The 1,135,309-nt window shown below is 42.1% G+C and overlaps 5 protein-coding genes and 1 long non-coding RNA gene across 8 annotated transcripts; 3 read left to right on the top strand and 3 right to left on the bottom strand.

The window, feature by feature from the left end:
* The first annotated feature begins 132,726 nt into the window (after positions 1-132,726).
* Positions 132,727-138,814, top strand: LOC123364592. The gene is made up of 3 exons (XR_006577173.1): positions 132,727-132,850; positions 137,190-137,238; positions 138,683-138,814. It is a non-coding gene; the product is annotated as an uncharacterized LOC123364592 (long non-coding RNA).
* Positions 138,815-241,189: 102,375 nt separating this feature from the next.
* LOC123363732 (extracellular sulfatase Sulf-1) lies at positions 241,190-527,727 on the top strand. Its single transcript, XM_045005041.1, has 27 exons — positions 241,190-241,253; positions 242,126-242,292; positions 346,841-346,953; positions 364,304-364,572; positions 365,699-365,796; positions 387,686-387,744; positions 389,810-389,906; positions 434,010-434,059; positions 434,393-434,627; positions 442,469-442,708; positions 458,179-458,330; positions 460,300-460,469; positions 480,322-480,472; positions 482,407-482,582; positions 483,274-483,402; positions 483,672-483,728; positions 484,794-484,923; positions 500,895-501,111; positions 506,333-506,588; positions 508,739-508,835; positions 508,925-509,019; positions 509,517-509,582; positions 510,098-510,270; positions 512,820-512,962; positions 513,056-513,179; positions 514,069-514,102; positions 527,593-527,727. The coding sequence occupies exons 9-27, from the start codon at positions 434,456-434,458 to the stop codon at positions 527,621-527,623; spliced, it is 2,613 nt and encodes an 870-aa protein (XP_044860976.1). The 5' UTR covers positions 241,190-241,253; positions 242,126-242,292; positions 346,841-346,953; positions 364,304-364,572; positions 365,699-365,796; positions 387,686-387,744; positions 389,810-389,906; positions 434,010-434,059; positions 434,393-434,455; the 3' UTR covers positions 527,624-527,727.
* On the top strand, positions 527,558-530,008 carry LOC123363733. Its single transcript, XM_045005042.1, has one exon. It carries the CDS (start codon positions 527,763-527,765, stop codon positions 528,420-528,422), a length of 660 nt encoding a protein of 219 aa, XP_044860977.1. The 5' UTR covers positions 527,558-527,762; the 3' UTR covers positions 528,423-530,008.
* Positions 530,009-537,677: 7,669 nt separating this feature from the next.
* SLCO5A1 (solute carrier organic anion transporter family member 5A1) lies at positions 537,678-708,939 on the bottom strand. 2 transcript variants are annotated; one of them, XM_045003182.1, is made up of 10 exons: positions 708,808-708,939; positions 658,016-659,455; positions 599,814-599,946; positions 592,786-593,012; positions 574,513-574,677; positions 567,340-567,538; positions 556,232-556,391; positions 552,074-552,315; positions 541,947-542,011; positions 537,678-538,135 (listed from the first exon to the last, which is right to left on the bottom strand). In XM_045003182.1, the coding sequence occupies exons 2-10, from the start codon at positions 659,052-659,054 to the stop codon at positions 537,678-537,680; spliced, it is 2,688 nt and encodes an 895-aa protein (XP_044859117.1). In that variant the 5' UTR covers positions 659,055-659,455; positions 708,808-708,939. The 2 variants fall into 2 exon arrangements, with proteins under 2 accessions (XP_044859117.1, XP_044859118.1); XM_045003183.1 differs by lacking the exon at positions 708,808-708,939 and adding an exon at positions 661,025-661,112.
* A 67,195-nt stretch (positions 708,940-776,134) lies between these two features.
* On the bottom strand, positions 776,135-791,134 carry PRDM14 (PR/SET domain 14). The gene is made up of 7 exons (XM_045004061.1): positions 790,849-791,134; positions 787,030-787,086; positions 786,779-786,936; positions 786,172-786,442; positions 783,975-784,177; positions 780,712-780,813; positions 776,135-776,673 (listed from the first exon to the last, which is right to left on the bottom strand). Exons 1-7 carry the CDS (start codon positions 791,132-791,134, stop codon positions 776,446-776,448), a joined length of 1,305 nt encoding a protein of 434 aa, XP_044859996.1. The 3' UTR covers positions 776,135-776,445.
* Positions 791,135-800,166: 9,032 nt separating this feature from the next.
* Positions 800,167-1,072,986, bottom strand: NCOA2 (nuclear receptor coactivator 2). 2 transcript variants are annotated; one of them, XM_045004855.1, is made up of 23 exons: positions 1,072,901-1,072,986; positions 1,053,493-1,053,576; positions 920,546-920,650; positions 911,211-911,383; positions 870,358-870,461; positions 866,094-866,271; positions 864,320-864,505; positions 863,222-863,323; positions 862,994-863,134; positions 859,197-859,344; positions 855,698-856,967; positions 845,216-845,426; positions 840,695-840,901; positions 837,848-838,063; positions 836,966-837,095; positions 823,860-824,025; positions 821,471-821,749; positions 818,576-818,653; positions 817,741-817,975; positions 814,491-814,668; positions 813,260-813,458; positions 809,061-809,150; positions 800,167-803,938 (listed from the first exon to the last, which is right to left on the bottom strand). In XM_045004855.1, the coding sequence occupies exons 3-23, from the start codon at positions 920,629-920,631 to the stop codon at positions 803,927-803,929; spliced, it is 4,389 nt and encodes a 1,462-aa protein (XP_044860790.1). In that variant the 5' UTR covers positions 920,632-920,650; positions 1,053,493-1,053,576; positions 1,072,901-1,072,986; the 3' UTR covers positions 800,167-803,926. The 2 variants fall into 2 exon arrangements, with proteins under 2 accessions (XP_044860790.1, XP_044860789.1); XM_045004854.1 differs by lacking the exon at positions 1,072,901-1,072,986 and adding an exon at positions 1,072,483-1,072,645.
* Positions 1,072,987-1,135,309: the final 62,323 nt, after the last annotated feature.

Raw genomic sequence — 1,135,309 nt, 5'->3', positions numbered from 1 at the left:
TCTAAGGTGCCACAAGGACTCCTTGTTGTTTTTACTTAAAGTTGCATTTCATTTGATCTCCCATTGTGCCCTCAGAGATAGGCATGCTGACAGTGGGTGAGAGATTACTAGTAATAAGAACTATTCAAATAATGCATTTTGGGGGCAGGTGCAAAAAAATTTTTTTTAGTAGTTTGGGTCAACTGTAAATGATATTTACCTGAATTTTTGGTGAATTGAAAAAGTGAAAAGAATTTCATTTTAATTTTGACTGTTTTATATTGTTGAACTTTTCTAATTGAGGGAAATTTCAAAACAAAGTTATTTCAACCTGAAAGATTGAAATATTTCATTTTAAAAATGTCAGAATGAAACATTCTGCTTTTATCGGGCTGTTTTTTTTATTCTGGTTTTTGTTTGGTTGTCTAACGGGGTGCATCCGGGGCTCAACCCTCCAAGGGGAGGAGGGGAGCCACACCGGCCCGCTGGTCTCACGTGGGCTCTGCCCTGTCCCTTTAAGGCTAAACAACAGAGTCAGAGTCTATTGGGGCTCCGGCCTTTGGCTGCAAGGCGGAGCAGGAAACAGTACAGGGGAGCTCAGGCCTCTTGCAGCAGGGCTGAGCAGTAAACAATACAAGGGAGCTCAGGCCTCTTGTAGCAGGGCTGAGCAGTAAACAGTACAAGGGGAGCTCAGGCCTCTTGCAGCAGGGCTGAGCAGTGAAGTGGGGGGGGATAACTGCCACCCATAAGTGGAGTGGCAGGGGGGACACAGGCCCACCCACTCCACTGTGTCCCAGCCCGGGGCCCTAGGCAGCGGTCGTTACCGCTGATGGTCAGTGGGGATCCTGACCACAACACACTGACATGGGTATTGTCTGGTCAACAGCCTGACTGAGGTCGGCTGCCCCCGGGCCACTTCCAATATCCCCCTCAGGTCCTACCTGGTCCACGGTGTCCGGTCCCGGGAAGTCCCACTGCATGGGTTCCTCACAACCCGGGCTGGGGGGTAGATCTGGTAGCTCCTCAGGGAAGTCCGGCCAATCCTGCTCCGGGGGTTCCTTGGGGTAACAGCAAGGTAGCGGGGAAGTTCCTGGTGGCTCCTCCTCGTAGGTGGCGCAGGGAAGCTCCAGCAGGTCTTCCCAGTAGCGAGCGAGGGGGATCTCCGGCCAGTCCGGGCAGCTGCCCTGGACTCCAGCAGCTTCCCCGTCAGGAGCTCCCTCAGGCAGGTCTGTTCCCCACGGTGGCTGTGCACCGACTGAGCTGGAATGGCCGGCTTTTATCCTTCCGGGTCGCCGCCTGACCCTCTGAGGGGCGGGCTCACCGCTCTGTAGCCCCGCCCCTTCCTGTGTCCAGGGCTCAACCCTCCCCGGGGAGGAGGGGAGCCACACCGGCCTGCTACAGGTCGGTTGGCTGGTTTGGTTGGGCGGTTTTGGCTGAGCTGAATTCAGGAAATGTTTCGGTGTCACTGAATCTGTACTTTCCACCAATTCTTAAAAAATTGTGCATGGTATGACCCAATTAGCAGAGGGCTTTACAGGGATCCCCTGGGTTGGAGATCTGCACTGAAGGATGGCATGTGGGATCTCCACTGAGAGCCACTAGCCCACTGGTCATCATAATCATTGCAATAGATAGATAGATAGATAGATAGATAATATTTAAGGTGTTATGTATTTGTATTGAAAATTATCTTCTTAAGGTCTTGAAGTTAAGGCAGGTCACCAGGAAGTGACCTATCTCAGAATTGTTCCTTTCAGACAGGAGGTAACAGATGCCTGTCTCCCTGTCTGGCCATTTGGGTATTGTATTCCCCACACTGTATACCTGTTTGCATACTAAGGCAGTTGCAGAATGAGAGATTGTGATATCTGCAATAAAGGAAATCTACAAGATGAAATGAATAGCAGGTTGGGATTTGTATATCTTGGGAGGTAAACATAATGGAGGCTTCACCTAGAAGGCAAGCTGACAACGTGTCTGTCTCATGAAACAGTTACAGTCAACCTGGCTGTAAAGGATGGTCACACAACCTGGCTGTAAAGCGATTTTGGGTGAGCAACATCCTGTAAGACATAATTCTCTAGTTAATTAAGTCTAGGTCCTAGACTGTGTCTTTATGGTTTTATTTCATATGTAATATTTGTTTCCAATAATTCCACTTGCTACTACTTTAATACCCATGCTTTGTTAAATAGACATATATTGGATTTCACAATAAACATATCAAAGTGCTGTGAATTAAATGGATCTGAGGTGGAACTGGTAAACTGGGATGTGCTGTTTCTTTGGAGGCAGCGAATCTCTGAATGCTGCAAGTGTCCAGGAGCTGGATACTCCAGGGAGACACTTGGAGGGCTTAAGGATAGAGGTGTGCCAATCACTAACCTGTTGAGTGATTGAGGCCTAGAGGGGAGTGCATGTGTTATCTATGGGGGAAGTTGGGGAGCTGACCCACAGCAGGTACAGACCAGGCTTCCAATACTAAGGGCAAATGGTAGCAAAGAACCTCAGAACCCTGGGCACCGCTAAGAAGTGGCACATCCAGCTCTAGTGTTAAGGAATAAGCTTTAGAGAGTGTGTGGGACATCAGCAAAGCCTTTTGCTTACATGGTGCACTCCTTCAACTATGCAACTCAAATAGGCCTTCTAACAATGTGTGTCTGTTACTTTGCTGCTGCTAAAGCAAATCCACTTTAAAATCCTTCAAATGTGTCCATCACACCAGAAACCTGCTGAGATGTGGTTAGTTCCTGCCCACATTAAAATAGTGGGAGCGTTGCCAGTCACATCAATGGGCGAAGGACTAGAAGCCACTGAAATAGATTCCTGCATTCTCTGTCTCTCCATTAGAACAATATTCTATCAGTTTCTTTTTTTGTATTATACCAAGTGGTAAATCTATGTAAAAATCTAGTAATTCTTCCAGCATTTTTAATAGGCTTCTGTTCAAATGTCCCTAAGGTATTTTCACATAGGATGATTCAACTCCTCCAGGGACAGAATTAAACTTGTTTTGGTAGGTAGCAATGTCCTTCAGCAATTCCACACTGCTGCTATATTGAGGGATTAGCCACAGTCTTGCTAAGAGTCATCATTTCAGGGTGACTCTGTGCCACAAAGTAAAGTTCTTAATCTGATAGTCCCGATGCTCCCTTTGCTTGATGAGCTTGGAGGTCATCATTCTTGGATGTTTATTAAATGCCACCTGAAAGTTTTAATTATTCTATCTATGTAAGCTAATTTGGTGGCATTTATTTTCCTAGGGAGAACATGGAAAATATATTAATTATGAGGTGACTTTTTTCATTATGAATATCTGACCCCCCCACCTGCCATATTGAAAGATGAGTTTATCCAGTTCATATATGAATTTTCCAGTTGAGGCGGATACCCAGAGCCATTTTTGACTGTTCCTGGGAATCAGTAATTGGTTTCCACCTTTGCCCCCAGTGTAACTATATCCTGTCTACCACGGGATTTCGGGAGAGGTAGGGAGCTGATTCTTTGGTATAGACCTGAAATTTAAAGTGACTCATTTTACATAAGATGAGCAGGCATGCCAGGGGCATCTTTAGGTCCCTTCACCCACCCACCCTGCCCCCAACTGTTGGCTGAGGTTTCTTGTTTCTCTCAGCACAGGTGGCCATTTTCTATCAGCTTATGTTTCAATGGTATCCTCACAGGGAAAAAATAGGGAACTTATTTTTCAAATGGAAGCTGAGAGTCTGCTTTTTTTTTTCCTAGTTCATCCAAGCCTGAGTATCACAAGGCTGAAAAAAAAATCTATGAAAATGGCCAGAAACGTCTTTTGTTTCACTATCCACTCAAATTGTTACACTGCTGATGTAGTACTGGCAGAATAGTCAGAAAGCAGTAACCCACTATTGTCCGTTTGTTTTGTGCAAGGGGAATATTTATGGGAAAACAGAAATTAAGTCAAGTTCATCATACAATCTGGGTAAAAAGGCCTATTTCCTTTTGTGTGGGGGAGAAACTATTGAAACATTATTGTGCTCAAATATCCTATAACATCTGAGGAAGAAGAAACCATTTTGACAGTAATAGTGACAGTATAAATTCCACTTTTCACTAAGAGGGGGGTATTCTTTTTCTACATTACTTTAGGGTACTGATATTACACAGCTTTGTTTCTGTGTTCCCAAAACGTTTCATTTTCATAAGTTTTAAGGACACTAACAAAAAATATTTAAAAATTAAGAATTTTCCCTTAATATTTATATTTGCTTCAAGCTGAAACTGTTTCTTTAGTAAAATATTCCCTTTTATTATACGTATTTGTTGGTTTGTATTTAATAATGATTGGAATGCTGATGTATTTTAGAGGGGTTTTTTTTAAAGCGAGAACAAACAAAACTGCAGGAAATTTTGCAAACAGATAAAATAAAGATATTTAATCTCCCAATTTCAACAGTGTCTCTGTAATATATTTTTGTATGAGAGGCTGAGAAATTAGTTTTGTGATACAACCTAGCACAGAAACAAAACAAGCAGCCCCTTTTGACCCTTTTTGAAAAGGTGATTGTATAATTCTAGTGATGACAGCCAGCAGCATTCTTTGATTTATAGCAGAGCAACTTTCATTTAATATTCACCACATGGCAATTTTCACCACCTACATTGTTCGAGACCCATGTCAGTCACACACAAAGCAGTGAACCGTATTCCCAAGCAATTCCACTAAGACAGAGGATGCTGCAGTGTGGCATGATGATTGATAGCACAAAGCACTGATAATTAGATCTCTTTGAGTTCTTTATAACTGGGCTCTGAGCTTTTCAACCTCATCCCATTACTCTGATGCTATTGAATTATAAAATGCATTAGCTTGTTTTCAAATGGTGTATTTGAAAGATGTGGTGACAAAAAGTCATCATGGAGCAAACTTTCATGATACAACCTGAATCCTTAGTTTAAATGATACTCCTTCATTAAATAATTGGTTTTAATTTGCACTAAGAAAATATCTTAGAAGTGATTTTGAGTCCTTAATCCCATATCTTAGCCTTCAAAGACAATATCTCATATTTTCTGAAATTGGAGATATTGTTTTCCCTAATCTTTGCTCTTTACTTTTTTATTTATATAATCATAAATCATATGCTGCTTAGTGGAATAAAAAGAACGCATCAACGCTTGACTAGAATTTCAGGATGCTGGGTCTTATTCTGATGTATTTTAAAAAAATGTATTACTGGAATGTATTGAATTCAACAAATTGTCATGTGTGTGGGAGTGCAGCATCACCTCTGCTGACAGGATTAAGAGCCTGAAGATCTCTGTGCAAGCTTGTGAGCTTCTCTTTCACTAATAGAATTTGGTCTAATAAAAGATATTACCTCACCCACCTTGTCTCTCTGATATCCTAGGACCAATATGGCTACAGCAACACTGCAACCAAGGATTAAGAACAGTTTTATTGACCAACAGATGCTGTAGGACAGATTTTGCCACCATTACACTTGCTGAGTAGTACTTTACTCAGTGAGTAGTCCCCCAGTCTGGCTACATACTTCTAACAGCTAACTGCATTTCTTCTGTAGCTCAGGCAATAGGGGGACTTATTCTTTTGGAGCAATAGCTTCTGACTTCTATCCCAACTGCTGCTATGAAATTAAGTGGCCATTGTGGCCAGCAGAGTGATGATTACACACATATTTATTACAAAATACATTTGTTAGTCTCTAAGGTGCCACAAGGATTCCTTGTTGTTTTTGCTAATACAGACTAACAGCTACCACTCTGAAACCTGTTACATTTATTACAGTATTTTTAGTAGCGTGTATGTCAGTAGAACAAGAAAATTAGTCTTCTCCATATTTTCCACTCTTCCCCAGCAGCAAAGAGAGAGAGAGAGAGAGAGAGAAAGAAATGTTCATTTTCTACTGTAAACTTGCAAATTCTGGGCCAGGTCCTGCTCCCTTTGAAATCTATGACAAATTTCCATGGACTTTTTCCTGGGAGTTGGATCCGGAGCGTTCTGATCTTGGAAACGCCCCTCGAAATACCAACTAGAATTAGATGATAAAAGAGAGCTAGAAACATATGACCTCTTGAGGTTTCCTCCAACCCTAATCTTCTATGATTCTATGATATTTTCTTTAACAGTTGTGAAAATAGAGGGCAGAGATAGCTAAATTGCAAGAGAACACTTGCTAGGAAAGACAAAGGTAATGACAACCACAGAGTGTGGAACTGGATTGCAATAGTATCTTTTTGCAAAAGTACATATTTGTCTCAATCTGCCACGTGAATGCTAGTCAGTAAAAAGTTGCCTGAACTTTACTGTATTTCAGTGGCTCTCTCTGGTCAAATATTTGGGGTAAAATTAAATAGTTATTCAAAACAGGATCATTTTGCTCCTCCTTTACTTCTGCTCTTCCAAACAGCAATTATAACGGCACACAGTGAGCCAGGCTCAGCATGCCAAACTACCTTTAAATCTAGTGAAGCCACAAAAGGTTTGGCAGTTGTTTTTGGATGAGCATCCATTCATGATGATGCTTATCAGAGCTATCCAACTTCTAGAAGTCCCTACCAAATATCGCTGTTCAGCTATGTTAAATACATATAATCCTCCACCAATAGGCCATCCCTCCAACAGCGCCTTTGGTTCCTACCTTGTGGCATATTCTTGAGAATTTTCTGTTGACACTCGTAGATGTTAATCCATCTTCTGATGTTAGATGGTTTCACGGCTATCTCGTTTCCCCCCCATTAAATATTTCCTTGTTTTTTGTCAACTGTTTGTGTATCTATTTATCTGTTCTTTGATTGATGACATGTATTAATGCATGATGGTTCTCACTAACATTATTCATGGATTATATACAGACAGTTCTTTATAGTGTAAAAATTTCAAAAGTGTATGGTTACACCGCAATGAGAGATCCACAGCACGGCTGCAGCTGGCCTGGGTCAGCTGACTTGAGCTTGCAGGGCGTGAGCTGCGGGGCTATAACATTTCATTGTAGACATTCAGGCTCAGGCTGGAGCCTGGGGTCCAGACCCTTCCCCTCCCATGGGGTCTCAGAGCTCAATCTCTGGCCTGAGTCCAAATGTCTACACTACAGTTTCATAGCAGTGCAAACCTGAGTCAGCTGACCAGGGCCAGCTGCAGGTCTTTTATTGCATTGTAGACATACCCACAGTCACTAAGTCCTATTGAACGGACAAAGTCTATGGACTTTGGGCCAATTTTTTAAAGGTATTTAGAAACCTAAAGATGCAGATCAGAGCCCAGTGGGAGTTTCAAAAATCTGGTCTTGAGGCTCCTCAATCTCCTATGCTCTTTTTAAAAAATTTACCCATAGTTTGCTTCACATTACTGTAGTTTCTGTTGAGTCTCCAAGGTATTCTGATTATACTATGGGTGTCTGGCATACAGAGCGCATTTCTTTTGTCACATTCTGTATTGATAAGATAGTATTAAAATAAAATTAGGTGCACACTTAGTCCCAGATCCTCAGCTGATGTAAATCCATGTATTTCCATTGAAGTCAACTACAGCAATTTACTCAGGCTGAAAATCTGGCCCCTGATTTAGGTAGGTTTTCCAGTTAACAAAAATAATGCAGGAAAATGTAAGTTTTCCATAGGAGAATTCTAATAGAAATTCCTTATCCATGCCTATTCCACTAGCTAATGTAGTACTCTTTTGGACAAGCAATAACTTACTCTTTGAGAGAGGGCCCCATATTCTGTTTTTATATCTCACAGGCCAAGTATGAAAAGGCTGCCAAATCTGCCTACATAAATCTCAAAAACAAGCAGACGTCAGCTGAGGTGAAAATCAAGCGTGTGTGGCCCCAGAGGTAAACAATGACCAAGGTGAACCTGAATTTATGTATCATAAACTGTGAGCACTATAGCATTAAAGTAACTAGTTTTCTCTTTTTGTCCGTTGACTGGGTCATCTGCACTTAGGGTCACTATGCCACTATCTATCTGCTTAGATAGAAATATAGCCAACATTTCAGCTGATAAGAGAGGAAACTGTAAATTACATAAAAGGATAGTTCTTAGAGTGAAAGGATGAGGAATCTGTAACACTCTGGGTGAAGTCCTGGCTCCACTGGAATCATTGAGAGTTTTGCTACTGACTTCCAAGGGGACAGAATTTCACCCCCTATTTTTTCCAGCCTCTGGTAAAGGACTGGTAACAATCAGAAAGAAGAAACCACGCTTGGATGCAGTGAATATTGGCTACAATACTGTCTTTCAAAATGGAGAAGAAAAGTGGTAATATCATCATTGTCAGCCATTATGCTTTTGCTGTTAGGCATAATACTTTAAGTTTAATAATTATTGTCTTTGTAGCTATTAAAATGATAGCAACATTATTGTGGCGTCTCTTTTCAGAAGATTAAAACATCTGGATCCTTTTTATTTTAAAAATCTGTAAGCTGAGCATCTGAAATCAGGTAGCTTTAATTATTCCAAGCATTTTAGGGAAAATATATAGACTTGCCAAGGTTGTTTGAATCTCGTTGAGACAGAAATGAATGCAAAAGTTACTTTACCTGACTGATAATTAAATGAATAATTTCTCTGGTTTTTTTAGCTGTAAAAATCTCTCCGTGGGTTGAAAGATTAGCTAAAAGGGTCTCTGGATAGTCTTCAGGCTTTTTAAACTAATGCCATCAGTTTTGAATAAATTTTGGACTAGCACAATCTTTTACCTATGGTCTAAAAGATTGAAATGCAGCTCCCACTGCCTGTGCTTGTAGGAGGTCAGGGAAATCCCCAATGTCCTTCTGATACAGGTGCCCTTACCAGGTCACTTTCAAGGGGCTTTATACAGTGGTGGCTAAGTTTAATGAAGTGAAGCTATTTAGTACTGCCTTATGGTCCTGTCCTTCCACTTTTTCTAGTGATGTAAGAGTAAACTGCTCTTGTCAAAGGGAGTCCCCAAATAGGATGACTTTTTGAGATAAGAACCATCAAAAGGCACAAGGAATCGCTACTCAGAATCGGTACAAGCATTCCATGTCAATTTCAAATTTATGTTGTGTGATACAGCATGGCCAGAGGGCAGCAGGAGAGTTTTAGCAGTGAGCCTTATTCCCTGCAAGGGGTGAAAGGTTTGCTATAGATTAACTAGAGCACCTGAAGCCAATTAGAGCACCTGAAGCCAATTAGAGTACCAGCAGTGAGTCACATGATATAAACCCCCTGCTTCAGGTCAGACAGTGTGGGTTGTTGGAGCAGGAAGGTTTGGTTGGAGCAGAGAGTGGTTTGAAGGAGTTGAAGCAGAGAACAGTTTTGAAGAGAGACAAAAGGAAAGTTTGGAAGAGTGCTGTGGTGGGCTGAGAAGTCCAAAAACCCTAGGTAAGGGGCACCTGGCTTGTGTAGAAGGAAGGCAAGAAGCCCCTCCACAAGCTGAAGGGCAGGAGAGGGAAGTAACCCAGGGGAAGGAACCACCAGTACAAGTGGTTCACCACTAACATCAGGGCCCCTGGGTTGGGACCTGGAGAAGAGGGCGGACCCAGGTCCCTCCCTCTCCACTCCACTCCTCAAGGACACTAGTGGGGTAATTAAAAATACTGGTTCAGAGGCAAGCAATGGCGCCCTGAACCTTCCCCAAAGAAGAGAAAGCATAACAGTACCGGCAAATTGCCACAGTTGCTATGTGTCAATGAGCAGCTAACCAGAGCTCACGCCTTGTGCTCAAATGCCATAGACAGTTGTGATAGAGTGATCAGCTGGGTCACTTCTTATTGTGCTGGTTATTACTGTTGTTACTCATTTTGGGTATATCTCAAAGGTTCAGGTTTTTGATGTAAAGAGTTTCTTTGTTGTGTTTGTTTTTGTGATTCTGCAAAGTCAAATGAATCACGCTGTTGTTTTTAACTTCAATAAAAAAGGCATGAATTCTACATCCTTACCTTCATTACTCATTGCGACCTGCTTCATTAACCTTTTGCCATTTCATAGCCACTAAGTACTATGGCTAGTACTTAGTGGCTATCAAAACTCCCATTTACTTATATGGAGCCAGGATTTCAGCCTATGTTTCAATTCATGGTCTATTATGCAAGAGTGCTCTTGTGACACAATCCTGTATTTTTAAGGCTATGGACATTTTAAAAAATGCTTAAATGTAGAATAGATGCACAAGTTCACCTTGTAATGAATGTATTATGGATACAAAATTATTATTGTGCTCGTAAACATATATTTTCATCTGTCTCTGCTGGATACATCTGTGGTTATTGGCAGGGGAATTGTTGGGCCAGTTTTTGCTGTCATATTCGCACTGTGTGTCTGAGATTTGTTTTAATTTATCTATGGTTCTTAAATTAACCTTCTCGCATATGGTACTATCTCTGTGAAACCCCCACCTGCCAAACATGCTGCTTCTCAGATCTGCATGCTCAGCTATATACTTCCAAGCACAGAATTCCCATTGGAGTGAATGGGAGGTCAACATGAGGAGTGAGGATTGTATATATGTCCCACTATTTGCATTCTTGAAAGGATTGTGTTGGATTCTGTGGGAGGATAAAGGGGAAAAGAGAGTAAGAATTAGTCAAAGGCTTAAATTCCTGCTAGTCTAACGTGTTTACAAAATGGAACTAGAACCTCTATTTGATGTTTCGTGTCCTAATGTTGTAAGGCTTATTTCTGGTTGGGTTTGAGTTCATAAGCTCTTTCTTTTATTGTACATTTGCTGGTATTAAAAGTCCATGATAGATGCCTCAATTGTAACTGGTCTCTCTCCTTTCCTTTAGATGTATAATCAGTTAGTGAGCTTCATGCAGCTGTTGCATTATATCACAGGAGGGGAAAAAAGCTGAACAAAGGCCTAGGTCATCTACAGAAAAAAACCACACATGTACTGAAAGGTGTACACTACACAGGTTCAGTACACAGTTTCAAGAGACGTTTCTGTAGTAGTTACACCGGCAAAATGTAATATTCATTGACCCACAAGCTCACGCTTCCAACTACAATGCACCGTACTGCGATCAGTGGTGCTGGAACAATTTGTACAGTGGGGGTGCTGAGAGCTATTGAACCAAACTATAAACCCTGTATATGATGGAAATCACTTCAAGCCAGAGGGTGCTGCCGCACCCCCAGTTCCCCTAGTTCCAGGACCTATTATGACTGCGATGAGCTAGCATTAGTAAAAGTGACTGTTAATGTAGAACATACAACCAAAGAGGCTGTATTAAGATCTGACTACGGTGTTTTTTTATGGTCTATGATCCCTTGTGTGTCTACAGCAGAAGCATTCCTTTGTTTCCATGTTTTTGTCAGCTGATCGAAGAGGCTGTACGTGGCTAAATCTCACTTTGGGGCAAAGGTTTATCTCCAATACACACTGAAAACAAAAAAAGGTAGAAATGACTTACTTTACATAAGGCACACTTGAGGAATGTCTCCTGAGCCAAGCTTTGCTACCTTCATTTCTCCTTGTAATTGGGAATTTAATAGAACATCGTTTTAGCTAGCTCAGTGATGCAGTATCTGCCCTTTTTGTTCTTTTACGATTTTGACTCAGTCTACAAGTGGTTACCACTAGAAAATCAGGGCTCCATTGCAGCCAATGGGAAAATTCCCATTGACTTGAGTAGAGCCAGGATTTCACCATCAGTAGTTTACCAAACACGATAAGTGAAGTAGTGCAGTATTTCCCTGTATTTAGAATAGGAAATAAGTGTGTTACCTTATCTCAGAGAACATGTGTGTTAACGGACGGTAAATGTTAACTTTGTACTGGTGATAACATTCTGTATTTTCTCAACATACCTAGTAGTTTTTTATTTGTCTGGAGTATTCTGGATTCTCAGTGGGTTTTGGTACTATACAAGTGATCTCCACAATGAGTACCAGATGTATTGTACTACAGGTGTTGGACACACAGGGACTTTCATCCTCTGTGTGTCACAAATTTCTATGCAAAAGTGATCTTATTTGTACTAATATTACATTATTTAAATAATAGCATTTATAAATATCAATTTTAGTAACTACCGTATATGCTCGTTCATAAGCTGAATATTTTTGGTAAAAAAAGTGACGCATCAAAGAGCGGCGGTCGGCTTATAAATGGGTCTACACCAAAATTTGATGATTTTAAACTTTATAGAATCATTTAATTGAATATCTAATACAGGGATCGGCCTCTTTTGGCATGCAGCCCGACAGGGTAAGCACCCTGGCAGGCCAGGCTGGTTTGTTTATCTGCTGTGTCTGCAGGTTCAGCCGATTGCAGCTTCCACTGGCCGCGGTTCGCTGCTCCAGGTGGCAGGAAGCGGCAGCCAGCACATCCCTCTGCCTGCGCCACTTCCTGCAGCCTCCATTGGCCTGGAGTGGCAAACTGTGGCCAGTTGGAGCCATGATTGGCCGAACCCATGGACACGGCAGGTAAACAAACCGGCCTGGCCAACCAGGGGCTTACCCTGGCAGGCCACGTGCCAAAGGTTGCCGATCCCTGATCTAATACATTGTCATTTTGTTTACTTGAAGTGTCTGCAGGCATGGAGCCCCTCAGCTCCCTGTGGCCATGGTTTGCCGTTCCCAGCCAATCGGAGCTGCGGGAAGTGGCATGCCATTGGCTGGGAACAGCGAACCGTGGCCACAGGGAGCTGAGGGGCTCCATGCCTGCAGACCCTCCAAGTAAACAAAACATCCCAACCCACCAGCGGCTTACCCTGACAGGCCGGGAGCCAAAGTTTTCGAACCCCTGAAATATAGGGTCAGCTCATGAAAGGGTCATACACTTTTTGCTATTTTTACCTATCCATTTTGGGGGGGTTGGCTTATAGACAAACGGGCTAATGAACAAATATATGCAGTAGTTTAGCAACTTCTAAATAAGTGCTACATACAGTATGTTAGACATTTGGAGCTTGATCCTATGTGATTGCAGCCAGTGGGAATTATGCCACTGAAGTCAATAGGAGCAGGATCTTTGGTTGTGATTTTCATACAATGACATCCATGCCTATTTTTTCATATGCATCTGCTTGCCTACTATTTCACATATGTTTAGTGTCTATGCACACACCTCTCTGTTTTGTGCAGATACATGGTAAGTTTCTGTGAAAAAGGAAATGTATTAATTTGCAACTACATTTTAAAAATAAATAGTGCTGCGTATGGAGCATGCATTGTTTGACCTGTTGATTTTAAATTCTTTCTGGCAGTTGTATCCAGGCCTAGCTATCTTTCATGGTGCCTCATATCAGTTCAAATTTTAACTCCATAAGATCATCTTTGTGTGGCTGGGTCATAAACGTGGATTCAGATGGAACACAGTCTGTAATATTACTTTTCTGCAATAACAATTGGGGATGAAGCTCAAGAGATGTACTGTATAAAAGTAGTTTAATGCGGCTCAGCACATCTTTTATCACTTGAAAAATTTCTCTTGGATTTATAAATTGTGAAAGCCCTGTGTAAACAAATGGTCAAATGCAAGCTTCTAAAGACACCACAGTGACTCTTTAAGCTATAACCAAAAGAGCCGAGAGTACCTCACAAGTTGCAGTTAGAGACGGGGGCCTATTTTTCCTAGTGTTTTCTTTGACATAACTTACACTTTGGTTACTGGGAAGACATTATTTAACATCCCTCTCCAAATCCAACTTTAACCTGTCCATTTTACAATACTGTGCTTCAAATCCTTGTATTTTGACTCCTTGATTTAGTTAAATGCTAGACTGAATGGAACTCTGTTATAGTCAATATTTAGATTGTAATCCTATTTGTAAATATTTTGAAATACAGATTAAGTCAGCTGATCAAATAAATTGTTTGACACTGCTGTTTTTATTCCAACCAGAAAACAGTAAGTAAAGCTCACATGCAATGCGAATCTGAGACTGGAGATTCCTGCTTTGAGCTTCATTTGAGACATTTTTGCTATGCTTCATTGCTTCTTTTTTTTTTTTTTTCCCCAGAACGTCTTTTTGGGTTAGATTTAGTGGCAGTCAATATCTAAATGCTGGCTTAATATATTACCCACATACTAGCATGAATTCTAGCAACTTAACCATAAGGTGGGCCTACCTTTCTACCAATTTGCGGGAGATTTATGGACATAACTCCTATTACTGATAGTGGAATTTGCAAGTGTTAAATCATCACCACATCAGTGGAAGACTAGGCCACTAAAGTGTAGTTAAAACAAATGAATGTCAAAATTCCAGAGTATTTGTATTTTAAATCAGATTTTCTTCAAACTTCCCCACCTTCGTTATCTAATCATAGTACTTACTATAGTACCCTACAGTAAGTCACTGACTTTCAGTGGCACTTGTATATTTCAGATCTGATTATAACAAATTACTCTTATAGAATATGCAGTGTTTTGCATTTTTCACGTTAAAACATTTAGGGATTTAATTATTATTAACTAACAGCAATGCTTGAATTATACATTGACAGGGCAGATTAGAAGATTATCTTAAAGCTGTGCCAACTAGAATTTGTGGCCTCTACAATATTGTTGACATAGAAACTATTAAAATAACTATTATGAATAATTTTATTAAATATTTCTGAATAGTATTGTTCAATTCCCCATGGAACCAGACTGGATTATAGGAATAGTTCCTTTTTTTCATTGTCAATAGAATCCAACAGAGATCATGGTAGACTTTTAATGACCTCTTTTTGTAAAAACATCAAATATATCTACCCTAACTTGACAGCTAATTAAAAAAGGTTTATCTCTGGTCTCATGTGGACTTTGGTTATAAAATCACTTATATCAGCTTTGTTTGTACTTACACTGTATTATGAAACAATAAGGTTTAATAGTTCAGACACTTTTCCTGTGTGGAAACAAACTTTGTTCTCTCAGGGTATCAGAGCTGACGCGTTAGAAACACAAACCAGCCTTCAAGCTATACTGTTATTCCTCAGTTGTGATATTAATGCTAGCTTTTGCCAAATGAATGTTTAATGATCATAACAAAGCTATTGCTCATATTTAACCTACATTAAACAAGGTTTTGTATTTTTGGTCCTTGGATCCTCCCATTTCCACTGAGAGAAATTAGATACTCTGGACATGAGATATACTTTTTCCCACAGCTCTACATTTTAAGAATCACTAGTTTGTGCCTCCTTTTCTGTTCTTTTCAGTTTTGTCACAAGGTTGGGAAGTAGAATACTTAGGCCTTTGTCGACAGTACCGGGGTAAGTCGACCCAAGTTATGCTACATATCTGGAGTTGACATGGTTTAGGTCAACTTAACGTGGTGTCTATACTGCATTGTGTTGATGGGAGACACTGTCCCGCCGACTTCCCTTACTCTTCACTAGACTCACTGCATCCATCTCAGCAGTGCCGATCTAGCCGTAGTATAGACAAGCCCTTAGCCTTGTGTGTGACTTAGAGTAGATTCAGAAAAGTGCTGAATACCTACTATTGTATGAGTTGGTGAGGGCTCTAAATTACATTGAGGAAATAAAGGGGAGTCAGCATCTCATGGCCATTAGTGGGCAAATAAACAACGTCTCATGAAGCCAATACTGACAATATTAATTTGTCAGCTCGGGCAGGTCTCTTCATAAATGACACTGCTAGTCCATCAAATCATCCTAATCCATACACAAGCCACATCAATATATTGTAGATGATGTGTTCAGGCCATTTAAGTTTCCAGACTCTACATTTATTCAAATAAGTTGTCATGCTGACTTATGTAATCTTCTCTAATGAGCAATTACTATAATAAGGATACAAATATTTGTGGTCTATAAATTATAAAGGCAATTTAGTTTTCTTTGTAAACACTCCAGAGCTATCATTTATGTCAGCTTTTGATCACAAATTATAGAAATTAGAGACTGAAAGAACCTAACAGGCATCTATACAATCACTCTGCCAGGGTAGGATTGTTTCCTATGGTATGTTTTTCAGCATACCTGCCTGCCTTTCAAAACAAAAGTGACTATAATATAGTGTTCAGAACAAGTCAATTGATAAGGGTGTTCCTCAAAAATCCCTCCTCCTATTGGTCCTTTCTATCCCTACTACTTTCTCATCTATCATCCAATCTCTCTGTTAATTCCTTCTCTGGAACTGAGGCACACAGAACAGAACACAACATTCAGAAGCAGACCCACCAGCGCCATGTACTATTACCTCCCTGCTCCATGATATTATGCTTGTGAGTACGCAGCCCAATATTATGTTGACTTGTTTTGCTCCCATAATGCATTGCAATATATTAGTTTGCTGGCTATCATCACCCAAAATCTTACTTGCCTCTATTAACTTACACAGGTTCTTTCCAGTCTTGTTTTGTATTTTTCCAGGTTGAATCTAATTTTGTTATTTCTTTCCCATGTTTGTAATTAGAGCTGGGCCAAGAGTCAGAATTTTGGTCCCACAAGCAATTCCACGATTTTGAATACCTTTTTTTATATTGTCCTGAACTGGGACAAAAGATCAAATTGGAGAATTGTTTGTAAAGCAAAATATGTTACAATATTTTGTTTTAACCTTATTGAAATGTTTCCTTTTGATAAGGTCAAAATATTTTGTTTATACTTTGTTTTGATTATTATATAGTATAGATCATATTTTTTGTTTCAACTTTTATAGTAAAGTATAATATACAAAATAACATATCAGCAAGTCAAAATGGCATTTCAATCTTGTTGAATTAATGTTGATAAAACTAATGTGTTTCCACAAAACATTTCAATTTAATCTAATCAGTATTTTCTAATGGAAAACTGCTCAGTCAGAAAAGTTTGGACCAGCATTATTTGTAACCTCTTTAAATCTTTTTATATGATTTCTTTATTATAATTTAGTAACTTCAATTAATTTAATTGACATGATCCTTGTTTCCTCTTCCAGGCTCAGAATGAAGATACTATAGTTCAGTTCAACTCTGAAAGATGATCACAAAAATAATATTGTGAGGTTCCATGCTTGGTGTTTTCTCAGTGATTTCTATATCAAATGTGCTCGGTGTCCCAGTACAAAGGTGATTTTTCTAACTGCCAAGCTCAACCTCGGATATTTAAGTCTAGCACTGTTCTCTCTAGCCCATACATAATCACCAGTAATACAGATTCTTCAAGTCAAATACTGCTCTTAATTTACTTCAGTAGGATTGCACAGGTGTATTTTACCATATAATTTGAAAACAATTATTTGTGCAAATGGAGATTATGCAAAAAAATAAATAACTCTAGTTTACTCTCCCAGGGTTGTGCTGCTTTTGCATGGTTTATAGCAACAAAGCATACTACTGTTTTTACTCATAACAGCAAATATGAATCTGAATATACAACAGGAGCAGTTTGCTGAATGGAAAGGTGCTATTTTTACATAGTGACCTTTTACAATAGAACTGCAGTTTAAACAAGATTGGACCCAACACTGATCCAGGCAGCATCTTTTAAAGCAGAGGGGTCCTCACAGAGAATGTTCCACCAGATTCTCCCTTTCTTTTGTATTAGGGCATCTCCACCTGCTGATCTCAGCTGTGGCAGAATGGTTGTTTTTCTAGTAGGTAAGTTGCAAGCCATTAGGTGCTTTATGGGTCAAAACCAACACCTTAAACTCCACCAAAAAACCCACAGGAAGCCAGTGAAAATTGCAGAGCACAGGTGTGATAGGCTGAAGGTGAGAGACCTTGCTTAGCTAGCAGGCTGCTGTGCTCTGAACCAACTTCAGTTTCCAAATGGATTTAAGATGTAGCCCCAAGTAGAGCTGAGTGAAATTTGGAATTTGCATCTTAGGAAATTCCAACATTTCAACATTTGTTTTTTGTCCTGAAATGGGATGAAAACTTAATGTCAATTTTCCACTGAGTGGAAATTCCAAAAAATTTTGACTCAGAAATGTTTCCGTTCAATATTTTCAACTGAAATGTTTCAACACTCTGAATTATAAATGTTTTGTCTTGGTTTGTTGTGGTTTAATGTTGAAATGTGGTTTATTTCCATATTGCCTTATCTGAGGTGTTCTGGCCCCCATTCTCTCCTATGGGTCTCACTCCCTGGTTGGACTACATCTTCTATACTGCACACATAGTCATGTAACCGCTATGATACACTATTCAGGGGAAATGCATTATGGGAAATATAGTTCTTTGAGTAGATGCAGCTGTGTATTCCACGTAGGCGTATGCGCACCCAGCACACGAGCTAAACAATTTTGCCTATCAATATCTGTAAGAGGTAGCAATCTAACCGCCTGGTCATAGCCCCTCTCTTGGCTATATGAGGCAGCACCACCTTGCCCTCCCCACCACAGTTCTTTCTTACTGCCCACGGCTGGAGATGGAGCTCTGTATAGTTCTTAACCTCACAATGCCTCAGGTTTTGACTTAATCGTTCTAGTTGCATTTAGTTATTAAGTACCCTTAGTATTAGTGTTACCACTCCTTGGTATGGCATAGGGGTGTTGGAGATCCCATACCATTGATTCCAGTTCCGTTCCTGGGGCATCTTTTGAGTCCGGTACCAATGCAGGCAACAACTGTTTCCACACCGGTGGCATATCAGGCGGCAGTGGACCTCCTCTGCCTTTCCATCTCAAGCTCTCCTTTGGTCCAGGACTTTGACAAGGCTATGGCATCTTCAGCCTCATTGCTTGGCAGGGCTGTTCAACCTTCAGGTGGTCAGTACCACATCCTGATATTTCCTTGCCGCAGACTGTGGAAGTGAGGCCAGTGCTGGGCTTGGCACAAGGGACCTCCTAGACAGTGGGAAACTCTTCAGCACTGCTGCACTTCACAGTGCTGATGTTACCATGGCAACACTCCCCGCCCTCCACCTTGGCATTGGCAGCAACATCAGTTCCACCACTGACTTTGGTACCAACACTGCTCCTGGTACCAGAGACAACTGGGTGATATTCAGTGCTGGCTGTGCCATTTCCACCATTGGTGCCTGTCCCTGCCTTGCTGTGGGAAACGGATGAGTCAGACTAGTTGCTCATGCCTTCAAGCTGTCTCCACCCATATCCTCTGAGACTGGATACTCCTTGTCATCCAGATGGGGATCCTCCTTCTGCTCTCCATCACCTGACCCATACCTGGGACCATTCATGGAGCAGCATTGGTATTGAGCTTGGCACTTTTCTCATTGTAGGGACACCTACTGGCCACCAGTGCCTTACCCCTATACGCCGTGGCCCCCATGGAATCCATGTGATGCTCCTCTATGGCAGAGGTCACACTCCTCATCCCACTCTAAGGTGAGATCTCCAGGCATGTTGGTGGCTGGGGCTGTCCACCCATTGCAAGTTCAGGCATTGGTTGTCCTTCCTCTTATGGAGCCTTCAGAGTTGTCCCATCTTGGTCCTCCTGTTCAGGACCAAGACCCATCACTGGCACAGTTGACAGCATCTTCATTGTCTCCAGACAATTCAGGGGTGCCCAGTTCTTCATCCCCATCAGTGCCTGAGGATTTCAATGATCTTTTGAAGCATGTAGCTGCTTCTCTGGACATCCAGGTGTTGTTCCTGCAGGAGAACACCCCTAAGTTACTGGACATTCCACAGCCATCTTCCCCAGGGAGAGTGGATCTCGCCATTTATGATAAGCTACTGGAGCCTGCAAAGGTTCTTTGGAGCACACTGGCTCCTATGGCAAAGCGTTTGGAGAAATGCTAGTTTGTCCTAATGCAGGGATTTGAGGGGTTTTACTCCCACCTGTTTCCCTGTTTGTAATCACAGTGAACGACAGAGCTCAGAATGACAAATTTAAGTCCACCCCTAAAGACAAGGACTTTAAATTGAAAGGACTTAATAGGTGGAGAGATCTACATCTCCTCTTCCCTGCAAATGTGGATTGTGAACTAGCAGGTATTGTTATCCAAATACAACTTTGTAAATTGGATGGCTGAAGCATCTAAAGAGAAATTTGGGGTGTTTATTGCTGAAGTCTGCTTGGCAGCCAAGATGTCTCTGCAGTCCGTGGGGAGGGGGGAGAAGGGGCAATGCGGTGTGCTGGGGGAAGAGGCGGGGCCAGGGCGGGGATTTGGGGAAGGGATCCAATAGGGGCAGGGAGGGAGCGGAGTTAGGACAGGGATTTTGGGGATGGGGTTGGAATGGAGGAGGGGACAGGGACAGGGAAAGGGTGGAATTGGGGTGAGGCCAGGAGCAGGGAAAGAGCTGGGGGGGCACAGGCACCAACTGGTGCTGGAGAAAGTTGGTGCCTATGGATCAGGCCAAGCTGAACCTCATTGCCCCAGCAGTGTTAGTTTTCTGTCTTTCTTGTGTTGTCTCTTCAAACTCCCATGTCCTCTTCATCCAGATTTGCTCAAACAGAATCACAGCACACTTTGCATTCCATGCTCAGCTCCCTGCATCTCACTGTGTGGCTGCTCCATGGTTGAATGAGGAGGAAGAGCGATGTTCAGTGGCTGTTCAACAGGTCCTACTCCAACAGGTCCTACTCCTCTAGTAGAAAGCCCTCTACCAGAATAGTCTATTCAGCAAAATTGAAGCAGTTTTCAATGTGGTCAATGGCCCTCAGAGTTCATCAGATGCTGGCTCACATCTAGGACATCTTGGAGTACTAGCTGCATTTTCAGTCTTCAGGCCTTATGCTGAGCTCATTGAAGGTGCATCTGCCAGCAATCTCAGCATATCATCCACCCATTCATGGGAGACTGATATTTTCCAGTGCCATGGTATCAAGATTCTTAAAAGGAATTCTTGGTCTCTATCTGCTGGTGTGGGAACTGGTTCCTTTGTGGGACATTTTTGTGGCATCTTGTCCCTTTCCTTTCTGTGTCAAAAAACTGTGTTCCTGTTAGCAGTAACAACTACAAGGAGACCATGTGAGTTGCAGGCATTGATGGCAGAGCCTCCTAATATGCACTTCGACAAAGTGATGTTGCAGCCACACTGCAAATTTTTGTCTAAAGTGGTCTCTCAGTTTCATGTGAACCAGGCAGTATATTTAACCCTGTTTTTTCCTAAGCCATATTCATCCCCAGAGGGACAGTGCCTTCACACATTAGACGTCAGATGATATCTAGCCTTCTACCTGGATAGGACTAAACCTTTTTGTGCTTCACCTTGTCTGGTGTATGCAGACTGTATGAAGGGCCATGCTGTCTCTTAACAAATGATCTCTTAGTGGAAGCTACAGTATGTTATCCACTATGTCACTATGCCCCCTCAATGGGTGCAAGCTCATTTTACAAGAGTGCCAGCTACATGAATGGTGTTATTAAGTGATATCTCAATATTGGACATTTGAAGGGCTGCCACATGGTCATCCATTATGCCATTACTGCGGTATTCAGAGCAGATGCAAACTTTGGGAAGGCAGTCCTGCAGTTCTTGTTTAAATTGCGTCTGAGCCCCACACCCTATTGACACTCCTTGTGAGCCACCTAAGTGGAATACACAATTGCATACTTGAATAATAATAAGAGTTACCTAGTGTATGCAGTGTGTCATACTTAAGTAGAATACATGTCTGCATTGCATATTGCAGAACCACAGTTACAGTAAATAACTGTTTCTTCTTCTGGGAGCCCAGCCAATACAGAATGGGGCCTGGAACTATGACTCCATAGGGTAATGCACCATAGGTAAATGTAATTTAATGTTTTTGAGAACTGATTCAGAATGAAATATTTTGGGGCAGTTACAAAAACAAAGTATTATGATTTGGATCAAACCAACTCAGAATGAAATATTTCATTTCAAGTAAACTTTTCAGTAAAATCAAAATATTCCCATAGAAGCTTTTTGTGTAAGCTGCATTTTCCATTGAAGCATCATTCTGAGAGAATTCCCAACCAGCTTTATCCCCAAGTGAAGCATATTGACTGGTCTGAGACCTGCAAAAAGGCCTTTTGAGAAGTTGAAAGACCACCTGTGCAAGAAGCCTGTTCTGTTCAGTCCTGACTTTTCAAAATAATTCATTTTGAAAACCAATCCCTCAGAAGTGTGACTAGATGCAATATTGTCCCAGAAAGCAAATGAAGAGAAACATCCTGTACTCTATGAGAGCTGCAAACTGTTCCCTCAGGAGCGGGCATATTCTGTGATAGAAAAGAAGGGACTGGCTGTGAAATGGGTTGTGGAGTCTCTCCGATATTACCTCCTGGGAAATCCATTCAAACTCAGCATGTCAGACACCAGTAAGCTGGTTAAATGTCATGAAAGACACTAACTCCTGAATTATGTGCTGGTATCTGTTCCTCCAGTTGTATACCTTCCAAATTTAGCATAAAATGGGAAAAGCTCACCAAAATTCTGATTTTTTTTTTCCAATGAAGGGGGAGCAACAGTCTGTTGGCCCCAGTTCCCCAGGTGCCATCTTGAGGGGCAGGGCAAGTTTTGTGGTATACAAACCCTACACAGGACAACAAGGGATGAAGGAGCTGCTCTGGGCTCAGCCAACTCCGCCTTGCCACACCTGCAAGGCATGCACAGGCAGGAACAAGAGCTTAAAGAGGGAGCAGAGCAGCTCACTTGTTAGCAGATCAAGGAAGAAAATAAACCTTCAGCTCCTGAAGAAAGGGGTGACTGAAGACAGGAGCTTCCCAGATGCCATGCCTGAAGACCCCTCCTTGAGGGAAGGGAGGTCCAGATTCTGATGCACCCTGAGCAGGAATTATTCCCCTCTATTTCTTATTAATTCTGTTTATTTGTGTTAATTCCCCTTACTTTTTATTCATGGACTACCCCGGAAAGGAAGGGACTTTAAAGTGACCTGGCTGGAGAACCAAGTCACCAGACTAGGCCAGTCACCATAGAGCAGGGGTTCTCAAACTTCATTGCACCCTGACCCCCTTCTGACAATAAAAATTACTACACAACCCTAGGAGTGGGGACCGAAGCCTGAGCCTGCTGGAGCCCCGCTGCCTGGGTGGTGGGGCCAATGTGAAAGCCTGAGCTCACCCTCCCCTGCCCCCCCAGGCAGGGAGGCCCAAGCCCCAAAGGCTTCAGCCCCAGGCAGAGGGCTTGTAACCTGAGCCCCGCTGCCCAGGGCTGAAGCCCTCAGGCTCCAGCTTTGGCCCTGGGCAGGGGGGCTCAGGCTTCAGGGTTTTGGCTTTGACCCCGGGCCCCAACAAGTCTAAGCCAGCACAACCCACTTTGGAGTCCTGACCCGCAGTTTGAGAACCGCTGGTGTTGAAGCAGAGCAGCCATTGGCGGGAGATACCCAGTTGGGAAAGAACTACTATGCCATGCCTGGCCATAAGGAGGTGCCAGCAGCAACTCAACTCTCCACACAATGCAGGTCCCCATCTTTCCATGAAGTCAATTTCAGGATCAGGACTTTATTTTGCTATCAAAGTTAATTTCTGCTGGGGATGATCGGAAGAAATAAAAATGTGGCCTTTGAATTTTTCTTTGTGCATGAAAATGGAGCATTTAATACTGCGGTGAATAAGGATACACATCTTTAAATAGCCAGACCGCTTGTATTGGAATAGTTCAGTTATTGCTTTAGTAACTGGCAAAATTTCCCTCTTAAGCTGTGTTTTAAATCCTATGCAAGAATCCATGTGCTACAGAGAAGGAGAAATTACATGGGAATATATTCATTTATTTCAAGGACAATGCTTTCACAACCAAGAAAGAAGTCAACACCACTGAGCAAACAAACTTCTGGTAAGTACATTTGCTGGAAATATTTATACTTTGATCCTAGAAAGTATAGTGAGATTAGTGTTGGTACAGTGATTGTTCAACCTGTGTGGTTTGGAGGAGAATGGGGCTATGCCATTTCCCCTGCTATGTAGTGCACTCTGGTCAGTTCCAAATGCAAAAATATTTTCTCATCAGAATAATTTTTATGATTTCTAGGGATAAAAGTAATCTCTCGCATGGATGATGATTTGCTTTGATAGATAAGGAAATTAACCAAGCCAACTTTTCAGTCTGGTAGTATGATGTTAACAAAGGTCTCCACCCTGTACATCAATGGAACAACAACTAAAGTGGTTTATTATAAATTACTTTTTATATTTACCCCTTTTTTGACCCAAGCGGAGACAAAGTTTGGGGCCCTGTAGGTTGTTTCCATTGGGAGGAGGAATTGATAATGAAGTCAGGTATGTTCTATGAAATCCTGCTTATTTACAAAGTATGTACAAAGTCTTGTTTCCTTGAACACAAATAACTGGAGACAGTTTCTTTGCTCATAACTCCAAACCTCTTGCATCGAGCACTCAGTCCCAAACCTTTCTCTGGCTTTTCACAGGTCTATGTTCGCAGTGCTTGTTCTGTCTGTTCCTACTGCTTCTTGCTGCCTTCCCTCTCAGAGTCTCTGGTCTTTTATTTTGTTTCTCTGGACACACAAAACAATAGCTAGCAAAACCCCTTCACCCACATGTGTCTTATATGTACCCAGGGGCGGCTCTAGCCATTTTGCCACCCCAAGCACGGCAGCACACCGCGGGGGGCGCTCTGCTGGTCGCTGGTCCCACGGCTCCGGTGGACCTCCCGCAGACATGCCTGCGGATGCTCCACCGAACCCGAGGGACCAGCAGACCCTCCACAGGCACGCCTGTGGGAGGTCCACCGGAGCCACCTGCTGCCCTCCTGGCGACTGACAGAGCGCCCCCCGTGGCATGCCGCCCCAAGCACGCACTTGGCGTGCTAGGGCCTGGAGCTGCCCCTGCATGTACCAGTGTTTGGAGTGAAGATTACATAAAAGAACATAATGGCTTCTTACAACTATATTAAATGAAGTGAGGCAGTAACATCCCCCCGTTTCAAAGAGGTTTTACCCAATCAATAACAATATGTATATATGCAGAAACCTTCACAAAACACATCATTCAGACAAGAAGATTAATGGAGCTAATTCCTGTCATGCAGCTGTATGACAGTATTGCACTTTACAAAGGTATAGCTTCTCTATATAAAAAAATACCTCTATATAATGATTAGATCGCACAAATCTCATTGGATACTTCCTTACAGCAGATGTCCTTAGATTTAGAAATGGGTTGGAAAGAACTGTAATCGCAAAATCACTACTTACAGCTGGTAATAAGAGTAAAAATGTCTTATTGCGTGTCACTTTAATTTGTATTGAAATCAATTGCTTTTTGAAGCAGTTTTGTTAAAAATCTGAACCAGTATACATAGTTTAGTGAGTCCTCCATGAATTCAGGGAGACTAACCAAGGATGTAAGCATTTGGAGAATCTGAGCCTTAATCTGATTGGATTATGTATGTTGTACAATCTCTGCATGTAGGTCTGATCCAGCAAAGCACCTCCTGCTAAATGTAGAGCATCCGTCATTAGGATTGCCACCTGTCCAGGTTTTCCCAGGGCTGTCCCTTTTTTTGAGGAAGCTCTCCTGGGAAATCTGTAAGGCTGCTCAGTACACTCTGCCAGCTGTCCAGTTTTATGGGCTCAGGATCATCCTGGATGTACCTTTTTTTTTTTTCATACCTCCAGGGTGGCAACCCTATCCATCACTCCCACTAAAGTCAGTGAGTCATGAAGACACTCTTCTACCTTACCTTTACTTATCTTTGCCAAGAATGGGTCACTGGCAGGGGACAGCTGCCAGTGAAGGAACATTGCTATGTGCTGTAGACTCCCAGCGATTGCTCTAGCATTTGGGTTTTTTTGGAATGCGGATTTAGTTAATTAAAAAATTAATTTGAATTAAACTGATGCTTCCTTCACCCTTTCTTTCATGTGTGTATTTTGATTTTATATTGCTGAACTAGTGGTTTCATTTTCACCAGTCAGGACTGCAATAAGCTCATCGTGTCAGTTTCAAAGTGGCAGTTGACAGACTGAATTTATATTTTTTAAACCACAGCTGTTAGAATAGCCTTATGCTGTACAGCACATGAAAGACTTTAAAAGGCTGATCTCATCATCTTCAGTTCAGTCTATTTTTTATAAAATTTTATTTATATATTTTCTACTACTTGTAATGATGGATTGAAACCAGGCTGTCTGGCTGCAACCTTCTGAGATCTGAGTTTGGTCAGTGATAGAGTATTGGAATGTCTGATTTGAGGGACAGAAGATTTATGGCACTCACTGTTAGTGCGTGAAAATCAAACGCCGTCCTGTCTTGGGAGCTAACTGGTGCTTTTTTCTTCTTCTTTGTCTTACTTTAGAAAAATCCACTTGCAGTCTCTTTTCTAAAGAGTTTTCATTATAATTTATTCAGAGATGTAACAATTATGATCAAAGCATATTTTACAAATTGGAATTAATTACATTTTTAGTGCTGGCCTGTGAACAATAAACAACTTCTTGTTGGGAGCCATATTAAATATTAGTGAAAGTTCAGAAGTTAATTTCTTTCCAGTACATATTTGGGGGGTAATAAATGATTTCATACAGACTTTCTGGCTCTGAGATTTTCTTTTGGCACAAGTTTACTTAAAAATAAAAATGTAGAACAGACAGTAGCTGCATTTCATAAACCGTTTTATTATTTCGATGTGATCTTTATTACTGTGTCTAAACTGACACAGGGGAAAAAAAACTTGGCCAGCTCATTAGATAATTAAACTGTGATGCCCTTAATTTATAAGAAAGATAGCAATGCATTTGTAAGCAGGTAATCTTGGTGGTAGTTGGTATCTTAAATACAAAATTTTATTCCTGTTAGTTTCCTTATAGACTTCCCTGGAGCAAGCAATTTCTGCAATTCAGAAGTCTATTATAGAGTTTATTGTTCTGGTTTTGTAATTTGTAACATTTATGCATGTGCATATAGATCTTAATGGAGCTGCAATGGTAGCACTTTGCTTATGACAGAAATCCATTTGAAAAGTCCTTTTATACAAAAAGGAAATGTTAGATACAGTATGTGCCTCTCTCGTGTCATAATGAATCTGATGAACTGCTCGGGTTCAGAGTGTGAAAATGAAGTGGAGCTTGTGCCCTGGATATATGTGAAGAATTCTACAAAATGCCTGTTACTCAAAATCAATGATGGAAGAAAATCAATGCACTCAGCAGTAGATCACTCCAAGAGGTGTAAAAACCCTGTGAGTTATTTAAGGGATAAGACCCAACATAAATAGCCTTTCACTATCTAGTAAGTAGAAATAGTGATAGTTAATTACCAAGGCATACTTCCAGCATATTTATCATCATCATCTTAACAGTGTCCAGGGGGCCTTACTGTACAACATATGGTCCAGACCCTGAAGACCCCACAGACTAATTCTACATTAGACGCAATGAAAGTGAAACAAAACATTCACAAGTAGCATGAGGAAATGCACTGATTACAGCAGTAATATTATATGATTATTCAGCAAAGATAAGTCCACATGATGGAGCAAAATGTAGGGAGTGTTAATGTGTAAATAAGGATAGATAGTTTCTTCTAGCTATCTCTTCGGAAATGGGTCTTTAGTGGGGATTTCAGTGAGGAGAGGTTGTTGGTTGGAGGAGAGGGCAATTGGGGCTCAACACAGCTCTGGCGGTTGGTTAGTAGTGTCCACAAGCATAGTTAAGTTGCTGGTATGGTGAAGTAGAAGACTATAGGTAGTTTTAGAGGAGCCACCGCTGGGAGATAGGGACATACCACCAGGGGGCGGCTGGCCGCACCTCACTGTCAATCTCTGAGGGTGGCCACGCCTCTTCGCTACACTGCATTTTAATCCTAGCTCGGTTATCTCCTGTGGTGACCTTGGGTAGGTCGCTAATATCTCTGCTTTAGATTCCCCATTTGTAAAATGGGTTAAATACTTGCCTGTCTCACAAGGCATAGTAAGGGTTAATTTGCTGATGTTTGTATAGAGATTTGCAGACAAAAAACTGCTATGTAAATGTTTGTTATTTTTTTAAAAGGCTATCAAATTGAAGTTGGGCAACATGGGTGCAAACTATCTGATTCCAACTCTGTCCTTAACAGAGCACACAGACCTTGTGTTTGTATCCAAAATCACCATCTTCACTGGGATTGGCTTGATTGGAAACTCAAATACATAGGCATGAAATAGGACTCCACATAAGCATCTCTGAATTTGGCTGTCTCTGGGGGGTCTTCCCCCAGGATCTAATTTCTCCTAGCTCCCTAAAGAGCAGTCTCACCTGTTTTATATCCTGATGACTACAAAGAGCAAGCAGAAGTACCACAGCTTTCTGCTCTAATATTTCCTAACAATCTGGGCCAATGGATGAGACCTCCCTTCCAGTAGCAGTGAGTCTTTGTAATAGGGTTTGCTCTCCACATCAGCTCTGATATGGTTAATGAGTGGTTACTTGGTGTCACCTGTGAGATGGATGGCTGGGATTAATTCAGAGCGAAGCCCAGCAAGGGAAGGGCAGGGACAGTACTATAAAGCCAAGAAGCTGAAAGGGGGCTGTAGGAGAAGGTGGCTCTTGTTATTCCTTGGGATGAGGGTGGATGGTAACAACAAGGAGGAAGCCTGGGGGAGAGTAAGGAGTCTGGTAAGAGGCTAGGAGGATTGAAGGAGCCATGGAGAGTAGAGTAAGCTCTAGTGGTAAACCCAGAAGCAGGCAAGAAGATGGAGAGATTGAGTAGGAAAGAGCCAGGGAAACAGTAACTTGGACTGGGACTGACCTGGATTGCTGGCTGTAGGATCCCTGGGCTGAAAACTGGTGTGATGGTGGTTCTGCGTTACCCTGCCAGCTGCATTATAATAGCATAGAGCCCCAAGCTGGGGCCAAACAGTATCTGGAGATGGTTTTTGTGCAGTTGTCCTATGTGACTTCTGACCCTGGCACGGGTAGACTAAATGGTGACCTGGCCAGAGATCAAGTTGCCAGAATTAAGACTATTGCAAAGTAAGAAGCGCATCGTGCGGGGGCTACCCAGTGAAGTGGACAATGTTCCCAGGCCTAGATGCAAGGAGGCACGCGACCGGTGAGTGGGAACCCATTATGCTCCTGCTTTTCTCTCTCCTCTGATAGAGGACTATAGAACTGCCACCATTCCCAGTGCTCCTGAATTTTTACACTTGTAGTCCTAACCTATGAACTAATGACTCCTAATCTAAATATCAATGATAACAATAACACTTCTAAATCCTAATTAGATCTGGGTGCATCATTTGCAATAGATAACTATTCAACAGATTTTGCCTCATGTTCCACAAGCAGCTTGGAAGTTTCTCAGAACCTTATCTATACTTACCAGCTTTGCTAGTATAGCTATACCATCAAAACCTTCCTAGTTATAGCAGCCAAAAATGTGTTTTGCTGGTATAGTTTATCCTGGTTCGGCATGTGAAATAAGCTATAATGGCAACTACAGTTGAGGGGCTTTTTTTTTTTTGCCAATATAATTGTCTATGCTAGTGCTTTTGTCAGCATACCTAGTTTATAGAAATAAAATTACACCCCTTAGTGACATAGTAATGCTGCAAAACTTTTAAGAGTAAACCTGGCCACAATATACTTGCTATTTAAACAAAAATTGTTTTTAGGTAAAATGGTGCTGAATTATCCTTGCTCTGTAGATTGTGCCTATGCAGCCTGACACAGGTGTTCGGAATCTGAGCTGTGTTGATTAGATTTGTCTGGCTGTAAGCTGTCTGGTAAGTGGCTGTTCCCTGACTGGATAAGTATGATTTTGCAAGTAACTATATTGACCGTTTGCCTTCTACAAATATTCACTTTAAATTGTCAGTTTTCATGAATATTCCATTTGCTAGAGAATTGGCAGAATGGGAGCACAAAAAGGACTGCATTCAATGCTAATTGGTTTAAAAATAGTAATGAATGTTCACTAATATTTTTATGATGTATTTGCTCAAGTCTGTGACATATTTTAGAACATGTAGTTATATATAAAATATCTAGTTCATACCTGTCTGCAGGCTGTGGTGTATTTAGTTATGGCTTTTTTCTGTGCATTGCACATTTTTAAATGAAGGAAAAAAATCTCCCTCCCCTATTGCAGGGACAGCTGCTGTTTTTGTGTTTAGATGCATCTTGTGACAGAGCATAATTTGTGTCTCCTCTCTTTCATAGAAGTCTTAATTTTGGTGTGTCCTCACTATAAATTGTGCTGTCAAGCAATATAGTTACTATTTGTGTGAGACGGCACAATAAGTCACAAGACAAATCAAAGCTCTTTTCTATCATCTGAATTCTGGCATTATTAAGCAATCTCCCCCTCATTAGAGGTGATTGATACTTTTTGCTAGATTTCTAATTTCCCTTTTGAAGTTACCTTTTTAAAAAAAAAAGGAGATTTCCAGGTATTTCTTCTGAAATTCTCATAGGAATAGTAACACATGTTTCAATGAAAACACCAAGAATTATTGTGCCTAGGAGGAGGTAGTCCACCACTGAGAGAAGCTGCACATATTGGTCAGCCCATCCTGCCAGCCGGCTTGGCCCTTTTAAAAGTACAGAAGGGTCCAATAGATCCATATAGGGACCTAAGTGTCCTGGGAATTAACAGTAACTGGGGAAGGAATCTGAAGACTGTAGTGTTTGTGTGGGTTTTTTTTAAGGGCCTGGAATCTTGCAGAGAAGGTAGGACAAGGTTCCCCTCTCACCCAACGAATTGGGAAAGTGTTGGGAGCAGGATAAAGGCTGCCTCCTCCCTCACAACAGACAGACATTGATAGGAGAAGCCTTGCCTGCTGAACCCCGCAGACAGGAAGACTGTTCAGCTGATGGGAAGGTAGCAAAAGCTTTGCAACTGACTCAGCTGTGTCCTGGGATACAACCCCCAGTCCCAGAGAGGGCTGAGACAAACTATCTTAAGGCCAGGGGCAGAGAGCTGCTAGCAGTAGAATCCAGTTGCCATAGGAAGAGCTGAGACAGGTTTTTAAGAACTGTTTCTGTAGCAGGTCCCAGGAGACGCTGTGAGGAGTTTCAAAGTCAGGGCGGGAAGAGCAGAGTCTGCAGATCTTGTGAAAATGTTGGTGAGTGGGGCATAAGTAGGAGCAGCCCAGGGAAAATGGGGGATTGAAGGAATGGTCCTTAGCTGCCTAAACAGGGTCTCTGAGCTGGAACCCAAAGGAGAGAATGGGCTTGGATTCCCCCATCTCTCCCCCAGACCAAGAGGAGAATCACAGGTGTCAAGAATAAAAAAGTCAAGAACAGCAAGTGCCACACAGAGGCTGGGAGATGGGCTTGAAAGACATTCTATTTTGAGTTTCCTGTTCTGGGGGTTAACAGAAGAGTCCAGAAAATAGAAAAGCACTGAGCAGTGACCTGGCTGGAAGGCTAGGCCATGTACATCAACAGACTGTCACTAAAATAACTGAAGGGGGTGCTAGGCTGAGAAAATCCCTGTAACACTGCATCTGGATGCTAGGAGGCTCTTTGGAGATAAAAGGCATGATGACAGTGCCTCTCATTAATTATTGACTGAGGTGAAGCTTCTGTTGATATTTATCTCTTGGGTCCATAGATTAGACCTCTTGGGTCCACTGCTCATCTCAGAGGAAGTAAGTCTGGTTAATGGACATGGTTTACTTTTAGTCTGTACAAAACATGAGCTATGCACTCTGTCAATTTCTACAGAGCATGTAGAAAGAAGACACCTTTAAATAATGACTAATTATAAACCCTGTTAGTGGAGCTGTGTGAAAGTTTCCAGCCCTGCCAGCCATTCTGTTGACTGTATGTTGCATTCTGATGTGGATGGTTTTTCAGAAGAAGGTAACTAGAGGCACTGGATTGGGATTTGGAAGACCTAGTTTCAGTTCACTGCCCTGCCACAGACTTCCACTTAGGGTGAGATTTATGAAGGTCTGTTAAGAAAAATCACACTATGCGCCTACCTGCATCTTTGGGCATCAAAATTCCTTTAAAAATCTGGGTCTCCCTGTCCTGTGCCTTAATTGCCCATCTGTAAAAAGGGATGCTGTTCCAGGAAGTAGGCCTGCTGGTCAGGTTAGCTCCATCTGTTCTCAAGAAGGGGAAGAGCATCTCTGTGCACAAACTCACCAACCTAGTGAGAAGGGCTTTAAACTAGATTCAAAGAACAGCAGTGACAAAACCCACAGGTAAACATACAAATAGCAACCTTAACAGAAGGCTAGATGGGGGGGGAGGGGGGACAGACATGCAAAATTATAACAGGGTTATAGAAGCAACAAAAATGAAATCCATGGGCGGGGGGGGGGAGGCATTGCATTATACATCAAGAACACACTGGTGGTGCACCCCATAAGGCTTTATGGAAATATGCTAATGAATATATATGACATAACTGGAATGTTGTATGCTACATATGCCATGTAACATGTCTCTGTAAAGGTTATGATCTACTGAATCTATTCATCCTATTTGTATGCATGTATCATTTTTATATTTGAAGTTATGAATACTGGCTGTGTACTTGCTTAATTTTTTTTTAAAAGTAGCCTTTGTAAAGCATTTGGTCAGCTTCTTGAGAAACGAATGTGCAAGTTAAGTGCCCAGTCAAGAAGCACTTAGCGGACAATGGCTCTTGGAAGGCTCCAGTCCACATAAGAAGCCAACATGAGTATGTTTAAGGTCACATGTGAACCATGGCTGCTACCTGTAAGTTCTGACTCATGCATGGACATGTGACTCTACATGGGGAGGGAGGGGGAGTCTATACAAGACAGTCTATTTAACCCCCTGGGAGACCCCTCCATTTTGTTTATGGCTGGCTCGAGAGAGCCCCTCCACCCTCAAGGATACCTGGGGGGGGGAACTAGGATAAAGGATAGTAACTATGGGGGTGAGGTGAGTGATTGCTATCCCCAGACTAGAAGGGGACTAGTCTTTAAAAGGAAGCTTACTGGAACTCCTCTGAGGGTGAGGTTTTATCTGTATTTAGTTTTCTTACTGTATTAGGCATAGACTTGGGGGGTTTATTTTATTTGGTAATTCACTTTGTTCTGTCTGTTACTACTTGAAACCACTTAAATCCTACTTTCTGTATTTAATAAAATCGCTTTTTACTTATTAATTAACCCAGAGTGTATATATTAATACGGGGGGGCGGGGTTTGCAAACAGCTGTGCATATCTGTCTGTGTCACAGAGGGTGAACAATGTTTACCCTATATAAGCTTTATACAAGGTAAAATGGATTTATTTGGGGTTTGGACCACATCAGGAGTTGGGCATCTGAATGTTAGACAGGAACACTTCTTAAGCTGCTTTTAGTTTAAGCCTACAGCTGTTAGGGGATGTGGTTCAGACCTGGGTCTAGCTTTGCAGCAGGCTAGCGAGTCTGGTTCAAACCAGGCAGGGCACTGAAGTCCCAAGCTACCAGGGCAAGAGAGCAGGTGCAGAAGTAGTCTTAGCACATCAGTTGGCAGCCCCAAGGGGGTTTCTGTGATCCAACCTGTCTGTCTATCTCTCTCTCTCTCTCACAATTATTCTGAGGTTAAAAAATAGTGTGTGTGTGTAAATAGAGCTCCTACTGTGGGCCACCAAATCAGGAAGAGGAGAGGGATGAGGCATTTCTAGAACTATCCAGACATCTTTTGGAAAAGTAATGACAATGCACAAAAAGTCCAGGAAGTTCTTGGAATGCATTGCAGACAACTTTTTTTTATTTCAGAAAGTGGAGGAAATTATCAAACTGCCATTTTAGACTTGATCCTGACCAACCAGGAGGAATTGGTTGTGGGTGTGAAGGCAGAAGGCAATTTCATGAAAGTGATCATGAAATCATCATTCATGATTCTAGGGGAAGGCAGGACAATGGGCTTCCAAAAACTTCAGAAGTGGTAATAAGGTCCTATAGGAAGAAATTTGATGGGATAAAGGAGTTCAGGAGAGATTACAATTTCTCACTGAGACAATATTACATGCATAACTACCAACTGTTCTGATGCAAAGAACAGATAGGAATAATAGAGGCTGATATGACCTGAAAATCAAAAAGGAATCCTGCAAAATGTGGAAACATGGATGAATTGCTAAGGAAGAATAAAAAAATAACATGAGCATGTAGAGACAAATATCAGGCATGAAATGATACACCTAGCAAGGGGCATAAAGGACAATAAGACATTCTATACATACATGAGGAGCAAGAGAAAGACAAAGGAAATTATTGGCTCTCTAATGAGTGGGGGAAGGATAACTGATGACAGCAAAAAGGCTGAGGTGTTTAATGCTTATTTGCTTCAGTATTCACTAAAGGTTAATGCTGACCAGATACTCAACAAAATTAATATGAACAAGAAGCAGAGAAGAACAGAAGCCAAAATAGAAAAAGAATAGATGGATGAATGTTTAGATAAGTTAGATGTATTCAAATCAGTAGGGCATGATGAAATTCATCCTAGGGTACTTCAGGAACCAGCTGAAGCAGTTTTGGAACCACTAGAGTAACAGGGTGGCTTGGTCCCTGGGATGGAGAGCATGGGGTTGTGCCAACCCTGATTACAGGATGAGCCCCACCTCAATAGGATCAGGAAATACCTTCTAAAGGGCAGCAGGTGGCTGCTCAGGAAAGAAGCTGGCAGAGCTGTAGCTGGCTGGAAGCAGAAGCAGCTGCAGAGACTGAGATTAGCTTTTGGAGACTTGGAATTGTCTCCAGCTCTGGGAAAGGGCTGAGAACCCCCAACTATAGGGAAAGACCGTGAACTAGGGTTGCAGCCAGGAGGGCCAGTGTATGCTTTAAGAGTGAATAAATTGTACCCCAGGTGGTGAATGTTTAACTTCTTTTTGAGCTGTCCTGAGTGTTGGTTAAGGCTTGGGGGTGGGGGAGAGCAGTAGATGTGATGCATCTGATTTTTTTAGTAGGATTTTTTCTTTTACATTGTCATAATCAAACTAAGGAAATGAGGTCTAGATGGAATTACCATAAGGCAGGTGCACAACTGGTGGAAAGTACTACCTTTTGAGTATAGTATCAATGGTTCACTGTCAAACTGGGAGGATGTATTCTAGCGGAGGTCCCATTAGAGGTATGTTATGGGTTCACTTCATTACCCTTCTCTGGTGCCTTTTAAAAAAAAAACTCCCATAGAGTAGCTGGAGACCCAGAGTTCAGTCTCTAAGGATTTTCAGTAAGGATTGCACAGGATCAACCTCCCCACATTCAAATCCCAAAAAACTAAATACATTTAACTAAATAACTTTATAAAATCTTATGATGAAACAAATCTAATTTTTACAGCATGACATGGCTATTTTATAACCCAGACATATTTTCAGTTATACATAAAGAAAACAAATTAAAATCTGGACAGTTTAGTCCCCACAAAAATACAGTGAGAAGAAACTGAAAGTTCCCAAAAGCTTAGGTTTTGTTCACCTAAGTTTGTTAGTCTTTGATCACCACATCTATACAGTTTGCTGAGTCTAAAACATCTTCCCTCCACTTGCTTGTAGGAATCTTCAGTTGGAATCCATGCAGACTCTTCCTCTGCTGATATCACTGCTAGCCAGTCAGCTAGCTGATTAACCAACCACTCAGTTAAGTGGCCTTCTGCAAAGCAGCTACCCTGACTGCTTGCCCTCATGGAGTCCAGCAACAGGGAACCTACTGGAGCATACCCAAAACTACTACACCCGATCCAGAAGCTTCTGGATGTGGAGTGCTTAAACTGCCTAGCAACAATGACCCATACACAACTCACTCCTACCTCCACCCCCATGGTTTCTTATAGAGAGATCTCACTATTAGGCACATGGGTTACACAAGCACTTTGGAGGACAGGATTAAAATTCAAAAGGACCTGGATAAATTGATCTGAAATCAACAAGGTGAAATTCAATAAAGAAGTGCAAAGTACTTCACTTAGGAAGGAAAGGTCAAACGGACAACTACAACATGGGGAATATGTAGTTAAATGGTAGTACTGGTGAAAAGGATCTGGAGGCTATAGTGGATCACAAATTGAAGATGTCACAATATTATGCAGTTGCAAGAAAGGCTAATATCATTCCTGGATTTATTAATAGGAATGACATATATAGGACATGGGTGGTAACTGTCCAGCTGTACTTAGCACTGGTGAGGCCTCAGATGGAGTCACAGAATCATAGAATCTCAGGGTTGGAAGGGACCTCAGGAGGTCATCTAGTCCAACCCCCTGCTCAAAGCAGGACCGAACCCAACTAAATCATCCCATCCAGGGCTTTGTCAAGCCTGACCTTAAAAACCTCTAAGGAAGGAGATTCCACCACCTCCCAAGGTAACCCATTCCAGTTCTTCACCACCCTACTAGTGAAAGTTTTTCCTAATGTCCAACCTAAACCTCCCCCTCTGCAACTTGAGACCATTACTCCTTGTTCTGTCATCTTCTACCATTGAGAACAGTCTAGATCCATCGTCTTTGGAACCCCCTTTCAGGTAGTTGAAAGCAGCTATCAAATCCCCCCTCATTCTTCTCTTCTGCAGGCTAAACAATCCCAGTTCCCTCAGCCTCTCCTCATAAGTCATGTGCTCCTGACCCCTAATCATTTTTGTTGCCCTCCGCTGGACTCTCTCTCCAATTTATTCACATCCTTCTTGTAGTGTGGGGCCCAAAACTGGACACAGTACTCCAAATGAGGCCTCACCAGTGCTGAATAGAGGGGAATGATCACATCCCTGGATCTGCTGGAAATGCCCCTACTTATACAACCCAAAATGCCATTAGCCTTCTTGGCAACAAGGGCACACTGTTGACTCATATTCAGCTTTTCGTCCACCGTAACCCCTAGGTCCTTTTCTGCAGAACTGCTGCCCAGCCATTCGGTCCCTAGTCTGTAACAGTGCATGGGATTCTTCCGTCCTAAGTGCAGGACTCTGCACTTGTCCTTGTTGAACCTCATCATATTTCTTTTGGCCCAATCCTCTAATTTGTCTAGGTCCCTCTGTATCCTATCCCTACCCTCCAGCGTATCAACCACTCCTCCCAGTTTAGTGTCATCTGCAAACTTGCTAAGGGTGCAGTCCACACCATCCTCCAGATCGTTAATGAAGATATTGAACAAAACCGGCCCCAGCACCGACCCTTGGGGCACTGATACCGGCTGCCAACTAGACATGGAACCATTGATCACTACCCATTGAGCCCGACCGTCTAGCCAGTTTTCTATCCACCTTACCGTCCATTCATCCAGCCCATACTACTTTAAGTTACTGGCAAGAATACTGTGGGAGACTGTATCAAAAGCTTTGCTAAAGTCCAGAAATAGCACATCCACTGCTTTCCCCTCATCCACAGAGCCGGTTATCTCATCATAGAAGGCAATTAGGTTAGTCAGGCATGATTTGCCCTTGGTGACTCCATGCTGACTGTTCCTGATCACTTTCCCCTCCTTTAAGTGGTTCAGAATTGGAAGGCAGGATGTAGGAGGCAGGAGGGAGCCAGCTGGTTGTTCTGGAAGACATTGGAACCAAGAGAAGTTATAGACTACCCTTGCGCTCCAGCACAAAGGATATGGGAAAAGGGGAGGGGGAGTTCTATGGTGAGACAGTAATTGGCAAAACTTTATGGTTTACTCTCCAGACTCATTAGCATTTTCAGGTTCATGCAAAGCTAAAACTTCAAGCAAACTTGGAGAGCTATGACACTAATCTGCTTTCTTCAGGTTCACAAAAAACTATGTTAAATTTAAATTAAACACAGATTTCCCCATTATTGGCACTAACGAAAGTTTGTATATATTTAAAATGTCAGGTCCATGGAATTGCATTTGGTTCTAGGATTTATGAATGAATTTCATCCTCCTGTTCCTAAGCACTTGAGAATTCATGTCTGTGTTGAGGACAGAGGTACACAATGGCATCCCTATAACATGAAAAAAGACTAGCCTTTTGCTGAATTCAGAGGCTAATTTGGTGTAAATAAAAGTGGCGATATTCTTTGGACCAAAATTATATCCCTTTTCATAAAGATGTTACTGGAACCGTTCTGCTGATTTGGACTAAGTGGCTGAATTAAAATACTTAGAGGTATAGTTACGTTGGTTACTGAACTTTAAAAGTAATCTTTCACATTTAACTGTAAATTAAACACAAGCCAGGGAACTATGGAAATATGAGCCATGTCTCTCCCACTTCATAAAATGGTATAAATTCTGTTTTTTCTGGTGATTTATTACAGTGATGTCATCTATGCTGTTGCCTCTCAGTCTGTGCTTACTAAACTTGATGTAGTTGATCATTCTTTCTGTTGCTTTAAATCATCATGACTTCAGGAAACATAATTAAAGATAATGTATAGCAGTATCTTGGCTTTCTTACCTGTTGTAGGTACAAGTTATTTCCTCTTCTGGCACAGATGAAAGTCTGTTGACTGCAATCTGTCTTGGCCATTTTAATGGTAAGGAAAATCATACCTCAGCTATTGTAATCTCCTTTTCTCTGGCCTTGTCACTAGCCACATTGCCTGCCTCAAATAGATTTAAAACACTACTGCTAAGATTATCCTCCTATCTTGTGTCTCTGACCATTTCACCCCTGCACCCTCAGTATGTGTTTTTCCCTCTGCTGACTGCCTCTCCTCCACTGCATCACACACAATCTCCTTGCTTTTGTTTTAAAGGCCCTTGGTCACTTTGCCCCTACTGATCAGGTTTACTAATTTACCAAGTGGTTGACCTATGCCCGCCTCGATAGCCAACTTTTCAGCTTCTTTTTCAAGCATCTTTGGGCATTCTCCCATGTTAACCCCAACACATGGGGAAAGACTTCCCATAATACTTCAGAAAACCCACATCTTACTCTTTTAAATCCCTCCTTAAAACCTACCTCTCTGCCTTAATGCCTACAAATCACCACAATCTGCCATTGGCTAGGCAAACAGAAAGCTAAAACTTCTACTTTCCTGTTGAACTCCACTGGGACAGATCGTCAGCTGTTAATTGTCCTAGCTCCACTGTCACAGCTTTCAATGGAGCTATTTGCACCAGCTGAGGATCTGCCCCATGCCTTTTCATGAAGTCACCATCCCAGCCCCTCCCCAAATCTGATTTGCCTTTTATCCTGTCTGACTCCTAAATTGTAAGTTCTCTGTCTTTGTTACTTGGCAGTACAGTGCATACCACAATAGAGGCCTCCTCCTTGTCCAAAGTTCACAAATGCTACTTTAATAGAAATTATATAAGATCTGCATGGTTCAGAATCTTATGTTTGTAATAGACTATCTACCATAGCTCTTGACAACCACTTTTGTTCTAAGCTTTTGCACTGTACAGTTCTTAGATGTGCTCACTAATGGATGATCTTATCCTGAAGTTGAATAAAATAACATCATCCAAATTATGATAAATCATTTATACAGTGCCTAACTGGTAATGTGCTCACATGTTTGCTTGAGGAAGTTCCACATGGACAAATGTGTATGCAGATAAGCTCATCTAAATGTGAAAATTTATCCCAGATGGATTTAGTCTTAGTGATGCATGATACTAACCATGAGTGACATCTAAAAATAATCCCCCAAATGTTAACATGCTCCTGCAAACTTTATGTAAAATATAGTTAAGGTTTATTGAAGTTGCACATGTGGATTTGGGCTTGGTTCTTTTGAGGATGAAAAGCCAGTGTTATCCAGGGCTTGATACTTTGTCCATATTTTGTGTGTGTGTGTGTGTGTGTGTGTGTGTGTGTGTGTGTGTGTGTGTGATGAGATAAAAGCAGTGCCTCATGCACACAAACCTCAGGGTTCGTAACAAAAATATCACCACAAACCAGCCATTTAAAAACAGAAGCAATAATAGCATAATTTAGTAAGGCCAGAGCTGGTGTAGAGCTGAATACAAAATTTCTTCATTGTTCCATTCTCTTCACTAGAGCTGGCCTACAAACCTATATAGACAAACTCCTCAAGTTAACATCATGTACACGTGCCATAAATCTGAAAGGTAAACAAAAAAATGCTGAGTGTCACCTCTTGAAAGAATTTAGCAGTTGTGTCAATCATACGTTGATAATAGCAGGGCTTTAGTATGGGAAATCCGGTTTCATATCTTCTCAAGACTGTCATGGATTGGTTAGCTCTTCCAACACTGCATCTGAACTGCCATGATAACTCACAGAGCAGATTTCTTTGTTGCACTTGGAGGTCTCTTATTTATTTTTCTGGATAATAGGCAACCAATGCAGTGCAGTTCCAATTGGATTGTGGCTGAAGGCCCTCAAGAGGTCATGAGGCATTCAATAGATACAAACTTCATTTGTTTGCCTAGAGTAGCCTCAAGTTAAGAGCTTTTCAGTAATACAGCTTGCTAGTCATGAAAGCAAGGCAACATCTGGGTGGAAATATTGGAAATCCTGACTAGTCTGGAGGTGAGAAGTCACAGTTCATGACTGCTTAAACACTGACTTTTAACTTAAAACATAGACAAGTCATACTGGAGTTACAAATCTCAGGGCTAATTCTCTTCTTTATCTTGATTTTACACTAGTGTAATTCCATTAACTTCAATGGTAATAGTGAATAGCCCCATCTATAGTCACCTTTCTCCATCTACATGCAATTGAGTGGGCAGTGGCCTGGCTCTGCTCATCAGCTCTAGGTTAGCTTCCTCTTCTACTTACAGGCAGGTCTCAAATCCCTATGACTTTGGAATTTGTGGTCCTGTCAATCAGGAACTTGGGTATGCCTACACAGTAAAAATCTCCCTGTGACAGCAAGTCTGGGAATCCGGATCAACTCAGAGACCCTTCCCACTCGCTGGTTTTCAGACCTTGGGCACTAGTCCAAGCTCAAACATCTACATTGGTATTTTTAGCCCTGTGAGCTCAAGTCAGTTGACTGGGCTCTGAGACTTGCTGCTGAGAGACTTTCTTTGCTGTGTAGACATACCCATACTGATCCTATGAAGAGCAGAACAAACCAAGGACATCTACACACACACCCTGCCAACCAAACCTAGGGCAGAGCTCAACATGGAGCCTATGATTCTCCCTCCAGGTTTTGCTTCCTTGCATGACTTTGGGGCTCATAATGTCACACAAACATTGTCCCACTCAGTATCTTCCAAATGTAGCAGAACTCTATTTTAGGCAAGCTAATTAATGATTATTTCTATCTATTAAATCAGAATGTAGAAACAAAAGAAATATATGGAGAACTTTGTCAAAAATGTGAAAATATTTTCACTCATCACCTGGATTTCTCATGGAGAAGGAGGGAAGAAGCAGCCTTGCATTTCTGTATATATGTTTTTGTTGTTCTTGGCCTTACTTTGTTTTAATACCAGATGTTATGAGACACAAAGGTGAGTTATTAAAAAGCTACTTATCTTGTTAAAGTGAACTACCTTTGCTGCTGGGCCAGGTTTTACAGAAGCAAAATACTGAAGCACCTCACAGCTGTATTTGTGTCCCATGCTTTTTTTTTTTAAGATGACATCAGTGGAAATACTCCTTTTTTTTTTAAAGAATATATTTGTATAACAAGTGCACATTCTCAGACATATTTTCCTTTTACTTAAATAATGCTGGATTCTTTGCTTTTATTACATATATCTACAAGGGTCTCAAAACATTTTAAAAACTATGAGCTAAATCCCAAAGTCCTTAGGAAAAATTCCTGTTTAAGTCAAAAGGCGTTTTGTATGAGTAAAAATGGTCAGCAATTGACCCTATATATAAGGTCACTTAATTCACGATATTGCGGATCCCACAATATTAGGCTTCCACTGTAATTTTGACAGTGGGAGCCCCCGATATTCGCCCTATGCAGCTGACAGTGGAAAAGTAAAGTAATGGATCTTATTACTGCAAATAATAAAGGCCATTATTACTTTTCTGCAATTTTCCATGGCTTGTCAGCAACTCAGCTGCAACTTTTGGACAATCATCCTGGGATAGCAGTAGGGCCTTACCTATATATAATATTCATTCTCTCACTCACACACACACACACACACACACACACACACACACACGTAATTAAGGTTATTTAATTAGAATACCCACCCACACAAACACCTAAAAGTAAGTGAATGTTCAGTTAAGGTATCCTTCTTTAACATACCTGAATGTGATTGGGGGACAGGTTGGGAGCTAATTATTTTCAATGATGGAGTCTCCCACCCCGAAATAGGCCCCATATATCTCCAATACACTATACGCAGTGTTCCTTGTGATCCCAATTTAATCGAAAACCATAACTGATACCTCAGCAGTTAACCCACATGTCTGTTAGACATCTGTGCACTGGTGAACTCTGTGATATGTTTTTCCATTGAAAAGAACATGAGGTTGGAGTTAAGATTGTGTTTATACATATAGCAAATCTTCACAACTGAGCTATGCCTAGCTATCCTGGTCAGTCAGTATGCCAAGCTATTATCTATTTTAGGATTTCATACACCCATCATCATAGTATTTAAGCAGGTATCAGCTGGCTTGATGCTGACCAGCCTCACCTGGCATGGGAAAGACAGGTGTATTAGATCAACTGGTATAAATCAGGGAAAATCCACTAATGTACATGGAATTATGCCAGTCTTCACCTGCTGAAAATGTGGCCAAGAAAATGTAAGTAAAAGCATCCCTTGCCAAAATGTGTCATTACCCAGGTATAAAATGGCTTACTATATATTCAAAATGCAAACCTTGGTAGAATTGGAGTTGAAAAAATAAGTTGAGTTGCTTGTGAAATAACTAGTGAACAATCCTAACAATTATAGGGGAACGTTCTCAGACTTTCCTGGAGAGGCTCAGGGGCTTTAATTCCCTCAGGACAGCTGCAAGTGGGTTGGGTGAGATGAGAAGAGGCCCATTGTCAAATGGAATGTATTGAGGATTCTCCAGACAAATAGAAAGGATGAGGACTGAAGGTTCCCTTTGCCCAAGATGGCTTTTGGATAGTATATGCTCTGAGATGCAATCTGAGCATCTTTTTTGCATCTATAATGTTTGCAGTATATTAGCTATACTAGTACTCTGGGAGCTATGAGACATAACAGCCAAATCGTTTTGTAGTGATAATTTACTGAAACCGTCCTTTCACTATGAATTGATTTTAGTACTAATGAAATAGTGCTTATCTTAATGAGTTAATTTGATGTTCATGTGGATGTCATATACACATCCACTGGGCTTCAAATAGACTCTAAAATACACTTAATTGATATTTAAAGTAGATTGAAACATTAGGTTTTGGATTTAAAAATCTGCAAATTTTTAATAGATGCAGTGGACTCCAGTCCATGTTTAACTTACTTGGACTTTCCAATATAGGGTCACACTGCATAATTAAATTCTGAGACTTGTATTGGCTTTAGATTTATTGGCTATAAAACTGGAAGCTCCCGGAAAAAAATCTCCTGCATTACTTATGATTATTTGCTGTCTCGGACACTTTTTATTGCTGGTTTTTATAGTCTGTAACTTTAAACCACCTAGCATGTGAAACACTGAAGACAATTGTTGCAGATTCTCCAGTTGCTATTAAGTCCCATAAAGTAATTACTATAAAACAGTATATCCTGCATATTAATTTAAGAGAAGGTAGTTGTGGATAGTCTTTCTGTGATAGAAGTGCATTTTTCCCCCTTTGCTTAACTTTTTTTTTAAACACTATTTCCATTAGCTATATGTAAGGTACAACTTTTGTACCTTACTCCCCCTTTTTTTTTTTTGTAGCTAAAATTCTTCTTTACAGTCCACAGCCATAATACTACTTGCTGTAATTGTTTAAGGTTTTAAATGTTACACTGAGTAATTCATGTTCATGTGTATTTTACTGGGTGGCCTTCTAGGAAAACCTGGGTGATGGTGTTTCAGTGGGTGGTAGTCCCCACATCAATCAGTACTGAAGCAATGTCTCGGTATGGTGTTGGGGAAGGAAGGTGTCAAAATATTGGAAGTGTGATCTTTTAAGTGAATTGTAAATTGTCATCTCTAACTAGTTCTGGTTTAAAAACAAAATACAAACTCATGCATTTTTTTTGCAATAATACTATCCCTGTTTTCCTAGCCAAATGCTGCTTGTACATTATATTTAGTTCTTAAGGTGCTTCCCACCTCAGTTCTCTGTGTTTAAATGACATGATCCTCACCACTTTCTGTCCTAATCTGTTGTATTTAAACCAGCTCCACATTCTATCCCAGAGATTGATGCACTTCATCTGGTGAAGTGATTCCTTATATACTGTAACAGATGCTTCTTTATGAAGCACTTTTGCGTTTTTTAGGATAAAAGGTACCAAATGTTTTATTTAATTATATGTATTTGTGACATTACTCAGGGTATACTCTGGACTGAGGGATAGCTGTGTCCTCCTAATTCTCCAACCTGGGGTGCCTGCTTCACTGTGAGAGTAACAACTCCTGGTCTGCCTATACACAGCCTCCAGCGTGCAAATCACTATATTGTGTGATAGCCAGCCAGCCACCCATGAATTACACTGCATGACAACAACAGCAAACTCCTAATCCCAGACTTCCCCCAGAAATGTGCATCTTGTAGTGCCCAGCTCTCTCCTTCTGGACAGTACAAGCTCATAGAAAGTTCATAATTTCATTAATAGAAAATGATATGCACAAGTCCTGTTATCTGAAATGGAGTTCCCCAAACACTTCAATCCAAACACATTGGGTTAGATAAAATAAAACAAGTTTAACTACATAAAGAGAGATTGTAAGTGCTTACAAGTAATGAGGCATAAAATTGGTTTCAAGAAAATAAAATGTAAAAGGCAATTAATATCTAACATAACCAGTGCTTAATTTGTAATGAAAGAGGTGCTAAAGCCCAAGCAATTAGGTGCTGGGGCTCTTACTTTTGTAACTGATGCATGAAGCCCAGAGGTGCCAGGGCTATGCAGCCCTGGCAAGCCCTGGCACAAATTAAGCACTAAACATAGCAAGCTAAATGACTTCAAAGTGAAGGTTTCTTTCACCACATTCTTTAGTCTTACTGGCTGGATGCCTGTCAGCCAGGGCCCTGCCCCCAGTTCAGTCTTAATTTCCTTGTGGTGATGCCCTGGGCATAGAGAAAGTGAGAACTATTTTAGGGTATCTGTTCCCTTTTCTTACAGTTATTTCTTCAGCTGAGGTTCAGGACATTGAAGATCTGTGAGGATGGGAACCTCCGTCTGTTTCTTTGCCAAAATGTAGGTTTCTTGCTCGCTTTTTTTTTTCCTGCCAAAGAATGGCCAGTTAACCAGGTGGATAGTCCATTTGATTTGGTTGACACCTGGTGGAGGCCTCAGTTTGCGGTAGCGGCAGTTTGCGGTAGCGGCAGCTGGGAGCCCTGGGCCCTTTAAATCACTGCCGGAGCCCCATGGTAGCGATAGCTGCGGTGGTGGCTGGGAGCCCCTGGGCTCGGGTGGTGATTTAAAGGGACCGGGGCGTTGGATGCTGCTGGGAGCCCCAGGCCCTTTAAATCATGGGCCTGGGGAAGCTGTCCCCTGCTGGTATGGTCAGCCGCGTATCAGCTCTTGCTGGTATGCTGTACCGGACTGGACCAGTTTACTTTCACCTCTGGACATGTATCACCAATGTCACACAGTAGAATCTGATAATTTTTCCTCTGGTGTTGCCACATATTTTTACCAGGACAATAATCAGCAAATAATATTTTTTCAAATACCCCACAAGGCATATTTTGTACAACATTTACCATAGCCTTATAAAAAGGGAGAACATAAAGGTATTGACTGATACAATTTGAATAATACTGTGACAATCTGAAGTTTAGTTCTTTCTCACAACACTACAACCTCTGGATGGCATATCTGATTACAGTAAAATCATTAGACTTCATAACATTATTATCTATCGTAGACAAATGTTTTATTAGGCTAAATGCCAAGTCATTTAAAATCATATTTTCCAAGCCTGTAGGGGTATCCAAATGACCTTATAGGCTTTTGCCTTCTATTTTTTCTTTAGTGTTGTATATCTTGAACACAAAGCTGTAAAGTCAGTCAAACAAATCCTTGCTTGAAACTTAACGGGACCAAACCCAAAGTAATATATGAATTGAAACAAAAAATGAAGTAGAAAACTTAAGTCCTCCATACATAGTGTGTTAACTAAACATTTCTCTTCCTTTTTTTACATGCATTTGAATCCTTAAAACTAGAGCTGTCAATCACAGTTAACTCACGTGATTAACTCAAAAAAATTAATCACAATTAATCCCACTGTTAAGCAATAGAATGCCTATTGAAATGTATTAAATGTTTTTGGATGATTTTTCTACATTTTCAAATATATAGATTTCAATTACAACAGACTACAAACTGTACAGTGCTCACTTTATATTTTTTATTACAAATATTTGCACTGTAGAAATGATAAACAAAAGAAATAGTGTTTTCAATTCACTTCTGTCAAGGCTGATTTCCCCCCTCTGGCACTTTGAATGCAGAAGATGGGGGCCCGCAAGGATTCTAAAAATTAATACTGGCCACTCCAGGCTGCTATTAAACTCCCAAGGTCACAGCTTCTCTCTGACCTTGGATGAGTAGATGCTGCCACTACCCAAGTGCAAAACCCCTTTGGACCCAGAAGGTGCACTTGGGAATTCCTCCCTGTGGGGTACCCTGAATGCCTTTCACTCACTCCCCTCTGGGGAAGAGCTGAGAAAGAAAAACAAAGGAAATTGGCTGTTGCCACCAGCTAATTAAACAACCTATGCACGCCTCTTAGGACACACAAATTCAATCCTGTTCTTAAAAAAGGTAAATTTTATTAAAAACAAAAAATAAATTTGGAACCTGGGCTTTTTGCTAGATTTAAAAAGAGCCACTTATAATGATTAAGCATCAAAATAACTTAATAGCTCAGAGGAGTCCACAAGCCAATAAGAAATAACCCTAATCACGTCTTCCTAGACATTCCCTGATTTACTTGCATATCTGGGGTTTCAGATAAATAGCTCTAGGTATGATCTGATGATTTTCCATACCTGGCTTAAAGCTTCTTATAGCATTGCTTCTGTGTGTCTCCTCTCTCCGGAGAACAACAGATAAAAGGGAAGTTTTTTTTTCCTAATTTTAAGAAGTTCTAGCCCTCCCATTGGCTCTTTCGGTCAGGTGCCCACTCCCTTCCTTTTCCTGTGGACTTGTTAACCCTTTACAGGTAAAGCAAGTAGAGAAAAGCTACTAACAGGGATTTTTGTAGTTAGCTGGCTGGCTGGGTGTCCATAAAAGGGAGCTAACCCCTTCCCCCCCCACCTTCATTTTTCACAACCTCATACAAGTACTGGAGTGCAATCTCTTTATCATGAAAGTGCAAGTTACAAATGTAGGTTTTTATTATATAACCGCACTCAAAACCAAACCAATGTAAACCTTTAGAGCCTACAAGTCCACTCAGTACTACTACTTGTTCAGCCAATTGCTAGGACTGAGTGGACTTGTAGGCTCTAAAGTTTTACATTGGTTTGGTTTTGAATGCAGATTTTTTGAATTTACAAATGTAGAATTATGTACAATGTTCAAGATAAGAGATTGCACTACAGTGCTTGCATTAGGTGAATTGAGAAATACTATTTTGTTTTTTACAGTGCAAATATTTATAAAAAATTGAGCACTGTACACTGCGTATTCCGTGTTGTAACTGAAATCAATATATTTGAAAATGTAGAAAACAAAAATATTTACATAAATGGTGTTCTATTATTTAATAGCATGATTAATCATGTTTAATTTTTTTAATTGCTTGCCAGCCCTACTTAAAACCTCTTCACTTTAGGGAGTATACTTCAAGTATGAGTTAGACTTCTTTTAATATAATTTTAGGAAATCATTTTGGAAATGACAGTTTAGCCAGTGACAGGCAAGTAAAATTAAAACTGGGTCTTTTGCCATGAAAAATATAAGCATACTTCTGAAGTGTTGACCCAAAGCGCATAACATTTCTGGCAAATGAAGCATGAAACATGCTGTCAAAATATATAGAGAATTCCATCCAAAAATAATGTTAAAGTTGCAAATCAAACTGCCAAAAGTTAGGAAATGCCCAAATTAAGGTTGTCTTTGTGACCTCAGTTCACCTTGCTTGCGTATGCATGCTGATATGTCCTTTAATTACATGATCATATACGTATTCTTCCACAGGATCCTTGCCTCATTCAGTGCACAGGATGGACTGTGCTCAGGGAATGAATCAGGATTATGTAGTGCATGGGGCAGTTGTCACTTGTTGCAGAAGTTGGAAGGTCTGTAATGAACGAGGGAGCAGACTGTAAGAAGAGAAAGGAGGTTCTCATGGATAAGAATTTTGCATGACATGCTAAAGAACTGAATTCTATCCCAGCCACCGAGTTCTTATATGGTGCTAAGCAAGTCATTTAAACCAAACTTTTTTACACATAGCCACTACTTATGGCCATTGTTTTCTGGGCAAACAACTTTAGACCCTGCATCTGATTTGCATAAATGCTGAGTGTTCACGACACCCAATCAAAGTTGATGAGAACTGTGCTTTCAACATCTAAAGTTTGATATAATGCTAAGTACTCAGAAAAATCAGGCTCTAGATGTTGGGATTCCCGCTGAGACATTTTCCATGCAGCTTATCCAGAACACCTTGCCCAATTCTTGGAGAACACTTCAACCAGTTATCTGGGATCCAAAAAACTCAGTTCAACTCCAGATTTCATCACTCAGGTTCCTTTATTTGGCATACAGCCACACTACACTGAGTTGATCAGACTCAAACGCTGGGGATGCAGGATATTTCACAGCTCAAAAGTTACACAGAAACCCTCTTTATTTACATATCTTTATACATTACATCACATTTTTGATTGGCTTGGTTACTTTTCAGGAACTAGTGCAGCATGCTCTGTCTGTGCATTATCCATGCTCAACCTATTCCTTACCTCATGTCTACATTCCAAGCAAATGGTTCCCTGGCAATTCTCCCTCTTATCATAGCTGGCTCAGACATTCTATCTTTTTCAACCTAATCCGTTTACCTCCCTAATTCTATCTTCCAAGAAATGAGGCTTCAATTCGGGTATTAATTACTTGTCAGGCCAGGCCTCAGCTACATTCCCCAGCTTCTCCATTTTATAGTTGCATTCATTTCATCTGCATCATACTCCTGTCTTTCTGTATTCTTAAGTGTGTTACCCAGCAACACATTCCTGAGACCACAGTAACTATAATTATTTAAACCACCATCAATATTAGGCTTAAAGTATGAACCAGGGGGTGCAAGCTTGCTTCCTTTAGTACAGCCACCAGGGTATCTCCACTGCCTGTACAGAACTGTCCCCACCTTCCTGAGCTATTAGTTGGGCAGTGGGCACCAGTTGCCCTATTTTCCTTTGTATCAAATCCATCATATTAATGCACAAGAGAGGTTGGTTGCCAGTGATTCCCATTTGGCGTTGTCTGTCAAAGCCTGTCACATTCTCCTTCATCTGCACAATAGGCCCAGTCTGAGTCAGACAAGAAGTTCAGACAAAATCTATCCAGGCTACCCTGGCATAGTGCTGTCCCCACTGAAAAGTTGTGGTATCCCAGAGCACAAACTGTGTCCCTGAGCCATATCAACTCCTTCACTCTCTTTAATGACTAGTCAGGCCCAGCCTCCCTCACTTGTGGTCAGGTTCATTTGGGCGGAGAGCTCAGAGACCCATCTGTGCTTGATTTGTTTACAGCAGTCTGTTTATTTCATTTCCTTCTGTTGTTGCCATCTCTAGTGGTCTATATTTTGCCCTTTTTATCTATTGACACCAAGAAGGTCCCCTCTCTCTTGCCCAACTGCACTCTACCACTATTCACTTTTTCATCCTGCACACTGCAAAACCTCAAAAAAAGTCTTCAATATGTTCCCTTTCTGTAGGGGATTGTATCAATATGTCATCAATGTAATGGGTTAAATCTGTCCCGCTGAGGAAAGTCCCAGAGACACGGCTTCATGTTGGCATGTCAGATAGCAGGGGAATCGTTGTACCCTTGGGGCAGGGCAATCCATGCATACTGTACATGTACTGGATACTGCCTCTGGGGTGGTGGGTCCTCTCCCTCAAGTAAAATCTGGGGGTCTCACTGATCATATTCCAGTTTGGACTTGGCTCATACTTCTGAAAAGGTCTCCACTAGTTGGGGTGCCCATGCAGGTGTGTTCTGTTCATATCATATGGCAACTTATGCATTTTTAATTGATCCCATTGGTGCAGTTATAGGCATGATGCTGCCTTTCTCATTTTCCCCAACACATCCTATTAGGCAAATCCACCACTAAGTTCATTTCCTCTAACAAACCAATCCTCAGAACTAGTTCTTGTAAGTTTACTACCAGGTCTCACACTCCTTTCCATGGTCCTATTGCAACTGGCTCCCCTTCCCTAATCTGGCCCAGGCGAGTTACTCCCTGAATCCTCCCTGCCTCTGTTCTTTTTCACAAGTGCCATGTCATAGTTATTGATGCCCAGTTTAGTAACATGTCCTTTTCCACCCCCGCAATAGTGTTTTTACCATTGGACATCCCCAGCCATTCTGTGAAAGGGGCACTGTAAAAGACAGTTCTGGTGGAGGAGTCTGGCAGCCCTATTGGGAGTTCACCAGGTGAATCTTCTCTCCAGGCTGCCCTCCCTGCAGAGCTTTCAATCTCTTGACTTCTTCCTCCAGGTCCTCTTTCTCTCTGAAGCTGCCAAAACAACACCCGTGGTCTTCCTGATCTCTGTCCCTTCCCCTGGAATATCTTGCCCTTCAGGCTGGATTCCACTCAGAAAACCTTGGCTTCTGCCACAGACACAGGATTTGTATAGCCTCCCTCCTTGCTCGGTTCTGGCTAACACAACTTTTCAAGTCATAAGGACCAGGGTCAAACTGCAGCAGGCAATCCTTGCATTCTGGGGGCAATACAAATAACACTTTTTTCTCTCTAGTTTGTTTGTCAAGCATATTCCATGCCTGCATATTCCACCACCGAAGGCAGTGATCTGCTAGTTTACTCAGACCCTGCTCTGGGTCGAGCTTCATCTTAAACAACTCTGCTTGAGCTGATCTTATATCAAACAGCACCTGTGCCAATTGTGCCCCCATAGCTGCATCCTCCAGCATGTGCCCTGTGATCCATGACCACAAACTTCCCAAAGATCTCTGCAATACCATATCCCAGTCCTGCATAAAGTGGTGCATCACTTTCAATTCTATTCCCTTCAAAAAACAGAGTGAACCATTACCAGTCATCCTGGGGGGGAGGGTTGGGTAACCAGACAGCAAGTGTGAAAAATCGGGATGGGGGGTGGGGGGTAATAGGAGCCTATATAAGAAAAAGACCCCAAAATCAGGACATCTGGTCACCCTATGGGGAGGTAGTGTCATGTAGGGGGAGGGCATAGGAACCCTCGTGGGCTCCACTGCACAAGCCCATCCCATAGCTATGCTGCACACTGGGGAAACCTTCCTAGATCCTATCTTCTATCATACTGGCACCACCTTAATTGGTCCTGTAAGTTTGCTACTTGTTCAAGGAGTTAGTCTCATTACTCCTTTATCTCCTCACAGCCCGTATTCTTCTCCAAAAATACCTCATTGGATTGTACCTTATATATGTCCTTCTGCTCTTCTAGCCTATTCTTTTCCTTTTCTAACTTGTGGACCTGGATCTTAAGTCCTTAACTTGCTGTTCGAAGGCTCCAATGCCAGTAATAAACTTTGTAAGAATGTAGTCTTTTGCTTGTTCTTTTTACATATCTTAACCAGCACTTAATGTTGGGTTCCTTTTCCACCTGGCCCTAGTCTCTCCCTGACACATCTCTGGGGAGTCCATAGGCACCTGCTTTGGATTCAACCTACTCCTCTAGTGCCCTGGAAACCTCCTTAAATTTAAACCCTTCCAATGCCATTGCTAAAATTGCTAAACTGCTGGATTGCAATCCTTGATAGTAAAGCCATGTGTATAAAAAAAATTATCTGCTCCAGATGAATGGATCTGGGCCGAGTCATGGTGCAACTAATCTTGGGATTCCCTCTGAGCTCTTCAGGGCTGCCCGGGGGAGGAGGGGGCAAGTGGGGCAATTTGCCCCGGGTCCCACAGGGGCCCTGCGAGCCACTCCGGGTTTTCAGCGGCACTTCGGCGGTAGGGCCCTTCACTCGCTCTAGGTCTTCAGGGGCAGGTCCTTCAGCGCAGCCGAAGACTCGGAGTGAGTGAAGGACCCGCCCCTGATGTGCTGTCGAAGCCTTGGAGCACCGCCCTTTGAGTGCAAGCGGTGGGGGGGGGACCACCACCCCGCCGTAATCGGTGGCACTTAGGCTGCTCTACCACCGCCGCTTCATTCTTCAGCGGCAATTTGGTGGCAGGTCCTTCTCTCCGAGAGGGACCTGCCACTGAATTGCCACCAAAGACCCAGCCCTGCCCCAGGCCCCCTGAATCCTCTGGGCAGCCCTGGAGCCCTCTTCCCCTCAGCTTATCCAGAAAACTTTGCTCGGCTCTGAGAACACTAGGCATCTCAAATCACATACCCCAGCTTAACAGAAAATTGATCAACTTGGCTTTAAGCTCTCTGCACCTCAGTTCTGCATCTGTAAAAGGGGGAGGGGTGTAGTACAGAAAATTCATTAATGTTTGTGAGCACTCTGATATGGTGATGAGTCATACAAAATGAAAAAATAATTCTGTATTAATACATATTTTAAGGAGAAAAAAGCAAGGGGCCACACATTGAGTGATGAGAAATATTAAATAGTTGCCCATTTGGTAAGCACTGAATTGGACTGGGGTGCTGTGGGAAAATAGTTTTTAATTTCATGATCACATACTATCACAATGCATATATGCCAGGGTGGGAGTAAATTAACTTTGTACAAGGCAGCTTAAATTCTGCCACTTTCTATATTTTGAGTGCTTGACTTTGCAACCCTAATGATGACCTTCTAATGCAAGTTTTTTTTATTTTTAAATCCCCTATATTTTTAAACAAGCAAATGGGGGGGGGAGAGAAACTATCCTATGGAACCATATTGGCCCTTACAGGGATCATCAGCAGGGCTGGAACCGTGAGACCCACAGCACAGACATATGTCCCTTGACCTAACAGAGTAACTAGTAGCTCTGATAAGTTCTCCTCTATGTGGACCAGTCACTAGAGGGGGAAGAAATGCACATTTTGCCAGTGGGTTTCACAGCTGTTTGCTAGATAATGGAGGACTGTTGAGAATCGAACTCCTGCGTTCATTTCCAGTTTTGAAGGGGAGTTTATTCTTCTTGGTTATAGACTCCTTCTGCTCCTGTCATAACAACCTGTCCCCACTCCTCTCTACTCCAGTCCATTCACCTGGCTGCTGTTTTTGTCTCCCTTCAGCTCCCATCCACCACACCCTTTCTGCTCCTCATTCAGCTGAATTTGAGTCCGGTGACTCCTTCCTGCCCTGCTATGCTGTCTTGGGGGGTGCCAGGAGTGTAGGAGAGAGAGTCTCCCTGCTCTCCATTCTGGTGCAGTTGCAGGAAATGTCCTGTTCAGGGTCTGCCGCCCTGGTATGGAAAATGCTTATTTACTCTGTGGCAGTGGCGTGTGTACAGTTCCAGCATTGCCAGCTACGAACTCTCAAAAATCATGAGTCAGGCTGCCACAAATCATGATATTAGTTCAAAATCAGCAGACTTCTAAAAATGTTTTGGATTCTCTTTATTGAATTTCAGGGTTTTGATATTTTAGGATGGACTCAAGTCACATTTTCAAACTTTTCTCTGCAAGCCTGAGGGCTGGAATCTCCCTCTTTATCCCCCTTTAAATGACAGCTGAGATTCTCACATCATCAGTTGACTTCAGGAGCTGAGGCTTTAAGAAAAACATCAAATATTGCAAGACCTGTGATATCATGAAAGCTGGCAACACTGCAGTTTGGTTGGTACATAGGAACTGAGTGCAGATGGAGCATGCTTGATGCACGTGGAGAACTTCACTGCCAGCCTCTAACAAACTTCTCCTGAGCATGTATATTCTGTAATTTTCAGAGGATTAACACCTGGTCAAATTTGGGTGAATTTTTCAAGGGGAAAGCAAAAGGCCCATACTTTAGAATAGGGTGACCATCTTGCTTGGTAATTTCAAGTCTCTACTCCAAAGGATAGCAGCACTATAGCTTCTCAGTGGAATGGTTGTAAGAAATTTCGAACATGGGCAAAGCAACATATTTTCCCTAATATTCTTGTGAAAGGCTGAACCATTTTAGCTAAAACTGTCTCAAGCTGAATGTTTTTGGATAATAAGAATGGAATATTTCAGCCAAAAGTGTTTGTTTGGCAAAGTAATAATTAATTGAAAAATAGGGTCTCATTGTGGAAAGCGTTGGGCAAAATGTTACCAGCCAGGCCTATAATATTTCAAACAACATGCAGTGAGTTTGGCTATGTTAGTCCAATATTCCACATTTTATTTATTCATTTTAGAAAACCAGAAGTGTGTAATTTAAAATTAAAATATTTTTTATGTTTAAAAAATCTCACACTTAAATCTCACACTTTTGTAGAATAGAATATCATATTCTAAACTTCTGTGGTTTTTTTTTAAGAATATGATTCTGAAGCCATAAACTATTTAAAATGTTAGACGTAGTTATTTTAAAAACAAGTTATTTTAGCATACAGGAACCATACATTTTGTTGTTTTCCTTTGCGGGAGAGAGTTTGAGTTAAATTCTGCATTCTCTCACACTAGTGGAAATGCAGAATAATTCTAGTCAGCAAGAATTAACAGTTCCTGTAGGAGGGTGAAACAGACACAATAAATTTGATGCAATTAAAATATACCAATCTCTGGGTATCTTATACCTGTTTGTTCATAAACTTGAACTCCCCAGGTAGATAGTTTGCTCTGTAGACTGTGTATCTACCAGGGCCGGCTCCAGACCCCAGCGTGCCAAGCACACGCTTGGGGCGGCATTTTGCCGGGAGGGCGGCAGGCGGCTCCGGCGGACCTCCCGCAGGCATGACTGCGGAGGGTCCGCTGGTCCCACGGCTCTGGTGGAGCATCCGCAGGCATGTCTGCAGGAGGTCCCCCAGAGCCACGGGACCAGCAGACCCTCCGCAGGCATGTCTGCAGGAGGTCCCCCAGAGCCACGGGACCGGCGACCGCCAGAGCGCGCCCCGCGGCGCGCCGCCATGCTTGGGGCGGCAGAATTCCTAGAGCCGCCTCTGGTATCTACCTCTCTCTCTCTGGTTTGTGGACAAACCAATATCTGAAAGTACTATAACCTTTGTAAGGTTGAATATGATGGGCCAGATCCTGTGGTGTAACTTCAAAGTAAATCCAAAGGAACAGTATTGAAGGAAATTGGTATTTGACATGGAACTCCATGTTTATTCTAATTTAGATGGAGTAATATAGTTACTCTAGAATCACATTAATGTGGGACAGACAGCTCCAGCCAGTATCTACCAGTGAGTCTGTTACAGTCATGAGAACAGAATGGTGTTTACATCACATCTGTATTGTACTTGGACATTAGCAACCCCTCTTCAAAAATAAATGAATCGGTCTCTCTTTTCCACCCCCTCCCATCCTATAAACCTAGAGTTAGAATTCTCATAAACTGCTGAAAAATTACATCAGTTTTCTAGGCACAATAGTGTAGCTAAGAGGCACATACAAATGCTAAAATTGTATGTGTGACATTATGTCTGGCTGGTAGTGGAAAAGGAGAGATGTGTAGAGGAGCTGAAACACCCAATTCTACCATTAAATAATGACTTGCTTATGAGACTCACTGACCTATTAAATACAAACATCTGGTTTAGGTGTTCAGTATCCAAATGAATTACCCACCAAAGACCAACAACGCACATAAAGCCCCAGCCCACTCGCCACAACCAAAAGCACCCAATATTTCATTTATGGAAAAACGTAATGTTTTGTTAACGGTGGGGTCAGGTACATAGAAGCGGATTTTTTTCCCCCAGTGCTGACAAAAAGGCTCAGACTTCTACAATCATGTTCTTCAGCTGTGATTAATAGCCATCATGCTAAACCCACTAAACACCTTAAGTTAAGACTTGTCGTCACCGACTACACCCCATGCCACCTCAGCTTGGTCCAGGATCCCAGGCCATCTAATAATTTATTATCAGGCCTGGTCAGAACCTGGAATCCTCTCAGGAAACCCAGGTGTTGGTGCTTTAGTAAGTGGAATACTTTTTCTCTGAGCTTATGCTGAGCAAATGCTTCAATATGATGTTATGATGCATTTGTATTGCAAGCAGTACCTTTTTGAATAAGCCAGGAAATCTAGGGGCCAGATTATTTGTCAGTTCTGGTTCTTACTACTTCATCTCACAAACTCAGTACCAGGCCATGAGTTCCATTTGGACAGCATACTTCCTCTGGTCCTCCGTGGCTATAGTCTGTCTCTATACTCAGGTGTGTCGCGTTGTGCTGTTCTGGTCATACTGTGCGTAATTGTGAGCTGATGTAATAGGAACTTGTGTAAACATCAAACTAGATAAGAGGTCAGATGACTGAAGAGGTATTAGCTGTGCTCCTCAAGCTTGCCTTGTCTGGTGCATGATCTTGCCCCATTGTGTTGCTGTTTGGGGTCATTGAGAAAGTGAGCCTGGCCACATTGTTCTTTGGAAAGGCAGAAATCAGATATTTTGGTTCATGATAAGTAGAATGATGAAGTAACTGTCTCACTGCTGGGTGTTCGGGGTGGGTGAAATGCCGTTTTTCTCTAGTGTGTGCGTTGAGCATGTGCCTCCCCTTAGTGAGAGGAGACACTGTTGGTGGCTAGAAGAAGAGTGGCTGAGCCTATAGAAGATGGAAATTCCCTTGCACTCCTCATCCCCATCATCCCTACATTGTTATGACCCTGGGAACAGCCCTTTTGCACTGTTTATAGGAATACCCACCTAGGGGGAAGGAAGAGAAAACACACACGATTGTACTGTAGCCAATTTAATCATAAGTACAGCCCTGTTTAGCATGGTAGCTCTCATTTTAAGGTTGTGAGGTTTTTTTGTTTATTGTTAATGACAGTATTTCTCATTCATTCTTCTGATCCTTCTTTTGCACCTTCATGGCTTCTTCTCACTTTTCAGTAACTGGCAATACTTTGTAACAGTTATCTGTGGATTTGTTTCACAACTCAACAGCCCAGATATTGCGCCATTAGGTAGGTGGCAAATTTGGATTACTGTAGATGACTGTCTCAGAATCATACAAACCCATGGTCTGTGCTAAAACATTCTGTTGTTTGTTACCCTGACCCATCTCTTGCTTGTGTCTCATCTGCTATCATCATGATGTCTTAATTCCTGTCCCAAGAGCTTACAATCTATCACTTGCCATGGCCTTTTACAACCACAGCAGAGAGAACTTAGTTAATGCTGATTGAGTCACAATTAAAAACAAATCCATGGTGATGAGTTTACAATTGAGCATCAGTGGCAATTCATAGAGGTTTATGGAGAATATTTTAAATAAATGAGTTAACTTTCACATTTCTAGCTGTTGATGGCTCCGTTTATTTAGTATTTTTCAAACAAGGTAATTTAAAAACTAAGTGGTTTAGTGCAGTGCCATTATTAAACATAAGTTAATGCCACATAAGGTTCCTTGCATCTAGATTTATGAAGCTAAGCTAGCTATTGCATGCTAATGTAATACTTTTAATGCAAAACATATTTACTGAAGCTTAAGAACAATGCAATACACAAATAATTCACATACTGTAGCTGTTGATCCTTAATAAATGTGTTTTCAATAGCTGACTCTTTTCACCAACAAACCAATTTCTTATTAAATCTGAACTAAGGGCATAATTTTGGCACCATAGTTTAAACCATTCCCACTATATTGTGTGCAGATGGTTTAAATTGTAAAAATGTGTAGTGTACCATGTTTAAAGTTTGGTATTTAAGATTCTGAGCAGGATGGATACCCAGAACATTATACACTGTGGGCTAACCTGTAACTTCAGTCTGCCCTGGACAAAGGGCAGTGTGTAGCTGCACCACGCTAGGAGTGGACCAGAGAGCTAATTGCAGGGGTGAAAGTAACTTAAAGGATTTACCAGTACTCCAGAGTCCTGAGCAGGGTGTGTGGCCTTAACCGGGAGAGGCGGGGCCTTTAAATTCACCAGGCCCTTTATCAAGATGGTGAAGAGCAATACTTAGTGTGGCAAATTGCCGGCACTATTATGATGGGTCTCACGCTTTCTCTTCTTTGGGGGCACCATTTCTTGCCCCTGAATTAGAATATTAATTGCCCCACTAGTGTCCTAGAGGAGGGGAGTGGAGAGGGAGGAACCTGGGCCCGCCCTCTACTCCAGGTCCCAGCCCACGGGACCTGAGGATAGTGGTGAACCACTTGAACTGATGGTTCCTTCCCCTGGGCTACTTCCCTCTCCTGCCCCTCAGCTTGTGAGGGGGGGTCCTGCCCTCCCTCTGCACAAGCCAGGTGTCCCTTTACCTAGGGTCTTGGACTTAGCCCACTGCAGCACTTCTCCAAACTTTCCTCTGCTTCCCTTCAAACTGTTCTCTGCTCCAACACCAATCCACTCTGTTCCAACTCCTCCCCTGTCTGATTGAAGCAGGGGTTTTTATCAGGTGACTGACTTCAGGTGCTCTAATTAATCTATAGCAAACTTTCTTCCCTCTACAAGGAATAAGGCTCCCTTCTAACCCTTTCCTGCTGCCCTCTGGCCAGGCTGTATCACATTAGATAAAGGCAAGCTGGCAGAAGCTTAGTTTGAACATAAGGGAGGCACTAAGGCCTGGTCTACACTAGTGGGGGGGGGTCGAACTAAGGTACGCAACTTCAGCTACGCGAATAGCGTAGCTGAAGTCGAACTACCTTAGTTTGAGTTACTTACCCGTCCTCACGGCGCGGGATTGAAGTCCGTGGCTCCCCCGTTGACTCCGCCACCGCCGTTCGCGGTGGTGGAGTTCCGGAGTCGACGGGAGCGCGTTCGGAGTTCGATATATCGCGTCTAGATGAGACGCGATATATCGAACTCCGAGAATTCGATTGCTACCCGCCAATCCGGCGGATAGTGAAGACGTACCCTAATAGTGTGTTACGGGAAAGTGGGGTGATTGTCCTTCCTGTCCTTCTTTCATTTAAGAAGTTTTCAATTTGAGGTGCTGCTGGATCCTCATTGACACCAGGAAGTACAGGTGGCACCAGGGGCCCAAAGCATCAGATGCAGTTGTAAAATTTTAGACAGGTAAGTGGGGGATGGGGAGAGTGTGGGGGACCCAGGCTGGAGGCGGGGAGAAGTCACATAGAGGGTCATGTGGGGAGGTCACGTGCCGTTCCTTGTGTCCCTCCCATGAGTGCAGTACTGGCAAAAAATGATTTCTACTTGAATCACTGGCTACGGAGTTCACCCATGCCAGAGAGTTTATAATCTAGAATATATCATTTAAAAAACATTTCTACCATTCATGGTGGTTAAGATAGACTTGAAAATGTGAGCCAAGACTAAACAATGCAATATTGTCTTCCTGAGCAGCAGGCATTTTTAACCACTAGCTCTCAATGTCATGTCAGTTTTGATGCCTAGTGTTGACCATTTAAATGTAAATATTTATTTGGGTACTGAAATACTGCAGAAAAAAAATATTTCTCTGTGGTGTGTCATGGGAGTCTTAGTAGGAGTGCATCCCAAAATGAGAAGATACTTTTTTTGCAACTGCAACACATTGTTGACTCGTATTCAATTTATGATCCACTATAACCCCCAGATCCTCTTCAGCAGCTAGCTAATTATTCCCCATTTTGTATTTTTGGATTTGATTTTTCCTTCCTACGTGTAGTACTTTGGATTTGTATTTATTTAATTTCATTTTGTTGATTTCAGACCATTTCTTCAATTTGTCAACATTGCTTTGAATTCTAATCCGGTTTTTCAAAATGCTTGCAACCCTCCCCCCCCCCCGTCTTGGTGTCATCTGGAAATTTGATAATCATAATCTCCACTCCATTATCCAAGTCATTAATGAAAATATTGAATGGTATTGGACCCAGAATGAACCAACGCCACAACTTGCGCATAATGGGTTCTAATGTGTTATTAATAGGATAAAACATAGTGTCATAAGCCTCAGCCATCCCTTTTTAAGAGGGACACTGATTGTTTTGCCCTGAGGCCCAGAACTGCTGTTGGTGGGCCTGGCTAGGGGCTGGGTGCAGGCAGGAGGGTAGCTCAGGGTGTAGGGAGCGGGGCTAGCTAGGGGCTGTGTGAAGTGGGGGGCAGCTCAGGGTGCAGGCAGGGAAGTAGCTAGGGGCTGTGTGCAGCATTGACGCTGACTCCATGGGTGCTCCAGGCTAGAGCACCCATGGAAGAAAATTAGCAGGTGCTTAGCACCAACTGGCAGCCAGGCTCCCCCTCTCCCTCCCAGTGCCTCCCGCCCGCCGGCAGCCCTGCTAATGGATTTCTCCTCCTCCCTCCCCTAGCGCCTCCTGCACACCACAGAACAGCTGTTCAGCAGTGTGCAGGAGGTGCTGGGAGGGAAGGGGAGGAGCAGGGATGGGGTGTGCTTGGGGGAGGGGGTGGGAAGAGCCAGGGAGGGGGTGGAGCAGGGGCAGGAAGAGGCTGGGCAGGGATGGGGCCTTAGAGGAAGGAGTGGAGAGGGGGCAGGCAGAGGTTTGGTGGAAGGGGTGGAGTGGGGGCAGGCCTGGGGTGGGAGGGTTGAGCACCCCCCAGTAGAGAAGAAGTCAGCACCAATGTGTGCAGGGGGGTAGCTAGGGGCTGTGTGCAGGCGGAGCGGTAGCTCAGGGTGCAGGCAGGAAGAAGCTCAGAGCTGCAAGCCAGGAGGAGTGTAATTCGGGGTGCAGGGAGGTGCTGTGTCTGAGGGAGTCCTGCTGCTGCAGGGCCCAGTTGGGCACTCAATCCCTAGTTGGTACAGTGGGGGCAGCTCCGCTCCTTGTAGCTCTGTGTGCGCCGGGCTGGGTCATGCCGTTCTACATGGTCACTGTGGCCACTGGCACCCAGTGGTTCGTGGGCACCAAGAACTACACCTAACTGAGCCTGGATGGCATGGCAGCCATTACCCAACCCATGTTGGGAAACTGACCCGCATGCACAGAGTGCCTGGTGTCGCCATTCCCCCCACCCCCGAACATTCCTTTGTGTCCTACTAAGAGGCTTAGGATGTTGGAGTTTTGGGGGGATGAGCAGCGACATCAGGAGCTCTGTGCATCCAAGTCAGTTTCCACATGTGGGCCATGCTGTGAGGTGTCAGGAGATGCTCCTGCCTTCTCCCCCCCTCCCCCCGAAGCTGCTCTTCTGCCTTCCCATTACCCAGCCCATTTAGGGAAACTGACCTGGATGCACAGAGCGCTTGGTGTCACCACTTATCCCCCCAAAACTCCACCCATCGTGGCGGACCACCTGGGACTGTGTTGTGGCCCACCCTTTAGACCGCGGCCCACAGTTTGGGAACCCTGCTCTAAGTGCTTACAAATTAATTCTTTTATTTCAGTATGTTTCCAGGTGTTGAAGTTGGCTGACTGGTCTAGAATTCCCTAGGTCCTCTTCGTTCCCCTTTTTGAAGATAGATAGGTAGTATGTTTGCTCTTCTCCAGCCTTCTGGGATCTCACCGGTCCTCTGAGTTCTTGAAGATAATTGCTAATGATTCCATGATTTGCTTCAGCTAGGTCCCTAGAAACCTTAGGATTAGTTTCATCAGGTCCTGCCAACCTTAATGTACCTAATTTATCTAAATATTTTAACCTATTGTTCTTCTATTCTGACTTTTGTTTCTTCCCTCTTGTTGTTAATATTAATTGTATTAAGTATTTGATCCCAATTAATCTTTTCAATGGAGACTGAAGCAAAATAGGCATTAAACACCTCAGCCTTCTTGGTATTGTCTGTTATTTCTTCTTCTCTGCTAAGTATTGCATCTATGCTTTCCTTCCTAGGCATACGAGTCCAGAGATTTTTAACTGTGTGGGCAATTTAGTCTATTTCATTACCAAAATCATTCAGGACAAAAAATAAGGCCGACAATGGTTGCTAAACTTCTTAAAGGACTCATTTTAAAATTAATTTCATTTCCCAAGTAATTTAATGGATTTACTTGTAAATTCTCAGGGAATTCACCCTATATTCAGAGTAATTGCTGCAGTTTTGGGGGGATATGCTGTATTTTTCATAAATAATAATAGAGAATCAGTCTCTGTTTTAACTGCAAATTCAACTCAACTTGGACTAAGGAGCTGCAATTGGAGCTGCCATGATATAGCAAAACTGAGCTTCCACTTAGTTCAAACACCATATACCAAAGGTAAACCAAAGTTTTATCCCATTTTTCCTGGATGAACCTTAAAATTGTAACCTTGAAATCTTAATCTTGAGAAGAGTTAGCAGAAATTGGAACACTGGACCACCAATTTTGTATTACAGTGATGATAATTTTATGTATGGTGTGTATATATATATAGTTCAGCAGACAATGCTGCAAAGACTTATGCTCATAAATAATCATATTCACCTATTTATAATTCCTTTTAATGAGACTACTCATAATTATTGCTAATCAGGTCCTTAATTTAGCCCCTTGCTTATGGGCTCGATCCTGCATCATGGAAGTTAATGGGAATCGTATTGAGTTTAATCACATCAAATTTGGGCATGGTATGTGATGTATCCAATAATTTGATGGCACTCAGAACTTTGCAGGAGGTGCTGATAATTGAAAAATGTTGACCAATTGTATTCTAAACTTTTTTTTATGAAAAATGCCCCCCCTTTTTTAGCAAACATTTTTGTGGTATATTTTAATTTTTGTCATTTACCAGTTTTTCAACCACAGAAACAAAAACCCGAAAATGTTTGTTTTCAAAATGAAAAACTGATTTTATTTTTCTCAGCCTTTGGGCTTTGATTCACTTCCCCCTTTTATTCTTTTCCCATTTTACCACTGGAAAAGGATGGGAAGGAGGGAGAGGTGGGAGAAACTAAAAACCTTCAGTATTTTTGTTCTTTAGTTTTCTGATATCTTGTTGGAAAATCAAAACATTTTCAGAAGTTTTTTTTGGTAATTTTTGTTGCAAAACATATTTCTCATTTTTTGACCAACTCTTCTGAGGGTCTTGCGGGGTCAGAACCTAAGTGAAAGTGGAGGATAAATATATGAGCTTAGCCGTACTGTCAGTTTTTCCTATAAGGGTATGTACCATGCAGCTTCTAAACCTCAAATCATTTTTTTATTCCTGTGGAGCACATCTGATTCCTTTTGGGGGTGGGAAACCACTTCATCCCAAACCACTGAAAGACAATGAATAAATTGACACTTGAAAAGAGATTCAGTAAAATTACATACGTTCTCCTAAAGGCATCTATGGCTTTATCCTTTAAGTTGCCATGTCACAACTTGAAAGAATGAATCAAAGAATAAAAATTAGAAATGTTATTTGTGCTTTCCTTTCATGGTGGAAATGACACTTTATTTATAGCCCTGCTGCTAGAACCTAATGTTCCATATACAAATTAATACCTATAAATAACTGACAGTGGAGAGAATAAAATCCAGACACTGTCTATTGTACAGATCTAGTATGTGTACATAGACTCATAGATTTTAAGGCCAGAAGGGACCATCATGATCATCTAATCTGACCTCTGGCACATTGCAGGCCACAGAACATCACCCACCCACTCCTGTAATAGACCCATAACAGCTGGCTAAGTTATTGAAGTCCTCAAATCTTGATTTAAAGACTCCACGTTACAGAGAATCCACCATTTACTCTAGTTCAAACCAGTAATTGACCTGTGCCCCTCACTGTAAAGGAAGGCAAAAAATCCCAGGGTCTCTGCCAATCTGACCTTGGGGGAAATTCCTTCCTGACCCCAAATATGGTGATCAGTTAGACTCTGAGCATGTGGGTGAGACCCACCAGCCAGACACGTGAGAGAGAATTCGCTCTAGTAAGGCAGAGCCCTCCCCATTCCTAATGTCCCATCTCTAACCATTGGAGATATTTGTTAATAGCAATCGTGGGTAGGCCATATGCCACTGTAGGCAACCTCATCATACCATCTCCTCTGTAAAAGTATCAAGCTTAGTCTTGAAACCAGTTAGGTTTTCTGTCCACACTATTCCCCTTGGAAGGCTATTCCAGAACTTTACTCCTCTGATGATTAGACATCTTCATCCAATTTCAAGCTTAAACATGTTAATGGCCAGTTTATATTCATTTGTTCTTGTGCCAACATTGGCCCTTAAATAACTCCTCTCTGTCCCTGGTGTTCATCCCTCTGATGTATTTATAGAGAGCAATTGTATAGCCCCTCAGCCTTTGGTTAGTATAAGTCTTCTCTTGCAAGGTAGGTTCTCCATTCCTCTGACCATCCTAGCAACCCTTCTCTGCACCTGTTGTAATTTGAATTCATCTTTCTTAAATATGGGAGACCACAACTGCACACAGTATTCCAGATGAGGTCTCACCAAAGCCTTGTGTAATTATAACAACACTTCCCTATCTGTACTGGAAATACCTCACCTGATGCATCCTAGGACTGCATTAGCCTTTTTCATAGTCGCATTACATTGGTGGCTTATAGTCATCCTGTGATCAACCAATACATGCAGGTCTTTTGCTTTCTCTATCAATTCCAACTGATATATCCCCATCTTATAGAAAAAAAATTGTTGTTAATCCCTAATTGGAACCTTGCACTTTGCACTATTAAATTTCATTCAATTTCTACTACTCCAGTTTTCAAGGTCATCCTTGTATGATATTCTGATCCTCCTCCGTATTGGCAATACCTCCACAAATTTTATTATCACACTTCTGCTTTTTGTGCCAAGATCACTAATGAAAATGTTAAATATGACTATCCCAAGACGGATCCCTGAGGAACTCCACTAATAACCTCCCTCCAGCCTTGAATTCCCCTCACAGCATAACCTGTTCTAGTCTCCCCTTTCACTAATTCCTTACTGGCCTTTTGAGTCTTGTATTAATCTCCATCTTCTCCAATTTAACTAATAATTTTCCACGTGGAACTGTATCAGATGCTTTACTTAAATCCAGGTATATGAGAAAATAGCTGATTTCCTAGCCAAAGGAAATTCAGAAGATCTAAAAGAGATCAGGTTGGTGTGGCATGATCTACCTCTGTAAAACCATGTTGTATTTTAATCCCAATTACCGTTTACCTCCATGTCCTTAACTACTCTCTCAAAATTTGTTCTAAGACCTTGCATACAAATGCAGTCAAATGAATGGGTCTGCAGTTTTTTTGAGCTTTTTTCCCCTTTCTTAAATATAGATACTATTGTGACGTTGCAGTCTATATAATTTTATAAAAATATGCTAATGAGTGAATATAATGTAACTGGAATATGCTTCATGCAAAAGGTCTCTTGTAAGATATCATTACAAAGCTTATAATCTACTGAGTGTGATCATCCTATTTGTATAAATGTACCACTCTTGTATCTGAAACTAGAAATATGAAATATAACTCTGAGGGCCTAGTGTAATTATGCAAAGTGTGGGCCATTAATGGTGGTTTGGAATCTTGATGACTCCCATTAACCAGGACAATTGTCTGCAGATCAGTGTGTTTTACCTGTAAGTCTTCCTGTATATGTGTGTGCTGGCAAGTGGGCAATGAAGTCTTGCAGTGACATGTGATCATGTCACCTGAACTGGAATCCATCCTTAACCTGGTGTCTTTCCATTGAGAAGGAGGGGGTGGGGACCCAGAGAGGGACAAAGGATTCCTGCCTTATGCAAAAGCTATATAAAGGGGTGGAACAGAACAAAGGGGAGGAGGAGCCATCATGAAGAATCCCCTAGCTACCACCTGCTACCACCTGGAACAAGAGCTGTGCCCAGGAAAGAATTGTGCCCAAGCCTAGAAGGTGTCCAGTCTGAGGAAAAAACTTACTGAAGCATCTCTGAGGGTGAGATTATCTGTATTCAGTTTGATTAGACATAGATTTGCGTGTTTTATTTTATTTTGCTTGGTGACTTACTTTGTTCTGTCTGTTACTACTTGGAACCACTTAAATCCTACTTTCTGTATTTAATAAAATCACTTTTTAATTATTAATTAACTCAGAGTATGTATTAATACCTGGGGGAGCAAACAACTGTGCATATCTCTCTATCAGTGTTCTAGAGGGCGAACAATTTGAGTTTACCTTGTATAAGCTTTATACAGGATAAAACAGATTTATTTGGGTTTAGACCCCATTGGGAGTTGGGCATCTGAGTGTTAAAGACAGGAACACTTCTGACAGCTGCTTTCAGGTAAACCTGCAGCTTTGGGGCATGTAATTCAGACCTTGGGTCTGTGTTGGAGTAGACAGGAGTGTCTGGCTCAGCAAGACAGGGTGCTGGAGTCCTGAGCTGGCAGGGAAGGCAGAGATAGAAGTAGTCTTGGCACATTGGGTGGCAGCTCCCAAGGGGGTTTCTGGGATCCAACCCGTCACAACTTTTATTTGCAATTCTCCAGTCAAAGGGTAGGGTATGACCTCTGAGTGTACAGATTAATTAAAAATCCTTGTTATTGGGTTTGCAGTTTCCTGTGACACTTCCTACAATATTCTTGGATGGAGCTTATCTCCTGATTTTGTCCCATTAAGCTGTCTGAGTTTGGCTTCCAGCTTGGATGTGGTAATTTCTACTTTCACAGCCTCGTTCCCATTAGCCACCCTGCCACTGTCCCCAAGCTCCTCATTACTCTTATTATAAACTGAGGCTAAGTATTCATTTAGGTGGTGGGCCATACCCAGACATCTTCTCTATTTATTTATTTAGGGTTCTGACCTATGTAATTTTTTCTCTAGGTGTCTAGACAAATTTAACTTTAGCAAATTAAAATGTGAGATGACATTTATTTCTGTTAAATAAACATGTAGCTTTGTGACCTAAACCAAATACATCGAGTTACAACGTCAGTGCACGAAGTCACATATTTGCTTGACAGAAATCAATGTTGGCTCATGTTTTAATTTTGCTAAAATTATATTATATAACTCAAATTATACTGCACTAAAAAACAAAGAAAGAAAGAAGACTATTTCTGTCCCATGGATTTAATATGAATAGTGGGCCACATTCACTCTGGGTGTAAACTCCTCTGCCGTTAAAGTACTGAATCATATTATTTAGACAGTGAGGAAGAAACCAGGCATTTCATTATAAACTCACTCACTCATGCCCGTCACCCCAGTCGGGATATGGGCCACCAACTACAGATCTCCAGAGTCCTCTATCCTGGGCCATTTGCTCTAACTGGTTCCAGGTATAGCCCATTTTTGTGCAATCAGCCTGAAGGTCGCGTCGCCAGGTGTTTCTTGGACGGCCTCTTTTCCTCTTGCCTTGGGGGTTCCACCGCAATGCCTGTCTGGTGATGTTGGTTGGCTGCTTGCGTAGTGTGTGTCCTATCCAGCCCCACCACCTTCTTCTAATTTCTTCCTCTGCTGGAGGTTGACGAGTCCTCTCCAAGAGGTGGATGTTACTGATGATGTCTGGCCAGCAGATCTGAAGAATCCTAAGGCAGCTATTAATGAAGGTCTGGATCTTCCTAGTGGTTGTTTTAGTTGTCCTCCAGGTTTCAGCTCCATACAGTAGGACTGGTTTCACGTTGGAATTGAACAGTCGAATCTTTATTGCCAAAGATAGCTCTCTGGAGCTCCAGATGTTCTTGAGCTGTAGGAAGGCTGCTCTTGACTTAACAATCCTTGCTTAGATGTCTGCGTCTGTGCCACCCTGCTGGTCGATGATGCTGCCTAGGTAGGTGAAGGACTGCACTGCTTCCAGGGGGGTTCCATTCAGTGTGACTGGGTCATTGCTGATGGAATTAATCTTGAGGATCTTGGACTTGTCCTTGTGGATGTTGAGGCCAACCTGTGATGACGTGGGTGCCACTACGTTGATCTTCTCTTGCATCTGCTGTTTGCTGTGTGAAAGGAGTGCAAGGTCATCGGCAAAGTCCAGGTCATCAAGCTGGGCCCACAACGTCCACTGAATTCCATTCCTACACTCATAAGTGGATGTCTTCATAATCCAATCAATGATGAGGACAAAGAGAAATGGTGACAACAAGCATCCTTGTCTGACTCCGGTTCGCACCTGGAAGCTGTTTGTGAGTTGCCCTCCATGGATCACTCTACAGTGTATGCCGTCATATGAGTTCTTAATCAAGTTGATCACCTTTGCTGGGATGCCATAGTGCCGAAGGAGCTTCCAGAGGGTCTCTCGATCCACGCAATCGAACGCTTTCTCATAGTCAACAAAGTTGATATACAACGAGGAGTTCCACTCCATAGACTGCTCGACTATGATGCGGAGCGTTGCTATCTGGTCCGTGCATGATCTATTCTGCCGGAAGCCTGCCTGCTCATCTCATAGCTGTGAATCAACTACATCCTTCATTCTTTCTAAGAGGACTTGATTGAAGACCTTCCCAGGCACCGACAGAAGTGTGATTCCTCTGTAGTTGGCACAGTTGCTAAGGTCTCCTTTCTTAGGGATTTTGATGAGGTATCCCTCTTTCCAGTCTGCCGGAATCGCTTCTTCTTCCCATATCTTCTCAAAAAGGGGGTACAGCATTTCCACTGAAGCATCCAGGTCTACTTTCAGGGCCTCTGCTGGAATATCGTCAGGTCCAGCCGCCTTCCTGTTCCTCATCATGGTGATGGCTTTTCTGATCTCGTCTCTGGTTGGTTTGTCGCAATTGATTGGAAGGTCCTCGTTGGCTGGGTCAATGTCTGGTGGATTTGGTGGTGCTGGTCTATTCAGGAGTTCCTCACATTATAAACTAAAAGCTCCCTTAAATAGCATCTGTTGTACAGATGTTTGTGCAAGGTTTTGTATCAGTACTGTATACAGTATATAGCTTGAAAAGAAGTTTTTTTTATACATTCAGTGTCGATCCAGGTAATCCTAGTTATCCTTCCTTGTCTTGAGTGTTTATTTCTAGTTACCATTCTGCTCTTTTTCCTGTAGCTCACTTGCTGAGGGAACGTTCGTTTTCTTTTATTTGAATTATAAGATCTATTCCAAAAGATGTTCAGGCTTTTTTGGGACCTTCAGAAAAAATCAGTGATTTTTTTTTTTAAGTCTTCATAATTTTCCTGCCTCAAATGTCACTTCCTGTGATATGGATTAAAAATCAGTGTTCCTGGGGCATAGTCAACGAAATCATGCTTACTTTAGGGTTCAACATTCAAGTCAACTGGAATTTTTCTATTTCCTTTGGTGGAACTGGATTCGGACCTTGTTAAAATAGAAGTTTGTACTGAAAGGTTTAACATTTTCATACGGAAATTTCTTAGGACAAGAAATCAATTTGCTATTTATTTCAAAAGTTTTCTATATTATGGCAGTAGTTAAAACAATGCATTATTTTTTTAAACTACTTAATTCTTTTGCTTCTGTTAAGGAACTTAGGCACTGATCCTGCAAATTATGCATGTGCTTAACCTTCAGCATCTGAGTGATCCCATTACCTTAGTAGGATTACTAACCTGTTGAAAGTTAAGCATCTGTACAAATGGATTGGGATTTTTAAATGCATATCTATTTTTTGACAATCTTGTAACAAAGATATGGAATGGTGGCTCAACTTTGTTTAAAAAGTGTAGTCTGTGGAATCTAAAAAGTTTTAACTACCATTAATATTTCTCCTCAATAAAGATATCATTTTAAAATGTGCAGTATTACACATGGAAGCAGTGGTGTGGTTTTTGTTTGTAATGCCCAAACTTTTATTTGAAATTTTGCCCTGCACAATAGCATGCACGTTACATTTCAAATGTAGGGTCACAGGCATTCTATCAAAGTAGCTCATTGAAACTGATTTTCTTTTATTACAAACTCACTGGTATGTTTCAGCAATTGGCTAATAGAAACCTCCACTGTGTCCATTGCTCCCCCCCCCCCCAATGTTATCCTCTTTTTAAAATGCACCCTGTAGGTGTTCATGTTAGCTGGTATTTCCTTTCAGTGTCTCCAGTAAGTTATCCTTTCTCTGTGGGTAAGTAAGAGTTTGCAAAAATTTGCATCCTCATTCTTAAATTAAATACTGACAAGGAATGGAAGTGTAAAGCATGCTAATAAGCAAGACCTCCCTGTGGGAACCTGTGATAGAAGACTGTTTCACATTGAGAGGCAGACAGTGCTGTTGACACTGGCTGTCAAAAAGGCTTCATGTCTTTGAAAGAAAATCTTAATCTTCTTTATTCATGTGTGAACAGGTCCAGGCCTTCATCCTGCAGCTCATACACATTGACTGTTTAAACTGTGGGTTGCTAGGCTTTGGGTAGGGTTTGTTTGCCTGTGTCTACATTGTACGAATGGATGAGGACTGAAAATTAAAATCTGTCTGACACAGAGCACTGCTTTTCTGTCTCTGTTTGAAGAGACATGGCAACCCAGGGTGAAATGAAAAAGAATTTTATTGAGCGCAAAACCGCTCAGTGTTTAAATGTTGGACGCAGGAACTGAATGGTCAATTTGGGAGGCTATTAGGTTGTTTATAGACATTGGGGTGGCTGTCAATCATGGAACAATAATGAAATTTGTGTCAGGAAAAAAAATGCTTTTTGGTGGCTGAACTCTTGTTTCCTGTTAAAATGCTCACATCAACAAACAAAAAGAGGTTTTGTCTGAAGTTTACAAGCAAGAAAATTTCAGAATAGCAGAGATGCTGCTACTGTTATGGTATCTCTTGATCCTTGCGACACTCACTAGTTAATATTTAAAACCAAATTTGACAGAAAAGAAACCTATTGTGCCAGGAACCTGATTTTGCTCTCCTGATCCTGCCTACAAACCAGGAATAACTCCATTAAGTGAATGGAATTACACTGCTGGGGTGAAAATACAGAATGAGATTTCATATCTCTTGTTCTTCATGTAAATCTGACATACTAAACATTCTACTTTCTATAGTGTTTATATTTCTTCACTGGTAAGGAGAAGCAGTACAGAAATGTTACTTATAAAAAAAACCCCAATCTCCTTCAGCAATTGTTATTAATAACTGGGGCCAATGGGCTCTTATTTCAGAAGCAATATTCTTCCTACCTGTTATTGCTAAGGTTAATGGCCAGCATGTTGCTACCTCAGTTTACAGAAGGTTATATTCTGACAGCCATAAAACTTCACTCTGCTGAAATTTGGCAAGTAACAAATTTGCCACTATAATATTTGGAGTAATAGGATGTGAAAATGTTAAGTCTGGTGTCTTCCAAAGCTGTTCATATTTTTGTAACTCAAAAAACTATTTTGGTTTTGTTCCATGCTGGCGGAGAACTCTCCACAACCTGTGAAGTGTCTTAATCACATGGCTTCTAGGACTCTGGAGGATCCAGTGAAGGGAAGGAAAAGAGCAACTCATTTCCTACTGTTGCTTCTGCTTTAGCCCTCCCCCTAAAGCCACTTTGAGTCCGCCTATTCAGACCCTTCCATGCTTCCTTTCAGCTCTTGGAAGAGAGAAGCGAGGTAGTTCAAAGGGATCAGAAAGTGGTTTGTGCAAGTGTAACACACACACCTTCTGGGTGTGGAGTTCTGTCCCATCTAGTTGCACCGAGACCACTTAGAGAGAGACAGATAAAATGAGTCTGCGCTACAGACAGTTGGCTTTTAGCTCATGCGATAGAGGCTCATGTACTATACTCCAGAGGCTCCAGGTTTGATCCTGCCCGCTGATGACGGGTCTGTCGGAGTTACAGAAGGTCTGTAGAGAAGGGAAAAAACATCATCTAGTGCCTATTACCACCGTATCTGGCCTCCACCCTATGTCACAAGTCATAGCACCCCCAAGCTAGCCATTTTTTCCTGCAAAGGAGTGTGGCAAGAGACCACCGGTGGTTTTCAGGTTTGGTGTAAAAGGACCATTGCTTCACATTCTCCTTGACATGTTCCCTGTCTTCCTCAAAATCTTTCTACCCTGTTCTTTTCTAACTTATCTGATCAGTTTCTTGCACCAGCAATCCATCAGTCAGTGTATATTCTCCTGCCATGCCTATTCCATAGGAGATATCAATCTGTTATAGCCCTAGTTATAGAGCATGGCTTTTTAGCTGAAGCTGTAAAGACTCATGCTTTTAGCTTGGGAAGTTATTGGTTCAATTCCTGGTACCAACCCCAATGCTGGCTCTCACTCAAACCTTCTCCCGCATCCTCCCCTTCATACATAAGGCTTGAAAAATTGACCAGACACACAATGCCAAAAGAACTAAACTGAGATGAAAGACTCCACTGTCTGAGTATACAGCCTGAAAGCATGTCCTCTCCATAGTGTGGGATGAGTGCTGGGGTTCCTTTCACCATGCTGACTTCTGAAACTTGCTTAGGGCTATATCTTTTGTGGCCTCCGGCTAGTGGATGTCTGATAGATATGAAGTCTTCCCCCACTCCTCTGAGTGTTTGGGATATAGAGCTGGTATGATGCATACAGAAACAGCATTTTCATTGCTTTCCTTTGTAACTGCCTGATTCCTACTAACTCAGAGCAGGGTGGCCCCTTTCCCCTCGCATGCTTTTCTGCGGCCAACCTGCTGCAGCCCTACATAGCCATTTCATAACTGGTTGTTGCATCTCCCTCTCTTCCAGTTGGTAAGTATTGCCTTCTCTTATCTTTACAGCTAGCTTTTTACTGAGCAAATAGTGTAGTCTCCTGCTGCTGAAAGGAAGAAGGTGCATTCTCTCTCTCTTCTCCTAGGCTCACTCCAGTCTCTTATGTTTAGTATCTGTAAGTGTCTTGGTTCTTGGCTTGGATAACTTTGGTTACTTTTCTTTTCACTTTTGATGACTTAAGCAACGTATCTCCAGAGAAATAATCCTGGGTATGGTTTCATATCCTTTTTTGGATCACGTGTAGTAGAAGGACAGGTCCATAAGCCAGACAGCCTTGGGGAGGAAGGTAGTTTAAGAAAAATCTTAATTTGAATTTGGAGAGAAGCCTGTTCTTCTGCTTTTGCTGGTTGTGATACTGCGGGTAGAGGAGAGATTCCACTGCCCCTCCCCCAGTTGTGCTGCTCCCTCTATACATTGCTAATTTTGAGGGGAATCCAATTTAGAGGCACCCTCCCCTTCCTCCCAAATTACTCTTTGTGGGAGACTTTTCATCTAGTGTTCCCTTTCACCACTTCAACTCAGCTTCTTCTCAGCCAAGGAAAAGGTGCATGGTCTCTGTAAGATTCTCTTTCACTGTCTAATAAAGAAGAATCCATTACCCTCCAAGATGAAGTGGGAAGCACTAAGTATGTTCAATTGCACCCCCTTACCTTTTCACTGGGTCAAACTGATGCACCGTAGTCACATCAGAAGGGCCATACTCTAACCCTAGAAGGCAGTGATGGCTACACAAGGCTGCTTTCAAGTGGTTGCTCTCCACTAGAATAGGGAGTCAACTTTGTGTCTACAAAGCCTTTCAGAGCAGTAGCTGTGAGTTGAAGTAGTATTGAGCTTTTTAGAGCTAGAACAGTAATAATGTCGTATTTGTTTGTGGTAATGCCTGTAGTATGCTAGGTGCTGTATGAACACAAAGAACACTATAGGCAAAACAATGGATATAGGGGAAGGGAAAAGGGGAACAGTAAAGTAACAAGGCCAAGTGGTGAATGGACATGGACAGAGCTTTAAAGACACAAGGATGTGGGGTTTTAGTTTTTCTTTTAATATATATTGAGAGAGCATCTAAAATAGCCCTGCAGCTTTGTCATCAGCTAGGTACTTATCTGTAGACAACATAGTCACGGCGGATCTTGAGAAATCATTTGCATGAGGATTTAGTTCTTGGTTCCTTGCTCTTCTGCGTCTACATCTTTATCCCAGGCATCAATACTTACTTTCAGGATTTCAGAGATCATCTCTGTGCTGATGACTCACAAATTTGACTCTCCACACTCATCCCCACCCATGCAGTCCTGCATGGCTACCGGACTCACGGACATTTTGTACTAGATGGCATTCTGCCAGCTGTAGAGTAAAATATGCACAACACTGAGCTACTTGTCTTTCCCCCTGAAAATTGTCCTCTTCCCTGCTGTTAACAGCACCGTGCCCCCAGTCTGTGTTGTCTCTGACTCTTCTGGACACACATCCAGGCTGCCAACAATTTATAACGCTGCTTTCTCCACAATGTTTTAAAAAAAAATCCATCTTTTCCTTTTCTTCCTGACAGTTCAAACATTTATACATGCCCTCAGCATCATCCGCTGTAATGTCCTTCTCTCTGACATCATTATTGTTCCCCTCCAATCTATTTTAAAATGGCAAAATCATTCTTATCTGATCAAAACCATTATTATTGTTAATTATCATGTCACTTTCCTCTCTGAATTGCTCAACTGGCATTCCCATTCCCTGTGGACCAGTGGTTTTCAGCCTATGGTCTGCGGACCCTGGGGGTCTGCACACTGTTTAAGATTTCAAAAGGGGCCCAAATCTCCATCTGTAATTTTTTAGGAATCTGCAAATGAAAAAAGGTTGAAAACCACTGTTCTGGACCATGCTTTTCTTCAAAGTGTCCTGCACAACTTTGCCCTGGTCTATATTTCAGTTCCCTCCTCTTATTATCTCCTCTTCCTGACGGTCACGGAGCATGGCTCCTCTCCTGCCCTCTCCCTGCAGAAACTGCAGAAACTGCACAAACTTCCATGGTTGTGCCTTCACTGCAGGGCCGGCTCCAGACCCCAGCGCGCCAAGTGCGCGCTTGGGGCGGCGTCCCGCGGGAGGGCAGCAGGCGGCTCTGGTGGACCTCCCGCAGACGTGCCTGCGGAGGGTCCGTTGGTCCCGCGGCTCCGGTGGAGCATCCGCAGGCATGCCTGCAGGAGGTCGACCCAAGCCACGGGACCGTTGACCACCAGAGCGCCCCCCGCGGCGTGCCGCCCTGCTTGGGGCAGTGGAAATCCTAGAGCCGCCCCTGCTTCACTGTGTTCTGTATTTTAAGTTCCCTCTACCCTTTTTCACAACAATCCCTGTACAATAGTCTATTTACAATGTTAACCTAGCTTTTGGCCCTCTCACCAGGGCCTGAGGTGAACAGAGGTTTCCCTACTCCGAGCCTCTGTGTGGCTACGCTCAACTAGCCCTCTTCCTCCTGTCTCTCTTCTTCTCAGCCCTGGGCTGATGTGGTAACAGGCTTAGCCGGCCAGGCTGATTTGACTAATTACCCCATCAGCTTTCTCCATCACCTGTTTGCACCCTGCATTCTGTCACGTCAACCCACACCTCACCTTATCTCCTTTGCCCTGCCAGGGACTGCAATGTCAACGCACCTTTCATTTGCTTCTCCCTCTTCCATCCTTACTCCTTCTATGTTGACTGTGTCCTTTAGGATGCTCTCACAATCCTGATGTGCCAGATCCTCCCTTCTCATTCAAATCCCTGCTAAAGACCAAATTATTCCATTAGAGCTGTAAACAGAAGTAATTACAAACAATTAATTGTCCTAGCTCTTTCCTCATAGCATATCTTGTATTATTGTCTGTGTTTTGCAATGTAAAGTCCTGGGGCAAGGACAGTATTGAAAATTGTCTTGTACAATGACGGGCACAAATAATTAACAATGCTCACTGGTATAAGGGAAATGGAATGTTATATGAGGTGGTCCAGCAGCAAACTACATTTCAGGCAGCAAGTATTTTTTTCCTCCCCCAAGCTTTATTCTTAGCTTATTTATTTAAGCTAAGTCTCTAACAAAAGAAACAAAGAGGTTTTTAAATAAATGGAAAAGCAAACAGAGCACAGCTCAAGTTACAATCCGGCTTTCTGACAGCCAGGAGGGCAGCTCTGCCTATTCTGAGGCCTCCCATTCCTCAGAACTACAAGGGAGCTCTGCCTTGTCTCTGAATGCCTGCATTGGCCTTCAGCCCCCAGCCCTATATTAGTCCAAACTGTACATTTGTGGAGGGTCTCAGATAGCGTCTTGTTTGCACAGTGCCTAGCAAAATTGGGCCCTGGTCCATGACTGAGGCCCTTAAGTGCTACTGCAACACAAATACTAATCAACAGCAGGGCGTAAACTTGGTAGACTACTGCTAAGAAAGAAACGCTCTGTTGCAGGGACCGTTACAAAACAGTATCTCAAGAAACTGAGTATTTTGGACTTCCAGTTAGACTTAAAGACCATCATTTTTAACTTGGGTGATTAAATGTGGGCAACTAAATAGTCTGGTTTTTTTGTTTTTTTTAAAGAGGTCAATGGAAGCTAACAGTGCACAATATCTCTGAAGGGTCCCCACTTGGTAAGGTGCTTAACTACTTGCTTAACTTTAAGAATGGGCTTAAAGATAGGCATATACTTAAGTGGTACGTTTGCTGGATAAGGGTTAAAATCGGGCCTCTTTGTTGCTTAATTTTAGACAGATTGAAAATTATGATCAAAATGTCCATTTTTAGGGGATGTTCTGTACTGAAAAAAAAAGTCATAATACATAGTTTATTGCTCAAAGAGTAAACTTTCTGTGACCCATTTGACAAAGGTGAAAGATAACTTTTAAAAGGCAAATGGGTGGAGTATCTGCAGAATGTATGTTAAACCTTAATGAAAACCACAAAATGCTGCCAGGCTTTGGGGTTGACTGATTGTAGTTTCATATTAAGCTGATTTGTAGTTGACAAACTGTTCTCCTTTTCTGTCTTCCTGTAAATGAGAAAATCAGAGAGTTTATAGTCTGTAAAATCACCATAATTTCTGGGGGAAAAAATACAATAGGAAGTCTTCTGTGCTCCAAAACAAAATGGAAACTGTGGTCTCTGGCAGGAACAATTTGAACCAGATAGTGATTTATTCCATAAAATGTATCTGGCTTCTTGTAGGATTACATCAGAATAGAAAAATGACTAAAGAAAATGAGATGCTTGGGCTGAACTCTCCAAAGCAATGCAAACATGACATACAGAACATCCCACAACTCTTTGCCATACAAGCCTCATATAATGTCATTATATCCCTTCCAAACTTTCTTTTCCCTTTGTTGTTATTTCTGTCTTTGTATGAGAAGGAGGCCCGAACCAATTTCAGGGATATTATTTGTTGTAGTTCAGTTAGCAAAACGGAACCCGGGTGACCTTTGAGCCATGAGCGATCCTGTTTGATGAACTGTAGAGATTTATATTGTAATGTGTTGTCCTTTTCACTTTCACGTCACAATATAAAAATTATCAAAATGCATAGCATTGCATGCAATCCACACTGGCATTAAAAACACATGTACAATGAGGAAATAGATCAATTCATTGGCTCCAAATCTCAATCTATTTCATGGTGCCAACCTTTAAGTGTTGGACAAATGGCTAATTGCTCCTCTTTCCTAATTAGTTTCTGCCTTTCACCAGATGATGTGGCCCTTGGTGTTCACAGCTCTTTGTTTGAAGTTATCCCATTATTTTTTCAGAGTTGTAGACTCTATTCCTGTTTCTGTTCTCAGGTCATTAAACAGTGAGTTATCTGTTCACTTCAGAGACATCCCTCCCAATAACAGGAATGAATGCAAATTGGCGGTTGGATAAATACTTTGTTGTCTTTGGTAATTTTAAAATCTACAAAAAAAGCATGTCTGGCACTGGGGGAGAATCCTTCAGATTGTATTAGTAGTAGAAAGATCTATGGATGGAAACAGCTCTTCTGATGAGTCTCAGTGTCACATAAGAAATACTGTATGCAGATTCACAGATCTACCTCATTTTTATGCCTGTGCACTCTTTCTTAAAAAGATGCTAATGCTGTCCAGCAGTGGGGTTCTGATACAACTATATAATTGGCTTTTCTTTTCCCATGAAAGAATATATTGCCTCCAATTTGCTTGTCCTTTGTCAGTCTAGCATTAGGATTCTGAATCCAATCTTTAAATCTACCCTGCAAATGGCAGGTTAGTAAGTGGCTGTTCTTTGCGTTAGCAATGTATTGCTTTTAGCAAACAGAGAAGACTTCATTCTATACAGTAACAGCTCTGGCAAAAGGAAGCCAAGAGCCTCACAGGGGGCCAGCAGGTTTTTGGTTTACAGCTTGAATTTGTTTCTGAGCTTTTTCTTAGTATCACAATGGGCTCTTGCTGTGTACTTCTAATACCTCTGCAATGAAGTCAGGGTATATTATGCCATCTGTCCAGGAGTCAACATTGCAGGTCAAGCTAATTTAAACTGTCACTTTTCATCTCACTGTGCCTGTATGCATTACATTTAATAGTTTGAGTGAGTGATTGTATCTGTTGACCTCTGTAACAAAGGACAAAGCTCATGTTTATATTTTCTTCATTATCTTGAATTGTCAAGGCTATGGATATTTGATCCTTCCATGCAAAATACAGTTAAACCAGTGACTGATATTTAACCTTCATGTTATGAAAACCATACAGTTCTACTTTTTTCCATTTTTATAGAAAGATAAGTAAGAAGAATAAAACATGTGGTGACTTTCAGTGATTTTGATCTCAGACTGGAAAAGTTTAAATTCCAAAGTCAAGGCTTTTCTTTCTTTTGCAAACTGAAAATTAAGGGTTTATGGAGTCTGTTCACCTACTGATACGCAGAGGTTCTGTGTGATGAACCTTGAGGAAAATTATGCTCATAAATCTTCTGGACACCAATGGAAGAACAATCCCAAATGATTTTTTTAAGGTCAGAAATGAACTGACAAGCCTTATAGCACTTCAGTCAGGTATAAATTAAGTGTTCAGAATGGGGGCAGTGGGGAAATAATGAAAAATGTGTGTAATGGTGCAGTATAGATTTTTTTTTTAATAGAGGAGCAGCTTTGGACAGTGGTAACTCTAGCTTTGTCCCTTCAATTCATTTTCCTGCTGCTTCTCGCCTTGCGAATTGTTGCAACTTCCTCACACTACCAGATTTCCACCACGTTTTTCTCTTCCCCCAGTGCAAAAGTAGTTAGAAGCATTGGTGAGGAGAAAAAAGTGACCCTCCCACAATCATGTTACTTTTAGGGTGTCTGTAGTTTTTGTTTTTATTCTACAATACTGTGCAAATTCTAAGCTTCTAAATAAGCTCTCGTTATCCATTACAAGGATGCCAGGCAGCCATCACAAGATAAAGCTGCTGCTCTTTCACCCTAGGCCTGATCTACAGACACACATTGCACTTGCTTAACGAAAACTGGTATAAGAATTGATTTACCTAAACTAGTGCAAATGGCCATGTAGCATAAATATTGGTTAAACTAGTGCAGCATCTCTTTAGATAAGGCCCTCTAGTCCTGTAGAAATTTGCATGCAGCCAAGCAGCAGCAACAGTCTGATCATCTGCCACATCCACTCAGGCACAAACTCTTTGGAGTTGCTTAAAATGTGAGCATTAATTAACACAAGAAATGTTTATTTTCAAAAATACTAAAATAAGATTAATGGCCAAAAATCCATGGGCCCAGCTGTACACTAATCATTTATACATAGAAGAGATATGGTGCACACAGATTCTCTTCCCTCCCCCGCCAATCCAGCTGTGCAAAAAGGGGTGTTTGGTGTCCCTGCTACAGAGCTCCTCTTACTCCCCTTAGATCACAAAGCAGGAGCTCTCCACAGCTCAAATAATCCATACATGTGGATGAGTTGGGCAAAGGGCGGATCAGGCAATGCCAGGGGAACATGCATTATCCACTGAGGCACCTAGCAAAACAGAGGTTGTGTCAATTTCCCGAAGGATCCTTACCCATTCTAGGGGGCCCTCTTAAAAAGGACTTTGGGACAGGTGCTGGTTATAAAGCCCCTGATAACACCGCTGAGAGTGGAAGCAATATTGCGAGGGAGGGGGGGAGAATTGGTACAGGGCACAGGACCTTCATGCATGTGCCCCTGGTCGAACCTTGAGATCCAGTAGGTTTGTGGACAAGAGCCACTGCTTTCTTCTGGGGGGGAAGAATCCCACCCCTCACAGGAAGAATGCAGAGCTCTGTATTGCCACGTAAAACTATGATGTGTCCTACTGTGAAGGTTGCAGAGTTGAAAGAATGTTGAATTGCCAGAATTGATTAATATTTTTACAAAAACTTGGCCATTGTGCATTTATGTTATATATTTGTGACGATCCAGTTAACAACATAAACACAAACATTGAATTGCTCACAAACAAAAACAGAATTGAAAACTCTATGCAATATGTAGCTTTTTGGATCTAATTTCTTTGTCTATTACAGACATTATTCGACAATACTTGAAATGATTAAATGTATTAACATAGAAATGCAATTAAGCAGAGCAAGTAAGGGGACAGAGCTAGACCATTGATATATAGACAATAGAGTTAAGGCTGGTGTCAGAGTTATATTATTACAGAAATTTAGCAAACCCTTCAGTTTTCCCCCTCTTATTGAAATGCTATTTCTTATCTGAGTTGCTTCTGAACAATATTACAATTCAGTATATCTTGGCTGTGCTTTATTAATCAATATGGCACTATAAAGCCTCCCTTGTGGTTACTGAGAGTTAAATATTATATTCTAAGTAAAGGTTACCTGCCCAGAAACTAGATTCATAATTGGAAAGCAGAACTAATGGGATATTAGACCATTGTGAAGGAGAAAATTACGAGAAGTTATAATGATGACTTCATTGGCTATTATAAATCTGGCACAGTTATGATGTAACACAGTGCCATTGCCATAGACTTAAAATGCCATTAAATAATTCTAGTCATCCAAAGGCATGGACAAAAGAGATTTAAAATGACAAATGAATTGATACTGGTCCAGACTACCCTGAAATAGGGACTGAATATAAATTAAATTGTTAGTGTAATAGTGACAAATACAGTTGGTAAGTACAGAGATTTCCATTAACAGTATTTAAGAGATGCTCTAATGGGTTGAATGGGTTTGTTTAACCATACTGTACATTTAATTACTTAGATAGCATGATTTAACCAAACAGGCATCTGCTCATTCCTGTTGAAAGTGCAAAAGTGTCCACATCTCAAAAAACACCATCACCAAAGCATGATAATTTGGCATCCTTGTTGTCACACTCAGGAGACTGAAGTTACACTCTTGCCCTTACATATAATCCCTCTAAATCAGGGGTGGGCAAACTTTTGGGCCCAAGGGCCACATCTGGGTATGGAAATTGTATGATGGGCCATGAATGCTCACAAAATAGGGGATTGGGGTGCGGGAGGGGGCACGGACTTTGGCTGGAGGCGCGGGTTCTGGGATGGGGTTGGGGGTGCAGGAGGGTGCTCCGAGTTGGGACCGAGGGGTTCAGAGGGTGGGTGGGGGATCAGGGCTGAGGCAGGGGGTTGGGGCACAGGAGGAAGTCAGGGGTGCAGGCTCCGGGTGGCGCTTACCTCAAGCAGCTCCCGGAAGCAGCGGTGTGTCCTTCCTCCGGCTCCTATGCAGAGGCATGGCTCTGCAGGCTGCCCAGTCCGCAGGCACTACCCCTGCAACTCCCATTGCCACGGTTGCTGGCCAGTGGGAGCTGCGGGGGCAATGTGCAGAACCCCCTGGCTGCCCGTATGCATAGGAGGCTGAGGGGGGACATGCCGCTGCTTCTAGGAGCTGCACAGAGCCTCAGCATTTGCAGAGCAGGGCAAGCCCCCGGCAATCCCTTGACCAGGCCTGCACAACATGCAGCCGCAGCTGTGGCTGGGATTTAAAGGGCTCAGGGCTCCCCGCAGCTGCCAGCAGCCCAGAGCCCTTTGAATCCCAGCCCCTGGCCGCTGATTGCCCCCTCCCCAGACTCCTGCCTCAACTGCCCCCCAGGACCCCCATCTGCCCCCCCACCCCCTATCTAAGCACCACTGGTCCTTGTCCCCCAATTACCCCCTCCCGAGACACCTGCCCCTAACTGCCCCTTGGGACCCCAGCCCCTATCTAAGCCTCCCTTCTCCTTGTCCCCAACTGCCCCCTCCTAAGACCCCACCCCACTTCCCCCCAGGACCCCACCCCCTACCTGTCCCCTGATCAACCCCCTGGACTCCCATGCCTATCCAATTGCTGCCTGTCCCCTGACTACCCCTCCGAACCTCTGCCCCATCCAACCCCTCCTGCTCCCTGTCCCTTGACTGCCCCCTGGAACCCCCTACCCCTTCTCCAACCCCCAAACCGCTTACTGTGCCACTCAGACCAGCGTGTCTGGCTCCGTGCAGCTCCAGACAGTTGCTGCCATGCTCCCCTATGGAGCCCACAGGCCCGCCCCCCAGCACCTGCCTTCCAGATTTGAACACCTCAAAATACAGGAGTGCTCAAGCTCGGTTTGGGCAGCTTTTACTTCATTTCTCCCAAATCAAATATACTGATCCACTGTAACTTGCTGTAGAAAAAGTAGGATAAAATTGAGCAAGAAATGCTTATTAGGACTGGAATTGCTATTTTCAACAGCCATTGCCTTTTTGTTTGTTTGAAAGGAAGACAGTGATATTGCATTGGCAAATTCCCCATAGAAAGAAAGAGTGGAACAAAAGAATAATAAAGGCACCTCAACTTTTTCTCATTTATGGAGGACAGTCTTATAATATGCATCCAGATATCCTCCAATCACACAAGCTGAAAATTGTTCCACTTTACTGCAGCTCTGTAACCATATGGGAACCAATCCTGTCTGTCTTTTGTGCGCATCCAAAATTCCTGCTGAATGACCTGCCCTGGGAGCGAGTTACCAGTGACCCAGGGCTGGGGCGGCAGGAAGTGTGTGGGGGGCACTGGTTGGGGGGAGCCCAGGGCTGGGGCAGCAGCAGGGTGGAGGGAGGGCACTGGTGGGGAGGAAAGGGGGAAACCCAGCGCTGGGGTGGCAGGGGGTGTGGGTGGGTGGGGGGAGAGCCCAGAACTGGGGCAGCAGGAGGGTACGGGGGGAGCCCAGGGCTGGGAAGGGGGACAGCCAAATTTTTTTTTGCTTCGGGCAGCAAAAAACCTAGAGCCGGCCCTGCCGGGTTCCCCCAGCTGCCGGACCCCCGGGCCCTTTAATTTAACCCTGAGGGCTCCCAGCCACCTCTTTAGCTGGGAGCCCCTGGTTGATTTAAAATAAAGTATCACCTCCCCACCCCCAACCTTCCTTTTTGGCCCACAGCTGTTTTGGTGGGGCGGCGTTGGGGAAGGAGGGTTTGTTTCCGCAGGGCTGGGCAGCCCTGGGGTGGGGTGTTTCCGCGGGGCCGGGAGGTTTCGGCCCTCAGCTGTTTTCTTTGGAGGAATGTGGCCCTCGCCGCTTTACGAGTTGTGCAGGCCTGAACTAGACCCTGCTCCCCAGCTGGAGTTCAAGAGCCAGATTAAAATATCTGAAGGGCCAGATGCAGCCCCTGGGCTGTAGTTTACCCACCCCTGCTCTAGATAGGTTTGATGTACATTAAAGCATCAATTCAGGATAGTTTTCTTAACTCTACTGTCTGTATTTATTCTATCGATTTGACTTCAGTCTCTCAGGCTGTCAATCCAACACCTTCCATGTCTTTGGTCCCCACTTCCCTTCCTGTTTTAATCTTTTGTAGTCGCAAAGCAGACTACAAAAATCCCAGGAATCAAGTAGGCCAGCACTTTCTGTGAGCACTAAATTCACTTCAAAACTTGTTTTGAAAAAGTATGTGTGGGGGAATTATTTATGATTTTGCTCTTAATGAATATGTTCAAGAGCCATATCTTTGCTGAACATTTTAGCTGCACAAAGATATTTCTGCCCTCCAAATGAGACTTAGTGAATTTGGATGTCCACTGGACTACTCCTAGGTGCTCCTGAATGAGAGTCACAAACTGACTAAGAGTAGAAAGTTTTAGGGCGTGTCTATACATACAGCACTTCAGCGGTGCAGCTGGTGAAGATGCTCTGTGCCAACGGGAGAGAGTTTTCCCATCAGCACAATAAAACCACCTCTGAGCGGCAGAAGCTATGTTGGTGGGAGAAGCTATTCTACTGATATACACTGTCCATACTGGCGTTTATGTTGATGTAACTTATGTCACTTGGAGGAGTGGTTTATTTGCACGTCTGAGCAACGTAAGTAATGCTGACATAAGCTATTGTGTAGACATAGCCTTAGTCTGACATATGATTTATTTTCATATTTCTGCCTAAAACTGGTGGACCCGGGTGACTTTTTGGGAAGGCAGGATTGGTCCTTATAGTACATTGTTAACATGTTAGCCAGTCAAATTTAAATGTGGGAAATGTTTGGGCTTCCTCTGCTTTCAGTGGAAGATTACTCCACATCATAACAAACTACAGTCAGGAAGTTTTCCCTTACATTCAGCCCAAATCTTCCCATTGTGATTTTCCACTATTACTGTCATGGTAGCTTATCTCCATGCATAAAGAGCTATAAGAAGATGGCATATACAATGGCTGCCCAGGCTGTCTTCTTGACTACTTGTCCCACGCTAGAGAGGCACACTCTGGTTTCTATGTATCATTATCAATCCCTTCCTATAACTTCCTACTCAAGTATTGAAGGGAAAGCAGTCCTAAGCTGGGGGGAACCCAGTTGCACAACTTCCTGTTCCTTTATTTTGGATTAAATAGAAACTGGGAACCAATTAGGACCCCCAGTGTTCTCTCAAGCAGCTGCCAGGATTAGATTCCTCTCTGAGTTCAGCTTCTATTCTGACAATTGTTAGCATGTCACTTGATGGTAGTTTGGAACTCACTAGCTCCCAAGAGCCCTGTGGACCAGGTGTGAAGACCTGGGACACATGAGGAGGAAGAGGACACTCAAGACCACAAGATCCAAGAAGGTGGGAATCCAAATCACTGAGCACCTTCCTCTAACTCTTTAAGAGGGTAGAAGAGTTTCATTAGCTGCCAATCATCTAATGATCCCTCCCCTCTTTCTTCTGCTGTGTGTGTGCCATCTAGTGGACACCTTGACTCTTCGTAGTGTTCACTGTATGGATGTGTTGACTGTTTGGGTTTTTAAGCAAGTGTCAGTAGACCCTGTTGTATGATAACCAAATGACTTTATTCCCAACCAAAGGCATATTAGGAAGGAAACCTCACCTAGAACACTACAGAATTAAGAGTGAATAGGGCCTGGTCTACACTACGCGTTTAAACCGGTTTTAGGAGCGTTAAACCGATTTAACGCCACACCCGTCCACACTAAGAGGCCCTTTATATTGATATAAAGGGCTCTTTAAACTGGTTTCTGTACTCCTCCCTAACGAGAGGAGTAGTGCTAGTATCGGTATTACCATATCGGTTTAGGGTTAGTGTGGCCGCAGATCGACGGTATTGGCCTCCGGGTGGTATCCCACTGTGCACCACTGACCGCTCTGGACAGCAATCTGAACTCGGATGCAGTGGCCAGGTAGACAGGAAAAGCCCCGCGAACTTTTGAATATTTCCTGTTTGCCCAGCGTGGAGCTCCGATCAGCACGTGTGGCGAGGCAGTTAAAAATCAAAATAAAGAAAGAGCTCCAGCATGGACCATGCGGATGTGATTGCTGTAAGGGCAGGCAAATCTGTTCTATCAGCGCTCCGTTACAGAAGACAAAATTCAAAATCATTTTTAAAAAATCTCCAGACAGACGCCATAGCAGGGACTCAGCTCACTGCTGCGTGACAAGCGTAACGGAAAGCCAAAGAATCAAATGGACGCTCATGGCCTGGAGGACTCAAGCTATCCCACAGTTCTTGCAGTCTCCGAAAAGTATTTGCATTCTTGGCTGAGCTCCAAATGCTTCTAGGGTCAAACACAATGTCCGCGGTGGGTCAGGGCATAGCTCGGCAATTTACGCACCCCCCCCCCACCCCCAGAAGTGAAAGGGAAAACAATCCTCTCTTGACTCTTTTACATGTCACCCTATCTTTACTGAATGCTGCAGATAGACGCGATGCTGCAGCACTCAACACCAACATCCTTGCTCCCCCCCCCGCCATGGGTGGCTGATGGTACAATAAGACTGATACCCATCGTCATCATCAGTCTATTGGCACATGGGGCAGTGCAAAAGGACTGGTAACCATGCCGACTAGCATCAGTTAGGTCGATCAAGGGTGCCTGCCCCTAATTTTTCCTGGTAGATGGTGCAATATGGCTGGTAACTGTCTTCATCATAGCAACAGGGGGCTGAGTTCCATCAGCCCCCACCCTTCATGTGTAAAGAAAAGATTCAGTTGCCCCTGGACTAGCAGCGGGATGCTGGGCTCCTCTCCTACACACTGCTTAATGTCCTGTCTGGACTATCATAGCAGCTGGAGGCTGCCTTCCACTCATTTCTCACTAACAAGTCACTGTGTCATCACACAAGTGGGGGGACAATGCTATGGTAGCCCAGGAAGGCTGGGGGAAGAATGGAATCAACAGGTGGGGTTGTTGCAGGAGCACCCCCTGTGAATAGCATACAGCTCATAATTTCTGCAGGATCTGACACAGAGCAGCTGTGCTCTCTGGTTATGATATACAGTGGTTCTCTAGTACACTTGCCCATATTCTAGGCAGGACTGATTCTATTTTTAGATACCAAAAAGGAGGGATTGACTCAGGGAGTCATTCCCAATTTTGGCTTTTGCGCCCCTGGCTAAGAGCAGCCAGGGGCACTTATGACAGCAACAGATGGTGCAGTGTAAAAGGACTGGTAGCCACGATCATCTTATTACCAATTTATGGTATGGTAGATGGTGCAATATGGCTGGTAACCATCTCTGCTGTCATGCAAAAGCAAAAGCATGCTGCTGTGTAGCGCTGCTGAATCGCCTCTGTGAGCGGCATCTAGTACACATACGGTGACAGTCACAAAAGGAAAAACAGGCTCCATGATTGCCATGCTATGGCATCTGCCAGGGCAATCCAGGGAAAAAAGGCACGAAATGCTTGTCTGCCGTTGCTTTCCCAGCGGAAGGAGTGACTGACGACATTTACCCAGAACCATCCGCGACAATGATTTTTCCCCATCAGGCACTGGGATCTCAACCCGGAAATTCCAAGGGGCGGGGGAGGCTGCAGGAACTATGGGATAGCTACGGAATAGCTACCTACAGTGCAATGCTCCAGAAATCGACGCTAGCCTCGGACCGTGGATGCACACCACCGATTTAATGTGTTTAGTGTGGCCGTGCACACTCGATTTTATACAATCTGTTTTGCTAAACCGGTTTATGTAAATTCGGAATAATCCCGTAATGTAGACGTACCCTAGCACTCGGAGAAAAACAACTCTACTAAACATCTGAGCCCACTGCCCTTTCTTCATTCTCTGCTGGATAAATAGATAATAGCAAAACAGGTGATAACTAACTGCAACAGACACTGTGTGTGTAGGCATTAATAAATGAGTGTTTTGATGGTACTTGTGCACATCTAATTTCAAGGAAAGCAATTACCACCTCAGTTGTGAAGAAGAGACAATCTGATAGTGGTTCAGAGTATGGAGGCGGCTGAAAGTGGACTTTTCTCCTTTTTACCCTTAAAAACAGGTCTTTGGCTTGACTGGGAAACACATCTGAACATCAGTAGAACAGGCAACAAGCCAGTGGCTTGGGAGAGGAGATCTATTTATGAATGACAGTACAAAGGGTCCACAGTAAATTAAACTAACATAATTCTTCCTACTGCTCTCCTTTTATGTTTCTTTCTTCTCATAGAATCCCTGTAGGGTTTTTCTCCTTCATACCAGGCAGCTACTGAATATCTCAGAAAATCTGCTATACTCATTTGTAGGTAATTAGTTTGGTTGCCAAACTCCTGACTTATTATTTCTTTTGAACACTTTATTTCTCAGGTTTACTTCTTAAAATCTGAATATTTTAGGATAAATATCCAGCAAAGAGTAGAATCTGTGCATATTTTGATACTTGGCTATCTATAAGTAGAAATAGTTTGATGGATATTTATGCCTCTGAAAGTACTGAAGTGCAGTACTACCTGGCTAGCTAAATATTTATAAACTTACAATCTGTATGTGATTATTAAAATTACTTTTCAAAGCAGTAGTTAGAAATGTCATTGTGATATTTTCATCATAAGAATATGTCTGCTATACGTTCATATTGCAATGAATGGTGTGAACAGTTTCAATGGTAACTGCCATTTCACTACTGCCTCTGAGAAGCTCTTTCTCTAATGCTGCAGGAACTTGGGAAATGGAATTGCCATATTAATGGATGATGATCAAGATTATTATCCAAAAAAAAGCCCCCCAAACTTTTATATAATAGAATATTCTGTATAGGAATTTTGAAAATATGCCAATTATAATTTAGTTGCATTCACACTGGGTTTGCATCTTCAGCACCATTAGACTGGCATAACAGCAGCTTCCAAGCTGAATGTTAATGATTTAGTTTATTTTAGCTAAGACATCGAACTTTTTTTAGTGATTCACACTTAGTAATTAGCTTTTGTGGTGTGCATATCTTTATATTACATTGTAATTTTCTTTTAGCTACTTAAACTGAGTCAAAAGACTAAGGCTAGATAGTTCCCTCCACTTCAGAGAATACAGGGCACTCCAGTCAAACAGACGGTAAGGAGAGGAGTGCTTCATTGTCCCTCTGTAGTTAACTTGAGGATGTGGCTGTGGGGAGAAGAGGAGGAGCCACTGTATGAAGCATTCTCCCCATCTGCAGGCATCTTCCCACTTTAATGCTGAAGCTCTAATACTTGCTTCACCCTTGTAGCTCCCTCCAGGGAGAAGAGAGGGTTGTGCTGGAGCAGCGTGCCTGGACAATGTCAAGGTGAATCCTGAAGGAGCCATACCATGCTACCGATGACTCAAGGAGAAACCTCGAGAGGGCAACTTGTTTCAGAGGTTGACCTTCCAAATGTAATGCCCCCTCTCCACCCAGTTATCTTCTTTAATGCCAATCTACTTACAGGTTTTGATGGACAGGTCTGGGTTCTTCTGGATCCTGCCACCCACTCAGCAGGGTGTACCTTCTTTATTTTTTTCTATGAATTTATTTGGTGGTGCCTCCACTTCCCTCGCTTCTTCCTGGCAGGGTCACCAGGGCAGTGTGGGAGGAAAATTCTACCCACGGGGTAACCACCACTTACTTGCCAGATAGTTGGAGACTTCCAAGAAATAACACAAACACCTACAATATATTCAACACAATAATTATATTAAACAGGAGACAAATATAACATAACATGGTAAAACACTATTGTTAGGTTCAACAGTGCCCATGCTGCTAATACCTGTGACTTTCCCCTGTCACGTGACTTGATGTAGCAAATGTAAGATTAGTGTCGTGTTGGTATGCGTACTTTGTTGGGGCCCTTGATGACCTATGACCAAGATGTCTTCTCTGCAGTGGTTTAGCGGTGTGGCTGACTGGGTTCACTACAGCCCAAAGGACTCACAAGTGTGGGGGAGGTGGGAAGTCCCTCCACAGGTTTAATACACAGCAGGTTATAAAATCCCCAGACCCTTAATCCCTGGCTTGAGGACACAGTTCAGGAAGTAAGGAGTCCCCAAAACAATTTCCCTGACTGACTAAAAGATGGTGCACTCTCAAACTCCACGAATGATCCTCAGGTTCAGAGATGACTCTGGACTCCTCGGTCACTGCAGAGGGGCTGATCTCTGCTGGCAGAGATCTTCTTCAGGCAGAAATCAGGCTGCTTCGGTCCCAGGATTTCCCCTCACCACAAATGGGTGCAGCAGATTACACAACTGTACTAAAATCCAAACTGTAGTCTCCTAGCCCAGCATCCAGACACTCGCAGCAGGCAGCAGCCCTGGACTAGCAGACAAAGCAGAGCTGACCATGTGGTGACTGGTCTCACCTAGGGAGCTGGGGGGCTAACTCAGCCTGGCTGGGGAAGTTTCCCAGCAAAACTCTACAAATTGGGAATCATCAGTGGAGAGGGAAAAACCCCACTGAAGGATCTTGCTTTCAGGTCCCTAGAGGCCAATTCTCAGGGGGAACCCTGCATGCAGGCCTGGGATTTACAGCTGTTTCCTTCACTGGCTCCAGACTGACTCAAAAATGGCTTCTCCCCTTTCCTGAGCTACCTGGAAAGGGCATCTCACTCCCTATTGGTTGCCGGGCAGACTCTGAGTTTGCCTTGGCTCCCCCTCCCTACCAGAGGCAGTGTGCCTCATCCCTGAGTTGCCAGCAGAAAGAGCCCCAGGAATCTAGGTAATCTCCTTGGGGGTTACACAAAGTTTCCAGCTAGTCATCAGGCTGAGACATTTTTCTGCAAAGGGTGCGTGGTCTGCTAAACCCACAGATTCCTTTCTCAGGAATCTAGGGATTTAAAAGGTCCCCCTCAAAAATGTCATAGCCTGATGAACTAGTTGAAAACTTTGTAAGGACAACCTCTCGAATATCCCTCCCACAGGGATTTCCTTAGAAAGGTACAATTTGACAATACAGTTTCACCAGCAACAGAAAAACCTAAGTATGTCACTTTGGGTGTATAATCTAGCTTTCTTTTGTTTTCATCATAAAAGTTTTGAACCCATGCCATCTTGAAATTAGGGCTTAGTCACTTTATATAAATATGAATATTAAACACTTTATGCTGTTAGGATATTAAACTATATTAGCTGTTCATTAATAAAAAGGCTGAACTTTATTATAGAAGAAGAAGATTTCTATTATAACAGAAAATGCTATTTGATCTTAGGCTGTGAAATAGGGTATTCTAACCTATGAGTTTTATCATAGCTTTTTTGTTCCATTCTTGTTAGTGTTATGAAAGTCTTGAATACTTGAATAAGACTGAGCCGTCTTTTAATTCTTAAACTGGCCTCTATAAAAGGGCTAGACTGTCTTTGATCTATGTAAAAGAGAGGATCCTTAAAGGGAAGCCTCCACTTTTGTTTGTCCAAATGTTGCAAGGGGAGTTTCTAGGATGTAGTCAACAATTCAAATTATATTTGTGTTTGTATCTTAGATGAACTTGATTTGCATTTAAAAGGGGTTCCAATGGAAATATCAACTCTTTGATGGATTTCTAACAAGACACAAAGGCTAGTTAATATTTGATCTAATAGGTAGGTCCACAATGATGTAATTTAATTAGTAACCAATGGTTTGGATACTAACTGGCTGTCATGTTTTCAGACTGCATAGAGCAGTGGTTCTCAAGCTTATCTGATCACGCCTCCCCCCTTGTGTCTGTAGTAGTTTGTGATGCCCCTCCCCATGCCACAAAAGAACATATACCAGTAAAATAATGAACATGCAACTCTCACTAAATATTAAAAACAGTAAGGCATTGATTCAAACAGAGCCAATGGTCCATTGTAATAAGAGCGAAAGCAAAACTGCGATTGTGATTGATGCTTACAATTAACTGTGCACACCGCATCCTAGCAAATGGATTAACAGATGGCAATGATTCTCTATAATGCTATACAAGCTTGATAGAAATCCGTCAAAGTGCACAGCGCCATCTGAGGACCCAATATGTCTGGAGGAATCAACTTTAGTAATTTATTCATTGCTGTGGGTAAAATATGAGCAGTAATTTTTTCCCTAAAGCTTCTCATGCTCCCCAGAATACATTCTGTGTCCCCCTCCTTCCTCCCCCACCCCACCCCCAGAGGGCCCAACCCCCAGTCTGAGAACCTCTGATATAGAGGATGTATCTACTGGAGATGGGAAAAAAAATACAGACTGCTGAACTGGGTTGGGGCGAGAGAGCGTTTCATAAAAGAATATTATCTTATAAGTCAGTTGAAAATAACATGTTTACTGTAAAGTTTGTGAATAAATCTTTCAGCAGATTCCAAGTCTTGATCGGGGCCTGACATAAAACGAAGTATGAAGTACTAGCCATTTCCCCCATAAAGTAAATTATAAGGCCAATAAAGAAAAAGATGAATAATAAAACATAGGATTAGAAGTAGAGTAGGTAAACTGGTAAACAATAGGCCATTCAAAATTTATAAAGAGATCCAAACATGTATACTGAGACTTAAACTATAGTCCACTGTAATTATGGAATGTATAATGTTGTGGTACCAAGGTTTTTTCCCTATGACTTTGGGATGGCTGCACTATTTGTAAATGGTGAACATGCAACTAATGAACATGCAACTCTCACTAAACCCCAAACTGCTGCTTCAGACTCCCTTTGCCTATTCTGATGCCTCTAACTGCCACCCCTCCCCCCTATCCTGTGCTCACCACAACCACCCCTAGCTTCCATTTGGCACACCATTAACTCCTCTCTTTTTCCCTGGCCTCCCTCTTATATTATGATGATGACCTGAACTGTGATTTTTTTTTTCCCCGCGGGCAATCTTGACTCTCCCCCATAGTGCTATCAGCCTTCCATCCCCCAGGCAACGTGAAATGTGGAGAAGATAATGTACTTGAATAGTTTTAAGTGGAGTATTGAAACTGTTAACCAAAGAGAGCATTGGCTTTATAACTGGCTTCATACCTATGTTTCTGATACTAAGTGTGATGCTTCATCAGCACACTGACTCTTGTAAGTCACCATGTTACCATGTAAGTTTCATAATATCATGACCTCAGCCTAGGAGACTTGTATGAGATAGTCTTGCTCTTTGTTTAATTGGTCTTATACAACTGACAGAATGTGGGATCCTTGTGAATGGCAGGAAATGTCTGCCTCTCTCAGTATGCTTGCTCTATTGAGACGCCCTCTTATTTGTCTAGTAAGAGATCATGACAGTATGGAATATGGATGACCATAATGAAAGCTGCACAATTAAAAGAAGTATTTAAGATGACATAAACCTATTTGATGGAGAAAGAGTCTTTGATTCTTCTCAGAGAGGAGCTATGGGGGCAGAGTCAATGTTGCTTAGGTGACACTCAGATTTTTTTGTAATATCCATCCGGGGGGAGGGGATGCTGTTTTTCAAAGTAGACCCTTAATTTTGAATTTGCATGCACTTACAAGTTTTTTTTCTAAGATGTTCTTTTAAGACTTATTCAAGAAAGTGTGCAACCTTAACTTTTGCTTAACAACTCTTTGGGGTGTGTGGAACACAACTGATGTATCTGCCATGTCTCGGTTTCTCCTTCTCTGTGCCTCTGGAATTTTCATGTTCCACACAACAGGTATTTCAGTTAAAGTCTCTCCTGCAGAAGCTTGATTTATTGGTTTTATTAAACAAAAAAAATGCAATCCTTCGCCTTGTATCCAGGCTTCCCAAGTCCTTTCTGGCCCCTTTTTGCCTGGGCTTCATAACATTTCAATACTGAAGCGTCCTGGTAATCTGGTTCCTGGACTTCTGTCCCAGCTCTCTCTGAGCAGGGCACTCCACGCGTTCTCAATCCAGAGCCCTGGCCACAGTCCTACCCCAGGCTGGTGACATCCTCCTGTTAGTCTCTGTGAAGAGCATCTCCAAGGTTTTTCCCAGTCTTCAGTCTCTGCCAACTGAGCCAAGACTTTGACTTATATCTGCAACAATAATCATGTGTTCCTCAGTATCATGACATGTTCTGTCTGGAAGCTATACTCCTGAGCGCTACAACCCTGAAACTTAGAGTACATGTCCTGTGGTAATCTAATCCTTAGACAAAGATGGTAAACTCTGTAACTGAAAATGGAGGTGATAGGGCCTCAAAGAAGGGTGGCAAAACTTTTCAAACTTAGATGCCTAAACTTATGCTCCTGAATCTATGTTTAGGCACCTAAATTAGAGACCTGGTATTTTTAGCTTTGCTGAGCACTTGTATCTCTCTGTGAGGGACAGAGAAAATGGTTTCCTTTAAAAATGATGTAGTGGACTGTGGGTAAGTGGGAGTTGTCTGTAATATTTTTGTGAATCCTCTGCATGCCTCAGTTTCCCTTTGTACTTTGCATTGCTATTCAGTGGGTGAAAAAAAGTTAAAGCAAGTCTTGGAGGAGAGCAAGAGACATGAGGTTTCTGTGTGGCGTGGCTGTTTGGGGTGGAGTGAATAGGTTATTAAAGGACTGTCTGAAACCAACCGCATATCAATGGAGAATCCAAAAAGACAATAGGAACCCTGCTAGCCAGGACATTCATACCTAGCAACCAGCAACCAAGAGGAAAGAAAGGAAGCGGAGTGCAGGCCTCAGTTTGAGAACAAAGGGGAAAGGTATCGGGTAGCTGGAATAAAGGCTGCCCTTTGGAGAAAGACAGAGATCTTACCTTGAACTGAACCAGAGCCAGAATAGACCAGAAAGGGATTCCATGGCATCTTGGCTGGGTGGAATGCTGGCTTGGCCAGAATGGACTATGTCTTAACCTTTTTTCTCTACGCTAACCTAAGTACTTTCCAGTGCTATAGTCCAGCTGACTAATAAACTCTACTCTGTTTTGAAAAGGCTGCCTGGTGTAACTACAAGTACTTACTGAGGTGCACTGGACCCTGAAGAGTGTAAAAGTCTCTGACCAGGAGTCTATCTCAGTATGACTCATTGGGAAGAGTTCACTTTGTGAAGCAGGATTGCTGGAGCCCAGAGGCGTAGTGTTGATGCCATATGACCTACCCCTAAGGCAGAATGGGACCTCTTGGGAGACTGCCACACAGAAGGGTTTAAAAGCTGGGATGTAGCAGAGATTCTGTGAATCTGTGACATGACCACACTTATTTTGTACAGCGCTGACTAAAAAGCTTAGTAGCAGTAGAATTTGTGACAGATTCATAAGTGGCCTGACACTCTTCTTGTCATGCTGAAATCTTGTGGACTAAATCCTGTGAAATCCATTATTTTGTGTATATATAATGGTAGTTCGTGGCTGTCCTTTTCTACCCTTACTAGTTACGAAAAATTCTGCTGGAGCCTTTCTTTACACTGCTCTAAATAGCTTGGTGTTTGGTACTTCTTAGAATGGATGATATTGCAAGAGGCACATTTAATGTCATTGTGTTTCTGTCCATGTCTGTGTGTGCACACACACAATCCAGTATCATAATAAATACAATTAAATAGACTTAAATCTCAGATTATTAATATTTTATGCAAGTGAAATTGCTACCACTGTCAACTTCCTTTCTCAGGCCAATTCATTAATTATTGTATGTAGCTGTCTAATTTAGGCCTTATTCCTGCAGTGACATTGAAAGCAAACCTTTGCAGAGAGCTCCCCTGAAGCCAATGGGGCTCTGCACAGGAGGATCCACACTGAAGTTAGTAGAGTTTCAGGGTGTGTGTGTGTGTGTGTGAAAGAATCCAACTATATGTGATTGACATCTCAGGATTGGGGTCCTAGGCTGTAAGCTTATTAGGGCAGAGGTTTCTACTTATTATGTGTCAGTAAAGCCCTATGTGCACATCACTCTATAGATAATAAAAATAATGAATTTCAATCCTTTCTAAGGCTAAGTGAAAAGAGGATTATATTCAGGCTTCCAAGCTTGAATTTGGTGAGATGTGATGCTAAGATGACAGGGAGTCCAACATGTTTTTTCACCTTAGCTACTGCTGTCCTAAATTGTATTGTAGTGTGTGATGTTAAACAGCTGCCTCATTTTACCCTAAAGGTAAGAGTAGTGGATTTCATATCACTTAAAATTGGTAAGGCATTTTCAGATGTTTTGAGAAGAAAGGTATGTAAGCTGTAAAGTAGTAGCTCTGAAAAACGTCATGGTAGTTCGGTTTGATATGCAATAATTTGCTAATGCAATAAAAAGTTGCTGACATCATATAATGCTTGTTCTTGGCACTTATATATCACATTATCCAACCACTATTTCCTATTATTTAAATACCAAATTGGTTAAGTCAGTAATTTGAGTCTATCCCTAGCATGTATTGGTGAAATATTATGCGAATAGCTGCCATGATTAATATTTACAACCAGTACTTTTCCAGGAGAAAAAAAATATACTATATAGATATAGTTGTATACATGTATACAAATAAAGGTATCCTGCCAACACATTAACCTCCAATGCATACCAAATCATCTGGTGGCTTTGGAAGCTGGATGTGCTAGTAGTATTTCTTGCTCATTTACTTTGCCACTGTGAGGGAAGAAATAAAAGTTATTTAGGGTCACTGAAAGAATTCTTTGAGAGTTGTTCATCGTTGTTAAAATTACACTCAGGAAGTGTAGGATGGATGAAAAAGGGAAATTTTTATAAACTATGCAGGCATTCTTCCTGTAGGGATTATACACAGGATACTGGGATGTAGCACATTAGGGATTGTGGTTTTTGTCTTCATTTTTGTGTCTTAAATGTGATGAATCATACCATTATAAATGAAAGGCACCTGCACCCAACAGAACACTCTCATCCACATTTAATTGAACCATTCATTGCTCCATATAAACATGTTCACAATGAACCAAGGAATACAGTTAGTGGTCGGTGTAAACTTTTTTGCTGATACAGACTAACACGGCTACCACTGAAACCTGTTTTAGTGCAAAGGGTATCCTCATCGTGTATGCAGTATAGTTGTAGCTATGGATATTAGAGAGACAAGGTATGGAATTTAATATCCTCTTTTATAGAACCAACTTGTGTTAGTCAGAGACGAGCACTGGATGAGGTACACCACATCTTGTGATAAGCAAGTGTAAGATCCATGGATCTTGAAAGGTGTGTTGGGGGGGGTGTTTTTCAGGTTTTACATCTGTTCTGGAAAGGTCTGGTGCTGCTTTGAGTTGGTATGTCCTGGTCTGTGGAGAGCTTCTGATGATCAGCTTGGAGAGGCTGGGGTTTGTTTAAAGGCCAGAAGTGGGGGTTCTGGAAAGATGTCTTTCAGGATGGGGTCCCCATCGAGTATGCGTTGTAGTTGTTTGTTGATACCCTGTATGGTCTCCAGTGTGGGGTGGTAGGTGACAACTAAGGGTGTGGAGTCGGGGGGGCGGGGTCATTTCTGGATACAATCTGTAACCCACTAATCCCCTCTCTTTGTCCTATGACTGCAGAGGTGATAACGGGCTACTTTGCCTTGAATGGTCCCTTACAATATGTGCTAACTACTTATATTAAATAATCTGTTCCACCTTCCATTTTTCTGTGATGCTGGAAGTACCTTTCCCAGACCCGAAGAAGAGCTCTGTGTGGCTCGAAAGCTGCTCTAATAAAGGATATTACTTCACCCACCTTGTGTCTCTATCATCATCCTGGTGCTTCACAGCACCCTTCAAGGCATGTAAGTATTGCTGTAGCCATTTAACAGATGGCTAAATTGAATTTCTGAGACATTGAGTTGTGACAGTGTAATTTCCTATGACAGTCTTGGAAATCCTTATATTGAATGCAAATTTTATGTAGTATTGTGGGACTGGATGTAACTTCTCTGGAGGGACACATGGCCAATATAACACTTTCCAAGGTTTACAAGTTTCAAAGGACTATTTTAAACAATGTGCCAAATAAGAAGGAACTTTTGGGACAAACAAAATTTAGTGTGTATTCTAGGAAATACCCAAATGCAAATTCCCACTTTTTGACCCAGCCTTTTGAAGCTATGCCCTGAGAAGAGAACCATTGTCTCCTGATTACCTGTTCCCAGAATCTGAAGGTCAAAGGTTGAAACTATATAAAGCAGAGACTTATTTATGGGTGTGTTTTGTTCTGAACTGAAGCAGTTGTGAACATATAACCACAAAAAAACTCCTTTATGGGGCTTGAAGGACTGATCACCTACCAAAGCCTTTATTGGAGTTGGGGATTGATCTCTGGTAAGCTTATTGATATGTGTGTAGGTTCTTTTATTGTTTTCATATGTTTTCTCTGTAATGCTTTCACCTTAAGAATAAATGTACTTGCTTAGAAAGAGCAGTGGGAAAAGTGATTAATGACGGACTTCCTTGCTGCTTAATGTAACCAGTAATCTACTGTACATAGAACTTAAAGAAATGTATATTAATTTAGTCATTTTTGTTGATGTCCTCAGACAATAGGACCAGTATGATGTGTATAGGGTAAGGTTACTATGGAAAAACTGAGACACAGGCAGGTTATATATCTTACCTGGGCTGGGGCACTGTAAAGTGAAGGCTTGGAGGGAGTAGGGCGGGACTGGGGAGGGATAGCTCAGTGGTTTGAGCATGGGCCTACTAAAACCAGCATTGTGAGTTCAATCCTTGAGGGGCCATTTAGGGATCTTGGGCAAAAATCAGTACTTGGTCCTGCTAGTGAAGGCAGGGGGCTGGACTTGATGACCTTTCAGGATCCCTTCCAGCTCTATGAGATAGGTATATCTCCATATTTATGTAAGCAGAGTCAGGATGAGATCTACCCTGACATCTGGTGGTACATTATGAGGAGTGGGCAAAGGAATTTTAGGAATGTGCATTTGCATTGGTAAACCCACTCCACTTAGCATAACACACAGCAGCATGGGATGGTTATTTTCACACTGTGGAATCCCCAGTTTCTCAGTTTATGGATTCCCAGCCCGGATACACTTGGATCAGGGACGAGACTTTGAGAGTCACCTTCTGAAGGAGGTGCTGAGGATAGCAGGAATTAAAAAGTCGAGGACAACGCCTTATCACCCGCAGGGTGACCCTCAGCCAGAGAGGTTCAACCGAACCCTGTTAGATATGTTAGGGACTTTGCGGCCAGAGCAGAAGGCAACCTGGAGCCAACATGTTGCATTTCTGGTGCACGCCTACAACGCCACCAAGAATGATGCTATGGGAGTCACCCCATATCTCTTGATGTTTGGGCGAGAACCAAGATTACCCATAGACCTGTGCTTTGGTGTATCAGAGGATGGCGATAGCTATGAAACCCATCAGCAATATGTATCCCGACTACGAGAAAAGCTGCGGGATGCTTACCACTTAGCTACATCTGCAGCTCAGAAGAATGCAGATCGTAACAAACATCGATATGATGCTAGAGTACGTCTGCAAGAGCTCCAGCCAGGGGACAGAGTCCTGCTGCGAAATTTGGGTATTGCTGGCAAACACAAGATAGCTGACAGATGGAAGGCAATACCTTACTTGGTGATGGAAAAGCTAGGAGACCTGCCGGTCTACAAGATCAAACCTGAAGAGGGTCCAGGGCAGACAAAGACCGTGCATAGAAACCTTTTGCTCCCGGTGGGGGAATTGGTGGGCAGCCCTTATGAGATGGGCCACAACAGGGCAATTGGGCAGAACGAAGGTGCTGTTCCAAAGCCACCTCCCAACGTGGACAGCCAGCCTCCTGCAGCTAACCTACCCCTACTCAGCACATCTGAGAGTGAGTCTGAGGAGGAAGACACAACCATGGTGTATCCTAGGATGAAGACAAGATTGCAGTCTCGATCAGCTGAATCAAAAGAGACTACCTCCTCTTCCGCCCTAAACCCTATGGCAGAAGTATTTAGGCCCATTCCTGACACTCCTGAGCCACTGGTGGAACCCCCGTGTAATGACTTACACAGATTATTGGACAGTGGCGACATACAGATGGAAGATGTCCCAAGCACCTTCGATCCTCCACGGTTAGAACTAGAAATGCAGGGGCCTATGCCAGTATCCGAGGGGAACTCACAGGAAACCTCCCCATCCGTCACTCAAGAGGATGTCCCCCCTACCACAGCAACAGAGATTCTCCATAGGCGAGACAGAGTAATAAGACCAGTGAAACGGCTAACTTACGATGCACCTGGGGTGATTAGTGAGGAGCCAATACATTTAGCACACAGGTTTGTGAAAGCTAAAGTGGGCTATCTGAGGCCCTTTGGAGGGGACCAGTAAGTTGGTATAGTAGGGAATGTGATTTGTCGGGTCGACAAATTCTCGGCTGGGGGGAGGATGTAAGCAGAGTCAGGATGAGATCTACCCTGACATCTGGTGGTACATTATGAGGAGTGGGCAAAGGAATTTTAGGAATGTGCATTTGCATTGGTAAACCCACTCCACTTAGCATAACACACAGCAGCATGGGATGGTTATTTTCACACTGTGGAATCCCCAATTTCTTTGTTATTGGGGCAGGAAGGAAAAAAAGGGGCTGTTACCTTAATTATGTGAATGAGGAACTATGAGACTGCTTTATGACAGAAATGACTCAACCTACATTAAATAGTACTTGCTAGACAAGGGACATGGGTTCCAAAACCCAGTGAAGGGAGAGAGGCTGGGGACTGGTGTGTGTACCTGATGGTATGGGCCCCTTTTGAGGGCCTGGAACACCAATTGCACTTCCTCCTCTCTCCACTGTTAAAGAGCAGAGCTAATTTTGAATCCTTTAGGAGTCCATCTAGAGGTTGCTGACCTGAATTCATGTTGGGCCATGTGGCAGTGAGGCTCTCCTACTACAGGTTGAAATCACTAAGAGCTGAAATCACTAAAAGAGCTAAGCTTACTAAGCTGAGATCACTGAGTGCTGTGTTAAGTAGTGGGAGAGCCTGAAGATCTATCACCAAGCAGCTGGCAGAGTGGAGCAGTCTGCAGCACGTTGGAGCAGCCCATGGAACAGTGAGCAGTGTGGAGCGGTTTGTGGGGGACGGCTGACGTGGTTCACGGGTCTGCTGGAGGAGCGGCACAGCTGGTGGAGTGGAGCCAGTCGTGGTGAAGGCTGCAGCAGAACTCCACGGAGAAGCGGGGCAGTCGGCCCTGGCGCACGTAAGGTGTCCCTAGCACCCTGTGTGTGCGACCCCCCCCCCATTTCCACCCAGACTGGGGGGGAGTAAAACTCTGCAGATAAACTTTTGAACTCTGGGGTGGCACTGACCGGAGACTGAGACTTTTGGGTTGTTGGACTTTGGGGTGATTGGACTTAAGACCCTAAGGACAGTGCCAAATGTACTTGGAGGTGGGTTTTGCTTATGGTTTGTGTATAGTCCTGTTTGTGGTGTCTCTCCAACGTGATGCCACATTGTTTCCCTCCTTTATTAAAAGGATTTTGCTACACTCAGACTTCGTGCTTGCGAGTGGGGAAGTATTGCCTCCTAGAGGCGCCCGGGGGGTGGTAGGTAATTGTCCCAGGTCACTGGGTGGGGGCTCGAGCCGGTTTTGCATTGTGTTATTGAAACGGAACCCCTGGATACTGAACCCGGCCCTTGTTGCTGCCAACTCAGAGGGGCAGAAGGGTTACATTTATAATGCAGATCCTTAAGAAGGGTCCTTCCAAGACACCATTGAGGCGTGTTTATGAGGATGGTTTAAAGAAGTTTATGCTGTCTGATGTACTTAAGTTTAGTGGCTAACAAGAGGATGTTAGCCTCTAGGGCTGATCATGGGGTCCCATTGGACTTGCATGTGGAGTGGGAGTGTCTGCAGGTATTTTGTGAGTTCCAGTTTAGACATCCAGAACTGAAAACGTGGCCCTTTAAATTCAGGCTTTTTTTTTTTTGTACCAAAGCTAATGCATAAGCCTCTGGGCAGAACAGAGGGTAGGGGGAAAAGATTAGAATGAAAGTTCTGGCATAGTCTAAATGGTATGTGTATTAGAGAGTGCTGTTCTTCAGCCATTCTTTTTCAGCTTTTATAAATGAGTATTTCCTGTCTTTTTATTCCTTATGCAGTAAAAAGTATCCATAGCCATACTATTAGAGTGAAGAGAGAGCTCTGAAAAGCATTCTGGTTCCTTAAGAAATATTCTTCTATATTCACCTCACATGTTCTCATTAGATATTACAAATGTTGTTCAAGTCAACCCAGTCTGGTAGTGAGTCTCCTCTAAATAAACTTTCTTTTAGACCTTTGGTCTTAAAGTCTGTTCACTGTCTCTCTATTTTCTTTCCTCTTTTGTGTACAACTAAGATTTATGAAGGGCTGCTGTTACAGTGCTGTGTGTCTTCTTACGTCAGTGTTTTTATACTCAAGTCCTTGGAACACAGAATTTAGAGTGTCCATAAAATACCTTTCAAACGTTCTGAATCTGATACAGAAAACCAACAGAATAAATGGGTAGTTCCATTAACCTCCACATGAAACTACAGCTCCTGACTAATTGAAATTAGAGAGGGGAGTAAACCAACTCCCTCTAATCCAAAATCTCAGAACTTGGAGGAAATTCTTGACATAATGTCTTGGTCCCTGTCTGTTCTGGACCAAGCCAATTCTGGATTTGAGCAACACTGATCTCCAAGGATGTTCAAATATGGCTCCAAAATTTGTGGCTCATGCCATTCTCTAATTAAAATATGAAAACACCTTGGAAATCTAAGTAGGTATTTTCCTCTGTATGAATTAGTAGTCTGACATTTTTTAGTCAGCAGCCTTGTCATAACTGGGTTTCTCTAGTCCTTCCAACTAAAATGCTTGATTTTTTTTCTTTCCACCTTGGCTCCCTATTTTGGCATGAGATTTATTTCGGCATTTGATAGGGAAAGCTCCCATATGCGGCTGTCCTATTCAATCTGCTATGGGTCTTGTATGGAAAGGACAGCATATAAAGAAGGAACAGGACCTTTCTTAGATGGCATTCCTTGCGAAGTGAACAGCCTTGACACCCAGAATAACTTGAGTTTAGTCGATGAACCCACAACCACCCTGTAGTGAGGCGGTCTGGCTCCCGGCCACACCTGAGAGGGAGGAGCCAGAACAGCCGCCACAGTGGGCGGAGCCATTGCCGCCTGTCCCCGCCCCCCGGAAGTCAAGGGGCAGGACAGGAAGTATAAAAGCCCCGGCCCAGCGCTCAGTTGCAGCCCGGCGGCCGGAGAGGACAGACGCTCCTGACCGAGCTCCTGCTGGACTGAGCCTTCCCTGAGCCAGGTACCCTGAAGAAGGCTGGCCAAGCCTTCCCTGAGCCAGGTACCCTGAAGAAGGCTGGCCGAGCCTTCCCCGATCATGGTACCCCGAGGAGGACTGGCCGAGCCTTCCCCGGGCCCGGTACCCCGAGGACCTACCCGAGCGTAACCCCGACCCGCGTCCTGAGGAGCAGCCCGAGCTAGCCGACACTCAGCACGACGAGGAGCTCATGGTGTGGGACCCAGCGCCGGACACCAGTACTGAACAGGTACCCATGGAGGGGGAAATGGAAAGTAGCCCAGGGGTAGCTGACCCCAGTCTGGCTACAGCAGACGTAGAGCCGATGTCGGTGTGTTGCGGTCAGGACCCCACCGACACAGCAGCAGACTAACAGCTGCTGTTAGGGCCCGGGCTGGGACACAGTGGAGTGGGTGGACCTGTGTCCCCCCCTGCCACCCCACTCACGGGTGGCAGTCTCCCCCCTCACCCCAGCGCTCAGACAGTGAGCCCTGAACTATTGCTGTTGCTCAGCTCCTGCCAAGGACCTGAGCCCTGAACTGTTGCTGCTGCTCAGCCCCTGCCTGAGGGCCTGAGCTAGAACTGCTGTTTGCTGCCCCGCCCTGACTGAGGGCCTGGGGCTTAAATTACTGACTCTGTGTGCTCAGCCCCTGCCAAGGATCTGAGCCTAGAACTGCTGTTTGCTGCCCCGCCCTGACTGAGGGCTTGGGGCTTAAACCACTGACTCTGTGTGCTCAGCCCCTGCCTGAGGGTCTGAGCCTAGAACTGCTATTGATTGCCCCGCCCTGACTGAGGGCTTGGGGCCTAATCTACTGACTCTGTTTGTTTTTGCTCAGCCCCTGCCTGAGGGTCTGAGCCCGTGGACCTTTGGAGACTGACTTGCGGATTTAGGCCGTGTAGTGACGCGGCCTGGCTCCCGGCCGCACCTGAGACGGCCGAGCCCCCACACCGGACGCTTACACGTGGTGCCTTCTCTGAGGACTCTCGCCCAGGATGTGGGCGCAAGCTCTTGATGCCGGTGAAAAGGGGGCCGTGGGAGAGAGGCCTCCCGCCTGAGAGATGGATCTTTCCCAGCTCCTGGCCCTCATGACGGAGAGCCAGGAGCGACAACAGGCGGCCCAGTCGCGCCAGCAACAGGAGCAGCAGGCCGCCCACCAACAACAGCAGCAGCAGCTCGTCGAGCAGCTAGGTTCTCAACAATGGCAGCTCATTCAAGACCTGGTTACCCAGCACCAGGACTTTCAGCGGCAATGTGTCCAGCAGCTCGCAGCGGCACTGACTCGACCGGGGGAACCCCAGCCAGGAGGTGCTGCAGGGGCCCCGCGGCCCAGCCCCCCAATCCGGCTGACGAAGATGGGACCCAGCGACGACCCCGAAGCCTTTCTCGTCACATTCGAGCGGGTGGCCATCGTCGCCGGCTGGGCCCAGGACCAATGGGCCACCATCCTGGCCCCATACTTAACGGGGACTGCTCAGATGGTCTATCGAGGCTTGTCTGTGGAGGCAGCCCAGGATTACAGCCAGGTGAAAGCTGCTATTCTGGACGCCCTGGATGTGAGTCCGGAGACCTACAGACAACGGTTTAGAAGCCTGGCATATCCTCCAGGGGCCCAGCCTCGGATAGTGGCCCAGGAGCTGCGAGAGACTTGCAAAAAGTGGCTACAGCCCGAATGCCGGACATCAGAGGAACTGATGGAGCAGGTAGTACTGGAGCAGTTCGCTCATGTACTCCCGCCGCGAGGAAGATCCTGGATCCTCCGCCATAGGCCGGCGACAGTGGCCGCGGCCGTTACATTAATGGAGGACTTCCTCACAGCTGAAGCCCCGCTGGGGGCGGCTGGCCGGACAGCCCCGCCCCGGACGGAGCGTCCCAACCCAGAAAAGAAGGGGGCGCCCACCCTCACAGACATACGAGTTTCCTCCCGTGGAGCAGAGGCCCGTACCCGTACCGCCGCGTCCTCCAGGAGACCCGCTCGGACCCCGGTTCCCACGGCAAGAGGGGACTACCGGAACCCGCCTGGAGGTAACCCCGGGGCCCGGTCACGGATGGGACCAGCAGACCTGGGGCCTTGTTTCTCCTGTGGCGAGCATGGCCATTTACAGCGGGACTGCCCAGGACTGGAGTGTACCTTTGGCCAGGTCTACTCAGGGGAAGGCCGTGCCCGGCGTTCACAAGCAGCCAAGATCACCGTGCCTGTGGTCGTTGAGGGGCGCCCGACGGTGGCCCTCCTCGATTCAGGCTGCGGCCAGACACTGGTCTGCGAAACCGTGGGCCCGCCGGCTGACAACCGCCTGGGGAAGATTCAGCTGCAGTGTATACACGGGGACATACGGCCCTACCCAAGTACCAGGGCCCAACTGACTATTGATGGGGTCACTCGGCTGATGATAGTGGGACTCGCTCCATGGCTGGCGTACCCGGTGATCCTGGGTCGGGACTGGCCCGAGTTTCCAGCGGTGTTACGCCACCATGCCAAGAGCAGCCCGCGGGTCACGCCAGCCTTAGAAGGGGAGGCCGCAGAGACCGAGGAGGACGAGGCAGGAGTCCCCGACCACGCCAGCCCGACAGGGGGGCCTAAAGGTGCGCCCCCAGGAGTCGGCGAGGATCCCTCGGCGCCTACGGACTTCTGCCGGGATCAACGGGCTGACCCAACACTCAAACAGGCCTATGACCAGCTGGCCATCGTAGATGGGACTGTCCTCGACCCACATCGAGCGGCGCAGTGGCCGCACTTTGAGCTGCGGCGGGAGCGCCTGTATCGCGTCGAGAAGGACCCCCACACGGGAGATACACGGACTCAACTCCTCGTGCCTCGGTGTCACCGCCGGGCAGTCATGAAGTTGGCCCCTGCCGTATCATCGGAGGCAGGTCGTTGAGGAGGAGGTACGGGCTATGTTGGACTTGGGGGTGATTGAGCCGTCGCAAAGTGAGTGGCGGAGCCCAGTGGTGCTGGTACCGAAGCCCGACAGCTCACAGCGGTTTTGCATCGACTTCAGGCGTGTCAATGCCATCTCCAAGTTTGATGCCTATCCCATGCCTCGGATAGATGAGCTGTTGGCCCGCTTAGGGGAGGCCCGTTATATTACCACCCTCGACCTAAGTAAGGGGTACTGGCAGATCTCCCTGGAGGCTGGTTCCAGGGAGAAGACTGCGTTCGCCACCCCCACTGGCCTGTACCAATTTACCTGGATGCCTTTCGGCCTCCATGGGGCCCCGGCCACGTTTCAGTGCCTAATGGACCGCCTCCTCCAGCCACATCAGGACTACACGGCCGCCTACCTGGATGACGTGGTCATTTACAGTCCTCGGTGGGAGAACCACCTAGAAAGGGTCGCAGCTGTCCTGAGGTCCCTGCGGAAGGCCGGGTTAACAGCCAATCCTAAGAAATGTCGCATCGGCTGGCAAGAGACCACGTACCTGGGATATACTATTGGGCATGGACAGGTAAAACCTCTTGTCGGCAAGGTCCAGGCCATCGCAACCTGCCCCCCGCCAGCCACAAAGCGCCAGGTGCGCCAGTTTCTGGGGCTGGCAGGGTATTACAGACGGTTTATTCCCCAATTGGCAGTGATTGCCGCCCCCTTAACGGGGCTCCTGACAAAGGATAGCCCGCGGCAGGTGAAATGGACCCGCGAGTGCGACGAGGCCTTCCAGACACTCAAGACGAGCCTCTGCAGCGAGTCGGTCTTGTACAGTCCTGATTTCCACCGGACATTTGTGTTACAGACAGACGCCTCGGAAGTGGGACTTGGGGCCGTCCTTTCTCAAGAAACAGAGGGGGAAGAGCATCCGGTTCTTTACATCAGCCGGAAGCTGTTTCCCCGAGAGAAAAACTATGCAGTGGTAGAAAAAGAAGCCCTTGCTGTGAAGTGGGCCTGTGAAGCCCTGAGGTATTACATCCTCGGAACCCCCTTCACCTTGGTCACCGACCACTCCGCCCTCCAGTGGTTGGCCTGCATGAAGGACCATAATATGCGGCTGCAGTGGTGGTACTTGGCCCTGCAGCCCTATGCCTTCACTGTGCGTCATAGGGCTGGGAAGGACCACGCTAACGCGGACTTCCTCTCCCGGCTGGGGGGTATGGAAGGGGCTGGCCTCGCTGCACGGGAGCCAGCCTTGGGGGGGGGCTATGTAGTGAGGCGGTCTGGCTCCCGGCTGCACCTGAGAGGGAGGAGCCAGAACAGCCGCCACAGTGGGCAGAGCCATTGCCGCCTGTCCCCACCCCCCGGAAGTCAAGGGGCGGGACAGGAAGTATAAAAGCCCCGGCCCAGCGCTCAGTTGCAGCCCGGCGGCCGGAGAGGACAGACGCTCCTGACCGAGCTCCTGCTGGACCGTGCCTGCCCCGAGCCAGGTACCCTGAAGAAGGCTGGCCGAGTCTTCCCCGAGCACGGTACCCCGAGGAGGACTGGCCGAGCCTTCCCCGGGCCCGGTACCCCGAGGACCTACCCGAGCGTAACCCCGACCCGCGTCCTGAGGAGCAGCCCGAGCTAGCCGACACTCAGCACGATGAGGAGCCCATGGTGTGGGACCCAGCGCCGGACACCAGTACTGAGCAGGTACCCATGGAGGGGGAAATGGAAAGTAGCCCGGGGGTAGCTGACCCCAGTCTGGCTACAGCAGACGTAGAGCCGATGTTGGTGTGTTGCGGTCAGGACCCCACCGACACAGCAGCAGACTAACTGCTGCTGTTAGGGCCCCGGGCTGGGACACAGTGGAGTGGGTGGGCCTGTGTCCCCCCTGCCACCCCACTCACGGGTGGCAGTCTCCCCCTCACCCCAGCGCTCAGACAGTGAGCCCTGAACTATTGCTGTTGCTCAGCTCCTGCCAAGGACCTGAGCCCTGAACTGTTGCTGCTGCTCAGCCCTGCCTGAGGGTCTGAGCCTAGAACTGCTGTTTTGCTGCCCCGCCCTGACTGAGGGCCTGGGCCTAAAGAGGGTCTGAGCTAGAACTGCTGTTTGCTGCCATGCCCTGACTGAGGGCTTGGGGCCTAATCTACTGACTCTGTTTGTTTTTGCTCAGCCCCTGCCTGAGGGTCTGAGCCGTGGACCTTCGGAGACTGACTTGCGGATTTAGGCCGTGTAGTGATGCGGCCTGACTCCCGGCCGCACCTGAGACGGCCGAGCCCCCACACCGGATGCTTACACACCCAAAAAGCAACTTTTAGGGGACCAAACTGGAAGAATGTGAACAATTGGAACCAATACACAAAAATGCAGCAAGTTTCTACAAAATGTGAAAAAGTGAAATTCAGACTTTGGACTTCTTCAGCTGTAATCTAAGAGTGTATCTCCCATGGGAGCCACATTTCCCATTGTTATAGCACATTGGATGAGATCTTAATTGATCTCTTGTTCTTTCTTCCCTGGGCAGAATGAACGCTTTGAAGATGAATACTTGCTCATAAACTAAATGGTTTCAGCTGTTGCCACTGCTCATAATTTCTAAGAAGATTTTCTGTTCCAGCTGCTTTTCACCTATGAGAGCAAAAAGCCAGTAGAAAACTGTATTAAGCAGCCGTTTGAGGATTCCTCTTGCCTAGGGGAATACTCAGGAGGTGCAAAAATGGCTCTTACACTACCACCCCTCTATGCCCCGATAAGAAGGGCATGATCCCTGGTTGCTGGAACAGTCTTTTGGCGTCTTGGGCAGTGGGGCATATATTAGAGCAGCCTTCAGGTTTCTCTAATTTATACTGGAGTTAAGGTGGGCCCCTTGTCAGCCCCAGGATCAGGGGAATGTAAAAGCGACTTAGTCATCTTTGCTCTTTGCAGTCCCATAGGATGTAAAGCTCAATTGGATCAGAGAATGTCCTCAGTTTCTGATAAGATGACACAAGAGAAGACTGAAGGGGGATGAAATTTAATCTGATTTAAAAGATCCTTTAATACTACATATAATATATTTAACTATTGTTTTAAAAAATGTCATATGCATTATAGACAGTGCTAGGAGCACTGCCTATAGGCAGGATTGCCCAGCACTTCCAATTATAAAACCTTTTTTTCAGTTTGTTGTAATTTTACTACATCTTAACGATTTGGGCTAAAAGCATTTCCATGCTGGGTGTCTGCCACGGGCTGAATTTTCTGGAAAAGTTCCAGCTAAATAGGCACGTCTGTTTCTGAGAACAGGATTATGGAAAATGTGGTGTTTTGCTCATGTTAACTTTCTGACAACCATTTTGTTGATAAGCTCTAGTATCTCCAAGCTTTGAAGAAAAGGTTTGAAATTTGGAGGGGTTGGCCTTTGTGTGCTGTTCCTCTGAAAAACCACCCAAAACCACAGGCACTCCATCAGGGTACCTTTACCTTGTGTCTTTATTATTTCTTGCCTTGTGCTCCATGTACAAGACAGGGTAGCAGCAGATAAAAGGGGCCTCTCTTCTGCTCCCTGTCTCAGTCTTTTATATTACTTACTTTCTTCTCTGAGCTTTCCAGCTGGTGAGCTAATTACCTTATTACAGGTGCAAGTGATCCCCACTACTTTCCAAACCAATCAAACTACCTAACTCCCTCCGACTACTGCTACCCAGTGTGCTGTATGTTCTAAGTGATCAGGATGCTGGCTCCCAAAAGAGGCTTTCTTTTTAGCTGCCAACAGCACCCTCTCACAGACACAGAAATATTAAAGTCAAGTGTCCACTAATTTGGGGTGCCCAATTTGAGATGCCAGAGCTGAACATCCAGAAAATGAGGAACACACAATTAGTGCCCACCTGTGAAAAGTTTGGTTTAAGTAACTTGCCCAGCATTACACTGGAACTCTGTAGCCAAGGCCAGGGTAGACACTAGTTCTTCAGTGCAACATTAAACTGACTTAACTATGAGACCCTCCTTTCTGTTCCTGTAGTCACCCACCTCATTCACTATACACCTTATTTGCAGCTTCTGCAACAAATGACACAGGGCCCTACAGACAACAGTTTCCATTACTACACAGCCCTGATTTCATCCCCAGAGCTTAGTCTATCCTGTACACTGAATGAGGCACTGATCACATGGAAATAATAGTCTTTAAATTTCATGATCACATCCTATCTCAATGCATATGGACAAGGGGGCTGAATTAAGGTAGATTTCTCTGTGTGTGTGTATACACACACGCACACACACACACACTTACTTTCCTTGTATATAAGCAAAACTTTCAAGAGGTTTGCTAGATTAAGCTGGTATGCCAATTTATATTTCTAAACAACATTGTCTTAAGTATTTGCAAATATATCCCTGTGTAACACCATGTAACAGAACTCCTTTAGAGATAACAGCTCCAATCTCTCCTAACTGTATTCACTCCTTCGAACCTCCCAGTTATAGTTCTTCATGGGAATTAAAGCAGAAGTTGGAATGGAATGCTGGTCTGAAATGATAGATGAAACAAAATAGAATCCTGAAGTGCCGCACTGTTTTTCCTACTGAATGGTTCGACTTAATATGTTATGATCCACAAAATTTGTGTGACTCCACCCAACATAATCAGCTAACATATCACAGAATATGTTGAAGATGCAAGACAGGAGATGCACACTATTTGCTATTTTTATTTGCAAAATTTCTAGCTGTTCATAACAAAATGTTTTATCTTAGATGTCACAAAATCAAATCCCTTTTTTATATTCCATGAGTTCCATATTAGGCTGGAATTCCAAAGGAAATTAATAAGGGCCTTTGTGTCTGAGGAGTTTTGTAATGCGGCTATGATTACCACTAAGAATGTTTTTCTTAAAAGCTGGATGTCCCACACATGCCCTATCGGTAAACCACTAGGCTGCTGAATTAAGATTTTATTTACCACTGGAAATAAATAAACTACCTAGTGTGCACATACTTAGGAGCCACATGTGGGAACCGTTCGTGGACTATATCAATGTCAGTTAAGTTATTTGATATTTGAAAGATGTATGATAAATGTGGGAAATGTATCTGTACAACCTATAATTTTGCCTTTCCAATGTGTTCCTTTGTATGTCTTCATCCCAGTGAGACTGGACTTATTTTATTGCCCTATCCATCATGTTTTGAAGCTGCTATTAGGGAAATTTCTATTCTTTTGCTCAGTTGTTGCTAGGGAAATTTCTTTTCTTCCACTTAGTTATAGTACTGATTGCTTTGATCCTAGTACTGTAAAAATATTTGAAAGAGCTTGAGATATTCATAGGGAAAAAACATACATGGCAGATATACACTTCCTTTTATGAACCCTTTTTCATTTGTATATGATTTAATTATATTTCTCTTAAAATAAGCCAATTTTTAAAAGGATCTATGATTATATATTACATAGAAGTTTGGAAACAGTTATACATCTAGATCTCCCTGATTCAATGCTTTATTTCTGAATAGCTACTTGATGACATAGGTAATGAATGAAATGTTGATGAAAGTATTTTTACAGAATATTTTAATAACTGATAATTTTTCCATCAGTTACTTGTGGTTATAAAAGTTTGATACTATATTTTAAAAAATACTTTATTGTTGGCTTGCACTGGCTGAGACACCTGTCATAATATCTGTTTACAATATATACATTTTTTCTGCCAAGTTAGCTCATAGTTTACAATGTGGTTAATACTGAATTTGCAGCATGGCATGATTTTATACGACAATCTGCACTGTATGAAACCAACTAAATTGTTAACTGTATTGAGAATTTTATTAAGTTGCAGCTATGCATAGGGATATTGGACATACATTCTGAAGTGTAACTAAAAATAAAATTTATACAATTAATCATTTTGAAGTGAATTTTACTTGTGTGTATTTTTGTTCAAGGTAACTAGCTAACCACAGTTTGTTTATGTACGGTGTGTGTAATCTGTTTATAGAACATGGCAGCTGACATAATGTAGTTCTTGGCAAGTTGTCACATTCCCTTCCCTCAAGCAACAGTTGAAATGATAAAATAACATTTAGATGAATAATTCCCCAACAGGTAAAAATCATTACACCCCACGTTCTCCAATAGTATTTTCGATCCATCTTGTTAAAGCATTTCATGGAAATAGGCTTAGGTACAGTTTGATTTGCTTCAACAGAAGAACAATGCTTCAGTCAGTCTGGGATACCCAGAAATGCAGTTGAAGTAAGTTTACTGCTGTTGAAAAGTGTATTTGTTGTAGACCAAATGATTCATGCTGACAGTAAACTAAGTCATAATTGTATTGAGGGATATATATATATGAATATCATTTAATTAACACTGATTTATAAATGGAATGTGATTCATTATGTATTGGGGGTCTTGAATCAAAGTAGCTACCAGTTAGCAACATCCAGACAATTACTCCCACATCCCTTCAAGAGGGCCCTCTGTACATGGATCTCCTCTGTCCTACGGAGGAAAGGGGTTTTAGCCACCTCGCAAGAAGCATCTCCCTTATCTTCTAAACCCTGTGAATAATGCTTTAGGAATCAGGGATCCATGCTGAGGGGAGGGGAGGGGATGGAGAGTGTTTGTGCCTGGAGCAGGAGTGAGGCAGGGAGAGTGGAGTACATGCATCTTCCCTCTGAATCTGCAGAAGTTTCCTAGAGAACAATAAATCAGTGGCTGTATTATCATTTCTGTGCAGTCTACCTCATCCTGGAGGGTCCCAGAGGCTGTTATGACCAAGGGGTGTTCCTTGGTAGCATGGTGGTTGGCTCCTGTGATGCATGGAAAGAAAGGGTTAAAGATAATGCAAGATAGATGACCCAAACTTAACCCTTAGAGACATTTTGGTAGATAATGTTTGTTTTTGTGTGTTTACATATATATTGTTAGAGGTTAACAATGTAATCAAACAGTCCCTGTCTATGCTGTATTCTGTTAGTTCAGAGATCAAAAGGAAATTTTAGCATTTAAATAAACTGTAAACATAGGATCTCTCTGTATTCATCTCTTTGATATGTATAGCAAATCACCTGTGATTGGTGGAAAACAAGCAATTGCCTTATGTTAATCCATGTAGCTAATTACCAGTGATGCTTCCAAGTCTCAATAATTACTTATTGTTTGCCTAAGGACTCTGAGCTGTCAAAGATGGCTGGAACTGTATAAAGTTGTCTTGCATCCTGATCCTTTTTTCTCAGATCTGCTTGATGCTTCATGCGGGGAAGCTTAGATCTTAAGACTGAGATCTCCAGAGTCCCATCTGGCTCACTCTGAATATGGGCATTGTGTAGCACAGCGCAGACTCACCCCTGCGGCATCTCCTGCTGGTCGTCCTCAGGAATTAGCTCTTTGACCCAGGAGCACCCTCTGCAGGCTGGTGATCCGCTTGCCATTGGCCCCCCCATGTCCCTCCTAGGACCCCGGTGCCCTTCTCTCAGAGTTCTGCCTCCTGCAGTACTTCACACTCTTACTGGGTTTCCCCACTCGAGGGAAACCCCCAGCCCCTATCCCCACTTAGCCTCAATCATGGCTACTGCCAGTCACTGTCTAGCCCCATGCCCTGGGGCGGACTGCAGTCTATCAGCCAGTTATCACAGGCAACAAGGGGTTTTCACTGGCTGCCTTTACCCACCCTCAGGCTGCCCCTCTGCAATCCCAATACCTATGTGGGCCTATGACCAGGCCCTGCAGCCTGAGGAGTTGCTGGCCTGGGGCTTCCCAGCCCCTAAGGCCTTTCCCCAGTCCTGCCTCACTCTAGAGCCCCAGGTAAGTTCCCCAGCAGCCAGGTCCTTCTCTCTCCAGAGAGAGTGAGACTGCTTAGCTTCTGGCTGCCCTGGCCTTCTTATAAGGCCTAGTTGCTCTGTTTGGGGCGTGGCCCCAGCTGCAGCCACTTCTGCCAATCAGCCAGGGTTTTGCTCCCTTCCGTAGCCCCAGCCCTCTGCAGGGCTTTTCCAACCCCTTCAGGGCTGGAGCAGATGTTCACCCCGCTACACATTGGATTATAATCTATGGACTAATTCTAAAAGAATTCTGCAACTACAGAGCTCACTATCTGTACTATGAATCTGATCCCAGAACTGCACTCATGTCTGTATGTATACTGCTATTTTAACCAATACACTCTTTTCTTTTTAAATAAATTTTAGTTTAATTAATAAGGATTGGCTGTAAATGTGTATTTAGGTAAGAACTGAAATATTCATTAACCTGGGAGGTAATGTGTCTGATCCTTTGGGACTGGTTAAAGTTTATTATATGATGAATAAGATTTTTCAGTAATCCTCATCATATTTGATTTGGGTGTCTGGGTGGAGGCCTGAGGCTGGGTTTCTTTAAAGGAACTCTGTTGGCTATTGGTTACCCAGAAGCCAACAAAGGTATTATAGAAGCTGTTTTGTGCTGATTTGGTAAATCTAAGTATTGGGATATCCACCAGCTTTGGGGATTGTCTGCCCCATTCTTTGCAGTTCACCCTAATTGAGTAACTTCAGCATGGCTCCCTGGGACCCTGATCACAGCTCCACTGCCTAGGAGCTTGGGTGGTAGAGGGGCAGTGCCACCAGGAGCTAGAGCTGATACAAAGACACAGATTCTTTGTTGATGTCCTATAATCTCTCAGTTCTATAAGGGTGAAATTCTGGCTCCATTAAAACAAATGGCAAAATGCCAATTGACTTCAACAGAGTCAGTAATTCAGCCCAAGGATCCATGTAGATCCACCAGGTTACATGGGGCCAGAACCCCCAGTGGAATGATGTTCAGGTACAAACAGTTACTGGTGAGCAGAAAGTTGGCTGACCCCCAAAATAGCTCAAATAAATGTGAATAGTATCTTCAGCCCAAGCATTAACTACCCAATAATAACTTCCTGGCATAGGGCCAAGAACTGTCATTAACATTCAGCATCATCGAGTGAAGGAGGGAAAAATAAACACGAGGAAGAAAGGAAAGTAAAATAAGCAGTGGTATTGACAGAGCAGTGTGGAGAAACTAGCCCTGTCTCTGTCTATGCTGTGTCTGTCTCTTTGGATAAAGAGAGGCTTTCAGTTCCTAGTGCTTGCAGTCTGGCACCTTTCATGGCTGCCACAACAACAACAAAAAAGCAGCGAGACAAAGACATTTTGCTTAATCATGCAGCAACTTTTTCTCTAATAGATCTTCCTCCTCCCCATCCCAAAATGAAGCCCCTGGCAGGTGGCATGTCTCACAAATGAAATAACAATAATATATATTGCAGATCAGACAAGCAGATGTTTGATTTTGTGTTTGCATGCTACCCAATTAGTGGGGTCCTCTCAGTCATTGCCATTGTACTCTCTGTAGGCACCTTATCATATACATTTAAATAAAAAAGCAATTTAATTTAGAAAGTCCACTCATTGTCCCCATTACCTGTTGGTGGACTCTTTTATGGGCTAGCCTGATCTTGAAATAGTTTCTCACAAGAGTAACATCTTTTTTAATTTGCTCATCTAGCACTGTTCCCCTCTGAGCTGAATATAAAACACCCATTTTCCCACTTGACTATGCTGAGTAGTAAACTCCCTGGCAAATTGGGGAGACCTAGGCCATCAGTTTCTGCAGAACTTAACCCTTAGGCCTGGTCTACACTAGGACTTTAATTCGAATTTAGCAGCGTTAATTCGAACTAACCGCTCAACCGTCCACACCAGGAAGCCATTTAATTCGAACTAGAGGGCTCTTTAGTTCGAATTCGGTACTCCACCCCGACAGGTGGAGTAACGCTAAATTCGACATGGCTAGCTTGAATTAGGCTAGGTGTGGATGCAAATCGAACTTAGTAGCTCCGGGAGCTATCCCACAGTGCACCACTCTGTTGACGCTCTGGACAGCAGTCCGAGCTTGGATTCTCTGACCAGCCACACAGGAAATGACCCGGGAAAATTTGAATTCATTTTCCTGTCTGGGCACTTTGAACCTGACGTCCTGGCTGGACATCGGGGCGAGCTCCGCAGCACCTGCAACGATGCAGAGCTCTCCAGCAGAGGAGTCCGGCCAATCCAAGAATAGAAAGAGGTCCCCAGCATGGACAGACCGGGAAGTCCTGGATCTGATCGGTGTGTGGGGCGAGGAGTCTGTGCTGTCAGAGCTGCGCTCCAGCAAGCGGAATGCAAAGACCTTCGAGAAGGTCTCCAAAGCAATGATAGAGAAAGGATACAGCTGGGATGCAATGCAGTGCCGCGTGAAAATCAAGGACCTGAGACAAGGCTACCAAAAAGTCAGAGCGGCAAACGGACGCTCCGGAGCCCTGCCCCAGACATGCTGCTTCTACGAGGCACTGCATGCCATTCTAGGTGGGTCTGCCACCACTGCCCCACCAGTGACCGTGGACTCAGTGGATGGCATAGTGAACCTGGACAGTTCCTCCTCGATGTTCGCCGATGGGGAAGATGAGGAAGGGTCTGTGGAGGACGGCTTACAATACCGCTTTCCCCGACAGCCAGGATCTCTTCATCACCCTCACAGAGATCCCCTACCAACCCTCCCCGGCCGTTAACCCGGACTCAGAATCAGGGGAAGGATCAGGCGGTAAGTGCTATAAACATGTAAACATTTATTTTTTATAAAACAGGTATAAAAAATAGAAATACTATATATAAAATTTTCAATGAAAAACTATATGAAAAGTAGGTCCATACATATAGGGATTGAACAATAATCCTCCAGGGACAATTCAAGAAAGGTCTCATTTAGGTCCTCGAAAAGCCTCCGCAGGAGGTTCCTGGGGAGAGGTGCCTTGTTGGGTGCTCCGTGGAAGCACACTCTTCCGCGCCAGGACATCCTTATGTAGATGGGAATCATCGCCTCCACAAGCATGGCCGCATATGGTCCTGGTCTCTGCAGGGCTTCCCTTAGCATCCGCTCTTTGTGACTCCGAGGGACCCGCCTCAGGATGATCTCGTTCATGAAATGCTGCATCTAATTAGGGCAATTAGTGTATTGTTACTGTTGTGAATGGTTGACTTTTACTTTGCATAACAATGACCCTCGCTTAACAGCCACGTGTTGTAGGCCACATAGGAAAAGCATACATTGATCTTTCCCGTGCACTGGCGGGAGTGGCTGGAAAAGGGTCAGAGTATATGATTTCCAGATTGCCTTTAGCGGGAGGGCACAGCTATCCATTAACTGATAAGCAGAATGTACTGTAAGGCTTACCAGGACTGTCTGCTAGATGGATTCAGCTGTCTCTCCCCACTTGTCCGCTCTCCTGTGCAATGCCGCAGCCAATGAGAGCGTATTCCGAAATCTCGAACTTGTCCTGAGATCTCGTGAGACTTGTTGCCCTGTATGGTCTTGTTCAGAGAAACTGACTAGACTGTGTTCACTCTTCGCAAACATGTATCTGTTCAAGGAAATCAGTTACTTTTCCCATCACACAGCTGCGGCTCTTTCCCGGACTGCCCCGGCATCCCCCTCGCAGAGGCTGGCGCAGATTAGGCGGCGAAAGAAAAAGACTAGGGACGAGATGTTCGCGGAACTGATGGCCTGCTCCAGAGCCGAGGCGGCAGAGCAGAGACAGTGGAGGGAGACCCTATGTCAACAGCATCGCACACACATTGAACGGGAGGACAGGTGGCGGCAGGAAGACCAGCAGGCGACTCAAATGCTGCTTGGGCTAATGAGGGAGCAAACGGACACGCTCCGGCGCCTTGTTGATGTTCTGCAGGACCCCAGGCAGGAGGACAGAGCCCCCCTGCAGTGTATCTGCAACCGCCCTCCCCCGCCAAGAAGTCCTGCCCCCCCCTCACCCAAAAGTACAAGACGGGGGGGGGGGGGCGGTAGGGGCCGTGAGAACTGTCACTGCACCACTGCATAGCGCTAATGTACCACACACCTCTCACGCTATAAATTTGTAGAAGTGCTTCTCTTACAGGCTCACCCAGTCCCAAATCCAAGTTTCATCCCCCCACTGTGTATTAGATTATTAAAAGCTGTTTGCTGTCATTCACTGTTTCGGTCACGTCTTTCGTGTCAGAGGATTTTTTTGTGTATGGGGGGGGAGGGGATTTATAATTGCACGGTATAGCCTACATTACCAGGGTACAGACTTGGGGCCATGATCAACTGCAGGGCACACACACACTGCAGTCAGTAGGCACCAGGGTCACTCTGTGTGGTGTATGCTGCCCCAGGTCATTCTGTGATGTGTATGCTTGTCCAGGGTCCTAGCGCCTGCCACCCCCTTAATGTTAAGGCACGCTGCCCTTACCATGAACTTCCACCGTAGCAACGAGCCACTCCGCTACCCTGAGCCCCAACAAGAGCCCTCATCCACGGACAGATACTCACCCTTCCCCCACACCCCTTGCCCCTTCCTACGCCCAAACCCGCAGCCCACTGCCGTCATCCAAACCCCTATCCAAAGAAGGCACCACTCGCCCCTTCCTGCAAACCCACCCCTTCCTGCAATCCCTCCCCTTCATGCACAACCACTTGCAACCGTCCCCCACCCCAGAGACCTATGTAGGAGCAGGAGGATGTCATTCCTCTATGGAACAAGCGGTCTGTACATCAGTGCACACCGTGCCCAGCACAGTATGCGTCCATGTTTCAACACCTGAACAGAAATGCAAAGTAAAACAAAGATTTATTAATAATGAGTGTAACAATTAATTTGCTTTAAAACGTGCTTTGGAAGTGGGGGAAACTTTGAGAACAGGGTATGTAACCGCAGATCGAAATCGACACATACAGACACAGGCCCAGGGTCAGTTTCTCTTGAAAGCAAGTGGAGAGTCATAGGTTACCCTGCTCTCCGAGGAAACTTGCTTTCAAAGCCTCCCGGATACACAGCGCTTCCCGCTGGGATATTCTCTCGGCACGGGTGTCTGGCTGAGCGTAAACTGCAGCCAGGCGATTTGCCTCAACCTCCCATCCGGACAAAAAGGTCTCCCCCTTGCTCTCACAGAGATTGTGTAGCACACAGCAAGCAGCAATAACTACGGGGATATTCTTTTCGCTGATGTCCGAGCGAGTCAGTAAGCTCCGCCATCTCCCCTTGAGACGTCCGAAAGCACACTCCACCACCATTCTGCACTTGCTCAGCTGGTAGTTGAAGAGTTCCTTCTCTCTGTCCAAGGCGCCTGTATAAGGCTTCATGAGCCAGGGCATTAGCGGGTAGGCTGGGTCCCCGAGGATCACTGTAGGCATCTGCACATCCCCAACCGTTATTTTGTGGTCCGGGAAGAAAGTACCTGCCTGGAGGCGTTTAAACAGACCAGAGTTCCTGAACACACGCGCGTCATGAACCTTGCCCGCCCACCCAACGAAGATGTTGGTAAAACGTCCCCTATGGTCTACCAGTGCTTGCAGCACCATTGAAAAATAGCCCTTTCGGTTAATGTATTCGCTGGCCTGGTGGGCTGGTGCCAGGATAGGGATGTGAGTTCCATCTATAGCCCCACCGCAGTTTGGGAATCCCATCGCGGCGAAGCCATCTATGATGTCCTGGACGTTTCCGAGAGTCACTACCTTTGAGAGAAGTTGCTCAACGATTGCGTGGGCTACTTCAATCACAGCAACCCCCACGGTAGATTTGCCCACGCCAAAGTGGTTCGCTACTGACCGGTAGCTGTCTGGCGTTGCAAGTTTCCAGAGGGCTATGGCCACTCGCTTCTGCACACTCAGGGCTGCTCGCATCCGGGTGTCCTGGCGCTTCAGGGCAGGGGACAGCAAGTCACAGAGTTCAAGGAAAGTGCCCTTACGCATCCTGAAGTTCCGCAGCCACTGTGATTCATCCCAGACCTGCAGCACTATGCGGTCCCACCAGTCCGTGCTTGTTTCCCGGGCCCAGAATCGCCGTTCCACACCATGAACTTGACCCATTGCCACCATGATCTCCACTGCGCGGCGTACCCTGCTTTGTGAGAGGTCTGCGCCACTCTGTGAATTCCTGTCCTCACCGCGCTGCCGGAGCCTCCTCACCCGATTTCTCAGCAGCTGACTGTGGAAGAGGTGGACGATAAGGTGCGAGGAGTTGACAACGGCCATAAGTGCAGCGATGATCGCAGCGGGCTCCATGCTCGCAGTGCTGTGGCGTACGCGCTGTAACTGACAAGAGAAGGGCGCAAACAGATTTCCCGCCGGAGCTTTCAGGGAGGGAGGGCGTGATTGACGGTTCAATGACAACAGTTACCCAAAAGCACCCTCGACACATTTTTCCCCCAGGAGGCATTGGGAGCTCTACCCAGCATTCCAATGGGCAGCGGGGACTGCGGGAACTGTGGGATAGCTTCCCACAGTGCACCGCTTCCAAAGTCGACGCCAGCCCCGTTACTGTGGACTCAGAAATTCGAATTAGTGTATTTACTGTGGATACACAAATTCGACTTCATAAGGTCGAATCCACAAATTCGACTTAAGTAGATTCGAAATAGTCTTGTAGTGTAGACAAGGCCTTAGTTAAATATCCAAAATAGGTTTCTGGCCATTATGCTTGTGAAGATCACTCATTTTCAGAAGGTGAACTTGGTGCTGTATTCCAGAGTCTATAGAAAAATCATTTTTGTGCCACGGCTACTCTGGGCCCAGTGAATTGGAATAACAACAATTTTTGTTGATGCTGCTGTGGAAGAAGGCTGAGCAGCAGCAGCAGACAAACCTGGGGCTGGTCCTCAACTAGTGTACATTGGCATAACTCCACTGAAGGCAATATACAATTTATATACGCTGAGGATCTACCCCAGGGAGTGAAATCCTGGTTCCATTGAAGTTCCTGGGTGTTTTGCTACTGAATTCAGTGAGGCAGAATTTCACCCATGAGCTATAGTTATCCATGGGATGTGGGAGGACTCAAACTTAAATTGGAGAAGGGTGATATAGTGGAGAACCTCCTTGTGGTAGATTGTAGGCTGGGGTAGACGGGGTGCTGGAACAATTTTTATAATGGGGGTGCTGAGAGCCATTGAACCAAACTGTAAATCCTGTGTATAAAGGAAACCCTGTGTATAAAGGAAACCACTTAAGACAGGGGGTGCAGCAGTGCCCCTAGTTCTAGCACCTATGGGGGTAGATGTAGTGAAGCCATTGCCATGCTAAGTAACTCAGAGGCTGGGGTGGCAGTGCTTCTTCTCATTGCAGTGGTGAGGAAAGGACATCAAATTCACTAGCCACCTTCTACCTGGAAGATGATACAAAAGCTGGGTCCAAGGCCAGTACCCTGCTAGAAATTACAGCTCCACTTCCAGCATCCTGGAGATAGGTAGGGTATCCTAGTCTTTCCACCAGTATGATGCACCTGGTCCTTGATGGTGCCTCCGTCACACCCTATACTGCTGTCCAGTATGTTTAGTCCTCTGGCTAGTAAGTATCTGGTGAAAGCTTTTCCAAGCTATATTCAAATATGTTCCATTCAACAACTACAGGCAATTTTTTTGGCCAGTACTTCTGTTTGTATGTATAACTGTACTTTATCATTGTTTTAGCACTCTGAAATGTTTTCTAAGTTTATGTACTTTCTCTTCCATGAGATGTACGATATTTCCCCAGATGCTGGGATGGGGGAATTGGACATGATCTGTAGATATTTTTCTCTGAGAAAGATGTTCTTTTAGCAACCTATGTTAAAAAAGGGTGAAAGCATATTCTCAAGCCTGCTTTCAAAAAGTGGATCAAACTACATTGCCAACACCAATATTTCTCCAAATCTGAAACTGCAATCATAGTTGTTCTTCCAAAGTTATTGTAGCTGTATCTGGCTTGCATTTAAGTGCAATTCATTTTGTTGTGGGAGAAAGATGACTGGGATTATCAATGACTGTCTTAAATGTGCAGCAGTGCTATTGGTTGCACAAATGGCCAGTTCAAATGGGTAAGATAGAAACTAAAATGGCAGTAACCTTCCATTGGTGAAAGTGAAGGTGATAACACCAATGTTATCCCACCGTTTCCAACCTGTTCAGGTTCCAGAAGCTGGTCTTGTATTGAAAAAGGTAGAGATGTTTTAACTTTGTGTTTTGAGCTATTGTTTGAGTAAGTTGTTTCTCTGTTGCAGCTGTTTGGAGATGTATTTAGCATTAAGTGAATGACTGACTCCAATTTATATATAATTGCTTAAACTAGTTCATTAATTTATATGCATAGCCAGGTGCCATCTATAGCTACACATACTGTGTGCCAGACGTGTTCATGTGGGCAATGGAGAAGTTCAGTTTGTACCCACCAATGCTCACAGGGTAAGCTTCGTAAAAGGGAAGAAATCCCCTTCCTCACCCCAGTTGAGGGCAGATGGAATCCTACCTGAAATGCCCTCTGTGGATGGCTCCTTTTAAATTATGGCCTGTGTTTTTAGGAGCCCTGCTGGTGAAAGCTTTGCACTCAAGTAAGATGCTCTAAAATACTGTAACATATTTCCCAAACAGCCTGGTGACAGTCTGCCCCTATCTGCTCCTATCCACTTTATGAACTGCAGTGGTTCGCTCTCAGCCTCCTGGAGGAGTGAGGTTTGTGGCTGTTTCTGATGGACTTTTTAACCACTGGGGTTCTGTGGCCTGATTTGTCCCAGCTCAAACTAAAATGTGTGTATTATTTTGTTTTCAAATCGTATCATGCACAGGATTGTGTTATTGATGCTAATGGTCATGACGTGGTTGCATATATGGACATTTTAGACTTGAATTTCTCCTAGTGCTTTGAGGTGGACATATAATAGATCACATATGGATGGTGTGAGTCTGAGGCCTTGCTTGTGACCAGCAGAACACCAGTGTTCAAAACATAAATTTGTGAACTAGCCTTTTCGAAGTAGAACATTCAGTGAGGATCACAGCAACATGGGCCATTTCAAACCATGGATTTGATTAAAAGTTTGATTAAAAACATCAGAAAATGGTAACACACTTCTGCAGATAAGCTCTGCAATGTTTGTATTCCAGCTCAGTGTAGTTAGTTGATTCAGAGTGTATTTACTTTTCCTGGTCACAGTTTAAGTACTTGGTAAAGTTAGGTTCTATTATTAAGTGCTGACTCTTTTAGCCTAGATTAATGGGTTTTGGTCATTCAAGACTTCATTTCCTTAGAAGAGAATGAAATATACTGAAGTGTGAGCAACACCATAAAATTGGGCTTTTGTCCTATTATGGTATAAAGAATACAAAGAGAGTTTTCCAGGCTGGGGACTTACGGTTATTTCATACTTTCAACTGTGCAATTTCCTATGAGACCTCAGAACAGATTGTGGTATTGAAAGCCATTTCCCTAATGAATTAATGTCTTGCATTAATAGCTATGGTTAGATACTCCCTTTTATAAATGTTGATAATAAGACTGGAGAAATACCATCCTGGGCTGAAGAAACCTTCCTGATGAGAGAATCAGCATTTTCAAATGAAAAAATGTTTTGTCCAAAAAAAAAAAAGTACTGACCAGCTCTATTTAGAATTCCTTAGGATCCACTGACTAGAATTGGTCAAATACAATTTGTTGACTACATCTGGCAAATTTTGCCATTTTAAATGATTTGATTAATAATATGTGTGGCTCTTTTAAATGGTCAAATGCTAGTAGCTGAATAATTTATGTGTATTTTCCATTATCCACATGACTCTAGCACTAACCTTTCCATTCTGGTAGCCTGTGAGTTAAAACATTTGTTTAGGTTATACACACTGGTCTCAGCTTACTTTCTAATGGGCATTCCTCTATCTCACACAACTTCCATATAATTTGGCACAAATTCCAATGGCTAATATACCTCTACCCCGATATAACACGGTCCTCAGGACACAAAAAATCTCACTGCATTATAGGTGAAACCGCGTTATATCAAACTTGCTTTGCTCCCCACCCCCGTTCCTTGTTCCCTGACTGCCCCCTCCAGAGTTCCCCTGTCTCCTGACTGCTCCGATCCCATCCACCCTCCTGCCCCCTGACAGGCACTCACCGGCAGCGGCGGGAAGCAAAGCAGCCCGGACCCAGTCCGCTCCACTCTGCCAGCTCCCAGCCGCGGCGCTCCACTTCCCACTGTCGGTGAGTGCGGGGAGGTTGGGGAAAGGACACCCTCCGCACTCACCAGCGGCGGGAAGCGGAGTGAGGTGGCCCCAACCCACTTCACTCTGCCAGCACCCAGCTGTGGTGCTCTGCTTCCTGCCGCCGGTGAGGGTGGGGAGGTTGGGGAAAGGACGCCCCCCATACTCACGTGCGGCGGGAAGCGGAGTGCTGCGGCTGGGAGCTGGTGGAGTGGAGCGGGCTGGGGCCGGGCTGCTCAGCTTCCGCCACCGCTGATGAGAGTGGGGGGGATCCCTTCCCCCAAACCCCCTCCCCCGAGCGACAGGGCTGGGGCTGGGTCGAGGGAAGCCAAGCGGGCTGCTCCCGGCCTCCCGCTAATCCCCCGGGCCGCTCTGGGACTGTGGGGTCCTCAAAAGAGCCCTCCCACAGCTCCTACCCCCCAGACCCTGGGGGGAGGGAAGCCCCTGATTGCCAACGAGACCCTCTGCCCCTTATCAAACCCCTCGGCCCCAGCCTGGTCCGGCACCCTTAACATGCTGCTCAGAGCAGCTTGTCAGAGCTTTACCGTGTTATATGCGAACCCGCGTTATATCGGGTCGCGTTATATCAGGGTAGAGGTGTATTTGATCTAGAGACCATTCTGCACTAGTATAGCATATGTGGTGCAGATAATGATACAGGTACATTGGTAGAGTTGTGTGGGGACTTCTTAGGTGTTCCAGCTTGTACTATGCTTTGCTCTGTCGCTTGCTTGTGTAACAGCTGCCAAACACATTTTTACTTTTGCTGTGCTAGCAGTATCTCACTTTCTTGGGCAATTAATTCCATGTTCATTTTATGTAGGAGTAAGCTAACTGTGACGTTGCACTCCATATGTTTTATGGAAATATGCTTATGAGTGTGAATATGATGTAACTGGAATATGCTTTACACAAAAGGTCTCTTGTAAGGTATCATAACAAAGGTTATAACCAACTGAATATATTCCTCCTATTTGAATGCATGTATCATTCTTGTATCTGAAGCTAGAAATATGAAGTATAACTCTGGGTCCTATTGTAACTATGCAAAGTGTGGGCCATTAATGGTGATTTAGAATCTTGATGGCTCCCATTGACTAGGACAATTGGTTATAAATGGTCTATTTAACTGCAAACCTTCCTGTGTACATGTGGGCCAACCCAGAAAGAATGGAGACTAGGGGGTCTTACAGTGACATGTGACCATGTCACATGATACTGGAATCCGTCTTAATCCTTGTACTTTTCCATTGATGAGGCAGGGGTGGGACAAGCACAGACAAAAGATTCCTACCTTGTGCCAAAGCTATAAAAGAGGGTGGAACAGGACAAAGAGGGCTGCCAGTCATGAGAGAACCCCTGCTTACCACCTGAGATGTCTGCTGGATCTAACAAAGCCTATACCAGGGGAAAGGATTGGGGCCAGACTAGGAAGGAGTCTAGTCTGTGAAAGACGCTTATTGGAACATCTTTGAGGGTGAGAGATTACCTGTAATCAGTTTCTTAATATATTAGGCTTAGACTTGTGTGTTTTTGCTTTATCTTGCTTAGTGACTTACTTTGTTCTGTCTGTTATTACTTGAAACCACTTAAATACTACTTTTTATACTTAATAAAATCACTTTTGTTTATTAATAAACCTAGAGTAAGTGATTGATACTTGGGGGAGCAAACAGCTGTGCATCTCTCTCTATCAGTGTTATAGAGGGCGGACAATTTATTAATTTACCTTGCATAAGCTTTATACAGAGTAAAATGGATTTATTTGGGGTTTGGATCCCATTGGGAACTGGGTGTCTGGGTGCTGGAGACAGGTAACCTGCTGCGCTGTTTTCAGTTAAGTCTTCAGCTTTGGGGGCTTGGACCAGACCCTGGGACTGTGTTGCAGCAGGCTAGTGTTTCTGGCTCAACAAGACAGGGTTCTGGAAGTCCCAAGCTGGCAGGGAAAATGGGCTCATGAGGTAATTTCAGCACAGACAGTCCCAAGGGGGTCTCTGTGACCAAACCCATCACACTAACAATTAGCTGTACCCAACTGTAAAGGACCAAAACGATGATACTTCCTGTTCTTATGTCAGCAATACTTGGCTGTTCTGTAGGAACACTGTCCACTGGCCCTCTCTTCACTCACTGTAATAGTTACAGGAACTCATCAGTGAGGAGCTAAAGAGGGAGAATTCTGGTTGCCCTGAGGTCTTTCATAGGATGTGACTCTTTATGGGGAGACAGTAGAGCATAAAAAATCAATTTGAAATGAATAGCACTACCTAACTGTCAACTAACTTTTATACTCTGTTCAAGTTGTGAGGAAGGATATTAAAACAATATTCAACGTTAAAATAGTTGTGGCAGCTGGGGATGCCTTCTGTTCTCAGTGTCACATCCTGCTACTGTTCTTCCCCAGTTTTCTTCTTAAAACTTCGGTCAACTGGTTATTAGTTGTTGCTACCTCTCCTAAGGCGTGATATTAATACAAATAGGTATGTAGGTAATTACTAATTTTCTTCCCCAAAAGTAGTCAGTCATACTCTTGCCAATTAGATTCAGCTTGTTAAAAGCCTGTTAGCATTCAGATTGTGCAGCATTTTTCATAAACTGCATTACTGTAGGACAGTACTTCAAATCAGGCAATTTAGAATTTCCTTGTTTCACATTAGAATTTTATCATTTTAATATACTGGTGCAATTAACCCCTGATTCATCAAACCATCCTTGTCCAGCAAATGACCAAACTTGTGCTTACATCATTTCAGATCAGTGTACTTAAATGTTGTACCTAATTACAATGAACTTAAGCATGTGGTTAAATGATCTGTTCAAATTGGAGCCTACGAGAAGGAACCTCAAATGATGTATGTTACTCTTCTTTTTTAGTCTTAACTCTGGAAGATGATTAGATATTATGATCATAGATGTGGTGGTAGAAGCTAAACAGAATATTACTGATTCTAACTGTCACATAATTCACCATGATGCCTATACAGTGCCTTCATCTTCAACATAGAAAATCTAAAATAAATCTAATAAACATTTAGTGTCTGTCACAGTTAACATTTGAACTAGGTTCTAAGGTAGGCCTTCAAGGGGAGGAGCAATCTGGCCCCAATTCAGCAAAGCACTGACGCACGTGCTTAACTTTACTGTTGTGAGTAGTTCCACTGATTTCAGTGGGACTTACTTTGTTCTTAAGGATAAGCACTTGCTTTCCTGGATTGCAGCTAGAGTGCTCAACATCTTCCAATAAACTATTGTGCCAACCTTTTCTGTAAGCAATAGGGAATTTTTGGCTCATTTTTCTACCTACTCAAGCATTCATTTATTTTGATTTCTATAGACATTGAAAGGGCATCTGTCCAATACCCCAGCAGTCTTAGCCTTATATTAAAATAGTGAGGTAAACACTGCAACCTAATCCAAAGAGACAGGTTTTTCCACTGTAATGATTGGTTAATTTTGCACAGAAGAGGCTTGAGTTGGTCAGAAACTATACATTAATATTTAAGAATAAAGGAAACGGGCATTTTAGTACTTGTATCTTCAGTACTGATAAATCTGTAATATATGTAGTTTGTTTACAGAATGTTTATGGAAAATTTGGTCAGAGCATAAGCAAGATGTTTCTTGCTACTTTAAAGATTAATATTTCCTCTAAGAACAGGAGTGTGGTTTATTAAATTTAAACTCACCCAATTTGACTGGGCACAAGGTTTGAAAAATGACTGTTCGATAAGAGATGGTATATAAAATATTTCATGTAATCTCTCCTAGTATAGCTGACAAACTGTTAAATGCTAACAATAAAACATAAAAAATCTGTTAAGAGCACATAGATTTGGTGTTATACATAACAGATATGGAATTATTTATTATACCAATAACCTATTTTGCTAGGGATACCAAATTTTGGAAAACTTTTCTGAGGTGGTGGTTGCTTCCATTATTCTAAAACTCCCAGCTCATTGGATACTGGCTTTGGAGACACTAGTACTCCACACCCAAATTTCAAATAAACTCTATCTAGTTTTATAGTATTGACCCAGTTCTGGAAGGTAGGGAAGGAATTCAAACATACAAGAGTCTTTGCAACTTTGAACAAACCATGTTCATGGCTTTCTGAAGCAGGGATCTAGTCAACATATAGAGTCCACACTTGTTTTATTTTACATAGCCAAGACCCCAAACTATCTTGGGAAAAAAATGCTTGGCTGAATTTTTGATGATTGGCCAGAGGCAGAAAGCCATGATTTTCTTCCTTTTCCATGTAAGGAAATCTCAACTAAATATTTGAATAATCCTTTTCACATTAAGTGATTTGTTTTTTCTATTTCTAAAATAAATTGCCTTGACATACTTTGGACCAAATTTTTTTATTTCTAATCAATGACAAATTATGAACAAATTTTTGGACACTATATACCAGAGCCTTTCTACCAGAAAGCCTGGAGACCTTCTCTTCACTTTCTATCTGTCTAAGATACTTATATGGCACCCACCCACACACCCACATCACCACAGTATCTGAGCACCTCACAATCTTTAATCCCTTTGAGGAAAAGAAACACTGTTAACCCCATATTTCTCATGTTCTCTTAAACTCTCATTGTGGAATACATGGAGGGGAAAAAAATACTGAAGGAGCCCAACCTCACACATAACAAGAACATTGAGTATTAAAAGTAATTACATATTCAAACATAGCTTTGAGAAGTGCTTTTGTTTACAAATAACACAAATTTGGGGATGCTATAAATCATTTAGATAACCAGGACAATCAGGTTTCTTCCAGCTTGAGCTACATATCCAAGCCTCAGCTGTTAGTAATAAACTCAGATTTAAATTGATTGAATAATTATTTTATTCAGTCTAGTTTTCTTTTGAAAATAGTTACATCAAATAGTTTGAAAACTGTTCCAGATGTAGCTGTTCTTTTACATTGGGAATGCATGAGCAAATGGAAGATGGATCATTTGATCGATTAAAAATAACAAAGCATGACCCAGTCTTCTATCTTAACATATCTGACAAGCAATTTCACTGTTAATGAAACTAAATCAGAAAAGCCCTTTTCTAACAAAGACAAAGGTTCAGTTATAATTGTGTACATAGTCAAAGAATTTCTAGAAACCTATACCCATGCCAGGAAGCTAACAGAGAGCCTACCTCTCCTCTGCTGTTACACGCTTTACTTGAAGAATGCCATAAGACTCAGACCTTTCCCACATTATTTTATGTTAAGGCTTGTTGAAATTTTTCCATATAAACTGTTCTTTGGTAGAAAATTGGGGTTTTGAGTGAATGAGTGAGGAAAATTTTGACTTTTTGTTGAAAAAAACAAACATTTTCTATTTGGAACAGCCACCTCTGTGCTTTGTGCTTCTTCACGGTCGTCAGGAGGTCTTCATATGACCCAGCGCATTGGGTGATGATGTTGCAGACCTCCTTCAAAGTAGGAGATGCCCAGGATTTTACAGAAGTGTATCATCTCTACTACCTGTATTTTCATTCAAGTTTGCAGTAAGGGTCCATGTCTCGCATGCATACAATAAAATGGAGATGACCAAAGCATGCAGCAATTTCAGTTTGGATTCCAGGGAAATGTTCTTATTCCTCCAAATTGGCTTTAGCTTTGCCACTGCTGCTATTGTTTGCACAGTTCTTGCCCCAATTTCTGTCTTGGATCCTTCATCTGTGATTGCCCCCAAATACTTGAACTGTTTCACTATCTCCAACTCTTGTCCACTGACAGTGATAAGTGTGCTAATCCCATCATGTTTGTTTGTCATCAGCTTGGTTTTCTCTGCACTGATTTCTATGCCATATTTTGTGGAGGTTTCATCCAATTGTTTCACAAGGTTGGCAAGTTCATCTTCACTGCCTGCCAGGCCATCCATTCAGCAATCCGAAGATTTGAGATTGTTCATCCTTCCCCCTCCTCCCAATGCTGACCGTGCATATGTGATCTTCTAGGGCATCAGTCATTATGAGCTCCAAGTAGATGTTGAACAGTGTTAGCGAAAGAAGGCAGCCTTGCCGGACTTCAACAGAGGTACGAAACCACTCTCCTATTGTGCCATTGATGAGAACTGCACTGCTGGCTTTGGCATGCAGTTGTTTAATGGTAATAATAAGCTTACAATCAACATTGTACTACTTCATGGTTGCCCAGACAGCTTCGTGCCATACTCTGTCAAATGCCTTCTTGAAGTCAACAAATACATGGTAGATGTCCTGCTGGTGTTGTAAGTACTTCTCACATAGGATATGAAGATGGAAATTCTGTTCTGTGGTACTTCTTTCAGTACGAAAGACAGCCTGTTCTTCAGTGATGATATTCTCTGCTTGTGGCTTCAATCTGTTCAATATGACTTTCAACATCACCTTGCTAGGATGGCTAATTAAGCTTATGGTCCGGTAACTTTAACACAATTGCAAGTTGCCTTTCTTAGGCAGAGGGATGATTAGTGACTGTGTCCACATGGAGGGCCACTCCCTGGTCTGACCAATCTTGTTGCAGATCTTGGTGAGTACATCTATTACTATTTCTCCTCTGAATTTCATTAATTTGGCTGGGATGTTGTCAATACCTATAGCCTTTCTGTTCTTGAGTGATTTCACAGCTGTGTCCACTTCTTCACACACTATTGGAAAGTCATCCTCCTCTGTTGAACGTGGGCTGTCTAAGGCCTTGTCTACACTACAGGACTATTTCGAATCTACTTAATTCGAATTTGTGGATTCGACCTTATGAAGTCGAATTTGTGTATCCATACTAAATACACTAATTCGAACTTCTGAGTCCACATTAACGGGGCACTTTCGAAGCGGTGCACTGTGGGAAGCTATCCCACAGTTCCCGCAGTCCCCGCTGCCCATTGGAATGCTGGGTAGAGCCCCCAATGCCTGCTGGGGGAAAAAATGTGTCGAGGGTGGTTTTGGGTAACTGTCGTCATTGAACCGTCAATCACGCCCTCACTCCCTCCCTCCCTGAAAGCGCCTGCGGGCAATCTGTTCGTGCACTTTTCTGGTCAGTGACAGCGTGGACGCCACAGCACTGCAAGCATGGAGCCCGCTGCGATCCTCGCCGTTTTCTCCTCCTCGCACTTTATCGTCCACCTCTTCCACATTCAGCTGCTGAGAAATTGGGCTACTTTTCAATGGTTCTGCAAGCACTGGGGGACCATAGGGGACGTTTTACCAACATGAACGTCGTATGGCCGGGCAAGGTTCCTGATGCGTGTGTTCTCAGGAATTGTGGGCTGCTCAGGTGACCCAGCCTGCCCGCTAATGCACTTGCTCATGAAGCCCTATACAGGCGCCTGGGACAGCGACAAGGAACTCTTTAAATACCAGCGAGCAGCGTGACCTGTGACTGTTCAGTTTCTTTACAGAGAAGCTGAACCTGCCCCTGTTTCTTTACCCAGTTACTGTTGACTCTCCTCTTCGGTTAAATACCCCGTTCTCCCCGTTTCCTCCACTTCCAAGACACGTGTAAAAATAAAATACATGTCACACTGTTACTGAGGAGAGGTTTCTTTATTCATGACTTTTCGCTAAAGGGTCGAAACTGGAACGCAGACTGCGGTGGGTAGGGTGTGCGCTGATGTAAAGACCGCCTCTAAACTCAAGGAATGACAGGCTCCTGCTCCTACAGCGGTCCGCATTGCCGGACTGCTTGTTTCAACGGAGCCTGCCATCCCTCCTTTTTGGGATTCTGTGTGCGGGGGGCTATGTGGCCTTGTGGCGGAGGAGGACGGATACAGATTCCTCTGCTGCGTGACTCAGCGGTCCACGACAAGGACCGCTGTATAAGATCTGTACCTGCCCTCCCCCGCTAAAAAGTCACATCCCCACCGCCCACACAGAACCTGGAAACCACCTCCCATACCGACCACGGTGCCTGCTGACTGCACTGTGTGTGTTACCCGCTGCTGATCCGGCCCCCGTGTCTGTACCCTGCGAAAGGTGCCTGTCCTATGCAATTAGCAACGCACTTCCCCACGCACCCCATTCAAACACAGTCTTCAGTGAAGAAACATGACGGAAACAGTACTTAACAGCAAAGTATTTTTATTACTTAAGTACACAGTTATGGGATGGGACTGGGATTGGGACTTGTTTGAGTCCGGAATTATGCAAATGTAGGGTAGGAGAGCTTTTGGTTACTTGAGCACTCTGCTGGGGTGCAGTGACAGTATTCACGGCTAAGACACTAGGATCTCCATTTGTCTGGTGGTTGTACAGATCAGAGCAGTAGTTTGTCCACCTATTGATGATGTCTCCTTCTTCTGTAAGATTGTTCCCTTCTTTGTCTTGAATTGCATTAGCTTTGGTCCATCTTTCCTTCGTCAGATCTTTTACAACCTGGAAGGCTCATTTGCAATTTTTATTATTGATACACTCTTCAATTTTAGAGCATTGTTTTTCAGTCCATATCTCCATGGCCACCTTCATTACTTTCTTGATCTTTCTGCCAATCACTCTGTATTTATCAGCTCCCTCATTATTGTTCTTGTCTCTCTTAAGATCTCTTCTAATGTCACACATTTGTAGTATTTCATTTGTGACCCATGGTTTTGTCGTCTTATTATGTTTCCCAAGGATGTCCATTGCTGCCTCAATCATTAGTGCTGAAACTGTTGGTCATTGTTTCTATGTCTTCCTGTAGAACAAGCAGGGGGGGCAAATTTTCTGCCGATCATTGCTTGGAATGAATCTGCAATGTTTCAGTCTTTGAGTCTTTCTAAGTCAAACTTGGTTCTGGTGAACTTTGGCCTGATGATTTTCCTTAGCCACAATAAAAAAATTAGCATCACAAGGTTGTGATCACTTCCAATATCAGCTCCGGGGAAGCTCCTTGTTTTAGCTCTGTTAATCCCAGAACGAAATCGATTTTGCACCATGATGTAGTCAGTCTGGCTGTGATGTAGACCATTAGGTGCTTGCAATGTTGATCGTCTGGATGCTTTATGTGCTCCTAATGTGTTTTCAAGAACCAGATTGTTATAGCTAGCAAACTCCAAAACTCTCAATCCTCTCTCATTGGTTACCGCATTACATATGCCGTTGACATGTTTGTCCTCTCCACCGTAATAGAGTACATGGCCTTTTTCCATTAGTATCTGACCAAAGTTCTTCCATCTGACCTCAGAGATTCTTAGGAGGTGCCAAGTGTATTGTTCCATTTTGTACATGAGTTCTTTTAACCTCCCTATTTGTCTCAATGTCCTTACATTCCATGGTGCTATGGTGATGTTATCTCTTCCATGGATCCTCTTTGTTGGGATTACACCAGTAGTATACTTGTCGTGTCTGCCCTGGTGGGAGATGAATGGTGCCATCATTATTTACCCGGGCTGCGATCAATCCACTATGGATATTGTTGACTTGTTCATCATATGGTGTATCTTTGGGCAAATTTCTAACCTGGCAGAGCCCATCCCTCTCCAGGCAGCCCCCTTTTAGTAAAAATACCCAGGACTAAATTGTAGCCTTAATTATAAATAAGAATATTATTAACCAATAACTATTTAATGCTATCTTAATTAGGTTCTGGTAGCATTAGGGAGCAGAAGCATCATCTTATGACTTGGGGGAGCCAATGATACATACACAAAAAATGAATATGCAACATGAAGAGTTCACCAAAAAAATAAACCAACAGACAAACCACACAACACCAGTCTGAGAACTATTCATTCAAACTATTTTAAGAACACTGACTGACATCCGTTGAATGTCTTCATTATTTCTATCAGCCCACAGTCAGTTTGGGTAACCAAGGGGATTAAATATTCAATACGTACTACGACTGGCGCTTCATGTGAGGGGCCCAGAGGTGGCAGCATGGAAAAGTCTGAGGCCATGAACTAAGAAGTGCCTGAACAGGAAAGACCCTAAAGGTGAGGAGAAGTATTATTATTTAAATACAAAAGAGAATTGAGAGTTGTTGGATATTTTTCGGGGTACAGATGATGTACACACAAACATGACTATATGTGATAAGGCACACTGCAGCAATCTGAACAAACACAAATTTGGATATCAATTATGAGAGAAAAACAAAGAAGGAAATTGCAGCAATAGCTAAATCATACAGTGGCAAATTCATGAATGAGACACTGTAGATTTGAGATAAATTGAGTTGGATTACAAACTCCTGAATCCTATATTCAATTTTTGTCACCATGTGGCTTAATTTCTGTGTCTTACTTTAACCATCTCTAAAATGGGCATAATACCTACCGCTGCCTTTCCACAGGTATTGATACTGCCTGTATGCAATATTGTAACTTAAATATAATAGTTGATTTATACTGTATTTGCATATACACCTCTACCCCAATATAACGTGGTCCTCGGGAGCCAAAAATCCCTACCGTGTTATAGATGAAACCCCATTATATAGGGGTAGCGGTGGCAGGGCTCCAGGGGTGATTTAAAGAGCTCCGGGCTCCGGCCGCTGTGGGGAGCCCTTTAAATCGCCGGCCAAGCCCTGCTGCCAGAGCCCCGGGGTTACTGTGCTATATGCGAACCCGTGTTATATCGGGTCGTGTTATATTGGGGTAGAGGTATATAAACTATGGTAATTTGTAAAATGTTATACATTGTAGGAGCAAAGCTTTGAGAAAATACATTTTTGTGTATTACATATTCCTTCTACAACAAATTATTTTTTATTCACTGAAAGATATGTTATAAATTATTTTCTTGAAGAACAAACAAATCACATCAGTGTGCATTTTACACTGTTTCTATTAACCTCTGTTACTTAATTTCCTTAACTTTTCATTTAAACTTTTTCTTTTTCTTTAAGGTCCAGATCCTACAGACACATTCTTAACATTCATTGGGAGTATCCCCATTGATCTCAATGGGATTACTAAATTTTTTGCAGGAATGGGGCCTAAATTTACAATTAATTCTCACCTTGTAGGGTATTTTGTGACAGTGCCAATTAATGTATGTCTGAATGAGGAAAACTTTAACTGAAAAACTTCACCATCAAAACTGGACTTTCAATAATGATATTTTTATGGAAAACAATCATTTTTATGAATATATTATTTAAATGTTGCCATTTAAAAATGTTCTTTTTGAAATTGTAAAAAAAATTCCACTTTCTTTTGTTTATTATTATTATTATTTTACTTTTCCTCCCTCATTTTTTCCTAAATTTTTCCAGTGAGGAAAAAATTTACTCCTCATCTTTTAGCAGTAGAAAAGGGATTTTTTTTTTAAAGTGAGATTTTTTTTCCCACCAAAACAAAATGAAAGGTGTCTAAACCAAGTATTTCTAAAAGAAAATTTTAATTTAAAAAATTTTCATGGAAAAATTGCAAAGGAGTTGGAAAAAACATCTGTTTGAAATGTTAACAAAATAGATTAACAGAGCTCATGAAAAAAATAAAAAGGTAAAAGTCAATTTATAACACAAAATGTGGTGCCTGAACACAGTTCTGTAGCCACCCACTGAGGGATGCTGAGGAGGAGTTGATGGTCATAGTCGGTTTTCTAGTGGAGAAGTCAATGCTCAATGGCAAAGATTTTCAAATGACTTGGGATTTTAGAAGCTTCCATTCTTAAGTGTCCAACTTTAGATACTTTCAAGGGGACTGATTTTTCAGAGGGAATGCACAGTATTTTCTGAAAATCAGGCCCCTGATCAAGTTGGCTTCCTAAAAAATGATGCACCCAAAAATCACTAGCCAGATTTGAAAACCTTGGCTATTGTTAGAACTTCATCTAGAAGTTTAAACATAAAGGGCTTGTTTTGGAGCTTATTTATACCATTTTCATGTTGACTTCACTGGAGATACATTTGATTTACACTGGTGTAAGTTAGAGCAGAATCAAAACCCAAATGTCTGTTAAAAATTTTACAAGCAATTTAATTTCTTTCCCTAACTCACATGTCTGAGATATTTAGTACTGATTTATTGCAAGATCATGTTACTCTTTTAGGTTAACAAGTTTATCCAGTAAAGTATTATTCATAAAGTTGACATTTTAATAAGACTTAATAGAATGTTTTTAAAAGCTGAAAAACACTTCAAAATATGATTCCTGACATGTAATTAAAAAAAAAAAGATTACTCCAAAGTACAGTATATTTAAAAACACTACTAAAGCCTTGTATAGGTTAAAAATTAGCTTTTTGCAGGGTGTAGGAGCAGTTCTGTGACGGCAAACAAGGGTACTGATTATAATGGCTCACTGTGTTGTGATAACCTGTCCATCAGAGCTAGACTGAGACCACCAACCAGGTGTCAGGTTGTAATGATGCTGGGATCTATCAAACCAAGTTGGCCCTTAGACCCAGCACCCAAGGCTGTGTGTGAAATCCTAGCTCCATTGATGTCAGTGCCATTGACTTCGCTGGGGCCAGGAATTCACCCTGTACTTGCAGTTTCCTTTAGTATCAGTATAAAATGTAAGTATACAGTTTCCCCCATAATTTCAATAGCTAACAGAATAGTTCAGAAAACAGAAGTTATTTGTTTTTTCTTCTGATGCATTTTGAAGTGAATGAGAGGCTGTATGTACTTTCTATTAAAATAGTTAATTAAATGAAAGCTTGGATTTGGCTGAATACCCTTCTTCCCCACCCCACAATAAATTCATTGGAATAGTAAATGTTAAGCAAGCATTTTATTTAGTTGTATACTATATTCCACATTTGGCATGGATAAAAATCTATAGTATTTCATAGATTTTTCTTACGCTCATTAACTCGTATTTGGAGAAATATTTAATCTAGTTCTAAAGCTTCTTAAACACATAAGTAACCTTAGTTTCTGCCATTCTGGTCTCATGTGAGGAAAGAATACCTGCAAAATCTGTAGCTCTGTAAAGTTTTATACAGTGAATTACTTCACCTTCCTACTGGATCCCTGAAGCTTAGCTCATGTACTATGTCTAATATCATTGCATAATTCTCTTAAACTTAATTCTTTTGCAGTGCAAATGTAATATTTTTAATACATAATCACACACCCCCACACTAATATACAGGGGTGTGTCTGTTAAATGATACTGTGTGTGTTTGTGTGTGGTTTTCATATATGGGTGCCCACAGTTACGTTCCTAAATCCATATTTAAGCACCTAAATAAAGGTACATTTACACTTGGAGCTGGGGACATGAGGAGACAGATTTGTGCTAGCTCTCATCGAGCTAGCATACGCAATGCAGAATGTTGCCACGGGAGCTAAGCAACATGACAGGCTAGCCGCCTGAGTATGTACCTAGGGTCTCTTACGGGCACATTTTCAGGGAAGCGAACGTGTCCTGCTGCTCATGTTGCCCAGGTCTGGTGCCAGCCTCTTCCTGGTGCAAGGACTTAGGTGGGCTAGACAATGTTGAGGGGGGGCTGTGCCCTCCTTGCCATGAGGTCCCGCCCCCTACTACTTCTCAGGTAAGTGCCGGCCCCACCACCTCCTCCTCCTTTCTTCCCCCACCCTTCCCCTGAATATGGGCAGCGTGGGGCAGTGGCTGCGCTGGCTGGTGGCATGGTGCAGGTAGCCGTGGCGCGCCCCCCCCCATCTCATCCTATGGGTTTCCAGGGCCCCAGGGCTGCGGCTTCTTCTCAGCTCTTTGCCGCCCTTTGACTGCTCACAGCCTGTAAGAGCCACCCAGGAGGCAGGACCTGGCTCTAGGGCCAGCAGACCCCCTGGTGAGCAGTGACTGCAGGGGGTGGGGCCCAGGAACCCTGACCAGACAGGGGCAGTCTGGGGCACTGTGGGAAGCCCCAGACCCTCCACCTACCCAGGGAGACGGGACGGGGGCTGCTCTTGGGCATCCCGGTACCCCGCCTGGGCTTACTCCTGCACTGCTGCTGGTGGCAGCACTGCCACCTTCAGAATTGGGGTGCTTGGCCAGCAGCTGGCGCTTTCTGAGGCCTGCCTTCAGAGCTGGGTCGCCAGAGAGTGGCAGCTGCTACGGAGAGGCTATGGGGGTGGGGAGGGGAAGAGCACTAAGGCAAATTTTGGGGTGGCTATAGCCCTCACAGCCCCCTCCTAGTGCCACCACTGATGTTGCCACAGCTACATTATATTTTTAGCATGCTAGCATGAGTATGTCTCCTCAAGCTAGGAATCACACCCCCAGCTCCAAGTGCAGACATACCCAAAGTGGCCTGATTCTGAAAAGTGCTGAGCGATTGACCTATGCTGTGAAAATATTTTCCTTTCTTGAACATTAGTCCAAGAAGTTAAAAGGCGGCTTTGTCACCCATTTTAGGGACCTCTGAGCCGGGCTGATCAGCAGGAACCTCAGAACAGGCAACTATGTGAGTTTCTGAGGCGGAAAGGGCTAAGTACACATTTGTCTATCTTAAAAGTTGGAACCGTGCCTTTTTTTTCCCCCAAAAATGACAATGTCTAAGGACCAGCATTCTCAACCATATAAAAGAAAAAAAATGGCTTCTAGCTCCCTTTGCTAGAAGTCAATGACATTAATAGAGCTGGGGCGGGGGGAGATTACTATTTGCAAAACAAGTGAAAAATCATGTTTCCACTAGCTTTGTCCAGATCTAAAAACTTGATGCATCCTCCACCACTTTGAGTTTTCAGTGATGGTGTAAGGAGATCTTCACAGGCAAGACTTACAATACAATTTTCAGTTAACAAATACTTCACATCAGTTCTGTCAGAACAAAATGCTCTTTTCTTACAAAAGTGACTCCAGTGAAAATCGAAAAATATATTGCCAGGGTAAATTAATATTCAATTTTAATTGAAAAATTAACAGTTCACAAACCAAATATTGGTATTTGTGCTGCTTTGGGCACAGCTTGCCAAGGTGCTATTAAAAAAGCCATGTTTCTCTTGCAATCTTTTTCTTTAAACTGTGTTGAAGTTACAAAGCTTTTATTTGCTAATAAAAATCCCAAATAAAGTCTCTCACCTCTGACCACATATGGTGTGCTTTAACTTTTAGTCTCTCTGATCACCTAAAACATTGAATCAGACCATGGCCTAGAGTCATCAAAGGGATAATACACCATGAAAAGACAAAATTTATTCAATTTCAGTGACTTTATGGCATTTCATGGTGTACAGGTACCACTAAAGTTAATCAAGACAATGTACATCCTCCATCTGTGTGTTGGAACAATTTCACAGTGGTAATAACGTTCATGGATTTTACACAAAAGGGCCAAAAAGGAATGGAACAGTTTTCTGTTTTCTAACTCTCAATATGTAAAATCAGCATCTTTGGTGGAAGCAGGATGTTTAATGGAATCTCCTTACATCAGACATTAAAACCAACATTATTGGAGGCGGGAACTACATTCTGTCAGTGTTTCACTCTCTTCTGTGCTTCTCTGCTGGTACCTTTCAAAGCAGTGCTAGATATGTCAGAGCTGATTGAATCCTTTGCAAATTGCAACAAATAATGTATTCAATTACTTTAATCTTTTTCTGCTTGCAAATTGACCTTGAACAGATAGGAATGTTTGTGAATTTATTTGTAGTTCAGAATTATGAGCAAAGTAATTTCTGAAAATAATTATTGGCCTACTCTTTCGCTTGGTTAGGAGAAATTAATAAACACTGATTTTAAAATGTGAGCTATTGGGATTGGGCATATAGGGTACATAGTATGTTTTTGTTCCCTGATTGGATGTGTGATGTAAACTAAACATGCTTCCAGTGAGAATATTCACATTTACAAATTTAAAATTCACTCTGTCAATTTAAAAACTTTTCTTAACATTTGTGTTTCTTCAGAGCGTTCCTGCCCACAAACTCATGCACTAGAATATTTGTGCAAAGCAAAAACCAGAAGAGGTTCAGACACAGTTCGCGTGGAAGTTGAAAGTTTGTGCGCCTATGCAAAAAACATTTTTTGGCAGTTATCCTCCCTTCTCTATTCATGATTTTCCACTTCAGTGATGCATCTCCACCATCACAAGTGTTGGAACGGAAGATAGCAAGGAATTTAAAATGATTAATCTTAAGCAATACATTTTATTAGAACTAATAACTGAGACAACTTTCATTGTTTCCATTGTTTAAAAATTGATCATGGGCAATAATTAATAGACTAATGTGTAAACACAGAGTGCAAGAGCTGATTTAGTTGGCATCATACAGTACAATATACATTGGAATTTTAATATACTAGGTCAAGTGATTATTGAAAAGTAAAGTAAGCAATGGAAGGTCGATGTTAAAGGATTCTATAGATATTCCGAAAATTCCACAAAAAAGCTTTGTGAAAGTCTGCACCCAGTGTAATGGATCCTTTCTCTTTAAGAGTGGTAACACACTGAACCACTGCAGCATTCCCATATTGCAGCATCCCTGAAATGGTGTTGTTTACTTCCCACAGTTCTGCTACTCCTAGTCATCTTCTTACTCATTTGCTCACAGAGATGGGCATCTGCAATGCAGCTCCTACACTCGGCATAGGACTTATACGCAAGAGCCACATAGCCTAACACAGCTGCATAAAGGGCAGGGAGTAGGATTGGTGGCTGAGTGGCAGAATCTTTCCTTTTCTTATCCCCTTGTGAGGCTGTGTTAAGGCTACAGACAATCTAACTCAGAGTTAGTAACTTCTGAGTACTAAGGCTTTCAGGAAAGCTTGAGGAATATATGTGTAATGGGGGTATATGTAAGTACACAATAGATAGATTATTCTTTTTTTTGTACATGTGGCAAAAAGCAACAGCATCAGCTTCTCTGTGCCATCGTACCATTTCCAGGATTTTAAACAATACTTTGAATTCTTATTCGTAATTTCCTAATAATGCAAATTGAAACATTCATTATAATGTTGTCACTAACACCAAATGTAAGGTCGAAGTGTTACTTCTCTCTGAGAGAGGAAGTCAAAGTTGGACAAAGCCTCAAGGGGAATCTTTGTGGAAAGAGAGAGGGGTTGTTCTTTGAAGGGTTACCATATACATCAAATTAACCTGGCAGCCATTTTTATTCTGGAAGTTCAGATCCACCAGTCCTATTTCATAAGAGTCAGTCTATTCAAATATAAATAGAGGAAGAATGTCAAAACTATATGTAGCATGAAATACAATGGATTTGGCATAGAGATAAATTGCTAATTTACTGCCCCTGAAGCACTACACTTTTTTTAACAAAGCAAAATTAATGAATATCCTTTGTGAAGAAAATATTTTGCTTGGCTCAAAAGTTAAAGATTTGGGGTTTGACCTGGGACCTGAGAAAGGAACTCAGACTTTTAATCCCTCATGCCAGGTTCTTCCAGACCATTTCTGGAAGCCTTTTCTGTAACCAGGAGTGATAGTCAATAGAGGTTTGGTTGTTGTTGTTTTTTTTAAGCAGACCTTATGAACCATGCTTTCACTGAAAAAGATTCCAGACCCATTCTCCTTGCAACAAGTAAACTAGATGGCACAAGAGACACCTTGATAAATTCATGAACGTGTGCAACTTTCATTCTGTCTGTCATGGGCAGAATAGAACTTTAATCATGGACAATAAATAATTACAAAACTGAATCTTTCCATGTAAGAAACTGAAAGATCAAGGTAACAGAGCCTATCCCAAAGGTATATACTAGAACAAAATCACTCCTACAGCACAGTGAAACAGAGCTTTTCAGTGGGATGGAGATCTCTGATCCATTTTAAAAGCAAGGAGACTCCAACAACAAAGCAGTTTTAATTGCAATACAATACAATGCAATATACAGCAATATAATCAGGATCAGCTGAAAGCACTTAACAGTGAAGCAAATGACACTATGTGATCTTGTCCATACATAAAAGTGGTATCAGATGCTCATCAGTAAGGAATTTACTTAAATAATTGATGAGTCTTCAGTTACTATGGAAGGAAAAGTGTGTGAGTCTTTCCTGGTGCTATTGAAAGTAAAAGTTGAAAGATAAAGTAACTATTCCCAAGGCTTTCCATGTCAGACTTGCTTTCTATATTAATCATCTCTATCACAAACAGTTCTTTGGCTGTACTCCATGAAGACAAGAAAATGCCTTCACAAAGCCCATGGAGACATTTTTCATTCACTTGTGGATGTCTTCAAACTGAGAGGTGATCTGTCAACAACAGAGAAATCTAACCTGACAGTAAAGCTCTTGACAAGCAATGTTAAACAGACTGAGGGCATGTCAAGTTCCAGCCCAGAGTCCAAAACAAAAACCAACCAAAGGAAAAAAAAACAAACCTGTGTTTGAGCCCAATAAAGTCTGCAACCATGGGCCCTGTAAATGTTAGGGCTAATCTTAGCTTCCTTTCTTTGTGTTTCAAGTGAAAATCTAGTCCCTTCCCTTTCCTTGAAAATGTCATACAGTGTAAACGGATCACTAATTTTTTTTCCCCTAAAAATCAGGGGAAGATCTTCATAGTCACAAAGGGGAGTTAGGCACCCAACTCTGTGTCCTTCACAGCTCCTTCACCCTACTCCCTTCAGTTACCCCAGATTAGGGTAACCAGATAGCAAATGTGAAAAATTGGGACAGGGTGGGGGGTAATAGGAGCCTATATAAGAAAAAAGACCCAAAAATAGGGACTGTCCCTATAAAATCAGGACATCTGGTTGGCTATTGAGATGGATAAAAAACATGGACACAGGTGCCTGGGGAAAACCCTAGATCAGTTTTCAGCTGTGGGAACAGTGATCTCCAAACTGCTGCCAATGGCACTGAGGCTGCTGCAAATTTCCTCCTAGCAAGCTGCAAGCCGCTGAGCTAGCTCACATGTTTAGCTGGCACTGTGACCTCTGGGCAGTTCAACAGCACATTCTAATCCCAGTTCCAGCACTGATTTCCCCCGATGGCCTTAGATACGTCACTTAATCTCTGTGGTTTTAATTTCTCCTCTGGAATCCTGGGGACTGTGTTCACCCCACCCAAGTCCTGAAGGGGTAAATTAGGCCAGTCAACCTATAGGCTGCACCTGGAAAAAAGCCGGGCAGTGCTAAGACCTAATTGGCTGATGAAGTCCAGCTGGGGGAAGGAGCTGGGTGAGATTTATAAAGCCAGGAAGCGGGTAACAGAAAGGGGGTTGCAGGGAAGTAGTCTGTAGTTATTCCCTAGGAGAGAAGGGGGGGGCTGGCTGGCTGGCTGGCTGGCTACAGGGGTCAATAGTCTGTAGTTAATCCCTGGGAGGAGGGAGTTTGAGCTAGTATACCGAGGGAACTAGAAGCCTGGGGAAGGAGTTGCCAGGTATAGGGTCCCTGGACTGGAACCCAGAGTAATGAGTACTGTCCACTAGGGAAGTGGCACTGTCAGGGCAGTGCTGAAGATGACTGCCTGAAACCATTCATGTGGAAGGACTTTGGGACTCCCAGAACAGGAAACCATATAGTGACCCAGCTGGAGAACTGAGCCACAAAATTCCTGGAATGAGAGAGGGGGCCCACAGAAAGAGGGAGAGAGAGAGAGATGGAGTGCAACTGCCGGAAGGGGTATCAGCCTGGCAGAGCTAATCTCCAGAACTGCCAGGAGGCCGTGCTGTCCAGGGGTGCATAGAGCTCCTCTGTCACAGGGATAATAATGGATACATATCTCACAGGGATGCTGTGACAATTAATTAATGTCTTTTAGGTCACAGGCACCGACTTCTGCTGGCGCTGGTGGGTGCTCGACCCTCCCCCCCATGTCCTCAGCCCTGTCCCGACTTTGCCCTACCCTGCCCCCCTCCCATCCCCTTCCCCAAATCCCCACCCCAGCCCCACCTCTTCCCTGCCTCCTCCCCTGAACGCACCACATTCCTGCTCCTCCCCCCCCCCCAGAGCTTGTTACGCTATGAAATAGCTGTTTTGCAGCTGCAAATGCTGGGATGAGAAGCAGGGATGTGGTGCGCTCAGGGGAGGAGGCGGAGGTGAGGTAAGGTGAGCTGGGGTGGGGCGTGGAGCTTGGCTGCTGGTGGGTGCAGAGCACCCACCAATTTTGCCCTGTGGGTGCTCCAGCCCCAGAGCACCCATGGAGTCGGTGCCTATGTTTCAGGTACTAAAATTCACTAGACTGCACCATAATCTAGAGCTCCCCAAACCTCTCCTTTATTTGGGCTATTATACATTGTAACTTTCTAAAATGTTGGCAACTGTACAAAGGCTTTGAGTTGAAATGGCTAGAATTTTTAGCACCAACATGAAGGACCAGGTTCTCTATTGCTCTGCACCATATGAGATCATTTGCTTCCATGCAGAGTGCGTGTCAAATGCTAGAGAGTCAGAATTTTAATGTTTTATACCCACTCTAAATTCTTTGCATGGGTGCAAATGCCACACAAGAGGCACAGGGCAAGAGAAACAGGACCTAAAATTGCATTTATTCTGATTCCTCGTGACATGTGAATTTGAGCAGCTGAAGATATTAAGGGTAAGTGATTTTTTGTTTGGAGTTGGCAAGTTTTGATGGTATTTCATAATAGCAAAAGGGAACTGCCTAGTGTAGTGCCTGAGATGAAATCAGTTCTATAAAATCTCTGCTCTTCAGCCATATTTACACTTACCGGGGATTGACACTGCTGCAATTGATACAGTGGAGGTCAATTTAGCAGGTCTAGTAAAGACCCGCTAGATCAACAGCAGAGCACTTTCTGCTCAACTCCAGTACTCCACCTCCCCAAGAAGAGTAAGGTAAGTCGATGGGAGAGTGTCTCCTGTCGACAAAGCGCAGTGTAGACATCGCAGTAAGTTGACCTAAGCTATGTCGACTCCAGCTACATGAATAACGTAGCTGGAGTAATGTAACTTAGGTTGACTTGCTCCAATAGTGTAGGCAAGGCCTCAGCTAAGTGAGTGTGAGTTCAATAAGGCCCCAATTGTATATAAGAAACCTCAAGCAAAAGTAGTAATACAAAAGAGTTGAGCTTTTCCTGGTTTTGCCATGGGAGCAGGTGAAACCTGATTGTTCAACTGAGTGTTAGGACTTGTCTACACAGTGGGGTAATGCACTCTATGATGGTGTGATTTCTAAATTCATGAATGTGTTGCACATTAATTGGTCCATGTAGTCCTGGCTGGTGCACACTAAAGGTTCCCTAGCGAACTTTAACATAGGGCAGTAAAGCATTAAAGAGGATTAGGGAACCTTTAGTGCACACCAGCAAGGACTGCATGAATCAAACAATGTGCAATACATTCATGTGGTTTAGAAATCATACAGTCACAGAGCACATTACCCCACTGTGTAGAAAAGCCCATAGGACTTCTTCATGGCACTGACTGTTGGGGGACTGGGAACCCTGTTAGGCTGCTTAACGTTTTAGACAGTATTTGAAGAGTTAAATTGGCTTAAAGCTGTGTCATTTTAATGCTTCAGCAAATTTTATAGATATAAAACCTTAAGTTCACTTTGAGATTTTGTTGATTTGAACCCCAAACTCATGGGAAATTGGGGGTGTAAAACACTGGAAATCAAAACTGGAAAAATATTTGCATGATTCCCCACTGAGAGACAACTCTACAGTGTCTATCTTTGCTTTCTTAGCAGTCAGCTGGCATGTCACTGTTCAAGCAGTGGTACATCATATACAATATCACTCAATAGAGGGATATCAATGTGAAGTGACTACCTGATTAAATGCTGGCCCTGTGCCGAATGTATACCCTGGTGTGTGCACCAATTCAGGGAGCAAGGTTTCCAAATGAAATGAAGTGGTGAAGCGGCACATTGTGGACAGGATAAGTGCCCTCATTACTCACACTCTGGATAGGATAAGTGCCTTCATTATTCACTTGAGTCCATTGTATTCAGAGGAAAATATGTATTTTTTTGTTGACAGTCACAATACAGCACTTTATCAAGTTATGTCACTGAATTAAGTACATGAGTCCATGACCTATTGAACTTCTTTTAATGTTGCTCCTATCACACTGAACACATTAGCTTTGGGATCACAGTCACTAGAGATGGAGACCCCTATTAGATCATTGTGGCCTTCTCTCTGCAAGGGAAGGGTTTAGGCTCCTGATGGTGGGTGTATCAAACATTAAACTGAAATTAAACTTGATCAGAAGTAAATGTCTAATGCAACTAACACTTCATACATATGCTTTTTTCAAACCATGTTACCAACCTGAAGGCCAAAATGAGAATAATGTTAACATGTAAATGAAACTAATATCATTTGGATTTAAGATACTGCACAAAAATGGATTAATGAACATCTTTTTGTATTAAAATATTAAATAAAAAAAGTGATAGGAAGTTTATTTTTTAAAGCATATTGTCACTAGTATGATACAGCCATCAATTTCACTATTATACAGTGTGATTTAGTTTTTTGTAACAGCTACAAAATACAGTTTTGCTTTGGTAGCTATAAAATGTGAAGACTCTTCAGACTATGAAATAAATCACTGGGACTGTTGAATCATTTGTCATATTTAATATAATGTTGAAGACTTGTTGGGGAAAATACATGAGTAAATGAAATGTCCCATTGCAGCTGTTCACATCATGCTTTGTGCCAGCAGGAGGGCAGAGGACTGAATGGCTGTGACAAGCACCATTTGCTGATAAATGGCCTCCAAAGTTAACGTTCACCAGACCAGAAAGAGCCTTAAACTCAGCCTTAGCTATCTGATAGCAAAGCAGCACAGGAAATGGATTCATCCTCTGCAAAAGGTACACTGAAAAAGGTACAATAAATCAATTACCAGCCACTGGTAATTGATTTATTGTGCACAATAAACTGATGCCAAATATTAACCAATAATTCAGCAGCAATTTATACAGTGGGCAATTTGGTGTTTATGAAACACTTAAAACCTTTCAGAATACTCATATACAATTTTTAAAGTGGGTAATTGAGACCAGTTTACCTTTTTAAATCAACTTAAACTAGAAATTCTCAAAGGTTTTGCCTTCACTTGAAAAAGACCTTGAAGACATGTTAATTAACACAATGTTATCCACAGCTTTAAAGTCAGTGTAGACCGGGATGACTATCATGGCAGCTGGTCATGGGTAAAACCTACAGAAGTAACTCATTGTCTCACAATCTAATTGAGGGACATTTGTGCAGGCACTTTAGTCACTGTCATTCCAGGCATACTTTATATACGTCCGGTTTCAAAGTAAAATTAGAAAATATACACTCTTCTCCTCATTAGAGGGCTTGGAACCATTGGCAATTCACCCTAGCACAAGGCCTGCACAACACTTTGGCACTTGTGTGGAACTTAAGTTGTACAGAGGCCTAACGTTTCTGACATATCTGCACAGATGACCCTTGCTTTAGAGTGCATACAGCGAGTTACTTCTCACCTGCTTTGAACCACTTCATTGGTGCTGATGATATGCAGCAGATATACATATATATATATATATATAATTTTAATTCCAGGTTCGGTCAGTGGAGAGGCTCTCACCTGGATGGGCTGTGAAAAAGCTCAGGATGTTAATTTAGGACAGTGATTTTCAACTAGGGGTGGTATGTGTACCTGCAGAAAAGGACCTAGGGGTTACAATGGATGAAGCTGCATATGAATCAACAGTGTGCCCTTGTTGCCAAGAAGGCTAACGGCATTTTGGGCTGTATAAGTAGGGGCATTGCCAGCAGATCAAGGGATGTGATCATTCCCCTCTATTTGACTTTGGTGAGGCCTCATCTGGAGTACTGTGTCCAGTTTTGGGCCCCACACTACAAGAAGGATGTGGGAAAAATTGGAAAGAGTCCAGCAGAGGGTAACAAAAAATGATTAGGGGGCTGGAGCACATGACTTATGAGGAGAGGCTGAGGGAACTGGGATTGTTTAGTCTGCAGAAGAGAAGAATGAGGGGGGATTTGATAGCTGCTTTCAACTACCTGAAAGGGGATTCCAAAGAGGATGGATCTAAACTGTTCTCAGAGGTAGCAGATGACAGAACAAGGAGTAATGGTCTCAAGCTGCAGTGGGGGAGGTTTAGGTTTAGGCTGGCTATTAGGAAAATAGAGGGGGGTGAAGCACTGGAATGGGTTACCTAGGGAGGTGGTGGAATCTCCTTCCTTAGAGGTTTTTAAGGTCAGGCTTGACAAAGCCCTGACTGGGATGATTTAGTTGGGAATTGGTCCTGCTTGGAGCAGGGGGTTGGACTAGATGACCTCCTAAGGTCCTTTCCAACCCTGATATTCTATAATTCTATGATACCTCTGTGGGTATGCAGAGGTCTTCCGGGGGTCATCAGCTCATCTAGATATTTGTCTAGTTTTACAACAGACTATGTAAAAAGCACTAGCAAAGTCAGTATAAACTAAAATTTCATACAGACAACAACTTGTTTATACTGCTCTATAAACTATATACTGAAATGTAAATGCAATATTTATATTCCAATTTATTTTATAATTATGGTAAAAATGAGAAAATAAGCAATTTTTCAGTAATGTGACAATTTTGTATTTTTATCTGATTTTGTAAGCAAGTAGTTTTTACGTGAGGTGAAACTTAGGGGTATACAAGACTCCTGAAAAGGGTACAGGAGTCTGGAAAAAGTTGAGAGCCACTGATTTAGGAGATTAGCATCACCAAAATATACCAACTATTTCTGGGGAAATGAGGACAATGAAACTTAAGAATTCATCTGGTGGTTAGAACAGGGAAACTGAGATCCAAAGCTTCCTACATTCTACTCTGGCTCTGCCTTGGACTTGCTATGTGGCCTTGCTCAAGTTATTTAACCTTTGCCTTGGCGAGCTTTCTGCCAGATGGATATAATACCTCCTCATGGTGATGCTTTGTAGACTTGTGATGTGTTTGGGGCAGGGTAGACTGCCCCCATGTTACACAGTAAGCAGAGACTGAATGTTGACTTGGGGGAGCAAAGAGAAATAGTTTGGCTGGGAAATATGAACATAGAGCTGTGTGTAGCTTTGCTGTTGCTTGTGTATTGATGTGAATGGCACAAGCCTACCTTTAGGGTTAGGAAGACACTTTTCCTAGAGGCAACTGAAGTTCAGTTAAATACATTGATGACATCCTATGAAAACCACTCAGTAGAAATTGTTCATTTTGATCATGAGGATGGAGATTCCTTGTAAACTAATATTGCCTTCATTGCCACCTGATTTTTAAAACTACTGACAAATATAGTCCTCCAGCCCATTTTCATTGTGGCTAATTTTTCCATGGGCACTGTTGCTTCCTGACATTGGTTATTCCTCTCGTGAATATGAGCAAAAGTCCACATTTCCCTGTACACCTCACAAAGCCCATATGTTAAGCATATAAACATGTTCCATTATCCCTGTATGTTAGTCATAAGAAACATTCAAAGAATAAAATGGAGGTATTTGATTCCCAAAGGTATGGCTTACAGAGCTACTTCCACCCATTTAAAGGGCTAGCCAGATAAGTGCTCAGAACACACTTACAGAGGTGTTCAAAGTGGTGAACATATGAGAATTACTATCTGCAGGATGAAGACTTCCTCAGGCAGCTTTTACACTCCTCTGGAGAACCGCCAGACTTCTGCTTTGGAATATAGAGCAAAAAATATCATTGAGTAGTTGTTAATTGTAAAATGGTGGTTCAATAATTAAGTTAAGGTCCAAGACTCTAATCCCACAATTGGGTCTGTGTATGTGCACCACTGCACCCCCATTTACTCTTGTGTGTTCTGCATATGCTCATTGTTGGATAGAAGGACTAAATTAACAACTTGATTTTAGGTGTTAGTCTTTCTGTCTTAACTTAGAGAGAAGGCATATCCTGTGTTGGGAGGAAAAGCACCTGCTCTGTCTTGAAAACAGACAAACAAATTACTGCTCAGTAGGGTTTTCTGGTATGTTGGGTGAGGGAGCAGATTGGGATGGCTGTTCAGAATAGCCCGTAGTGTGTTTTAATGTTTTGTTGTGGAAAATCCAAATTGAAGTCAGTTTTGCATTTAAAAGTAGGTGATTCAGATGGCGGCCGGCAAACCACTCAACTCTAACATCCCTATCCAAACTCTAAACCTAAAGTAAAAACGGATATCTAAGGGCCAGTTATGAATTAATTCCCAAAAGCAAGTACCTTCAGAATTAAGATTATCCCCATTCCCTTTGCTCAGTCTGTTATTTCTATTGAAGCAAGCTCTTGTCCTCTGTAAGTTGAAGAATCATTTTTGCCTTTTACTGCCCTTGTCCCCCACCCCCGCATGCAGTAGCAAGACAAGACTGCAGACAGTTTCACAGAGAATTGATTAATGCCCACTCCATGCACCTTTGCCCCAAGGCAGCCTCATTTATCAGCTAGTGGGCCTGAAGCCTGATCAAATATTCAAAATATATGCTGTGGTCATCTTTTGCAAGAATAGTAAGGTGCACGCCCTGAGCCTTCCTCCCTATTCATCCTAAGCTATGTCCTGTATAGAGAATGAACAATCGTACCCTACACAAAGTGTCAAGAATACTACACATCCTCTAGGCTTTGTTACATGGGAGGAAGAGAGTCAGAATTAAGTGATGAAAGCATTGTGCCTAATTAAAATGCACATTCAGTTTCAACAATAAAACAATATATACATGTTGTATAATTCAAATGCTGTAAAATTAAAATATTGGATTCTCTTCCGTTTGAGGCTAACATCTCTCCTAATAGAGCAATTATAAGAGCGCTGCAAAGAGTAATGCTGAGAATAAGGGTTAAATGGGGAAGAGGGGGAAGTGCAGATGCAGCTTGTCAGCTGTATCAAGTCACTTATTGCTTCTGTATTTTTCTGAAAGCCCATGTCTTTCCTAGCAATCTCATCTGAAAGCCAAATATCAAATCCTTTAAAATATTTGAACAAATCCAGACTTTGGGATTGCTTGGATCTTGCTTAGCATCCAAACAGCCTGGGCCTGTCTCTGGTAGTCATGTCCGAGTCTAGGAAGAGTGACAATTCCACCATCCTCCCTGTGAGGCCAGTAACTTGGGGTTTTTCTTTTCAATAACTTACAAAATCTGACCTTTTCTTTGCATCCACACTGCTAAATAATTCAGGTCCTCAACTGCTTCCTTAATTACTGTAAACTTTTATCAAAACATTTCATTCAAACCAAAATGATGATTTTTATTTTTCAATTCATCAAAAAATTTGATTTATCTTTGGGGTTTTTTTGTTCAACCCAAAATATGTGGTGCTGATTTGGGGGGAGGGCTAGTAGAGGGACTTGCCAGGAACCTGAAAAATCTGTTTGCACAGGTCTAGCTTAGACACATTATGATAGTGCATATAGTTTTCAGGTAGATGGAAAGGGGAAGAAAATTACACAGTGAACAGTATGCTTTGCATCTTGAGAGCCCAGCTGAAGAGGGCCCTCAAATTTACTTGAACAAATGTGATCTCTCTGAAGAGCTAAACCAATATAATGATACAGACATTCTTAAACTTATTTCACTCATAACTGCTCTGTAGCCTGGCTCTTTCATATTGATTTTCATAATAGCACAAAGACTTAACCCAAGCCAATACTTACTGCTTGATTCTGATATCTGATCATTGCAGCAAGCATAGCAACCAAAATTCAAACAGCTTCTGAATTCAGATCATTTACACTGGGATACTGCTGTCCTCTAAATGGCATGTCAGGGTAGACTTGTGTCTAGTACATCTGCGCTCAAAGGTCATGAGACTCAGTCAGAGTTCTTGGTCTATGCAGCAGCTGTAGATATGGGTGAAACTGACTACATTTGCCAGATGCCTGGATATGAAAACCTCACTCTCAGCTGATTCCATACATCTGCTGAAACAAACAGACCAGTATATGTCCTTATTTCACACAAAGAAACAGCTCTTTTTCCAGTAATCTACTTTTCTTCTAACAAAAATCAGAACAGAACCTATTGAATACCTCCTTGTAAAATTTCATTTTATCACCAAGATAATGTAATCTGATATAAATCATTAAATATTTGTGCATACACATGTAAGCCCGTTTTAGTCTGCAGCGCCTTTATAAACCTAATTTGTGGTGGAATATTTTCTTTTGGTGAAAAATGGTGGAAAGTGCAAAACTATTTAAATTCAAGAATTTCAGTTTATCCAATAACAATTGATGCATGACTGAGGGCTTGTCTACACTACTGGCCAGATCAACGGGCAGCGATTGATCCAGCGAGGGTCAATTTATCTTGTCTAGTATAGAAGTGATAAATCGACCGCTGATCACTCTAGCATCTACTCCAGTACTCCACCTCAATGAGAAGCGCAAGAAGAACATCTCCCATCGACACACCGCAGTGAAGACACTGCCGTAAGTCGATCTAAGTACTTCAACTTTAGTTATGTTGTTCACGTAGCTGAAGTCGTGTAACTTAATCGACATTCTCCCTCCCCCCCACCCCCCATAGTGTAGACCAGCCCTGACTCTTGCCTGCTGGTGCAAATATAAAGTTGGCTTCTCTTGCAGCAAATGATGAGCAGTAAGTCGCAGTCAGGCATGCATGCAAGGAAAAAAGATTTGGGAAGAATTTATTTATTCTGTGTGAACAGAGATTTGCTACAGTGGAGGAAAAGAAAAGCGCAGATGAGTGACTAATGTGCTTGTGGGTTCCCATAGTTGAAGAAAGGCCTCAAGGGATTTATTTTTGTTTGCTGCTGCAATGGAGGCATACAGCAGTGGAAAGCCTGTCAGTAGGGGTGGCTGCAGCAGGACAAAGGAGTAGATGCTCATATTGGGGTCTATAGAGAATTTACCTATTCCAAAAAATGAATGATGCAGACTCAGGGTGGAATGGACAGTCCATTATGAGGAACCTACGGTGTCGGGGATCCTAGGAAGCCTTGGTGACTAAATAAACCCTGTAACCCTTACTCTTTGAGTGGAAAATCCTGAGGGAAGGCAGCAACAGCATCATAGGCTGGCTTTGTATTAATTTAGATGGAATATATGGGCTAAAGGTGTTAAAATCACTCACTGTCCAACATTAAACAGTGGTTTGGTATACATTCACCTCAGCCTAGTTAGTACCATGGCACAAACACCACTAAAAATCCTTTTAACCTTTTTTATTAAAGAAAACAAGGAAAAACAGCTAAAGCATTTGAAATGTAAAATATTAAATAAGGCTTTCATTTTAACGTCCCATGTTCCCTTTAGCTGGAAAAAGGTTTTTAAGAAGGAAAAGCCACTTGTTTGACAATCTGCGATGGTAGAGGAGGACTCTTCTATTTGGAGAAAAGAGGAAAAAGTTAAATGAGATGGGTTGGGGTTGTTAAAATCTGATCTCGTTTCATCTCAGGTAGTGGTTGGGATTCAGCTGGCACCAGTAGAGGTAGAGATGTCATCTGGCTCCCTCTCTCTGATCTGGTCAGGACATCTCTCAGGATCAGGACAATGAAGGCCAGGGGTTACAGGAGACCATGGGGTGTCAGCCATGATGGTGAAACGTTCTCTAGTATCCAAGTTTTCTCCCAAAGCCTTTCTTTAAGGACTTCAAAAGGGAGTGGTGGGTGGAATAGCCCATCCCCTCATGATCATGTCCACCAATTAGGCCTATTTTCCAACACACCAATTTTGGATTTTGGTTCCACACTTTTCTTGTTTACTAAGAATGATCTTAATACAGTCCTGGAGTTATGTCAGTTGACCTTTTTGTTTGGACTAATTTAGTTTGTCTCCCTTTCATACCTTTTCCCATCAACATTTGCTATAGGTTACTGTGACACTTTATGAACTTGCACTCACTTTCACAGTTGAGTTCATGATTAGGGTAACTTTGTAGGCCCAATTTCACAACGTGCCTCTTCAGGGTACTAAAAGTTTAGCATGTGGTTTGATTGTGTTTGTTTGTTTTCTGCTGCCCTTTGTCCAGTTCAGTGATTAGGAGTGTCTGACCAGAAGTTGGTTATATAGGCCAAAATTTTCAAAAGGGACTATTGCTTTGGGATGCCTCAATGTTGGGGATGCTCCACTTGAGACAACTTAAAGACATTTGATTTTTCAAGAAGTGCTGAGCAGTCACCCTCTGAAGTTAAGGTCTCAAATTGGGCCCTGAAAAACTGAGGCATTCAATTAGCAGTCACTCTTGAAAATGTGGGCAGCTTTTTCATTTTGTTTCCTTATACCATCAGTAACTTTGAGTCCCATGTTTACTCTTTCTCCCTGGCTCCTGCACTGAGTTCCAGAGCTTTGCCCTAAGCTACATCTAATATATCAAAGATGTGTGTTGTCTGGTAAGGTTCTGTGACCGTCTGTGCTATTATGGTCACTTTTACAAAATGATGATACATTTTGTACAAAGTATGCCTTGTTGAGATATCATTTGAAAAGTCATAATCTGCTGAATATCATTATCCTGTTAAAATGTGTAGCAACACTATATGCCAAGTTATAAGATTCTATTCTATGATTGTTACTGAAATATGTTATAATTCTGGGTAACCCCCACAAACCAGTTTCTCAGGGCTTATATTTGCTTACATCAGTGCCTCAATGAGTGGCAGAAGCTATGTTGGTGGGAGACCATCTCCTGCTGACATAATGCAGTATAGACACTGCTTTAAGTTGATGGAACTTATGTCACTTGTGGGGGGGTGTCATTTTTTCACACCTCTGAGTGATGTAAGTTACATTGACTTAAGTGATAGTGTAGACAAGCCCTAAGAGACAGACATATTAGGACCCCAGACAGGTGTTAAAGGGCCATTGCCCACGTAGTGACCATCCTCCAGCAAGGGGGGGGAGGTATAAACAAGAAATTTACATTTAATCACAGGAACGATTCAAACCTCATGTCCGCAATGGACTATGTGTCACCATGACTCAGCAAGGATGTTTCTGAGGTCTTGTCTATACTACGCAGCTTTCAGCGACAAGGCTGTGTTTGGATTAAAGTATGTGGGGAAACTCCATTTGGGAGAACAAGGCTGGTTCCTATATCATTTTTCCTTAATGAAACAATAGACTTTTTATGAGCTTGACTTGTTCAATAGTGTGCTGGACAGTATAAGACACACATTTCTGGGGCAACAAGGCTGGGACTAAGAATTTGCAGGCATTGCCCTGTATATAATTCATGAGTAACTGATCAGAGTGCTCATGTCTTTAGCTGAGAGTGAATGTGCATGCTGAAGGCTGTGAGAGCCACCAGGAGTGGAAGTTCTGACCATCAAAGCTGTGTAAAAGCACCCCCGGCTAGAGAATTAACAGGCGCAGCTGTTCAACGGTCCAGTTTGTACACTGGGGAATGTCATAGGTAGATTTAAAGATGAGATGCAAATAAAGAAATCAAACTTTCACGCTCTTCTGCAATAACCTAGCATGTAAGGCTTTAGAAAAATACTGAACAAAGGCACATCACCCCCACAGTGTTTTATACACAGTTAGAGCTGGTCAGGGATTTTCTCTCAGAATGACTTTCTGGTGGGAAATGAGGTTTTTCCACAATCAAAATTATTTGCAGTGAAATTTCAATTTTGCCAAAATTCTTTCCTTTCTATCAGGAAAATGGAAGCAAAATATTTGTTTGGGATCATTTGGCCTTTAGCAGAATGTTTCATTTTGTTGAACTGACCCAAAACATTTTAGTTTCAAATCAGTTCAACATTCAACTCAATTTCCCTATCATGGCGCATTGTGTCATGGGAGCTGTAGTTTGGGCCCCCATTTTTCTCTCTCAGCGGGGCTCTCTGGAGTACTTCATCTCCCATAATGCAATGCCAACTCTGAAGACTACAACTGCCCTATTGCAATGCAGACTCTTTTCTGACCAAGCTATGTGGAGCATCATGAGAATTATGTGACTCGGGGCTTTATGGGTAATGTCCAGCCAGAGAGCCTGGTCCATTGGGAGAATAGGGGCATCAGGCTTCCAAACTACTACTTTCATGAGGCAATGTGCTGCATAGTGAAATACATGGTGTTTTGGGTCAGTTCAACAAACTGAAACAAAACATTCTGATTTGGGAATATCTAAATGTTTTGTTTTAATCAAATGTCAAAATAAAATAATTTTGAAAAATTTTATTCAGAATATTTCATTGTGGAAAAATTCCATTTTTCAGACCGATTTGGTGGGCAAACAACTGTAGAAATATTGGACTGTCCCAGAGGATTAAAATTTTGAGTTTCACTCAGCTTTACTCATATAAAATTATACTTATCCACTTAGCACTTATGACTTTTTCCATGATTATTGCCTGGAAACATACATAATTTATTTGATTTAATTCTTCATATTGTTTTACTATGTACAAATCACTGAACCCTGGGCATTAAAAACTGTTTCTTTGACATATAGAACAGTGGTCATCTTAATACACTGATATCAAGATGTTTCTGGAATATAGAGGCAACTGGTGGGTGTGGAATAGGGTGACCAGATGTCCAGATTTTATAGGGACAGTCCTAATATTTGGGGCTTTGTCTAATATAGGCACCTATTACCCCCACCCCCTGTCCCGATTTTTCATGCTTGCTCTCTGGTCACCCTAGTGAGGAAGAGGATCATTGACATCAAAAGTCAATATTTGCCAGTAGTTGCTCCACAGCATAGTTGTTTCCTGTTCTAAGTCTAACAAAGAATTGTGGTATCTCTCATATTCTGCTACATAGTCTTCATTTGGTAAATATTAACTTTCAATGAACAGAACTGCAAATCCTTTTAATTTTTTTTAAAAGGATATTGTATGGTTGCAAGTTTCTCTCTAATCTATAATAATTTTAAAAGCCTCTTTGAGAAAGTTGTACTAAATTAAAAAAGGTATAAGGCACTTTCAAATGATTCCCTATAGTACCCCCAGCCAACAGGTCATCACCATGGTGCATCCATTGTGGAGTTGGAGCTACAGTGACCCGGGCAAATGTAAAAAGGGGTGTTTCTTGTTTATGTGCTGAAAGACTCTCCCAGCTTTGTGAGTCTCCCACACACTGCTGAAGTATATGTAATCTTGAATAGTTTGTTTTATTTATAGCTTACCATTTAGATGGTACCTATATCTCTAATTTCAATCACAGTTTGTCCAGTTTGCACCTCTTAGATAAGAAAATTAAAATATAACTTTCTAGTGGCAGATACTGCAAGACAGGATTTCCCTGGGATTAACTCCAAAGTGTCATGTAATCCAGCACCTCCTCTGTTCAATAGCATCACACTATTTTTAGTCCAAATTTAATAAAAACATGTGAAAATGATGGATTTTGTTGCTCTTTAGATCAAAAAATAATCAAGCAGAAATCCAGTTTGATGACATTTTAGTCCAGCGCAATGTGACATCCTACATATTCAATCCTGAAAACCAGCGTTTATACAAGAACCATGAAAATACCTTTATTTATGAGATTTTGCTCATAACTGGTCAAACTGCTATAAAAATGTTCAAAATGTGAAGCATTAATGTTGTTTTAGCTATCATGCGATATCCCCGTTCTGAAGTGACACAGCTCTGAATGACAAAATAGCCAAGACAGAGGACTTCATATTTTACTGCCAAATAGTGTGAATTTAGTTTTATATCCATTTAATAAAAAATGCAAAAAGTATATGTGGTGTTTAGATGTTGCTTGTGATTATTAGAACTGGGAGCACTGGCTGTTGGGAGTCTGAAAGGACAGGAAATAGGAAGGAGGGGGGAGGAGTTGAGGAGGCAGAGTGAGAGTTACAGAGAGTACAGCAGCAGCTTGGTGAAGAGGTTTCCACTTTAAAAATAAAGTCCTGTTGAGGTTTGTTCGTACCTTGCCTGGTTGATACAACATTATAGAAATTAAATATTTTCTATTTTCTGTTTCTTCCAAAGAAGATTTAAGTTATTTCCTTTCTCATTTTACCTGGCAGTATTCTGTGTTTACTCATTTTTATTCATTGTACCAATTGTCCATCAGCAGTTTTTTCCACTGTTTTACAAAATATGAATGTCAATATACAGTGTTGTGCTGCTATAAATTGAAGCAATGTGTCAATGAAAAAATGACAAGTACTAAAATACTTTGGCTTCATGTCAAGTCATGTCATGTAAGCATTTCAAAGACATAGTCCATTTTTCTTGATTACGTGTTGCATTGGCCCCTGGAGGTGTAGTAACCAGATGTTAGTAGCACTAGGTATCTAAAGTGTTCAAACATTAACAAATAGTACTAAAAATGTCCAATGTTTCTGCCTTCAACTTGTAATTGTTCTTATTCCATATTCACTGCTGCTTTTTAAAGTGTATTTATCTTTACCAGCTTTTATGGTGACTGCTATTGACATAAAACAAACACAATAAATAGCTGGAAATTCACCATGTGATCCAAATTCCAACATCAAAAGAAATAAATGTAAAGTAATCACCTCAAAAAGAAATTGACATTTTCCAAGAGATACCACAAGTTTACCACAATTTTTATATTTTAGCCATAGGAGGAAAGTGATTTTGACTAGCTATATCACCCTGTAGTAGCCTTTGGCAAATGCTAGCTTTTAGATAACCACAATATATATAGATATATTTTTTTAACTTATACTCATAGCACATGGCTTGTGAATATCCTTTGTGGAATCATTCAAGTTGGATACACAACTTTCAACAGTTTCCATATCCCATTTCTAAAAAAAATCCTACCCCAGAATGAATTTTCTACAAAAGTATAAAAAAAAATTGTTCTGCGTCTACCTACTTCTAGTTGCATTTCCTGACAAAAAGCCCCAGCTGTAACACTGCCCACTTGAATCCTGCTGTTAGCTCTGAATGAACAACAGGACACAAGCCCAAAAACTAATTCAACAATGCAATGACTATTTTGGGAAGTCTATGCTGTTACAAATCTGCTGATCTGCAGAAGACTTTCAGAGCTGGGTTTTTTTCCTTTTGTTCTGTGGACTGGCAGCTTTGGATCCAGATAGTCAGAGATGGCATGGTATTAAATTAATTTGCAATAGTTTGTGCCAACAAGAGCTAACTTTCAGACAATGACCTACAATATGAGGAAATTAAATATAATTGTGCATGGGAAGTTATTTGTGGAGTGAAAACCTGTGGCAGAAGTGCCAAGTTTACAATGGCATCAGTGGCGCCATGGAGCTGGGCCCATGCTCAGAAGGGGCCTCGGCCTGCTCTGCTTTGCACTGTGCCACGAGACCCCACCAGCCCAAAGGCTCTCCCCCACCCGCTCACCACTTGCTCCTCTCAGCCAGCCGCCAGCCGGCTGAGGGCTCCTTTCCACCCTCTGGCCCCACCCGCCGGCTTCTCTCTGTTCCCTGGCTGGACCCCAGTGCATTATGGCTCCAGGCAGTCTCTGCTTCCCACCACCTGCAGGGCCCCGCCTGTCTCTCCGGAGCTGAGCCACCTGGGACTGGTGCAGAAGCCTGGCCAGTTTCGGCCAGTTGGGGTGAGGCTGTGGGAAAGGGGGCGCTGGGCAGGGGTGGTGGTGTGCAGGGTGCTGTGCATTTGTGGCAGGGTCTGGGGGGGCACTGGGTGTAGCGGGTTCAGGGGGGAGGCTCTGGCCATAGGGAATTGGGGGGTGTTCTGGTGTTGGGCGGGGAGGATGTGTGGTGCAGCATGGCAACTGCTTGTTTGTAAAAAGGGCCCTCACACTGGGCTGGGCGGACCATGTTATGCCCCTGGCCGGCCCCTCGCCCCAGGGACTGACCACCCCCTGCCACACCATGCTCCATTGCCCACAAATATGTGTGGTGCCAGGCCCATGAAAGGTTAATCCGGCCCTGTGTGGCAGACACAGGATGCAGCAGTTCAGCAAGGAAAGCAGAGTTTAGCTGAGTGATGTGCTCAATTTATGCATCTACCTCTAACACCTTCACTCCACAAACAACTCCTTTCCCCATTTCTTTCGCTTCTCTTACAACCGTCTTTGTGCCCTTTTCTACACCACCTCTTATATAGGACATCTGACAAATCTAAGGCTACGTCTACACTTAACACCACTGGCAGCAGCATATAGTATATGGATAGCTGCACACCACAGTGAAAAGCAGGTGGCATCCACACTAGGTAGCTGCAGGTGTCAATGAAAGGCTCTGCAGGGGGAGGCAGTGGTGAAAGACTTCAGGAGCTCCCTGCTGATGGAACCTTTCACTGCAGTGAGGATGTCACTTGGCTTACTTTACAATGTCTGTAATGTGCCATGTGCCTGTAATATAAATAATCCTAGTAATAGCTTATTGGAAATAACTAAAATATGAAATATTAGTTGCTATTAAATGTATGCTGAGCTGCCCTCAGCCTCTGAGGCCCTTATCCAACCCAAGTTATTTATGAGCCATTCTTCCTGTCTTTTACCCAGGTTACTGCTATACTATAAATACTCAAATTCTAAAAGAGAGCAGCCAGTTTTTTAATGATAGATATGTGCAGCAAGATACTGCATAATGGGATGCATGGGGGAAATAAGTGCATATAAACTTACTTGAAACCATAGGCAGAAGGACAATGGCCTTTGCCTCCTGTTAAATGGAGGCATTGGAAGATTGGAGGCCTTTGGTGTTGTGCCTTTGAAGTTTTGCACCTCCAAATAGTACCAACTAATAAGATTTGCTGGTGTTGTCAGTGGTCTAGCTCCCACTGCCATTATGATATGATTGGGCTGGATTTTAAGATGTCAGATGATCATGAAGAATGTGAGTAGCTGGGGAAAACTGAAGGGAAAAAAAACCTGAAGAAGTTGATCTCTTGATACTACGTTGACAATGTTGGAAAATAGCTGTTCTCAAGGGTATTCTCTCCAGGTAAACTTGCCACTACATGAAACAGAGTCAAAATATTTTCATTTAAAAATGTAGATCAGTCAAGAAGACCAGATCCAAAACAACAAACAAAAGTGGTTGCAGTCTCTTTGTAACAATTGTTGTGGCATCTAAGGGCTTGTCTTCACTACTGGGGAGATCAATGCTGCTGCAATCAATGCAGTGGGTGTCAATTTAGTGGGTCTAGTGAAGACCCACTTAATTGACAGCAGAGCGCTCTCTGGTCAACTCGGTACTCCAGCTCCCCAAGAAGAGTAAAGGAAGTCAACCAGAGAGAGTCTCCCATCGACGCAGCACAGTGAAGACGCCTGGGTAAGTCGACCTAAGCTACGTCGACTCCAGCTACATTATTCACGTAACTGGAGTCGTGTAACTTAGGTCGACTTACCCTGGTGGTGAAGACAAGCCCTGAGAATGGGGTGCAGTCCTTTTCCAACACTGTGCAGTTCTCTTCCCTTACGGCTTCTTCTTTTTCCATATTTTCTGTGGTATGAAACCAGGTTTATCTGTGTGTATGTGTATATCATTTGATAAGTCTAGGAAAAATGTATGGGAAAGGTATTTTTTCATATGGTTATAAACAGGCAAAGATTGAGTGTGATGTTTTGGCTTTGAGGCCTCGTTTAAGGGTGTGGAAAGAAAATGCAGCAAGGTTAATTCTAGGTTAAGCTATGTTGTACTGATGTAATAATGTTGTCTTTAGAACAAATTAGCTCTTGGGGACTCAGCAACACAGTGGAGTACTAAACCTCTTTTTAAATATATGTGCAGGTTGTTTCTTGTTTGAAAAATACCAGAGAGAAATTACACAATGATCAAACCTGGAAAATGTTTACTTTTGTAGAAAATTTAAAAATAGAATCTCAATTCTGTTGGCAGTTCACTTTTTAAAATGGGCTATTTGTTCTAGGCTCCTGCAGCATATGGCTTATTGCAATTTATATGGCTATATTGAAACCACATGAACTGAGGCACCTAAGGGAATGTTGTTTAAAAAAAAAAAAGTTGCGTTGGACTGAAATTCAGTATGAATCATATTAGAAGTTTAGAAACACACAAAGATAAATGTGCCCCATGTGACTCAAAGAAGCACATCTGGTAGGTGATCCTGTATAAATAAATACCTGAAAGGACTATGGTTTAACAGCTATCAATAAAAAATGAAATCATACTCTAAAAAAACTTGAGGAAAAAGTATATTTTATTCATTTAATCAGACTATAATGTGTATTTGTCTGAACATGGGGGGGAGGGAATAGTGGGTACTCTTGTAAATGTGGTCTAAACAATCAATGGCATAACTCACATGAGTAAATTTACTCAAGTGCATAAGTATTTGAAAGATCAGATATTTTGACTTTAAAAGCCAAATAATGGTTTGTTCTGTACTAAGACCCTGATTCAGCAAAACACTTAAATACATGCTGGAATCCCATGCAAGAGTGAGGCTCAGCTCATGCGGGTCTCATTGTAGGACTGAGGCCTAATGAGAAAGTGGTGTACATTTTGCAGAGTGGTTTTGTATGAAGTCTGGTGACCATAATACGGCACTGTATTCTCATTTTTAACAACTTTAAAAGGTTTACTTATTCTAACACCTGACATTTTAAACAAAAATATTCCACCTCTCTTCAAACTGTTCCCCCACTTTTTATTGGCATATGTTGTATGTTAGTTGAGAGAGAGTGAAACTACACTGTATACTTTCCTTTGTGTTGTACTTCCAATATAGGGAAACTGGACAATATGTTTTGTGATGGGGTCAAACAGGCAACCTACGAAGTTTAAAGTCTCGATCCTGCACAAACTTCCACGTTGTACTTTGATTTTTTTCTATGTGAGAAGTGCCAAAAATCAACAGGTAACGCAAATAAAAATAAGTACACAATTGTTTGCAGGCTCAGGGCCTAAAAGTTTGGGTTTCTTAGGTATAGAGTTCAACTAGCATATCATTTGAATAACAAGGTTAGAGCTGATATCTGAAGAAATATAATAAATATTGGAACTAGCTGGAAAATTTAGAAAAAATTGATTTTTTTTTAAAAAGTCAACTCTCCTTTTCCCCACTCTTTTTTGACTAGCTCTACAACTCGTCCAAATTTTTAGCCACCACCCATCCCCACCCCCAAAAAAGGGGGGAATAGTTTCCCATTTTTCAACCAATTCTAATAAATATGAATATCCCCAGCTAGTAGAAACTCTCCTTTACGTGAATCCAAAAGAATATACTATAATATTAGGCACATGTTATCAAAATTTTTCCATGAGTAGTTGGTTTTTTAAACGTATTCCTTTTGGCTGTATTTAGGACCATACCATATTTGCTTTGTCAGAAGATTCAAACAAATGCCCCTATTGTCAGGAATGTTGATGGAAACGGTGAATATTGAAGAAAAATACTATGTGACCTATAGTTGAAATCAAAATGAGTCAGTACCACTCATATAGATCTGTTCCAAAGCCTACTGAAGTCAATGGGAGATTTTCTATTTACTTCAATGGTCTTTGAAGGAGGTCTACACTGAATGCTGGCCATGAACAGCTCATGTACAAGCTACAGGCCATTAATTGTTTGCTGAAGTCTTGGTGTCAATCATTTTGAATATGAACAAATCTCCAAAGTTGTAAGTGGCTAGCAGAGAATTTACAGAAAAAGAGGGAGGAATTCACTGAAAGAAAATAATCACTGTGAATTAATCACTCAGCTCTTTAACAAAAGAGCAGCAGTGAGTGTTTGACAACTGAACTCTAAACTCTACAAGCCTCTGCTAGCTCACATGGACAATTTGGATTTAGCTATTGGATCACTTATTAGGATCAAATTCAATGTTATCTTAGATATTTTAAAGCTGTATTCAAAATACAAGCCTGCAAGGCAGTTGGTAGCTCTTGTAATTGGCAACTATTTCACTCTTGCCTCTTCCACCAGCAACAGCTAGAGAAAGTCTATAGCAATCTGTCACTCTCTAGAGCTCTTCTCTTCTGAAGGTTTCATCTCCAGACTTCGCTCCATTCCTTTTCAGTTCATCATAAATAATAAACAAGTAAAACAAGTCTTGAAATGTGACTGTCAAACTATTAAGTATTTCCGCCATGCCTTGTTGGAACACCAAAGGCACTTGATGAAATGGTAATGAGCCCAGTATAAAAGACAGTGTTAGGCAAACAGCAATGTGCCAATACAGTGGACCTGGAAAAGTGAACACTAATTATAAACAAAAGTTTAACTGACTAGGCTAGTGGTGCCCAGGTTGAGTGAAATGACAAAAGTAAGCAAACATCATAACAGATTAAAATAAATTTAGATTAAAAAAAATTCTGGGCCAGATCCTCAGCTGGTATAAATCAGCTATGCTCCTTTACCTTTTGTGCAGTGGTTTTGATTTATGTGAGCTGAGGATCTGGAGTAGTTTTTGTTTTAGTAATCTAAGGTGTTGCTAGTATTGCAGCTAAGAATATTTTTTTCATTTCTCAGAAACATGTTGACTCTTCATTTAAACACTGATAGTATTTTTCTCATGTTTCTGTTTTAAGTTAGTTACAGAACTGGATTTGTTGGAGCAGGAAAAATCATGAAAACATCTTGTATATTTTTTCCTTTTTCTAACTTAAATCTGGGACTTAAGCTACCTCAGCTTCCCTGGAGTCCCTTCTTTCATGACAGATTGTCTGTCTTCTGTCAGATCAGATCATCCCTCTAGTTTTTGATGGTAGAAAAAATATAAGGAAAGGTTGAAATCCTAAGGGGCACAGAAGCCATTTACTGCCACGTTGGGCAGTTCAACTCAAGCCTAACTGAGCCCCAAGACTGTCAGGTAAGCTCAACAGAGGCTGAGGAGCAGCTGCTCAGCCACTTTGGTTGGGTCTTGTGGAGGTCTCAAGGGATCCTGTTGACTCAGTCCCCCTTGCACTAGCACCATGGAATTACTGTAGCTTTAGCCTCTTTTGGGGGTAACCTGTCAGATAGTTGGGACCAAGAAGAATTGTGGTGCATTAGGCATGCTGTAATTAGATTTGCCAAAAATACAAGTAGCAAAACTATAGTGACATACAAGGAACCACACTCACCTGTTTGTTATGGGCCTGTCTACGCTAGATATGAAGTCCTGTTAATTGAACTGAAGGGATAGCACTGTTGTAAGTACCAAGTGTTCACACTTGACATGCTAGTTCAGTTTCAGGTCTATTGCATTTTTCCTCGTGTCTGCTGCCCTGTGGGTATCTATCCTGCAGTTCATGTCACAACTTCCTGAAGCAGTGGTTTCTGGGACATTTTTTCTTCTGCAGTACTTTATAGAGCTAGGGGGAATCTTGGGAGAAGTAGTCTAGCTCCCATAATTTCCTGTGAAAGTACCAGAATTCGCTCATGAATTCCTAGAAATCTTTCTTTCTGGTGGCACCATTTCCTAATCCTTTTCTCAAAATGGAGGAGAGTTTGAACACTCAACTCTTGCTTCTTTCTCAGCTAGAAGGGTTCCTGCTGGAGCTGCTTCCAAGAGACAGACTGAGGTGAGCAGCTAGCAGAATTCATCATGCAGTAGCCAATTTAACTTAACAATTTAAGTGGAGTGGAAAAACTAGACCTGACAGGACCTAAGCAGTCACCAGTGCAGTGTGTAGTGGTAGCAGAAAGAGTATACATGCTGTTGGGATTAATAATACCAGCCATCTCCATCCATGTTTGTGCTACAGCAGTAGAGACTGGCTTGGAGAACAACACAGTGGTTAGACTTGAAGCAAATCTATTCCAAATGGCAATTTTTATGCTTGTGTGCTGTTCGGTCATAAGGTGAGCTAGTGGGACAACATAGTGGTCCACATTTTTAGAGTATAATAGTGAAATTGGCTATTCTCCCAACCCCATTACTGTCCCCACTACTATGCCTGTCAGATTGTGTTACCTTTAGGCAACAGGATTGCATGTCTCAGAACAGCTATGAGAATTCTAATTCTGAGTAAATGACAATATATTTCATAAGTAAGATCTGTCCATGGTCCTCATTGTTTGTCACTCTTAGACTCCTTTTCAAGGATGCTTAAGCTTGTAAAAATATCCATTGTATTCATCCATATGAAATTACTGACCCTAGCCATGATATGAAATGATTTCTATGCAAATATTACAGATACCGCACCAAAGAAATGTCAGTTGGATATACAAACTTAATTCCAGACATCCTCAAGAGTGTGGGGAAAGGCGTGAGTATAATCATATGAAACTTTAGTAAAATAGTAATTCAAGCTATTTCTGGGCAGTGAAATAAAACTACAATACAATCTATTGCAAAATAATGCAGACTGATATCAAATGGTTGTGCTAGACGACCTCCTCCTTATGGTCTGGTCTGCCTTGCAGTTTTTGAGACCCCGTGCTGGGCGAAAGTTGTGTTACACATGTTACATAAGCTTTGATGGACCCAGTCCCTTTTTTGAGAGGTTCACTTTTTTTTCCCCTCTCCTTTTCTGTCCCAGGGACAGTTCTTTGTGCTAGGCTGTTTGTTTTTGCTTTCTTAATTATTGACTCTCGTGTATTGGCTTCAAGTTTTGAGTCAGTTCAGTTATTCTTGATTTCATCCTATTGGTTCCCCAATTTATATTCTCTAATGGTTACATTGATCCTGACTCTGCTCTCGCTTCTGATTTGCACTTGTGAGTAACTTGAGTGAAATCGACAGAATCACATGTAAAATCAGTATGAGTGAACATAAAAATATAAGAATAGCCATACTGGGTCAGGCCAATGGTCCATCTAGCCCACTGTCCTGTTTTCCGACAATGGCCAGTGCCAGGCACTTCAGAGGGAGTAAACAGAACAGGGCAATTGAGTGATCCATCCCCTGTCACCCTGTCCCAAATTCTAGTAGTCAAAGGTTTAGAGACACCCATTGCATGGGGTTGCCTCCCTGACCATCTTGGTTAGTGGCCATTGATGGACCTATCCTCCATGAACTTAGCTAATTCTTTTTTGAACCCAATTATACTTTTGGCCTTCACAACATTCCCCTGGCAATGAATTCCACAGGTTGACTGTTTGTTGTGCGAAGTACTTCCTTTTGTTTGTTTTTAAGCCTGCTGCCTATTAATCTAATTGGGAGACCCCTGGTTCTTGTGTTATGTGAAGGAGTACATTGTTTTTTTCTCCATGTCATTCAGGATTTAATAGATCTCGATCATATCTCCGCTGTCATCTCTTTTCCAAGCTGAACAGTCCCAGTCTTTTAAATCTCTCCTCATATGGAAGTCATTTCATACCCCTAATTATACTTTTTCCAATTCTAATGTATCTTTTTTGAGATGGGGTGACCAGAACTGCACGCGATATTTAAGGTGCAGGCATACTCTGGATTTATATAGTGGCATTATATTTTCTGTCTTATTATTTATCCATTTCTTAATGGTTCCTAACACCCTGTTAGCTGTTTTGACTGCCACTGCACATTGAGTGGATGTTTTCAGAGAACTATGCACAAAGACTCCAAGATCTTTCTTTAGTGGTAACAGCTAATTTAGACCCCATTATTTCGTATGTGTAGTTGGGATTGTTTTCCAGTGTTCATTATTTTGCATTTATCAATATTGAATTTCATCTGCCATTTTGTTTCCCAGTGTTCCAGTTTTGTGAGATCCCTTTGTAACTTTTCACATTCTGCTTTGGACCTAACTATTTTGAGTAATCTGAAAACTTTGCCACCTTACCGTTTACCTCTTTTTCCAGATCATTTATGAATATGTTGAACCACACTGGTCCCAGTACAGATTCTTGGGGGGACCCCATTATTTACCCCTCTTTCTCTCCACTGTGAAACCTGACTATTTATACCTACCCTTTGTTTTCTATCTTTTAACCTGCTACTGATTCATGAGAGGTACTTCCCTCTTATCCCATAACTTCTTCCTTTGCTTAAGGCCTTTGGTGAAGGACTTTGTCAAAGGCTTTCTGAAAGTTCAAGTACATTATATCCATTTGTCCATATGCTTGTTGACCCCCTCAAATAATTCTAATAGATTAGTGAGGCATGATTTTCCTCTACAAAAACCATTTTGACTCTTCCCCAACATATTGTATTTATCTGTGTCTTATAAATCTGTTCTTTAATATAGCTTCAACCAATTTGCCTGGTATTGAAGTTACGCTTACAGGCCTGTAATTGTCAGGATCGCCTCACAAACCTTTTTTCAAAAAAACGGGCATTACATTAGCTACCCTCCAGTCATTTGGTGCAGAGGCTGATTTAAATGATAGGGTACATATCACAGTGGGTAATTTTGCAGTTTCATATTTGAGTTCCTGCAGAACTCTTGGGTGGTCCTGGTGTCTTACTGTTTAACCTTTCAGTTTGTTCCAAAACCTCTTTACTGGCACCTCAATCAGGGATAGTTCCTCAGATTTATCACCTAAAAAGAATGGTTCAGGTGTGGAAATCTCCACATCCTCTGCAGTGAAGACCATGCAAATAATTCATATAGTTTCTCCACAATAGCTTTGTCTTCCCTGAGTGCTCCTTTAGCACCTTGATGGGCCAGTGGCCCCACTGATTTGTTTGGCAGACCTCTGATGCACTTAAAAACAATTTTGCTGTTTGTTTTTGGGTCTTTTGCTAGTTGCTCTTCAAATTCTTGTTTGGCCTGCCTAATTATACACTTGACTTGCCAGAGTTTAAGCTTCTTTCTATTTTCCTCAGTAGGATTTGATTTCCAGTTTTTAAAGGATGTCTTTTTGTTTCTAATCTGTCTCTTTTACTCTGTTTAGCCATGGTGGCACTTTTTTTTATCCTATTACTGTTTTTCCTTCTTTTTTTTTATGGGATATTACACTTAGTTTGGGCCTCTATTATGGTGGTTTTTAAACACTTTCCATGCAGCTTGCAAGTATTTAACTCTTGTGAGTGTTCCTTTTAATTTCTGTTTAACTAGCCACCTCATTTTTGTGTAGCTCCTCTTTTTGAGGATAAATGCTACTGTGTTGGGTTTCTTTGATATTATCCCTCCTACAAGGAAGTTAAATTTAATTATATTATTGTCACTATTACCAAGCAGTTCAGCTGTGTTCACCTCTTGGACCAGATCCTGTATGCCATTTAGGATTAAATCAAGAATTGCCTCTCCCTTTGTGAGTTCCAGGTCTAGCTGCTATAAGAAGCTGTCATTTATGGTGTCTAGAAATTGTATCTCTGCATCCTGTCCTTAGGTGACACATACCCAGTCAATATGGGGATAAGTAAAATCCCCCATTATTATCAGGTTTTCTGATTTTGTAGCCTCTCTAATCTGCCTGAGCATTTCACAGTCATCTTTGCCATGTTGGTCAGTAGTTGGTAGTATATTCCTACTGCTATACTCTTATGATTCAAGCATGGAATTTCTACCCATAGAGATTCTATGATACACTTTGATTCATTTAAGATTTTTACTTTGACTCTGTGCTTTCTTTCAGATATTGTGCCATTCCCCCACCAACCTACTCTGTCATTCCTATATATTTTACATACATGTCCTATTGATTATCATTGATCCACCAAGTTTTTGTGATACCTATTATATTAGTATCCTCATTTAATACCAGGCACTCAAGTTCACCCAAGTTTGACTCACTCAAGTGAGAACAGAATCAGCCATTTTATACTTCCCAGCAACACTGCTGGTGATTCCACAGTTATAAGAGGGCTAATTTGATTGGTAAATACCTTAAGGCAACTAAAATATTTCATTTGTTGCTGCTTCTTCACCCCTTTTATAAGGATCCTTGGACTAGAACCAGGTCTGTGGAGCTTGGGATAGCTGATGGTCCCACATCACCACTAGGAGGCCATGCAGAGCCACATCCAAGGAGCACTGTGGAGTTTAGGCACCTCAGGAGATAATGCTCAAAGGGTCCAGAGTGACACCACCCTAAAGCCCTCTGATTGGCCCATGCTCACTATTTAAGTGTGCCCCAGAAAGTTTTGTGGGGGTAATCACACAGACTTCTGGCCTGCTGCAACCCAGACCTCACCTTGCTTTCTGACCTCTGACCCAACCTGACTCTGACCATGATTCTTGCTTATTGATCCTGGCGCTGGTGACTACTCCAATCCCTGCTCACTGACTACTGGTCGTGGGCTTTCCATGATCTATGGACATCAGCCCATCCATGACTGATAACCCAGATTGCCTACACCCTGGTCCCTTGCATACTGGAAGCAGTAGGGTATACGTTTCAAATTTAGTTGTTGATCCTTTAGTTTAAAATGATATTGCAAAGGCTGAATTCTGCTCTCAGTAACTGCAGTGCAGTCACACTGACTTGGTCTTTAAAATGCCTTTCCAGTATGCAGATCCCATGAGAGCTCAAGAATAGCAGATGCCATGGCTGCTCTCAAGTCCCTTCTTGCATGCACTGGCTACTTTCTCATGTTTCTGTTCTTTTATCAGGACACTATAGTAAATAGTGAATGAACAGTGGTTATAAAATATAAGTACAGCCTGTTATTGACACTTCAATGAAACAAACCCACTTTACAGTGTTATTTATTTGATTGTAATATATTTGCATTAATATATTTGCTATAAATTATGCCTATATGCCTGTGGTGGGGTTAGTACCTCATCGGCCCCTTAAGCCAAGGGGGCGGGAGGTAACACCGCCTCTCTACGCCCAAGTCCGTGTTCTAAAACCCTCTGTAATTAGCACAGTGTGACCCAATGGTCAGAATCCATCTACTTCTACTTCCCTAGTGGGGTAATGCAGCCTACCAGCCGGGGTTCAAACAATGCACCACTAGGGCAGTACGGCCCAATGGCCAGAGTCTACCTAATTCCCCTCCCCTAAAGGGTGTAATGCGGCCTAGCAGCCAGAGTCTAACCAACTCACCCTCTCAAAGGTGAGTGGCTGAGGTAGGGGTCCCAGGCCCGCCCCCTCCACCGGGTCCCATCCCAGGGCCCTGATGGTGACAAGGTCTCACTAGTGGTCCGGCAGGGATCCTCCTGAACCACACCGGCCTGAACATTCTCAGCACCGTTCCTCTTTAAGGCCTTCCTGGATCACTTCCTACCCATTCCTCAGATTCAGCCAAATCCACGGCGTCCTCTGCCTCTCCTCTGCAGTGCATCTGGGCGTGTCTCGCCTCTGCATCCTGGGGTGCGGGCCTCTCTTCTGCTGGCGAGAGTGACGAGCCTCCTTCCCCTTCGGCAGTTCCCCCTGACTGAGCAGCTCTGCAGGCTTATATACCTGACTTCCAGGTGGTGCGGGGCTTCCTCTGCTAGAAGGGAAGGATTAACCCCTGCCGTACCAGTGCAGGGCCAATCCGCCCCGTCACAATGCCCACTTTTCTTTTTCTGATCTAAAGAGTGGTAACTGTAGCTTGTCAGAGACATTTCAATGGAATCATAGTCTGTCAGAAAATGTGATTCTGTTGAAATTTAAATACTTCTCAGAGCTGGATCACTTCACCAGAATTTCATTTTTGGGGAAAAGATGATGCAATTTTTTTCTGAAATGTCAAAACTTCCCTTTTTGACATTTTTGGAACAAAACATTTTAATTTTGTTTTGAAATTACTTTAATTTTTACATTTTTGCTTTTGTATTATATAAATGGTCTAGGTATACTTAATCCTGCTTCAGCACGGGGCGGGGGGGAGGCAGGGGTGGACTATAGATGACCTCCTGAGATCCTTTTCAGCCCTACATTCCTATGATTCCATGATTATACAAAATAAAATAAAAACTTGAAACTGAAACAAAACATTTAGATTTTGTTGAAACAAAAAGTTTTGAATGACCTGAGATAAAAATGAAAAGTAAAACAAAAATATTAGAATTTTCCTTTGGGGAATTTCAAATTTGGGATTTTTGCTCAGATTTGGAATGAAGCCTAAATCTGAAATCTCAAACTCGGTTATGAAACAGAACTTCTGTCCTCCACACAGCTGTACTGATGACAGCTAAGCCCTGTTTGTTCAGAAGAGAGAAAAAAATGCTTGCTTTGGGGATGGATGCTGGAAGCTTAAAGATACCACTGCATGAAACAAAACTACCATGTGTTTTACTTGAATAGGAAACCTGAGTCTGGAAGGTTTGGGAGCCAGTGGAAGTAAATGAATTGGATGGTGCCTACCATTAATACTGTCATGAGAAAATTGTTTTAAAGTTATTTGCACCATTCATTTTGATTGTGTACATGGTGTGGGAAGGGTGTTATTAGTGGATGACAGAATCTTCTATAGATGTGACAGCTTTCATTGATGGGAAAGTTAGTTGAGAGAGAAGAGATTAATGAAAATCTAAACAGAAAAAAGATGATACATTACAAAATCAAGGAGGAAATTGAATGTGTGCTAGAAGCACGGACTAGGGAATCAGAATCAGTTGCAGGACAGGATGTGTTTGATATACTGTATATTCATAAGGCAGCCTACACAGATATGAAAAATACCTCATTTTGATAGCCAGCAAGTTTAACTGTTTCATAAGATGAGAAAGCAATTATTCTTTCTTTATGGTGATTTCCAGGGAAACTAACTATTACTGGTGCATTAATATAAGGCTATCAGTGACGGATTTTGCTTGAAATAATTTTTCTTGATGCATCAGCAAACAATATTTCATTGTTATCATGCCTGTGACAGAAAGGTAAGGAAATAGAGCTTAATGTGAATGAATTAATTCATACAAATATTGCAAAGAGCATACTGTTGCAGACAGTTTATTTGATTGTAGAGACTTGGAGAATCAGATGTTATATACAGTAGGTCCATTCTATATTTTCAGTTTCCTTACTTGAGTTGTGCAGGGGAGAATATAACTGTTTGTTTTCCCATGGTGACTTGCTCTTGGGATACCAGTTGCTAGAGTCAGGTGTAGCACACACACCTTCCACACACACACACACTTGTCAAGGGGTTAAAGAACTCCTTTGGTCATAATCAGACACAACACGCCACATATGTAGGGCTTGTCAGGCTTGGAGGCCGGCCCTTAAAAGGTGAAGCTCTGGGGGGTGAAACTGGCACACAGGGAGCAAGAACCTTGGGTTGCTCACTGAGGAATGACTTGAAGGCACCATCCACCCCATTCCACTGAGAGAGAAGATGGGCTGGTTGTCCTTTGTTGGAACTCCCAGGACTAAATCTTGACTTCAGCTATGCAAGAGTGTAGGAGCTGAGCTAAGTCTTCATTTGGTGGTCTGAAAACCTTCCTTGCATGCGCCTGTGGGGAACATTGACTCCCACAGGCCATAGGAGAGTTTTGCTTTTTATTTGGACTTTTGTACTCCTGGAAGGGACTGGACTCTCTGAGGCATAGCCAGAAGACCATACCTCATACCCTTGAACAGGTCAACAGGATGACTGTCCTTCCAGGGAATGGCATATGAGGTAAGAGAGATACCCATCATCATTCCAAGGAGGTGCTCCATAGTACATAAAGCTATGTGTATATGTCCATTTATCATGCACAGAATGATTAAACTTGTGTTTTTTCCCCATCTCATATGAAAGAGGTAATGAAAAAACTCAGTGAATGTAATTACTTTCCTTTAGGGTGGGGTGATGATATCCTACCATTGGCTGAAAAAAGAGATTGACAGTACCCTTGGATTCACAGTCAAGTCGGAGATAAACAAAAGCTAATTCAAAAGAGAGAGAGGCCCTATTATGGGAAATAAAATATTTAAGTTATATTTTCCAAAGATTGTTCATAAAACAAAAATATTTGTTTTTTGGTGGTGGTGTTTTTTTATATGAGGAATAAATCACTCATCTGCTGACCCAAAAACCAAGTTGTAGTTTCATTTTTCATTTTCCAAAAGCAAAGAGTTTGCATTAGTTTAGTATGGAGATTGGGAAATCAGTTTAGATCCTGGATAAAGGTTTTTGATAAAATTATGGTTCAGGTTCTAGATTGCTTAACAACATTAAGATTACTACCATAATATTGAATGAAAGATACTTGTGGGTGGGACTGGAGGATGTCACACATACTTTTGGCTTGTTGGGGCTGAATGGAGTTTAGGCACTGTATCTCTGGTTCTGGGTCTGTAGGCACTCACTCCAGGAGTAGACCACAGTCTGGCACCCTCTTGGCATTGGAGACCCCATGGTCTTCTTCCTTGAAACTAGTGCCAGCTCTCCTAATCCTTCCCAGGAGCTGTTGCATGCTCTGAGTACCACCAAAGTTGTGGACCCTCTGGTTTACAATTTCCCCCTTCTGACATTACAATACAGTAAAAGCAAGTCACACAAATATTTTACAAAGGAATTTATAAACACACACATTTTACTCTTAGACAGCCCAAAGAGTATAAATATTGTGGGTGAATAACTTGAGTGCCTGGTATTAAATGGAAAAATAACAAAACCAGCACACAAATCCCTGCCTCCGTTTTCTCACTATGTAAAGGACCCTTTGGGATTTGCTCAGTGTCTTTTCAGGGGTTCAGGATTCCTCCTCTCATGTTGCTCAGCCTTGTCTGCTTCCCTCTTTAAAATGGCCAGGGAGTCATCTGACTTCAAGTCTGTTGTCAGGTGATCCATTGCTTGGTTAGAAACTCAGCCAGTTTAACTGGTTTGTCAGGCAGCAGCTAGCTCATTGTATTAGGGTGCTCTTGAGTGCTCTGCATTGTTAGCCTTCTGCTAAGTGTAAGAATTTCTCCTGATACCTTCCTGGCAATTTCTGCATAAGATGAAGGATAAAAGGCCACAGTCCAGTCTTACAATCAAAATGGAACTCACAAAACAAAACTGAGTTTGTAGTTTGACATAGATACAGACAGACATTAATCCATCACAGTCCCAATCCTGCAATCCAACCCTCCACAATACTGAGATCTCCTACTAGTTTGATAATATTCACCTTAATTTGGCTCTGAAGTTTTTCCATGTTGATACTGAATATTTTAAATTTCTTCACATTAGTTGGAAGAGCATTTAATATATGTTTTATTTTTTTTCCCTCTTATGGCTGGAAATGCCTCTCCCTCCATGCACTTAATGTTTCAAACCCAGCAAAAAGGTCTTCCATGCTAGCAACTTGTGATATTAAAAGAATCCATTTGCCTGCTGCTTGCTCAAAAAACATCTCAAATTTCAATAATTAAACTCATCTATGATGTGTCAAGGTGGTTTGTTAATGTCACTACAGGAACTTGGCTTATTAAAAGCATCATGTTCAGCTGCCTTGTCTTTGATTTTAGGCATTTTCTTTTGATGAACAGCTTGGGCAAATATAAATGAACATTAAGTTAATATTCTTTCAGTTAGGAAGAACACTGATGAAGCAAGTAGATATGAAGAATACAAGTAGCTAGCTCTTCCAAAGGACATTTATGTAGGTGATTCAGCAGTCTAGTGCCACTCCACTACAGTTACCATTTCTACTGCTGCTGATCCATTACTCTTCATGAATGTTTATGTTCTTCTGAAGCATATATGAGAAAATGATCCTGGGGTCTGTCATTTACTAACTATACTAATTTGCCTTTTATAGTCTTGCTGCATGCTATAATTCAACTGGCCCAAGAAATAAGAACAATGCATGAAAATAATTCACTGTGTGTGTAAAAAGGAAGAATTTATAGTGAGAATCTGCTACATTGAATTTGAACAAAAACCCATTTATTGACATTCCTAAGTGATCTGAAGGATTAATTCGTGAGAAAATGGCACATGGAAATTATGAATAGGAGCAAGTCCTACACTTCAGATTATAGTCTATAATACTCTTATTTTCAGTTTTAAAAGAAGCTTTCTTTAAGGCATTAGCTTTTGAATTGACATTTGGCAGTCCACAATTAGGTTTTAGGTTACATTTAAACTCTGCTTTCATTGCTGACTTCAGAAGTTAACTATTGAACGAGTTATTCAGCTCAGGTCTGTAAAGAAGAATGCTATAAATTCTAGATATTATGTTCTTGTTAGTAAAACCTCAGTACTTACAATTTCCCTGCAACATTTTTTTCAGTAATTAACCTTTAAAATCGTGACAGGGAAACAAAACAAGTTTTGGCTGACATTTACAGTAACATAGGACTTCCTCCTCACTACTCTGTATATTTTTTCATTGCAGACTTTGGGAGGAGTTCTCTGTGCCTGTTTCTCATTAGAAAACATTGGCAGGTAATGTATCAGGGTTGCCACCTTTTTGTTTGACGTATAAAGTGTGCATGTCCTTTTGAGAAAACATCATTGTCTATTCTACTGAAAGAGACCCTCAGAGAATTATTCCATGGCAAAGATCTGCCCTCTTCTATGCTCCATTGATTGCTCCATCACTCTGGGTGGGTGGTGGGTGTGCCTTTGTTTGTGTTTGAGGGCAGGCTGGGAAGGAATTCATGGTTCTGTTCTCTGAGCCGAAAGCTGGGGGTTGTTCAGGAGCATGATGTACTTTCTCCTTCTGTTTGGAATTAGAGGTCTGCTCAGGCCTAATCTTAAAGCCCAATCTGGACCCAAACCTGAGCCAACCTGGACCCGACCCAAAAGTGTTGAGTCATTTTCAGAACCAACCCAACCTGAAGTTGATCCTTCCCCCTGAACCTGTGTCAACACTGTTACTGCCACCTAATCCTGGGGCTCAGCTTCAGGGCTTCCTACTCCCCACATTCTGGGCCTGTGGTCTGTCTCTATCCTTGTCCTGCTCATGGGGTGAACGTGGTGGTGGCTGCTGCATACCCGGTCCTGCTGGCTACCATCTTGCTGCACTGTGTGGCTGCAGACTGAGAGGCACTGCAACTGCTTGGCATACACTCCACAGTACAGCAAAGTGACAGCACCAGGCAGGAGCCATTGCCACCAGGGTTAGGATAAGCAACCACCTGACCTGACCCCGGGAGGGTCGGGTTGTTTTCAGACCAGACCCAACCTGCCCTGAAACCAACACCTATAGTCGTGTTGCAAAGCTGTATTTGGGATGGCACATGGTCATTTTAAGCCATTTAAGGATGCCCAAGTACGGTACTATGATGAAGAGAACCTTATAAATACATCTAATAAAAGGCTAAAGTACACCACTAAAAACTGGTTCCCAGATCCAAACCAGTGTTAGTGGTGAATCATATAGCAATGCTATCTAGACAATTACGCAGGGCTGATGATATTTATCTAAGATCTTTTTAAAGGAAATATGGTAAGGATTCTCAGAACAGACCACTTCATTTCCATTGGCATGTAGAAAGCAACTGCTGTTCCTCTTTTGCACTAGCTATGCTAATTTGTACATTGAATGTGAAATTTGTACCTCCAGGTTAGTGAGGCGGTTTTGAAAATTTAGTGCTGGGTCGCAAAGCATAGTTAAAACTGTCTTTCTTTGATTAAGAGCATGAATTCCAAGTATTATCCAAATCACCTTCATTGGATTCTCAAATCAACAGGGTCCCAAGGTGAGCTAGTCAGTTGAGTCACGAGCCATCCTCCAGCATATTGACTATTAATTAACACAGGCATGAAACAAATCCAGCTAAATAATCAATACACTATGAGTTGAAGAATAAAAGCACGTATAAATCAAATTGGCAGTCCAAAGATCTCAGCTAAATAAAAAAGTTTTAGTAAAATCAACTGTTTTTTTTCAGATACAAAGCAGTAAATTAGAGATGATAAATATCAAAAGGGTTACTGGAATGATGCAGTAACAGAAATTTTGTGGCAGTATTTTTCTGTTATCACTCTTAAAACTGAAGCTCAAATATTATGGTGATAGGAAACATGTATGTATACAGACAGAAAAGCAAACAATTATTTTTATCACATTATAATATATATGTGATTAAAAAAAATTGTATATATATAATCCAAAACAAGATGGTTGTGTAACCCACACACCACCTGGGTGTGGTGTTCTGTCCCATCTAGTGGCACTGAGACCACATAGAGAGAAATAAAATGAGTCTCCTCTACAGCCTTAGCTACCAGGTGTTTGGCTTTTAGCTCATGCTATAGAGGCTCATGCACTAAGCTCCAGAAGTCCCAGGTTCAATCCTGCCCACCAACAAGCGGGGTCTGTTGGTGTTACAGTTTCAACAAAGAATATAGAGAGTTAATTTACAGGACCCATGAACTAGAATTTTTAACCCGGATCTAAAGTCTTACATTGTGGCACAGAGTTTGTTTCAGAGAATAATCCAGGAGTAAATTATTCTCTTATAGAAATCTGCCTCTCTCTCTGGATCTGTGGCAGGGAAAAGAGTAGCCCTCCACCTTCACCTCTCCCATTCAATGGTTTATCTCCTGATCACCTGAGGAGAAAGTGCAGTCAGAACAGAACTGGGTTAATGGGTCGCTATCTTGACACATTCTCATTAAGGTTGATAGCTGTGATGCACTGAAAGGGCATGGAGAGGGAGCTGGAGTAGAAGGAAAGCCATATTAGCATATAAGGAGTGGTGCTGATATGACTAATCATTGCTTTCTGATGTATTCAGAGGCAAATGAAAGATAGAAAAAGGGGGAAGAAGAAAGACGATTGAGAGGACTCAGTACAATGACAGACAAAGGGAGAACGGGGAAAAAGGTCTCAAAGAGACAAAGCAAAAAGAAAAGCTATGAGAGTAATACCTGGTTTTCTTATAAAAACAAAAATCCAGGATAAACTTGCTATTATAGTTACATGCATGATTTTGTTTGCTCTAAAGCCTTGCAGGGTGGCAGTGCACTTTAACGTCATAAGTGGTGACCAGATGCTGTTTCCAGTAATGATTTTCAGGGCAGTGCTTCTCTGTTTATATATTTTATTCAGTATTTTGAAAGATGGTTACTGCCCCTATGTTGCAGTCACTTGAGATGTCAGCCTGGCTGTACTGTTGTATCCCCTCTGAGAGAAGCAGGATGAGATCACTCATTGACAACAGCTAATAGAGAAGCAGCAAGGGTACCTCTAGGTTGCAGTTCCTTTCATTTAAACTGAAATATTAGAACAATAACAGATTATATAAAACATGCATTTGTCCTATTCCTCTTCTTTTTGAGGCACTGCTTAAGGAGATGCATTAAGTACAGATAATGCAGTGATTTTGAATTTGCTCAGCTTTACAGTGTGCTTAGCTGAGACACACTGTACAACAGGACACCTGGGTTATCCCTTGCTCTTTTTGCTAGCTACCATGGGATCTTTTACCTGGACAGCTGTCAGAGATGCTCCTGTCAAAGGATGTTTCTTCTCTCAACACTCTGGGCACATGGAAATATGGCATGAGACAATGGTTCAGACTCCTCAATTTGTATAACACAGCCAGTGACAGCATAACGTCTGAGTTGTTTCCCATAAGAAACATGAAGCTCTGTTCCAAGAAACTAGATTGTGTCATAAAATACCAGGGAAAGTCAAAATAGATGCATGAAAATTACAAACTAAGCTAAATTCTAACTGCATTTGTCAAGTGAGACTAGGCAGCGACTAGGCGGAGATTTGCCATGATTGGCATAAGCACCAACACTTACGCCTATCACTGATTCATTCTATTGTGTAAGAATCATTTTTTCCCCACTGACTAACAGTGTAGGGAGAATGAAAGCCAGCTGTTAGCATTTTACTTTAGCCAAAAGAAGACTTCCCAAAACTAACTATTTAAAATGTTTTATTATATGCAAGGAAATTGTCTTCTGAGAAATAAATATCAACATTAATCACTTTTTAAAAATCTGTCTGATTTCCAAGAAGCTATGGTAATGCTTTGGGCTAATGTAGAAGTTGAAGCACTAATGATCCCTTTTCATTTTTAACTTAATTTTAAATGTACGTCAGTGCACACAGCCTATACAAAAATGATGCTGCAGAGTGAAGCTAGATATGGGACAGTTAGTTAAACTTCTTTAATGATTTCAATTAGAGACACTAAAATCTCCAATGGTCCATCTAACCCAGTATCCTGTCTTCTGACAGTGGCCAGTGCCAGCTGCTTCAGAGGGAGTGAACAGAACAGGGCACTTTATGGAGTGATCCATCTTCTGTTGTCCAGTCCATGCTTCTAGCAGTCAGAGGTTTAGTGACACCCAGAGTATGGGGTTGCGTTCCTGACCATCTTTGCTAATAGCCATTTATGGACCTATCCTCCATGAACTTATCTAATTTGTTTTTTTTAACCCAGTTATAGTTTTGGCCTTCACAACATCTCCTGGCAACAAGTTCCACAGGTTGACGCTGTGTTGTGTGAAGAAGTACTTCCATATGTTTGTTTTAAACCTGTTGCCTATTAATGTTCTTGGGTGAGCCCTGATTCTTGTGTTATATGAAGGGGTAAATAACACTTCCGTATTCCCTTTCTAGTCATGATTTTATTGATAATAGTGGATTCTATTTGCCTGGAGAAATGAGGAGCGACCATAAAACTTGACAGACTGAGAGATCCTTCCTGTGTTCCCTTTTCCTCCTATAAGGGGCAGGGCAAGACAATTATTTTTGTAGCCCTTATCTAGGGTTGTGAGGTGTCCTGGGGACCTGGCAGTGTCCAGTACAGGCATGCATGTACTGACTGGATGCCAAAAGTCCAGTTACTGCGGACATGGGGAGAATGAGGGGAGACACGCTGGGTCATCCACTCGCATCAGCCCCTGATCAGCCAGAGCCGCCTACTATCTGCCTCTCATGGGCGGGTAGGCAGGCAGCAGTCTCCATGTCAGGCTGCATCTCCTGTTCCAGCCCCAGAGCAGAGTGAGCCCAGCTGGGGGTGGGGACAGAGGTGGAAAGGATTGAGCAAAGAGGAAGGGGGAGTAAGAAGCAGGGGGCAAGGCCTCAGGGGAAGAGGCATGGCCAGTTTTCAAAAATTAAAACATTGGGAACCCTGCCCTCTATCCCTCTTCCCCAATTAAAGCTGAGTTAGTAAAGCTGTACCTTTCCATCTTTGAATTCATTGCTGCATCTTTGCTTCATTCTCCAGCACACCCTGATCAGTGCTTAAATAGGGAATCACTCCTCACTCCATGATAATGTGTGCCTGGATGTGTCATAATCCTGTCATGCACTTGAGCCCCCAGACTTCAAAAAGGCATGGAAATTACTTTACCTGAATGGGAAGTAGCCTGCCTAATTGCCACTAGAAGATGCCACCTACGTAGACTGGAAGGAAAAGGCCAGACATACTTCCCCTTATAAGTAAATACAACAGTAATAGTCCAAAATAAAATAGTTTATCATATTACAAAGGTGGTATTTGTCCCCCTTAGTACAGAATACTGTACTGTTATTTAAAACGTTTTAATAAGACCCCTCAGTAGATGCTAGAGAAGAAAACAACAGGGGGAGCAAGCTGTTTAGTTGTCCTTTGGAGGTGACAATTTGGGATGGAAAGTCTTAGTCTCAAAAGACAATACATGAGGCCTGAAGAGTCTTGATAACTGCTGGAGCGTGGTGTGGGGAGAAAAGTTTGGGTGTGCTGGGTGGGGGAGGGGTGTGTTTGTGTCTGATCGCAACAAGTTGATGAAATTGAGTGCAACTCCATTTCTGTTACAGCTGCGTGTCAAATGTACAGTATAGTGGTAACAAAGACTGCAGAGATATCTAGTTATCTAGATATTTGAGTTTTCTGACTCAGGGCAGGAGAAAATTGTCCATCTGTGCCAACAGGGATATTTCTGTGCTTGATATTTCCTTGTCTGTAACTTGATTGTGAGAGATCCAGGCTACTGACATATGACCTGTGCTCTCTAGCGCCACTCTCTTGATGGCCAAGAAAAGGGAGGCTGGAAAGATCATGGTAGTTGGTGAGGTTGCTGGAGCTTAGTGTAGGATTCTTCAGAACAGCTGCTTTCTTTAGGGTGGCTGGAAGCACTGATTTCAGTTATTATAGAGTCACGTGTTCTTTACTTGACTCTGCTGGACATGAGGAGAAGAGGCTGATTTCAAAGATCATGGGCCAGATATTCTTTAGAGCTTTGAGGGATTGTGTTTGAGTAATGGATCCAAATTCCATTAATCAGATGCCATTCCTGCTTCTCTGGTGGTTACTGTCTCGGTGCTACCACTTTGATTTTTGTCTGCAAGGTAGGATAAGAGCTGTTTGTAGTGGGTGGGGTTTGTGTGAAAAGCTATTCCAGTTAATTAGCTGGCTAACTGTATAGAAAAAATCTGTAGTACATAATTTGCCTGACGCAATTATGTCCCAGAGGAAGGCTCACTTTCAATAGTGTAAATCTGTAGCTGGACCTTGAACTGTCCAAGCAGTGTGGCTGGGCAGATTTGATACCATAAGCACTGTTCCGCCTCATTGTTTCATTTTGCATAGATCTTTGTTTGTCTTAATAACCAAAGATCCTGCTCACAAAACCTCAAAATGAAGCCTAAAATATTCCCAAGCACAATTCTCCACTCCCTCTTGTTTTGTCACCCCACACATCCTTTTCTAATGTTGGTGTTGACTTACTAGATTGTAAGCTTCTTCAAGCAGAGACCTTGGGTTTATTTTTTAGCTATTCCTTGGAAGCCCCTACAGTATAGCGCTATATGAGTAAGCATAATATGTCACTGATACTCACTATTCAGTTTTATAATAGGAATTCAGTCTCATCACACTTTGATTTCTCTGAATTTCCAAGCAACCACATCAGATACTAAGTTTCGGCTTTTCTGTTCTACACTGAGGCGTATATCTGCAGCTGAACTAAGGTCTCGGGAGTCATTTTAACATGCACCCAGGAGCTTCAAATCCACTCTAAAAACAAAGTCAAACTGGAGTACTATGATACATCATCAAAATGGGGGGAGGTGGGAGTTGATCTCCTGGAAATGTTGAAATAATCCAAACCCCTTCTGAGTATTCCTCATAGGCCTGGAGCAGTGTGACATTAACCAGGTTGACTTAATGCAAGATCACAGTAGACAACCTAAGGGTACAGAATTCCAAACCAATGGAATAGTGTCAAATTGTAGCCAGAGATTTCTTAAATGGTTGTTTATGTTGCAGCATGACAGCGAATTATACATGCAGAATAACTGCCAAACATTGTCAGTTCCTGTGTCGGAATTTAGAGAAAATGCTGAACAATTGTTTGCATCTGCTTAATATTTTCTCTATTAATACAGCATTTGTCTTTTAGATAGATTGTAGCAACTTCTCAGTTAAAAGCAGACTTAATTATGTGCTTCTCTACCATTTTTCTACTTTTCTTGGTGATATCTGTACAGACAGAAATATTAAAAAATAAGTCTTTCAGACAACTTCTTAGCTAGTAAAGTAATACAGAGGCGAGGCAAGAGACTGGCTTTTTTCCTACACTAATTACATCACAGATCCTCTATATTTCAATACATGGGTTTGGTTCTGTCCTTGTTGGAGCAGAGGAATAATATAAAAAAAATTAAATACTCATTCAGGTCTTTAAATCCATTCACTTTGGCTATCTTATTTTGTTTGCTTTGCATGAACAGCTGACTTGTACTGCCAGAAATGTTTGAGGAAACTGAATTTTTAATTTGTGTGGACAAATATTTGTCCCTGAAGTGCGTGTTCACACACGTGATCAGGGAGGAGAAACAATACCATATGACTTTTCTGACCAGTTACAATCAAGCAGCACATCTCAGATTGCAGATATTTGTGATGAATTCATAGGATCAAATATTCTAAGAGAATAAGAAAAATAAATGTATAAATGTAGTAGTTGGAAGCACATGAAGTTGCAACGAGAGAGAGAGAGTGTTCAGTGGGAGAAGAAGAAGGGAACTGGACATGTAACCATGAAGGATCTCAACAGACGAGGATGAAGCCACTGAAGTAGATGCTGAAAGAGAATTAGCCAAAGTAGGAGCGGAACCAAGCAGAAACAGCTCTGGAAACCAAGAGAAGAAAAAAAGTGAATGATTGATGACTAGTTATCACATTTTCTTTGTGTACAAAGTGACTGTCATTTCTGTGTGATGTACAGCACTAAAGACATTGTGTACAATAAACAAATGGTACATAATAACTTCGATGGGAAGTCTCTTAGGCTCTTTTGAAAACTCAAGCCCTAATGATATTTTAACAAAATATTACAATCTGCTTTAACATTACTTTAAATGGTGATATATCCTGAGTTTTAACTCCAAGTTAAGTGGTGTGGTTTTGTTTGTTTTTGTTTTTGTTTTTTGAAAGGCTGGGATTAGTATGTTGGTCAGTTTCACAGCTCTTACCTAGCTCTTGTGTAAGATCCTTTTTTGATTTGACTCCATGCTTCATTAATCTCCATTATAGTGACCTTCATTAAAACAGTCTCTTAATATTTCAAACTCTTCGCTCTGAAAGATAATGGTTAATGTACTCCAAATTACACTTGTTTATCTTCTTCGTCACTGCAGTTAATGTTTGTACAGCACTTTGAAAATGTAAATGTTATTGCTGGTTGTTATTACTAATATTATTTTCATTTTAAAATAAATACCCTAATCAAAATTCAGTCTTGGTGCAAATAGATGCAATTTCATTAATGTGGTTATGCCCATTTATTCCAGTGCTGAGTTTGGCTCACAAACCTAAATGTGGTGACAGCTGAAAACTTGAGGTAAGGGCAGGAGAAAATGCAAGCAAGGAGGCCCTAAGTAACGGTTATTAGTTCTGCTCAACTGCACTGAAGAGTCCTATGATCCAATACCATAGCAACAAGTGTGTATAAATGTCCAATGAGTTGGTCTGCATCTGTTAATGATGGATGAAGCCACCATATTATGTATGTCATAAGATCAATGGCCCAATAAGAATGATCGAAGAAAGAATCCAGTTTAGATACAAATGTTGACTTTATCATTGAAATATATGCAGTATTGCCAACCCCAAATATTCAAAACTCATTACACAACCCCCACCACTCCCAAAAAAGCATGTGATTGGCTTAAAATCATGAGTATTTTTAAAATACATTTTGGATTATTTTTCTTTACTTTTTGCTTTTTCAGAATTAAGGGTACACTAAGTACATGTTTTCAAACTTATCTGTGCAACTGAGAGCTACAAATATACTTAAAAAGAAAGAGATGCTCCCATAACCACAGAACCCCTGGAGTTGGGACACTAAGTCAGATATCCAATATCTGAGACTCATGATAAAATAATGAAAGTTGACAACCTTATATAATGTGTAAGAGAAATACATGTTGATGTGTACATGACGTATACTAAAAGTAGAATAATATATCATTTCCTTATCCGATATCATAAACACTCCAGGCTTAACAAATTTGGCAGAAAAGTAGAAGTATGTTGTACCTAGAAATCAGGTTACCGCTAAATACACTTGATCTGTGGGTACAACTGGTCTGGGTAATAGAATTCAGTGGAACCTCGCTGATGTTTGTTGACTTGATTGGGTGGCTAAGGCTGTGTGTAATGTGATACATTTTTGTGTCTGGGATTTGCTATGTTTTCTTTTTATTTGACTGTTCAAATTAGACCTCTCCAATCTTGCCCTTTTTTATGTCAGTTGCACTTGTTCAAGCCCAAAACTTAATCTAATCAAACAGGAGACCCAAAATAAACACTGAAGAAAAAGCAAGCAACCAGTATTAATGTGACTGAATTCTATAGGCCCTTACATTGTAGCCAATACTAGTTCCCCTGGAGAACTGGGTATAAATGAGTGTGTGCGTGTTAGTGTACCACATTACTGAAAGTGCCAAAAAGTCATGATGCATCAAATAGTTGCTTGATAATTTCTGCAAATTTCCATTTTATCACAATCTACTCTATCAGTTGCACCCATTGGTGTCTCTGAGTATACCATAACCACTAGGAAATCCATAATGGAATGCAATGGTTTTTATGTTTTTGGTTTTTTTCACATTAATGTATAAAAGGCATGTTGAGTCAATTATGTACTTTGCTAAATTAGTTTCAGTAGAAGAAGGAAAGATAGAAAATACCTGGCTATTTTATTGTTAAACATGCTTTTATGGGGAGAAGAGCATCTAGAAAAAGGAAAACAACACCACACAAGAAGTTTCACAATGGCCACCAACATATGGCATCAGGAAGCATAGAACAGGATTATCTGCAACAAATTCCTATACCTCTACCACTTCTGCTAAAGGAGTATTTACGTTAGTTGCTGGTAGTCACAAGCTCCTATGCTAGAGGTAGATATGATCATACACCTAGTCAGAGTTTTATGCACTTTCTCTGCTGGGGAAAGCTCATCCCAAGTAACTGAGGACCATATAATTCAAATCACCACTAAGACACAATTTATAATGATCCCCCCCCACCAGCAGATATCGTTGGGTATAGACAAGAGACTGACAACCTCAAAAGCAGACATTTCTTCTACTTGAACGAAGAGAGTCATTGATTTGGTGCTACTGCAATAGTATAAGCTTGTTACAGTTGCACGGCAAATACATTGTAAAATATGAAAAAAAAAGGACCATGGAAAAAACAGAATTCTTTCAAATGTGCTCTTTACTATTCATTCACATTACCTTAAACTCCAAGGTGACCAGTTATTCAGTGCCTTCCCTTCTAGAAAACAACTGGCATGAAGGAAGGAGCAGTTAAGAACAAAGGAGAAAACGCTACACTAGAGCTGAACCTTATCCTAAAAGAGGGGAGGAAGGACACCAGACACTGAAATCAGAATTAAAAACAAGGGCCACGGTATTTGTGATACTTAGCTGGCAATCATTTAATACTTCAGTGTCACTGACATTTCCTAAAGGACCCTGCTTTCGCACAGACAGTTCAGTCCAACTCAAACGTATTGGATAGGTGTCCACCTCAGGAAAACTACCATCACGGTTGGCATTCTCAGCAGAGAGGTGAAGGACTGACTGAAAAATGTGATATCTTCTCTTCATTCTACATGGCTTTTCCAGTGAGGGTTGAAGCACAGAAATAAGGCTCGGAAGAGGAAGTTTGCACTGCTGTACCTGTTTTTGTCAATAAACAGAGGACTTTAGTTTCCAGCACTGTCAGTCCAGCACTGAACAGTACATTTACTTTTCAAAAACCCTACTATTTAGAGAATGTAACACAAGATGGAAACAGTCACAGTGGCTAGAGAAAAAAATTGAACTGAGGTTAGACTTTTCATTCCCCACTTCCCCCCCGCCCCCAAAAAAGTAGACGTTTTCCATTATTCCTTCACCTGCATAGTCAAAGTCTGGGCTATATCAAAATGTATTAAATATGAAGTGGATTGTTTTACTCAGCAGTGTTCCCCCACAGTTTCCATTATCCTTCACTATAACAAGCATTCTGAGAGTGTCTGACAACTGAATGATGCAAACTGTAATTTGCAATTTCTGTTATGATGTAAGGAGGTGGATATTTACTGAAGGTTTAAAAAAAACCCTAACAGAGTACACCTTAATACTGTATGTATAGATCTATATAAAGCAGAACTAGTGTAAATTAACCCAAACAAACATCCTCTTGGCTCTTTTATTTATTATAAAATTATCTGTTTCAAGAGCTCCAGCCAGAAGGTCGAGTTTTATTCCTGCAAGTGCTGGTCCATTTTTTTTCAGATCAGTTGCAAACTTGCATGCTGAGACATTTTTATAAGCTATCAAATACCTTCAGCCAGCATTTGCTTGGCTGGTTCTCAAGGAGGATCAAGAAAGGAAATGGAGAACACCAGTGGTGAACAATTCTCTGGAACATTATGAACTGGCAATCTCTCAAAATTGTATTTTACTGAGATTCAAATGGACTGCATGTTATGAACAGTCTTTTGAAAACAAGGTTCATGCATTCTATGCTGAGTCCACCATGTTTAAGATAAAGATGGCATGCTGGGGTTGTTTTTGTTTTGTTTACAGGTAAGCAGTCAACTTTGTAAAATGGCTCCAAAGCAGTTCAAGAAAAATTAAAACATATATATTTTGGTGGTGTGGAGAGTGCACTAAGTCAGTTTTATATTAACCATGCAAGCGCTAATTTCCTTACATTTTTATGATTGACGTAAGTGTATATTTCCATTCCTAGAATTTCTTTATTAATCTTGTTTTAGTTAACCCATTCTAGGTATTCCAAAATACCACCCTTCTACACATGTCCAACATGTAGTCCCCTATTTCAAGCAAAGGGCTCAATTACTTTGTGTATCAGAAAATGTTCATACAGTACATTTGATTTATCTTTTGTAACCAGATGCCATGTCAGTGAGTGGAAATGTGATATAAGTGGTGACATTTCCTATTGCACTTGTTATGTGGCAGATGAAAATCCAGTCTTTAAGCTGTTCTGCAGATTACTAATATAGATCTATGCCCATAGCAATAGGTTAGGAAGAGTTATAAAACATATATAACATTTACATAACACCAAAACTTTTAGTCACACTATTATCTCTCGCTAACATTCATTGTAAATACAGATGAGCAAAATGAATTGACTAAAATAAGAAACAACTAATGCTGTGTGAATTAGTTACAATGAAATGCAACATCAAGCAATGGCCAAAATTTGCTTCCGTTCTAACATTGTTGAAATCCTGGGTAAAAGTATGATCAAGTCAGAGCAAGATAAAATACTGTCACCAGAGTTTTATGCACCATTAATAACCTATAGCTCTATTTAAAGGAGAAAGTACCTAGAAATATATAATGTATATTCAGATAGGAGCATGCCTTGTGTATAAATGAGCTCATAAATTGCCAAGGCAAGTCACAGTGCCCCACCTAAAATTCTGAGGTGGAATAGCTCAGTAGTTTGTATGAACACCAGTCAGGGAAGGTTTCAGCATTGAGACCCCACAGAAAGGTAGCTTTGGGCAAAAAGTTTCAAATGAAAGGGGCAAATTTAATTTCTTGGGTTTCGCTTTGAGAATCTTTACATTTACTGGGTTAATAAAATGTCCCGATTTTTTTTTTTTACCCTCAAGTTACATCTTGGATGTTGGGGTTTGCCTAGAAGCTGATGTCCTAGCATTCCAAAGAAAGGCTATTACTGTAGTGCTTCAGATAAGCTTCTTGTAACTGGCCTGAGATGACAGGTGTAGCATAAATGAGGGTCTGGAAAGGGAGCCACAGAGAGAAGGGGTGAGTGTGGGATGGGCAGAGAAATAGGGACAAGGGGAGAGGAATGAATAAGAAATCCAGTGAATGGCCCAAATAAAGTGGGTATGGGAGTTCAAGGAAAGAGAAGAATAAAGGAGAATGAAAATAAATATTAGGGAGAGGTTTAGAAAGCAGGGAGGGGGGAAGTTATTTAGTGGGGAAGTAAACTGAAAAAAAGACAGAAAAAGGAGGTGAAGAGAAAAGAAACAAGTGGAGTGATGACAGTAAAAATGAGAAAATAAAGGGAGTTAGTAAATTACTGTGTTATTTTATTCTGTAGAAAGTTTGCGAAGTCATTAAATTCTATGTGTGTATGTGTGTGTGCATGTGCACACACCCAGTACAATAGAGAGAGCGAATATGCATACATTTTCATTATAGGTTATCTACGATGGATAATGTCAACAGACAAATTCGTTTGGTATGTTGTGTATTCTTACATTTTAAACCTATCTGAAATGAGGACGTAAATAACTTTCTCAATTTGAAACCCGCAAAAGGGTTTTTGGCATGTTATCCACGTAAATGGAGTGCATAGAGAGTTGTAAAATTTCCTCTTGGTTTCATTGCTGACGTTTGTGTGAATAAAAAGCTGTTTGTAGTATCTGATTAGTGGGGAAATCTTGTGATATTTTGCAGTGAATTACAATAATTTATAAAGCATGAGATGTACCTACTTTTAGTGCAAAAAGACAGATTTTTTATCAATAATCAGAGTTTTTGCTTATCTGCTTTCAAATTTTGCCAACATCCACTGTTTTCCTGAATCCCCCTTAAACCTATCACAGGTTAGAATCCATATCTTGTCCTGAACCCTGTTAATTCAAACTGTGGCTCTGTTTTCAGCTGGGTTTTAACCAGGACTTACTGGAAATATCATGCGAGAGACTGATACTGTGAGATTTCCAGACCTAAGAAGTTCAGATAAGCTCATATAAGCTTTGAACCTACAAACCTTTTGAAGTTTGTCTATCAGTAAATGTAACCTCGCTGCTGTCTGCCGATAACATTGGAAACTGAATGGAAACAGGCCTAGATTGTGAAAGGATGTTTGTGGGTGGATGAAGCTATATATGGAAAGGGGATGTTCTTCACAGAAACATTCTCATGTTCTGTCTCCTCTTTGACATTGCCCTGTATACATGACTATAAAACAGCAGCTCATAAACTGAGCTTATTTCCTGCCCGCCCACTTTGTTTTCAGCTGCTGACATTGGGATGATAGTGATGTTCTTCTTTAAATATTTGTAACATCGTCTTTTTTTTCTATACAGAAATCACACCTGTTTTTTTCCCCACCAGACTATTCAGAGGCGTATGTTTTTGGGGAAATCAGATGGTACCTAGGAATTGCTCTAATGGCAGGATGGTTAAGTTGTTGATGGCAGATGGTGGGGGTTAGATGTGGACCATGCCCAGCTGGTTACAATTAACAGATGCCCCTATACCAACTAGCCTAAAATAGGAGTGGCAGCTATATGCATTGAACACAGAGGCAGGAACTGCATGATGCTTGACTAGAGTATGGAAGTGAGAGTGAAGAGATTCTGAAGGAGAAAGCTGGCTTTCTTTAAAGGAAGGGTTATGGTCAGGTGGAAGTCATGCACTTTGATCTCTCAGCTATTCCCAATTCCCTACTAATATGGCATTTGGAATTAAAGGCTTTCATTTAAGAAGAATATTGATACACAGCAAACAATCTGTAAACATTTAACTTTTGTATTAGTGTTGCTTTTATTGACTAAATTAGCATATGTTTGACATTTGGTTTCTTCTGACTAAAATACTGAAAGACTTTCATTCCTCTTCAAAGCCCAGAATGTTGAAATCAGCAATAGATATGTAAGGCCCAGAGCTAGAAGGCTTAGAGGGAAAAGCTGCAATCTGCTCACCCAACAGGTAAAAGGGGAGACTTGGGTCTTAGGTTTCCTTTACATAAGTTATAATTTCACCATAGTGCAGTTCTATAAAGGGTTTTAGGTTTCATTGTTTGGAATTTGTTTGTATTCTCTGTGTGGAAATGATGTCAAATGGTATTAGTGTATTTATGAAAGGGGAAGAAATTGTGAAAGGTACAATCTCAGGAAAGTGGGTCACCGTAAGATGACAGGTAGTGGACTCAGATTGCCTAGTGAATCCAAATTAAACAAATGGAGCACTGCAGACACTTTATCAGAGTAGAGTCTGTCAGAAAGAGCAGGGACACTGTTCAAGGATATTGCTTTGGTCTGTGTTTTCTGCTCAGAAATTTCGGACCCTGTTTTGGGAAGCACTTAAAGGAGGATATTTGTAGTTCAGTTCTTAGGAAATGGTATTCTACTTGAGTTTTGAGCATATGCATGTCTGGCACACACAAATGTGTAAGAATGACTTGGGAAACCTGGGCCCAACTATACCCGTGTTGGATTAATTCCAATGTTTGTATTCTAGTGTCATGCCATCTAGAGTGGCTCAGGACTGAGTGCCTACCTCAGGGCAGAGTGTCAAAAACAGGGCAGACACCCCAAACTGGTGGTTTATTCTATAATTAGATTTCACCAAGCCAGTAACAAATGTGAACTCCTGGCTCTCTGTAACAGTCTTACCATGGAGTTGCAGACAGTCTCCTTAAACTCTCCAGTCTATCTTGCTACACAGACAAACTGTACTTGGTGATAAATAGTCACTTACACCAAAAATCACACCACCTTCAGGTAGCCTCCAGTACCAAGAGACCAATCACTTACCCCAGCTCAACTGGTACTCTAGATCCTACACCAAAGACAACGCCTGTAGCCAGGCCTGTAATACATTATCTAAAGGCTTATTAACAAGGAAAAAGGAATATGAGAGTTATTTACAGGTTAAAGCAAGGAAACATAGCACAGGTCTACATTACAAATTTACATTGGCACAGCTGCGCCGATGCAGCTGCCCTGCTGTAGCATGTCCAGTGAAAATGCTATAAGCCAACAGCTTAATATTTCCACTTCTGTGAGAGGCGGTAGCAATGTCGCCAGGAGAAGCTCTCCCATTGACAAAGTGCTGTCTACCCAGTGGTTAGGTTGATATAACTGCATCTCAGGGATATTTTTCACACCCCTGAGCAATGTAGTTATACCAAAGTAAGTATGTAGTATAGGCCAAGTCATATACACACCAATGAGTTACATCTAAATCCTAAGAGTGACAGAGTTGTAGTGATCTGTCAATTCAAAGTGTCTTTCGGGGCAGACCCCAGAGGCAATCCCTGGGGATCTATGGCTTCAGTTTAGAGCCTATGACCTTTCTGAGTTCAAACAACCAAAAAGATGCAGTTTCTTCTTCTCAGGGATTTTTGTTCCTTCCCCTAGAGTTCAAGATGATGGAACAAGTTCATGTGAATTTCTCCTCTTCATGGATGGTGGTGGTGGCAACGGGGGCTGCTCCAGGCACCAGCATGCCAAGCGCGTGCCTGCGGCGGCAAGCCACGGGAGGCGCTCTGCCGGTCGCCGCGAGGGCAGCAGGCAGGTTGCCTTCGGCGGCATGCCTGCGGAGGGTCCGCTGGTCCCATGGCTTCGGCGGGCCTCCTGCAGGTGTGCTGCCGAATCCGCGGGACCAGAGACCTCCCGCAGGCAAACCGCTAAAGGCAGCCTGCCTGCCGTGCTTGGGGTGGCAAAATACCTAGAGCGGCCCCTGGGGGGCAATCAACAGTATTTTGTCCTCTGCTGTTTCTCAAGGGTTTGTCTGGTGTCTATGGGCCTTCTTTTGTTGGGCAGGAGATAACACCTCCTGTGGCAAACTAGTATTTCACACTTGGTATTGTTTCTCTCCTGACTGTGGGGAGTTAGTTACTGAGCAAACACTTAAATATTACTTTATAACATGAGATATTACAAGTGAGGTTAATACATGCAGCAACATCCAAGTTTTTCATAGAGTCTAAACATTTTCTTAGCTATGAGTTTGTCAGTTCTTAGCTAATGCCTGTAGCCTGGGTAAGAGCTGGCATCTGGCTTACCAGCATCACAGCTAGGGTACAATTTAAAACACTTAGGCTAGGATTTTCAAAGAAGTGTAAGGGAGAAATTCAATGGCAGTTAGAATCCTAGTTCCTACCTCCATCCCAAAGAGAAAATGCCACCTACAGAGGAAACCTTCAGGCAGAACGTACAGGTCTTGCAACATGATGTGAATTTACATAGAACTTTTCAGGTTTTGTCACATCAGTAAGGGAAGCACTTTCAAAAACCAGGCACTACCCCTGCTCCCTGTACAGAAAGTAGGCTGCTTTATTATGTTTCTGGATGGCCTTTAAGGATACTTCTATGTAGGGCACATTGTAGTAGTCCAATAAGGAGATAACAAAGGAGGAAGAAAAGGCTTCCTAGCTACTTTTGCTACCTAAAGTCACTAGGTGCTCCTTGTTACTGCTCTTATTGAAGTCTATATGAGTTTATCCAAGTAAAAACTGAATAAAAGCTTCAGGATTTGGCGTGCTTTTTTAAAGGTTGTGCTAGGAAGTCAATGGGACCTACACAGATGCTTAAAGTTAAGCGTGTGGTTAAATAGTTTGTTTGAATTGGGACCTAAGACATTACCTTCTTGGACATTTTAAGACTTCTCAAAGAGAGAGACTTAGTTGATTTGGTTGTGCTTGTTCCAAAAGGGACTTTGTTTAGGAGTTATTTTTATTTCATTATTTGGACTAGGAATGAAGTGGAGATGGTTAAGATGGAAGTGGGTATTGGCTGGAAGCACCAGACAAGGAGGGTAACCACTGCAGATGGTGGTAGAGGAAAAATAACAGGAAATTGAGAAATAATAGAAAAAAAGAAAATAAATTTGTGTTTAAAAACTAAAAAAAAAACACAAAACAAATGATTCATGTGCTGGGAATGAATAAGAATTATTTGTTGTAAGAGGTGGACAGTGATGTTTGGCAAAGCCACCTCCGTGGTTAGCTCTTCCTGAAAGAAAAAATCAGCCCTGGTTTCTTGTACCATCAGCTCTTCAAAATAAACTTCCCTTTTTTTATTAATAACAGTTTGTAAAGGCAGAGGTTCTAGTTAATCCTCAGGCAACTATCACAGATCTAGCAACCATAGGTTTTTACAGAGCACCAGTCACCACAGTATGTTGGTACTGATGCTGTAAGACATTAGTATTCTTACTCTGAGGAATCTCTTCCCGCTCCCCTTACGTCTTTCCATTGAGCCATCCTGTTTACAGTTAGTGTTGCGTAAGGACAATGTGTGCGTCAGCAATCTAAAACAGGCTTAGCATTTGTTTTACGTACTATAAACCTCTCTTGAAGCTTGCTATTGATATATTTTTATTTTATTTGGCAATTGTCTGTAACTGAATTGCCAGTATATTATTTTTAGTTCATCTAAAAAGATTAAAACAATGAGCCAAATTTGGTATTTACGTTTGCATCTGTGCTGCCTCTTTGATTTTAGTGGAATTGCCCAGGTGTAACTTTGGGTCTGTTAGTTTAAACCTTTTGATTAAGACTTGTCTATTTTAGTTAAGTAAGCCTGTCACATATGCCTGTCTTCTGTGGTTTCTGGGAAGTCAAGTGCTATATTCAGTTCCCACACTAACCATTTGAGCCCAAATCTGTTCCCTTTGAAGTCGATGGGCTGATTCCCATTACGTTTAGTGGGAATGGAATCGAGAGGTTTTTATATTTGTGCTTCTTCAATGGCAGCAAGCTTGGTTACTAACAATCTTGGTTTCCTCTTGCCATATGATGTTCCAATTATAGAAAAAATGAACAAACTTCTAGTGAATTTCAGGAATGTTGGGGTATGGAGGACAGTGATTAGATAGCTAACTTATTACCTGTACTGTAGACAGCAGTTCATTATAGGACTACTTAGTGGAGACGGTGGACTTAGGCAGACACTAGGCACCAAGTGTTAGCATCTGGGAGAAGGGATCAGGGCACTTACTAAAGGGTGTATCTGAAGTAGAGCTGGGCCCAGAACTATGCATGGAATTTGACATGAATTCACAAAACAGCTGGAGAATGAGGAGGTGGGGGTGTTGTTACCACCCGACACCATCCTTATTATCTTTACCCCAGTAGTTAGGGCACTCACGTGGGACATAGGAGACCTAGCTTCAGTTCCTTGCTGTGGAACAGATTTGAAATGGACTTCTTCAATTCACTGAAAATTAAAAAAATGTCATAATAGACTCAACCCAAACCAGGTTGGGGTTTTTTTTTTAAATGTTTGGAACTGTCAAAAAACCAAAAAATCACTGATTTGCCTAACTCTAGTGCCAGGGCTTGTGACTTGTTACCAGGGCAGTGGGAAGGAAGTTGAGTGGATTTGCTTCTGGGGGAACTAGAACAAGTGAATTTTGAATAAGGGTGATCACTAGAGGGTGGTCACAAAAGACAGGCAGGCAGCTGCTGAAAAAGGGGGTCATTCAGTGCTCTTGATGGGCACCTGGCACATGGGAGTGTCTTGGGCAGCTGCTTCCTTAGGTCTCTTTTTCAGCTTCTGCTCTAGAGTTTGTGTTTCAACAGCAGGAAGATTGTTTATCTTCTGGCTTGAAGAAATCAAAATCGGAACTTCATGCACCCAGCCTATAGGCCTTATCTCACCACCTTACCTTACCTTTCTTTTACACCTCTGTTGGGCTCATGGAGACAAATATAGTTCTGACATCTGTGGTTAAATAAAAAGTCCCATAGACACCTGCAGCTATAGGACTGTTCCAGCCTGAATGAACTTTATTTTTTTTTGCAGGATGTGTGGGGGGGTTACTATTTAATTTAAAAAAATGTGGCGGGGAAAATCCTTCTTTTCATATGTTCCTTTGGTTCTGGAAACGGAAGACACCTCTATTCTATTATGACTTTTGATTTAATTTGTTTCATGAAAAAAATGCAAACAGTAGGTCATTGGGTGCACTATGCTTAGGCTGTCATTATCAATTCTACCTTCCTTAAGCAGCTCAAATAGGCAGAACATGTTAACTAAACTGGGAATGGGTGGATCTGGTAAGAACAACATCTGCCTGTCTTATGTTATGATTGCCTAAAGAGTCATGAATGGCTCTTTATTGTTCCAGAAAACCTTTCAAGCATACAGAAAGTGGAATTCCACCAAGTTCCTCCTACTTGGACTGATGTTTCAGCATGTTGTTTTTATCTGTAGCTGGATTAGTAATTTTCTTACCTTAACAGAGTGCACAAAGTGTCCTTAGATATCAGGTGCGGAAGGACAAAAACCCAAATGCAAAAAGGAATAGCCAAAATAAAAAAGGGAAAATATTGTGTATCTGTAAGAGGAAGAAGATTGAGACTTTAAGATGCAGAAGAGGTTTAGCAACAATTGAGTCAGAGTTGGCTTATGTGGAAATGGTAGGAGAAACTGAACAGAAATAGAATCTTTGATATCAGCAGAACCTCTTTAAACTCAGACACAAATCATCCCCTATGTGGCACGGCCACCACCAATGCTGTAGATGGATTTGAATTCTAATACCATCACAATGTAGCTCCTGTTCCTGAGGTTCTTGTAGATCAGGCCTTAGTGGTGGTGGTGGTGGTGCTGCTGCTAAGCAAAATACACAAATGTATTGCCAAATACAATTTTGGAGCAAACTGAGAATTCCCCTAAGGGCAATGAGCATTTATAGGTTAATGTACAGCTCAGTTAATTTTTTTCTTAAGTAAATTACATTTTTGAGTAATTTAATTTTAATTGCTATAAAATATTTTGAGTAGTACAAGGTCGTAGTTTTCATGTTCTAGAAATAAAATGACAGCTGCCAGTTTGCTCAGACTGTTATTTTGTGGACAGATATGTCTGATCAAATTGGAACGCTGCAACTTTGTACGTCATGTTTCTTTATTCAGTGTTGTGAATATAATGGAGACCAAACCCCCCTACCATATTCCTCATGGCATCAGTGGGGGGAGCTGCATGGGCCATGAAGGAGAAATGGCTCCTACTCAGAAGCATTGAATGTTGTTGAGGATCTGGAATTCTGTTAAAAATCGGGTTTAACCCTAACAAAGACATTTAGATTCAAGGGCTGAAATAATTCTGTGTATTGGGTTTAACCCCTCCGTAATAGTGTCCCAAAATACAATGCATCCAGTCTGGACTCACATTTCTCCTTCTTCCCATTCAAAATAACACCTGAATTAAAAAAAAAATCACTTTATAGAAACTAATTTTACTTGTAAGCTGGACTCAATGGAAGTAGTTTTTGATATCTTGCTAGAGAAGATCCCCCAGGCTTTCCAGGGGCCCTGATTCACCAGAAGATTGAATGTGACATGTTAATGTTCTTGCTTATAACAAATATCCCAGCACTGAAGGTGTATTATTTATACTTCTGAAAAAGAGGATAGCTATCTGTGCAGTGCACAAGGTTTTTTTTCTGATTCATCTTCAATGTAATGGTAAAGATATTTGTCATTGACCAAATATATTTATGTGGTTAATAGTATTAGAGTGCACAATGGGATGCCAACTCCAGCTGCTATTGCTCATCTTCACAAATTGTATATTTCAGTGTCCACTAAAAATAAATTGGGGGAAAATGATGGTGGACTGTTCTGAGCAGCTGAACCCAAACTAACTGATATAGCCACTATCTGCAAACCAGACTCAAAAATCATCTTGCCACATATAGTGACTGCTCAATCCATTAATTTTATGAAAGGTTTCCTAGAGACCACATGAAACTACAATATTAGTCCATTAGTCCATGTGTTATCTCTGTAATGTTCTTGTTCAAATACCACGGTCTTTTCCAGCAGTGGTGTATAGCCAGAGCACTGGGATATTTCAGTCATGCCCTACAAAGGGGGAATTTCCAAGTAGCTAGTTAAGCTGGATCTGACCCATAGCTTCTGTTATAACAGAACCAAGTCTTCACAAACCCAAGACAGCAAAGATCGGTTTTCGAAAAGCAGGTAGTATTTCTCTTCTTTCTGTGTTGAGAGAAGCCTTGTGTCACCCCTTTTGATACCATTTAATTCCCTTCTTAGCATTACCAGCTCCAGGCCCTTAAAAGGAATATAATCCTCAATTCCTCATTGATATGGTCCATCCTAACAAGAGAATGGCTATCATGCTTTACAATTTCTGTCTGCTTCACTAGATTTACCTTTGTGGAACAATTCAGTGGGAGAAAAAGCTGTGGAAATTACCTCAAGGGAGTAATTTAATAGAAAGAAGTTGGATCGGGGGAAGATGGAATCATTTTTATCCTTTTCCTCACTCTGACAGCAGACAAAGTTTACAGTAACAAGATTATATTTGTGGTATGTAAACATCATGATGATTCCCTGGACATTTTTGTTTTAGTATATGGTGATAAGAAGTTTTGGCATATGAATGGACTGCCTATAAGCAATGTGGATGAAATTCCATCCTGTGAGAATTCTAAAATATTCCGTAAGGTGAATCCACAGATAGACATATTCCAATGAAGACAAAGCCATATGTCTTAGACATACGCACAAAGAAAAATTTTACTATTCAAATTTTTATTTTTAAATTTCACCCACCCCTGCACCAACACACATACACAAACACACACACTCCTGCGCACATGCACATGCATGTGCACACTTTATCTTCCTTAGGCATCTGCCTGGCATTTTTGTGGTGGATGATGCCCTGTGCAAGAATGCAAAGGTCACTGAATTGGTTTAGTCCTTTTCCAGTTGTTGTTGCTCATATTAAATGCATCCTTCTTCAAGAGCATCTCATGTACCACTGTAAATTTTCCATTGCAATTTGACTTAGCTAAGCTTAATATAATGCACACTCATAAATCATGAAGGCACAACTTGAATCTTTTCATATTTCTCATCAGACTAATGCTACTTGATGGTGGTTGAATTAAATATATCTATGTCTCTTGGTGGATTTAACATCAAAATGTGTAAAGTAGATTGAAAGTCTGATTAACATATGGAAAGATTTTAAAATAAAACTCTTTTCAAGTGCTGAAAGTCTGACAGTCTTTCATGCGGTGTTATGAAGCTGTGGTAGCAATTCCATAGTTATGGTTATATCTAGCTTTCCATTATAAACTTGTAATTTTTTTTAAACAAAAAACTGTCCTTTGATTTTGGAAAAATAAAAATATTATGCATGAAATTTCTCACGGATAGCTCCCAGAAAGAGGAGAAATTTGGCAATGGAAAAATAATGATCGAGTGAGCTTTTAAAAAGATGAGAGTTTGCTTATGCTAACTATTTTATTCTTGAAAAAGTTTCCAAATTCTGTGTATGTAAAATATTTGGTCAAATCTAATAATGAGCATAATGTGGTTCATGTATTAGTACAGAATACTGGATGGTACGGCAGGGGTATTGAGCAATGTAAAAAAAGAAATGCGGGAAGAGTATCATAGGGATCTAGTGTAGAATGGTTAATGATACAGGGAAGAACAATGTTGATGTTGTATTGAGAGTTTAACTTGGAATGTCCAATCATTCAAATGTTGGTTTTCAAAACTTTCACCTTAAGGTAGTGTCTTTGCAGTCAAATATTTGCATATCCAAAAACATTCTAACAGGATTGTTCTTACTCTGTAGTAGCTGAATTCTTAACTCTGTCATAACAAAATGTTAAGTCTGGTAATTAACTGCATTATAGTAGAGTCTAAGAAAGGAATTTAATAAGATAGAACTTTATTTGATCACATTAATACTTGATATTGTTGGGCAGCAAGATTTTCTGCAGAATAGATTCTTCCCAAAGGATGGCACTTCTATTTGGATATGGGCAAAATCATATCTTCATGTCTGAACAGAACTAAATTTTGCCAACCTCATTCTAATAATACGATTTGGACTCCAAGGTCACTTAATCAGTTTTGGCCCTTTTATGGACCAAAAGTACTGGGACAAAATCAATTGTGGTGACCCTGAAACTCCCTTTTAGAAGAAGAATAATGTGGTGGCATTAAAGATTTTAACTGGGTGTTTTCCCATTTATGAGGGGCAGCATGGGTGAAGGCACAAATGTGCTTGTGGGAGAAATGAGCATGCAAACGAGTGAGGCTGGTATCACTGGTGAAGCGGAAGTGACAGATGGCCCTGTGAAAGAATAGGTGGGATAGGTAGGGTGGGGCTAAATAGTGGAGGACTTTGAAAGTTAAAACATGAAGTTTATGTTTGATATATTGGAAGATGGGGAGTCAATGGAAGGACTTAAACAAGAAAATGATGTAGTCAGAGCAATAAGCCAGGAAGATCTCCTTTGCAGCAGCATGTTGAATGGAGCTTTGGGAGCAAGGCGGCAGGCGTAAAGGCCAGAGAGGAGGAGGAGGTTGCTGTACTCAAGACACAAAATAATCAGAGCTTGGACCAAAAGTTTTTGGCAGTGTGGGCCAAGGAAAGGTCAGACTTTGGAGATGTTGTGCAGCAGAGTGTGAATATATAGATATGGCCAGGATGAGTAGATCAAAAAATAGGGCCAACTCAAAGATGAAGCTCTCATAGGGCATGCCACAAGAGGGCATGCTGGAGAGATCTGTTGTGGCCCTGCAGGTGCCTTTACTCCTGAGGGCATTCTGCACCAAAAAAATTAAAATTCTGTGCACAGTATTTTAAAATTCTGCACATTTTATTTGTCAAATAAATGTGGAGGCTCCAGCATGGCATTGGGGAGCACAGGCCACTGGCTGCACAGAGGTGGGAGATCACTATGAAGCCGCCCCCCGGGACATGGACTCAGTGATGAGGGTCCACCCAACCCTGACACAGTGCAAGGACTGCGCTTGCCCCAGAAACACCCCAGAGCCATGTACCCTCCATGCCAGGTGCACCAGATATGGGCAGGCAGGATCCAAGCATGGAGGGACTTAGTGTGGGGGGATCCCAGGTGTGGGTTGAGAGGGTTCTGTGTGGGGCAGATCCAAGTCAGGTGGCTGAGTGGGGGATCTGGGTGTGGAAGGGATCTGGATGGACAGGGGCTTGTTGAGGGGGTGTTGAGTGCAATGGCAATGGGACTCTGCACGGGGGTCCAGGTGAAGGTGGTTGGGGCTCAGCAGGGAGGGGGAGTCTGGGTGTGAGGAGGATAGGGCTTGATAGGAGCCACCATCCAGGTCTTCCCAAGTCCCGCCTCCCACCGCACAGTGATTTATCTCTCTTCTGGATGCCCTGAGTACCTGAAACATACTGCTGGGGGGAGTTGCATGACTGCTCTTGTGGCTTCCCTTTGCTTCCCCATCAGAAAGTCATTTTTTTGTGGGGAAGCAAAGAAATCTGCAGGGGACATAAATTCTGCACATGCGCAGTGGCGCAGAATTCCCTCAGGAGTATGCTTTGCACTCAGTGCCCTTTGGGTCTTCTCAAACTGTTACCCAGATCAGGTCAGTTCAACCCCTCTCTGCAGGGTCTGGTTTATTCACACTTCCAGCATGTCTGACCCTGTAAAGAGATATAGTCACTCATTCTACAGAGGTATCTCACTTGTTTAGTGTCTCTGATTCATGCCCTTTCTGGGTCCATGTAAAAGTTCTGGTCAGTTTCTTCTACTGTTCAGGTGGCCCCAGCCCTCCTCCTGGAGCCGGGCTGTACTTCAATTGCCTCTTAGCTCTCCTCTTTGGAGCAGGAGTTAGACTTTAGACCAGCTGTAGAGCGTCAGGAATCCTTAGCTTCCTTTAGTTGCTGCAGTAAGATCTATTAGGTGCTATATGTCTCTACCTCAGTCCAGTCAATGGCTGCACTGATAGTGTTTCCTTCATCATCTGCCTTATTGGTGGGGAGTAGAGAGGCAGACAATTTCCTGCTAACCAAAAGACCTTTGCAGGGCTGCCAAGTGTCATACATCTCAAGTGACATGCATTTGGCAGCCTTGTCATGAATCTCATTCAGCTGGCTGAATCGTGAGCAGGAGCTGTGGATTTTCCAGGGATGGCCAGTTACCACTATGGAGCCTAATTGCAATCAGTCTGACTCTCTCTCCTCTGGTTGTTTCCCCTGCTAGATCTGAGGAGGGAAGGAGCAACCTGCAGCAGTAGTGAGAGGTGGGGACAGCACAGGAGAGGGCTCAACACTAGCCTGAGGCTCCTCTAACCAGCCCCTCAGGCCCCTGCTCCCACCTCCCAGCCAAGTCCAACAAAATCCTTGGGCTCAGCCTCCCAGAGAGACACTTAATTTTCTCAACCAACCCCCTGTTCCCCTGAGTACCCAGTCTTCAGAGACACCCTCTCCTGCCTAGCCAGAACCTAGTGAACTCCCAGCTCCTCAGAAACCCTTTCTCTCCTGCAGTCCCAGACCCCTGGCCCACACAGAACCCCCAACTAGACACCAGATTCCCAACCCTCCAGACATTTCTTGTCCTCAGAGCTATGAGGCCCTTAGACGGACCCCAGGTCCCCTCACTCACCTATGCCACAAATCCCAGATATCTTAGCACCCACCCAACCCCAATAATACCCAGCATCCCCACCCTTCACAGCTCTCACCTAAATATACTAGCTGTCAACCAGCAATCCCTAGACTGCATCCAGACTCCCCAGTTCCCCTCAGCTACCCCTCATCCACCCCCACGCACGCCCCGGCTACACAACTGCCAAGTCTCACCCCCACCACTGCTTGGGACAGAATTTATAGGCTTAAGTTTATGCTTTTACGCAAATTTTTTATAAATAAGTAAATCAGAACATTAAATATTTTGCATATAGTTTCACACATGTCCTTGAGCATAACGCAGCAGCCATGCCTTTGGGACTGTGGGAAGCGGTGGCCTTAGCTGGCAAGCTCCTCTCTTCCTACACTTCTTCCCTGTTCTTTAGATGTGGTGGGGACAGGTAGCCCTGGAGACCTCAGACGATAGAATCTGACCATCTGCTATCCCAGAAAACCACGGTGTCAGACTATATATCTGTGGATACTGTTTTGTTTTTACATGGATCGGTTTTAATTATAACAATTGAACATGTTCTCCCTTGTGTACATTTCAAAGCTCTCCCTTTCTCCAGCAAATACATGAACTTATAAAACCTCCCAACAACTTTTACACTGTGTTTGAGAGAGAAGACAAGTCCGTGATTAAAAAAAAAATACTAATGACCACACTCTTATTTTTATGTTGGACCATTAAATTGCCTTTGTACTAATTTATGAAGTTGGATGGCTCCTGTAGTTTAATTAGTGACTGATAAATGCAAAGTAATGCATATTGGAAAGCATAATCCCAACTATACATACAAAAATGATGGGGTATAAATTAGCTGTTACCACTCAAGAAAGATTTTGGAGTCATAGTTCTCTGAAAACATCCACTCCATGTGCAGTGACAGTCAAAACAGCTAACAGAATATTAGGAACCATTAGGAAAGGAATAGATAATAAGACAGTAAATATCAGTAAATATATAAATACATGGTACACCCACACCTTGAATACTGGGTGCAGTTCGGATCACTCCATCTCAGATAAGTTATATTAGAAATGGAAAAAATATAGAGAAGAACAACAAATATGATTAGGAGTATGGACCAGATTCCATATGGGGAGAGATTTAAAAACGGGGACTGTTCAGTTTGGAAAAGAGATGACAGGGGGTTGGGGGGAGTATTGAGAGATCTATAAAATCATGAATGGTGTGGAGAAAGTGACAGAGGAGATGTTATTTACCTCTTCACAAAACACAAGAACCAGGGATCACCCACTGAAATTAATAGGCAACATGTTTAAAACAAATGGAAGTACTTCCTCTCAGAATGCACAGTCTACCTGTGAAACTCATTGCCCAGGAATGTTGCGAAGGCCAAAACTATAACTGGGTTCAAAAAACAAATGGAGGATAGGGTTCATCGATGGCTATCAGCAAAGAGGGGCAGGAACACAACTCCATGCTCTGGGTGTCTCTAAACCTCTGACTGCTAGAAGCAGGGACTGGACAACAGAGGATGGATCACTCCATAAAGTTCTGTTCATTCCCTCTGAAGCATCTGGCACTGGCCACTGTTCAGAAGACAGGATGCTGGGATAGATGGGACCATTGGTCTGAGCCAGTATGGCCATTCTTATATCTGTTGCATGCCCTGAGAGCTTCAAACAGAGAAAGTTGAAGCTCATGAGAGACAATCAATTCTCCAGTCACCTACCCATCCTCCCACACCTTAGCCAATAGCAGCAGGGAGAAGCAGAGAAATCTTTCCTCCCCCTGCGGCTCCTTCCAAGCATAATCTCCACATGCGGTTTGGATAGGGAGAGGAGGGAAGGCCCCAGAACAGCCAAGATGGCTCCTTCCTTTCCCCCTCCTCTTAGGACCCCAGGGTCCTAAGTATAACTTGGTTAAAAAAATAGATAAGTTCATGGAGGATAAGTCCATCAATGGCTATTAGTCAAGATGGTCAGGGATGCAACCCCATGTTCATGGGTGTCCCTGAGTCTCTGGCTGCAAGATGGTGGGACTGGATGACAGGGGATGGATCCCTTGATAATTGCCCTCTTCTGTTTGTTCCCTTTGAAGCATCTGACCTTGGCCACTGTCCGAAGACAAGATACTATGCTAGACGGACCATTGGTCTGAACTAGTATGGCCATTCTTATGTTCTTATGCTCCCTCCTTCTGCATTTAACACTTGGGATCAAAAGTAAATATTTGTGTACCCTATCAGAGGTTGGCCTATATATACCTTCTGTAAATGGCACATGCTATGAGAATGTAAAGAAAAGTCCTTTTGGAAGTCTTGTGAAATCATATTTTGACATAGTAATAATAATTTCCCCTATTGTTAAGGGAAAAAAAAACTTGGACCCAATCCAATAATGCCTCCACATGTGGAATCCCCATGACTTCAGTTAGAGTACCCCATGCAGATAGCTTGTAGGACTAGATTCCAAGTGTAAAAAGCTAACACTAAGTACCTCCAATAAGCTGAAGCTTATGTGTGGCCCTGAGATTCCAAAGGAAACGTCATGAAATATACTAAGCATGATGGTGTTCACGGAATGTTTGCTTCACATGCAGCTGCTGGTTCCACAAACATTAATAGAAATTCAATTTTTAAAAAAAAATCATGGAAAATGGTAGTTATGTATCTCTTGCACTTGAAAAAAATGCTATCAGCTTTAATACTATTACCAGTTTTCTTTTAATTGTTGTGTAATCTAACGCCTTTCTGGATGGCAGAATGATATAGACATAAGGCACAGTGAGACCTCCATATGGTTATTTGCTGTCTAAAAAGAACATAAGAGAAAGTGGATGCCTCAGACATGAAAGTCGTTTTGCTACTTTACTATGGATTTATCAATGGGCTTTTCATGTTTGCTTTTAAAAATCATTTTCTTATAAAGACTGAGGGCCAAACCTTGGGCTTAAATCACCAAGGATCTCTGCAAGGACCAGAAGGAAGGGCTACGCCCACCGGGTGTCCTCTTTTTGCTGTTTCAGCCTCAGGGTTGCAATAGGCCCCACTGCTCCTGAGTCTTATCAGAAGGTTATAGATATAGGTAGGGTATTCCAATCAGTGTGTTTTCTGAAGAGTGATTGAAGTGGACTGTCCAATGCATAGTACAATGTGGCCATGTATCAGTCTTTCTGAACTGTATATGGAGGGATAAAAGATGAGGAGAGGATGGTTCTCACTGTCAGGAAGTAGTTGAGATAGTGGAAGATCTGGGGTCAAATTGGTGGTTGTAGAAATGTATTCACAGCATGAACAGGATCCATATAACTCCAGTAGTGAAGTAATCCCTATAACTCCAGTTTTTAATATCTTTGCCATATTGGTAGTATGATAGATGAGGGTGGTTGTGTGCACGCAGAAACCAATGGCAGGCCCAAATTCTACCTCAGAAATAAAGTGTGCAAGTAAAACTTTGTGGTATGTCATTGCTCTTAGAAAGAACAGTGGACTGTATACTGTGTATTGGGCTGGTTTTGGTTATCTGCTTTAGAACGTGGATCAACCTAACGAGCACCAACTGGCCTAAAATGGAGTATGACCTTCTTCCATGATTTTAACCATACTGCAACCCTTTTTTTCCTACAGAGATTACTCTCTGCAGCTCCTCCCCTGTAAGCCTGCCTCTTCTTTACCAGGCAGCACCCTACTACTCTGACAGGTACTGCTGGTAAGCAAATGTCTGTGCCCCTGAACTGACTGACGCTGCAGCTGAGAAGCGTATTTTGATTGGCCGGCCAGCTGCTCCCAATATGGCCAACTCCTCTTACTGCTATTGCTCCTTCCCATTCCCACATGCTTACTGCCTCTTAAAAGGTTTACCCCAAAATCATTGTTCTTGCAGATGGACTTTGTGGGCCTGTTGATTTTAATTCTGGGTGAGAAAGCTGTGTGCCTACATACTGTTGTGCTAAATTGTGCTAATCCAGGCCTAATATGATTGCTTCCCACTTTTGCCCTTATAAATTGTCCTAGCCCATATCTATTTTCTATGCCCTGTTCTTCCTTCATATCAGTCCAGATTAGCTGCCATCTGGCCCTGCCCCCACTTTCCTTCGATCTCAAAAAATTAGAATAGCTTTGTCTGAAGTACAGCTGCATGTCTGCAGTATCCCAGACACGGTGTAACAAAAATACTACAAAAGTTACCAAAAAAAAAAAAGCCACAAAATTTCTGTGTGTACCCTCTCTCAAATTGCTTACTGTCACCAAGACCTAAAGAAGGCAGGTAGCGTTGTAGCAGTGTGTTGCCATACCCCCTGCACGTTAGTGGTTCAAAAGGCATGCCAGGATGATAAAGGAATGCTCAGAAGTGTGGTCCAAAATGTTGAAAATCCCTCTGATTTTACAAGAGCAATTTCTGTTCAGTTGTATTCACATACCAGGTGTTCAGAAACAGCTAAAATGAGGAAAACTTTAAACTTAGGTTTTAACTTCTTTTGATTATTCTTAAATTCACAAATGAAAAGTGTTGTTCATATTTTCATTGTCACATTTTAAAAAAATCTACATATATCAATGAGCGTAATCCATTCATTGATTTATGGACAAAAATTTCTCCAGGGAGGGTCCCAAATCCATACCAAGACCATGTACTTTTATTTGCATCTAGGTGTCCTGAGTCAGTTATGAAAGATGTGTAAAATCACACATAGCCAGACAATTTTCTGTTACTTAATAGAGGGTCTTAATTGTTTATCCACTGTCTTCACAGAATAACATACCCTCATTTGAGATGGTATGATAAGAATAAACAGGGGCCTAGCTCTAAAAGCCTTACTTTTGGTCAAACCACTCAACAGAGGACAGCTAAACAAAAGTTAATCTTAGGGGGAAAAAAGTAGGAGTGCCTTTCCAGTGCCAAGAAGACTAAGGGGAGTTAAATTAGCTCCTTGGCTCTCATTTTTGATAGATGGCAGTATGTAATGGAACAAATAATAATAATTACCAAGAAAAGTTAGCTGAATAGGGTTTCATAATGATTGCTTCTATAGTCCTCTTTTAATTACATTTATTGCCTGAATGCTGTTAGATTGGGACAGTCTTTCAGGTTAATGACAAACTGCACCCTCTCATTTCTGGACTAGATAGATTTTGAAGAGCTTCTTAAAGTAGTCCAGCTGCAATGAACATATGCCTTGTCCACCCACCCCCCATATTTGCTAATGTAGCTGGAGCACAGGTAGCCAGGCTGTGGCAGGGAGGTGTGTGTGGTGGGGGGGAGTACAGGGCTCTAGCCAGTGAAACTTTGTGCCTTATGGGGGAGAAGCGGTCATAAGGAACAGCCCACCATTACCTCTGAAACATACAAAAAGCATCTTATCACAACTATCAGTGTCATTGCAAATAGGGCAAGTACAGCCGGTAAACAGAAATCTTGGAAATCGCATATACAGATGTATATGTTCCTACAACCAATATGTCTGCTGATATAGAAGACAGCCATGTGTATGCTATGGATTAATGGACACAGACTGCCGGTGGACTAGACTATCTCATACAGACTTGGATTCCTGGAATAGATAGCTGAGTTTCTCAGACTAAACTGAGAGTGAATTAATTAATATATGTGAAGAGCTCAGATAAAAAAGTATTGGGGCCACAGAAATACCTAGACAGATAAAGAAAAGATGTAGATAAGGGCATCTTGCATCATATCATTGTATGTTTTTAATGTATTTTGCTATTTCGCTTGGTTTAATAAAACAGATGCTAATTAAGAGAAAAAGCAAAACTACGTTTTTCATATAAGAACAAAGATCAAGAACAAAATTTTAGATTTCTAATATTCTTACCTCTTGCAGCTTTCAAAACTATGGAAACCAAATTAAATCGGTAATCCTCTAAACTAAGAATCTAATCAAATTCACGATTTCTATTTTAGCATAGAATTATTCCACAGAAACATTAATTTAACAATACATCAGAGGTATTGTCCTTTCAAATATATACAGTGAGATGGCAACATTGTTTGATTAATTTAATAAACATAGGTATGTTATCTGAACAGGAGCAAAGCTCCTTAGGCCCTATGATATACAAAAAGTATACCTGAAAGTGGGTATAAAACTAGATATGTTTTTAGTGAAAACAATAAAAAATGAATAATGTGGGTAGTATTGCATATCATAGATTACATATGTATTTGCCATCAATCATAATTAGAATCTCAGAATGTCCAAAGCAAGATGTCTGAATTACAAAAAAAGTTGTGATGCAGTAAACTACTGTGCAATATCTTCAAAGTCAATTAGGACTAATCATTCTTTTTTAAATGAAAAGGATAGTTTCTAATATATTTAATATACTACAGCAGCCTGCAACAATGAATAGGGAAGATGTTGAACCCATCATTCAGAATACAAGCTAATTTCTCCCATTGTAACCAAAAGAGGCAGGCCTTCAGCACTAGCATTCTTTTCTCCAGGTTAGGACCCCATAGTAAATTCAAACTCCAGCAGCTGTACAATTAGTTTATGATTGGTCTAATTCAACATGGTGTTACTGGTTATGTAGTGAAGAGAAAACTGTGATTCTGAATGCTGGGTGCAATGGTTCCTTCATTCAAATACAAGGGAAGGCGAAGTGGCTAAAGAAACTGTATTGGAGAGAGATGAATCAATGGAAAGATGACAGGCAGAGCTACCCCTGAATGTGCCTAAAGGGGTTTTGAAGTGATACAGCACAAAGATTCAGCATTCACCCAATTAAGGCCCTTCAGTGCCTAAGCACCAGATTATCAATGTCAGAGAAAGGCAGGAGGAATATCCAGTGAAAATGGTTGTAATTGGTAGACAGTATCCTACACAGTAATCCTAGGATAGGAGCAGATCCAGCAGGTAATGCTAAAAGAGACCATTTCCAGAGAGGTATTCAAATCTCTGCAAATGAATATGGGACATGTATCAGTTAGCCAATGCATTGCACAAACATGATCTATAATAATATATAGTGACAGGGTCAGGCCAGATGGCTACAAGAGAGTGGTCGAAGGTAGATACATTAGCTCCAGGTTAAGCAGGTCCCTTTTCCCTGGGTAAGATAACAGGGTCTATTCCAGAACACTCAGGAACTTTCTAGAACGAATTAAGGCAGGCTAATTAGGACACCTGTAGCCAATTGGGAAGTTACTAGAATTAATTAAGGCTAATCAGGACACCTGGTATTAAAAGGCTCTCACTCCAGTTAGTGAGGTGTACGTAAGGAGCTGGGGGTGAGAGGACGTGCTGCTGGAGGACTGAGGAGTACAAGCATTAACAGGCATCAGGAGGAAGGTCCTGTGGTGAGGACAAAGAAGGTGCTGGGAGGAAGCCCTGGGGAAGTAGCCCAGGGAATTGTAGCTGTCGTGTAGCTGTTCCAGAAGGCACTCTAGAGAGCTGCAGTCCACAGGGCCCTGGGCTGGAACCCGGCGTAGAGGGCAGGCCCGGGTTCCCCCCAAAACCTCCCAACTCCTGATCCAACACAGGAAGATCTCTGAGGCTAACAAAATCCGCCAATAAGCGCAGGACCCACCAAGGTAGAGGAGGAACTTTATCACTATATATATAACTAATAGATATATAAACTTTTGAAAGAATGATCAAGGAACAAGATTTGATCTTCCAATCAAAGAATATTGTTTTTCACTGTGCCATTCATATACTGCGTTTTCTCAGTAGTGAAGCCATGATGTTGAGCATACATTGGCAGCCACAGAACCCAAATGCCAATCGGACGCTTTTGCTCCGCACCATTATTGATAGCTAGTTATTTTGGCAGCTGTGCACAGACTAAAGGTCATTTAAATGCCTTACATTTGATCCGTAAGTGTGAGGGTATAATTTCCTGCTTGAGAAAATCATGTATTTTCTGGGAATATGTAATTTTTTGTCTTAATGAATCAGTAGTATATCAGACATTCACATAGCCACATAGAACATTTTCAAGTTAAGTAACAACATGCATTTACATTTCTCAAAATTAGAATAATGGGTTTGATTTAGAATCAAACTCTACAGGCCAGATTCAGTACGAAAACTAACCATGGTTGCCAAATGTTACCTCCCACTCTGCTTAATATCCTGGACCCTAATGCTTTAGACTAAGGCCTGGTCCACACTGGGGTGAGGGGGAATCGATATGTTATGCAACTTCAGCTATGTGAAAATGTAGCTGAAGTCGACATACTTAGATCTACTTACCACAGTGTCTTCACTGCGGTAAGTCGACTGCTGATGCTTCCCTGTTGACTTCGCCTGCGCCTCTCGCGCCGATGGAGTACCGGAGTTGATGGGAGAGCGCTCAGCGGTCGATTTATTCTGTCTTCACTAGATGCAATAAATTGACCCCTGCTGGATCGATCACTCCGGAGGTAAGTATAGACATGCCCTCCGACGGGAGCAGAGGTAGCACTGGTGACAGTCATAGATGATCATCTTATGATAAATTGGTATATGCCTGTATCAAATTGTGGCCATCCCTTGATATTGTAATGACCATTTTGAAGACTGAGTTGCATTTTGAATGTGTAGCTGTGACTGCCTAGAGATGTCAAGGTCAGGCTACCGCATCTTATTGTTGCCTCTGATACCTCTCTGAAGTGACTAACATAGTCACCAATGGTACTTGTCAGAACAATGGATTTCCTAAAGAGAGGGGCCAGGCAAAGGAAACAGGTTCTCCCAGTTTGTGTCCAAGGGGCTTGGACTTTAACCACCTGACTGAGGCTCTGAAACTGGTTATGGGTCACATGACAGAGGGAGTGAAACCTTATTTAAGATCATGATCTACTCTCTCACCAGCCGAACACCGCCAGACACTACCGAAGGACTGCTGGGGGCCGAGTGCCAGAGGGACCTATCCAGCTGAACAGACTGGGCCTAAAGACTCACAAGAAAAGGTGAACATAGACTCAGGGGAAAGAGCATACAGGATTTTGTTCTTTTCCTAAAGATCTGTACTTCGTGTATGCTCGGCAAGTAAAAGTTACAGTGGCTTTAGAGACTTCTGTGCCAAGCCTGTGTCCCTTACTTCACCTGCCACACATCCTTGAAGAGTTAAACTATAATCCAAACCATGCAAGGAGGTGAACTCTGGGCAGGAGTGAAAGTAACTGAAAGGACTTACCGGTACGCCGGAGTCCTGAGCGGGGGTGTGGCCTCAATCAGAAGAGGCAGGTGTGGCCTTCCAAGATTTAAAGGCCCTGGGGCTCTCGCTGGGAGCCCCAGGGCCTTTAAATCACCCCGGAGCTACCAGCTGCAGAGGCGGCTGGGAACCCTGGGGCTCAGGGGCAAATTAAAGGGCCCGGGGCTCCGGCTGCTGCGGAGCTCCAGGCCTTTTAAATCCCCACCCGAGCCTGGCTGCCGGCGCTCCAGCGGAGATTTAAAGGGCCATGGCTCCCCGCAGTGGCCGGAGCACTGGGCCCTTTAAATCCCCGCCCAAGCCTGGCTGCCAGAGTTCCAGCAGCGCTTTAAAGGGTCCGGGGCTCTCCACAGTGGCTGGAGCCCTGGGCCCTTTAAATCACCGCCGTGGAAGCTGGTCCAGTCCGGCATGGTGTACTGGCTCTTGCCGGTACACCATACCAGACTGTACTGGCTTACTTTCACCTCTGACTCTGGGGAGCATGCATAAACTACTGAGGAGGATTGAGAGATCAGAACACTGGTTTCAGGGCCTAGGGCTTTTGACTGTGCAGTCCCATATCCTAAGGAAGGGGCCAGATAGGAGGTCTGTACTCAGGAGTGTGCCTTAGAGGCCCAGAGTTAGAAACAACGATTGGATGCTGCCCAGACATATAATAACCAGTGCCAGTATAACCATAATTTTCAAACCATGGTTGAACAGCTCTCTTCTCACAGTCTGGATTAAGTAAACCTATCTATTCTTATTGTAGTGACCACTCTCTGGGTTAAACGCTTTCTTCATTTACACCCCAGCAGGCCCCTTGACACTGCTTGGTAATTGGTTGTAGAATCTGCCTTCTGTTCCTAACTATGTTTTCCCACGACATTGATTAAGAATTTATAACACTGACTTAAGAAAACTTTCAATTCAGTAGTACTAAAATAATCACAATAATGGTTTTGTTTGTATTGTTCTTGCATGTATTCTGAAATCCCTAAATATGGGGAAGGGGGATAAAAAAATGACAACTCTCATTTGTTCATTGAAAATGAATGAGCAACATATTAAAATAATTGGAAAGAACTCCATAAGGGTCACATATGGGTATTTACATCAAAAGGCATAATATGGTATTCATAACAGCATATAAAGAATACATATATTAGATCAAATGGATTCCTTTTCTATGAAGTTCTTACACTGCCACCTACAATGAATAGATAATATTGAAATGCTCATTAAATATTTTATCCTTAAGCATTAGAAAAAAGATTCCCATTAATAGATCAAGGGTTTACACATTCCCACAACACAGGAGCAAGAACTTTAAAAGCTTAATGGTAACCCAAGCTTGGAATATAATATAATGGGTGTCTATTATTTTATTTATGTTGTATAATCATTTTTATTTATAATGACTTCTGTGTGAATTTTAATTGAATACAGACATTCTTCCTGATTGTCTGTTCTTTGCACTGTGATGTTATCTTGTTGCATCCATTTCAATAGTTGGTGAAGTACAAGGACCTGATTCTCCTCTCACTGCCATTGGTCTTAAACCAGTGAAAATCTGTTGGTTTCTGTGGTTACACTTGATTTGCACGAGTATACATGAAAGGGATGCGTATATGTATAGTTCAAAAAGTGTGGAGGGGGGGGTTGTATCCTTTTGGATTAAAGCTGTTTTATGAATGTGAAATATTATAAGTATTTCTTTAATTCCCACCAGCCTCCTAGTAATATGCTGGTGGGGACTGGTGGTATCTGTTGGGGTCTCATGTTGAAATGTTTTCACCAGTCTGATAGGAAAGTGGATCACAAATGTGGATCTGAGAAGTGAATTATAGTGCTCTTGAAATGAACTGGCTTGCACCAAATGACACATTTTTTCAAAAAATTCCCTCAGGGCAGTTACCTTGGAACTGTGATAGAACAGAATGGAGTGGAGGGGAGGGGAGACAGATCTGACAGGGAGCTGGGATGCAGGGGAGAACTGGGACTGGCTGTGCAAAAAGACTAAAACAAGAAGTCAGGGATGGGATGGAGTGAAGAGGTAGAGGTTGGATGAGGAGCCCAGGGAGAGAGACAAGGAGAGGAGAAACAGGATGATGAGCCAGAAGCGGGAACATGGGATTGACTGGGTAAGGAGACTGGGGACACAAAGTTGGGATGGGAAGAGGGGAAATGGTACTGGGATTGGGTGTGAAGGTGGGAAGAGACTGGGAATTGGAGGGAAATTGGGAGTCAGACAGAGCCCACAAGGGAGACTAGGACCGGAACTGGATGAGGGGTGTTATGTATTCACCCACGATTGGGTGTGAAGGTGGGAAGAGACTGGGATTGGGTCTTGCATCCGAAGAAGTGGGTATTCACCCACGAAAGCTCATGCTGCAAAACGTCTGTTAGTCTATAAGGTGCCACAGGATTCTTTGCTGCTTTTACAGAACCAGACTAACACGGCTACCCCTCTGATACTTGACACCATGCAAGGCACTGCATTTAGCCGTATGGAGTGGAAATCCATCAACCTCATGAAGAAACTTGCACAAATACAGACAGATATCATCTTCCTTTCCAAATGCAAACGGATGGACATCATACCTAATGGACTAAAGGTAAAAAATCCACTACTATCTACATACTACACAGACCACAGTGAGAGATTATGCCATACTCTATCGAAGAAACTGAGGAACCACCTGATCAGCATCCTATACAGCAAACAGGAAAACATCAGAAAAGAGCTGTCCAACCTGGAGACTCTCATCAATAACCAAACTTCCATACAAACGGACTTCACTAAAATAAGACAGGAGATCTACATTACTCACTTCACCTCTCTACAAAGGAAAAAGGACTGTAAGCTGTCTAAACTCCTACCTGCCACATGGGGCCACAACCATGGTACCCCTAACCCACCCAGCAATATCGTCAATCTATCCAACCACACACTCAGCCCAGAAGAACAGTCTGTCCTATCTCGGGGACTCTCTTTCTGCCCTGCCACCCCCACCAATATGATACAGTTCTGCGGTGATCTGGAAGCCTACTTTCGCCGTCTCCGACTCAAAGAATTCTTTCAGGACAACACTGAACAGCGCACGGATACACAGTTACCCTCCCACCAACAGCACAAGAAGAAGAACTCCACATGGACTCCTCCTGAGGGTCGAAATGACAGTCTGGACCTATACATTGAATGCTTCCGCCGACGTGCACAGGCAGAAATTGTGGAAAAACAACATCGCTTGCCTCACAACCTAAGTCGTGCAGAACGCAATGCCATCCACAGCCTCAGAAACCATCCTGACATTATAATCAAAGAGGCTGATAAAGGAGGTGCTGTTGTCATCATGAACAGGTCTGACTACCAAAAGGAGGCCGCCAGACAACTCTCCAATACTAAATTTTACAGGCTACTTCCCTCAGATCCCACTGAGGAATACACTAAGAAACTGCACCATCTACTCAGGACACTCCCTACACTAACACCAGAACTAATCAACATACCCTTAGAGCCCCGACCAGGGTTATTCTATCTACTACCCAAGATCCACAAACCCGGAAATCCTGGACGCCCCATCATCTCGGGCATTGGAACTCTCACTGAAGGACTGTCTGGATATGTAGACTCTCTACTCAGACCCTATGCTACCAGCACTCCCAGCTATCTCCGTGACACCACTGATTTCCTGAGGAAACTACAATGCATTGGTGACCTTCCAGAAAACACCATCCTGGCCACCATGGATGTAGAGGCTCTCTACACAAACATCCCACACACTGATGGAATACAAGCTGTCAGGAACAGTATCCCTGATGATGCCACAGCACAACTGGTTGCTGAGCTCTGTGGCTTTATCCTCACACACAACTATTTCAATTTTGCTGACAATATATATCTCCAGATCAGTGGCACCGCTATGGGCACCCGTATAGCCCCACAATATGCCAATATTTTTATGGCCGACCTGGAACAACGCTTCCTCAGCTCCCGTCCACTCACGCCCCTTCTCTACCTACGCTACATCGATGACATCTTCATCATCTGGACCCATGGGAAGGAGACTCTGGAAAAATTCCACCACGATTTCAACAGCTTCCACCCCTCCATCAACCTCAGCCTGGACCAATCTACACGGGAGGTCCACTTCCTAGACACCACGGTGCAAATAAGTGATGGTGACATCAACACCACCCTATACCGAAAACCTACTGACCGCTATGCCTACCTTCATGCCTCCAGCTTCCATCCCGGACACACCACAAGATCCATTGTCTACAGCCAAGCACTGAGGTACAACCGTATCTGCTCTAACCCCGCAGACAGAGACCAACACCTAGAAAATCTCCACCAAGCATTCTCAAGACTACAGTACCCACACGAGGAAATAAGGAAACAGATCAACAGAGCCAGACGTGTACCCAGAAGCCTCCTACTGGAAGACAAACCCAAGAAAGAAACCAACAGGACTCCACTGGCCATCACATACAGTCCCCAGCTAAAACCCCTACAACGCATCATCAGGGATCTACAACCCATCCTGGACAATGATCCCACACTTTCACAGGCCTTGGGTGGCAGACCAGTCCTCGCCCACAGACAACCTGCCAACCTGAAGCATATTCTCACCAGCAACTGCACACCGCACCATAGTAACTCTAGCTCAGGAACCAATCCATGCAACAAACCTCGATGCCAACTCTGCCCACATATCTACACCAGCAACACCATCACAGGACCAAACCAGATCAGCCACAACATCACCGGTTCATTCACCTGCACTTCCACCAATGTAATATATGCCATCATATGCCAGCAATGCCCCTCTGCTATGTACATCGGCCAAACTGGACAGTCTCTAAGGAAAAGGATAAATGGACACAAATCAGACATTAGGAATGGCAATATACAAAAACCTGTAGGAGAACACTTCAACCTCCCTGGCCACACAATAGCAGATCTTAAGGTGGCCATCCTACAGCAAAAAAACTTTAGGACCAGACTTCAAAGAGAAACTGCTGAGCTCCAGTTCATCTGCAAATTTGACACCATCAGCTCAGGACTAAACAAAGACTGTGAATGGCTTGCCAATTACAGAACCAGTTTCTCCTCCCTTGGTTTTCACACTTCAACTGCTAGAACAGGGCCTCATCCTCCCTGATTGATCTAACCTCGTTATCTCTAGCTTGCTTCTTGCTTGCTTATATATACCTGCCCCAGGAAATTTCCACCACTTGCATCCGAAGAAGTGGGTATTCACCCACGAAAGCTCATGCTGCAAAATGTCTGTTAGTCTATAAGGTGCCACAGGATTCTTTGCTGCTTTTACAGAACCAGACTAACACGGCTACCCCTCTGATACATGAAGATAAATGTACTTTGTGAAGCACTCAGATACTATAGCAATGAGTGCTATAGAAAGGCTCATATGGTAATTAATAATTCTGCATTCAGCAAAGGGTTTGAATAGTGTGTAGTTAATAAGTCCTGGGGCAACACACTGAAGAATTGGGAAAATGCAAAAGATTGAATTGATTCGGTGAGTGCCATCCATCCTGTGCACTGAATGAGTCAGCAGTCCCATGGAAAAATAGTATGCGATTACATAAACAAAGATTGTATCCTAATACATATGCACAAGGGAGCTGAATTGAGGCTGGATAGGCAACTTGAATATTGGCATTTCCTAACTTTTGAGTGCTTGACTTTGCAACCTTAATAATGTACTTTTAACATCGATTTTTCTTTATAATTATGTCTACTATGGTAGCATCTAGAGGCCTCAATCAGGGATCATAGCACCATTGTGCTCTGACTTGCACACACACTTGCATAACTAAATGTCAACCACTGCCCCAAAGAGCAAGGATGGATGGAAATAGGGCACTGCCTGTGATGAGCCAGGACAATGTTCTTTATAGCAGCATTTTAAATAGATATAAAGGGAGACAAGTCTTTGTAGTTTGTTTTTCTTGTTCTCTACCCAGTGCCGCCTCTTCCATAAAAAGCAATTCTTCCAGTGCTTCCTACCCTTCCTCTCATTATCAACAGCCCTCCCTTAAAATGTTGGCCATTGTTTTGCTTTGTATGCATTTGCCTTGTCTAGTTTAGATTGTGGGCAGTAAATGTGTATTTATCTGTCAGTAAAGCATTGTGTAAACTTGCACATATTTGTGAAGCGATGACTATAGCAATTTGTTAAACATCTAACCTCATGAAAACCATTTAATTCTGAATAACATAGGAGAGAAAAGGGTTTCCATCCTGGTTATCCAGTCACTTTTGCCTTCATTATTATGCAACCGTTTCAATTAGGTATGCTAATAGAAATGTTAGCTTGAATCATTATTTTTTTTGTGGTTGCTATTTTAGGGGTATCTATGGTTCACTCCACTTGACGAATATCAAGTGACTTTTTATAGCATTCATCAGTTCCAGTCTGAAAACACATTATCTCAGATGGTGAAAGCCAGAAACATTATTACAGAGAAGCAGAGATCATCATTCTCCTGATTGTAAATATTTATGAAGTTATTTTAAATATCGTAAAGCATTTACCAGCATTATATTACTATGCTATCTTGTTATATGTAGGATACTATTTGGGAATCGCACTTTGACATAATGCCACATGTTACTGAATTCATTATTATATTAAGTTCATTATTCTATTAAGAATAAGGAACCAGTAGCACTGTTCTACATAAGAATGGCTCTTTCAGCTTTTTAAAATTCCTCGTTTCTACAAGTGGCACAGAGACACGTTGGCAAAGGGTCTCCTGTTCTTTGTAAACAACTTTTACCTCAGACCTGACAAACTCATTACACAAGACTCATGTCTTGCAGGATATTTAGCCATAAAGAGTAACATGTAAGGTATCTACAGAAAGCTCGTAACTTGTCACGATTCATAATCATTGTGAGCTGTATGTATGGATAATATTTAAGGAATAATATATTTATATTGAAAGTATGCTTTATGGACTTGGAGTAAAAAGTCAAGATTAGTCACCAGGATGGCTCTTTTGGGCAAGAGGGAGTTGTCGCTCCACCCTGTCTGCCCCATAACGCTATGAAAGGCTCAATTGTTTAGCCTTGAGCAATATTAAAACTTTGAATGGGAAACCATCAGAGACAACAACAAATAGTCTAAACCACTTAAAGGTAAAAAAAGAAAATGTACAACAAGACAGGGGCTCACCCTGTGAGTGGAAACAAAAGGCTGTTTTCAGCATAACAGAGTGTGGAGGAGGATGCTTTGGATCCATTCACTGAGGAAATCCCTTGAGGAGTGTGGGGACGGGGGTATTTGTTAATATTTGGATCCTGGTTTGTCTGAAACCAGCCAGTTCTGCAAAAGACTGAACTTTCTGTGGAAATGTACTTCATTGTATAGGAATGGTAAATATTAATAAAGTGTAGAACCAGGTTCATGTTTTATCTTTTGATTTGTATTGTAACCACTCATTTCCATCACTCTCTAGTTAAATCTTTATTCTTTTTAAATAAACCTACTTTTGTTTTATCCCAAGTGCTCACAAGTTCTGTGTGGTTTATGGGAGCAGAAGATTAAGGTAAAACTGGTCAGTTGGGGTACACTGCACCTTTGGGTACAGAGGATCTGGAAATTCTGTGAGTAACCAGTGTCAGGGGTAGGATATCACAGGGGAACTATTCAAAAGGAACTCAGGGATTAAGGTGCACCTATTGTTACCTTGGAAGGTGAAGTTAGGGCTAATATAGCCCCAGAGGAGAGGGCTTGACTGGCTGACAGGATGGTGGTGCCTGGAAGCTGACATCCTGTTGCCACAAGTAAGATTCCCTCTTGCTAGAAACAGGGGTAAGAGGGTGTCTCTCAGGGCTTGGCTACACTTGAAAGTTGCAGCGCTGGGAGTTACAGCGCTGGTCATGCAGCTGTGTAGGGACAGCGCTGGTGTGTGGCCACACTGACAACCAGGGCCGCCCAGAGGATTCCGGGGGCCCGGGGTCTTCGGCGGCGGGGGGCCCTTCCGTTCCGGGACCCGCCACCAAAGTGCCCCGAAGACCCGCGGCGGGAGCCCCCCGCCGCCGAATTACCGCCGAAGCGGGACCCGCCGCCCGGTCTTCGGCGGTAATCCGGTGGCGGGGGGGGGTCCCCGCCGCGGGCCTTCGGGGCACTTCGGCGGCGGGTCCCGGAACAGAAGGGGCCCCCCGCCGCCGAAGACCGGGCTGCGCTTCAGCGGCGGCGGGTCCCGCTTCTCCCCCACCCCCCGCCCGCCCGCCTGGCCCCGGCCGCCGCTTCTTCCCCCCCCGCCCGCCTGGCCCTGGCCGCCGCTTCTTCCCCCCCCCGCCTGCCCGCCCGCCCGCCTGGCCCCGGCCGCCGCTTCTTCCCCCGCCCGCCCGCCTGGCCCCGGCCGCCGCTACTTCCCCCCCCCCGCCCGCCTGCCTGGCCCCGGCCGCCGCTTCTTCCCCCCCCGCCCGCCCGCCCGCCTGGCCCCGGCCGCCGCTTCTTCCCCCGCCCGCCCGCCTGCCTGGCCCCGGCCGCCCGCCGGCCAGGCCCCGCCCGCCGCTTCTCCCCCCCCCCGCCCGGCCTCGGCCTCTTACCGAGCGCGTCGCTGGCAGGGCCTGAGCTCCGTCCCGCTCAGAGCCGCGTGCTGAGGGGGCGGGGCTGTGAGCTCCACGCCGAGCGGAGCCGTTGGAGCTCCCAGCCCCGCCCCCTCACCACGCGGCTCTGAGCGGGGCGGGGCTCAGGGGCTCGGCCGGAGTCTCGGCGCTTGATGCGCCGAGGCTCCAGGAGAGGGGCGGAGGCGGGAGCCTCCGCTCTTCTCTTGGGGGCCCCTGCGGAGCCCGGGGCCCGGGGCAAATTGCCCCCTTTGCCCCCCCCTCTGGGCGGCCCTGCTGACAACTACCAGCGCTGCAGTGTGGCCACATTTGCAGTGCTGTTGGGAGCAGTGCATTATGGGCAGCTATCCCAGCGTTCAAGTGGCAGCAACGTGCTTTTCAAAAGAGGGTGGTGGGGTGGTGTGTAGTGTGACAGGGAGCGGGGGAGAGAGAGAGAATGGATTTTTGGAGCCAACACTGTATGTTAGCTTCCTGACTTGCAAAATCAAAAATGTTCCCGACCCCTTAATCTTAACTCTTAACTGCAAACAGCCTGCATCCAACGGACTCCCGTTCTCCCCTCTGCCCCCGCTGTTCCTCATCAAGCAAACACTCAACCCCTGTGAATGAGACAGGCAGGGGGTTTTCTCATTTGATTGTTCACAGTCAGGTACAGATTGATCACAGCAAACAGGAGCTGTGTTTGTTTTTTAGATAAGCAGCTCCCTGTGCTCCGGAGCGCCACGGAGCTCCGAGTTCACAAAAAAACAAAGAGAGGCTGCATAACAAAACAAAGAGAGTAATTTAGTTAAAAGCATTCTGGGATATCTCCTAATACCCTGGAGGCCAATAACAGCGCTGGTGTGTGGCCACACTTGACGAGCAGCGCTGGATCACCAGCGCTGCACTCGTTATACCCCAAGCAGACCAGGTGTACAGCCAGCGCTGCAGCCAGGGAGTTGCAGCGCTGGATGTGCCTTGCAGGTGTGGACAGTTACTAATTGCAGTGCTGGAAAGCCTCCACCAGCGCTGCAACTTTCAAGTGTAGCCAAGCCCTCAGTCCTAGATACCCTGAGGGCTTGGCTACACTTACAAATTTGCAGCGCTGCAGCAGGGTGTGAAAACACACCCTCTCCAGCGCTGCAAATTGCGGCGCTGCAAAGCGCCAGTGTGGTCAAAGCCCCAGCGCTGGGAGCGCGGCTCCCAGCGCTGTCCGTTATTCCCCACAGGGAGGTGGAGTACGGACAGCGCTGGGAGAGCTTTCTCCCAGCGCTGGCGCTTTGACTACACTTAGCGCTTCAAAGCGCTGCCGCGGCAGCGCTACCGTGGCAGCGCTTTGAAGTGTAAGTGTAGCCAAAGCCTAAGAATTGTCACAGTCACTCGAAGATTAAATTTGGCATATCAGTTCTCAGTGTGGGAAAAGTTTTTTGTATAAACTTCCAATGAATTTTATTTTGATATTTTATAAGTTATTCAGTCTGAATTAATGTGTTCTATTTTCATAAATTTTTGATCTTACCACACAAATAATTGCTCTTAAAAAAAATCAGATTCTATTATACTTACTCCTGTCAAGTAGTACTTTAGGCTGTGAATAGAACCACTGACATCAGTAGGACAAATTGTGGACTATTCAACATGGGTGAAATCCCTGTCTCCACTAAAGTCAATGGCAAAACTTCCATTGGCTCAAACCCTTATTGTTCATTTATACAGTACACATTTGAGGCCAGATTCTAATACCTCTACTCATGGGGTAAAATACTGGCCTCACTGAAGTCAAAGCCTATTGAAGTAGTAGGGAGTCTTTCCACTGAATACAGTGGGATTTGGGGTAGGCCATAAATGCTTCAGTAACTCCTTCTCAGAGACACAGGATAGCTTAATACAGAATTCTACTGTACATTCACCATATATGTATTGCACAGTATATTATAAATAATACAGCTATGGAACAAAGAAGGAGTCATTTACATCTATGCCTTCCCAGATCCTCTTAGTAGGGAAACCATCAGTAGTGTAACCAGCATTCTGTTCCATGATTCCCTAATCTGAGTCAGGATGACACAATGCCAAAATACAGTGTGTCTTTGAGAGACTTTAGCTTTCCGATTTATAATGCATATTTTCAAACTGCTTTAAAAAGGTACATTTACATCATAGGTAGGGCCCTACCAAATTAACAGCCATTAGAAAGACTTCACGGACTGTGAAATCCGAGCGCCCCGGTGAAATCTAGCTATTGGAGGGAAGTGAGGGGGGGAGCATTGGGAGCACCCCAGCCAGGAGCTCCTACCATTCACTGGGCTCCAGCTGCTAGTACGTTGGACTGGGGAGGGACGGGAGTTCCTCTTGCCCTGCACAGTTGCTCTCTGGGGGGTAGATCAGACCCACCTCCAGGTACCTCCTCTGTCTGCAGGAAACTCCATGGCTGCAGTGCCTTCACAGGGCTCTGAAGGCAGCACAGAGGTGAGGATGGCAATTCTGCGACTTCCTGCCCCCCCCACCCAGCAGTTTTGCAAACACCCTCCCCTCCCCCCCAAAAAAATACTTGGATTGCAACACCCTGAAATTTCAGATGTAAACATCTGGAAATGTGAAATGGACCAATTTTAAAACCCTCTGGCCATGAAATTTCTCTAAATGGACCATGAATTTGGTAGGGCTCTAATTATAGACTATAAAAAGCTACCAAGGATAAAAGAGTCAGTCTTCAAGTTGCAAAAAAAGCTAACTTCATTCTGGGATGTACTAACAGTGTTATAAACATGACATGAGAAATAATTCTTCCACTCTACTCAGCACTGATAAGGCCTTAACTGGAGTACTGTGTCAGTTCTGGGCATCACACTTTGGGGGAAAATATGGTCTAATTGGAGAAAGTCTCGAGGAGAGCAACAAAAAGACAATGACTAAAGGTCTAGCAAACATGACCTACTGGGAAAGATTAAAAAAAATGGGTTTGTTTAGTCTGGAGAAGAGAAGACTGAGGGGGGACATAACAGTCTTCAAGGACGTAAAATGTTGTTATAAAGGGAAAGCTGATGAATTGTTCTCCTTAACTACAGCGAACAGGACAAGAAGTAATGGCTTACATTGTAGCAAGGGAGATTTAGGTTAGACTTTGGGAAAAACGTCTTAAATGGAATGGTAGTTAAGCACTGGAATAAATAACAGAGAGGCTAAGGAATCTCTGACGTTGGAGGTTTTTAAGTGCAGGTTACACAAATGCCTGTCAGGGATGGTCTAGATAATACTTAGTCCTGCCTCAGTTCAGGGACTGGACTAGATGACCTACTGAGGCCCCTTCCAGTAGAGCTGGGGCTAGACCATTGGGGGCCCTAAACAGGCATATTCCCCTCCCCCACCAATACTAAAACAGGCAAGTTCTTATCATAAAAAGCAAATAGTGGGACCCCCTCGGGCTGCTTGAGGACCTAAGCAATTGTATAGTCTGCATATGTCTAGTGCCTGCTCTGCCTCTCAGTTCTACATTTCTATGGTTCTGTGATTGCTTTTTGAAGTATAAGGGTATGGCTACACTACGAAATTAGGTCGAATTTATAGAAGTCCATTTTTTAGGAGGCAATTTTATACAGTCAATTGTGTGTAAAAGCGCATTAAGTCAGCGGAGTGTGTCCACTGTACCAAGGCTAGCATCGACTTTCAGAGCATTGCACAGTGGGTAGCTATCCCACAGTTCCTGCAGTCTCCGCCACCCATTGGAATTCTGGGTTGAGCTCCCAATGCCTGATGGGGCAAAAACATTGTCATGAGTGGTTTTGGATACATGTCATCAGTCGCCCCTCCCTCCATGAAAGCAATGGCAGACAATCGTTTCGCGTCTTTTTTCCGTGCGGACGCCATACCGCTTTCAGCAGACGGTGCAGTAGGACTGCTAACTGTCATCACTGAACAACCACTTCCGCGGCCACTCTACTCTCCTGCTCTGGCCGCAGACAGTGCAATAGGTTGGAAAAATTGGTCTTCCAACCACTGCTTCCCCTGCCACTCTGCTCTCCTGGTGGTCTCGTAGGTCCTCTATATGACCATTGTCATCTGCCGCTTCTGCTGCAACTCTGCTCTACTGCTCTTGTCTCACCATACCATGGCAAGCGTGCAGCCCACTCAGCTCAGCTAACGGACACTGCCGCTGTTGTGTCCTGGCAGCAGACGGTGCAGTAGGTCTGCAAAACTGGTCTTCCAACCACCGTTTCTGCTGTCACTCTGCTTTCCTGCAGACGCCATACCACAGTAAGCATGGAGCCCACTCAGATCACTGTGGCAGTTATGAGCATTGTAAACATCTCGTGCAGTATCCTGCAGTATGTGCAGAACCAGAACCTGCAAAAGCAGGCGATGAGGCGACGGCAGCACGGTGACGAGAGTGATGAGGACATGGACACAGATTTCTGTCAAAGTATGGGTCCCGGCAATTTGGACATCCTGTGGCAATAGGGCAGGCTCATGCTGTGGAACGCCGATTCCCCACAGACTGGTGGAACCACATAGTGTTGCCGGTCTGGGATGATTCCCAGCAGCTGCGAAACTTTTGCATGCGTAAGGGCACTTTCAGGGAACTTTGTGACTTGCTTTCCCCTGCCCCTGACTCTGGGAAATGTGCAGATCATAGTGGATGGCTTTGCTGCAATGGGATTCCCTAACTGTGGTGGGACGATAGACGGAACACATATCCCTATCTTGGGACCGGACCACCTTGGCAGCCAGTACATAAACCAAAAGGGGTACTTTTCAATGGTGCTGCAAGCACTCGTGAATCACAAGGGACATTTCACCAACATCAACATGGAATAGCCGGGAAAGGTACATGACGCTTGCATCTTCAGGAACTCTGGTCTGTCTGAACAGCTGCAGCAAGGGACTTACTTTCCAGACCAGAAAATAACCGTTGAGGATGTTGAAATGCCTATAGTTATCCTTGGGGACCCAGCCTATCCCTTAATGCCATGGCTCATGAAGCCATACACAGGCAGCCTGGACAGTAGTCAGGAGCTATTCAACTATAGGCTGAGCAAGTGCAGAATGGTGGTAGAATGTGCATTTGGATGTTTAAAAGTGCGCTGGTGCAGTTTACTAACTCACTTAGACCTCAGCGAAACCAATATTCCTATTGTTATTACCGCTTGCTGTGTGCTCCACAATATCTGTGAGAGTAAGGGGGAGACATTTATGGCGGGGTGGGAGGTTGATGCAAATCTCCTGGCCGCTGATTACGCGCAGCCAGACACCAGGGTGGTTAGAAGAGCACAGCAGGTCGCGCTGCACATCAGAGAAGCTTTGAGAACCAGTTTTATGACTGGCCAGACTATGGTGTGAAAGTTCTGTTTGTTTCTCCTTGATGAAAATCCGCCCCCTTAGTTCACTCTACTTCTCTGTAAGACCTCCCCCCTTTGATCACCACTTGCAGAGGCAATAAAGTCATTGTTGTTTCAAATTCATGCATTCTGTATTCATTCATCACACAAATAGAGGAATAACTGCCAAGGTAGCCCGGGAGGGCTGGGGGAGGAGGGAAGCACCGGGTGGGGTGGGGTAGGGTGGGGTGGGGTGGGGTAGGGAAGGAGGGGAGGAGGGAAGGACAAGGCTACACTGCACTTCAAAACTTATTGAATGCCAGCCTTCTGTTGCTTGGGCAGTCCTCTGGGGTGGAGTGGTTGGGTACCCGGAGGGCACTCCCCCCTCCCCCATGTTCTTGGGCATCTGGGTGAGGAGGCTATGGAACTTGGGGAGGAGGGCAGTTGGTTACACAGGGGCTGCAGCCACGGTCCGTGCTCCTGCTGCCTTTCCTGCAGCTCCACCAGACGCTGGAGCATATCAGTTTTATCCTCCAGTAGCCTCAGCATTGCATCCTGCCTCCTCTCATCACGCTGCCACCACCTCTCCTCTTGCTTCCGCCACCTCTCCCCTTGCTCCTGCCACCTGTCCTCTCGCGCATCCCTCCTGTCCTTGCATTCATTTTGTGCTTTCCTGGACTCTGACATTGTCTGCCTCCACACATTTTGCTGAGCACTTTCAGTGCTGGAGGACTGCATGAGCTCAGAGAACATTTCATTGCGAGTGCATTTTTTTCGACTTCTTATCTGTGCTAGCCTCTGGGATGGAAATGATAGGGGGAGCGTTGAAACATTTGCAGCTGCGGGAGGAAAAAAAAGAGAGAGTAGTATATTTAAAAAGACAAATTTTTTAGAGAACAATGGGTAGACTCTTTCACGGTGAACCAAGCTGTTAACATTACATAGCACATATGCTTTCATTACAAGGTCGCATTTTGCCTCTTATTTTGAGGGCCTGCCAGTTTGGTGTGAGAGATTACACACACAGGACCGGGCAACAGGATTCGGCTTGCAGGCAATCGTGGTAAGCCACAATCTTTTGGCTTCTTTAACTTTCATAACATGTGAGAATGGTTTCAAACAGCAGCTCTCTCATTTCCCATACCAAGCACCCATTGGGTTGGCCATTTAAAATGGGTTGGCCATTTAAAAGAAGGGGCTGCGGTTTTCGGGTTAACATGCAGCACTAACCCCCCCCCACACCCCCCAATTCTCTGAGATGATCGCTTCACCCCTCCCCCCACCGCATGGCTAACAGTGGGGATGATTTCTTTTCAGCCACAGGCACACAGGAACAGCCACCTCTGAATGTCCCCTTAATAAAATTCCCCTATTTCAACCAGGCGACAATGAATGATATCACCCTTCTGAGGATAACCCAGAGAGATAAAGAATGGATGTTGCTTGACTGCATTCCAGTAGCTGTACTGGCTTCGAATGCATCCCAAGTCTTCAGGGCAAATTAATCATTAAACACACTTGCTTTTAAACCATGTATTATATTTACAAAGGTACACTCACCAGAGGTGCCTTCTCTGCCTTCAAGGTCTGGGAGCCCGCATTGCAAGGGTTGGGAGGGTATTGTCTCCAGGGTGATAAACAGTTCCTGGCTGTCGGGGAGAACGGTTTCTCCACTTGCCTGCTGCGTGCTACCCTCCTCCTCATCATCATCATCTTCCTCATCCCCCAAAGCCTCATCTCTGTTGCGTGAAACTCCCCCCTTGTAGGAGTCCATGAACAGGGGTGGGGTAGGGGTGGGGACACCCCCTAGAATTGCATGCAGCTCATCATAGAAGCGGCATGTCTGGGGGTCTGACCTGAAGCAGCCGTTTGCCTCTTTGGTAGGCTTGTCTGAGCTCCTTAAGTTTCATGCAGCACTACTGCGGGTCCCTGTTATAGCCTCTGTCCTTCATGCCTGTAATGGTGCGGGACTCATCCCTGAAGTGCCTCCTGTTGGTCTTTCAGGGAATTAGCTTCCAGCCTCCAGAGCACCCTCTGTTGGCCAGTGTCTCGCTACCGCTGGGCCCCTGTGTCCCTCCCGGACCCTGGTGCCCCTTTCCCCTGGGGTGCTGCCCCCTGGCAGTAACCCCACAATCTCTGGGTCTCCCCCTTCCAGAGGAACCGCCACCGCCTATCCCCACCTCGCTTCAGTATATGGCTACTGCCCAGTCCCCATCTAGCCCCCGTTTACTGGGGCAGACTGCAGTGTATAAGCCACTCATCACAGGCAAGGGGGGTTGAGACCTGCTGCCTCTGCCTACCCTTGGGCTGCCCCCTGCAACCCCAGTATCTATTCAGCCTTATCCTAGGGCTGCTGCCTGGGGGGTTTCCAGGCCAGAGCTCCCCAGCTCCTATGGCCTTCCCCAGCCCTGCTCCACCCCAGCAGCCAGGCCCCTCCCTCTCAAAGGCTAGAGAGAGAGTGTCTTTCTGCTCCTAGCCCACTGCCCTCTTATAAGGGCCAGCTGGGCCCTGATTGGGGCATGGCCACAGCTGAGGCAGCTTCCCCCAAGCAGCCTGGGCTGCTTGCCTCCAGCCACAGCCCTCTCCTGGGCTGTTTTAAGCCCCTTAAGGCCGGAGTGGGTCACCACACCGCTACAATGCCCTTGGAGATTTTTTCAAATATTTTGGCATTTCATCTTTTGGAACAGAGTTCTGATAGCACGGATTTGTCTCCCCATACAGTGATCAGATCCAGTACCTCCTATTCGGTCCATGCTGGAGCTCTTTTGCAATTCTGGGACTCCATGGTCACCTCTGCTGATGAGCTCTGCACAGTCATCTGTGCTGATCAGCTTGCCACGCTGGCCAAACAAGAAATGAAATTCAAACGTTCACAGGGCTTTTCCTGTCTACCTGGCCAGTGCATCTGAGCTGAGAGTGCTGTCCAGAGTGGTCACAATGGAGCACTCTGGGATAGCTTCTGGAGGCCAATACTGTCGAATTGCGTCCACACTACCCCAAATTCAACCTGGCGGTGTCGATTTCAGCACTAATCCCCTTATCGGGGAGGAGTACAGAAATCGATTTTAAGAGCCCTTTAAGCAGACGAAAATGGCTTTGTTGTGTGGACAGGTGCCGGGTTAAATCGATCTAACGCTGCTAAATTCAACCTAATCTTATAGTGTAGACCAGGGCTAAGAATCTTTTCCCCCCTGGCTACGTCTACACTTAAAACACTGCAGCAGCGTGGAGAGGTCCATCATCCATCTCCCCAAGAGGCAGTAGCTATGTTTACAGAATTCTTCCATCGACCTAGCAATATCTACACCTGAGGGTTGGATCGGCTTAACTATGTCTCTCAGCTGTGGATTTTTCACATCCCTGAGAGATGTAACTATGCCAATGTTAACTTCTCAGTGTAAACCAGCTCTTATTTTCTTTTGTCTTTTTGTAACTCCACTGTGTAAAAAATAAAGTTAACGGTAAGGCTTAAATGGACAAAGTCCAGGAAATTTAAAATTAATAAGACTGAAATTCCTTAAGCAGTTTTGTAGTACCAATGTCTTGTAACATATGTAGTTGATCAACCTCTCCAGTTTGGGACCCTTGCAATATCTAGAACAAGGGTGTGGATTAAGGACAGAGTTTCCAACTTAAATCTGAATTTCCTGACTTTTGTCTGTTGTAGCTGAAGCAATGCTTATTCATATATAAAATGTAATTATGTGATTTTTTTCTTGCTAGTTACTAAAAGAAAAGAAAATCTACAAGATAGTATCACTATATAGTAGTAGTCTCTGGAAAAAATTCTAGTGCATTTCTGGTTTCTGTCCTTTTCTCTCGTGGATAAGTACAGGATAAGGAGAATAAAAATAAAATAGAATGAACCTTTCCTTCTGGAGGGAAAGCTACTGTACATATAAGGAAATTAATTTGTCTGTAGCCAGACCTGGCTAAATAAAGTTAGTGTGTGGGCAACCATTCTTTTAAAAGAATGCATTTATCCTCTCCCTGGTAGCAAATTTTTGTTACATACTAATACTTGCTCTTTCTCTTTCACTTTATATCTTGCAAAGCTCTTTACAGAAATTAACTATGAATTCACAAAACACTCCTCTGCAGTAAGTGGGCTGTAAAACATCTGTAAACCCTGGCTGGTAGGTGTGATGTCTTTGTAATTTTCTGCTAGTATTTGCATTGTAATTTTGGTTGCCAGGTAATGTCTTTGTTTGTATACTCTTTTGCAGCAGACAAAATATGTAGGCTAAGGGGGAGTGCTAACCTTTCACGAGGGTGGGACTGTGAGAATGAGCTTTTATTGCTGTTATCCTTTCCTTGTTGTCTTACAGACTGGTCTCAAATATTACTTCCGTCTTCAATTCCTTATCTGTGGGCAAAATAAGCCTCTAGAAAAATGAAGGATTGCTTGACCCCTCATTTATCTGTATTCACAGCCCACTGTCACCGGACTGTTGAAAAGCCCCAAAAGGAATCAGTCAGCAGGGCCTGTTAATTTTAAGCTAGCTGTCTGACTAGTTTTGTTTTGGGAGTATAGACTTTCTTTCTGTTAAGTGAACAAATTATTTTCTTTTTGTCCAGTCTCTGCTCTGGAATGATGGGGGGCCCCAGAAGGGTAAATTAGATTTTGAAAGCTGTGGTAACAGAGAAGTTGAAAAGTCAATGGGTTTGTTTGAAATAAGACTTTCTTCCCAAACACTGCAACACATGCCAGCACCAAGTGTTCCTGACAGGAGTGAGAAAATAAGTGAGGCAAAAATAAGATTCCAATTAGGCCAACTTAAGGATGAAGCTGCTGCTGTAGACACCTAGAAAACAGGGTGAACATGTACATCGAAGCTGCTGCGAAATGAACATGGAAGTGCAGTGGGTTGATGATGGGATAAAACAGGTTCCACTTCTTTTTCTCCACGTACACAGCTGTCATATTGTGCACAATATTCCTTCTTTTCCCATCCTTTAGACTTTAAACATATATACAGTTGCATACCAAGGGGAAAGGGATGGTGGGCAGGGGAGTGTAAATTACAGGAATTTCAGACGTGTCCGTAGGGATTCCCAGTCTAAACCATATACACTGATTCAGGTTTACACCCCATTCAACCCACTGATTTTTAAGCGAGGACAGAATTTGTCATTCTGTCAAAATGTGTTCTGCCATATACAATCAAACATTACCAAGGCACCAGTGAAATGCTGTCAAGATATGTAGAGAGAAAGGTAAAAATATATAGTAACAACAAAAAAAAGGAGCACCTTGAAAAATGTGGCATCTAATCCAAGCATTTCAAATGCTAGTATGCAAACTCTATTGCATTTTTTAATTAAAATTGGCTTAAGTTATCCAACACTTTGAGTGGCATTTAAACATAAACAATAAAAGGTTAAAGAAACACTTACCAGTGTGTTGGCCCATACTGGGCTTTCCTGAGCATTAGTGGACTAAACTGATTCTTTTTTAATTACATCTAAATGTCAGATGCCTTCCCCAGCTCCATCCCCTTTGTATTACTCTAGCAGTGTAAAAAAGGTATAGAAAGCTGCCTTAACAGGGCAACCAGGGATTTCCATGCTATAGTATGAATCCCCAGGTTACATAAAGCCTCTGTAGCCAATTCTAACCCCCCCAATTCCTCGCAGATGTAGGGAGTGGTGCTGGATAAGAGAGGGTAGTGCCCGAATGCAGTGTTCTCAGTGAGTCACCAGCTGGTGGGTTGGTTCCTATGGGGTGTAATTTAGAACAGTCCCTTAGGCTGCTTAGAATGATGCCAGCAGTTTGCCTGATGATCAGAGGAGTGGAAGGTGACTTAAAGTCCTGTGCAGGCTGCAGGTTAATCAGGCCTAGATATCTGGACCAAGTTTTACGTTGTCAGGATTTCAGTGTTTTGTCAGAAAATGTAAACTTTCACCAATGAGCAACTGCCATGAATTGTATGGATTAATGAGGAACTGCCTTAAAACTGTCTATCTGTGCTGATACTTCTGAAACTGACTACTCTTTGCCAGGAAAACTGCTCCTTTGACTCTCTTTTGCTGATGCTATCAGACATTGGGATTAGGCAAACCACTTAGATAAACCAGATGGGATGAGCTTTGGATCTCAACATGCCTATATCTGGATTATCAGTTTCAATGCTTCCCTCCGTCATTTAAAAACAGACCTTTTGTTGTTGGGAAGCAATAAACAATGACTACGTGTTTTTGATGCTGTTGTGCTGAAGTCTTGAAGAAGTTGCCTCCAAAAGTAAATTAATGTTGGTCTCTAATCTTGCTCCCATTGAAATGAATGGCAAAATTCCCATTCACTATATAATAAGAGCAGAAGAAGGCCTTTCATTTGCAGTGACTGAGTCAGATTGCACCGTCTATGCATGATGATCCAAGTCACACCACTTCAGTAGTCTTCTGCTCTGCTATTTACTAGCCATCATTAATCCAGTTGGTTGGGCCAGAAAACTGCCTTAAAAGAAAGACTGCTCTGAATGTTTTCTGGGAGAGGAAAGGAGAAGAAAGCCATCCTGCAGGAAGGTCTACATCTGGCTCTTCAAATTTACAAGTTTAAACCCTGCAATTCCCTTTCTCCACCATTTTAGTGCTACTTATTTCTAATACTGATTATCTGAATGGTAATAGACAGGAAGTCAGAGAGAGAGAGAGAGAGAGAGAGAGAGAAATCAATGTGCAGGGGACAGGAGGGAAAAGAAAGAGGCACTAGAAGGGATTATTCCATAAAACTGAACAGCTGGGAATGGACTGCCCCTTGGGGGACACTGAGGAGAAAGGGAAAGGAGTAAGGCATTGGGAAAATTTGGAAGGGGGGAGATCATAAATGGGAACTAGGGTAGGAGGCTGTACTGAGAGGGAGACTTCATCTTAGTGTTTGGGAAGGAAACAGGGGTGACTGGAAGGAAGACACCACAGTGCCGCCAACCCCAAACATTCCAAAATTATGAGATTGGCTTAAAAGCATATGATTGTATAAAATAATTATTTTTTTTATTCTTTGGGTACCTTCTGGTTTCTGAGCCCTTAGGGTACACTTGGTTTATGTTTTGAGTCTTTTCTCTCATACCCTGAGGGTTAGAAACTTACTTTGTCTTCACATGAAAGCTGAGATTCTCACAGTCACAGGACTTCAGGAGCTGGGGCTTTAAGAACAACAAATATGGCAAGACTCATGATAAAATCACAAGAGTTGCCAATTCTGTCAGTAGGGGGTTCCAACATGTTAGGGGCCTGAACCCCAATGCCATTATATGTATCCAGTGTGTTTCCAGAAGCCCAAACAAACTGTTGTGTGACCGTTAAAAGTGCCATGCCTCCTTTCCAATCAACCTGCCTCCCGAATGCCTAATTAGACATTACAAACTCTGAGACAGGTGAAGATTTAAAGTTCAGTTCTACTCTGAAAAGGGATTATGTAAAAATAGCAACTTTTGTTCCACAGATCTTCTCAGTCAGATCTGATTCCTTCAGTGACAACAAATAATTCATGGATTTCCCCCTCCCCCCTTTTTTAATCTCCTGCTATTCCTTCTGAGCCAAGGCAGAGAGGAGAGAATGAGTTGGATTCTATCCCTCCTGCATCATCACCAACAGACTTGTTCCTATGGTGTTCAGTGATCACTCTGTGCTTGAGGTGCTTGGAAGAGCTCTGCTTTATTCTGGGTCTGGGTCCAACTAGCTGTGCATAACAAGAAGAGCTTCACAGAGGCTTGCTGAGGCTCTGTGTCAGGGAAGCTCAGCCCTGAGAGGCACAGCCTCCAGTACCGCACCAATCAACTACAGCTGTGCAAACACGTTATTGAGAAAAGGTGGTTTTGCACAAGTGGAAAAGTGGGATGAGCCTTTCACTTATGATTGTGCACAGGAAAGAAAGAGTGTAGCTTTAGTCTCAGAGAACAGCCTGTATTTACATAAGAAAAAAATTCATTTTTTCTTGTAAATGGCACATATTTTGTATGGAAATCATTGAGACACAATCAGTGTGGAACCTCCATGGTGCCATTTTTACAGAGTTGCTTTTCCAGAATAGAAACACATTTTAATGAGATTGGGATAAGACCCATTATTTCTCTGCTTTATCTTTCCTAATGGTAACATTTTCACTGTTTTCCGCTATAACGTATCCTAAAATTGTAAGCTGTATAATACATTCAAAGGGATTTTTTTTTCACATTACTTAGCTGAGAATAGTTTTGATCTTCTGTTTCTTCTTATTCTTTTCATCTTTTCTGTATATCAAGCCATATAAAATACTGATTTGACTGGGAAGAAGTTTCTGCATGATATAACTTCCTGGAGCTCTAATAAATGTAGTGACAATTACAGTTGACATTTCTGACATTGAAAATAGCCATTATCTGCCAGAAGCATGAAGCTATGGCATTCACTTTGTAAGTACATTTTAGAAACTTCAAAAGTGGATGCAAAGTTTGCATCCTTATTTAAATGCTAACTGTAGAACCATCAAATACAGACTGAGCGCCACTTCTTTAGATACACAGAAGGCAATTTGTAAGGTAAGATTTTCCTTTTTTGGCAGATCAATTGCAGTTGCCAAAATGAACATCTGTTAGTTTGGATTGATCATTAGTGTGTTACAGAGGTTGATTTCCCACACATGTTTAAATAATTAGCAGCTTCAAAACCAAAACTAATCAGGCAACTCTTTTGGTTCCAGTCTACCATGCCTTCATGGCTATCTAGTCTACCACTGTCTTCAATCGAGATATTTATCCAGCATAGTAATTGGGGGCTGCTGTAAAACTCTTCTATCAATAGCAATGTTTGAAATATGTGCCTTGCCCTCCTGCTGTTCAAGCATTGCAAATTGGCAAATTATATGTGACAGACTGATTATGATTTGTCCTTTTCATGACGGGAACATGTTTTTCCTCACCATGGGAAAACAGCATTTGAGTTCATCAAGAGATCATTCTAAGCCTGTTTAGCTGTTATCTTGGAAAATGTTAGTCTGTTTTAACATGTGGCTATAAATGTGTTCCATTATATTATTCTGTAATTGATATAACCATCTCCATTTATTAATACATTGTTATATAAACGTTATAAAAAGCCTGTAATTGTATATTAGGCATGACGGCTGTATTAATGACTGGTATGTCTCCTAGACTAGAGGAAAATTAAAAATATGTGGAGTTGAATTACTGCTTTCTCCCCCCACCCTCCTATCCCCAGGCTGGTGTGTTACAAAAGGGAGACGTTTCAGGGAGCAGTACCCCACCCACCCACTATGGCTTGAAGGGGAAGTGGCTAGCTTGCTGTCAGTAACTGTGATTGCAGCCCCAGTGGGAATGCTTTGGGTGCTGAGGGAATGCTGGCTACACTTGTTCAACTTTTGCAGCAAAGGGCACCCCTTCCCAGGCACTCCCCAGGCCTGTTTCTGTACTATGCCTCTTGGAAAGCACACTGGCTCTTCCCCCTCCTCAGTGGGGTTCAGGATCATGAAACCATAATTGAGCCCCTAAAATATAGCTGTTGTCAGCCATTGACAAAATATCTCATTTTGTCACATCGCTGGCTGAATGCAATGATATAGCGTATGCCTCTGAAAAAGAAAGAAAGAAACTCTATTAGCCATCTCTCTCTTTTACAAATACTGCAGTTCTGTAAATCGCTTGGCTAACCTGGATCCTAGTGAGCTAATACAATGAATAGCATACTCAAAACCTCATTACTCACCATCATTTGCACGTAATACAGCAATATTAGATATTTTAGGATACTATTAAAAATACGCATTTCAATATTTTTAAAAGAACCTGTTCAGGACTACATGTATGAATAACTCATTGAATTAACTAAGCATATTTTTGCAGCCATGATAATTAGTTAATTATCACATAATTAATCATTGTCCATAACACACACTTGTCTGCAGACTAAGCCTCAGCAATTGCAGTTAATCACATATTCCATGCTGAATCCTGAGTCTCAGTCAAAAGCACTCCATTGTAAGTTTACCTTGCAGCAGTAATTTGCTGTATACCTGGCTTTACGTGATGCTAACACTTGAGCAAGACATAGTCATATTTGAGTCTGTTTAGGTGGGCCTCTTAGGGCATTTCCACACAGCAATTTAACCACCTGTGGCTAGCCTGGGTCAGCTGACTCGGACTTGCAGGGTTCAGGCTGCAGGGCTGTAGAACTGCTGGGTGGACGTTTGGGTTCAGGCTGGAGCCCAGGCTCTGGACCGTCCAATGGGGAATGGTCCCAGAGCCCAGGCTGCAGCCCAAGTCCGAATACCTACACTGCAGTTTTACAGCCCCTCAGCCCAAGCCCTGTGAGCCCACGTCAGCTGATTCAGGCCAGCCACAGGTTTTTAATGGCTAAGGCTAAGATTTTGTCATGCATATATTTAGTGAAAGTTACTGACAGGTCACAGGCAATAAAGGAAAATTCACAGAAGCCTGAAACCTATCCATGACTTTTATTAAAAATATGCATGACAAAATGGGGAGCTGCGGGATCCCCCCACCACCCCAGGGGGCCACGGCTTGGAACTGCGGGATTCCCCCCACTCATGGCTCTGAGCTCAGGGCACCTTCCTTGCAGCGGCCGGGAGCTCCCAGGGGCCCTGCCACCCACCACGGCCAGGAGCTCTGGGGCACCCCTGCCCCCCCCAGCTCCCAGCCACCATAGGCAGTGAGGGGGACTCTGCACCTCCCAGGCACCACGGGCTCAAATCATGGAGGACTCTGGAAGTCCGCTTTTAATTTAGCTTTTAATTTTATTTTTATATGTATATGTATGAATATATATTAAATAATATCAAGTATCAGGGGGTAGCCGTGTTAGTCTGTATCCACAAAAACAACAAGGAGTCCCATGGAATCTTAAAGACTAACAGATTTATTTGGGCATAAGCTTTTGTGAGTAAAAAACCCACTTCAGGTGCATGGAGTGAAAATTACAGATGTAGGCATTATTATACTGACAAATGAAGAGAAGGGCATTACCTCACAAGTGGAGAACCGGTGTTGGCAGGGCCAATTCAATCAGGGTGGATGTAGTCCACTCCCAATAATTGATGAGGAGGTGTCAATTCCAGGAGAGGCAAAGTTGCTTTTGTAGTGAGCCAGCCGCTCCCAGTCTCTATTCAAGCCAAAATTAATGGTGTTAAATTTGCAAATGAATTTTAGTTCTGAAGTTTCTCTTTGAAGTCTGTTTCTGAAGTGTTTTTGTTCAAGTATGGCTACTTTTAAATCTTATAGATGTTATAGAATGTCCAGGAAGATTGAAGTGTTCTCCTACTGGCTTTTGTATGTTACCATTCCTGATGTCCGATTTGTGTCCATTTATTCTTTCATGTAGAGACTGTCTGGTTTGGCCAATGTACATGGCAGAGGGGCATTGCTGACACATGATGGAATATATAACATTAGTATATGTGCAGGTGAATGAGTCCCTGATGGTGTGGCTGATGTGGTTGGGTCCTCTGATGGTGTCACTAGAATAGATATGGGGACAGAGTAGGTAACGAGGTTTGTTACAGGGATTAGTTCCTGGGTTAGTATTTCTGTGGTGTGGTGTGTAGTTGCTGGTTAGTATTTGCTTCAGGTTGGGGGGCTGTCTGTAAGCGAGGACTGGCCTGTCTCCCAAGGTCTGTGAGAGTGAGGAATCGTTTTCCAGGATAGGTTGTAGATCGTTGATGATGTGCTGGAGAGGTTTTAGCTGGGGGCTGTATGTGATGGCCAGTGGTGTTTTGTTATTTTCCTTGCTGGGCTGTCCTGTAGTAGGTGACTTCTGAGTACCCGTCTCACTCTGTCAATCTGTTTCCTCACTTCCCCAGGTGGGTATTGTAGTTATAAGAATGCTTGATAAAGATCTTGTAGGTGTTTGTCTCTGCCTGAGGGATTGGAACAAATTCTGTTGCATCTTAAGGCTTGGCTGTAGACAGTGGATCATGTGGTGTGTCCTGGATGGAAGCTGGAGGCATGTAGGTAAGTATAGGGGTCAATAGGTTTCCGGTATATGGTGGCGTTTATGTGACCATCACTTATTTGCACTGTAGTGTCCAGGAAGTAGAGCTCTTGTGTGTACTGGTCCAGGCTGAGGTTGATGGTGGGGTGGAAATTGTTGAAATCCAGGTGGAATTCTTCAAGGGTCTCCTTCCTGTGAGTCCATATGATGAAGATGTCATTAATGTAGCGCAAGTAGAGGAGGGGCACCACGGGACAAGAGCTGAGTAAGCATTGTTCTAAGTCAGCCATAAAAATGTTGGCATACTGTGGGGCCATGCAGGTACCCATAGAAGTGCCACTGCCTTGAAGGTATAATTTGTCCCCAAATCTGAAATGGTTGTGGGTGAGGACAAAGTCACAAAGCTACGTAAAAGAATAAATGGACAGAAATCGGACATCAGGAATGGTAACATACAAAAGCCAGTAGGAGAACACTTCAATCTTCCTGGACATTCTATAACAGATTTAAACGTAGCCATACTGAACAAAAAAACTTCAGAAACAGACTTCTAAGAGAAACTGTAGAATTAAAATTCATTTGCAAATTTAACACCATTAATTTTGACTTGAATAGAGACTGGGAGCGGCTGGCTCACTACAAAAGCAACTTTGCCTCTCCTGGAATTGACACCTCCTCATTAATTATTGGGAGTGGACTACATCCACCTTGATCGAATTGGCCCTGCCAACACTGATTCTCCACTTGTGAGGTAACTCCCTTCTCTTCATGTGTCAATATAATAATGCCTGCATTGTAATTTTTACTCCATTTATCTGAAGAAGTGGATTTTTACCCACGAAAGCTTATGCCCAAATAAATCTGTTAGTCTTTAAGGTGCCACCGAATTCCTTGTTGTTTTTATTCAATAATATGTATATTAAAAGAATGAAAATATCTTAATAATGGTGTATTCATATAGGAATGTTATAATTATAGTACAAATAGTAATGATCATGAAGGTTTAACATTCTTGTTTAGTATGATGTTGCTATTATTTAGAACTATCAATAATAGTACTTTTTAGTCTTCTAAGTAATATATTTATTTGAGTGATACTAATTCAGATTTCAAGCACTGCCTCTACTTCAAAGCCCCTCACCACAAACCATAGATGTTCTCCACCTTGTCATTTTAGATCCACTCTGGTACATTTTCTCTTTCTACCATACTCATGGTGCCTTTATTATGATACCATACTTCCCTTGACATTTTATGGATATGGGATATAGAGACATATGATGTTTGAGCACCACCCCCCCTGTTGTCATCCATGACACACCAGAAGCTGAAAGACTTTGATGCAGCTAGTCCTTTTCCTCAGAGCCAAGCCAAGTATGTCATCTTGCTGAACATCCAGGCTTGAGTGACTGAAGGAAGAAGAGCCCTGAGAGTTGCGCTCAAACTAGTGCATGACATTGCTACCAATATAATGTAATGACATATGTAAACCCCACTGTCATTTTCTGGTTTTGCTTCTTGGTCTAACATTGCAGAGGAGATTTGAGGAGACAACACTGAGACATTTGTAGGAAAGCCAGATAGGTCACTGGGGAAGTACTCTTCTGTCTGGTATATTTCCAATGCTCACTTCCACTACAGTTGTCATTTCAACTGTAGAATTTTTCAGTTGACTAAATTAAGCCTGACCATATGTAACTAAATGTAATTGGGGAGTTCTCTGCTGTCATTTTGAAAACTACATGTTGAAAAATAGTAGCATAGTAAATGGAAATAGATCATGTTTTCCTGGGAATATTCTGTTGATTCAGTGAAAATTAATGTATCTTTACAATATACAGCAACATCAAATGGCTTTTAACAGCTTCTGATGTTTAGTATTTGTGTAGAAAAATCTTCTTAGGGCCAACTCCTTTTTTATATATAGTTTACAGTTTCTCTCTTGGGACTGTCTAGCCATTTAACTCCTACCAATGTAGATCTTTCATAGTCAAGAGTGCCAATAGAATGCTAAGCAGATACTTAGTACTCCTATCCATTTTCAACAGCACACCAGTTCATCCCCTTCCCCAGCCCTCTGCTGAGTGGAGAAGGAGGTCTTTACATTATCCAAGCTGTTCCCTGTGCTGGGGAATCTCAAGCTGCCCATCCGAGGCAGTGGTACTGGAGTGGCACAAAGAGCCAATAATCTGACCTGTAGTTCACTGTGTTTATTTGAAGGGGGAAACTATAATGAGGGTCTACTAGCATTCACAAATTAATTAAGATATAATGCATAAAAGTGAAATATCCATTGCAAAAACTTTTCAGGTAACAAGAAAAAAGTCTTCCCTTAAAGCAAAACTGTTATTGTTCTTTTTCAATGCAAGTGATAGAGGATGCTCTCAAGGAGATAAAAATATTTTTTTCCTCTTTTCTATGCAACAGATCAAAAGAAAATTGAGCCAATGTCAGATTTAATGAGCCATGTTGATGGGATGCATCCTGACAGAATTAATGCATCATTTATAAAATATTTCATAGGAAAATGATATCGTGGATCACATATTACTTTGATGTCTTGCAGTACTCCAGTTTATTAATATTTATGCAATGAGTGCAACAGTTACAAATGATAATCCCATACAGGCTGATGTCTGAGAGAATACAGTTTAGGATCATCATCAATGCTATGGTTACACTAAAAGCTGCAAGTCTGGGATTGGAGTTCAAGCCCTGGACGTGGACCCAGATTCTCTAAACTTAGAGTGCTATAGGGACAATGCACTCAGTCCCCAGAATCCTGTCTTGCTTTGCCCAGCCCAAGTGGTTTCGTAAGACTCTGGATGGAGACACATCCAGCATTCAGAAGGACAGGTCAGTCCAATGCAGGTCCTCTGAAGAAGGAAATAACTAGATTGTGTCATCATCGTACACAGCCACATGGGGAAATAATTTCTCCACAAACCCTCTCTTCAGCTGTGTAAGCCCTATTTGGATCCTGGCTCTTGATGCTGTGCATTTAATATTACACTTTCCCTGCCTTCTGCCATGCCCCAAATATAAGTGAGTAAAGAGGGGGCAAGGAGCAGGCAGAGCCATGCTGCATCAGTCCTCTGCAAGTCCCCAGTAAAAAAGGGAAGTGTTAAAACTGAACTCTTTTGTTCAGATACCAGTTTGCTGTAAATGCACCTAAATGCTGAATCACATCATATAGAAAACGTCTCTTAGTCTATAAGGTGCCACAGGATTCTTTGCTGCTTCTACAGAACCAGACTAACACGGCTACCCCTCTGATATGTGCTTCTAGTCACTGTTTCTAGCTCTGGGTCTACAGGGCACACTCACAGGCTCAGAGCTCTTGTCTTAGCCCTTCCTTAGGATGATTTAGTTGGGGATTGGTCCTGCTTTGAGCAGGAGGTTGGACCTAGATGACATCCTGAGCATGGGCGGTGAGTTATATACCCATGTGATGCCCGGGCACCAGCAATATTCAGAGCCCAGGGGCCCAGCTCCACCAATGTTTGGGGCCAGGTCTCCCTCCCCAGCCCCACCTGCCTCCCCCCCCCCTGCACCTCCCCCAAGTGTCCCCTGGCCCCCCCTTGCTGGCCCCGTGAACGTCCCCGGGGCCTGGAGGGAGCAGAGTATCCCTGCCTCTTCCGTGCAGCTCCATGCTGCCTCCCTGCAGCAACTGCTGCCGCTAGGTCCTAGTGCCCCCATATTAACTGCCAGGGAAGACTGACACTGAGCCTGCCCTTCCACCTCAGACCCTTCCCTTTTCCAGCGGGACCCTCCATCAGCACAGCCTCCACTCCGACCCCCTCACCTGCAGTCACCGCTCCTGCCCCATGCTGGGCAAGGAGGCAGCCCCATCCCCCACCCCCAGTGAGGCTACAGTCAGGGGCAACAGCAGGGGAGGAGGTGCATGCAGCACCCCACTGCACCCACCATGTGGGAGGTGAGGGAGATTCCTGGAGCTGAGAAGGGCCCTAGGAGCACATGCAGTGACAGTGGTGGGGGTGAGTGTGCTGCTGGGGGGGCGGGAAAGGGGGGCTTCTCCCCCAGATCTTGCTGCTGCTGGCAGAGAAAGGGCTGGGGGAAGTCCTGCCCTCTGGCCCCTGTCCCGGAGCAGCCTGCCTGCACCCCAAACTCATCCCTAGCCCTGCCCCATCCCAGAGCCCATACCGCCAGCCAGAGCTTTCACCCCCCCACCACACCCTCTACCCTAGCCCTGAGCCCCTCCCACACCCCAAGCACCTTATCCCCATCACAGACAGAGCCCTCATTCCGCTGCACCCTAACCCTCTGCCCCAGCCCTGAGCCTCTCCAACACCCCAACACCCCCAGCCCCAGACAGAGCCCTCACCCCCAACACCCCTACCCTCTGCTCTAGCCCTGAGCCCCTCCCACACCCCAAACCTCTCAGCCCCAGAGCCCTCACCCCCTACACCCCTACCCTCGCCCTGCGCCCTTCCCACACCCCAAACTCCTCAACCCCAGTCCCAGCCAGAGCCTTCATCCCTCACACCCTAACCATCTGCCCCAACCCTAAGTCCCCTCCTGCATCATGAACCCCTCATCTCCAGCCCCACCCCAAACCCAGCCCCCCCCACAAACTCCCTCCCAGCCCCTGCACCCCAGACCTCCTCCCCCATCCAAACTCCCTCCCAGAGCCTTGGGCAGGTATGGGGGTGGCATTTAGGCAGGGGGGACAGAGTTTGGGCAGGGGGGAGGTTCTGGGCACCACCAAAATTTCTACAAACCTGCCGCCCATGATCCTGAGGTCCCTTCCAACCCTGATATTCTATAATTTTATGATTCTATGTGGGACTCCACAGTCCAGCCACCCTATACCTTGAAAGCAATGCTTCGGATGACCTTCCAAGCTGCCCAGTTGCTTAAACATGCTCTCTAAGTTGAGCCTAGCTGTATGCACTCAGACTTCTAGTTCAATGCCTTTGGGACAACATGATAAGAAAGCAAGGGACACAGGCTTAGCCAAGGAATTCCTTAACCACAGGCACTTTACTCTTTAAAAAGCAGTGAAGAGTTACAAGTCTTTGCACAATAACAAAAGTCATGAGCTGCACCTTCTGCCAGTATGATCTCTGCCTTCTATACATCTGGGGTCTTCTCTGTGTTTCAGGCTAGGCAGAGTCCCTCCTGCCTCTTTCTATCCAGCCTGGTCTTCTTGCATGTGGTGACAGACAGTCCCTGACTACACAGCACAGCCTCTCTCTTAAATACAGTCTCTCTCTGTAACAGGGTGCTGGCTTAAGAGGCACTGAACCAGCCCCTGTTAGCTCAGAACCTGCTAGAGTAGCTCCCATCAAGGGCAAGGGGCTGGAGCTGGCAGGGTGTGGCTCATTAAAGGAGCCTGAAAGCAATCACCTGTGAACCTGCTGAGAGGAAGGCCTATAAAGCTAGCAGGAAGGAAGTAGGAGGGGAGGAACAGGAAAGTGAGGAGTGAGGGCCTGTTGCTCCCAGCTGCTGTAAGAGTAAGCTGTTTCCTAAGGGGCTACCTGACTGGTATTGAAGTGTATCTAGCTGTATATATGTGGTGGTGGGAAAATACTGGGAAATAAAAGGGCACTAGTGATGTGTGAAAGAGTGGTCTCCAGCAAATTTGTACCATGAGAACAAAGCGCTCATCTACACTCTCCCTTTACCCATGTGCCCAGGCTGAGAACCTGCAGATCCACCAGCCACACTGGTGTCCCAGTGTAAAAAAAATCCATTGTTTCATAGGGTTGGGCCAGCAGCTGAAAGACAATCCTAGTGTATGGCTCCAGGTTGCTCTTTGATGGTAGGATGGGGTATGTACCCCACACAGACAATGTATTACAGTTTGTGGTTGCAACTCAGAAAATGTTGCACAAAATCCCCAGAAGACTATGTCCATGATAATCAGGATTTCATTGGGGACAGCAGCAAAGGAAAGAAGGTACTAGTGTGCAAGTGCTGTAGAGTTACGTTGTTACCCCAAGGGGAGTAAGGTAATGCTTCAGAGAGGAAAATACTCTAGAAATGGTAGGGGGAAAGATAGAAAAGGAAAGCCCCTTTTCTCAGAAGAGCAGAATCTGCTCCCTTCTGTGTCTGCCACCAGTGGATTTAGCCTACAATAAGGGTGTCCCTCCCTCCTTGTGTGATGTAATAAAAATGAAGACAAGACAAGGTAATATGGTGCAAACAAAGGTAAGTGTATTAAGGGTAAAGGTACAGAAAAATGGGGAGAAGAAACACAAACTTAACCATACAGTGATTCAGTGACTGGCTTTAGGAGCTTGAAGCTCAGCCCCACAAAATTTCCCTTGGCATTCAGAAAAACAATAAATGAAACCCCAATACAGAAACCTTTCCTATGATTTAGGCGCAGTGGACGCAGCATACAGGTGCAAAGCCCAGGACCTTCTACTTTCTGGCTGAGTTAGAGCCTTCGAGGAGGACAACTGGGGAGTCCCAATGACTGCTGGATTTCGCCGCAGGCGTGGAGACCCTCTGGGATGATGGACACCAGGAAAGCAGGACCCTCCACAGGTAAAATGGATTCAGTTCGCTGTGGCAGGGATAGTGATGACAGGCTTCTCCTTTCTCAACCTCACTGTAGGATAGATGGTACTCTTCTCTCTAGCTCTGGAGCGTTAGGAAGACCTGACCATGCACGCGCTGCTGCTGGAATGGACAGCCCTGTGCAGGCTCTGAACAAGACCTTATATAATCTCTAAGGCAGGAAAAGCTGGTTCAGTCCGGTTCGAGCCAGAGAACTCCAGTGTCTAAGATGCAAAGAGTCCTGTGGCACAGGACTCTTTGCTGCTTTTACAGATCCAGACTAACACGGCTACCCCTCTGATACTTGAGTGTCTAAGTTGTAAATAACTTTGCTTACAAAGATGGAGTACAAGAGTTATAGTTCATATACTCCATATTAAATTCTATTGAAGCCAGTGATTAACATTACTTCAAAATACATTATTAAAATACCTAATTGAACATATTAAACAACGCTAACATTTTTTTATACCTAACAAAGTATTACCTTATTTTTATGGTAAATATGTGTTTTGGGGTGGGGGGAGGAAATGTAGGCCTTGTGCCAGGGAGAGGTACATGAAATGCACTGACCTCTAAACCAGGGGTTCAATAACAAGGATACAAAGCTTAAACTAAGATATGTCATTTTTATAGATATAATAAATATTGAAGTAGATCCCACATTCTTCTCTAAATAGGAAGTATCAGAAAAAAATCTTCTAACTACAGTGTATATATAAAGCGAAAACCCTGATTTTTGGACATCTGCATAAAACTCAAAAATTGCTTAAAAAATAACCCCTGAAAAATGAAAATAACCTGTGGAAAAACAGAGGTCCTAATTATACTTTTGGTTTTGGGATTTATTGGTGAATTCCAGCAGAGAGTCTCACAAGTCCTGTTCCTGAAAGAAGCATAATTTAGGAAGGCTATGGGAGATGCCTTCTGACACAGGCTATAGTAGAAAGAAGTCCAGAGAAGTAACAGCGAATGGTCTGAAGCAAAAGACCTTAGCTACTGGTTAAAGGATCCCTGGACTGGAACCCAGTGTAATGGGAGGGATTGGGTTCCTACCAGCCACTGGGATGTCTATACCACATGACCCTCAGAAAGAGGTAAGGACAATTGAGAGCTCTGAGAGGAGAGTGTGAGGACCATGTGGCCCAGAACTGAGGCTAAACACCTTCGTAAGGACATAAGACTGTTGTTTGTTGGACTTTCTCTGAACCTGGAAGAGGTGGGGCTAAAATGTGACCTGGACAGAGGGCTGAGTCATAAGAAGTGGCAGACCACTGCAAGGCCAGGGGATGCTAGAGAGGAGAGAGCTGCTATGCCTCACCTAGACACAAGGGGATGAGACAGCGGTGAGTCCACCCTTCTACAGATGGCTTCTCTGTGATAGTCTTTCAGGAAGCATGCTTGACATCTAGCTGGCAGAGTAATCTCTGGAATACGCTGTAATAACCTTGCCTTGTTTGTTGGCAAGGTTAGACATGTGTTTAGCACATAATATAAAATGGAGGTCCTAATACAAAATGGAGTTCAAAAATTTAATACAGCCATATCTTACTCGGTCACAGAGAGCTCCAAAGGAATTGTGTTTCTGAGGCACAATGCCTTCCTGGAGTTCCCCCAGGGCACTGTAGCTACATGCTGCTCCATACTCAGAGGTTTACCTAAAGGTAAAATCTAGCCCAAAATAAAAATTCTAGGAGACCTCCCAGAAAATAAATACCAATATTGATGTTCACCATGACAATAAATTCCCTAACAGTAGTAATGGCTAGATCATATTATGTTCAGTTGTTCACTTCAGAGCAGCATACAAAAGTACAAATGCTTTCTGAAACTTATCTACAACTTTCATTAGGCAATCTCCCAAATTCAGTTTTTCATGGTGCAGCATTGTTTTTGCTGCATCAGGAAATAGTGCAAGAATGGCCTTTCGCACATTGTTTAGTTACTTTGCCTGGCCTTAGCAACGCATTACCCTTCCATTCCTCCCACAATAAGTACCTTCCTCTGAAGCATCTAACTGCTGTTTGGAGACAGAATACTGAGATAGATGGATCATCCAGTATTTCATTTAGTCTTGTCTATACCATGTGCTCTGGGAAAAGTGGGGAGGGGATCTCATACTAAAACTGTCTAATTGTTCAATATTATACAAGAGGGACAGGAATTTACCCTGACCTCAGCTGGCAATCCCCTCTTTGCAGGTTTTCTCATTCTTATAGCTCTGGAAAAAAAAAACTTGCTCCTTTGAACAAGTTAAAAAACAGACTATTAGTCTACATGCTCTACTAGTAAGGTAAATATGGCTTCTCTCTTTCCACAATATACATCATGAAAATAGATGCAATCTTTGGGATTTATGTAGACAAATTTGGCAGCTTGTTAATATTTTCTTGGACTGTGAAATGTAATTTGAATTTAGGACTCACTAAGAACAATGTCTTTTTTAATGTTATTTTAGAAAGTCAGACATTTTAAAAGTTTTTATTGGACAGTTTCTTGTACGTGGTTTCTTACTTACAATGACTGCCATTTAAAAGGAAAATTGTGCAGAGATAAATTTCTCACTATGAAATTACATTGTAGGAAGATAAAAATATTGAGACCTACAAAGTCAATAATTTGGTAAGATAAACATTTTCTTTAAAACCTTGTTGTAGAGCCTAAGGGCTACCTCCAGCAAATTAATCTGCATGGAGCTTTATGAATTGGGCTATCCTTCAGAGTGTGTGTGTGTGTGTGTGTGTTTGCCCATTCCTGCCAAATTGGAAATGAATGATAACCAGAATGTCTAATGATTACTGAGGTGTGAAGAGTTCTTTCTGAACGTGTTAAACAATCAGTGTTTGAAACTAGGGTCTCAAAATCCCTCTCCACTTTGTCATAGCATGGCATATTAAACTTTGTTAGACATACGTTCACTCTTTTACAGATCCCTCTGGGAAATATTACTGCATAATACATGTTTTGTAATATATTACAAAACATACATTATTGTAGCATACAAAGAGCTACTAGCTAAGAAAATAAGATGCCTAAAATTCTGTTAACAAGTACAACATATGCCTCTGAATTCATTCAGAGATACAGTACATACAACTGGCAGCTGCTTAAAATTCAGAGAGAGGTTTTAAAAAAAAAAAAAAAACATAGGCACAGTCATTTGGTTACCTTCACATTTTTTTCCTCTGAAATATATAACATATTTCTGTGAATCGAAAAATAATCATCGAATGGCATTTCCCAGAATCATTTGGTCTTTTGCTGTGTTGGCTAAGAAACAGAGCTCTGTTGAAAAACTATTTGAATGGTACAGTACATAAGTTCTCATCGGAGAAAGGGGAGTAGGGAATGAGTAAAAGCTGCATAGCTGAGAAATCCATAATGTCTGCATTGTGAGGAGCAAAGTCCTGTTTTTCCTTTCATTTTTCTCAACAAAAAAAAAGAGAACTGAACCTCTTGATTTTTGGCATTTTTTGCATCCACCTTATTGATGAATAGCAGCAATTAAAACTGATTACTAGACAGGGTATATGACTAAACATTAAATGGCAGCATGTAATTTTAGAGGAGCCCATGAAGATAAAGTATTTTTTTTTAAACCTCTGGATGGGAAATCCAATTACCTTTTCTTCAGTTAGTGGAGGATGGACCAAATTCATTCTTAGTTAAGGCAACGGAGTTACACTGAGTTGTGCTAGGGAGGAATTTGGCCCAAAATAATTATACACCTCTACCTCGATATAACACTGTCCTCGGGAGCCAAAAAATCTTACCGCATTATAGGTGTAACCGCGTTATATTGAACTTGCTTTGATCCACCAGCCTGCACAGCCCCGTCCCCCCGGAGCACTGCTTTATCGTGTTATATCCAAATTCGTGTTATATCGGGTGGCGTTATATTGAGGTAGTGGTGTATATAGTCATTTACTGTAAATGGGAAGTTTGGGAAGGAGATATAATGGTTACCAAGAAAGAATGCAATGATTTTTTTGTTTCTGGTCATTTTTGGAAGATGTATACATCTTTATTGAAAAACAAATTAAAATGTTGATATTCCTACAGTAGATTTTGCTTGGTTAAAAGAAATCTATTTATAAAGTGAAGTTGCATGTGTGAGTAAAGGTTTTAGACAAAATTTTGTTCAGAGGGGCTTTGCATATCATATTAATAGCAAACAGGGTATATAGGGCAATCCTATGGGGTTATGATAGAGACCCACCCTTCCACTTATCTCCAGTAAGTGACATTGATAGGAAAATGATCACAAATGTTAATTTGTGTATATTTCCTGAGTAGTGCTCAAAGTTTTCCTCCAATTCTTGCGTCTCACAATATCGGGTCATTTTACATACCCTCTTGTACTGATCAAAAGCAACCAGAAGTTGTTGTTTTCACAGGAAGTCAGTGGAGATCACACAAAATGAGAGCGTAGAAAATTAATGACATTCATAAGTTTATTTTGGATTTTAACCATATTTTTGTTGAGTGCAAATTGGATCTTGTCCAATATTTTAGGTTACTTGATTTCACTAACTAAGCATGTGCTTGGGAAGGAATTTTCCTCCAGGGCAGATTGGCAGAGACCCTGGGGGGTTTTCGCCTTCCTCTGCAGCGTGGGGCACGGGTCACTTGCTGGAAGATTCTCTGCATCTTGAAGTCTTTAAACTATGATTTGAGGACTTCAATGGCTCAGACACAGGTTTGTTACAGGAGTGGGTGGGTGAGATTCTGTGGCCTGCATTGTGCAGGAGGTCAGATTAGATTATCATAATGGTCCCTTCTGACCTTAAAGTCTAAGATTCTATGCCAAGAAACTTAATTCTTCCTGTGGCCAGTTGCCCCATGGAGCTGGAACACTTGATGAGAGGATTAAGTGTAAAAGAGGTGTCAGGTTTATGATGGTGGAGGCTAAGGAATAGTGAAGCCTTGCTTTGCCACACCACTTCCCTCCCCTATTCTCGCCTGCCATGTCCAATCCCTGCCCAAGTATCCTTCCTCCCTTTGCCTCTGCCAGGTAGAGGTGGTTCCAACACAGGCGCAATGAAAGCCGCCTCCAGATTTACACTGACAGATTCCCCCTACACAGGGAAAATTCTCCAGTTCAAATCTCCAGCTGCTCTAAATCCAGGTGAAACAAAGTGAACTCGGCAAACCAGAGAATCCAGCTACTAGTCTCTAATTTCTGTTAAATATATCATAGTTTGGGCTGTAATGCAGATTAGAGCTTTCCGGTATGCTTGGAAGAGTAGGATGTCTTTTTCTTCACCACTGCTCACTCACAAAATCGCAGAAACAAAAGATGTAAAGACCTGTTAGTCATCTAGTGTATGCTCTCGCTACTACAAGTTTGTATGCCAATGAAGTGTCTACATTGTCCAGTCCATATTTGACTGCATTAGACACAATCATCTGTCTCTACACATCCTCTGATCTATTTGAGCTAATTTTTTGCACAGGAACATCTTACTGAAGTTCTTTCATTAGACCTTGAACCCTAAACTCTTTTTGTGTTAACTAGGTGTTACTCTGAGCCTTATAACCATAGAGGAACTCTACTATATAAGATGACAATACTTTTAATGGACTAAAAAGACCACTTGTAGATGCCATTAATAAGTTATAAAGCAAGGATCCTAATTTTTTTCTTTTCAAGAGCTTCCCACCCAAAGATTATATTGTTGTCAATGATAGAGCAGAAAGCTGTATGGTAGGCTTCTTCCTTTTATCTGCCTGCTTGCCTGCCTATCTCTCTTTTCTAGACTGAATTTTCCTTAGAATAGGTTTCCCAGTTCAGGAACTAGCCCAGGCTAACTGGAACTTCTAAACACTCTATAAATGTATGGGTTTATACTGTCCTATGCCATTCTATATCTTACACTAATTATAATTAGAGTGAGGCATAAATGGACAAAACTGGAAAATGTAAATGATTAGTCTTAGAAAACAGCAAACTTCAAAGGCTAATGAAAATCATACTGTGCTTGTTATATATATTTAGTACTGTAAATGGTTACAATTATAAATTTATGAAAAATAAAAATACATTAACCAGCATTCATGAACTATATGTTATTTGTTTAAAATAAGTGCTCATTTTATACTGAATATTAGGAATATTACTAATTCTGAGGTCTAGTAACCTCTGTAAACATCTCCTAAGAGGAGCTATGGAAGCCATGGTTCCTGAGTTTCTTAAAACAAGACTGAACGAAGCCCTCAAGAAAAAAAACTGCAGTGAATATTCTCCATTGGCAAAAGGATGGATAAGATAAAGGTCTATTCCATCATAGAATCATTAGGGTTGGAAGGAGCCTCGAGATCATCTAGTCCAACCCCCTGCTCAAAGCAGGATCAATCCCCAAATGGCCCCCTCAAGGATTGAACTCACAACCCTGGGTTTAGCAGGCTAATGCTCAAACCACTGAGTTACCCCTCCCAAACTTTAACTACTAAGATTCTACTATTCTGTATAATATCTAAGTGAGTTATATATGTCATGATATATGTCACTGAAGGACATTCTATAGGAAAGGTAGCTCTCAGCAGGAAAGTGAATGCAGTTCCCCTCCTGACATAGGGTTCTCTGAAAGTTAGCTGTTAGATCCTAGGATGGCTGACAACCTCCTTTCTGCATAGGCAGAAGCAGGTATTGATCTGGGGAGCATGATCTTGGCCACTCTAAGGTAAATCCCATTAGACAAAGGATAGGGCTCTGAAGGAAAAGTTTTTCTTGTTTTTCTTAGTTAGCTCATCCACTCTCAAATTTGTATAGAAGATATTTCAATCCACACAATCTGGTGGGCAGAATTCATGAATTCAGGTAAATACTTGCACAGACAGCAATACTAACAGAGCATGGGAATTTGTTTTGAGGTTCAGTAGCTCAGTAGTTTCTCTGGAGCTCTGTACTGGCAGAAAAGGAAGATGCTAACTACTCTAGCAACTTGCCCTGTAATCTTTAGACTGATGAATGCTGTGAGTGTGTATAGTAATCAAAATGCATGAAAGATGATAGAATATTTTTCCAAATATGCTGAAGGATGTAGAAATAGAAAACATTTATCTCCAAGTTGTATGCATCCCAGTTTATGGAGCCCTTCATCCTGCCAGCCTTTGACTGCCTTCCAATAAAATCAATGAGAAAATTAAGTCTACACATTCAACTATCAGCCATTTTCTAAGAAATTAACTTCAATACTTAGATTTGCTTCTAATAGCCCACAAAGAGTAGGTGTAAAGAGAATTATTGGGGTAAAGAATGCTGTAACTCAAACTTCATCCTAAATATTATTGGTATGCTACATTCTACAAAACATTCATGGCCACTGTGGGGAAAAAATAAGGGGCATCTCGTTGAAATACGATTTACTGGAAAATAAAATTTTGATTTTAAAAAAAACCCTTCCAGAGTCTGTAGGGGTTGTTCTGTTTTCCCCAATTTATAACTAGACAGTGCTTCATAACAGCTTTGTCTGGTATTTTGCTCTTTCATTGTCATTTAATGCCCTATGGAGCCTTGAGTGGTGCATCAGGGTGAAACAGCCAGCTTAAGAACTGCCTGCCTGTCATGTGATTCAGCAGTGGTTTAAAAGAAGGGGTATGCTCTTTTTCCAGCGTGGAGACTCAAGGAGATAGGCCCATCTCAGGGGGATAACTTTCAGGCAAGGGCCTGAAAGAGGCATAGGTATGGCCCTATTCTTTCCTGGGTAGGTGAGGGAACCCATCAGCTTACAAGTAGCTATGACTTCACTTCTAGCTTTTAACTTCTCCAGACCATGAATAGATCTGAAAGGGAACTGAACTGATGATCAAATAGAGTAGCTCCGACGTTATGTCACATGCTGCTAGGAAATTCATCTTGTACAGCAAGTCTGACTTCCTTCAGAAAAATATTCTAACTGCATACTATATAGAGATTGCATGCTATTGGATTTGCACATTATGCCTTAGGGACTTCAACAGGTTACATCACTTTTTAACCAAAATGTATTTACTCTTCTCCACATTTGTACTTTGTACTTCAAAGACAGCTTTGCCCTGCTGAGGTGATTCTATCCACTTTCCTTTCTGGCTTGGCTTGTACATGACAACTGCAGTGCAAATTCATCAGTCCTTAAGAAAGATGTGAAACAGAGAACACAGATTTATGCTCCTTTTTCTTTAAGAAAATAAACTTTCTAGATAGAAATTCTGCCCGCAGCACATTTCATTCAAATATCCAAACATAGAGATAATGGCTGGTACTGTACATCATGCATTTTGTTCACTTTACTTGCATCTAAACCAGTGCTGACATTGTGGATGTCATAATTCATGCAAGTAACTTCTCAAGGGAATATACATTATACAGGCAATGCTGATGCCATTACATCTTTCTCAGAACAGTTTATTTCCTAATGATGTGAAAAATATGCTCTCTTCTCAATTAAGAACATGCCCCAGTTAGTAATTTAGACTGAAGTGAGAACAGGATGGAGCTCCTAGATGATAATTAATAAACATCCCAGTTACTATCTCTCCTAGGTTCACCTAATGCTGGTCAAAACATTTTGTAGAAATTTTCTTTTTGAGGGAAATTGGGTTTTCCACTAGGCAAAATATTCATGGAAAATGTCTAATATCCTTGAAAATATTCAGTCTTTCATCAGAAAACCAAAAACACCAGGCCAAAATATTTTCAGTTCTCAGTTTGCCAAAAACTGAAGATTTTTTGGGTTTTTTTCCAATGAAAAGTTGAAATTTTCATGGGGGTGGAGGGGAATTCCAGTCAGTTCTAGGCTCACCCACCCTCTCGTCTTCCTTTCTGATTAGTAATCTCTTCAGTGTGGATGATGTAGTTACCTAGAACTCTTGTGTGAGACAACAGCAATCCTATAAATTCTGAGTTCCATGAACTTTAACAAATTCCTTCAGTCTAACAAACTTTGAAATAAAAAATATGACTGAAACTTCAGTAAATGATCTCATACAGTTCCATATGTTTTCTCTAATTTGGTGATTATCAGGATATTTGAGTTATTTATAAATAATAATTTACTCAATTTAAAATCATTTTGTTCTTTTAACTGATTCATTCACAATCTAGTTTTTACAGTGGCAACTCACTGTAGTGACAGTTCTGGTATAACAAAATTAGGTTATGGCATAATGATCAGATAAAGCAGGAGGAAAGATGGGTGAATTTATAAGAAAAGAGTTTGTGTGCACACAGATCCCTTGGTAATCAGCAGTAATGGGAAAGAAAATTCAGAATGTAAACAAACATACACTACAAACAGTTTCAGATAAAATATATTTTATATTGTAAAGTTTGCAATGAAGTGTCTGTGGTCTTTTAAAGGCAAGAAGAATAACTGTTGCCAAAACCTTAATTTAAGTTGGTTTAAGTGCTTTTGACTTATTTCTAAAATTATTTTTCAAAACAGATTTTGCATATCCCAATATTTTTACAAATACAGTGGTCACTGTTAAAATGTCAACATCTTTCACCATTGCTTTCTGGGATGCCTTAATTTTCCATCCATATGTAAAATAAAAAGTAGATTTACATTTATTTTACATATTAATAGGCCTGGCTTGAAAACAGTAGTTCCATTTTGGGAAAAATTTTGAGGTTTTGAAATTTTGTTTTGTACTAATGCCGAGCAAAAACTAGAGCTTTAGATTTTTTTTATTTTGTTGGTTTTTTTGTTTGTTTGTTGTTTGTGAAACAAAGACCCAACAGAGAGCGGTTCAGAGCAAAGACTTGATTCTGGGTATCTCACATCCCAGATGAATTCCCTAAACCCCTCCCTCTCTCTCTCTCTCTCTCCCTCCCTTGTTTTGGTGGTTTTGGTTCTGTCAAATTGACATATTTTGATGAAAAACATTTTGTCAAAAAAATTCCTGACCAGCTTTATCTATTTACAGTGATCACAGAGTCTGTGCATATCTTCCAAATGATGTATAATCATTAGTCCTTTTAGGGGCATAGATAAGTAAGGAGTGGTGTGAAACTTAGGCCTGGTCTACACTAGAAAAGTAGGTTGGTTAACTCTGATGATCAGAGGTGTGAAAAATCCACATCCCTGAGCAGTGTAGTTAAGTTGACCAAAGTCCCTGTGTAGACAGTCCTAGATTGACAGCAGTCTTCTATCGACCTGTCTACCGCCCCTCGTGAAGGTGGAGTACTTATGCCATCTGGAAAATCCCTCCAGTTGGCATAGGTAGTCTCTATTCTGAAGCACTAGAGCTGTAGTGTTTTAAATGTAGACAAGCCCTAACCCATTAAGGACATAAGATCTCAAAGTTGCACACATTGCAATGGGATCATGCCTTTCATCTATTTAAACACAGTATTTAAACCTTCCTTTCCTTTTTTACCTAAAACCCCTAAATACTTTGGAATATCTGATATGTTATCTGTGAAACATGATGATTTCAGGTAAGCTTTAGGAAGGTCAACCAGTACAGTACGTTTCTGGCCATGAGAGCTTGTAGTCTGCTTGTAGCTGGGGGAATCATTTTATATTCACTTTGCAGCTGTAGAATGGGCATTTCATTGCACAGCTTCTCTAGACTTGCTGGGGTTTGTTTACTTTAGATATGTGTATTATAAAAGCTATACATACCCTTTTTCCCCGTAAAACTTCCCCACACTACCAAATGGCTACAATTATATTAAATCAAGCTGTCTTCAACATAAACAAGTACCAACAGAGGGAGATGAGCTATGGTATGTAAAGGAAAGATGGAGATTGAAAAGTCATTAACATTACTTGCTGCCATGTTGCTGGGTGTCGAAGAGCATTAGCAAATGGAGTTTATTTTCAGTGTTTAAACATTTTATTGTTCAGAAGAGAGCCAGAAAATATTTCCCTAAAGATGTCAAGGGATAGCAGGATGGTCATTAATACCAGTGCTCAAAGCAGGAAGAAAAGTCAAAGTCAGGAATCCTTGTAATGTTGGAGTGCAAACATGATCAGAAGAGCAAAGCATTCTTCTGGAAATGCAAAAGGAAGTACTTTAGAAAAATCCCAGACAGGCTCTCAAGTTAACTCTTTTCTTCCTACCTTCGCTGCCAAATTGCAGCTCTTTTTTACATCTTCTGAATGAGTTTGCATAATGAAAGATTACAGGAGCAACACTGGACAAAAATTTTCAAATATTGGTGTCTAAAGTTAGGTGCTAAACTGCATAATTAGGCACCTATGTGAATGACCTGATTTTCAGAGAGTCTGTGCACCTGCAGCTCTCAAATGTTTCATCGATCTCTTCTGAACAGTAAAGCATTAAAAAATATGGAGATTTAACTTTACATACTACTATGTTTGGGCATCTATGAACATCAGCAGCTGGAGTTTGTCGGTTTTTAAACATTGGGAAGAGTTTGTACATGCCACAAAGAGTTTTAAGTTTTTGTTGTGTCCCCCCAACAAAGCTACAAAGTATCCTCAGGGTCATTCAGACTGGCACAGTGCTTCCCTGCGTGGAATAAGGGCTGGTCCTTTGAGTATGCATTAATAGTTACTTCTTAGTGACAGAATCCCATGCACACAATATGTTTGATACGTAAACCACAGTATGAAAGTTTTGAGGCATCATTAGTTCAAGACTGTCAATCTGATAATCCCAAAAAAGTTTTTTTCACCATAACTTGTCCCTTTGTCCTTTCTGGCAAACCCTGCAGGCTGCAGGGGCCTGAAACTGATACAGTTCAGTCCCTTCTAAGGTCATAACAAAGCGTGGTGATTGGGTAGTCAGAGGAAGTTATTCAGGTTAATTTGCTTAGCTGAAGATCTTGGGTTTTAAGATTATAGCATCTGCTGTTTTGGAGTATTGACTGCTTTTATTATCATGGAGGTACTTCTGTTCTATACAGGTTCTTTTACAGCCCTCATTACCATAGTGTCTGAATGTCCTCCAGTTAAGTGATATGACTATGATCTGTTACATGTGGCATATTCTTTCTCTCATCATATCCCCAGAGGGGGAATTGTGTGTGCAGTAAAATGGTTGGTTTACAATATGTACATGCTGCTATGTGTTAATATTAGAGAAGGCAGGTCGAAGAAGTGCACCTTACCTGTGGAGAGGAAGGTGGTGAGATTTGTGATGGGTCTTAGTTACTTTTTGAGTTCAATCCACCATGTGGGACCAGGCCCCCGCAAAAGTTCTGTCTCCTGCACAGATAAGCTTTACGGTTGTGGTAGAAATATGACTGAGATTGTGCATCTGCCATCCTTGACAATGTCTCATTAAAACAGTAACAATATACTGGATGTAAAGTGTACAGACATTATAACCAGTATTTAGTACACTGATCTAAACTGTTCTCTTATTCAATCAAAAAGCTTTTCAGTCATTTTTAAAAAATGTTAGGGTCTGAAAGGGCTACCACATTAACTAGCGGCTAAGTTTTATATCTAGTGAAGGTCCTGCAGAAGCCATTGGTTTACTAGATGCAATAGTCAACACCAAATGGCAGGATAAAATCATCAACGTAAAGGTTCTTCAAAGGGCAAATTTACCAAGTGTGACAGCCCTGCTCAAGCAAAGACGACTGCTCTGGCTGGGCCATCTGAGTAGGTTGGAATATGGATGCATACCCAAGCATATGCTATACGGGGAGCTATCAGAGGGAACAAGAACAACAGGACATCCCAGCTTCGCTATAAAGACACATGCAAGCAAGATTTGAAGGAAATTGGAATTGATCCAGATCAATGGGAAATCTTGGCAAATGATCATAACAAGCGGCGCCATCGTCTCCATCAAGGTATCAAAGTCCATGACAGAAGCTGGCTCTTACAGCGTGAAGAGAAAAGAGCCCGTAGGAAGCAAGCAGCTCCCAACCAAGATACAAACATTTGCAATAATTGCCAAATATCAAGCAAATCTCGGATTAGACTAGTCCGTCACATGAGACATTGCAAACCATCTACATCATGGGCTGCAATTCCCACTGTCTATCGCAGACTAAAAGATGCCAACAATGTTGTTTAAACCACTTTATTTCATCTCCATTCAAAGTATAGGAAAAATTTGTATGTGCCAAACTGAAAGGATTAAAAGTAGTAGAGAAGAAAAGAATTTCAAGCTGGGAGGGGATGCAAGTGGTTTGAAGGAGAGGATTAAAATTCAAAATTATCTGGACAAACTGGAGAAATGCTATGAAGAAAATAAGATGAAAGGCAATAAGGACAAATGCAAAGTACTCCATTTAGGAAGGAACAATCAGTTGCACACCTACAAAACAGGAAATGAGTGCCTAGGAAGGAATACTGTGGAAAAGGATCTGGGGGTCATAGTGGATCACAAGCTAAATTAGAGTCAACAGCGTAACTCTGTTGCAAAAAAAGCAAACATCAGTCTGGGTATTGTAAGCAAGACACAAGAAGTCATTCTTCTGCTCTACTCTGCACTGACTAGGCCTCAACTGGAGTATTGTTTCCAGTTCTGAGTGCCACATTTCAGGAAAGATGTGGACAAATTGGAGAAAGTCCAGAGAACAACAATAAAAATGATCAAAGGTCTAGAAAACATGGCCTGTGAGGGAAGATTTGGAAAAAAAATAGGTTTGTTTAATCTGGAGAAAAGAAGACTGAGAGGGGACATAAGGTTTCAAGTACATAAAAGATTGTTACAAGAAGGAGGGGGGAAAAACATTCTCCTTAACCTCTGAGGATGGGACAACAAGCAATGGGCTTAAATTGCAGCAAGGGTGGTTTAGTTTGGACATTAGGAAAAACTTCCGAATTGTCAGGGTGGTTAAGCACTGGAATAAATTGCCCAGGGAGGTTGTGGAATCTCCATCGCTGGAGATTTTTAAGAGCAGGTTAGACACATGTCAGGGATGTTCTAAATAATACTTAGTCCTGCCATGAGTGCAGGGGACTGGACTAGAACATCTCTCGAGGTCCCTTCCAGTCCTATGATTCTATGACTCTGTCCTAGCAAAGCATGACAAACAATGGGGAGAAAAATAAAATTGACAGTGCTAAGCAATTATTATTTTTATTTCATCACAATGAGCCTGCTTCTTCCACCCTTATGTTGAGTAGTACCTTACTCTGCAAATTACCCTGTTGATTTCAGTAGGGCTGAAGCACTACAGTGTGAGATTAAGAGTAGCAAAATCAGGCTCAATATAAGCATTCTTATGGAAATTAATAAATGCTTTAGGCTATTAAATCTGTTGTACAATTAAGTTGAAAAAGAATTAAATGGATACAACATTCATAGCAAAACAAGAAGAGTTGGCATCACTATTGCACACAAGGGATTATAAATGTGAGGGGAGCTAATAGTGGTAAGAATGGAGGGTTGGCACAATATTTTAGCCAGAAAGAACTGGATGGGTTCCTAAATATGAGAAGAGAGGGATTTACAAGAACATATAAATAAATCTAAATTAAAATAAGATATTTGCACTTCAGAGTGGAGCAAGGTAGACAGAGCAGAGCATCCACACGTTATTGTTCCCTCACTGCTCCATTTAGCTTTTCAGTTTTCAATGAATAGTCCAACCTTTCCCCAGCTTCTCACCCCAGACCACCCTTTTTAAATTGGCAGCAGTGAGAAGTTAAGGGTGTGGTACAATTACTTATACCAACTCCCCACTGTAAGCATTGGCAGCTATACTAGGGAACCAAGTTTTGCCTTTCCTATGTTGGTGTCTCTGGAGGCATCCCTTAGGGGAATTTACACTGAGAGAAATCTGTCACAACCACAAGCCCAGGGGAAATGTTTAGGAAAGTCGTCTATTCTTCTTAGTATTCCAGTGTGATTTATAGGTTTGTGGCATTAACACCCAACACACATCTTCGGGGATATGTAAATTTGATAAATACAAATAACTTCAGTACAGTATGAAAATAACATACCATCACTGTATGGGACCAGTTTTGATAAGGGTCATTTCAATGAAAGATTTTAGGAAAATGGAACATGGAAGATATTTTTGTACCTTATTTGCTAGGACATTGGGGCATTAGTAAATTAGTATGTTATGGTAACTCGTGTGTGTGTCACATACATACACACACACACACAAAACTGTATTTTGTAATATTTTTTTCTTCCTCCCTCTGATCCCATAAAAGTGAAAAATATTGACCTATAATTTAAAAAGTAAAAATAGATGGACAAAATAAATTCTAAAATAAAACTGGACACGTTTTCATAAGAGATTAACAAGGCAGCCTGAGTCTAGAAAGGAAAAGAGGGAGTACTTTGTGGTGTGAATATATATTGTTAAAAAATTATATATAGAGATGGAAATAGCACTCTTTTTGCACTGAACCTTGCTAGTGTTTCTTTAAGGATCTTCCAGAAACACATGCAGTAATAATAATGATACATGCTCACTTCTTATAGTCAAGTGATACATGACTCACATATAGCCTGTATACTGTGCAAAAAGTCTACTATTGTGTAGGCTACAGGGGCTAGATCCTTAGCTTGTGTAAATCAGTGTAGCTCCACTCAGGGAGCTGATTACACTAACTGAGGATCATGTTCTCTAGACAAATATTGCCAGTTTGTATTGCTCTTCATATTTGGGGGGTCACAGAGGACAATGCGATAGCATTTTACATCTTCAGATTTCAAGGCAAGAACTTAACATGCATCTATTTACTGGATACACAAACACTTCATGACTACTGAGAGGTCTGTGAAATAACTACTCCTCTGAGGAGTGTTAGAAACAAACAAAATGAAATGGTTGTTTAGTCAAGTAATTACTTACACTGACTGCCCCCTCCCAGGCACAAACATTGATTCCAAGAGAACCCAATTTTACTGACCATCAAGTCACCAAATCCCAATCTATTTATTCAGATTTCTGCTGAGTTGGGAGATTCTTTCTTCTTGGTTGAGTAGGAGAGTTCCTGACATTTTTGCCAGTTTGGTTATATTTTGTATATATTTTACAATCTGAGTGTCTCTGTTAAAAAAAATATTAATATATAACCCAAGCCCTCACAAGGGCTAATGTATAACCCAAGCCCTCACCCAGAAATGTTCTGCAAATTAGCAGTGGTTTTACAGTGTTAGATCTCAGTCAATTTAACAAATAAAAAGTAAGCAGTGGTGAAGTGAGTTGTCATCTTTCTAAACCAATATGGGATATTGAAGGCTGACGGTCTGGTTGTAGTGAATGGGCTGTGCCAACATAGAAATGTGATTGACTGCTTTAGCTTGTACAATATTTGCAACAGGCAGTGGAACAGCTGGGGATGGGGGGGTATATGTTTATTTTTTCACATTTATGTTACATTAAACAAAAGAGCCTCCTTTCCAAACTCTGGGCTAATGTTTAACAATACTATTCATAAAATAAACAGACTCTGTAAATTAACCACAGATAACAGTACCTCAGCTGCAACATAAATACCTTGCTAAATTGGGCTATAAGTAACAATTGGATCACCATCCAGAAGAATGTTTAATCTACTGGCTTCTTGTTACATTTATTTGATTTCCTTATTAAGGGCCTGATTCTGTAAAACATACTACTAAGCAGAGTGCTTCCTACTGTGAGTAGTCCCACTGCTTTAGTACTGGGCCCAAATTGGCTTTTGGCTGATATTTCTCTCTGTTGGCTAGCTGACTCTCTTCTTATCCAGTGGATTAGTCTCCATCTGATTTAACAGATTGGTTTCTGGACGATGAATCTGTCTTCCTGACAGACCAATTAGCTATTGGTTCATCTGACTAGCTGAATTCTGCCTAGTCATGCTTTTGGCAGTGGAGAACCAGGAGAACATTGCATTTGTTCATTTAATTAAATGTTTCCTCCAAATTTGTTTTGTTTTTGTAAAGCATGGGTAGTTTATTGATATTCTGTTCACATTCTCAACATATATAACTCATGCCATGAACTCTTGACGTATTATTCATATATGCTTACAAATGGGGACAGACATATTGTTTTATAGTACAACACTGAGATTAATTTGTAATAGAGTTCCGTCACTTGATCTTGTCAGACTATTTTGCCAGATAATGTAAGTAATGCAGTTTGAAACCAGCTGGTTGTTGTTTTTTGAAGGCAGTTAAAAAATACTTACGGTTAAATTGGGTGTAAAATTGGTTTCAATTTCACCAGTGGAGATCATCCCAGCCTTTACTTAAAGAAATGAGTCTGTGCTCTGTGGATAGAGAATATCTCTTTGCATTAGATGTGTTGTCTTGTGCATAAAAAGTTTCATCAAGGTCCCTTCTGCCTACCCCGTTGGCTCTCCAGCTGGTAACTGAAGATCACATTGCACTTTTTCAGAAAGATTATGGAATAAATCCAGTGGTTTGGCCAACATTCCCTCTCTTATGAAAGCAAGTTATAATATCCAGGGTTATGCACAAGCTATTAATGAGGTCATACAATAGAGTTTCTGTTTGCCTTCAACCTTTGCAGTAACCACAGTTAATTCAGTAGTTTTTATAAAGCACTTGGTGATAACTTGACTATGAATGGCACTGTGTAAAATCAAACTTTATTCAGACGAGAGAGATCCAGGAGTTGCTAGAAATATACATATATAATATGGAAAGCAAACTTCTTTTATATATAGTATCTGTTGCTTCTTTTATGGAGACCACCATGCTGAGTGATATGTATTCCATACATCCTATTAGCTTAGATTTGTATCCCAGTAGTTGCTGAATGTTCTATCCCAGCCAGCCACTGTTAACTAAGGACTTTGACTCTAGGTGAGAAATCATGAGAGACCGCCTGTGAGATGGCACCAGTGTTTGTGTTGCCAGGAAGAGTGCTAAAATAAGTGAGCTGATTATTGCTTATGGTATCATGGGCTACAGGCCAGTGGATCAAAAGAGGTAATATTTATTTCAGTTTCCAGAGTGGAGGTTGCCAACCATTTCAGCAATGTTCATTAAATACTATTTGGCAATAACTTCAAGGGGCAATTCCAGATGCCCTTCCTGATCGACCCTTCCTGTAAAGAATGGGGAGATGAAGTAGTCTTTCTGGGATTGTGAGTATTTTAGCTGTTTCATTCCTACCGGGCTAAACTAAGTGTGCCACAGGCAGGCTAATTTACAAGTATGGCAGTCATTGGATAGAGAAGGTGTGCATAAATCTAAGGATGGCAAATGCAATATAAGAGCTAAATATTACTGTGTAAATAAAGGGGGGAACTGGACAGGGAAATAAGCAAACTCTGCATTTTATGTATTTATTTATTATTAGTTACTAAAGTGTATTTTGACATGAGAACTTAGTGTATCCAAGAAAGCTTTCGGCTACTTCTTTTAATAAAAAGTAACTCTTTTGTATTGGCACCTTTACATTAACTTCTGCTTCAATAGAGGTTAGTTTAATTATGCTGACAGTATGTTTATGGTACCCTTTCAAAATGTACCTGATTTGGCACCGTTTAACTCATTGAAGGTTTTGTTATTGACTTCAATTGGAGCCAGGGGCATGCACAAGAATTTAAATTTGGAGGAGCTCTGTGACCCTGCCACAGCCCCAGGTCCGGAGAAGCTCTATGACCCTGCTGATTATTGCGGGGGGAGGGGGAGGGCACACCCTTGTGCACGCCCTTGTTTGCAGCAGACTCACTTCTTAAATTAACAAAAGCAGGTCTGGGAGCACTTTTGAATGTAACTAGAGTTGGTTGGAAAACTTACTTTTAAATCATGCTTTGATGAAAAATAGAATGTTTCTCCCCTCCCTCCCTCTTCTCCCCCCCCCCCCATTTTCCAAGCAGCTCTAGTTCTAATTGGTTTAAAAGGTAGCCGCAAAGAGCAGGTTGATTTAAGTTGCAGTTTAGAGGCCTTGGAAGTCTTTTTTTTATTTTTCTAACTGAGAAATTAGGGCATAGGAGGCTAGTGTTATATAAGGGCTAGGTAGTAAGCTCTACAGGCCTAAGTCAAACCTCACTGAAGTCAAAGTTAGTCTTTTCATGGACTGCAATGGGCTTTGAATCAGTCCCTAACTAATTATTTTCCCCCCTCCAAGCTACTGTCATTTTAGTAGGAAGCCACAAAAAACAGTGAGCTCAGTCAGGTGATATTGGTTTGGCTACACATGAACCTAAAATTCTAAGTGAATCTGAAGGAATGGAGCACATGTGAACAAAAACTCTGGTTTAAGTTTAGAAAAATGCCAATTTTCATGCAGCCCTAAAATTAACTCCAATTTTAGCATTCTAGCCGAAGTACAATGTAGGTAAGAGGGGATAACACTAATAACATTTCAGGTGGCCTAGGTATTGGCATCATCATAAGCAACTCACAGTGCCAGGCTTCTGCAATAGAGAGAGAGAGAATTATTGTACAATTAAGTTGTCATACTCCAAGAGTGCTTCATGATGGTACAATCCTAATATTAAACATGTTGGCAAATATTTACTAAGTTTCCTTTTCTAATAGGGTTACAGATATTAACCTTCATAAAGTTTCAAACCAAATATGATTTATCCAATAAGCACACTTCAAATACATTCATTTATTTGTTCACATGTATTCCTTTTTAAAAAGCAGAGTCAAGGGTTAACCAACCAGGGGACCGGTTGCCAAAGGGAGTCCAATAACCTTAAAGAAGTCAGTCTGAACAAAGATGTCTTGTATCATGCCCTAAAAGTAGCAAGGCTCTGACTTTGATAGACAACTAGCAGAAGGGAATTCCAATATTCAAGGTCTGATACTGTGAATCTCCTCCTCAGGCGCGCACACACTGAACCCTGAGGACTAAGAATTCACAGTTCCCAATGATTGCAGCTTTTGGGAAAGAAGCAATCTTATAGAATGGTAAGACTGGAAGGGACCTCGAGGTGTCGTCTTGTCCAGTCCCCTGTGCTCAAGGCAGGACTAAGTATTTTCTAAACCATCCCTGACAGGTGTTTGTCTAACCTGCTCTTAAAACTCTTCAGTGATGGAGATTCCACAACCTCCTCTATCTTCTTGATAGCTGAGTCCTTAACAACCTAGAACTTTAACACTAATGACTAAAACCCTTTAATTGAACCATGAAACATGAATTGGGTGATAATGTGAAGCAAGGAGCAACTTTATGATGTGCTTTTTAATTCTCTGTCCTACCTAAACTAGAAGTAGGCAGCTCACCTGAAGAATCTTGATGTCCCTCAACAGTAGCCTCAGTAGTGACATAATCATAGATTATGGTTGGAAGAGAGATCATCTAGTCCAATCCCCTGCTCAAAGCAGGACCAACATCAACTAAATTATCCCTGCCAGGGTTTTGTCAAGCCAGGCCTTAAAAACCTCTAAGGATGGAGATTCCACCACCTCCATAGGTAACCCATTCCAGTGCTTCACCACCCTCCTAGTGAATAGTGTTTCCTAATAGCCAACCTGCACCTCCCCACTGAAACTTGAGACCATTGCTTCTTGTTCTGTCATTTGCCATCACTGAGAACAGCCTAGCTCCATCCTCTTTGGAATCCTCCTTCAGGTAGTTGAAGGCTGCTATCAAATCCTCCCTCAGTCTTCTCTTCTGCAGACTAAATAACCGCAGTTCCCTCAGCCTCTCCTCGTAAGTCATGTGTCCCAGGCCCCTAATCATTTTTGTTGCCCTCCACTGGACTCTGTCCAATTTGTCCACGTCCCTTCTGTAGTGGGGGGACCAAAACTGGATGCAATACTCCAGGTGTGAGCTCACCAGTACCGAATAGAGGGGAATAATCACTTCCTTCGATCTGCTGGCCATGCTCCTACTAATACAGCCCAATATGCCATTGACCTTCTTGGCAACAAGGGCACACTGCTGACTGATATCCAGCTTCTTGTCCACTGTAATTTCAACTGAACCTATTTCCTCTGTTAAATCTTGAAAAAAAAGTCTTGGCACCAAAATAAAAGTTGTTACTGCTTATAGAAAAAATGTGTGTGTAGCTATTTGAAGTAACAAGCAGTATTTTATGTATGTATAAAGGACTTTCATTGCAGTTGCTATGGTTTTCTGTGTTGTTTTCTAATAGAACTATTTCTCATGGCACTGCTTCAGATACTCAATTGAAGATTTGGTTACTATGAATATACTATAAGTATATTCACAAGTCATTCTGGAGCAGTAGATATTTATGGGTTCTTCATAAGCTTAAAGGACAGGTATGTGAAAGAAGAGGCAGAAAGGAAGTAGCAGGAAATATGAATAGGGTCATGATCCCAATTGAGGCCTCTACTTACTACTGGAGTACAAATAACAATAGTTTGGGGAAAACCCTAATAAAATAATCTTTTCTTTGTTGACATACACCTACCTTTCTTCTTCCTCATTTTTATAGTGCCGTTGATTGTTGTTCTCTAATCTAGATTCCTTGAGAACTGATACGTACTATGACACTACAGAGCAGATGTTAAAATGTTATGATCAGAGTCCTCCTGTATTACTCGCACAGTACGAAATAAGCCTGTCTCATTATATACAAGAAGGTTGTGGTCAGCTAGTTATTTCTAAGATCTTGAAGTTACCTAATTAGATGAGTTTAGAAACCAATAAAATTCATTGACTGATTTGTACATATACATTCCTGTAATATTCAGTCACAGTCCACTTGCACCTGCTGATGGAAGGTACACTCTATATCAAATTTGACCCTCCTCTGCACTCTGTGGCAGAGACAACTGTCCTTCCCAAGTTCTTTTTCACTTTCTTTAACTAGTTAATCCCAGCTGGTTCCTCTTTCTCTTGTAAAGACAGAGTGTCTTTCATTCCCGGAGACAGGCTGTATCTCGTAAATGAATAAATAAATCCCAATTTTCTCTATATTGTTATCCACATGACACTTGTTTCTCATGTAATTGTGATAATAACTAGTGGCTCTCTATATATGAAAACTGCTGAAGGAGGGGGTGGGAGTGGAGCAATAATGAATGGATTTGTGCATGGCCGAACAAAATTATAATGGAGTTAATACACCAAGACGTGTACATAGGACTGAAACTGGGGAAAGGATAAAGTGCTGACCTTCAATATACAAGAGAGATCCCTCGCCTACTTTTAGAAAAGGAGGTACACAGGCTTTTAGGTGAAAAATAAGCTGACTGCTCTGTGGAACTATCACCTGAGACACCGTCATGAACATGGTTCTTGAACTTGGCAACATGTTTTCCAAAATCACAGCAGGGTACCTCCCCTAGCTAGAGTCTTCATGACAACCCGAGTGAATACTTTTCACTAGTTTACCCTCTCTGATAAGTTGTTTAAATACAACTATGATAACTTTTTGTCCATCCATAACTGTCAGTTCCATTTGTTATTGATATTAGTAATGATCTGCCATATCGCCTTTACTATCATAGCTGTTAGCCTGAAAAAGCAGGGGTCTTATTCTAATCTCACAACAGTGTAGAGTTACTCTTTGGTATAGCTGAAATCAGAGAATCACACTCCTAATCTAATTCTGTTTTTATCTTCCTTTCTTTTATATGTGCCTCTGACTACATCTTTTTCCTCCAGAACTGTAGTATGCTTGATCTGTGGTCCTTTTATTTCTTAAGTTTTCCTTATTTACATAATTTGCTTTGTCCCAGACTCTTGGCCATTCTTAGGTTTTTCCATATATACAGACAGACTTTTCAGAGTACTGGCTTGCAAGCTCCATAACGGAGAGTCTCTTTTATTAGCAGAATTACAGCATTGGTGAGACCAGGTGCCTTTCCTAGCTAACTTATTTGTGGTGGGATTTACAAGTGGATTCAGTTTCTGCCTTGGAGTGGGGAAGATGGGTTATAACTGTGTGAATAACTCCCTTTTTAAAGAACATTCTCTTTGGAATATTTAATATCCCTTTTTCCTTTCTGTAGTCTCTTAGCTTTATATTTTCAAGTGGCACTTGATGTCGTCTTTGTCTGCAGGATCATAACTAATAGCTGGTGCCTGTGAAAAGAGTAATTCAGTTCTGCTGCATAAATAGTGAAGTTTTTAATTAAAATTTGCCCTTTTAGGAGTGAGTGTTTTCACAATCATGCAACCACAATAGTATGGTCCCGTTCACTTTTTCTTTCCATAAGAATCCCTCATTGAAGTTGATATGACTCATAAAGGGTGGCACAGAAGGTGCTTGAGTAAGGCTGAAATTATCCTTTTATTCCTAGCTAATTATTACATCCTAATTATATACATTTAGTGCTACACAGCAGGAAGAGAAAAAGAAGAAAACTGCTTAAATCATTTACCTTCTTTGAGGAGTGAACTGTTGTCAATGTTTTCCCCCCTCCTATGGGCTAACCTCAAAAAAGAGTACCTTGAAAAGGTTGTTACTATTCTTTGGGATTCAACTGCTGTCAGAGGAGCAGAAAAGGATCTCTTAAGTTATGCAAAGGGATAGTACAATATGAAATGCAAGGATTTATTTTGCAACTGCATTCTAAACTGAAACAGCATAACTTTGTAAATCTCTGAGATCAAATCAGATTGCTGGACTGTTTTCTGAATTCAGCTTCTCTAATCCCACTGTATCTTGCAATCAGCTAACTAAACTTAGTTGAATGGTGACCTCAGAAAACAAAACAAAAAATCATGACTATTTCCACTTATGTTTTAAAGTTTTTTCTTTTACCTACAAAAAATTTACTGTGCAATCATGTTCATGAATAATTTCCAGACAAAATAATGAGAACTTTTCCTGATTATAAAAAGTTAGTGAATCAAGGAAACAGAAACATTATCACGTGATCAACCAGTGCAAATAAATAGTGTTTACAAGCTACCAACTTGAAAACAAACCAGTCACTGAGATGTGTGTGTGCACCATCTATTCACTGAACAAGTGTGATTAATGAACTAACTCATTTGTAACCATGCCTCATTTGTGGATAATTCATTAACAAGGAAAAAAGGTGAAATGTGCCAAGTGATTTATTAGCATAAAATAATTTGCTCAGCTCAAACTAATGTGTCACTGGTGTGCATCTTCCATCTATACAGTCACGGAAGATAACGGCAGGTAAATTAGGGATCTCCTACATTTAGAAACATCCATGTTTCTTTTCCTACAGTCTCTCCCATCTCTACCCCTCACTTCACCTGAAAAAGAGAGAGTATAGGATCTGAAAGCATGGGAAGGTCACTCCTTCCTTTGATCCTGGTGGTTCTGGGAAATCCCAAACTAAAGATATAGTTTTAATGTCTTCTCCTTTTGGAATTTAGCCAAAACTAATCCGTAAGAGAGACATTTAGTTTGCTTAGTCTGGCTCAGAGTCGCACAGTCTGAGCTTGCATGGGAAATCCGTTGCCGCCGCTAAGTGAGCAGGAAACTTAGTTTTAAAAATATTGGATGAAATACTGGTCAAACAATGTTTTGTAGAATGTTAATCATTTAGAATGAAGCCTGCCAAAAAAGTGGACCTTATAACCTGTGGTTAGAAAGGTGGAGGACCCCAGCACTAAAGTACATTAAATCACTTAAGAGCAAAGAAATGACCTGTGGGCAACTGAATGGATGAAAATGGAGGAGCTGTGTGCATTAGGATGGGCAAACTGGTTTGGATAAAATAAGAACTGGCCTGAACCTCCTCAGATAAGAACAGATCTAAATCACCATCCAAAATTTAAACTAAGCCTTTTGCAGAACTTAAAAATATAAATAATTGAATGAAGCAACACTGAAGAAAATGGAGTTATGCCAGCAGAGAATTTGGGCCAATATTTTTCAGTTTCACATACCAAAGCACCTTGTGGTCCTGATTGAGACTAGACTCAGAATCATTGAAATGCCACACAAAAAAGAAGCTGTTCTCAAAATATTTCCAGCCTGGCCAGAGAGAGAGAGAAATGCAAATTGCCTTACAGGAGCAAAGCAAAACCCTTGATCCAAATGCTTCTGAATTTAGGAAGAAGTGCCATGCCAGACCATACTAATGCTTCATCTAGTCTACTGTCCTATCTCTGGCAGTGGCCAATACCTGATGCTTTAGAGGAAGCTGACAGAGCCTTGCAATATGCAGATGTGGAATACCTTTCTGTGGAAGTTTCTTCGTAACCCTGACAAGATAAAAGCTGCTTTATGTCCTGAAGTGTGAGGGTTAGTTGTTTTTTTTCGTTTGGTTGGTGTTTTGTTTTTTAATCCTTACTAGCAAAACTCTGGGTATTCTTGTTATCCATTTAAATTATTCACTTTTTTAAATCTTGCTAAGCTCCTGGCCTCAATGATATCTTGTGGCAATTAATTCCACAGGCTAGTAGTGTTTTCTGTGGGAAAGTATTTCTTGTTGGTTTTAAATTTGCTGTCTTCCACTTTCATTGAATGTCCTCTAGTTCTTGTATAATGAGAGAGGATGAATAGAAGTTCCTGCAACACCATTCTGTGTGTGTATATGTGTGTGTGTGTATATGTGTGTGTGTGTATATGTGTGTGTGTATATGTATATATATATATATATATAGTGATACAGCCTGGCCAGAGGGCAGCAGGAGAGGATTAGAAGGGAGCCTTATTCCCTGTAGAGGAAATAAAGTTTGCTATAGATTAATTAGAGCACCTGAAGTCAGTCACCTGATATAAATCCCCTGCTTCAATCAGACAGGGGAAGGTGTTGGAGAAGAGAGGATTGGTGTTGGAGCAGAGAACAGTCTGAAGGAGTAGAAACAGAGTTGATTGGAGTTGGAGCAGAGAGCAGTTTGGAGGGAAGCAGAAGAAATTTTGGAGAAGTGCTGCGGTGGGCTAAGAAGACCAAGACCCTAGGTAAAGGGACACCAGGCTTGTACAGAAGGAGGGCAGGAAGCCCCCACAAGCTGAAGGGCAGGAGAGGGAAGTAGCCCAGGGGAAGGAACCGCTAATTCAAGTGGTTTACCGCTATTCCTAGGGCTGCTGGGATGGGACCCAGAGTAGAGGGCGGGTCCGGGTCCCTCCCTCTCCACTCCCCTTCTCTAGGACACTAGTGGGGCAGTTAATATCCCAGTTCAGGGACAAGAAACAGCACCCTGAATCTGCCCCAAGAAGAGAGAGTGCGAGACCCATCATAGTAGTGCCGGCAATTTGCCACAATATCCTCTTATTCATCTCTTTTCTAAAGTAAATAGCCCCCGTCTTTTCAATCTCTCTCCATTAGAAAGTTTTTCCATGCCTCTAGTCACTCTCATCATGCCTCTCTGAACCTCTTTTGTTTCTGAGATAGGGTGACCAGAACTGAACACTAAATCTGAGGTGAGGAAGCTACCGCTGATTTACATAATGGCAATATAATATTATTGGTATTACTTTAGGGAGGCTGGCATTAGGGTCCAGACCTGAACTTCATAGTTAAGACCATGTCTCTATAAGGAGGCAAAACAAAACAGCACCTGAACATCCAAAAACTCTGGGAACATGTACATGCAACTCTTGATCCAAACTTAACTGTTCATACCTAATTCTACATATTCATTTCTCTCCCTTTTTATGGACCAAGTTCTCATTCCTGTGCACAGCCCAAATAACCCACCTGGGCAAGGCACAGAAGATATCAATATAGGTCCAATATGGGGGAAAAGAACCTGCTCTTTCCTAGGCTGACTCCCCTGCCATTTCTTAGTTACCATAGTAGGTTCAGTGCTACATAGCTGATGCACGTATTTTGTTGTTTCCTTCCACAAATGCTATGAGAGCCCTGGCCAAAGGCTGTCTGCCTTCCCTGCCCTCACAAACCTTATGCACAGTGGGCCACAGTGAGCACAGCCCTGTGGAGCCGAGTCCTGCAGAGTGCAAGTGGTGTGTACCCCAATAGAGGGTCCCAACATCCTCTCTCCACCTCTCACCCCTTTTTCCATGCACTGGAATAATAGCAGTTCATGAGGAAGTGGTGGTAGGGTCTGGACCAATGTAATATACACTACTTATTTTTAATATTATACAGCTGAGAAGTCCATGAGATTAGCAACATTAATTTCCTCTTTTATTCTGTTATCTCTGCGGCCATTGGTCCACGTTTTATTGTCTCTTAACAGATTAAGTTAACACTTCCCTCCTTGACCATTTAATTTTTTTGCTATTCATTTGCTGAAATAAGTCACAACTTTCATTCTATAATGCCTCTTGTTCTGTTAGAGGCTATGTTTTTCTGTATCACCCTTGTTCTGCTGTTGAACGCTTATCTTAAGGGCTTTATATGACCCTGATACATTTATCAATAATTGAGATGGCATTCAGAACCATATTCTTCATTCAAGTCCATACCTCATATTCTTACATTTTATAGGAAATTAGAACCAGAGGTGCCCATGGGAATTTCCTTACTCATCAATCATCCTTCCAGAAGCAACTATACTCAGATCTATATTTGCCTTGTTTTTGAATAACTGTTTTCTGAAAAAGAATAATCAGTTTTATTAAAACTCTAGGTTCCTAACAGCTAACCCTAAATTTTACAGAATAATCTATTTTATATGTCATATACATCATATGGAGGATATTCATAACCTTCAGATAAACTGGATGAGCCTACCCAGCAAGCTTTGAATTATGCAATCTGGGGCTGAGGTACTAGCAAAATGATGAAAATTGACTGCTGGCAGAGTACAACCTTCAGTGATGTATCTGATCTTCAACTGACTGGGAGTCTGTTCATCAGTTTACATAATCACAATTATATTGGACAAGTTGGAATAGCCTAGAGAGACTACATTATTTTCCTTGTTAGCAAAAGCTGGCATTTCTACTAAATATTGTCCAGACTTCTCCATCCACACCATTGGTTCAGTATTAGCTGTTAGGACAGTAAGAGGCAATCCAATACTTCTGAATGGATGTCCAGAGTCAGAAGTCCCTTTAATCTCTTAAGCCTGGTCTACACTAGGCGTTTAAATCGGTTTTAGGAGCGTAAAACCGATTTAACGCCACAACCGTCCACACTAGGAGGCACCTTATATCGATTTTAATGGCTCTTTAAACCGGTTTCTGTACTCCTCCCTAACGAGAGGAGTAGCGCTAGTATCGGTATTACCATATCGGATTAGGGTTAGTGTGGCCGCTGATCGACGGTATTGGCCTCCGGGCGGTATCCCACAGTGCACCACTGACCACTCTGGACAGCAATCTGAACTCGAATGCAGTGGCCAGGTAGACAGGAAAAGCCCCGCAAAGTTTTGAATATTTCCTGTTTGCCCAGCATGGAGCTCCGATCAGCACGTGTGGCAATGCAGTTAAAAATCAAAATAAAGAAAGAGCTCCCGCATGGACCATGCGGACGTGATTGCTGTAAGGGCAGGCAAATCTGTTCTATCAGCGCTCCGTTACAGAAGACGAAATTCAAAATCATTTTTTTAAAATCTCCAGACAGATGCCATAGCAGGGGCTCAGCGCACTGCTGCGTGACAAGCGTAACGGAAAGCCAAAGAATCAAATGGACGCTCATGGACTGGAGGACTCAAGCTATCCCACAGTTCCTGCAGTCTCCGAAAAGCATTTGCATTCTTGGCTGAGCTCCAAATGCTTCTAGGGTCAAACACCGTGTCCGTGGTGGGTCAGGGCATAGCTCGGCAATTTACGCACCCCCCCTCCACCCACCCCCAGAAGTGAAAGGGAAAACAATCCTCTCTTGACTCTTTTACATGTCACCCTATCTTTACTGAATGCTGCAGATAGACGCGATGCTGCAGCACTGAACACTAACATCCTCACTCCCCCCCCCCCCCGCCATGGGTGGCTGATGGTGCAATACGACTGATACCCGTCCTAATCATCAGTCTATTGGCACATGGGGCAGTGCAAAAGGGCTGGTAACCATGCCGACTAGCATCAGTGAGGTCAATCAAGGGCGCCTGGCCCTAATTTTTCCTTGTAGATGGTGCAGTATGGCTGGTAACCATCCTCATAATAGCAACAGGGGGCTGAGCTCCATCAGCCCCCACCCTTCATGTGCAAAGCTGGTGATCTAAAATGCGAGGTGATTTTTTTTTCTTTGGCCTACTGCATTATGGAAGCAGCCAGCAATGCCGACTGAATATCACCCAGGAAATCCCAGTGCGGTAAGCAAGCCAGTACAGTCATGTGTAAAGAAAAGATTCAATTGCCCCTGGACTAGCAGTGGGATGCTTGGCTCCTCTCCTCCACACTGCTTAATGTCCTGTCTGGACTATCATAGCAGCTGGAGGCTGCCTTCCACTCATTTCTCACTAACAAGTCACTGTGTCTTATTCCTGCATTCTTTATTACTTCATCACACAAGTGGGGGGACAATGCTACGGTAGCCCAGGAAGGCTGGGGGAAGAACGGAATCAACAGGTGGGGTTGTTGCAGGAGCACTCCCTGTGAATAGCATACAGCTCATAATTTCTGCAGGATCTGACACAGAGCAGCTGTGCTCTCTGGTTCTATGATACAGTGGTTCTCTAGTACACTTGCCCATATTCTAGGCAGGACTGATTCTATTTTTAGATACCAAAAAGGAGGGATTGACTCAGGGAGTCATTCCCAATTTTGGCTTTTGCGCCCCTGGCTGATCGGCCAGGGGCACTTATGACAGCAGCAAATGGCACAGTGCAAAAGGACTGGTAACCATGACCATCTTATTACCAATTTATGGTATGGTAGATGGTGCAGTATGGCTAGTAACCATCTCTGCTATCATGCAAAAGCAAAAGCATGCTTCTGTGTAGCGCTGCTGAATCGCCTCTGTGAGTGGCATCTATTACACATACGGTGACAGTCACAAAAGGCAAAACAGGCTCCATGATTGCCATGCTATGGCATCTGCCAGGGTAATCCAGGGAAAAAAGGCGCGAAATGCTTGTCTGCCGTTGCTTTCCCAGAGGAAGGAGTGACTGACGACATTTACCCAGAACCACCCGCGACAATGATTTTTGCCCCATCAGGCACTGGGATCTCAACCCGGAAGTTCCAAGGGGCGGGGGAGGCTGCGGGAACTATGGGATAGCTACGGAATAGCTACCCACAGTGCAATGCTCCAGAAATCGACGCTAGCCTCGAACCGTGGACGCACACCACCGATTTAATGTGTTTAGTGTTGCCGCGCGCACTCGATTTTATAAAATCTGTTTTACAAAACCGGTTTATGCACATTTGGAATAGTCCCGTAGTGTAGACGTACCCTCAGGCTTTGTTTCTGCTAGCTGATGAGCACTACAGTCCCAATCCAGCAAAGCTGGTGATCTAAAATGCGAGGTGATTTTTTTTTCTTTGGCCTACTGCATTATGGAAGCAGCCAGCAATGCCGACTGAATATCACCCAGGAAATCCCAGTGCGGTAAGCAAGCCAGTACAGTCGTCGAATTTTCTTTAATATGAGTGTTAGGGGCAGTGCTATAGCAGCAGAGGAGGAGGAGGAGGATATATTCCAGAAGGGAGCCTACAATTTGTTTTTTTCCTGATGTCTGCCAAACCATTCAAAACAAAAGGAGGGAGTTGGCAAGACTAAAAAAGGAGTTTTGTGGATGAAGTAACTGAAGTTGTACTGCTTCGCCTGGCTAAGCTCTCTGTGACTCACAAAGTCAAAATATATCGCTTTTGAGAACTTTGGGTCAACTTCCTTGCAAACCTCAGATCCTCAAATGAAAAATTTGCCTGCTCATAAAGGAACATAAAGATGCATAAACAATTTACACGTAACCTTAATTTTGGATGCACATTCCTTTAAAAAAAAATTAAGTGTGGTATGGAGGGGAGTTAGGTGGGAGGGGTGTTTGTTTTGTTTTTACTTTTTTAGCAAAAATATAAAAATACACACTGTACATGGATTTTCATTGTATAAAGTTCAGTTACCAGTCACCTAAAAATTGTCATTGCATTCAACCAACTATCATAAAGAATTGAAGGCTCTTAGCCAAAATTTTCAAAAGTGTCCTTGTGACATAGAAGCCAAAGTCCCTTTTTTTCTAAATTGGCTGCAGCACTAAGTTAGGAACCCACATTTCATAGAAAGTCACGGCTCAAAATAGGACTTGGGCTCCCAACTCACTTAAGTCCTTTTGAAAAATTTAGGCATAGTCTTTTCCATTAGAGCTGAGTGAATTATTTTGGCAAATGATACATTTTTGAGGGATACCAAAACTATTTGCGAATTTTGGTCAAATTTGACAAACTGAAAAATCAATTATTTGCTCATCTCTATTTATCGCATCTTTTTACAAATATACCTATTCTTCCATTACTGGACTGTTTGTTTTAAGTCTGGCATCAGGTTCATTAATACTATACCACAGTGGTCGCCAAACTTTTTTGATCGCACACCCCATCAGTAAAAAAATTTTGAGCACGCACCCCCTGCCACGCTGCAGGGCCGGCTCTACCATTTTTGCCGCCCCAAGCGCAAAAAAAAAAAAGCGTGCTCAGACTCCCACCCAAACTGCCGCAACTCCCCAAAAAAAAAAAAAGCCACCTGAACTGCCGAAGTGGTGGTGCTCCGGCAACGCTCCTCCTGCCATGCACCCCAAAGGATCCTTTTGCGCACCCCACTTTGGAGACCACTGCTACATCAGATTCTGAATGCCTTCTCTTTGTTCCTTCTAACTCCCCTTACAGCGGCTCACTTTCCTTGTTACGTTTCCTCTTTCCCCTCCCTTTGTTAGTATCTTCCTTCTTTTTCCCTGAACACAGTGGACCAAATTCATCCCTGACTCCATTGAAGTCAGAGATCTGTTTGAATATGTTCGTTCCATAACCTATGTAGGTTTAAATTAGTGCTTCTCAAAGTTGGGCCACCGCTTATTCAGGGAAAGCCCCTGGTGGTCCGGACCTGCTGAGTCCACAGGTTCGGCCGATCACGGCTCCCACTGGCTGTGGTTTGCTGCTGCAGGCCAAGGGATGTGCTGGCCGCCCTTTCTGCAGCCCCCATTGGCCTGGAGCAGCAAACCACGGCCAGAGTGAGCCGCGATCGGCCGAATCTGCAGACGCGGCAGGTAAACAAACCGGCCCAGACTGCCAGGGGCTTTCCCTGAACAAGCGGCAGATCGGCTTTGAGAAGCACTGGGTTATATAGATTAAAGCCACACTCTGCACTGTATGAGAGAGAGAAAAATGGGTACTGTAAGTTTATCTAAGCCAGGTAGTACAAGACTGTGGCTTTCTGAAATACTGATTGTCGCATAATGCCTTGATTTCAATAGCAGTGTATTAGAGTTACATTTGGGTCTGTATGTTTGTTTTGGAAATATGGGTTTTGTTCCTAAAGACTTTGTTTTACATTAAATCTGTAGTCTGGCCATGTGAAAGACTGTTTCATTATTTAGGTTGGTTTTACAATCTACTTTATACCTGCAAATTGCTATGTACTATCTGAGAGTGCAAATACCAATACAAAGAACATGAATTATTCCTCAGACAATGGTACGCGCAGTAAGATGGTCAGTGCTATTGCACAGGAAGAAATGACTAGGACAAACACACTTTCATTTATAAGCCAGAATGTGGTTCCACAGCACATACACAAGTGAGTTTTTTTTTTTTTTTAAGGATACTCAACATTGTCTTAACCCTGCTCCCGCTGAAGCTATGGTAAAACTCGCATTGGCATCAATGGGATTCCCATAGTTTATAAGGATGAAAAGGGGAAAGTAACGGTTAAAGACTAGGAATGGATGGACTTGTTAATAAAAATAAAAATGGGGATGTTGATGCCATAGTATTTGTGAGAAGCTTTCAGGCACAGTTAGGTAGGGAAGTTTATTCCAAGTGTAGGAGTAGCATTGGAGAGGGCATAGAAATAGGCAAGACTGGTATTATTCAGAGAAAAAAATGGGGTTCACGTGATGAGAGAAGAGCATGCATGTACCATTGACAGTGCAGCATACTGCAGATCCTTGAAATCTAGGAGGACACTCTGAAGTTTGGTATGATAGGAAATTGGAAAAGAGTGGAGGATTTCAATGAGGTATATGATGATGGTCATGCAAAGAAGTAGACTTTAGCGGCTACATTCTCGATATCCTCCATGGGACCTTGGAAGGAGGTGGGAAGGCCAGAGAGCAGGAGGTTACAATAACCAAGACATACTGTTAATACTGGTATCTATGTTCATTTTAATAACAATACTGTAGAGCAAATAATGGAAAACCTCAATCCTAATGTACAAAGTCTGCAAAGTAGGCATCTGTTTTTACTAGAAGAAATTTTTCTGTGGAAGAATGTGGAGGAGAAGCTATAAAACCAGTTAATCTTATTTGGAAATTCTGCTGTGTCATGTTTGTAATCTGCAAAATTGGCTGAGAAGAGTATTGGGGTGAAGCAGCAGGTCCTATTCCCATTTTAAAGTAACTTTAACTCACCCAGCAAACATTTTTCAACCCTTATTTTATTCGTAGGAGTTTAGACTTTCATTATTTAATACCCCACATATCCCAAGTACTCTTGGAAAAACTAGGTTCAATAATTCCACTGGCCTTTTTCCCAGTCCACTACTCTCTAATTATAGCTAACAAGTTTGAAATTACTAAAACTTTTTTATCCCCGTCCCTCCCCCACCAATCTTATAGCAGGGAGAGAGGGAAGCAGGCTGAATGCCTGTCTCCTGATCAACAAGCTGTGGGTGTCTCTTCATAAATTGCCTAAGTCTTTTAAAAAATGAATGAATTAACCAAGGATCATAAACCCTGTCTCTAACTTGTCTGTCTATGTGCTCTGTCATATCCAGCAGGTTGCCCCGGTAAATATGTAAATTCTTTAGATTTAGTAATAAACTGTTACCATGTTGATGATTTCCTCTGAAAAACTGCAAGCTGAAAAATAACTGAGCTGCTCTTTTTCTTTGATAGCCTTGCCTATAGGCTGTTTTAGCACCCCATAAATCCTATAATTGTATAGGATTATTTGGCAGCATGTGGTGGTTTCTGCTAAATCACAGTGAGAAGATGATCAGGCTGGTACTGAAAAATAAAGTATTAAGAGCGGCTTTATAAGATTTATGGAAGGAAAGATTACCACTGGCAGAAACCCAGTCTTTCCCCTAATGACTAGTAAGGAAAAGACTTGCTGTGTTAAGACAGCATCTGTCTCATTAGCCTGGGTATAGGATTTAAGGATCTGTTTCATTCACTTATTCCCCAGCTCTTTCTTGTGCCCATCACTGGGATCTGCGATGATACGACTGAAATCCAAGTGGGCTCAACTGTCAGGATATTGACTTAGAACTATTTTATTTGCCTTTCAATCATGGTTGAATAAATAGACTTATAGCACATTGGTTGAAATGAAAATGGAAATATGTCAGACTCTTAACATTTTTTCCAGCACATTTTTCTAGGGATGGCTTCTCTGAGCTGGGCAAAGAAAGGGTTTTAAAATCTATGTGGCATTCTGCCAATTCCACATATGTTTGAGTCACATGAAAGAGCTGGTACAAGATCAGGAAGAGTAACATAGCTGCACTACAGCAGGTGCTGTTGTTGGGGAAGAGCGGGTGACTGACTGAAGGCTGCTGTCATCAGATCCGAATCAAAATCATATACTTAAAATAAATAAAAAATAATATAGATGGAAGCATTTGCCACTGTTATCCATCAGTGGTCTGTCAACATTAAGGCAGAGAGAGAAAAATAAGCCCTATGAGCCATTTCCCCCAACAGTGTCAGATGAACTATTTGATCGTTTTAAACCAAGTCAAAACTAGTATAAAACTGAAGTAATTATCAGATTCAGATCTAGCCCCAGATTTCCATATCAGAAAGTAAAGAGAAGATTGTAGCTATCTTCAGAAGGGAAGTACTTCACAAGTGACCTCAGGGAGCTACTTTGGAAAAACTAATAGATTTATTTTGGCAAAATAAGAAGCATTAAAGAATATGGAGTATATAAAGTTCTTTTGAACTCAGACAGGGAATCATAAAATATAAGTTGGAAAGCTTTCTAAAGGAGATTGCTGACACTAAAAAGGAAAGAATTGACAATTTAGGTGCTTAGAAATACCATTGGGCAGGAAGGATAGATTAGAAAGCCCAGCTATGATTTAGATTTTTAAAAATATTTTATTATTCATTACTTATTCTAAAGTTTTCTCAGTAGCAAGAGGAGGTATAATTATTAATGAAGGAAAATTAAGGCTCACAGAAGATAGAAGTTGTGCTAGCATATAGCACATGGGCTCACACTGATTACAAAATCTACTGGCAAGATACTCAAAGGTTTATACATTTCTACCATAACTTAGGGCTTTAAAATACTCAAAGAAGTGCCTCAAGTGGTTTCAACTATTTGCATTCTCCAATAGATCAGGTCATACTTTGAAAATGGGTGAGCATTCCTGACACCCTCTACCCCAATGAAACTTGGGGAATATGCTGCCCTGAAATTTTGCAATGGGCTATGTGGTTCATTTTAACCATTTATAAATCTAAAATGTCTCTTGACTACTTTGTATAAATATATACATGAAATGGAATGTCCCAAAAAGATCCACTATTATTATTGTTTTGTTTTATTATTTTATTCAAATGGTCTCCACTAGAAACTCTAAAAACAATGTCCTTAAGTTTCAGTTTTGCTGGCAGTCTGTTACCTCACTACCATAAACAGTGGAACAAAGAGAAGGCACTTTTATAAGTCTACATATAGCAGGATATTAATTGTATATGATGAATTGAAAATGCTTGCAGTGCAGCTAATGTCTGTAGTTCCTTTCATGAATATTTTCTTCCCAGTGGCTGAAATAAAATATCAAGAGTGGTATGGGATTTACAGTCAGAACAGAAATCTAAGCTATTTGTAGAAACATGTTTTCTAAACATTTATGGCTTTTATGGTTTAATTGTAATACTGAATAGCCTAGAGAAGCATTCATTCTGTCACTAGTGTAGCATTTCAGTAGTAACTGACTTTAACTATCTGAAAATTTAACTTCTCTCATGTAAGATGAAGAATCTCATTGTATTTTTTTAAAAAAACCCTGAAACCAACAATCTCAGACTCCCGGGTGTGTGTGTTTTGTTTAAGGAACACCATAAAGGGTGATAGGCCTTAAACTTCAGGAGACCCGACAGTTTTGTCATCCTGAAGGATTCCTTTGAGATTACAGATATTATGGAGATCTAAGAGTGCAGCAGCTTCTAACAGAAAACAATTTTGATCCCCAACAATTTCACCTAAATGAAAAAATTATCTGAAATTTTACAGACAGGGTAGGATTTTTTTTTTCTGGAAAACTTGAGGTACATCAGAAAAGGTGTTCTAAAAGTGTATGGGCCCCATTGAGTTTATAAACTGTGTGGCTGTCAGTGGGAGCTTTTAAACGCAATATTATCCATACACTGTAGTCATAATGTGGGGGGAGGGGTGACAGGCAGGAAACCATAGGGGGACGCAAGCAGGCTTGTGAAAATTAGTAGGGAAGTGTGGTGGTATATAACACACGGAAGCAATACCTTTATTTAGAATTGCCAGGTCCATATGCGTCTGGTCTACAATAGAAAATTTAATTTACTCAGCTTCCTCCACACCCCTGACCAACATAGTGAAGCTGACCTAAGTCACCAAGTAGACTAGAGGTGGGCAAACTACGGCCCCGGGCCACATGTGGCCTGTGGGATCGTCCTGCCCGGCCCCCTAGCTCCTGGCCCCGGAGGCTACCCCTAGCCCATCCCCTGCTATCCCTCCTCCCCTGTAGACTCAGATCGCTCGCTCCTCTGCTGGTGCAATGCTCTGGGCTGTGGGGCTGTGAGCTCCTGGGGCCTGACCCGGTCTCTGTGCTGTGTGGATAGGGGTCGGGAGGGAACAGGGGGTTGAATGGGGGCAGGGGTCCCGGAGGGGGCAGTCAGGAAGGAGGGGGGGTTAGATGGGGTGGCAGGGCGCAGGGGGGGGCAGAGGTTCTGGAGGCAGTCGGGAGACAGGAAGAAGGGGTGGTTGGATGGGGTAGGGATCCTGGGGAGGCAGTCAAGAATGAGAGGAGGGGTTGGATGGGGCGGCGGGGGTCCAGGAGGTGTCAGGGGACAGGGAATGGGGGGGTGGATGGGGCAGGAGTCCCGGGTGGGGGGCAGATAGTAGGTGGGGGCTGGGCCACAACCCCTTCCCCTAACCAGCTCTCCGTACAATTTACGAGACCCAATGCGACCCTCAGGCCAAAAAGTTTGCCCGCTCCTGAAGTAGACAGTACTAAGTTGAAGGATAAATTCTTCTATCGACCTGGCTACCACCTCTTGGGTAGGTGGATTAACTTCAGCGATGAGAGAACCCCTCCTGTTGGCATAGGTAGTATCTACAATGAGGTGCTATAGTGGTGCGATCTGTCTTCTCAGGATGAGGTTGCCCCTTTAAAGGAACCCCTATAAAGGAACCCCTTTGCTAGCATGCTTTTCTGGGCTGGCCCTTTAAATGTGTCAGAGACAAGCTGGAACTCAAAAATGGCCATTCTGTAAGTGCCTTCCGCATGTCCTTCTCTTCCAGGTGGGAAGGTTTTCTTACCTCCTGATATGCTTTCCCCTTCTTATTCCTGAGGCGATGACACATTCTCACAGGGAGCCTGTATTCTTGAGAAAGGGGCTTCATCTTGTGTCATAGAAATTGTTGCCACCAAATTTCCATTTTGCATTCCCTCCTGTCTAGACAGCTTTCTTCCCATGCTAGGAGAGAATTAGAAGCATGGAATCAGAAGAGGGAGCCAGGAGTCTGGAATGAGAACGAGGAGATACGCAGTCCCTTGGGGGAGGGGAGGGGATGGGATGGTCTGAGGAAGAGTGAGATCTATCACTGTGCTGCTTGCAATTTCTGCTGGAGACAGCACAATTTGTCAGCTTCACCAAACCTGTGTCACTGAGCAATTTTTAAGCTTTTAAATTATTCTTAAGGAAATTCCCGTGCAAGAACTATGCCATAATTGAGTTACTGTAAGCTTTTACCTATCTATCAGTTACCTAAGTGAAAACATAATTTAAAACGGAGGAATTTTTATTCATTTTTTTTTGAGAGAGAACTTTGCTGAGACTGCAGCACTGCTTGGGTTTTTTTCAATTAAGTAACCAGTAGATATTTACACTTTAACTTCAGCTGATCAGTGTTTGAGATATAATTTTGTTTGCAAGTGATCCCATGGCCGAACAAAAAACTAAAACTGCTATAAAGATTTGAAACTTTAAAAAAAAAAAAAAGTCTTCAAGTGAAACAAATTACTTGCATGTTCGGAGAGAATGCACTCCATAGCTGCAGTCCCAACAGCAGATTATTCAGCACAGAGCAATTCTAAAGACAATTTTCAGCGTTTGCCAGACTTTCCTTTGTTCCTTTAAATCTTCATTGCACTCCTTTCTTTGCATTTCCTCTGGCATCTGGGTTACAGGACTGGCTGGTGGTGACTGAATGCCCTTACTATCTAATGTCTATTGGGTCTATGTCAGTGGTTCCCAAGCCCTGGGCTGTAGATTGGAGGGCACTAGTAATTAGCAGAGTTGGTTAGTCACATGATGCTGGCTTGTCTGGAATCCAGCTGGTAAACTGAATTAAAAGAAGCTTTTAACTACCTTAAATACTTTGCTAATATGACTTTTCCATGAACTCAATGGCTGTAGCTGTTACAAAGATATTATTCAGTCATCAGTGGCAGGGGAAGTGGGCCAACAATCATGAATGGGAGGGATGTGGCCACTCTCAAGATATGGCTCACACTATGGAAAAAGCTTGTGTAAAATGAGTAAGTCTCAGTTCTGGTCCTTGTGAACAGGTGTCCACATTACCACCACAACTGGCAGCATCAGCAGAAGGGCTAATGACTGAGGTGACTTGGATTCTGAACTACCCTTAAATGTGACTCTACTGGTCAACAAAGTGAAAGTTTAGTGGAGCAATGTGAGAGCCTACTGCTACTGCCTCTTCTATAAACAGTTTTGTGGATGAACTAAAGGCTGCACTTTTTACTCCTGTCAAAGTGATAGTTGTCATGAATTCTAGTATTCACTTTAAGAAAAAATCCTCTTCTGTCTATTGTAATATTATGTATACAAAAAAAATCTCAAAAAAGAATCTCTTCCTGAATTTTGGCTCACAATTAGCAAGTCACGTATATACACCAGGCACCTCATTATGAAATCTTACATAGTCGTTCCACACTATATCAAGCGGAGTTTGTTTTTTGTCAAAGCCACCTTACACAGCCCTTATCTGAGCAAAGCAGAGCTTGGTGGAACTAACTTAATTCTATCTTATTCTAGTAAATGATTAGAAAAAAAGTCTTACCGAAACAGTTGAACTCTGGCAGTAGACTTTTCATAAAGTAAGAATCTAGAGAGTAATTTTAATAATCTCTGATTTTTCTGGTTTGCCTCCTTTCTCTGATGCATGTAAACTAATTATTTCAACATACACCACCCCATTGTAGTTTCAGGTTGATCTCCATGTTAATTCTACCCTAACCATGTTTTCTACAATGATTCTAGCTTAAAATTCATTTAAATAGTACAACTGTAAACATACCAGTTTAAGAATGTTATTAAATAGATTTCTTCTTTATTGATTATTTTGCTATGGTATTGATTATTTTGCCAAATGAGGTGTGTGGTTGACTGGTCAATTCGTAACTCTGGTGTTCATAACTCTGAGGTTCTACTGTATTCCTTCCTAAGCAGTCATTTCCCATTTTGTATTTGTGCAACTGATTGTTCCTTCCTAAGTGGAGTACTTTGCATTTGTCCTTATTGAATTTCATCTGATTTACTTCAGACCATTTCTCCAGTTTATGCAGATCATTTTGAATTTTAATCCTATCCTCCAGATCACTTGCAACCCCTTCCAGCTTGATATCATCTGTAAACTTTGGAAGTGTACTTTCTATGCCATTATCTAAATCATTGATGAAGCTATTTAATAGAACCAGCCCTATTTAAAAAAAACGTGAATATCATTTTGGGATGCATTAGCAGGAGTGTTGTAAGCAAGACATGAGAAGTAATTCTTCCACTTTACTCAGCACTGATTAGGTCTCAACTGGAGAATTGTGTCCAGTTTTGGGCACCACAGTTCAGGAAAGATGTGAACAAATTGGAGAAAGTCCAGAGGAGAGCAACAAAAATGATTAAAGGTCTAGAAAACATGACCTATGAGGAAAAAGTTGGGTTTGTTTAGTCTGGAGAAGAGAAGACAGAAGGAATGATGGGAGTCTTAAAGTACATAAAAGATTGTTGTGAAGAGGAGGGTGATAAATTGTTCTCCCTAGCCACTGAGGACAGGACAAGTAGTAACGGGCTTAAATTGCAGCAAGGGAGGTTTCGGTTGGATATTAGGAAAAAATTCCTAACTGTCAGGGTGGTTAAGCACTGGAACAAATTACCTAGGGAGGTTGTTGAAAATCCATCATTGGAGATTTTTAAGAACAGGTTAGACAAACACCTATCAGGAATGGACTATATAACACTTGGTACTCCTCAGTGCAGGGGAGTGGACTAGATGACCTGTTCAGGTCCCTTCCAGTCCTATATTTCTTTGCTGTACTATAGAAGAAAAATCAATCTTCATTCTACAAGTATTACAGTGGTTGCATGACATCATCCACATATATCACAGTTATAGGTAGAATGTTAGAGATCAATACAGAAATCATGCATCAGCTGAAGGAATTGCTTGCAGCAGCACCAACTAACAGAACAGGCTAGCTGATACTAGCAACACATGCTGTCCCTAGTGTCACTAGATCATTCAGGTTGGATTGGAATTCACAATCATAGGGAGGCAAATGATGGTATACGATTCTGAAAAGGAAAGTACATGAGGCCAAATAAAAGATATTTTAGAAGGAATATCGAAACCAGCTACAATTTTTAATATCAAAGATCTGGTGTTTAATTCTTAGATCACAAATAGCCAACCAAAAAATATCTTCTTGAGAGAATCAGAAAACTCCGGATGAGTCAGGCCCCCAAAATCTAGGTTTGGAGGTTACTAAAAGACTGATAATTCCAAGGGCAGACAAAGAGAAAATTAAATATCTAACAAAGGTACCAACACACATAGGGAGATCATAATTTAGCTGTCCAGTTTCCAACAATACTTAATTAATAGCACATGGTGGGTTTTTTTTTACAGGACAGGCATCAGCATAGCAACCTTGAAACCTTGTCAGTTACACAGGATTGCAATTCAAGTAGATAACGCAGCAGTCTTTCAGAAGTATTTTAGGATATTTGTGATGATGCAGAGTATATTAGTTCAGTATGAATATAGGAAGCATAAGTGATTTTAAAAATGATGACCAAGTAAATCTCCACATCCCCATACATTTGTAAAACATGTATCCCCCCGCACCCATATACCCTAGTTAACCCATTCTTATAACTATTATCCATTGCAGAGTCCTTCAAACTGACAGCAAATTGAATAGTAAACTGTTTGTGCTTCAGTTTAAAAATATATTAAGCACTAGTCCCTGCTGAACCTACATCACTAATCTAGTATTGTTGTATCTATGCTAATCTTAGTACCCAAGCATCTATAAATATATAAAAGGTGTATATTCCAAGTGTCATGGTTCAGAGCTATCTGCACCTTTGACCATACTCTAGTTTCTCCAAGTGCACCTCCCTCAGGTGATACACGCTGTGCCTTCACCTCTCTCAAGGTAGAATCCCACAGTTCTCCCATTCTCAGGCTGGGTCCAAAGATATAGAACCATGTGTACCCATCTGTGATTCTTCAGCAGGCCTGACTGGGTTTGAGACCTACAAGTCTGAGGGTACGTCTACACTACGGGACTATTCCGAATTTGCATAAACCGGTTTTGTAAAACAGATTTTATAAAATCGATTGCGCGCGGCCACACTAAGCACATTAATTCGGTGGTGTGCGTCCGCGGTCCGAGGCTAGCATCGGCTTCTGGAGCATTGCACTGTGGGTAGCTATTCCCTAGCTATCCCATAGTTCCCGCAGCCTCCCCCGCCCCTTGGAACTTCCGGGTTGAGATCCCAGTGCCTGATGGGGCAAAAATCATTGTCGCGGGTGGTTCTGGGTAAATGTCGTTAGTCACTCCTTCCTCTGGGAAAGCAACGGCAGACAAGCATTTCGCGCCTTTTTCCCCTGGATTGCCCTGGCAGATGCCATAGCATGGCAATCATGGAGCTTGTTTTGCCTTTTGTGACTCTCACCGTATGTGTACTAGATGCCGCTCACAGAGGCGATTCAGCTCGCTACACAGAAGCATGCTTTTGCTTTTGCATGACAGCAGAGATGGTTACTAGCCATATTGCACCATCCAACCCTTCCATAAATTGGAACTAAGATGATCATGGCTACCAGTCCTTTTGTACCATTTGCTGCTGTCATAAGTGCCCCTGGCTGCTCTTAGCCAGGGGCGCAAAAGCCAAAATTGGGAATGACTCCCTGAGTCAATCCCTCCTTTTTGGTATCTAAAAATAGAATCAGTCCTGCCTAGAATATAGGCAAGTGTACTAGATAACCACTGAATCATAGAACCAGAGAGCACAGCTGCTCTGTGTCAGATCCTGCAGAAATTATGATCTGTATGCTATTCACAGGGGGTGCTCCTGTAACAACCCCACCTGTTGATTCCGTTCTTCCCCCAGCCTTTCTGGGCTACCGTAACATTGTCCCCCCACTTGTGTGATGAAGTAATAAAGAATGCAGGAATAAGACATGGTGACTTGTTAGTGAGAAATGAGTGGAAGGCAGCCTCCAGCTGCTATGATAGTCCAGACAGGACATTAAGCAGTGTGTAGGAGAGAAGCCCAGCATCCCTCTGCTAGTCCAGGGGCAACTGAATCTTTTCTTTACACATGAAGGGTGGGGGCTGATGGAGCTCAGCCCCCTTTTGCTATGATGACGATGGTTACCAGCCATATTGCACCATCCACCAGACAAAATTAGGGCCAGGCGCCCTTGATCGACCTGACGGATGCTAGTCAGCATGGTTACTGCCCCATGTGCCAATAGGCTGATGACGAGGACGGTTACCAGTCCTTTTGTACCATCAGCCACCCATGGCAGGGGGGGAGTGAGGATGTTGGTGTTGACGGCTGCAGCATCGTGTCTATCTGCAGCATTCAGTAAAGATAGGGTGACATGTAAAAGAGTCAGAGGATTGTTTTCCCTTTCGCTTCTGGGAGTGGGTGGGGGGGGGTGAGTAGATTGCCAAGATATGCCCTGACCCACCGCGGACACTGTGTTTGACCCTAGAAGCATTTGGAGCTCAGCCAAGAATGCAAATACTTTTCGGAGGCTGCAGGAACTGTGGGATAGCTTCAGTCCTCCAGTCCATGAGCGTCCATTTGATTCTTTGGCTTTCCGTTACGCTTGTCACGCTGCAGTGCGCTGAGTCCCTGCTATGACGTCTGTCTGGAGATTTTTAAAAAAGGATTCTGAATTTCATCTTCTGTAACGGAGCGCTGATAGAACGGATTTGCCTGCCCTTACAGCGATCACATCCGCATGGTCCGTGCTGGAGCTCTTTTTTTATTTTGATTTCGGACTGCATCGCCACCCGTGCTGATCGGAGCTCCACGCTGGGCAAACAGGAAATATTCAAAAGTTCGCGGGGCTTTTCCTGTCTACCTGACCACTGCATCCGAGTTCAGATTGCGGTCCAGAGCAGTCACTGGTGCACTGTGGGATAGCTCCCGGAGGCCAATACCGTCGATCAGCGTCCACACTAACCCTAATCCGATATGTTAATACCGATACTAGCGTTACTCCTCTCGTTAGGGAGGAGTACAGAAACCGTTTTAAAGAGCCATTAAAATCGATATAAGGTGCCTCCTAGTGTTGACGGTTGTGGCGTTAAATCGGTTTTACGCTCCTAAAACCGGTTTAAACGCCTAGTGTAGACCAGGTCTGACCTTTGGAGATGTTACCAGTGCCTGAATTTGTGAACCAATTATTGTTTAATCTCAAAGCATAACAGACAAAGGGTTTTTAACACAACAGTTTGCATTCATATGTCTTGCCTAAAGTTTAGTTAAACCTCACTTATCCAGACACCCCACATTTCTGGGACAGGGTTCAGTCTCCTTTTCCACAATCCCTGTGTCTCTGCTCCACTGTGCTTCAGGGGAAGACATTTGATCAGTCCCATAGTTCTTTGCCTGTATATCCTGAATCTGGTCCAACCCGTTTATGCAGTCCATCAGGAGGTAGGGATAGAACATCACAGTTAATAGTCCTGGGTGCATATTAAGGATCTCTTATCTGGGCTATTGTCCATCTCACTGGGTAGCTTCCTGACTATGTGGCCATTGAATTAATCCCTGGAAATATTATAATAAACACAATTACAATCCAATAGACAGATGGAACATAGAAAAATAAAATATTGGAGACATCTCCTACATCCTTCACACCAAGGGAGAGAGACATTAGCTATCAGAATTTAAAGGAATTAAGGGGAAATTTAGGCAGAATATCAAGAAAATGTCACTGTCAGAGACATCCATGAGTCTTTAATCTCCCAAGGCAAACTGGTGACATCCCCAATTGCTTGGGATATTTAAAGCTGGACTAGACAAAAAGCTAGTAAGTATGCGATGGAGGCCAATCCAGTATCAGCAGAGATGCATTAAATACATCTTTAACATTTATTCTATGCTTGTCTGATGCCAAGAAAACTTGCAGCCTGATGCTTTCTCAACTCCCTGCGACTGCCATAATGGGTGATTATTAAGTCATTGTAAATATGGGCAATTAACACTTCTAATTTGATAGTGTAATGATGATACATTATTTTTGCTTTTATTCGTGGGGCAGAGGTACATTATTCCTCTATGGTAGGTTTAGCTTTATGTAAGAAAAGTTTATTTTTGGGCTAGAGAGATGGTTAGGAAGATTGTTTTTTTAGCAAATAGTTTTTGGTTTGATGATGATACTGCATTTTTCTTCTTAGGATGACTTTTTTCTGCCATACATTAAGATGTTCAGAAACCTGGTTCAATGAATGTCTGCTCTGAAAATCAAATATGTATTTTATCCCTTCTTCCTCTAAGTTGGGGAAAAGTCACCAGTAGCTTACCTACAAAGAAATAGACAAAAGTTAAGAAATTTAGTCTTTGTAACTTTTTTCTGTGCACATTTAATTGAATAATTCAGCAGTAATTTATCAGTTTAATAGATTGCAAGTATTCGCTGATGATGATTTAATTCTTGCATAAATATTTCTGCTGGCTTTCTCTGATAACTTTCTCTTTTTGCTGGGGAATTGGATGGATGCGCTGTGGCCTTAGGGCTAGATAGCTAGGTAAATCAAGATCAGATTTGAACACTGGGAACCTGATTTAGTTTTAGTGTGGAAAAGGTCAGAGCACTGTGATCTGAAAAAGTTCTACCAAAGGATATTGCTCGATGAAACCATGCCTCACTGTCCAGAAATGATTTGTGATTAGACTCACCTATTTGAAGCCCCCTCAGCTATTGTTCTGTGGACGGACATACAAATAATTGCCTTCTATAGGACACCTGCAAGTGGTCACATCCACTCAGCAAAAGAACAAATGTTTTAAAATATGTTCTACACTGTGGTTTCTCAGCATAATTTCGCATGATAAATATTGTGCCTGAAGATCTGCTGTGAGTCAGCTCTGGACTTTGAATGCTAACAAAATCTAAGAAACACAAGACACTTACTTGGATGTAAAACCACTTTCAGAAAACTGGGAATTCACAGCTATAAGAGAGAACCTCATATTATAAAATAAGGTTGAGGTCAGAAAAATGACTTTAAAAATGGCAGCTTTTTAAGCGATGGGTTTCCTGCATGTATACAGACAGTTTTATGTGCTAGTTTGAGTGACTAAAAAAAGCACCAAAAAATCAACATGGCATTGAGACAATGAGTTGAATTCTATTCTAGCTTGCATACTAACAAAGAAAAGGTTAAATTCTAACTGTAGTGACAAATTCTGTCCTCTGTTATCTTCAATTGAACATTTATAACTGAGGATGGATTGTAGCCTGCAAAATCTTTTACTAGTAATGACATACAAGACAGAAAAATCAAAGTTTTAAAATTTCATTCCAGGTTTGCAATACATTAGATCAAGGGTCTGCAACCTTTCAGAAGTGGTGTGCCGAGCCTTCATTTATTCACTGTAATTTAAGGTTTTGCGTGCCAGTTATACATTTTAATGTTTTTAGAAGGTCTTTCTATAAGTCTATAATATATAACTAAACTATTGTTGTATGTAAAGTAAATAAGGTTTTTAAAATGTTTAAGAAGCTTCATTTAAAATTAAATTAAAATGCAGATCTCCCCAGACCGGTGGCCAGGATCCGGGCAGTGTGAGTGCCACTGAAAATCAGCTCGCATGCCGCCTTCGGCACACGTGCCATAGGTTCCCTACCCCTGCATTAGATGCTTAGATAAGAAATCTTTATACTTGATAGATAAAATTTCTTCTGGAGGTCATTGACAGACAATATTTTAATTAGGGAACCCCATAATAACATTATTACCAGAGTAATGATAAAAAGTAAACTCCCCTGTAAAAGGCCAGATTCTGACACCCCTGTTTACTTCAAGTGGTACCTTATTCTTCAAAGCAACCCCTTTGATTTCAACATGATTGTCTGCAGAGCAAAATACTAGTCAAAGTAAATAAGGATATTGTGATAAAAGAAGCGGGGAGCTCCCTTTTATGGTCACTCACAGCCAGGCTAAACAGGCTTCCACACCTAACGCCATTCCTGAGTCTCCTACAGGAACCCAGCCAGAGGTGGTGAAAGAGACTCCAGACCAGAGTCTATGGCAGCAGGTGTAAATCCAGTTCCTGGAACCCAGCCAGAACCAGCCCGAGGATCGGAACTAGTGGAGCAGTCAGCACCAGAGCCTGTGCTTGCAACCCCACCAGAGTCAGGGGAGCCAGCACCAAAGGGTGCCACAGAGCCTGCAGCAGCAGCTAAACTGGCGCAAGAGGCTCAACCGGAACATTAAATACCACCTAGTGCACCAGCAGAGAGCAATTCACAGTCAACGGAAACAACCCCATCACTTGCATCACTTCCAGTGGGACCGAGCCCAAGTCCACAACCGAGCAAGGAACTAATGTCTCTAGCATCAAGGGAGCAGTTTCAGGCAGAGCAGGAAGTGAATGAGAAACTCAAGGGAGCTTGGACGGCAGCCCAGAGCAACCTACCACCTCTCAGCTCTTCTAATAGGTCCGGGTTTGTTATAGAAGGAGGACTCTTATAGAAGGAAACCCTTTCTGGTGGGCACAAGTAGGACTGGCATCCTCGGAAACAGTTGGCATTTCCAACTAAGTATAGGGAAAAGCTCTTGAGCTTAGCCCACAATCACCCTAGTGGCCATGCTGGGGTGAACAGGACCAAAAACCGTTTGGGGAAGTCATTCCACTGGGAGGGAATGGGCAAGGACGTTTCTACCTATGTCCGGTCTTGTGAGGTGTGCCAGAGGGTAGGAAAGCCTCAAGACCAGGTCAAGGCCTCTCTCCAGTCACTCCCATCACTGAGGTTCCATTTCAGCATGTAGATGTGGATATTCTGGGTCCTTTCCCTAAGAAGACACGCAGAGGAAAGCTATACATACTGATCTTCATGATTTTGGCACCCGATGGCCGAAAGCAGTAGCTCTAAGCAACACCAGGGCTAAAAGCGTGAGCCAGGCATTAACAGACAGTTTTGTCAGGGTAGTTTAGCCCTCTGACATCCTTAGGCATTCGGGAACTAACTTCCTGGCAGGGACCATGAAACTTCTTTGGGAAGCTCATGGGGTGAACCACTTCGTTGCTGCCCCTTACCACCATCAAACAAATGGTCTAGTGGAGAAGTTTAATGGGACTTTGGGGGCCATGATACGTAAATTCATGAATGAACACTCCAATGATTGGGGCCTAGTGTTGCAGCAGTTGCTCTTTGCCTACAGGGCTGTACCACATCCCAGTTGGGGATTTTCACCCTTGGAACTCGTTTATGGCCACGAAGTTAAGGGACCATTACAGTTGGCGAAGCAGCAATGGGAGGAGGTTACATCTTCTCCAGGAACTAACATTTTGGACTTTGTAACCAACCTACAAAACCCCCTCAAGAACTCTCTAGCCTTGCTTGAGAAAACCTACAGGATGCTCAATAAGAGCAAAAGGGCTGGTATGATAAACATGCCAGAGAGCTTTCCTTCAGAGTAGGTGACCAAGTCATGGTCCTGAAAGCGCTCCAGACCAATAAGATGGAAGCATCGTGGGAGGGGCCATTTATGGTCCAAGAGTGCCTGGGAGCTGTTAATTACCTCATAGCATTCCCAGACCCTACCCTAAAACCAAAAATATACCATGTTAATTCTCTAAAGCCCTTTTATTCCTGAGAAATCAAGGTTCTCCAGTTTACAGCCCAGGAGAGAGATGACGCTGAGTGGCCTGAAGTCTACTATGAAGGAAAAAGCAACGGTGGCGTAGAAGAGGTGAGCCTTTCCATGACCCTTGGGCATAAGCAGTGACAGCAAATCCAGGAGCTGTGCACCAGCTTCGCATCAATGTTTTCAGCCACCCCAGGATGGACAGAACAGACATACCACTCCATTGACACAGGTGATGCTCGCCCAATTACAGCCCAACCCTACCGGATGGCTCCTCAAGCCAAAACCGTAGTAGAAAGGGAAATCAAGGACATGTTACAGATGGGTGTAATCCGCCCCTCCGAGAGTTCATGGGCCTCTCCAGTGGATCTGGTTCCCAAACCAGATGGGGAAATTGTGAGGACTACCATAAGCTAAATGCTGTAACTCATTCAGAAAACTATCCAATGCCATGCACAGATGAGCTATTGGAGAAACTGGGATGTGCCCAGTTTATCTCCACCTTAGACTTAACTAAGAGGTACTGGCAAATGCTACTAGATGACTCAGCCAAGGAAAGGTCAGCCTTCATCCCATGTAGGGTTGTATGAATTTAATGTGCTCCCTTTCGGACTGCGAAATGTACCCGCACCTTCCAGAGACTGGTAGATAACCTTCTGGCCGGATTTGGGAAATTTGCAGTTGCCTACCTTGATGATATGGTTATATTCTCAGATTCATAGGCAGAACATGGAGCACCTCCAAGCTGTCTTCCAGCGCGTAAGGGAGGCAGGATTAACCGTTAAAGTCAAAAAGTGTCAAATAGGCCTAAACAGGGTAATGTATCTTGGACACCAGGTGGGTCACGGTACTAGCAATTCCCTACAGGCTCCCTTACAGAATAAATGCTATCCAAAATTGGCCTGTCCCTAAGTCAAAGAAGCAGGTCCAATCCTTCTTGGGCTTTGCCGGGTATTACCAACGATTTGTACCACACTATAGCCAAATTGCCACCCCACTGATAGACCTGATCAGGGAAGAACAGCTAAATGCCATTCAATGGACTGAAAAATGTCAGACAGCCTTTAACCAGCTTAAGGAGGCCCTTACATCTGACCCTGTACTGAGGGCCCCGGACTTGGACCAACCATTCGTTGTGACCACAGATGCGTCCAAGTGTGGTGTAGGAGCAATTTTAATGAAGGAAGGACCAGATCAACAATTCCATCCTGCCGTGTTTCTCAGCAAAAAACTTTCTGAGAGGGAAAGCCACTGGTCAGTCTCAGAAAAACAATGTTACACCATTGTGTATGCTCTACGCCCATACATTTGGGGACAGCGGTTCCATCTGCAGACTGACCATGCTGCACTGAAGTGGCTTCACATAGTCAAAGAGACTAACAAAAACCTTCTTCGGTGGAGTTTCTCTTCAAGACTTTGATTTTAAGATACAACACATTTCAGGAGCCTCTAACAAAGTGTCTGATGCACTCTCCTGGGAAAGTTTCCCAGAATCATCTGGGTAAAAATGTCCCTGCATTCTATGTCATTGTAGTTCTTAAAATGTAAAAAGTACTGTTTAGTTCTTCATGTAAACATTAGTAAAATTAGAGATGCATGTATCATATCAACTCTTGTTTCCTAAACCTCCAGGAAAAAAATCCCAGCCGGTGTGGACCCACCCTGAACCAGGCTGGCCAGCACTGTCTATGATTTGGGGGGGTATGTGATAAATGAAGGGGGGGAGCTCCCTTTTATGGACACCCAGCCAGCCACTTAGCTGTAAAATCCTTCTTGGTAGCTGTTCTCTGCTTGCTTTACCTGTAAAGGGTTAAAAAAGTCCCCTAGGTAAACAAAAGAGGCACCTGACCAAAAGAGCCAATGGGAAGGCTAGAACTTTTTTAAATTGGGAAGGAAGCTTCGTGGTTGTTCTCTGGAGAGGGGGGGAACACAGCAAAGTCAGGACTATGACTACGCAATAAGCAGCTTTAAGCCAGGCCTGAGAAATCATCAGATTGTACCTAGAATTACTGATTTGAAACCCCCCAAATATGTAAGTAAATTAGGAATGTTTAAATACATGTGATCAGGTTTATTTCTTTATTTAGGCTTGTGGATCTCCTCTGTGCTAACCCCAGATGCTTTTGTTTGCTCGTAACTTTTAACCTGGACCCCAAGAAAGCTATTCTTAGTACTTGATTTTTGGAATTGTTCTTTTAAAATCTAGCAAAAGCCTAAGTTCCAGATGTATTTTCTTCCTTTTTGTTTCTAATAAAATGTACCTTTTTTAAGAACAGGATTGGATTTTTGGTGTCCTCAGAGGTTTGTGAATGTTGTTTGATTAGCAGGTAGCCACAGCTAATTCCTTTTGTTTTCTTTTTCAGCTCTTCCCCGGAGAGGGATGAAGGGCTTGAGGGTACCTGCCTAGGTTCAAAGGGGTTTTTTGTTTTGATTTCTTGGTTTGTTTGTTTTTTGCATTTGAGCGGTAGCAGCGTTTACCAAGCCAGGGTCAGAAAAAAGCTTTAACCTTGGGAGTGTAATACAAACCTGGAGTGGCCAGTATTAATTTTGAAAATCCTTGCGGGCCCCCTCCTTCTGCACTTGAAGTGCCAGAGTGGAGATTCAGCCTTGACAGGTATCAATCTGACTCTACATCTTTTGAGCAGACACACTTGCCAATGTGGTTTATAATTTATGTTCTAACCAGATCTGTGACTAAAGGTCAATGGAGTTACACCAAGGATGAAGTTAGCCTTTGGTCTTTTGTACGGTATTAGTAATCACTCCTATGTAATGAGAACTAGACTCTCATATGATTATTGGCCTTTTTAATGTTCAGGGTAAATTTCTATATTAACATGTGTATCAACTGTTTCTTTGTATTGCCGTTCCCTTTATGAGGAGAGCAGAAAACATTGTGCACCAGTTTTTGCTGATACCATGTTTCTCCTCTGAAGCCCAGTCCTGAGCTTGCCCCATTTTCATTTTACAGTATCTGTTCTGTCAGTCTAGGAAAAGCTTTTTAGTTAAATGCAAAAAATGGTGTAAATGCAACACGGGCATGGCTAAAATACTGTTTTTCAAAAGTTACTACACAAAGGCATACAATTATAGCCCCATTCCTCATTCTATGTAAAGTACAGTTTTTATTTTAAAGGACTCTCTAAGTGGCATCATGGATATGTCCCTGAATTATTTCCATACCACAAGTAATTTACAAGCAAGGAGTGTTCCATCATCCCTGCATATGCTCTGCCTGGGATCTGAGAGTCAAGTGATCATATTTCACACTCTTATCAATAATAAAAATTCTGCAGGCCAAATTATGACCTTGTGTATATTCATAAAGCGAAACGGTCTTCAGATGAAGTCCTCAGTTACACTTGCACAATTGTCTTCAGTGGGGTTTCCACAGATTCACAGAGGCAAGATTTTGGCTAGTATTTGAAGTTTAATTATTAATATTGAGGCTGTTTCTTTTTCAGCTGTACTGGTTCTGAAACACTTTTGGAAAAGTATTTAAAACTTATTTTTTGTCCCTCAAATAAGCAGATATAGTTCTGAATACTGTCAGGGAGCAGGACAGTTGAGTAAAAAGTTGCCATTTTTATAAAAAATAATTTTCAGAGTGAAATCTCATTCCCAGCAAAGTGATTGTAAGTTCTTTAGGTTGATAGCAATTATTTTAACTGTTGGTAAAGTAATATGCATACCTTTGTGCTGTACAATTAGTAAAACAAAAGAATGAGATTTGATAACCTTGATAGTGGCAAAGTTCTTTAAAATAACAGAAGAAAAAAGATTCTGAATATTAAATCTAAATTGAACACATTAATTAAGAACAATTATGGGCAAAGACACCAAAAATCTCTAAAATCAATTGAACTGAATAGGAATCTTTCCATTTACTTCAGTGGTCTTTGAATTAGGATATTACTCTTCTTTGTAAATATATTTAATAGTAATAGATTTTATATTGCACTTCTGATTTTTTTAATGAAATAGAACTGCTACCATGTTTAAGCATGTGCATGAGTCCGTGCAGGGGCAGGGTCTAAAATGATAATTTCAACTTTGTTGGTCCAATAAAAGACATGACTTCACCCATCTTGTCTCGCTAAGATCCTGGGACCAACATGGCTACAACAATACTGCAAATCTCAACTGTAAGTTAGCTATCTGTCCCTACAGAGGTTGCCATTAAAGTGTCTGTTTTACAGCATATACCACATACTTACCACATTTATGTCTGATTGCAGTTACTAGGGACAACAGTGGTATTTAAGATACCACGATGTGAGTACATAAATGCTGGCTTAATGTTGTCTCATTTGTGTCCGGTTTAGATATCTTGCTCAATTAGGAGGTTATCTATGTAAATCTTTTTCTATGTCATTTGGAAAGACTATAAGGCACTAGAGGTGGGACTTTTGAAAGCTCACTTAGTATTGGTCTAACTCTACTTTCATGGAAGTCAATACGAGTTTGACAAGTGACTTCAGAAGGAGCAGAGTTAGGCCAATGCTGAGTGCTTTTTGAATGTCCTACCCTAGACATTTTCCATGTGTTTTATATTCATAAGTGTGTTTCCTTTGAGTTTTCCTCTTTTAATGATCTTCACATTTTCACCTGTGCATAATCAATTTCCTTGTACTTAAATTCATTGAATTTGCCAGAAAGAGTATGAAACAAACATTTAATTCAGACATTATAAATCACACTACCTCTTTAACCGTGGAATATTTAACATTTTCATGTCTAAACAGTCACTGAATTTAGCTCTATAACAGCAGTGACCAGCTGTCTAATTCCTTAAGTATTAAATATTGCCAACTAATACCCTTGTATGGTCACATTGGATGCAGATTAGTGAAAATCATAATCCTATTTAATTTAACACAGTCCCAGGGATTTTCTTCTCTAAAGGACTTAGTCACATGCATACTACATAATATTTTGCATAGTTCTTAAATATATAGCCTCTGTCTAGGAACAGGTCTGTGTGCCAGTTTTGATAGCCTTTATTAAATCCTGTTGCACTCTGGGCCAGAGTCCAGATCAGGGCTGCCCAGAGGATTCAGGGGGCCTGGGGCAAAACGGGGTAGCTGTGGTGCTCGTACTCACCTGGCGGCGGTCCGGGTCTTCGGCGGCATTTCGGTGGGGGGGGGGCCCTTCGGTCACTCCACCTCTTTGGCAGCACTGAAGGGCCCCCCACTGCCGAAGACCTGGACCGCCACTGGGCCAGGGCTCACGGGGCCCCTGCGGGGCCCGGGGCCTGGGGCAAATTGCCTCACTTGTCCCTCCCCTCTGGGCAGCCCTGGTCCAGATGCAGGTATCGTCTGGAAATATTTCCATGGTGAAGAGGAATTTTTTGTGGCTGTCAGTTATGCCACAATTCTTTGAAGTTTGTTACTGCTGCATCTTCCGAGGTCATTTTCATTGAAGCCGAGATCACTGGGGACTACTATTAGTTTCACTCTGAATATAGTCTATTCAGAGATTCCATTGCTTTAGAACTTTCTGTGGATGCATAGGGCCTGACTGTACTCACTATCAATTTTAGCTTTGGAGATGAGCTAATGATTTCTGAGAATAACAGTAAGGGCCTATGTGGTGCTGAGCATCCTCAAATCCCATTTCCTTCAATGGATGTTGAAATCTTTTGACACACCACAGAATCAGATCCCTAATGTAAGTTGAAGCCACCGAAGCAATCCAGCCCCAATTTCATCTTTCATGTCTCTGAATCCAAGGGTATGCTTATTAATTCAGGTCTGAAGTATTTTATATTCCTTCAGATGTTTACTGTCAATAAGTTACTAGAGGAACGTGAGGTATTTGTAAGAAAGTCTTTTTGTTAAAAATTGCCTGGCCAAATCAAAGCAATTTTACTACATACTTCATATTTTCCTGACAATTTTTTGCTATTAGTATATTGACAGAAGTGTTGTGACAAATGTTGGTGTGGGACATTTTTTGTCAATTTATGAGCTGAGTTGATTGGTTGTGTGTGTTTGTAAGTCACGGAGTATTACTTCTGGTTCTTTGATTGGCCAAGCCTTTCCCAAGTGATCTGAAGGATTGCCACCAGCCATTTTGACTAATTTTCTCTGTTATCTTTTTGTGCCTGTCATTAAGACAAACAAACAAATTAACTTCTCCATGGCAGCAGCAGGGAGTGGCTTTTTGCTGATTCCTAATATTGTGTGTGTGAGGGAAGAAGACAAACAGGATTTTATGCGATAGCTGCCATGCCTGGTGTCTTCCTGATGAATACTAGAGGAAGGCAGTCCATCCACCAGAATTCCAGTGGGGGTTAGAAGTCTTCCCTGGGATACCCCATAGTGAAGGAAGAAGCCTTGCTCTCTAGAAAGTGGGAAGAGCAGCTGGAGTTGCCAGCACAGATTTCCATTTGATGTGTTCAGTGTCTAGTAACCCAGACACCACCTGAATACTTGGTATGTGTGTGTGTTCATTGTTGGCTTAACAGACTCTGTAAATATGGACCTGAATCTGTTTTCTGTAGGTTGTACCATTGGGCACCTGGGCAATGGAGGTACAAGTTGTCCAGGGCTCCTGCTCAGCAGGAAAGGAAGGATGGGTTGATTGGACTTTTAAAAATTACATCTGAAAAGACATGTATACCTTGATCTTTAGCTTTTGCTATCTTTTCAATTGTTGGTTTAATCTATTTGTATTGTAAATTCTTTAGGAAAGGGACAGCGTCTCAAGTTGATACAGCACCTAGAACTAGAAACATTATCCTTAGTAGGGCTATTAGGTGATGTTGCAATGTTAATAATAGACACATTGGCGGGCTAAGAGGACAATACTTAATGATAATACCACTTGATGTGCTGTTCAGGACACCCAAGACTGTGCGCCACTGTGTTACCCCTCTGCTTCAGCAAGAGTGAGCGTTGCTGGCCATTAGACTATATGTCAGCTCCCTGCCTCACAAGTCTGTCTTCCTCACCAGCAAACTCCTCAAAACTCTGCCAGTCTTAACCTTGCCATTTGGTAACCTACAGTGCACTGCTGATCCCAAGTTCTCCAGAGACATCTCTCTACAGTGTCCAGCCCTCTCCTGGAACATTCACAGAAGTTAAGTTCATTGCTTCTTTAAAGAGTCAACACGTGCAGCTCATTACTTCAACTGGAATTTGATAAACACTCTTATTTTAATCACAGCACTGAATTGATTTATAGTAAAAGTAAAACAAGTTCATTAAACTAAAAGTCATGGGCTTAAGTGATACCAAGTGCAAAGAAGAGAGGATAAAAATGGTTACCAACAAACACAAGTGAAAATATGATTCTAAGACTAAAAACTTAACTTTAACAAGTTACAATCTTTGCCTCAGCAGTCTTCTCCCCTATATGCAGTTCCCAGAGACTTCTTGGTTGAAAGATCCACTTTTCTCAGATGTACAATAGCTCTGGTCTATTATATCTGCCCAGTAATGGATAACTATGGAGTTTTCTCCCCTTTCTTTTTAGAGTCCAGTAAACCTTTGAAATATAGTATTTGATAAGTAAGCCCAAACAAAGCTGCTTTTCCCTGCTGGGTATGACACCATGCTGTCTGGTGTAGACTCCATGCTGTCTTCTGCTCCACTGGTGATTTTTACAATGTGAATGATCTCTTCCTGCAACTTTCAATACAAATGAATTTACACTGAATTTGGCTACACCTGGTTTGAGGTGTTGACCTCTTTTCTTTGTGTGGAGAACACCTGTTTATCAACTCCCCCTAATATGCTTGGTTTAAATACATTTTAGTCACATATTATCAGCATAAATCTATAGAAAAGTCCTTTGTGCACACCCCACAAATACACCACACCATGATCTTAGGGAATAGTGTGTTACCAGTTTGTAGGTGATACTTTACATAACACCTTTTTAGACACAGATTATGGCAACAGTGTGTTTAGGTGTAGTGAGTATGGAGATGGTGACAGAGTGGTAAAACTCCATTGTACATGTGTGTCACAGGAACCAGTAATCACAATAGTACATCATCAGAATCGTACACACCAGCCTTCTCTTATTATGTGAAGGTTCATCATTGCAATCAATTAATATGAATTTCTCCATATCACAAAATAATATCAACTTAATTGAAAATAACAAGTGTTAATTCCAGTTGGTTTAAATTGACTTCTCCACAATTTATAATGTTTTTCTATCAAACTGAGTTCAAGAAATTAAATCAGGAAAATGTATTTTTAAAAAATCTAGTTATTTTGAACTTTCTTGACACTATTTCCACAACTCCACTCCTGCTCTGTCAGAAATGAGAAAACTGTTAAAACGTGACCTAAAGCCAGATTACAAATTATGCTGGTAAAGATAATGCTAAAAGGTGTCGCAATTCTCAGGTTATCAGCATTTATAATTTTGTTGCTATAATCTTAGAGGTTTTTAAGAGTCACATAATTTCACTTCTTCCAGATTTCCAAGTAACCCCTGAAGTTCTTATATTACATGATTGGGGGGGGGGGGTTGGTTTTGTTTTCATTTCAGTAACTCTGCCTTATGATGGCCAGTTCTTACTATTCATTGAACTCCAGTGAGAGTTTCAGCGCTTTAGGTTAGTATTTGCAATAATGTGGCCCCCTACCCCCTGTGCACCCAAAAAAAATCAGACTTTCACATTTTCTTCTATAGAACCTTTCTTCGTATTAAACAAATCAAAAATAGATTCAAATGTATCAAAACGTGCTTGCAAATCTGCCCAAGGTAATAAAACCAGACTGTGTGGATTGCCTGGACAATGATGGAGTTCATGAGGAGAGGACAGATAACTTGTCAGCCTCACATACAATCACGTACAGTATTATGTGCTCTCCTGTTGTTGAGGGAGAATACAGTGGGGATGGAAGGACAAGAGAATTTCTCCTTGTCCTTTAGATGTTGCCACAGAATCTGTAAAAACATATTGTCTAGTTCCCTAGTATTTTTTTAAACAAAAAATGAACAAAAAGCCCTTCACAAAATACTATAAATTGGTAACTATAGTTCCATACAAAAGTCCCCTTAGATTGTTAGTAAATAAGAGTTGCCCAGCAAAATTATTACAAAAGTAGATGTCAAAATGGGTCCTGCTATGACATAAAATAAAGGCAGATAATTCTAAAAAAAAACTTTCACAAAAAGAGATGTTTTAAGTCCTCCCTCCCTTCCCCCCTGAAATGATACCTTATACGGGTGAAGGAGCATCTCCAGACCAACACAAAGTGACAGCAACCACACCAGAGGGATTTTTTTATTTTGTTTTTTTTTAAATCCAGTCTTAGAGCTGTCCCTTCTCTGCCCCCATCTCACTTCCTAGTGATACATTTTTCCTCCAAGAGAAATATAGAGGGGCCAAGCATATGAGTGCCCCCATTGTCAGTAGCTGCTGTCAGGAGCCAAACAGGCTTGTGTGGAATTTCACTAAAATTTTCCCAGAGTTGACAAATGATCATTTGGGTAATATCTATATTGTGTGCTCTTATGTCCAATTTATTAAGACAGGCTCATATTCTGTGACACCTTCTTTCTGAGTGTTTGCTGTAAACTGCCTGGATTTACTGAAAAACACACGGTAATATATCACTGTGCCTTTAAGAAATGTTGTTACTGTATATAAGCTATTAATGAATTTTATAGCTTCCTATTAGTAGAAAGCCGTTTATATCAAGTCAGTGACCAGGGCAGATGCATGCTTTTATATATTATATACTGGACGTATAGTATAAGAACAAAACATTGTATGAATTTTCCTTTGCAATATTAGGTTTGGTGAAGCTGTATCAAACATCCCAACTCAGGACTAAGCATAACCCCGCCAAGCATTACTCTGCCTTGTGACTGCTCCCAGGGATGTCATCTTTTCTGCAGAGGGAGAGATAAATGATTATAATGACCCCTTATAAGATCAGGAAGACTGGATGAATCAAGAGAAAATGCACTTCCTCCCCAATTCCTATCTCCATAGAAACTCCTCGACTCTCCTCTGTCTGCTGTCTATACAGATTAGGCAACAGAGTTTTCTGATAATAGAGAGTGAAGTCTGAAGCCTGCATTGTCTAATAGAAGGATATCTTGAAGAGCAGAATTGAAGTATAAAAAAGAGAACTTTGCCAAGTTTTTAGCATTGCCTCCCCATCACTTTCAAATGCTTCCTATGGCTTTTCAGGTTTCTCAGAAAAATTCTCATGAGAAGCATGCAGTGTTTGCTGCCAGGCTACCCACAACCATGATGATGCCTTTGTCTACTGGCTTAGCTTCAAAGGATGCAGTGTCATTCAAGGACTAATACATACTGCTAGTGTTGCAATTAACGTCACTGTATAGGAAGATGAGGAATGATCAAGAATAGGCTCAGAAATGCTCATTGAAACATAAAACTTTATTTTCAAATGCATTTAACAGTTTATGCTGGGAGCGAGACACTACTTTTTGATAGTTCTGCTGTGCAGACAAATACACAAAGAACTTTGATTAAATGATATGTCTAATAAAACTATTTCTCTAGATTCTGTGGTTAATATAAATGGAAAAAAATAAGGGGATATGAGCATGAGGTAGTTTAACAGTTTCGCATAAGGACCTTTAATAATAATTGAAGTAGTAATAGTATTAATAATTCATAGAGTTAAGGCCAGAGACCATTAAATGATCTAATCTGGCCGCCTGTGTATCACAGGCCCTTAAATTTCACACTGTTACCCTGTACTGAGCCCAATAACTGGTGTTTAACTAAAGTGTAACTTGTGTTTGGCTAAAGTATATCTTCCAGAAAGGCATCCAATCTTTAGTTGAAGACATCAAGAGATGAAGAATCCACCGTGTCCCTTGGTAGTTTGTTCCAATGGTTAAATACCCTCACTATTAAAAATTTGTGCCTAATTTCAATTTGAATTTGTCCGGCTTTGGCTTTTAGCCATGGGTTCTCGTTACGCCTTTCTCTGCTGGACTATTCAAGTCACTACTCAATCTAATTTTAGATAAACTAAAGTGATTAAATTCTTTAACTCCCTCATTGTAAGGCATTTCTCCATCCCTGGATCCATTTTTATGGCTCTTTTCTACACTCTCTCCAATTTTGCAATATCCTTTTAAAAATGTGGACACCAGAACTGTACACAATATTCTGGTATCAATCTCACCAATGCCGTATACAAGGTAAAATCACCTCCCTACTCCTACTCACTACTCTCCTGTTTATACATCCAAGGATTGCCTTAGCTCCTTTTCCCCACATCACTCGTGTTCACTTGCTTGTCCATTATGACCCCTAGATCTTTTTCAGAGTTACTCCTTTCCGGGATACAGTCTTCCATTTCGCAGGTAAGGCCTGCGTTCTTTGTTCCTAGATGTATAATGTTGCATTTGGCTGTATTAAAATACATTGTGGTTGAATGGGCCCAGCTTACCAAATGATCCAGATCACTCTCTCTGACTGCCGTGGTCCTTTACAACTCTGCCAATCTGTGTGTCATCTGCTAATTTTATCAGCAGTGATTTTATATTTACTTCTAAATCTTAAATGAAAACGCTGAGTAGCACCAAAGCTAGTAACAATCCCTGTGGAACTCCATTAGAAACACCCTCATTTGATGATTTCCCATTGACAGCTACTTTTGAGATCTGTCAAATAAAAATAAAAACTTAGCCATATACAATGTCTTTCGTCCCAAAACCTCTGCCCCAACTCCAGCACTTGCTTTTTCTCCCGATCCCTCACCACCCAATGTGTTAGTGTACTATTCCCCATCTCCTCCCCTGCTGTTCCTATCCTCAGACTTTCTTCCCAAACATGCACAGACTGCTCCTGTCTGCATGATTGTTCAAGTAAATCCTCCTACCTTTTTCTCATCTGCCACCTGACTGGTATTTTCAGATACCTTCCCTGTCCCAGAGTTCTACAACAAACAGTAATGGGATTAAAGACCAAAAGTTGTCTGGGTACTGGTTTTACACTTCATCTGAAAGGCAGTTTTCCAAAAGGCCAATGCTCCAGTACAGGAGCATTATTAACTCAAAGGGAAAAGGGCTACTGGCTGAATACCAGCACCACTTCCTCTACTACGTACACACAGTAGGTGTTCCTTGGAGGTCTTTCATTCAAACATTGACCGAGCCAAACCATGCTTGGCTTGAGAAACTGATAGAAATAAGGATGTGATCCTAACATTCGTCTGTTACACTGAAGGTTAAATTTGCAAATGAAGTCCATGAACTTTTTAGTGAACCTCTTTCTGGTGCCAAGGAAGGATTTATTGTTTTGTGTGGAAACAATATGAAACCTACTAGTTTTGCATGTCTTCAGCTTGAAACTAGGCAAAAAGTCCTCGCAATTGTGGAAAATTGAAATTTTGGAGATAGCTGTTGTGCAAACTGTTGTGAATAGAAGTGATGAGAAAGTAGGCCAAATCACCCTGGAATGCAAGTGCTGAATTTGAGACAGCTTTACTTTTAAATATACAAATAAACATATTTTCATCAGAACATTTAACTGTCAGATATTGATGATTTTGTTTATCCAGATGAGCATCTTGCTTAGCACTCAATACTCTACCAAGAGTGAAGCAGAGAATGCAGATCTCCCAGAAAAATTTAGAGATTTTACTTATTATTTGGTATCTAAATGCTATGAATATTGACACACTGCAAATCCAGATGTAAAAATACAGAAGCAGCATTACCAAACGTAAACTCTTGATTTTAAAAATAGAACCAGACAAGTTTTTTATTCCTTCTGTAGAGGCATGTCCATTCCTATTAATGCCCTTGTTTGCACTGTGAGCCCAATGTTAATTTGTCATAACTTAAACACCTGAAATACATGTTCCTCTAACAGATTCTTTGAGAATCTGTCCCTTTGCCTGGATACCATGTTAGCAGAGTTAAAATGCTTTCTTTGTCTCCCCTCTCATTTATTTCAGGGTAAATAATGAAAAAATCGAGAGTACTGAAATTTGTACAGTGTAAACCAGATCTAGCAGCCTTTTCATATTTGTTTTGAGGCACAATTTGAGTTTAGGATTCTTTTTCTAATCTTATATTAGAACAAATTGTTATCTAGTTGTATCATACGTGGATAAGAAGTGTTTATGCAAATGCATTTATTAGGGACAAGAAAATGAACTCTTGAGCCTAGGTTGAAGGATTAAATGCACAAAAGCCAAGAGGCTTAGACAGTTTCCAAGGGCAACCTTAATGTTGCCTCTGTGTGTATACATTATTACAGGGTCTGTCTTTGGGTGATCATGTAACCCTGGGCTATGTGATATGCTTCTCTTCTGTGTTATTTTATGTACAGTACATGGTGGTAAATATTATGAGTTCAGTACTGATTCTTGTGGTGTTCTACTTAGTTACCTTTCTCCTCTTGACCACATAACCTTTAACACTACAAATGCCTCTGAGGCAAGCACTTAGAACACAATGCGCTAATGTCAGTATTGCATATGAGCCTATCTACACATATTAATAAGGAATTCACCATTACTGCTATAACTCCCTTTCTCTAATTCTCATTGCTGCTTCTCATGAACCCAGTGTTGACTAAATATTACCTTTAAACCCCCATGTTCTCTCTCTTCCTTCGGTGTATGTAATACAGCAAAGTAGATATCAGCTTTATCTCTCTCCTTGGTCTTGCACAGACCCATTTCAGACACAGTTTGAGCAGCACCCATGTCTGTGACAAAAATAGGACTCATCACTTCTATGTTAAAAATAATTAGCTGGCTAGAAATAATATTCTATTCTACCAGAATGTCATAGTCTTCTTAGCGTATGGTCAAAGTGCCTCAGGTGGCACGTGACCAGGATTCATCACTGAATTTGATCCACTGGTTGGATCATTAGCTTCCCTGGCCCTTGCTGGGTACTGACAGGGAGCATGACATGAATGCTGATCTATGCCCCCCAGTGTCATAATAAAAGGTAGTTTTATATTTAATATTATATATCACGTTCTTTTTTGTACTTAGTGCTATTATATGTATTTATTGTTAAAAAGTGGTAATAGAAATATTAACCTGATCCTGCCATGCCTCCACATGGATAACTTGTCACATTATCCCCTAAATACTCTATTCCTGGATTATGTAGGGAAGTCTAGGATTGTGGAAAGGTCCTTGAGAGATGCACAGTTGGGTATATAAAGTAGAACTGATAAAGTCATAGCTGCCAGGCTTTCCAGGTGTCACTTTTGCAGATAAAGTAAATGGCCTTTTCTGATCCAGCCTGTGGCCTCTTATCTAATAATAAAGAAATGCTAAAATTTCCATCTCAGGATCTTGAGGTAATATCACTTATCTGGGATGTAGGCCAATAATATTATTCCATTTTACAGACATGTAACTGAGGTGTAGATGGGACACAGTTTTCTCAAGGTCATATAGTGACAGAGCTGGGAATGAAACCCAGGAGTCCTGACTGTCAGCCCTGTGCATTGGCCACAGGACCATCCTGTCCCCAATTTTCTCTGCCGTGTTTTCTTTCTTTCCTGTTCCCTGCCTATCCCACTCGGCCTCCTATTGCGTGTTTCCTTCATCATTATCCCTTTGCCTGCCACCTGGTCCTTCCTCCCTCCACCTTTCCCATGGAGTCTCCTGCTGCAATGGTGTGGTCTCTCCCTCATCACTTCTCTCATTCAGTCCCTTCTCTTTCTAAGTGTCTTAAGTCTCCTCTATTCCTGTCTCCCTCACACCATGACCATTTCTGGGAATATCCTGTTCTCTGGGCCTGGAAAGAGCAGTGTTCGCCACCTAACATTCCCCATTTCTTGCCCTACTGAGCTACACTGAGAAACACAATGAGGGAAGCAGAGCTGGTAGAGGAAGCAGTAAGAAGTTGGGAGGAGATAGAAGTCTTGGGCCCATAGTAGCTGGAAGGAGGAGCTGAAAGGGAAAGTTATGGCAGTGACCAAACTCAGCTAGTGAGTGACATTTTAGCTATCAGAAGTGAGTGACAGCTGGGGCATATATGGGATTATCACACCAGTTGAGTGAGTGGTATGCAAATGAGGCATCTTAAAGTTCACCTTTACATTCTCCTGATTCTGTAGATGCTCTGTGCTGACTGGTTCTACTGCAATGGACTAGAGCAACGTGAGGGCTGCTCTAATTTAAGCCAGTTGGCTGCATTTTTGTCCCTCTGTAGACACTGCAAAGTATCACTGGCCAAGCAAGGTCTTCCCCCAAAATTATCCCCACTGGATTATTGGAGCTTGTTGGCAGGAGCTGCCTGTGGGGAGCTTCTGCTGGAGACAAGAGTTCATGAATTTCAGGAGGGGAGTCACTTCCATGCCTTGTCACCTAGATTGCAGGGTTCAATTCATGAAAGGGAGCACAACACAAATTGAATTCTATCAAATTTGCACATTTATACCCTTTTTCTCCATATCTAGCAACATATATTTTAATTTTCTCAGCTTTACCAGTGATAAATTGAAAACCATTTGGAATTAACACATCTTCAATTATTTTTAATTTCTAGTAGCAAGCTAATCAGCAACCAGCTGTTGGTCTTTCTTTAACTGGAACTGATCACTGCTGTTTCATCATGTGAGTACTCTTGCGCTTTCCAGGCCAATCTTTTAATTTGCACATAGTGCAGTCAGTTATTCGAAGGCAATTATCCTATAGTGTCTGCTGTTCATGCAGGAGTTAACACCCGACGGCAAGATGGGATTTTCTTTTACATAGGTTTTCTTAAAAGGTTTAGAAAGAAGCAGGTGTGTGTGGTTTGTTTTTGTTTTTTAAAAGGTGTGTGTTCTACAATTTTGTCAATTTTTGTAAATTGTTATTGCCATGGATCACTCCAGTGAAAATAGTGGTTCAAAGCTCAGTTAAATACCCGTGATTATTTTTTCAAGTAATTATTTAGCTCTGAGTCAGTTATTTCTTTTAAAATATTTATGTTGAAAATTGCAGCAGTGTCCAATCAAGGCCTATTTTCAGTACATTACAAACACGCTTACTGTTTCACTAATGGGATCGAGCAAATCCTTTTATTAATTTGTCAGATATATTTATAGAATTTGTTAATGATTTTCTTAAGGGAAAGACTGGTATAATTGATTTACAGTTCATTACTCTATTTAAACACCCGTAGCAAAACAATGATTCTTAAAGGTACAATAGGTTGGCAACGTGGACCTTCTTCCTGGCAGGATTTCTTGTATGTTACGTCTCTAAATGCCAAACTAAATGCTATATGGCCAATTTTCCCTGTGTGTTCTTTCACCATGACAACTAGGTAAATATGTCCCTCACTTGTAAAACTGTGTATTGACCTATGCAGTAAAAGAGACTTCAGAAAGATGAAAAGCTCCTTAACACTTTTTCTCCTAAGGGAAAGTTAGGAGTATTAAGTTATTTCCTCTAATTTTGGACAATCTGGTAGGAAAACTCTACTGAATTAAAATAAAACAGAAAGAAAAGAGCTACTTTTTATGTTGAAAGCATGGAAAGTCTCAGCAAATTCAATGTGTGATGTAAAGCATACTTCTCCAAGGGTTGGCTGAAAAATTTCCATCAACACTGGGTTTTGATAGAGAACTGTTTTTTTTCCAACCACCTTTTGTGAAAAGCATCTGCTTTCCATGGAAAATGTTGCCTTTTCATTGAAAAACTGAACAGGTGAAAAAGTTTGATTTGGAAATGCTATCATGGTGCCACATGTGGGTTGCAGTTTGGGTGCCTTGTGACCCCATTCCCCTATATTGGCTGGGAGTCCCAGCTAGACAGCATCTCCCATGATGCATCACAATCAGGAACTCCCATGAAGCACCAGTAACTCAGCAAGAGGGGAGACTGTGGTGTATGGGAGGGGAGACCATGGGGATCCTGGCCTGAAGAGGAGAAAGGGGCATGAGTAAGGCTGCGAGTTTGTCAGAGGTAACGGAAGTCATGCATTCCATGACTTTCCATGACCTCCGTGACTTCTGCAGCGGTCGGTGTGCCTGGCTCAGGGGCAGCTCAGGCAGCCCCTGTGCCAGTCGCCCTGGCCACTGCTGGGGCAGTCTTGGGCCACCACATGCCCCGTCCCCAGCAGCGGCAGAGTTTAGGTGTGGGAGTGGGAGGGGATTGGGGCATGGGACACAGTGAGGTGGGCCAATGGGAGTTGTGGGGGCGGTGCCTGCAGGCAGAGGCAGTGTGCCCTGCAGAGCTTCCTGGCCATGCCTCTACCTAGCAGCTGAGTGAGGGAGATGTCGCCTCTTCTGGGAAGCCCCCTAAGTAAGTGCCGCCCATGCCCCTGCCCCATCCCACACCCAAACTCTGCTGCTGCTGCTGGGGGGGAGGCATGGAGTCAGGTAGGGAGCCTGCCAGCCCTGCCAACCCTCCTTCCCAGCACCAGTAGGGGTCCCAGGCCACCTGCCACTGCCCACCCCCCCAGACTCCTCTCCCCCCCCAAGTTTTAGTCAGGGGTATATAGTAAAAGTCATGGACAGGTCACGGGCCATGGATATTTTTTTTATTTTATTTTTTTTTAACTGCCCATGTCCTGTCCATGACTTTTACTAAAAATGCCCATGACTGAAACATAGCTTTAGGCATGAGTCACCTGAATTACAACTCCATCCGGCACCATGGCAGCATTTCCAAATCAAAAACTGAGGGTGGGGGAGGTTGGCTGAAAACTTAAGAACATAAGAAAGGCCGTACCGGGTCAGACCAAAGGTCCATCTAGCCCAGTATCTGTCTACCGACTGTGGCCAATGCCAGGTGCCCCAGAGGGAGTGAATCTAACAGGCAATGATCAAGTGATCTCTCTCCTGCCATCCATCTCCATCCTCTGACGAACAGAGGCTAGGGACACCATTCTTACCCATTCTGGCTAATAGCCATTTAAACTTCTGGTTTTCTACTTTTCCATCAAAAGTCAATGTTTTTCGCAGGAAAAAATACCCATTTTCTGACCAGCTCTAACTATAAAAAAAAAATTTTTAGTGAATGAGTTGTATTTGCAACATTCTAGAATATGTCCAGAAAATAATAGTGCTGGTGTAAAATAGCTTGGAAGAGCTACCAAACATGGAACTGATTTTCATTCTTTTTTAATGTTGCATTTCTACATTCTTGCATCTCCTGTAAGCTATATAGATGCACATTTTCCCTTCTATACACAGCTATGATGTTGCTTTATTGTCCCCATCCCGTATTTTGATAGATGACTGCCTGCTGATAACTACTGCAATAAATGAGGTATTTACTACCGCATAATTTTCCTTGGCACACAGAGTGCGTATCTGCCATCTTTTTGAAATTAGCACAGAAAGCAAGGAAATAGAGGGGGAGGGGAAATAGAGTTCTTGCAGAGGAGTTTGGTAAATATGATTAAATAAGTTCCCTCCCCCCAATCACGAGAATGGCTAGAGTGTGGTCTGAGAGGTTCCACCCATGGATAGGAAAGAACCACACAGGGGTTCTATAATGCAGCCTATAACTGTCCACATCCTTAATATTTAGCTGTGACATTATGAGTAAATTTCCCACACCTGAAGCAGAGCTCTGTGTAAGCTTGAAAGCTTTTCTCTCTCGTCAACAGAAATTGGTCCAATACAACAGTGGTTCTCAAACTGTGGGTCAGGACCCCAAAGTGGGTCATGACCCCCATTTTAATGGGGTCGCCAAGTCTGGCTTAGACTTGCTGGGGTCCGGGGCCAAAGCCTGGGGCTGAAACCCTTGGGTTTGGGCTTTGGTCCTCTGACCTGGGAAGGTGGGGCTTTGGCTTCCCCCTGCCCCCCCAGGGTGGCGGGGCTTGGGCAGCTCAGGCTTCAGTCCCCCATCCTGGGGTCCTGTAGTAATTTTTGTTGTCAGAAGAGGGTTGCGGTGCAATGAAGTTTGAGAACCCCTGCAATACAAGATACACCTCTACCTCGATATAACGCTGTCCTCGGGAGCCAAAAAATCTTACCATGTTATAGGTGAAACCGCGTTATATTGAACTTACTTTGATCCACCAGAGTGCACAGCCTCCCTCCCCCTCCCCAAGCGCTGCTTTACCACATTATATCCGAAGTCATGTTATATCGAGTTGCGTTATATTGACGTAGAGGTGTATTACCTCACGCACCTTGTCCCTCTAATATCCTGGGACCGACACAGCTACAACAACTCATCCTTAATAATGAGTTGAGAAACTACCCCCCAGCATGAAATGCTGTGCCTTAATTTGTGCATTCCAATCAAGGAGGAGCACTGCATGCTAGAATCTATAGTGTCCACAGCTATCACCGTACGCTTCCCCTGAACATGTATACTGAAGATGTTAAACAGATGGGATACTCATATACTTACGTACACAAAATCCCAAGTACAGAGTCTGCACTCAGGCTGATCTACTCCCACCAAAGCAAAAGAATAAATCATCATTCATTCTGAAATGCTTTCTTATTTTTAACCAATTCAGGAGTTTTCACAAATAATTATCTGTGGTGGAGACACTACAGGTTAAAGTTGATGTGTAGACTTAACACTGGATTTCACTCTTTTGCCTAGACTTATATGTCTGGTCTCAGCCTCTAGTGAATTTTTATTATTGTTTTCCCTTTAAAAAATATAAAAGGGAAATGCTGACCGACCCTTAACTGTAGCACTGAATGAGCCACTATAATTAATGCCCTAATCTAGTCCTTCCTATTTTTCAGTGTACAAGCCCTGTGGAGTTTGCAGATTGATTCAATTGCAAAGTTAGATTCCTGCTGTGATCTTCTTTTTCAAATCATAGGGCCTTTCTGCCTGGACTGCCAGACAAGGAACAATGGGTGCTAATTAAGACCCTTCTTGAAAGACTACTGTTTACTTCAGCTTTTGAGGCTTTTAGGGGGAATACAGGGAAAGGATGCCTTGTTCTGTTTATGCATATGCAAGCATTTAGTGAGCAAGGCGGCCAACTGTGGGTCGGGAGAACATTACAAAAGCTCAGTGCTTGTAGGAAAGGACTGGATTTCAACCCAGTGAGGATAGTTAACAGACTAGACTGAAGGGGGCCCAGCTGTGTTTTCTGCCAAGATTTGACGTATATTTCCCAACAGTGCCTGCTCTTTATCTTTTGCCTGTACTTAAGAGATTCAGCTCTTCTGTCTCCTCCTATTAAAGTGAGCAGTTCTCAAAGTGCAAAAGTAGGGAAGAAAAAAAAGTAAAATTTCCTTTACTACTTACACATGGAGGATAAAATATTTCTAATAATTGTTGATCAGCTGGGCTATTTGACAATAGGATGCGTGTTTGGTTTAAAGCTGCTTATACCTTGTAAAGTTTTATTATTGCTTATGCTACACATAACATACACTTGCAACATCTGTACTATATTTGTAAGTAATTTATTAATTTTAATTGTTCAGTTCCATGCTCCATATGCAATAAGGAATCTGTTTCAGTGTTTAACCCTTGCTGAGAGCCAAAGCATGTTACAGATTAGATTTGGTTACAGAATGGAAAAACTGAGCCACAAATACATTTGTCGATAAGCTACATGAGTTCTACTTGCTGCTATTCATCGTGAGATAATTCTACCACTCTTACCTTGAGGGCTAGGGACACCATCCCTGCCCATCCTGGCTAATAGCCATTGATGGACCTATCCTCCAGAAATTTATCTAGTTCTTTTTTGAACCCTGTTATAGTCTTGGCCTTCACAACATCCTCTGGCAAAGAGTTCCACAGGTTGACTATGCGTTCTATGAAAAAATACTTCCTTTTGTTTGTTTTAAACCTGCCTTTTAATTTCACTTGGTGACCTCTATTTCTTGTGTTATGAGAAGGAGTAAATAACACTTCCTTATTTACTTTCTCCACACCAATCATAATTTTATAGACCTCTATCATACCCCCCCCTTAGTCATCTCTTTTCCAAGCTGAAAAGACAGTCTTATTAATCTCTCCTCATACAGAAGCTGTTCCATACCCCTAATCATTTTTGTTGCCCTTTTCTGAACCTTTTCCAATTCCAATATATCTTTTTTGAGATGGGGTGACCACATCTGCACACACTAGTCAAGATGTAGGCGTGCCATGGATTTATATAGAGGCAATATGATATTTTCTTATTATCTGTTCCTTTCTTAATGATTCCCAACATTCTGGTCGTGTTTTTGAGTGCCGCTTCACATTGAGTGGATGTTTTCAGAGAACTATCCACAATGATTCCAAGATTTCATTCTTGAGTGGTAACAGCTAATTTAGACCCCATCATTTTATATGTATAGTTGGGATTATGTTTTCCAATGTGCACTATTTTGTATTTATCAACATTGAATGTCATCTGCCATTTTGTTGCCCAGTCATCCAGTTTTGTGAGATCCTTTTGTAGCTCTTCACGGTCTGGCCTGGGACTTAGTTTTGTGTCATCTGCAGATTTTGCCACCTCACTGTTTACCCTTTTCCCAGATCATTTATGAATATGTTGAATAGTATTGGTCCCAGGACAGACCCCTGGGGGACACCACTATTTACCTCTCTCTATTCTGAAAACTAACCATTTATTCCTACCTTCTGTTTCCTATCTTTTAACCAGTTACCAATCCATGAGAGGACCTTCCCTCTTACCCCATGACAGCTTACTTTGCTTAGAGCGTTTGGTGAGGGACCTTGTCAAAGGCTTTCTGAAAATTTAAATACGCTATATCCACTGGATCCTCCTTGTCCACATGCTCGTTGACCCCCCTCAAAGAATTCTAGTAGATTGGTGAGGCATGATTTCCCTTTACAAAATTCATGTTAAAGCAGCAAAGAATCCTGTGGCACCTTATAGACTAACAGACGTTTTTCATACGGCTAAATGCAGTGCCTTGCATGGTGTCAAGTATCAGAGGGGTAGCCGTGTTAGTCTGGTTCTGTAAAAGCAGCAAAGAATCCTGTGGCACCCGGGTCCCACAGGATTCTTTGCTGCTTTTACAGAACCAGACTAACACGGCTACCCCTCTGATACTTAAAACCCATGTTGACTCTTCCCTAACAAATTATGTTCATCTATATGTTTAACAATTCTGTTCTTTACTATAGTTTTAACCAATTTGCCTGATACTGAAGTCAGGCTTACTGGCTTGTAATTGCCAGGATCACCTCTAGAGCCCTTTTTAAAAATTGGCATCACATTAGCTATCCTCCAGTCATTTGGTACAGAAGCAGATTTAAATGCTGGGTTACAAACCACGGTTAATAGTTCTACAATTTCACATTTGAGTTCTTTCAGAACTCTTGGGTGAATACCATCTGGTCATGGTGACTTATTACTGTTTAATTTATCAATTTGTTCCAAAACCTCCTCTAATGACACCTCAATCTTGGACAGTTCTTCAGATTTGTCACCTAAAAAGAATGGCTCAGGTTTGGGAATCTCCCTCACATTCTCAGCCATGAAGATGGATGCAAAGAATTCATTTAGTTTCTCCTCCCCACAGTGGAGGAAAAAAATCAAGCCTTTGTCCCTCCAGTTCATCTCACTTTTGTATCCCTTCCCTACATCCTCCCTTTTTCCAGTAAAGGAAAAAGTAAGAAAGCATGCGATTCATTTCTCAAAATTCAAAATGAACATCTTATTTAGAATGTTCTTCAGTTTAAAGAAATCCCAAATTTGTCCAAAATGTAATAAAAATATACTAAAAATTTAATTTAAACTTTCCACACAAAAAAGAAACCAGTTTCAACCACTTCTAATTCTGCTTTCTGTACATGCAAGCCTTCCCATATTGGTTGACAATCCAGCTGTTCCAGTGGAACCTAGCTGTTGAGGGAGGTAATTTCTCATGCCGTAATGAGCAATGCTATGGAGGGATTTGAATATCAGGACAGAGACCTTCAAGTGGAATCTGCATTCTATGTTAAACCAGTTTAGAGACACAGCACTGAGTTGATGTGTTCACCGTATCTGTTGCCGAACAGATAGGCTGCTGTATTTTCTTACCCTGAAAAACCTCCAATAAGTATGTGGCTTTGTTCAAAGACAAAAGGAGTTGCAATCACAAATGCCATTGCCAGGTCTGTTTTGATAGGATAGCAGCCATCCCCTTAGAAGAGGGCTTATTTTTATGTTTTTATTTTTTGCTGCCTTGGGCTATTTGGGCATTCACAAGCAAGGAGTTGTCCAAAAGGACTCCCAGCACTGCAGACTGACCTAACTATTGATGGTTAGGAACATTGTAAAGGATGCAAGTTCTGCAAAGCACTTCCCTTTTGTACCTAAGTCTTTTCTAGGTGCTGTTTTATTTTACACCTTAATTCTGGAGAATGTTGCTGTTTAAATTTGCTGTAAAGGATGCCATGTGCATATTGCTAGTACTTCAGTCCATGTTGTCTCACCTGCTCATCTTTTCATGGCACATCTTGGCACTTCATGTCAACTTAAGTGCTTGGAAACTTGATCATATGCTGAGGTGTTCTGAATGATCCAGTTCACCTAGGCCTGGATTTCTTCAGCTCCCTAGATTGTTCACACTGGCTTCGGACTAGCTGACTGCAGGCTCATAGGAAAACCTCTGAAAAAATACAATGAAGTAGATTGATTTGAAATTGATTGCTGGGGCAATCAGGCACAAATGTATTATTTGTATAGCTTGCAACAAACTGGACTCTCTGTTTTTATTACACAAAGTTGACCAGACATACCATCTCGACTAAGTAGTGATCTGTACCATGATGCAGCACGATATAGTAATAAGACTATTTGTACTGTTGAGGTTATTCCATCCACAATTCCTGTCCTATTATAAGTTAGAGACAGTCCAATTTTACAGCATATCCAGGTCTAGATCCTGTAACTTTATTCCTATTTTCCAGTAGTCAATTTTACTGCGGTGTTTGGAGGTCAGCATGGTGGAGGATGTCGTCTCAGTGATTAGCCTTACTCAAAGCAAGTCTGATCCAAGTGGTAGCGTGACCCCTGTGCACAGTTGGCACTATTTTTGTGTGTAATGGGTGTGCCGCATAGACCGCACAAAGCTTAATATGCTCAGTTTCTCTGGTGTAGATAAGTCCCCCTCCAAAAAATTTAAATAAGCCTATAAAAGAAATACTGGTTTATTTTACCTGTGCTTGTTTGAGGAACAGGAATCCCAGAGTTGGTCTTCAAAATGTGTCCTTGCACTGCATCCAGCATAGTTGGGCTCCAGTCCAGATTGGGGCCTGTTGGTGTACTGTAAAACAAATTCTTTATTGCTACCACATCATGAGTTGGCTGTCAATGCTGTCTATTTATGGCTAGCTCTTCATAGTGCCTCCAAGCCTGGCACAATGGAAAGTATGTGTTCATTGAATATAACAACCTACTCCCCACCAAAACACATGGATGGGCTGTTTATGGGCACTAAGCAGTGTTTTTCTCATTATGATTATCATTGGTGGTGTGAATCTGTGCAGATGCTTAGATTATTCTATGGCACAGAGGTGAAGAATGTGTGGAGCTTCCAGAGAATCAGGGCTGCAGTGCAAAAGCTCTCAGCCAAGTACTGACAATGGAAATGCTTTATTTGAATATGCTTGTAAAACAAGGCTTATGCACAAGACTCTAATGAGCTAAAGCTCATGATTTGTACAGTGCATGTTTTATCTTGGTCTGTCTGAATCAAGAAGGTTATCTGACAGTCACAACCCAGTGCTTCCCCTCCAACCCCGTCTAGGCAAGAACAACAAAATGTCATGTAGTGTTTATAGATGGTTTTGAAATGTCCTGACTTTATTTGAATGTAACCTTTTTAACCTTATTTTGGTGAATATGCTCTAAAGTAGATGCAAGTTTTTCCATTAAAGTTTATACCCCTACTTCTGCTCCTCTGTTCCCAGAAAAATGACATGACCATGGTAAGGGTGGGGGGAGCTAAATAGGGTGTGTATGCCAAATGGGAAAATATTTATCCTCATTTTATTCTCTGATTAATCTGCAGCAGTTGCCAAAAGAGACATTCATAACACATGGCAACCAATATTTCAATTAGAGATAGTGATGCGTTATAATGTGTTTGTTTACATTTATGGTGGTCTTTGGAAACCTATATATGCCCTACTTTAATAACCCAAGGGAGGTATAGATTTTAAACTATTTGTTCTATAATTTGCCACAGTGGTGCAGAAGACAGTATTTTGCAATGATGACAAATTGACAGTGCCTTCTGGTTTTTCAGTCCACTTCTCAAAGTGTACATGAATGAAACATCCAGTGGTGATGCTGCCCACTTTATAACTTTTAGCCCACTCGTTAGAGCAGCTGCCTGGGATGTGGAAAAGCCAGATTCAATTCCCCTTCTCCACAGGAGAGGAAGAAAGGATTTGAAAGTGACTATTTAAGTATTTAACCAAAGTGGAACATTCATTGGGCAGAGAGAAAGCAAGAGTGAGTTAGTCTGTAGTTCAGTGCTTAGGGCAACCACCTAGGAGATGGGAGACTCTGGGTCCAGTCCTCTTGTTCCAATCACTGTTTCTTTATTTATCCACAGTAGAACAGCTTCACCAGGAGAGACTGTTTACCAGCTCCCCAATTTTTGCATCATCTGCAAACTTTCAGTTATTATTTTGCTTTCCTCCTGGTCAGTAATAAATATGTTAAATCGCATAGAGCAGTGATACTCAGCCTGAGGCTCGCAAGCCACAAGTGGTTATTAAATGTGTCTCCTGCAGCTCATTGCACCACAATATTAAAAACACTGGTTAATAATTAAATCATACAATCAAGATGTTTTTACTATGTTATTACCCAATTAAGTTATCAACTTGCACTAAGTTACTAACTTATTTGATGTGAGAATATATATATTAAAAAACTAAATATTTTCCCAGTCATACTGTTTAAATATGAGTATATAGTACTATAGTAAATGAAACAATGAATTCACACAACTGTGGCTCTTTTGGGTAATGTTGATTGCTAATTTGACTCCTGAACTGAGGTCTGAGTACCAATGGCATAGAGCCAAGAACTGATCCCTGTGGGACAGCACTAGAAACACATGCATTCGATTATGATTATGATTCCCTATTGTGAGGTTCTGCAGGGATGGGACTGGAACTCATGTCTGCAAGATGACCGACACTGACTCTAGTGTAGAGAGTGCAGGGGGCTGGGGTGTGAGGGGGGTGCAGGGGTCAGGGCAGAGGGCTGGGATCGGGGGGGTGCTCCCAGACCCCTGCCCTGAGTGGCTCACGGCAGGGGGCTGGAGGGATACACCCTGATTCCACCCCCCTTCCCCAAGGCCCCGCTCCTTCCTCTTCTCCGCCTCCTTCCCAGTCTGAGCAGCGAGGGCGCTGGGGCTCCTCTTAGCCCTTGCGAGGGAGGGGAGATCGGCGGCAGGGAGGGAGAGGAGGCGGGGCTCGATGCAGTACGCTGGGGGAAGAGGTGGGGGAATGGGAAGCTTGGCTGCCGGCGGAGCCTGCCCCACAGCAGCAGCCAGCTGGACCAAGCTTGCTTCTGCCCCTGCCAGAGAGCGCAGTAGGCCGGGGGGCGGAGAAGAACGGTCTAGGCCGGGCAGGATTTTAATGGCACGCTGCTGCCTGCCAGGGTCCTGGCCATCAGCCCTGCTCAGCCCGCTGCCGGGGTTCAGCAGCGGGCTGAGCGGGGCCAGCAGTGGCCGCAGCGTGCCATTAAAAATCAGTTCACGGGCCGTCTTTGACATGCATTCCATAGGTTGCCAACTCCTGGCCTACACCCTGGTAATATACCCATTTACAATTACGTTTGGAAATGTATCAGTTAGTAAGCTTTTAATCCATTTAGTATGTCCCATGTTAATTTAAAATTTTGATTTAAAAAATCTAGAAAGATGTCGTGGTACCAAATCAAATGCTTTACAGAAAATTAAGTATATTACTTAACACTATTATCTTTATCAACCAAACTTGTAATCCCATAAAAAAGATACCAAGTTAGTCTGACAGGATCTATTTTCCTTAAACCCATGTTGATTGGCATCAGATTACATTACCCTCCTTTAATATTAAGAGTCCTGTATCAACCGCTCCATTATCTAGCCTGCAATTGACATGAGACTGACAGGCCTATAATTACCTAAATCATCCTTTTTAAATATTGTCACAATGTTAGTTTTCTTCCAGTCTTCTGGAATTTCCCTGGTATTCCAAAACTTATTGAGTAAAAATTAATCACCCAGCAAGCTTCTCAGCCAGCTCTTTTAAAACTCTTAGATGCAAGTTAGCTGGAACTGCTGATTTTAAAATATCTAATTTTAGTAGCTGCCATTTAACATCCTTCTGAGATATTAGCAGAATATAAAGAGTGTATAATATAACTACATCATCTCTTTTCCCCAAATACAGAACAGAAAGATGTATTGAATATTTGTGCCTTTTCTGCATTATTTTTTCTTATCACTTCCTTCTGCATTATTATTTATCTTATCATTTCCATCTATTAAGGTACCAATACACTTAGGATTCTTTTTGTTCTTAATAACCTAAGAAGGAAGTTTTAAAGTGTATGTCTACATTGCAATTAGACACCTGCAGCTGGCCCGTGACAGCTGATTTGAGTTCACGGGGCAGTGTAGACATTTGGGTTTGAGCTTGCACCTGGGCTCTAGGATACTATGAGGGGGAAGGGTCCTAGAGCTCAGGCTGCAGCCCAAGCCCTAATGCCTACACCAAAATTAAACAGATCTTTAATCTGAGCCCCATGAGCCCAAGTCAGCTCCTCCACATATAAAATATCCATTTCCTGGACCTCTTAAAGGCTGTCATTTTATAAGGCACCATCGTTTTCCCATAAGCCCAGCTAAATCAGGAAAGAATTCACAAACCCTCACCTCACTAAGTTCTGCCCCATTCCAGTTCAAAACAGTTTGCTGATAGTTACTTACATGTAAATTCCACTGACACTGTGGCCTCTAGAGATTTAGAAATTTCTTACCTGATAATTCTCTGTTAGCAGTTTCTCTCCAAATTCATTATTCCTAAGCTAATGCCTACCAGCTGCGGAATTCAGAGGCAGTCCAGTGTTGCTGCTGGACCCTTCAGCTCAAGCCACCAGAAGAGCTTGTCCACAGCTGTAGAAACATGCCAGCAAGCATTTGTTAGCATTAAGACAACTTGATATAATGTATTAATCATAAGACAACAGATGTCTAAGTATCCCTTTAGAGAAACAAATAATTTATATTGTGGACATTTACCAGGCTACCAGGGTGGGTTGAATTTGGAAAGAAGCCACTAACAGAAAATGTATGGTCATGGGAACTAATTCCAAAACCTGCCTTTCAGAGATAATGGCAACTGGAAAGGTCAGCCATAGGCTTGTCTAATTTATCATTGTGCTTAAACTTGGCACCTGATAGTCAAAAGAAGGATCCTATGTGTCTGTCTACAAAATGCTCTTAGGACTGGTACCCACATTTCTAAAGCGCTTGGTTTTATTACTCCAACCAGATCTCCTGGAGAATCTATGGTGTAGCAAGATCACTCGAGCTTTGGGATTATTATAATATTTGTAGCAGAATAGCATCTAGAAGTTAAGGCCCCATTGTGCTGGGAACTGCACAACCAAAGAGACAGTTCCTGCCACAAAACGGTTTCTGTTTCCCCTCTCACCAGAAATGTAAATTTGACCAGACCAATGAAAGAAATATCCTGGTTAAGTTCTGGATACCAAGCTGCATCAGAGGTTAATGGAAAAATCATGCTGAATTACATTTTCTTCTGATGCCCAGACTGTTAATTTCAGGTGTTCCTTGTCTGAATGAAGGAGTTCCTGTAAAAAAAAATTTAACAGTGAGGGTAATTAACCATTGGAACAATTTATCAAGGGTCATGGTGGATTCTCCATCACCGGCAGTGTTTAAAGTGAGATTGGATGTTTTTCTAAAAGATCTCCTCTAGAAATTATTTTAAGGAAGTTCTATGGCCTGTGTTGTGCAGGAGGTTAGACTAGGTAATCGCAATGGTCCCTTCTAGCCTTGGAATCTATGAGTCTCTAGGCAGTAAGCTATTCATCCCGGCCTGTGGACCATGCAATGGAGGAGGGGGTTTGGTACACATACCTCAATTGTGAAACTAGCATGCTAGATATCCCTGAAAGTCTGCCTGCCTGCTCCTTCAGACTGGCTAGCACTTAAGTACTGTAGGAGTAACCTAGTACCACTTGGGGTTGCCAGGTGCCTGGTTTTCAACCAGAAAGTCCAGTTGAAAAAGAGTCCTGGAAGTGTCCACTCAGATGTACAGAATGGACACAAAGTCCAGTTACTGTGGGTTGTGGGGGAGGTGCCAGGTCATCAACCCACGCCAGCTCCTGCTCAGCTCAGGCCACCTCCTACTTGCATTTCATGGGCAGACAGGCTCTGTGTCAGGCTGAGCTCTGGAGCGAAGGAAGCCCAGCAGGGGAGAGAGGGGCAAGTAGGTGGAGAGGATCCAGCTATGAGGAAGGGGCTTTTCTGTGTTGGAGTTGTGGCTCTTTGCTGAATTGGACCCAACATGCTGGTCTATCTCTGTACCACATACCCAGCTTTGCAAGGGTCAGCTGGCTGGGAACAGAGAAGACATCATTCACCTTTTGTAGAGCCTGTAAGAGCTGCCTCATATGGGGAGCACCACATAGATTTAAGACAGGTGGCTGCAGGACAGCTCTGCCATGCCTGAGTAGGGGCAGAGGAGTCTGAGAGGGAGGTGCTGCAGAGGCAGATCCGGGTGGTTGAAACCAGCAGGCTGCTATTTACCCATTCTGGAGGAAAGAGGAAGAAGAAGATTGTAAGTTGCAATTGCACAAAAATGAATAAAAATATTTTAAACTGAAATGGTCAGGAGAAACTGAACTGCCAACTTATTCCACCACCTGAGGCAGAAAATCTCATGGTCTGAGCTGAAAGGGGAAGCTCAGGCCACTGGAGCTACAGCAAAAACATTGACAGCTTCCAAATTCCATGGGTGGGGGGTATAACCCAAGAGTAATGAATAAGGAGGTTCCCCCACCCAAGCTCTCCCTCTAGATCCATAAAACACACCACAGTGGGTGGACCACACATTAATCTAACAGAGGACTTACTTACTAATTACGTATCCAAAGTGGTACTGGAACCCAGCCCTCCCAGCAGACAAAATTCTAAGTATGGGATTGATCAGTCACAGAGTCCACAGGGTTGATTTTAAACTCCTTCATAGCCCCACCCTCCAACCTTTTTGCTCTAATTGGCTCAGCTCTTAGAATGGGATGTGACATGTTAGGGGGAGTGCCTACAAAGAGAACTTCCTGTACAGCCTCGGAACAGCTACTGAGGATATCTGGTAACTACCACCAAGTTTCTGGATCTTTCTAACTGAATTTCTCTGCCTTGCTTTCTGAGGCACATGTGCAGAGACACATGATCCGTGTCTCTTTCCCACTGCTTTTCTTTTCTACCCTTCCCCTGGAGAAACAAAGTCAGATGCTGCAGTATTAGGCATATGGGTTATAGATGCATAAAGGCATTAAATTTACACTTACAAATATCCATTTAACTTTCTGAGATGCAACACCATTTTTAGAAATTCTGTTATTTGATTTAAATGTAATACTAAATACAATTTGGTATCCACTGATTGTAAAAGGGTAAACCAAGGGTGTAAAATATGCAGTAAAGGATTTATACAATGCATACTGAATGGTATTTTCCTGTAATTGGAAATAAAAACTTGATCTTGAATTCAGTCACTTGCTGCTCTAGCTCATCAAATAAAATCTAGTCAGAGAAAATTCTGATTAATATGTGGATCCAATATACTAATGTATCACAACTAGATGAAAGTCTCACATTTCAGCTTTTGGTAGCAGTATCAGTGGTTCATTGTGGAGAAGCAACATATTTATGTTAACTGTAATACGTAGAAGCCTTTTCTAAAATTGGCAGCAAGCATCCCATCTGAAAGAACCCAGAGCAAAAATAACAATAAACCCCACAGTTCTAATTTTGCTCTGAGGGCCTCAGTAGCGCACATACAGGACATAAATAAACCACTGTGGTCAACACCTAATGAATTATAACTGTTTAAAATGTTTGGTGACAATTGGAGGAACTTTTGCGTTGCTCCCTCTTGCCTCTTAGAACTACTTAGATAATCTGGAGCACGTTGTGTGATACCACACCCCATTGTTTGCTGGTCTAATGCAGTCTAACACAGTGTAATGATAAACATTGCAAGGGCTGTACTTTTCAGCTGAATCATATTTATCAGCCTTTTGTCTTAACTGTCTATTACTTGACTCAAATTTACTGTGCAGATTATAGAACCTCTATTTCATGTGGCCTGGGAGTTCTGGGTTACCACAGTTTTATCACTTTGAATCAATAGACTGCTGCAGGCAACTGGTTATAGAACACTGAGTACATTTGGCTCACTTCATCCTGGGTGTTACGCCATGTGTTTCAAATGGAGATAGGCAGCCAAATTCACTCAAAGCAGCTTGGAATAAGCAGGTGGATCTCTCATAGAAGTTTCTGGGCTAGATTCAGAATTGCTGTAAATAGTAGTTTAAGTTACATATCAGGTGTAAAATGGTCAAGAAATGGCCTTGTGTCTCAAAGTTATGTAATTTTCACCAATGTATCATCCAGTAGAGGTGAAAAAAATGTAATTTGCATTCTGAAGAAATGGAATGGTATAACAGGAAAAGAACTATAAGGAATGGTTTGTTTTATATGCTCTTTTCTTCTCTACCTCCCCTCACATACTGCTTAAGCCTGCACCATCTCTAACACTTCTGAGCCATAATTCAGTTTGGTATTCATCAGAAGTGACTTTCATTGATTTATGCCAGGACTGAATTTTTTCCCCACCAAATACCCAATTGCTTTTGCGCACACACAAAATGGCAAATCAGTGTAAGTCACACAACTTTGTAATCCGTTTTAATATTCATTTACACTGGACATGTATTTTATGTCATTGCTGAATTTGGATTATTATACAAATTAAATCCATGCAAGACTGGATGGTTTAGAGGACTGGTAATGGATTTAGTACCTGTCACCTGTGAAATACTGGTACAATTCTAATCAGACCACCAGTTATCACCATATGATCTGTTATAAAATGAATTTAGTCACCTTTTGGTTCCCAGTGCATGGATATCAACATCACAGTTGACTCTAATTAGCGTCCTCGTTGGCTATCCCAGATGAGAGGTCAAGGATTTAAACAGAAAGGGATATTGAACTACCTGGTTTTCCTACCTTCAGATCAGGAATGAGGCACATTGGCAGGGTAATCTAAGGAAACAGGAATGCTGTCTGTGTTATAGCTATTCTTCATCCTCTGGAGCTGCTAATCACACATGTCTCACAAGCTTTAAATTAATACTAAAAATTGTTAATCCTACTTCCTTTCCAGCTGTGCATTTTACTATTTCTTTGTCTCTAATTTTGGGGCAAATCTGACAGTTCATGGTCATTCTCCTGTGTAAGGCAAGGATTTTGACCCTCCTCTGGATCTTTGTCCCAGATTTCATCCTTGGCAGGTGGAGACCTAGGGAACAAGTTGACATTTTAGAGGCTAGTTTGTGAATCAAATATTTTGTTTGTATGTTTTCCTTTGGGTTTGGATGGGTTTTTTAGGTTTTATGAAGCTTTCCAAAATACTTCAGGAGTTGAGAGTGCTACCACACCCCTCCTGAGCCAAACAAGTTGCTTTCCTCATTGAGAAAGCTCACTTCAAAAGAAAATTACAGCTTCAGCTGGCTTTTATTTCCAAATGCTTGCATTGCTCAGAAAATCTGAGTTCATCCTGTTTTGTGGGATTTCTGATTTATTTTCACAGTCAAGTTTGCTGTGTTTACTGTATGTGTGTCCACTTTCCTCACAACAAAATCTGCAGTGACCTCCGGTCTGACTTGTTTGAAGAAAAAAATAGTAATGTAAAAAGATACTGCTTCTCTGCCATTACAATGAAAAACATCTGCTGAGGCATTTACAGGCATACATCTCTCTTATTATGGACATGACTATTAATTAAAATATCAGAGTCTTTTCCAAATAAGGAACTTAATTGTAAAGCTCTATTTGAATGGCATAATTTTAGTAATGAAAGGAAGAATTCTGTTTCTATTTTTCCTTGGTATTGCTATAAAGTGGAAATTGCCAGATTGTGTTCCATGGTGATCTTGGTGGTAGTCCAGAGAGTTGGTTGGTCACAGGATGCTGGCTCCTTTTTGTTTCCTGCTGCTAAATTGCATTAAAAGATGCCTACATTAAATACTTTCCTAATATTGCTCTTCGACAAAAGGAAGTGCAGAAGCTGCCAAAGGATCACAAATGGGAGGAGAAGTGGCTTGCATGATCACGAATGTGAGCACAAGTGGTTTGAAATTAATCTCTTTTAGAACACCGTTCATATATCAACAAATCAGTAATATCCAAGAATATAAAAATGTCTTCAGAGTTGGAAGGATACCAAATGTGTATGGCCTGGGCCTGCTTGGTAGTTTGGGAGCAGTGTATGTCACACTGCCGTGCTGCAGTAGGGATTTGTTTGGGGATCTTTATTTGTTTGCCTATTTCAGGGTTGGATCTGCCTTATTTCAATCTTGCATGATTCAGATTGGTCAGTCGAAGAGGCTGCACTGGCTAGGTCTGGACAGAGTGACAGTCTTTTCTCCCCTGTTAGAGGGCAGGTTCTCATGGCACAAGACTTCTAAGGAGATAAGTCTTTCCATGGAAGTGTCCTATCTATCTTTCCCCAAAAGTATTTTCCATTCACAACCTGTAAAATGTTTCCTTCCTATTGAAGTCCAGTCTGAACATGAGACATGTTTTTTTAGATGCGGACTCTGTCATGTAAACACTTTCCTAATGATTTATTTAAAAAGGATCCTCCCTGTTTTAATAAGTAGGGCTGGCTGTGGTGAATAATCAGTGTACTGCTGTGTTTTGGTTAAAAATGAAAATGTCTCCTCTACAGAAAACCCCTTTCTAGACTTCTTTTTTCTTTCTCCACACCCATATCTAATCGAGAAGCAGAAATAACTTTCCAAAATACAGTAAATGTAGTAGGTGTGTCAAACATTTAGCTAATGGATCTGGCCATGGATTTACTGTAACAGCATTTGTTAATGAATGATGCCTATTTTTATTGGAGTGAAGTAACATTTAACCAGAGGTAATATATATGATAAACTTGCAACACTAGCTAACTGAAAAACACATGGGAACAGCATGTGTGCCAAGTCAAATAGAGTTTTATTAAATGCACCTGATTTTAAGCTACCTTTTAGTATCCCATTTAATAGCTTAATGAGAACCAGTTATAACACACATTTTTGTGTGTGTTATAGAATTCAGCAAGCTACAGATCTGACATGCATATCAATTTATACAGAGAGCATCAGAAATGAATATTGAGGGCCTGTACTGTAAATAAATATAGGAATTCTACGTGGCCTTCTATATCAACACAGTATTTTCACAATCTCTGAAAACATCTGAAGCAGAACCTATCAAAGCTTTCCTGAGACCTTTTAACATAAAGACTGTGTCATGAATTAAAGAGCTCAAGCTGTTGACTACAAATGAGGACTCTAGAATTACCAATGAAGAATAGTACCTATGAGTGACCATTCTTACATTAACATCTGCAGCCATTGAAATGACCACTTGCTCCTTGAAGGCAGGGGAGCAACCTATTATGGACATGTCCTAGTATCCTCTTTCAGCTGCCATTTCACTAAAGTGCCAGGTGCAAAAGATGTACTTTAAAGGAGACTATAGAAGAGAGTAATGGTCACAGTGATTACAAACTGATAATTGCTTACTCAGTATTTCCTCATTTCAGCCAACTGGCTGCTTCAGTAATTATTTTCCTGTTCTTTCTTGCTGTAAATGATGTGCCTGAAGTTGGGGACTGCAGCTCTTCTTTATAACTCTAAGCCTGTATTGAAATCCTGGAAATGTGCTCTATGAAAATCCTCTATGAGCGAAGAGGTGAAAACATTATCTAAAAGTTGTATCTGATTATGCAGTTGCAATCTTAATCCTGGAAACAGCTACACTTTGAAGTGTATAGTAACTTTTAGGTGACATAAAATTCTTCCCCCTCTCATATCCATGTACTTAAAAACCCAATAGATTTCTTGCTGAGTCTAGTGTGAGAAAAGATTTGACTTCAGACCATTAGCCACATTCTTAGTAACCTTATAGTTCTTAGTTCTGTTTGCAGATACGTAGGGATGATGGAGGTCACATAGCACCATACATATTGTAAAGTCAGCTACTGTGTCTGTAGCTATTGATGTATGTAGGATACAATAGAAAAGTATATGATATTCACAAAAGTGTCAGGGTGTTTTACATGTAAACAAATAATTGCGGGGGGTGCTGAAATATGGGGATTGGCACCTACAACTATGAAATCATTGAATGCTCTTAAAACAACGAAAAAGAAAATAAAGTGATTGTCACACCTCTTTATGCAATCTTTATTCCCTCAATTGGTTTAGTTGACTGTTAGTCTTTACTCACATGAGTAGTATCATATCTGATTGAATAGAGTTTGCAAGATCACACTCAAATTAACTGTATATCTATTTTATGTGGCCTCCAAAACTGTAGATTCAACCTTTTGGATTTTGCATGAAAGCAAAGTTCCATGGCATGGATTACTAAGAGTTTTCCTGTAGTTTCAAATTTATATTGAGGGTATACAAGTTAATGAAAGGGGCTAAAGGAAACAAAACCTACAATTCCCTTTTCTTGGAGCAGAGGAAAGTGAATTGTTTGAAGAGGCCAATTATGGCAGCTGAGATCAATATAGCATTAAAAATCAGAGAAAAAGGGCAAAATGGCAGATGATAGATTATCATATGAATTACATCTTTGCTTGAAGGAACAATTATCACAGCACCTGTTAAAAGCTTTCTTTAACTACTTCAGTACAGAAAACCTTCTACCAATGAACAAAAACCTCAATAATATTGATTTAAAAAACAGAGAAAATGCCTGTTGTGGTTAGAAATTGCAGACCAGTGTAACAGATAAACTACTCACTAAAATCTGGCAGATTGCAGGCATGGTGTCTATAAAATGAAACTGATCAAATTGTTTTTCAAAGATTGCGTCCTAGCAAATAATGCTATGAAATTCGTCAATGTTAGCCACAAAGCCAGTGATTTGTGTGAACCTATAGAGTAGGTTTTGATTGGAACTACTTACTTGTTACTGTAGAATAATTTGTAATAAGTATTACTTTCAGCAAATTAATTAAAATACTATACAAATCCCCCACAGCATCTGTAATCACAGATAACTCCCTTTCATAGAGATTCAGTCTAGGCACAAGCTAAAGACAGGGTTCTCTGCTGTTTGTGTTTGTGCTGGCCATTGAAACTTCAGATTGCCAGATTAATGAATACCTCCCCAGACAGAGGGAGGTATTCATGAATACCTTCTCTTCTCCACCCATCCCCCTGCTGTTCGACATCCTTAATAATCTTTTGCTCTGTACCTTTGCCCCATCTCATAAAAGACACATTAGAAATGGAAATCAGAACTACACGCAGTATTCAAGGTATGGGAGTACCATGGATTTATATAGTTGCATTATAATATTTTCTGTCTTATCTGTCTCTTACCTAATGGTTCCTAAAATTCTGTTAGCTTTTTTTGACTGACACTGACACTGAAATATTGAGTGGATGTTTTCAGAGAACACAACTCCAAAATCTTTCTTGAATGGTAACAGCTAGTTTAGACTCCATCATTTTGTGCATATAGTTGGAATTATTTTTTCTAATGTGCATTACTTTGAATTTATTAACGTTGAATTTCATCTGCCATTTTGATGCCCAGTTACCCAGTTTTGTGAGATCCCTTTGTAACTCTTCGCTGTCTGCTTTGGACTTAATTACCTTCAGTAAATTTGTATCATCTGCAAACTTTTGCCACCTGTTTTTCCAGATCATTTATGAATATGTTGAAAAGCGCTGGTCCCAGTTCAGATCCCTTTTGTTTTCTTCTTGTAACCAGTTACTGATCTCTCTTATCCCATGACTGCTTTCTTTGCATAAGAGCCTTTGGTGAGGGACCTTGTCAAAGGCTTTATAAAAATCCAAGTACACTATATCTTTAAAAAAGGGAAGAAGGAGGATCCGGGGAACTACAGGCCAGTCAGCCTCACCTCAGTCCCTGGAAAAATCATGGAGCAGGTCCTCAAGGAATCAATTTTGAAGCACTTAGAGGAGAGGAAAGTGATATGGAACAGTCAGCATGGATTCACCAAGGGCAAGTCATGCCTGACTAACCTAATTGCCTTCTATGATGAGATAGAATCATAGAATTCAAGATCAGAAGGGACCATTATGATCATCTAGTCTGACCTCCTGCAAGATGCAGGCCACATAAGCCGATCCACCCACTCCTTTAGCAAGCGACCCCTGCCCCATGCTTCGGAGGAAGGCGAAAAACCTCCAGGGCCACTGCCAATCTACCCTGGAGGAAAATTCCTTCCCGACCCCAAATATGGCGGTCAGCTGAACCCCGAGCATGCGGGCAAGACTCTCCAGCCATACCCTGTGGAAAAAGGTTAAGAATATCATATCATTGACCCATTGTACTATTTACCAGTGTGGCACTTAATTGACCTATTGACTAAGCCTGTTATCCTATCATACCATCTCCTCCATAAACTTATCTAGCTTAATCTTAAAGTCATGGAGGTCCTTCGCCCCCACTGTTTCCCTCGGTAGGCTGTTCCAGTATTGCACTCCCCTGATGGTTAGAAACCTTCGTCTAATTTCAAGCCTAAATTTCCTGACTGACAATTTATATCCGTTTGTCCTCGTGTCCACATTAGCACTGAGCTGAAATAATTCCTCTCCTTCCCTGGTATTTATCCCTCTGATATATTTAAAGAGTGCAATCATATCTCCTCTTATCCTTCTTTTGGTTAAGGAAAACAAACCGAGCTCCTCAAGTCTCCTTTCATACGACAGGCCTTCCATTCCTCGGATCATTCTAGTGGCCCTTCTTTGTACCCGTTCCAGTTTGAATTCATCCTTCTTAAACATGGGAGACCAAAACTGCACACAATACTCCAAATGAGGTCTCACCAACGCCTTATATAACGGGACTAGCATCTCCTTATCCTACTAGAAATACCTCGCCTAATGCATCCCAAGACCGCATTAGCTTTTTTAACGGCCACATCACATTGCCTACTCATAGTCATCCTACGATCAACCAGGACTCCTAGGTCCTTCTCCTCCTCCGTTACTTCCAACTGGTGCGTCCCTAGCTTATAACTAAAATTCTTTTTAGTCATCCCTAAATGCATAACCTTACACTTCTCACTATTGAATTTCATCCTATTACTAATACTCCAGTTTACAAGGTCATCCAAATCTCCCTGGAGGATATCCCGATCCTTTTCCGAGTTGGCAATACCTCCCAACTTGGTGTCATCCGCAAACTTTATCAGCCCACTCCTACTCTTGGTTCCCAGGTCAGCAATAAATAGATTGAATAAAATCGGACCCAAAACCGAACCTTGAGGAACTCCACTGGTAACCCCCCTCCAACCCGACAGTTCCCCCTTCAATACTACCCTCTGCAGTCTCCCCTTTAACCAGCTCCTTATCCACCTCTGGATTTTCATTTCAATCCCCATCTTTTCCAATTTAACCAGTAATTCCTCATGCGGTACTGTATCAAACGCCTTACTGAAATCCAGATATATTAGATCCACCGCATTTCCCTTGTCTAAAAAATCTGTTACTTTCTTAAAGAAGGAGATCAGGTTGGTTTGGCACGATCTACCTTTCGTAAATCCATGCTGTAATTTATCCCAGTTGCCATCGGCCTCATGCTCCGTAACCACTCTCTCTTTTAAAAAATTTTTCCATGATTTTGCCTACTACAGATGTTAAACTAACTGGCCTGTAGTTACCCGGGTCACTTTTTTTCCCCTTCTTGAATATAGGAACTACATTAGCTAATCTCCAGTCAAACGGTACAATCCCCGAATTTAGAGATTTATTAAAAATCATCGCTAACGGGCTAGCAATATCACTCGCCAATTCCCTTAATATTCTAGGATGAAGATTATCTGGGCCCCCCGATTTACTTCCGTTAAGCTGTTCAAGTTTGGCTTCTACCTCAGATACCGTAATGTCTACCCCCATATCTTCATTCCCATTGGTCCCTCTATCACTATTCCTTAGCCCTTCATTAGCCTCATTAAAGACCGAGGCAAAATATTCGTTCAGATATTGTGCCATTCCAAGATTATCCCTAATCTCCACTCCGTTTAAAGTTTTAAGCGGTCCCACTTCTTCTTTCTTGGTTTTCTTCCTATTTATATGGCTAAAAAACCTTTTGCTATTGGTTTTAATCCCCTTCGCTAGGTCCATCTCCACCCGTCGCTTTGCCTTTCTCACTGCTTCCCTACATCCCCTGACCTCAATAAGGTAGGTTTCTTTGCTGATCCCTCCCATTTTCCACTCCTGGTACGCTTTCTGTTTTTTCTTAATGACCCCTCTAAGACGCTTGCTCATCCAGCTCGGTCTAAAACTGCTACCTACGAGCCGTTTTCCCTTTCTCGGGATACATGCCTCTGACAACTCCTGCAACTTCAATCTGAAGTAACCCCAGGCGTCATCTGCCTTTAGATCCCTAAATATGTTAGTCCAGTCCACTTCCCTAACTAGTCGCCTTAATTTAGTAAAGTTAGCCCTTTTGAAATCGTAAACCCTAGTCTCAGATGCAATATTGATTATCCTCTCATTTATTTTGAAACGAATTAGCTCATGATCACTCGAGCCAAGGTTGTCCCCTACAACTATTTCCTCAACAAGGTCCTCGTTACTCACCAAAATCAGATCTAAAATGGCATCCCCCCTCGTCGGTTCAGCAACCACTTGATGAAGGAATTCATCAGCTATCACGTCTAGGAAAAGCTGAGCCCTATTATTATTACTAGCATTTGTTTCCCAGTCTATATCCGGGAAGTTAAAGTCCCCCATGATCAAGCAGTTCCTATTAGTATTTACCTCCTTAAAAACATTAAAGAGCTCTCTATCCATCTCCAAGCTAGATCCCGGTGGTCTATAGCACACCCCAATCGCTATCCCGGGTGAGGCTCTGGTAGTTTTCTTCCCCATTGTGACCATTGCCCAGACAGACTCCGTATTATCCATTGCATTGCTAGTTATTTCATTACATTTCACCTCATTATTGATATACAATGCTACTCCCCCATCTTTACCTTTGCATCAGTCTTTCCTAAACAGCACATACCCTTCCATACCTGTACTCCAGTCATGGCTACCGTTCCACCATGTTTCGGTTATTCCTACGATATCCGGTTTCAATTCTCGGACCAGGAGCTCCAGTTCCTCCATTTTATTACCTAAGCTTCTCGCATTGGTGAACAAACATCCTAATTTTTGCTGATGGGCTCCTCTCACTCTTTTCACCCAACTCGGTAGGGACACAGTACTACCAGTATGACCTGTAGATCTAGTATCCGTCCCCCCCCTCTTCCTTACACCTAACCGTCCCCCTCTGGCTATATCTGTTGTTATCTTGTTGTTCTCACTCCCAATGTATAAATTTGGCGTGGAGAGCACCAGGACCTCTCCCAACCGTCTCCCCCCACATAAATGGCTTTGTGGATGAGGGGAAAGCAGTGGATGTATTATTCCTTGACTTTAGCAAAGCTTTTGATATGGTCTCCCACAGTATTCTTGACAGCAAGTTAAAGTAGTATGGGCTGGATGAATGGACTATAAAGTGGATAGAAAGCTGGCTAGATCATCGGGCTCAACGGGTAATGATCAATGGCTCCATGTCTAGTTGGCAGACGGTATCAAGTGGAATGCCCTAAGGGTCGGCCCTGGAGCCGGTTTTGTTCAATATTTTCATTAATGATTTGGAGGATTGCGTGGACTGCACCCTCAGCAAGTTTGCAGATGACACTAAACTGGGAGGAGAGGTAGATATGCTGGAAAGTAGGGATAGGATACAGTGGGACCTAGACAAATTAGAGGATTTGGCCAAAAGAAATCTGATGAGGTTCAACAAGGACAAATGCAGAGTCCTGTACTTAGGATGGAAGAATCCCATGCACTGCTACAGACTAGGGACTGAGTGGCTAGGCAGCAGTTCTGCAGAAAAGGACTGAGAGGTTACAGTGGACGAGAAGCTGGATATGAGTCAACAGTGTGCCCTTGTTGCCAAGAAGGCTAACGGCATTTTGGGCTGTATAAGTAGGAGCATTGCCAGCAGATCAAGGGACATGATCACTCCCCTCTATTCGGCATTGGTGAGGCCTCATCTGGAGTACTGTGTCCAGTTTTGGGCCCCACACTACAAGAAGGATGTGGAAAAATTGGAAAGAGTCCAGCGGAGGGCAACAAAAATGATTAGGGGTCTGGAGCACATGATTTATGAGGAGAGGCTGAGGGAACTGGGATTATTTAGTCTGCAGAAGAGAAGAATGAGGTGGGATTTGATAGCTGCTTTCAACTACCTGACAGGGGGTTCCAAAGAGGATGGATCTAGACTGTTCTCAGTGGTAGCAGATGACAGAACAAGGAATAATGGTCTCAAGTTGCAGTGGAGGAGGTTTAGGTTGGATATTAGGAAAAACTTTTTCACTAGGAGGGGGTGAAGCACTGGAATGGGTTACCTAGGGAGGTGGTGGAATCTCCTTCCTTAGAGGTTTTTAAGGTCAGGCTTGACAAAGCCCTGGCTGGGATGATTTAGTTGGGAATTGGTCCTGCTTTGAGCAGGGGGTTGGACTAGATGACCTCCTGAGGTCCCTTCCAACCCTGATATTCTGTGATTCTATGATGTCCATTGGATCACCCTTGTCTGCACGTTAGTTTGATCATCTCAAATAATTCTAATAACTTGGTGAGGCATGATTTCCCTTTACAAAAACCATGTTGACTCCACCAATGAATCACGTTCATCTATGTGTCTGATCAAAATTCTGTTCTTTACTATAGGTTCAACCAATATGCCTGGTACTGAAGTTAGGCAATTTAGCTTCTCCACAATGGCCTTGTCTTCTTTGAGTCCTCCTTTAGCACCTCGATCGTCCACTGATTGTTTGGCTTCCTGCTTCTGATGTACTTAAAAAAATTGCTGTTAGTTTTTGAGTCTTTTGCTAGTTGCTCTTCAAATTCTTTTTTGGCCTGCCTAATTATACTGTTACACTTGATTTGCCAGAATATATGCTCCTTTCTATTTTCTTCAGTAGGATTTGACTTCTAATTTTTAAAGGGTGCCTTTTTGCCTCTAACTACCTCTTTTACTTTGTTGTTCAGCCATGGTGGCAGGGTTTTGGTCCTCTTACTAGTCTTTTTAATTTGGGGTATATATTTAATTTGAGCCTCTATTATAATGTTCTTTAAAAGTTTCCATGCAGCTTGCAGGCATTTCACTCTTGTAACTATTCCTTTTAATTACCATTTAACTAGCTTCCTCATTTTTGTATAGTTCCCCTCTCTGAAGTTAAATGCTGCTGTGGTGGGCTTCTTTGGTATTTCCCCACACCCAAGGGTATTAAATTTTTATATTATAATCACTATTACCAAGCTTCTGTCTGCCACATACTGTACCTTCCTTCTACCTGGCAACTGCTTTTAGTTTCTGTCCTGTTTTCCCTGCCCTATTATTCTTGAGGAGATGGCACATACTCAAAGATTGCTTGCTTGGGAATTTGAAAACTTTTCTGTGTAACGCTACTCTGTCGAAAAAGTATTTTCTGGAAAAGCAACTGGATTATTTTTGTCTCCACTAGACATGAACATATTTCAAGATCTTTCTTAGTTTTCCCGAATTTCTGGTTTTCTTTCCACAAGTTAGGCACTTTTTATTTAGGATTTTTGACTTTTAGAGTTTGCAAAAGCTTAGCTTTCTTCTGTATGCATCTTCTAGGGTGTATAACACCTGGTTTCTAGCATGTGCATCTGACTCTAGTTGCCCAGCTTAAATCATTTGAACAGATATCCAATTTTAAAAAAAAATCATAAGTAACTTGAGTGGGCTTTGAAGGACAATGGACTTAGGCTCCTAAATGATTTAGGCACTTCTACAAATTTTACCCACCATCTTGAATTTTTTCTTTACTGGGGATTGCTAAATTGTAGTCCATTAGTAAACACCTAACAAAAGGTTTCTAAATTATCTCTGCCTCCTGAAAATATGTACTGGAACATGAGAGTCCTGTGTACTGCGGCCAGTGTAACCGAGCCTTTAGTGTGGACTTAGAAATGTGCATTTGGCATGGCATCTTACTAGTACCCAGTACTCCCATTATAAAAGCCAATGAGTCCTATCCCTGGTCTGGAATGTGTGGTACTTGAGTTCTCTGTTCATCATGTTCATCAGGTAAACTAACAGAGGAAGGAAAACCATCTCTTTCCAAATGTCTGACTTATTTTATTGTGGCATAGGACATGAACACTCCTTATGTGGGTTTTAAATTAGCAGGAACATCCAACCGCTTTCTTTTACAATAAACTGTTTTGTGACCACAGCCATGTTTCCCACCCTCATGCAAGCCCATACTGCTACCGAGTTTGGCTATGTAATATTATGATGTAAAGAATAATGCTGCTGTGTGCAGTGGTCTTTTCAATAGGCAGTCAAAGCCTGGGAAGACTAAAATAATTCCCAATAACTAGGCCCTATAGGTTGATTTTGAAATTAAATCAGAAATTCCCTACTGAATTTACTGGCTAATCTTTATGAACCATCTGCCTGATACAACTTACCCTTTGGTCTAAGCACAGTGCATTTTTAACAAAAACTACTAGGTAGACTAACTTCTGTTAGTCTATAAGGTGCCACAGGATTCTTTGCTGCTTCTAGGGTTGGCCTAAATTTTAAAAAGTCCAATATTTCATAGATGTTTCATTTTTTTTCCTAAGCATGGGGCCTATAGTAATTATGACAATCCAGGGTTACAGATGGATACCAAACATTACCAATACAATTTTTTAAAACTCTCAAATTTTTAAAAATGTCTTATATTCTATATTTACCATGGTGTGCAATGTATACAATTTTTGTTAGCACTCCTTTGAGATGATGTGTAAAACTCAATCATTGCTTTACTACTCATAGGTCTTTTAATGTCTTATATGGCATCCATCACCATAGCGTCTGAATAATGTAGTCATCCCAAACGTATGTCAATAAGACCCTTATGCCATAGCCCTCCATTGTATGGGTGTGTATGTAATACTTACCTACAAAACTAATACGAGGAATCAACTATCAATTATAAGATACAATATAACGATACTTCAGTTGCTCAAACAATCTACACACTGAAAAGCTTCTAGTACTTGAATTTTTTTAATGTACTTTTCAAAAAATCAGAAAATATTAGTTGCACAATTTGAGGAAAGGAGGCAAAATGTTTCTTTTTATAAATTATGTTTCTTTCCTTCTCACACATACACAAATAAATAAATTGGGGATGAGAGGAGGTTTTCTTCAAGTAAGGGTGATGATAACTTTTCCCTTCGCAGATTTCACTCTCTTCAAACCCAAATGCTTGGCAACCGCCAGCACACAAGAGGTACTGAGCACTCAGTCTGTCCCCACCAAACTGGACATTATGGTCTGTCCCCACCATGCCATGAATAGTAAAGTAGATTCTGAGGTGATCATTGCTCTCTGTTTCCCACCTGCACTGGAAAGGGCATTAAATGTTACATAATGCCTGTTTCCTAGAAAGCAATGGTGTGATTGAAAATTGGGCCACTCATTTTTTATATGTGCCTCCAAAAGAGTTTTGGGGTTGCTGATCTTATATTATTTTGTGGCCTCAGCAGGATCCTGGAAAGATTAAAATTTGTTTAATCTGAGAATTTCTTCTCTATTTTAAACATCTTTTTTTAAAAAAAAAATCCCACTTCTCCACATAGCCATTGATTATGTATGACAATAGAATTTATTCTCTACTAATGCAGAGTAAGCAGCCAGCCATCAGAAGGACCTTGAATTGACTAGCACGCTCGGTATTCCAGTGCTACACTGACATCCTTGATGAATTTATTGTTGATATCAATAGGTCACAAAACGAGGTGACCAAGCCAAAAAGGTAGGGGCGTGCGGGTGTGTTTAATTTAGGTCCCTGGAATTAAAACCACAGGAAATAATTCAGTGTTTGTCAAATGGGGAAAAAATTTTCTGCTTTGTTTACAAGTTCTTAAGATGCACAGTAAACAATTGTCTTTCAAGTCAATCTGTAAAGAATTAGTTCAGAGAGCCCATATCTGTCTTCATCAGTACTCATTTTTATAGAAGGCATGGTTTTTCAAGAGAGGTGAAAACCCGCAGCTCCAGTTGAAGTCAATGAGAGCTGCTGGTTGTCAACACCATAGAAAAGCACTTTAGACAAATTCAGATAATGTCTCTGCCTTAAAAGAATTTGACAGTCTAGCTGACAACAAGGTACAACACACTGTTGTGCCGTCCCTTGAGCAATCCCAAAGGGAGGTTTTGTTGTGTTTTTTTTACTCAGGGAATCTGTACCCAGTTGCTCTGGGGAGGGAATCTGTACTTGTCACCATGTATGCTCCACAGTGTGTCAGTGGAACTCCACCACCTGGTGAGTTGAGAGGGGATGGAGTCAAGTCTAACCTGTGGACCATCCTTCCTCCCTTGTGTGACTAAGGGATGTAGCTGCTCTGTGCTTCCCACCACATGTAGGGAGCAGTGATATGGCACAAGGGAGTTAGAGGGTGCCTCATACACCCTCTACTTCCTTCCACTGGCACACAGGATGGGCCGTGATCTGGCCCAAAATAGCTTGGGATTAGGACGGTGGGATACAAGAACAGGTAACTAACAGTTCAGTTACCATGCATCTTGTTGATTCTAGGTGCAGCAAGTTGAATGGAAGAAGCTCCTGTCCCTTCTTTCTGAGTAGCTATGAATTGACACCAATTAATCTGTTATGCATAGATGAATCATTTCTTTCTTCCTTTGTAATAAACAGGATATATTACACAGGACTTTTATTTACAGCACATAGACAACTTGGGGACAAGAGGGAGGGAGTTTAGTAAAATATTTGGACATTCTGACAAACGGTTTCTCCATCAAATTGTAAAGGTGCCAATTCCCTTATATAGGTGATACTAGTAGCAATGCCTATCACGAAAGTTGCCTTACACTTTGTATTATAAGACCCTGCTTTCAGTGGCATTTAACTTTGCCAATTTTTAATCATTGAGGCTGAAAATTTCCATTTTGAGGGTCCATCTCGGGCTGAAATCTTTTGGAGGAAGCTTCAGCTAAAATAGATCAGCCATTTCTCTGGTAAGGGAAAAACATATTTTGCTCATGTTAAAAAAAAATTCTTATAATTGTTTCACTGAGATGCTTTGGATCAGGGACTTGAAATTTAGCAAAGATTTGCCTTGGGGTCAATGGCATGCTTTTTGCCATCCCTGAGATATCCCAAATTTGGCCAAATTATAAGCTTCTGAAGGCTTCAGTTGGCTCATGCTCAATAGAAGTTTGATAGAGGCCCTGGCAGGATTATTGTTTGTTTGAAGATTTCATCTGCAATGAGAGCTTGCTGCATCTCCATACTCTTCCTCCATGCACACTGGGCTGAGCATACACCATCCCAGGGCTTCGGGGGCTGAGCAGGACTTTCCATGCAATTGCCCTACCTGGCAGCTATACATTTTTGTGGCCTCAGATGGCAGATTTGAAAACAGGGATGCCTCTCCTGCAGGCATGCCATCTGTGAGAAAGAGGCAGATGCAGCCTGACTGAAATTCAGAGAGTTGAGGAGCAGTAGGGTACAGTAGGAGGTAGGAGGGATACAGGACAGGAACAGAGGGGGATCAGATAAGGTATCTGTGGGGATAATATATGGAGACTCAGAACAGACTGGAAATGAAAAAGGAGATCTTTTATTCCAGTACGGGTTTTCATAGAAAACTAATTAACCTCCATCTTTGGAAAAACTTACACACACACACCTGCCCCCTGGAGCATACTCAGTACATACAGACTTGGAACTTCTAAGGCTGTGTCTATACAGCAATTAAACACCTGCTCCTGACTCAAGTCAGCTGACTTGGTCTGTAAAAATGTTGTGCAGATGTTTGGGCCCATGCTGGAGTCTGAGCTCTGGGGCCCTGCAAAGGGGGAGGTCCCAGAGCCCAGTCGCCAACCTAAGCCTGAATATCTACACAGCAATTTTTAGCTCCACAAGCCCAAGTTAGCTGACCTGGGCCATCTATGGCCATGTCATGCATCTTTTATTCTACTGTAGACATATCCTAACAGTAAATAGCTTTCCTCACATTGGCCACCAGATGTCAATAAGCATAACAAAAATACCTACAACATTACTGTCGCAATCCGATACGAAGTTATGGCTTTGAATGGCCAATTGTCGGTCCACGGCCATCTTGTCCTGTTAAAAGGACAGGACTGCCTCCATCTTGGACCAGGTTCTTGTTGTATAGGAGAGGGCAGAGACTCAATCCTACCCAGCAACACTGGCTGTGTATGTTCTCCTGTTTTCTCTTTTTTCTCTCTCTCCTGCTGGGCCATCTAAAGGTCAGGCTAGTTCTGTGTGTGAAGGCCTGGTTCTGCCCGGCAACCTGTTTTTTGGGCCGGTCGTCTGGAGGTCAGGTTAATCCTGCCCAGCGACTCACTTTCCCGCTCTTTTTGGACCCAGTCATCTAAGGGTCAAGCTTGTTTACTTGTCAACTCCAGTGTGCCGTGTGCAAATCCTGCTGACGTGGGGTGGCAACGGCTCGGAGCCTGGAGGGAGGAGGGACCAGGGAGCCAATCAGATGCTGACACGAGGGAGTGAGACCTTTCCATAAAACTAGGTTTCCCCCCAAAATTTGTGTGGAGCATCCGCGTGTTAGCTGAAGGACCTAATCACTCTTTCGGCCAGGGTCTCCTCACGGTAAAGCGCGCTCGTGTCGTATCGTTTGGATTCATTGTCGTTTGGACCCGATCCCTGTCAGCTCATCATGCTTCTGGTGTCTGTTCTGCTGGTCAGCTGCGCCTGGAGTGCGGTATTTGCTTTTTGATATCTGACAGTTAGCTCATCTAGCCTCTTATTTTTCCCCTCCCTAACTCTATACCAAGTATCTATTCAGGATATCAGGATTGTATTAATGAGCTCAGAATTGCACAATTGCTTAGCTAGCTTGTATAGTTGTTCTAGTTGTTAGTGAATTGTTAACTGCAAACTGTTTTATGCGTATGAATCACTGCTCTGTCTTTGTCCGGAGTGCATGAATCTGGGAGCTGTCTCCACCTGGGGATTAGCTGACCAAGGGGTTCCTGTCCCCGTGGTCTGTGTGAGTGGAATCTGCCCAACTGCAGCCGCACCACACTCTGGGTTTACCCTTAGTGTGAAAGCAAGGGTGGCTGAGGCAGTGGACCGTGGGTCTCTGTTCTGTGTTGCACCGGGTACCGCCCTGACGAACCCGATTCCTATCTTGTAAGATTGGTGTGTCTGCCTATTTGGTGTGGTGTGGTGAGCAGTATAAAGTGTATTATTACTGTGTTTTGGGGTGTGTTTGTACTTTTGATACCATCCCAACCAAAGTTGCCTACTCCCCCGGCCCAAGTTGTAATTATCCCCCAAATAAACGCAGCCACTTGGCTTTTCACTGTTATTCTAGTCCTGCCTGTTTTTCCTCACTCAATACCAAGTTTAACGGACCGCAATCTATTTCGGACAATTACAGCTGGAGGGAAGGGTAACAGGAGCTGGGCGGGGAAGGCAGACTAGAGTTGTGTAGGGAGGGGGTTGATGGAAGCAAAGGAAGCCTGGGGGATGGGGGCAGAAGGGTTTATAACCACTAGAGTACTCGAGGACTTGAAACAGAACCCAAGATTCCTGAATCTCAACTTTCCTGTGCTGTCTAAAAAATATCCGTGAACTCCTCTGGAAAATGTGTCCCATCTCCCTTTACTGGCTAGGGCACAGCGAGCATAATAGCCTAGTACTGCTGCTGTTACTCTTAGTTCAAATGGTAGAGATTTGTGCTGTGGATTCAAATGTCCCTAACCTGCTGATGATAAACCACGTGTGACGTCAATATGATTTTACAGAATGGAATTTGCTTGTTCCCTTTGCTTGTTAAAAAATCTTAAGAAATTATATACAAAAATATTAAAAGACATTAAATTGCAAGATCAGTTACTCAAAAGCTAGAAATGTCACAGTGAAAGTTGCCCATTTAATCTCATTTGGGCCCACTTTTTTTTCTATTTTTATCAACAGGAACTCTACATCATTAAGTGCACATGATTAATGGCAACCTTAATTCTGACGTTTCCTGACATTATTTTTTTTCAGTGCTTGACTTTGCAACGTAATGTTCTTTTAATATAGCTTTTTCGTATGTAATCCTAGGATAGAATATATTGCAAATTGCCTGTTTCTTTATCAAAAGTAGTAGCCCAGCCCAGCCCAAATGTCCTTCCTCAAGCAAATATGCCACTGAAGTCACTTGCTTGAGGAAGGGATGCATGAATAGGCCCTCTTTTATTTATTTACCATTAATCAGTTTTGGAATAATCTGTGGGTCAAATTCAATCCCCACACAGTGGTAAGACTTAGGTTCCATGAGCAGTAGCCAGTGGAATCCCTAGCAGGATGGTTAGGGAAGGCCAGGGTAGGCTCCAGAGGGATGGGGCCACTGGTGGCAATGCAAACGCATGGATGCACAGATGTCCCTGGAATAAGGCAGAAATCTTCATGTTTAAGGGGCCAACCCCCCCTGCCTCTGCCACTACAGAGGATGTGAGGGAGATTCCCACACCTGAGCCATTCTTTTTAGGTGACAAATCTGATGAACTGTCCCAGATTGAGATGTCAGTAGAGGTGATTTGGGAACAAATCAATAAATTAAGGAGTAACAAGTTACCAGGACAATACATGATTCACGCAAGAGTTCTGAAGGAACACAAATATGAAATTGCAGAACAATTAACTGTACTATGTAACCCATCACTTTAATCAGCTTCTGTACAGGATGACTGGAGGATAGCTAATGTGACACCATTTTAAAAAAAATGTTCCTGAGGTGATCCTGGCAATTACAGGCTCATAAACCTAACTTCAGTACCAGGCAAATTGCTGGAAACTATAGTAAAGAACAGAATTCTCAGAAACATAAATGAATAGGATTTGTTGGTGGAGTCAACATGGCTTTTGTAAAGGGAAATCATGCCTCAACAATCTATTAGAATTCTTTGAAGAGGTCAAACAAACATGTGGACAAGGGTGATCCAGTGGATATAATGTACTTGAACTTTCAGAAAGCCTTTGACAAGGTCCACAAAAACAACGCGGAGTCTGGTGGCACCTTAAAGACTAACTGATTTATTTGGTCATAAGCTTTTGTGGGTAAAAACCCACTTCTTCAGATGCATGGAGTGAAAATTACAGATGCAGTCATAAATATAGGTCAGGCTTGACGAAGCACTGGCTGGGATGATTTAGTTGGGGATTGGTCCTGCTTTGAGCAGGGGGTTGGACTAGATGACCTCCTGAGGTCCCTTCCAACCCTGGTATTCTATGATTCTATAATATACTGACACATGAAGTCAATCTGTTTCCTCACTTCCCCAGGTAGGTATTGTAGTTTTAAGAATGCTTGATAAAGATCTTGTAGGTGTTTGTCTCTGTCTGAGTGAGTGGAGCAAATTCTGTTGTATCTTAGGGCTTGGCTGTAGATAATGGATCGTGTGATGTGTCCTGGATGGAAGCTGGAGGCATGTAGGTAAGTATAGCGGTCAGTAGGTTTCTGGTATAGGGTGGTGTTTATGTGATCATCACTTATTTGCACTGTAGTGTCCAGGAAGTGGATCTCTTGTGTGGCAATATATTTATGCCTGCATCTGTAATTTTCACTCCATGCATCTGAAGGAGTGGGTTTTTTACTCATGAAAGCTTAAGCCCAAATAAATGTTAGTCTTTAAGGTGCCACCGGACTCCTCGTTGTTTTTGTGGATACAGACTAACACAGCTACCCCTCTGATATTTGACAAGGTCCCTCACCAAAGGTTCTTAAACAAACTAAGCACTCATGTGATAAGAGGGAAGGTCCTCCCACGGATCAGTAACTTGTTAAAAGACAGGAAACAAAGGGTAGGAATAGTCAGTTTTCAGAATGGAGAGAGGTGAATAGTGGTGTCCCCCAGGAATGTGTACCGGGGCCAGTGCTGTACAACACAAAACCCCACATGCCCAGGGAAATGCTGTGATGGAGACAGTTTCCTGTCACCTACATAGAAATAACTCATGCAGGAGATTATTCAGCTTTACTCAATACTCCTTGCTTAAACCACATACTTATTCTCTCAATAAGGAGTGCTGTACGAGATTCATTTTAAGATACTGAACCAGATCCTTAGCTGCTGTAAATTGGCATAGTGCTACTGAAATCAATGGAACTATGCCAATTTATATCAGTTAAGGATGTGGGCCATTATGTTTACAAACACTTCTTGCATTAGACTGTATGTAAAGTTGGATTATCAAGTGAAAGTACTGTAAAATAGCTTGCCTGTGTCATTAAACATAGACGGAAACTTTTACCATCTAATTTAATTTTATGTAGTGCAATTAATGAAGAGAATCGGTTTACTTAATAGATGCATAAAATCAGTGATACATAATCATTGAAATAATGCTATGGTCTTTGATAAAGCTTTCATACTTGTATCAAAAACCATATGATTTTGTGATCACTCCTGTTTACTAGAAAAACTGAAGAGACTGAGAGGTTTAAAATACAAAAAGTTTTTTGTTTAATTTTTATAAATATGTGGAAATGGCTGTATTTGGAAATTTAGATTGAAGTGTAATATTAGAAACAGTAACAAATAAATGGCTCACACTTTAGATACAGCTTGCAATCTGATCCTTAAAATAGTCTCTCATTGTAAGATTAATGTATAGCAAATATTTGTTGTCAGATGGGACTATTTCCAGTAAATGGTCTTGTCTGCATTAGCAAACTTCAGAGCCATAAATCACCACTGGTAGTAGCAATGGTGGAAGCTGTACTATGATACTCAGGGAGTTGTACCACCCTTGGTGAAGCTGCACTGGTGATGAAGGGCTGATAAGAACTTTGTTCATGTAGTTGCAGTCATGAGGGTGAAGACACTCATTAAAATAATCTTAAAGATTATCATCTTGGGTTTTGCTCTTCAGCTGGAAGTGGTAATAACACATTTTTGTCCACCCTGCAATCTAACTTTGGAGCGAGATGTGAGCCACACACTATGCACCTACTCTGTCCTTTTCTTCTGCAAAAGACGTAGCTGCTATTTCTGCTTCATGGGCAACTTCCTGAGTTTGGGCACATGTGTTTTCTGGTATGTAAATTGTTTTCCTTCCCTTATTAAGATATTGACATGAATGTTGCTGGAGGATTGAAGAAAGGCTTAAATATTGAAATGAACCAGCCACCCTTGGGACTTAATGTTCTTATCTTAATTTTGTTTTGTTTTGTTAGTGAAGACTACAAGCAGCAGGGGATATGTAGTCCTGGAAATTACTATCAGATGAAATGTTTCCACAGCATTGAGATGTATTTAGTGCTAAGGAAGGGTTTAGGACTCATTTATTGTTTGTTGGTGGTGAAAGATACCATTTTTTCCCCCTTACACCAAAAAAATGGCTTTTGAATACTTCCACATGGCTATTCTCAGGGAAATTCTTTGCTGTGTTCTCACTTCAAATGCCTAATGACAAAAGGAGGCGGGATTATAAATATTCCCATCCTCTAGCATTATGTTCACTAAGGTATTGAAGTGGATAAACTGATCACTTTCATGTTCCTTATTGTCACAGGCATGTTCTATGCAAGAGAAAAGGGAAGGGTTGGGGGTATGAAGTTGAACTGCCTAGCTCCAAAGAAGCTACTGCAGTCTGTATATTGGATGAGGGAAGAGAGAACCAGGGATCAATTTGGGATTCTGTGAAGACTAGAAGCCTGTTGGAGAGTCTGGAGATCTTCAAATATCCATGTTTTTATATTAGATTTTCTAATTGAATTCATATGAAGAAAATGGCTCTGAAATTGCTTTTTCGACCAGCTATGGTGTTTTCAATGTGCAATTCACAGCTTTGTAAAGCAGCAGGAAAAACGTTGGGATGCCTAGAGCCTCAAAAGTTCTATGGTATATTCAGGGGCGGCTCTAGGATTTGCGCCGCCCCAAGCAGGGCGGCACGCCGCGGGGGGCGCTCTGGCGGTCGCCGGTCCCGCGGCTCCGGTGGACCTCCCGCAGACGTGCCTGCGGAGGGTCCGCTGGTCCCGCGGCTCCAGTGGACCTCCCGCAGGCATGCCTGCGGATGCTCCACCGGAGCCGCGGGACCAGCGGACCCTCCACAGGCACGTCTGCGGGTGGTCCACCGGAGCCACCTGCCGCCCTCCCGCGGGACACCTGGTGCGCTGGGGTCTGGAGCTGGCCCTGGGTATATTCAAACCAATTTCTCTTCTATTTTATTTTATTTTATTTTAGGCTTATTGTTTTCTCTCTCTCTCCTTTGCCCCTTCATGCTTCTAGAGCAGGGGTGGCCAACCTGAGCCTGCGAAGGAGCCAGAATTTACCAATGTACATTGCCAAAGAGCCACAGTAATACGTCAGTAGCCCTCCTCCCAAAAGCTCCCCACCCTGCCCCACTCCCAACACATCCCACCCACTGGCAGCCCCGCCAATCAGCGCCTCCCTCTCCTTCCCTGCACATCCTGATCAGCTGTTTCATGGTGTGCAAGAGGCTTGCGGGGGGAGGAGTGAGGGCATAGCAGGCTCAGAGGAGGGGGGCAGGAAGGGGTGGAGTGGGGGCAGGGCCTGTGGCAGAGCCAGGGGTTGAGCAGTGAGCACCCCTGGGCACACTGGAAAGTTGGCGCCTATAGCTCCAGTCCCGGAGTCGGTGCCTATACAAGGAGCCGCACATTAACTTCTGAAGAGCCACAGGTTGGCCACCCCTGTTCTAGAGCCACGTTTCTCACCCAATTCCAGCAGAATATCATTCCCTCCTCTCCCCCTCCCCCCCATGCTGTTCTGTCTGCTGTACTTCTGGTGGCAGGCGCATTTCTCTTCTGCAGGCCTCATGACTTCAGGCTCTCCTCCCTGTCTTCAGGGTTCTAGACCCAGTCCTGTAGAGGGCTGGAGTGAGGTGGGGGTTATTCAGCAAAGTGGGCAGCTACTCAGTACCCTATGAGATTGGAGATCAAGCTGTACAGAGGTCACCCCCCCCCCAAAGAAAAGAAGAGCTGGTGCCCTCTTCATTTTCAGGTCAGGGCTGGGAGGAGGGAGAGAGGTTCCAACACCAGACTTTAACCTCCAACACATGCCTCCAGAAATGGCCAGCTCACCATGCTGAGCACAGTGCCTATGTAGGCCCTAATCCAGCAGTCCATCCCTGTTCCCTATTCAGCAAAACAGATGTTTAATGTTAAGCAAGCTTTACTGAAAAGAGATGGGTTTAAGTATGTGCTTAAATGCTTTTCTGTAGGAGGGCCATAGTGTGGTTGTGGGCCATGTCCCTGCTGAGTGTATACACATTTCCCCTACACATCTATCTCCATGCCACTTAAGGACCGGAAGGATTGAGCTCCCTCTGTACTAAGCCATTTTTGCTCTTACTGCAGCTAGTCAGCATACTGTCTCTAGATGAGCAGCAAAGAATCCTGTGGCACCTTATAGACTAACAGACGTTTTGCAGCATGAGCTTTCGTGGGTGAATACCCACTTCTTCAGATGCAAGTCTTGACTTGACTTGTCTCTAGATGGCTTCTCATCACTAACAATTACCATTTCTTGCCTCACTACCCTCCTCTTCTTTCATTGCCATTGGGTTCTATACTAACAAGTTACAGGGTCACTTCTCCTCTTTTTGCTTCAGCTACCTATCGAGAGCTATAGCACCTAGAAACAAAACTTTCAAAGAACTATTGCTGCTTGTCATAGATACATAGAGTTTAAGGCCAGAAGGACTCATTAGATCATCTAGTCTGACCTGTATAAAACGGACCATTATACTTCACTGAATTGCCCTGTATTGAGCCCAGTAACTTGTCTGACTAAAGCATATCTTCCAGGCAGGCATCTGGTCTTGATCTGAAGACTCCAAGAGATGGAGAAGCCATCATTCCCATTGGTACTTTGTTCCAGTGGTTAATGACCATCACTGTGAAAAATATGTGCCTTATTTCTGATTTAAATTTGTCTGGGTTCATCTTCCTGCCATTGGTTCATGTTGAGCCTTTCTTTGATAATTAAAAGAGCTCTTTAGTACCTGATGTGTTCTGGCCATGAAAGTACCTATATACTGTTACCAAATCACTTCTCAATCAGGTTGATAAACTAATCAGATTGAGCTCTTTAAGGGTACGTCTACCCTGCAAAAAAAAGACCCTTGGCAGTGAGTCTCAGAGCCCGGGTCAACTGATTCAGGCTAACGGGGGCAAAAATAGCAGTGTAGACATTTGGGTTTGGGCTGGACCTCGTCTTTAACACCTGTCCCACTCACTAGGTTTCAGCATCCAGACTCCAGCCAAGCCTGAATGTCTACACTGCTTTTTTTTTTTTGGTTCTGTAGTGTGAGCCTGTGTTAGCCGATCTGGCTCTGAGGGTATGTCTACACAAGGATTAAAAACCTGTAGCAGGCCCGGGTCAGCCTGTTTGGGCAGACTTGGGCTCGTGGGGCTGAATAATTGCTGTATAGACATCCGGGCTCTGGCTGGAGCCTAGGAGTGTGGGGGTCTGGGAGTGTGGAGGGTACCAGAGCTCAGGCTCCACGCCCACTTCCTTGGTCTTTTATGCCTGTGTAGATGTACCCTGAGGCTTCCTGATGCTTGTCTTTTTTTTTTCTTTTTTTTTTCTTTTTTTTCCTGTGTAGACATACGTACCCTAAGTCTCTCACTGCAAGGTATTTTCTCTAGCCCTCCAATCATTTTTTGTGTTTCTTTTCTGCATCCTCTCCAACTTCTCCATATTTTTTTAAATGATCATCCTCAAAGCATTTTACAAATATATACTATAGTTATGAATAACCTGGGCCAAGATTTTCAGAAGTGACCAGTGATTTGGGGTGCTTCAAATTTTTTGGGTGCCCAACCTGAGAAACTTTAAGGGTACCTGATCTCCAGGTGCTGCATGTACATATATACATGCTTTTCCTTCTAAAAGACAGCAGTCACCTATGGTACAGAGAATAGTAACCAAAAAGTGCTTAGCACAAAAGTAAAGCCAGAGAAGGAGGAGAATGTTTGGCTTAAGACACCAGGACAAACAGCTGTTCTTATTAAAGAACACATGGTGCTCTTCAGGTTTTCATAGCCGGGACGTTTTTTTTTTAAGCTTGCATATGAAAGACTCAAACACAGCAATCATGGATGTATGTAATTCCGCCTCCCCCCCCCCCCCAGCTTGATCCTGAATTTAAATCATAATGCTGAATTTGTGACGTCACTCTCAATCATTTCCACATGGCTTCTTTTGTAGGATCAAAAAGAAGGTGAAGTTCTCTTGTGTCAGGCGAAAAGCTGCTTTTTTGGACAGAAAGATCATTCTGAGTAATTCATAATAATAGCAGGGAGACTACAAATCAAATACAGGTAAATTTATTTTTTCTTTAAATATTTACTTTCCTTGAGTTCCCACAATAGGAGAAGGGTTCAGTTTTAAAGGCATTGTACTGTTGAGTAGAACCCAGACCTTCAAAAGCTGTGGTTGCTTTAGAAAAATGTTAAACCTATAATATTTTGAATGGATTACAAATTCTCAAAACAAGCTTCTAATAAATAAACCTCAGTCACAAACAGGGCACGATAATAGCACATTTGGTTACACAGCCTCATACTTCCATTTTCTCTGGTATGCTAGCTTTCTAAAGGTAGCGTTTTGGCTCTGATTGAATGAAAGGGCAAAGGTTACAGAATGTGAGGCTTTGGTAGCTAGAAGAGAGAACAGCTATTACAATGGTGGGGAAATGCAAGCCACTAGCTCTGAACCTACAGAGTGGTGTGTGAAATTGACAAGTAGGAAGAGGATGTCATTTTATGAGTGGCCAGGAAATGAACTATGTGTCCAAGTATTTCTATTTACTCTATAATCGTTGCAAATATTGTAGAGATATTTAATACTAAGAAATTATTAATATAATTCTTTTGTTCAATATGGCAACAATGGGAAAGGGGGCATTTGGGAGCTGGGCGTTGTGTGTAAATGCTTCTATTGGATTTTCTAACGCAGCTTCTGGCAACTTATGTTAAAAATATTGTAACCAAAAGGCAATGTTCGCTGGAGATTGTGACTCAAATCCTGCTATGTGACCCTGGTATAAATGCAAAATAACTTTTATTGGCTGTATGCTGAGAGCAGAATTTTCCCCTCTAACACTGAGTACTGCTACAATGAATGTAGTTATTGCAAAAGTGCTAACTTCTTTTAAGTGCAGTCTCCTCCTATCCATCTTCCTGCCCTGTTCTGGCACTGAAGCTAGTCTCACTGTTCTGTTGGCCTATTACTCTCCCAAGAGTCTGTATGCCTTTTTCTATGCTGTGCCTGCACATAGAATACCCTCCCTGCTCTGTTGTACAAAGCTAATGCCCTGTCTTCATTCAGCTACCTCCCCTTAAGACTCACTATTTCCATGATGCTTTAAAGAAACAGGTCAATTACTGGAAAAAAGTCATCATCCTTTTTAATGAAATTCACATGCATAAACCAAGTAACCATGTTATTGCCACCCTTCCATACTCCATCCCTTCTCTGACTATTTTTCGTATCACATCCAGAATTAGACTTTAAGCTCATCAGGGCCAGGACCTTGCTTCGCTGTGCAGCTGCAACTCCCACTAAAGTAATCAATGGATATATTGAAATCAATAGCAATTGCAGTGCTCAGCACTCTTGAAAATCAGGCCACTTATTTATCTGTCCAAATATAGATCTATGTACTTCAGGCATTTGAGATTTATGGCCCTAGGGTATGAAAATAGTCAAAATGGATTAACTTTTAAATTCTGCTCTTTAATTGGTGTGTGAGCACATCTGATTTGTTTTAAGTCCCACACTTCTCAGTTCTACAGGTGCTTAAGTTACTCCAAATTCTCTACTTTAGAGTAGACAGATGTGTCCCCCTCATCTCCCTGATGAAGTGTATTCAGCATTTTAGGACTAAGTCAGGGTGCATTTAAGAAGAAAACAGAAATATACTTTGGGAAAAATATCTTTACTTTCTTCTTTATGGTTAAAAGGAGAAAAGCAACACACAGGGGAGGGAGCTGTTGCTGGAAGCAGGGGAGAATGGTATGGGAAAAGCTGCTCCCCAGCTTTGCCCCACCCAAAAGCTGCAGGGTCCCTACCACACAGAGTGGCATTTGCTGTGTGTGAGGGCCAGCTGTGTTTCATGTAACCATTCTCTTCCCCTCACCTCTGCTGCAGTTCTGTTCCCTAGCTACCATGTTTTGGTGCTCTCCACATGGGATAGTAGAAACTGCTGATTGTCTCAGGGCTGGCCAGGGAGAAAAACTATGAGGACTGGTCTACACTAAGCGTTTAAACCGGTTTTAGGAGCGTAAAACCGATTTAACGCCACACCCGTCCACACTGAGAGGCCCTTTATATCGATATAAAGGGCTCTTTAAATCGATTTCTGTACTCCTCCCTAACGAGAGGAGTAGCGCTAGTATCAGAATTACCATATCGGATTAGGGTTAGTGTGGCCGCAGATCGACGGTATTGGCCTCCGGGTGGTATCCCACAGTGCACCACTGACCGCTCTGGACAGCAATCTGAACTCGGATGCAGTGGCCAGGTAGACAGGAAAAGCCCCGTGAACTTTAGAATATTTCCTGTTTGCCCAGCGTGGAGCTCCGATCAGCATGGGTGGCGATGCAGTTAAAAATCAAAATAAAGAAAGCTGCAGCATGGACCATGCGGATGGGATTGCTGTAAGGGCAGGCAAATCTGTTCTATCAGCGCTCCATTACAGAAGACAAAATTCAAAATCATTTTTAAAAAATCTCCAGACAGACGCCATAGCAGGGACTCAGCTCACTGCTGCGTGACAAGCGTAACGGAAAGCCAAAGAATCAAATGGACGCTCATGGACTGGAGGACTCAAGCTATCCCACAGTTCCTGCAGTCTCCGAAAAGCATTTGCATTCTTGGCTGAGCTCCAAATGCTTCTAGGGTCAAACATAGTGTCCGCGGTGGGTCAGGGCATAGCTCGGCAATTTACGTACTCCCCACCCACCCCCAGAAGTGAAAGGGAAAACAATCCTCTCTTGACTCTTTTACATGTCACCCTATCTTTACTGAATGCTGCAGATAGACGGGATGCTGCAGCACTCAACACCAACATCCTTGCTCCCCCCCCGCCATGGGTGGCTGATGGTACAATAAGACTGATATCCATTGTCATCATCAGCCTATTGGCACATGGGGCAGTGCAAAAGGACTGGTAACCATGCCGACTAGCATCAGTGAGGTTGATCAAGGGCGCCTGCTCCTAATTTTTCCTGGTAGATGGTGCAGTATGGCTGGTAACCATCTTCATCATAGCAACAGGGGGCTGAGCTCCATCAGCCCCCACCCTTCATGTGTAAAGAAAAGATTCAATTGCCCCTGGACTAGCAGTGGGATGCTTGGCTCCTCTCCTCCACACTGCTTAATGTCCTGTCTGGACTATCATAGCAGCTGGAGGCTGCCTTCCACTCATTTCTCACTAACAAGTCACTGTGTCTTATTCCTGCATTCTTTATTACTTCATCACACAAGTGGGGGGACAATGCTACGGTAGCCCAGGAAGGCTGGGGGAAGAACGGAATCAACAGGTGGGGTTGTTGCAGGAGCACTCCCTGTGAATAGCATACAGCTCATAATTTCTGCAGGATCTGACACAGAGCAGCTGTGCTCTCTGGTTCTATGATACAGTGGTTCTCTAGTACACTTGCCCATATTCTAGGCAGGACTGATTCTATTTTTAGATACCAAAAAGGAGGGATTGACTCAGGGAGTCATTCCCAATTTTGGCTTTTGCGCCCCTGGCTGATCTCAGCCAGGGGCACTTATGACAGCAGCAAATGGTGCAGTGCAAAAGGACTGGTAACCATGGTCATCTTATTACCAATTTATGGTATGGTAGATGGTACAGTATGGCTGGTAACCATCTCAGCTGTCATGCAAAAGCAAAAGCATGCTGCTGTGTAGCGCTGCTGAATCGCCTCTGTCAGCAGCATCTAGTACACATACGGTGACAGTCACAAAAGGCAAAACAGGCTCCATGATTGCCATGCTATGGCATCTGCCAGGGCAATCCAGGGAAAAAAGGCGCGAAATGCTTGTCTGCCGTTGCTTTCCCAGAGGAAGGAGTGACTGACGACATTTACCCAGAACCACCCGCGACAATGATTTTTGCCCCATCAGGCACTGGGATCTCAACCCAGAAATTCCAAGGGACGGGGGAGGCTGCGGGAACTATGGGATAGCTACGGGATAGCTACCCACAGTGCAACGCTCCAGAAATCGACGCTAGCCTCGGACTGTGGACGCACACCACCGATTTAATGTGTTTAGTGTGGCCGCGCACACTCGATTTTATACAATCTGTTTTGCTAAACCGGTTTATGTAAATTCGGAATAATCCCGTAGTGTAGACGTACCCTGAGTATTTTCCTCAGGCCAGCACTAATACAGAACATGAAGTGAAACTCTTGTGGCATCTAGAGCAGTTTCAAAGGCAGCTAGATAAAGAGAGAAGCCTGATAAAATGACCACTTTTTCCTGGGAAAAGCATCTAGTTTTTAATTCTGTTTTAAAACCATAGAGAATGTTTCATTTTTACCAGGGTTTTATAATGACTGAATTTGCCCCTTGGCTACCTTTATCTCTAAATTCTAATCCCTTAATGCCCTTAACTGAATCCTTGGTGCTTTAAATTGGCTAACATTTTTGGAGGATTTAAATTTTTATCACTGATTATACAACGAATAAATAGCCTCAAATATTCATCATATAAGCATGATTAAAAAGCATAATCCCCTTAAAGATGTTCACAGCCGTTTAAACTACCCCTCAGATTCAATTATAGGAGTTAGGGGATTGAAAGGCAGAGATGACAGTGACAAGTGCATTGAAACACTGAAAAATAAAACCAGGAGGTGACAAGGATTCCAGGGGAGTATTTTACTCTTTAAACACATTGGGTCAGATTCTCTCCCCATGGCAGAGTTCTACTCAGGGCACAAATCATGTTGTGGTTGGTGGTGATGAGGAATAAGGCTTCTTGATTTTGAGGGCTTGTCAGCCTTATGGTGTATCAGAGCTGCTGAGGGGCTGCTCTAACTTGTGCAACTGACAAAGAAGATTTAATAGACCTTATGCCACTGGAAGATAGGCACCCCCTATGCTGGAGGGAGAGCTGGTGCAGAAGCCACCTCTGCCAACTGTATGGATTCAGGCAGTTCTCTTGGGCCCACGGAATTCCCTCCTGGTCTTTGAGGCTAGAATTTGCCCCCTTTGTATCACCTGAGCAGTGTAAATGTCCTGAACATGAATTGAGAATCTGCTCCTTTAACTCTTTTGAATGTAAGGCCAGAAGGAAGAAAGCAATAGTGGACATGAGAAAAGATTACAGCTGATGCAGTTTGTAACTTACGATTACCTTTCGGGGGTCTCAGCTCTTAAAAAGTGTATTTAGTCCCTGAGTGAGTTATCCTCAAGTATGTGTTACATATCACTCTCTGTCTAATCCCCACTACCGATTGGTGGGGATAGAGTTTGAGATGAATGTCCTCATCCTTCCCCACTTTTATTATTCCATTTTAAACATGGCTGAAAGAATCTCACATTGGTGTTCTTGGTCTCCTCGTACCATTTTTTAAAATATACTAACATCTCTGGACCCAATTTTCTCTCTCTCTCTCTCTCTCTCTCTTTCACACACACACACATTGGGAATTTAGGGGCATTCAGCACCTCTTAAGTCCAGCTTTTGGTGGGAATAATAGAGCAAATATCTCCTTTCCCACAGTTTCCATCTCTGTCCATCTCCTTCTTCCCCAAGTCTCCATCTGTCAGACATTAGGAGCTTCTATACACCAATGTAAACCTGAGAACGGGACTGGACAGAAATGAGATTTAAGTAAAACAGCCAGTTTAAACATATCTGAAGCTGAAATTCCCTGTAACTCCTCAGAAGTGCAGCAACACAAGTCATGTATCTGGGTGCAAAAGTTGGCCACTTTATTAGAGATTGTGGCTGAAATGTACATACTGTGCTGATTTGAGATCTGAGTGTGCTCTATTTCTTCACCTTGAGCCACTCTTTACTCCATGAGTAGTCCTGATTTCAGTGGAACTACTCAGCATGAGTAAGGGAGACATAATTGGGTCTTTGATAAGGAAGGGTGGGGAAAAAAGGAGTTAAATCAACACAAGTTATAGAAAGACCAGTAGTCCTATAAACTAAGTATATGACTGAGAGTTCTCCTGACCCTCCCACTAGCTTGCTGTGGGAACTTGTCAGGTTGCTTAGCTTAACTATTTTCCCTATCTGTAAAATGAGAACAATACTCACCTTTGTAAGAGCTTTCAGATCCATGGATGAAGGAGATAACGCCCTAATCCTGTAAAGAGAACTGCATGAGTGAACCCTTGTGCCTGTGCTGAGCCCCATTGAGGTCACTGAGGCTCCAAGCAGGCAGCATGATCCACTTGCCTGGTTCTTTTTGTGGAAATGGGGCCTGAATGTACAATATTTATTATTATTATTAGGTAACGTATTCAAAGCTCCTTGAAATTGTAAAGCACGACAGTAGAACCTCACTCATCTACTTTTGGAACAAAAAAAGTGTTATGTTCTTCCCCGCTTCTCATCAAAGGTTGAGACATCATTTATGTATACAATAAACATACTTATCTCAGGAAATTATAAAATATGAATACAACATGATTACAATTGTTAAAATAAATGATGAAAATACATATTGTGGTGTAGAATCTTTGTTTTAATTACTTTAGTTCACTTAAGGGCAGATTTTTCAAGGGCACAAAGGGCTCTCATTGATAATCAGTGAGAGATAGCACCTAATTCCCTTCCATGCCTTTGAAGATTTCCTCTTATTCATTAATTTGCAAACCTTGGTGATCTGTGATGGGTTTCTTGGTCATCAGTGTGAATAAGTGTGGTCCTGAACTGTGGAAGTACTAAATGCTGTTGTTCCATCAAAATGTAAGTTAATGTGATGGGTATCATCCCACAGAAACCACATCTTATGAGCACTAAAACATTTGGAACTAGGTATTAAAATTGTATTTATAACATTATTTAAATTCTGAAACTAGGTAATAAAATTGTATTTATAACATTATTTAAATTCTGCCCTTAATTAAATACATGTACTTTCCATTGTGTTGTGAATGTTAACAAGAGCAAAATTTGGATGCTAGGATAGAGTGATTTTATGTTGCGTTTTGAGTTAAAAACCACAGACCGTTCTGTTACTGATCATCTTTGAAGTGCTTTAAAGGAATGATCGTTATAACTAAGTTTAGTCTGTTTTCAAAACAGACAGTGAAATAACCATTGTGCATGAACCTTCTGTTTTTATAACTTCTGTGCTTTGATATTGTAATCGGTGCAAGTGGATGCAATTAAAATCTTTATTTGGAAACCTGCATCGATCCAAGTCATTAAAGAAAAAAAAAAGCCACCAAGTACTTTGACTCTAGATTCTCACACATATTTACATTTACAATCAAAGCTTTTGTTCAGTTAAACTAACAAGGTCTGTTTAGCATAAGAAAGAGTTCACGCAAGCTGCTTTAGGTTGTGCTAATTTCAAGAAAGGCAGTGGCATAGGGGGAAAATCTACACCAAACAGTCTTAACTCCTTCAAAATCAACAAAATTGTATTTTAACAGGCTACTTCTCTTTATTTCAAAGGAAATGTACTTGATTTCCAATGGAAAAACATGTTGTTAAAATGACTGAATAAAGGAAAAGTTAATGACAACTCTCATTCAATGGGCAAATGTCTTGCCACTGGTTTCCTTAAGCCCGTGAAAGAGACAGATCAGATCCTCAGTCTAAAAATAGCCAATAAACTCCATTACTTTTGTTTGGTTTGTTACTTTTGTAAAGAGGGGGGAAATGGGATTTTCAGGGCTGTCTATGATCGGTAACACTAACATTTTGTTTAGTAGCAGTAGCATATCGTTGTTATTGCTTGTGTGATACGGCTTTTGAAAAATTATCTTCTTACTATGTCCTGGGTGCTGCTGATGCATCAACAGCTACATGCACACGTGGGTCCTCCAGGTTCTGCAGCTAGAGTCAGGCGAGTGGATGTTTGTGTCTATGGGGAACCTAATTGACTTCAGTAAGGTTCTGTCTGTCTGGTGTGACTGTGGGATTAGGGCCATAATAGCATGATGTTAGGTCAATAACTTGGAATTATTTTAAGTGTTTCTGTCAGTGTCATCCATGTTTTTCTTCATTGAAACTTCATCTGCTGTTACAAAAAAGGAGGGTCTCTGTAAGAAACGACGAGTTGGGTATATTTAAAATAGAATTCCTATGTGGATTTTATTCAGAAGGTAAAGTAGAAATTTTAACATCTGCAAGGCCATGATCTCAGTGGATGTCTGCCTGCAGCTGCTTCCCATCTGCTTCTCAGAGAACCTTTGCATGCATTTATCAGGCAATAATGCTACTGTGAAGTAGTTGGCACCATGTTACCTTTCTTAATGCCGCAAAGAGAGGAAATTTCAGAGCCCTCCCTAGCACAATATATTCCTGTCTTTATGAGCAGCACAAGCATTGGGAGCCCATTCATGCTGTTTCTGTATCTTATTTAAGGGAAAGGTCACTCTGCTTGAAGCTCTCTAGAAACAAATATGAACTGCTCTGCATAGACACTAATCCTGATTCTTGGTCTATCTGCTTCTGTCAGCACCAAAAACTCTACCCCAAGTGGGAGTTACAGAAGTGTTCATAGGCGGGGTTGACCTTAAGTAACCACAAAGCAAATGCCCACTAAAGGTGCCTATATTTTGGTGATCCTTTGTCCATGGAAAGCCTGCATCTCACAAGCACATCCTATCTCCAACTCCAGGAAGAGGACAATAACTCCTTACTTCCTTATTTCCATTTTGTAGTGGGACCAGGGGAGCATCTCATGGTCTGAATTGCCTTAAGTGTGTGTGAGCGTGAACTTGGATCCCCATTAATCACAAAGCTGGTCTAGGCTGGAGTAAACTGTGCAGTGTGCACAGCTATAGCTGGTTGGAACACTTCCAGTGACATTTCATTTAATTGAAATAGCTGTTCCTTTGAAACAGGATTGGGGGGAGGGAGAAAGAAACAGTTTCATTCTGTGGCCTAGTGACTGGGGAACTGGCCAGGGACCTAGGTTCAAGTCTCCTGGTCAGCTCTACACTTGAGTAGGAGTAATCAGGGATGGAAGGACGCTGCTTTGAATCAAGCAGAGCAGGGACTTGAACCTGGATCTCCCGCATTCCAGGCCAGTGCCCTAACTGGCAGGATTCATTCATTGACATTTCCACACTTCTTCCTGAATCGAAAGCCGAGGCTCTCCATTCAAAAACAGACCCTTGGACACAATTTCATTGCTGTGAAAATGTTCAAAAGTTTTGGTTTTGTTACAATGTGGAACCAAAAGACTTTTTAAAACCTTGAAAGTTGCTGCAAAACTGAATTGTTATCCCCTGGTCAGCTCTGTGAGCAGCCCTGGAACAAGGACAAACCAGCCATGCAAAAATCAGGAGTGGGGGTAGGAAATCATGCCTTTTGCACTATCTCCAAAACACCAGACTGTTGTCTGGCTTCATCCTCCCCTCAGTTGCAGGTATAATGGAGGGAGGGAGGAAAAGGAAGAGTGATCTGCAAACCACATGGACTATCCCTTGCTCCCTCTGACCTATTCCCAAAATGGAACTATAAACCAAGTAGAACAACTTCTCACTGCAGTCCCTTTAAAATTCTCTCCCAGGTGTGAAACACTCTGTCATTAGGTTGGTGTTAATAGTAAATAGACCTGCGTGAGCCATGAAAGGAGGGTCTGGATTAGGCTAGACACAAGAAGAGCCAGGAAATAGACTACCATGGCCCAGTTACAGCCACTATAATGGATTTTGCTTTCACAGAACAGGAAGAGTTGAAGGGGAGAGGAGAAGGAAGGTTTCCCTGGGTGGTCTCCAGAAAGGCCTCTGGACATCGACAACTAGCTGGTCAGAGTAGGATGATATTTGTTGCAAAAGTTACTTCCAGGCAGTGGCTGGGGCTTTCCACTCATACCTTGGGACTGTCCCAACATGCAGTGTAATCATGGCGCCTTCCAGCAGGTATCCAGTGAATACTCCAAGTTTACATTTCCCATTTGGGTTAATAGGAAAACCCCAGAGTCTGTTGGACTCAGTGCAAAGTGACTTAATGCTGCTCAGCAAGAAGCTACCCAGGATAAGGATATCAGTTCAACTTTGTATACAATATACGATATTTACTGGAAAGAGGTGGCAAATAAATGAGGACATGATAAAAATACACAGAATACTGAAAGGTATAGCGAAAGTAGACGGGCACTTCTCTTCACCCTTTCTCATAAGACAAGGAAAAGAGGACATTCAATTAAAGTGACTGGCAGAAAATTTGAAACTAATAAAAAGAAATATTTTTCCATACAGTGTACAATTAGTTCATGGAACTCACTGATACAATATCAAAGCTAAAAGTTTAATAGGATTCAAAACTGGATTGAACAGTTAGATGGGTAACAAGCATAGCTAGAGTTACAAAAATAAGGATTTTTTAAACAAGATCAGAAAACATGCTTCAGAGCCTAAACCAACCTATGACTGAGGGAGGTTAGGAAGAAATATTCTCTATGGGCAGATTATTACACAACTGCCTAGTGCAGGGTTTTGTCCACCTTCTTCTGAAACACGTGGTACTGGCCATTGTTGGAGGAAGGATACTGGGCTGCATGGACAGCTGATCTTATCCAGCCTGGCAATTATTGTGTTTCTGAGTTACTCTAGTTCAGCAGTCCAGAAGTTCTATGGGAGCTTAATTTCAATTTTAAAATGGAGGCTTTATTGACTAGTTATCAAATAATCCAATCAACTCTGGAGTCCCTGCCTTATTTATGCTGATATTATTTTTACACTCTCCCTACATTTTCATTTTTTCTGTTTTTTCAGATTTTTGTAGTGACAACACAAAAGTGAGTTGTGCGCATTTGCAGGAAGTAAACTGGAGGTTTTGGCAATGGAGTCAAGAGCTATAGATGGTTAAGAAAGCATAGTAAATATTTTGGGTTTATGGGAGAAGTGTATTATCTCTTTTTACCAAAAAGCTAATTGGATACATTTCAATTGTCATCTTTAGGTCTCAGAGTATGATTGGCCAGAAAACAAGAGTTCTATTTTGAATAATATTTTGAGGTTTCAACATTTGGTTTTATTCTCTATAAGAAACAAAAACAGACCTTTCAAAAATTTTCATGAGGAAGAGAGAGAGAGAGACTGACTGACTAACTAACTACAACAACCCACCCACCCCAGAGTGCTTCTAAATCAGGCAGAGGAGGTACTTAGGTCTCCCACATCCCAGGGGAGTGGCCTAACTAGTAGTCAATAATTAGTGTGAGTGCTTCTCTCTCAATCACTCCTGTTGGAGCTGTTTGCTTTTGTGTAAATAAGTATATTGTGAGCAAGAGAGATTCACTGTATACCCTGGTGGTTAGGGTAGGCAGCTAGGTCATAGCAAAACTGGATTCAAGTCTCTGATCTGAAACAGGCAGAGCAGGCTATTTTGGAGAGGTGGGTTTTTCCTCACTTGCTGACCAGAAATTCCATCCTGGGCCTGAGAAACCTTCCCATAGAAGCTGATGTGTTTCTGCAAAGCATTTCAGTTTTGATGAATCAGCATTTTTCAACTAAAAATGTTTCTTCAAAAAATGCCTGACCATCTCCATTTCAGTTGGCCATTTAAGGTACATTGGATGGTTCACATTTCTGTGCTGTTACTGTTTGCTTCCTGAATTTGTCATGTGACTTGGTTCCTATTTGTATGGAACAAAAGGCCTTTAGCCTCAGAATTGCAAGTACAGAGGGCCCTGTCTATACTTGCACATTTGGGGATGGATCTTGGCATTTATGTCATCTCCCTGTACAGGAGGTGGTTCCCATTGCCCCAGAGAGAGCACCAGGGAAATTTTGGCTCCAGCAGGCACTTTGTCTCCTGGTCCTGCTCCTTCCACATTGGAGGTGTGCAGATAATACTCCCTATGATACATGTGCCCCCTTTTCAGGTAGTTCATGGGTAGAGCTGGGAGCAGGAGTAGCAATGAGCAGTCCCTGTGCTTCCCCAAAAGCGTAAGAAAAGAGGCTTGTGCAGTTGGGGAGGTTGAAGTCTTTCTGTGCTGCCTCCGCTCCCATACACCCTTGCAAGGGCCTCTCACAATCTGGCTCTAGAATGATGAGATTGCAAGGGGGTTAACTAATACTTTCTTGAAGTGTTATGGGATGTTGGTGATCAATTGTCACTGTAAAAATAAAAGGACAACTGTTACTTCCTTGAACTTCTAGGGAAAAAATAAATCTGTATGTGAAACTGTGTGTATTCCCACGCTCTGTCCAGAGCAACATTGGTGATCTTATTGTTTTCTTAGGCAAGTAGTACCTTGATTATATGTAATATTAGAGGCAGTCTCATGGGGAAATGGCCAGGCTGAACCTTCATAATGAAAGTTTTTACAGAGTCTGGTGAGTTTAACTTATCAATCATTCTTGCCCTTCACTTTTGTTTGTGTGTGTGTGTGTGTGTGTGTGTGTGTGTGTGTGTGTGTGCATTACAAGGTTTGGACCTGAGAGGGAGAGGAAGAGTGGTGAGAACTATGTAAGATGGAGAGACTTAAAGATGATTATTTGTCCCCAGTTTGCTAATATTTAACACTAAAAGCCAACTCAGACATTTTGCCTTCTAACTAAGTTGCTGGCATATTTTCAATTTTGCTATAAGTTTTGGATGGTTTACCTCAAAATTTTGCTGTAATGAAATTGAGCAGGGTCCAAAAATGTGAAGTCAGTACAAATTATGAGAGCCCGTAGTTCACTGAGTTCTCACAGTTTAAAGCATTGTAGGACTCACATATCCTCTCCCCTAAGCACTTTCTGTACTGGTGACCATGGAATCACTTATCTAGTGCTGACTGCTTTAAGACTGTTGATTTTCCTTCCTCCATTTGCTTCTGCCCTTTTAAGTGTCTGGCGGAGTGAGCTCTCATCAGACTCTCACTGATCACTTGTTTACTGGGCTGGGGTTGGGATTCTTGGCCAACTGACAGCAGTGGGGAAAAGAACCACAATTTCTCAAGTACATTAAATCTTCATGTTAGTCCCTAGTCTGGAAAAACGTCTTGCTAGCTTTTTCTGTTTCTTAAAGATGACATGAAAAATAAGCGATTTTTGGTTGGTTGTTTGGTGGGTTTTCTTTAATGGATGTCTTAATCAAAGTGAACAGCTTTATGTGAGAGGCACTCTTGTTTAATTAGTTTTTTGTATAGTATTGGCTTATTTTTAAATAAATTACTAAGCAATCAGTTGCTAGAGGGAAAAGCAATAACTAAGAAAAAAATGTGCAGATGATGCAAGTGAAGCAACAGAAATTTGGGATTGACAACCACTGCAATTCTCCTTTGACCTTCTTCTGTGTGGGGGTAGTAGTGGTGGCAATCTTTTGATAAATTGCAGAGCCCTGTGATAAATTGACCTTATTATGAACTTTTGACCACCTCACCTGCACTCTGCCCACTTTTCCATCTACCCAAGATCTATTTCTAACATTCCAACCCTGAAGACCAGTTATAGTTGCACTTAATATAACTAGTTATTTTTTATTATGTTCCTTTCTTTTTCTATTTTTGAAGAACACAGAACAAAACATAAATCCTAGGAAACTACATTTTAAAAAAACTGTTAGTACCAGCCATCCTTTGTACTGAGAAGTAATTTTAATTCTGGCAGTTCCTAAACTGAATCCTTGATTATTTAACCTTAATAGCATTCTTTTAACTTATTTATTTTGTATGGGGGGGGGGGGGGTGCACTCACACACACACACACACACCCCTCGTAAAAAGTGTGTGTGTGTGTGTGTGTGCACCAGAATTTTCAAAACTGGTTTCTAAATATGGATTAAAATAAAAGTGGCCTGATTATTCAAAGGTACTGAGCACCTGCAGTTCCTGCTGACGTCAGTAGGAGCTACTGTGTGTTGCATGGTTTTGAAATAATCAAAATATGGAGCCCAGCTTTAGGTACCTAATCTTTTAAAATCTTGGCTGAAGTTTTTAGGAACTTTAACTCTCCCATAGTACACATGGAGACCAAGACTTACCGAATTGGCACACACTAATCTTGCATACATGCATGCATCTCTCATTGATTTCAACAGGAGTGTGTGTGTGTGTATACATGTCTGAAGCCAGAATTTGATCCAGATAATACCTGGATTATCTATCCATGGTGTTTTAGCTGTAATTTAATAAACAGGGGAACCAGTTCTGTCCTCATATATGCATGTAGAAGTCTAATTGACTCCCAACAGGAGTTATAGGGATACAGTGAAGGCAAGAGTGGGTCTCGTGCATGTTAGTATGGATGAATTGAAGTCTCTGTAAGAACCGTGAAGGTTGCATTCTGTTACTTTTGAGAGTTTAAACTGTAAGCTTACCATAAATTACATTTAACTTGTGTGTGTATGTACATGCATATACCAAACTGAACTGCCAATGCCATCTGTGGAGGGGACGAGTCTAGACAAAGATGAGTGAAGCTCATTGCACTGACGTACAAGAGCTGATTGGTTACCATGGAAACTATTTGGAGCTAATAAGTGAAGAGACATGTTAACTGTGGGAATAAAACAGGAGTGACTATTTTTCAATATCACAGTTACCTACAATTAATCTTGCATATTAGGACTGTCTTGAGTTACTTACAACAGTGCATTATTCACTTTGTTACAAGTCTTATCTGAGTGGGGTCAGTCTGACCCTGCAAGGAGTTCACTGTTTTGAGAGTCAACCTGAGAATGTGTTTTCTGATGCATTATTTTAACAATATTTCAGGTACAGTTCTTTCAGTGCAGCTTTAATTTCACTTTTAAAACCTAAATTCTTTGCAGATGGTAGTTGGGGTACAGGGGAAATAATGGAAAAGTCTAGTTGATATAAACAGTCACTTCTACTGCAAACTAAATCTAGCTTCAGTCACAGGAGAAGCAGTTACGTTATCCTACAAAATCAGCAGCAGTTTTTTATTTGAAAACATGATCATGCATAATGCTTAAAGGTTGTAACTAACTTTGTTTTTGGAGGTGAAAGTTTGTAATTCAAGTTTTGTTAGAGAAAAAGCTCTTTGAAGACTGTTGTGTGTTTGTGTGTGTAAAATACACAATTGTGAGTCCTCTTTATGATCTCACCAATTTTACACTGTTGTAACATCATTGACATCAGTGGAGGTACAACCGATTTAGACTGATATAAAGAAATGAAAACAGAATTATGTCCAAGTATGTGTGTAAGATACCTACCATATGTATATGTACACACACATAATGGGTGTGTTCATGTGGGTACATAAGCATTATATCAAAATGCTTGTATTGTACATAATTGCCTTTCATATTGCTAGAACGAAATATAACAATTTTAACTAAAGCTAGCTTAAAATATTAACATTTAGTTGCTTCTCATATGGTAGACATAGAATAGAGCGAGTCCTCAGATGATCAATGATTTATGCAAAGATTCAGAATCTAAGATGATATATAATAAATTATTTTTGTGTCTTTGATGTTCCACATCTGACTGTTCTGCATTTTTAATACATTCTGCACTACTAATACAATACTGGTAAAATTATTATTCAACACTTGTGCAGTTTCTTAGGTTCTTTCTTTTGTACTTGAAATATAGTTAAAGAGAACACAAACTAGTTTAATAATGCCTCCAGGGTTTTCTGAATCTACAAAGTTATCCAGAGTCTTTCCAGACCTCAGTCTGGTAGGATTAAAAAAAACCAAAAACCTGCCTTGAAGCAGTAATTGTCACTGTTTAAAATCTTATGATACCCAAGGGGACAGTAGTTTCATCCCTGCCTTGCAATTTAGCATTGTTGAAAATATTGTTCTGTTGCTTGTTTTTCTGGATTTAGCAGATTAAGGAGTAGTGTTTTAGTGAATACCCAACATCTGTGAAGGCAGTTTCAATTTAATAGGCTGAAACAGACACCATATAATCACTTCTGGGAAGAACTTGAACAAATTCAATCAGGACTCTCTAGTGCTTCTTTTCTTTTCCTTGTTTCTACAGGTCAACTATGGCAACTACTTAACTGAGCACAAATTATAACTCGCTAACCTCATGTTTTATAAAATGTTTCATTTTTTTCCCCACTACTGATTCTAAAATAGCCTCCAACAACATGCCCAAGGTATTAAAGAACAAGCAAACCAAATCAACCTTTCCGGGCTTTAAGATATTCTCTTTTAGATGGCCGTGCCGAGTGTATTAAAACTGTTTACAGTTGCAAACCTTTCTACACATTGGATTTTAGCACTTTTTGGAATAACCTTTAATGCCAGAACAACACTTCTTCTTTTAGCTTTTCCTTTTCCAGTTCAAAGAAATGCAACATCTGTCATAATGTGAAATGTAGATTTAATGCAAACGGCAAGTCAGGCACTTGGTAACAAAGTAAAAAATCCTTGGGTGGTTTTTTGTTTTGTTTCTCTCTCTCTCTCCCACACCATCCTATTTCAGTGAACAAGGGAGGAAGCATCTATTTGTTGTTTAGGCTTTTCTGGGTCACTTATCAGTAGTATCTGAGTTTCTCACATAAATTAATGAATTTATCCTTAAGGCATCCCAGTGAAGTAGAGAAGTATCACTATCCCCATTTTATAGATAGAAAACTGAGGCACAGAAATTGGCACAAGGTCACAGCCAGGAACAGAACCCAGATATCCCAAATCCCGATGCCTGAGAACTGGCATGTACTGGGTATAGAATGCTTATATGTAAGGGAAATTATTTCTAAAGTATTGAAATTTCTGAGGACATCTCCGTTTAAAAGAGTGAGTATGAGAGTCAGCCAGAATGCGGGGGGGGGGGGGGAATGACACTGTCCTGGTTTGATCAGAATCTGGAAAATAAAACTTTAAAGGAAAGTAGTCCATGAGTTACTTGGAATGTGCTTTTAATCACAGAATGAAGAGACATTGCTGTTAGTTTTAATCCTTACAAAAACCTTGCATGTTCAAGAAGACAATTTTGAAAATAGGAGTAACCAACTTTTAGCCCTTGAAAATGTGCTGTTTAAGACGAATAGAAATCCACATATTGACATTTAATATTGAGAAGTATAGATTTGTGGTAAACAGTGCAGACCTCTATGCTGTATAAAAACTTTGTGCTTTTTAGCTGCCTCTCCCTTCTTTTCCCTTGGAATGCTGGAGGCAGCCACAGAGTAATCATGGGAAGGTGGGAGTTTGGATTTCAAGATGCAAATGTCACATTTCCGTGCAAACGACTCCCACATTAACACTTTATCAAGATCTCAAGCTGCATCTTTTATCTCTTTTTAGGAAAGTGTCTCTCAGAGGAGATTGCCCTCAATAGACCTGCAATAAAAAGATTTTACTGTCGCTGTTGTGCTTCTGTGCATCCTACTGTGAGGGTCCCAATGGTCCCTTGGGAATACAAGGAGTTGTGAGAAATAACACAACTGGCCACCAGAACAATCCACTCCCTCTACCTTCCCACCAGCACCTCCCACTTCTACTTTATAGCCGCCCTTTTCTCTCCCAAAATCTCAGGTTACTTTGCTAAGAGTTCTCAGAGCTACAGTTTCTGTCCTTGTCTCTGCCTCCAGCTCCTTAAGAAACACCCAGCCCCAGCGATTGGATTGGGCAGCCCGTCTTGACACACCACTGTGCTGAGTGCTTGAGGACGTGTTTCAACAGATGGTTGGGGTTAGTGTGTGTCATCACATTCGAGTGGGGATTAGGGAACGGAGGCTGCCTTGCTGGAGCTGTGTGGTCTTCTGCAAGTGTGAGTTGCAAGCAAAAGAAGAGCTACTTAGCTTTTGGGAGAAGGAGGAGGATTCATTTTCAGCAGCTAAAAGAAAAGCAGTTTGTTCAGGTAAAGTAAAAGACATTTAATGCCTCCCCCCACCCCTTCATGGTTTTGAAAGGAATGCTAGCACAGCACACTTGTCAAAGCCAGTTGCTGCTGCCTTATCAATGCAGCTATTGTATGGCTGACAGATAACTGCGACCATAGCTTGATGCTTGGCTGTCTTCATAGAACTAACACTCTTAATGCAGTTAAGGTCACGCTTTTGAAGGTGTAGATTAGAAAATCTCTTTTGGAACAGTGTATCTCCTACTTAATGTCTCCCTCTCGCTCTCACACATGTGCTTAAAACCTTCAGTAAATGAGAGATCGCCAGTGCTATAAGAGTAGTTTCATTTCTGTGTTTACATTAATGAATTAATGAAAACTATTAGGAGAAAAAAAATCCTAGCATGGTTTTTCTGAGATTCTGACAAGATGCTTAACTGCTTTTAGGCAGCGTAGACTGTCTCTGCCTCATTGTGAAACGAATCAAAATGTTTTGAAAGTACATTTGATATGTCTGTAAAGTTTGAAGACTCCTTTATAGAGACCTGGCTGGGCTCCTGATGATTGGGATATAGTTAGCTTGGCTTACACATGGATTTAAAGTTAGGAACGAAGCAGAAAAAGGAGGAAGTGAGAGAATACAATGTAATACAGCGCTTGCAGCTGCAGCAGAGCAGATGGATGTAATTCATTTGCAGATCTGTTTGTGAAAGTTTTACAAGTCACTGAAAACTAAGTAGCATCACTATAACGGATCATTAAAGGCCGGCTATATTTATAGATTCTAAACAGGCTAGCTGAAGTGTTAATTAAATGTAAAGGGATTTTTTACCGTTAGGCATGAAGAGAGGCAGAAATTGAATTAGAAATTAGTCACTGTAAGTACTTACTGTCACTTTCATTTAATGACTATTAATTTCACTGGCATCTGGGGAGAAAAAAGCCACCAAATTAAATAAAAAGCCTAAAAAGTGATTACGAATGAGATTCTGGATATTTTAGAATTAATCTTCCCAGTTTATTCCTCTAGTCTCTCTATTTTGACAGGTACTGAAGGCTGAAGTGGCTTATTTTAAAATAAATCCTTAAAAAAGGCTTCCCTTAAAGAGTAACTAAATTATGTTTCCTTTTGCCACTATAACAGATCTTCCATACAGTAACTCTCTCACACCTGTGGTGCTCATGAATGATTGGTTTCTCCCATTTGTGAAAGAAATCTAACACTGTCCTCATCATATACAGGTGAGATATTCTGTATGTAATCTGTTCTGAAATAAGATCCGTTTAGTAGGCTGAGCAAGGGGATTTAGGGCTGGTGCTTTGTGATTTTGGCACTCAACTGTGTAACGATGCCCATAAAACCATGTTTCAAGTTGCACATATCATTTTGCCTCAAACCAACTTTTTTTAAAAAAAAAAACAGGCTATTTGGCTGCTTTACAGATTGTTCTCAGCTTGTATTTTCAAACACATTCTTTAATAAGACTGTATCCTCATAAATGACCCACAGCAATTTTAAAGAGAGTATTAGCTAAATCCTAATAAGACGGCATAACCTGACTGGGATTGGGTGAAGAAATTGGAGCATATTGATTTTTCACTCAGCCCAGTTTTTCTTTCTAATGAGCAGTGGAAACTTTTGCAGGGTTGGTTTTTTTTTTAAACAAAATACCAAACTAGGCTTGTGTTAAAACCTCCTATACAAGGAATAAACTACTTTTAACTTTAAATTTGATTTCTTCACTTTATTCTACCCATTTTTGGTTCATGTGAAGTCCCTTAAGACAACTTCTGTCCATGAAGATATGGCTTAGCCTGGTAACAAAGACAAGGTGCAGCAGTTTCAGGAATGTGAATTGCACTGCACATTCTGCTGTCACAGTTTAATTATAAGGCTGCCTTCTCCATGGATTTCTGTCAGATGGGTCATCAGATGTAATCTTTTAAGAAAATGTTTGGATAAATATACGTCCATCTTTTAATCATTTTACTATGGAAAAATAGTTGCCCAACATCGTCAGAAAAGCTTATGAAGAAAGTGGGGACATTAAATCATGTTTTCCCTTCCCTTGTAACGATGGGGCTGTTTAAAAGACAATGCCCGCAGGGTAGTCCAGCTTCTTGTCAAAATGTAATCTACTGTTCCAGATGGTAAACATTCAAAGACATATTTATGGCGACTTCCACATACCTCAGTTTGACATTTGTTTTCTTCTTGAGAGCACTTGTGCTGGGTACACATGAAGTTCCCATTAGCATCCCAACAGCTGTAAAAGTGTTCAGAGCTCACAAAGATGTCCCTCATAGTGAGGTAAAAATAATCTGAAAAAAGAACAGGACCAATACAACTTCTGTGCCCCCCAACAGATCTACCGATAGACACACAAGGTCAGAAATTCCAGAGGCACAAAAAAGATCTAAAAATTGCTGCATGAAACTGCATTTTTGTTGCGCTAATTTGCTTAGTAGAATGTTGAACATACCAGGCATGTCTGTATTACCAATTGTTCTTGTGATATGGGAGATTTACCCTAAATGAAATTGGATTTTTTTTCCATGTTCCTCCTCAGTGAAGACTGGGCCAGATACAGACTGACTTTGTAGTTGTTTTCCCTGTATCTTTTTTTTTTTTTTTTTTTTTTACCTAGTGCTGCAAGCAAAAGTCAGAGCCCAAGAACTTTGTTTTTCAGCCAGAATGTGTTTTGCTGTGGGTTGTCTTAATTATGTCATCTTGTTAGTTGTCAGAGGTTTCCTCTTTTTAGCGCTTTATAATTGAAGTGGGGGAGCTTGTTCAAGTCATAAGCAGCAGAAGTTGAAGTTTCATACTGGCATGCCTTCTTTGAGCTTTCACTGGCGTGACTCAGTTTCAGAGAGAGAAGCTTAAATATGCTTGGTGTAAATTCACATTTTTTTAAAAAGTTTGGTATTTTTCCAAGTAGTGTGTAAATACTTTTAAGGAATCCAGACAGCATTAGTAGGAAAGGGATATATATGGCAAGTACTGGTGTGAGAGTTATAATCACAGTTCTCACTCCAGGCAGGGTCCGATAAAAGCAAACTATTTAAAATGTTGTGATGCTGGGACATTATTTCCAAATGTGGAAGACATTATAAACCCACATTCATAGGAAGTTAGGCAGCTATGGAAAGAATTACTTTTGAATGATTTGCAAATTCTATTCTGACTAGATCATTTTATTGCAGAGAATTCTGAATGATTATTATCTATTATTCTGTACATTACAGAGTGCATTCAATTTTATAGTACTATCCAGGGAGTATGACGAGTTTTAAATGTTATGTAATGTCAGGGTTTATTTTTATCCATACAAGGTTTCACCCTTGTCACAGATGTCATGGGAGTCATGGATTTCATGATTTTCATGGCTTTTTAAAAATATATAAAACCATGGCATTTAGGGATTTATTTGAGAGGGGAGGTAAATTGATGTGGTAACAGTTGAAGACTTCACTCTGACTGCCCTGAGAGCTGCAAAATTAAACAGGGAATCGGAATTCAGTGACAAGTCTATGGTGAAGCAAAAAGAACTAAATTAGTGGACTTTTCTGCTAAGGTGTTTGCCTCAATATCTCGTGGAAGTGTGTTCATGTTCAAAAACTCCTCATTAGTTTTCTTTTTATTTTGAGTCTCCCCCGGTTCTTGTATTATGAGAAAGTTCCCAACTTACCATCTGTTATCCTTGAAGATGCATAACACTATGAATAGCTATCTTCACCACTTGTCTAGGCCTTTTAGTTATCCTATTTGTACAAAGGCTGAAATTACTCTCAATATCTGTAGTTCCCCAAAATCAGGGTGGTCATTCAAGCTCTCTGCCTGCCTTGGCTCCATGCGGCTTCCGGAAGCAGCGTCATGTCCCCTCTCCGGCTCCTACGTGCGCTGCCCCCGCCCCAAGCACCGGCTCCACAGCTCCCACTGGCTGGGAACCACAGCCAATGGGAGCTGTGGGGGTGATGCCAGCAGGTAGGGCAGCGCGTAGAGCCACCTGGCTGCACCTCCCCATAGAAGCCAGAAGGGGGGACATGCCGCTGCTTCTGGGTACCGCCTGAGAGAAGCGTACCTGAAGCCTGCACCCCTCACCCCCTTCCATGCCCCAACCTCCTTCCACCCTCTGAACCCCTTGGCCCCAGATCAGAGCCTTCTCCTGCATGCCAAATCACTCACCCCCAGCCCCACCCCAGAGCCCTCACTCTTCCTGCAGCCCAACCCCCTGTCCCAGCCCAGAGTCCCCACCCACACTCCGAACCCCTTGGCCCCACTCCCCCAGCCTGGAGCCCCCCCTGCACCTCAAATCCCTCATCCCCGACCCCACTTCAGAGCCCGCACCCCCAGCCAGAGCCCTCACCTCCTCCCACACCCTGCCCCAGCCCAGTGAAAATGAGTAAGAGAGAGCGGGTGGGGGAGAACAAGTGACTGAGGAAGTGAGGATGGAGTACGCGGGATGCGGGGCCTTGGAGAAAAGGTGGGGCAGGGGTGAGCCTACGGGCAGTGTCGGGGACGGACAAGGGTGTTCGGTTTTCTGCAATCAGAAAATTGGTAACTCTAACACCTCTATGCAGTTGCAGCGGCTTTAATGCATGCAGCCATTGCCACCTGCTCGTTTAAAGAACAACTTCACCTTCAAAATGGCGCTTGGCTCACTCCCTTCTGGGAGTTGTTGTTTACCTCCTCCCTTTGAGCAAGATGGGGACTACAACTCCCAGAATGCCCAGCATGCTGCTGCGGGATTCAGAGACCTGAGCTGGAGCTTGCAAGCTGGATGACAGCCACTTTGTTCGGGTGAGTGTGTCGCAGAGCCATGTGTCGAGACAAAATTAGTATCCTCATCTGTGCTGCAATCCACAAAAATGGTCTGCGAATATCCGCAGGTACAAAACACTATACCTGTAACCCTGGGTGTCTTATAGCTGTGCAGCTTTGGTCCAGAACTCCAATCCCAACAGCCTGCCAGCAGCCCACAAGCCTCACCCTGGCTTTTTCACAACCTGGTTATTCTTGCAGGCTGAACTTAGTAACCTGCCAGTCCCAAATTCACCCCCAAATCATGCTGCTGCAGGGACCAGGCCCTCTCACTGGACCCTCATAAAGAAAGTGTTAGCTTTGCTGCCTTTGCAGAGATAATGAAACATTCCAGCCTGTCAGCTTTCCAGACGCATACACGTCACTGAAATTACATAGTACTGATGATTTATAAGAAATCAAAATAAGTTTATTAGCAAAAGAGCATGGTATGAGGGATAAAAAGTAAAAGAGATAAAGGTAGAGATGGCTATGAGAACACAACATCATGTTGTGACACTAAAAATTTGAGACACAGTAATTTTCCTGCAAACTAGGTTTACATGCTCTGAGGTAGAGCTGTGTCAGAGAGAATCAGGGCTGTACTGTGGATTTGGTTGCCCAGTTGCTTTTTGGACCCAAATATCAGAGGAATTATTAGAAATATCCAGTTTTCCATGGAAATTTAATTTTTTTAATTGAAAAGCTGAACACCTGAAAACTGAAAAACTTCAATTCTCGTGATTTGTGGGAGTTGTCATTCTGGTGCCTCACACTCCAGTTCTCTATAGGAAGGACTCCGTGGTAGGACTACACTTCCCATGATGCACCACAGTGAAACATGGCACTTGTGTGGCTGCAGTGCGTCATGGGGAGATGAAGTGCAGCTGGGGTACCTTGCCCATGGAGAAGAATGGGAGCACTTTGGTACATGAATGGTGAGTACTTGGTTCTGGAGAGTGGGCATGTGGGGAATTAGGAAGGTTGCTTTCCTCAAAAACCTCCACAAAAAATGGGCCAATGGTATGTTCCAATATTATAATTTCAATGTTTGAAGCTGATCATTATTACAGTACATGCACTGCTTTCAGCTATTATCATTGAAAAAGAGAAAAAAGTGTTAGTGAGCCTATGAATGTAAATGTTTGTAGTATTACCAATTGCAGTACTTGCAATTTTAGTACAAGTCTCCAGATATTTAGTGTTGTTCTTTAAGCCCCAACTATCGGGATCAAGAGGTTACATGAGAATCTGAGCTCATTTTTAAAAATCTAGCCCTCGTGGTTGCAGAGAAAAACTTGAAAAAATGAAGTTACTGCAACCTAAAGTTTCAGAAAGTGCAAGGCAAGTAAATAGAACCCAAAATATATTTTAAAAACAAAAAAAAGGCTTATCACTTTTAAGCCAATCTCATCATTTGTGAATGCTTGGGATTAGCAATACTGTATCTGCAATTTGCAAATATCAAACCCTGTGGCATTTCTGAAAAATTTCCTAATAAAACTATAGGCTTTTTAATGTTTTATTGCAATAGACAGCCACCACACTGTAGAGCCGTGTGTAACAACAGAGCCTTGTAATGAGGATGGAGTCTCAAGCATGGACAAACATGATGAGTAAGGGGATAAATGTGTGTAGTTTCATAGAAAAAACATCTAGTTTCATGGAAGGAATTGCTCCATTGTGACTCAGAATATTGAAGTGTTTGTATACCGCTCCTATCCCTTTAAATGAACTCTGAAGAGAAACTATTAAAAAGAAGAAAGTGAAGCAGAACTGTACATTGAATTGCTGCTTTGCAAAAGCACCTTTAATTATTAGAATATAATATCTTTCAGCTGAGCATAAGGTTGAGTGTAACAGGAAGATGAATGGGGCCTTTGGGTTTTAAAGCTAACCTGCAAGCAAAGGATGATGAATAAATGGGGGTGAGCATTAACTTGCTCTAAATGCCTTTGAAATAGTGCTTGCCGGTTTCCTTGAATCTGTCGTCTTCACCTTCCACAGGATAAGCGTTCGACTTTTTATAGCATTTACTGAGACTCTATTGCATTTAAAAGATTAGGAGAAGATCTGGTTAAACCATTTTAGAGAATAATTGGAGATGAATTCAGTCACTTTTCCTACTTTCAAATTATCAATGAAAAGACTTAGTTGTTTACAAAATTAAGGCCCTGAGCCTGCAACTGAATCTACTAGTTCAGACTAGTGCACCTGTTAAGAGCTTCATCCAAGTCAAAGGGACTCTGCAGGGGTTTGTGATGGCGGATATAATTGCAGTATCTAGGGCCTACTTCATTTATTCTAAATTATTTGACTGTATTACAGCAAAGTATGTCTGTAACACCCACTGCTGCCACCTGATAGAGTATCCCCAAAGATACAGTGCTTACCTGTGCTTAATTTGTGTGCCAGGGCTTAACTAGGCTGAGCCCTGGCACCTCAAAGCTTGGCAGTTCATTGCCCCGGCACCTCTCAGCTTGCTGCATCAGTTATGAATGTAAAAAAAATTGCTTGAGCCCCAGCCCCTCTTTCATTACAAATTAAGCACTGGTACTTACTGGGTTGGGGGCGGGGAAGTGGAGGATGAGGAGAAATATAAGGAGATCAAAGGTCTTGCAGGTCACATATAGGGAGTTGCTAGAGTTAAGAGAAGGAAGAAATCTTGGGGGGAGGGGAATATCTGACTTGAGGGAAGAAAAGGGAGAATGGAAGATGGAGAAAAAAGATGCTGAAAGATTCAGTATCATATGTTTCATGATTTAGCTGTTCCACAACTTTTGAGGATTGCCTCCCACTAATTTTGCTGCGTGGGAGGCATGCCAGTCCAAAATTAGAGAACAGAAGTCCATAATAAACTGAACATACAATAAATAAAAAGTACAGAATGCCTTTGTTTTTCCAAGGACTTCATAAAACACAAATGTTAGATTCCAAAATATTCCTAGAGTATTGGTTTTTTTAAATTAAATATTAAATCAATCATTGTAGTCCATTTTATCAGAGACTTTCCTTAATTGTTGTCATTCTCCATTATTTCTATTAAAGAGAATAGATTACCTCTAATATATGAATTCTTTAATCTATATCTAACATAATGGATAAGAAAATATACCCTGGATTCTTATGATCTTGTTTACATTTGGAGTCAATGTATTAACTGAGATTGTATCAATATCTGCTTGGCCACCAGAATGAGGGATTAGAGGGAGTGGATTACCATGTTTAGAGCAATAAAAATGGTCAGAAGAAAACTCAAATTCTGTTTATCTGCCAGGCATTATGCTAGTTCCTTTTATCTTAGTATCAGTAGAAAGAAAACATTCTTATCTCACTGTAAATTTGAGCCTATAGCTGGCATGCAAACTCATAGGCTAAGGCTTCCTCTTTGTTGCTGTGTGAATTCAGATTCCAGTTCATAGTGATACTGAAGACTCTTGATCCCTGTCTCACTGGTACAGAGAGGCTCCTTTGGAGTGTGCCTGCCGAGGGGGAGGGGAAAGTAGCGGGAAGTGGAGGAGAAAAGTCCGAATATGTATTCTGTGGACATGTACGGGAGACAAAAAAAAAAAAAGCCCCCCAAAAGCCACAAAAACAAGTAAGCGTCTTTTAAGTTTTCCTCCAGTTTACCATCTTCCATTTCCATTGTGTCCTTCAATTCCTTTTCTTCAAGTAAACAAACATCTACCTGCATTTTGAATGTAGAGCTTGTCTGCACCACAGCAACACATCAGGGCACCCTACTTATAATGCGGCTGTCCCTCAATACATTTTAGAGAGTTCTATCTTGCAGTGTAAACAGAATCTAGTGGAGCAGATTGTGATTTTGTGCTAGATTTATTAGCTGCCAGGGAACTCTGTGAGGTTCCTTTTTGGAGATGTCTTGCATTCTTTCATTTGGTGCACCAGGGATTGCCTCCATCTGCCTCAGGAGAGAAAAAGAGGTTGTGGCCTTCAAACCCTCTGAATCCCCAGGAATCTTTGGGGGCACAGGACCTTCCATATGGAAGTGCTGAGTCCCCTGTGGCTCTGTTCTCTGACAGTGTCTCTCTCCCCCACACTTAAGCATGGAGGATTAACTGTTTGCCCTGATTGCCACAGGGCATGGGGTGGAGAGAACTATGTGCATTCTTCCTACCTCTGCCACATCACTCCCTGGTCATGCATCAATGGATTCATGGAGTTGATTGTAGGGATAGGGGGGATGCTGTTGTGGAGGCACTTGACTCCTCCCCCCACTTTCTGCATGGGGAGAGTGAGATCTGCAATGATACTCTTAAATGAAACCAGCACACTTTTGATTTTTCACCTGTTCTCTTTGAGAGTAGACTCAATAAACATAGTTTAAACAAAACTGTTAACTAAATACTTAGTGCAGATTGCACACAGCTGTTGAGGCTGCTGCAGTAGATACTGGAAACTTTAGTACATTACAGCACACAAATCTGAACTGAACCAAACCCCTGACAGCTGGAATGTTGCTACTGCCAAGGGTGAGCCAGTCCCCATGATGGTGGAAAGAAGAAAGCGTTTATATACAACAGTATAACATCACCCTACATTGAGGGCACCTGCCCAGAGTTTGTCAACATTCAACAGCCTTAGTGTTGGTGTGGACTACTCATTACTTCTAGGTACCCAACTAGCCACACCTGCCAAAAATGCCATTTTTCCTTCTATAACTGTCAATAAGATTGTGTGCTGTCCTTTTGGATTTTGAATTAGTTGTGATGATCCATTTGTATTTGTGACCTGAGCTTGTTTATAGAGATTCCTTAATCTCTAGATGGGAAACCATCCTCCATTGAAAAGTTGCAGTTGATCCAGAGTACAGTAGCTTGTCTACTGGGCAACACAGGGGAACACATCACTCCCGTGTTCCACCCACATTATTGACTTGAACATGGTATTAAATATTAGCTTCCAATTTCAATCATCATCTTCAAAGCCCTTTATGCAGCTGGTCTTAGTTGCAAGAGGGACAGTTTCACCTTGCATTATCATGATCTCCCTCAACTCCACTGAAATAATGGAACTGTAAACTTGAAAAGCAAAACTCATATGCAGGAGACAGCTTTCTGTGCAACTTGTGTTCTGACACAATGGTGCTGGGCACCATAAACAAACCTGGATGGATAGATAAGGAACTGCTAGAACTGGCAAAATAGGAATATGAATTGTAGCTGGCAGAACAACCTAAGAAACACAAGACTCTTCCAGGAAGATTTTTTTTAAATACAAACTGGGCTTTGCCCTAGTACTGATGGTTATTTGGATGGATTGCAGCATATTGGTTACATACTTAGCTTGTCGATTCTGCTGTTTAGATGATATTTGGATATCTCCTGCTGTATGCCGTATGTGAACTGTCCTTTAAGATTTTTACCCTGTGGCTCTCCTAATCTAGTACTTTGTCACTGTTTTGTGGTGTTGGAAAGAAGCTTCAAATGAAAGCACAAAATGCTAGAAAAGATTTCTAATGAAAGCAAGCAGTAATGTGTATTTAGCTGGTTTCAGGGGTGTTCTGTACAGTTCTATTCTCTGCTTAACCACTTTGGCCTCTGTTGTCCTTTTTTCTTGATTGAGGTTAAGCGGGAAATATTGCAACTTCAGCTTCCCTAGTTTAACATAGAATATTTTCCATCATCCGTGTTCATTTTTCCAGATATGGCAGTCATCTTTCCTTAAATCAAAATAGTTACATTGGCTCTCTCTAGGGGACAGAATGGCTTGTGGGATTGGTAATGGGATACAGAGCCTTTCTCCTCAAGGCCATTTCATCCTACTGTAGATCCGTAGTATTGATGAGTAAATCTCAGGGCTTGGCTACACTTGCAAGTTGCAGCGCTGGTAGAGGCTTTCCAGCGCTGCAATTAGTAACTGTCCACACCTGCAAGGCACATCCACCGCTGCAACTCCCTGGCTGCAGCGCTGGCTGTACACCTGGCCAGGTTGGGGTGTAGCGATTGCAGCGCTGGTGATCCAGCGCTGCTCATCAAGTGTGGACACACACCAGCGCTTTTATTGGCCTCCAGGGAATAAGGAGATATCCCAGAATGCTTTAAACTAAATTACTCCCTTTGTTTTGTTATGCAGCCTCTCTTTGTTTTGTTGTGAACCTCCGGAGCTCCCCGTTTCTACCGGAGCTGCTTATCAGCTCCTGTTTGCTGTGATCAATCTTTGAACAATCAAATGAGATCCTCCTCCCTGTTGTGAATGAGCTCTGTGGAGCTCCTCCGTTGCTGCTGCTATCTAAACAAACACAGCTCCTGTTTGCTGTGATCATCTGTACCTGGCTGTAAACAATCAAATGAGAGGCAGGCAGGGAAACAGCGGGGAGTCATGTTGCCTGCATGCTGTTTGCAATTAAGAGTTAAGACTAAGGGGTCGGAAACATGTTCTGATTTTTCAAGTCAGGAAGCTAAACACACAGTGTTGGCTCCAAAAATCCCCTCTCTCTTTCCCCCCGCTCCCTGTCACACTAGACCCCACTCCACCCCCCTCTTTTGAAAAGCACGTTGCGGCCACTTGAATGCTGGGATAGCTGCCCATAATGCATCACTCCCAACAGCGCTGGAAATGCTGCAAATGTGGCCACACACCAGCGCTGGTAGCTGTGAGTGTGGCCACACACCAGCGCTGCTCCTACACAGCTGGATGACCAGCGCTGCAAACTACCAGCGCTGCAAACTGTAAGTGTAGCCAAGCCCTCAGAAACAAAAGGTAATGTGTTTACCTGAACTGTTAACTGCCTCCTTCCCAGCCTCTACTTTCCTCTGCTCCTTTGTTGTGGATATTAAGAGCTGATGTGAAGAGCTGCACATTGGCAGTGAACAACAACTAATTGTATTGATCCTACAAAACCCAGGAACTATGCTACATAATCTTGAGCACCACCTACTGGCGCAGTATCTACTAATTGTTTATATAGTCTGGTATTGTAAGAGTGCATGTTTCCACCTTTTCTTGGCTGCAGCAGCTGTCTTCAAGGGGCACCTGGAAGAGCTCCACATTGGAGAAATCTGTAGAGAGAAATATTTGCACCCGTAAATACAACACTCTTTGAGGGGAAGACTCCTTGCTCTGTCCTCAACTGCAACCCTCTTCAGGGAAACAGGCCCACATATGACCCTCCTTCTGCCATTAGGGTAGTATACCCTTAATTTTGCATTCTGAGGCACCTTCATTTGCAATGCCACAGACAACTGTATGCTTTGGAATGTCACTATGAGATAAGTCCAGAAGCAATGGGAAGAGGTGAGGGAAATAACCAACCACTTCTTAACCCCACATTTCGTTTTGGGTTAGTTCTTATTTTTATTAAGCCATCTCCTCTTTCTCCCATCACAAACCACAGTAACACAATTAACACTAACTGGCACCCTTTGTTAAAAATATCATTAGAGAGGCTGAGCTTAGCCTTTTACCCCAGTGGATGAAGATTGAGAGCAGGGCCGGCTCCAGACCCCAGCGCGCCAAGCGCGCGCTTGGGGCAACATTTTGCCATCAGGGCGGCAGGCGGCTCCGGCGGACCTTCCGCAGTCATGCCTGCGGATGCTCCACCGGAGCTGCGGGACCAGCGCACCCTCCGCAGTCATGCCTGCGGGAGGTCCACTGGAGCCGCGGGACCAGCGGACCCTCCGCAGTCATGCCTGCGGGAGGTCCGCTGGTCCCGCGGCTCCGGTGGACCTCCCGCAGGCATGACTGCTTGGGGCGGCCAAATTCCTAGAGCCGCCCCTGATTGAGAGACACTTGTAAGATAGTGGGGAGAAGTTTGGGGAGAAGCACTCTGCTGCTGTCTATGCTGTCCACGTTCTGTCAGAGAAGACTTCAGTTTCCTGGCCTGTCAATCAGGCTCTTTGTAGAAACATTACATTAGATTTTTTTAAAAAGAAAGTTGCTTCCTCTCTTATAAAGATGGTAGCACTGGATACTCCCAATCTTCAGTTAGTTACTGTGCTTCAAATAAACTTATGCTTGACATCCTTCTTAGATGTATGCTGGATACTTATAAAACAATATATGAAAACAACTCTGCTGTATATCTAGACATTTGTCACTTTCTTTCCAAACTTGTGTAATCTTTCCTAATCTACCACTAAATAGTTAATTCTCCTAAATGTGATGCTCCAGCCCATGTATTTCTGTAAAATTAGTTCATGTGTCATGACTGACTTCCTCTAACTGCCTTGTCAGTCTCTAGCAGCATTCACCTGCTAGCGATCACCTTTTTCAAACTGCTTCATTGCTTTCAGCCTGAATATAGAACTATGCAAAATGTTTGTAACCATGGAAGCCAAAGCCAAGTGAGATTTATTTGGGTTTGGGGTTTTGTTACAAACCTAAAAATTGAGTCAAGTCCACCAAAAGTGTTTGAGACTCCTTTAGCTGAGTTTTGTGACCCTTGAATTACCTGGGGTAAGTTTCAAATGAACTTCAACCATGGCTAGGCATTTTCAGCATCATTTAGAACTGAAATTCAAAGTGAACCTCTGGTGCTATACATTATCACAGAACTTCACACAGCTCTTCATGTTATAGCATTTGTTTCTGCACATTTATCATCACCCATTATTAGCTTTGGCAGTGTTTCCCTTTCCCCCTATTGCATGGTGCCTGTTCCTTCAGCAAATTCTGTGTCATGGTATTTTAATCCTCGGAAAAGTTGGTTCTTCTATGCCTTTATTGTTCCAATATCCTTAATTTAAATAATGTAATGAATGTATATATGAACATATGTTACTAGCATTTATGTAGAAGGAGGTTATTTTTAGCTGCCTTTTAATTACCTTCCCTCTACCTCTATCTAAAGGGTTAACCAGTATAGCTTGGATTTATTAATTTGGTACATGGCTCCTTTTAAGAATTTTCTACCCACTAATTTAACAATTAATCTAGGTAATTTGATTTTTCCAGTGAGTCAGTTTGCTGATTTTCACCTGGTTGAGTCAGCTCATATCTATTCTGCTTTTCCCCCCAAAAGCGCCTTGTTGGCTGAAATTAAAAACTTTATGAACGGCATCAACTGTCTGTCAATTTATTCTCTGCCAAGCTTTACCTAGGAACATACCAATTCTACCAGCAGCTGGTGTTGTCTTAGAAAACATAGTTTTTAAGTTCTCCTTTCTCTTTATTTCAAGGCAAATATGGGAATCACTGTGCTCGGGAGAATGATTGTTTGAGACCCAAGAGGTTAAAGAGAATGAGAGCCAGGAGCATCCTGGGTTTTAATCTGAGATAAACTGCTGATTTCTCTGTGTGACCCTGTGCAATTGATTTGACCTCCTTGTGCATTTTTCACCCCATTTAGAATATTGGGTAAAAAACAGTCTTCACTGAAAACCACATTCCACATCTGAGCTTCATTTCCCTGAGTAATAAAAAGTGACGGGTTGGGGAGAGAAGGAGAATTGCACAAATATTTAAGGATTGGTTTGTTTGTGATATTTATTTCAAAATTACAAACACTCATACTAACTGCACGATACAAACTTTATCTCTGGGGAAAAAGCAATCACTCTCACGTTGTTTTTGACCTTTTCACTGAATTGACTGGCCAGGAAGTATGTACTTATTCAGTGGTTCCCAACACAGTATTTATCTGGTCTTAATTTATTGCATAGCTTATTTTTCACTTATTTCCCATCTTTTCATATCTTCTTAGTGGCATCTAATACATGAATAATAGTGGCCAACACAGTTTGCTTAGGTGCTTGCTGTGCAGTTCGCTTTTACTGTAACTATAGCTGCTGTATCCTTTTTCTTCAGTTGTCACTATTTCTGAGGCTGACCTTATGTATGCTGAAAAGACTTAAAATCACTGTAAACCAATGCAACTCCCCTAAATCACTTACACTGGCTTAACACTTACTTAAATAGGTTTAGCTAAATTCAGTAACTTACTGAGGCAAGCTAGAACTGATTTTAAGTGAGGGTTAAGCCAGTATAAGTGCATCTACACTAGGGATTTGCACTGCTTTAACTAGATCAAGTTTTAAACTAAGTTGCATCAGTTTAGCTCAGTGGTCCCCAACGCGGTGCCTAATGCGCCCGCGGCCTGGCCCCCGGGAGAGCACCCGCCGAAATGCCACCGAATTTCAGCAGCATTTTGGCAGGGACGCCTCTCGATGACGACGCTTGTCGCCGACAAGTGATGTCATTGAGAGGAGTCGCCCCTGAATTTCGGCGGAGACACCTCTCGATGACACCGCTTGTCGATGGCAAGCAGCGTCATCAAGAGGCGTCGTCGCCGAAATGCTGCCGAAATTCGGCGACATTTCGGCGGGTGCTCCACCGCTGCAGTGGTCCTTCGGCTGGCGCCCGCCAGCCAAAAAGATTGGGGACCACTGGTTTAGCTAAATTCCTCCATCTTCTGGCCTAGCGATTAGGTACTAGCAGTGAGGGACCAAGTGCTAATTCCCTGCTGTGCCATAGACTCACTCTGTGACCACGGGCAAGTCACTTAGTCTCTCTGTTCCTCAGTCCCATACTTCACAGGGGTATTGAGTGTAATTACATGTAAGACTGTGAGGGGCTCGGATATTAGGGTGATGGGGGCCATAGAAGTACCTTTGAGAGAGAGGCTGATCTATCTCAGTATGTCAGGTTTTTTGTGACTTATTCCATTTTATTCGTTTCTAGAAATCATTGCCAGTTGGGAGGCAGGGGTCTCAAGTCATCCTGAAAGGGCTGGGATAAAATGAGGAACAAAGTAGAATAGGCTTATTTTCAAACAACTTACAGTAAGTGTTGGATACCGAGCTCTAGAATTTTGACAATGGTAGTTTAGATACTACAATGTGAAATTATACGACGAGTATACATGTTCCACCAACTCATATATCATGTGCCAGAAGAACAAGATTTTAGCCAGAGACATTGTGTGTGTGTTTTCTGGCATCTTGGTGGGGCTAACAATCACCAACAAAATTTCAAGGCAAGGGAGCTGTTAACAGTGTTACAGCCTGCAGACCAGAGGAAGACTTTGCAGTGCATCAACTAAACGTTAGACAAAAGAAAGCAGAAGAGCATGGATAGTAAAAAAGAAAGAATCCTGAAATATTAAAGAACTTCTTGTCGGTGGGCTAATATAACTCTTGCTTTCAACTCCGCAGGGTAGTCCAGACTTTGCTGCCTGTAAATGGGCAGGATGTGGAAAAGTTGAATGTTAGTGTATGAAGTCATTTTACCATTATGTTGTAAAAAGTGAAGTGCACATTCACTACCAGAACAACAACAACGATCCTTAAATATTTATATGCCCAGAGTTGGGAAAATTTGTACTAGTTTTAGCTTTTGGGAATTATTTTAGCTCGGGATTTCTTCTCTTCTGATTATAAGCCAAACCTTCATTGGATCCCCACTATGTACTTTGTACATAGTAATGAGAGAGGCTGATGAAATGTGGCAGTGTTGGGACAAATTATGGAACATAGCTAATCCAGATTTATAAACATTGGTAAGTTTTTAGTAAAGCTAGAGGAAAATCAGTTTTTTACTGGGGAACATCATAATGCTCCTAAATATGTATCTCATTAGACTGATAACCACTTATTGTATGTTAAAAACAAAATTTCAGTTGATTATTAAAACAGATTTGCTTAAGGTTAACAATGTAATAGATACAAAGCCATTACATAACTGTTTAAACCTCAGTAAATATGTTACAAATGTTAACTATTTTTGTGCTAACATAGATCAGAAGTCTTAATTAATCTAAACAAAACAAATGCATAGGAAAATCAGTTTAAAGTATGTTTTCAATTTCAGAAATAACTCCTTGTGGATTTTCCTTTATTTTTTCACATCTAAAGTCTGAAACCACCCAATAAGATTTTCCAAAGCACTGAGAAGAATGTCATGGGAGAAGTATCTTTTCCATTCACATTCATGCTGCCATTTGGTCACATTTCAACCCATGGAAAATAACTATTGTAAATATAATTAAACTCCTTCTAGCAGTTCTGACTTAATGGTACTGTAAACTCTTAATAGAAGGCAGAGCTCTCTGATGTGTCTATGGGATATTTAAGAGGGTGAGGTAATATCTTTTATTGGACCAACTTCAGCTGGTGAGAGAGAGAAGCTTTTGAGCTTACACAGAGCTGTTCTTCAGGTTGAAAGCTTGTCTCTCTCACCAACAGAAGTTGGTCCAATAAAAGGTATTACCTCACCCACCTTGTGTCGCTAATATCCTGGGATTAACATAACTACAACATCATTGCATATGGGATATTTACCCATTTCCATTAATTAGCATTAAAAGATAGTGACATTCTAATAATATAGTGAAATAGCCTTCTCATTATTTATAATTAACCTTTTTAGTTCACGCACAAAATGTGCTTACTTTTAAATCAGTCAGTAGTTTTCTTTGCCTCTCAAATGTTTTAAATTGCTGCTAGACTGTCTTTCTGTTTCTAATGCTTTTTGATGCACTGATTTTTATGCTATTGTGAATGAAATCTTTGTTGCAAGGGAAAGTGCGGAAATCAGAACAGGCAGGTTGCAAACCACAATGGCTTTCTTGTTTTAAGTATATGCTGAAACTTAGGAAACCCTGCATTATTAAACCTCTGTTTTTTTCCTTTCTAAAGTATCATTTCCTCTAGTTAGTGTCTTTCACTAAACAACAAACTTTACTTGGCTGTTGAAAAAACAGATCTGCCAGACAGCGAGGCAGATAGAGATACTGATATTTTATCAACTGAGAAAGCACACACATACTTAGGGGCTTATTAACCTCCATCAAGTCACATCTAAAGAATTTCCTGTTCTCCCCTCTCCCCTTGTTTACCTTGAGTTTACTTCAAAACTATTTTCTTTTCCATATTTTTTAGTCGGGACCCAACCTTTCCCACCCCAAACTGAGATATAAATATCTTTTTAAATTCAAATTGTTTGTCTCCTTCCCCATATTTGCATAAAAGAAATGCATTTAAGAATGCTTTATAGATTGAGTAGCCACACTGGTATAAATGGGCATGAATCAGAAAATAAATGTCTGTCAGATTCTGCCGCCCATATGATCACCGAGTAGTCCCTTACACTGTGATTAATTCCACTGGAATGATGATGGGGGACTTACTCAGATTCAGTAGAACTTTGCTTTATAAGGTTTCAGAATCTGGCCCTTAGTAAAGGTGTAGTTTGGTAAAAATGGAAGTTGAATAATAAAGGGGCTGGCTGATCACATGAACTGAGTTGGCTTTTGAGGGTGTGTCCTATTCCTCTTGCCTACGACTTAAATTCTGCTCTCACTTATACCAGAGCAAATCTGGACTAACTTTTTTTTAAGTTACTCCAGATTTACATGGTTGTAACAGCAGAATTTGGGCTTTGCGAACAGGACAGCAGTTTCTGGTTTTGTCAGTAGCTAGCAAAGCAGTTGGAAGCAAACTTGAAGCCTTGTGCCAATGCATTCGTACAATGCAAAGCTCCCAGTAGAGTTAATGGGCACTTTGCCTGAAGTTGATGAGTTTTACCTAAGTAAGGAATGCAGGATTTTGCTTGTTGTTGCTAACACTAAACAGCTTCTCATCCTTCCTAAGGACAGAGGTGAAAGTAAGCCAGTCTGGTATGCTGTGCCGGACTGGACCGGCTTCCCGGGCGGTGATTTAAAGGGCCCAGGGCTCTAGCTGCTGCGGGGAGCCCCGGGCCCTTTAAATCATCACTGGAGCTGTGGCAGCCGGGCTCGGGTGGAGATTTAAAGGGCCCAGTGCTCCTGCCGCTGTGGGGAACCCCAGGCACTTTAAATCACTGCCGGAGCTCCAGCAGCGGGGCTCGGGTGGCGCTTTAAAGGGCCCGGAGCTCCGCTGCGGCCAGAGCCCCGGGCCCTTTATTTTGCCCCTGAGCCCCGGGGCTCCCAGCCGCCTCTGCAGCTGGTAGCTCTGGGGTGATTTAAAGGCCCTGGGGCTCCCAGCCACAGCCGGAGCCCCAGGGCCTTTAAATGCCTCTTCTGGTTGAGGTCACGCTGGCACTCAGGACTCCGGCGTACTGGTAAGTCCTTTCAGTTACTTTCACCCCTGCCTAAGGATGACACTTAACAACAGTTTTTAACATGCATTTCTTTCCCAATGAATAAAAATGAGCTGACACTTTATTAGATTGGTGCTGTATTTCTATTCCCACTGCTGAATATGCCGTTGAAAGAGCTGACTTAATTTTTACAGTTTTCCTAATGAGGAAAAGCAAGCATGACAAGCTAGATAATATTCTACTGAGCCTTTTCCCCTGAGTTATGAGAGTTCTGGAAAGGCCATGAAGCATAACACGTCAATTTTAATCACAGTCACTCTTTATTATTTAGAAATAGAAATAAAGCTCTGATTGATTTGTAGGTCTGATCTATTGGCCTTGCCTGCACTAGTCTTTTCTGCTTAAATTTTCCACTGTTTTTTACACCAGTGCTGCTCCATAAGCGGTAGCAATGGTGAGAACACTAATATCCATAAAATGTTGGCAAAAACCACTGGATTTGGACTCGCCTCTCCCGTTGCTTGTATTTGCAAAGTTTACTACTAAAATGTTTCCAGATAAATGATCGTGCTGTATTTGCAATAAGAAGTTATATTTATAGAATCTTTAAACCCCCTCCCCCCAAAAAAGTATCCAAGCACTTTACACAACTGTATACACAAAAACTGTTTCACTCTAATGAAACATCTCTGGGGTGAAATATGAAGCTGTTGTGCACCACCACTCTCCATACAGAACTGTTTGTAGGAAGTAATGAGGAATAACTTCCAGTTAAATCTGTAAGGAAAACATAGGTCTTCTTTGTCATCCCATATGAAAGACTTCACATCCGGGACCACACTGAGTAGATAAATTCAGCACTGACTGAGAGATGAAACAATTGCCCCGCTAATGAATCACCAACAATATCTCCCGCAGCTCCTTGGGTTTTTCTTGGAGGTATCTCAACTATAGTTCTCATGAGAGATCAGATAAGATCATTACAACCCCTTATAGATCATGCTAGGATATTGCCACCACTTGAATAATTAAGAGGATTCAGCATCATAGTCTGTCCCAGGTGTGGTGATATCCTTGCACATAACATACCATCCCGTGTCTTATTGTTTGTTTATATGGTACAGCAAGAACTATACGCTAAAGCAGCAATAGAGGAGCCAGCAGCTGTTGAAGACCTGCTCATCCCAGACCGAATATGTGACAGCTGCTTAAGGCCCAGCTATCCTACAAATACTCTTTAGGCCCTGCATTCCCATATGTTGTGTGCAACACTTTTTAAATTCCTGTCTGCGCTACAAACTGGATCATTGTTTGTACCGGATTCCCTGTATTGTATACAGGAACTAAAGAGTGAAGCAGGGAACAGAAACTGAAGAAGCAAAGTGAAGTCCAACAGCAATAGCAGCCCCTAAAGGAAATCAGAGAACAAATTTCACACAACACCTTCAGTGTGGAATCACTAGCTCTGCTAATGTTATATCTTGATCAACCCCTTTGTTCTTCCATTGGCAGTTACTGTACTATAATGTACATGTGGAGGTAGAAAACAGATTTATGGAAACTCTCGAAGAGCTCAGTCTAATGCCCACTGAAGTCAATGGAAAGATTCTAATTGACTTCAATGGGCATTAGATGAGGCCCTAAATTCTCATGTGTATATAGTGTCTAATAACTTCTTTTACTATCTCTTTTCAGCACTAGCTCACTGTTTTTATTTTTTTGTTTGCAGTCAAAAATGTTTGTAACATCAATGCTTCACTACTCTCGTGTTGCCGTTGCTGCTTTTTGAATTTGTCTTTTTTTTATTCATCTGCATAGCATTAGTCAGCATATGGGATACAGTGGTAATCAGGACAGAAGATAAGAAATAATTAATCCCTCTCCAGGAAAAACATGGGAAACCTAAGTAGGGAAGGAAATGTGCCTGCTGCCATATGTGTACAGTCAACTTTTTTTAATGTGAACATGGAAGATGTGTGAGGGCTGCTTTTTTAGCTATCCTCCCTCTGCATTATCCACTTTTCTAACTGCTCCTTTTTCATTACCAATTTTTCATTATTTTCTCTGCTTTTACATTCCTGGCCTTTGTAAAGCAATTTCCTTCCCAAAGTACTTCATTCAATTTGTTTCCCATAACAACAACAACAATAATAGAAAAAAAATACTCCTTTAATAGCAAGATTGAGGCCAAAATCAATTTTCTGGTACCTGTGCAACTCCTCTTGATTTCAAGGGGATTTGCACTTATGTTGCTGCGGGAAAAATCTGGCCCTTAAGATGGCCATCCACCTAGAAGTGTAACTACAACAAGCAACTCTCTCAAAATATAGGCAGCCCTTATTTTTCAAAATTGGGGGAATAACACTTGCACAACCTTCCCAGTTCTCTCATGTGACTTTCTGTCTCTTTGCATATACTGGCTGATCCTTTGCATGTACTTCAGATTGTGACTAAGTAACACACTCAGCAGAATGGCACCAGCCTTGACCTGTTTCATTCTGACCTTTAGCTACACCACAGTTTTTGTTGAGGAAAAATTGCTCGTAATGCTACGTAAAATGTCATAAATCAAGCTATGTGGGAAAGAGAATGTTCCACTGACCAGGGATTAGAGACCAACAATTAAGTTCTCTTCAGAGCTCTGTCTTTAATATTGGGTGACCATGTGCAAATCATTCAACCTATCTATGCCTCTGTTTCTCCGTCTATTAAATGGGAATTGTGGCCTGTCTCCTCAGCTGTGATGGAGCAGAGCTTGGTGCAACTCCGGTCAGGTAGCTGAAAGACACCTTTCTCCCTCCCCTGATTCTCTTTTTGGGTAGGCACTGAACCAGCTGTGGGTGGATGTTAGATCAGCCTAAGGACTGCTTTATAGTGTGATGCCTCCCAAGGGGACCATTGTACTGATCAGGGTCAACAGAGCACATAGTGTGCCCTGGTCCCAACCCATACATCCCTCCACCTGGTTTAGGACATGAGGACCTAGAGTCGAGGTGGCTAAATTGGCTTTATGTCCCTTGAGGATTTCTCCTCAGCTAGAAATTAGAGATGAAAATTATCCAGCACATTGGCTGGTCAGTTCTCCTGTCAGTGAAGGATTGCTCCTTTCAGTGTATTTATTGTTGCTTTGTCCCATTTAGTTTAAATGTCCCTTTTGCATTCTAATGATACAGAATGAAAACTAGACAGTTTGGCTGTCTTTCTTCAAATGAGTTGGTAATAAAGGGTCTACACAAATATCAAAGCAAGGTACTATCATTGTAAACTAATTTGTCAACTGAACACGCAGAAGCAATGAGGAACAAGTGGTTAGGCAATGTAACCACACTTTTATGTTTACGTTTTGGGCAGGGGTTTGAATGAGTCCTTATTTTAGCCAACCAGTTCACCTATGCCTGGATATAATGTGGCATTTTGTGCACCATAAATGATGAGCGCTGTGATTGACTTTCGGAAGAAGTACTGGATTTCCTGGAATCTTGTCCCACCATGATGGATCAAGAGAGCATAGTATTAAGGGTATTCACAGGGAAAAGCAGACAGAAAATCTTCAATGGCTGCCTATACCAATATATAACCTTAATGGGGAACAAAATGCTTGAATGTGCTTAATGAGTAGAAATCTCAAATCTACCCTGTTGCTCTGATTATCTTAAATATCACATTAGCATTTTCTTACTTAAATTAGAAGGTTATAGGCAGAAAATACAAAAATATTAGAAACCTGAGAAAAATTATGCAGAAATAAATCTGGACATTTTAAAATCTTTCCCTCTGATTACTTTATAACTGTATACTTTTGTCATATATATCTCTTACCCTTTCAAGACTCTGGACTTTAGTCTTTTAAGATGGAGTCTTTGCAGATTTTCACAGCCTACTTGAAAATTTAACACCATATGCAATTTATTTTTTCTTTACTGGGAAAAGGGCTTAGCCCCAAACTTTATGGTTAGAATCTAAAGAAATCCTGTTGTGTTTCCGTTTTGCACCTGTACTAACAGATTTAGGAAGCCACTTCCACCAACAGACACGGAGTACTATCAACATATCCCTCCCAAGAAAGGAGTTGGGGTGTAAAACAGAGACCTGCTGGTAAATTAAGCAAACTATGTTGGCAATACATTTGCACTTAAGACTGAAACCTTTTCTCGTTGAAATTAATAGCAAAACTCCCATTGATTTCTATAGTACAGGGTTAAATCCTTCACTGAGCACAATATTCTTACTGTGTTGGAATACATTCTGAATAATAATAATACAGAGATTAGCTAATGCTATTTTTTCCTTGTAAGACTTTTAACTTATTGTTCAGAATATTTTAATATTTTTGTTTTCAAATATTTATTACAGTAAGAAAAGACTGAGCTGTGGAAGAGTGAAAAAATGACACTATTTCTTTCTTTCATAAGGTAAGATTTCAAAAATGCAGTTTTCCAAGTGCTTATTTTTAGCATAACAACCATAAAGTAATTTAAGTTCCCAAATATTGGCAACTTCTCATTCAAATTTATCCCGACCTTCACAATCTTGGCTACATAAAAGCCAGCACTTCAAAATTCATGATCCTTTTTGATTAGCTGACATGATGAGTCATCAGCCAAGCTCTGTATGTGCCACTGTGCTGACCTGTTCTGCATTAGAGAAGCTCAGACTGCATTTCATTTTGTGGCAATATATTACAGCTGTACGTGCTTCAGGACACCTGATTTCAAATTATCTCAGATTTTTCCCCTCCTTTTATCGAAAATTGGAAACTCCCCAATTTCCATTGGGAGTTTGGCTTCTTGTTCCTAAGTTTTCTGGTCTCATGTAACTAACTGCACATGAAGTAATGTTCCCACATGGATGTATTATTCACAGTGCTATGATCTATGCAGTTAACCACAGCTTTCCTAATGAGGATCTTTTGGACCTTTCAGTAGTCCACAAAGGGAAAATAGATATGTATTGATTGTTGCTTACCACAAGAAGAAGACAGATGATGAATTTAGCTCTGGTGTAAAGGATCAGTCCAGCTTCACATAGCACACAGTTAAAGAAAAACTGCAATTGGTTGCTGTATCGGAGATGTCTAAAAACAATATGGATTAGTTAGCACTAATGAGAGGTAGACGCATTGCAAATTATTAAATTTTATCAAGTAAATGAACTGACAACTGTTAAAAACAAACAAACAAAAATACCAAAGATTAACCTGTAGAAAGATCCTAGAGATTCAAAAAGAATTTAAGTTGGTATCGAAATTTAAGAGGATTCCATAGATATACATTCTGTAGGCTATTAGAGTCATAGATATTTGTGTATAGTTATTTGGAACCATTCTTTAGAATTATACAACAAGGATATAACTTTATAGTTTAATAGAAAGGATGGTCCAAAAAACCTAAAATAGTAGGGATATAATTCTGTTATTTCTGTGGGACTTTTCCATGTGATTTTTCCATAGGACTTTTATTTTCACAACTAAAGATTATATAATTATTTATAATTTATCATATACTAATACACATTGTAGTAGAGTTAGTAAAAATAATTGTCTTAGTAATACTGCCTGAGACCTCACAACAGCTCATTGCTATTATAGTAAATTTTATCTGAGAACTAGATAGAGAATACTATCACTGTATGAATCCTAAAGTATGTACTTTAGCAAAATTCTACTGTCTGTTGAAAACTGAATTATCAAAATAATATGTACAAAGAAGTGCCACAGAGTTAATATCTACTGATGAATGGCTCTCGTGATTCTCAATGAGATCTGCCTTAATGACTTTTCTTAACTGGAAGTCCAATCTGATGATGTGGCTCAAGGCAAAGGAAATGTAGCTATGCATTGATATGTACTTTAGAAATGAAGATATCAGCATCAGGAAGTCAGGAAACATTCAATATTATTGTAAATTCTGTCACTTTGATTATTTTAACAATGGCAACTTATTAATTTAGGCTCTGGTACATCAGGGTAATTGAGCATGACTGGTTCTGCAAAAGATAGTTTAAGTTCAGTATGAATGGGGCCTGTGAGATAATTAAAATGTATAAGCAGCAAAGAGTCCTGTGGCACCTTATAGACTAACAGATGTTTTGGAGCATGAGCTTTCGTGGGTGAATACCCATATATACTTATATATATGTATGTAGTTCCAACTACAAAACCAGTTTCTCCTCCCTTGGTTTTCACACCTCAGCTGCTAGAAGAGGGCCTCATCCTCCCTGATTGAGCTAACCTCGTTATCTCTAGCTTGCTTCTTGCTTGCATATATATACCTGCCCCTGGAAATTTCCACTACATGCATCCGACGAAGTGGGTATTCACCCACAAAAGCTCATGTTCCAAAACGTCTGTTAGTCTATAAGGTGCCACAGGACTCTTTGCTGCTTTTACAGATCCAGACTAACACGGCTACCCCTCTGATACTAAAATGTATAATACACAGCAGCTTGCAATATTAACTAATTTTTCCCTCTTTTCAGGTCTTGAATGTAATAAACGCACTGGACAAGGCATAAAGACTTCTATTAATGCTATGAAAATTAACTAAGTCACATTAGCAGCAGAAAATCTTCAAAGGTACAGAAATTAAACACTTAACCAGTAATTAATTAAACCATCCATGCCACAAGCATTTGCAGCACAGCCTAGGTATTCAGTTAGGTCAATAATTAAACTGTAGTAAATCATCTGTAGGTTCCATCCTGTCAAACTTTAAAGGTTTAAAGATTAATTCTCAAGGACCCTTAATGCTATAGTGAATCTGTAAATGATTACACAAGATAACTGAGCAATCCATATTTTGCTACTATTAACATTATTTACAAGACATCACAAAATTATTTCTTTTGTTCAAAAATAACATGTGACCAAAATGTGTGCCTCTCTAGTCCTTATGAAAAAGACATATTTCATTTTTTGAAGGCCAAGGATAGTCATGGCAAGATAAAAGGGATTTTTTTCTGAAAGAAAAGATGTATACCAAACAAAAGTAATGGTTTGTTTTTTCTAGTTTCTGTGAAGTCAGTAATCATGAAAGTAAGAAGCTAATATCACTGCATTCAGCTGGCCATAGTGCAGGCAAGTGCTATGTGAGCTGTCTCATATAGCTCTGCCAATGCAACTCAGACAAGATTTGCAATATTGTCTATTTCAAGTCCTGGATAACTGGGAGGCAGATTTTGCCTAGTACAGCAAATTGCCTGGTGGTTTTGTGATGTGGGAAAATGTGCTTTAAGGAACTAGGGAAAGACAATCAAATCTTACTTCTCAACCTCCCAAAGTCAAAATGCAGAACACATTTTGAGACTGTGTCATACAATGGAAATCACAAGATATAATGCAACAAGCTTAACATGGTCTGAGATTCATTTCTTCAGCATCAATAACATTTCCTGTCACCTTATATACATGCAGATTATTTCACCAGAAATAATAATTCAAATATATGTGAGATAATAGCAAGTTTATGAGGGTTAGAAATAAATGTATGTCTAAAATTGAGACATCGCTAGTAATGAAAGGCAGTTAGGAGGAATCAAATGTACTTTACATGAGACCTCAGTTATATTTAAGTCCAATATTTGCAGAGGGATAAAGCTAGTGAGTGCGTTTATTCACTAACCCTATCTTTAGTTTTTCTGTCTCACCACTGTTTATTACAACAATAGGCTCAAGCTCAACTTTCAGATCTGTTTCTTGAACCTCCCAAAGTTCAGAGGGTTTTGAATGGAGATCTGGTTTGGAGCCCATTTATATTTTAAACGTTAAGTAACCACGTTTTTTTTCCAGTAAATTTGATTGCTGGTTCCTTAGACAGCATTTCATGATAATTATAAAGAACATAAGACTATTCAGTCAATCAGATCATGCACTTGGTTGATTCCCTGCCACCCTCACAATAGCTATGTCTTGCATAATGGAATTACTTGTTGGCTGGTCCATTAAAATTGATGGGACAGATTTTATGGGTTTTTTTCTTTAATTTTTCTTTTTCAGTAGCAGTGCTTAAAATATATATCTATAGATTCATATATAATGAGGCCAAAAGGGACTTCACTGATAATCTAGTCTGTCCCTGAATTAATTCCTGTTTGAACTAGAACATATCTCTTAGAAAAACAGTCTTGACTTTAAAATTTCCAGTGATGGAGAGCCCACCAAAACCTTTGGTAAATTATTCCAATGGCTAACTACCCTCACAGTTAAAATGTTGCACCTTATTTCTAGTCCAACCTTGTCTAGCTTCACCTTCCAGCCATTGGATCGTGTTATACAATTGTCTTCTAAACTGAAGACCCATCTATTATCAAAGTTCTTTTCCACATGTAGGTACTTACAAACTCTGATCAAGTCACCCTTAATCTTTTCTTTGTTAAATTCAACAGATTGAGCTGGGAGGCTTGCTGCCGCAGGCTGTGTAGATATACCCCTTGTGTCTATCCCTATAAGGCAAGTTTCCCAATCCTTTAATCACTCTTGTGGCCGTTCCCTTAACCTTCTCCAATTTATCAATATCCTTCTGGAATTTTGGACACAGTATTCTAGTATGGGTCACACCAGTGATAAATAGAGGAAATATAACCTCTGTACTCCTACTCAAGGTTCCTTCGTTTCTGCATCCAAGGATCAAAATAGCCCTTTTGGGCACAGCATCACACTGGGAGCTCAAGTTCAGCTGATTACCCACTATGATCTACTAGTCCTTTTCAGAGTCTCTGCTCCTTAGGATAGAGTCCCCCATCCCATAAGTGTGGTCAACATTCTTTATTCCTAGATGTATGATTTTACAGTTGGTCCCATTGAAACACGTTGTTTGCTTACACCCAACGTATCAAATGATCCAGATTGACTTGTATCAGTGACCTGTCCTCTTCATTATTTACTACTCCCCTAATCTTTCTGTCATCTACAAACTTTATCAGTAATGATTTTTGTTTTCACTCAGGTTACTGATAAAAATGGTAAATAGCATAGGGCCAAGAAACTAGTCCCTGTGGAAACCCACTAAAAAGACACCCATTCAATGATTCCTTGTTTACTGTTATGTTTTGAGACCTATCAGTTTGCCAGTTTTTAATTAATTTAATGTGTGACATGTTGATTTTGTATCATTCTGGTTTCTTAATCAAAATGTCATGTGTCACTATGTCAAATGCCTTACAGAAATTATTACATCAACACTATTGCCTTAACAACAAAATCTGTAATCTCATAAAAACAAAAATCATGTTAGTATGACAAGATCTGTCTTCCATGCTGAATGGCATTAATTTCATTACCCTCCTTTAATTCTTTATTTAACCAAGTCCGGTATCAGCCATTCCATTATTTTCATAGGGTCTATAATTACCTCAATTTGCCCTCTTTAAATATAAGCACAACATTAGCTTTCTTCCAGTCCTCTGAAACTTCCCTAGTGTTCCAAGACTTACTGAAAATCAACATTAGTAGTTCAGAGAGCTCCTTGATCAGTTCTTTTAAAACTCTTGGATGCAAGTTATTCAGCCCTGCTGATAAAATATCTAGCTTTAGTAGCTGCTGTTTGACATTGTCCTTAGTTACCATTAGAGTGAAAAGTATTTCATCATCATCTTGCTATGAATACATCATTATTTTTAAATAGAGAGATGGCTTCCATAATAGAATATCATAAGGGCTGCTCCACAACAACTGGAGAGGCTTTAGTTTTTGACTTTCTCTGCGTGTGTGTGTGTGTTTTATTTAAATGGTCTCTCCCATATACTACATCTCCTGCTCCTCCCCATCCCTCCCCCATCACCTGGGGTTGGGTCATCATGCAAGCATCTGCCATCTTCACCTGTCCAAAGTAGCACAAAGGTTGACCTGCTTACCATTTTCTTTGATGCAATCCATCACTTCCTCAGATTTCCTCAGTTTCAGTTTCCAACCATCCTTTTCTGTCATGCTACTTTCCCTAGGTCCTCTTCCTTCATCCTCTGTGTCCAAACCAGCAAAATTGTACTTCCTGCATTTTGTCAGCCCCATTGCTAATTTTGACTTCTGTCATAATGCTCTCATTTCACAATCTCTCCCTTTGCGTGACTCTCTTTATTGCGCTAAGACATCTCACTTTAAACACCTGCAGGCATTGAACTTGCCCTGGCCTTTCAGTCTCAGTGGGATATGCTTGTCATACACAGCTCCTGAGATGTTATTCCACACTCTTCTAACACTCCCCAGTTTGGGCTGTATCTCACTTTCAAGTTTGCCATCTCTCATAACCCAGCCACCAAGGCATTTGAACTGGCCAGTCTGGTTTAGTCATACTCCGTTAATCTCTGTATGTAGTTTCCTTGTCACACCTCTACTGACCCACATGATCTCAATATTAGTCATGTTCATTTTCATCCCATGCCTGCTTAGTTCACCACACTACTGGTTTACTATTTCCTCCAGGTCTTCTTTTGGGGACGCTCTGTCAGCTGCATATAACAGCTTCTCACCTTTTCTCATTGGGTAGTTCCTGCTGACGTAGTCCATCAATATGATAAACAGCAATGGACTGAGGGCTGACTCTGGATGCAGTCCGACTTCCAATTCAGAGGGCCTTGTCACTGCAAAATATGTTCAGATCACTATTTTAGATCTACGGTAGTTCATTCACCATAGTTATTAAACCCTCTCCATATTTTCTCAGCACTGGTGTGAGCTATCCTTTTTGTACTCTAACCACTTCTCTGTCACCTTGCCAAATAACAAACACAGCATCTTGTCCTTTCTTAAAGCAGAACTGTTATTCAAGAAGGGGTTTGAGCATTCTCGTCCGTATAGATTTACCTAAATTGCTTTTACTTATTATTTGGGCAATAACGAAAACTACTCATTGTTGATCACAGTGATGAAAGCAGGGGCGGCTCCAGGCCCCAGCATGCCAAGCGCATGCTTGGGGTGGCAAGCCACAGGGGGCGCTCTGCTGGCGCCGCGAGGGCGGCAGGCAGGCTGCCTCCGCGGTTTGCCTGCGGAGGGTCCGCTGGTCTCGCGGCTTCGGCGGACCTCCCGCAGGCATGCCTGCAGAGGGTCCGCTGGTCCCGAGGCTTTGGAGGACCTCCCGCAGGCACGCCTGTAGGCGGTCCGCCGAAGCCATGGGACTAGCGGACCGTCCGCAGGTAAGCCGCAGAAGGCAGCCTGCCTGCCGTGCTTGGGGCGGCAAAATTCCTAGAGCCGCCCCTGGATGAAAGCACTTTATAATACCCGAAAGACAAAGGCAGGTGAAACCTTATCGATCAATAATTAGTAGAGATAGACCTGAGATTTAAAGAATGTAAAGATATGAATCCAAAATTTCAGGTTCTGCTTTTTGCATCAATGTGTAATAAGAGATGGATGGCCAGTTTGGATCAAAGAACAAGCTGTCTCAAATCTTCTCAAAACTTGAGACAAACTTAAACCAAGTTCTTTTCGAAATCTGAAAACTCTTAACTTTTTTTTTGTGAACTTCTATACTTCTTAGTTCTGCCCAGAAGCAGAAGTTACAAAATAACATGAATGATAGTTTTCATGTTTCCAACCTGACCAGAAGCAAAAAATACCATAAAATATCTTGAAAGTGTCTTATTGGATGGCTTCTAGCCCATTTCTGCAGATCCAAAAAGTTTACATTTTAGAGCATTTTTGGATAAACATCTGAAGTTTACAGTGCTTATCTGACCTGAATCTTTTAAGATTCACCCATCATTAACTATAATTTATTAGTGGTGGGAAACATTTCAAGAAAGTGCTTGTTTTCCCACAGATTTAAGGTCATGGTAACTCATAAAGAAACTATCTCATATGCTCAGTATGAGGTAAGCACAAATGTAATCCATATTCATGCAGGACATCAGGAATGTCCTCAGAAAGTTTATTATGAAATGAAGAGTTATCATTTAAGCTATAGTTGAAACAAGTGGAGTGTGTCAACAAAGGGGAAGAGACAGTTTTTTACCTGAGTCTTAAATATTATGTCTCTAATGTATATAATTTATTAATACTTTCATCTCCAAGTTAGATTTTCTGATACATTAACCACTGATGTTCCAACAACCAATATCAATTAACTACTATAAGCAGAATTTAACACTTGAAACCATATTTTTCAGAAATATGTTTGCATCAGTGCACAGAAATTGTGTACGTAATAATAATTGCTCCTAGTTAGATGTGCATGTAAACTCACTGTAATTGTGCATGTAATTTATGCATCCAAGTATGCAAATTTTTGCATGTTATGTTATACTCGGACTTTTTTGAAAATCTGGTGCTTGACATTTAGCTCTAATGATAGTTACGTCATGATTTCAAGATGAAGGATTCTAAATGTGAGTCTCCTGGAACTATTTATGAATCTTTTCCTGTATTTTTGTTGTAGCTATCATATTAGCTAAGTCACTCCCTGCTCAGCCAGCGTCAGCTGCATTATTGTGCCTTGGTAGGGAATTGCTGCTATGAAGTGGCATCAGAATTAAAAATAGATGTGGTCAGATATAAACACTTTTAAAATAGGTTTTAGAGAATGCTTGAAGAAATGGATTTTGCAAGAGGATTGCCTGTGTCCATTTTCCCTGAAGCCTCTTCCATATTACCATTTAAATCAGTGTGTAAGAAGAATGCAGTTTTTTGTTTTTGTTTGTTTTTTCCAGCCACGTTTCTACCACCAGAAACTTGATCCAAAGGTGTCCTTTTTAATTTTTGCCCCCCCCCCCCCAAAAAAAAAAAAGTATTGTAAGGAAGAAACCCTATAACATCATTAGGATTAGAACAATACATTCAGGGCATAGGAAAAAAAATCCTGAAAATGAAATATCTTTCCCAGTTTCTGTATTAAAACCAGAATGAAAAAACAGTCAAGCCCAAAACAAAAACCGCAGCCTACACACATAATTGTTCAGATACAGTAAAGTTCAAAATGTGTCAGAGGGTTGCTGGTTCCCTAAGGAAAATGGGCTGCAGTTCACCTCTGACAAGTTTAACTCACCTCCCCAGGTGGGGGAAATAAATGTCATGTAATGGAGAACAGGTGAGCCCTATAAGAACAGCAGGAAACTTTAGGAGGGAAAGGGGAAGGTGAAGGTGAAGGTGTGGGTGTGGTGAAGTCTATAGAGACATGGGGAGTTGCCCCAGGTAGGAGGACTGGGAGTAGCCTGATAGGATCTTCCTCATGCCTTAACACCAGGAGAGTTTGGAACTCAGGCCTTGGCTACACTTGCAAATTTGCAGCGCTGCAGCAGGGTGTGAAAACACACCCTCTCCAGCGCTGCAAATTGCGGCGCTGCAAAGCGCCAGTGCGGGCAAAGCCCCAGCGCGGCTCCCAGCGCTGTACGTTATTCCCCACAGGGAGGTGGAGTACGGACAGCGCTGGGAGAGCTGTCTCCCAGCGCTGGCGCTTTGACTACACTTAGCGCTTCAAAGCGCTGCCGCGGCAGCGCTTTGAAGTGCAAGTGTAGCCAAAGCCTTAGAGTCAGAAGAGTGAGCTCCAGCCAGGTAGAGCCTTGGAGTGGTAACTGAATTGGGACCCAGCTCTGGGAAGGAGGGCTGGGAGCTCTCTAAGGGAGTGAGAGAAACTGAACTGAGGTTGGGGTGTGGAGGGCTAGTGTGTACTGAATAAATTGTACCCTAGAAGGGGAGTGTTTAAATTACCTTTGGACTGAGGGTGTGCAGTTCTTAAGGGGCCTAAAGAGAGGGGAAGCAGGGTGCTGCAGAATGGCCTCTGGTCACAAGCGGGTGTTCAGGAGATAGTTTACCCTGTTATGATAAGTAATGTTTTCGTTATAAAGGTTAGCTCAACCAGTACTAACACCTCTACTTGGGGGATGTTGTTAGGTGGTTGGGAAAAGTGGTGTATGGTCCTGGTTCAGTAAATCACTTAAATCCATTTGCATTTGGGAAAGCCCTTAAAGACATGCCCTACTTTAAGTATGTGTTTGTGTCATATTGACTTCAATAATTAAATGTTTTACCGAATTGGGGCTGAAAAGAGTGAATAAAGAAATGTTGTCATATATGTATCTCCCTTAGAATTCAGCATCTGGAACAACATTGCTCTGCTCCTTGTCACACCAGGTTGGCAGTCTTTTGTTCCCTAAGAGGGAAATGGACTGTTTTCTGCATCAAGATGAGATATTAGACAGTTTGGGAGGTCTGAGTTTTGGATGTCAGATATACAATCCCTTTGTATTCAGTTTAAAGTACATTCCTCACCTGAAAAAATGTTGGAAGTGAGGAAAACATTCCTTCTGGCGAAAAATTAACCACATTATGCTCTTACTTTTTCATTTGACAGTTAAGAGGATAGGAGTTACAGCTAGATTTGCAGGTCTATCCATTGTTGAAATGTGTGTATTAAGAGAAGCAAAGAGTCCCGTGACACCTTATAGACTAACAGATGTATTGGAGCATGAGCTTTCGTGGGTGAATGCCCACTTCGTCGGATGCACCCATGAAAGCTCATGCTCCAATACGTCTGTTAGTCTGCATGGTGCCACAGGACTCTTAGTCTGGATTTGTAAAAGCAGCAAACACGGGTACCCCTCTGATACTTGTATTAAGAGAGATGATCTGTAATACCAAGTTAGTGACACACTCACCCCATGTGCCCCTTAGTTAGTACTCTGTGGTATATTACTGAGAGGAAGGATGGTCCAGTGGTTAGGGCACAAGCATATGACTTGAGAGAGCAGGGTTCAATTCCTTTCACCACAGGCTTCCTGTGTCATCTTGGGCACTTAGGCTCTCTGTGCCTAGAGGTAATAGTATTCTGCTACCTCACAAGGGTATTGTGTGGATGACTATACTAACAATTAGGAAGCACCTCAGACCCTATGATAATGGGGGTTATATAAAAACCTTGGATAGATAACAGACTGCCTCCATCAACCCTTGGGATGACTGGGGTACTGTTTATATACAAGGCCTGGTCTTTCAAGCTACAGAGCACCCATAACTCCCAGAAAAGGCATGCTTAGCACCTCATATCACCAGGCCTGTAGCTTGCACAGTACTCTTTGGAATGAAAGAGGTTGTACAATTGTAAAGTAAGATTATTACAGCAATAAAATGTAACTGTTGATTAACAAAGCAAGACTTGATAACTATTAGCTCTATATTTATAAACAGCCAGAACCATGAGTAAGTTCAACCGTGCAGTTAATTGAAAGCAAATAAAGATGTGATGACACTTCAGTTGTTACTGGAATGAAAGCATCCTTCACAGGCTTCTTTAGATTCTTTCACAAACATTTTGTTAATATTAACAGTACCTAGGGTTGCCAAGTTTCTAACTGCAGAAAGCCAAACCTCAAGGCCTCTGCTCTGTCCCTTTGCCGAGGCCCCACAGCCCACTCATTCCATCCCCCCTCCCTCTGTTGCTCGTTCTCCCCCACCCTCATTCACTCGCTCATTTTCACCTGGCTGGGGCCGGGGGGGTACGGGAAGGGCTGAGGGCTTTAGCTGGGGGTGCAGGCTCTGGGGTGAGGCTGGGGTCAAGGGGTTTGGAGTGCAGGAGGAGGCTCAGGGCTAGGACAGGGAGTTGGGGTGCATAAGGGGTTTGAGGTGAGAGCTCCCAGAGGTTCTGATCTCAGGCAGCTCCCAGGAAACAGCGATATGTCCCTCTGGCTCGTAGGCAGAGGGGCAGCTGGGGGGACTCGGTGCACTGTTCCTGCCCATAGGCACCGCCCCCACAGCTCCTATTGGCCGTGGTTCCCGGCCAATGGGAGCTGCGGAGCTGGCACTTGGGGTGGTGCCTGTGGGTGGGGACAGCGTGCCAAGCGCCCCTGGCTGCCCCTCTACCTAGGAGCCAGCGGGTCATGCTGGTCCCTACCCGGGAGCCGATAGGGAGCCTGCCAGCCTCGCTGCATCACCAACTGAACTTTTAATGGCCTGATCGGCGGTACTGACAAGAGTTGCCCATGTCCCTTTTTGTTCTGTGTTCCGGTTGAAAACCAGACACCTGGCAACCCTAACAGTAGCTTCTATTTAAATAGACCCTCCCCATAATGTGTTTCCTGAACTAAACAGAAACATAGGAAGAAACTGTGAGCACCACCTGTTAGTGAAAATACAGAACTACAGATAACTATTGCTAATGTGCCTAGAACCAAAAAAAGGCATGATTGGGGGAAACTATTAGAAAGCAGATATTGTATTTGGGCCACATTTTGGATTGACTTATTAACATTTCAATTAGTGACCACAAACCATATCAAAGCAAGGAAGGTGGGTGTTTGTAGAACCTTATGTTGAGACTGTACCTGATATTCTTGAGGGGTTATGTTTTTCTGACCTGCACTGAATTGATGTTGGCAGAAGGCCCTCATACTCAGTGTACTTGGCTTGATCATTTGCACGAATTTTTAATCTGTAGGAAACAAGATAAGTGTTTGACGCTTTAAGAACTGGCAAGTATTCAGGCTTTCCATGGCTGCTAGGAGGTGGTGTGGGAGGGAGAAAGAGAGATGGGCTAACTCTTGGGATGAAAAAGTCCAGAAATGACCTGCCTAACACCTGGAGGGAAACCTCTTTCCCAGTATACAGGCTGTATCTCAATCCATTCAGGTCAGACAGCATCAAGGGGAGGTGGTGCAGAGCTAAAGACTTGGCAGACTGTTATAATGGGAGAGCAGCAGAGAGCTAGCTGTTGGCTTGAGGAGGGGTGCAGGGAATATGTCTCAGAGTGGGAAGAAGTGAATTCCCAGTGGGAGAGGGAAGGGATAAAGAGGTGGCTTTGTTTAGGTGTATCAGACTGGAACGTCAAACAGTTTAGTTGATACACAAGATGGACTAAAATCCAGCTTGTTGTCTTCTAGCTGCAGCGGCGGCTCCAGGCACCAGCGATCCAAGCGTGGGCCTGGGGCGGCAAGCCACGGCGGGGCGCCCTGCCAGTCCCTGGGAGGGCGGCAGTCAGGCAGCCTTCGGCAGCTTGCCTGTAGGAGGTCCATCGGTCCCACGGATTCGGTGGCAATTCGGCGGCAGGTACACTGAAGGCAGGGTATCGGCGGACCTCCCGCAGGCAAGCCGCTGAAGGCAGCCTGACTGCTGTGCTTGGGGCAACAAAAAAGCTAGAGCTGCCCCTGTCTAGCTGTATTAGCATTACAGGACTAATAAGAGGAAAAAGTATTAAAAACTTACTCATTATTTAAATAGCAAAAATATTTCCTTTAGATGTGTGAACTCGAAGTTGCTTCTGTAAAATGGGGTGTTTGACCTGCTCTGAGCTACCAAAAAAAATCACGATTCTACCAAATCCGCAAGACCTGAATTAATGTTGGTGTCAGACTAGCTCTGCGTTAAACTCATTTAACGTACCTTTGGGCGATCAGGTGCCATTCACTTGTGGCAAAGGTCGCATGTTTTCAGACACTGACAGTGCAAGTCATGACAAGTTGTTTCTCTGTTTAAGAGTAGATCAGGATGTTTTTAGCACTCATTCAATGAAGCTAGCAAACGGCAGCGTCTGCCTGAGAGGCTCTATGCCTTTGAACATGCAGTAGGGGGAATTATTAACACCTAGTCTCAAATCTATAATTTCATTGAACTCAGACCCCTCAAAGGACTTTTTATGCCTGTAGCTAAATAGCAAGCAATTTTGAAGCTGACGTTACCTAACCAGTAGACTTCTTATTGATCATAAAATGAATTGGAAAGCGCGCACGCGCTCTCTCGCGCTCTCTCTCTAAAAATACCTCCAGTTTTTCTTTTAATTCATTTCTTGCTTGAAAATGTTTGGGAATGGCAAGCTGAACTTCACATACAACTCCATTTAGAACAAAATGACAGCAGAACTGTCCTAATCTTACATCTGAAATCTTCTCTTGTATTCCTGTCCTAAGAAAGGAGGACTGGTCAAATGGCTAAAGTTCATGATTGGAGTTCAGCATAACTGCACAATAATGTATTGTTTTCCTAGATATGTCAGGCTTGTTGTGTGACCTTCCGCAAGTCACTTAATGGCACTAAGGTTTAGTATCCATATTATGCTGTTGTGGGGCATAATCATTAATGTTTGTAAAATGTGTTCAGATCCTCAGATGAAGGCTCTACAGCCTTCTATAAAGGGTGGATGTCAATCATTAATGAGCAGAATTTGGTTCTCCCTGCATGTCCTAGCAATGATGTGTATTCAGAAGGAAGGCTGTGTTCTCATCAAAGTCTCTGGGAGCACAATAGTTTACATTTTAGCAACTGGCATGTTATTAGAGCAGCAGTTTTTTATCTGCATGTCACAATGCCCAATGGGCTTTTGAGCCCTGATGTCATGAGCTAGCTCACATTTCCTGTCCTTTCATGAACCAGATTTGCTCATCCACACTGACTGGATGCCAGACTCCCTATATGTGGATGTGTCATGCTCCTTAGTGCTTGTGTAACAGGGTGTTCCAGCCTCTGGGTGTGGTGTCAGTCCTTCCTGGGCTGGGGACACACACCAGCAGCCTCCTATGAAGATTCCATGGAAGCTAGCAGAGGACTAGAAACTAGCATAGATTTGTTTATTTATTTTTTAGAGTCTCATACATGCACATGCCATAGTAACTGAAACATGGGATCACAGTGGAAAAAGTGGGCAGGATTTCCCAAACACAGTGCTGGAAACCTTTATAGCTTTCAAAATCAGGATGAACCAAACAATATGAAAAGTTTAGGAGAGAGCAGTTACTGCGTTGGCAACTAGATAAAACAGAATGGTCTAGTAGATCTTTTCTATAACATCTATGATTCTGTGAATCTCTAGAAAGGAATGGGAAAACATATGCTGGCTTCTGTGCCAGTGAGAGAGATGTGAGTACTCGAAGGCAGAATAATACAAAACATCAAAAGTTTTTTAAATGTTGCAAAATATAGCTGTTGCCTAAGGTATAAAACTCCAGCAATGTGGCCAAGGCTCAAACCTTAGCACACAAGTCAGACAACAGAAAGTCCAGTTTGCTGGGGCTACTTTGTAGATGCACTTCCCCATGCTAAAATAGACCCAAATTTTGGGATGAGTTAAGGGAGTAGAAGAGAGGACAATTAATGCACTTTGGTAAGTTGAGAGAAATTTGCTGGCTAACAAAAGGAGGTGAGAATGGAGCAAAGTCTCACGCTCACTCACACAGTTTATGCATAAATGAGGTAGAATTAGTAGTCACTCTAAGTTTTTTAATCCTTATTGCACTAGGGAAAATACAACACCAATTCAAAGGAGAACCCAGAAACTCTTCTCCCACATCTGTTTCATCGGACTGTATATGCATACATACATGTGGCTTGCCCAGTCACTGTTTTATAGAAGTTTGTGTCTGCACATGTTAAGCCAGCTCAGCTTCACTGGAGTATAGGGGAGTTTCAGTGAATAGGGTTGCTAACCCTCCAGGATTCTCCTGGAGTCTCCAGGAATTAAAGATTAAGCTTTAATCAGAGATAATGTCATGTGAGGGAACCTCCAGGAATTCATCCAACCAAAGTTGGCAACTGTACACCTGAGCTGCTGCCAAAATTATTCACCACAGGAGAAAATTCAAGACCAGGGCTCCAGTAAGCATAAATTGCCTGCATAGACTCTCAACTTTTCCTTTTTCTTCCTTTTCCCACTCAAAATTAAATCAGTGAAAGGCTCTGTCTACACACAAACTTGCTCTTTTTTCCACTTGTCTTAGGGTAGGTCCATACTTACCCGCCGGGTCGACGCAGAGAGTTCGAACTCCGAACGTGCTCCCGTCGACTCCGGAACTCCACCACCGCGAACGGCGGTGGCGGAGTCGACGGGGGAGCCGCGGAGTTCGATCCCGCAGCGTCTGGACAGGTAGGAAATTCGAACTAAGGTAGTTCGATTTCAGCTACGCTATTCGCGTAGCTGAAGTCGCGTACCTTAGTTCGACACCGCCCCCCCCTCCCCCCGTAGTGTAGACCAGGCCTTATTGGCCTCTTTCTCTCCAATTCTGTCTTCACTCCTTGTCAAATTCTCCCAGAGTTTTATTTCTCCTTTTCCCTTCCCTTCTCTCCCAGTCTGCACTCTTACTGCCTTATTGTCTTCATACACAGGCTGTGAAAGGCGGAAGATTGGAACTCCCTCTGATTTCCCCTCTTGCATGGCAGATATAAAGGGAGAGTACCTGTGAACTGCGGGTCCCAGATGAGCTTCCCCCTCTAGCTCTTCACCAACAGCTCTTTGTAGAACAGCTGACTGGGGAGAGGAAGGAGAAGAAAGTGAGATTGGAGTAGAATTTGGTCCTAGAGGGAAGGAAACCAGAAGGCTCAGGACAATTTGTGGCTGTCCTCTCCTTGCAGTGGCACAGGGGAACCTGTCACTGCTTGTAATGGCACAGGGGAAAAGGTTTAATAAGATAATATTTTCACAGAGTAGTAGTTACATTTTGCCTGGATGCCATTCTTTATAAGGTATTACGCATCCCCCATCTGCATAAATAATTACATTTCTGATTTATGGTAGTGTTCTTGAACATCAACATAACCATCCCCCTCCCACTGCAAAATGCATTAGAGAGTCATAATAGCTTGTTTTTTCTTGCTTAACTAGGAAATAAATATAAAAGGCTTGTCAGAACTGATGTATAATTGTATTGAGGAAAGAAAATATTGTATAAATATACAGGCCAGGCTCACTTTATTGCAATAATGAATCAAGTATCTTGTGTATTGAAAAAGGAAATATAATCACTGACAAATCTTAAGAGATTCTTTTCTGTGTATGACACAGCTTGTTTTAGTACATCATATATTTCTTCTTGTGCCTTTTTTATATATTCTTGAGGATGGGATGAGATGGGGAATAGCTCAGAAATTATGCCAATCCACCCATCTCTAAAATAAAACTGTGTAAGAAATGATGCAGGTGCATGCATATGTGTGAAATGAACACTAATTGCATCAAAACTTTTATGAATGGTATATTATATGTATAAGGGCTAATCTTAGCTCCTATTCTGCTAGGTGGCCTCAAATGTAACTGAATCTTTGTGTATGGCTACATTTGCATACCTTACTTACATATACCGATCTCTGTGCTATGGTTCTTATTAAGTATCCTTGCCATTCAGGTACTAAGGCTTCTGCAAAAAGGTTTAAAACCTAGTAAGAGACAACTTCAACTAAGCACCACACAGCTCTCTGTCCCTCCATCCCAAATGACAATATTAAAAACAAAAGTTAGAGGCCTAGCCCTGTGTGGTGCTGAGCACCTCGTAAGGTTGTTTGAAGCCTTTACTCTGTAAATTTGAGAGCACTCAGATTGACAGATATGGCAATTTCCTGCAATATCCTTGAAAAAAGCATACTGAATTAAGTTTAAGTATCTTTTGAGTCCATCGTATTAAATGTGAAGGTTATGTATTACTGTGGGCCTGATTGATCTAAGGACCATATTGAACAATGTCAGACAAGAATGACTTTTGGGACAAACAGGATCAAATGCTTTGCCTGGGGAAACTCTAGGAGGATGTGAATGCAAATTCTTCACACCCAGTTATGCAATAACCCAGGCTTCTAAGCTATGCCCTGAGGAGGCTACCTCTGTCGTCTGACCACCTGTTACATCAGGCCAAGATCAAAGGCCAAAACTGTATAAAGTAAAAACTGAACTACTCATGGTTCTGTTGGTTGTGATCTAAGGCTGTTGTGAACTTCTAATCACAAAACCCATGGGGGGTTTGAAGGACTGACACCAACCAGAGCCCTTGTTGGAGGGGGGGAAGGGTGATCTTTGGTAAGCTTATCAGTATGTGTGTATGTTCTTTTATTATTTTTGTTTTCTCTGTAATGCTTTCACCTTAAAAATAAAAATGCTTGCTTGTAAAGGGCTGTATAATATCATAACTGTTGGCAGTTACAGCTGTTCATAGCTTTTGGAGAGAATGAAAGGCAGATGCTGACCTATTTAGGGCGTGTTCGGATTATCACAGTGTAGGCAGAGAACTGTGCAGCCTGGAAAAACCCTGGGGAGGAAGGGAAGAGGTGTGGGTCTCTGCCCACGAGAGGTGATGGCTGAAGGGCTGGGAGCCTAGAGTGGGTACCCTTGAGGGTCCATGGAAGTGGAATATAGGAGAGTAGCCACCTGCATTGACATATATGTTGACAACCTGTGTGGGACCCATGACAGTGTGAATTGCCATAAGTGCCAACAGCAGTGAAAGGGGACAGCACAGAGAAAATCTCGGTCTTTTGGGGAATAGCAAAAAGAGAGACTGGAAATCTTGGAGCGAACTCTCTGGAGGGAGGCTAGGGAGAAGCTGACAGAGGCAACCACCATTGGGATAAGAGGCACCACTGCAACAAGAATTGGGCAGATTGAAAGAGCTGGAGAAACTGCAGATGGAGAAGGATAAAATACACTTGGAAACTCAGCTGCCTCTAGACCAGGAGCAAGAGAGTGGACTGTGAGAGGCAGCATCAGTACTAGAGACAATGGAGGAGAATCAGTGCCAGCATGTGGGGGAGAGATGCAGGTTTCTATCCAAGAGAGATGATGGCTGAGGAGCTGGAAGCTTGGAGTGGATGCCCTTGGTGGACTATGGAGGCCCCCCAGGCATACATGTGCAATTGCCTTGAACTGTGGCACTCTGCGCCTTCAGAAGTTGTCAAAAATTCATCCTTGTATATAAGGCTAGCTCAAGACTTATGCACCACTTTAGGACTTGTGCTTGGCTCTCTGTACAGGAGTGAATTTCATCCCCAAGTGAGAAAGTTATTGCCTTTCATAATGGGGTTCTAGTTTTGTTTTTGTGCAAAACTAATTGACAGTTAAAAATAGAGGGGCCTGATTTTTGTTTTTTCGGTTTTAGAGCTCTTCAAATATATTCTGTCTCACCACTTAATTAGTAGATCCTTTGTGTCTGAATAGAGGTACAGTCAATGTAACTGATTCTACAATAACTGCTCCTGCATGTCTAAGATTAGATTTGAGATTCCACATATTGATTCAGCATTCATCTCTAGTGGACTGGTCTTGTGAGCCTGATGCAAGTGAGTATTTGCACTGACATCCGCCATAATTGTTGGAGTGTTCTGAAAAGCCCAAACCACTCTTGATAGGTTCATTAGGGGAGAGGCTTTAAGTTGTCATTAAGAGATTTATTATAAGGATATGTAATATTGCTTCTAAACAATACTTTACATCATGATGACTATTTGAATACTCATCCCGGACTGACGCTCAGCTCATGAATTAATAGCTATTGGAAACTACATTGTGAAAGGTTCATGTAGATGCTGTTTTATATATTATTAGCCTGTAAAACTTTGCATTAGACATTTTCTTCCTAGAACGCTATTGAAAACCTAGTCTCCATTTTTTAAAAATTTTTTTTAGTGTTTTATTAATGTGTAAAGGCTGGTAAAGCTGCTATAGTTGCAGTGTATAAAGTTTCCATATGTGAAAGATGAATTTTGGAATAGACTATTGTTTGCTGAAGTTTAGTTGGGATGAATGATTGCCTTTGATACTTTAAAGTAAAAGAAAATGGGAGTGAGGAGAATTCTAGACAATAATATATTGGGATGTTTCCTCACTTTTCTACAATTGTACATGCATTTCTGTATTTTATTTTGAACAACCTTGTTTCAAAGAGTTCAAGAGCAGGCTCTAAATAATCATGTTGGCTTACAAATAAATGAATTTTATGTGTCCCTACCATCATGGACATTTCCTGGAAAACTAGGGTTCTTGGGCAGATTGAAACCTAAGAAAATCAGAGGGCAGAAAACTACTAAATTGTACTGGGGAAAGATATCGATAGATTAGGAATACTTTCTATGGCAGCTCTTCTCTAACTATCTCAATGCTATGCAAATATTAACCTATTAAGCCTCAATCTCTAAGGTAGTTAAGAGCTATTTGAGGATTATTTCATTCAGCACTGAAATTAAGTCTTCTCTAGGGGATGGAATGCAGTGGGTTTATTGACACACGTGGTCTCACAATACATAATTCAGTTTAGAGCAAAAAGTGAAGATTATTATGTCCAGTGGAAGGTGCTAAAGGTATTTATTTTTTATTCATCTTTTGCCCATACTAAAGTGTAAGCATATTACATCACTTAAAATATAAGCACCTACAAAAAAATTTAGAATTCCAGATATCCAATTCTTTAGCTCCATTTACTCCCCCATAAAAAAAATGAATTCATTCTTCCAAGAGGGTAAGACTCCACTTCTGCCATTCTGCAGCCTCCAACCCCATCCCTCATAATCCTGCATCATTCACAAAAGCTTGCAAAACAACATGTTCAGCAGGTTAACAAATCTGAGCTCTGGCAGACCAATGGGTGAAGTAAATTCCAGAATCAAGACCCTCCCTCATGGAAAAATTTCTTGCTTTTAATCCTCTCACGTTTTAATTGATGAGACTCAAATCAAGCACTCTATTAGCTCAGGGAGAGAGGTTGTCTCTTAGCTTACCAGGACCCAAACCACTGGTTTATAGAACACCAATGCTTCATTTTTGGGTACAGCACTATCAGCCAGCCAGTCCAGTGCTCACTTAGGTATCACTTTCTATGCTTCCTTCATGATGTAATGCTCATGTAACCCAGCATTCTGCAGAAGCTTCAGCTCTTCATGTGTTCCTAACACAGTCCCATACATCTCATTACAGTCGTCTTAGACAAACGCATGGATGTTGGCAGTGAGGTTTACATCCAAAAGTCTTGCTCTCCTAGCAAAATACTGCTGAAAAAATTTTGTGGTCTCAACTGCTACTTCAGCTTCTAAGAACTGTCCAGAATCTAACCAGACTCCAAGACAGTATTACACTGCTCTTTCATGTTGCACTCACCATCTTTGCCGCTAAATTAGGTCGAATGCAATTACCTGAATTGTAATTTGACTAGGACACCAGTGTTGACAACTCCATACCTTTGATGAGGGCTGTAAGATCTTTAGGGGACAGCTACACTGCAACTAAAAAATCTGATGCTGAGTTTCAAAGCCTATGTCAGCTGACATACAGGCGCAGGCTGTGCAGCTATAAAATTTCAGTGTAGACATTCAGGCTCGAGCTAGAGCTAGAGCCAGGCTGTGAGACCCACACCACTCACGGGGTCTCAGAGCCCAGGTTCCAGCCCGAGCCTGAATGTCTACACTGAAATTTTATAGCCGCACAGCCTGTGCCTTGTAAGCCCCAGTCAGCTGACCCAGGCCTGCTGCAACTGTGTTATGAGTCTTTTATCACAGCATAGACATACCTTGGATGACCACATGTGGTGGGAACCTCTGTTTTCTCTTGGATATATGATAGCAACTTCAGCAACATACACTCTTATGCTATTGTGTGCAGCACCAGTGCCGCCTCTTGTAGTACCTGTCTGGATTTTAGTGGTCTCCCTTCCAGGTCTTGACTGCTTAAGCAGTCAGAGTCACAAGCTCACATCAGCAAGTGGTAGGGTTCCAAAAAGATGTATAATAATGAAATAGGGAGCTAAGTTGTGGTAATGTGATGCCCATAGTCAAATGTATTTGTCATAACACAAGAGAATAGAATGTCTCTATTCTCATTACATCTCATTTGCTATCAGCTAACTGCAACAATGTGCTCGTTTCTGTGCTATGTAAGATCAATTTAAAATTACTGAAAAGTCTGTTTCCCAGAGGATGATATGATGCATTCACGCCAAAACTTCAAGATAAAATACTTTACTACGTTCTATTCAGTGTAATGAGGATAATCCTGTTCTGAACCCAAACAGGACTTTCAGTCACTAACTATCTGAACAAATCAATATTTTGCATTTCAAGCTACTTGTATTTGTACACTTTTTTTTTTAAACAAAAGTATTTCTAGTGAACATAGTGGCTGTGGAAGGTTCTAATCTGGCAATCCTGCAGAGTCTGAACCCTTCTGCTTATCTACAGAGCAGGAAAAGCACCAGTGTGATAGTGAAAGCTACCCCTAGCAATTATACGAATTTGTGCCTCCAGATCTGGAATCCCTAGCACACTGCATTCTTGGGCATTGTTAGCCCTCTAGTAATGCAATGGCCAGTTAAATGGTAGCAGCAGGAGCAGGGTTTCCAGTCATGCTGCTGCTGAATGAGGGAACTGACTTAGAAAATGCTGTCAGATGGGCGTAGGGGAAGGAACAAGTCTACCCAGTCTTCCTCTACCCTCCCGCAGCAGGAACCCAGCTGAGCTGCCACTGAAGATGTTTGGAGTGAAGGGAAGTGGGCATTCCCACTCAGAACCTGGCCTAAGATAAGGGAAGAGCCTGGGCCATATGAGTTTAGCGAGGGAGCCAAGGAGGCGGAATGAAACTCTGTCTTGGTCATGTTTACACAAACTTTGAGTTCCCTCATCCTGACATATATCAAATTAGGGATAGAGAGGGAAAGAGGGAAAAAGCTAGGAATTTATCATTCCACTCAGAATGTAGACCCTGAGTCAGCAGGATGTACCTGTCTTAATTCAGTGCAGAGAGTACATATGAGTAATCCACAGTCCTACTGTGTATCTTTAATGAAGACATTAGGGAGCATACTGAACACAATTAAATATCAATAAGCTGCATGAAGCTATTGGGCATTGCCTAATGGCAGTGTGCAGGCAAACTCCCAGTTCTGTCAGATTCAAATGTGAGGGAAGAAGGGATTTTTTAGCCAAAGGGAATTGACTGCATGCCTTGACTATATGATCATAACCAGAAATAGCAATAGAAAAGAAATGACACATCAGAGAAACTGCAGTTGAACCCTCTGATAATTTAATTATTTTCATGACTGGACACCACCATGTTGCCTAGTAAAATTCACCTACCCTAACTCAGCAACGTATAGGACACAGAAAAGGTCACATTTTGATTTGCAGTGGGTTTCCTGGATATCCAAAAAAATTTGTTGTGTAAAGTATGAGTTGAAAAAGTCAGAATTAATGATGGTTTGGTCTCTTAGGACTGATCTACACTACAAAGCTAGGTTGATGTAAGTCTCCTTGCATTGCCCTGTTTATGCATGTGTCTACACTCAAATTTGTCTGACTGACATCATCTGCCTGCTGCAGAGACGCAATTATGCCACCTCACTGAACAGCATGGAGCCGTGGTCTACCTGCCAAGGGTGATGCAGTGAATGTAGACACTGTATGGCCTATGTTCACCTTAACAATCCTCCAGCTGGTATCCCACAATGCTTCATTCTTTGCAACAGTGACCACTCTAGTCACAATTGTAAAAACCACTGCCCAGGGTCAGATGCTTTAAAACATCCAGCATATTTTTGAAATGCCTCTTTCAAATTTCCCAGCTTGGCAAGCGCACCTAGCATCTCTCCCTTGTGTGCACCTGACCAGGCCGACTGCATACCTAGATGCACTCCTGTCAGGAGTAAACAGGAGGCATTAAGTCTCTTGGGCCTGTGGGGAAGAGAGGTTGGGCAGGCACAGCAGTGGACCAGTCATAGAAATGCGGACATCTATTAAAGGATTGCATGGAGTATGCAGGTAAAGGGGTACAACAGGGATCAGAAGCAAAGGAAATGTGGCAGGCATCCCACAGGGCCGGAGAGGCCAACAATTGATCTGGCGCTGAGCCACCGACCTGCCTCTTTTACAATGAGCTGCCTGTCATACTTGATGGAGACCCCACCAGACCCCATGGAAACCTTGGAAGAGCCCGAAACAGAGACCTCTACTGTGATCAGTGAGGAGGAGAGGGGAGACACTGGGGGGTTCAGCCATGCCACATGCCAGGACCTGTTTGAGACTCCACCATGGTCTTGCCAGTCCCACCAGCCGAGCATGTACAAGCCTCAAGAGACCTCAGGTGCATGTGTTTTTTCCCTGATAGTGCTTAAATTTAAAGATGGCGCTTGGCCCATCCCCAAGGTCTTTTCATTGTTTTACGTGCACTACTACCTCTTCTCGTACGGCAAACTGAGGCAGAGTTCATATCTGCTTTTCATTCCCCTGTGGTGTTGGGCAGGGGCGGCCAGGCGAAGAACTCTGTCTGTGTACAGAGGCATGTCCTTTGCATCCTTCTGAGAGATCTTGATGAAACTTCCATGAAGATACTCTGCCATCTTCTCCCAAAGGTTTCTAGGGAGGGCTGCCTTACTTCTTCCTCTGTGGTGGACACTTTCCAATACCAGTCTGCGATAAGTTCGACTGGTACCATTGCAGTAAACAGCCTAGTGGCATACAGCCCTAGGTAGCAGCTGAGATCTCTGTGCCTTTGTTACCTCAAGAGTGAGATATCTGGTAAAAACTCCACTGCCTGTGGAAAATATTATTGGTTCATGCAACCGAAATTCCTTTTTCCTTCCTCTTTGCCCTGGGTAGGCCATCCATACTCACCATGGCTGGGGCAGAGATGCTCTAAAGCTGAAATGTCAAACATATTTTATTGAAGGGTTTTATAGGAATGAGGGAAGGGAGTTTTGAAACTCATCTTTCCCTTTCTGGTGTGACTGTAGATCCAATGATACATCTGTTTTTTATCAGCAACTGCTCCCATTGTGGCCTTGAGCCCCCCCCCCCCCCCCCGCCCCTGAGGAGGAGGAGAGGATTAGGGAGGACAGGACATGTTCAGCAAAATCCTGCAAACCAGTGCTGCATCGGACCATGGACAAAAGGCCTGGAAGGGCCAACATAGTAGACAGTGTGGAGAAGGAGAGAGTGGACAGGAGAGGAGCCCAGAAAAAGAAGAGGGAGATGCATCCAGCTGTAATGGGTCTTCTCAGGCAGAAAGCACAAAAATCAATGACTACCCACCCTTTGCAGAATCCTTAGAGAACTCCACGCTAGCAGCTCCTTACCTCCCACCCCCAGCATTCCACCTGGCATCGCTGGCCACATCTGTATCCCTACCACTCCGCACGGAGGCGGCAAGTAAAACCATAGCATCTAACACACGACCCATGGTTCTCACAGGTCAGTGTATGTGTAGCCACAGCAGAGTGTTTGTGGACTGAAATGGATAGAAATGTTTGCTGCCTCAACAATTTCCAAGTTCCATTCTGTTAATTTTAGGGTGACCAGATGTCCCGATTTTATAGGGATAGTCCCAATATTCGGGGCTTTGTCTTATATAGGTGACTATTACTCCCCACCCCCTCCTGATTTTTCATACTTACTATCTGGTCACCCTAGTTAATGTATATTTAAATTTTGCATTTTGTTGCCTGTTTGGTGGATTTTTTTTTTACCGTGTTTTTCTGCACTGTTTTTGTCACTCAATAAATATCTATCTTCTGGAAATAAAATGATCTTTATTAATTCATAATGTATTGCAGGATGCATAGCAGTACTCAAAGCATCCAGTGGTTGTAAATGTAACATATCACAGAACTACTAGGTTCAAGAAAATGACCCAATCATATTTATAAATGCACAGCAAGCACCCCATGTTTCATAGCTTCAGTAACACACAGCCCCAGTTATAAATGCAAACTCTCCCCAATTCTTAGTAGCACCCAAAGCTTCAGGCCCAGAGAACAATCCAGCCCAGAACACTACTGGAGCTGTCTAGCAAAGTGCACATTCAAACCTTCCCTTAACTGCTTAGCAACATGTTGAGCTCTTGTGATGGCCCTTGTGGCTGGCTGTTCAAACTCAGCAGACAGCCACTCCCCCTCTGCCTTACAGATATTATGCAGAACACAACAGACAGTTGTAATTATTGGGATATTTGTCTCCCTGAGATCCAGCCTAGAGTAAACACCCACAGTGTCCCTCCCTTCAGTCGACCAAAAGCACATTCAACAGTCATTCTGCACCTGCTGAACTGCTAGCTGAATCTTTCGGTGCTGCTGTTGAGGTGTACAGCTTTGAGCAAGAGGTTGGCTACACCTCAAAGACTCAGTATTGACATTCCATTATCACCAGCGGTTAGGAAAGAAAGTCCTTGCTTTCAGCTTTCTGAATACTCTTCTGCTCTTAAAGATGTGAGGGTCATGCACCTTCCTTGACCAGCCCCCATTGATACTGGTGAAGTGTCCCCAGTGATCCACCGACATTTCCATAACCATAGGAAAGTAGCTTTTTCTGTTGATGTACTTTGTGGCAAGGTGGGCTGGTGCCAAAAAAGGGACGTGTGTGCTATTGCCATGTTCCAGTTCAGGAATCCCATTGCTGCAAATCTATCCATGGGTCATGCACGTTGCTTAGAGTCTCAAACTCTGCATAGCAGGAAATGATTAATGGCGCTACTCAGTTGCATGACAGTGGCTCCCACTATGGATTTTCATAATCTAAAATGATTTCCCACTGACTGATAGTAGTCCAGCATTGCAAGCTTCCACAGTGCTATTGCCACTTGCTTTTCAACGGTCGGTGCAGCTCTCATTTTGGTGTCCCTGTGCTGTAGGGTTGGGACGAACTCGACACACAAATCCAGGAATATGGCCTTTCACACCCAAAAGTTCTGAAGTCATTGCTCATTGTCCCAGACCTGCATTACGATGCAGTACCACCAGTCACTGCTTGTTTTTCAGGCCCAGAAACAACACTCCGCCATCTGCAACTGCTCTGTGAATGCCACCAACAACTTTAAATTGTTTTTCACTATGTCCCTTAGCAATTCGTCATTGAAGAAATCATCATGTCCCTGGTTGTTGCAGTTTTTCCTGCATATCTGTAAATACAGGAGGATCATGGGTCCTAAGTTTTCAGTGCTTATGAAAATAGTACTCTGTAGGCTTCCTGCTTCTGTCAGAGATGGCAGACACCAAAAAGTGCTGCACAGGTTTGTAAGATATTTTAAAAAGGTGTGAAAATTATGGGAGATGGATGGCATCATGGGATGGAGAAAGTGGCATGCTGGGAACTTGACCACTAGCACCCAGAAATCCTTAGGAACCAGGGCCACCCAGAGGAGTCAGGGAGCCTGGGGCAAAGTGGGGGAGCTGCTGCGCTTGTACTCACCCGGTGGCGGTCTGGGTCTTCTTCGGCATTTCGGCGGCGGGGGGCCCTTCAGTCGCTCCATGTCTTTGGCAGCACTGATGGGCCCCCTGCTGCTGAAATGCCGCCAAAGACCCGGACCGCCGCCAGGCCAGGGCTCGCAAGGCCCCTGCAGGGCCCAGGGCCTGGGGCAAATTGCCCCACTTGCCCCCTTCCCCCCCCCCCCCCCGGGCAGCCCTGTTAGGAACATCATTTCTATCCTAAAATACATTGAAAAAAAAATCCCCAAAATTATAGAGTCTGACAGCAGTATGTGGCACATGGGGATACCTACCCCTTGTTCACTAGCCTTTGTATTGACATACTTGCTCCTATGCACAGCTGATGGAAGCAGCCAAGTACCCGCATGCATGAGCGGCCTGCTAACTTTGGTGATTAGGCTGATGCAACTTGCGTCAACCAAACTTTTGTAGAGTAGATATGGCCTTATTCTGTAGCATTGTCCTGTCTGGAAACATTGTGCTCCTCTCATGGTGCGTCGTCAGAAATCTGTCTGCTTCAGATCTAAAGAATCTAGACCGGGGTAGGCAACCTATGGCACGCGTGCAGCACACGAGCTGATTTTCAGTGGCACACTGCCTGGGTCCTGGCCACCGGTCCGGGGGGCTCTGCATTTTAATTTAATTTTAAATTAAACTTCTTAAACATTTTAAAAACCTAATTTACTTTACATACAACAATAATTTAGTTGTATATTGTAGACTTATAGAAAGAGACCTTCTAAAAACATTAAAATGTATTACCGGCATGCGAAACCTTAAATCAGAATGAATAAATGAAGACTCGGCACACCACTTCTGAAAGGTTGCCGACCCCTGGTCTAGACTTTCAGTGTTGTCAATGCTCTCAATTTGATGAGGAGTATCATCATATTTGGTGTTTTTCTTAGACCCTAATTTCCTGGCATCATGCAAGTGTGAGAATCTTACTTTTCTACGTTTGTGGGTGCTGAAAAGCTTGATTCTATGTAAAGGCTCCAAAACCTAAAGGCAAGTAAAAATAACCCTGCATTTAATATTTTTAATCCAATTTCCTGATTATTTGGGGAGCTTCATTCATGATTTTGGATGCCTGGAACTGGCAATAGTGAAAGTCTTTCTTCATTCCAGTCATCAGTCCCCTTGCCAGTTTCTGCTAATATAGTAACAGGAACACTCATAAATGAACATTTCTGTTGTTATGATTTCCTTCATTTTTAAGTGTTACTGCTGCTGTCGAACTTGATGAGAGTCTTGCCACTGACTTCACTGGGAGTAGGATGAAGTTTAGAATTTAACAAAACTCACCTTTGGGAGGCCAGAGCAGAAAATAATTATGGTCCTTAATACTATTTCAGACTGGACCTAACGTGCAGAATGATTAAACAGTCACTCTCTTATTCCCCAGGTATAAACAAAACAATGGTATAAAAATCTTTTTGATGTCTAGTATAGTGTCTATCATCACAGGAAAACTAAGGGAGGTCTCCTAAGCTGATTAAATAAAACCAACAAGAGTCACAGGAGGGGGAATAAAAAAAGATTGCTGGTGTGATTTGAAGAGTTCTCAGCAGCAGCTCTTCAGCTGAGAATTGAAGTTTCAGTAGCCGACTGCTGACCTTTGATGTGATAATTGCTGGATTTCCTGAGACTCCAAAAGGGAGCATGCATATTAGGGGGTAGGAGAAAAGGATAAATATTAATGATGCTTCTGCTTTTTCTATTCAAGTGCTCTGTGAGCCAAGCAGTTAAATGCAAATTTTCATTATATGAGGCAGGAGAGACAAATCAGATCCCTATAATAACAAAATAACCTTCCAACGAACTCTCTGTGTCGTTTCATAAAGAATGCTGCTTATTTTTGAGGGGAGAGAGCCTATTTCACTGTTGAGCAGAATGATTTTTTTTTAAATCCAGGTTGTCAAGTAAAGCTTCAAGTAAAAAAGTTACTTTAAAACGCTCTCAATATTTATCACTGCTTTAATGCTTGTATTAACATTTTTACATATCTATTGACTTGAATTTATATTCTTTATATGTTATGAATTTATATTCTTCACTAAGGGTTCGATTCCTGCAGGCCCTTACAAAAGCAGACACTGCAGGGAGGAAGAAGCAGGAAGCCTCACCCGTTTTACATACTTCCCAATATTTCTGGTGGCTGGAGTGAGGCTCAGAGCCACTCAGGTTTGGCCTGTCTGCCCCTCTAGAGATTGAGGGGTAGACAGGCCAAATTTTGATTGAGTGGTGTTGCAATTTAGCGCTGGAGTGGCAGTGCCACTCAGATTTTGCCTTCCGAAGATGATGGGGCAACCAGGCTAAACCTGAGTGGTGCTGCAAACCCGTGCAAAGCCACCCAGTTTGGGAGCGCTCTCAAAATGGAGGCCCTGAGGCAAACTGCTCCTTTTGGACCCTTGGGAGGCTGTGAATGCAGGAAATGTTCTGCCTCAAGTGGGACAGTGGGGATTGGGGCGGTCAAAACAGGACAGTCCCGCAAAACCTGGGATTGTTGAGAGGTCTGCTTCTTGCATGGCCCATGTAAAGACTTTTTATACTCTTCTGGGGAATGCCAGGCTGCTCCCAAGTTGCTACCTATGGGGGAGCACAGCTCCATTATTCACCACTCACCATATATGTGCTGCAGGGAATACGCTACACTGTTTAAATGCATGTAGCAGATTGCATCCCCCTCAGTGCCCTGGGAAGTGCTCTGCCTCCCTAAGGCAGAAGAGTCACAGAAGTTGCTCTGTAACTGCATTTCACAGTCTAGCCCCGATTTACCAGAGATACCCATTGAGTTAACTCTAGCTTTCATTGCTGTGTGAAAAGATGCATTACAGTTGTGAAAGGATTTGCCATCTACAGTCAGACATTATGAATTTGTAGATGTGCCTCGGCATCTAAAAGATTTAAGTGTTGTCCTCCTTTTAAAGAAACTGCTTTGTTATGTTTGCTTTCATATTGGGGACGATTCTGAAGTCAATAAGAGTTGAAGGCACTTGGCACCTTGCAGAAGTAGCTCAGTGTGTCACAGGATTGGGCCCAGTTCCTGATGTAAGCAGTCTACTCCATAACCAGCAAAATGCTTGCTTTATTATAGCTATGTAGGATTTGTGAAATAATTGATATAGTATCATATAAAATACAGGTTTCAGAGTAGCAGCCATGTTAGTCTGTAGCCGCAAAAAGAACAGGAGCAAAATACAGGCTCTCTTAAAAGCACCATTTTACAGCAGACTATAATATGAGATTAAAAATCAAAGGATTTACACCAAGAATGAAAATGGACAGCTAGAGACTTCTGTCCTGACTTAAATGGTGGTGGGCTTTTATTGGTGTTGCTTTTTTTTGTCCTTTGCTGCCAACACAATAATGAACCTGCAAAAATGGGAAGGAAGCAATCACACATTTAGGAAGCTGTCCCATTTATTGCCTTGGTGGTAGCGATCATAATCTGAAAGAACACTCTTTGAAGAATCACTTGCTGATGTACATTGCTTATTGCTGAAGGCTTTGGTTTGCTTGCATGATTCAATTTTGTTGGAGGAAGGAAGTAGGTACCGCTAAATGTATAATCACTCCCCATCAGAGAAAAACTGCTGAATTCAGGAAGCACTTGTGAAAGAATAAACCCAAACATTTAATAATGTAAGTGTCAAATCATCTAGTATCAAATTATTTTTTAAAAGACTGGTTAATAAAGAGCTGTGAAAGCTGTAATTACTAATATTGTATGATGCTATGTAATTATGATTAGTCATTGCAAAATACATCAATGTCAGTGCAGCTGTTTTGATACCCTAATAAACATTATACAACTCTGATAGCTAGATGGTAAAAGTCTCCATCAGTTGTGGTTTTCATCCATTATGGGTACAGAACAGATAGAGGTAAAAGGTATTTTGTAAACCTTTTTCTCATCATGAGACTGGTTCCTGAATCCCACAAAATATACTGGGCCTGATCTTCATTTCCACTAAGGCTCCTTTCTACTGCTATGGCAAGCACTTTGTGCTGCTAGAGCAATGGAACAGAGACTTGGTGGAAATGAGGATCAGGCCCCAGTATATTTTGTGGGATTCAGGAATTATTCTTGTGATGAGAGAGGATTATTAAATGACTTTTACCGGTATCTGTTCTATAACAATTCTATAATTGAATGAAACTCCAACAGATGGGAGCTGCTGCTAAATCTTCACTTGCCAGCAAGTGCGTTTTTTTGGAGCACATACAAGTTGTGAGGGTTTTTTTTTCCATGAGAATTTGGAGTCTAGGAACCTATGAACAAAGAGCTAGGATAATTGCTGAAACAATATTTGCTATCTGATATACTAGCGTAATTGTGCTAATTTTACAGTTTTTAAGATAAATATGTTGTACTTGTTACAAGTGATGTCATGCATAATTAACTATAGCCAACATTGCTACAGCAGTCATTCATATTAAATACCCCATAGATGATGAATACCCTGTATCTTCACAGGAGTAAAATGCTCAGATAATCTTACGGGATATTTTAATCGAAAGTGTGTGATCACTGCACGTTGAATTTGCTAAAGAACTGTAACATGAATGTTGCAACATCAACCAGAATTTTTTGCATTACTGAGTTAGTAGCATGAGTAAGAGGTGAGGAAATGTGATGTGTGCAAAAATCAAACATGAGAAAATGCTCTCTTGTTATTTATGTGTATGTATGACATAGGCATGCATGTTGCTCAAATAAACCTTCAGTGCTGCTGTAGCCATTATTCTTATTGCACAGATGTATCTCACACAATATAAACAGTCCTAACATAAGATGCTAATAGACAATATAGTGTGATTTGCCCCAGTGCCAGTGTAATGGTATAGATGCTGCATCATAGTTGCTTTTATGTTGGCTGGTATAATTCTCTCCACTGTATTGGCAGTTTCTTTATACAGCCTCTAAATTGCCACAAATATTGCCAGAAATAATGTAGGTCATAGATTCCTGCAATATGTAAGGGCAGAATTTTAAACCACAGTTTTACTTTGCAAAGTCCCTTAATATGGCATTATAGAGTTCCATGTTTATTATTGTTAATTATTTATTAGTTAAATATGCTCCGATAACAAATAAAATGAAAAATTTACATCCAGGACATGCAAGGGGAGATGTTAGACAAGCTGAGATGTAAGGGTGGATGGATGAAAAGGAGATAGAAATATATCTTTGAGGAGGCTTACTTTGGTGACCATTAACAGGGCCGCCACATTTCCACATTGGAATGAAAACAAAACCTTTTGAATGTTTTCATGGCACAATTGTATTGCAACATCAATTTTCAGATCAAGAAGGTTGAGTTTTCTGTTCGCGTCTCTCAGGAAATGGCAGGATTTCTGGACCTCAGAAACTTTCCAGTCAAAAACTTTGTCAGAATTAATACATATCCATAAAATGTTTCCGCTTCAACGAAACAGCATATGTCAACAAAAAAGCATTTTGTTGAAGGTGCTCTGTCCAGCTGTTGTTAAGATACAATCTGTAGCTTCTCTTCTTGGCTCTGTTCTAGATTTTCTGTGTGTCTTTAGGCAAGTCACTTAACTTTCTGTGTCTCAGTTTCCCTATTGTAAAATGGGGATGATAGTATTTACTTCACAGGGATGAGATTAAATCACTTAATATTTTATGTATGTTGAGGCCCTTGGATAGAAGATGCTATATAAGAGCTTGTAGTACTATTATTAGCCATCATAGACCTTCCAGAGGAAGAAACAAATATAGGCCCAAAAGTCCTTTACCACTGGTTATTCCCCTAACATATGGCATAAGGATTGTCTTTTAAGCAATAAACCTTAGGCATGTAGTAGATGCTAACTTGTGGCATTTTTCATACCTTCTAGGAGATGCATATGTTCTGTGCTGGTTAATCAGTTGCCTTTGTCTTAAATAATTTCACACTAAAGAAAAACTAATTAGAAACTGCTCTTTGGTGTCCTCGCCTGTAAACTAAAACCCATATCATTTGATTATTACAATTGGAGATATATTATGGGATATTGGGGTAATGGGCAGAATATTAAAATAAGACCCACAGGCCTAATTTGACAAATCATACCATTTGTTTTAAGTCTTTGAATTTGTAAACCGTAGAAGCTAGGAAACAATATTTGCAATAAGTAGACATACATATCCTTAAACATTAGGGTAATTAGAATGACTGGGAAATATGGATTACCAATTAGGGTGTTAATTTGTGACTTGCTCTATTCTGTATTATCTAGGTTTTTTTATTCATACCTTCATTCATAGAATGCCCAGAACTGTTGGTTTATCAAGTACAATTTCCTGGCAGAACCTACTTTCCCATTAGAGAGAGAGAGAGTGTGTTGAGCAAATTTATGCATTTATAGTTTGGGGATTTTTGTTCTTATTCAAGTATAAACTACAGTAGTTTCCTTTGGTGAGCAGTGAGTATCTCATTACAACTATACTGCTATAACCCAGGTGGTTATGAGTGTTGTTTAACACACTGGAGCGTTTCATTTGCAGATTCATAAACATTACATTGAGAACATAGAAAGCATTGCTATTGCTCAGGGGCTTTAATAAACCTGTTTTCCAAGTCTGTTCCATAGAAAATCATATGTGTATCTCAATATTATATGAAAACCTGAAGGGAGAAAACAATACATTGTCGGTGAAAACATGAAGGATTTTTACAAACAGTTGGCAATGTTGATACAACAGTTTGGCAATAAAGGTAAATGATGTATGTAGTATCGGAGATTATGGAAAAATAAGCTGGTATCATGTGACAAGTAAACATAATGCGTGTTTGATTTCAAGTCCATTCTTACTCTATGTTTGCTGAAGTGTTTGGGTGTTTTAATTATAATATTTATATAAGCCCAAAAGTCTGGTAGATAGTTACCAACTGAGAAGAAGATGAGGTTGCTGCCCCTAGGAGCTTGCAGTCTAAATAGAAAATAAGATGGGGAAGAGGATGGAACAAAAGCTGGTGTCTGACTGCCTAATTAAAGTGCATGTCTTGTTGCTTGCATGATCTTTGTCTTGTGCTTCTGGGTGGTGCGGGATTAGGATATGTAGGTCTCCTAGAAGAATTGTGCTTTTGAAGAGAGTATTAAGTTTGAAGTATTTAGTTAATGTAGTTAACATTTCATTTCTGCATGCGCTCTTTGACACATAGTAGGAAGTTTGGACTATTGCTTGGGCTTTTGCTGTGTAGTAAATTGTTCTCATTTCCTACACACTGCAGCATGGTACTGCACAAGAATACAGGACCCTTTCAGTACAGAGATTTTGGGTACTAATATTCAGTGTTGGCTACCTCCTCACATAGCAAAACCCATGGGAGGGCAATAAAGAGGAGAACAATTTTGTCAAGATCCCCTTGCAGAGTTTCTCCCTGATTGTTCTTGTCAGGGGGATAATGTTTCCATCCCACTAAATGAGCCCTAAAACTTCATGATCCCTGGGGATTTGCGGACTGCTGGGGCATACTTCATGGTGGTACCACAGCTCTGTCCTCCTGTCAGCTTGGCCTTAATGGAGATGTGCTACCAGAATTTACCCTTGGGCACGGCTACCTTCAAGAGTGATTCCTGCCATGGAGAAGATTCTGCAGGAACACATTAAGCTAACACCTTTCAAATCCTGCTCTAGACAAGGCCTGAGAAGTCCATTAGCTATCATGGAAACAGTGTCTTCTGGTATGGTCTGATCACAATGACATCTTCAAGTACAATTAGCTTATAGCCTGGCTTTGGAAATAATAGAAATTTATGTAATAGTCATGATGACATTGTGGTGTAAATAAGGTAACTAGGCCTGGTTATGATTTTCCCTTTGCCTCCAGGAGACTCCTGCCTGTGTGAGTACAGTGCCTAGCGCAGAAGGGCCCTGGTCCATGACTATGGTTCCTAGGCACTGCATTCTTACAAACAAGTCCCTTTATTATGGTTAGAAAATTGTGTTAAAATTCACCAACTGAGATTTAGAAATACAAACATTTGGGCAAATGAGTTGAACATGTAGGTGCAGATAACACCTGGCTCCTACGTCGCCCTCTTCAGCTGTAAATATCACAGCACTTTACAGAAGAGGCAACTCCCATTATCCCCCTTCAGCTAGTGCGGAAGCTGAATCCCAGTGGTGAAGTGACTTGCTTGAGGCCATTCAGCAGGCCAATGGAGGGGGCAGGAAAAGAATCCAGTTTTCCTGGGTCCCAGTTCAGTGCTTAATGGCCTACTGCCAGGACACTAACTCCTCATGTATGGATTTAAAGGGTAACAAAGTAAACAAAAACAAAAGTTTTCATTAGAACATTAAACACTGAACTTCTGATTTTTCTCATTCAGTGAGAGATCCTGGGCAAATACTTATTGTCTCCAGAATTGACCCTGAAAGTCTGCAATCTGCTAGCAAACCAATAAAGCAGTTTGAGTGATATTTCCAAAGGCAACTGAAACTTTTCAATAGTGCTACTAAATATGAAATTCCATATTTGAAAGAAATAACAGTTTCACTGAGTGAAATAGAACTCATGGAACATTGCATTTAGGTTGGCTACAAGGAAACTTCGCTTTAAAATTAACCACCTGAGGGTGGAGGGTCCCATTAGAAAAACAGTCATTTCAATCCTGATAAATTAGTCATATTTGCTTGTTTATTTTAAAGAGCACCATACACAGAAACGTATTCATTGCAAATGAATTAGCTCCTATATTATGAGCATTCAGTGTGGTAAATGTGAAGCATTTATACCCATGTTACTCATCAACAACCAATCAGATCATCTGTTACATTCCAGCTGTGCTCTGTACATTCACATGTTAGTCAGGGAGAGGAAGATTTCAAATACTCCTCTTTTTCTCTATTCACAGTTAATTTTCTTTTTCAAATCCTGAGTACTTTAACTCCTCCAGGTTTATTAATAGCAAAGGCAAAGATGGTTTGAACCGAATTCAGCTCTCAATTGCATTAAGGGCCTGATCCAACAACCACTGAAGTCAATGGGATGTCTTCCATCAATTTCAATAGTCTAAGTCCAGAGTCATTCCAGCACAACAAGAGAGTAGAATATGACCTTTTACATTTAACCATTTTTTATTTTGGGAAATAACCTTGTCTTTTTGCACAACTATAAGCAGTGACAAGGGAGGGGAGTGGGAATTCCATAGTCAAAGGGAGAGGATCCTAAGTCTGGAGGTAATGAACGAGGCATTGCACTCAAATGTTGTTTGATGATCCAAGTCTAATCTGAGTATTAGGACTCACCATAACGTAAATGTCAGAACTACAAACATTAGCCTATTTGTCTATCACTAAATTCTTGCTTCTAGCAAGGCCGCAAGCATGGCAAAAATAGCATTTCTAATGTAATTTCATATTTCTGAACCTGGGGGGAACCAAGGTGGAAAAATTGTGATGGGGAAGAGTTAACCAAATTCTTTTGAAATGCATTATTCATTCTTTTATTATAATAATAATTAATAAACCATTTTGTATTATCATACTGCTTAGGCACCCCAGTTATAGACCAAGACCCCCATTGTGCTAGGTGCTGTACAAACACAGAACAAAAGACAGTCCCTGCCCTAAAGAACTTACTCTCAAAACAACGGGTGGATACAGACAGACTGACAGGGGAGTACAAGGACACAGAGGCAATATTGATCAGCAATATTGCTGTCAAGTTAAATTCAGGTATGGTTTGAGTTTGGGACAAAAGTTCAGCAAGTTCTTATTTTACTCACTTCCAGCTCACTCATCCCTAAGGGTAAGGGCCCTTTAAATGAACACCAAAGTAGATAGGACTAAAATAGCAAGCCTTGTAATGCTATTTGATTAACCGAGAGTACAGGGACCTAGGGGCAAATTGTCCATCCAGACAAGGGGGTTGTGGCAGTGTAAGACGTGATATTTTTAATGACAGTTCAGTTAGCTTCACATTTCTTTACATAGTAGAACCATACATTAAGGTGTCCTGACACTGAGCGTCATAAATGGGGAGACAGCTCAAAGGGGAGGCCACATCTCTTGACGATCTAGCTGGGTTAAGTCAAAAGCAGCATGAATATAAAATTTTCCCCCTTGTCTCTTAGACTCCAATTAGCTGGGAGTATTTTTTGATTAATTTGGCCCTGCCCATCTCTGGCCTGTACTGTATCATTTAAAAGGCTGCACCTAGTGGTTAACAGTTTCCATTCTTGGCACTGGTCTCCAAGTTCCCTTCATAATGCATAATCAGGTTCTTGAGCATAAAATTGCTTTCCTATTCCATAGTTGCTAACAAAATAAATTCAGCCTGATGCTCTATCAGGCATCTTAGTAGAACGTTGGCTCACCCAGAGGCCTACAATTAACTATCTTTAAAGATGTCATAACATCAAATCTCTTTTTTGTTGTATTGGAGCTTCTCCTAATAAGCAAGAGCATTGGAAATAAACATATGCACGTATGAACTTATTGAGCCAAACGTCCTGTGTGCTGCTTCAGCACGTACGTTTGTACATTTCAAAGTGCGGGGGAGCATATATGTGTACTAGTCTGTTGTGAGGGTCTCAAATTCATTTGTGATTCAAAATCATTAATGGAATGATTTCAGTAAATCAGTCTCAGTCTCTTAGACCTCAGGGTGTAGATTGCATGCAAGCAGTTCTTTGAGTATTTGATATTCAGAATTCACATTGTGCTGATTAGTTTTGTTTTGACAGGTAAGCCGAACAAGGTATTTCTGTTCCCTGACGGGATGAGCCCAACTTTTTAGAATCTGGTTTATGGAAAAAATTACATCTGTGAAATTCACAATCCCAATATTTACATATAATTTGCTTTTGCTGCAAATAATACTGATGGTAACTCATTCTACAATATTCATAGAGGTCCTGATTCAAGAAAGTATCCCCCTTCGTGAGAGTTCCAATTCAGTTCCAATTTAAGAAAAAATCCTACTCTCCCTCCTACTCCTCCCCCAAATTCAAGTCCTGTTGACTTGGGAACTGTTCACTTGCATAGTTAAGCATGAGCATAAATGTTTGTAGGATCAGGTCCTAAATAGGATTTAAGTGTCCAACTTTAGACACCAAATCTGAAAACATGATCTAAAAGCAACTGAGCATTCCTTTAAATATTAATACAGGAGTGATGTATACTATTTTTTCACCTGCTGTGATGTGGCATGCAGTTTTGGAATGTCATTCCTTCTGGCATTGGACTATGGGCACAGTGGAGATGATATTGTAAGTTTCCTAGTGGTGGGTCACTTACAGGTCACTCTTAAGAATCCCCTCCAAGCATTTGCAGGTGTGTGCTGTGAGCATGGCTTTAATGTTCGGAATGGGGATTGTAGGATAATAGCATCTCTGGGGGGTTGGAAGAATTACTGTTAAGTGGATAAAAGTCCTTTGCTTTCTGGGATGCTGATTTACCTTTGAACCCCTATTGGTGATGTAGCTGAGGAGGCTGAGAGAATGCCTGGGGCCTCCATCTTATAAAAAGGGCAATTAAAAATGACATTGATACACCTGGTGATATGATCAGTCATCCTTTGAGTCAGTGCACCTTCCTCATTGACTGGGCTTTATCAAAAAGGATATGAAGCATCTGTTTTCTGTAACAGATTGTTTTGTTTGCTTTGACTGTCTGTTTACTATTATTAGGATGCTGATTTCTCTATATTGCAGGACTTATCAGATAGGAACTTCATGCACCTCTTGTTCTTTTCATAATGTTCTTATGTACGTTGAGGTGTGCATGTTAGAATTGGAAGGCTACTTGATAAGGAAGATCCTGCTTAAAAGAAAATTCTTTAAGAGCCTGATTCTGTACTCTCTTATTCAGACTAATAGTCCCATTAAATTCAGTTTGAATTGATTGGGATTACCGATTAATCTGAATTTTAATGGAACTACTCGCATGACCACAGGTTTTCAGGATTGGGCCTTATAAATTAGAAGCCACAAAGAAAGTCAGAGAATGCCCTAGATCAGGGGTTCCCAAACTTGGTTCACGGTTTGTTCAGGGTAAGCCCCTGGCAGGCCACAAGTGGTGGCCCAGCCTGCGCCACTTTCTGCAGCTCTCATTGGCCGGGAACGGTGAACCATGGCCACTGGGAGCTGCGAGCAGCCTTACCTGCGGACGCTCAGGTAAACAAAGTGTCTTGCGGCCTGCCACGGGCTTACCCTGAACAAGCTGCGAACCAAGTTTGGAAACCCCTGCCCTAGATGCTCTATAATATATCAAATGTGTTTATATTCATAATTATAGATATGCACAAATGCTATGTCTATATGTATATTAAAAATAATGTGATGTATTAATTCTAACGTATAAGGGTGGGATTTTCAAAAGCAGCTAATGGAGTTAGATGCCCAGGTCCTACTGAAGTCCCTTCTGAAAATCCCATCCTTATACATTACATCTAGGTGTACATATGAGGTGCTTTTTCAAAAGTACAAGAAGTGCTACTATATGTTTAAATAAATAAAATACAGTCTCTTATAGGCATGTTGTGTGTCTAAACATACATTACAATTTAGATGTCAGCATATTCTGTCTAGTGTGTATATAATACCATAAATATATGTGTGCATTTTGTACTAAACAAGATGTTTTGTGTATATTCAAATTAAGCTACAAGTAAATAACCATGTCCATTTGTATACAAAAAGCAAAGTGTTTGGCAATTATTATTTTTTTTTAAAGTCCTCAGATCAGAGATGCAGTTCTTTGAAGGAATATATTGAGACCAATCTAAATATCAAGCCTTGTGAATTTAAGGTGTCCTTTATTTTATTTTCTAAGGGAAAGAACATATTTAAAATATATTTCTGCACAATTTCCAAGTTATGCAGGTTATACTTAAATGTACCCCAATTCTCCTTAAAATATAAAAACTGCGTCCCTGTTGTTCAATGCTGTGATATGATCTAACTCAAGACAACTTACTGGATCACTGAATCCTCAGTATGTTATTGTACAGTATGTTTTAATAATGTCCCACTCTGTTGAACAGAGCAGGGTTACAGAAAAGATATGTGGTTTTTAAAAAGGAATTTTAAAATTACCTAAATTCCTTCATACACAAAGATCACTGTTTATAGATGAAAAATATTTGGAGTGTTTTGCCAGTTACGCTAGCTTGTAGCTGGGAAGTCAAGATATAATTAACTTTTTTAAAAAGAACAAAATCCGGTATTAGAAGTCTGTTTAAAACCTAGTACATAGCTAATTACTTTTCTTTGTCTTAATGATTTAGCAAATGCTAATAAACTACATATATCATGGCGCTCATAAATTCAATAAGCATATAAATTTAACTATTTTTTTTCCTCTTTGAAGGCTCACAGGGAATTCAGTCATAAGCCTATTGCATTATAACTTTCAATATAACATCAGGTTTTAATAAGCCTCCTGTTTTCTGCACACATGTGCTTAAGACTGCCTGGAAACCAAATCAGTAGAGAGAAGGGATTACTTTAGATTACTTTGAAATATGCATTGTTTGAAATGGCCTCTGGTGACCAGCTTTCATGAATGGCTGATTTTTCTTGTGGGGCACGTCATCTGCTTAATTATATCAGCCTCTTTTGTATGACAAATGCACCTCTTGTTTGTGTTGAAATATGAAGTTTAAAAATAAAGTAAATTAGATGGTGAGAAAATAAATATAGGAAATTGAGATAATAGAAGTTTGTAACTTAACAAAAAGGCACTTTGCTTGTGATAGATATGGTAGAACTTTCCCTTAAACTATTGTTTCATGTAGTGTATAGTTAATATAAAATATAAAACTTGATTTATTTTGAATTTTTTAATGATTGATTCTACTTCAGTTCTATGGCATTGAAGTAAAAATTGTTTTTGTTTGTTTTTGTTTTTTTTTTGCCAAGCAAATTGATTTCTCATACAACTATGCATTTTAAGAATTTTTATTGAAATTTGGCAAGCCCCATGATTAGTATGGTAGAGCTCCTGGAAATTTTCTCCTAATAAAGATACTTTTTATCTTGTACACAATTATAGAAGTGGATTACAAAACGTGTGTGCTTTCAAATGAGTCGAGGCTTTTCCTTTTTCAAATCGGTTTGTGGCAATCTCCTATCTGTAGTTGTTTGTGAAATTACTATGTTAAAATGTAGATTATGAATCTCTGAGCCTGCAATTACTTTAAATTATAATTAGCAAATCTATTAACCTAGCCTGATAAAACATCATAATAATGGATAGATTGTATTTTGAAGGTGAGCAGATAACTTTGATTGACTGACAAAATATATCAAATAGATAGAGGCTAGACCTAGATAGCAACTACATACTTTGTGTTTGCTATAAATCCTGTGCTTTACAAGTGAGATTAGTGGATTAACCTTTAAGAGAAGGCAGTGGATCCTGCTGTTTCCTGATTTTGTTGTACTGTAAAAGTATTTTCCATGGCTTCAGGCTTGATATCCCACAGGAAATTGAAATGCTGCTTTACTCTGTTATGCCTGATAGCCTCTAAGGGATTGCTGTGTTTTTTGTTTGTTTTGTTTAAGGAGCAGATTTAAGTGTAGGACTTCAGAAAGGTATTAACATTACTTAACTCATAATAGTAATCTCTGTCAGCATTTTTTAATTGAAGTACTTGAATATAACACTGGAATGCAGACTTCTTATTTTTATTACTGCTGTACAATCTTACAGCCCATCAAGGCAACATGTTTTGAAAAGAGTAAAGTCTTCTAAACTACCATGTTGGTTTGATGCAAATTTAACAAATAGCCTCACATGACCTTTTGTTATAATAATTGTATACTTGTATGATTAACAATTTCATGATCCAGGCAAAGTCCTTAACAATGTACCTGTTATAAATCAAATTGTGTTAAATGCTAAGACTAAGGAGTCTCATCTCACGTTGATGTTCATGTTAAAGATTAATAGAAGCTGTGCGTATGCGTTGAGGGATGAATTAGACCTCTTCTACCCCATGCTGGAGCTTCTTTGCATTGACTTAAATTAGTACTGTGCATAATTAAGTATTACAGAATTAGTCAGTACAGATATTTCACTGTTGGGTTTTTCCATTGTCTTTAAAGCAAATGACAGAAAGTGATAGGTGGGAAGCATGGAGTCTGGCCTCCACTGGGAAACTGGTTGGCCAAGCCACCTCCAAGTTGGTGCTAGTGGGGATGTTCTCTTTTCCATCCATCCAGGTCTGTCAGATTTTGGTGTGAGACTTGTCATTCAGGGCCTGGAAGATTGAAAGGCCCACCAGCCAATTTGAGTTGCCCCTACCGGCAGTTATAAAATACTGTTAGCATCCCCATACCTGCTTCCTCATAAACAGCCAGATTTCTCTTCTTGCCGTCTTTCTTCTTCTTTTCTGTCAGGAAGGCTCTGGTATTATTGAAACTGGGAAAGCTGGGGTTTTGAGGTCAAATTCCTTTCAAGGTTGTTAAATTTAGCTACTGTTGAGTTAGCTGATCCTCACTAACATCCAGAGAGTTATACTAATCACCATACTTGTGGTCAAGTAGGACTGTTTTCTTATGGTGAGTGGTGTTGGTTTGTTTTCATCTGGAGCATCCTATGAGGCTAATTCTTCTGGGATTGTGTTTTGGTTTTCTCCTTCTCCCCATTCATTAAGGGTGGCCTATCTTGTAGTGGAGATAAAGCAGCCTGTAATATAGGCTATGGTGAGGCCATCACGGTTATGCCATGGGTGGTTATTAAATTTTCTTTAATATTGGAATCCTTAGTACCCTTACTACTAATAATAAAAAATACTTTGCTTTTTCATAGTACCATCCATCATGGGGTATCAAAGCACCTTAGAAATGTAAATTAAGGTTCTCAACATGCATTTATGGTACCAATATTTAATTAGCCCACTTTTGCAGACAGGGAAGTTAAAATATGGAGAGACTGATTTGTCCACTGGGATTTTGTGGCAAAGATGAGAATAGAACTCTTAATCACAAAACCATCCAGTACATAAGGAGGGCAGAAGCCTCTTGCATTAGGATGCCTATTGTAACTAATTTACACGCTGCAGCCAACAGACAGTTATTAGAAAGAGCACATGTACCTGGAGAGCCAGGACTTCAATCCTTGTTCTAATGCTCCAAAACCACAGGATACGGGAGATTCCCCCCCTTAGTTGGTAGAAGTAGCTCTGTTATCATGTCTGTGGAAAAGCCACTTTAGGGTGACATGATCATACACACCGGCACTCACACAGCTTCTTAGCTCACTATCTCCAAACCTGACTTTAGATTTAGGGGACATATGAGTGATCCATACAAGTAAGCCAGGTTCCCTCTGCTGGAAAAAGGCAGGTTGGGGACTCATGATGTTTGGAGGTCTCGTCTCCAGGACTCTGGTTGTGGAGTTGCCATTAGGCCTCTAAAGTATACAATGAAGAAAGAAACTTAGGAATATTTCGTGGGTAATTGATATTATACAAAGTGTATGAAAAGTGGCATTTAAACCTAGAGAATTCTAGCAAGAGTTTTGTTCATACTGTTCACAAGGGGAGTACTATAAAGAAATATGTTAGAAATCAAAAAGCCAAAACATTTCCAGATAGTAGTGGTATTGATAAAGGCCAAGACTTTTGAAACTGACTAGTGATATATGGTTCTTCAGTTTTTGGGTGCCCAACCTGAGACATTGTAAAGGAGTCCAATTTTCAGAGGGAAAGTGCTCAGCTCTTTCTGAAAATCAGCCCTCCTCTATGGTATATTGAGTCAGGCACTAAAAAGTGGGGACACCAAAATCACTAGTCACTCCTGACAATTTTGGCTGAAATGTGAGAATTACATGTAAAGTCATTATCCTTTCCTCTCTTCATCCCTTCCAGTGAAATTGTCCTACTGACAGCCCTGGAGAGGGAAGCCTTCTTTACCCATAGCACAAACCGCGGCAATGCAAGTCTCCTCCCGCTGCTACACTGATGTAGTTTAAGCCTCCCCTGGAGGAATTATCTCAAGGATTGCATGAGGAGCAGTTCATTCTCTCAGTCGCAGCCTGTCTTCTGAGAATACCAATATGGATGCCAGCAGAAGTGCTAAGTTTTCATTTTTGTCGCACCAGTGTTAGAAGGGTGAACTCAAGCTAAGAGTTAATGTTCAAATGAAAAAAAAAATAGTGTGACTGTGAACTAAAAATTACATCCAAATGAGGAAAGATGGTCAGTTGTCATTATATATGTTCTGCTGATAAAAATATTTAAACTTTCCATATAGCATGTATCTAAGTTACAATCAATGTTCTCATTTACCTGTCTGGAAAATGGACACTTGTAGTCGGGTTTTGACTTTTGGATATTGCACAGTGCTTTAAGTTTACTTGCCATGTGTAAAGAAAAAAGGTCTCTCTTAAAAATTTCTCCTATTTTTGACTTTTTCAAGACAAACTGCTATGTCTCTAAGGACACTTGTAGGCTCTGAAAGAGTATCCAACACAAACATTACTTCCTTGTCTCCTCTATCAAGCTCTGCATTTTGTCTGTTTTCTTCTGTACTTCATTGCCTTCTGGAGCTGGAAACCAGCCTGTGAGAGGATGGAAGGTTTTAAAAGGTCACTTTTGAATAAAGAATTGTCTGTGCAAAAAAAAAAAATAAAAGCGGGGGGGAATACCTGTTATTCAGAGCTCTGAGTGATCAATGATTGCATTTCTGTGCTTTTGCACAAGAGTCACTTCAATAAAATTAAGCTAATTTTTTTTTAAATTTTAGATCAATTCAATCATTTGTTCTCCCTTATCAAGAGAAAAAGAAATTAAATAGTTGGAAAGTAACTTCATACTTTTATTTCCAGAAAAGAATTGTCTAACAAGGATGTTTGGTTAATAAAATATAAAATTAAGGCTAAAGGATGTTTTTTTACCACACTGACTGACTAGTGGAGCCCAAACAAGCTGAAGAATAGCTGGTAATGATGGTTTGGACTGTTCTAAATTTTATTAGCACTGAGGTGTAATTGTTAGGAACTCACAGTTCATACTGCGGGGGATTATTCAAACATGTTGGTGCCAATGTTTGCTCAGTGCAGTCAGGATGACTGCACTTTCTGGGTCAACATTGTCTGAAAAAGTTTGCTGTACAGTACAACTGATATAAGAAACTAAACATTGACTCTCACTTCACACATCTTTTCGGGCTTTGTGAGGTGAGTCAAAGTTTTACTTAAAGATCAGACAATTAGGGAAACTATATTTTTGCTTTTCCATCAAAAGCCTGTGGTGTCTGTCAGAAAAATGCTTATTTCTCCAGTGATCCTGTTCTTTGTCAGCTTTTCTGTGAGCTGGAACAAATATGTGGAAACTGAAGTATTTTTAAAAGTCACTCCAGCCTAATTACAGACTTTCAGTCTACTTATCTGAGTGTCGTGTAATCACTGAAATGGTATTTAACAATAAATTCTGATCCCTGCGTTTTGGGTTTGCATTGCCCTAACGTCAATCATAGACCAGAATGTTTGTTGGTGAACAGACAATGGAAGACAGGATTACTCTGCAACAGACACTTGGATTTTTGTTAGAAAGACATTCACACTCCTCTGGTGTCATTACAGCCTGCAGAGTGAGCAGTATGAAACTGTTTATAGGGTATCTTGTGAAGTTTAAAATAATAGGTGTGTGTGAAAACAAGCACAGTATCCTTTTTCTAGCAATCTGTGTCAAGTTCTCCCTCACAAGATGTATATCACCTTTTTTTGTATTTTTACATGAGTGATGGGCCCTTTTTTCTCTTGTTATGGATTGCTCCCGTTAAATTAGGTGTTTGTCTGCTTCTAGCTAATGCTTCATGTTTAAATATGAAGTCTCAGGTGTGAGAGTGCTGACCTTCTGAGGAATAGTGCTCCATTCTAATTAAGGCTGGTGCAGGCCAATTCCCATGCAGACTTTCCCATATGACTTGTTTTTAAAAAAATATATGAGGCTTCTGCAGTTTATCTGTAGTCCCAAAATAAAAATTAAAAAAAAAATGCTTTCAACAAGTTAATGCCCTAAAGTGAGATGGCATTACTCCAACCTTTTTTCCCATATTGTGTAATGTGATGTTTTCACAGGGCTTCAGTCAGTCATGCAAAAAATGTTGAAGTGTAAGTGGCTAACCTTTAGTCCCAAGACCAATCAATCATTTTCAATTGCAGGTTTAGATCTGCTGCAGCAAAGCAAAACTTCTGTGCTTGCATCAAGTCTTACAAAAGCAAGGCTGTTTGACTGACAAGCACCGAGAGGGGGGGTTCTGAGAGGCATACTGAGCTGAAGGGGAGTATTGAGGAGAAGGGTTTGTAGGAGGTACTGTGCATTATAGATGATGCACTCAGTTCCATCGTTGATTGATGAGAGACAATTATGTGCTTTCACAATGCTGGGTAAGACTGTCCGGACGTCACTTAATATGAGATCTCTGTCAGTAGAAAGATGACTTTTCAGTGTAGTGATACAATGCAGATTACAAATGACAGCCATGCTGTTCTGTCTGCTTTTGAGTGTTTAATAGCTCATGCAGGTGAGTTAACCTAAAATAATTCTATTGTTTTCCAGGTGCCATCCAGATGAAATTAACATTTCTTATTCTGAGAGTGTCACAGGGTGATTATAAATGTTGTTCTAAGACATATGGCAATGACAAGATTATATATTTCACTTGCCTCTAAACACAAAGGTGCAGTCTCACCAACAAGGAAGATATGCTATTATGTAAACAATGGTGAATGTAGATTTCTTCTATTTTTCTCGTTTAGTGGACAAAAGAAAAGCTCTGATGTGCCATTCCAGAGAGTTAGTTCAGAGCACAATAAGTTGTGAGGTCTTTGACTAACATGTCTTCTGCTTTTACCTTCTTTTAGGGCTCCTCCTACAGATGTTCTGAACAGCTGTGCATCATTACTATACCCAGGTACTGCGTTTAAGGAACACTGTGCTGTTAAAAAAAAAAAAAAAAAAAGGTGGGGGTGAAGTGTGAGGTGTACATTGGAAGTTGTATGAATACAAAATGCAGTCCATAGACTAACTTGGAGCAAAAGTAAAATGAAAAGTGAAGTTGCAAAATGTCCAAGTGTATTCTCAGAAGATGACTTAGTATAAAGCTACCATTAATCTACGTGAGTTGCTGTCACAGTACTCTGTATTTGCTAGTTTTGACTTCTGAATATCGCATTTCTCCAAACATTTTTGCAAGTTTATTCACTGTTTCAGCAGCATTTCAGTTTTAATCTTTTTCTCTCCACAGATCTTGAAAACTAAGGAACAGACACTTTGGGGAAATTATTTTGCTTGTGATATTGAAACTACAATGAAGTATTATTGCTTTGCACTCCTTCTGACTGCGCTCAGTACTGACTTGCTAAGAAGTCTCTGTACTACTGTCAAATCCCCAAGGTTCAGAGGACGTGTGCAGCAGGAGCGAAAAAATATCAGACCCAACATTATTCTCGTACTAACAGATGACCAAGATGTGGAGCTTGGTGAGACATAATTATGTTATTTGCTACTCAGTTTCCTTTACACATGTATATAGCAGAAGTTACTGAAATACACGATAATTGATATTCAAAAATGTGCCTGTTCTGCAGTGTTGTCAGACATGGTTCACAGATTTGGAAATTATATTGTTAAAAATTGTATTATACATTTTATTGCTCACCTGATTTAACTCACCTAATTCCAGTTTAGGGGATAAGTACCTTACAATCAGCCATGTTAACCTAGGAGGTTGCGAGGAATATAGTATGTAAAAACATATAGGGCCAAAAACAGTTTAAAAAAATAAGAAATTCAATTCATAATATTTAAGTTAGTTCTGGCAATCTGCTTTTATATAACTCTTTAAAAAGTTGAAGCTATTGTTACCTATTGCATGGTACCAGATGGATAAAAAGCTATATTTTCTTTTTTTGTCATATATAGTATATGATCTGATATATTACATACACATGCAAACTTGACCTAATTTCAGATCACAAGCTTATATTATTTATATGTAATTTTTAAATATGTTTAAAGTCAAGCTATTTTCATACCATGTGAAGTATAGGAAAGGAGGCCAGTTTATTTGTCCTGTGTATATGCAGTATTTGATCACAACTTGGACAACATGTAGGAAATGATTTTTTCATAAATTTCTGAGGGGGAAAAATGTTTAAAATATTTATATGGACTTCTTGAAGATCATCTCCTTGGCATATTTTCCCTTAAATACTCTAGAAAGATATTAACCACTAAACTTATCTAATTAAGGGCATTTTTGTATTTGTTATGATTTGATAATGACTGTACAACTTTTTGGGCTGTTAGTCCACAAATAATAAATTCGTATTTCTTATTTTAGGGCTAATCCTGTCATTAGACATAGTGAGTTTTCCTATTGAGCCCTTAGAGCTGTCTGTCTAATCTATTTTATTTGTGTCTTCTCTAATCACTGGTTTATTTAACTATGCAGCGTAATAAATGGCCATCCAGTGGTTATAAACAATCCTATATTATTAGTCTAAGAGATTCTAGGGCTATTATGTAGAGCTGTTATGTAGATTTGTTTCTTTTAGTTACAGACATTTTGGAAATTTCTGTACAAGGGTCAAGCCTTGGCCTCCCTTCTATGGCTAAACAGCGGCCCATTTCCACCGGGCACTGGGCCAGGATGTAGAGGCCATGTAGAAAAGAAAGTGCACACAGAACAGTGCAGCCTGGCAGCTGTCTTCACAAGACCATGGAGAGGGGATTGTAGGTATGCTGGGAGAGTAGCAAGGATGTAGTAAATCTCTCTGTTCACATACTGGAACTGCTGACTCAGAAACTTGCTTAGGGGTTCCCAGACAGCTGTGGCTGCTATTGCAGGCCCATAATGAAACCACCGCAACCTGCTTGTACATATGCCTTACCGCTGGATTGAAGGAATGTTCTGTTCTCCACAATCCCTGCATAGTTTTCCCTTATACAGGAAATTTCACAAGGATTTGGCCTCAAGACACATCATATTTTTTTGCAGTTTCAACAATAGATCATTCTGCTTATTTGAAAGGTTTAAAGATATATTATTTTCTACATATGAGTCATCATTTTTCTGTTTATGGCCCCACGTGGGCAAAGCTGAGTTTCACACCCTTTAAAATATTTAGAGTGGTTTATGCCATGGCATCAGGAGGTCTAAGACTTATGGAATGAAACAAACTCTTTTAGTATTCTAACACAAATGATTCTCTGCAAATCACATACTTTGTAATAGAAGATGTTTGCCTTCTGAATGTAGAATCATTGAAGCAAAATATGTAAAATTCACCTCCCCTCTGTCCTAGAGTTATGCAGAACAGTGAAGTAAAATCCAGAACATAATTTGCAGAAAGCTGGGAAATACCACAGAGTGCATGATAGTGTATAATAATGTTATCCCTTGTGACCCATGCAGCTAGCCAATATTCAAGGCCTTGTGAATTGCTTATTTCAATTAGGAGAAGTTGATGGAGTAAGCTGTTTCTTTGATGCAACTCTGTGTAATTTTACAAGGAATGTACATAAAGTCCTGTTACCCGGAACACAATAGGAGTCAAACACCAGGAGACAGTTTATTTGCTCACAATTCCAATCCTCTTTCCAGCCAGCACTCTACCCCAAGTCTCTCACTGGTTTTTTTTTTTTTTTTTCAGAGTCAGGCTAACCGAGTGCTTCTCTGGCTATCTCTGGGACTTCTTTGCTGCCTTCTCTGTCTGTCTCCATGGTGTTTCTGCCAATTCAATCTCACAATTTCCCTCAAGCAGTCCCCTCCATTTGTATTCAGCCTGCAATCAAACCCCTCCACCCAGATAGTTCAGTTTCCTGTGCAGCATTACAGACTGTGATCTTCCCTTACATGTCCCCTTGCCACAGCGTGGGGTTATGTATTTTCCTTTAACCTTCCCCATTTTTTCCTTATTTTTTTTAATTGGTTGCTGTTTAATAAATTGTATTTGCTTTGAACTGGATGTAATCATCAGTGGGATCCTATCCACAGGGTCTGCTCTGTGGCACGGGGACATCACAACCAGCGTCTCTGGAATGTAAGGGAAGATCACAGTCTGTTCCTCACAAGTCCCAGGCCTCCTTCTCAAGCCCTAGCTGTGCTGCAGGGATGCTGCAGGTCGGACACTTGCTCTGGTGGTGGCCAAATGCCCTCAGGCTCTAGGTGGCAGGACACTTCTTCCCAGTGTCATCCCTGCATCATAGGGGTTACGATCCCCCTCCAAGTCTGGCCTGCAAAGCCTTTTGGCTGGGGGCATCTCCCTGCGCTGGCCCTCTGCCCAGGGTCCCCTTCACTCTTCCCAGCTGCTCACCGCACCCAGCTCCAGACTGCTCCAGCTCCACTCTGCCCCAGCACTGCTGCTACTCCTCTGCCTCTAGCTCCCTGGGCTGCTTCTCTGGCCCCTCTGGCTCTGGTTACTACAGTTTTCCTCTCAGCACAGGTCTGCTCTCCGGGCTGCTTCTGTGACTCTGCTCCCAGCACTGACCTGCTTCCTGGGCTGCTTCTCTGGCCCCTCTGGCTCTGGTTGCTACAGCCCTTCTCCTGGCACAGGTCTGCTCTCCGGGCTGCTTCTATGACTCTGCTCCCAGCACAGCTTGGGCCCCTGCTCTCTCCTTAGCTCGGCCCCACTCTGTCTGACCCAGCAATTCCAGTTCACACAGAGGATGGGACCCTCCTGACTCCCTCATTAGCCTGCCCGCCCTGTCAATCAGGCTGACCTGGAACATTGGCCTCTCCCCATTGTTCCTGGGGACTGTGAGTGTCAGGGTCCTGATTTCCCATTGACACTTTCCCTTACTTTTGGTACTGGGAGCTAGCCCAAAAAAAAACAACAACCCCACACTGAGTTTTAGTAAGGGGTTAACAGTCCCCTTCCATGTGAAAAGGAGGCAGCCTAACCTGCCTTTGAAGTGTTGATTTCCAGTGCGGTAAATATATTAGCATCAGTTTTATAAAGTGCATACCTGGTGGAATAAATAAAATAACTAAGAGCCAGATCCAACTCTCCCTCAAGTGAAAGAGAGCCTTTCAATTAACAGTAATGTATTGTGGCAGCAGTAGTAGCAGCAGCAGAACTGAGCAGTTACTTTAAAAAAATTCTGTATCTTTAAATCCCTGCTATTTGTCTATATTTAGTTGAATATTTTCCTATGCACATTTCTATACAAGTTTGCAGGGTGAAAAGAGCATCTGTGAAAGGGTAATGAACGCTACTCACCATGGGCCCAATCCTGCAAAGTGTGCATCTTCAAAGGTCACATATACAAGTATTGTGACAGACCAGACTACTCAAAGGAGAGATGTAACGGCTCCCACATAGGGTTGCCAACTGTCTAATCGCACAAACCCAAACACCCTTGCCCCACCTCCTGCCCTGCCCCTTCCCCAAGGCCATGCCCCAGCCCTGCCCCATCACTCCATCCCCCTCCCTCCGTCGCTTGCTCTCCTCCACCCTCATTCACTTTCTGGGGCAGAGGGTTGTGGTGTGGGAAGGGGTGCGGACTCTGGGCTGGGGGGTGGGCCCGAGGGGTTCGAAGGGCAGGGAAGGAGAGGGGGCTCCGGGCTGAGCCTGGGGCAGGAGGTTCAGGGTTCAGGAGGGGGTATAGGGTGTGGATTCTGGGAGGGAGTTTAGGTGGGGGGGCTCAGGGCAGGGGGATGGGGTACAGCTGGGCAGCACTTACCTCGGGCGGCTCCTGGAAAGTGACCGGCTCCTAGGCTCAGGGGTGGCCTGGCCAGGCGGCTCTGAGTGCTGCCTCTGCCTGCAGGCACCACCCCTTCAGCTCCCATGGCCATGGTTCCTGCGCCTTTGACCCAGACAAAGGGGAGCTGTGTGGGGCCAGGGTAGGTAGGGAGCCTGCCTTAGCCCCGCTGCACGGGCCACTGGACTTTTAGGGGCTTAAATCTCCTGGATTGGTTTCAGTAGCCGGGAGATTGAGTCCCATTCTGGGAGACTCCTGGCCAGTCTGGGAGGGTTGTCAACCCTACTCCCACAGAGTCAAAAACACCAATACCTCATTTTCCGTCTCCCACTTGAACAAAAAAAAAAGGAAATTTGATGCAAACGACTAAGTCAAATTTCAGTTGCTAAAACTAATATGTCAGCCCCACAAAAACCAACAAATCAGTGTTTGGGATAACTAGTTAACCTGAAATCTACTAAATTGTTTAAAAATAATTAGGGCTGTCAAGGAATTAAAAAAATTAATCATGATTAATTGCGCGATTAAAAAGATTAATTGCGCTGTTAATAATAGAATATCATTTATTTAAATGTTTTAGATGTTTTCTACATTTTCAAATATATTGATTTCAATTACAACACAGAACACAGTGTACAGTGCTCACTTTCTATTTATTTTTATTACAGATATTTGCACTGTAAAAAACAAAAGAAATTGTATTTTTCAATTCACCTACTACAAGTACTGTAGTGCAATCTCTTTATCATTGAAGTTGAACTTACAAATGTAGAATTATGTACAAAAAATAACTGCATCCAAAAATAAAACAATGTAAAACTTGAGAGCCTACAAGTCCACTCAGTCCTACTTCAGTAATCGCTCAGACAAACAAGTTTGGTTACAATTTGCAGGAGATAATGCTGCCCACCTCTTGTTTAAAATGTCACCTGAAAGTGAGAACAGGCATTCGTATGACACTGTTGTAGCCATTCTCACAAGATATTTACGTGCCTGATGCGCTAAAGATACGTATGTCCCTTAATGCTTCAACCACCATTGCAGAGCACATGCGTCCATGCTGATGTTGGATTCTGTGTGATAATGATCCAAAGCAGAGTGTACCGATTAATGTTCATTTTCATCATCTGAGTCAGATGCCACCAGCAGAAGGTTGATTTTTTTTTTGATGCTTCACGTTCTGTAGTTTCCGCATTTGAGTGTTGCTCTTTTAAGACTTCTGAAGATTTTGGACAGCACCTCAGATTCTTAAACCTTGGGTTGAGTGCTGTAGCTATCTTTAGAAATTTCACAGTGGTATCTTCTTTGCGTTTTGTCAAATCTGCTGTGAAAGTGTTCTTAAAACAAACATGTGCTGGGTCATCATCCGAGAGTGCTATAATATGAAATATATGGCAGAATGTGGGTAAAACAGAACAGGAGATGTACAGTTCTCCCCCAAGGAGTTCAGTCACAAATGTAATTAACACATTATTTTTTTAGTGAGCATTATCAGCATGGAAGCATGTCCTCTGGAATTGTGGCCAATGCATGAAGAGGCATCTGAATGTTTAGCATATCTGGCATGTAAATACATTGCAACACCGACTACATAAGTGCCATGCAAACGCCTGTTCTCGCTTTCAGGTGACATTGTAAATAAGAAGCAGGCAACAATATCTCCTGTAAATGTAAACAAACTTGTTTGTCTTAGCAATTGGCTGAACAAGAAATAGGACTGATTGGCCTTGTAGGTTCTAAAGTTTTACATTGTTTTGTTTTTGTGTAGTTATGTAACAAAAAATATCTACATTTGTAAATTACATTTTCACAATAAAGAGATTGCACTACAGTACATGAGGTGAATTGAAACATACTATTTTTTATCATTTTTACAGTGCAAATATTTGTAATAAAAATAATATAAAGTGAGCACTGTATACTTTGTATTCTGTGTTGTAATAGAAATCAATATATTTGAAAATGTAGAAAAACATCCAAAAATATTTAATAAATTTCAATTGGTATTCTACTGTTTAACACAGTGTGATTAATCTCGATTAGTTTTTTTAATTGTGATTACTTTTTTTAGTTAATCATGTGAATTAACTGCGATTAATCAACAACCCTAAAACTAATTAAAGATAATTTCACATACTACACCTGGCCCTGAGCCTTCCTGGCAATTTTGTGACTTTACAATCCCATTTTTCATGGTTTTAAAATATTTTTCTTCTTCCTGTTGCTCAGTGATAGACCCATACAGCAGAACAGGGGAACAGTAAAACTGACTGTAAGCAAAGTGCTGTCAGCTATGCAAAGTAAACTAAAATATAACAGGAGAAGCTAAAATCCACTTCTCAAAATCCCCAAAGCTGTAAAAGTACAAAACCCCTAGTGACTGTTGCCTATTGCCACCCCTGCTCCCCTCTTCCCCCCAAGTTCCTGGCTTGTTGGACAACTGACCATTGCAAAACTTTGGTAGTTATCAGCAAGTACTCACAGACCCTGGCACAAGCGACCAGGCTCACCATTTCACAGCAAGAGGCTGCTGCACACCTGAAGATCCTACCTACCGCCCACATCTTTTTCTGTAACATGAGTTTGTTGAGCTTCAAAGGGTTAACATTTTTTTAAGATAACCATCTCCAAGTCCTTAGGCTAGATCCATGCATAATGATATGATCATAATGAACAGGAGTTTGGTTGGGACTGCTATCAAAAATTATTTTGCTGATTCAACCACAAATGCTAAGCTGACTCAGAACACAGGACTGAGGTATTGCAGAGGCCTGTGTGCTGCTCCTCTGCACAGGGACAGATTTCACCCAGTGAGGTTATTGTCAATGCATGTGGTCTCTTTTTAGTGTGATTTTTTAAAAAAAACTCTGTGCTTTGCCTGCTACTTGATAAATGTATAATTAAATCACTGTTGGCTGGGTGACTGCAAAAGCTATTGAAGCCTAATGCTCCACTAATTATTGTAAGGGTTTATTTGTTTTGCATGTATTGCAATAAAACAATATTTTTTTAATCCTTTTGCGAAGTCAAATAGCCATTTATAAATAGTGCATGTCTGAGAAGTCCCAGGCTTCAGTGGGAATCAACTTGCATGAGTTAGGAATATTCACATGGGTAAAGGGCTGCTGGATCAAGTTCTAAATCAAATTAAAAATTAGTTAGAAGTGGGGCAAATATTAAAATTTCTTATCGCTTAAAGGAGAGAATTTCATTGAGTCTTCAGTGTCAAATAGAGCTTATTAATTCTTAGAATGGTACCTATTTTACTTATCTTTTGTTGATGTGTTCTATGGCAGCATCTAGCTTTGCACAATAATGTTCAACCGGCTGCTGGCTTGTGAATCTGCCTATCAGATTAGTCTACCCTTGTATTTTGTGACCGAGTAAGAAAAGAGCTCAAACTTCCTAGAATTTTGCAAAGTATTTTCAATGACATGATGTAAAATGTTTACTTTTCCTTTAAAATTAGAGCTAGCCAATGAAATGTTCCAAGCCAACAACAGAAGGCAAATGTAATTATACATTTATATACTTATAAATCAGGTGACATGACATAAATGTATTTTTAGATTTTTCTTAGCAATGGTATAGTAAAATCAGTTATTCTTTATTTCAGGGTCCTTGCAGGTGATGAATAAGACTAGAAGGATTATGGAGAATGGAGGTGCTACCTTTATCAATGCCTTCGTAACCACCCCAATGTGCTGCCCATCTCGGTCCTCCATGCTGACAGGGAAATACGTTCACAATCACAACATATACACCAACAACGAAAACTGCTCTTCTCCTTCCTGGCAGGCAACACATGAACCACGTACCTTTGCAGTGTATCTCAACAACACTGGCTATCGGACAGGTAAGAGACAATTCCAGCTCTTTGCTAAAGAAAAAGATGGTGGACATTACGGGGCGTATACAGTAACTGGCTTTAAATCTCTACTTAAAATGAGGCAAATGTGGTCTCAAACTAGGTTTAAGGAGCAAAGCAGTGGCTCAGTGTTGGAGCAGGGAAAAGGTGTGTGTCATGAGTGAGGGTGGCACTGCCTATTTGTAATGGCTTAGCCAGATTTGCCGCCTAAGACTGAATAAGGAATCCCACTTGTACTGGGGAGCATATTTTCATATCTGGATGTCTCAGGTGAGGACTAGGCTGTTGAGCAGTTACACCTAGGTGAGAGATGTGTATCGTCATGGCACTGTGATGCTGAGCCAGCAGCCCTTGCCATGATTATGGTCAGTATTAAGGCCCAGTTGTGGAGAAGCAGTTATGAGAGAAGATATTTGGGCCACTGTGGAAACTGGTACCAAAGACCTCCCAGGAGTGAAGATTCGTATAGTGGGAGTGAAACAAGATGGAGATGAGAATTTAAACTTTAGTATGGGGTAATCTTCACTTTCATTTTCTGAAACTGAACAGAAACATGTATTTAAGGCAGTGGTTCTCACACTTTTGTACTGGTGACCCCTTTCACATAGCAAGCATCTGAGTGTGACCCCCCTTCTAAATTAAAAACACTTTTTTATATATTTAACGCCATTATAAATTCTGGAGGCAAAGCGGGTTTTAGGGTGGAGGCTGACAGCTCGCGACACCCTGTATAATAACCTCATGACCCTCTGAGGGGTCCCGACCCCCCAGTTTGAGAACCCCTAATTTAAGGATTGTTCTAGTGAGCGGCAATAAGATTTGATAGTTTTCTTGTAAATTCTTGGTAGTTTTCCATAGTCAAGCGCTCCCTTTTCTATCGGCAAAGAACGCTTCTTATCGCTCTCATCTATGCTTCAACTTGATGTAAAAGCTCCAGTTCATATATGCATCATCAATCTTTAAGAATAAGTCTGTAAATACTTTAGGCTCCGTCCTGACTCTTTTATAAAGAAACAAGAGCTGCGCATGGTATCAGGGTGTAGTTTGTCCAGTCGTATTGTTTGACCATAAAGACTTTCCTTTATAGGACCAAAGAAGCACATATCTTTACAATGTATTTGGCAGCAAAGAAGTCTGTCTCCACTAACAGGTTAGGCACAGGAATTGATTACTTTTAAAGCATACAGTGAGAGAATGAATGTCTCTTTATACCTAGCACTGCTGCATTTAACATCCTAAAATCTATTTGCTTCCACTTCATCTCCCCTGCAATACAACTCTCTCTGGCAAAGCTGGCAGTCCTGCAGAGCTCCTTGATCCTGTTTAAAATACAAAACTGAACAAGCATTTTTATCCTCCTTTGGCCTATTACTTTACTCTGAGAGTTCAGTTGATTTCAGTGAGATTACTAGAGAAGTAAAGTACTGCTCAACATGAGTAAGGGTGGCAGGATTAGGCCCTTTGTTTTTCTGCTGTATATGGGTCTTAGGCCTGGTCTATGCTGGGGGGAAGGGGGAGGGTATCGATCTAAGTTATGCAACTTCAGCTACTTGAATAACTTAGCTGAAGTTGACATACTTATATCGATTTACCGTGGTGTCTTCACTACGGTGAGTCGACTGCTGCCACTCCCCCGTCGACTCTGCCTGCGCCTCTCGCTGAGTTGGAGCACAGGAGTCGATGGGAGAGCGCTCGGGGATCGATCGCTGCCCACCGATCTGGCCGGTAGTGAAGACATACCCTTAGATGCTAAAGTCTGCTCTGTAGCACTGCTTTCAGATTCTGGATTAAGCACTAGAAACGTTTCCTGATTTATGGATTAGTAATCCACATCTGACCTGTTTCACATGCCTTTACCACATCCACCTGAAAAGCTGCTCAGTGTTTTTAAAGTATTTGCTATCTATCTAGCTAATTTAGGGTTCTGTACTATCACTCATCACTAAAAGTACCTGGATGCCTTCCATGTAAAATTGATAGCAATAGCAGACTCCCTTGTGCGGTAAAAGCTCAGGTTCCCTGGGCAACCTTAATTTGCCTCCCTTGTATGTATGCATTGTGATACAGTCTTTGATTACATGATCACATGCTATTTGTGTGTGTAATTTCCTAACTTTAAAAAAAATAAGGAAAAAACCAGAAAATCCATCACTTGGCATCATATTGCTACCCAAATGGTTCATCAGCAGGGTTGGAACATTTACATCTATCACGGACCCCTACTACTTAAGATAAAGGAATATTGGATAGCAGTAGCAGGTTGTCAGGCTCTGTGCTGACCAGTACTAGAGGAGGCTTCATGGATATTTGCTGCCAGCAGAGAAATGGTGAGATTCAGCAATCTTGGGTTCTATTCATTACTCATTTTTGTGCCTCAGTTTCCCCATATGCATAAGTGGAATACTGCTTATAATATTCCTCAGCGGTGTTGTGAACCTTAATTGTTGTTTGTGATTTGATAGAGGTACTATAATGTTGTAAAGTAGTGTTGTAACCAGGAAAAAAACCTCTGGGGAGAAAAAAAACCAAAAGTTTTTTTCAGTTTTGAAATTGTTGTTAGGTTAATGGGAAGAAAGTGAGGAGGAGTTGACTGGAATAGTACTGGCCTTTCAGTTGTGTTGGTCTCTGTCCCCAAAGGCATTGAATCATTCTGCGTCAGTACTGAAATCTCATATAAACAGTTCTTTGCTACTCCAGTAAATGGTTTCCTCATAGCTCGTTTTGTTAAAGGAAGTGGGCTGTCTACCTAAAGCAGTTGTCTGGGTCACGGTGACTAAACCTTACTGTACCATGTCTTTTTAGAGGTGTGGTGGTTTTTTATTGGTTGTTTGGGTTTTGTTTGTTTTGTTAAAATCAGAAATGTCCCTGCAAACATCAATGGGTAGCTGCAGCCTGTATGCAATAGATGTCCTTTGGTCTATGGAAAGACTAGGGATGTCTCTGCAGTGCATTTACACTGTCTAGCTATATGACACCCAGCACAGATGGTAGTGACATAACTAATTCTGTGGTACAGTGTCTTCAGAATAGCCTGATAGTAAAAAAGAGGTGGAGAAAAGATCTTATATAAAATATATTTGATATTGCAAGAAGGTGAATCTTACTGAATTATGAAAATCTCACCCTCAGAATCCACAAAATTCCTGGGTCAAATTCTCCCAAGGCTTGCACCTGGGCAATCCCTTAGATACCATTATTTTGAACTGGCCCCAATTCAGTTCAAGACCTTTAGCTAATTGTTAGGGAGAAAAGTAAAAATCAGTTACAGGTAGGGTGACCAGACAGCAAATGTGAAAAATCAGTAATAGGTCATATAAGAATAAGACCCAAAAATCGAGACTGTCCCTATAAAATTGGGACATCTGGTCACCCTAATTACAAGCTTTAAGGAGTGCATTTATACTATGTTCGGTCGGCATTTATACTAGATGCTTGCACATCGCCAAATGTTTATCTTTCGCAGTGACAAAAACATTCCAAAGTCATAAGGATAGCCAGATAACTGCTCACCTTGCCATGTCATTATTTGAATAAACTTAATTGAACATTGTCACACAGACTGCAGTTATTCCAATGTAGCAAACTATTATACATGTCATTAAAAATAACACGGTGTCCTGGGAACAGTTAGCAAAACTGCCAAAATGCAGATAAAACCTGTCTTGTTAAAATGCAAAAATCTGCATTTATCTTTGCTGTTGTCCCCGTGGGGGCCATTACATATAATAGTGTAAAGATGTCCCCTGAAAATTGCATTGCTTTTTAATGAGACTCTTTACCCATTGAGCCATAATCTGTTTTATTCATTACAAATAGAAATGGCTTCCTAAGCCCCAGAGTTTGCTGAGCTGCTTCTAAATATGTGCCTTGCCTGAGGCTATCGTCTAGTCAGTACTCATACCGGGGCAAGTCAGAAACGTTAAAGCTATAGCCAAGTCAAGGATGTGGGTTGATTGTATGAGCTAAGTATGCAAAGAGCAGGGAGAATATTTGGGCATTACAGTGCCAGCTGCCAGAGAGGCTTTTGGCATACACCATTTCATTTTATGATACTTCGATTTTGAGACTGAACACAGAACACCCATAGTGTATACTCTTGTCACTGTACGGTCGGTGTGTTCTGTTCAGCGTGGCATGTGTCTTCATTTAGGGGCAGAGAACCAGGCACTGTTCTTCGATTGGCTTGCACTCATCTGTCCTCAGTAGTGCTAAGGAAATCCAGTTGAGAAATGGTTGAATTAAAAGACTGACTTTTTCCTCAATATATTTAATTATTCTTATCCTTCTCAGCTTTTGACCAATAAACGGACCTCGGATGATGTAAATTGACAAACTCAATCTATTACCAAGGCTGCTGCTGTTCCCAGATCACTAGTATTCAGCTTTTCACCATACCTAGGACATTCAAGTAGTAGTTGTGTTACTTCCTTTGACAAGATTGTGTTAGTTTTTTTTGGTAATTACTATTTACTGTTTTATCACTGAAATAACATCATAGCTGTCAAGTCCAAAAATAGCTCCAAGTGACATTTTTGCAAATGTGAATGAGTGGGGTAATCAAGCCCTTGAGTCTGCCTGTCACTCCCCATTTCTAATTACATATCCAAAAAAAAATCAGTTAAAGAGCACTATTAATCTTGCAAACTCCAGCACTCAAAAGTTAGGAAATGCAGAATTTTGGGTGCCCAATTTGAAATACCTAGGACCTGATTTTTCAGATAATTTATCATTATGTAGCCCCTCAAAGCACAGCTCCCATTGACTTCATGTGCAGCTGTGAGTGCTCAGCACTTCTGCAAAGCAGACCCCAGGGTCTCAAGTAGCCCAGGGAAGCCAGCCGGAACAGGGAATTTGGGCAGGGAGGTTACTGGAGGTCAGGGTGGGGGAGAGACAGGTTGGATCAGGAGGTGGGTGGGGAAGGGCCTGGGAATGGCTGGGTAAAGAGGTTTGGACAAGCAGGGTTCCTCAAGTAGGGAACCCAGAAAAAGAGGCACCCACAATTAATGATCTGCGAAAAATTCAGTTTGTGATTTGCCTAGTATCACCCCCCCCGTCACCCCCCCCCACACACACACACTTCTCCTTAGTTTTGCACTGGGCTGGTGGGCCTCCTCCTCCTCCTCTTCCTCCTCCCCTTGCCTGCCCATGGTTTTCCACCCCCACCCCCACCCAAGTCTCAAGTGGTCCCCCTCTCCTTTTCAGTTTGCTGCCCTCCTGTTTTGGGTGCTCCCCTCCCCCAGCTCCCTGCCCTGCATTTCGCTGGCTATTTGCTACCTACCTCCAGTGCCCCCACTGGAAAACACCCAACTATTTTAGCTGAAATTAAAAATAAACAAAAAGCCACCCCACCCCCCAAAAACAAACAAACAAACAAAAAAACCCACAGCCTGAAGCAGACAGAATGGAAAATTTCAGCCCATATGGTTAAAGTTTGGCAAAATTGTAAGCAACTGAAACGGAGCCTTATAATGGAAAGTGTCAGCCAGCCTTAATTATAGGTAATGGTACCAGCCTCACCTGTCATAACAGTTTAATGACAATACTTTGATCCCAGGATCTGAAGGTTCTCTGATCTATATGGGAAGCAGGTTAGTATTATGCTCCTTTTACAGATGGGAAACTGAGATATGGGAAGTGTCATAACTTTCCCAAGGTCACTCAGTGAATCGGTGGCAGAGCTGGGAATGGAAACCAGTACTCCTGACTACAGTCCTGTGCTTTAGCTACAAGATTGCCATTTATTTTACCTGTCTCCGTAGTGTTTTCCCTCTCTCCGTTCCAGTCTCTCTCCTATCTCTTTTTTTTTCTTTACTGTTGTCTCTCTCTTTACCCACTATTTGGCCCTTCCCTGTGGCTTCTCTTCCAACAGTGTTTCTGCCTCCTCTCCATATTTCTCCCCATCAGTCCTTTCTCTCCCTAAGTTTCTTTGTAACCCCTCTGGTCCTGTGAGAGAGTCACATCTTAGCTGCCTCCTGGAGGTGAAATATGCAGATTCTCAGCACGACCACAGTGGTTTTTAAGAGGTTTTTAAGGCCCAGCTTGACAAAGCCCTGGCTGGGATGATTTAGTTGGGGTTGGTCCTGCTTTGAGCAGGCGGTTGGACTAGATGACCTCCTGAGGTTCCTTCCAACACTGATATTCTATGATTCTATTCCACCCCACTTCCTGCCTCACAGAACTGCCCTAAGAGTCACAGGGGGAGCAGTGAGAAGGGAAGAGGAGGGAGATGCAGCCACCTACTAAGTAGTCCCAGGATAGCCTTCAGTAGCTGGGAGGAGGAGGAGTTGACAGAAAATCTTGCTCGACTGTCTACTTGTTTATGAGTAAGGCTACATTTTAGTCACGGGTATATTTAGTAAAAGTCACGGACAGGTTACGGGCAATAAACAAAAAGTCATGGCCCGTGACATGTCAATGACTTTTACTAAAAATAGCTGAGACTAAATCTTACCTGCTGGGAGTGGGGTGCTCCTGAAGACTGCTGCTGGGGGGGGGGAGCCTGGGGCCCTGCTGCAGCTGGGGGGGAGCCAGGGGCAACCTGCCGCTGAAGGGGGGAGTGCCTGGGTCCCCCCGCCACTGGAGGGGGGGCGGCTTGGGGCCCCCTGCCGCTGGTGTGGGGAGCAGCCCGTGGTCTCGCCACCACTGCCGTTCCGGCCAGGGGAAACCCAGGTGCCCGCCGCCACCACTGGTCTGGGTGGGGGGCAACTCGGGGCCGCACCACCGCTGGTCCGGGCCCGGGGCACCGCCGCCACCACCTCTAGTCCCAGACCGCTGCTCCAGGGCAGCACAGGGGACAAGCTGCCTGGAGCTGCCAGAGCAGCATCCGGTGCAGCTGGCCCCTGGGCTTCCCCAGCTGCTGGGGTGGTCCTGAGGTCAGCTGTACCAGCGCTGCAAAATTCCTGGAGGTCATGGACACCATGACTTCTGTAACCTCCATGAATGATTTGCAGCCTTACTTATGAGTGAAACTCCAGCTGGCATGATAGTGGCATCAAGGCAAATGTGTGACTGTCACTCCAGATGAATGACACTTGGCAGGCATGTAAACTGGATGGATCATATTAATCAAAAAGTGTTGCATCCAATATGATGGAATTCTGTATTAAACCTCATCAAAGATAAAGAGGAACTGATTACAGAACTAGCAATTAATGGTAACTTAGGTACAAGTGATCATGACTTGATCACATTGTAATGTGCAAACAGAATAAAATCCAGACCAGTGATATATATATATATTGGTGCTTTAAAAAAGCCAATTTCACAAAGCTGAAAACAACTATGAGCCAAATCACTTGGGAGGAAGAATTTCGTCAGACAAATGTGAATGATATATGACACTTTACTAAATGGCCAAGATACGATGACCAGACAGCAAGTGTGAAAAATCGGGATGGGGGTGGGGTAATAGGAGCCTATATAGGAAAAAGACCCCAAAATTGGGACTGTCCCTATAAAATCGGGACATCTGGTCCCCCTAGGCCAAGAAGCCACAATTGAGGAAGAAGGCCATATTGGTTAAAAAACTGGCCTGGTTCAGAGAGGAAGTGAAGGCAGCTATGAAAAAGAAAGAAAGAAAAATTCATTACATTTTTTATATATATATGAGCGGATGAGACCTTCTAGAATAGGACCAACGGTCATGAAGGCGGTTTCTGCAAGCGGTGTGGTACGCTAAGAGCACGGCAAGACACGAAAGATGCCCTGGTCAACCACTGCGCCCAGCCCATCTCCAACCGTCTCGACTCTTGTCCTGCCATTGGAGCAAGATGGGATCTGGGAAGAGAGAGTGAGGCTGACTATGCGCACCTCTCCCTCACTTTAATCCAATCCACGCGCAAGTCTTGACATCTAACTTCCGTAAATTTCAAAGTCCTGTGGCGATGGGCGAGCGACGAAGCAGCAGGTGTGGATACACTGGGAGCTGTAGCCGTGGACCTGCACACAGGCGGCTCAGGTCTAATGGTCGTCTTCTTGCTGATCGAAGCAACAGCTGGATTCGGCGTCTACCTGAGTGACTGAGCAGCCCTTTTTAGGACCGCACTGCTCACCTCCGTAGCAAGAGGAAGGGGCTAGAAAAGGTGCCCTAAACATTGTTTGCTTCACAGAACCCTGGCCAGCTTACCGCGGCTGGAGGGGATCCCATCTTATGCGGTCGAACAACAAAACTTCAAATAACAAACCGCAAGGTGACACCACTCATTATTGGTACATGGAACGTACGCACGCTTCAAGATAACCCCTCAGCAGATCGACCAGAAAGAAGAACAGCCCTGGTCGCTAGAGAGCTCGCAAGATTTAACATCGATATTGCAGCCTTGTGTGAAACTCGTCTAGCCAACGAAGGTCAGCTCACAGAAATAGGGGGTGGTTACACATTCTTCTGGTGTGGACGTAGCAGTGACGAACGTCGTGAATCTGGAGTTGGCTTTGCGGTTAAGAATCAACTTGTCCGCAAATTTGCCAGTCTTCCCAAGGGTGTGAACGACCGACTCATGACACTGCATCTTCCACTACCGAGAGGAAAGCAAGCTATACTAATCAGCGCTTACGCACCCACAATGACGAATCCGGATGAAGTAAAGGACAAGTTTTATGAAGATCTTGATGCCCTACTCTCATCCGTGAAGCGTACCGACAGGCTGATTCTACTTGGCGATTTTAACGCGAGAGTAGGATCTGATCACTCTGTCTGGGATGGCGTCATTGGAAAAAATGGAATCGGCAAATGTAACAGCAATGGCCTACTACTCCTGAAGACATGTGTGGCTCATGATCTGATCATTACCAATACTATCTTCCGCCTGCCCACTCGCAAAAAGACGTCCTGGATGCATCCACGCTCCAAGCACTGGCATCTCATTGATTATGTCATCGTGCGGAGGAAAGATAGACAGGATGTAAGGGTGACTAAGGCCATGCCGAGTGCTGACTGTTGGACTGATCATAGACTCATCATCTCTAAATTAAGCCTTTACATCAAGCCAAAGAGACGTCCGCAGGGAAACAGAGCTGTGGTGAAAAAGATTAACGTCAGTAAACTGAGGAACCCCAATACAGCAGCTTTACTAGCAGAAGATCTTGACAACCAACTCTTAGAGCTGCAATTAGAGGAAAATGCTGAGAAGGACTGGGAACGCTTCCGGAATATTGTGCACTCTTCTGCACTAAAGGTTCTTGGACCCTCACACAGGAAACAGCAGGACTGGTTTGATGAAAACGATGAAGAGATCAAGGCCTTACTTGCTGAAAAGCACCGCCTTTACCGTGCTCATCAGAACGACCCGTCGTCATCAGCTAAGAAAAATGCCTTTAACAACACTCGCAGGACCGTACAGAACAAGCTTCGCAAGATGCAGGACTCCTGGTTGAGTGCCAAGGCAGGTGAAATCCAGATGTTTGCTGATAGAAACGATGCCAAACGGTTCTACGAAGCCCTCAGATCCTTGTACGGACCTCGGCCCTCAGGGAGCTCTCCTTTACTGGATTTAGATGGTGTAACTCTCATTACTGAGAAGACTCTGATTCTACAGCGTTGGGCTGAGCATTTTCAATCTGTACTGAACCGCCCATCTTCCATTAATAACGAGGCGATTGATAGAATGCCCCAGGCGGATATCAACCACAGTCTGGACGTTCCACCATCAGAGTCTGAAATCCTACAGGCCATCAGCCAGCTGTCCAGTGGCAAGGCCTCAGGATCTGATGCGATCCCAGCAGAAGTTTATAAGGATGGTGGTGCAGTGCTTGTTGACAAACTCACTCAACTGTTTCAGTCCTTCTGGAATCAAGGGTCTATTCCTCAGGAATTGAAAGATGCATCCATCGTACACCTCTACAAGAGGAAAGGAAATCGAAAAGTCTGCGACAATCATAGAGGAATATCATTGCTTTCCAGCGCAGGCAAGATCCTTGCACGAGTGTTGCTGAATCGCCTGATTGACCACCTGGAACAGGGTCTATTACCCGAGACACAGTGCGGCTTTCGTAAAGAGCGTGGCACTGTGGACATGATCTTCGCAGTCCGACAGCTCCAAGAGAAGTGTCAAGAGCAGAATCGTGAACTGTACACCATCTTTGTGGATCTCACTAAGGCTTTTGACACTGTCAGTCGTGAAGGTCTGTGGCGTATCATGTCGAAGTTTGGGTGCCCTGATAGATTCATCCTGATGGTACGTCAGTTCCACGACGGCATGACGGCTCGTGTTCTGGACGACGGAGAAGCTTCAGAGGCCTTTCCCGTCACAAATGGCGTCAAGCAAGGGTGTGTGTTGGCACCGACCCTGTTCAGCATGATGTTTTCAGCCATGCTGTCAGACGCCTTTCAGAACAGTTCCTTGGGAGTCAGCCTGAGATACAGGGCTGATGGGAAACTGTTCAACCTGCGAAGACTCCAGGCTGTCACCAAGATAAAGGAGACTGTGCTACGAGACCTCCTTTTTGCTGACGATTGTGCCCTGAATGCTGGATCAGAGCAGGAAATGCAAGCCAGCATGGACAAATTCGCAGCAGCATGCGATAACTTTGGCCTTCTTATCAACATAAAGAAAACCGAAGTGATGCACCAGCCAGCTCCGAAAGCCCAACACCAAGAGCCCATCATCACAGTGAAGGGGCAAAAGCTGCAAGCAGTGGACCAATTTACATACCTTGGCAGCACCCTCTCCCGTGCAGTGACAATTGACATCGAGGTCAACTGCAGAATCGCCAAGGCAAGCTCTGCATTTGGCGGACTGCTGACCAACGTGTGGGACCGCCGTGGAATAAGCCTTGCTACAAAGCTTAAAGTCTACCGAGCAGTAGTGCTAACTACCTTGATGTATGCCAGTGAGACCTGGACTGTATACAGGAGGCACGCTAGGCAATTGAACCACTTCCACACGACTTGCCTCCGCAGACTTCTGAGGATTCGGTGGCAGGATAAGGTGCCTGACACAGAAGTCCTTTCCAGAGCAGGCCTGCCATCAGTTTACACTCTGCTTATGAAAGCCCAGACACGCTGGGCAGGCCATGTTGTGAGGATGCCAGACCACCGCATCCCCAAACAGCTCTTCTATGGTGAGCTGTCTCAAGGAAAGCGATCGCACGGGGGACAAAAGAAGCGATACAAAGATACGCTGAAAGCCTCTCTTAAGTCCCTGGATATCGACATCACCTCCTGGGAAACCCTGGCACAAGACCGATCGACATGGCGTACGCTGATCCACCAAGGCTGCCAGACATCTGAAGCTAGAAGGATAACACTAGCACAAGAGAAGCGAGCACTCCGTAAAGCCAGAGCTGCAAATGTTGTAACAGTGGTGCCCACGCATGTCTGCCCGACATGTGGCAGAACATTCCGTGCCCGTATTGGCCTTACCAGCCATTTGCGGACGCACTGTGGACAGCTCACAACCTGATAGATGTTAAGGTCTTCTTCGAAAACGATGGACGAACATCATATATATATATATATATATATATATATATATAACAAATTGAAGAAAGGGGAATTAGATAGTAATGGATATAAATTAGAAGCTGGAAATATAAAAAATTGACAAGGGAAGCAAAGGGATAGAAGGAGAAATCTATGACCTGTAAAGTGTAAGGACAATAAGGAGGCATTGTTAAAGTATATTGGGAATAAAAAGAATTCTAGCAATTGCATTGGTCCATTACCAGTTGTAAATGATAGAATTATCAATAATAATGAAGTAAAGGCAGAACTGTTCCATAAATATTTCTATTCTGGGGGAAAACAGATGATGTAGTCATATCAAATGATAACTTTCTTTCTTTTCCACTATTATCTCAGGAAGATGTTAAACAGCAGCTACTAAAGTTAGACATATTTAAATCAGCAGATAGGGATAACTTGCATCCAAGAGTTTTAAAAGAGCAGGCTGAGGAGCTCGCTGGAACATTAATGTTGATTTTGTAATAAGTCTTGGAACACCAGGGAAGTTCCAGAAGATTGAAAGAAAGCTAACGGTTTTAAAAAGGGTAAACAGGCTCACCTGGGTAATTATAGACCTGTCAGCTGATACAGGACTTGATTAATAAAGAATTAAAGGAGGGTAATAAAATTAATGCCAATCAGAATGAAATTTATGGAAAATAGATCCAGTCAAACTAACTTGATGTCTTTTTTGATGAGATTACAAGTTTGGCTGATGAAGGTAATAGTGTTGATGTAATATACTTCTGTAAGGCATTTGAATTTATAATCACATTTTGATTAAAAAACTAGGAAGATATAAAATGAACATAGCACACATTAAATGGATTAAAAGGTGGATAACTGATAGGTGTCAATGTAATTGTAAACCAGGAATAATATCAAATAAGTGTGTTTCTAGTGGGGTCCTGCAGGGATCAGTTCTTGGCTGTATTCAATTTCACGTAATTATTAATGAGCTGGAAGAAAACATAAAATCATCACTGAAAAAGTTTGCAAATGACACAAAAATTAGGGAAGTGGTAAATAATTTAAGAGGATATGTCACTGATACAGAGCAATCTGGGTTGCTTGGTAAACTGAGTGCAAAAAGCAATATGTGTTTTAATATGTAAACATCTGTATGTGTACATCCAGGAACAAAGAATGTAGGCCGTACCTACATGATGGGGGAATCTATCCTGTGAAGCTGTGGCTCTGAAAAAAGATTTGGGGGTTCAGGTGGTTAATCAGCTGATCATGATGTGGCTGTGGCCAAGAGGGCTTCAAGAAGACCTGCCAGGACCAAGCTCGAGCTCCCCACGACAAACTCTCGGAAACCCCCCACCCCACCCGCTCGGTGCCATTGCAACTCATCCGACTGGCGCGCCCGGCTGTGGGAAGAATGTTCGGCTTCAGGAAGAGCCGGCTTGGGACGGGGCAGGGAGTAGTACCCGGCCCCCGCGAGAAGCTACACGGGGGTAACACATGTCCCCTGCCCCTCCCCCCCATCAGGCCCAGGCCGCCCAAGGGGATGCTTCTTCCTCCAGCCGTGCCCGGGCCGGGCTGACCTGTTACTCTGCAAGGCTGCCATGGGTCGGCCCCAGCCGGCCACCCACAGGCGCTGCCTGAGTTACACGGGACCCCGGCACTCTCCCGACTGAGCTGCGGCCCAGCACTGGTGCATGTGGAGTGTCCGCACTCCTATCTCCAGGGGCCCTGCTCGGCCCACTGGGGACGGCTCGGGAGGAGCCGGCTCTGAACCTGGCCCCAGACCGCACTGAGCTGGACGCTTGCAACTGGCTATGGCGGTGTATTGTGCTAGGCTCTGCAGCCTCCACTGCTGGCCGCCAGGGCCGGCTCTACTGTTTTTGCCCCCAAGCAGCGCGCCGAATTGCCACCGCAGATGGCAGGGGCAGTCCATGTGCCGTTTGGGCGGCATGCGCGTTTCTGCGGCGGCGGCAATTCGGCGGCAGCTTCTGTCTTCAGCCGGAAGACAGAAGCTGCGCTGCCGCGGACAGCTAAGCATAGAAGCTGCCGCCGAATTGCCGCCACCGCGGAAACGCGCGTGCCGCCCTAATGGCACATGCCCCCGCCGTCCGGCGGCAATTCGGCGCGCTGCTTGGGGGCAAAAACACAGAGACTTCCGCCCCTTGTAGATTGCCACCCCAAGCACCTGCTTGGGATGCTGGTGCCTGGAGCCGGCCCTGGTCCTGAAAGTCTTCTGGATGTATCCCAGAGTTCCTCGGGGCAACTTCCTTAGTCCTGTCTACACTGACAACCTGTGATGCAGTCTATTGCACTCTGTTGCAAATGGAAGTCACACCTCCATTTGCATAGTTCAGCAGCTCAGATCAACGTTAACCCATTCTCCTGAAGATAATTAGGACATGAGTCTCCAAGGCTATCAAACTATTAAAATGAAACCTTGCTATTCTTAATTTTTAAAATGGGATGTTCAACGAAGGTGTTTTTGTTCTGTTGTTTTTATTTATTTTTGTCTGTTTGTTTTGAAGTTTGACATAAAAGGAAGGTGTCAGAGGAAAAACATACACCACTGGTTACGAGCAGTGAAGTGCATTGCCAGGGTGCCCCCTCTGCACCCTGGAAGGCAGGGATAAGGGATCCCTGGGAGGCTGTGGGGAAACTTTGAGGTTGGCTCCCACTTGCCACTCTGACAGTGCACCCAGCCCAGGCACCCCTGCACACGCCAAGTGAGATCAGACTGAACATTCTGATATTTTCCCCTTTTTCCGGCACTTTCAAATTCAAATGGTGAAGCTGGCATGGTAACCTCCCCCACCCTCCACTGGGAATTGTTTTGTAAACCTTCCCACATGTGCTTTTTGTTCAGATTGAATTTGGTGTTTCCCTCGCTACTTCCATTTCCTGGTTAAAAACAGGATTTGTTGTATATGAGATACAATTCAGAACAACACCAGGAAACTATAGGCAATTTACCAGCATAGGGACTCTCTCTGCCTGTGGGAAGGGAAACATCCTCTTGGTCACTCACCCTCAAAGGAGTCTAGCTTCGTGCACCCAGGAAAGCCTCTCATTTCTGCCTGTTGATGAGGTAGACTACGGAAAGTGCATCTACTGAAGGATTCCCCCATCCTTCATTCTCCTCTGGGAACAGGTGTGAGGACCTGCAGTCACTTGGGGTAGGGGAGTAAAGGAAGAAATAGCAAATGAATGGGCCTGACTTCATCCAGAGCTGGTAACTCTCAGAAGGAGCTGGCTTCTGGCAATAAATCAGGAGCAACTCTCAGGTAAAGAACTGTCCATGTTATTGCATGTCGCTCTTAGTAGCAGCAGACCTAGAGCCTGCTTCCTTGGTCCTCTCATCTCTTTCACTTCTGCCTCACAGAACCTGTAGTAGCAGACTGGCCTTCTCAAACTAGACTCGTCTAAGAAGGAGCGTTTTCTTTCCCAAAGGCAGTGTCCTGTGGTTTTGCCCATCAGTTCCAAGGGATTGCTATGAGTCCTGCCATAGACCAATGTCCCCAACTCCTGTATCTAGCCAGGAAGTGTAGCAGTATGGCCAACTACAAACATTCAAAAATCATGAGCCAACTCCTAAACAATGTGAAATTTGGCTTACTCATGAGATTCTAAAAAATGTTGGGGGTTTTTAATTTACCTTCTGGGTTTTGAGCATATAGTACATTTTCCAACTTTTCTCTACAACCATGATGGCTAGAAACTTTCATTCATTTTAAATGAAAAGTGAGAGTCTCATATGATCACATGATCCAGGAACTGGGGCTTAAGAAAAACATCTAAAATCAGGAGAGTTGGCAACAGGGTCTAGGCAATACCTAATTTTAATTAAAAAAAATATGAAACTATTAATATTGGTAGTTGTTTTATCTGAATTTCAGACGTGCAACATCTTGATATGGTCCACATATGTTGATATGGTCCACAGTAAAATAGGACCGTTCATTCACATATTTATGCTTTTGGGTTGAACTAGAAAATTCAGAGTGAAACGCCAAAATTTCCCTGACACATGTGCCTTTTTTCTCCTTCACAGCTTTTTTTGGGAAATACCTCAATGAATACAATGGCAGCTACATCCCTCCTGGGTGGAGAGAGTGGGTTGGATTAATCAAGAACTCTCGCTTCTATAATTACACTGTTTGTCACAATGGCCACAAAGAGAAACATGGATTTGATTATGCAAAGGTAATGTCCAGACACATTTACACTGCATCAGATGACTTCACCTTTGATTGATTACACCCAAGGAGTACATATGTCATTTTCTCACAGTCATAGAATCAGATAATTTGAGATCAGTTTCTCAAATTTAAAGGCGCCATTGTAGGATGGATAAAAAGCTACAAAGGGTCTTTAATCTGGTCGGTCTCTCTCTCTCTCTCTCAGAAATGGGTGGCTTCATGTAAGAAAAAAGAATAAAGGCCTTTCTTGAAGAAAATATTGTCTTGTGTTGCTGATCTCTTACGTTAAGATGATGGCATAGCAAAGCTTATCTGGTGCTGTTTTCTGTTATACTGGGGTGTGGGGGGGCAGGGAATAGTGTGTCTGTGTTGTCAGGTTCTGGATATAAGAATGAGAATAGATAAGTGCAAAAAACAAGGGTTAGAAAACTTCAGACTTTGTTTGCACTCCTGACAACATTTGGCCAAGGTGACCTGCCCACTGCAGTAAGATTTCTCAGAAGCGTGTAGCACTGGAAATTCTGTAGTTTCTAAATCACTTTATGCAAGCTGGAATTTCCTCAGAATGGAGCTCGTGGAGGATGATACAGATGTTGCAGCTGTAGTTTCTGACCCATGTAATGAGATTTCATTGGAAGCTCACAAGAGCTGCTTCTGATTTCCACACCCGTAGAAATTACATGACACTGATACAAAGTGTAAAATAGAAAATAAAGAATACTGGCTAGTTATCAATTCCTTCCACATCCTGTGTATAGCAAGAATGTATAATGTTTAGGAAAACAGGAAGAAAAGTAAGAGAGCAATAACCCATTCAGTGACCTCCTCTGAGGGTATTTCATTTTACCAGACTGAGATATCAAAAATTGCCAAAACACTGGTGCCCTGGTAGGTGACCAGATCATCATAGTTCCTATAAATAAGAAGTCAGTCTCCTCCACATCATTACAGGAGCATTAACATCTCTAGACTGCTTTATCTGCTGTGTGTGAGAGAGAGGGAAGAGAGAGAGAGAGAGAGAGATTACAGCTGGTTAGCTTGTCCTAACACTGACATGCGAGCGAGCGACACAGATCCAGTCCCTCAGGCACTGCTTTTGCAGCTGTTTAGGGTCTTGTATCCACAACATGTGATTAGTCATGCCTGAAAGTGCTTGAAATTGCAAACATCATCTCGGAACTTTCTCAATGAAACTCACACTAGACCTTCAGGCCAACAAAGAATGCTTAGAGGTGGCAGGTGGTTTAATTTAAGTTTTCATCTTTTTTTCTTCTTTCCATTTCCTCCCTTTCCCTTGTAGACTTCCATTTGCCACCTTGGCTGCGGGTTAAACCAGTTTATTAGCAAGTAACAACCTTAACCTCAGCAGCTGCAATTCTTTATGTTGTACAATTAAAAGAACAGACCCTGCAGGAATTCAAATGCTCTCTATACTTATATGTTTGAATTCAATTTCTTTGATAAAGACATTCCTAGGCAACCATATTTTTTTAATATATTCAGTGTTGTAGATTTCTCCCAGGTTGTACAGAGGCAAATCTATATTTTGAAGAAAGCACGTGATAAGGACTTAGATGTAAATATGAAATGATATTAGGTATGGGTGGTTTCTTGCACTTTGGTATCATTATGTTTTGTCAAAGAGCTTTATCAACAAAATTTTAGTAGTATATGTCGGCTCTATTTTATGTGCTGGAAAACACTGTGTTGCCAAGTCTGGTAATCATATTCAGTTAATACAACCTGTTTTATGGGTAAGAGAGTTTTGCAAAATACACTCCCATCTAATATGCCTTCCTAAGAAAGTAATTAATGCCTGGTGTGTCCAGTGTTCTTTATGATCATGTGCCTCTTTGAAGGTACGTTTTTACTTCCTGATCTAAGCGCTAATGATTACTTGGTATAACATAATACTGTGATCTGATTAATGATGCACTTTGTAATTTTTATTTTGTGTTAAATGTATGTTACAGGACTACTTCACAGACTTAATCACTAATGAGAGCATTAATTACTTCAAAATGTCTAAGAGAATGTATCCCCATAGGCCCATAATGATGGTTATCAGCCATGCAGCCCCTCATGGCCCTGAGGATTCTGCACCACAATTTTCAGAGCTCTATCCAAATGCTTCGCAGCACATGTAAGTAAAATTTGGATTCTGCCAACTCTGGGTATTTGTATTGCTGCTTATTGTTTTTCATGGAGACACTGCAGGAACATACATTGAGGGATCTTTAGTGAGTAGCAAATATAATTCCTTTTTAGTCCAACCGTATGTTGTACTGTACTTGTTCCTTTAGGGAGGGACAGTGCCAACTTTTACAATAGTGAGGAACTCTTTTCTCTGGGGAAGTGGTGTAAGACTAAGAGCTCTTTATTAGAGAAGTCAAGGCTCTTTGCCATTTTGTGAAGGCAGCTTCTTACAATATGTTGAAACAAGTAGACACTGTGAGAACCTGCTGCAAAGATATTGCTTCCTTCATGTTCCTCTAGATGACATAGTTTTCCTGAGAGCTGGTTATCTGAAAATGTTAATTGTGGCAGCGTCCTTCGGCAGCTTTTGTGCAGATGTTCACACCAGACTTGCTTGCAGAACAGCAACAGCCTGGTTCCCAAGCAGCCTGTCGGTCTGTGTTTTTAAATAACATGCCGCTTATTATTTTTGCAAGGTGGTTGTACTGTTCTAATGTCTGTCCCTACTGGCTTTGGGTCCAATAAATTATTGATTAAAAGGTTTTGCATTTGTCTGAAAAAATGAGGGCACAGGTACAATGTCCCTTTTTTTGTGGTGTTCTACAGGTATATTTTCAAATGTGTGCAAGTAGGTGATAGGCAGCAGCAAATCCAAATCAATTTATTTTTGTTTTAGATTATAACCTAGGAGGAGTTCTGACTGGAATTCTCCTGTTCTAACCCCCTAGATACGGATTATGCAGATTCTTTTGAGAGTGTGAAGAACAGGAATTGTTCCAATTACCATGTGCCCTTTCATTCATGATCATGTGGACCAACTTAGACTCATAGAAGATTAGGGTTGGAAGAAACCTCAGGAGGTCATCTAGTCCAGGGGTTCCTTGCTGAGGCCCCCCGTCAACATGCTATAAAAATGCCAGGGCCCAGCAGGGACAGGGAACTTGGGGCTCCGGGCCGGGCTGAGACCCTTGGGCATAGGCATACTTTTACTTCTATTTGGGGCGGGGGGGCGTGCAAGAGCTGGCGGGGCTTGAGCCGGCTTCACACAGCGGGGTCCAGGGAGAGAGCAAGCGTCACCTCCACATCCTGGCTCACTCAGGAGGCCACCCAGCCTATCTGGGCTATGGGGGGATGCAACCAAAAAAGAGGAGATTTAGTTCAAAAAGTTTGAAAATCGTTCAGGGTGCAGGGAGGGGGTAGCTGGGGCTGTGTGTGGGCAGGGGAGTAGTTCAGGGTGCAAGCAGGGGGGTAGCTCAGGGGGTAGCTAGGGGCTGTGTGCAGGCAGGGGTGTAGCTCAGGGTGCAGGGAGGGGGCAGCAGGGGGCTGTGTACAGGCAGGGGTGTAGCTCAGGGTGCAGGCAGGAGGTAGCTAGGGGCTGTGTACAGGCAGGAGGATAGCTCAGGGTGCAGGCAGGAGGTAGCTAGGGGCTGTGTACAGGCAGGAGGATAGCTCAGGGTGCAGGGAGATGGGCAGTTAGGGGCTGTGTACAGACAGGAGGATAGCTCAGGGTGCAGGGAGATGGGTAGTTAGGGGCTGTGTGCAGGCAGGGGGTAGCTCAGGGTGCAGGCAGGAGGTAGTTAGGGGCTGTGTACAGACAGGAGGATAGCTCAGGGTGCAGGCAGGAGGTAGCTAGGGGCTGTGTACAGGCAGGGGTGTAGCTCAGGGTGCAGGCAGGAGGTAGCTAGGGGCTGTGTACAGGCAGGAGGATAGCTCAGGGTGCAGGGAGCAGGTAGCAGGGGGCTGTGTACGGGCAGGAGGATAGCTCAGGGTGCAGGAAGGGGGTAGCTAGGGGCTGTGTGCAGGCAGGGGGTAGCTCAGGGTGCAGGCAGGAGGTACCTAGGGGCTGTGTACAGGCAGGAGGATAGCTCAGGGTGCAGGCAGGAGGTAGCTAGGGGCTGTGTACAGGCAGGAGGATAGCTCAGGGTGCAGGGAGCAGGTAGCAGGGGGCTGTGTACAGGAAAGGGAATAGCTCAGGGTGCAGGCAGGGGGTAGCTAGGGGCTATGCTCAGGCAATAGGGGGCTCCCAGTGTGGCTCCCAGCTTCATGGGGGAGGGGGGACTGCACTGGGGCTCCCAGCTCCTGGCTTGGGGTGTGGGGAGGTTTGCCAGCTTCAGCCCCGCACTTCTCCCAGCTTTGGGGGCTTAAGAGGGTGCTGGTATCAGCCCCGCACCACTCCTGGCTTTGTGGGGGGTGGGGCACACCGGCTTTAGCCTATGTCTAGGAACTGTGGTCTGCTTTCTCCCAGACCCTGTGATCTTTCCCTGCATTCTTTCCTGCATGTTCTTGTTCCCCTGTCTCTGGGTTTCCAGCCCAAACTCCCTCCTCCCAGGAAGTCACTGCAGGCTATTTCCCCTGCAGCTCCTATCTGCTGCCAACTTCCTGGCTTTATACCAGCCCCTCCTGTTCCTCTTCAGCTGGGGCCCATCTTCAGTCAGTCTTTCAATCTCTGGCTCTTCCCTAACTGCAGCCGATCAGGTGAATTATCCTTATTTAACCTGCTCTGCATTGTGTGAACATCCCATCACACACATTCTCACATTTGTCAGTAGTGCAAACCAAGCACAAATGTTCATGGCTATATTAGGCAATGAGGTAATGCCTGCCTGCTTTCACAAGTACCAGTATTGTAAGTTCAGTTGTTAAGTACGCACGTTAATGGGAAACCAGTTCTTGAGAAGAGTTCTAGATATTGGGTTTGGAATTGGTGCTGTCCTTCTGTGTTCTGAAGATACAATAAGAAATTGTTCACAAGTTAATGGGGCAGATTCTCTCTACCATTTGGCAAAGAGGAGTACAATTTTCACTCTTGGCTATAGCTGGGATTCATCTTAGGGGACAGTAGGAGGTGAGACTGATAGTTTTCCCCTAGGGATTCTGTTCAGAAGAGAGTCACATCATCAGCACACGTCTCTGTTGGCCTTGTCCTTCCTGTCCCTGGACATTTTAGGATCTGTCCTGGCAGGTAGTGCTGCTTTATCCTGTTTCTGAAGACTTTATGACAGCTTGTGTTTGGAGTCTGGGTTCCTCTGGCTTGCATTGATAGAACCAATGAAGTAAATAAGTCCCCACGGGTTTAACAGTAGAGGAACATAAAAAACCCTATTTTGTTTTGCAACTCCATTAGAAATATTACATGAGCTATCTGAATAGGTGAAGCTGTGGATCGTGGTTGTCCATTTGAAAATTTGATTTGCTGTGAGTATTTGTGCCACCTTCTCTTCCTATTATCTGTACAGACTAGAAAACTATGCAATGAAAATAGCTTTAATCTGCTAAAATGCTTGTTTTGGAAGCCAGAAAGCATGAATCAGGTGTGTCTCTTCCTGTCTACCTTGGTGGCCTGGATTTCCTGGCATCTTTGTTGAAAAGTGTTCCTTCTCTAGCTGCCACGAGAGAGAGGCTTGGGTGGATTGTTTTGTATTTCTTGTGAATGACCAGGCAGGTTAAGAGTTCAGTCACCAGACAAAGAAGTGAGACAAATTGAAAACAAACTGCCAATTTGGGTGCATGAAGCTACTAAATAGCTGGTTTCTATAGCAAAAGCATTAGCAACATGTTCTGACTAAAAGAAAGAAGTTAAGTGTCTCACACAAATATGTGGCTGTCCCTGTGAAAACAGTGCAAGAGCAATAAAATCCCTCCTGCCTGGGTTAGTGTAACTTGAACGTTTAACCCTTGGGTTTTCTTCCTCGGTGGTCAAGCATCATTTGGATCGCTTTTGTCTGACCTTGGGTTACAGCCATCTGACCTTCAATTTTGTTTTTAAAATGTAGTTGTGAGATCGTGTTACTGTAATGCTTATCTCCAGAAAAGAAGGGAAACCAGGTCAAAAGCTGCTTGCTGGCTTTGCAAACTGAGCTGGAAGGTTATTCCTAGAGACCAAGAATTAAGTCTGTCAGCCACATGCAAGAGGAGATTCTGTTTAATAAGACAGTAGCTTAAACATGCCCTTAAATTATGTATCAGTTCATTGCTGGTGGAGAGTCTGTATTGTTTGATGTTTAAAATATTAGCTGTTTAAAAAAATAGAGGTATGTTTGATTGGGAATGAGCTATAGGGTCACATGTATGAGCTGCAACATAGCTGCCTTAGCAATATTTCCATTCCTCTTTGATTTCATATTTGTTTTTTGATTTTGTGTCCGCACCTACTTGATTGAAAGAAGAAAGTCAAATGCACACAGGTAGAAATTCCCATATTGTTTTTTAATCCGTTCTTGTCAAAAATATATATGGTGGTAATGCCAAACAGAAAAAATGGACTTGCACACAGCTGTCATTTCACAGCCTCATCCTTCCACTGCCACCATACAAATGAACGCTCACACATGGAATGAAAACACTTGAAAAGACAAGCAAGACTGTGAAATGCTTGCTGTGAATCCTTACTGCAAATGTTCACCTGTTAACTCCATCATCTTCAATTTAAAGTGAAAATCAAACTCTCTCATATTAGATTCAGTAAAGGATGAAATCTTTTTATAAGTATGAAGAACACCATCTCTGGGCTCTTGGGATTTTTCCTGACCCATACAGTGTTTGCAGAATTAAAAATTCCTGGAGTGTTGGCTGTTGTGTGTTCTCTATCACCATGTTGGGCTGGTGGTCTTTTCTGAACATATATCATACTGCCACATCCATCCAGCTCTGCTCAAAACATTGTTTCCAGGGAATAAATCAGTATTGGAAAAGATGAAATACACTAATGTGGGAATATGCGATTCTGCTGGCACAATGGATGTCAACTGTTGGGAAGCTGGATGGTTAGACTTTAGGAAATATTGTATTTAAATAAGAAATTTACAAATACAAGAGATGGCTCTATCTAGGTGTCTCTGTCAGTTAAAGTGGAATCCTATTCCATGGCACAACGTAGCATTAAGGCTCTGACTTAGAGAATACTCCCATGAAAGTCTAAATTCCTAGTTAAAGTAAGGCCACCGTACACTTCTCTGGCACTTTAAGTCCCTTTTACCCTGCAGCATAGAGTAGTCTTAGAGCAACTGTGAATTAGGCCTGAGATGTTTGTAGCACTTCTGAAAGAAAATTAAATTATATGATGTAAACAAACTTTAGAAGTAAAAATTCACATTACCGAAGAATGTCAGAAATGGAAATCCAGAACATTTCATGCTATGCTGAATAAAAAATCTCCAGCCTGACAGGAGGACCACTGCCAGACTCTATGGGTGTCTGTAACCATAAGAAATCAATTAGTACCCCAAGAATGGCATTAATGGTTTCAGAAAAGCAAAGTGGTATCCAAACACGTTTTTAGGATTTTCAACCTTTATTTTTTTAAAAGTGTAAAGATCTGAAGTTTATCACAATATGAGTGCAGCATGAAAAGAAGCAATAAAAGCTTCCCCACAACGTGCCTCAGATGTTGACCTTCAGGTGTGATCTAGGTCTAGATGTGAGACAATTCTCCTTGCCCATGCAGTCATTGATATGTCTGCTGAGACTGTCTACAACCTGCCAATTATGGTGGTCTTTTTTGTAATGTGGGCTCTTATCCACTAGAAGCTAGAATGGGATCACAAAATTACTTCATATGAGGACAAATGAGTCTCACAAAACTGGGTCAGTGGGCAACAAAATGGCAGATGAAATTCAGTGTTGATAAATGAAAAGTAGTGCACATTGGAAAACATAATCCCAACTGTACATATAAAATGATGGGGTCTAAATTAGCTGTTACCACGCAAGAACGAAATCTTGGAATCATTGTGGATCGTTCTCTGAAAACATCCACTCAATGTGCAGTGGCAGTCAAAAAAGCTAACAAAGTGTTGGGAATCATTAAGAAAAAGAGAGAATATAAGACAGAAAATATCATATTGCCTCTATATAAAACCATGGTGTGCCCACATCTTGAATACTGCGTGCAGATGTGGTCACCCCATCTCAAAAAAGATATATTGGAATTGGAAAAGGTTCAGAAAAGGGCAACAAAAATGATTAGGGGTATGGAACAGCTTCCATATGAGGAGAGATTAATAAGACTGGGTCTTTTCAGCTTGAAAAAGAGACAACTAATGGGGGATATGATAGAAGTCTATAAAATCATGACTGGGTTGGAGAAAGTAAATAAGGAAATGTTGTTTACTACTTCTCATACCACAGTCATCTTGGGTGGGGATTCAGTGAAGAACCAATGACTTAGATTAACTCACTTCCCTGCCTTAAATAGGATTTACGTATGGCGGGAATCCTTTGTTTTCCAGTTTGGTCCCTACTCGCTATTCGTGAAAAATACTAGTAGGCCCAGATGGGGTTCAGTACCAGGTGGCATGATCACATGACCCTGCAGTGTCAAAGCAGTATCCCAAGAAGCTTCTCAGGAAGGTGGGAGATTAACATCTTCAGAGTCCTATTGCTCTCCCTAATGGCCCATCCAAACTGATTGCATTCATCTGGTGGGTGTTCCCCAGATGGAAACACAGTTGTAATTGTTACATATTCCTAACTTCAGATACAGACATGATACATGCATACAAATAGGATAATCATAGTCAGTACATCATAACCTTTCCAATGATACCTCACATGATCCATCTTGCATAAAACATATCTTAGTTATGCCATATTCATATTATAACAATATCTCTATGAAGAATATGTGGCATAGTGTCACACTCAGGTTATGTTAAGCTTTGGCAATCAAACTTTCAGACTTCATACCCCCAGCTAAGTAAATTTTCTCATTTTTAAAAGAGGAAGCGGGAGGGGACAAATGAAACTGGAGATGGACTAAGGAAATACAAATTCAGATGAATGCCAGCTCTGGAGTCAAGAGTGTGTTTCAGACTTCTAATTTACCCAAACCTTGGCCTCCAGTTCACTAAAGGCAGTGTCTATATGGCAACTGTACATGGAATTCTAGCGCTTTTCTCAGTACAAGGACCCTGGTTTTGGGTGAGGCCTCTAGGCACTACCTTAATAAAAATAAATAATGAATTATGAGGCATACATTTTAGTTGTAGCTGTATTGACCCATGTCACTAGCTGACCAAATATAGAAGAGTGCTGTATGTTGCCAACCATAGCTCCATATTGGCAATGTCATGAAAGTTGAGACTAGTTTGCTGGCATCGTTTTGCTATTGAGAAGGCTAGTATTCACTCCAGCTCTGTTTTAGGGGAGGTTTTCAAGGTCGGTCATGCTGCTTATGTGCTTGTAAATCTGTTGTTTGTTGTTCATCATTGTCAAGTAACTTGTTAATGTAATAAAAGTGCATAACAGAAATTATGCACTAGCTCTTATCATCTTATCCCTCCATTGAGGGGAGATAGCTTTTTCCCCCGTTGTAGTTCGAAAGAATGGTAGCAATGCTAAAAGTCCAACTTCCTTCCTGCCCTTGAAATATCTATGTGTATTAAAGATTCTCTTATGTCCTTCATTTGATGTTCCTGCTGTATATCCTGTGAAAGGAGGTTCAATCACTGATAGAAGCTGAAACTTAATGTACTTGATGTCTGATGCATCTTGGCAATTTGAGAGGGTGTTTTTCTATTTCCAGAAGTATCTGTAACTTTTATAATTATTTATTGAGCAATCAAAAGTTTGTTAGGCACTAGGGTTGCCAACTTTCTAATTTCTGAAACTGGACACTACAGCAGGAGCCCCGGAACCTCCCCCTGCTCTGCCTCTTCCCCCAAAGCCCTGCCCCCTGCTCGCTCCTTGCCCCCCCTCCCCTGTCACTCGCCGCTCTCCCCTCTCCTCCTTCCTCGTCGCTCCATCCTCTCCACCTCCCTCCCATCGCCAGCTGGCCTCACTCTGCTGTGGGGCTGAGATGAGAACTGCAGCCCCTGACATGGAGCCTGCCTGTCCATGAGATGCAGGTAGGAGGCAGTCCTGGCTGAGCAAGGGCTGCTGCAGGTTGATGACCCGTCCCCTCCCCACCCTCCCACACCCTGCGGTAACCAGACTTTTGGTGTCTGGTCAGTACATCTGACTGTACAGGTTCCCTTTTGATTAGACTTTCTGGCCGAAAACTGGACACCTGGCAACTAAGGTAAAGTGATTTTAAAAAATTAATTACCATTAATTGGGTGATTTAAAAAATTAATCTTGATTAATCACACTGTTAAACAATAATAGAATATCATTTATTTAAATATTTTGGGAGTTTTCTACATTTTCAAATATATTGATTTCAATTACAATGCAGAATACAAAGTGTACAGTGCTCACTTTATATTATTATTTTTTATTACAAATGTTTGCACTGTAAAAAAACAAAAGAAATAGTATTTTTCAAAAGCAGCAAAGAGACTTGTGGCACCTTATAGACTAACAGACGTTTTGGAGCATGAGCTTTCGTGGGTGAATACAATTCACCTAATACAATTACTGTAGTGCAGTCTCTTTATCATGAAAGTTGAACTTACAAATGTAGAATTATGTACAAAAAAAAAACTGCATTCAAAAATAAAACAACATAAAACTTTAGAGCCTGCAAGTCCACTCAGTCCTACTTCTTGTTCAGGCAATCGCTCAGACAAACAAGTTTGTTTACATTTGCAGGAGATAATGTTGCCTGCTTCTTGTTTACAATGTCACTTGAAAGTGAGGACAGATGTTCCCATAACATGTTGTAGCTGGCGTCACAAGATATTTATGGGTCAGATGCGCTAAAGATTCATATGTCCCTTCATGCTTCAACCACCATTCCAGAGGACATGCATCCATGCCGATGACAGGTTCTGCTTGATAACGATCCAAAGCAGTGCAGACCGACCACATTCATTTTCATCATCTGAATGAGATGCCACCAGCAGAAGGCTGATTTTATTTTTGGTGGTTCATGTTCTGTAGTTTCCGAATCAGAGTGTTTCTCCTTTAAGATTTTTGAAAGCATCCCTCTCAGATTTTGGACGGCACTTCAGATTCTTAAACTTTGGGTTGAGTGCTGTAGGTATCTTTAGAAATCTCACATTGGTACCTTCTTTGCATTTTGTCAAATCTCCAGTGAAAGTGAACTGAAAGTGAAATGAACAACATGTGCTGGGTCATCATCCAAGACTACTATAACATGAAATATATGACAGAATGCACATAAAACAGAGCAGGAGTTCAGTCACAAATTTAATTGAAACATTTTTTTTTAACAAGCGTCATCAGCATGGAAGCATTTTCAGGTGATATTTAAATAAGAAGTGGGCAGCATTATCTCCTGTAAATGTAAACAAACTTGTTACTCTTAACGATTGGCTGAACAAGAAGTAGGACTGAGTGGAATTGTAGGCTCTGAAGTTTTACATTGTTTTGTTTTTGAATGAAGTTATGTAACCAAAAAAAAATCTACATTTGTAAATTGCACTTTCACAATAAAGAGATTGCACTACAGTGCTTGTATGAGTGAAAAACACTTTTTTTGTTTATCATTTTTACGGTGCAAATATTTGTAATCTAAAATAATATACAGTGAGCAATGTACATTGTATTCTGTGTTGTAATACAAATCAATATATTTGAAAATGTAAAAAAAAAACCAAAATATTTAATACATTTCAATTGGTATTTTATTGTTTAACAGTGTGATTAAAAGTGTGATTAATCGCAAAAAATTTTTTTGAATTAATCATGTGAGTTAACTGCGATTAATCGCCGGCCCTACTGGCAACCCTATGGCACCTCAGAAACTGAATAAAACACATTCCCTGCCTGAAAGAACTTAAAATCTAAATATACAAGAAGATACAATAAATGAGAGCAACCAAAAATGGGTAATAGGAAAAGAGGGAAGGCTGCACAAACTTCAGAAATATAAGGTTATATAGTTACTTAGGTATCTCATAAAGCTTGTCTAGACGGAGAGTTACTGTTCGGCAAGCCTGAATGTAAATCTACAGCTCACCAGCTTGCTGTGTAGTAACTCATCATGTAGCAAAGATGGTGCTAGCCCTTGGGAGGTTTTAAGCAGGAATAATTTTGCCTCCCCCTTGCCACTTATCCATCCCCTAAAAAATACTAATTGCATTATTTCCACAAACCAGAAAATATACCAACACAACACATGCTAATTCTTTTGTTAAGAAGTCCACATTCAATAAGGGGGCATTGGGGTTACACTAAATTGGGGCCCCATGAGCTGTTTGGGGCCCTAAGAGGTTGCTCAGTCTGCTTATGGCTAGTGCTACCAGTGCCAGGTGGACATTGCTGAAGTGCAATGAAAGTACCAAAGTGCAGCTGGTGCACTGCGGATTCATACTTGGCCCTGTTGCGCAGTAAATCACTTTGTAGATAAGCCCATATTCATGTCATAGGTTAAAATATGTATTTCCTTTCCCTTCAGTCTATTTTTAAGTTACTTTTTTTATTTGTATTGATGGTTAGAAATCAAATTATAGATTTAAAAATAAAACCTTGACAGGACTAAATCAGGAGTAAGAGAAAAATGTATCAATGCTGTAAATAGACTGTTTTATTAACTCATATAACTCTCTTTCCCCCTCCCACCCCAAACTGCAGCCAAATGGATGTTTAACCTATAACTCACAGTATGTATACTATATGTGCAGTTTCCGTCTTGATTGCAGCTACTGTAAAGCTATATATATTTATACCTTTCATGAGGAGATTGCAATCTAAATAGGCTATGCAGGTGGAGGCCCAGATGATGATGGTGCTAATTTAAGGACTTTGGAAATGTGCACATTCAACAGCACTGCTCATGTATACTTACTGATGTGGTTAAGCATTTGTAAGATCAGGGCCTTAAATAGTGAGTTCTTGTCTTTATGATGGGGTTACCGTTTTTCCTGACGTGAGGCAACATTTTTTGTTTAAAAATAGAGGTCTGCTTTTCCTCGTTGTTTTTCCATTGGTTAATCTTAAGTAAATAATGTGAAGGTTTGTTAATCCATGCCCTCAGAGAATTTTGCTCAGTGATACATTTTAAGGCGCTGTGTATTAAACTGGCCTACAATATTGCAAGCACAATTTTGCTTCCAAAATTAAATGTAGGCCCAAACTTTTGGGAGCAATTGTCCCTTATATGTTACCCTTTGGACCTCCAGCTATGTGATTTGAGGGTCAAATCAAACAGTTGAGCTTTTAAATGGCTGTAATAATGGACTAATATAATAAACTACTTGCACCCACATTTTAATTGGAGGCCATTTATAACAATTCAGGTATGTTTACAGAATGTCCATTGCCTCTTCAGTCCACGTGAGCAGTACTCCTAACCCAGTTACATATATGTATGAAGTAGAGAGTAAATAGCAGTTCTTCTTTGAGTGATTGCTCATGTGTATTCCACAGTAGGGTGTGCATGCTCGCCACATGCACCGGTGCCGGAAGCTTTTTCCCTTAGCAGTACCCGTAGAGGGGGAGCACCTCTGCGACCCCTAGGGTGGCGCCTCTATATCACGCTATAAGGGGAGCTGCACACTCCCCCCAACCTCGGTTCCTTCTTGCCACCTGTGAAGGTAGTTGGAATTTTGTGCTCCAGCCTTGCTGCGGCTTCTCTAGTTAGCCTTAGTAGTACAGTTCTTCAATAGTTAAATAGTTTCTCCAGTTAGTCGTCTGGGCTCCGGGTATGCCCCGTGCCCCAGGCTTCAAGTTGTGTGACTCCTGTCGCAGTTCTATGCCAAGAAGTGATCTGCACACAGTGTCTCCACTGCTTGGGTGAGACCCACGTAAGTGAGCGCTGTAGGAGCTGTAGACCTTTCAAACAGCAGACTAAGAGGGAGAGGGACATTAGACTTCGTGCTCTCCTAATGGAATCAGCACTGACCCCAGCACCAGCACAACGCATGGACTCAGTGCCCGGCACCGTGTCTTCAGTACAGAGTGAAGTCCCCTCCACTAGCCGACACCTCTCCCCTTCAAAGAAGCAATGGAAGACTCAGCAGCGCTGAGAGAAAGATAGGGGTGAGGCCAGACCTGAGCTGGGCAGCCCGCAATCCCCTTTGGGACCCAGCCCTCCGACTCACGTTGAGCGGAGCAGCTCGGTCCCATCCGTGCGTGCCTCCCCTGTGGAGAGGATGCCATCAACGCCGGAGGCAGCACAGGCTGCACATGGCATTTTAACCCTCCCGGTACTCGGGGTGTCCCTGAGACGGGCCCCCAGTCTCGAGGGAAGCTGCCACTGGGAGCACAACAACCCTCCCCGACGCAGCACAGTCCCTGCTCCGAGGACCGCTCGCCGCCTCACTCAACGCAGTCTTCCTACAGCTTGCACCAGCCCTCTACCCCGCTTAGGCTGACCGGCTCGCCGCTCCCGAGGGAGCCTCGGGGCTCCTCTGTGTCCTGCGACTGGGGACACAGGCACCAGGATAAGCGGTGCCGATGTTCCTCCTCGTGAAGCTACCGAAGCCGGTCACGTTACCACCAGCATAGACGCTCCGACTCGAGCTCCTGCTCTACCAGACATCGTGCACGGGACTCATCTCGCAATTCACCGGCACCAAAGCGTCATAGCTCCGGCCGCCGGGGTGAGTACAGGAACAGCACCTCGGACGGGTACCGATCTTCGTCCTCGAGGTCCCGGTCACGTGGACAGCACCGTGCCGGGCACCGTCGCTCACGTCGCTTCTACGGTACCGTGCAGTCATCGGCAACCTCCGCATTGGCACTCAGCCACCCGTCTCCAAGTTGTGAGGCTCTACGAGAGCAAACTGGCATCCAAGTGGGTCAGTGGCATGGAACACCGTGGCAAGGGCAGTGGTGTCAATGGGCACCATGGCCGCAGATCCCTGCCCAGGCGAGACCCCTCTCAGTGGCGGGAGCGTCTCAGGCTCCTTCAGCCTCCCCTCCATGACAGAGGGAGAAATCAACAGGTCCCTAGCTGGCAACACCACGCCCGAACTCTGACCTGGAGATCGACCCACCGGTACCGTCCGACGCCTTAAGCTCCGTGCCAGTCCCCTCACTGGCGCCGGAGGATATCATAGTGGCACTGCCGCCTGTCCCACAAGAGGACTTCAAGGCTCACCAAGAGCTCCTCAAGCAGGTGGCATCCAATTTCCAGCTCCAGGCTGAGGAGATGGAGGAGCCGTCTGACTCTCTCTTTAATGTACTGTCATCCTCGGCACTGGGCCGTGTGGCCCTGCCTCTCCACCAGGGGGTAGCCAATATCTCGACTACCCTGTGGCAAACCCCAGCTTCCTTGGCCCCCATCTCCAAAAAAGCAGAGAGGAAATACTTTGTGCTGGCTAAGGGCCACGAATATCTGTACTCTCACCTGGCATCTAACTCCCTGGTGGTAGAGTCAGTTAACCACCGGGAACGTCACGGTCAGCCTGCACCTACCCCTAAGGACAAAGATGCCAGGAGACTGGACACATTTGGCAGGAAGGTTTATTCCTCAGTGAGTTTCCAGCAAAGGGTGGCTAATCACCAAGCCCTTCTATGTCAATATGACTTCAATTTATGGGGGTCCCCACCAAAGTTCGAACGTCTTCTCCTGGAGCGGGACAAAAAGAAGTTCAGGGCTCTGGTAGAGGAAGGAGCATCAGCGGCAAAAGCAGCCCTCCAGGTGGCATCAGATGCAGCAGACACAGCAGCCCATTCGATGGCCTTCGCCATATCCATGTGCAGGAAGTCGTGGCTTCTCCTGTCTGGACTGTCTGCAGAGTCCCAGTGCTTGATGCAGGACCTTCCCTTCAACAGGAAAGCGTTGTTTGTGGACCAAACTGACGTCCGCCTGCATGGGATGAAAGACTCCCGTACAATCCTGCAAACCTTGGGCCTGTATGTCCCTCCGGCGAAGGACAAACCTAGGCTGCAAACTTCGGCTCCTCCTGCTAGGGGCAGATACGAGCCCCCACCTAAGAGACCGAGGGAACAGAGACACAGGTCCCAGTGTCAGTCCCGCTCAGCCCCATGGCCCCTTGAAGGGCAAAAGGCAGGGAAAGAGGCAGTTTTGACTCTTTGCAGGGGGCCACCGGGCTTGTTGCCAGGGAGACCCCCCAGTTAATAAAGTTTGTGTTCTGTAACCGTTTATTTGCCTTCTGAGTGGAGTGGTCCCGGATAACATCGGACCAGTGGGTCCTCAACACTATTTCCAAAGGCTACACGTTGCAGTTCTCTTCACACCCACCCACCACCCCCTGCACTAGGCGAGCCTTTGGTCTCATCTGTCATGGAAGGTAGCATTCCTAGAGCAAGAGGTGGCGCCCCTCCTCTACCTGGGGATGGTGGAAAGGGTACTGGTAGAATTTCAGAACAAGGGCTGTTCTGATCCCGAAGGCAAAAGGGCGGCTCAGGCCCCGGGCCCCCTTCCAGACCGCTGGGCCCCAGTAATTTGTACCGGCTTCCCCCCCACCCCCCGGTCGGCCCTGGGTAGTGGGGGGACCATTACCAGTTCACGATCCTCTCGTTTGGCCTTTCCACGGCCCCCAGAGTTTTCACCAAATGCATGGCGGTGGTAGGAGCCTATCTCTGAAGGAAAGGGGTACAAATTTTCCCTTACCTGGACGATTGGCTTCTCAAGGGTAATTCTCAGTCCCAGGTACACCCCAACCTGGCTGTGCTTCACTTGACAGTGTGGTTGCTCCGTGGTTAGATGAGGAGGAAAGGAGGTGTTTGGAGAACGTGAAATGATTTCTGTTGGAAAGCAGAAAACCGTCCACATGACGGATGTACCTGGCCAAATGGTCTAGGTTCTGCAGGTGGGCGGGGGAGCGGGAAACTTCCCCATCGTCCGCATCACTCCAACTCATTCTCGATTATCTCCTGTCCCTTAGGATCCAAGGGCTAGTTCTCGCCTCTGTCAGAGTGCATTTGGTGGCCATATCAGCCTTTCACCCGCTGGTACAGGGCCACTCGGTTTTTTCCCACAGTATGACCTCCCGCTTTCTAAAAGGCCTGGATCATTCATTCCCGTATGCTAGGCCTCCCGTGCCTCAATGGGATCTAAACCTAGTGTTACCCTGCCTCACGGGCCCTCTCTTTGAACCCTTGGCTACGTGTTCCTGGTCTCATCTGTCATGGAAGGTAGCATTCCTTGTGGCTATTATGTCAGCCCGACGTGTCTCGGAGCTTAGGGCCTTGACCTCGGAACCCCCGTATACGGTCTTCCACAAGGTTACGGTCCATTTTCGCCCACACCCCGCTTTTCTCCCAAAGGTGGTCTCCGCCTTCCATATGGATCAGGACATTTTCCTACCGGTACTCTGTCCTAAGCCCCATTCCTCCAACGAGGAGCACCGCCTACACATGCTAGATGTGCATAGGGCATTGTTTTTTTACCTAGACTGAACCAGGCCGTTTCGGAAATCCTCCCAGCTGTTCATTGCGTCGGCTGAACGGATGAGGGGACAGCCGATTTCCACCCAGCGCCTTTCGCACTGGATCACCTTGTGCATACAGGGGTTCCCCCGCCTCCTATCGTTAAGGCTCATTCTACAAGAGCTCATGTCCTGATCCAGGACATATGTAGCGCTGCCACGAGATCCTCTGTCCACACCTTTTCTTCGCATTATGCGATCGTCTCCCAAGCACTCCTACCCACCTCCATCAGACATAGCTTGGAGTCACCTACTGTGGGATACACATGAGCAATTTCTCGAAGAAGGAAGGGCAGTTACCTGTTCCGTAACTGGAGTTCTTCGAGATGTGTTGCTCAGGTGTATTCCACATCCCACCCTCCTTCCCCTCTGTCAGAGTTGTCTGGCAAGAAGGAACCGAGGGTCAGGGGAGTGCGCAGCTCCCCTTATAGCGCGATATAGAGGCGCCACTCCAGGAGTTGCAATGGTGCTCCCCCCCCATGGGTACTGCTAAGGGAAAAACTTCCAGCACTGGTGCACGTGGCCAGCACGCACACCTACTGTGGAATACACCTGAGCAACACATCTCAAAGAACACCAGTTATGGAACAGGTAACGGTCCTTTTTTGATCGCTGTCTCTCTAATAGGGTTTATTAAATAGCAGAGATATTAAGTCTGCAATGCTGTACTAGTATTTGCAGTATTTGTGAATTTTTCCATTGTAATACATAATTACATGAAGAATATGTTTGCTCATTACTGAGTGTTAAGATGGCTCCAAGCTACAGTTAAGTCAGCAGTAGAATGACAGCCTGTTGTGTGGCCAAGAAGGCAAGCCAGCTGCTGAGGTCGGTTTTAAGTCTCCGGTTCCCAGATCCACTGTCAGAAGCATCCTGATTATAATGGATACTCTTTAACAGCAGCACTCCAGGGATTAGTGGTACAGTTAAAACCTTTCATAAACACTTCCAAAATGTATTTTTAATCTCTGGGTGAAACAGAAGGTGGTTACAAAATGAGGTGAACTCGTCTTCTAGACAATTTGTGGGATAGCACGAGAATTGGCATTCTGTGAAATATGCAATATTGGTGGCTGATGGAGAAACACCAAACAAGGATTTTAAAAGGAGAGAAAACGTATATAATGAAGAGACAAGAAAAACTTAGAATTCCCACCATCTACTAAAGCTTCATGTTCAAAGTGAAATGGGCTATAACTACATTACCTGCTGTGCAAGAGTACTCATATGTAGCCCTAGGTTCCCACTCAGGGTACTCCACCATTTTACATTGACCCACAATGGGTGGAAGATTTGTGAGCCCTTACTAAAATTAACCAATTAAAGACAGTTTATTATCCCCTTCATTTTGTTGGCCATCGTTGATTACAGACCTCAGTGTTGAACTGAGATCTAATAATTCAAAACTTCTTGAATGTCATTGTCTTGCCATAAGTTGCCATGTTTCTAATCTTCCCTTTTTGGGGAAGGTTATTGAGAGTATTATTGTGAAGCAATTCAGGTGTCTAAAATCCACTGATTTCTTTGATTCGTTTGAGTCTTGCATTTGACCTGTTTATGGCATGGAGACTGAGCTGGATTTGTTGGTTGGTGATCAATGGGCAATAGTCAGGCATCTTACTTGTTTTAGATTTGTCACAATCTTTGACACCACTGAAGGAGGTTTTGCTTGCTTGCCTGTTGGCCTTGGCGAGGCTATGCTTGAGTGGCTCTGTGTTTTCCTTTTGGTACTGTCCCAGAGTGGGACGTCGGGCAGTTGCTCATCTCAAGATCACTCTTGTCTGGACTCATACATAGCTGATCAACAAACAATAAATCATTTTAACTTCTATATGTGTCCAGGGACAGGGTGATGGGTGTATTTGACATGTTTAAAAAAAGATAATAGAGACCATGAGAAAACACCTTCTTCTTTTGGATTGCTCCCAAATTACATAGAATCACAGGACTGGAAGGGACCTCAAGAAGTCATCTAGTCCAGTACCCTGCACTCATGGCAGGACTAAATATTATGTAGACCATGCAGTGTTTCAGATTGGTATCCATTCCATAGAGAAACTAAGAAACAAGTCATGGAGACTAAACTATCTTCTGACCACTCCAGATCAAAATTGCTCTGGAACACTGGTTGGGCAGTGTGGGAAATTGCCCAGAGCTTTCATTCTAGTGTGATTTTTAATGTATATGTATATAATTTATTATACTTGACATGAACAGACACTAACATCATGCTTTATTTAATATGTGAAAAATGCCTGCTAATGAATGTATCTCTCTCTACAGTATATATTTCTGCAGTACAAAGAGAGTTATTTGTATTTCTCTCTCTTTAAAGAACTTAGTTGCAGTGTCATTTCTCCCTAAAACTGTCAGAATTGATGGAAGGGAGTGTGGTTCGTTTATCTGAATCTCTAGCTAAAGAGTTGGTGTGATGCCAAAAATAGTTGTTCTCTACAGATTGGTAGAGATATGGAAGGAAAGGGAGGAAAAATCTACACATGCAATCTTTTTTCTGATGTTTTACATATGTGCTGTATGGGTAATGTATGGTTTTAAAAAAACCTGCCAACTTAAGTATATTAAACATATAATAGTTATTTTCCTCATATTTAAACTAGCAAAAATATGCCCATATGTATTCAGTATGTGTAACTGAAATAAAATTAATTTGGTTTCACATCACATGCATTTTTTCAATTTAATGATGGATTGATTCAAGATTACATAATGAAATATGTAACGTAATAAAATGTAATAATAAGAAATAAGGAAAAGTGAAAGGAAAAGAAAAACAAAGGGTAAATATTTAAAAATATAAATTAAGGCCCCAGTCTTGCAAATGACTGCATCAGCATAGGGAAAGGGGAACTGAACTCATCAGGAGCAGTGATTAACATGTTGGTAGAATTACTTGTACATGGATTTTGTTTTGTTTCTGTTTTTAGTTTTTAGGAAGCATATGAGTTTGTTGTATATAAAATAGGGCTGATGGGACTAATGACACTGCTCTGACACACTGGATATTGCATGGCTAATTTTTTCCATACATTCCTTAACAGTGATTTATTTCAGATGGAATATTTGTGTTCCTGTGATTTCACTCTTACACTTTTAAATTTAACATGCCATCACCCACCAAACAGTTTCTGTCTGTTTCTTGACATTTGTAGGAACTTTGAGAAGTCATGCTTTTGATTCTGTAGTGTGGGATTTGACCAAGATAATTATTTAGATTCCGTGCTAGGATCTTCTTATGATTGTATTGATGCTACAGCTCACCTATATATTGCTATAGGCATGTATGATACTTTAGAGACAAACACAAAGATTATATCCCTGCAGAATTTAGCCCATACATAAATACATATATTTTTTTCATTATAGGTAATAATTGCAAATGAATCTACCATACTGGTTAGGATAGAAGTCAAAGCATATGCACTTGTGCTGAACATGCCTTTATTTGACAGTGGTGGTGAGGTGGTGAGATGATGAAACAAATCAGCACTCCAGTTCTTTGGGGGACATCAAAAACTAAACACTGATGACACCTTTGCTGCTATTCTAATGAAGCAAGAAAAGTTAATGTGTCCCTGTCCCAGTGGGAAAATCTCTTTGTTGTGAGCTTAATTGTAAGTTGATTAATTTAGGGATAAATTCTTCCTGTGAGGCACACTTGCAACCTCCCTTAATAATACAGTACTGGAAGAATAATCCTCTTTGACCTCTGAATTTCATCCTTTAGTTTGCTGACTTTACCTTTTGGCCTGTGCAGTGTGAAGGTGCCTGATTACATGGGTTTTTTTTGTCATTGTGATATGAACCTTTTTAAAGGTGTTAGACTTTTAGAGGTCATGTAAGTAAGAGACAACTCCAGGTTCATGTTGGAATTTGGCTTTGTGCAAGCTACCTCGCACAGCTGTGCTAATCCTCCTCTTTGACCTACAAATATGGCTAAACTAGTCCTGGCCCACTGCAGAACAGAACTTGTGACCCTGCTCAATTAAACCCAGCTCTGAGTGTGTACTATAAACAAATGACTCATAAGTAAAATGAGATCAAATTAGAGAAATGGGATAACATTTTCAAATGTAACTCATTTTCAAAAGTGACTTAGGAGCCTACTTTTCATTGAAAGTCAGTGGGATTTAGGTTCCTAACCCACTTTTGGAAATATGATTAAGCTCCTAAATTACTTAAGGGATTTTACCTATGGTTGTTATAAATGAGAACGCACAGACACACATACACACCTGTGTGTGTATGTATGTATATATTTATATAGGTATAGATTTAAAGGGATAGTAAACGCTTATGCTCCGGGGCATAAAACAAACACTAACTAGTGGGTATTAGGAAGAAATGTCTCTCTAAAGACAGGTCATTTTATAACTGTCCACAACAGCCTTCCTTCCTTCCACCATGCTCTAAAGGATTGTTACTTACTTACTATATCAGAAACAGGGTACGGATTAGATGGATCACTGATTAATTCCTTTCTTTCCTGTAATTTCTGTGATATTGTGTGAAATTCTGCAAATTCCCTCCTTTTTGCAGAACTCCAAGCTATAACTACGCACCAAACATGGATAAACACTGGATCATGCAGTACACTGGGCCTATGCTGCCTATCCACATGGAATTTACAAATGTCTTACAGCGCAAAAGGCTTCAGACATTGATGTCAGTTGATGACTCCATGGAAAGGGTGAGCAGCTGAAAATGTCAAGGATAAATTGTTTTATTATGCAGTTTTGTAACTTGTATACCAAGTCCGATTCTTCTCTCATTTCTACTCACCTTATGCTGGTGAATTCTATTGACTTCAGTGGACTCATTTGTGATTTACCCCATGTAAGTGAGAAGAAAATCATGTTTATATTCCTAAAGTGATATGTAGGGTTGCCAACTTTCTAATCACACAAAACCGAACACCCCTGCCCCACCCAACCTCTGGGGTGGGGGTGCAGGCTCTAGGCTGGGGATGAGGGGCAAGGGGTGCAGGAGGGGGCTCTGGGCTGGGGATGAGGGGTTTGGAGTGTGGGAGGGGTATGGGCTCTGGGGTGGGGCCGGGGATGAGGAGTTTGGGGTGCAGGAGGAGGCTCCAGGCTTGTCCAGAGTGTTGGGGTGCTGGGGGGGGTGAGGAGTGTGAGCTCTGGGATGGGGCCACAGATGAGGAGTTTGGGGTATGGGAGAGGGCTCTGGCCTGGGACAGGAGGTTGGGTTGCGGGGTCCCATCAGTGCTTACCACAGCTCCAAGGAAGTAGCTTCCAGGTCCCTGCGGCCTCTATGTTCATGGGCAGCCAGGTGACTCTGCGTGATACACGCTGCCTTCATGCCCTCAGGTGCCGCCCCCCGCAGTTCCCATTGGTCATGGTTCCCAGCCAGTGGAAGCTGCAGAGCCGGCGCTGAGGGTGGGGCAGCACACAGAGCCACCTAGTCCCCTGGTTGCCCCAGTGCTTAGGGGCCACAGGGACCTGGCAGCTGCTTTCGGAGGCAGTGCAGCTCCAGGTCAGGTGGGGAGCCTGCCTTAGCCCTGGGCCCCTCCTGTGCCATGGACCGGACTTTTAATGGCCCAGTCGGCAGTGCCGACTGGAGCCACCAGGGTCCCTTTTCGACTGGCATTCCAGTCAAAACCGGATGCCTGGCAACCCCAGTGATAGGGAACCCAAATCTACCTGTGAAAATACAAGTTACTACAAATTCTCTGACTGGTAATGCTACACAGCTGTTTTGTTGTCCACTTTTTTAACTGGCAGTAGAATAAGTTGCTTTTTAAAGGGGAAAAGTTAACATGTGTCCAGTAAGCTAAAGGATCAGTTTCTCACGGTCAGCCAATAGAGCAAATATATAAAGAAATATTCAAGTTCCTCATCTGTAGAGGTCTATGGCACCTATGTACATACACTCTGACATTACCTCTGCTCCACCCTATTCCCTTCACAGTTCATCCTTCAACTAAGTTCTGGGCATCTGGGTTCACTGAAGTACAGACCAAAAATCGGATGTTAAACTGTTAGTGTTTGTGAGCATATAGATAATACAGGGGACAGCTAAATACATATAATATGGCACATGAGGTGTTAGGAATAGAACTGTTGACCTTTTGTTCCAAAACCCCTCTCCATAACCAAAGGCCTTTCCACTGGTGCTAAAGGAGGGACTCCCTTAACATTTAGTAGCAATAAAATGTACAGCCCTCTTTCTAAGCCCCTAACGGAAGGGGAGGAGACGCTTACAAACTAACAACACATTCGAGCAAGTCCGAGAATGCATCCGTTGTAGGGCTAGTAACTCACCAAGCAGTGTATTACAATGATTATATAGAGATTTGTGGGTAGTGGTGACACAAGTCAAATAGCACCATAAATTGCCAAAGTAAACTTTCTGAAATCCCCCCGAAACAAACTCTCATATGTCAAGATGTAGACCTAGTAGGTGAGTAGCAAAACAACATTTTGTTCAGTTTTCTACAGCATGCTAAGGGCATGATGTGCCAAATTCATCCTTGGCATAACTATTAGTTTCAATAGTTTCCCCAATGTTACATTTGGCCCGACAGGTTTAAATGAGAAAAACTATGATTATGTAAAAAATGTTTTGCAATATTTGATTTTGAGTTTTTCCTATGCTAAATTTCAGTTATACCATATGCTTCTGGAGATGGGAGAACTGGAGAATACCTACATCATTTACACTGCTGACCATGGTTACCATATTGGGCAGTTTGGACTGGTCAAGGGAAAGTCAATGCCATATGACTTTGATATTCGAGTTCCTTTCTTTATTCGTGGGCCAAGTGTAGAGCCGGGATCAGTGTACGTTCTCCTATGTCTGCAGCACAGCTGCTGTACCTCATTTGAAATGTTTGTAAGCACATCTGATGGTCACTCTAAGTGTCCAGTTTCCTTTCATAAAGAATACTCTGTTAATGCAGGACACTGCCTTAGAAGAACAAAAGCATGTCTGTCTTTCTGTATGTTTTAAATTAGTTAAAATGTGTAATAGAAAATTGTATTATTTATAGCCCTGGATAGTTAGATTTTGTCTTTTATTTTTAAAAAGCAGTCAGGTTAAAATGAGGACATCTATTGTTCCTCTTCTGTCTTAGCAAAATAGATTTATTATGAGTGAGATGGGAGGAATAACATGCCTGTTTCAATTCCTTATTTAACCATACCTTGCTCAGATACCCTTTATGACAGTATCCAATGATACTGGTCTGTCATTCTCAAAGTCACAGCCCTCTAGGGGGAACTTCTGCACTTAGCACTTATATAGAGAGCTTTTCATCTTCAAAGAACTCATACACATTTATTATTATTCTAATTCTGAAAGAATGTGAAGGGTTACATATCTTACACAAGATTAGGTTAACCAGATAGCAACTGTGAAAAAACGGGTCACGGGGTGCGGGGTAATAGGTACCTATATAAAAAAAAGTCCCCAAAAACAGGACATCTAGTCACCCTACAATGATACAATTCTGACCTTTCTATTAATTTGCAGAGTGCCTCAGATAGTGCTGAATATTGACCTTGCTCCAACGGTTCTGGATATTGCAGGACTTGACGCGCCTCCAGATATGGATGGCAAGTCTGTCCTAAAACTTCTGGACCTCGAAAAGCCAGGAAACAGGTGGGTCACTGCCATTTCTCAAAGCCAATTCAGCAGCAAACACCTGAGTAAATCAACAGCTGAATGGAAAAGAATTTGTGGCAAAATAAGCTGTCTCAAACCCAATGACCACAGCTTTCATATTTCAAAACTGTTTTAAATAGCACATTTATAAAATTGCACGTATACATGAGCCAAGAGGTCATTTAAAAACAAATAAATTGTTAACACTAACACTACTGTTCAAAAACAGTCACAGATGCCAGCAGTAAATATTATTTTGCTTTCAGGTTTCGAACAAACAAGAAGACCAAAATTTGGCGTGATACATTTCTGGTGGAAAGAGGGTAATTATTAAAGCTGAGAATGTTTTGGGAAACTTGCCTGGTGGCAAGCTTGCTTGTGCTTGCTGTCTTCTCTTTTTAGTGGTCAGCTAGGCTGTAAAGTCTGCAAGTACACTGATAGGGTTTCTTTGTCCCCCAGTGCAAGCTGTGCAACCAGTGGCTCTTCTTCTTAGGCGGTTTCATAAGAGATTTGAGTGGGTGCTTTCCACAGCAACTTTACTGGCCCATCCCTTCCACTTGCCTAGATTTGTCCTTTAACCTCAGACCCATGGCCGTTCACTTGGTCATCTGGCTGATTTTTTCCTCCCCATTCCATCACTCTTCTCCAAGTTCTGCTGTTGATGTGATGGTGCAACATTCTTCTATCAGATAATTTTATAGTTTTCACCTCAGTTAGGAATCCTTCTTTTGATTTAAGTAAAGGACAGGTCCATATGTAAATGAGATTCATAAATATAGCTATTCAACATTTTCTCACACAATTTATCATTTACATTGCCTTGCCCTTTATTACTGTGAAAATTCTCTGAGTAAAAGTATTACAATAATTCCTTTTATGGCACTTATGACATGACAGTCTGTGAAAATAAACTTGTGGGTATGACTGCACTAATAATTCCTAAAGAGAAGCAATGACTGCTGGTGTAGGTTTCCAGTATGTCAGTTGGACCATTCATTTACTGCAAAAGCTCCTGTTGCTATATCTCACAAGCACAAGTAGGGGTTCTCAAACTTCATTGCACCGCATCGCCCTTCTGACAATAAAAATTACCACATGACCCCAGGAGGGGGAACCGAAGCCTGAGCCTGCCCAAGGCCTTCCACCCTGGACAGGGGGACCAAAGCCCCTGTAAACTGAACCCCACCACCCAGGGCTGAAGTCTAACACCAGTCCTGGCAACCCCATTAAAACAGGGTCACAACCCGCAGTTTGAGAACCACTGTCATTGAAGATGGCCACCAGATGCTAAATCTTGAATATCATTGCTTTTTAAATGAAATGTATCCCCTTCAATGTTTGAGTGCATTGCCTGCAAAAATTTTTACTCTTTTTTTCCCTTTTGAAAGCAAATTTCTGCGCAAGAAGGAGGAACCCAACAAAAATGTTCAACAGTCTAACCATTTACCAAAATATGAGAGAGTAAAAGAATTATGCCAGCAAGCGAGATACCAGACAGCTTGTGAGCAACCAGGACAGGTGAGTAACAAATGATTCCAGAACTGTATACACCCTAATGGAATGTATTTCTGGGAATGATGTGGTGACATATTGCATGAGGTTTATCGGAAATAGGTTAAAGAGACCACATTTGCCTAATGTCTCTATAAGTAAGAAAATATAAAAATGTCTTGGTGCATTACATTAAATATAGGGTGACTATATTTCCCAAATATTTCCCAGGCCCATGTCAGTGTCCATCCTGGACACCGGGGGTATCCTTCCCCTCAACCCTCTTGTTCACTATTTTTGAGAGCACTCTGGTGGCATCGGCACGGAGGGTATCATTCGCTGATTCCCAGTAGTACGGTCAGTACTAACCAGCCAGAAGTCACTCAGCAAGACATAGATCAGCTACCACCTCGAAAGCCTGTGTTTTTAAAAGCAATATTAGCAAATTGTTTTGAATGAGAATACAAAGCGCTGCTGTGCTTAATTTCCAGTTTCAGTCTGTAGCCACCTGTGGTGCTTTATCCAAAGCAGGTGGAGTTCTGTAAAACAAACAGGATGGCACGCACCATAGTTCATACACTGACAAATAATCCACTCATGCCTTTATTCTTGCCATTCATTGAAACACACTGTTACAGTACATCTCAGTTAATCCCAGATTGGTCCGGAATATGTTTTGACTGGCAAACCATCAAGAGAGTCCTTTGCCACAGTTTTCATCTCACCCATGCTTATAAAATACAGCCACTTTTGAAAGGATATACACAATATATCAGTCTCATTGAAGGGCAAGGTTTTCAAGTGTCGAACTATTGCCATTGCAAACAGCGATTAAAACAGGTGGGGGCAAGGTGAATATTTCTACAAAAACGGAGAGATCAATGGTCTCATTTAGACCTTTGGGCACTAAAGTGTTGAGTTTTAAAATATCAAACTATTTTCCTTGCAATTATTTCATGTGCTTGTTACATCTTATGCCAAACTATGATTTTGTCATAACTTTTGTAATACACATGTGGAAAAGGTAAGACTAAGTGAGTTGATCAATGTCAGAACTGCAACATTAGGATCCCTTGCTCTCAGTCCTATCCCTAATCCACTGGCGTGGCCCTAAACCATCTGGCTGCCCTTCTTTTGATCTGATATCTCATTGGTTGCAGGCACTAGGCTAGAAGGGAGCTTGCAGTAGCAATGGCATGTAATGCTGCCTCCCACAGCTGTGATTGGTTTGGGCTCCTTTGAATAAGCAAGGACTCGTTAGCCATGGGTTCATGGAGCCCAAAAGCCAGCCCGGAGCTGCTATATGAGAGTCTGTTTGTAACCAAAGATCTTTAGGAAAAAATCAGTGACAAACTTTCAGTCCTAATGATTGGTTTACATTTTTAAGGATATCAGCACAAATAAATCAGATAGAAAAATAATAGGCTAACATTAGCCATGACATTTCTACAGCCTTCAGGAACCCACGGCCTAAGCTAAAGTTAATGAGCCAAATCATTCCTGTGGTAACTCAGTTGACATCTGTATAGTAATACCAGGGACAAATTTGGTCCCAGGTCTCCACAGCAGAATTAACTTGTCCATATTGCATATATAGAACAAGAAGAACCAGGATGAAATACTAAATGCATTTCTTAATAGTAATTCTGCTTACAGCAAAAAGTAGCTGGTTTTCAAAGTTAGGTACATGTAATTGAAAGCATATTCTAACACGTATCCAAATGGTAAGTACACACAAATTGGATGTGGTCACTTACACACAGCCAGTTACATGCATGACTGACCACAAGGGTGCATAATTTCCAAATTTTGCACATATTTACTATATCTGTCTAGTTGGATTTCAAACCCTTTCTCCTCTCCTTCACAGTTTGGGACGTTCAGATGCTGGTTTTTCTTTGACTTATAAGTGAGCTAGAGGCTTGCTGTGAAATTCAGAGACTGATTAAAGTTCAGACTCCAACCTTTGCCACATTCTCCCCACCTAACTTATTTGGTTGGTCAGATCCAGAGTTTTTGGTCCAGATCCAGGCCAATATATCAATATCATGGGCCAAGTTCTCTGGCCGCAATGCTCCCTTTGCACAGCTTGAACTGTAGAAACTGCCCATATTTCCTCTGCCAGTGTGGGAGAGAATCCAATAATTACAGAGCTGGGGTAGCAGGCTCCTTACCTGCCCTTTCCCCACAAAACAAACATAGGGGGCAGAAAGGTGGCATGAGAAGAATGAGCTGTGCTCCTGCTGTACCCAGCTGGTGGATGGTTCTTTGAGGTATTGCCATGATAGAAACAGCCAGAGAATCAGGGTGCATTACCCTGAAAGCCCCCATATCTGCTGTACCAACCAGAAGCTAGACACCACAGAGAATCTGAGCCTGTATATTTCCTCTTTATATAGTTTATGAGCTAAATTTGTCTCTGGCTTACTTGGATGTAACCCAATGACTATAGTGGAGTTGAACCCAGTTAAATGAGCATCAATTATAACTATGGGGTTTTTTTTCGTTGTAGTGGCTTGAAGTTTTCTTTCCATCAGTGGTGAATATTTCCTATGACTATTTTACTACAGTAATTGCATAAGAACACAAGAATGGCCGTACTGAGTCAGACCAATGCTCTGTCTAGCCCAGTATCCTGTCGTCCATCAGGAGCCAGTGCCAGATGCTTCGGATGGAATAAACAGAACAGGGGAATTTATCAAATAATCCATCTCCTATCATCCAGTCACAGCTTCTGGCAGCCAGAAGTTTAGAGACACCTCAAGCATGGGGTTGCGTCCCTAAACGTCTGGGCTAATAGCCATTGAGGGACCTATCCCTCATGAATGTACTAATACTTTTGTGAATACAGTTATACTTTTGGCCTTCAGAATGTTCCCTGGCAACTAGTTGACTGTGCGTTGTGTAAAGAAGTACTTCTTTATGTTCCTTAGGTTTGTTTTAAAGCTGCTGCCTATTAATTTCACTTAGAAACCCCTGTGAAGGGGTAAATAACAATTCCCTAGTCATTTTCTCCACACTATTCATATTATAGAGCTCTGTCATATCCCATCATTTTGTATGTATAATTGGGATTATTTTTTTCAGTGTGCATTTATTTGCATTTATGAACATTGAATTTTATCTGCCATTTTGCTGACAAGTCACCCAGTTTTGTGAGATTCCTTTGTAACTCTTCACAGTCTGCTTTGTACTTAACTATTTTTGGTAATATAGTATTGTCTTCAAACTTTGCCACCTCACTGTTTACACACTTTTCCAGATAATTTAGGAATATGTTGAACTGCACAGGTTCCAGGCCAGAGCCTTGGGGGGCCCGGCTATTTACCTCTCTCCATTCTGAAAACTAACCATTTATGCCTACTCTTTGTTTCCTGTTTTTAACCGGTTATTGATCCATGAAAGGATGTTCCCTCTTATGCCATGACTGCTTACTTTGCTTAAGAGCCTTTGGTGAGGGACCTTGTCAAAGGCTTTCTAAAAGTCCAAGTACACTATATCAACTGTATGACCCCTGTCCTCATGCTTTTTGATACTCTCAAAGAATTCTAGTAGATTGATGAGGTATGATTTCCCTTTACAAAAAACATGTTGACTCTTCCCTAACATATCATGTTCATGTATGTCTCAGATAATTCTGCTCCATACTGTTTTCCTACTACTGAAGTTAGACTTATCGCCTGTAATTGCCAACATCGCCTCTGGAACCTTTCTTTGAAAAATTGGCATTTCATTAGCTGTCATCTGGTACAGAGGCTGATTTAACCAATAGGTCACATACCGCAGTTAGTAGTTCTGCAGTTTCATATTTGAATTTCTGCAGAACTCTTGGGTGAATATCTGGTTCTGGCGACATTATTATTATTAATCAATTTATTCCAAAGCCTCATCTACTGACACCTCTATTTGGGATGGTTTCTCAGATTTGTCACCTAAAAAGAATGACTCAGATGTGGGAACCTCCATCACATCCTCTCCAGTGAAGACCAGTGCAAAGAATTCACATAGCTTCATTGCAACAGCCTTGTCTTCTCTGAGTGCTCCTTTAGCACCTTGATCATCCAGTGGGACCACTGACTGTTGGTAGGCTTCCTGCTTCTGAGCCTCTATTATGGTGTTTTAAAATAGTTTTCATGAAGCTTTCAGGCATTTCACTTTTGTGACTGTTCCTTTTAATTTCTATATAACTACATAAGTGCCGGAACTAGGGGTTCTGTGCTGCCCACTGCCTGGCTTGAAGTGGTTTCCATTATCTACAGGGTTTACAGTTTGGTTCACTGGCTCTCAGCATCCCCACTATACATATTTTCCGGCCCCCCGTATAACTAGCTTCCTCATTTTTGTGTAGTTCCCCTTTTTGAAGTTAAATCCCACTGTGGTGGGTTATTTTGGTATTTCCCACACACATACACACACTCTTACAAGGATGTTAAATTTAATGATATTACAGTTGCTATTACTGAGCAGTTCATCTATATTCACCTCTTTCATCAGACCCTGTGCTCCATTTAGGATTAAATTAAAAAATCACATCTCCCCTTGTGGGTTCCAGGACCAGCTGCTCCAAGAAGCAGTCACTTATGGTGTCTAGATGTTATACCTGCATCCTGTCCTGAGGTGACGTATACCCAGTCAGTATGGGGATAGTTGAAATCCCCCATTATTATTGGATTTTCTGTTTTTGTTGCCTCTCTAATCTCCCTGAGCATTTCACAGTCACCATCACCATCTTGATGAGTGTTGATAATATATTCCTACTGCTATACTCTTATTGTTCAAGCACAGAATTTCTATCCATAGAGATTCTACAGTCAGTTTGATTCATTTAAGATTTTTACTTTTTTGATACTATGCTTTCTTTCATATATAGTGCCATTATTTTAAACTGATAACCCCCACTCTGCTGCTGGACCTCTGCCTGCGTTATTTTTGTTTTGCAGGGTGATTGGAGGGTTTTGGCCTAAGATTAGAGTATATTTGCTAGGTGTATCTGCCTCTCACACTCAGTCTCTAAACTCCATCACAATACTCCCCTTTGCATAGCTTAGGAGCTGGCTCTTTAAACCCCTGTTCTCCCAGAGTTATCCCTGCCCCCTTATCGAGGGATCCTGAACGGCTCAGGGCTCAGTGGAGAGCAGGCTATAGCCTCATTAGTAAGCTCTCTGCTTCGTCTACCAGGCTGCTTGGTTATCACACAGACCACAAAACAGACCACACTATAAACTTTAATCAGGCAAGCGTACACTAAACAAGCCCACAGACTTCAAACTCACCCTAAGGGTCATGTAGTCTCTCTTTCTTTACCTGTACATCTCCCTTTCAGAACTCCCCTGTTTGCTGCTTCTGTATGCTAGCTCCAGTAATTAAGAAGAGTATTTATATATAAAACACCGTCCACTAGTGTTTGTGTTTAAAATTGGAAATATCTGACACATACATTTGTGCATTAAAAAAATTACTTTCAGTCATAGGTATGTAATGCAATAACAGTACAAATGTATGACAGAATATTAAAATATTACAATTGTATATTTTTTTTAAAAAACCTTACATCATCAATATGAAATTGAAGGTTAACTGTTGCCTGAACAAACCTCTCCCTAGATTAACTTTATTTTAACCCCACAGCGTCTATTCTGCCCTCAGATCCACCTATGTAATTTCAACTGAAATCAATTAATAGGGTCTTCCTTTAGATACCTACCAAATATCAAATGAGTACAAGTTTAAATACTGCATCATTTACACTTCATTCTGTCTCTCTTGTAACTTATGGCACTTCACCAACAAATTTTACCTCCGAGCTAATTTGACCCATGGGATTTAAATTGTCCACCAGGATACCATTAACTGATGTCACACCTATCTCCACTGCACTATCAAGTCCACTGTTAAATTCAGTATCCGATCCACTATTAAACATGCACCCTCCAAGTCTAAAATTTCACAGAGATACAATTTTATTTTTAAATCTCCTCCTGACACACACAAAATTCAGCCTCCTCAAAGTGAGGATTGTGATAAATTTAAGTTCCAACTCCTGAGTTGGGTGACCCAACAACACCAAACCCGGCACTGGGCTTGTTTATTTTATGGGCCTACGTCTTCTACCATCTGCAACACACTACCTTCCAGCTCTGGTCTTGTGGACAGCAGAGGATTGAAACTTGCAAGAATCCTGCACTTGTAAAGTGTTAATCTGCTGCCAGTTAAAATGAACTGAGCCAGCTGCCAGAATGGAGAAGATGGTGCAGCTGCAAACATGTGTTTGCATCACATGTATGTTCAAGCTAGTAGGTATAATGCCATAACTAAGGCTAAGATTTTGTCACGCATATTTTTAGTAAAAGTCACGGACAGGTCACAGGCAATAAAGAAAAATTCATGGAAGCCTGTGACCCGTCTGTGACTTTTACTAAAAATATGCGTGACAAAATGGAGAGCTGCGGGGTCCTCACACCACCCAAGGAGGCTTGGCTCGAAGCTGTAGGATCTCCCCGCCGTGCACGGTGGCTTGGAGCTGTGGGGCACCCCAGTGGCCCATGGTGGCTGGGAGCTGCGGAGCACCCCCACCACCCACGGCGGCTGGGAACTCACAGGGCTGCACCGCCCGCGGTGCTGGGAGCTTGGGGTCTCCTTATCACCCATTGTGGTTCCATGCTCTGGGGCTCCCGCCACAGTCAGGAGCTGTGGAGCACCCCTGTTGCCCATTGCAGCCGAGAGCTCACAGGCCACCCGCTGCCTGGGCGCTCCAGGGCACCCCTGCCCCCCGCTGCCTGTGAGCTCCAGAGCACCTCTGCCCCCAGCAGCTCTTTGCCAGGAGCTGGGGGCTCAAGTCATGGAGGTCTCTGGAAGTCACAGTGACCTCCATGACAAAATCATAGCGCTAGCCATAACTCAGCAGCCTTGACTGTGTTCCTTTATAACACAGCTGTTATTGGGAGATGCAAAATGTTATGTTTTCTCTTGAGTATTTATAGGTTGGAACTGCCCTAAAGTAATATTGCAGGTTTGGTTCTGGTTTGCAAAGTGGGCTTAAGGCCTGTATAATGAAATTAAATTAGGGTAAGCGAGAACATTTTTATAGTCATACAAGTCTTCACTGATGGTCACTAGAGAGATGCCGCTGAATCCAGACATGAGTTTTGTAGTAAGTTCTAAGACTCTTGTGGCCTTAAACCAAAAAGTATTTTGTGTTGTCTATACATGCATTTTATGTATACCTCATGTATACTTTTACATTAGGCTTTCAAATGACAGAATTTCATTTTATTTTGCTTCATGTTATCATATCGATATCAAATCAAAGGCTTGTCAGTTTGTAATGCTAAAAGGACTGCTGCCATCAATCAACCTACAGATAATATTGTAGAGGAAATTAGAATGTAGCTTGTTAGGTGTAGTCTGGTTTGGCTCAAGTATCTATGTTCTCATAAAATAAATATCCCTCAGACCATACATTTGTAAAGGTCAACTTTATGGCCAGCTGCAGAGTATGAAGAAAAACACATAAGCCGGTAAGAGCTCAATAGAAGTGTCAGATGGCTAGCCAGAAATGACAGCTAGATCCCAGGCACCCACTAAAACTCAGCTAAAATTATAATACAGCATAATAACATCACTCACGAACCCTATTGATTTCAATGCAACTTCACAACAATTCCAGCAATAATAAGGCATTGATGATGAATAGTGCCTGCTGTCTTGGCTTGTCAGTCTCCAAATAAATGATCCATGTTCTGTCTGCTCTAAAAAAAGAATTTTTGAAAGAAATTGCTAAAAATAGATACCAGTAACTGTTGCCAGTTTGGTTTACTGCGTAATCATCTTATTTTGTCAACGTTGCTTTAATTTCTTTTTGCTCAAAAGAGGGATACAAATACAAATCTGTTAGTGGCAATTACAGGGTTAAAATTATGAATATGATGAATACACAGTCTGGCTCTAATTTGTGCACAAATCCAGGCATATTTCCCTGATTCATCCTTACACAAGTCAGGTTTCGCATTAGTGGCTATCTAAAATGGTAACCACTGGTCTTGGTATGTGGTGGCTTCCTCCTGCCACTACAACCATATCAGCCCAGCTTCTCCACCTGCTCCCCATTGCCACCCTTTTGGGGATCCCGATTCACCATGCACTTAAGCACATGCTTTAAGCAGCTGAGCAATCTTGTTGCCTTCAGTGGGGCTACAAATAAACCTGAAGTTAAGCACATGCAGAAGTGCTTTGCTGAACTGGACCTTGTGGGTGCTCTTTCATCTGTTCCTTACTCCAGCCTGTCCCTGCTACTTCACCCAACTGTCTTGGTACCCAGAATCCCACCTAGCTTACAAAAACAGAGGTGCAGATGCGTCACCCAATGATTCCTAAGAATCATCAGGAATTGTCCCTCCCTTGTTGAAACACCATCCTGTATATAACATGGCAACCAAAAGTGATGATAAGGAAAACTTTATCATTAGAGAGAATCCTTCAAATCATTATAAAATAGCATATTTTAACAATAGATACGTAGCTTTTCATTTAAACAGAATGCAGTTTTTCCGCATTTGACAATTCCTTCTAATTCAGTGCACACATTTATTTTTGTCCATGTCAGGGAATACTTTCATTTCAGTAATATCACCTTGCTCGTCTTCAATGTTGCCCTTCAAAGAAACTGTATCTCTGGTTTATTTATGCTATGCAGTTTATCAGCAACCCCTAATACCACAATATCAGAATGAATGTTACTGTTCTGAATCATATTTATTCTATTTACCACATCAGTTCAGGATTTATATATTCTAGGGCAAAAAAACATCATTATGCATGAATTTAGCTTTGCACATTTTCCATAGTTCTAGCAGTTGTGGTCCTCCTTCTTTCCAAGGACTCTTGCATGTCCAATACACTGTGGACTAAATTCAGCCTTCTGTTGGATGTGTTTGACTAGCATGGCTTTAAGTCTTTGGAATCCTTTGACCCATTAGGAATATAATTATTATTGGTATTGCTATTATAACTTAATGGGCAAATTCTATCTCTGCATGTCAGTGGGTGCTATTTAGGTGCATCTGTGGGCAGATTTGGCATTAAGCCTGAACTTGAAGCATTCCTTTTAGGTTAATCAGCACACATTTGATAGAAGATCAGAGAAGAGTCTCTCTCTGCTGATGATGTTGAGTCTTAAGTGCTGGCAGGAATATGTAGAAGATCCAGTAGAGATGGTTACTTAGGTGACGTATGTTTGATGTCCATTTACAGTCTCAACATGCGACCTAAGTGCATATGCTTCCACTATTGACTTTCTTCCAAATTAAAGTAATCTTTAAACTGTCAGAGGGAAAGTAAATATCCTTAATGGAAAAACTGGCAAATAAATGTGATTTCCTCATCTACCCAGCCTGACCGTAGAATATCTATTCTTTAACTCTATATTTTTGAAGCTGAGTTTTCTCAAATAGTTACCTTTTGTTGATGTTAAAAAATGGATTAAAGTTCAACTTTTTGAACAATACCATCCATGCATTTCTTGCATACTTTGAAGTGATAAATAGGGGATCATTTTTATTGTTCAATTTTAAATGTCCCTAAGTCTTCTGTGAATCATATTTTAAAGTGTCTTAAGTACAAAGTTGCATGTAAGTCTATCCAGTAAATATTCTTTGTGTGTATTTTAACAGTTTCCTGAAAACTTCCAGGGCTTTTTTCCTCTTCTTTCCATTTTCTAACTGGCACTGTCAAGGTTTGCGAGCCTAAAATTTACCCTCCTTTTCATCACGTAACTGTTTGCAAATTTCAGGTCATGTTATTTCTGTAGGGTTTATTTTTTCCCCTGTCAATTCACTGCTTAAATACTTCTGCCCCCTATCAAAGTAAATAAAAATATCAGAGCTGGTAGCCTATCACTTGTCAGCAACCCTACAATAATAAATCAGGGCGCACATGTATGATGGAGGGAAAATAAAAGAACAGATTGACACTCATTTTTTAGAGATTATTCGTAAATGTAAGATTAAAAAAACAAGTTTAAAAATTATTGAAAATCTGTTGATTTCTTTTTAGGCTACAATAAATAATATTTAAGAAATACAAAATAAGTGAATTTCCACACCATTATGAACACTCAAGGTGTGATACAGATCAACAGAAGAAATTTGCAATGTTAGTATTATAGATTACTGTATTTCAGTGTTCCTCAGTCAGTGGGCTTCAGAATTGTGAGTGATCTGCTTTACTATATGATCTATAATAGGCAACCAGGTGAATTTTAACTTTATAAGTTAGTGTCTAACAGTGATACCATTCTAACTAGGAATGTAGGAAACTGGGAAGGTTTGTCCATAAGATTATGGCAATCCCAAATTAGTCTTCTCTGTGCTCTATTGACACAGGACGTCTTGGGGACAGCTGCACCCACTTTCTCCTTGTGTGCAATATTTGTATAGTGGCAAAACATCACAATGCAAATGAATATTTGTATACCAGTCATGCCCAGACCACCTCAGTGAAGATCAGAGTCCTTGTTTCCATTATAGAAATTCATAGGAAGAGGTGGGTCCTACCCCTAAGAATTTGCAATATCTGCTGAACCTGATTTTTCAGTGTTCTAGTTCAGTTCAGCAGACTAAAACGCGGCTGGTTTGTACTATATATTATTGCCAGTTAAGTACAGTACAGTTGGCAGTACTCTGCACACCATGACCACTTGGAACTTCATGGTGAAAGCTGACATGGAGCTCAGATCTTCTTACTCCAGTACTACAATCTGTCGCCACTTGAGCTAAAATAAAAACTCCCTTAGCTATTAGTACTATAGCACCTGTGAGATAAAACCACTTCTGATTCTGTCCAGCAGAGAAAAGGGATACACAGCTGCAGTTCACTACAATATTTCTACCCATAACATTTTATATTAATTGTCATCGTTACTAAATCATCCATGTATAAGAGGAAGATGAAGGGAGTGTGATCTTAAAGTTGCTTTCAAATGCACTCCCCCCCACTCCCTTACTTGAATACCTCCAGCCTGAAAAGCGATATTCAAAGTTGCTTATTAAAGGGAACATTACAGAAATTGGACAGCACCTGTAAAAGCATTGTAGCTGTGTTATAGTTCCGGTTGCCTGTTTTTCAGGGGTTTATAGCTTGGTTATAAAACTTGACTATATATTTAACATTAAAGTGTCTAGTGCAAATGCGCAATAATTGCCTTTCATAAAACTCTGAGCATGCCTACTGCTAAGACACCTTTCACAAATTGTCTAATTTCCTCCCTATGTGATAGGCTGCAGCAACTCCCTCAGAGCTGTCACAGTCTATTAGATAAACAATGTTCATTTTAAATACTTCTTAAGTGGGGTATTTATTGTGCAGTAAACCACAGTGACTATATATAGCCTGAGTGTCTATATATATTTTGTGCCTGAATTATATTGAATAAAGACATATAACTTAATGTTGAGGTTGTGGTACAAACCAATAAGAATTTGGAAAGTCGAGGAACAAACACTGTTGTTAATTCATTCACAGTTGTCTGTCTTGTTAACAGAGGATGTAAGTTAAGATTGGAACTAGGCCAGCACTAATATAAAGTTAAAGGATCATGTACTTACAGCCGCTTTTTAGTTAGTGCATCTGGTCCCCTATGCCTTTCAATTTACCCAATCAGGGACAAATTTTGCCCTCAAATGCAGATTCGTAACTGCTAGTGAAGTCATCTGAGGACAAGATTTAATGCTCAGCTTTCTATTGCTCTTTAACTGTAACGCCAGCACCAGCATTCCCATTGAGGCATGTGCATCTGTTGTCATGCAGCTGAATTTCAGCTCCTGAGCAGAACCAAGTGACTGCTGCTTATTAGCAAAATTCAGCACTAAGTTGCCACTGCATCTTCTAGCCATGTGGAAGAGATAGCTCTGCAGAGGCACCAGCAACACACGATTGTAAACCAAGGCATCTCAGCTCCAGGTAGAGAGTATGGGTCAGTTTCCCAGCTTATGTAAATGGGCATTGCTCTCTTGAAATTGATGTATCTGAAGATGTGTCCTGTGTTTAAAGATTCCATAAAGTCTCAGGACCCCATCCATAGTGGGATGGTGTTGAATATCACTTTCTCCTCTGCATTCACTTTAGTAGTTAAGTTGAAGGGCAGAGGGAAAACTAGAAAGGGGGGAAAATATGAAAGGAGTAAAGATGGGTGAAAGTAGGAAAGAGATCAGAGAAGGTGAGTAAGATGAGGAATAAATGAAGCAAGACACAGGCAGGGAGAAGAGAATGAAAAAAGTAGAGAACTGTAGTGGAGGAAGAGAAAAGAAAGCTGTAAGGGGGAATAGAAAAGTATTAAATTAAAAGAATGAGAAAGAGAGAAGGAAATAAACATGGAAAAATAAGAAAACATGTACAACTTTAAGGTTATCAAACAAATGTTTCATTTGTCTTTGATGTAACCTTGATGGAGAGATTGGGGTTCCAGAGACCTCCTTTGAGGTTGTGAAGCCAGGGTAACAGACATCTTGCTGTTCAGTTGGGGAAAGGTAGAGGACTGAGGGCAATACCTTGATCATAGCTTTCTTTTTCTGCTCATTCATGCATTGTATAGATCTTAAGACCAGAAGAGACCATCATAATATTCTAGACTTTAACATATGGTCAGTTCATAACTATTCTGTCATGGATTTGGAATCACTGATAGTAAGAAAATTCCATTGTAGAATTCTAAACTATTTCACACTTAGGTGCCCTTTTTATGAACAAAACCGTTCAAGGGAAGCTATGAAATACATTTCATACATATTTCATCCAAGAGTATTTATCGATTAAATCCATGCATAGGCAGTTTAAAAAAAAATTAGTTCCTATTAAGTGGTGGAAAAGACTTACTAGAACATTGAATCAACCTCCAATGGAGGAAGTAAGAATTACAGCTGCTGCTATATTTGATCTTAGGGGAAAAAAATAATTACTCCGAATTTTTAAAGAGTACTACATTTTTAAATAGTATTAAAAATAGAGCTGTGTTTCTTAATGTATGTTTATATCTAATAGATACAAAAACTCCTCTGGTGCAATCCTGTAAATATCTATAATGATGGCCACACTCTTCTACTCTCATAGGAACCATTTAGAAGTTAACCTTGAGATGTAAATGCAAATGATTATGGCTCTTGTAAACCGCTCTCAGTAGGGATTTATATGAAAGTGTCCACACAATTCTAATGTTTTAGAAGACAAGGAAATATGTACAGGCTTTTTCTCTTTCAGATATAAATTACTGTAACTGGATTGGTCAAAGTAAGGTAAATATATAGAAGAGATGATTTTCTTATTGGACGTAGGCTCTTTAGCTCATCTCATGACACATAAAGCTGGAGTGAGCTGTCACAGTGCTGTGATTCATAATCAGTATTTGAAAACATAAGTGAATAAAGATGTGCTGCTGTTATTAAACTAAGCTGCAGGCAACTTCAGGCATTGAGCTTTTATTAGCAAAGTTGGCTATGGTTATATATAGCATATTAAAGAATATTTGACTTCACTTCTTTTTTCTTTTTTACATTGCTGTACACTGTATGGCTATTGTTTTCCTGGGGCATATATGATGTTCATTTCAGGAGTTGTTTTAGTTGTGTCCTGACCACAGCAGTGGCACAATATGATACTAGTCAGGTGTTTAAGTTTCACTTTCAAGCTATTTCCTTCACCCTTTTACCACCATGAGAACACCTCAGAAACAGAGCAGAGCAGCCATTATTTGATGGAAGGAAGAAATTTGTGCAGCTCTTCTGTGGGAGTGGGGCTGAAGGATTCCAGGAGGAACTGCACCCAGCTCTCATTTTGCCAGAACGATAGTTCCCAGTAAGAATACATCATTCTGAGGGAATCCTCAGGCCTCTTAGAAACACATGGAGGACCACTGTTGGTGGAGAAGTTCAGGCATTACAAAACAAGCAGAAAATAGCTTTAATGTCAATGCAGTATATTTAGTATCAGAGGGGTAGCTGTGTTAGTCTGGATCTGTAAAAGCAGCAAAGAGTCCTGTGGCACCTTATAGATTAACAGACGTTTTGGAACATGAGCTTTTGTGGGTGAATACCCACTTCGTCGGATGCAACAAAATGTCGGATGCATCCGACAAAATGGGTATTCACCCACGAAAGCTCATGCTCCAATACGTCTGTTAGTCTGTAAGGTGCAACAGGACTCTTTGCTGCTTTAGCAGTGTATTTAGTATGCAAGGATTCAAGAGTGTGTATTAGTGGTAATCATAACATTGAAAGCTCTGTATAAAATTCCGCTAATCAATCCTCACAGTATTGTCCCCATCTTTCTGATAGAGATGTATTAAGGCCACAATTTTCAAACACTGAATTAAACACTCAGATGCCTATCAAAGAACCTAACTGAAGTGGTCTGTTTCATTTTGTTGTTTTTAAGATGCTGAAGATGTTTTGAAAATCAGGCCGATTTTATTTAGGTACCTAACTGTGCATTTAGGTATTTAACGCTGGGTACTAAAGCTTGTGAACATTTTGACTGAAGGGCCTGCCTACACACAGTTTGGACTGATTAAACTCTGTCCGTTTAGAAATAGATATTGTTAAATCAGTGCAAGACCCTCGTGTAGCTTCAGTTATATTGACATAAAGGGGATTATATTGAGAGAGATTGTTTCCATAAATTCACTTGGCCATTGACTGTGTCCAGAGCACTGCCAGTTCATAGCAGGGCAGCTCTCAGTCCCTTGGCCACAGTTTTAAGCAAATTGTACATGATAAAAATTTACCATGGTAAGATGATTAAAATAAGGCAACCTGTGTCAGTGTAGTTGTGTGTCTCCTAAAAGAAGTGGGCTAAGAGTTTTAAATATCTTTCTTGATTATGGCATTTTAAGACTGATACAGTGTGTAAAGGAAGTAAAAGCCCAACTGTTTTCTAATATCCAAATGAGAAAACAGTGGAACCCTGTGCAAAAATCCAGGTGGAATCTTCCACTTCGATTCGGGGCTGTTGGCAGTAGAACCAGACAGACATTGTGCAGACTAGTTGGAAGGAATTCTGCTTTCTCTCATTCCTTCTTCTTCACTATGATACTCACAACATGTGCAAAGCTGGTCTCAGCAATTCCCTTCCAGACCAAACTGCTTTCCCCTCAAGGCTGGTATAAACAGCAAGGTAGAGGCATCCAGTTGAGAATGTCCATGCTCACACTCTGTCTACCCCAAGGATCTTCCCCTCCCTTCTCCAACAGGCTGTATATGACCTATTCTGCACGTTTGGCATACTGGCTGCACCTATGGTGCGGTCTGTTAGAGCATGATTGGGGGTGTAATACACTTGCTTTTTCCTCTGTCTTTGCACATAAAACATATGGAGAGAGCAATGTTTGTGTCCTGTGACTGCAGGATTTTGAGTGGACACACTAAAGGAAGCAGGTCGTGACACTGGCCTCTGTTAAGGGAGTGAGTTAATAGTTTCATGCATTGACATAAATCAAATCAGAATTTGTCCCTTTTTCACGGAATCCTCTAATTGACCTGATCTCAGTCTTTCTCCTTCATCTACATTTTTTCCTGATTCATGTTAGAAACTCCAAGTCACAGAACAAAGAAACAAAGTTTGTATTTTCAAAGAAAAAAGGGGGATGGGAGGGTTGGTGAAAACAATCCTGGCAGCTGTACTCTGTCGCTCAGTAAATTAGGGCTTTTTACTTGCTCTTTTCAAGGATGTGTTTAGTCTAGATTCCCTTGATTTATATATCTTTTTTGGCTAGGTTGTATTTTTTATGCAGATTTCCAATGATTTTCATTCAAGTTCATGTTTTCCTAGGACAAGAGACTGGTTTGAGGTGAATGTGAGTGAACTTAATCCTTACAATGTTTTCCTCCTCAAATCTTCATTTATAGAATTGTTTAGCCTTCAAAGGCTTTGCCCGTTATGTGCTACAAAAAGAATCCAAAATAGACAGAGCTTGGAATTGCATTGGGAAATCATCTTTATTTTTCCTCTCACAGAAATGGCAGTGCATTGAGGATTCTTCTGGCAAGCTTCGAATACACAAGTGTAAGGGATCCAGCGACATGTTCACCATCAGAAAGAGAACGCGAAGCATACACTCCCATGGATACAGCAATAAAGACAAAGAATGCATCTGTGCAGATGCTGATTACCGAACCAGCAGGACCCAGAGAAAAAATCAAAGACAGTTCATGAGAAACCCCGGTGCCCAAAGTAGGTGATCTCAGAGCTCTTAGATACTCAGGAAAGGGGGCATTGGGTTAATTGAGCGGTGTTTTACCAGCAAGGAATCGTTTTCACCTGGATATATGATGAATGCACATGTAGTTCGCAGTCGGTACTTGAGTAATTACTGCTTTAAAAACAAATCAAAAGTTACCAGAAGCTGTTATCACAATAATCAATGTTATTTAGGCCAGTTTGTAGCAATGATGATGTTTTGGTGCCACCTACTGTATGGGTTGGAGATAAAACCTGCAGAGTAAATTACAGAATCTAGGTAATTATTACAGTAGCCTAAGCAAGCATTTTCTTTCATTACTAATATTCAGTTAACATGTTCGGATATTTGCAGTAGACTTTTTTTGTTTTGTATTTTATTTTTTTTTTGCATCTCAAACATTAAAGCATCCTTATTGCTGTCAAAGTGAAAACCTACTCAGCTGAAGTTTTCAAGTGCCAATAAAACAGCCTGTTTGTAACTTCATGAGTTATAATCTAGTGCTCTCTAGTGGAGTGTGATGTAAAGGGAAACTGCCTTTAAGTTTTAAAATACCAGTGCTTAATTTTCTGTGTTAATGACTGAGAAAACATACCTACTTTAAAAATAATGTAAGGTGTAAAATAATATAAGAGTGACAATATTGGATCAGACTAATTGTCTGTCTAGCCCCGAATCCTGTCTTCCAACAATGGCAAATGCCAGATGCTTCAAAGGACATCAACAGAACATGGTAATTACCAAGTGGTCCCTGTCGTCCAGTCCCATCTGTCAGTCAGAGGCTTAGGAACACCCGGAGCATGGAGTTGCATCTCTGACCATCTTGGGTAATAGCCATTGATGAACCTATCCTCCATGGACTTACCTAATTCTTTTTTGAATTTAGTTATAGTTTTGGCCTTCACAACATCCCCGGCAACAAGCTCCACAGGGCGACTGTGTGTTGTGTGAAGAAGTACTTGCTTTTGTTTGTTTGGAACCTTCTGTCTATTAGTTTTATTGGGAGACCACTGGTTCTTGTGTTATGTGAAGGGATAAATAACACTTTCTCCACACCATTCATGATTTTATAGACCTCTATATGTGAAGGAATAAATAACACTTCCTTATTCACTTTCTCCACACCATTCATGATTTTATAGACCTCTATCCCCCCTTAGTCATCTCTTGTCTAAGCTGAATCATACCCGTCTTTTTAATCTCTCCTCATATGGAAGCTGTTCCATACCCTTAATCATGTTTTGTTGCCCTTCTGTACCTTTTCAAATTCTAATGTATCCTTTTTAAGATGGAGTGACCAGAACTGCTTTCAGTATTCCAGGTGTGGCTGTACCATGAATTGTTACAGTGGCATTATCATATTTACTGTCTTATTTATCCCTTTCCTAATGGTTCCTAAAATTCAAAGGTTTTTTGGACTGCTACTGCACATTGAGTGGGTGTTTTCAGAGAACTATCCACACTGACTCCAAGATCTCTTTCTTGAGCAGTAACAGTTAATTTAGAACCCATCATTTTGTGTGTATAGTTGGGATTATATTTTCCAATGTGCATTATTTTACATTCATCAACACTGAATTTCATCGGTCATTTTGTTGCCCTGTCACCCAGTTTTGTGAGATCCCTTTGTAATTCTTATCAATCAGCTTTGGATTTAACTATTTTGTGTCATTTTGTATCATCTGCAAACTTTGCCACCTTACTAGTCACCCTTTTTTCCAGATCATTTATGAAAATGTTTAACGCTGTTCCCAGTGCAGATCCCCAGGGGACACCGCTATTTCCTCTCTCCATTCTGAAAACTGACCATTTGTTCCTACCCTTTGTTTATAATAGGTAATAATTGGAGATATACCAATCTCCTAGAACTGGAAGGGACCTTGAAAGGTCATCTAGTCCAGCCCCCTGCCTTCACTAGCAGGACCAATTTTTGCCCCAGATCCCTAAGTGGCCTCCTGTTTCCTGTCTTTTAACAAGTTACTGATCCTTGGGAGGACCTTCCTTCTTATCCGATGAGTGCTTAGTTTGCTAAAGAGCCTTTGGTGAGGAACCTTGTCAAAAACTTTCTGAAAGTCCAAGTACACTATCTCCACTGGATCACCCTTGTCTCCATGTTTGTTGACCTCCTCATAGAGTTCTAATAAATTAATGAGATATGATTTCCCTTTACAAAAGCCATGTAAAGGGCTTAACAAAAATATATATTCTGTTTCTTCACTGAGATTGGCACTTTCCATCAAATGCTTAAACTTCTCATGTTTGGTGTGTTTTCTGTTCTAACACTCTTGCCAAGAGCAGCTGGGTTAAGGTAGCCTGAGTCAAGTACAGACTGTATTTCACTGGGTCTAGACAGCATTGTGGGTTATGAATTTGCATGAAATTTCGTATAAGCATACAAAAATTTTACAAACATTACAGGAGGCTGCACTTATATATGATGTTACAGAACAATTATGATACTATATTGTATTATTTCAGGTATAGCCTGTGATGATATAATTAAAGCCTGTAACATTCTTCAGAGGACAGAAGTTACGGTTGCGCATTCAGCCATAACTTGGGCATTTCCTGACTTTGGGGTCTCTTAATTGTTCAGCCTAAGTGTTGCATTAACATAGTTTCTCGTATTTAATAATGTTGTACTCTAATGAACTCCATTAGAATTGACTCTTGCTGGCTAGAATCAGAATCGTCTGTATGTCAGAAGCAATCAGCTACTGGAGCGTCTCCTGGAAAGCTCTGTTTTTGGAGCAGCAAGATCCAAGTTCCGTCCCCACTATCAAAGTAAAGTTACAACTGGCCATAGTGACAGCTGTGAAGCCCTAGAAGGCCATGGATTTGTTACAATACAAATCCTTGGCTTTCCAGACTATCTCTATAGCAATAGTTGTTGCAGTTCTTTTCTGTGGCTTACGGGTTGTCTTCCTATGCATGAAAATTATTTTGCCTCATTTTTCACTTTATCCCCTCTTTTTTCACTAATAAATAAAGCTGGCAAGAGTCTGGAAATGTGATTATTTTCAATTCAGACCTGAGGCTACCTCACATCTTTGCACAGAAAAACACCTGGAGGGGCCAGGTCAGGGCAAAATCTCTCTGAGATCCAATTTGTGAAGTTTCCTTCAACCATCCTCTGTTGGGAGAACTTGGGATTTAGGGAGTCAGAACAGCACAGGTTTTGAAGTCAGTGCCATTTCCGATTTCTGAAAACCAGGAGCCTTTCTATAGAGACAGCCAAGCTACTGCAGAGATTGCTTCTATTCTGCTGGTGCCCCTTCCATCAGGAGCTGTGCTGCCATTGGCTGCTCAGTAACAGCCATGAAGTGGACTCAGTGGAAACATTGAGCTGTTAGCTTTATTGCCTCCCTGTATCTGTGTGGAAATCTGTGAGCAGAGCAAGCTCTGGCACTACAGAAAGGAGCATTTCTTCATTCCCTGTCCCAACCTAACCTCTTTCTTCAAATCCCCTCTGGGTTCCATCCAAGCAACATACAATTTGAAGGGCCTGGTGGGGCACAGTGTAAGGACAGCTCAGGCCTCAGTTTTTCAGACTACTTAGTAATAAGATTGGAATATTTTCCAAACTTTCCATATCAATCATTTGATTAATAAAGAGCATGGGAGGCGTTTGTAGCTTTGCAAGGGTCGATTTCAGTTCACCCTGCAAATCTTTGCCTATTCCTTCACTATAGACAATAGGTTTTTACATCAGAGAGACTTTGTAACTGGTTTTCTCTTCTGAAAGGTGTACATCTTCACTGACTCAGTAGGACACTTTTTTAGAGCTGACAGCAGGTATCCACTGAAACAGTTTAGGAGAATTATGTCATTTGAAAAAAATGTTAAATGAGGCTCACTATCAATGCTTCCAGAAGATTCATGCAGAGAGCTTCTGTGTAGTTGTCTCAGAGAAACTAACAGAAAGCTTGTGATATGATCTGCAGTATCTGTCACTCCATACCTTTTCAGAACTCTCCAGGAATCATTTCATCCTCTGTTATACTACAAATTAACTGAGAACTTTTAATAACAACAGTCATTTTACGTAGAGTGTTGCATATCACACATAGATTTTGAGTGTTGAAATATTTTACCTATTCCATCTTATCCCACAACACACTAGGACTGGACTTTTAACATACCATATATACTTGTTCATTAGCCCCTTTCGTTTATAAGCCAACCCCCCAAGATGGATAGGTAAAAATAGCAAAAACTGTTTGACCCTTTCATAAGCCAACCCTATATTTCAGGGGTTTGAAAACTTTGGCTCCCGGCCCATCAGGGTAAGCCGCTGGCAGGTTGGGACATTTTGTTTACCTGGAGCATTCACAGGCATGGAGCCCCTCAGCTCCTTGTGGCCATGCTTCACCATTCCCAGCCAATGGGAACTGCGGGAAATGGCACCACTTCCCGCAGCTTCCATTGGCTGGGAACGGAAAACTGCGGCCACAGGGAGTAAAAAACTAACCAAACAAAAACACCTTAACAATGTTTTAGAAGGTATTTAACATGTTATTTGGAACTTTTTTTTTTAATATCTCTATCTTTAAAGCCAGGTGTCTTAGTTACCATGAGTCCACCTGTACAGGACTTGCAGCAGCTCATAAAAACTTCTGTATTTCTATACATTTCTATAGTTAAAGTTGTGACATTTCTAAGTCCGGAGTCTCAGGCCCTTACAGGGATAGAAATGAGTGCTGGATCCCCATGAGAGTGGGAAAATCTTGTCATTTCTAACTCTGCAATGCAGCAAAATATCAGAGAGCCATGATATGCGTATACCTTGAAAAGCCATCTCGGCTACATAACTGAATCTTGTCCTTTTAATATCTAACTTTGAAAGGAAAAAGTGCCACCATCTCTTAAACAAGTGATTTTGGACCCCTACACCCTGATTCTCAGAGGTACTGAGCTCCCACAGTTCCCATTGATTTCAGTTGCAGATTTGGTTGCTCAACATGTCTGAAAATCAGGCCCTGGATGTATAAAGTTGAGTACATAAAAATTACAGCACCCAAAATAAGAGGCCACTTCTTCAAATTTGGACCTTAATTTGCCAAAGATCATCAAGGAAATCTTTGCAAAGCCAGAAATAGATCTGCGATCTCTAAGTTTGTGCCTTGTTACAAGTACATCCTTCTTGCCCTTTGAAATTTGTTCCCTGTTTTTGTATATCTATAAGCATGAATATGTTTTCCTCTTCTGATGCAGAATACAAACCCCGATTTGTTCATACTCGCCAAACTCGGTCCTTGTCTGTGGAATTTGAAGGTGAAATATTTGACATAAACCTGGAGGAGGAGGAACTACAAGTGTCGCAGTCCAAAAGTATTAGTAAGCGTCATGACACTGAAAATGAGGAGGATTCAGAAGACAGTGATGATGGTGGTGAAGGTGAAGAAGAAGAAATGATAGCTGATGGCACCAATGCTGTTGGCCAACCTGATTCCGTCAGAGTGACACACAAGTATGAATGCTTTATATCATTTTTCTTAAAGTAAATTTTCTCCCACATTTTGCATTTTCTTCTTTATCCCTATCTTTTTGCTTTTCAGTATTTTACAGTTTATATAACACAACACAATAATATAATAAAAGAATGATTTTATAATTTTGCCCTCTCTTACACAGGTCAAGCCAATGGGATAAGTTGTATCTCTGTAAGTGAGGGCAGAATTGGGCCTAGTGATTCCAACTTTCCTGGCTGTTTGTATTAATGTACAGACTTGGCACCAGAGACTCAAATTAAACCTATGTACAATTGAGTAGGGATGGACAGCAAAGAGTTTTCACATCCTGCAAGAGTTTTTGAGATTTAAAAAAAAGTTCCCATCTCAAATCAGAACAAAAAGTGAAAATCTCAAAAAAAAATTGCAAACCAATAATCCAAAAGAAAGGACCAGGTCAATCAAAACATTTCATTTAGATAATTTCATAATGGTTCATTTCAATTTTGACAATCTATATTTTTTAACCTTTTTACTATAAATTAACTAATATTTCCAAACCAGAAAACAAAACATTTTTTCAAAAGTTTTTCAAATCTGGAGATTCATCAGAACTGACTCTTTTCCACAAACAGATTTGGGTTAAACCAATCGACACTTTCCAGTGAAAGAATGTTTTATCAGAAAATTTCCAACCAGCTCTATAATTGACAACTCACTTGCAATGAAGGGGTTGGAATAGGAGACTCTGTACACCTTTTCCATCTCTAACTCCTATGGGTCCATGACTTTCCATTTTCTTCTGGAGCAGAGGCATAAGGGAGTCAAATTGAAGCAGGGCAGGTGAAGAGTGTGTCCATAGAATCTCAGAAATGCACAGTTATGGAAGTTGAGTGAGAACGTCAGTAAGGGAAATTTTGGGAAAACAGTATGCAGATGTTTCTCTCTGTCTATTTTCAGTTAAAGAGACAAGGTGGGGGAGGGGAAATCTTTTATTGGACCAACTTTTGTTGAACACCTGAAGAAGTCTCTGTGTAGCTCGAGAGCTAGTCTCAGTCACCAACAGAAGTTGGTCCAATAAAAGATATTACCTCACTCACCTTGTCTCTCTCTAACATCCTGGGACCAATACAGTTACAGCAACACTGGATATTCTCAGCTAAGTCAGTCTTGGCCTTCTCACTGTTGTTTTCTCTTGCTAGAACCATCGTCCTGAATAGCTGTCTTTACTCCATATATTTTGTTCATAGTTACAGATACTTTAGCGCGCAACTGTTCACATTATTTACCACTTGAACTTCTGTCACACGGCAAATTGATGAGTCATTAACTCATTGCTTTGGACAATCAAGTCCCATTCTTACCAATTGTGTGCTCATAGATGGGGATTCGTGGTAGTATGCCAAGATCATGAGGAAAAATCCTACCTGTCTGCAGCTGGTGGCTGTACAAGCAATGGCAATTCTTGTTAAATTTGATGGAGTTTTATACTTTGGTTTTGTTTCTGATTGGACTGAGAATCCCCAACATGTTAATGTTATTGCATCTTAACATAGCAGGCACAGAGCCCATGCCAAGGAGGAGTTTTCTCCATGTTGGAGAGAAAACAGATGGAGGCAATTATTTGGAACTACTAAACCAACACACATCCCTGGCTGCTATTGTTGAGTATAAATCAGGGGCAGCCAAATCACGGCACCTGAGCCACATGTGGCTCTTTTACAGTTAAAGTCCACTACAGACCGCCCCCCCCCCTCGAGAACCTCTCCCATTCCTCACCTACCAGACTGGGGGGAGAGGGAGCTCAGGGTTTCTGCCCATCAGGGAGGGGGGGGGGTCTAGAGACTTCAGCCCCATGGGAGGCGCCTGCCAGGGCTCGGGGCTTTCGCCCCTAGCCCCACTACCCTGCCACCAGGGAGAAGATCCAAGGTGCGCTCAGCTCTTAAACTTCCAAAGACTGTAGTCTGCTGCTCAGAGGGTCAGTAAGTTTGGCCACTCCTGGTATATTTTATTACTTACCAGAGGGCGGACTACAACTGGAAAACTTTATGGGGAGGAGAGGACAGGAAGAGACGTTGGAAGAAGGGAAAGAGGTGGATGGGCACAAGGAAAGTTATTGATCTCTCTCCACTGTTCTGCTAAATGGTTCCCAATATATTTGCATCTATAGGTGTTTTATTCTTCCAAATGACACCATTCACTGTGAGAGGGAACTATACCAATCATCCAGAGCATGGAAGGACCACAAGGCCTACATTGATAAGGAGGTTAGAGGGATTTCAAAATCTATTCTTAATAAAGATTCTAAACTCTGATGTCATCACAGTGTAACTCTGCCTATAAATGTGCTTTGCAGATTGAAGCTCTCCAAGATAAAATTAAGAATTTAAGGGAAGTGAGAGGACACCTAAAAAGAAGAAAACCTGATGACTGTGATTGTAGCAAACAGAAGTAAGAAAAATGTACCTGCAGCACTGCTTTTCTCACTGATTTACTTTATGAACTCATGAGCTTTTATACAGTGGGAAAGATTTAACATTGTCTACTGTAAGCTTAATATCCAGATATGGATTCAAGCTGCAGAGTTTGGATCCAGAGACTGAATTCCTCAAAATTTGAATCCAGGATTTTGCTTTAACTCATTCTACAGGTAGGAGCCAGCATGAATGAATGAAGATCCAGATCTGTATTTTAGCATTAGGTGTGTTTGGATTCTGGTTATATATTTCGACCCATCTCTATTAATCATTTTGATATCGTATGTGCTCATACAAGTCATTCCTGCTAGTGAAATAAAACAGACTGTACGTTCAACTAAAACAATAATAGTATCTATTTTAAGTGCAGAACATAAAACAGATGGTGTACTCCAATTTTGCTTTGACTGCAGAAAATGAATTAAGTTTTATCCAGTCATGAAAAGCTGACGTTTTTAATATTATCTGTAGCTATTACAACAAAGAGAAAGGGGTGAAGACCCGAGAGAAACTGAAGAGCCACCTTCATCCATTCAAGTAAGTGTCGTTTTTTCCCTTTGCTATCAGCTGGGCACTTGTTTTATTTTGCTTTTTAGTAACTGTGAAATATCAGTGATGAGCCACAGTCCAAAATGGCTGTTGTACCAGAAGGTGGCAACTTTTGACTAGCTGCCCAATTTGAACCTTCAGAAGCTCAGGACAAGCACTGGGAAATTAAAAACAATGGCACAAATCCCATTGAAATGGTTGAAATGAATCATTCTGGGACTGACTGACCTGATGACCTTTAGTTGGGTCCTGTTAACCTTTACTTCCTATACTTGATACAACATCTGTCCGATTTACTTGTGATGAGTGCATCTTCTCACAATGATAAGAGATGGGCAGGGGAGAGAGAGAGAGAAAGACCACCCTTAATTAGGCTCCCTCTCTGGTACATAGTTTTGAGCATTCAGCCTTTTAAAAAATTAAATAAACATTATTGTTAAAGCCCTTATCAAACAAATAGAAATTAGTCTATGTGAACTACAAATTGCTTCCCCTCTGAACAGAGAAGCAGCACAGGAAGTGGACAGCAAACTTCAGCTATTCAAAGAGAACCGCAGGAGAAAGAAGGAGAGAAAGGGAAAGAGGCGCCAGAAGAAAGGAGATGAATGCAGCCTTCCTGGACTTACATGTTTTACCCATGATAATAACCACTGGCAAACAGCACCATTCTGGAACTGTGAGTATTCCTTATCTCCACATGCAGACTTTAATGAGGTTCATCCTCCTGTCTCATGTGATAATTTCCAGATAGGACAGTCAACGAGGGCATTATTTTGGAAAGCAGGCACTTACGTTCCTGACACAAAATGCACACAAAGTAGTAATTGCCGTGTAAAGAAATTAATGAAGAGCTGCACTTGTAGTTGTTATTTATTTATACAGCAATATAAATACCTAGAGGCCTCAATTAAGATAGTAGAAACACAAAAAAGACATGTTCCTGTGCTTATTTATTACCATCTATTTGGTTTTGTTCCTCATCTTGTAGATCAAGATGTCTAAATACTTCTAATTATGCTGTTCTGTGATCCTGAAAAGAAAAAAAAAGTTCCATTATTTCCTGTGTATATGCACATTTATTTTCCCACCTACCCATATAATACTGCTTGTTAAATCCTGGTAAATGTCTTCTCACTTTGTTAAAGTGAAGTAGAGTGAGGATGAATACAGTGGCTCCCATTTTGCTGTCATTTACACCCATGATTTGAATAGGAGTTACATAGGGAGTCAATCAGGACAGAATTTAATCAGCTGAATTTAGTGTTAAGTTTATTGAGAACATAATAATTATCAGACTCAATGAGACAAAACCATAAAATCTGCTATCATGTCTCTGTGAATAAGGGGAGACCCAAAAACTATCATAATCTTCACATTAGTTTAATATTATGCCAAAATTTAGCAGGAAGAAGGAGGATTTTTCCCCCAGCCCTTAGGGATCATCTCCTGACTTGAAGCAAAATAATTTATTGATAGTCCATGTAATTTTTATCTGGGCTAGTACTATAGCAAACATTACATTTATGGTATCTACAGGACTTCCATTATAAACCCTTGTTTTTCAGTTGTGAGTAACTGATAAACTCTGCTTTGAGGCTGAAAGTTTCAAGGTTTGATCACAGAACAAAGGGGATTGTTTGTTTGTTCATTCTTTTCCACAATTTTTAGGTGTTTTTGCACATGTATAACTTAGGAATAGCTGTTCTATAGAAGCTGAACATTGTCAGGTGGCTAGATCTCACTGAGAACTCGGGACAGATACATATCTGGTAGAAATTGTCATAGTTCCATTAACAGCTGAAATTTTGCCCTTAGTCTTCAGACCAGTTTGTTAAAGACAAGTATTGCAAACTGTGGAAATATGAAGATTGGGGTTTACATTTGTAGTGATATTTTGCACATTTGTAATACAAAACTGCACTGAGAGTTTTGATGGGGTAAGAATTTAGCATAAATTGAGTAAGGACTTCTGGCTTTAACCCAAAGTAATTGATTGATGTTTTTCTTCTCTTTTCCTCAGAGGCAAAAACAAACAAAATCAAACAAACAAAAAAAGCAGGGAAACTGAATACAAAAGTTAGTTAATGCTGATTTTAAGGTTTTGATTTTAAATGCTCTGAAATCAGGAAAAGATAAACATTAAGAGTATCATTGTAACCTTAAATCAGACATTTCACATATATAATATTTTAGGTTAGTAGTTATGCTGTTAAATATAATATGATTTAACCCTCTCATTCTGGTAAACCATCATATTTGTGTGCTGGTTCCACTCACCTCAGAGGGCTGTGTGTCAGTGATGCTGAAAACCTTTTGATGGCGCGTACCAGCGTCCTCCTGGGGGTTTCCATGATGGTGCGCATCACCTCCATTACTGCTCCTCCAGGGCTTCATTCTTCCTACTAGTGCCACTTCACTCCTGCTTGCTAGCCCTGCCTCTTTCCTTTCTGCCTCCAGCTCTGTTACTCTGCTCCTCTTGCTTCATAGTGGCCCCCAGCAACTCTTCCAAATCCCTTCCTCCAGTGCCACACTGCAACATCCCCTGCCAGCTTCTACCTACAATCCAAACCCATCTTCACATTTCCTTTTCCTCCCCTCTCTTTGGTCTCCATAACGTACCTCCTTCTCTCCTGCCTGCCACATTACCTCTCCCTCTCATCATGTATACTCCCTAACAAATGGAGCTCAAGCCACAGCACTGACAACATACAGACAGCTCTCACTAGCTTCTAGAGGAGTGCAGAATAGCACCATGTGGGTGGAATTGTCTGTGAAACATGCATCCTATATGTTCAATGAGGTTAAGGTTACTTTTAGAACATCGGTGAAAATTTTACCCTGACTTGTATACTAAGCAACTCCATTGAATTTCATTCTGCATGAGCAACTGAGGACAAGAACTTTTTTTTTTAAGGCTTACATCCTGTTCATCCCAGAGAAGTCAGATTTACATCATGTGTCAGTCGAGGCAGAATTTTGCCTGTTATCCACAGGATTTCATGTCTCCTGTTATTTAAAACGCATAAGAGTTTTCATATATGTTTTTGTATTTCAATAACTTAGGAAATATTTGTGTTTCTGAATAGAATTTAATGGTTTATTTTTAAAACTAAAGAACTTTTCAGAAAAATAAAGTAAAACGATTAAAATCATAAAAGTTTTACTAACAGAAAAGCAATGTTTATTATTTTATATCTAAAGCTAATCATTTTCTCCCAATTACAGTGGGGTCTTTCTGTGCTTGCACAAGTTCAAACAACAACACCTACTGGTGTTTGCGAACAATTAATGAGACACACAATTTTCTCTTCTGTGAATTTGCAACCGGATTCTTGGAATATTTTGATATGAACACTGATCCCTATCAGGTAAACCAATTTCTATGTTACAAACTCTTCAGCACTAATATTCTGTATGTTTGCACTCTTGTTAACAAATATTTCTTTTTTTCTGATGCCCAGCTGACAAATACAGTACACACAGTGGAAAGAGGCATTTTGAATCAATTACATATACAGCTAATGGAATTGAGAAGTTGTCAAGGTTACAAGCAGTGCAATCCACGACCTAAGGGACTTGAAACAGGTAAAAAAGAAAAAATCTGAAAGAAGGCACTATTCATGTATGTTTTTATTAGGGTGTCTTTTGTTTTCTTCATTACTAAGTGGATCAGTTACCTCTCTCTTTCTCTCTCTCTCTCTCTCTCTCTCGCTCTCGCTCTGAAAACCTTGCGGTTAATTGTGCATACAGCATTATTAGTCCATTGCAGATATGTTTCACTGCAGCTATGTAGGGTTACTGTACATGGACATACAAAGTATTGGGCAGGAAGGTGACCAAGCCATTACACTAAAAAATAATAGAAGAACATGCTAATGCTGCTTAATTACACTCTAGATAGCTTTGTAGGACTTTGTTTCCATTCTCTCCTACAGGATTAATTTTGTTAGTCTTTGCTTCCGAATAGCACCCCACCAAGGAGTGATTAACTGCAAACTCTACATTGCAACTGAGAATGTATGTTGCAGACTTTTAATGAACAGATATCTCCTCTGTTTTTCAGGAGAGCAATCCTTTACTATGAGCAGTCCTTTACAAATATTCCTGAATTTAAAAAAAAAAGTGATATTTATACTTCACTTATCTGGAATTTGTTGCACTTCATTTTGGGTGACCTTAAACTGTGCTTTTACAGGAATATTCTCTTCATATTTTATGCCATTGCTTCTTTATTCTTCTCTCCTTTTCCCATGAAAATTATTTTAATTTATAATTTCTAATCTGATTTTTGTGGGATTTTTTCAATTCTTTGAACACATCTTTCAGGAAACTTTTGTTGGACTGCAGCTCTGTCTAGATTTAACACAATACATTTCTTTTTAGGATTAGATGCTGTGCATGGAAACTACATTGTGAATGGTTTTTACAAGTTCTAAACACTAACAAAAGTTACTCTTGTATTTTCCTATATCAGGAAATAAAGATGGAGGAAGCTATGATCCACACAGGTATCCACACTTTTTTATTCTCCTCAGCAGCTTCTTTCCAAATAATTGCATGATCCAGTCCATTTCAACTAATGTCTGTATCCTGCCATGTTGCAAACAACATAGCTTTTGGTGCATGCATTTTCTAACAATATTCTCCACTGAACTTGGCCATTGGTTATTAGATCTGCCATTCTGCATTTAACTTAGCTCATTGTCACGGCAAGACTTCATGCAGCTCATTTTAATTAGTCCACGCCTGTATTCTTATATGCTTATATTGGGAATCTATGCAAAAAGAACAAACTGTTTGGGGGGGGGGGTTAAATGTAAGAAGACTATACAGCTGCTTTGTAAATGTAAAACAAATGTGTTTAAATATAACCTCTGATTTCTATATACTCCAAGGGCCTGAGTAAGCCCTCATTGAAGTCAATAGCTATATTCCCACTAACTTCAGTGGGCATTGGATGAGGCCCCTACTGGTTGAAACAGGGGTGAGCTTGCTGTAGATAAGCATACTGTATGCACACCACTCACTGCTGCGAGTGAGGAAAACAGATCCGGGGAGAGAGTAGAAAAAGGGACAGAGACATTGAAAAAGCTGAAGTCATAACATCACTGTATTGGTATCTGCAGCACTGTCCACTCTTCAGGTTAAGTGTAGAATTAATGGTAGAAAATGATCCAGGATATTTGGGCTTGGTTCTGTTCTCATTTTCCATCAATTTTACACCTTTGCAGCTTCATTCACTTTGTTGGAATTACACGAAATTTACACCAGCGTATGTGAAGGCATAACTGGGCCTCAGGAGACTACAGTTGTATAAATGGTCCATTTTCTGGGGAGAGCAAAGAGTGTGTGATTGTTAGCTCTGTGTAGCAAACCCAGCAGTCAGGAAACAATTAAAATAATCACATCTTGATGTTTTATAAATCTCTAATTTAAGCAGCTGTTTCCCTGGAGAGCCAAGTTTGTATTTTTCCCAATTGTGTAGTTTCATGACTGAGGATCTGATGAGCTGTTCTGGGAAATCTCATGTTCTTTCACAGGTTTGCGCATCTTCTGCTAAAGCCTGATGGGAAACAGTTATTTACTACAAAGGGAGAATGAGATTCTTGGATTCTGTTGGTTTTATTTTTTTAATCTCTCCTATGAAGACTTTCTTGCAAGCATTTCTTTTGCTACCTTTGACTTTACGTCTACCAGAGATGGCATTTTTATGTTGTAGGGCTGCATGAAATAATATAGCACCATATATCATTAAATTACATCTTGACATAAAGTCTAGTAGTGAAATCATTCTAACCACTGACTCACCAAGTCATTTAAAATTATTCTATTGGGAAGAGTAATAGGTGTAGCACAATTAAAATAATACTGACCTGTAAAGCGCATTATTAGTGTTTCCCAAAGCGCATTATTAGTGTTTCCCAAAGGTCAAAGGTATTTGTGTCAGACCCATCAGACCCTGTGAATATGTGACATTTATAAAAGAAACCTTAACCATTTCTTAGTAATCTTGGAAAGGAATCTCCGAGAGGCATCTGTTCTTCATGTACCCAAACTGTGCAGAATTAAAAAGGATGTAGCTTTGTGCTGTTGTGAGTCTCTTAAAATATTGCTTGGGTATTATGTGGGCCTGCTTAGTAGCTCAGCTTAGATGTATTGATATTTTAAATACTTTAGTTCAGAATTTAACACACAACTAAATGTGGTGATTTATGGCCAGTACCACCATATTAGCTGTGTTGTGGCTGCAGGCATGCATGTCCGCACAGTTTGTTTAATGCCTATGTAGAGACGGAATGAACACTGCATGCCCATTTCTACCTCTGGATGCATTCAGGAAGCACCTATTATGGGACCTCTGTGCCACACATGTGCATTGAAGGGCAGATCTTGACTCTACATAAACAGCTGCCCAGAGTAGCCATGAACTATACACACAGGCTGAGACTTTCCAAGCTGCTTCGGGATTTTGATGCCCATTTGCCATTATTCTTAATGGGATGTGAGTATCCAAATTCCTTAGGAAGCTTCAAGGAATCTCAGCCATGAATAACAGCTTGAGTAATGTTTGAGAAGAGAATCCCAAGATGTGTGCTTATGTATGTAGCCTTAGCAGCATTTTTCTACATTGGGTCTTAGCCTGTTTATCTGATAAAATGCAAAATACTTTAAAAACAAAAGCACTTCATATTAATCAGATACAATTTTTCCCTATGTTCCTTCTCTGTGTTTATTTTTAACAAGATTTGATTTATTGCAGGGGAAACATTTTTCTGTTTTCCTTTATACTTTTATCTTAATTTATGAAACCTCTCAAGTTCATTCTCAAGTTGTGGCTTTACAGCATCAGAAATAACTCACTTACCCAATCAGCATGCAGTCAGTTCTAGAAAATGAGAATATTGTGTTCCCTGTTGGTTAAACTGCAGTATAAGTTATTCTGTTTTTCTAATATCTTAAAAAAAAAGTTGCACATCCTGGCTGCTGTTAAAGCCATTAAACAGCTTCTGCTGCCATCATGGCCCTGAAATGAGACTTGTTTGGCTAGTTGGCAATGGGATTTTCATTATATCAATTTGTTTCTCTATATGTCACTCAGAATAGTATGTCATTTGGTAGTTAGCTCCCTGATGAAATGACAATGGTCCTACTATAACAGCATAGTAAAATTGTAATTATTGTAGTGTCTGTACTTAAGTTGATGCATTGGAGAGTTTTAAGGGTAACTTTCATTAATGGTGCCTCCCTCTTATTACCTCATCTAGTCTCTTTTCCCCACAAGAAAGTCACCAGAATGTTGATGGGAAAATAGATCTCTGTGTCTACAGTGTTGCAATTTTGTAGTTCTCAGTGAGTTTTTTATTGTTGGGTTTTGTTTCTTATCCTTTTTCAGAAATCCCCAAAAGAGGCACATTTAACCAGCAGGCTCATGTTCTCATAATCATATCTGTTAATACACTAACAAACCAAGAGAGACTTTGCTGACCCAGTTTCAGTAGCCGGTGAAGTGGGGTATAATGTGGGATATGAAGTAAACTGATACACTGTATGGTGTGAGCTGGGAGAGTGAGTTACAGATTTGCCGTCAATGGATGTTTTTTGCCTTGAGCTACACTAAGGATGAAATTCATGCCCCAAGCACAAAGTCCAGTTTCTAGGGTTTTGTCAGGAGGATTCTGAAGGAAATAGGAGGATGCATTTCCACTTACAGGTGGGAAGTATGGCTATTGCCACGCTGCACTGTCCAAGTGGGGCATGCCACTTAGCAGTGAACCAGAACATTAGATATAAGGTTCCCTGACTTGGCCTATCTTTTATCTACAACTCCAGATTACATTTGCTTACAGGAAACAAACAGTGAATTGAATTAAAATAGAAAAATCACCACCACGCCCAACACCTGCATTTACTCCTGGAATTAAAATATGTCAAAACTTGCCTAAAAGCATTCACAGTTGAGTGGTTTTCCTATTGAAAACATGTCTTCCTTACAGTTCATTGGTTCACAACGAAGATGGCAACTTCTGTGAAGTATGGTCACAGCCATTCATTGACATAGACCTTTGTGGGGGGATTAATATAACTATTTATCCAGCTACACAAAGATTTGATAGAAGAATACTGGCATTTCCAAAATACTTCCTTAAATAGTTTGATGGCAGTTATGCCTATAAGATAAGGGACCAGATTCATTCCCCACTCAATTCTCTTTGTACCAATCAGGCAGTGCAAAGAGAGCAGAAACCTTCTTCAAGTCTCTTGCTGAGGATGTCTGTCCATCCCCTCAATGCCTAGTGCAGGAGGTGTGGCCAGAATACAATGTGCTCCAACAATCCCCAGCTGGCGTATGATCCGTAGGGGACCATAGCCATCAGGCATATTTTAAAGCAGCCCTCTGGATGCTTTAATCTGTACTCAGGGCCAGGAAAGGAAATAGGGAGCTCTGACAGGCTCCCTTAAGCCTCTTTGCTGCTATGCCCAGTATAAGGCGAATATAACAGAGAATCCGGCGTATAATTTTCGGGCACATTTTTCTTCCATGCCTCACCAATGGAGAATGACAGAGTTAAAATTTAACACTTGATTAATACTGTCAATAAATGTAAATCTCCAGGGCATTCAGAGAGAGAGTTTGAACATCTTGGGCAAATCCTGCCTCTAGCACACAGTCTGAATAACCAAGCTATGTGCCGCAGAAGGGTTTCTGTGATGGCCCTGGTTAAAAATATCCACATACTCTTGCCTGGGCTGTATGGTTACTACTTCAGCCCTGAGGATGATACAGTCCTTGCAGTTCCTATGGCTGGTGAATCCAGGTATATGAGCATTTACTCTCCTGTCTCTAGTTTACTAGATCTAATGCAAGGAGCTCCGTGGAGTTAGCCTCCACACCATCCGTGGGTCATCAGCATCCTGCTCCTGTCTGTGCAGCAGAATACAGTTCCCTCTGTGGATGGAAGGAGGGAGGCAGGATTTGCCCCTTATAATAATATTAACCAATGAGTATGATCTGTAACATCAAAAACATTGGTACATTTTGCATTTGGAAAAGTTGCTGTATAATGCATTTGCTTTGTGCAGGGTTTTCCCATAGAATTTGACCAAAGCCCCTCAGTAACTCCCACCATGTGTCTTTGAGCTTCTTCCAACCACCAAATGACAGTTTTTACTGAAATTGTTTTGAATGTTTTATGTTATAAACAAATGTTCATGTCAAACTCAGCCAGACTGGCTATCACAATGTTTCTCAAGCAGGGCAGCTTAGCTAGATATTAATCCTTCCTCCTAATGTTGGCACTTTAGGTTGAAGCTGAAATGTAAAACTTATGTTTATGGGTAGGATCAGGTCAATCATTTTAGGATGGGGAAGTATTACAAGAGTTGCTAATTTACACAGAGTTACCTTGTTGTGATCTTTAGAATATTTGATGTTTCTTTATGAAATTCAGGTTCTCGCCAGCCCATTGTCTACACCTTGGCTTTGGCCATCATTGATTGTCACATTGCAGGAAAATGTGTTGAGTATCAGAACCTAGTTCCTGCATTCTGTAAAAAAAGTTGCTCTTGGAACTTTATTATAACTGCTCAGTTCCGTTTATTCACCTGATCATTTTAATAGATGCTTTTAGTGCATCAGTGATGCTTGATAAGTAAAATGTTAAGCTGAGCCACATGCCTTTTTTTCTTTAAGAAAGAAATTAGCTTTCTTCTTTGAATCCTTTATAATGTACCTTTTTACAGGCAGAAAATCATTGTCACTTTATTTTGCTTTATAAGGATGGCTCTCACATGACCATTCAATGTTTCTTGCATTGTGGTTGATTTCCTTGCATCTCTTTCAGAAAGAAGAATAACACAACTTTACTCTTCCCCTGCTCAGTCACCAGAACCAGTAAACACAGCCAGTCCAGAGAGAGAGGATTTTCTGTTGTAAGGAATTTGCCAGTTGGTGGTAGGGCTACTAAATTGAAACATAGGACCATGGAGACAAATGAACACTGGGAGTGGGAGTGTTAAAATAGGAGCTGGCACATCAATTTGTAAGGAAAGGATATATTTTTAGAAGATACTATTAGAAAAGTTAAAATATTTCCATTTGTATGTAGTTATGTTAAGGCCAATTTATGTGTAAGATTCAAGCACTTCCCATTGCAGGAATCAATGCCCAAACTCTCCTTGACTCCAATGGAGTAGGCTCAAGTCCCAAATTAGCAAACAAAGAACCTCACGAGTGTTTTTCCAAGCCAGACTTTCATCTCTTGGCACTGCCACAGTGTGATGGACTATGTGTCTTCTCACAAACTCTCAAAGCCAGCAGTAAAGCAAAGAGTAAAAGCTATGAAGGAATAGGTAGCTACGTCCAGTCTCCTCTGGGCTATGTGAAACATGAGAATTTGAGATGAGGCTGAGACTGGTTATGTTTTCATAGTTTTTTATTCAAAAACCAAAGTTATTGAAAAATACATCCATGTAAGATGAAATGTGTAGAAATGTCATCAAATGAATGTGATTGAATGTGATAAAAATGTAAATGTCTAATTTGTTAATTTATTTATTAATTGAATAATCAAATAAGAAGCTGGGTTTTGACCGGCTGTCTGTGACAAAACATGTCCTCAGGTTATCCCAAATTACAAGTCCTTGTGATGACTACACTGTTCTGAAGGAGCAGGGACTCGCCACTCACTGATCTGAAACTTCATTCTTGTGTGATATGCTATAAGTTGTGACATCCTGGCCAGACTTCCATTTTGTATATGGAGTTTGAATAAACAGCTGGGTTTTGACTGCCTGTATATGACATGATGTGCCTCGTGTCACCCCAAGTGACACATCGCTGTGACTGTTGTACTCCTCTGAAGAAGCTGGGACATTGCACTCTCTGACCCGAAGCTTCATTGTTGTGCAATATGCTGTGAAGTGCGACCCCACTTCTATATTGTGGATGGCATTCTAATAAGGAGCTGGATTTTGAGTGGCTGAATATGACAAATATGTCTCAAGTCCCCCCAAGTAACAAGTCTCTGTGAACATTATACTCTTCTGAAGTAGTCAGAATATGCCACCTGAGGCTTTGTTCCTGCGAAATACATTGCCATGCATCTGCCCCCACTTTAGTATTGCATGGCAGGGTTTGAATAAGGAGCTGGGTTTTGACTCGCTGTATGTGACAAAATATGTTTTGGGTCCCTCCAGATGACTTGACTTGTCCCCATGACCGTTAGATTGTTCTGAAGGAGCAGTCACCAGTCTGAAGCTTTGTTCTTGAGCAATATGCTGTCACATGTCATGTCCCTGGCACGTCTACTTCCATATTGTATGTAGGGCTTGAATAAGGAGCTGGATATTTATTGGCTCTACGTGGCAAATATTACCTAATCTATTGATTTTGTATTAATTTATATTGACTACTTAAGAATTCCCATTAACACACTGAGGTTTTGTAGGTTCTTGTGCCAAGATCAGGCCCAGGAATATTAAAATTAAAGTTTAGTTGGGAACCCCAACATGCACAGTTGCAACACTCACAATTAGGAAAAATCTTCTGTTTTCAGTTAGCAAGTTACAAATACTCTAACACAGCAAGGTAGATAGAGATAATACAGAATATTATCTGTATTATCTGTCCCCTTCCCCCGTGAACATCCATCTGCTCTCACCATCCCTTGCAAAAGGACCTGAAGTGCTAATTACCCTCATCATCATCCTCACCGTCAGCAGTGCTTGTCATCCTGGCATCTCCCAAGAGTTACATCTCCCAAGGCACACAGGCTGGGATACGACTTTTATAATGTGTTACGCTGACACCACTATACCTAATGCATGTGCCACAGGGGTTTCAGCCCCTTTTCCTTATTTGTAGTTTCTCATGCTACTAATGTTGGGTTGCCCTTCTCCCATAGATTATTAGAGCTTTTACCTCAAACTTATTAACATATATGTCAATTAGTTACCATGGCACTCTTGTGGTCAGACATCTGCTGATGTTCCTAACTTAAAATATCCCAAACTGGTATAAACCAGTATCTTGTGGTTACCCGTTGGCAGTTTAGTCAGTACAGCATAATATCTTGTGATATCTTATGATCTAGGGTTACTTCTTGTTAGCTGCTTATGCTAAGGCCTTTGGGCCTTATGCCTTGTTTAGCTAAGCTATTGTCTTACAGGCCTCAGACCTGTAGGCTTATTGCTTTACTGCCTTAACTTATGCCTATACCTTACCTAACAAATATCTATTCCTATAAGCTACACAAATGTGTCTCAGGTCATCCTGTTAAACTCTTCTGATGTAGCTGAGACATGGAACTCCTCGACTTCAAACTTTTTCTTTGGAAATAATTAGGGTCCCCTTCCCCCGTGAATACTTACACACCCTTTAGCAAGGTAACAGAAGCAGCAAATGGGACTTTTAGAGGATGTAGCAGCAATGGAGCCTATGCTTGCAGTTAGAGTGACTAGGTGAGTGTTGTGTTCATTCCATCTGTTGTTTGTTTATTCTCTTTGAAGGTTGTATGGCTGGGCTGTGGCTCTCTGAACTGCCCAAGTGAAACAGCTCTGTTTGTGTCTCTGAGAGGGCCTTGTTACTGGGACCCTTGGGACTTTGAATGGAACCAGTGTTTGAAGTGTCTGAATGGTTATTCCATTCCAATTTGCAGGGGAGAGAGCTGAGCATTAAGGCTTAGAATATAAGTCAGTTGCCAGGTGAACAGGAATGGCAAACTGGATAAGATCAGTGGGAGCTTAGAGAGAGAGTATGATTCCTATTTTACGTATGGCTCCACACCAGGTACAAGATATGGGTGATGAAGGAACAACTGCTGCAACCTGCATTGAGTGTGCTATGTTGCCCTTTCTGCCATGAGGCTGATGAACTATTTTCTAGCCTGTCAGCAGGCCCTAATAACTTGAACTCAAGAGTCCAAAAAGAATTGGCTATAGAGATCTTTGGACAACCCATGTTATTTTTTAATAATTTTTTAAATACCAGGGACATTCCACAAGACGGGAAGAGTGGTAATGTTGTGCCAATGTTCAAAAAGTGCAAGTGGCATGATTTAGGTAACTGTAGGCCAGTTAGCCTGATCGCAATCCCAGTCAAATAATGGAAAAGCTGATATTGGATTCAATTGCTAAATAATAGGAATATAATTAATTCCAGTCAACGTGGTTTTATGAAAAGTAGGTTTTGTCAGACAAACCCCATTTCATTCTTTGATGACACTGGCAGTTTGGTTGATAAAGAATTGAGGCATAAATTGGAACAAACTGCCAAGGGAAATGGTGGATTCTCCGTCTCTGTATGTCTTCAAATCACGAGGGGATGCCATTCTAGAAGATATATTTTAGTCAAGCACATATGGTTATTGGGCTTAATACAGGGTAACTGGATGAAATTCTGTGTGATATGCTGGAGGTAAGACTGGTTGATCTGATGGTCCTTTCTGGCCTGAAAAATCTCTGAATCTCATTTTCCTCTCTACGTGGATGTTTGGTGCAGTAGCTGGTTGTATCAGGATAACAGACCATAAAAACCTTCTTGTGGAGAGGCACGCAGCACCAAATTTTGCAGCAATTATGTGCAGCATTTTGTGAGGAAACTTCCCTTCTGTGCAAAATAAGGTCCTATCACACAAATCCATAGGAATGCTTAAATATAGGTGTCACCAGCACTAACAGCAACAATTGCTCAATTCATTGAAATATTTGCATTATCATAAACAGCAACTTCTTTTCTTGTTTTACAATTGCAGAGTGAAATAGATTATCAAGTGAGTACATGTCATTTCATAAATGGTGACTCTTACTCATTACACTCGCAGTTAAGTCTGATCACAGAAAGATTCAAAATTTTATTCTCAACTATTTCTATTAGAGATTTCTGTAATGATAGCGAATTACTTGAAAGAAAACAAGATGCAGTTTAGAGGATGTGGCTTAAAGAGTTACCTGCGTCTTTTCAAATATCATTCACTGACTGTTCAGATAAAAATGAAATGCCCCTGCCCCAGAAAAATCCTTCATGGTCCCTTGCTGTAGCTCTTTTCCAAGTAAATTGAATATAGCATTACTATTTAAAATAACATTTCAACTATGGATTAATTCTATAGAAGTCATCAAAATTAGTTGCATAAACAGTAGAGTTTATTAAAGCAAAAGCGTTGGGTTAATATACAACACTGGCAACCATTTTGTATGTTTCCACACACTTGGTCAAACTCGGGGCTCACATTACTACAGTATGAGAGAATTTTGGAATTAGAAAAGAAAGGAGATGGAGATATTTTAACCACAGACAGAATTCTCCAACTTCCATTTAAGTGTACCCTGCCACATTTATGCTGTATGAATCTCACGCCAACACTAAAAGCACTAGTTGGTTCAATACAGAAATCAGATAGTATCCTGTAAGCACTCTATTAGTGTTTACGGTTTGCTGTGTTTCAGAAATCACAGAGCAGCAGAATGCACTAAGCTAAGCCTTGTATGTTTGCATATAGTTAATAAACATGATTATTGGGGAGCCAACTGTGCCCACGCAGTGTCTTCATATTTTTGTTGTGTAATGAGCAAAAGACACCATACTAATCATAACAAATGTTTTATATCAGCAACAAATTTCAATACATTTACTCATTTTCCCTTTTCTTAATTCATCCAACAACAAACCAAAGTTCCTAAAGGCTTCTTAATTTGAGACTATCATATGATCTGTTAAAACATTGCAGCTGGATTTGCAACAAGTTGGCTGAATATTGACTTTGATAATTTTTACATGCATGATTGCATGTTTACTAACAAAGAACACACAAAAAGTTGGGGTAATGTATTTGTCAGACTAGAACTAAATGAAATAGCAGTCAAAGGGACATGTCACTTGGGGTGACCTAATATGTATTTTGTCACATACCCAGTCAAAACCCAGCTTGTTATTCAAGGCCTATGTTCAATGTGGCAGTTGGAGGTGGGGGATGTTGTGAAGAGTCATATTGGGCAAGAACCAAAGATTTGGTCCAGGGAGTTGGCATGTCCAGCTCCCTCAGAAAAATCTGATGGTCACAGAGCCATGCCACTTGTAGTGATCTGAAACTACTTTTGTCATATCCAACAAGTCAAAACCCAGCTCCTTATTCAAGACCTATGTACGACATGGAAATGCAGTGAGGGCATGACATGATGCAGCATGTTGCACAGGAACAGAAGTTGGGTCAGCTAGTGGCAATGTCCCAACTACTTCAAAAGAGTACAACAGTCATGGGGACCTGTCCCTTGGGGTGAGCTGAGATTTATTTTGTCATGTACAGCCACTCAAAAATCACTTACTTATCCAAGCATCATCCACAATATGGAAGTGGGTCTGGGGATATGACATTCCACAGCAAATTGCACAAGCATAAAGCTTTGTGTTAGAGTAGCATGTCCCAACTCCTTCAGAACAATCTGGTCACAAGGGTATCTCACTTGGGGTGACCTGAGACTTATTTTGTCATGTATAGCCAGTCAAAACCCAATTTCTTTCTTATTTAATTAATTCATTAATAAATAATTAAGCGCTTAGTCATTTAAATTTTATCACATTCAATACATTAATTTGATGGAATTTCTAAAAATTGAATCTTATATTGATGTATTTTTAAATAATTTTGGTCTTTGAATAAGGAACGGGGAACCATCCATAAGGAGCTGGCACCACAAATAACATACCAACTTTAGCCTTGTGAATAACAGAGAGGGCAAGTTAAAGTAGAAGAAATACATTGACTAAGGATCATTAGCAGCATGGAGGATCCAATGTGAATTAAAACTATTAAATACAACTACTGGATTATATATGTTGTTGTAATCAACTTCTTAAAATGTTATCTAGTCCATCCCACCCACAGTGTGGTAGGATCAGAGTTTCTGTAAACCATCTTCAGTCATTCGTTATTAAATAGTGTTTAGAACTTGCCAGTGAGGGCATTTCCATTGCTTTCCTTGGGAGAATTTTCCGTTGTCTGTTTTACCTTTTTCTATATTCCTTCTTCTGGGCTAAACCGCTGAGTTGAACAGAGCATTTGTAGCAAATATAATGAGTTAGAGGTTCCCATCAATAAGGGATGTTACATGTTATAAAACAAATTTCCTGCTCCTTTACACTCACTTTGGGTAATACATTTTACAGCATACAAATGTTTTGGGAACTTTGATCATGTTTTGACCAAATACTTTCAGAGAGAGGTTTCCTTAATGTTTTGTCTTTTTTTTTTCTTGGATGAGCTAACATAAAATCCAGCTGACTTGCTGTTTATGGGCTTGTGATGACACTCCTTGCCCAGGCAAGGTTCTGTGGATGTTCATGGTTTTCTGTCTAAGGAGTGCAGCATCAGACCTGTATTACTGGCCAAAGCATCCTCTTAGATCAGGTCTACACCATAAATTTACATCAGTATAACTACATTGCTCAGAGATGTGAAAAATCCACACCACTGAGCGAGACAGTAATACCAACCTAACCCCTGGCGTAGGCAGGGCTATATCAACAGGAGGGCTTCTCCCATCAACATAGCTACCACCGCTCGCAGAGGTGGATTAACTGTGCCACCAGGAGAAGCTCTCACATCCGTGTAGTAGTGTCTTCGCTGCAGCAATTTCAGTTTAGACTTGCCCTTTGATTTAAAAAAAAAACCCAAAAAGGAGACATTGCAATATAGATTTTAAATAAAAACAACTTTACACTGCGGCCCCACTAAAGTTATATGCTGAATACTTTTTCACAAAATGAATTACTTTTTTAAAATTGAATTTTTAAAATTTTTAATAACTGAATTCGCCCGAGGAGTTTTTACAAAGCCTTTTCATTTGTGTGTCCTTTGTCAACTGAGATTCATGCTTACAAAATAAAATTTAAAAAAAAAATCCCTTAACTTGCCTTGGCAGAATTCTATTTTTTAATAATATGGATGAATAGTATTGATGTTTATGGGTTTTTTTTCAATTTTTATTGATTTTAAATGTTCACAGTTGAGGGAAATTATGAGGGGAGGGGGTACAACCCAATAATTATTTAAAGATTATTTAAATTATTTAAAGTCTTTGAGAGTCAAAAAGTTAAAGCTTTATAACACTTAAAGCACAAACTATCAACATCACATGTCAAAATATACAAAGCAAATATCCTTGAATCAATCTCTAATAAGGTCTCAAGCAGTATTTTCATTACATTGCCTCTCTGTGAATTTTGATTAGTATTTTTTTCGTGGGTTTGATTAGTATTTTTTTCGTGGGTGGGTGGTGAAATGGACATTTACAGTTTTTTTAAAAAATCACATCTTTCCAAGCGTATCTATAACTGCTGTTTATTAAAGAGCATTTCCTCTTGTTTAGCTGAAGGAAGAATTCAGACAATCAGTGTGAAGTGGTAGCTCTTACAAGATGCACCAAATATCCATGCATCAAATTCCCATTCGTTTCATGGAAGATCTGCTCACTGAAGGCTTGCAGGATTGAATTACCATTTATACTTTATTGTTGCTTTGTTTATTCCCCATTCCAGTGTGGGTAATTTTTTTTAAAGGGACTTGTGACAGTTGTGAAAGACCAATGGATTGCTTGTCTATTGGATCAATTTCTCTGTCTCTATCTGTCGTATCTGGGCGGGGTGGGGAAGGGTGCAGATTTAGCCTTGGCTGTATGCACAAAGTTCTCTCTGGGCCAGAGTCTGTTCGTAGTTACACCCATGCTCTCCTACTGACTTCACTGTGGTTACATGGGCGTAGCTGAAGAATGTGTATCTTTCTGCTCAGCAGGAGTCATGTGTGCACACATGAGATCAGAATTTAGCCTTTAGGGCTGAGTTACTGATACGGTAGAAAATGTGGAGTGCAATACTCATTAGCCAAGTATGTTAGGAATGGTTACTGCTTTTAAATACTTTGAACAGCAAAGAAATGTACGTGGAAGCTTTACATGCTTTTCTAAGGTGGTGGTCCCCATCAGACCTTTTTCTTTCTTTTAACAGGGGACAGTTATGGGACGGATGGGAAGGCTAAACTGCCAAATTTCACTGAGGACATCGACTGGCAAGGACTGGAAGATTTATACAGTGTGAATGAAAGTTTGTACGAATACAGATACAACTATAGACTTAGTCTGGATGACTGGACTAATTACTTGAAGGATCTAGATAGAATGTTTGCACTGCTGAACAGTTACTATGAGCAAAATAAAACAGACAAAACTAAAACTGCTCAAAACAATGGGTATGTGGATGAATCACCTATACCATTTACCTTGGGGGGACTGACCTCTGCTGAGTCAGACGAAGACTCAAGTGGTCTGATTGCAGAAGAGCTGCAGCCTATCGTGGCAACTGACTTGGCAGCCCTAGCTTTGAGCACTGTAATTTTAAATCAAGTGAGGAAACTTGAATTAAATAATGATATTCCTGAGAAAAGTAGTTTGAATTCTGCACACTGGAGAAATCAACAAGCTGAAAAGTGGTTGGAGAATAAAGAGTTAGACAGTTTTGAAATGGATTTAAGTGGAAACGGTTTGACAGAGCTGGAGTCCAGGCATAGCTTCATTCTACAGACAGTTAGCATTCTTCAGAAAGACTCTCACCAGGACAGTGACCCAGTGGAGGATATTTTTGAAGATCAGATATACCTTCCTGTAAATTCTGATGAACCCACTGTTCATCAAGCTGTAAATGTCTCCATCAGGGATCCATCTATTAGGGCTCAGAAAATGAAGACTATGTTGGAAAAGATGGAACAAAACTTTGAAGGAGAGACGTCACAAATCCTAAATGTAGAAGGCAGTGCCTCATCTCCACTCTCCTTGGATTAGATCAAATTGTAAACCATATATGGGTCTCTTTATTTTTGATCAGTAAACTAGTAATGGTAACCATGACAACTGACATTCCATGTTTATTGCAGATACATTTTGCAGCTGAAATGAGCCCAACACTCTGTGTGTGTGTGTATTTCATATATACACGTACACATACTTGCACACTAATTTTCCATAATTGAGAAACTAGGTTCCCACAGTATTAAAAAAGAAACAGTGTTAACTTTATAGTGCAGTGATGCACACATTTCCTAGACTAGTAATGATTTCCTTAAAGTTTCCTTTGAGTTACTTTTTCTGTTGCCGAAAGGTCCCACATAAATGAATGTCTCAGTCCACCCATGCTATCTGCATAATGTATTTTTGATAAATTATTTTTAACCACTGGAATTTCTTGTCACACTTTTGAGTAAAATGATATTGCACTTTTGTAATCTGTCTCCCAGACCATTTATTAATCTGATCCTTTACATGTTCTTAGTTTGCTCATTGTTTCACGTAATTGTGAAATAATAAAATGGGTTGACAGGAAAGAGATATTCAGCATGGATTGTGAAAACAGATTGGTCGAATATTATTTTAGCAGAAAATATTGCATGTTTTGTTGCCTTGACTTCCAGAAATTTATTTTCAGAAAGGTATAGCTAATGAATGCTCACTGTATGAGGAGTTTAAAAAATTGGCTTGTTTCCCTACATATTGCTACCATCAGTATTAAAAATCCATGAATTTTTCTAGATTTTTTGCTGATATCCTTACAGAGGTGTATAGGAGTAGAATATGCTTTGTCGCCATTTTTTATTTTATTAGTCTGGACAATATCTTGATATTTTCAGAAAGTATTGTCATCAATTTGGGACTTTAAGATGTTTTTTTAAAGGCATTAAAGGGAATGGTAAAATCATATGAGAGTTACATATTTTAGATACAAAAGGCACATGTGGTCAGAATAGTAAGCCAGACCTATTTTGTTGTTGTAATGTGTTCTAAAAGGTTGTTTTTTTCCTGGATTTTACCAAACATTTAATTTTTTTAAAGAATAATACAAAATTGACTTTGAAAATCTGTATTGTTGGTAACTTAATATCTATCTTAGTTGTTTTTTTAACATAGGTAGAAAATAAAATAAAAAGAATCACCTCATAGATGTATTTCCACCATGTCCAATTCACACTAAATGTTGTATGTTATTTAGCTTAGTGGGTTGTTTAGTCTATTGCAAGCACTGCAGGTTAAAATTATGTTCTTTTGCTTTAAGTGTTTAAGTTGAACTATTTTAAAAGCAGATTCTTTTAGTAGGATTTTAATAATTTTAAGAAGCAGTCTTTATGATGGACTCTGTGAATATGTTAAAATTAACTCGCTACGTATCTGATGTATGTGCCATGGGCTGAATGACAGAACAAACGTATTTATGGTCATGAATGATGCTATTTGTAAATAGATTTCTAGTTATTAGGATAAAAACTGTGGTTTTTTTTAAATCTTGTACAATATTTCTGTGATACTTTTATAGAACAATTCTGGCTTCAGGGAAGTCTAGAAGCAATATTTCTTGAAATAAAAGGTGTTTTACTCTACCTGCTTCAGAGACATCCACATCATCACATTTTCATAGTAAAATTGCTTTTTAAAAATCATTCTAATTTAATTACATGTATTGTCTTAAAAATCCAGCCACAAATGGAGAAAAAACTTAGAAAACGTAGTTACAAATTATTCATGGTGATTGTGGCTCTAGCTTCCCTACAGGAGATGCTGCAAAGTAGCTAGTGCCCAAAGCAGTAAACCCTTACTCCCATTGAGGTAAAGGAGACAAATGGCATGATTAATGGCTGCCTACACGAGTAAAGGTTTGCAGAATCAAGCCCCTTTGTGTCCCCTCTTTTTCCCCACCCATTCCAGTGATGTCTTCCTATAATTTACATTTGTCTCTACCCCACGTAGAGTAACCTTCATTTCAGACTGCATCTTGATCAAGGCTGGGAATGGGTCGTTTAAGCAGCATGGAGCACATCATGCCACCGTGAAGGAGTTTTGCTGGTAGCCTCACCTTTCTTTTATGCTATCCTTGCACAATGGTGTTTCTTTGGTGATGAGGGTGGACCTATCTTTTATAGGAGCTTAGTTAAGCTACTCTTGATCAACCAGTAGATGTCACTCTAGAGCAGTACACGCTCACTCCTGCCAGAGTGTGGCTCGCTCAGCATACCATGCTGGAGTCCTCTCAGCCTTTGCCAAGATCAGCCCACCTTACTGATTTTTAAAGTAGCAACCATGCCCTTGATAGTGCCAGACAGTGAAAATCTATTGAAGATAACTTGATCCAGGACACTTTTAGTAACATGCAAGGGATCCATGCGGATTTTTTTTTCTTGCTATTCTTCATATTTATTTAAAAAGTGAAACTGCAGGACTCTTACTTTGCAACTGAAATGGAAAGTGACCACTGAATATTGATTCATCATTTTCTGCTGCCTCTGTGCAATTAAAACGATTAATTTTTGTATTGAATTTGCTTCCACCGTGTGCACGTGAGGCTGAATCTACTTACTACACCTTGCTGGCTGGAAGCATGATTCTGCTTCCCTTGCTCACTTTCAGTAGCACCTGACTTTGTGAGTTCTCACTGAAATCCGGGGAAATAAGATACTTCTCAAGGGTAACAGAATCAAGCCCTGAATCAACAAGAATTCATGGAAATGTTTTGGCCATTTAGCAAACACCGAACAAAGGGGCAGTGTCATACAAAGGAGCCAAGTTCCATCAGCATTTGAAGAATTTTTACCCCTTTTGTGGAAGTTACTCCCGTGTGAGGGCTCAGTTCCGAAGCTGGTGAGGGGAAATACAGTTTGCCCGGCTTAAAGCTCTTTTTCTGAGCTGGACGTTCTGTGTGGGTCAGTCTGGCTCTGAACAGGATTTCCATACATGTATTGCCAACTAATGACAATCGTCACTTATATCTGTGCTTATATGTAGGCCTATATTGGTGGGGTTTCATCTTTATTTTTTAATTTGGGCTCTAATATCCCTTAAAGCTTGTGTTCAGGAATAGTCAACCGTTTCCCCCTTAAAACAGCTAAGTAGTCCAAAGTTTCACAGTTTAGTGGGCATTAACCTCATAACCAGACAGAGGCTGTATGTAGAGCTGGCTGATCATAACGTCCTTATAAATGGATTGGTCACAAAATGGTGTGTTTTTTAAAAATATAAACATATGCCGATCAATAGCTAGATGTATGTTATGGTATGTTTCAAAAAAGCTTTTTTTTCTCCGTTCCCCCCTCCCACGCCCCCCAAGCAAAATGTTGCACTGTAATAATCGTCTTCCCTGTTTGTGACAATTCCTTTGGGCCCAGTCTATTGAAGGCAATGGATATTTTGTCACTGATTTCAGTGTGATTGGGATTTGGCCCGAAGAGGCTGATCCCAGTGCCCACTGAAATCAATGGAAGGATCTGCATTGACTGCAATATGCATACAAGTGGGCCTTAACTGAAATCCAGAGCTTCCATAATCGACTGATGTGCACAGCCCTGCACACCAACTTACACACACACACAAAAAAGATTTTTTTGTCATAAAGAAAACACACTTGATATGCTATTTTTATTTTCAAATATCAAGTATTCAAGGGTTTGCTTGTAAACACATGTTTACAATAGATGTTGACAATAAATGTCATTAACCACAGTATGTTATAGACCATGAATATTATTCTAAGTTCTGCTGAGAAATATCAATAAAAGGACCTTTAGGTATGCAAAAACAAATGCACCTAACAATTAGTCCCTCTCTTTTACCACAAGCACACTACCCACACACCCACCCACACACACACATGCACACACACTACAAATGACCTAACACCAGTTTATTCAATATAACACTTTGTTAAACTAAACAATTACAGGCCAGTGCGCCCATTCCATGCTCCTAAACCACTACCCAGATTGGGGCGGGGAAGGGACAGAGGGGAGAGGTATGCATTTTGGGTCAGCTCCTATTGAAGTCAATGGCAAAACTCCCATTTACTCCAGTGGAGAGAGGAGCAGACCTTTATGAGGAATGCCCACTATAACAGTGATTTCAACTTGCATTTCTGCATGAAAACTGAGTTGCTAAGTTTCTGTACAACTTTTTGGTTTAATACAGCCCTGCAATAGTTTTTGTTTTTAAAAATGTTTTCTTCTAGGAGGTAACGTTTCTGTCGCCTTGCTCTCAGGCGCACATCTTGATACATCAGCTCAATGATCCCCTTTGATCTCCTAGCCCAGTTAAGTCCATATACAGTAAGACAGAAAAGGTATTACCTTTCACAGTTCAAAACCAATGGGCCAAATTCGGTCTCCACAGAAACAAATGACAAAACACCTGGAGTGAATTTCAACTGGCTGAATTGGGCCCTTGACTTTGGCTCTTCATTTTGGTATTTTATAGAGGAACAGTATTAATGGGACAAATTCAGGTACCTTAACTTTAGTTTAAATTCTCCTTGACTGCAGTAGGAATTTTGCCGAGTTAGGGATCCCCAGAATTTGGCCCAATCTTTTAGTTCACAGAAACCTTACTTTGAACAGCTGTTTAGCAGTGTTCCATAAAGGTATATTAAAACAAGTAATGTTCTACTGGAAATTAGTCATATGCTACATTTCTACAGGTTATATAGTTTTACATTAGTACTTTCACTATTAATGCTAGACCAAATCCTGTAGTGCAAGCAATATTCCCACTGAAAGACTAAGTAAGGCCTGTAGGATCTGGCCCACTGGTAATTATGATCTTTGCAGGAACATTTCCAGATTTTCAAAACGAAAGCACACGCCGTTACATAAATGAAATGTTTTGAATGCCAGTTAAGTCATGGTGAACATGCATCATAAAATACATCAATGACAACTAGCACCATGGCATGCTTTAGCTATTCATCCAGAGCAGATCAAGGATGTTAGACAGCAGGGTCGTCTTCTTCCTAGAACAGAAAAACATTTTGGACACTTCTTTTTTCAGGCATACTCGAACACAGAGGCTTTTTACCCATCTCATCACAAGAACAGTAGCTTGTGGGAGGAAATCTGGTGACAAGTTGTTTGAAGTGTGGGAAAAATAATAATACAATATAAACAACGGATTATACAATGATCTTAAAGGTAGAGATAAGCCTGAACTAAAGAGCCTAAATTCAATAACCCCCACATTTTGGGACGGTTTGGACTGAGGTCTGAACTTTGAGGGTCAGACCCATCTTCATTTATAAGGTGACCTGTAAATTAACAGAAAACAGCTTATCTGTATACAAAAACCTGTAGGAGAACACTTCAACCTCCCTGGCCACACAATAGCAGATCTTAAGGTGGCCATTCTCCAGCAAAAAAACTTTAGGACCAGACTTCTAAGAGAAACTGCTGAGCTTCAGTTCATTTGCAAATTTGACACCATCAGTTTAGGATTAAACAAAGACTGTGAATGGCTTGCCAACTACAGAACCAGTTTCTCCTCCCTTGGTTTTCACACCTCAACTGCTAGAACAGGGCCTCATCCTCCCTGATTGATCTAACCTCGTTATCTCTAGCTTGCTTCTTGCTTGCTTATATTTACCTGCCCCTGGAAATTTCCACTCTTGCATCCGACGAAGTGGGCATTCACCCACGAAAGCTCATGCTGCAAAACGTCTGTTAGTCTATAAGGTGCCACAGGATTCTTTGCTGCTTTTATCTGCATAATGAGAGGCTTGTAGGTGTTTGCAATATGATGATTCATCTTACTAACTACAGTTAGTCACAGTACATATTTACAGAAATGTTGGCTGTCTACCTGTATGTGTACAATCTATTCTATGGAAATGTTTATATTTAACCATTACAAATTGCTATATGGCATAAAAAACACTAATTCCCTATTGAAGAATGAAGCTTATGAAGTGGACTGTCCAATTCTGAACATTTTAAAGGGACGATGTTAAGCAGTTCAAGCCCAACAGGTAAAGTACGATAAGTGTTGTAACCCGGTAGGTTAAATCAGACACACTTCTTGAACATGGAAACCAATCCTGCATTCCTCTCAGGCAAATCTCCCACAGTGGGAGTTCTGCCTACCTGATGTGAATAGGCTTGAATTTCTTATTTGCAATGCTGGTGCACAAAGTAGCAGATCAGAGTTAGAATGACTCCCCCTAACTCCATTAGAAATAAATAAACTCTTGGAAATGGACAAGGGTAAACTTGGGAGGAAAATATTCTGTGTCATATTATAAAGACACTATTACAAACTGGAGAGGAAATAGCATACACACTCTAAGTAAGAACCCAATAATGTTACTTTGACTCCCACTTATTCAGCTGGTTTTTAAACACTTTAGTTTTCTTACGTTTCCAGCTTGTAGAGGTGATAGTATCCTCTTTAATAATAATAGGCTGATGTAAATGACTTCAATGGAGCTACATCACCTTACAACAGCTGAGGGTCTGACCTCCAAAACTCTACAATAGGAGACCTTGGGCCTGGTTTACCATTGCCTCACCGCAGTTTTATCCTGGCAAGGAGCCCAGTACCACTTGCAAGGTGCTGCCCAGCCTCTGTGCTCACTGACGTCAGTGGGAGAAGAGAGAACGCTACACCGTGCTCCAACAGCATATTGAAGATTTGTAATTTTGAATACTGAAGAACACGTTCTTGGTCGGATCTGACCCTATGCTATTAAATCAATCAAGACTCATAGATTCTAAGGCCAGAAGGGACCGTTTTGATCATCTAGTCTGACCTCTTGTATAACACAGGCCAGAGAATTTCACCAAGTGGCTCCTGCATCAAGCCCATAACTTTTGGCTGAGCTAGAGCATATCTTGATGTAAAGACTTCTAGTGACAGCAAATCCACCACATCCCTAGCTAAGTTGTTAAGTGCCCTCACTGTTAAAAACGTACACCCTATTTGTAGTCTGAACTGGACTATTCTAAAAATTAAATTAGGCTCAAAATAAATATTAATATCCAAAGAATAACATGACGTGAAATTAAAGGGAGAAGAGCTATCTGAGCTAAAGGGCACGACCAAATGGGTATAAACTGGCCATGAATCCATTTATGCTGGAAAGCACAAGGTTTCTAACCACCAGAGTAGTGAGGTTTGAAACAGCCACTCGATAATAGTAGTGGGGTAAGGATCCTAATTAGGTTTAAAGATGGAGTTTGATAAATTTGGGATTATATTATGGTGATGCCTGCAATAGCAGGAGACTGGACTTGATGACCCAGGAGGTCTCTTCCAGTCCTATATCCTATGTTCCTAAAGTACTGCACTGCTAATTAAAGTCACTGATACTTACATAATGAGCGATGTAACAGTTTTCTGTACATTTTCTGCCACAGATGTGGTCATAAGAGGCTCAAGAGTCATATAAACTAATCAAGACATTCTGGAATAAATGGAGCCAACATTTCAACCAGGATCTGAAGCCATGGTGAGTAACTTCAGATGCCAGTCAGAGAAGGAGGAAGCTGGCAAGAGAGGAAAATCTATACAGATCAAATCCTGAGACTACTGAAGCCCATGGAAATTTGCCATTAACGTTAATTGAAACAGGATTTGGCCCTATCTGACTTACAGTCAATTTGTTCTAGTTGTAACTTTTAAAAAAATTCCTCTGAAATTCCTGAACCCTCATCAAAATTGTTTATATCTATTGAGAAATAATTCTTTCTACTGTATGCGTCATGGCTTCTACCCACATGCTTCTCACAACCAAATTTCACAAAAGACTCAATCCCCTCCTCTATTCCCAAAGGCTCTGAGACATGCACCTGCAAGTAGAATACAACACTGGCTTCTTGTCATAACCTTCCACCTGACAGATCACTAAATGTCAGCAACAGCCAGTTGTAATGCTCCCAGTTTAAGACTGTGGATGAGGAATTAGCACAGGATGCAGATAAAAATCAAACAGTCTCTTGAAGACTCAATCAAGTGGGAAAACTCACTAAAATATTTTTAATAATCAAATGCCAGAACATGCCGTGTGGGTCCTTGAACGGAGGTGCCTTCTGTGCCTAGATGTCCTGCTGGAAGCGGTCAGCTGACTCTTCCATTTCAGCCACACCTCACAGAGAGCTTTAAATGAAGATGGGGGGCAGACGTGGAGCAAACTCCCCTTTGCGTTCAGTTTGAGGTCTGTGTGGAATGGTAGCAGTGCAGTCCCAAAATGCAGCTATCCAAACTCTCTGGGTATTTTCACTTAGTGGAAAACCAGAACAATTTGTTTAAAAAGATCTGCATGCATTTGCAAAGGATAGCTAAGCATTTCGTAAGGACAGCCAAGCAGTTTTTGGCAAACTAAACCTGGATACTGTGTTTACTGAGAAAAGTATGGATTTGAAGTTAGTAGTAGCCACCTATAGCAGATAACTGCATAGGTAGTTACAGAAATATGCATCTACTTGTTATAGTCTCTATGGGGTTGATTATCATGTCTTAATATTACTACAAATTAATACTGTAGTTTTTCACACTGAGTTATACTTTCATACCCTGTGTACTACACTGAATAATACTACATCCTATCAAATTAAAACAAATGTACATTTTAATAGGATAAGGATACGATGTCTTAGAATTTGAAAACTTTACCTTCTATATAACTTTTCTATGGCTTAATATGTTATCAACAGTACTTTAAACAGTTGTGTCCATTTTTAAATCTTATACCTGTCTTAAAATAGCCCCATTCAAGTTCAGTTGGATTAAAGACTTTGTAAGCAAAATTAACATGCTGCATCAACAATTATCCAGATAAGTTGCATAGTTTAGACACGCTCAGTTGTGCTTTGTAGCAGAACTCACAGTAATTACTCATCTCTATGAAACATGATTCGTGGATGCAAAGTTGATGATCCCTTTAAACATTTTCTTAAAGTCTTGGCATCAATGAGATGCATTTCTGTCACCCTTCCATTGATTACCGCCATTTAGAATACCTCACCCTAATTTTGACACTAGATCAGAGCATGGACATTTAGTGGACACACTGAAGTAATTACAAACACATATTTTTAAAACTCCATTATCTGGAGGGGAGAAATAAGAACTTGGGTCATTTCGAGGTATCCAGCCCTCAAGTATGCTATTGATGTTTGCTTTAAGTTTTGTTGGTTTATCATGTGAGGTGTAGATTAAAAAAGAAGGCACGGGTGTTTCACAAGGCGCCATATTTAAATCAACCAACAAAATTGAATTTTACATTTTCAAGCCTGGGGTTTATATTTCAGCAGTGACTTCCTCCAGTGCATTTTCAGTTGAGGAATTTATTGCTTCTGAAAAGGGGCCAGGATATGTCTGTGCTATGTAATTCATTCCTCGTGCCAGACAGACGTCTTCAGTGTGCTCCCCTCGAGCACTAAAAGTAGGGCAGGATCTAGTCCGGGCATAGTTTTGTTGAGGTCCTGCATTGCCAACCATCTCACTCACTGTGTTTACAGGTGAGGCCCTCCATCTCTGCCTCTGCAGCTGATCTTCTTTATATTTAATGGAATACCAGGCCAGAAAAATAAAAAAGAATCCCACAAATTTGAGACCAGCTGCCAATCCAAAGTAAACGAAGCGAAATGAAGTTACATCGTATTCCCAACAAGATCCTTGCACACCACAATCCTGTTGCCAAAGCATGCACGTGGTGTCAATAACAGCCCCAAAATAAATTGGAGTAGGAATGTAAGCTGTAATAATAGTAACAAAACATAATCATTAGTGGTGAATGCTTAGAAAACTTTAAGACACTAGGTACGATGCAATAGCCCAGTTTTATGTTGTTTTAATTATTATTTTAATACCATTCAAAAGTATGGTAGGCACCTCCAAATGCAATGAAACTCTCACTGCACCCAAGGAACTTACACACTAAGGCTCTGATTCAGGAAAGCATCCCTATTAAGCATGTGTGAAAGTGCTATCTGCAAGACCCACTGATGTCAATGGGACTTGAGCACATGCTTAGGGGCTGTCCAGAATCAGAGCCTGAGGCCTGACTGATCCTCCCCTGTGTGAGTAGTTCTACTGAGTTCAACAAGACTACTCACACATGTAAAGCTAAACGTGCCCTATTCATCTGTAGGATCAGGAAGTATTTTTAGACATGGCAAAGGGGTGGCAAGGGGACAGTAAGGAAGGACACTGGCCAATACCAGTAAAGGTGCATCTACACTGCAAAAAAAAAAAAGTGTGGAAGTGAACCTCGGAGCTTGGGTCAACTAGCTTGGGCTCGTGAGGTTCATACTATAGGGCTAAAAATAGCAGTGTAGACATCCCTGCTCAGGCTTGGAAACCTGGTGATGGGGATTGTACCTCAGAGCCCAGACTCCAGTCTGACTGGGAATGTCTACACTGCTATTTTAACCCTGTTGCATGAGCCCCATGACCCTGGGTTAGTTGACCTAGGCTTTGAGACTTGCTGCTACTGGGGGGTGGGGGATGTTGCAGTGCAGCCATACCCTACGTTTACATGGCTCTTCAGTCATGGCCACTGTGTATCATGATGGAATAATTTTTTTTCCCCACAAGACCCATTAGTTAGCCTCCATGTCCCACTTCTAGTGATACAATATGGAGCCCAATCTTTTAAAAAATATATTTTCACTATGCAGATGTTACCATCTTCACCACGGCATCTCCATCATATGGTTAGCCAGTGCTCCTGCACTTAATGGTTGTCTACCATAGATTTCTTTTGTTAGACAGTGACACCTCAATCCCATTCCTATCGAAGTCAATGGCTCCACTGACTTTGATGGATACTGGATCAGGCCCTTGACCCTTTGAGAGAGGGAACATGTTTCATTTTGTTCAGCTAAAACACAATTGCACTCACCCAATAAAAAATAATAATTGTATTAGTCTGAATACTTCCCTGCAAGCAATTTCTTCACAAATGTGTGAGGCTCTTTGCTTCCTAAGGGACGAAACTATTTATGACCTTCTATTCTGCTTGGGCTCCTAAATGTTTTTATTTGAGAACTTGACATGTAACATTCACATCAATAGTGTGAATGATGTCTTATAGAAGCTTTTTGGTTCCTGCATGCAAACAAGGGTATGCCATGCCACAGCCTAGCAGAGGCATGGCCAGGAAATGTTGGTATGATTTCTGCACCTCCGTGTTCTCTAAATGGTCACAACTGGAAGACTGGCCCACTGATCTTCCCAAAATTACATTTGTACCCCTAAAACCATGCAAATAGCACTTTTTAGGAAACATGCGAACAATGTGAAAGCAGTAAGGCCTTAATACCATAAGATTCCTTACAGGAATTACCCAGTAGAACTGAGCAAAATATTAAAGCATGAAACACAAGTAGCTGCCCTTATGAAAAATGACACAGAACAGAATTATTATTTTCAAATTGTCCCGTGGAGGAGAGATTCTCTTCCATGGAAATGGGCTTCAATTTCATCAGGCTGCTGCCAGTGCAGTAAGCCCAGTTTAAGTGTTCATTCTTTGTCCTAGAAACGTGATTCACATTTTATAACAGGTCGTAACAATCCTCTTCAAACAAAATTGCCCTGTTAGTGATTAGATGGAATGAACCGGCCTTCTCCTCTCATTCTTCATTATAAATAACCATTACTGGCACTATTCACATTTTTGCAGTATCTGTACACCTAAAGTGCTTTGGATAGGCAAGCTCTGACTACTTCAGAAGCTTGATAGGAATATCTTTGTGTAAATAATAACCTAACAAGCTTTCTTTCTGCTTTGAAGAAGACTAATTAGGAATTAGTCATTAAAATACAAACATGTCTTGTCTTAGAAAGCGGAGAACTGGTTTCTGGCAGGGTAATCTAGCATCTGAAGAAAACAAAAATACCAGTTTAAAAAAAAATCTCATGACAAATTCCATTTAGGAAAAATATTAAAATCTGGACTGGGTCTATAGGGTGAGCTGCGTTGTTTGATATTCATAGACAGCAGTTTGGTGTGGACGAGCACATGAAATCAGAGGCTTGCACTGCTGGGGTGGCCAATTAGGGTTGCCAGTCCTCCAGGAATTGCAAGTATGTCATGTGATAAAATCTCCAGGCATACATCCAACCAAAATTGGCAACCCTATGGCCAATGCAGAAAATGGGGTTCTGGTTATGTAGTAAATAGAGGTGTCCAGGAATGCTTTTGACACGTTTTTTCACTGGGAAATGCTGATTCATCAAAACTAAAACATCTTGTGTTAAAGGTCTCACTTTCAACAAAGTTCCCATTTCACAAACAAATGTTTTGAAATTGTCACATCGCGGCTTAATATTTTTAAAACAAAAAGTTTCATTTTTCAGTTTGAAATGACTTTTTGTTTGAAATGTAAATTAATCTACAGAAATAAAATGTGAATAAAAGTCAAAATCTACACACAACATTTTCATTCACCTGATCCAAATTTTGGGAGAGATTTTTGGTTTGTGAAAATGTACAAGATTTTAACAGTTTGACCTGATTCAGGATGGTAAAGCTTTCAAAACCTCTAAAAGTCTTGTGGGATGGGAAAACTATTTTCTCTAGGGGTACAATGGAGCCTTCATGTGTAAAGAGTGCAACAGACAAATAAGGAATATGGAACTGGTGCAGCAGTAACCAATTTTAATGCCTCTTTTGCCTGAAAAGTTTTGAATAATGTACTGCAAAGGAAGCAGCAGCACAGGGAGCAGAAAATGAAGCCATTCCCCCTGGGTCCCAGTAAGAATTCTCCAAGAGCTGATACTGGAAATTATTCGGTAGAACAGTCCAGAAAATGGTATTTTCTTTGGTAGGGGAAGAGGAGGGATTCAAAATAAACAAAAAGCTTTGCACTCCCTCCCTCCACCACCACCCCATTTGTCATATATGTACTTTTCCCAGTTTTTCAATGAAAAATAATTTTTAAAAAAATGTTTACCATTCAAAAATTAACTGACTTTTCTGTTAACATTTTTGCATAGAAAAAAAGGCTACTTTTCACATTAAAAAAGATTTTGGTGGAAAAGTTTCAACCAGCTGCACTATTTAGCTAATAACATTAACTAGGAAAGGCTAGTAACAAAGTAACACAAAGAAAAGGCTGCTGAACAAAGGGCGGTGTTGAAATTCCCACAGAAATTCCCAATTAAAAATATAATCTGTTGCAGACTAAAACTGCTACTTTAGGGAAGTGTTGAAGGGATGGGAGCTTAAAATTGCTGGCAGAAAACTACTACTAAAGAATGCTGCAAAATCCAGGTGCTTATTTTCTGTCAATGTAGGTGTCTTTGTCTCCATGGTGCTGGTTGGCCACTACCGGCCAATGTGGTTTGTATAAACTAATGTGGTGTAAAAAAAAGAGTAACAAAACATGAACATCAAATAACCCCTCAGTTGCTAGGTTCAATGGTGATTTTAGGCTCATACTGCTATTCACTGGTGGAATTTCACTTCTTTATAGAACATTTATTTATGGAGAATTTTGTGAGGATTTTGCAAATGGTGTTGTTCAGGGAGCTGTTAGTGCTTACATTTGCTATAGGACTTACCAAGAGTTCGTAATAAAACAAATTGCATTCCTAGTGCAAAAGGCCGCTCGCCATCTTCCACAGACCTAGCAGGGAAAGAGAATATCTTCTGAAGACACAATCTCAACAAATAATCTTTTTAGATTGTTTTGGCTATACTGTCCTGGTCTTCTCCAGCTGTAATAAACATCAACTAAAATTTCTTCAGTTTATTTGGTAATGATTATGCTGTCCTTAGCCAGGAAAAAAAATCTCATAAACTTCAACGGGAGTCTTGAGTAAGGATAGAATAAGGACTGTGGAATTTAGCCCATAACTGTTAAGAAGGTCCTCAGCACAATTATACAGTAGCTCATGGTTACTGGTCATACTTCCCAGACAATCTAATCAATGGAACTTTTCTCAGTGAGTGCATATATAAGATAGATCAGGAAATATACCAGTAGAAGCATACAAAAGATTGACCAAGGCCCTAATCCAACACCACTGAAGTCACTGGGAGCTGTTCCATTGGCTTCAGTGGGAACAGGATCAGATCTTTAAAATATCAGAATACAAAGCAGCAATGTTTCTGTGGCACCGCTTATACATAATTACAGTAAACCACAGAATTTCCTTCTAGACTGTTTGTCCTAACTTATACTATTTCAAAATATTTAAATAGCCAAGTCTTCACATAGTCTGACAGGTTAAACAACAGCCCAGTGTAGCCACATGTTTACTATATATTTTGCACGCGTGCATGGCACACACACACACACTCTCTCAAAAGAACACTACGTTTGTAAAGACAAGCTCCAAATATGTACGAAATGCGAGAATTAAGGTACCCTGTGTAATCTTAATTGGGCTCTCTTGTGCATTTGCATTATAACACAGTCTTTAATTACATAACTCTTTTACCATTCCATACCAGGGAAAGTTTTAAAACTGGAGTTTTGTTAACCTTAGTATCTAAAAATGAACATGCACAACTAACATGAGTCCCACCGCCACTGAGTCCTTTCAGCACACACTAAACTCAGCTGCTGCCGCCAGAACTGTCCCCTTTGACTGCCTGAGCAGCCCGTAATCCTCAGATGGACAAAGCGCAGGGAAATCTAACCCTGACAGTCTTTTGTGAGTGCTAGTCACATACTCTTTTTATTCCACAGGACCCCAGCATCCTTCATTGTACATGCTCACTTCATGAGAGCTGTGCAATGGTCTCTTTTCTCCGTGTTAGTCAGTATATGCCCCGCCCCGCCCCAACCACTGCCTTATTTACTGCACGCTATTCAAACCCTGCTCTGAAAATTGAAGTGTTCATTTCCTCATGGCCTTTTCTATGGTGTTCAATGCAATGAGATGAGCTGCTATTAACTCCATTTTACAAATGGGGAGCCGAGCCCTCGCTATATAAAGGTGAAAAGTAGCCACGCTTTTTGAGGCCAAGACTCCTAGGGCCTGATTTCTCAGAGTACTTATAACGTCGTATGTTCAAAGCAGAGCTCCCACTGATTTCAGCTGCAGATCTGAGTGCTCAGCATTTCTGCAGATCAGACCCCAGAGTCTCAAATCAGGGCTCAAAAAAATGCAGAACACACAATTAGGCCTTGAGTAACTAATGGCACTGAGGTGTTGTACTGCAGTGTATTGTAACACCTAACGCTTAGGCAGCTGACCACTCAGTGCACTTCATAACCCTGAGTTTGGCACTCAAGCTACCTATACAATCCACAGGGAGCGAGCAAGAGAGCCCAAGAATGGGATTCACAAAAGCCACTCCATCAAGTGGGGAGCTGGCTAAGCTAGCCAACAAGAGCTACCAAGCAAATGGGTCCTGAGCCCTGTCCCTCAAAGGGATTTAAGTGCCTAACTCCAGGCTGGAAGGAGGCACCTATGCAGGGACAGCAAAGCCTTCCCAAAAGTGGTGGGGCAAGGTCTCCCTCTGTGGCCATCCCCAGCCCTGCCTCTTCCTCCCCAGGCCCTGCCGCCGGCCAAGCTGGACGAGGAGCGGGGGGGGGGGCAGGGGGGGAGGAGCGGGGGGGGTGCACGCGCACACGCAGTTCCCAATCCATAGCCCCACCGCCCCCAGGGCAGGTGGAGGAGCCTCCCCTCCCCACAGCTGCTCATGCAGCTCTTACCCCGACCCAGCTCTGGCCAGCTGGCGGGGCTTTGGCGCTACAGCCTGGCCACGGTAAGAGCCACCGGGGGAACTGTGGACCGTCCATCTGCCCTGGGCCAGGGGGGCAGGGACATAGCAGCCTTGGCTACCCATAGCTTTCAGCCTGGCATGGGGAGGTGGGACCTCGGGGGAAGGGTGGGGGCGGGGCAGCAGGCAGGGGCCCTGGCAAAAAGTGGAGGGGCCAGGCCTCAAACATGGGAGGGCTATGGTCCCCTGCCCCTGCCCTGTTTCAGTGCCCCTGCACCTAACTCTCCTTGAGATTCACAGCCATGGAGCTGCTCCTGGAGTTAGGCACCTAAGCACCATTTCTTGTAAGAAAAGCAGCAGCGGACATCTAACGCCATACAAAGGCGGGGGTGGGGAGGCAGAGGAGGCATCCTCTGTAATAAGTTTTATCCCAGTGGTTAAGGCACTTCCTGGAGTGTGGACGCCCCAGGTTCAAGTCCTCACTCAACTTGATGAGGTGAAAAGCTTTGAACAGCCATCTCCCACCTCTCTCGTGTGTGCCTGCCCCAGGGGACTACAGAGTCATTCTCGCTTTAATTATGCACCTCAGAACAGTTTCAAAAGGAGACACTAAGAGAGCACCCCATCAGAATATCCCACAGCCCATGAGTGAAAGCACATACGTGAGGTGGGAGACCCCCCTGTTCAAAGCCCTTTGTGTAATCAGGCACAAAGGAGCACTGAAGAGGAGCGCACTAGCAATTCGCTAACTGTTTTAAGGGAGGCCTCTGCCCCCTGCAATGCATTGCATGGAGTTAGCTATGCTCAGAGCAAACCTACTGGATTTGATCCTGCAGGCAAGATAGTGTGGGCGGGGGAGGGGGACATGCCTAGTTTGAGAGGCCTGCTGGGTCTTAGGCATGGGACTGGCCTCCTGGGGCCTGCCTGAGGGAGCCCTACACATGCCCAGTGGCAGAAACGTAGGTCCTAGAGAACTTTTAAAGTGAAAATTTAAACACTTAAGGAATTTTGTCGCCTCCAGAGTTGGGCAGCAGCTGAGCAGGGATTTTGTGACTGTCAGTGGTGCCTAAATCCAACAGTGGGAGAACAAATGGATATAAACTGGACTCTCGGAAGGTTAGACTTGAAATTAGACAAAGGTTTCTAACCATCAGAGGAGTGAAGTTCTGGAACAGCCTTCCAAGGGGAGTAGTGGGGGGCAAAAGACATGTCTGGCTTTAAGACTAAGCTTGATAAATGTATGGAGGGGATGGTATGATGGAATAGCCTAATTTTGGCAATTAATTTGGCAATTGATCTTTGATTATCAGCAGGTAAGTATGCCCAGTTGTGATGGGATGTTAGATGAGGTGGGATCTGAGTTACTCCAGAGAATTCTTTCCTGGGTGCTGGCTGGTGAGTCTTGCCCACATGCTCAGGGTTTAGCTGATCGCCATATTGGGGGGGCGGAGATCACAAAGGAATTTTCCTCCAGGGCAGATTGGCAGAGACCCTGGTGGTTTTTCGCCTTCCTCTGGAGCATGGGTCACTTGCTGGAGGATTCTCTGCATCTTGAGGTCTTCACAATTTGTGCAGGAGGACAGACTAGATGATCATAATGGTCCCTTCTGACCTTAAAGTCTATGAGGTGCCTAGATTCCTTTGTGAATCTGTCCTTTGGTGGCCACTTCTGAAAACTTTGGCACATGTGACTTCAGTGTTGCCAATTATTGTTCAGTGTCAAGTTTTTGGCTGGAGCCAGTCTAGTGATGACAGAAGCTGCTCCAGCCCTTTAGTGACTTTGAGTCTTCTGCTTGGCTGCCCACCCCACTTAGTCACTTCCTAGGACAGAACAGGCAGAGCTCACTCTCCAATGCCCCCACAGCCACCTCTTCTCACAGGAGCAGCGTGGTGCACTAAAGAGCCCAGCAGCTCTGGGCAGCTTCACGCCTATGAGCAACAGGGACAGGATGACGCATCTTTGTCTCCCTGCAACACCCAGCCTGGGAAGGGGCAAAAGGGGATGACGAGCCCCTGCAACTGCCTCCCAGCATGGATGGAGGTGAGGGAACCCCACTGCAGCTCACCACCACTCCCAGCCCTGGGAGAGGAGGGTGAAGGACCCCAGGAGAAGCAGACAGGAGGGAAGGGTATACTGAAGAGGGGACAGAGGCTGGGGGCTATGGGCATGAACTCATGGGTTGTGGGTGGCTTGATGGGAGCAGAACACATTACTGGGCAGATGTGCATGGTGCTAGCTCCTGCAGCAGGAGCCAAAAATCACCTTACCCAATAAACTCAGGAGAATGGGCAACATTAATTGTCATACATACACTGGTGCTGGGCAGGTGAGGGCAAAAATCATTTGAAAGATAAAAAACAGGATAATTGTTCTTTTAAAAAAACTCTGAGGGGATCCAACACATCAGTTTTGATCTGTTGGGGGCCAGGGTTCTGACTTTGATCCCTTGAGCTTGGCAATACTAGCATCACCTAGGAACACTGTGGCAGGGAGACACTCCCATTTCCAAGTACACATTCAATTGCCTTAACCATCCTTTCTCTTCCTGTAATCTCCTGGCTCATTCACTTCCCTATGCGCCAGCCCAGCCCCTCTTCCAGCTCTCCCAGAACCTTTTAGTGACGTTTGGCTGCATCTCCGTAAACCTCCTGATCACTCAAGAAGGAAGAAGCTGGACTGGGGGTGTGTGTGGCAGAGGACGCTCTGCAACAGTGGAGCCCAGTTCCAGTCCATGTACACTCACACCTCCAGGCAGAGTGTACTCAAGCCTGTGGCAGAAGTAGTATGTGATCATGTAATTAAAGTCTGTGTTGCAGCATACATGCCAGGGTGCTGAATTAAGCTTATACAGACAACTTTAATTCTGGCATTTCCTAATTTTTAAGTGCTTAGCTTTGCAACTTAATAATGTTCTTTTAACATGCTCTGTGTGTGTGTGAGAAAGAGAAAGAGAGAGAGAGGGCATATGCCATCCTAGGTTTTTAAAAAGCAAGCTGAAAATACAGAAATTCCATCACATGGCACCATACTGCTGGCCATATGTCTCATCAGGAGGACTGCAACTGCTAAATCCAGCGCATAGACTCTGCCACTTGAGTTGTCTTCCCATGTGGCCCAGCACAAGAGGGGGCTAGGATACGTTGCCGGTGGGTTTCACAGCTATTTGCTGATAGCAGAGGAATGATGCGACTCAAGAGTCCTGGGTTCCATTCCTGGCGCTGGAGGGAAATGGTATTTAGTGGGCACAGACTCTTCTGCCCAATCCCCCAAGCTTGACCTTTACTCTCCTGTCCCAATCCTGTCTCTGCCCCACCCCAGTTCCCTATCCTAGATCCATTCTTCTCGCCTAGCCCCTCCCAGTCTCCACCTCCTGCTTCTCATCCAAGTCCCAGTCTCCTTGCCCAGCAAGTCATAGCCTCACCCTTCTAAACAAACAGTCCCAGTCTTTCCCCATGTCCTGCTCCCATGCTCCTTTCCCAGCCATTCCCTGTCCCAAAACCACTCCCCCAGCTGCTTGGCCCCAGTGTCCTTACCCAGCCATCCCCCATTCACCCTCAGCATGCTTGCCCAGCTATTCCCAGTCCCCACCACACCCCCAGCTCCTTATTCTTAGTTTCCTTGCCCAATCAGCCCCCATTTCCCTCATCTCTCAATCTGTGTATCTCCCCCAGCCTCCAGTCACTGCCCCCACACACACATCTATGTTCCCCAATTGGCTCAGAATTCCAGACTCTTTGCCCATCCAGTCGCAATTCTTCCCTCAGCCCTGGCTCCTCGTCAGGTCTCCCTTCCCCTCCCCCCATCTTTCCCATGCATTCCCAGTCCCTGTCTACTTACCCAGCCAGTCGCAGTCGCTTCTCCAACTCCTACTTCAATCTCAGTTTCCACTTCTACCCACTGATTGCCAGTCTCCCCTCAATTCCTGCCCCAGCTCCCAATCCTAGTCTCCTTACCCAGACAGCCCACCTTTCTCCTCTACCAGTCCAAGTCTCAGCCTCCTCACAACTCCCAGTCTCAGTTTCCCTCTCTGCCCCGTCCCCATCAGCATCTAGTCTCAGTCTCCCCTCCCAAGCCTCCTTGTCTCAGTTTACTCTCCCCATCCAACCCTCCTGTTCCAACTCTTGTTCCCTCTGCATTTGAGTCAAACAGCTTCTTTCTCCGTGCTGTACGAGTACAACGGAGTGGGGGGGATTGTCACTGAGAGCATAGCAGAGACAGGATCCCTTCTCTCAGTTCCAATGACCAGCCCACCCTGGCCCAGAGGAACCATGAGCAGTCTTGATATGGAAAGTGTGGCTTTGCCTCATAGGCCTGGGCTGAGGGAGCACTTTCAGTCAGTCTGTGGGGATGGTATACTAAGAAGTCCAGTCACATATAACTGTAAGGGGATGGAGCATGCTCAGTGAGGACAGAATAATGGTAACAGTGGGGTAATCTTAATGATGGGTAATGCTACCAGACCTCCTTATACTGACTCAATAGGGTAATAGATCAGGGGTTCTCAAGTTACTGAGTAGTCTTGCCAGCATGGTGGTAAGATATGCCTCTATTTAAGTCCATGTAGAAGAGCTATAGTCACAATAGGGGTGGGGAAAACTGGTTTGAGTGAAATAAAAAAGCTCCAAACTTCATCTTGGTTCTCTGACACTATAGTAACGTTCTGATGTCTGAAAAAGTTGCTTTAACTTTTTTAATTGATTTCATGTCTGCACATCTAAGTTCCTGTGAGAACCACAAGAAAATAATGCAAGTGAGTCCATTCTACCATTAGTTCTGGTCTAACTAGACATCTGACAAGATAGTTTTTTCTGCCAAGCTTCTAAAATCTGAAGACCCAAAAAGCTTGTACAGTTAGGTAGGTAAACTTTTGCGTGCTTAACAGAGGGCCTTATCAATGAGAAGCCTGAGATTAAACTGTAAATATGAGAGGCTTAATTTAGGCTTTGGTTTCTAATATTTCATGTTTGGGATGAGAGAAGAAGAGGAATATGGTCACAGGGAAGCTTCCTTCTATTTTCCCACGTTCTTCATTCTGTTGACGATGTCTCATGGAAGCCGACATGTACGTGTGTGAATGTAGCTGGACTGTAACTTTGAACAGTTTGTAAATACTTACCAGAATAATTTTAATGTCAGTCAGTAGGAGAAACACATACTGATAATATAGCACCATACCTGACACTGCATTAACCCTCACTGTGTTTAACACTAATTCTTTCTGTCCCTAGTATCTGTTGAAAGTAGGCATGTGCTTTGCAAAACATGCTAAAAAAATTTGTGTTCCTTCAACTTCTCCCTCTTCCCTGTTTCGAAAACTGAAATATTGGTCTACCAACTCTCTGTCTGCTCAATTTTGTTAATATAAGACCACATCATATAAGACCACATTCCTGCGCCAGACCTGAAAAATCTAACCAGTTTGGGTTTTTTACATTTTTCTCTTTGAGCGGTGTCTGCTGGACATTTCTTGTCTCACAAGGTATATACATAATCATTTTATGGGTAGTGCCCTATCAAATTCATGGCCATGAAAAATGCACCACGGATGATAACATTTGATCACTCCCCTGCCCATGTCATGATATCTAGCTACTGTAGGGCAGCTTCATGAGTGGCGCATGAACCCCCCCTTTTGGGGAGACTAGCCCCCTCAGCCCCGTCCCTTCTGCCTGAGGCCCTGCCCCTCCCCACCGCTTCCACCCCCCCTCACCTGCCGGAGCCCTGAGGCCTCCCTATCCACCCAGTGCAGCCGGAGGAGCCCTGGCCCTGAGCTCAGGGTTGCCAGAAGGCCTGCCCCAGCCACGCTGGGTGTTCCGAGTCCTGTGCCAGAACCCCAGGCCACTGGCCAGCCCGAGTACTGGCCTGACCTGCCCCAGGCTGCCGGCCAGCCCGAGCCACCGGCTGGCCAAGCCCCGAGTTCCAGGCCACCGGGCTGAGCTCAGCACCTGCTGGCTTCAGGGGAAAGGAGGAGCGAGGGTGGGGCCACAGGCTGGGTTAGGGGAGGCTTAACCTCCCGTGGCCTATTATACTCACCTCCTGTGGGGAAGGGCAGAGATGGAGGCGCCCTAGCCAGGGGCTACAACCATGTGCCAGGCTCCAGTTGCTAGTCCCGGCCAGGCTGGGAAGGAACAGGACTTTCTCTTCTGCTGCACAGGCTGCTCCTGGGCTGGGTCAGACCCACCTCTGGGAACATCCCCAGGGTGAAGTAAGCTCCTTGGCTGCTGGCTGGGGGCCCAGGTCTGAAGGCAGTGAAGCCATGGAGCTTCCTGCAGCTGGGGGAGATTCCCGGAGGTGGGTCTGACCAACCCCTAGAGCAGCCCATACCGGGGAAGAGGACGTCCCATCCCTCCCCAGCCCGGTCAGGACTATCAGCTAGCCCCTGGTGCACGGTAGGAATTCCTGGTTGGGGCGCCTCAGCCCTGCCCCTCCCCAGCTCGGGAATTAAAGAGACTTTGGGCTGGCTAGCAGGGGGAACGGACCATGGCACACCCTGACCATGGGGCCCTCAGCGGTTGCCACCCGTACGACCGGCTCTGCCCCCGCCCCCATACCCAGAGACCTCACTTCTGCGCTGCTGCTAGCAGCAGCACTGGCTTTAGAGCTGGGACTCGGCCAGCAGCAGCACAGAAGTAAGGGTGGCAATCCCACATCCTCCCTACAATAGCTTTCCAACCTCCCACCACCCCATATTGCGTCAGGACCCCCACAGTTACAACACATAAAATTTCAGATGTAAACCTCTGAAACCATGACACTGAATATTTTTAAAATCCTATGACCGTGAAATTGTCCAACATGGATCGTGAATTTGGTAGGGCGCTAGTTATGGGTATAAATACAGTAACTCCTCACTTAAAGTCATCCCAGTTAACGTTGTTTCATTGCTGATCAATTAGAGAAGATGCTTGTTTAAAGTTGCTCAATGGTCCCTTATGATGTTATTTGGCAGCCACCTGCTTTGTCCACTGCTTGCAGGAAGAGCAGCCCGTTGGAGTTAGCTGGTGGGGGCTTGGAACCAGGGTGGACCAGCAGCTCCCCTATCAACTCCCCGCTCCCCTAAGTTCCCTGTGCAGCAGCTACCCAGCAGGCTATCAATTGCCAGCAGCTGAGCTGTCCCTCCCCCCACTGCCATGTGTGGCTCCTGCCCTCTGCCTTGGCACTGCTCCCGGGAGCTTCCTGCTTGCTGTACAGGGATGGGAAGAAGGGGGCTAATGTCAAGGTGTCCCCCTCCCACCCCATCTCCATAGAGGGGGTTGGGGGGAGGGAGCTTGCTGGCAGCAGCGGCTGTCTCAACTTGCTGATCTACTTAAAAAGGCAATGTACTTAGAGTGAGGTCAGTGTAATTAAAGGGGCAATGTGCATATCTCTCTCACACACACAGCGTGTCTCTGTCTGCCATGCTGTCTCCCCTCCCTTCATTTGTGCTGCCTTGTAGAGTGTGAGGCTACATTAACAAGAATGTGTTAACCCTTGAGGGCTCAGCCAAATGCTAGTTCATCATTTAGCAGCAAGGCATCTCTCTCCCACCCTCTGACTTCACCACCTCAACCAAGCTTCACAATCATCATTGCTGTGTACAGTATTAAATTGTTTGTTTAAAACTTATACTGTGTGTGTGTGTGTGTGTGTGTGTGTGTGTGTGTGTGTGTGTGTGTGTGTATATATATATATATATATATATATAATATAGTCTTTTGTCTGGTGAAAAAAATTTCTCTGGAACCTAACCCCCCCTATTTACATTCATTCTTATGGGGAAATTGGATTCGCTTAACATCGTTTCACTTAAAGTCGCATTTTTCAGGAACATAACTACAACGTTAAGCGAGGAGTTACTGTATAAGGGATCAAATCCTTAACAAGTGTAAATGGGCATAATTCTGTTGACTTTAATAGCGATTCACTGCTTTACGCCTGCGGTGGGTCTGGCTAACAGACTCTCTTATGCAATACAAACACTGTAATGATAGGTATAATATATGTATCTAGATAGGTATATAGCTAGATTCTTACCTGAGTGTCACTATGATTGCCGATGGCTGGGCACATGCTGTTATAAGGGTAACTATGAACAGAAATATTAGGAATGGGATAAGTGTACTGCAGGTCCGATCACACTTCCCGGAAACAGCATAGCCATTCTCATTCAGGTATGTTTTGACAATAACCACCCTGAGCTGACCGCGCTGTCCCACAGTTGGTGGAGTGATAACTTGGCGGCTTTGGACACAGGCACATTCAGTATAATTTCTTACCTGAGAAAAGCAAAGAGGAGAAACAAAATATTGCAATTAAGATTTTTGCCCCTTCAACCAAGACAATGTGCAATATTTACCACATAGATGTTTTACCTTCCCTAGTGAAAAACTACCACTTAAAAAGGAGTTCCGTGCTTACGAGATTATCCTAATTTTAGGCAGGGCTGGGAATAATGCTCCTATTATTAAGTTTGCTTGACACTTCCCATCAGTCACTCATAACATTGCCAAACTTTAACCCTTCGTACTGAAACTTTCCATGCTGTCTGCTTCAGGCTGGATTTTTGGGCAACTCTCAGCCAAAATGGTTTAGCCGTGTCTGAGAACGGGGCTATGGAAAAATGTGTGTTGCCTACATTAAACATTCCTGTGATCTTGTCTCTGAACAGTTCTAGTGCCCCCATGTGGTTGAAGACGGGATTTGAAATTTGGCAGGGATGTGGCCTTTGTGTGAGGGGTGTGTCTTCTGGCCACCCTGTAAAAATCTGCCCTCATCTCACCAAGTGATAAGACTTTGAAAAATTGCAGTTTGCAGTTCAAAATCACAGCTGAAAAATCTCCAAAGAGTACATCTTCATTGAGCATGTGCCATCCTCTCACAGCTTCCTTGACCAGATTACACATGTGCCTTCCCCATAGAGTGACTGAGCAGTCTCCAGCCGAGGACTACAGGGGTAACACTGGGCTTTCCCTGTCATGGCTGCTCTGGATACTTCGGGCTGGGGCTAGATACTGGAAATGAAAGCAGGGACTGGGCGCTGGTCAGGGAAATGAAAAAGGATACTGAAAGTGAATGCTGAGCTGGAGGAGGTTGGAGACGGATTAGGAACAAGCGGGGGGGGGGAAGGGTGGAAACAAATCTGAGGAGCTGAGGAGTACGGGGAGTGTCTGGGAAAAGAGACTTGGACAAGGAGCCAGGGAGGGGAAGATGCAAAGAGACGGGAGGAGGAAGACTGAAGAGGGAGATTAGGACTGGGAGCGAGTACAGGGTGAAGCAGAGTGGGGGAGAGGGGAAATAAAACTGTCAAGAACAGGATGAGATGAAAAGGGTACTATGTGGCAAGGAGAATGGGCCTTGGACAAGGAGTCAGCATCAGGAAAGTGACAGGTCAGGGACAGATTGGAGGAGATGAAGTAGAAGAGGTCAAGTTTGCGGGGGAATGCGCAGAAGTCTGCCCACTGGAACACATTCCCCTCCAGAGCCTGGATTGTGCAGAGGACGGGGACGCTCCGGCTTGCTTGGCCTTTGTTCCTGGTAGCCAGGCCTGGGCGGGGAGCTGAGGGGGCAGGCTGTTGCCACCCCCAGCCAGGCTCTCCATGCTGCACAGAGGAGTGGCCACTATCAGCTGGCATGCGAAGCGACTTCATACCGCCCCCTCTGCTCCCCACCCAGGCTGAGCAAACCGAAAATGTACCGGGGGGAGGCACAACAGGAGGAGGAAAGAGTGCCCCCCAGCAGGCAAGAATTCTGTCAAGAAGCGTGTGGCAGCCCCAGGCCAGATGTGGGGGAGGGAGGACTGGCCCAGAGTCACATGTGTCCACTCCTATGGCCCCAGCCCTCCAGGAGCTGGCGAGATTGGCTGCTCTGACTCAGGAGGTGGGGCTGGAAGGTTCCTCCCAGAGCCGCTATGTGGGGCAGTCACATGCCCCCCCCCTTACATTGTGCCCTCCTAGTATCAGCAGATACAAGTCGTCTCTGAGTGGCAGAGGTCTTTTTGATGGATCTAAAGTTTTCAGCTCTGCTGATGATCCATGTGGGTGTCACTATGGAAGGATGGAATAACTTTTTTCAAAAACAGAGGGAATTTCTCACACACACACACACACACACACACACAGAGTTAAAAGAATATTGTTAAGGTTGCAAAATAAAGTAATCAAAAGTTAGGAAATGCCAGAATTAAGGATGACTGTACAACCTTAATTTGGCCCCCTTGTGTGTATGCATTATGATACAATCTCTAATTACATGATCGTATACTACTTTTTCCACATAAACTTGATGTCATAATGGACATTATCTTATTTATTGCAGTTAATAGCTTGTTTAACCCACTTGAAATTCATGGTGAGAGGTAAGCATTCTCAAAGTTCCTCATAATTAAGTGACTTAACAGGTCTATTTTAATAGTATGTGAAAAGCAGAAAAGGTCAGAACTATGAACTGTATTCAGCAAAGCACATAACCATATACTTAAGTCCCACTGAAACCAATGTGACTTAAGAATGTGCCTAAAGTTAAATACACATCTAGTGGCTATTGTGAATCGTGCCTATAGCAGTTGGTTACCAAAAAGTTGTTTCCCCCCTACCTCGCAATATCTTGTAAAAGGAAGCTTTCAATTTTATCTGTACTGGATGCAATGATTATATGGACCTTCAACTTTAGAACTGTTCTGTCAAAACAAAATATCAAATTATCGTCCTGAGACTGACAGTTCTCATGTTTCACTGACTGGGCACAAATGTGTAAGGCAAGAGTGTGACGTGTAATGAATGTGGTTTCCAGATGCTAAAAGCAAGGCAACATTGTTTCATACTATCTCCTATCTTTTGTCTTTATTCCGCTTTAACAGACAATACTTTATAGAAATGTTTGGTCTTACATTCTCTTCTGTGTGTAATACCGAATGAATTCCAAAGCCTTGGTTTTTTGGCAGCCCAAAGCATTCTGTTGACAACAGGGACAGATGCTACTCCTCACCAGTTTTCCTGTGCACTGGCCCAGAAACTAAGTTTCCAGTCACCAAGTTTCCTTTGTATTTTTCAATCTGTGACCAGGCAACCCTCAAAGAAGCATTCAGCTTCTACAACCCAGTGAATGTAGGACATGAGCAGAGGCCCAGGCCAGCTATGCAGACACTCTGCGCTTGTGCTGCAAACCCAGACTCCCTGCTATCCTGCCACAGTGGAGTACAATTCCTACAAGTGCCATGGTCCCATGGTCATTTCCAAATCATCCCTTTGGTTGGAGGTAGTTCACTCGGTGTAAGTTAAGTTGATATAGTTAGTGTTAACTTATGCTCAAAATTCCCACATTGCTGAAGGCTGGGATGATACCACGGACAGCTGCAAAAAGAACAGGAGTACTTGTGGCACCTTAGAGACTAACAAATTTATTTGAGCATAAGCTTTCGTAGGCTACAGCCCACTTCATCGGATGCCTGCAGTGGAAAATACAGTAGGAAGATATATATATACACAGAGAACATGAAACAATGGGTGTTACCATACACACTATAAGGAGAGTGATCCATTAAGGTGAGCTATTATCAGCAGGAGAGAAAAAGAACTGTTTGTAGTGGTAATGAAAATGGCCCATTTCCAGCAATTGACAAGAAGATGTGAGGAAGTGGGGGGGCGGGGAATAAGCATGGGGAAATAGTTTTACTTTGTGTAATGGCCCATCCACTCCCAGTCTTTATTCAAGCCTAATTTAATGGTGTCCAATTTGCAAATTAATTCCAATTCAGCAGTCTCTCGTTGGAGTCTGTTTTTGAAGTTTTTTTGTTGTAATATTGAGACTTTTAGGTCTGCAATCGAGTGGCCTGGGAGATTGAAGTGTTCTCCAACTGGTTTTTGAATGTTCTAATTCTTGATGTCTGATTTGTGTCCATTATTCTTTTACATAGAGACAGTCCGGTCTGGCCAATGTACAGAGGGGCATTGCTGGCACATGATGGCATATATCACATTGGTATTGGACAGCTGGTGTTCCTACCATCTTGAAACATGGAGAAATTCATGCACGCGGGGCACTTGTGGATAAGATTCTCTGAAGCTAGGAAGAAATGTGCCTTGGAGCTAGTACACTCCCCCTTTCTGTACCTATCCACTTCAGCCCAGATCTGCTAATCTTTAGCCCCACAGTATACTTTTTACATCATTTTGGATGGGTTTGTTATACACTCACCCCTGTGCTATGATTTCCACCATTGATGCAGCCGGCCAGACACGGATTGAAGTATGTTATTCCATCTGATCCACAGACAGGCTCGTACTCATGAATTTTGCATCCACAGTTGACATTACAGCTACCTGTCAGATTTCTGTGTGCCATAGTGAGTGTAGGACTGAGGAGAGGAAAAATAGGTTACATTAGAACAGCATGTTAAACAAGTATGTGCAGAGAAACAAACCCTTTCGACTCTCCTGTAGTTGTTTAGTGATTTTTAGTATTAGAAAGGTTGCATGGACACTAGTTATTTATTTGGACGTGAGTAACATAAAAGCATGCTAATCCTGGTTTCTAGGCATCAGTGACTTTAACTTAAAACTGCAATGAAAAAAATCATTACAAAACTGAAAGATCACATCTCCTTCCACTCACCAGTCAGAAACCATCATGATTATTTATATTTTGTACTGCAGTATGCTATAGAATCATAGAACTGGAAGGGACCTCGAGAGGTCATCTAATCCAGTCCCCTGCACTTAAGGCAGGACTAAGTATTATCTAGACCATCCCTGACAGGTGTTTGTCCAACCTGCTCTTAAAAATCCACAATAATGGAGATTCCACAACCTCCCTAGGCAATTTATTCCACTGCTTAACCACTCTGACAATTAGGAAGCTTCTTCCTAATGTCCAACCTAAACCGCCCTTGCTGCAATTTAAGCTTTTAAGCTTCTTGTTCTATCCTCAGAGGTTAAGAACAACAATTTTTCTCCCTCCTCCTTGTAACAACCTTTTATGTACTTGAAAACTGTTATGTCCTCTCTCAGTCTTCTCTTCTCCAGACTAAACAAGCTCAATTTTTTCAGTCTTTCCTCATAGATCATTTTTTCTAGACCTTTAATCAATTGTGTTGCTCTTTGGACTTTCTCCAATTTGTCCACATCTTTTCTGAAATGTGCACCCAGAACTGGACACAATACTCCATGGAAATTTTAATCTCCCAACCCAGCACGTTCCCAAAAAAGCCTCAACTGCCTTAGCCTCCCTAAAAACCTCTCTTAAACAAAGGATTTTGCTGTGTGCCTCGAAGGTCAACAGATTGTTTTGGGGTGAGTGGGAGGGGAGTGGATGCCAGAACTGAGGAACACACAGAGAGAGCATTGGCCTGCTAAACCCAGGGTTGTGAGTTCAATCCTTGAGGGGGCCATTTAGGGATCTGGGGCAAAAATTTGTCTGAGGATTGGCCCTGCTTTGAGTAGGGGGTTGGACTAGATGACTGCAGCGGGTCGTATTGAAAGGTGATCTGTCGGGTTGGAGGGAGGTTACCAGTGGAGTTCCTCAAGGTTCGGTTTTAGGTCCGATCTTATTCAATCTATTTATCACTGACCTTGGAACCAAAAGTAGGAGTGGGCTGATAAAGTTTGTGGATGACACGAAGTTGGGAGGTATTGCCAATTCGGAGAAGGATCGGGATATCCTCCAGGGAGATTTGGATGACCTTGTAAACTGGAGTATTAGTAACAGGATGAAATTCAATAGTGAGAAGTGTAAGGTTATGCATTTAGGGATGACTAACAGGAATTTTGGTTATAAGCTGGGGACGCACCAGTTGGAAGTAACGGAAGAGGAGAAGGACCTCGGAGTCCTGGTTGATCGCAGGATGACTATGAGTCGGCAATGTGATGTGGCCATTAAAAAAGCTAATGCGGTCTTGGGATGCATTAGGCGAGGTATTTCTAGTAGAGATAAGGAGGTGCTAGTCCCGTTATACAAGGCGTTGGTGAGACCTCATTTGGAGTACTGTGTGCAGTTTTGGTCTCCCATGTTTAAGAAGGATGAATTCAAACTGGAACGGGTACAAAGAAGGGCCACTAGAATGATCCGAGGAATGGAAGGCCTGTCGTATGAAAAGAGACTTGAGGAGCTCGGTTTGTTTTCCTTAACCAAAAGAAGGTTGAGAGGAGATATGATTGCTTTCTTTAAATATATCAGAGGGATAAATACCAGGGAGGGAGAGGAATTATTTCAGCTCAGTACTAATGTGGACACGAGAACAAATGGATATAAATTGGCAGTCGGGAAGTTTAGGCTTGAAATTAGACGAAGGTTTCTAACCATCAGGGGAGTGAAATTCTGGAACAGCCTACCGAGGGAAACAGTGGGGGCGAAGGACCTCTCTGGCTTTAAATTTAAGCTTGAGAAGTTTATGGAGGGAATGGTTTGATAGGATAACACTATTTAGTCAATAGGTCAATAACGTGCCGCCACTGGTAATTAGTACCGAGGGTCAATGTTGGGATATTGAAAGTCTTTTTCCCGAGTGTCTGGCTGGAGAGTCTTGCCCGTATGCTCGGGGTTCAGCTGATCGCCATATTTGGGGTCGGGAAGGAATTTTCCTCCAGGGTAGATTGGCAGTGGCCCTGGAGGTTTTTCGCCTTCCTCCGCAGCATGGGGCAGGGGTCGCTTGCTGGAGGATTACCTGCTACTTGAAGTCTTTAAACCAGATTTGGGGACTGCAACAGCTGAGTCAAGGGAGAGAATTATTCCAGGAGTGGGTGGGTCAGCTTTTGTGGCCTGCATTTTGCGGGAGGTCAGACTAGATGATCATAATGGTCCCTTCTGATCTTAAGTTCTATGATTCTATGACCTCCTGAGGTCCCGTCCATCCCTGATAGTCTATTCTATGATTAAGCATTGTGCCAGCAGCAACATCTCTTATCTGCCACAGAAGCCCCAGCCAATCTCGGCTGCAGCAGAATGGCACAGGGAGAGAGACAATCTCTGATAGGCAGGTCCTAGGCCATTTAGATCTTTAAATGTCAGAACCAAAACCTTAAATTTCACCATGAAGCCAACAGGCAGCCAGCAGATCCCAGAGCCTTGGCATCACATGCTCTTGGCAGGAGACTACACTGAACAAGCAAGCTATCCCGCTGTACATCCGTTTCAGTGTCCCACTAGAGTCCATTGTTGCAGCCCATTCTCGAGGTGATCGAGGAGCAGACGGCAATAGCACAGCCCACATCCAAAAGGAAAGGTCACAGCCTCTCAGCCAGATGGAGACAGAAAAAGCAGTCCAAGTCAATGCTGCTGTTGGATTATTTAAATGTAGACCCCACCAAAATGTCAACTGTGGTTACAATTGATGGCCAAATACCTTCAATCAGAGTGGGGGCTGATATAGCCTCCTTCAACTCATCCAGTTGCTCCCCCAACCACCATAATCACCTCAGTCTTATCCAGACTGAGTCTAAGTCATCCATGTCTCATTCTTACCCAGACACTGGGAAAGACACTTGGCCACATTTTGTGTTGGGCAAGATATAGCTATAAAGCTGGGTGTCACCAGCATATTGAAAAAAACTTCAACCCACATCTAGTTATTAATTGTCTTAGGAAGGAAAACCAGAGTAGATCATTGCGGTAGCCCACTAGAACTCTCCAGGTAGAAGTGCAAGGGCCCAACACTATCCTCTGGGAGCTGTCACTGACAAAGGCACAAAGCCACTGAAGAGTGGCCCTGTCCACTCCCAGCACAGACTGCAGTCATGTCAACACTTCATCACTGACTGGAATGAAAGCAGTTGGGAGAGCTAATAATATCAACATGAACACCTGGTCTTCATCAATGCTAAGAGAAGGTCATCAGTCAATGCAACAATGTTATTTTGCATTATGAGGTGCAGCAATTGTGTCAATAACATGTGTGTAATGTAAGATGAGGGCATGGTGTGTGATATGAAGAAATTACAAAATGGGACTAGCTTTCAGAGATGAGTACCAGAAATCACTGAACGAAAGGAAAGGTGGAAATAGAATTATAAACAGTGAGTATAGAGCAGGGGTAGGCAACCTATGGCACGCACGTGAGCTGATTTTCAGTGGCACTCACACTGTCCGGGTGCTGGCCACCAGTCCGGGGGGCTCTGCATTTTAATTTAATTTTAAATGAAACTTCATAAACATTTTAAAATCCTTACTTACTTTACATACAACAGTAGTTTAGTTATATATTATAGACTTATAGAAAGAGACCTTCTAAAAACATTAAAATATATTACTGGCACGCGGAACTTTAAATTAAAGTGAATAAATGAAGGCTCGGCACACCACTTCTGAAAGGTTGCCGACCCCTGGTATAGAGAAACAAAGTTTTTAAAAAAAAAGAGTCTTTATCATAAAAAGCCTTTTTCATATCAATTTAAATTAGACACTTCTTGGAAGAACTAAGAGGATACAAGGAACAGACGCTTACCCCGCTCTTCCTTATTAATTAGTACGTATAAGATATAATGATTTAATTTTTTTTCTAGACAGATTTATTTGAAAAGGCTAGGTGGATGGGGGAGCAGCTCCCTGTACAGTGACCCTTCCTTCTCCCCCCCGCAGCTGAGGAGCAATGGGGGCAGGAAGCAGGGGGGAGTGGTCAATGGACAGGGAACTGCTCCCCATCCACCCAGCCCACATGTATCTGGACCTCCCTCATACTCAGACCCCCCAAGCTCAGCAGTTGCCCTGACCTATGACAATATTACAATGTTTTACCTCTGGGTTACTGCCTGTAACTTTAAAATGATGATGTGAGAGGAGGAACTGCCATGAAGATACAAAAGTCTGAATTTCCCCCATTTATATTAATTGACCTACCTCAACAAATTACAGTGGGTTTTTTCGACTTGATCCCTCAACATCTGGCTGCATAAAGAAGTTCTCACTTCTTCATTCCCTCACAGACTCACCCTCTATCGCACAGCACCAAGTCACTCTATCTGCTTGACAGGCTTGCTACGGGAGATCCATAAGGTGTTCATGTCTATACCTTTTTCACCTTCAATCCTCGCTCAATGTTAACTTGTCTTTCCAATAATGAAACACCAAGGGAGCATCTCAGGGCTGCACTGGAGGCAGAGATCTCTTTGGTGCTGATGCATCTGTGCGCACCCTATCTCCATCTCACATGCTGCCTCCAAATATTGTAGAGTATCAGGAGACGATGTATTTCTGCAGGTCTCCTCAACCATCCCTCCCTTACTGGGGTTTATTTTGTTTTCTTGAAGCTGAGATATGTTTCCAGGAAGCTGTTGGATGAAAATACTCAACTCATTCCGACTGTTTTTGGACACTATGTCTGAGGAGTGGTCAACTCTACTGGTTCAGGCTGTCATGGCTGTGCATCAGTCCAATAACCTAAACTCTTCTCAGTATCCCACCCACAACTAGAGGCCTTAAGCTGCCAACAAAGTCTGGCACATGCACATTTTAAAATCTGATAAAAAATGACAGCATTTCCTGAATTCGTCTTTCAGTTACAAATTACTCTTCTGCTCCTTTCATTAATATGATTAGCTGCAAGTTTGAGACATGTACACACCAGAGATAAATCCCAGAATTCCATTTGATAAATTGCATTGGTTAACCTCTCAAAGGACTGTTCTATATCTTGTTTCCACTTATATAATACTGGCAGAACTAATTAGAGGAAGAGCTTTAGACAGACTAATGATAAAGGGGAATCTACTTTCTAACAAGGATTTTAGTTTTGATTTTTCTCTCTCTCCAACTATTAGTCTATGGGAGAGAGAAGTAAGAGGGGAGAAGGAAGTTGTAGAGTCTAGAGTTTTAAGAGTTGTGGGGCCTTTTATTATTTATTCATACTGAGGGATACACAATCAGGGACTGGAACTCCTTTGTGTTAGGCAATACACACACACACCACCACCAACCCCCACAAGATGGCCCACAGAGCTTACAATTGAAGTAATCCACAGATAAATCCAAAATATAGGAAAGCATTAAGGTTATCTCCTAAACAGCAAATGGATTTGTATGTGGTTTCATTTTTATTTACTTAGATTGCAGTAGCACATATAATGTACTAAGGCGGTTCCAAACACAAAGAAAACATAGTTCCTGCCCCGATGAGTTTACAGTCTAAAAGGTCTTCATTCTAAAAACCGGGATAAAAAGTGAAAAGGAGAAGCCTTGGCTACCTAGCAAAGACATTTCTGTCATGATTAAACTAACCATCATCCCAAAATAATGAATAAATTGGATCCACTGTTTAAAAGGCTGCCAAGATCATGCTGGGAAAATTGTGGTTTTGAGAAATGTTTGAGTAAACCATTTGCACAGAAGGATGTTACATGACTGGCTTCTTCAATGCTTCTTCCTTGTACATCGTGATTCTCTCATAGCCAAACTACCAAGCGTTCTTTTGAAATGGCAAAGATCAAGGAGAAAAGCGGGGGAAAGGCTGGGTTTAGTTACTGAACCTTTAAGGTGTAGAACAGTGGTTCTAAACCAAGGGTATGTGTATTCCTGGGGGTTCTCAGAGGTCTTCATCTAGATATTTGCCTAGTTTTACAACAGGCTACATAAAAAGCACTAGCTAAGTCAGTACAAACTAAAATTTCATACAGACAATGACACGTTTATACTGCTCTATAGACTATACTATATACTATACACTGAAATGTAAGTACAACATTTATATTCCAATTAATTTGTTTTATAATTATATGGTCAAAATGAGAAAATAAGCAATTTTGCCATAACAGTGTGCTGTGACACTTTTGTATTTTTATGTCTGATTTTGTAAGCAAGTAGTTTTTAAGTGAGGTGAAACTGGGGGTACACAAGACAAATCGACTCCTGAAAGGGGCACAGTAGTCTGGAAAGGTTGAGAACCACTGGTGTAGAAGCCTTGTCATGTGGCAGTCGGTTGCAGCTAGAGTTGGAGACTGAAGCTAGGAATTATGTGGTTTTTATCTAGGTTCATTTTTTGTTGTTCTGCTCCACTTAGTTCTGATTGTCTGACTGGACTGAGAGAGACATAACAACAGCAAACCTTGATGCTTGGGATAGGCAGTTGAGATTTTTTTGTGTATTATTTGTCCCAAAAATCCAACAAACCAATTATATCTTTCAATTTATCTACAATAACTTTAACTGCTCCAGGACAATAGAAGAGTATAACCAAAACCAGCCAGTTTTGTATAATTTTACATATCATAAAAAGAGGGGATGGAATTAAACTAATACAGGGACTTTGGTTGCTGATAAGCACCCCTGGAAACCTACCCTGACCTTAGGCCGATTCCCCGGAATCGGGCCCCGTGCCTGTACACTGAACGGACAAGAAAAGCCATCCGCCTTTTCTCTCATTTCCACAAATAAAAGAAGAGTCTCTTTGCAGCTATTTTGATTATTTTCAGGTAAGACAGTTTAATGTTCATGAAATACAAAAACAGCTTTCTGTAGAGCAGGCTGGAAGAGGCCTGTGCTCAGCCTGGATGAGATCACAAGGAAATAATTTTGGTAGTCTCCACCACCACTGGCCAACACAGACCTGCCCAGTGCTCGCCCTCTTCCCGTCTGCCACAATTCCTGACCCCACAGCAGACTCCCTGTGAGGTTCCACATAGGGGTGGGATTGCGCTATGGGGCACCTCCCCTTTCTGAGTGGGAGGGTGAGGCCTATGTGCAGTAGGGCCCCTTCATGCATGGATTTGAGGAGTATAATCTGCTCTTTGCTAATTTTTTCTCTTTATTATACTACATCTTCTAAATATTCCAGATATCTAAGGACAGAGACTACTGCAGTTCATATGCTCTTACTTCTGTCTTCCTCACAGGGGTGTGGCAAAGTTTAACTCATAAATATTTGTAAAGGGTTTTAAGATCTTCCTATGGAGTGTATTATTGGTTTGATTCTGTGAGGTGCTGTGCACATCTGCAAGGGGCTGAGCTCCTTTCACCCCCACTACAGTCAGTTGGAGCTGAGGGTGCTCAGCACCTCATTGGACTACTCAGAACCTTGCAAGTTTCAGCCCTAAAATGCTAAGCACTGTCATTGTTGTCAGGGCTGCCTCCAGGCACCAGACCAGCAATCAGCTGCTTGGGGCGGCCAACGGTGAGGGGCGGCAAGTCTGGGACTTTGGCAGCAATTCGGCGGTGGGTCCCTTGCTCCCTCTCGGAGCGAAGGACCCGCCACTGAATTGCCACCAAAGACTGAAGCGGCGGCGGTAGAGCTGCAGATCGCGATCGCAGCTTTTTTTTTTTTTCTTTTCGCTAATTGGGGCGGCAAAAACCCTGGAGCCGGCCCTGATTGTTGTTATGCTTTGCAATGGCAAAAGATTTCACAGGTGTGCATTGTGATCAACAAGCAGATCTGTTCATTTCATCCACATGTCTTCCCTTTGTCTCCAGGTTCCATTTATTTGGTTTGGCTTATATGACCAAATTAATTATCGTTCTCAGCAATTAATTCTTAAACTGTCCCAGTGGGTCAAGAAGTATATTGTAGCCACTGCGGCTCAGGCTGAAATTGATTAGTGACCTCATGACATCTTTTGCATCTTTCTCAATTTCAAATTGTTGTTTATCTGGCTTCCATCCAAAAAAATCTCAGGGTGCATGTATCAGATACATGGTTGAGCTTTTTGTTTCAAGTATTTCATGCTCCTCATATTCAATTTTTCTGGTAGGCAGAATTTTACTCTCCTTTATGACACATTGACAGGGCCACCCGGGGGGGGGGGCGGGGGGGGCAAGTGGGGCAATTTGCCCCAGGTCCCAGGCCCCACAGGGGCCCCGTGAGCTGCTCTGGGTTTTTGGCGGCACTTCAGTGGCGGGCACTGCCCAGTGAGCACAAGCGCCGCAAGCGGCGGAAAAAAAAAAGCTGCAATCAGCGGCACTTAGGCTGCTCTACTGCCGCCACTTCATTCTTCGGCGGCAATTCAGCGGCGGGTCCTTCCCTCCGAGAGGGACCTGCCACCGAAGACCCGGCCCTGCCCCAGGCCCCCTGAATCCTCTGGGCGACCCTGCACATTGATCCTGATTCTCTTCTACATCTGAATGGGATCTGCAGGGAGCCAGCTCCCTAATTCAGAACTGCCCAGCCTGGTGCAAATCAGGGCTGCATAAGAGCATGCCTAATTTACAGTGCTGGTGGAAGGGCCCTCATGTTGCATTTAAATGTTACATGTGTCAGGTTGTCCTTAGAGGCAAGGCTAGAGTCATTCAGCTGCATCGTTTAAGATGCTGAAATGTGAAATACAGAATTGCCCTGAACCTGATAACCCAAGTAAGCAATGACAAATTAGCAAATGCAAAACTACCTGTGTCCAATGTAAAATTGCAGAAAATCTTTGCAAACATATTTAATCTACCTGAGCTTCCCGGTCCATTTACTGTCCCCAATTTAGAACATGCCTGGTTTAGGCAGACTACATTTACAGTATGAAATACCTGCTTTCCTGAATTTTGAGAGCTGTGTTTGGTTTTTTATGCTAACTAGACACAGCTATTCACTCTCCTTTCTACTGGATGGGTGGACTATGCCCAAGCAAAAAAAAAAGGGAATTACTTTGATGTGACTTTTGACCACAAATAGAAATAGTTATAAACAGATCCTGCATTTGCTTACAAAAACGAGACACAGAGTTAGTAACTGGGATCTATTACAAGCTTAACTTTGGAGAAGGCTGTATCTATTTTTGGTATCCTCAAAATGAAAAATTTCCTTTAGAAAATGTGTATACGTTTTTTTTTAAGTGCTGGCATTCTTTGATATCTGAGTAAAAGAGTGTCTTATTAATGAAATGGTTTAAAGCTAGATCAAATGATAACAACTGAACAAATCTAGGAGAAGTTTATCACGCCGATGACCAGGTTTGTAAGGATGAATGTGGGGGTCAGCACTGCTTGTTTTATTAATCTGTATATCAACTGACTTACTATGTAGGTTTAAGTAATTCACACAGGGCCCACTCCTGCAATTTGCTGAGCACCTTCCACTTCTATTGCCATTGATGAAATCCCAGTGACTTCATTTTGATTTCAATGGGAGTTGACTGCAATCAATACTTTGAAGGATAAAGCTTTTAATATGCCAACCACCCTGTCTAAATGAGAAAGTTGTGTGGGTTTAACTAAAGGTGTTACTTTAAACCTCTTTAGTTAAAGCCAGTGGAAAAGGCTTATTTCCGTTTAATTGAAGTCAATTAGGAATCAGTTTAGGCTAAACTGCTACAATCTATTCTTAAAACTGCAATAAGAGTGTCCACATAGGGGTGTGCACTGGTTTAACTACATCAATTAAAAAAACAATTTAAGTTATACACCAGAGCAACTTACTCATGTGGACAAACCCTCAGTTCTCTTGTTTGTGACAACAGGGCCATAATACTTACTTCACAAAACTGAAGAAGGAGCAGGTTAGTTACATTTCATCTGAAAGATTTAGAACAAATCATATTAAAGGCAGTTTTTTGTTCACTTGTATTTCTTCAAGTTACTGCCAGCAGGTGTCACAGCATTTCAGCTGAAGACAGGTAACCTATGCAACCCCGTCCTTGCTAACTAATGTACCTGTGGTTTCTGTCCCCACTTCCTGCTTCTTCAGCCAGGCAGCATGACACGATGGCACCTCCCCAAGATCACTTCACTCTACAGCCTGACCCTCAGCACTGGCCCCTACCTATCTGCGTCAGAATCAAGGAGGGCTGTGGCATAGGAGACACCAGGCCAGCTTTACAACAATGGAGGATCCCCCTGCATTTGGCTGCTTCTTCAGGGGCTGGTTTCCCCAGCTCTATGGCTAGATTCTGCTGGCAGTGAGGTACAAAGCAGACACATAACACCTTATTATCACCTTCTGCCTTTCTGTTTTTCATGTGGTCAATTCTCTGTCCTCTCTTTTACCCCATTTTTTATTGGATAGTTTTCTCTCCTCCTACTCTGCTTTCTTCATGGTGTCTCCGAGTGGAACACAAACCCACTAGTGTTGGAGTTCAAAACTGAACTTCCAAACCCAAGATACTTGAATGGGTTTGATATCAGGCAAAATAAGTTCAACCATCTAGCCCCTTCAGGCTCAGGCAGGACCAAGAATACGTAGGCCACTCAAATGAGTGTTTGATAGGCTTTCATTGTCAATCAGCTATAAAATAAACGAATTTTGACCAGACAGTTAAACCATGTATTTATCTGACTGTGTTCACCGAGTTCTTGTTTGATGAATGGACTTCAAAAATAGCTAATTTTTAAATAAAATAAAATAGCTAGATTTCTAGCAGGCTTTTGCAAATAGCTGGCACTGCAATAATTGCAAAAACACTTACCCTGTTGTGTATGGGATATTTATGCCCCCTAGATTAATGCTGTCACATCCAACAATGAAAAGCGTTGAAAAGCACAGCAAAGACACACCGCTGCAAATCATAGCCAGCTTCGCAGACTCTCTTGCACCAAGTTTGAGCTTTTTAATAATGTAGCCACCTAGCACAATGCCAACACCAGCACTTGGGACAATAATCACACCTGTTTGGAGGAAAGTGAAATGTAAGGTTAAAATAGGAACTGTGGAGAGAGAATAAAAAATAAACATTGGTTTCACCCCCTAATTAGATTATGACAAATTCCACAATATGGCCCTCATTGACTAATTCACTACCAGCAAACTGAGTCAGAATTTTTAGCGCTCTGGTCTGATGTCAAAGGATTAATAAAAGCTTCTTTATGATTTTCCCAGCAGCAGAAAAAGAAAAATTGCATATACAAGCAGAAATATTGATTTGTATTTATTTCAGAGTGGGCTGGCTACTGGTGGTGGGGAATTGAAACATAGCTGCACAGCACAAAGACCTCAAAGGTTACAGGGCAGGCGATGACAGGACTCCTTACCGCTCTGGGTTGTCCCCAAAACATCACAAGGAATGCAGATTGATCCAGTTTAAATTAGTGAAATTCTGAAGAATTAGTTCAAATGTTGGGGTAAATCCTGCTTTTCTTACTCCTATGATGAGTCCCAGTGAAGTATATGTACTAATCCAAACCTTCAGGGCAGGACCAAACTTCATAAGCCTACCTTGTTCTAACAGCCTAATGAGTCTTTTTTCTAGGAGCTCCGTAAACTTTTATGGTCATAGACGGTAACCAGCTGATATCCAGATTTTACTCATGTTGAGCATTACCATGTCTCATGAGTGGTCCCGTTGATTTTAACAGGACTACTTGCAGACTCACTGTGAGTGAAGGTATCCAAATCTGGCCCTTAGCATTCTACCACTTGAAAGACTTGGCACTTAAAATTTAGAGCACAATAAACTTTAAGCCCTGACATATTTATAGCTAAGAACTGTGACTTTGCTGCTACAAACATCAATTGGTAGTGTTGTAGTGGGGCCACAAGCTAGCCCTATCTCCCAGTGCCCTGTGGAGTTGCTAAACTGTGCAAAGTTCCTGTTTTTCCTAGCTTCTCCTGGCTCTCACTGCCCATTGCTTCTTATTGTACATCTTTAAGTGATGGGCTTGCTCAGGGAGATTCATTCAGCATCAAATGTGAATTTAGAAGCTTTTAGACAGTTGCATCCAGTGAAAGTGGGCTGAAAAAATCATGATAGGTGTTCTTATTTTTTTAAAATGATGGGAGAAGTAAAACAAAAATCTACTGAAAACCATATTGTAATACAGCTGCAGTCATGACAGAACATTCGCGTCCTCCCCTGCTTTACCTAAAAACATTTGCAGAAGGAAATCACTGTAACAAGTATGAGGTTGGAAATGTGAAAATAACTGTTAATAAATGTTACAAGCAATGCCACCATAATTACTACACCAACTGTGAACCTAAGATCTTAATAATAATTCTGTGTGGAATTAGAAAGACCTCTCAATCTCCCAACAGAGTGGGCGTTAATATTTTTAATTCTTTCTAAAAGAATGTCTCTTCTGAGGGAACAACTTCAGAGCTGTTAACTCCCAGGAGAATAAACAATTGGATATGAATGCGAGAAGGACATAATTCCAACCTTTTTACCCATTCTGAACATTTTCTCTCTCAATATTTATCAAAAGGGACAAATAGCAAAATGATAATTCAATTAACTGAATCCACCAGGCAGTACCTGTTCTGAGGTAGGGCACAACACAAGGACAGAAGAGCAGGACAATTTGGAACGCTCTTTAAGCATCGGTCCTCAGCTATATCAAGTTACAGCAAGTCAGGATCTGGCCCTGTGTATTGTCCATCTTGTTGCTCTTCCCAACTTTCTGCAAAAATCTCCTCACACTATTTTATTCTCCTTCCCCACTCCCTTTAATTTACCTTCATTCTTCCAGATACCTCCTTCTGACCCATCCTTTGCATTCAATGACCTCGCTACCTCTTTCTGGCTTGGTTTTCAGTTATTACAGAAAGCTGTGCTGCTCTGCCATCCATTGTCCTTGGCCCTAAACAGGAGCTGAGGGGATAAGGAGAATGCTTGTCTCCCCTTCCCCCCACCCTCTCCACATTCATCCCACTCAGGCAAGAACTAGGGAACAATTGAAAACCGTGCACTCAAGGAGCACATGGACTTCTTCCTCTATGTGTCCATCGGGGGGAAAAAAGTCACCCTAAGGGAAGGGGACAGGAACATGCTGACCTGCAGTTAGTTGGTAGCAGAGAGGGAAGCCTGCAGCAGAATACATTCACTCATTATATCATGGAGCTTGGAATGCATTTTTGCCCCCTGTGCAAAGCAGAATTTGATACTTATATATTTTTTTCATACAGTGTATGTTAAATGGAAGGTAATAAACGATCAAAACAACATAGTCACTACTACAATGGCTCTTCCACAGGAGCTTCCAAAGCAAAGTATATACAACTAATTGAGGTATTCATTTTTCACTTTCAAAGTCATATAATGGAACAAAACTGAGATTTGATAGTAAGCCATTGTACTGCACTTTGCTTTATTTTACAATGATGGTTTGGCATACAGGATTTTTTGTATGTGCACAAAATATGATGCTGTATCTAGTACCCCAAGGCAAGATCAGTTTTCAGTCAGCAATTTTTAGGCTTTGTCCTTTTTGCTGTTGTCAGAATGCTGCAGCACTTGAAGCTTTCCCACAGGAGAAAAGATGATCACAACAGCTAATAGTCTGCTTACAGAAACCTGCAATATTTGCTCCCAGCGTTGCATTTCCAAAGGGAGTAGCAGAGATTTCAAAAATCAATTCTGTGTGAGTTGTACACCACACCTTTTCTAGAAAAGAAGTGGAACCAGTTTACTGTATAGTACTATATTTATGAACAGTAGAAGTTACTAGTGAATGCAAAAGAGTTTAGATTGCAAAATATAACCCTCTTTCTTCACACACTTTTATAATCTACAAAATCATTTTCTCTTTTGAGCTGAAATTTTCCAAGTTTAGCCTCTGCCCTGAAGTCAACTTCTTGTTGTTTGTTTTTAGAAAGTTTAAGAGCTTTAGGTGTTTGGGGCTTTTTTAGTTCACGATGGGCGGGAAAATTAAACTTTTTGCATTTAAAAAATTCTAACCACTTTTTTTTTTTAAATAAAAGACTACAGCAAAGGAAACTCAAGTTCAAAACCTGAAATCTGGCATGGATTTAATCCTCCCTGACTAATGCCTTTGCTTTGTTTGAGAAAAGAAATTGAATGAAATTTAACAAAGAGATGGCTGTTTGTAAATTGCCAATTGAAAATGCACTGTGCAAAATCTCATTAGGTTTCCAGCTGGCCACACAAAGATAGATGCACCGAGCATATGTGTACAGCTAGTTAAGTGCACAGCTGAAGTGCAGATATTTTGGTTCAAAAAATTTACAAATTACACTGCAACTGAAGCTAGAAGAGCTTGTAAACTAACAGTACAAGTAATTTACACGCTCCACTGGTGTAACTGTGTACATTGGCTACCTCCAAATCTTCTTTTTCCTTCAAAAGAACTCTAGAAAAATTTAATGTTACTAAATAACTGTAGGAAATTACCCACCTGCCACAGTAGTAAGTGGGCACTGTGATTTTTTTGAGAGTCACAATTACTCCCTGAGGATCTTCTCTGGGGCAGTGCAGCTATCCACTGCTGCATACTCAGGATACAGCAAAGGCTCAATCTAGTCCTAACTTTTTGGAATTTCCCAACTTTTGCGTGTTTTGTCTCACATGAATGTTTTATTGGCATTTGTTCTTGTGTGTATACAGCCTCTAATGTGAGTTATGGGTCAATAATTCCATCAAAACTACCAGTGATGCCATAAATCATGGGAGCAAAACTCCTAGTTTGTGTAACCACTAGAACCATCAGCAGGAATTAACGTCCCATAAATCATAACTGCCATTATATTTTATATGAGAGACAAAGTAAGTAATATCTTTCATTGGACCAACTTCTGTTGGTAGAAAGGATAAGTTTCTGAGCTACCCAGATCTCTTCTTCAACTAACCTAGTGACTCTTCAGGAAACCTGAAGAAGAGCTCTGTGAAGCTCAAAAGCTTGTCCCTTCTGCCCACAAATGGTCCAATAAAAAGTATTACCTCACCTACCTTGTGTCTTTCACATCCTGGAACCAACACGACTACAACACCACTGCAAACATCTGTATGATATAATTCATTAATTTCATGCCCTGCACAGGATGTCTCTCCCCGCTCCACAGGCTCCCACAGAAAACTCCCATTGCTGCTACTTCCCACTGCCCTGATCAGGATCCCAGAAAGACTGCTCTTTTTTTTCCCACCAACCCCGGACTAGATAGACACCCAAGGTTCCAACTCAGATCCTCTTATTTCCTGTCTCTCCATCTCACATTGCTTCCTCTCCTTTCCTGGATCCATGCAACCAAACAGCGTTCTCTCCTCCTCTTACAGTTCTCCCTCCTCTTCTGGAGTGATTATGCATGCCTAGTCCATTGGTGCTTCACTCACCCGCTGGGGCATAGCCGGGGCTGGGAGGTGGGGAAGTGACTCCATTTTGAAGTTTGGAGTATTTGAATAATGGCCAGGGATTTGTTGTCACGTTGTCTTCCAGTAATATAGAAATTGCCACACTAGATCAGATGAGTGGTCCATCTAGTTCAGTATCCTGTCTCTGATGGTGGCCAGTAACATGTGCTTCAGAGACAGATGGGGGGGGGGAAAAAAAACCTTGAAGTTGGCAATTATGGAATAGCTTGCCTATAGAGGAAGATTTTTCCTACCATTCTCAGTTAATGGTTGGCATGTCCTGAAGCATCATCATCATTCATCATCATTCATGCCCGTCACCCCAACCGGGGTATGGGCCGCCAACCACAGATCTCCAGAGTCTTCTATCCTGGGCCATTCGCTCTAGCTGGTTCCAGGTATAGCCCATTTTTTTGCTATCAACCTGAAGGTCGCGTCGCCAGTATTTCTTGGGCGGCCTCTTTTCCGCTTGCCTTGGGGGTTCCACCGCAGTGCCTGTCTGGTGATGTTGGTTGGCTGCTTGCGTAGTGTATGTCCTATCCAGCCCCACCTTCTCCTTCTAATTTCTTCCTCTGCTGGGAGTTGACGGGTCCTCTCCAAGAGGTGGATGTTACTGATGGTGTCTGGCCAGCGGATCTGGAGAATCCTTCTGAGGCAGCTATGTCCTGAAGCATGTGGGTTTATTTTCCTCCCATTTTTTTAATCTTACTTAATGTAACTGGATATTCTATCATATAAATGTTCATCCCTGTTTTTAATCTTGCTAAACTCCTTGCTTCAATAATAATTTGTGACTGAGTTTCATAGGGTCATTGTGCATCTCAAGAACTATGGAATTTTTAATGTATGTTGTACAGCAACAGACACGCTTGAACTGCTTCAGAACCAGGAAAAAATGGGAAAAGAGAATAACTTTAAGAGAATTAGTGTTTCTGACTACAGAAATGAAAAGATACTGAAAGTGAAAAGCTGGAATGGTTTTCCTTCTAAAATGGTGCATATTCAAAGAAGTTCAAAATAGGCCATGCAGGGAAAGATCAAGGCTTATTATTGCTTGTTTTGTTATTATTTCTTCAATATTTCTGAGTACCAAAAATAGCGGTGGATGCCTTTCAAAGATGTGGCCCCTACCCTAAAAGGCTGCCAATTTAACAGTGGTGTGACAAAGGAGGCAGGGTGAATTACCAACAAAAACAGAGGGAAAAGGACAAGTGTAATCCATATTATACCAGCAGGGACCTTTGTCTCCCTCTGGTGGCTGAATAACAAAGAGTTTTATGAGTGTGTTTCTGCCTCCAAGTTACTGGGCCAGCTCTTTTCACTCAAACAGTAGAAAGTCATGCATTTAGCCCCAGAGTTTCTGGGTTCAATCCCCATAGATGGGCCAACCAGGGGCTTTGTTACACAGGGAGGTATGTAACAGGTCCGTTACTCAGGGCAGAATGATCTTGATAGTTTTGTATTATTTTTTAGTTGTGTTTCTCTCCCTTGGTTCTCAGAAGTGAGATGAAAGATGTGAGTTTTTAGGAGCGATCTGAACAAGGAGAGGGAGGTGGGCCGGTGAACAGGTTTGAGGAGGTCATTCCATGCATGGGAATGCAGGAGGCAGCTCAGAAGAAAGCACAAAGATGTTTGTGAGAGAAGAAAATGAGAGGAGTAGTAAAGGCTGCTTTCATCAGCAGAGTCAAGAGAGCAGGGCCAACACATGGTGCCCAATTCTGTAAATCATTCTGCATAGGAGGCCCCTTGCACCCACACAGAGCCACAGTGAAATCAGTCGGGCTTCATGTGAGTGCATGGGGGTCTGTCCCCAGGGAACACATTACCAGATCGGGCTGTATAAGGTAGGACTTTTAAAACAAGGACAAAAGTTTGAACTTGATGCACGTTGCAATGGCAAGCTGGTGAAATCTCTCCAAGAGGACGGGTACATAATTTAAGTGATGAGAGAGATGATTCTGGCAGCAGCATTGTGGATGGGCTGGATTGTGGCAAGGCTGTTATAAATAAATAAACGAGGAGGAGATTGCAATAGTCAAGGTGGAAGATGAATGAGTAGGGCATAGACAAGTCATTTGGTCACTGGACAGAAAGGAAGGGAGGGACATTGTAAAGGTTGAGGAGTACAAAGTAAAATTAGCTTTTAAGAAATTAATATTAAACAATATAAGAACTGATAAGACCTTTTAAACTAATGGCAGATTCTCTGTAATTTGCACGTGATCATGATGGTCACTTCTGACCCTAAAGTCTATGAGTGTGATGGTATTTCCCCATATTTTTCCCCTCACAATAAAACTTTAATATAACCTAAAAAAATGGCAAGTTCCGCACTTGTACAAAACAAAAACAACAACATTTGGTTCACGTTTTATTAAACAAACATAGCAAACACCCACGGAACTACTGGAATTCTGAACCGAAAAAGTAAAGTTAGACAATATTTAGCTGGTAAGATTATCATTTTAAAGCCAGTTTTATTTTTTTCCTCTATTGCTTTTGTTTCAGTGGTCAGAAAACGATAATCCTTTCAATGTTGTGATAGAGGCAATGCCTTACCAGTGTAGATGCTGGCATTGGAAGCTGGGATGCCAAACTGTGACTCGATGAACTTGGGAATGAAGGTAATAAAAGCAGTAACAATGGCACTCTCAGCTGTGTATGACAAACTCACAAAAAGGAATGTCATGTTGCTTAAGATCCTGACAGCTGCTCTTGGAAGCTCTACAAAATGACAAAAACAAATAAATGTTATAAATAATGAATGGAAAACAAAACAAATTGACTTTCTTTGAGATGGACTGTAAATAATGGTTTCTTAACATTCAGCCATATTTGCTAAGTGAAAAAGAAAAGAAAAGAGCATCTATAGTTTGGATTGGAAATATTTCCCCTTGTTCTTCTGTTATCTGAATGTACCCGTCTAAACCCTACTCCAGCCCTGCACAGGCATAGGAGTCCATTATAGCACATCTGCTTGCAGGAATAGAGGCTTTGGGTGGTAGTGCTGAAATAGCAAAAAAGCAGGAATAGTTTTAAGTAATTTCAGAATTTCTTTGATGTATCTTTCACTTCTGATGATACAAAATTCTGATGTTTCTGTACCAATAAGATTGTTTCTTGCACTCTACATTATCAAGATAGTCCACATAAATCAATTTACAACTTGTAGTATGTTAACATTTTATTGTAATTTTGCCTAAATAAACAAAGTTTTAAAAAATTGTATTTGGGATCCATTGATGATAATGCCATAATTTAGGAAGGTAACCAGTCGGATATGATATTTAGCCATATTTATTAATAATGCATGTAGATCTAACATGCTGAACATTAAAAAATATTAATTAGTTGTATCAATAAACCACATATAAAAGTCCCAAAAGAAAAAAAAAGAAAAAAACCTGTTAAGACTGAAAGCACATATACTCCTGGGGGAATTCTGTGCCAAAAAAATTAAAAATTCTATGCACAAAATGTTAAAATTCTGCAAATTTTATTTATCAAAATAGCATAATGTAATCACACCAGTTTCAATTATTTTGGTAATTATTTCAAAATACTTGTCGGCAACTACGGCTGTAACAATACAGACAACAAAAAAAGATTTCCTAGGATTAGAAAGCTAAAAAAACTCCTATGACCACCCATTTCCTATTTCTCTGTCCCCTCCCTCCAGAGCCCAGCCACGCCCACCCCCAGCCCAGATACCCACATCCCCTCACCCCCAGAGCCCAGCCGTGGGGTGCCCCCCAGCCCAGACACCTGCACCACTTTCCCTAAAAACCCAGTTGCATCCCCCGCAGCCCAGACACTCACACCCCCTCTCCCCCAGAGCCAACTTCAGCCCCCACCCAACCAAGACACCTGCACCCCCTTCCCCCCAGAACCCAGCTGTGGGGTATCCCCCAGTCCAGACACCCAAACCCCCTCCCCTCCAGAGCCCAGCTGCAGGCCCCAGCCAAAGCACCTGCACCCCCTTGCCCCCCAGAGCCCAGCCATGGGCTACCCCCAGCTCAGATACCCTCCCCACCTCCTGCCAGAGAGCCAGAGAGAGAAAAAGCCTGATGCTGGGTCCCAGGCTTGTACAGAGTTTCCTGCATGCCACCTCCTTCCCTCAGGTTGAACTGAGAACCACAGCCACCTGGAATCCTCCAGCTCCCCCTTCCCATTCCCGTTCCCACTGGCAGAGTCATAAGAACATAAGAATGGCCATACTGGGTCAGACCAAAGGTCCATCAGGCCCAGTATCCTGTCTACCGACAGTGACCAATGCCAGGTGTCCCAGAGAGAGTGAACCTAGCAGGTAATGATCAAGTGATCTCTCTCCTGCCATCCATCTCCATCCTCTGACAAACAGAGGCTAGGGACACCATTCCTTTCCCATCCTGGCTAATAGCTATTAATGGACTTAACCTCCATAAATTTATCTAGTTCTCTTTTAAACCCTGTATAGTCCTAGCCTTCACAACTGTCTCAGGCAAGGAGTTCCACAGGTTGACTGTGCGCTGTGTGAAGAAGAACTTCCTTTTATTTGTTTTAAACCTGCTGCCCATTAATTTCATTTGGTGGCCCCTAGTTCTTATATTATGGGAACAAGTAAGTAACTTTTCCTTATTCACTTTCTCCACACCACTCATGATTTTATATACCTCTATCATATCCCCTCTTAGCTTCCTCTTTTCCAAGCTGAAAAGTCCTAACCTTTTTAATCTCTCCTCATATGGGACCCGTTCCAAACCCCTTATCATTTTAGTTGCCCTTCTCTGAACCTTTTCTAATGCCAGTATATCTTTTTTGAGATGAGGAGACCACATCTGTACACAGTATTCAAGATGTGGGCGTACAATGGATTTATATAAGGGCAATAAGATATTCTCCGTCTTATTCTCCATCCCTTTTTGAATGATTCCTAACATCTTGCTGCTTTTTTTACTGCCGCTGCACACTGCAAGGACATCTTCAGAGAACTATCCACGATGACTCCAAGATCTGTATCTTGTGTCCTGTATTTGTGAGCTGGAGAGTTGGGCTCCGCTGAACACTTTAATGGGCTCTAGATTGAATATATTACAGAGGTGCTGAACAGTTGAGTTGTATGCTTGTTATAAAGCATGTGCTGTGGGGTTTAGTACTCTAAGGTCAAATCCTGCTGTCTTTGCTCAGTTGACTTCAGTTGGATTACTTGTATGAACAAAAGCAAGATAGATTTAGGCCCTTGTCATTTCAAAAGTGGTCAGGCTGCAAATCAGCATGTAAACTGTCAGCCTGCATCCAATTTTAATCTCTTCTAGTCCTCCAAAATTCTAGTAAATCGATTATAGATGGGAGGATTTATCATTTTGATCCAGATTCAGATGTGTTCTTGCGAGCTTTACAAAGTAAAGTATTAAACTTTAAATATAAAATTTGGTGGAAAGAATTAATCCATAAATTGTGCTAAGAAGCTTTCATTTATTTTGAAATATAAATATTCTAGAATAGACAAGGCAGTTAAGCCTGCATCACTGTTATTGAACATTTCTGATATTGCAATGTCAAAACAGAAAGAAATAAGGTGACATTGGGGGCAGGAAGATAAGATATCGATGCAAATGTAAGGAGATGATGTTACAGTTTTTCATGACAATGCCAAAAATATATCAACAAACATTTTTGGAAACCAAATTAGAATGACAAGGACAAAAAGGAAACACTTCTAAAATCGTATGATGGCTATTACAGATTCAAGACATAAAAATACAAGTTTATCATACATTCAAAAGGAAATTTAAGAGAAAAATATCCAATTCACTACAATAACATTAACTCCTAGTGTATCTCTCATTCCTCAGTCTGTGGGGTGATTTTTAAAGGGGCTGGGAGGCTGTCAATGTTAATTGTAGCCCTAACTGGACCAATTTATTTAAATAATTTTTGAAGGGCCTCAGATATCAGAGCAGAGGGTCTGGGCTCCCAGGGGCAGCCTAGCTTTGAAGAGAACCACTACTGTTGGGCTGGTGGAGGGGAGCAGTACAAAGGGTATCCCTGAGATAAGGTGGAGGACCAAGAACCTAATTTTCCCTCAAAACCTGGATTAATAAGGAAGAGAAGCAGAACAGGCACCAGTGCACCCCAGCAGCAACCACGTAGCCATAATCGCCCCCAAAAATATGCAGCCGGCAGCCTCCCAAAGCAGTGGACTTCTGCTGATGGGAGCATGAGAGTGGAGAAGAGGTGGCAGGGAAAGCCCTGGCTGATTTTATTGCCACTGGAAACTGGATTTCAGTTTGCCTATTTGAGGTTTTTAAAAATATGTAGTGAGCAGCTGCTGTGGTGATGAGCACAGTAGAAAACCCTATATCGACAGATCAACCCCACTGAGTCCCACTGCTGCCTGCTGGCAGGGCTACCCCCTGCGCTTTTCTCTTCTTTGAGAAGGCAGCCTTACAAAGCACCACAGAAAGGGCAGAGAAGATGGAAACTGTGACTGGCTAGTCCATGTCTCCTAGCCCAACCTCCCTCAGAGTTGAGAATTCAGTATAGCAATCTTTGGCATTCTCCATGATCCATTTGTAATTTCATGAACAATCCCATCAGAGAGAGAGAGATTGATTTGGTTTTCAGTAGTGAGTGACTTGGAAGGAAAATGATGCAAAAATTAAGCAGTGAACAATAGTTCACAACAGGGTGAATGCTGGCCAAAACATGGACTATATTCTGTTCATTCTAACTTCCGGAACAATGGCCACCACAGACAGTTTATCATCATTATAAAAGGGCTGTTCTAAGTATTATCTCTAGAAATAAGATGAAACCAAGCAGTCGAAGCTGAACTCTGGACCCAGGACTGAATCACAGTATCTCTATAAAATGCCAAATCCAAATGTCACAACACTTGGCAAAGTTCATAGTCCAGTCTACATGGGGAAACTCAGTTTCAGGAGTGTTTGGATTCAGGATTTTGGTATAGCTCATTATAGAGATACTAAATTGATATTTTGTGCTGGACTTCTGATCTGAGGTTTTAATTTGAATACATTTTTAGTTGCATCTCTCAGGTTACTGAGAGCTCAATTTAATATGCTAAAGTTCATTATTAATTAAAAACTAGCAGCTTTATTGAATATATCCTTTTGGGTTGCATGTCTACATAGGGCTAAGTAAAACTCTAAATGTCCTGTACCATGCATTAGGTGTCCTATAAAACCTGTGATAGATTCTTCAGAGGCAAATTCTAATTTGATTATTCCAAATTATTGGCTTAAAACAGAGAATTTTTTTCTGGACATTATATAATGCAAGTCACCTCCTAACAGCCTCAGGCTCCAGCTATATAACTTAATATCAGTATGAGCCAGAGTCCTCTGGAAACTGAACTACAGTTCTCTAGCACAGGGGACAAAGTTAGTGCAAATTAAACAAAGCCACTATGGAAATAAAATGCACATCCAAAATTAGGTTTTCACTACTATCCTAACATGACAAAAACAAAACTCTGTCTGGCTGAAGCTTTATAAAGTTTAATTACATTATGAATTAAAAAAACACACAAAATCGGTACAATAAGCAAAAAAACTGAAAATAGCTAAATTTGCCAGTTCTTATAATTATTTAAGATCAGACAGTATGTTGGAATTGTGGATATAAAATAATGGATCCTTAAAGTCTTTACAATATCCAAGTGTCCAATATTTCAAGTATTATCTTTATTTTTGTAAGGTTTGTGGCAATCAACCGCTTATCACAGGCCTAGTCTTTTGCTTCAGAATTGTCATTAAACCTTTTGAAATCTTACTGCTGTTTCTTATTACAACAAAAATATTAGCACTTATTTTTGCATAATGCACATCAATGGCACAAATATAGGAAGACTGTTGTCTAACAAGAACTTGCGGCCTTCCATCATTTTGTCATTTTCTAAGGATGCCCTTTCATTCTCTAACCATGTAAAAAAAGGACGTGGAAGAAAACAAAATAAATCTCTATCAGTTACATTGCTTGTAAAAAATTCAGCCTTATAATATCAATACATACAAGCTACTCTATTTAGTTCTGGGGGAATTCTGCACAAAAAAATAAAATTTCCACAACAAAAATTAAAAATTCTGCACACAATATTTTAAAATTCTGCAAAATTCTGCATATTTTATTTGTCAAAATAACACAATATAATCACACCAATCACAATTACTTTTTGTCATTTATTTCAAAATACCCGTCAGCAAGTATGTCTGTAACAATACAGATAACAAAAAAGATTCAGGAAATGTTTTTTGACAAATAGATTCCTTAGTAGGCATGTTAATACAGAACTCTGAGTAACAATTCATTTAAACTACAATACAGAACTGTATTTCCCGCACCCCTCAAAAGTAGTACAAAGGCTTGGAGGAGTCAGGGGGTAATGGAGCAGCTGAGGGAGAGGGAAGTAAATTGCTGGGAAGGAACCTGGGCCAGGTGGATTAAAATCAATGATTTTTAAAAAAATCAGATTATTTTAAATTTAAATCAGATTTTTTTTGATAAAATGCTCTTTGAAGAAAAAACCTATCTAAAGATAGTTTTAATTAAGATACATTATAGCTAAAAGATAGCTCATTATGGAATAGGGATTATAAATTCTAATTCTATAGTATGAGACAATATATTCATGTACTGTTTAAGAAAAGTTTTGTAAATGAGTTCCAATAGTTCACACATTAGGGAACCAATTTTATGGGGGTCCAGGGGCATCTGTATAGATTAGTTAGGTTAATCTTTTTATCTACCCAATGGGACTCAGTGCTCAGTCTAGAAGATACTATCTGAGATGCTTAGTTTTGCAGTTCTGAAACTGTAGATTTGTGTCTCCAGAGATAACATGCTTGTTAACAGCAAAAATGTTTTAAATAAATAAATAATATATAGAGGTGATAAATAACAGACCTCAACTCTATTGTCCCTCTGCAAATTTGTGTACATAGAGTTAATCCCTTACCTCTCTCTAAAAGTGCAAAGTTTCAAAAAGTTCAATGAAATAGATCTGGACAAGACGACGTCTGGAGATAAATGTGAGAAGGGAGGGACAGGCAGTAGAAACAAAAGTAAAACTGGAGTACTTGTGGCACCTTAAAGACTAACAAATGTATTTTAGCATGAGCTTTCGTGAGCTGCAGCTCATGAAAGCTCATGCTAAAATAAATTTGTTAGTCTTTAAGGTGCCACAAGTACTCCTGTTCTTTTTGCGGATACAGACTAACACGGCTGCTACTCTGAAAAAAGTAAAACTGTTTGAGCAGCACATTCCAGAAGTCTTGAGGTCTTTCTGAGTGTAGCCTTCACTGATTTGAGACCTACCATACCATTCTCTCACTAGAAGAGAAAACTTATAATGGTAGCAGGCAGTAAAAGAGACCCAGTTTGGGAATATTTTAATGAAGTTCCTCTACCTGTGGGTAAAACAGGCATGCATGCAAAATGCAAACAGTGCCACAAAGAAATGCAAGGCCTGGTTGCCCGAATGAAACATCATGAGAAATGTTCCTTCTCAGGAGGAAGCTGCATTGAAGATGATGAAAGGAACATGTCTGAACACGCAGGATCTTCAGGTTGGTAAACTTTTTTATTTCATACTTCTTTCTTAAGGACTGCCTGTCTTCCTTCTGGACTATTCTTGAATTCTCATGTTTGGGCAAAAAAATAGAGTTGTTACTCTATGGTACTATCATTTTAGATACAGTTGTGATAAAAAATAAATAGCTGAAATAGGCAGATCTTCCTTTTACAATTTCACCTTTAAAGTACTACTGTCAGTGAATACAATGAGTAATACTAAATGAGCAGTATGGTAATAATAATTAAATAACTGCATTGACTTATGTTGTTTAGGAGAAGCCATCCTCAACATACAGGATTCTGAAGACAATCCATCATCAAGATCACCATCATTTTCTATAGTTTTCTATAGTTTCAGAGCTGCTGCTTTGTTCTAGCACCACAGCGCCCTCTGGTGAGCAAAAGGTAGAACTGAAGAAGTTATTTTCTGCTGGAAGCCGCTGCTGTTCTTAAACCACAGCTCCCTCTGGTGGGCAAAAAGTGGAACTGCAGCAGCATTTCAGCAGAAGCTTTTTTCTGCGTAAAAATTTAATTATTTTTAATCATTAATTATGCACACAGTAGCACAGAATTCCCCCAGGAGTATCTAATATGTAATAACTCAGCTGTACATTTTCCCATTAACTCACTGCCATAACTGTGAGAGAGAGCCTATTTCTTGAATAACACCAATAAGTAACTAAATATAAATTAGAACTAGCCTTCCTGTATTAGTCTGATAGTCCACCAGTGACTTTTTCTTTTTCTAAGTTTTGAGCATATCTATCTATCTATCTATCTATATTATAATCACCATTTCATTTTCTGTAACTGATGTGTCAGACCACTGCTTGACTCACTGTCATGGACAAGCAATTGTAAATACTACCCTAGAAAACTTCCTAAATCATGGTAAACAGAATGGGAAAGAAATTTAAACTACTTCAGTAATTTCATTCCAAGTTAATCAGTTTTTCTTAACTGAAATTTTTTTTTATCCCTATTCCTGGGCAGTACAGAGCAGAGGGGACCCAACTCTAACACAACTGAGCCAGATGACCAAGGGAGCAGAGTGTTCCCTTTACAGCATTATCTCCTTGCAGGCCCACAGGAAATCCCTTTTTAAGGTACACAGGAACACAGTCAGAGGGCTGCTCCATAGAGGTCCCTGTGGATATGCCACAGGTATTAGGGGGCCAAATTCCATGCCAATTTTACAGAGACAACCTCTTCACCATTCCCCATGGGACAATTTGAAAATAATGTTTGAGATTTCATTTGGAGTTTCTTGTCCCCCGTTCACGTTTGGGATGGCCTGATCCCTACTATTTTTATAAATGGAAATAACCTAACACTGGCTAAGGTCGCACCTTATTATGTCAGACACATGTTAGTACTGTGAATGGGTATATTAAACACAAGTATTAAATTCTACAATGATTCTTTGCCATGTGTTTCATTATTTGTCCTATATCAGTGCAATCATTTAAACTAGCTCTCATATGGATTTTTGGGACAGGTCTTAATGCACTTGGGGAGCAGCCAGACAGCTGAATAGAGCATAATATGCATGCCATGTATGGAGGTTTGAAGTAAATTTTATTATTATTTATTTGTATTGCTGTAACAACCAGAGGCTCCACTCAATATAGGGCCCCATTGTATTAGGCACTGTACAAACATATTATGGGGCACAGTCTTTGCCTATTTAGATTGTAAACACTTCAAGGCAAGACAGATCAAGGATGGGAATAGAAACAGAAGCACAGAGAGGTGAAGTGATGCACCGAAGAACAGGACAGTGGCAGAACCAGGAGTAGAACCCAGATCTCCTGACTCCCAGTCCAAGTGTCTATTGAATTCCTGACATTTGCTATTTTAATGGAAGACCTCAGGCAATGAGCCAGTAGTGTGTTTCTCCCTAGTCTTCTGACTTTTGCTGAGTAATATTTGCCCGTTATAGAAAATGAACTTGAACTCTTTCTAGGTGCAGGACTGAGGTCTGGCTCTAGCAAGATCTAACCCAGCAGTTCTGAAACTTTTGCTTGTGTCCTCACATGTAATGGACTATCAGCATGCTGCCATTCTCTTGTGCAAAAGTGATTGGAAACAGTATGAAACAGAGGACTAGGAGATGTGTAAACTCCAAAGTTCAGGACTGTCTGGATCCAGGCCCATTTCTATTTAAAATATATAATTTAGAAAGAAAAGCAGAGATTATGATATAAATGCACTTAATTGATGTACCTGGAGAGTTTATAGCATGTTTAAACTCAGTACAGTATTTAGCTTCTATACCATGCCAGCTGTAGGTTAATTAATCTAACTGAACAGTATGCTTAGCTGAGGTAATTGCTGAAAGGCATGCAGGCACAGTGCCATGTTATGAAACTATGCAACCTACATAGTAAAAGGAAAACTGCAAGTCCATCTGTTTGTGTTCATGATTTATCAGCACTTATGGGATCAAACCTTGGTTTATATATTATACACCTGCTCTGGCCCAAGATATTTACACTGTGCAGTACTCTCTATTTTCCTTCATATGTTATACCCAATTTTCTCTTTTCTCCATTCCTTTTTTTTTCCCCCCCTTCTCCTGAGTCTGGCTTGGACTTCTCCTCAAGAGTTTAAATTCTGTTTGTCCTTTGAAGATTTTTTTTTTCTTGCTTGCAAGGGCTTAGATCCACAAAAGGACTTCTGCTCCTAACTCCATTATTTAGGCGCCACTGAAACTCTTAAAACCCCTGCTCAGCTACTGCCTAGTTATGGAGACTCCTAAAATCCCCTGGTGCTTACATTTTTTAATGTTAAAGTCCCCTGAGCACCTACATTTATGCTGCTGGGCATGTGCACAATGCCTCAGTTTAGGCACGGAGTGCCTACTTCACACCTAAGCTCCAGCAGGACCCTCAAACCACATGACAATCAGCTTTCGCACACCTATCTTGCCTGCAGGACCCGATCCAGTAGGCATTCTCAAAAAATGCCTCTCTCTCTCTCAGAGGTGAGTGCCCTAAGCACTGGACTATAGAGTCATACTGTCTCTCTGGTCCAATGCATATTTTTATACAAAGTGGAATGGCTTCAAGAGGAGCGATAGAGAGACCTCCTCCCATCAGAATATCCTATAATCCATATATTAAGGCACTCACCTGAGAGCTATGAAACCTATGTTTAAATCCCTTCTCCTCATCAGGTAGAGGAAGGAATTGAATAAAGGTCTCTCACATCCTGGGTGAGTTCTCTAGCCACTGAGCTAAAGGCTATATGGGAGGCCACCTGCTTCCTCACCCCTGGCCATTTTGTGTGGATTTAGATGTGTGCTGCCACTGTTTTTACAAGGAACGGGTTAGGCACCTGACTCGAAGAATGTTCCCGACTATGGATCCCAAGTGGAGACAGTTGCCTCCCTGCAGCTTGGATTTAGGCACGTAATGCCATCAGATTTACAAGGCTTAGGATACACTCCTCTCCCCTGCATCTTCTGTTGGCTAGTTCAGGCTACTCTCCACTCAGCATGCTGGCTTTTGTGGGATCCCATTCCTAGGTGCCTATCTCTTCCAACGCACTATATATACAGCCTAGGGGCCTAACATTGGGTGCATGGATTCCACTGGGTGGGCACCTGCCTAAAACTCAGGCATTGCAACTTTGAGCACTGAAACAACTGAGCCCCTTTTTGGAATTGGGCCAAAATAATGAGAGAGAGACTGATCAAAAATTCCACACTCCTAAGATGCACTGTCATTGTTATAGTACCCACTAAAATTCAGGTCTGCAGATTGTGCAGAACATTGTTATCCTCATCAGAAGTATTTAATTAGCATTACAGATGGGTTGGCAAAATCTGTTGCTAGGTGGCCGCACGTCCCCCTAAATATGGAGATTAGTGACTCAGTCTATTCTTATTGGCCACACTTCTGTTTTAAGCCATTTTTAAAATATCATCATCTCCCTATTTAAAATGATATAGCTCAGATTTCTGGAACAAAGATACTTATTTTGTGGGAAAGGGCATAATAGAAGAAACTGCTAGGTGTTGCTTCTCTGATACAATGAGAAAGGGCTTGTATAACTGTAAGTTTGTTATTTTTCCCCACTATGGGTGAAATTCACCCTAATTCAAAGGCTTGAGGAAGGGTCTCTGCATTGCATAAACCCCACTTAAACCTTGCATTAACTCCACCAGCGCTTAAATGGTGATGAATTCCTCATTCAGGCCTGCTGTCCTTCAGTGAACTGCATCCTGTTTGAAAAGCTATCATGATTTGAGGCAAATCTCTCTTCCTTGAGCAATCTCAACTTGTTCAACATCTTTCTGACCTCCAAAATAAGTGCAGTTCTTAACTGTTCCACATGGTGAATCTCTCCTGTGGTGAAACTGAAAACTTTTGATAAAATGGCCAATACTTACTAATGTTTTCAGTGACAAAAAAATTGTGAATTGGTCCCTATACAGTATGTACTATTCTTATATGTAGTTAGGATGAGTATATGAAACAGAAGGAAATATGAAACTACTGGTTGTTATTTCTTCACAGTAAGTATCTAGAAGGATCTCGCTAAAAAAATTATTTGTTCTTTCTTTCTTATTGTGGCCATCTGCCTGTACAAACAGAACAGGCCCTTCATCTTAAAATATTGTGCGGTTTGAGAGACTCGGGCATGTCATGCTGATGAAGAAGACATTCAACAGGAAATGTGCTCGTGTTTCCCAGACCTCCCCTGAGCTAGTGACACACTCTGGACCTACCCAGAGAGCTCAGAATTACTTCTGCCAATGGCATGCCCTTAGTGCCTGAAGAAAGAAATCCAACTGACTACATCAACTTCTGAAAACGATTTTACCTAATAAAAGCCACTAGTGCTGTGCAGATAGCAGTCTCTAGAGAAGTAAATACATCCAATTATTTGCCTCTGAATCCATTATCTTTTGAGCCCCTCTGAATGCACCATTGTGTCATCACTATTCACCTCTGATTGAGACACAAAATGAGGGAAGTCCTAAAGAATGGGACCTTGTACATCTGTCTTGTTTGCTATGCACATCTGGTAATGACCCAGTTATTTGCTGCCAAGACAACCAGCACATAACACAATTACAGCCCTTCTGACTTTCCATTATTTTATCAGTTTTCACAGAGACTAACAGAACTTGCAGCTGCTATAACTATATGCATCTGAGAGCTAGCAAATGCCTTGCAAAGAAAGGTATTACGTATGTGGGCGGATGCTCCTTTGCGAACAGGGGCTGCTAGCAGGGGGTTTCGCAAGGGAGTTCTCCAGGTGAAGGAGGAGCTAATACAGCATCTGTGGGGTAAGTGACTGTCTGTAGTGTGTGTTTGTTTGTGTTTGGGGGTTACTTGCTGTGTGCTGAGCTTGTGTTTGTCAGTCTGTTTGTTTGGTTGGTTGTTTGAGGGACCGTGTGCTCTGGCTGGCAGTTGGAGGCAGGTTTGAAAGCTCGAAGCCTCTGGTAATTGGCTGAGCCTTAATCAGTGGGCGGGGCATTCACTCAGGCCAGGGCTTTATAAAGCCGCGCACAAGTGACCAGGGGCTGCTAACAGGGAGTTTCGCAAGGGAGTTTAGAAGGGGAGTGGGAAGGGAGCGGGAGCCCCTCGCCAGCCCTAACCCCTTCCCCGTGGCCCCCCCCTAAAACCTATAAACCGAACCACATTCCAAAACTACTTTCCGTAAACCACCCTTTCACTAACTAGGAGACAATGCAGGCAGAGGCCCAGCAGCAGAGTGGGGGCTATCCAGTTTATTGCACTGACTGTCGCATGTATGATTACCTGCCCTGTGGGCGGGTGGCGTATGTGTGCAGTCGGTGCAAGGAGCTCCTGGCCCTCAGAGACCATGTACGGACTTTGGAGGCCAGGGTGGCAGAACTGGAGGAGCTAAGAAAGGCAGAGAGGTATGTTGATGAGGCTTTCCGGGACACTGTAGAATTGTCCCACCTCCGCTTAGACAGCTCCTGTGCTGTTGAGGAGGAAGAAGGGCCCAGGGAAGTAGAGCAGTCAATGGGAGCAGAGGGAAACCTTCCCGTAGTTGGGACCCTCCTTCCAGATGGTGCTGGGGTTGCCTCTCGCACTGAGGTTGCCTCTCCGGGGGAGGGAACTCCAGTTTCTAGGAAAAAGGCAGGTGTTAGTAATGGGAGATTCGATTATTAGAAATGTAGATAGCTGGGTCTGTGATGACCAGGAGAACCGTATGGTGACTTGCCTGCCTGGTGCGAAGGTTGCGGATCTCTCGAGGCATCTAGATAGACTTATGTGTAGTGCTGGGGAGGAGCCGGTGGTCGTGGTACATGTAGGTACCAATGACATAGGGAAGGGTAGGAGAGATGTCCTGGAAGCCAAATTTAGGCTGCTAGGGAAGAGACTGAAATCCAGGACCTCTATGGTGGCATTTTCAGAAATGCTCCCAGTTCCACGCGCAGGGCCAGGTAGGCAGGCAGAGCTTCAGAGTCTCAATGCGTGGATGAGACGATGGTGTAGAGAGGAGGGGTTCACGTTCATTAGGAACTGGGGAAACTTCTGGGATGGGAGGAGCCTATACAGGAGAGATGGGCTCCACCTAAACCAAAGTGGAACCAGACTGCTGGCACTAAACATTAAAAAGGTTGTAGAGCAGTTTTTAAACTAGGAGATGGGGGAAAGCCGACTGCTGCAGAGGAGCGTGTGGATCGGACACAGACTTCTCTTAGGGGAGAGTCTGATGATAGAGAATCTCCAGGTTATAGTCAGGAGCAGAGGAATGAGAAGTATAATGTAAGGGCCGGATCAGATGATAAACAGTCACATAAAAAAGAATCTGGCACATCAGAAAAAGGCAGGCTAATAAACAGGGACAAGTTTTTAAAGTGCTTGTACACAAATGCCAGAAGTCTAAATAATAAGATGGGTGAACTAGAGTGCCTTGTGATAAAGGAGGATATAGATATAATAGGCATCACAGAAACCTGGTGGACTGAGAGCAATCAATGGGACACAATCATTCCGGGGTACAAAATATATCGGAAGGACAGAACAGGCCGTGCAGGGGGAGGAGTGGCACTATATGTTAAAGAAAGTGTAGATTCAAATGAAGTAAAAATCTTAAGCGAATCCACAGGTTCCATAGAGTCTCTATGGATAGAAATTCCATGCTCTAGTAAAAATATAACAGTAGGGATCTATTATCGACCACCTGACCAGGACAGTAATAGTGATGATGAAATGCTAAAGGAAATTAGAGAGGCTATCAAAATTAAGAACCCAATAATAGTCGGGGATTTCAATTATCCCCATATTGACTGGGAACATTTCACTTCAGGACGAAATGCAGAGATAAAATTTCTCGATACTTTAAATGACTGCTTCATGGAGCAGCTGGTACGGGAACCCACAAGGGGAGAGGCGACTCTAGATTTAATCCTGAGTGGAGCGCAGGAGCTGGTCCAAGAGGTAACTATAGCAGGACCGCTTGGAAATAGTGACCATAATACAATAGCATTCAACATCCCTGTGGTGGGAAGAACATCTCAACTGCCCAACACTGTGGCCTTTAATTTCAAAAGGGGGAACTATACAAAAATGAGGGGGTTAGTTAGACAAAAGTTAAAAGGTACAGTGACGAAAGTGAAATCCCTGCAAGTTGCATGGGCCCTTTTTAAAGACACCATAATAGAGGCCCAACTTCAATGTATACCCCAAATTAAGAAAAACAGTAAAAGAACTAAAAAAGAGCCACCGTGGCTTAACAACCATGTAAAAGAAGCAGTGAGAGATAAAAAGACTTCCTTTAAAAAGTGGAAGTCAAATCCTTGTGAGGCAAATAGAAAGGAGCACAAACACTGCCAACTATAAGTGCAAGAGTGTAATAAGTAAAGCCAAAGAGGAGTTTGAAGAACGGCTAGCCAAAAACTCCAAAGGTAATAACAAAATGTTTTTTAAGTACATCAGAAGCAGGAAGCCTGCTAAACAACCAGTGGGGCCCCTTGATGATCAAAATTCAAAAGGAGCGCTTAAAGATGATAAAATCATTGCGGAGAAACTAAATGGATTCTTTGCTTCAGTCTTCACGGCTGAGGATGTTAGGGAGATTCCCAAACCTGAGCTGGCTTTTGTAGGTGACAAATCTGAGGAACTGTCACAGATTGAAGTGCCACTAGAGGAGGTTTTGGAATTAATTGATAAACTCAACATTAACAAGTCACCGGGACCAGATGGCATTCACCCAAGAGTTCTGAAAGAACTCAAATGTGAAGTTGCGGAACTATTAACTAAGGTTTGTAACCTGTCCTTTAAATCGGCTTCGGTACCCAATGACTGGAAGTTAGCTAATGTAACGCCAATATTTAAAAAGGGCTCTAGGGGTGATCCCGGTAATTACAGACCGGTAAGTCTAACGTCGGTACCGGGCAAATTAGTTGAAACAATAGTAAAGAATAAAATTGTCAGACACATAGAAAAACATAAACTCTTGAGCAATAGTCAACATGGTTTCTGTAAAGGGAAATCGTGTCTTACTAATCTATTAGAGTTCTTTGAAGGGGTCAACAAACATGTGGACAAGGGGGATCCGGTGGACATAGTGTACTCAGATTTCCAGAAAGCCTTTGACAAGGTCCCTCACCAAAGGCTCTTACGTAAATTAAGCTGTCATGGGAATAAAGGAAAGGTCCTTTCATGGATTGAGAACTGGTTAAAGGTCAGGGAACAAAGGGTAGAAATTAATGGTAAATTCTCAGAATGGAGAGGGGTAACTAGTGGTGTTCCCCAAGGGTCAGTCCTAGGACCAATCCTATTCAATTTATTCATAAATGATCTGGAGAAAGGGGTAAACAGTGAGGTGGCAAAGTTTGCAGATGATACTAAACTACTCAAGATAGTTAAGACCAAAGCAGATTGTGAAGAACTTCAAAAAGATCTCACAAAACTAAGTGATTGGGCAACAAAATGGCAAATGAAATTTAATGTGGATAAACGTAAAGTAATGCACATTGGAAAAAATAACCCCAACTATACATACAACATGATGGGGGCTAATTTAGCTACAACGAGTCAGGAAAAAGATCTTGGAGTTATCGTGGATAGTTCTCTGAAGATGTCCACACAGTGTGCAGAGGCGGTCAAAAAAGCAAACAGGATGTTAGGAATCATTAAAAAGGGGATAGAGAATAAGACTGAGAATATATTATTGCCCTTATATAAATCCATGGTACGCCCACATCTCGAATACTGTGTACAGATGTGGTCTCCTCACCTCAAAAAAGATATTCTAGCACTAGAAAAGGTTCAGAAAAGAGCAACTAAAATGATTAGGGGTTTAGAGAGGGTCCCATATGAGGAAAGATTAAAGAGGCTAGGACTCTTCAGTTTGGAAAAGAGAAGACTAAGGGGGGACATGATAGAGGTATATAAAATCATGAGTGATGTTGAGAAAGTGGATAAGGAAAAGTTATTTACTTATTCCCATAATACAAGAACTAGGGGTCACCAAATGAAATTAATAGGCAGCAGGTTTAAAACAAATAAAAGGAAGTTCTTCTTCACACAGCGCACAGTCAACGTGTGGAACTCCTTACCTTAGGAGGTTGTGAAGGCTAGGACTATAACAATGTTTAAAAGAGGACTGGATAAATTCATGGTGGCTAAGTCCATAAATGGCTATTAGCCAGGATGGGTAAGAATGGTGTCCCTAGCCTCTGTTCGTCAGAGGATGGAGATGGATGGCAGGAGAGAGATCACTTGATCATTGCCTGTTAGGTTCACTCCCTCAGGGGCACCTGGCATTGGCCACTGTCAGTAGACAGATACTGGGCTAGATGGACCTTTGGTCTGACCCGGTACGGCCTTTCTTATGTTCTTATGTTAGAATACCACTAGTATGAAGAAAAGAACAAATTATTAATAAATATGTGATTCAGGATTGTCACCAACACTAAGAGCAACTGTAACATTCAGTCCAGTGCTATCTAAACACCTGGACTATGTCTACACAGCAATTAAACAACTGCAGCTGGCCCAGGTCAGCTGACTCGGGCTTGCAAGACTTGGGCTCCGGGGCTATAAAACTGCAGTGTAGATGTTCAGGCTCAGGCTCCACCTGCAGCTGGCACGGGTCAGCTGACATGGACCAGCCCTGGGTGTTTAATTGCTGTGCAGGCATACCCTTCGAGTCTGGAGTTCAAATTCTGCCTATATGGCACAAGTGACAGGAGCTTTCTTAGTCTCTTCATAGTTCCCATTGTGCTAATCAGAAAACTGCCACAAACTTAGCACATTTAACAGCCACTTCAAAGGTACCCAAAATTAGAACAGCAAGAGTATAAAGACACAACTGGATTCACAGAACTGTAGCAGAAATCTTGTCCTGTACCATTCCACATTATGCCTTACTTAAGCCTATGCTATCAATCTCTCTTTCATGAGCTCTAAATTCACTCATTTTTTAAAAAGTGCCACTATTGCCTTTCTTCCAGTTCCATTTCAACAATGGTTAGACTTTATAATAATAGTGTTATTGACTAAAATGCAAGTCTAGTATAATTACCGGTGGATCTCTTTGCTTTAGTGAGTATTATTATTATTTCCTGATTTCAGAACCTGACAGAAGCCTAGCACTCTGAAAGCAGACACACAGAAACTTAACATCGAACTGGCAGAAAATGTATATGGAATAATATAATATTCCACAATTTATTGCCTCAAGATAAGAAAAGATGATGAGCAATAATTCCTTTCTCCTATTTTTGACAGACTATGACAAGTAAGAGGAGCACTTTATTCCAATGAAAATAATATGGCTTCAGTGAAGATGTATATATTTACATTAAAAACTGCAACGCACTCAGATACTATGATAATGGAGGTCATATAAGTAAGTAGAGTAAATAAATAAGATAGACAGATATTGTTTAGGCAAGTTAAGCTTAGAAAAAAACTTCATTTTTTTTCTAAGCACAGAAGACATTTGTTAAAACAAAGCAAATGCGTTACCTTTCTGCAGCTAAATACTAAACACACTGTGATAATTTAAGGAAAAGGTATTCATATTACTGTGCTTTTGGCATTCAGTATGCCAATCATAACTGTACTTTATAATTAGAAGAACAGACCATCTATTAAAATTTTTCTCCTCATATATATATCCATCTCTTTTTAATATCAACAAGTATAATATGGCCAAATTCTGCCCTCAGTTAAATTCATGCAGGTGCAGAATATAGCCCTGTGTATGATCTTAAACCCTATTGTACGTGTGATACTTTCAAAAATGCATACACTTTACCTTTAACATTCTTTCCAAATCCCATAGAAGCAGGAATTGAACTATCAACTTGTCTTTTGCTGTTTGTTTTCTCTTTCATGACGTCATCATCACTTGAAATGTCATCAGAGCTAATTTTCTTCTTCTTCTTCTTCTTTTTCTGTCGAGGTGGGAGCTTTTTTGGGAAAGTAAACATTGGGAATATCACAAGGAGCATTGCAATGGCACAAAGGAGGAATCCACTCCACCTAAAGGGAGGAAATATGAGTAACAGTTGAGAGCTAATGCATTATGTGGAACAAAAATAGCAAAGAAAACTATGTGGCTATCACTTTCTGTAACTAGACAGAAAACCAAATTCTGTGCTAATGTTTGGGAAGCCAGTACAAATATTAACAGAACAGAAGAGTCAACACAAAGCTTCTTCTGGGGTACTGAATGCAAAATGAAATCAAAGGGAGCATCTATTAAGAATACCACCATCATTCAGTTTCAACAATACTGTACCAAATACTGAGGAGATGGTCTTTATTCAGGTTTACTTAGCTCAAACTCAGGCAAATTCCCACTGAAATTAATGGGAATTTGCCAGATTAAAAAATGGACCTTTGGAGACCCGAGACCAGGGTCCCTATGTACTGATGGATCTCTACTTTCCCATAGGCAGAAGATATGATCAAGCATTTATAGAAAAGCACAGCCTCATTCTCCTGGATCATACTGAAGGCGTCTTGCAGGGCTGGGGATCAGAAGTGTGTAGGACAGAGATCAATGGCTGCAGGAATGCAGATCATCCTCCCTGGAGCCAGTAGTGGAGCCAGGTTTTGAGCAGTGGCAGAACCAAGAGGGACAATGGGTCCTCGGTAGTGCCACTTTCAATTATACCTACTTGCTTGAAAAAGTGCCACAAATACAACTAAAGGTCAATGGTTGGGGGAGAGGGGAGGGTGTCACCCCCCTGCCTGCCACTCTATAAGCCCTGCCACTGCCTGGAGCCCATAAGCTTTATTAACTTTCTCCAGGGTCCCCCTCCATGCAGGGAATCTTCCTCAAAAAGGGATTTTAGGGACAGGTGTCAGATGGTGAATCCCACACTGCCAGCTGGTAGCCATATGGCAGCAGAGCAGGGAATATAGGATCAGCTCTTGAGGTCTTTCCTCATCTCAAGAGATCTGCAGTAAGGGGAAAGGGTTTGTGGACACCTGGATTATTTGGGGGGTGAGGGTGGGGATTGTGAAGTTTCTTGTCCCCTACCTGGGTGTTTCCGTAAAGAAGTCCAGCCCTAAGAAAGGACTCCACAATTTGCCCCACAGAACTGCTCCAACCTACTGAAAACACTGAACTCTTTGGTCCCGATTCTGATCCCTCTTACATGGATGTAAATGAAGAGCAGATCCACTGAAATCAATGGTGTTACACCAGCATAAAAGTGTGAGAGGAGAGTCAGGCCCCTGGACTTCAAGTCACTGGTTGTAGGGCTGAATTTCATATTTTTGTTCATCACCTGCACCTAGAGACCCGGCACCTATCACATAAAGACACTGAACCAAATATTATACACTACATATGGGAAAATAGTCACAAAAGTCAACAGGACTATTTAAATGAGTAAAGGAAACAGCATTCGGCCCCCTTTTTGCAATGAAAAGAGAAATACAGGATATAATTTTAAATGGGGCCTAATCTGACATACACGTATGTGTGATGATTTGTGTGCCATGCAAAATGGGATCAAGAGTGGTTAGATCTAGGACAAGCCAGGCACTAGAAAACTGTGCAGGTATCTTTCATAATGGGTAGGTAAAATGAAGTGATGGGAAGTTTTGGTTATGTAGTTTTGATAGTAGGTAAACAGAAAATCACTCCTTTTAGCTGATAGATACATAGAGAAGTTTGAATTAGAAATGGGAGTTTTAGGAGGATTAGTAGGCACTGTCCCACAGGGAATAAATTAGTCAGTGCATAGAAATATAGTAACAATTCCTTTTAGGCTCTCAGGGTATGTCTACATGCAGCTAGGAACATGCTCCCTGCATGAGTTCCCAGACACGTGCTAACTTTGCTTGAGCTAGCACACTAAAAATAACAGCATAGCTGGGGTAGCACAGGCGCAGCTTGTGCTGGATCCCTGGCTACATATGCAGGCAGCTAACCCAAGCTGCTACCCTTGGCTACACTGCTATTTTTAGTGCGCTAGCTTGAGCAATGCTAGTGCATCTACCTACTTACGCTGGAAAACGTAGTTCCAGCTGTAGCGTAGACATACCCACCAAAACACAAAGCATTGATCAAGGGGATCGGGGGGAGGCACCAGTCATCTATGGGCAACATACTAAGTGCTGGAGATGTCACAACTGTATGTAATCTTGTACACCGCCTTACATGATAGATATCAAAGAACTGGACAACAGACAAAAGAGATAAGGAGGTTCAATATTAACAATGAGGAATGAATAGGCAAATGGCATTTATATTAATTAGAACATAGGAGATGGAGGACTTTTTAGTGTTTTGAAGGATAAAGATATGGGGGACACCTCAAAAAGCATCTGGACAAGTACTAGGGTCTCAAAACAACAGGAATGGACGCTAGGAAAGAACCAGACAGAGCAGGAGAAATTCATTTCAACTTTTTGTGTGGAACAGACAATGAAAGGCAGCATTAGATCAAACTTATTCAATGCAGTTTACAAAGATGTATTAAAACAACCCAGAATTCAATAAGCTGAGCAAAATGAATTTCTATTGAAATTCAGATGAAGAGTTAGAATAGTAGATGTCCTCAGAAGGGCTCTTACTGGATTCAGTTGACCTCATAATGTCTAAATCAAATTGCATTTCTGCATAATATATGTTTGGAAGGAAGGAAGGAAGGAAGGAAGGAAGGAAGGGTTGTTGTTTTTTCAATAAAAAAACGAACCCACAGCAACCAATACTTGCTCCCTACAGTTACATCTACTCTGCAATATTATCTTCATACTTATTATTATTTTGATTATTAATACAATTTCCCCTAGGTTTCTGTGACAAATGAATTTAGGCACTTCATAGTTCTAACACAAGCAAAGAAAGAGAATCAGCGGTAGTGCATTACTTCAAGGGAGATGGTTGAGGCTGCCAGGTCCCAAACTCCTTAAACTTCAACCTTATCTTAAAATGTATTGCTACTTCGGAAAAAAAAATCAAACCTCTGAAATAAGGACTGCAATATGCTTAGAATTTTGAGATGAAATCGGTCAAATAAAACCTGCCCAAATGACACTCCCCTCCTGGGGGTAAATTTCTGGACCCCCATAAAATAGATGTTAGTGGCATGCATGGCTACATTTCTGGATCTCCCTGCAACTGGACTAACAAATGTGCCAAGGGAACAAGGACATGATTCTACACCATTAAAATCCGTTTTTAAACATCTATTGATTTTAGTGGTTCGCAATCAAGAACCAAACACACACTGCTCAGAGACAGAAAAAAGAATCAGGGTCAGAGTTTATGAATACTGCAGAAGCTATTTGATTAGCTCGACTGGATTGTGAAACAAATTATCAGAGGTCACACAAGAGGGCATATTTTTTGAAATTTTAAGAGGCAAAATTTTAGAGAATCATTAGTGGAAACAGAAAGCTTGGTAAAAAGTGAATAGATCAGAAATACCATACAATTGCCTATTAATAGTTAGCCACGTTTTTTTTTTAACAGATTCTCATAATAATTTGTCATCTGCTTTTTCAATAGTGTTTCTCTGCAGTGGATAAGTTGGAAAGCGTATTACTCCAGTAAACACTTCAGAACAGCAGTTTATTTGAACTTAATCAAATGTCAAGAAGCTTGTGAAGTGGAAGTTCAAAGACCAGCCTCTGGTCCTGAATAGGAATATTCCTGAATCAGTATTTAAGAGGTGAAATACAACTAATCTGCAATACCACGAAAAGCTCGAGATAGACTGGAAATGGAAATCTACCAGTATATATTAAGGATTATGTACTGACTTAGGCAGATCTTGGGGGGACGAGGTGGATCATAAGGGATTGGCCTTTTACTTCTATGTCATTTTTGGTTCAAATCCGGCACTAAACAGTAGTAACTATCTGATGGCTTTTTGGTGACCTAGTCCAATTTCATCATCACAAATGGCACATGTTTTGACAGTCTCATCAGATCAACCAAATAATGAATGGGCATGTAGAAAGAAACACATTCTTGCCCAAAGATGTACCAGGTCAGAATTAAGGCACATTGGTGAAGTAATATGGGAGACATTTCAGTGCTGCTGCCCATGCTATGCCTGTTCGGTGGAACATTTCTTACCAGTAATTCATATTCTATAATTATAATATCTCTTTGCTCTTTTGTTCATGCTTCCAACAAGTGGCTTGGGTGGAACTCTTATAACTGAATACTTTAAGCTATTAAGCCTCCCCACCAGTGGATGATTTGAGCATACCTGCTGAAAGATATAATACTTGCCCTACACATCAATTCCCTTTAACATCAAAATGGTAACACAAAAGACATAACAAAATATCCCCATCTCTACAGGTAAAATGAGTGGATGAATGAGAGCCTATTAAAATTATTTCCCTATGAAAATATCGCTCTCTTCTCCAAAGTAATTCTGACAGATCCTAATATTGGAAACCAAAATGTTCTAGGGATGTTTCAGAATAGAAATAGGAAATGAAAAAACTGTTATAGAAAAAAAGGAGAACGGATATTAACAACATTCCAGTGCAACAGGCATGGAATGCAACATTAATAAGAAAAAAACCTTTCTTTCATATAGTTGGGGAAAAGACACCTCTCAACAAACAGATAACACAGAAAAACTAATATAGAAACTTCTCTTTAAAAATATACACCTACAGGGCAGACAGAGTAAATCTCAACTCAACTCAAAAACAGATTTCATAATACATGTAAGCCTAATGTAAATGCATGATGCCGCACTTTGGAAAACTCTACAGTACAAAGATACCCATATGGATGCCCAGCAAATCATTTGACAAGTACTAATCTGAGGCTGGCTATCATTTCTGACATGTCTCTGGCCAAATAAGCATCAACATGCCCTAAAAAATTGCTAAGAATTAAACACATTTTTGCACTTATACTTATGCCTTTTACTCAACGATCTCAAAGCACTTTTCTAACACAAAATTAACGCAGAGAACACCTCTGTGAGGTAAGTAGATAGTTAAACTAAGACAGACTGGTTAAGCCCAAGATCACACAGTGAATGACAGACATATCACTCAGGAGTATGGATTTCTAGTCCACTACTCTGAAAATTCAGTCTAACAGCCATTTAAAGATCATTATCTTGAACATTGTTTCACTGGATTTAAACCAACAAAACAAAAAACCTGAATGGATCTGCTAAGGGCTTTAGTACATTCCAGAGAAGGAATATTTTCAAGACTAATTTGGGGAGGAAGGGGTCATTGGAATTAGGTATATACACACTCAAGATATGGCTGCAGCCATTTAGTGGAAAGTATTTAGTGGTTGTACCGCAGCTCAAACTTGGTTTGGCCTACTGGAAATGGTAACATAGTGATTGTAGTGAGAATAGGCCTCAGGAAGTCCAAGACTGATGCTGAGGACATTTAAGCGTTGTTGATCCATTGGCTGAGGCTTTGACCTGAGCCAGAAGGAATGTTCCACCTTATCTCCAAGTTGGAGTTCAGCATCAGAGAGAAACTGCATCAAGGGTCTGGCAACAGTGAAACATAGGCATGCCACTTCATCTCTAACTTATATAAACCAACAAAATGATTCAAGGATACTGCAGTATCTGCTGAACTGAATCAGCAAGGAAACCAGTGGCTCAGATGCAAAGTGTACACTCCCAGGAGAGATAATGGACTATGAAATCATCAAAGACCACTTATTTGAGGTCTTCATGGCAATTTCAAGTGAAACTTATGAGCTCCTTTGGGAAGGCCAGCCAAAGCCTGATTCACTCGCTTCAGGACCTGACTGCTCAAGCTGGCATCTCCAAGCAAATTCACATGCTCACCAAGTCATTATGTGCCCAGAGATATTCCATAACCACGACGACTGTAACACCTCAGCAGCAGCTAAGTGCCCACCAATTGTCAGTGAATGATTTTAATGATTTGTATCTTTATCTCTGTGAGTTCCTGCCAGTCACAAACTACGAGTATGTCTATAATAGAGCTAGAAGGTGTAAATTCCAGCTGCGCTAACTCAGATTGCGCAAGCTTGCTAATGATAGAGTGTAGTCACAGTGGTGCGAGTAGCAGGAGGGGCTAGCTGCCTCTAGTACAATCCTCTCCATATTCGGGTCAGCTAGGCACTCATGCTGCTGCAGCTAGACTTCTATTTTTAGTGCTCTAGCTCTATTAGAGATCGCACACATATGTCTCCTTGAGTTGGAATTTACACCTTCCAGCTCTAGTGTAGACATACCCTCAGTCACATGAGATACAAGAGTTGAGAGGTGTAATAGTACAGTACATAATGGTTGGAGAATGTTTTTAGCACTGTTTTAAATGTATAATTAATTTTAATATACAAAGAAATTATTCAATATGATTTTCTAATACAAAAATACATATTTTACTCAGGTCTGCACAATTTAAAAGAGCATATGGGGTTGGTATGTTTTGAAGTGATACAACTACTTTTTCCCTGCTCTGGATCGCCCCATGATCCTGCCTCAGTGTAAGAGCAGTGACCCCATACCTCTAGGTCTGCTGCTGCTGTGCTGCATACTATTGGTATTTCATCCTACCTTTCCTGTACCATATGCAGAGCACCAATCAAAAGGAGTCCTGCAGCAGTAGGAAGATGGTGTCATTGTATCCATTTAATAGTATATGTTTGTGTCTATCAATAGCAAACATTTCCTGTCTGCCAGGTCAGTACTGCTGAATCCTACGGCAATCCAGTCACTGTTAGCTACTTTCTCTCTCCTGGCTTCCTTTCTAAATATTTCAACAGGCAGTTTAGATATCTTGCATCTCCCAAGTTACCTGTGCCACTGATAACTCATAGTGCAGTTTTGAAAAACAGTTTATTCTTACCAGTTTCCAATGAATCGAGGGTCACTCTGGTCAATATAAACAGTCGTTCTAGGATCAACGTAAAAACCAATAAGAACTCCTCCTAGCAAATATCCTGCGGCAGGACCAAGTGCTCCCATTACATACATGATGGCTACAAAAATACAAGAGAAAAAAATACATTAAATTATGCTCAATCGTACATTAATAATAAACATGCTTTTCAATAATTCTTTATATTTAAAAAATATGCTGCAGAACAGGAAATTGATTGGGGATTGATTCACTTCAGGACATAGGCACTTATCTGCCACTTAGGGTGTCTAAATTCCAGAATCAGGCCCCACTAGAATTCACAAAACACTCACTCAGCCACTTCCAAAACCTGTAGGGGCCTAAAAATGCCCAGAGACTACATTTTTGCAGTAAAAGTTGCCTAGGCACCTACAGTTCTTCCTCTGAGCATGTAGGCAGAAGTTTGGATGCCTAAGCCCCAGTGTGATGCATGAACCAGGAGAAGATAGGTGTCCTTCCGTCTATCCCGCTGCCAGCCCAATGTGGAAAGTGTGTTCAGAGCCTGCCCACCGGATGGGGCACCTATGGGCAAGTGTACCCAAAGCAGCAGCTGGTGGGAGGAGAGAAGGCACACCTCCCTTATAACTTTTAGTCCTGTGGTTAGGGTACTCACATTGGGTGTGGGAGACCACCCCCTCCACCTCAGAGGGAGAAGGCATTTGAACTGGGAGCTGTCACCTCTCAGGTGAGTGCTCCAACCACCAGACTATTGACTCATTCTCATGCTTGCATGCACTCTCTCACTCTCACTCTCTCTTCTTTCGCCCAATATCTTTTCATTAGTTATCCACAATGGAACAGGTTCAACAGGAGAGACTGAGGGATTCCCCACATCAGACTATCCTATAGCCCAGGGGTTCAGATCCCAGTTCAAATCCCCTTGTCTCATCAGGTGCAGAGGGGAACTTGAACCAGAGGTCTCCAGCATCCAGATGAGTACCTTATCCACTGGGCTAAAAGTTCTGAGGGAGGTCCTCCTCCCCATCTCCTGCCAGCCTTCTTGCTAAAATGGCATGGACACCTAATGTCAAGAGAGGGTCTGCAGCTGAGAATCCCATGCGGAATGCGGGGCCTCCCAGTAGCCCAGATTTAAGCACCGATCTCCAAGACAGGAGCAGGAATTAGCCATACCCCTCACTTTAGCATCTCCCATTGGCTACTTTATGCAAGAAGCCACCTAGCATGCGGGCTTTTTGAATCCTATTCTGAGGTGCCGCTCTCTCCCCATTAACTGTATGGGGAGTCTATGCGCCAAACTCAGGCTTTGTGAATCCCAGTGATTTTCTAAGCACCTAACAGCTAGGCATGGTAATGCTCAGTGCCACCATACCTACATTCCTTTTGAATCTAGAGCTCAGGGTGTTAGCTTGTGACATTCCATATTCAAAAGCAAGTTTTGCAATGCGTAGGTGGAGTCCTTCATCACATTAGACAACTGGACAATATCCATTTCATTATGTTCAACAAGAAAATTGCACCCAACTTACATGTCTATAATTGACAAAATGTATGCATGGAAATTAGGCCCAGACCTGCAAAAGTATAGACTCCTAATTTCCTTTAATTTCAATGTAAATTAGGCATATAAATATCTTTGTGGATCTGGGACTTTGTACTTAGTTTCAACATGTAGTGCTTAAGAATAATATTGTGTATATTTGGTATAGTTAGGCAACTTACATTTAAATGATGTATTCATACAGGATTATGATTTATTTAAAAGCACTCCTTTGGTATAGGACAGTTTTGTTCCTTATATATAAATCTCATACTATACTCATCCACCAATCTAGATGACTGCTAGGTAATTTGTCCTCCACCAGGTAGATTGAGGTGATCCTGGCTTGGATCTGGACAACTACTGGGAATTAATAATAAATAATAGTTTGCTCTTCAATAGCACTATTCATCAGTAGATCACAAAAGTGCTTTATAAAGGTGGTCAGTACCATTATCCCCATCTCACAGAAGAAAACACTGAGGTACAGAATGTCAAGTCATTCAACAGGCCAGTCAGTGTCAGAGCCAGGAAGAGAACCCATATCTTATGAATTCCAGTCCTGTACTCTATTCCCCCTAGGCCACACTACCATTCAGTAGTAGAACATCATCAGGCAGGGAAGATAGAGAGAATTAGTAGGGGACAGACGCTTTCAGGATCCAACAAATCACACTTTCTTAATGAAAATTTGGTCTTGAAGGTTTTTACATGAGATTTGCATGTTGTTGCTATGTATCTTGTAGAGCATATCTTAATTATAAGATTTATATCTGAACTTTCTATTTATCCAGTGTATTTATTTCAGAACTTGACCCATTCAAATATGCCATCTTTAGAGACTTTGAAACTTCTGTGCCTGCCATAGAGAACAAAAATTGTTCTCATTTGCTGGACGGTCTTATCCTTTTGACATCATTCATTAATCATCACTTAATCATTCTTCTAACATCTTGGGCATGAAACTTCACTTTCTTGGACTGCAAGATGTCAAGTGGAAGGCAGTGAAGGTCTTGTTTCAAGTAGAATGTTGAAGTGTGTTTCCACAAAGTCAGGGACTATCGTTAGTACAAACTGATAACCTTTAGGACAAAGGTCTCTACTGCCATGAATACAGAGGGAGGTTTAGTGATTGATCAGAGGACTAAGCTGAGGGTTCAAATTTGGAATGTGTGAGGGTCAGGACAGTCTCAGTCATTTAAATGCCCTTTGGAACCTGGCAATAGATGGTGAGATGAAAGATCCTCTTTTCCTCTAGGATCCTAAAGCCCCCTAATGTTGCCACTCAGATCCACAAGGAGAAAAAAAATCAGGTCCCTGTGGAAAAAGTCAATGCTGATCTTAACTGCTGACTAGTTCAGGTGGATTCGATCTGGTAGTACATGTAATACACTGGTTAAGGGCATGTGGACGTATGTCCCTCTAGCACAGGGGTAGGCAACCTATGGCACATGTGCCGAAGGCGGCACGCGAGCTGATTTTCAGTTGCACTCACATTGCCTGGGTCCTGGCCACCAGTCTAGGGGGCTCTGCATTTTAATTTAATTTTAATTGAAGCTTCTTAAACATTTTAAAAACCTTATTTACTTTACATACAACAATAGTTTAGTTAAATATTATAGACTTATAGAAAGAGACCTTCTAAAAACGTTAAAATGTATTACCGGCACACAAAACCTTAAATGAGAGTGAATAAATGAAGACTCGGCACACCATTTCTGAAAGGCTGCCGACCCCTGCTCTAGCAGCTGGCCCACATAGAAAATAATAGCCTGCTTCTTTCTAGCAGTTAGTGAAGTAAATTTATCATTATAGCTCCAGTGGTAAGAACTGATGGTAAAGGTTATCACTTTAGCGCAAGTGGCAAGGATTTGTGCTTTTGTTGCTGAAAGCCCAGGGTTTTATCTTCACTAGAAACTGAGTTCCTTCTGGATTTCAGAAGAAGATCAGAAAAGTTATCAAAACATTTTAACCAGAGCATGTTTAAATGTTCAGTTTCCATTCTGTTAGCACCAAGGAGCCAGGTCTACATGCTTCACTGGGCTTAGGAGAGGACATCCACTGAAATAGAATATAACCTTTTATATCCACTGACATAGAATATAACCTCTTACGGAGGGAGTTTTGGCACCCAAAAGCCTTCAAAATAACAGCTTCTATAATCTTCAAGGGGTGGGATCTACACACTGGACATTGGGGTTGATAGATAAGTAAAATGTGAGAAAGCTTTGTTTTCTATTTCTTTCAGATCAGATTATGCATGCTTGTGTAGAGTATTTCGGTTAGATATTTGATTTTGAAATCATTTTGAAAATGTTTCTTGTTTTTTTTATTTCCTTTGTATTAACATTTTACAAAGTTTAAAATACAAGTACAAAAAGATAGCCAATTATGACCAGATAAATATAAAATAACATAAGGCAATATATAATCAAATAATCATACTAATAGCTACATTTTCATTAAAGACTGTAATAAAAGAATATTAAGGTTACAAAGTCAAAAACTCAAAAATTTTGAAATGTCAGAATTAAACTTGTCCATGCAACCTTAATTTGGCCCTCTTGCACATATGCATTATGATATAATCCTTAATTATCATAGAATCATAGAATCTCAGGGTTGGAAGGGACCTCAGGAGGTCATCTAGTCCAACACCCTGCTCAAAGCAGGACCAAACCCAACTAAATCATCCCAGCCAGGGCTTTGTCAAGCCTGACCTTAAAAACCTCTAGGGAAGGAGATTCCACCACCTCCCTAGGTAACCCATTCCAGTTCTTCACCACCCTACTAGTGAAAAAGTTTTTCCTAATATCCAACCTAAACCTCCCCCTCTGCAACTTGAGACCATTACTCCTTGTTCTGTCATCTTCTACCACTGAAAACAGTCTAGATCCATCCTCTTTGGAACCCCTTTCAGGTAGTTGAAAGCAGCTATCAAATCCCCCCTCATTCTTCTCTTCTGCAGACTAAACAATCCCAGTTCCCTCAGCCTCTCTTCATAAGTCATGTGCTCCAGCCCCCTAATCATTTTTGTTGCTCTCCGCTGGACTCTCTCCAATTTATCCACATCCTTCTTGTAGTGTGGGGCCCAAAACTGGACACAGTACTCCAAATGAGGCCTCACCAGTGCTGAGTAGAGGGGAATGATCACGTCCCTCGATCTGCTGGAAATGCCCCTACTTATACAACCCAAAATGCCATTAGCCTTCTTGGCAACAAAGGCACACTGTTGACTCATATTCAGCTTTTCGTCCACCGTAACCCCTAGGTCCTTTTCTGCAGAACTGCTGACCAGCCATTCGGTTCCTAGTCTGTAGCAGTGCATGGGATTCTTCCGTCCTAAGTGTAGGACTCTGCACTTGTCCTTGTTGAACCTCATCATATTTCTTTTGGCCCAATCCTCTAATTTGTCTAGGTCCCTCTGTATCCTATCCCTACCCTCCAGCGTATCAACCACTCCTCCCAGTTTAGTGTCATCTGCAAACTTGCTACGGGTGCAGTCCACACCATCCTCCAGATCATTAATGAAGATATTGAATAAAACCGGCCCCAGCACCGACCCTTGGGGCACGCCACTTGATACTGGCTGCCAACTAGACATGGAACCATTGATCACTACCCACTGAGCCCGACCATCTAGCTAGTTTTCTATCCACCTTACCGTCCATTCATCCAGCTCATACTTATTTAACTTGCTGGCAAGAATACTGTGGGAGACTGTATCAAAAGCTTTGCTAAAGTCCAGAAATAGCACATCCACTGCTTTCCTCTCATCCACAGAGCCGGTTATCTCATCATAGAAGGCAATTAGGTTAGTCAGGCATGACTTGCCCTTGGTGAATCCATGCTGACTGTTCCTGATCACTTTCCCCTCCTTTAAGTGGTTCAGAATTGATTCCTTGTGGACCTGTTCCATGATTTTTCCAGGGACTGAGGTGAGACTGACTGGCCTGTAGTTCCCTGGATCTTCCTTCTTCCCTTTTTTAAAGATGGGCACTACATTAGCCTTTTTCCAGTCATCCGGGACCTCACCCGATCACCATGATTTTTCAAAGATAATGGCCAATGGCTCTGCAATCTCATCGGCCAACTCCTTTAGCACCCTCAGATGCAGTGCATCTGGCCCCATGGACTTGTGCTCGTCCAGCTTTTCTAAATAGTCCCGAACTACTTCTTTCTCCACAGAGAGCTGGTCACCTCCTCCCCATACCATGCTGCAGAGTGCAGCTGTCTGGGAGCTGACCTTGTCTGTGAAGACAGAGGCAAAAAAGCATTGAGTACACTAGCTTTCTCCACATCCTCTGTCACTAGGTTCCCTCCCTCATTCAGCAAGGGGCCCACACTTTCCTTGACTTTCTTCTTGTTGCTAACATACCTGAAGAAACCCTTCTTGTTACTCCTAACATCTCCGGCTAGCTGCAACTCCAAGTGTGATTTGGCCTTCCTAATTTCACTCCTGCATGCCTGAGCAATACTTTTATACTCCTCCCTGGTTATTTGTCCAATCTTCCACTTCTTATAAGCTGTTTTTTTGTGTTTAAGACGAGCAAGGATTTCACTGTTGAGCCAAGCTGGTCGCCTGCCATATTTACTTTTCTTCCTACACATCGGGATGGTTTGTTCCTGCAACCTCAATAAGGTTTCTTTAAAATACAGCCAGCTTTCCTCGACTCCTTTCCCCGTTATGTTATTCTCCCAGGGGACCTTGCCCATCAGTTCCCTGAGGGAGTCGAAGTCTGCTTTTCTGAAGTCCAGGGTCTCTGTTCTACTGCTCTCCTTTCTTCCTTGTGTCAGGATCCTGAACTCGACCATCTCATGGTCACTGCCTCCCAGGTTCCCATCCACTATTGCTTCCTCTACTATTTCTTCCCTGTTTGTGAGCAGCAGGTCAAGAAGAGCTTTTCCCCTAGTTGGTTCCTCCAGCACTTGCACCAGGAAATTGTCCCCTACACTTTCCAGAAACTTCCTGGATTGCCTGTGCACTGCTGTATTGCTCTCCCAGCAGATATCGGGGTGATTAAAGTCACCCATGAGAACCAGGGCCTGTGATCTAGCAACTTCTGTTAGTTGCTGGAAGAAAACCTCGTCCACCTCATCCCCCTGGTCCGGTGGTCTGTAGCAGACTCCCACCACGACATTACCCTTGTTGTTCATACTTCTAAATTTAATCTAGAGACTCTCAGGTTTTTCTGCAGTTTCATACTGGAGCTCTGAGCAGTCATACTGCTCTCTTACATACAACGCAACTCCCCGACCTTTTCTGCCCTGCCTATCCTTCCTGAACAGTTTATATCCATCCATGACAGTACTCCAATCATGTGAGTTATCCCACCAAGATTAGAAGATCACAAACTATTTTCCATGGGAACCCTGACTCATCCCCTGTACAGTTTGGATGCTGAAGCTGTCCAGAAAAAAATGAATCCCAATGCAGACACCAGATATAGGAAGTTTTAATCCAAACAGTTAAAGTTTGGCAAAGTAACAAGCAACTGAAAAACCCTGTCTTATAATGGAAAGGGTTAGGTAACCTTAACTACAGGTTATGCTACTAGCTTCTCCTACAATAAACATGTCTGACTCAATAGCTTATTCATATAGCACATCACCTATTCACAACGAGCCCCAAATTCAAATATCATCTCACAGGTCAAAAAAATACAAAAAGGTTACCAAATATGCCTGTCTAAATCCAACTAACTTGTATGTTTTCATCTTATGATTTGAAAACTGTGACTGATGAAAGAGCACATCCTTGTGAAAAAAAAGAAGCCTGTTTATCTGAGATCCTCATTATAGGCCCAATAGCAGAATTTAGCCCTCCAGCTAAGTACTGTCTATACAGAAGACAGGAATGCTTTTACACTGCAAATTGATTAAATAGACTTATTAGGGTTCTTAACTTCTTTTCTTTAAACAGAACATCCTTACTATTTATGGAACCCTGATTAAAAATAATTGTACTTTGCCAAATTTCTTGTTACTTACAACTTGGACTATGTAATGCTTTGAGTCTCACAAAGAGATCATGACATGCCCAGAAGGCTTTTAATCTCTCTGAACTGATTTGGAATTTTAGAAACATACAGTGTTCTTGAAGCTATTAAATACTGCATCTTGTTCTAAATACTAAGCAATTTCTTGCTGATACATTGTGCATTTGTTTGATCCTTGAATGAATAAATAAATAAATACGTAACTGTTACCATCAGACTTAATTCTACACAGCCCATGTTATCTCATTGGTCTATTGGGCTTTATCTTACCTGCAATATTCTAATTAAACAGAACAGCCTTTTGGTACATGATGGACACTTTTCCCATTCATGTTCTTTTTTTAAGTGAATGAATTTAAAGCTCATGAAAGTGAGAGACTAACAGCCGTCCTCAATCTTCATCTGCAATAAACCTATTAATTCCTTTCTTCTCTCTCCTCTTTCTCTCCAGTTGTCACACCAAGTGATTAGAGACAGGAAGTTAAGGCACCAGGAATAAGTGCACTAGCCGCCGGCCAGAGGCTGGAGTAGGCATGCACTGTGCATTGCACAGACGCGACACGGAGCCGGGACAGAGGCGAGTTACTGTCTCAAGCAGCCCTCTTGTTTAATCTCTCTTAATTAGACCATAAACTCTGAGTAGAATTTGTAATGCATTAAAATCAATGGAATAACTCCAGAAATTAGCAGAATTTGCCCCATTCAGTATATATCAACCAGAGCCTAACAAATAATTTACTCTGAATAGTTTATGCAATGAATTGAGCCCCTTTTTCTGCAACAGTACAATGATTTCATCGAATGTATTCATTATTTGTATTTCTTCAACCTTTTTGCCCCTCTGGATTGACTGCAAACAGTTCTCTGAAAGTACAGAGTATTCGCTTAGACGTTTGAGATGTGTTATGTGTTGTTTAGTTGCAACTGGTTAGAAACATCACTTGGCACTGTTGCGTATGAAAGCACTCAATATCATGATAATAGGACAAGAACCTCACAAGCTAAGATTGTTCTCTTCCCTGACTGCATGAACATGCAGACACTTTCATATGAGTAAATTTAAAATTCCATTTCCACAAATGCTTCTGTTGAAATTAGACAACCATTTATGGGAGTAAACCTTGCACCTCAAAAAATTTCAGAAAGCAAACACGAAAGGAGTGCAAGAATAGCCAGAGTAAACTCATTTGAACATTTAAGAGTGTAGTATTTAAGGAAAATATTTTTGCAGTGTTTGCCCAGCTCCAATTCCATCACTGAAATACAGCTACATACAGCACGCTGAAGTGCAGCAACACTACTCAGCACTTGTATTATGTATGCTTAGTAACTCTGAAGAAGGTTTAATCGTAAGCAGAAATAGCGTACAGTAGAGATAAAAATAACAATGTACCCTCCATTCCATTAGAGATGGGAATGCGGCCTAAAATTTCAAATGTATTTTCGAGTTACGGTATACTGTACAAGTTCCAAGCTCCTCTAAATATATTTTACTGGCAATATGCATCAAACAGCCTGTGCCTTTTAGATAAGAGATAAGCCTTCATGCTTCAGGATATAAGCCAATTACTAACTGATGGGGGTGAGGAAGAAACCTGCCTAGTAGGCAGGTTATTCATAATTGTCTACTACAAGGTACTTGTACCTTCTGATTTGAAAAAAAAAATCTAAAATTTTGAAATTCTGCATGAAAGGGACTGGAACTCCACCTCTGAGGCAGTCTACCTGGTGGGCTGCCCCAAAATAGAAGATCCTGGAAGCCCTCCAGTCCCTGCCTCCAAGGCAGTAAGCAAGTGGGGTGCCAAGGTGCCAGGCAGGCAAGCTGGCAGAAAACCAGGCATTGAAACTGAACCATTGCAGCAAAATGTTTTGATTTGGACAAATTGGAAAATTCCCACATGAAATTTTCTGACCGGTTCTAAAGGTTGAATCTCTAAAGAATGTGTTGCTGTGAAACAACATCTATTTCAACATCAAGCTAGAAGGAGCTGTGATGGCCTTTTACTGCAATCCCATCCAGCTGTCCAAGACCAGGGAGGGTTGCAATGATGCACAGCCTTAACTGGGGAGGTTTCTTGATTCAACAGGAGTGTGGACTTCACTTTAGATAGAAAAGTAAACAAATAATTTAAAAAGAAAACAAACATTTTTTTTATCAGGGAACAAGTGCAAAAATGAAATATGTATGCTCTTCACAGATTTCCTATCCTGCATAACTGATAGAATATCCGTGTATTAAAAAGATAACAAATTGGATGGCTAACCCTGAGAAGTTCAAAGGAAGTAGACAAAAATATCACCAACCAGGCTATAATTCTAGCAATACCATCACCAGTTGCCTCCAAGACTTCATCATTTGTACAGTACTAAAAAATGTCCAACTACAGGATATACAAGATAATGCTATTGTCAAGGTCATCTTATAAAAACCCTAAGATTTTCCACTATCCATCAACGAAAATTTGTTCAAGAAATAAAAGGTAGAGAAATTAACTTTAGCGGGTTTCCAAGGATATCTCTTGGGTTTTAGAATGGTGAATATATGTATAACTCTGTAACAAGATTGTTAATATTTCCTTAGCAGACATTATTTTCCATACCCTGATCAGCGGAGATTAGAGATGGACTAAAACCAGTACCTCCAATCTGAACCCTTAGAATTTCTGGGGCTTCAAATCTGAGCCCCTGGATCTGAACCTACATTTACGGTTTTGATTCAGCATCAATAAAAAAAATAAAATAAATAAATAAAAATAAAAAAGGTAGCAGTGTTTCAGATTCAGTTTGGATGAGGCTGAAACCTCATCTCAAGATGTAAAAAAATCTTATAAGGATATCTGGTCCCATGAGATTTCTGGTCCCTTTGTGGACCAAAATTCACTCATGAGAATTTGGCACTATCTAATCCAAACCCTAGCCCTGATTTTGCCCTAACCCAAAACCTGAACCATAGTTTAATACTAATGATATTCCAAATTGTTATTTGAGTTGTGCCTTCCCAGCCCACCTCTGCTAGAGAGAGATCCAACGGTTCTGGGAACATGGTACCACTATTATATAAGTAGTGTAAGTAGTATACAAAGGAAGTTGAGACGACGTCCTTTCACTGCCACCTGCACTACATAGAACTCCTTGAGAACATGGACTTGGCCTACACAGATTAGGTAAATCCACACTTTCTGCAAAAATGAGCAATTTGGGACAGTTTTCATTTTTAAATAAAACCTACAAGTTATTCATTTTTGCAGAATATTTGGATTTACCTAACCTCTGAAGGCTGCCTCTTTGCTCCCACAGGGTCCTGTGGCTTGTGTAAAGTCACTGCATGCACACTGAAATATTACTTGGAAGGGGAGCATCCAGCATTACAGAGAAGAAGATTACAATATTTAGATCTTTTAAAATGTAAATTAATTATGTACTGAATGTGTCTCTTAGCCTCAAAACCCTAATCTTTATAGTTGTTTATATTTGCAGATTATCTTTGAACTTCTCAAGTCACCAACTAAATACCTATGTTATAAAATAATAATATTATCTCCTTCCTTATGGTAGAAGAGCTAGTTTTAAATCTGTGTATTACACAAATAGAGATTAAGGTTCTTTTCCAAAGAGTAGACCATCTTGAAAAGGCATAATGAGGAAGCCATTTGTGGAGCCCCTCTCCATTGTGTTGACCACATAACTCATCTACTTTTTATAATGTCTTCTGCACAGCTCTCACTAAAATAAAAAATTTCATCTACCAAAAATTAGCTGCTTTTATTTATTGCCCTCTGTTTGAAGCTGTATGGAGTCACACTATGCTCAGAGAAGTATAATGACTCCCAGAGCTCCCTGATGCACAGAGAAAGCATGTCCCCTGCATCACTCTTTAGGAGTCTTAGCCATTGCTGAGGTGGATGGGGCCATTGCCTTACCCCTTTTCTGGTGGCTTGTGCTACAGGAGTTGTTAGCATGGAGTAGCCTCTGTGCACAAGTACAGCAATTATGTATACCATGGGCCAACTGTAATGGGCCATTCACAATTTGGCCTGTATGTGAATAATTAGCTGCAAATGTGGGAGAAGGATATTAACAGAAAATAATGCTACACCACATCATCATCATCTATTCTTTATGGATATATGTGTAATATATTCACTTTTAAATTGAACCACTGAAGTCCATGCTTCCCTGATTAAAACTTTGCTTCTGGAGACAGTTTTCTATAAGACTGGAATTAATAAAGCACACAGTAACATGGCAGCATACTCGTAACTGGAGCTGGTTGGAAAACAAAATTTCTATTCCAAAGGAAATTCCAACATTTCAGTTTTTTTTCATTCCAAATTGAAATGAAAAGCCAAAATTTTAAAATTTCTTGTGAAACAAAAATTCTGAAAAATGTCCATACAGAACTATTGAGCTGTTTAATTTCAATAAGGCAAAAACTCTGTTTTGATGTCAAAATACAATATTAAATGTCTTCATGTATTATATTAAATATATAACTACAATAGTCAAATAATACTTTAAAGGTAGACATTGAAACTAAATTAAGCAAAATAATAAACTTAAAACAAAAGTCATTTTTATCTTATCAAAATGAAACATTTCTACATTATTGTAATAAAATGAGAATATTGCAATGATTTGTTTTGACTTTTTCCCCCATCTAAAATTTCAGCAAAATTGACATGTTCCCATGAAACATTTCAGTTTCAACAAAACTGCACTGTCTGATGTGAAATTGTTTTTTGTCTGATATTTTTCAACTAGGACTGTTCATAGCGGAGGAAACAGACATGGGGATGCAGATGCTGTTCCCTTTACAGCATCAAGCTGTATACACGGGTAATCCCATTGACATGGTGGGGATAATAATGTACTGAAGGGGTCTCTAAGGGGCTTATGGGAGCCCATTGTTAAAACTTCATCATCCACTTGGAGGCATATTTGGGATGATTCCCTTGTCTATGATGGAGTTCCCCCACATACTATAGGTATGCTGCTATATCACTATGGCCCGAGATTATGACCCCTGGAGCTCATAAAAATACTTCTGAAGATCATTTTTCTTCACTATGGTCACACCAGATAGCAGATATTTTCCACAGGAGAATCTATACCCAGATACCCTTACAATGAACATGGCTATGCAACACCTCCCTCCCAAAGGCTGATGCAGGTGAATAATGGATTTTAATTAAGCTCAGAGCAGAGGTGACTAGGGGAGCACTGCAGGCGCAGCAGCTGCTTCCAGACTCTGCCCCTTCCCATTCCCTCATATTCATGGAGACCAGACCCCATGGGACAAGGGCGGAGTGGCTTCCAAAAAAGGTGCACCATGCAGCAGAGGCCCTGCTCATGCTCTCCTCTGCTCTCCAGCCTACCTCCACCCCCATCTGTTCAGTTAACTTTTTTTCTTTTCTCCATAAGCACATGCTAAACATTTCTATGTGTTTATAACATTTTTTCAAATTCAGTTATTCCCTCAGGAAGAAACAATGCTGTGAGCATTGTTACAATTCAGATAACAACATACAGTTAAAATCTTTAAATCATTTCCTTTCAAAATGTATCAGCATTACACTGACTTAAAAGGTATATCAAACCAGACATTCCACTGAAAGTAATAAATGGAGCAACTAAACTACTTCAGCAGGCAGCCTTGATCTTTGTATAGAAAATATTTTCTACCATTTAGCACAAGATGGATTAAGACATGAGTTCTCAGGCAAGTAAAGCATACTGAATTGTACATGCTTACTGCACAAACTAAAGGACTCATGATGAATGTTCCAGCATTACCATTCTATTACAGAATGCTGAATATTAAATTCTTATATGCAAATATGTCCAGGGACAGGCTGATGCCATGTGAAAAACACTGCATCTTGTATTTTCTCTTCCTAATTTATTACTAGGAATTCATCATTTGGACCAAGACAGCATCCTAACTCTGGTTTAAAGAACTGTTGTTTCTAAACTGCTTCTACTGCTTATTCTCCGATTGAGGTCATACTTTATAACACCAAAATCGGTTCCTGTGAAAATGATTACGATGTCACTGAGGACAGGAGAATCAGTCCAAGCAAACTAAGTAAAAATAGGTTACTTATTTAGAAGCAGAGTTCTCTAAAGATATTGCCACCACAATGCCACTTTACTTAAGTCTCTCACCGAGCCACAAAAATACAGAATTACTGTAAAAAGTAGTATGACCAGTCATAGTTCCATATGCTAAGACTGGATTTATAAAACAAGACATACTGGCCCAGTTTCTGTCCATATATCCAGAATAGACAAGAAAGAAGAGAAGAAATTTGTGTTAATTCAGTGCTATATCTTTGGGATATCCCTCCTCCCTCGGATTCCGACCAGGACTTTGAAACAGCCAAAGACGCTGCCCCAAGATAATATATCCCTAGTGTTTACAGGGACTTTTTAATCAGACACTTCATTCATTCAACCTGACAGCTGAAAGCAATGGCCAACTTGTGGCAATCACCCCAGCTCTAGGGAGGCTGTTTTATCTTTCTTTTCAGATAGAAATAAAACAATACATAATAAATAATAAAACATGCATCAACCTGTGGAACTCATTGTGAGGGGATGTTGTGAAGGCCAAAACTATAATGGGGTTCAAAATGGAACTAGATAAGTTCAGGGAGGGTAGGTCCATCAGTGGCTATTAGCCAAGATGGACAGGGATGTAACCCCATGCTCTCAATGTCCCTAGCCTCTGATTGCCAGGAGCTAGGAGTGGATGACAGGGGATGGATCACTTGATGATTGCCAGTTTTGTTCATTCCCTCTGAAGCACTTGACATTGACCACTGTTGGAAGACAGGGAACTAGGTTAGATTGAACCACTGGTCTGACCCAGTATGGCCGTTTTTATGTAATACTATTCTTTTTTCCCCCAAAATCTGGCTTTTCTCCTTTTATACCTACACATAAATATTTGGCTATAACCCAACCGTATGTACCATAGAGCTAAATTAAAAACAAAAAAAAAATCTTGCTAAATCTACTTATTTATATTGGGGCAATTTCTTTGTGGGGTTCCTAAATCAATGTAGTTAAATCAACCTAATGACGTTAGGTGGACACTGTTAAATTTGTTACTGAATTAAGATGAATTAGCTGTAGTCATTCTTAAACTATTTAAGAGTGTCCATACAAAGGGGTTCCTGCAAACCCTTATGCACATGCTTAACTTTAAGCATGTGCATAGTCCACATTGACTTGAAGGATTCATGTGAGTAAAGTTAAGCATGCGTGTGTTTGCAGGATCAAGGCCTAAATTACAAGCAAAATTGCACTTCAACATTTTCCACATGGTGCCAAGAAGCATGAAATCAATTGCACCCCTAAGTAAAAGTGTAAAATATTGGGCTGGGATTGGCAGTGTCAATATCTAGTTAAATGCACAAGTAAGGGAACGCTCAACACAGACTTTCTTAAACTTAGGAGGCATATTTCCGCATGCGAGAAATTATGACTTTGAAAAGCATTCTGGGCCAAAGTTTGCCCTCAGATATATACATGCAAATAACTCTGACGTCAATGAGAGTGATACAGATGAACCTAAGGGCAGAATTTTGCCCTCTGCTTCCAATGCTTTGCTGTTTTCTAGAACTAGGGTGATCAGATGTCCCGTTTTTATATGAACAGTCCAGTTTTTTGGGACTTTTTCTTATATAGGCGCCTATTACCTCCCACCCCCTGTCCTGTTTTTTCACAGTTGCTATCTGGTCACCCTATCTAGAACCCAGTTACTGAAAGCAACACATTTTGAGCATTTTTACTTTAATTGATTAAAGTCCCTTGTGATAATATGTCACAAAGCTAAGACAAATGTATAAATCCCACAAAACATCACTAACTACATAAAACAAAAAGTATATGTAGAAATAAAAATGAAAACTAGTATGAAATAATACATTGCAGAATAGTTTAACTTTATCTGATTCACTAAAAGAGGCCCCATTCAGATGACAAAGAACTTATTCTTAGAGAGAGTGAGCTCCATATCTACATTATTTTGCAGATTGTCTTCTACAGGAAAACACCTGCAAAGGGGAAAGGAAACTCTTCTGAATTCCCATTCCTAGAATTTCAAATGAACACTTTCACCGTGGAGATTTCCCCATCCCTCCCTCGAGCTACCAGGCAGTTCATCTATCTCCGTTAACCTTGCAGAGCTTCAGAGGCCTTGATCATTCATGCACAAGTCCCTTGAATACATATGCAGGGATAGTCACAATCCAGTCCAGAAACTGCTTATGTCTTTAACCGACATTATAAAAATCTTTATTACTCTAAATCCTCTAAAGATAAGAGCCAGTTGTCCAAAAATAACTATATTCAGATTACTGAAGGGAATGATATATTAAAGAAGCAATTAAAAACCAAAGAGAGCCAAGCCTAGCTAGTTCCCCAGCCATGTTCATAATCACTTCCAAAACCTAAGGCCAATATTGAAACTTTGATTTAAGAACTCTGAACTCCCCGAGTAACCTTCAGGGAAGCTTCACAAAAGCAATGATTACTTTATTTCCAAGCCAGAATGTGATGCACTTAACTGGGCTACCAGCCTAAGTCCCTTGTTACAGCAACTCTAAAATAAGTCCTAGACACTAGAGTCCAAAAAATAAATTCATCTCCTCATTCTGCATCAATCAAACACAGAAAGCTAAATCTCACTCATCTTATTCATTCAAGAGGGAACTGGCCCAGTGCACCTGTGCCTCGTTAACAGGTTGCAATGTGGCCTGACAAGAGATCAGCTGGTTTCTACAAAGAGCTGGTCTCTCTAGAAGCAGGGGAACAGAAAACAAGGAAAGGAAGCTGTGGCAGAGACTGCAAAAGAGCCACAGAGATAAGGTGGTTGCTGCAGGAGGTTTTTGATGGGGTGAAGGGTTTGGACCTGAAAGAAACTCTGGCTCGGAGTGCAAGAAGGACAGAAGCCTGGGAAGAGCTGCAACAGCAGACTTTAGGGAAGAAGAAATGAAGACTTCAGTTAGGAAGGGCTGGGAGTGGCCTGTTAAAAATAAGAAGTTGAATTGAACTTTGTAGACTTTACTTATCTATCATTTTATTATTCTGGAATTTTGTTCTGAACTTTTATATTAATAAACCAAGACCCTAAGGAGAGGTGTCATAAACAGATAGTTAAGGGTTAAAGTCTCTTTTACCTGTAAAGGGTTAACAAGCTCAGTAACCTGAGGAACACCTGACCAGACGACCAATCAAGGGACAGGATAATTTCAAATCCCTGTGGAGGGAAGGCTTTGTCTGTGTTCCTTGTTTGCTCTGTGTGCTCTCTTTGGATCTAAGAGAGGCCAGACATGTCTCCTGGAGTATTTCCTACTATCCAGTATAGTGAGTATTAGTTAAAAAGGCGGATTAGTCTTTTGAGTTGCTTTCTATATTTGCAATTGTGTGTCTGCTGGAGAAATATCTTTATTTCTGTTTGCTGTTACTTTGATTATTCTGAGAAAGGAGGCGGGAGAGACCCTCTCCAGGTTTATAGGTTAGACTCTGTGTATTTTTGCATCCTGGTAATACAGAGAGAGTGTACTTTTTTCTTTCTTTAATAAAATCTTTTCTTGTTAGGACTTAATTGATTCTTCTCTTGTTTGCATTTTCAAGGGAAGGGGAGGGGGAGGTGAATCCCTCTTTGTTTGATTCAAGGAGTTTGAATCAAGGTATTTTTCCCAAGGACTAGGGAAGGGGAGAGGGAGGTGAGTCCCTCTTTGTGTTGAGTCAAGGATTTGACTCGGTGTGTAATCTCTCCGGAGCAGGCTGGAGAGAGGGAAGGGCGGGAGGGGAACTGGTGTTTCTCTCTCTCTGGTGAGATTCAAGGGGTTTGAATCTGGGTTCCCCAGGGAAAGTTGGGGGAACAGGCAGTGTGTCAGACACTTAGAAAACTGACTGGTGGCAGCGTATCAGATCTAAACTAAGATTTTAGTTTAGGGGAGTCCATGCAGGTCCCCATCTTGTGAACCCAAAAGCTCCAAGTGGGGGAGAAACCTATGACAGAGGTGTTTGAAGAGTGCAGCATGTGTGGAGCTGTCACGGAGTGCACAGGCTCGGTACTCTGGAACCGCTCAGAATGAAGTCAGACCTTCTTGCAGTGTTACTCCCCTCACGCCACACTCTCACTAGGACAAGCCTCCTGGGCTTCAGCGCCTCCTTGGGTCTGATCTCGGCGCATTCAGCACCCCTGTTCCATGCTCTGAGCTCCCCGCAGTGAGTCCACCTGAATTGGACAGCTGGGGAAGCCTTATATGCCTCCCAAAGGGGTCACGCACCCCAACTTTGCAGTCAGCAGTGACCCTCAGCCAGCGAGGTAAATCAGAAGGGTTTATTAGTCATCTGAAACACTGCATAGAACAGATCACTGCATAGCACAGAAAGCAGGATGGTACAGCATAGTTCATCTGGGGGGGCGGGGAGAGGGGAAATCCAGAGCCCTGGGCTCTCCCCACTGAGTCTCAAACCAGGCTGACCAGTTTCCAGCAGCCCAGTCTCAGTCATGCGCAGCTGCCCTCCTCCTTTCTTTGTCTCTTTCCTGGACAAACAGGTCATCTGGCCTCCCCCTCTCACTTTGTTCTCCAACACCTCCAGCTGATTCTTGCAGAGGATGGGCCCCGGCCATCAGTTGCCAGTATACAGAGTGTCAGCCATTGTCTGTGCCCAGGCATCCAGTCAGCAATCATACCTGTCCTCTAGGGGTCTAGGCAAGGATCACATACCCTTATCTCACCAGCTAGACACTTGAGTAACACATAGGGGAAACAGATGCACACATGGAGTATTCAGACAAAACATTAAGAACATTTCCACTTTGTCACAGGAGTGTATTAAGGAGGCACGAAGAGAGTAAACTGAGTCATGGTGCTGCACAGATACCAGGTGCCATGAGAGACCATGTGGAAGACTGCTGTCCCATTACAGGGAGGACGTCTTAGGACACAGCTGTTTGCTGTGAGATCTCAAACTTTAACTAATGTTGAATCTCCTAAATTTAGTCTATGAGTCTTTGGAGCTAAATAGGTGTTAACAAAAACAAATAACCTTTCATGAAGACCAGTATTGCCTCATTGTGTCCTTGTACTCCCCCGTCTGGCTGGCTGTATTTATCTATTGTATCTTCTCTTCTACTTAGCTTGGGGGCAGAGACCATCTTTGTTCTGTGTCCATAAAGCCCCTTGCACAGTGGGGTTCTGATCCATGCCTTGGGCTACTAGGAGCTATTGTAATACAAATAACAATATGTCAAACAGTCTGAGCCAGAGCCAAGTGAAGTCAATGGGAGTCTTTCCATTTGCTTCAACAGGCTTTAGATCCGGACTTAACCCAGCTTTGAGTCTCTTGATTCTCATGTCATCCATTCACTTCTGTAGTCACTTGAGAGACTTCCATGCTAGACAATACCTGAGTTTCTAATATAAAATGAGAAGCAGGAAAAAATGTGGGGCTAAAACCTTTAAGGGAGTCATGCATCATAAAAGGGCAAATATGGGGAAATATCCCCTTTTTTTTCTTTACAGTTCATCTTTAAGTATCTTGTGGTTATGTATGCAAAAGACCTCGATCTTACTGTTAAATTTAATCTATATAGGTTAATAACATTATTAGATTTTCTTGTTCCCTTAATTGCTCTTGATAAGGCAGACAAGAATCAACTAAAATAAAAAATAGTAAAAAGAGAATACAGGCAGAAGTCCAGCAACAGAGTGGGTGCAATAAACTGGGTAGCCCCAATGCAGCATGTATGATTACCTGCCCTATGGGCAGGTGGCGTATGTGTGCATTCGGTGAACAGAGCTCCTGGCCCTCAGAGACCATGTACGAGCTTTGGAGGCCAGGGTATTTGAGCTGGAGGAGCTAAGGGAGACAGAGAGGTACACAGATGAGACTTTTCAGGACACAGTAGAATAGTCCCACCCCCTGTCTGACAGCCTCTGTTGAGGAGGATGAAAGCCTCAGAGAAGGAGAACATCCAACTGAAGCAGAGGGAAACAATCCCATAATTGGGACCCTCCTTCCAGATGATGTTTCTGAAGTGTACTGTGGGCCTTGTTTAATAACCCTGTCTTAATCATATTTCTTTAAAAACCAATAAAATCATATGTCCTGCCCATAGTGGGGACAAAATAGTGCTAGCAGAAAGTATCTTAAAATTTGGTTTCCTTAGTCTTTTTTGTGGTGCAGGGCCATAGGTTTTCAAAGGAAGATTGGCGAATTTGAACAACTCTCACTGGCACAAGGACCTGATTTTTAAGAGTATAGCCATGCACCTAGTGAAACTACATGTACAAACTGGGTAACTGCATACAAATCTACAATTTGCATATTTTGCATGCTCAATTACTCACCTAAACTATTTAAAAACCAGGACCATTGTGCTTAGGAGAGAAACTGTAAGGGATGGGTTGAGTTAGGATAAGCATTCCCTGGGGAAAGTCACTGATGGTCAAAGGATTTTGTATACTGTTTCCTTCTGCTTACCCTCAGAGGGACAGGAGTCACTAATAAAAAGTAAACTAGTAAAAGCAGGAAGAAATTCAAACACATTTTGAATTAATTCCTTTCAAAAGCAAAACTGTGACCCCCTATACTTCGATCCATTACTCAGGATATTGGTGATTGGGGGTTTTTTTAGAACAAGCTAAATGAGTTCTATTGTTACCTTTTACTATTAAAGAAAGCTCAAGTGACTATCCTAACTCTATTGCTTCTTCTTCTTCTCTTTCTTCCCTCTGACCTCCCTTTGATTGCAGTTATATTTTCATTCTTCATCTGAAATAATAATTATGGTTTATTACTCATATCTGTATGTACATCTGCCTTTAAGCAAATGTGCATTCTTACAGTAGCTTGCAGCTGACCATGGTAGTTGTATTATCCAACATTTAGTGTATTGTTGAACAAACTACTTTCCTAACTTTCTTCACTCAAAGAGGTATAAAGGTGTGACAGTGTGAAAAAGTAATCATTAAATAATGATTGGTAAAGTAAAACGTAAAGTCCTGTCCATAGTAAGTCTGGACTCATATTTGAAACCATATTTAAAACACTATCACACCTCAACAACTTTGCAATACCATTTACTTCCACCCCTACCAGGGTTACAGACCGATCTCACTGGAGGATGACTATTCCATTTTGCTGCAACTTTTGAAGCATACAGATTTGGTTTTGTTCCACACTGGAACCTTTTGAATGTTTTCATGAAATTGGAATTTTGCTGGAATGTCTGTTATGGTACCAAAACTTGCACACGCCAGGGAGCATATGTGCATCTCTCTCTCTACCCTGGTGGTTGGGTATGTAGGAGACAACAATTCAAGTTCAGCTCTGAATTAGGCAGAGCAGGTTTTCCATCCCAGATCACTCAGTTCCAAAAATATTTCATTTCAATCTTATCAGTTCAACTATATTATAAACGTTCTAATGTTTTAACTTTTATAATTATATTATAACATAAAAATATAAACAATGAAGTCTACAAGAAACATTTTGACTTGATTGGAATGAACTATTTTGATAATTTCATGCAAAAATATTGAGAACATTTATACGGTTTCTGTGAAATGTTTTGATTTAATTGAATCAGAGTTTTCCAAAAGAAAACTGTTCCACTGGAAAACTTTCAACCAATTCTATTTAATATCATGGTTTATACACCAACAGTCTTGCTTTTAAAAAGAACCACCAAACTACTGTTATTAAAGCTGGTCGTAAACTATTCTAATTAAATGTGTCTGCTTTTATTTTGGCTATGAAATGTGTCTGTGATTCAGGGTTTTATTTACAGCTCACTACCATGTACAGTAATTGTCATTCATGTGTTAATAAAATATGAACAAAAATGTTACTAACTTGCAATGTCTGCTCTAAGGATAAATTGATTTATGTTACTAGAGGGATGCCTCTGAGATATTTCAGAAGAGCATACACAGCTGATCTGGGAGAACTGAAGTCTAAAAAATTAACCACAAAGATAATTATTTCACTAATCAGATAATTTAATTATTCTTCTGAATGCTTTTTGGAAACTATCCAAGAACCTGTCTCATTTATTCTGTAAATGCTATATTGTCAATAAAGGCTGTTCATTCTGTTTCTTCCTCTCTTCTCACAAGAAGAGTTAGGCATGAAGACTGTGATTCTCAAGTACAGTCGAACCCATTTATCTCGACCTCGGTTAACTTGCCAATCCTATTAAGTTGACGTTTTACAAGTGGAACCGCCAAACTCCCTCTTTGTCTTATGGGTTTCTCATCCGTTATGTCGATTCGCCGAACCCTAATATCTCGAGCCCGGCTCCCCGCGTCCCCAACCCACCGTGTCCCCAGCCGCCCGCTCCCCGGCTCTCCAGCCGCGCGGTTCCCCAGCTGCCCGCTCCCCGCGTCCCCAGCCGCCCGGCTCCCCGCGTCCCCGACCCACCGTGTCCCCAGCCGCCCGCCCCGCATACCCGGTCCCCGCCCGGCCCCGCATACCTGGTCCCCCCTTCGCCTGCCGCCCGTCCGCCCGGCTCCGCTTCGCCGGTCCCCGCTTCGCCGCCCGCCCGTCTGCCCGGCTCCGCTTCGCCGGTCCCCGCTTCGCCGCCCGCCCGTCCGCCCGGCTCCGCTTCGCCGCCCGCCCGCCCCCGCATACCCGGTCCCTGCCCGTCCCCGCCCGCCCGGCCCCGCATACCCGGTCCCTGCCCGTCCCCGCCTGGCCCCGCATACCTGGTCCCCGCTTCGCCTGCCGCCCGCCCGGCTCCGCCTCGCCGGTCCCCGCTTCGCCGCCCGCCCGGCCCCGCTTCGCCGCCCGCCCCCCCGGCCCCGCATACCGGGTCCCTGCCCGTCCCCGCCCGCCCACCCGGCCCCGCATACCCGGTCCCTGCCCGGCCCCGCATACCCGGTCCCTGCCCGTCCCCGCCCGGCCCCGCATACCTGGTCCCCGCTTCGCCGCCCGCCCGTCCGCCCGGCCCCGCTTCGCCGGTCCCCGCTTCGCCGCCCGCCCCTCCGCCCGGCCCCGCATACCCGGTCCCTGCCCGGCCCCGCAGACCGGGTCCCCGCTTCGCCGCCCGCCCGTCCGCCCGGCCCCGCTTCGCCGGTCCCCGCTTCGCCGCCCGCCCGTCCGCCCGGCCCCGCATACCCGGTCCCTGCCCGTCCCCGCCCGCCCGGCCCCGCATACGCTGTCCCTGCCCGGCCCCGCCCGCCCGGCCCCGCATACCCGGTCCCTGCCCGGCCCCGCCTGCCCGGCCCCGCATACCTGGTCCCCGCTTCGCCTGCCGCCCGCCCGGCTCCGCTTCGCCGGTCCCCGCTTCGCCGCCCGCCCGTCCGCCCCGCATACCCGGTCCCTGCCCGTCCCCGCCTGCCCGGCCCCGCATACCCGGTCCCTGCCCGTCCCCGCCCGCCCGCCCGGCCCCGCATACCTGGTCCCCGCTTCACCTGCCGCCCGCCCGCCCGCCCGGCCCGCTTACCCGGTCCCCGCTTCGCCTGCCGCCCGGCCCCGCTTACCTGGTCCCGCTTCTTTGGCTGCCCGGCTCCGGGTCCCCGTCCACGGCCGCCCGCCTGGCTTCCCTGTCCCGCTTCGCCGGATCCAGCCACGTGCAGGCACCGCGGTAAGGGGGCAGGGAGGGGGTGTTGGAGAGAGGGCAGGGGAGTTCAGGGGTGGGGGGGTGGATAGGGGTTTATCTCGATCATCGGTTACCTCGACGCTTTTTGGCAAACCCCTAGGCCAGCGACATAACAGGGTTCAACTGTATCTAGATTAGGAGATTATTTAATTTAATATTTAGTCTCTGATACTAGATGGCTCTTTCATTTAGCAAATAAAGGCATAACAAAATCTAATGTCTGGAAGCTGAAGCTAGACAAATTCAGACTAGAAATGAGGTACACAGTCAACACGGTAGAGAATTAACTATTGGAACAATTTATCAAGGAATATGGTGAATTCTCCATCACTTTAAATCAAACTGGATGTCTTTCTAAAAATTATCCTCTATCTTAACCAGCAACTATGGGCTAGGAGAAGAAATCTTTTGGTAAAATTATATGGCTACTCTACGGAGGTGGTCACATTAAGTGATCATCACAGTCCCTTCTGGCCCTAAAATCTATGAACTTGTTCTAGGTCGCAAAGAATCCTGTGGCACCTTATAGACTAACAGATGTTTTGCAGCATGAGCTTTCGTGGGTGAATACCCACTTCTTCAGAACTGTAGTAAACTGTACTTTGAATTTTTTCTGGGATTTGTCTCGGTTATATCAGACATCAGAGACACAAGCTACTCTATAGTAAATGCTCTCAGTTATTTATATTCGGATGTTTTTTTCCTGAGACTACATCTGTAAACCATATCAAAGCTTTTAATCAATTTGCCACAAATTCATTATTTGCTGAAAATTCAGGGTGGGTTTTCAAAGAAACCAAAGGGAGTTTGGTGCCCAATTCCTACTGAAATTCATCAGGAGCTGGGTGTCTGGTTCCCTAGACTCTTTTGAAAAAATCTTTTTGAGCAAAAAGATCATCATCTAGCAAATAAGCAATATCATTCACCATTTTCTAACAAACTAAAAATGTGCAATTAATAAGAACTGAAAAGATTATGATGCATAATATCTTAAATAAATGTATATAGTACAGGGTACCCTCCTAGGTAGCAAAAAGATGCCTCAAATATGTGTAAAGGCTCTATTTAGCTATAAATCAGCGTGTTTTAATGGTTATATTAACCAATGAGAATGCACCTTACTTTAGAAAAGAACTGAAGTACAAATGGAAAAGTTGATTAAAATTGATTATTTAAATTGAGGCTTTCCACTTGGTGATTTAAATCATAATTTAAATACCTGATTTAAATCAATACACTGTTTTTTAACAAACTACATTGTAATTTATCAGATTATCTTGTGTTAATAAGGAATATGAATTCAATTTTACTGAAAATATATACATAAATATACACTTATCAGTGCTGAAGTTTACAGCTTGCGAACTTTGTGTCTTGTGAAACAGTTATGGTGTGAAGTAATGTTTTGAACATGAACAAGGAATCACAACTTCTAAATTTTAATCTAGATCTGACAATGTCTCCTTCTACAGCTTCTGGCAAATCATATAACCTCTCTGTCTTTTGGTGTCTCCATCTGCAAAATGAGGATGATACCCACCTACCTGACAAAGTTATCATGAGGATGAATTAGTTAATGTTTGTAAAGCACTTTGAACATAACAAATACTTCATACGCTGCAGGACAGATTCTGATCCACACTGATTTTTATGCTGGTGCAACTTTGAATTCATCTGTGAAGTGGTACCACTGAATTATTTTATTAAATCTTTTCGCAAGTTGTTTTGCTAGAAGTTAGCATTTTTTTCAGGCAACATTCAGTGCAATTACTCCCCCACATCTACCATCTATCATTAGACCTGCCCTCTTCTTTTACATTTGAAATCCATATTCTTTCCTCATACTGAACTTCAAACCTCTTCGGGACCACTCTCTCATCTATCTTCTTCCGGAAAAATCCCATGCCTTTAAACGTAGATGAGAGAAGATCACTACCATCAAATCTGAGTATAAATTCTCCCTCCACTTGATCCACATCTGTTCTTCCTATGAGTAGCTCACTCTGTATCTCTGCTTTTCACAACTGTCCCATCTGAAAATATCAGCTATTTATAAATCACTTCATTTCATTTCCAGCAGGATTCTTTGAACTTTGCAATCACTATTGTCTTCTCTTCTTTATTCTGAGCAGCAGAGTTCAGTGCCCATGACAATGATCCTTACAAACACAAATGATCCTTGCCTCTAATATCCTTCCCCTTGGTCTGTCACCGTCTTACTTATGCAACTGAAGAAAACGAACATCTTTGCAAAAGAAGCCTATCATTTACTCTAATAGGAAGATCTTTGTTCTGCTGGGATATCCAAACCACATAATATTAGTTTTCTCAACAGAAACATGCATTATTATACCATATATTACAGGAATCTTTCTGCTGATGTGAAGTTGAAATTTAATTAAACAATAATAGCTGACAGGGCATGGTTGAATTAGTTCCCCCCAGTGTTTTGTGCAACAAGAATGAAGACTGTGCACCTAGGCAATAATAAATGTTTCAAAATTCTCACACTGGAATGCCTTAATTCAGTTATGAAATGGTCATTTTATAAAGTGTTTGTAATATATATTAAACAATGAGGGTCAGAAAAATATGCTGACTGCAATTGGCATAACTAATAAGAATGTGTAAGGCTCAGATAGTGAACTGTGCCACTAACATTTACAATTCAGAAAATCATCAGGTAATAATCAAATTTCTTGATAGCTCTTGCTTATTGGCTTTCTTTGCAAATTTTCATCACATTAGCCTCTAGATGACACTGATTAAAATATTATCTCTGGTTTGATGTATTTTTCTCACAACAAAAGAAAAAAATCCCTTTGACAAACAGGTTATCTTGAACTAAAAATAATACTGAGATCATAAATTACATAAGGCACTCAAATCACTATTGTTATAATAGTATAGCGATTATCTTTTATATTTGATACCAACCTATCCTTAACCTAATTTTGTGCCTCTACTAGGTACTGAAAGAATGTCAAAAGATTAAAGTCCCAATTTCACCACCCTTGCTGGAGGTAGGGTGGTAGAACTGAGCTCTAAGTGACAGTATACAGTGCTGTGGTACACACAGTTTAGATATAACAACACATGTGAAGGATGGATCTGTGAAACACTCTTCTGATAAAAGCAGGTCAGAGACACCTCAGCATACTACCTGCAAAAGGTTCAAAAACGAACTAGATAAGTTCATGGAGGATAAGTCCATCAGTGGCTATTAGCCAAGCTGGGCAGGGATGGTGTCCCTAGCCTCTGTTTGCAAGAAGCTGGGAATGGTCACCAGGGGATGTTGTGAAGGCCAAAACTACACTGGGATTCAAAACAGAACTAAATAAGTTCAGGGAGGATAGGTCCACCAGTGGCTATTAGCCAAGAGGGTCAGGGATGCAACTCCATGCTCTCAGTGTCCCTAGCCTCCACTTGCCAGAAGCTGGGAGTGGATAACAGTCTGTTCATTCTCTATGGCCACTGTCAGAAGACAGAATACTGGGCTAGATGGACCTTTGGTCAGATCCAGTATGACTATTCTTATGTTAATTCAAATAAATTTGAAATTATTTGGCTATAATATATTCTGAAAAGAACAGCTAGAAATCTAAGTATATATAGTGTGTGTAAAACTCACACATAATGCTGAAATAAATGTATTACACGGTGAATTCATCACATTTCATGCTCACATTGGCGATTCTCTTCTAAACCAAAAATAAATAAATTATCCATTGAATCATAGATGTTACTTATTGGCTCAGATGCACTGTTGTGATGTACAGTACACTGGACTGATACATCATTGGCTTGAATCAGATTATAATCTCCAAATCTGTGCATGCTTGAATACATTAGGGCTGCTCCGTTTGCATTAGCAGACCATGCACTGTCAATATTTTGCTCATTGCTTTTTAAAAAAATTTGAGCTTGAAAAATACTTTAAAAAACAAATTTTGCTCTGTTGAACCAGCTGCATTAAAATCACCATCTGCTGAATCACAAAAATCACTTAGGGCAACATTCTCCTCTCAAAACTGAACAATGGTAGTAAATGTTGATATTCTGCTTTCCATACATCTGAATTACTGAGAAACCCTTACCTACATGAAGATCAAAATACTGCAACTGAGAACTACCATGCAGATCTGAGAGCAAAACTGGGTATTTGTCCTGAGCAAGTATTGTTGAATAACAGTAATAAACACTTCTTACTTTGTAATTTGTCTTGTTTGAAGTGATGTTCACTAATTCATTTCTAATGGACTGCACCTTCCTTTCCACAGAAAGGACTCCTCATAGCTGCCACTCCAAAATCTTGGGGAAGTAAATCTAAGACAGTTTGCTTCCTCACTGAGGGTGAAATTCACCCCAGGAGAAGGCCAGCACCACCTCAATCCCTGTTAAACCCTGTTTTGCATAAGACAGGATGTGATTGATACTTTCTAACCCGATCACTTGGGATTTCTTGCTTATACGCCAGATTCAGTAGGTCTCAAAAAGGTGCCTCCCTCCCATAGGCGGCGAGTTATATGGGCCTGTACTACCCGTACTCCATCAATATTCAGGAACATGGGCTCAGCTCCACCAGTGTTTGGGCTTATATTTTCAGAGCCATCCCGTCCATAGGATGGACCGGGACAACTCCCCCGGGCCCCGTGCTTTGGGGGGCCCCCGCACTTCTGGGAACCACGAGGTCGAGGGAGGCCTGGGGAGCTAGCAGGGGGCCTGGTGCCAGCAGCAGCAAGTGACCTGGCCCCAGTCTGCCCCACCCTGCCTCTTCCTGCTGCTTCTCTGCCCCCTCCATGCCCCCATTCCTTCCCTTCCTGCCTCTTTCTGGCTTTCACCCACTCCCCCAAGCGACGCCGGGAGCTGGCAGGGTGGGGTAGAGCAGTGCGGGGCAGGCTGGGGCCAGGTCACTCGCTGCTGCTGGTGTCAGGCCCCCCGCTAACCCTCCAGGCTGCCCTAGACCCTGCGTCCCCCTGAAGTGCAGGGCCCCCCAAAGCACAGTTGCCCCGGTCCATCTTATGGACTGGATGGCTCTGCTTGGACCTGTTCTGGGCACCACCAAAAATTCTAGAAACTTGGCACCCATGCTCCCTCCCTCAGGACTGCTTCTATTTCTAGCCACTGCCACGTTGAGCAGCTTTTCCCCCCAATTCCTCACCATGCTGGTAGGATTCTCTCCCCCTTTCTCTGGGTACGTCCACACTACCCGCAGGGTCAGCGGGTAGCAATCGACTTCTCGGAGTTCGATATATCGCATCTCATCTAGACGCAATATATCGAACTATGAACGCGCTCCCGTCGACTCCGGAACTCCACCACCGCAAACGGCGGTGGCGGAGTCAACGGGGGAGCCGCGGACTTCGATCCCGCGCCGTGAGGACGGGTAAGTAGTTCGAACTAAGGTAGTTCAACTTCAGCTACGCTATTCGCATAGCTGAAGTTGCGTACCTTAGTTCGATCCCCCCCCCCCCACAGTGTAGACCAGGCCTCTGTGTGTGTGTGTGACAGAGAGAGAGAGAGAGAGAGAGACACACACACAATCATATGTAGCAAGTCTGCTGCTTAGCCTTTGTAGAGGGTCTTGTGATGTATACATGAGCATAAGGGGTGCTACTGTGTAGCAGCCTTTCCTTTCTCCACTGCCGCTTTGCCTTCAAAAATACATAATTAGTGCCCAGATTTATTATTTATTACTAATTCAACAGGACCCCAATTTGCTGCAATACTAGATACTGTACAAACACAGGCCTATGCCACAAGGTTGGTGAAGACATAAGGAGAACAGATTAAATGGCAAGTTATTTTAGAGGTTTATAGGCCACATAGTGATTTCTTTTACACTGATGTAAATCTGAAGTAATTCCACTGAAATTTGTGGAGTCATTTCAGGTTTTATACAGGTGTAAACAAGACCACAATGTGTCCTCCTCTCGTTATTGCCAATGTCAGCAAGTTTCACAAATGTTGATACTGAATTTGTTCCAGTGGAGATGAAACAGCCTCTTTTAATTCACTTTGAAAAGGAGTCTGAGTTGCATTTTGGACAGGGTGGATAAAAATCAACTATTTAAAATAATAATATAAAAAAATCAGATTTTTTTTATTTAAATCGGATTTTTTTTTATAAAATGCTTTTTGTGGAAAAAAACCTATCTAAAGATAGTTTTAATTAAGATACATTATAGCTCAAAGATAGCTCATCATGGAATAGGGATTATACATTCTAATTCTATAGTATGAGACAATATATTCATGTACTGTTTAAGAAAAGTTTTGTAAATGAGTTCCAATAGTTCATGGATTAGGGACCCAATCTTATGGGGTTCCAGGGGCTTCTGTATAAATTATTTAGGTTCATCTTTCTATCTACCCAATGAGATTCAGTGCTCAGTCTAGAAGATACCATCAGAGATGCTTAGTTTTGGAGTTCTCAAGATAACATGCTTGTTAACAGCAAAAATGTTTTTAAATAAATAAATAAGAGGTGAGAAATAACAGACCCCAACCCTATTGTCCTTCAACCCTATTGTCCCTCTGCAAATTTGTGTACACAGAGTCAATCCCTTACCTCTCTCTAAAAGTGAAAAGTTTCAAAAAGTTCAATGAATAGAAGATTGTTGGGGCGCGGAATAGATCTGGACAAGGAGAAGAAGTCTGGAGATAAATGTGAGAAGGGAGGGACAGGCAGTAGAAACAAAAGTGAAACTGTTTGAACAGCATATTCCAGAAGTCTTGAGGCCTTTCTGAGTGTAGCCTTCATTGATTTGAGATCTACTATACCATTCTCTCACTAGAAGGGAAAACCTATAATGGCAGCAGGCCATAAAAGGGACCCAGTTTGGGAATAAGAACCGTTCAAGAAGTATATGTTTGCTGATAATGTTTTAAAGAAAGTCACACCAGTGAACTGGTGGAAGTCACTTAAGAGACTGTTGAAGTGATAATCTCACTTTTAACAGCAGTAGCTTCCTCTGACAGTGTAGAAAGAACATTTTCTTCCTTTGGACTAATTCATTCCAAATTGAAAAATCATTTGGGACCTGAAAAAGCAGGAAAGCTTGTTTTTCTTTTCCAGATTATGAACAAACAGGAAAATGAAGGTGAAGCCGACTGAGTTAGCTGCAGAAGCCAATATTTTAAATTTCTCATGTTGACCTGGCTGACAGTCAATTTAATTTTTTTTAATATTTCTTTTACCTATTTTAGTTAAAAACAATTTTAACAGAAATAAACCTGATTTGAAAAAACTTTAATGTTTAACTAAATTCAAAAATTCATATGTTTGATTTGTTAAAATATTACGTTTCATGTTGAAGAAAAAAAATCCAGAATACATAACATTGCTGTTTTAGTTAAACAAAACAATTTAAATGTCTGTCTCGTGATGTTCTCCTCCTAATACAGCATGGCAAGAAAATCCTCCAAATATTAATCCACCCTGGTTTTGGACAGAAAATATTTCACTATTTGTATGAAAACAGAAAAGTTTATTATATATCTTGATTTGCACTTTTCACTCATGATACAATTGTTCCAGTCAAAACTAATAAGAAACAGAAGCTATTCATATTCCAAAATATTTTTGTCACATAGTAAATATCAAGTAGTATGTTCAATTTCCTCTCAGAATTCCTTCCATGCTAAAGGCTACCCAGAGATTATGATGTAACTACAGAATGGCTTCCCAAAACACTTGTCCTACACAGTGTCCCAAGAGCAGCCTGTCATAACTTTTGATGCAACTTCAGGTAGCTGTGTTTAGGAAAGCTACAGAAGAACACTATGCAATTGAACTTTAATGATGAAGAACAGAAGTCTATTCCCTCTTCAGTTACTTCAAATCCTTGATGAAAATACATGTATAAATGTATAAATGTTCATGACCTGGATTAATTCTAGGAGATTGGGTGGCACTTCTTTACCTTTACAGAACCACCCTTTCTGAGGATGCATGAACTACAGCACAAGTGGGAAAAGAAAGGAGTTTAGCCTTAAAACCAGGAGCCTGGGCAAAGTGGAGAAGATGAGTCTTGACAAATATTTCTTCTGGACATATGTGTTATTCATAGAATATTAGGGTTGGAAGGGACCTCAGCAGGTCATCTAGTCCAACCCACTGCCTAAAGCAGGACCAATCCCCAGATAGATTTTTGCCCCAGATCCCTAAATAGCCCTCTCAAGGGCTGAACTCACAACCCTGGGTTTAGTGGGCCAATGCTCAAACCACTGAGCTATCCCTCCCCCCTAGCAAATGCAATGCTGAGACCTCACCATCCCCCCACCCTCAAATGAGGATTGGGGACGGGGGCTATGAAGCAGGGAGGGGATTGCCTCTGCCGTACCAGTCATAGGAGCCCCAACTCCCCACCACCCCCCTTTCCACTTCTTTAACTAACACCTCCTTTAAAATGTTTACCAATCCATTTTATCTGATCACTGTATCCCTTCCCTATGGAGTACCTGCACTGGACATCTGCCACAAGGAGATGCCAGCAATTAGCTTCACTGCCTTCCCTCCATATCTAGCCAGATTCCCAGACATCTCCTATTGCCATCTTTATCATCAACCAAAAACATGTCAGCTCCCAAGTCTGGCAAGTGGACCCCATTGTGACATTCTGTGCCCCAAAGCAACACCCTGGCACCCCCATATTCACCACTGTCATATAATTATGAGATGTTTTGTACAAAGTATGCCTTGTGAGGTATCATTCTAAAAGTATTGATCTGTTGAACATTAATAGCCTGTTGGATTGTATATGTTATCATTGTATGTGAAGTTATGAAGTTCTGCTATGTATGTGTTACTGAAAGATATGAAGTTGGAAACACCCACAACTACCCTTTAAGGTATGATAAAGAAAAGCTAGACAGAGCTAATGGCCCATCAGCAAAGACAATGGACCCTGGAAAAGGTTTGTCCTCACCTGGGAACACTTCAGCCAGCCTATGAATAATGGCTTCTATGTCTCAGCAAGGCATGCAAAGGCATGTGGCCAGATCACATGACACTGAACTCCATTTTGGTACCTGTATTTTTCCACAAACTGGGCTGCCATATGGAGAAACTATATAAGGTGTGGAGTGACATCACAGTTTGTCTTCACTCCCCCACAACTCAACACCTGGAAGAACCTCTGGAAGACAAAGGACTTGGAATGGGGGAGAGCAACCCAGACTGCACAACAAAGGCAGCCTGTGCCTCAAGAATCTGCAAGCCTGTTTTAATCATCAGTCAGGGTGAGATATTGCTCATTCAAATCCTATCTATCCAGTATATTAGGCTTAGTTTGTGGTTTTGTTTATTTGCTAGGTAATCTGGTTTGATCTGTTTGCTATCACTTATGACCACTTAAAATCTATTTTGCTGTAGTTAATAAATTTGTTTTATGTTTTATCTTAATCAGTGTGTTTTTGAGTAAAGTGTTTAGGAAAATCTCAACTTGGTTAACACAAGCTTGTTGTATAACTTCCCCACATTGAGGGGGAAGCAAACTAATTTAATGAGCTAGCACCATACAGACCCCTGTGCAGTGCAAGACAGTATAATTCTGGGTTTATATTCCAGAAAGGGAGCAAAGCTGGGGAGCTGGGAAATTGGCTGGTGTTCCATAGTTGATCCTTAAGTGACTTAGGTAAAGCACTCAGGTGATTCAGTTGGGTGTGTAGCACCACCTGCTGTCGTGTCGGGTGATAACAAGACCTGGAGATGCTGGCTGGTATCATCAGCAGAGCAGTGTGAGAGAGGCCAACCCACCTGAATTGTTAGGGGGCACAGCGGTTCCTACGGCTCCCAGACTGGACTCTGAGGGTTCAACACATCACACCCATCTTCCCTGAATAATTCTGATGCCCTGTGTCCTATGTCTTGATTACCAGCCACCTACCCCCACAACACCCATGCATTTGGCCACCTCCCTATTCATGCGCCTTGAAACAACCATTTGTTTTTATTGAATTCATCCTATTTACTTAAAACCATTTCTCCAGTTTGTCCAGATCATTTTGAATTTTAATCCTATCCTCCAAAGCACTTACGACACCTCCCAGCTTGCTATCATCTGCAAACTTTGTAAGTGTACTTTCTATGTCATTATCTAAAGCATTTATGAAGATGAGAACTGGACCCAGGACCAATCCCTGCAAGACCCCACTCATTATGCCCTTCCATCTTGACTGTGAACCACTGATAACTACCCTCTGCAAATGGTTTTCCAATCATTTACAAACCCACCTTATAGTAGTTCCATCTAGGCTATATTTCCCTAGTTTGTTTATGAGAAGATCATGCAGGACCGTATCAAAAGCCTTAGTAAAGTCAAGCTATATCATATCTACTGCTTCCCCTCTCTCCACAATGCTTGTTACCCTGTCAAAGAAGGACATTAGGTTGATTTGACGTGATTTGTTCTTGGCAAATCCATGCTGACTGTTACTTATCACCTTATTATCTTCTAGGTGTTTCCAAATGGATTGCTTGATAATCTGCTTCATTATCTTTCCGGCTACCAAAATTAAGCTGACTGGTCTGTAATTCTGCAGGTTGTCCTTATTCCCCTTTTTATAGATTGGCACTTGATCTGTCCTCTTCCAGTCCTATGGAATCTCTCCCATTTTCCATGAGTTTTCAAAGATAATCACTTATGGCTCAGATTCCTCCTCAGTCAACTCCTTGAGTATTCTAGGCTGAATTTCATCTGGCCCAATAATAAATTTAGGCCTTAATATAGGATATCATAATTTCAAATTTAGTTTAAACAGATCTATTTTTTTAAAATAACATGTATTTAATTTCAATTTTAAAAATCCAATTTAAATTTTAAAAATCTGATTAAAAATAAAATCAAATATCAATTTTTATCCACCCTGTGTGGCAGTAACAGAAGTAATTTATTCACTTATGTCAATACATGAAAAGCCTCTTAGAATATGAACATTTAATTTATAAAAAATGTCCCCTTTTTCTGGGAGATGTGTCACAAGGAAGGCAGGTCAGGATTCCAAATATGATATCAAACTAAAATCCACTCATAAAAAAAAATTACTATAAATAGATGAGCCATTCAGCTAAGTATATCACATGTTTTAAAAATCCTAAAGCTAGCGGAGTCAGGGTTTCAGGCAGTTGTTAAAAATATGTGTGTCTAACATTAGATGTGTGCTACAGCTGCTGCTTTTCAGAGCTGTGGAAAAAACAATTGAAGACAGATGTGACTTAGCTACTGTTGCATGTACTGCCATGATGTACACTGTCTGCAGCAGTCACTGTCATTATCTGTAACAACACCTTTTCTAACACTCTTATTCAGTATGCAGTATTGTGTACTATATAGTGTATGTATGAGGATAAGTGAAAACTTCTTTCATTGAATAGTGTATAGCTACAGAGAAATCAAGAGGAAATTTAAGAAATCAAATTCTTACTGAAAAACAGCCAGAATTTGTCAGAAATAAGGATTTCATAAACAGAACCATGCTCTTTCAGAAGAAAACCTCACTACACATGTAAAGGAAGACTGCCTTGGTGTGCCTTGCAGAAGTTTGGGGGATGCTGCAAGGCATTACCAGACTGTGTATAGTCTACATCACTACAGTGCATAGATCCTTTTATAAGTATTTTGAGGATCCTGTAGTTCAAAATTCCACCAGTTGTGTTAATTTACCCTACTTTTAAGATACTGGCACAATATCAAATACATTCAGCTTGAAAGAGCCCCAAATGCTTTTAAAAATTTAGTGCTATAAAATTTAAAGTATCATCAAAATAAGACAACCCAGATGTTTTTGCCCAAACTTTTCCTTGTTACAGAAATAATTAAATTAAACCCTTATGATCCTAGATCAGTATTTTGAATTATGCCTCAGATATACAAACTAGATTAGGTGAGAATATACACTAGCCATTCTAGCATATAAACAGAGTAAGCATATTTTAGAACTTCATAATCTTATATAAAAGTTGATGAATATGTATAACAATAGACAATGTGCACAGTAAAATAATATTATAAAGTTCAACACACACATTTTTCTGCCTCAACTTTACTCACATAGTAGCCCCAATGACTTCAATAGGACTATCTGTATGAGTAATTGCTGACCCATGTAAGGGGTGGCACTCTGGTCCTTGATGATTTTCTAAACAAAACTGGAAAGTCTGTGCGTGTTTCCTTGCTGCTGTCTCTGAACCAAATACCCAATGTGGAAACTCTACTGAAATTAGGGGTGATGCACAGGGAATAAGTCAGTGCAGAATTTAGCACTTTATTAATAAAGTACTGCTGTGGAATGCCATTGCTGAAACATTTACAAAATGTCAAAACAGGAAAGTCTGCACTACAGTGACAGCATTCTTTGCAACTATGGGAAACAACCACAACATTCTTACTCTGTAGGCTAGTAGAGACTGAGTATACCATGAGTGACATACTAAAGTCTCCTGGGGAAAGATAACAGCAAACAAAAGCTTCACTGACAGTAGCCTAAGAAAAGGGGTGCATCGTGCTTTTTCTATTAGCGGATGAGTGCTAGTTAAAACCAACCAGGAAAAGAGAATGAGAAGAAGAGAGCATAACAGTGCATCTCAGAATTTCAAGCTATGTAAGAATGCACACACTAAGGACTGAAGCCTTTTGCCACCAAACCAAGATCTGTTAACAAGGAAACATGACACCATTTCACCGGTTTTATCAAAGTGTAAAAGAAATTTAAGTTTTATATTTTTCCTGAAGCTTTAAGAGTGGTTTGTTGGTTTATGAAATCTTTAGCAATCCAAATGTACTTTTATTCTTTCAAACTATTATGTATACTTGGTATAGAAACCGCAAGGTGATTTGTCCATAGTTGTAACATTTTGGGGATCATCCAGACCAGTAAGGGGTTCTGTCACCTACTGCCTTGTAACTTTGGGTGCCTTAATGCTATGCTGCTATAGCTCAAAACTCTGACACCCAGCCTTCCAACACAAAGGTCTCACCCTAGCTTCCACCTGCCTAGTTACCCCTTCCAAAGAAACCCCAATAGCCTTTCGGGTCCTGAGTCTCCCCAAATCCATCCCAAGTTCTTAACTATCAAACACTAAAACTTTTCCCTTCTAGTTCATCACCCCCTGTGATGTTATTGACATAAACTGTAATGGTATAGATCAGGGGTCGGCAACCTTTCAGAAGTGGTGTGCCGAATCTTCATTTATTCACTCCAATTTAAGGTTTCGCGTGCCAGTAATACATTTGAACATTTTTAGAAGGTCTCTTTCTATAAGTCTATAACATATAACTAAACTATTGTTTTGTAAAGGAAATAAGGTTTTAAAAATGTTTAAGCAGCTTCATTTAAAATTAAATTAAAATGCAGAGCCCTCCGGACCAGTGGCCAGGACCCAGGCAGCGTGAGTGCCACCAAAAATCAGCTCATGTGACGCCTTTAGCACGCGTGCCATAGGTTGCCTACCCCTGGTATAGATCATTGCTGCAACCACTGTTATATATTTGCAGCAAATATCATACAAAGGTTGTCATGTAAGCTGTCTATGAAAAGGTTATGATTTGCTGGTTATGATTATGCTATCTGTATGTGTGTGTGTCATTTTTGTAGTTGAAGTTATGAATATTGGCTATGTACTGGTATCTCAATGTGTTTTGATTCTAAGTAGCCTCAGTGAAGCATTTGGTCAGCTTTCTGAGGCTGTGGCTACACTTAGCACTTCAAAGCGCTGCCACGGTAGCGCTGCCGCGGCAGCGCTTTGAAGCGCTAAGTGTAGTCAAAGCGCCAGCGCTGGGAGAGAGCTCTCCCAGCGCTGTCCGTACTCCCCCTCCCTGTGGGGAATAACAGACAGCGCTGGGAGCCGCGCTCCCAGCGCTGGGGCTTTGACCACACTGGCGCTTTGCAGCGCCGCAATTTGCAGCGCTGGAGAGGGTGTGTTTTCACATCCTGCTGCAGCGCTGCAAATTTGTAAGTGTAGCCAAGCCCTGAGAAAGGACTATTCTCAGTAAGTGCCCAGTCAAGAAACACTTAACTGACAATGGACTTTGGGAGACGTCAATCCACATCTGAACTTTCCTGGGACTGTTCAGACTAGTATGTAAACAATGGCATCAGCCTTTACAGGCTGTCCTCGGGCACTCTGTGCCGGCAACAACTCCAAACTCCATCTTGCTGCTGTGATCTTCCACTGGGCAGAGAATACAAAAGGCTGCTGCATCTCCTTTGTCTTGTCTTCAGTCCTGCTTCTGACCTCTGCTTTGCTACAAACTGAAGCTCTGAACAAAGGACTGAATGGCCCATCCCAGCTGTGGATGTAGAGACTTGATTTGTGCCTGTAACTTATTCCATCACTGCTACATGCCTGAACCAAGAACTTTGCTATTACTGTATATAATTGATTCCATTTAACCAATTCTAGATCTCACCTATATCTTTTTCCTTTTATGAATAAACCTTTAGATTTTAGATTCTAAAGGACTGGCAACAGCATTATTTGTGGGTAAGATCTGACTTGTATATAGACCTGGGTCTGGGGCTTGGTCCTTTGGAATCGAGAGAACCTTTTTTTCTTTTACTGGGGTATTGGTTTTCATAACATTAAATAGGAAGAAAAAGCAAATACATAGAAGTTACACAGCAAATAACCATAAAGATGCAACCTCAGGTTTTACACTTCTATATTAACTATATTCCCTTCTCTAATACAAGTTATCTATGGCCTTTTAACAGTATACCAGCATGTCCTCTGTCATAGAAGGGATCCAGTGTTTCAATGACAGCAGCCCACTTAGATGCTGACCCTCCATTTCTGGATAGCCTGCACTTCAAAGCCCTTTCCTTGCAGATTTTTTTCATTCTTTCCACTGTAGTGCCTCAGTGTAGACACTACCTACACCAATGGGAGGAGTTCTCCCATCAGCATAGATAATCCACCTCCCCAGAAGGCAGCAGCTGGGTCAACGGAAGAATTCTTCCAACAACCTAGCACTGTCTACTCCAGGGGTTAGGATGACTTAACTACATCACTGAAGAGTGACTTTTTCACACGCCCAACCAACGTAGCTGGATCGACCTAACTTTTTAGTGTAGACCAGGCTAGACAATGGTAATTCATGGTTACACTGAGCAGGGGAAACCCTCTCCTTCCTTAGTTTTTCAAGACTGAAATTGAAAAGAAAACCCCAATGTCCTTCCATTAACTTTAATGGGATACCCCATGGGCTGGTCTGAGCCCTCCCCACTGCCCACCCACACGCGGGGCCAGCCCTCAGCAGGGCCATCCCTCTCTGCCACCACACAAACCCCCGCCCCTGAGCCCCCCCTGCCTCCCATCCACCGGCGAGCCCCCAAAAGCAACTCTTCCTAGTCCTCCCTCCAGCGCTGGGCTGGTGTTGCCACTCAACCATCCACCCCCTGCATGTTCTTCCACACCCCACTAAGGGTCACCCCCCACTTTTTTGGCAAAACTGGGCATTTGTCGAGTTTGAGCTTGTCAACTGGTGATCAGTTGGCAAGAGCAAATGGGAAAAATGCACAGGTTTGTCAAAAAAGTTGGGATGGCTGGGACAGGCCCTAAGCGGGACATATGGTCATCCTACTGTGAGATGATGCTGTAGTTGCACTCTGGGTAAAATTGCCTACACATATATACATGTATCCATTCATAACTATATACATACCACCTAATGGCCATCAAGGTCAGGTCAGAACATTACATGCTTTCATAAAAGACCTTACTTGACATATATTTATATACAATAACATTGTATGCAACCAGTTGATTCAACTGATTATTCTGTGAGGTTCAGTCTCCCTGTTCTCTCCTTGAAGTGTCTGGACCCTGATTTTCACAATAATTTACAAAAATAAATTAAAAGTTGCACAGGTCTATTCCTGAGCTCATTGAAGTCAATGGCAACACTCCTGTAGATATCCATGATTAATTAACCTTCTGAGTAGTAACCTTTTCTTGCTTACACTTGACATTCAATTTAGTCCTCAGAAGTGGCAAGTTTTCATATCTATTGCTCTTCATGAGCACAAACACATCAATATTAAAAAAATATTGAGAATTCTTTAATATATTTTAACTTGTTTTATATCTAAACAGACATTTAACTCCTCCATGCCAGGAAGCACTAGTGCCAACTTCACATTTTCTTAAGAAGAAGATAGTTTTCAGGTAATACGTTCTGTTTGAAACCCTTAGGATAACCCATAAGAGAGTTTAAACATTTTGTACAGAATAAATTATCTTATGATTTGTTTTTACACTATCTAAATATTTCATATTAGGAAATATGATTAATTATACAACTCAGATTCCCAGTGGCATTTTTAAAGCAATTGTATCAGTTATAAATATGAATACTTAGAGGGCTTGATTGCAGCTAACACAACTATTGTGAAACATTAGCAGCTATAACTGGAAAGAAGGAATTAGTTAAAATGAATATTAAGAAGTATTATAGAACTGGCAGATGAAAATGCCAAGTATGTTTACCAAAAAACCGCTCTGAACTGATGGCACTGACTTGTGCTCTCTTAATACTTGCTTCACAATCCCACATAAGAGGATTAATGTCTATTTTGGCACTATATATAACAAAAATCAGCACAAGTATACAGTACATAACCAAAAGTTTGTACCAGAAAACTGAACCATATAATCACACTCACACATTTACTTTTCAAGTCAGGTCTCCCATATTAGAAAGCAATCAGCTGATGGTTCCCCTAAATCCATCAAGTTGTCTGTTACTCACAGGCAAGTCAGAAAAATGTGAACAGGACTTTTTTATTTTTAGTTTCTGAGGAAAATGCAGCAAGGCACATATCCAAGGGAAGAATTTTGTCTTTCATATTATTTTTCAGTACTTTTGTATACTAAAATATCACAATATAGCACAGATGCTGGACACTGGCTCCATTTTTTTTTCACCAGCCACGCTGAGGTCACAAAGGCAACAAAGAATAGCCCTACCACAACATCCAGAGATTTCATTGACATAATAGCTAGTTCTATGCCACCAACTCCCTCAATGTGTGGGTGGTTTCTGGACAGGCCAGGGATGAGGCTGGAACCACTCTAGCCTAGAGGAGTCACTCTAGCAACCGGAACTTGGGGCAGCCCTTAGGCCCAGAGCCTAGGTTCCACCAGCACAACAATTGGGCTGAAATGACTGAATATATTTATTAAAAGATAAAGGGAAAGTTCATAGTATTCCTGATATATTACTCCATTGTTTATTTTTTTCTGTCAAATATAGGAAGATGTCTACCTTCTAACATAAACCTCACTGATGTCAACACTTCTAACACAAGTATTCAGCAACCCATGCAGTATCTCTACAAGGTCTATCTCTTCCAGTTTACAGACACACTTTCTCCACCAATACCTCCACACAACTTGGATGGTATGAACAATCAAAAGGGTACTTCTCACATCTAGTGACCCATAAGCATGGTACCATGATGGGGTCCTTTTGTTAGTCTTTACAGTTATTCTTGTAGTTTGCTTCTCTACATTTCTTCAACCATAGAGAACTATAACAGTGAGCTTTTTCCAAAGTGCGGCTTTGTATTCGAACTATGTTAGGTTTTTGTTATTTGGGGAAAGGGGAGGTTAATGACCTAATTCTGTTTCCTTACATTAATAAATCAAATATTCCATTTACTACTTAAAATCTTACTATTTATTACAATGGGCCAGATTCTAATTATGTCAGTGGAAATCTGGAGGGACTCGTAACTGTACCCCCATGCTCCAACCTCCACGCTCCCCGCCTCCTTACCATGCCGCTCAGAGCACCAGGACTGGCAGCCGCACCGCCCGGCCAAAGACAAACGAAGTATATTTTGTATTCCTTCATTTGTCTCTGGCGACCATCCTAATCTTGGGTTGGAAAGGAACAAATGGACTCATTATCCTTTAACAGCCTTTCTCATCCCCCTTTCCCATTAGCTTCCCTGGCTGTTAATCCCAGAGACTAGTCAATCAGTTTGATCTCATTTCACATAGAAGGGCTGATCTCCTTTTAATTGTCACAAATGCTAGTCTGGTCTGTTTGACTGGCAGTTGTCTCATCTAGTCTTCAAGTAGGTTTTTCAAGGTAAACTGGCTATCCACTTTCTGTTTGGGGAGACTCTAAACACCAGTGGGTAAAAGGTCAAGCTATTCCCCTGAAAACCTCTCGCAATGGGCTCCCAAAAGCTTCTAATTCTGAGCCATGATTGACAACTAAATCAAGCCAACTTGCCCTCCTCCCTTTGCAATGCAGAGTGGACAGGTGTGGAGCTGACCAGAGGGATGTCAGGGCTTTGTACTCTTCTGTACCTGTGGCTTCACCTCCAGAGAAGGAGCATTTTGGTATGAGAGAGATTGCTTCTTCAAAGATACCTCCCTTCCTTCTGTGCTCGAGCAGACATGGAAGGAAACAGGAATGTTATCATCCATTCCCAGATACTTGTTTCTCCTCCTGTTGACTGGTTTTAGGATGGCCACAGACCAGTCGAGAGATTTGTCTCCCTATCCGCATCAGTCATCAGGATTTAAGATCACCCAAAATAAAAACCAACTCAGGTATGTTTATTAGAAACAAAGTAAGTAAATGGGGTATGCTATAAAGGACTCCCAATACAGGTAAGCAAGGTAAATAGGTAAAGGTGACACTATAATTATACTGACAGTGACCAAAAAGGGTTTACTCCAGGGGTGAGCAAACTTTTTGGCCTGAGGGCCACATTGAGGTTCCGAAACTGTATGGAGGGCTGGATAGGGAAGGCTGTGACTCCCCAAACAGCCTGGCCCTCGTCCCCTATCTGCCCCTTCCCACTTCCCGCCCCAACTGCCCCCCTCAGAATCCCCAACTCATCCAACCCCCCCTGCTCCTTGTCCCCTGACCACCCCCTCCCAGGACCCCCCGCCCCTAACTGCCCCCTGGGGACCCTACCCCACACCACACCACCCCTCCCTGCTCCCTGTCCCCTATCCATACCCTCGCCCCCTGACAGGCCCCCCGGGACTCCCACACCTATCCAACTGCCCCCCCCGAGCCCCTTGCCCCTTATCCAAACCCCACACTCCTTACCATGCCACTCAGAGCACCAGGACTGGAGCCAGCCATGCTGCTGCGCAGTCTAGAGCACCGGGGCAGGCCGGTGCTGGTGGCACAGCGAGCTGAGGCTGCAGGGGAGGGAGAACGGGGGAGAGGGGCCGGGGGCTAGCCTCCCTAGCCGGGAGCTCAAGGGCCGGGCAGGATGGTCCTGCAGGCCAGATGTGGCCCACAGGCCATAGTTTGCCCACCTCTGGTTTACTCCCTTTCCAAGACGAGTCCCAGGTGCGGGGTATGGAGGACTTAAAAGGTCTCTACCATTTCTTGAAGCTAGTGTCTGAAACCTGCGCAAGGGAGCCTGGCATACCGCCTGTAACATTCCCTTTGTCCTTTTTAACTTTTCCTTCAGCTGTCCACGATCTGAAGGCAACTGCTATGCTCAGCCTGATGGCGTTGGCTAGAGCGCAGCTCCTTTAGCAGCTCGCGGATAGCTGCCTGCAATTCACTCTGCTGGTTATTCACAGAGAGCTATTCCTTCTCCCTCTTAGCCAGCAGCTCGCTGAGGTCCTGGACCTTCAGCTCTACCCTTCCACCCTGTGACACATACATGTTGTTTTGTGCCACTAAACCCTCCAACTTGAACCCAAGCTTCTCTATTTCCAAGTCCCGGGACTGTAACTGGGACTCAAGGTCTTTGATTAGAGTAGCCTGTGTGGAACTGACTTGTCTAGCTCCACACACACCAAATACATCCCGTAAATCAGGGCTCTTTTCCTAAGTTTCCTTGAGGGCTTGGGTTTTTTCCCCAATAAAACCCTCTCAACTTCGGGACAGTGCACTCAGTGCCTCCCGGCCGGTGCTGGAACAAATCTTTTGCCCAGGGATTCTTCCCTTTACCAAAGTAATGGACACGAGATAAGTGACTCTTTATTATACAGGGCACTCCAGCTGTCCTTCCTGTAGGCGTGCACACTCATACTGATAGTAAAAGTAGTTCAAACTATCTGCCTCGTAGCTGGTCAAGCTGTCACTACTATTGCTGAGCAGCAGCAAGAACCCACACTGGGCTCCTTGCCTCGGTGTGTCGGAGATCAGGTCTTCTAATCTCCTCGGTAGCACAGGATATGGCGGGAGCACGAGGTGGGGGCCTCGGGCCTACAAGGCGGAGCTGTCTTCCACTCGCCTTGTTGCCTCCTCAATAACTGCCAGTGTGCAGGGCCAGGCCTAGCAGAAATGCTCTGCTATGGCAGCCTTGGTCTGCTGCCCACCTCGCCGACCTTACTGCAGTCGGTGGCTGTTTCCTGGCAATGGCTGGGAGTCGTCAGCCATGGCAAGCCAACCCTCAGCCATGGGCTGGGGCTCTTCAATCGGTACCGATAACTACTTGCCGTTGGCCAAATGCAAAACCTTAACCAGAGGACAAAACCCGCAACCAAACCTCCGGCTTCCCAGCCGGTGCTTCCCCATTGAGGAAGCAATGAGCATGTTAGCTCAGTGGGGCACAAGAACCCTGTGATAGCTGGCACTAAGCCACCCACTTGTGGGACACAACGACACACCAGCTGCCGGCCTCTCATCCTACCCATCCCTAGTGCGCTCAGCCACGGGAACCCAACCACACAACCAGTGGGTTGCGGTCACAGTCAGTAAAAATAAAAACAGGCAAAAATAAACAAAATATGAATTCTGTCAAGGTCGCCAGAACTGTTGACTGGTTTTAGGATGGCCAGAGACCAGTCGAGAGATTCATCTTCCTACCCTACCCATCTATCATCAGGGTTTAAGACACCCAAAATAAAAACCAACAAGGGAGTACAGGAGTAAAACTCAGGTATGTTTATTAGAAACAAGGTAAATAAATGGGGTATGCTATAAAGGACTCCCAACACAGGTAAGCAAGGTAACTATACTGACTGTGACCAAAAAGGGTTTACTCCCTTCCCAAGACAGGTCCCAGGTGAGGGGTATGGAGGACATAAAAGGTCTCTACCATTTCTCGCAGCTTGTGTCTGAAACCTCAACCTCACGACGCAGATTGGGTCCGGAACTGACCAGTGACTCAGCAGGGTGAGGAGTGGACCTAAAGCAACAGATAAGTGATAACTCTGCTTGATGCTGGTGATTCTTCTTCCTCCTTCATAGAATCATAGAATCTCAGGATTGGAAGGGACCTCAGGAGGTCATCTAGTCCAACCCCCTGCTCAAAGCAGGACCAAACCCAACTAAATCATCCCAGCCAGGGCTTTGTCAAGCCTGACCTTAAAAACCTCTAAGGAAGGAGATTCCACCACCCCCCTAGGTAACCTATTCCAGTTCTTCACCACCCTACTAGTGAAAAAGTTTTTCCTAATGTCCAACCTAAACCTCCCCCTCTGCAACTTGAGACCATTACTCCTTTTTCTGTCATCTTCTACCACTGAGAACAGTCTAGATCCATCCTCTTTGGAACCCCCTTTCAGGTAGTTGAAAGCAGCTATCAAATCCCCCCTCATTCTTCTCTTCTGCAGACTAAACAATCCCAGTTCCCTCAGCCTCTCCTCATACGTCATGTGCTCCAGCCCCCTAATCATTTTTGTTGCCCTCCGCTGGACTCTCTCCAATTTATCCACATCCTTCTTGTAGTGTGGGGCCCAAAACTGGACACAGTACTCCAAATGAGGCCTCACCAGTGCTGAATAGAGGGGAATGATCACATCCCTCGATCTGCTGGATGTTGCGTATGCCTAAGGACAGCCCTGTATATATGCACCACCCAATGTCCCACAGCTGAATATCACATACTATACAACTAAAACGTCAGGTGGGACATAAACAAATTGGATAGCTATTCTTAACAAAAGCCCTTTTACTTAAGAATTTGCACTGGTCTAGGGGGCAGAGGGTCAGAGTACGAATCTCACTTCTCATGATTAACATTAATTACTCTGTGTATTCACAACCCTTATTACTGAATACCCCAGAGAGGCTGCTCATACTGGGAACAGAACCCAACTCCCCAGTAGAGCAAGCCCAAGTCTCCAGACAGTTAGCCAGACTGCCTCCCAGAAAGACTCCACAAAATCTAAGTACTCAGTGATGGTCTCTGTAAAATGGGGCTATTCATGCATATGTAGCCCACTGTTTCAGTGCATTACATATCGCCCTCCAGTGGGTGGTCCATAGAGTATAACAACAGCCTGCTGCCAGCTTTGATGTTACCCCTTTAGATCATTTTGGTAGAGGTCTGTGCCACACTGCTGAGGGTCTATATCGGGGTGGCCAACCTGTGGCTCCGGAGCCTCATGCGGCTCTTCAAAAGTTAATATTGCGCTCCTTGTATAAGCATCAACTCCAGGGCTGGAGCTACAGGCACCAACTTTCCAATGTGCCAGGAGCTGCTCACTGCTCAACCCCTAGCTCTGCACAGGCCCTGCCTGCACTCCACCCCTTCCCGCCCCCTCCCCTGGGCCTGCCATGCCCTCGCTCCTCTCCCCCCTTCAGCCCCGCAGAGCCTCCCGCACACCACGAAACAGCTGATTGCGAGGTGCAGGAAGGGAGGGAGGGGGAGGCGCTGATCAGCAGGGCTGCCGGTGGGCAGGAGGCGCTGGGAGCCGGGGATGGGGGAAGTTGATGGGGAGGATGCTGATGTATTACTATGGCTCTTTGACAAAGTACATTGGTAAATTCTGGCTCCTTCTCAGGCTCAGGTTGGCCACCCCTGGTCTATATGATGATGTAGGGAGGGGAGACAAAGTTGTACACAGTAGAATTGTTTTATTTTTTAACCTAGGAATTTACAATAAAAAATATCAGGTTAAAATAACATTACTCAGGCTGTGAAATCAAGCACTCAGAAGTCAAAAAATGTCGGAATTAAAGCTGCCCATGCAACCTTAAATTTGGTTTCTTGCGCACATGCATTATGATACAATTGTTAATTACATGATCACATACTTTTTTTCCCTCTCCCCCAACAGAACCCCTGCAACATTCAGTCCACAAGAAAGATGGTGTTCAAGGAATAAATCAGGATTGTGTAAGGCTGTTGTAATGTAGCACCTCCTACTTCATTTGATTAGAAGATGGAAGGTGTGAATGAACATCAAACTTGCCATAAACATGCTAGGTGCTTTGAAAGTTTGGATCCTAGGGTTGTTAAATTAGGCACCCAATCGAGACACCCAAAATTGGTGGGTACTTTTCCAAGTTATTGCCTTAATCTCCTTATGCCTTCATTTCCAACATGTGAAATCCCTCGCTGCCTCACAGAAATGTTGCAAAAATAACTTTAAGGTTTGTGAGGCTCAGATACTACAGTGATAAGTGCTATTAAAATCCATAGGAAGTTGTTAATTCTGTATTCAAAGCAAGGTTTAGAAAGATGGTGTTCAGTGAAGGAAGTATGGTGTCACACACTGAATGGTGAGGATAACAAGAAATACTGAACAGCTGTCTCATTGACTGAGCACTGTCCACCCTGTGCAACGATAAAGTTGATCTGGTCTCTTTAAGATTCTCAGGAACCACAGCAAACTCCCTCTAGGTCAGGGATCTCAAAATCACATCTCCACGAGGGCTACATGAGGAGTAGAACATTGGCCTGAGGGCCGCATCACTGAAACCTTTTCATACAATGATACAAAAAGTATAATCAAAAATGAAAAAAAAAGAAGAGTAATATAGTATGCCATTAAAAGTCAATGTATTAACTTTTTTAAAACTGTAATGCGAAAAGTCAGTGCTAATTTTGATAGTCTTTTCTTTTTTGGCCACTTAGCTGGCAGAATTTTGCATCAACCAGAGCATCTTGAGACGAAATCAGTCTCAGTGTTGCTTGCAAATTGTACCACATTCCATACAAAAACCTACACAGTTAAGCACACGTGCCAAAATGAGGGCTGCACACACAACTTTTTCTCAACCCCTTTGAGACTATGTGTTATCATGTAATCTTTTAATGACAGGGTCACATACTGTCTCTCATATAATATATACCTTTTTTCTACACCCTTAAATTGTATAGCATCTTACAGTGATTTTTCTACTGACTTTTATTGCATTGTCACAGTAGCCCACTATATGTTTACCAGCAAAGTACGTGCTACTTACCATAAACCTGAGTGGCTAAGTATGCAAAAAACCCACTCCACCCCTTCCATGAGGCCTCGCCCCTGCCCCACTTCTTCCCACCCCTTCCCCACCCCCATTCCAACCCCTTCCCCAAAGTCTCAGCCCCAACTTGGCCCCCTCCCTGCCTCTATTCCAATCCCTTCCGCAAACCCCTGCCCCGGCCCCGCCTCCTCCCCTGAGCATGCTGCATCCTCACTCTTCCTCCCTTTTCCTCCTGGAAAGTCCTAAGCACCACCAAACAGCTGTTTGGTGGCGGGAAGCTCTAGGAGGTAGGTGGAGGAGTGGGCATGCAGCGTGCTTCGGGACAGGAGAGGAGGGGAGCTTGGCAGGCCACAGGAAATAACTCTGCGGGCCGGCCGCATGTTTGAGACCCCTGCTCTAGGTCCTCACATCCACATTTCATCTAAATCTTGCTGAGATCTGCATAAGATCTCTAAGATACCGCCTTTCAAATCCACACAGCTAAAGCTCTCACCTAAACGCTCATCATCTCACGTCTCCATTACTTCACCAAACTTCTCTCTGAACATGATAAATGCAATCTTACCCCGCTCATACCCATCCAGAATGCTGCTGCTAAAATGATTTCCTAGACTGTTGCTTTGACCACATCACCCTCTCTTTGAATCCCTGTTATTGGCTCTCAGCTAAACGAACCCGATATTTCAGTATCCTCAACCTAAAAAGCTATTCTCACAAACTTTTCAACCCCTCCTTAAAAGCTAAAACAAAGCACGCCAAAAATCCCTTAGTTGTCAAACAAACGGGATTCCATTCCTTTGTTCGTGCGCTCATTCCTGGGTTAAAAATAGCTAAGCTGAAAAAAGCAATTATAAATATTTCTGCAAAGCTTAAAAAAAACAGCTAATGCATCAATAAACGCTTTCCAAAAGTTACAACAAAAAATTAATATAATGCAAAAGTAGCTTTGCAAAATAAACATGTGCTAAATGCCATAAATGCTAAAATAGGGGGGGCTTGTGCTCGCATAAAAAAAATGCTGTTTTTATATAAATCGCTCTGGCATAATTAAAAAAATTTTACAAGCTATTAAAAATGCTGCTGTTGTTTTCCATGCTGTATCTCTTAATCACACCTTTAGTTTTAAAAACCTTCTCCCAAACCTTAAGTCCTGGTTTACAGGGCTCTTTCAAACAATTGTAAAGTAAATTATTTTCCTTTTTTTCCTCCTATGTATTATTTAGGTACTAATACAATGTGCAAAATGTCTGTAATGCTGTAACCAAAAGCTCTGCTGCCCATAAAAAAGCCCAATATCTATCCCTCCCGCTTAATCGCAAATTGCGTAGCGGGCCTAACAATTTGGGCTTGTCAGGCCCGAAGGGGGGGACTGTGAAAGTTACTGGTAACCCCCCTTAACAACTATTCAGGCCGCCACTAAAAAAAAGTAAAAGCGTCACGTACACAGTAACCTGACCTTTTGAACTGTCTTTTCTTCTCTGCCTTAAAGCAAAAAAAAAAAAAAAACTAGCTCCAAGCTGGTTTTCACTAACCAAATAACAGTTTCACGGGGTCTGGCAACCACCAATAAAGTGTTAACACAACATGGTCTTTGTCTAAAAGTGTATAAAAAGTTTGTGAAATTTGTATAAAGCAGAGTTCTTTGTACCTAAGTACAGAACTCTCCTTTTTTCTGCAGAATAAAGCAATCTTTCCTTATCCTGTCAGGCTGTTATTGGCTCTCAGCTAAACGAACCCGATATTTCAGTAACAATTATGAAACTAAGGCAGGAGTCAAATTTTTTTTTAAATCAGTCAGATATTATTTCCCTACAGCTTGGGAAAGGATAAGTTTATTTGGCTTCCATCCCAGCTATCTGTATCAACCCCATTTACACAGGCTTTATCCAATTTTCCAGATAGTTACCCATAACGCTTTATCCTTGCATACACAGTAATTATGTTCTGAAAACAGAGGATACCCTATACTAAAATTAAACTGTTTTATGCATTTTTCTTTGTACTCCATCATAATCAGTCTAAAGCATTCTGGAATCTGAAAATGTAATACGTCTCATACAAAGGCTAATTCATTTTAGTAAAGAACCCTAACTTCTGTCAAAATACTGTGTTAATGGAATGCTTTTTTAATAAAAACTGAAAATGGCTTTCCACACATACGGAATCTCACAAAGTAAATATATTATATACTTTAATGTGTAAATGAGCAAATTCTTTTTGTATATTGTGTTGCCTGTTTTACAAAAGTTATTCTACAACTGAAGTGCCTAATAACACTCTCCCCAACAAATGCTCAAGATCTCATCTTTTCAGGAGATAAATTATAATCAAGAGCCACAAGTAAGTGTACAAATCATGGTTCTTTAAGCCATCCACGTACACCTTCACTGGATCGTTAGAATTACTCAAGGTGTAAGTCAGTTTGCAGGAACGGTGCCGAGAGAGAGAGAGAGAGAAAAGTTAAGGTCCAATCCAGTTCCCACGGAGATCAATGGGAGTTTGCCATTGATATAAATGTAAGTAGAAATTGGCCACTAGTGGATAATTTGCATATATCAGGCCATTGAAAGGAGACATGTCTCATAGTAACAAAACCTACAAGAAAATTGAGTACTGAATAAAAATAACGAGGAGTCCTTGTAGCACCTTAGAGACTAACAAATTTATTGCTTATGCCCAAATAAATTTGTTAGTCTCTAAGGTGCCACAAGGACTCCTAATTGTTTTTGCTAATACAGACTAACATGGCTATCACTCTGAAACCTGAATAAAAATAACCCACTGATTGCCCACTTCTGTCTTGGATTCTGCTGCTTTGCCTCTTCTTACATTTCTCAGGTGCCTGCCATAACAGTGACTTTTTCAAAGACATGAAGGCCTCCAAATTTCACATCTTACACTTTCTCACTATTCGTATGTTGGTACAAAAGGGTCAACAGGTGTAAAGGATCGTGTGGAATCAATGCAGCATTGCTGTTACAGAAAAGAAGCTTTTTTTAAAAAAAAGGAAAGAAAAGAGTATCTACAGCACTGTGCAAACTGCCCAAGTACACACATCACTGCTTGGCACCTTTGTCTTAATAAAAATGACATACCACCTTGTAAATTGGCACAGTGCCATCCTGACAGATGGGCTAAAGTGTAGGCAGTCAAGAGACTATGTATAAGCATCAAATGTGTTTTCTGAGAGCAGGACTTCCAGCCAGGAATGTTAAAACAGCTGTCCACCTTGAGCTTGCATGCCTATGCTTAAGAGGATATGCTACTGCCACTCAACCCGTGAGCTGGATTAATTTAGAAAATAAATAAAATAGCTTCCACAGCTACATAAGGTGAGTTTTCGTAGAATCAGGATTAGTGATCTGCAGGGGCTTTACAGAATTACACTTAGTGTAAAAATGGGCAAGCCTTAAAGAGTTGTAAGAGGTTTTAAGCTCTAAGGTTTTGCAGAACTTTTTTCAAGTTGTATGGTTGTAAACAAAAAGTCTCAATTAAGAAATATTTTTCAGAGTAAAATACTCAGAAGCAGTACAAGTTCAATTATCTATGTCAATGTCTTTATATTTTGAAATATGAAAAATATTTTTTTAAAAAACACCTCTTCACTGAGATATGCTTTACTAAGCATCAGCTCATTGTTTTTTCTCTTCAGAACATCTCTCAGCGTCCATGACCCCTCATTGAATTGAAAATTGAATATTACATACCACAGATGTGGGGGTAATACCCATGTGACTAAATTACAGAGCCATTTGATAAATGCATTTATTCTTCACCATCAGCTACCTTGCCTGCCCTCTGCCCACTACTCCATCTCATCATCAGGACTTCTAAGAGTTCAAACCTCTGAGCAAATCCCAAATAGTCTTATTTGTTTAAATCAATAGATAAATGTTTTCGCTTTTCCCAAAAGATGACATATGACATTTACCCACATAATATCACTGATCTAAGCCCCAAATGTGCAACATTCAGTCCTGAACTAGTGGCAGTTTTAAAAGTCCAATATATTACTCAATCCCACAGAGTTTTACACTGTTGAAGAGAGGCAATACCCAGATTTCCAATGGAAAACAACACTTGCTTATAGCCCTGAGATATTGGACTATACAGCTGTGATTTTTGTTAATATACATACACATACATACATATACACACACACAGAGCAAAGCTATTTTAGCAATTTTAGAGGTGTTTTTATTGTATTCACTGAAATTTTTCTCCCTTTAATCTCTATACTGATGGATTCATAGGCTAAAATTGTTCAAATGTGGGTGCCTAAAGTTAGGCACCTAAATTCAAATGTAAGCATCTAAATAAAATACATCTTTTTATGAGTTGTGCATCCGTAGCAAACAATCTGAAGCCAATAATGTTACAGTCAGGTAAGTCAGAGCAAAATCAGTCCCGTAACTCCAGGCCCATATCCATTTCTTCATACATCTCCAACTCCCGTTTGCTTTGTTAACCTAAAAAGCAGTCTTTTAATACTTTACATAAGAACATAAGAACAGCTGTACTGGGTCAGACCAAAGGTTCATCTAGCCCAGTATCTGTCTACCGACAGTGGCCAATACCAGGTGCCCCAAAGGGAGTGAACCTAACAGGCAATGATCAAGTGATCTCTCTCCTGCCATCCATCTCCATCCTCTGACGAACAGAGGCTAGGGACACCATTCCTTACCCATCCTGGCTAATAGCCATTTATGGACTTAAGCTCCATGAATTTATCCAGTTCTCTTTTAAACACTGTTATAGTCCTAGCCTTCACAACCTCCTCAGGTAAGGAGTTCCACAAGTTGACTGTGTGCTGCGTGAAGAAGAACTTCCTTTTATTTGTTTTAAACCTGCTGCCCATTAATTTCATTTGGTGACCCCTAGTTCTTGTATTATAGGAATAAGTAAATAACTTTTCTTTATATACCTCTATCATATCCCCCCTTAGTCTCCTCTTTTCCAAGCTGAAGAATCCTAGCCTCATTAATCTCTCCTCATATGGGACTCTCTCCAAACCCCTAATCATTTTAGTTGCCCTTTTCCGAACCTTTTCTAGTTCCAGTATATCTTTTTTGAGGTGAGGAGACCACATCTGTATGCAGTATTCGAGAGGTGGGCATACCATGGATTTATATAAGGGCAATAATATATTCTCAGTCTTATTCTCTATCCCCTTTTTAATGATTCCTAACACCCTGTTTGCTTTTTTGACCACCTCTACACATTGTGTGGACATCTTCAGAGAACTCCAAGATCTTTTTCCTGACTCGTTGTAGCTAAATTAGCCCCCATCATATTGTATGTATAGTTGGGGTTATTTTTTCCAATGTGCATTACTTTACATTTATCCACATAAAATTTCATTTGCCATTTTGTTGCCCAATCACTTAGTTTTGTGAGATCTTTTTGAAGTTCTTCACAGTCTGCTTTGGTCTTAACTATCTTGAGCAGTTTAGTATCATCTGCAAACTTTGCCACCTCACTCTTTACCCCTTTCTCCAGATCATTTATGAATAAGTTGAATAGGATTGGTCCTAGGAGTGACCCTTGGCGAACACAACTAGTTACCCCTCTCCATTCTGAGAATTTACCATTAATTCCTACCCTTTGTTCCCTGTCTTTTAACCAGCTCTCAATCCATGAAAGGACCTTCCCTTTTATCCCATGACAGCTTATTTTATGTAAGAGCCTTTGGTGAGGTACCTTGTCAAAGGCTTTCTGGAAATCTAAGTACACCATGTCCACTATATCCCCCTTGTCCACATGTTTGTTGATGCCTTCAAAGAACTCTAATAGATTAGTAAGACACAATTTCCCTTTACAGAAACCATGTTGACTATTGCTCAACAGTTTATGTTTTTCTGTGTGTCTGACAATTTTATTCTTAACTATTGTTTCGACTAATTTGCCCGGTACTGACGTTAGACTTACCGGTCTGTAATGGCCGGGATCACCCCTAGAGCCCTTTTTAAATATTGGTGTTACATTAGCTAACTTCCAGTCATTGGGTACCAAAGCCGATTTAAAGGACAGGTTACAAACCTTAGTTAATCATTCTGCAACTTCACATTTGAGTTCTTTCAGAACTCTTGGGTGAATGCCATCTGGTCCCGGTGACTTGTTAATGTTGAGTTTATCAATTAATTCCAAAACCTCCTTTAGTGACACTTCAATCTGTGACAGTTCCTCAGATTTATCACCTGCAAAAGCCGGCTTAGGTTTGGGAATCTCCTTAACATCCTCAGCAGTGAACACTGAAGCAAAGAATCCATTTAGTTTCTCCGCAATGACTTTATCGTCTTTAAGCGCTCCTTTTCTATCTCGATCATCAAGGGGCCCCACTGGTTGTTTAGCAGTCTTCCTGCTTCTGATGTACTTAAAAACATTTTGTTATTACCTTTGGAGTTTTTGGCTAGCCATTCTTCAAAATCCTGTTTGGCTTTTCTTATTACACTCTTGCACTTAATTTGGCAGTGTTTATGCCCTTTCTATCTGCCTCACTAGGATCTGACTTCCACTTTTTAAAGGAAGTCTTTTTATCTCTCACTGCTTCTTTTACATGGTTGTTAAGCCACGGTGGCGCTTTTTTAGTTTTTTTACTGTGTTTCTTAATTTGGGGTATATATTTAAGTTGGGCACTTTTTAAAGACACCATAGTAGAGGCCCATGCAGCTTGCAGGGATTTCACTTTAGTCACTGTACCTTTTAATTTCTGTTTAACTAACCCCCTCATTTTTGCATAGTTCCCCCTTTTGAAATTAAATGCCACAGTGTTGGGCTGTTGAGATGTTCTTCCCACCACAGGGATGTTGAATGCTATTGTATTGTGGTCACTATTTCCAAGCGGTCCTGCTATAGTTACCTCTTGGACCAGCTCCTGCACTCTACTCAGGATTAAATCTAGAGTTGCCTCTCCCCTTGTGGGTTCCCGTACCAGCTGCTCCATGAAGCAGTCATTTAAAGTATCGAGAAATTTTATTTCTGCATTTCGTCCTGAAGTGAAATGTTCCCAGTCAATATGGGGATAATTGAAATCCCCCACTATTATTGGGTTCTTAATTTTGATAGCCTCTCTAATTTCCCTTAGCATTTCATCATCACTACTACTGTCATGGTCAGGTGGTCGATAATAGATCCCTAATGTTATATTCTTATTAGAGCATGAAATTTCTATCCATAGAGATTCTATGGAACATGTGGATTCGCTTAAAATTTTTACTTCATTTGATTCTACATTTTCTTTCACATATAGTGCCACTCCTCCCCCCCCCCACCCCCGCCTGACCTGTTCTGTCCTTCCGATATATTTTGTACCCCGGAATGATTGTGTCTCATTGATTGCTCTCAGTCCACCAGGTTTCTGTGATGCCTAATTATATCAATATCCTCCTTTATCACAAGGCACTCTAGTTCACCCATCTTATTATTTAGACTTCTACCATTTGTGTACAAGCACTTAAAAAACTTGTCCCTGTTTATTTGTCTGCCCTTTTCTGATGTGTCACATTCTTTTTTATGTGACTGTTTATCATCTGATCTGGCCCTTACATTATCCTCTTCCATCCTCTGCTCCTGACTACAACCTGGAGATTCTCTATCATTAGACCCTCCTCTAAGAGAAATCTCTGTCCGATTCACATGCTCCTCTGCAGCAGTCGGCTTTCCTCCATCTCCTAGTTTAAAAACTGCTCTACAACCTTTTTAATGTTTAGTGCCAGCAGTCTGGTTCTATTTTGGTTTAGGTGGAGCCCATCTCTTCTGTATAGGCTCCCCCATCCCATGAATGAATGTAAACCCCCTCTTCTCTACATCATCGTCTCATCCACGCATTGAGACTCTGAAGCTCTGCCTGCCTACCTGGCTCTGCGCGTGGAACTGGGTGCATTTCTGAGAATGCCACCATAGAGGTCCTGGATTTCAGTCTCTTCCCTAGCAGACTAAATTTGGCCTCCAGGACATCTCTCCTACCCTTCCCTATGTCATTGGTACCTACATGTACCACGACCACCGGCTCCTCCCCAGCACTACACATAAGTCTGTCTAGATGCCTCGAGAGATCTGCAACCTTCACTCCAAGCAGGCAAGTCACCATACGGTTCTCCTGGTCACCACAAACCCAGCTATCTACATTTCTAATGATCGAATCTCCCATTACTAACACCTGCCTTTTCCTAGCAACTGGAGTTCCCTCCCCCGGAGAGGTAACCTCAGTGCGAGAGGCAACCCCAGCACCATCTGGAAGGAGGGTCCCAACTATGGGAAGGTTTCCCTCTGCTCCCATTGACTGCTCTGCTTCCCTGGGCCTTTCTTCCTCCTCAACAGCACAGGAGCTGTCTGAGCGGAGGTGGGACAATTCTATAGTGTCCCGGAAAGCCTCATCAACATACCTCTCTGCCTCTCTTAGCTCCTCCAGTTCCGCCACCCTGGCCTCCAAAGTCCGTACATGGTCTCTGAGGGCCAGGAGCTCCTTGCACCGACTGCACACATACGCCACCGGCCCACAGGGCAGGTAATCATACATGCAACACTCAGCACAATAAACTGGATAGCCCCCACCATGCTGCTGGGCTTCTGCCTGCATTGTCTCCTAGTTAATGTAAGGGTGGTTTAAAGAAAGAGGTTTTGAATGTAGTTTGGTTTATAGGTTTTAGGGGGGGGCCACAGGGAAGGGGTTACGGCCGGCGAGGGACTCCCGCTCCCTTCCCACTCCCCTTCCAAACTCCCTTGCGAAACTCCCTGTTAGCAGCCCCTGGTCGCTTGTGCGCGGCTTTATAAAGCCCTGGCCTGAGTGAATGCCCCGCCCACTGATTAAGGCTCAGCCAATTACCAGAGGCTTCGAGCTTTCAAAGCTGCCTCCAACTGCCAGCCAGAGCACACAGTCCCTCAAACAACCAAACAAACAGACTGACAAACACAAGCTCAGCACACAGCAAGTAACCCCCAAACACAAACAAACACACACTACAGACAGTCACTTACCCCACAGATGCTGTATTAGCTCCTCCTTCACCTGGAGAACTCCCTTGCAAAGCTCCCTGTTAGCAGCCCCTGTTCGCCTTTGATTTTCATTGTATTTGTTTTATTTCAATATCCTCCATTCAGAGCATCTGGGCAAGCAGAACGCTTTCACTACACACGCACAAAATTTCAGAACCCTGATCTTGCTTCCCTCTTCACCCAGGACTCAGAGACTGTCCTGCTTTTTTGCTTGCCACAGAAATCTCTCTCCTTTCCATGAAAGTTTCAAATCCCTTTCTCTGCCACCACAAGCTATAGTTACTAATCCTGACCTGCTTGCTTACCTCCTTCCAAACACCAAGAAAGCTCATTCCATGATATTTTGCATTTCCACATCAACACCACTTAACCAGAGGGAAGGAAGGAAAGAGAAGGTACTCTGTTGCTTACTCAATATTTCACTATGATGATTTGTGACTGATAAAACATACTAGGTCTTTTTTGAAAACCAGCACTGCCCAAAATGCCTTGGACTTTGTAAAGACACTGCCTAGAGAACTAGCTTAAAAATTATTCAGGGCACAATCAAATTGCTGATGAATAGGTCAAAAGGAACAAAAATAGTGATCCTGGGGCCTTCCCCATGTGATCCAATATTTCTGCTGAATACAGTAATTACATGCATACCTTCTCACTTCATTAGGCATGTTTCATTCATGAATGCCCATTTTCCATGGAACTATTGCTTTAAAGGTTAACTTGAAGGCAAAATAATTTAACTTAAGGTCAATAATAATAACTCTACAAAAACAGTCATGATGAGCATCCAAAACCATTTAGTAGTCCTCTCAATCCCTCAGGGAGCCTCTGCTTTCCTTTAAAAAGAATACAGTACAATGTAAGCAAGCTTCATTTCATATAGGATAACACAAAATACTACTGTAAACTTGGAAACCAGTGCACTGCTTCCCCCATAAGCACATTTGGAGTGCTAGTCATGATCTCTAAAAGCCTAACTGGTCTGTGACTCAATTATCTGAAAGATCACCTGTCCTCCATCATTGGAATTACTATCAACTGGGTCACTCTCACTATCTCAGGATTAAACTACCAAGGGCCAGGTGCCGGTTGTTCTCTGGGGGTGACCCAATACCTCCTACTAGCTGTCCGCCAAAATCTAAGGTTGGAGAACTTCAGGACACAGTCTGACATGCATTTCTGGTCAAGTTTTTTATTGATTTAAGGATCAATTTAACAGTTGAGATTGGGGACACTGTTTAATTTTGTGACTTTTCCAAGGAGGTTGATTATTTCCCATTATTTTATTAATGTTTTTTAAATTACATAAAGTTTTCAGATGATTTAGTGATGAGTGCCAAAACATATTTCTAAACAAGGATAAATACCGGTAAATATTAGGAAAATAAAGTATGATGTTCAAATATGACAGCTCTTCCACAGTATTCACAAAATGCTGTGACTCTATGGTAAAGATAGGTTAGCTGAAGTTTTGAAATACAAGGCTTCATTATTATCAAAGATCTCCTACGGAACATTGTAAACTGTAAAATAACATTTATTTCTGAAAAACTGTTACCTACTATTGTTATTTGTAATCCCAAAAATTACTATAACTGACAAAGATTAGAGAAAAAGACCCGCTGTCCATTTAAGACCGTCTGTGTAGTCAGTGTCATGGTTTCTCAAATACAGGTGACACTAACTGATTATATATATATAAAAGAGTTGGTCAATACAGCAGGGAAGAGAAAAAATAAATTTAAAAAATGTCTCTGTTACACTACAAAAAGTAGCAGGGAAACTCAGGGCAGGTATAATACCTGGAACTAGCTTAAATTCATGTTTTGAAAAGGATTAGATTTTGAGCCAATGGTGTCCCTTTAAAAAGCTTAGTTATTTTTACTACGATGCCTTACCTAGGTACAGTGATGCATTTTCTTTCTTGACATTGTCATCTAAGTAGGTTGGTCCCAAGGTATAGATGGGTGTGGAGCCCATGCCAATGAGAATTTGGGCACAAATGAATAAAGCTACATAGAGGGAATGATCATTTCCACCTGAGTCCTTGACACAGGCTGGTGACTCCAAATGGTCTTTGGCGGTATTATTGCCAGTCACGCACAAGCCCTCGTTAGAGAGGGAAGAGTTCAATTCTTGGATCTGATATGATGGAGAGATGAAATGAGGTAAAGAAAAAAGTGCAGCCCCAAGAGCAATGAAAAACCCACCTACAGCAAGCCAGAGTGGCCTCCGTCCGCGCCCCCCAAAGTAACTGATGAACACCACGACGACCAGACTACCAATATCAAAACAGCTGACCAGCAGCCCAGACTCAGAGCTTTTCAAACTGTACCTCCTCTCAATGGTGGTAATAACACTGCTCAGATACCCAGAGACCATTAAGGACTGAATGAAGGTCAGAAAGCACATGCACACCAAGAAGAAACGGGAATCTGTCAACACCACGCTGAGACACTTTCTACCTGGGAGAGCTAGCAACGTGGAAGCTGGGGAAACACCTTTGCTTGTGCCAGCAAAGTTATTACAGTCTGTCCTCTCAGTGAAACTCCCGACCCCTGAAAAGCTGGAGGCTGTGAAAGAAAATACAGTCCCAGAAGCAGCAGCAGCAGCACCGTTACTGTGAGCTGATTTGTCAGTGTCAAGGCCAGATCTCAGGTCAGACCTCGCTTGGAAACTGTGCAAGACACTCCGTTTTGCCTCAAGGAGGGTGCTTTGTGTTGTGATAATCCAAGGAGCAGACCTATTCAGAGCTGGCAAACTTTTGGACCTGAAGCTCTCCGCTTGATTCTCCGGCTGCTGTTCTCTGGGGGAGAATGGGTGCTGCTGCTTTATCGCTGGCGATGCCATGCTGGCAGCAACTCTGGTCTGCGTTAAGTTAAAAAACAAACAAACATCAGACACATTGTATTGTTCAGTTAGAACCTCCGTTGCCATTTCATCATGTAAATCCAAGGAAGTGTAACATATTCTCTGTGGATTTACTTCCCCGACTCCAACACACAACTAACCGTGGCACGCATCAATGTGTAAGAGCACGTGTCTAGCGGTGTCCTTGGTGGCTCCATCCTTCTTAGCGCTTCTTACGGAGCCGTCCTAGCAGCCGAGCTATGAACAGCTTGGACGGTGCCTCTATCCTTCTGCTGGAACATTTCCCACATGGATTAATTGGCCATGTTTAACAATGAAAAAGAACCAGGGTGCAAGGTACAGCCCAGCCTGGGCAAGGGGGAGCTCTTGGTCATCTGCATCTTTGCCTCTTCCTATCCGCAGGCTGCAGCAGGGAGGCTGTCGGCACGGAATCCTGTTTAAAACCTCCTGATGGCAAATCTGCCAATCTGTAATGCAGAGAGATCAAGCAGAAGGTCAGCGAGCTGCTTTTGTCCTGCTTTGCCCGGCACTAGCTCCCAACTGCAGCTCCCCAACCCGAGGCTAGAAAAGGACATGAAGGGCGCTGTTGCCAAGCTCCCTCTCCGCTCCTGAACAATAAAAGCAGGACATCTGAGACCCTTTCCCAGCAATCGTATACCCCACACCCACTCCCTTAACTCTGTCCAGTTTAAAGCTTCTCTCTTGTATTGGTCTCATAGTTAACCTCTCAATTATGACTCACTCAGATTCATTTTATTTTGAGGGAACTAATTATAACCATTTTCCACCCCCTACTGGATTGCTCCCACTGAAATAGAAGAATTGCAAGACATCTGAACACACTCAGTTTATGTTATTTGTGAAAACAAAAGTACAGATATTTGTATAAGATGAATGTACATATATACATATATATCCATGTGCCTTGTTCAAAGAGAGATCCTGTTATTTACAGCCAAATGCATCAGCAAAAGGTCAACATACCAACTCCTTTATTTTCAGTACTAAAAATAAACACATTGGAATAAATATTCAATTACAAATATCAGGGATGCTGCAGACTGTCTGTATCCCACACTGAGTTTGCCCGGCTAGCTTCCTAATTTACAGAGACTTGGGAATCGTGAGCAGTATTTCTCAAAACAAGGAAAAGAAAAGGACACAGGAAACAAAGAGATTCAGAAACGTGACTCTCTCTAGACACCCATCTGATGCACACATGCAGCACCCTGAAAAGCAGACAAGGTCCTTCCAACACACACAGATGCACTTGGTACATACACAGGCACAAAGAGCTAATGCAGCTGTAACTGCATGCACAGATTACGTGCATACGCATAGACATACAATACATATACAGAATACATGCAAACACTCATATGTAGTGCACACATGGTAATCAGTGTACTGCTAGTGAATTATGTCTTTGTGTGTCACCATCTGGGAGAGTAACTGCTGTCCTTTATATGTCAGCTCCCCTTTTGTCTTTCTGTCCAACTCCGCTTTGTGCAACCAGTGAAGACAGACACAAATGCCCACACACACACTTTCTCCCTTTCAATGTGAGGAGGTGGAGGGTATCAGTTCAACTCAGCAGCTGCCACTGCCATACAACTCGTGCAATAATTTTCATGTACTTAGCGTGTGCAATGATCCACATACAATAACGAGCATACCTCCAGCCTGTTCTCACAGCGTAAACTGCATGCGTGCATATACACACACAGAGCACGTTCAATGACTCCCACACTATCTCCATGAGGCTAGCATGTGCAGCAACTCCCGTGCAATAATGTGCATGTGCGTAACACGCTGGCGTGTCTCTGCGGTGAGTGGCTCCCAATTACAATCCGCATGTGTTGCATGGTCAGCGACTCCCAGTCCCACATACTATTTTGCGCGCCTGTCCAATGTCTCCTACTCAACCAGGTTCAGACACCCCAGGAGGGGGAAGCTAGAGGAAGGAGGGTCACTGGATCCCAGTAGGGCCCCCAGACCCAGTACCAATAATAAAGAAGAAAGAGCCTGTTACTCACCCCTCAGGGCGGGGCGCTGCGCCAGGGGCAGGGGCAGGGAGGGCAGCAGCGGCGCCCGGGTCGGCGCTGTCCTGGAGCCGGGAGCGACACTGAGCGGAGCAGCGCACGCAGGCGCACCGGCCCAGCCTCCTGGGCGGAGCGGGAGGGGCGCGGGTCTAGCCGCCGCGGCTGCCCGTGGGAGGGGCCGCTGCTTGGGCTAGTGCCCAGAGAGATGCCCGCTCCCCCGGGAATTCGCACCGATCGCTAAAGGAGCCAGCTAGGCCATCTAGCAGCAGCCCGGGGGGTCCCGGGATATGAGCGAGGCAGCGTCTTGTACTGGGCCAACTTCTGTGGGGGAGACGGAGACGCTTTGGTGGCTGGAAAGCGTCTCTCGCGCACCAACAGAAATTGGTCCAATAAAAACTATGACCTCACCCACCTTGTCGCTCAAGTATTCCTAGGAATATAGAAATTGCCATGTCATCGTGGGCAGCACATGCATCTCCAGCTGGGGGAGGCTAGCCCCCAGCGCCGCCCCTTCCAGCTAAGCCCCCTTTCCCCCCACCATGGACACTGGCCAGTGCCCCAGGCTAGCACCCCTAGCCCTGGCGTGGCCTTAGCCACAGAGTGCCGGGTGGCACAGACCCAGCCCAGAAGGCCGGGTGGCATGGTCCCATCTCCAGAGCGTTGGGTGGGTAGCAGGGCCGGTGCAACCATTTAGGCGACCTAGGGTACTAGGATTTGGGGGGCGCCATTTTCTTTGGCAGCGATCGCAGCGACCAGATCTTCGGCTGCCCCGGTCGCCGCCGGCATTTAGGCGGAGGGAGCTGGGGCAGGGGGGTGTGGGGAGGGCTGCCTACAGCAAGTAACGGGGGGGGTGTGGCACACAGGGGAACTCCCTGCCCCAGCTCACCCGTGCCCCACCTCCTTCCCGAGCATGCTGTGGCTGCTTCACTTCTCCCGCCTCCCAGGCTTGCAGCGCCTAAGCTGATTGGTGCCACAAGCCTGGAAGGCGGGAGAAGTGAAGCAGCGACGGCGTGCTTGGGAGGAGGTGGGGCAGGGGTGAGCTTGGGTGGAGGGGGAGCTGCCGTGGGGGGGGCGCAAGGTGGAAGTTTCACCTAGGGCGAAAAACATCCTTGCACCGGCCCTGGTGGGTAGCACTAGCCCCAGCCACTGCACAGGGGAACTGAGAAGGGTGGGCCAGAGCAGGAAGCAGGAGGGCACTAGGGGCAGAGCATGGGTAGGGCCACACCTGGCTGTTTGGGAAGGCACAGCCTTCCCCAGCATATGATACCCGCCGCCCATGCATACCATGTCAGACTAAACGATGATTCACCTAGTCCAGTGTCCTGTATCTGATGGTGGCCCCCAGAAACCCTGCTTAACGCAACTATGGAATAACCTAATCACAGGGAAAGTTTCTTCCTAAGCCCCTTTAGTTAGAGGTTGTTGTGTGCCCTGAAGCATGAGGGTTTAGATGCCTTCCAAAGCTTTGAGGTTTTTTGTTTGTTCAGTTTGGCTAAATCTCTACTACGGTAGAACCTCAGAGGTACGAACACCAGATTTACAAACTGACCAGTCAACCACACATCTCATTTGGACCCAGAAGTACACAATTAGACAGCAGCAGAGACAAAAAAAATAAAGTACAGTATTCTGTTAACCATAAACTACTTAAAAAATAAAAAGGAAAGCAGCATTGTTCTCCTGCACAGGAAAATTTCAAAGCTGTATTAAGTCAATGTTCAGTTGTAAACTTTTGAAAGAACAACCATCACGTTTTGTTCAGAGTTATGAACAATCTCCATTCTCGAGGTGTTAATAACTCTGAGTTCCTACTGTACTATTATAATTCTGGACATAGTCCTGCAAACTATTAAAGGTATGATTTGACAAAGCATGCATCAGTCTACTCTATTTTGATCCATTCCCTATCCTAAAAGATCATGAAGAGTATATGATATGAATATCATAATATTACATGTCTGCTTTGATTAACTAACAATTGGTTCAATGCTCCTTACAACAATGAAAGAACGGCAGGCAAAGTAGGTGAACTTGAGGAATACGATTCAGTTGTATTTTGGAAACTTCTTGTAGTTCCTCTAACACAAATCTTAGTCTTTAGGCTCTGGTCACTAAATTACATATCTATTTTACTTAAACTTTTTCTCAATGAGTTGAAATACATCTTTATTGTCAACCTGTCTCTGATATCTAGCCATCAGCTCATGCTAAAACAGAACTCTTCATCTTCTCCCCACCCCAAGCTCTCTCACCCTCCTTTCTTGATCATTGTGGATTATACCACCATCCTGCCTGCCACTCATGCCCGTAACCTGGGTATTATCTTCAACTTGGAGCTCTCTCTATGGCCTCACATCTTGCAAATTCTTTCTGCATAACATCTCTAAGTTACAGCCTCTCTTATCCATCCATATAACTAAAAGTCTCATCCAGGCTCTCATCATCTTGTATCTTGATGCAAACAAACAAACAAAAATAAATAAATAAATTTAAAAAAATCATTTTCTCCGGCCCTGATAAATGCAATCTCCTCACACACACACAAACACCCATTCAAAATGCTCCTGCAAAGATCATTCTATTGTATCAAACATAAGTGTGGCATTACACCCCATATTCTTCATAATAATATTATGACAACATGAGTATGGCATAATTATGATAGCTGGCACAAAAATACAAGGCATGTGACATATCATTGAAAAGGTTATGATTTACTCAGTATGATTATCCTATTTGTATGCATGTATCATTTTTGTATCTGAAGTTATGAATTTGTCTATGCATCTATTACAAATGTGTTTCCGCCTGGGGAATGCCCACTAGACAGAATGCAATCAGTCTAGAAGATGGCTAGCTGGGAAGGCCCATTAGGGAGAAATTAGGTCTTAGAAGATGCTAATCACCCACCTTCCTGAGGACGCTGCAAATAGCCTCTAAGTCATGGCTGCGGTGGCCCTACAGGGCCACGTGACCAAGTCATCTGGGACTGGACTCCATGATAATATTAGTGTTTTTCCACTGACCAGGTGTGGGCATCAAACTGGGAGGCAAAGGATTCCCACCATAGGCAAAAACTATTTAAGGCAGGGGAGTGACAACATCATGGTTCATTCTTCACTGATTCCCCACCCAAGAAAGAAGGCTGCTGTAAACACCTGAGAAACAAAAAGACTGAGCTGGAGGAGAACGGCTGAACCCAGGCTAGAGGGTTGTCTAGCCTGTGAAAGGAATAACTCGAGTTATAAGCTGTAAGCAAGTGCAGCTTGCCTTCAAGAATCTCTGCAATCTGCCTAAAACATCATTTAGGTGAGAATTTGCTGCACATATCCAATTTTTTAGTACATTAAGCTTAGATTACCTAGCAAATAAAACAAAAACACCGTCTGCTTTGATCTGTTTGCTATCCCTTATAGTCACTTAAAATCTATCTTTTGTAGTTAACTTGTTTTTGTTTTGGCTAAACAATGTGGAAATCATAACTTGGGGCAGAAAGCTGTGTATATCCCTCTCTTCAATGAGGGAGGGAGTAAATTTCATGAGCTTACACTATACAGTTCTCTGTGCAACACAAGATGATATAATTTTGGGTTTACCCCGAAAGGGGGGGGGTGCACTTGAGTACTGGGCAATTCCTTAGCGGAGCCTTCCCATGCAGAGCTGATTTCAGTGTCTGTCTGTTTCTGCAGCTGGGTGTGATCCTACCTGTGAAAGTGTGAAACTGGGAGCGTGTCTGCAGCTTGTCACAGCATTACAGGATGAAAGGGAGCCCAGGTTGGTGGATCAGGTGGGCTCAGTGGTACCCCAGTTCCAGGCATCACCCCAAAGGGGGGGGGGAACCCATTACAATCAGTTGTTAGTCTTCACTTTCAAGGCCCTTCACAGGCCTATCCCCACCCTACCTATCATCTCTCATTCTCTACTGAAATGTCAATTTTCACCTCCGATTGGCCATTAATGCTAGTCCCCATCACCCACTTGTTAAATTTTCAAACAAGTACATTTGTGCTTTCCCTTGTGCTATCTGTCACGCTTGAGAAGAGCTCCCAGTAAACATCTGTACAGCTACCTCATTATCCTCTTTCAAGTCCCTCCTTAAAACTTAACTTTTCTGTGATGCCTACAAAAAATTGATAATGGTTAGACAGATGATACACTGAGACCACAGCCTAGCATGCTACCCAGCATTGTCTCATTGCTTCTTTGTTCCACCCCATCTGTCTGTATCCATTTGTTGCTTCTTGTCTTATACATAGATTTAGAGTGACACTTTGGGCGTGGGGGTGGAAGATATTTGCATATATAAGGCAAATATTGGGACGGTCCCAATAATATTGAGACATCTGGTCACCCTACATAGATTGTAAGCTCTTTGGGTCAGGGACCATTTTTTTGTTCTGCATCTGTGTTTGCACAGCACCTAATCCAAAGGGGGGCTGGCTCCTGACTAGGGCTCCTAGGCATTACAGTAATATAAATAATAATCATAATTTTCATGAGAGTCCATGGGAACAAGTAATTATAATAGCTTACAAAAGTACAAGGCTACTCAGTCTCAACTAGCAGATAGCATTGAACAGGTACAATTTCACTTCTTCTTATGGTGGCAAGGCTTCCTAAGAGAAAAGCTCAAAAATGTCTTAAAACAAGATACAGATATTTGTTTTAGGAGCCAGGCATCTTATTTCACCTGATTGGAATAGTTGCTGCAAAAGCCTGCTTCCCTTGTTCAGTTTTAGCTCTTAAAAAATATTCTTCATTGAGTGAAGGAAATATTTGCAGTCTGCTGTAGATAAAGGTCAATCTGAATATGCTGGTGCCAAGTTATGAACACATTTGTGGCAAACCAGTGTCACTGCCTTCACTTGAAGAGACCTTACCAATTAAGTTGATTACAGAGGTCACAATGATGGAACCTAAGCTCACAAGAAAGCACAAATTTGCACAATTTATTATATAAAAACATGTCTAGCCTCTGCAGTAGCACTCCAGAAAACATTCAATATTCCCATAGCTCCAGCTGAGTAACTGAATTACTGAACTGCCTGCTTCCTTGCAAACTTATTCAGATACAAACTTGGGTCTACCATTAGGAGAATAAAAATTTGTGTGTCCTAAAGATAACAGAACAAGCGACTCAGATTCCAAGATAGCTACCTAGCCCAAGACATTGCCAGCTGCTGTTTTGGGGCTTGATATGGTGAGACACTAAACTCTCCCAATTCAGATCCAGTGAAGGCAATAGCATTTACAGATGGTTAGCAGCATCTCACAGGACCAGGCTGTACATCAGTTTCTGTAATATTGCAGGTGAGCTAAAAGCTACGATTTTAAATTTCATTTAATTTCTACTCCCTGGAAAAACATTACCATGTTAAGGTCAGACTACAGTGATTACAGGTTAGGAGCCTTTTGCACTCTTGCTGGCATAGGGAAATGTGAATAACACTTTCCTGTGCCAGCCTGGTCTACTTCAACACAGTCGGGGGAGTTCACCCAAAGGATGGCATGGGTTGGCCACTTGCCTCCATTGGGGTTTCTGCTTTAATTTCCAACAGTACTCTTCCAGTGTACATTACAGAACAAGTGCAATGAATCAGCACACACCTGGCTGCACTATTTATGCCCTCTCCCTTGCAGCACCACCATTTTTGGGGCAGCATCTCTCTACCCTGACAACTGCTGACTAATACCAATAGAGAAATAAGCAAGAAAGGGTGTGCATTAATAAGCTGTCGGTACAAGCCCCAAGTGTATTGTGCAGCATAATGCTGAAGGACAAGTGACTTCACTCATTAGGGACATACACCAGGACAGCTTCCTAATGAACTCCCTGGTGTGGCTTATTGCTGGTAGAGAATGACTCATTAGTTTTGTTTGGGGAGTCAGAGATAGAGCATTCTTAACACTATGGAACTCACTTATACAAAGGATCAGAGGAGCCCAAACCTAACCATGTTCAGAGCACAATGCAAAAGCCCCCTTTTGGTGCCAATCTTTTTACAATTACAAAGCAGAAGAAGCTAATACTCCTCATGAACAGAGTAAAAAAAAACTGATGGACAGATGGGAGGGAAGAAAATTGCAGCTGCCTTCCAGGAAAATGGCTTTTTGTTTGGTTTTTTTTTAAACCAGAACTTGTTGTATGTTACAATCCACCCTCAAAAGCAGGAAATTTCCAGTTGAACCGATGGGATTTTAAGGCTCTAAAACAGTAGATGGCAGATTTCATTCCAGAAAGGGAAGTTCTTGTGATTATTAACTGTGCATTTCATGGCTACTTCCTATATCAGGAGGTGCTTTACAGATTAGATTACATGCTGGCCTTCATTTTCCTTGCAGGAAGTCTAGGAAGTAAAAATTGCAGAGAAGGGGAAGGAATTTTGCACTGTGTCTGCAGTAAAGCCTTTCCCTGGGGATTCTACTAAAGAGGGCAACTTTAACTTGTAGGGAGAGATCTGCTATGTCAGCAGAGGCTGTCTCAAGGGAGCAATGAATCAGCACATTCCCTAGCCAGCCTAGTCATGGCCTTTACTCAGTAAGCACTGCCTTCTTCTGAGGCAATGGCCCCCAACCTTTTTCGTCTGGCGCCCCGGAGGATCGTGGCAGCAGATGAGCATCCGCTGAAATTCCGCCAACAAGCACCAACATCAATAGGTGTCGCCGCTAACAAGCAGCGTCATCCAGAGACGTCGCTGCCGAAAATCGGCGGCGACACCTCTGGATGATGCAGCTTGTCGGTGGTATTTCAGCGGATGCTTGTCTGCCAGCCAGTATGCAGGCGCACTCAGACGCCCCGGCGCGTGCCATGGTGCCCGTGGGCACCGCGTTGGCAACCCCTGTTCTGAAAGTTGTGCTTGCCAGTTGCAGGCCCTCCCCCACTACCACCACCACGGAGAACAGGGGATGTTAGTGTCATGCATAGGCGGCAGATAGAAGAGGCCAGGAGATACCTGTAACCCTGGGACTGGGGTCCTCTGCCCTTGGGCTGGTGCTGATGCCCTGTTGTTGGGGAACGGTGGCCACTTGTTGGACCAGATGTCGTTGCTGTTCATGTTGTTGAGTAGCCAACTCCCAGATAAGCTGTTGTTGCTATTGTAGATGCGCAGCCTGCTGTTGCTGATGGGTGGCCATCTGCTGAAACAACTGCTGCGCGGCCTGTTGTTGCTGACTGTCGGCCAGCCACTTTATCGGCTTGTCTATCTCCATAGCTCCCCCACTCTTGTTCCCTCCTTGCTTTTGAGGGTGTCTCTCTCTCCTTTTTCCTGCCCCCTTTTCTTGTTCTTTACACACACTCTTTTTAGCTATCTGCTGGTGCATGTGGTCATTCCTGGTACTCTGGCTAAAGTCCACAGTTCTGCTGGCCTCGCACCTGAGATCCACCAAAATTTAACTGTGTTCCCAGGACCATGAAGCGGTGTACTTTACAAAAGACTTATTCTGTTTTGGTCTACATTGCGAACACAGATGGCTCTCAGATGGTGGGTTTGCAGCTCAGTGGTCAGAAGACAATGGCTCACTGAGCTGCTGCTGTATGCCAAGTGGGTTGGCTTCCATTTTCAATTGAGTCAATTGGAGATTGTTGAGATAGAGAGAATAAAGGAAGCTGGCCCATGGGATTATGGGACACTTTTGGTAGACTCCCAAAGTCAGGCATGGCTGTGTCTACACTGCAAAGCAATAGGCATCAAACCCTCCTGGCTTGACATGGGCTCAGACCCTCCAGCCCTGCAGGGTCCAAGCCCAAGTCTGAGAGATTTGTTAGTAGATGGAAAGGCGGGGAAGGGGTTTTGGGCTCAAGCCTTAGTCTGAGCCCAGGCTTACACTGCAGTGTAGACAAACCCATAGATTCCAAGGCCTGAAGAAACCATTGTGATAATCTAGTCTAACCTCCTAACACAGGCCATTGAACTTCCCCAAAATAATTCCTAGAGCAGATCTTTTAGAAAAACATCCAGTCTTTATTTTAAAATTAGCAGTGATAGAGACTCCATCACAATCCTTGGTTAAGTTGTTCCAATTTCCAGTCTGAATTCATCTAGCTTCAACTTTGAGTCGTTGGAGCATGTTATACCTTTCTCCGCCAGTTTGAAGAGCCCATTGGAAGCCTCATCTGAGATCAGTGTGAACCTCCCCATGGGTGAGGAGAGCAGTGAAGACTGTCTCTCTCTCTGGATACTGAGAACCTTCCCTTTGTTTCCGTGTCAGCTTTCAGCAGCCGTGGAGCAAGAATTCTGTAGTCACATTGTAAACCTGAGTCTGATGTATGAGTCATGGCCGTAGCAAGTTTAAACATTACTTAGCTTGCCATTCAACAGGACAGCTTTAATACATATTAGTGGGTTACATAACATATTTTAAGAAAGTTAAGGCTGGTATATTTTTTAACAAATGGGAGGAGGCAGGGGGACGAGAGAGTTTGCCCAGACCTAAAAAAGACCCCAAACTCTGTATCAAAACAGAGCATTTGTTTGCTGCAGTCATTTTCAGGTTATTTTTTTACAATATATCAGTTTCCCTAGATTCACTCATAGTACCACTAAAAACACAAAACACTATGATAGTTGAAACATTGACTAAACCAACTTCAAAAACATAAGGCTTCCCTACAGACAAGGTCTGAGAGAAACTGCAACATGCTCAGAAGGCCATCAAACTCGGGCTTTGCTGGACCAAGCAGGGGAGAACCAAATTTCTGGGTTGTGGACACTCTGCTGCTCCAGCCATCTAATATACTAATCAGGGGTCTGCCAGCTTAAGTTTAAGTAGGATCTCAAATGCCTTAGCACACACAGAAAGGCCAGGATTCAACATTAAAGGGGTTCATCATTCAAAACGAACACTTGTTTAAATGATTAACTGAATTATTTTGTGAGTAGAAATAAAATAATTGACCACCATACTGTTCAAGACTCACCGGAAGAAGGAATGTGTATTTCCTGCATATTGATAGGAGAATAGACTCCTGTGGAGAACATTAACCTCTAGCATGGAATTTACCACATTTGGCTCAATAAATCTGAGAATGTTAAAAAGGTTTCTAAATATTTTGTGCAGAAATATGGAGTTTTCCCATTATTACTAGACTGAAAAGGGAAAAATGCTTAAACAAAGAAAACCGATATATCAAGATAAATCAATAAGAGTTCCACTCCCTGCATCTGAAAGGGTAAAGCAGATCAAAACCCCTGGAGCTACTATACATCTCTAGCACTTAAACCAAATTCTCTGCCTAGGATATGATAAATAAAAAAGAATGCAGCAAGCAACTCATAATTCTGTCAGAGTGCTCTGTTATGTAGTTTGAAGCCATAGAGTGTAAAGAAAACCAGATAAGATGACATTGCCAAGAAAATACTCATATCTGGTAAACATGCACTAATTTAACAGGAGATACAAGAGAAGGTTTTTGTTGTTTTTTTGGAAAATATTTTGTCCTCGTGACATTTTACAACCCTGGGCTCACTCCATCAAATAAAACGTACAGATATCCTAGAAGGAATGCATATAACAAAAATGTTGCGATCATTTTGTAGGGGGGGAGGAAAGAAATGCTGTAAAGGGAATCATATGCCAAGACATTATTCACCTTTTATCCCTGAAAGTATTTTTTTAGATGGAGGCATTCTGAAGGCTTATTTCACTAAGAAATAGCCCTTGCAGCTGCTGACCCAAATAAACCTTTTGGCTCTGCAGTCGTGAAGGCTTACTTGTGATTTCCAGTGGGAATTTTAAAATTTCCCAGCTTTCCAGTAGTGCTGAAAGACCAAATTAAGTATTGCCCACCTCCCACTTCTCCAGAATGGAATCTTTGGGCCATATTCTGATATCAGTTGTAAGTGCAAAGTAGCTCCCTTGGAATCAGGAGAATTCCATTGGATTTACATCAGGGTAACAGAGATCAGAATCTGGATCCTTTACTCTACCTTATCTGGTTGCCATGTATGATGCTCCAGGAGATGGAGGTAAAAGATGAAATCCTGTCTGAAGCTGTTACTAAGGAGGGGATATCCTGGAGCACAGTAGATTGCATTTTCCATTATGACACCAATTTTCTATGTGTAGTCTTTTGGAGATACAGAAAAAAATAGATAAAAGACTGGGAGAAATAACCAGTGCAATGGGAGAAATTGCAAAGGTTTATAGAATCATCATTAGATAAATTTAGCCAGCTCAGTAAAGGGACAAAACATGTGGACTATCCACAGCATCAAGTAGGTATGATGAAAAAATCTGTAAGACACCTTGTCTGTTTAGTCTACACACCTCTTCCACCAAAGGCAGGGATAAGATAGCATGGTGATCACCATCCTATGTTAGTGCTGTAAAAGAGCCAGGAGCCAGATTTACATGTGGAGGGGATCAACCTCTTCCTGCAGTGAAAGGTGGAGGAGGTCAGCTGCCTCTTCAGTATCATTGCCCTGTGCTAGGACCTTGTGGGCAGGAAAAGGCAGGGACTGGGCAGAATGGGAGCAGGATGTAGGCTGCATTGAATTGGGTAAGGGAAAGGTAACAACCTAGGCAGCACTACCTATCACTATGATATCTGACCCTGAGAAATATTTACTCTTCTTTCATTTTTAATTAACAGGTTAAACATTCATATGAAGCTGGAACTGTTCATTAGGCACACAGCCCTGAGTATGTGGTAAAAGCACAGTTACTAAATACATGCAATTTTCTTTCCTTTTTGTGAATAGTAATGTGCAAGAAGTAACTTACCAGAAGTACATTTATGATGATGAAAGGCTAGATTCTGTGACCCTCACTCATACACATGCAGGAGCAGGACCATTGATTTCAGTGGCACTAGTCAGAGAGGAAGATGCTACTCAAGATGAATCACAGACTATAGTTTGGTTCAGATGGAGACATTTCTTAATTTGTATTATAATACTGTACTGCTCCCATTAGGACTTGGGTCCTACAGTGAGCTCATTCAGGTGCCATGCAGAGTCCATATAGTCAAGGTGACCCTGCACAGAGCTGATTGCAGGACTGGGGGCTTGAGTAGTTTCTGTGCTTTTCTCTTCCCCTTAGCGTGCAGCAAGTAGGCATTGAATCACAAGACAAAAACTCGAATTTGTTTGCTTTCTTACTCTGCTTAATAGTTGCCCTTTATGATCCTCCTGATAATGTAGGCAAAGCTTGTATCAACATAAGAAAAAAAGAACATTTTGACCTTAAACCTGAACTATTTTGCTTGATAAATTGAATTAACTGAATTTCCATATGGTTTTGTAAAATCAATTAATTTTTTTAAAAAATTACCCTGCCTAGAATGAGGCCTGTAAGAGGAAAATATTTAAGCAAAATTTTCCAAGTCTGTCACTGCTGCCCCTGCAGCCACTAATCTGCCCATCCTGCTATTACACCGCTGGATATGTACTTCCTTTCAGTGTTTGACAAGAGGCACATTTTCTGGAAGAGCTGCTCCCAGGTGAGGACAAGACAGAGAAATTAATACCTTCAAGGGCAGAAGGAGCTGGCTTCCTTAATATTAAAAACATGATTTAAACGTTTGAGTATGACTTAAAAAGAAAAGGAAAGAACAGAAAGAAAAAATATTATATACACACAAACAAACTAGAATCAGAGCTTCTATAATGAGGGAAGGGAGATGAACAGAAGGTTTCATGAAGTCCATGTAGGACCTTGCTATTCAGATCTCATTTACCTGAGAAATACTAAGGTCAAGGTGGGGACTGTCTCTTATTATGTTGCCTTGTCTACACTATGGGGGTAAGTTGACCTAAGTTACGCAACTCCAGGGACATGAATAAATGTGTCTACACTGCACTGCGTTGATGGGAGAGTGATTTGTGGTCTATTTAGCGGGTCTTCACTAGACCTGCTAAATTGACCCCCGGTGCATTGAATGCTGCAGTGTCGATCCCTGGTAAATGTAGACATGCCCTGTGTGTGCAGTGTACCTATCATAGTGGGACTCCAGGCTTGGTTGGGTGCATTTAGTACTATAACACAAACAAATAACTAATACAATAATGGGCATTGCAGAAAACCTGAGAGAGGTAGATGTAAAATGGCTTAATTCCCCCTTTGTACAGCTATACTGTAACTACTGAGGTTTGGGGTGGGGAGGTTCTTCCTTTTATTAGGGACTTTTGATATATATGGAATTCTTCACTTCAGGATCTGCCAGTCACAAATTTCAGTGCATGAAATAAGACAAACAGTGGGCATAGCTATAAAATTTAAAATGAAAATAAACCACACACACTACAGTATATCTAAGCCCTGAACTAAGTGTTCTTTAACAAATTACTCCACAATCTAAAGAGGTCAAGAAGAACATTAGCACTACTGTGGGCTTTGTCTGCACTAAAATCTTTTACTCACATCCAATTGCTTTCTGCAGAATTTAAGCATTCTTTTCAAATAAAGTGCCTAACTCTTCCTGCAAAAACAAATCAAAAACCTCCCAAAAGTCACTTGGTGCAGGGTTGTCTTCCTAAATCTTCACAGACAATCTTCACACAGACAAATTTGTCAAAAGTCCTTTTTGGGAGAGACAGCAATTAAGTTCTAGCACAGGGAGAATGCTTATATTAGAGGCGATTAAGTATGATCTCCTAAAAATATGGCTTTATAATGAAAAGCTAAGATACGTTTACTTACTTAAAACAAGGAGACCATTATTAGATGCTAAAAGAGTGCTTTTTACATACAGCTTGTAACAACTGATGAAACTTTTGTTTTTGTGTCCTCATATCTTAGAAAGGCATCAGGCTGCATTTTGAAATGTTTAGTATGTTCAAAGAATTTGCAATAATATTTAAGGGTGAAATTCACCTCTGTGCAGAGGGACAGCAAAAGGCTTGTGTGCCACTTAAGCACTCATAACTTAGGTGTTGTGTAGACTTATGCTGGGCCTCTGAACAAAGATGAATATTGCCCCACAAGAGCAGTGGGCCTATGCAAGGTCCTAGTCAACAGTGACGTCCTAAAGGTGCCAGTCATCCCACAGCAAAGAGGTACCTCTGTTTACCTTAGGTTTATACATATTTCCTATTCTGCATCCATATAAAGTGAGGATGGGACCAGTCCTGAGTTTTCCAAAGCGCTTTCTCTGAGTGCTCAGCAGAGAAACCAAGTGCATCATGTAGCTTTGAGACCAAGGTCTTGGTTACACACACACACACACACACTTGACAATACAAATTATAATGTGCTGCATCAGCTGCAATTATCAAGGTCATTCATGACTAAGAGATCCAAAGCTTGACTTTTCTATTTTGAGCAAAATGGAGCATGCTGTTTCCATGGTTTCACCCAAAAGATGTACTGGGCTTTTATTGTTTCAGAGCCTTAAAATCCAATCATTTCAATAGAAGACAAAGACATCAGACTACTATGGGTCATTAATTTGACTTTAAACACTCAAGCAACTACATCTTCTCTGAATGGATTTATGAATCTCTACATTGTGCTCATGAACAAAGACAGCTGTTTGGATTATCCAATGTAAACTTATTTCTGGATATATTGTTCAGTTGCACCTTTAATTTGTTGTACAGGATAGACCGTTCATGCACCAGAAATATCAAGCTTTTTAGGGTAAAAACTTTATTGAGAAGACATGGCAGCATTCAGTGATAATGACAGACCAACAAAGATCAGTAATATGGATGGACAGGCTTTCAAAGGCTAACATTGTTCTCAAATTGTGTTTTGATTTAAAATATGGTTGCATTCAACTTTAGACATAAGTTATTTAGTCGCTAGAACTACTAAAATTTTCTAGGACAAAGTAGTTCTATTTTCTGTTCCTTGACTACTATTGATCAAAAATAGACTATTGGCAGGATGCTGATCACAATAGAAAAAAGGGAGAAGGCTGACTCAGATAGATAGGTCAAAGGAGTAGTTCAATAAGTTTAAAACATGAAAGTCAAAACTAAGAATTATGGATCCTAAAAGAATGGAAAAGTCATATCAAAGCCCTCTATGTTATTGAGAGGGGGCTCCCAATTACAATAATAATCTCTTTAGCAGTACTAACCATACAGTACTACATCAAAGAAGATATGGCTATGTGTCTTCCTCTATGCCAAGTACACAGGGACCCTGTTCCTGACTGGGGCATATGGGTATTACTGCAATAGAATGATAAATACATAAAAGAATATTGAGTGGTCTAGAGGAAAAGATTTTTGAAACAATGGTTGGTTAGAATAGACTCTTGGCACATATGGAATGCCTGCCCTGAACTGGTCTATAAAGCCAAGACCCAGGCCTTCAAAGCCCTCCTCAAGGCCTACTTCTATTTCCTGTGAAAACTGTTAACTAATGATGGATAAGAGCAAAGTCAGTGCAGATTATACTTATTTAAAAGTTAAAAAAAATGATTTTATGTTGCTTGCCTTCCCTAGATTGTGAGTTCTTTGAGGCAGGGAATGTAACTTTGTTATATATTTGGAAAGTTCCTAGGACATTGTGGGCAATAACAGAAGCCTAATAAATAAATAAATAAAATAAATAAGTGTCCTACAAGATCCTGTAAAATAACTATCAGTAGTCACACAGGGTTGAATTCTGACTTTGTTGAAGTCAGTAGGAGTTTTGCCATTGATTTCAAGGTGGCCAGGATTTCACTAATAGTATCTATTGCTCTCTACACATATTGAACATGCCTGGATGTTCCTTGCTACAGTCACTGTCATGTTTCCACCATGATGGTGGTTTCAGATAATCTACCTATGTGCTTAGATGGTCCCATAACACTGTATTGTCTTAGGACCTCACAAACATTAACAAAATGTTTACTCAGACAGCAACCTGAAGCAGTGAGAGGTTACCATCTTGTCCAAGGTCACACAGAAAGGTGGCGGTGATGGGGACTGAACTCAGGGCTCGTAGTCCAATGCTTTATTACAAACCAACCATGTTTCAGTGATGGGATAGGACTGGCCCCTAATCCAGCAAATGCTGCCTCCCACAGCATGTGCAACTCAACAAGGATTGCAGCAAGCTGGTAGCTCTTGCAAGAAAGAATGGCAAATAGTTCTGCCCAGTACATTCAGCAGATCCCATGTATGGGCTGCCCTGTAACGAGGTCTCTGGAACTGAGTGTGTTTTACTGTGCCTCTCAAGTGCCATTGCCCTCACTTTTCAAGCTTCTGCCTTAAGATCAGAATTTGGTACTTTATGTTAAGAGAATTCATGAGTGCACTTCTTTCTATTTAGGCGTTCTCAATGTGCCCGTCTCTGTGATATCTAAGCACCGTTTATGTAGAAGATATAGTATTTGGGCCTGATCCAAAGCCCACTGAAGTCACTGGAAACACTCACATTGTGACAGGCTTTAGATCAGGCACTACATAGTAAGGAACTTAGTGGTCTTATCAATTGCATCCAAAATACCTGTGATCAGCATATATACTGAATTAGGAAATGAGTCAGGTAATTCCTTAATTTTGTCTCTATAACTCCAGATTTTGTCATTTCCTTTTGGGGTAGAATTTCTCCCTGTTAAGTCAAGTATGGCTATTAGTACACTGTAGTTAACTGATGCTGTCACCATTCAGTGCGAGGTGTGGTTGTGGTACTTGGCCATTTTCTAAGACATTCTTTTTTGCAACTGTAAAAAAGGCACAGAAAGTAATTTAAGCAAAGCTGAGGCAAGACTGAATTTATCTGAGAGCGAGGGGGGAACCCGTAGTTCTAATGTGAAGAGTCTTTTTGAATAGGTCAGGCCAAATATTTTAAAACCAACCTTCCCAGAATAATTTAGGGACTATGTTTTTGCTATCTGAATTCTGGCCAGAGAGAAAGAAGGCAGTTGTTGCCATCTAGATATCATTTGCTGTTTGTTTTATAACCATACTGTGGATGGTTACTTAAGCTAAATTGGATTATAATTTAATTGCAATTTATGTATACCAGGCCAAATCCTAACATTCTTGCTGAAAGTCAAAGGGAGTTCAGACTGAATAAGAACTGAGTAAAGATTTCAAGATTGATCCCCTCTTTACCTTATCTGGATATTCTCCAGCTGATCCTAGATCCTGCAGGTTTATCATATTGTTGATTCATTTCTAATATAGGTGGTTTTGAAATCATAGGGATTTTAATCATAAGAGGAACATCGCTTGTACATAAGAACATAGAACATAAGAACATAAGAAAGGCCGTACCAGGTCAGACCAAAGGTCCATCTAGCCCAGTATCTGTCTACTGACAGTGGCCAATGCCAGGTGCCCCAGAGGGAGTGAACCTAACAGGCAATGATCAAGTGATCTCTCTCCTGCCATCCATCTCCATCCTCTGACGAACAGAGGCTAGGGACACCATTCTTACCCATCCTGGCTAATAGCCATTTATGGACTTAGCCACCATGAATTTATCCAGTCCCCTTTTAAACATTGTTATAGTCCTAGCCTTCACAACCTCCTCAGGTAAGGAGTTCCACAAGTTGACTGTGCGCTGCGTGAAGAAGAACTTCCTTTTATTTGTTTTAAACCTGCTGCCTATTAATTTCATTTGGTGACCCCTAGTTCTTGTATTATGGGAATAAGTAAATAACTTTTCCTTATCCACTTTCTCAACATCACTCATGATTTTATATACCTCTATCATATCCCCCCTTAGTCTTCTCTTTTCCAAGCTGAAGAGTCCTAGCCTCTTTAATCTTTCCTCGTATGGGACCCTCTCTAAACCCCTAATCATTTTAGTTGCCCTTTTCTGAACCTTTTCTAGTGCTAGAATATCTTTTTTGAGGTGAGGAGACCACATCTGTACACAGTATTCAAGATGTGGGCATACCATGGATTTATATAAGGGCAATAATATATTCTCAGTCTTATTCTCTATCCCCTTTTTAATGATTCCTAACATCCTGTTTGCTTTTTTTTGACCGCCTCTGCACACTGCGTGGACATCTTTAGAGAACTATCCACGATGACGCCAAGATCTTTTTCCTGACTCGTTGTAGCTAAATTAGCCCCCATCATATTGTATGTATAGTTGGGGTTATTTTTTCCAACGTGCATTACTTTACATTTATCCACATTAAATTTCATTTGCCATTTTGTTGCCCAATCACTTAGTTTTGTGAGATCTTTTTGAAGTTCTTCACAATCTGCTTTGGTCTTAACTATCTTGAGTAGTTTAGTATCATCTGCAAACTTTGCCACCTCACTGTTTACCCCTTTCTCCAGATCATTTATGAATAAATTGAATAGGATTGGTCCTACAGTACACTGTATCATGTTATTTTGAATTTGATATGGCCAGAAATCCTAAATTTGTGAAGAAAAAGAGGTTAGGCGGCTTTGTTTTTTCCTGGTTCTCCCCTATGCACGGCTAGCAGCACTGGAAGTTAGGCAGAAGGGCTGCACAGCACATAGAAGTCTCTGGGAGGAATTCTGTCCCCCAGGCAGTGCACCTGCTACATCACCTTGAAGAGGATATGGTACACTTCAGACCCAGGACTCTATGCTCATCCTGTTTTAGGCATGGAGCACTGAGGTTTGGGCTGGATATACAGTATATGGTTAATTCAGAAAATATTATCAGTCTTTATATGCTTCAGACCAACTGAGTTTGATAAACTTCATGGAAAATACAATGTATAATACACTAAACGTAGAACTAAGCAAATAACTAGATGCTTCCACGTTCTACTGCAAAATAAATAAAGCTATGGAAGGATTATCACCAGACTGGTTGCTAGGTAAAGACAGATTTCTAGCAGTCCTTTATGGACTTACAGAAAATAAACTGTTTCAGTGCTAGTCCAGCTATACTCAAAGTAATGTAATGTGATATGGGCACTAACCAAGGGGTATGAGAAAATCCCTGATTATGTTTGTCTTAACAAAGGGAAAGGATTTATTATGGGGAATTACCATCCAATATTGCTTCTAAATATGGATTGCAAGATTGCAGCAAAAAAATCTTCTCATTGAAATCAACATATTTCCACAATTTGTCATGGAAACTCAGCAGATTTTATGGAGAGAAGGTTAGTAGCAGAAAATGCCAGTACAATCATGAATCTAATGCATTAGACACAATTATCTAAATGTCCCATAGTCTGACCTATTTTAGACGCACTTACATTTTGGACAATGTTCTTAGAAATCACTTTCCCCTCCTGCAACTGCAAATAGCTCTCTCAGCTCTTTCTTGCTATGCCCATACAGTACATCATTCAGGAAACAAGGTTTTGCTGGATTTGCACAAAAAAAATTGTATACGTTCGGCTTTTTCAATATGAACTGCTGGCTATGGCAAAAATTGCTTTTTTCATCACTAATCCTATCCCACAACAAAAAGAAAATCTACACTGGCTAGATTTTATCTACATAATAGACTAAGAGAGAATTCAAATATATATATATATATATATATACATACACACACACACCCCTTACGGAAAAAGAAGAGATCAAGTACTGTTCTGCCACTCCCAGATCAGATCCTACTTTGAATTTCAGTAGACTGTTTCCTGTGTCCCATGTCACCATTTCAGCAAGTGGTCTACAAGTACAGCTTTATAATTAGTTGTATTAAAGCTCCCAGCAGCTACTGTTTTACTTTTAGCTTCTAATTTTTTAAGTAAGTGTTTAAATGTTTAAGGATAGATTTTGCAAGAGTTCATGCTATGAGCTTAAGTAAGAATCCAGGTGTGTAAATCAATATGCACAGAAGTTTAGAATTTTCAAAAATGAAACCAAGAGACCTAATTCAACTGAAAGTTATAATATATAATGGACCCAGTTAACAGTATGACTTGCAATTGCTAGAGCTGGATGCTACTGGGACAAGATCTGGATATTGCTTGTTATTCAGAGCTGATGGTTAAGGTCCTGATTCAGCAAAGCACTAAGCACATGCTTAACTTTAGGCATATACTCAGTCCCATCCCTATTCACCAAAATAATTAAGCACATACCATTAAAGTCTATGGGACTTAAATATGTGCTTAAAAGTTAAGATCATGCTTAAGTAATTTGCTGAATCAGGGCCTTAATCTGGTTCTGTATAGATAAAGTCTCTAGATTAATGTGAGTGCTTGTGTTCAAGGCCTCTGTGTCTATAACGTGTTTGCTATGCATCACCTCAGTGACAAATACAGAAAAAATAACTAAGCATGCCCTGTGCAAATGTAGCTCAGATCCAGTTTTTAGACTGGAAGCTCTTTGGGAACGGGATTGTGACTACCTCTATATTTGTATAGCCCATTTCGCAGTAAGGCCCTGACCATGACTGGAATCTCTACCATAAGTGCTACCATAATTAATAATAATTCTAAAGTCAAAACCAATTGTTGTAAGTTGAATCAAGGTGTCATTTCAGGATCGTCATAAGCGCTGTTCATCATAGGTTGAACATCGTAAAGTCTGGGACTACTTGCAATAAAGATATTGATATTAAGTCAGTCACACTAACTTAGACCTGCAAATCTGGGGACTTACATTAGCGGCGCACTTTTATGTTCTAAGTATATTGAAAATACATTTGCCTGATAAATATATGGTTGTGCCTCCAAGCCTATATCATGAGCTTTCCAGTTCATGTGCAGCTCAGGCACATCTCTTTGTGAAATAAACCCAAAGAGCTGAGCTTAATTTAAACAAAAACAAACAAACAAACAAAAAAACATGTTCTGCCGCTGCCAGTTTGTAGGCTGTAGCTCTTCGACTCCACAGCTGTGGAGCCTGGGATGGATTAAGGCATAAATTAACTAAACTACAGTTTAGGGCCTCACAATATGAGGTGCCTCTAAAAAAGAAAAAACTGACTCCATTTCCAATTTTATCAAAATCGGTTGATAAAGAAGATATGGGAAAAAGAAGATTCTCTCTAAATACAGACATTTTCGTTCAAATATGGCAAAGATATACACATCTGGCTATAAAAATACACTTGCCCTACCCTATTACCCTTCACTAATTGTTCATCATTGACAGGCGGGAGGCCAGGACTGAGAAAAAGATAATTGCACTTGTAAAGATAATATTTCTACGAGTAAGTCTGCTATCAGTCTCCTAAGGCAGCGTTTTTTTGGCCAGCTGCTACTGGTAAAATTCTGATTGTGCCATCATAACATTATATATATTATAATGAATAAATAAAAATAGAAAAATAAATAAATAAAAATAATCTCAGTGCCAATAAAATCAGGAAAAATGTGAGGTCAGAGACAGCAGTGTCGTGAAGCAATCCTGCCAAGCTCATATTCATATGGGACTCATCCTAGGAGTGATGTCATGTATAGTGTCCCCATTGGCTAGTAATAGCAGGAAGGCCGACATCTTTTGTTTACGGTCCAGCACGCTCAGTCATATAGTGCCTTCACTCCTGTTTTTCTTCGTTTTCTTAAGTATCAGTGTGTTCTTTCTTCTTTTGATCTGTACATACGTACAATTGTGTATTTTAGTGCGCATGCCGTTTTCTGCTTCATGTGCTATCCGTGCTTCATATGACTGAGTTTGCAGGTGATCGTCTTATGGACTTGGGTTGAGTGGAACTTGAGGAGGATACATTTGTTCTGGCTTCCCTCCATCAGTTTTGGGAACCTTCACAGTAAATAACAGAGAGAGTGCTGACGAAAGGATAAATAGAGAGGTTTGAGAGAAGTGAAGGAAGATATACATATACAGTGTATATCAAAATATATATAAGCTGGTCTGTGTAACTGTAACTGCTTTTGTGTTGCTGTAGATATAAACTTTTCATATCTACTAATTAAGAAATCATTAAGAGGAAAATATGTTAATTTGAAACTATTTTATAATGCAAACAGGCATATTGCAAGACACGTTTTAGTTAGATTATTCTATTTTTATAACTTTGCCTTTGTATATATGCAAATAAAGTTTGTGTGTTTATATATTCAATGTCCTTTCTGTGAAAATTTAAAAAAAATTATGGTATGGGGCCTCTTACACTTGACATCGTTTAGGGCCTCAGAATGTCATAATCCAGCCCTGTGTGGAGCATATGCCGTTCACAGAGGACTAAATTGTTTCGTCAGCCATAGGATATGCCTTTGCAAATAAACACTCTTAAGAGCAATAAAGTGTTTATTTATTGGCCTTTTTTATGGATCAGAGGCTGCCCAGAACTTTATGATCTTCACTATACTTCATTCCAGGACTGCTCAGGACTTCACTATGATGACTAGAGATACAGCTCAGCTCTTTCCTCTCCAAAGGCCTGATCCAAAGCCCACTGAAGTCAGTGCTGTCACTTGATAGCACCTATCACCTGGGATGGAGAATCACTTTTAGATTTAGCAATATTTTCTTTATTATATTTTACTTTAAAGCCTTATGGGTAAAATCCTGCTCTCAGCATACAAGTGGAGGAATTAGGCTGTGCATTTGGGATCCTGGCAGGGGCTCCAATCACCACCTACCTCAGCCAAACTCTAGAGCCACTGTTAAAGTCTGGGCCTGCATTATCATTCATGGCTCCTGCAGTCTCCTCCATGTGGGGAAATGCCTGGGCAATTCTCACAGTTCCAGACCCACCAGCCTCACCTGCATTCCTCTCCATCTCGTCTCTATCTGAAATCTCCTTTATATGGTGAGACTTAGGAAGCCCCAGTGGAAGAGAGCTCTGCAGTGTGTAGAAGGTCTGAACCTCTCCAGGAGTTCCCAGACCCCTGTCCCCTCCTTACACTGCAGTACCAGTGTGGGGTTAGGCTTTGTACACGGCAGGATGGTCTAGTGGCACTAGATTGGTAATCAGAACACCTGGGTTCTAGTCGTGCCTCTGACCCTGACTTGGTGTGAGACCTTGGGTATGTCACTTCACCTCTCTGTGCCTCTGTTTCCCCATCTATAAAATGAGGGTAGTATACTTGCCTTACTTTTTAAAGTGTTTTAGAATCAACACATAAAGCACAGTACTGAAAACTAATCTAAACAAACACCCACACACTTCATCCCTCCTCCCCCCCCTCCCCCCACAAGACCAATGTAACTGAAATACCTACAAAGGTTTCAGATCTTCCCTGGATTGACCATTGTTCCTTTCCAAACTGTTTCATGGGTTCAATAAAAGACTTGCTTTATGTTCTTTAAATGCTGACCTGTCACCCAACCCACCCTCCCAAGACTCACAGACATTCACTTGTTTTCAGTAAGGAAATCCCCTTACTTATGTCTGTTTTCCCCAAATATCAGGCCACCTGTCACATATCATGAACCTTCCAAGTACTAGTATAACATGAGAATGACTGCCATCCAGCCAAGTGCATTAATTCATTGTACCAAGTCAATATGCCATTGTTAATATAATCCAGAAATCCTCTCCAAACATCAAGGCCATCATTCAGCTTGGATAACCGCTTGATGAAACACTGACTTTTTTGGCCCAGCCATTGCCTGGCCATATTATCCAATAGCAAAGGTCGGGTATCTAGCTGGAACCTATCATTTCTGCTAGGTCGTCTTTTTTAAGTGGACAAGCCAGATCCAAGAACAATTTCAGATACTGCAGTTGTGGCTCTGAAACCTTATGGCCAGATCCTCTGCTGGTGTAAAAATTGTTGCTGTGCCCATGTATATCAGGTGAGGATCTGTCCCAAACTATCTAATTACATTCAGAAGACAATTAAGTCCAAAAAATAAAAGGGAAATGCAAAAACACTACGTGGGTCATTCTGCTGTAGAAGGCGCGAGATGAGATGTTCTCGGATATTATGGAAGTTACACGCAATGAAAGAGCTCATCTGAATGAGTGGAAGGACGTGGTTTCAAATTACAGGAAAGAGGCCAGTGAACGTGAGGACAGGAGGGATGAACGTGAGGACAGGAGGGACAACCGAGATGAGAGGTGGCGGCAGGAAGACCGGCAGGAAAATCAGCGGTGGCGGCAGGAAGATCAGCGGTGGCGGGATGCAACTCTGGGGCTGCTGCGTGATCAAACTGACATGCTCCGGCGTCTTGTGGAGCTTCAGGAACGGCAGCAGGATCACAGAGTGCCGCTGCAGCCCCTGTATAACCACCCTCCCCCCTCACCATGTTCCTTAGCCTCCTCACCCAGACGTGTAAGAACGCGTGGGGGGAGGCTCCGTGCACCCGCCCACTCCACCCCCGTGGACAGCCCAACCAGAAGGATGTCGTTACTCTGAATTTTATTTTTTTAATGGCCTTCTCCATCCCTCCTTTCCTCCTCCCAAAGCACACCCTTACTTCTCTCCCTCTTTTTATAATGAATCAATAAAGAATTCATGCTTTTTAAATGAGTGACTTTATTTGCATAAGTAAGCTGTACTCGAAGGGGGAGGGGGAGTTGCTTACAGGGACTGAGTCAATCAAGGGGGTTGGGTGTTCATCAACAAACACAGCAGTCACACTGTACCCTGGCCATTGATGAAGCTCGTTTTCAAAGCTTCTCTGATGCGCACCGCTTCCTGGTGTGCTCTTCTAATCTCCCTGGTGTCTGGCTGCGCGTAATCAGCGGCCAGGTGATTTGCCTCAGCCTCCCACCCCGCCATAAAGGTCTCCCCCTTACTCTCACAGAGATTGTGGAGAATACAGCAAGCAGCAATAACATAGGGGACATTGGTTTGGCTGAGGTCTGAGCGAGTCAGTAATGTGCGCCAGCGCGCCTTTAAACGGCCAAATGCACATTCCACCACCATTCTGCACTTGCTCAGCCTGTAATTGAACAGATCCTGACCACTGTCCAGGCTGCCTGTGTATGGCTTCATGAGCCATGGCATCAAGGGGTAGGCTGGGTCCCCCAGGATAACGACAGGCATTTCAACATCCCCAACTGTTATTTTCTGGTCTGGGAAGTAAGTCCCTTGTTGCAGCCGTTTAAACAGAGTAGTGCTTCTGAATACGCGAGCGTCATGAACCCTCCCTGGCCATCCCGCGTGGATGTTTGTGAAACGTCCCTTGTGATCCACCAGTGCTTGCAGCACCATTGAAAAGTACCCCTTCCGGTTTACGTACTGGGTGCCCTGGTGCTGCGGTGCCAAGATAGGGATATGGGTTCCATCTATCGCCCCCCCACAGTTAGGGAATCCCATTGCAGCAAAGCCATCCACTATGGCCTGCACGTTTCCCAGAGTCACAACCTTTCGTAGCAGCAGCTTAGTGATTGCTTTGGCTACTTGCATCACAGCAGCCCCCACAGTAGATTTTCCAACTCCAAATTGATTCCCGACTGACCGGTAGCTGTCTGGCGTTGCAAGCTTCCACAGGGCTATCGCCACTCGCTTCTCTACTGTGAGGGCTGCTCTCATCTTGGTATTATGGCGTTTCAGGGCAGGGGCAAGCAAGTCACAAAGTTCCATGAAAGTGCCCTTACGCATGCGAAAGTTTCGCAGCCACTGGGAATCGTCCCACACCTGCAACACAATGCGGTCCCACCAGTCAGTGCTTGTTTCCCGGGCCCAAAATCGGCGTTCAATGGATAGAATCTGCCCCATTACCATCAGGATCTCCAAAGCGCCGGGGCCCGCGGTTTGAGATAATTCTGTGTCCACGTCCTCATCACTGTCATCGCCGCGCTGCCGTATCCGCCTCTTACTCGCCTCGGTTCGAAGGTCCTGGTTCAGCATATACTGCACGAGAGTGCGCGAGGTGTTTAAAACATCCACGATTGCGGTATGGAGCTGAGCAGGGTCCATGCTTGCTGTGCTATGGCGTCTGCACGGTTCACCAAGCAAAAAAGGCGCGAAACGGTTGTCTGCCGCTGTCAGGGAGGGAGGGAGGGGTGAGGCTGTACCCAGAACCACCCGCGAAAATGATTTTTGCCCCATCAGGCACTGGGATCTCAACCCGGAAATGCCAAGGGGCGGGGGAGGCTGCGGGAACTATGGGATAGCTACGGGATAGCTACCCACAGTGCAACGCTCCAGAAATCGACGCTAGCCTCGGACCATGGACGCACACCACCGATTTAATGTGTTTAGTGTGGCCGCGCACACTCGATTTTATAAAATCTGTTTTACAAAACCGGTTTATGCAAATTCGGAATAGTCCCGTAGTGTAGACGTACCTTTAGTAGCTGAACTAGGCAAGGAAAATAGACTGAGTGTGACGACGTCGTTAAAAATAAACTCTAAAGTTTGAGTACAGGCTGGTGAGAGACCCACTCTGCTTTCTTTCACTATACTCTGATGTGCTCTTCTCAGGAAACACCCTCTGATTCAAGAGAATACCAATCTGGGACTCATACACTTACATAACAAAGCAGCTTGGGGAAGAATTTAGGAAGAATTTCCTCTCAAATGAACATATGATTGTTCTTAATTATTCACACATAGAGTAGCTGTACCATGGAGCTATCCAGCTAGCTTGCCTCAAGCCTCTCATGTACTGAATTATAATTTGAAATGCTCAGATAACCGGAGGGCCAGATCCTAAAGTGGTCCTCAACACTGAAGTCAGTGGTAGGAGCAGGCTTGCCCTAGCCCTGAGCGCTTTCATGGGCTAATTGTCCCTCACTGCTGTAGCATAATGAAATTTTCCCAAATTGCACTCAAGCAGGAATCTAATTTTTTTCACAGCTGGATAGCTTGCTGCATAAACAAGTTTACATTATTTTAAAAATATAAGTTAAAATCTGTACATTTGAATTTTTCATCTGATTTTTTTTAAAGCCTACACGTTTAAACAAAAAGGCAAAGCCCAAATACCCCCTTCCTTTTAGTGGATTTATCTTAAACCCTGGCAGGTTGGCTTGACACGTTTTTGCAGAACACATAGGACATTTGGGATTAAAATTACTGTTGCAACTGTCTCATTAGCATCGCATCAGCATGTAGGAACCAATTATATTCTCTTTGCCCAGCTTCCACACCTCTAATCTCAGAGCTGACCTGATTTATACCACTAGATTTACATGGGCCAATGTAAATTGAAATCCAGAGAAAAGGGAGAGAGTTGGAGATTCCCTGAAAATAAACTCGGCTGGCAAAGAGATTAACCCATTTAGAAATGCACTTTGCCTGTCGCTGAGTGTGCAGCATTTTATCTGTTTAACAAGCACAGGGCTAAATCAGATACTTTCAGCATTCAAAGCAAATATAAGGTAACATTCCAACATGGATCAGTCATAAGCACACCCGTTTACATGGATGTTTTTAGAAAAAAAAATTGTTGCCGTGATTTAAATCAAAGCAATGCCAGAGAAGAATATCCTTTCACCTAAGTGGTAAGATACTGTAGGTGAGTCTGAAAAATCCTGTGCACTCTTAATGCAATGCAATCCCAAAATAGACTCCGTCAGAGCTGATGTTTTATATTTATCAAGGGCTGAGGCTTATGTAATTTCTCATTTACAGAAAGGGAAACAACTTATGGGAGAACATAAACACCAGACGTGTTGGCCCTAGGGCCTTTGTCAAAAGATTCCCAGAAAATAACTCAGCTGTCAAAAAGATTAACCCATTTATAAATGTGCTTGCTTGTCACTGAGTGTGCAGAGTTTTATCGATTTAATGAACACAGGTCGAAATTCAGATTCTTATAAGGTTGAAAATAAAGAAAGCCATTTAATCCTATCAAGGGCATTTTCTGCATCTTGGCATAGGGCTTCTGCTGAAACATCAAAGGCTTTTACACACAGGACTAGATTTAAAAGTGATGCATAGGGAGTTATACACATGCAGATTCCACTTGCAAAAACAGGATTTGTGCACAGAACTCCCTGTTCAGTATTTGTTAAACACAGGTATGTATTCATGCAATCTATTTGCACATGAATATCCAAGTATGTAGTGTGCATGCAAAACAGGCAGATGTAGCACCCTTATGGAGCTGAGCAAGCCAGTCAAAGCTCAGGTCCAATGCCCAAATCTGGATCAGCTCTTCCCTGAATGAAGGTGAACCAAGGACAACTCCAATAAGGTTTTGTGCATCATGATGCCAACCACAGGACAAGCACATTGTGGTTACAGTGAGTTTTTAAATAGTATGTATTGTGTGATCACTATACTGTCCAAACCGTTTCACCAAATCAAACTGAAGTTAGAATTTATATGGGATAAGAAAAGATTAAAACTGGGTACAACCACTTTATTTAGATTCATTAAATAGGGTAGCTAGCTGTTCTATAGGGAAGATCATCCTGTAATTTAGGATTACATTGTCAACTAGAAAGACTTGATGACTGTGTTGTTGCATAATGCTTCTCTGAATAAGAAGTGCCAAGTTTATTTTTGTATTTGTTACTATCTTGTTTCTGATACATTTGTACTAAGGACGTTTGTTAAAATTGCTTACGCTGTGGTGATTGGGCAAGCCTAATAGTTAGGCCCCTGGAGCTGGGGTCAGAGCTGGAGGCAGCATCAGCGGTAGTGTGTAGGAGCAGGGACCTGGAGCAATATAGGAAAGCAGGAACTGGGAACAGCTGGGGGTCTGTGATAAGGAGGACAGAGACCAGGAACAGGCTGGGATGCAGGAACCAAGAGGCAGGCAAGTAGGCAGGGTTTATAGTAGCACACAGCCAAGGATTCCCCTAACTGCTCAGACAACTTCCTGTGCCTCTTTCTGGTTTAAGTAGAGCTTCCCAGTGGCACTAGACATCTTCCCTAAATCAGGAGCTTCATGGACAGGGCATTTTGCAAACAAGAGTTTCGCTGGCCCCATTCTCCACACGTTCAGGTGATCTGCTGGGTGGTGGCATGATCTGAGCAGTGCCTGGGGACATGTGGGTTTGAGGCCTGCAATTCCTCACACATGGTCCCTAAAGAAAAACAGCTGTATAAAAGGTCTGTCCCACAAAGAGCTTGCAATTTTAAATATGACATGACAAACAGAACTAAAACAATAAAGAATATATGTGGTGTGGAGAAACAGGCAATATCAAGTTACAGGATGGACTTTCATTACATACTGAGCCCTATCACGTGAAATTGCTATTGCCCTTTGTCACCCTAACTAGGAAATATAGTCCAGTTTTTTGTTGTTGGTTTGATTGGGGGTGTTTTGTTTTTGTTTGTTTTTTTGCCAGCAGCTCTGGGGCTCAGGCCCAGGAGGATTAGATCAACATAAAACCACAGAGAAACCTGTCTTCTTGAAGCCATTAAGAATGCTGCAGCAGTGCTCGTGTGCTGACAGGAGTAACATATGCCTTCCCATTCATTGACAATGAAAGACACTAGAAGCAACAAACTCAGATTCCAGCACTCAGCTCCACAGGTTGTTGCAGAAGGAGCTGTTTTGAGAACAAGAAGTGGCCATCTGATCATCAAGCCAACAAGGTTCTGAGGTAGTGTTACTACGTATGCTTATTATTACTACAGTAACTCCTCAGTTAAAGTCATCCCAGTTAATGTTGTTTTGTTGTTACGCTGATGATCAATTAGGGAACATGCTCGTTTAAAGCTGTGCAATGCTCCCTTATGACATTGTTTGGCAGCTTCCTGTTTTGTCCACTGCTTGCATGAAGAGCAGCCCGTTGGAGCTTGCTGGTGGGGGCTTGGAACCAGGGTAGACCGGCAGCCCCCCTATCAGCTCCCCGCTCCCTTAAGTTCCCTGGGCCGCAGCCGCCCAGCAGGCTATCAATTGCCAGCAGTTGAGCTGTCCCTCCTCCCACTGCTGTGTGCTGCTCCTGCCCTCTGCCTTGGAGCTGCTCCCGGGGAACTCCTGCTTGCTGTGCAGGGGAGGGTCTAGGTGTCCCCCTATTCCCTGCCCCCCCCCACTTACCCTATCTCCATAGAGTAGGGGGGACATCACAGCGCTCAAGACAGAGGGAGCTTGCTAGCAGCAGCTGCCGCCTCAACTTGCCCTACTTACAAAGTCAGTGTACTTAGAGTGGGGTCAGCGTACTTAAAGGAGCAATGCACATCTCTCTCTCACAGACAGGATGTGTGTCTGCCATGCTGTCTCCCCTCCCTCCATTTGTGCTGCCTTGTAGAGTGTGAGGCAGCATTAACAACAATGTGTTAACCCTTAAGGGCTCAGCTGAGTGCTTGGTCATCATTTAGCAGTAAACTATTTCCTGGGAAATATCCCGCCCTCTTCCACGCTCTGACTTCACCATCTCAACCAAGCTTCACAATCATCATTGCTGTGTACAGTATTGAATTGTTTAAAACTTATACATAGTGTCTTGTCCACTAAAAAATATTCCCTGGAACCTAACACCCCCTCTCCCTCCTCCATTTACATTAATTCTTATGGAGAAATTGGATTCACTTAACATCGTTGTGCTTAAAGTCCCATTTTTCAGGACCATAACTACAATGTTAAGTGAGGAGTTACTGTATTATATTGTTACATGTTTATGTACTTTAAAAGAGGGAAACTGGAATAGTACCCAAGAGACTTTATTTCCTGACTCAGATCATATGATTAGGGCCAGAAAATAGTCAATTTTGTGCCTGCACACCTGTGAATCAGATGCATATTGCAGCGGTCAGAGTGCACTAAGTGTTGGCTCGGAAGCAGCTATGGCCAGAACACTTGAAGAATGCACAATTTCAGCATCTCTTATGGGAAGGCTCCTGTGGAGATCTAGTGGAAGTTTAACTTGCTCCTCCACAACTCTGATGGGAAATCCAATTTGAGGACAGTAGTTGTACCAATGCGTGTGCTCTCCTGGGGTGAGGCTACCCTCTGGAATAGGGCACTGAGTAAGCAGGTAGAGGGAGAGAGAAAGAGAAAGGGGAGGGTTAGAAAAGCCACGCATTCTGAAACCAAGATGTCCCTCACAACGTCTAGTTGTCAGTCAGTGTTCGAAGAAGTAGAATTAGTGAAACACCTCCATGAATGCTCAGATATAGTTCTTATCAAAAAGCAAGAAGGAGGTAATAAGCAGCTATCATCCACCCTTCTTCCAGGTTTAATTTTAGGAACCCCTCAAAAGAGTAAAAGAACAGCCGAGGAAACCTGCCAGAAATGCAGACTTTGCCTGAGGGATCTTCCTTTTGTCAAAATAACTCATTTGGAACAAGAAAAAAATATCCCGTAATCTAATAGGATCTATCCACATCCAAAGGCTTACCATGCCTCCCTTGGGTGCTGGAAAGAGAAGGAAGGAAGGAGAGCCAGGAGGCCTTTTGAAAGGAGAAGTTGTGTGAGATGGGAGGGTTACTCCAATGACTGGATAATTAGTTAATCTTTAGGTAACAAATTTTGGATTCATATCCAAACTATGCCCCAATTCTAAACAGTTGCAGGTTTACTGAACTTTTTTTTTTTTTGAAGTGGAACATGACTCATCAGGAAGCACCATGTGGAATCTGAGGGTAAAGTCAAAGAATCACACTGGGGAGCTTGATTTAAGGAAATAATATTTTGTCTTTTGGTACACTTTTCTAGTTCCACCTACACAAAGTGCAAAGATCTACTAGGAAGGAGATAAGATGAGATTGCTTGTCCTCTCAGATGACAACAATTCTGGAGCCAAACCCAAGGTTAAGGATTTTAAGATGTAGGAGCACAAATGAGGTTAGTCTTTCCCCTCTGTGCAAAGATAAACACGCTTTAGTGAATAAGAGCAAGAAATATCAAATTAAAAGACAACCCTGGACCTTGACAAATGTGTCTCCATTTCAGCACAAAGCTCAGAGCATTATGTTACATAGACTAGAAGCAAGGCTAGAGGAAACTGATCATTGTATTTTTTTTCTAACTTATTTCTATGCCCTATCCACATGCTGTGGTTTATTACCAGTTCTTTGCAAAGAGATTTGCAAATTCAAAGAGAATAAAACATTCTAATTTGCTGTGCCTGTCATTGTTTCACCCTATTTTACCTTCCTAGTTATGGCTGTATATACAAAATAAGAAAACTCATAGGCAACAAATGCTAATTTGGGGAAACTTGTCTCACAAAAGTAAAAAATTAAGACCCCTATAGTATGGGTTTTATTTCATTAGTTTATGTTGAAAATTAGGACAACGTTAACTAATGAAATAAAACCTATACTACAAGCATTAGAATTAGTCACCCATTATGCATGTGCCCATCCTGGTGTACAAGTGTTCAAAATGACACAATGTGCTTCAGGCAACTTTGGCATTAGAAAAGAATTAAGATTCCCCTTTCAACTTACTCTCTTAGCCATGCTGCTGATGGCTGGGTAAAACGGCCCCCAAGCCCTCAAACAAATCTAAATAGTTATTTTTTTAAAAAAAGTGAGAAACAGAATATAACACCCTTCCACTGATACACACTCCACACAGAAAACGTGGGCCAATTAATTCTTATTCTAATGTGCGCTCTATATAATGTGCAACTAGATAAAAGCAAAAAGTCCATCCTGAAATGCAGCATCATTCCAACTAACATGGATAATTGCCAACAAAAACTGCCCTGACAGCTGTGTATTATATGCAGAGTTTATAGCTAATGGCAGAACTGGAACAGTGACCAGTGAGTGGGGAGAAAAGTTAAACATCCATTCTTTCTGCCTAAAGTGGTACAGTCACAACAAGATTTAAAAATATATATATATCGCATTTCACTGACCCCCTTCTTGACTTCTCTAAGAGTGCCCCAAAGGAGCCATTCAGCTTCTCTTGTTTGGGATCCATATATGAGATCAATAGTGATCTATGTCAAAGGTGGTGTTCCCTGTAAAATGTACATAAATTGTATTAAGAGGGGAAAGTGAGTGATCTGGGAACCATAGAGATGAGTCACCTCCAATAGATACATCCTAACAGAATATTAGTCCATTCTTCTTTAAAAAAATATACTGCCTAGGTGAAATCCTAGCCCCATTGAGATAAATTGGAGTTTTGTGATTGACTACACTGGGGCCAGGGTTTCACCCTTCGTGTGCTATATCTTATGTGTACCTACTGATGAATGGAACCATAACACAGCTTGAATGGGAAGAAAGAGGTTAGGGAATTTGGAAATATTCCTACTCTGGCTTTTCATACTTCCAAAGACACCATTGATTTCAAGCTTGAACCCCAGTGGAAGTATTCCCCTAACATGCTGCATACTCCCAAGCAAGAGCTTAACAAGGGACATGTACTTTATGTAAAGGTTGTTTGGGTTTTTTGTTTTTTTAACAGGAGATGAATTTCCCCCCAGATAACCCACCCACAATATTTTTTAAAGCAAAAAGCTGAGGAAACAACTGAACTGGTCTGCAGCTATTCTCTGTTGCAGAGGAAGTTGGCTTCCAAAGGCCTATTGAGCTGTGCTATTCTAGGAGCAGAAAATTATTCCTAACCATTGCCAAGCCTTGTAGTTGATACCTTAAATTGATCAATTTAAATCATGCTCTAACACAAGCAGGGAGACTGGCAAACGATTTACCACCAATATGTGGACAAACAGCTGAAAACTAATTACTGCTGATTAATAATGATATAAATATATCTTACATTTATAGTACACTAAAAGTCTTGAACAGCTTCACTACATTGCAGTGGACTTTCATTCCTCTCCTAGTAAAGTCAATGTGAATATTGTGGAGGTGCCTGTTGTGACTCCATAGTTAAAGTTGAGGGCCATTTCGCACTTAAAGAAGGGATACATCCTCTTTTGCTTTGTATTGAAAATACAGCAGATCATCCCTAAATTTTCCACACTTACTCTGAGTACAGAATGAATTTCCTGAGAATTGTCAAGTAAATTCATTAGTTTATGAATTAAAAATAATTTAAAAACAGAGCCCTTTCAGAAACTTAGTGTGTGCCACTCTATTTTTGTCCTGAATGATCTTAGCAAAAGAACAAAGCAGGCCCTTCAAACTTTACATAGTTAAAATTAATTGAAATCTTACACATAGGCCATAGATGAAGAAATTTGATTGTAATTAAGCTTAATTACCTATTGTTGTATCTCAGTCTACACAGTTGGATAGGCAACCCCAATTCTGGCTTGTCCTAACTTTTGAGTGTTTGACTTTGCGACCTTAGTGTTCTTTTAACACCGCTTTTATGCAATTTCCTAAGTTTTTTAAAAAAGCAAAATGAAAAGAGAAATTCCATCATATGAAATCATATTGACCTCCCACAAGGGTCATCAGCAGATTTGGGACATTTAGATCCATAGCACAGTCCTGGGTCACTTGAACTAATGAAGTAACTGATTCCAGTAGTAGACTGTCATCCTCTTTGTGAACCATCCATTAGAGGTGAATATGACATACATTTGGCCAGTGGGTTTCACGGCTATTTACTGACAGCAGAGGGATGTTGAGTCTCAGGAAACGGGTTCAGTTCCAGGTTCTGAAGAAGTGTGCGCTCTTCTGGTTTTAAATCCTTCTGACTCCATCCTCTCCTCTGCTCCTCACCCCTCTGCATTAAATTCAGGTTGCTTCTTCCTTCTTCTCTGTGCTTCCTGAACCTGAGCATTGAGAGCACAGGAGAGTTTTTCTAATCTCAATTCTTGTATCTGGAGCCACAGGAGCCCCTGGCAGGCAGAAGGAGCAAAAAAGGAAAGCTCCTGCAGCCCTGCACTGGAGCATGCTCCACCACTCTGTAAGTATGGATCATGCCCAATCCAGACAGCACACAGGAGCTGTGTGAAGAATCTTCAGAGAATAATACAGCTAATTTGTAACAATCCTGTACTAAGCATGTGCAAATTGCAATTTTGAGAGGCTTATAATTTGGCCAAATTTAGGTGGGTGTTTTACTGGCAGGGCCGGCTCCAGACCCCAGCGCAGCAAGCACGCGCGTGGGGCGACCCTTTCCCGGGGGGGCGGCAGGCTGGGCCGGCGGACCTGCCGCAGTCATGCCTGCGGGAGGTCCACCGGAGCCCCGGGACGACCGGACCTGCCGCAGGAATGACTGCGGAGGGGGCGCTCGTCCCGCGGCTCCAGTGGACCTCCTGCAGGCATGACTGCGGACGGTTTGCTGGTCTAGCGGCTCGGCTGGACCTCCCACAGGCATGACTGCGGCAGCTCAAGCGGAGCCACTGGACCTGCGAACCGTCCGCAGCTGCGGGAGGTCCAGCCGAGCCGCGCGACCAGCGGACCCTCTGCAGTCATGCCCGCGGGAGGTCCGCTGCTCCCGCGGCTCCGGGGCGCCTCCCGCACATGACTGCTTGGGGCGGCCAAAAAGGTAGAGCCGCCCCTGTTTATTGGGAAAGCAAAAGTCACTTCCCTGACAGTATGGCAACTGCTCTGCCACATGTCAAGTCCCTGTTGCAAGCATGGAGATGCTCATTGAAGTGATAAGAGTTTGTGATCATGAACCAAACATCACATTTTTCCCTAACTTTGTTCAAAGAAATGATTGAACTGTTTTACATATATATTATATATCAGCCTGGGAAAGACTCCCAGCATAGAAAATTTCAGTTCAAATGGTTAGAAGTTTGGCAAAGTTATAAGCAATTGAAAACAGTCTCATAATGGAAAGTGTAGGCAACCTTAACTATAAGTGTAGCCACCTGTGCTGCATATAATTATAGACACACTCAGTTTTACAATTTTTGGAAACAAAAATTAAAAAGTCAAATAAATTCAATGTTATCAGCAATAAAACATTCTGATGCAACAGCACAGAAGAGCTTATGTGCTTGAGAATATAGGGTTAAATTCAGGCCTGAGTTACACCAATGATGAATTTGGACTATTGTGTTCAAAGCCTGGCTCATTTGATTTTAAGAGTGATATTGATGTACTGGAGGAAATCCAGAGGAGAATACCTACCAATGAAGAGAGTTTATTTTCCTAGAGCAGAAAGTCTGATTCAGGTTTACAAAATATTAAGGGCAAAATTGTCACTTGTCCTACATGCCTGGGTAGGGTGTAAGGGAGCATAAGGCTCCTCCTACTTTCCTAAGCACTCCTCATATCTAGGGTCACAGTGCAGGAGAGAAGACTCCATTGACTTGTCCCTATTCTTTGCAGATGGGTAGAGGGGTGGCCTGGAAGGGCTGAGGAATGGGCAGAGTCTGGCTGTGTCCCCAAATGCACCAGCCAAAACAGCTGAACCAGCACAGAAGGGAAGTAAACTGGGGCAAGTGAGGTAACAAAAAGGGAATTATGACTCAGTCACAAACTGCCCCTGCTTACAGCACTGCACATGACAATCTACTCCTAATTTTGATAGACAAACAGTATCTATACCCACACACTCCCTCTTGGGGCCAGATCCTTAGATTCTGTAATCTGATGTAGCTCCACTTAGTTCTCTGGCACTATGCCAGTTTACACTAGCTGAAGATCTTGTCCTTAGAATATAATTAAAATATTAACTAGATAAACAAAATGAAAGTTTGACTATACAGTGGTCCCATTTAGACATAAAGAGCCTAAACAATTGTTATTGCGATCCACATTCTACTTTTGCCCTGTTCTCTTCTATGTACCCTTTTTAGAATCCTGCTCACCCACACTGATAGAACAGTACGCAATCATTTTGGAATTTAGCCTCACAGCAATGCTGCATGGTAACATTTAGTTCTGACAGCTAGGCAGCAGTAGAAATAGTTAACAAGAAGCCCATTCCAGTTTAGCCATTAAGGATATTAGTTATATATTGCTTATGGACAGTGAGTATTGTCAATGCCAGATAGATGTTGCTAGCAAAAATAGAACCGATGCTATGAGCTTGTCATTTTTAAGAGCAGAAATTTAAGTAAACAGTGACCTTTTAGTAGCTGGGGAATCTTAGCAATTGTGAGGCTTCTTCTTGCTTGACCACAAGTACACTGTGAGGGCATGCAAGACTGATTTAGATAATTGCATTCCTAGTAGCCATGGCATAAGAAAGTGTTCAACCTATGTGTGACAGTGAGATAGGGCATTAAGCAAATGACCAGGTTACACTTTCATCTGCATTGTACAGGCATAGTTTCTGAGAGAGAAACTGTGTATTTCCAGCTGTGTATTGTGTAAGACAATACACAGCTGGAAATATACCAGTTAAACTTAAAATTGGGCATTGTTATAACTTCACATATTGGTATGAGATCAAAAACTAAACTGTGATTAGGAGGAATTGTTTTTAACCAAAATATTTTAAATAAAAAAATGACAACCTTCTCCTCTTTCAAAATTCATAATAAAAATCACTTTCTGCAATACCAATCAAGACAATTTTAACAGACTTCATTCCTTTACAAAATATCTACAAATATTCTAGGGTCATAGAATCAGAAGTGTAGGACTGGAAGGGACCTCAGTAGGTCATCTAGTCCAGTTCCTTGCACACAAGGCTAGTAATAACTAGCCCATTATTGACAGGTTTTTGACTAACCTATTCTTAAAAGCCTCCAATGACAGAGATTCCACAACCTCCCTGGGCAATGTATTCCAGTGCTTAACCACTGTGACAGGAAGTTTTTCCTAATGTCCAACCTAAATCTCCCTTGCTGCAATTTAAGCCCATTGCTTCTTGTCCTATCCTCAGGAGTTAACGAGAACAATTTTTCACCTTCCTCCTTGTAACAATCTTTTATGTACTTCAAAACTGTTATATCCCACCTCAGTCTGCTCTTCTCCAGACTAAACAAACCCCCATTTTTTTCCATTTTTCTAGGCCTTTAATCGTTTTTCTTGCGCTCTTCTGAAGTTCCTCCAATTTGTCCACATCTTTCCTGAAATGTGGTGCCCAGAGCGGGACACAATACTCCAGTTGAGGCCTAATCAGCTCAGAGTAGAGCAAAAGAATTAAGTCTTGGGTCTTGCTTAATACATCCCAGAATGATGTTTGCTTTTTTTGTGACAGTATTATACTGTTGACTCATATTTCGTTTATGATCCACTATGACCCCCAGATTCCTTTCTGCAGTACTCCTTCCTAGGCAGTCATTTCCCATTTTGTACATGTGTAATTGATTGTTCCTGCCTAAGTGGAGTTCTTTGCCTTTGTCCTTATTGAATTTCATCCTATTTACTTTCGGAAAGCTGACTGCTGCAGAGGAGCATGTGGATCAGACAGAGACTTCTCTTAGAGGAGAATCTATTGATAGAGATTCTCTAGGTTATAGTCAGGAACAGAGGATGGAAGAGGATAATGTAAGGGCCAGATCAGATGATAAACAGTCACATAAAAAGGAATGACATCAGAAAAGGGCAGACAATTAAACAGTGACAAGTTTTTTAAGTGCTTGTACACAAATGCGAGAAGTCTAAATAATAAGATGAGTGAACTAGAGTGCTTCGTGATAAAGGAGGATATTGATATAACAGCCATCACAGAAACCTGGTGGACTGAGGACAATCAATGGGACACAATTATTCCAGGGTACAAAATATATCGGAAGGACAGAACAGGTCGTGAGGGGGGAGGGGGAGTGGCACTGTATGTGAAAGAAAATGTAAAATCAAATAAAGTAAAAATCTTAAGCGAATCCACATGTTCCATAGAATCTCTATGGATAGTACTTTCATGCTCAAAGAATATAACATTAGGGATCTATTATCAACCACCTGACCAGGACAGTGATAGTGATGATGAAATGCTAAGGGAAATTAGAGAGGCTATCAAAATTAAGAACTCAATAATAGTGGGGGATTTCAATTATCCCCATATTGACTGGGAACATTTCACTTCAGGACGAAATGCAGAGATAAAATTTCTCGATACTTTAAATGACTGCTTCATGGAGCAGTGGTACGGGAACCCACAAGGAAAGAGGCAACTCTAGATTTAGCCCTGAGTGGAGCGCAGGAGTTGGTCCAAGAGGTAACAACAACAGGACCGCTTGGAAATAGTGACCATAACATAACATTTAACATCCCTGTGGTGGGACGAACATCTTAACAGCCCAACACTGTGGCATTTAATTTCAAAAGGGGGAACTATGCAAAAATGAGGGGGTTAGTTAAACTAAAATTAAAAGGTACAGTGACTAAAGTGAAATCCCTGCAAGCTGCATGGACGCTTTTTAAAGACACCATAATAGAGGCCCAACTTAAATGTATACCCCAAATTAAGAAACACAGTAAAAGAATTTTAAAAAGAGCCACCGTGGCTTAACAACCATGCAAAAGAAGCAGTGAGAGATAAAAAGACTTCCTTTAAAAAGTGGAAGTCAAATCCTAGCGAGGTAAATAGAAAGGAGCATAAACACTGCCAAATAAAGTGTAAAAAATGTAATAAGAAAAGCCAAAGAGGAGTTTGAAGAATGGCTAGTCAAAAACTCCAAAGGTAATAAAATGTTTAAGTACATCAGAAGCAGGAAGCCTGCTAAACAACCAGTGGGGCCCCTCGATGATAGAGAGAGGAAAGGAGCACTTAAAGTCATTGCAGAGAAACTAAACAAATTCTTTGCTTCAGTGTTCGCAGCTGAGGATGTTAGGGAGATGCCCAAACCTGAGCTGGTTTTTGTAGGTAACAAATCTGAGGAACTGTCAGATTGAAGTGTCAGTAGAGGAGGTTTTGGAATTGATAAACTCAACATTAACAAGTCACCAGGGGGAGGGATAGCTCAGTGGTTTGAGCATTGGCCTGCTAAACCCAGGGTTGTAAGTTCAGTCCTTGAGGGGGCCACTTAGGGATCTGGGGCAAAAATTGGTCCTGCTAGTGAAGGCAGGGGGCTGGACTCGATGACCTTTCAAGGTCCCTTCCAGTTCTAGGAGATTGGTATATCTCCAATTATTTATTTATTTATTACCAGATGGCATTCACCCAAGAGCTCTGAAAGAACTCATATGTGAAATTGCGGAACTATTAACTAGGGTTTGTAACCTGTCCTTTAAATCGGCTTCTGTACCCAATGACTGGAAGTTAGCTAATGCAACGCCAATATTTAAGAAGGGCTCTAGAGGTGATCCCGGCAATTGCAGACCGGTAAGTCTAATGTCAGTACCGGGCAAATTAGTTGAAACAATAGTAAAGAATAAAATTGTCAGACACACAGAAAAACATGAACTGTTGAGCAATAGTCAACATGGTTTCTGTAAAGGGAAATCGTGTCTTACTACTCTATTAGAGTTCTCTGAAGGGGTCAAACAAAGATGTGGACAAGGGGGATCCAGTGGACATAGTGTACTTAGATTTCCAGAAAGCCTTTGACAAGGTCCCTCACCAAAGGCTCTTATGTAAATTAAGTTGTAATGAGATAAAAGGGAAGGTCCTTTCATGAACTGAGAACTGGTTAAAAGACAGGGAACAAAGGGTAGGAATTAATGGTAAATTCTCAGAATGGAGAGGGGTAACTAGTGGTGTTCGCCAAGGGTCACTCCTAGGACCAATCCTATTCAACTTATTCATAAATGATCTGGAGAAAGGGGTAAAAAGTGAGGTGGCAAAGTTTGCAGATGATACTAAACTACTCAAGATAGTTAAGACCAAAGCAGATTGTGAAGAACTTCAAAAAGATCTCACAAAACTAAGTGATTGGGCAACAAAATGGCAAATGAAATTTAATGTGGATAAATGTAAAGTAATGCACATTGGAAAAAATAACCCCAACTATACATACAATATGATGGGGACTAATTTAGCTACAATGAGTAAGGAAAAAGATCTTGGAGTCATCGTGGATAGTTCTCTGAAGATGTCCACGCAGTATGCAGGTCAAAAAAGCAAACAGGAAGTTAGGAATCATTAAAAGGGGACAGAGAATATATTATTGCCCTTATATAAATCGATGGTACGCCCACGTCTTGAATACTACGTACAGATGTGGTCGCCTCATCTCAAAAAAGATATACTGGCACTAGAAAAGGTTCAGAGAAGGGCAACTAAAATGATTAGGGGTTTGGAGAGGGTCCCATATGAGGAGAGATTAAAGAGGCTAGGACTCTTCAGCTTGGAAAAGAGGAGACTAAGGGGGGATATAATAGAGGTATATAAAATTATGACTGATGTGGGGAAAGTGGATAAGGAAAAAAAAGTTACTTATTCCCATAATACAAGAACTAGGGGTCACCAAATGAAATTAATAGGCAGCAGGTTTAAAACAAATAAATGAAGAAGAACTTCCTCACAGCTCACAGTCAACTTGTGGAACTCCTTACCTGAGGAGGTTGTGAAGGCTAGGACTATAACAGCATTTAAAAGAGAACTGGATAAATTCATGGAGGTTAAGTCCATTAATGGCTATTAGCCAGGATGGGTAAGGAATGTTTGTCAGAGGGTGGAGATGGATGGCAGGAGAGAGATCATTTGATCATTACCTGTTAGGTTCACTCCCTCTGGGGCACTGTCATTGTCCACTATCGGTAGACAGGATACTGGGCTAGATAGGCCTTTGGTCGGACCCAGTATGGCTGTTCTTATGTTCTTACCATTTCTCCAGTTTGTCCAGATCCTTTTGAATTTTACTCTTATCCTCCAGAGCACTTGTAACCCCTCCCAGCTTGGTATCATCTGCAAACTTATAAGTTTACTCTATGCCATTATCTAAATCACTGATGAAGATATTGATCAGAACTGGACCCAGGACCGATCCCTGCAGGACCCTACTCATTGTGCCCTTCCAGCTTGACTGAACTACTAACTACTCCTCTCTGGGAAGGATTTTCCAACCAGTCACACACCCACCTTATAGTACTCCCAACTAGGCTATATTTCTCTAGTTTATGAGGAGGTTGTGTGGGACAGCATCAAAAGCCTTACTAAAGTCAAGATATACCACATCTGTCACTCCCTCCCTGTCCACAAGGCTTGTTACCCTGTCAAAGGAAGCTATTAGGTTAATTTAACATGATTTGTTCTTGAAAAATGCATGTTGACTATTACTTATCACCTTATCTTCAAGGTGTTTGCAAATTGATTGTTTATTTGCTCTATTAACTTTCTGGGTACTGACATTAAGCTGACTGGTCTATAATTCCCCAGGTTGTCCTTACTCCCCTTTTTACAGATTGGCACTATATTTGCCCTCTTCCAGTCCACTGGAATCTCTCCTGTCTTCCACGAGTTTTCAAAGATAATAGCAAATGGCTCAGATATCTCCTCAGTCAGCAACTCGAGTATTCTAGGATACATTTCATCAGGCCCTGCCAATCTGAAGACATCTAATTTGTCTAAGTAATTTTTAGCTTATTCTTTCCCTATTTTAGCCTCAGATCCTACCTCATTTTCATATAATCAGCGGTAAGAATCAGCATAACACCATCAACCAGATGAGCATGTGAACTGATAAATTGTACATACAAATATAAAGAAATAGGAAATTCATGATGCAGGCTTTCCATGGAAAATGAAAGGTTCAAGCTAGCTGCAAGGGCTATTTTTGCCTTCTTTATTTACTGTTGTCTTTCCAACACATTTACTGTCATTATTCATTCAATATCTCTTCATTTGAACTTATGTGCCATTCCTGTAAACACCCAATGGGACAGCCACAGTAAATACTACACTCAGCAGGTGTTCACAGGATCGGACTGTTAAATTACGTGGGAATTTTTTTTTAATTCCTTGTAAAACACCATACATACCTTTCTAGGTTCCTATCATTCTCATACACTGTGGGGTCCAAGCACCTCAGGTATGGTCAGGTAGTTGTTCTATGTATTTGTTTTAGGTTGTAGTATGAGTGGCAAAAGCAGCAGCTGCTTATAACACACTTCTGTTTAATCAATCGCGTAGGTGCTGTTATGTCTGACAACAGATAATAAGTTGAAATATGGCATGTTAATAAACTTCTTACATCCCTAGATTCCTTAGAAACACAAGTAGTAAACTTCATAGTCAGGAGAGTGCCACCCCTACAGATGTATGTTCAGGATCGTGTGAGGACTTCCTACGCTACCTGCCTGAGATCAATGTAGAGCTCATACTCCTAGGGCATGATTCATCACCTACAGAAGTCAATGGAAAGGCTCCTGCAGTTCTCAGTGAGGTCTGAATCCAACCCTCAGGCTGTGAGAGGCAGATGCCATGAGAATCATGCTATATGATAGCTAACTGCCAGAGATGTGGTATTACAGACACATGGGTTAATAATAAAAAATAAAATATTAAATAAAGATATTTGTCAGTTGTCACCACGGTCTCTGTGATCCAGCTGTGAGTGGATTTGGGGAAAGAGGAGTATATTAAGGAAAAGGTACTGCAGACTGAACAATGAGATCCACTTTTGTTCTCAGATAAACCACTGTATTAGAGTGGTAAAGGACAGTTCTATACTTTTGATATTGACAATCAAAGAAATGCCCATGTTCAATGCATGAATCTCTGCTGCAATAATATAATAAATAGAGTTATTACAAAGAGCTGTGGGATAATCTACTTTTAAATTAGCATTAACAATAGCACAGCTTACTAGCATTTCCCCATAACATGAGGAAAACAAGCCAAATGATTATTTATTGTTCTATATTCGACATTGTTTGCTCTGATAAACACATTTAAATTATACATGTTTATAGAAATGTCAGTTGGAACTTCTAAATCATCATTTCTCTTATTCTTCATTGAAATTAGCAATCCCCACTTTATTAATTCCTGTCCTGACCTAATTGTTCCAAAAATGACGACAAGAAACTGAACTGTGTGTCTGGCAGTTGAACTCTGTATTTATCCCAAAAGAGCCTTAATCACTACAGCTGATATTCACCATTTGATTCAGATTGTTCTGAGTTTTAAAACCATTTATAAGCCAGTGAAAGGGTTTGCATGCAGAGAGAAGGAATTAAGGACATCCTAGGCATTATCTGCATGAGTGCAGGAGAGTGTGCTAATACATTTTTTCTTGAGGGGTAGAGTGCTTTTGAGTATTTTTGCGGATGGCAGATTGAAACTAGAAATCCTTTTATCCTTGGTTAAATAATAACAGGCATCACTGTGACCCCAAAAGCTTCATACAGGATATGGATGAAGCACACTTTCTAGAGGAAGGTAATTTAGGTGCAAGAATTCATCAGTCTCAAGTGCTCGCTAAACTAGGAGTGACAATCATGTGTGGTTTTATTCTAGACTGCCTATTATCTACTAACCTTTGCTTCACCTCCCATTTCCACCACTATTCAGGGAATAGCACAGCAAGCGCTGCATTCTCAGCAGTTATAGTTGGATGAATGAAGATGGTTGAAGAACAGGTATAAAATAAAGTAAAATACTTCCTTTCCTTTGAGCAAAGAAAGTAATCCAACATGGCACCTACCTTTATTGAAACCAAATTATGGCAATGCTATATAATCCATCTTTTTAAAATCTAGCATTGAAACATCACCTTTATTACTGTAATAGGGTGGCCACTTGCTACTGAGCACCCCTCATGGCCAGCAGTCACTTCACATCAGCAGTGCAAGCAGGCTGCTATGCTCCAGTACACTGTACCAGCAAGCTAGTTATAGCCAACACGGTGTACCGGAAAGACACAGCTACAGCCCCACCAGAGGAAAGGACTGGGGGTTCTGCTCCTTTCCTCACTACAATTCCTGGGACAGCCCTGCCCCAAAGTCTCCAGCACAGCAGGAGGACAGAACACCCCCCTCCCCCGGTTACATGGGATTGATGCGGGGAGGGGACGGGGAGAGTGTGGGGGCAGGGTGGTGAGGAGTCACATGGAAAGTCATGTGCTCCCCTTAGGTGTTTCCCCCTCCCCAGAACCAGTAAGAAATGGATTTTACTTGCACCACTGCTTTGCATGTTCCCTGCTGCCCGTTAGCTCCCTCTTGCAGGCCCCTTAAACATGCTACACAATCTATCTTGTGTTTAGCTGTACCCCGAAGCTGAAATAATAGATAGACTCAAACCATCCTCAGAGTCCTTTAAAAAATGGTTCAAACAATCCTCAGAGAATCCCCACAATAAAGGCCATAACCATACCACAAAAGTTCATACTTAGCCCTGCTGCTTCTACCATGCCCAAGTCAGCAGTCCCAGCCCTCTCTAGCTAGCACTCAACCCTCTGCTCTCAGCTTCCTTCTCCTTCAGTTTCTCCCCTTTTTTTTTTAAAAAGGAAAAGCGAAGCAGATTTGAATGAATAATCTATAGCCGCCACCAACTGCTGTAATTCCTTGATACTTCGTCGTTTATATTCTCTCACTCTGCCCTGTCTCTTCCAGGTAACGTAACAGCACCTTTTTAATACTCCATTTCCCAACATTTTTATTAAACATCATCATGTGATTTTGTTACCTTAAGACACTTGAATTCCTCAGAAAGCTTTTTCCTTTCTTTTTCAAAGCCCTTACACACCCATAAGAGGTGATCAATTGTTTCTTCCACCTTACAGAGTGCACGTAGTCCATCTTTGTGTCTATTTATTTGAAAAAAGATTTTTGTTTAAGTCCCAATGGCCAGTTGGTACTCTAAACAAAAGCACTTCATTGACCCTACCCAGGCCCTGAAGTATGTTGTAATCCTCAACTCTAGGGCACAATTCAAAAAAAATCTTTTTTTCCATTAATCCAAATTTTTGGCCATTCCTCTTTTAAATTTGTCTGTACTAGGCTTTTGAATTCCTGTTTACTCAAGGGTATTTCTATGTCATCCTTCCATTTCTTACAGCGTTTTTAGCAGCTTTATCCACCATTTTGTTCTGTTATCACAATATGCGCTGGGATCCACACTGTTACATGTATCTCCATCTGTACTACCTGTGCTATTAGAAATATCATTTCATTGATTAAATCACTTTTACATACTGAGACACCTTTTTTTAATCACCAAGAGGCCTCAGATTGAATGTTTAAAAAAGGCTGTTGCTGCTGGGTGTACATCTCAAATCCAGTTTAATGCTACCATTATTGCTACTAGTTTGGCAGTCATGACAGCTACATAATGAGATGTTCTTTTATATGTACTAATTCCTAGTTTTGGTAATAATACATCATCCTAACTCTTCCTGGTTTTTTGTTTTGTTTTTGTTTGGGGTCTTTTGTTGTTGGTTTGTTTGGCTTTTGTTGTTTTTGGTTGGTTGTTTCTTCTTTTATGGATCCATCTATAAGTATTTGACAAAACCAACTCCGCTTTTCATCTATATAGTGGAACACTTCATTTTTAATATGTATGGTCTCCTTTTTTTACCCTTAAGTTTATAAAATAAATCAAAATCCACATTTGGACATTGCATTTTCCTTCCATAACTAATTTTCCCATGACAAAGTTTTGACTCAGTTCAGCTTTTCCTTGACCTTCAACTCCTGCATCCATACTTTAACTTGAAATGCATGTGGCATTCTAACATTGTGTACTATAGTTTGCCTATCAAATTCCCAGCACTCCTCATATTTTTGAGGTACTTTCATCACTGCAGTTCCCATTAACTTTGGCCCAGAATGTTAGGTCCAGTAGTTTCAGTCAGTCCAAGTGGCATTTCACTAGAAGCTATCTGTAGCATGTAAGGGTCTGTCTACACTATGAAATTAGGTTATTTTATAGAAGTCAATTTTTAGACATTGATTTTATACAATCGATTGTGTATGTTCCCACTAAGCACATTAAGTCAGCCAAGTGCGTCCTCACTACCGTGGCTAGCATTGACTCACAGAGCAGTGCACTGTGGGAAGCTATCCCACAGTTCCTGCAGTGTCCGCTGCCCACTGGAATTCTGGGTTAAGCTCCCAATGCCTGATGGGGCAAAAACATCATGATGGGTGGTTTTGGGTACATGTCATCACTCTCCTCTCCCCTCCCTCCGTGAAAGCAACTGCAGACAATAATTTTGTGCCTTTTTGCCTGTGTTACCCATGCAGACACCATAGCACAGCAAGCATGGAGCCCACTCAGCTCATCACTGCTGTTGCAAGCATTGTAAACACCTCGCACATTTTACTGCAGTATGTGTGGAACCTGGCTAAGAGATGGCAGCAGGAGGATAATTGTGATGAGGACATGGGCACAGATGTTCCTGAAAGCATGGGCTGTGGCAATTGGGTTATCATGGCAGCAGTGGGGCAGGTTGATATAGTGGAATGCTGATTCTGGGCCTGGCAAACAAGCATAGATTGGTGGGACTGCATAGTGTTGCAGTCCAATGGCTGCAAAACTTTTGCATGCATCAGGCCACTTTCCTGGAACTCTGAGTTGCTTTCTCCACCCTGAAGCCAGTGCAATCACTGACATTCTGCTATCAAGGGTAGTGACTCTGGGAAATGTGCAGGTCATAGTGGATGGCTTTGCTGCAATGGGTTTCCCTAACTCTGGTGGGGCGATAGATGGAATGCATATCCCTATCTTGGCAATGGACCACCTTACCAACCAATACATAAACCATAAGAGGTACTTCTCAATGGTGCTGCAAGCACTGGTGAATCATAAGGGGTCTTTCACCAACATCGGATGGCCGGGAAAGGTGCATGACGCTCGCGTCTTTAGGAATATCAAGATGAGAGCTGCCTTGACTGTTGAGAACAGGGGCGGCTCCAGACCCCAGCACGCCAAGCGCGTGCTTGGGGCGGCATGCCGCGGGGGGCGCTCTGCTGGTCGCCGGGAGGGCAGCAGGCGGCTCCGGTGGACCTTCCGCAGGTGTGCCTGCGGAGGGTCCAGTGGAGCCGCAGGACCAGCGGACCCTCTGCAGGCACGCCTGCGGGAGGTCCACCGGAGCCGCGGGACCAGCGACCAGCAGAGCGCCTCCCGCGGCATGCCGCCCTGCTTGGGGAGGCGAAATGTCTAGAGCCGCCCCTGGTTGAGAAGCAAGTGGCAACAGTCCAATGGAAGCTTGCAATGCCTGACTGCTACTGGTCAGTTGGGAATCAATTCCCCCCCCCCCCCCAGTTTGTGCTGCACAATTTATCACTTCCATGATAAATGCAATAAGCTTCATTTTTCACTACTAGTATACCATTACCTATTCCTTCTGCAGTGTGTGTTATATTCTTTATAGAATGAGGCTGTCTGCAGTTCTTTTTCTTATGCCAATTGTTTCTTCCTTCTCCTAATGCTTTGAGAGAGTCTCCTTAAAGCTTCCACATAAGAGGTTATTAATTTGTCTCTTTAGCTTGTCTTGCTGCAATACATCTATATGCTGGACTACAAATAACACAGCAACTACTACATTTGGTCTCTATTCCTTCTATAGAATTTTCATAGGAATTCTCTGCCCCACATTTACAGCATCTCATTTTCCCTTTACAAATAATTGTGCCCATACTATTTGCACTTAACACCTTAGAGGAGAGGGGACATATGGCTTGGTTTGAATTTCTGAAACCTTGGTGCTACTTTCTCAGGTAGAGTCCCTCCTTAAATAAAAGGAGGGCAGCTGTTGGCTTGTTTTCACCTCCTCATTTACTAATGAGTCACTTTCTCTCATCACTGGTTAATTCCAATAGCACTCCTTATATTACCCCCTTCATTTCAGTCAAATACTTTGATAGCCAGCAACTTATTTTAACTTTCCCTGGCATTTTAGTTGTTGCAGTTTATCTACTTGCTCTTTGTTTTTACATTCAACTAGAAGATCCCCATCTCACAGCCTCCCAGCTCTTACAATAACCCCCATGCTTTTTTTTAAATCCAGTCAGAGCTACTTTCACAGGTTAAAGTCACCTAATCTTACTTCTTTGGTGTGGGATTTTACCATTATAACATTTTGGATTATTTCCTTCCTCAGTTTTGCTTCTCTGCTGATATCTGCTTCTACTCTTTTTTCCTGCTTTGTATCCATTCTCCCTTTCTAATCCACTTCAGTTTTCAGAGTGACTTCATTTGGTGTCAGAAAATCCTCCATCTCTCTCCAGCCCATTACCAGTCACCTTCCCTTGTTCTGAGGGAGAAGGCAGTCTGTATACTACTCCCCTCCAGAGAGCTCTTCCTGCCTGGGTGCAAGAGAGGGGAGCCCTGCCCCACCCTATAGTACAGGGTTCCTGATTCCAAGCCCTTAAAGGAACAGTCTCCTAGGTTCCCCCTCCCCACCCAAATCAAACCCTTAATTCCCCAGGACCACTTCTCTTCTGCTACCATGCCATTCCTGAGCCTTTGTTCACTCCAACTCCCTGGAATGGGATCTTCTGGCCCTTTCTACTCTTAAGGGCTAATATACCCCCATTACAATTACCATATCCATTTTCTGACCTGTGCACTAAAGCGAGAGAGGGGGGAAATCTTTGAAGACAAAATGGAGTCAGATTCTGCTCTCAGTTACACTGGTTTGGATAAAAGGGTCCAATAAGGGCTCTTTATCTTTAAGAAGAGCTAATCCAGTGAGGTGCTGAGTGTTCTGAGAATACTCAGAACTACAGTTGGTTGAGAATTTTTTGACAATAAGTTTGTTTGGAAAATGCCAATTTGACAGAACCAACAAGTTGTGGGAAAAGGGTCTGTTTTGAAGAATTTCTCAACTCAAAAAAGTTCAATAAGGTTTAAATTGTCAATATAAAATTGTTTTCAATTGAAAATTCCAGTTTGAAAGGATTTTGCTTCAAAATTTAAACTAATTATATTTTACTATTTAAAAAATTTAAAAAAGTACTTTGACCCAAACTGAAAAGTTGTTTGGATTTTCAGTTCCCCAAAAATTGTGATTGACTTTGACCCAATTTGGGATAAGAATTTTTTTTTAATTGTCATGGGATATGAAAACTGTTTCCTAGCAAGCTCTAATCAGCACCTCACAAGATCAAGCCACTACTGAGTTACATTCTAGTCATCATCATTTTATAATACAGAGGATATAGAGTTATGGTGCAGTTTGAGTATATTTTGGTGGAACACCTGTTGGGCCAGGAGCTGCTAAAAGGACACATGTTGTTAATTTTGGCTAGTAAACAGATTTTTCAGAATGGTCTCCAGTCCAACTTTAACAGTATCCTGGATACAGAGGGAAAGTACAGAAAGAACAAATGGGCTGTGAGGAGAGAGAGATTTTATTCAAATGCATTTGTTTTTTTCATGCCACAGCATGTAAAGAAATCTGTTTAGTTAAATACAGGGAATGGAAGCTTGTAAAATGTTGAGGCTCACCTGCATGCAAGAGATGTCTATGGCACACATGCATCACCACCTTTCTTGAAAGAGGGCTGACCTGGGTTAGACACCTAACTCCAGGCACCTCCCTCTGGCCTGAGTTAGGCACTTAAATGCATTTGAGGGGTGGTTAGGCCACACCCCTCTTTTCAGCATTTTCTATTCGCTAGTTTAGGCAATTCCCAGTTCAGTGTGCTGGCTTTTGTAGATCCCATTCTTAGGCACCTACGTCTCCTCAAGCATTGTACAGGGAGCCTGGGTGCTTAAGTTAGGTACTGCAATGCTGAGCTCAGATTGGTTAACAGTAGGAACTGCAGATATGCTGAGCACTGTTCTGCTGCAGACAATAGGGATTGCAGGTGTTCAGCATCTCTGAAAAATCCCATGCAAGTAACTTGTCCATGTCACACAGAGTCTGTATCTGAACCCCTGGCTCCCAGCCCTATACTTTAATCGGGACTATTTTTTAAAAAATTTTAATTAAAAACACCCCTCTCACCAGGACAGCTGCTTGGGTATCCAGAAAAAAAAATCAAACACTTTTACTAATCATTTAAAATAAAGTATGCTACTGTATCTGAGAAACCCCCGACTGACAAACTGAAAAGCAAGAAGTCTCCTCCCCCCATCCCCCAATATTACATGAAGTAAATAAAACAATTGCAGCCATCTCATTTTGCCTACCTAGATACATTAAGACATACAATCTCTCACAAGACTATTAAGGGCTAGATTGTGTCTTTACAATCTGCCCTAGCGAGAGGCAGCATGCAGTTGGGCAACCTCATGAGCAGATCAGAAAATGAATGGTGTCTCTAAAGCCTGGTCTACACCCACAGCTGCATAGATTTAACTAAAGGTGTTATTTTATACCAGTTTATTTAGATCAGAGCAACTTTGCATGTTGACATTTTTTTAATCAACTTAAACCTGGTTTATATTGGCTTAGCTTGCATCAGTACATTTACAGACATCAGCAAAACCAACATAACCATGTTTAAAGTGTGTCCATGCAGGGGTTGGCATCAGTTTAACTAAATTGCTTTTTGAGTTGATTTCAGTTCAGCCAGTATGACTTCTGTGTCTAGATGAGCCTTTAGTGCCACAGTTCACTCCCTGGTTCCTCCCTTGTGCCAGCTGAGTGTTACCAGTCTATATCAGCAGTCTATTTCCTCCACTGCACTGGCTCAGCTTGGCTGGCATTGAGGAGGAACCAAGATATGCCTACTCCCTGCCCACATACTACCTAGCCACCTTTATGGGAGGGAGAACAGTGGTTTTATGGAGGCTTCTCTCCTCACCACATTGAAACCCATCCTGTGGGTAGCTTACACAAAGTAGTAAGGTGATGCCTTAAGGTGCCTTTGTACCCTGCAGGAAAACAAGTATATTTTCCTAAATCAATATGGTCTCCAATGAAGTCAATAGAGCTACACATTTATACCAGCTAAGAATCTGTCCCAATGTTAACAATGATAAAAAACTATATATTAATGCTGTGGCACACAGAGTGCCTTTTGTTTGTTCAGGGGCCTGCATACAATGGCAACTTTGCAGCTCAAAAGAAAGTTGCTTTGTGACTCAAGAAAAATTTGTTAGCGAGAATTCTGGAAAAAGAGCTACTGAGCCTGTTCCTATGGTCTCTAATGGGAGCAGGATCAAGCCTATGATGAGCTCATTGCTCCTAATTATAGTTGCCAGACTGCATCATTATAGCTGAGCAGCAGAGGAAAGAATCACAAAACACATGCAAATATATTTTTATAAATTCTACTTCATTCTATATGGGCCTTCAAGTACAAACAAAAAAACATGAATAGGAAACCTTTATGCTGCACATTTTACTTTTAAAAATGTTGTAGTTTAATTTGCAAAAGTAGCTTGAAAAGGGTTACCAGCAAAATATCTCTTTTAAAACTGTGGTTTGACATGTCCTGTAAAGTTGCATCTGTCATATTGCGGGACTGATGGAGCTGGGCATTATGCACAATAGTCATAAAGTATTAGCCTGAAGTTTTAAATGACCCAGTTTTGAAAAAACAAAGCACACTTACACACAAAATAAATGCAGCTTAAAAGTAAGTTATAAAAAGATTGTATTAAAGAAAAAATATTTAAAAGGACATTTACAAAATTTGATTTTTAAAGAAATCCTGCAATTTTTTAAGAAAGGAAATAACATTGTGTGCTGGACTGAAGCCTATCTCTGGGAACTTGTATGAGGATGAAATCTAAATGAAGTTCAACTGTCTGATTAATTAGGAGCACAGCTCTTTTTCTATTGACATCAATAGAAGTTTCCTAGTGAATTCCATAGGCTTGTGTACACTAGAGATTTGGGCATTGCAAGCACCCTCCACACTTGTGAGGCACTTTGTGTCCACAAAATGTTGTTGGACTTGTGCACAAAAGTCAGCAGCACATGCAACTGTACTTGGTTGGAGTAATTATGCTGTTGCCACACAGTAAACCATAGTATCGTGTATGGGATCACTCTATACCATTGCAGCACTAATGGTGACAAGGGTTTACTCCTGGGGGAATTCTGCACCACTGCGCATGTGCAGAATGTATGACTTCCTGACAGGCAAGTAAAGGGAATCCACGAGAGCAGTCATGTGACCCTTACCACCAGTATCTTTTGGGTAAATCACTGGGGGCAGGACTGGGAAAGACCTGGCTGGTGGCTCCTACCCTGTGCCAGGCTCAGCTGCTAGACCTGGCTGGGCTAGGGAGGACAGGACTTCTTCCCCTGCATGGCATCTGGGGCTGGGGCTGGGCCAGACCCACCCCTAAATATCTCCCCAGGCTGCAGGAAGCTCTAAACTCCCTCCCCTGCCCTGTTTCCTGCACCCATAACTCCTCAGCTGCAGGGGGACAGATCACTATACAGGGAGCTGCTCCCCTTTCTGCCCAACCCCCATGCATCCAGACCCCCTCATATCCAGACCCTCCCACTGAGCCTCACCCCCTACACCCAGAACCCACCCACCCCCGCCCAGCAAGCCCCCACGTGCATCTGTGATGAATTCTGCAGGTCCATTTGCAGGGCAGTTATTGGTGATGTGCAACCAGGACAAAATTACAGCACTCTGGGGCCTTAGACTGAGCACAACACAGGGGCCACCTCTGGCTCTTTTTCTGCATCCCACCTCACTTGGAGTGGTGATAATAGGACCCCTTTCCCTTAGCAGAAAAGAAAAGGCAGCTGCAATGGGCTCTCTTCTGTCCCCACAAGTGGCAGCAGAACCCTCCCCCTAAGAAGCAGCAGCATGACAAGCAGGTGTCTTTTCTCCTTTTCCCCTCAGGAGAGACAGAGAAACAGGGTTCCCCTTCCACCCAGGAGAGGCAGCAGGTCCCGATACTTCCCCGGCAGCTGAGATGTATCTTCGCCCCCTGCAATACACACAGGCCTCTGCAGCAGGTCTTGGAAAAAAAACCCTGTTGAGATTCTAGAGCAGTTCCCCTCACATAGCTACTGTCTCAGGAAGTCTCCATACTCAGATGTCTCTGTGTCAGTTACCCTTGGTTCACATTTCCAAGCTACTCTATACTACAGCAAAGACAGAAACTGTTTTTTCATTGAAAGCTTCTATTCTGAAGAAATCCCAGGACGCCAGAAGTTAGCCATGGACCTGTAGTTCCTATCCCTTAATCCAGTCCTGTACACAACATTATAAGCTAGGCCAAATCGTCTCTGTGGAAAGTTTTGCCAAAGCAGAGGTTTTTTTATTACACTTTAAAAAATAATCTTATGAAAAAACAGGAATTGGGCATCACTTAGGGCTATGGTGTGTAGTTTAGTTGCAGCCCTGTGTTGGGGTGATATGCAGCTGCACCCACCCAAGGAGAGCTTGAAGAGGAATTCTGGTTTAGAGACGGTGACCATACTTCCCAAAGTGAAAGCAGGACACTGCCCAGGGCTAGCCCGAACTCCCCCCACCCATACGGGGCCACCCAAGCCCCACCACCCGAGGCTGACAGCCCAAGACCCATCATCCCTTGTGCCCCAAACATTCCTCCTGCATAGGCGCTGACTCCGTGAAAAATGGGGGGAAAATGGTGGATGCAGAGCACCCACCAGCAGCCTCCCTACCAGCTTTCCCCACACCTCCTGCCCGGCAGCAGACCACCTCCTGGCACCTCCCGCCACGAACAGCTGTTTCTGGGTGTGCAGGGAGGCTGGGATGGAGGTGAGAGGAGCAGGGATGCAGCACACTCCGGGAGGGGGCAGAACTGTGGGGGAGGGGGAGGAGCGGGCACAGGAAGAAGCGGGGCAGTTGTGGGGCCTTGGGGGAAGGGGTGGAGTGGAGGCGAGGCCTGGGGCAGAGCCAAGGGTCGAGCACCCCCAGGCAGTTTGAAAAGGTGGCACCTGGATTTAGGGACCCCCTAAATGCCAAAAAAGTCGGGATGGCCCAGATAGGGCTTACAAAGGGGATTGTCCTGGACAAAATGGGACGTATGGTCACCCTACATTTAGGAAGGCACAAAGCACAGCAGGCATTCTGCAGGCCAGTGCAGAAGAGGCGGAGTGGGAGGTAATATTTCAAGCTTGAGTGACTGGGTTTTTAATAAGGCAGACATGGTTGCCAGCTGTGGTGATTTTATTGTGAGACTCATGCTATTTCATTTCATTCACAAAGCCCCAGCTCCTGGAAATGATCAATTCCATGACAATCTCAGCTTTCCTTTTAAACAGAATAAGTGTCTAGTCCTGAGGGTTGTGGAGAAAAGCCTGAGAACACAGTTTGAGGGAACCCTAAAGACTCAAAAAACAGACAGCAAAGAAAAACATTTTTTTAAACTCTAATTTTTTTAAGCCGTCTAATGTTTTTGCAGGGCCTGACTTTGGATTTTCCAGCACTTGGGGCTGGTGATACTGCACAGATTTGTGTGTGTGTGATTGCGCGCACACAGGAAAAGAAGCCTTTTATTTTCTCTTCTCAGCAATAAAGCCATTTCAGTATTTAGCCAGAGGAGGGCATTAATACGTAACCTAAAATACATATTGTATGGTGTGAATGGAAGAATTAAATCTACAAAGGAAAAGAACAAATTAAAAGTAACTATTTTAAATACATATTTTGTCTATCTGTGATATTTCCCCCCATTTAATAACTCCTCCTTCAGTTAGTAGTTCACTGTCCTGTACAGATCCACGGGCACACCCTGTTAGAGCCCTGCCCACACAGATGATACCAAAGGTTCTATACCAGCTACACCATCCCCTGAAGTTCTAAATCCTGTGAGTTGTCACCACTTTTTTGTATGCAGCCGCACACCCACACACAAAGGAGGGGAGGAAGGAGAAAGTCATTTTATGTTAGCCCGAAGTTGGAGGGGGACAAGCAGCTGGCTCCACAGAATAGCACAGTCCCCCTCCTCCTACATTTATACATAAAAGTGTATGGGGGGGGAGGTGCGTGCACATGACTGTGCATGTGCACATGTGTGTATGCGTATTGCTATCCGTATCCCTACTGTGTGTCCCCACCCTAGGGCTTTCTGCCTCCCAAGCACTATGAAATTGTGTCCCCCGGCATTCTTGCCCTCCCTCACCCAGAGTTCTGTGCCTTATGTGTCCCTCCCCCCCAGTGCTCTGCATCCCCACCCCCGACTGCCACTTCCTACTTTGGGTCCAGGATCCCCAATAGGGGGTTTGTCATCCTCCTTCCAGCACTATCTTTCCCCCGATCCACTCCATTGGGAAGAAGGCTGGCGGGAGATTCCTGCCTCCTCCCATGCACTCCAGGCCTGTGGGAATGGGGGCTCTTCCTTCCCTTAGTGTGAGAGTGCAAAGCAGCCAGTAGGAGGGAAGCTGGATTCTTACCTTTAGTGCCCCCTCATGTTTGAGTTTGGTGCCACTTGTAATTTTCTGCCATTGTTGGGCCTCCGCCCCACAGGGGAGGGAAGAAGAATGCTGAAGGTGCTGCTAAGCTGGGGTCTGGAACTGGCTTCCTCTTACCTCCCCTCCTCCACAGGCTTAAAATTGGAGGGGAAAGAGATTGCTGTCCCTACTCTGCCTGAAAATTGGATAGGAAATGTCTTCCTCACTCCTCCAGTGATTGCACCTATGATTTAGAACAGGGGTGGGCAAACTTTTTGGCCCAAGGGCCACATCGGGAACAGAAATTGTATGGCGAGCCATGAATGGTCACAAAATTGGGGTTGGGGTGCGGGCCTTGGGGTGGGGCTGGGGATGAGGAGTTTGAGGTGTAGGAGGGTGCTCTGGGCTGGGACTGAGGGGTTCGGAGGGTGGGAGGGGGATCAGGGCTGGGACAGGGGTGCAGGAAGGAGTGCAAGTTCTGGCTGGGAGTGTGGACTCGGGTGGGGCTGGGGATGAGAGGTTTGGGGTGAAGGAGGCTGCTCCGGGCTTGGTTTGGAGATCGGGAGGGGGATCAGGGCTGGAGCAGGGGGTTGGGGCGTGGGGAGAGGCTCAGGGGTGCAGGCTCCAAGTGGCACTTACCTCAAACGGCTCCTGGAAGCAGTGGCATGTCCCTTCTCTGGCTTCTATGTGGAGGGACAGCCAGGCAGTTCTGCATGCTGCCCCGTCTGCAGGCACCACCCCGAAGCTCCCATTGGAGTGCTGGAGGAGGCCATTGGAGCATGTAGGAGCCGGAGTGGGGCCATGCCGTGGCTTCCGGGAGCCATGTGGTGCAGCTTTGACCCAGCACCCCAGCCAAAGCTAGGGTAACCAGACAGCAAGTGTGAAAAATCGGGACGGGGGTGGGGGGTAATAGGTATAAGAAAAAGACCCAAAAATCAGGACTGAATCGGGACATCTGGTCACCCTAGCCGGAGCACCGGAGCAGGGCCGAGCCACGTGATGCGGCTCGCAGGCCGGATCCAGCCCGCAGCCTATAGTTTGCCCGGCCCTGCTTTAGTGGTGATTTCGCTCACTAGAAGAGCAGAAGTTTTCTTCAAATCCTGTAGGTGGCAGCCCTACGCCACTTTTATTAGAACTGTTGCTCGACAACCAGAGCACTGTACTGAGGGCGTAGGTAACTACAATCATTGTATTACTTTTCTCAAAGTGTTAGGTGGGCAAAATATAGCCCAAGTTGGAATCAGGGTTCCATGGTTAAATCCCAGCTCTTGCAAAAAGTTTCCTAGGATCTCTAATTGCCATGAGTGGTTAAAGTCTCAATTTTATACTTCATTTTAAAAGCAGTATTTGCAGAATCCCAGTGGTCCATAGCACCAACTGGTTCAATTAATCCATAATAAATAATAACAATTATAGCTTGCATCATCCAACGATCTCAAAGTTTTAGGAATATTAATTAAGCACACCAAACCTGTTGGTTAATGTAGGTAAGGGATATTGATGGATCACTTCACACACCACTAAAATCCACCTCTGGAGTATGCAGCATGAAGTAATGCTACCCAATAGTCTAAGACAGGAAGTGAAAAAGAACATAACCAATTAAAACTGAAAGGAGACTTTAGGTAGTTTGTATGTAATTACCTGATTTGGAAGTTGGCCAGGACAGTCTTATGAAAAAGAACCTTGGAGTTTTTAATGATCATAAGTGATTAGGTCCTTGGTTTTACATCTCATCAGACTGTGATTGTTTCATCAGTAGTGACTTAGATGGAAGAGTGCCACTTACTGAATCACTAACCTCACATCCTACATGATCCCAATAATCATTCAAGAGCTAAGTAGGCCTGATGCTGTGAACTTGTGAGATCTAAAAATATTGCAGTACAAGGTGGCAAAGTTGCAGATCAAGACTGAATATGATTACAAACAATAGGGCCCCATGTAGTGCACAGTTCCATGGCTGTAGAATTTGCTCCAGATTTTAAACTTCCATTTTAACGGAAAGTAAAGCCTTGTCCACACTGTTTTCTCCACACGTCCTTTTTGCACTGGTAGAATTACACAAATGTAGTCACCCTAGTTCAAACCCTTAGTACAAATGCATTGCACCATAAACCAGAACTTTAGACCAATGTGGGTTACCCATTAGTTACACTAGTTTATACCCGTGCAACGTGTCTATACCAGGGGGCTGCACTGGTGAGAAAACAAAACACAGCATAGACAAGCCTAAGTTTGCTTATGGTTGTGATGAAAACCTTCCACATGTGAACTGAAGGTATTCCAATGCATGGTGATTTCCTGAGTCTGACACAGCCTGAAACAATAGCTCTAAGAGAAGTGTAAACTGCCCCATTCACCTAAATGGAATGGAACCTAAAGACAACAATTCAACACTGTTAACTATTTGACTGATAAGTATCAGAGGGGTAGCCCTGTTAGTCAGGATCTGTAAAAGAGGCAAAGAGTCCCGTGGCACCTTAGAGACTAACAAACCTATTGGAGCATGAGCTTTCGTGGGTGAATACCCACTTTGTCGGTATTGATGATCATTTTAGCAGAACCATCCGGCTAATATACTTGTCCCAAAGCACCTCTTATAACCTCCCATGTATCAAAAGCCACAGTTCTCCCTGGTGTCTTCCTACAATGACAGTATACAGTATATTGTCAGTACAAAAATCTGCAGCCCATTGGCCATTAAAAATAAATAAATAAATAACACCATACTGAGCTCGTCATTCATTTTCACAATTAATTAAATGAATACTTTCCTTTTTTTAATTTACTTGAAAGTGCCACAGAATTTCCACATCCAAATGCCATAAATCCCAGTGGCCTTGCTGCAGAATTTGAACCCAGCTTGTGGTAATGTACATGGAGCCTTGCCAGTAGGTAAGACACTACAGTCAAGTGGATAGAAATAAAGAAGGGGAAAACAGGAGAGCTAAAAAAGGTCTCTCTGATGTTGATTCTGACTGCTCTTTAAGGCATGGTCTACGTAAAACTTAGGTCGCCATAGCTACCTCTCTCAAGAGTATCAAAAACTCACATTCAAGATATGTAGTTAAACCAACCCAAGCCTCAGTGTAGACATTGCTAGGATGCCAGAATTCTTCCATCAACCTAACTCCCTCCTCTCGAGTGGATTCACTCCGGTAATGGAAAAAAACCTTCCATTGTTGTAGCAAGTATCTGCACTAACACTACATCTGCATAGATGCAGCTGTGCTGTTGTTGTATTTCTTGTGTAGATGTACTCTTAAGACTTTCCAGTAGTGTGCTTCCTGCAGGATAGTCCAAGGGAAAACATGCAAGGATTACACTACCATTTCTGACTCCTCATAAATGGAAGTGATATAATCGCTATGAATCATATCTATCTGAAAGCTAGTGAGTTACTGAGAACTGATGGATTAAGCCTAACATGTAAACTACCCAGGACAAAAATCCTCAAGCCAAGGACAAGTGTCTTAGGCTATGTCTACACTGCACATCTTACAATGGCGCTGCTGTACCACTGCAGCTGCACTGTTGTAAGATGTGCTGTGTAGCTGCTCTTTATGGCTGGGAGAGAGCTATTCCAGCAACAAAATAAAACCACCTCCAATGAGGGGCAGTAGCTTCATCACCGGAAGTGCGGCTCCCACCAACAAAGCACTGTTCACACCGGTGCGTTATGCTTCTTATCAAGGAGGATAACCAGGAGCACTCCAGCTGCGGAGTCCAGGTGCTCTGCGTGCCTTGCCAGTGTGGACGCACCATGAGTTAGGGCTGCTTTAATGCGCTCTAACTCGCAAGTGTAGCCAAGTCCTCAGTATCACTGTTTGTTTAGAAAATTTAGGACATGATCCTGCAGTCCTTATTCCAGAAATCTCCTACTGAAGCCAATGGGAGCCAAATCCTTAGTTTTTTGTGTTTTTCCTTTAAAACTTACATATAAACCAGGGATTGGCAACCTTTGGCAATCGGCTCACCAGCACCCTGGCGGGCCGGGCCAGTTTGTTTACCTGCCACATCCGCAGATCCAGCTGATTGCGGCTCCCACTGGCCGCGGTTTGCCATCCCAGGCCAACGGGGGCTGCGGGAAGTGGCACGGGCCGAGGGATGTGCTGGCCGCCACTTCCTGCCACCCCATTGGCCTGGAGTAATGAACCACAGCCAGTGGGAGCTGCGATCGGCTGAACCTGTGGACACGGCAGGTAAACAAACCAGCCCGGCCCACCAGGGTGCTTACCCTGGCGGGCCACGTGCCAAAGGTTGCCGATCCCTGATATAAACGAACAAAGACACCTACTATATTATTTTGTAGTAGAAAAATGTCTATGAAGTCTAGTAAACTAACACTGAGTAAAAACAGTCTAAGAGACTTGGTCTAGTTAGATTTATAGAGAGAGACCTTCTAAAAACATTAAAATGAATTACTGGCATGTGAAACCTTAAATTACAGTGAATAAATGAAAACTTGGCACACCATTTATGAAAGGTTGCCGACCTCTGGTCTAGAGGCTTGTGGAAGCCACGAAGGTGCTGGTTTTAATCCTATAGCCACTGACCAATGTCTCATTGCAGATCACTTGACCTTCTTATTCTTCAGTCATGCTAGCTAGAAAGTGTGTAAAATGCAGCGCTCCAGAAAAATCAAATTGTATGTGTGAGTGCATGCATTAATGTGTGGTTTAGCCTACATAGGATACTGCACTTTTCCTTCCCTTTTAGTTTCTGATTTCCTAAAGTGTTATCCTGTGCAAGTGATATTTTACATTTCCTAAACCTTTTATAGCCTTGAAGTTTGGGAAATTAGGTAGTATTAGCTTTCTCCTCTTGGATTTCTGAAGGCGTTGCAGACTGTTGTCTTTTACCTAAATCATTTTATGGTCCATTAATTGAATAGATAATGTTTCTCAGTAAAGGCTGAAGGGTCATTTGACATTTTCAACGTGACTACTAAATGAACACAACTGTTCAGCCAGAGGGCTGAGAAATATTTGACAGAGGTTTAATGAACAAGTGAACCAAATTTTGATAACCATTGTTCTTAAGTAACTAAAACCTTTGAGCTAAAATTTAAGCAAAATAAAGTTGAAGAGAAATTTAGTTCAATATTCCATAGCTTTTTCTCCATATTCACTTGGAACAGCATTGTCTACAATAAGTGAATATTCCAAAAACAATAGCACATATACTTTAATGTTCTTAATAATACAGGACAAAATCCTGAGAGGGGTTGGCCAGCTGCAGCTCCCATAGATCTCCCACAAAGGTATTTCACATGTGTGAGATCATTGCTATAAAATAAAATCACAGCTTGTGAGATCATAGCTATAAAAGAAAAAAACAGGGAAAAATACAGCTTTATGACTCCAAAGGAACATATTTACAAATGAACTGAAGTCAACTGAATTATGTAGGTTAATTTACTTCAGTGATGTCACAATTCTGCCACCAGACAATGTTGTGTAATGAAATTAAATTAAATTTTAAGAACATCCAAAATGTAAACAGTCAGAGGAATTTTCTGTGTGGGGTTTTGTTTAAATTAATGTCCATGAAAGATGCTAGACTGACCTCTAGTTAATGAAGTCATCTCTTTATCCACACAAGTACAGTAAGATACAGCAGCAGTGCATCCTTCCACACACTAGATCACTAATATACTTCCATTCTACTCTAAAAGAATCGCCTCTGCAAGCAAATTTAGTCTCCATGAACTCTCAGTTCCTTGAGTACTCTGCTGGAACTGCCAGTATGATAATCATTTCCGTAGGTGGTTTTGGTGTCCTGGACAGTTGTTTACTGGGAATTTCGATATCACCAACTCATTTCACAAAGGGCCACTGATAATCACTGCTGACATGGGCAGGATTCAAAACCAACTAAGGAGGCGATATGCTTTGTAATCATTACCATGCCTCTGTGTCTTCCGATGCCCCTTGAATACAACTGAAATAACACGTTTTTGTTGTTGAAATCTCATCTTCTACACATCCCCTTTCTTACTGTGTATGCATACAAATCTTGGGCCTGATCCAGCAAAGGCTCAGGCACATGCTTAACATTGTGCAATGTGAATAGACCCATTGAAGTCAATGGAATTACTCACAATGCATAATGTTAAACCTATAATAAGCAAGTCTTTGGAGCCCATATGATGTTTGTATAACTTAGTAAGCACATATAACCTTGTTTACAATTGCCTATTGTGCAAAATTCATTTTTAGGTAGGCTGTTTGGGGGAAAAAATTAATCATCCATGAATAATTACTTGTATCTATCAAGACTTAGTATGCACTGCTCACCTTGAAACTTCCACAGCTACACTAAATAACAACTGCTGAAGAGTATATAAAAATTACATAATTAGCTATAACCTAAAAAACAATGCAAATTTCAGTGGATAAATTATTAAATTAATTGTACTCTATTTGTAGATAACAAGATATCATATTTAATTTTTGGAATGATTCCTTATAGTTTTGATACAAGTAGAATATACAATCATACTGTGTTCATCTGTTACAAATGTTTGTGCTTCTGCATACTGTTATTCCAATCACTACTTCCAAATTCACATTATAGACTTATTAAATAGATTATTAAGGGCATGAAACATCTTGCTCAATTCCTGCATCATGTTAAAGAGACGCTTGGGTATATCAGAGACAGGAACGTAATGACACTTGTAACGTTATTTTCACATTTATGAGCTGCAGATACTAATATGGGTTTGAGATTTTCCATGAAATTAGAACAGTAACCAGGGAATTATGCTCTGAAAGAAAATTTCCACAAACTTTTAATGATCTTTTAGGTAACATGGGGGAGTTCAGAAGAGCCTAATGAGCTTCTTAAACCACCTGTGAAACATCCCCAAGCAACTGCAGAAACCTGAACTGAAGAAAAGAACAGAAGCAATGGTGAGTGTGATTCCTGGCTCTGCCACAGACTTCATGTATGTCTTTGGGCAAGTTACTTAATTTCTGTGTTCTCCTTTTCCTTATCTGTAAAATTGTGCTAATCATATTTCTTTTGTCTGTCCATTTAGATTGTAAGCTCTTTGGATCATGGACTAGCTTTAGTGTATGTCTGTGGAGCACCTAGAGTATCTCGATGATGCTGTAATACAAACAATAAATAATAAGAAGAAAGGGCAATAACATCAAACACTTCTGATATTTTCCCTGCTTCCTGCCCCAGCACACACATCCATGGAATATACATCCCTGTATCAGTCTCCACAGAGGGATGGTTTATAAAATAAAATGATGGTTGTAACTTTCCATGAAAAAATGACTATGTGTTTTTCAAATGTTGAGGTAGAACTGGATGTGCTTCCTGGGGGGAAATATGCTTTCAGGTTACGTACTCAATCACTGGTATTTGCCTATGGTCTATATACACAAAGAAATCAGCAAGGGACACTTGCTTATCATCCAAGAATAGCTTTCATGTTGATAAGTAAGAAGGGCCTACATGAATACAACAATCTGTCACTGAGTTACACTTCTGAGTATTATGGAACGGGTTTCAGCTACAAACAGTTTTGCCACCACCTCCAAATTTCATTAACAACCACTGTGGTCCTTTTCCACTCCAGCAGCGAAAGCCTGGCACCCAAAGGCTGGCAAGTCATAGACACTGTTGGAAGAAGGGTCCCCTTGGACCCCCATGCCATCTTCACTTGAACATTGTGATACCCTCATTTCTTTCCAACACAAGCTGATAAACGGGACAAACATGATACAGAAATAGATCATTTGTCTTGCCTGTGAAAGGTAAATCTCTGATAGACAATGTCATTCTGTAACTAGATGGGTGTTCGCTCGCATCATGCTGGAAGAGGTATGAACAACAAATAGAATCAGAGATTTCAGGGTTCTAATCCAGGTTCTGCAACAACCCACCCACCCGGGAAGAAGAAGTGGGTGAGGCATTTCAAGAACAAATAACAGAAATATCCAAAACACAAGATATGGTAGTAACAAGAGCCATTAACGACCCAGCCATCTATTGGAAAATAATACATCAAAACACAACATTTCCAATAAGTTCTTGGAATGTACTGGTGACAACTTTTTGTTTCAGAAAGTGAAGGAACTAACTAGGAGGGCCACCATTTTAGACTTGATTCTGACCAACACAGAAGAATTAGAAGTGAATCTGAAGGTGGAAGGCAATTTGGATGAAAGTTCCATAGTAGTCTGAGAGGTGCAGGAGAATAGTGGAAGGGGGACAGCGGGAGGCCCTATGTGAAACTAACATGACTGGCCTTTCCAACAGTTGCTTTAGGTAGAACTCACAGGTATAGCATTTGAGATAGAATAACTGTATTTTATTCCAGTAACCGGGCCCACACACGCTGACCCCAGAATAAGGGAGTAGCAAAGGCCGCTTAATTCAACTGAATTCAACTTCTGCTTCCTACTTCTGGACTCCCTCTGGGCACAGCTCAGAAAACCTGGGCTTCTGTGTCTTCCCCTCTCCCCGCCATCATATTCACAGGAATGAAAACATTTACCTGCATATCAGGGATATTAGAAGAACTCTTTCATAAATATAAAGATTTGAAGAAGTAGAAAATACGGGTATTATCCAGGTATGCAATATTTCATAAATATCAATAAATTTGCACTTACTGTGTTTTGCTTCTTCAGCAAACCGTGAGATGGAGAATGAATAAAGAGGTTCCTCCCTTTCTTCATAAATAAGGCCTGTACCAACGTCATTTTATTGCCTGTTAGGTTAGGCCATTAGATTGGTGCAAAAATATAAAGCTCCAAACCCTGAGGTCCTTACTCCATTAATGCACCTTCCTTACTTGAGCCCCAGTGAGGGAATGAGTGTAAACCGGGCAAGGACCTCATGATTTGGCAATAAAATAATAAAGTTTCAATGTTTTGTTTCATTGGGTTAATAATGAATATTTCTCATTGTTTGTATTTGTATTGACAGGAAGAGCTGTGTCCTTTTCCTAGCTTGGCTAGAGTCATTCAAGTAATTTAATCTGTACACTAATGCACAAACATTTATATACATAGATTCAAAGTTTATGAACTCAGATTTTTTAAAAGGCACATAATAGTTATATTTTATCGGGCTGGACTATATCACACAAGCTTTAAAAATGTAATGAAACCGCTTTTACTGTTTGTGTGCCTGTTTAGATTTCTATATTTACTTAACAAAAGGTTTGGTTGAGGCTTTTCAATCCATATTTACATAGATCCATCAAAGATGACATAGCGAGATGCAGGATGTACTTGAAACAAGACAATAGCTCAGCAGGATTAAGGCATTGGACTGAGGCTACAGTGTTTTGTTAGAAAGATCTGATAAGTGATTAGGCTCTTTGCCAAAATAAAGACCCCAACAACAGTGGGAACTAAACAGGGTAATCACAGTTAATGCAGACTGTTTGGAGCAATTAGAGTTGATTGGTGATTTCTTAAAGCCCTTAAACAGAAACAACATATAAAAAGAACTAACCTCGATTGGATTTGAGCTTCATTGCCAACTTCAGACTAACTCATTAGATAACAATCTTTTTAATGTACATAAAATTTAAAGTATTTTTACTGTTTGGGCAAAGACTTCCTCTTGCAGAAAAGAACAAAAGCAATAGTCTGATAGGTAGATTTATTAACACAGTGTGTATATAAAATAAAAGCTCATACTTGCCAGGAAGGAAGGAAAATCTCTTCTCTATGATATCCATAAAATGTTTATCAATGAATGGATCAGTATCACTGGAGGGAAAGGGAAGAGACTGAGTGGCAAACTATTCATTAGCAGCATGATTAACTGTATGAAGTTAATCTGAGGTGTGATTATTGCTAGTTGAATACTTTTAATACAAGACCAAGGTTTTCAATTAAATCTCAGTTTGAAATTGCTGTTGTTTTGTAATGAATAATAGATGTGTCCTAAAAAGCATACATATTTAAATGACAAGAATTTGTAATGGGCCAGATTCCCGGCTGGTGGATGCTGGTGTAGATCCACTGAAGTCAATGAAACTATGCTGATTTACATCAGCCAAGAGTTTGGCCCTTAGTTTTAAATGTTGTTGTTGAACTTCCGGATTAGTTTAATTTGTTGCTTTACTCGCATTATGTACATCAGTGGTGGGCAACCTGTGGCCCGCAGGCCGCGTGCAGCCCATCAGGGTAATCTGACATTGACCCTTTGCAGGCCTGGTCCCCTGCAGCTCCCAGTGGCTGCGGTTCGCCATTCCCTGCCAATGGGAGCTGCGGGAAGTGGCAGCCAGGAATGGCGAACAGGCTGCTACTGGATGCAATCTACCAGACCTGCTTAATTGTATAAAGTTTTGTTCACTAGGATAACCTCAGGACTGAGACAGACATCACATTTTCATTCGAATTTCTTCTGCTGAGTGAAGCAAGAAAGCTGCAGTTTTATCTCATGTAGCAGAAGCCGGTATCTTTATCAGTTAACATAACAATTCTGTCTACACTAGGAAATTTTTATTTTTTTTTAGAAAATTAATCCCAGTATTGCAGCCAGTGGTTCCGCTGCATCACTGGGAGCTCCCATGTAGACAGAGATCCAGCAGCTTCTGGCATTTTTACCATGTGTCACAACAAAAAAAGAAAATTTACTCAAAAACTAAATGAAATAGAATTTTGTAAAAAAAAAAAGAAGAAGAAGAAGAAGGTTAAAATTGGGTCCTTCATCAATTGGCTGTTGCTTTGGTATTGCAAAGATGATCTTGCCTGTCATGTCTACTACCATGTAATACTTAGATACAACAAAGTGTGTTAAGAAAGGAGTTTCAGCTTTTTATTTCAATTTTTGCCTTAATTTTTCTGTATTGCTCTCCTCCAAATCACTAAGATGTGCAATTGCCTAAATAGAGTAACCACGTTACTCGATTAGTACAATTCTTATCCCCACCTGGTCTAGTCTTCACTATTTATCATCCTCCCTTGCTGTGTCTTATCTAACATTTTAATTATAGTTAGGGTGACCATATTTCCCAAACAGAAAATGGGACACTGTGCAGGGCCGGCCCAAGCTGCTCACCTGAGCTCTGCCCCCTCCCCCCACGCACAGGGTTGGCCTGAGCCCTGCCTCCCCCCATGCAGGCTCTTGTCTGAGAGCAGTCTGCGTGGGCCTGGCACTGCTCCTTGCCCAAGTCCTGCTGCCTCCCCTCCGCCCGCGCAGGGCTAGCATTGCCGTTTGCCAGAGCCCTGCCTGCCCGCCTGCGCAACTAGCATCGTTGCTCACCTGAATCCTGCCTCCCCGCCGTGCGGCTGGTATCACTACTTGCAGGAGCCTTGTCTCCCCCAGCACACAGGGCTGGCGTTTCCACTTGCCCACACACATACATGTTCCTCTGCGCCCCGCCATGGGTGCATGCCCCACTTTTTTGGCAAAAGTGACAAATGCCCACTTTTACCAAAAAAGTCAGGATGACCGGGACAGGTCCCGACCAAAATAGGCCACATGGTCACCCTAATTATAGTACGACTTACTGTGAAATTCACTTTAGAAGTTAGTGGGACTTGAGCAGACATGCTTACATGTTTCCTTGATTAGGACAAAAGGCTCTGATCCAAAGGGTGGCTGAACACCCACAACTTCCACTTCAGAAATATGTGTTGAATGCCCCTTTACCTAGTACTGTTACATCAAATCCCATTGTATTTTTCCTTGAAGCCTCATATGAATCTCTAGCTCTAGCTCTTGTTCACTTGTTTGCCCCAGGATGCACCATATCACAGATGCCATGGATCTCACCTTCTGCATGCATTCAGAAAATAGGATGACAGGTGAATGGCATTTTTATATGGTTTTTCCTGCTCAGCCTCAGGCTGGAGCATGCTCACTGCTCTCAGAGAATTTAGCTGTGAAATTCTAACAGGTCTCCACTAAGCACGTGCAAACAGATTTTTCCAAGGCCTGTAACTTGGCCACATTTGGGCAAGATTTCATGGGAATTGCCAAAGGTACATCCCTGACACCAGGATAACCCCGGCTACCAAACGTCAAATCCCTGATCCAAAGCATGGAGGTTCTAAAACATCTCATGAAATTATTGTAAAGCTATTTTTTTCACCATGGGCAAAAGAATGGTTTTTTCCCCCCTAATTACAATCTAGGAACTTGCTGAAACATTTTTGCTGAAACTTTCCAAAAATATTCAGTCTGAGGCAGAAACGAGGCATGGAAAATTTCAGCTCAAACAGCTGAAGTTTGGCAAAGTTATAATGAAAGAAAACAGGGTCTTTTAATTGGAAGTATCAGGCAACCTTAGCTATAAGTGACATTACCAGCTCTGCCTATAATAAAATCTAACAAAACCTTTGAAAATCTATGCAACATAATAAAACCTACTATTTATTAGATTAAATATACACATACATTGTAAAAAGCGACAGAGTCCTGTGGCACCTTACAGACTAACAGACATATTGGAGCATGAGCTTTCGTGGGTGAATACCCACTTCGTCAGACGCACATATATTGTAATTACTTTAATATGTGACACAATAAGGAAAAAGTACTCAGGTCTTATAAATATATATCCTCCCAAGACCAGAAAAGGATTTGAAGGTAGAGCAAACTCTTACTAGGAATTTAAAGAAATGTTGTAATAGGAGGAAATGATTTTATTTTGAGGCTTTATGGCACTCACTTGTTTGTCTCTAAATTTTGCTTTTATTTCTATGATTATCAGAAACTAGTGACTTAATTTTAAAGTTACTTAATTTTAAAAAATGTCAGTGGTGAAGTAACACACTTTGCTTGCCAGAAGGTAGCTCAAATGCTGGAGGATAATGAATTTTATTAAGTCTCATAATGTCAGCAAAGTAGTGTTGTATCAAAGTATTGGATCTGTTATTTAGTTACTCCCAAAGAGCCAGCTGCAGAAGTAAGTGGGTCAATGACTAAGGGTATGTCTACACTGGCAGAGTTACAGCGCCGGCAGTTACAGCGCCGCTCAGAGAGCGCTGAAGGGAAACCACTGTTGTGTTTTCACACTGTCAGCTGCCTGCACAATAGCTTGTTCACACTTGCGGCACTTGCAGCGGTATTCAGAGCAGTGCACTCTGGGCAGCTATCGCACAGAGCATCTCTTCCTCTTCTGCCGCTATGAGTTGTGGGAAGGTGGAGGCATAGGCACCAACTTCCCCTTTGCCCGGTGGGTGCTCAGCCCCCCCCCGCCTCTTCCCGCCCCTGCACTGCCCTCTCCCCACCCCCATTCCACCCCTTCCCCCAAGTCCCCATCCCTTCCCCCCTTCTTCTCCGCCTCCTCCCCAAGCATGCCACAGCCCCACTCCTCCCCCTCCCTCTTGGAAAGTCCAAAGCACCGCCAAACGGCGGGCAGGAAGCGCTGGGAGGTAGGCGGAGGAGTGGGGATCTGGCACGCTCGGGGGAGAAGGAGACGAGGAGGGGTGGGGGGAGTTTGGCTACTGGTGGATGCTAAGCACCTGCTAATTTTTCCCCGTGGGTGCTCTGGCCCACAGAGTCAGCGTCTATGGGTGGAGGGGGTTTCAGGGCATCCTGGCTCCTGTCCCAATGCCCCATGATGCATTGTTTTGCATCCCAGTAATCCCTGTGCTTCCGTCTGCATTTGGCGCCATCTTTCAACAGTTTGTGTACTGCGTGCTCTGCCTCTTTCGGGCAGCACGAATGGATCCCACACTGTTGATCAATATGCTGCTTGCTCTGACTAACACATTAGGAGTGACAGTGGAGTTATTCCTTAAACTACAAAGGCAAGAGGCGTGTGACATTGATCTCACCATGCGTAGTAGCTACAACACGAGATTGCTTGTGGCACTCACGGAGATACTGACTACAGTGGAATGCTGCTTTTGGGCTCAGGAAACAAGCACTGAGTGGTGGATCACATCATCATGCACATCTGGGATGATGAGCAGTGGCTCAGAATTTTCGGATGAGGAAAGCCACATTCATGGGACCGTGTGATGAGCGCGCCCCAGCCCTGCAGTACAGTGACACAAGAATAAGAGCTGTCCTGTAGTTGGAGACATGCGTGGCATAGAAGCTGGCTACTCCAGACTGCTATTGATCAATCACTAACCAGTTTGGAGTGGGAAAGTTAACCATTCGACTCGTGTTGATGGCAGTGTGTAGGGCTATTAATCGCAGAAGGATGTGGAAAAATTGGAAAGAGTCCAGCAGAGGGCAACAAAAATTATTAGGGGGCTGAAGCACATGACTTATGAAGAGAGGCTGAGGGAACTGGGATTGTTTAGTCTGCAGAAGAGAAGAATGGGGGGGGCGGGATCTGATAGCTGCTTTCAACTACCTGAAAGGGGGTTCCAAAGAGGATGGATCTAGACTGTTCTCAGTGGTACCTGATGTCAGAACAAGGAGTAATGGTCTCAAGTTGCAGTGGGGGAGGTTTAGGTTGGATATTAGGAAAAACTTTTTCACTAGGAGGGTGGTGAAGCACTGGAATGGGTTACCTAGGGAGGTGGTGGAATCTCCTTCCTTAGAGGTTTTTACGGTCAGACTTGACAAAGCCCTGGCTGGGATGATTTAGTTGGGAATTGGTCCTGCTTTGAGCAGGCGGTTGGACTAGATGACCTCCCCAGGTCCCTTCCAACCCTGATATTCTATGATTCTATGATTCTGCTCTGAAAGACTGTGACTGTGGGCACAAATGGGCTTCCCTAACTGCGGAGGGGCGATAGATGGCACACACATTCCAATTCTGGCACCAGACCGCCTAGCCACTGCGTACATTAATCGTAAGGGGTATTTCTCAATGGTTCTCCAGGCGTTTGTAGATCACTGTGGGCGTCTCATGAATATTAACACAGGCTGGTCTGCACACATCTTTTGGACCACTGGCCTGTTCAGGAAGCTGCAAGCAGGGACTTTCTTCCCGGACCAGAAGATCATCATAGAGGAAGTCAAAATGCCCATGGTGATTCTGGGAGACCCTGCCCACCCCTTAAGGCCGTGGCTTATGAAACCATACACCGGGCACCTTGACAGCAGCAAGGTGCAGTTCAACAACAGGCTGAGCAAGTGCAGAATGACTCTTGAGTGTGCTTTTGGCCATTTAAAGGCCCACTGGCACTGCCTATATGGGAGGCTGGACCTGGCCGATGACAATATTCCTATGCTTATAGCCGCATGCTGTACGCTCCATAATATTTGTGAAGGGAATGATGAAAGCTTCACTCAGGGCTGGACCACTGAAGCTCAGTGCCTGGAGACAGAATTTGATCAGCCAAAAACCAGGGCTAGTAGAGGGGCACAGCGTGGAGCCATAAGGATCAGGGATGTCCTGAGGCAGCAATTTGAAGCTGAAAGCCACTAATATTTGTTGCTATGCGCAGAAGTGCAGTGCTTGTAATGCTAGGAGGTGATTGTGATTGGTGCAGACGATGCACTTTGAAGGTGTAAGAAAATTGCCTGTTGCTTTGCAGGGCTCTGTTTGCTTTCAATTAATGGAATAAAGATTGCCTTCAAACCAACACAATTCTTTTATTAAAAAACAACAACCGGAGGAGAGAGACAAACAAAAAACACATCAGCACTGAGGGGGATGGGGGAAGGGAGGGTCCCAGGAGGAGGTGGGGTCTTGGGACGGTTAAAGATTTGTGTATATCCAAATATCGTATCCAACCTTCTTCTCTGGAGTGCAGTTAGGGTGACCAGACGTCCCGATTTTATTGGGACTGTCCCAGTATTTGCTTGTTTGTCCCACATCCCAACCGATGTTCGGGTGGAACATGGGACAAACAAGCAATTTTGCCCTCAGCTCCCGCTCACAGGTGGAGCCTGGAGGGGCTCTCGGCCCCCCTGCCCCAGCCCTGTCCCCTCCTTCCCCCATTGGATCCCTCCCCAAATCCCTGCCCTGGTCCCGCCTCTTCCCAAGCACGCGGCATTCCTCCTCCCTCCCAAGCTTGCACTGATCAGCTGTATGGCGGCGCAAGCCTGGAGGAAGGGGGTGGCCCCCAGCACTCACCCTGCAAACTGGTCCAGTCCAGGTTCTGGCAGCGGAGGGGGTGGGGGCGCAGCGGCGGCAGCAGGGGCGAGGGGGGCGCTCCGGCAGCGGGGGTTTTTTTGTTTTTGTTTTTTTCCCGCGGGCGGCTTTTCTTTTTTTATTCTGCCGTGCCCCCCCCCCCCTTGCTGTCCCGCCATTCCTTCAATTCTTGTTTTTCGGCCACGTCATCACATCATGCAGAAAGTCCTCTTTAGTTCTTCATGGCCGCTTTCTAATTCTGTACAGCCGTTCAGCCGGCTATAACAAAGAGGGAGGCTGGGCTCCCAAGGTCATCTCTGTGAAGCCAAAATGCAACATTTTACAGAAGCAGTATTGTTTGCAACACAGAAACCACTGATTTAAAACACAGCCACTATTCACATACCTGTCACTAACTGGCTGACCACAGGCAAGTACACATGAGTCACAAGACCCCCAAAATAGTGACAGGGGCAGGGGAAATCAGTGTTCCAGGACTGTACTGTACACTGGGCATGTGGCTCTTGGGGAGAGCCAGCACTGATGGGGGGGTGGCTTATAATCATTACTGTCTGTCCTCACATTTTCCACAGGCTGTGTTCATTATGGAAGATCTCTCACTGCTGAGGGTGTGCAGGGAATCAAGAGAGGGTCTTCTCCAAGACTGCAGCTTCTGCCCTGACCTTTATGCATCTTTGTGTGCAGCAATGGTCCCTCGCAACCCCCCCCCCCCCAGTGACGGCACAGTGGTGTGAGAAAGTTACCCTTAATGGGGCAAGAAACAAAGCAGCTCTGCCAAAGAACCTATGGCAGCGGATTGCCCAGTATCTACTAGAGTTTCCTGGAGATCTCTGAGGCACATTCCTGTGAAGTGAGGGAGTCAATCAACACCCTGTTCTGCCACTCAGACTAGGCATGTGGTGGTACGTGCATCATACAGACACAAGCCTGCTTTCTGCAACCCTCCTGCCCCCAACAACTCGCTTCAGCTATTCCCAAAATCAAATCCACATACCAGGGGCCTCCTCTCCTGTTTGCGCTTCACCAAGATCCGACAGGCTAGCCTCCTCCAGGGTAGAGAAGAGTTGCATCTCTGCCCTCCAATTCGTCCTCTGCCTCTGAGTCCCCCTCTCCCTCCACATCCTCATCCAAGATTTCCTCTTCCTGGCTCGGTCCACTCTTGACTGGCACATGAGCCCCCGAATTATCCACAGTGGCCTTCGCAGTGGTGGTGGGGTCACCACTGAGTATCATGTCCAACTCTTTGTAGAACCAGCAGCTCATGGGCACAGCACCGAAGTGGCGGTTTTCCTCCCATGCCTTGTGATAGGTGTGCTCCTTCACTTTGACCCTGCACTGCAATGCATCCCAGTCATGGCCCCTTTCTGTCATGCATTGTGAAATCTGTCCATAGGTATCATAATTCCTATGGCTGAAGTGCAGGTGGGACTGGACAGCCTCCTCTCCCCAAATGCTGATGAGGTTCACTGGCTCAGCCAGCATAGCTCCAAGTGGGGGATTGCCTGGTGTGTGGAGCAGGCATGGCCACCTGGAAAGATTCGCTGAGACCATTGCATGCATCACCGAGCAAATAGGAAGGGGACTTTCAAAATTCCCAAGGAATTTAAGGGGTGGCGATGACGGCTGTCACCTGAGGGCAGAGCAGTAGAGTTCAAACCAATGACAAGAACAGGCATTGTGGGACACCTCCTGGAGGCCAATCACAGTGCTAAAATTTTCCAGGGTCTCTACATTGGCATTGAGGCGCTGTACCCCCGGCACAGAAAGTTGTACGCCTCTCGTCGGGGTGGTTTTTTACAGCACTTCAACTGTGCAGTTTCTGCACACTAAGCGGCTTGGCAGTGTGTACACCTCGGAAGTTACAACTCAGAAAGCTGCTTTACTGCACAGAAACTTGCCAGTGTAGACAAGGCTTAATTGATCATTGCAAGTTTCTCTCTTCTCAGTCCCTGACCTAGCTATTGTACTATTAATACAAATGGGAAAAAGTACTACTAGCACTGATCTGTTTGGGGCAGGGACTGTGTCAGTGTAGCACGTAGCAAATGGGTTCCCAATCTTGATTGGAGCTGTGGGGTACTTCTATATTACAGGTAACACCTGGACAATTCAGCTATTCTATTGTCTGCTTACTATCTAGTGTTATAGCAAACATGGCCCACAAACTACCCCAGCCAAAAGACATGGAGAGCAGCAAAATCTGCTTGAAGAGCGCTAAACTTGTGATGGGGGTAAACAGTGGCTCTGTTCCCTACTTCTAGAGACACCCACGCTGCAGAGTCCCAGTGCACTCTGTAAGTATGTGGAGTGGAGAGACAGTTCTCTCTCCAGCACACTTCCCTCATGTCTGGGTGAATTTCTTATTGAACCACTATACCTCCCCCTCAGCCTCTGTAAAACCCCAGGGGGAGGAGGGGAATTTCTGCATAGTTGCCAGGAGAGTGAACGATGCTACTGTGGAGAGGAAGAATGCCTGGGAAAAGTGCAGCATCTCCCTCATTTCCTGTAAGTATCCTGAGATCCACAGGAGCCAAAACTTTTGCCTATTTTGCAGGGAAAGTAGAAGCAAAAACCATCCCTTCACCCCTGACATAATGAAATTCAGTAGAAATACACATTTTCCTAGCTCTGATGTGGAAAAACCTGAGTAAGATAGCAAGTAACTTTAGCTTTAGCTGACATGCTGTGGAGAAGTGCTAAGTTCGCTGGTTGAAAAATTTTCCAATGGAACATTTTTCTGTCTGAAAATGCCATTTTGTCAAAAATCTAAACTAGCTGCAGGAATATGTCAGTTTTGACAAAATTTCATTTAGAAAAAAATCCAAAACAAAGCATTTTGATTGTGTTGGAATAGAATGTTTTCATTTTGAAATGATGTTTTATTTTAAAAGTTTTTATCAAAGATCAAAATTATAATTCACCAAGAGGAATTTTTTTCAAAAATTTCATATCTTGGGAAATTTTGAAATTCAGCATTTTATTCCAATCCAAAATGAAAACAGATTTTGAAATGTCAGCATTTCCCATGAAATGGAAATTCAGATTCCCACACAGTCTTGGGGTAACAGAGCTGGACCTATGGTTTCAAGCAAGAATCTAGACTAAATGGCAACAACCATCTTTGAGATGTGATTAAAAACTGAACAGCCACATAAAAATGGAATTCCTGAGATACCTGCATTCTTAAGGGGAAATTGGAAAGTTAGATTATTTAGATATTAGCTTATTTTAATTTTGTTGAGTCTCTCTCATCTGATTTTGGCAACAGGAACAGAGCACAGTCTGTGACAGCTTTGAAACTGAGCTCAGCAGGTTCAAGAGTCCTCTCCCGAGTAATGCCCACAACAGGGGTCAACCAGGGCTCCCAATGGTTCTCAGACCAACAGCTGACTCAGTCACTTCCCTCCTCAGCAGCTGAGGCTGGCAGAGCCCTCACCATTTAGCGCAAAATGTAGGATTTTGTTCTTTATTTTATTTATTTATGTTTTAAACAAGAAGACATCCGAGCAAGGAACCCATCTCTCTCTCTCTCTCCTTTTCTGTCTTTGTCACCCACAGATCAGGGCTTATGTCAGCCTGTAATGGTGTGCACTCACTACTGCAGCACCTCCTGCTGGTCAGTCCGGGAATTAGCTCAGCCCAGCCTCAGAGCATCTCCTTCTAGCTGGTTTCTCTCCCTTAGTTACCAGCCCTGTAGTCTCCACCACCTCTGGCCCTGTGTCCTTCCCAGATCCCGGTACCCCTTACCTTGGGGTGCTGCCCCACAGCAGTGCCCCCACACTCTGGGTCTCCCCTCCTCAGGGGAGCCCCAACCCATGCCCACTTTGCCTCACTGGCTACTGCCAGTCTTCATCTAGCCTCTTTACTCAGGGGCAAACTGCAGTCTGCAATGGCCATTCATCATTGGCTAGGGAGGTGGACCTGCTGCTTTCTATCCCATCTGTCTCCCTACAGCCCCAGTACCTCCTCAGGCTTTTCTGACAGGCCTCAACCTGGGAGGTAGCCAGGCGTGAGCTTCCCAGCTCAGCCTGCCCCTTCCCCAGCACTGCTCTGTGGTCCCAGGCAGCTAGATCCTTCTCACTCTAGGGCTAGAGTGAGACTCTCTCTGCTCCCTACTCACAGCCCTCTTATCAGGGCCAGTTGTGCCCTGATTGAGCTGGCCACAGGTGTGGCCAACTACTCAGCCAGCCTCCCTCAGCTGCTCTCACTCCTTTTATCCCAGGAGCAGGGTAACTGCCCAGCTACACAGCCCACCAGCAGGAAGATAGAGGTTCAGGGTGAGAGGTTTTGATACACAGAGTGCAGCAGGCAAAGGTTGCATAAGAGCTTTTTCTTACCTTTCAAGAGACGAAGCAAATCCCCCACAGACCAGGTTGCTGTACACCCAGCATCCAGAGCCTCCTGCAGCTTGGAAGGCTGCACATATTTTAGGCTAGATAGAGCTGTGGGGGTGGCCTTGCTTTGTTAAAATGGATAGAGAAGCAGGTTAGAGGGCATGACAATAAATAATAAATGAGTGACAGCTCAAGACCACAATTAGGCCAAGGTTAATAAGTATCAATTCCAGAGGGTAAAGGATTTCTTTTTAAAAGTAACCACCATACAATAAATGTGTCTTACTACAGACTTAATGGATATCCTGTGTGGTATTAAAGTCAATTATAAAACAAAATGATGTTGCATACTGGAAAAACAAAATTAGATCAATAAATTAGCCCTGAATATAATTATGCAGTAAGATTTATCATCACTCCTTCAGTTTATTATCCATTATTTATCCAGTGTACAGTATGGACAGATAGAAAACATCTGGAATAATTTCTGCTCTCTCTCTCCTTTAACACCCCAGCAGCATCAGCCCAGCAGTCAGATCTATGGCAGAAAGCTTTGAACTGTTTTTCTGCCAGATCCTTTGAATGGACTTAACCTATATGGTCGTGGCATATGTGCCTTCTGCCCAACAAACCATAAACTGGACCCTGGTCGTTGGGGTGAGTACACAGGCTGAATAATATAGCTGAAGTCGACTTACTTAGATCGATTTACGGTGGTGTCTTCACTGCAGTGAGTCGACTGCAGCTGCTCCCCCGTTGACTCTGCCTGCACCTCTCATGGCATTGGAGTACAGGAGTCGACGGGAGATTGCTCGGGGGTCGATTTATCGCGTCTAGACTAGACACGATAAATTGATCCCCGCTGGATCAATAGCTGCCCGCCAATCCAGAAGGTAGTATAGATATACCCTTAGAGACAAATACATCTTTTCAAAAGTGGAAATAGCCTTTGTTTAAGACCCTGACATCATTGTGCATATTTCCTATGTAATGTGAATGAGGAGCAATACTGTCAATGAGGATTGGTGAGAAGCAGAATTCACATGAATGAGTACAGGGCAATGGCAACACAGTTTCCAAGAGATGAAGAAGTCCATTCACTAGTTTATAAGGGCCTGATCCTGAAATTCTTATGCATGTGAGCAGTAAGTGATTTACTTGAGTCTGTAGAAGTTACAGTATTGGGCATGTAGCATGTTAAATCGAAAGGAGCGCTCTGTGGAGGAAAACATCATTATTTTGATGTTGTAGAAATCTGGAGTTCAATGTTTGGTTTTGGCTATGTCTGCCCCAGAAAAGCCATAGTCAGGCTACAAAGTATGTTTCCCCAGTGATGCCACAGTCCTGGCTTCCCCTAAATGAGCAGACTCTTACATACTGAGCTGTGGAACGGAAAGTTTCTGAGCTAAGTGTTTGTGGTCAGTGGACATGGTCCATGTGGATTCACCTATCGGCAATTTGCACATTCCCATGGCACTCACTGGCATGAGTAATTGGTGAAACTGGAGTCACGTAGGGGCCAGACTGCAAAACAACACTGATTTTGTATTATATGTTTCTGCCTAGTTAGTGTCCCAAAGGAAAGAGCCAGAATTTGGTCACCGATGCATAAAGACATAGTCTCTGTGTTACAATTCTGTTAAATTACGGTAATACCCCCTAAGCAGCACACATAAATGTGATCAGTAGCCTCACCAGGATGATATGTTCCCTACTAACAAGGAGTTAAAAAAATATGAACAATATTTTTTACTAAAAATAATCACCTTGAAGAAACAGCATGTCCTACTTTACCCCCAAAACACAATCATAATTACCTTCTGAAATTCACTCAGGCAACAATCAGCCTTCATTACACTTACCTCTTCAAATGTTGAAACAATAAATGAGACAATGACCCACTTAATAAGCCTCCTTGGGTATTACCTGTGGATGTATCCTGATCAGAAAAGCGGTCAGAAGGCTATTATGCTGATGGCACACCCAGAGTGTGATTGGATGGTATCAAATCATGTAACAACTTGTCACTTGTATGAGTAACTGAATCACTGCTTCTTATTAATAAGAAGAATATGGTCAACACTGAATGTACTGAAGGTTTAATACACTCTGTATGAGCAAAACTGCTTTAACATTTGAACTGTGTCAAGTTTGATATCTTGTTAGGTTAAAGTAAATATAATTCATTGCCTATTTAAATGCAAGAATACCTCTGCAACCATAACGCCTTTGGTAAACCCTGCTAATAGTGATTTCACACAGTATCCACATAAATAGGGCCCTACCAAATTCATAGCTCTGAAAAACGCGTCATGGCCTGTGAAATCTGGTCTTATGTGCGCTTTTACCCTATACTATACAGATTTCACAGAGGAGACAGTGTTTCTCAAATTGGTGGTCCTGACCCAAAAGGGAGTTGCAGGTGGGGTCACAAGGTTATTTTAGAGGGATTGCTGTATTACCACCCTTACTTCTGCACTGCCTTCAGAGCTGGGTGCGGCTCTCCAGCCGCACCCAGCTCTGAAGGCAGTGCAGAAGTAAGGGTGGTAATACAGCAATCCCTCTAAAATATTGGCTAGTATTGGCTAGGCGCTCAGCTCTCAAGGCAGCACCCTGCCAGCAGCAGTGCAGAAGTAAGGGTGGCAATAGCATACCATGCCACGTGTACTTCTTCTGCACTGCTGCCTTCAGAGCTGGGCGGCTCGAGAGTGGCAGCTGCTGACTGAGGTCCCAGCTCTGCGGGCAGCAGTGCAGAAATAAGGGTGGCAATACCATACCATGCCCTGGCCAGCAGCTGCTGCTCTCAAGCTGCCCAGCTCTGAAGGAAGTGCCACCGCCAGCAGCAGCACATAATTAAGAGTAGAAGTACCACACCCTTTCCCCTACAATAACCTTGCAGCCCCCCGACAACTCCGTTTTGGGACAGGACCTCTACAATTTCAACACCATGAAATTTTGGATTTAAATAGCTGAAATCATGAAATTTACAATTTTTAAAATCCTATGACTGTGAAATTGACCAAAATGGACCATGAATTTGGTAGGGTCTTACACATAAGTTGTTATCTTTGTACTGAAAATTAGTATGAGCAAACAGATACCACTACAATAGTAAGCATTACTGTGCATTATTAGTTGTTGCTGAAGCATCATCTGTATAAGAATCATCACATGAGGTCAATTGACAAAGACTCCTCTTTTATCATCCTGATATACAGGTACTCAGTTGTGATAGTGATCCTTGATTTAGCTTATTAAACGTAAAGGCCAAGGTATATTGAATGAGCTATTGCCTCTGTTTGTTAGAACTCTGGGATTATGTTAAGAAGCTTAGCTTCTCACTTTTGATCCTTGTGGACATCCTGTTCTCCCGAATCATTCTAATACACCATGGCTGGTTGAGAATGAGGACTGCAGAATTATTGGTGATCTCTGTGATAAACTCATCCTTAATGATGAGAGGTGTCAGTTTTTACCCAATGCTCATACTTTACCGGGTAAAGACACTGCCATTTCAAACACTGATGATTACATTCATGATTTATATGTTTTGGTTTACGTCACCTTTGATTAATCCATAAAACAAACAACCATTCCTCAGCTTTATTATAAAGACTTGTACATACCTGACTAATGAAAGCATTTGGAGAAAACACCAATGATAATCATCTTCATAATGTTTAATACTGCCTTAATACTATATTAATTCTCTTCAGATCTGAGAGGCATGATTTTGCAATATATTGTCTGCTCTACTGTATATATTGGTAAGAATAAATGCATGCAGCAGCACCCATTCATATATATTTAGAATTAATTCCAGGGCCCAATTTCTGAAGTCCTTAACTCAATTTTTAATCAGTCCTTATTCCATAAAGATTTCCATGGAAGTCACTGAGAATTTTGCCTCAGTGAGGCAAGTAAAATCATGGTGAAATTACATTAGTAAAAGCACCCACTGTGTGGTGAATTATATTAAAATTCTGTAGGGCAATGTTTTCTCCTATTAGTTATGTATCTGGAAATGGATGGTTCAGGGGACTAGTAATTAATTATTAAGCTTTTCACTTCTAGATTGTCAATTTGAATCTGACCCATACTGGCACCAGGTGACAGTTGTTTTCTGACCTATATAAATGAGCCAACAGCAGCAGCCCAGTCCCTGGTGAACAGATAGCCACATCTGAACAGATAGTCACAAAGACATCAGAACCTTTGGTCTTATGAAAATCCAAGGACTGAACAAGCCTGCAGAATGAACTACAGAAGTGATCTCTTCCGGTTGAGCAGGGTGTGGCAGAGAAGCTCATATTGTTACTACCTTTGCTGTAGATAAAACATTTTCTATTCCAGTGCCATTAACCTGGCATGTTCCCTCCTTGATATCCCTCACTTTATTCACTTCTCAACAGCTGGCCTAGAGGCTCCAGCCTTAGTGTGGGGATAGGAGTGTGGATAGTGTCCATCCCTGCCTGGGCCCTAAACACTCCTGAAGCAAAACCATTTGTAGAGGCCTAAGAGGAACTATCTAGTGTTTGTACCCGTGCAACAGAGATGCTGCCTATTCCAAGTCTCTTGAAAGGTAAATTGCAAAGCATTTTAAAAAATGGGCTTGTGACCATTTTTTGTTGCATCATGTTGTGCGAAGAAGGCCTGAAAGAGTTTTATTTCCCCATTTTGTTTTTAGTAGCATTCTTGTTTGTTTCTCTAATCTTAGAAATAAGAAGAACATTACGTCTGGTCTTTCCTAGTGAGCCTCAGATGTTTACTGCAAGTTCTAACACCTTAATTTAAAAGGGGAATTGATGAATGTTTAACAAATGCATCCTTTCTCCAAGAGGTGTTAGCAAAATATAAATAAAGAAAAAGTTAACAGTCTAATTAAAAACCCTTTACTTTTCAGCCTTAGCTTTCAGTCTCTTGACTCTTGTAGAGTCACTAGTTTTTCAATCACCTGTTTCTCTAGCTCTCTACTCACCATAGTCTTCTAGGGCAGATAAGACTATAAAAAATAATTAGAGAAAAAATTTCTACAGCAAATATCCTTTTTCAGGCCTTCTTTATACATCAGAGAGAGACAAGAAAGGGCAAAAGTCCATTTTCCCTCTTTTAATATAACCTTTAAGGGTGAACAGAAATGATTCTATTCAATTCTATCAAAAGTCTGCATCTGATCTGATTTTTTTTTAATTGGGCAGCATATGAGAGGCACTATTTTTCAAGTATTATCCTGCAGGAGCCTTCCTTTAACAAACCCCATTTGGTCCAGGCTCACAAGCCCAGGCATGAAACACTGTATGCTATTAGCTGGGACTTTTGCTAGCAACTTGTAGTCATGATTAATGAGTGATATACAGTAGGGTGAAACCAAGCAGAATGTAAAGGATCTTTGTCCAGCTTGGATATCAAAATATATGGATCTTATTTATTAAGGCAATAGGTTTCTCTTCTTCAGGGATCAATCCTGTGTATCCAGCAAACGTGTTAAGCTGCTCCTCAGAGCACACTACTTAACTTGATACAAACATTGTCCATCTATTATTTGTCCTTTTCCATTTTTTTTAATATTGGCTTGTGGATATTCTTAACTAGATTCCTTTCCTTAATTCACAGAGAATTCACCATGGGATATTTCCATCAACGAAAATGTTTAGGGGCATGGAACAGCTTCCATAAAAGGAGAGATTAAAATGACTAAGACTGTTCAATTTAGAAAAGAGATGACTAAGGGGGGATATGATAGAGATCTATAAAAACCAAGAAAGATGTGGAGAAAGTGAATAAGGAAGTGTTATTCATCCCGTCATATAACAGAAGAACTAGGGATCATCCAATGAAATGAATAGGCAGCAGGTTTAAAAAAAATAAAAGGAAGCATTTCTTTACATAATACATTCCACCTGTGGAACTCATTGCCATGGGATGATGTGAAGGCCAAAAGTATAAGTAGGTTAAAAAAAATTAGGTACGTTCACAGAGGATAGGTCCGTCAATGGCTATTAGCCAAGATGATCAGGGATGCAATCCCATGCTCTGGGTGTCACTAAACCTTTGACTTCCAGAAGCTGTGACTGGATGACAGCAGATGGATCATTTGATAAATTGTCCTGTTCTTTTCATTCCCTCTGATGCACCTGGCACTGGCCACTGTCAAAGACAAGTATCAGAGGGGTAGCCGTGTTAGTCTGGTTCTGTAGAAGCAGCAAAGAATCCTGTGGCACCTTATAGACTAACAGAGGTTTTGCAGCATGAGCTTTCGTGGGTGAATACCCACTTCTTCGGATGCAAGCAGTGGAAATTTCCAGGGACAGGTGTGTATACCTGTCCCTGGAAATATACACACCTGTCCCTGGAAATTTCCACTGCTTGCATCCGAAGAAGTGGGTATTCACCCACGAAAGCTCATGCTGCAAAACTTCTGTTAGTCTATAAGGTGTCAAAGACAGGCTACTGGGCTAGATGGATTGTTGGTTGGATACAGTGTTGCCATTCTTTTGTTCTTATGAAAGATTGCCTGTACAAAAAATGGAATTAATCTCTTATTTTGCAGTAATTCCAGTCCCATTTCGTGCATCTGAAAAGTTTACAAGAAATGGAAAAACAATTAGTCTAAATACTCTGAATCTTGCAAGGCAGGTGAGACTAGTCTAGGTTTGTTTATACTTCGTATACAATAGTAAAACCTTCATTAGTCAAACCAAAAATATACATTAAAAATATTCCACTTTATGGGAACCACAATTTATCCAAATTAATTTCATCTTCCTCTTTTCATTTGTATAATTAAGGTTTTACTGTAAGGGCTTTTCCTACCTTCTGCAGCCATGTGTAAAATAAAAAATATTTTCTGTAAACAATATAGCAGATGATAGGGCAAGAATATCAACAACTCAACAACTTAACAACTCAACAATTTAAATCCCTTGCCTGTGTGGAAATGTGTCTTCTGTATCATTCTAAGAAAAATAAAAATCCGGGCCTGTTTCTTTAAATACACCTCTAAATTTTCTGTTTTCTGCAGAAACTGCCCTTTTGTAGTTTGTCTGAAGACAAAAAAAGTTCATCTCTAACCAAAAATTCAAATTAATATTGGCCTTGGCAGTAGAATGAGGCAGAATATGAAATAATTTATAAAAGCAGATCATGTCTTGTACTCAATCTTTTGTTGATATTGATACATATAATATCATATAATTGACATTGGTTGTAAGTAAGTCACTATACTGTGGTTTTTCAATAAAATGTAAATAAATTTCTTCAGCTTGCTGTTAAAGTTTGCATAGCAACATTGCTTATCTTTAAATATTAAATCTATCAGTGATTATATATTTGAAAGAAATATACCTCTACCTTTATATAACGCTGTCCTCGGGAGCCAAAAAAAAATCTTACCACGTTATAGGTGAAACTGCGTTATATCGAACTTGCTTTGATCCACCAGAGTGTGCAGCCCCGCCCACCCCGGAGTGCTGCTTTACCGCGTTATATCCGAATTTGAGTTATATCAGGTCACGTTATATCGAGGTATATTAACCTCTACTTTATGCCATTGTCACAGTTTCAGGATAACTGCACCTGTGTTCCTCCTCCATGGCCCAGGAGAACCCATTCAGGTCTCCAGCTGTCACCTGTCTCTGGATAGGGACATTTGTCCCACTCCCTTCTGACTGCGGGGGAGCAGGGATGGGTTAAGGCTGCACAGCCTTCTGCCTTACCTTGTGATATCCCCAGCAAGCCAGTCTGCCTAAAGGCCAGCATCTATGCTGTGCTTTCTCTCCCATGACTATGAGCAGGGTATTGCCAGAAGTTATAAGTTTCCACACAGCTCTTTCTCAGCAAGTACATTTATTATTAAAGTACAAGCATTACAAAGAAAACATATAAAAACAATAAACTGATTTAAACACACACTAAACATACCAGGAGTCACCCAAAAGTCTTATGAGGCTTTAGTAGGCCAAAGTCTTTCTACTCCTTCCACAGGGGTTGGGGCTCCCTTTGGACAGAAGGTCCTGTCTGTTTGCTGGATCAGAAAGAAGGCTTTTACACCTGGAACTTTAACCCAGATTTCACACCCAGGAATCACTTGATGGGGTTTCATGACATAGAATTTAACTATAGTTTTAGCAATCCCAGTATCTCTCCATCCAATGCATGTCTCCCCATTGATGGCCACCTCCTACTCCCACTGGTGATCCAATGCATCTGCACACAGGTGGGTGCAGTATGACGTGGGTGGTAGTTTAGGGTGTGAATGGCTCAGCATAAACATTGTATGCCATCGGCAGATTGGCTGTGTGACTCCCTCTCTCTGGAGAGTCAGCCACCCTATTAATTCTGTGAGGTTGGGGTTGGCCTTTCCAGCACTGCACTGAAACTCAGTCAGCAGAGTGGGAATTCCCAGGCAAAGTGACCCTGTTGGCCACAGATGAGACACCACTTTTTCTCACCTGTCTCTGCACTTCTCGGGAGTGGGTTCCCTCCTCTCAACTCTGGGACTCCACTTGGGCCTAAGCCCTATCCTCTGATCCCGTTCCCTCTCTACTAAGTTTTCTGTTACACACAGGGTGACTATGGTTTGCCAGTTTCCCAGCTATAGTTCCATCTCCAAGATCTTTGTCTATTAACCATGAATTTAGGTTGGGGTGGCAGAGTTTATAGAACTCTTCTAAATCCATTAATTCATAGGCTGCATGGACCATGGTAACTCCCCAACCAGTGCCCCATTTTCTTACATAACCGATAATTGGAGATGGCTTAAATGGGCAACCTCTGTGCTTTGCTTTCTCTCTGGAAAATATGGCCAGTGTAATGCCCACAGTAATAAATTACACACAACTCTTCCTAAGCAAGCAAGTTTATTATTACAGTGAAATAATTACAGAGAAAACATGCTAAAAACAAAAGCCCCTATAGGCATTCTAGTAAACTTACCAGAGGTCCCCCCAACTCCAGTATTGGGGTCTGGCGATGTCATCCCTTCAAAACCCACCGCTGGGTTTTCCCTGTGGTTACAAGTTCATAACTGTCTCATATTCACACCCAGAATCCAGTCTGGGCAGTTCAGTCATTTCTTTGTACAGCTCAGGCCTTTGATTGCCCATCTCGGGGAACAGGTAACCAGGAGACAGCCATCCTCTCTTCAGGGCATAGCTTGAAAAGTCTAGGGTTTTGCACAACCAGAGATAGGGAATTTGCATTAACCTCTCCCTAGGTGTTCCAGGAAATCCATTCTTGTCTGGCACATTTTCAGTATAGACCTTTGAACTTCCAGGTCTCACATCTGTCACAGCTCCCCCACCAGAGAGGTTACATACAATCCGAGCCCACAGTAATACATAAACCATTCAGTCACTACAATAGACTCCAAAGATATTTAAACTTAAGGTCTCCTAAGGATGTGGCAGGGCATTGCCATATCTGTCACAGCCATTACTGATTATTTCTTACAGGTCTGTTTGGGGGCAACCAGCCTGCATTATTGTTAATACCACAACAAGGAGTTATAAAATGCAACTGGAACAGTTATAAACTTGTCTGTTAATGAAACCACCAATATTTTTGTGGTACTTATTTCACTTTCAGTGAGGTGATGGGGTGGGGGGGGGGAGAGAAAATGTTATATTTAATCTGTTGCAGTAAACCCACAGTCAACCATAAAATTATGCCTACATATTGAACAATGTATTGTCTTAACAAATAACTTTCTCAATTAGGTTTGTAAGCCACATCTGTCTGCGCTAAATCAAACCACCGTGGGCTAACAGTCATAGGCAGAAGCAGTTTGTGCTGAAGGCCCCAATTGTGCAAACATAAATCTATTACAAATAAACATAGTTTCATTGACAATTAGGCTGGCTGGACTGAATTCCTTCTGTGAGGTGATTTATAAATTCATCCAACTTAATTTGCTGATAGGAAGCTGAGCACTGTACCTTGGTTATTTGGTCTGATTTGTCTCAGCAAAGTGCACAAAAGAAAATGGAGGTTCTCTATCTTGTTCTTGTTCTTTTCTAGATGCCTGCTACATAACAGGCATCCTTTTCCTTTAATTACCTTCTTCATGGCTTGAGAGCTTGATGACTTGATTAAGCCTTGCAGTGCGGTTCCAGTCCCTACTCATGTGATTAATTAGCCCAAACCTTATTAACTTCCTAATTCCAATCGATAAAGCACTGATGCTGAACTGTGCAAGGGCAAACTAAGGATAGCAATTTTATTTCAAGACACAGAGACTCTTATATTGTTTGCTTTCTTGCTTTTACTCACTTTTCCATAGCAGCAAAGTTAAGAGCAAAACCCAAGCATTTAATAATATAATAACCAGTCCAGCCCAACACCTGTCACCCTTAATCACCACCATTAGAAAACCTGCAATGCAGAGCTACACCATGTCATCTTTGCTGCTGTTTCTAGTACCCAAGAGTGTGCTGAAGCTGACTTTCCCTATACAGTTTTGCCTTTGTTGGTGGAGCATGGTTCTAAGAGGCCAATGTGGTTATCTTTGTGTTGTGTTCTGAGCAGCCTACTAATGGAATGTTGGAGATTGAGAGGCAGATTAAATCCCTCCTTCTCTTCTGTGGTGATTACCAACATTAGGGGGGGGGGGCGCTGATCCAAAGTCAACTGGAGTCTTGCCATTTGTCTAAAGGAGCTGTAGATTGTCAGCATAGCTCTGCTCACATTGAAGTCAATAGGAGTTTTACTACAGATTTCATGGGATCAGAGGTAGGACAATGATGAGCACTTCTGAAAATCCTCCCTGTGGTCCTTGCCTCTGCTACCCAGGATCCCGTCACTATACTTGTCCTGGCGGCCTAGATTCTAAGTCTTTTCCTTATGCAAATCAGCCCCACTCCTCCTCTTTTCTTTATTGGCAGCTCTGAAATGTTGCAGCAAAGTGTTCAGCAAGCCTGGAGCATCTGTTAGATACAGGGTACCCCACCTCTCAAGATCTAGCTTTCCTTTGTAAATGTCCTACCATGGCCACTACTCCAGATATTTCAGTTACTAGCTTTTATTAAAGATAATTTGTACTGCCAACTATGCATTTTATTTTCTCACGTAAGTATTAAAAAAGAAGGTGACAGATACAGAGGGATACACCAGAGTTGGTGCAGTACATGTTATATTTTATAATAGCTCTGCAGTTTGTGATTATAGAAAGTATAGCAATTGTTTTTATCATTTCATCTCATTTGGCCCAGTTTTCCTCAGACAGTAAGAGGCAGTGAGATTTCTCCATCTGTGAAAGACTCTTCCTCATCCCTTTCTCTTGTGACATCTGGTTCTGTTGATGGACAGAGATGGTGAAGGATGTACATGAGACATTGTATACATAACATACCTCACCAATGGAAGCAAGCGGATATCCCTTGTGGTATATGATGCACAGATCAGTTTTTGGGAGTTGGGTTTGGAGATAAAAAGAGACTTTGAGGTTTGCTGCCAATAGTCTGCCATGCTTTATTTCTCACGTGCCAAGAGAGACACACCAAACTTCCTGAGCTAATGAGCCCGGATAATGATCTCTAGCAAGCATTTTCTGTGTGACGATTGTCTGCAAGAGACATACAGTGGTAATGGCCAGCAGGGGAATTCAAAAGACTATAACTCGATTACATTATTTTTAATGTAGGTATGCAAGATAAAGTTTTCTGACACCTTAAATGGCTGCTTCTTGGATCAGCTAGTCCTGGAACCCACAAGATGGGAAGTGATGGTGTCCATAGCCTCTGTTTGCCAGAAGCTGGGAATGGGTGACAGGGGATGGATCACTTGATGATTATATGTTCTGTTCATTCCCACTGGGGCACCTGGCACTGGCCACTGTCAGAAAATAGGATACTGGGCTAGATGGACCTTTGGTCTGACCCAGTATGGCGGTTGGTATGTTATGTTCTCAAAGGGTTCACCTATACTGCAGCTGGGAGGGAGCCTCACACTAGTTTGATCCAAGCCAGAGCATTAAAAATAGCAGTGTGGATGCTGTGGCTCCACCAAAGACTCAGGCTAGCCATCCAAGCTCAGCCCTAGAGGGTCAGGTGGGCTTGAGAGCCCAAGCTGCCTCCCAAGCGGCTATATTTTAGCATGCTAGCTTGAGGCTTGCTGGTGTGGCTGTCTACTGGCGCGGGGAGGATCGCTCACAGCTGCAGTATAGACATGTCAAGAGTTCACTGGGTCTTCTGTTATTAAAGCTCTAGGTGTTTCCTAGAAAGATATTTTCATTAATGTCTGGCTTTCCAGGTCATCCCAAGGCCCAAGCGTACCTCCTCCTTTATGCTTTCTCAGTCGTTTGATGGCAAATCACAATTCCCTTAATAATACAATGGCTTGGAGGTTGTGAACAACAGAGGCTCTTAATGGGATTGTGGCAGGGATCAATTGCTCATCTCTTTAGTGCAACCCTATCCCCTGGTCCCCTCAGTGACCACTGCTTGTTGGCTTCATGGTACAGTATCACTGAAGGGTAGTGACATTTCTGTTTTAGGGACCATTCCATTAAGCTGCTGCTTCAATAAAACAGCTAACATTGGGGTGTGTTTGGACAAAATAAGGCCCGCAAGCTGGACAAATCCTTCCAAGGTTTTCTCACAGGCATCCTGTCAAGCCACTGGTAAAGAATCATGTTTTCCAAATAGGGGCATGCACAAGGACAGGGTGGGGCAAGCAGGGGCACCCTGCCCCCTCCTCCCCCGCACAGTAATCAGCAGGGGCACAGAACTCCTCCAGCCCCAGGGCCACGGCAGAGAGAGCAATCTACTACTCTGGCCCGGAACTAGCAGCTCCTCCAGCCCGGGGCCATGGTGGGGATACAAAACCTGCTCCTCCAAAAGCAGTCAAATTTAAATCCCTGTGCACACCCCTGTGCGGAACAAGGCACTTCATTAGAATTAAAATATTATCCCTAAAGCTTCTCTGGTGTGTCTCCAGGCATTTTGCTGTAAATCTCCCCCCAGCACCTTGGCCAGGCCCATCATGCCAGGTTTCCTGCTCCAGATTTAAAAACCCATCTTCAGTCTCAAAACTCCTTATTAACTGCAAGCTTTGCATTTTCTAAAGATTACTTTCCATGCAATCCGGTCTCCCTGGTTAGGAAACTTTTCCAGACTCACAATGTGAAACGTACAAAGCAGATATCAGCCAAAACAAAACTTCGCAAATACTATGCGAGCCCTAGGTTGTGCCTGAGATAAGCGAATCTTTTCAAGATATACAAAAGCTGAAGTCATTTCCCGGTCATTAGCATCACGCCTGCCACCTAGCTATAGGTGACAAATATTTTGGACAGTATGAATGAGCATCCATAGGGCAAGAAGCATTTTGTTTGCTACAATGAGCATCTGGCAGCTTGCAGGATTGACAATTAACTTTACATGAAAACGGTGACTTCTCCCTTCATTTACTAACCAACAATAATCAGGGTTTTTTTTTAGATTCTTCATTTAACTAGAGAGTATTAACAGGTTTACAAATCCTTACCAGGTAAATACCAGGTAAAACAATTATTACAAAAGTGAGCTCTTCTTTAAAGACACATGATACAAGAATATAGTCATCAGATCTTCCTCTTTAACAGGGTGTTCCCATAGTACAGAGTGAACATCATTACATCACTAGTGACACACTGTTTCTAGTGTTTTTATTAAATTAAGTGAACTCTCTGTTTACACATATTCAATAGACCAGCATGTTTATCAAATGTTAATATTCAAAACAATTGGATGGGTATGCTGGGGGATTTTGCAGGTGAATGTACATTGGCTGAGTATTGAACCAAATATCTGTACCCATGTAACCAAAGTATCAAGTAACCAAATAGCTAAGTATCTGTGGGCATGCTTACACTGCAATTAGACACCTGTGGCTGGCCCAGGCCAGCTGACTCAGACTCACAGAGCTTGTGTTAAGGAGCTGTTAAGTGTGAATGGTCTTCAGAACTCTGTGAAATGGGAAGGTCCCAGAGCTCAGGCTGCAGCCTGAACCTGAGCATGTACATCACAATTAAACAGCCCCTTAGCCTGAACCCAGCTAGCCCAAGTCAGCTAGTGCAGGCCAGCCACATCTCTAACTGCAGTGTAGACATACCGTATCTGTCCTCTATTTTGCTGGGCACATCACTGGTGTGTTAATTTTTCCATAACCACAAGTGCCCATATTTTTTGAACCATTCCCCTATGGTTAGACTATTTTTCTTTTTCCAGTGTGAGGCTACTAGACGATAAGAGATTACTTCTTTGCTTCCTCTTGTGAGACCCTTTTCACGAGGAAGCCCCAGGAGGATTACCAAAGGATCATTTGGTAATAAATGGCCAACAGTTGGTGCTATCTGGTTATGGATTACATCCCAATACTTTCCAATGACTGGACATGTTCACCAAATATGCACAAAATCTCCTCTTTCACCACAATTTCGCCACATTCAATCTATCTATCTATCTATATTTAACCTGACTAGTGTGAGGTAACATTGAAACAGTATCTTAAAGTCATTTTCTTTTATTGGGCAATAGATTGAGATTGCTAGTCCTCTTTTCCAGATCAAATCCCACTCCTCAATTTGTCAATCCAGGCCCTCTTCCCAACGTGGACATTTTTTTGTTAGGAAAGTTGTCCACAAAGATCGATATCAATTTGTTATATTTTTTCCCTAATTGATTGTAGAGGCCATCACTTCTATTAAAGTCAGCTTTCTGTATAAAACAGTTTTCTAGAAAACAGAGAAACATAATGTCTAGCTTGAAAGTCCAGATACTAAGGGAGAGCAGGCCAGTTGAAGTTGGTTTTGATCTCTAAATAAGTTAATAAAGTTTCTTTACTGAATAGCTGGGCAACCATACGTATTCCATGGCTCTCCTAATCCTTAAAACTCTCTGATTTATAATTTGGGTTAAGATCCGGATTATTTGCAGTGGTTATCATTGATGAGGGAAAAAAATCTTCTCCCTCCAGTTCTATCCCAAAGCCATACAGTAGCCTTTAATAAAGGATATGTATACATTTCTGGAGGGAATAATATTTTATTAATCCATGCTATCCTAGCAATATTTACATGGTCACTGTTTTCTTGTTCAATAAAAACTCAGTGTCTGACTGGGTTAGAGAACCTCCAATCTACTACTGCCTTGTACTGGCTGGCTTGATAGCACCATAACATCTTTGGAAGAGTCAGTCCACTCTGAACAAGCAGTTTTAGGGGGCTTCAACAGCTGTAAAAATCAAACTTCATCAGACAGGACAGTTAATCTAAACTACGTACAGTTTATAAAACCATCTTAAGGCAACCTGCAGCCTTAGGCATGTCATGACACAAGGCCCCACCCCTATAGTCCTGCCCAGACATCATACCCAGGTCCCCCATCCAAAATGTCAGTGGCAGGGAGCACCCTATGCCCTCCCAGAGAGGCAGAGGCAGCAGCATGGTGTCCCCTTCTGCTTCCCAAGGGAGCTGCAAATCCTCCTTCCCTTCAGAGTATTGGGGGTCATCTTTCCCCCCCAAGCAAAGAGGAAGGGAGTACACCAGTACTTATCCCAGCAGCCACATAGGTGGGCTGGGCCTGCTGGATTCTTCTCCTCTGCCACACACATAGGCCTCTGTTGGGGTTGTGTTGGCAGGGGCTCCCTGTGCAGTGGATCTTGGAGTTAACACTCTATTGAAATACATAGAGCAGGTCACCCCATCCAGAGCTGTTGGCTTAGGCTGTCTGCAGACTCAGGCAGGCATCCCTACATGGGTTACACTGGTGTCACATTTTCAAAATTTTCTTTGCAACCATGTGGTGAGGACTGCAGGAAGGCAAATCCCTGACCCTCATGCCTCATCCTCCCAACTTCAGGGGCTTCCAAAGGTCCACAGGGCTGCCGCCATCTCACTGGCCCTATCTCAGAGGGAGCTGGATCCAGGGCACAGCCCCTGAGACCTCATGTGCTTTCTAAACTTCGTTTTGAATATTACCTGGCCCCTGTCAGGAACTTTGGGTAGCCTGGACTTAACCTGCCTTAGTTTTCTGATTGCTCCTCTTTAATAGTTCCCAACTAGCAGATCTCTCCAGCACCTCTCCTCTGCCTCCCTTGTCTCTTTTTTCTCCCTCTCTCCCACTCCTTTTCACACTCTCCATCTCCCCATCCCTTCTGCCTTCCCCCCTTCTATTGGACCCCTCAGCCCTACCTTCTCCACCTCTGCCATGATGCCTACGAAACCCAGCCTCATGAGCATGGGTAGGCAGGTAACTGTGCCTCCTCTGCCTCCTCTATTCTTCTTCCTGCTCCCTTCCCCCTACCACTAACTCCCAGTGTTGCCAACTCTCGTGATTCTGTCATGAGTCTCATGATAACTATTGTTTTCTTTAAAGCCCCAGCTCCTGGATTCAGGTGGATATGTGATGATTTCGGCCTTCATTCTTAAAGAAAAAATGAGTTTTTAGCCCTTGTGTCTGTGGAGAAAGCTTCAAAATGTGACCCCAGTGCACCCTAAAGGCTCAAAAGCAGAAGGTAAATAAAAAGAACACCAAAGCTATTATTTGTATATAATCTCATGATTTTAAAGCCAATCTCATGATTTTTAATGAGCCTGACTCATGATTTATTAACATTTGGGATTGGCATAACTGGCAGAAAAAAACCCATACAATTTATGTAACTAACAAAGCTGGGTCAATTCTTCACGAGACTCATTTGCTTTTAGCTGTATCCCGACCTCTTTTCTTTCGTCTGTGTGTGTGTGTCTTTAAATTGTAAGCCCTTTCGGAAGAGGCGCTGTCTCCTATCTGTGCTTGTACAATGCCCAACACCATGGGGCATCTCGGTGTCTTTGGCCACTGTCATACTAGAAATATTTACTACCACTACTAATAATAAACAGGAGCATCTTCAATGAGGTTCCACAAGAGCAGTAAATTTGGCCAATAGGTACTTAAAATGTTTTAGGTCTTTTATCAGAAACTTTTAAACTATTTTTGGTTCAATTATATGTTGCTTAAATAGTTTTCATTGAAAGCCTTTCTCTATGTTCTATGAGCCTACCAGGAAATGCTGAAAGATACCCACATGAATCACCAGCATTAAAAAAACACATTAAATGAGACTGATTATTTAACTGCCAAAAGCATTTATGTCTTAAAAAGGACAATACATAGAATTCTATTCATGCTACATAGTAGCTTGTGCATACTCAGATCTTCTTCTTTTTAGATACACCAGCAGAAGGAAAACTGAAGACTAAATAAGACAGCTGTTTATATGAGCGCGAGAAAGAGAAAGATTGTCTGCAGATGTCAACATATAGTAAACAGCAAGGAATAATAGCCTGCACGGCAAATTGATATTTCCTTTCTTGCTTTCTGGACAGCAGTTTCAATATTTCATCTAATTTTTTATTTTGTTTAGTTTTGCTTTGCTTTTTGCTTCATTTTTCCCTGTGTTCATTTCTTCAACTATACAAAAATGTCTTTCTAAAACAAAATCAATAGAACTGGAAAAGTGAAGAGAGATGAGAATAAATACATCAAGATAGCTCGGTCTGGTTTAACATGATATCACCCCAAAGAAGAAATTAGACAACTTCATGTTATGATCCATCACACTTAGCATATATTTTAAGAAATGGATTTCAGGGTCCAGAGGATAGTACAACTCCCTTATCCCTGATCTCCTGAGGGGAATTGTCTGTAGCATTAATTCTGGGACATTAATGGACGCTTCCTAACCAGGCTGAGTTTACTAAAACAATAACAACTCAAGGTCACACTTCTTAAAATGAGGTATGTTCAATAGAATAACTGAAAACAGTATATGTACAGCACACAGACATACTTATAGATGTCAATCATGAATGTTGTTACTTTTTGAAATCTGAAATGTAAAGGGGGCATTTATGCTAAAAGGCATTAAAAAATCAAGAAATCAATTTCTAGTAAGCTGCCTTCAGTATGGGGAAAAGCAAATCTTTTTTCTTTTTTTTTCTCCCTGCTTATAGACATTGCAGGAAAGTGCTGTAGGAGACTTGCACCAGGTTATTGATGAAAAATAGCCAAGGACATCTCTAGTCTAAAAACCTTACAACTGAGGCAAAACTGAAGTGAATAAGGCCCACAGAAGACTCCAGTTGGATTCCCTACATCACCATTCAAAGGCTACACTTCCATTCTATTGGGACTTCCTTTCCCAGGCAGAAATAATTAGTCAAATGATCTGCTGAAGGAGAAAGAATATCACACAAGTTGGACGTGTCCATAAAGAAATATTTGACATGGCAGTTGGAGGGAAAGAAGTGATCGGCTTCTGTATTTGGAAGCACTGGAGCAAATGCCATTTATCATGAGAAACAGGGTAAATTGTTTTGTTGGCACGAAGGCCCTGACCCTGCAATTCATGGTGAACCCATGGGAAGTTACTGGGGCTCTCTAAAGGCCCAAGGGTCCACCCACCCAGAGCCGGTTGAAGGACCTACCTCTAAATATGTATATTTGTGGTCAGGGATTGGAAGTAAACAGTATGGTGAAATCCTCTGGGAAATAAATTAGATAATCTGATATTTGTACAAGAACTGCAACACTTGAAATGGATTTGTCCCAGACCCTTTCAACAATATAAGAGGTAGAGACAGGTATCCACATCACAAACCTCACCCAAATGGGATCCTTGGTTATGGAGAAGCCAAAATCTGAATGATTATGAAGACTGAATGGCCTTTCCTCCTTGAATACAGTACTTCCAAGTCAGCGTGCAGATACATTGCTTGGGGCAGTGCAGAGAAGACTGCACTCCCCCAGACAATGCCATACATATGTATGAGCCAGAACCTTCTCACCCTGCCCACATGAATAATTATAGGAGTAGGAATGGTCAATCAAAGGTGATCAGGACTGGCAGGATTGGTCAAAAAGCAGTCTGACCTTTGGCTAAAATACACAGGGAATTTTACTCTCCAGGATTGGCAGCCCAGCCGTTTTCAAAAGCAATACATTGAAACAAAGCCAGCCCCCCCAGCTGACTGATCACTCTGTATAATGGTATCCCTCTACTAAGGATCAGTCATGGTGTTTTTATTAACATCCCTTTATTTTCATGGGGTTTTACATTGGCAGTAAAAAATGTGTTCTAATCTGTGCTAAAATTTGCATAAATTAACATGTAACAAAATTACATGTGGTTTTATGCATGTGTATATATACACAAATATGTACACTTATCAAAACATATTCAAATGCATATTTACTCAGGCATATAATACATGCTACAAAATTTAAATAAAAAGCTTCAGTATACATTGTGATGAGTCTACATATGTGTCCACTTTGGCTATGTGATTATATGCATATAATTCTGTTATATTCTTCCATGTTAGGATTTAAAAAAAAATTAAACACAAAGTACTGCAAATATAGTGATGGCTCTGTATGAATCCAACAAAAGCCAGGAAAAAGATCATGAATAATGACAGTCCATTTTTAATTGAGCATATTGTTTTAAGTCTCCTCACCTCCACTTCCACATGCACACAAATTGGTAGAATAGTGTCATTCTGCATAAGAATTGCCCTTTTAGAGGCATCCAAGTTCCATTGTGATGGGCAGGCTGCAAGAACCTATAAAGAATGAGACAAGCAGGTCATATACCATTTTTAAACAAAATTATCTTACATATCCTTTGTCCATCTCCAGGGTGGTCTTCCATTTATCACCTTCCGCAGTCACCATTTTAAACCGTCCACTAGGGTAGAGCAAGACTAAAGATTTATTGGAAGATGTCTTGCTCATCAGGGAGCAGTCTGTGCCAAAAAAGCTCTTCCCTTCGCAGTTTAGCTGTGTCCTACCACTGTCCCTACTCTTGTACATCTAAAAGTCACAAGGCAGCAGAACCTGGGTGGTGACACTGCACGCTAGGTATCGACATGGGGATAACAATACTCAAAGGGAAGAACTCTCTAATACAGATCATTCTCTCCCTACTGGTCTACCACACACAAAGACAGTAAACATTTCTGGCTGCTGAACATGGCTTTGGGACGCTGTTCATAAGTTAGATGCACTTCCGCTTGATACATTAGTGCAAGCAGTGTAGAACAAGTAGTCAGTGCATGTTCCTCAGGAAACAAAAGCTGTAACAGGCCATGAATGTTTAAATGTAAACACCACCCCTTTCCCCCTATGAACTGGCTAGTAAAAAAAGAGCAAACTCTAAACAATTTAATTGGTGTAAGGCACAGCAAGCTTATGATGGTTCTTAAATCAAGCAGAATGGACCAAAATCTTTCTTTTGAGGAACAGACTCTTCAATTCTATACTTTCCTTTATATGTGCTAATTACAATCTTGCAGGGGGGTTAAATATTCACCAAGTTGTGCCAATTCTTTCACTATTTAAGATTAAAAAAAAAAAAAGGGTTTCAACTTGATTCACTCCCAGTTTTCTTGTTGGCAGAATTGAGGCCTTAGGTTCTGAGAAGCAGAAAGTCTTTACAAAGGGAGTTTCAGTTGGCAGCCAGCACATCCATTGAAGTGGATAGAGCTGGATAGGGAGGGCATGTCCAGGGTGCAACATGCACTAGCGCCCCAACTACAATGCAAAGACGCCCTCTCCTGGCAAAATCCCTTTTAGTGTAGGAAGACTAAAATTCCACGAGTGTTTTGCATAGGCGCACACACACACAGAGCCAGCAGGAGCAAATCTATTGGATTGTATGTGCAAAAACTGTCTCTGAAAAATCAAAAAGGACTGACTAAAAAGGATGAGGAAGCATCTACAGCAGGACTGCCATGTCCCAGCGGGAAAAGGCACAATCTCATTGTTTTACTGGGACGTGTTTCAGAGGGAATGTCTCTGGGCCTGATCTTGCTCCTATGAAATCAATGGGTTATTGATGTTGGTAGGAGCAGGGTATGGCCCTATATTACACAGCCAGAGTCAGGCCCAGCATAACATGTAGCACTGGCGCACGTGGGGTCCTCACTGTCTGTCTGAGCACAGCACTCTGTCCATATGCCTGAAAGAAACTGCCCTCAAGGGGAGTCATAACCACTACACTGCAGAACCAGCATAGACAGCCCAGCCATGGCCTCTCCTGAACAGCTGCTCCTCCTACCTCCTATGATCATTGGGATAGCAGAGGAGCTCTGGGGAGGCACTCTAGGTTACAGCGCTATGGTGAGAGGCCTGGAGGTCTGTTCTGCAACTCTGAACCATAGACCCTGGTCAGAGAACCTGCAGGATCCTAACAGTAGAGACCCTGCCTGAAACATTAGCCCCCGACCTACCCATAGAGCTGTGACTAGCTCACTGTGTTGGATGAAGTGGTGCTATGTGGACAGTCACTCTAGACATACTTCCATGGCCACAGGCAGGCTGGGGACCAGGCTCTAAGGCAAGGTTTCTATGGTGAGGGAGACATTGGAGATGGGAGCCAGACACAAGAGTGGGGGAATTGGTGGAGGAAAGAAGCTAAAGAGGAGGAGAAAGCAGGGAAGGGAGAGGCAGAAATGGTAGGGACAGAGAGAATGGGGGAAGAGAATCTTTGGGACAGAGAAGAGGGGAATAATGCAAACAATGTAATGCATATTCAAATATGCAGATTAGGTTGATCTATTGTTTGCAAGAAATGTCCAATTTTCTAGACCTTCACTAGTTTGCAAAGAACCAGGAAACTTCTGGGGACAGCCCACAGCATTGTGACCTCAACCTCAGCAACAGAACTTGATCAACTTACCCTAGGGTTTAGAGTTAAAAAATATTAGTGTTTATTTTCCTGCGCTAAGTTTGCATTTATCTACAAAGATTCAACAATTAGATGCTCTTGAGCATGAAGCTGTGGAAAATAAATATCACTGGGCAGACATGGAGCAAGAATTTGGGTAGATATTATTGATATGCACTGGTGAGTGAGCACTGAGTTCTCTCCATTGGAAATACTGTGTGACGTAGACTATGAACCTCTTCCTGCTCTTAAGGACGTCCAAATAAGAAAGGTACAGAAATGGGGTCAGTGACACTCAGATTTTGACACAGGCTAAGATGCCAAACCTCCACAAAGTCCAAGTGTTTTATCCCTCAGTTTGGATCGAGGTCCACCTCCCATCAAAGAGGAAATTATGCGCAATGATTGTACAAGATTCAGCACTGAACTGTTTACAGTACTTATTCCACCTTGATTTAGTACAAATTACTCTAACTCAGTGGTTCTCAACCTATGGGTCACTGGCAGCCCAATCAGCACACAGCTGCAGCCCATGTGACATCCTCAGGGCCATAGAGGCAGGGCCGGCTCCAGACCGCAGCGCGCCAAGCGCGCGCTTGGGGCGGCGTCCCAGTGGGAGGGCGGCAGGCGGCTCCGGTGGACCTCCCGCAGACGTGCCTGTGGAGAGGCCGCTGGTCCCGCAGCTCTGGTGGAGCATCCGCAGGCGTGCCTGCGGGAGGTCCACCGGGCCAATGGACCCTCCACAGGCACGTCTGCGGGAGGTCCACCGGAGCCGCGGGGCCAACGGACCCTCCACAGGCACGTCTGCGGGAGGTCCACCGGAGCCGCGGGACCGGCGACCGCTAGAGCGCCCCCTGTGGCGTGCCACCCTGCTTGGGGCGGCGGAAATCCTAGAGCCGCCCCTGCATAGAGGTAGTAGATATAAGGCGCAGATGCGGCCGACATAATACAGAGAGCTGCATATGTGGCCCACACTGGTCAATAGGTTGAGAACCACTGCTCTAATTCATAATATGGTGACATTTCTAGTCTTTTAGTTGCCTCCTTTTTATCATCACGCAAATGGAGGAATAGTGAATACAGCATCAGACAGATATTCAGAAGCCCTGAAGTAATCTCACACCAGGGTATCAAAATATACCTGTTTATATTGCCCCAGTTCCCTGGTACTCTCTGGCTGTCTGGTGGCTGCAAAACTGCCATAATCCCATTTAAGTAACTGTGAGTGGACTCTCCCTGGGCAGAAGAAACCATCAATGTAAGGTCACCATGATGGCTCCCACACCACTCTTCTCAAGACACTAGCATAGGGGTGTGTGACCAGAGTGCCCCTGCATCCAGCTGAGTCTGGCCACAGGAACAACCACTGGAGGCAGTTGGCAGCTAACATGAAAGACAGCAGGCCTCAAACTGATATATCCTGCACCAGGGGCTGGACCTGGTCCTCCCACTGAATGACTGGGGAGCCACAAATGTGGCTTGAGCACAGTTCAGCCAGTCTAGAAGAGTCAGGGCCATTGTGGTCTAAGGAGCCCATTGTACTGAAGCCAACAGAGCTCTTTTAAAATACCTTTACATGTCAATTATTTTACCAGAATGGAGCAGGTCAAGCAGGCTCAACCTTCACAAGAAGTTAAACTCCTGAGGGTGGAGATAATCTCACAGCAGGAAGGGAGGAAAGTGCTGAGCCTGGCCCAACCTGCTTTCACACAACCCCATCATCAGCTTTAGGCTAAGGAGCAGGCCATTATCACAGTCATTGTCATGATTATCTTTAAATCTACTGTCTCTCATTCCAGGCATCTATCAGGAAAAGACCCAAGGCTTTATTAGTGCAGGCAATAATAAACTCTGAGAAGGTGGGGAGGAAACTAGCTCGTAGATAAATTAATCTTCCTTCTGGCTACATTCCTATCAGTTTTGTTAATTCTGAGGGACATTTATTGATAAACCAGATTTTACCACCCTCTCCCATCACTCAAGTGGGCAAGTCTTCTACCAGAGTTTTGCTATCACTTCTCTGGCAATACTTTGCCATACACAAGTTCTATAAGGCCCCGGAGTCAGGGAGGGGAGGGGGTGTTTGATTATTAGCCTTCTCTTCCTGTGTGAATACTATCCCTACAAACCCAGATCCCAGTGCACATTGATTACTGGAGCTATAGCCATTCACCTGCTCTCAAGCACCAGCGCAGAAAGTCAGTGGTTTTTTTATTATAACGGATATTTTACTGATATTTGGAGTTGTTAACTTCTATGCAATAACAATTTACCCCCTAGAAACTTTGACAATAATACAATAGCCCCAGGGTGACAGGATGCATAGACAACAGAATAAGCAGTCCATTCTAATCAGCACTTCCAGCTGCAAAATGTACGCCACGGACCTGAAAACAGTGGTCCAAAAAATTGACTATTTTATTTATACAGAAAACAGATTAGCAAAGGAAAACCAGTTTGTCTCTCATGTTAGCAATTCATAATTCCTGCTTTGTAGAAAACTGTATTTCTGTATTAAAGATCCCCTTTAAAAATTTCCTGTGCTGGTCTAGATTTTTTGTTGAAAAAAAAAGCAGTAATTCTTCTAATTGCTTTCATCCATACATAAATGACCAATGTAATCAGTTTCCAGGAGTTGTGGGAAATACAGAAAGAGAAATCTGTTTTAAACTATCCATTTGGTAAAAGAAATTTTTAATCATGCTAAACTATCCAGGGACCCTGAGGAAAATATGACTAATAGATTGATACACAGTGAATGAAATCAGTTTGAAACCTGCAAGAATTCCATCAGCTATTTGGAAAACATGCAGTCTATGAATTATATGCAGGATGAAATAAGGTAACCCCTTATGAAATAAATGATTGTGAACAGCACTGTCCTTAAGGTGATATATATTGTATTAAAATGCATGCCTAACCCTCTGCGCTTAGTTAATTGAGCCAACTCAATGTTTTCAAAATTCAAAATTTTCTCAAATGGGGAAAAAATTGAAAATATCCTGACAATTTTTTCCTATTTTCCAACCAACTCCATTAGTTAATTTAGTCAAGTATTTTCATTGCTATTTAGGTCCCACACACTCGCAGTGGTAGCAAAAAAGAAACTGGAAGATGTGATAGGAGTGAAGGATTTGGCTTCACGGGTAAAGTACATACTGCAGTAAGTTTGGCTCATTTCACAGCCTTACAGAGCAAGTCAAAAGGTGGGAGAGGGTGGAATTACAGGATGGCACATTAAAATTGCTACAATAGCAGGTTAAGAGCTTTTTTTAAAGGCCTTTGGGAATTGATATGTATATAGGCAACATACAGTGCCTATGGATCCTGCTGAATTGCTAGCTGGGGAAGAGACCTGACTGAATGCAAGTGAAGGGGAACAACTATTCCTCCAGATCTCTTTCCAGACTTTACATATATAAAGTTTAAAGAGCATCAGGGGATGTTTGTCTGTCCTTGTTAATGGTTGTTTTGTGCTGCCAATTGTGCCTTAACTCTTTCAGGGAAGCCAAACAGTGTTAAAGCTGAATGGTTTCGAAATTACACCACCAATGAAATACCTGCAGATTAAAGTTCTGATTAGCTCTTAATGACTGTAAACACTCACCTTTGACCTTCAGTTTTATAACAACTGATTCCCCCCACCCCTGCAGAAATCTCTGAAAATATGTCTTCAAAACACTGCGAGCAGTCAATTCTAATATGGTAAAATCATGAGTATCAGTATGAGAAAATAGTTAATCTGTCCACAAGATCTGCTGCCAGGGAAGCATCTTCAGAGACCTTTGCTTTCACTTAAACAGACTGTCCCATATTTAGAAACACAACAAAGATCAAGAAAGGTACAATACAGTTTATGCCAAGTCAAAACTGAGGTTGGGAAGGGTGAGTCAGTGACTACTCCACTGGGCTCTAGAGGGAACATAATTGTAATCAGCAGCCCCACAAGAAGAGTGCCAACCATCTGTCATTGTTGTAAAGTCATCTGCTCAGCATCCTTTCAAGTTGTGCTTGGAAATAAACTGCAGGCACTAAGTACCTGGTTTTAAAGCCACAGTATCTCTTGAAAAGAAACCACAATAGTAGTGAACTCCATTGCAGCCATTAACTTTTACAACATTAAAGCTACCAAGGACAGAAATAACATCAGGTATGAAAATAATGATTAGTTCTAGTATCTGTTTTCTGTAATAGTCCGTCAATTCAATATTGCCTGGTTTACCACAGGACCATACTCCTGAATCTTCCAAGATTTTTTTTTAAATATGTGGTTATATCACAAGAGGTAAATCAAATTTAATTTATAATCTGGTAGGAGTGGCAAGTATATATGCAAAACACTGACTAAATGTAACACATAGTAAGGGATTATTAATGCAACACATAGTATATTGTGGATTAAAAGAAGCAAATAAGAGGGTCTTTGAATGATTTTGCTTGATTTTAATATTCTGGTTATAACTTTGTGGCAGCCTACACTTTAGTGTCTATTCTAATCTTAGTATTATAGAGCTGAGTTGAGGTGCACTTTATTTTTTTGTAGAAAAATCATATTACAAAACTACAAATTAACATTTTCTGTCTTAAATGTAACATGTTGTACTAAATTAATAAAATTCTCTTGCTTCCAAAGACTGGGCCCCAAACCACAGATTCAAAAGAGAGAAAATGAGTAAAGTTTACAAGACCTTTATAACACTTTTGATTTTCTTATTATTGCTTTTAATGAGAAAACAAGGGTATAGTCCATCCACACAACAGACATAATTAAACTGTAGTGCCATTGATCAAATGCACAGATGGTTTGAGGTGATTTAAAACATTTTAACAGTTATTTTAGTTAGCCTTACATTCTGAAGCTGCTTCAAAAATTAAACAATGCTTCCTCGTCCATGAGAGAAACTTTCTGTTCCTTAACCCTCCCATAGAACCCTTTTATCATAATTACATTCCAGCCAAAACTGTTCCCTCTAGACTGAATCGATCACCGCCGTAAAAGCTGTATGGTTTTTGTCACTGAAGGCGCGCTGCTTGCTCCTTACAGTTACAAAACTGAAAAAAGATCAGCTAGAACTCTTGAATAAATATCCATTGTGAATTACTCACTTTAACCAGCACCAAGACACTTGCTAAGGGCTTGGCTACACTTACAAGTTGCAGCGCTGGGAGTTACAGCGCTGGTCATGCAGCTGTGGAAGGGCCAGCGCTGGAGTGTGGCCACACTGACAGCTACCAGCGCTGCAGTGTGGCCACACTTGCAGCACTTTCCAGCGCTGTATTGAGAGGTGCATTGTGGGCAGCTATCCCACAGAGCACCTCGTCCCGTTTTGGCGCCGTTTTGGCGCTGAGTATTGTGGGAAGGGGAAGGAAGTGTGCGGGTCATTCCGCTTCCTGTTTGCCAGCGCCCCGTGGTGCATCGCTTCACATCCCAGCATTCACTCTTTCCAGCAGCGTTTGGCGCCATTGTGAGTGTCTTTCTGTTACTCTCTGTGTGAATCGCGATTTCTGTGGCAAATGGAGCCCGATCTGCTGAGGACTCTGCTGATGAGTGTCACCAGCACAACACGTTTGGCAGTCCAGCTATTCCTTCAGCTCCAAAGTGACAGTGAGGATTCCGACGATGATATCAATATGGATTTGCCTGCCGCGTGTGACACTAAAGTGCTTGCGGCATTTACGGAAATGCTCAGCACCGTTGAACGCCGCTTTTGGGCTCGGGAAACAAGCACTGAGTGGTGGGATCACATCGTCATGGAAGTCTGGGATGACGAGCAGTGGCTGCAGAACTTTCGTATGAGAAAAGCCACTTTCATGGGACTGTGTGCTGAGCTCGCCCCCACTCTGCGGCGCAAGGACACAAGATTGAGAGCTGCCCTGACGGTGGAAAAGCGAGTGGCTATTGCAATCTGGAAGCTGGCAACTCCAGACAGCTACCGGTCGGTCGGGAACCAGTTTGGTGTGGGAAAGTCGACCGTGGGAATCGTTTTGATGCAAGTTTGCAAGGCAATTAATCGCATCCTGCTAAGAAAGACCGTGACTCTGGGGAGCGTGCAGGACATTGTGGATGGCTTTGCACACATGGGTTTCCCTAACTGTGGAGGGGCAATAGATGGGACGCATATTCCTATTCTGGCCCCCCCCCACCTGGCATCAGAGTACGTTAATCGGAAGGGGTATTTCTCTATGGTTCTCCAGGCGCTTGTGGATCACCGCGGGCGTTTCATTGACATTTACACAGGCTGGCCTGGAAAGGTGCATGATGCACGCATCTTTCGGAACAGTGGCCTGTTCAGGAAGATGCAGGCAGGGACTTTTTTCCCAGACAGGAAGATCACAGTAGGGGATGTCGAAATGCCCACTGTGATCCTTGGAGACCCCGCGTACCCGTTACTGCCTTGGCTCATGAAACCCTATACAGGGAAGCTTGACAGGAGCAAGGACCGGTTCAACTACAGGCTGAGCCGGTGCAGAATGACTGTGGAGTGTGCTTTTGGGCGTTTAAAAGCCCGCTGGCGTTGCTTGTATGGGAAGCTAGACTTGGGGGAAAGCAGCATCCCCGCGGTTATATGCGCTTGCTGTACCCTCCATAATATTTGTGAAGGGAAGGGTGAAACATTCAGTGAGGCATGGACCACCGAGGTTCAAGTCCTGGAGGCTGAATATGCACAGCCAGAGAGCAGGGCTAATAGAGAGGCCCAGCACAGGGCTACAAGGATTAGGGATGCCTTGAGGGAAGAATTTGAGGCTGAAAGCCAACAATAATGTTTGCTGCCTTGCATGGGAGTGAATTGCACTGCTTACACTGTTATTCTATTATCCATAATAATAATATGATTTGTAGTGCCTCTTTCTTTACTGGGCTAAGGTATCTTTCACTATCTGCTATAATAAAGACTGTTTTCAAAGCCAAGAATTGTTTTATTGAAAAGAAAAAAACTTCCTTGACAGACAGACAGACACACAACATTTCATGAACACAAGAGGGCAGGGGTGTGGGTTGGTGAACTGTACAGTCACAAGTTTGCATATGCCCTGTCTGGATTGCTGTTTAATGAATCCTGCACTTCAGGGTTCATATACTGCATGGTGATGGGGGTTGAATGCAGAGGGTAAGGGTGGTGGTAGGTATCAGGGCTGGTTGGGGAACATACAGGTGTTGGAGGCAGCTGGTGGTGGTAAGAACCTGGATGCTGGGGAAAGGTGGTTTGAGCTGACATTGGGGCACAAGGCACAAAGGACGGGGCGGGTGGGGGAGTAGCACGGTAGTGCTCTGCTTGCATGGCAACGAGTGACTCTATAGACTCCGCTTGGCGCTCCAGGATGCTTAGCAGCCGCTCCGTGGTTTTCCTCTTGGCCACTGCATTTCTCTTGCATGTCCTGCTTTCTTTCTCTCGCCAATCCTTCAAGTCCTTACTCTCTCGAGCAGACTGATTAAGAACAGTTTTCAGCATGTCTTCTTTGCTCTTTCGGGGATTTTTTCTCAAATTTTGAAGCCTCTGTGATGTTGAACATCTGGGCAGTCCAGTAGTCAAGGTCACTGTAGAAACAGAAATGACAACATTTAACACGGGCAGCATTGTATCCACTATCTCCAGACATGAATTGTTACACTGAGGGAGTGAGTTCTTATTTAAGCATTCTTTTACCCACACGCATAACACTACAGAAGCCACGACATGGTGAGTGAGCAGTGCTTATATGGGGAGAAGTGGGGCTTGGGTGATAGAGGGGAGCTGGTTGCTTCGGGTAATCTGGAGTGCTAGAGGGGTTGAGTGAAATGAAGATGCAGATGCAGGGGTGATCTTATCTCCCTATCTCTTCACTAAAGAGTCTCCCAACATTTTTCACAGGACTTAATCCTGGAAGATGTTTCCCTACTGCGAGTCACTAGGGAACAGCGGGGGGCTCTTTTAGAGCAATGTGGATTCCGCCCGGGACCCTATGCGGCTTGCCTGTGTTCAGAAATGGTCCCCCCACCACTGGCAGAAGAGTGGCGCGGACGCGTCACCGTCACTGGGACAAGGGACACAGTGGCTCTGCCTATAAACCTGCGCAGGCATATTGCCCACGCTCTGGATGAAGCTTTTGCTGAGATAACTGAGGCAGATTACCGCGACGTGATAGACCACATCAACGGGCTATTCCACATCTAGAGGCTGGCATGCATGCATCCATAACCCCCCCTCCTCTCCAGAAACATTTCACCCAGAAAATAAAAGCCGCTTACCGGTAACACGCTCCTCTGCTTGTCCTTCTGCAACTGCTGGCTGCTGCGATTGGGTGCTTTCCTCCTGGCTTGAGAAGAGCTCCTGGCTGCATGCCTCCAGGGAATCTGCGGTTTCTTCCCCCATGCCAGGAGCTTCACTCGCGGTTTCCTCCCCCCCCCACGCCTCCGCCTCCGCCGCCTCCTCCGCCTCCTCCTCCTGTCCCCCAGCCTGCTCAGAAGTGTCCATCGTTATCCTGGGATTGGCAGTGGGGTCACCCCCAAGTATCTCATCCATCTCCCTGTAAAAACGGCAGGTCGTGGGAGCAGCTCCGGATCGTCGATTCCCCTCTCGGGCTTTGTAATAGGCACTCCGCAGCTCTTTAATTTTCACCCTGCATTGTACTGCGTCCCGATCATGGCCCCGATCCAGCATGGCCCTTGATATCTGCTCAAAGATATCGTAATTCCTACGGCCGGAGCGCAGCTGTGCCTGAACAGATGCCTCACCCCAAACACTGATGAGGTCCTGCAATTCACCAGTGCTCCATGCTGGGGCTCATTTGCCGCGTGGAGGCATGGTCACCTGTAACTGATTAAAACTGATTGCACTCCACACCTGGCTGCAGCAAACAGGAAGGAGATTTTTAAATTTCCCGGGGCATTTACAGGGCGGGTCACCTGAGGCAAGAGCAGTAGAGTGCAAACTGATGTGCAGAGTGGCTGAACAGGAATTCTGGGATACCTCCTTATTCCCTGGAGGACAGGTAAAGCGCTGGTGAGTGTCCACACCTGCTGGGCAGCGCTGGATCACCAGCGCTGCACTCCTTATACCCCTGCCGGGATGGGTTTTCAGCCAGCGCTGCAACCAGGGAGTTGCAGCGCTGGTTGTGCCCTGCAAGTGTGGACGGGGTGTTGTTGCAGCGCTGGAAAGCCTCCACCAGCGCTGCAACTTGTAAGTGTAGCCAAGCCCTAAGAGGAATGACGTAAAAGAAAGTTAACCCCTTGTGTGATATACATAGGAATAAAGTGCTGAATGCGATAGACAGATAGAAATACAAAAGGAACTTAAAAACGAAGCCTGGGCAGAATCTTTCTAGCCAAGTTAAATCCCAGAATGCAGCTTCCTGAGGCTGACAATTTAGTCATCTTTTTGATAGTGTGTTGCTCAGTTTCACTTGGAAAAAAAATCTTTATTCACATGCCAGATTCCTTTCCCCTCAATCTCTCATATTCCCCCAATCCTTCTAAAAGGATCCTACTGAGCTCTCCCTAGCTGGCACCTGCTCTTTGTAAGGTCTCCTTCCTTCTTCTGCTATAAGAAAACCAAGGTGGGTCCAATATCTTTTATTGGACCAACTTCTGTTGATGAAAGAGGCAAATTTCTGAAGAAGAGCTCTGTGTAGCTCAAACGCTTGTTTCTCTCACCAGCAGACGTTGGTCACCAATAAAAGATATTACCTCATCCCCCATGTCTCACTAAAATCCTGGGACAACGACTCTCCACAAATAAAACCAAACAAGGAGAATCTCTTCTATTTTCTTGGGTGTGAAACCCACCCCAAGCTTTATTTTTTAATTATTTAAACCTACTTCATCAATTGCAGAAGCACCCTCCTTGGACATTTCCTCTTTGAGGCATGAATTCTGCCATGTGTTTTTTTTCATATCTAATTTTCACTGTGGACATTTCCCCTGTGTGGTCTTCAGACAGGTAATTGAGATACAGTTTTGTTCAGATGATTCTTATGTCTTTTTTAAGCTGACAAGGAAAGGAAAGAGCTTAATGCTTACAGGCAGCAGAGGGGGCTAATGGAAAAATCTAGCCCAGACTAAGCCATGTCTACAATAGCGGGTTTATAGCAGCACAGCCGTAGCGATGCAGCTGCGCCGCTGTAAGATTGCTCTTGTAGCCACTCAATGACGATGGGAGAGAGCTTTCCTATCGACATAATAAAACCACCTCCACGAGCAGCCGTAGGTATGTCGGCGGGAGAAGCTGTCCCACCAACATAGCGCTGTTCACACTATTACTTATGCCAGCAAAACTTATGTCACTCAGGGGTGTGTTTTTTTCACACCCCTGAGCGACTTAAGTTTTTCAACACAAATGGTAGTGTAGATATGGCCTTATAAATATAATAATCTTTACACACATTTTCTTAGTGGGGCTGAGCCAAGGCCCAAAGCTCATTGCAGTCAATGGAAACACGCCCATTGACTACGATGGGTTTTGGATCAGGGTCACCATGCAGTAGGCTCAAAAGCACTCAGCACTGGTCTGTCTGCTTAAATGATTTCAGAGGGAGCAGAGTTAGGCCAGCACTGACCACGTGTCTATATTTTTTATGTGGATGCATATTAGAGAAGGATGCGAACCCTTCAGGGCAGAGATTGTCTTTTTCCTGGGTTTGTGCAGTACCCAGCGCAATGGGGCACTAATCCTGACTGAGGTCTTTGGTTGACACTATAATATAAATATTTACTACTACAGCTAACGCTGCTACCGGCTTTCTTACCCAGTGCTACATTTCTAAACTGTAATTACATACTGACAGATGTGGTTGCTGAAATCAGCCGTAAGGAGACCTGGCGAGCTCTAAAAGGTGAATGGATGCTTTGCTTATTTCCTTGGTGGTTCATGACCCTGAAAAAAAATCAGCTTTTCATTAAAGGAATCGTTGGAAAATGTTGTTGAAACTGATACTGCAGAAATAAGTCTGCTTCAGTGCTGCCTGCCCATTTTATAATGGCCCTTGCATTAGGGGGCTTGAGGGGGAGGCCACTGATGTCCATTTACTTTAGTAAAGATTGTTATTGAATGAAACCTTTAATGGGGCGTTTATGATCCCACTCAGCTAAGAGCTCAGCGCTTGTCTTAGAATAGTCTTTCTCTCCACCTTGACAGCTATTAGAGAATCAATACAGGTAATATGTCAGCTAGTGGTCAGCACTCCTGTAAACAGTAAGGTGGGGCTGAAATGGAAACTGACAGGTAGCCACTTAGAGCGAGTCTGTGGGTCAAACACATCGTCTCCAGGGAGTGTCATCATTCCCCAGTCAGCACTGGGAGCAGATTGGAGGAGGTAAGGCACAAAGGCCAGACTCCCTTACAACCACACAGAGTACAGTGCTTACCACCTTGCCAAAAGGCCTGGTGTCTTGTCTGCTGCCCTGTACAGCAAATCACAGAGATGTACTGGGTCAATATCACTCCATTGACTTCACTGGGCTTACATTCAGAATGAGTTCAGCCCAGTCCCTCTCACAGGGTTGCTATCTTGAAGTCACCTAAGAGATCATACCTTTGAATTGGATCTATTGTTTGACTATAATCCGGGGTCATTTCCTCTTTGGCTTAATATTGATTTTAATGGTTACAGTGACCCTAGTTCTAGAGAGATGCTTCAAAATAGGCCCAGTTAAATCCAACAGTGGCAATACATCCAGTAAGCTGGCATGGACAGAGGAAATGTTCTCTACTACTGAAAGGCTAATTTAGATTTTAGTTTTTTGATCCATGAAATGTATTTTTCTAACTCCTGCATCTCTGCTGACTAGTCTGCAAACCTCTGTGGCAGTCGAAGTCCACAGAGAATGGCTTTCCCTCCCTGTCCCCTTTGCAGCGTGAGGATGATCTATTTTGTGCCTCTCTAGCACCTTCCATCCAGAATCTCAAAGGCTTGAACGGTGTCCTACTAGTCCCCTGCAGGGTAAACAGGCTCAGCATGAAAATTTAATATTCCAGCAGTATCCACCGTTGCCAGTCAGAATAGGGGACCCACTGTACGAGGAGCTGTACAAACCTATAGGCAGATACGGTCCCTGCCCCAAGGCTCTCAGACCCTAGGCTTTGTCTAGACTGAAGATTTTTTCATGTATGTAGAGATGCTGTTTCGATCTCCACCTTGTAGCTGGGTTGATCTGGTGCAAGATGGGGCTAGCACCTGTGTGATTTACTCTGGCAAATTACTGAGATAAACTGGAGTAAGTCTCAGGAATGCAAACCTGCTTCCCACTCAGCTACATTCAGGGTTCTTACCAGTGTGACTAAACTGATGTAGCTACACCAGTGCTAAGAAACTTGGTATAAACAGGGGCTATGTATTATTGCTCCATATTACTGAGGAACAGAAAAGTTAAGGCCAGGATATTCAAGTGATTCTGCATACCTCACATTGTGGGGGCCCAACCTTACTCACCTCAAAGGGGCCCACTTTTCAGAAAGTACTGGGCACCTACTCTTTGAATATCAGTCCCCTTTAAGATGTCTTATGGTGGACACCCAACATGACTAGTCACTTTTTAAAATCTTGGCCTAAGTGGCTTACAAGGTGACACAACCCAGACAGTAACAGAGTTTTCACCATTACACCAGGTGCTGCCTGGGGTTCCACTGTGGAATGTCTGGTACTGACCCTGCCAGGATCAGGGAGGGGTTAGAGGATCAACATCTCTTTCTCCAAGCCTGTGTTTTTAAACACTGGTGGTGGGGGTGGGGGTAAGGTAGCAGAGCAGGGAGGGAAGAAGATTGAATGTATTTGATCTAATCCACATTTCTGTATTGCACTAGTCACTGTGATCAGAATGCCATGGAATCAGGTGTGGAAGGAACACAGTGGGTACCTATTTGCTACTGTGGGATTTGGTTGTTCTAAAAGCAACAATCAGGTTTTGAATCAGGCATCAGACTAACACCTGGGACATTTCCCACTGAATCTGTAGCCTGATTTTTCTTCCTTGTAGAGGGTTTCCACCTGAATATGTGCCAGTGATTTCATGCCTTACTTTTCCATGTATGCGGTGTAGTTGTAGCTGTGTTGGTCCCAGGATATTAGCAAGACAAGGCGGGTGAGATAATCAAATAAAATATATCACCTCACCCACCTTGTCTCTTTACTTTCCCATGGTCACTTATGAGAGAATTGGGGGGAAGATCTCTAAAGAAATTGTTTTGTTTTGGTACATGGATGACAGCTGAATGGAGGACTTAGATGGTTTGTTTAAGTCTCTATGGAAATGCAGATTTGGACTGTCAGCCTTGAGGCTGCTCTACCAGCAGAGCAATAGGAAACCAGTTGTGTGTCTCCCACTGCTCCTGTATTTGCTGCTGGGCAGGGTGGGTGAAATTTTGTGTGTGAGAGTGAGAGAGTGTTTGTGAGAGAGAGCGAGAGAGAGATAGTGTGTGTGAGAGAGAGAGAAAGAGAGAGAGTGATATCATTAGTTTGTGTGTGTGAGAGAGATAGATATAGCTTGTGTGTGTGTGTGTGTGTGTGTGTGAGAGAGAGTGTGATATAGTTGGAAACTTTCTCTCTAACAAACATGCTAAGTGTTTGTAGGGCTAAACAGGAGATTGCAGAGAAACTTCTGTCAGGTGGAGAGAACACCCCACACTCGGGCCCCCTAGGTAGGATGATTTCCCTTGTTTAATGAACAGTTTGCCTTAATCAATATTTGTTTGCTGCATTATCTGTAACTCACTAAGCTGCTTTCCACGATACTTAACTGCCTACATCTTTCACTCATTCCCCTACTGAATACAGGACAGTGCTTTGAAGAAGAAAAAAAAGCATTTGAACATTTGGTAACATGCTGGACGCAGCCAAAGGGCAGCAGATGTCACTGGAGTGGCTTTTGTTTTGTTGCACTTGTCAGGCAGAGCTTTAGGACCATCTTATTGTTGTAGTCTCTCTATTGTCATTCACATTGTGCCTTTTCAGAAGTTATACACTCCCCTGCCCCTGAAACCCAAGGGAAGGGCTGAGATTGCCATCACCCTCTGGTTTCTATTTAGATCACCTCCCATTTAACATTTAAAATACCTTTATACAGATGAAGCAAAGCACTTAAATCAATTAGTTTCCCAAAGGTTAGATTTATCATGATGACTTGGCTTACCCCTCCCATTGTCAGGCACCTCTCTTCACAGACATGGCAAAAATTGGCAGAACACCACAAGCTGTGTGTGATAAGGCACGTCCCATGGTCATTTCACCTGAGCTAAAAGGATGCTACAGTATTTGGGCCAGATCCGGCTCCCAGAGAACTCTCTGCAAACCTCCTCTAGGATCTGCATGGATATGGAACATACAATTGTGTATGTTAACCAAAGATTCCTCCTAGTTTCTGTTAAGGCAGCTGGATAGAAGTACGTATTACCTCAGATATGGCTAGCAGAATTTAATTATTTGGTGCAAAGGGATCTAACAGCTGGGATAATCCCAGGAGAAAGGATCCTGAGACTTTACGCTTAGCTTTGTCATGAATATTCTCCCTTACACTGGACAAACAGCACAGCTGCTTTAATGGCAGTGCCTTGCTACATTTACAGCAAGCGATACTTCGGAGAACATGCCAGATGAAAAAGTGCAGCACACCCTTCCCCAAACACTGCCCCCCTGCCCCCAATACATGGACATGAAATCCCATTCGCAGCTGAGCCGTCTGGGGCTATTTTTGCCAGGCCCCTAGCAGCATTTCAACAGAAGGGGCAAACATTCTTTTACAATTTAAATCCTCTAGAAGGAAACATTAGCACATTGTCCACGAACAGGACATGCATAGACTACAGAAGGTAAAAGGAGCATTCCCTAATATAAGCCTCATCTTTCTCCTGCTTTACGCTGCAGGAACCTCAATGCCTGTGCATATGCTTACTTTGACAATCATTGCATTTCCCCTGGCAGAGACTAAGAATTGACAGCGCTGTCCCACCCTGGGACTCAGGGAGCAATTCAAGCCACTTTCACGCTTGCTGTGTTCTGCAGAGCCATGCGGCTTTATTTCCTTTTCTCCACTCTAGTGCGTTGGTCAGTTGCCACCCTCCGTCCCAGAGACAGTTGCATTTCAGGTGCTGTGTAATGGGAATTGCAGGTAGAATTGGGATTCTCCACACATATATTTCCGTGTGGCAAAAGGCTTTTATTGGCATAAGCCTGGGATCATCACGTGATTCACAATGGGGAGGGAGCTGGATCTATGATTCAGTGGCCAGAACTCAGGCATATCCATTTAGGCCCATTCCTGTAAAGTGCTTGGCAGTCTCACCTCCCATTGAAGCCAACTGCCATCTAGCCAGCCCTTAATTCCCAGCACAGAGACCAGCTGCTCCAGCTGTATTAGGGATGTGTGATTTACACTCAAGATGCATTTGGCTGAGTTTGCCAAGATGTCAATTGCTTCATTTTATATTTCTGTATAAGGATTTAGAATGTAAATACATGTATTACCAATCAAATGGAGAAACTCTGCAGCCCTCTTCTGAAAGCCAGAACCTCATAGCATTTATTTAGTTTGAGTGCTTTCTGCATTAATCTCACAGTAGCATTCTTAATAATTAACATAAAAACACAGATTTACAGGTTTGAAATGCAATATAACAAACAGGATACCTACTATCAGAATCGCATTCCCCCTCACAGTTTGATAAAACTGCGCTATAGCAGAGTTTCAAAACCATGGCTTGTGGTTTCATAGAGTGTAACGTTCTACCAGAGGAAAGTATAGACAACTAAAGGACTACAAACAATGAGGCCCCACAGTTCCATAAATAATCCTCACATATGTGCGATGGTGAGCGTTACCTACCCGGGAAACTATCTGTATGCATTTCACAGCACTTCTAGCTAATTCTTAGTAAGTCAGACACATTTGGTTTGTTGCTGAGGTAGCTGATGATTTCATAGAATCCTGAGTTAATTAAGGGCCTGAACCAAAAAGCTATTCACACACCAAACTCCCATTTTTGTGAATGGGAGTTCTCTATAAGGGTGAAAATCACCTCTGTGTAGAGGGCCAGCAAGTGAAGCCCCATATAAACCCCCCAACTATACTTCAGCATGATTTGAGTAATGTATGAGCTCCGTGCTGGCTGTCTGCATGGGAGGGAATTTCATCAATTCAGCACTTAGGCTCTTAATGTGTCCTTTCTATGCTATCAGCATCTTTGGTACCAAAATATGTGCAAAATATTCCAGAACAAACAAAACCTTCATCCACTTTCCCCTACACATATATACAATATTTATTGACTAGATTGCCTAATGCTGAACCTAAACATTTCATTTACAATTAAATCATTTTATAAATATTCCTTGCAAGATTTTTATCCATGAAAACCATGAGTGTGCAACAATAAATAGAAATATTAGTGCAAATCAATATATACATATTATTTGGCTAGTGAAATGAAACAAGCAAGCAACATTTTTCTAGCTCTGTGACTAAAAGGGACACGGTCAAGATCTGTAGGCTCAAAATGTGATCCATATTTCTCCATTATTTGTGTGCAAAGTCCATGTAAATCCTTACTGGGCTGGGAAGAGGTTTTTAAACAAAGGTTTCAATTCTCTTTGTTTTTCTTTAAAAAGTAAAAGAAAGAATCACAGCTTCCCAGTCACAGGTAATCGGTGGGTGAAATTCATACTGGTGCAAAGGGCTACCACAAGGCTGCTGCACCCCCCAGCTTCAGCAGGATATAACTAGTGCATACGCCTTTTGCTGAGCCTCTACACCAGACTGGATTTCACCCTGTGTGTTGAAGAGAGAAAAAAAATTCTGTTAGGACTTTGGATTTCACTTTATGTGGCTGCATAATCTGGATTTTGGACTCTCCAAAGTTTGGGATCTTTTTGATCAAGGGTGATTGGTTCCGTTTGTTATAAAACAGGCTACTGGTAAAACTCAGATCAGGATCCAGGATACACCTAAGAAGTAGTAAGGGAGCAGATCTCGGGTTTTAGTTTGGGCCCTTCTTTAGTTTCAAGAGGGTTGAAAAGGACTAAAAGAAACACACACACACACACACACGGCCAAGATTTTTAAAAATAGGAACCTGAAGTAAATATCCTAAATCCATACTTAGCTGCCTAAATAAGTGGGCTTTTTAACAGCACCCAACAGCTCCCCTGGAGGTCATTTAGAGTTATATAAACAAAGGCTTCAATTTTGCTTAAGAAAAATCAATGATGGATTGAAGAAACCTCAATTTGCAACATCAATAGGAAATGGAGGATCAAGTCTTCAGGTCGTCACTCAGGATGTGGGACTCCCTTTGACTCCAATGGGAATTTTGCAATCAGAGAGTTTGTGGGATTTGACCCTCAGTGCATATATCTCAAAACTAACAACCTCAAGAACTCCTGTGCCCATCTTGTACTTCAGAGCTTATATTTAAACCAATATGCCCTTTGCTGTAACTGAGATAGGGGACTCTGCTAATGTAGCAGAACTGGGTTTTCATAAGCTCTGTTATACCTGAATTACACTAAAAACAACAAACAACCCAAGCATCCAATAGCAGCGCCATAATAATAATGCAGTAAGCACACAAAATGAGAAAGTAGAAAAGGCTACGGATTTTAGTGTCAGGATCCAAGTGATCCCTATACAGAACAGCACAAGAGGTAAAGGATTTCATAGATGCTACCTGCCTTGACATGGTCTGATGTAATAGAACATTTCTCTGCCATACAGACAAGGGAAAGTACTGAAACAAAAGAACCGCAGCCAGAGTGTTCCTGGCCCTTATGGGTATATCTACACAGCAAAGAAAAATTTGCAGCTGGCCTGTGCCAGATGACTCAGGCTTGCAGGGGTCAGGCTGCAGGGCTGTTTCATTGCTGGTTAGACTTCAAGGCTCAGGCTGGAGCCCAGGCTCTAGGACCCTGCAAGACGAGAGGGTCCCAGAGTTCAGGCTCCACCTGAAACCAAAACTCTACACAGCAATGACACAGCCCTGCAGCCTGAGCTCCATGAGCAGGAGTTGGCTGGCACAGCCATGGGTGTCTAGTTGCTGGATAGACATGCCTCACGTGGGTGCACAGAGCAGAAGCTGCATGCAGCCTTCTCCCAGTTATGTGACTGACTCACGCAGGAGCCAGCAGAATTGCATCTGGGAAGCTCAGGGCCTGCCTCCACCCTACTCTCCTAAAGAGATGGAAAGGAGGCAAAACCATAGCTCCATCCCCACTTGCACTGGCCAGCAGAGCTGGGTGGCCACTGTGCTGTAACCCACAACTATTTAGTAGCAAGCAGGCACCCTTTACATGCCTGGGAGCTGCCTTCCTGAAGCAGACTGTCTCCTGCTGCTCCTCCTGGGATATGTGGGCTCCACTCTGCCCCTGCATGGAATGGTCGTCCCCAGCATTTTTCTCAGCCAATATGCCACTGAATAAAGGGACTAAATGCCCAGAAACACACATGCCCTACTTGAACAGGCAATACACATCAGAGCCAGCTCACACTCATTCACAAAAATAGACTTGTGCCTTATGTGCATCAAAATGGCTGGAATGATACACTTCATAAAATAATAACCGGTTAATAGGGGAAAATAAGCTTCAGAACTGGAGCAGAGCCCCAAAAGTAAAAAATGGTCTACACTGGTTTTACAAAACACACCTGGTAACAACACAGCCAAAGGAGTTTCTGTACATCATTCTGGACAGTCCATGGAGACATCACATTGGAAGCACAAAAACGTTCATGGTCACGCTCACATAAGACATTTATCGGCGGGGACACCCCTGTGGAAGTCCCAGCACAAGGCCAAGAGACCACTCAAGCCATCCATGAGGGGATGTAAATGATGCCTAGGCCCTGGGCTCTTCTCCAGCACAAGGGTGAATTTTATCTTCTGAAACGTACACACCAAACACACCCACACAGCTACATGCAGCTCCAAACGCAGGGCTGCTGGCTAAAGAGCGGCGTGGAACTTCATATGGAATCGGAATTCCTCCTGCTCCAGGAAGTTCTTGCCACACACGGTACAAGTGCAGCCTTTGTCCTTGTTGTGTGTGCGCCGCACGTGGCTGTCATGGGCCGCATGGGAGGCAAAGGCTTTGCCACAGTGTCTACACTTGAAAGGCTTCTCTCCCGAGTGCTGTCGGATGTGAGTGCGCAGGATGCTGGAGGCTGTGAATGCCTGAAGAGGTGGCCGGCATGGAGGAGGGGAGAAAAGAGTTTAAAAGTGGTTAGACAATTGTCTAGAAAATAATCTCCGAAAGGCTCCACCCCCGCCCAGCACTGAAGACACACATAGGAAGGTTAGCACGATACTGAAGCATTAGTCAATCTGTTCCCCATCAGAAGGGCAACAGAATCTCCATTGCTGGAACAGCCCTTAGATTATTCTGCTCATTCAGAAATGAAGCCATAGAAGCAGGACTCTCAGGGGCTGATTCTCGTGTCCCCTACCCCAGTCAGCATAGGTCAGAACTAACGCCACCAAAAGTCAGTGGACTCCTTACACTAGCAAGGGAAGAAAATCCAGCTTGCTGGTTATAATTAAACTATTTCTGACTGGAAGACACCAGCATATATTTTCCATGTGTCAAAGGAGGCTGGGTCAGGTCAATAACATCTTTAATTAGCTGTGTATTTATTAGACACTGGGTTTTTTACCCCAGTTCCCTTGTTCCAGTATTTGTTTTCAAGAACCTAACCCACACAAAAGAAATCTAGGTTTTATTTCTGTAAAGGGTCTCATTTAAATTCATAAAAACAAAGAAATGATTGGGTTATCGCTGCTAACGCTACCTTTTTGGTACTCGCATATAAAGGGTTGGAATTCAGCGCATCAGAACTAAGGGGACTCATTTTTTCTCTTTCTTTTTTTTTTCTTAGCCTAATTAATTTTGTTCCTTCTCTACCACCCAACATTCCTTACTCCTTTCCTTGAAGGAAACAGCTCCCAACCCAGCTCTCTCTCCCTTACTCACAGAACATGCCTTCAGCATATTTACACATTCTCCCACCTTACTACTATTCTTCATGGAGGTTGGTGGAAAAAGGCCCCACTGCTGTTTTCTGCTCTAATGAGATCTTAGCTGTCCTCCTTAACATACAGCAAATAATGCCTCACGAATCCAAACAGGGCATATAGACAAGCGACTGACAGCAGGAGAGCACTTCTAACAGACCAGCAAGATCAACAGAATATAAATAACTACCCTTTCACTCACCCACAAGAAAAACATTGGCTATCTCCTCAGGTGCTATAAATTGGTGTAGCTGCATTACCCACAAATCCCTTCTTCACCTAACCACCAACAGCCATTGCTTTCCAAGCAGAGCTGCACCTCTAGATCATTTGATTTGATACTCAGACTGCAAAGGAGCTTGGGGGTATATATTATACAGAGAAATGAGGAATGGTCTTGTTAAGGAACAGGACTGGGTGTCAGGTAACCTCAATTCTGCATCAGTCTCTGCCAGTCTTCCACTGTCACCTTGAGCAACTTACTGAATTTCTCCATGCCTCTCTTTCTTCATCTGAAGGCTGCAGCTGCACTGGCTGAGCCAGAAAAAGCAAGGTTACTTTGGAACAGTAGCAGTAAGTTAGGGGAGACAAGAGAAATGATGAGAGTTTAGGAGGAGCAACTAATGTTCTGGAATGGTAGAGAATTAAGAAGAGAGACTTGCACCACCTCAGAAATCTACTGGCAACTCCCTGGGAGAACTGCATCTTACAGTCTGAGAACTAGTGATCTCTAGGCCATCTCTACACTAGACACCGTCCAGCGGCACAACTGTACCAGTGCAGCAGTAAGATCTCCTATATAGATGCCAACAGGAGAGAGCTCTCCCATCCCCCAGTGAGCGGTGATACCTATGTCAGCGGGAGAGCATCTCCCGCCAACACAGTGCTGGCCACATCAGTGCTTCTGTCAATGTAATTTATGTTGCTCGGGGTGTGTTTTTTTCTCACCCCTGAGCAATATAAGTTATACCAATAAAAGTGGTAGTGTAGACATAGCCCTAGTCTGATCTGGGACTCCTTTTGGGACTGCCAGAGCTCAATGCTGAAAGAAGTCCAACACTACACAGAAAGATCTATTCCCTCACTCTGGTAGAAGCCCTGCCATCTGTACTCATGACCAGCAAGTTAAGGATGAAATTTCACTTCACACAAGAGGTTGGGAGAGTAGAACACAGACAAAACCCACCCCAGGAGTTTCGTTGCTGCAGCAGGAGACAGTCAGACCACTACACCTGTTTGCAACAATTTGTATACAAAAGTAACCTCACATTAAAAGTATATCAAGTATTTCAGCTGAGACATCTGCAAACCATGGACAGGACAGACTGTCCCTGAGCATCCTGAGTCCTAACAATGTTCATGTAACATTTCAACCCAGACGCAGTTCTGCCCAGAGCAGATCATTTACATGCAGCTGTCCCCATTCCGTGTGGAAGGATTCACAGCACCATCCTCCCCTTCCCAGATGCCACTGGCAGACGTACCCTGGGTCCAGGGTGTGCTAGAGGAAGGGGTAGGAGCCAAATAGGTTGTGAGGAGGTCAGGGACGGGGAAAAGAGTCGGGGAGAATGTGTAAGGGCTCCTCTCTCCAGTCCCACACAGGTTAGGCAGAAAAGCAATAAAGCCAGACTATATCTTTTCCACACAGCTTCTCAGGAGGTCCGCAGAGTTGCTGCTGCCAGAACAGGGTAAGGAATGGGAGGCCGTCAGGAGCAGAGAAACTGCATGTGGAGGGGCCTGACCTCACATAGATCCAGTGGCACTGGAATGCTCTCTATGGTGGGGGTGCTGAAAGCCAGCAAAACTATCCCCAAACTTTTTACCTCGTACCCCCTTACCCCTGACTGTGCCCCCCACCTCCCAAGCTGAGGCCAGGAGCCGGGCCAAGCCTCCAGGAGGAGGGGCAGGGGTAAAGGGGCCGAGGCTGGGGCCACAGCAGAGGGCAGGCACGGGGCCAGCAGCTGGGACCTGGCATGCACAGCTGGGACCCCACATAAAACCTGGGGATGCTGCAGCAGCCCCCACACTCCTACTTCCTGCGCCTACGCATAGATCCCTGAAGATCACCAAATTTCAGTTGCCTATTCCGTGAGACACAGACCCCACACACATCCTGATGGAACAATAGGAGAGGAACAGAATTTCCTCCCTAAAGCTTCCTTCCATGGGTTTTTCCACAAAAATGTATTATCCAAGCTCTGATCAGTAACAACCCTTCCTTCTAGCTGCATCTTTGTCATATCAAGCCATGGAAGGAAGTGGTTAGATTATTAGCAGGAGCAGTATTAGAAGCAGAGGTTTTTAAACAAAGCTACACAACACATGTTTTCTAATTGGCTCTTTCAAAGAACTGCCTGTGTACAGATGCCTCATACAAAACTTTTTCACTTCATGCATCTGACGAAGTGGGCTGTAGCCCATGAAAGATTATGCCCAAATAAATTTAGTCTCTAAGGTGCTACAAGGACTCCTCGTTGTTTTTGCTGGTACAGACTTACACAGCTACCCCTCTGAAACCTTAATCATGTGAGTAATTTTTACTCACATATAGCCCCACTGACTTCAATGTCGGTATTATTCATATGAATAAGAGTTGCAGGATCAGGCCTGTGGAGCAGACCAAGTTTTCATCAAGCAGTGCTAATAAGCTCAAGTACTACTTGATTCTGAAGGGGAGCCAGTAAGGACCCATGAAGTGGTTCAAACCACACGTTTCTATCTAGGTATCTACCATAGTATCTCAGCCCCTAACAAGCACTGATAGATTTAATCCTCATACCTCCCTCCTGTGAGGTAAGGACCTATTACTAACTCCATTTTGCAGATGGAGAACTGAGGCACAAGGTAGATGGATGGTCTTGCCCAAGGTCAAACAGGGAATCTGTAGTTAAAGGGGGAACTAAACCTGAGTCCCAGTCCAGAGCCTGAGCCAGAGAACCATCCTTCCCACATCACTTCCACTTTCTTTTTTAAAAAACAGTTCTCATTAAGTAAACAAAGTAATAATTTTAGCCAATTTGTGGATTCTTTTCTTTGGGTGGTTTGAAAAACCTATAAAAAGAGGCTCATAGTACCTGAAGTAGAAAAAATAATTAAAAAGAACTACAAAGAAAAGCACCCGGTCACACTGTGCTGTACTGAAAATCTACAGGTAAGCTATGGGAGAAAGCAAGCTCTTAAGAGGATTTGATTTTCCTTTACCTTGTTACAGTACACACATTTGTAGGGACGCTCTCCAGAGTGCACCCTCATGTGTTTGTTCAGGCTGGAGGACTGTGAAAAACTCTTCCCACATACTGAGCACTAGAGGGAAAACAAAGTTAACACAAACACACAATAGCGAAGGATTTCCTGTCGGAACACAAGCCAATAACTGTTGAAAATGATACAGAGATGTCTATGTGATGTATAGATACACACACACACAAATCTAATACAACTAATTTAACTCATAAGAGGCAAAATGTTTTAATGTATATTTATTAGAGCTGGTCAAAAACAAATATAAAAGCATAGGCAATTTCCAAGTTGGTTCCACTTTGTGGGGTTAAAAATGGACCCATTTTACATTTTTCCAAAAATGTTCAATATTTTTAAATTAATTTTTAATAAAAAATTATTTAAAAAATTATATGGAGATATACCTATCTCATAGAACTGGAAGGAACCTTGAAAGGTCATTGAGCCTAGTCCTCTGCTTTCACTAGCAGGACCAAGTACTGTCTCTAAGGTGTGTTTTTTTGTTTTGTTTTTTTGTGCACCCTAGATCACCCCTCAAGTAGTGAACTCACAACTTTGGGTTTAGCAGGCCAATGCTCAAACCACTGAGCTCTCCCTCCTCCCTGAAAAGCTGTGTTTTTGGTAAGTGAACATTTTTCTGCCACCATTTCAATAATGGTAATGAGGTAATAAATATTGTCATTAAAAAAATCCAAAAATATATTTTTAAATTTTCATTTTTGAAAAAAGACCATTTTGATATATTAAAAAAAAAAGTCATTATACTATCCAGCTCAGTTCTAAGAGCATTCAGTCTTCAGAATTCCCACCCACATAGTTTAACTGAAAGATCACTGCCCTCCTTTTAACAAAATAAGTAATAATCTGAATAACGTGGTGCATATTCTGTAGCTGCCTGTGATAGAATAGAGCCCAACTCAAAGCTTATTGAAGTGTATTGAAAAACTGGCATGGACTTCAACATGAATTGTAATTTTCAGTTATGATCTGCATGAGTGAAATTCTTATCCATAATATTAAATAAACTCAGCCAGGACTGGTGATTAATAGAGTAATTTTTAAAAATAAATTAGAAATTTTAAACAATATATGGTTTCAGTATATACCCTTTCCATTAAAAACATGCTCTGACTTAATTGAATGTAAAGTCTATGCACAATGGATTCTTCATTCTGCTGATTTGGCTTGCAATATTTTTTCTTCTGCATGCAATTCACATTAAATGTCTAAACAGAAATGTCTTTCTTTCTGTTTAGACATTTAATGTGAATTGCATGCAGAAGAAAAATGCATGTGAAAGAAAGACAGAAAGAAAGACATAACATTCTAAAACTCTTATTTAATAAACTCACATTTTAATCTAAATCTCTAATCCCTATTTCTAAATCAGTGTGATACTATTTCTGTACTATTATTACATTGAAATATTGCTGATCTAGCTATAACAACCTTCACTGGGAAGTTCACTTTATTTCAGGAGGAACTATGAAATAGTCAGGATGATATTTCAGCTCATATGAAAGTAAGAGGTTGTTGAAATATTACATACTCTGTTGTGTCACATCAAAATTCAGGTGGTTATCCTGACTGAGCAGTTATGAAAATTCCTTGTTTTTATATTGCCAATGCATCTGAGAGAAGCCTATGCCCAGAGAAGGGTCTTTGGTGGAGACTAGCCAAATACCACAACATACATTTGCTCCCATAACAGAATATTCTAGATATTTAGATTTAAACCTTTGCCACCTTCCTGTTTAAAGTATCTAGCTGAAATGAGGAGAAAGCAGAGTCCCAAAGCTACAGCTAGTCTCATTGGATACAAACACGCAGAAATCTCGGGAAGCCCCTGAGTCAGGAAGTGTAATTGTCTGTGATGATACAGATCGGTGCTAGTATTCGTCCTCTTAAAGGAGGATGGACTGTTTCCTGGTAGGATCATCTCTGTAATCCTCCGTGCTGCTTGCTCTCAGCCTCCAAACAGACAAATCATTAACCGTATGATCTATACCGTGACAGCAGTTCACACAACCACGCCGACGTTTAGATTAATGTAGGAAGGAAAGTGAGCTGGCGGACACTCTCGCTAACTTGAGCCCTCAGACTTTGCTAACTGGGACAAATATAATCGGCAAGAGAAAAACGCTCAGCCTCATAGAGAACCCCCTGAACTCCTGCTTTGCCTTTGCGTGCCTGCGGCTTTCGGGGCAGCCGGGGCTGCAGCCTCCTCGCTGCCGGCGGAACTGTCCTTGCCCGATTGTGTTAATTCAGAGCGGCTGGTGCCAGCTCAAACTTTAACTCCCTGCTGCTCAAGAGAGGCGGTTGTAGCGGAACAGAGCTGGGAATTCACAGAGAAAAGCAGCAAAACACCCTACAAACCATGGTAACCCTTAAAGGGATACGTGGTTCTCACACTCACACACACCCCTACCTCTTCCTCATAACAGGGTGGATGCTATTCAAAGGGGGTGGGGGTGTCAGTCGTCCTGAGGGCGGCAGTAAACATAGAGCCGCCCCTGCACTTGTCTCACTAGGAAGGCACTAAGGGTGACCAGGTAGCAAGGGTGAAAAATCGGGACAGGGGATGGGGGGTAATGGGCACCTATATAAGAAAAAGCCCCAAATATCAGGACTGTCCCTATAAAATCAGGACATCTGCTCACCCTACAAGGCACTGACTTCGCTTTCAAATCTTGTCCATTTCAAACTACCCCAGCATTGGGTGAGTTCACATTGCAATGGGAGCCCTGCTGAAAGCTGCAGGTACTTTCATGGTGTGATATGAATTGTACTAGCAGGTGATATGCTTTCAAGGTGTACATGTTCTTTAAATATCAGAGGGGTAGCTGTGTTAGTCTGGATCTGTAAAAGCAGCAAAGAGTCCTGTGGCACCTTATAGACTAACAGAAGTATTGGAGCATGAGCTTTCGTGGGTGAATGGCATCCGGATGGCATCCGACGAAGTGGGTATTCACCCACGAAAGCTCATGCTACAATATGTCTGTTAGTCTATAAGGTGCCACAGGACTCTTTGCTGCTTTTACATGTTCTTTAAATGTCAGCATTAAAGCATCCTAGAGGGATTGTAATTTACAACTGTCATTTGGGATTGAGGGGTCTAGGACAATTCCTTGGGTTTGCTCCTAGATTTCATACAGGAACCATCGCCCAGAGTGTGAGAGGAAAAATTGGAGAGAGGAACAAACCAAACCAGATGCAATCCTTACCTTGTGAGGTCTGTGTTTCTCATGGACATGCAGAATATGGATCCTCAGTCTGTCTCTCTTTTCAAAGGATCGGTTGCAAAGATGGCAAGGAAATTTTCTGTCTCCTTGATCTACGCAGCGAGTGTATTTCAGATGTTTGTCTCTGTAGTATTTGTAGGCAAATACCTTGCCACATCTCTCGCATTTGTAACTCTCCCCAGATTCTGTGCAACACAAGGGAAAGTACCATCACTTAAATACTTCAAGGTAAATAGCTGTCAGTTTCAAATGTCATCGTCTTTCTGAGCTGGAACCCAACCAAGGAGAATTGTAGCTTTTTAGAATTGCAATAATTGTAAACAAGAATTACAACATAGTTAGAAAAATACAAGGGAGTTTACAAACTAGACTGAAGTCTGCTAAGCACCTTACTGGATTTCCTTTTTGTGTTCTTACATTTTACCAGATTTACAAGAGTGTGGCGCAGACAAATATTTCTTGAATGAAATCCTGACCCCACTGAAATCACTGGGCGTTTGCCATTGACTTCAATGAGGTCAGGCTTTCACCCCCTTCTGTCTCTTTCCTCTAAACGGAGATCTCCATTTCCTGTCTGAATGCACCCCCCGAAGTAAAACAACTACTGCACATGAATATCTGACAAAGCAAACCTGATTTTTGCAACATAACCCCCCCACACACACACACACCCATGATAAATCATTGGTTTGGTTCTATACTTATTAATATTGGTTACTGGTAATGTGTGTTTCATTTTCCACTTAAAAATCAATTTGCATATGTTGCTTGAAGTTTTAAAAGTAATGTCAATTATGTACTACACAAGTGTGTGTTTTTGTTTTAGACTCAAAGTTTCTACTGTATTTTAAACAGATTCTAACAATTTCCTTGGCTTCCTCCCTATGACAAAAGTATTTCAATATCAATTCCTCCCATGGTTACAAATCGAAAATAATATTCTTGAGTCAAGCCTTAAAATGAAATCCTCTGTCAGGGTTAAACAACCTAAGAATGACAATTACTAGATACTCAGGGGTCCACAGAATCACTTTGTTTTGTTATTGCTGCAGTCAGCTGAACCATTCTTCAGTGAGTCTGTCTCCCTGATACATTCATATAGTATCATTCTAACATATGTATACATATGAATGCAACATGTTTTCTATAGAATACAGTGTTGCTACCTAAAACTGATGTCTTTTATTTATTCGCTTTGGAATCCTGTCTTCCCCACAAGACAGCGTCTTCTCTGACACCACATCTTTCCTGGCACCATCTGATTACTGTGTAAACCGTCTGCCCCCTTTATGAAGAATGTGAATGTGAAAATTACAACTGAAGATCAAAACGGTATGAAAATGTGTGTGGGCAAGTGAGCCAGAATGTTTAAATATAAATCTGATTCAGGGTCCTCTTTTGCCGATTATAGCCAATGGGGGAATTCTGGGCCACTGATTTTAAACAGATCAAGAACGGGACCATATTCTCCAACCACAAGTTACTTTAGTTTCCAAGTTCTTTGCGGGCAGAAATCACCATTTGTAGAACACTTGGATTTTATGTGCTAAATTACATCTTTTGTTCACAATACAAATAAGACTGCAACCCCGAAGTAAATGGCGTGAAGTCTGGGGAGCTGGCTGTCGGGTTTTCATCCCTGTTTTGCGATCTCAGTCGGTTGCAAATGTCTTCAAACAGAGAAGTTTTGCGCAGAGCCCTTGGCTACCCTGGTCATAAATATTCAGCTTCCTCAGCCCCTCCGGGGAATTTCTGCCTCAGGATTTTAAGATTTGAACAAATAAGTAAAGGAATGGAAGGATGGATCCTGTTCCTTGACTTGTAATTGTCTTTAATCTAATGGTGCTATTTAAACTAAATCGTGTAGAAAGTTTCCGCCCTGAATTGGAAGCAGAACTTGTCACCCCCTGAAAAGGTTGGAAAAGACTTAATTTATTTACCGGAGACTGAAATTCATGTAAAATAAATGGAAATAGGCAATAGCGATTCTTACACAAATGGAATCTGCAACTCACTTTAAATGGTCTTGTTCTAAGCAAACGCGAAACGAAACATTCAGAACACAAGCAGCTCTGTGATTATAATCACAACGAAATAATCACTGGCATTGATAAAGAACAGACAGGTCCACGGACAAATGGTAACAAGCCTTTCCACGGGGCCCTGTGAAAGCACTGACCTTCTGGCTGTTGCTGGGATCCCTTTCCTTCCGTCGCCCCTTTCAGACTGATGGGGATGCCCAGGAACTGCAGATAACAGTCTCCATACCACACCAGCAGCTCCTGGTTGGGTAAGATTTCTTTGCAGCTTTCGTAAAATATTTGGCCTTGGCACTGAATAGCTGTCAAATTCTGCTCCTCTGGGAATCGGGCGCAGTTTACTAAGGACATCCAGTTTCCCGAGGCTCCTTTCCCATCTATAAAATGGCTCAAGCGACCATCTTCGAAAATCTGGATAAAACATGGGGAAAGAAACCTGTCAGGTTTCCTAGCACTTCGGGTGTTAGAAACCTTCCCCCGTATAACCCGTTTGTACACAATTTACATGGATCCCTGCACGAATAAAGCCGATATATGGGCAATGAAACATGTCCTTGCTCTTTGGGATTCCTCATTCAAGTCAACGGAAAGGTTAGTGGGGCTGGATCAAGGCTTTGATTATTGTCTTTCCATATGTTTCTGCAGGTGTTGAGGACAAAGCCACCACCCCAAGTAGCAAGGCATCAAAGAGCCTTTTTCGGTGCAATGGCCGCCCCAGTGTGATGTCCTAGGAGTGCGCCCATCTACCTCCCACATCAAGGAATTGTCATCGTAAATCTTGATCTCGCTGGTGTTGACCACTTTCCCCTGGAAAGGGCCGAAGCGGACGCCCCTGGGGATGAGGTGGGTGCAGAACACCCCCAGCTGCAGAACTTCCCCGTGCAGCGTCTGCAGCACCGACAAACCTGGAGGGCGAGAGGAAAAGAGAAATACGGGCGGTCTGATCAGGAGCTCAGCGAGCGCGTCCTGATGCACCTGAGCCCTGCGGTCCCACCTACCTTCGGGTAACTGGAGGGACTCTCTGTCCAGCAGCGGAGCGGGAGACTCGGCATCTCCTGCGAACAGAACAGGACCCCCTGGTTAGCCCAGGCGGGCCGGTTGTCCCAGCCCCACATTGCACGGGACAGCTGCGGGCAGTGATGGGGGAGCCCGGTCCGGCCGAGCGGAACGGTGTTTGCAGGGCCGGGCCTTACCCGGGGAGCTGTGACCCTGCCGGCCGGGCTGGGCTCCGGGCTCCCAGGAGGCGATTCCCCGGGAGCTCGGGCTTGGGTCCATGCAAAGGGCCGAGCAGCGTGCGGGGTGGACTCGGGGCCCATAGGGACGCGCTCCCCCGAGGTGACTGGCACCTTACCCGGGCTGGCAGCCGGACACCGCGGCCCCGCGGCAGCGTGCGCAGCGCCGCGCACCGCCCCGTACAGCACGGCGCGCAGATCCTCCTGGCTGAAGCGGTAGGGGCGGCAGGGCTCCTCCTGGGCGCTGGGCCGGCTGGCGGTCGCCGCTCTGCCCTTCCTGGCGGGGCCGGGGAAGAGCTCGCCCGCCCGGCTGGGCAGTTCCGGGGGGGCCGCCGGCGGGGCCCGGCCGCTGCGGGGCGATGCCGGCCCGGAGAAGGGCCAGAGGGACCGCTCGCCCTGCAGCGCCGAGGGCCGGCTCAGAAAGGCCGGGATCGCGGCGAAGCCGAAGGGGGCCAGAGGCGGGGAGCTGGCGAGCAGCCTCCCCAGGGACTTGAGGGGGTGGAAGGGGTCGGGAGGGCGCCCCAGCGCCTCCCGGTACTGGGCGGGGGGCAGGGGAGGCGGGTAATAGGCGGCGATGTCCCCCGGGCTGGTCCGGAGGGTCTCTCCCGCGTAAGCCGGGTCTTTGGAGGCAGGATCCGCGGCTAGGAACAGGGCCATGGCTGGAGCCGCAGGCGAGAGGAGGGAACCTGTGGGGAAGGGGAGACACCACGTTACACGGAGCGGCCCCGCTGCTGCAGCAGCCGCGCTCTGCCTAGGGGAGAAGAAGCCACTTTATCACCGGGGCCGCCCCGTCTGCGGAGCAGGGGAAATGCCCGGCGCCTGCCGCCCGGCCCGGCCCGGCGTGTGGCCCAGCTGCTCGAAGTGCTTCTCCTCTGCCCCTCCGAGCCTGCCTGGGCGCCTCTCCCCGCCCGCCCGCCAGCCGGGCAACTACCGCGCGGGCCGCCCTGGCTAGCGCCGGGGCGGGGCTGCTGTTAAACCCACCTGCCCAACAGCCGCGGGGAGCCCGGTGGGGCAGAGGCGAAGGGAAGAAAGGGGGAGGGGAGAGGCGAGAAGGCGGCGTCCTGCTCAGGGGTGGCCCCGATCTCCCTGAGCCTGATCTCTGCACTGGGGGTGACCCCGGAGTGACACCGCCCAGGGCACTGAACAGCCGCCTTTCCTCGCGGTTCCAGCCCAGCCCCGCTGGCTCTGCCGCACCGAGAGCAACCAGCCCTGGCCACCGGCCCGCGTACCCCCTGCGGCTCTGCAGCCAGATCAAGGATACGAACGGGGGGCGGGAGCTGGGAAAGGGGGATCTGTGGGGAAGAGCGGCCGGCTTGGCAGGTAAATCTGCGCTCAGGTCGCAAACGCCACCAGGAACCGTGCCAGGCTGGGGCTCTTCCATACACAGCGCGCCAGCCCCCAGGGAAGGGGATCGGGCTTCCCACCCTGATTGGGAAGCGCTGCAGAGAGCCCGGGGCCAGAGCGGCCCCTGCGGGGCTAGGGAGCTGCTCCAACGAGAGCTGACAGGGATCCGGCCCCAGCCCTTCCCCAGCAGATCCCCCCGCCCCCCAGCTCTAGTGCATGTCCCGCTCGAGGGCTCAGAGCAGGTAGTTTGTAACCGGGCTACAGACCCCTGACCCTCTGCACAGGCAGAAGCGAGGCCGAGCCGGCAGGGGAAGGGGGAGGGGGGGAACCTCCTTCTCCCAGGGCTTTATTTTTAATAGACAGATAACAAGTTAACAATGGCTGAAGGATGAAGCCCCGGCAGCGCCGATGAATCTGACCTAACGGGCAGGATCAATGGGGCAATAAGGGAAACAAACCGGGGTCATGACACATGAATTAAAGAACACGGGGTCGGGGGAGAGGTCACCGGCAATGGACCCGCGCTCCACCCAGGCAGAAGAGATCGAGTCCGTCCCCCACTTCCCCCTTTGATTTAGGGCTTCCTAGCGCCGCCGCCGGCCTTGGACATATCCACGGCAGCGCCTTAAACAACCCCGCAGCTGCAGCAAACATCTGGAGCGCCCGAGCCCTCAGCCGGCGGGGGGCGGGGGCAGTAGCTGTAGGAAGCCCGTGGATGCGTTTGCAAAACAGATGCTACTTACACAGTTGGGTCACCTCGGTTCTCTCTCTAGTCCAAGGGTCCAGTATGGTCCCGATTCGCCCCTTGTTAGCCGGCGAGCGGTGGCTGCCCTAGCTGGGCCGCGGGGCTCTGTCCTGCGCGGTGGTATCCATCGGAGCAGCCTGCTTCGGTTGGGCACTAGAGGCTGGGTCTGCTTGTGGGCAGTTCAAGGCAGATGGTGTTAAAGGACACGGTAGGGGACCCATCTCCTCCCCCCACCCCAGCCCAGCCCCAGCTATTGGCCAAAGATCAGCTCATCTCTTTAGTGCCACGGGGGAGCAGCTCCCTTTAACACAGTATTGCTTCAATCTACCTGCCTGCCGGAGAAAGCCACAGCCCGAGCAGGGGGAGGGGGGAGAGACAGACAGTCTGTCATCTTCCCGAAAGAGCAGCACACACCTCCGCAGAGCTCCCCAACGGGTACACACAGGGGTTCGCTGGAGGTTTAGGAGGTGACGGGGCTGAGGGTTATTTACAGATTCTGCAGGGGGAAAGGCAAAAAGTCACAGCGGGACGATGTCAGGCCGGGCCTGGCCCAGAGCCCCAGGAATACAAGTGGGTAAGAATAACGGATCCCCCAAGCAGATCCCTTTTCAGATGGATTTTGATTTGGGTTTATATATATAAGTGCAAAGCAGAAAACCCAACCCCTCATGCTAGGACTAGAGTTTCATCGGAATGACTGTAGCGCAGGAGCGGCAGCGCTGGTCCGGGGAGAATTGTTCGGGCGCGTGTCGCTCTCCCCCTGTAAGTCACCGCTTGTTATTGAGTATTAGGTTATTTCATACGTAGCGAATGTGCAACGGCTCTTAACGGGGGGAAATGGCAGAGTCTCTGCCTCGAACGACCATCTACAGCCTCGCCCGGCTGTTAACCCCTCGATGTTAGCTAGGGCAGGAAACTTACCTTGAAGTCCCATCAGGGGAAAGGGCTGAACCTGGCAAAGGTGGCTAATGGGGACAGTCAGGAAAAGCACCGAGCCCGGCCAGCCCCCGCGCTAACAGACAGGTGTAAGCTCCGTTCGCACTGGGCTCTGTCTTGCCTGGATCTAACCCGAGGGCGGGTGACCAGATGTCCCGATTGTACAGGGACAGTCCTGATTCTTTGGGGCTTTGTCTTATATAGGCGCCTATTACCCCCCACCCCCTGTCCTGCTTTTTCACACTTGCTGTCTGGTCACCCTAATGTAACCGTGTTTCCCTCCCTAACCACACAACCCCGTTGGTAATGAGCCTGAGGCGGGCTGGCTCTTCTGCCTTGCGGGGAGCTGGCAGGGAGGGGAAACTTTGCAGTTGACAGGGAATCGACCTAGTACCAGAACAGGGGCCGGGAACAAACAGCAGGGCAGGCTCTGAGCCCGCTCTCTGCAGGTGCAGCCTCCGGGCGCTGGCTGGGCTAGTGGCTTTTCCCCAGGCGCTGCTGCTGCTGCGGACGGAGCGCTCCCGCCCAGGGGAACGTGGCTGGGTTTGGGCTGAACCCGCCTGGGCGGGGGTGGGTCTCGTTGGCCAGCTTCGATCGCCCCCTCGGCTCCAGGCCCAGCCGAGAAGGCGGCTGCTGCAGAGGCGTCGCCTCCTCGCGCACTTTGCTGGGTTCCGCTGCGCCCGGGCAGCTCAGTGGCAGGACATCAGCGCCGCGCATGGGCCGGGATCTTGCCTCCCGGGGCTGCTCAAGCCGAGATCCCGCTCCAGTCCGCATTCGCACCCGGCCAGCACAGGCCACAAAAGCTGGCCTGTGCCGGTTCCGCCAGCGGGACAGCACTTTGCCCATTGTCATTCAGCGCTGATGTCCAGGGCAGGGGCCTGCGGGGTAGGAGGCTGCGGAGAGGAGGAGGCTAGAAGTCAAGACCAGGGCCCTTTTCTTGCTGTAAGGGGGTGACGGGTTTCTTATTCTCTCTCACTAACTGTACACAGAGCAGGAGCCAGATCGCAGAACAACTCCTGCCAGGAGAGAGATCTGCCTCAGGCATCAATACACCCCTAGGGCCAGAGCCCTGCTTCTCTAGGGAGATCCCGAGGAGGATTTACACCTATACATTCCTGAGGCAGCTTTAGCTAGAGCCGTGGCTAACAGCTTCCCCATCATATAATGGACGCACATGTAACATTGATGTAGAACATGTAAAGCAAAAATCTGTAGCTACAGCTGCTGAAGAAAAAATCAGCAAGCCTGGAGTTAAGGTGGAGAAAATCAATTCCTAAGTAACACAAACACTAAAAATACTAGAAATCCAGAGTTAAAGATCATGTACAATCTTTATGTAAATCACCACCTCTTTCATCAAGAGCATTTCCATCACTCCTAAGAAATCAAAACAGCCTTAGTTCTGACGCCAAGAAATGTAAATTCAGCTTCCCAGCCTCTATCATTCAATAGTTTATAGGCTTAGCACAGTTAGGCCATTTCTGAAGATTTCTACATTCTCAACGGTTATACTCTTTCACATTTGATGTTGATATATATACACGTGTTCGCAGTGCAAGGTAGAATTTTACCAAAGGAGTGAGGGATTTATCAGAATCACAATATATGCCTGTTACTACACAAAATAATTGCTGAAACAGCAAGAAACATTTTAGAATGGTCTTCATAACTACAAGTCTGATTTCCGCCTGCTTCATGAACTTTAAAATCTGAAATAGAAAGTTATATTTCCATCTACATAACTACAAAATACTGCATTAATCTGGAATAGGCACCATGGGAGACTAGTAGGGGAACAATATATCTGACATGGAAACTTCCTAATCAGATATTAAAGTACAATATTATGAGAACTAGAAAACTATATATACATGGTTCGTGCTATTACTGAAAAAGTGCGTACTTTCTCATTTTTACTATATAATTATAAAATACATCAGTTGGAATATAAATATTGTACTTACATTTCATTGTATAGTCTATAGAGCAGTGTAAATAAGTCATTGTCTGTATGAAATTTTAGTTTGTACTGACTTCACTAGGGCTTTTTATGTAGCTTGTAGTAAAACTAGCCATATCTAGATGAGCTGATGTACCCCTGGAAGACCTCTGCGTACCCCCAGGGGTATGCGTACCCCTGACTGAGAATCACTGAGCTAGACCATCAGAAAGATCTGGACAGGCCTAGTTAGGGTCAAGTTTCACCCCATGTTAGGACTTGTCTACACATAGTTTTTGTTCCCCGCTATCTACATTGCTTTAGATACTGGGATTGTTCAAGCAGTTACAACCCCCTTGTGTCGGGTGACCATATTTCCCAAAGGGAAACCCCACATGAGGCTGGGGTTGCTGAAATCATTTCGACTCCCATGGTCTGCATATGATGTGGTTTCCTTTTAGAATAGACTAGTGGTGGGAAAGTTAATGCCTCATTTAGCAGGGGTCCTGCCCAGTGCTATGCCAAAAACAAATCATTGTTATTGGGCAAGAAAACAAGGTGCTGCCCAAGCCGGGATGTCTAGACTGGCCTTGGCTTGGAGGGACGTTAGCCCGGCCCCCAGCAAGAGCCACTCTTGCAGTTTCTCTTATTCACAAATCAAAGTGATCAGTTACCCTAGCCTTGGTTTGCTCAGCGACTGATCAGTGACTGTGTGCATCCAGATTCCAACGACCCAAGTTGCTCTTAGCCATAATACAGGGTTCAAGACCATTACAGGTAGGCACTGCACATACCAAGTGCCTATTTTGGAGGAGACAATGCTTTGTTTCCAGGGGAATCAACTGATACACACTACGTAACCAAAGTGAGGCCCGAGTCAGAGTTAATGCTACCACATTATCATTGGTAAGGCTACGATTTAGTCATGGAGGTCATGGCAGTCACACATTCTGTGGCTTTACCGGACCTCCGTGACTTCTATGGCTTTGGGCTGGCTGGAACCAGGACCCTGCAGCCCCAGCCCAACGGCCTCCCAGGCTTGGCGGGGGCTGCAGCAGGGGCTGTGCACCCCCCTCACGGCTTCCCAGGGCCATGTTGGGGGCTGCAGTTGAGGCCATGCTCCTATGCTGCAGCTGCGGCCAGCTCCGGAGCAGGGGCTGTGCACCCTCCATGGCTGTGCCCCCATTGTGGCCGCTGGAGCCAGGGCTGTTCCCCTGCCATGGCAGAGGGTTTGGCCTGTGAATACCCCCCCTCCCCACATGGATACCATTCCTCCCCCAACCTAGCCCTGCCTCCCCCCCGCCCCCCGGTTATTTTTAGTAAAGTCACTGACTCTGTGAATGTTTGTTTATTGCCTATGGCCTGTCCATGACTTACTAAAAATAACTGAGATAAAATCCTAGCCTTCATCATTGGTCCCCAGTGCTCAGGTATTGCAACACAAACAGAGGGCTTGTCTACAAGGGAACACTAAGACCATGTCTACATTACGGGCACTAGTACAGAGGCACCGCTACAGCACTGTGGCTGTAGCACCATAGTGTAGACGTTTCCTATGAGGGAAGGGTTTTTTCCATCACTGTAGGCCAGGGGTTGGCAACCTATGGCACGTGTGCCAAAGACGGCACGCAAGCCAATTATTAATGGCACGCTGCTGCCTGCCGGAATCCCAGCAGGAAGCAGCGTGCCATTAAAAATCCTGCCCAGCCTGGCCCGGCCTGCTCTTCTCCGCTCTCTGCCCCCCTCCCCCGCCGCGGGGGCAGGGGGCAAGGGGTAGAGGGCAGAAGCTTGGTCCTTGTGCTGGGTTCCTGCCCCTCCTCCGCCTCTCTGTCCCTCCCTCCCAGCTGGCTGATCAGCTGATGGCCCTTGCAAGGGATGGGGTCGGGAAGGAGCAGAGTCAGCATGTTCCCTGCTCCCGGAGGAGGCAGAGAAGCAGCAGGGTCAGGGCCTTGGGGAAGGGGGGGGGGTGGAACAGGGGTATACCCCTTCCAGCCCTCTGCCCTGACCCCCCCCCCAGACCCAGCCCTCTGCCCTGAGCCCCACAGCCCTGCACACACCCCCAGGCCTGTGCCCTGAGCTCTGCACACCACGAGGCCCCTGCCCTGAGCCCCGCACACACCCCAGCCCCTGCCCTGAGCCCTGTACCCCCCTCATACACACCCAGCCCTCTGCTTAACTCCTTCACCCCCCCCGACCCCAGCCCTGACTCTGGCACCCCCACACATACCCAGCCCCCCCGCCCTGACACCTGCACCCCCCTCACATGCCCCCAGCCCTCTGCCCTGACTCTTGCACCCTCCACATACCCAGCCCTCCCCACATCCCCACCCCAAGCACCAAATGGGAGCTCCTGCACCCCCCCATTCCCACCTGCACCCCTCACACCAAATGGGAGCTGCCCAGGGAAGTGCCCCCACACCCAAACGTCCTGCCCCAAACCTGGGCCACCTCCCTAATTCTAGCTCCTGGCCAAACCCTTCACCCCCAGCCCTGTGCTCAGTGCACCCCCACCCTCAGCTCAGGGCAGAGAGAGGAAGAGAATGGGCCAGAACCAAGGAGAAGGTAGGTACCCACTGTATGTGGGCAGGGCTGGGATCCCAGACCGGTAGCAGGCTGAGTGGGTCCAGCCAGTGGGATCCCAGCTGGCAGGAGCAGGCGGATGGACCCTGCCGGTCTGGGGTCCTGGCCGCCGGCCCCGCACAGTCCGGTTTAGTTATATAATATATAGACATAGAAAGAGACCTTCTAAAAACATTTAAATGTATTACCAGCAGGCAAAACCTTAAAGTGAATAAATGAAGACTCAGCACACCACTTCTGAAAGGTTGCCGACCCCTGCTGTAGGCACTCTCTCTCTCTGAGTGGTGGCAGCCAGATAAATGGAAGAATTCTTCTCTTGACTAGCTGCATCCACACCAGAGGTTATGATGGCTTAACTACGGCACTCAGACGTGAATTTTTCACACCCGAGTGCCATACTTACATTGGCCTAACTTTTAAGTGTAGACCAGGCCTCAGGACAGTTAAGCTGCATTTACTACAGGCGTGAATGGAAAGTGCCTTAGTTAAAGTGCATTAAACCCCTGTGTGGACACGATCATTCAGAAGTTAAGTGACCTTAGTTCGTTTTATCGTCATCCATGTGAATTAGACTGTCCACCTGGAGCTTTAATGTACTTTATAATTATATTATTTATTTGTGCTATCGTAGCACTTTGGAGCCTCAGCCCTGGATCAGGACCCCATTGTGTTAGGTGCTGTACAAACAGAATAAGAAACAGCCCATGGGCAAAAGGGCTTGAAATTTAAGTTTTAACTAATACACTTCAAATTCACACCTTTAGTTAATTCAGCTTCCTTAATTTTCCAAGAAGAAGTAATGACATCCACAGTTCAGAGGGCCTGGCAATACAGGGCTTTTCCTCTAAACGGGTTTGCAGCAATATCATGTTACTCCAGTATAACAGTTTTGGGCCATTATTCAGAATTTTCATTATTATTCTCCACATAAAAAAATCATAACTTCCTATAGAAACCAGGAGAGCAGAACTGACTAATGATTTCTTTGGAGCCAAGTGAAGGCATTCACAGAAGGTCTAGAGGTATTCAGAGTACTGAGGCCTTTACACAGGCAGAGGTTTGTGTCTACAGTAAACATATTCAGACAGTTTAAAAAACCAACAACTCATCTCTGAAGAGACTAGAATGGCCTATTATGTAAGTGTGTATTTAGGCCATTGCTTTAAAAGGGGCCCTATGCACAGTAACATTCCTTCTGGTATTATTCATTCAACGCCTCCATTTACTAGGTGCCACTGGCTTCCTCGCAAATGCTGATATAAGCAGGATTTGAGAGCAATCGCCACCTTCCAGGAGATGCTCAGACTCTTTCCAGTGAAGTCATTGGGAATTTTCCCATTGAATTAAATGGAAACAGAATAGGGCCCTTAGCCCCTGCTCCTGACAATACTTAAGCATGTAAGTAGACTTTATTTGTGTGTGTCTCCACCGTGTTCAATTAGGCTACTTTGGGAGTAAAGTAGGCACATATGTAGCCTAGGACCCTGGACTATGTGCTGTTTGGGGCAGGAACTAATCTTATCTAAGGGCCCCGTCTTACAGCATTTGCTCATCAGAGCCCCATAGATTGAAGGTGACATTGTATAAACATTACTTGAATTCAAAGTAGTGCCAGTAACAGTATCCAGTTGTAAAAGTGAAATATCTAAATAATTTGATTTTAAAATATTTGCCGTTATTTGTGTTTTTTTAAATTAAGCCAGGTTTTTTATGTGCAAATTCAAATATGCACCTCAGATTAGTATTTTTATAACAGCTAAATTGGTCTGCAAATATTTGCATATAAGCAATTAGAAAGCTTTTCCTTTTTACCTTTAGAGTTTGTCTCATGGGACCCAACCATAAAAATTTTACTTGAGTAGTTTCTCTTTGTTCGAGTCACCTCATTGATTTCAGAGGGACTAGAGCTGGTCAACATTTTTCAATTAATTTTTTTGTAGGAAAAAATTGGCCTTTTTAGGAAGAAAAGTGTTTTATAAATTATTTTAAAATCTTTTAAAAAAATCGGACTCTTTTTATTGAAAATGTTATCAGCTCTATTACTGAAACGGCTACTGAAATATGTCCTTTACCAAAAAAACATTTTTTGTCTCTAGTGTGCAGATGAAAGACAGTCCAGACACGGGTTGTAGCTAATGTAGACCATTTTATTCAGAATGTTGTTCACAAAACACACACCCCGCTCAGTGACATACACATTACTTTGGCTCTTGCCTTTGGGTGGAGCTGGCTTCACAAGAATGATCATCGCCCACCCACAACAGATACCCAACTATCCAGTCCTGCCTTCTAGATTCCCTTCTTGTTGGGCTGCTCCGCTCTTTGTCCAGCAGGGAGTATGTCAGGAATAATGCTACTTTGCACTTCTATACCACCTGCCATGTAGGAAGCTCAGGCCAGGTCTACACCTAAAAATTAGATGAGCCTAGCTACATCACTCAAGGCTGTGAAAAATGTTGCACCAAGCACCGTAGTAGATTGTCTGAACTGCCAGTACAGACCACGGCTAGGTTGATGGAAGGATTCTTTCACCTATCTAGCTAAATTAACTGCATTGATGGATGTAGGAAGTGTCTACAGTACAGCGCTATGGTGGCATAGCTGCAGCACTGTAGCGGTGGCTCTGTAGCGTAGACATGGCCTCAGAGCACCTTACAAACATCAGTAAATTAAGTTTCACAGTATCTCATAAGGCAGGGAAATATATATTGTTATTCTCATTTTATAGGTGGGGAAACTGAGACACAGAGGGTTCGTGACTACAGCACACTCGACAGTTGTGACAGAGTTCGGAATAGAATCCAGACCCTCTCTCCTCATTGTGCTTTGGCCACAAGACCATTCCTCCATTTGGGCAAAGGGTGTAGCTTAGACGAGAAGCAGCTACCCTTAACGAACTAGAAGCAAATAGTCACAGCGGTAATGCATTGTATGCGGAATTGCTTTAGGAGTCCAGCTCATTACAACCTCTAGGGACGTTTCTACGATAACTGGGATCTGTGATAAATAACCTGCTACAGCTTTAATCATAGCCTGTTAGGGCAGATTAGAAATCAGAGTGTGTTTGGTGTCATGCAGGTGTTTCTTTAGCATATTTTTATAATTTTGCCTGGAAGTAATAAAACCAACCCTTCTTCTAAAACACTAGTTTGGTTCAGAGACAAGAGGCAGGATTTAGGTGGTCATTTGTAGCATCCTTTTCAATGCCACGTGAATACATCTTTAGAAAGTCAGACTACTTGTAGAGCCAGGTGTTAATTAGTATGAATGAGAGTGGCAGAATCTGAATAGGATGGAAAGTCTGATCTGTCAGACTTGATTTGCAGTTTGCACTGTAAGAATCAAAGCTGAGAGGGTATATTTTCCTCATTGCATTTAGGTTTCAATCATTCCCATGCATATGATGTGTACATAAGAATATGCCTATTTGTCTCATGAATTCTTGTTTAATGCTTTGTTTGCAAAGGAAAAAAAAATAATTCGCTCCTTTATCAGCTTTTGTACATTGTAAATTGGTGGAAGGCAGTTGCTGAGACTTCTCAGCTTTCAAAGCTAATACTATTGTCAAGAAATCTGGGTTCCTTCTAGAATGAATGAACTGTAACTGAACAATGAATCATGTTTTTCTCCAAAATCATGTTCAAACGGGGGGAGGGAGGGTCAATTCTTCTATTGATACACATGAAGTCGACGTGTATTTCTCTCTCCTAAATCCTCTTCAGAAATAACCCCGCATCCTGTGATTCCTTGATGTGTAGATATTTGGCATAGCTCCTTCAGAAACTGCTATAAAATGACACAGCCAACATAATTGTTTTCTTTTAGAGGATAATAGCAGGAACAGTTTCAGCTAAGACAAGAATATTGCAAGGTGCGTCTTGTTCAAAACAAGGACTTCAACATGAATAGTGAAAGGATGTCATTGCTTGTTCATATATTAAGTACTCTTTGAGCTTTTTACAGTCATGTTTTAGTTTAATAAAAATAACCACTTTTTCCTCACTTCTTTCCTAGAAAAAGTTGATAGAACATCTTGACAGTCCAGAACTCTTGACTTTTGTGTTTTTTATCCTAAACAGGGACCTCCAATTATCTACAGAATGTCTTAGTTTGCATATTTGGTAAAGCATGGGTAATGGTAGTTCAGTGCCTTGCCAGTATGCCTAGGGTGACCAGACGTCCCGATAAAATTGACACTGTCCCAATATTTAGTTGTTTGTCCCGTGTCCCGACTGATGTACAGTCAAGACGTAATTTGTCCCGATATTTTGGCTCAGGGCTGGAGGAGTACCCTGGTGAGCACTCACCTGGGGTCCCAGCAGTGCTTATTTGGGGTGGCTCCCAGGAAACGGCAGGCGGCAGGACCCTGCTGCCCCTAGGCACAGGGGTGGCCAGGGGGGGTCTTTGCATACTGCATCTACCACAAGTGTTGGCTCCATCGTGGCCAATGGGAACTGCGGGTGCGGACACGGCACAGACCCCCCCTGACTGCCCGAGGCGCTGCGTGCTACTCACGCCCCCAAGTAAGTCCCACCTGGAGTCAGTGCTTGTGGCAGGCGCAGCATGTGGAGTGGAGACCCCGCTGGCCGCCGCTGACCTTAGGAGCCAGAGGAACCTGCCAGGTGCTTCCCAGTGGGTGGGAACCATTCCCCAGGTAAGCGGCGGGGCTGCAGCTGGGGCCCTGTGCCCGCAGATGGGCTGCGGGCGGGGGCCGGGGCCATGCACCCCCCAACCCGCGGCTTGCAGCAGGGCTGGAGTGGGGGCCATGAGCCCCCGACCCATGGCAGGGATGCAGCCGGAGCCAGGGCCCTGCACCCCTGACCCACAGCTTCCTCAGGCTTTGTATCCTCCTTCTCCCATGGGGTGTGAGGGGGGTGAGCCTGGGGCTGCTCCCACATGTGTCGCAATATTTTGTTCTTGTCATCTGGTCACCCTAAGTATGTCTTACCCCTTCCTGGAAGGTCCCTTCTATTGGTTAAAATTACATGCCATTCATCCTTGACCTCTGTTGAAACTGCCAAACAGGGTGCCCAGTTACTACCAATAGTGATGTGAAGAAATGTCGATAAGGAGCTCATCTCAAATAGGCCACTTAAAAGCAACGATTTTCAGTCAAGCCAACCTTGGCAGGATTCAAAACATTGTTCTAGGAAAGCATTTGAATCCCGTTTTCAGGTATGAGCCATCCAGGCCCCTGGACCACTACTTTGAAAATTTAAAAATAAGATTCTTAAACTGAAAAAAGCCACCATTGTCCTTTTAAAAATTACAGATTGATCCATCCTCTTGTGTCATTTCAAATTCAACTAACAGATTTGAGTAAATGAAGACACAACAGAAACACGTTGAAATCTCTAAAGCCATGTAAAACCCGAAGGCATTAAAATTTATTAAATGATGCAATAACAACAGAATTCTTTATTTACAATAGCATTATTTAACATCAAATAAGCAAATAGCATCAGCAAAGCAATATTAACTTGCATAAATGTATTTAAAATTTCTCTGAATATATCTACCTTTGCATAAACTGCTCACACTAGAAATACAAACATCAATGCAGGTGAACAAGGTGATGTTCAGAGTCAACTCCGCTTTGAAAATAAATCACAACCTGAAACACTGTAAGCTTTCTCCTGAAGAACCATAGTTTATATATTGCTTAATTTTACCCTTGTATAATCTTTTCATATACACACATCTCAGATGCAACTTGATGAGGAACTGTACAAATAAAACCCACAACTGACAAAAAGGGGAAAAAAATTAAATGACAGTAAATGTTTGAAGAAATGTGTCCATCTCTATTCAGCAACATAAAGGTAAGTGATGATACACTTATTCCAAAATTGTACACAATTCACTATACAAATATAATACATCAGACAGCTAGGTAGGAATATACAAGACTTAAAAACCGATCTAAGGCATTATGCTAGATTTTAGCATTTTGAGGTTCTTGCACATAGCTTTACCTGTAGTAAGAAACTGAAAAGATTTTGTTTTAGTCTACAAAGAAACACCAGGGAGAAAATTCTAATTAAAATCAAAGCCACTACAGTAATTTTCTTTTGTGCAGAGAATACTTTTGCTCTTCGGCAGCATACTACCATACAAATACTAGAAAACTTGAAATTCACACCAACAATTAATGGCTTAAGTTGCATTTCAAAACTGATTGTGTATCTTTGGGTTTTGCAAGTGGAGCTGTGCCACCCATTTCATGTGTTAAGCCCATATGAACTCCATTTTAAAACATATATTAAAAAATGCATTATATAAACTGCAAAAACATTGCTTTCAATTAATACAGGCCAAAAGGGATATTGGTATGGGACGAAATTTTAAACTTTGAGTACAAATTAATTCATTGTAGCAAAACAGCTCACTTCACTTTTTAAACTTACCACATTACATGAACACTTAAATGGGTCATATGACCAAGTTTATGTATGTATACTTTTCACATTATGTGCCTTTCACATTTAGTAATATAAGTAGAACACTGATTATTTGTTCTGTTTAACAAAATCCAAGCACTTTCTCCAACAAATTTACTGTGTACAGAATGAGAAATACTGATAATGAAGGGAATTGATTTGGCTATTTATTTTTGTTTCTACAGTGATCAATATGATCTGAAGATTCCTTCACTCACTTTTCTTTTTAATTAGCTAGTCAAAAACTCAAAACACCAGAACCTAATTCTCAGCCAAAGTAGTAGGTATAATCTCCTTCCTTTTAAAATGGCAATGGGCGATGAAGTATCATAATCACAAATCGAATATAAAGGTTTGCAGATCTGTCATGAATAGGGACAAATTTAAACTACTCATTTTGTCCACCGTGAAAAAGATTAATCTATTGAAAGAAGTTAGGGTCGAGCATTGAAAAGGAATACAATACAAACAAAATTAGTTTAAAACCCATTTACATTTTGTGTTGTGTGAAGTTAAAGTCCCGCTAATTTATACAATTCTTATATAAATAAATTTAAATCAGGTATATAATGTATGTTTAATAAAAATGTCATCATATCAACGAGAATATGGAGCTCAGGCTGACAGCTACTTTAAAGTTTTCCACCAGAGCTAAACACGATGGCTCAGTTGACTAAATATTTCCTTTTAGAATTTGACATACAAAATGGTGACTGCAGAAAAGTGCTGTTTCCCTGTGTGTTATGAGTCCCTCTGAGTGGGAAACAAATGGATTCGCAGATTTCCTTGATTTTCAGGAAAATGAAAACATCATGGGAAACAACTCTTTTAAATCATCTTTAACATACTTTCTTCGGCTTTGTATAGATACCAACAGATACTTTGTACATTTTAACCCCCACTATAAATAAACAATCAAATTACAGGGAAAGAAACCTTCCACTCCCAAAAGGCATGGCTGATGAGATATTATAAAATGCACTGCATTTTAAAGGACATCCAAAATTTGAGTTCAGATAAGAAAGTGTGTGGATTGGGGGTCAGAAGAGAGAAATAGGAGGTCAAAAACATCAATTTCTTGGTATTTCAAGTCCTCAGAAACTGATGCCAGTTTAGTAAAAGATTATTCCAACCACAGTGGGCAAGAAAAAAAGTCACCTTAACAGTGGCTTGTTTAGTAACAGTTTCTCTAAGATTCATTAAGAAAGAATATAAACATACAAAAAATCAAGAATTGGTTCCTACAGTGGCTGCATATAATATAGGTTAGATAAATGACTTTATGAGCAGAATCACAAGTTGAAAAGTCTCAAGCCTACAAATTAGGTCTAAACAAGGCATTGTGATCCTTTACAAAACACTTTTTCAGGAGACACACACGGCTATGAAGATATCTAATTTAATACTGAAGTACCTCATTTGGAATCAACTCCACAACATGTATACCTCACAAAAAAATTATACAATTAAAACAGTTAAGTTCTCAACTTAAATTATTGCTTGTTTACATATAAAGTGGATTTTATGTACCTTACAAAACTTCCTCATAGTCCACACTGCTTTAAAAGAATTAAAAACGCATGATGGTAAATCTGTAGTGATATCTGCCGTAAGTTTTAAACAAATCATTATTTTCCCAGCTAAGGGATGGGGAATGGAAATTAACATATTTTAAAGCAGGTGCCTTTAACTCTTTTTGATATTATGCCTCAATTCTGCCACTACCATCACCAATAAATGCATTTGCATTGGAATTCATTGTTCAACAACTGGTTACGTACAGACTAAACTGCAGGTAACACACCTGGGAAATGAAAGGCTTACCTGTTCTTTTATCCTATTAAAAGAGGAGGAGGAGGAGGAAAAGAGGGCCGGGAGAGGCAGGCAGGAATTTAATTCCATAATAAGATAATGCATTTATATTTTTGGATTCATGATTTGCACTATAATTTTTTTTTTAAACTACCACCAAAAAAGCCCCTACTGAACAGCCCTCTCACAAGATGTTTTTAGCCAGTTTTATAACTTTAAACCCATTCAAAATTGATCTGTATAGTTTTCTACAAAGGTCCAGCTTTTCTATCTTTTCCTAAATCAAACCAACTGATTAGCTGTTTATTCCCCATACATTGTCCACACCCCTCACTAGCGTCCAACCCACTCCCAACCCCAAAATGCAGGCCTTAGTTCAAAACACTGATTTGCAGATGGAATTGAATCCTTTGCATGAGACTGAGTAGCCAGGGAAAACAAAAAGCAAGAAACCAAGGTCTAGAACTAAACAGGAACAGAACAAGAGCATGGTTGTTTTTCCTTAAATACATACATTTAAATACATTCAATCTGACATGGTTTATGAAAATTGCCTGTCAACATTTACTTCGCAGGAGAGATCTAAGTTGCACTAAGGTGAATGCAGTGAACAGACTGAGCAACTGTCTGTACGCTAGCTTCAGACTGTCAGAGAAGAGGCTGCTCTTCCAGCAACAACTGTTTTGACTCCACTCTGGAAGGCAGAGCTGAATCCTGTCTGCAGTGTTTAGCTGAGCTCGCTCCAGTAGAACTGGCTTGGCAGGTCAATTGGGTCAAAACGAATAGATGCAGGTCTTCAAACTGGTAAGTGTTTTGGGCTGGTGAGCCCAGGCAGCTGAAGAAAGGAGCAACCAGCAACCGTCAAGGTCAGCAATATTTCTGAAAAAAATAGGAAAAGGAAACAGACATCAATGAATTATCTCCAAGTGCTTCATGGATAGTGAGAAGACAGTCAAGAATACTAGGCATTGTACACATATGATGCATTTAAAAATACCAACCACCTGTACAGAACTCAGTCAAAATATACAAACTACAAGCCGGGTTCAAACATCATTGAAGGGACCAAATTTTCAAAACTGTTGAATGGGTGTTTATATTTGCAATTATCTATCTGTCTTGTGGGCTTTAAGGCTCCACTTTAGCCCCTGAGCAGGCACGTTATGTTAAACACTATTGGAACCAATGGGAGTTTTCACAGGCTTAAAGTTATGCAAAGGCTTAAGAGCTTTGCTGGACTGTGGCTAAATCTCTGTTTATGCGCACGCGGACACACACGCACACACACACAGATGGAAAATTAGGTGGCCAGCTTTGAAAATCTGTCCCTACAGATTTAAGTTGACAAAGCAAGACATTTCATGTGTGTGTGTTGATACTGAATGGTCTTTGATCTTTCAGGCGTGTGCAGGCAGAACTGTCAGTGAAGGCAATGGGAGTTTGCCTGCACAAGAACTACAAGTTAGACCACATCCTTAAATCATTCGGATTTGTCTAAATAATGCAGTCCTCATGATCACTAAGATCACCCAATATTTGGAGACTGTGAATAACAAGGTTGTTTAATGAGAGAGTTTATCTCAACCCTGAAATCTATGGTTGTAACCAGACCCTTTATTCACAATTTTCTTGATGTTTCACTTTTAAAGTGTTATAAAATTAATAAAAAAGGAGTGAGAGAAAGGAAAGGTTTCAACTAGCAAGGCACAGAGTTCAGGGCTTCTTCGGATTCAATAGCCTGGCATAGTAAGCAGGGCTCAAATTGGGCCTTTTTTTTACAGGGAGGAATCCCAGCTGTCCCTTATGTTTTGAAGAAAACAATGAAAACGTTAAATACGTGCAAAGTGGTGCTGTGATGTTTGCCCAAACTTGCAGAGAGCCTGAAACAACAGGGTATTAACACAAATAGCCAGCTACAATAATTTAAATGTCAATATTGTTAACTATTTCACTGCGGCTCACAGCCAATAGGAATGGAGAGGGCTGATCGTAGAATGAAGATCTGCACCAGGGGTCGGCAACCTTTCAGAAATGGTGTGCTGAGTCTTCATTTATTCACTCTAATTTAAGGTTTTGTGTGCCAGTCATACATTTTAACATTTTTAGAAGGTCTCTTTCTATAAGTCTATATATTATATAACTAAACTATTGTTTTATGTAAAGTAAATAACATTTTTAAAATGTTTAAGAAGCTTCATTTAAAATTAAATTAAAATGCAGAGCCCCCCTGACTGGTGGCCAGGACCCGGGCAGTGTGAGTGCCACTGAAAATCAGCTCGTGCCGCCTTCGGCACACGTGCCATAGGTTGCCTACCCCTGAGCTGCACAATCTAGTGAGAGTGTCATTTCATTTTGATACCTTCAGTTGGTGGCACCCTGGAAAGTACCTTTTCTCTTTTTCTTCACAGTCTGACCCACTGAGATGATAGGCAAAAATGGAAAAGGAGAGCCCTGGGAGATGTATGAACCATTAAGGGGAAGCTAATCCTGCAGAGTCTGCTGACTAGCCCTGGGCCCTCTGAAACTAAGGTCTGGTCTGTTTGGTTGTGGTTTTGGGGCTACACAGCTTCCTCCTTCACTCAAGTGGCTGCTGCTACTCCCTCTCGAGGAGGCTGTCTATGGACGCAGGCAGATATCACTGCATCATTTACTTTTTCAAACTCTTCTTTGCAAGGCTGGAAATAGCATTTTCAAATGAAAGCTTAGATTCTGAAAAGATCACATGCCTCAGAGAGCCAGCGTAAGGATCCATGGGTCTAGAATCTGGGTCTGTGCAGCCAGGGACAACTGACAGTCCCACTGTGCCACCTCCAAGAACCACTGTAGAGATTAGGCACTGCAAGAAGTGCAGCCCAAAGGGTCCAGAGTTACAGCACCCTGCACCCTGTGATTGGTTAAGCACACTATCTAACCCTGCATGGAGCAGACTTCCAGACTGTACATTGCTTTCTGGTCTCTAGCCTCCAACTCCAGCCTGATTCTTGCCTCCTGGTTCCAGCCTGGTAACTATCTCTGGTCTCTGATCCAAATCTAACTTTGATCCTGACTCTTGCTTATCAATCACAGCTCTAGTGATACCCTGATCCCTGCTTGCTGACTACTGCCTCGTGGGCTGCCCTCAATTAGTGGACATCAGCCCAGCTGGGATTACTAGATCAGACCGCCTATGTCCCGGCACTTTACAGCCAGGGCCCTAGGTTTGTGTCTGTTCATCAATCCAGCCCTGCCTGTGGGTACAGCTGAACCTCTGTGAGGGGGAGTTGAGCCTGAGGAGCCCAGTGAAATCCAACAGAGCACAAGTGATCAAACTGTGAACATACATATAATCTATTAAGTGAAAACATCACACACACTCCCCCCATTTGAGCTCTGGCTATTAGGAGTTAACTTCGCTTGGTGGTTATTCTTAGTACACGGTGACAGTGTACACTGCAACAGTATTAGCACATTTGTTTGTCATTTTGCGTCCATAAAGTAAAAATTCATAAGGAATCATGTCACTACACTTTTGGTGTAGCCACTTCGCTAAGTGAGGATTTAAAAAATATTGCAAAAAAGTACCCAGCCCACATTGGGCCAAATTTATTCTAGTAATTCCAAAGGACTTTTGCAGAGGATGAATTTGTTTCACTGTGACATAATAAAGATTAAGCCATGTGAGTAGGAAAAATATATATACAAAAGGAGAAAAATTATGGATATATATAGCTGTCCAACATCTTGAGAGATGAAAAGCGTCATGACAAAGTTGGTCCGTCAGTGGTGCTTAGCAATGGTATAGGAAGAGAGCCCTATGCACAAGCAGCAAATCTTCCCAGAGTGGCTACAGGTCCACTTGCCAATATGATGCTATAGCGAGGAGGTGTGGCTTCCCTCAGACATGGAGGGAACGCCGCAAGCCACCTGGTGGGCAGAGCCAGGAGGGCCCCGCTCCACACACGTGCAGGGCAGAACAGGAAGGGGAATTATAAAAGGCCAACCCAGTAGCTCAGTTGGGGGGGGGGGGGGGAGCTGCCGAAGGAGACAGACACTTCTTCCCTGCTGCTGGAGGGGGATGCCAAGGAGAACCACTGCTATCCTGGAGACCAGCCTGAGCTTCCAAGGGCCCTGCCACTCCCAACGCTGAGGAGCTGCTGCTGCTACACTTGGTGTATCTCGGGAAGACTGAGAATGATCCCTGGACACGGGTACACCCGATGGGGAGAGTAGGAAGCAGCCCAAGAAAACCAGGCAACAGTCTGGTTGACAGCTGGCCTCAGCTGTGTTGCGGATGGATCCCGCTGACCCAGTGGTGGACCGCTCTGCCACTGTTAGGGCCGTGGGACATGATGGAGATGGATGGGCCTCGTCCCCCCTGCTACCCCATCCTGGGGTGGCAGTACTCCCCCCTCCTTAGGCCAGGAGGCCTGCGCTCCTTAGGAGTCCATACCGGAGCTCCATAGACCATGCGTGGCACTCCCCACTACCAGAGCCCCACGGACTGCGTGTGGCGCTACCCCCCCACCTGAGCTCCACGGACCACACGTGGCACTGCCCCCTGGTGCTACAGCTCTGTCTGACTCAGTCAAAATGTGGGCAGGAAAAACTAAGGCAGAAGGAGCTGTGGATCTCGGTTATAATCTCTGCTTTTTTGTTTGAGCAGACAGGGATGCCCATGACCACCTTTAATGCTGCTTTCAACAGCTATGAAGTTTGTGTGATGTGGTGCATGGTTTCAAGACCTGAGACTCTGCGCAGGCGACTCTATGGCAAGCGTTAACACCTAAAGGAATGAATAATATTTAATGCACTTTATTTCAGTGAGGCAGGTCTGCGTAAAGTCTAACAAGTCAATTCTTCTAAGAGTGAGGATATAGGAAATGTGGCGGCTTTGATGAGAGAAAAGGAACACTAGAGGTAAGATATGGTAATTAACAAAGCAGCCACTAGATGGTGCTTTGGGATCAAACTACAGAAGAACAATCCCTGTTTAATATATGGTATTCTGACTGCATATTGGAAGTTTGAGGGTACCAATATAGTTTTCATATGGTTTTAAATCCAAGTACATTTAATCATTTCTGATTTAAAGTCTCCTGGGCAAGGACATTTCTACTGATACTGACCATTTTTTTTTATATTTGTGTGGGTTTCCACTGATTTGATGTTTGGATCACACAGAGAAAATATTATACTTTGTCTCCAATCACACCAGGTCCCAGAATATCATGTTTGTTGTAACAAGATTTCTTTGAAGCCGAGCAAGGTTATTTTCTATGAAGAACCTTCCAGTGAGGGGACATTTATAAAATCCACCTCATTTACCTGGCTACTGTCCAAGAGGACTACAGTAGCTTCTCTTCAATACCCTACTGCCTGGAATGCAAACTTACTTTTGTCCCAAGTGCTAAGTACTTCATCAACTGGAAATTTGTGACTAGTCAGCTCAGCACCTTCAAGCTCTCCTTGAAGCAAGTACTGTCTAAAATAATACTTGAAATTGTTGCTCTAAGTACAACACAATGAAAGAGGAGTAACACTTAAACAACACGACACTTGAGGTTAAATAAGTAGCAGCGGACATACAAACCAGCAGCGAGGCTTCCCTCCTTCTTCTTGTATCATTGTTCCGGAAAAAGCAAATAAACTATGAATAAAAGTTTGATTAACTTAATAGTCTATTTGTTACCTCAACAGATGTTAATGGAAAAATACAGAATACAGATGTAACACACCATTCGGGATCTAAACTAGGATCCTTAATATAGATGTCACCACCAGCTAAATTAAAAATAAAATTTACTGTAAAAGCCTTTAAAAAAATACCATCCAGAGAAAGAATGATTAAGTCACTGGTTATCCAAAAGAAAAACTACTAGTACCCTAGCTATCTTCTGCTTCTTTAAACAATAAGACACCTGTACACATTTTAGTCCTTCAAATATTCATGGTTTAGTTGAGTGTGTGTGTGTGTGTGTGTGTGTGTGTCTGTGTCTGTGTGTGTGTGTGTGTTATTTCTTACCCGAGATGCATCTCCCTCCTGCTTTATCATATCCATTCCAGGCAGCTGGTTTGGAAAAAGATTGCCTCCCCTCATAGCAGGATCATTAACCTAGTTAAAATGAGATATTGAAGCAGATTAATTCAAAAGTATGTCAGGGAATTTAAAGGGAATGTAAAAAGAGAACATTAGAAACTAATAAGCCATGGTCCAAAGGTACATTATCTCCCGCCTCTGAAGAGAAGTTAGGGTCAGAGAAGTGCCTATGTAAAAATGACACTTTTCTTACTCAGAGTGTGTGTGTGCGTGTATCTGAGTCATATTATCTTATTTGACTGACCAAAATAAATAAATAAATTCTTTCCTGGTATTGTCATCTTGTACATGTTTTCTTAACCTGCTCTATTTATTAAGTTGGTGTCATTCTAAGAGGAGCTATCTGCTGGGAAGGGCTTGAAGCTATGAGCTACCTGCTATCTTCCGAATCTCACTGACAGAGGCAGTTGTTACTGCTGCACCTACATACCACAACACAGCTTTTGGAAGGAAGTACAAAGAGAAATCATGGGTACTGCATCCCATTAACATTGATTAGGGAAAAGAAGTTTTCTGTCTCCTCTCCTCCCCAGAGCCTACTGGCTGCTGGGAGGATGAGGTTCTTTCACTACACTACCCTTCACCATAGTTTTGGCTGCAGCAAGGGGAGAAGAGGGACTGGCATCCACTAATCCCTTAGTCTCCCCTTCAGAGTGGTCTCTGTTGCTATTCATTGGTTTGCCAAGTAGAAACAAAGCGATGAGCAGCATGGACAGTGGAGCATTTGCTCTAAAGAGCCAGGAAGACAATCCTGCATGGTTTACAGGCAGTTCACGTTCAGAAAGTTGTCTTTTCCACTAGAAGGGTTAGAAGCTTAATTATTTTTAGCATGAAAGTTTAAAATCTGCAGAAATTGATGGTTGAAGCCCCTACACTTGTCAGGGAAGGTTTTCCCATCTCAATTACAAGCAGGGGAATGGATTTTTCAACCCTTTACTGAAAAATTACAATTCAGAAGATACTGAACTGTGCTCTGAAAGAAAGGGCCTGGAGAGTGTTGTAACATTCTTCTGTGTTTGGGTTAAACAACTGCATTTGTACATGAAGAGTATTTCCTGTCATTGACAACTGTGCAGTAGAAGATTTGTTATAACATGCAAAGGCTGAATATGTGAATTCTTTTCTATTTTGTTCCAAAGTGCGGGAAAGGAACTGGAAAACAATTTAAACTGAGAAAAATCAAATCACATCCAAATGAATGCAAAACAAATATTTGTAACAAAAAAAGCAATATGATTTATGTATGGGTAAGATTTATATTGTCACTGCAGAGGCAGTACAGCTATGGAAAAACAAGCTGGCTCTAGTCTGCCTTGCACAATATCAACACAATCATCAGTCATGTTCCAACTGCAGAATTATTATTATTGCCACCAGTGATACCAGCATTCTAGTTTGCAGTGTTGGCAGTTAGAAAAATAATTTTTAGCTTTATAAATGAAAGACATTTTATTTGGAAATTACTGAAAGAAAAAAACCAAAAATATAATTTTTACACAGCAACCAGGGACAACCTTTCAGAAGTGATGTGCCGAGTCTTCATTTATTCACTCTGATTTAAGGTTTCGCGTGCCAGTAATACATTTTAACATCTTTAGAAGGTCTCTTTCTATAAGTCTATAATATATAACTAAACTATTGTTGTATGTAAAGTAAATAAGGTTTTTAAAATGTTTAAGAAGCTTCATTTAAAACTAAATTAAAATGCAGAGCCACCCGCACCAGTGGCCAGGACCCAGGCAGTGTGAGTACCACTGAAAATCAGCTTGCGTGCCGCCTTCGGCACCCGTTGCCATAGGTTGCCTACCCGTTATAGACTAACAGACGTTTTCGAGCATGCTCTTTGTTGCTTTTTTTTTTACAGATCCAGACTAACATGGCTACCCCTCTGAATTTTTACATAGTAACTCTTCTGATGACAATTGCCATTTAATCAGAGAAACAAGGTGACATAGAAATTAATAATTTTTACATTCAGCTGAAGGTTCTTCCAGAGCGTTACAGATAATGCCATAAAAAGACAGGTCTAATTGTGTTACTAGGTATTAAACCCAAATAAAAGCAAAAAGTGGACAAATCTGCAATCCGTTTGCTCTGAAGCAAGTTACCATGCCTTCCTGCCAACTGAGCTGAGCCAGGTGCAACATTCGCAATGAGGTCTCTAACCATTTCCTGACTCCTTTGTTTGATTCTAGATGTAGGATACCCCAGATACCTTGAAACAATTTTTTGAAAACAAATTCTTAGCAAACAGCAGGCCAGTTTTGACTTTGGCAGTAATGCATCTGTGTGGACTAAGAAAGTTAACACCGAACAGAGCAAACCTTGAGTAGACAGCTAGTTAATGGTTCATTTAACATATTGCAAAGTCTCTCCTGCACTGCTGCAGAAATTTTAAGCTGGTTCTCAAACATCCCAGTAAATAAATCTGTACACGACTCAAAATTCCAAACAGGAATCACTAGCCCCATGCTTTAAACAAAAATAGGATGGTTTGGCAAAAATGAGTAGAGAGAGTAGAGTGGAAAATCAAATCTGTAAAGAAAGCTCTGGCCAAATAAATGCTTCCTTCTCTCCTCCCCCTCTTCTTCCTACCTCCTTTAGCATTGCAAGAAATTGCAACCACTTGCTCTGCCTCAGTGGCTTGGTAGGCAGACTTTAAAAAATGCTGTAATTCGTGAGACTGGGATTTTGAAATAACCTTGAAATTCTTGTTCCCCAGATAATGAGAGGGTTTAAATGTTTATTTTGAGTACCATCAACAGCTAGAGGGTTGGTGTGTCACTGATGTTAATAAGGAACAGATGAAAACCCTTAGGACTCCTCTAATAGCATAAAGCTCTGGCTTGGAGAAGTGACATTCACTTAGATGAAACACAAGAGAAGACCTTCCACCTTTCTCTCACTATTGTCCCCTTCGAATCTCTACTCCCATATTCCATTGCTTTAATTAGTTTTACTGCACTGAACATTATTTGGAACTTGTGTGTTGTATAAGTGAAATTTCAGTCCCCAACTACCGTATTGTTTGATAATTTGAAACAATCTTTTTCTCAAGCCCTTTTTAGTTTAATGTGTGAATTTCATCATGGAGATTCGTATGGACAAAACTGAAAGTAAAATGTTATTTTACTGGTTATGTATATCTTAAAGGGGAAAATTGCGTTCTACATAACAGCTCCAAAGAAAAGTACATGTGTAAAGCTCTTCAGGGTGTAAGAATAGAATTAGCTACCTGCCTTAGCTACATTACATTATAAACAGTGTGAATTTTGTGCTCATGACAGTTGCTAGATTAACAGTCCTTGAGGCTGAAGTTCTATTTATCCATAGAGCAGGTACTGCATGGACAATGACAGCTTAATCATCTCCAAAACACTACTGTGGCAATGTGCCTCATCCTCATCCACAGAAAATAGCTTTATGCCCATTCTGTCCTTGGCTCCATTGCTGAGATGATTAATAAGGGAACCAATAAGTGTCAACTGTGCTGTGGAAACCCATCTATTGGGAACTGAACTAGACCAGTGGTTCTCAAAGCTGGTCTGCCGCTTGTTCCGGGAAAGCCCCTGGCGGGCCGGGCTGGGTTTGTTTACCTGCCGCATCCGCAGGTTCAGCTGATCGCGGCTCCCACTGGCCTCGGTTTGCCGCTCCAGGCCAATGGGGGTGGCGGGAAGCGGCGCGGGCCGAGGGATGTGCTGGCTGCTGCTTTCTGCAGCCCCCATTGGCCTGGAGCGGCGAACTGCAGCCAGTGGGAGCCACGATCAGCTGAACCTGTAGACGCGGCAAGTAAACAAACTGGCCCAGCCCACCAGGGGCTTTCCCTGAACAAGCGGCAGACCGGCTTTAAGAACCACTGAATTAGATCATCAAATTTACTCCACAGAAACTATGGAGCAATCAAGCAGATGCTAACTACTGTGGAGCTGGATCTGAATCAGAAATCCAGATGTGAAAGGTGCATTAGTCATCTAGTCCTTTGAATGCAGTGCTAAAACTGAAGCTTTTCTTTTTAACATACCATTTTCAAAATAAGCTAGCTGTTACAGTCAATCTCAGCTTCCCAGAAAAACTACAAGTCAAGTAAATCCTCTAGCTGTGGTCTCAGGTCCTTAAATTCTCACCTGCTCAGGACCCATGGAGGACAACCCTGATGTAGGCACAGAGGTCGCTGAGGTCATGCTGATCTGCCCTGTCATCTGGTTCATGTTGTTCATGCCACTTGTGTTGGTTGCCATGGATACACTGATGTTCATGTTGTTATTGTACATGCTGGTGTTTGCTTGCTGCCCAAAATGTGGAGGGGACTGTTGTGAAAACATGCTATATCAAGGAATGAAAAAAAGCCACGTGTCAGACTCAGAACGCTGACACCACTAAGAAATCACTCTCTCAGAATATTTCTCAGACTAAAATTTATACATGCAATATACACTAACTTCCAAGGACAGCTGCTTTGCAGGCATCAGCGGGCTATATTTTCAAACTTGAAGGCCTGATGTCTGTGCACTAAAATTGCATGCCTTTGCCCACATGCAGAATTAATGTGGCTAAGTGTACCAATCTGTTGTACGTGCATAATAGCAACTTATATGTCTTGCTTTCTACTTGCTATGTAGGTCTAAAGCAGCTTGAGATGAGGAATTTTTGGAGGGGATGTAAAATACCAGTTCCCCCCAACTATTATCATCATAGTAGAGGGGAATCAAGTATATTTAGCATCTGGACTGGTAAGTTTTCATGATCATTTTGCATGCTTATTGTAGGAGGCCATTTGCACACATGAATATCAGATTTGAATGCATGATTACAGCAAGTGGACTCAAGTGTAGGCATGCAACTGTGCTGAAATTTTTGCTGACAGACTTCAAGCGTAAGGTTTTGAAAACCTGGCCCGCACAGCATAAAGTCTAGGGCAGACGTCTTTCACATTTATGAACAAGACCTTGGAATAACTGAAGAACCATGAACTGTGGAAGATCCCCTCCCAAGCCTTATACAAAATCCAGTGTGTGTAGGAGCAGAATTTCTACTCAAAGTGGAAGTCACATTAAAGCTTTTCACCACATCTTATATGCATTACACTATTTACACATCAGCCCTTTCTCTGCATAGTAAACAGGCACTAAAGCAGTATAACTAAGGCATCTTTATTAGCAGTAGATTTTTAATACACAGAATAAAACAAAATTTAAAAATTACATAAGGGGTCTATTACAGTAGAATGAATGTAAAATGTCTAGAAAGCAGGGTAAAGACAAAATGTAAATACTTCCTCTTGTGAACACTAATTGAGATAAATACAAAGCAGAATTTAATAATGAAACTATGGCATTTGTATTTTTGTACATTTACCTGTTTCCACCCATATTTCCTTGTGCCCACCCATTCATCTCTGTAGAAGACTGGTAGGCAGGAGTAGCCTGAGACTGCTGTATCATAGGACTCTGAGTATGAGCCATTCTCGGGGACATCAGTGGACTCTGGGGAGTGGTAGCCCCTGTGAAGCCTGGATCAGGTTGTTGACTTATTCCTAAAGAATAAAACAGGATTTTTAGTCATTGTACGTTGTAAATGGATACAAACCAAAGTCCTGATTTTGCGGAGATATCTATGTGGACAGATGCTTATGCCTTTGCGGCTTCCCATGGATATCCACTGGAATCCACATGGGTGGACTCTAACTCAGGATCTGAGTTAACATCAGGACATTACCAACTAAACGCTACATACATAACCTTCTAAAAAATCATTTCACAGCTTCACTTTGGCTAACTGTATTCCTTACTGAACATTATGGTGACAAAATGGAAAATCAGCCTTTAGTGGAAATCAGGAACATTATAATAAATAAAAGCCATTCTTCTTCACAGTCTCTATAAAAATGTTGTGCACTAGCTCCTAACTACACCACGCCTAAAATCACCTTAATTATGACACCATCTTTTAACATAGAACCATAGAATGTCAGGGTTGGAAGGGACCTCAGGCTCAAAGCAGGACCAATCCCCCGACAGATTTTTGCCCCAGATCCCTAAACGGCCCCCTCAAGGATTGAACTCACAACCCTAGGTTTAGCAGGCCAGTGCTCAAACCACTGAGCTATCCACTGAGCTCTTTCTACAATGTTCTTGTAGCCATGTTGGTCCCATATTAGAGAGCGACAAGGTAGTAGATGAGGTAGTATCTTTCGAAAGTGTCTCTCTCTTCCCAGTGGAAGATAGTCCAATTAAAGATATTACCTCACCTCTCCTCTTTTAACATTCAGAATCAAATTTTCAATAAGCTTCTGTAAGTTTCCATAACATTTGTGTTTGTGTCCTTTTGTGCATGCAAAACAGGTAATGTCATTTTGAACGATTAGTTCATTCTGCACAGTCAGAGCTTGTTTATGTGCAAAGATTCACTGGTTTAACTTAAGGTGTGATTTTACTGATTTAAAAGGCTAAACTGGCACAAAAGTCTGCATGGACACATAGGGTATGTCTACACTGTAATAAAAGATCATGGCACAGCCCCGGCTGGGCTGGATCAGTTGACTCAGGTTCATGGGGCTTGGGCTGTGAAGCAATACAACTCCAGTGTGGACGTTTGGGCTTAGGCTGGAGCCTGGAATCTGAGAGCCTGGGAAGAGAGTGGGTCTCAGAGCCCAGGCTCCAGCCCGAGTCTGAATATCTACATTGCTATTTTTAGCCCTGTGAGACTGAGTTAGCTGATCTGGGCTCCGAGATTTGGTGCCGAGGGTTTTTTATTGCAGTGTAGACATATTCTTATTTTCTTTTAAACCAAGCTTTTTTTGCTTTACTTTAAGTCAATCATGAACAGGTTTAAACTAGACCAAAATAAGCCACTCTGGAAATGAGAAATAAGAATATCCACACTGGGGTTTCCACTGGCAAAACAAAAATCAATGAAAACTTGTGTTTAGACAAGGCCAATATATATTACAAAACGTGTCAAAGGCACCCGTGCATTTCAAATCAACATTACCAAACAATTGCAAATTAACAGAATGTAACAGAATTGCCTGCTTGCCTTCACAGTGTAAAACTGCTCAGAAGGCTGAAACATGTACAGCAACATTCGACATTGCAAGCAAGTTAACTAAAATCTCTATTCTTGTAATATTTACAACAAAAAGAGTTTAAAAATAAACTAAAACATTTTGTGATGTACAGAAAAAATGAAACTCCACCAAATACAAAGACACCCATTAAAACAGTTTGGTCCCAATTTTCTCCCTCACCACAAATCTTTATAATTTTCAATCAAAACATTTTTCCTTTTTGATAAAATTATCATCTGAATCTTGGCCTGGACTGTAATAAAAATTCACTTCTGGTGACCTGTAAGTGTGGAAATCCATAGCTTAAAAAGGCACAGTCCTATCCATAGTAAGTGAAAAGAAGTCTCCCACATGGTATTCTTTTAACCAAAAAAATGAGCAGAAAATGTCTTGTCAGATTATACTGTATGCACAAATAGATATCTTAATGCTCAGAGAGGAAGCATGGTCCAGTGAAGAGGACTCTGGACTGGGAGTCAGTAGATGTGGGATCTACTCCCAGCTTTTCCACTGAAACTGTGCATGACTGTGGGCAAGTCATAACTTTTCTGTACCTCAGTTTCCCCATCATAAAGTGGGGATAATAAGGCTTAGTTGCCTTTGTAAAGCAATTTGAAATCAATGGATGATATACTACTCAGTAGAAACTGGTGTCAAGAATAACACACCGGAATAAGAGATAGGGAATTAAAAAATTCAGCATGAGGTAGAATGAATTTTTGTTAGTTATATCAGCAGAACATGCACATAATACCTATAACTGTTACATGGGAAGAGGAAAGGTCAAGGCTATGCAGTAGTAATAAGTTGTATCTGACCTGTCCACCCCCAGAACAAACCTGAAGACTGCTTAGTTAAACACAAGGGCATAAAGACATTGGCGGCTATATGCATATAAGTTTGGACATAGGGAGGGGGAAGTCTTTTCTGATACTAAGGTAAATTCAATTAACTAAAAGTCAACAGCTAAGCTGTTAATTTGACATTAATACATGCACAAAAATATTAAAAGTCACATACCTAATGTTAACTAATCTCTCAAGATCAACACATAAAAACAAATCAATATAACGATGATATAAAGGGATTATGAACAGTTTTGCTTTTAAATGATTTTTTACACAACTTCACTCTGTCCACCAATACTGACAACAATTAGCATATTTTTATTCATCTTCACTGCTGGAGTATATATTGATTTATTTGTTTCGGTCAGAATCCAAAGCCTTTCAAGCCCCCTTGTATAAATATAACAATATTTATATTTGTGTGTTTATACACACACTTCTGCCATTCAGCAAAGAAGATCTGCACTCAGAGAGAAGATGGTACCTGAGCTGAGAAACTGGCAGGTATTGTACTGCCTTTGGGGACTCATGACAGGCCCAAAGTGTCCTCTCATATTTCCCATCATTCCCTCATTAACCAGATTCATCTGGGAGCCATGCAAGGAGCTGTAAAAGAGGAGCTATGACCCAGGACTGGGGGACACTGGGGAAAAAGAACTGGTGAAAGGTGTTGGGGATGTAAGTCTAGTACCATAGTTTGGAGGAAATGGAAACTGCTGTGCATTTGCCTGCGGAATCCGTGGGTTGCTCATGGTTGCTGGTATGCCACCAGAGGCCACCATGCTTGGTGACATATTCAAACTCTGTCCTCGCATCATCAGAGTCCGCTGTTGCACCTGCTGTTGCTGATGCATCTGTCGTTGCCTCAGGTGCTGGCTCAGTATCTCCCTCTGCCTCTGGGCCAGCATCTGTGCATTGATAGGTGCCTGTAGAGAAAATAACAACTGTGAATCAATACATAATATTAAATACAGAGGCATCTCTATGGGAATGACTCATAACATTCAAGTTCCTTTCCTCACCATATGCCTAACTATAAAATTAGATGGAAGATGAAATTCCTAGCATTACTTCTGACATGTGCTGAAGAATTTCAAAACTGAAGTAGAGATTAACACAGATAATTTTAGTACTACAAGTTTAAGATTACAAATTACTGGAATGAATTGTTCCACTCAAACTGCCTTTTCCCTAGGAGGTGAGGAACTCAGGTTAAAATGTAGATTTGTCACCATTCCTTCCTCACTCCCAGGAACCAAATTACCACACAGGTTAGAGATGGAAAAGGACCTTAGGAGTCCAACTTCCACAAGTTGTTTTTGTTTTTTAAATCTGGAAATAAATACTCTAACTTAGGGTTGTATTGTTTTGTTTACAGTCTTTGCCTTATGATTTATTACTTGTATTTACTATGTATTATTGACATATTTAAATTGAAGAGTCTAGGTTTCAGGAGAAACTAAACTTGGGACAAGTGGAAAATGCAGTAAACAAAACCAAAGTACCTTCAGTATTAGCTCCCTCACCTGTGTGGGTACTCCAGGTCTCAGAGACAGGTTCATATTGGAGACGCTGCTGATTTGATTTATCAGTGGCTGGCGATTCTAAACCAACAAAATGAAAATGAAGGTAGAAGAAGAATGCTAAACAAGGGAACCTGCATGCAAAAGGAATACAAACAAAAATTCTGCAGGCCTTGCAGGTTCTGGCGGACAGTCTCAGTTAAGTATTCATTGTTTTAGCTGCCCAATTCCCATTAATGTAAAAAAAAAAACACACACCCTCACGCTTCAAGGAGACAATATGCCATATGATCTACAGTAACTCCTCACTTAATGTTGTCCTGGTTAATGTTGTTTTGTTGTTACGTTGCTGATCTATTATGGAACAAGCTCATTTAAAGTTGTGCAATGCTCCCTTATAGCGTTGTTTGGCAGCTGCCTGCTTTGTCTACTGCTTGCAGGAATCTCTGGAAGAGCAGCCCCTCCTTGAGGGGATTAGAACAGGAGGGGGGGGCAGCAGCACCCCCCCCAATCAGATCCCCTAAGTTCCCTGTAAGGTGCGTGGCTCTGCAGCTGCCCAGCAGCAGTTCGGCTGTCCCTCCCCCCACTGCCTTGTTGCTCCTCTGCCTTGGAGCTGCTCCCAGGAGCTTCCTGCTTGCTGTGGGAAGGGGAGAGGGGTGCTGATATCAGGATATCCCCTGCTCCTGCCCACCCCTCCGTACCCCCTCTCAGGGCCGGCTCCAGAGCCCAGCGGGGCAAGCCCTTTCCCGGGGGGGCGCCAGGCTGGGCCGGCGGACCTGCCGCAGTCATGCCTGCGGGAGGTCCACCGGAGCCCCGGGAGCAGCAGACCTGCCGCAGGCATGACTGCGGAGGGGACGCTCGGCCGGCGGCTCCAGTGGACCTCCCGCAGGCATGACTGCGGCAGCTCAACCGGAGCCGCCAGACCAGCAAACCGCCCGCAGCTGCGGGAGGTCCAGCCGAGCCGCGCGACCAGCGGACCCTCCGCAGTCATGCCCGCGGGAGGTCCGCTGCTCCCGCGGCTCCGGGGCGCCTCCCGGGCATGACTGCTTGGGGCGGCCGAATTTGTAGAGCTGCCCCTGCCCCCTCTCCACAAAGCAGAGGAGGGAGACAGGGCTTGGGGACAGAAGGGGGGAAGCTTGCTGGAAGCTGTTGCTTCCTGTCTGATCTGCTTAAAAGGGCAACGTACTTGAAGTGTGGTCAGTGTACTTAAAGGGGCAATGCACGCCTCTCTCTCTCTCTCTCTCTCACTCATGCATGCACCTCCAGCACTTTGGAATGTCAGCACCTGTGCAGCCCTGCATGTGCTGTCTGGAAGAGGGAGTGGTGCGCTCCAGCTGGATAGCATGGGCTTATCATCATGTTCAGTTTTTGCAGCGTTTGTAGCTACTGCCCTGCATCTATTGTTTCCTCCCTCCTGCCTCAGTCCATGCTGCCTTGTAGAGTGTGAGGCTACATTAACAACAGCGTATTAACCCTTGAGGGCTCAGCCAAGTGCTAGTTCATCATTTAGCAGCAAGGCATTCCCTGGGAAATATCCCACCCTCTTCCACTCTCTGACTCCTCCACCTCAACCAAGCTTCACAATAATTCATTGCATGTCTTTTGTCTGGTGAAAAAAATGTCCCTGGAAACTAACTCCCCCCATTTACATTAATTCTTATGGGGAAACTGGATTCACTTAACATCGTTTTGCATAAAGTCGCATTTTTCAGGAACATAACTACAACGTTAAGTGAGGAGTTACTGTTTATGGTACAGCAGCCTGAGACATTCCAAATGCAATGCCTTTAAAACTCTTATCTCTTATGTGCTTATAATTAAATTATTAGCATTTTCTCTAAGCTAGACTTTATCCTGATGTTTAAGCTGTAAATGATCTGAATGTAATGTGCATGACATTTTTTGTTCTATGTAAGACATGAAAGGCAATTGTCCTGTTGTCCTCTGCACTGGTGGGGCCTCATCTGGAGAACTGTTCTGGGTGCCACACTAAGAAATTGTAGACAAATTTAAGGGAGTACCGGAGGAGAGGATCAAAAAATGATAAAAGGTTTAGAAAACCTGACTTCTGAAGAAAGGTGAAGAAAAAAAAATGGGAATGTTTATAAAGAGAAAAGAAGACTGAGGGGGACCTGATAAGTCTTCAAATACATTCTGGGCTATTATAAAAAGGACTGTGATCAGTTGTTCTCCATGTCCTCTGAAGGTAGGAAATCTTTCTAACTATAAAAGATAGTTAAGCACTGGAACACGCTTGTAAGGGAGGTTGTGGACCAGTTAGACAAACACATTTCAGGGACAGTCTAGGTTTACTTGGTCTTGTCTGAGTGCAGGGGGCTAGATTAGATGACCTCTTGAGGTCCCTTCCAGTGCTACAATTCTATGATTTTTAAATTTATATCATTAAACAATATATGGCAAAAGGAATGGTGAATTAAAAGTCACAAACTAGAAACAGTGACAAAAGAAAGCATTTAGGAATCTGGCAGCAATTCAGAAAACAAGTATATGATTAGGGTTCTGAATACAACTGAATAGAAAAAAAAAGTCCATACATCAAAAGACATCATTATAGCACTGCACAAAGGGCTAGTGAGACCAGGATTTGAGTACTGGGCACATTTTTTGCATCAAATTATTATAGAAAAGATAATGATAAGCTGGCAAAGGCACAGAAGAGGTCAACAAGGAGAATAAAGACACTATGTATTACCTCTGTAAAATTCATTATGGCCAATATTTCTATTTCAACTGTGGAACTCAACCGGAATAAGTACAATAGGGATCACACTTCAGAATTAGACTATTCAGAGCTAGCTAAATTCATTGTATTTACTCTATATTAAATTACCATAATCTGACTGAGCCAGTGGTAGATAACATATAAACATGGAATACCTGCTGTGCTTGGAGTCTATGTTGAAGCTGAAGTCTCAGCTGGTTTGGCTGGTTCTGCACTATACCAGTAGGCCTGAGACCAGGCCTAGGTTGCATACGCAGTGTTGCGTAACCAGGCCGCTGTCCTATTGGGTGAAAGTTTGGGTCCTGCATGGGTGTATAACTACCCTGGGCCATTTGAGCCTGAGATGCATATTGTTGAGTGAAAACCGGTGCCTTTTGTTCTATTATGATGTTGGATTCCTGACTTGAGAATGGCTCTGGATCTACAGCTTGGCTCTGCAGAAACATACAAACCAAAATGTATATAAACACATAGTAAAATATACTTCTGAATGGGATTATTCAGTCTAAAAACCCAGTCCTCCCACAAAAATATGCCATTATTAAAGGGACACTGTATAGACAAATTTGCCCAAAAAGACTGGTCAATTTTTATTTATTTTTTTATTACTGATTTTTAAACAAAACTTAAGATCAATAGAATTGTTTCCATGACTTAAAAAAATCAAGCCAAAAACCATTCCAATGGAAGGAGAAATTCTCTGCAGTCTTTTCAATGCAAACATCGCAAGAAATGTTGTGCTAGTGCAGGAGAACTGAAAGTGAAAACGACTAGAAATTCTAAACAGTGAGGACTAGCCTACTTTTATCACTGAAACCGGAAGAAATTCAAAGAGTAACAAATACACAAATAGTGAAAGTCAAATTAGATTTCAAAATATTTTCACTGTTATTAAGCTGAGTTGCCATTTGCAATATAAATGTCTCAGATTTTCAAAGGCGCCAAAGGCAATTAAAATCTCAGTTCTCATTTTAATGGGGGATGAACACCTAACTTCCTTTGAGTATGTCTATACAACAGTTTTTTTACCTCAAGTTAACTGACTGCCAATTAACGCAAAGCTGATGACACATTTCTAAAGGCTATTCTGAACATTCCCTAAACATTTGTGCCAGGTTACAGTCATTTGAAGTTTACCATAGACTGCTCACAGGGGCGGCTCCAGGCCCCAGCACGCCAAGCGCGTGCTTGGGGCGGCATGCTGCGGGGGGCGCTCTGCCGGTCGCCGGTAGGGCGGCAGGCGGCATGCCTGCGGGACAAAGCCACGGGACCAGCGGACCGGGGGACCAGCGGACCCTCTGCAGGCACACCTGCGGGAGGTCCACTGGAGTCGCCTGCCACCCTCCCGGCGACCAGCAGAGCGCCCCCCGCGGCACGCCGCCCTGCTTGGGGCGGCGAAATGTCTAGAGCCTCCCCTGACTGCTCAGTAGTTTACTCTGGCAATCAATTAACTCGAGATTAAAAATCCTAGTGAAGATTAAGATTTTATCCATAAAAGCTAGGACTTTCAAAGGCAACTATTCTTTTTATAAATTGTTAACATCTTAAATTTAACAGTTTCCTTTAAACCTGTAGAAGTCTTAAAACAATTTCCATGGAGATTCTTGTTAATAAGAAATTCATATATCATTTTCCTTCAAATAAATCGTTCTTTTTCACACTGATCCTTTGGTAGTGCTCCTGAGGCTACTCGCTACTACATGAATTATTTATGAATAAAGAATGAAAGTTTCACTTAATGAAATGATCACCAAAATCTTGTCCCTAATGAAGCACTGTACTCAGTATGCTATCAGACAGGTGCTTTCTCATGTCCGTTCAGGATTTTATTGACTCTATTTTACCACTTCAGAGTCCATAGATAAAGGAACAGATGCAGAGAAAGACAAAGGTCATATCTGAAATACACGATTATTTCAGAGTACAGTTCTGACAAATGGGAAAAGAAATGGCCATAGTTAGCTACACAGATGAGCCACAAGCACCAACCCATCTCAGAATGTTAAACATTTATACAGGCAAGATTGACTGTTTTGATAATGCAATTTCAATAAAAAATTGGTTCTTGGCTCAGTCTTGTATCCAAGTCCTATTTTTCCTAAGCCTTTACTATATTTCTCTTTGTATTATTTTAATTAGCATTGTGTAACATTTTTGTATTTGATGAGAACTAACTGAAAGTTAATAAAAACAATTGTGGGAGAAGGGATAAAAATAACAGATTAAGGCATATAGGCACAATTCTAACATTAAACCAATATTGTTTTAGGTGGTTATGATGAAATCAGCTGTTGCAAGTGGAATATAGAGCCCTTAACTCGGGTCTTGGCAGGAGGAACTAACTTGCATGAATTCTGTTTTACAATTAAATATACTGGCAATTTTTAAAGCTACACTCAATTCTTTTTACTGATTAGAACATTAAGTTTTGTTGTTTTCCAAACTGAGTGTGTGTGTGTATATCACATAAATCTTTACCTCTCTCACTTTTAAGGGATTTCAACTTTTTAACTATAATTTAGAATTTGATACTATCAAGTATACCTGGCTAACCAGTTCTGGTATTCCGAGGGCCCTGTCAATTTCTTCTAGACCATCAAAATTCCTTAGTGCCAAATAAAGCTGATCCAGGAGAGTTCCCTCATCACTTGGTGACTCTGATGAAGGAGGCTGGCACAGCAAGTCATCTGGTGAGCTGCCAAACGGTTGCCTGAGAAAACATGAATATAACTGTTGTAAACAGGTGTTGGAAGAAGAGTACCCACTTCATGTGGATAAATGATTATTTCTCACAAATTGAGCTAATGAGTCTTGTACTACAGGTGACAATTATTTCCATATCTGCCAGTTTTGTTTGGTAACTTCTTCTCACTGTTTAATTCTCAAAGAAACATCTATACAATTCTCCCTTAAGTCACCAGGTGTTGCATGCATGTATCAGAGGGAAACACAAATACTGCCAGAGATATTTCTCAGAACTAACTTCACAGAATGGGATCAACAAATTAATATGGAAGTCAATGTAGAATATATTTAATGAAGACAGATGCAAATCACTTAGCTAAATAAACAGAAAGGGAATTACACCTCTACCCCGATATAATGCGACCTGATATAACACAATTCGGATATAACGTGGTAAAGCAGTACTCTGGGGGGGTGGGGGGGGGCTGTGCATGCCGGCAGATCAAAGCAAGTTCGATATAACGCGGTTTCACCTATAACGTGGTAAGATTTTTTGGCTCCCAAGGACAGCGTTATATCAGGGTAGAGGTGTACATCTTATTACTAGTAACTCCAAATTACATACACTAGACCAGTGGTTCCCAAACTTGTTCCGCTGCTTGTGCAGGGAAAGCCCCTGGTTTGTTTACCTGCCGCGTCCGCAGGTTCGGCTGATCGCAGCTCCCAGTGGCTGCGGTTCGCTGCTCCAGGCCAATGGGAGCTGCTGGAAGCGGCGGCCAGTACGTCCCTCGGCCTGCGCCGCTTCCAGCAGCTCCCATTGGCCTGGAGCAGCGAACCGCGGCCACTGGGAGCTGCAATCGGCCGAACCTACAGAAGCAGCAGGTAAACAAACTGGCCCGGCCCGCCAGGGGCTTTCCCTGCACAAGCGGCGGAACAAGTTTGGGAACCACTACACTAGATTAAAGATACTACCATGAGCAGATGAGGACATAGTCATATAGAAAGCTTCCTTAAGAGTGGAACCACACTCAACTCTTATTTATCACCCTTGCGAATCAGACCATATAGTCAAAGGGTAAAATTCATCCCATACCAAGCTCAAATAGCCCAGTTTTGTGCCAACAAAGAGAACAAAGGAAGACTTCCTCTACTCCATGTCACAGAGTGCAATAGCACCATTGAAGCAACAGCCCCCTTCACGAGGAGGTGGTAAAACCATGCAGAAGTGGATCCATCAACACTCACTCTTGCCCAGGCTAAAATCTTTGCTGCAAAGTAAAGCACTTAAGCACGTTCTTAACTTTAAACATGTGTTTGAGTGCCACTGACTTCAGTGAAAATTTAAGTGCATGGCACATGCTTAAATGCTTGATCGAATTGGGTTAGAATGGGGCCACCAAGGAGATGGGCATTCTGTCATGTAAAGAGTGCTGAGTCTCCCAATCCAGTTCTCCATCCAGTAGAACTGCACTTGGCAGGCAGGCACTCTCCCAGCTGCAAAGGCAGGAGGAAGTTTTATCCCCAAACTGGAAGATTGTACTTATTTAGAAATAAAACTGGATTTGAAACACCATTTCAGCTGCAACTAAATACCACATCTCTTCTGGGTACTTCACACAGAAATTTTACAGGACCCTATACAGCTTACAGACATATACAAACATACTACAGAGGATGCAGCCTGCTGGAACTGCAAGGTCACCAGAGGCACTACCTTACATATTGCAAGGGAATGTCCTGTCAAAGGCAATTACTGAGAGTCAATGGCAAGCTTTCTGTCAGACTTTGGGGAGTGAAAACAGATCTACACAATACACTGATACTCTTGGCAAATACCTCACCATGCATCCAGCTTTGAGAAGATATAGGAACACTGTTAGCATTGTGTTAGCTTCCATAATGAAATTATTATTTGCCAGTGGGAGTCTAATCTCCACAGCACAGTGAGGGCTAAGAGAAATACTGCCAGACTACACACTGGAGAAGAAAACATATTTCAGGGATTATGACCAATTGGATACCCATTCACTCAGCAAAGTAATAAAATATACTAAACAGCTCATATTTATACACTAAACAGCATTTTACATTTTTCAAGCACTGCACAAATATAAGCTTATTAATAATATAGAAAGAAAATTACTAACATTTGCTCTCCCATGGAATTAGAAGTAATTTTAGGAGACAAACAATAGAAAAATCCTACAACCTTTATCCAAGTTGATTTCAAATTCAACAAGTGACCTCGTTAAAAAAATGTATCAATGGGAATGGGCAAAAAAAAAGAAATTGTGAATGGATATGAATATATACAATGAAAAAACAAAAATAATAAATCAAAACTTTGAATGTCAAACAATTGGAATAGCTTACTGATAATTCATCTATTTTGTACACACCAATGCTAAGATCAACTCTTATCTATACAAGTGTATTCTTTTCTGAATAATTAATTTTGTAAAAAACTGTATGATATATGACTCCTGATAATAATTAATCAAATAATTTAAAAAAAGACAACTCAGTGCTTGCTTGACAAACAACTAGTTGGCTTCCTTATTATGTAGATTGCAGATCAGTATTCGTCCCAGATAACATGCAATAATATAAAGATTGTGAAATCAAATCCATCAAGAGATGATGCAAACAAGCCAGCTCAATGAAAGGGGATTGGCAAATAATGATGCAATAATAAACTATTTCCTAATTACAATGTACAAAATAATTGTTTGACTTTTAGATCCATTGGAGAAAATAGAGAAAAAACTGTAGTTTACATAAAAGTTGAGGGGAAGTTGGATCTGGACTCTGCTAAGTATATCCCATTATATCACAACTGAAGCTTACAATAGACATACAGTACTTCTTTACCTGAATGAAATTCAATAGTAAACTATTGTAACTGAAGATAATTATTTTTCAATATTATGAAGAGCTAATCTTTGCAGGCCACAATCTGCCGGAGAAGTAAACTATGAAATGATTAGGCACATTAGTGAGGGTGCTTCACATCTTGCACAACTGGGCCCCCAGTTTGTAATCTGCTAGGGGCAAGGAACCTGGGTGAAAACCTGTCTCCATTGAAGTCAATGGGAGTTCACCGTTGACATCAATGGAACCAAGATCCCATGCTCTGTCTTTATTGGGTTCTGTACGAAGCCATGTATATCTATGTCACTAAATAAGTAAAGACAATGACATTCTCCAGTCCTGATTCCAAAATGGAAGTTCTGGCCAGCACAAGTTGAAAGTCTGCACAGACTCCTGAACAGTCATTTGATAAATACATGAAAATTCTCCTTGTTTGTGGACTCCCTACCTAGAAGCACAATGCATCATGGAAGTATTAAGAAAACATGCTCTATCCATTACTGTGCCAGAAACAGGAAAATTCTGAATGCTTCCTACTGTGTATAATACATTAAAAAAAAAACACAAATCTCCTTCTAACAGGAATATCTTTATCCTCTGATCCTAACCATAGCAATATTAGGCCGCTGCCACATGCTTTACCTGACACTTCACATTACAAGTATCCAGAAACTGAAGTTGGTACAAAATGCAGACGCCTTCTTATTTAACTGTGTATCTTGCCACAAGTGTATCCAATCTGCGCGTCATTATCTACACAGGCCACTTATGGCTTTCCCAGTGGAGCTTAAGGCATTGGTTCTGACCTTATAAGCCCTAAATGGCTAACCGAGACGCTGCCTCTCACCTTGTGCCATAGAGCCATATTTTAGATCAGCACGTTCAAGCTCAAGCTGAAACCTCACAGCTAAGAACAGGAAAAGGCTGCTGGAAGGGCATTTTCTGGAGATCCCATGTTCTCAGAATTCACTCTCTTCTCTTGGCCCTATATAGTTCAGATCTACTGCCTTCAGGACATGCTGTAAAGTGCAGCTTTTTTCCTCCCTCAGATGTTTTCAAACGGGAGCAATGTGAGCGCAGGACTTTGTGGGAATACAATTATTTTAGCTTATTTCCCTGGTTTGTTGGCCATATCCAATGGCATTGATGTGATTTAGTTATTTTGGAGCGATATTTCTGTTGGAAGTACTTTTAAGTAGGGCTGTCGATTAATCGCAGTTAACTCATGTGATCAACTCAAAAAATTTAATCGCGATTAATCGCAGTTTCAATCACACTGTTAAACAACAGATTACCAACAGAAATGTATTAAATATTTTGGATGTTTTTCTATAATTTCCATATATATTGTATTCTGTGTTGTAATTGAAATCAAAGTGTATATTATTTGTATTACAAATATTTGCACTGTAAAATGATAAACAAAAGAAATCGTATTTTTCAATTCACCTCATACAAGTACTATAGTGTGATCTCTTTGTCGTGAAAGTGCAGCTTACAAGTGTAGATTTTTTTTGTTTTGTTTTTGAGTGCAGTTATGTAACAATGTAAAACGTCAGAGCCTACAAGTCCACTTAGTCCTACTTCTTGTTCAGCCAATCGCTAAGAAAAACATGTTTATTTACATTTACAGGAGATAATGCTGCCCGCTTATTTACGTCACCTGAAAGTGAGAAAAGACAGTTACTCACCGTAGTAACTGTTGTTCTTCGAGATGTGTTGCTCCTATCCATTCCAGTTAGGTGTGCGCGCCGCGCGTGCACGGCTCTTCGGAACATTTTTACCCTAGCAACTCCGGAGGGCCGGCTGGGCGCCCCCTGGAGTGGTGCCGCTATGGCGCTGGATATATACCCCAGCTGGCCCGTCCGCTCCTCAGTTCCTTCTTGCCGGCTACTCCGACAGTGGGGAAGGAGGGCGGGTCTGGAATGGATAGGAGCAACACATCTCGAAGAACAACAGTTACTACGGTGAGTAACCGTCTTTTCTTCTTCGAGTGATTGCTCCTATGCATTCCATGTAGGTGATTCCCAAGCCTTACCTAGGTGGTGGGGTCGGAGTGAGACGTGGCAGAGTGTAAGACTGCTGAGCCGAAGGCTGCATCGTCTCTGGATTGCTGCACCAACGCGTAGTGGGAAGCGAAGGTGTGGACAGAAGACCAGGTGGCCGCTCTACAGATGTCCTGGATGGGAACATGGGCCAGGAAGGCGGCCGACGAGGCTTGCGCTCTCGTCGAGTGAGCGGTGAGGCGGCATGGTGGCACGCGAGCAAGCTCGTAGCATGTCCGGATACATGCCGTCACCCAGGAGGAAATCCGCTGAGAGGAGACCGGCTCGCCTTTCATGCGATCAGCAACCGCTACAAACAGCTGTGGCGAACGCCGGAAGGGCTTCGTACGCTCGATATAAAAAGCGAGGGCCCTGTGGATGTCCAGGGTGTGAAGCTGTTGCTCACGAGATGAGGCGTGCGGCTTCGGGAAGAAGACCGGAAGGAAGATTTCCTGGTTGAGGTGGAAGGCCGACACCACCTTAGGGAGGAAGGCCGGGTGTGGTCGAAGCTGCACCTTGTCTCCGTGGAAGACGGTGTATGGTGGACCAACCGTTAGGGCACGGAGCTCAGAAACTCGTCTTGCCGACGTAATCGCGACGAGGAAGGCCGTTTTCCAGGAGAGATAGAGTAGGGAGCACGTGGCCAGGGGCTCGAAGGGCGCTCCCATAAGCTTGGCCAGAACAAGGTTTAAATCCCAGGCCGGGGTAGGATGCCGTATCGGCGGGTACAAGCGGTCCAGGCCCTTAAGGAAGCAGGAAACCATCTGGTTGGAGAAGATGGACCGACCTCCCATGGATGGACGAAAGGTGGACACGGCTGCCAGGTGCACCTTCAAGGAGGAGACCGCGAGTCCTTGTTCCTTAAGGTACCAGAGGTAATCCAGGATTGTAGGGATAGGGACTAGGAAGGGATTAAGGCCGCGCTGATCGCACCAGAGCACGAAACGCTTCCATTTCGCGAGGTAGGTGGAGCGAGTGGAAGGCTTCCTGCTTTCAAGCAGGACTTGCTGTACTGCCGCCGAACAGTCCCTCTCCGCGTGGGTCAACCATGCAGGTACCAAGCTGTAAGATGGAGGGACTGCAGGTTCGGGTGGCGGAGTCTGCCGAAGTCCTGCGTGATGAGGTCCGGCTATAACGGAAGGGGAATGGGATCCCGAACGGAGAGCTCGAGCAGCAGGGTGTACCAGTGCTGCCTCGGCCAGGCCGGAGCAACGAGTATTAGGTGGGCCCCGTCCCTCCGAAGCTTGAGCAGCACCCGGTGTATGAGCGGGAACGGAGGGAAGGCGTAGAGGAGGTGATCTGTCCAGGAGCAGAGAAATGCGTCCGACAGGGAGCCTGGAGAGCGACCCTGGGAGCCTGGGAGCCTGGTACGAACAAAACTGGTGGCACTTCCTGTTCTCCTTGGAGGCAAACAGGCCTATCTGGGGAAACCCCCACCTCCGGAAAATCGTGTGCACCACATCTGGACGAAGAGACCACTCGTGGGAGAGGAACGACCTGCTGAGATGGTCGGCCAGTGTGTTCTGCACTCCTGGAAGAAAGGACGCTTCCAGGCGAATCGAGTGGGTCACGCAGAAGTCCCACAGGAGCATCGCGTCCGTGCAGAGCAGGGAGGAGCGGGCTCTGCCCTGCTTGTTCACATAGAACATCGCCGTCGTGTTGTCCATGAACACCGCCACGCAGCGGCCTTGCAGACGGGCGCGGAAGGTGTGACACGCCAAGCGGATCGCTCGCAGCTCCCGGACGTTGATGTGGAGGGAGAGCTCTTGGGGCGACCAGAGACCCTGGGTGTGAAGGTCGCCCAGGTGAGCCCCCCATCCCAACGCTGAGGCATCCGTGGTCAGGGTGACAGATGGGCGAGGAGGGCGGAACGGGACTCCTGCACACACGACCTCTGGGTCCAGCCACCAGCTGAGCGAATCGAGGGTTGGTTTCGTGACTGTGACCACCATGTCTATGGGGTCACGGTGCGGGCGGTACACCGACGCTAGCCAAGATTGAAATGGGCGAAGGCGCAGCCTCGCGTGCGTGGTCACGAACGTGCAGGACGCCATGTGGCCCAGGAGGCGTAGGCAGGACCGAACCATTGTCGTGGGAAAGGTGTGCAGGTCCCGGATAATGGAGACCATTGTCTGGTGCCGAGGTCGAAAGAGGCAGGCTCTGGCCAACTGGAGTCGAGGACTGCTCCAATGAACTCCACTCGTTGTGATGGAGTTAAAGTGGACTTCTCGGCATTGATGAGAAGGCCCAGGAACCGAAACAGGGATAGTATCTCGGCCATTTGATCCGCTACCAGCTGTCAGGATGGCCCGCGAACCAGCCAGTCGTCGAGATACGGGTAGACGTGTATGCGACGACGGCGGAGGGCTGCGGCAACCACTGCCATGCACTTGGTAAAGACCCTCGGCGCGGTGGACAGGCCGAAGGGTAGCACCGCAAACTGGTAGTGCGCGCTGTTGACCACGAAGCGCAGGTAGCGTCGATGGGGAGGGTAAATCGCGATATGGAAGTACGCGTCCTTCATATCGAGGGTGGCAAACCAGTCTCCCGGATCCAGGGAGGGAATGATGGTCCCCAGGGTTACCATGCGAAACTTGAGCAGGTACCTGTTGAGCTCCTGGAGGTCTAGTATAGGCTGGAGACCTCCTTTCGCCTTGGGGATGAGAAAATATCGGAAATAGAATCCCCTGCCCCGCATGTCGTGCGGCACCTCCTCTATGGCACCCAAGCTCAACAGAGTCTCGACCTCTTGTAAGAGGAATTGCTCGTGAGAGGGGTCCCTGAAGAGGGACGGGGAAGGTGGGTGAGAGGGAGGGGGCGAAACAAACTGAAGGCGGTAACCATACTGGATAGTACGAAGTACCCAGTTGTCCGATGTTATTTGGGACCACGCCGGGAGGAAGTGGGAAAGGCGGTTGCAAAATAATGGGGTAGAATCCGGGAAAGAGTCTGATGGGCCGTCCTCGGGCGTCCCATCAAAAGGCCTGTTTGGGCCCTTGAGGGGCCTTGGAAGGCGCCTGGGCCTGGTTGCGCCTGTTGCCCGATGGTCTACGGTGGTTCAGGCTACCTCGCCGACTATTATACGGCCGCGACCTGGCCTGAGTAAAGGGCCGGTAGGGCTGCTGCTGGAATGACCTCCGCTGGGTAGCCGGTGTGTGCATACCCAAGGTGCGAATGGCGATTCGACCATCTTTGAGGGTTTGAATCCTGGAGTCCGTTTTCTCCGAAAAGAGACCCTGAGTGTCGAATGGGAGGTCTTGCAGGGTGTACTGCACCTCAGGGGGCAAGGTGGAGGACTGCAGCCAGGAGATGCGCCTCATGGTCACACCTGAGGCCAGGGTTCTGGCTCCTGAGTCCGCCGAGTCCAGAGCGGCCTGGATGGAGGACCGGGAGGCTTTCCTGCCCTCCTCGAGGAGGGCCGAGAACTCCTGACATGAGGCTGCTGGGATTAGCTCCGAAAATTTTGACAGGGACACCAAGATGTCAAAGGTGTAGCGAGCGAGGAGAGCCATCTGGTTGGCAATCCGGAGCTGGAGACCCCCTGCCGAGTAGACCTTCCGGCCCAACAGATCCATGCGCCTAGCGTCTTTAGACTTTGGCGCCGGGGCTGGCTGACCATGTCTCTCTCGGTCATTGACGGACTGCACCACGAGGGAGTCCGCAGTGGGGTGGGTGTATAAGTACTCGTAGCCGGTGGGAGGAACCGAGTACTTTCATTCAACTCCATGTGCGGTGGGAGGAACGGACGCCGGTGACTGCCAGATGGTAGTGGCATTCTTTTGGATAGTATGGATGAATGGGAGGGCCACCCGCAGCGGGGCCTCAGTTCCAATCACGTTGGTCACCGGGTCGTCATCCTCCGGGACCTCCGCCACGGGGAGGTCGATAGCCTTTGCCACCCGGCGAAGAAGGTCCTGGTGGGCCCGCAAGTCAATAGGAGGGGGGTCTGCCGTAGAAGCCCCCGCCACCACCTCATCCGGCGAGGATGATGAGGACAGACCCTGGACCACCGCTTCTGGAGGTGGTTCTTCCAGGGGGTGGGAAGCCGCCTCGGACCCCGGATGCTCTGCGGGACCAGGTGGCGACGGGGCCTCACCCGGTGGTGATGGGGGAGGCCTGCTCACCATGGCTTCCGGCACTCTATGTTCGGCGCCTGCGTGCCGCGGTGGGAAGGGGAGCCCTTGAGGCTCGTGGTAGGCCCAGGGGACCCAAAAACCCCACTGCTGCGGTCCGCGGTCCTGGCCTTGGGGGTCGGCCCGGAGAACTCTCCCGCTGCCCGCCTGAGAGGCGACTGAGGGCTGACGAGAAGGCCATGGTGGGGCAGAGGCGCTAATAGATTGCACCGTGGATGCCGGCAGTATGTCCCTGGACGGTGCCGAGGATCGGTGCCGGTTGTCGCGGTGCCGGGATGGAGAGCGGGACCATCGACTGCTTTGGTGCCGGGAGCTCGACCGCGATCTCGACCTATGGTGTCGGGAGCGGCTTCGGGAGTCGCGGTGCCGGGAACGGTACCGGGATCCGGACCTCCTTCAGTACCGGCGGTCGGGTGACCGGGAGCGTCTCCGGGAGTGCGACCGGTACCGCGATGTTGAGCGGTACCGGGACTGCGACCGGTGCCGAGATGGGGAGCGGTACTGCGATGGTGAACGGTGCCGGGACCTGGATCGGCGTGGCGGTGACTGTCTCCGGGACCGGGACCGGGACCTGGAGCGCCGTCTATCCCGTCTGTCAGGGGAAGGTGGCCGCATCATCGCCGGCTTGCCCGCTGACGGAACAGCCCGCACCGGCGGTGCCGGGGGCCGGAGGCTCGGTGCCTCTGTGAGCTTGATGAGCTCTCTCGCCGTCGAGAAGGTCTCAGGCGTCGATGGGAGATGTAGCTCGACCGCGGTTGGCACTGGGGAGCAGGGAGGTACCGGACTCAATGGCTCTTGGGGTGCCGGAGTCAACGGAACCGTGCACGGCTTGTGCACCACCACAGCCGGTGCCGGTGGTGGCTGGGCAAGCGGACCCGGAGCATGAGGCTTAGAGGCCGTCTGCGCCGTCTTCCGTTTCCTCGCCGGCGAGAGGGAACGGTGCTGGGACGCCGGTGCCGGCTGCGGAGCTCGAGCAGTCTCGGTACCGGAGCAGCTTGGGGCCGCTGGTGCGCTGCGCGCCGAGGACGACTTCGGTGCCGCTGGGGTCGGCACGGGAGGGCGAAGTGCCGACTCCATAAGGAGCTGCTTTAGGTGAGAGTCCTGCTCCTTCCTAGTTCGCGGCTTAAATGCCGTGCAGATCGGGCACTTGTCTGGCCGATGGGACTCCCCGAGGCAGCGCAGGCAGGAGTCGTGCGGGTCCCCGACCGGCATGTGCCGCTGGCAAGCCGAACAGGGCTTGAACCCCGGTGCCTTGGGCATGAGCCTGCACCGGTTGTGGAAGAAGAGGGGTAAACCCCCCTAATTCCCTTACTACACTATATCTAACTAAACTATTCAACTAACTTAACTACCTTAACTAACTTAACAACTATATACACGTAGCAAACGGAGAAACGCTAGGGCTGTGGAGGTAAAGGAGCACTCCACTGTTCCAACTGGCCGTCACGGGCGGTAAGAAGGAACTGAGGAGCGGACGGGCCGGCTGGGGTATATATCCAGCGCCATAGCGGTGCCACTCCAGGGGGCGCCCAGCCGGCCCACCGGAGTTGCTAGGGTAAAAATGTTCCGAAGAGCCGTGCACGCGCGGCGCGCACACCTAACTGGAATGCATAGGAGCAATCACTCGAAGAAGAACAGGCATTTGCATGGCACTTTTGCAGCTGGCATTGCAAGGTATCTATGTGCCAGATATGCTAAACATTTGGATGCCCCTTCATGCTTCGGCCACCATTCCAGAGGACATGCTTCCATGCTGATGGGGCGCGTTAAAAAAATAATGCATTAATTAAATTTATGATTGAACTCCATGGGGGAAAATTGTATGTCCCCACTTTGTTTTACCCACATTCTGCCTCATATTTCACGTTTAGCAGTGTGGATGATGACCCAGCACATGTTGTTCGGTTTAAGAACATTTTCACTGCAGATTTCACAAAATGCAAAGAAGGTACCAATGTGACATTTCTAAAGATAGCTACAGGACTCAACCCAAGGTTTAAGAATCTGAAGTGCCTTCCAAAATCTGAGAGGGACGAGATGTGGAGCATGCTTTCAGAAGTCTTAAAAGAGCAACGCCCGATGTAGGAACTACAGAACCCGAACCACCAAAAAAGAAAATCAATCTTCTGCTGGTGGCATCTGACTCAGATAACGAAAATGAACATGTGTTGGTCCGCACTGCTTTGGATTGTTATTGAGCAGAACCCATCATCAGCATGGACGCATATCCCCTGGAATGGTGGTTGAAGCATGAAAGGACATATGAATCTTTAGCGCATCTGGCATGTAAATATCTTGTGATGCTGGCTACTACAGTGCCATGAGAAGGCCTGTTCTTACTTTCAGGTAACATAAACAAGAAGTGGGCAGCATTATTTCCTGCAAATGTAAACAAACTTGTTTTCTGAGTGATTGGCTGAACAAGAAGTAGGACTGAGTGTACTTGCAGGCTCTAAAATTTTACATTTTTTTATTTTTGAATGCAGGGTTTTTTTGGACATAATTCTACATTTGTAAGTTCAACTTTCACGACAGAGAGATTGCACTATAGTACTTGTATTATGTGAACTGAAAAATACTATTTCTTTTGTTTTTTTACAGTACAAATACTTGTAATCAAAAATAAATATAAAGCGAGCACTGTACACTTTGTATTCTGTTTTGTAATTGAAATCAATATATTTGAAAATGTATCCAAAATATTTAAATAAATGGTATTCTATTATTGTTTAATTGCGCAAATAATTTTTTTGATTGCTTGAGAGCCCTACTTTTAAGGTATGTCAAAGATGCCTAGAGCGTATGGAGAATAGCATCGGGAGAACTATTGGAAAAACATGATAAAGTGGGAAAAGCATCAGGAAAGACTGGAACTAAGGTTATGTTGAAGTTATAAATAATCTTTTATAGCCAACTTTCAGCAAGAAAACAAAACTTTAGGATGTACACATCATACTCTGAAATAGTCACAGGCTTTTCCCCCCCCCCCCCCCGGTTTCAAATCATTCCTCAAAATTCACTCTTTCAACTTATTTCCATGCTGATTTCCTTCCCTGTGCTCCTCTCCTATCCTGCCTGACTTCACTCTGAATTTGAAAATGTGTTCCTCTTTCATCTGCATGTTCTATGTTTATCTAATTTAAACTGTAAACCTTTTGGGGGCAGAGAATGTGACTTTTTAAATCTCTGTAAAGCCCCATGCACAGTTATGGCACTATATGAAATGTATAGAAACAAATATATAGAAAAACATACGAGTTTAATATGCACTGATCAGACCGTAATTGTGCATTTGGTACTGTGGAAAACAGACTGAGATAATTTAACCCAGGGAGAGAGAGATTAAGTCTTGCTTCATTTTTTCTTTCCTGCTCTTTACAGGATTCTAGCCCAAATAAAACAAAATATACAAATAAAAAAAACCTCCCCAGAAGTTGAAGGGTGATCTATACTAGAAAAAGTAGTACCCACATTAGGGTAACAGGCAGCAATATTGTAGCTGAACTCATGGTAAGCCACTAATGTAAATAGGGCTCAGGCATCTTTTCCACCTGTTCACTTACTAGTTTTCATGACTTGATGGTAAAAAATGCAGAGTCCTGCCTATATTAATTCTTGCACTATTTCCACCACCTGTGCATCTGCACCAGGGATGGGAATTGATGCAATATAGAGGCATAAATTCTTTCAGTGTACACATGGCCTAACCAGCAGAAGGAGTAACCGGAGGTAATGCTAAGTCATGAATGCATATCGTAGACATATAAACATGCAACAAGCATAAATCGACAATTTTGTTCCCTGAAAGCATGCACTACATACATTAAAAAAGAGTTTGTTCCCATGAAGCTCATAAAATGTGGACCTACAAGTTTTCCTGTAAAATATGACTTTTTGATTTGCCACTAAGACTGACCTGTTCTGATTACCAAAAGATGTCTGATCTATAGGCAAGATGCTGTCCGGCCACGGTGCGGTCTGATTTGGAGGAGCTTGCTGTTGGCTGTATTGAGGTCCCCCCATATTCATCTCCAGTTCAGATGGCCCTAAACAAGAAAGAGCAATCAAACAACATCTGTGACAGTGAAGGGCCACAACCTTACTGTTGGTGCTTTCAAATAAGCTATATTTGCTTTGAGTGAACAAAAAATTGTCAGCATCTTCATTTGTAAAGAGGCATATAGACAATAGATCTTTTGTCTCAGTTTAACCATCATTCCAATGTGAGACTTTGCTTTCTTCACATTGCACTTTAACAATTCCAAAGCATCATGAAATTACTGGTCAATAAATCTTCCACTTTTTTATTTTTTAACATACAGCAAAAGAACTCTGCAAATACAAATTGATGAGTATGGTACTACATCTGATATGACATAACAAATGCAAATATGAACAAAGACTAGTGCAAAGGGTATGAGCATTCTACATACAATCTGTATCCAAATGTACTTGCTTTAGTATTGACCTAGTACAAAGGACGTGTTAAAATCTATATTTTCTTTTAGAACCTTATTTTTTCATAAACTAGAAAATCTTTCTATCCTATTCCTTTGGTCACACATTTCTGTGCGGCTAAAGAAAGTCAGAAACTGCTCACAGTGACAAACATTAAAATACATACCTTATACAGACTTTCTCCTTGTTGAATGGGATATCTCCACTGTAGGGAGCATCTAACTTGTTCAACACAATTTTAATCAAGTCTATATTTGAAGCTAGACGTTACCTTCTTCTACCTAATCATACAATGCAGTAACTGCAAAATAATATACTACAATAAGGCACTGGGGCTTACCCATATTCATGACCTGAGACTGAAGCATCTGTCTTGGGCCTGGCTGGCTGCTGGGTCTCATAGGAATGCTGGTTGTTGGGTTACGTATCATGCCTCCTTGGATTGGCCTGTTCATGGCACTGGTTGTAGCAGCACAGGTTACCCTCACAGCAGAACCCTGAGCACCCCAGTCTCCAGATGGCATGGCAGGCCGAGGGGTATTACCACCAACCATTCCTGTATAAAATCCAAATACAGTGAAACCCAGATGCAAGCCTTGAAAACATCTCCAAATATTCCTGTTGGTTGATTAGTATATTTTTCTCTGGAAAATTAAACTAGTTTGTCAGGTTTTATTCAAAGCAAATTATATCTCAACTGCCCGTTCAGACGTGTAACTCTGCAGGCTTGTGCATTATGCCATTCAGTTGGGGAACTGGGGACTACTACTGGTTTTACATGAAGGTGACCCTTTTATCATTTCTGAAAAGCTGTTAAGCGTAAGTGTTCCCATATGTACTCCACAACAGGTGCTGAGGCTGTGTGGATAACCCTGACTTCCTTCCTCAGGAAATGAATCATGTTTGCTGGCATACATGTCAGCGATTTACTTTTAAAGTCCTGTGTGAGAATGTGAAGATCTGGGCAACAACAAGATATTAATATACATTTATAAACAACAAAAATATAAGTATTAATTCTTATTTTTTCTGTTATTAATCACTGATCTTTTGAATATTCTTGTCATTCATAACCAGGAGCCTTCCTAACTACAAGACTTACCCGGACAAACTTGAATCAATAGATGGTGCAGGGAAATTACTCACAGGAACTTTCCGATACTTGGTGCAGTTCATTACGGTTATATTAGGGGAAGTCCTCCTACACCTACTGTAAACCACTAATATAATTGATTTACACTTTAAATTTATAGGCTTAGAGTACTGTACTATTGTGGTAATCAAAAAACTAAAACTTGTAGAAATACAGCATTGGTAATCATTTCAATACTGTATTAATATAGGAAATGTTGGCTTGGCTCAGATGGCTGGTCTCTCTAAACTGGTACCCTGAATAATCAATGACCAGTGCCTTCAGAGGGTGGTAAAAATAATAATTCACCAAGCCAATTGTGCAGTGCAAAATATTGAGGGGGAAAAGTCCCCTCCTGATCCTTGCAGGCAGTCAGCTTTCTACCTGAAGTATGAAATTTGCTTCCATAGGACTTGTGGTGTTTTTTTTTTTTTTTTTACATCTGCACAATTCTGTCAGCTGAAACACATGGTGAACTAGCACAAATGGCAAGAATATGGATGGCAAGCTCCAACATGCATGCATAATATGGAGAAACGTAATTCTCCTGAAAGCCTGCAAGACAATCCCTAAACTGCTCTATCAGATATTTTAATTGCTGGCACAGTAGTACAATTTGTATTTCCTGATATTGATACAAAATGAATATATAACTGACCTTTTGCTGTCAGCATTTAACATGCTTTACACCAGTGGTTCTCAACCAGGAGTCTAGGGCTCACTGCGGGCCCCTGAGCAGGTTGCAGGGAGTCCACCAAGCAGGGCCAGCATTAGACTTGCTGTGGCCCAGGGCAGAAAGCCGAAGCCCCACTGCACGGGGCTGAAGCCTGGGGTTCCAAGCCCTGCCACCCATGTCTGAAGTCAAAGCCTGAGCAACCTAGCTTCACAGGGCCCCCTGTGGTGTGGGACCCCGGGGAATTGCCCTACTTGCTACCTCCCAATGCTGCCTTTTATATGCAGAAAAACAGCTGTTGTGGCACAGGTGGGCAGTGGAGTTTTTATAGCATGGGGGGGGGAGGAGGGAGGGGCTCAGAAAGAAAAAGGTTGAGAACCCCAGCTTTATAGCATCTGACTATTCAGAATTCTTAACTGGAGTTTCATATTTCATAATCGCAAAACGTATGGTAACTGAGGTAAGTAACTAAACAGAGACACTTCATCCAAAATTTTCCAGTAACGTTTTCCCCTCTGGTAACCTTCGTAAGGTTTAGAGGCAACTTACAGAAGTCCATCATAGACATGGCACAATCAATAATAAAGTTTAAAAAAGGTAAATTCAGTTACAGATATCTAATGCTTCAAACAAGACCAGGTTACCTGATTCAAAAATTAAAAGTAATAAACCCAGTTTCTTTTACTTAAAGTGAATCTTAATGGCCAGGAAAGTAGGCAAACTGAGAGTACCAGAGACAGAAGTTCTGTTTTTAATCATGGAACATACTTCGTATGGGCAGCAATATCACCAACATGCTTGAAATTCTGTTTTGGAGGTGATATTTCTGTGATGGAGAGGACAGCTCATTCTCTGTGGTCATTTAATTCTTGACCAAAAAGGGGGCCCTTTTGCAGTAGATAGACCAAACTATTAACAAAGGGACAGCGATCACCAATTCACTTCACATAAACCACTGAAAAGCCAATTGGCTTCTTCATTTGGTTTCTACCAATTTTGGTGACATCTGAACCTGGAAAGCTGATGCGAAAGAGTCCCTATTCCATTACTAAACCAATGAGCCTTTAAGTATCTCCACCCATGCCTTTCACATGGTAAGTGAAAAAGCACGTATTCTTGTGCACCACTTAACCAACAAACGTTCTGAAGTAGTCCAGGGCAAAACTGATGTGCCACTATGGTTTGCTGTTTTATCATAACTGTCCACTATGTGGACAATTTTGCAGACATTTGAGGTTTTCCATTCAGGTTGTGCTTGATTAGGACTTTAGATATATACAGGATGCATCTGTAATTATCCCTACCTTGATTATGTTACACATAAATACGTCCAATTAATTAAATAAGTTAACAAAAATAGGAAACAGTATTTGAATTCTTACCTGTGCTATTGTTCCCTAAAGTTCCTTGATTTCCTATCATCCCTTGACTGCCCATCATTCCTGGCTGAGGTATCACTGAATATGGACTACTGTTTCTTATCGGTGGGAAAGGTCCTGAACTTGATGGGTTTTGCAATGTGATGTCGAGTGGTAAATTCTGGTTTGGTAATAACCTGCCCAGTTGTCCTGCCCGTGGGTTATTAAAAGCTAGATCAGAGAGAGAGGAAAAGTGAAAAAAACCCACAAAGTTACAAGAAGAGAAACATAACTTATAAAAATACACTCTTCAGACAGAGGGGTTGAGATATACAGTGTTGCATGAGCATAACACTCCATAGCTCTAATGGATATGCCCCATCCAGACAGCATTACAAAAAATGCAAGGAAGGACAGGTAGTGATTTGTATTTTAAATAGTAAATGGTGTAAAGTTAAAATAATTTACTGAAGTACAACTACAGCATAGGTGTACTACCAGGTGATGTGTGCTTCACTGCCAAACAACCATATCCCTAAAAGGACTGTGGCTGAAAACAGAAGTGCGGATGTCAGACTGAGGCAAAACTGTTATGAAATTCAGAGTTTGATAGGCTTCACAACTTTCCCCACATAAACTGTATCCCTTAAGGCACCAAAATCCGTGAAGAAGGCCTCTGGCTGTATGTGGTCATTTGCTGATACTGTTACTATCCCTCCTTACATAGAATTTTATTTTTTTTTGCCATGAGTGAACACCTGTACTTTCAAAGTTCAGTAACAATTATTTCAGGCTGAAGTCTTAGTACTATACCACCAGTTACAACAAAACTACCAGGAAAATAGTTTTCCTTAAGTTCACTTCTAACTACTTAACAAGTACATCTGAATTTCAAGAGATTCCAACACATCTTATTTCTTAAAAAAACTTACTTGCCCATTACCCCCACCTTTTCTGTGAATCTATTCCTCTGCTGAGGCTAATTTTAAAAGAATTTTTGCTTTAAAAATCAGCCTCAACAGAGAAAAATGCATATAGATTTTATTAGAAAGGTGAATATAAACTCTTCAAAAGAAAACAACTCAGGGACAGTTATTCTTTGAGAGATTTTTAAAAGGACAGCAACTACTTCCTAGAATCTATTCAAGTGGTTCCCAGCCGTGCTCTGTAGACCCTCTTGCTGATCACATGGTACTGGCTCTTCCTTTCTTGTTACCACACATAATGCTAAAATACATTAAATATTTCCCTAAAATTATTTTTCCATATAAACATTTTCAGCAACTGCCCCAGGGATAGTCGCTGACTGTGAATGGCAAGAAGTCATCCACAAAACAACTTCTTTATTTTGATGGAACCACGCTATAAGAAAGCTAGAGAACTTCTTATTTACTCCAGACTATAGTACAGACACTTTTAAATCTGAGAATTCAGATGAAGTATTATTAAGCTAGTTAAAAAAATCTGAAACATCTTACTACAAAAGGTGTCTAACTTGTCTTTCCTCTTTATTGTGTCATATGACAGGAAGCACCTGTGTGAATTATTTTCTTTTGATGTTTCAAATTCTTTGCAGTAAATTCTTTTGTATAAACCTAAGGTGAGTCAAAACTTTGCCCACAGGACCTCACTCCTGACCATCAGATCCTGAAACACCATATTTAACATCAGTACAAACAAACAAACCAAGTTTATCCCTCCTTACATAGAATTACCAGAGAGACCAACTGGCCCTACTGATTTAAGATGGGTGAGTACCACAAAGTCCAACTCAGAACTGAGCCAAACCCTGATTTTAGTAGCAATCCTAGGACACGTGCACTCTGAGCCAGTAAAGGCTTGAAATAATGCAGACACAGAGAGAGTTGTTATGAATACAGCTTTATAATTAGCCAATGATAATAGAAAGGAAACACTAGTGTAGATGAAGTTATAATGGGGGTGGGGGTGAGGGAGAGGCCTTTTGCTGGCATAGCTTAATTTGCTCAGGGAATGAATATATATGAATGATGTGGGGGGGAATGAATATATATGAATGAGGGATAGCTCAATGGTTTGAGCATTGGCCTGCTAAACCCAGGGTTATGAGTTCAATCCTTAAGGGGGCCATTTAGGGAACTGGGGTAAAAAATCTCTTAGTGGGTTGGACTAGATGACCTCCTGAGGTCTCTTCCAACCCTGATATTCTATGATTCTAAAACCCAGTTTGGCTGTTGTGCTATTAGGAGCTCTGGAAACATTTAAAAGGTGCAGGTATGACTGTGTTTCCAAGGTTCATCTCTGCAATTTAATACAAAGAAACACTTAAAATACAATTTTATTTACATTACAAAGTAGAATCAAATAATAATAGTATCTAATGGTCCTGTGAATGAAACAACTTTGGTACTGCGTAAAGTTTGAGCAAGTCATATCAAATACATGATTTGGCCTAAATAAGAGCTGAAGGAAGTGTGATGTCAAAAGGAGACATTGAAGGGCTAATCTCCTAGTGAAAGGACAAAAGATAAGTGGGCTTTGATTTTGGGTCCTCATCCTGAGATACCTTAACCTCTGAAAATTTAAATCTTGGCTAGGAGAACCTTTTGGAAATGGAAATGCACCTCCCTTTAAAAAGAGGTCAGGTAAGAGGAAGTAATGTCAGCCAGGAAACTCAGGAAAGCCACCAGGTGTCTGGACCACATGGGAGGGGACTGTCAGACCAGGTCTCACACAGGACGCTATTAAGACTCAGGAAGCACAAAGACTTCTCTTTGAATTATGTACTGCCTAGGATAGTCTTCCTCCACTTACCAAAGTGAGTATATTAAACATATACACTGTTTAAACTACATCCGCACCATGACACAAATTGACCCAAGGCAAAGCATTCACAAGTACAAAAAAAATGTTAGTCTTAGCTCATGAAAAACAAAATAGGGAACACATAATAATGTAAACTAAGAAATAAATTTGAAAATTGACTTCTTTGGTCAGTAGTGTTAAGTATATATGTAGCTTTTAAAAATAATGTTAAGAAAGATTTGAAGGGAGACATCAGGTAAATTCACTGGTCTTGAATAAATACGTGTTTAGAAAGTTTACAAAAATCCACAGAATAGTTCCAGTTTATTAAATAAATGGGTATTTTAATAATATGTCTAAAAACTATATTTAGGAGGTATTTAGAGCATAACCAGTCTATAATGGTAAATATTTAAGCAGGATTTAAAAAACCAAACCAAACCAAAACCAAACAAAAAACCAGGTTTACCTCAACCTTCATTTTTGATAACACTCTGACCTTACTTGCAGTAATTATTTTTTACAAACAGCTAAATATTTCACTTACAACATGTAATTTCACTTATAGGGACATTGTCAACTTGAAATTGAGTCAATTAAAAACAATTGGTTCAAATTCAGTGTAGGTATTAAACTTGGCCATAAGTCCTGCTGGCAGTTTTGTAATTTTAGAAGCACATTTTCCTATTTATCCTAATAAAAAATCCCCTGTAGCGGGCTGGCTACCCGCTCCTGCCCTTTGGGGCTTTAAAACAGCCCTGGGAAGGGGCTTTTGGCTGGGCTGATTGGGGAAATGGCGGCAGCTGGGGGCCATGCCCCAAACTGAGCCCAGGGCCTTATAAAAGGCCAGAGCAGCCAGGAAGCCAGAGAGTCTCTCTCTGTGGTTAGAGAGAGATGGGCCTGGCTGCTTAGACGTTAAGATAAGTACCTAGGGTGAAGCAGGACGGGGAAAAGGCTGAGGGGCTGGGGAAGCTCCAGCCTAGGAAAGCCCCAGGCCTGCGGCCTAGCACGGGGCTAAGAGGTACTGGGGTTTGCAGGGGGCAACCTAAGGATAGGCAAAGCAGCAGGTCCGAACCCCGTTGCCGGTGATGAGAAGGCTGACACTGCAGTCTGTCCCAGGATATGGGGCTCGATAGTGACTGAGCAGTAGCCATTCTGAGGCAAGTGGGGATAGTGTGGTGGGGGGGGGGTTCCCCTGAGAGGGGGAGACCCAGTTAGAGTAAAAGGGGCACCGGGTCCAGGGAGGGACACGGGGCTGAGAGTAAAGCAGGTGGATCACCAGCCTGCAGAGGGCGCTCCGGACTGGAAAAAGAGCTAAGTTGCGGAGTAACCAGTAGGAGGCGCCGCAGGGGTGAGTACCGCCCGTTTACATCCCCCCTCCCGCTTTTATTGTGAGAAACAGTAAAAACAACTATACAGAAAATGCTGTCAAATGTACAAAGTTAACAAGCTGGAAAAAACAATAATATATTATTATTGTTATTTATAACAATAGCAGATAAAATATTTTCAAACAGACGTGTGAATTTTATTTTAAATTGAGTGTCCCTTTAACCCTTCAAAAGGACACCGACTTTCAGCACAGTGCAATATTTTGATTCCAATTGATCAGGACAGCAGATGGCGCTGTTGTGTCAAAGCAGTTCTGAAATAGCTCAACTCTACTTCACAGCCTAGCAGCCCCTGGGGCATCATTGCAAAACCTACATTTTCATCTGACAATTTCATACACTTGCATGACCAGTTATAACACAAACTCACTGCTCTGTGAAATCCTCATTGCTGGTTTCTGGGTTCCAACAGACGTGCCAGGGCTGTTTTCACCTGTGAGCTGCATGAGGTCATTGATGATGGCTTGCTTGTCAACTGATCCAGCTGCAGCACCGGGCCGGGTATCTGGGAAAAGCTGTGGTAACTGACTATTCTGTAGATCATCCAGAATCTCCTCCAAGTTATCCAACTCACTGCCCGGCTGCAATGAAAATATAGCACAGTTTGTTCTCCATATGAACAGTAGACAGGGTCCAATCATAGCTCTTAGAGCCAGTGGAGCACTGAGAGGAGAGAATACCTGTACTGCATGAGAGGCATTAGGTATTGTCTCCAGGGAGCCTGGGGAAGTGAGTGGGGGGACTCACTATACCTGTAGAAAAGGGGTAGGGTGCACTCCCTCCAGTGTTTGCCACACATAGCCAGTCAGCCAACCATCCCTGTTTAGGTTACTTAACTGTGCCAAGAGTCAGAGCTGTCCCCTTGGGTACAGTGAATAGGGGCGACTGCTCCGGGCCCCAAGTTTTGGGGGGCCCTGAGGGCCAATGTGATTGGCGGGTGCATTCGGTTCCAGAATTGACTGATTCATCACTTCCACCTGCACGCCCTAGGGACGGCCCTGCCAAGAGTACTGGAACTTCTCTCTCAGCTGAGGGTCAGGGAGCCTCATGCACAGGTGAACTGTGTACTGTTCCCCCAGCACCAAGGCAATGATAATTTGGCACACAGAGAGAGAGAGAGAGAGAGAGGGTTCACAGTGGTGGCAAGGATGCCGATTTGTGTAGATATAACAAATAATAAAGTCCTCACAATCATATTGCTACTCTCTTTACAACTAAGACACACTATGGAAAAATTACTTTATATTTGACTAACAAACCGTCAACATTAATATTTTCCTTGTTAAGCTTAAAAACGGAATACTGTGCATAAGCTAAACATTACATCTATGTAGAAATTAAATTAAAAAGAAATTGGCAATCAAATGAAGTGCTGTATATTAAACAGCTGCAAATTAGTTACTAGATTTAGGAGTCTATCTTGCTCTAGTTATGCACACAACCCCCAAAAACATCAGTGGGAATTACCTATCTGCAAGCAAGAAGAGAACAGACCTCTAATTAGATTAAACATCTACAACTAAGTTCAGTTTACTCAAAAAACCTCCATAAAATTAAAATCTAACAGACAAACACAAAAGTTGAACAGTGTGTTTTTCTTGGAGGTGTCCATTTCATAGATTTTAACATTGCTTAAATCCTTCTCTTCCATCTTTGAACATATGTAGTTAAAATTCTTCACACACAAACTTTGAAAATTGTTAAAAATTATGACCTCCTATTCTAGCATTTTCACCACGGAAGACTTTAAAATCTTTGGATATATTTTGTATCACAGCATATATACACAAGGCTTCTATCAGGATCAGGACCTTTCTTAGGCATTGTACAAACACAGAATACGGATGCAGTCACAGAAACCATATGAAGGGTGGGGAATACAAAAACAGACACACACTCACCTTTTATATACAATTCTTAATGTAATATATCCTCCCATACTATTCCTCTAAATTGTAAACCTATACACTTATTGCTAGATTTCTTGTAGGTGAACCACAAATTACTACTCTCTCCTCCTCCAATTCCCACCCATAGCCTTTTAGATCAGTTCAGGGAGCATGAGCCACACAAAAGGTGTGGTGTGAAAGAAGGGGGGAGGGGTCAAATTTGGGAGATCTAGACAGGAGCGTGGTCGAGGCTGGCACTGTTGGCCTGGCTGAGTGGGTGGGGAGCAATGTGATAAGAGATGGAGCATTAGTAAGGAAGGCACAGCTCTGAAGAGCCTTGAACTTGTTATGGAGGAAGTTGATGAAGAGATACAAATATGGGGCAGACAAGGAAGTTGATTTTAGAAGCTGCATTTTATATGAATTTAGGGGCAGGGAGGAGAAGGTTGAAAGAGTCATGAAGGGACCAATGACGGGCATCATAAATATCAGAAGGATGATACAGTATTATTTTGGGGAATTAAGACATATGCCCTTCATTAAATAAAATTTGTGTAAAGTAGGGGGGAAAGTCTTGCATGTGCAAGTTGTATTTTTGTTCTTTTAATACTTTGGCTACTATAATTCTTGGTTATATAACAGGCATAACAAAAGCTAGGGATGAAAACGTTGGATCCAATTTAGTCACAAAATGCCACTCTTCTCTAGAAGATATTTTCATTTCCCCTGAGGAAGTGGCAATGAAAACCTGGTAAGGAAAGGCCAACGATAACAGATGTCCTATAACTAGCTAACTACTCCTTTTTGTTGTAATCACTGTTGCTGCTTTATTTTCACTTTTAACTGAGAACAAGTTTCAGAATTACCAGGCCAGTTTCAAAGAGAAAAACGAGACACTACCGTTAGGGCCAAATTCTCCCCTCACATGCATAAAAAACCCTTTGATATCCACCCTCAAATGGCACCACATGTGAAGAAATTGGTGCAAAAAATCTCTAATTGGCTGCTTTTCATAGGATTTCTCCACTGATTTTAATTCTGTACTCAACTTACTTCCTTAGTGGCCTAGTTTGAACTATAGGTAGGGTACAAGGCACACCTTAAACTCCCTATGTAAAAACAATTTCAAAAGTGCTGTTCCTGATACAGCTCTGATGATCACAAGAGAGTCAAACCGTGTACACAAAACCTATCTTTACAACAAAGCAATGACACTAAACCCACAAAGTACTAACCCAGTCATGCTTAAAAATGGTCACAAGTATTTTACAAAGCATCTTTCCAGACTGTACTGTATGGATGAACAGTGTTCCAAAGCTGAAATTAACTTTGTTTTCATCCACTCCACTAATACTAATGTTTCTTTTGTAAAAATAGATGCTATTTCACCTTAAGCATTTAAACAGTTTCAAAATATATTGGTCTATAAGTACTACTGTATCAAATTTAACTCCTGCTAAGTCCTTCCATTTATCTTAATGGAATTTGGATCAGGCCCTAAATATTTCATAGTCAATGTTTTTGGGGTTCCCCTCTTGTCTGCTGAGGGCAACAAGGCCAGGTTGCATTTCTTCTCATCATTCATGAGGCCAATATCCTATTTCCCCCACCATCATGTGAAAGCCGCCAGTAGGGGCCTTTTTAAAAAAAATGGGATTTTCATGCTGGGAGGAACTTTAAAATATATTGTTCCTTAAAACCATAAAGGTGACTATTTATTATTTGTTTAGTATAGACAACATGCTCATTGCTGTACAACATACAAAAATAAAAAGTCTCTGTCCCAAACAGGATATAAGTTAAAAGACACAGAGAAGACAAATGACTGGGGAGTGAGGTTGGGAAGGAGGGAGAATGTTTGGTGGGGGATGATTTAGGGGTATTCCCATTCATTACTGTAACAAACTTACACCCAAGAATGCATACACTCATAAAATGAAGGCTGTGGAGCTAAGAAAACTTGGCTCTCTCTGTTCTCTCTCTCACCCTTTCTTCTGCCAGCAGCACCACTTCCCTTCTGCATTTCTACACTCTCTAAACTCTGGAATACAATGTTTTGATCCTGCCTCCAGCCCATGCAAGAGTCTGCCTGATCCTCAACAGCCAGACTTCTTTAGCTGCCTTATACTTTAGAACTGAGCTGCGTCTGATCTCTACCCCACCCCAGTCACAAGGAAGCAAGGGTCTAGCAGGGGGGTAAGCAGAGCAGAGTAAGAGGATAAACTGAGCTTGGGGTGGTATTGACCCTGCCCAGGAGTCCTAACTCTAGTCCCTTCTTTTACTAAACAGCAGTCCCTAGCATCCTTCCCTGCAAGCCAGGAATCTGGTGAGTCCCTGGGGCTTGTCCATATGGGGACACTCAGGAAAGTTAAGATGAATTAACTAAAGCTGTGACGTTATAGGCATAAGTTAGAACACATTTTAACCTCAGACTCATAGACTTTAAGGCCAGAAGGGACCATCATGATTATCTGTCTGACCTCCTGCACATTGCAAGCCACAGAACCTCACCCACCCACTCCTGTAATAGACCCCTGACCTCTGCCTGAGCTACTGAAGTCCTCAAACCATGATTTAAAGACTTCAAATTACAAAGAATCCACAATTTACACCTGCAAGTGACCCGTGCTCCATGCTGCAGAGGAAGGTAAAAAAAAAAAAACAACCAAGGTCTCTGCCAATCTGACCCCTGGGAAAATTCCTTTCTGACCTCAAATATGTTGATCAGTTAGACCCTGAGCATGTGGGCAAGACACCCCAGCCAGAAACCTGGGAAAGAATTCTCTATAGTAACTCAGAGCCCTCCCCAGCTAATGTCACATCACCAGCCACTAGACATATTTGCTGCTAGCATACCATTGTATGCAGTTTCATCATATCATATCCCCTCCATAAACTTATCAAGCTTAGTCTTGAAGCCAGTTAATTTTTTTGCCCCCACTGCTCCCCTTGGAAGGCTGTTGCAGAACTTCACTTCTGTGATAGTTAGAAATCTTCACCTAATTTCAAGCCTACACTTGTTGATGGCCAGTTTATATCCATTTATTCTAGTGTCCACACTGGCGCTTAACTCCTCTCCCTCCCTGGTTCTTATCCCTCTGATGTGTTTATAGACAGCAATCATATCTCCCCATAGGCTTCTTTTGATTAGCCTAAACAAGCCAAGCTCTTTGAGTCTCCTCTCATAAGATAGGTTTTCCATTCCTCGGATCATTCTAGTAGCCCTTCTCTGCACCTGTTCCAGTTTGAATTCATCTTTCTTAAATATGGGAGACCAGAACTGCACACGGTATTCCAGATGAGGTCTCACCAGTGCCTTGTATAATGATATTGCCTTGTATAATGATATTTCCCTGTCTCTACTGGAAATACCTCATCTGATACTCTCATTCAGATGATCTTAAATCTTCTCAAACTACAGAAAACTATGGCCACTTTACTTCTTAATGACAGCATCCACACAGAGGTTTAATGCACTTTAACTAATGCTATGAAGTTAATGTGCATGAGTTAATTTGTCTTAAGTTTCCTGAATTTCCCATGTAGACAAGCTCCAGAAGATGTAAAACCACCTTTGGGCCCGTCAGCATTCTAAGGGTTAAGACTAAAAGCTTTACATGTACAGTATTTACTGTATCTTTTTCTTTTATCTTTTACCTCATTTCCTACTTACAAAAGTCACTGCTTGATAAATTAAATATTTGGGTCCCTCACATTCTATCTCCTCCATCTTTTGATCCTCTGGGCCTGCCATGAAGTAACAATGTAAAATTTAACAAAGAGTCCTGTGGCACCTTAAAGACTAACAGATGTATTGGAGCATAAGCTTTCGTGGGTGAATACCCACTTTGTCAGACACAGTGGGCATTCATTCACGAAAGCTTATGCTCCAATACATCTGTTAGTCTTTAAGGTGCCACAGGACTCTTTGTTGCTTTTTACAGATCCAGACTAACACCGCTACCCCTCTGATACTTAACACAATCCTTTCCATAGGAACAGACTAGGGCATAGGCCTATAATGATGACAACTGCAGGACCAACCAGGAAGGGAAGCATGTATACTGCCATTGAAGATATTTATGTTTCACTGAGGGTTTTCTCAGGTCACAGGAAAAATAGTAATGCATTATTCCAGATTTATGCTGTGCCTGAATCTCCACATTGTGACAGGATCACAACAGTATTGCACTGGCACCACTTGTCCCTAACCCTTAAATCCTATGTCAGGTTTGCTGTCTTCTGTCTTTCTAGTGGTGGCATGTTAATCTTTTTAACCTAATCTCTTATAATTTACATCCTACCAGAAGAATGACCTTAAATAAGGCTGGAAATAGGTTTTCAAAGCTGTAAGTAATAGGTTTCAGAGAGGAGAGGCTCCCCATTAAAGATTTAAAAGTTTGAAACTGAAGCAAAATGTTCTTCAATAGTTTCAGCCAAGAGGAGAAAGGATGGTTTTGGTTAAGGAAGAGGACTGGGACTTGTAAGCTTTGGGCTCACTTCCTGGCCCTGCCACAGACTTCCTGTGTGATCTCTTTCTGTGCATCGTGATGATCAATTTGTCAATGTTTGTGAGGTTTCCTGATACTAGTGATAGAGACTACATAAGTACAATATCTATATAAAAAGAGAGACAAGTTATTCTGGCTGATTAGTATGTGCAGTGAGGGAGAGACAATGTGGTCCACTGGTTAAAATAGGGGACTACAAATCAGGTGACCTAGGTTCTATTTCCTACTATGTATGCCAGTGGTTTACTGTGTGATGTTGGATAAGCCACTTCACTCCTGCGTGCCTCATTTTCTTCTTTTCAAAGCATTTTGAGAGTATATCATGAAAGGTATTTTATAAATGCAAAGCACCTTGTGCATCTTGAAAAAATCAATTGTTACTGAAGGACATTAAGTCTTAAAACAATATTTGAAGATCTGTGCATATTTAGTTACAATAGCAAATAGGCATTATATAATCACCTTGTTTTTCAGGGGCTCATCAAAGATTTGTAATGAGCAGTTTTAGTCACACACATATAGATGTAATTAGCAACTATCTTAACTCCTTTGTAGCATTTTAAACATTGTCCTCAGATTATTTGAGGGACTCGATAAGGTAAATATGAAACAAACACCAAGACAGATGCTGAAAAATGTAGTCATATTTATGATATAAGCAAAATCTCTTTAATAAATTATTTCAGTCCCAATAATATATCTAATCAAACTGTTTCTTTTTTTTAAATCACAGATTATGGAAATATTGCTCATATACCCAAAGTACAACATTTCTAGTTACATTCTGTTTTCATTTTCATGGAAAAGTGTTCATATTTTGACATTTGTATAGTTTACATCTTAGGCCACCTATATGGATATAATCTACAGCTCCTAGCACTGCCAGGATATTTTCTGTCTACATTCCTCCAGATCTGGACCTGCCTGTGTCTTAAATATCTAGTAACAGAAACAATAGAACTGTCTGAACACCTAATGCTACTCAGTAACAATAAATGATGCCTTATGAAAACCTTTTGTTATAGAAAACAAGTCTTTCTTTTCTCATTCACCTCCCATAATTGCTTAAATTGGAATTGCAGGCCACTTAATAGTGTATGGGTAAGATAATCATCATCACATTGAGCGGGAAAAATGGCATAGAGACACTGGAAATATTTTCTACTATTTGAGAAAGGTTTCCTGTCAGTTGTTGGGTTCAGTAGACATATATGTTTAAACACACTACCTAGAAGAATGCTATTTTTAGTATGGTGGTACACTTCAAAGCATTTCCTGTTCAGAAAGTGTTACACCAAAAATAAAAGGAGAAAACGTAACGGCTCTTTTTGCATCAGAACACAAAGACTCCCCCTTACCCAGAAACCACTCTATTATGGGTTGCTTAAAAACTTCCTGTGACATGGCACAATTAAATGAATAATTATTTAAAAATACAACATCCCTTTGGGGGGAAGTCTTAAATAAGCCTGCACAGTAGGTAACACAAGCACAAAGGAGGAATATATATACATATACATATAAATACATATAAAGGAGGAAGAAGAGGGGGAGGGAAACAACACAGGAGGATGGAAGAATTTAGAACAGGAGTCTGTGTCCTAGTCTTGTATTAAATAGTTCCAGCTTTGATCTAAATTTAGGTAATGAGCACTTCCTGTGAGAAACTGTTTTCCAAAGCTGAAAAGTTTTTGATGCTAAAATATTTTCAGTGATTTTATAATTGGGGTAAAGTGGTTATTTATATAGGGTACTGGCTTGCAGTTAGATAAATCCCTACATTGTTCTATACTCATCACCACTTCCTTTCCTACTCAATGCTGGATTTCACTTGGTTATTCTGGTCAAGGTTTCACAGAGTCTTAAATAAGGTTTTGAAATAATCTTTTTAAAAAAATATCTTCAGAGATTCAGTGTTCTTACAAAACAACTGCTGCCATTTAGGGTATTTTTGACATCTCTTTACTTGCCACTCAACTAAACTTCAGTATTGCCAACTCTCATGATTTTTTCATGAGTCTTGCAACATTTGGTGTTTTTCTTACAGCCTCAGCTCTGGTAGTCATGTGACTGAGAATCTCCGCTTTCACTATTATTTTTTTTAAAAAAAGTTTCTAGCTCTTATTGCTGTGGAGAAGAGCTTGAAAACATGAATACTGTAGGCTGAAAAACCAAAAGGAAAAAAAACCCCAACATTTATTATTTTAAAAAGTCTCAAGAGTTTTTGGGCCCTGACACATTTTTGAACACTTGGGATTGGCAATAGTGAAACTTAAACTTCTTCACTGAAAGTTAGTATACTTACACATTTAAATTTAGTGGATGGATACCTAGCACAAGTCTTTAAGCAATTTCCTCTCCACAAAATATATGCATTCACCATTGAATATGACACTGAAATTTTAATTAGTAAAAAGGATAGCAACCGGGAACCATGACAGTATTCTATTGCCTCTTTTAAGAGCACCAGCCATAAAAATTCAAATAATTCTTCTAGCGACTACCAGATTGTATATTCTTGTGCTAGTTGATAATTGGAATGCCAAACTGAGTTCTTCCTTACATCCCAGTGTAAATCTGACATAATTCCATTGACCTCAATGAGTAACTCCAGATTTCCACTGGGATAACTAAGAACAGAATTTGGTTCGGTACATTTGAAGTGGTTTATTGTTGTCAGTTTGGTTTTAACATTCTGTACATCCATGATTTTTCTAACCTAATGAAGTATTAAGTTCTCATTTAGAATCCGATTGCTCCCATTCTAGCTATATTTAAGGCATTACAGAATATTATCTGTATAGAGAACTGCATTAACATCCAGGCCCGAGGATTAATCACTAAGGAAATTAGTATAATTTGGCTCAGTTTCCCTCCTGAAGGGTACGAAGGATTGAAAAATTATAGTCGCCCCTCAGGGATGGTAGCAGCCGTCAAGACTTATCCAAGCAAAAGAAATAAAGGCGATGTAGAAAATGCTTAGTTGTATGTGCTCCGAACAGTGGGATGGTGCCCTGCTGTAATAGCATGTTTGGCTGCTGTGTTCCATGATTATGACCTTTTCTCTAGAACTGCCTATTGGTTAGAATCTGCTGACACAGCAGATGGTGTGCAGTGGTTTAGGCTTAGGACATGCAGTCTATCCCCCAAAATCAGGTGGGGGGAAATGGTAGAATAGAATTCCCCACAAAAACAAGCAAGCAAGCAAGCAAACCCACACCTAAGAATCAAATTAAATATGCACAATATAAAGGAAAAAAACCACAGTTTAGAGAGAGTCATGCAGGTCTACATAATTTCTTAACTGATCATGATTTACAGAGTAAGGATTGAGGCACAAAGCACTGCCGAGGGATTAATGACCAGCTGGGACAGCTGATGGCACAGGCTGAAGTTATGGATCATTAACCCCAGCTAGTCATTAATTCTCCAGGAAATGCCCTGTGCCAGAGCTGTTATTGCGATAACTCATTTTAAAAATAAATAAATAAATAAAACATATTAAAGGGGTTTACTTTTTGTGCAGTGTCATTATTTCCACGGAGCAGTGAAAACAGAATGATTCTGACTGCCACTGCTGCCACTGTACAGGATATTTCTGGGAAGTGGAACCACGTACAGAAGCCAATCAAGTGTATTCTTTTGTTTTGTACAGACCCATCTACTTTACTCCTGGGCATTTTTATCTGGACTGAGTAGCACTCAGAAACCCTGATCCGGATCGGGCCCATTTCTGTGCTAGTGCTGTGCATACACAGGAAGAAATGATCACTGCCCTGAGAAACTAAGAAAGGAACTGATGGTTGAATTTTAGAGGTTTTTGAGTTAAAAACTAATGGGGTTGAACAAGGAAAGTCCTTCTGTTTTGTGTCTCATCTACAGGTCACATTCAGTACAAGCAACAACAAGGCAAAGTCTGAAACAGCCCTGCAAACATATCTTTGGGAAAGCATTCATTCTAGATGTGAGAAGTATAAATAAGCATTTGCTAAGAATTAATCCAAGGTACCACAGCTTCCCCCTATTCTAAGTATAGATTAGATACCTTTTTAGTGCAGTATCATTATTCCTGCAGAGCACTTTAGGTATCAGAGCACCTTAGCTATCAGTATGTGGTAAATGTTTGCATATGTTGACTTTTGAATGGTCACTGCTGTAATTCAGTCTGCTTGCTATCCAGCCGCATTCACACCACTGGTCTGTTCTCCCTAGAAGAGTGATGATCACAACCTATTAACCCATCTGGGTAAATACCACCATTTGGAGCCAAGACTGGAACTCAGGGAAAAAATGCTTTACCTACTAAGCTACCGACACTGTCAAGAGTCATACTCTCAATGGAGCTATGGAAAGGGTGGAGAGGGAAGAAATGCTAGATTAGAACATCCGATTTACACAGAAACATCACCCTTGTAAGAATGAATTATCAAATTTATCTAAGAGACTTCTTACCTGTTCATTAGGCTCAAAGTTTATCTCCTCCTTTTCTGTCTTCATAGCTATTAACTTTGTGCTACTGGAAGGGTCTGTTTTACTGTCCAACCGCTCCAGTTTTGGGGTTATGTCCGGTAAACCAATATCTTTAGTATCATCTTTATCTAGCAAGTAACGAAGTAGTGCATTTTCTTTCTTCTTGGGACTCACTGGTTCCTGTTTAACAGTCACCTCTGAACCAGGAGCTGTGCTATTGGACTCCTGGTTCAGTTCTTTGCCTGTGGCCTCTGCTGTAAGTTTGGCCAAGTCTACAGGAGAACTGCTGTCCTGCAAGAGTCTGTGCAAAATTTTATGCTTCTCCTTGAGCGAGGTTCCATGTGCTGAACCAGAACCAGATAAGCCTCCGGTGGAGTCCTTGTTAGCATCTCCCATAGAATTTGACAAGGGTGAAGGCTCCATCTGATCAGATTTGGTGGTCAGCAGCTGTAAGAGCTTTGTCTGGCTTTTGCCATCATGCAGTCTGTTCTGTCCATCAGGCCTCTCACCACTGATAACCTGGGGCACATTGTTATCATTACTGTCTTTCTGTTCTCCTGAATGGCAGCTGATCTCTGTTTGTCCAGTTGTACCTTCTGATTGCTCCCCATAAAGTCCAAAACAGTCTTTAGAGTCCAGGCTTCCCATTTTGCTCAGCTGGGGAGGATTCATATTAACAGGGGAATTTTGTAAATTACCCATTTTTAGGTCAGGTGAAGCCAACGATGACCCTAGAGAAACTCCATGACCCTCACTGAGGGCTTGAAGTGCATTTAGGGAACTGTTGGTGTAACTATGGCTATTTCCTGTGCTGCTGCAAACTCCCACGGGTGAATGCAAGCTTCCTGCAGGGGAAAACTGACTGGGTGGAATTCTAGGACTTCCTGCCACTCCAGGACTCACACGATGCCTTGGGGAAAGCATAGAGTTTGGCTGCCCTGGGTTCATGCCAGGGCTGCTTTGTGAGGGACTATTCATTTTTAGTGCATAGTTACTACCCTGAGGAGTGGATGCCTGTATGCTTGACACATGGTTCATTCCCCCTGAACCACTAAACCTGCCTGCTGGCATGCCCATTTGTTCCTTTGGGCCATTTATGGCAAAATTTATATTGCTACTGATGGTCATATCCTGACCTGGGTTCCCACTGCACATGGCCTGATGGGCAGGGCTGCTGGAGCTAATTGGGTTCAATGTCTTCCCCATTGTTTGTCCAGTCAAATCCTGATTCATTCCACAGACATTTTGCTCTCTGTACCGTGAAAGGAAAAAACAACAGTCTATTAGTTAAAACGAAAGAGATCTTACAAGTTGCAATTACATTTTAAAATCTCTTTTAAAAATATGAGAGCAGACCTGCAATTAAAAATCAAGATAATGCTTTTGACAAAAGCCATCTGCAATTACCAGCATGGCTATGCATGCACAGTTTTCAATGAACAACTACAGTATGTTTCTCAGTAGCTTATTAATACAGCTACTGTTTAAGAGAAAAAAATTACACTTCAGTTAAATTACAAACAGTAGATAAAAGTAGATAGGTTACTATTACAATCTCTCTATATACCCAATCTCTCTCTTCCCTCAATACAGAATGAGCTGCCTTCCATAACTGAGGGAGGTTTCAACTTCTTAATTTCACCTCCTTAAAAAAATGTCCTATAAATACATATTTATATTTGTATTTATTTAAATACATATTTATAGGGCAGCTGTGGCCAGCTGTTCACTAGAATTTTGAACTTCTGTGAACAAACCATGCCATAGGATTGGAGCTTCTGCGGTGTTTGCCAGCTAGGCTCCCAGTGAAAAGCGAGTTTAAAAAGTCACATTACTGAGCTGCCAGAAATATCTAAGCTGCTCCAAGTATGGGAGCCAAGAAAACTACTGGAAACAAGTTCAGAATGAGACGAGCGTGCCACCATTCTGGTTCTGGACAGATTTTTCAAATGCAAGGTGAAGCTCATAGAACAGAACAGGGTAGAAAAAAGCAGCAGACAGAGAGAAAGGAAACTTTGAAAAAGTTCTTTAAAGAACATCTAAGTAAAATGTAGACTAATTATATTCTGTGAGAATGCAAGGTTTTTGTTCTTCTGTTGTAAAAATTAAGCTTGTTAAATCAGACATTTTTTTCAAGCTCTCAGAGCTTTAAAGGGACACTGTCAGGTAGATTAGATAAAAAATTTAGATTCTGAGGGGGAAAAAAAACGAAAACCGCCTGGGTTTTCAAGAACAAATATTAATGGAAGTGTGTTCATGAACTTTTTAGTTTAACATATAAGTATTTTTCTTTGGATTTAAACATTCCTTTGTGGTATTTGCCTAGTGTAAGAACTTCAGCCAAACATTCAAACCTTGCAGTGCTAGCGCATGAGAACCAGGAAGAGAAGCTGACTACAAACCAACCCTTAGCTATTTTTATTAGCTAAGTGCAAGTAAACAACATAAATAGTAAAAACTGAAAGGATATTTAAAGCCCGTCTTGCTACACCAAAATGTATAATTTTTGACCTGACAATTCTTCCTTAATTTACAATTGTGGCAGACACTCATGAAATACTAATCCAAACAAAACACGTTTCAAGTTGTTAAATAGCAGCTTTCATTGAGGTGAGTGCAATTCCCAAATCCATAATTGCCATAAAATTGTTTCAGTTTGAATTAGATTTATAGCTGTATTCTTCTCCCTAAACAAGTAGTAACGTAGATATGCAGTGAAACAGCACAGTGATGAAAAACCCTGAGTAACAGTTGTACATTGAATATGACACAATATACAAGTACCTTTAATGACCTAATTCATAATTTATTTTTGAAGTGATAGAGTCAGTGATTATTTACTCTTGAATTCAATACTGTTGACTTGCCTCTCACTTTTTGGAGGCAATGCTCTGGAATTAGGGTGCCATATATTAATCTATTTTGCATCAAAGTGTGTGGTTGTGAAATCATTACTCCAAGCACCAGCATGATCAGGTGATGTGACTGCCAGTCTTGCAAAGTGACATATTTTGTGCGCCCAAAGCATGCTCTAATAGTCACACTGCAGTCTTTCACACACAGCTATGCCAAGGCCCATGACACACCCTGAACTATAGGAATTTACCTCTGACGTTTTTAACAGGTAGTTGTGTCATGGCAAAGCAAGGCAAGCCAAGTTTCTGGTTTCTATCATGCAAAATGCACAGGGAACTAAAATACTAAAATTAAAAGCGCGAGCTCAACATAGATTTTGTGATATTTAACAAGAGTCCTAGAGGGGAAAATCCAGCATACTATTTGCCTACCCTACTACAGTCTCTTACTACTTTAAGAGCTGATCTCAACAACTTTTATTTTGCTTTAATGGTACCAGTGGTAGACCAGCTGAAATGTTGATCAGTCTAAACAATGTATACAATACAACTCTGTACTCTCACTATGTCTATGCCCAGAGTGGGCAAGTAAGGGAAAAGGCTTATTAAAAATACCAAATATTTACCTGTGAAGCATATGCAAGGATATTACAAGCTGAGGTTCACTAGTAGTCTGAGACCGGATAAGCTTGCTCTTCGTTTGGGCAGCAACTATAGTGCCATCAGACAAGGAAAATCGATAGACAGAACTGAATGCTAGTCCCTGCCTCAGCACTGTAAATAAGCAAACACAATTAATGAGGAACCATAATACAAGTAGATTACACACATAAAACCTAAATCCATCAGTAATGGCTGTTTGGGTGCATCCTTATGGCGCAACAGGAATTGCGAGATTCACTTTACACAAGAAGTAAGGGCTATTAAAGAAAAAACGATGTTTTGAGGATTTTAAACACTGAAATGCATGATGTAAAGTATATACAGAAAGGAACAAGCACGTGCTGTAGAGCGATCACATCAAGAGGGCAAATGAAATAACAAATCTGCAATATACCTGAGAGAGAATCCACAAAAGCAGCAAAACTAGAACTTGGGAACACAATGCATTTCAGTGGAGGAGAGGCCCAGAAGCCAATTCCTCCTTTGAGTTAACAGATATGCAATATCTTTTCTTTAAATATTTGTCTAATTCCTTTTGCTCCTTTTAGAATTTTCCCCCCATGCATATCACCTACTCCCCATGAAGACATCTTATGTAAATGTTGTTGCTATCCAGCCCTTTAGTTATCATATGTCCACCTTTTTTTTGTTCCTTGCTTAAATCACCTGTAACAGCTATCCTCTCTGTTCCCTTTAAAAAATGCAGAAGCATCTCTAAAAGGGACACTTATCTGCATAAAAAAGCAAATATTTAAAAAACCCAAAAAACACACAATGAAACTTCTTATACAAATTATTTAAATGATTATTAAAATTAGAGATGAGTCTAAGACACACTTCCCCAATGTTGGGGTTGTTTGGATTCAGGATTTTGGTTTGATCTATTACATAGAGATATGCTGAGGCTCTTATGTTTGGATCTAGATCCGAATGTCACCAAATTCAGCTTTGTGGCTCCAGGTCTCTACTTGTGACCCATCTCTCATTAAAATTGAAATATTTTTAAAAAAGCAAAATCTAAGCATTTATGCTGTTTGCTTACATTTTTGCCCTTAGATAGTGAAACCAGATCAACCAGTTTCAATTTCTGATTTTCATGCACAATCTCAAAGCTGTTACGCTTTACTAGCAAATGTAACAGGGAATGTTTAAATGCCTACCCCTAATTGATTATTTCCCCAGAACGTTTATTTAAAGTTTCTGTATAGGTACCATCAAATATATTAGCTAAACAACAACTAGACTAGATTTTGGAACTAAATCCTGACAGTGTCTCTTTAATTTTCTCTCTCTCTCTCTCTCTCACACACACACACACACACACACACACACACACACACACACACACACACACACACACACACACACACACACACACACACACACACACACACACACACACACACACACACACACACACACTTTCTGTGTATTTTTATTATTATTAATAGTACCTTCCAATCCCTGAATTGTTTTCTTTTTGTATGCTTTTTAATTTTCCCTGTCATAAAGAAATGATTAGCACCAAGCACAGTTTTCCAAGTGTGGCTTTATTACTCCCTTATACAGTGCTAGAAGAGATTCTTCACACTTGTAATTCTGGTATGACTGGTTTCCTTCCCTGCCCCCACACTGTTCTTATATAGTGTGCTGCAAGGTTTGAAAGTATTATTTTGGCAGTGAGGAAACAGGAAACACAAGTTAGACAACCAGAAGAGCTTTGGCAGAGTAAAAATGTAAAGAAAAACAAAAACCAACAACCATGAAACAGTGCAAAGCAGAATTTCACTGAAAGGTATGTCATTGTTTAAATTTAACCTTTGGACACCACAAAGTTCAGAGCTCTCAGCTTTAGCAGCACAGGCACACACCACATCAGGAAATTCCAACACTTCATGCCACCAGGATAGATGTGAAATCGCTACTTAAATCATTTTTCGAACTAATGCTTTAAGCAAACAAGAATGTTTCCGTAGTCCTCTTCCAGAAATGCCTTGTTTCTCACTTCAGCCCATAGAGAGCACATTTCAACCAAACCAGCCACACTTTGCATTTGTCACTGAGAATCAGCTTGAAAGACTTTCATTTTTGATTCTATATCCATAGTTCCTGTTTTCTGACAATGACCCAAAGTTGTATCTGGACCAGAGGTGAAAGTAAGCCGGTACGGTGTACCGGCAAGAGCCAGTACGCTGTGCCGGATCGCACCGGCTTCCCCGCTGCAGCTCCAGCGGTCAGGCTGGGGCCAGGATTTAAAGGGCTCAGAGCTCCCGTGACTGCAGAGCCCTTTAAATCCCCGCTGCGGCTCCGGTGGCCGGGCTGGGGCCGGGATATAAAGGGCTCAGAGCTCCCTGTAGCGGCAGGAGCTCTGGGCCCTTTAAATCCCGGCCCCAGCCCAGCAAAGCTCGGGGTTCCCCGTGGCGGCCGGAGCTCCGGGCCCTTTAATTTGCCCCTGAGCCCTGGGGGGCTCCCAGCCACCTCTGCAGCTGGGAGTCCCGGGTTGAGGCTCCCAGCCACAACCGGTGTCCCAGGGCCTTTAAATCGGGAGAGGCCCCGCCTCTTCCGGATGAGGCCACGCCCCCTCAGGAGTCCAGCAGTACCGGTAAGTTACTTTCACCCCTGATCTGGACTGAGTGTTCTCCAGGTATAGCCTCTTTTGCTCGGTCCCCAAACTTCAGCAAAGCTGTGACCTGATGAAATCTAAAGAGTCTGGGCCTAACAGGGTGGCCAGATGTCCTGATTTTACAGGGACAGTACCAATTTTTGGGTCTTTTTCTTATATAGGCTCCTATTACCCCCCATCCCCGTCCCGATTTTTCACATTTGCTGTCTGGTTACCCTGGGGCCTAAGACTGTTTCCTGTATGCCTAGCCAATGTGCTGTAGATTAGAATATTTTTTAAAATGCACAGTTTGTGAAACAACATGCCTGTTGTGTATGTGGCCATGCAGAATGTTATATAAGTATAGGCAACAAATATGGAGCCAGATTCTGATGACCTTACATGTGGGAGTACTTTGCTCCACAATCAGCTACTCAACGTAAGTAATCAGTATTTGGCTCACGGTTAGAGCTAGAGTAAATGATGTCTGAATAAAAAAATAAAATCACTTCACCCTAAGAAACAACATGGGAGACCTTCCACTACCCTACACTATCCTGCACCCTACCTCCCTTTTTATCTATGTTCTTGACTGCTAGGGCAATGTTCTAGAACACCTCCCAGCTGGTGGTCTGCCTTCAATGTACTACAACATGCTACAGCGTACACGAGCCATCAGTGCTGCAGCTTCAACAGGTCACAGCAAAGTTTTCGTGTAGTGAATTTTGATAGTGAATATCCATTTTTGTAGAGAAGTAGAATTAGAGCCTTGAATTGTCTCAGTGCACTGAAATGTGTACGCTGATAGTATGGTGAAATAATGTGTAATGAAAGTTTTTGGTAACCCCCACCCCGATTTCTCTCTCTAAGACAGCCGCAATGATTTGAACATTTAAGCACAGATGGCTGATGAGTTACAAACATATCACAAACTACCCCTTTAATGTGTCAGGGTAGTAACAAGAATGGTAAGATTGAGACAGAAAAGTGGTGCAAGATCTCCCCAGAAATAAGTTTTCTTTACGGTTCATTGGAAATGAAAGAGGGAGGCTTTCAATATCCCTTAATCGTCCCTGTGGGTGTAAAGAGAGCATGACCAATGCCCAAAGCAACAAATACACAATTTAAATACAGAAAACACTGAAATATAAGCCTAACCTTCCTGATGATGCCTCTTGGCAAAAGATATCTCTCCCTCATGCTGTGCATGGAATCTTTGAATGCACCTTCTCACCAAATCCTCCCAGCCAGGTTTCATGGCTGCTCGCATAGTGCTAGTGTCTAGTGAAGTTATCTTGCCTGGGTTAAATAAAATAGTTGTTAGTGATTCTCTTAAAAAACCCAAACCAAAAAACCCCACGTCCCAAAACTCTGTTTTCACAATACCTTGCAGATCTTGGCGAGTAGAAAAGCTCTCTGATGAGGGAGGAATTGGCCTTTCCTTCATTGGAATTCTTCTTGCCACACAAATCAAGCAAGACTGCAAATCTTAAATGAAACAATATTACGTTAGTATTTTCTGAAGCAGGGAAACCAATGCAGGGAAAGATTTTTTTTAAAAGAACATAAAAGAAATATAAGTCTTTCATTACATTTTTTGATTAAACCTAATAGGTTTAGTATTCATGAAAGCAAGGGATGGAAAGCATTGATATGGTCTATGTTGTCCTCGCCTACACTGAAAGTCACAGACTGGGAGTATTTTCTGCAAGAAAATCTCTGTGAGGATTCCTTTGTGAATATTACCCAACATCAGCCATAACATTGCATTCAGGTAGATTCCCCTCTTAAATTTTCTTATTCTTGAGAAAAGCCTATGGTTCATAACTGATAGCACATGCAATAAACTTTTGCATTTATTTGCATGTGTATGTTTTTAGTTGTAGCTGCACAGGTTAGAAAATATTTAACAGAAAATAACATACTGCATGTATAGAGAACACAATTCTTGAACATTTATATAACTTTGCAATTTCTAAACCACATTCCTTCAAACATGTCTAAAGTACTTGTGCTTCTTGAGGAGGAAATTTCACAATTAGCCACTCTGAGTGCTCAAAATGCATCTGAGAAAATGTAACTGATGGAGTAAATACTGAAGGAAATGCTGAACCACAATAGTCTTCACATTCTGATAATTCAAAAATTGCCTAACAAAATTTTGCTATCAATGGGCCAAATTCCTCTTACAATTAAACTGGTGTAAGTCCAGTGTATGAAACACATGAAGTTACACCCAATTTATATTGGTGTGTCTGAACAAATTGTGGGCATTCCAGTCTATGTAATGCAAATTAAGAGGAAAGTTACACAGTTTAAAGGAAAAGGGAAAGCTTGCATATCTTCTGTTCCCTGCTATGGAGAAATCACTTTATCTTGATTTCACTGCAGATCGCTACTGATCTATGATTTTTTGGGGTAGGCCTGGAAGGAGAAGGTCAAGACATCATTAAAATAAGCAAAATAAAAATATACACCATTTACCTTCACCATCTTCCTTGATGGACTTTGGTTGAGAAACAGCAAAGCACTGCATAGTTTCATATTTCTGATGTGCTTCCTGGTTATCAGGGCCTTCTTCAGCATCAGTTAAAGGTTTTACCAGCATCCGACAATTAAAAGTATGGCTGTTGCGCCTAGGGACTTCACCAGACCAAGGTCCCCCATTCACTGAGCAAAGCAAAGTTCATATAATAAGATTAGTCTCAAAAGTAGTCATTCCTACCAGTCATCCAGAGTACACATGTAAAAAGAGAATGAATTATGGTGCTTTGTAAACTGGGGGAAACACTCATTTAATAAACAATACAATTTTGATATTAGAGTCCTATCCAGCTGGTGCAAAGTAATTTCATCCTTGTCACTTAAATGGATCACAGTCCCTAGTTTGTTCAGCCTCCTTGTCTTTCTTTAGTAAAGAAGCTTAAAAAGAGAACAAACAGAAAGGCAATACAAAGTTCTAAATACCTGCACCCAAAAAAGAGATGAAGCACCTGATCAACTGTCTGACACAGCCATCAGTACTGGACAGATTATGTTAACTCTATCTTCCAACAGCCTAGAAGAAAGTGTGTGCAGTAAAGTAATGTGTTTGCCAATACAAATCTGGGAGTGCGTTGGTTAATACAAAAGAGAAGGGCAATATCATTCAAAATGTATTGGACAGAGTAGGAACATTGGCAGATAAAGAATTAACATGCAATGTACATAAACGTGAGGCAAGGAGGCTAGAGACAAATTAAAATAAGTATCCTCAGCTAATATGTAGAACACCCTAGGAGGATGACCTGGGTCCAATGGTGGATAAAACTAAAACCTTTTCCAGAGTGCTTAAGAGAAGTAAAAAAGGAAACAAAATCCTAGGATGCATAAATAGAGGTACTGAACAAAAGTCAGAGCAAATTATTCTAACACTGCATAAGGTACTAAAGAGGCCATATTTAGAATACCATGCACAGTCCTGCTCAGCTATTTGTAAAAAGTAATAAATAAATGGAAAAGGTACAGGAAAGGCTGATAAGAACAATGCAGTGACTTACATTTCTTAGCCATTCAAAAATGCTTCATAATTTTCTATTCTTTAATATTTATCTTTAAAAAGAGGTTATGACGACCTCACTGACATAACTGTTACAATGAACAGAAATACCATAATTCTGTTCAAACTATTGTGAACAAAGGTACATGCAAATAAGGTAGTACTAAAAAGGTAAAATATAAGAAATAAGTAGAAATAAAGTATAAACGAACATAGCAATAGCTGCAACTAATACAAACCGTTCTTAAAAAGAAATGGGATAAACATTTGGGATAATAAAAATAAGAATGAAATAAAACATCTAATCACAAGGCAGTTTCTGTCCTTCTATTGTAAAATGTCCTCTCTTCCTTGTAGTAGTTATGAATCATTTCTTAGATTAACCAGTTTACATGTGGGAGGCAGGGGAGAACTCACACAGATAATGTTATCTGTGCTTGTAAGGATTCACTCTAAAGAACTTGCAGCAATGTCAATCATACATCTGCCAGTTACTATGAGCAGCTTTGAACAAAAGCTGAGACAAAAGGAGGCTGGTTTTGAGACACAATCATTTGTTACATAGCCTATGGCCATACTGACAATAAACACAGTACATCTGACATGGACTTTAACTTAAGTAACTGAGTGCTATTAAGTGAAGCAATGAAAACACTGACTTAAGAAACCAAAGATAAATATAAATGAGCAATGGCAATTTTTTGTTGGAAATTAATATACCTAAAGATTTTGGCAGCAGGTTTCTGACAAATTCACTGTGGTCCCCTACATGCAGGATGCTATATACACTTGTGTTCATCAGCTCTTCTTGGTTGTACCTTAGGTATTGTGTCACATTCTCAGAAACAAACACAATGTTACCTTCCAGGTTCACTACAAAGAAGAACCCATCTAGGGCCTAGAAGAAAAATATAAAGAGAAAAGCCATAATCTGATTAACAAAAGATATACATGAAACAATAACCTCTTTTAGAGGACAGATGTCTCTCCTCCTCCTCCTCCCCTCTACCCCAGCTAGCTTGTACTGAAATGATGAGAAGAATACAAAATTCCATGTAGTGGATCAAATTCTACTCAAGATATAATACTAACAAAATGAAAAGGGTTGTAAGATGTAGATTTCATATCAACAGTATTGTGAAACCAGTACTTAAAAGCAGAAAGAAAAATTGGATTTTGAAAGTCTAGTGTGACAACCCAGTTACTGGACTTGTTGAAAACTATTTGCTGACTTCCTTTTAAAACATATGCTGAATATTATATTTTTATTTCTCTCCTAACCAAAAGAAAACAAAAGTTCAGGCTCAGTAAGAAGTTCTCATGCAAAGATAAAAGCATTAGTTTGTTGCTTAGCAATGACTGTTCTTATGATGCAAGCATGATTGTGCATAAATGTCTAGGAATAACTCAGAACCTTCCTCTCTGTTTAATTTTATGACATGTAAACAGACCGGGTACAGAGATTTAAATTCAAATTATCAAATCCATTGGATTCAAGCATTCAATTACCAGCTCAGCCCACATGAACCTTCTGCCCCTTTGCCTGATATACTGACTCTTCAGAAGGCTGCTCTGAAAAAAAGTGTTTAACCTCCATTTTGATTTGGAAATGCAAGAAGGTAATTTTGTATCTATAGTCAGAGGAACAAACCACTGATAGGACAACAGGGTTATCCATGATTTTTTAGAAATAAAAGTTAGTGTATCCACACTATTGATACGACTGAGTACAGCACAAGGAGGAGTTGTCACAGCACTGTGCATTTGCACGTGATATAAATGGCTAAATCTTTTATAATACACAACCTGCAATATCCTCAATATGCATTCGCAGCATACCTAGGCTGTAGATGTGTATTATAAATACTACACAGCACTGAGCTGTTAGCAGATCCAGATTTAAAAAATATATATAAAAAAATCTGGCCATGGACCCTATAGCATATCAAAAGGAAATTGCTTGTTTTATTATTTATATTACAGTAGAGCCCACAACATGCTTGATGTTGCACAGATATACTGTATACAAAGACACAATCCAGGCCCCAAAGAGCATACAATATAAAAACAGAAAGAAAAAAAAATAGAAGAAGATGGGTAAAAGAAGGCACAACATACAAACAGAGCATTCAAGATAATGACTGGCAAATGTCTCGTTAGTTCCATTTTTAAATTATATATAGTAAAAGTAAGATTGTAAGATACACACCCCATCTCCAACTGCTTTTGAATTTAGATATTTTAGGTGCTGTCAATTGTCAGAATTTTTAATCCTTATGTTTTGTCTGTTTGTTCTTTGCATTGTGTCCACTACGCTTTCTGTTTCTAATTATTTTAACCCTTGCCTATTTGTGAAGACTTGCCTCCTTTCTATATAGTTTCTTAACAGTTGCATACTTATTTATTTATAAACTATACCTTTTAAAATGTTTTAATTTATTTAGGCCCCAATTCTAATAGCAAATCTCCTATTGACATCACTGGTGCAGTTCAATGTCTTTTTGTATTTGTATCTATGCACGATGGGAAGACTTTCAAAGACACAAATTGCAGGTAGTTGTCTAACGGGGTCTTCAGCATCTCAGTGATTCCCCTCATCTTATATGGTCCACAACCTAAAGCTACCTATTATAGCAACCTCCTTGGTGGAGGAGCACTAGATGCAACTTCTTCACTGCTATTTCTTGAGCTGACTAGAGGGATCGGTAAGTAGTAGCGTGAGTCTGTGTAGTGATTATGACCTATCTAGAGCGTTCTCATCTCCTAATGTTCAGAAGCAAAAGGCAAAATCAGTTTACTTTTAGGGTAACTGCTAGGCTGTCAAACCAGCTTATGGCATCAAATTATTTAAAACTTATTGAGGTTTCTATTTTGAAATGCTGATTTCTTCTCTCTTCCCCAGATATACTGCACCATGGCAGACTGATGGAACAATAATGTAATCTTGCACCCTTCCCTTCAGGACTCTTGCTCTGACAGGGGATCATATAAGGGGCAACGAGGTTGGCAGAGAGAATAAGAGAACAGAAATTCTTTTAGAGGACGTATTGGAAAAGAAAACCAAGTTTTGTTCTTTGGGTTGCTGTGGATTATTGTCTCACTCTCTTTTGCACACATACTCCCCTGCCTTAAACAAGAAATCTGTGGAAATCCCATCAGAACTAGCAAATGAAGATGAATTCTATTTACTTTCTTCAACAGGAAACACTTGCAAGTATGAGGACACCCCCCAATTAAATTGTTTAATAGAAAAGAGAATTACATTTCTAAATCAGATAACTAGTATGCAGTCAGTTGCCTTTGCCATTATTTTCCTTACTTCATAAAGAGAAAAAAGTGGACTCATCAAGCCTATGAGACTTTTAAAGAGATGAAAATACTTAATTGCATTTCCTTTCAAAGATATAGATACACAGAATACATCTGTGGTCTTTTCACAGAGAATGCACAATAACTTTGCGACCTTTTAAGAATCTGTTGCGCAAAGGCTTGAGTTTATTGATATCATTTCTTAATTTTTTATGGTCAATGCAGAATGGTTTCAAGGTAGAGGAGAAAAATAAATTAAATCCTAATAAAGTAACACGAGGGTATCACCTGTGATTTTAAATACCCTGTGTATTGCAATAGCTAAGCACAATAGGGTAAGATAAGGATAATTTTTTAGCCTTAAATTAATTTTGTGTGTGTGATTAAATCAGATCTTTATGATCAATTAACATCTACATGAAGACTGGAATTACTACACTGCCATGTATGAGCTCTGAGGTTTAACTTTGCTTGTTAGCAAAAACAGCAACATTTAGTTCAGTGAGCAAGTGTAATAAATATTAATTAAAGTTTTCATCTAATGAGTGTAATGCCCTAGTTATTCAGGGGACAACTTCTTCAGTCTGTCTAATCTATCTAACCTTCTAGTGCTCTGCCTAGTAGTTGAGAATTTTTCAGTTGAGAATTCCATATACAGCTCAGGAAACAGTGTCAAATTTCTGTGTTTTTATCTAATGAGTCATGGAAAGTAATTCAAATATTTATCACTGGTATATTTATTAGGGTTTATCGCTTGGCCAATGCTACATTTTGGGAATAAAGGGGTAATTTATATATCTGTCAACCTTGGTTCCTCTAGCTAGACTCAGGGCTTTTTGTTTAGTTTTGTCTAAACCAACATTTATTCCTCCTTACAGATAAAGATCACTGTCAGAATGTGTATTAAATGTTTGTAACAGATCTTAAACAGATAAAATATCAATGACAGAGAATAAATGACAGAAGTTTAATATGTTAGCGTTCTAGATGACATGTATGCACTATAGATAACAATATCCAGGGTCCATTTAAGAGTTAAGGTTTCAACCATTCAGCTTCTTCTGATATCAATGGAAGTCACACAGTTAAAGTCATGAGGAATTCTTTGCTAAGCTAATCAAAAGATTTAGCCTGAAGAATTCTCATGGATGTGTGTTTTTGTAATCAGGAGGGGAAACAATCATGTTACCTATGCAGAAATGGCAAAAGTAATTAAAACAATGTGTAGCAATGATGCTTAATTTTAGAGAAATACTCCCTCCCCACCAAATGTATACATGTTGTAAGTCAATGTGAGCATACAAATGGGTTTACCAAATCTCCATATTCCAGAATGGCACTCAAAATTAGACATTTAATAAAAATATTGGAACTCAAAAAATATCCACAACTACAATGGTTAAATATAGAATATGATGCTATTGTTCTAATCCTGCTCCCCTGGGAATCAACGTTTTGTCACTGAATTAAATTCAATAGGATCAGCAGCATGCTCTGTATTTGTGATATGGAATGGCATCCTAAGTAGCAAGGATGGCTATTTTATTGAAGTGATAACATTTGATCATGCCTTTAAGAGTGAGTTCCAATTTGATTTTTTCACTCCATGACATTCATCTTGATATTATATGTAGCGGACTTATCTCCAATGTAAAGAAAACTTTGGGCACTTCACCTCAAGCATCATTGGTCCAAGTGCATCCTTGTCAATGACACTCTGACCTGTAGATGATACATCCGCTTTTTGTACTTCATCTTCATTGGCCGCTGCTGCTTTTTCTGCATTAAAGAGAACTATGCATTAAATGACAGAACAGAGCTCTTAAAAAGGTATTATCATTTTTCAAGTCCACAGCAGTTTGTGACAGATACCAAGCAAACCACTATGACTGAGATTAAAGAAACCTCCATTGTGATATGGGGAAGCAGGGCTAGTGGGTTAACTTTCCAACTCTGGAACTGTAGACTCAAATCCTTCTGTAGGATAGCAATGAAATAGATATACTGTAGTGTTTTCCTCCTGGTCCCTAATAGATATTTGACTAAAGTACAGAGCAAACACAGACACAGTCTGGCATGACAGGCACTCTTTGCTTACAAACAGGTGGAGAGCTGACTGAAAGACCTTGCAAAGCACCTATCTTTTCATGAGCACTATATTTAAAAAGAAAATGGAAGCTAACAACATTAGACTGATCCGGAGTCCACGCATAAGTGAAACAGTCTTTGCACTCCCATTTCCACACCACACAATTATTATTGTTTATCATTTTAAATTCACATTATATTATTCACACTATAGTTCAGGAGTAGGCAACCTGTGCCACGTGTGCCGAAGGCGGCACGCGAGCTGATGCTCGGTGGCACTCGCACTGCCCGGGTCCTGGCCACCGGTCTGGGGGACTCTGCATTTTAATTTAATTTTAAATGAAGCTTCTTAAACATTTTAAAAACCTTATTTACTTTACATACTACAATAGTTTAGTTATATATTATAGACTTCTAGAAAGAGACCTTCTAAAAATGTTAAAATGTATTACTGGCACGCAAAACCTTAAATTAGAGTGAATAAATGAAGACTCGGCACAGCACTTATGAAAGGTTGCTGACCCCTGCTATAGTTTTTCCCCCACTGTCATTTATGCATATTTACCAATATGCACATAAAATACATATAATTTCAAGAGCACTGGATGAAATAATAAACAGCTTTCTAGCATACCACCACCTATGCTAATGTTTCAATTATACGCATCTGAACACTTTGCACCCTTGTTTGTGCTCCATGCTGCAGTACTGATTAAACATCCAAACCAGAATTTTGGCTTCAAAATATCTTATAAAGCAAATTAATTTAGCAAATCTGCACTCACAATCATGCCAATCCATATTAATTATTCTGTATCTCTTTTTTATTTTTATCTTGGAGTTTAAGTGGGAACATTAGCAGAAAAAATATTACCTAAAATTAATGCAACATCTGATCATTGCATTATCTTAATAATCCTCAATTCAAAATACATTTTTAGTGACCGCCCAATAAAACACAAGATCTAAAAAGTAACCCAGAGTGACAGACTCCTAAAAATGCTTGGAATTACTATTCAATGATAACTGTGTAATATTTAGTCTATTGCTACGTATCAGAAAATCTGAATGTACAGTTCCTGTGTCCCCTCAAAACAGAGAGGCTGGTCACCAAAATCCTGGATTTCCCCAAGATCAGTGTACATCTATTAGAGATAAGGTGCAACAGAATCCTCGGTGGCTCCCCCCTCCAAGGGTGGGTGAATCTGACTGAACACACCCAGTTATCTACACTGGGTGGTTCTAACACAGTCTCCACTTCCTTACTATTTGCAAGGGGGTCTCTGGCCTTTATGGGAATTCTTAAGTCTGTCCAGATGGGGGATCAAAATGAAAGTCACAAACCCCAAACACATTCTCTTGACCCCCTAGAATTCAAGATTAATTCTCTATGTCATTTGAAAGATGGGATTCCAGCTTTTAGACAACATATAAAAATGGCTCTAGCTCCAAATTTTCTTGACATAGGGACCTTAAAAAAATCATATCAGATGTGCAACAGCTTGGGGATAGACAGGAGAGAGGCACTAAGCTAATTAAAACAGTATGATGTTAATTTCTTTTGTGAATAATTATGGCTAGATGAATGTTGCAGATCATAGAAAATATCTGGCGCAGATCTGTTCAATGCATTGGTGCTTCCTAGTTGTTTCTTTACTGGATTTACAAGGACAGATTAAGTATCAGGAGGTAGCCGTGTTAGTCTGTATCCACAAAAACAGCAAGGAGTCCGCGACCGGACTCCTTGTTGTTTTTAAGGACAGGTTAGTAATTTTCACTGTTTATTTCTCACATACTACTGATCAGTTGCTAAGGAGTCTTCAGACTATTACAACCACAGAAATCACATTGCTCTTAATGCTCCTGGCTTGACTAGTATGTTGTATCTCATTTATATAAACACCTTCTATCCCTTACGCTTCCAAACAGGGGCAGCTCCAGGCACCAGCACGCCAAGCGCGTGCTCGGGGCGGCAAGCCGCAGGGGGCGCTCTGCCGGTCGCTGCGAGGGCGGCAGGCAGGCTGCCTTGGGCGGCATGCCTGCAGAGGGTCCGCTGGTCCCGCGGCTTCGGCGGACCTCCCGCAGGCTGCCGCCGAATCCGCAGGACTGAGGACCTCCCTCAGGCAAGCCGCCGAAGGCAGCTTGCCTGCTGTGCTTGGGGCGGCAAAATGCCTAGAGCCGCCCCTGCTTCCAAATGAGATTTTTGAGTCAAAAGAAAATGAAGCATGTTTTTAATGTCTATTACAGTAATTAATTTTGAAAATTATACATGGATACACATTAAAATTATGCATACTGTATCAGTCACTGAATAAAAACAACATACCCTGCACTGTGCACTATATGCATGAGATACACTCTTTAGCTTAAGGATTCAAGCATTCCAAGGAGCATTACAAATTCAAAAGGGGTGCTCAACTGCACAATTTTATAATTGGATCTGTGATTTAACTGAAAAGTGTGTAAAAAAATCACATACTAGACAGCTCTCTACTGGCTAACACATCTAAGCAGCTTCACGCATATAAGTTATTTCAGCTAAGGGTCAGCATGACTTATGCTCATGAAATGAACTAAAGATCTGCCTGTTTAGGATCGTAGCCAGTGATGATCTTCAGGTTTTGCAGTAGAATTATCCACTTTTGATTGAACGATAGCCTATTTTGGAGAATCCATCAGCAAATACAGAGAAAGCAACTGGACCTGGAGCTCAGCAATCACTGAAGGATGCCAGCAGATTGTGTTTTTAACAGAGAGGTGAGATAAATACTTGAAATGAATAATTTATTTTCAGATAAAGCACACAGTGTCAACTGAGAGCAGAATTTTGTTGTAAGAAAGGATAGAAAACACAAGCAGACCTGCTAATTACAGCATTAGCAACTCATTATTTTATCATGAGTTTCCCAATAGTTGGTGTTTTACTTAAAGCCCCAGCTCCTGGAGTCATGTGATTATGTGGGACTCACAGTTTTTCCATATCAATCACTCTATAATATATTTGGGAGCCCCAGCTAATGATTTTGAACGCCCTGTAGGCAAAACTGCAATCTAGGACTGCAAAGCCTCTCTCTTGTGAATACTCTTGAAATCAGTGGGACTACTTATGTGATTTAAGCAGACCAACTAGATTCTTTACTGCAGTCAAGCTCTGTTTGGCACAGGAGAGAGGGCAAGGCACATCAGGGAGCCAGTTATGGCTCCCTTATTTTGCACATGCTGCTGTGGTGTCTGGTGCCGGCATATCCCTGCGATCCCTAGGCTGGCACCCCCTCCCATACCCCAATCTCCTGCTTGAGCCCCATCCCAAAACTCCCTCACAGAGTCTACACCCCGCACTGCTTCCTGCACCCCAACACCCTGCCCCAGCCATGAGCCCACTCACAGCTCATACTCCCTCCCAGAGCCCGCATCCCCTCCCACACTCTGAACCCCTCGGCCCCCGCCCATAGCCCCCTCCTGCACTCCAGACATCTCATCCCCAGCCCCACCTCAGAGCTCGCACCCCCAGCCGGAGCCCTCACTCCCTCCCACACTCCAACCCCCTGCCCTAGCCTGGTGAAAATGAGCAAGTGGAGGGTGGGGGAGAGTGAGTGACGGAGGAAGGGGGGATGGAGTGAGCGGGGCAGGGCCTCGGAGACGGGGCAGGGAGTGGGGCAAGGCTGTTCGGTTTTCTGCAATCAGAAAGTTGGCAATCCTATTCACACCAGTGGAGAATTTACCTCCATAAAGAGAATTCTCTGCTGGCTTTTTAGGTTCAGAACCAATCCTAAGTGCTGCAATGGTATCAGAGTGCAAACCAGAATCTGGACCTATTCATATGAACAGAGATAACAAGACTGAGCCCATATTTACTAAATTAAACTGGAAAAGAATTTATGTAATTCAGAAACGACACATGAAATAAACATCAGCCCTGCTCAATGAAAAGTTTAACCTACAGACTAAAAAATAAAAATAAAACTCCTTTTAGACATACTTTTATGCTAAATAAACACATACACATGCAATTATGTAGCATTTTAGGTATGTGTGTAGTTTCCATATTTAAATTGCGGACAGGTTTACAGCTGTTTAAGTATTAAGATACCAAAACACACTGATTCATATTTGACACTAGGCCTTTTTCCAGTGGTCACCAACAATATTTATTTTTTATATCCACAAGTAAAAACAAACAAACAAATATTTTTTCAGTATGCTCAGCACTGGGAGTGTTTCAAGTTTTATTTGAAGCTTATCCCAGATTCAGATACAATCAAACCTTTATTAAAGCACATTAATTTAGTAAGAACTCTGAAAATCAAATGAAGAGAAGTCAAGAGCAAACATTTAAAGTCTCTTAACATATTTTTTAAATTTCCCTACCTCTCTCCCCTACCTCCACCCACAAAATGTTTTCTTCTATACTTTTTTTTTGGTCCCTTTAGCTCCCTGAAAGATAAATAAAACATGAAAGGATTTGGATCTCTCTCTCTCTCTCTCCTCTTTTTTAAACAATACATCCCTGCAGTTGCAGTACCACAATTGGATGCGCAATCCGAGGGTTCTCTTTTGTCTGTTTCTATGCTTTACTCCCTCTCCCTCAATGAGACTGCTTGAGGAACAATCCCTCCTTGACCCTTCCTCTGCCTTGCAACCCAGAAATCCAATACAAATTAATGAGACTTTCATTTTCAAAACAAAGAACAAAACCTGAGTCTCTTCAGGGACCATGTTAAGGTGAGTCAAACTATAAAAAAAAGAAGAGGAGGAGATTTGCATCAATATATTTAATATATATATTTTTGTCTCATTGCAGTCACTATTATGTGTGTTTTCTACTGGAACGAAAGGAGCAAAAAAGGGAGAAGTGAGTAAGGAAGCATTCGACAGATAAGCAGTACAAGCGTTTTGAAAATAAGGGGGGGAAGAGACAATAGATTTGCAGAACATCCTGATTATGTTGCTCTACATCACAGGCACCATCACGCGTACATTTGAAAGTGAAATTTCAGACTATTTCCTGATATGAACAGCAGCACATCACAAAGCAAGCCTCAAGCAAAAACCAAACAAATCAAAAATCCTGTAGCCAAAGAAAGCAGTTCTTTTATGCAACACTTCTTTAAAAGAGAATTTCTCAGCTGGAACATACATTTCATTCTCTTCATCATTTTCTAGAGTTGCTATTGGAATGTCATGTCCATCCAAAGTCATGTACCCTTATTTATTGAAATAACAGACCAAAAATGCAAGCAGAGACTTTTCTTGTCAGTAATACCAAAACATTCATTTCTCTACAGGAAAACAGCCATGATTCAGGAGACATCCTTATAATTTAACCAACTGTAGCAGCATCAGCATCACTAGCACTGATTACTGGAAGATGACTTAAATGCTATACAGCATTTCTGAATCTACAATTAAAATTAAATTCTACAGCACAAATGCTTTTAAAACACCTAATTCCTCTACATTTTTTCACATTTGTTTATGTATTAGACAGCCATTTGTGGGTAGTCTGTTTCACATGTTGTCAGCTAGTCTTTCATACAGCAACAGCGGAGAGACTAAAGAAGTAAAACATAGGAAAGTGTGATTACAAAACCATATAAATTGGCAGAGGACAGAGATAAAAGTAGTTTCAGGCACTAGATCTAATTAATTTAAAAAAATTGACTAGACATATTTGACCCTTTAAAATTCAGATTTCATACTGACATAGGTTTATAAATCACTACTAAATACTAATTGTGTGTACTATGGCAAGAGACAATATGTTATTAGTATAAATAGGACTATAAAAAAGAGCAGCTTCATATTTACAGACTTTAGTGTAAGAAAGAAAAAACGTTTTTATTGAGTGTGTTCCAATCGCAGATTAGCAAATACAATACAAGGCACGGTGGAGCAAAGCAATGAAGAATTTTTAAATTATTCCAATGCCTGCTTAACCATGGGGATAGCAGTTTTCCTTGTAGTTGTATAATTCAAAGAATTAGAACCTATAACTAAAATGGTACTTGATATACACCGCTACCTCGATATAACGCCATCCGATATAACACAAATTCGGATATAATGCGGTAAAGCAGTGCTCCGGGGGAGGGGGGCGGGGCTGCGCACTCCGGTGGATCAAAGCAAGTTCAATATAACACGGTGCTGTAAGATTTTTTGGCTCCCAAGGACAGCATTATATCAAGGTAGAGGTGCACTTAAACATATTTGTTAACCAGTTCATAGTACTTCAGCATGAGCAAAGTTGTTCCCTCCAAAATCTATCAATTTTTCAAAAGACAGTTACCATTTCTTTGACAACAATCTAAACAACAAACTGTAACACTCAGCAAAAAGTTTTTGCCCCTCCTCCATGAACACGCCTACCTATTATTTAGGGAAGTGATTATAAATTGAGGTTGCTGTCACACTTTACTCCGTGCAAAGATATGCTGTATAGAACCCATTAGATTAATGTACTCATTTTCCACTTAAACTATAGATCAAGTACTATAGGAAAAGCTATGTAATATCTCAGAAAGGTTTTAGGAGGTAAAACAGGGAAGAATTATGCATCTGCATTGAACTAAAATTAGAAAAGCTGCCATATGGCTCTGTGAAACCAGCAGCACATTCTTATTCATTAGGAAGCATTCTGCTAACATCAAAACACAAGGCCCTTCCTGTGCTCTCCAAATGTGTTTATCTTTTCAACATTAATGTACTACAGATCATCAGGTTGCTGAAATCTCCTACAGTACACATTAAAAAAGCACAGATGCACTTTTTTCAGCACTTTTATTCACTGTGAGTAGTCTAAGAGCAAAGCTTCAAGCTGCCTCACTCCCATCCTCACACATAACCTCTCCTTAGCAAATCATGGTTTCCCTTCAGCATCAAGGGGACAGCCTGATCACCCAATCCCAGCTCAAACTGATATCAGAATCCAGTTCCTGTGAGAACGAAACAGACTTTGTTTCACTTTTACAACACTGGTGATATAAAAATCACTTAAACTTATGACACAGGACTAAGTGAACAGAAGACTGAAAGCTGTAATCTTGCTTATTCATCCAAGAACAGTGATAACACTACGTTTAACACTCTGAATACTATATTCTTTTCAGAATTTCCCACACACATTTGGCCTGATTAACAACCCCACCCCCACCCCTAGAACTGTGGAAAGCAGCTTCTGTAAAATATTAGCACCATCATATAAGCCTTCCCTTCCCCCAAAGATGCAAAGTGTAGCTAAACTTTGACACAACCTTTCAAATTTTGGGGAACTGCTGATCTTAGAAAATGAAAGTATAGTATCTAGTGTTTCAAGTTTTCTGACATTCCCTGAAAGTATAATTTGTACTCTAAAAGCCTCGGGGGCATTTTTTGGATATCATAAAACAAACAGTTCAATTAATACATAAAATAATGAATATGAATGTATCTTCTCCTACCTCACCAAGGTTCTCTCTTGTGGTCTACTCATCTCCAATATTAGCTTTCTCTAACTCCATATAACTACCATCTGGCACTATCCTCTGCAGTACAATCCCCCACCACCTAAGCTAAACTGGAAGTATAAATGGAAGTAGAGGGTAAAGTAATGAAATAAACTTTGGGAAGAATGAAGTCCAAACCTGGGCCAGCAAATGGCCCAGCTTGAATCTGTTCCTCCATGAAGGCTCTTTTCTTTCCCCATGTATATAATCCCCTCCTTACAAACTGTGCTCACAAACTTTGGTCATCACACCTGTGTTTCCCATAATTCTATGACTGTGGAACTGGCTCCAGACCTGTCACAAAATTTGTTTGCTGAATCTAAGCTTTTAATTATAAAAAAAAAGTTAGTCTTTTGCAAAAACAACAGCTAGCTTCCAAATGTGAAATGACATGACATTATCCTAAACAGACAAATAAACAGCCTTAAACAACTGCTGTAAGGGGCATTAACTCTTGGCCTTATTATTACTATTTCATCATTGATCATTTGCAGAAATATCGACCTAATCTTTAGGTTTATGCACTTTTGCTGGACACAGTGGTGGATGCCATTGAAGGGGGGGGTGGGGAGGGGATGTGACGGGACACCTAGTTGCTATCAAAAGTTGGTGGGGTTGTGAACTAGGAATTGATATTCTCTCCAAAATTTCAACTCACCTTCTGCATCATAATGGGGAGCAGAAGAGGAGATGCATTCTCTCAGAGCCCCAAAACCTCAAAGATCAAAACCCACTTTTTTTTTTTTTAAAGTAACAAATGTAACAAAGTCCTATTCCTGTTCAGGTCACCTCTAACATGTCTATCAGTAAAAGCACAGAGAGCCTGTTTGGCATCCTGATATTTAAGTGAAACCATCAGAGAATTAAAACCAAGATTAAAATGGTTACCTCAGAAACCTTTTCTCAATCTATGTCTCAGCAGTGAACAGCAGAAGTGTTCCGGCCTACCTTATTATGAGGCTAGCTTCATTCCTCATGAAGGTCCCTTGGATCTGGAATTCATTTTTCCTGGGTCTGTCACAGTCTGCATTTGTGGACTTTCTAGACATCCTGCAATGCCTAGCTCTTTTTCCTAAGCATTTGGGAAGGTTAGGTGTGCAAGGATGGCAGGGTGTAATTTTGTTATTATGGAGTTAGTATATGGTGTTTAATTTGTTTTTTTTGCATAGACCGAGCAGTTTCATGTATACTGTTAAGTATGAATTTTGATATTATATGAGGGTGCACAGGGTACTTATTTGCAGTTTCACAAACCAAAGAATAAATTAAAAATCACATTCTTTGCAACTACAAAGCTCATCTCTGCTATGAATCTGCACCTAAATGAACTGAACTCATGTCTATATGTATATTGATCTTTTAACAATACTCTCTCTTTAGTTTTTAAATAAATTTAAGTTTAGTTAATAAGAATTGGCTGCAGCATGTATTTGGCTAAGTTCTGGAACAGGAGTCAGCACCCTTTCAGAAGTGGTGTGCCGAGTCTTCATTTATTCACTCTAATTGAAGGTTTCGCGTGCCAGTAATACATTTGAACTTTTTTATAAGGTCTCTTTCTGTAAGTCTAGAATATATAACTAAACTATTGTTGTATGTAAAGTAAATAAGGTTTTTAAAATGTTTAAGAAGCTTCATTTAAAATTAAATTAAAATGCAGAGCCCTCCGGACTGGTGGCCAGGACCTGGGCAGTGTGGGTACTACTGAAAATCAGCTCACGTGCCGCCTTTGGCACGCATGCCATAGGTTGCCTACCCCAATCTGGAATATTCAATAATCTGGGAGGGAATGTGTCTGATCCTTTGGGATTGGTAGAACCTTTTCTTTTATATGATGAAATAAGATTTTCAGAAATCATCATATTTGACTTAGGCACCTGGATGGAGGCCTGAGGCTGGATCAGTTTAAGGGAACCAAGTTGTTTGGACTTCTGAGTAGCCAGTGAGGTAATAAAGAAGCTGTTTTATGCTGGCTTGGTGAATCTAAGTATTGGAATATCGACCAGCTTTTTGGAGATTGTCTGCCCCATTCTTTGCAGTTCACCCTAATTGAGTGACCGCAGCTGGCCTACACTGGAACCCCGGTCACAACACTCAGTTACTACTAAGCTATACTGTACATCAGGTTAGAAGAAGCAGATTTAACCATCTAGATTCAGAAGACATTTTACCTTTTATGGTATTAAAGAAATGCTGAGATGACACTTTGAAAAACTCACCATAAAAACTGCTTACCTTTATATAACAACAATAGAATGCTATACATCTATCTTGGGTGGCTTAGAAATCCATTATATTTATTTGGCTCGGTGTCAAAATATTTTAATAAGAAGTGCCAAACTAAATGACCTCTGCTCTGATACATTAGATACAAATATTCGGCATCCCTCAGCCTAACAATGTAATTATTTTCTTTGGTATGTGTGGAATTAGGACAGAAAAATATAAATGTACTTTTTGGCATTTGCAAATTTGTGTTAGGTATTTGTTTATTTAATTAATAATCTCAGTTGTTTTGATAACTCATCTTTAAAAATAGCATTACTCGATGTCTCAGTGGTGAGAGTCCCTAGTTCTACCAAGATTTTGGCTGAGATGATGTTTTTAAAGACTTGAAATATAGCAGGATCTGATCATTTATTTCAAAATAAGGCTCCTTCACTGCCCCAGGAACAATGTGCAGTCTTCAGGAAGTTAATGACTCTCCAATTAGTTCTTTGAAATATAACAACTCATAAGAGTTTTTGAAAAGAAAGATGTGAAGGCTAATGATCTTTTGGACTAGACTTCATAGACCTAATTGCCAATTTAATTAAACATACAGGTTTCCCAAACTTGGGCCAAGAGAACATACTCTGCGGGAATGTCAACAATCTATCTAAACTCATTTTCTCCATTTTGCTCTTCCAGATGACAGTGAATGTTAGGAGAAAACAGATGATATCCTTTTTCAAACACCTCATCAACATGATTTAAGAATAGCTCCTTTATTTTAGGGCACGGATGACAAAACTGTGATATACAAGGTCATTAACAGTAGCATGAAAGTTTCCTGCTGTATTTGCATTACCAATAGAAGACTTTCAACAGGCCTAACATGGTACATCAAAAAGCATAAGATGCATAAGATAAGGTCAAGTGAAGACTCAGACTCATAGACTTTAAGGTCAGAAGGGACCATCATCATGATCATCTAGTCTGACTCCCTGCATATTGCAGGCCACAGAACCTCACCCACCCACTCCTATAATAGACCTCCTACCCTCTGGCTGAGTTACTGAAGTCCTCAAATCATGATTTAAAGAATCCACAATTTACATTAGTTTAAATCTGCAAGTAACCTGTGTCTTGTGCTGCAGAGGAAGGCAACCCTCCCACTAGAGTCTCTGCCAATCTGACCTGGGTAAAATTCCTTCCCCACCACAAATATGGTGATCAATTAGACCCTAAGCATATGGGCAAGGCCCACCAGCCAGACACCTAGGAAGGAATTCTCTATAGTAACTCAGAGCCCTCCCAATCTCACACAATGAACTGCAGGCAAAACTGGAAGGTAGATAATTTAAGCCACCTGACAGAAAACAGAAAAAAGTTTAAATCTATGTGCCCATGCTGAGGGGATACAGCAGCTCCTAATTCCTCCAACAGTCAATAATTCCTTTTCTAGAAAGAGGTATTAAGCATATTTAATCATGCAAAAAAAATGCATAAGCAATGAGGACAGGTGAACCTTCCTGTCCAGGGCAGCCCAGTATTTGGAACAGGGTGAATTTAAACCTTGCTTGTCATGACCCTGGAAACAGTACATGGCCAAATCCAAAATCCATTTTTCTGTCTCGGGAAATTCAGAGACTGAAGTGTTTTATTATTTCAAAGATGTCCAAAAGAAACATGACAGCTAATAACCTGCTTCTCCTAAGGGCATCTCTTATCCTTTTGTATATAATTCATGTAAGAAGAAATTTTAATACACAAGCTATACGATGCTCTGCTTAAGAGCATTTTTACATATTCTAACCATCGTCAATGTTTTCAAGGAATGTTTAAAGTATCTAAGTATTGGAATATCCACCAGCTTTTTGGGAATTGTCTGCCCCATTCTTTGCAGTTCACCCTGTTATGGAGACAATACTGGTTATTAACATGGTATTGGCCAATGGATTACCTGAAATGGAAAACTATCCCCTTTCCACTCACACCAGAAAACTTTTGCTCATCTTATTGCTAAGAATGACATCTAGACAAAGTAAATCTTCATAGATGTCCCAAACAGATTCACCTGTCCTGTCAGACTTTAAAAGGCGTACTACTGGAGCTGATGGGTATAAATGCTCTGCAAGAGACTAAATCATATTTGCCACTTAGGTGCTATGGGTTCCACTTTTCTAGTTCAAAGTGATGAAGTAGTCTTCTTTAGCTTCAGTCCCCACTTGAATGCCTGAATCCTTCAGGCACAGCACAAATAGAAAAATAGCTGAATTCAAATAGCTCTGCTTTATCTATTTCCTTTGGGTCCTTTATCATTTTTCCTCTGCAGGAAAGCTTGACCTGCCTTGAAAATGAACAGCACACCCACAAATAGTGAGCTATGAAAAATGATTTTTAATGACTGGTGACTAAGTCCTGGTGCTCAAACAGCTAATAAAAAGCTCTGAGTTGAGATAAAGCATATACCCTCTTGTCTGAGCTTCACAGAAAAAAATAACTATTTCTTTTATAAACACCATAGAAACAAGACAGAACAAAAAGAAAGCAGTAGAACTGTGGTAGTACCACCAGCAACAAACCTGAGGAAGCCAGACTGACAACTGTATACATAGCATCCTTTGTCAGTCAATGAAAGGAAGGTCTCAGAGAAGCACGGCCTTCACTGTAGCACTGCTATACAATGAGCAAGCATAACTTTAGGTTTTACACTGCTCACTGACTATATTTTTAACACCAAATATAATGGCCCAGACTAAGTGCACTATAAAATTTAATTAAGATTCAACATCTCTAGAAGCTAGACACTAGTGACAAACAGCTTAAAGCCGTAATTCCAACATAATAATTCTGAATATTGATCATTGAGGTATTCCATAAGTCATCTGTCTGTGATACCACATTCAACTGATTTGCTTAAGGAGTGCAGGAAGGCACATCAGAATAAGAAATAGAGACAAGGACTGAGGGAACTACAGTGGAGCTGGTCCCAGTGCCACTGTTAAGGCAGCACTTAGGCAAGAGAGACTAATAACTGAGAAAGGAGTGTAGAAAGAATATGGGAGGATGAGAGAAAGAAGGTTGAGGGAAAGAGAAAAACAGTAGAGAATGGGGTGGGAGGGGAGCCCTCGACAGGAGAAGGAGAGAGCATAAAACAGAAAGAAAATCCATCCTGACCGAAATACCACTTCTGACAGCTAATGACAGGAAATGCTTATTCAGGGGAGGGGGGGAATGGGAGGAGATTTCTGCACCCCTGCAGAAGCGCAGAATTCATATAGCCCGCATTTTTCTGTGCCCCCCGGGCAGAAAAATGAAAAAAAAATCTGCTGGGGGGCACACGCCTCTTCCCCAGCAGCCCAGGCAGCACGTCGTTCCAGTATGCCTGGAGCAGCCTCAGAGATGGGAGAGGGTCTAGGCGTACATGCGTGCCAACAAACGAGAGACACTCTGTCCCTCTCCCTTGCTACTGCAGCAAACTGGCATGGAAGCGTAGGGCTTTTTATTATGCATGAGGCAGGCTAGAGGCACAAATATAACAGCCCTGCCTGAGTTAATGTATTCATTCTCTGAGGCACTAGCAGCCTGACTGTGTAGTTAGTAACATGGTTAGAGTTGCTGTTGATGGTTAATTGATCTCATGCTCTGAGGTAGAAATGTAGCAGCCTGACTGTTAACGTTAATGTTGCTATTGTTAGTTAACTGTTCCCATTCTCAGTCAATTGCCCCAGGAGAATAAAACCTGTGAAAGTTTTAAGGCCCTACATTGCCAGAGTGATGTAAAGGAGCCTTATTATAAATGACAGTAAGGGAATCCTCAGCTAGGAAGATCTATGTGTGTTCTCACTTTTTTCCTGTGCCAAAGTGGCACAATGGGGTTAGATTACAGCTCAGGATTTATTTTACTTACCCATTTAAAAAAAATTTTTTTTTGAGAGCAAATAAAACATTTACCAAACAGTCAATAACATGTCAGGACAATCAAAACCAAGCACTTCCCAAAGTACCCAGCCAGATCCAAGACAATGATTAGCAAAACTGTATGACTTTCATGTGTGAAAGTCTGAGCAATTTAAAATGACATTCTACTTTTGTTTTTGCTGATTGGTGTTCTGTAATGTAATTTAAATGAAAATCCAGGATTATAACTGGAATGCAGGGTACTGGTTACCAAGTGTTTGTAACTTAACTTTCATGTGTTTAGGAAATACTGAATAGTTATTGTGATTTTTCTGAATATTCTCCATGTATTCAACATCCTTTTTGAAGTATAGACACTATGATCCCTAAGACCTTTTCAGAATCACTGCTTTTCAGGACACAGTCTCCCATCCTGTAAGTGAGACCTACATAGCTTGTTCCTAGATGTGAGACATTTTATTTGGCTGTATTAATGCTTATTGTTTAAATGAGCACAGTTTACTAAGTTTGTTCTGGTTAACTGGCATGTCCTAATAATTATTTACCACTCCCTCAGTTTTCATGTCTTCTGAAAAATATAGCAGCAATGATTTCTTTCTTTTTACTAATAAATATATTGAATAATATTAGGTCAAGAACCAATGCCTGCAGTATCCCCAACAGAAACACCCTCTGATGGGGTGTACTATGCCCTGAGGCCACACCCAACCCCAGAAAAGGGCAATGGAGAGAATTCCTCAAGTTGCTCAGAGAGGGTGCAAGGAACAGTCAATCTGGGCCCAGCAGGCCCCTATAAAAGGAGCTGCAGTGCGGAGTAGAGATCAATTCCTTGCTAGAGCTGGAGGACAGTGGATGGTGTGCCTAGCTGGCTGAGGGAGCTACAGGACCTCAGACAGAGCAGTCCTGGAAGAGACTGGGGGGAACACGAAGGAGCTCCGGGCTGGCTACTGGGACTCCACCCTTACCTCTGGGCCTCGTGCGAGTTAAGAATGTGCTGGGGCCAATGGGAAGTGGTCCAGGGAATCATAGCAGTGACACAGTTTATTTAAAGGGACTTGGTGGAGTCTGCTATCTATATGGTCCTTGGGCTGGGACCTGGAATAGAGGGCTGGCCTGGGTCCTCCCCCCACACGCCACTGGGAAAGTGGTCTAGACTCTGATGCACCCCAGAAGGGGAACTGAACTCCTTTAGTGGCCCAGCTGAAGAGCTGGGGCCCGAAAGGCCCACAAAGGTTACAAGTCTCTAGGGAGGCAGCCCTGGGGGGGCGTGGTCCCACAGCAGGGCTGGGACCTCTTAAAGAGCAGGAACCATTTGAAAAAGCCTAGAAAGCTCTGAGAAAAGCCAACCAAGGGGTACTGGGATAGGCCTCCCTGTCAGACTGTTTCCCAGGAAGGAGTTTTTATTTCACATGCAGAGGGCTGAGTCACTGAGGACCCACCACAAACAGAGAGAGAATGCAGGCACACCCACTCGGACAGGGGGAGCTCGCGAGATTACACACTCCCATTTGATGATGATTCCCCATTTAAAACTGCTTTTTGAGATCTATCAGTTAGACAGTTTTCCATATAATATGGAAATGCCAGCTTCTCCTCAAGTTTAAAATATGCTACATTAATTTGTTATATTGCAAATTTTTTTTATTAGTGTTGTACCAATACTAAGGGCTTGTCGACACTTAATGCTACAGTGGCTCAGCTGCACTACTGTAGCACTTCAGTGTAGATACTACCTATGCCGACAGGAGGGATTCTCCCGTTGACATAGGGCAATTTATCTACCTGAGAGGCACTAGCTAGGTTGACGAAAGAATTCTTCTGTCAACCTAGCGCTGTCTATATGGGGACTTAGATCAGCTTAACAAGAAGGCTTTGGATTCTTCAACCATGGGATGGTGTTCCAAGAAGGAGGAGTGCTAAGCAGAGACGGGCTCCACCTAACGAAGAGAGGGAAGAGCATCTTCGCAAGCAGGTGGCTAACCTAGTGAGGAGGGCTTTAAACTAGGTTCACTGGGGGAAGGAGACCAAAACCCTGAGATAAGTGGGGAAATGGGATACTGGAAGGAAGCACAAGCAGGAGAGTGCAAGAGGGGAGGACTCCTGTTTCAGACCGAGAATGCGGGACAATCAGTGAGTTATCTTAAGTGCCTATATACAAATGCAAGAAGCATGGGAAACAAGCAGGGAGAACTGGAAGTCCTGGCACAGTCAAGGAACTATGATGTGATTGGAGTAACAGAGACTTGGTGGAATAACTCACATGACTGGAGTACTGTCATGGGTGGATATAAACCGTTCAGGAAGGACAGGCAAGGCAGAAAAGGTGGGGGAGTTGCATTGTATGTAAGGGCTTGGCTACACTTACAAATTTGCAGCGCTGCAGCAGGGTGTGAAAACACACCCTCTCCAGCGCTGCAAATTGCGGCGCTGCAAAGAGCCAGTGTGGTCAAAGCCCCAGCGCTGGGAGCGCAGCTCCCAGCGCTGTCCATTATTCCCCACAGGGAGGTGGAGTACAGACAGCGCTGGGAGAGCTCTCTCCCAGCGCTGGCGCTTTGACTACACTTAGCGCTTCAAAGCGCTGCCCCGGCAGCAGTGCCGCAGCAGCGCTTTGAAGTGCTAAGTGTAGCCACAGCCTAAGAGAGCAGTATGACTACTCAGAGCTACGGTATGAAACTGCAGAAAAACCTGAGAGTCTCTGGATTAAGTTTAGAAGTGTGAGCAACAAAGGGGATATCGTGGTGGGAGTCTGCTATAGACCACCAGACCAGGGGGATGAGGTGGACGAGGCTTTCTTTTCTAAGCAGAAGTTACTAGATCGCAGGCCCTGGTTCTCATGGGAGACTTTAATCACCCTGATATCTGCTGGGAGAGCAATACAGCGGTGCACAGACAATCCAGGAAGTTTTTGGAAAGTGTAGGGGACAATTTCCTGGTCCAAGTGCTGGAGGAACCAACTAGGGGCAGAGCTCTTCTTGACCTGCTGCTCACAAACAGAGAAGAGTTAGTAGGGGAAGCAAAAGTGGGAGGCAGTGACCATGACATGGTCGAGTTCAGGGCAGAGCCATTATCTTTGAAAACTCATGGCGAATGGGGAAGGTCCTGGATGACTGGAAAAAGGCTACTGTAGTGCCCATCTTTAAAAAAGGGAAGAAGGAGGATCCGGGGAACTATAGGCCAGTCAGCCTCATCTCAGTCCCTGGAAAAATCAGGTCCTCAAGGAATCAATTCTGAAGCACTTAAAGGAGAGGAAAGTGATCAGGAACAGTCAGCATGGATTCACCAACGGCAAGTCAAGCCTGACTAACTAATTGCCTTCTATGAGGAGATAACTGGGTCTGTGGATGAGGGAAAAGCAGTGGATGTATTATTCCTTGACTTTAGCAAAGCTTTTGATACGGTCTCCCACAGTATTCTTGCCAGCAAGTTAAAGAAGTATGGGCTGGATGATTGGACTATAAGGCGGATAGAAAGCTGGCTAGATCGTCGGGCTCAACGGGTAGTGATCAACGGCTCCATATCTAGTTGGCAGCCGGTATCAAGTGGAGTGCCCCAAGGGTCGGTTCTGGGACCAGTTTTGTTCAAAATCTTCATTAATGATCTGGAGGATGGCGTGGACTGCACTCTCAGCAAGTTTGCAGATGACACTAAACTGGGAGGAGTGGTAAATATGCTGGAGGGTAGGGATAGGATACAGAGGGACCTAGACAAATTAGAGGATTGGGCCAAAAGAAACCTGATGAGGTTCAACATGGACAAGTGCAGAGTCCTGCACTTAGACGGAAGAATCCCATTCACTGTCACAGACTAGGGACCGAATGGCTAGGAAGCAGTTCTGCAGAAAAGGACCTAGGGGTTACAGTGGACGAGAAGCTGAATATGAGTCAACAGTGTGCCCTTGTTGCCAAGAATGCTAACGGCATTTTGGGCTGTATAAGTAGGGGCATTGCCAGCAGATCGAGGGATGTGATCATTCCCCTCTATTCGACATTGGTGAGGCCTCATCTGGAGTACTGTGTCCAGTTTTGGGCCCCACACTACAAGAAGGATCTGGAAAAATTGGAAAGAGTCCAGCGGAGGGCAACAAAAATGATTAGGGGCTGGAGCACATGATTTATGAGGAGAGGCTGAGGGAACTGGGATTGTTTAGTCTGCAGAAGAGAAGAATGAGGTGGGATTTGATAGCTGCTTTCAACTACCTGAAAGGGGGTTCCAAAGAGGATGGATCTAGACTGTTCTCAGTGGTAGCAGATGACAGAACAAGGAGTAATGGTCTCAAGTTGCAGTGGGGGAGGTTTAGGTTGGATATTAGGAAAAACTTTTTCACTCAGAGAGTGGTGAAGTACTGGAATGGGTTACCTAGGGAAGTGGTGGAATCTCCTTCCTTAGAGGTTTTTAAGGTCAGGCTAGACAAAGCTCTGGCTGGGATGATTTAGTTGGGAATTGGTCCTGCTTTGAGCAGGGGGTTGGACTAGATGACCTCCTGAGGTCCCTTCCAATCCTGATATTCTATGATTCTATGAACTATGCTGTTCAGAGGTGTGGATTTTTCAAACCCTGAGCGACGTAGTTGTGCCAACCTAATTTTCTAGTGTAGACAAGTCTAGTCAAATGCATTAAAGAACTACGAGTATTTTATGTCAAAACAGTTGCCTTTATCAACCAAATTTGTATTATCATGAAAAGAGATTGTTTGTTTGATAAGACATAATTGTCATAAAACCATCCTGATAGGCATTAATTATGCTACCATCCTCAAGTGATTTGCAGCTTGCATTTATCAGCCTTTCCCTGGTTTTGCCTAGGACTGATATCAGGCTAATCAGCCTGTAGCCACCCAAACAGACCCTCCGACAAGAGGAAAACTGCAGAACAGAGAAAGGAAACACTTGAGATGGGAACACTGAGCATGGCCATAGCAAATAAGGGAAAGGTATCTGCCTAAAACACCCACCAAGTTTTTACCACTATTTGCTGTTTGAGGGCTTAAATGAGACGGAAACTTCCTCTTTTCCCAACCCCTAGAAAACCCCCGTTCTTTGTTATGGTCCCCCCTCCAGTCTAAAAAACAAAATGCCATGTGCACTGCTGCTTCTGGGCAGGTTGTCTTGTGCTTTTCCTGTGCTAGACTGCCAAACACCATATGCATGAGGGTGCCAAACTGGGGCTTGTTCAGGACACTGTTGTACAAAAGGTAGCCCTGAATATTATTTAATGTAGCAGAGCAGTATCCCAAACATCTCTGATTATACAGGAACCCTGAATCTCTAATATGTGCCTGTTTCTACACATTACCGAACTTTCATTACTAGCCATATACTGCACTCCTCTCATCACCCGTCTGACAAATGCTGTTCAAATTTGGTTGTTGGTTCTGAACAAAGTACTCTGGTAAATATCATTACTTGCAGAAAATGAAACCAAACTTTTACAGAAGATTGGGATATTTGGAGGACACTCTAGAAACATACATTGAATGGATAATTTTGGAGGGTAGGAATATTGGATGTACGTGTACACTAGAGAAGTGGGTGTCTTGTGAAGTGCAAACAGATGTGCCAATAAATTGCTTTGCATTCAGCTGTCTGGTATAACAAAGATAAGAAAAAAATGCATAGCAGTCTGCAGATTGGAGGAAAGAAAGCATATGTCACAGTCAGCTGATAACTGGCTGCCTCTGCCTAGGAACATTCACATGCAAATTTACCAATTCTGTATAATGGCGCAAACAAATTACAGCTTGTAATTCACAGCTTTCATTATTTCAGTGCAAGTCTGGATGTGGACACTTATTTCAGATTAAGAATGTCCAGACACACTGACACCAGCGGTTGCTGCGATCAAGTTGGATGCAGGCTCTGTGAGCTCTGACACAGTCCACAGGGAATCCCCAAACACTGTTCCATCCAAGCCTGAGAAATATTGTGCCCGACTACTGACACCCCCAAAATGCCCTCTAGCTCTGAATCTTTCTCTGTGAATTTGAATGCACCAAAAAACCAGAGATCTGCCTCCCCACTTCTACAAACAAAATGGTACTTGACCCTGATGGAAGACAGCTGATGGCTGTATTACAACAGGTAGTTGCAGTTACTGTTGAAATTGAATCTACAGTTCCCAGCCTACAGAGAACTATGACTGAGATTTAGCGTACACTACAAACTCAATCTAGATAGATGGGTGAACTAGAATGTAGAAATTTTGAAGTGGAAGATGATTTCAAAGAGAACAAATTACAAGTTACGAAGAACTGTAATGATATCAAGACTATTAAGACCAAGCTAACTGATCTAGAAAGCTACTCACAATGATGTAATATCAGGATTGTAGGTGTCCCTGAGGGAACAGAGAGAAGTAAACCCTTTGAATTTGTCCCTAAACTGCTAATTAAGTTGTTGGATGTGCTGGTAGATCTTTGTTTTGATACAGAATGGGCACACTGGGCCTTGTTCCCAAGCCAGCCCCAGCAGGTTGACCTAGAGGTTTGATTGTGAAGTTCTTGAAGTTTACCACTTAGGAGCTTATAAAGCAGAAATGCAGAGGGGAAAAAGGAGCTGTTAGAGGAAGAACCAGCAGTTAAAATACTGCTCTTTCAAGATTATGCCCATGATGTGGCTGCAATGAGGGCAGTTTTTAAGAAAGCAAAACAATTCCCCAGGAAGATGGAATTGAAACATTTTATTAAATACTCAGCAATGCTCCATATTAAGAATGGTGAGAAGATAATATTCATTTCCCCTCAGGAGGCAGAAAAATACCTCAAAAATCTGCAAACTCCTCCCTTGCAAGAGGAGACATCTATGGCAGGGGTGGCCAAACTGCAGTTTGTGAGCCGCATGCAACTCTTGTAAAAGTGCAGCTCCTGGTGCCCTCACCACCACCTCCCCATTCTCCACCTACCAAACTGGGAGAGGGAGCTCAGGGCTTCTGCCCTGCGGTGGGGTGGTGAGGCTAGCCGCTTCTGCCAGAGATGACTGGTGCCTGCTGAGAGTGGGAGGAGCACAATTTAAAGATTTGCACCCCTCAACAGCCTGAGTCACCCCCCCAGGCATACCCCCCTTTTACCCTCAGTGGCCCCTCCCAGGTGTTAGCTCTGGGCGGAGAGGCAGCAGCAAAAGCAGCAGCTCTCCCTGCAGCTCCCAGCTGTTTGCTGCTGTCTCTCCCCAGGGCCATAGTTCCCAGTTTGCCAGCTCCAGCAGCTGCCATGCAGAGAGGGGGCCCTGCAGCACCATGTGACTGAGCAGGGCCAGCAAACTCTGGCAAAAATGGGGGGGGGCATGTGGCATGGCCCCCATGCATCACCTCTGGCTTCTGTCCAGTGAGGGTGGGGGGAGCCCTCGGGGCTTCAGTCCCATGGGGCATGGCAGCTGGGGTTCCCGGCAGGTGCGTTCCACAGAGCTGAAGCCCCAAACCCCAGCAGGCGTGCCCTGGCTCTCGAGCTTCCGAAGATTGTCGTATGCGGTTTGGAGGGTCAGTAAGTTTGGCCACCCCAATCTATGGAATAATCTGACCATATGGAATTTGTGTGCTGCTCTCTGATAATGATATGGCTGCTCTAAACAAGTTGATGGGCACTTGTTGATATGTTAGTACCTTCTCCCCACCTTTCATTGGGGTTGAAGAATTATCATCAATTTACTTCCTGTTGCCTTAACTCATGGGAAAGGAGCATCAATGTAAAATCTATTATCTGATTAGTAATATATCTATATAGTCTTGCTTTATTAGATGGAGTGTCCTTATGGACTAAAGTTTCAAGGTTCTATTGATAAGGAAATTTCCAGCATGGGAGAGTAACAAGATGGTGGGGAAAAAGAGAAATTAAATAAGTGGCGGCGGGTGGGGGGGAGCCTGAAAATATAGTGAAGAGAGAAATACATGTTAGTACCATACAATCAAAAAGAAGAAGCTATTTAAACAGTCCAAAAATACACACTTGATACCCGGGGAAGGGGGCAGGGGGGCTGGCCAGATCAGATGAAACTTGGAGATCCTTCACAACTCCTGTGGCCCCAAACAGTTCAACTATAGTAATCACCTGTTTCCATTGCTGTATAATATGTACCAAGAAGTGACACACTACCCTGGATTATATAACTTTTGCTGATCAGATGTGCAAGAATCATGCTGCTCAAGGAAATATGCAATTTCTCATTTATTGTCAAAGCGACTTTATATTTTATCCAGAATATTTTAACAATGATGACTCTGATAATTAACTGTGTCTCCTGGAATATAAAATGTCTTAATAACCCTATTAAAAAGAAAAAAATATACTCAGTGCTTAAAGAAAATGTTGACATTACCATGTTCCAGGAGACAGAACTTTAAGCTTGTAAACGGAATAGAGATTGGGTAGGCCTCTTGGTTTCTAGTTGCTTTTATTCTAAAGCAAAGAACATTGCTATATTAATACATAAAAAGTTGAATGTTACTATTCTGAGCACAAGGTCTGACAATGAAGGCAGATTTACTGTCCTCAAGGCTGAAACTGAGGGTTCTGTAATCATTTTTGCCAGCCTCTATAGGCCAACCTAGGATCATTCCAAATTTTTTCATAAATTTTTATGAGTATAAATGACATGGGCCACCATCCTATTATTATAGCTGGAGACTTTAAGGAAACTCTAGACCCGGTCTCTATAAATCTTCTCCAGATAAAAACACTAATACTCGTCAGGTTCTCATACATGGCTGATTTAGGTTTACAAGATGTGCGGAGATTAAAATTACCCAATTTGCTAAGTTTTTAGCAAAAGCTCTTGCTACGTGACTAGTCAATGTTCTCTCACACATTTTACACATAAATCAGGTAGGCTTCCTTCGTAATAGACATGGCTCAGATAATTTGTGTCAACTGATTGGAAGCTGCAGTAATATCAGAGATTTTAAAGAACCCTTAGCTGTCATTACTTTAGATCAGAGATTCTCAAATTTCATTGCAACCTGACCCCTGTCTGACAACAAACATTACTACATGGTCCCAAGAGTGGGGACTGAAGCCTGAGCCCGCCTGAAGCAAAGCCTGAGTCCCACCACCCTGGGCAGGGCGGCCCAAAACCAAAGCCCAAGGGCTTCATCCATGTGCAGGGGGCCTGTAACCTGAGCCCCACTGCCCAGGGCTGAGGCCCCCAGATGGTGGGGCTCAGGCTTTGGCCCCAGGTCCCAGCCAGTCTAACACCAGCCCTGGCAACCCCATTAAAATGGGGTCACAACTCAATTTGGGGTCCCAACCCACAGTTTGAGAACTGGTGCTGAAAAGGCCTTTGACCACATAACCTGGGACTTTTTTCCATGCATTAGCAAAGGCCTTTGACCACAAAACCTGGCATTTTTTTCATGTGTTAGCAAAATTCAGATTTGATAACCAATTCATTGCTTGGTTTAAGCTTTTATATTTTAGCCCGACTTCCAGGGTAGTTACCAATTGTATTATTTCTGCCCCATTTCCATTACAGAGAGGTACAACGCAGTGCTGACTCCTTTCTCCTCTTCTGTTTGCTTTACCTCTAGAACCTGTGGCCATTACCATCCAAGCAAATCAACATGTACATGGTATCAGGGTGAGCCAAAAAGTACAAAATTAATGTTCTAAGCATATGATGCTCTTGTATTTGTATCTAAGCCTGAGGTTACAATTCCTAACCTACTAACCGCTATTAATAAGTTTGGACACCTCTCAACAATTAATTGTGGTAAATCAGAAATCTTAGGCATTGACAAACATGCCCACAAAGGCCTCTTCTCAAATTGGGACTTTCAATGGCAATCCTCTCACATTAAATATTTAGAATACTTATTCCCAATAATATTCAGAACATCCCGAAGATAAGCATAGAACCAATTATTCCCCAAATGGCTAACAATTTGGGGAGATAGTTTGTTAACCCTCAGTTTGTGGGGTAAAATTAATATGCTGAAAATGAATGTCCTTCCAGAATTCTGTATGTCCTGAAAGGCCTCCTTATTTCTAGTCCTCAAACTTATTTTAAGAAATTCAATAATATTTTCAGAACATTCCTTTAAGGCGTGGGTAAGAAAACGTAGACTGGCTCTGAACGAATTACAGCTCCCCCTATTTCTGGGAGAATTTTGTTTCCCAGAACTTGGAAAATTATCACACCTCCTTTTTGTTAAGCCAGGCATCTTTGTCACTGTTAGATATGACTGTACAGACTCTACCTTGGATTCAGATTGAATGAAAATTAGTATAGCCCCTTTCAGGCATTGTAGGTTCGAACTATAGATTTGATGGCTCCAGAGCTCCCACAATAACGGTGGTGAGACAAGCTTGGTCAACCCTGAACAGAAAGTTCTGCTGCCATCCATTCTTCCACACAGAAGCAGTCCTATGGGAGTAATCCTATCCTTAAAATCAGTGGCAAAACCTTGATTTGGAGGGAATGGGTGGAGAGAGGAATTATGACTATCGCAGCTAATTGACAATTGTAAATTTAAACCGTTTGTAAATCTTCCGCAGCAATTTGGTTTGTCCTACTCCAGAGCATGGAAATATCTCCAATTAAATTATTTACTTATGAATGTATTTGCATTGGGAGCTCCAGTACCTCCAGAACTTTTATTATTTTGAAGGAAACTTCCTGGATTTACTTAGCCACTGGTTTCCTTTTACGACTGACTGGCCCAAAAAACACTGCCAAAGATTGATAATTTGAGAGTTGCTTGGAATAGTGATTTGGATACACAACTATCTTTGACTCAATGGAATACAATTGTATCTAATGTTAAAAAAGCAATTATAGATCTGTGACTATGTTTTATTCACCAAAAGACACTTTTTCAAACATACTAGTTCCCATATAGACTAATGATAATGGTTCTCATAAATGCAGCTTACCGCTGTTGGAAATGTGATTCCCTTGGTGCTACATTGGCTCATAAATTTTGGAAGTGCCCCTGTTATCAAGAATTTCTGGTATGAGGTGGGTCAGAGGACCAGTTTGATATTAGTTGGAGCCGTCCCCCTTAAGTTTCATTCTTGGATGTATTCCTGATACCTTCAGGTTACTGGTAAGGATGTGGCATGGTCTTTTTTTGGTTGCTAAAAAATTAATCCTGCAAACATGGAAAACTTGATCCCCACCAAATATTGATGCCTTGCTCAGTGATGTGGCTGATCTTGCAGCTAGTGAATGACTGGCATTCTGCAGAAAGGGAATGCCCAAAAAATTCAAAGCAATTTGGGATGGCTTTTTAAGAGGTGTATGATTAATGTCGATCTTGAAGATAGATATGTCGCTTCTCCTTCTCTCCCTCTATCCTAACCCTCTGTATTTACTTTATGTATTATGATAAATCTGGTATTTCGGTATATTTGTTGTATTTGGAAAGATTAAATTAAAAAAAAAAAAAAGTGTCCACACAGACTTGTATCAAAAGAACAAAAAGTGTGATTTAAATCAGATTGTTATTTTGCTTCCAGTTTGTGTAGAGACAAGCTATCAAATTCATAAGACGTTATCTTTTGATTATTCAAATGTCTTTAGTGCACTGTGAACCCTCAGGTGTTTTGGGCTCTCAGGGTTTGTCTACATGGGGATGCTCAAGACAGTTAAGGCAAATCAACTAAAGATGTGAAGTGAATGCTGTAACTCAATCCTCTGGTTTGTCTACAGGAACATTTCTTTCCCAGCAAGCTGGGGTATGAATCTAGCCTGCACTAACCTGCCATGCACTAACTGTCCACTGGCCCCTGCTGAGGTGCATTAAGAGTTCATTAGCACACTCTGATCTAGTCCTGTTTCAAAGAGCACTGGATCAAAGCACGCTAATGAATTGTTAATGCACATCAGCAGGGTCCACACAAACAGTGCATGGCAGGCTAAGGTAGGGCAGATTCACACCCCAGCTTGCTATCAACTCAGGCCAGACCTACACTAAAAAGTTAGGTCGACCCAGCTACATTGCTCAGAGGTGTGAAAAAGTTTACACCCCTGAGGGGCATAGTTAAGCTGATTTAACCCTCGGTGTAGATAGAACCCTCTCATTGCTGTAGTGAGTATCTACAATAAAGCACTATAATGGCACACCTGAAGTGCTACTGATGTGTCACAGTAGTGGTTTTAGTGTAGACATAGCCTGAGTCTTTGGGCTTATCTACACTTCCGCTTAAGTCGATGTAAGTTACGTTGCTCGAGGGGGGAGGGAAGGGATGTGTTTTTTTCACACCTTGAGTGACGTAACTTACATTGACTTAAAGCAGTGTCCACACCATGCTATGTCGTCAGGAAATGCTCTCCCACCAACATAGCTTCTGCCTCTCGCTGAAGTGGAGTAATTATGCCGACAGGATACTGCTCTCCCATCAGCATACCTCGTCTTCACCAGATGCGCTACAGCCAATGTAGCACAGTAATGCAGACTTGCCCTTTGTGTAGGTAAATCCTAAGTTACAGGGAACTGAGTCTGTTTAACTCCTGAATGACAACACTTCCATCTTTAGTTGATTTGCCTTACATTTCCTTAGTGTCCCCACGTAGACAAGGCCTCAACATTGCAAGCGTAGCATCCTGAACACTCATCGCTTCAGTAACAGTTTTTATATCACTTTCCACTTTTCTCAGAATGCATGCGTTTTACATCAGACATACCTTTTAAAACAATTGAAACAGTTATTTCCTGCTACACATTATACCACTATGGTTTTGTGAAAAAGCCTTCAAACAAGGAAGAAACAGTTAAATGATTTGATGTAGCAGCATGATGCACATCCAGAAGTAGAAACTGAATTACTGTACTCAACAGCAGCTCACTTTGTCAAAAATAACCACTTTCTAGACACACTGTATTCATTAACATTTTCACCCTCTTACTCTACAAACTTTTATATGACCGTAGTGTTCTGAGATTTTTTTTATAGCTTGTAACAACTTATTCATAAACTTTAAGTCAATATTCTTAAGCAATCAATCTTCTAGAGAAGCTGAAACAAATCAGATATCCATTTATTTTTTTATTGCAACTAAAGCAGTGAGGCAAAGTGTACCTCCCTAATAAATACCTATGTTGTCCCCATTTTTTGTAAAGGAAATATGGTATGTTTTAGGGAAATTAACAGCCACTATTCAGGTTGTAATGCTGAGAAAAGTTACATGATAGCCAGATTTATCAGAGGAGATGATTTTTTTTTGACTGAGTCATCATCACTACCATGAAATTAATTTGCTATTCCATAAACTCAGCCCCACCATGGCAGCCTGTATTCTTATACATTAATGCCAAGACTCATTTATAAACTTGCTTAAGATACTACCCAAAAGTTGGACGTGGAATGTATTAACCTATTTGCCCTGGTATTCCTGGCACCATCAAGATAATGCCTTTTATTTTGCATACTTTTCAAGTGTAACAAAGGCTACTAATGCAAAAAGTAAGTTTCTATTCTTTATACTGTACATTTGGTTTACAAAATTTAAAACACTAATTAAATATTTTTCCAGGGCTAACTGTACATTGTGATTGTGCTTTAGGTTTGGCACAACACATCACCAAGTAGAAGCTGTAAAGTTTCAGAATTTTTGGTGTCCTGATTGAAAACACCAGGAAGACAACATGCTTTCTCTAGGAAGAAAGCTAGCTCCCATCAACTCACTGTATTTCCTAGTAGCCAACTTTGGCTACAAGTGAATATTACATACTCCATGCTAACAAGAAGAATGAAATAGGAGGAAGAGAAACCTCCATCTCACCTATGCAAGGCACTTGTGTGTATTTGCTTTTCAACACTGGGAGACATTAAAGAACAATGGATGTTCTGTGAGGATTAGATGTTAAAACAAAACATTTACATGGCACCATTCACAGAAGTTACATAACAAGGTGATAGGTGCCTTAGATAGGTCCCAAAGATAGTATTAAATATGATAATGAACTCAAACCCATTGCATCCCGCGAAGTGGGTATTCACCCACGAAAGCTCATGCTCCAATACATCTGTTAGTCTATAAGGTGCCACAGGACTCTTTGCTGCTTTTACAGATCCAGACTAACACGGCTACCCCTCTGATACTTCAAACCCATTTAGCATCCCAAAAAGTATGGCAGCACTGGAACAGCATGATTTGGAGTTTAAGCTTCTTTGACAATGCTTTCCTCTACATCCAAACACCATAAGAGAGACGGACAATACTAGAAAAATTTAAAAAAGGTTAGATTTATATCTTTAAAATATTTTACATTCATGCCCTACTAGTCTTGAAAGATAAAAAGCAAAGCAAAGCAGGATGCAGTCACAAATGAATTAGTTTTCCTGTTATGCCCTGCCAATAATCACTGTTCTTTCTTGAAAAAGACCATCTTCCAAGAATACGGGTTAATTCAGTTTCTCTTCAAGTTTAATGCAAGGCCACTTCTGATCTAAAGCTGTATACTCATTTGTTAAAACCACAGTGGTTATCTGATAGTGATAAAGCTGAAATAACCGAAAAGATAGGTTTTCCACTTCAACTACATGGTTTCAGGTATAGCATTGCTCAGCTCTTTAACTCTTAAGCTTAATAAGAAGCTCCTGAAGCATTCTGGTAGTGGCTATTCTTGAGCTATACTGTAGTAATTTACATGCTGCACAAGTGACCAACAATATTGAAAAGGTAACTACAACACAGTGTGAACCTCTTTAGATGATCTCTGCTCTTCAGATGATCTTGTTCTTAGTTTCTCTGTCAAACACCAAAATTGAACAATCTCAGCTATCTCAACAGATTAGGGAACAAGTTAACGGTCCCAGTCAGATCAGAAAGAAGGATACATTCATTCTGAAATATTAGGATCTTATGTACACTAGAGAGTTTGCTGGTACAGCATATATTAAATAAATAATTATAAAATGTATGGGGATATACCTATCTCATAGAATTGGAAGGGACCCTGAAAGGTCACTGAGCCCAGCCCCCTGCCTTCAGTAGCAGGACCAAGTACCAATTTTCCCTCAGATCCGTAAGTGGCCCTCTCAAGGACTGAACTCACAATCCTGGGTTTAGCAGGCCAATGCTCAAACCACTGAGCTATCCCTCCCCCCATCATTCATATATATTCATTCCCTGACCAAATTAAGGTATGCCATCATCTACACTAGGACCTTTGGCTGAAGCTGTCAATTAAGGTGTGATTTTATTTCTTTTTAAGTAACTATGTCAGCAAAACTTTAAAGTGTAGACTAGTCCTAGGCTTTTACACCTCTTCTCAGACAGGAATAAGCTATACTGGTATAAGCACCTTTATACCAATAAACGTATCCATGCTGGGGGTGGGTTGTACCGCTTTAAATACACTAACATGGTTAAAGTGGTACAACTTTTATGTGTAGACAAGGCCTAAGCCACCAGTCTCCAGGTTACGCAACTCCAGCAACATTAGTAGAGACCTATGAAATTTCACACTTACTGACTATGCTGTCTAATGACTACAAAACTTTCATTTCATTAGAGCCAGAACAGAAACTGACATTTTGCATTATCTAAATGCAGCTTAAATTGTTCAGTGAATCAGTAATTCTCTGGAGGCTAGGAAGTAGTAAAGTCAACCTAACTGGATATTTAACCAAAAAGCTTTATGATACACAGCAGAAGATCAAAGCCCTTTTCAATGCTCCACCATAGGTAGAGAAGACAGCAAGACTAATAGTTCTTTTGTAAATTTTACTCACACAAACTGCTTTACTTCACAGAACAAATTCCTTTGGCATTTATAACTCAGGATTAAATAAAACCCTATCAGCATGAAAATAAGGAGCATATATGGAACAGCAGCCATACAAGTCTTTTTTTAAAATCAATTTTCCCCCTCTAGAAATTAATATGGATAAAATTGTCAATTTTAAATGTGTTGAAACTCAGGTGTGACTTACTTAAATTTATAGATCAAATTCATCCATAGAACCATTTGCATAATTTTTGTCAGCATATTAAGGCCCTGATTTGGCAAGATACTTATGTGTAACTTTAGGTACATGAGCAGTTCCATTGACTTAGTGGCACTACTTAAATGCTTAATGTTAGGCCCGAGCTTAAGTACCCTTGCTGAATAGGGGCCTAAATGCAAAGCCTGGCAGTTTAAAAGAAGTAGCAGCCAAAGTCCTGATTCAGTATGGCTTTATGAGCGTGTTCTTCTCCCAGTTCTGGAGAAAGGAAACCTATTCTGGTGGTGTACTGTTGCTGAAGGAGGCATAGGAATATCCACTTGGTTCAAAGTGAGAGTCACAAAAAAATATTCATTAGGGATACAGAAGTGTTTATTCAGTCTTTTAATTAATAAAAAGGGTGGAGTTTGTTTTGTGTTTCGTGTGCAGGTCCAATGGCTCTTACAACCCTGTTTTTCTCAACTTCTCTTTGTGTTTTTGTTCACAGGATGGCACACACAATTCAGAGTCTGACTTGTGAGGCTTTTCTGAAAATGAAAGCTGACAGTTCTAATGTGGATATTAACAGCTAGATTGATAATCACCATCTTGATATCCATGCAGCTCATTACTGCATTTTTAACATGCTGAGCACGAATGTTCTTCAGTGGACTTTTCATTAGTAATAAAGCAGCAGAGGCTGGCGACAGCTGAAAGTCGGGAGGCGAAGCTGACATGTAATGGTGCATTTAAAGCCAATTTAGCCATGAAAGACCTGTGTAGGATCTGGAGCAAAAAGGTGAAACTGTACACAAAAGTACAGATTTTTCAAATCCATGTACTTCCAATTTTCTTATAAGGATGTGAAATATGGACATTGCTTAAACAAGACATCAGGAGGCTGGAGACATTTTATATGAGTTGCCAGAGGTGACTACTGGTATAATATGGTTTGATTTTAACAGTAACAGGGATATATCATTGAGAGCTGACCTTGAGAGGATTGAAGACATCATTGGCCATTGCTGTCTGGCCCTTTTTGGTCATATTGCCTGCCTCAGAGATAATGTCCCTGCACATCATGCTCTGAAGATTGGACTTGAGGATAGGAAGGGTCACAGACTGGTGATGGCTATGCTGTCACCTGCCAATCAACTGGCACCAGATCAGCAATAACCCTGTGGAGCTCTTAGACCACCTAGACCAAACCCATATACTGTGGTCACAGACACTAGGCACTAAAGACCTCCACTGTATAGGTGTGTTGTTGCAAACATCCTACTGCATATGAAAATCAAAACAGGACAGGCAAGTCCCACTCTAGAAAACCTCCCCTATGGAAAAACACATACCGCAGTGCTAACAGCCTTTATCAACTGGGCTAAAATACAGACTACAAAATTACTTTTCCTAGGCGTTACTGCTTCAAGTCCACTGAAAAGAATGAGCTAAAGAATGGAAAATGTGTTGAGGGAGATTGGGGGAAAAAGCATTTAATAAGTAACTTATTAAGTTACCATGTAACTTGTTTCAAAAGTCCCTCATGGAGAGTGTCAGATAAACTGAACTTGCCTCATGATGTCCTATCTTCCTTGATAGCCCAATGACAATGCCTGATTATACCCAGTGACTTTGCTCCCTTCACATAATACCCATTCATGCTTGTTCCCAGAAGGATATTTGGGTATATGGGTCAGGACCTGAGACCCTTCACATCCTATTCCTTGTAGCCAGGCATGAGTATGCGATTGGACTTCCTGACCATGAGGTTCAGACATTGGACTGGCATTCTGCTTGCTTAACAAGGTTATTGAACATCTGAAATAGCCTCCCTCCCACTGACAGGATTGGCCTAACCAGGTCAGCCTCTTTCCCACCTGCCCCTCCTCCTGGCTCCTTCCAATGCCTCCTTTCACTCGGAACAAGTGATGATACATTCATGGCTGGATTCGGTACCCACTTTCCCCTCTCTTTATTCTCTCTTGGCTTGCAAGACCCTTGCTGTCAGTCTCAACTAATGGTCCGGATTCTGGTTCTCAGCCATTATTCATTGTATCCACATGCAGGCAGCAGTGCAATATCCACGAGTTTCAGGTTGGTTTTGCGAAGGACAGAATTCAGAAAACCAGAACATGAGATAGGATAAATGGATGTCCCACTGTTTTGAGCTCCAGCAGCAACACGCTCTGTGGTATCATCATTCTCATCTTGGAGGCAGCTATTTGATGACAGATATGAATGTTGAACTCATAATTTGTGTAAAACAAGACTAAACTGCATCAAAATGTATTCCTTGCTGTCATGTTCACATAGTCTGAGCTTTTACCACAGCAGGCCTGGGTAGGTGCCTGAAGATCTGGGACTGCGGACCAGGACAGGAAGGATATCCTTTGTGAGTGCAGGAATTTTGTGTAGTCTACTAAGGGTGAATCATAGACCCTCAACAACATTACAATATAAACTGCTTGTTTCTTCCTAATGGCATACATTTATTGGAAAACTGCTCAGTCATGGACTGAATCTTAGCTGAATTTTTGGGAGTGGGGTATGCCAATTACAGCTGAGGTAAGCAGTATTTCTGATGGTATATCTTCACAGATTAATCATCCCGTCAGGTTTACAATCAATGGTGGGTGAAGTGTGTCTCATGACCCTGCAGTGGTGGGAGGGAAGGGTTTAAAATTAAGCATAAAACTACTTTACTGTACTGATGGGAGTGGGAAGACTCTCAGAGCAAGGGTCTGTGGATTTCTTAGTGAAGATCTTACTGCATGCCTGTTAAGGCTTGGATATCAGAAGATACCATTTGGCCCTTGGTCTATGTTATACAACCAGTGACAGAGAGGTGAGGCCTTCGTCATTGATAGTTCACTTTCTCTTCCGCCTTTGAGCCTCTACCAGGATATGTTGTCTTTAGACAATAGGTGACATTTTCAAAAGCACGAAGTAATTTAGGCTCCTAAGTCTCAAGTGCCTAAGTCATTTTTAAAAATTGGACTTAGGCTGTTAAGTCACTGAGGGTATGTCTGCACACTGAATGGCAGTGCGTCTCAGAGCCTGGGTCCACAGACTCAAACTGGCAGGGCTCACACTACGCTGCTAAAAACAGCTGTGCAGATTTTATGACTCAGGATGGATCCTGGACTCTAAAGCTCACACCCAACCCTAAGCTTCAGGGCTTGAGCTCCAGCTGGAGCTACAACGTCTACACAGCTATTTTTAGCCCCATAGTGCAAGCCCAAGTCTGTTGACCCAGACTCTGAGCCTTGCTGCTGCAGGCTGCTGCTTGCTGTGTAAACATACGCTTAGGTACTACTTTACTCAACATCTTTCTTAAGTACAATCCAGTAAAGTAGTAGTCACGGTTGCTCTGCATATGTAGTGGTATCTGTCCTCAAAAGTTCCTTCCCCCAGCAAAGGCTTGATTTTCAAATTAAAAATATGCAAATGTGCATCTAATTTACTTGTGCAATTACTGCTGCAAGCCCTATTCTGGTACCTGTGTGAGCAAATACTTTGTTAGGGCCTGTCTACACTGGCAATTTACAGCGCTGCAACTTTCTCGCTCAGTGGTGTGAAAAAACACACCCGAGTGTGCAGCAAGTTTCAGCACTGTAAAGCGCCAGTATAGACAGTGCACCAGCGCTGGGAGCTGTGCTGCCAGCACTGGGAACTCCGCCCCTCATGGAGGTGGGTTTTTAGAGCACTGGGAGAGCTCTCTTCCAGCGCTGTGCCGCAACCATACGAGCCATGTTAAAGCGCTGCTGCACTTAGCGTTGCCAGTGTAGACTAGCCCTTATATACACCTAATTTAGGCTCTAAATGAGAGACAATCTGTTTTGACACTTCTATCAACATACCAAAGCAATGCTAACATTTAAACACAATATGCTGATCTACAATAACCCTTTCACACCATACATGTACAATAGGCTGGGAATTTCTTTCTCCTATCTTTATAAAAAATATACAATCAAGGAGATACCATACACGTATTTGCATCTGGGATTCATTGAATAAATATTTTACTTGATCTTCCTGCTGAAATCACACCATGCAATCTCTCACCCTACCTGGATAGCCCCAATTTTCTGTCCAATCATTGTAAAATAATACAATCAGAGAGCTCATAGGGAAAATAAGTTTTCTTGCAGAAGCTCCCCTTTTTTCCTCCAAAGTACTAAAAATACTCCACCATTATCAACACTAGTTTCCAGGCTAGAATTACATGCAATGACGACAGCCTACAAAATCTTTTGACTGATCCAATGAAGTTAGTTACAAAGACATATTCACTTATAGTCATGAAAACTATAATAAAATGAATCTGTGCAATATTGCATTTTAAAAGGGTTTAAAATATCTTTCTTCTCTAAGACATGACTACAAAAATGTTGTTTGCCATTCCATATTTACTGTCTCTCAATAATTTACATATAAAATGTGCCAGGATAAAAGATAAATAGTATCTTTTTTCTGACTGCCCACCCTACAAACTCAGCCTGGGAACTGAAAATCAAGCTACATTTTTTTTCCCCCTTGTGCTTCATCACCTGTAAGAGAGATTCCACTGATCAAATTTTGTCCTCAGAGACAGCTGCACAACCCACTGCTTTTCAATGTAGCTGCATGGTGTAAATGACTACCTTGTAATTGGAACTTAATAAGCAATTCTGTTTATGATGCACAAGGAGGAACAGAATCCAATTCTGTCTCTCAGCTTTATTGGCTCTGCAGAATAAAAAGTAGTAAAAACGTAATTAAAGTAATTAAATCCAACTCTGAATACACACCAGGAACAGATCTGTTGAGAATAGATGTGTCATTTTTACATTTGTCAACTGTCTCTTTAGGGTCTCTACTTAAGTTCATGTTTATGGGGGTTCAGCAGTGTAACAATATCAAAAATGCCTGACTATAAGGAAACAGCATTTTTAAAATCTCAGTCTTACGGCTTGTCTATCTACAGGTTTTGCACCGCTTTAACTATACCAGTTTTGAAGCAGATGCAGTTAAAGCAGTACAGCTCCCTAATGTGAGTACAGTTATACTTGTATAAAGGAGCTCATACTGGTATAGTTCAAGAGGAATAAGCTGTACTGGTATAAACACCTTCATATACCAGAATAACTGCTTCCACCCTAGGAAGTGTATCATTTTAAACCTATCATTGTAAAATCACACCAGTAACCGAACTAGCTGAATCAGTACAAGAACTCTATGTAGACCAGGCCTTAGAAGTACAGAATCAATTAGTAAGACTTGGAGATATTTAAAACTTATTATATTTATATAATGAATGCAACCAAAGCCCAGAATTCCCTTTCTGACATGATTAAGTACTTGCCAAAAAATGAGGCATTTAAAGCAAAATTAAAATCATAATTAGCTCTTAAGTATGTTGCCTTGATTAGGTCCTTGCTTTCTGTGACATTAGGCATAGATATATTTGTACTGTACTGTGAAATTGACTTTTATGTTTAATTTATGTAACTTGTGTTTGGTAACATAATGTCCCTTGTAAATCAATTGCTGCATTCCAGCCTGTCTTAAAAAGTAAAAATTAAGCCATTTCCACTGAGGTAACCACCAAGATAAACTTGCTTCCATCCAGAAATCTTCAAATCAGTGCTGTAGTATCATCTGACTTAAAGGAATGCTCGGTAAGTCCTTTAATCACTATTTCTAGATCCTGAGACATTGTTAATTAGCACATTGAAGATTTCAGTGTTTTGCAATACCCCTGAGAAAGGATTAAAGTCTGCTCTATAACAACTATGAGTTTTAGGTAAAGGCTCAAATGGCAAACAGACACAGTCTAATTGTTCTCAGGTGAAGACTCACATGGAACAAATCAAGTTCATTTTAATGCATATCTTTCATTCCCCCAGGGCTGCAAACTATTACCACTTGTTGCAGTAATTATTATTCATAATATTCTAGCCTGCCTCAGAAATGTTTTCTCAATTATTTATTCAATCAAGCCTTTGAGCTTGGAAAACTAAGTACATAGTGGGGCTTCTGTAGGTGCTTTGTTCTACTGTTATCCCATGTTGACTAAGTAGTGCATATCTGCATACGCAAATCAGGAATTTAGATGCAAAATTACCCTATATACATAAATCCATTGATCTGTTAATCTAGCTAAGGATGTTCATGGCAGAGGATGCAGGCTATCATAGCAGCCCACAGGCCAAAGCATCTCACCTCTTCTCCCATAGCATCAAGACAAGTTGTAAGAGCATATTCAAGTAGCTTCATGGAGCTACCACTGGACTCCCTCACTTCAAGAAGCATGTTATCTTGTGTTGAGTGAGAATAGAGAGAGTGAGACACCAAGCAAGAGCAAAATAAGAACCAAAAATAAAATTTTAAACCATAAAAAAAAAAAAAGAGCGGGAGAGAGAGCCAGAAAAGCACTAGAGAGAGCAAAAAGTGGAAAAGGTGGCACATCCATCTGATGTAGGGTGTGGTAGCTCCACCAGGAAAAAAAATTGGGAGGCACTATCCCAGCCACAGCTATTAGTCGTAGGAATAAACTGAGAGCAAATCATGTTCCCACACAGAACCCACTTATCAAATGTAGATGCCAATCAGCTCTGAGAAGTCACTGTGATAAATTGTTACTCAAACACGAAATAAAATGCTTTCTCTTTGTCATTAAAAGATAACATTTAAGATTCCTGTATTCTGACTGACCCGTAGGTAGGGTAATATTCAAGACAACTGGTGGAAAAGCTGCATTGTTTATCAAACCATATTAAAAATAATATCCATTTGATTATAATTTCATAAAAAAAGCTATTGACAAAGCAAATATAACCACATCATTGTCAACGGACACACAATCTGCCATTCAGATGCTTTACATAGAAAGGGAGTGGACAAAGGCATAGTTGATTCATAGTGCTTTTTGTCAGTAACAGAAAATATTACTAGCTCTTTTTGCTTTGCTTAATTTCTCCCAGTTGTTCTTCCTCTAGCATTCTTTGTTTAATTTCTATAACATATAATTTCTAATTTTTTTTCTTTAGGCTCCCTTGATTTTTCTGAAGACCATTACCTTTCACCTGCACTATGCACAATCCAGACACCTTTCCCCCAAGCACTGCCTGATTTGCGATACATGGGAGAAAAAATGAATTGAACAAACATTTTCCAGTATTTCTGATTCAACTTTTTAAACCAAAACAGCAAGTGGAAGACTCTGGTGCCACTGTAAGTGGCTACTTCTGTGATGTGAGGAATGGAGAGAAATAAGGAATTAAATTTGGCATGTGATAGTGGGAAACTTGCTTTCTCAATGTCTTTTCAATCTGGCCTCCCACCAATTCAGAAGAATCCCAGATACCCATCTGTAGTATTACCAATCCCTCACATTAAAAAATTGTAAGTCACACCACTCAAAATCATAAGATTGGTTTAAATCCAGGAGATTTAAATTTGGGGCTAATTTTTATTTATTCTCTGGTTTCTGAGCCATTAGGGTGCACTCAGGGGACATTTTCAAGATTTTCTCTGCAACCACCAGGATTTTTTTTTAAATGAAAGCTGAGATTTTTATATAGTCAGATCGGATCAGGAGCCAGGGTTATAAGAAAATTATCCAATATTACAAGGCTCATAATAGAATCACAACAGTTAGCAACACTAATAGGCTGTTTCTTTGCTCTTACACAGTAACACTTTTCTGGTGGCACCAACAGAAATATCTTAAAACCGACTGGGACAAAATGTTTCCTGCCGCCAGAAAATTGCTGCTATGCAGTACAGATGTGATCACACCCAAATTGTGGTGAAAACCCAATGCAACACATATCCTGGAATATCTTACTTCTTAATTAAGACATCTGGTTTCTAGAACAGACATCAACATCATATTTTCATGTCTCCATTAGATCCAATCTCCAGTAGCATCAAACTAGCTATCTATTACAAGGGTGATTCTATTGCAGAGTCTCCTTCAATTAAGCATCCTAGAATTTACAGCTGTGTAGTTCTTTACGTGCACACACACTTGATATGGAATAGGGAGCATTACCTTCCCCTAAGAAAGTTAAAGTGGTGAATCTCATAATATTGATAATGTGAAAGATATAGATGAAAGGGTATGGAATCTAAAAGAATGTCTCCAAAAACAGATTATAAAGAGATCATTTCCTCTTAGCCCCAAAAGAAAGCAATATGCACATACTTCAGGAGTACACATTGGCTCCATCCATTCAATGTGCTGTTCAAGCCTGTCCAACATAGATTGACTGGCATCACAAAAAACACTTAAAGCCATTGTTTCTTAAAGTTTTTTCTTTAATAGGAAAAAATTACAAAAGAAAAGAAACAGCTGATCTCCTAAACAAAACCCGGAAGAAAACTGTCATGTTCTCTGGTCTAACATTTACAATGGAATTCTGACTAGAGATTAGGGTACTTTTAAATCTATTGTAGTTCAGGATATGATGTTATAATTTAGGGGACAGGGACAGTTTAGTCCACAACATCTATTCACGCGTGCAAAGGAGAGCAAGAACTGGAATGAAGAAAACTTTCATACTCCATACTTTTGGATTACTCCTTACGCTAAACTAGCTCATCTTTTGTGTATTACAACTCTTTCACCTGTATTACAACTTTAAACTTGATGACAAACAAATACCACTGAATTTAGTTCCATCAGAAGATGTATACACACATTAGGTTGACTCAAGCCTGGTCTACACTAGGCGTTTAAACCGGTTTTAGGAGCGTAAAACCGATTTAACGCCACAACCGTCCACACTAGGAGGCACCATATATCGATTTTAATGGCTCTTTAAACCGGTTTCTGTACTCCTCCCTAACGAGAGGAGTAACGCTAGTATCGGTATTAACATATCGGATTAGGGTTAGTGTGGACGCTGATCGACGGTATTGGCCTCCGGGAGCTATCCCACAGTGCAGCAGTGACCGCTCTGGACCGCAATCTGAACTCGGATGCAGTGCTCAGGTAGACAGGAAAAGCCCCGCGAACTTTTGAATATTTCCTGTTTGCCCAGCGTGGAGCTCCGATCAGCACGGGTGACGATGCAGTCCGAAATCAAAATAAAAAAAGAGCTCCAGCACGGACCATGCGGATGTGATCGCTGTAAGGGTAGGCAAATCCGTTCTATCAGCGCTCCGTTACAGAAGATGAAATTCAGAATCCTTTTTTAAAAATCTCCAGACAGACGCCATAGCAGGGACTCAGCGCACTGCAGCGTGACAAGCGTAACGGAAAGCCAACGAATCAAATGGACGCTCATGGACTGGAGGACTGAAGCTATCCCACAGTTCCTGCAGCCTCCGAAAAGTATTTGCATTCTTGGCTGAGCTCCAAATGCTTCTAGGGTCAAACACAGTGTCCGCGGTGGGTCAGGGCATAGCTTGGCAATCTACTCACCCCCCCCCACCCACCCCCAGAAGCGAAAGGGAAAACAATCCTCTGACTCTTTTACATGTCACCCTATCTTTACTGAATGCTGCAGATAGACACGATGCTGCAGCCGTCAACACCAACATCCTCACTCCCCCCCTGCCATGGGTGGCTGATGGTACAAAAGGACTGGTAACCGTCCTCGTCATCAGCCTATTGGCACATGGGGCAGTAACCATGCTGACTAGCATCTGTCAGGTCGATCAAGGGCTCCTGGCCCTAATTTTTTCTGGTGGATGGTGGATGGTGCAGTATGGCTAGTAACCATCGTCATCATAGCAACAGGCGGCTGAGCTCCATCAGCCCCCACCCTTCATGTGTAAAGAAAAGATTCAATTGCCCCTAGACTAGCAGAGGGATGCTGGGCTCCTCTCCTCCACACTCCTTACTGTCCTGTCTGGACTATCATAGCAGCTGGAGGTTGCCTTCCACTCATTTCTCACTAACAAGTCACTGTGTCTTATTCCTGCATTCTTTATTACTTCATCACACAAGTGGGGGGACAATGCTACGGTAGCCCAGGAAGGCTGGGGGAAGAATGGAATCAACAGGTGGGGTTGTTGCAGGAGCACCCCCTGTGAATAGCATACAGCTCATAATTTCTGCTGGATCTGACACAGAGCAGCTGTGCTCTCTGGTTCTCTGATACAGTGGTTCTCTAGTACACTTGCCCAAATTCTAGACAGGACTGATTCTATTTTTAGATACCAAAAAGGAGGGATTGACTCAGGGAGTCATTCCCAATTTTGGCTTTTGCGCCCCTGGCTAAGAGCAGCCAGGGGCACTTATGACAGCAGCAAATGGTACAAAAGGACTGGTAGCCATAATCATCCTCACCAGTTCCAATTTATGGAAGGGTTTGGATGGTGCAGTATGACTGGTAACCATCTCTGCTGTCATGCAAAAGCAAAAGCATGCTTCTGTGTAGCGCTGCTGAATCGCCTCTGTGAGCGGCATCTAGTACACATACGGTGAGAGTCACAACAAAAGGCAAAACAAGCTCCATGATTGCCATGCTATGGCATCTGCCAGGGCAATCCACCCGCGACAATGATTTTTGCCCCATCAGGCACTGGGATCTCAACCCGGAAGTTCCAAGGGGCGGGGGAGGCTGCGGGAACTATGGGATAGCTAGGGAATAGCTACCCACAGTGCAACGCTCCAGAATCCGACGCTAGCCTCGGACCGCGGACGCACACCACCGAATTAATGTGTTTAGTGTGGCCGCGCGCACTCGATTTTATAAAATCTGTTTTACAAAACCGGTTTATGCAAATTCGGAATAGTCCCGTAGTGTAGACGTACCCTCACTCCCACCACCCTCCAGGCAGCGGCTACGTTTTATATCAAGCCTATTTTAGACACCACCGAAAATGATATTTAACACCTTTTACCCAAATTATATCACTACTTACTTCACTAATGATGTAAATAACCACAGATAAATTGAAGAGAATTTGAAGTGAATTCCAGGCTCGCCAAAACCCCCCCAAAAAACAAAGCAATTAAAATATTCAATTAACTAGTTTTCTTACCTTGTTCTTTTATCTGACGAATTTGCTTCACAGTTTCTTTCAAGATTGCACATTTGTCAGGTTTAAAGTTAAAGTTGTCAATATCGTTAAAATTCGCAAATATCAGCTCTGCAAGTTCTTCTATGTATTTATTCTCCTGCTCACGATTACGTTTCTCAGTGCTTCTTTTAGGGCTGAAAGAGGAGTTTAAAATGTGTTATTTTTAACAATAGTTTGTTCACCTTCTGATGACTGACAGTTCATAAAAACATGAGATTAGGATTTTGAAGAATATTGAACAACATCAAAGAAATAAAACAAAAAAACCCCTCATCGACCTACTGTTTCTTGAGTAGCAATGTCTATGTTAGAACAAATTAATTTGCTCAAAAGTGAACATTTTAAAGAGGACACCGTCCACTTGTTTATTCCCCAGCATTCAGCTTTTGGAGATGGGGTTCAAAATTAAAAAAAAAAAAATATGCAAAAAAAGTTTAAGCAAAATACAAATGCACTTCCCTGCCATGTTAAGACTTCAAGCAAAACAACATTTTGTTAGTACATGAGAAAGTGAAGCTGCCCAGAAACAAAAGTTAAACCAACCAACCTATTTCCATTGTCCAACCCATGTGAAACGCAAAGATTAACCACTAGCATAAATGCTGAATACTAAGTTAGAGTTTTTAAATTCTTTCAGTTTTAATAAAGTAATTGAGGTCATTTTTATTATTATTTTATGTTAGAAGTCTCTAAAATTTCATAAAAGACAAAACGGGCAACTCCTGCACTGTAGTTTGAAATGACTGAAGAATTCCCCTTCATACTGAGTGCCAGAGAAAGATATTTATACAAGCTACCCAGTCTCTATCCAGATGGCAACATGAACTGTACCCAGGGCCGGCTTTAGCAAGTGCAGGGCCCGATTCATGGGGCTTGTACTTACTGAGCAGCGCTCCGAGTCTTCGGCGGCACTTCGGATTGCCATGGTCTGGGCAGCAGGGCTGAGTGCTTAGAGCTATCTGCCCGCTCTCCAGCCAGGGGAAGGAGGCAGCGGGGCTTGCCACGCTCTGGCTGGGGTAGCGGGGCCACCGGGCTTGCCGCGCTCCAGCGAGAGGAGCAGGGCCACGGGGCTTGCCGCGCTCTGCCCGGCGCTCTGGCTGGGGGAGTGGGGATGCAGGACTTGCCGTGCTCGGGCCGGCGTTCCAGCCAGGGTAGCAGGGCCAAGGGGCTTACCGCACTCTGGCTGGGGTAGCGGGACCACGGGGCTTGTCGCGCTCCGGCGGGAGGAGCAGGGCCATGGGGCTTGCCGCGCTCCGCCCGGTGCTCCGGCCCAGGGAGTGGGGCCATGGGCTTGCCGCGCTCTGGCTGGATGCGGGGCCCTCCTAGGCGCAGGGCCCGATTCGGGGGAATCGGCCTAAAGCCACCTTGACTGTACCTCCTTTGCATGAGCAGGGTCTCAAAAAATATATTTGATTTATACCAAGGGTTAACAGCTTAGATTTGTCTGAATGGAATAGTTGTGTAGTGACTCCCTGCTGGAATGAGAACTTAGTTGGCCATTGCCTAACGAGTGTGAAAAGTGTGTGGACTTTATTTATTACTTATAAGAAAAAATATAAAAAGACTGATTACCTACCTTGCAGTAACTGTGGTTCTTTTGTTCATGTGGCTCCCACTCTAGATGTGCATGCATGAGATTGGCATCTTTGAACAGCAACATCTGTGGGCTGCATTGAGGGAAATTTGGGCCCCAAATCCCCATTTCACTTTACTTCCACAGATGTTTTGGGGGATTCTCTGAGTTCAGGGCCCCAATAAAATTGTCCCTGCTTTTCCGCTCCTTTCATCAGCCCTGGCTGCACCTATGCCCTGCATGCCCCCAGGCTCTTCAGCCAACAGATATAAAGGGCACAGTGGCCACAACAGTCCCTCAGTTCCCTCACCAATTCAGAATCTCAGCAAATGAGTCTCTGAAATAGCACAGATAAAGGGTGGGTCATGGGATCCTCACAAACATCTTGAAGAACACAGTTACTGCAAGGTAAGTAACTGTTCTCTCCTTTTCATATATTTGTGCATGTGGATCCCACTGTAGGTGACTGGCAGTACCCCACATTGGAAAGGTGGGACATCCTAGCTGCCACTAACTAAATGATTGTAATGCTGCCTTCCCAAAGCTGACATTTGATCTTTCAGCCAAGTCAGAGGTTCAGTGCTTAACTTAGAGGGGACTACTCCAAGTAGCTGCCTTGCAGATCTCAAATATGGAACTATTTCTGAAACATGCATAAGAGGTAGCTAGAGCTTTAGTTGAATGTGCCTTAATGTTTAGTGGCAGGGCTATGCCAGACATGTGGTAGCAGATTGAAGTAAACTGGGTAATCCATTTAGAAATTCTCTGAGAGAAGATGACTTGCCCTGTAGCGGCACTATTTCAAACAACAAAAAAGACTGAGAGACAGTCTAAAGGACTTTGTCCTATAAACAAACATCTATGTTTCGCTAGGAAAGACTAGGGTTTGGAAAGAACACTGGAAGATTAATTACCTGATTTAAAAAGAAATCTGAAACAACTCTTGGAATAACTTTAGGATGAGGTCTCAACATCACCTTGTCTCAGTGAAACGGGGTAGAAGGAGAAGGATCCAGCCATGAGGGCTTAGAGTTCACTGTCCTAGCTGGCTGATGTAACAACTACCAAAAAAGGCAGTTCTGAGAGTAAGGTGGTAAAAAGAACATTCAGAAAGGGGTTCAAAGGGACGCCTCATAGGATCAGTGAGGATGATGTTGAGATCGTAAAACGGGGGGGCTTCCTAACTGATATTTTCCATAGTATATCCTACTTGTGGAGGGCTTCATGCTTTGCAACAGAATTGATCGTATCTGTAGTGAACATTCTCTGCCGTTAGCACTTACCAGCCAACACGTAGGCTCCTAGGTGCAGTGAGATTTTGGGTCTGGATATAGAATTTGTCTCTGGTTCTGAGATATGTGTGGACAGTCCAGAAGTGCTACTAGATGCTGAGTTGACATTTTAAGTGTTGTGGAATCAGTACCAGATTGAGTAGGGATCAAAGTAGCCCTAGGGCCTTTTGGTGGTGAGCCAAACATTGAACCAATGTTGCTTGCTTCTGTAGCATAAAAGGGCTTTGTGCTCAGTTCTCAGGAACAGAGTGAAGGCAAACAGCTCTTCGTAGGCTTTCTCTTTCTTTGGAGAAGATGACAGTTGCCGGGAATCATGTTTAGTCCACTGCTGTGATCTATCTTGCCTCAGTGCAGTACCAGTCTTTAGTGCCTGGGACTAGCCACAGATGCTGAGGTGGACTTGTCAATTATGCCAGGTCAGACTTCTTACTATACCAGTCTTGGGAGTTGGATCCTGGCTGATAGGGACACAGAGAGATTGAAACTTGGAAGTAGAAGGTCCCATCTTAAGAGACTGATACCTATTATTCTAGGTCAAAACTGTCTCTCATAGACTGGTCTGGTATACATAATTTCAGCAGAAAGTCACTGGATTTTCTTGTTCTTCAGAAGGATTGGCGGACAGGGCACTGGTCAGGCACATAGCTCTCACTGGGTAAAAATTAACCATGATTGTAACCATCTACAAGAGTGGGTGAGACTGTCACAAGATGGGCAGGTTCAAAGCCTGAAGGCTTTGAGTCCACTATTGAAGTGATTGTGGCACAGCACACCAAGGAGGAAAAGGAGAGTTTTGTTTGTTTGCTTGGGGCTTTTTCTGGGGGCAAGGAATACATTTAAGGAAAAAAATTTTAAGAAAAACAAAAAAGGGGAGATTTATAGGAAAATTAACTTTATAGGAAAAAGAAACTTCCACAAACCTATGAAAAGAAGCTACTGCTGTCGTTCTCCCTAAAGTTGAAAAAGACCTTACCCTATGCTGCTCTTATAGGTTCATGACAAAAACAACTTAGCAAAAATACTAGTGAGCCAACAGCAATCCATACTCTCAGTTTTTATATACTAGGGCTGTCAAGCAATTAAAAAAGTTAATCACGATTAATCGCGCTATTAAACAATACAATACCATTTATTTAAATATTTTTGGATGTTTTCTACATTTTCAAATATATTGATTTCAATTACAACACAGAATACGAAGTATACAGTGCTCACTTTACATTTATTTTTATTACAAATATTTGCACTGTAAAACACCAAAAGAAAATAGTATTTTTCAATTCACCTAATACAATAACTCCTCGCTTAACGTTGTAGTTATGTTCCTGAAAAATGTGACTTTAAGCGAAACGATGTTAAGCAAATCCAATTTCCCCATAAAAATTAATGTAAATGGGGGGGGTTAGGTTCCAGGGAAATTTTTTTCACTGGACAAAAGACTAATACACACACACACACACACACACACAAAATAAGTTTTAAACAAACAATTTATTATTGGTACACAGTGATGATGATTGTGAAGCTTGGTTGAGGTGGTGAAGTCAGAGGGTGGGATATTTCCCGGGGAATGCCTTACTGCTAAATGATGAACTAGCAATTGGCTGAGCCCTCAAGGGTTAACTCGTTGTTAATGTAGCCTCACACTCTACAAGGCAGCATGAATGGAGGGAGGGGAGACAGCATGGCACACAGACACAGAGACACACACCCTGTGTGTGTGTGTGAGAGAGAGATGTGTATTGCTTCTTTAAGTATGCTGACCCCACTCTAAGTACACTGCCTTTTTAAGTTAGTCAGCAAGCTGAGATAGCAGCTGCTGCCAGGAAGCTCCCTCCATCCTGAGCCCTGTCGTGTGTGTCACCTGCTCTATGGAAGATGGGGGTAAGCAGGATGCAGGAGCAGGGGGGAGGGGGACACCCTGACATTAGTCCCTCTCTTCCCCCCCCCCCAGCCCCGCACAGCAAGCAGAAGGCTCTGGGGAGCAGCTCCAAGGCAGAGGGCAGGTGCAGCACAAGACAGTGGGGGGCAGGCAGCCGGCAATTGATAGAACTGCTGGGCGGAACGGGGAGCTGATGGGGGGACGCCGGTCCACCCCCGTTCCAAGCCCCACCCAGCTAGCTGCAACGGGCTGCTCTTCCCACAAGCAGTGGACAAAGCAGGCAGCTGCCAAATGACGTTATAAGGGAGAATTCCACAACTTTAAATTAGCATGTTCTCTAATCGATCAGCAACATAACAATGAAACGTTAACTGGGACGACTTTAAGTGAAGAGTTACTGTACAAGTACTGTAGTGCAATCTCTTTAAACATGAAAGTTGAGCTTACTAATGTAGAATTATGTATAAAAAATAACTGCATTCAAAAATAAAACAATGTAAAACTTTAGAGCAGTGGTCCTCAACCTTTTTCATCTGGTGGGTGCCAAACAACGAGCCACGGAAGACCGTGGTGGCAGAAGACCATCCGCCGAAATTCCGCTGACAAGCGGCAACGTCAATAGGCAGCATTTCTGAGGCGACGCCTCTGGATGACGCAGCTTGTCAGCGGAATTTTGGCAGTTGCTCGTCCACTGGCCAGTATGTGGGCGCAGTTAGATGCCCCAGCAGGCGCATGGCGCCTGCGGGCACTGCATTGGGGACCCCTGCTTTAGAGCCTACAAGTCCACTCAGTCTTACGTCAACCAATCGCTCAGACAAACAAGTATGGTTACAATTTGCAGGAGTAATGTAAACAAGAAGCAGGCAACAATGTCACCTGAAAGTGAGAACAGACATTCGCATGGCACTGTTGTAGCTGGCATTGCAAGATATTTACATGCCAGATGAGCTAAAAATTCATATGTCCCTTTATGCTTCAACCACCATTTCAGAGGACATGGGTCCATGCTGATCATGGGTTCTGCTTGATAATGATCCAAAGCAGAGTGGGCAGATGCAGGTCCATTTTTATCATCTGAGTCAGATGCCACCAGCTGAAGGTTGACTTTCTTTTTTGATGGTTCGGGTTCTGTAGTTTCCGCCTTACACTGTTGCTCTTTTAAGACTTCTGAAAGCATGCTCCACACTCCCTCCCTCTCAGATTTTGGATGGCACTTCAGATTTTTAAACCTTGGGCAAGTGCTGTAGCTATCTTTCGAAATCTCACATTGGTACCCTCTTTGCATTTTGTCAAATCTGGTGTGAAAAAGTGTTCTTAAAACGAACATGTGCTGGGTCATCATCCGAAACAACTAGAACATGAAATATATGGCAGAATGTGGGTAAAACAGAGCAGGAGACATTGAACACCTCGGGGGAGAATTGTGTCACAAATTTAATTAACACATTTTTTTTTAAATGAGCATCGTCAGCATGGAAGCATGTCCTCTGGAATGGTGGCTGAAACATGAAGGGGCATACAAAATGTTTATCATATCTGGCTACAAAAAAGGGCCATGTAAATGCCTGTTCTCACTTTCAGGTGACGTTGTAAATAAGAAGCAGGCAGCAATATCTCCCATAAATGTAAACAAACTTGTTTGTCTTAGCAATTGCTTGAATAAGAAGTAGGACTGAGTGGACTTTTGGCTCTAAAGTTTTGCATTGTTTTGTTTTTGGGTGCAGTTATATAATTTAAAAAAAATCTAAAATCTACATTTTTAAGTTACACTTTCACGATAAAGAGACTGCTCTGAGGTGAATTGAAAAATACTATTTCTTTTATCATTTTTACAGTGCAAATATTTGTAATAAAAAATAATAATATAAAGGAGCACTGCATACTTTGTATTCTGTGTTGTACTAGAAATCAATATATTTGAAAATGTAGAAAAACATCCAAAATATTTAATAAATTTCAATTGGTATTCGATTGTTTAACAGTGTGATTAATCACAATTAATTTTTTTTAATCACAATTAATTTTTTTGAGTTAATCGCATGAGTTAACTGCGATTAATCGACAGCCATAATATAAACCCAAATCAAACTGTCTTTGTTCAGGATAGACAAACGTCAGACAGTATTCGGAGAGTACTTGGAATCATCCATAATGCCAGATCAAAAAGATTCATTTATTTTGTTATCACTTGATCCAGAGAAAGAGTAGACTAGAGTAGACCTTTTTGTTTCAAGTCCTGTCCTAGATGAACATTGGTCCCTTGGTTCCTTAAATGGATAAATGTTCTTTATATCAGTCCAAAAGCAGTGGTGCAACTTAACGGGATTAAATCTGCCCTGTTTGAGTTACAGAAAGGGAGTAGGAAAAGACTGTCTTCTTTACTTTTTTCATTGGTCACATAGCCTTTTTCACAGAGGATAAGGAATAATGAATTTTTCACAGGAATAAAACTTGAAGGAACACATCAGAAAATAGCTTTATATATGTGGATATATTATTTTTATCTAACCCAAAAGTTTCCCTAAAATTAGTGTCTAAGAAAATCCATGACTTTGGGAAAGCATTTAAAGTACGTTATGCCAAATCTGAAATGCTAGCTATAAATTTGCCAGATTCTCAGAAGTCATTCCTCTAGAAAACATTTGGGTAAAAATGGGCAACAAATTCTGTAAGAACCCCGGGAATTCAAATCTCAAACAGTGTAGAAGAGCTCTATGATTTAAATGTCAAACCACTACTTCAGCAAATGAAAAAAATCTGGAGGGCTGAGGAGGAAGTATATACTTTCTTGGTTTGGAAGAATAGCCTTAGTCAAAATGAACATTTCAGCAAGGATATTTTTCTGGTTTCAAAATCTTTACGTAATCATCCCAGAGAACATCCTAGTAGGAATACAGAGGATGCTGTTAGAATTTATATGAAACCAGAAAATATCTGCATGTAGATATTTTGTACAGACCAATTAAACAGGATGGACCAGCTGTTCCAAATATTCTATGGTACTAACATGTCAGCCAGCTCAGAGCAGTAGTGGATTGGGGTTCTCTAACTCAGCCAAACACTGGGTCTTTATTGAGTAAGAAAATTGTGGTGGCGTAACTATTGCTAAACTACCATGGATTAATTCTAAAAAAATCATGCTCTCCAGAAATGTATACACAACCTTTAGCAAAGGCTACTCCATAGGTTAGTGATACAACTAGAGATAAGATAAACTTTTCTCCCTCACCAATGACACCCATTGTAAATAATCCAGATTTTAACCCAAATTATGAACCACGCAGTTTTAAAGATTAGGAGAACCATGGAATGACTATTCAGTAAAGAAACTTTTTGAACCTATTTAGAGATCAAAACTAACTTGAAATGAATGGCCCACTCTCCCTTTGTACCAGTACTTTCAAGTTAGGGAATACGTTGTTTTATACAAAAATCTCACGTTAGTAGAAGCGATGGTCAATTAGGGGGGAAAATATAACTAATTTGTAACAATCTTTGCAGATAACTTTCTTAGCAAAAAATATCCATAAATGATACACTGGGAAAAGGAACTGGATAGACACATTACACCAGAGGAATAGGATTTGATCTAGAAAAGAGGACCAGCAACCTCAGTCGGTAGCATGATCAAAGAATATTTCTTTAAAATACTGTTTCAATGGTTCCTTATACCAGTCAAATTAAAAAACAAAAACAAAAAACAAAACACCACCAGAGATTGAATGGGGACAAACGTTGGAGATGTTGTGGTGAAAGAGAAGTCTGCATGCATTACTGGTGGACATGCTTTCTCAAAGTAATGGTTTTCTTTAGACACTGATGCTATCTGTAAACAAATATCAACAATTCTTGGATATTTATTACCAAATGATCCTTTGGTAATCCTCCTGGGGCTTCCTAGCAGACAGACATGGTCACACAAAGAGAAAATGAAGAATTAATCTCTCATTTTCTGGTACCTGCTACACTACTGGAAAAAGAAAAATAATCCAACTCTATTAATATTTGCTAGATATGCTTGGTCTCAGTAACTTTAATAAACTCAATTTAATAAAATCACCAGAAACAACTTGCTATGCTCACTCTTGTATATGGTATGATTATATTATTGTATGACATTTCCCTAAACAAAAGCTCACTGTTGTAATTATTCTTGTTTTGTCACAGCAAGGATTTGTAAGCCTGTTAAAACTTCCTACACAAAACAAACAAACAAAAAAAGAAATGAAAAAGAAAACGAGAAAATGCACTAAGGGGCAGTTGGCCGACATAGCCTGGTTCTGTCTCGCTGCTATGACTGAGGAACTCCTATGGACATTTTGCCCTTTATGCACTCACAAGGGAAGCTTAGAGGGGCACACAGGGTGCAGGTGTGCCTGAGAGAAACTGGTGTTCAGAGATTTCAATCTTGTGCACATGAGGTACATGCACACCTAGAGCAGGAGCCACACAGACAATATTTGAAAGAGAAGAATATTTAGCTTTTATGTAGTCATTTACCTCTTCAAAATATTAATGAACCACTTCTTCAAAACACAAGTGAACTAACCTGGGTCCAAGCTGATCAGGGCATTCCTTGCGCTTTCTTGACTCTGCCCTGGATGGGTCAGAGGAATTTTCTCCCATCCCACTCATCTTGAACACATATCAGCAACTAAAAAAAGAAGGGGGAAAAGGGTTAGAGTAGATGGACATCTTTTCTTCTTGTCTATACTTAAATGAAACATAACTGACCTAAAAAGGGGACACATGTAGCTTTAGTTAAAAAGTTAAAATATCAAGTTACACAAGTCTGCATGCAGTATCATGGAATGAGTATGTCAATAACTGCTATAACCAATGAACACACATTTAATTTTGGATGTAGAGATGTTAAATCTACTTCAAAGGGCAAATAACCTGTAAAACCATAATCCATTAGAGCAACACACACACTGGTAATATTTGTGTCACAGTAACGCCTAGAAGGCCCAGTGAAGAATCAGCAGAGCCCTGCGCGGATACCAAAATTTAGATCCACATTCAATTGCATCCATAGTAATTAGATTGTATCTGACTCGCAATCCGAACTCCACGTTTTATATGCATCTGCACACCACCAGCATCCTCTAGAACAGCAGTTCTCAACCAGACATCCGTGACCCCCTGGGGAGCCACCAACCAGTTTCAGGGGGTGTGCGGCCCCACAGGGCTTCAGGTTCCACCGCCGCAGGGGGCACCAGGGCTCAGGGCTCTAGCTGCGCAGGGGGCACCAGCCCCTGGGACAGACCCCCTGTGATGGGGCGGACTAGGTCCAGAGGCCTGCTGCTGGAAGCCTTGTGGCCCTGCCACAGCTCGCCCCAGAAAAGGGCAGTAGAGAGGTTTAAGTGGTGTATAAACTTCATAAGGGCTCTCTGCGTGAGGGTGACTTTCACCCCTAGTCCTTGGGGCTGAAGTAGCAAAAGACTAAGCCTCCTCTAAAGTAGCTTTGCACAGTCTTAAGACTAGAGTTCTTGTGGCTCTCTACTTTGCGAGAAAAGAAAAGGAAGCATCTCTTTGCAACCTCATATTGCTGGGCTTGATTTCCACAATGAACTAGTCTTGAAAAAAGAAAAAAAATACAGACTACTTCAATTAGGAAATTAAAGGCTAGCTGTTCAGCACAAGAGTATGAACCCCAGATCAGATTCAATCAATATTAATACAAAAACGAATAACAAGCAGTAAAAACGGCCACACTGGGCCAGACCAAAGGTCCATCTAGCCCGGTATCTTGTCTTCTGACAGTGGCCAATGCCAGGGGCCTCAGGGGGAATGAACAGAACAGGTAATCATCAAGTGATCCATCCCCCGTCACCCATTCCCAACTTCTGGCAAACAGAAGCTAAGGACACCACCCCTGCCCATCCTGGCTAATATCCATTGATGGACCTATCCTCCAGGAATTTATTTAGTTCTTTTTTTTAATCCAGTTATAGTCTTGGCCTACATCCTCTGGCAAGGAGTTCCACAGGTTGACTCTGTGTTGTGTGAAAAAATACTTCCTTTTGTTTGTATTAAACCTGCTGCCTATTGAACATATACTCAAAGATGCTGGAGCCTGTCTGGGAAAAGTCTGATGCTTAGACTGTTTCTTTCTGGGTTGATACAACTTTCTGGGTTGATCTTAGCGTGGCCTGAAAATCTTTCAAGGAGTGAAAGGCATTGTCTGTTTTGCAGCTAAATAGATGAGAGTCCTCAAAGAGAAGAGCTTCAGCTGTGTTCTGCACTTCCTGGGGAACTCCTGGGGACTGCAATGATGATACTTGCCCCATCGTCACAGCAGTTGCCATTGACCTTGCTGCTGTGTCTGGAGCATCTGTTGCAGCCGGCAGTGCCACTAACTGCTCCTCAGCAATAAGAAATCATAATTCCTCTCTTGAGTCCTGCAGCAGCCCATCAACAAAGTCTGATACCTTATGCCAACTAAGGAAGTCATACTTGGAGAGGAGTGCCTGGTAGCTGGTAATTCTTAACTAGGGGTTGTCAAAGGAGTTCTTCCTCCCAAAGATGTCCAGAGGTTTAGGTTCATTTCATCTGGAATGGACTTGCAGCTATGTTTCAAGTGCTTCTGGGCAGCAATGACCACAAGTTACCCAAGTATAAGGTAATCATAAAAATACTCAACCCCAAAGAAGGAACTTGGCTCTTCCTATCCGCTTTCCTTGATGTTGGAGGTAAGGTGGCTGGTAACTACCACACCAGTTCTAACAGACCTTTGTTAATTGGCATTGTCAGTCTTTCCAGTAACAAAATGTGCAAAGCGTCTAATAACTTCTGTGGTTTTATGTACACAACCTCCACTGAAATCCATTCTTCTAAGAAGATCCTGAAAAGCTTTGTAGTTATCAGGATGTAATGGTGTAGATGAGACTGCAGACTCATCAGGTGATGATAAAGGAATGGCAAGTTCAATAGGATGATGATGTTCTTCATGAGAGGCCTGTAGATGTGATGGCTGAGCATGGGACACCTGTGGCTGATAAGGTTAAACTCCTGAACACGCCATAAGAAGGGGTGGTCTGGTCCTGGAGTGGGTTGATAAGGCCCTTCTAAGATGATGAGGGCCCCAAGGAGCCCAGTAAAGCAGGAGTGAGGTCCACAGGCAAACTGTGTAGAAGGTCAAGGGGGTACTAGGTAGAACATCCCTTCCTATATCCCTATGCTTAAGTTGATACACACGTGCCCTAAACTCACTCTTAGAGATACCGGAGACTTGGGAATAACTAGAAGAGCGTTCTCTACTCTGGTCTGAGGCTCATGAGAAGAAGGAAGGAATACTTCTCTTCTAGTGCTGGAGCAGACCTAGCAGGAGCCCCTGTAATTTCTTTTGGGACATTTCTTACAGGTATATATGCATGCAATACTGACATTGGAATTCTCTCTGATGATGAAAGGGTGGACACTATCAAATTTCTTGCTGCCAATAGAGTTGGTATCACTGACCTTAAACTAGTGGCCCTTGGTGCCAGAACAGACTGTGCAGATGACATTTGTATCGATGGAGCCAGCACTCACTCATATGGATAGCTCTACTGTCATTACCAAGAGCCCGGAAGGCAGCATTGCACCAATAGTGCGGACAAACTGTGAGGGGCTGTTCTTTAGCTGGTACAGATGAATTTGGGAGAGGGACCATAATCAGGCCTTGTGCTATCCCTTGACAAGGTTGAATAAGGTGATCTCTGCCTCTTTTTCTTAGAGGTCCCTCAGATGGTGACCTGCACTTATGATTTTTGAAAAAGCACTGATGATGTCTTACCCCTCTCGGACAAGGACTTGGGAGGTGGAACCGCTGCAGAGTACACTGAAGAGGGAGAAGCCCAGGAACAGGAAGCAGAGTCAGTGCTCACCAGTGCACTCTTGGAAGAAGATTGCTGGACTATGGCTCCTGTTTACCTGGAGCTGGGGCAGGTCTCAAAGATTTATCCAAGAGAAAATGTTTCAAGTGGGTGTCTCACTTTTTGAATTCATTTTGAAAACAAACAACAAATAGAGCATTTGCTTATCATGTGTCCCTCACCTAAACAACAAACTTTTTGGAGTGGCTATTATTAAGAGGTATAGCTGCCTCACTTGTTTATACAGCCATGAACACCCGGTACAGGGTAACAGGAAAAAAGGGCAAAAATGTTACTCAGTAGGAAACCTAATAACCAATAGTAACATAACTGTATATACTTTAATATAACTATCCTAAAAGCTATCTACACAATTTTTAGAACTAGTTATACAAATATGTAAGAGTCAAAGGACACTGCTTACAGTTCTCTTTCAGCTATTGGAGGTAAGAAGGAACTGAGAAGTAGTTGATGCTGCTCTGCCCTTTTATGCCTTCGAGAGGTGGATCCAAGGGCACTTAGAGCACAGGCATAGACCAACAGTCGCTGAGGGCCAAAAGATGCTGATCTCCGGTATTTACATACTCAAGACAAGCACTTGAAGAAGCTGGCTAGTCTGGAAAGGGTTATCACCTTTCATAAAATTATAGCATAAAACTCAGAGTGTCGGTCACAATAAGTCTAGCTGAAGATATGTACAAATGCGTACACTGTCTCAGCCCGCTGCTGGTCTGGGATCCCGGCCGCTGGGCCCTCTCAGCCCGCCGCCGGTCTGGGGTCCTGGCCCCGCTCAGCCTGCTGCCAGTCTGAGGTTCTGGCTGCTGGCCCCTTGCTAGCTGGGGTCCTGGCCGCTGGCCCTGCTCAGCCCGCTGCCAGCCTGGGGTTCTGGTTGCCGGCCCCTTGCCAGCTGGGGTCCCGGCCGCCGGCCCCACTCAGCCCGCTGCCAGCCTGGGGTTCTGGCTGCTGGCCCCTTGCCAGCCCGGGTCCTGGCCACAGGTCCCACTCAGCCCACTGCTGGCCTAGGTGAATGGAACCCCAGGCCAGCAGCGGGCTGAGCAGGCTGGCGGCGTAAGATCAGCATTTTAATTTAATTTTAAATGAAACTTCTTAAACATTTTGAAAACCCTGTTTACTTTACATACAAAAGTAGTTTAGTTATATAATATATAGACTTATAGAGAGAGACCTTCTAAAAATGTTAAAATGTATTACCGGCACACAAAACCTTAAATTAAAGTGAATAAATGAAGACTCGGCACACCAGTTCTGAAAGATTGCCAACCCCTGATCTAGTCTGACCTCCTGTATAACAAAGACTATAGAATTTCTCCAAAATAATTACTGGAGCATCTCTCTACTGAAGTGTACTGCAATACTGGGGTGGCTAATATAGCTCAGTGGTTTGAGCATTGGCCTGCTAAACCCAGGGTTGTGAGTTCAATCCTTGAGGAGGCCACTTAGGGATCTGGGGCAAAAATTGGTCCTGCTAGTGAAGGCAGGGGGCTGGACTCGATGACCTTTCGAGGTCCCTTCCAGTTCTAGGAGATTGGTATATCTCCAATTTATTTTTTTTTATTTAGTTGGGTTTGGTCCTGCTTTGAGCAGGGGGTTGGACTAGATGACCTCCTGAGGTCCCTTCCAACCCTGAGATTCTATGATTCTATGGTTCTATGATAATCGATCTGTATTGCAAGCATATTCACAAAGTACTGCTGTACTCGCAGCATATTTAATCTCTGCTAATCAAGGTCAAAAAAATATGGAAGCTGAACATTTCAGATATTATTTGGTCTGTGCATGAAACTCAACTGACGCCTCAAAGGGTCCAAAAACTTTTGAAAGCTTAGGGGAGTCCCTGCCTACTTAATGCTACAAGTACAAACTCCAATAGTAGGAATCAGGTAAATGCTAACTTCAGAGAAATTCTGTGATCTTATGTATTTGTGTAAAGGAATGATTTTCAGACTTTCAGTGGGTATCCTGAAAAGTAATAAACATTAAGGACACAGGTGGGATCTCAGAAAACATGAAAAAGCAACTAAGAATATGTACAAGGAGGATCACCTCATCTAGCGTATTGAGCTTACTTCTAAGAAAACTTGAACTATTTCTGGGGGACTAAAGTTCAGTTTGAAACAGCACGCACTGCCAAGTCAGATTCTGCTCTCAGAATGACACTGGTGTAATTCTAGAGGAATTCCGCTGGCGTCTTTGCAGTCAGTTCTTTGGAGGGAACCATATAAATTACAATTGTATCTCCCTGTAAACCGATTCAAGGAAAATGTGGTATAATTTACCAGGAAACTAGCTACCCTCTGCCTCCTCCCCCAAGTTAAATATAGTAATCAGTTTTGAACAAATAGTTTGTATTTTACTTTCACCCACTCAGGATAGGTTTACAAACCACTAAATTTGTTTCGTAGCAGCATTATCAACTTGCTCTTTGAATGAATTATTTGTGTAAGTGGAGAAGGGTTGTTTTTAAAAAAAATCATAATAAAGTTTTTAAAAAGGCTTCTCTGGAAATCCACAATCGACAAGCATTCATCCCCCCTCCAGCTCCCAAATATAAAATCTCTTGCCCACATTCATTATACTTTATACCACTTCCATCTTCCTAGTTATTTATTGTTATTAATTTTTATAGCATCCAAAGTTGTGTTGGGCATTTCACAGAAGACATAGAAAGCTCTGGTCCCCGACTGAAAAACACTACAACTAAAATCCGCTTTTCAGTATAAATTCTTTAGACAGTAACCTAGAGGGGGGAATCTAGAAATTTTAAACACATGTTTTTAAAATGTTCTTCCTAGTCTCTCTCAAAACATCACCATTGCCTGTACCAGTAAATAACAGATCAGAAAACTCAGAATTCAAACTTGCAAGCCCTAAATCTGTACTGGATACATGGGAACTCAAACTAAAGTCACTGAGAGCAGAACTATTACAAGCAGTAGACCAAATCTTACAGTCTTTATTCAGACGAAACTCCCATAGAATCAGTTACAACACATCATCATGACAGCAGAAGCAGCACCAATTAAGAACTCCCCTCCCCCGGCTCTCAGGCATTTCTAGAGGGGCAGCTGTAAGGAAAAGTTACTTTAAAATAATTAAATGGTTGTTTGTTTTTTAAGAAGCAATTAATATAATGGCTCCTCCTATAGAGCTCCTCTAAAATAGAGGACTATAACATATGGATTAAAATGTAATAAGACATTCACAAGTAGAATTTGTTAAGAAAAATAATGTTCTCTCTAAATTATGCAGTTTGAACCATCCATCTCCAGACAAGCCTTACTCTAAGAAAATCATTATCACATTCTGATTTACACTGATCTTTGTATTATATTTCATTTTAATTATAACTCCTATATAGTTCTTAGCAAAATGAACTTCACAAGCAAGTTATGAAGGTCAAGCTGAAGAGGTTCAAGTTTATTCTCTTTAGCTGGGAACAGGAGAAGGGCAAATTAACTTGGGAAACTTAAGAGAGAGTTGGGATTAAAAACAGAAATGCTGGCAGTTACTGAGGTGGAAGGGATGGCATTTTTATTAATGAAATAAAAGTTTCATAACAATGGTAGTAAATTAGCAAAGGCACCCTGATTTGCAAGACATTCATTAACGTGTCTCGTCAGAATAAACTACAGCACAAGACCAAGGCACCCTCTTTTTAACTTTGAGCAGTTTGGAGTGCTTTACTGTACTCCAAATCTGGGATTCAATATCCCACTAAAAGGGTAATGAAGTATTTTACCTTCAGTGTTTCTAATGGATTTTATCTCAACTCGATATATGGGAATTTATATTTATCCTATAAAAGAAAACAATCTTTAAAATTAAGGGCATACATTTCCCCATCCATGCGTGAGCATTAAAAATTCTTGTTAATTTCAGTCTCATTTCTCTGATTGTTAAATGTAAATCACAAAAACAGAAAATGACACGAGTAAAGTCTTGGGCAGTATGTGCTAGTAATTATAGTCATTGAGAGCAATCTAGTTTCTACCAGATGTTGGGAGGTTGTGAAAGGACAGAGCTGGCAAGAGGTTGCACTTCATTCTTTCTTGTTATCAATAATAAAACAATAGTTTCTGCTTTCATTGTGACAGCACATCCTCCTTCACATCCTCCACCAGCAACCACTGTAAGTTAGAATGCACACACACACACACACACAAAGTTTTAACCTGATTGTGCAGAGAGCATAAAGTGGTGTTTTAAACACATTCATCTTTCAAGTGAAAAAACAACAAACAACTAAAAATAAAACACAGAGAAGAGGGAGGGAAGGGGTTTCATGGAAAAGGCAGGCAGGAAGCAAAAAACCCAGCACAAATCAATTACACAAGTCTTTAGTGCCTCCTCCACCCTTACACTTTTGTCATCTGCCATCAAGTTACAGCAAATAACTTAGAGCTTCAAGTACTGAACCTCAGCACCACCGAGTCCAGTTAATCATCCAGAGTCAATTTAAAAGAAGATAACGTGCATTTTATCTCTTATCAGTGCAGGTTATCTTCCAAACAAGGCCTGTTAAATGTCAGATTTATTATAAGCCTAAAATGCAGTTAAAGAATAGATGGGAATAAAACCTTAAGAACTACTGCTTCACTATGAAGAGAAGCAAACAATAGGCTGAGCACCATGACAGGTAAGCAGATAACAGAACTGCATCCCACCGATACACTGACATGAAATACAGATTTATTGCTAAATACAGTACTTATTTATTACAATTAGTGGTGTATTCAGCAGTGTACCCAGTTCTTGATCAAAGAAGCTTACAAATGCAAGCTCTGGTTAAAATTTTCCAACAGCCTAATTTAAACTGTTCTGAGTCCCGCACTACAAAGAATAATTACTTTAGTAAACTCTACCAGCCACATCAGTTTTCTTATACTTTTCTGCTGTAGATTTCACACCACCAGAAGGCTACATTCTTGCTTAACTCTATTCAGATACATTATGAGTTCTTTTGCACAAACCATAATAAAGTTGGAAGCCATATGAAATTTGCTTCTTGCCTCTCAAACTTTTTTTTTTTAAAGAATGTAAGCACTGTGTTTCATCACCTAATTTCTCTAAACCTGTATAAAAATATGGAAACAAAAATATTTTAAATATTTGCATATATTGTATACCTCCCAACATTTCAAGTAGCTAATAAAGGATGCAATGCTACTCACATTTGGCCCGTCCACCCTTCTGTCTCCAACTACAGGGGCAGAGAGATCAAACATGAGTGGTGCTGTGACCCTATGCGCTATGCAGTAACGTTACTCAGGTTTGGGGGCCCTCTCAAACGTAGGCTTGGGGCAAGCTGCCCTTCAGCTGGGACAGCAAGTTTGGAGGTCAAAGCAAGGCAGCCCTGTGAAAACAGACTATTGGGAGGTATAATACTGCACATTTCTACCTCTGAAAACAGGAAATCATGAGTGTACCAGCTACTAACTTTCCCAGATCTTACAAGAAGTCACTATTAGAGGCAGGGTTTGAATCAGGTCCCTGATTCCTTGCTCTAGCCACTAGGACATGCGGCCTTGCACACAATCATTTACTCACCACAATTATTCAGTTCTTTGAACACAGAGCACTTCTGGCTCCTGGTATATATTATTTAATGAAGAACACATTCAGAGTTATAAAAAACAAATTTGAGACTGCTGACTGCGAGAATATACTGTGCGTGTGTGTGTTTTTATATATACACATACATACATATACACACACACACGCAGCTTCCAACCCTAAAACAGCTCAAAGAGTTCCTCTGCACGTTAGCGCTCTATTGCGCTGCTCTTACGAAAACGCAGCACCAAGAAAGGCACAGACAGTGATTTGGGAACCAGTGAGCTGGAGTAGAAATCAAGGGAAACCAACAAACAAAAAATGAGAAGCATCTGAATATCATCTGTCAAAATTAAACCAACGTGATTTTTATTGCAAACAGCTTACCAACTCTAAATCTCCACTGCCACACTACTAAAAAATGTAATAGAAAATAAAGGTCTGGATTTACTAAGCACTCCTCCCTCATCCACACACCCCTATTTGCAAATCACATACTCTACAACCAACTAATTACAGCCATCTATTACCATACAAAATGTATGGAGTTAGGACACACCCGAAACCAAACAATTCTGCCAAAACAAGCAAGATGTCTAATACAAAAGTTGGCTGTGTTATACCACACACCAGGAATACAAACTGATTTATTCAACAAAATGGTCTCTTGTATTCCAGAAAACTTTACTATTTTTGCTACAGCTGTAACTACTCAAAACCTTCACACCTCAAAATTACCACATTTCATACAAGTACACACAATAGTTAAGTAGCAAAACTTGTGAATCTAATTTTTAAGCATTTATATTGAAAGATTATTGCTGTTAATCCTATATTTAGCCACTTCTATCTGAAAGTAACGTCAGTGTTTTTACTTAGACAATATAATTTCTTTTAAAGGAAAGCAGTAACATTAAAAAAGGTTTATGGTAACCATTACCAAATGTGACTTTATATATGTAGTGTGCAAACAAGGAATAAAGAGGGGAATATTAGTTACTAGCTAATGTAATGGAGTTTATATATGTGTAAGAACACTCATCCCTCTCTCTGGGAAACTCTGGGAAAGTTGGCTCCAGCACCTGCCTCATATTTTTGTTCAGTCCAAGAGCTATAACAGACTATAAACAAATGTTTAAGCTAAAGGTTCCTTCTTCCTCAATGTGCTTTTCTCTTACATTTACTTTTGCATAATGGCTTTAAAGTGGTGTATTAGACAGTAACAAGAAGACATATTCCATTTTCAGAGTGAAAGCCAATAAATGCTCATGAATTTTTTAGTTGAGACACACTTCAAGATGCCACTGGGAAGACTGTAATAAACACATTAGGCTGAAAATGGGCAGCAGCAGCTCTTTAACACACACTGTAACAATCAGAGAAATGGCTAACATTCATGTTCTGTGTTACAGACGGATATTTAAGAGCACATTCTTTAGCTTCCACCTGAATCCTGAAAGGTAAAAAACTTCCTTTCAGTTATTCAAAACTTCAACTCTGACAAAACCAAGTATCACAGTGCTGGCAGCTTTAAACAATGATTCCAAGCAAGCAAAATAATAAAACAATAATAATAATAATAATAATAAATTGTATAATTTAACACCAACAATATAAAATGGCGTCTACTTTCTGTATTCCCATAGGCTAAATCTCTTAATATAGCCAGTCACTGAGCTGCTTACATATGAGACTACGTCAGCCAGCTCTAATATGCCCAGGAATAGCAAGACTAGGCTTTAATAAGACAATAGAGAGTAACATATCACAGGAAGAAAGTTACATTCTTTGCATAACATACACGATTTCTGTCATTACTACGCTTACTCTGTCTTAAAGATACAAAACCCTTTTTTGATCAAAACATTACATTCTCAATAAGATCATGTTAAAGACTATTAAAAAGGGAGTCTATACCCTAATATTGCTCATGATTCTGGATCAAAACTTCAAGATCCGAATTCTACTATCTGACGTTATCCTGGGAAACCATTTCAGTTTCTCATTATTCAAATGATAAAAACTAAATCTCAGTTCCATAGTAATAACTGCTGAAATGCCAGGGGCAAAAACCAGATTTGTATGTGTACAAAGCAGTCTTATTCATGCAGTTTGAGACAGTTGTAACCCTATTTAAAAACCAAATGTACAAACAAACAAATCCTTCTAGATTGCAGCACACATGGTGAATATCAAGCCACAGCTACAGAGACCGTATTAAGCCTGCAAATATTTTCATTGGAAAGAAAAAAAAAATCCTTAAACAGATGTCTTAGGAAATTAGGTGTTTTCTTCTCTAAAGTGTCACAAATGCTAACATTTTTAATCATTAGAATCATTTTGCAGCACAATATTTAAGAGCCACTAAAACTTGAAATAGGTTTTTATGAACAACAAAGGCAGATAGATGAGACAAAATTAATACTGCATTATTGGAAAGAAGTGTGTGTTTAAACAGACATCCTTCAACTTGAAATGTAGTCAATTTTAAAAGTGTGCTAAGCATATTTAAAATACTTCAATTGCCACTGAGAACCCCATGCCAGATTTTACAGGTTTACAACCACATTTGCCTGTTTTAAAAACATTTTTTTGTCTCCTCAGTTGATGTTTGAAAAAAACCAACAAAACAACAGGGGGAGAAACTGGACGGATTACACAGTGTGAACAGTGGAACTGACCATACGCTAAATGCTACCAAGTAAAATTGCAAAACAGAGAAAAGTAGATTTTCCATTTTAACTCTTTCACTTATAGTAATTTTGAGCGTTACCTATAGCATTAGTAGGTTAATAGATTTCAAAATGTGATTTTTAAGATGACATTCGCTGATGGTTAGAAAGAAATGTATGACTGGTCATCCTATGAGAGAAACACAGGAATTTCACTTGTGACGCACCTCCCAAAACTATGGGTATACCTACACTACATGTTTTTTTAACTCAAGTTAACTTGAGTTAATTGGCGCTGAGTTAACTAACTTATTTATACATACTCATCTGGAGTTATTCACTTCAGCTGAAATCCATTCTACTCACAGAAAGCCCAAGGTGGAATACTGAAGGGTTAAGGAGGATAAAACCCCTTGTTACCCTAGGGCAGTAAGCAGGGCAGCCTGATGGGCAGGAATAGTAGTCACAGCCCTGCTGAGCCAATTGTATGGGATGTCATGGTTCTATGCATCTTTGGATCCCATAGTCCAGGGGTGGGCAAACTATGGCCCGCAGGCCAAATCTGGCCCACAAGCCGTTTTAAGCCAGCCTGCAATTTCCTTCTGAGGAGTGGGATCGAGGGCCGGACCATGTGGCTCCTGAAAGCCGCAGCATGGCCCCACTCTGGCTCCTACACACTCCAATGGTCCCCTCCTGTGCTCCAATGGGAGCTGCAGGGGTGGTCCCTGAGGATGGGGCAGCATGCAGACCTGCCTGGCCGCGCCTCTGCAGAGGAGACGGAGAAGGGACATGCCACTGCTTCCAGGAGCCGTTTGAGGTAAGTGCCACTCGGAGCCTGCACCCCTGAGACTCTCCCCATGCCCCAACCTCCTGTCCCATCCCTGATCCCCCTCCTGCTCACCAAAACCCTCGATCCCAGCGTGGAACACCCTTCTGCAATCCAAACCTCTCATCCTCAGCCTCACCACAGAGCCCGCACCCCCAGATGGAACCTGCACCCCTTCCCGCACCCTTGCCCCAGCCTGATCCCCCTCCCACCCTCTGAACCCCTTGGTCCCAGCCCATAACACCCTCCTACACCCCAAACTCCTCATCCCCAGCCCCACCCAGAGCCCACACCCTCAACCAGAGCCCTCACCCCCTCCCACACCCCAACCCCAATTTTATGAGCATTCATGGCCCACCATACTATTTCTATTCCCCGATGTAGCCCTCGGACCAAAAGTTTCTCTCACCCCTGACATAGCCCCACCCCCATTACAGATGTCTATACCCTTGTACGTTAGTGCCAGTGCAGAGATGCTGTTTGAAGCTCATAATGGATGCACAGGCAACCCTGCATAGTCGTTCTGCTCATGGACTCCCCAGTCAGCTCTTAAACCTGGCATAGGAAGTGCAGAATGCCTTGAGCAAACCACCCACATAAGAGATTAATTTCTCCCTTTTTGCATACCGCTTTTAATAAATTCCAGTCTGGCCACCAAAAAAACAAAAACAAACCAAAACCACTCCCTAGTAGCAATATTGGTTATTATATTTTGTAACAGCATGTGTGGTTAGTATGTCCTTTGCTTACATTTATAAAGTATATCAACTTGATTTAATATTGCTAATGCAATGTCTAGCTGGATCCTAGGGCAGTCCCAGGGCCGCTCAGAGGATTCAGGGGGCCTGGGGCAAAGCAATTTCGGGGGCCTCTTCCATAAAAAAGTAGCAGCAATACTATAGAATACTATAGAATACCCGGGACAAATTGCCCCACTTGCCCCCCGTTGCGGCCCTGGGCAGTCCCATTAACAGGTTTTAGCCCCCTTCATTTCAAATTCTGATTGCAGAGTATATAGCAAAAGTTCTAATGTTCAGGAACTGTAGATACCATGTGATCTAAATAAAACAACATCTTTTACCATTTTTATCACAGAGTTAATAACCCATCAGACAAAATATTCTCTCTCTGTGTCTCACACACATCCTTCCAAAGTATGTAGAGTTGTCCATTCTCTCATTAACACACACAGGATTTAATTGTGCACGTCCTCATAGTATTAAAGGCCCAATTCATGAAAACATCCTTATCCAGGGACACCTTAACACGTTTAACTTTAAGGACATGCTTAAACCCCACTGAAATCCATGGGATTACCATTAAAATCAATTAAATATTTGCTTTGATTAAAGTCTCTTCTTCTAGCTATATGAATGGCTCTAATGAGAGTGACTCACTTAGGCCTCAACCCAGGAAAGCACTTACACATATGCTTAAATCTATTCTATTTAGGAAGGTATCAGAGGGGTAGCCGTGTTAGTCTGCATCTGTAAAAAGCGACAAAGTGTCCTGTGGCATTTTATAGACTAACAGGAGTATTGGAGCATAAGCCTTTGTGGGTGAATACCCACTTCGTCAGACGCTGCATCTGACAAAGGGGGTATTTACCCATGAAAGCTTATGCTCCAATACTTCTGTTAGTCTATAAGGTTCCACAGGACTCTTTGTCTATTTAGGAAGGGCACTTAAGCACCTAACTTTAAATACATGTTTAAGCCCCAAAAGCTTTCAAAGAGACTTCAGTGAGACTTAAGCTCATGCTTAGTTAGGCATGCGCTTAAGTGCTGTCCTGAATCAAGGCCAACGTGAGTCACCCACAATCATTGCCATCCATATAGATGGGAGAACAACTTATTCAGAACTGCACTGTTAAAGAAATAGAGATCCCAAACATTGTGTAAAACAGACACTGAAAACCATGCCCTTCATTTTTTTCAAGTTTCAATCAATGCAAAATTAAAATTAGAACACAATCATAACTTGGGCACACATTTGAAATAATCTGTAAGAACCACTCTCATCCATTATAGCATGTATGGCCTGGCGAGCAGTATGCTGTCTTGGTAATTATTAAAACCAACACTACTAAATGTTAATTGCAGATCCATAAACAAGCATTCAAAACCACAAGCCATTCAAACGTGGAACGAAATTTTGTACCCCCACAACTAGAGCCCTGCATGGATACAAAATTTCTATCCATATCCAATCTGCAATCCGCAAAAAATGTTCCATGGACGTAAAACTGATATCCAAAGATTTGTAGGGCTCTAGATACAAAATTTGTATCTGCATCCGATCTACAGAAATGGTCCACAACTATCTGAATCCGCAGATGCGGATAGCTGCAGATATAAAGCGGCTATCTGTGGATTTGCAGGGCTCTACACACAACAATGTGCAACCAAGGAAGAGATTTTAGGATGACGGTGGGTTTGGTAGTGAAATAAATAAAAACATGCCTATACATGCACACTGTTTGGCCTGTCCCAAAACAAAGAATTTTATCAGTTCCTTCCTAGAGCACATTTGATCATTTAAAAATACAAATTGCAGGAACTTCTTCAGCCAATAGCCATTTTTGGAATTGGGGGGAAAACTTCAGCTAAGTTAGCATTTGAAAATAGTCACTATATTTGGAGAGGATATTTTTAAAAATACAGACTTATTTTTAATATCTCCAAACAGTATGAGATAAAAAAATATAATGCTTTGTAGAAATCCGTATTATAATTCAATTCTTGTCAGAGGCATCTACAACATTACATATGCACTTTGTTATAGGCTGTATAAATACAAATAAATAACATATCTTATTCCAAAGATCCTTGCGGCAACTTCTTTTAAGCATTTATGAAGTATCAGGTAAAAAAAGTAACAATAAAAATTAACTGAATGCAGCTGTATGTTAGACCCTACTGGAATCTGTGACCATTTTAAAATGTCTATTAGTTTATAAAACTGATCTGAAGTGTGAATGTGTACAGTAGACATAAATGATTTCAAGGAGGCCTTTCAAAGTCTCTCACATCAATCTGTCTTCATACTCTTTCACAAGAATAGAATTTGCTATACCACAGCAGCAGCACCAATAATAAAAGGAAAGTTCAACTATAATTTTTGAAAGATTTAATGTCAAAACTCTGTCATCTGAATGTATTATTTTAAATTTTGTATCCATTAGTAAGGAACACAAACTTGTGGCTATAAGTCTCCTATTTACAGGGATACAGAGCATGAGCAAATACAATGTTCCATAGGCTTTACTATACCACTCCCATTGACACAAAAAACCCCTCCATCCCACTTGTTTTTTTAACATGAAAAGCAATAGTCACATCTACCAAAAACTGTCAGTGAATTTGTGCTGTACTTTTAATGTTCAAAAAAAAAAAAAAAAAAAGTTAAATTAGCAATGGGGAGGGGGGGGGAACACTCCAAGTTCTTTTTAAAAGGAAATGCTTGACTAGAAGTCTGGATTACACTGCTTGAGAGAGTATTAAATGCATAATATTTGTGACCAGTTGTGATTAAAGGCTTTGAGTAGTTTCAGAAGGACAAACACACACACACACACACACACACCAAAACAAAAAACCACCCAGGTAATTATATTACTATACAGTTCTCACAGAAGCTTTTACTAGTCTTGCTTTAGACAGCTGCTTGATCAGAACAATTTGTGGACCAATTGTTATTTGAAATGACAAATCCACTGAAGAGCTCAGTCTCTGTTGTCACATACCTTGTCTCTTGTATGAGGGTGTACAAAGAGGAAATGAAACTAGAATGGTGAGTATAAGGGTACAGTAAAGCACACACAAGATTTAAATCCCTCAACATAAACTAGTTTTGATTTTGTTTTTTTTAAAAGATCAATTTCCCTCCGACATTTCCACATGCTTGTTCCCCCTTTGATTCTTCTGTACATTACCCAAGCTGTTATCTGGTTATCCACTAGGTCAACCACAATCTCATAACAGATAAGTGAAGACATAGCCCATTGCTGGAAATGGGATGTACCCCACGACATTTTTACTTATAACTTTCAGAGGGTAAAACTTTACCTCCCAATAATAGAAAAGTGCAAGCCAATGAAGCCTTCTCTCTAGCCCTGGCACCACAAAGTGTCCATGAATAAGAACAAACTAAAGAAGAGCCTATACAGTAAGATGACTCTGGGCGGATTTCCTGGCAGGTACAGTAACCATCACTTCATGCATTTTCTTTTTCATGTGTCTTCAGTCACCTCATATCAGATCCTTAAGTCTGGCTCAACCTTCCATAATTTGTGGATTTTTATAACAGCTTTACCAAATACCTTTCATTTATTAATGAAGTTGGCTCCAACTACCAACATTGCTGTCACACCTCTCCCTTCTTTTCTTCATATGATAAATGGATGCTGAAAATAATCCCCTCAACCTGACATGACCAGACATGACTATAGCATTTACTATTAATTATTGTGGCTTGAAACTCTGGGTTCCAGAAGGATTTTCAAACAAGTCATTTAGCTTGTTTAGACACTGCAAATTTTTTTGTTTTTCAGGCAGTCCTCGGACTTACAACATCATTGGCCCCTGAAAATCACTTCTTAAATCGAAAACATTGTAACTTGAATTTCCCATAGGAACAATGTTGGATCGAGCATCGTAAAGTCGAAAAAGGATGTCAATTTATAAATGTAATTGCCGTTTGTTGTAACTCGAACATTGTAAAGTCAAGGACTGCCAGTATAAGAGATTTTTGGGAGTAATTTTTTCCTTCCTCAAATATAAGCAAGAGGCTTATCTAGAAGAGATGATAGAATAAGGAGTGGAGGAAAGAAACATCAACTGAACACTGTAAGTTAAAACTCTTTAATTGCACTCATGGTGTGATTTTTGAAGCATAACATCTATAGTGGACAATGGACTAAATGAAATTCCTCTGGCCAAGAAAGAATACCCAAAGTTTCAAATAGTCCACATACAGTAGTTATTTCTGTAAGAAATAGGAGGACTCATTATAGGGTTGCCAACAGCCCCATATTATAAGGAACATCTCTTATTTAAATAAAATATTGTCAGTCCCATACTAAATCAGCACAGGACACCTTTTATCCCATATTTCAACCAGGGTACTGCCATTGGTTGGCAATTGGACCTGATACACAGTGTTGCAATGCCACTCAAATTTGGCCCAGCCACCCTTTTCTCATGCCTAAGTGGCCCCTGGATTTCTGGGTTTTTGAGTTACAATGTTGGCAACCCTACAAAGTCCTATTAAGCAAATAAAGCAAAATGAACTTTGCCAACACCAGAAATATACTGCTTATTCAAGAAGCTTCTTTTATTCTAATTATTTCCATTTGTTTAATATTCCCAAAAGGGTATCACACAATTAAAATTAGACCTGGCCAATTCCAACATGCAAACAATCAAATATATTTGTTTATAGGAAGTAGGTGCTAAATCATCAGTATGCACGGCAGAGCCTATACTATATCTTATTAGAGCTCCTATAATGAAATAAGGAAACAAACAACAACAAGTATACAGGAAGTTTCATTGTTCTTGCAGCTTTTACATTTGCTTCTGTGAACATGACAGGCTCACTGGGCCTCAGATCAGTCATGCCATCGGCCTACTTGGCAGAATGTAGGTACGCTGCAATTAAAATATTCAGGCTTAAACAAAAGAGAACAAGCAAATAAACAATGGTCACTTGGTTCCATTTCTGTGTCCTGTCAGCATGTAATGAAATATCTTCAAACACACACTATATTATTTAAATAAATAATAATAATAAAAAAAAACCCCACATGTTCCTTCTGTTTCTGTCTCAAAGTAGCATGAGTTTTAAAAAATTCCTAAGTAAAATAAACAAAATAAATTCTTGTATGTATATAATTAATTATTAAAAAGATTATAAGCATTACTACTATCACTATCATTTCAATATGTATCTGGGATCGCACACTTTTAGAACACTGCCAACTGGTACTGCAGTAATGCTCTGTTACGACTACCTTTATCATCTTGCCCTTAAAAGGAAAAACATATTGCAGAAGTTCAGCTTAGTTTTCCTGTGACTACTGATCATTAATTTTATTTTACCATTTTTGGGGGGGGCAAGGAAGCAGGGTAGGATTATTACTATTCTTTATTGTTAAACTTCAACAATATTCCCAGTGCTGTACAAGACAGAAAAACAGACAATCTCTGGCTCAAAGAGCTTTCAAAAAGGGCCACTGTCTTCACCATCTAAGGGTTCTGTACTAGCTATCCTTTTTCAGAGAAAATTTTGAGTGTTGCACCCTGCAAGGTTACGAGAAAGGTAAAACACTATACTGCCGAGATAGTTAATGGCATCAGCATGTACAACACTAGACAAATAGACAGTGAAGATTAACTGAATGTCATTCTGCAACCTGGATCATATAACTACAAAGAAAACAAGGAAGGTTAGAGAACAGAGAAAGTTATATAACAAAAGCAACATGAAATTCATTAATGTTACAGTGTGTTTCACCTGTTTTAGGCCTTGGGAAAAAAGTGACTATTATTATTACTACAGATTCTCTGTCTAATCTGCACCCTTCTTTTTTCCTGTGACCTGTGCATAGGCATTACCAGGTAGTTTTGAACAATGAATAATAATTACTGCAATGGAAAAATAATATATTGTACTTGGGCTCCACCTTCTCCTTGAGAATGGGATATATATAGGTGGGTTTGTATATTTTTCTGGGCATTAGCAAAATCCTTACAAGAAATATTTTTTCTATACTGTACGTTATTATATTTAGCCACATAACCTCATACAACAGTCACAAGACAACTGCAAGTCACCTGTAGTAATTAAAGGAGGCAACAAATAAATCACTGAGAAATCTGTTCAGAAAATCCCTATTTGCTACAGAGGAAAATTAATTCACAACTGTCATGATTAAAATTTAACACCCACCCCCCCCCCCCCCGCACACACACCCCTCGAGAATATTACTAAATATGAAGTCACGGCACTTCAGAAACACACCTTGTAATCTTCCACAGCCTTTGCAGTTCAAGGTAGATCTCACCAGTTTTTCCGTGCCTTTAGATAGGGATGTAAATAAAATCCCCATCCATCACACTTGCTTTTTTTATTTACCAAAAAAAAAAAAAAAAAAAAGGACAATTAGCAGTAAATTTATTGCCTTAGAATAACAGCCCTCCATTAACCCAAACCAACATTATGTCTTGATGTAAACCAAAGCACATGCTGAGTGAGGACGTGCACACACAGCAGCTTATCTCCTCTGTCATCTGCTTCTAATGACAGCTGACAAACTAGCCACGCTAATCCTTTTCTAGCTGCTGATCAGATAGATCCCCCTTTGACAATCCAGCATGGTGGAGCACTCGAAAATTCCTCCTGCTTCTGTTCTTTCTATTGCTGCTCTAAAAGGCAGTTTCCTTTTCATTGAGATAATAGCCTTTTCTGCAGTCACATGACTCAGAAGCTACATTAGGAGAGCTTTATGATAATAGCCTGAATAAGCCCCCTCCTCCATTCTCCTGCTTTTAAGGGTGTCTCAAAAAAAAAACCCAAACAAAAATTAAGCAAACAACCACCCCCACTTGAAATAATTTGCATCTTTTTATCATTCTATCATATTAAAGAGAAACATACACAACGTATACTTTCTGTACTAAAAATAATTAATGAAAATATTCTGATGCACAATTCTCTCTTCACTAGGGAACATACACTGGTCACAAACACTTCACATGAAATGAAACTGAATAACTAAGCAGGATATTTAGCAGGCCAGATTTACTCTCTTTTTTCCCTATGTAATTTTCATTTAAATTTAACTGCAATGAGTATTTTTTTTCTTAGCAACATTTTATGGATTAATTTACTGTATTATAAAACACACAAAATTACAAGCAACTAACAAATTGGAGTTCATCCCTGATGCTTTCTTTCATTTTTTAGACCCATCCCTTCCTTTCCTGGAAAAAGCCTCCAACTTTATCTTAATTTACATAGCACCCAGAATAAGCAATTTAAGCTTTTTTTTTTTAAATTACATATATTCTAAGAGACAGCATCAGTTTCAGACTTCCCTGACTTCCTGAAATCGCAGGTTCAAATCCTAGAAATTCAGCACCACACCCATAAAGAGTTTTCCCACTTATTAAAGGTATGGTGGTCTGAACAATTCAAAGGTGTGCATATGCTATACACACACAGAGCCAATTTAAAGCTATATAATACAGTTCCTAAAATACTATTAGACAAATTGAGAAAAATGCTCCCATGAAACTTTAAAAGCAAGAATCTATCTTTTCTGCATGGAAATTAAATATCACTTCAAACATGGCACTTGTTGTAAAGAGATGATATCCCTACAACCTTGCTCTGGTCCACCCCAAAGCTACTGTGCAGTACAACACAGAGTATGGGTTGGTGGTCACCTTCCACCCCCGAAGTGGCTGCATTTCAGTGCTGGTGTAAATGTATATAGTTTGGTCAGAAAAGACACTATGTAAAATATTACTGCAGTTTTGCAGCACACAGTTGGACTATTTTATGACCCACATCTAATCTTTCTAAATTCTTGGGGGAGGGACACACCAAAGAGTATTTTCCCCCCTTTCTCTTCTATATGTCATATTATTCCAAATTATCCTCCTTAGATAGGCACATGTGTCAGAATCAGAGCTTAAGGCCAGAAGGGGCCACCAGATCATTTAGTCTGACCTCCTGTATATCACAGGACACCAACATCACCCCACACACTAAACCCAACCACCAAAATTAGACCAAAGTATTACAGCCCATAGGAGACTAAACTGTTATGTGCCACAGAGAATAGGAGGGACTCAGGTACACCAGTGCTCAAGGCCCCCTCAGTGGCAGGGAAAGAATTAAGTGAGATGTACTAGGATAATCCTGGCACATGCTGCAGAGGAAAATTTAAAAAAAACAACAACCAAGGCTGCTGCCAATCTGACCAGTGGGAAAATCCCTTCAGGACCCCACATATGGCAATCAACTAGACACTGAGCATGTGAGCAAGAACCAGACAGCCAAGCCTTGGCCCTTTCCGTCCAATGTCCCATCTCTAGCTGTGGCCATCCCTGATGCTTCAGAGGAAGGAAATAAAGCAAAACAAAAACAGAATACATGGGGGGAGGGGGGAGAGCTTCCTGCCCTGTGCAGGTGGCCAGCTGAAATAGCTTTTACAGACATAAAAACAAACTGGAAGTGAGCCCCAGGGCTGCTGAGCCCCGCCCCCTTATCACAAGCAACCCCACTGTACAATTGTGCTCATAAATTCGTCCCACCCTCTCTTGAAACTTAATTGTTTGCCCCCACAACTCCTATTGGGCAAAGAGGTCGCAGACACTTCCACAGCATTATTCCTCAGGTCCTGTAAAGCACAAGCAGACGGGATGAAAACTGCATGGGACTGGTAGATATGTTGGTAGGGCATATACATTGTCCCCATCCAGCCCTGCAGCTGTTGGAAATCCTTTTCTGCTTGTATCTCCCTTTCCTGAGGGTCTCCACATCAAGGGAATAGTCCTGTTAGTGGAGCTCCATTGCAGCCATATGGTGGCCACAGAGCTGCACAGGAAGGCTAGTCCCAGTGCACAGGCACAGGCTTCCCCTGAATCCTTGAAATGTGCCAAGTTTGGGGGCTTTGCAGCATAGCAAATCTCATTTACACCCTTCCCCTCCAAAGAATGATTTAGAGAATCTACATGAGGGAGATTTTAATGTGGGAGGGGACACTCTGGCCCACTCAGAGAAGAATATAATTGTAAGATCTGTAATTAAGCAGACAAATGCCAAATGCCTAGGTTAATTTTGTCATTTCCTCCTTAACATGTCCCATTGTATCTACGTATTGCAGTATATATGGTACATAAAATCACCAACTCTTCTGAGATGAGTGAGGCACTACTTAGCAATCTTAACTCTGTATTTCTTTTTATCTATACAAATTAATGACATAACATTATTCTTCCATATTTATTCCTTATCTGGAGAAAAAGGTGGCAAAGCACACTGATTAAATTTGCCAATGATACGAACATGGGAAGAATAGTGAATTTGCAGAAGGCAAATCTAATATTCAAGAAGCCAGAGAAAGATTAGAAAGATGGACACAAATAAAATGAACTTCCACAAGGACAAATGCAAAATAGTTCACTTTAGAAGTAAAAATGGAAGGAACAAGTATAAAATGGGGGCACACTGACTAGACATAATACTGTACTGCAGACAGTCTTACAGGCAATAGCAGATGAAAATTTCAGAAAAACAATACAATGCGGTAATAAAGGCAATACTGAGATGTACAATATAAAGAAAGGATTTACATGTAAATTTAAAAAAAAAAAAGTCCAAATAAGCACCACCATAGTGGTAAGAGGCCTATAAAGGATTAAAAGAATTGAAACCATACAGCCTTTAAAAAGACAGCTCAGGGAATGACAGTTAAAGGACTAAGGAAATGGGTGAGGGGGGAATATATGACTGCAGTACAGAGCAGGATGCTAAACAAAGAGGGGAAAAAAGAGGAATTAGTTAAAAAATAACATGTCCAAGACCATAAAATACCCTGCTTTGAATTGAAACAAGGAGATCTCTGTAATTAAACACCAGGAAAAACCATCTTTGGTCTGTCAAGGATGCAAATAACACTTCCAAAGGAAGTACTGGAATCAATGTCATTGGAAATTCTTAAGACCTTTTAAGTAGTTTAATAGGAATCTTACTACTGCTTGGGATGACTAGATGTCCCCGAAACCTACACAATTTTGAGACTGGCATCTCAGATACTATTAAAGGGTTGCCTTAATGAAGCACCTCTCATTATATAGCATCTGAAAAGAGTTTGGGGCTTTACAGTAGACACAGAAAAACAATTCCTGCACCAAAGAGCTTACAAATTATAATTTCTGACATGAGAAAATGAATGAGGGTGTCAAACAGCAAGAAAGAGGAAAACAGTCACAGCAATACAAATACAGTTATTCAATTTAATTACATGCCCATTTTGAGTGGGTCAGTTATAGCTATGTTTTTCTTATTTTAAATAAATGGTTTCTAACTCCGCTTTATTTGCTTACTTGCCATCCTTTGTAGTTTTGGACAACTTAACTGAAAACAAAAATATTTTTTTGGAACAATACACAGAGAGATGGAGACTGAAACTGGGGAAAGGCTTCCTCCTATCTTTGCTGAACACAGAAAGGAATGTAATGAGCACAAAGGAAGCTGTTCTACCCTACCATTACTATTTATGATTAGTACCTTACCACCAGTTACAACCCCAGCACCTAGAAAGTAACCTGGACTTGACTACTGAAGCTTTCCAAACAAGGAGGTGTGCCACTGCTGGTGCGCGTAGGACACCTCATGAGGTGGGGCTGGTCTTCTGGCCCACTCCCAACAATCCAGTACCTGCTGATTGTGCCGGTGCCAGCTTTCTCATACTATTTCACCAATATGCCTCAACCGTGGCCTGGAAGGTAAGAGAGCAACTCTGTCTGCATGGTCATTCAATTCCAGCCTTTCTACTGAGACGGCCAGCATGGGTACAGTTATTGCCAGTTACGGTGACTGTGTCAATTCAATGTCAACATCTGCCAAGAGATTTTTTAAAAATCTTTTTAGGGGACTTACCCTGTAGGTTTTATTCCAAAGGGGAATATATTTGACTTGAAATAGTTGTGTAACAAGAGCTGGAGGCCTGGGGCCAGTCAACCCTGCTTATGAAGGAACTACTCTAGCCCACTGACACATTAGCAGCCTGGATGGGGCCTGATAGAGGAAAGCTGATTCCCATGTAAAGAGCAGCAGGAAGCAGGGAAGCTTGGGAAACTGTAGGAAGTGAGAAAGGATTTGTAGGAAGATCCTGACACTAGGGGAGTAGAGAAGTCAGAGCCAGAAGGCTGAATAAACTGGACCCTCCAAAGGAGGAGTGTTTTAGCTAACTTTAGGCTGTGTTTTTGAGTTTATTGAGGAACCAAGAGGGGAGAAAGAGAGGCACGCAGGTGCAGAGTGACCTCTGACAATGAGGAGATGCGCCAGATGACTTTGTTACAGGTTTACTCACCTGCATAAGGACTATTTGTGAGAGAAAGATTTGAAAAGTAGAGCTCTACATCAAGCAGTATAAAAAACATGCAAAAAATCAAGACTTACTAGGATTTGGCTCTGAAGAGCTTGATACCATAGAAATGTAGGACTGGAAGGGACCTTGATAGGTCATTTAGTCTAGTCCCTGCACTGATGCAGGACTAAGTATTATCTACACCAGTGGTCCCCAAACCATGGGGTGTGTCTCCCCTAGGGGGCATGGAGGAACATTGGGGGGGGGGGGAGGGGAAAATGTAGCGGAGCCCAGGCCAGTCCCTATGGGGGATGGGGAGGAAGTACCATCCAGCCCCGCTCCACCCTCAGCCCAGCTCCATCCCCAGCCACAGCTCCACTACCCAGTCCAGCTCCATCCTCAGCCACAGCTCCGCTCCCCAATCCAGCTCCAGCCCAAGCTCCCCAGGACCCCCAGCCACAGCTCCGCCCCCAGCTCCACCTTCAGCCCAAGGTCCTCTGCTGAGGAAATCTTGGCTATGCAGTAATGGAACGGGGGTGCGGATAGATTTCAATACTGGTAAGGGGAGGGGTACGACAGGAAAAGTTTGGGCATCATGTATCTATCTATCCATCCTCACTGGTGTTTGTCTAACCTGCTCTTAAAAATCTCCAGTGACAGAGATTTCACAAACTCCCTAGGCAATTTATTCCAGTGCTTAAACACACTGACAGTCAGGAAGTTTTCCTAATGTCCAACCTAAACTGTCCTTGCTGAAATTTAAGCTCACTGCTTCTTGTCCTATCCTCAGAGGTTAGGGAGAACAATTTTTCTCCCTCCTCCCTGTAACAACCTTTTATATACTTGACAACTGTTATGTCCCTTCTCAGTCTTCTCTTCTCCAGACTAAACAAACCCAATTTTTTCAATCTCCCTCAAAGGTCATGTTTTCTAGACCTTTAATCATTTTTGTTGCTCTTCTCTGGAGTTTCTCCAATTTGTCCATATCTTTCCTGAAATGTGGTGGCCAGAACTGGACACAATACCCCAGCTGAGGCCTAATCAGCATGGAGTAGAGTGGAAGAATTACTTCTTGTGTCTTGTTTACAACTTTCCTGCTAACATATCCCAGAATGATGTTTCCTTTTTTTGTAATAGTGTTACACTGTTCACTCATATTTAGCTTGCGATCCACTTTGACCCTCCCAGATCCCTTTTCCCAGTACTCCTTCCTAGGCAGTTCATTTCTCACTTTGTATGTGAGAAACTGATTGTTCCTTCCTACATGGAGCACTTTGCATTTGTCCTTATTGAATTTCATCCTATTTATTTCAGACCAGTTCTCCAGTTTCTCAAGATCATTTTGAATTCTAATTCTGTCCCCTAGATGCTTGCAGGTCCTCCCAACTTGGCATTGTCCACAAATTTTATAAGTGTACTCTTTATGCCATTATCTCAATTATTTATGAAGATATTGAATAGAACCAGAATCAGGAGAGATCCCTGAAGGACCACACTTGATATGCCCTTCCAGATTATCAATGGTTCAAAGTCAACTACTCTCCGAGTACTGTTTTCCAACTAGTTGTCTAACCACTTTATTATAGTAGGTCCATCTAGGCCAGTGATATTCAGACCTCAGTGGTTCAGGAGCCAAATTAGTAACCAACATTACCCAAAAGAGCCACTGTAGTGTGAATGCATTGTTTCATATTATATATTATTATTTTCACAAGAAAATGACAGACCAAGTATTCTACAATTGGTTAATAAAACAGTAAAAGCATCTTGATTGGTTAATAATTAAATTACATGTGCTGCAAAGAGACATGTTAAAGTGCCACTTGCAGCTCTCAAGACTCAGTCTGAGTATCATTGGTCTAGACTATATTTCCCTAGTTTGCTTATGAGACGGTCATGTAAAACGGTATCGAAAGTCATACTAAAATCAAGATCTACAACATCTCCCCTTCCCCCATGGCTTGTTCCCCTTCAAAGAAGGATATTACGGTTGGCCTGACATGATTTGTTCTTGACAAATGCATGTTGACTGTTACTTATCACCTTAATGTCTTCTAGGTGCTTACAAATTGATTGCTTGATTATTTGCACCATTATCTTTATGGGTACTGAAGTTAAGGGAACTGGTCTATAATTCCTTGGGTTATCTTTATTTCCCTTTTTACAGATAGGTACTATATTTGCCCTTTTCCACTCCTCTGGGATCTCTCCCATCCTCCACGAATTAATAGCTCAGAGATATCTTCAGTTCCTTAACTATTCTAGGATGTATTTTGTCAGGCCCTGATGACTTGAAGACAGCTAATTTGTCTAAGTAATTCTTAACTTGTTTTTGCCCTATTTTAGCCTCAGATCTTATCCCATTTACACTGGTGTTTATTAGTTAGTTGTCCAATCACTGCTAACCTTCTTGTTGAAAAACAAACAAAAAAGGCACCTAACACTTCAGCCATTGTTGAGTTTTCTGTTATTGTCTTTCCCTCCTCATTCAGTACCTGGCCTATCCTGTCCTTCGTTTCCCTCTTGGTTCTAATGTATTTGTGAAATGTTTTCTTGTCTCTTACCATATTTCCTATCTTTCCTAACTATCCATTGTGAGTTTTCTCTTGTGCCCTTAAAAACAGTATCTTCTCACTTTGCTATTGGAAGAATAAATATTCAGCAGACACAACATATCAGGAATACTAAACAATACATTCTTATTTTTAATATGCAAAATCTCAGTACGTGGAATAGTACTTCAATGCTTACTACTTTCAGATATGGCAGTAAATTATCTAGATATTGCTACTTGGAGAATACAACAATTATATAGAAATCCAGGATCAAAACGGGAAAGCTCTTCCATGCTGACAACATTAATATCTTATTGGGTCAGCAACACTTGATCCAATGTACTAAGTTCCCTATAACACCTGTCAATAAGAGGGTGAAGTAAAGATAGGAACACAGCATCAACTCTGAATCTCCTTGTTGTTACTGTTAACTTTATTGAACAGGGATATATTTGTACATCATTACCAAAACCAAACAAATGAAGGGCTCAAGAAGCAACTAAACTCAGTCTTCTGCTCATTCTGTTACATTTGCAAGTTTTCACAGTATCTAAACAATAGGTATTTCTAGAAAATTCATCACTATAGTATCTGAGTGCCATATACAGCAATAAGATACGCACTTAAACATGTCCTTACTGGACTCTGCTCTTTGTTCCTCCAAACGTTGGTAATTCTTGTTTACGGTGCTTTTGGGTTTGGATTTTATTTTTTAACTCCCTACACACACACACACACACACTTCCCGCCGCCCAAACCATCATTGTTGTTGTAGTAGTAATGTGTTAAGCTGGGTTATGCCAGGAAGGCTTTTGAAAAAAAGGTGAGTTTTGTAGTGTATTCTGAAAATAAGCCTCTGGTTCAGCTGTATCTCCTCTTGTAAACTCCGTTATCGGAGGCAGCTGTCAACTGAGAACATCTAATTTCTGGTTCTCAAGTGATTTGCCCTGGTACTTGCCAGAGGTCTTAAACGGTCATGAATGGAGGATAGGTGGGCTCTCTAGCTGGACCCCAACCCAACGAGGGCCTTAAACATTAAGACCAGGGCTTTGCATCAACACTGAAAATATACTGGAAGTCTGAGAAGGATGTATAAGCACGGGAATATTGAGGAGAAGTATGGAGGACGTATTACCTCTGTGTATGGCACTGAGACCATTACCAGAATACTGTGACAATTTCTGGTGTCTATATTCAAAAAAAGAATGTTGAGATATTGGAAAGGGTCAGAAAAGAGCTTACAAGAATTATTTCAGGCCTGGAAAATCTGCCTTAAAGTGAAAGATTTAAGACATTCAATCTACTGAGCTTAACAAGGAGAAAGTAAAGAGGTGACTTCATCGTGGTCCCATTCATGTATGTAATGGGAAAAAGCAGAAGGTTCTTTAATCAAGCAAGATCTAATAGCTACAAGCTGAAGCTAGACAAAAATCAGACTAGAAATAAGGTGCAAATTTTAATAGTGAGTGTAATTACCTATTGGAATAATTACACTCACTATTAAAATTTGCACCTTATGTCTAGTCTTATTCTAGTCTAATTAACTATTGGAATAATTTACCTAAGGATGTGATGGATTCTCAATCACCTGAAGTCTTTACATCAAAACTGGATGTCTTTGTATTTGGTACAATTTGGAGTCGCTGTGCTGTCTGCACCTTTAGTCCAGGATACAGTGAATTTAGCCTGCCGTGGAGGTAATGAATGCATGGGCCACTGTGGCTAGATCCTCATCTCTGAGGCGGGGAGGTGAGAGTGGGGTGGGGTGGAGTGGGGAAATGTAATTTCCTAGGAAACTGGAGTCTTCAGTCTTGCCTAAGTTCAGTTTGAGTCAGCTGCTCTTCTTCCAAATGCTTCTTTCTCACAGGCATTGCAATGAACCTGGAACAATCCAAATCAAAGCACGTGCTAAACATAATAGCATTCACTGACTGAAGGATATTACTGAATGTTTAAAACAATGACATCCCACTTCTTGCTAAACATAAATGGTCCTTTGTAAAATTACAAACTACACACAAAACAGGGATCACTTCCTATTCCACAGAAATGCAGCCTTTTCTACTGGTGACAGTAGAAACTGTCACCAGTAGAAATGCAATGCTGAATGGCAGTTTTAAAAGCTGAGAAGTGAAGAATACTTTATTCAAATAAAGTGACAGCAAAATTTGGGTAGGCAGGTAATTATCCATATTGAAAATGAGGCACTGTGGCCAATGCCTCTTACTCTTGGTAGAAATGCCGTGGGATCTTTAAGAACCCAAAGTATCGAGGGTCTCAGCTTTAAATCTATGATTAGACTGGCAACTCCTTAATGTCATGTTATGACATTGAATCAATTCTGATTCAAAAAGGAAAAGTTCAACCCACTGAACTCCAAAACAGAAATATAGCCAAACTACATTTTTTTCTGTATTTCTCCCAAATTGAATGGCTGGATATTTTGTGTGCGACTATAGCCAAAGGCTGGAAAACCACATACAGCTTAACATTAAATATTCAAAACATACAGTGACTACTGCTCATATCCTGAAAGATTTTATACATATAAATTAGTGTAGTATTCTATTGTTCATGCAAAAATAGTTAAGCATTCACAGCCTGATATCATCTTTGCAAATAGAAAAAGTGTACAGGTTACAATTAGGGCTGTCAAGCGATTAAAAACATTAATCACGATTAATCGCGCTGTTAAAGAATAATAGAATACCATTTATTTAAATATTTTGGATGTTTTCTACATTTTCAAATATATTGATTTCAATTACCACACGAAAAACAAAGTATACAGTGCTCACTTTGTTATTTTTTATTACAAATATTTGCACAGTAAAAAAAGAAAAAGTATTTTTCAATTCATATAATAGAAATAATATAGTGCAATCTCTTTATCATGAACGTTGAACTTACAAATGTAGAATTACATATAAAAAAATAACTGCACTCAAAAATAAAACAATATAAAATTTTATAGCCTGCAAGTCCACTCAGTCCTACGTCTTCTTCAGCCAATCACTCACACAAACAAATTTGCTTACATTTGCAGGAGATAATGCTGCCTGCTTCTTGTTTTAAATATTACCTGAAAGTGACAACAGGTGTTTTAATGGCACAGTTGTAGCCGGCATCACAAGATATTTACGTGCCAGATGCTCTAAAGATTTATACGTCCCTTCATGCTTCAGCCTTCCTTCCAGAGGACATGCGTCCATGCCGATGACGGGTTCTGCTTGATAACAATCCAAAGCAGTGCGGAGCGACGCATGTTCATTTTCATCTGAGTCAGATGCCACCAGCAGAAGGTTGATTTTCTTTTTTGTGGTTCGGGTTCTGTAGTTTCCACATCGGAGTGTTGTTCTTTTAAGACTTCTGAAAGCATGTTCCACACCTCGTCCCTCTCAGATTTTGGAAGGCATTTCAGATTCTTAAATCTTGGGTCAAGGGCTGTAGCTATCTTTAGAAATCTCACTTTGGTACCTTCTTTGCATTTTGTCAAATCTGAAGTGAAAGTGTTCTTAAAATGAACATGTGCCGGGTCAACATCTGAGACTGCTATAAGATGAAATATATGGCAGAATGCAGGTAAAACAGAGCAGGAAACATACTATTTTCCCCCAAAAAATGCAGTCACAAATTCAATTAATGCATTTTTTTAAACGAGTGTCATCAGCGTGGAAGCATGTCCTTTGGAATAGTGGCAGAAGCCTGAAGGGGCATCCAAATGTTTAGCTTATCTGGCATGTAAATTCCTTGCAATGCCAGCTACAAAAAAGGACCATGTAAATGCTTGTTCTCACTTTCAGGTGATATTGTAAATAAGAAGCAGGCAGCATTATGTCCCATAAATATAAATGAACTTGTTTGTCTTAGCGATTGGCTAAACAAGAAGTAGGACTGAGTGGACTTGTAGACTCTAAAGTTTTACATTGTTTTGTTTTTTTGAGTGCAGTTATGCAACAAAAAAAATTCTACATTTGTAAGTCGCACTTTCATGATAAAGATATTGCGTTATGGTACTTGTATGAGGTGAATTGAAAAACACTGTTTATAATTTTTTACAGTGCAAATATTTTTAATAAAATAATAATATAAAGTGAGCACTGTACACTTTGTATTCTGTATTGTAATTGAAATCAATATATTTGAAATGTAGAAAAGCATCCAAAAATATTTAATGAATTTCAATTGGTATTCTATTGTTTAACAGTGCGATTAATCGTGATTAATTTTTTTGAGTTAATTGCGTGAGTTAACTGTGATTAATCGACAGCCCTAGTTACAACGTATCATACAGGTAGAATTGATAAGCATGCATGGCTCCCCTCAGTGCAAAAGAAATGGGATTTATCATACTTTTACTTCTTATACCTTCCTTTAAAGCTTTCCCATCATTACCGTAGTCTAATATAATAACAAATGTAAACAATATAAACTGTGCTTTTCATATTTCTGAACTCTCAGTGATTTAGTGTATTGAATTAGAGAATATGATGATACAAGGCCAATGAGATGGAAAGTCAAGCACTGATGATTCAGACTGCTACTTATTTCTTTGTGCATAGCAAGGAGACTGCACTTTTCTTCTTTTAGATGTGTGATTGTCATGCCTTTGTTAACATGAAGTTGGAGTATTGCAGTACACACTACATGGGACTATACCTTAAAAAATATTAACAGACTGTATCTAGTGCAGAATGTATTTATTTAAAATATATATAGAAAGAGAGAAGTTCTTGTATCCTCCCCTTTCAAAGCTTAAAATTCACAATTTAATAATAAATATTTTAAAAACACTTACTTTGACTGCAAGTGTCCTCTCAATCACAGTCCAGTTCATCCCCCAAACTATAATTATTCCTGGCCAAAAAATAACCCCACCTAACCCTCATTCCTTCCTCTGCCCAAATACCTCTTAGGTGGGATGGGGATGGGGATGGGGGTGGAAGGGGGGAGCTGAGAACTGCAACACATCTAAAGTTAAAGGGCTCTCACAAGGAATGTCTTGCATCAACATCAAATCAAGAATGCTCCAGACCAAGCAGCAGTGCTGACCACAACTTCAGCAGTACAGCACAGGACGAGAGAGATGATCTCTCAGGTAAACTGGACATGAACCATTTAAGAGACTTTCAAAAGTCACTATCAGTGTCCTATTTCATCTGCAGACAACCAACACAGTTTTCAGAGCACTCGTCCTGTGTGCTTACAATATTTAGCTCCACATCAAAAGCAGGAACACTGCACTAGCTTCAGTGGCTGAATTGTCTTAAGTTGTAACTCCATGTACAGTCACTACACCACACTCAGTGGCCCTTATTGTTAAGTAGTGTTTCATGCAGAGAACACATTACACCTTTGTCCCATCATTTGTATTGGCTACTGAGTGATTTTTGGGTGAATTTTAAGATGATAGTTTTAACCAATAAAGACAAAGAGTAAATAGTTTAGGGCCCTGGACATTTAAAATATTTTCTTCCTTTCAGTGTTACACCATGGCAATTTGTGGATCTGGGATGCTCAGGCTTACAAAGGGCCTAGTTTAAAAAGGAAGGAGAGTTGGCAGACAATGAGGCTTTGGAATTTACTTCCCATCTTTGCTCAGCAGAGCCTAGATTTGGTGACATTCAAGGCGAGAACTTCACTTGTTCTCTTAAGCAACAGTTTAAGTGGAAGTGACTGGAAACTAATCTGAGCTAACCAAGGGTATGAATGAATATTACAGTAAATTTGTACTGGAGCTAGTGAATTCTTTAGGCAATCATGTTGTGCACTGTAGGTATTCATTGATCTTACTACTCCAAGAAAGCTGAGGTTCACCGGGATTAAGGGGTGGTTGTAGGAGAAGAGATTTTTTGAGGAAGTTACTTTTATTTTTTGATGTGTTTTTTTACTATGATTTTAATACAGTATGTGCTTAGTGTCTCTCTAGATGCTCGAAACTCTGCAAACATCTACTCAAGGTATCTAATCAAAATAAAGAGGAACATGCTTTTAATATGGATACACCAATATATGTCCCTATTTGACAGGTGAGCTGAGCTTTCACATTTTGCTATTTGGAGAATTGGTATTTAAGGAGATCATAAAAGAGGGCCTTACTTTAGTCAGGACTAAAGGAGCTAAAAGTGTGAAAAGATTTTGTCAGGAATAATGTGTGAGATTGTCTCTGATGGAGACAATACTGAAGTGGTGATGATAACAGCCAGATTCACACATTTGTGAAGTAAATAATGGGGCCAATACCTCGATTCTGAAAGTAGAAAGATGTGAGTTTTGAGTCAAGGAAGGAGATGGAGTCAGTACATTTCTGGCTCAAAATATTCTTCTCACAGACAAAAAATGTTGAATTAAAAGCTGTTGTACTGGAACTATTATTTTTGAGTGGATGCCTGAAGGTGGACAAAAAAGGAGAAAGGATCTAAAACAGCAAAGAGAATCTCCTTCATAATAGTGATACTAATGGTTGCATTCAGAAAAAAAGGTGACTAAGGGCTAGTCTACACTTACATGCCAGTTCGACGCGGAGAGTTCGACTTTTCGGAGTTCGAACTATCGCGTCTAATATAGACGCGATAGTTTGAACTCCGGAAGTGCTCCGTTCGACTCTGGTACTCCACCACTGCAAACGGCGGTGGCGGAGTCGACCTTGGAGCCGCGGAGTTTGGTTCCGCGGCGTCTGGACAGGTGAGTACTTCGAACTAGGGTACTTCGAATTCAGCTACGCTATTCACGTAGCTGAATTTGCATACCCTAGTTCGACCCCCGTTCTTAGTGTAGACCAGGCCTAAGATGGATAGGGGAGAGAAGAGGAAATAAGCCAAGCATCTATCCATCTGTCTTTGGTACTTACATGGTTCCCATGACTATTGTATCAAAGCACCTAACAATCTCTAATGTGTTATATACACACACTGTATATATTTTATATTATATTGTTCATTTTTTTACTGATATATCCTGAAACGTCCACGTGCTAGTCACTTTCTAAAGCTAATAAGTCTAGAGGTAGAGGACTATCTGATTGCTACTCACCAAAGCAGTGGGTGGATAGATAGAAGCAAAAATCAGGTCAGCAAGGTGCCTGAAACTTTAGGGGAGAGTGCCAGTTGATGGCATCGAACAAACAGCGAGAGCAAGAAAGATGATCTCTAAATCCAATTCAAGAGGGCAGCAGACCACACCTAAAGGGATCATTTCAGTAGAGATTCCTTTTAAACCACATGTGAACTGTCTGAATAAAAGCCCAGTTTTACAAACCAACTATCTTTCTGTGTTTTAAGAGTCCAGAAATGATTTGTTTCCTCCAGACTTTTCCTGGAAAATATCCCAATTGGATGTAGCACTGCTCCCTCTCTCCACAGTGGTTTTACTCTGCCACATCTTCTCATACCCTTCTCTTTTCAAATGGATACTCGTAAAGGTGAAAAACTGGATTTTGCCTTATGTTAGTTTACACTCAGCATTATTATTAAATTGCAGTAAGAAAGCAGTGGATAGTAAAAATCAGCTAAAATCATCAGGTGTGTTTATAATTTGTGCAAGAATTACTTCGTCTATATAGGTTTCTGAGTAGCAGCCGTGTTAGTCTGTATCCGCAAAAAGAATAGGAGTACTTGTGGCACCTTAGAGACTAACAAATTTATTTGAGCATAAGCTTTCGTGGGCTACAGCCCACTCCATCGGATGCATGCAGTGGAAAATACTTCCACTGTATCTTCCTACTGTATTTTCCACTGCATGCATCCGATGGAGTGGGCTGTAGCCCACGAAAGCTTATGCTCAAATAAATTTGTTAGTCTCTAAGGTGCCACAAGTACTCCAATTCTTTTTCGTCTATATAGTTAAGAATAGTCCCAGGTTTCCTAATCTAAGTGGTTACAGGTTCAAAGTGTTAATAAGGAGTTGGACCTGCAACAAACAGCCTAGATTACACTCAAAAAGAAATAATGTCCTTTTAAATTCCACTACAGCCATTTCAAATATTAGATAGCAGGTAATGGCTCAACGACATTAGCAGTCATGCTAACCTTTTACTATTTAAGTCTGATTCACTATAATATGTAAACACACATATTTTGGGTTACTGAAACAATAACTATTTAAATTCAAGACTTATTCATCTCCCTAACTTTCAATGTTTTTTCAAATCTATTATATTTACTCTTTATTCTTAAAATGTTTATCATTTTGCAAACTGAATTTGTTCCTGATCACATTAAGCCATTTATTAAAACCTGAACAAAAATTCCCATGACAAAGCACAATTTCCCTATTATATGCTTATTATCTAGGTGAAATCTAAAATATTCTTAAAGAATGCCTCCCCCCCAAAGAATAGCCCTGTAAGTACGTCTTCAATACACTAAAACCATATAGTGTGCATGCTGAAGGTGCCATGTAGCAACAAACACCAAAATATGATTTATTTTGTCATTGAGTATGTCTATACAGCAAAGAAAAATCTGAGGCAGGCCCGTAAGACCCTGCGGGATGAGAGGGTCCCAGACCTCAGGCTCTAGCCCAAGCCTGGAAGTCTACACAGCAATGAAACAGCCCCACAGCCTGAGCCCGAGTCGGCTGGAACAGGCCAGCAATGGGTTTTTCTTTGCAGTGTAAACATACCCATTTTTCACCCAAGGAATTCCATTTTGAGCTATCCCCACCAAAAAGCTTAACAGATATATGATGTTTAATCCCAGGAATGGCCAACCTGTGGCTCCGGATTCACACGCGGCTCTTCAGGAGTTAATATGCGGCTCCTTGCATTGGCACCGACTCGGGGACTGGAGCTACAGGTGCCAACTTTCCAATGTGCCGGGGGTGCTTACCGCTCCACCCCTGGCTCTGCCACAGGCCCTGCCCCCACTCCACTCCTTCCCGCCCCCTTCCCTGAGCCTGCCGTGCCCTCGCTCCTTCCCCCCCCCACCTCCTGCATGCCACAAAACAGCTGATCGGGAGGTGCGGGGAAGGAAGGAGAGGCACTGACTGGCAGGGCTGCTGGTGGGTGGGAGGCACTGGGAGCGGGGGTGGGAGGAAGCTCATTGGGGGTTGCTGACATATTACTGTGGCTCTTTGGCAATATACATTGATAAATTCTGGCCACCCCTGTCTTATACATACTACATCTAAAATTTATTCACTGGTCAACAGAGGAGGAAAATTTACTAACTGTAGGAATGTGCCAGATCAGGTCAGCATACATATAGATCCTTGGGGCAGATGCCTCAGATTAACCTTGCGCAGTGAACTGCCACTAACTCAATGGACAGAACTGTCAGGATCTGTTGAATAAGTATCTACAGAACTGTCTCTCTCCAGCTCTCTGTGGGATCAGCTATCATCCACTAAGATTCAGAGCAGGTTTGACAAAAGAAGAGTAGTAAAGGTACCTTTTATATTAATTGTAAAAGATAGCTACTCTTGCAGGTTATTTTCTGGTATAAATTTTATGACTCCTTGCACAGAGTGCAACTTGAAGACTAATATCACATTAGAGAGATTGTCTATATTGTCAAAATAAAGTGCATTACAAAACGTAGCATTATTATGCATTAGAAAAAAAGACAAAATTCACTAGGTTTTTGTGATAAATTAAAGAAACCTCCAAGGCTTCATTTAACAAATATAAAGGAGAAATGGTCTTTCAAAAATACTTTTAAATACTAACTTTTAGGTAAATGTTGCAAGATAGATAGTGAAGGTTTATGGTGTTGTACAAACAGGCCATCTGCTACTAAGCAATTTTTACACTAGTTTTGATAGTGATTTCAGAAGTGAACTTTTAAGCGTTCAAAATATAAAATAATTCTGAACATTGAGCAAGTGATACATTCTTTTGTGGAAACTGAGTTCTTCAGAAAGAAAATGAAATCAAAATTCCCTTCATAGGATTCACAGGAAGCTGTTAAAAGTATTTCTATTTATGTTCTTCTGCAAAAATATTTTAATGTAATTAACAGAAGAAGTATGTAATGAACAGAAGCTTATGCTCCAATACATCTGTTAGTCTTTAAGGCGCCACAGGACTCATTGTTGCTTTTTACAGAAGAAGTAATGCTTCTCAGTAGGCCCCAATCTTTGATTCCCATATGACTGAGAAGTGTAAACAGTGATAGTGGCATCAAGGACAAAAATGAACTCAAGCCTATGCACGGAGGGACTTGCAGTTCATTGTGCGAGACTTGTTGTTATTACTACACATGGAATACATTTCACCAGTATTCTTCACATACCATTACAGTATTTAAGCTCCTTACCAATTTTTTTTTTTTTGCTACTACTTTCACCACCTGTGCTGGAGATACTATGTAAATTATTATAATCTTATTAGCTTTAAGTGGTCACGTCTCCAAACATGGGAACTGCTGCTGCTTTAGCCAATCAGCTTTCACTAATCTGCACACTAATAGTTGCTCTTGCTGTGCTTTGGGATTGACTGTCATGAGGTCAAAACAGTGATCTATGCTAAAACGGATAAAGAAAAACATTCCTCCCTCCATCCCTCCTCCCTCTGGGTAAAGACTAGCAGCAATCTAATTCTGAATTGATATAGAAAATAAATGTCAAAATTCTGCTTTTATTTTATATTTTAAAGAAGTTACTTGGTGCATATGTATATATCCATTGTTTGCAATAGCCTCTTTGAAGTTTAAAAGTAAAATGTCTCTCTAATAATATACACATCAATACTACAAGGATGGGGTCTAAGTACCTAGATTACAAATGAACAGAGCTAAAATTAACAGAGTTGCAATATTTGTTAAAAGAAAGTAATTTAATTTCAGTGTCTTACGTGAAAATAGCTGTATCTCTACCACCTGTATCTGGTGGCATTTAAAGTTCTAGGGACAGCATTCATTTACTTGTTCATTTAAATGTTTTGAAATCCTCAGATGGCCAGCAATGTATAAGAGCAAATTATTACTGTTAACCTCAGCTACAGAGTAAATATAGTAACTACTGCTTTTGTGGGTGGCACAAAATAGCAGCTAGTATTTATTAATTATGTGGCAATGGAGCAATTAGAAGTTTTGTTTTCTTTTTTAAAGCCACCTGAATATTCAGAATCTAGGACACTTCGTGTAAGACTATAACTGATCTGAGGCAGACTCAATGTTCAGTATGAAAACCTTGAAGGTGTCCTTTAAAACACTAATTATAAAAAAATCTTAATTAGATTAGGTAGGTAGGTAGTTATAACATGCAAATGTTGGCTCAATACAAAGTAATATGAAAAGGTACAAACATTTCTGTAATTCCTATTAGATATGTAAGGCTATTTTGTTAAAAGTAGAAATAGGTAATCTCTCTTCTGTGCAAAAATTGGAAGTAGAAGACAAATACATAGAATAAATTAGCTATATTGAGATGCACTGCAAGGAAACTAAGCTTACTAGCATTGTACACCGAAGTTTTACCTACTCATAAAAGTATAGCCAAGAACTTTTTACATAAGTCAAACAGGAAACCTTTACACTAGAATTGCATAATTCCAGAAGAGTCACTTTAGCCTTTTTGCATACAGTTGAATATATAAAATAGATTGCTCTATTATTCTGGGGGTAGGATGGATAGATTGGTCTTTAAGTAAATAACAGAATCAAGAAAAGAAGAGAAACTAAAGAAAAGAAAAGATTAGTATTGTAAAAAGTGTAAGTCACATTTTTTCTGATTTTAATTATGTCCTTAACTTTGTTCATGTGTTAACATCTTTTACATATTCCAGAAACATGTAAACAGATTTAAACTGGTGGATTTTACTTTTTAAATTACAGCAACAAAATATTAATGATTCTATCATATCCAGAATAACTGTGTTGAACACAAAAAATGTTACTGAAGAATGTGAAGTTGAGATTTCCATTTGAATCAATGAAACCTTGAGAATACTTTCTAAAATTATTTTAAAATATATTTTCACAATTTAAAAGATTCAACAGATAGACAAGATAAACATAAAGTAACTCACATCCCTTGAGAAGTGTGAAATCTGTTCCCTGACTAAATTTTCTCCTTCACTGTACACACTAAAAAATAGTAATATTTAATACATATAGGTTTTTACATCTTCAAAGCATTGCACTAGCACTACCAAAGTAATCCCAACTACCTCCTTGTGAGGCAGGTAAGCAGGTAATCATCATCCCTATTCTACAGATAGAGATGTTGAGACAATTAAGTAATTAACCCAAAACCGTACAACAAGCCAGTGACTGAGCTGAGACTACAACTTGACTTCTAATATCATGCTTATTTCTTTAGACTGTTTAAAGAATATTCATTGGTGCTGGAAGTTAGGTTTTGTTTAAGGCTTTTAGTTACAAGGTTTTTTGTTTTGTTGCGTGTTTGAGAATATGCACAGGAAGCCTTTGAGGGATTTGCAAACAAAGCACTGTTAATAATATGTATAATTTTGGGCTGACACAAGCCTCTTCAAGCCTCTACCTACCTAACAGAATCTGTTTATATCCTTTAGTATTTGGGAGCTAAAGTTTTCATTTCAATCTATTTTAATTATAGAGAAAATTTCAAAATCTTGTGTGACTGAATTCGTTAAGCTTCTGTGGTAGTCACTGAACAATCTAAGTGCCTGAAAGCTTTCATCATCAGCTCTCTGCTGCAGGTACAGACATGGCTAAAATGCATTGATTTTGTCTCAGGAGGAGAGATGTTTACTGGAATTAAACCTCACTCAGTCAAAGCACAGCACAAGCTTCAGCATGAACTTTTAAAAAAACTTTTCTATTAGTGTTTGAAACTTCTCCCTTCCCCCAGAAACAATTTATCATGTTGATCTTATTATCTACTCTTAGTAAGTCATTCTGTAAACCTCAAAAAAAATATGAACCACAGATAAAGTAACCTCCCTCAAAGCCTAGATTGCCTATGCTCGGCCTTCTAACACCTGGCCCAGGAGTAAATTTACAAGCCAGCTGGCAAATCCGGAAGAGGGAAGGGAGGGGAGAAAGATACTGGCTGGGTCACCAGTAAAAGCAAACTTGCCATGTACTATTCCTACTTGATGCCAATATGTCAAATCGTGATGAACGCAACCATGCATGAAACAAGAAGTCTACACACACCTACATGCGTACACCCCTTCTTCTTCAATCAGTTCCCTGAAGCCAGTTACATGGAAAAGGCTTGGATGACACTATAGCTGTATCTACATGGCAAAAATATAATTTGACATTTATTGGGCTTTTGTTAACTGATAATTTAAACTTCAGAGGAAGAGGACAATCTTTATCCCACGTTCACAAAACTCTTCAGTCTTACAGAAGCCAAAAGTCTAATTTGCCAAATATTTCACAGGTAAAAACTACAAGATACCGAATGTGCTGGTCTAAATGCTATAGATACTTTCTGGCAAAATAATCATCATGACTTGCTTTTTGTTTAGGTTTTAAACGCTTAAGATTGTTCAGCCAGGTTATTTGTTTAATTTCTTAAACCAAAATAAATGTTTAATAGGTTAATACTGAGTGTTATTTTCTCAGAGCCCTTGCTAAATTTGCTTGGTTTTCACCCCCTCCCTCCAATCAGTAGCAGAACAGTACAGTATAAAACTTTCACAGGGCATTTAAAGCTTAGCAAACCTCTGCAGTTCAAAAGACTGTCAGTTCAAAACAATTTTCTATTCAAAAGCTAGCTTGGCAAACTAGTCAGGAAACCATTAAGTCAAACTACAACAACAAAAGTTGAATTATTTTTGCTAAACTACTTGATGGTTTTACAACAATTAAACACCCAACTGCAAATTCAAAACCTTCAAAAAAACACTGTATTACAGTTACAAAACTGACTTCCCCAGTGTGCTTGGCACTGTAATATGATCATAATTGCTGTAAAAAGACAGAGACTGACTGTATGTTAAGTCCTACCACATCTAGGTGCTCTACACAGCTCCATTTGGGACTGCAGGGTCAAAAGTTTACAGAATTTTTCACCAGTCGCAGAACTCTTTGCTATGTGTAATCTCTGACCCACTCTCAAAGCAATTTTTGTATTACAGTCATATGATTTCCCCGGGGTGGGGGGGGCGGGAGAGAACATACATTTTATTAAGAATACACTTTTTGTTGGTTAGCTTAATAATAATTATTTCCATATTCAGTAAATGGACTCAACTTGCATTGTTATTCCCAGTTAACTCCTGTGGAATGTAGCAACTTCACTTCATTCTCCTCTTAAATTACCGCAGCAGCTCAGGCTGTTTGCAATTCTGAGCCTCATGCAGAATTTGGTGGGAAGCATTCACCATGCCTGTAGTTTTAAATGTGGGTAGACCCAACTGTTCCCTTTGTACAAACAGACAAGATTCTTGCTCACTCCAATTATTTAAACTAGTGTTCACAATGAAAACACTGAAGCACTCGGTATCCTGCAATAGGGATTAATGACTTGAGAGGTGTCACAGTAAATTATACCATTACGGGGCATAGCACATTTATATAAAAGTTTTAAATTATGTAAAAGATCTTCTTAAGCAGAAACAATACTGGATGGTTGAACTTTGTTTTAAATAAAAATAAAGGAAATTTGCCATTGTGGTAAATTAGGGTTCTGCTAATTAGATGCTAAAGGAAACAGCTGGGTTTACCATCAAGTTCCTTTTGATGGGCAGATCAACCAACAGAAGGATCAGAATATTTGGTTCTCCCTTGATCCCCTCCAAACCACCCTTTACTCACCCAATCCTTGTTATCTTAGTAAGTAGTGGTTAAACACATAGCTACTCCAACACAAAGCAAAAACAAGACAAATGAGTGAAGAAAGGAAGCTAACTTCAGAAAAAGGTAAGATCTGAATTAGTCTATCTGTTTTTAATTGGTTTTCTACTAATAATGGCAAACTGCATCTAAAGAAACAGGTAGAAGTACCCACCAGAGAATTCTAGAAGAAAACATACAAATCACACATCCTCTAATACCAGAGATGGGTGAGAACAGAGATATACTTTTATGAAAAATGCATTTGAATACAACCAGCGAACTCACTTTAATGGTACACCTCTACCCCGATATAACGCGACCCGATATAACACAAATTCAGATATAACACGGTAAAGCAGCGCTCCAGAGGGTTGTGGGGGGTGGGGCTGCGCGCTCCAATGGATCAAAGCAAGTTCAATATAACATGGTGTCAAGTATCAGAGGGGTAGCCATGTTAGTCTGGATCTGTAAAAGCAGCAAAGAATCCTGTGGCACCTTGTAGACTAACAGACGTTTTGCAGCATGAGCTTTCGTGGGTGGATACCCACTTCGTCGGATATAACATGGTTTCACCTATAACGCAGTAAGATTTTTTGGCTCCCAAGGACAGCATTATATTGGGGTAGAGGTGTATTTGTGACCTCTTTAATTTGTTGTCTTCAAGCATTTATATAAGCAGATTTTATCTGCAAGAATGTACACTAAATGCAATTGCCTTATGAACAATTATATAAATCTCTGTTCATGAAAAAGCTTGAAGCTCTGCTCAAGCACTCATATTTATGAAAGTTTTATAAATTCAATTAGGGAACAAAAATCTATATGATGTGACTAAGATTACCAGCCAACCAGTCAACTGTCAAATGACTAATAGCAGTAAATAATTTGAAAACAATTCATAGGCTAAAATATGTTCACATGCAACACTCAAATAATTGTGACCACAACACACATTTATCAGCATGAACACTTTGCAGAAAGATTAATTTATTTTAAGGAACCATTGTGATCATCTTGTCTGGCCTCCTGCAAAACACATCGAATTTCACCTAGTTATTTCTAAATCAAATTTCACTCTGTGCCTGCACAAGATAAAAATATCTATCTTTGTGGAATCAATACTCTGTTACGAATGGTTTTCCCATTTCAGGAATGTCTGCATCAGAAAACTTACATTCAAAGGCAGCATATGCAAAAGTTCATACATCCAAACCAATATTCCATAGCTGGAGAAGTGGGAAGACTTCCAAGCATCCATTCTGCAAACTGCACAGAGATGCATTTTCTTGATCCATCCCCAAGATGCCATCATTCTTGTCCAAAGACCTTTAATAATTTTGACGCAATATAAACCTTTGATCATATATGCCTCCACAGTACATGAGATTATTCATACACCTAGGGAAGATCTGGAAGCTTTCTTCCATATACTGGAACCCCATAATAATATTAGTATAATTGTTTCTTCAAGTCTTAATTTTATCCAAACACAATTTGACAATGTCTGAAGCATCCCAAAATCACTTCCATGGAAACAAAGGGAAAAGAACACAGACCAATGGCAGATGACCAGTTTTAAATTAAAAGGAGAACAGATACTGGGAATTAAACCTGGGTCAGGGCCCAGAATAACCCTGTAGTTATGAAAGATTTAAAAAAAAAGTAATCTTGGAGGAAAAGGAAATAAACTCTCCCATCCTCCTAGATGAGGTGATTGCTATATTACTTTAAACAAGTTACAGTAACTGATGCCATACTGAAGAGCAATATTAAACTTCTAAGGAGGCGGGCAAGTGTAATTCTGGTGAGTTTTAACTTATAGTTGCCTCTTTTGAAAAACTCTAAAATGACCTGATGGAAACATACTGGGAGAGCCCTAATTTTGCCTCCAAAAGCTCTAGATAAAGGAGACTGACATTTCAAGGTGCTGAGATGGACTTTTATCCAGCTTCTCTGGAAGAAATTAATTTTAATAGGCGAGAATACTTCAAGGATGTGACAATTTGAGAAATCTGTCTATATAAAACTTATGAATGCTGGTTGATTTTATAAAAATCACTATAACATTGAATGCCTCAATGTACACTGAATCAGGCTGGTGTCTTGTATGTCTCAGTCTAGGAACAATTGAGAGTCATTAACCTGAATAATGTTCATTCAAATGGAAGCACCTTTGAACAATGTGATGGCGGCAGCCTACGGTAAACCAGTTCTTCCCAGATTGACTGCAGGGAGAGCAATACAGCAGCGCACAGACAATCCAGGAAGTTTCTGGAAAGTATAGGGGACAATTTCCTGGTGCAAGTGCTGGAGGAACCAACTAGGGGAAAAGCTCTTCTTGACCTGCTGCTCACAAACCGGGAAGAAATAGTAGAGGAAACAATAGTGGATGGGAACCTGGGAGGCAGTGACCATGAGATGGTCGAGTTCAGGATCCTGACACAAGGAAGAAAGGAGAGCAGTAGAACAGAGACCCTGGACTTCAGAAAAGCAGACTTCGACTCCCTCAGGGAACTGATGGGAACTGTCCCCTGGGAGAATAACATGACGGGGAAAGGAGTCGAGGAAAGCTGGCTGTATTTTAAAGAATCCTTATTGAGGTTGCAGGAACAAACCATCCCGATGTGTAGGAAGAAAAGTAAATATGGCAGGCGACCAGCTTGGCTTAAAAGTGAAATCCTTGCTCATCTTAAACACAAAAAAAAAGCTTACAAGAAGTGGAAGATTGGACAAATAACCAGGGAGGAGTATAAAAGTATTGGCCAGGCATGCAGGAGTGAAATTAGGAAGGCCAAATCACACTTGGAGTTGCAGCTAGCCAGAGATGTTAGGAGTAACAAGAAGGGTTTCTTCAGGTATGTTAGCAACAAGAAGAAAGTCAAGGAAAGTGTGGGCCCCTTGCTGAATGAGGGAGGGAACCTAGTGACAGAGGATGTGGAGAAAGCTAGTGTACTCAATGCTTTTTTTGCCACTGTCTTCACAGACAAGGTCAGCTCCCAGACAGCTGCACTCTGCAGCACGGTATGGGGAGGAGGTGACCAGCTCTCTGTGGAGAAAGAAGTAGTTCGGGACTATTTAGAAAAGCTGGACGAGCACAAGTCCATGGGGCCGGATGCGCTGCATCCGAGGGTGCTAAAGGAGTTGGCCGATGAGATTGCAGAGCCATTGGCCATTATCTTTGAAAAATCATGGCGATCGGGGGAGGTCCCGGACGACTGGAAAAAAGCTAATGTAGTGCCCATCTTTAAAAAAGGGAAGAAGGAAGATCCAGGGAACTACAGGCCAGCCAGTCTCACCTCAGTCCCTGGAAAAATCATGGAACAGGTCCTCAAGGAATCAATTCTGAACCACTTAAAGGAGGGGAAAGTGATCAGGAACAGTCAGCATGGATTCACCAAGGGCAAGTCATGCCTGACTAACCTAATTGCCTTCTATGACGTGATAACCGGCTCTGTGGATGAGGGGAAAGCAGTGGATGTGCTATTTCTGGACTTTAGCAAAGCTTTTGATACAGGTCTCCCACAGTATTCTTGCCAGCAAGTTAAAGAAGTATGGGCTGGATGAATGGACGGTAAGGTGGATAGAAAACTGGCTAGATGGTCGGGCTCAACGGGTAGTGATCAATGGTTCCATGTCTAGTTGGCAGCCGGTATCAAGTGGAGTGCCACAAGGGTTGGTGCTGGGGCCGGTTTTGTTCAATATCTTCATTAACGATCTGGAGGATGGTGTGGACTGCACCCTTAGCAAGTTTGCAGATGACACTAAACTGAGAGGAGTGGTTGATACGCTGGAGGGTAGGGATAGGATACAGAGGGACCTAGACACATTAGAGGATTGGGCCAAAAGAAATATGATGAGGTTCAACAAGGACAAGTGCAGAGTCCTGCACTTAGGACGGAAGAATCCCATGCACTGCTACAGACTAGGGACCGAATGGCTGGGCAGCAGTTCTGCAGAAAAGGGCCTAGGGGTTAGGGTGGACGAAAAGCTGAATATGAGTCAACAGTGTGCCCTTGTTGCCAAGAAGGCTAATGGCATTTTGGGTTGTATAAGTAGGGGCATTTCCAGCAGATCGAGGGATGTGATCATTCCCCTCTATTCAGCACTGGTGAGGCCTCATCTGGAGTACTGTGTCCAGTTTTGGGCCCCACACTACAAGAAGGATGTGGAAAAATTGGAGAGAGTCCAGCGGAGGGCAACAAAAATGATTAGGGGGCTGGAGCACATGACTTATGAGGAGAGGCTGAGGGAACTGAGATTGTTTAGCCTGCAGAAGAGAAGAATGAGGTGGGATTTGATAGCTGCTTTCAACTACCTGAAAGGGGGTTCCAAAGAGGATGGATCTAGACTGTTCTCAGTGGTAGAAGATGACAGAACAAGGAGTAATGGTCTCAAGTTGCAGAGGGGGAGGTTTAGGTTGGACATTAGGAAAAACTTTTTCACTAGTAGGGTGGTGAGGAACTGGAATGGGTTACCTAGGGAGGTGGTGGAATCTCCTTCCTTAGAGGTTTTTAAGGTCAGGCTTGACAAAGCCCTGGCTGGGATCATTTAGTTGGGTTTGGTCCTGCTTTGAGCAGGGTGTTGGACTAGATGACCTCCTGAGGTCCCTTCCAACCCTGAGATTCTATGATTCTCTGATAGGAGGGACTGAAGCAATAGAAAATGCTCAACAGAAAAGAAGGACCAAAGAAACAAGGTGTTAGAACTGGCTTGTAAAGAACAGATTCTGGAGGGTCACAGAACACAAAGGGACATTCTGTTGGAGTGAAAGGGACCTTTTGACCTCCAGACCTGAACAAGCTGTAAGGAACTCACTGTAGTAGGCAGAGGAGGATTCCATGACCAGGAACAGAACACTGAGCCAGAGGATTGGGATCCAGGAGAGGGGATGTGCGACCCCTGAAAGGACTGACCAAAACCTAAAGAATGATCATGAGTGGTGAGGACACTGGAGGGAAGGGTTCTGCATGAGGTTATTGATGAATAAAGTGTGATTGGCTTAGATTCAGAAGTTCCTCTGCAAAGTCTGTATGTTTCTTGCTTCACCTGTCATGTGTTCCCAATGGGTTAAGGGGTAGTCAATAGGCTGCAGGCCAAATCTGGACCACCAGACGCTTCTGATTGGACTGTGAAATCTTTTTATTTACTTATTATTATCATTATTGTTATTGCAGTGTCCTAAATGTTTCTTTGGAGTCTGAACCATGACGATACCTTAACCAAGAAATTTGGACAGTGACAAAAAATAATTGACTACCCGTGGGTTAAACTATAAACTGCACGAGAGGGTAGACAGTTCTTGGGAGCATGTGCTTGAGTGACTGTGCGGTAAGTTCATTTCTGGTCTCAGACCTAGGGCAGTTGGACCATGAGGCCTCATTCCCTAAAAGAGGTACCAGATACTCTGTGGTCGGGAAATGTGCCTGAGACCATAGCTAGAGCCTGCCCAGACCCAGGAGCACATAGATCCAGCGTTGGGTCCAAATATAGCTGCCTGGTGAGCACGCACAAGGGGGAGCTCAGTGAGACCAGTGGCATAGGGGATATAGTATTTCTGCTCAATTTCAACTAGGGAAAAAAAAAATCTCTGCAAGACAACTTAGGAGCCAACACAGGACTTCATATCAGCATAGTTGCAGAGATCCTTTATAACAATCCCTTGGTTCTTCTGTTCAAATTCCAGGTCCTTACAGTGTTTATTTGCTACAAAAGTGTAGCTCCTGTGATGGCAGGTATGGCTGCACTGGAAGGGAGAGGTAGATTTGAGCCTAAAATCAGTAATTTATAAGTTTGAGATGGTTTTGTTGTAATTTCCTTCTGACTCCCCCTATTCAGTACTTGTTGTATAGTGAACAAAAACCAGTGCCAAATTTCTCTCATCTATAAAATAAAGAGTATGTGTATTTGTCTCTTATTTTCAAATAATTGGAAGAAATAATATATTTACTATTATAGTTTCAGTCTTCCAAAGGACATAGGGAAATAGAGAGACAGGAGAAGATGCTCATATTGGTTTTGCAACTAGGAAACTAAGACTACATCTATTGTTGTGTCTGTTTATGAATCTCTAATACCAATTCTCTGCCCTTTCACTTGATTTTTAAACATGAAAAAGCACAGAACAGGAAAACTCATTTCTGATGGCTTATGTTAAATACAGACTTATGGAAATAAAGAATAGTCCACCTGCTAAACTTGCCTGCCCTTTCACTGAATACCCGCAGAACTTATAAATGTCCTGTGTACACCAGGATTCTATCAGAGACAAGCTCCATGTTCTTCCCTGAAGATTCATGTGAGAAATATCTGGTCTTATGTGGTCTGAACACCGCCATTTTAATAAATCACATGAAGACCATGGGACAATGCGTGATCTTGAGAAGTCGACAATCATCTTCCTTTCCAATAAATTCTAGTTCCTTGCAGTTATACAATGCGCAAGATGGTCTGCCAGCTGAACCTCCAAGAATCTCCTGTGGTTGTTTTTCAGACAGGTTATAACCAGGGTGCTCCCTTTAGAGAACTGCTGAAATTGCCCATTATATGAGTTAGGCCCTTACCATATTAGGTATTACAATCCCAGTCTTATGAGCATTCTTGAGGCCACTGGGACTGGAGAAAAGTCACTGAAGGAGAGAATATGATGGTCGTTGGAGCTGTGGAGCGTGGCTTAGCTGATATCCACTCCCCTAGCTTCTAGCTCGTTTATAGTTGTAAATAGTTTTTAAAGAGTAGTTGTTACTAGCTTTCTAGTGTAGTTAATAGTTGTTGTTGTTGTTGTTGTTAGGTAAATAGTAATTGGAGGTAAAGGGCTTCTCCCCTTTCCTCCCTAAAAGGTAGCCTATTTTAGAGCTGGCTACCTTATCCTTTAGCCCAGTGATTTACAAGACACACTTTTAATGCAGAGCATATTGGGAAACAAATTTTGCAATGTGAAGAGAACAGTGTCCACTCTGGAAAATAAATCAGTGCTAGATGATGTAGCATATTATAAACAGACATCATAATTCTCTCTCTTTACAAGGACTTAGGTAACATGGAAACCAAGAAGGTATAAACTGTTGCAGAAAATTACTATGAGACTACCTTACAAACTTAGGAAGGCATTTCTTGTTCACACCGAGGAAAAGCTCTTAATTCAGATATAATATTCATATGAATTTAAATTGTTTTAAATAACTATTTGTTTTTCTTTTCTAAAATGAATAAGACTCACAAGTATCAGCAGTGTATTAGCATGCTTTTCTTGGTTCTTCTGGAAAAAAAAGTCTTCAGACACTATTGCCAGGAGGTGCAGAGAGAGCATTCTGCATCAAACAACAACTGACAGTTGAGAGCATGGGCAAGAGAAGATACTTCAAAGGAAAGAACTAGGGTGTCATATCTGAAAGTCGTACCACTATTTCATTTCCCCGTTAGATGGACCCAAGGAGGAAACACAACTGTTCAAAACTGTGTGCCCTATTAGACAGGAACACGAACACACACGAGTGAGCATAATGCTATTTTATAGATCTCAAAATGTTTTACAAAAGTGATTGAGCATAATGACCTACTTTATATGATGTCTACTATTATAGACCTCTATCAGAGGAATCATAAAACAGAGTTTGTTATCCCTTTCTGTCATGAAAGATCCTATGGCAATTTTCATAAGTTCTGGAAAACATGTCTACGGTGAGTCTTAAGAAGTGCAATCTATTTTAAAGAGGTGTTTTGATCACAGTCTGTAAGTACCTCCATGGGGAGAAGATTTCTTATAGTAGATATGACTTTTTTTTTTTAATCTAGTAGACAAGGCATAACAAGATCCAATGGCTGGAAGATGAAAGTAGACAGATTAAAGCTGGAAATAAGGCACACATTTTTAAGTGAGGGTAATTAACCATTGAGATAAATTACAGTGGATTTCCTATCCATTGAAGTCTTGATTTAAAGACTAGATGTACACTACTATCTAAAAGATATGCTCTAGGCTCAACCAAAAGTTACAGGCTTGATGCAGGAATTACTGGGTAAAATTCTGTTATACAGGAAGTCAGACTAGACAATTATAATGGTCCCTTCTGATCTGAATCTATAAATCCCCTAATAGTTTAAAAGCGAACTACAACTTTATATAGGAAGCCTTGCACCTCATTTAAATAGCTGACGTATTTCTCTCCAGTGGTGGCTGAATTTGAATGATGGGTGAAGTGATCCAAATTTTAAATTATGGATACATACACCTCACAGCAATGACAGAAGAAATTTCTTTATTTCTATATCCAGGTGAATCTCAGGAACAATATGATAAACACTATTTATTTTTTGCCATTGCCCTTCTCAACTATGCTTTGCCTGTTAATCCATTTCCACCAGGAACTACTTCTCTCATTCCAAACTTCTTACCAGCTTTTTAACAGCCAACATTTTAAAAATAAACAAATATGACACAAATATTTCTAAATATAACTTTACTGTAGAATACGTGACAAACATAAGAGACAATTGTGTATGGAGACAACTGTTGTAGGGGCAGTTGTTTTGGATGACTTGCCTAGCTTACTTATGTATTCACCACTCACGTGTAAAGCCGCCATTCTATGTTGAAAAAACATTTGTGCCATATTACACATACAGGGTGATACTATTTTATATATAAAAAAATTCATCTATAAAAATAGACATACATGCATCACCATCATAGGACTGTTTTTGAGGATTACTTAGTTGACATATCTTACTGGCTTTCACATACTCAGATAAAAGGTAAGGTAGAAGTGGAAAAAATCCTTTTAAAAATTATTGAAAATTGCCATTTGAGGGGTCTGGGATATTTGCATATACAACATCTGTTTGATTTTGAATCACTTCACATACCTATTATAGGGTACTTTTGGTGTAGCTTGGTATCTTACAAACACTGAAGGTATTTTTCTATAAGTAGTTATAAGAGATGCGATACAGCATTTAGCATAAGGTGAATGCAAATATATTTTCCATTAATGAGAACTACCTATTTCAACATACGTAACTAGCCACAATCCTATTTTAGAGCTGGCTACCCTATCCTTTAGCCCAGTGATTTACAAGACACACTTTTAATGCAGAGCATATTGGGAAACAAATTTTGCAATGTCAATTACATCTCTGACTTATACATGTGCTTAAGTAAGGAACCAGGCTCTGGAGATAATAGAGAAATATGGCAATAGCCATACTAAACAAGGAAATACATGAGTAGCTATAATAAGTAACTAAGATAAGTTGGAATGCTTGGAGATATTTTAATTTTGTTATAACATACATAATTAAATAGCAGCACAAACTATATATCATCTCTCTCAGAGCAGCAGTTCTAACTTCCTTTAAAACAATTAAATCACTAGGGCAGAGTGGAAGGGAAGGAGTTTGGCTCCATTTGTAAAAATGGGTCAAATTAACCAGATAAGCCACTGCTGTAGTTCAAACATTTACAATCTTCACTTGGGGTATGGCTACACTGGCGATTTGCAGCGCTGGAAAGCCTCCACCAGCGCTGCAATTAGTAAGTGGCCACACCTGCAGGGCACTTCCAGCGCTGCAACTCCCTGGCTGCAGCGCTGGCCGTACACCTCACTCGGCATGGGGAATAAGGATTCCAGCGCTGGTGCTGCAGCGCTGGTCATCAAGTGTGGCCACGCACCAGCGCTGTGATTGGCCTCCAGGGTATAAGGTGTATCCCAGAATGCTTTTATAAATTACTCTCTTTGTTTTGTTATGCAGCCTCTCTTTGTTTTGTTGTGAACGAGCTCTCATCGGAGCTCCGTTGCCGTTGCCGCTTATCTAAAAAACAAACAGAGCTCCTGTTTGCTGTGATCATCTGTACCTGGCTGTAAACAATCAAATGAGATTGCAGGCAGGGAGGGAATGAAACAGCGGGGAGTCGTGTTGGCTGCAGGCTGTTTGCAATTAAGAGTTAAGACTAAGGGGTTGGAAACATGTTCTGATTTTTCAAGTCAGGAAGCTAAACACACAGTGTTGGCTCCAAAAATCCCCTCTCTCTCTCCCCCCGCTCCCTGTCACACTAGACCCCACTCCACCCCCTCTTTTGAAAAGCACGTTGCGGCCACTTGAATGCTGGGATAGCTGCCCATAATGCATCACTCCCAGCAGCGCTGCTAATGCTGCAAATGTGGCCACACACCAGCGCTGGTAGCTGTGAGTGTGGCCACACACCAGCGCTGCTCCTACACAGCTGGATGACCAGCGCTGCAAACTACCAGCGCTGCAAACCGTAAGTGTAGCCATACCCTTGGAATGTAAAACACTTAGTACGACAAACAATGCATTCACAGGACAGAGTCAAAGCAGTTTTCATAATCTTTTCTCCCTACTTATAGCTGTCACCTCCTTGGAAGTTTGAGACAGAAATCTGTTCTCTTCATGAAATTTTTTCTCCTCCAGCATATGACACAATTATCATGAGGATGCTGGCATTTATGCTACTTCTTAGAAAAATAGGATAGGATAGGATACTGGCCATTGCTTTGTGCTACTCCAGTAGTGCAAAAAGGCCTTAAAGATGGCTTAACCTCACAGCTGAGAATTCTTCTAGTGTGGGGGAATACCTGGGTGTCATGGAGTGGAGTAATCCTGATGCAGGTCTCTTCCCATGAATTTTAAGGGTTAACATATAAAAAAGGATTGGCCACATGGGATCGGCCTGAGGACATATCTCATCTGGATCTTGGTGTCTCCACACTAGCAGTATCTCCACTAGCTGTTGAAGAGGAAAGGAGAAGAAAAGTTTTCTTACCAGGCTATCAGGTGCAGGAAATACCTACTTAATGCCTGTGGCTTTTCTGGCTCTTGCACAGCGCTATGCTACCCCTTACAGGGAGAAGGCACCTTTCAAAAAGAATTTTCTATGGAGCGAGAGAGTTCATGGATCTCCCAGGTGAGTGCAGCTGCTTCAGCAGCAGAGGAGAGCTTCCCCATAGCTTTCTTCCTTTTGACAACATCACCCTGGCTCCTCCAAACACACAGCAGAGGCAGGGTGCATAGCAGCATCCTTGAATAGTTGCTGTTTCAGTGTCTGCATAACAGTAGTGACAGAGAGCAGAGGTAAAGGCAGGCCCCATTTGGCTAAAGATGCAGAGCTCTCTTCAGGGGCACAAAGCAGCATAGGATGTCTTTGATACAACATGGAAGTGGACAAGAGCAGAAGAGGCATTTTCTTATCCTCTTCTTGTTCTCCTTTTCTACAACATTAAGTGCCTCTGCAGTAGGAAAGAGGAATGGGTGAGGTACCTCACAAAAGGGCTGTCCAAAACAGCAGGACAATCAAGCCTCAGAAAACAGTGATAAGAGATTTTGAATAAAGCCAATTTGTAATGGAATGTAAAAAGTGAGGTCCCCAAAGAGAGAGAAACCGTCCACCAGCTCTGTAGCAGGTTTTGCTGCCCCATGCAGTTTACAGTGGCAGGAAGCCAACTGGCAAGCTCCTCTAGGAGGAGTTTGGAACCAAGCCAGTCAAGCTCACAGGTCTCTTTACTGCTGCCAAACTGAAGTGGAGCCTGAAGACTGTGCTGCTTGGATCTGTGGACCTGGTTGTGACCATGAATATTCGTTTATAAAAATGCTCTTAAGCAAATCATATACTCTCTGTTTATAAAGTGACTGAACATGTAAAACAATATACTTAACCCAGCTAGGAAGAATAAACCACAGACTTTTAATTACAAGGCTATTTGCACTCGGACTAGAACAGGAAATATGCTGGTTATACATTGGGCTCTACTCCTGCCACTGCACTGAAACAACATTTATGATGACTGAAACTTTGCAATTTATTTAACTATATGTATTTCCTGTTTTGAACAGTGTTCCACTATTATTTAGTTAGCTAAATATTAACATTTTTAATACCACATATTTATTAAATGTGTTACATATATATATATATATATATATATTCTTCAAATTATTTTATCTTAGTAACAATCTTTTAAAAAGTCTAGATAAAGTGTGTCCACTTGAAATTCATTGTTAAATCTCTATATTTCCAGGGCTCAAACATATTTCTTAGGTGTCAAGAAGCATGTAGGTTTTGCATGTGTCATGTAGTTTCAAAAACATTTATGTCCAACTGGGCATATAGAATCTGTGGAGGCATCGTCAACCACAGACTATCGGGCACATACTTCAATTACATTGCAGAGTGGCAAGCAATATCACATTCCAAATTCCATGCACTGACAGTTGTGTCCTTATCCATTCAGTATACTCTATTAATCACAAACTCTTCGTAATAGCAGTTTTGCTACTTTAAACAATATATCACTAATTCTTAATTATAGCAATTTGCAAAGTTGATGCACGTTCAGTTTTATAGGCAATCCTTATTCTTTAGGCTGAACACACGCGCGAGTGCGCCACACACAAAGGTAACTTGAAACAAAACCATTTTAGTGTCAGACACTTTTGAAAATACTCTAACACAAAATGTAACAGTGAGAAGCAGATGTAAATTTCCTTTTTTTTTTAAATAAAAAAACAAAAAACACTTCCCTTCATTATATTAACTGGAATCTCACAAAACCTAATTTCTTCAATGAATACAATCACACAAAATCAGTGCTCTCTGCCTTTCCTGACAATGTAGTTATTTTCCTAACAGACTGACAAAGAATGCACACACTGACTTATCACATCATTCAATTAGCAGTAAATGGATTGTGATGGAGAAAACTTGTCCTTTCTCACACATCTAGTAATTCCTCATGATAAAGCTTGATGATATCCTTCACTATAAAACAAAGACTATTATACATTCCTTCAGACTTGTTTTGTGAAACACCTCTCTGGAGCTCTAAGGGTACGTCTACACTGCAATTAGACACCCTGGCTGGCCTATTCCAGCTGACTCAGGCTCGCAGGCTCAGGCTGTGTGGGGCAATTTCATTGCAGTGTAGACATTCAGGCTTAGGGTGCAGCCGGAGCTCTGGGAGCCTCCCATCTTGTAGCCCAAGCCTGAACACCTACACACCACAATTAAATAGCCCTGCAAACCGGAGTCAGGTAGCACAGACCAGCCATGGGTTTTTAACCAGTGTAGACATACCCTTCTTATGAACTTGAGATACACATAATCAAGGTCACAAAAAATCTTTAATGCAAAGAGGTGTCATTGTTTCAACCCCCTTCAGTTGCTTTGCTCTACAAGACTACAACCTCCCTCTGAACTAGCCATCCGATCCCTTCCTCCCCAAATATCCATGAAAAAGCATTGGCCTTGCAATGTCTTTATAAAGTCAACAAAAACAGACTCTGAATCCCAGGGGTTGGAGAAGGAAAAGGAAATTCAAAAGTCAAGGTTCCCTTACAAAAAATGCCCTCATACCAGCCTCTGCTCTCAGGCACCTCTGCTAACCACAACTGAAGCAAGAGAGAGAGATACAAAATCTGCAGACTCCATATTCCAGGAGAGTTGATTTGTTACAACCCCTTTAATTGTCTTTCGCAGAACAGACTGATAGTGGCTTTACAAAGCCTTGCTAGTGCCTCCTGGAGGACGCCGACTGACACACCTTGCCTCCCTACCGAGAATAATTGACAATCTCCATCAAAAGTGAGCCCATCTTTTATCAAACCATCCTTAACAAGCCAGGAGGGACAAGGGTCCAACTCACAGGTTGTAGTCGAAAACCCGCCTACCATCTTTTGAACCTCACTAGTTCAGACCAAAAACAGACCAAAACTCAAGCAGAAAAGACTCACTTTTGTACCCCTTGGGAGCCTGCTATGTCAGCACAAGTCAGACAACTAAGTCCAGATCATGTTACTTTTGTGGACACAATCACAAAGAACATTTCTAATAGTAAGAAAAAATTGATGTAAGTGGAAGCAACCCAGATTAGTCAGGCTATCCATCACCCAGGAACTGTCCCGCTGTTGAAGATTTATGCAGATGCTATGCCGTGATGGAGGCAATAAAGCCCTTCTTCAACTCCAGCACAGCTGCAACATAAATCTTCAAAAATTCTTTAAGTCACAGTCAAACTTGGCATAGAACTTCAGCCACAGGACTTCCCTCTCTCTTCATTTCATGCATGTCATCTGTAAACCTCAGCGATCTGTGAGGACAATATATCATATCATCATATCAATAACAAAGGACAGCCCCACGCCCAGTCTTACTTTCATGCCCCCCAACGCCCACAGTCCTCTGCTACCCCATGTCTTCACATGTCGATTCTCCTCTTCATATCAGCTGTCCTTCCTACCTCCTCAATATCCCATATACACTACTCCCTGCTTCAGGGAACAAAAACAAGCCCATTACCACACAACTAATACAGTGTTGCTCAAATGTATTTCCTATCAACATAACCACTAAAAAACAAGGAAATCATCTGTTAAGGCAACATTAACATTTACCTCAACCTCAGTTGAGATCCCTTACTGCCCACACGCCATTATACTTGGGCCTGGTCTACACTTGTGAGTCATTATGTCAGTTAGGGATGTGATTTTTTTAAAACTAGTACCAGTACAAGCCCCAGTGTGGATGCAGTTACATGAGTGAAAAGATGCCTTATATGGTATAATTATTCCCCTTTCTGTACAGGATTAACTATACCAGTATACAGCATCTTTATATCAATGTAACTCGAAGGATGTGTGTATACTGCTTTAACTATAATGACATAAGCCTGGTCTACACTAGGCGTTTAAACCGGTTTTAGGAGCGTAAAACCGATTTAACGCCACAACCGTCCACACTAGGAGGCACCATATATCGATTTTAATGGCTCTTTAAACCGGTTTCTGTACTCCTCCCTAACGAGAGGAGTAACGCTAGTATCGGTATTAAAATATCGGATTAGGGTTAGTGTGGACGCTGATCGACGGCATAGGCCTCCGGGAGCTATCCCACAGTGCACCAGTGACCGCTCTGGACAGCATTCTGAACTCGGATGCACTGGCCAGGTAGACAGGAAAAGCCCCGCGAACTTTTGAAATTCATTTCCTGCTTCCCCAGCGTGTAGATCTCATCAGCACAGGTGACCACGCACAGCTCATCAGCACAGTTAACAATGCAGTCTCCTGAGAATCGTAAAAGAGCCCCAGCATGGACTGCACGGGAGGTACTGGATCTGATCGCTATCTGGGGAGAGGATTCAGTGCTAACAGAACTGCGTTCCAAAAGACGAAATGAAAAAGTATTTGAAAGAATTTCTAAGGCTATGACGGATAAAGGCCACAGCCGGGACTCAGTGCAGCGCAGAGTGAAAGTTAAGGAGCTCAGACAAGGCTACCAGAAAACCAAAGAAGCAAACGGAAGGTCTGGGGCAGGTCGAAAAACATGCCGCTTCTATGCTGAGCTGCATGCAATTTTAGGGGGCTGCGCCACAAGTACCCCACCCCTGATCGTGGATTCCGAGGTGGGGGTTGTAATCTCTGCCATGGCTGAGGATTATGCAGACGGGGAAGATGAAGATGAAGAAGAGGAGGAAGACCTAGCAGAGAGCACACAGCACTCCGTGAGCCCCAGCAGCCAGGAGCTTTTTATCACCCTGACGGAATTACCGTCCTCCCAGCCCTCACAAGCCACTATCCCAGACAATGACGCCATGGAAGGGAGCTCTGGTGAGTGTACCTTTGCAAATAGCAAACATTGTTTTTTAAGCAAGCCTTTTTTAATGATTGATTTGCCCTGAGGACTTGGGATGCATTCGCAGACAGTATAGTTACTTAGAAAAGTTTGTTAACATGTCCGGGGATTGAGAGGAAATCCTCCAGGGACATCTCGATGAAGCGCTCCTGTAGGTACTCCAGAAGCCTTTGCAGAAGGTTTCTGGGCAAGGCAGCCTTGTTCCGCCCACCGTGGTAGGACACTTTACCACGCCATGCATGTAGCAAGTAATCAGGTATCATTGCGTGGCAAAGCATAGCAGCGTATGGTCCCGGTGACTGCTGGCATTCAAGAAGCATCCGTTCTTTATCTTGTTCTGTTATCCTCAGCAAAGTGATATCGTTCAGGATAACCTGGTTAAAAATCAGGAATTTAAGTAAGGGGGGTGGCCATTTTTCTACTGGGTTCGTGGACTGCATCAGCTTAAAAAAAAACTTTCCTGCACGTAGCGAAGCGGGGGGAGGGGAGGAGTGAAATGCCGATGATCTTTTCTGTGTTTGGTCACCGGCGATCTTCCCCAAGGTACCAGACACGCAGTGGGTGGGGGGGAGGGGGTGGGAAGGTTGTTGATTAGCAGGGAGCTAGCGTGGTATTAGCCATGCGTTGCGGGGGAGGGGTAAATCACTACAGAAGCCGAAAGACAGTGGCTTACCATGGCCGCATGCAAGCTGAATTCTGATGCCTGGACCTGTGTCTGTGAGATCTGTAACTCCAGAGCTGCAGGCACTCACTATTAAGATGAAAAATGCGACCTTGTAGGGAAATCACATGTGCTAGGTGAATACTGCTGTTCACTGTGAAAGAGTATAACCATTGTTCTGTAAAATGTATCTTTCTAAATATTTATCTCCCTCATGCAGCTGCAAATTTTTCAACCATCCCTCCTCCATCCCAAAGGCTAGCACAGATAAGGCGGAGGAAAAAGAAGACGCGAGATGAGATGTTCTCGGATATTATGGAAGTTACACGCAATGAAAGAGCTCATCTGAATGAGTGGAAGGACGTGGTTTCAAATTACAGGAAAGAGGCCAGTGAACGTGAGGACAGGAGGGATGAACGTAAGGACAGGAGGGACAACCGAGATGAGAGGTGGCGGCAGGAAGACCGGCAGGAAAATCAGCGGTGGCGGCAGGAAGATCAGCGGTGGCGGGATGCAACTCTGGGGCTGCTGCGTGATCAAACTGACATGCTCCGGCGTCTTGTGGAGCTTCAGGAACGGCAGCAGGATCAAAGAGTGCCGCTGCAGCCCCTGTATAACCACCCTCAACCCTCACCATGTTCCACATCCTCCTCACCCAGACGTGTAAGAACGCGTGGGGGGAGGCTCCGTGCACCCGCCCACTCCACCCCCGTGGACAGCCCAACCAGAAGGATGTCGTTACTGTGAATTTTTTTTTAATGGCCTTCTCCATCCCTCCTATCCTCCTCCCAAACCACACCCTTACTTCTCTCCCTCTTTTTATAATGAATCAATAAAGAATTCATGCTTTTTAAATGAGAGTGACTTTATTTGCATAAGTAAGCTGTACTCGAAGGGGGTGGGGGAGTTGGTTACAGGGAATGAGTCAATCAAGGGGGTTGGGTGTTCATCAACAAACACAGCAGTCACACTGTACCCTGGCCATTGATGAAGCTCGTTTTCAAAGCTTCTCTGATGCGCACCGCTTCCTGGTGTGCTCTTCTAATCTCCCTGGTGTCTGGCTGCGCGTAATCAGCGGCCAGGTGATTTGCCTCAGCCTCCCACCCCGCCATAAAGGTCTCCCCCTTACTCTCACAGAGATTGTGGAGAATACAGCAAGCAGTAATAACATAGGGGACATTGGTTTGGCTGAGGTCTGAGCGAGTCAGTAATGTCCGCCAGCACGCCTTTAAACGGCCAAATGCACATTCCACCACCATTCTGCACTTGCTCAGCCTGTAATTGAACAGATCCTGACCACTGTCCAGGCTGCCTGTGTATGGCTTCATGAGCCATGGCATCAAGGGGTAGGCTGGGTCCCCCAGGATAACGACAGGCATTTCAACATCCCCAACTGTTATTTTCTGGTCTGGGAAGTAATTCCCTTGCTGCAGCCGTTTAAACAGAGTAGTGCTTCTGAAGACGCGAGCGTCATAAACCCTCCCTGGCCATCCCACGTGGATGTTTGTGAAACGTCCCTTGTGATCTACCAGTGCTTGCAGCACCATTGAAAAGTACCCCTTGCGGTTTACATACTGGGTGCCCTGGCGCTGCGGTGCCAAGATAGGGATATGGGTTCCATCTATCGCCCCCCCACAGTTAGGGAATCCCATTGCAGCAAAGCCATCCACTATGGCCTGCACGTTTCCCAGAGTCACAACCTTTCGTAGCAGCAGCTTAGTGATTGCTTTGGCTACTTGCATCACAGCAGCCCCCACAGTAGATTTTCCAACTCCAAATTGATTCCCGACTGACCGGTAGCTGTCTGGCGTTGCAAGCTTCCACAGGGCTATCGCCACTCGCTTCTCTACTGTGAGGGCTGCTCTCATCTTGGTATTATGGCGTGTCAGGGCAGGGGCAAGCAAGTCACAAAGTTCCATGAAAGTGCCCTTACGCATGCGAAAGTTTCGCAGCCACTGGGAATCGTCCCACACCTGCAACACAATGCGGTCCCACCAGTCAGTGCTTGTTTCCCGGGCCCAAAATCGGCGTTCAATGGATAGAATCTGCCCCATTACCATCAGGATCTCCAAAGCGCAGGGACCCGCGGTTTGAGAGAATTCTGTGTCTACGTCCTCATCACTGTCATCGCCGCGCTGCCGTATCCGCCTCCTCCTCGCCTCGGATTGAAGGTCCTGGTTCACCAGAGAGTGCGCGAGGTGTTTAAAACATTCACGATTGCGGTATGGAGCTGAGCAGGGTCCATGCTTGCTGTGCTATGGCGTCTGCACAGTTCACCAAGCAAAAAAAGGCGCAAAACGGTTGTCTGCTGCTCAGAGAGGGAGGGGTGAGGCTGTACCCAGAACCACCCGCGACAATGATTTTTGCCCCATCAGGCACTGGGATCTCAACCCGGAAATGCCAAGGGGCGGGGGAGGCTGCGGGAACTTTGGGATAGCTACCCACAGTGCAACGCTCCAGAAATCGACGCTAGCCTCGGACCATGGACGCACACCACCGATTTAATGTGTTTAGTGTGGCCGCGCGCACTCGATTTTATAAAATCTGTTTTACAAAACCGGTTTATGCAAATTCGGAATAGTCCCGTAGTGTAGACGTACCCATAGCTAAAACAATACTCCCTCCTCAGTGTAGATGAGGCCTTACACATTTCAGCTCCCTTGCACATCTATATAGCCAACCACAATGCACACATCCAATTCCTCACAATTGCACTCAAATGCACAGGTTTAACTCCAATCTCATACTTCCATGCACATATAAATACACATCACTATAGAGTACATATCGTAATCCTCCTAAAATCAGTTCCAGTTGTGTATTTGAATGTGATTATGAGGAACTGGATGTGTGTATTATGGCTAGTTATATGTAGCAATTTAAGGTTTTGAGTTCAGGATTTTGAGTGTGTATTTGGTGTTGGTACTAAGGCATATGGAACTGAGTTTTGTCTAAATGTTAATGGTGCATTTACTTGACGCTAGGTGATTATGTTGATAGGAAATGTTCTGGAGCATGACTCTATATTAATTAAGTTCTGTGCATGAGATTATATTAAAGAGCTCCTGATGCATGATGAAAGCACTCTAGAAACCATTTAAATACTGTACATATATTTTCTGTGATTTTTTTCTCTTTTAGAGACTGTGTCATGATTGCTTATGAATTTCTCTGCTTTTGGCATCTGAACTCATAATCTTATTTGTGACATTACAATTCTCTCTTCACCGCAACTAATTGTGATGTCACAAACAGAGGATAATTACTGCAAATCAGGAAATAGAAGCAGGAGCGTATGAACTCTTAAACTACAAAGGTTCTGTTGGCATGCAAACTTCCCTAACAATTGAAGTGCAACAGAGGAGAAGCAGACACATGGAATGCTAGTAGACTTACCACTAAATATAATTTTTTTCTTAAGTTTTTCTATGAGGAATTAGTGAGACATCAACAAATAGTTAGGACTCAAAGCTCAGTGACTTCATAAAAATATTATTTATAAATGTTACATAAATAGAACAAAAGAGAGAAACATTAAAATTAAGAGCAGCAAAGAGTCCTGTGGCACCTTATAGACTAACAGACGTTTTGGAGCATGAGCTTTCGTGGGTGAATACCCACTTCGTCAGATGCACCCACGAAAGCTCATGCTCCAAAACGTCTGTTAGTCTATAAGGTGCCACAGGACTCTTTGCTGCTTTTACAGATCCAGACTAACACGGCTACCCCTCTGATAATTAAAATTAAGGAAAATCTTGACATAGTAGAAATATTAACCACAACACCATTATACTAATGGAAAAGCATGGACAACTCCAAAAGCATCTAATTTAAAGAAAAAAGAAAACATAGGCAATGAACTGCAGATTTCACTGAGTTCATAAAAACAATCTACTGTTCAGTATTAATAACAGACTCCTGAAACTGAACCAACTTATCCAACAGATGTAGAATTAACCCAAAGGAATTTTACTTTTCTATTGTAGAAATGAGAGTTATGAATAATTCCAGTATGGTTAACAGTTTTCAAAATATTAGCCTAAAATTAGCTTCCATTTCCATTATTTCCCCCCTCCTTTAAAACACACATAACAGAAACCATTTTCCATACTGCATTAAAACTGCTACTGAAATAAAAGAGTGGGAACATTGATAAAACAACCCTTTTTTGTTTTATAGAATGTACAGAAACGGTATGGTTTTAATTCTTCTTGGCACTCCTCTCTCCACATTAGTCCATAATCTTCCCCATACAGCTCTGCCAATGCATTGCCCTCTAGGCCCACAACACCCCTACTGTTCCAATCCCTTGCTTTTCTTAAGCAAAGCCTGAGACTTGTGTGACTCTTTTGTAATATGCACTACTGCATCAGTCTAATTGCAACACAACTGTCATGCATTCGGTTGAGGAAACAGTTTCCTTTTTAACTTCCGCCCATGAAATTCAGATACGTGTTTGAAAAACAAGGCCTGGGAATTTAAAGAAAAAACAAACACACACCAGGGTAGTACTCAAACAAATATAGCTCTGGTTTTCTTAGAAAGCAGCACTGAGAAATACCGTACTATGGCCTAAAGCACTACTGCAAACTTTCATAGAGCCACGTACATTAGATCCTGTAAGAGCTGACTGCAGTGGAATGTGTATTCTTACTCTGTGTATTTAATATCACATTTAGCTATTATTAATGCTTCATAGTTTTCCCTGTCTCACTATTCTGCAATGTAAGTTGGCTGGCTACAAAGCAAATGCATTTCCCATTGCCTTTAGGCCCCAAAGATAAAAACCCTTGATTCATTCACAAAATCTAAGATGATGCTTTAAGTAATTTTCATACAAAAAAAATTAGATTAACATTTAATGGCCAAAAACTATGTTAATGCAGAATTAAGGTTGCTTGCTGGTGAACCATCCTCTTGCTGAATTGAGCAAAACTCAGACTTCTGAAAACCAGTAAATGGTTTTCAGACCAAGGCTGCCTATGCAGCCTTAACTCTGCCCTCTTTCAGCAATGTCCCAATATGCCTTGGGAACACACATACCTTTATTCTGCCTACCCCACAGTAGCTGAAGCGTACAAGCTCTTCACCTCTTTTTACAAACATCTGCCTACACACCCACACCAGCTGCGCCCCACTAGCCCTGTTTCAGCACACTTCTCCAGCCATGCTACCGACCCACTCAGTGTGTTCACGCCCCCAACCAGGCTCCTCCCCAGTCCTGTACTCAGGCCTCTTCAACACAAGCAGGGAACATCTCTCCCTAAAGATTTCCAACCCAGGTATACGGTACAAATGTTTCTATTGCTGTTACTTTCCCCCTCCTATAACCTGATTCACATCCTGCACTGGGAGCGAAGGCCGAGTATGTTACAGTAGAATAGTGTCCTGGTTGTGTCTCACAGTTGTTCAAGGGTAGAGTTTGTGGCAGGATTGGCGAAAGAAATTACAGACAGGGTTTCTGTTCCAAAATACTCACTTTTATGTTTGAGAGGAAGATCCTCCCATCCCTGTCCAACAGATATACCTCATCTCCAAGAAGCATTTGGAGCATGTAATGGTGCTATGCCATATAGTACACATTTTCCAGTCAGCCATGAACCCTCCAGTTTTCCAATTAATATTCTTCCAACTTATTAACAGCTTATATGAAGTGTTGGAGTATACTAGCAGAGCTAGAGTACAGATGACGGGGGGGTGCAGGAGGGTTGGGTGTGCATGGCAGAATTGGGGGTCCACGCCGATTGGGGTGGAGGGGCACAGCTAGGTGTACAGGGGGTTGGGATGCTCTGGCAGACCTGTGGAATGCAGGCAGGTTGCATTGCGCTGGCAGAGCTGTCAAGTGCATGAAGGTTAAGGTACATTGCCAGAGCTAAGGGTTGTAGGGGGTTGAGGTACATTGGCAGAGCTAGTGGTGCCATGCCTCCCTCACCTGAGCTTCCAATCTGTCCCCTCCCCTCGCAGCAGCCCTAAACCCCTCTCCTTCTACTCCCCCACTCCTCTGCTCCCTAACATGCCTCTCCTCCCAAGAAGCATTGATTCCCCACAAAATAGAACTGTCACCCTAAGGGTAGACTAAGGGCTGGTCTACTCTACGAAGACAGGTATTTTAACTATATCAGTCAGGGCTGTGAAAAATTTCATGCCCTGTGCAATGTAATTAAGCTGACTTAAGCCCCAGTTTAGATGCCGCGAAGTTAACAGAAGAATTCATCTGCAGACTTACCTGCTGCTTCTCAAAGAGGTAGATTTACTGCAGTGACGGAAGAACCCTTTCCATTGCTGTAGTAAGTATCTACACTACAGTGATGCCACTGCAGTGTTTCTAGTGTAGACATACCTTAATTGCAACAAACTCCTGCCACTTGGTGGGGGGGAGGGGGTGACATCACAGTCATTGAGACATCTATGATTCCTCCAATCATTAGTGCCTCTCAGTTTAGCAATACAAGACAGCAAAAGGAAACCATTTTGGGGGAGGAGGGGGGAGCTGTAACTCAGGAATCCCTTGGTCAAATTACCGCAAATATTGGTCACTGATAATGCGACCCTGTGCCTCTATAAGGCACACCAAATTGAAAGCAATCTGAATAACTGTTCAGCTTTTAAAGTGCTTACAAGGGTCGAGTTTAAAGCATATGAAAAGGCAGGAATAGGAATCCTCCAGCCATTTTCTGGATTGGTAAATATGTAGTGTACAAAATGTACATTTTCTTAAGTACTGTTCTCAGTTTGGGTCCCCCAAAGATTTAGTGGGTGCCGTGCTCTACCTTGGGTAAAACTCAACAGCGAGACCATTTGCCCCCGAGCTCATCAGTACTTTGATCTCTAGCTCTTTGCAAAAAAACACAAAAAACACAGAAAAACATTTTTAATGCCATTTTTATTCCCTCTCTCTACTAATGCCATTAATACAGAGGGGGAAATAAAGTTTCTGTGGCGGTTAAAATATCCCTGGGAGAATATTTTTAGAAAAGTCATGGTATTTGGGTTAACCTGGTTAACTCAAAATTCAAAAAAATTGGTCTTCATATGTATAAATAAGGAACATAAAGCATCCTTGTGAGGGATAGTTCAGCAGTATAGAGAGAGGAGGAAAAAACTTCCACTATAGACAAGAGATTGCCTTTCCCCAAAAATCCAATTTACAAACTAGTAAATTTGCTAGTTCCAGATTTCTGAGCTGGAAAATTTCAGTGTCTTGCTAGCTTACAGGATTCTTGTAAGCCAGCATTGTGTTGATGTTTACAAGAACAGAACAGTGAAGTACAGGGACAAAATGTCACAGATTTATGTGCAAGACACCAAGGCTGTGTCTATGTTACAGCCACTACAGTGGCACAGCTATGGCTCTGCAGCCATGCCACTGTAGCAACGTAGCACAGACGTTTCCAACATCGATGGAAAGTCTTGAATAATTTTCTGATCATTTGTAGTTAAAGTGATGACCGTGATATTGGACCAAATTTAACTCTGTTTCACCAATGTTTCATCAGCAAGCCTTCAAAATGACACTTGCTCTTTTATCATCAACCAACCCAGATTTTTATTTTTAAATTAAAATAATTACTCATAGGCCAAGACACTGCAGGTCAAGTTGTAGTAAAGAGTCAACTTTCACACTCAAATCCATGAAAAACTGACCACCACAAATGCTTGAAATGACATTATCCTAAAGAGAATGGTGCCACGCTAGGCCTGTATGTGATTATGCTGAGTTTGTAGATATATCTGAAGACTGCTAATTATATATTTAAAAAATTAAGGTCTGCTTATAATACAGTGAAGTCAACCAATCATTCAAAAAATAAACAAGGACAAAAAAAGGTACATCTTTTATAGGGTTTAAGCCAACTGGCAGAAATTTAGGAAACTCATCCAAAGTCAATAATGCATTATAAAAGAGCATTTTTAAATTTTTATTTCAGTTTTAAAACTGCTCTCAGGATTATTGGACGAACGTCCTTTGATTCCCTAGAAACTTTCAGCAGCCCATATTCTCTCTTATAAATATAATGTACGGTGGAACTGTTACCTTCTTGCTACATTTTAAGGCAAGTATTGTATATCGTCAACTTTTTGGTACCATTTGATGAGGGTCTCTTTTTATGTGAAAAAACTAATACTATTACATTTATTTAAGAAAGCTGCTCCTTAAAATGTCACAAAATACATCATTTCCTGCAATACCAAATATATTCGGGAAGTAGTTAATCCACAAGACACTGTAGCTATGTCTATGGGAGAAGCCCTCTCCCATAATGCTGTCAACACTGGGGGTTAGGTGTGGATTTTTCCACATCCCTGAGTGATGTAGTTATATTGATGTAAGTGTGTAGCGTAGACCTGACCTATATCTACAGGATATATTTCTTTTGCATATTTCCTTTGGATACTTTCTAATTCAAACAGAAATTTGATTGTCCTAAGGAAATATTGCTATATGTTACATTGTTCTAAAAACAGACTATTTCATGCATTTATTAAGGATGAAATAAAAATTTCGTTTAAGAATTTACTCCAGTTAGTTCAAATATCAAAACAATATATGAAACACAGAAAACAAAGCTTGAATAGCAAGTATTCAACTAAGCAAATTCTGAGTTAAAGGTTGGGCATAAGATTTCATGGGCTAAAACCCACTTCATCAGATGCATGGAATGGGGGGGGTCAGGCTAATTAGCACTGACCTCCCACTCGGTAAGGCAACTCCCATCTTTTCATGTGCTATAATATATACACCTGCCTGCTATATTTTTCACTCCATGCATCTGATGAAGAGGGTTTTAGCCCACGAAAGCTTATGTCTCTAAGGTGCCACAAAGACTTCTCGTTGTTTTTGCTGATACAGACTAACATGGCTATTCCTCTGAAACCTGAGTTAAGGTTGCTGCTCTGTGTTCAGCTTTCCCTTTAAAGCATATTACTTCATGTTAGCAGAGAAAGGTAAATTAAAAAGGAGTGGCAGTCTTATATTTGTATTCATTTGATTTTATTGATTTAAGCCATAATTTAAAAAAAAGAAATAAAAAAGAGAGAGACGCTGAAGGAATACATTTCCATATTTAAAACAGTGCCTACAATCTCCCCTTGGAATGAGTGTGTCCGTATCCTCCACAGATGACATCATATTAAATTAACCATTTTGTGTCTGAGATCGATAGTGCATTACTACCACACAGAAAGAACACACATTAATAGCGTCACTATCAATACATAGTAAGGGCCAATTTTGTCCTAAGAACCATGGTGAGGATCTCGGTATGGAATTTGGCTTTATATGTTTTCAGGGCTGACTGCAGCGTCACTTCTTTACTAATGATCTTCAGGAATTTGGAGGGAAATCCTCAGCTGGAGTAAACTGCCATAGTAAACTCCATTGACTTCAATGGAGTTATAAGAGTTTACACCAAACAAGGCTCTGCGTCTTGGCCTCTATAGTTTCATTCCACAACAACTTAATCCAAGCCAACATTTAGGCAGGCCCTGAATGGTGACACTGTGTAGGACCGGTTCTGTTCCTTAGTCCATAAATGAGAGCCAGGGACAACTAGTTTGTGTGTGTGTTCAACAGCCTCAATAAAGAATCCTCTTTGTGTTTACTATATTTGAGTCGTGTCTCTACTCCATCTCAAGGGACACTGTATAGTTATTCTTCAAAAAGCATAGATCAAAAGATCTGCAAGCCTTTGACAGACTCCCCCAAGTGGTTACAGAATAAGCAAAAGGGGCATTGGCAATATGTTGCTCATAATCTATTAACTGAAATCAGTTTCATTATCTTAAATCAGGGCTCAGCAACCTTTCAGAAGTGGTGTGCCGAGTCTTCATTTATTTACTCTAATTTAAGGTTTCGCGTGCCAGTAGTGGTTTGAGCATTGGCCTGCTAAACCCAGGGTTGTGAGTTCAATCCTTGAGGGGGCCACTTAGGGATCTGGGGCAAAAATCAGTACTTGGTCCTGCTAGTGAAGGCAGGGGCTGGACTCAATGACCTTTCAAGGTCCCTTCCAGTTCTAGGAGATTGGTATATCTCCAATTATTATTTTTATTATTTATTTATTTAATACATTTTAACGTTTTTAGATCTCTTTCTATAAGTCTATAATATATAACTAAATGATTGTTGTATGTAACGTAAATAAGGTTTTTAAAATATTTAAGAAGCTTCATTTAAAATTAAATTAAAATGTAGAGCTCCCTGGACTGGTGGCCAGGACCTGGGCAATGCGAGTGCCACTGAAAAACAGCTCATGTGCCGCCTTCGGCACTCGTGCCATAGGTTGCCTACTCCTGGCTTAAATTCATTAACAGGAATAATTCACTTGAGTCTCAGCTTTGTAGAGAGCAGAAAGTTGTCTGGCTTTGTGTGATTTTACAAATCTTTTATTAAATCCGAGAAATGCAAAACCTAGCAATATGAATCTTGTGTAGATTTAGAAATATTCTGGACAGAAAGCAGAATAGAAAATGCTTATGCTAAATGTGAGTAGAGCTGTAGTATTCTGTGACTTTTATGGCATGTGTCTCAGTAAAGCTGACTCTTTTGGCACATCTCCCCTCTTAAATCTGCATTGCCACACAGTCATTTAGCAGCATTTTAGAGTCAAGCCACTGCCAGTTACCATTGTATTTCTGATGCATTCTAATTTATTCCTTTTGTTAAATGAAAGGCATAGGATAGCAATTGTATATGCAAATCATTTTTCTTTATGCCCACAACTTTTTCCTTTGACATGCCACTGTTTTGTTTTGGTGGGGGGGGGAGGATATTAAGTAACTCACCGTTATTTTCAGACTACTATATTTATGTTATGTTTTTCAAATAGATAATTTTTGAAGCTTAAAATGGAAGAGACTTATTAGATCATCAATTCCCTTGTTAAACTAAAGTTGCCACATTGAGGACATATCAGACAGGATTAGGAATAAGAGTTTCACTTAAAAAATAAACAAACAAAAAAACCTATGTTATTGCTCCCAAATGCACTAAGTAAAATGCATGCCATCCTCTGGCTTCTTTTAAGGACATGCATAATGATGTGTGCCCAGCTTGTAAGATTCCTGCACCAAAATCTCAGTTTTTCAATACCATTTCATACTTTACACAGCGTATAAACAGGGTTCGCACTGGGGACTTGCAATTATGGGCCTCAACCTGCAAACATATACACACAAATAACTCTACATACATAAGTGTTTGCTCTACTGGGTCTTACTTATTTGGCCTAACTTTTTGTTACCAACTCTGCCACTGGCTTCATGTTTACCTTGTCCAAGAAATGGAACCACACTACTTCAGGATTTCTCCCCATCCATAAAATAGTTTTAATACTTACCCATGTAAGTAAAGTACTTTGAGATGCTTAAATGAAAGATGCAATGAAAAAACGAAATATTATTAGAAATTCAGAGGATTAATTAACTCAAACAATTTCAAAAAAGAGTTTATTATTTCTCTCAACTTACCATAAAACCAGGTTATGTGTTAGCTATGTATGTGTATATAGCTTTAATATTTGTTTCACCACAGGAAAACCCTACTAGAGAAAGGAACATTGCTATGCAATGCTTTTAACACTTAGGATAGCTACAGTTTTATGACTGCACAATGTTTCTAGGCTGTTACCCCCAATCCCCATTCCAAAAGAAAGGACAGGGAAACTTTTGTTCCCCCAGAAAAAGGGAGCAAGCTACATCCCTCAGTAGAATGCTCAAAGACATTTTAATCAAGTGCTCTAGTGCTCCTCGCAGGGGGCTTTATATTCACAGCTCATTGCAATGCCAATCCACAGCTCTCACCAGGTAAAATGAAACCTCCAATGCAGCAAAGAGGGTGAAGAAATTCCAATTTCTATACATTAAAGGAGTTAAATTAGAGGGTTGCACACTTTGTGCTTCTTTAGGCTAAGCTCATATCAGAGGCTTCCTAGAATCATAGTTTATTAGGGTTGGAAGGGACCTCAGGAGATCATCTAGTCCAACCCCCTGCTCAAAGCAGGACCAATCCCCAAATGGCCCCCTCAAGGATTGAACTCAAAACCCTGGGTTTAGCAGGCCAATGCTCAAACCACTGAGTTATCCCTCCTCCCTACATCCCTCCATTCTCCCTCCTAAATTCCATGTGTGTCATACTCCCATCCTCCAATCTCTGCAACCTCCCCTCCACCTCCTCTCTCATACCAGGGTCTTTGTATGTTCCCCACCCCCCCGCCATTCCCTCATTCCAGGACACTATGTGCCTCCATTTTCCCCATCACCGGCTCTGTGTCTCTCTCATGTCCCCCTCCCTCCACTCCATTGTTCCCCATTTCCCTCCACACTAGGGTATCTGTGTACCCACCCGCCCCCTTGCTCCTTCCTAAACATGAAAATGGCTCTGTGTGCCCTCTATTTTCCTCTCTACCACATATCCTGAGCTCTGTGTCTCTCCCCCATGTTCCACTCTCCATTATACCATTGTTTCTCATTCTCCCCACACATGCCAGGGGCTCCTTGCTTCCCCAATTTAACTTTTCACCCAATATTCATTGTTCCAGGGTCTCTGTGTGGCTCCATCTTCTCTTGCCAGGGTCCCCCTTTCTCTGCCTAACAAGTTTTGTGCCCCCCATTCTCCCCTTCCCCCATGCCAGGATACCCCAGTTCCCTCTTCTCTCCCCTTCCCCCATTATTAATAGTCTTTTCTTTCTGTCTGGGAATAAACTGAGGAGTCAACTCTTTAAACTCTATTGGGAGGACAGGCAGAGCTGAGATGAGGGGTATTATGGTGGAAGGTGTTAATGGTTGCAGTTAACCAGTCATTTGATCTATAGACAATCACAGAGCTGGTTTAAACTGCTGGATCTGCTAATCAGATACAAAGGGCTCTCTCTGTCCCCCATTTTCCCCTTCAGCATTAGAGACAAACCAATGTTATCCAGTTGTGTGTAAATCTTTGGAAGCTCAACCGATAAGTTTATTTTAAGGAGGAAAAACATAGAAAACAACTATTTCTGTTTGTCCAAAATACTAATATGAACAAAAGGAAACGTCTAGAAGAGCTTGCAAATCAATATGACAATTTTGAGAGGCACTTTTTTTTTTGTTGCAAAAATTCCTATAAAGTTTAAAGTTTTCTAAACTACTCTCTAAAGCACATATGTAATGTAATATAGCATCTGTATGCTAAATTACAGTCCAGCTTTCTAAAGTTCTCTCATCACAATCATACTCAAAAAGACAAATGCAGATGTTTTTAAACCTTTCAAATATGCAAGAATAAAAAAACCCATGAAATTGTCTTAATGTGTTCTACTAATTAGTACTGCTTTCATTTTACAGGGTGAGAAAATGGCAAAAAAAAATTTCTAAACTGGCAGGGAAAAGCCAATTCAGTAAGCTGCGTTTTTGTTTCCTGTGACAGGCAGTGAAAAAATCTCTTTCACTTATTAGGTCTACAGAGACCAAAACTGGCTGGGTGTCAAACCTGCTTTGTAAAAAATCAGATCCATTCAGCCTTGTGTAGGTAGATCATGCTGCAATTTTTTACAACCTGTTACCAGTATCAACTTAATAAAAGATAAACCTGTGGTGTCTTTCAACCAGTGTTAACTACAATGATAATCTTCTATAAAATAGTTACAAACTGAACTAACTGTTCAACACACACGCGCACACACCCCACCAGTGACTGCCAAATCACACTAGAAATTCAAGATCTATTCACATTTCTCCAGATTATTAACATGTGAAGATGCTAAATTGACATCAAGTATAAATGATGGATAAGCAAAATGGATATGCATTTTAATCAAACTGAGTGCTGCTAGCCATATTGTGTGTAGCAATGATTTCTATGAAGGACAAGTTTCACTGCCCCATTCATTATCCAGAGTGTGGAGGCCTGTCAAGGGGACAGGGTGGTGTATTCCATGGGAAGATAGCAGTGTCAGTTGGGGCGGCGGCGGTGGGGGGGGTTGGAAAAAGAGAAACCTTTCATAGGAAGAACACCACGTTTTTGCTGATACAGACTAACACGGCTACCACTCTGAAACCTTTCATAGGAAGGCAGCTCTCAGGAAGGAAGGAGAGCAGTCTGAGCTGGTTGATTCGCTGTGCTGTTGGAGAGAGCTGGGCTGTACAGTTGGATGAAGTTCATGAACTAAATAACTAAGATGTATTGCCCTGCTGCTTGGCCAAAACTCTGTCAGTTATGACAGAAGAGGGATCAATTTACTGGCAAAATAATGATATGGCTTGGTTAGATTCAAATTTTATGAAGGATGAGAAAATGATCGAGATCAACCTCTGGAATGATTTGATATTCATTTTCCATTTTAAAAAAATGTATTGTTATCTGGCACACTGTTAAAATTCTAAAGCATGTTACTTCAGTAGGGGCATAAAGTCAAAATGCCATTATTTTGGAATTTTTAAAAGAAAATATTACAAAATTTTACACTCTGTGCCTTCAAAAAGCTTTTCTCCTGGTCTAACAATCTATCATCTTTAACAAATTCACTCATTTTATTTCATTTTAAAACATTTATTTTAATTTAATTAAATACAATATATATTGCTCTATGGAAAAATATCAAATTGATCTCTTCAGGAAACCATAGAAAATATAGCTAACAGAATAATATGGTCACTTGTATTTGTCTATAAAATATAAATTTGCTATTTTTCACATTCCTTATTTATCTACTCTCAAACTTTAAAATTGATCAGGATGAGCCATACTAATTAGTTCTTTAAATAAAAAATAAATTATTCTCATTATCTTTAAAATTAATCCAGACCAAATTTTTTTTTACTAGTATTCATAAGGAAATTCAGACATCACTCTCCTAGTTTTTGGTTTCCTGCACTCATGGTAAAGGCACTATTTACAAAAGAAGATTTTTCTTGATTTGTCCCATTTTTCTTATAAGGCATTACATTTCATTATGTCTTTTAAAGACTATCTTTCTTAGAATCCATACCAGACTAAAGATCAAAGTAGTGTCACAGTTCCAGATTTAGAAGGAGAGTAGGAAGAAATAACAGAGAACACTGCAAGTCTGACACTTTTACACTCATCAGGTGGAATACCCTGATGTCCTGTTTAATTTTTAAAAATCCCCTGAGCAAAGCAATGGGAACAAATATATTGTACAAAAAAGTAACATGTTCTGGCAGCATGATGGACCTGATGACCTAATACGTCTCTCCCATCTCTCATGTCTACGGTTACTTTGATTTCATATCTTACACACTTAAAATCCATCAGTCTTTAAAAAACAATTTTACTTGTGGGAGAAAGCTTGTTCTATCCTTCCTTTCTTTAAATTACATAAAATGACAGAATGCTCTGGGTCAGAACTCATACTGTAATTAACGATGAACAATATAATGGGAGTTTTTTCTATAAATATGTAAAACCGAACAGTTTGTAAACTAAATCAAACAATCCTTGCATTAAGAAGGACTATACTTAGTGATTTTTTACGATAAAAAAGCAAACAATTGCTGCCAAATATTTACCATAATTTGCTTAAGATAAAAATATGATGTTCACAACCAGTGTTTGCTTCCACACACGTTTATTTTACATTAATGTCAAAATCAAAACCATCACCAACCCCTCCACTATTTGTCTATAGCTAAGCCTAAAAGAAATTTTAAAGAAGAGTTAATAAAAACTGCAGGGTTCTGTTGGGCTCCTGAGTGTAGGTGTGATTTTTACCACCACCACATAAATAATCTGCTTTAATACTCCTCTCCTAAGTACACCATAAATCACAGAACATAGAGACTCTCTGAACCAGTTTTATTTGCACAAGAACAGAGGAAACATTACATGAGGCCAACTTTTGTGTAGGGGGAAGGGAAACTGTAATCCTCTCAAATAGTTTTGCCAGAGTTCAAATTTAGATCATAATTTGTTGGTATTTGCAAGGTAACTAGCTAGAGTTTTAAAAAGCCACTGAATACAAATTAGAAGCTATTTAACTCCATTTTAGGAGGAGAAATGTACATAGTTGGCTTATCTGCTGCTCTTCAGAAAACTGCTGTAGAATGTTAAAACTGTTCTAATCTTTGTCTCTCATTTGAAGCAAAACAGCTTTGTGTAGCCTCTAAAAATAGGAAGAGTAATGTGGGGGGAGGGGCGGAGTGAGAGGATACATGGGAGTGAGAACAGTTATACCACGTTGACATGAATTCATAAGAATGCCAATTAACTGTTTTCCTAGCATATGACTATCCTAAATCAAAAGGAGACACATTCTCTATTATTAAGCAAAAATTATTGTCCTAACATTTTTTGTACATAGGAAAAAGAAAAGAAAAAGTTCTTTTATCTGCCACCAAGACCATCATTCTGCAGTCACATTTGTAATGAAATGCAGACCAAAGGATTAGTCAGAGTTAGTTCATGGGGGAGAAAAGGGAAATCTGTATGCAAATACAAGACTATCACAGTAACTAAAAAAAGAATGAATCCTACTCAAAGTACTAGTGAATGTTGTCCAACAGGATTCTGTATAATAGCTTTCACTCAACTCACTCCCTACAGCAAACAGTAACCATTTTAATGAAAGCCTCTGCCCTAAAGTAGACCAGCAACATCAACGTCAAGGTTAGGGAATAGAGATGCACAAAATAAAATGTCCTGAATGGCACAAATATCAACTATATTCATTAAGCAGGATCCTGCTGGGAGACAGGGCTCTAGAGGCTCTCTTCTTCCTGTGCTACCCAAAGACTGAGGGAGAGAAGGGGCAGCTCTTGCAGATGGGTTCCCCAAGCAAGGGATAAAAATGAGTGAACAGATGTTATTCACGTTCAAAAGTTCAAATATTAAATAGGAGGCACCAAATGAATCAGGCGAATCAGCTCATTCTTGTTATACCACCACAGGAAAACTAGGCAGCCACAAAGAGTCACTGGTTATCTCATCAAAAGGCACTAGATTGCTAAGTGATATGAGTGTGGGTGGGGACTTGAAGAGGGGGCTGATTCTTTCCATTTTACGTCATTAGGCAGATCTCACTTGTATGGTGTCATGAAAAAAAAAATACAAGAATATAATAGTTCTTGTCAGAGGGCTATTGTTTAAACACCCAATCATGTGAGCTTCCTTGGGATAGGAACAGACAAACATAAGCAAACTCAAAATATTTAAACTAACTATTGATATTCACCCTCATTTTATTTTACTTTAAAGTTTGCAGTGCTTGTTGTGGATTAAAAACGGGCATATTCTAATTGCGATGCAGCAGCGTAGGGTGTCTAAAACTGGTCTTTTAAAAGGTTCACTTACAAACTGAAAGAAATACCTTGTCACTTTGCAAAGTAGCTGTTTTGTTTTGACTCATTATACAAACAGGTGCCCAAGCCACTCTGATCTAAATGGGAAAAGATCAAAGAGCAAGGAGAATAGTAATGAATTCACAACCAGAAACATGTTGCTGTACACAGTGCAATTAGCAGCAAGATCAACAAGTAGGGACTGGAGATTTGAGCCCATGCTTTCTAGACGGTATTTTTTCATTTAAGTAATGTTCACATTAATGCCAACAAAACACTGTTCGGTCCTTTATGTATTTCTACTCTAAAAGTTAGAAAAACAAATCCAGTTCTATGTAAATCACCTTTAGACATGTAATAGTTGTTAAGGTAAGGCTGGATGACAAAATCATAAGGAAGCAAAAATCAAGGAAGAGAGCAAGTATTTAATGCTTACAGATGCACTTTTGGAATAGGGTATTAGCATTAATTTACTGAAAGGGGACTTACATAGTTTACTTATATGGACTCAGACAACTAGATTTGAGTACTATCTTTTAATATACTTTTATTTATATTTTGTAACACTTCATAAAAATGTTACAAAATGTAATTCCTGGAAATGTGTCATAAATCTTTGTTTATCTGGAAAGAATATTTTCACGTGGAGTAGAAGGGAAAAGGACAGGGCTACATATATCAATTGAAGCACAATCCATGGTCTTCCTTTGTCTGCATGATTATATTTGACTACAAACAACAATATCTGCAGAAATTTGCACAGCACTGGAAATAGTGCTTGTTAATTAACTGTTTGCTGATATTCTTCTGACAAAATGATTTTATTTGTCAAACAAATATCGTGTTTCTTTTTAAAAATATAGCTGCCTGACATGGATTGAGCATTGGCCTGCTAAACCCAGGGTTGTGAGTTCAATCCTCAAGGGGGCCATTTGGCAATTGGTCCTGCTTTGAGCAGGGGGTTGGGCTAGATGACCGCCTGAGGTCCCTTCTAACTCTAATAATCTATCTATGAGTGGCAGAATTTGATTATTGTCATTATATGTAGTTATAATATCCCTGTATGTGATAGTAATATCAATGTGATAAATTGAATTTATCATACTTTACTTATTACCTTTTATTTGGTCACATCCACTATATTATTTATCCATCTTCCCCAGGACACCCTACCACTGCAACCTCTGGGAAGCGTCTAACCTGTTCCGTAACAAGACTGAGGCGAGTGAGGCACTTCCCTCGGGCACGCAAAGCTGAGGAGCGCATAAAAAGATGACGTCATTGCGTTTGTCTACAAACACAACAACCGTCATTCGAGTAATCGAGTTCTAGTATTCCCAGTGAGCACACGCTTATTATATAGTAGGACTTCTCGGATCTGCTTAAGACCCACCAAACGGTGGGAGGGCACAATTTTATATTCTTGCCTCGGGCGCAAAAATAGCTAGTTACGGCTCTGCTTCTAACCAACATTTTAAAGAAGCATGTACACATACACATGCACACATATACACCAGAAAAAGGTTTCCTCCTTTTCTCCCAAACGTCCTCCCAAAATTACACCTGCCTGAGGCCCAGGACAAGCAGTATTTTGTTTTGGACTATTGACAGGTTAACTAGCTAGTAACTCGTACCCTATGAAGTAACTTATACCATTGGAAAGAGTTGATTCCCAGCATTTGAAAAGGATACATCAGTAATTCCTCTAAGCCAGGGGTCGGCAACCTTTCAGAAGTGGTGTGCCAAATCTTCATTTATTCACTGTAATTTAAGGTTTCATGTGCCAGTAATACATTTTAACTTTTTAGAAGGTCTCGTTCTATAAGTCTATAATATATAACTAAACTATTGTTGTATGCAAAGTAAATAAGGTTTTTAAAATGTTTTAAGAAGCTTCATTTAAAATTAAATTAAAATGCAGAGCCCCTCGTACCGGTGGCCAGGACCCGGGCAGTGTGAGTGCCACTGACAATCAGCTTGTGTGCCGCCTTCGGCACACGTGCCATAGGTTGCCTACCCCTGCTCTAAGCTGTGGAAAGTTCTAAGATATTGGATTTAAAGTCATGGCATGTACAGAAGAGTTATACTAGGTAATTTTTAGAGGTTTAATTTTAAAAAAAATATTTAACAGTTTAAACAGCAGAGCTCCTGTTACTAGAGAGCCTGGCTTTATAGGCACAGACACAGAAGGGGAAAAAAACAAATAAACAAACAAAAAACAGTCCTAAGACATTTTAAAATATTTATCAAATAGTTGGTTTTCTTCTCTTACAAAAGAGGCATATACAGAATACATTGTATTAGTATTCATTTAAGCTGACCTTATAATTCACTTGTGGCTTTCACCATGCATGAGTAATATGGCTATTTCCAACTCAGGATAATAAAACCTTTATATACCGTATCACATTATCATTTATACTCACTCCACTTTATGTATAAAGTGGTCATGCTTAAAAAGTCTGTTACAATTTGAGAGATATTACTAGTTTCCACGATATTTCCCATTTGAAGTATATAGAATCTCAGTAGAACTTTTCAAAACAGATGAAAGTTTAAGTGCGCCCACTGTATCTACATTTTGTGTATATGCGCGCGTACACACACACACACACCTCACATGTACGCAGAGAGCGAAAATTGAATTAGATCACCCAAATCCAGAGAACAATTTCCCATATCAGTAACATTAACACAAGGCAAATGTGGAGCCTAAACTATATATTAGTTTGTCTTTATACTTGTTTGTTTATCCAGTTTTTCCATGTAGCTACAAATGAATAGTGAATTGAGCATAGGTAATGATAGTGAGTAACTCCCTGTGACAATCTGGGCAATCTGTCTATGCACAAGCTACGAATTCTGGTTGAGGTCATGAAACTGTTACTATGAAACTTCTGTATCATGGATTGCCTCTATATGGATGTGCAACCCACCAATTGCTGACAGGGGCTGCAGCAAGACCAGGGATAATGGAGGTTGTTAATTTTAATGACTACTCTAACCAAACAATGGATATGCTAAAGAGGTTGCCTGAGTGGGAAACCATTACTACCAAGGTTTTTTTGCAGGAGGCTGGTAAAGTGGAAAATCACAAACAGCAGAACAAAGAAACCAGGTGGTGGGAGAGGGACTCACAGAACAAGACACAGGAAGCTTTGGTCAGGAGAGAGGATGATATGGGTGTGTTTTCATAGCAAGGGGGGGCAGTTTAACTCTGGGACTAGCCCAGGGCAGAAAAAGCTTGTTGTCCTAGGAAGGTTCCATGATTCTGAAGAGAAACCATGAGATGCCAGAGAAGGATCCTAGACATCCCAGATGACTGTGCCCAAGCCCAAAGAACTCTCCAGAGATGAGAGATCTGAAGCAGGGAAATATGTATGTGTGTGTTTATTATTTTATATAGATTGTGTATTTCTTTGCTAAGTAAAGAGCAATGGTGTTTTAGAATCTTGTGCAAAATTTTCTGTGCATCTGTTGGCTGTCAGTATTATGTGCCCTTGAAGAGTTAAACCTAGGATTACCATATTTCAGGTGCCCAAAAAGAGGACACTGCCAGAGACTGTAACTGTCAGAGCAGCTCCAGAAAACAGTTGGAATGGGGAGAGGGGCAAAATGGAGCTCAGCCATGGCCACTCCTAGCCTCACTAGCATGCTTGAACCCAGAACTGTGCAGAGGAGGAACTCCTCCACTAATACCGCCACTGAAAAAAATGAAAGGATTTAAATAACCAAAGCGCACAAAAAAATCCAATATAACATTCGCTGCAATTGTATTATTCACTCAATATTAGCTGCCATCACATTGTTCAGCTTGCATATTACACACAGAGATTATGTTAACAGAACATTAATAAAGTTGCAAAATCAAGCACTCAAAAATTAGGAAATGCCAGATTTAAGGTTGCCTGTGCATTCTCTCTTCAGGGCAAGGATTGTCTCTTATTGTATGTTTGTACAGTGCGGCCCCGTTCTCAATTGTCCCCTGGACACTGCTACAATAAACATGATAAATATCAAATTCCAAAAATAAATTTCAACATGAAAAAAACTGATTGGAATAAGGAAAAAAAGGCAACACATACTACCCAAGTACAGCAAATGTAAAAAATACCACATTCAGTTTAGGGAAAATATACATTTGATGTAAATCATTTCAATTAAAAATTAAATAGAGAATTATATTTAAAAGGCAACCCCAGTAATGGTCTTTTGCAATCATAATTATTGCTAACCTATTCATGTATGGATTACTTGCATGAGTTTGAATACAAATGTCCTGATGAGATTACACAGGCAATCTTAATAAAAAACACAGCCTCATCAGAAGGTGTCAGTGAACTAAAAATAAACTCATTCAACTGATAAGAAGAACCAGATGCTTATCACGGGGGGAGGGCAGAGGAGGGAACGGGACACTGGGTTTCATATCCTGAAGCTTCCAATCTGCCTTTTTGCACATGAAGACACACACTATTATTATGCGTTGTGAACAAATGCCAGATCACATAATCTGCTCTTGATAATGTGATTTTGGCTGGACCTTGAACTTTCTGAATACTGCTCCACCAGATGATGAAGAGGAAGCTCATGCATGTACTACACCAATCAGTATTCAATTTCTTCTTCTAGAATAATTACATTATTAGTTCCCAGATTCTTCATGATCAAAAATACTCTCCTTCTCCTAGGGACTTTGCTCATTGATATGAAAAGTAAAAAGAATCCTTGTGCTTTAACACAAGAGAGACAGTCACGGATAAAAATCACACAAAAAAGCTAAAATGGGTCCTACAGCTCAAACCCAAACCAAACTAAAACCAAAACCAACACCACAGTCCTTTAGTGCGCAGTTAGGGAGTAATTTAGTAGTAGCAGCAGGATCCCTGTAATACAGTATCTGTGGGCTGCAGGCATTAGCGAGCAACATTCTACACTTGCTCCACACAGTCAGTACATTCTGAGAGGATGTGCTCTACCATTTTAAAGGAAGTTTAGACACTCATCCCTGATGACTCTCATCCTCATCTTATACAGTTCACATGCCCTCAGTTTGTTTCCAATTTCGGCAGCATAGGTAAAGCTTCTCAAAAGATACAGAATTTCTAATACAGCTCTTCCCCATTAAGCTACACTTCAGCTTTCTTCCTCTGCTGCCAGTACTTCAGATGTGATCGCTAAGACCAAGAATAAAAAAGAACTTGAGATAAAATCTCTAACTGGCATTACTTTTTCAATTATTGTAGACTTATCTCATAAGAGAGAGGTATTTAAGATAAATCAATAACTTAAAACTAAATGAATATAAACAAGGGTTAAACCAGTTTACGTACAATTATATTAGGGGTTTGCACTTAATTAAATTGGTTACTCTTCTATTACAGACAAGGCCTAAGTAGTGTTTATAATTTTATTTGCAACATATTAGTACCCTAGACCAGGATTTTGCATATTGGAGGCTGTGGCCCACAGAGTCCACAAGCATTTGCCAAGAAGTCTGTGTTCTTGTTGCTCCCTGGCTCAGTTCAAGGCAGGAGCTTAAAAACATAGCCAATCAGCATCCCGTGCTGAGTAAAATGCACTCCACTGCCCCCACCTCCATTCTACTGGAAAGAGGAGGGGAAGAAGCACACCTCTCCACACACACATCTCCCATACACACCCCTTCCAATGAGGAGAAGAGAGGGGGACCACTTTAATTCCCTGCTGCAGAACAAGCTCAAGCAGCTTTAAATACAGGCTTCTCATTTGCAGGGCTGGCCTTAGGGAAAATAGCACCCCAGACAAGTTTATATTTTGGCACCCCTGGCCCCAGCTACCTTCCCAGGCTCGTTACCACCCAACCCCCATCGCCCCAGCCACCACTGTCTCTTCCCCCATCTACAATTGCCCCAAACTCCCTTCCATGACCTTGCCCTCCAGGCCCACCCTGCTTCTTAACCACAGCACCCCCATGACCACATCCTCCATGCGTAGGGCCAGTCTTAGAATCATAGAATATCAGGGTTGGAAGGGACCTCAGGAGGTCATCTAGTCCAAACCCCTGCTCAAAGCAGGACCAATCCCCAAACAGAATTTTACCCCAGTTCCCTAAATGGCCTCCTCAAGGATTGAACTCACAACCCTAGGTTTAGCAGGCCAATGCTCAAACCACTGAGCTATCCCTCTTGCCCTACAGTGATGCACATCTGGATGCCATGGTGATGGGCACCATAAGAAACCCCACAGCAGTCATTTTGACTTCCCCAGACAGTGCTACAGGGACCTCTCATCTGGTCATTGAGCAGGACAGCCAAGACAACGTAGCAGGCGCTCTTCCGCACACTGACAGGATGAGCAGGGTCTGGGGCAGTCGTACCTCTCCTGCACCTCCCAAACTCTCCCACTCAACACGGCATCCAGCTTCTCTACCAGAGCCCCAGAGGGTCAGCAGCCCAAGGTGAGGCACAGTGACAGGAGGGCACCAGAGCGCTGTGGTGGCAGGGGCGCCTAGTGACCTGAGAGCCCCAGAAAAGGGGGGAGGGAACCAGAGGTGTATAGATAGAATCACACTGGTGTGGAAATACCGGGGGAAAGAGGGGCAGTGACATGGGGGCTCCAGAAGGGCAGATCTCTCCCCACCCCAATACTGAGCATCTCCAATATTCAAGTGCCCCTCCCCAGTCCAAGGGAAGGTGGGTTATTGGGGGAGGGGGCTAAATCCTCCAGCGCACTGAAGGTAGGGAGGGTGGGTGGTGATGGTGGAAGGTTGGCTCCCGAAATATCCAAGCCCCTGCACTAAACACCTCCCTTTGGGAGGAGTAATAAAAAGGGGGAGCCCCTGAGAACTGGGGAGCATGGGGAACTGTGGGGTCAGAGTGTGGCATGCAGGAGTGGGACCTTGAAGATGTGATAGACACCCTGAGAACTGGGAGGCTGGGACCTGTGGGGCAGAGGAAGAGGCCTCCTGAAAGCTGTGTGGGCATGGAGGGGCGGGGGGTGGGCTCGGAGCTGTGGGCACAGGCAGGGGTCCCTGGGAGCACAGAGAGGGACCCTGCAGGCTCTACGGGCACAGACAGGGGCCCCTTGGGAGATGAGTAGGCTGGGACCTAGAGGCACAGGGAGGGGCCCCGGGAAGCTGGGAGCACAGGGAAGGGGCCCTCAGGAGCTGGGGGCACAGACAGGGAGTCCCCTGGGAGCTGGGGCATGGGATCAAGATCCCTTAATACTTACTGGTCTCTTTGCCCTGCAGTTCCCAGTCCCTTCCCTACCCCTCCCAACCTGGAAGAGGCCGGCTCCCATTGGCTGACTGAGACGCCACACTCATCTTCCATTGGGCAGCATGGCTTTCCATTCAGGCCGCCCATGGAAAGAGGAATGCCAGGGCTGGAACAGTCTGGGGGGAGGAGGAAAGGAAGCTCACAGTCCCAGAGGGCGGTGGCAGGACTTGGAGCCAGGCTGGGGAAACCACATGGGGCAGCGAGCGGGGGCCTCTGCTCAGGAGCAAAGAAGCAGGCGCTCCTGCCACGCCAGGCTGCACCCCGCAGGCAGCGAGGGGAAGCCCAAGCCCCCCTGCCTCTGCACCATGGCGCTCCCCTGGCTACGGCACACTGGATGAGGGCCCACCTTGCCCTGCCTTAAGGCTGGCCCTGCTCATTTGCACAGCATTGAGAATGGGAGTGCAGTCTGTAATGTGGGTGCAGTGGATCAGAACTGGGTCAATTTGATAAATCAACCAAGATGACTGTGCTGCTGACATTCTATAAAGTGTATTTTAATTGTATGCAAAGATAAAATGTAATCCATCTATTTTGTTACCATTTTAAGGGGAGATGCACAGAGTAACGAATAAGGGACATTTTGGTCTCCTGAGAACATCAATTTTGGACAAAGGACATTGATCTGAAATTTAGGACAATCCCTCAAAATATGAGGCATTTGGATATCTAGCTCCTGTTCAAGACCATGAATGCATTTACTACTCTTTTCTTACTAAGGGCTCATTTGTGGCTTTTAGCTTCTGGCTGCAACAGGGGTAGGGTAGAATTGCAATGCCCCAAGGGGAGATCCAAGAGGTACTGTGCCCAACTCCATAAAAGGTTGTTCAGCATTATCACAGCTGGTGATAGGGAATATGTAAATTCAGCATCCATTCCACACCACACAGAGAATGATCAATTGTAGTGCAAGTTACTGTAGCCTGAAATAGTGGATATGGAGCAGTAGCCAAGCCGTTCTAAAGCCAGAGAGACCATTTGTCCCACCCCCGTTAATATATAGCTTGGCTACTCTTGATGTACACAAGCCAAAATTTCCTTTTCAAAGCACATAATTAGGTTAGGGGCATCTCTGGAGCCCAAAATTTCTTCCATTCTTTTGAATTTTACCTCTTTATTAAGAAATGTATACAATGATACACCAATAATACCAATTGGTGCAGTTACACCAGTTATGTGCCTTCCAACAACTTTGGACTGCACCAAGCCATTAATATACACTATTCATAGGACAATGTGTATAGTGCCAATAATGTTAGAATGCAGGAATGTAAACAAGGAACCATATCGGTTTCTTTAGTTCATTAAATACATAAGAGAAAAAATAACCCAACGTCTGTAAAATAGAAAACGACAAAATCATTGGCAAATGGTATTTTATTTTCAAGTTTCTAAGATACTATCACAAATAAGATTTTTTTTTTAAATAATTTATCAAACTATTTAACAGGATATTAACTGAAAGCATAGAGTGTCAGTTTAACACTGCTGTATTTCAGACTCTATGTGCTTCAGATGAAAATATTTCAGATGAACAGGCGATGTTTAGAATCAGATAGCTTCAGAAAAAGATCACACACTACAGTATAGCAATGAAAAAAGGACATTTGAAGTGTCCTGTAAAATCATTTTGATTTCAAGATTAATCTCTAACGTGACATCAGGAACAGAACTACAGCAACCCTGCCAAAATATCTGCTAGCATGATCTTATATTTTAACTCCTGGCAGTTTCAAACTTACTTTGGTCTTCCCTGTTGAATCACTGTGTCTTCGATGTCTCAAAAAACTTCAAGTAAAAAAACTCACATAAGAACATAAGAATGGCCATACTGGGTCAGACCAAAGGTCCATCCAGCCCAGTATCCTATCTAGTGACAGTGGCCAATGCCCCAAAGGGAGTTAAGCTAACAGGTAATGATCAAGTGATCTCTCTCCTGCCATCCATCATCACCCTCTGACAAACAGAGGTTAGGGACACCATTACTTACCCATCCTGACTATGCGCTGTGTGAAGAATTACTTCCTTTTATTTGTTTTAAACCTGCTGCCCATTAATTTCATTTGGTGGCTCCTAGTTCTTATATTATGGGAACAAGTATATAACTTTTCCTTATTCACCTTCTCCATACCACTCATGATTTTATTTTCCATCTATCGTATCCCCCCCCCCCCCCAGTCTCCTCTTTTCCTGGCTGAAAAGTCCTAGCCTCTTTAATCTCTCCTCATATGGGACTCATTCCAAACCCATAATCATTTTAGTTGCCCTTCTCTCAACCTTTTCTAATGCCAGTATATCTTTTTTGAGATGAGGAGACCACATCTGTACACAGTGTTCAAGATGTGGGCGTACCATGGATTTATATAAGGGCAATAAGATATTATCCGTCTTATTCTCTATCCCTTTTTAAATGATTCCTAACATCCTTTTTGCTTTTCTGACTGCCGCTGCACACTATGTGGATGTCTTCAGAGAACTATCCATGATGACTCGAAGATCTCTTTCCTGATTAATTGTAGCTAAATTACAATATGATGGGCGCTATGTATAGTTGGGGTTATTTTTTCCAATGTGCACTGGGGGGAGGGATAGTTCAGTGGTTTGTGCATTGGCCTGCTAAACCCAGGGTTGTGAGTTCAATCCTTGAGGGGGCCACTTAGGGATCTGGGGCAAAAATCAGTACTTGGTCCTGCTAGTGAAGGCAGGGAGCTGGACTCAATGACCTTTCAAGGTCCCTTCCAGTTCTAGGAGATAGGTATATCTCCAATTATTATTACTTTACATTTATCCACATTAAATTTCATTTGCCATTTTGTTGCCCAATCACTTAGTTTTGTGAGATCTTTTTGAAGTTCTTCAGTCTGCTTTGGTCTTAACTATCTTGAGCATTTAGTTTCATCTGCAAACTTTGCCACCTTACTGTTTACCCCTTTCTCCAGATCATTTATGAATAAGTTGAACAGGATTGGTCCTAGGACTCACCGTTGGGGAATACCACTAGTTACCCCTCTCCATTCTGAAAATTTAGGACAGATTATAGACTTTCTTCCAAGAGCACCTTAGTCTGATAGAGACTGCTTAAGGGAAACTTATCTACCAAATGCCACTATAATTATAAAAAATGGGACCTCAGAATTTCAAGAGCAGCTAATGCAAATATCTTTTTGAGAAAAGTACAGTCTTAATGCACAGGGTAACTGCAAGACCCTTTCATCAGATTTATATTAACTCCAACTTCCAAAAGGTGATCAGGAAATGAAAAATCATGTTTTAAAAGAGAAAGTCAAAACTTTTGGTGACACACCACTAAGACTTTGTCTAGCCTAAGAATTAGGGCTTCTCTATACTTACAGTCCTGCAGCAGCATAGCTGCACCTTAGTGAAGATGCAACTATGCCAAAGGAAGAGCTTCTCCCATTCGGGAGTAGCTAATCCACCTCTGTGAGAGGTGGATTCTATGTGGACAGGAGACGCTCCTCCTGTCGACACAGCACTGTGTCAGTATAACTGGAATGCTCAGGGGTGTGGGTTTTTTACACCTGTGAGCAACACAGTTATACTGATGTAAGTTTGTGGTGTAAACCTGGCTTTAGAGATGTGATGCTAAATCAAATTACCTAGTTTGATCTAATTAACATCTTAAAATGCTAGTGAAGAAAAAGCATTTGTACTTTAGAAGAGTGGTTCTCAACCAGGGGGAGGGGAAGAAGGTGAGAGAGGGGCGCAGGCACGTTTCAGGAGGTCCACCAAGCATGATTGGTATTAGACTTGCTAGGGACCAGGATAGAAAGCCAAAGCCCCATTGAGCAGGACTGCAGCCCGGGGTCCCAAGCCCCACCACCCAGGACTGAAGCCAAAGCCTGAGCAACTTAGCTTTGTGGTGACCCCGGTGACATGTGGCTCCGGGCAACTGCCCTGCTTGGTACCCCTTAATGCTGGCCCTAGATTTTATAGGCAGAAAAATAGGTGTTGTGGCACAGGTGGGTCGTGGAGTTTTTACAGCATGTTGGAGGTGGCCTTCAATAAGAAAAAGATTGAGAACCCCTGCTTTAGAACAATGCTAAAAAATGTCAAATTAAAGTCCAGCCTTCCTCCAAGGGGTGGTTTACACTGCAGAGTTAGGTCAGCTTAACTACAGCACTCAGGGCTGCAAAAAATTTTACACCCTGTGAAATGTATTTAAGCCAACCTAAGCCCCAGTGTAGACAGCACTAGGTAGATGGAAGAAATCTGTCAACTTAGTTCCCAACTCTCTAAGAGGTGGATTTACTACAGCGATGGAAGTAAAGTGTTGCTGTAGTAAGTGTCTATACTACAGTGCTACAGCCGCACAGCAGTGTTTCTAGTGTATATATATTCCAAAGCTTCTACTCAATCACCTGAGTGTGCTCTAAAATACAATTGCTTTGTATACACTAGAGTTTTAAGAAGATGATCATTAGATTGAGCTAGATAAATCAATATAACTTCACTCCTTTAAATCCTAAATTAGACAAGGGCTAACACTAAGTAAATTTAGTTGACAGATTTTTAGTGCAACAGGCTGGCAAATGTCTGACATGTTCACAGGCACTGATCCTGCTGGAATAATGTAAGTGGGTTCTGCAGACTAAACGGGTTTGTCTTTACTAAGGCCTGGTCTGCATTAAAAAATGAGGTCGGTTTAACTACACCCCTGAATGGCGTAGTTAAGCCGACCTAAGTCCCCGCATAGATAGTGCTAAGTTGTCGGAAGAATTCTTCCATCGACCTAACTACTGTCTCTCAGGGAGGTGGATTACCTATGCTCATGGGAGACTCGCTCCCATTAGCGTAGATAGTGTCTGAGCCACTGTAGTGTTTTAAGTGTAGACATACCTTAAGAAAATTGGTTCAGCCTACGTCAGGCTTAGTTAACACATGCTCGCTAATCCTGACCTAAACTTGGACCTCTTTCTTAGTGTGGCTGCAAGGAAACACCGTGTAATTCAATTTAGCCGGTTGAGTTCAAACCTAAACACAACCAGAAAAAAAAAAAATCAAGGTAAAAACATTACTCTGCATCTACTCCAGAAAAAAGGTCCAAGATTAGGACAGGGTATCTAGCATCTAAACTCAGCCACCTTTCTTATTCAAGACAAAACCTAACCAAAGCATTGGTTCATTACCCCACCTGTATAGTGGGTGTAAGAGGATCTAGGATGTGAGCTGAGATGGAATCACAGACTGCCTAGGACCAGCCAAGCCTAGGGAGAAGGTGTGAGCTGAACTGAATGTTGTTAGTTATCTTATTGTTAGTGTTTTTATTATTGAACCTGTACCCCAAAATGGGATACGTTTGACTATACAATGTATAGACTATTTTAGAGCAGACTGGAAGAAGCAACTGATTAACATCATAACAAGAAACTTGAAGGTAGAAAAGTACTTTACCAGATTCTTTTCTACACCATCTAGTGTACTGTCTCTGGAGTTTTCTGGAGATGGTCAGCAGCATCATGCTAATCACATTACTAGATTTGTTCAGTCCTGCTGACACAAACTTAAAAAGCTTTAGGACCTTGAGGCTTCTCTGAAACCATCCTGTAAAAAAATGTAGGCCTTAGATTTATACTCATCTAAAGATGTTTAAGCAAGTGCTACAACTCTGATTACAGGCCGCAAAAAGTTCACCATAGCCCAGACCCCTGCTATTTTTAACCACACTAATCAGGAACAATAAGGAGTACCAAGACATAGAGAGACACTTCTACCAAATAAAAGTACAATATAGGCACTCATATGTTGGTATCTAGACTCCAAATATACCTTCTCCCATCTCTCTACCACATTAGAACCAATCTAAAGTACTGATCCTAATATTTTTAACATATAAAAATCCTAATTAAATTTTTCATTGTGATAAAAATGAAAATTATAAACAAAAAGACCACGGTAAAAACTATAAAAACCAAAGCACAGGTGGGCAAACTACGGCCCGCAAGCCATTTTAAGCCGGCCCGCAAGCTCCCACTAGGGAGCGGGGTCTGGGGCTTGCCCTGCTCCAATGCTCCAGGCAGGGATCATGGTCGAGGGGTACACCATGTGACTCCCGGAAGCCGCAGCATGGCCCCGCTCCGGCTCCTAGGCACTCCAATGGCCCCTTCTGGCGCTCCAATGGGAACTGCGTGGCAGTGCCTGCAGATGGGGCAGCGTGCAGAGTCCCCTGGTCACGCCTCCGCATAGGAACCGGAGAAGGGACATGCTGCTGCTTCCGGGAGCCGCCTGAGGTAAGTGCCACTCGAAGCCTGCACCCCCTGAGCCTCTCCCCACGCCCCAACCCCCTGGCTCCAGCCCTGATCCCCCTCCCGCCCTCTGAACCCCTTGGTCCCAGCCCAGAGCACCCCCCTATCCCCCACACTCCTCATCTCCAGCCTCACCTCAGAATCTGCATCCCACTCCATCCTGGAGCCCCCTCCCGCACCTTGAACTCCTCATTTCTGACCCTACCCCAAAGCCCGTACCCTCGACCAGAGCCCTCACCCCCTCCCACACCCCAACCCCAATTTTGTGAGCATTCATGGCCCACCATACAATTTCTATTCCCAAATGTGGCCCTTGGGCCAAAAAGTTTGCCCACCCCTGCCCCAAAACAATGAGAACCCGATGTCAGAGAGGCATTCATTATCACAACTGACATTATTTTGATTTTTCCCCATCCACACAGCTGGTTAAACAAAACGAAAAAAGAAACATCTCCATGTATTTCAACCTAAAACTAAAACTCAGTAAAAGCCCACTGCAAACAGTCAACAAGGACATATTTTTGAAGATACTTGCTTTGTCTACTAATAACATATACATTAGTCCAAACCCTCTAAAAATGTCATAGTAACATAATATTCTATAAACTTTAGATGAATTAGGTCAGCAGACTATGTATCTGAAAAAAAGAGAAACAAGTTAAAATTATTGGCCCATGTAAGACAATATGTAATCATCTTCCTTCAAATTTGTTTGGGTACAGCAGACACTAACTGGAGAAAGTATGATAACTTCCTAGAAAAAATTATATTTAAGCACAATTTGCAAGAGAAGTTCTAATATGATTTCACTACCTAGAGTAGACGACCACTTTCCAGCTTCAATTCCAGTGCCCTTAGCTCTCCTTTCCAACCACTAAAATCCTCCCTCTGCACAAATGAGCACGTCGCTTGTAAGGTAAATAAAGTAGGTAAGTAGAGAACTTATTAAGCTAGTTTCTTACATATGCTGTGGAAGAAGTGGGTCTTCAAGAGGGATTGAAATGAGGCTTTGTGGACCAAATCAAGAAAAGTGTTCCTTTGTGAAAGTGCAACATGAATGACAGTGCTATAAGTCCAAGATATCTCACATCTATAGAATCATGCCAAGTTACTCAGAGAAAAGAGTTCTGAGATTTAAGAGGCTCCACATTCTTTCTGAATTAACAACTCACTCCTTACTTACTGGATTCTGTCATACACATTTGAAGAAGACAATCATCTTCCTCAAGTCACACAACAATAGCGCTCTGTAAACCTTCAGACTGAACTAATTTTTGTCATGTATTCTAAAAGCAGACAACAAAAACGCAGCTCTGGTCTGTTATCAATGCTTTGCAAGAGAATGTTTCCATTCCGTGTCAGTCACTTTATCTGCAGGAAGGAGAGGATAAACATTACAATGAGCTGCCACTACTCTCTCAGCAAATTCTCTCTCACTTTAATGTCCTGAACATAAACCTTCATGAAAACCAAAAATATAAGACTTCATTAATGAGCAGTTTATCCACCTAAGCAGGGGAGTTTTCCTGTGGGGGCAAGAACAAAGGTATACCAAGTGACCCAATGAGTAGATTCCATGTACACCTCAATGGCAAGGATATCCAGGCACTCTTAAAAGCCTTAGACACCACCTAGTGTTTTTGACATCTCTATATAGACTCCTCTTACCACAGGACACAATTTAGCACATACATACAAATCAGCTTCTGTAGCACAAAACACACAGAGAAGTAGATTTTGGAGAACTGGGTTAAGGTACAGCTCCTACCAAGCAAGTAGTCCTAGTAGTCTTATTAAAAAACCTTTATTTTCTCCCTAGCATAAGATAATTGAATTCTAATTGATCCTTTGTGGAGGTAGATAAGGGACTGATCTGTAATGCTTTACAAATGAAAATTCAGTGAAACATGTTTCTCAAATGGTGCACAATGCTTAACATATTTTACATTTCAGCAGAAGTGAGTAAGCATGTTTAGAAATGCAGAAAATAACCAAGTTAAAATAACTTAATTTGTATAGAGAAGCTGGAAAAAATGGGAATTCCAAGTTAAAGTTAACTTTCTGTTCCTATCTCATCTCCATTGTGCCTAAATACTGCAAAGATCTCAGAGCAGAGGCCAGTTTTACACCCAGCGTTTAACTACAGTCCAACAGAACAGAGAGAATGCAAACTGGTTAAAGGCAGGGCCAGTATAAAGAATTTGAAAAGAAAGAAGAGAGAGAATGAAAATCTCAAGATCCAATGACACCAGCAAGTGCCCTGCAGGGCTGTCGATGCAGCACCTTTCACAAGCTTGAGATTTACGAAATAATTTGGTAAATAGAGAATAGACACAAACAAAACTTCAGTAGATAATCTTGCCTTTCACTGAACAAAATTAAATGTAATCAAAGTTAAATTTCTAATAAATGCAAGGGCTCTCAGTATTTCAATTAAATAAACCTCAATATATAAATCCTCCAGTTCCCAGTGCCAATTCCACCCCACCTACCCCTCAGTACTTCACTAAAAAATTTAGAAAAATGAAGCAAGAAAGTTTCATAGCCTCCTCTTGCTTCCATAATAAATATTTGAGACTTTGCATACATTAAGTTCACTTTATGACAAATATTCTATTATGTTAACATTTATGAACCATTTCTTTTTATACAAACTGATAATTTCAAGCAGATATATAAATTTATACACCACAAGAGCAGTTTTTAATCAGTATAATCAAATTAATTCCAGTTAAATGTCAGCCTGTTTAACCATCTAGAGTCTGTGTGTCATTTGGAATAAATCTGCAATCCGTCAGCATTGGTACATGAGTGAGTCATGGAACACCCTAACCAAAGTGTGGAGAAATCTTACTACAGAAAGAAACTTTTAAGTGCAGAAAACTTTAAATGTCTGTCTTGTTTTACCAAAAGAAACAAAAAAGAAAGAAGTTAAACTGAAAATCAAAACCACAGACATACAATCAGCAGTGTTACATACCAAGCTGCTCCAGCAGTATCTTGTCATTCAGGACGTAACATTTTCACGCATCAGCCATACAGATCCCAGAGGCTCAACCCACATTTCCTGATTTCTACAACAAAGATTGTCATTAAGCTACCAACATCATCAGGAATGCAGTACTACTGTAACCACACTTAAATTAACCTTTCATCCACTTTGAGCAAAACAAAAAAACTGTAAGACTGGTATGGCAAGTTAGTCAGCTTCTAAGCTATTATCCATAAGTTTCAGATGAGACAGCAGATCTATTAGGAGCACAAAGCCCTGCATATATGCAACTTGCACTGAACTTCACTCAAAATAAAAATGAACCCTGTTCAGTTTAGCCAGATTATTGCAATTCTCTCCTTCCTTCTGCTTTCATTTGGTTCACATATCACGTAATGCACAGTTTTATAGGATTTTGCAGCTAGGATAGTATCTAAGAACAAGCTTTCCTTGCCATGTCACTCTAGCACTGGTTCTTTATTAAGCATACAGACTTGAAAATTATTTTGCTAATATTGTGGTGCTACGGCAATATCAACCAATGTTTTTTGGGTTAAGGTTATGACTTTTCTAGGTTCTCTTTTTTTTTCCCCAATGTACTCTGCATAACTGTTGATTTTCAGGTAAAAAAAAATGCACTAAAATTCTTTTCCACACTTAGGGCAGGTCTACACTAAGGGCGGGGGTCGAATTAGGGTACGCAAATTCAGCTACGTGAATAGCGTAGCTGAATTCGAAGTACCCTAATTCGAACAACTCACCCGTCCAGACGCGGCGGGGTCGAACTCCGCGGCTCCCCCGTCGACTCCGCCAACTCCTTTTGCCGAGGTGGAGTACCGGAGTCGACCGCGGCGCTTCCGGAGTTCGAACTATCGCGTCTAGATCAGACGCGATAGTTCGAACTCCGAAAAGTCGAACTCTCCGCGTCGAACCGGCAGGTAAGTGTAGACGTACCCTTAGACTCTTCAGAGCCTTATAACTCTCTTGGTAACCTCATGGCTTTTAGCTCCTTACATTCCTCATAGCCACAGTCAATCTTCCATCGACACTGCAGATATAAGCCAGATCTCTGTATGCAAATTATTTGGTTATGCGTCTCATTTGCAAAATCCTTTGTCATTTCAAGATAGATTTGCTAAATTAGTAATAGTGCTTAAACCAAACCCTGAAAAATATTTTTACTTTAGACATGTTCCTACATTCCCTTTTGCAGAGAGCACACAGCCAGAACAATTTGCATGAAGGGCACTGCATTAATATATGGGAGTGAAGCTTATGTTCTCCTCTCCCATGCTAAAATGCATAGAAGGGAAACAAGAATGAAAAATATTGTATAGCTGTTGAGGAGCTGCATACTTGCAGTAGCTGCATGCTGTAAATTGGAGAATTCAGAAAAAAACCCTGACCGAAACCCCGATCACAGATCCACAGTCAGCATCATGGAGCAAAGCTCCCCCTCCACACTCCTTCCAAGCAAAGCTCACCTCTGATAAGGTGGCTGGCTGGCTGAAATGCTGCAACCCTCTGTAGGTCATAGAGCACATAGGATAGATGATGCTGATCCGATCAGGAATAATTTATCCTCCCCATTGTGCATTATGTGGACCCTACTAGATGGAGGAAATATACTGCATAAAGTGGCTCTCTTTTTGACTTTGGGATCTGGTGGTGTTTTAGCAAAGGGAACAAAGATAGTTGCACAGTAGAAGATCTACAGGCTCCAGCACAGCTACATTCTCCCTCCACCTAGCTCCATACACCTCATTTCTGCATTTTTGCTCCTCACTGCACAGTGGAAGAGGATATTGGAACCCAAACAAATAATTCCATAATAAGTAACAATCACCTTCAGCCATACATTGCTTTCAGAAAATCTTTAGTCAGAAGTACTTTAAGTGAAAGACATTTCTTCCTATGCAGTATCTAATCTGTCTGCACACAAACTGAAAGAAAAAAAATACTATTTCAAGGACATACTATCTGCACTGTTATTCTGAGAAACAAAGCACAATTTAACATTTTGGGGAAAGTGACACAGAGGCATGCAATCTTCATCTGCACTCCTCTCCCAAGCAGACTGCATTGCATTAAGTCACTCATTCTAAAGTCTAAAAGAGGCTCCAACAACTGAGCTACACTTAGTCAATAAAGGCATTCAGCTAGCTGAAGCTAAGAGAGTCCTAGACATACCCTGATTTAATCAAGACACACTGAAAACAAAATTAATTCTCATAGTAAAATGATCAACCAGATTGTATTTGCATTCTTCAGTTTTAGCGAAGAGGTCTATTTCGTTATAATGGGCATGATCTGCAAGGTGCACAGTGATCTTTCATTATTGGCAGTAAATGTTTATATTACACGACTCTCAAAGGCTCCACTCAGAATTAGGACCCCACTGTGCTGGGAGCTGTACAAAGACAAAGAGACAATTCTTGCCCTGAACAGTTTATAGACTAAATATTCACCTGCAAGGGAAGTTAAAGGCACCTTCCAGGAGTGAGCTCACTGTTAATTAACAACAAAAAATTGCAGGAATAAAATGTAGACAGGTAGCAGTGTTTTATGCATTTGAAAAATAGTATCATCTTCCATTATATTCCATAATGCTTTTTTGCATCAGACCAGTTACTACTGGATACATAATACATTTTCATTAATATGAATACAACCCAATTAGACACAGATTAGATACAAATGTAGTGTGCCTAGGAATTAACAGGCCCTGTGGTATGTAATCTTCTGCAGTCTAATCCCTGAATACATTGGAGCAAAATTCCCAGCTCTGGTTTAGGTGAGTGCAATTCTTAATAACTTCAGTGCAGTTGTTATGACAGAGCTGAGATTGGCCCAGTGTGAATGACATCATTAAAATGTAAATATTGGGCAAACTGAAAAGTTACCAATTCACAGTAGCCTTCCTACAACTGAAAGAATACCATGTGGTTTGAACAGCAACACTGAAAATGACAGAACAAAAAGTCCTATTGAGTTCAATGGAATTTTTCATATTAGCAGTTCAATGTATATCATAGTGGAAGCTGGTAGCAACCCCTATATTTAGGCTGCCTAACACTTTCCATTATAAAGTATTCTTGCAATCTCATCTTTAAGAAGCTCTCATGCCTCCATTATTTGCAGTAGACCTTTAGTATTCCGCACAGGGAATCTCCCATGGGCTACAGAAGTACTTTTTCTTCATCCCATGAAATTCCATTCAGATTTTGGCCGAGATATAAACTGTTAAAAATTGCCATTTCCCTTCTCCTGCTTGCATTTCTCAGGAAAATACTGACAGCATGCCAAAACCACCACTGAACATTCAGAAGCAGAGCTTGCACCCCTAGAAGCTGCTCCACTGGAACATCAGGCAGCTACCAGAGTAGCTGAGCTGTAGCAGAAAGGACTCTAGCCTCCAGATATTCTCTCTGCTCCCACTTTCAGGACTCTCAGGTGTGCATGTGGTAGGGTGGTAGAGACAATCACAGGCTGGGCTCTCCAAAATCACCACTCCTCCCAGACTCAGCAAATGGCACCAGCAGCCAATCCCCCATCTGGGACTTATACAGGAGGAGGAGTTCCCCCCAACACTGGGGCTGGGGCAGGTAGAGAGAGAGCACAAGGCCATCTTGGGCCTCCTCCTGATCATCCCCTGGAACTGCAACCCATCCCCCCCTCTGGGAAATTAACAGTCTCTTGTTCCCAGATAATATTGTTAGTCTTGTTGCTCAAGTGATAACAGTTTGTTCTGCAATGCTGAAGGCTCAAGGTTCAAACCCTACTGATGATTCATGATTGTGGGTGAGGGGGGTTGTTACAGTTGTACATCATGATTTTTTTTATTTAATTTCCTTTTTTAAAATTTATTTCATATCGTTCATCATTCAATAAAGTATTTTTTTTCATTTAAATAAAAACCTAGGAAATTACACTCAAAAAATACTGAAATAGCATTATTAGGTTGCAAATTCAAGCACTCAAAAGTTGGGATATGCCAGTTATACACTTGTCTATGCAGTTTTAATGAACTCTCTTGTGCATATGCATTATGATACATAGTCTTTAACTACATGATATCATACCATTATTTCCACAGGATCCCTATACAGAGGATGCACAAACATGCAGAATTAAGGTTACATAGGCCACTGTAGGTTTGATATTTCCTCATTTCTGAGTGCTTCATTTTGCAACCTAAATAATATTTTTAAAATAAATAGTTTCTGTATAATACTTAATAGTTTGTAACACGGATACATGATAAAAATAATGTATGAAAAGTAATCACTCAGGTCTTTGATAGGAAAAGCTAGTCCACGATTGGGTGCCCAACCTGAGACACCTTAAAGGGATTTGATTTTAGGGCATGACACTGTAACATGGGTAAGTTATCAAAGTGTGTGCACGGGAAGATACTTTACAGTATTATGATGTTTTTCAGTTACTGTGTGCAATCTGATAATTGTACACTGTTTAATTTTTTAAAAGATCAAACATGCCATGCCCACAGCCATCAGTTAGGCTGTGGCTACACTTAGCGCTTCAAAGCGCTGCCGCGGCAGCGCTACCGCGGCAGCGCTTTGAAGTGCTAAGTGTAGTCAAAGCGCCAGCGCTGGGAGAGAGCTCTCCCAGCGCTGTCCGTACTCCACCTCCCTGTGGGGAATAACGTACAGTGCTGGGAGCCGCGCTTCCAGCACTGGGGCTTTGACCACACTGGCGCTTTGCAGCGCCGCAATTTGCAGCGCTGGAGAGGGTGTGTTTTCATACCCTGCTGCAGCGCTGCAAATTTGTAAGTGTAGCCAAGCCCTTAGGAAAACAGGCTTTGCTAAACTCATGAAGATTGATTTAAAGATAAATGATGTTGTAAGTGAAAACAGCATACTGCACTAGTTTACTAAACCGGAGTTCCATAAGAATTTAAGGTCCCAATTCAGAAAACATTCTTATTCAGAAAAACATTTAAAGCACATGCTTAAAGCCCATTAAAGTCAATAGGACTTACACATGTGCTTAAGTCCTGTCCTGAAAGAGAGATGTGGAGAGTCCATCTTGGTATACTAGTTATTTGTTAAACAAACTCACATTACTTTAGTGATTCATGCTTGGATAAATACAATGTTTTAATTTATTACAGTGTGTGATAACCGGAAATTAAATGTAGAACTACATTAATATAAAGTAATGGTGAAGGGTTTACATACAAAGTCAGAAAATTCAAAATTATTAATTTAACAAGAGAACTCAGCTAAATTACACATACACATTAAGATAAAGTTATATTATAAAGTAACAAAAATATTATATATGTGCAAGAAAGCAGATTTTTAAAACTGGTATCTGAATCAAATTTTAAATTTCCTTACTTGTGTGTGTAAAATCCTCAACTATACTGTCACAATACCAGTTTTTTCTATACAATACATAATCCCTGTGAGGTTTCTATGGTGTCACTATCAAACTTACATAAATAATTATTTAACATAGCTTCTTCAAACATGTCCACAGTATTTTGGCAAATTAGTGACCTTGGAACTATGTTCCTGGTAGCTCTCAAAATCTGAATGATTTCGCTTGCTCATATTAATCATTAATGTAACTTTTTTCAGCTCTTAAAAACTAATGTAAACGCTTAGGACTTTTCAAGAGCTAAAGTCTCCCACCAATTAGCTTTCTAAGCCAAGTAAAAGCCATTTTACACTTTAAGCAATTTTATAGTTTGTTTAGTATACAATATTTAAGTTTACATTTTGGAAGTGCTTCATTGTAGTCCTGTACCAGGCCTTAATATAATTTAATCAAGTCAATAGTTTGTTTTTGTTTCTTCTTTCTCCTCATTCAAATAATCCTTATCCATGGAATTCAAATCAGAAAATAATGAGACATTTTATGAGATCAGTCTGGCTGCAGATATTATTAAAAAGCCAAACCAAAAAAAATGGTTACTCACCTTCTCATAACTGTTGTTCTTCGAGATGTGTTGTTCATGTCTATTCCAAATCAGGTGAGTGCATGCGCACATGCACGTTGGCAGGAAGATTTTTCCCTTAGCAGGATCCGTCGGGTCGGCCTGGGTGCCCCCTGGAGTCGCACCCTCATGGTGCCCTTCAGTTCCTTCTTACTGGCTACCCCGACAGAGGGGTAGGAGGGTGGGTATTGCAATGGACACGAACAATACAACTCAAAGAACAACAGTTACGAGAAGGTGATGAACCTTTTTTTCTTCGAGTGCTTGTTCATGGTGATTCCAATCAGGTGACTCCTAAGCAAAATTAGGAGGTGGGGTCGGAGCTGTCCACTGACCGGAGTACTGCTCTACTTAAGGCTGCATCATCTCTGGCCTGCCTAGTAATCGCCTAGTGTGCTGCGAAAGTGTGTATTGATGACCACGTCGCCGCCCTACAGATTTCCTGGGTGGGGACTTGAGCCAGGAAAGCTGTTGATGAAGCTTGCACCCTTGTACAGTGCGCCATTATCCAGGGCGCTGGGATCCCTGCTAGATTGCAACACTCAGTAACGCAGGCCACAATCCATAATGAAATGCGCTGTGTCGAAACCGGCTGGCCCTTCATCCTGTCCGCTACTGCGACAAAGTGTTGTACCTGAACAGTTTCGTCAGCGCTCTGCGGACATCAAGAGTGTGGAGCCTCTTCTCCCTGCTACTTGCATGAGACTTGGGGTAGAAACCCGGGAGGAAAATGTCCTGGTTGATGTGGAACTGCGATACAACCCTCAGGAGGAAGGCCAAATGGGGCCTGAGCTGAACCTTGTCCTTAAAAAAATATGGTGTAGGGCAGCTCGGATGTTAGAGCCCTGAGCTCAAACACACTCCAGGCTGAAGTTATCGCCACCAGGAATGCGACCTTGTCGGAAAGGTAGAGCAGGGAGCATGTTGCTAGAAGCTCAAAGGGATGCCCCATGAGCCTAGAGAGGACCAAGTTAAAATCCCAAGCAGGAACCGGTTAGCGAACATGCGGGTAAAACCTATTGAGGTCCTTCAGGAAGCGACTGACCAGAGGGTTAGCGAAAACCAAGCGGCCCTGTACCCCTGGAGGGAAAGCGGAGATGGCAGCCAGGTGTACTCTTATAGAAAAGAAGGAGAGACCTTCCCGCTTTAGGTGGAAAAGATAATCCAAAATCTGGGGCACTGAGGCTAGTGCCGGGGGAAAGTCATGCTGAGCTGACCAGATTGAAAATCTCTGCCACTAGGGCCATGTACTTGGCCAAGTGGAGGGTTTCCTACTGCCCAGGAGAACCTGTCTGACTTGTTTTGAACAGGAGAGCTCGAATGGATTCAGCCATGGAGCCTCCATGCTGTGAGATGTAGCGACTGCCGGTTTGGGTGCTGGAGCTGCCCGTGACCCTGTGTGAGAAGGTCCGGGAAGAGCAGTAAGGTGATCGGGGCTCCCACTGACATGTCTAGGAGAGATGTGTACCAATGCTGGCAGGGCCAGGCTGGTGCTATGAGAATGACCCGAGCCCGGTCTCTGCGGATCTTGAGCAGGACCTTATGGACGAGCGGTATGGGTGGGAAGGCGTATAGAAGCGGTCTCCCTCAATGGAGGAGGAATGCGTCTGCTGTGGAGCCTGGACTGTGACTCTGGAAGGAGCAGAAGTGCTGATACTTCCTGTTGTGTCGCGTGGTGAAGAAGTCGATCAGGAGACAGCCCCACCTTTGGAAGAGCGAAGATGTGACGTCCAGGTGAAGGGACCACTCGTAGCTATGAAATGACCTGCTGAGGCGATCCGCCAGCTCGTTCTGGACCCCTGGAAGATACGACACCTGTAGATCGACTGACTGCTGTATACAAAAGTCCCATAACCTGAGGGCTTCTGGCACAGGGGAGAGGAGCGTGCACCCCCCCCCCCATTTGTTGATATAAAACATCGCGGTCGTATTGTCCGTCATGACCGATACACATCGACCTGCTATATACGGGCGGAATGACTGGCACAATAGGCGTACTGCCCTGAGCTCCCTGACATTGATCTGAAGACAGAGATCTGTCTGTGACCAGAGCCCCCGAGTCCTGTGGTCCCCCAGATGAACTCCCCATCCCAAATCTGACTTGTCCATCACTAGTACTAGGGATGGCTGTGGGGCAGTGAAGGGAACACCTGAGCACACCCGCTGAGTGTCCATCCACCACAGGAGTGAGTCAGGGATACGGCGAGGCAGGGTCACGATCCTGTCCAAGCCATCCCTGGCAGGTCTGTACACTGACGCAAGCCACGACTGAAGCGGCTGAAGCCTGAGTCTGGCATGCCGAACCACATATGTACAGGCTGCCATGCGGCCGAGAAGTTTGAGACAATTTCTTGCGGTGGTGGTGGGGAACTGCCTGAGTCCCTGGATCACGGCGTCGAGGGCCTGGGAAGCAAGAGCCAAGGGAAGTTCCGGCCACCGTCACTGGCGGTAAGAAGGAAATGAAGGGGTGGTGGGTCGGCAGAGCTATATATTTGGCACCATGAAGGCGCGACTCCAGGGGGCACCCAGGCCGACCCGACGGATGCTGCTAAGGGAAAAATCTTCCGGCCAACGTACACGTGCGCAAACACACCTGATTGGAATCGACATGAACAAGCACTCAAAGAAGAAGAGTAAGTTCTTGACCCAAACCCAAGGTGACCAGACATCCTGTTTTTTAAGGGACAGTCCCGTATTTAAGCCATCCTGCAGGTGTCCTGACTTTTTCTTTAAAATGGGCAGATTGTCACATATTTTCTGTCTCCCAACCACCATCAGTACTGGCAGGTCCTACTGCTGGCTGGATCCCTGCTCGTCAGCCACCTGCCCACCGTGGTGAGTCTAGTGGCTGACGATGGGGGTGGGTGTGCAAGGCTGGTGGCGGAGCGAAGATGCAACATGCAGGGCCAGCTGCTGCCCCTGCTGGTCCATCAGTGCAATCCCTGCTGTGTGCTGGCTCTCATCCAGCAGGGCCCTGCCCCCATCTCATTTCAGGCCAGCACTGGCTGCGCGCTGCGATGGCTGGTGAGTGGGGGCAGGCGCCAGGCAGAGGCCAGTTATGTGTCGCCTCTGTTGCCCACCCATCAGCCCTTTACATGCTCCCTCTCACTGTCCTCGCCTTGCTTTGCGCCCACCCCCACCGCTCCTCCACAGCCCCACTGGTGGGGCTCGTCCCGCTCCCAGTGCCGTGTGGAGAACCAGCCCCTGGTCAGAGCACTCAGCTCACCAGCAGCCTGGCCAGCAGGCTCCTTCCTTCCCCCACTGCCTCTGGCTGGGCAGGCACCCCGGGAAAGCCCAAGACTCCCCAGCTCAGGGATGAGGTGCTGAGACCTGCATGTGCCAAAGCCCTGCACAGCACTGGCATGGGGAATCTCTCCGCCCCTCAGCTCGGCTCTGGAGTGGCGGTGGGGTAGGGGAAGCGATTTCCAGCCTGTTCATGCCCCAAACATGCAAGCTCTACAGCAGCCCACAGAGCGAGGCTTAGCACCCTCGTCACCCCCAACCCCTCTGCCCTGGGTCCTGCCCCCAGGGAGTGCAGGGCTGCTCCGTCCCCTAGGCACCCTCCCCTGCTGAGCCACCTCTCTGGCCGGTTCACTGAAGACCCTGCAGTCAGGTTCCCTGGGCCCTGGTGCACTATCCATCCTTAGGGCTTAACCCCTTCCTGCTTGCACTGTAGCTGGGGGATGACAGGAGGCAGCTGGGTTAGGTTGGTGGCCAGCAGCAGCCTGGAGGTGTTAGCTGCCTTTTGACACTGTGCAGAGAGGAAGGAACAAGCTGCTTCCAGTCACCGGGCGGCGGGGGGAGGGGGAGAGGGGAGAAAAGAAGACATGAGCTCTGCAAAGACATGGGCCAGATCATCCCTTTCCCCCCCGTCTCCCCTATGACTGGAAGCAGCTCCCATCCCCTCCCTCCCACACAGTGCCGAATGGCCACATTCTGGTGTGAACCCTGGCAGAAATCGGGGGGGAGGGGGGGGAACGGACCACATGTAACCCTACATCCCATTGCCCCTGCACATGTTGCCTATGAAAAGAAACATTTTTTGTTTTAACTAACAGATAGAAACATTTTCTGATATTTTTGTTTCAGGCCTAACAAATAATTTTCTTCCTGTAATAACTTTTTCAATCTCTTTGGTTAAAATATTTGCAATTATAATCTCTACAGGTTAGTAAACATTTTCAAGGTACAAAGTTACAATCTGTGTGGAATCATGTTCAGTGTACTCTGACATTACCAGTGTATCTGCTCCTGCAGCTCACACATTGTCTAAACACAGTTAACAGCTCAAAAGTTAAAATATTACATCAGAGGACAAAAATGTAAGTTTTGTTAACAGCAGAGCCCAATCATCATCCTTTTTCAGGGTACCCAATGCCCAAAGCAAGTAAAAGTCAGTGTGCCCTGCCCTCCTCCCCCAACCACTGAAGTTTCAAACATGATTCAGAAACACAAGAAATCAGAGGATTTGTACAGAATTACATAAGAGCTAACTGATCAGAAATGTAAGAGCAGAGGGTATTTCTTACTTCCTGACATGCAAGATTAGATTGGGAGCACCATTTCTACTTTAGAGTTGACCAATTTTATAAATATGACAAACCAGAGAAGTTGTTTCAAGATACGTATCAAAATAGAAATTAGGAATGAACACTCAAAAAGGAACATACAAAAATGCACACTTTTACTTGGTTATACTTTTAATAGGATAACAATAATACATATTTACATCTAGGAACCAATAGTAGATCATGTGCAAAGTACATTTACTCTGTTCAAGTCTATTTGTAGAACTGAAGTTTTATAGTATTTATGATGGTCATTGTGATCTATAAGCTATTTTGTATCCAAGATTTTCAGTGCCACATGGAAACATTTAAGTTTGCCAGGCCATATATGTTAATATTTAGGAAATGAGGCCCCAAAATAAACACATGTGCAAAATTCAAGATTAATGTTTCAGAACATTTAGAAGGTTCCCAAACAACAACATAGAGCAAGACAGCTAAAGAAGAACTTTTCCAAAGAGATATATGAAATGTGTGGTGGTATCTGGAATTCACATAGGGAAATGGCAGGAGTTGCTAAATAGGTGCAACGTCAAAAAGCCTGCAAAGGCTGCATAGTATAGGCGGACTGAAAACTGAGCTAGAATCCAGGAATTCCTGAATTCTAATCCTGGTTCAAAAACCGACCTCTCTCTCACCCGTTTCCCATCTGTAAAATAACACTTGCCTATTGTAAGTCTCCGTTTTGCAATAAGAGTGTTTGTAAAGCTCTTTGAAAATGCAAGTTATGTGTCAAGTCCAGCACAGTGATGAGGTGTTCACGGCACAACAGCCCTTAAATGGTTAAGGAAGTTGAGAAAAGTCCAGTTAGTGTGATAGGCCCCACGAGGGGATTAGTCTGTAAGAAGCAACCCCGATTCAGGATGACGTTAATCTGAGCGGGCGTGGACTGAGCTAGTATAAAGCCAGGATACTGGCAACAGAAATAGTGGCAGTGAGGAAGTCTGCAGCCACCCTGGGTGCATTAGAGAGGGAAAGAAGGAACCCATGGAAAGAGTAGGACTGTGATCCTGAGGGAAGGGTGTACCCAGAAGAAAGGGTGGTAAAGAAGGAAGCATGTAGGAGGTGAGTAGAAAGAAGCCCAGGAACAGAGCAGAAAAGCTGAGGATTGAACAGATCTTGGCTACATGTTGTAGGGTCCCTGGGCTAGAACCTGGAGTAGTGGGTGGGCCCAAGTTCCCCTACCAGCCACTGATGCAATGGCATTGTCTGGACAGCAGGACAAGTGAGATTCTATACTCCACAAGGGAAGAAAGCTGCAGCTCCTGGAGTGAGAGACAGGCTGCAGAGTGAAACAACAGGGGGAAAGACCACTAGGGGAGGTCTTGGACTTGGAGACAGCTAATCCCCAGAACATCCAGAAGGAGGCGCCACTTGCAGTGAGTGAGTACCCCATTACAAGTACAAAATTTTCCACAAGTAATAAACCACAACCTCCTCTATTCTTAATTAGCTTTGGCAGCGGAAAGTAGTAATATTAAAGCATGAAACAGTGTTCTCTAAAAAGAAACCTCTTTTTTACTCTAACTTGCTTCTATCACTTTACTAAGGAGTCATTTTTACAAGAGAATAAAAGGGTAATTTCATCTTAAAAGACTGTACAAATCAGCAAACCAAAACAAACAAGGGTTTGAAGTCATTACAGACAAGTATTTCCATAATTTTTCATACTAAAAATGTATGTGACAAGGTGCATTGGGAATGGGTCCATCTAAGTCTTTACTACTAGTAGGAGTCACCCCAATGTCAAGGATGATGTTGACAATCACAGTTTATAGGCATATTAAAATGATGAACTAACCATAACTTGGTTTTGTATTACCTTCTCAAATCCACATTCTAAAACATGCATAAAATCCGCCTTAGAGATGACTTAATGAAACAAAGTTTAAGGAGTTAAAGGGCACTAGCAAGTTCTCTCTTTAGGCGCTAACTTGAAATGCTTAACTAGGGTGCTTAATTTGAAATGGGTGTGCACACAGTATTGGGAGGCAGGAGTTTAATATAATGATCACACCTAGAAGAGATTGTGTTGTCACACACTGATTCAGGATCCACAAATCTCAGATTATGCTATGGAAAACTATATTAAGAAATTGTTCTGAAATCTATATTAAGAAATCACCAAGCTGGCATTCAGAATTTTTCATTATTCTGTTAAGAGAGAGTTGATACATACAGCTCTCAATAAAGCTCTCTTGATTGTTGGCAAGAAGATTCATTTTTTTTTAATAAGAAAAATATTTTGTTACACTAATTTCATCTGTTTCATCAATTTTAAAAAGTACATACCTTGATACCAATTAAATTAGCTCAAAATATCATAGCTGGTATTTTGGAAAAAAATATATATACCATCAAATGCATAATTATAATTAAGAAACACATTCTGCCCATAGCCTTATTAGTCCCAAAATACAATGAAAAAAACCAACCAAACCCACCCACTGGATGGGTGAGGCGAGTTGCAGAGAGGCAGTGCAGGAGGACTCTGCAACACAGTGCGTACAATTGTGCTTTATAAAAGGTTCTCAGCATGGGAATGCAGAAAAGAGAGTGGGGCAGGCCAGAAAAGTGGAACCGACTTGTACACTCCATCTACTCACAGAAGATTGACTAGTCCAACACCTGATGTGATGGGACTGCAAAGAGACAGAGCCATAATTACAGCCCAATGTTGCAGTAATAATCATTGTTTGACCGAGGGTGCACCTTTAATCCAACTCACAGGTTAAAGAGAAGATGGTCACCCAACCCCCATGTAGTTCTTTGGAGCACTGCCTACAGGAGACAACAGCCTGCATCAATTTGCATATACATTAAGATTGGTTAATGTCATCCTAGAGCTCAGTATTATTTACCTCTCACCAATATTGGTCAAACTTAATAATTCATCGCATGGCTGTTTTCAATTGATCAAAAGCCAGGATTTCTCTTAAGTATATTATGAAAAAAAAAGTGAGTGCATGATAGAGAATTCACATGTTTGTATGGCCAGTATTCTCTGTAAGACCTTACTGCTTTTAGTTTAATATTCTGATGCTTCTAGCCATTCAAATAATCAAAGAAAGCTAGACAAGCATACTACCTTGCGTATGTATCAAAACGGAGCAAATGGGGGAGGGGAAGAGGAAGGTACTAAAGCCTGTTTCACCATACTGTATATACATATTTAGAATCTGAATTATAGTGCTAACTACTCTAACCACTGAAAAGCAGTTTATTAGTAAGTACTAGAATTTCCACACCATACACCAGAATGGAAACTCTTTAAAATCCATTTTTGCAACTTAAAAGGGAGACCAGAGAGACTGAAAACCAGGTTTTTCTTTTCTTTAGTAAAACCTAGTCCAAAATAATAAAGAACGTTTGAATTTTCCTTGAATTCTAAACCAAGTGTATCAGACATACAGAAAATACTAAATTGGAAGTATCAGACAAAATGTTTTGTTAAGAAAGTGGACATATTCCAGATTTCAATATTTTGGTATACAAATTTAATATTTTGTCAAAATAATTGACTTTTGGAGTAAATGGTTTTGTGTGAAAATGTAATCATTTGCATGGAGTCTTTTTTAGCATTTGCAGAGGTGTAGAATGAAGCCACAAAGAAAAGAAATTCCAATTAAAACATAATTTTAGCTGAAAATAAGCAATCAATTTGTACAGTTTTCTTTCAAAATCTGCTCCTCAGAATCCATAAACACAAGAAAAGTGAAAGAACCAATGAAATTTACAACCAAAATTAAAACTGATAAAATTTTTAACCAGAATTTTGTTGCAAGTATTTGCAGCATTAATATTTTCATTGATTCTTTAGATGAACCTTACAGGAGGTAAATCTTAACAGACTATGCAGCTTATGAAGGCAAAATCATTAATCAAAGTCTGCACTGATATTCACCAAAGCATATGAGGACATAGTAAATTTATTTCATAATGATAAAAATGAATTCAGAGCAGGAGAAGTATCATCACTAGACAGGGTGTTTGGTTACCCGAGATTTTATTCTGCTTTTGATTACACTACATGACCACTGAATGGAGTTAATACTCAGCACTGATATCAGTAAGGCCATGTCTATGCTACGGGGACTATAGCAGCATAACTACAGTGCCATAGTTATGGCGGCATAACCCCGTAACATAGAAAAGGCCTACAGTTACAGAAGGAGTTTTTCCATTGCTGTAGGAAGATCACCTCCCCAAGTGATGGTAGCTAAGTCAATGGAAGTATTCTTTGGTAAACCTAGCTGTGTCTACAGTGGAGGTTAAGTCAACATAGTTATGGTGCTCTTAGAGGTGGTTTTTTTCACACCCCTGAGCACCATAGCTATGTCAACCTACATTTTAAATGTAGACTAGGCTCTAAGACTGACACTAGAATAAAAACCATGTCCCATGTCATATTTCCAAAATTCTCTTGTTACTTGCAATAGTCTCAAAAAACAGAACTCTGATAACTGATCATTACATCATTCCAATGCTGCTTTTAGTTGGTTTAAAAATGAAAGTACAATACACATTTGATAAGACATGAATGCAGAAAAAAAGTACTTACTCCATGACCTGTAAAAAATTTGTAATTTTACTTCCTTTTGAAAGGAGAAAAAAATAGTTTGGCCATTTTGATTAGTTTCCCATGGCTTCAGAAACCAGTTCCTCTTCCTGTCCAGACACACATGTATTTTGTACCAACTGTTTTAGTGGCAAATTTCTCATATCTAATATTATATTTAATGGGACAGGCTAACATATATGGCCAACAGCTATGTAAAAGGATGAGATTAATATTTGAAAGCTATCAAATCCTCCATCGCCGTGTCATGGAGTAATTAAATATTTGTACCATCATTCACTGATAGGCTTGCAATCAACTCCTGACATCACTAATGTAGCGTATGAGAATGAGCATTGAGCTTTAAAAATCAGGCTTTGGCTACACTTGCATTTCAAAGCGCTGTCGCGGCAGCGCTGCCACGGCAGCGCTTTGAAGCGCTAAGTGTAATCAAAGCGCCAGCGCTGGGAGAAAACTCTCCCAGCGCTGTCCGTACTCCACTTCCCTGTGGGGAATAACGGACAGCGCTGGGAGCGCAGCTCCCAGCGCTGGGGCTTTGACTACACTGGCGCTTTGTAGCGCCGCAATTTGCAGCGCTGCAAAGGGTGTGTTTTCACACCCTGCTGCAGCGCTGCAAATTTGTAAGTGTAGCCAAGCCCAGTTGTTCTGCTAACAGGGTTGTGACTGTTGTGAGACATGACCAGGAGAGCTGCTGAGGTGTAACTTAGTACTTATTGAATTGAAAGTAACAGAGCAATACTTTCACAAGAGCATTTAAAAATCAAGTGTGCAAGTGACATAACATAGGTAGACAGAAAATGGACATGGTAACAAAATATATTAGCAAAGGGGAAATGAATTTATGTTGAATAGGAAAGCAGTAATGTTAGTAAATTATTCCTTTTTTCTACTCTTAACCTTTTCCCCAGCCAGAACAATGCCTATTTTAGTAGCATTCACTATTGTGTTTTGGGAGAAAGCTAAACATTTGTGTAATGGTGGAACTCTGTTGAATATAAAGTACAGCATTAAAGGTCTACTGTTCTTGATCCCACTGAAGCCTATAGCAAACTTTTAATTTACTTAAATAGGGACTAGATCAGCCCTTTAGGCTGTTTATATCCTGAGTGCTTACTACTATCAAATGCAGAAAATTTCCAAGTGTTGTATAAACACTTACCTTAGGCTCACAGTTATGTTGAAATTATGTTCAGCATTTGGTCTAAAATAAAATAAAACTAGGAAATTCAGGGCTAAATCCAGATCCCATTGAAGTCAATGGGGAGTTTACCTGTGATTTCCATGGGTTCAAGATTTGATCCTCAACCCTTAAAACACGTGTGCATAAAAAATAAGAGTAATATCTTAATTTTGAATTTCCTAGCTCTTATTGATTTAAATCAAATCAAATCATGAAAACTTTGTTGTATTTTAATACTTTAAAAGAAAAATCTTAGAGGAAGGTTACACAATATGCTGCATTATTTATTCAGTCAAATACATGAGTTAGTATGTGTACAATTTAATTAATAAACTATAACAACTCCTTTGTCAAATTCAGTTGTCATTTGAGTAGAACAAACATGCATCTTAAGCAGTAAACTTTTATAGATTTTCTCAGTTCAAGTTTCTTTTTAATTTGCTTCTTCAGATCAATACATTTTCTTAAATTTATCTACATGACTATGTTAGGTTAAAATTAATCCAGAACTCTGTACTTGGTAGATAAGGGGTTGGGAAGGTTTTCCATGCATTATGTGTTAAAGGGTATTTGGTCTTTTAAAAATTTATACATACATTGTTACCAATTTTGGAAAGTTTACAGAAACAAGACCCTACAGAATGTTTATAAAATTGCCTGAGGGAGAGCAAGCAACAAGGGGGAGCTGGAAAAAAACAGCATTGCTTTTGGCATTTTAAACATTAAATAAAGCAAGTTTCAAAGTTCATTACAAACTAGTATGTACAGATGAGAAGAGGAAAAAGTATTTCTGAAAAAATTAACTACAGACTTCTCAAAGAGTGATTTAAAGCCTTTAAAGGAGAACTCTGAAGGGAGAGGTCGGGGGAAGGAAGGATGGGGTTACAGCAGTAAGACTACATGGATATGCAGCACAGTCTTGTACACAGCATGCTGGAGCAAAAATGCATGTGTGTGTGTGTGGGAGGGAGGGTGTTAAGTAAAAGGAAATACATAAATGAGCCAACAGTGATATTTCTTACTTAAAAAAAATACCCACAAATTTTTGCTCCATCAAGTTGTGCACAAGCCTTTGCTGAATATCCACATAATCTTACCACTTCATCTCCCGGTTTTCCTGCCAACCGTTTTGTTACACATACAAACATACCCTTGCCTCCATCACTGAGTCGTAACTATAATGAGATGGTAAACTTGTCAGGGCAAAGATCATGGCTCCCAGTTCCACTGTCCCTGTTTAGGCACTGCAATGGAGCGGGGAAAGGGGGAGGCAAAGCTGATTTAAGGCACCTTTGCCGCTCCCGATATGCCCACTACAGCAAAGGCTGGAGGTGAGCTGGCATAGAACCGTTTCAGCAGCACTATGCCAGCTGAAGAGAACCCCATTCTGCTTGGGTATTCCCGGGGGCTGGTTCCACATGCTTTAGGCCACCAGAACGACAAAAGCGCTGAGGCAAAAGGGTGAACCAGGGCTCATATTTTTTGTTTGCACTGTCAGACGTAGCATATTTCTTCTACTACCTAACTACAAAATAAAATAAAATACAACTCCAGAATCACTAAAAGACTCTGCAAAGTTTAAAATGACAAATGCATTTTTCCTTATCTGCAAAGTACAGAGTTCACGATTCTATTTGCTCCTTAGTGAGGCATTATATGGAGAAGCAGCTGAGGATCCATAACAGGGCTAAATGACAGCCTTGCCCTTCTGCATGAAGGAAAATAAGCTGTTTGTGTGCTCAAAATGCCCCTTTATCCTCACTACTGGGCACATTCAACACCTCTCAAGTGCATGGGAGGTTACTGAACTCCCTTGCAGTCACCTTTTAGGCAAGATTTTAGTTTCTGCCTAGCAATTTAAATTCCAAGTGAATTTTGTGGGTTAGCTTTTATCTACTAAATATAGGGGGTATAAAGAAAAGTGGACAGGCTTTTATTTCCAGCAACATGAAAGGTGTCAATATAATGCACATGTTTATGGAAAAAAGTTAAGCTTATCAAAACATATAATAATTAAAGGTGTCTGGCCCAGATGTCAGTCTTTGCATGTTTGCTTTGTCAGCTGTCAAACCATGTTAGTATGTGATGGTAATGGGCATGTTGACAGCAACAACGCTAGCACTTGTAAATAAATCAAACTGCATCCAGTTATCATAAAAAAGGTGCACTGTTACTAAACTTGTAAAGTTGGTGATTTGTGTAAAAAATAATAATGCCCAACACCAAGAGCCCAGGCCTGCAAGCAAATCTATGCAGTGGGACTTCTGCACCCAACTGTAGAGCTCTTTGCAGAATCAAGTTCCACATTATTATTTCTGTGCATAAACCTTTCAAAACACGTTACATGGAGTTCTGAACAACTGTGATATGATAAGTCTTCATATATTTTTCTTTACATGTATAAGTTCATCTCCCTAGTAAACAACATAGTTAAGGTTAAGAAGTGCCTTCCATTCTATTCCTGTCTTTAGGAGGAATTTTCTAGTGTGCGCGCGTGGGGGGAGGGAGAAGGAATCTCCTAGAAAATTCCATGCTTGGTCTCAGCCCAAAGATGAATTATTTTGAATCATTTGACTAAAATCAATTAAGACAATTTTAAGTGATGAAAATGTGAAATAATTCTTTTCCTACTGTAAAACACATATCCCAACCGGAGTTTGTACCTGTGTATCTTGTGGTAAAAGCGAGAAAATTTAGAAACGTCAGATTTGGCATTCTTGTCCTCACAGACAAAGAACCAGGGGAAGTTTGAAGAAAAAAATGCAAGTTTTAACATTGCAAAAGCTTACATTAATGTATTTAATAAATTTCAACTCAATTACTGAGCACTGAGCACCAATCAACAAAAAGGAAAACAGAGTGAGATCATGCTACAGACTCCAAAATTCTATACAGCATTATAGTAATGAACTCCTGGAAACCAAAGGAGCAGTAGTAATAAGAGTTAGTCATAAAGACTGCAACTTGGTTTCCTGTTAAATATATAATCATACTGCAACGAAAACTCATTACTTTAAAATGTGGTCCATAAAAAGTACAACTATATTTTCCTTTGCTGTAGTCAGGAAGCTAATTTGTGCTTAGGTTTATTCATGTAGCAGGAACACTGTACTGTTTTATTTTTAATGTTGAAGAGAGTGAAAGAAGAGTTTTTGGTACAGGATAAGTTGATTTCTGTCCGTTTTTGTTTCTTTACAAAACAAACCTCTGATCTCAGCGCTGGGGAGTCAAAACAGCTAAATGATTGTGATTCTGGGCCTAATTCATGCGGATTATGTGGTAGTGGAGGGAGCAGAAGAAGGAGACAGAGGAGAGCCAAGGAAAGAATGGTGGCTAGCACAGATCTGAGGGATATGGAGGACTTTTGATGATTCCATGCCAGATTTGATAACTTTATAAGACTTCCTGAGGGAACTCACAATAAAAAAGTTTTACACCAGCACAGTGGGTTTATTATAAGAACTAGTTATTAAAAAAAATAATAAAAATTAAGCTGTAAGTTTCATTTTTCAAAATACACTGAAGCAAAGCCTTCAACCATCTGAATCCTGGATTTTTTAGGAATTAAAAAACAAAACTAGGTTAAACTTGACTTCTAAATGTGATGGATAGTCCCAGGCTAAGAGGGCATTCAGCACTGAAAACAATGAAGCATGTCATTTTTAGGTTTTCCTGAAGGCCAGCCCCTCTTTGCACTGCTGTGAAGCCCATAGTACATCAGTCTGCAGTATCACAGCTACCAAGAAATCCCTTTTGGAGTATAAAACTGGCCAATAAAGGCTCAAGTAAATGGTACTTGTCTATCATACCATATTTATTTGATATCATGTAAGTATAAAGTAACTTTTTAAAAAGAAAGGCTTGATACACCTCTGTTTTCACTCATCTGAATTGAAGTTAAACTATTATCTGATCTTTTTCTGATGGTCTTATGTCTACAATCACTCCGACTGAAGGGTATATATCCATCCTATTCCTTTCAGTGAGCTTTTTTTTTTTTTAATCAGAAAAATTATAAGAATGAAGCTTCCCACATGACCAGTAGCTCAGTGAAATATCTCCCCCATTTCAAATGTTTTCTCCATAATACCAAATACTGACAAGTTGTTTGGTCATATCCATTATTTGAGGCTGAAACAGATCAAACACAGCATAACATAACCTTTGATAAAAATGGGGGAGAGGTATAGGCCTCAGACTGGAACCCTTATGTACCCACGCTTTTATTTTCCTACTGCCTTAGCCTTGGAAGTCAAAGAGCATTGCCAAGAAATAATGAATATGTCATATACTAACAAACAAAAATACAACCTGACTAAGTGATTACTTCACTTAAGTACACAAAAACAACAAGGTGTCCGGTGGCACCTTAAACACTAACAGATTTATTTGGGTATAAGCTTTCGTGGGTAAAAAACACAGTGTCATTATATAATGCCTGCATCTGTAACTTTCACTCCAATTTTGGATCCAAACCCACAGGTTGAGAAACCCTGCATTAGACAATGCTTGTACTGTGACTGGGGCTAATTTGGTATGACCTTTGTCTCTAATTTTACCCCATTATACTTTACAAGTTTCAGTCCTAGATATGTCTGAAAAAATACATCAGTGCTGGTACTCGGAAGAAAACAGCTGAAGTGGCAGAGATATTTCAGCAAGCTACCGCTCATGCTGAAAGGCTACATTTTTATAATGGTTCTGTGATAAATGCCCATTAAAATTAATTAGACAGAATACAATACACGTCAGCATGAGTTATTGTCCACAGGTTGGCCAGTCTTTTTACATCAAGGTAGAGAACTGCATGTTGGGTACAGAAGTCTTTGTCTGATGAAAGTCACATTAAAGAGGAGGATGGTTGCATGTGAGGCTTAGTCCTCCATCTCCTGGCAGGCTGGCAATGCTGACCCCCAGCCCCACGATGTAGCTTGACAGGCATTAGCTATATACACGTCGTTAATAGAAAAAAATTAGTTAGTGGATTTCCAAGATCTCTATAGAGCCCAAAAGAGCAGAAGATTGGATCAGATATCAGAAACTGAATACTGCTTTGAAAAAAAAAATCAACATAAAATGATGATTTTTGGAAAGTTCCAAATATTAATACAGGAAAATATTTCCAGTTTTGACAACCAATGTAGTCATGGAATAAAACACTTCCATCTTCAGTAGCTGCTAAAATAAGCACTCTTTTACGGGCTTTGACAGAGAACAGAATTCATTTCCCCTTTACAGCTGCACTGTTTCAAAGTCAGTTAAACATCAATGTGACAGCGTTACTTTCTAGAGCTTAGGCATTTACTAGATTATTTTAGTGGGACCTGACCAGAAAGCAAAGATCATGGAAACAGGCTGGCCAGTGGAAGAAAATCCATTTTTCTTGACTACCTTATGAAGCATTTATTTTAGCAGTTGCCACAGAGTAATCTGTCCTGTTCATTTGTAATGTTTCTAAATTCCTGCCTGGCACAAAGACAACTGCACTGAAAGAAGTAAATTCAATGGATTTGAGACCACTTACAGAAGCAATTAATTGGCAACCAGATTCTACCCTTAAATTACAATATGTCTCTAGAAATGAAGCTCAACTGATTCAAATTAAATAAAATGTTTTTTGTATATGTATTACATATAAGATGTTTATCTCTACTCCATTTGCCACTAGCCATCACCTTCTGGTTAAAGGACAGGTCCAGAAGTCAGACAATCCAGGTTCTGTTCCCATCTCTGCCACAGACTTTCCTGTGTAACCTTGGGCAAGTCATTTAAAAGCAAGGCTATTTCCCTACCTCATAGGGTTGTAGTGAGGTTAATTAATATTTGTCAGACATTCATGTACTTCGGTGATAAGCACCACAAGAAATGCCAACAAATAAAATATATATATTTTGGAGGAATCATAGGCCAAACTAATGGTGACGGTTTCTACAGGCTACTAACAACTGTAAGATCCTGGAAAAAAGACAGGAAAAATGACTATATCTAAGGGTCCCCAAACTGTGATCCATAGATCATCTGCTGGTGTTCTGGGGAAAGCTATTGGTCACATGATGCTGACTCTCCTTGTTTGCAAAAAGAAAATTAAAAATATAGCAAACACTTTCCTATTACTATTTTCCCATGTAAGCAGTTGCTGTAGTTGGCACAGGGACATTATGAGAGCATGAAGAGGAGGAGGTAGACTTATAAGGCAACTTCTATTACATGTCCACACTACTATCCGGTCAGTGTTAGACTGAGACATTCCTCTCATTACGTCTAACCACTGCCTATAAAAAAAAAACTGTATTGTAGAGCTTTCCATTTGTACTTAAGTATATTCCTTATTTTTCCTATGTACACTATATCAAAGCTTGAAATTGCTAAATTGTTTCTGAAGAGGAAACTTGATATTCTATAAGTTAGCTATTTGTCTACTCATTCATTCAAATGTGTCTGTATAAATTCAGGCCAAGAAACTGTACCCAGAGTACTGACTATGTTACTACTGCTTTAGAAACAGCAGCTAGCAAAACCAATGTGTGTGTATGTGAACAGCCTGGGTTGATTAGAGTATTTAAGTGCTCATTTTTTCTGACTTGAAACCTCGCAGTGAGCCAAGACAAAGAAAGTCTGGTGGTTTATAATCACGTAATTTGGCACAACTATCAAGTCTTTATTCAGAACAGCTCCAGGTCTTGGCCAACACTGAGAATGACCCACCTTTCACCTAAAAGAGACACATCAGGGATATGGATACTTTGGCATGAAGGACAGATCAATTATCAAGACACAATTCATCTACCATAATAATGAAATCATTCTTCTTCACACTCCTGGGGTAGCTTTGATTTGAGGAGTTCCAAGATGTTTTACAATTGTAATGAAGTAAGCCTCATAACACCCCCGTGTAGTAGGTACTTATATAGAGGGCCCTACCAAATTCATGTCTGTGGGGGGGAAAAAACAAAAAACAAACCAAAAAAACCCTAACATTGTAAAATCTGGTCTCCCTTGTGAAATCTGGCTATTGTAAACAGGGGGAAGAGGTCATAGGATTGCCACACTTACTTCTGTGCTGCTTCTGGCGCCAGCGCTGCCTTCAGAGCAGCGTGGCAGCTGCTGGCCAGGAACTCAGCACTGAAGGCACCGCCGTTGCCAGCAGCGGCGCAGAAGTGACGGTAGCATGATATTGTATTGCCTTACTTCTGTGCCATCACCAGCTTGCTACATCCAGGGAAGGTGTCCAGAGGTGGGAGCATGGAGCCCAGTGCATGGTAGGAGCCTTTTGCTAGGGTGCCCTCAGCCCTGCCCCTCCCCGGCTCAAGGCCCAGCACCCAGGGTTAAAGGGCTGGCTGAGGGGGGGGAAGGGGCCACAGCGCCCCCTGACCACAGCACCCTGCACAGTCACCCACCCATAAGGCCAGCCCTCCCTCCCCACAAAAGTGACAACCCTCCATACTATGCCACCCCTCACTTCTGTACTGCTGGTGGTGGCCACACTGCCTTCAGAGCTGGGTTCCCAGCCAGCAGCCACCGCCCTCCTGCTGCCCAGTTCTGAAGGCAGCACCACTGCCAGCAGCAGCGCAGAAGTAAGGATGGCAATCCCACAACCCCCCTACAATAGCCTTGCAACCCCCAACAATCCCCTTTAGGGTTGGTACCCCCACGGTTTCAACACCGTAAAATATCAGATTTAAATATCTGAAAACTGTGAACTTTACTATTTTAAAAAATCCTATGACCATGAAATTGACCAAAATGGACCGTGAATTTGGTAGGGCGCTACTTATATAGTTAGGGTTTAGGTGGCATTCAGGGCTTTGGCTTGGATCTAAAAAGCCTACAACCTGACTACCTGAGAGATCACCTCTCTCCCCATGCCACACTACCAGAGTTGAGGGCAGTACCTGAGCTTTAATTTCCCCTGTAAGAGAAAAGGTGGCAGCAGGTGAGGCATTCTCCATAAAGGCCTCTCGTCTCTGGAACTCGTTTCTACTCTTGATCCAAAATAGCTCTAATCTCTTCACTTTCAGGGCATATATTTGGCAGGTAGGGTGACCAGATGTCCCGATTTTATAGGGACAGTCCTGATATTTTGAGTTTTTTCTTATATAGGCACCTATTACCCCCCATCCCCTGTCCCGATTTTTCACACTTGCTGTCTGGTCACCCTATTGGCAGGGCTTCTGCAGAGAGGTGAAGGCATGTAAAGCGGGATGGGGTATACACTGCTGTGGTGTTTACTGGCCAGAATGTTACTTTTTATTTAAATGCTGTTACACTATTCCTGCCCTGGCACCATTATTTTCAGTAAATAATGAATAGTAGTCCCAGCAATAGCAAGATATCTAGTTTGAAGTTAAAAGCAGCCCAATTCTTTAGCACCAGAAATACTTCAAATACAAGCTCATGAGCCTGCTTACTTCTGCTACAACCAACTAACCTTACTTCAGTATCCACCTTTCCCCAGAGCAAACAGGGGGTTTCTTGTGAATGAATTGAAATAAATGTTAAAATTAGCATTTGATGAGAATATTGTAAAGAATGCTGTACATTTTGTTTTTAAAAAAATCTTTGTTCAATGATGTTATTAAAATGATTTCCCCCTCTCTTAGAAAGCATGGAAATGTAAGATTTTTTAAACTCTCCAGGTGATTGTCTATTTCACCTACTTTCCCCTTCCCAAAAAAACAAAAGAGAACAAAAAAAACCTTTGAGGTCAGGCCTCTAACTTTCACAGCTGTCACCAGTTACAAAAAAACAAAACAAGCCCAACCCATCAAATATACATTTAAATTAAAAAACTGCATTGTTTAGGCCTTATTTTTGTAAATTATTTTTGAAACAGCAGTAAGTTACAATAATTATATAATGAATTAAAAAGTGAAATCTTAACTGAAATAAATGCATCTGATATGTGATAAAATGATAATGGAACTACTGCAGGATTGGCTATGCTCCTAGCAGTGCTAGAGCTCAGCCCACAACTCATTTCAAAACTTATGTTAAAAAAAGCTGCTATTTCTTAATATCTGCAATGCACAGCACACAGCTTGTCTCCACTCAATAATCCTAAAGAGACACTAAGTGCAATTAAAATGATTTATTCCATTAAAATTTTCATTGCATTAATTTATACTTTATGACATCAGAAACCATAGGATCTTTTAAAGGTGATCTGCAACAGAACCGTCCCTCTCCTCCCCTCCCACCAAAAAAAAAAAACCCACTGAGTATTATGCACTGAATGTCCAACATAAACAGAGTAAAAGATAGAGTGAGTTCATTGGGGGGAAAAGTTAGGTTTAAAGTTGCAAGCTCAAGATACTAATGGCTGAATATGCCTCTTTCTTTGTTCATGTGGGATACTGAGCATTAATTTTTTACATTTTCAGATTAACTTTAAAATGTTTACGCAGGTTAAACATTATCTATATAAATATGCAGAAAGCTTGGTTTCCTTCTTTACATTGTCCAAATGCAGAATTTATGTGTGTTCATAATCTTAATATCATACAATAATTTATGAGTTTAAGGTATACCATTCACTTGAAATCTATTTTTCTAAAAAAAAATGAGTAAGTACAACACCACCTGTCTGAGTCCTCCAGTCAATTTATGTGGTTTAATAGTAATTTTCTTTTAAACAAAAAAAGTTTCCTTTGTTGAAGCCTGAAGGATACACACAAACAAGAGTAAGCTAGCTTACTATACATATACAAAGGAAGTAGTGAAATTGACCATACACAAAGTGAAGGCTAATATACAAAGTAAACAAAAAACAAAATCAGTAGAATTAAAAATTAAGGTGTTACTTGTAACAAATAGTAAATTAAAAATAAAAACCCTCGGTGTGTTTTTTTAAGCTGAAAGTATCTCTTCAAAAACAAGCCCCGTTTATGAATATACTTGCTCACTAATCAAGTAACAATCTTATTTTAAAATAACATTCCCTACATGGGATTTTACTAAGAGATTATATATGTAGGCTCGGAAGGATTAGATTTTTATTGGTAAATATCAGTATACAGACATCAACCAAAGAAAAAATATTTCCATTGATAACTGAAATTTACATATAGCAAATGCTACTCGAGAAAAATGCGACTTGAGAAGTTTTTAGAGTTTGATTTAAAGATATTTACTTGGTATATTTTGACATTTGACATTGACAGCTATAAAGGGTTAACTTTTTGAATTTCAATGTCTACTGTCATTAAATAATTGTCTGACACACACACACCCCACACACACAAGTTCCCACAATTGTGGGAATTTAAGTCAACAAAAACTGAAAAACAATTAACCCATAATTTTGCACAACCGAAAATTTAAATTGATAAATATTGAAAAAAAGTTTAAAATAAATATTATCCATCCTTTATCAAAAAAAAAAAAAATCAAATTCTGCCATGCCTATACATATATAGTACCTATAGTAATTTACAGATATCCCATTTTCCTTGAGCTGAGGAAGACCACATTGTATATTTCCCCCCACTCCAGAACTTCCAAGTGCATTTTGTTTCCTGATCTACTGGGCCCTAAAACAAATAAAATAATTCTACAGAGGATACAGAGAAAGTTTAACCCAATACTGAAGTGTTAAAGTAGAATTTCAGAGAGTACTTGCAAAAAGATAATTTCACATTTCACAGGAGATGGAATTAAAAGGCTATATCTACCTACTTGATGTTTTAATCGAACAATGTAAGCAAGCAAAATTACAGTTGACGCAAAACAATTTAGACTGATTTTCATTTAATATGACAGGAGCCCATTGATCACAGGTTTAGCTGGTAAACTCCCTCCAAGACTTTTCAAAATTCCACTGTTTCATGTCCTGCACAGCTAACTGAAAATATGGCCTCTTATTTGACAAGTGTTTCCTGAAATGGAAAGCAAAAATGAGTAATTGTTCTGTTCACCTATATAAACCCAATCACCATAAAATCTGAGCAATTCACAAACAGTGATGAAAGTATCCTTACACCCACCCCTGTGAAAAATACGAGTCTCATTTTATAGACGGACAACTGAGGCATAGATGGTTGAAATGACTTGCTCAAGGTCACACAGGGAGTCTATGGCAAAACTGCGAGCTGATAACTGATCTCTTGACTCCCTAGCCAATGCCTAAAGCACAAGGCCATCCTTTCTCCCTAGGGCTACATCCCTTCCCTAACTCCATTGGATATAATTATACATATAGGACAATTTTAGGGATTAAATGTGATTTCTACCACAAATTCAACTGTCATTTTAGAGTTAAACCCTCAAATTCTTAACTATTTCCCTATATCATTGGCTGCCACCTTACCAGAGTTGTTTGTTGATGACGGTGCACTCCTAGATACTCAAAAGGCCTATAGAACAAATTTTCATAGTTGGCTACCAACAAGCCTGCGAAAAGGTGCTCACCTGGCAATCGAGTATTCAGCACAGGAGTAGCTTGCGCTTGTGGCATCAGTAAAGAGCCACTGGAGCCCACCACTAGGTGTTACATATAAGATACAAAATTAGCAGATACCAGGAATGAAGCAACATGACAAAATATGCAACTGCCTATGTATGTCAGCTCCTCTCAGTTATACAAAACTTAGCTTTGTGGAAAAATTATAGGTTGTTTCATTTTGTTTGTTTTTTAAACAGAAATTTTCAATTATAAAAATGCAAAAAAGATTCTTAACTGACCCTATGTACATGCCTATACTCACACAAAACCCTATGTTGTGCTATTTCACTCAACTTCTCCTTCCCCTCGAGATATTGTCACTATAACAAAACAACCAGGGCTATCGATTAATCACAGTTAACTCAGATAATTAACTCCAAAAAATTATCACGACTCATCGCAATTTTAATCACACTGTTAAGCAATAGAATAAGTGAAATGTATTAAATGTTTTTGGATGTTTTTCTACATTTTCAAATATATTGATTTCAATTACAACACAGAATACAATATAAAGTGAGCACTGAACACTTTATTATTTTAACTCTAAAAAGTATAAACAAAAGAAACAATATTTTTCAGTTCACCTCATACAAGTACTGTAGCACAATCTCTGTCGTGAAAGTGCAATTTACAAATGTAAATTTTTGTTGTTGTTACATAAATGCACTGAAAAACAAAACAACATAAAACTTTAGAGACTACAAGTCCACTCAGTCCTACTTCTTATTCAGCCAATCGCTAAGAGAAACAAGTTTGTTTACATTTACGAGACATAATGCTGCCTGCTTATTATTTACAATGTCACCTGAAAGTGAGAACAGACGTTCACACTTTTGTTGCCAGCACTGCAAGATATTTACGTGCCAGATAATGGTAAACATTCGTTTACCATTTCATGCTTCGGCCACATTCCAGAGGATATGCTTCCATGCTGATGATGCTCATTTAAAAAAAAATGCGTTAATTAAATTTGGGACTGAACTTTTTGGGGGAGAATTGTATGTCTCCTGCTCTGTTTTACCCACATTCTGCCATATATTTCATGTTATAGCAGTTGCGGATGATGACCCGGCACGTGTTTATTTTAAGAACACTTTCTTTGCGTTTTGTCAAATCTGCAGTGAAAGTACCAATGTGAGATTTCTAAAGATAGTTACAGCACTCGAACCAAGATTTAAGAATCTGAAGTGCCTTCCAAAATCTGAGAGAGATGAAGTGTGGAGCATGCTTTCAGAAGTCTCAAAAGAGCAACACTCTGATGCAGAAACTACAGAACCCAAACTACCAAAGAAGAAAAATATCAACCTTTTGCTGGTGGCATCTGACTCAGATGATGAAAATGAACATGTGGTGGTCCACACTGCTTTGGATTGTTATCGAGCAGAACCCGTCATCAGCATGGACACCTGTCCTCTGGAATGATGGTTGAAGCGTGAATGGACATATGAATCTTTAGCGCATCTGGCACATAAATATCTTGCGACAGCAGCTACAACAGGTGACTCTCAGTTTCAGGTGACATTGTAAACAAGAAGCAGGCAGCATTATCTCCTGCATATGTAAACAAACTTGTTTGTCTGAGCGATTAGCTGAACAAGAAGTAGGACTGAGTGGACTTGTAGGCTCTAAAGTTTTACATTGTTTTGTTTTTGAATGCAGATTTTTTTTTTACATAATTCTACATTTATAATTTCAACTTTCATGATAAAGAGATTGTATGACAGTATTTGCAATGGGGGAAAACTGAAAAATACTTTTTTTAGAGTGCAAATATTTATAATAAAAATGAATATAAACTGAGAACTGTACACTTTGTACTGTGTGTTGTAACTGAAGTCAATATATTTTAAAATGTAGAAAACATCCAAAAATATTGAAATAAATGGTATTCTATTATTGTTTAGCAATGTGATTAATCACGATTAATTTTTTTTAATCGCTTGACAACCCTAAAAATAACAATTCCTTATTAACTGCTTCCTTGTTAGCAACAAGCAAAATCAATAAAAATACAGCAGAAATCTCTTCTGTAAATTCAACTAATGCAAATGAGAGAGTATTTTCAATTAGGAGTGCTACAGAACATCTCTTCTACAGTGCTGATAGCAAGTTTACACTTGCTATTTTTTTTTTTGGAGGTCCCTTATTCTCCTTTTGAAATCCAATCTTGGTAAAAAGGTGGGGGGGGGGAGATTTCCTTTTCCTAAGCAAACTCTGAAAGAGTAGGTGATGTTCCTCTTTCAATTACAGCAATATAACTTTAGTGGAATTATTCTGTATTTGCACAAGCTTAAAAGAACGTAATATGAACGTAATATGGTTCATATGACCAAATCATCACTATATTTATAAACCTATTTTTTCACAAAATTAAAAAAGCAAGAGTAGTCTAAAGATCTTGTCAACATCAGTAGAAGTGAATTAATTTTTCATTACATTTAAAAAGAACTTTTTAGCTTTTTTAAAAAAGCATAACTGTGTATTCCTCACTTTGTTATGCACATAGTCAAAAGCTCATATTTTTGCTTTTCCCCAGGTTTTCTGTGCTAGTGACACATCCAACTACATGATACTCTGATCTTACGTACACAATTCTTTTAGGTCTTCAAGATGTTTGAATCAATCACTGTTTACATTGACTTGATCGAAGAGTGTTGAATGGAGAAGCCACTAGGTAAAAATACCCACAATGCATTAATAGCAATGGGAAACTCTTTTATATTAAAACCCTTGTAGTCAAATATATTCAATTTCTATTACCAGTTATGGACAATTTAAGTGGCTGATCTGAAGAGTTCACAGCCATGGAGAAATCTGCTCAGACCCACCGACCACCTTCCTACTAATTTTTGTGTAGATACATATTTTGTCACAGAAATTTGGTGGAATGATGATAATCAATGGGACACGGTAATACCAGAGTACACAATATACAGGAACGAAAGAGTGTGTCATGCTGTGAGGGAGTGGCATTATATGTGAAAGAAACAGAGTCAAATACAGTAAAACTCTGATTAATCAAACTGCCACTGATATGGATACAAATTCCATGCTTGAACAGTTAGAGTATAGTTGCAGGAATATACTACTGACCACCTGACCAGGATGGTGACAGAGACTGTGAAATGCTCAGATAGATTAGAAAGGCTACAAAAATAGAAAACTCAATAATAATGGGGGATTTTAACTATCTCCATATTCACTGGGTACATGACAGGATGGGATGCAGAGATAAAATGTCTAGGTACCATTAATGACTATTTCTTGGAGCAGCTCCTGGAACCTATAAGGGGAAAGGAAATTCTTGCTTTAGTCCTGGGGTTGGCAACCTTTCAGAAGTGGTGTGCCGAGTCTTCATTTATTCACTCTAATTTAAGGTTTCATGTGCCAGTAATACATTTTAACATTTTTAGAAGGTCTCTTTCTATAAGTCTATAATATATAACTAAAATATTGTTGTATGTTAAGTAAATAAGGTTTTTAAAATGTTTAAAGCTTCATTTAAAATTAAATTAAAATGCAGAGCCTCCCCGGACTGATGGCTAGGACCCGGGCAGTGTGAGTGCCACTGAAAATCAGCTCGTGTGCCGCCTTCGGCACATGTGCCATAGGTTGCCTACCCCTGCTTTAGTCCTAAGTAGTGCACAGGATCTTGTCCAAGAGGTGAATGTAGCTGAATCGCTCAGTAATACCAATCATAATGTAATTAAATGTAGCATCATTGTAGGAGGGGAAATACCAAAGAAACCCACTACAGTAATATTTAACTTAAAAAAAAAAGGGAACTACACAAAAATGAGGAAGCTAGTTAAGCAGAAACTAAAAGGAATAGTCACAAGAGTGAAATGCCTGCATCCTGCATGGAAACTATTTAAAAACACCATAATATATGCTCAAACTAAATGTATACCTCAAATTAAAAAAAAAAAAAAAACACACCAGTAAGAGGACCAAAAAATGCCACCATAGCTGAACAACAAGAGTAAAAGAGGCTGTTAGAGGAAAAAAAGGTATCGTTTAAAAACCGGAAGTCAAATCCTACTGAGGAAAATAGAAAGCATAAATTCTGGCAAGCAGAGCGTAGAAGTGTAATTAGGCAGGCCAAAAGAGAATTTGAAGAACAACTAGCAAAAGACACAAAAACCAAACAGCAAAATTTGTTTTTAGTATCTCAAAAGCAGGAAGCCTGCCAAACAATCAATGTGGCTATTGGATGGTCAAAATGCTAAAGGAGCACTTAAGGAAGACAAGGCTGCTGTGGAGAAGCTAAAAGATTGATGCAGAGAATTCATCACTCCTAAACCTAAAGCATTCCATCTGACAAACTGTCCCTGATGGAAAATGACAGAAGTGATTTTGGAATGCACTGATGGATTAGAGTAATAACATCACCAGGACCAGATTGTATTCACCCAAGAATTCTGAAAGAACTCAAATATGAAGTTACAGAACTACTAATTGTGGTACGTGACCTATCGCTTAAATCAGCCTCTGTACCAGATGACTGGAGAATAGGTAATGTAACACCAATTTTTTAAAACGGGCTCCAGAGGCAATCTTGGGAATTATAGACCTGTAAACCGAATTTCAGTATCAGGCAAATTGGTTGAAACAATAGTAAAGAACAAAATTATCAGACACATAGATGAACCCAATTTTCTGGGAAGAGGCAACACTGCTTTTGTGTTTTGTGTAAAGGGAAATCATGTTTCACCAATCTATTAGAATTCTTTGAAGGGGTCAAAAAACATGTGGACAAGGGTTATCCACTGGGAAGGTCCCTCAATAAAGGCTCTTAAGCAAAGTAAGCAGTCATGGGATAAGAGGGAAGGTCCTCTCATAGATCAGTAACTGATTAAAAAGACAGGAAACAAAAGGTAAGTATAAATGGTCAATTTTCACAGTGGAGAGAGGTAAATAGAAGGGCCCCTCTAGGATCTGTACTGGGACTGTTCAACATATTCATAAATGATATGTGTAGAGGTGTAAACAGTGAAGTAGCAAAGTTTGCAGATGATACTGAATTACTCAAGATCATTAAGTCCAAAGTTGGCTGCAAAGAGTTGCACAGGGATTTCATAAAACTAGGTGATGGGGCTACAAAATGGCAGATGAAAACTGATGTTGATAAATGCAAAATAATGCACACTGGAAAACAGTCTCAGCTATATGTACAAAATGATAAAGGTCTAAATTAGCTGTTACCACTCAAAAAAGATCTTGTAGTCATTGTGGCTAGTTCTCTGAAAACATCTGCTCAATGTGCAGCAGCAGTCAGAAAAGCTAACAGAATGACAGAATGTTAGAACCATTAGGAAGAAGATAGATAAGACAGTAAATGTCATAATGCCACTATAAATCCATGGTACCCCCACATCTTGAATACTGAAGGCAGTTCTGATTGCCCCATCTCAGAAAAGATATATTAGAATTGGGAAAAGTAAAGAGAAGGGCAACAAACATTATTAGGGGGTATGGAACAGCTTCCGTATGAGGAGAAATTAAAAAGACTTGGACTGTTTATCCTAGAAAACAGACAACCGGGGGGTGGGGGAGAAGGAGAGCATATGATGGAGGTCAATAAAATCATGAATGGTTTGGAGAAAGTGAATTGGGAATTGTTATTTACTCCTTAATATAACACAAGAACCAGGGGTCCTCCAATAAAATTAACACACAAGAGGTTTAAAACAAAACATAAGGAAATACTTCTTCACACAATGCACAGTCAACTTGTTGAATTCATTTTTAGGGGTTGTTGTGAAGGCCAAAAGTGTAACTGGGTTCAAAAAAGAATTAGATAAGTTCATGGAGGCTAAGTCCATCAATGGCCATTAAAAAAGACAGTCAAGAGCACAACCCAATGCTCTGGGTATCCCTAAATCTCTGACTGCCATATGCTGGGATTAAACAAGGGATGGATCACTCAATAATTGCCCTATTCTGTTCATTCCCTTTGAAACATGTTACCAACCACTGTCAGACACAAGATACTGGGCTAGATGGACCACTGGTCTGATGGACTATTGGCTAGTCTTATGTTTTAAGTGATACTAATCAACAATGAAAAATAAGACTGAAAAAAATTCATCTAGAGCCTAAATTCAAAGACTTCCCATTAAAAATCTTTATGAAGAGGAAATAAATAAAATATATTATATATAATTATATATTATTAACCCTGTGTGAAATTTCACACCCACTGGCCACTTTCTTCTAGAGAAAAACAGGTATTTATGCATTTCAAGCCCATTTTGAATGCAACCTAACTACAGAGTTTTTTCCAGGCACTTCCCTAATACGGTCCCTGCCCCACAGCACTTACCATTTCAACAGATAAAGAAAGATGTGAGAAAGGGAGTCATTCCCCTTTTAAGGGTGAGAGATTAAATGATTTGCCCAGGTCACACAGAAAACCTGTGGTAGATCAAGGAACTGAACCCAGGTCTCCTAAATCGAAGCCCAATGCTTTAGCCATTGGATCATCATTCCTTCTGGTTCAAAATTAAGGTGTGTCTACTGAAGCACCAAAATACCATTAGGAAGAGAACCACATTTTAGCCTGTTCTTCTTGGCAAGGTGCTAGTATAGTTATCCTCACCATTGGCGGTCAAGGATGAACTGATTTGCTGGTTAATGACCCTCCTAAACTATTTTACATACTCCTAGACTGGTCATCACTGTAGCTTCTAAGCACAACATAAAAGGCCAGATAGTACCTTACTGCAGTAAAAGTACCAAACAATGTAAGAGGGGCAGAATATGGCCCTTAGTAATAAAACTAGTATAGTGCTGTCCAAAAAGTGACTTCAGGGTGAATACTTCTCCCCCCGCCCCGACCCCAACCAAGATATTGCAGGCTTTTTAATGCAGATTTATAATATACATGTAATATCTATACTTCGTGTGTATGAATATTAGTATTTCTCACCTTTGTTTATGGTGGGACAGCTACAGCAGGATTTTGTAAAACGGTTTTAACACAGTTTGTCCAGTCCACAACAGTAGAGGAAGTTACTTCATACTATCTACTAGCCAGAACCATATTTAAAACAAATTTCAGCACACCTGTAGACAGAAATAAAAGCTACCACTCAATCACCTCTTGTACAATTGTGTAATACTGCTGTAGCCAAACATTTAAATTATTTGAAAGGAGAGAAATAACTCATCAATTTCACAAAAAAGTCAGTCAATTTGCAGGTTTTCAATGGAACCATTATATTTTAAGAGCTAAGTATCTTTATTTTTATTTTTTATGAAAGATTAAAAAGGAATGCAATTTACATAGTAGAATTGTTTCCCTCCCTTCCTGCAGATATGATTCACGGAACTCCATGCTATTTTGATAAAGCGTTTCAGGGTTGGGGAAGGATGGGAAGAGAATGAGCTAAAAATTTGTAAAGGGGAACTTCTAAATGTGTACACTAAAATCTGGTATTTGAGCAACATGCCAGTCACAAATGGCTATAGACACACTACTCAAACTTTGGAAAATACACTCGCATGATCAGCTTCCTTTAAATCCCAAAGAGAAATTATTTTGGTCAAGTACATGAGATCCTAGAAAAATGTTTACATGATTAAGGTATAATTAACTTCTTTTTAAAGCCCTGGTCTACACTACAAATTTATATTAGTCTAACTAAATCACTTAGGGATATGGAAAATCCACCACCCTGAGTGATGCGGTTGTACCAACTGAACTCCTGGTGTAGACAGTGCTATGTTGACACAAGGAGCTTCTCCCATCAATGTAGCTACTGCCTCACAGGGAGGTAGAGTACCTACAATGATGGGAGAAGCTCTACCGTCGGCATAGGTAGCATATTCACTAACCACTGCAGCTCTCCAAGTGTGAACAAGCCCAAAGCCGATAAGACTTTCAAAATGAACTATCATCACTACACTGGATACAGAATAAAGCCAAAGTTTATTTAAAAATAAGTTTTATAACTTTTCACTATAAATCTTTTCATATAAAAAAATGAGGTTGCAATGGCACTTTGCCAGACATTAGCTTAACAAACTTGACCTTCACTTGGTACTTTAGCCAGTAAAGCTAGTTTTCTGTTTCAGTATCTGCTACTTTAATGCCCGGGCATTGTGGCATCATTATAAAAATAGAAATTCAACCACATTAACATACAGACATGTGTCTGTGGATCTTTAATTTACTGTACTGTAAAGCTGCCAGATAAACAGATTAGTGCAATTCAATTTTCAGAAAACCAAGGCAAAATCTACTGGCCTTGATCCAAGTTATCAGTGTCATTGTCAAGCCCTATATTTAATTAATACTATTTACTGTCAAGATCTGAGTTGGGCAGATCTTTCACCAGCCTCAATTTGGAGGCTAAGGGCAGGCACTGAGGAATATTTGCCAGAGTAAATGTATGTCATCTTCCTTGATGATACAAGTGCTCAGTTGTCCTGTTCTTGACCCCGTAGCATTCCCAGGCTGTAACACTGATGACACAGTGAAATCAATCTACATTTTATTTTATTTATATACACACACATTTTTATTATATATATATATATATATATATATATATATATATATATATATATATATATATATATATACACACACACATACATACACACACACACACACACACACATATATATACACATACACTTTCCTCTGAGGATGGCTCTTTCTTCTGCAAATGTGTATATACTGTGCCTTTGTTAATATAAAAAGGTTGTGAATACGGAATACAATAAAAAACCTTATTCAAGGCCCATTATTCAGCCATAATTTTATTCGCTTTTTAAATATTGGTTAAGTTAGTTTCCAGTTATACTCTTATTTCCAAAATACTTTTCATTTAATTACTTTTAACTTTTTAGTTTAAAATTAACTATCTTAATGTAGCTACTTAAGAAAAGAGGATCTCAAACATAGGTGTTTATCTTTTAAACAGTTCTATTCACATATAATGTTTCATATTCACATTTCTCCAATACAATAAGCAGCTCAGCTGCACAGCACCTGCTCTCATGCAACACATCCATTGAATTTAATGTGAGTTTTACATATGTGAAGATTGTATGCTCAGAACCGGAGACAGACATATATTATTTAAAACTATAATTTATTTTTTAAACAATCCGCTTCCCATTAACTTAATTTATATTTTTGCTACTCACAGGTTTTTTTTTAAAAAACAATAAGTTTAACACTTCAATAATTGATCTTCTTTGATTTTACAGAGATGTCAAATATTAAATGTATGGTATCACAATCATTTCCACATCACAAAAAAACAGAAAGGTCAATGCCCATTACCAATGGCTGGAAATTGATCAATGGGATGCACCCGTCTAATCTTAACAGAAGATCGCTTCTCAGAGTTTCAAATAAAGGTGAAAGGCCCTGTGGTCACTGCCAATATGCCCTGCAGAAAATTTCTTTCCTGACCCCAGATTAGGCAATCATATTAACCCTGTTTGTGTGAAAATCACTATAGCCTAACATCTAATTCAACCTTCATATACCACTGGTGTACAAGTAATTATTTATTTTTCCTTGAATACTAGTAAACCAGATTTTCCTACTACCAAGAACAGAATTCTGATCATATTTGGAAAAAAACACAACTTCTCACTTATTTTTAATGTCAAAGAATGGTCATGTGTTCTTCTACTGCCTCGTTTGAATTTTTTTTTCCCACCTACATCTCTGTACATATATGCTGCAATAAGATCCTCATATACTCCTCTTCAAACATCTAATTAAAGCACTGCAAAGATTCTTTATACCTTTGATCAATTAGTAGACTTTATTTTATTCCAATTTATTATACATCTTCTCCAGAATTTGTATATCCCTCTGGAAATAAGGTGCTCATAAATGGTGGCAATACCAGGTATATAAATTATGCTACCATAAAGCTTTTTATGAACTGCAAAATACCACACATACTTTAAGATTTTCACTTACTAATTGTTTTCATTTTTGAAATAAGGGAAAGCACTACTCAAAATGTTTAGGAAAACAGATGTATTACAGAATCTTCTCTTTCCTGTCTATAGACAGACTGTGACCTGCATATTATAACTATGCACATCAAAATAATAAGAAGATTCCTAGAAACACACAGTTTAAGTTCTGCATTGTGTGCGCAATTTGTGGTACAATAGTTTAAATTAAGAAAGACACGTTAATATATGTTTATACGATTTAATTGAATATCAGATTATGAACTTTCACTGAATGAGTCTGAATTAAGAATTATTCTAATAAAAGACTAAATAAATAGTTAAAAAAAGCAAAAAAAGGTAGCATACAATGCCATTTAGTCTTTGTATATTTTAATCTTTGTGGTATTTTTCATGTATTGACGATAAAGAAAAGTGGATTTTGTTGTTGTTTTTTTTTTTTTTTTCTTCTTGCTCTCCAAAAATTGCTTAATATAACTGTAAAAGATGAAAAGATACCCGACACAGATATACATATTTTAGCCCATAATTTTTCAAAGTTTTTCAAACTGCTAAACACATTAAGAACCCTGTTACTTAGTGTAACTACCTACTTGCATACTTAAATATGTGCAAGTCTCAAAAATGCACAGTAACTCATTCTACAACACATTAAAGGAAATATATTTTCTTGAGAATCCTGAAAGGGATCTCACACAAAAAGAAAAAATATCTCTAGATTTTATACAGAACTTTCTAAATTAGTATGGAGCACCTTTTTTACATTAAACAAGCCTAAAATAAAATATAGTATTTATCTTCTGCTGCTAAGTTTTGTTAAACTACAAAATTATCATCAGTTTAAAACAAGCTACAGAAGGTCTCTTTTTACTCACTCTCAATAGTATTATCCCTTCTCATGAACGGATTCAGACAGGTATATCATTCCTGAGCAATTAACGTATTGTTCCGAGTATAGGCCGCTCCTGATTATAAGCCGCACCCTTAAAGTTTGGTGCTATTTTAAAAAAAATAAATTTTTAACTTTTTTTAACTTAAAGAAAATATACACATTAGTAGAACAGTAAAACAGTATTTTATTTAATGAATAGGAAGACATGTACCAGTATTTTTAACACTTTTAACACTTTTGGTAGTCCTGCTTTTGACGGCATATGTTATATACTCAGAAATATTGAAAACTATTTTGTAGTTATACTGTAAATAAAGAAAGGAAAAGGAATGGACAACAAGGAGACTGATGGGAACAGTTCCCACCCTCTCCCCTGCACAACAATCAACAACATTAGCAAATGTTCTTAGGGTTAGGAATCATGCCCCCGCCCCGAACTCCTGCCCCATCCAACCCCCCGCGTTCCTTGACACCTCCCCCCACCCCAGGGACCCCTGCCCCATCCAACCACCCCTTCTCTCTTTCCCTTGACAGCCCCTGGAACCCTTGCCCCTGACTGCCTCCCACCGCCCCATCCATCCCCTGATCCTTTCTAACTGCCCCACCAGGACCCTTGCCCCTATTCAATCCCCCTGTTCCCTGCCCTCTGACCCCCCCCAACCCCTATCCACTCCCCACCCTGAACTCCCCTGCCCTCTCTCCAACACCCCCTCCCTGCCCCCTTACTGCGCTGCCTGGATGTGGCTGGTGGCACTACAGTCCGGCCGCGGCTGGAGCCAGGAGCCCCAGGATGCTGGGCCGGGGCAGGAGTCACGCGGCCGGAGCCCGGAGCTGGAGAATGTGGCGGGAGCCGGACGGCCAGAGTAGGGCGGCCGGGAAGAGATGCGGGGTCGGGGCCGGAGCCGGAGCCGGGCGGCGGGGGACGCGGGGACGGGGACGGGCGATGCAGCGCCGGGGAATGCGCGGCCGGGGCCGGCGCCAGGCAACGCGAGGCCAGGCAGGGCTGCCCAGAGAATTCCAGGGGCCTGGGGTCTTTGGCGGGGGGGGCCCCTTCCATTCTGGGACCTGCCACCGAAGTGTCCCGAAGACCCGCCGCGGGGCGCCCCCGCCACCGAATTACCGCCGAAGCGGGACCCGCGGCTGAAGTGCAGCCCTGTCTTCGGTGGTAATTCAGCGGCGGGAGGCCCCGCCGCGGGTCTTCGGGGCACTTCGGCGGCGGGTCCTGGAACGGAAGGGCCCCCCGCCGCCGAAGACCGGGCTGCACTTCGGCAGCGGGTCCCGCTTGGGCGGTAACTCACCAGTGGGGGGTCCTTCCGCCCCGGCGCGGACGGCCCCCCCCCGCAGGCGAAGACCAGGAGCAGAAAAAGCTCCTGCGCCCGGCCCCGCAAGAGTTTTCCGGGCCCCCCGGAGCGAGTGAAGGACACCGCTCCAGGGGCCCCGAAAAACTCTCGTGGGGGCCCCTGCTGGGCCCGGGGGCAAATTGCCCCCTTTGCCCCCCCCCCCGGGCGGCCCTGAGGCCGGGGCCGGCGGAGGCAGGTACACGGGGCTGGAGCCGGGCGGCGGGGGAGGCGGGGACGCGGCCGGGGTGGAGCCGGGCGGCGAGGGAGGCGGGGACGTGGCCGGCGGAGGCAGGTACGCGGGCCTGGGGCCGGAGCCGGGCGGCGGGGACGTGGCCGGGGCCGGAGCCGGGCGGCGGGGACGCGGCCGGGGCCGGAGCCGGGCGGCGGGGACGCGGCCGGGGCCGGAGTCGGGCGGCACGAGCCCTCTGATTCCCGGCCGCGGCTGGGATTTAAAAGGCTCTGGGCTCCCCGCCGCGGCGGGCAGCCCAGAGCCCTCTGATTCCCGGCCGCGGCTGGGATTTAAAGGGCTCTGGGCTCCCCGCCACGGCGGGCAGCCCAGAGCGCTCTGATTCCCGGCCGCGGCTGGGATTTAAAGTATTTTTATTGGTTTTTTTTTGAAAGATCCCGATTATAGGCCGCACCCCTAGTTTAAAGACTTAAATTAGGGGAAAAAAGTGTGGCCTATACTCGGGACAATACGGTAGTTGTTTGGTTATCATTATATTTGTTTCAGCCACAATGTAAGTAGTTTATTAGTGCTGCTAGAAGGAAAGAGTTCTGTTTTTGCAACACAACCTTTAGTACAAGAAAGACCACACATTTGGAAATTAAAAAGTCCATTAGCTAGATGATAAAAGTATTTATTTGGTTTAATCTTAAAATATACTACTCCTTGAGTAGCTTCAGCTTATATTTGTTTACTTTCTTTCCCAACACAGAATCTCATCCTGGATCCTACGCTCTTGTGAGTAGTCCTTACATGAGTAGTCCAGACAAAAATATTTTCACAAAATGAGCCTTTGAAATTTTCTTTTCTTATTCGCATTGTATTAATTAGTTTGTATGTTATCTAAGACAGGTGTTTTTGTGTGTGTGCCTTAAATATTCATACCAAAACTCTTTACTTGATCATCAAATTCTCTACTGAAGGAGCTAGAACAGAATTTAAAATGTATATAGTTTATAGATAACTCACCAAGACTCAGTGAGGCAGTCAAATCAGTTCTGTAGGTCATGTGCGTTTGTGTGAGCTTCAGTACTCAGATACATCTCAAGTGCGCTATAAACAAAAGTAAAAGAGAAATGTTAGTCTTTTTGAATAGAGAAATTGAAATTACATTAATATTGCAGTATGTTTACCATAATGTACTGATCATTAACTGAGAAAGTGAGCATTATAAACTTTGCAGTACAATATCTGATTCAGAGATCACTCTATAATCCTGTGCAGCTGTCTGAATTACTCCATATATATACACACCATTCCCTTTACAGGAATTACTGCTGACCGCATGCAAACCCATGGTGATAGCAACTAATAGGTTAAAATTAATTTGAACCCTGTGTACTTTATTTTCTGTGAAAATAAGTCCAGGATAACCAAGATTCTCAACTAGCTGTTCCTCACATATATCAGAACCTGAAGCAGAGTTTACCAAATCAGTGTAGAAAATCTCCATGACAACTACTGCTTCCTTTATTTGTTGGTCTGATTTGCTTTTTAAACAAAATTAGTGTCTAAATCTCTAAAAATAGGAATTATTATTAAAAAGCCTTGAGGCAATATTAAAAACTTCAACTTCATGAAAATTATATCCACTTTCATTAAATTCAGTTCTTCTCCACTCTTCAAAGTCCACTTTAAAGCAAACATTTCTGGCCTGAGTGACGGAAGCATTAGAGTTAGCCAACAAATGAAAAAAATATGCATTTGCAGTAGCCTTTAAATTCCAGGAGAACAGAGGACAAGCATTTCTGTACCAAAGCAGTGCCCACTCTTTCAGAGGAGATGCAATATTCTTCTTGGAGTGCTTGCTCATGTCTATGGGCAGCGGATGGAGCCCCACTTTGGGAAGGCTAAACCCCGGCTCCGCCTCTTCCACTCACACCTCCCACCGCCAGAGTCCCAAGATCCCCTTGTCCCTCCCATGGCTGGAGCCCTGAGGCCCCCTGCCATGCCCCCTGCAGCCCAAGCCCTGAAACCCCATCCCCTGCCTCCATGGCTACAGTCCTGGGACCCACTGCCGCTCCTTCCCCTCCCCTGCCCCATGGTCAGAGGAGCCCTGGGCCAGCCAGAGCCCTGAGCCCCCCGCCACAACCCCAAGCTGCCCCACGAAAATCCATAACCTTTATAAACAGATTCTGTTTGAGGGCCAGATGGCATTTGTACACACCAAACAAACTACCAAAGAACCATTTGCACCAATACTATCCTTATTTCTCATTCTGACTGACAAGAAGAACAGAGGTATGAATTAAAGCTGCGCACCTATATTCTAAGACTTATGTAAGCCCCCTCCCCCCCAAATCAACCAAAAAAAAAAAGTGCTTTGAGGAAAATGGTATTTAGGCCGTAGGAAGAATTACATTCTTGATGATGGTCCTATTCACCTATATACACCTTTTAAAAATAAACTTTTAACTTTTTACACTCAGAAGTGGCATATCACCCAGTAATTGGCCATTCTTAGAAGCTATCACCAAGGAATAGATGACAATCTGGACAATACGTTTCCATGCACTGCAATTAATTTGGTAGGTGTTTTGGATACATATATTTCCCCTACAGCATTTAAAAAGCATGTTGGTACTAGAGAACACAAATATGTGGTACTTTAAGTTTGTCTTCATTCCTGCTTGAGTAACAAGTTTGGTTTGATTTAATTATCTGTAACCCTGTTTTATAGTGACAGCTAATACAACTAGAGGAAGAGATGGTTCAGAAGATTGGTGCAAAGATAAAATGACTTTAATCTTTAAACATTTGAAAAATATTATCAGACGCCTACAATCCAGAGGCAGATAGTAAAGTTTAGTCTGTCCCTAACGAGGCAGGTCCAGGGACACTACTACGCCTCCAGTCAAGAAGTACAGCTCCAGTCATCAACCACTGAGAAAGCAGAAGAGAGTGCTGGATGCTGTCCCTAGAACCTAGTTGGGAAACTCCATTTTTCATAGAAGTGTTTCATCTGATGGTTCTCTCTGTAGCCAGAAGGATGGTGTAGGTAGAGGAGGCTGTCTTCTCCAGCTTTCCTTGAACACTATCACCAATCAGTCTCCTGATTTTTGTAGGGGATGAGGTCTGCTACTCTAATTCTCTTCCCAGCTTCCTAGCTGCTACAAGATGTGGGTGGGGGAATACAAGGGAATGTTCTCCACTACTCACCTCCTCCAAAGTCATTTTTGGGTCGTCTTCTCTTTTTTTAAATAGATCCATAACCATCTTCTTCTGCTGCTCATAGCAAAGTGAAATTAACCTGATTCTTGACAACTTCACTGCAGCCCATGTGGTTTCAAATAGCAGCAGTGGATCTGACCAGTATTTATTAAATTCAATCTGTCCCACTTTGCAAAGTTATGAGAAATAGCAGAGGCCTGGGAGCTGTCTGTCTGAAGTCTATGACTAGGGTGACCAGACAGCAAATGTGAAAAATCGGGACAGAGAGTGGGGGTAATAGGAGCCTATATAAGAAAAAGACCCAAAAATCAGGACTGTCCCTATAAAATCAGGACATCTGGTCACCCTAACTATGACAGCACTCGATGGAAAGGGTCACAATGGGAAGGTTATCGTCAAAACTTAAATTCCGTAGAAACTAATCACTTTGGGGCATTCAAGAAAATTGAAAAAATATGGAATTAGTTAATTTTAATGAAAAGTGTCAGATAGGTGTGGAGCCTGAAATTCTCTTGTTGGCCAGAGAATAGGTACTGTATGAACATATTTGCACCAACTCACCCTCCCAATGTGTCTCAACTGTAACATGGGTTGTTGGGGAGAAACAATTTCTCAGAGGGAGAGGGAAGTTTAGCATCTCTGCATGTCCATTCCTTGATTTAGATACTGAATTGCAAACAAAGATGCCACTGTCAATTGTGGTGATGGTTCTTGGGACATGGAAACTCATCTCAAGAAAACCAGATAGTAACCACCCAATTTATATCAAACAGGTGACTCATCAGCTCTTAAATTTGAATTCAATGTTTGTATTATGATAGTTCTCAAAGGCAACCATCATGATCAGGGCCCCTTTGTGCTATTATTTGTGCTCCCTCAGTACTAGATGCTGTATAGACACAGAACAAGAAGACAGGCTAGGTACTGTACAAAACATATGAATAGACAGCATCTGCCCTGAAGAAGACCTTACAGTCTAAGAACAGTGGTAAACTTTCAGTCATTAGTCAGGGCTGTATTTGAACTAGAGGTGAAAGATACCATGACTGGGCAGAGGGACTCAGTAGGACATCTAGTTATCCCAGGGAAACCTGTTTAAAGCTAAACAGGAAAACAAAATATAGCTTATATATCCCAGGTGTAGCCAATATTACACATTTTTATTATTTTGAACAACTCTTCCACTCAAGCTGCAATATCCCTTCCATGCACAATGCAATCACAATGGAACATCATTACACACCAAGCACATATGGCAGTGGTGAAGGTGCATTATCCCCCAATGTCTGTAGGAGGTGACCTACCAGTTAAACAATTAACATCAAACTTCTGTGTACTACTGCTTAACTGAGAACAAGACAGTGAATGACTATCCCTCTCAGAGATGCACCCAGAAGAGATCCCCATCTTGAGTGGGCAAGAGAAGTGAATTAAATATTTATATCTTTGGTCATATACATTTAGTCTTCAGACTCTTGCAACATGAGCACTAACAGCAACATACTTTGACTGTACCTTCCAGATATATGCAAAGATGAGGAATCAAAGGAATACCAAACAGCAGAACTGTAGCAAGATAAATGAATACATTCAGCCTCGATTACAAATTCTCTACCTCTTTACATCAAAACAACCCTCCATTATGTAAATTAAAAAAAAAAGCAAAGCATGTGAGCATGTTTGCATTGCAAATGCCAGCACACGTATGTAAAACAACAACAAAAAATTAAAACAAAACTATGTAATTAGAGCTACAGTATCGTTACAGTAATTAAAGAATCAATAGGTCAGCCCTCAAAAAAAAATCCTAACATTTTGGCACTAAAAAATTAAAATATTATAGTCCTGACTTTAATAGTTACAAGAAAAAAGATTGAGTTAAAGTGCACTTTCATACTGGAGAACACTTTCAAAAAGTCTTGAAATAATTTAAAAAAAAGTCTATTTACCTACAGCATTCTGATAACCTTTTCCTTGTCAGATAATTTGTGCTGGAGACTCTGATATGAAAACAACAGGTGAGCTAGCCTTTTATCTCTAAAGATGCAAGTTTAATTTTGTGCATCAAGTGTAACAAGTAAAATTATTTTGATGGTCTACATGCACGTATTTGTGGACATATCTGTACAGTATAACATAAGCACTCAGTCAGCATGTCTTGAAATTTCTGGTGAAAGGCCCAAAGACAGGCATAAGAGGTGCTACAGGGCAAAAACCGGAGAGTTGTGTAGACAAGCTTGCACGTATCTCCCCATAAACTAGGCAGTATTGTCAGTCTCTCACTTCCATGAGTGCTAAGAACACATCCTCTTGTAATATTTTTTAAAAGAGCTTTTCTCTTCACAGGCCCACTTTTTCATCATTATGACAACAGCATGATGAGGTATCTGTTAGCTGCTGAGAACATCCATGACAAAAGTTAGTGGAAAAATATATTAAACTTATCTGCAGACCAAGATTCTCTCTGAACATCTGATTTAAAAACAAGTACCTCCAATATCATTAGTAGGCAATAGATAACTGACACACTAAACTGCTTTTTGTGGGAGTGTTTAAAATTAATATGTAATACACACTAGAGGTGCCATATTGACAGCACTAAAATACTAAGTCCCATATTCACACACAGCAGAAATACAGCATGTTCATATGTGCGAGCTACCATAACATATGCCTTAATTCCTAATAGGCAAGAAATTATTTCAGTCTCCATAAACATTCTTCAGTCCTGGACTTCACCACTGAACCAGTCACTAAGAGTGCCAATTCTGATATCCCCACTTAAAATCCCACCAAGAGCAACGTTTTACACTCAATAAAGAATCATCAGAATAATGAATTCAGTCCCCAACACATAGGGATGTATTCTATCCAGCAATTTAAAGGTGAAAAGGCTCTGTGTGCTAGTTACTTTTAAATTTTCAGTTTGGTGCACAGTGTAAATTTTTTTTCCTTCACGGTTCATTCACACTGTTCTTTGTCCATCCACATGCATCTAGATATTGTAACCATAAGAATGTGCAATTCCATGGTTTCCATACCTTCAGGCCCACATTCTGAGTCTTACTGCTGTTGCTTGGCTCAATTAATATGCAAATGCTAAATAAATAAATTGCTGCTCATAAGATATGTAAATTCACACCATGTTCTGAAGTTCCCTAATAGAGGATCATGTCATCTGTACTATGTAGGACTTATGAATAAATCAGCATCTTTAATACTGATTTGCTCTTTGATTTATAATCTTTAAACTCTTTCCGTTATATTTATATATAAATATAGATTTAATATTTTGGAGTATTATTTTAGCACAATATAAACTATCTGTTCCAGAGAACAAGTTTAATAATATACAAAAAATATAATTAGGCATTGCAGAGGTTATGTTTTTAACCTAAAAATACACATAAAAAGGCTTTTCAGAACAAAAATTGTCTGAGTTCACTTAAGAAATAGTAAAGTTTTCTGTCACTCATAATTGTAAAAATGACAACAAAGCAAAAGTAAGATCAGCTAGTGATTATACTAATAAAAGATTTTGTTATAGAAGTCATTTAAGGAAATTCAAGACTGTCATGCAGTTGTATCATTTTATTTCTAAAGGAAAAAAATGGTGTAATGTTAGTATGTTATGTGGCTTTAAACATTTAAATTAATTTATTTTAAGCTTTTAAAAAGCAATAATGCATTTTGCAAAGGAATCTGTGCCAAAATGACTTTAAAAAAATCTATTTTAAGAGTTATATGTAAGTCCTAATTCTAATGGCATGTAATATATTAAAAAATAAACTGAAAAAAAAGTCATAGCTGTGAACAAAAATTATACACACTAGAATCTGTGCATATTCAATAGCTATTTTTCAAACTCTCCACTATCTCATAATAATAATATAACAACCAACAAAATGACTTGAGTGAGAATACTCATGGAAGTAACATTGGATAATAAGTATTTGCAGGGATCCAGCCCTTGGTCCATAAAGGATAAACTTCCTCAAATTAATTCTTTTTGACCTTGCAAAAACTGTCCAAGACTGCCTGAAAATGGACACAACAGCTAAAAACCTACATTTTTTTTAATCCTGCATACCAAATTTCTCAAAGTACATAGGATGTCATTTTACATGTCACATTTCTGCCTGATGTGACTGTAAACAGCTAAGCGACTGAATCATTAAATATAGGGTGTGTTTGGGCAATGGAAATAGTGTTGACAAACCATTAACTGTAGTGAAATGAGTAGACAGCTAAAAAAATACAACTACTGTTGAAACAAATATGAATTATATTTTATCCACACTGTACTCCATTTTACCACTTGCTAAGATATTATCTGCTAAAAATACTGTTTTAATGCACAGCAAGTGCTCTGATAATTGTATTATCCACTGTTAAATCTGCAAGCTATTTGCTACCCTAAGCTTCATTATCTTGACATCTAAAAGTCAAAGAATTCTTCTGTAAAACTGCAATTCCCAAGAAGAGAAACGCTCAGATCATGTCTGCAAGCACACAATGGAATCACAGCTGACGATGCACATCTTTTTCTGGATGTCTCCATATGCTCAAGAGTTTTCTCTCGCTCTCCACCCCACAGCTATGCATTAAGGGACTTACTATCTGCCAACAGGAGCACAGTTGCCAACTTTCACACGGTAGCTAAGCACCCCGACTTTCACAATAAGCCAAAAATCAGGCTAATCACATTTCAAAACAAGGCCAAAACAAGCCAATCCCTAAGAACCCCAACACTATGTAACTAGATTCCCCGGGCATGCAGTCTGGGACTACGGTGGACCAGCTGTGTACCCCCTCACTCTCTCCCCCCTTGTCCTTGCTTGCCCCTTGCCCCTGCTTCCCAGGAGCCGATCAAAAAAAAGAAGCAACAAGCTATACAACAAGCTACAAGCCAAACCAGCCAACAAGCAACTCACAAGCCAATTAAGCCAAAAACAAGCCCAATTTCTGCATTTTTTTTTGTGTGGGTTTGGCATGTCTGATCAGGACTATTGAAAATAGCATAGTGAAGAGAGAAATGCACCAAATTCTGCAAATACTACATTGAGACTTGATTGTATTTTTATTTTATTGTTTTGAGAAACCAATGACAGTAAAAGCATTAAGTAAAAAAAGAACATGACAAACATGACTTCGATCCAACCACTCTTTTCATTATTCAGTGCACAATCTTTTCCTCAGAAAAGAGAGAAAAAAAATTTTATTTCAATTTAGCAAACATTGATTTTAAAAAATGAATGAACAGAGTTTCCTCGCGGCTCAGATTTGAGCAACCCCTGTAGTCTCAGGGATTCTCATCTAGGATTCTTGCATGTGCTCCAGTTTAGCGCAGTACCAGAGCGTCAGTCAATAAGCCAGTGACATCATCAACAAATGAAAAGAGCAGAAGACAGTGGGCATTGTAGTAGCAGCTGTCTTTCTAAATGACTTTGTTATTGCTGCAGAGTAACTTGTGCTCGCTGCAGATGGAGCAGAGCCTGTTCCGTTTAATTTTAAAGTTGGGGGGGAAGTTGTGAATATCAAGACTATAGACAGTTTAAATCTACCTTTCTCCACAGAACTTCACAGCCTGTTTATAAAGCACACTCTGCATCACAAGTAGTGATAAAAACATAAACACTATTCTTTAATAACTCCCTTTTGAGTCTATAGGATTAGGGTAATTAGTATGCTACATTAGATCTGGACAAATCCTAGCGACCTCTCACTTTCCTGTGTGCAACTGATCTTTGACCATTTTCTCCTTATATATTATGGATCTAAGTTTAACAGCTTTGCTTCCAACTACATTCTCTTATCCATCAGCATCATGCTTATAAAAAAAATACCAAACACTCCTTCCTCAAATACCTGAATTTCAGGCACCGAAGATGGCAGCACAGTGTACTAATGAACCCAAAGGGATTTTCAAATTGCCTTTTTACAAAAGGGCCTTCATAGAGTGCAACATTATGACTATACAGATTCCCTTCTTTGTCAAATAAAGGCAAAGTCTAACCTAAAGCTTCAGAAAATAGGAAGTTGAGGGTTCCTCAAGGTTTTTACTTGAAGTGAACAAGCAACCACAATAATAAATAGTATAATCCATAAAATGATTAGGCCACATTTCACCCCATATTAATAAATAACTCACTTATTTAAATATTTATGAGATTGGAGAGAAGATACTTACTTTATTAAAAAAAAAAGTTCTCTTCTAAACATTTCTGTGGTTTGACTCCCTTTATAAGGGCTTGTGAATGAGACCTTACATCACCGAGATTGGCTGCATTGACATTAAAGAGACCATGGCACTCTTCATAAACAGCAATTTGCCACAGTATCTTTGGCCAAGTTTCCTCTTCTCTCTGCTCACCCACTCACATAAGGAATATTGTGAATTAACCCCTACGATCCACTCACGGGAATGGGAGTGGGGAAGGGTGTCAGTACCTTGTATTATATACACATATGCACTCCCTGTGTGAGATACCTTCACTGTAGTCCATCAGCCAAAAGCTGTGCAAGTAGGGCAATAGCACAATCTAATTTTGGTCAAGTGACCGACTGCTTGCCATTCAGATTGGTCATGAAAATCTACACAGCTGTGTGCACATAAGAAGACAACAGAAAATCCTTGAGGATAATAGGCTCAATCTAGGGTTGCCAATCTTCCAGGATTTTCCTGGAGATTCCAGGAATTAAAGATTAATATTCAATTAAATATTATGTCATGTGATGAAACCTCCAGGAATATGTCCCATCAGAATTGGCAACCCTAGCTCAATCTGACATTATCTAGAGCTGGTGCTAGCCCATTGAGGCACCTAAGCAGTAATATTTCCCCCCACCCCTGCACAAAAGATACTAAAAAAAAAAAAGTGAATAGTGGCCCCCTTGAGCTGCTTGGGGCCCTAAGCAATTGCTTAGTCTGCTTATGCCTAGTGCCAGCTCTGACATCATCAATGATGTCAAACATGGACACTTCAAAAAAAAGTTGGCCAATGCAGCAGACCAGCAATCCTTCCAAACTGTTGGGATTGCCTCTCAATATGTTTCCCACCTCTGCAATCAAGTGGGAAACAACCAGGAAATCAGCTGGCTAGAGCTAATTTTATATAAGGAGTTCAGCAGATAAAAATCCAAAGATAAAACAAAAGGCGACAGTCTTCAGAGACAGTAGTAACATAAAAACAAAAGCAAAACAACTTTCAGGTAAAAACAGTTCCTTCATTTGAGCAGACTACCCTCAGATAAGGAAAATCTCTGACTGTTTCTCTACTTGGGCAATACTGTATTGCTATAGCTCTCGACATATTTGTGTAGCTAGAGCCAAACCTCGGAATGTCATGAAATTTTGATAGCCCAGAATAAAAATCTACTTGCCTGCCCCTTACCAGAAAGAAAAGGCAAAACATCCATAGGACAATGATATTTTTTTTTGGATAGGTGAATAAAGAATTCACCTTTGGCAAATAGAACTTTTTAATAGCTGAATTACATGTACATAGAGGGGCGTTTATTTGTATGCATACTTTGGATAAAGTTAATATATTAACGTGCTGAGCATCTGCTATCATTATTACTTGGTGCTTGCTAGCAATCTTGTTGATTTTTAAACAAACAATTTCTAAGACTCCAATAACCTTAAGCAGGCTTCTTGCCTATGGTAAGAGTGAGCTGAACTTATAAATGCACTTATCCTTCTCTGTAAAGAGAAGCATGTGATTCTATGCTAGGGAGAAATATTCAGGCCCATGAGTAGTTGGGCACAGAGACCAGGCTCCAGTTACACCTCACACAGGATTCTCTGGAAAGCAGGGATACGAGGGGGCTCTACATTAGCTCACAGGGTCCCCTAGGGAACGAATGGAGTAGGGTTTAAACACACACTTGGGTCCTCCATGCGGCAGGGAGGAACTAGATACCAACCCCCTATCAGACCCTTCCACATACATTGGGGCTCAGGTGGCTGAGTGAACATGGGGGACATATCGCCTCCTCCTCCCTCCCCCCACCCACAGGGGACCAGAGGCAAGGACAGTGGAACACAGCATGGGATGTAATGCTACCAACTGCTACCATCACAATTTGTTACCAGTAGCAATTACTAAATCTAGGTCGTCTTTTTGTTGCCCTGCCACAATTTGCTGCCTCTGCCTTTCCTCATCCTCTGTTCCAGGGGTAGCAAACTCTGATGTTTCAGGGCAACCCAGTCACAATTTACTACCATTTTAAAATGTCTATTTTAAATTTGGACATAAATAAAAAGGTATTTTTGTCATTTGCAAGAGCATTTTACAGAGTTAAACTACACGGCTGCTGTACGTAAAACCCTAAAGAAAAAGTATTGCTTTTTCTTTATTCATCTTTTTCCATTATAGATTAGAAACCTCATGGCCTACAGTAACAAAACATTTAACATATACAAAACACAAACTAGTGTAAAGCATTGTAAAAAGGTATTTGAAATACTTATGAATACCTTTTTAACAAAAGTTATTAGGCAGAAAATCTACCATTCTTCCTTATACAGACTCTTCCCCCATCATCACTGTTACACATATTGATCAAGTTTTCAAAACAAAATTTTCACTTCACTACTTTGGCACAAACAAATGAGTATATTGCCCTTGGATTGTCTTTCAAAGACATTTTCAGGCCTTTTCCTCACTGCTAAAACTAAGTGCTTTCTCCTTACTCAGCACTTTTCCCTCAGAATACCCCCCATCCAGACCTCAGTTACCCCTTGTTAAACAAAATCACCTTTTTTAGCAGTGAGATAAAGGCCTAAGTGCTAGATTCACAAAGGGACTTGAGCACTGAACACTCGGTATCACAACACCTAGTGTTTAGGCACCAAGAAAGTCACATGAACACCACTGCAATTCACAAATCCTGAGTTAGGTGCCTAACCCCCTATACAATGAATGGGGAGAGAGAGGCACCTCAGACTGGGACCCCAAAAGCCTGCTCACTACGCAGGAAGCTGCCTAAGACAGCCAGTGGGAGATGCTGACCAGAGGAGGGTGCTAAACTCCACCCCCTCACCCCCTTCAGAGCCTAAGTCCCTGCTGCAAATAGACACCTAGCTCTGCCTGGTGAGCCAAGAATGAGAACCCCTCTCCTGGAGTTAGGTGGCTTAAGTGCCTAACCTGTTTCTTGAGAGAATGAGCTAGGCAGGTGCCTAACTCCACACAAAACAGCTGGAGGAGGAAGAGGAGCCCACCTTGTACTTCTAGACCAATGGTTACAGCACATACCTGGAATGTTGGAAACCCCTGTTCAAATTCTGGAATTGAACCTGAGTCCACATCCCAGGCAAGTTCTCTAACTATTGATCTAGAAGTTATAAGGAAGATGATGGCACCGTGTCTACCTCCTCCTTCTCGTGTCAGATTCTGAATGGGAGCCAATCCAGTACACAGCCTCTGAGAACACCTGCCCAGATCGGGCCTGGCAAGCAAGATATGCATAGCCCAACCCTCCTCTTCTCTTATTCGTGAATCACTCTGGGGCTTAAGTATGATATTGGCATCGTAAGGAAGCCTGGTGCATGCTCAGAGGCAGAAACTTAAGTTTTAGCCTGAATATGTAGGTGCTGAGTTTAGGCACCTAAAGAGTTTGGGGAATTGCAGGGGAGCCTAAAATTGAGACTTAGAGCTAAGTTTCAATAAAAAAGAAACAAAGAGGACCGGGAATTACAGACCAGTAGGCCTAAAATGTCAATACCTGGAAAGATACTGGAACAAATTATTAAGCAATCAATTTGTAGGTACCTAGAGAATAATAGGATTATAATGAATAACCTGCATGGATTTGTCAGGAACAAATCATGCCAAACTGATCAAATTTCCTTGACAGGGTTAAAAACCTAGCAGATAAGGGGAAGCAGTAGATATGATATCTCTTGATTTTAGTTAGGCTTTTGGCAGTCCCACACAACCGACCCATAAGCAAACTAGGGAAATGTGGTCTAAATGAAATTGCTGTAAAGTGGGTGTGTGACTGGTTGAAAAAACATGCTCAAAGAGTCGTGATCAATGGTTCACTGTCAAACTCCAAGGGCATATCTAGCGGGTTCCACATAGCTTAGTCCTGAGTCTGGTACTATTCAATATTTTCATTAATGACTTAGACAATGGAGTGGAGAGTATGCTTATAAAGTTTGAAGATAACACCAAGCTGGGAGGGGCTGCAAGCACTTTGGAGGACAGGACTGGAATTCAAATGACCTTGACAAACTGGATAATTGGTCTGAAATCAACAAGATAAAATTCAATAAAGACAAGTGCAAAGTACTACACTTAGGAAGGAATAATCAAACACACAACTATAAAATGAGGAATAACTGGCATATTAACAGGAGTGTTATATGTAAGGCACGGGAAGTAATTTTCCCACTCTACTCAGCACTGGTGAGGCCTCATCTGGAGTGCTGTGTCTAATTCTGGACACCACACTTTAGACCAGGGGTCTCAAACTCAATTTACCTTAGGGCCAGTGCCAGCCCGCAAATCCTCCCAGCGGGCCAATAATGTCACTCACGCCACCCAGGACCCACCCCCCAAAACTCCGCCTCCCAAAAAAACTTCACCCACCATCTGCCTAAGGTTCTAGGAGGAAGTTTGCATGGGGGAGGAGGTCTGGGGTAGAGGATTGGGGTGCAGGCTCTGGGAGGGAGTTTGGGTGCAGAAGGGTGAGAGGTTGGGTGTGGTAGGGGGTCGGGGTGCAGGCTCTGGGCTGAGGCAGGGGAGTTTGGGTCCTGGGTGCAGACTCTGGGCTGAGGCAGGGGGTGGGGGTACAGGATGGGGTGGGGTTGCAGGCTCTGGGAGGGAGTTTGGAGGTAGGAGGGGCATGGGCGCCAACTTATATGGGCTCCTGGGGCTTTAGCCCCAGGAATATTCACAGTCAGGGGCTCTGCTCCAGCAATATTTGGAGCTAGGTTTCTCCCCTGCTCTGGGCTGCCGGCAGCCGCTGGGAGCCCAGAGCCTTTTAAATCCCAGCCACGGCCGGGAGTCAGAGGGCTCTGCGCTGCCCACTGCGGCGGGGAGCCCAGAGCCCTTGAAATCTCAGCCGCGGCAAGGAGTCAGAGGGCTCTGGGCTCCCCGCGGCTGCCAGCAGCCCAGAGCCCTTTGAATCCCAGCCCCTGGCCGCTGATTGCCCCCTCCCCAGACCCCTGCCCCAACTGCCCCCCAGAACCCCCACCCCCTATCTAAGCACCACTGGTCCTTGTCCCCCGATTACCCCCTCCCGAGACCCCTGCCCCTAACTGCCCCTTGGGACCTCAGCCCCTATCTAAGTCTCCCTTCTCCTTGTCCCCAACTGCCCCCTCCTGAGACCCCACCCAACTTCCCCCCAGGACCCTCCTACCTGTCCCCTGATAAACCCCCTGGACTCCCATGCCTATCCAATTGCTGCCTGTCCCCTGACTGCCCCTCCGAACCTCTGCCCCATTCAACCCCCCCTGCTCCTTGTCCCTTGACTGCCCCCTGGAACCCCCTACCTCTTCTCCAACCCCCAAACCGCTTACTGTGCCACTCAGATCAGCGTGTCTGGCTCCGTGCAGCTCCAGACAGTTGCTGCCATGCTCCCCCATGGAGCCCACAGCCCTCTCCCACCCCCAGCACCTGCCTTCCAGATTTGAACACCTCAAAATTCAGGAGTGCTCAAGCTCGGTTTGGGCAGCTTTTACTTCATTTCTCCCAAATCAGTTTCCCCTGCAAGGTGCCAACTGAAGGTGTTGGAGAACAGAGAGATCGAGATCGGGTGGCCTCCTAATGCCTGGAAAAGAGACAAAGGCCAGAGGAGGAGTGTCAGTGCCTGTGCGGACTTCTGGGAAGTGCACGGTGTGGAAGGGGATGCTGTGATGCTTTGGAACAACTCCATACAAAGCCAGTCAGGACTCTGGGGAGCCTCCTCTCTCTGAGCATACTGTCTCCAGGGCAAGAAGCTTACACCTTCCTGGGTCTGACCTCGGAGCATTCAGCCCTTCCACATCATGCACTTTCCACAGCAAGTCTGCCCAGGCTGGTCCTGGGGCAACCAGAGGTCCCTGCACCCCAACTCCGCAGTCAGATGTGACTCTCAGCCAGACAGTAAAACAGAAGGCTTATTAGATGACGGGAACACAGTTTAAACAGAGCTTGTTGGTACAGAAAACAGAACCCCTCTGTCAGGTCCATCTTGGGGGGTGGGGAGCCCAGAACCAAGTTCTGGGTCTCTCCCCATTTCCCCAGCCAGCTCCAAACTGACACTCCCTCCTCTGGCCTCTGTCTCTTCCGGACAAGGAGGCCACCTGATCTCTTTGTCCCCAACACCTTCAGTTGGCACCTTGCAGGGGAAACTGAGGCACCCACACAGTATTCAGAGAAAATATTAAGAACATTCCCACTTCATCACAACAGGTGCAACAAAATATAATACTGTATATTGAAGTAGGCAAGTGCTGCTTCTGACTTTCCACTTTTAATTGACCCTTGTAATCTTGTGGCACTGACGCGTTATAGCTTCATTTTATATCGGCTTGCAGGGCAGGAGCGGGGGGGCACCACCATTTTGGGCCCCACCAAAAATTATACAAACCTGCCGCCTATGAGGAGGGGGTATCTGGGTGCAGGCTCTGGGAGGGGGTCGGGAGTGCAGTGCTTACCTGGGGCTACAAGGCGGGGCAGGCCGGGGGGCCTCCATGCGCTGCTGCCCCCAGGCACCGCCCCCACAGCTTCCCATTGGCCACAGGGGTGCTCAGAGCAGGGGCAGCACGTGGTGGCGGGGGGGGGGGTGAGCACCCAGGAGCAGCAGGTGGTGCCAAGGGAGAGACCTGCCCCAAAACTGTTGGAGCCCCACAGACCACATTGGGGAGGTTCGCTGTCCGCAGATGGCTGGAGGGGCACGAGTTTCAGACCCCTGCTTTAGACACTTATGGACAAATTGGACAGAGTCCAAAGAAGAGCAACAAAAGTGATAAAAGGTTAAAAAAAACCTGATCTATGAGGAAAGATTAAAAACTGGGCATATTTAGTCTTGAGAAAAGAATACTGAGGTGGAACCTGTTAACAGTTTTCAAACATGATAAGGGCTTTTATAAAGAAGACTGCGAACAATTGTTCTCCATGTCCTCTGAAGATCAGACAAGAAATAATGAGCTTAATCTGCAGCAAGGGAGATTTAGGTTAGATATTAAGAAAAAACTAATTATAAGGGTAGTTAAAATCTGAAATAGGCTTCCAAGGGAGATTGTGGCATCTCCATCATTGGAGGTTTTTAACAGGTTGGAAAAATACCAGTCAGGGATGTTCTAGGTTTACTTCCTACTGCCTCAGCACAAGGGGCTAGATTCTCAAGAGGTCCTCTCCAGCCCTACATTTCTATCATTCTATAATGTGGCCATAATATACCACACACATGCCCAGCTTCTTCAGATGTTCATAAGAATTTCAGCATCCTCCTCCTTTTCAAAATTTCTCAGTGTTGTCAGCAAAACCATCCCTCACAGTGTGCACGTGCATTCTTTTGCACTGATCAGTCACTGATGTCACAGGGCTGTCATCAGCAGATATATTTATAACATTTCCCCCTCTTGAGATCAGATTACCTCAGCTATAAGGTGAGTAAACAGGGAGTGACCTGCCAAGCAGCTTTCCTACAATGAAAACATCCTATACAGCTTCACAAATACGGAGCATGTCTAGTAACTGCCACTCCCTATTTGTGGATGTTTCTGGGTCAGGTGATCAGCCCTGCACAATGCAAGTGTGCTGAGACACAACATCACAATGTTCTAAGTGAGCTGAAAACACTTGTTGCAGCTTATCATACAGTGGCACACCTTTTTGGGTATCGCAATAATGGACTGATTAATACTACCATCATAATGCAAAAAAGATGTAAACACAACAAATGCTGTGTTTATAAGTTAAATTTTCCTGGGAGAACATGAGTAGTACAAGATAAGGTTTATAACATGTGTGGTTAGCAAGCAGGTAGAGGCCAAGATCAAAGAGGAATCTTTACTGTTAAAGCAACAAATACATGGTTCAATTGGTTAATTCTAATGGGACTTTGATCCTCACTATGAGTACAGTAATGCATACAATGTACAGCTAGGCCAATACTCTATGTGTGCACAGCAGGATCTACCTTAAAATGAACAACATGTGCTGGGTCATCATCCAAGACTGTTACAACATGAAATATACGGCAGAATGCGGGTAAAACAGAGCAGGGAACATACAATACTCCCCCAAGGAGTTCTGTCACAAATTTAATTAATGCATTTTTTTTAAACGAGTGCCGTTACGTAAGGAAAAATAAAATCTATATTTGTAAGTTGCACTTTCACAACAAAGGAATTGCACTACATTACTTATATGAGGTGAATTGAAAAATACTATGCCTTATCATTTTTACAGTGCAAGTATTTGTAATAAAAAATAATATACACTTTGTATTCTGTGTTGTATTTTAAATCAATATATATGAAAATGTAGAAAAACATCCAAAATATTTAATAAATTTCAATTGGTATTCTATTGTTTAACAGTGCAATTTAAATTGCGATTGTGATTATATTTTTAACAGCAATTAATTTTTGAGTTAATCGTGTGAATTAACTGCGATTAATTGATAGACCTAGTATTTAGACAACTAGTGGGATTTTCAAACGCATCTAGATGCTTCCAACCTGTAAAAATCTGGTCTGTAGTGACTATCTGGGAACCAAGTTCTACACAAAAATGGTGATTCATGAAAGAGGACAAGAGTGCTGGATAGATAGGCTAAGCAACATTGATAAAAGCAATCCCCATTGTTAGATTAAAGGAAACTGAAGAAGTTTTGACACCAGCACAGGAAATCAGTCAGCACTGATGTCATATGACCCAAAGAATAAACTTGTGTATTAAAAAACCTCCAAAAATTTAGAATTAAGAGCTGTCACAATACAGGCAGGAAGTGCTATAGTAGAAACAATGTGATATGATTGCTGAAGCTACTAGTAACTATTAATACTTTAAATGATTAGTTATTAAAAACATCAGTTAAATAGCACAATGCCATGTATCTCCACTACGTTAAAGAACATAAATGAGGAAATAAAAAGAGAAATAAAAACAACATTTTAAACAACTTAAAGAAGTGAAACTCTATTTATAGTGTATTCCAAGGAAAAATCAGAACAGCAGATAAAACAAGCCTGTGAATTGATGAGGTTTTATTCAGCCATATAAACTAATAAATGATTCCTTTAAACACTAAGAACATATATGACAATTATAATTTGTAAGTGGGTGGAGATAGTGAAATATTTTACATTGACTTGAATCAAGTCCCTTTTAGCAGCTCAACACAGCATATCACACCGGCAAGTGCTGCCCGTGGGAGCACTGGACACGTTGTGACTTTAGGAGCACAGCCCTGGGCAGCCAGAGCTCAGACGGCTCCTCCTCGAGGGGAAAATGCCGCCCCCCGCAACACTCTTTTTTTTGCAGCCACCCGGGACTTCCCCTCTGCCACCGCCTGAAGCCCGGTCCCTACCCCACATCCCTGCTCTACCCCCTCACCCCTCCCCTGCCTCCAGCTGTCTGACCGGCCCGTGCATTCCATTGGGCCCCCTGCATAGACTCCGCCCCTCGCAGTGGGAGCGGTGTCGAGCCAACGGCTTCAGCAGCTGTTACTGCGCATACTCACTTGGTATGCGCATGCCCAGTACTAGCAACGCAACAAATCCAGAGGGGGGCAACAGTTTGTAACCTGATACCGGCTCCCCGCGCGCGCACCCGGGGTCCCGGCAAGCGGTGGGAAGAGGCAGCTCTAGTGTCGCCTTCCCCCAACGCTCGGCCCGCGCGCTGCGGGACACCTCCCGCCCCGCCAGGGCAGTGCTGTCCGCGGCTGTGGCAAGCCGAAGCAGCTGACGCCGTCGCCGTCACCGCCTCCTCCCCCCATCCCCACCCTCGGCGAGCGCCCCGCCCCGCGAGCGGCACCAGCCGAGCCCCGGCCCCGCGATCCCCTCCCCGCGGGCGGCGCCGCACACAGCACTGCGGCGGCCGGGAGTCCCGGGGCGTAGGCGGCCGCAGGGCCGGGGTCCCGGCGGCGCTGCCCGGCTTCACGCGCCCGCGCACAGAAAGTTAAAGAGAAGTGAAGTTGCCCGTGGCCGGGCGCGCAGCGCTGGGAACGGGGGGGAGGGACGCAGCCGCCCCCAGCCCCGTTACCCTCCGAGGGGGGGGGGGAGACGACAGTTTCCCTGCAGGTCACATACACCCCGTCCCCAGCCGGCGGAGGGGAACGGTCCGCTGTCCCCCGCACCGCCCCAAGGCACCCCCCGGTCTGGGGGGGGCCGAGCAGTCCCGTCCTAGACCCCCTCTGCCGCCCGGGTAACAGCAGCCGCCGTCCCCGCCCCCCCAGCTCAGCCAGGAAAGGGGACACGCCCCCTCCTCCCCAGGGGAGCTGCCCCCACTGCACCCCGCATCCTCAGCAAAGGGGGAGTAATCACCCCCATTTCTACTGAGGGGGCAAACCGCCCCCCCCCCGCTTGACCACTGCACCCCGCTGGCCGGACGCCGAGCTAACTCCGCTGCGACACCCGCAGCCCCCCAACTCCTCTCCCTTCGCTGCGGAGGGGGAGCAGCCGCCCCCTCCCCTTGCCATCAGCTGCCTTTCTGTGCCTCCCCCGCCACCATTGCCCGAGCTGCGGCGGGTCCCCGAGCTTACACAACCCGGCTGGGAGGCAGCGGCGGGCAGCCCCCCGCGCTCCGCCACAGCCCGGCCGAGGGGGCGGCATGCGGGAGTGTTTACCGGGGTCAGTCATGTCTCCGGCTGTCGCGGGCGCTGACCTTCGCTTTGCAAGATAAAGCTGTGGCTGCGGCCGCCATGTTCCCGTTTTAATAACTGGCTGCTTGTTTATTTCAATGGAGAGAGACCCTCCCACAACTCCCCCTCCGCCTCCCCCCGCTAGCCGGAGAGGAGGAGGGGCGGGGAGCGCTGCCGCCAGGCGCAGTCCGTCCCTCCCCCTTCCCCCGGCGCGGCGCGGCGGCGGCGCTGCTACTCGCCGAGGCTCCCTGGCTGCCAGCGACGAGGAAACGTCCTCCCTGCGCTGCTGCTTTCCATGAAACTCCGCGGGCTGCTTGTGGCCCTGCTCTGGAAGGGTCAGCGCGAACGGGGGGTTGCCCAGCGCGCCTAGGTGCGGCGGGAGAAATGGACCATTGAAACCTACGCAGCCCAGGAAGAAGCCCCTCAGCCGCCGGGCATGAAGCTGTGTCTGTGGCCCTTGGCCAGCCGTCCTCCTCCTCAAGGAATGTCTTCCCCAGTCGCTGAGACTTGAGACTCCGCGCCGGTTTATACGGCCCCAGTGTTCGCCAAAAGGAGGGAGCAGCCCTCGCTCTTATCTCCCCACCACACAAAAACAAAGCGCGCCGGGAGGGGGGTGTGGGAAATAGTGTCCTTAGCGAGCAAAGAGCCAAACTCCGGGGGGTTCACAACATGGAAAGGCGAGTTTCTCAAAACGCAGGCACTCTTTGCTGGAAGTGGAAAAGCAAATGTAGCAGCTTTGTGAAAATGTGGCATGTACTGTAGTGGGGAGCACACAGCCAGTTCAGTTCTAGATCCAGCACAGAGAATTGCCCACCTTTTTAAAAACAGCAACTTTATTTTTAATGCAGATTAGAAACATCAGACTATTCCATTGGTACTCACTCTACTTTTCCTCATTCTTAGATAAATACCATGGTCCTATATTTTTCTGCTAGACCCCCCCCATATTACTGTAGGTGATACAGGTACCAAATGATTAAGTTTGGTTAATGTTAAGTTTGCCCAATACTTTTCTGTATAATACTCCAATGTATGGTTACCACTTGGCTGGTACGGATTTGCCAGTTGCCAGAAAAATAATTTGCTGGGTTTTTTTTTACATGGTTCTAAAATTTTGCATTATTATCACATTACACTGTGATATCTAATCTGAAAAGTTTACACATCTAGCTAAAGATGCTGCAGTGTTCCCACTTGCAGAGTTTAAGTAAGATTGATAACATTTTCTTATCTATATATGTTCTCTCTCATATTATCAGTGGCTGTTGGGAAGGGGAAAGTGGCGGAGTTGCCTTGTGGTTGGATGCTGGGGTTGCAGTGGGCTTGCCTTTGTGGGGGGGATTGTGGCTTTTTGCATTTCAAACGTCGTAACTACTCCAATGCCATGGTGCTATAATTTTCTGCTAGACCCCAAAGGATATTATTGTAGGTAATACAGGTACCAAATGCCTATCATTAAGTTTGCCCACCACTTTCCTGTATAATACTCCATTTTCAGTCCCTTATGACATTGCTAAATGTTAACTGGCTTGGTTGAAATTCCTTGTGCTGCATGTTTGCTGAAGACTGAATTTTTAGGTTTCAGCAAAAATGGTTCAACCATTTCTCAGAACACAAGAAAAACTATATTGTTTTGTCTGTGTTTTAAAAAAAAATTATAACACTTTTATTGAGAAGCTCTAGCACCTCCAGATTCTGCGGCCAGGGTGGATGTGGGGGGAACACTAGTGTCACCTTTTGTCATCCTTGCAAAAATGTGCCAATATTTGAACAAGTTAGGAGCCTCTGTTTGCATATGCTCAGTAAAGACTTGTTAAGTTTGGCAGCTAAGTTCTCCAAAGCTTACACCAGCACTGAGCAAGCTCCACCCTTTCTCTGCTCCGGTATTTGACCAGACTGCTGTTTGCTGTCCCCACAGAGCAACTAAGCCCACTCCATCCCAGGGCTGCAAGAAGAGAACAGGATACTTCTCTTACAATTGCTCCTCCCATCAATCAGGCCACACCAGAAAACTGACAGCAGGGAAACACTCCTGTGCTTTCCATGTTTCCCCTTGTTGGTAGCCAGAGAAGCCTGCCTGGCAAGAAAGTGGTGAAGAGAAAGACTGGAACAAAAGTCAGAGTGGAAAGGAAATGGGGAAGGTGAAAGTTTGAGGGATGTAACAAGGATGGGAACAGTGGCAGGGCCAGGGACAAAAAGGTTAGGTTTGGAGGCAAACAAAGGAGAAGAGTCTCTAACCACTAAGATACGTGCCACCTCAGAACCAGGATTCCAGTGTCTCATTATCCCTGGCCCTCATTTTCAATTAGCTGTGAAGTCCACTGGCAAAATGTTTCTTATCTCCCTCTAGTGGCTGACTCACATAAAGGATGGCAGTCTACTATTGCTACAAGTTACTATATTACAGGGATCAGCAACCTTTGGCACGCGGCCCATCCGGATAAGCCCCAGGCGGGCCGGGCCAGTTTGTTTACCTGCAGCGTCCGCAGGTTCAGCTGGAGCTGCAGTTCACTGCTCCAGGCCAATGAGGGCTGCGGGAAGCAGCGTGTGCCGAGGAATGTGCTCGCCGCACCTTCCGCAGCCCCCATTGGCCTGGAGCAGCGAACCGCGGCCAGTGGGAACTGCGATTGGCTGAACCTGCGGATGTTGCAGGTAAACAAACCGGCCTGGGCCACCAGGGGCTTACCCTGACAGGCTGCATGCTGGTGGTTGCCAATACCTGCTATATTAGCTCAAGTGGCAGAGGTCTGTGCTGTGGAGTAGGAGGTTCTAATCCTGTTGATAAGCCCTGTGGGAATCATTATGATTCCACATAATGGAATTTGTATTCAGTTTACTTTTTTAGAAAGCTAGGAAATTAGGAAAAGGTTCTATAGCCATATAAATAAGAAGAAAACAAAGAAAGAAGAAGTGGGACTGCTAAACACTGAGGATGGAATGGAGGTTAAGGATAATCTAGGCATGGCCCAATATCTAAATAAATACTTTGCCTCAGTCTTTAATAAGGCTAATGAGGAGCTTAGGGATAATGGAAGGATGACAAATGGGAATGAGGATATGGCAGTAGATATTACCACATCCGAGATAGAAGCCAAACTCGAACAGCTTAATGGGACGAAATCGGAGGGCCCAGATAATCTTCATCCAAGAATATTAAAGGAACTGGCATATGAAATTGCAAGCCCATTAGCAAGAATTTTTAATTAATCAGTAAACTCAGGGGTTGTACCGTACGACTGGAGAATTGCTAACATAGTTCCTATTTTTAAGAAAGGGGGAAAAAAGTGATCCGAGCAACTATAGGCCTGTTAGTTTGACATCTGTAGTATGTAAGGTCTTGGAAAAAAATTTGAAGGAGAAAGTAGTTAAGGACATTGAGGTCAATGGTAATTGGGACAAAATACAACATGGTTTTACAAAAGGTAGATCGTGCCAAACCAACCTGATCTCCTTCTTTGAGAAGGTTACAGATTTTTTAGACAAAGGAAATGCAATGGATCTAATTTACCTCGATTTCAGTAAGGCATTTGACACGGTTCCACATGGGGAATTATTAGTTAAATTGGAAAAGATGGGGATCAGTATGAAAATTGAAAGGTGGATAAAGAACTGGTTAAAGGGGAGACTACGACGGGTCATACTGAAAGGTGAACTGTCAGGCTGGAAGGAGGTTACTAGTGGAGTTCCTCAGGGATCAGTTTTGGGACCAATCTTATTTAACCTTTTTATTACTGATCTTGGCACAAAAAGTGGGAATGTGCTAATAAAGTTTGCAGATGACACAAAGCTGGGCGGTATTGCTTACACAGAGAAGGACCGGGATATCATACAGGAAGATCTGGATGACCTTGTAAACTGGAGTAATAGTAATAGGATGAAATTTAATAGTGAAAAGTGCAAGGTCATGCATTTAGGGATTAATAACAAGAATTTTAGTTATAAATTGGGGACACATCAGTTGGAAGTAACAGAGGAGGAGAAGGACCTCGGAGTATTGGTTGATCACAGGATGACTATGAGCCGCCAATGTGATATGGCCGTTAAAAAAGCTAATGCAGTTTTAGGATGCATCAGGCGAGGTATTTCCAGCAAAGATAAGGAGATGTTAGTACCATTATATAAGGCACTGGTGAGACCTCATCTGGAAAATTGTGTGCAGTTCTGGTCTCCCATGTTTAAGAAGGATGAATTCAAACTGGAACAGGTTCAGAGACAGGCTACTAGGATGATCCGAGAAATGGAAAACCTGTCTTATGAAAGGAGACTCAAAGAGCTTGGCTTGTTTAGCCTAACCAAAAGAAGGCTGAGGGGGGATATGATTGCTCTTTATAAATATATCAGAGGGATTAATATCAGGGAGGGAAAGGAATTATTTAAGCTTAGTACCAATGTGGACACAAAAACAAATGGATATAAACTGGACACTAGGAAGTTTAGACTTGAAATTAGATGAAGGTTTCTAACCATTAGAGGAGTGAAGTTCTGGAACAGCCTTCCAAGGGGAGTAGTGGGGACAAAAGACATATCTGGCTTTAAGGCTAAGCTTGATAAGTTTATGGAGGGGATGGTATGATGGGATAGCCTAATTTTGGCAATTAATTTAGCAATTGATCTTTGATTATCAGCAGGTAAATATGCCCAGTGGTCTGTGATGGGATGTTAGATGGGTTGGGATCTGAGTTACTATAGAGAATTCTTTCCTGGGTGCTGGCTGGTGAGACTTGCCCACATGCTCAGGGTTTAACTGATCGCCATATTTGGGGTCGGGAAGGAATTTTCCTCCAGGGCAGATTGGCAGAGGCCCTGGAGATTTTTCGCCTTCCTCTGCAGCATGGGGCACGGGTCACTTGTTGGAGGATTCTCTGCAGTTTGAGGTCTTCAAACCACAATTTGAGGACTTCAATAACTCAGACATAGGTTAGTGGTTTGTTATAGAAGTGGATGGGTGAGATTCTGTGGCCTGCATTGTGCAGGAGGTCAGACTAGATGATCATAATGGTCCCTTCTGACCTTAAAGTCTATGAGTCTATTATATTTAAAATAGTGCATTAAAAACATTAACATTGCAAAGTTGAGGGCTCAAAATTAGGAAATATCATAGCCCTCATGCATATACATTAAGATATAATTTTTAATTACTTGATTGCATACTATTTTTTCCACAGGCCCACAGCCTTATTCAGTGGTGTGAATTTAAAGCATTATAGTTATATTGGTATAACTCCCCATGTGGATACTCTTACTCTGGTATAGGGGTGTATTTTTCTAGTTTATCTTATGCCACTTTGGAAGTTAGAGCTAAGGCCATGTCTACACTACCACTTATGTCATTCAGAGCTGTGAAGAAAAAAACCCTCCCCTGGGCAACATAAATTTCGCTGTCATAAGTAATAGTGTACACAGCGTATGGTGGTGGGAGAGCTTCTCCCGCCAAGTATCAGAGGGGTAGCCATGTTAGTCTGGATCTGTAAAAGCAGAAAAGAATCCTGTGGCACCTTATAGACTAACAGACGTTTTGCAGCATGAGCTTTCGTGGGTGAATACCCACTTCTTCTTCTTCTCCCATCAGCATAGCGCATCTACATGAGTGATCTTACAGCAGTGCAGCTGTGTTGGTACAGCTGTGCCACTGTAAGCTCACTAATCCGCGTGCTGTACCCTCCATAATATTTGTGAAGGGAAGGTTGAAAGATTCAGTCAGGCATGGACCTCCGAGGTTCAACTCCTGGAGGCTGAATTTGCACAGCCAGAGAGTAGGGCTACTAGAGAGGCCCAGCACAGGGCTTCAAGGATTAGGGATGCCTTGAGGGAGGAATTTGAGGCTGAAAAGCGACAGTAATGTTTGGTGCCTTGCACGGGAGTGAAGTGCAGTGGTTACAATGTTAGTAGGAATCTGTTTTTCCTAAGCTGATTTGCAGTGCCTGTTTCTTTCCTGGGCTAAGGTATCTTTGACTTTCTGCAATAATAAAGACTGTTTTCAAAGCCAATAATTCATTTATTGAAAAGAAAATAACTTTATTGACAGACACACAACATTTTGGGAACCTAAAAGGGCAGGGGAGTGGGGTGGGTAACTGTGCAGTCACAGGTTTGAATATGTCCTGTCTGGAGTGCTGTGCAATGACTGCTGCACTTCAGGATGCCTATACTGCATGGTGATGGGGGTTGAGTGCAGAGGGTAAGGGTCATAGTTCTCAGGGCTGGTTGGTGAACGTACAGGTGTTGGAGGCAGCTGGTGGTGGTAAGAACCTGGATGCTGGGGAAGGGGGTTTTGAGCTGACATTGGGGCACAAGGGAAAGAGCTTTGGGACGGGGGGGGGGCGGCGCGGTAGTGCTCTGCCTGCATGGCTACGAGCGCCTGGATAGAGTCCGCTTGGTGCGCCAGGATGCTTATCAGCTGCTTTGTGCTTTTCTTCCTGGCTGCTGCGTTTTTCTGGCGGATCCTGCTTTCCCTTTCCCTCCAGTCCTGCACTTTTTGATTCTCTCTGGCAGAGTGATCCATAACTGCTCGCAGCAGGTCGTCTTTGCTTTTTTGCGGCTTCTTCCGGAGGTTTTGGAGTCTTTGAGCTGTTGATAACATGGGCAGCCAAGAACTCAAGGTTGCTTGTGGAAAGGCAAAAAAGGCAACACTTAACAGAGGCAGCATTGTTTATATCTCAGACAGTTATTCCCACACAGTGAAGGAGTAACATTTTTCACAATAGCATAATTTTCCCATACCAAAGAGAGCGCACATAACCCACAGGAGCCCCAAAATGGTGAGTAAGGGGGACTGATTGCTTTAGGGCTGTACGGGGGTTTCTGTGCATTGGGGAAAGCAAACAGCTGCAGGGGGCACCTACACTGAACACCCTCCCAGCATTTTCCACAGGAGTTGATCCTGGAAGATATCTCGCTGCTGCGGGTCACCTGGAAAGAGTGGGAGGGTCTTCTACAGCAATGAGGATTCCACCCTGGCCCCTATTCAGCTTGCAGCAATGGTCCCCCCACCCCTCGCAGCACAGTGGCATGGAGACGTTAACCTGACTGGGACAAGGACCACGGTGGCTCTCCCAATAAACTTGCGCAAGCGCATTGCCCACACTCTGGCTGAAACTTTTGAAGAGATAACCGAGGCCGATTACCGCGACGTGATAGACCACATCAATGTGCTATTCCACATCTAGGCATGCATGCATGCAGAACCCTCCCTCCTCTCCCAAAAAATTTCCATCTTGAAAATAAAAAGCTGCTTACCGGGAACTCGCTCCTCTGTTTGTCCTCCACCAAGTACCGGCTGCTGCGACTGGCTACCTTCCTCCTGGCTTGAGAAGAGCTCCTGGCTGCATGCCTCCAGGGACTCCAGGGTGTCCCCCCCCCCACCCCAGTACCCTCACTCTCGGTTTCCTCCTCCCCCCACTCCTCCTCCTCCTCCCCCCCCCACTATGAAGTGTCCATCGTGATCCTCGGATTGGCGGTGGGGTCACCCCCAAGTATCGCGTCCAGCTCTTTGTAAAAACAGCAGGTCGTGGGGGCAGCGTCGGAGCGGCGGTTTCCCTCGCGGACTTTGCAATAGGCACTCCGCAGCTCCTTCACTTTAACCCTGCACTGCAGCGTGTCCCCGGACATGGCCCCTTTCCAGCATGGCCTTTGATACCTGCCCAAAGGTATCGTAATTCCTATGGCTGCAGCGCAGCTGGGACTGCACAGCTTCCTCCCCACAAACACTGATGAGGTCCAGCAACTCGCCATTGCTCCATGCTGGGGCTCGTTTGGCGCGTGGAGGCATGGTCACCTGGAAAGATTCACTGATTGCACTCCACACCTGGCTGAGCAAACAGGAAGGGGATTTTTAAAATTCCTGGGGCATTTAAAGGGCGGGTCACCTGAAGCCAGGGCAGTAGAGTTCAAACTGATGAGCAGAGTGGCTGAACAGGCATTCTGGGATACCTCCAAATACCTCTGGAGGCCAATAACAGTGCTTTTGGTGGCCACACTGGCGGAGCAGCGCTGCATCACCAATGCTGCAGTCATTATTCCCCAGGCCGAGGTGGAGTACAGCCAGCGCTGTAGCCAGGGAGATACAGCACTGTATGTGCCTTGCAAGTGTGGACGGTGAGTGAGTTACAGCGCTGTAAAGCCACCACCAGCACTGCAACTCTCCAGTGTAGCCAAGCCCTTCCATACTAGCTTCATTTTCCAAGCTGATGAGAGGCATGTAGAGCATATTGCCATTGTCACTTCAAGATCAGCCAAAGTCATGGATGATGGTAGCAAAGTCTGCTCCTGTGAGACCCTCATAACACATGTGGAAGAAAACTGTCCTGGTCACTACTGTTATATTGTCATCTAACAGCAGCTGGGAGTCTGACAACTCCCAGTTATGAAACCTATTAATGAAAGAATAATTTAAAAAGAGATGATACAATCTTTGGCATATCTTCCAGTTGCTTCCCCATACCTACCAAAAGCTCAGTTTTCACTGAATTCAGCCTCAGTCAACTCTCTCATCCATATTCAGACTGCTTCCATGTACTAAGAAGGATGCTCAGTTGAGCCCTGTTGATCAGATGAAATGGGGAGCACTGAGGGTCATTAGCGCATGAAAACAATTTGACCAATTCCTCTTAACTGATCCTCCCAAAGGCACAACAGAAGGGTTGATGATGTGGAACCCCACATAAGAACACCCTGTTGGCAGAAAAGCAATTACCCAGATCTACTCTGGAATCTCTTCAGGAGAAAAGAATGAAGCTTGTTCCACAAGCAAATCACCAACACTTCACAAACTACAGTATTGAAATCAACTTTTAGATCTAATAATAATGTTAAAACACTTAAAACAAGGCCTAACAGAATCTGCCTAAAAACTAGCACTATGTGAGTGGGGAATTCCAGTGGGTATTGTGACAAGGGGTGTGAGTGTGTGTGTGAGAGAGAGAGAGAACACAAACAGAAACTGAGAACAGAGCAAAAGGAAGAGGCAAGAAAGCCAAGCAGTAGCCCAGGGGTGGGCAAACTTTTTGGCCCGAGGGCCACATCGGGGTTGCACAACTGTATTGAGGACCAGGTAGGGAAGGCTGTGCCTCCCCAAACAGCCTGGCCCCTGCTCCCTATCCACTCCCTCCCACTTCCTACCTCCTGACTGCCCCCCTCAGAACCCCCAACTCATCCAACCCCCACTGGTCCCCTGACTGCCCTCCCAACCCCTATCCACATCCCCCCCTCAGGGCCTCCCCCGGGACTTCCACTCCCAACCCTCCCTGTTCCCCATCCCCTGACCACCCCCCAGAACCTCCACCCCATCCAACTGCCCCCTCCTCCCTGACCCAACCCCCCTGCTCTCTGCCCCCTTACCAGCAGCAGGAGCTTGCAGCCGCGACACCCAGCCAAAGGCAGCTGCTCTCCCCACACTGCCCAGCAGGAATGGCAGGCCAGAGCACAGCCCGCGTGGCAGCATGGCTGCGGGGGAGAGGGAACAGCTGGGGAGGGTCTGGGGACTAGGCTCCCCGGCTGGGAGCTCAGGGACCGGGCAGGATGTCCCATGGGCCGTAGTTTGCCCACATTTGCAGTAGCCTGTGAGCACAGTCTGACCCTGTGAAAAGCTAGAGAGCTTTCAGTTAAAGACGCTTGGGGCTGTAAGCAAGGAAACTTCTCCTTTTGTTCTTGGATCCTCTTGTGTTCAGAGAAACAGGACTTTGTACCTTCCTTGTAAATAAGCAAGACTGCATCAAAGAAAATACCAGACTCTGTCATCAATTTCTACTCCCATCTGGAACATTCCCAGCACCTCAAAATTTGACAAGCTGCTCAGGTCAAAAGGGGGCAATAACAATAATAGTAGTAATAGCAGTAGTGGCAAATACTTACATTATGGTAGCATCCAAAGGCCCTGATCCTGACTGGGGTACCATTCTGCTGGGAACGGTACAAATGTAGAAGAGGGACAGTCCCCTCCCTGAAAGGTTTAAAAGCTAATGACAAAAACAGCTGAAAGGAAGCGAATGGTGATACAACATACAAGCAAATGAATGATGCAGCCTAGAAAGGATACTGAGAGGCTTTTCTCATGAAAGTGACTATGTATTGCCCTTGAAGTGCGCCAAGGTGGGAGGAGGGCTTTCATTCCTATGTAGAAATCTCTATCACATTACCTGTCAGCGTAGATTTATTGAAGACTGGATGAGTGGAGATTCTTTGTATACAACAGTGGATCTAGAGAGGGAAATGTGTCATTCTAAATTTATATTGCAGATTACAGTTGCATCAACCTCATATTTTAATAAAGATAAAATTAAATCCACTGTTAATGTCACTGTATTGGAATGGCCTATAACAATTGTGCCAAAAAACCTGCTCTGTCTCCTGTTTGCCCAGTCTGTAGTAACCCAGTATATTAAAAAATTGTAAAGTTCAACTGGCATGAAACCCCAACGAGCATGTTTGTAGCACGGGTGTTTACTCATTTAAGTAATTGAAATTACTTTAGGTTTTTACACTTCTTTTGTTACCTTAAGTTAGGACACATAGTAAGAAAACAACACAGCCACCACTAGCATATACATAGGTTACAATTCTTCAAAGACTAAAGCATGTGCATTACCTCATACACATGAGAGTCCTGTTGACTTAGGATCAGGGCTTATGGTATTAGAGAACCAAGCATTAGTTTTACTGACTTTTACTGACTTTTATTTTTCCCCAGGGATGCTTCACCCTTGCTCTGCCCAGAGGCCCCACCCCACTCCTCCCCTTCCCCAAGGCCCCACCCCCAAGGTCCCACCCTCACTCTGCCTCTTCCCACCCTTGCTCCGCCTCTTCCCACCCACACTTCTCCCAAGGCCCTGCCCCCACTCCACCTCTTCCTGCACCCTCCCTGAAGCCCCCACCTGCCCACCACTCACTGCTCTCTGCTCCCCCCCAACCCCTCCCCCAGCCACCGATCAGCTGTGGCTGGTGGGTGCTGAGCATCCACTTTTTTTTCCATGGGCTCTCCAGCCTCGGAGCACCATGGAGTCAGCGCCTATGCTTTTAACCATGAAAAAGATTCTACTCATGTCACCTAAAGGCCCGATATTCTCTTTCTATAGTCTAAAGTTAGACAACATGATTGGCTAGAAAAGCTGAGATGGAGAGGAATGAAATTTAAGGTCATAAAACTGAGATGACAGTTCAGATATATTTATATGTACAACAACTGATATCCAGGAAACAATTTAGACTATTGTGTAAAATAAAATATTCTTGAGAAATGGGAAGTTACTTACCGTGCACAAGTAAATGCTTTTCTTTGAGATATGTGGTCCATATGCACATTGTACTGATAGTGTGCATGCACCTCATGAGCCTGAGGTCAGAGTTTTTTTGGCCAGCAGTATCCAGACCATGTGCCCCTCAGCCCTTGTGCTCCACAGTGAGGGCACATAAGGACAAAGCATACCAGCCTCCATTTGGTTCCTTCTTACTGCAGAACCTCCAAAAGAGGAACTCCAAGAGGGGATTGAAAGAGGGATTGTGGAATGTTCATATGAACAACACAACTCAAAGAACTCCATTTACTTGCACTTGGTAAGTAAATTCCCATTCTTCAAGAACATTTTATTTTACACAATAGTACATCCTTTGAGTGATTGTCTGCATAGACATTCCACTGATGGTGACTCCTAAGCAGCGATTGTATTAAGGAGGTGGCAGCTTCGTTCATTAAACAATGAATAAAGAAGTGTTTTACCAAATGCAGCACCAAATGGAGGCCTCATTCAAGATGCAGGGTCTCATGAACATTGATGCATGTGTCTGATATTGGTAGATTTCACAGCAATGTTGCTGATGCAGATTGTACTCTAGGGGAATGAACTTGATCATGGAGGGTGGCTCTACCTTGACCACCTCATAGCATGTTCTAATATAGTCGGAAATCTTGTCTGATTGTTTCTGGGATGAAAATGCAGAGCCTTTCAACCTCTCTGTGATGGAGAGAAACAAACAGTCTTGGTGATAGGGTTTTGTTTTGTTTAAGTAGTAACTCAGGGCTCTCCTGACATCTAAAATATGCAACAGATTTGGCTGCATACAGTTTCAGGAAAAATAGTGGTAGGTATATTTGTTGATTCAGGTAGAATTCTGTCACTACTTTGGGGAGACATTTAGGGTGTGTTCTCATGGATACCTTGTCTGTGTACAGTGGGCCAGCCAGTAGTTCTTGAATCTCCCCTACTCTTCTGGCAGAAGCTATAGCAACTAAAAATAAGTAAGGCGTAGCAGGGAAGAAGAGGCTATAGGTTCGAAGGGTCGCTCCATGAGGGCTAAGAGTACCATGTTTAAGTCCCGTGCAGATACAGGTTCCTTGATTGGTGGGAATACCATAATTAGGCCCGCCAGGAATTTAACTACCAACAGATGAGAAAAAGTCCTTCATTGGTGGGTGATGACCTGAGATGGCAGCTAGCTTTCACCTTAACTGAACTAAGGGACAGGTTCCTATGTTTTAGTAAGTAGTCGAGTATTTGAGGGATGGAGGAATGATGTGGTACCACTAATTTTTTGGTGGCACCAGTGGGAAAACCTCATCTATTTTGTCATGTTGATTCTTTTCCACTGCTTATTAGAACTTCTCTAACTAGAGAATAGCATACCTGCTTTATTGACAACATCCATCCAGCTGCCATGCTGTGAGATGCAGGGACACCAGGTTTGGGTGTAGAATCTGTCCCTGGTTCTGAGACAGCAGGCCTGGGAGCAAAGGTAAAGTTTTGGGGTGAAATATTGACAGGTTCAGGAGGTCTGTAAACCAGAATTGTTGGAGCCACGCTGGAGCTTTTAGGATTAGCTTGACTGAGTCCTGTTTGAGTTTTTGAAGCACTCCAAGAATTAGAATGGTTGGGGAATAAGCATATATCAGATCTTCTGACCATAGTATCAGGAATGCATCTGCTATTTATCCTGGGCTCATTCCACTCCTCAAGCAGAATCTTGGACATTTGTTGTTGTACTGAATGGTGAAGAGGTTGATCTTGGAATTGCTTCAGTCCATGAAAACCTCCTGTAGAATTTTGTCTTTGATCTCATGATCTGTGAGGAAGTGTCTGCTGAGGTTGTCTGCAAGAGGGTTCAGCAGTCCAGGTAAGAGTACATACGCCCTGGATATCTGCTGTTTGATGCACCATCCCAGAGCCTGATGGCTTCTTGACAGAGAGGAAAAAAATCTGACTCCATCTTGATTGTTGATTTTGATTTGTACCAACTGCCCTTATATTAGGTGGAGAAAGGATGCCCAGGCCTTCTGTACAGTTCTGAGTTCTTGGAGAGTGATGTGCATTCTCTTCTTCTTCCTTGGGGACCATAGACCTTGTATCTTTAATTGGTCAATTTGGGCACCTCATCCTAACAAGGATGCATCCATCACGATGGTCTTGGACACAAGGGCACCTGGAAGGGGACAGATTTGCAGGCATTCATCAGGTTTCTCCACCATTTCAGTGAACATAGGACCAAGAGTGGCATAATGAGAGACACATCCAAGTGATGTTTGGAAGGTGTATAAACCAGTTTCAACCAACTCTGCAAGCAGCAGAGGTGAAGTCTATTATGCAGTATCACAAAGGTGCAAGAGGCCAGAAGGGTGAGGCATGACCTTACATTGATACAGGGGTTTCCCTCAAATTGGATAATTAGGGTGGACAGGTTCTTGAATCTGTCTTGAGGTACGTAGGCCCAGGATGTGGAGGAGTCTAGGATTGCACCAATTAATTTAATGTTAATTTATGTTTGTTGACTTTCAGGCATAACCTTTGAAAGAGATTGAGCATGTTGTAGATGGCTTTAAAGGCCTGTTAAGGAGATTTCCCCCTTACAAACCAATTGTCCAGAAAAGGGTCTATGTTGATGTTCAGATAAGTTCTCAGATAGTCTTCTCAGATAAATTGCCACAACTGATAGCACCTTAGCAAATATCCTCAGTGCCACGGGAGAATCCAGAGGACAGTACTCTGATAGTGGTCCTGGCCCACTGTAAACCTTAGGTACCTCCTGTGAGCAGAATAATGGCAATATGGAAGTATGCATCCTGAAGGTAAAGAGGTGCGAACTAGTCTCCTGACTCCAGACTCAGGTTTATCGATGTAAGAAGGGTCCCTGAAAAGGGATGGGAAAGGGGTTAGTGGCACCACCAAAACCAGGATGGAGTATGTGACGCTTCCTGAGGGTACCCATGGTACCCCTTGCTACCACCTGCCCCTAGCATTAGAGAGCCTTGCCCATGCCTGCCCAGAGGTCAGCTTGCTGACTCCACCAGCCATGAGCAATGCAAGCACTCCCTTCTCAGCTTACACAGACCCTGTCCTTCTGCAGGTTAGCGATAGGCACACTCCAAGCCTCGAGCCCTCTCAGCATTCCCTTGAGGGCCTAGCCCCTGTTCCAAAGGGCACACACACTATTTACTGATATAGTATTCCCAAAGGAACAGAACACCTCAGCTGATCAGTTTTAGGATCACCACACCACTTAACTCACAGAACTTAGATTTGTTTATAGTAAAATAAGTATGAGGGTATTTACCAAAGAGCAGAGAATCACATAATAGCAAGTAGAGAAAAGTACTGAAAAAACAAATGGTTACGTATAAAATAAAATCATAACATGCTTTCTAAAGCCTAGACTTAACTAACCAGACACTTTCCTGGTCTAATGAAGATTAGCTCACCCAAAGCCTTTCTTGCAGCAATTAACAACCAGACCAGTTGTGACCCTCCATTCATAAGCTAAATACACTAGCAGCTTGTTCCTTAGGTGAAGGATATTGAGTCTCTCTCTCTACATTCTCCTGATTACCAGGCTAATTCTTTGATCTTAGTCATAAATAGGACTCCTGCTCTGTGTTCCTTCTTGTAGATTTTGTGATCTCTTGTCTGCTTTGCAATCTTGATTAGTTGGTGGCTTTGTATGCAAATAGATGTATGTTGTAAGACACACACTGCAAAATGGTCACCCACAGAGAGATGAGTGTCTCTGACCCCTGCCTGAACAGAATCTGTTTATCACCTTCAAGTGACCTGCCTTAACTTTCTTACCCTAAGAATATAGTTTTCAGTATAGATACATAATTCCTTAAATATCATCCACACCTACATCTTGCAATGATTAGGATGGCCAGTGCTTCAGTAGCTGTTTGTAGAGACCTCACATGCCACCTTATGGCACACTATTATTAAGACATCAGAGGATCACTGTAAACCCATATGCACCCCTTATGCCATCTGTCAGTTGGCACCAGGGTCCCTGGATGACAGAGTATCCATGTTTTATTGTATCTGTGGCCCATTGGTCATTGGTGAGTATGCCTGAAGCGAGCTAAATGACTTCCCAAGGGGAGGTCTGGTACCTCTGGAATCAATGGAGGTGGAACTCATCTTTCAACTGTCCCATCAAAATGGGAGTCTCAGACTGGGAGGGTTGACTGGAGTGGGATGGAGCAGTGGGTTGTCTCCTTCTGTGGAAGCACTGATCTTTCCTGGATGGTTCTGATGGCCTTTGGTGGTAGAAAGGGGGACACTGGTTTCTTCAAGGGATATGGCTGTTTGACGTGTCTGATCTTTGGAGCTGATGTGTACACCCTGAGGGAACACAGGGTAGCTCATGAGTCCTTCGATGTATGGAGGCCCTTGTCCCTTAGAACTTCAACTCCTTTGAAGCGGCAGATCCTCCACCATCATTTGGACTTCTCTGGGGAATCCCAATCCTTGAAACCAAGGAGCCCATTGCATAACAGCTGCCATTGCCATAGATCTGGCAGTTGTGTCAGCCACAGCAACTGCTGCTTGCAGGCTTGTCCTGGCCACTAACTGGCTCTCGCTGACTGGCCATATAAATTCCTCACTAATCTCAGTTGGCAGAGTATCTGCAAAAGCAAGCAGAGCAATCTCACGTATGCGGAAGTCATACCTTGCCAATAAGACTTGGAAATTGGCCACACGGAACTGCAGGCTCACCAGGGAGTAGGCTTTTTGACCAAATGATTCTAGTCTCTTTGGCTCTTTCTCCTTTGGTGTGGACCTGAATTGTTTTGCCCTTTTATTTGTCACTGTAATTACAATGGAGGATGGGACAGGGTGCGTGTAAAATAATTCCACGCCTTCAGGAGGCATTCTTTGTTTCCTATTTGCCTTACAAGAGGTATGGTATGCCAAAAAAGGTGCCTGGCACAGGATTTTGGCAGGGTCAATAATAGTCTCACCGACAGGGAGGGCCATTTTTCCCGCTGAAGAAGTCCAGAGTATGTCTGCTCCTATATCTCCTCAACAGGGGTTTGGAAGGCCTCACTAACCTTTTTAATAGGTTTTGGAAACCTTTGTATTGGCCAGTTGTGGGGCTGTTGATGGCACTACAATCTCATCAGGGACAAGGAGGACAGGGTCACCAGTGCCAAAGGGTTGCCTTCTGGTGTGATTTCTTCCATCTCCACCTGTGGTTGGAGTGGAACCAAGAGGGGTTGCTGGGAGGTCTGTGGAGCCAGCACTGTGGGTGAAATAACCTTCCTTCTGGCTAAAGCTGCTCTGAGCAGGCAAGGGTCCCCAGCAGGGTTATATGGGCATTGATGGATAAGAGCCTGGTGGGCAGGTGGTTTTTTCCTATTTCAAAACTGGGAATGAATTATAACTATGTATGTATTTGTCAATTCAATAAAGACAAAGGATCTCTGAGCAAATGTGGCATGTTTCCAGTTACAGGTTAAGGGCCCAACTCTTGTGCAGAGCGTCTTGATTCTCTATGATGTTGAAGATTGCAGAGAAAATCTGAGTGAGTAAAAATGCTGTTGGTATGAATCTTCCTCACCGTCTGATGATGCCAAGGACAATGTATAACTTGGATCCATGGGTGGTGCCGTGGCCCTCAGTGTGTTAGAGCTTGATGAGGCCGCATCAGTGGATAGGGTTGGTGCCGACTAAATCTACAGCAAGGAAGATTCCAGTTCTAGATGCATCTATAGATGCATTGATGCTGAGTACTTGTACGGTCCTGTAAGATGATGTGGTCTGGATATGTGGGCTGCCACTGGATTTTCATAAGTCACATGGTATTGTTCCTGTTCATCCATTGGGTGAATTTATGTAATTTACCAACAGAATGTAAACTGTAATCTAGTATGTTATGTGAACAATGTTACTACATTTAATATCCATGGTAAATGCTAGTGAATAACAGAGGGTAATGGAGGACAGTCTAAATATAAAAATATTAATATTAGGAACTACCTTTCAGCATTGACATGAGTGTATTTCCACAAGCTTTCTTGTCAAAACTGTTTTGTCAAGAAGTAGAAAGAACAAACAATAACCAAGATGCAAAAGACAGCAGAAACGGGGAATAGTAAATATCCTTGAATCAAGTAAGCTTTCCTAACCTACATAACTGAAACAGGAAAATCAACTAAACTGAAAAACCCAAACATTGGAGTGAAAAATACTCATAAGAATTCCTAATTAATACAGTACATCTTCAAAAAGTGGGAGTATTTTATGGTATTTTAAAATATTTTCAATTTCAGATGAGTGACAATTCAGAATACATTGCTTTTATAAATATCAGTGATATATATCAGTTATAAAGAAATGCACAGCTTCTAAAGATCTACATATAGACTGATAGACTCATAGACTTTAAGGTCAGAAGGGACCATTATGATCATCTAGTCTGACCTCCTGCACTATACAGGTCACAGAATCTCACCCATCCACTTCAATAACAAACCCCTAACCTATGTCTGAGTTATTGAAGTCCTCAAATTGTGGTTTGAAGACCTCAAGCTGCAGCGAATCCTCCAGCAAGAGACCTGTGCCCCATGCTGCAGAGGAAGGCGAAAAACCTCCAGGGCCTCTGCCATCAACCACAATTACTTTCATTCATTACAATGAAAATGTTTAAGTCAAAGCAGGAAGACACAATTATTGAAGCTGAAAGATAAAAGGGTAAAACTACACATGTTGTAGGGAAGATAACTTTTTAATCACACTTTCAGGACATTTTTCATATTTTCATAGAAATGCTTGCATAGTAAAGAAGTTAAAGAATTCTGGAAATTAAATTAAAATGGGGTGCACAGGGAATGGAGGATTTTTATTTCATTTTTAACTTTTAATAATAGCTTGTTTCTTGTGCACTTAATTTCCCAGATCTGGCCTCTTTTGAGAACTTCACAGACTATGTAAAACTCAGATACCCACTGATAAGTATGCATCTGAGTAATCAAAGGCGGAACTGCTACATCACTGGATAAATTGGGGGGGTTATTGCAAAGAAAATGACAGCACTGTCACATAAACTCTTCAAGGAAGGGACCATCTCTTACTATGTCTTTATAGGGTACCTAGTACAATGAGGTCCCAGTGTTGGATGAGTTCCCCCAGGTATTGCTGTAACACAAATAAAATAATAAAACTACTCAAAAGATCTGCTGGATTTCATTTTCACCACCCAACTAATCAGATGTAAATCAAGTACAGATGCTCCCCGGGTTACGCAAACCTGACTTATGCAAATCCGCACTTATGGAAAAAGTTCTGTAAGCTAGAATTTTTGTTTGTTTGTTTGTTTGTGTAATGGTCGGGTATACGTTCCTGACTTATGCAAAATTTGAGTTATGCAAGGCGTTCTGGAACGGAATGCTTGCGTAAGTCAGGGAGCATCTGTATTAGAAAATACTGTAGGGACTGATACAGGTTCCTCTACATTACAATAATGGTTGCCTTTAAAAAAAATTAAACTATGTAGTATTTTGTAAACTTAAGTATTACTCATCCTACAAACTTGGCAGGAAGGAACCTCGCCCTGCCTCAATTCTTGGTGTCTGCAACATGTCTTGAAACTGCTGCTCACAAAAAATAAAATCACTTCTTTGTAGTTCTGCTGTGACTGATTCACATGCCGGAAGACAGAATCTTGTTTCAAAAACCAGCCCTGCACATCAGAGACCTTTTTATATTAAATGGCTTCATATGTGCAACAAAATTATGTAATTTGTACAGAAGCGAAATTATATATATACACACATATCTGCATCCATTTTTGGTCTGCCCGCTTTCCCAACCAGTGGAGTTTTTCTCCAATTCACAATTAAGATAGTCAGTTAATGATGTTGACATGATTGCCAAAAATGTGATATAGCAAATGTTTTCAGAAATAGGGTGATGGGAATCAAACAGATCTATCTTCGCATTATTTCAAGTATCATATTAATCAAACCAACTAATCTATAAAAAATGTATGAAACTTATGCACTACTTGATTTGGAAACATGTTTTGTGTTTATAGTATTCCCTAGTTAACTACATGTTGTTTTATACATTAGAGCGGAGATGTATCTTAACCAAAGCTGATCCAAACGCCTCCAAATTTGTGGGTTCAAAATCTAGATACTAATTTTGTAGCTCAAGCACATCTCTAGTCAAAAGCATGAATGGTAGGGAGTACATGATATTCATGTAAAGCACATGAAGTAAAAATGCTATATAAAATACATTTTCATTCTTGCTATAAACTAAAAACCTGATGCAATTTTAGTGGTGAGCAACAGCACTGCCAACACTTTGCTTCATAATGTTATCATAAATCAATCTGACACTGCAAATAATTTAATCAAAACACTATAACTATAATCAACAAAAATACACCTCAGCAATATAAAAAACACTGTATACCCTTGTACAAACTTTGTCTTACTACCACACATGATTATCCCCATTTTCATCTGTGTATTTCTTTAGTAATCATGAATATTACATTCCTAACAACGAACAATATGGGTAACAAAAAAGTAAAAATAAAAAAGTAAATAAAAACTGTGAGATTAATTAGGTAGGGATAGAGAAAAAGGGGAGGAGTTTGAAGAAGTGCATAAGTGGGCAGAAAGATGATGTACAAAAGGAGACAGAAGGCGGTGGAATGAAAGGATGACAGACAAATTCAAGGGTATGTAAACAAGGAATGTTGGAGGTAAGAGGGCGGAGCTAATTGGTGTGGGCGTGCATAGAGGGGAGTGCAGGAGGGAGGTGGAATGTGGAAAATGAGAAAGAGGGGGGAGCCAGGGTATACACTCCAGCTGCATTACATTGCTCTAGTGCAGGGATCGGCAACCTTTAGCACGCGGCCTGAGAGTACGTATCAGTACGTATCAGTAGGGTGAAAACATTACAGGGATGTTGTAGTTGCTCCTTAACCACTCGTTATAAAACCAGGAAATTCAGAGTTGAGGTTAAACTTAAAAGACATGTTAAGGTATGGAAATGCACAGTTCAAGAACCCAAACTGCCTAAAGTCTGCCCTTTAGCAACACCATTGAAGCATGGGAGATGGGAGAATATAATGTGTCTTTAAAAATCAGTTTAATGTAATCTGGGACCACACTGGATGGTTTGACTACAGGTCAGACTGAATAGTTTTTATCTGGGAATATAGAGTACTGTATATGGTACACACACACACACACACACACAGACACACATAGTACTTTCCATTTGGGTGCTAATCACATAAGTGATTGTTCACATAAGGGGAATTAGTGACACATATTTTGGGACTATATAAACTCAAATATGTATATTTTTTGTAACACTCTTATTGCACGCTTTTATAAAGGTACCCATCTCTGTACTTAAGTGCTCTTTTAAGTAGGTTATCAATGCCACATAAAAGGAGAACATCATGCTTATGCACAAGCTACAACTTTGAAAGGGAGTAGATAGCTCAGACTAGTGATCTGAGCACCCAAGATTTCACAGGTCAAATCCTCTCAAAGCCTGGGGAAAGGATGTGTTTAATAAATAGAGGCAGGTTTGTACTTCACTGTATTTATGGCAGGAATTAATTTTTTCTTTTGTTCTGCTTTTTTCCCTCCTTTCACTCAATTTTCCTTTCCTTTCACTGCGTTCTGGTGTTTCTCTGGTGTTTACTGCCCAATTTCTGTAGTGTTTATAATTCTCTTTCCCCTACCTTTCTTTTATTATATCTTGTTCTCTCTCCTCTCTTTTACTTATCACTTACTCGTCTGTCTGTACCCGCTGTTAATTCTCTGTCCCACATCAATTCCCCTCCTTCACAACTGCAAACCTACCACTCATTCTAATTCCGCTTATAGATACAGCTTATCCTTTTGCTGCACATAGCCCTTGACCCGTTGAAAGTCCTCTAACATAAGCCCTCCCCGTACACATCATCTCTTGGTCTCTATTTCCTCCTTCAAGGACAGTCCTAAAATTCCTGGGATAGGTCAAGCAGCTGCTGCTGCTTCTAGTCTCCTGTAGAACAGCAGACTTCTCTCCACAATCTTGTAGAACTGAGGCTACGTCTCCCCTCATGGTGACATGTACAGAGTACAGATACTGCACGCCTCCTAACACAGGTATAAATAGATGTGTAGCCAGTGAGTCACTGCTTAGGTGAGTAAAGACACACCAGAACCTTAGGCTATGTAGCCCTACACCACTCTCTACTCAGCCAAGCCATTACTCCTATGCCGACATGCTATTTTTTTAGCACTGTAGTGTCCTGCTGCCTCCCTGCTGCCAGAGCCTTTGCTAGGGTTGCCAAATTTCTAATTGCACGAAACTGAATACCCATGCCCCACCTCCCACCCCACCCCTTTCCCGAGGCACTGCCCCCACTGACTCCAGTCCCCCTCCCTCTGTCGCTCGCTGTCCCTCACCCTTACTCACTTTCACTGGACTGGGGCAGAGGGTTGGGTGCAGGTGGGGATGAGGGCTCCAGCTGGGGGTGTGGCTGGGGATGAGGGGTTTGGAGTGCGGGAGGGGGCTCAGGGCTGAGGTAGGGGATTGGGCTGCGGGATGGGGTACAGGCTCTGGGAGGGAGTTAAGATGTGGGAGGAGGTTCCAACCTGGGGCAGGGGATTCAGGGTGTGGGCTCCATTTGGGCGGCGCTTACCTCAGGTGGCTCCTGGTCAGTAGTGCAGTGGAGCTAAGGCAGACTCCCTGCCTGCCCTGGCTCCGCGCTGCTCCCGGAAGCGGTGAAGTAGAGGCACGGCCAGGCAGCTCTGCACACTGCATGCTGCCTGCATCCACAAGTGCTGCCCCCACAGCTCCCATTGGTCGCAGTCCCTGGCCAATGGGAGCTGTGGAGTCGGCACTGGGGGTGGGTGCAGCATGCGGAGCTTCCCTGATCACTCCTGCACCTAGAAGCTGGATATGCCAGCCACTTCTGGGGAGCTGCACAGATCCAGGGCAGGCAGGGAGCCTGCCTTAGACCCACTGCACCGCCAACTGGACTTTTAATGGCCCGGTCAGCAGTGCTGACCAGTGCTGTCAGGATCCCTTTTTGAAGGGGAGTTCTGGTCAAAAACCAGACGCCTGGCAACTCTAGCCTTTGCCCACTGCAGGAAGAGTCTCTGACAGCAGGAAAAGGCGATGGCAGGGGGAAGACAGTGGGGAAAGGCTTTGTCAGAATCTTTCCCTGCTGTCTCCTCCCTTCCAGAGCCTTTCACTGTCAGGGGTAGCTAACATCACAGTGTGAACACAGCCTGCTTTTCACTGCATTGTGTAGCTAACGTACCCTACATGCCAATGGAAGTGTAGACAAGGCCTGAGAGATGTTAGCAAAAGGAATGAGGGAGGAGGAGTTAGCTTCTTAGACACCTGGAGGAGGCACTGCATGTGACAGCAGCAACTCTCATGAAGCAGATACAGGGGTCAATGCCTGAGGCTACCCTTCTTCTGTTTCTCATGCATGATCAGCATTAGAGGTGCCACCTGCATGGCCGGTGCAAGGATGTTCCCCGCCTCCCCCGTCCTGAGGTGCCCCCCCTCGTGGCAGCTGCCCCCCTCCGCCCTGAGGCACTCCCCTTGTAGCAACTCCCCACCTTGCAGCACCCCCCCGCCCCAGCTCACCCCTGCCCCGCCTCCTCCCCGAGCACGCCGTGGCTGCTTCACTTCTCCTGCCTCCCAGGCTTGCGGCACCAATCAGCTTAGGTGCCGCAAGCCTGGGAGGCGGGAGAAGTGAAGCAGCCACGACATGCTCGGGGAGGAGGTGGGGCAGGGGTGAGCTGAGACGGGGAGTTCCCCTGCATGCTGCCCCACCCCTTACTTGCTGCAGGCGGCCCTCCCCGTGCTCCCCGCCGCAGCTCCCTCTGCCTAAATGCCGGCGGCGACTGGGGTGGCCGAAGATCTGGCTGCTGTGGTCGCTGCCGAAGAAAATGGCGCCCCCCAAATCCTAGTGCCCTAGACGACCACTTAAGTTGCCTAAATGGTTGCACCGGCCCTGGCAACCTGCAACAACACAGTTTGCAGAGCTCCAAGACCAGGTCTGAATCTTGTACACAAAAACTGCCACATTATTGGCAGTGTCCGCTTAAGTGAGGAACATGACTGGAATAGTAGGCGCATCATAATTTGAGCTTTGAAATTTGTTGCTCAAGCAGTAGCATAGCAGTTCCCAAACTTTTTGCCTGCTTGACCCTAGTTTGAGAGTTATTGATTCATGTGACCCCATATCTACACTAAACTCACTGCTGGAGGTTGAACCAGATGCAGCACCTCCACAGGTCCCCAGCAGAAATACTTGCTTTACAAAAAAGCACCCTGCAGGTAGTGTGACCTGTCACATACAGTGCGTGTGAGGTCACACTAAGTGGAGGATACCATTTTGTAGAGCAGGTCTGGACGCGTTTGGACTTGGGTTTGTATATTCAAGTGGGATTGTGGCCCCATACACTAATGATGCAACCCCACGTGGAGGACACAACCGATAGTTTGGGAACCACTGCAATAGGGGCGTGGGTGTATTGCTTCGAACATGCTTGGCTGAATACTATTAGTTCCTCATTAGTTCCTTATTTCGTTCCTCAGTGTATTCATTCAAGTTTAAGGCAATTAGTTGAATAGGACAAGAAAAACAGAAGAATTCCCTGAACATTTAATTATTTTTTTTAAAATGGTCATGTTTATTCTCTGAGTTATTTGAAACAAGCCCGATTTGGTGGTAACCAAAAACCTCCATCTTCTGATGGCTGTTAAGTGCCTTATTTGAGGCAAGTTCATTGGCCTAGTCCACCGGTGGACCAGTATCCACAATACAAGGAAAGAAACATTTCATCTCCATAGTGATAGGCCCATAAGAGGATGCTTGCAGTGTTACAACCCATTTGTAATTTCTCAGTGGATGTAAATCTGGTACTTTTCATAAAAAATTAATTCACTTACAAAGTGATTAGCAGAGGTGCAGCACCTCTAAAAATTAGGTCCCTAATGTTTTTAGGTTTATAAACTACTAATTCTGTTTGTAGAAGTGAATCTTCCATAATGTAATGACTATTTCCTCTGGATCTTAATTCCTCAGTTAATTTGATTGTGTGGATTAAGAAACAGACATTTATTCAACAATAAGAAACTAAAACTCTTCTGTTTTTGTAAAGGGTAAAGAAAACATGCTTATATAGCTTTGCTTGGAAACTTAACATTTACATTTACTAAGATAAATGGTAAGGCAATTATATTCAGTGTTACTGAAAGAAAATGGCAGAGAGGCGTATGTAATAGTTCTATTTCTGCAAATCCACGTTTTTTAAATACTAGGCTGCAGTATGTATTTTACCCAGTCATGTCCCAATTTCCTCCCTAAACTATAAACTCAATTTGCAGCTTGTTTTATTTTAATATTTCCTGCCATCAAATTATATGGATAAGAAATCCTCTATACTTGTGCCATAATCCCATTTCTGACAAAGAGAAGGATATGCAGGCCTGTAGTATAGTATTGCCTTGCAACCTAATCTCTCTCTTCATATGTTAGACCACTCAGACTTCAAAATCTTTTAAAATAAACAATTTATTTTCCTGGGGTTAGTTGGAGAAGGTACATAGGGACTTTACATGGAAAACAGATATATTTCAAAATGAACAAAATAATTGATCATGAAAAACACCATGTAGCATGGGTTTGCTTACAATTCCATTAAGAAATGAAGAACAGTTCTTCAAGAACAGCAGTGAAATACTGCAGTATACAAGAGACAAAACCCAGATCTGTGTTTTTCATTGTGGGTGGGGTTTGGTGACATATATTTTTACTTCTCTAGAGATTTAAACAAAAATCCATGTCTCAAAATATATATATATATTTAAATATTTTTTAAAGGAAATACTTCTACTCTGCAAACACGATGTAGTTTAGGAGAGCAAAAGCAACAAAAAATAAAATTGATTTTTAAGAGACTGTCAATATACTCCCATTTACTAAGAAAAGCTAAGTTAATATGAATAAAGGTATACATAGAAACAATGTAAACATCACATCTTCAGTTTTTCAACCATAAAACAAGACAGCAATTTATGAAATTTTAAGGAAAGAAAGAGAAATATCTATTGTGAGTTGAAGTTAAATAGACAGGCAAGATCAAAATCATTGTATGGAGAGGGTTTTAAAATTAATATTTACTTATTTTTAAATTTACCTGAGATTTTAATTGCACTATGACAAGAAAATACATGAATTATTCACCAATTAAAGTTTCTTAAATGCTTCACTTAAATAGCAAACAGGCAGCAACAAGAAAATTAGCTAATTTTGCATTAAATATTATGTTAAGGCTACAAAAGAACAGTATATGAGCTGTAGAAGTTACACACCTGGTTGAATGTTTTACTGTAAGGATTGTGGTTAAGATGTAAAAACTGATTTTTAGTGTGTACAACTTGAGAATCCTTGAAGGAGGTTGATTTTTCACAGCAAGGGTCTTCGTACTTTCTAAAAGTCAGGCTCCCTTTAAGGTGTTTCCAAGTAGGCACCCCAAAAAATGGAGGCACCCAAAATCACTAGCTACTTTTTAAAATTGTGGCCTGTAGCTACCATTAGTAATAGCTACACAAGGTTTGATCCTGCATGCATGTGCCAGCTGACTTCACTGGGAATTTTGGGTACACAAGGAACACTGTCCAAAATGAGCATTAAAAGATGATCAAAGCTTCTAAAGGTAAAGAAACCCAGGACGTACAACTGAAAAGTCAGTAATGCAATGGTACGTTTAGTACAACCCCTACAAAGAAGAGCCTAACCCTACAGAACTAAATATAAAAAGATAATTTACATGAATTGGTTGCATAACCACTGTCAAGCAAGACAACACCACACCCACTGTTATTTTGGGTGCGTATGGGATTGGGAGCCAGGAACTCCCAAATTCTAATCCCGACTGCACCTTTGGTGTGTGGTGTAGGGAACGTGATCTCTCTTTGCTTCACCACCTGAAATAAGGGGCCATTAATATTAACAGTACAAACCCATTGTGATGATTAATTTTTGTATAGCACTTTATATTTTCAAAGTGTTCATACTTTTACTATTGTTACTTTCAGCCAGTAAAGTGCAGATAGAAGTCTCAGAAAGCATTTGGACATAATTGACTATGTAGAATATACCTATAACAATTGTTTAAATACTAGGGCTGTCAATTAATCACAGTTAACTCACACGATTAACTCAAAAAAAATCACGGTTAAAAAAATGAATAGTGATTAATCACACTGTTAAATAATAGAATACCAATTGAAATGTATTAAATATTTTTGGATGTTTTTCTACATTTTCAAATATATTGATTTTAATTACAACACAAAATACAAAGTGTACAGTGCTCACTTTATTATTTTTATTACAAATATTTGCACTGTAAAAATGATAAAAGATAGTATTTTCAACTCACTTCATACAAGTACTGTAGTGCAATCTATTTATCATGAAAGTGCAACTTATAAATTTAGGGTTTTTTGTTACATAACTGCACTCAAAAACAAAACAATGTAAAACTTTAGAGCCTACAAGTCCACTCTGTCCTACTTCTTATTCAACCAATCTCTAAGACAAACAAGTTTGTTTACATTTACGGGAGATAATGCTGCCCACTTCTTAATTACAATGTCACCTGAAAGTGAGAACAGGCATTCCCATGGCACTGTTGTAGCTGGTGTCGCAAGATATTTATGTGCCAGATGTGCTAAAGATTCATATGTCCCTTCATGCTTCAACCACCATTCCAGAGGACATGCTTCCATGTTGATGACGTTCATTAAAAAAAATAATGCATTAATTAAATTTGTGACTGAACTCCTTGGGGGAGAATTGTATGTCTGCTCTGTTTTATCCGCATTTTGCCATATATTTCATGTTATAGCAGTCTCGGATGATGACCCAGCACATTGTTCATTTTAAGAATACTTCCACTGAAAATTTGACACAATGCAAAGGTACCAATGTGAGATTTATAAAGATAGCTACAGCACTCGACCCAAGATTTAAGAATCTGAAGTGCCTTCCAAAATCTGAGAGGAATGAGGTGTGAAGCATGCTTTCAGAAGTCTTAAAAGAGCAACACTCTGATGCAGAAACTACAGAACGGAATGTAATGGGTTGGATCACAGAAACCCCCTTTGGGAACTGCCAACTGATGTGCTTAGACTACCTCTGAGCCTGTTTCCCCTGGCATCTTGGAATTTCAGAACCTTGCCTAGTTTGAGCCAGGCACACTTGCCTACTACAAACATAGACCCAGGGTCTGAACCACGTCCCCTAAAAGCTGCAGGTTTAACTGAAAACAGCTTAAGAAGTGTTCCTGGTCTCCAACTCCCAGTGGTGCTTAACCTGGCGAGCCGCATGCCAGAAGTTACCAACCCCTGTTTTAAACTCATAGACTTTAAGGTCAGAAGGGACCATCATGATCATCTAGGCTGACCTCCTGCACATTGCAGACCACAGAACCTCACCCACCCATTCCTGTAATAGACCCATAACCTCTGACTGAGTTACTAATGTTCTCAAATCACAATTTAAAGATTTCAAATTAAAGAGAATACACCATTTACACTAATTTAAATCTGCAAGTGACCTGTGCCCCATACTGCACTGTTGTATTTAAAGAGCTCCAAATATTGATAAAGATTCAGCCATGATAAGTCCATGTTTGTTAATAAACATGGTGTTGGGTTTGTTTGTGGTCAGAAAATTAACCCAGGAAAACAATACCTTGCGTTGCAGATCTATTTAGCATCCACAGCGAATTTCACCCAGTTTACAAGTAAAAACAAGATGGTTTGCCTAACTGCTGATGCTGCAAGTGACTGCTATAGCTTTAAATCAGGTCTTGTCATTTCTGCTTTATGCATCACCACAGAATATTCTGAAATCAGAATGCCACTGAAAGCTCCTTAATGATGCAGAACTCAATCAGCTATGTTGACTTTGCACTTCTGAGTTGAAGTCAAAATGTTGGTTTTTGTCACCAAGCTAAGCATATGATTCAGAAAGCACATGGGGAGCAGCAGAAAGGTACTGGTTTTACAGCCCTTTTTTAAAAATCTAACTACATATATTTATTTATAATATAAATATATATATTTAATAACTAGCAGAAAAGCTTTAGAGCAACTAGATAAGTTACTGTGTTGGTTAATGCTATTTACTTTTCTTACAAATCTTCCTTGACACTGGCCCAGCCTCCCTCATCTGTCTGTCGTTACACTGAATGCTGTTGATCACCTGGCTGCAATTCAGAATGAGACCAAATGACACAGAAAACTAAATTTGAACTTTAACCTCCTCCCAGCCCCCTCTTCTCAATTATTCCCCCTCCCCCCTCCCGCCCTGGCAGCAAAGATTTCCAAAACATTAGGTAAAAGTGGATTTTCCCCCCCATTCAATTTTGAAAACACCACAAGTATGCTACATTTCATTTGACAAGAACCATTTTCTTTTTAAACACTTCTGCCTAGCATATTATCTGCAACTAAAAGTAGAGCGTTTAGAGTGAGGAGCTGAAATAGAAATGAAGGGGCAGGGACTGCTTGCTCAGAAGAGCCTTTTGTCTGGTGATAGTGTGACTAAAGATAATCTTTCTTTATCTTGTATGTTTAACTTGTGTCTGGTATATCCAAAGTGTTGAAAAAATGTGGAATTACAAGTGAGTTAGGGAACAAACCCATAATATAGGGTATAATTTCTAGGCATGGAAAGGCAGGAAAAACAAACTCAGTAGTTATTATAGTATATATTGTCTCTGTAATCGTTCCAAGACTTCTGGTACGATAATTTCGCAATTAAAGTGTACTCTAACTATTTTATAGCAGAAAAACAAAATTATGTTATATTACTCATGCAGGCAACCACACTTGAAATGCATTCTTGTTACTGGAGTTTCTTACATAGTTTAATGATAAAACTTCGGGGGGGGGGGGGGGAATGCTGGTAACTCAACGCTGCAGAAAACAGAGAAGGATTTAAATATTTAGTGTCACCCAATCAGTGAAAAATGATTAATGAAACTCGGGGAGTACACTGCTTTTTATTCTGCAAAGTGGAGCAGACATGGGGGAAACATATTTGGGCTCTTTAATAATAAAAGACATAGCAAAATTCTGCATGGCTAAAACTACCTGTTATATCACAGTTGCTTATTTCTCCTCAGTGTGATTAGACTCTCCCGTTTCCCTTATTACAGGCTTGTATTATTGAAGCAAAGCCAACAGCAAGTTAGCAAGCCAGCAGGGAAGCAAACTGATTATATAGTTAGCTGTGGAAAAACTGAAATTCTTTATTAAAGGGAAATGAAATACAGTTAATTTATTCTTCAGCTCAACTCCTCCCACACTGCACTTACACTGCTAGTACTTTGACTTCTCCCTGAAGCTGCTAGACAGCCAAAAAATTACAGAAGCTTTACTGATTTAAAAATAAGGCAGACTTTGATATTTTATTCTGCGGGTTTTTTTTTAAACAGGATGATTTTTTCCATTAACAATTACTGTAACTCACTCATAATACAGGACAGAATGGCAGAAAGAGGAGAGAAATAAATGTGAAACATTTCACTTTATGTCAACTGAAAGACTTTGCAATCTATTTTAAATGGTATTTATAGAGGCACCAGTAGCATAATTAAGGTTGAGCTGAGTTTTGCACTTAAAGCAGGGATTCAACCTCTTTTTTTGTGTATGAAAAACCCAGTGTATTGTCTCCCAAGTTAAAGAACTTACTCTTTGAGCACCAAATTTATTTTCTGAAAATTTAAAAGTTAATCTGTTTATTAGTGTCCAAGTTAAAATTATTTTTTTAAATGACTCCTTTAAGGAATTTAGTACCCAGCATCAGGCCTTTTTTTGCTCCAGTGATCTTAACAGAATAATGCAGACTTGTCAAACTCCCAAAGTTAAAAACCACAGACATTTTGTGCATAAGCTACATCTGAGGACCCACCACCTTACAAACATTTCCCTCTCATTATTCTTCAAAAATGAAATTTTCTTCTTCAGCTGAGGTTGACAAATAATATTCTTCTATAGAAATGCCATGAAGAACTGCACTCTTTCAAAATGGCTGCCATCTCCCTTTGTTCTCGATGGGACTGAGGCCACAGTCTGTCCTTTGCAAAGATGGTCACTGCCTCTTTTCATCTACTTCACAGTGTTTCTTTTCACTTCCTGCCAGCATTGGAGGACACCTTGGTTTCTCTCCCACTAGGAATAATGGGAAGCAGTAGCCTTTCTGAAAAGGGGCATCTAAATGTGGCCTTTTTAAGATTTGAACTGTTGACTCAACAATGTTGAGGGCAATTCTAAATGAGTTGGCTGTGCAGTGACATGAGGAAAAAAATGTTATTAAAAATTAGTGTAATCTACTCAAATCTGGGACAATAAACACTAAAATGTCTTCCTCTGATTTGTATCGTTATTGGATGGTGTAACAGAGTTTGAGTGCCTTAACACTGCATTTCCTGCAGTAACCTTTTGATTTAACAACTCTGAATTTGTTAGATTTATGATGCTTGGTTTTGGGACACTTACCATACCCCTCTAACGTATTTTTCCCTAAATTACTGGTAAGTGCTCTCATCCTTAACTCCATTTTCACAAAGTTTTTGTCTAGGATTCATAGAGCTCCTGCAGTATTCTATGTCTGACAGAGAGCGCTAAGTACATTGAATGAAAGTATTAGCATAAAAAGCAATGGAGCCTAGTATGTCCAAACAACTGAGCAAAGTAAGCAGTGTAGATACTATTATCAGTAGAAAGGTATATAGACTATGAGGTACAGTTGTATTTTCTTCTAGTTTTGGAAGTGGAACATCAAGTAAGAGAGTGAGGTGTCTAATTCCTCACACCGTGTGATTGATCCATGAAGGGAAGAGAAAAGGGTGGGATATATTTGTATTTTTAAATGCAGTATTGCTTATTTCAGTGAAGACTGGTAAAAAAAAGATGAGCTCTAAAGTGACATTGTGCCTGCATGATGGATTTTTTTTAAAGTACCATTTAATAATTTGGGTCAGGTGAGAAATTGTTTAAAGGCCACTGCCAGCAGTGGCCGATCTACAGTTTGCCACATAGTGACAGCAGACCTATTTAAAGGTTTTGGGGTCACATTAACCTCTGGTATAAGTCTGTGTATCTTCACTGACTGCAATAGTGGTGCCTCTTTATATCAGCAGTGCATTTGGCTAAGTCATATGAAGTCAATGGACGTATGCCTTATTATAACCTGTGGAGAATTTGGCCTCTTGAAGACTCCAGAGGGTTTTTTGTTTGTCTGTTTGTGGGGGAGGTGAGCATTGAGAATTTCTTGGATTACATTTTGTTTGCATATACATATACTTACTTAAATATAGACGCATGCCCACTACAAAGAGCAACAGTAAACAAACCGTTATGTATACTATAACCTGTGCAATAACTCACGTTAATATAAAACATACATGTTCAGTCCAAAAAATTCAAAATAAAAATGTTTTAAAATGGGACCGCAGCTCTAAGATGTTTATAGTGTCCTTTTGAACAATTTATCCTCTGATCCATATTATATATCTATTTTTAAACAGTCCATCACAGAAGAGAGAACTGCATTGCCAACTGCAGCATCAGAGCTAGAGGCATCAACCAAGGCATAGTGTCTAGATAAGGTATGTGCCAAAGACCATGTAGCGGCTCTGCAGATTTCTGAAATGGGAACATTTTAAAGGAGAACCATAGATGTAGATTGTGATCTAGTCGAGAGCGCCAAAATATTGATAAGGGGTGGCATGTCGATAGCCTGGTAGCAAGCTATAATATACTCGGAAATCCACTTAGAGAATCTCTAGGTAAAAATGGCAGAACCTTTTGACCTGTCTGCAATCAAAACAAATAGTCTATTGGATTTATGTAACAGATGTAACAGGACCAGGGTTCACCCTTGTCCAACAGTACTGGAGGCGTAAGGCACTTAGTAGAAGGTGCCAATGAGGTTGAAGGCTTACATGCTAACGCAATACTTGCCTGTCACTGACTGAAATGGCCTCTTTACATGAGAGGCAGTGTTTCAGTCCTCATGAACTGGGCATTCCCTTCATAGGGGGGATTTCCCTGAAGAGAATAGAACAAGTCTCTATAACCAAAAAAGTTAAAGAAACAAACAAACCAACCAAATCCTAGACTAACAAGCTAGCTAGCTAATTAATTAAAGGGAAGTGTCGTAATTGCTGGGGTAGGCAAGAAGCAGACATGATTCTTGCCTACCCCAGGCTGAGGCAGTTGAGAAGGAAGGGGGCAGTTCATCCACACAGCCTGATACAGCCTCAGTCATAGGCGCCGACTCCATGGGTGCTCTGGCACTATAGCACCCAGGGGGAAAAAATGGTGGGTGCTGAGCACCCACTGGCAGCATCCCTATTAACTCCTCCCACCCCTCCCCAGTGGCCCCTGCCTGCTCAGGGCCTCTCCCTCCCTCCCTGTGCCTCCTGCCCACCGCAATCAGCTGTTTTGCAGTGTGCAGGAGGAGGGGGGAGGAGTGAGGACGTGGCATACTTGTAGGAGGAGTGGAACTGGGTGGGAAGAGGCGGGGTGGGGTCGAGTGGGGGCAGGAAGAGATGGGGTGGGGCCTTGGGGGAAGGGGTGGAGTGGGGGGCAGGGTCTTGGGCTGAGATGGGGGTCGAGCACCCCCAGCACTTTAGAAAGTTGGTGCCTGTGGCCTCAGTGCAGGGTACGAGGATACCAACAGTGCATGTGCAGGCTGAATGGACGCTGCTAATAAAATTCTCTGATCAAGGGGAGTGAATGCACAGCAAGAGTGGAGCCCCCAGAGGGATGCTACTCAAAAAAATAGCTTGTTCTCATGATGAAAGCATAGATCTGGGTTCCCTTCTCAGATCTATATTAGGCAAGTCACATCTTCTGTGGTGCAGTCCCTCCACATGTGAAATGAAGAGGAGTGAGTGGGGGGGAGGGGCCTTGACAGAAGAGGCGGAGCAGAGGTTGGGCCTTGAGGGAAGAGGCAGGGCAGGGGTGGGGCCTTGGGAGGAAGAGGCAGGGCAGCAGGATCCAGTTTTTAGAAATTAGAAAGTTGGTAACCCTATACTATAGTGATAAGGTGATTTAAATGTTAATGAGAAAGCCTATGAAAAACGGGGCACCCCAAAAGAAGTGGGGTGTGAAAGTTCAAATAAGGAAAAGAAGTGAAAACCTTCATAAATATGTATGAGCACTAGTGGGCCTCAGCTTATAAAAGCTGTATTCTGGCCTGCATGCTGAGATGTGGGGAGAGGCCAGGATGACAGCCACTGCTGATGACGATAATGATGGAGAGAATGAGGACCAATGCTTGGATTTTTTCACGTGAGTAATGCAAATATGCTGCATTCTATAATGGTCTCTCTATCCTTTACCAGTCAGTAGTGTGTATATTGTTTGGTTGGCTAATAAAAGTAATTCTTCTTCTTCAAGATGTGTTGCTCATATTGATTCCAATTAGATGTGCGCGCACTGTGTGCACGATTGTCAGGAGATTTTTACCCTAGCAACACTTGGTGGGTCTGCTGAGGTGCCCCCTGGAGTGGCACCTTCATGGTGCCGGATATATACCCTGGCCGACCCAGCGCCCCCTCAGTTCCTTCTTACCACCCTTGATGGTCGTTGGAACTGTGGAGCGCAGCTTAGCTGATCTCCACTCTCCCTAGCATTCACTTTAGTACCATACAGCACTGGGGGACTAGGTGCTGACGCGTACAGCACCGTCTTGGCCGTCTCGCTCCACCTCTGCGTCGTCTCGTTCACAAGGTGGCTACCACGCCCAGGACCAGGGCGAGAGTGGTGCAGGCCAGTGGCTGGACGAAGGCCAGGACCCGGGCCAGGAACCTCCACAGTAGTCTTTTTGGACCCCCTGGGCATACCATCAGGCCAAGGGGGTTCCTTTGGGGGCTTCCCGTTCGGTACTCGGTGCTCCGAAGGGGTGGGAGACCACTGTGTCTCGCCCTCCCCCCGGGGGGTGCTGAGGCAACTGCTCCAGCACCAATACAGGCCTACGCTCCTAGCGTGGTGGACCATGAGCAACAAGATCCTCCACAAGAGGACCTCACACAGGATCCCTTAGTCCCAAGGGTATCTTCCTCGCCCTCGCCTGATGAGGCAGTGGCAGGGACTACGGTTTCGGGACCTCCTCCTATGGACCTGCGCGCCCACCAGGAACTGCTCCGCAGGGTGGCGCACAATATGAACCTCCAGGTAGAGGAGGTGGTGGAGGTAGAGGACCCTGTGGTGGACATTCTGTCTGCGGAGGTACCGTCCAGAGTTGCCCTCCCTGTCATACGAACTATACAGGCCAATGCCAAGACATCTGGCAGTCACCAGCCTCTATTCCACCTACGGCCAAGGGAGTGGAAAGGAAGTACTTTGTCCCCTCAAAGGAATACAAGTACCTCTATACGCACCCCCAACTGTGCTCCCTTGTCATAGCTTCGGTCAATGAGAAGAAGCGGCATGGTCAGCAGGCCCCAGCACCTAAATCAAAGGATGCTAGACACCTAGACTTGTTTGGGCGCAAGGTGTACTCGGCTGGAGGCTTGCAGCTCAGGGTGGCCAATCAACAGGCACTCCTGAGCCGATATGACTATAATTCGTGGCACTCCATGGAAAAATTCAAAGAGCTGGTTCTATAGGAGTCCAGAGAGGAATCTGGGGCTCTAGTAGAGGAGGGCAAGAAGGTGGCCAGAACCTCCCTACACGCCTCTCTGGATGCAGCGGACTTGGCGGCTAGGACCCTGGCCTCGGGCATAGCCATGCGCTGCATCTCGTGGCTGCAGGCCTCTGGCTTACCACCAGAGTTGCAGCAGACCCTTCCAGGACCTGCCCTTTGATGGCCAGGGCCTATTCAACAAAAAGACAGACTCAAGGCTCCAGAGTCTGAAGGACTCAAGAATTATCATGCACTCTCTGGGAATGCATACCAGTAACACAGAGAAGTCCCTTCAGACCGCAGCCTCAGAGATCCTACTCTCCCCCCTTGGCCAAGACAGGACTTCTTTAGAAGACACGGCTGAGGTGGTAAAAGAAAACAAACTGGGCACCAAGCCAGCAAAGGCCAGGGCCCTCCCAAGCCATCGGCAGGGCCTAAGCAGAACTTTTGAAGGTGCGCCTGAGGATGGAGCACTAGTCTCCATTCAGGATCCTTCCCCGCCTTTCCAAAATCATCTCTCCCATTTCCTCCGTGCATGGTCCCACATATCATCAGACCTTTGGGTCCTACGCATGGTAGAAAGGGGATACTCCCTCCAATTTGCTTCCCCCCCCCACCCTCCTTCCCCGTCCCTCTTCAGGGACCCTTCTCACAAGCACCTCCTTCTACAGGAGGTCCAATCACTCCTAGCTTTGGGAGCTATAGAGGAGGTTCCGGGAGAGTCAAGGGGCAGGGGTTTTTACTCCCGCTACTTCCTAATCCCCAAGGCCAAGGGCAGGCTTCAGCCCATCCTGGACCTACGCGGACTCAACAAATTCATGCTAAAGTTGAAGTTCTGCATGGTCTCACTAGGGACCATTATTCCTTCCCTAGATCCTGGAGACTGGTACGCCGCCCTTGATATGAAGGACACTACTTCCACATTGTGATCTACCCAGCGCACAGACTCTTCCTTCACCTTGTGGTCAATCAACATCACTTTCAATTCACCGTCCTTCCTTGAGGCCTGTCCACAGCCCCCAGGGTGTTTACCAAGTGCATAGCTGTTGTGGCTGCCTCCCTTCGTCAACAACGGATCCAAGTGTTCCCATATCTCGACGACTGGCTTATTCGAGGTTGCTCCAGGGATCAGTTGCAGTCTCATGTTCAGCTAACCATGAACATGTTCAATTGACTGGGCCTCCTGCTCAATGTTGCAAAATCCACTCTGGTACCAACCCAGAGGATAGAATTCATAGGAGCAGTCTTAGACTCAGGCCTAGCCTGGGCACTTCTGCTGGAAGCACGCTTCCAATCCCTGGTGAATATCATCCACAGCCTGCAAAGCTTCCCGACTTCGACCGTGAAAACATGCCTATGCCTCCTGGGATACATGGCCTCTTGCATGTATGTGACCAGGCACGCTAGGCTGCGACTACGTCCATTCCAAGCCTGGTTATCAACAGTATACCGCCCAGGTTGGGACAGCTTGAGCACGGTGGTTACCATCCCGCCAGGGATATTAGCCTCTCTAGGCTGGTGGTTGGACCCCAAATCAGTCTGCGAAGGGGTGCCATTTCACACCCTGCAGCCCTCCATGTCCCTAGTCACAGATGTGTCATACCTGGGATGGGGAGCCCACCTTGGGAACCTCCGTACACAGAGGCTATGGTCAGCAGGAGAGTTATCACTGCACATCAACGTATCGGAACTCAGAGCAGTGCACCTGGCGTGTCAAGCATTCCAAGAGTGCATTCAAGGCCGTTGTGTTGCAGTCCTCACAGACAACACAACGGCCATGTTTTACATCAACAAGCAATGGGGAGCTCAGTCGTCCCCCATCTGTCAGGAGGCCACTCATCTGTGGGAATTCTGCATAGCCCACTCGATCCATCTGGTGGCGTCATTTCTCTCAGGGGTCCAGAACACCTTAGCGGACCACCTCAGCAGATCATTCCAGGCTCACGAGTGGTCGATTCGCCCGGACGTCATCCACTCTGTCTTCCTGAAATGGGGCTTTCCCCGATAGACCTATTCACCTCTCGCGAGAATCGGAAATGCCAGGTGTTCTGCTCTCTCCAAGGACACTCTCCGGGTTCCCTTTCGGACACCTTCCTAATTCAGTGGAAGGATCATGTGTGCTACGCCTTTCCTCCATTCCTGTTAGTCCACAAGGTCCTGATCAAGCTGTGCAGGGACAGAGCCCATCTGATTTTGGTCGCCCCGGCGTGGCCCAGACAGCACTGGTATACCAGTCTCATAGAGCTGTCGGTGGACACTCCAATTCCACTCCTGCTGTGGCCAGACCTGATCACTCAGGACCATGGACGACTGTCATCCCGACCTGCAATCTCTCCACCTCACAGCGTGGATGCTGTATGGCTAAATCAATCTGAGCTGTGCTGCTCTTGCTTGGTTCAGCAGATCCTTTTGGGTAGCAGGAAGCCCTCTACCAGGACAACATACTTAGCCAAGTGGAAGTGTTTTTCTTGCTGGTATGCTCAGAGTCATACGCTCCCCCTACAGGCGTCAGTACCTATCATCTTGGACTACCTCCTGTCCTTAAAACAGCAGGGTTTGGCAATAACATCTATCAGAGTGCACCTGGCAGCTATTTCAGCTTTCCACCTGGGCGAAAACGGGCGTTCGGTCTTCTCCAATCCCATGGTCAGCAGATTTTTCAAGGGGTTGGGGTGCCTGTGGCCATGAATTCGACAACTAGTCCCTACGTGGGATCTTAACCTGGTCCTATCCAGACTCACGGGTGCCCCGTTCGAGCCAATGGCCACCTGCTTGCTCCTGTACCTTTCCTGGAAGACAGCCTTGCTTGTAGCTATCACCTCGGCGAGGCGGGTGTCTGAGCTCAGGGCACTCACATCAGAACCACCATATACAGTGTTCCACAAGGTCAAGGTACAGCTGCGACCCCACCTGGCCTTCCTCCCTAAGGTGGTGTCTGCCTTCCATGTTAAGCAGGACATCTTCCTCCTGTCTTCTACCTGAGGCCACACGCCTCTCGATGGGAACAACAGCTGCACTCTCTGGACATTCGCAGGGCCCTGGCCTTCTACAGCAAGCGAACAAAACTTTCAGGAAAATGTTGCAGCTGTTTGTTGCGGTGGCAGACTGGATGAAAGGCCTTCAGGTCTCTTCCCAGTGCATCTTGTCCTGGATCACATCATGCATCTGTGCGTGTTATGACTTGGCTGGTGTCCCAGCTATGCACCTTACCACCCACTCCATGTGGGCTCAGACTTCATCCTCTGCTTTCCTGGCACACGTGCCCATACAGGAGATATGTAGGGCAGCAACTTGGTCATCGGCGCATACCTTCGCCACCCACTATGCGATAGTGCAGCAGTCCAGGGGTGATGCTGCATTTGGTTCTGCGGTCCTTCACTACGTGACATCTCACTCCGACCCCACTGCCTAGGTAAGGCTTGGGAGTCACCTAATTGGAATCGATATGAGCAAGCACTCGAAGAAGAAAAGACGGTTACTCACCTTTGTAACTGTTGTTCTTCAAGATGTGTTGCTCATATCCATTCCAAACCCGGCCCCCTTCCCCTCTGTCGGAGTAGCTGGCAAGAAGGAACTGAGGGGGTGCTGGGTCGGCCGGGGCATATATCTGGCGCCATGAAGGCGCCACTCCAGTGCGTGTCTCAGCCAACCCCACCGACTGTTGCTAGGGTAAAAAATCTCCCGACAATTGTGCATGCGGCGCGCACACACCTAATTGGAATGGATATGAACAACGCATCTCAAAGAACAACAGTTACAAAGGTGAGTAACTGTCTTTTATAGAAAGAGTACTATGTAGTCTCCATCGTGCACCATAGGTTCTATTGATAACCTTGCTACTGTAGTTGATCTTGGGGGCTGAACTCTCACAGATTAAAGTAGGAGTAAACCCACACCTGGGGGTGGGTAACTGGTTAAAGTAAACAATGGCTACAGATTTGGTGCCTGAATAGATTTGCCCTCCGCCCCCCCCCCAAAGGGAACACACAGGGAAGGCACCCCATTTGTAAGAGATTGATGTGAAAATTAACCTGGATGGGAAATTTAGAGTTAAAATCATTTTGAGCTTTTGATTTTAAAGAGCCAGACTGCTATAAGCAATGTAATTATTTAGAGCACAGTACTTCCCTTTTTAGTTTGTTCCTCTTTTGTATTCCTTGCTCTTCTATCTACTTCCTCTTCTTATCTCAAACTTCTGGAGCTTATAATTTAGAAGGAAATTATTTTTGTTTTAAATGCCCAAATGTTAATGGGGAATATTGTGATTTTTAAAAGTGGTACCATAGTAACTGAATACGCAGTAATGCTGGGACCCAGCACCCACTTACAGACAGGTCTCTGTGTAAGTGGCCGAGGGAGCTAACAGACAATTCAAATGATCAGTAGGTTGAAAGGCTCAGATAAGCTGACCCTGATTATTCCTAAAAGCTTCTCTGGACTGCGACACCAACAGAGGATCGGCGCTATTGTATGGAGTCCATTGATCACTAGCCCTCCTTGTCAGGGGATAACCAATTGTAAGTGGTCAAAGGGGGGAAAGGCACCGTAAGGCACTCCCCTGGGTACTGATCTGTTAAAAGGTCAAAGAGGGAGAGAACAAGAGATACTCCCTGTAGGGGAATTAAGGAAATTTTTGGTATTTAAACCAGTTAACAGGAAAATTGTGGAAGGAATACCTTCCACTGAAGCAGTGTGTTACAAGTTAATGGGGACTAAATGAAATAGTGATACAAAGTTATGGTCAAATGAGTAAGTATCAAAGGACCAGACAAATAACAGAACCTTAGTTGCTCACATGTCTTCGAGACCTTGTAACCAAATATTTTGTAACCCATGGAAGATTTTCTGGAACCTGCCAGGCCAACTATCACTCATGGGTCATCTTACCTACCTCTCCTGGAGATAGGAGGATTTATGTAAAATAGGTGTGAAATAAATTATCTTGTAAACTGATTCCACTAACAATCTGTTTGCTTTAATGATTAAATAGGAAATAATTTAAAGTCAAGGGTATTAAGGCATTAATTGTTCTCTGTGCCTTTAAATTGTAGTGTCTGTGCCTGAGTGACTTCCTTTTCCTTTTTTACGTCAGAGCTGACAGAAACCAGTCAAGTTAAAGCTCTTTGGCCCGCACCAAATGTGGTGCTGTATAAAAAGGAGGAAGCAACTTCTCTAGACTGCATCTGTGGGGGTGAAAAGAACAGACAAAGCAATTTTTTTTCAACCTAAATTTAATGTAGGATTAAGATTTGCTACATATGAACCAGTATTAAAACTTTTATGTTAAATGTAGTTTGAACAAAGCCAATTAACACTGTTTTTTGTGTAGGGGCATCTAACTTTAAGTATATTAGTAATTTATAAAATTCAGCATTGGCTCCCAGGGCTTTGCCTGATGTAAATGTAAAAGGTAACTTAGTAAGAGGAAGTAGAGTAAAGGAAACCCCACTCACTATTTCTCTAATCTGCAAGGTACAGCAGGGGGAAGAAAGTAGGAAAAGGGGCAAAGGTAGAACCCTTAGTTAAAGTTAAAATATTAAGTAATATTAATATATATAGTTTTGTTGTTGCACATTTGCATTGGCTGGAATGCCAGCCACAGAAGTTGGTTTAAATTCTTGATTGTTAATAAAATGTATTTTTAGTTTAACTAATTGTCGATTGTGTATCATTATCCAAAGATAAGTATTCTGGACAGATCCATGGCCATGATAAAAGAAAGCAGCAATGTATGCTTTATACAGGAATTTTGTAAAGGAAATATTAAAGCCTTACTTTACAAAAATAAGAATAAAAATAAAAAATGTAGCAGTCTTTGCTACCCACAGCATAACAGTCATGATTATTATTATCGATCTAAAATTCACCATTTTAGTAAAAGTGTCTAAAGTAATTCCTAATACTTTTTTTTATAATTCTCTTTTATTTTATCTAGGTAAATAAAGCGTGTGTTAATATTTTTGTTAAATCATTTGTTTTTTTTAAATAGGATATGAACATTCAGGGAAGATACCTTTTTATAGGCAAATTAAGGTGTAATCTACTAAAAAGAAGCTTTTTTAACCTAAGTAGTTTTTTAAAAATTGATAAATTTCCAGTACTCATCTGCCTTATTGGTCAATGCTGGTGTCAACTAAATACTTGAACAGTTAATAGTTGTAACCCTTAGATTTCCTCGACCTGCCCTAAACAGCAATGTCTAATTTGTTGTTTGGTGGATTGTTTATGTATTTAACTTTTGTTTTCTAAAGTATTTGTATCATGTGTTTATATATAACAATGTTGGAATTATTTGTCCCTTGGTTATATGTTTTACATCACGTGAGCATGTTATTGCATTTATTTTCATTTGATTTTTTTTGTTGCAACAAAATTTTTGCACACAAAGTATGAAAGAATAATATTATTAAAACAATGTTATGGTATCACACTATTTCAATATTCTAACTAGCTATAGCCACCATTGGTGTATTATTATAATACACTAATGGCAGTTCAATTTTTTTAAGCAAGTGTCAGTTATAAATATAGGTATGTTTGTTTCAATCAATAATTTAAAAATAAACACTTTCTTTTGATTCAACTTTTGTTTAACTACAGGTCTGTCTCATCTTACGCTGGGGTTACGTTCCGCGGTCAGCGCATAAAGCAAAAATCGCCCGCACTACAGGAACAGTATCTAAATTGTTATTTTTCTCTTTTTTCGTTGTTTTTGCCAACTGTGTAAAGCTGAATTCGCAATGTTAAATGCGCGTAAGATGCGACAGACCTGTAGTGTTAATTTTGATATGGGGTTTGTTAAGCAAACTGGCCAGTTGTTTGGCATAACCCAGATTAAAAATAATACATTTATTAAAAGCAAATCAATATTAATGTAGTATTGGTAGCTATATTATCACTATGTTTTATAATGTAACAATATATATTGTTTAGTTATCTGTGTTATAAATTGTTAAACCAAATCAAATTAATGCAAATATAAAAATAAATCAGGTACCAGCTAAGGAAGATGGTGTTGGGGTTATATATCAGGATTATCACCCCAACAAGAGGGTGACAGGAATTAAGGAATCAGTCTCACCTGATTTTGAAAGATTTACCTTGGATCAACCTGTGGTTGATATGCTAGGGAACCTGGGTTTGTTGATTATAGGTTGATTCAGCAGAAAGTCCACATTCTGCACAGTATATTCTGCACAACACACTGAAATGGACTTTTGTGTTAATATATTTACTGTATTTTTTTGGTGGGGGAAGGGGGGGATTCTGTTTGGGTATGAAGTGCCCTTACAAAACTTTTGTTACTCTGGTACTTTTGAGTGTTAACTTGCTCAAATAACTCACCCTCAAGTATGTTATATTAGTGTTTTAACCTCTTGCCCTAGCAAACACCTTTATGTTCACAAGATAAATGGACCCTTTATATGTCCAAACATTAAAGCTAATTTATCCTCCAAAATGGGATCTAAGGGGCTTGATGTAAACAGGCTATAACACATTTGTGAGCCAGCCTGTCACTCCCGTTCAATTTCTTTGATTAAGGGAAAGCAAAAGGACTTAGTTCCTGACTTGAAAGCCCAGCACAAGGAAAAATAAAAGTATTGTAAAACCAATTTGGAGGTTAAAACTCTCCATGTTGATGTTCCCTTCAAAAAACATCAGGGAATTGATTAAACCCTCCAAATTGATTTTGTAGGACCACTCTCTCTTATACAAAAGGTAGCTGGCAGTGGATCTGTTTTACAAAGTGAGTAAAAAGCTTTTCCCCAAAAGGTTAACTACTGCCACTGCTAAGGCTCTGGTAGAACAGATGTTTTTTTCACTGGAGGGTCTCATCAAAAACATCCCATTTTATTGGTTATGTATTTCAAAACAGTTTATAATATAATTTAACAAAATTTCAACTTTATCACCCACGGGTTTTGGGCATAGTGTAAAGAACCAATCAAATGACCAAATTAAAAGCTGGTAAATGCTTGTGGCAATTTGGAATATTTTAGAATAACTTTTGCTGCCTCAACTGGCTGATCATCTTTTGAGGTGAAGACCAAAAGAGAAATGGAATTTGAGCAATCCAGTATCTCCCAAATTAAGAAAATTAAAATGGCTACATACCTGCAATCCTTGCACAACCATATACACAAAGTGCATTGGTATGTAGTGGTTTTAATAAAGCAAAAAAAAATAAAAAATAAAATAAAGTAATTGGAAAGTTGGTAACCAAGTCATGCTCTTTTCATATAATGTATTAAAGTATGATTGCTGCCACAGGTGGTTAAAACCATATAATGTTATTAATGAGCTTTATTTAGTTGAATATAAAATTTAAATCACTGGTAATAAACAAAAGGTAAATAAAGTTTTACCCTGGTAAATCAACTAAAGCTGTACCAGGAAAGAAAAAAAAGATGTATCTTTGCGGGTATCCAACAATCCAGGATCCTCAGAGGAGACCAAAGTTGGAACTGGCTCACAGCAAAATGCAGCTGGCAGCATTGTTCCTCCTCTGCGGCAGCCCTGGTATCCTGACAGGTGGCTCAGTGTGGCACCTGGCCTGTCAAGTAAATGTAGACTCTTAACCTCCAGTATTTGACCCCCACGTGGAGGAAACAGAGAAAATGGACAACTTCGGGGGTCTGAACTCTCACATATTAAAATAGGTGTAAACCCCAGGACTGCCTGGGGGGGGGAGGGGGCAAGCGAGGCAATTTTCCCCAGGCCCCACAGGGGCCCCGCAAGCCCAGGCCCGGCGGCAGTCTGGGTCTTCGGCAGCGGGGGGCCCTTCAGTGCTGCCAAAGACGTGGAACGACTGAAGGGCCCCCCCGCCCCCGAAATGCCACCGAAGACCTGGACCGCCACCGGGTGAGTACAAGTGCCGCAGCTCCCCCGCTTTGCCCCAGGCCCCCTGAATCCTCTGAGCGGCCCTCGTAAATCCTCCCCTTGGGGTGGATAATTGGTTAAAATAACCCATAACTATAGATAAGGCTACAGGCCGTAGTTGCACTGTACCGCTTTGCTGTTACTCTCTCCTTAACATTTTCTTTGCCTTCTTCCCCTAACAATTTTGTTAATGGTGTCTCTCCACCCATAGACCTGGAATAGTTTGCTGTTCTACCTTCCTCCCTGCTCCATTGCATCTGAAGTAGCCTCACTCGCTCTCAAATTCCTCCCTCTTCTTTTGCTAGTTCTCTACGAACTAATCTATTCCTGATCTAGTGTCCGATATTTAAAAAAGTTCCCAAAACATAAACATTTAAAAAACTGTCATGACTCTATGAAATAAGCAAAACAATGAATACGATTTGCTTTCTATGAATACCAGCCATCTCCCAAGAGCCACATTCTTTTCCATTCATGGCTGATGCCAGTCCTTTCCAATCATTATGGCTGGCCATCATTCATTGCATTGTCTAGCTAATATAGATTGTAAGCTCCTCAGGGCAAGAACTTTGTCTTTTTAGAAGTCTGTAAAGCAGTGCACCAAGCATATCAATGTCATTCTGTGCATAATAGATAATTATGAATGCTGGAAATATCCTCCCTTCCCTCTCTGTCTCCTCTGCACTGCCCTCATTGCAAGAATGAATGCAGCAACACACAATGTTCACAACAGTTTCAAAGACACAAAGAAGTCCAGAATTTTTGATCCAGAGATACTACAGGAAAGGTTTTGTGTGTTCCTAGCAAGTCCCAGGAGGTAGTTAAGCTATAGTTAAACTTTGGATTCCAATTCGCAGACTTAAAAAAAAAAAATCAGGCATCTCCTAAGAAACTAAACTGCCATTAGAATTAAGCTATTATAATTAGCCATCATCACAGCTGTTATTATATTGAGACTACAACAATTAGTCTTTATAACAAAGAAGTTTTATTAATGCCAAGCCCTTCTAGATATAACAAGACAGGACAGAACTACACAACCCCTCTCTGGTTTAAAAAAACAACCACCACAATTCTATTTTCATTAAAAAAAAAAAAAAAAGAGAGAGACTGACAGTTGGGAATTGGGATACACCCATTAGTAGGCACCATTTTGGCCAAGTTGGCTGTCATACATGCACACAGAGCTTTGCTCAAAGAAAAATTTGATATTTCCGGACTCAGACTCTTATTATAGATTAGGTCAAACCCTGTAATAAAAACATTTGTAGTGGCAACTCTAAAATACTAAGATGCAAAACTATTGAAAAAGGTCAGTTCATTAGAGAATTCAAGTTATCTACTCTGGAGCCCAGCTCCCCAACCTGAGTTGCCACAGAGAACATTCTCATCAAAGCTGTGTTTATTTCTGCTTCTTCTGTTGTCCAGTGAGACCAAGGTTGCAGAGACTGGCAAGTGTAACTTAACTGAAATTAATAACTCTTGTTTACCTTGTTGGAGGAAAGCAACTGTCTTAGCCTCAAAAGCTGTTAAACAGCAAACTAAATAGAGATGAGACTAGTGCTCTAAAACTGGATTTAAAAGTAACAGAATGAGTTAGCAGCATCATGGTCCTCTTAACTGAATAGAAAAAAAATGCTTTAGAGACTGAAATAAGAGCCTATGCCCAAATTCTGCCCTTGTTTATTTATATCTGTACAATTTCACTGAAATCACTGAGGTTTCACAGATACAACAGAGAACAGTATTTGATAAATTTGTAAGACATTTTAATAAGAGATTAGGCGCAATCCAGAAACCAGTTTGGCAGATATCATTAAAGAGAGATCATTGTTATCTTATTCTCTAAAAATCAAATGTGTGATTCTTTATTTATGTCTGAAAACAGAATACCTCGCCAATTGCAGAATATACTGATCATTTAATGGAATGGCCAGTGGTACAGAGCAGTTCTACAATTTACAGTCAACAGGAGCATGAGACGCAAAAGTGACCCAACTGAGGCTCAACACCGTGTACATTTTCTCTTCGGGTGCAAATAGTCCAGCTCAAAATCTGGGTAAAGTTCACAGACTAACTCATTTTGTAACATACCAGCACCACCATATAAATAAACTTGATTTAAATTTCATTTTGTGAGAGTCCAAAAATATTGGCGCACTCATATCAGATTAAGGAGCTTGAATTGACCAGACAATGATCACATTTTTAATTCAACCCAGTGATCCATAAAATTCAGAAAACTGACCTCCTATGGCAACCCATTCAGGCTATTATGAAGATGTGATGGGTCTCAGATGACCTAGCACTGTTTAACTGACGAGGGACTTTGTAAGTCATCTAGCATTGAACAATGACAAGTTGGGTTACATAAAGTACTGTGTACAGACAGGGTGGCAAACAGGCAGGAAAACAGGGATCTATCACAGCTACAGAAAAAGGTTGAATCCATAGGTGCCCAAGATTGAGGAGACACTGAAAAACCAAAGCTCAGTTTTTGTGCTTATTTTATCTTGTCTATGGGATTGACTTAGAATCACAGAATATCAGGGTTGGAAGGGACCTCAGGAGATCATCAAGTCCAACCCCCTGCTCAAAGCAGGACCAATCCCCAATTAAATCATCCAACCAATTTTTGCCCCATATCTCTAAGGCCCCCTCAAGGATTGAACTCACAACCCTGGGTTTAGCAGGCCAATGCTCAAACCACTGAGCTATCCCTCCACCCCTGATGGATTTTCAATTTTCCTTTTGAAAATTTTCTTCACCCTTCAATTTTCTTTTTGAAGATATGTTTTGTAAGGTTTGAAGTCTTTTTCTACAGCTGCATTAGGACAGCAGCAGCCATGAGCCAAGAAGCAGAAAGTCTCATCCTCACATTCCATCTAAATTACATTAAAGCAATGAAATATCAGGCTGTTAAGAAGGCACTCCTGTGCCAATAGTACCCACCATCACCAAATAAAGAAACAAATCTTAAGGTATTTAAATAAAACTTTGTTTGATAGCATTCCGTCGGGCAAGGAACCACTTATCAAAGTTGTGAATGTTCTCTCTGTAAATTGGCTTCTACAGCTCAAAATCTCTGTGGGAATGTGTGCTCTGACAGAACATTGTGCCCTAACTGAAGGATTTGTTAGTTTGCTCAGGTGGAACTGGAAGGAACATCAAATGGCACTAAAAAGTTTTCAAAGAGCCACATCCTTAAGGGTGTGGTCACATGGCCTGCTGGCAACTTTGTGAGCAAACAGGCTGGTGCCCAACTGTTGAACAGTGGCTTGACAAGCAGCTCTGTCTGGCAAGAGATCAGTAACCCAACATGGACCTTTACCCAATAAAAAGATTACTGCTCAATAGCAGTGCATGTGGAACCTACTAACGAGAGGGCTGATGTCAGCAGCAACTCTGAAACAACCCTAAGATGCCTTAATACAACCAACCAGGAAATTCTAGGGTAAAAACACGTACTAAGCTTGCACTTGTGAGCCAGAATGGAGGAGCAAAGAAAAGCAGGGCCTTTCTTTAGATTTGCACTCCCATGGTGCAGCATAAGTGATTAAAACCCAACATTCCTGTTTTATATGCATATCCAAAAGGGAGGTATGGTCTTATGGCTAAAGCATAGCACTTAGGATTCAGGAAATTTCAGTTCCATTTTCAGCTCTGCTGCAAACATTCTCCAACACTGGACAAGAGGCAACCTGTTTCAGAAACGGGAATATGTACCACACATGTGCTTTGTGGATTAATTTATTAATGTTATAAACCCACTCAGCTAGCTAAGGGACAGTTGCTATATACCGGGAATTAGCCAAGATTATTGCAGTGGCTTATTACAATAGATTGACTCCTGATCAATTGTGTTAACATGTTTGGTGCTTTTACTGAGTCTTTTTCCTATTAGTAGCTATGAGCAGAAGGTAAAGGAAGACAAAGTGGTAAGAAGAACTTCTGACCTTGGAAATAAAAATCTTACAAACCTTTAGTCAAACAGTCCCACTCTCACTGAAGATAAACTTTTAACTCCCTCTTGTGGTTAAAAATATAACTCCACTGCCAATTCAAATATTTTGCTATAAAGCCTTTAAAAAAAACAAACCACAATTCCTCACCTAAAGTTGCATCTGAATGCATCAAAATATTTAAATTTTCAGAGGCATAGACATGCTTGTTATATAGGCATAAAGAAAACCCTCCTTTCTTCTGCTCATACAAGGCTATGCCAAGGCTATGCCAAGTGTTTGCAGCCTTTGGCTCTTGAGCTGTACATACTTCTTTGTTTCTTCCCAGGAAACTGTAAAACAGAAAATTTGTTACATCTGTTATCGCTACAGCATCAGATCAGCTGCTTAACTAATCTAAAACAGTTCAATTTCTGCACATTTACACAGCAAGCGAATATAAGGGTAATTATAATGGTGAGTATAATGTATTAAATATGATGTCCGTATTGGATACCACCAATTGCCTTTCATGCACAGATACAACAGAAGGTCACACAAGTAAAAAGTTTGCTAGATTCCTTCACTGGACCAGAAATTCTACTACAGTTGCAGCTAAGACAATATACTGTATAAGGTAAGAACAGATTAAGTCTACCAAAGATTGTATACAAGCAATCCTAGAAGCAAGTTTATGGGAATTTTTGCTATACAAAAACTGGTGAATACTGTTGTGTTAACTTCCTGACAGTGCTGAATTAACACAGATTCATACTAAAATAAAAATCAAAATTCAGTGTTATTGAATGCTTCCAGACTGTTGGACCTCTCCATAAAACTCATTAAACACTCCTAAATATCCTTTTTTTCAGGATGCAGAGTCTTATGCCAAGCTTTCAGTGGCCCCTTCAGGATCTGCCTACTTCATTTGTCTCAAGATCCTGGGAAAAAAAGAGAACTTGCTTGAACGACCTTTACAAATATAACATGATTGCAATTTATGTAGCACCCTTATTATGCCTAGGCATATTACAGATGCATTATTAATGCTATTCAGTCCTTTATTACAGCCAGAAAGCCCATGCTAATAGCTTGAAAGCAAAAGAACAAGTCTTCCACTTAATTTGAATGGCAAATGAGCGGCAACCTCTCACTGTATGCAATTAAAGTGGTGGACCACCTGTGATAACAAAAGAAGATTTATGTTAATAATCCTTCATACACTATTCTAAAGGAAAGGCAAACCAAGCATAAGAGGAAGCAATACCATTTTTAAGGCAGATTTCAATGTAATCACTATCAGCAATGTACAATACATTTTCATCATGCAGCAAACATGGCAGTGTATGAAAAAGCTAACTTATGTTCTTATTGTAAATTGATGGTACATTATTTGAATGGGAGCATTATTTAGGATCTGATTCTATCACTGTTAATCTTACGCCATAGCTATTACTACTGACTTCAGGAATTCAGATTTATCAAAGGCACATAGCTACTGTTATCTGCTGCAATGAATTCTTAAAAGCCCAAGAATTAAAGTAACTTACACACTGGGAGGCAGGATGGCAAAGGATCATACTAACACACACACACAAAACCAAAGTAGATTTAAGATGCCCGTACCTTACCTAAACTTCTATCAAAATGTCCTTTCTCTACAAGATATAAAACATAGACAGAGTAGAAAACGGATATGAGCAGAGTTGATATTGATTGGGTAACTGTCCATTTCTATACTTTCCAAAGGTCCCCACCTACCTCTCCTCACATGAAACCTTAGCTCTGATTTTTTTTTCAGGGCAATAGGATTTTCTTAAGAAAACTACAGTATTTACTTAAGGGATTTCACTCATGATTTATTGATAACATAACTCAAGCTTAAATATTTTTGCATAACAATTTGTTTGAATGTGTGTCATTTTTCTTGTGATACACCCCAGGGCAATCTAATTTTAGATCAGTCAGACAATATGCAGGATCCCGTCATGTGTTTATAGAATCTATTTACCATACTCCAGATGCAATTGGAAATATAGTCCATCTGCTATCTAATGGCCCAATTGCACTTTCCTTTTGAGTGAAAGTAATCAAAAGTCTATTCTGGGAAAGAGATGTTCAGGTGTTAGCTAAAGTTTTATTTCCAGGCACCACCATAAGCCTCTGTGGTCTAAACCAAGATCAAAAGATCCAGCTCTTTAGTGACTCGCTACCAAAAACCCTATCGTTACTGAGACCTTGAAAATCTCAAGCCACACCAAATTATAGACTGGGATATAAACACTGCTAGAAACTGCCAACATGGAAAAGCAATCCTATGCCAGAGTGGGAAAAACTGAAAAGTTTTTATTCCTCTGGGAACCCTGTCTGGACCATATAAATGAATAGACTGTATCTCACAGTCTAAATTTAAAGTCAGCAGCTCCTTCCTGGACATATTATTTTCTAAATTAAGTATATTTTTTGTAACCACCTGCAAACTCATCTGAGACTCAACATTCTGATCCCAAGACTCAATTACCTGAAGAAATCTTGTGACTTCATGTTCATCCTTTTTAGAACATAATAATTTGGAATCAATAATTTAATAATTTGGAATCAATATTGCTTCTTTTGACTCCATATGCAATTTACAATGCAGATATAGAAAGGCTTCCTATTTATATATGCAGGGATTAGAGAATTGTCTTGTTGTTAGGACACTGGACTGGAACTCAGGAGTTATGGGTTCAGTTCCCGGTATGGCCACATATTTTCTTTGTGATTTTGGATAAGTAATTTAATTTCTCTCTGTGTCAGTTCTCCATCTGTAAAATGGAGATAACTGTACTTCCCTTCCCACACCCTTTGTCTGTCTTGGGGACAGAAATTGTCTCTTACTGTGTTTGTATAGCACCCATCAAAGGGGTCCTGATATTGGCTGAGGTCTCTTATAAAATAATAAATATAATACTGATTGGCATCTGGATCATCAATTTTGAGTGACACTTTGATATAACAAAGCATATAATGAGTTAGGGGTATGAAAACCCCCAAGTCCTATAACACTTAGACCAGGATTGGCAGCCGTCAGCACGCGGCCCATCAGGGTAATCCAATGGCGGGCTGCGAGACATTTTGTTTACATTGACTATCCACAGGCATGCCCCCCCCCCACCCCGCAGCTCCCGGTGGTCACAGTTTGCCATTCTTGGCCAATGGGAGCTGCAGGAAGTGGAGGCCAGCACGTCCCTGCGGCCCATGGCTTCCCACAGCTCCCACTGGCTAGGAACAGTGAACCATGACCACTGGGAGCTGCGGGGGTGGGGGAGGGGAGGACGTGCTTGCGGACGGTCAACGTCAGCAAAATGTCTCGCAGCCCGCCAGTGGATTACCCTCATGGGCTGCATGCCGAAGGTTGCCAACCCCTGACTTAGACAAACAATCTGGTCAAAAAATGATACTGGCTGCAAAATGATACAAAGTTGCTTTCCAGAATTCTGGCATTCTGGGATGGGGAAGAGAAGAGGAAAGGGGAATGGGAGCCCGGCATGTGGTGTCCCCTTGGCAGTGGCTTGCCTCCTTAATTTTATAGGAAGCAGTAATTTGGGCTTTTAGTTTACAGATCATGTACCTGCAATGCCTTTCTATATTATAGGATGAAACTCAATAAGGACAAATGCAAAGTAGTCACTCAGGACGGAACAGTCAGTTGCACACCTACAAAATGGGAAATGACTGCCTAGGAAGAAGTACTGTGGAAAAGGATCTGGGAGTCATAGTGGACCACAAGCTAACTATGAATCAACAGTATAGCACTGTTTCAAAAAAAAAAAAAAAAAGCAAACATCATCCTGGGATGTATTAACAGGAGTGAGAAGTAATCTGCTCTACTCTGTGCTGATTAGGCCTCAACTGGAGTATTGTGTCCAGTTCTGGATGCCACATTTCAGGAAAGACATGGATAAATTGGAGAAAGTCCAAAGAAGAGCAACAAAATGATTCAAGGTCTAGAAAACATGACCGGTGAGGGAAGATTGAAGGGCTTTGTTTAGTCTGGAGAAGAGAATACTGAGAGGAGACATGATAACAGTTTTCAAGTACATAAAAGGTTGTTACAAGGAGGAGGGAGAAAAATTATTCTCGTTAACCTCTGAGGATAGGACAAGAAGCAATGGGCTAAAATTGTAGCAAGGGTGATTTAGGTTGGAAATTAGAAAAATCTTGCTGTTGGGGTGGTTAAACACTGGAATAAATTGCCCAGAGAGGTTATGGAATTTCCATCTTTGGAGATTTTTAAGAGCAGGTTGGACAAACACCTGTCAGGGATGGTCTAAGTAATACTTAGTCCTGCCATGAGCGCAGGGGACTGGACCAGATGACCTCTCGAGGTCACTTCCAGTCTTACGATTCTATGATTATAGTTGTTTCTTAAAGAAACAGTAATATTTTGTATAAGAAGTTTAAGGTTACATTTTGTATACCTTATTTACTTAAATATTAAAGATCATGATGGGTAAGCTAGTTAAACACAGAATTTAAAATAAAAATATAATCTTAAATAAGAACAGGTCAGACCAGATGATATAATGGCTCCTTGAACACGATGAAATTAAACTATGATTATTCTGCCATATGCTTATATTGTAAATAGGGATGTAACAAATATTCAGATAACATTTGTCATAAATACATCCCGTTCAAAATATTTGCCTGAATGAGTCTGAAAAAGTATTAATAGTAATCAACAGAATTGCCACCATATGGCAGTGACCATACCCAGACTCAAAAGGCATCTCTTGAGCAAAGCCAATAATAAAGACAGCCTGTCTATGAGTGCCACCTCCAGCTACCTGCCTTGGACTCAACTTAGGAAACATTTTGTTTTTGACCAGCTCCACAAAATACACACTGCAAAGTAAATGAAGGCAGAGAACTTGACCTATGTTAGAGTTCTTTTCTCTTACCAGCTGCTGTTCTAACCTGTATTAGAGAGCTCCACCCCACTGGTTACAAGAAAAAAAAATCCCTTTCCATGTCCTCTGGGACAGAAGAACAGGACAGGTATCTCTTGCCCCGATCTCCTGAGGTCCACCATTTTACTGCAAAGGAGAGCTCTGCCACATCAAATATCTCAAAGAATATTTTAAAAAACAAAACAAAACAAACAAAACCTATTTGAAGCCAAAGGGATCACAAACCACCCAGCTGCAAAATTGGAGGAAAATAGTTTTTAGTGAGAAAAGAGGGTTCGATATCCTCATATTCCACACCTGCATGGCTCTGGAGATAAAACTTGCTGGCACGTCAGTGAAAGAAGCATCCAGATTTAACAAATTTTTCTCCACCTCCAAAACAGCATGGGCAATTGAACCTTGCTGGTCGACTTTGCAGAGCTCCCAGAGAAAGAGGAAAAGTAGGTTAATCACATGCCCAATTATGGAGAGGATTTGAGGAACCTATAGCCCCATCTATTCTGAGTCTGGAAATCATATTTGTACTTTCTCTTTAAAAAAACCACCACAGTTCTCTAGAAAGGTACTAACAGTTTTCTCAAAATATATACACAGGGCTTAACTCTGCTATAAAACTTTTATAAATCATACTATAGATATTTCTAACATGGGCACCAATATTTAGGGACCTACTCAATATTTAGAAAAACCAGTTACTAACCTGTTCTATAGTTGTTGTTCTTAGAGATGTGTTGCACATGTCCAGTCTACTTCAAGTGTCTGAGCACCCAAGGCACTAGCATTGGAGATTTTTCCTACAGTGATACCTGTGAAGGTGGCGCATGTGCCTTCTGCGGTCTCATGTTGCTGGTGATGGTACAAAGGACATAGCCGCCTCCAATCCAGCTCCCCTCAGTTCTTTCGTACTGGCCAAACTCTGATAGAGAAGGGAAGTAGAGTGGGTTGTGGAATGGCCCCGTGCAACACATCTTGAAGAACAGTTACAGAACAGGTTAGTAACCGTTTTCTCTTCTTCAAGTGATTGCTCATTCATTCCACTTCCAGTGACTCGTAAGCAGTTCGATCTGGAGGTGGGGTCAGAGTCTACCTGAATGATTGAAGGACTACCCCACACTGAAATCTAACATCCTCTCTAGCCTATTGAGAGATGGCATAATGGGAAACAAAAGTATGTACTAAAGACCAAAGTTGCAGCTCTACAAATGTCCCGTACAGGCATGTGAGCTAGAAAGGCTGCAGAGGCCGTGTGAGGCCTTCTTGAATGTGCCAGCACCCTGTCTGGCAGAGTTACTGTGACAGTTCACTCCATATTCTTTATGAAAATATACTTATATCAATTTGACATAACTGAGATGTACTTTATGCAAGGTGGGGCTTGTAAGTTATCATTGGAAAGGTTATAATTTGCTGAATGTGATTATCCAATTTGTAGGCCTGTATCAATTTCTGTATCTGAAGTTAGGAATATTGACTATGTATCTGTATTTCAACTATGCTACTTTGGGTGATGCCCACTGCTAACACTTCAGGTACAACAGTGGAAAACCCAGACAGGGCTGATGGACCATCAGTGAGGACAATGGACTGTGTAAAGGCTTGGCCTTCCTGCAGACTCTCCATACTGCCACTGACTCATTGACGCTGTGATACTACAAAAGCAGCAAAGAATCCTGTGGCACCTTATAGACTAACAGACGTTTTGCAGCATGAGCTTTCGTGGGTGAATACCCACTTCTTCGGATGCAAGTGGTGGAAATTTCCTGGGGCAGGTATATATAAGCAAGCAAGAAGCAAGCTAGAGATAACGAGGTTAGATCAATCAGGGAGGATGAGGCCCTGTTCTAGCAGTTGAAGTGTGAAAACCAAGGGAGGAGAAACTGGTTCTGTAATTGGCAAGCCATTCACAGTCTTTGTTTAGTCCTGAGCTGATGGTGTCAAATTTGCAGATGAACTGGAGCTCAGCAGTTTCTCTTTGAAGTCTGGTCCTAAAGTTTTTTTGCTGTAGGATGGCCACCTTAAGATCTGCTATTGTGTGGCCAGGGAGGTTGAAGTGTTCTCCTACAGGTTTTTGTATATTGCCATTCCTAATGTCTGATTTGTGTCCATTTATCCTTTTCCTTAGAGACTGTCCAGTTTGGCCGATGTACATAGCAGAGGGGCATTGCTGGCATATGATGGCATATATTACATTGGTGGAAGTGTAGGTGAATGAACCGGTGATGGTGTGGCTGATCTGGTTTGGTCCTGTGATGGTGTTGCTGGTGTAGATATGTGGGCAGAGTTGGCATCGAGGTTTGTTGCATGGATTGGTTCCTGAGCTAGAGTTACTATGGTGCGGTATGCAGTTGCTGGTGAGAATATGCTTCAGGTTGGCAGGTTGTCTGTGGGCGAGGACTGGTCTGCCACCCAAGGCCTGTGAAAGTGTGGGATCATTGTCCAGGATGGGTTGTAGATCCCTGATGATGCGTTGTAAGGGTTTTAGCTGGGGACTGTATGTGATGGCCAGTGGAGTCCTGTTGGTTTCTTTCTTGGGTTTGTCTTCCAGTAGGAGGCTTCTGGGTACACGTCTGGCTCTGTTGATCTGTTTCCTTATTTCCTCGTGTGGGTACTGTAGTCTTGAGAATGCTTGAGAATGCTCATGAAGAAACTTGCACAAATACAGACAGATATCATCTTCCTTTCCAAATGCAAACGGATGGACATCATACCTAATGGACTAAAGGTAAAAAATCCACTACTATCTACATACTACACAGACCACAGTGAGAGATTATGCCATACTCTATCGAAGAAACTGAGGAACCACCTGATCAGCATCCTATACAGCAAACAGGAAAACATCAAAAAAGAGCTCTCCAACCTGGAGACTCTCATCAATAACCAAACTTCCATACAAACGGACTTCACTAAAATAAGACAGGAGATCTACATTACTCACTTCACCTCTCTACAAAGGAAAAAGGACTGTAAGCTGTCTAAACTCCTACCTGCCACATGGGGCCACAACCGTGGTACCCCTAACCCACCCAGCAATATCGTCAATCTATCCAACCACACACTCAGCCCAGAAGAACAGTCTGTCCTATCTCGGGGACTCTCTTTCTGCCCTGCCACCCCCACCAATATGATACAGTTCTGCGGTGATCTGGAAGCCTACTTTCGCCGTCTCCGACTCAAAGAATTATTTCAGGACAACACTGAACAGCGCATGGATACACAGTTACCCTCCCACCAACAGCACAAGAAGAAGAACTCCACATGGACTCCTCCTGAGGGTCGAAATGACAGTCTGGACCTATACATTGAATGCTTCCGCCGACGTGCACAGGCAGAAATTGTGGAAAAACAACATCGCTTGCCTCACAACCTAAGTCGTGCAGAACGCAATGCCATCCACAGCCTCAGAAACCATCCTGACATTATAATCAAAGAGGCTGATAAAGGAGGTGCTGTTGTCATCATGAACAGGTCTGACTACCAAAAGGAGGCCGCCAGACAACTCTCCAATACTAAATTTTACAGGCTACTTCCCTCAGATCCCACTAAGGAATACACTAAGAAACTGCACCATCTACTCAGGACACTCCCTACACTAACACCAGAACTAATCAACATACCCTTAGAGCCCCGACCAGGGTTATTCTATCTACTACCCAAGATCCACAAACCCGGAAATCCTGGACGCCCCATCATCTCGGGCATTGGAACTCTCACTGAAGGACTGTCTGGATATGTAGACTCTCTACTCAGACCCTATGCTACCAGCACTCCCAGCTATCTCCGTGACACCACTGATTTCCTGAGGAAACTACAATGCATTGGTGACCTTCCAGAAAACACCATCCTGGCCACCATGGATGTAGAGGCTCTCTACACAAACATCCCACACACTGATGGAATACAAGCTGTCAGGAACAGTATCCCTGATGATGCCACAGCACACCTGGTTGCTGAGCTCTGTGGCTTTATCCTCACACACAACTATTTCAAATTTGCTGACAATATATATCTCCAGATCAGTGGCACCGCTATGGGCACCCGTATGGCCCCACAATATGCCAATATTTTTATGGCCGACCTGGAACAACGCTTCCTCAGCTCCCGTCCACTCACGCCCCTTCTCTACCTACGCTACATCGATGACATCTTCATCATCTGGACCCATGGGAAGGAGACTCTGGAAAAATTCCACCATGATTTCAACAGCTTCCACCCCTCCATCTACCTCAGCCTGGACCAATCTACACGGGAGGTCCACTTCCTAGACACCACGGTGCAAATAAGTGATGGTCACATCAATACCACCCTATACCGAAAACCTACCGACCGCTATGCCTACCTTCATGCCTCCAGCTTCCATCCTGGACACACCACAAGATCCATTGTCTACAGCCAAGCACTGAGGTACAACCGTATCTGCTCTAACCCCGCAGACAGAGACCAACACCTAGAAAATCTCCACCAAGCATTCTCAAGACTACAGTACCCACACGAGGAAATAAGGAAACAGATCAACAGAGCCAGACGTGTACCCAGAAGCCTCCTACTGGAAGACAAACCCAAGAAAGAAACCAACAGGACTCCACTGGCCATCACATACAGTCCCCAGCTAAAACCCCTACAACGCATCATCAGGGATCTACAACCCATCCTGGACAATGATCCCACACTTTCACAGGCCTTGGGTGGCAGACCAGTCCTCGCCCACAGACAACCTGCCAACCTGAAGCATATTCTCACCAGCAACTGCACACCGCACCATAGTAACTCTAGCTCAGGAACCAATCCATGCAACAAACCTCGATGCCAACTCTGCCCACATATCTACACCAGCAACACCATCACAGGACCAAACCAGATCAGCCACACCATCACCGGTTCATTCACCTGCACTTCCACCAATGTAATATATGCCATCATATGCCAGCAATGCCCCTCTGCTATGTACATCGGCCAAACTGGACAGTCTCTAAGGAAAAGGATAAATGGACACAAATCAGACATTAGGAATGGCAATATACAAAAACCTGTAGGAGAACACTTCAACCTCCCTGGCCACACAATAGCAGATCTTAAGGTGGCCATCCTACAGGAAAAAAACTTTAGGACCAGACTTCAAAGAGAAACTGCTGAGCTCCAGTTCATCTGCAAATTTGACACCATCAGCTCAGGACTAAACAAAGACTGTGAATGGCTTGCCAATTACAGAACCAGTTTCTCCTCCCTTGGTTTTCACACTTCAACTGCTAGAACAGGGCCTCATCCTCCCTGATTGATCTAACCTCGTTATCTCTAGCTTGCTTCTTGCTTGCTTATATATACCTGCCCCAGGAAATTTCCACCACTTGCATCCGAAGAAGTGGGTATTCACCCACGAAAGCTCATGCTGCAAAACGTCTGTTAGTCTATAAGGTGCCACAGGATTCTTTGCTGCTTTTACAAAACCAGACTAACACGGCTACCCCTCTGATATGTGATACTACAGAGTCAGGTGGTCTTGTCACCTGATACTAAACATTACCTGAGACTTTTTGTAACTTTCCAGTGGAAGGGGAGGGGGGTCAAGTTTGGGAAACAAAGGATTCCTGCCTTATGTAAATTCTATTTAAGGGTGGGGAGGAAGGCAAACAGGACTCCTCCTCTCCATGGCTTGTCTGCCCAAGAAGAAAGACTGCTAAAGCCACCTGAAGGGAAGGCAAGGGGGGAGTCCAGACTGAGACAGGGGTCCAGTCTGAAAAGGAATATAACTTGGAACTCTGAGCCACAGAAACTTTGCAACCTACTTAAAACAACATTTAGGGTGAGAATTTACATTTTGTAACCTGTTTCTTAAGTATATTGAGCTTAGCTTGCATATTTTGTTTTATTTGGTCAGTAATCTGCTTTGTTCTGTCTGTTATCTCTTATATTCACTTAAAATTCACCTTTTGTAATTAATAAAATTATTTCTTGTTTATAATATAACCCAGTTTATGTAATTTCCAACTAGGGACAAGAAGTTGTGCATATCTCTCTCCACATTGAGGAATGGGCAAAGTTCATAAAACCTTTGGGTTTGTACCCCTTAAAGGGAGTGGGCACCAGAGTGTTGGAGCAAGCCCCTAAGGCTGAATCTTTCTAGAGCAGATCTCTGTCTCTCTGTGCAGCTGGGTATGGCCCTGCCTGTGTGTTTGGCTGGAAGAGACTTGTGAGCCTAACCCAGCAAGGCCAGGTAGAGGACCCAGGCTGGCAGAACAGGCTGACTCAGTGGCATCCCAGCACAGTAGGTGACAACCCAAAGGGCCCAAATCTGTCACAATTACATTGGCCATATCATAGCACAAATGTATACAGGAGGAAATCCATGGTGAGCTTCTTTGAGATGAGACTGCAAGGCCCTTCTCCTGTCCACTACTGACATAAACAGTCACAAAGATTACCTACACCATTTAGTCCTACCCAAATAAAACGCTAAGGCTCTTCTAACATTCAGTGGGTGGGAGTCTCTTCTCATCCTTATGAGCATGAGGCTTAAGGAATCAAATTGGTGAGTATAGTGCCAGATTGATGTGGAAGTGAGAAATCACTTTGGTGAGAAATTTTGGATGAGGGCATAAGTATACCTTGTCTTTGTAAAAGACAGTTGTATGTGATGGGCTAGATACCAGAGCTCTCATTTCTCCCACTCTTCTTGCAGAATTGTCACCAGAAAGGCTACCTTCATTGAAAGATGAAGCAATGAACAGACCCATTAGCTTTGCTCACACCAGGTTTAAGTCACAAGGAGGAATTGGATCCCCTACTTGGAGATATAACCAGTTCAGACCCTTCAAAAACCTTAGCATGAAGGGGCATACAAATATTTAGTGTATCTGGCACTTAAATACCTTGCACTTTCAGGTGACATTGTAAATAAGAAGTGGTCAGCATTATCTCCTGTAAATGTAAACAAACTTATTTGTCTTAGCAATTGACTGAAGAAGTGGATTTCTAGGTGTGGTGTTGCACCCCGTAATGCTTTATAGAAATATGCTTATGAATGTAAATATGACATAACTGGAATATGTTTTGTGCTAGATTTGCCATGTAACATATTTGCAAAGGTTATGATCTACTGAATATATTAATCCTATTCGTATGCATGTATCATTTTTATATCTGAAATTATGAGCATTGGCTCTATACTTGTATTTAAAGTGTTTGCTGTAGGAAGCACATAAGACAGATTTGGTCAACATAGTGTGAAGGGGTTATTAAAGTAATTGGGACTACTTAACTAACCGTAGACTTTGGAAGATGCCAATCCACATCTGAGCTTTCCTGGGAATGTTCAAACTAACATGTAAACAACAGCCTGCAAAAGTTGAATCATTCTTAAACTTGTGACTTGCCCAGGTGGCTAGAGACCCCATCTTATGGCTGTGATGTGGCACAAGAGACAGAATATAAGAGGCCCTGGAAACCCCTCCATTTTATCTTCAGCTGGCTCAAGAGATAGCCTCTCCACCCCAAAGAGATGCCTGAAAGAAACTGGAACAAAGGACAGTAACTACGGGGGTGTGAGTGATTGCTGGACCCAGACTAGGAAGGAGTCTAGTCTGTCAAAGAAGCTTATTGGAACATCTCTGAGGGTGAGATTTACTTGCATTTAGTTTCCTACTGTATTAGGCTTAGACTTGTGTGTTTTTGTTTTATTTTGCTTGGTAATTTACTTTGTTGTCTCTGTTATTATTTGGAACCACTTAAATCCTACTTTTTGTTTAATAAAATCACTTTTACTTATTAATTAACCCAGAGCAAGTATTAATACCTGGGGGAGAAAACAGCTGTGCATATCTCTCTATCAGTGTTATAGAGGGTGAACAATTTATGAGTTTACCCTGTATAAGCTTTATACAGAGTAAAATGGATTTATTTAGGTTTTGGATCCCATTGGGAACTGGGTATCTGGGTGTTAGAGACAGGAACACTTCTTAAGCTGTTTTCAGTTAAGCCTGCAGCTTCTGGGGGGACGTGGTTCAGACCTGGGTCTGTGTTTGTAGCAGGCGAGTGTGTCTGGCACAACCAGGCAGAGTTCTGAAGTCCCAAGATGCCAGGGAAAACGGGCTTAGTGGTAGCCTCAGCACATCAGGTGGCAGTCCCAAAGGGGTTTCTGTCACCCAACCTGTCACAAAAGGCTCTCAAGTTTTACATTGTTTTGTTTTTGAGTGCAGTTATGAAATAAATAAATCTACATTTGTAAGTTGCTTTACAATTGTAAAATCTACATTTGTAAGTGTACTTTCACTGTAAAGAGATTTCAATTCACCTCATACAAATACTGTAATGCAAAATACTATTTTTGTTAATATTTTTTACAGTGCAAATTTTAAAATAATCCAATAATAATATAAAGTGAGCACTGTAGACTTTATATTGTGTTGTAATTGAAATCAATATATTTGAAAAAGTAGAAAAACATCCAAAATATTTATAATAAATTTAAAACGGTATTCTATTAACATTACGATTAAAACTGCAATTAATCAATTTTTTAAATAGAGTTACATTGATTTGAGTTAATTGCTTGAGTTAACTGTGATTAATTGACAGCCCTACTAAAGGCTTTGACACTGGTTCCATAATCTGAGGTTTTGCAGTCTGAGATTTTCATTAAAATGAGTAACTACTGAGACTTCAAATTCCACCATTTCAAATACAAAAGATTCATAATTTGTGACCAAATAGAGCCAGCCTTACATATTTTAACATGTTCTTCAGTTTCTGGCACTGTATGTGTGTGTAGGTACCATAACGAGATGCTAATTGTGGTTACTTTTATGGTTAATAAAAGGCATAAAAATAAAAATTAAGGCTAGGCAAAAGGGGAAGAAACGAATGTGCAGGCTTTTTGCCACTGGACATCAGAGTTTAAACTACATACAGAAAATGACTGTGGTTTCCCCTACCCAATGTTTTTCCAATGTCATAAAATCACCACATGCTTTTGGACTTTGGGGAGTCAGTCTCTGCTCCAGCCACACACAGGACAGCAATGTATATTCGGACCTGGCAGCAGGGTGAGATGAGACACAGTGAAAGGACTAGGGGAAAGTGAGCAATAACTAGCAAGGGAGAAATAGAGTAAGATTCACTACAGGCTGGCAGTTTAGACCCTGCCTCTTCACAGGCATCCAAACCCTGACCCTTTACAGTGCCTGCCTGTGTAGAAATCTCACCAATTATGGAAAATGTAAGTCAGCTCCTGGTGACAGCCACATAGCAAGTGGCTAGTTATAATAATACAATATGGAGATACACTTCTCTCATAGAACTGGAAGGGACCCTGAAAGGTCATCAAGTCCACCCCCCAGCCTTCACTAGCAGGACCGAGTACTGATTTTGCCCCCAATTCCTAAGTGGCCCCCTCAAGGATTGAACTCACAACCGTGGGTTTTAGCAGGCCAATGCACTATAAAATTTAATGAAAAAATAATTGTATGTGCAATTTCTTTTTAAGCTACAACTCTGTACTACATGGCAGAGTAAGTTGCATCTAGTTACTGAATTCATCAGGGAAAACAAACAATGCATACAATTAACATTTTATTTCAACTTTTAATAGAGACAATCTATAAACAAACTATGGAAGTCAGGGTTAGGGCTGGGCAAATAGTAATACAAGTTTTCTAGAGGGAAGTTGTGATGCCCTCGAAGTGCACTAAATGAAGACACATTACTGAAGATTGCCAAGAATAGTATCTGTTGTAGATAAACACTGTTGGCCTTTTGGTCCATGCACACAATTGTCAATTAGTCACCTTAGAAGGTAACATTCAGGGCCCAGATTTTCAAGAGTTCAATACTCTACAGTTCCTATTGAGAACAAGTCATTTAACTGCCACCCAATGCCTAAAACTATCCTGAAATACCAAAACAGCTTATAGGATGGAATGCTCTTGGAGTAAAACCTTGTTTGGGCCCAATCTGCATCAATTAAACCAGAGGTGAGTTTATACAGACTTCAAAATTTCACTCACCTGAGACAATAGGGCACATGGATTTGACCCACTTGGGCCCCAAGCTAATCTGAGACAACCTCTGACAATACTTGGAATCATACATATATCCTTC

The sequence above is a fragment of the Mauremys mutica genome, chromosome 2 (assembly GCF_020497125.1).
Source record: "Mauremys mutica isolate MM-2020 ecotype Southern chromosome 2, ASM2049712v1, whole genome shotgun sequence".
In the NCBI taxonomy this organism is placed as follows: Eukaryota; Metazoa; Chordata; order Testudines; family Geoemydidae; genus Mauremys; species Mauremys mutica.
Note: the sequence above shows the minus strand (reverse complement) of the source record. Positions and strands in the feature narration are given on the sequence as shown.

Excerpts from the sequence above, each read along its gene's own strand:
- LOC123363732 (XM_045005041.1), top strand. The coding sequence starts at position 434,456 with ATGAAGTATTATTGCTTTGCACTCCTTCTGACTGCGCTCAGTACTGAC. Across the intron at positions 458,331-460,299 it reads ATGGATTTGATTATGCAAAG|GACTACTTCACAGACTTAAT; the intron begins GTAATGTCCAGA and ends TGTATGTTACAG. Across the intron at positions 508,836-508,924 it reads AGGCCTACATTGATAAGGAG|ATTGAAGCTCTCCAAGATAA; the intron begins GTTAGAGGGATT and ends TGTGCTTTGCAG.
- LOC123363733 (XM_045005042.1), top strand. The coding sequence starts at position 527,763 with ATGTTTGCACTGCTGAACAGTTACTATGAGCAAAATAAAACAGACAAA.
- SLCO5A1 (XM_045003182.1), bottom strand. The coding sequence starts at position 659,054 with ATGGCAACGGAGGTTCTAACTGAACAATACAATGTGTCTGATGTTTGT. Across the intron at positions 567,539-574,512 it reads CAATGCCAGCATCTACACTG|GTGTGATTATTGTCCCAAGT; the intron begins GTAAGGCATTGC and ends TCCTCCAAACAG. Across the intron at positions 552,316-556,231 it reads GTGGAAATCATAGCACAGGG|GTAAGAAATTATACTGAATG; the intron begins GTGAGTGTATAA and ends TGCTTTTCTCAG.
- PRDM14 (XM_045004061.1), bottom strand. The coding sequence starts at position 791,134 with ATGGGCAAAGTGCTGTCCCGCTGGCGGAACCGGCACAGGCCAGCTTTT. Across the intron at positions 780,814-783,974 it reads AGAAACACAGACCTCACAAG|TGCTCAGTATGTGGGAAGAG; the intron begins GTAAGGATTGCA and ends TTTTCCCTCTAG. Across the intron at positions 776,674-780,711 it reads AATGTGTGTACTGTAACAAG|GCATTCACAGCCTCCAGCAT; the intron begins GTAAAGGAAAAT and ends CCACCTCTTCAG.
- NCOA2 (XM_045004855.1), bottom strand. The coding sequence starts at position 920,631 with ATGAGTGGGATGGGAGAAAATTCCTCTGACCCATCCAGGGCAGAGTCA. Across the intron at positions 863,135-863,221 it reads TACTCGCCAAGATCTGCAAG|GCAAGATAACTTCACTAGAC; the intron begins GTATTGTGAAAA and ends TATTTAACCCAG. Across the intron at positions 818,654-821,470 it reads ATAGACTCCAAGCACAGCAG|AATCGCCAGCCACTGATAAA; the intron begins GTATTCCATGTT and ends TTGTTGGTTTAG.